Consider the following 1,004,036-nt stretch of genomic DNA (forward strand, 5'->3'; position numbering starts at 1 on the left):
CAAGCAGAAGAAAGGTTACGGGAGAATGAAGAAAACATCATTTCTTCTTGTAGATGCAGTATGCAAAAATTGTGGTCTTTCGCTGCATTGATATGCAGGTCTGGATATTGCCATTAAAATCCCATGTATGGCTGAAATACTTAGCATGTAGGCAATCCTAATTATCTGTTAAGTGCTACGTAAACATCAGAAAAAGACATGATATTCCCAATTTACAAAGCAATAAATCAAGGCAACAAAAGCTTATTGCCACTCTAATACAGCAGGGAGCTATTCAGCTTTTAATTGTTCTTCTTGATCATGCTCTTTAGGTTTATTGCCTTTCATCAGTTTTGTAACTTGGTTAGAGAAGAACTATATCGAGATGCCATCTCTCAACTCCATTAAATTTCATTCAAATCAATAATTCAAATTTGAAATTGGATCCAGAATCTTTAATGGATGTTTTTCTAAGGGTCCAAACTGTTTCTCCAATCTAAGTAGCTTCAAACATTGGAACTGTTGTGGCTGGGTGTTTCTTTTCTGATGCTCTATGTGATGCAGAAGAAGACAATCTGCAAATACAATCAGCACTGGAAGATATACTGAGAGGAAGAAATGGCATATGTAAAAGGATTCATTTAATCTTTCTATGAACGGCTAAGTTGAAGCAAAAATATTAAAATATTTGTGTTTATTGTATTTATTATTGTTATCTTTTTTAAAATAAAAAACAAAATTGTCCCCAGAAAAGTTTATGTTAAATAATTAATCAAAAAACTATTGTTTTTTTAAAAACTGGATAGCAATTTTTTTTTTTAGTATGACCTCTTAGTCTGTGAAAAAAGTTGGAAACATACAGAAGTCTTTTATAGCATCAGAAAGGAATTGATTGGTAGTTGCAGTAAATGTTTTTCAAAATCCATTTTTCATTAGAAAAAAAAATAAATGGTTCAGTTTAAAAATCACTCAAATGCTACTATACATTTGAAACAATGAAGTGAAAGTTTGAAAAATCAGGATTTGAAGTACCATATTTAATTTACACTTGCAAAGAGGATGGATTAGCTCAGGGAGTGGAGCTTTACAATCCGCATCATAATATATAAGTCAATAAGAAATATCTCATTCACTTCCAACAACATCCAGGAGAAGCTCCTGGGGGAGGAAATGGAGAAACATCTCTTTTTAGAGAACTTCAACCTATAGATAAAGATACACATGGGTGTGTTATTTGGGAAGTAATGGGTGAACTCCTAATTAAAGACCGTAAAGTACATAAGACCAGAGTAACATGATGTACCTTAGCTTCTGAAATACTTAACTTCAGATTAAGTAATAAATAGTGAAACCATTTTGTTGTATTCCATTTGTTTCTGTATTTAATTTTATATTTCAAGAATTTGTGTGCACATAAATCGTATGTATAGGCAGCATACATAAATAAATACCTATATATATGCACACACAAACAAAAAATTATACGCAACACATTATTCACACATAGTAATAAAAGGAATAGGTCAGGCTAGAGAAGTATTTCTGAAATGTTTAGCAGAAATGAGCATTTTGTCTTCAAGATTGCCAAAATATTTTGTCCTTCAGATATCTAAAGTGAAACAGATCTTAAAGCAGAGATTTCCTCACAGAGAATTTCAGCTATAGAATCAAACACTTGGTCTTCGAATTTCCGAAGCAACAAGCAAAAAATTCAAGAATTGCATGCAGAATTAGGTGTGTCTACCTAAGAGAGTTAAAGGTTTTCTTAACAGTGGCACAAAGGATTAAATTTTTCTGTTGCAAAGACAACAGAAAGTCATTACATTAGCAGGAAATTCAAAATAGCAGCTTCTTAGAAATGTAGAGCACAACTAAGTACCCAAAAGCACAGGACATTTGGCTCTTTACCTGAGCAAAGTCAAGTCTTCAATCTTAAATAAATTGTGTGAGGAGATGTGGCAGTTAATAATTAAAAATAAAACAGGAGGATATGTGTTAAATTCCAATATTCAGTATCGCAAATGTTGTTTTTTTCTAGAGGACCAGTGATGCACATTAAAAAAAGGTTGCTAATTATCAGTGGTAATAATTATACATTTAACAAGTTACCATTATACTTCAAAAAGTTCACACTAATGCATGAATAATTATTGGCCTAATTAAGCATCCGATATTGCATCTACACACAAAAATGAGACATTAGTTAAGAGTGTGACAGTGTTTTATACGTTAGATAAAAGGAAGAGGTAATTTGGATAACAAATGCCCAGGCTGAATTTATGCCACATAGCTTACAAAAAGCAGGTAATTTCTATCCTTCAAAAACATTGTAGGAGCTTATTTTCCTCCGTCCCTGTGTCTTTTTCAGTCTAGTTTTCAGCTGCCCCTGTGTCTTTTTCAGTTAGTTTTCAGCTGCACATCCCTTTTTTTTCTTTTTTTTTTCCAGAGGTGAAGTCAAAGAGGAAATATCAGGAACTCTAGAAGCCTAACATGTCTGGATTTGGGGTTTCATGGGGTTTTTGGGGGATGTGTGTGTGGAGAGAGGGGGTTGTCCCTGTACACACAGAATGTGCTTGCTTTTGGGTGTTGGAGCACAAGGCTCTTTCTGGTGTTCCAAGCTGCAGGAGCAGAAGAAAATATATCATAAACAAGAATATGTCTCTCACTTAGACACAGAGATACACAATTTAAATATTTAGAGAAAATCAGTTTAGGATGCAGCACATCATAAGGAATGGCTATTGTTACAATGGCTTTCATCAGGTTGTTGCTTCTGTATTAATTTTCCTCCTACCATTGCACAATGCATATAAATCCAGGTCCTGTGATAATAGTCATTTATCCACACTGTTATTTGGGCTTCAGCAATGAAGTAGGGTAAATTGCAGGAAGGAAGACAAAACCTCCCTCCTATGCAGCAAATGCTACGATTTCACAGCTTTCCGTTTTTATTAACATCTGAATGAATTTCCTGCTTTGAGATGACTGTATTTGATCAAACATAGCACCCAGACATCTTTACTTGAATGTCCTCATGTCACTGGCCAATGAACAGGAAATTATGCAAGCCTAAGGAACAGCCTATATTTATGACATTTTCCCATCAGAGCTTTCTGCCTTTTCTCCCCATTCTTGAAAAGATTTCCTTCACTAGCTAGGCAGACTGCATAGTGGGTTCTCCAATAGGGTCATGGATTCCATGGAAAATATATTGTTCTTTCACTGCTGTTTTTAAAAAGAATGCCTACATCGTTAGGAGAATGTATTTGAACAGAAATACAAAACTGTGCGTGCATCCAATCCTCAAGTTGCCAAAACCTAGCCAGGCTGCATGGCTTTGTATCAGTCTGGATATCTCACATCTGTCTCCGTGTAAAAGAGATTGAGAAAAAAAATCAGGATTTGCTACATTCCAGTCTGAAATCACTTTAAATGCACCACTGCTGTGTAACTCTTTGTAGTCTGGTCCAAAAAATTTTATCTACGTCACTGCTTTGCATTCCTAAATCTCTGTCATTCCCCCATGCCCAGTAACAACAAGCCCTCAATACACGCAAAGGACTATTTTAAAGCCTCATTGAAAAGCAGACTGGAAGCTATACACATTTCAATATAAGATTTACAGGACTACTTCTGAGCAACACATACCCTCAGCTGCATTTATTCTGCAAGTCCCTAAATACACAAGTTCCCCTCATACCCCAGAATCACTATCTAATGAGAATCTTCTCTTATCTTTTTCTAAAGTAAAGGGGCCCTGGAAAGACTGAGAGCTACGGTTTTTTTTGTACTCATGGCAACTCTCTTTTGCCTGCGATAACTGAATTAACATGTTTAACAGCTGAAACTGAACTCTTCTATACATGTATATATGATTTGTATCTCAAAAAAAAAAGTACAGCTTTTAAACTAACCTGCTCTTCTGACATCAATTTTCCATCTTCTGATTACTCAGAGTCTTTCATGCGCTCCACAGATGCTCCTGAAATCAAAAGGACCCTGCTTGTGGGCAGCACCAGTTAGGTGTGCCTCGAGGCAGTCTCGTGAGCTGCAGAGATCCTGGAGAAAAACAAGAAAAGGGGTGGAAATGATAGATACTTTTCCTGCTGGAATGTGTGTCAAAACACTCTTGTCTCTGTCCAAAATCTAATATCAGGTGGGGCAGAGACTGCACTCACATTACGGGTACATTAAAGCAATGGGGAATGAGTGATTGTGATCCCATCTTAGCAAATCCTCTAAATAAGGGTTTGGTACTCCTCCTTGGATACCAGCACCTTTGCATCAGTCCGCATTTGCCTCATATTTATCTGTTGGGATGCACCTGCTCCATTAATATCAGTACAACCTGACCACAGCTTTGAAGCTGAGCATAAGCTCAAATGCTTTGTGTAGTGACAGAAATCATTAAATAAACAGTTAAAATTTCAGCACAGATTCTTAAATGTTTTTCAGAATCATGGAATAAGCACTCCTTGGAGTATGTTACCCAACCCAGCACTCCCTGCTTTGTTTTCAGTCTTTTGAACATATTGTGCCCTGTTTCCCTGTTGTTACAGTGGGTTTGGGATAGCTATGGAAACAGGGAATTAATTCCAATTACAGTTCTAATTAAATTCAAAATATAATAGTAGAATGCACTGTGCTTTCAAGAAAAAGCTTCAGATGGGTACGCTGCAAATTATTCTCCCATAAAAGCCTTTCCTGGCTAAGGAAGTTTTCACTATTCTTTCAAAGTTAAACAGATTTCTGGAAGAAATAGCTTCTCTCAATTGCAGACTGAGTTAGCAATAACTACAGTCTGGGGGGAGCTGGGGTTGCTTTTACTTAAGCCATTAGCAACTATTAAATTAATCCTCTTCATTCCACACTGTATACAGCTGATGGAAAATGTAGGGGGAAGGTAGTTGTCAAAGCATTAACCCCTTAACTCCTGAGGATGGTTTTTATGCTTGAAAGGAATTTGATGATTTCAGCTTTCTTCTTCTTAACTTTGCCTCCATTAGGACTGCTTGCATGAATAAGGGGTTGCAGAAACTGGCCCTTATATTGTAATGTAATCACAGATTGATTCAGCTCTGCAATCAGCCACTCATCTGTGATAATCATTTCAGGGTCCTGCCAAGAGTTTCTGGAAGGCTCTGTGCTTGCTCTCTGCTGATCACATAAACCACTAAAGGAAGTTCCTTATATATTATTTTGTACTAATTCACAGATCCTGATCTGAGGACTGGGAGAAAAAATGATAAGGAGTCATAAAGAATTCTGCTTCTGGACATTAATAAAATATCAATCCATACCATTCCCAAGAAAAAAAAAAAAAAAGCACTATAAAAACTGCAGGCACAAATAAAACCTGCTGAAAAAAAAAAAAAAAAAAAAAGATTTAAAAAAAGGGAAATAGCTTGTGATTTGGAATGTGCATTTGAAGAGAAAAAGGATATCCAAGCATCAGCATCCCTGAGAACAGACCATTTACCAATGTCTAAACAGCTAATAACTGAGTGTAAAAGTGTCTACTCGATCTAATAAAATTGTACTATTTATTATTTAGTATAGCATAAACTTTAAGGCATTAACATGAAGAAGGTAAACAGAAAACTGAATATTTACTGTGTCAAAGACTAAGCTTACTTTCCAAAGTTTGAGTCAAATATTACCACTAATAATACTGACAAGAATACTTCCCCTGTCACGGCTGGAATTACTCTGAGTTAAAGGGGGTATATAGAAGTGCTGAATTTGGCCTTTTGTCTCCTGTTATGTGATAACCAACTTCGGCCATTTGTAAAGTGTCACTGATGTTGGCATTAGCTGGGACTCTCAGTTCTGCGTGAGAGTTGCCACTTTTGGCACACAACCTCAGTTTTCCCACCCCTCATTCTTCGTATCCTAAAACGATGAATACATCATCTTGAGGCTGTATTCACCATCATTTGCTCTTATAGGTGACATGACACTTCAGAAGTGGGGGAAAAACATCCACAAGAAATTATGAAGAGGGAAGAATATGTGCAGCTGCAATCATTCAGTGAGCTGATCTTTAACCACAAACTGTCAGTGTCCTCTTAAAATAGAGAGAAACATTACAACAAGGCAGTAGCTAGACAACTAAACATAAACTATATAAAGCCAGTATCTAAACAATTAAATATAAACCATGTAAAGCCACAAGTTTGTATCCATTAATTTGTTAATATTCTTTTTTTTCTAAACTGGAATAGTTTTCCATGGTGCTAATAATAAACTTTTCTAACATACTTTCCATATACTCGCAATGTAGTGCGAGTGCCAATGAAAGTGCCTGAGGTTATATCCAGCTGCTGAAGGTACTCACCTTTCTTCACATGAGAGGATCCTGTGCAGGGCATATCCCCTATCTCCCGGCTCAGATATCCAGATGGTTTTACTCTGGAAAGCAGAGCATGGTTGAGGGACAGTGTCCAGGCATTGTTCTGTAGCATGTTCCATGTGCAACCAGGGAGCATCACTCCAGAACACCTCCACCCACAGCACTAGTAAGACAAGTATGGTTGCAATAGTGATAAATGACTTCCACATATCAATGTATGTGGCCCGGGCATTTTTTCATTTATTTTTTACATTATCTGTGCATAATTTGATCCTTTCTCAGTGGAGAAGACTTACTGCAGCCTTGCAGTTATTTGGTATTCAACTTGTGTTACTGACTTCACTAAACAAGACATGCCTTGTCAGTATAAGCTAGAAAGGTGACAATATAATCTTCTGAGACTATGAAATAATTTTCTGTCTGGCCTAGGAATACATTTTAGGCCAAAGAATCTAGACTTGGATTGATTCTGGCAGTCCAGAAATTCCCTGCATGACAGGTTGGGTTTCCCATGCCTAGAAGAGACCTCAAGAATCCTTTAGATTATTATAATTGCATTCACTCCTTATGAAGCTTATTACACCATCTGGAAGCTGAATTTAGTACCAGTGGTCAGCAGCGTACTCCTGATGTGAGATCTACTTTACAGCCAGAGGCACAATATGACCTATAATTATTAAACACCAGAAGAGTATTCAACTCCCCTTTGTGAGCTATATCACTGACTCTTCATGAGAATTACTGCTTCTCACTGTGGGAGGTAAAACACACCTTTTCACACCCTAAGAAAATAGCAAGCTCTCATATCTGACAACAGTTCCAACTATATTTTCATTATGAATAATTCTACCTGGTTTTCCTCAAAATGGGGAATATCAATGATTCGCAAACTCTTGAAAGCTTTTCACGTTAATCCATTTTATTGCTGTAAGGTCAGACTTTGAAAATCTAAGTTGCATTTTACTGCCCAAGTATTTCCACTGATCCTTTGGGACTGCTCTTAGCATATGTTATCATTTGGCCTGGGTAAATCAATATTCAGTTGACCATAAATTACAGCAATAGCTCAGAGGTTACAATGATGGTTTGGAAGTGAACTGCATCTGGTTTTGAAAACTGAAGCCAGATATTAGGACTTCAGGACACTAAAGCTCCTTCTCATTACCTTTAAAAAAGGTCTGAATTTGGAAAATTTTCAGTAATTACTCATTATGTCTCACATGTAGATGTCTCACAGTCCAAGAGTAAAGAGAAGAAAATCAAGCTAGTACTTGACGTATTAATTTTACAATAAACATGAACAATACACATTGTTCTGTACACATTCAACACATCCGTTCTTGTGAAAAAATAGCAAATTGGATCAGTAGTTCCCTACTGAATCAACATTAATTTCTCTTCCCTTCCCTCCTGAAGACTGTTACATTTTGAAGTCACAAATGATTATTTATTTATTCCCCTATAAAAATGCATGCATGGTCCCAGAAGCCAGAATATAACTTTCTGTAGTACTCACAAATGCAGCACTCATTATTACGAATTATTAGATCACTTAATCTTCTTTGCCAGTTCTTTCTTTGAAAAAATATTCAAAGTCCCCAAATACCAGCCTAAAATACAATAAAATAAAAATAATAGTAATAATAATGATATGTTTGCTTGGCCTTTTATGGCACAAAAACAAACGTCTGCTGACTTGTATCGCAGAGATATACTCATTGCAAGTTGATGTATGGCTGAGCCCATCAGTTCCTTACCCAGAGGATGCTCAGTTTGGAGTAGAAAACATTTCATCAGTTTTTAAGATCTGGAAACAACTATAAGAATCAGATGATGAAGCCACATTGTTCTTGCTTTGAGTTCTTCCCTTTAAGAAGAAATAAAGCTGTGTCAAGCTTTTGACTCAAAATGTTCCTATACTGAGTTGGATCATTTGGATTGACTTTTTCCCTTTGCACAATCATGCATGCATTGCCTGCAAGGGTGAAAAAGTGCAGCATCAACCTCCAGATGCCAAATCCCATCCAGGATGTTCACTTTGCCCTGACTTTACAGCTTTCTTTGTCCCTTTGCTCAAACCCAGCTCTGCTCTGAAGAGGTGTTCACCCACCTGATCTTTCTCATTTGTCCTTTCTTGTATCTCAGTGGCTGTTTTCCTGCTATTATTGTCAATGAGAGTAAGCGTCTGATTACAAAGAGAATTTCCTACCAAGAACAGACAAAAGCAAGGCATGCTCTGCATCCACAATCACCCAAATCATGATACGAGTAACACAATAAAATACAAATTCTCACTCTCCAGGAAAGAGAATGATCAGAGGTGATGTAGAAGGAATCCTTACAATGTGATGAAATCAAATTAATCTCCTAAAATCTCCTGGAGTAAAATCAGTTTATTTACTTAAGGTATCAGTCAACTGGAGATGAATTAGGTGAGCTCTGGAAACTTTGTATTTCGGCTATGTAGACTGCCTGAAAGTGACATATTCCTGGTAGATGTAGTATACTCTAACTCCTTACACAGAATTGGACATCCGAGAATTCCTTGCATACATGCATGGACTTAGAAAGATAGTGCATACTTTCGCATCTCAGGAAACAGCTGTAACTGATGTGGTGACGCTGGAACCTAGCACACTTAAAACCCGATTGATTACTCATTTGGATATCTCTAGGAAAAAAAAAAGAGAGAGAAGAGAGAGAGAGCGGTGGAAACAGGAAACTGCGCTTTCCTCTATTTGCAAAAAGACTATGGGGTCCCGTTGTTTTGTTAGCACTGATAGTGAGCATAACCATGTCAAATATTCATAGATTTTGTTATTATTTCTTTTGGTTATAGTAAAAAGGCTACACCCATACAACACCCATGGGAGAGCAGTAATCATTGTTTTATTGTATCATTGCACTGTTTACAACTACACCTGCGAGAATCAAAGTCAAGACTGATGTCAAAAATGGCAATACAAACCTACAGATTTTTACTGTGGGAGAAATGCAGAGAATATCTCTGAATTTTGTCTTAAATTCTGGGAGAAGACCCAGTGAAAAGCAGCAGAACCATTTAAAGTACCTAGATATACTTTTAGGAAGAGTCACTAATTAGCTACTTGCTCTGTCTTTATTTTACTAAGAAATGGAATAAACATAAAGACTTCAACACAATCTATTTTCTGTCACCAATGTGCTGAAGAAGCACATATGAAAAATAGGCAAATAAATTTTGGAAGCCAGAATCTGAAATGTTGGATAAGTCTGATCAAACAAGAACAGGGTAGGTTGCTTCATCCTTGTGAAGCCGTTGTGACATTTTTACTCCTTCTACTTTCTCTGTCAGGCAAAGGCAAAAACATTTTGCTAAATAGGATGAAATTCCTAACTCATTCTTTCACTCGCACTTTTTCAGCGTCTATTTGTGCATCAAACAATTATACACAGACTCTAACACATATCATGCAACATATGTTGGGAACATACAATAAAATAATCTTATTAGGTGGATCTATTAGATGAAATGAGAAAGAGCAAATTATTTAGTGAGCCAAATCTTCAGTGAGGGGCATTACACATCCCACTTAGATGAAAAGAGAGAAATCACACTTCTTTTAAATGCTGTCAGAGTGTAGGCTGGGGAAGATAATACAGCACTGGGTTACACAAAGATCATGTACTTTGCAACTTGGAGAGCTAGAAATCTAAGTAAAACCGTAAAAGCTTAAATTCTAAAGTTAAATTTTGCAGCAAGGTTAGATTCCTATGTCAGTCGATAGCTGAAAAATTCCAGAAAACAAATGGCCATGCTTACAGCAATATGTTGCAGGTCTTTGTGAACTCCCCAAAGAAGCCCGCACTAAAGAGGGAGAGTTTGGCACTTGCACATCTCTTCATTTCTTGTATTAGTTCCTCATTTTGAGAAAGAAACAGTTATGGTTATGAAGGACCGACCACTGAGGTGATGCCTATGTCCCTCCTTGCCACATTTGTCATCTCAGAGCTATACTGAAATCCATTGGTTTCCTTCTGGATTTAAATGCAAAGGGAAGAATAAATAAATAAATAAATAAAAGCTGAGGCAGGGAAGCTCAATGTGAGAACCAGAAAGGAAACCTTGAAAATGGCAAAATGTCAAGAAGAGACTTTTTGGTAATGGTGTTCAGACTGGGAAACTTAGAAAATTCACAGAGTAGAACACTTTGGGCTGATGCTTTTATAAGCAGAACTCAGAAGAGAGAGGAAGAGTTATTTCCAGGAGCTAAAAGTGTGTGAATGCTGTTTATCTAGCCAGTAAATGGGAAAATCAAGTGCTAGTCCTCACTCATGGGAGTTACTTTCCCCATGAGTAAGCAAAAGGAAGGAATTTGGCACCCTGTGCAGGACTGCCATCCCTGCCAAACTTACTGAAGCACAAAACAGCTTCCCCTGGGGACGCTCAGGTGTTTTTAAATTTTCACAATTGAATTGACAACACAGCTGCAAAAAGACTTATAGTGTCTAGTTATTCATCAGCATCTCAGATGTGGCTTTTTTCAGAGGTGAATCAGAGTTGGATGAGAGTGAATTTGAGAAAGCATGCCTTTTTCCTCCCTAGGAAATCTAACACATAATTAGACAAGAATCTACCACTCCATTCTTGTTACAGGCAGACAAGATGTGGCGGACCATACTCCCATTTGCACAGGAAAATATATTGACAGATCTCCAGGCAAGAGATAGGAATTGATACTTTTTTTCTGTTACAGCAGCAAGAATCTGCATACTAGTTAGGTCCTTCATGAAAGGGCTTGACTCAAATTCTGCTTGACAAATGTGTTCTCAGAAGTATCCTCAGGAGGTTGCCTCATCTTTGTTAGCTTTTCAACCATTTTTAATATCAATTCAGGGGACAGATGAGGAGGAAGAAAATCTGTTCCTGGCAATTACTGTTGACAACGAAATCCTTTTTTTTTTTTCTTTTTCTTTTTTTTTCTGAGGGATGTGGAATCAATTTAACATGGACTAAAGCACATCTGAAGTGGTTAGGAAGTAATGAAACCTCTTTATACAGTCACCTGTATAAGCCACTTAAAAAAAAAGTCAATCTTGAATTTTCTTGACTTATATAGGGGCAAGTACAACATGGCAGCTGCTATGTTAAGGCTATTGATCTGAAAAATCAAAGGGACAAAAAAAGAGATTAGCTTTTTCTTTTGTTTCATGGTACAAAAATGAATGGACTGTGGTTTTACGTAATTCTGGTTTTACTGAATAGGGATGTTTTACTCCAATCCTACTGTGGTCAGATTCTCTCCATCAGCAGACTTTGCACTCAACAGGACATTTCCTGATTGTATAAAAACAACATTGATGACCTGACACTGTGAGCTCCTGAATTCTCTTCCCTCTTCTCAAGGTTCAGGGAGAGCTCAGACAGTCTAGGACAAACAGAAAGCTACCTGGACATCACTGTCCAGGATTGGGCAGATCTGTTCCAGGATTGGGCTGATCTGTTCCAGGAGCCAAAATAAAGACGAGACATAAATGTGACAGAAATTCACTCTTGTCCTCCTACAAAGAAGTAGGCACATTCTCTACATACACATAAAGAGGGAAATGCATGAGGCGAACCCACTTATTTCAGACTGCAGAATGGATTGAGGTTTTGGCCTGTCTGTGTCATACCTTAATGGAGAGAGTGATTGCACAAACATCAAGGGCAATTTTCCTCTGAAACAGTTTCTACATAGGTTAGGCAAACGAAGTACAATGTATGCAGAGCCATGTGATACGATAACATCAGAACAAAAATACCCACAACTACCAGAGATAATTGGACTTTCTGAGTGATTTGGGAGGCTTGCTTTCTCATGTACAGTGTGATATTTCACCTTTGGGAGCAAAGTTACTGTAACTTTGCCAACCATTACCAGAAGGACCCAACTTCCCTCACTGAACATGTGCTCTGCAAGTATAGTTTTGCAGTTTCACTTCTCTCAGGTGAAGGTATTCCTTCATTGACATCGGTGAAATTGTTTTTAATTCACTCGTGTTAAAACAGAAGTAGATCAGAATCTGGTACCTATTCTGTAGAAATAATCAGATTTTTTTTCCTTTCTTTTCAGAAACATTTTTCCTTACATGATAATTCCAATTAAAATTTGTACCATTCACATCAGATTCACTAAGTTTTGTATGAAAGTGCAATCACATCTGTTTTACTTATTCATGTATTTGCTTTGTACTACTCAGGTTATAAATATTGATCTGTTTGGATCGTTATCTGCAGTACAGTTTTAAAAATAGAATGATTAAACTCAATAAAATCTAAATTTAAGAATAGCTGTTTTAGGCTTTTATACAGCAACCATCAGCTTAGAGCAAGCCAGCTGGAATGCAGAAGAAACAGCAAGCTATGAGGCTGTTTCTCACAGTAGCTTCTGAAATAAGAAATTAAAAGGTATTATTTAGCTGTTAATGAGAATAATGATTTCTCCTACTAGTTTACTGGTTACAAATTGGCTAAAGTGTCAGCTTAAATGCATAATATGGAGTAGTCTGTGCTAAATGCTTTTCTTAGATTATACAAAAGCATTAAACTTGAAAGTAATATGAGTTCTTGCACACATTACAAAGTCACCAGCATGAGCAGCACTTAGTGTTATAATTCAGCTAGGCCTTAGAGAACTCTGCATGCAAGACTTGTGGGCTTGACACTCTTACCATGGTCAGCCAAGTCCTTAGAGACGATGAGAGGATTGAAAGGTTAACTATCTTTCATCTTGCAAAGATAGGAAACTCAGGTGGTAAGTAATAATAAATAAATACGGAAAGGAATAAAGAAATTCTGCTTTTCTGGAACAAAAGAATAATACATCTGTACCCAATGAATAGCACTGGAGCAGAGGACAAGTCCTTGGTGCACTGTATCAGACCAAACAAAGTCAGGTGTGCTCTCTCAAGGAAGAGACTAGTAGAATGTCCATTCAGAACGCAGCAGCTTAGACTCCTGCACTTCCTTCCACCTTCTAGTCTCCATTCAGCAGCTCCACGCCAGACAAATTTTAGCTGATATTGTAATGAGGGGAGCGACTGAAAAAACTAGTTAAAACACTCTAAGAGAAGCCATTCTATGAAGAAGGGATGAATTAATGTGTCTCTTGGCTTGATCAAAATTTATGGGCATCATTTACAATGTCTGAAAAGGAAATATGTAGTCAGAGATTTCACACTTTACTCTCCTTCCTCACCTTACCAACTGAATTTCCCAGCTGTTTGGTTGGATTACTACTGGTATCGTGCAATTAACATTCTTATTCCTTGTTCTATCTCAAGGCTTTGGTTGACATGGTCAGAGCACTGTGCCTAGAAGATCTAGATGATACAGAATGCAGAATAATAGCAGAATTTGGAGTGAATCCAAGAAGGAATCATTTTGATGAGGCTCTGCCTACAGTGGAACTCATATTGATGTTAATGATTGGCACAGAGGAACCAAGGAGAGAGCTTTGTTTATGATTTGTAGGACAGATGGCTCAGAACAGCAGCAGAACTGAGTACATGCATCATGTGAATCCAGGGAAACAAACACGTTGGGAATGAGAGAAACCTGTGCTGGCATTTCTGTGTTTGGTGGAAAATGGGTGCTGGGGAGCACATCTGGCTGGTGCCAAATCTGCTTGTGAAACAGCTGAACATTTGCTTTTATTCAGGATGGAATGAGAAGAGCAAGTCCATTCCTTACACAATCTGGCATCCCCCTGATAGCAAATGAAGTTTGACAGATTTTCCTACTTACTGAGCTACTGTTCCCTAAAAAGCATCCAGTGAAGATAAATGCTATTTAAAAGCATTCACAGATAAAATTGTTTTAAAATTTATTACGTGTTGTGCCCCACTGTGTTAAGAAAGAATACATCGTATATTTTAAAAAAAAATATAATAATCAGGCAGATTTTCTTAAAATAATTAAACATTCAATAAAACAGGTTTATTGTTGCTCTCTTAATTTGCTGGGTTGGGGAAGTGGATTTTTTTTTTTTAATTGTTGTATTGCAAGCTCAGCAGTATTGAATAGCTATGAGAAGGATAAGGAAATTTGATTCACTAACTTCAGTAAAAATTTGAATTGTCTTTGAATTTGTTTCAATCTTGATTTAAATATGAATTCGTCTCTGCACTCCTGGAATTGCCAACTTGCATGAGAAAATACACTCTAGAATATGCCTATGAAAGCACATAAAGGCTTTGAGGGTTTTTTAAAGCAAGGGCACATTATAAATTTATTTCACTGTAATAGTTGTATACTTCAAATGCAGGCAACATTTGCTCTACAATTATTAATTATTATGGCTGCCAGACACAATTAAAGAACAGTTTGTATTCTTCGTATGGCTTACTTCAAACATTCACCACATAAGCTGTTACTGAAATGGCTAAATTAAGAAATACTGTAAGGTAGCAGTTATATGATCTTTACTCCCCAATATACAAAAATAGTTTGCAGAAAAGGGACATTATTAACCTACGTTGCTGTGAGGAGAAGGGAAAAACAGAGATTGAAGCAAAAGCATTTGTTCATTCGAAGTGGTTTCACTTTTAGGTGCTGGACATGGAAAGTACAAACCTTTCCAAAGGCTTTTCACAGCACAGTCAAAGGACTTTCTAAAAGCTTTCAATAAGCTCCCTTTCAAAATGCATTTAATAAACATATCCAAAAATGTCCCAGTAACAGGAGGGAATAGTGAGAAGACCAATTTGTTAACAGTGCTAAATTATTCAGGCAGTGGAAATTAAAAGAGGCTACAAAGATATATTGAAAGATGGCACAACAGTGGAGGACAAAATGAAAGCTAAAAAGCAGAGTTGCTAAATGTGCAGTGGTGCACAGAGGAGATACAACCTCAACACGATGCGTGCAAGGATGAGCTCTGAACTAACTGCTGCGCCTCTGGAACAGGAACTCCCCGTTAGAGTAGCTGCTCTGTGAAACCAATTGGCTGGAGAAAAAACAAGTGGGATGCTAGTAATTACTAGGATGGAAACAGAACCAATCTAAAAACATAATTATGCCTTTGTATAAACCCATGGTGTGTCCACAGCTGAACACTACTTGCAGTCCTAGCTCTCTGATCAGAAGGGCTGTAAAAGGATGAGAAAAAATGCAGATAGTGATATTACTTAGTAAACAATATTTTCTAAACAAGGAATAAGTAAATTGAGATTTTGTGCATAGGAAAGAGACAACTGAGAATAGATATCCACAAACGAACGGAAATGACAATAACATGGAGAAGATTATTAGGAAATGATTACTTTGATTTTTTGTAATGCAAGAAGTTGGAAATTTTTTTGTGGGAGTAATTATCAGGCTGCAGGCGGAATGCAAATAAAAAAATCTCAAAGGTACTTCTTCAGGCAGCACAGTTGAATTGGGAAATTCCTTGCCAAAGAATATCCTAAATATTGCAAATACTTACTAGTTCAAAAAATCAACAAGATCAATTGATGAAGGCGAGTTTACTGAGGTTGCTAAACCCTGAAAGGACATTAATATCCAAGGATAATGCTAAACTGGATTGCTGAACAATATACAAGGATGGATGGATTTTATTATCTCTCCCAAAAAATGTCTGCAAGGTTTGAGGAGAAAACCCTGCAACTAAATCTATTTGTGCTACTGTAAGTACTTGTGCTGGAAGCCCAAGGATCCCTGACAGAGTTTGATACACAGACAATGCCATTATCTATGGATGTCTCACACTGGAACAGGTTGCCCAAGGAGGCTGTGGATGCCCCATCCCTGGAAGCATCCAAGGCCAGGCTGGATGTGGCTATGGCAGACTGGTCTGGTGGTTGGCGACCCTGCACATAACAGGGGGGTTGAAACTAAGTGATCATTATGATCCTTTTCAACCCAGGCCATTCAATGATTCTATGATTCTATGATTCTATGATTCTATGATATCATCTTGAATGTAAATTTTGACCATACTGAAATAAGCAGGAATTTTGGCAATGCCTGCAATGGAAGTAGGATCTCACCTCATGCTCCCTGAATTCCAAAGCTCAAGTACTCCCAACCACCTCGAGGTTCTTCCTAGTCACTGCCTGAATATTCATCACGAACAGACAAGGAGATTTTCAAAGCACAGATCTTTGTAGCATGCTCTTCAACTCAAAGTGAGGGAGGAGTTTAACTGCTACAAGAACTTTAAAACAGCATTCAAAAATGCACAAGCCCAGCAACTGTGGAATTGCTCTGCTACAGTCATTCTTCTCAGTGCTTTGGTTCTGTTTTCACATTCTGATACTGAAGTTGGAGAGCAAATTCGATTTTACTTCTCTTAAAAAGGGAAATGGAGAATATTTTATAAGCTTTCATGCTTTATTTGAAGATTATCATAAAGCAGTCTCCTAACCGAAAACCTTAAAGATTTCTGACAGTTGTTGCAGATTTTTCAGAGAATTATCTGGTCTGTATCTTCTTCATAGTTGAAAGTATCAGAACTTAAGTAAAAAGCCTGTCTTTTAAAATGAAGAACTACCCCTAGCCGAACAAAGCCTCCCTGAAAAAAATATATCTATATGGATTCTGTCAGAGCATTTTCTTTGCCCTTTTAAAAAACATTTGATTCAAAAGATTATTTGATTTTTTCAAAATTTCAAAACACATTTGATTTAATACTACTTAGGGGCTGAAACATAGAGTTATAAAATACAGAATGAGTAATCAGTCCTGTGCATCAATACATATTTGCCACATTAACATTTACTCGATCCTCAGAAACACAATGTGAAAATGAAAATAGAATCACTGCTTGCTAGGAAAATCTCCCCATAAGGCAAGTTTTCTGCACGTGCCTGACATTGGCCCATATAGTTACAAGAGTCATTTTAGTATATCTTTAGGAATAGCAATTTGCTCAATTGTTGCTGAGAAAGACAGCTAGAAAGGGCTGAGACACAGAGAAACTTTTCTCCATCACAACTCATGAGGTAAACTAATCCCTCCTTGATGGATGAATCAGATTTTTGGAATTCAAGTCTAAATCCAACAGATGATGTTAGTCCACTGAGGGTTTTAATAATAAGAAAGGGGGAATGAGAAGAGCAATATAGCTAAATCATGGTAACTAGACAGTTGGAAAGGCAGAGACAGTTTGCATTTTGTACCAACTTAGATCTCATGAAACCATGTAATGGAATAAAAACCTTAACAAAGAATTAAAACAAAGATGGAGGACTTTAATTGAAAACTTGATCAATTAGCACAGAGGCCATAAGAAGGAGGCAGCAGAGCATGAAATTTGATTAAACAGAACCATACGTCCTACTTCATTCTCAGTGATGTCGCAAAACTGATGACCTTGAAAAGAGAAGACATTGGAGGAGTGTAAAATAGCAGTTATCTCAGTGCTGGTTAAAATAGAGAACTGATAATAAATATTGTACAGTAAGGAAGCCTTAAATTAAAATCACATACATATTCAGAATGGAGAGATAGGTAGTCATAAATTGCAGTAATTGACATGCAATCCAAATTTATTACAATGGATTCAGGCAGTGGGAACTTAAGAAAGTGCCCTAACTTCACAAGTTTGACAAATGGAGCAGATCACACTGTATCTTGCTGACTACTCAGATTATTTTTTGACAACTGGCATGGGTCAACTGGATTGGGTGATCCTTTTCCACTTAGAAAAGTAGATTAAATTCCAAAGATACACTCAGTGTCTACAGCTATAAGATGCTGGAGTAACATTGTGATTCTGCTCTGTTTTGTCCCCAAATGAAATCACAACAGGACACTCTTTCAGTCACTTGTCACTGCCATAAACAAACGAAATCTTGCTCATATTGACAGTTAAAGTAGTAAGTGAATTTGATAAACTGTGTTGAAAATAGCATATTTGAACCAGTTGCAAACAAGTGTGGCTGCACAGTCTCTCTTCCTGATTGCTACAGGACATGCTCACCCACCCATATGTATTCTCATAGGACTAAATGCAGTTATGCATCCATGTTTCTAACAGTTACCCAGAACAACCAACATGAGGCTTGTGCCTAGACTGCGTTTAAGCTTTACATCTGTGATGCAACAGTGACTTCTGTTATAAAACCTGCAAACTGCAAACAAGTTTCCCCTTTAACAGTTTTGAACAACTTGCACCAGCACTTTATGTCATGTGGCCATGGCATTTTGATTCTCTACAATGCACCTTAAAATTAGATGTACTGTCGTGTGGAAATACAGCTTAAGTGATACTGAGGTGGATTTTTTCCAAAACAGCATGTTCTCGCAGCCATTTAGAACCAGCAGGATTTTAATGGGGCCAATAGAGTGCTTTTGAGAATCCCACTCACTGTGAATTCCAAAATACAAAATACAAACATAGCCAATGTATAGATATAATGTGATAATTTTGTCATCACTGTTCTTCCGAGGAAAAATGTTATGGATAAATGCAAAACTTTTTGTTAGCTTGAAAAATATTGATGCCTTGCCTTGTCTGTTCACAAATACTGCTAATTGAGGAAGGATGGCATTAATACCATGTCATTTTGTTCTGCAAAATTAGAAAGTAAATATATATATATATATATATACATGTTTATGATGGCAGAAATTGCTGCACTCTGAAAATAAATGATCTGGTTAAACATGATCAACTGTATGTGTCCATACTGCAAACACACTGGCACCCATTTCTTCACTGGACTACCATCCTTTGCCATAAAGAAAGGGACAAGAACTGGTTTGCAGTGGTTAGAGCTCCAGCACATCCAGTCCTGGGGCATCAGTGCAGAGCACATGAAACACAAATGTGAGAAATGCATAATTCTGAGAAATTCATTCATGAGCCATTTTGTTTTTCACCTATTTCCTCATTTCTAATTCTCTGTTGAACAAACCACAAATGTTTTTAGCTGTAAACTTCTCGATCTGACCTTTTACAGTCCTTCACAACCCTGTTCTTTAACTCAGTGAGAAACAGAAAGAGAAAGCTTGCAAGCACTGTGCATTTGTTCTAAAACATTTACTTACATTCTGCTTGGTCTGGGGTAGTACTAGCAGAGGTCATGATATTTCATTAAGAATGGATCTTTTTTATCTTCCCTTCTTCTTCAGTGTCTGCACAACCTTCCCTCTCCAACAGAACGAAAGACATCACCACTGAGTCCTATAAACTCTCATCTAAACAACATCAGCGTGCAAGGAGAAGGAGTATTATTTATGTAAATTGATTTTCTTTTCCTTTTGTTCCAATGAAGCATACACCAATTTGTATCAATTTGTTTTCTGGGTGTCCATAGTTATTTCTTTCTTTCTTTTTCTTTTTCTTTTTTTTTTCTTCCTTTCAGCATCTGGCTCCTTTCTAAATTTCTTATCATGCATGAGAATCATATAATGTATTTATTCAGAGATAGCAGTACTTTAATACATTGCAGTAACTGAAGTGTGCTGCTACATGCGACGTTTTTGACAGCCAAATGAGATATGGAAATAAACATTAAAATATTAACATTTGTGGGCTGCTAAGAAGTTGTGCAGTCTGTACATACAAAAATCTTACAGAGGAAAAATCCAATAAACCAATAAGACTTAGCATTCTTAAAAATTTAAATAAGAAAATATGAAGATCCTTCTTTCTGGTAACAAGCATGAGTAGTGTGGAGAAAGCCCAGTGAGGAGAAAACACCAGCACTTCCCTCTATGAGACTATAGGGCAAATTGTATTATTTGTTTATTTACTAAAGACTTTCTGCATTTCTAATACACTGGATGGATGCTTTTTGTGTATGCCACATACTAGTACTGATAAAGAAACACCATATTGATTTTTAGAACTAATGAGGTTCGCTTCAAATTTTATTAAAAGAAAAAAAAAACAACCAACAAAACCAAACCAAAACATTACCAAGCAATGCTCCCTGTATTTCTGGGGCAGCATAAAACTATGAATCAGTGCAAAACAGAAAAAAGATGGAAAACAGAGAAACTGAGCTTGGGAATGAAAGGAACGGCAAGAATAACTCTAGGATTCATTCCTGTGAAGTCCTTCCACCTTGAAGTCTGTTTTGCACATCCTGTGGATACAAATACGGAACATCTACATTACATTTTACACTACTTTGGGGATACGCACCTGTCGAGCAGAAATCTAACTCAGTCCTTCACTTCAGCCCCAGTGGACAACAGGGAACACATAGGTCCTAAAAGCTTGGTGTGAGTCCATGTGGAGTCAGAACAAAAAGTCTCCAGTCTTAAGTATACTGTCTTTCAAACCCCCGCTTGATTTGTATCCAAAGTATGCTCAAGGGAAGGCTCTTGCAAAACTTTTTTTACTCTCTGCATCCTCCCTGGAAGCAGACCAGTCTTTCTGTCTTGATGTTGCAGGCAGTTTCCAGACAGTAACGCAGATGGATGGACAAGCCATGCCAACATTCTCAAGTAATACAGATCAACAGGAGAAACTCTGTAGATGGTAAAAGCTGGTACTTAGAAACTGATACCTGCACTAGCTGAGCTACAAAGAGCTTGTACTTCAAACTAATTCCAGCCTGGACTCCACTGCCTTTGAGGCATAACTGTAGCAAGTCTCCTTGTTTATGTTCAGTTGAAAGGAATCCACTGACAACTGAAGATTAGTCCATGATCCGAAAACTTGCTAAGTATGGACAATAAGGAGATTAACTCCAAAGCCAGACAAAAGTAAACCACAAAGGTAAATACATTCTTTTTTTTTTAGAAGAAAAGTCAAGGAGCTTTCAGCCAGCTCACTGACCTGAGTTTGTATGTTATCCCACTAACTTTGGTGGCTTAAGTACATCCCATTTACAAAGTTTCATTGAGGTAAAAGGGCTTTTTTTCATGGAACTGGAGCTGTTGTTATACAAATTGCATAGAAGAGTTTCTGATACACAGTACTACTCTAGCAGTATTCTTGGTGATATGTGACATCAAGTTAGGTATCAGTATCAATTTAGAACCGGGTGCTGTAATGCGCTGTTTAACACTGTTTAAACTGTGCTATTGAGTATAATCTGATATCTTGGCTGTGAAATATGTGATAAGCACATGGGATATTGGGTACGAAACTGTAATGTGAAATTGGGTAAATGAGGCATTTCAGCTCTTAGTTTTCTGTATTCTTTTTTTTTTTTTTTTTTTTTTCCCAGATATTTCCATCCCAATTAAATTACGACTGATGTTCAGCTTTCCTCACTGAATGCCAAGTGGATCTATCAAACTTTCAACCAACAGGTTTGCTGATTTTACTGTTTTGTGTGATGCCACACCAGCTGTTGACCTTTCACTCTGCTGTAACTTAACTGATAATTTACTAATCTTATTTACCATTTCAAAATTATCAACATTATTTTAAGATGTTACTTGAAACAATTAGAGTGAGTATCATTCACATGAATTCTTCCTTTCAAGTGGATATAGAAAGTCTTTTGATTTTTCCCACTTATTTTTATCTACTCTAAGGCTTTAATTGTAGTAGTTCTCATGAAAAATTCAAGAATTACAGCTATGTTTTCAACTGCAGCTTCTAATTTATGATTCATCACTTTTGGAATATCAGGCTTAAGATATCCTGCAGCTAATTTTCAAAGGTGCTGAATGCCTACAGCTGCTGGTGGCAGCTGCTGGATGCTAGTCTGTCTCAAGATCAGCAGAGAGATGGCATGATAAGCACTAGAGTACACGTAGTCACAAAATAATATCACCAATGGCCTTTTGTTGATCTTGAGCAGAGGGAACTGGATCTAAAGAGTAGACTGCACAAGTTATAAGACAGCACATGTTTGAACACAAGCCATTCCACAGTAGCTCTCTATTAATGTCACAAGCATTAAAGAAATGCCTCAACCCATCTTCAAAGACATTAAGCTTTCAAAATGGCTTGGAGAGCTAAAAAGCTTAGAAAGCACATTTCTATGTAAGCAACCTCTCTTATTGCCCATAAAGATGTCTACAAAGGGTGGTACTACAAAGTTTGAGCCTGGATTTACTGATAAAAATATACACTTGCATTCTTACTCTTTATTCTGTACTCTCATTTTACTAATATAACTCATTGTGGTCCTTGGGTTTCATTCACATGTCCAGACATGGTCAAACAGCCATTTCTTTCCTCTTGTCTACTACAGATGGACATGTAGGCATTCCTGGATTGTAATCTCACACTCTTATTTTTGCACAGTACTTACTTTTCTATGAATAAAAGTCTCAAGGATGATGGTTATTACAACACTCAAATAACTGCTTAGTTATTTCGCCCTGTATCTAAGCCAAGAGCTTTGTTTCTGATTCTGTCACAAGGGGCTCAGAGTATGATTGAGACACAGCTATTCTACTGTAAGGAAGACTTAACAAAAGTAATGCTTTGCAGGCACTGCCAGGCAGAGTCAAACATGCACTGCTACTAAACTGAAGGAGCCAAGACTCATTCTATTATATGTGTTTACTTAACAAATAATATATGGTCAAATTATTTTCAAGAGAACTGTTTTCACACTGAGAAATACTGAATTGTCATACATACATGCCAATTTCCATCCCAGAATTGAGAGAAAAGAATCAGACTGAATAATGCTTCACCTTTTGCTTTGATTCAATCACATTGAGATCTCATGTTTTGTTAAGCTGAAAGCACTTAATTTCACTTTGTTATTAACTTTAACTTATGTTTCATATTCTTTATGTATTATTAATTCTTTAAGTTTAACATAATATTCTGTTTCAACATTACTGAAATAAAAGGGATCAGAATTGCTAGTGTAACTGAGATTTTCACTGAATTGAGAGTAAAACATGCTTTGGAACTCCGGAATATCTTGTGGGATAGTACTTTCTGACTTGTTCTGCTTCTTGGTCCTTATTAATATTACCTGTAAATAAGAAAAGCAAGCCAGTATGTCTAGAGAATGGCAAGACAAGCTTACAATTGCTTTTAATCCCTAAAATGTCCCAATGTGCTTTATAAATGTGTATAGAACTGTGGTTTGCAAGAATTATTTAATCTACCACTACAGTTCAGGTACATCTGGCATGAAATCTGGCCACTGTTCAACAAATTTATTAGACAGGAAACTAGAACTGAATGGGTAATCTACAGGATTAGTAATCGGGACCATCAACCAGAGATGAGATCAGAATTGCAAGATTAATAATAAAAGCATAACCAGAACACAGCAAGGTAACGTACATGTCTGAGGAAATCATCTGTATGAGAATGATGTGAAGGTACACAGGCTCTGGGAAGCACATGACTTTCTTTGAAATGGTCTTTTTCTTTCTCTGTACTCTGTAATACTGGAAAAGTGGAAAGGTAGCATGTACATGGGCTGCCTCTTCTCTGCAGTGTAAAAGAACAAGAAGCTTGTAGGCCCTGTATTACTCGTTTCTTGTGACAGCAGGCAGAGACAGTTCTATATGGTAGGTAAGTCAGAAGCTTCCCCTACAGTCTGCCCTTTACTGAAAAAGGGTTATCAAAACTGGGGTTTTTAATATCATCCATTTCACTAATACTTTGTGCTTCACTCATCTGACACCAAATGCAGTTTTTTATGCGTTGTTCTTACAGAGGAATCCTAAAAAGCCCCATTCAGACACTGATTGGTAACATTTCTGGGCCAGACTGCCATCTCTCAAAATGGTCCTATATGTATAGAAATGCAAGTGGTTATTCCAGGATTTAAGAACACTCATTCCCACACACAACACATCTAAAACCTAGCAGCCTGGTCTAGTGGTTGGCAACCCTGCCAGGGGGGGTTGAAACTACATGACCTTTGAGGTCCTTTTCAACCTAGGCCATTCTATGATTCATTCTATGATTATGAAAAAACCTTGCTATAATCTTTTACCTCCTATTCCCTTGCATTCTGCCTTTGCTGGAATAGAACTGAAGGTATTTAGTAAAAAAGAAAATGAGAAAAGCTTGTACATTGCACCCTACCCTGTAAGCACAGCACGAAGAATCTTATCAAAGAACAGGGTAGAGTTAATAATGATGTTATATTTGCAACTGTGAGTCAACAGACTAAGCTGCACCTGCCACATATATAGAATGCAGGTGGGACCTTTCCTTTCCTCTCCTCTTGCCAATATTAGGTTCTGGTAATCCATATATATGTGGCCAAATCATCACTGGATATTTCAGTTGCACCTGCATTACTTAGGATCTTGGCTCTACACCATATCTTTTAATAAGATACACAGCTTTGTGTGCACTGAGTGAATTGTGCATATTGGGAATGGACTGCACTTTGCTCATCTGATTGGTTGCTAACCAAATCATGCAGTAAAGAAGAAGTGGGATTTTTTTAACATAAGTCAAAATCACATCCACTTTAGTTTCTACATTTTTGTGGTTTAATTATTTAAAGTGCCAAGGCTTAAATGAACTTCTGAAAAATGAGATATTGCTCTAACTGGAACTACTGAGAATTTATGTCCCACATGTATTGTCATTCTGAAGTCTTTTTTGATCCACTCAAAATTTTCCAAGGAAACATAACGTAAACTAAAGTTTTCCATGTCTGATGATCTTTCACATACCCATTTTGCTTTTTTATTTTTTATTTTTAAACATATGAATAGGATTCTTTCAAGCATTACAGTCAAGAGAGTGGAAACAAAAATAAAGATGAACATTTTTGCTTAGAGAAACAAAAATTGCACAATTTCTTAATGTGTTCTGGCTAAAAAACTGGCAAGAATTTACATTGCATACTCTCATGAATGAGTGTCTTAATGTAAGTAAAACATGGCTATAAAGAGTGCTGTTAGTACATACAGGGGATACATATAGTTTTACAGAGAAATTGAGTCTTCATTCACTCATTCAAATTCCTGCCAAACAAGTGGGTGCCTTTTCAGTCATTATAGGTGAATATAGGTTCAATAGAAATACATATAAATCTATAAATAATATTCAAATTTTGTAGGAAAAGATGTTCTTTTTTCTGCAGGGATTCAAGGGAGGTGCCCATCAAAACACTTAGCTCCTCAGCACACTCCATCCCTGGGTCTACTCTTAGCAAATTTAGCACCAGTCTTAAATGAATCCATTGTACCAATACCCACCCTGCAGAAGAGAAATTCCAGCTGGAGCACCAGAAGAGAATGGGAATCTTTGCTTTAGCTTCTCAAGTTCCTGCCTTCTACTATTCTTGCTTAAAGAAAAAGCTTAAAGAAAAAACTTGCTGACCTGAAGTGGCTGGCTTCTTTCTGTAAGAAAATGTGCATGTGGCTCAGCAAGGGGGTGGTTTTCAGCATGGACAATGACTGGAGGGGTTGAGTCCTGCATTATTTTATGCACTAAGGAGATTAAAAAAATTATGGCTGTGCCTGATTGGTCATATACAGCATAATATTTAGCACATTCCTGGCTGAAGTTTGAAATGTCTCTAGGTGAGATTAAATGAGACTATCAAGGGCACATTTTCAATGCAAGAAATGCACACTGACAGACTCATTACCTTTAATGGAAGCTGCACAATTCAGGCTGTGTACTTCCTCCCTAAAGCTGTTTAAAAATTATTTTTCTCTACTTTTTATCCAGTGTTTAATGGTAAGATCCCTATGTGCATATTAGAAACTCATGATAAAGACTCTCAAGTCAGTTTCCACGAATCTGGATAATTGTTGGATGCCTTTTCCAGTTCTACCTTTGAAAAGCTGACTTTTTTTTTACCTACTTTTTCTCCAAGTCTATCCAGTTATCGACTGTACATTCAGAAATGTTATTAGTAACATTAACAGCTCACTTTGCTGTGTCACAAGCCATTGTTTCAATGAGATATGTAATTTAGCACCATTCATATTGTGTTACGTGATAAAACGTCTAATTTAATGTGTGTTATGTCTATTCTGTTTGTATGCAACCAGTGGGATACAAATATATTTCCCTGAAGTGATTGATTTTTTTTTTGAAAGTTTATTGGAAATCCTAAGACTTCAGAGGCTGTTCAGCTGATGGCTGTGAGTCCTGAAGATGAATTTAAAATTACACTCTTTCTTTCCTTCAATTTGCAAAAGAGGAACTAAGAATCAGATCCCCTTAAAAGAAAAAAAAAAAAAAAGGTAAAAATGAGATGCAAACTTAAGAGTGGCTGATTATGAGAAGTAATTCCATTTGAGACTTTGCATATGATTGACATAGTCTATGCTTTGATAAGATTAAAAAAATCTCCAGAGATAATTTCTCATAATGAATCATTTATTATGTATATCTCTTAAATCTACAGGGGTTAAGGATGAGTGAGCATGAAAGTCGGGGACAGTTTTTTTGTGCAGCCCATAAACACTCCGTGCAGATATTTGTTTCCTCAAGCACTGCTGCATGAAATAGAGAAATCAAGGACAGATACCACTTGTCCTCAGCAATGCTTGCTGTGCAAAAAATGCTAGCTCACTGAACTCTACAACACCAGCAACCAAGGTAGGAAAGAGCAGGGGAAGCACCAGGAGCACAGCTGCAGAGCAGAGATATAAGTTAAGGCAACCCTTCCTCAATTCCACACAACACGACAAAAGGCACAGAATGGGAGGTACAAAGCAGTCAGGCAGTAGCCCGTCCACTTATTTGCCATAGGGCCAAAAGCAAGCACATTGTGGAGGAGATTAGGAACCAATAGGGGCTGTTGCACCCTCTGCTATGCCAGAGGATACATATCTTTGGCTAACTGCACTGCCTTTTCTCACTATATTCACATTTGGATTAGTAATTCTGTTTTGTAGAACTTTCCCTAGAGCAAAAAGCACCAAGAGGTGTTTTACGTCTAAACACAGCACAATTTTTTAATAGCATCAGCAAACTAAAATTTTCTGTCCTTGGACAAACAATACATTTGGCATATATATTTTATTCTTGGTTTTCTTGCATTGAATCTTAAAAGGACTATGTTTTCAACTGTTATTTGGAGGGTGATAAGCCAAAGCTCAACCTGGTTTTATGAGACACAAAAGGAAGATTTTGTAGCTAAACTGTTTGCGTACCTTCTTACAAACTGGCATATGAAAAGTCAGCAGGTGTCCCTCCAGAACGACAGGCATGATGTACAGCTCTTATAGCCATACAATGCTTACAATCATAAACACGGCATGTTTTACAGGCTGCCTGATGACTTAGAAAAAGAGCTATCATAACGACTTCTCTGGCTCCGTAATAGCTCCATTTACAATTAGTGTTAAGAGGCAACACAGTTCTGTTCTCTGCTGATACGGATTTAGATCTGACAGACTGGTGAACAAAATATTTCTGGATGACCATCTGCAGATATTCATGTTCCCATTCTACAATGCTGACTACTTGAATCTGCTTGTTTTGGTGTCAGTGGAAATTTTTTGTTGATTGTTGGTTGGTTGGGTGGTTTTTTGGTTCGTACCTGTGAGGTTTGGCTGTAACACTCCTCTTAAACTTTCAGATAATTACTGTTATACTGGATTGTAATAGCCACCTTATTTATTTATTTACTTATTTCAGTAGTCATCTTTTATTATCTGAGACTCATAATTGAATCAATTGATTTTACAATGGATTTTCTCACTTTCATTAATGGGAAAAATGCCAGAACTTAATGCAGTAATTATGCACAGCTAAGGTGAAGGACTACAAGAAACTAGGCTGGGAGATGTGGTATTCACAGCCCAGCCCAGGCTGTGAGATGAAGACCAGGTTTCCATTTCTCTGACCTCATGAAGCTTCATCTGGAGTACTGTGTTCAGGCCTGGGGCTCACAACACAAGAAAAATGTATGGCTGTTTGAGCAGATCCAGAGGAGTCCACAAAGATGATCAGAGGGCTGGAGCACCTCCCCTATGAGGAAAGGCTGAAGAAGTTGGATTTTTCAGCATGGAGAAGTGAAGGCTACGTGGAGACCACACTGCCACCTGCCAGTACTTGAAAGGAAGTTATAAGCAGGAGAAGACCAACTTTTTATACAGATTGATAGTGACAGCACAAGGGGGAATGACTTTAAACTAAAAGAGGGGGAATTCGGGTTACATATTAGGAAAAAATTTTTTACTCAGAGGACAACGAGGTGCTGGCTGCCTGCTGTGGATGCTCCATTCCTGGAGATCTTCAAGGCTAGGTTGGATGAGGCCCTGGGCAGCCTGATCTACCGGGGGACAGGGGATTGGAACTTTATGAGTTTAAGGTCCCTTCCAATCCATGCCATTCTATGAATCTATGAAATTTTTGAAAATACAGACCATAATGGTCATTTTCTGCTACTGGCATCATTTTGCTTCGGTTTGGCCATGGCTTCTGGATAAGTAAACAGAAGCAGAGAACGTACTTCCATTGAGGCTTATGACACACTACACAAGTGCAATTCCTGCACATCTGTGTGTGCTGCAAATTTCCTGGTATAAAACAACTATCAACAGTACCTGTGTTCCCAAAACATCTTGTATGAAAGGTGTATAAGACAGACATGGTTTTGAAAGGCTCTGATTTTCAAAATAAATGCATTTTAAAATAACATATATTTTCTTTGCTGCCTACTATTTAAGTTGAACTAGTTGATGATATTTGCTCTTTCATCAACTATTTATAAGCAACATACGCTGTCCCTGTCTTCCTCTATCTAAGGACCATGAGATATTTCCTTGACAAACAGAAGCCTTTACTGAAGAGCAAGAGCATAAAAATGAGAAGAAATCTCTATCTTGTCGGAAATTAGTGAAAGGAAAATAGGAAATTGTTCTTATTTATCTTTCAATGTGTTTTATTTGTGTGTTTGTTTCCCTGCTTGCATTTTTAATGGTATGAAATTATTTTAAAAGGTTCCTTTCAACCTGCTCATTATCTAAAACAAACCATAGATAACTATTAATGTTACTTTAAAAAGACTGGAAAATGGAATTATTCTAATTTGATGAGCAAAAAGTACAATCTAATATGAAAAAAAGAGCAGAAAGACGTGTTTAACATACCAGGGAGGTCATCAAATTAAAAGAGATCTATTTTTCCCCTAAAATGAGAATAAACAAATAAAACAAAAGCATTCATGAAAGAAATATACTAAGCACACAACTGCTAGTGCATATACAGTTTTTTTCCTAGCATTATGGAAGCTATTACAAATGGATAGAAACAATAACAAGAGCTGTATGTGTATTATGTGAGATTGTGCCCTTATGCATACATGCATTTTACAAGACATTTCAGAAGTCTTAAGCAAAACATTTAGTCACATGGAAAGTAACAACAGTATATTTCAAAATAACTAGTAGGAGGAGAAGACACTCGTGCTAAAGATATATTCTTTAATTCCTTTTTCTCACACTGACGCATCCAAAAAATAGAAAGCATCAGACAGGACTGAGAAACTTGTGTTAAACTGCCATTAAGATTCAGTGTCTTGTTATTGCACCAGTCTGGAAAGCCACAGTTGAAATGTCTTATTTTTTTGTAGATGCTCCATCCCTGGGGGTGTTCAAGACCAGATCGGATGGGGCCCTGGACAACCCAGTCTAGTACCAGATCTGGAGGTTGGTGGCCCTGCCTGTGGCAGAGGGGTTGAAACTTGATGATCCTTGATGTCCCTTTCAACCCAAGCCATTCTATGATTTTATGATTTTCTGTGAGCTTGATTAGACTCTTTGCTCTAGTGATTTAAAAGGGTCTTAAAATAAACAAAAATCTGTCCATTTGTGTCGTATTTGCATCACTGAAAATACAGGTGAAAGAAAGACATCATGGTGAGCAGAGGAAAAGACATCCTGTGCTGCTCATTGTTGCCAAGGACAGAGCTTGGAAAAGGAGTCAGGAATGAGATGATCATCCTCAGCATTAGCCATGGACACCATTTCCTACACACTCTTGTCTGCGCAGTCCCTCTTCCTCTGAATAAATATTCAATCTGATCTTCAGCATCAGAAAGATCCTCTTCTGTAACTTTTAGGCACATTAAATGCTAGATAATGTGACCAAGGTTTCAAAGAGCCTCATCACATAGGAACAGCCTGTGAGATTTTTGGGATCTGCCACAAAAAAAATTTGAGACCCCAGGATTGAGAGCACTTATGCAAGAGGGGAGATATATTCACATGCAAACAAGAATTGTCTTCAAAGATTTGCATGAAATTATTCAGATACAGAAACCCTAGATCCTTTCCTTAAAATAGCATCTGGCATAGTTATCTTTAGGGACTTTTCACCTTGTGGATGTAATTCCTTAATTAATTACTTCATCTTCTGTCTACAATCCTGCAAACCTCTTGGCAGATGTTATAATATAGTTACATATTCATGTGATTCAAGCTTTGTCTCAAGACAAATATGCTTTTTGTTAATAACAATACAGATTATAATCACAATTCTTTTCTTCTTGAAGTAGTAGCTCACCAACACACCTAAGCATCAGCAGGTGTGGACAGCTAGTTAATAATAAATAAGTTAGATTGAATCTTCAGACAAGGATACATATAAGTACATGCCTTTAAATGTACCTCTGTCTAGATATTCATCAACTGCACTTCATTGTAATTACAGTAAGTTTTTACCTCTTTAATGTAAAATATGAAAGACAAGTATTCATGCTTTTCTACATTCTACATTTTTGCATTTTCTACATTCACTGAGACAGATTCAGCTCCTCTGTCATTATGTGATTTAGGTGTACTGTCCAGGGCACAGAGGAAGGATGGCTGATGTTTGTCCAGTGAAACTTTGCTGAGCAAATTTAGGGCAGAATCTTATTAAGAATCTGACCTCCTAAGCCTTCATCTGGAAGTACAGCTGCAAAACAAGAGGCATAGGTATCTGTTTCACTGGGAATGTATCTGAAAAGGTAATTCTTCAAGTAGCAGTCAGCCCACACAGGCATACATGCAAGTGCAGATATACACATAACGTTTCAGCACAAAGCCAAGAGATAAATAGGAAACATTTGGGGTGAAAGTTTCTAATGGGAAAAGATGGGAGATATAGAAGTTTCAAGACGATCAAGTGATACATTTTATGAATGATAAATACTATTAAGTAAAATTTTATTCCATGTGTTCCTTCCTATTAATCTACCTATGCATATTGTCTTCGACTCTGTGATACCTAGATACCTTTTAAGGAAACAGTGACTTTCTTTTTCATCTTCCCATCTTCATTCTTCTCCTGCTTGGAGAAAAGCATTGGTTGTTGTGAAGTTAAATCAAAAGAACAAGCACGTCTGACAGATCTTGTTGAGCTGATACTCTAATTGTTTGCTAAAATAAATTTTGCAACTGACATAAAACAGGATCCTGTTTTGTGTCCTGTGATTAGAAATTTCACTATTTCATTAGAAGTTCTTATGAGGGATAATGCTTGTGGAGAAAGATGTGCTTACTTGAGTAGCTTTGGCAGCCAGTATGATTTGGCTGCTATGAAACTAGTGTGAATGTCACAAGGTTTGGCTTCATTCCCAGCTTGTTTTGTGAACTTGCCCCAAAACTCATCACTCAGTCTTGTCCTTCTTTTTATTTATTTATTTGTTTGTTTGTTTGTTTGTTTGTTTGTTTATTGCAGTGGAGCCAGTGGAGGGACTGTCCAGATATGATGTTGCAAACTACCTCATATAGTAGGTCCCAATTACAGCTAAGAAAAAAAAAAAAACAAACAAATTCTCTGTAGGCTTTTGAACATGAGACAGAAATCTTTAACTTCATTCTGTATTCAGTGGGGAACTGGTGGAAAACAGAGCACTAGGGAAATAAGCTTTCACTTGCCGGTGTTTCTAAATAGACGAGTTGCTGCATTAAGTCATCTTTGACTGTTTTCAGAATGTATAGTTGTATTTCCAGATAACAAGGTGCAATTTCTCCAAAGAAGCTTTAAATCCTGCTACATATGATGAAATGTTGTAGTGCTTTTCTTTTTTTTCCTTATTTTTGCTTTGCAAAAGACAGTTGTAACAAGAAGCTGATGTTGGGGACCATCAGACTCTTTAGAAAAAAAAAAAAATTTTAAATATGCTTATATCCACAATTTGCTAAAAGAAGCAATTTTTATTGCACCTCTTTTAGTGCATCTTCTGCACTAAAGAAAACCATGGAAGTTAAACCTTAATGTACTTTGTGTAGACAATTTGGACGGAGCTTGGAATTTGTTTGTGCGTTTGTCTATTTGTTTACTGTTAATTGGATTATAAATGGTCACAAAACCAAATCAGTCTCCAGAGCCTAAGATTTAATGGTGTTCTGAATCTGTTTCTGAAGGTTACCCTCAGGGGAGAAGTATTGAGAAAGTTGCCACCTTATCTTTGTCTAGTGTAATTAAACTCTACCTGACTACTAAGAAATGAATTTATAAGGTCTTCATATAATTTAGTTGGAAAGTGAAAATTATTCCTTCTTTGACTTTTTCCAGCAAGAAAAATCAATGTAGCTTAGAACATTAAACATTACCCCTTTGTCTCTAAGCAACTGATCCTAAAACCACTTCTAATCCCTTGCTTTCATTTTATTTCTACCAAAGTGGTTATAGTCTGCACAGCTGAAAGGCTAGCCATAATTTACTATTGTCTCATTGCTAATATGCCATTACACAATACCAGACATACTGACACACATGCAGCAAATGCAGAGCAAATTCTCCTCATTGGTGAGTACTCAGAGCTTTTTTCTTCGTATTCTAATTTAAATTTAACTTCTGCAATGTGCCAGATTGGCAGCTGTTTAAAATAAAATTTAATCTATAATTAAGTGTATAGATATCACATGAAGAAGTATCATTTCTGCAGTCTGGCCAATACTGCATGCTGTGAGTCCAAAGACAGGGAATTTATTCATGTGCTGTGTCATTTGAACTAGAAGACAGAAAACAGGCTCTGGAGCATTAGCAAAAATGCAGCCTTTGAGAAGTCATGTCAGAAGCGAGACAAATACTGCTAATACCAGCATGAAAACTATTTCTGGTACAATAAGTCAGAAGAGATCTGACGGTACCCATAGTACTTCCTTCTGCAAAGCTCTGCTGGTACAGCCTGCAGAGCTGGACTTGTCCTCGCACATCCTAGGGATCCGCTCTTGATGTTGCAAGTGATGGTTGCTAACAGCTTTTTGAATTGTATCACGCTTCACACTTCCACCCAGGACCTGAGGAGATCTTTTCTTCTCTGCTGAGGTCAACCATTTGTGGAAAGGCTTACACTTCTGTTTTATTTGCAAAGCCATTGCTTCATTAGTGCCTTAGTTAAAAGCATTCAGGATCTTCAAAAGCACTTCCTCTGACTCTTCTCTGCAAGGCGAGTGGAGTTAGCCCAGAGCACATTCACTCTTATTCCCTGAATAATTTCTCCACGTTGCAGACACTAGGGTCCAACCTGTGGTCATGTCAGGGACTGTTTCAGTGAAAAAATTTTCAGTGGCAGGCAAACTTTAAAATTAAAATGTCTAAACCACAAGGCAGTGTTACTGTGGTTTAACTGAGCTTATATATGAGGAAGGAAATTACAAAAGAAAGCCATAATTCTGCTGTTGAAAGGGAAAGACCTGAATACAGAGTTGAGTGAGAGACTCAGTACTAAAGCTCCAGAGATCTGATTTTGGTGCCATTTTTGCTGTCTAGGGAACCTGCTGCTTCTGCGACCCACAAATGCTGGACCTATCAACTGCCTTTCTTCAGCCTCATTAAAAGCTGCTCTCAGCTGGATTTTGCAGTGCTCTGGCATAGGAAGAGCAATCAGAAGGTCATGACCACACTACTGCTCCAGAATAGCCTGGTATTACAGGCAACTTGCTGTTTCTGCCTATTTCTACAGACAGTTCTGCATTCAGGTGTCAGTGAGAAGCAGTAAAGAGGTGTTGAACTGCTGGTCACCAAAACCACTGGAAGGAACAGCTCAATTTGTTTTTAGAGATAATGCAGTATTTTGCCATTGTTAACTGTTCTTCCTCTTTTTGTTCAATGTTACGCAGTTTTGCAGCAAAAGAAAAATTAAGACAGAACACAGCAGGAAGTTAATGATCAAAATAATGACAGTAAATAGTCAAATAGAAGTGCAATCTTACAGCGTTAAGCAAGAGTCTGACACAAGACCAGCAAAGAGGAGAACAAGGGAGAACAGACATTTTATTGGCAGTGGTACTGTTGGGGTACCTAGAAGCCATGGCAGGGGCAGAAGATGGAAAACTAGTCTCTGCCTCAGAGATTTTACGCTCCAAGTAGAAAACTCTAAAGAAGATTTCAGAAAGAAAGAGGAAGTAGGTTTTTAAAATAATAATGTAGGTGGATGTCGGTCGATAGTGATACAACAAGGGGGGGAAGGCTTCAGAATAAGAGTGGAAATTAAGGTTAGAAGTTAGGCAGAAATCCTTTACTCGGAGAGTGGTGAAGCACTGGAACAATTTGCACAAAAAAAGCTGTGAATGCCTCATCCCTGGAGGCGTTTAAAACCAGGTTGGATCAGGCCCTGGGCAAAATGCTCTAGTGGGAGGTGTCCCTGATCACAGCAGGTGGGTTGCAACCAGATGATCTTTAAGGTCCCTTGCAGCCTAAATCCATTCTGTGATTCTATGGCTTTTGTGATACTGATCTGTTATATGAGTATGAAAGGCAACAAAATGTACTTCTAGGATTCAAACTCTTGCCAGATCTGTCAGTTGTAACAACCACTCAGAAGTTTAAAAACAAAAATACCACATGGAATATTATCACTTCTGTGGATTTAGTGATTTACAGCTTCTGAGTAAATCTGACTTGGCTAGCTACCACCCATGTTTCTAATGACTCTTTTGATCCTGCAGATGAGATCAAGCTCAGCAAGATGATAGAGGTACAATCTCTGGAAACCAAACTTCAAGCTATTGGGTGAATGACAGAAATTAAATCCTTAACACTTTCTGCTTCATATTCACAATATATACTTAGTTCATCTAAGTCTATGACTTATTTCTAAGATAGCCATATGCTTTATATTAATTGCATATCACACAGCAAGAAGATAAAGCCCTGACGAATTCCCCTGCATTCATCTCTTGCCTGCTATAGTAACCAGTGATAAGTCTTTGTCTGCTCTGTCAGCCCTATCTACTGCATCTGCTCAAGATTGTGAAATTTGGTTAGCCCCTCAAGAATAAGAGATATGCCTGTGGTGTTAATATGTCATACAGTACATCCAGATGTATGTGAAATACTTGCTCGACATGTTCCTACAGTCTCCAGATCTCCTTGTGAAAAGTCATTATGCCACCTTATGAGGTCATTTCAAAGCACTGTTCAAAATTAAAGGATGTTTTCAGCAGAGTTGAAAAGAATCATTCTCAGAAATAGGCTAATTTTAGAAGTAATCCAGCCTGAGAATGAGAATCAACCTGGGAACATTACGCTTAATTCAGTAAAGGCATTTTGGCCAATTTACTTTTGTAGATGATTTGCTCTGTACCACTGAAGTTAGCAGCAACCCAGTGGGATAAAGGTCCAAATTATAGAACTTGATCCATTCCTATTGGGAAACTATGGGAAAGCTAAACCAATTTTTGCAAAGGTTATCTCTTTACACTAGATCAAAGTAATGCAAAAGCTATGCATCAAGACCATTAGTTTTACAAATGAAGGAAAGTCAAAGGCAATAGGAGTGTTTGGAATTACTGAAACATCTAGTCGCTAATAGCAGTACTTCATATAAATTTTTCAAACTAGGTAGTCTGAAGTATAGCACCCACATTCCTACATAGGCAGTGACATGAGTGACTGCAGCCTCAGAGGATTCAGAGCCTCAGAGTGACTGTTCCCAGTGGAACCACTCATCAAAAACCTGACTATATCCTTCTCAGTCTAAGTATGGGTTCAATACCTAAATGAGGCAGAAAATTTTGCATCCTGACTTCAGAATCCTATATCTTAAAAATACTAGAAGCCACTAACACAAACTTAGAAGTCTTCATATGCTATAAGTCAGCTAACTTTACTGTTATCATGAATAAGCATTGATTTTTAATGAGCTAGAGATCTGGAACTGCAGTCCACTATGACATCTGCATATCCATGTACAAATGTCAACCCTGTGTTGACACAGCAGAGCTGAAGAGGAACAAGGGAACAACCCCAGAAAGGGGTTCATGCCAAGATTTGTAAACATTCTGCTGTGAGATCCCGCATACAACACTTCACTATTCTGTAACTTTTCCCCCACACACATTTGCCTCTACATATGTTTAGGTTGGAAACCTCTTCTCACTATGAACTCATACGATACAACTGGATCCTCATTTTAGTTTGTGCCCTCACCTCTTTCAAATGCTACCAATCTTAAGTATATTTATATGGCTAGCTGAGGTTCTCTGGTTTGGCTGGGTAGAATCTGCCCCTGATGCAGTAAATGAGCAATGTACCTGTTGAGTCTTGAATATGCATCTACCTAGCTTTGCACAGACTCCATGTAATAGATGTAACTGCACATGAAATGTTACAATGACAATAAATACACATAAATCTACTAAATTGATGGGCATTTAGCAAGACCTGATTAATGATGCCCTCAAGAGGCACAACAAGCAGCATTTTCATCCTTAAAAGAGAGAAGTGATAGTTTTAAAGGACGTGAGGCAACACAGAGTGCAATTTCTCAAGAAATATTTCCAGCACAATTCTGCCCATCATTACCAGAGCACTAAATGGGAGCTACAACTCCAGAAGATACAAAACCCTCTCAGCTAAATCACCACAGGATGGAGAAGAGCATAATCTCTGACCATGATAGTAAAGATCTCTCAACCAACCAGAGTAAAGACTGACAGGAGAAAGGCCAACCCACACATCCCTATAACAATCCAGGAGCAACTGTGCAATTAGGCAGGTAGTGTTCATTAGTCAGATATGCAGACTAATACACCCAGGCAGGATACCTCCACAAGTTTGGAAGCAGAGCTAGTTCTCATCCAGACAATACAGAGGACTACAAGCTCCAGTCTACCTGTGTCCATCCATGTAGGTATATCTAAAACAAGGCACTGAAACCTGAATTCAGCGTGGCACCACAGACTTTAAGGATTCCTGTAAATTGTGCTCAGACCAGCAGATTTCTCTGCTAATTGCACACAATTTTACGCTGCCAGCATAATTTAAACCAAATGAATTGGTTTTTGGAGTATTTAATAAATACTGCCTGCTGGCCTAAAAAGGACTGAAGAGCTGCAGATCAAAAAGAGCCAAACATCTCTTTTGGCACCTTTGCTCTAATGATGCCATTTTGTCTCTGCTGGTCTCTGCCAGTCTCAGCAGACTGGCATTAAAAGTGATGTTTTGCACAGGAAAAAAAAAATGTAAATAGACAGACAGTGCTCCATCTGATCCATAAACAGTAGGATCTTATTAAAAGACAACAAGTGCAACTTCAAACAGCAATGCATTATGATTCACTTGCAAACCATTGGCCAAGCCAATAAAATCTCTCTTAGTGCTGTGTTTTTGTTTTAAATAATGTGTAGAAATGGATTTTTCCCGAGGACATCAAAGTAACTCTGATGATTAGGCTACAGAGTTAATTAGAAATACTCTCCAAAGACAGCTAATAGTCTGGTTTGTCAACATATAGCTTAACAGACAGTGGGAAATGAAATATGACTAATTTTCCTAGCCACATTACTTTCAGAAGCTATAGAAGTGTTTATGCTTCCTTTTCCATTTGGAGATTTTCTATCAGTCATGTCAAGGTCCTAAAAATAAGTACAACCAATGTTTGATCCTGAGCACCATTTGCCTTCCTGACTTCTCCCTGCTGTGGTCTATCTCCCTGCGAGGTGCATTTGACACTCTCTCTCTCTGAGGAATAATCAATGAACTATCAATGAATTATCAATTAAACATCAATTAGTTTCAGTTTGTGAGCTCCTCACTGTTCACAGTCTTATAAAAGAAGAAAATGCAAGAGTAAGTTGTAAATTTGAGAAGCTGCTTGCCATTAAGTTGACTAGGTAACAAGGCAGATATTTAGCCTTTGTTCTAAACAGCCAGATTTGGAAAATTTCATCAAGGCAAATAAAATTTTTTTCAAAGTAAGCACAGTGTCTTAGCCATAATGCTGATCCTAAAGTTGAGTCTCCTTTCTGATGTAAAGGACAGTGCATTGGGTTGAGAACCTGGAGATTTATCCTCTGTTTTCACCATTCTAACATAATCCCTTAGGTGCGTCAATTCCCTTCCGCATGCCATGGTTTCACCAGCTGCAAAATTAAGATAAAGCTAACAAATTCCTTTGTGAAAGGCTGAGATTCCACTCCCTCACCAAAAAAAATAAAAATAAAAATTAAATAAAAATTTAAAAAAGGGCAATAGAAAAGTTAGGGACTACTATGCACATTACAACAGTGGAGCTGATGCTTTTGTTCTAATAACTGTGAAAAGACCAATTGCTTGCTAGCTCATACACATGCAGCCATATTTTATTTGGCCTCTGCAGAGACTTTACCCTTCCTTTTGATAAACTTTGAATTTAAAATGAATAAAATGAGCTAAGCTAGCACTCCTAACAACCAAGCTCAACTAGCAGAATTATAGCTTTGCTTAGTCCAACAAAGTTTGCTTCTACCAAATCTACAAGACACAATGCAGAATTTGAGACTCAGTTGTCAGAGATCTCAGCCATCCTTCCTCTGGTCGTGCTCCACACACTCAGAGTACATGAAAATCTGGTTTTAGTTAAGAAGCAGTAAACTAGAGAAAATGGGATTGCAGATTTCTGTTCAGAAGGTTGGCAGTTAATGTTGAGTTGGGATGGCAGCTATGGACTGTACTAAAGAGAGGGCAGACAACCCTTGTAGGGGAAGTAGCATTGCTGGAATTTGTTTTTCTTTTCTTGTTTTTCTTTTTCTTTAATATGTAATTTTGATACTTTTAAATTTGACTATATTATTTGCATTGGAGGAGCACTTCAAGAAACAAGAGCTGTTGTCACCAAGCTCATAATGCAGCTGTCCTTGTTGCAAATCTGCTCTAAAGAGCTTGCAATCAAAATAAACAAGACAGCCAAAGGCTGAGGTCAGCACAAGTATAAAGATATGATTTGTCGCCAAGGTAGTAACCAACAAAGTCAACACCAAATCTAGACCCAAGTCTCATTCTAGTATCATATCTTAATAATCCTTCTCACGTTAGCACAAATTCTGGCATCATACAAAGACTAGGTAGGCATTTTTATTGAACGAAAAGGAATATAAAGTAAAAATACTGCCTAATGAATAGTCTTCCTTTATCATCATTAGATTCTCAGAAATACCATCCTAACTTTGTTCTCTTTTTTACATTCTTCTAACTCTGCACCTTTAATAGGTTTCAAGGATAAAATTTCACAGCTCTCACTTCTAGTTTGCAATGAATGATGCTGAGTTACTTTTATTACAGTTTAATAAATTGTTAATATTGAATATGAATAATGAAATACCTAATGTCATGTAACCTCTAATAATCATTACAAAAATATGCTTTCTGACATAATTTAAACATATTACTAAAATATATATACTTACCTCTATGCAGGCAAGGTAATATTTCTGACATAAATCTTTCTAATAATAATTTTGTTTAAAATAAAATCTTATTTTTTCATGAAATATCAGCTTTCATTCAGATAGAATACCTTTATATTTAAAATGGAAGCATTCTGTATCAAATGCAGATCTGAAACTGCATCACTCTGTTTTGTACAGTTTTAGATTTGGTACTGAAGATGGTAAAACTATACTATGTTCACAGTGAGGTAAGTGAGTGGAAATCTTGGGCACAATTTTATATTGGGGCTTAGAATTCCATTGCACTCGTGCCAGAACTGTAGCTAGATATGCAATGTTTGCACATGCTGAGTAGATGTCAGTGTGAATGTCTAGAATACAGGCTCAAAAGATTTGAATAATTTGGCCTGGGCATCCTGGAAGTGTGTCATTTACACCTGGAGTTTTTAGGAGATGGTTTTGGGTTTTTTTTGTTTTTATTTTTAATAAACTTAGCTAACCATTAGATTCCAACCTGGCTTAACATTATATCAAGCCAAAGCTGTAAAATGTTTTTAAAAGACTATGCCAGAAACTATTCTGTTATAGCTATCAGTGTCCAACCACAGTTAGAGATAAGTGATGTAAGCCAAACTGGTACGGAGCTGTCTTTAAAGCTTGACATCGCAACATTCATGTCAGCAATACAGAGACAGCTGACAGAATTTGACAAACACGGGTGAGCAAGGTTATGGCCTCAGCTATGGACTCAAGCTGGTCTTCAGTTGTCTGCATCAGAATTATGGCTTTCATGCTAAAGATTCACACTGCAGGAGTTGCCTGGTGGCAAATGGGTAACTCCATGCTGTGCACAGCACAAGTTTTCTTCCATATTACAAGCTCATTTGAACTTACACATCCAACTTCCCCCAAAATAGCACCTGAAAGCTCCAGCAAGATGTACGTAGACTATGAAATTCTGGCAGTTCCCTTATTCACTGGCACATTTAGTCTCAGTTTTGATCTCCAGTTTTAATCTTGAATCTTCAGGAAATAAGTTCATGTGTCTATATGGTGAACAGTGCTATGACTGCAGCAAAGATGCTTTTCTGAGTATCAAAGAAATATTCCTCATTCAGCAACCCATACACATGTGTTCAGTGAACAGAGAATCAGGACCTACAGAATTATATCTGAAGTCTCAAATTCCACTCTTTGCTGAGGGAAAATAACCTGGAAGTTTCATACATTAAATATGGAGAATAAGGTCCCCTTGTTTCTATTTCCAATATTTTAAAACTTTTATCTTTTATTTATACTTTTAACTTTTATTTTTTATCGAGTGTCACTCACTCGCATGGCACTTTTAATATTCTAAAACACTGGCTTTTAATTTACACCAAAGCAATCAAACACTGAATCCTACAGTTTTGTTATCTTCAAAGTATGGTGGAGGTATAAGATCAAGTTTCAGAAGTCTATTGCTATTACTGAAGTGTTACCTTTCCTTGAGGTTCTTTATGTTCAAGATTAAGCAAGCTCTTATTGATACCCTACAAATGGTTAAGTAAATCATGTTTGCAGTATTTTCCTGATTTATCCAGAGGCATCATAGCATCTCATGCTGTCAAAACAGGAGCCAAATCTCCAGGTTCCATTAATGTAAATGGGTAATATAATGTAATTTAACAAAGACAAAAAAGGTGTTTGAAACCTTTGTAGTACAAGAATCGTTTTGATGATAATGAAATGTGAACAGTGAATTCCTACAAGAGATAACTGAAGAAAAGAATGCTTTATTAAAGACAATACTGCTCTACTTCTTTGTAAGAGGCTAGCAAAACCAAACTGAAATATACTTTAAAGAGAACACCCTACGATCTGTGATGTTAATTTTACTGTGTTCACTCTCAATCAAGAAGTCGTTCAGAATAGGGAAGATCTGGATTTTTTAACTGTAAAAAGAGCCAGCATAACCCCCCAAAAAAACAACGAACGAGTCTTTATATAAGAAGGCAATGGTCATCTTTAAGAGAATAATAAAGCGCCAAGGGAAAGGAAGAAAATATTCACAAATATTCCAATGAACATGGAAACATGATATGTATCACATCAAAAGGCTGTTTTTAAGGGAATTCTAAAATTCACTGGGAAACTTCAATTACATATACTAAGAGAGTTACATACTTCACAAGAACACTCTACCTGCATGTCTGTGTGAAAGTTCTAACTTGAAATGCCACGAGGAGACCCTCTCTATTACCAGCCAGAAGGTAAGAACTACTAACAGAAATACTGGCCAATGCACACTTAAGAATAATGGATTAAAAAGTGTGCAGTGCACCTGGTGATCATTAGCACTTCCAGTATCTTGGGACATAGCACAGTTCAAGATAAGCAAAAAGCAAACTAATCTCTCCTGCCTTTTTTGTAAGCTCCAGGTGGAGAAATGCCAATGTCTCTTTCCAAGGGCTTTCCTTGGAACAAACACAGATGTCTGGCAAAAAAAAAAAAAAAAAAAAAAGCATTTGTGTTTTCAGTGGATGCCAAGCCAAAGCTCAGCTTTACCTGCTGTCTCTTCAGCTATTCATCATATGGATGGTCAGTAATTTCTCCCTTAAGCATTCCTCCATCAATTTAAGAGCACCTGACCACCAGTAAGTCCACAAAACCACAACAGGAAGCACCATGCAGAAGGAGCTGCCTGCAGTTTGCTCTAATGGATGCTACTTCCCAGTTCCCAAAGAAGAGGAGAAGCCATAAACATGGCGCACCCAGTTTGTCTGATCTTGAGCAACAAGAAATATTCAGGAGCAACTACATCTGAGAAAAGGGTATGTGGAAGCAGCACCTGCTCTCACATTTTGATCTGCCATTTGAAGTCCCTATGTTAAAAATAAATAAATTCTTTCAAACAGCATGAAAAAAATAAGAATTCTTCATGAAGCGTTTAGAAATTCCTAAGTGAAAGATGCTAAATTTATTATAAAACACAATGGTTACAAACAGTTGTCAGATGTTAAAATCATACTCAAGATGACTAAAAAAATTGCGCCCTCATTTTCAAAAGGATCCAAAGGCTGCATACTTTTTTTTTAATACAAAGAACACTTCAACAGAAATTAATTGTATGTATGTATCAGCATTAACTAGAAGTTTTTGCTAAGCAGTAAGAACTTAAATAAAACCTACAGAGCATTTACTTGCAAAAAAGTAAGCAATTCATAAAATAACATTATATTATCCTTATCGCTACCTCAGTATTCACTGAACAAAAGTTGTGTCAATATAAAAAAAAAGTAATTTGAAAAAAATCGTTGATTAAAAATTCCTAAAAAAGAAAAAAAAGAAAGCAGCATCTCTGATTTCATTACAATTTCCAAGTGAATTAATACATAGAAGTTAAACACCTAGGTAGACTTTAATAACCATCAAACACTTTAATAAAGGTCTCACTAAAAGAGCTCAATAGTGTCTGCTACATTTGAACATACATAAGACATTGAAATGTCTGAGTTCTTACAGTTCTGTGGAGATAGAAAAAGATTACCCTTCCTTCCATCCTTCCTCATTAAAAAATCAATCAAGATATTTTTTTTTTGAGAGAAATCCCCAATATTCCTGTGAAAAAGATCAAATCTTTATTTTGAAAATCAGACAAAATTCAAGATAATTGATTTTTATTGATCTCTTCTATAGATCTGGTATACCAAGTGACAGTGTTTGGAAATTTAAAGTGAGGCTGTTCGTGTTTTGTCTAAATGAGAATTAATCATGAACAGATCTGTACACACTGAATTAACATGCTGCCAAAGTTCACATCTTTTCCTGTAATATATTTCTTACTTTAACTCTTCTCAGGATGTGACTTGTCCAGCAAAGCATAATTGCAGAGCTTTGGAGCAAAAGGAAAGAGAGAAGGAAAAATACTAAAAGAGTTCACAGGCAGAGAATATACGGTAGTACAGCCCATGGCACAATATCTGCACAAACCAGAAGATCAACAAAGCACAGAAACATTTTCTTGCTGCACAAGGGTGAGCTGGAAGAAATCAGGGTTAAAAAGAAGCAATCCTCTAAAGTGCTCCTTACAAGATTGAAGCAACAGCCACCACAAAAACACAGTTGCATTGCTGCCTGCCATGGCCAGCTGCCATTTCCAAGGTGGTGCTTGAATAGTGGTTTGTGGAAGAAAGTCTAAGATGGGAAAATGCCTTCAGGAGCCCTGGGGGAATAGAGTCATTAAAAATAGCAGTGTGAATTCTTGCTCTGACAGCAAGACTGGTGGAAAAGTCTTTGACCCCAAGTAAGTTACAAACGGATACTAAAAGCCTGCGAAGCCCCTCACAGCCTTACCCTGGGCCAGCCCTGCAGATACCATGCCCAGAAACTGAATTCTGATGAGCAAAAGCAAGGCAAGGGATATAGTTTGGGGCTAAAGTGGGAAATGGATTTGCTGAATAGGGAGCTCTGCTTGGCCTCCTTAATCCTCTGCAGGTTGGCAATAATTGCAATGATTCTGTAGAGCACTGTCACAGAGGATGCAGCAGTTAGCTGGTCATGTCTTTGGTGGGTAGTGGTTCATATTAATAATGTTCCAGGCTTTCAAAAGCAGCCTGTATGTCTAAATCAATTAATTCCCGCAGCCTTTGTGTGTGGTAAGCAAGCAATACTATCTCTTTTCTAAGATAAGGAAACCAGAAGGAACTGAAATCTTTACAACAGGAATGTGAAGCAGACAGGATGAGGATCCTGTCTCTCTTTTGTTTAGAGCTGTGCTTTGAAGACTCCCTGCAGCCTGTTTCTCTGTCTCCTTTCATGTTACTCCGTGTTATCTGTTCAGATCTCAAAAGTGAATTAAGCACCAGAAAATGTACAGAGTTGCTGAAACCCCACCAAAAAGGGCTCTGGGAACCTTGAAAGACCTACAAGGGCACGTAGGAAGTGTTTCATGCTTTGGTCTTGCCATTTAAAAATGCCATCAGGTGATGTTTGCAAAGAAAAATGTGAAAAACATGTGAAATGCAAGTTTTATTGTAGAGTGGAACGTGACACTTAACGCATAGCTTGTGTAGCTGGGACTCTGAGCATAGCATTCCACACTGACATTCTTATAACACAATTTTATATGGGAAAAAAAAAAAACAACAGAAACTTACGTGAAGAGCTGGTAATATTAATCCTCAAAATTACTTCAAGGGAGGATTTTAATAATGATGAGGATCTGCATGGCTGTCCCAAGGTAAGACCTTAAGGGGCTTCCCAGGGTTTTGTCCATTTGTAACTTGCCTGGGGCCAGAGACCTTGCCAGCAGCCTTCTGGAAGAAAGGTGAAGTGTGCACTGTGAAAGGGCCCTAAGGAGATTTATCCTCTTCCTTCTGAGCAGTATGATTTGATCAGCACTCCCACTGGACGAGCCTGTGCTTGCCCTTGCTATTTATCTAGGGGATGGAATCCCAAGCCTGCTGAAGCTAATGGCAAAAACTCCCAAATGTTTTGATGAAACTTGTCTGGTATTAATTTCCCGGCTCAAGCTACAATTTGGATCATTATTTGGGGGAAAATACCAAAATTTACAAAGGAATCTTTTTAGATCAGATGGGAAAACTATTAAAAATAGGAAATGCATTTATTGTGGGGTGTCCATGCATGAAGTCTGTAACTCAAGGGCATTACAGAATAAAATATAACCCTTGAGATATTTGAGTTAGTGTAGAAGCAATCCAACTATGTAGCACGGGTGTCCACACTGACTAGAGAGGTTGAAACTAGCTCAGACCTCTCTGTGCATTGTGACAGTGTGCAGTGAAGCCATTTCCTTAATTTACATTTAGCCTCTTTTCTCAGCATGATATGTAAGCTAAATTATAAAGTAAACATAAATATTATAAGAGGGACTTCTTACACTGGTGTATTATAAACACTCTTCCACCTCTTTCTAATATCTGTTCTGCTCTGGCTACAGCTAATTTTTTTTTTTTTTAAATACTAATAGGATTTTCCAAAATTGTCTGTCAGCCCATCACACATTATTTCTATTTTAAATTGGATACATACATACTTACAGAAGAAAAAGATGAGAATCTAATCCATGCTTGGACCAAAAAAAGCCATGTTAAAGTATTGATAAAATAATACGAGAAAAAATAAATCAAGAAATATCTCCAAAGTCTATCACATAGGGTGTTTCACTGTTTCGATACAATAGGAGAACAAGTTGGTACAAAGCCCAATTATTGCCTTGAGTGCAGCATCAATATTGCACACAGCTTCATATAACATTCTGAATTTTCCTGTAAGTGCAAAAAGCTAGAGCAGGCTGCCTGCGAACTAATAAAGAACTTCACTTTCAGAGGGAAAATATGATGTCCACATCAGAAGCAGCTGTGACAGGAGGTTCTGACAGATCCTTGTTATCCCAAGGGTCATTTATTGGTGAGATACTTTTGTTCTTTTCGCTGCAAAGCTGCAGGCAGAATCCTCAGATTGCACAGGTGCTTTGCACAGCATTGTCAGTGAACAGTCTGGGCTTCCTAACCAGAATTAATGTCCTAATTTCAGGGGATAAGCAGACGCTTTCCTATGCTGTGACTCTAGAATCTTTTAGTCAAGAAAAGAGCTCAAGTTGGTGAAGGCGCAGCTGAATCTAATCAAACAACATACTGTTTTGTCCTCTAGGAAAACATCAGAAGAGTTAGTGTAAGGGGGGACCCACTCCTGATGTTCTGCTTTCATATCCAGTCTTCTGATTTTTGATGTCACTAGCTGCTGAAATTAGGAGGGACAGCCTCTTCAAGCTGGCATCAGTAAAAGATGAATTGTGACAGCAGAGCAACAGAGCAGACAGTACAGGCATCACATCCTCTGTTGACTCCGCAGACAGTGTTTGAACCACACATATGAAAGCTTAACATGAAATGGAACAAGGTACAGACATAAGGGTTTCAGCCAGGAGAAGGCATGGTGCACAGGATGAGACCCAACGATATTACCTTAATTTTTCTGTCTGAATTGGCTTATGTGAAGCCTCTGGAAGGGCAAACTAAACATATCACATTAATGCTTCCAAAACTATCACCTGGAATCTGAGATGGCGATTTTGGCTCATAAAATAATCTTTTTGTGTCTTTGGCAAGGCAGTAAGAAGTACCAGGTTACAGAACCCAAATTCGTGCAGCATTGCTCCTTATTCTGCAAACAGCCCTATCAGTTCCAACTGCAGATATGAAATGACGTGTTACACCTACTGAGCAAGGATTGCAATCTGCTTTAATATTTTCACTCATAAAAGCGAGAGATTGTAAGAATAATAAATATCCTCTGTGCTCACATTTGGTTTATGAGATTTAATGTTTCTCCAATTCTTTGAAGATGTAAAGGTTAACACTAAAATTAACTGTTTTTATAAGTTGCTTTTATGCCATAAAGGCAGGAGGACCTGCACAGTTATTCTGCAAGATGCCCTATTACCTTCCTTTAACATATTTTTCCTTAATAAAGATGTAGAATGGTTTGACCTACTGAATGTCAGAAAGGAAACTCAGTGGGATTGTTTCAGATACCTCTTTGTCTGCTAGATCATAGGACAGAACAGGCAGCATCTTCCTTCTTGTTCCACGTTGGTAACTCTCAGGCAAACAATCCTATGCTTGGACCTCTGTCTCTTCCTTATGACTCACAAATGCACTACTATGTCCCAAGCAGTAAGGAAAAAGACACAGATTTTAGGAGACTTGAGTAAAATCAAGTTAAAACTCCAATGTTTCTCATGAAGATATGAGGAAATATAGCCTTCCCAGAGTGATATTCTTTGTTGAATGAGATGAATACATGATAGCAGGACAGCATACAATTTTTCTACTCTCCTAGGATGTGAAAACCTATAGTGTACATTTTGGCCAGCCTCCTTCCATATAGCTTGAGTGCTTCCAAATTCCTGTTTTCAAATTTCTGAATAGAAGGATGAGCTCCACAGTGAGATGTAACCATCAAATTTAGATGGTTAGGAATGAACAAGACCCTGTGATCCGTCACATAGATACAAACTCCAGAGCTCCTAAATCTGAGCTCCTAAATCTGAGCTTTGAGTGGAAGAGCAGGAATAATGGTATTGATATGGCTTGAGAGGTTGGTTACCACACAGCCACAAAGAGACAGAAGTCATACCCAACAACCCCGTCCCCAGAACATTAAGGGATTCTTTTTATGTGTGTTTTGCATATAAATGCACTTTCAGATATGTTTTGTTTTCTTTCCAAAACATTCTGAACACTTTTTGAGTCATCGGGCTGGGTCAGATCCAATATGTCCCAAGTCTGTTAGCATAAGCACTGAAGAAACTGTCCAAAGGATTTTAGTATTTACTACCAAGGTTATGTAAGAGGGGGTGGAGGGGCGGGGTGGACTTACAGGATGCTAAGCTCTATGCTAGCAAACTTTACACCTATACTTTTTCTCTGAAACTTTCATAATTTCATTCTTTATGTTCTCTGCACTCCATTCCACATATTTTCTCCTCCCACCTCAATGATGAATTTATTAGGATTCTTGACTACAATCTGAAATAGTCCCTACAATACAATTTGCAAAAAAAAAAGTTACCATTTCCACAAGAATCCCCATTTTTAGAAAAAGAACTTGAAAGAGGCTCCATCCAGCTAAATGTGGAACTTCCAAAACTCGTCAATAACATATTTTGAAACATTTTATTATTTTCTAAGAGCCTTGCTTTCACTATGCAATTGCTGAGGGATTCTAAGACAGAATTGTTACTTCAGCAGGTATCAGGTTTAAAGAGCTGAACATAGGTGATGCAAAGTAAAGCACTGTCGTCTTATTGCACAAATATATGTGCATGTAAGTGTATGTGTAGATGTGTGAGTGTGTGTACCTTTATAAATCTGTATATATGAATGTGTTTGTACATATGCCTCCCCCATCCTACCATCAGACAGGCAGAAGGCAGTGTTGAAGCCTATTTCAAAACAAAACAAATTGCCTGCTGGCATTTCCATTTTCAAAATGTTTCAGTAAATTGTTTTGTTAAGAGTAACATCATTTCCATCTCACTTAATCATTATTCTTCTAAACAGCATTTCCCTTTTAAAAACCTGCTGCTTTTTACTACTAAGTTTCTCTGATTTATATACTCCACCACCCCTATAGTAGTAATACTGCAGAGCATACTGATTACATGACTAGATTTAATGTTGCTATGCCTGAACTTCTTTCCGAAAATGAGGTCTGAGCTTCAAGGCTGTATTGTCTTCATCATGAGGGAAAACAAGGACACAAATAACACAGAAATTACTTATTAATGTTAATGGAAAAGATTTTGGTCACCTGAAGAAAATGATGTAAAATTTCATGTACTATTTAAGATGACCTCTCCAGCAGACGTCATTAATTTCATTTTTCATTGATTGACATTTTTCTCTAAGACACCTGGAAAGCAAGATTTGCAGAAAAAAAGAAAAATGACCATTTGTCTAATCTTCAAATACTTGTACCTTGTCTGTATGCATTTGTTAACCGATTGGAGCATATTGATGAAGATATGAAGGCTGCTCTGAAAGTAATGCCTCCTATTTTATTATATTGGCCCACAAGGTCAGAAATTGATGTTGATGGTATGACAGTAGAGGTTGAACCTTCCCACCAATATTCCATTACATATGGTTGCTGTGTGACAGATGGCAGCAGGGGGCAATCTAACAAAATGGTGCCAGATATGGGAGTGTAGGTGAAATAAAGCTGTGTCATTGAATTCCTCTGTGCAGAAAAAAAATGGCATCTGTTGACATTCGTCAACACTTGCTGACCATTTCTGGAGATCAAAGTGTAAATGTGAGCCCAGTGGATGGGTGATGTATTTCAGCAGTATCATAGCAACAGGAGGACCACCTCTAGTGCAGATTTTGATGAGCACAGCATGCAGGTTTTTGTTCATCACTGGTGAAAATGCACAGCTAATGGTAGTGACTGTGTTGCAGAACTGTTTTGTAGCTGGGAGTTTGCTCTGTCAGATAGTGTTATTGTGCTCTTTGTATCTGCTGTAGTCTCCATGGAAATGAAAAGGGGGCATTACTTCCAGAGCAACCATCCAGTGCTGCAAGATGGTCTCTGTCACTTCCTGAGCCTGAATCAAATATCCACTGTAGCCACTGAGAATCTACACTTCAACAGACTAAACCAGCTCCAGATATGCGTATGACATGTGTAGAGGATGGGGTTTCAATTCTTCCTCCAAAGTACATTCTTTAATACTGCAGCTACACTAAAGCAGAATTGCAAAAAGAGCATAGATATGCACAATTCAGAAACTTACAGGCTTCCCTGTGAGATTCACAGACAGATGCAAATTACAGGCAATGAAAAATAGGAACTGCTTGGATTCAGCTCTCTGCCCATGCAGTAAACTCTCAACCACAGCAAACACTGTATGTAGGACATATTCCAGTTTCATGAAATACTTGATCCAGACTTCTGTGACAGTTTGAACTGAACGTTACAGCTGTGGCCTCTGTTTCCTCTGATGAAGAAAGCTGGGTGAAACTATGAAGAAAAATATTTATATTCATTTCCTCTTCCCCTAACTGCTTTTTCATCTCTATCAAGGCTTTTTCCTTACACTGAACTGAGAGTGATTAAATACTTAACAAATATTTTTGATATGAGGAAAAATGTCTTCTCAGAGAGAGTGGTGAGGCACTGGTACAGACTGCCCAGGGAGGTGGCAAAGTCACCATCCATGGAGGTGTTCAAGAATCATGTGAATGTGATGCTGAGAGACAGGGTTTAGTAGGCAGTACTAGCAATAGGTGGAAAGTTGGTCTTGATCTTATAGGTCTTTTTCAACCCTAGTGATTCCATGATTCTATGAAATAAGAAATCTTGACAAATATATCTAAAGTAATAAATCTATTAGTAACCTTAAAAAAACAGTTACAATAATAATGTTAATAATGACAATGCATGCACATATGCATGCTGAATCCAAAATCCCGTCTCAGCTAAGAATAATGCAGAGTCCTGACTTGTTTTTCTATTCATACTTTCAAAGACCATTTCTTTGTGCTTTGTCATGGAATTTTTTAAAGTGCATGTTTTCATATTTTCTGCTCAGGGCAGGAAAAAAAATAAAGTCTTAACAGAATCAGGTGATTCTGAGTTATTTGTCCAAATTCTAGGCTACTTTTTCCTAAAAAATCAGATTTTTCATGCATGTCAAGGATCATGTAATGCTTCAGTCAAATTCCACTCCCTGTCATGAAGGTGCATGAAGGGGTTACAGAGTAAGCAATAAAGACTACAATATTTTGAAGCAAAAGCTTTTCCCGTGCTATCACACTCTGCTGTAGCATTGTTATCTTGTGGTATATCTCTCAATTGAACAGCAGGTGTGCTGTGCCTTTCACTTCAATTACATGCACTCCCTGAACGTTGTAAGTATTTCTGACACGTTGTGTATGCATTTCTCATTTTATTTTATATTTTCTGCTAAGGAAGAGGTAGCTGGAGATATTGTTGCCATTCATAGCACCTAGCAGCTTCCAATCTGACATAAAATTATTCTTTGCCAATATGAAATATCTGCTGGTCATGATGCATGCTGTTTCTCATCTCTGAAGATCTGAACTCGTGTTTGAGATATATACAGCCATACTGTGTTAGCTATGGAGGGTGAATTTCTGAAAAGCATAACAGTTAGCAAGCCAATGGAGAGCTAAATATTTTTTTCCGTAAGAATTGGTGTAGTAAAGAGGAAATGTGTTTAGAGACTCAGTATATACAGACAAGGACGGTGCATTATCAGATCTTTCTTATTCATGTGCTGCTAACATTAACCAGACAGCATGATCCTAAAGGCTCAGATGAAAAGGAAGATGTCACTGCAAGCTGCGCACCAAGCAAATCTCACAGATCTACAATCACAAGTGTGATATACAAACAAGATTGAAACAAAAAAAATACTGTATACGATAGACAGGAGCACCCATTTTCTCAGCACTTACTATACATACATCAATATTTTATGGAAGGAAGAAATTCAGTCAGAAAAATATATACGAGAGAATGTTTTTTCTTTTAGAACAGTTTAAAGTGTCCTATACACCTTATGGTGTTTCTGTTCTGTCCACTGCTACTGTTAGACACACATCAATATGACATCAATTGCACTTTGGGGAATTTTTTGACAGAAGATGAGTGTTGGAAGGATGGAAGATGGAAGATGGGGGACTAGGGTAGTGATGATATTTAGCAGAACAGAGTATTGAGTAGCTGGCAATGGAAAGCCAACTAGGCAGGCAAGTATAGACAGCAGAGTGTTACTGTCTCTGTGTATTTAATATGCGTGTGTGGTCACTGGGGATATATACTTATGTATATATATATATACATATATATATATATGTATATGTGAGGAATGAATGGTATCAGTTGTAAGTCATGATATCCATTAACATTAAAATATATGTTGTGCATAAAATATAACTTTTTACAAGCCTTCTAAGATGCACATAATTTTTTCTTTGCTGAAGTGATTAAAATGAAATGAATGATGATTACATTTTGGCAATGTGTTTACTATAGAAATTACTCGTAGAACTGGGCATGTCCATCAAAGAAAAACGCAGGTGCTATGCTATTTACAGCATGTTTCAAGTGGAAATCACCTAAAAAAAGGCCAACATTTTCTCAGTGCTTGACTCAGATAATAAGATCCATTTAAGGAGAAATGTATTTTCTTGTTACTACAATATGAAGTTTTATTCTGCCTTCTTTGGAATATCACTACGAAAGTGATGCATGCTACCAGCATGAAAGACTTTGAAATAATAGAATTTGTAATAATTGAGCTTTGAGATTAAATGCACATTATTTGGAAGTCTTGAAAAAAATATTGTTAACTTCCCTCAATTAGAATGAAACACAGCAACTCTATTTTCCATTGACTTCAGCTACAGATTTGGAAGTGAAAGAAAGGTATCATCATTTCTATCCTGTAATGTTTTTGCTGTCCTTCCTTAAAAGTCTATGTTGATTTAAGGTTCTTTTCCCTCACAAAATCTTTATGGTAGCTAGCTAGCATAGCTTTCAGATTTTATCTTGCCATATGTTTTAAGTTGTGTGCTTCAGTCTGCATCTGCTGAGTATATGCTACAGTATGGCTACAACATCAACTCAAAAACAATTGGGACTGGAGCCTTTATAATAATTACTTTCTGCAGCTGTTGAAGTCAGAGTCTTTAAAAAAATATCTAGGAGCTGTAGTTTCTCTCTGTCCCTCCCTTTATTTTAATCCAAAGCAAAAAACAAGCACATTTTGTGGGAATACTTTGGACTGAAAGATTGAAGTCGATTATTTTTCAAGGTATAATATAAATAGCCATTGTTATGTATTATGGAATAAAGGCATATCTGGCTTTTTCCACAATATGTGATTTATAGAAAAAATGATATGGAAAAAAAAAGTTGCAGTATAATGCATCTGTGGTATTAGAAATCTCATTTGGAAAACTAGATTAGGTAAGTTCTGCTTTTCAAAAAAGATTTGCTGGTTGTCATAAACTGAAGAACTTATTAACACGTAAAACCCAAGCAATCCTAGGCTTCTTTCTCTTATGGTTTACGAAGACATTGCCAAGCTCTTTTTCACAACAGGCAGACAGTGAAAACATAATCAACCTGTCTTTCCAGCAAATATATTTAAGCACCTGGAAGCCATTAGATATGACATCACTACAGTGATTCGGAAGTATAATGAAACCCACAATATGAAGAATGTGTTTGATTCTGTAGTTCATATAGGATTGTTAGGTTAGAAAAATTCATCTGCAACCTGAATTGAATAGCCATTTTCATCTGATCTAGTATTTTTATTTTAAAACTCTGGTGATTAAAATGATAGAGTCATAGGACCATATAAAAATTCAGCTGGAAAGGATCTCAGGAAGACAAAAGCAGGATCTCTAATGAGGGCAGGTCAGGTTGCTCAGAGTTTTGTCCAGTCAGATCTTGAAAACCCTCAAGGTCAGAAACAACACAGACTTGTTGAGTACCTGCTCCACTGCCTCACTTTCCTCATGGGGAAAAGGTTTTTCCTTCTACCCTGTCTCAATGGACTTCTCTTGTTCAGTCTCTGTCTTCTGCCACTTGTCCTTTCCCAATACATCACTGTAGGAAACTGGCTCCACCTTCTTCATCACATTTGCAATTTTAAAGCTGCTATTTGGTCTCTCCAGTTCTTCTCCAGATTGAGAAAGTTAAGTAGTAATAATGTAAAGCATAAAAGGTTTTAGATATAAGACTGGTTGCAGATAGTGTCATTACTATTCCTAAAACACAACTGTAAGCTGCCGTGCTATTCCATAGTTAATTAGGAAAAAAAAGTTTCTACCCAAAGTGATTGAGGACATAGATTTTTAAAGGTACTTGAGGTAGATGCTTTCCATTAGTTTTGGTGGAAGCCAGCTACGTAGATTATTTCACACATTTGTCCACGACAGTGTAAGAAAAAACAATACTGTCATTGCAATCTGAGCCATTAAAGGTCCGGAAAACAAAAAAATCTACTGCAAACATGTGAGCAATCACCTTTGGAATAATTTTAAACCTAAAATGAGCACAAATATAACTGTTTTCAAACTATTATTTAAAGAAAGATATTGCAAGAAAAAATGGGAGGGCAACAAATACAGGGACAAAGAAAGTGTGATTCTCAAAAATACATGTTAATAATGAAAACATTTATTTTCTTCTTCTCACTACTGTAATCTGAGAAACTTCAGCTGTGGGCTGACTTTCAGTTCTTCTGATCATCTATATGTCTGTAGTTGAGAAGCTGAACTCCATCTGATATTACATTAGCAAAGGCTCTTACAATCTCTTCTGAATGACTTCCTCAATAATGATAGAATCATAGAATTATTAAGGTTGGAAAGATTTCTAAGATCATCTAGTCCAACCATCAGCCCATCACCATCATGCCCACTGACTGTGTCCCTCAGTGGCACATCAACATGGTTCTTGAGCACTTCCAGTGTCAGTGAGTACACTACCTCCCTAGGCAATGTACCAATATTCCACCACTCATTCTGAGAAGGATTTTTTCCTCAAATCCAACCTGAACCTCCCCTGGCACAACTTAAGGCCATTGCCTCTTGTCCTGTCAGTAGCTACTTGGGAGAAGAGGCTGACCCTCACCTCACCACAACCTCCCCTCCAGGTCACTGTAAAGAGCTATAAGGTCTCTTCTGAACCTCCTCTTCTCCAGACTAAACAATCCCAGTTCCCTCAGCAGCTCCTCATAAGACTTGTGTTCCAGACCCTTCACCAGATTTGTTGCCCTTCTCTGGACACACTCCAGGGCCTCCATGTCTTTCTCTTTTTCCTATGCGCAGCTTTCCAGCCACTCTACCCCAAGCCTGGAGTGCTGCATGGGGCTGTTGAGAACACAGGGAAGAATCTGGCACTTGGTCTTTTTGAAGTGCATACAATTGGCCTCAGCTCATTGATCCAGTCTATCTACATTCCTCTGCAGGGCCTTCCTACTCCCAGGCAGATCACTTCCTGCCAACTTGGTGTCATCTGCAGATTTACTGAAGGTGCACTCAATCCTCTCATCCAGATTGTCAATAAAGATATTAACAGGACGTGCCCCAGTATCGACTCCTGGAGTACTCCACTCGTGACTGGCTAACACCTTGTTTTAACTCTTCACCACCACTCTCTGGGCACAGTCCTCCAGTCAGTTCTTTTCCCAGCAAAGACTTTACTTCTTTAAGGCATGAGCTGCCACTTTCTCTGGAAGAATACTATGAAAGACAGTCAAAGGCTTTACTGAAGTCTAGGCAGGCTATGTCTACAGACTTTACCTCATTCACCAGGCAGGTCATCCGGTCATAGAATGAGGTGAGGATGAGATGAGGTTGGTCAAGCAGTACCTGCCTTTCATGAACCCATGTTAGCGGGAACTAATCTCCTGATTGTTCTGCACACACCTTATCATTGCCCTCAAGAAGATCTGCCGAGTACTGAATGCCACCACTTTTCTTTGTGCGTCAGGATTTACATAAGATCCACATTATCAGAAGAGTTTTTATAAAAGCATATATAATTGTGAATATATTTTGAAAGGGAAATAATCAATTTGGCTTGTTTTTTGACCTGCCCAATGATTTCCTATCATTTTATGCGGATGCTGCTTTGGTGAGGCTTTATTAAATTTTCAGATATGTCAGAAGCATCTGGAATATTCAGTCATGTTACTTTCTGCTACTTTTGTTTTAATAGTTTGAGAAATAATAATTGGAAAATAAGTGTGACACAAATCACTGGCAAACCATAAAATATCAACACATTATGAACATTAATGACAATTTAAAAAATGTTGACACTCAACTCGCCTAGACAGACTAACTTAAGAATTCTGTTACCTAATTACATCATGGTTGCCTACAAAGAAGGTAACAAACATGTCTGTATGTTATTCATTTTCTGCAGAACCTGAGCCATACAATAGAAGCAAAGGAAACGAGGAGCTAATTTGGAAATGAAGAAAGAAGATGCACAGGAAACATTTTCTTTCAATTATGACTAAATAGGTAATAAAACAAATAACATAAATACAAAAATAATAAAATAAAAATAAAATAAATAATAAGTAATAAAATATGACTTTAAAATTTCAGGGAATTAAAAATGTACTAGAGAAAAGCTGATGTACTATTAGGATAAGGTCTGTAATCTAGAATGAGATTGTGATGTGTTCCGATAACCAAGTTCACCTGAACCCAGCTTAAAAGATACTACAAACATTTTCTTTCTCCAAATGTTGACAAGCACTTTACAACTTTTTTATTTCTAAATATATATCTCTATATCAATACAGGATTAATAAATGAGAAAGAGATATTTGGGCCTAACAAAAAAAAAAAAATTCTACCTATCAAGCTACCGTTATCTTTTTCTTCTTCAACTTCAGAAACATATGTGCAAGTGCAACAGATCTGATCTGTGCATTAGATTTAAGAAGCATTATTTGTGAAAAATATATGAAAATACTAGCAAAAATAAAATAATTTGATTATGCTCATCTGATACCTGTATTTGAAGCTATTACATAACTCAATTTCACGTTTACCAATCTTCTAAAATTTCCACAGGAGCTCCATGGTGAAGGTACAAGAGCTGAACACGTGAGTTTCTGGAATTTTCCATTTAATGAATATATATCCAATTTTTTAGAACAAGATACCAATCAAGTATTAAAATAACAACAGGCTTCTCTTTGATTTCTGAGATAGGGTGAAGATGATTGCTATAGGAAGCAAGTCTTATGTTTTTAAGTGTACTCCTCCTTACTCTGTGTGTCTCTGCACCCACTAAATGTAGACTTGAGGCACACGGAGAATAATACATTATGGATAACAACATTAATTCATAGATCTCATAACAGAGAACCTCGGTGATCTGCACTTACTTTTCAATGCATCAGCAAACAAACTATAAATCTTTTGAATGTTGTTACTAATATCCCTACCTCTTCCAGTAATTACAAGCAATATCTCAAAAAAATAGTTGCCTTATTCACTCCTACGGTATTGCAGAACAGTTTGATAACCGTGGATTTAGCATTATTGGAGAGTTCAAATAAAGTTTCAGTCTCAGAAAATAGAGATTATAGTCTGTTACTAGGTCAAATACTCATATAAGTCCTTTGCTTTGCTTACAGTTTTACCTATTTTATTATTATTTTTTTTCCAAAGAGATGGTGCTAGCATAAGAAAATTAGGGAAAAAATGAAGCCAGAAGTGGTACTTTCAGTATGAATACTAGATGAAATTTTTTGGGCCTTAATTAAGACATTGCTACAAAGAATTTTACTTGGTTAAAAAACAGCAAAATAATACCATAACTTCTGAAGTATCAGAGATATGCCAAGTAACCTATAGAACAAAAAAAGTCCATGAGAAATGGTTTGTAGCCTGCAGATAGTACTCCCTCCTTAAAGTAAGGGGACACTATTTGGACAATTAGAAATTAAAAGCACAGAAGATGGAAATGGGATCAAGCCTAATTATTTCTAATTAGGAATATGGCAAAAGGAAAGCTATCCTGTTACATAATGCGCATCTACCACAGCAATGGCTACTCTAACTCAATTAGAGTACCAAAAGCAATGTAACTATAGAAGCTCAGAGCAGGTTCATCATGAAGTTATAAAATTTCATGAATAATTTTTACAGCCTATGTTAGCTGTATCCAGGCTAAAAGACAATGAAGACATAATACATACTCTTCCAAAAATCTATTGCCTTGAGTCAGTTATTAAGATGGTTCTCTCCTTTTTGAAGACAAACATGATGTTCTTAAGTAGGTGCATAAATAATTATTCGGGTTAGCAGTAATTTATGCAAAATTATTTCTGTCTTTTGAAGACCCAGGAATGTTTCGTTATAGATAAATTAATAACAAGTAAAAGTCACAACTTCATATTAAACTCTACCATAATCTATTTATTAAGTCCAATCAGTAGGGGAAAAAATTTTCAACATGAGTTCCAAGCTATGTTTTCCCATATATGCATATATATATACATTCAAGTGTTCTCCCTGCTTTATTCCATGTGTTCAAACAGTAGGAGTCATCAGTAACAGCAGCTGCTCTGCATGGGGAAGGTGGTATTCCTTCAAAAAAACTAGAGCCAATTTCTACAAACCTTCCTCTGTGAACAGCATCAACTATCCAAAACACTCCAAGATTCACCAACCTCCCCTGTGAGGAGCTGCAGGCAGCCATGAGTTCTCTCCTCTGCCTCCCTCTGCTCTGAGCTGAACAAACCAAGTGATATCAGTCCCTTCTCCTGTATCTTGCTCTCTAAACCATCATCTTTGTAGCCCTCCTTTGGATTCTCTCATATTTTATGTCCTTATATTGTGTTGTCCAAACCTGCACCAGTGCTCCAGCACAGAGCAGAGCAGGACAACTCCTTCCCCCACCCAGAGGCAGAGTTATGCCTGATGGCATCCCGTGGTATGGTTGGTCCTTTGAGCTGCCGTGGCATAATACTGACTCTCGTTCAACTTGCTGTCAACCAGAATCCCCAAAGGTTATTTTCCACCTCTATTCTGCCCTCTTCAGGCTCCATCTGAAATACTGCATTCCGGTCTGGGGTCTCCAGCACATGGAAGACATGGAGCAGTCAGAGCAGGTCCAGAGGAGTGTCATGAAAATGATCAAAGGGCTGAAAGCATCTCTGCTACAGAGAAAAGTTGAGAGAGCTGGGCTTGTTGAGCTTGGAGAAGAGAAAGCTCTAAGGCGACCTCAATGTTGCCTTCCAGTACTTAAAGGAAGTTTATAAGAAGGAGGAAAGCCAACATTTTACACAGTGATAGTGATAGGACATGGAGGAATGTCTTTAAATGAAAAGAGAGGAGATTAGTTAGTTGTTAGATTGGTGAAGCACTGGAGCAGGTGTCCCATCCCTGAAGGCATTCAAGGACAGGTTGGATGGAGCCCTGGGCAGCTTGATGGGGTAGATGGCAACCCTGCCCATTTCAGGGGGATTAGATCTAGATGGTCTTTAAGGTTCCTTACATCCCAAGCCATTCTATGATTCTACAGTTCCTTTCTGCAGGCTTCTCTCCAGCCATTCATCCTCCATTCAGTGTTGCTTTAACCCAGGTGCAGAATCCAGCATTTGTTCTTTTTCAGTTTGATGTGGTGGGTGATCACCTAGCCCACTAATTTGTCAAGATCTCTAAGCAAGACCTCTCTGCCCACAAGGGAGTCAATAGGTACTCCATATGTAATGTCATCTGCAAACATACAGTATCCAAGTCATTGATGAGAACTTTAAAGACAACTGGCCTTAAACTGGAACTCTGCAGCACCCCACTAATGACTGGGTACAAGCCAGAAGTGATCCCATTTATTGTAACACTTTGAGCCTGCCCTGTCTGCCTGTCACCTATGTTTTTGTCTAGCTGGACATTTGTCCAGAAAGATACTGTGAGAAATAGTATTGAAAGCTTTGTGAAAATCCAAATAGATACAGCAATGGGATTCACTTGATCAGCTAGGTGGGTAGCCTTCTCATAGAAAACAATGAAATTCATTAAATAGGACTTCATAATTATGAACTTTGTCCATGATTCAGACTTCTTAAAGTTCCTCAGAGATGTGGCCTACTTAGAGAGTTTCTTTCAAGTACAGCAACATCGAAAGGAAGAAATTAGATAATAAATATTATAGGGCAGTATTAAGATACATGGGGCTGCCCCCCAGTCTTTTACATACCTACTGGGTGATTTAGGCAAGAGGACTGCCTCTGCTGCCTCAACTTCCTAATCTGAAAAATGTAGACAATGATAGTGTCATCCTTTCTAAAAGTGCTGTTAAGACTGTGTATGATGAGCACTTCACAGAAGATGTGCCTAAGTATCATCATCCTTTTTTTGTTCTTTTTTTCTTCTTTTTTTTTACTTTGAGAGGTACTCAGAGTTGAGTGAGATAGATGCCTTCTCTAAGAACCTCTCAAGATCTCAGAATTTGGTTCATACATTAGAATAATGGCGTGGATGTGGCATCCTCAATGTCATCAAGCAACATCTAAAAATGCAACATTAATTCAGCATGACCTTGATTGAAGACTCAAATCCTTCTGGTTGCCTTACTAATGGATTTTGCTTTTCAAGTGGCTCATCCCTCTCCAAAGTGATTTGCAAAAGAGAGCCCACAATATATGCAAAGACTAGTTGCAGTGATTCAAAGTGGAAACTCTTCCACTTAGCAGCAGTATTAACTTCAGAAATTACTACTATTTATGCTTCACTAAAACCCTCCCTCAATTCTTGGAAAGCTAAAATTTTGTACACCACTGCTCTGTTTCAGTAAAGTAAATTCTAATTTCCCATCTCATCTATCACATAAAAAAACCTGTCACCACATTTATTCTCTTCTAAGTTCTTTCTTCTTCTTCTTCTTCTTTTTTTTCTTTTTCTTTTTTTAAATATATTTTTTGCCTTTATTCGTGTGAGGAAACATCAATGCTCAAAAATTTATTCCTGAAGAGCAGGTAAGTGTGCAAGGTCTAGAAGGAGTGTGATTAACACACCCATTTGCTGATGTGCCTTTTTTGTTTAAATAGGTTTTACAACTGTCTGAAAAAGAAAGTCTAGTCTGAAGATCAAATTGATCTTCACTTTGCATCTTATAATTGTAAACAACTGTATCCTTGTAGAAATGCATCTTCATATCTTGGTCTATGTATTGGATATACAATTTTGTTGGTGAATAGGTGGCATGACCACTATATTGCGTATGTCATTATCTATCAATAGAATTATATAAAGCCATAATAAGTCTGCTTATTGTAATGACTGTGTAGCATCTCTGGCACAGAGTGAACTGAAAAAAAAAAACAAGCAAAAAAGAAAATCAAACAATGGCCTACAAGTTATTCTGGAAGCAGCAAGGCCAAAGTTGGTTTTCTAAGGAGCAGGAGAGTACTATGCTGCTGAGCTTGCCACCTAGTCAGTATGGTGGCAATCAGAGTTAAGGGGTTCACATCTATTGTGAGAGCCAGAGGTAGTTGCACAAAAAGGAGTGGGGAGAGAACTAAGTGGCAGGATGAAGGTTGTCTGTCTGTGGGCAGGTAGAAACACAGACAGATATCTCTTGGTTCTTCCTGCACTTTTAAATCGTTTCTACCTGCCTGTGTACTAAGTCAAATGATTTAAAAGTGCAGGGACAACCAAAAGATAAGTGCATATGTGAACTGAGACGGCAGAGAACAGCAGCGGAGATAATGAGATGTAAGAGGAACATCTTGTGAAGATGAGACAACAGAGACTGTATGACAAAGGGAGAATAAGGAGAGCTGTAAGTCTGAAAATGTCTGAAATCTGGGTAATAGAATCAGGGGAATAAACTGCCCTCTGAAAAATGTCACGGACTAAAAAAGTTAGTTTGAATGCAAGTCAGAAAAGCAGAGAGTTCTTAGTAAATCTACCCTTAGCAAAATAGGTAGACTCTGTGCCTTGTTTCCAAGTGCAATTTTTCAGAACATTAGTTCCAGGAAGGTTTGAATTCTTTTGACTGCAGTCCCTCACGAAGAATCTTTTAGCACATACTGAGAAAAAGTGAATGGAACCTTGAATCCACAATGTGCCACCTCTTTTGGAGCCTGATCCTGAGACAGCCAACAACAACTGTTTTCCAGCTGTTGAGCTGCAGAGCACTACTAAATAGAACTGTTTATTCGTTATCCATAATTACCAGAAACTCTCATCATTCTGGATGAAAAAAGCCCCTGCAGTGCCACTTCTACAATCACACTGATTATTTTAGCCATGGTAAACACAAGGGGCTGCTGTTCCAGTTAGCCTATCTAATAGGGATGCACCAGTAACTGGCATTATCTTCTATGACGCAACTCAACAGATTCTCTAACCTAACAGCCTGCTCTTATATCTTCTGCCAATGTACTCGTTGTCATTTCCTGAAGACAATGAAAAGGTGACTTTTCTCAAAATATATCTCCTTTTATTTTAATTTAATTTCTGCTTTAATTTCTGAAAATCAAAAGTTTCTTCAAGTTTTGGTTTTTGATTTTTCCCATATTTTTCTTTTACTTTAACCTTAAAAAACAATATTTTCTTGGCAATATTTTAATCTGGGGACATTTTTATTTAATCTGAAATATTTGCTGCAGGAGATTGACAATGGCTTATGGGTTTGTTTTTTGTTTTGTTTTGTTTTTAATCTAGATGGATCCTACAATTTTCTTCTTTTTAAAGGATGAACAGTTTTATAGAACATCTCTTCTGTGATTTTTGACATATGCAAAAATGCAGACTGTAGGGTCATTTAAGTGTAAATAGTTATTTCTCCAGAGAATCATGTCAGTTTCACAGTGCCTCATTGCCCGATCTATAAAACAAAAATAACATATTTCTTTTCCCCTCAGCCATCCTTTTCTCATCCTGTGTATTTAATCTGTAAACTCCCTGTAGCAGGAGCTTTCCCTTACTTTGGAATAGCAAAATCTATTTAAAGGGAGTCCAGTCACTTCAGACATTTTTGTTGTCGTTCTGGTGCAAAATATTGTATAATAATAATCACTCCTACATGGTTGATTCCCACCCCCACTTCCTATACCTCTTCTCTTTCAAATCTGTTGGCACACTTCTATTGATTTGATAATAAAAAACTATTTTCACCATTTGTAATCATTGTATTCTTCCTCCTGAGGGCTAAGATTACTTTCTAAGAAACCAGTACTGCATATACGAGAGATATTCCAGTATTTTCCCCCTAAGATGTCCTGCAATCCAGTCTGGTATCTTAAAAGCTTTTTAATCTTCAAGCATTAAAAAAAATACGACAAAGTTAGCCTTGGCACAGATACTCAGTTAAAGACTAGGAAATCAAAGGTGTTTTGCCATAAACCTAACTGTTCAACAGCAAGGCTTCTAAGGCAGTTATGATGGACACGTGGCACTCCAGCCCTCTGGGGCAGGCTTATCCCTTCCCTAGGCAGCTGGCAGACTCTGAAGAAGCAACCCCTTTTGTTTACTCTGGAATTGCTCTTTCTAATCTGCAAATGCTGATGCTGCATAAGCAGGGGCAGACACACTGCAATAAAGGTTGCAGAGAAGAAATTGCGATGCTGGAATGTAGTCAGTGGATTCATGTAAATGGTTCCACATATGGCTAGATAAAAAAGCATCATTGATTTCCTGCTGACCCACTCCTCCAAGTTAATGAATGAAACTTACTCATGTTAAAAGGCATGGAGCATGAGATGTTCTGATTCTAATAACAAGACTAGAGGGAGAAACTGATAAGGATGGTTTAATGCAATACCCATTGCACAGGGAAACTGTACAGGTTTGGGATATTCAGGATTCAGCATGCTAGAATTGCAAAGCGGTGGGAATCCAGTATTATATCAATTTTAATTCCTCCTTTTCAGTTCTTATTTTGTTGCATCTCTCTGTGAAGGAGTATTTTGAAAGAGCTGAGCTCTGCAGTATGGTACAGACAATACACCTCCATTATTCAACACCAATTCATCTGTCTTCAAACCTTGATCCAGGTTATTTAGCTCACTCAAAACAAAATGGGGAAAAAATTGCTTCTAAGGAAGGGGTAACTAATCTCCTTTGGTACAAGTAAGTCCTGTGTCGGCATGAAAGATTCCAAGCTGTCCTGTCCCTATTCCACACAGAGACCTACAGGTAGTTCTGATTTTCATTGTATGTTCCCCTTCCCTTCCCAACTCTTTCCTTTCCTCTCCTTTTCTTTTCTTTTCTTTTTTTTTTTTTTAATTTTTTTTTTTTTTTTTTTTTTTTGCAAAGTCACAAGTAGACCTGGAAAAACACTTGGTCTCTCCTTAGGTGGATCAAGTGCAGACTCAGACCAGCCAAGGATTTGCCCCACATCACCTATTTTTCCATCTCTATAAAATTATATACTGTCAAGAATCTCACTTGTATTGATTGTACTATTTATAAAGCAATATGCTGAAACACATTGAGAAAAAGTGGCAATAATTAGCCCTTAAAAAATATCATTTCTTTTTCTAAGTTAACCTTTCCTCTTTTGTCCTCTTACTTTCCATTTCAGATTTCTACACTTGGAACTTGCTTCTGTTATCGTCATGTCCTTGTGTATTTTTTTCTTTATCAAACATAGCTGAGAATTATGAGGAGATGAGATGGGACTAGAGCATTTCCCTATGGGCATGGCAGTGGTCTACTGGTCAGAATGAACTGTAAAGCAGATTCATTTCTCTTCTTTCACTTCTTGACTTCCAAATTGTCTGTTAAGCATATCAATTTTCTTTCCATTTCTCCTATCATTTTCATTTTTATCATGCAAAGCAGAACATCCACAACACGTTCTGATGTATGACTGCACTGAATGACTTCCTCCACTTTTCTTCCCTTCCTAAAGTTTGGGATCTACACACAAGCATACAAACTTCCAAGGGCAGCCACCATTTCTCTGGCTTGAGTACCAGTGTTACTCCGCAATCTTAACGTTTGTAAATGTAACATTTACAAATAACATCTTATACATTGTATAAAAACAGTGTCTTTAGTTTTAGGGTAGAGCAGGCCCAGCATTTCTTGCAGTTGGCCACCTTCTGAGCAGCGAAGAATATGCAGTTGAGCTTTCTGCTATGATAAAAGAATTTGAGAATAGAATCATAGAATCCATAGAGTTGTAAGTGACCTTTAAAGGTCATCCAGTCCAACTCCTCTTAAATGAACAGGGACATCCACAGCTAGATCAGGTTGCTCAGAGCCCCATCCAGCCTCATCTCGAATGTCTCAAAGGACGGGGCTTCCAGCACCTCTCTGGACAACCTGTTCCAGTGCCTCACCACCCTCACTGTAAAAAACTTCTTCCTTATATCAATCTAAATCTCCCCTCCTCCAGCCTGAAACCATTTCCCCTTTTCCTACCACCACAGACCCTGCTAAAAATTCTGCCCTCTTCTTTCTTACAGCCCCCCTTTAGATACTGAAAGGCTGCTATCAGGTCACCTCACAGCCTTCTCTTCTCCAGGCTGAGCAGCCCCAGCTCCCTCAGTATGTCCTCACAGGGGAGGTATTCTATCCCATGTGTCATTTTTGTGGCCCTCCTCTGGACACACTCCAACAGGTCCATGTCTCTGAGGACTCCACATCCGGATGCAGTACTCAAGGTGAGGTCTCAGCAGTGCAGAATAGAAGGGGAGGATCACCTCCCTCAACCTGCAGGCCATGCGGCTTAGGATACAGTTGGCTTCTAGGCATATTGCTCGCTCATGTCCCGTTTGTCATCCACCAGTACTCCCAGGTTCTTTCCAGCAGGACTGTGCTCTATCCTTATATCCCCGAGATTGTACTGGTAGTGGGGGGTTGCCAAGATCCAAGTGCAAGACCTTGCATTTGGCTTTGGTGAACCTCATGAGGTTCTCCTCAGCCCAATGCTCAAGCCTGTCTAGGTTTCTCTGGATGGCACCCTGTCCTTTGGGCATGTAAACCATATCCCACAGCTTGGGGTATCGAGATTGCAAAGAAAAAAAAAATTGATTTACATTTGCAAGACCATTTTAGGTTGATATAAATACATGACCTTCAATTTTTCAAATGGAATGTATAAAGTTCCAATTAGATGTTCAACTCAAAATCTGATAATCTCTTTTTCATAGGATCACAGAATCACGGAATTGTAGGGGTTGGAAGGGACCTCTAGAGATCATCGAGACCAACTCCCCTGCAAAACTGGCCCCCTACAGCAGGCTGCACAGCTAGGTGTCCAGGTGAGTCTTGAATATCTCCAGAGAAGGAGAATTTGCAACTTCCCTGGGCAGCCCATTCCAGTGCTCTGTCACCCTCACTGTGAAGAAGACCCTTCGCATATTGGTGCGGAACTTCTGCACCAGACTGCTGAAAAGAGGTTGACCACATCCCTTTGACTCCCACACTGAAGATGTTTCTAAACATTAATAAGATCTCCTCTGAGTCTTCTTTTCTCAGGGCTGAACAGATCCAGTTCGCTCAGCATTTCCTCAGAAGAGAGGTGCTCCTTTACCGTCTTCATGGCCCTCTGCTGGATTCTTCCCAGGAGATCCCCATCCTTTTTGTACCGGAGAGCCCAGAACTGAATGCAGTACTCCAGGTGACGCCTTACCAATGCAGAGTACAGAGTGAGGATCACCTCCCTTGACCTGCTGGACACACTCATTTTAATGCACCCCAGGATCCCATTGGCCTTCTTGGCCACCAGGGCACACTTCTGTCCCTGTCACTGCACTAGGACCCCCAGCTCCGCAGAGCTCCTCTCCAATAGGTCAGCATCCAACCTGTAGTAATACTTGTATTTATCCCTTCCCAGGTACTGAACATAACTAAACTTTTATAATCCCTATCTTAGCAAAGAAAAATATCTTTCACTTCACAATCACATCTTATTCATGTCATCACCTTTTTGCAGTACATATATTTTGAACAATTATTGTAAAGGATGAAGTACAGGAAAAGTAAAATTTCATCAGAAATCTCTCTGACCAACACCTTGAGACTTCACTAAGGATTGTAATCACTGCCATTGCACCAACCTGATGTGTTAGTTTCACAAAAACAAGGTCAATCATCCCATTAGCTTTATGTTTTTGTTCCCCTCTCTCTTTCTCTTTTTTAATATTTTAAGATAAATATTTAAAATTAAAATGATCTGTTACTTATATATTAGTGATACTGCATATTTTGCAAGGACTGCTCTGAAAGTAATGCTTCCTGATTTATTATGTTGGCCCACAACATCATAGCCAGATGCTGGTGGTATGGCAGTAGAAGTGGAACGGTGGAACCTTCACACCAGTATTCCCTTACATTTTGTTGCTGTGTGACAGATGTGTGCATGAAGCAAAAGTCTGTCACTGAATTCCTCCATGCAGAAAAAAATTGCACCCATTCAATGACACTTTCTTAATTGTTACTGATACCAAACAGTAAATGTGAGCACAGTGAGGCAGAGGGTGGTGTGTTTCTGCAGCGATGACAGTGGGTTGGATTGTTATGTGAGTATGCAGGCTCTTGTTCATCACTGGTGAAAATGCATAGTTAATGGTGGTGATAATGTTGAAAAAATAGGGTTTTGTAGCTGAGAATTTGCTCTATCAAATAGTGTTACATTGCTCTTTGTATCTGCTGTCATTCCGTAGAAATAAATAGGAGGTATTGCTTTTGGAGCAACCTATGTTTTTGTGGCCCAAGACAATTTATATTCACTAAATGCAGCCCAGGCAAGTGAAAAGGTTGGACATCCATGGAATAGAGGATGGTGACTCAGGAATTCTGAATTTTGTCCTTAACTCACCATTTTTTTTTTTAAGTAGATCTAAGTAAACTTCTCATCTCTCTCAGCTCCAGCATCTTCTCTACTGACCCATGCTGCCAAGCACCTAATGCTCTCCCAAGCATCTGAATTCCTCAAATGAAAAGCAGAACAAAAGTGAGTCTCTACCTTACAAGGCTGTTATGATTTGAGGCTTAATTGGTGTAAGAATCTCAGATGGAAAATTGTTCACCATCAGTATTCTGATTAGATTTGATCAAACAGATTTTTAAAATTACATGACTCATACAGAATTCAGTGATCCAAGTAAGGATTTGAAATTTTAGGCCAAAATAAAAGTAAAAAGGAAGCTGAAATTAATTTTGAATACAGTGACACAATAAAGCTCTTTTGGTGCTGGCATGGGAGAAGGTACCTGTGACTATCGTCACTCTACTGGATTGCTTCATGACAGCGTCACAGCAAAGGCTCTCTACAAGAAAGAGCCCACCTACTGATGGCTCCAGAGCCGTGCTTTGCATTATCCCACACTCCAGAATCTGTTTTGGCTGTACAAAAACTCACTCCTGCACCAGCTCATCTGATGTCAGATAATCCCAAAATGATAGCATGGCAGCAGAGATAAAAGGAGGATACTGGCCAGTAAGGCCTTTAGTCTGCTCTGCTGTTTTGGCAGAATGCTGTCTGCACTTGCACTGGCAGCACAGGCAGAATCAGACAACAGAGAACCAGATTTGGTAGTGTTGTTATTGCAGAGTTAATCTTGTGAGAACTGGCTTTGTTCAAGTCTTAGCCATGATGGACAGTGATGGAAAAGATAGGAAGATGTTTCCAGGTGAGGCTGATTACAAGACCAGTCCCACTGCACTCCATCATGATCAGTCCTGGGTTCGTGTGCCCAAGAGCCAGGCCTTGCCTGAGCTCCTCTGAGACATACGCTCCTCACTGCTTAATTATTGGAGTTATTGTATTGTATTATCTCATATTGCTGTATTTAGTAAACTAAGTTTTTTCCATAGCTCGTTGCTGCTGTTTTCCTTGTCTAGGCCAGTCTCCCTACCTTTTCCTTTTCTCCCCCTTTCCCTTCCCTTCCTGGGCATGGATCTGTGGGTCCCTTTGCCCCCTTGTGGAACCAGGCTGAACCAGGCTGAACTGTAACACTGCCACAAATTGGTTTTAAAAAGACTGAAGAAAAAACAATTGCAAGATTTTGTGAAAGACAAGAAGGCGGCCAGTGAAGTTGACTATATATCAACTTGCTGCAACTTGAACAACTGGATTAATTTTGTTATTTATGCGCTTCTCGGTTAATACATCATGCCACTTTGGCTCTTACATTATTTGTGCATTTGAGCTGCTTTTAATCTGGTATTTTTCTTTTCTTCTTCATTTTTTTTTTTTCTTTTTCTTGAGGAAAATCACAAACTTTTAAATACAATAACCACCTCTATTCTTCAAACGACTTCCTCCCACCTCCCACTCATGTTTTACAAAAACTTTGTCTCAGCTGAAGGCATCGTGGATATTCTGAATATAATGTAAGTGTAATGTCATTTTAATGAATGTTTGTACAGTACTGGTCCTAGCTAAATTATGTAAAAACAGATGCATTGGACATGAGTAATAGGAAAATAAGTTTGTTTCAGAAGCCTAATTGCTATGCTGATGGCTATAATAACAATACCGTCAGCCATTTGCTGATTGTTTTGAGTAGGATCATTTTTGCAGAGAAGAAATACTGGAAACAGATTCCAAGTTATTCTTCCACTGCAATTTGTTAGGTTTGTTTGATTATTTATTTATTCACTCATTCAAAAAAAAAATTGGTCTTACTTGCTTTGATTAGAGACAACTAAATCTGCAAATAATTGCTGAAACTCAGATCAGCAAACTTCCTTCTTAGCCAGCATCGGCCTCTGATGGTTTTTAGCTCAGGTCTACTTCTAGTGTTGTACACTATGTTTGAAATACCTTGCAACCTAAAGACACTCTCTACCACAAACAACTCATCTGATTTGGACAGACACTGCTATCAGTTATCCTCATGTGCCGATACTGAGCAAAGAAACTTAATTCTTGACATACATGACTGTTCTTCTACCAAAGCTTGTCCCTTAATCAAGCAAAGTCACCGGAAAGAATGCACTCATCTGCTTTGACTCATACTTACAGGTGCTTAAAGGTATTCAGATGCCTAAGAAGTTGGGAAGTGACTTGTGAAATTCCCAGTTGTCATAAAAATGTGACCCAAATCCCAGGGAATTCGCTGACAAGTCATTCAGCAGTGTTGTAACTGGTAGGGTACGTTATACTGGTCTTTAATCCTTGGTGTGAAAAAACATTGCAATGAATACAAATAGAGACCTTTCATGTTTGCATCTTATGGATTAGTATTATAGAATAGTTTGAGATGTAAAGGACCATTAAAGGTCATCTAGTCCAACTTCCATGCAATGAACAAGGACATCTACAGTTAGAATACCTTTAACACCTTTAACCTAGAGTGTCCATCTAAGCTAGCAGAACCAGACATAGCAAAATACAAGGCTGTGATGGTTGCTTGTGGCTGAAGGGCAGTTACAAGCAAGGGAAGGCTCCTGTTTTTGCTGAGTGTACCTCTGAACGCTGAGCCAAAACAGCAAATACAGTTTCATTAACATGATGTTAACTTCCATGCAAGACTAAAGCCTACCTACTCGATATTAACAATGGATTAAATTACCAGGTGTGTTGAGCAGTGCTCTATTCAACAGCATTCTCTACTATTATTGCTAGGAATTTGTTTCCAAAAGAACTATTTTAAACATCTGTTGGGATCAGAAAATGATATTTTAGTTTAACAAAACCTCATTGTTATGATGCACAATCCATTATTAATGGATTACACTTTTAATCCACTTTGTCACATAAATAAAAAATGTATGGTTTGATAGGATTAAGCATATTTCAAAGTTTTTTTTTTTTTTTTTTTTATTAGTTGTGCTTTTGAAACACAGTTATTTTCTATAGAAGAAAAAATATACTAGTAACTGTTTTAACTTCTTCTTCTTCAAAAAAAAATTTTACTTTGGACATTAAAGCCAGGCAGTTGCTGTTCTCCCAACAGAGCAGTGACTCACTCATACTCCTATTAACTTCAAGGGGAACAGGAGCATGCCCCAAGAATATAATTTGTAAAAAAAAAACAGATCTATATTGTGTCAGCCCAACAGACATTAAAGGAATTAATTACAAATCTCAGTACTGAGGACAGTTTAAATGACACAGCACACAAAGATATCTTTAATAATTACCTTGACAATTTCTAATCACATTTAAATTCCTGTAAAGTTATCAAAACATTTGAGTAATCTGAGCTTGAGATGTTTTCTATTTACTCAGAATTCAAAGAGCTCCTTTCAAGTGAAAGGTAGAAACAGCTTTGAAGAGAAATGACAAAGTAGTGAGGGAAACCCACAACAAATCATGGTTCTGATTTCAGTATTATGTCCACAATGTTATCTTCTGCATTTCTCATGTTTATTACAGACTTTCAACAGCACATCCAGTATTGACATGAGAGCAAAAGTCATCAAATAATGTTTTTAATGGTATCATAAGCATACATTTAAAAATGCTTGCCTGCTTGGAATGCACTGTTCTCTGGCTCACATTTTAGTCTCCATATCATGCCACTGGAAATTACTTGCAACATTCACAAGCATTTCCTTGTTTCCACTGACAGAAAACATATACTATCCATTATTTTTATGCAAATAAGGGAACAGCTATTCATCTGCTTTAAAAACAAGGTGCTTGGGCATTATTTACTTCTCTCATCCAGCAAACCATTTATTAGTTGGATACTGTCAAATTGAACTCGCTATTGCCATGTTAAAAACTAAACATACATTAAGTGCACCATGATTCATTCTGCCCTATAAACCCTCTCATCTTTTATGTTTGTTTGCCTTCAGACAGTTTTTAGAGTTTGACTTTTCCACAATCCCAATGGCTTTATCAGGCTAGTCCATATCAATAGAGAAGTCAGAATTAGCCCCTCCATTTGTAACAGTGCCAGAGCTGTAGAAAAACCAACACACACCAGAATTCAAAAACAAGAGAAATGCTATGTTGACCTAGACTAAGTGGTCATCACCATATAACTCTACAAAATACCTCTCAAGATTTTCATAGAATAGAACCATTTGAGTTGGAAGGAATCCTTAAAGGCTATCTAGTCCAACTCCCCTGCAATGAACAGGGACACCAACAGCTGGATGAGGTTGCTCAGAGCCCTGCACAACCTGATCTTGAATGTCCCCAGGAACATGGCATTCACCACCTCTTTGGGTAACCTGTGCCAGTGCCTCAATCACCCTCACTGTAAAACACTTCCTCCTTATGTCCAGTCTAAATCTTCCCTCTTTTTGTTTGAAATCATTTCCTCTTGCCCTGTCCCAGACTCTCTAGGGGAATCCCCAGGCTCTGCAGCAATAAAATAACTAAATATTGTAACTAATGAGTACTCAGTGCTGATTTTAAACATACCAGAAGAAAACCCTGAATGTGTACTATAAAGTGGCTTCAAAAGGAAGACAAAAAAAAGATTACTGATCTTAAAAGTAGTTTTTTTTTTTTTTTTTTTTTTTTTGTAATCTGCTTAGTAATACGTCGATTAATAGAAATCTCTACAGAAAACAAAGGCTCAGATGAGCAGTAAGTAGAGAAAGTAAAATATTTTTAAAACCGATTGCATAGCGTGATGTATTGCAATTATAAAGATAATAATAATGTGGAAGAATAGAAGGATGATGTGTGTTGAAGACAAAGCTTTAGACTTAAAGTTCTTAAAGTGAAACATCATTGCCTCATTTTACTGGAAACAAGTGCAGTACGTGGGGAAAGACATGCACAGACGGTGCTATTTTAAATCTACTCTACACCACAGAAATATCGAAGTGTTCTCAGTTTTTAGTCATCGTCTCATGTTTTGAGAACAGCAAATATATCTGCAGAATAATCTACTGAAGCATGTCTTTGATTTCCAGGACTTTTGGGGAAGTTCCTGTCTAAAAGCTCACATGAAGTAAGTGAGAGCTCTTGTCGCTTCGGATTTCGCTACTGTAAAGTCCCTCTGGAGGGACCACATGACGCGCATAATTCACGCTTTCAGCTTTTGGACACCAGGCGTACTTTTCGGGCAGAACTCGCCGTGTGACTCCGGGGCGCCCATCTCCCAGCCCTCCCTCGCCGTGCAGCGGACGAGATGTCCGCGTTCCATGACTGCTGCGGGCATCGTTTTCATCTTCGGGACAGACGCGCCGAACGCACGCTCCCTCGTCCTTCGGTGCGTTCCTTCACGCAGCCAGAAGCGCCCTAAGCTCCCTCCCTCCAAGCCCTCTGCTCCACCGACCGCTGTGAGCTTTCCTTTTGACTGCGCACCGGCAGAACGGGCAACTTCATTTTTTAAGCTCGCGATTTGCAATATTCCCACCCGACACACACCTTGACCGCGGACACAGAACGCGTGAAGGGGCGGGGCGGGGAGGCTGGCACGGGGCTCGCCGTGCTCCGCAACCCCACAGTCCCGCTCCCCCTCGGCGGCGCCTCCTGGGGCTCTGGGGACCGCGGCTCCGCCGACTGGGGCGGCCGCACCCGGGGCTTCCCCCGCCCCGCCGCCCGCTGCGTGCGCCGGGCGGGCCGGAGGGGCCGGGCCAGCTCCGCCGCCGCAGCCGGCCCCGCCTCCCCGCCGCCGCTCTCAGTCCTGGAGCGCCGCTCGGCTGCCAGAGGGAAGTCGCTACCTGCTCCGGTGCGGAGTCGCTCCTCGCCGCGCGCCGAGAGGGAGAGCAGCCGCCCCGCCACTTGCCGCGCCCGCGGACGGCCGCGAAACGAGAGAAGTTGCCTCCGCGCTCCGCAGCCGGAGGGAAGAGCCCCGCGTGCCGCCGCCGTCTCCCCGCCGCCTCCCGGTCCCGCCGCGGGCAGGCGGGATGATGGAGCCCCCCGCCGCCGCCGCCCGCGCCTCCTGCCGCCGCCGCCCGCTGCTCTGTCTGCTGCTCGCAGCCCTCTGCATGCCGCCAGGTGAGAGCCCGTTCCGCGAGGGACTCGTCGGGGGCGAGGCTGGGGCCGCAGGTGGCCGTGCCCCCCGGGGCTCCCGTCCGTCCGTCCGCCCGCTCGCAGCTGGAACGCTCGGCTCTTGCCGCCTCACCCCGGCGGCCGATGCGGGGAAGCGGGATGCGGGAGAGCGAGCCGCCGTGTCCCGTGGCAGCGCCTTACAACCACCGGGAAGCGGGCGGGAGAGGTGGGAACGGAGCCGGGACCGCTCTGCCCGCAACGCCGCGCGGTCCCGAGCGCGGTCGGGGCGCAGCGCTGCGCTGCTGAGGGCGGGTCCCGCGGTACCGGTGGCTGCTCTGCGCTTCGGGGAGCGCCGCGTCCCCCACCGGTGCTGGGAACGTTGCAGCCGTCAGACGTTCGTAGGTTTTATTTTGTAAATATTGAGCGTGAAAGTGAAGTCTGAGGGAGAAGCTGGGGAAGTGAGGAGTTGTGCATTCGGCACGGAGAGCGTCTCATTATTCCTGTAGAAAGAGCGTCAGCCTGTGGCAGTAGTTTGTATTGCTTTGGAGGAAAGGCTCTGCTCGTGTGTGCCGAGAGCGCGGGGCTCTCAGGAGCCGTGGAGTTGGCGTTCGTTCATTGCCAGCCTCTGCCTCACTGCTGCGCGCTCCTCGGTTAACCGCTTATAGGCGGCAGCGAGATAAGGACAGCACTTCAGGAGCCCCTTTTCACCAGCCATATAACCGCGCTTACTTAGTATGTGCTTCAGTTAAGTAGAGAACTGGCAGCCTTATCTTGTTGGCATAGCTCAAGTTTTAATTTCTATTAGAATAGCTAAAAGAAAAAAACTAAAAAAACAAACAAACGCAAAAACCCTAAAAAAAAAACCCACCTAACACAACCAACCAGGCTTCCAACACAGATCCAAAAGGAATAGAAGTGTAAGCACTGTATTAGTCTGTTCTGCTCTGGTTTTGCTCTGGCAAATACAGCGTCTAATCTCAGTAAGGCTTACAAATGTTTCAGCAGCAGAGTTTGCAGTCAGTGCCGATCTCTGTGGTGTAGAGTAGCTCTTTGGAAAAGATTTTTCATGTTATCAAATGCTGAAGGCATGTGGAGTATCCAGAGAGATAAGCACCTCAGCGATGAAGCAAGATGTGTCCCCCGTAGAGAGTTCTGTCCCACTTCCTGCTAACGTAAATAAGAATTGATTTCACTCACTGTGACTGTCCACATTTACCCTCCAAAGGAAATCTGAAATAATAAAAATAATTTATCTTAAGGGTTGCACTGATGGAGGTCTATAAAGAGATGGAATTGGACGAGCTATTACCTAAAGAGTTTGGAGGTAAACCATCCGGCGTTTACAGAGGAGTTCTCTCTGCTCTGCTTTCTTGTCCTCTCGATGAGAAGATCGAGCAGAACAAATGCATGGGGGGAGAACACAGCCCCACCTCAGATCAGAAACCTTCCCAGCCTACAGAAAATGTCTGGAAAGCCCTATTTATAACTTAAGCCTTGCATTCTCAATCTATTCCCTGAGGACAAAAGATACTTAAAAACAATACTTGTTAAGCTTTTGGCATTACTGCCTATTCCACATTCCTTACTCCTTGCAATCTTTGTTGTGTCATGCCAGTTTACCATCGTTCACCACAAACTCTGGATACATCACTATCACAACGCTTGGCTTTGGAGAGTTTCACTTCAGGTTTGCATATGGCAAGCACAGGTTGAACTATTAAAAGCATATTAAAAGTTAATGTGCATTAGGTATAGATCTCTCTGGCAATATTCAGCCTGGTTGAGGATTCCTATGAGAAATATTGAGCTTTTCTTTGCAGAAGATATTGCCTAAGAAGAGCTCTATTTAAAAATGAAGTGGTCTATGCCCAAGTGTGGGGCTAGGAGGCTAACTCTATGACTGAGTAAATGAGAATATCATTTAAATGCTTGGGCTCTTCTAGGAAGATGTCTGCATGTGGAAAGAAAGTCCATTTTCAGTCACGAGCTAACTGTGGTGCTTCCCCTTCTCCCCTGGTCTCTGGTTTATGATTATTCTGAAGATCAGGGTCTCATTTGGCATTGTATTACTAAACATTGGTAACTGTGTCATGATAATGAAAGGGCAACATGGAGCCTTCTTAATCACAGGGTGATTAATTTGTTCTCACTGGTGGCTACGGTTGTTGTTGGTTGGTTTTTTTGGTTTTTTTTTGTTTTTTTTCCTGGTATATTTAGCAGGACATTGATCTAAGAAAACTGATTTTCTGTATTAAGACCTGAAGTTCACAAGGCTTTTTAAGAGATCTGTGCCATGTATATTTTGTTTCGATCTGCTGTGTTTCTGTTATCCAATGCACAGAGACTTCCTTACAAGTGAGCTAGAAGTTGTTAAATGATTTTGTTTTGGGAAGTGCTACTTCTTTGTAATAAACTCTTTCAAGTTCTTTTGTAAGAATTTGTTAGAAATTCATTTTCCTGGGCTGCCCCTCCTCTGTTGGTTTTCTGGCACACAGAGGGCAACAACAGCAATCATCCAGGTCTATACATTTCTGAAATTTCAGACTAGAGAAAAATAAGCCCTTCAGCTCCTTATGGGAACCAAACAATCAATTTTTTAACTGGAAAAAATACGTTTTGTTATGTTCATGAAATATATATCTCTGTGGTAAGTCAGATTTAATTCTGAGATATCTTATTTCCGCTTCCCAACCTGTGCAAGAGTCAACACTCTTAGTTATAGGTCCATCCATTTTCTTTACAGAATGTAACCTAGGGTGCTAATCTGTAATCCCAGGGTAAATAGCTTCAGCTCTTGGAGTACTAGGCATAAAGCTATTGGCTGGCTTTTCTCAGCTGTAGGTGTTGGGGAACTGAATCTCTAAGTATCTGTGCAAGCTGATACATGAAGGGGAAAATAATGAAAATGCCATTACTTTACATAATGCAAATTACACCTTTGTGATAAGGTTAAACATATCCTCTCAATTTTCTTACAAATATCCTACTTCTGTAATGTGGTTTATAGTCTTGTGCTATTGAGTGCTCACTACAGATTTCCATAATGTCCTACCTAGTAATGCATGGTACAAATCTAAAACTAAGGATTACTGTAGTGGCAATAGCTTTAATGTACTTGCCAGTCATACCACATTACACTATCATGGGATTTTTATTAGAATACTACCACAGGGACTCTTTGTATTTTTTTTTTTTTTGTCAAAGTGGTTTTGGTCTGATTATTGAGCCAGTAGTGAAACAGAAGGAGATTGGAAACAAAGGAGACAGCTATGGAGGATGCCAGGCCTGTCTATTTGTGCTTCAGACCTGTTGACACTTGAGAGACTGAGCCCATAGCTGAATCTCCCAACAGTAGATGATCCATATTCAGTCCCTCCTGATTGTGACCCACACCATATGAATGCAAGCACAATAGTCTCCGATAGGGTGGCTCTGCAATGCTGTTTCACACTTGAGGGCTTCTCTTTTATGTTACCATGCTGACTGTAGAAATTGGTTTTTCATATCACTAATAATCTGGGTTTCTTTTTCACGATCTCTTAGTTCAGTGCTCCTCAAAGTTCCTCTGGTTAGCAGATAGCCTTTTTTTTTTCCACTTTGATAATGTAATTTTTTTAATTGGAAATACACATAAGCTGTAAGGTCACACCTGTAAGAGAATTGAGTACCTGTTGCAGCATGCTGATTTTTCCTGAGCTCTTCTGCTTTCAAGAAAAATAGTTACGCTTCTATGCACCAATGCTCAAATGAGAGAATCTTCCAAGAACTGTAAATGCTGTGGGGTGATAATTAGAATTGACTTGAGCAAAGCATGATTTTTTCCAAGGAAAAGTGAACATCATTTCATTTCATTTGAACACTCCCCTTGATTTGAAATTATCTTCCCTGAAGACAAGGCTTTGACCTACACGTTCTTTATCTTGGTATCTTCTCCTTATTAAGAACAGTATGAATATTGAAGGAGGCTGTACGTTTCTTGAAAATGAATCTCATCTCTTATATAAGAGGAGATCATAGTGCAGCTAGTACAATCAGCAGCTGGCAGTGATCAGATCAACTTTCTGTTCCTTCTCTCTTTTCTGGCTTTGTTTTGATTTTCTTCTTCCCCAATGCATGTTGCTGAGACTAAATCAGAGTCAGCCCAGCCCCAGAGGATGTTAATCCACTCCTCTAAGGTGGTGGCTCTGCAGAGGAATATCTGCCTAGCTTAAGATAAAATTTCATTCCTTATCATGCTTGCTTGTCTCTAGAAAGGCAAATAAGTATTTACTTATTAAAACTACTCCTATTTCTACTAAGCTGGTATTTTTTTTTTTATTTTGATAAGAAATATGCCTCTTTTGGGAGGTAAAAAAGGAGGACGTGATAAAACCGTGGAGATGGAGAGTGGAGCAGCTTTAGGGTATGATTTTTGTAGGTTATCAGGGGTTAGAACAGTTCTGTAATGTTTGGTTAGAAAGCATTTGAAGTGCTTTCAATAGCAATGGAAATACTAAGCTGTTCCCCTGATAACAAGCAAAAAGTGCAGCCCGTGATTTAATGAGTGTTTCTGCAGCCTATGTATCTGTATCACCTGTTTTCAATTAGGTCGTTTTGTGTATAGTTAACCTCTTATTGTGAAAGGAAAACTGCAACTACTCAAACAGCTTTCATGTGTTGCATCGTGTGCTGTAGTAGTACAGTCAGTAGAATTCCCTAGTATTATTAAACATGGATATTAACTGTAGCAATTTCAGCCCTAAGGGAAAGTGTTTAAGCATCAGTAAAGTTTCAAGTGTCTCCCTGGATCTTGTGGACTACTGGAATCTCCACGTTTGGAGCCCTGGTGAGCCAGTGGCCCTTCAGCACTCATTGGGAACTAGCTGTGTCTGGTGGCTTTGCCCCTGCCTTCAGTTATCTCTTTGACACAACTTGCCTTTCTGGTAGGTGAGTCCTGTCTGGGAACTGTTGTGGTTTCTTTTTTTTTTTTTTTTTTTTTTTTGGGAAAAAAGAAAATTGAAGAGATTTTTGGCAGCTAATTCAATAGAGGGAGCTCTGCTACCTTACTGTTAGAAAGAACATCTTTGTGCTTTTTCTCAGACCTCTGGCTTCAGTTTGAAAGATGTACTGGAAAAAAAAAATTTCTTAACAGTACGCTGTGGCAAAGGGTTTGTTTTTTGAATGCATCTTACTTTGTTCACAGCCTTCCTGTTGCGTGAAGAAGCAAGGACAAATCTGAGTCACACAATTGGGCAAATCCAAAGAGGGGACTCAATTACAGAGCGTTCCCTTTGCAGCAAGGCTTTGCAGGTTTTTAAAATGGGTGTATTGCGGAATCTGGTTTTCATCTGAAGTCTGCTTGTCTGAAGGGCGCTTTGTGGAACAATTCAAAATGAACTTAGAATAAAGAGAGGATACTCTCAAGGGATGAGCTGCACCAGGAATGGTGTTGGATGAAACGGTGCAAACAGTAAGATTGCACTTAGTAGACTGTTGTGGCAAGAGGAAGAACAAGCACATATAGTAACACTGACAAAGCAGGACCTTTATTTAACAAAAATAAGTTCATCTAGGATCATAAAAAGAAACTGGAACATGCATATCATTCTGTAAACGTGGATTCAAGGTTATAGCAAAAGAACGCCAGCTCAAATGTGTTGCATGCTTTTAACCTATTCTGCGTCTCTAATATATAAACAGGTAAATGGAGAAAGCTGATAACTGTTCTGCAAATCTCAGACCTTGTATTTCTGGCAGATCCTGTATTTTTTTTTTTTTTTTTTTAGTGCAGAAGTAATCTATTTTTTCCTAATTTTTTCAATTTAACTAGAGAAAATAGCCCTAGATATTGAATTTGAAAGTAGATGTCAGCTGTATACAGCTAGATTTAAATGTGATGTTTTTTATATACCATATATATACCATATATAAGAATATATATATATATTTAATGTATATACTTTTTTTTTGATTGATATATATTTGTGTATGTGTGTGTATTTTTTCGTTTGTTTATTTTTAAGAAGTGGAATGACTTATTTTTTCACTGTTGATTTGAGTGAGTTTACCGTGTTGGCCAAGAATTGTTTCTAAGGTTCATAGATTATAAGGAGCAGAGAGGGTTATCTGTTGGGTAGCATGGTAAACTTCCACAGAAAGGACTATGAGATTACCCAGTTCAAACTGGAATTAAAGCAATGTATAGTTGAATGCAGGAGTGGGATTTTAATATTATTTGTGGAATATGATGTTCTTTAATAGAGGTTTCTGAAATGTTTAGCTGCTGATTATATAGAATATTAGTCTGGGGTATTACTCCATTTTAGGATACGGTTTTGTGTCATGAAATCTAGAAAGCATCGTATGTTTAACCAAGTGAATTCTAATACTTGTTCAGATAAAGTCATGTTTATGACACTTATTCTAGTGTTTTTGGAGAGCAGAGAGAAACATTATAACCTTCACATGCAAAACCTTGCACAGAACAAAAAAAGGAAAAATGAAGAACTGAGTACCTAGACAGTATCTGGGGAACTTTGGTACAGGTGTGCAATTGCAAAAGAGAAGAGTTCAAAATTGATTCCTTCATGCTTGATACTGTGTATCAAGTAGTATAACGAGTGCTTGCATATAGACAAGATGATAGGATAAGTATTACATATTAAAATTAACTCATGAATATTGACACAGCGTTATGAGATTTGCTTTTGCAAACTGGGGAATATTTAAGTTTCTGACACTGACATGATTTACCTGATGTAAATGAAGAAGCTGTTTGTCTCTTGCGCTCGGTAGCTTGATAAGTGGGCGAGAGGATAATTTTTCCAACTTGAATACATTACTGAAACTTTTTTTAACAATACCTCACAGTTCTCAAGCAGTTTTTACTGCTAATCTTGAACCCTGTCTACATAAAAATAACGTGGAAGTCAGTATTATGAATGTCCCCCCAGATCCCAGTTTGTATTTGTAAATTACTTTTACTATTGCATGTGCATGCGTTCTTCCTAATACAGAGCTTGTTGTGCAGGCAGATGCGTAGATTTAAATAGCTGCCATTAATACAAGCAAATAATGACAGAGACTTTACATTGCATGAAGTTATGTTTTACATCTTAAGGTTGTCAAATAAGTATTGTTGTTACTGCTCTTTTGATAGATATTTAGAACCAAATGCAAATATTTTGCTCTAGCCCTCTGTAACAGGGCTTTGATTTTTGGAGGAGCAACTCTTCCACTGTTCAGTATGACCTTACTCACTGCACTACTGTTGAATGGTGCAACACATTCTGCCTTTGCTTTGAAATTTAAGTCCTTAAGTATAACCTTTACCCCCAAGGTTTAACCCTGGTTAATGTGTGTTGCTCCACAGCAGCAAATTCCTTACTGTCTACGTGCATGTCTGATGTCAGTGTATCTCTTGAAAGTTCACCTGAAGGTTTGATAAGGGTCAGGGTCTGGTATTTCATCCAAACTCACTTGTGTCTGCAGGTCATTACTTGTTGCTCCTTATCACTTTCCTAAGAACCCTGCAGGGTTACATAGGAGACATCTGTCCAGTTTCTGGGGGTAAAGAAGTTTAAAACTTGTGAGATAGTGGGGACAATAACTGGCATGTTGTATGTGAAGTAGAAAATGTAGGTGAACCCTTTTTCAGTTGAGATTCTCAGGATCTACTTGTATATGTATTGAAATGCTGATATATCTAAGGGCTGTGGGAGAGGTATTTCAGTATGAGAGTCAATGGGAGAGCAGCAGGGAATGAGGTCATCTTGTGGGGGTTGGAGTGGGAATGGAGCTCCGTTTGGGGCGTTCTGCCTTTGGAGTATCTCTGCATCCACGTTCCTGCTTGGAGGTACTCCTGGACAGCATGCAGATGAAGAGCCAGACAGCAGAGACTTTTAACAGTGGTCACCTCTGGTGTCCGTTGTAGCAGGTGAAGGATCTGCATCCCTCCCAAGCTTGAGAAATTTCCTGCTTTTACTAGGGGCATACTTACCCTCTGAACTGCTGCAAAGAGCTGTCTGCTTGCTTTAGGGGTGTCACTTTGTTCTCCGGCACTGAATGGTTTGCAGAGCACTCTATGGGTCACTTTTTTTTATCGCTATTTCCATCTGTGAGTACAGCAGTGATAAAGAAAAATGGGCTTCAGCATGCTCTGTATGCTCACGATCTCTGGCTCTCTTTCCATTACATCAGATGCAGAGGGCACAGAGGAATGAATAAAGCAGTGTATTTCTTCAATGAATACTGAATGGGTGAGTGTGAGCTGACAGAAGCTTTCTCCAGAAAGAAGTGGGGTGTTGTAAGGGTTGACATCCGCACACGTGGTAGGAGGGGCAGGTGAATCACTTGTAGCTGGAATTTGCTGTGTGACTTCATTAGATCTTTAGTTTTGAGGACTGAAGTTGATATTTTACCCTAAAAGCTTATTATTATTATTATTATTTTCTGGGTAGGATTAGCGTTCCAACTGTTTCTTGAAACAAATGATTGTCATGGATTTGTTCTGAGGGCCAGACATTAACTTCAGAATTGGAAACTACTTTGCATAAGCATATATAAAACCCTAGCCTCATTATTATGGCAGGTTCATTGCCTTAGGTATGAATTCAAATTCACGAAAGCCTTGAATCACTCGTTTTCTTGCTTTTAGACCATTTTCTAGTCTTCCTTCAAGATGTTGTCATCTGTAAACAGCTGTGACAGTTCCATGAGTCTTTTCATGCGAGTGTGAAAGAGCAGAACATGAGCATGCTGGGGATCGTGGCTCCTTGTGAGGAGGCTTTCTTCCTGCAAAAGAATAAATATTTGTTACTTTTTTCTGCATTCTTTACAACAGCCTTTTTTCATAACCACACAAAGAGATTGGTGGCTTATAGTCTGGGTGTTCTGTAACCAAACATAGTAAAGTATACGTAAATCTTGAAGTGAAGATTTTAACAGAACCTTAAAAGGGAGTATTGCATTGAAAATCTTTTTCTTTTTTCTTTTTTTTTTTTTTTGCAAACATTTTTAGTTAAGTCTGGGAGGTTTTTTTTCTCTGTTCTTTATTTAAAGATGGACCTTCACTCTTAGCTGTAGGAAGGCAGGAAAGGAAAGGTACTAGAAAAACAAGTGTTTTATCCATGCATAAATTAATTGCCTACATTTTCCATCTGTTAATAAAACACTTGACTAGCAATTTCCTAGTACCTTCTGCAGTGATAACCTAAAACAAACAAACAAAAAACACTTTGATTCCATTAGGTTGGGGAGGACTGAGGTTTGGCTATTTTTTAATTTATTTTAACTTAAAAAAAAATAAATATATATATATATCATTTAAGGAAGAAGGATGGTAATCCCTTGAGTAAGTTGAAGTTCTATAGTTTTTAAAGAAAAATCTGCACATGGCAGACTTATCAAACAATGATGTTTGTAAGCAGAAGGATGCAGCTTTGAGCTGGGCCTGATAGTAGCTTGAGAGAGCTCATTATCCAAGTTGGTTGGTTTTGTTTTTGTGTTGTTTTTTTTTTTTCCCTTCTCAGTGTTTCCATTCTGTTAAGCTAGGGTGGGAAGCACCACAGAATGTATTTTATCTGGGAGGACTTCAGTCGTCTAACAAGCTTGGCATTCAAATGCTGGAGAAAAAAAAAAAAAAAAGAAAAGAAAATCTAAGTTATATGTTCCTTGTGGCAGCTTCAGTAATAATGAACAATTTGTGGCCTTTTGCTCCTCAGTAAAGATGCAAATGAAAGGCTAGATTTTTTTTTTTTAATGGGCTATTCCTGCAGTGCATGTACATCCTTGATAACAGCATGCATTTTGTGAATCCACGGTACTTAACCTTTCATGAATTATATCTCATAGAATCACTGAATATCCATAAGGGATCCATAACAACCACCAAGTCTAACTCTGGGCTCCATATAGGACCACTCAAAATTCAAACTCTATGTCTGAAAGCAGTGTCCAAATGCCCCTTGAACTCCATCACTTGGGGCCATGCCCACTGCCCAGGGCAGCCCGTTCCATGCATACTGCACTCTGGTGCAGACCCTGTCCCTAATCCCCATCTGCCCTCCCCTGACACAGCTCCATGCCGTTCCCTCGGGCCCTGTCGCTGTCACACAGAGTAGAGCTCAGCACTGCCCCTCTGCTCCCTGTGAGGAGCTGTAGCTGCCATCAGGCCTCCGCTCAGCTCCTCTGCTTTGCGCTGAGCGAACCACGGGACCTCGGCCCTTCCTCATACACCTTGCCCTCCAGACTCTTCACCATTTTTGCAGCTCTCCTTTGCACACTTATGCAGGCATAGCATGTTAAAGAGCTCTCTTGTGTCTAGAGAGACCCAGCTTTGTACAGGAGGCTGGGTGGAAGAGAGCTGTGGTGTGACAAGCACCTGAGCAGGAACCTTGTGTCATCTGGGATGGGATTTCTTAGTTCTGCAGCAGGAAAGGGCTGAGTGCTGGCAGCTCTTAGGGCAGCCTAATGGCATTCTGTGGCTGAGAAAGTGGCTGCAGGGTTGGGCCCTGACTGTGGCTGTTAGATGGTGTCTGCTGTATAATCTCTTCTGGTGTCATGTGCGTTGATGCACATGAAGCTTGTGAGGGGAGCTGGCAGGTGGATTCATGCCATAAAACTCTTTGCTTTTCTACTGTTTTATAGTAGGGGGGGGATATAGTAGGGGGATCTGAACTTCTTTCCAAGCACAGAAAAAGGAAAGAGACGAAGTGGAATAATGGAATTCTTATCCTATGATTTCTGTTTTGCTGTCCTGAAGCACACTTGAGCTGGGTGAAAGCACAGCTTGCTACCAGCAGCCACCAGCCTGACCAAAGATGTCAATCAGCATCTTTACAGGGAGCAGCATGCACAGGTAGAAAGCAGTTCAGTTCAGTGTCACAAATCTGGTGTACACATTGGGTCTGCAGAAAAAAACATGGAGTGGAGTCTACTATGCAGACCAAGAGGGATGAAACTTCTGAAGAAACCTGTGGGAGGATGCTGCCTGGATAGGAGGTAGCAAGACCAAAAGGACAGCTGTTTTTGTCACCAGAAGAAATACCTCATGTGCTTTTGTAGAGAGACTTGAACATCTGAGTTCCTGGAGAGCACTCAGATGAATCTGAGGGAAATCCTGCTTTGGCTCTAGCCTATTAAAGTCACTCCCAATGAGAAGATGGTGGAAAGTGGGCTGCTCCATCAGAGCAAGGGGAGTGGATGACATGCTGATGTTATGTTGCTGGAGGCAACATCTTGGAGGTAAGTTTTCTGCACAGAAATAGTACTTGGCCTTCAGCTTGCAAGGGAAGCAAGTTGTGGAGGATGAGCTGTCCATTTCTTCGTGAGAGCTTTCTGGAAAATTTTGGGATTAAGGAGAGTCTTCCAAATAAGAGTTTTGAGAGAGAGGAGAAGAGCCAGGTAGCAGAGACACCAGAAAGGAGGGGAGGATCATCTGTATCTTCAGTTTGTCAGTTCTTTTGCTTCCTTTTTGCACTTAACAGACATTATCTTTCAATAAGACTGCTCTGTCACACCACCATACTCAGTTCCATGTCCCCTCTCCTGTCTGCCGTACAGCATAGTACAGTTTCCAGCCTCAACAAGCTGTCTGTATCCCCATGGTAACTTCTTATGGCTGAAGCTTTTTAATGAGGCACGTGTGTAGGTCCATTAGTCCTGATAGCAATTGGCCTTCCCAAGGAGCCTTCTCTTCTTGTGTTCCTGGATCACCACAGGTGATCTAAATGCTGCTTATGTTAAGAGTCTTTCTGGGAGGTGGGGAAAGCCTTTGTTTTCTTCCAGTCTTCGCAAGTAGCTTAGTGTATGAAGTAAAATGTCAGGAAAGGATGTCAAACAATGCTTATGCTTTGCATCTGGCCTACTTGTCTAACTCTGTCCTTAGTGAGCTTTTGTATTTTCTCTAGAATAAGGCATCGAATTCAGCAATTATTTAAGACATTCCTGAGATGAGAATCCTCAGAAAATAAGCCTTTAATCTTACCATACATTCTTGCCAATTCCAAAGTAGTATTAGTTGTTTAATATGAGGAATATAATAAACACAGCTGTATGAAATTGCAGTGGTCAACCATGTTTCTAGTCTGAGCCTTTCAGTGTAGTTGAATTGCAGACCATCATACTGCTTGCTTGTCTGTTGTTTAGCTGACGTTGTAGACCTGTAACCAAAACTGTGCTAAGTCACAAAATCCAGAAGTTCAGCTGATGCAAAAGTCTTGGGCATATACCTGAACATCCAGATTTGAAATTATTCAGGCATCTCAGTATTTTCTTAAAGACTGAATTTAATAAACTAGTGGTAACACGATCCTTGCAGAAGGGACCCACAAAGCCATTGTAAGCAGAACTGATGGCTTGGAGGCTGTTCAGGTGCTGGATGTTCTCTGTGAGCTGTAGTGTTCTTCTGTTCCTTGCAGGGGACGTCTGACTAGCATGACTCACAGAGGAAGCAATTTAGGCAAGGGGCTCTCATCTTGCTCTGGTCACTCTTCCAAAATGCAACTGGTAGTTCCCCTCTTTTGCTGACTTTATAAGCTTCTTTGTTTAAATTGCACACACATGGTTTTTCCATATGTAAGATATATTATATGAGAGAGGATTTTTTTATGCCTGTCAGCAGGGAACATGCAGCTTACTAAGCTTTCTTGAGTATAATTTTAAATTGAGAAAATGCTTCTATATAAACTGAGATTATCTCATCACAATTTTTTTATGACTGTTAATTAAAATGTGAGGAAATCCTTTAGAACAGATTTGCAGTTTTGAGACTTTTATGAGACTTAACTTGAGAGATCCATTTTATAGTTATGCTTTCTTATTAGTTTTTAGATTAGGATATGTTTAAATGCACAGCTATCAAATCCTGTGATGATAACTTGTTTTTTCTGCAATGTATCTTAATTCAGTTATGGTCCTATTTGTGTGTTGTTTCTGCCCCACTTTTCAAAGATATATTGTAATTATCTATTGTAATTGCTATTAAAACTAAAATCCCCAAATAGTTTTAATTTGAACGTGTGTTTTTCAATATTGACTTTCAGTGAGGAATATTTTGTTAGGTTACTGTGACCAGCGATCATCTAAAATGTTGCAGCTCCTTCTGAAAATGTATTTTCCAGCAGACTGGCAGACTTCAAAGCCAAAGTGATGGAAGGATCGCCATATCTGACTTTGAGATACCTGAAATGCTTTTCAGTGATTTTAATGGAGAATTGTACAATCTTGGCGCATAGTTTCCTATCACAAGTTTATAAACAAGAAAGCTTGCTGGAAGAAAGGGAAGCTCATTATACACCATTAAATGCTATGTTCTCTTTGGCCATGTGGACATGTCTGTCAGTAGAAGACTGACATAGCTGGGGGTTTGAAGCTATAAGGCACCACACCTAACTCTGGTGTAGTGCTTTCTTCTTGAACTTGTGCTCAGGCTGAAAGAAAATGGAAGATGTGAATGCTGTTTTGTTTTTTTTTTTTTGCCTTGCTCTGAGAATGCCTCTAATATCACGACATCACAAATCTTTTAATCATGGGCTTATCTGTCATCTCAGATGCCTCAAAGTCCTTTAATTGCAGAATTTTCCAGTCTATGAATAAATGACACAAGGAGAAAAGTGATTAGTTGTAAATTGCAAAGGAAGTCAGAGTCTATCAGGAGGGAACGTGGTGAGGATTCCAAGTCCCTGTGCTTTGATTTGTTTGTGTGCATGACCGTGTGGAGAGCCTTGTGCTCTAGGCCAGCAGGCGTCTGTGGAAAGGAAAGAAGGATGCTCTTGTTTTCTCCCTGTGGGTCATTAAACACAAGCTTTCTTTTTTTTTTTTTTTTTGTAAAGACATGGAGAAGGACACCATCAGATAAAGGGTCGCATTGATCAAGCATATAATGAGCTAGCCCAAGCACTACTGTGGATGCACTTACCCTAGCAAACACCATTGAAAGCAAAGCAGGAAAGAAAAGTGAGGGATAATTGGTTGATATGCTGGCAATAATAATGCACATCCTGATAGGAGCTGTGTTAACATGAACAAACTATTCTGATATAGCTAACTAATCAGAATTGTCTACCCAACTATGCCACAGTCTATGGTCCTTTTTCAGGTGTTGATGGAGAAAATAGTATGAGTAAAGTCCATTGTTGCTAATTCTTAGGGGGAGAAATGTTTCAAGGCATTGCAGCTTTTGTTTATCCATATGCAAGTGGAGGAAAATGAGAATAGAAGTTGAAATGAGGAGCAAAGGAGAACATTTTTAAGGGAATAAAAGGAATCTTTTGATGTGTCTCCTGGGAGAAGGGCATTGAAAGGCTGTGGGGAAGGGGCATCTGTCTGTGCTTTTAGAGCCATGTAGAAACAGGGTCACTATTCCCTCTTGTCATATCTGAGCTCCAGGTACTCCCTCTGTGGTAGTGCTAGCAGAAGCAGAGGGTTCAGAGATGTGTGGCCACATTTCTGCAATATGGGTTGAGACTTGTGGGTACTCTTGACTCAGATTCCCTTTCAGAAGAGTTCCTTTTGTTTCTGTTCTTGCACTGGGGGGAAGCATACTTGCAGTTTTGCTTTCAGCAGTTAAAATAAGATGACAGTCTTCCTGAAGCAACTTTCACATCCTCTTAGGGCCATGCTACAAAACAATTTCAGTTGTGTGGCTGCCCATACTGCTTTCTGACTTCCAAATTCCAGTTCTGGGCTATAGAGTGTCTACAGCTACTTTATTCCTCTGGTGGCTTAAACAGGTTGGAGACCATTTTGCTTGCTCTTTCTCAGTTGTTGAAAACAAATTCTGAAATAAAAATTCTCTACTTCAGGTTTCAACCTAGCACCATTTTGAACGTGAATCCTAGATGTAAATGAAGAAAACCTTAAATGATCCTTTGAATTTAGAATGTTTTTTAATGTGTCTTTTTTAAAGTTCTATTATGGATTTCCATTTCCTTTGAAACGCTTTGAATCTTTCCATGACTTCAGAAATATCCAAGTGTATCGATGTTAGAGCAATCTGAGCAGGAATTTAGTATCCAAGCAACCCCTCTAAAAGTAGGGCTGTTCCCAGGGCACTCCTAATACTCCCCATGAGTAATGTCTGATAACCGTGTATCTAATATGTTTTGGGTAATATGCCCAATAATATACGAAATGCACTGCAGTAGTCAAAGCAATATGAATTTTTGGTGATGATTTTAGTTTATTCTTCATTATTAGAAGGAAAGCAGGCAGTGAAACAGGAAAATATCCATGTTTCACATACAGGCTTTCTATTAGTGCAATTATAGCATCACCAAGGTTGGAAAAGACCTCCAAGGTAATCTAGTCCAACTGCCCAACTGTCTCCAATATTTCCCCACTAAACTATGTCTCTTACTGTAGTATCTAAATGTTTTTTGAACACCTCCAGAAATGGTGACTCCTGCTGAATCAGATGCATGTTGATAATGTGAATCAACTGTATAGCTCATGCTTATCAGAAGGTAAACAGTTTCTTTTTTTTAACATTTGCTAATCAGTTACCTAGCCCTGGGCCATATTAGCAAAAGTTGGGAGCTATAATAATCTTCAGTGAATACCTATGTGTAATTTCCATGTATTTGTACGCACTGTGTTTTAGACAGATGGCTAAGGTCAAAGATGGTGGTGTATACTTCTCCACTAGATGCACACTTGCTAATTTTTGGTTGTGAATATAGATTACTTTTCATGTTAAGAAATTTTTTTAAATAAAGAGGAAAACCTTAAGAAGTTTTGCTGAATTTCTACTGGATTAGTTTATCTCTGAGTGGTCAAAATCTCCCGACAGGGGAGAGAGTAATTAAAATAACTCTTTTCTTTCCTATTACTTCTGTTTTCTCTGATTTTTTTCACTAAGAAGCTGAAATTCTTTGCAGAAGTTACTTTTTGCGGGTGACAGGCTCTGAATGCATTGCATCAGAAAACTATCAATCTTCCTGTCCTACTAGCCCACTTAAGACTCTATTCAGTGTCCATACACAGGCTCTCATGTTCCTATTCTTGATAGATCTTCTTATCAAATACTCCTTTATTTTTGTTCGAATGTACTACCATAGTTGCTTGTTTTATTGACTGTCATTTCTGATTGTATTTCTGTAGGCTTATGCAGGGCATATTTCAAGTCCTTTTTTGGGTATATTGCAGCATGTTCTGTCAGTTACATACCTCTGCATGGCTTCTTTCATTGAGTTACTTTCAAAAAAAAAGTTCAGAGATGCAGAATACTCATCAGTTTTTTTAAATTTCCTAATATCTGAAACTGTAGCTATCAGAAATCATTTGCATTAGTTTGTTCTGTTAGCCACAAGTTCAGGTGTAATTTACTAGTGACAAATTTAATTACTTTTATTTCTCAGCTATTTTGCTTAGGGTGAAATTAATTTCTGGTACAATTGGCAGTCTTATACTTTTTAAAAACTTTCATTGATTTATTTTTCCACAAGTGTTTTGAGCTGTACTGAAATTGCCTTCTTTATCTGAGTTCTTGAGTTTTGTTTCCTACTAATGAAGAAAAAATATACTGTGTAATGTTAGAATTACAGAATCATTTGAATTGGAAGGGAACCTTTGTCTACAGCTAGATCAGATTATTGCTTAGAGCCCCATCTAGCCTGACCTTGAATGTCTCCAGGGACAAGATGTTCAGCATCTCCCTGGGAAACCTGTTTCAGTGCTTTACCACCCTTGTTATTAAAAAAAAAAAAAAAAAAAAAGGAAAAAAAAAAGAAAAAAAAAGTCTTCCTTATAGCTAATCTAAATCTTACCTCCTTTAGTTTGAAGCCATTTTGAAACCCTTGGAAATCACAGCAGGCCCTGGTAAAGAGTGTCTCCTTCTTTCTTAGAACCCCCTCTTTAGATATTGAAAGGTTGCTGTCAGGTCTCCACAAAGCCTTTTGTTCTCCAGACTGAACAGACCCAGCTCTCTCAGCCTGTTCTTGTAGAAGAGGTGTTCCATCCCTTGAATCATTTCTGTGGCCCTCCTCTGAATGTGCTCCAATAAGTCCATGTTTCTCATGTACTGAGAACACACCTGGGTGCAGAACTGCAGGTGAGGTCTCACTAGCACAGAGCAGAGGGACAGAGTCACCTCCCTTGGCCTGCTGGCCACACTTCTTTTGATGAAACTCAGTATATGGTTGGCTTTCTGGGCTACAAATTGCTGGTTTATGTCCATCATGTCATCCACCAGTACCCCCAGGTCCTTTCCTGCAGGGATCTGCACTATCTTTACATCCCACAGCCTATACAGATACAAGGGGTTGCCACAGGTGTAAGATTTACAGGTGTAAGCGTGATGTTGCCTTTCTTCCAGTCACCAGGGACTTCATCTGACCACCATGACTTCTCAAAGATTGAGAGTGCTTTGGCGGCTGCGTTAGCCAATTCCCTCAAGTCTCTGGAATGCATCTCATTAAGACCTTGAAGACTTAAGGACATTCACGTTCCTCAGGCAGTTATGAACCTGATCTTTGCTCCCCTGGTCCACGCTTTCTAAACCGTCCACTCTAGGGCTTTATGTAGAGCAGTTCCCAGAGAAGACTGAGTCAGAAACGTTTTTGAGTACACGGCCTTCTCCTTGTCTGTTGTTATAACCTGTCTGTATTGCTCACTAGGGGGTGTACCCTCTCTTGCACTTCCCTTTTCCAGTTGATGTACCTACAGAAGGCATTCTCATCCTTCTTTTCCCCTTTCTAGTTCCAGGTGGGCCTTGTCTTTCCTGACCCCATTCCTACACAGCCCAGCAGCATCCCTATACTCCTCCCAAGGTACCTGTCTGTTTCTGCTGCAGGTGCATTTTCTTCTTGCTCTCCAGCAACTTCCTGCTGTTTTACCAGCAGGTTTCCATTCAGCCATGCTGTTCTCTTGCCTTCCTTTCCTGAATTCCTCCACCTGGGGATGGAGAGCTCTTGTGCCCCCCCACCTTCTTCCTTACCAGTCCCTTCTGACCAGCTTGTAGCCAGCAATAACCACACTGTACTCACAGGAATCATTGCAACAGGATAATTCATAGTTTATTTACACAACTATTTGTTACTTAGTTTCAAGGCCAGTTTTTGTAGTCCAGTTACTTCCTGGATCACAGTGCATTTCAGCCTCCTGTTTTTCAAAGAGCCTTTCATCGGCACTTGTCAGGCTCTTGTTAATTGCTTTCACTGTCTCTATCTGATCTTTTTCTTAAGCAGACTAAATTAAAGTTTTGTGATTGCTCTATTTTTAAACTGACAGATAATTTTTATTTCAGTCTCTGGTGGTGGAAATCGGTGGTTCTCAGCTTGCAGAACTTTGTTTTTTGCTGTTGCTTCCCGGGTCCTTACTGGGAAACTCGACTGCCTGCTGCAGATTACAGCAGCAGGGAAAATGAAGGCATTTCCTAGGTACGCTTGATATCTTTGTTTAACCAGAAATCTTTATTTAAGTAGAAGCAATGCTAAAAATAGCAACCTGCCTAGCTTGGTACTTGTTCAAGTTTCATTTTCTGTTTTTAGCCAGGCTATTTTTTCCTCTGTTCTCCAAGATCATGGCAGCCTTCTGAAGTTTCCCTGACTTTGTGCACAGATTGCAGCAGGGAATGCAGATCACACAATTTGTTTAACAAACAACAACTCTGCTGAGCAGGGGGATACAAGATAGGGTGAATTTCTTCTGGCAGGGGCTTTTTGGGGTGCTAAACACAGCCCGTGGCTGAGTTTGGACTCTTGTGTGAGCACAGCTCTTTGCTGTGGTAACATTAGGCGTCTTCATGTGGTGCTGTGCTAGGGGCTGATTTATGAGGTACTGCACGGCTGCAGCACTAATGAGGCAGGTTTCCTCCTAGTTCTGATGCTGCCTTATTGAACAGTAGCTCAGAAATGCCTGACCAGCAGAGAAGCGGTTGAAGATTTTCCAGGCTCTTCCTCGAAGTCCTGTGTGAACAGAAGTATACCAAAGTCAGGTTTGCCTGTATGTAGGAATGAGAAGAGGCTTTTGGTTTCTATTGAGGCTTAGCACCTCAACAGCAGTGCTACTGCCATCTATCCAGGTAAAAGATCATGTGGAAGCTGTCCCCACTTAATTGAATGGTGGCGCTGGCAGACAGTTTGAGGTACTCAAGATACTTTTGATGAGTGGAAGCAAGTGAAGAAACCTATGAAGAACTCTCACCTAATGAAAGGACAAACAGGGTGGAGATGGAAAAGCTAAGGGAAAGGTGATGAAAGGCAAAGTAGAGGGAATAAGGACTGTTGTTGATAGTTTTTTTTTTTAAATTTTGTTGCATAGGTTGCCTGAAAATAATGCCATCCCTTTATTTCCATGGAAACTACAGTGGATACAAAGAACCCAGTAACACACTGTTTGATACAGCAAATCCTCAGCTATAAAACACTGTTTTTCTACACAGCCACCATTAGCTGTGCATTTTTACCAGTGATGAACGAGAACCTGCCATGCTCGTCAAAACCTGCACCAGCAGAGGTGACCTGCTGTTAGTGTTGCTACTGCTGAAATGCACCACCCAGCACCTCACTGCACTCACATCCACTATTTGGTCTCTATAAATGTTCAACAAGTGTAATGAATGTCTGTGGCTGCCATTTTTTCTGCATGGAGGAATTCAGTTCCACTCCTTTGCTTTATATGCACTTCCATGTCAGACGTCAATTTGTCAGACTGTACCTCTGCTACCATGTGTCACACAGCAACAAAATGTAAGGGAATATTGGTGGGAAGGTTCAATTTGTGCTGCCGTACCATTGACATCTGCCTCTGATATCATGGGCCAACATCATAGAAGAGGAGGCATTACTTTTGGAGCAGGCCTCGTGTTATTAATATATATATTTTAAAATATATATATTTCAAAACTTGTCATAGTATTAGGCAATAAAAATTAGGAATGGTTTCTTTACTTTCTAGTTTGTTTTGCACAGCTTATAAAAATGATATAACTACTTCATTTATGTCTATCAATAATTGAGTTTGTAATTAAATGTTTTATTACCAATAAACTTATGATTCACTATGTAGTGAATATTATTAAAGCCCATTTTATGTTAGGAGTTTCTTCTGATGATCAGTTATGGAAGTATTTTTAATTTAAAAATCAATGACATAAAGCATTTTGTTGGCAATTCATTTCTTTTCAGAATACAAAGTAGAAGAAACTAATACAACATAGATGATCCAAAAACTATGCCATCTTGATTTTTTTTTTTTTTTTTCAATCTCACTGAGGAAATGCAGCATTTTCTTTCTAATCTTTAATACGGGTTGGGTGGGAGACATGCTGATGGAAGATGCTTCAAACTTCCTCTAGTGTTGCTACAGGTGAACTCAGTGTTTTGCTTTGTTCCTCAAATGCTGTGCAAGTAGAAATGCAAGGAAAGCAAGTTAAAGATTTCATAAACTGGTGTCTGCAGATTCATGTGTACTTCTGCAGGTGCTTTCTCATCTTGTCCTTTCTGTGGGATATAGGCCAGTTTGTGCAGGGAGTATTAGGATGGGTGTTTTACAAACAACTGAATGCCTGACTATATTGGAAGGTGTTTATATACTTTGATAGTGATTCAGTAAAAAAGAAACAGCTCTGACTGCTAATACGTACATTTCTTCCAAATATTCAATTTATTTTGATATTAATGTTCTAACAAGCGTTGCAATAAAGGGTCTCTTTTGTTGTTGTTTGTCATACTTTTAATTTTTAATTTTTTCACATGCTTATGGAATAGATGCAAGTACATCTATCTTTTTCAGACTATTAGAAGCAAAGAAAGAAACTAACTAATTGGGAAGAAAATATGTGGTTATGATCTAATTATGATAGTTTGACTCAATAGTTTTCAGATTATTTCCATTTTGATAAATTTGGAATGAATGTAGAGATAGTTGATGCAATTGGAAGAAAAATAATTTTGACAGAAGAATGAAACTTGCTTTCTCCCGATGTGTTTTGTTTACATATAACTGAAGTGCAGATATTATTTTAATCTGTAGGTTTGCAATCCCTGTAAGGTCACTTACTGAGTCATGCTGGAATAGATTTGATGTCAGTGCAAAAGACAAGTTGTAACTGAATGATAAAATAGTAATAAGTTACACAGTATAATTTTATCCTCTAATCTCTGTGTTGTTGTTGAACTTTGATCCATTTGCCTAGTTTGTGCTTTAATGTTTTTATAGCGTAGCAAAGTCAGACTGACGGATGGAAAAATCTACATGCTTAAAATGATGAGCTCTACCAGCAAAAGCGTTTGGTGTGGATGCGGCGGTGAATGGGTTTTGCTGGCATTATACCTAATACCATTCCAAACTGTGATAAAACTACCTTCACTGAAAAGGATTTGCTACAGCTGTGCTTGCAGTCTCCAATCTGGACTGAATGTGATGTGCCTCACAATGTGCTCTTCCATGGTTGACTTTCAACATCAGAGAGTGTTGAGGAATATCTGTGCCGCTTCACTCTTTCTGCGGCTTTCCCTCAGGTATAACCAGTCTTCCTCTGTAAGCAATTCTTATTTCCATCAGCTTGTGTCAGAGGTGAATCCAAAAGTACAATATCCTGGACATTTTGACCCCCTGAACAAGTTATGAAGGACCGTTTGTGGAGTTAAGAAGATCTCTGAGGTCAAAAAACCCTTGGATGGTTGAGATTCAGGCTAAGGCAAGCAAAGCTGGAGGATGGTATTGCAAGGTGGGAGCCTTTCTCAGTAATTTAGTAGTCTTTCTTGGTCAAGACTGCCAGTTCTATGATGCTGAATATTGCATAATGGTAGAATGATGGTATCATCTGTCATTTCTGCCCTTTCATCCATGAAGGATCTTTGCCCATCTCCCTCAACCAGTCTGTCCCCTTGACTGGAGAACGTTCCTGGGAACATGTGTGGCCTTGTTAGCTTAGGCTTCCCTTTAAGTAATGGATGACTTGTTGCAGGAACAAGCGTGTGCAGCTCTTTGGATTTCTTTGTTGCTGATATGCTAAAAATAGTAAGGCAAAATGAAACACCAAGGCCTTGGTGTTTCTTCACTGTCAGTTCAAAGACAGATTGAAGATTATTTCCGTGTTTACACTTGTAAAGGATTGCACGAACTAAGAAATGATGAGCCTGAATTATTTCTCAGCCATTGCAAAGATCTTTTAAATGCCACATTTTGTTAGGCCCTCTGGAATAAGTCCTTCAGTAACTTCTGATTTCAGAGTAAATAGTATAGAGGCTGCAATTCTAATTTAACTTTGTTTCAGGCATCATGGAATCAAAGCTTATTTTTGATGAAATTAAGAGCCAGCTGTGGATACTTTCTTTTTGATTTATCTGTGTACAAACAGTGCCACCTGTAGATGTATAATAAAAATCTATTGCAGGAAAATTAGTGGAGGAGAAGAAATTTAGTTTTAGTTGGGTTTTGTTTTTCCTTCTGAGAATAATGTGCATAAATGCCTGTAGAGGGATGCAGGGCTGTTTAAAAAAAAAAAAAAAAAGTTCATTAATTTCACTGCTGTTGTCTAATGGGTAGTTGTATGTGTGATAAGAATATGTTTGAACTGCTTTTTTGTATGCAAATAACAAGACATGCATACAAAAATCCTGACCTCTTCTACTGCACTCCTCATTGACTACTTCCACAGCCTTTGATGAGGCGAGTATGTTCTCCCATATTAATGAAACTGCTCTGTGTCTGTACTGTACAGTAAAAACATTCTAAGGGAAGAAGAAATGTAGTGGTATGAACGGTCTCCTGATCACTGTGGTGTGTGATTGATACTACTTGTAGTTTACTCTCTGTGTTTTTCTTATATTGAAAATGTAATATTGGAAGGTGTTCTGAGTTGGAACTGGACAATGAACATACAAGTGGTAAAGCAGTGGTTTCTGCATCGACATAGTCTGTCTCAAAATTCTGAGCCTTTATTCGTCATGAGGAAAGACCATTTGCTGAAGTTAGAGCAGATGCTTGTCTTTAAACTGTATATTTCATTATTTCAGACTTCTTTCCTGTGGTTTGAGGAAACTGGTGCTGGACAATTTTTACTTTTCCTCTCCTTCCTCCCTTTCTTTCCCTCCCAGTCCTGACAAACTAGCTCCTTTATTCCCCTGTTCCTGTATAGCTCTTACAGCCTTGCCTCATCAGGCAAGGTAATGAAGAGGCACATCAGGCTGCTCTCATGATGCACAGTTTCCAGCTAATTGTGTGTGCTTGAATTGTCCTCTTAAGGAAATTCTCTTAAGATGGACTATGTGTCCCTTCACAGATGGTGCTTAACGTACCCAAAGGTGTTTTTGAACACCGAGAAAACTGTCCACTACCTTCTCACTTTAGTTCATTTATATGCTGTGAAAGTGGGACATTCTAATTATACCTCATCACTTAGAAGGTCACTTTAGCAACTCTTCCAATTAAAATATATACATCAGTAAGACAGAATGTTTTTGTTGTTGTTGGTTTTTTTTTTTTTTTTTTTTTGGCGGGGGGGGGTTGGTTGGTTGGTTGTTTTTTGGCTAAGACTAAAGCCTCACATATCCTTTTGGTATTCATTGTGAAACTTCACTAGGTGAAGAAAACTACTAGTTTCCTCATGTAACATACTGTTCTTTCCAAACTAACCTGGTATCATAGCACAGGGATTGTTTGTTTTAAATACTATTGTCCTTAGCTGGAAGTAAGGTGATGTGTAGTCTCTGCTGATTGAAACCAAATCAGCATGCCTCTTTGAGCTTTTTTTTTTCTTCTTTTAAGTCCCAGTAAGAATTCTTCAACTTAATTTCTTTAACTGATCTGAGGAGTTGCTTAATTTTTTCAGTAGTTTGGACTTTCATGGTGGGTGACTCATACAAACATGCAAGTTAAATTTCACCTTTAGAAATATTGACTGCTGTCTGTTGTATTAGTATTACCATTATTTTTAAACATGCTAAAGAACCAGGGAAGTCTGAGTGTTTCTAATGCTGGACAACTGATTTTGCCATATTTTAAGGTTATCATTTTGTGACTGTCATCATTGGCCTACTGTCTGCATGCATGTTGCATGCATAGTTTCTATTTTAATAAAACATTAAAGTACTGAAGTTCTTTACTGGCACACAAAAAATGACTAAATTATAAATTAATTCAATTGCTTTTGGCAGTGGTGTGGAAGTTCTCTTTAAGTTCCTTTTATTGCTTAGACTTGAATAGCCTGCTCTAATATATTTAAGAAAAAGACGCTTTGGTGACTATAAAAGCTTGGCATTTTTCTGTAAGACTAATCACTGTATTTTACTCTGCTCATGTTCTCATGAGCACTTGTTTTCATTTTGCCCTTCAGAAGTTTTACTAGGCTAGTTCTCAAGATACTACAGTACCACTTACATAGGTATGTAAGATATTCTTAAGTGCTCTGTTAACACATGTTCCTTAGTGGTATTTGCCCTTTCCAGTAAATATTGTTAGAAGAAAAATGAAATTAAAATCAAGCACAAAAGGTGTCTATAAATGTGTACTTTCGAATGTGTTATGCTTTGCTTAATGTACATTTTTTATTCACCATGTAGCACTTAAACAAAAGATCCAGTGCCCAAACTGCAACTCATTGCTTTCTCTCTTTTGCTTTGCATTACATGTATCTCAACACCTCAAGTCTTTCTGCTGTTTGTTTAATGCTAAGAAGGTGTGAGCAGAGAGATTACAGAACTATGGAAAAAATGCAAATTTTCATCGTAAGAAACATGAAGTGAAGACTTAGTCTTTCTTATGCAAATCCACAAAATATGGAGAGCAGCAGAAAATACCTCAAAATGAAGTACATTTGTGAAACTGATACTTGGGTCAGTGAAAATTTATAGGACAAAGAGTATATCTAATTTGTTCAGTGAGACATCTGGACTCTTCCATCAAAGTATAATTTGCTAAAAGGCTCATGTTCATTGCGGGGTTAAGTTTTGCTTGTAATGGTGTTTGGCATATAAAAAGTTCTTGAATCTGGTCTTCATATAACATTGTAAGCAGAAGCAAGATGAGTGTGTTATGTGTGAAGGGAAAAGATGCATATATTTTTGCTTTAAATTTTGAGGCCCTTTCTGAAACAAATGAGTGCAATATCTTTATGCCTCCAAAACAAAATCATTGTATTTCTGGCTGCTGACTTTCAAGAAGAATTAAACATCTTTAGGAACCTGATAATTTTTTTTTTTTCTGTGAGCATGCGACCTTGAAGAATAGTCCAATTCTTAATGTCACAGATTATCTAAATTACTACATTGACTAGACTTGTCACTGTCAAAACATACAATAAGGTATCATGTAAGCGCTGCTGCCTCTTACTGAAGTGAACTTCCAATGGATCAGTAGTGCTGATACAACTGTCTGCGAAAAGCTGATTGAAGAGGAGGGAAGAAGTATACCCTGGAGAGAGCTGTCTGTCTGTGGACCATCCACATTAACTGTGGGAACAACCAGCTTGCTGTTGTGCTGTGAGCATCTGCCAGAAATGGAAGTATGGGAGCTCTTCCGCATGTTTGCATCTCTTGAGCATGGCATTGAGCTGCTTGTGGGTGGCTCGCTGTGTCCAACTGCTGTCAAGGCTGCCCACTTCTGAGCAGAGAACAAGTCCTTGAAAGCCTTTTGTGACTTGAGTGTATGAGGAAGCAATCGCTTGAAGACCTTCAGTTCTTAATTATTTGAAACTTGAAAGGTATTTACAAAAGCCAAGAGGATGAAGTAATTGGAAAGTAAAATAAAAGCTGTCATAGTTTAGATTAAGAACCTCTTCTCTCCTTGCAACTACCTGTCGGCATGTTGTGAATACCAGTCCAAGATCATCATTCTGTGCTGACAGCTGGGGTTGTAATTCTATCACTCAGAGAAGAACCGTTCAGAGAAAGTGACAAAAATGGTCACGTCTGTCTCTTGAAGAAATTATTAAAACACTTGCATAAAACAAAATCCCAGAGCTCCTGTTTCTCTGCTCTTTTTGTTATTTATTTTAATTTATCATATACATCAAGGGCCATGAAACCTAATTTGCATTTGCCTCTTGCCAGTTTTTTTCCTTCTGTCTACATTAAAATGTAAATATGTAGGTATAGAAAAGTGTCCATATTAAGGATTCAGCAACTGCCTTGTTATAATTGAATTTGTGCCTGAGACTGGGCATTTGTGCTGTGGCTGGTTTAATTTGCATTTGAATGAACAAGTAGAAACTTTGAATTGGATACTCAATTAGAAAATGTTATGCAGGTACATGAGTCCTAACTGCAGTCTCCAGAGACAGGCTATCTGTAAAAGCCCAAGTTCTAGGCTGCTTTCTTGGAAATCCAGTTTTATATTTTAAAAGTGTTATGTTTTTCTGTTTATATTCTACCAATCTCAGATCTAGAATTTCCACACATGGGAATTAGTACTTTGTTTCAAAAGTGTTGTTATTTTCTTTGCATTGGCTTGTAGAATAATAGGTTTAGCATTTTTGCTCATTAGTCGTCTTGAAAAACAGTGATATCCAGTATATGAAATGTATGAGTTAACCAGAGGCAGCACGCTAATGAGCCCCAATCCACAGAATAGAAATCAATTAGATTTACTCCTACAGAGCAAAGGAAATAATTGTATATATTTTTAGAACATCTAGGATAAAATATACAAAAGTATGTAGCTTGGAAGTTGGTGTAATGCAACTTGGAAGAGACTTTACATCTTGGCAGCACCAAATTGCAGGTGGAAGATACAGGCAAATAAGCACTTGCTGTTAAGCTGGTTTATGAAATGCTAAAAAGCAACAACGTGACACTTCTAAAATGCCACTTCCTCACATCACTTATCTTTCAGAGACTTATTTTAAGATAGAGTGAAGAATGAGTCCAGAAGAGAAGGCAGAGTGTGAGCATTACCAAAGGCTAGGGTGGAAGACGTAATGTTCTCCTGATAGCCTTTAAAGCTTCTGCTTGAAGTGTGAATCTCAAGCATACTATTGTGGGCCCAACTAACAAAGAGGCAACAATAGATACTTTAAGCAAGAGAACATGGGAGATGTTGGAGAGCTGTGAGATATAGCAATAAATTATTGCTAGACCTGTATTAAATGTACAGGGGCTTAGGCAGGAAGAAGATCCTTCTAGGAGAATTTGTTTAAAAATTCAGCAGACTAGAAAATAGTAGTAGTCTCAAATGAGTCCTGTGTTTCCTGTTCTATCACCTGCTGCTAATTTCAGGCCGTAGGGCACAGTGTGTTAAGGTTAAGCAAGTGGTTTATGCCCACATTGGAATTTCCTTTGGAAAGATTTATGGTAGTGTTAGTAAGAAAGAAGTGTGCAATCAAGACTGGCAGGGACATCTTGTATCACTAAGTCCAGACCTATATTATCCCAGATGGTCATATAAATTCAATTTATGAATACATTGACTCCTTTTTAAAACTGATCAAGTCTTCTGTTATTGTCTTTCCAAGGGCTAGAGAACTTTGGATCCTCAAAATGCAATGATAGTACATTAAAGCTTTGTGCTGATATTTGAACTTTTGCTCAAACAGTTCTGTCTCCCATATGCTTATAGAGCAGACAATGTCTTCTCTCTGTGCCACATGATAGATCCTCCCTTCCTGCAAGTAAGCATTCTTTTTACTGCTTCCAGTTGAATCAGGGGTTTCTTGAAAATACCTAAACAAAACTGAGCTGTTTAGATGAAATCATTGCACAGTAAACTGTAAAGATGAAGTCATTAATACTTTACATCCCTGGATATAATTTAAGTTCCTATTTTATTATGTTGATCCACAGTTTCAGAGGTGGATGTTGGGATGTTGGTGGTATAGCAGTAGAGGTGGAACCTTCCCACCGATATTTCCTTACGTTTCGATGCTGTGTGACAGATGGCAGCAGAGGGGCAGTCTGACAAAATGACATCTGACATGGAAGTGCAAATAAAGCAAAGGGGTGGAATTGAATTCCCCTATGCAGAAAAAGAGGCACACATTGACACTTGTTGAGCATTTATGGAGACCAAACAGTGGGTGTGAGCACAGTGAAGTGGTGGGTGGTGCACTTCAGCAGTGGTGATAATGACAGTGGGTCAGCTCTGTTGGTGCAGATTTTGATAAGCATGGCATGCAGGCTCTTTCATTGCTAATGAAAATGCATAGCCAATAGTGGTGGCTATATTGAAAAATAGAGTTTTACAGCTATGAATTTGCTCTCTTAAACAGTGTTATTGGGCTCTTTGTATCCTCTGTAGTTTCAGTGGAAATAATTAGGAGGCATTATTTTTGGAGCAATTTCACATTCACCAGTTTTGTGTTTGGTGTTACTGAAAATAGACAGTCATTTCTCTGAATGCCAGTAAAGCTATACCCTGCTATTTCTCTCTTAGCTGGAAGAGAGGTTGCTCATTTTGTGCACCCACAAACCAACATGAAGAGCTGATTCCAAGCAGCACTTGTCTATTCCCTTGTGATTACCAAATTAGGACTAATGGTTCTTTTGTAGCATGTGTTTCTTGCTACTGGCCTCACGTTTCAAATGAAAAAATATCTTGTCTGTTCTTTGTCCAGATATGCAGCTGGACTTAACTCTCAAAAATGTCTTTGCACAATGGGGCTGATATTAGCTTCAGGTTTGTCTGTATGTAGCTAACTGAAATATCTGTTGTTGTATGTTGTTACTGTGGAGTGTTAGCTACCTCTGGCTGTTCTAATGACAAAGTGCGAAGGAAATAATTTCTTCTAAATTTATAAAACTAGGAATTGATGACAAAATATGGGAATGGTGTTGTAAGGCATACTGTTCAGAGGGATAATATTATGACTTCGGGTGTATGGAAAATGGAACAAACTATCTGTCTTTTTTTCTGTTTGTATCATCCCAACAGAAGGAAACTGTTGGTTGGATGATAGAATAGAAGGTGACCAATGTTGGTTGATGCTGCTGAAATCAGTCTCTTTGGTTATAGAAGCCAGTTTCCTTCTGTAGCAGACAGTGGCAGCTTATGCATTATATTATTCCTTTTCAAAGTCAAAGAATGTGCTGTCTCCAAGCACTGAACTGTTTTGTTTTGACTTGTTTAATCAGTTTAGTGTTTTGTTGTTTTGCTGTGGCTTTTCTCTTAAACAATAAAGAAAACTACAGAAGCATGAAAGTATTTTGAAAAATGCTGCACTGATTTTTTTTTTTTTTTTCCTTAGGAAATGATAAGAGATCACTCCAAGTAAAAATAATAGTAATAATTTTTTTTTTTAAAAGCACAGTGTGGTGAATGGTCTTGCTTTTTTTTTTTTTCCCACTAACAGTTTAACAAAGAAAGGGAAAATATGTTATTAAGAAGAAAAAAAATCCTCAAAGCTCCATCTTTCATAGCTCAGTGTCTGAATGTAAATAGCGTGTAGCTATACAGCATGAGTTCTTAATTTCTGGGGCTGGCTAGAAAGATGTAGCTTTGGCATCTTTTTTCCCCCTATGCTGAAGTAAATAGTCATGAGAAAATGGAAGAATAAGGCTCTACACATGGAAATAGCGTTTATCGTCATAGAATGGCTTGGATTGGAAGGGACATCAACGATCATCAAGCTCCAATGCACCTGCTGCAAGCAGGGCCACATTTAATAGGTTGCAGCCTAGATTTAGCTCTATGATAAGAGTAATATTAATCTACCTAGCATCCAAAATTGTGCTCAAATAGTGCTTAAAACCTGAAAGGCTGAATCTGGACAACATCTTTTATGTTTAATCTGTTTGTGAGAATTTGTTGAGTAGATATTCAAATGCTGAGATTTTAAATGAAGTTACTCTTGTGTGGGATGAAACTGTTACAGGAAAAAAAAAATCGCATCTTTCCTTCTTTTTCCCACTCCCACCTTGTGTGGGAGGGATGTGGAAGGCAAGGACAGATAAAGAGATCAAAACCTGCAGAAAACTTACTTCAAAGAATTACCTCAGAAATCGATCTGCCAAAAGGAATATACCTGTGTGAATGAAGACTTTGAGCATCTGCTGTCTAACTTGAAATCCTGTTCTTTCATGAAAATAAAATATGATGTGCTAGAAATTAAGCATTTCAAGAATGTGAACAAAACCGAAACAAATAATTGACTTCACAAAGCAGTTAAAGAACAGCTGAGCCATTAGAATAATTGCCTTTCACAACAGGATTTGTGATTTGATTTTCAGAGAAACTGGAGATATGGCTCTGGGTCCCCTTGTCCTTGCAGGGCTTCCTAGGGCAGAGCAGGGGATCTGAGCAATCACTTCATGTGCATACGTTGCTCTGAAAGTAATGCCTCCCTTTTATTTCCGTGGAAACTATAAAAGAAAGAAGGGTGTAATAACACTGTTTGTTAGTGTTTTGTAGCTGAGAATTTGCTCTGTTTCTCAGCATACTCACTGCAATTAGCTATGTTTTTTTTGCCAGTGATGAGCAAGAGCCTGCATGCTGTGCTTGACAAAATCTGCACCAGTGGAGGTGACCCACTGTCAGCAGTGCTAAAATGCGCCACCCACTGCCTCGCTGTGGTCACATCCACTTTTTGGTCTCCATGTACTTTCAGCCAGAGTTGATGAATGTCAGTGGGTAACATTTTTTTGCTTTTGCTCAAAGAGTTTTGAAAGCAGTTATTGTTTGGAGACAGTTCCTGTCTTTCAGGAGCCCTGTCAGTTTTCTTTTATTTATTTATTTAGTGTGCCTGTCTGAAGATAAAAGCCCCATCTCTTGCTTGATACACTTTAAAGAATCTAATCTGGACTTTTTTCCCGCCTGTTGTAGAGCCCGGTGAGCTTGTATCCTCCCTCTTGGAAACATGGTCTGACCTTAGAAATGAATGGCTTTTGTAGCCATGAGATTAACAGATTTCTGTGGGTTTCTAATCTGTATATTCCATGTCAGCTAATTGGGCTGTGCTTTGGCAATATAAAGTTTTCGGACATGTAGCCAACAGCTGTATCAGAAGGGATCCCAGTTCACTTTCTCTTTCTTGCTTCCTTTTTTTTTTCTTTTCTTCCTCTTTAATCTCTTTTGTGGCGAGGGAAGGTCTGATTTGGTGATGCTGTTACAAAGTGATGAAGGGACAGGAAGACATTTCTTCCTCTGCCATCTGAAAGTTGCAGAAAATGCTTTTCACAAACTTTAAATACCAGTGATGTCTTAATTGACATCCATCTCTATTAGTGATGTGCAGCAGAGATGGCAGGGCTTAGAAATAGCAGCCATATTAAAAATGATTCTGAAGCATTATTCTTTTCCTACAAAGGTTAAGTTTTATAGCTTTTTAAAAATAGTGTGTGCTATGGTTATGAATGCATTTGGAATTTTTTCATGCTACCTGAAATGTTAGTCTGGTAAGAGATGCTGAATATGCACCTTCTCTGACCAAGGAGTGTTTCTTCTTTTATTAGAAAAGCGCAGTATGTTTTTGGGAATATGAACACATCAAGTGTACTGTGCCTTGTAAAGGAAAGCACTTAGAGTCTTGGGGACAAGGTCGTTGGAGAGGTGTGGGTGAGGTACAGGTGTTTCAGTGCACTTTCATCCTTCTGAAAGACACGTGATCTGTTTCCTTGGCATCCAGATCAGACTACGTGGTGATTGCCGTGGCCACTTCTACCTACTGCATTACGGTACAATGAGCAAGAGATGAAAGAAGGTGCTTAGCAGCTGGCAAGCAAGGGGACATTCCTGTATCTCGACAGTTTCTTATTCACTTTTACGGATGCATCTTGCTATATTGTGGCAGTGGGCTTTCCTTGGGGATGGGGCTGTGACCTTAAACAAAGCTGGGGAATTCTGGTTTGCGTAACCTGAAATCCCTCCTCATGTTAAGAAACAACTTTGGCCATAACTAAGGGGTGTGCTTGGTTATTTTGTGGCTATATGTCTGAGAAAAAATCAAGTTTCAATCAATTCCAGGTATTCCTGTTTGCTGGAGTTCAAGTATTTTTCTGAGTAAATACATTCATTAGGTAAGCAAAAGAAACTGAGGCTGACAGATATTTAAAGAAAGCTTGCTGGCACTCTCACATAACCGGTTTTCTGCACGTGGCAAATCATGGCTCCTGACAAACATGCAGGCAGGCTATGCCCTGTTGTGCTATCGTGACACTGTTTTTCTGATGTATGCGAGTAATGAGTGGCTGCATTCTCTGAGGAAAAAAAAAAAAGTTGATTTCAAGCATACAAATGGTTAAGATGGATTAAAACCAACATCTCTTCTGTGTGAGTAATGCCTAATTTGATTAGTGCTGCTGCTTGGAAATGTTACCCTCATCGGTCTTCCTTGGGCAGTCAGAGCTGCTCTGTCTTGCAGTGTTTCACTGTGTGGCTGATGGGGATTGCAGAAGTGATCAGTGGCTGTCAAGGGGAGAACAGCAGGAAACGCTATCATGTGAAGGAGACGGGGGGCATTCATTTCATTTCTTTTTTTTCCTTCCCTCTTGAAATGAGTGCATCTAGAATCCAGAGAGCTTTGGGGTTGAGACTGACAGGGAAACATTTCTTTTTACTCAAAAGCAGCTATTTTGGCACAGCTTTTGTGCCCTCTCTCGGATGGGTTAGAGCAGTCTCTGCTTGGCTGGGAATGATGTTTGTAACAAGAAATATGGAAGCAAGCTGCCAAATATAACTGCCTGGCTTCCAGCATGGTCAAGTGCTTCTCCTCCACCTTCTAGCTTCTGTGTCCCAAGCTGCAAATAAATCATGGATTAAATCTATCCCATCACATGTCAAGAGCTCCCAGTGAACGACAACAAAAAAAAACCTCAAAAGCAAATCCGCCCTTAAATGTGGGCTGACTTTCATAAGACGAACTGTGATTGTTATAATCCGGTTACAAATGACGGTGAATAACAATCTATTTGAACAGGTTGTGTATTTCTGACAACACATCCCTCCTTTTTGAAGGTAACCATAATGAAATGCCACTCAATTTTACTTCACTTCAGAAGAAACCTGGCAGAGAATTTTATCTGGCTAAAATGCCTTGTTTAACATAATCTCATGAATTTTTGTTTTGTTCAAATCATACCTTTGCAGTTTTTTGTAATGCAAAACATACTCCAGAAAAAAATTATCTGCTCCTTGATGATTGACTTCATGCAGACAAGCATGGTGAAACTTTAAATACAAGTTTGTTGTTTGTCTTAACAGTTTCTGAGTGCCTTTCTACATTCTGGCTGCAATTATTGAATGAGAGCACAAGGGCATGCTCTGCTTGGAGCACTTAAAAGCTTCTCCAGTCCAGCATCTTCAACTGTCTGGTCTTTGTAAATGTAATTCTGTGCAATGGCAGTTTGATACTTATACCTAATGCGAAAGTACTTGGTTTATTAAGAAAGATAGATTGGCTAAAAGCCTTCTGTAGTTCAAATTAAAGTAGGTCTGAGAGTTCTTACTTTTTGATAAAGCTGTGAGTGTGTTCTTGTGATTCCTTTGTTAACAAGTGCACAGTAATTAGTTACAAGGAGAGGCACTCAAGCAACACAGCGTTTAATGGGAATTGTTAGTTGTTTGACGGTGAACTGTGTTGGAACAGGATGTTAACTTTGTATAATTCTAGAAAATAAGGGGTTACAGTTAAATTTTTGGGTTACTTAACTTTTCGGATACTTATGAGTTTTTAATCTCAGCCCACTGAAGTATTGTGTATTTCCAGTCTTTTTAATTGTGTTGTAAAAGAAGGTTAAATAAATAAAAATGTCATGCACTAAAAAATGAAGTACAATTACTATCAAGTATTTAAAAATTGGAAAAAATCTCTTAAGCCTGTAAATCTTCTCCATATTAATTTATGCCAAGCTAGAAGTTTGATAAGCCCTACTTATGGGAATACACAAGTGGTCCTGCTAAGAAGATCTCACTGTTGTGCTTACAAAGTAGTAATTTAAATTGCAAAGTAAATATGCTATTTTAGTTTATGGTTTATTATTAACAAAAAGTGTAGTTCAGTGCATCTATGAAGGCTGCTCCAAAAGCAGTATCTCTGATTTTATTATTTTGGCCCATGACATCAGAGGCGAATGTTAGTATGGCAGCAGGTTCCCACCAATATTCTCTTAAATTTTGATACCATGTGACAGATGGCAGCAGAGGGGCAGTCTGACTGAGTGGTGTCTGACGTGGAAATGGGGATTGAGCAAATGTTTGTTTTGTTTTGAACTCTTCCATGTGGGAAAAAAGCCCGCACCCATTTGCATTCATTCACATTTGTTGAATGTTTATGGAGACACACTGACCACAGTGAGGTGGTGGGTGGTACACTTCAGCTGTGGTGACAGTGGGTCACCTCCACTGGTGTGGTTTTTGACAAGCATGGTATGCAGGCACTTGTTCATCACTGGTGAAATGCGTAACTATTCACGATGTCTATGTTGAAAAAACAGTGTTTTGTAGATGAGAATTTGCTCAAATAGTGTTATGATGCTCTTTGTATCTGTTGTAGTTTCCATGGAAGTAAATAGGAATATTACTTTTGGAGTGACCTATGTACATCTCAGAATCCTTTTGATGAGTTAATACCAGAATCTGGTATTAATACCAGTTAATACCAGAATCTGGTATTAACTCATCCTTGTTTGTCTGAACCAAACAGGACTGAAGCTGCTTCATATTCACCTGAAAACAGAGGGATTACTGTGATAACATTCTCAGATTGAGTAACAATTCATTCTTCCATCTTTCTTAAAAACTCAGATTCGTGGATCACATGGACATCAGATGTTGTCTTTTCATTGTGCAGATGATGATTTCTCTCCCTCCCAACCTCCAACTACTGGCATGGTTGTAGCCTGTGGGATCTTATCCCAGCAATCCTTACCTATCTGTACATGACTGCAGGAGGAGGAGTACCATTACCCATTATGCTGTTCTGAAAAATAAACTTTTCATTTTCAGAAGGTTTGGCTAGAAATTAATTTTACTGTTGCACACTTAGTGCTTTTGATTACCTAGCTTAAGTAACACTTTCTGACCCCTCTTCAAAGTAGATTGCTGCAAGTTTTTTGGCTTATGCACAGATCACTACTTTGTACAGCCATCTGGATGTTGAGTTTATGTCTGCACCTGACCTAACCAAGCTGTGGACAGATTTCCAGATCCACAGCAGCTTTGGGAAAGGGAGAGTAGAGCAGTGAGAACAGGTTAGCTTCCTGTATTTTCAATGGAGGAGATTGAGTTGAGAATGATGCTTTGAAAAATAATTTTTGTTTCTTTGTTTTTTTTTTGGTTGAGCATACCAGCGTACTTGATTGAATATATATGATCTGAAAAGAAAAGGATGTCATTTGCTTATGAAGAAGGTGGCAGCTAAGGGGAGGCTGAGCTCTTAATGCTCATCAGAACTGCTGTTTGGAATTAGGGGTCGTGTCAGCAGATGCTATTTTAATCGAGTACATCTGTGGGTTTTCACCAGAAATGTGTGAAGCAGTTTTTAGTTAAGTTGAAATACCTAACCTCGCAGTCTTGACAGTAAGCTACTGTTCAAGGAAAAGCTTTTTGTTAATAAATAGGGTGAGATGCTGAATTCTCAAAATGTGACCAGTGACTCTCAGCATATGAGCTTACTGCATTTGTTTGCAACAGGGACACTGCTGTAGAATAATAGACTGGGGGGGTTGGAGAGGATTGATCGTACAAACCCATCAGTATACAGACTCATTAGCATTTAAAATAAATAATCAAGGGGAAATGGTCCCAAAGATGTAAACAGTATGTCTCTTAGGGCATTAAGAGATATGCAGTGACTTCCTTGGTGAGGAGAAGTTTCTTCCTCTCAAATATTTAGGTCAAAGTTCTAAGCGAATAGTAGGATTTTCTGTATAATTTTTAGCCTCTGTTACAGAAGATGCCGGACTTTTTAAAATTTATTTTTCTGCAATTTCTGTTTATAAATTATTTCTTCTGTGAAAATGGATAGCTGGCCTACATAGCTGTCCAATGTAAGTAGCTGCATAATCAGTTTCTTAGCTTTCATCTCCCTAGATTTTTCCAAGATTAAGACTGGGGTGTTTTACCACTAGACATACTTTTAGATATATGCCAGTGGAATAAAAGTATTTAAAATAAATTAAGTAGTTCATGATTCATCAATATAAAAGAATTACCATGGCATATGCCTTTTAAACTTGGTCTGGGAGCTGAGATACCAGCATTTAAACTAAAGGAATAAAAAAATCTTTTAGAGAAATGAAGAAGTTTTATGCAACAACCGGGACAGCATCTAACAGTGCAGGAACAGGACCTAACAAATACAGCAGTGCTGTATGGTTTTGACATTGTGTTAAACGTTTTTACCCACGAGTAATTGCCCTAATCATTTTTATGTGGTTCAGATCGTTATGTTCTGTGGCATACATTCTATAAACCTTCAATTAGAGCGGTTAGGCACTTGCACAGGTGTAATTTAGAGATGATATGATGAGGGTTACAATGAAGCTTATTTGGTGTTCAAGGAATTTTTTAAAGTAACTAAATTTCATAGCAAGACATATAATTAGATCTGTTATTAAAGGAGGAAGGTTATGAGGGTATTGCCAGGTTACAGTACACTGAATTCAGTAATTTAAGTTTTGTGTAGTTTTCAGTTGATGAAAAACACAGCTTGAGTTCACCTGCAGCTTTTTCTCAACAACTCCTTAGTATTTATTATACATATTCCAACAACAACAAAAAACACCCACAGATATGCTCTTTTGAAATTCCAGCTTGCAGATATCGAAACTTAAATACTTTAGCACAAGTAGAGTCTTGTACAAAGTTCTGCCTTTTGATCCATGTGAATGTCACTGTGCTCTTGGATTTAGTATTGGGCTTTACCACTGGGGATGAGACACTTAGCATGTTGCTTTGCTGAAGGACAGTGAAGGCCTTGTTTCTGTTTCTCAGATGATAGTTGTGAGGGGTCAGCATGTAAGATTACTGAAGCTGTGTACCTTCTGTTGGTTCTTAAATACTTGCAATATTAAGCCGCCTTCTTAATAAAAAAATCTTGAACTGAGGATTATTTCAGTTCCTAGTAATGTGCCTACTGGTTTAATGATGTCATTAGATATTTAGTCAAGAAGCAGTGTGTAGCTTTGTAATGCTTCCTGCTCAGCTTTGACTCATGCAACACAAAGCTCACCGAATGGTTACTTGTTATGGACCTGTCCAGCCAGGTTTACTGAGAAAATTCAAAACCTGTTCTCCAGTGTTATATAGGTAAGCACTTTAAATAATAAAGACAGACAAATTCTTGAATGTATAATATGCACTGCTGTCACAGAATCCATAATTCTGGAGATAGGGATGGGGTTGTTGATCTTGGTTGATGGTAATTTCAATCAGATTTAAAAAAAAAGAAAAAAAGAAAAAAAGGGGGGGAGGGGAAGGAAGAAAAATTCTAATTGTAATTTTAAAATGAAAGGAGAAAAATAGCAACTACAACAAAACAGACCATGGCATTGACATGAAATATGTGACTTCTATCAGTGTTAATTGGTCAGATGTTAATGTTACAATATGCAGTGGTGACATCAATCAGCCTTTGACCTTCTCTCTTTTACTTCATGCTTCCTGAATCTGCTGTAATTTCAGCCAAACATATTCACATAGCAGTTATTTGAGGACAAGGGAAGGTGACCATGGTAGAGTTGTCAGATCTTGTGTGTACCAGCACTAAAGAAAAAGGAAGATTTGTGTTTCACTGTGGGTCCTGTTGCAAGCTGTGTAATGAGAGGACATGGGATTGAACCTCTTGTCTTAAACTAATCTTATGTCAGGAAGTCCTTTAAAGCTACCATGATATGGATAGGCAGTGGGTCTGTTAATGTACAGAGGGAACGTTTGCTGTCATGCTCATAGCTGAGAAGAAGTTTAATTCCTTTTATTTTATTGTGGTTATATGACATATGCAATAGCTTATGACAAAAGAAAAGTACAGGACAAGAATAAACTTGGACTTTTATAATGACTGTATTTTGAACAGACTGACAAAGGATTTTGCCTGTTAAAATGACTAATAAATCTTCCTACAGCGCAGTGAATGTTCTGGGGAAATTACCAGGGAGTGGGTGAATGCCATTGGACTTATTCCTTAATTGCTGCCTCTTGTGAGGCACAGATTCTTTTTATCTAATGCCCTTAGATACATGATTTAATGCATAGGTTCCTCTGTGCGGATTTGGGAATTGGATTCAATCCTCATGGGTCCCTTCCAACTCAGAGCATTCTATGAATCTTTGTCATATATTTAGTTTATAAGAGAGAGGTAGATGGTGGACACAAAAGGGACAGGATTATCTCACTGACCTCTGTACATACCAGTCAGGCTCGGCAGGTGTAGGAGGAGATTGTTGACATTTTTTGAAGGAGTCAAACTTCTGTTTTCAGTTACATATGGTAAATAAGAATGAAAGGAGGAAACTCCAGAACCAGAGCCCTCGTTGAAGCATTTTCTTCAAAAGGTCTCTGAACCATGGTAAGGATAACTAACCTTGTTCTAGTGCACACAAAGAAAAGATGAATTTTGTGGTGTATATGGTTAAAATCGGTCAGAGGAACTGTGGTATGGAGGCAGATTCTAGTATTCATGCTTTGATATCATCTAATATAAAAAGGAATTATGGTGATTCAGAGAATGCCGTGAAAATAACCTTAATGGATGGAAAAGTGTTGCAGTTTCAAGATTGGAAGGGCCTATGACTGAAATTCAGATATTGAAGCAAAATTCCCTGAAAGGAGAGAGATTCGTTCTTGGACAGAAGAGCTTGAGTATCAGATAAAAAGCTGTCGATTGTCTATAGGTCTGTATCTTGTCTGCCTTATAATTATGTAATGTTTAAAGTAGATTGCTTGCTTTCTCTTAATGAGGGCTAGCAGCTGTTTGCAGTGCTGAATTAAGCCCTTGGAGACATGCATTAGCAAGCAGTAGTACTAAAAAATACATGATAAATAAATGTTGTATGGCTGCTCATTCAGCATATATGCTTATATGATGGCTATGCATGAAGCAGGATTTATAATAATATATTTCACTTCAAAAGAGAACAGCCATAATAGCCAACTGGGAAATACATTAAGTGATCTCGATTTCTGCTCCCCTCCCCTACTGCTTTAGTTTATTCAGGCTAAAATATGCTATGTGGTAAGCAAGTAGTTAAAAAAACCACTATAAATAATTGTCTTAATCAGAGTATAATTTATCTTTGTGTTTATTTATTGCCTTGGGTACTTGATTAGACAGCTCTAACATACAATTAATCAGTAACCTTCAGTGTTAACTTCTCAGCACTATTTAATTAATCGGTTGTGTTGCAGAGGCTTTGTTGGCTGGGAAAGCCAGGAACTGTGCCATGTAAACACTTTTGTTAATGTCAAGTGAAGGTTGAGATACGTTTTATTTTTTTTTTTTCTTTATTAGCTTAATTGAACTAATCAGCCTTTTAGGATCTGGAGGCAAATTCTAGAGGCATATTTAAAAAGTAGACAAAAACCATGGAATCAGTGTGTCATATAGATGCTAGAAAGGTTACGTGCCTTAACTGTTACCATAAGTCTTTTCAAGTGTACTGATCATCATGTGTTTATTAAGTAACAGTTCTCTGGTAAGAAACAAAGGGAAATCAGTTATGTTCTAAAGGTTATATGTTTCATTAATGTTGATGATGTGGGGGTTTGGTTTTACCTTTTGTAGACAAAGAAAAGCCATGTGCAGATAGATCTAGTAAGGATGGAGACTTTTCATCTTAGCACTGCGGGTAGTTACAGTAAACACGGCTATTGATGCATTTTGAGTATAGGATTTTTGTGTATGTCTGGCATGAAAGAAGTTTTAAGAAGTTCCTCTCTGGAACTTCTCATGAGCGACGGTGCAGTTTCTCATTCTGGGGATTTACAAAGAAGGCATCTGCTAAAGCTAATGCTTGTGCCACATGTAATATTATACAGGCCCTCAAGAAATGTAACAAATACAGGTTTCAAAAGGAGACATGTCTTAATTATGTCATAAGTTATGTGAATTTGGAGGGTGGATTGCACACTTAAGTCTTGATACTTGGAATTTAATTAATTTTATGAAGACTGTATGAATGAAATATGAACAGAGGTGCTGTGTCTGTGCGTTTGTCAGTGAAACCACCATAATAAAGATAATGAGGACTGTAAGAATAGCCTGTTCTGTTAGGGATAAATGTGTTTCAAGGATACTGCCTCCAACATGCCATTTCCATTAGTATAATTGAAGAACATGCCTTACATTAAGACCAGAAGGCTTGCACTCTGATGAGACCACAACATAGATGACTACTCAGAACACAATCTCTTCTGCTCTCAACTGGATGATGGCTGTGACCTTTGTGATTTTTCTTTCTTCTTAGTGTATGAGGGAAAAAACATACATTCCAAATAAACAAGGAGAAACAGACTGTGAGTAATAACTTGTCCTAAGATTTAAGGTGGGTGGAGTAAACTACATTTTTGAAGAAAAGGATGGTGCTGTAATGATCCTTGAAGGGTAAGAAAGATCTGTCTTAAAGCTAATTCATTGCTATCAAACAAGAATCACACCTGAGATACAAAAAGGACTTGGTATTCAGCATCCTGTTTTATCTGTGTTGCATGCAAGAGATCCTATCTGGACTACTTGGGCATATGTGCCTTGGTATTTCAAAGTCTGTGATTGCAAGAATGTGAATGAAAGAAATCTGAGTGAATATGGTGGAAATAATCAACTTCTATACAAGTACTCTCACACACATATAAATCTAACAGTATTTGTCATGGACAGTCTTTCAAAGACTTTACACTTGAGGACAAGCAATTCTTCAGTTTGGTCATGGTGGTTAGATTACTCTAGTTAAAATATACTCTCAAATCAAAATGCTCATAGTTAGACAGAAGAAATAATGAAATCCATTTTCTTATGTCTTTCTGGTATATATCCCACATCTGTCTTCTCACACTGCTGAAACTTTGAGATCCTCTCCAAGATAACCCTGTCTCACTTCCAGTGAGAATCGATCAGATTTAGCTTCATTTCTGCAAAGAGCAATGAATTATAATGGTTGTAGGACTAATGTAGTCTTCTCACTTGTTAAGCATGGAAAAATGTAAGCATTTGAGATCCTTGAGACTGGTAGCTGTGTCTCAACCTTGAGATATTTTCAGGCCTAAATAGTTAGAACTCTGCTGATGGACAGGCAGGTACACAGCTGAGTATGACAACATAGACTTCATTGCCTTAGGACACAAAGCTCTGTATGAAATAGTCTTAACTGTAGTTGAGCAAAATCCACTGTGCTTTTCATCTGATGGGACTGCAGATGGGAATCTGTCTCAGCAAGAGAAAAAGGAGTAAGTGGTAGTACTGACAAAACTGCCAGACTCTGAACTGAAATAGTGGAAAGTTATTCCTGCAGAATCAATTCAGCTGTCTCACAGTATAATATAGAGCTGCCTGCTAATACTATACTAGACTAACTGCAGAATATATTCTCCTTTACACTTTCTTATTCAAAACTGCTGTTTAATATAAAGAAGAATCAGGCACTTTGAGTTTGTTCTTTTGAGTTTAATGTGACCTACAAAACTACCATATATTAAAAAATGGAATTCCCTCGGTTAGTATTTAACCTGGGTACTCAAATGAATGTTTTTTAAACACTCACTGTGATGCTGCAAAGCAGACATTTTTATTCATTACACGCATCTGGTTGCTTCAGATAGACTAAGTAAGAAGTGAAATTCTGATTATAGTATTTTTCAGCTCAGTCTTCATTTTCCTGTGCTTTGCATTAAGCTTCAATACTAAAATGTTTCTTACCCTGGAAGTTCATATTACATTATTTTTCTAATGCTTGGACTAATCTCAAGATACAGAAAAGGTAATTACTGCCCCAAGTCTGAATACAGTGGCCATGTTGAAGCTCCATACCTGAATTTTCATGGCCCTAAGTATATGACTGAGCAAAGAAGCTAAAACAAATCATTCAAATACTAAGACACTTTAAAGTCTACAGACAGCTTAAATGCATTTTTCACAAATCTGCCATTTACACAAATTTAATACTATAGAAATATATAATTGATATTGAAATAGACTTAGAGTTGCATTTTTTTTTCCCCAGAGGGCAGACAAGTGCACCCAGATAGTCAGTGCTTATGTTTGCTTAATACTGCTGTAGAAAAAAGCTACTCTCATTCTTCTGAAATGTTCCTTTGCTGTACTGTCTTGTGTGAGCGGTGTCTTCTGCCACAACATGAGTGGTAAAAGAATAAATAAGCAAAATGTAGACCTGTTTCTGCACAGACCGGGTGATTCAGTGGCTGTGGGCATGTAAGATGAAGTCCTCATAGCCTTCTTTCCCACAGCTTTTGTCAGGATCTCTGATGTCTTGACAGACAAGCTGACCTCTGGCCAGCAGTGTGTGCACCCTTACTGCAAAGAGGGCCAATGATATTCTAGGCTGCATTAGCAGGAGAATAGCAGAGATCAAGAGAATAGATTAAGAGAATTGCTTGTTTCTTGTAGTCAGTACTCACTAGACCACATACTGCATTTTGGACTTGTTAAAAGATAGATGTCAATTAACTGGAGTGATTCTTGTAGGGGATCTGCCTTATGAGGAGTGGCTGAGTGCACGTCTTGCTCAGCCTGGAGAAGAAGTGACTGTGGGGACACCTGACAGCAGCCTCCACCATGCAAGGAGGTTGCCAGAAGAACATCTTGTCTCAATACTGAGGTTCCTAGGGTGACAATGAAAGACAGTGGTAACAAACTATAAGGGCATAGCAAAGAAAGCAAGAACTTTCACTGGAATGGTGAAGAAGCAATGAAGCAGGTTGCCTAGAGCAGTTGTGCAGGCTCCATCCTTGGTGGATTTCAAGATGGGCCAGAATAAAATTTGAGCAGCCTTTTCTCATCTTATGGCTGAGCCTGCATTGAGCGGAGAGCTGCCTACAGATCCATTGAGATCCTGTCCAACCTTGCTTTTTCTATGCTGATTCTGTAAAATAGGTTAATCTCTGTAGTATTGTCTCTTCTTTGCCTGCCTTTGTTAGTAGTCTTAATAGTGAATATATGTGAAAATTATGTTGAGGAGAAAAGGATCTTTTGAAATGCTGGTTTGAGAGTTCTATTAGTAGAATGGTAAATTATGTTTGAAAACTAGGTAATACTATTGCAATGTGATATGCTTGGAGTTAGGAATCTGAATTGTAACTCTTTTTCTCTAAAGGCAGCCTGTTAACAACATACAATACCAGTACAATTCAGTTATTTTCTTACATGTTTGGGAAATGCATTGTGTTCCCCTCTGACTTTTCTGTCCTCCCATACTTTGCTACAAAGGCATGTGTCACAGCATACATTTCTTGTTGACACAAAATATCAGGAATCTAATATGGCACTACTTGATAGACTGTGTATCATAAGAATTAGATACCAGACATGCTGGTGCCAAACTAACTAAGAAAATCATTTATCAGATCACTTCAGGGGTTTTCCTGTATTTGCTTTACCACTCTGCATCTCTTTGAAGAGTGATGTAATATGCTTTGACTGACATCTCATCAGCAGTGAATGTACAATACAATGTCTAGCTTTTGAAATCAAACCTCCAAGGATACGCCGTATACAGAGAGCTGTAACGCGACTCTTGAATTCTCAATATAGATAAGTCCATTTTCATAAAAAGGTCATTTAGTATAAATGGCAATGCAAGACACTTGAACATACTGTTCAGCTTTTTTTTTTCCTCTCTGTTTATCAGGAACCATTTCTCAGCTGTGAGTTTTTCAGAAAAGGGATCACTTTGACCACATCAGTTGATTCATTTAAAGCAGAGAAACCACAAGACAGCAGTTTTGTCAGAAGAATGGGTTGAATTATTTATCTTTTTTTTTTTTTTCAGCATGGCCTCTGTATTACATATTGAGTATGTAAATACATAAATTCATTTTACATATTGATAACGTTTTTGCTTCCAGCCAGCCAAAGCTTCTTTGTACTTCTCTCCAATATAAGGAAAGCCCTATATGCTTTTAGATGTATTTAGTCTGCAGAGGTTGTTAAAAGCATGTACTTTCACTGGCAAATAGACCATCTAAGTAGTTTCATTTAAATAAACCATCATGCTTGTAGGTCATGTGTTTTGTTCTTCCAAGAGAATAAATAGAAGTACATTGGAAAGTACCTTGGTGTCTCTTTTTTGTGGGTTCATGACCTGAGACTTCTGTTCCTGGAGTTATATTCTTCAGGCAAAAATTATTTGGTGTATACAGCTTGAATGTCAGTGTGCTGGAAAGTTTTACAGGTGTAACTTCCAAATGTCTAAATTTCTGTTGTTAGATTCCCACTTCTGCAACTTCTGTTATTTTAGAATCTGAGAAGTTGATGACAATTGGAATGGGAAATATCATCACTACAGATGATACTCAGCATTCTGTAAATGTGCCAGTAATTTTCACCTTGTTTTTCAGGCATATTGCTTTGAAGAAGTGTATTTCAATTGCAACATTTGACTCTCATCTAAATGCAGCATTATAATAAGTTAGCAAGTATTGTACCTCACTGAACTGCAGCTTTTGAATAACTGGAGCCAGATTTTCTCACTGTAGATAAGACCTTTCTAGTTAAGGGCTCAGCGGTGTAACTTGGAAGACTAATCTTGAATTGTAAATGGATTTATTGCCTCAGTCCAGAGAGTCTTTTACCACTCTTGCCTTCGGACATCTATCATTTATTGTAACTATGGATGCACGAATTCTCAATTTCTTGATTAAAATAAAGGGATTTTTTGTTCTAGATACAAACTAGACTGGTTCTGGTACATACTTTGGTACATATTCCGTGTTGACTTCTTGTATCTGCTTTTTGAAAGGAGATTTCACACACTTGGCTAACTGTTGTGCCTATTTACAAAGTAATGAGTAGCTTATTCTATTTAAAATAGAGTGAAGTTAAAGGACCTGATAACTGATGGAACTAGCATAGTGAAGTCAGGTCTTTCACCTTACAAATTTCAGTCTGTTAAGTAGCAGTTCAACAGTTTTTTGTACCGACAATTTGCAGTCACTGTTTCCATTCCTTTTCCAGCTACTTTGGGGATGGTAAGGGCTGGGACTATCCAAGCTGTCAAAAGAGGCTGCTTGCTGCATTATGTTAGGCTGGCACTTCTGAGGTGCTTTACCTACATCTCTTTTTGTTGCCTGCATGTCTCACCATTGTTGAGCTGGTGACTTGAGATATTTGCAGAAACACTTCTCTGTTAGAAACATTCTGAACTCTGGTCTGATTTGACCTTTTCCATTCCATGTTTGGTTGACTGTTACTCTGGTGGATAGAAAGCTCAGACTCTCTAAGTTGAGACACCTAATCTTTTGTTCAGCTTCTGTACCTAAACAATAAAAATGGTAGCTAGCTTACATAGATGTAGCAGAAGTGGTAGATAGCTTATGTAGGAGTACTAGCAAAAATGCCTGTAAATAGCATTGTTAAAATGAGGCAAATCTTTGTTATTTAAAATGGTATGAAGTATATATCAAATACCTGGGCATCCTTACATTTGCAAATATTTATATTGAGTTCAGCGTTTTTACACTGGTGCACTGGTGCAATTAATTTCAACTGGAAAAGGGATGAAAAGGCAATTTTTTTTCACTTTGTCAGCTAATTTGTTTTCTACAGCATCGACAGAACCAGTGTAGCACATGTGTCGTGTTGTCTGCTGGACTTGCAAAGCAGGCTGTAATTAATTAAGATGAATCTTTCGAGAGATGGTTTCTGGATCAGGTGAAATCTTTGGCTTGTTTGCTGCTCTAAATGTGTGTATTTTCATTAGATGCAACCAAGACATCAGACTTGCAGGCTTTCATTTCGTTCAGAGCATCTAATTTGTAGTTTGGGAAGGATAAAGGGCAGGAGGAAGAGGGAAAGGGAATGTGCCCAGATGAAGATTGGAGTTTGGTTTTGTTTGCCTTTCCCATTCTAGTACTTGAAACTTTTGGGGGAATATGGGCTGGTCTCATCTGCAGATAAGAGGAAGTAGGTTGATCAGTATAATGGAAAGAGTTGGAAAGCAAGCATGGGTGCAAAGGACTCCCAGCTATGGCTAGTATGCCTTACACTTCAGTGACCAGATCAGCTAATGCTTTTCTTGTTTCCTCCCTGAGAGAGTTGGGAGGGTAGGCGCTTCCTTATGAGAAACCCAGCCAGGATTAGTGATAGATTTGAAGTTCACCGTTTGTCCCTGTAGGATTTTGGACTGTTGGAGAGTTGATCATTCTGGTCTTTCCATTGCATGAGAAAAATAATCCTTACCATATCTTATTAGTGTGCTGATATGTATACAGTATTTTTCTTAATTTTCTTTTTTGACACCTCTCAAGGAACAGCCAATACTCTTAATAATCCAAACTGTCTCCAAACTTTTTTTTTTTTTTTTCTACAGCAAGTTAAACTTCTGTCAGACTTCTGGAATGCTCTTTTTAAGGAAAAGATGACCATGTCCTTGATTTCTATCATAGAGTACTGTCTTTTCTCTTGTCTGACTTCCTTAATCATCTCTCATGGTACTGCAGTGAAAGGACAAGGGAGTGGCAGAGTCATGAAATAGTGTTTGCCCTCATTTCATATCTTATTTTTTAAATACAGTGTTTGATTAATCATAATAAAGAATTGACTACAAAATAGTTATGTACTATGCAAATCAGTATAACCCAGTGTGTTGGCCATAGCAATTAACTTCTGTTGTACACTTGCTGTTTGCTCAATGTATAGAAGAGAGATCCAACTCCCTGTGCATCAAAAAGTTCTGGAAGAAACTGCTTTTAAGCTGTACTGTTGGATTTACGGTCTGAACATGGCTGTGAAAGATAGTCAGGATAAAGTCACAGTCCTAAAGCTTTATAGTCTGCTGTTATGTTCCTTATAGAGACTGCTTTCATACTGTAGAAGGCATGAAAAATACAACATTCAATACAAGGATTTGTTTGCTCTTGACTTACGTGCAGTTCCCACAAAATGGCTGCAAAGGCACAGGGCAATAGTAAATAAAACTCAGAGAGAGAGTACATATCCAGGGAATTTGATTCAATATATTAATATAATCTGCTCCAGCTTAACTTCTGCCCCACCTTGATTCTTGATGTAGGTATTATTTATGCTTGACTAAACTTATCGAAATTGTTACTTTTTCCTTGTAGGAGGAAAATGTAGGCGGACTTTGGAGCATGTAAAATCTATTTTCATCCCATTAGAATTATTCTCTACCATCAGGTTAAAGAGAGTTGACAGAACACAGTACTGTATGAGCTATCCATGTTTTTATAGAAGGAAACACAAGTAATTTCTATTGACTACTTTTGTGATCTCTCCGAAGCAGCAGAATGGTAGCATTTAGCCTTTCCCATGAAGGGTGACACATTGGTTATTGAAAGACAGCAGGTTATAAATACCACTGATAATAGTCAGTCAATGAAGATGCAAGGTGAGATTCATGTCAGTATTTCTATGATCTGTAGGTGTCAGCTAATTTATCCCTTGAGATGAAAGGATAGAAGTCCATCCAAATAGGTTGTAATAGTCTTGATGCTCTGAGGAAGCAAAAACTTGACTAATATTTTTCTTTTCCAAAGCACAAAGGGTGCTGATTCACGTAAAGCTGATTCACTAGCAAAAGAAACATGTTCAGATATCATGTTATCACATTCTTAAAAAAAAAAAAAAAAAAAAAAAAGGTTTATTGCAATCTGTGTGTGAGAGACGATAACATTTTTAAACACTGAAACTAGATGTTTCTTGGTTGTGTCTCCAAGTTCTTTCATCTCTACACCACTTGGTGACATGGGCAGTAAAGGGTGAATTTTATGTGAAGAAATGCTAAGGAGCTAGAGAAATCATGTGGATTAGTAAAAGAATCTGAGATCAGGAACACAGAAGAAGTCACCAGGAGTTAACAGTTCTAATGAGGAGACGCTTACAGTGCTAAACTCATACAGTAGAGAAGATTTTGCTTGGGATGGCAGATAGAAACAGATTAAACTATTCTGTTGAAATGGCTAGTCATGCAAAAATGTTCCTAGAGACTCTTTGACTCAAAGCAAGAGAGGGAAATTTGGGATTCTTTTATGTGAAACAGAAGCTCTGTCTTTTCTCTGAAGTAGGACAGAAAGATAATTTTTTTCTTTTTTGCCTCTGTGTTAAAGGGCAGTGAGCTGGAGAAAGGACCTGTTTTGCTAATCCTATCTTCCTTACAGGAACAGATTTCCCTTTAAAAATCACCTGATCACAAATTCTTAACTATTGCAGTCATAAAGCCATGGACAGGTTTTTTTTTTTTTTTTTTTTTTTTCATTTACTGTACAGTGGTTATGTTCTGTTAGGGTGCAATCTGCAGTACCACATAGATTCACTAGGAAATTTCCTAGATGTTACATTAACAGCACAGTTGTGTCGTGTTATTAATTCTAATTATTGTTAATTGAAATTATTAAACTAGTTTGAAGAAACTAACATAAACCATTGTATCTCAGTGGCTTATGTCAATGACCACACCTGTTAGAAAATAAATAATTTTTTTAAACTGAGATATATTGAAAATCTTTATATGTCGATTAATATAGATGGATGTCTTAATGACTAAGCTTTATAAATTGATGTCATTGTTGCATCTTCTAAGCAGTTTGATATGTTTTGGTGCCAGAGTCTGCATAAAGTGCCTGTGTTGTTTTCTGTATTAAATGTCTGCAAAATATCTGCTGGTCTTTGGGGAAAGAAATCCGTCACTTATGTTATCAGTGAAAAGTAATACCCTCAAGTCTGATCTATTAAATGATTTTGCAAATGTGTACTTTTTTCTAGTTCTGTAACTTTAAAGATATTGGTAGCACTTGCAGCAAGTTCACGTCAGCACTTTTACTAGAAACCTTTACTTTTTATCTGCAAAAATTGGAAAATACCGTAGCTGTGTATTCAGCATTTCTACTTGCGAACAAGTGATTCTACAAAATCCAGCACAACTATTTGTACCGGTGTGACAGAAATGAGGATCCTTTTTTTAACAGGAATGGGAACCAAAACTTGATACATTTGTGAACAGTCTTTCAGGCTCCATAATATTGTGTTATTTTGTCTCTGTGACAAGTTGAATTTCACGTATATATGTGGAATTCCTGGAATATCCAAAATCTCTTGATCACACAGTTAAGTGAAGAAGCCTTTTGCATGAGTAGATCCAAGGCAGTGGCAAGTGCAGATTCATTGTGTTTGTAGCTCTGCTACAAAAGGAGGACTTCTGTTAGCTTAGGGATATTATACTCAACTAATGCGGGTAAAACAGTCATGAGAATTTATCTGGCCACATAGGGATTCCTATATTTGAACTGGTTGTCTAGACGGTGTTTGCACACAGTAATGAGAAATAGGATGTGATTCACTATAAAGAAGAGTCTTCATTATTAGTTCCCAAGAAGTGAAAAATATTAACCCTGATATTTACCTTTTAAGGAGGTAAAAATAAGAGTGTTTCTTAAAGTTACAAAATGACAAGAGCAGTAGTGTGTTCAGCTGTGTTTTGTCATATATTTTCTGTATGATTCACACAGTAGTAGAATAAAGTTACTTGTGCAGCCCAAGAAGAACTGTGGAAATAATTTGTATGCTTTAAAAAGATATATATTTATATTCTGACCCTGCTAAAACTGACAGAAACATTCACAAAACACAACTCGCTCTAAACCATGTTTTAAATTGATATTACTAAATATACTGGTCTTGATAATTTTTTTTTCAAAAAACAAACAAACAAAAGAACAACTACCCAAAACCACCACCAACAAAAACCCTATTTATAATACAGAGCTTTGTATTGTCTTATTAGTGCCGAGAACTCTCTTTGCAGATTATGAAGCTTAGAAACCTCAAAGTATTTAGTGACAATAGAATTGAAATTAGGATTCTCAGTCATCTTCAGTGTTATTAGATTTTTTTTTTATAGCATGAAACAGTTTTTCATGGGACCTCTTAATTTTACCAATGTTGAATATTGAATCACATTCACTATAATTAAAATGTTTTACTGTCTAAGCTATTGTTACTCAGTTGTGTCTGTTTCTGCATCTTTCCTACTAATATCTTTATTACTGATGGTAAGCTTATACTTGCTTCTTTTAGTGTTAGTTTTGAGAGGAATCCTGATTAATAAGAACAGCAAATTTCAGATTGCCTCCAGATTGATATTACTTATGAGGTAAAACAGCAGTTTTCTTCTCATAATTATTTTGGAGATATGTTTTGTTTGATTTGCTGTAGACCATGTTACAAGAAATGTTACTTAATAGGTACAATGGCCAATTATAGGTTTTCATACCTATCAAATGAGACATTCTTTTATAGACATGTGATAGTATAGACTGTATCCCGTCTGCATATGTACTAGATACTGATTTCTTTCATGATAAAGTGTTACATTCTTGAAATCCACTTTTGAACATTCTATTCTTTTTGTTCCCCAGCAGCTTCAGTATAGTTAGTCACAAACTCATCAGCTGACGTACCCTCTGAGCAGTTGCTTATATGTTTTAGAGGCTGGCAGTATAGTTGCTTCTTCTGCTGCTGGTGTAAATCTTTCTAGAAAGTGATGGTGATCTTGGATTTCCTCTACGCATCTTTGATAAAATAAAAAAAAAAAAAAAAGAAAGAAAAAGAAAAATTATCTGTAGATGTGACTGCTTAAAGTGCAAATAGCAGCTATCTTAGCAATCAGGTGCATAGTCCAAGGGGAAAAAAAAAGCCTTCTTTCACAACTTGAAGTCACATTTCATTCTGTTCTTTTTTCTTTTTTCTTTTTTTCTCTGTTTTTTAAAGTACTCCTTTTAACAAAATTGACATTCAGAAGATCTTTCTTCCCTGTAGTCTTAATCTGACATTGAGGTTCTTAATGGAACTACCCTTTGAGCCCTCCACTCTTGATTTGTTGTAATTTTCACTTCCAAGTGCCTTTTCTGTAGCTATTTGTTCTGCTCAGAGTTAGTGTTAGATTTTGTCTTACTCTTCTGGAGACAAACTTTTCTGGTTCTCCAAGCTGTTCTTTTTCTACTTCCCAAGATTCAGATGAAATATTAATTTGCCCTTCAGTTAATCAAGGCTGTATTTGGCTTCTGTTTTCACCATTATCTGGAAAATCATAGGTGGTTAGGAAGCTATTAAAACATAGATTCACCTTAATTGTAAATTAAGGTCCTAAAAGGTTTATTTTGGTCTTGGAGGGAAAGCAGTGAAAGTTTAGAAGAGCAACCTGCCCTCTTCAGTTAATAGCCAACTGTTTTTTGAACAAATTTTTGAGGTCAACAAAGCCTTAATTCAATTGCTTATATTCTCAGGTGTGGATTGAATCCAACAGTCATTGAAGTTGATTGATGACAGCAAGCTTTAGATAGACCTGAGTCTGACAGAAAAAAGGTATTGAAGTACTGCATCCACTGTCTCACAATAATTATATAAAGCAGCTCAGTTTCTTGTCTCTGTCTCCAGCTGAAAAACAGTGTGATGGCATTTTATACCAAATGGTGCCTGGAAGACAAAAGCTCTAGGATGCTTTGCTAAAGTCTGTGGAGCTGTTCATTTACTGGTATTTTCTCTATGTTGTGAAATTCTGATGCAACTTTTTAACCTTGCTTTTAATTTCTGTTTTGAAATTGTACTAGAAGTTGTTGTTCCTTAAGTAGAAAGACTTGATAAATGGAAATCAATGGTCTCAGCTAAAAAAATACATATCTAGCTTTTGGTTACCTAACTTGGAAAAGGAGAAATAGAGAAGACTGTAGTATTCCACTGTAAGTGTTTATGAACTGGCTTGATGAGGCCATTAATAACCTAATCTGGTTCCCCCTTTCAGCAGAATGTTGGACTAGATGACCTACTGAGCTTACTTGTGGCATGGACTTTCTATGATTCTGTGATTCAGTAGTATCTCCAGATGCATAAATCCGCACAGAGCTGGCTTGTACTAAAGATGTGTCTTTGAGTAACTTTATTTTCCTGTTCCTTTGTATTCCCACCTCTGACAGTTGAAGCACATCAGAAGTATTGGGAGTGCTGCCTCTGGAATTGGCAAGAGCTGTTTTTTTGAAGTGCATTCCTATTAGCATTTAATGCAACATGGAAACTCAAAGGAAACTAGGAGCATTAATGGAGCCCCTGGCAAATGTGGCAACAAGAACAACTAAGTGGGATCAAAGAAATTATTTATTACTTTGTTCCTTTTAAGAATTCCGTGATGGGCCTTAGACTGTAAGACTGTTTCATGTGATATGGAGGACTTCACATGCATTTAACAGCAGAAAAAAGAAGGCATTTATGCTGCTTGCCTTCATAACACTCCATTTTTAGAGTGTAGTGAAATTATGTGGTAAGACTGATGTTACTGGAAAAACAGATGGGTTGAGTCTGTAAGGAGTGTGCTGTGTTGTTTTTCCATTAGTGTCCTATAAGGGTTCTTTCTAAATTGAGACAGAATATAATTCAGGTTAGTTTTTAGTGGGGGGAGTATAGGCTGAATTATATTCTGAACTTTCATTTTATGTACACAATCAAGGGAACACTCAATGCTCTATAGTTCTCTGCAATAAAAAAACACTGAGTGAAAAGAGAAGAAGGATTATGGATATTGACAGCCTGTCTTGAGGAACTTGTAGTGACTGGGAGTTATCTGTTGATACCTCTCAAACTCTGGGGAAAGTGTTCCTAATTGACAGCACATGCGGCTATTTGACATACTCTGAAGGTTCACGCTTCTCAGCTGGCTCTATTTGACTTATTTTTGTAGAAGATGAGCCTAAATCCCTGGAGCAAGCTGAAGAAACCCCTGAATAAGGTTTGGCTGCAATTTAAATATCTTGTTCAGAAGTTTTGATTTAAAAAAAATGTTACTTTTGAATGTGTAGAAAGATTTTCTTTTCTATCTTTCTAGGAACCTGAGATCTCATTAAATAATAAGAAAAAATAGTTTGTGTATCGGCAAAAATTGCACCTTGGAGTTTGCTGAGTTATGATGGACTCTGTTTTTTCTCTGTTTCTAAATATATTAGTATATTATTTTAATATAATTAATAGAGGAATCCCTGCACCAGATTACAAATTTTCACTTTCTCACGGGAACTCCATTTCACAGGTGTGTTGTATACAGGCCACGTAGTCCTAAGTAGCTGGGTTAAACTTCAGGGTGCTGAGCTGGTTACCTTCACAGTGTGTGTTTGAGGGACAACTTCAGAAACTAGTCTTCTCCATTATAGTTCATGTTGGTCAACCCAAAAGCAACAGTAACTCTCTAATTTGTTGTAATGCTCACACAGAGATATATCTGTGATTGAGTTAACACTTTTGAGAAGGAGTTTGATTCCTAAGAGTTCTTGTGTTTTGATTCAGTTAAAAGATTAACCATCTGTGGATTGTCATTGCTTGCTGTTCTATACTTTCTGTTTTTTCTTTTATTTATTTATTTATCTATCTATTTATTTATTTATTTATTTATTTAACTTTTCTGTTAAAAGAACAGTGAAGCTGTCTAGGGATGCCTTTACCAACTATACTTTCCTTTTGTACGCTTTTCTGATTGAAAGCATGAAGTTGAGATGGATGTGGTTTTTCCAAGTATTGTAGATGAATATGGTGTAAGTTTTCAGACCTGTAAAGCAGAACAATAGATCACTGGATTTTCTGTTGAATAACTTGCTTACGGTTGTTTGTCCCGTACTAAAGTATGCAGTTTGTGCATGCTTTCTAATGTTTCTTTTTTAAGCCCTTGGTGGTGTTACCTAATGGGAAATTTTACATGGAGGCATCACTTGCATAAGCCACACCTAGAAAACATGAAATTACTATTACTCTTAATACCTGATTTGTCAACCATCTGCCCCAAGTTCAGTAGTACTTGGTATGATGGAGTGTGAGTATTCAGGCTTTAACAGAAGTACTAACAATGACAGTGCCTGAAATGCAGAGAAATTGCTATATCTTTTATCTAAGCAGCATGAAAGATTGCAAATCTGTAATAACAGATAAAAAATATGCTGACACCTCTATAAAATCAAGTAGATTATGTGTGTGTGTTTTAATGCTTACTCTGCTGACTGCTTTTTGCTGTCACATAATTTTTGAAGAGAAAATAGAAAAGCCACTGAAGAGTAGTAATTCTGGTATCTGCACACAGTGATTTTATGTGTAAGTGGAATAGCAATGAGTTGTTAGAAGAAGTGATCAATGTGCAATAGAAGAATTATTATGAAGTCTTGCTTTCTGTAGTGTTGTGACAGGCAGACCAGTCAAATTAAATTGTGTTTAGAACATGAGGTTAATACCTAGGAGACCTGGAATTGCATTTGTAATATGATATATTATGGCTTTAATTTTCTAAGTAGCCATGCTTCCAAGTGACAGTTACAAGCTGGCAGCTCAAAGCGGCTTCTTCTCACCTCACACTTTGTGAAGGACGAGCTGAAAGCAAAGTCTGTTTTTTTTTTTTCAAAACAGAAAATGGCTTTTCATTTTCACAGTTGGGCACCAAATTATAAGAGTTTTGTTAGTTTTTAGGGATTGTGATTAAAGCTAGAGGTCAGAATCTCACAAGTAGCTGAAATATGAAGATATAAGCTTCTAATGAATATGGAATTACTTGAAGAATTACTTGAAAAATTATTCTTATATTTGTTCACTTTGTTTATTTACCAGATACGTTATTTGGTCACAAAGCAAAACAAACAAAATAACTTTTAAACAATAAAAACAGAAAGTGACAACTTTGTAGATCCTATCAGACCAATTTCGTATTTTTCAATGGAAATTGGTGAAGTTTTATACTGTGAATGAGCAAGAGGTAATTTTGGTGACCAAAACACATGGGCATTAGCAAGTTAGAATTGCATGGGTTTTGGTGGACATCCTGTCTGAAGAACAGTCAATCTGATGAGTCATTTTGATCTTCAAGGATGTTGTATGACTTCTCCAACCCACTTCATGATCTGTAGGTAAAACCAGTTAATTATATACATCAGGAAAATGTTAGACTAGAAAACTTCTGTCCAACTTCCATATTCAAACTTAAATTTTTTGTGTGTCTTACTTCACCTAAATTTGCAAAGTAGTCAAGGTTTTGTTTTTGTTTTGTTTCTAGATTTTTATTATACAGTTGAGCAGACAATTTTGTTGTCTGCTCAACTAAAATTCCCGTAGGTAGGAGGAACTGTGAGTTAAGCGGTGAAGGAACATCTCAAGTTTTAACTGCAGAAATACACTCAGAGATGCCAAGAGGGTCATAGAGAGCTCTTAACTGGAAGCTCTCAGTGGCATACACAGTAGCTGAAGCATGTGCAGTCAAAAGCAAATAGACCTGAGGCACAGATGACTGCATAAGGAAAATATATAGAGTCATAGCAAACACTTCATGGGTAGCAATTCTCTTCAAATGCAGTGAAAGGAGCCCAGGAGCTTCACTAGTGGGTATCACCATTCTTCTGCTACTACTTAGCTTGTCATTTTAGCAATGTGTTGTTTTCAGTGTGTTAACTTGGAACTACTTTATGGATGGTTTTTTTATGAGCTGGTTTTATAGTGCCCTCATATTGGAACATTAATGACTCAGAAAACATGTTGTTTTAGATTAATTAAAACCAAACATTTGCCTTTATACCAGAATACCATTTTTCATTGTTTATTGAGTGTGCAATCTCAGTATTTAGATACTGAGTGAAAACCTGAACTGCCTGTCAGTAATTGAGTGTTAGGTCATTTAATGTGCCAACAGAGTAATGTGTTTTTTATAGAGTGTATCACTATTTAACCACAAAATTGTACAGAAGTGGTAAAACAAAACAACAACAACAAAAAGAAACAAACAAAAACCAGCGTGTATTTGAATGCTGTTTTCCCCAAGTTCTGCGTGCACAATGTTTTTGGAGAGCAGAGCAAGAGGATGTGTCCTTGTCCGTATCCTTAGCCAAAAGCCCTTCTTTTCTGTGACACTCATAGCTTTCTGTTGGTACTCCGTTACTTTGGAAATGGAACATAGAAGTTTTCAAATCTTCCAAGTTAAGGCATTTGGCTTACATAAACACTTTCCTCTGCTTTACATGAATCCTGACTGAGAGAATTAATTTGAAAGCAGCATGGAAGATAATGCTGTAGGATGTTTACTGACTGAGAATGGTTTGAGTAGGAAGGGAGGCAAGGTTAGATAGATTGGAAATAATTTGCTGCTGATGTTTTGTGTTGGTGGCCATAACAAATGAAAAATTTCCACTATGACTTTAAAAATGTATGTGACAAAAAATCTGTGTATAGAGACACAATTGGATCTTAGTTGCTCTAGTATGGATCTGAAATAACTCTTCAATTTCAGTTGTGTGTAGCTGCAACTGTGACAAAACCCAAGCTGCAACTATTATATTTCATCTTCTGTTCTTGTGTTTAAAGAAGGAACTTGAAAGCTGGAATCTGAAGAGATGGTAATGAGTTTGCTAACTTCTTTTTAATTTTACTTGTTACACTTGGAGTGTCAGTATCATGTAAGTATGAGATAGAAAAGGAAATTTTCCAGTGAAATTGATTCATATTTGGAGTGTGATTGTACATATACATAAACAGGCATGCTGCTACATGCATATACTATCTATAACACAGTTTATACAGAAATGTTAGATCTCTATCTAGACTATTGAGAGGTTTTTTTTTTTTTTTTTTTTTTTTTAGTAGAGTGCATATAACATATAACAGCTTCCTGATGTTTGGTTGATTTGCAACTTTCTCCAGTGTTTTGACTCTTGTGCTATACTACTCCCTGTTTCATGAAATCTTCAGAATACGTAACTTAAAGAATAATGCAGACACTGAAATATAATAGGTCAAAAATGTGACGTCTTTATAGGCCTCTGTTTAGTTATATGCAAGGTTCTGCAGAATTGCATAATCTTTAGCTTCCACTTCCCATTTGTGTTGCCATAGAAGAATTGAATATGGGTCCACTTGTTTCAGATGAGGATGAAGGCGTGTAGCTTTTCAAGAGTAGCGAAAATAAAAGGTACAGAATACATTCAAGTCCTTTTAGGTTTCTAGCCTCTAAGTAAGGCTCTTAAGTTGCTTGAAAAATATGCCAACATTCAAATTTTCAATCTTACCAATACTTCTTTTTTTTCTGTCAGGATAATAAATGATATTTTGTAAGCTGCGAAGGAAGAGTACACCTAACCACATATGTATGTAAACCATTCCAAACCAAAATATACATATAATACATCTATTAAATTTTGAACTTCGTGTTTAGTTGAACATAGTGTTTGCAGTGTAATTTATTTTAAAATCAGATTTTTGCCTCTAAGGGACTCTGCCTCTTAACAGATACAAATTTTAAAGTTAGCCATGCAGAAAGATGATAGGTAGAACTTCAATATCTGAAAAATATTAATCATGTGTTAGTCTTAAAACTGAATAAATCTTAAAACTGAAAATATTTTTCTTTAGGCAATAAACAACTGGAAGAGACCTCATATTTGGCCAGAAATATTCAGTCTAATTCTAATAAGTTCCGTTGGATTTTTTTTTTAATATTTTCCAGTTTGGAGTCATGAGTGCTTTAATATAACTTCACATTTATGCAGCATCTTTCAGCTGGATTTCTTTTTTAATTAGCAAAACAAATTATAAATGTAGATAATGTTATATATGCTTGTTTAAAAGCAACAATTATCACAGGAAGATGCAAACTCTGTTTAAGATCACATACCCTCTGCAAACAAGACAAGAAATGATGCATTATATTTTCAGTGAAAGGCAAACTGTAAATTAAGGTGATGAACCACAATTCGAAGAGTTATTTAGAAGACTTCTGTTGTTAGCTTCTGGTTTTAATGTATAAATGTGTAGACTTGTTGAAAAGTAATTTTCTTAGAATTAAGGAGCCATAGCACTGAGGGTAATCTGTTTAAATGTGTTCTCTCTAAAATTACAATATGACATTAGATAGAAATGAAAATCATAAGAGTGCTAGATACCTTTAACATCTTGCTTCTTTGAATATGATGAAGCCAGAAAGTGGCTTATTGTATACTTTTGTGGCTGTGTCCAGAAGACTAGAGTGTGCCTGTTTCTTTGATAGATTAATAGAAGAAGTAAGGAAGAGGTGCAGAAACAGGTGTGTCAGCAAATAGCAAGTATTCTTCCTAAGAGAAAATAGCAAGGTGCATCGTTTATCTTATCATTAGCTTTTATGCTTTAAATTAATCTGCAAAGTACTATCTGGTGAAAAGTACGGAGTAAGGTGTTTTTTTTTTTTTTTAGTAATTATTCCAAGGCAGCAGGTGTTTCTGTTATGATAAGTGACTACACGTAGCCATTTTGGCTGTGATGAAAAACAGAAGCAATCTGAAGGCTGTCCTCTGCACAGGCTGCATGAGCTAGTGTAAAAGTGTGCAGCTATGAATGCCAAAACCAACCAAAATAGTTACAATTTTGCTAAGTAGGTGCTCCTAATATTTTGGAGTTATATTAGCTTTCAAAAGGTTTGGTATCTTTTCTCTTTAGTAGATAAATTTAACGAGCTTATTTATGTTTCAAAAACAAGTCTTGGGTTAAAAGATTCTTTCATCAGCTGTAGTAGTGTGCAGCTTGCCTACTGTCAGAGGAGATTCTACATGCTGAGGTCCATATGAGGTGTAGGTGTGCATTTTGCTTTTATTTTCTTGAGTGATGAATTTGAGTTTGAGATGATAGAGTATTTCATGAGGTGTCTTCAGTGACCTGAGAAGTTACGTTACAAGAAGATTTGCTGTCCTGGTCTAATTATGTGATTTATGGAGGCTCTCTTAGGATAGATAGTAATTTTTTTTTACATTCCTAAATGCACTGAGTATATACTTTCAGTTGAAACACTGAACTTGCAAAAGATGCAGATGTGGAGACTGCGGATAAAGTAAAATTGAGAGAACTATTCTGTCCTTTTCCTCTCTGTTGGGAATGGAAACCTAGGCTAGTGATCCAAGTTTTGTGAACTTCACAGGATAGTGTAAATAAATCCAGCATTCAATAGCGTGTTTGATTGGTGCTAAACAAGACTATTTAATCCTAGTGGGGGAGAGGGGTGCAGGGGAAAGAAGTTAGTGTGTAAAATCAACTTCAGGATGAAAATACCTGTTCTGTTAGAAACTGATTCAATTTATTTTATCACTTAATGCCACCACATTTTCCCTTAACTGGCTAGGATCCTGCTTGTCATTTTGAGGAGTTTTTCTTTTGCTGAAGTTACGTGCTGCTGTTATGTGAAAGGTGGGCTTAATTATTCAAAGTGTTGCAAAGCTTTCCTGTTCCACTTCTGCAGCCTTCCAAGCCAGTGGTAACCTACAAACCCAACTTTAGCTGTGCTTTTCATTAGCTCTTTGGAAGCAGATGTCCATTATCTAGATTTTTGCTAGTGCATGGATTCTGCAGTTTGGCTTCAGAAAATTGTCTCCCAAGCAAGTGCACAAAACTGAATATCTGAAGTCAAATACTAAATAACTTCAGTAAAAAATAAACAGCTGAAATAATGAAGCAGAAGAAATTCTGCATTGCTTTTTAAGCTGTTCTTTAATTTATTTGACAAGTGTATGCCAAAAGGCCAACAATCTAGAGGTGGTTACATTTTCATCATTGTAGCTTGTTTTTTTTTTCTTCTGAATGTTCCTTCTAGATTGACTGTTCTTATCACTTGTATGCTTTCGAGTGTTGCTTAAAAGGTCCTTTTCTTTCGTGTGTTGAGGAAAAACGCAGCAGAATCACTCATCTGTTTTGTTTAGCAGATTGCCACTCTGTGCTCCAGGTTCCCGCAGTTTGTAAGGAAAAGTGTAGCAAACTTATCTTAACATTTCAAATTCAAATGTAAATCTTTCTTATTCAAAAACATTGTCAGTAAAAGAGGAAAAATTATCCTCGGAGACTTAAGAGGTAGAATATGGCAGTGCAAATCAAACATACTTAACCTTCTAGGGTGGGGGAGTGAACATTTTTGTTTAGTTTTGCTTTTGCTGTGAGTGATTTCAGATATACTTTGCATCTTTCTGCCAAAGCTTTGCAGAGCTAACAGGAGTAAGGAAAAGTGCTTCAGACATTGACATGGAAATAAGCACCTCTGAATCCCAAGCTTTGAAAGCACACCAAAGGCAGAACTAATGAATAAAGTGTCACCGTTTTTTCATTGCTCATTTTTAGCAGAGCCTTAATACTCTGCTTAAGAATCAAGTAGTGAGTCACAAGGATTAACAGTTGATATTTCTTCATCAGGAATTCTTCACTAACAAAGCCAGTCAGAATTTTTCACTTGCACGTACAATTAAAATGAAATTTTACTTAACGATGTTCTTTGTGTGCTTCAGTCTTTCATTTAGCTCTTGTAACTTCATATTTGGTTTGCTATTTTTCTATGGAGAAATATGTCTCAGCATGCTTAGGAGGAGTATTTTCTGATTATTTCTCTCTGATTATTTCTAAACAAAAGAAGAAAAACACGTCTGTTGTACATTGGTATCAATTGAGCATACCAGATATAATATATTGCTCAGCCCACTCTCCTGGAATATCCCTTAAATCATACTTAATGTCTTTTTTCAATCTTTTTAATGCACTGTTGTTTCCTATCCTGCTGCTGCATTACCAAAAGTACCTGCTCTTATTTGTTTCCTCTGGCTCTATTCTAGCGTGAATATTCTTATATTTTCCTCCTTTCTGTTGGCACTTTTTTGGGCTTCCCCTCCCCACAGTATGTAATGAAGCCTTCTATTTCCCAGGTAGCATCTAATCTGTTCTTTTATCTCATATTCAGATTAGACTAAATTGTTCAGCATTATGATCCAGCCAACAACACATTCCTTTTTTCTTTATTAATAGAAGCCACACTATTATCTTTAATCTTTGTGCATTTTTAAGAGAAAGCTGATTAATATCAGGATTCGTACTGCTGGTAGGTGTCTTTAAATAATGTGGTCATTAGTATAAGGATAATGAAATTAATCACGTCAAATAGCCTTTTACTGCAGTCTAACATTCTTCAACGCAATTAGATAAGTCTATGACATTGTAGTTCAGAGTGTTTTACCTGGAAATTTTTAGGACAAAATTAATTTGAAATCTTTTGTATTTTTCAAGGCCTGAATTTATTACAGTCTCTAAAATAATTTACCTTCAAGATTTCTTTTAAATTTGAATGATGTTAAAAAGTGTTCCTTTTAACTCTGTTAAAAAAAAAAAACACACCATAAATAAAAACAAACACTGAAAACCAAAAAGACCACCACCAAGAAATAAACAACATTCAGCTTAGCTCAGGCTTTGTATTCACAAGTCAACAATGTTTAGTGAACATTTTTTAAAAAAAATACATTTAAACATATGTATTTGCTTTTTATAATTCTCAGCATTATGCTAACAAAATGAATGAGCTTTCATTAGGAGAAAGGTAAAAAGTACAAGATTAAAGTTGATGATCTAAATCAAGGTGTCCTGCTTGGTTGATTTAAATCTATGATTAAAATCAGTGATTTGATTTAAATCAATCCACTGTTCTTTCAGCCTGCTTGAAAGGAACCATTCTTCATTTCCTATCTAATTAGAATTGCTTCTGTAAGATTAGTTAGGACTGTGCCTTGATACGTCAAGTCTGTTTCATCTACTGAAATGAATGTCATATTTGGGGCAGATGAGTTTTTTTTCTGTTTTCTTGTCCCTGCATGTTGCCATGTGTTGGATTTTTTTTACTTCAATATCTGAAAAGTTTACATGGGCAAAAATGCCCAATTTTCAAATAATACTTTAAATGAAGTATTCTGGACATATCTAGTATAGTATGTTTATATATATATATATATATATATATATATATATATATATATATATATATAAAATACTATTGTAGATATATATATTCTAGAAATATATATATATATAAAAGCATATATATATATATATAAAATAACTGGGGAGAGAAAATAGGGTCAGTAATTGTAGTTCCCTTGGTTTATTAAGGGTTTGCAGACCTTTTCCATTTCAGCTTGCTGACTTATTCCAGTGTTGGTTGGGCCTGATGCTCTCTAGTATCTCTATAGACTTTTTATTGCACCTGTTAGAAAATTTCCATTCACTTGCCTGCCTGAAAGCAATGCAGGTGACTGTTCTGTTCAGGAGTGACTGAAAACAGAGGTATGAAGAGTTAACCAAGTAAATGAGGGGCAGTGGAGCTAATAATGGCTATTTTTGCATGGCTTTGTGCCCTTTGGTGGGTCCTTTGCAGACAAAGCAGGTGAAGGTTGTGGTGGAAACTTGTCTCCTACTGCGAGCTTTTGAAACTTCTCAACAGGGTGGATGCTCTGGTAGCCTGTTTTGCTGTCTTTTTCTCAGCTGGATGTTTTTTTTTTTTTTCCCCCTAACCTACCTGGGTTCATGACACTTCTGGGAATGAAGTACCTCTTATTTTTCTATAGAACTTTAATTTAGGTTGTCGAGTTCCTAACCCGTTGGCTCCCTGTGGGGCACCCACAGCAGCACAATCATACAAGCTTCATTTTCCTTAGGTGAAAAGTAAAACCTCTAACATATCTAAAGTAGGTGTCATGCTAACTAAAACCTCGTTATTTTTAGGAGTACAAAAGCATCGTATGATGGCAAACCACTTTGTACTTTTGAAGTGGAACTAAATAGTAATTTCTTTTTTTAGCCATTGTATACATTATGAGAAATGAAGAATTTTCAGCCTGGTGCAAAATCGAGGACCAATTCAGGATATTTTGCTGCATTTCGTTTGGACATATAAACACAGAAAAGCCTTTTTTAGCTGTTGATTTCCTTTGGTTGGTCTGTAAGACATGTCCACAGTCCTGCATTGGAAGACCATTCTTCCTAGGACAATTGAACTGAAAATAGTAACTGCATGCATCAGGCTGACCTGCTGGAGTGCAACTCTGCAGAGAAAAATCTGGGTATAATGATGGACAACAGGTTGGCCATGAGCCAGCAGTATGCTCTTGTGGCCTGGAAGGCCAATGGTTTTCTGGGGAGCATTAAAAATAGAATGCCCAACAGGTCAAAGGAGGTGATTCTTCCCCTTTACCCTGGAGGCCACATTTAGACTACTATGTGCAGTTCTGGACTCCTCAGTTCAAAAAAAGCAGTGTTTCCTAGCAGGAGTCCAGGCCACAAAGATGATAAAGGGCCTGGAGCATCTCTCATATGAGGAAAGCATCAGTAACTTGGGTCTATTCAGCCTGAGGAAAAGAAGACTGAGAGGGGATTTGATAAATGATTGTAAATATCTAACAGGAAGTGGGAGGCAAAAGATCAGACTCCTCTTAGTGGTGTGTAGTGATAAGACGAGGAGCAATGGCCTAAAACTTGAACGTAAGAAGTTCCATACTAATGCGTGGAAGAACTTTACAGTAAGGATGATGGATCACTGGAACAGGTTGCCCAGAAAGGTTGTGGAGTTTCCTTCTGTGACAGCCTACCTGAGTGACCTACTGTAGGATACATGCTCTAGCAGTGGCATTGGACTCGATGATCTCTTGAGGTCCTTGCCAACCCCTGCAATTCTATAATCTTGCCAAACGCTGCTTGGCATCTGCCAGTCACTAATATTTTCTGCTGTAGTGTCCTTTAGAAGAGAAGTATTTTCAGTAAGGCAGTTCTGCTCCTTTTCCTTTATTGTACAGCTTTTTAAGAAAGATGACTACAGACTCCGTATCTTTAGAGTGCGTAATATCATGAGACATGAGGGAGACATGGGACCGTGTATGAATAATGGTTTATTAACAATATGCATTGATACTGTCTTTGAAAATAACAATACCACCAGTTATAAAAGCAGAAGGACTTACCTTTACAGATGAAAATAAAAAATGTTTAAAAGTTTGCTTGTGCTTATGCTAAAAAAAAAAAAAAGTGTTTTGGAAGAAGACGATTTAAAATATGTGATGAATTTCTCATTTTCTAAAATGGAAGGTGCCAAGTAAAATTAGTTTTGAATTTGGGAAGTCTCTTATTGAGGGATTCAGACAGGCCATATGGTACTCCCTTGAAAACATCAAGACAAGGGAAGTATTAAGTGGGCTTTTATCACGTTTTAGTCATTTTGAGCAGAAAATATGTTTTCATATTTTTATATGTACAAAATGCCTCATATTGCATTTTAATGAGAAAGAAATGCCATGTACCTATGATAAATCTAGATAATGAAAACCTACTCGGATACATTCAGCTTGATTTAAGGTGCCTTATTTTGATTGTAGAATAAAATAATGAGGGACTTTTTTTTTTTTTAAACAGCTGAGGGATATTAATTTTATGTTGGACTCATTTCAAAACTGCAGCCAATTTTGGATTCTTGCATGAAACTGTCTAGAGAAGAAAAATAATTCTTGGAGTGTTGGTGCACAGAAGGCAGGTTCAGGTGTGAACCTACTTCAGAAGCTTCTTGGTGTTACAGCCTCAAACTGAGGTGTGATGCTTATTAAACAGTGCCTTTAGGATAATGCCAAGGGCATAGCATGAATGCTGCTGCTGAAACCCACTCACAACACTGCAGCCAGGTATTTTGTCACTTGATTCGTAGTTGCTTTGTGCCAGCTCTCTGTAGCTTCTTCCTACTGGTCCCTATGTGCTATGGCAGGCAGCCCTCCTCACAGCTGTGGATGTAGTGTTGTGTTTTGTGGCCCTGAGTTCTGCTGCTTTAAAACAAGTGTAGTAGCAGTTATGTCTGTGGAAATGTACATTGAGATTCACCAGTGAATTAGTAATCCTAGAAAACCTAGGATTTTTAGGCTCCTATTGACCTCTTTTGGAAAGATAATCCAGAGCACTATTTCTAAAGGCCCACGTTATAGCTTCAACAGAGCAAATCAGCCTAAAAAGCTGATTTTTATCTGTGAGTAAATAAAGGCAGCTGCTACTTTGCTGGAGGGTGGCTTAGGTTATTCTGTTAGATTTTTTTTTTTTTTAATAGAAACTCAACCTAAAATTAGAAACATTATTCCAGATAGTATCTGGAATAACTGATTTTTATCCTTTTTTATTTTTATTTTTTCCCCTGGTGCCCACGCAGCCCAAACCAAGCACATCCCATGAGTGCACACACGTTTCATGGAATCTCTCTGCTCTTTCAGACAAGCAGATGGCAACGTTTTTTGCTAGGATCCCAGTCTCTTAAAAAAGACAACTTCTAAGGAATAAAACTTTGCAAAGTCATTTTTATCTTCACTGTGCAACATTTGTTTCCCATTAATTTAAGGTAAAAAGGCCTGTTGTCAGGATCAGGGCATTAAAAACATACATCATTCCCCAAGCCATTCACACATGGTCAGAGCTCACATAAATAATTCTCTTACCTCTGTATTTCAGGGAGGGCACCATCTGGCTTTCTAAAAAGAGAAAGGATTCCAGAACCAATAATTAGTTTTCAGGATTTCTTCAGAATAATTAGGTATAATGGTATTAAAAAAAAAAAAAAAAAAAGTCTGCTAATTAATGCATGTTTTTACAGAAGCTGGAGACTATTGGAGATCAGCCTGCTTCCTTACAAAAGACAGAACAGGTTTTTGTCTTTGGGGAAAGGCCACAGCTCCTTGACAGTCACCTTAGCACCCCTCTGGATGCTGAGCAGTGGTGTGCAGCAGGGGTGGGACCAGGATTGTTCTCTCTGGAGCGTTTGCTGCCAAGTACCTGTAGCCCAGTGGTAGGGAGGGGATGAAGGCATGGCTTTGTGTACCTTCAGACTTGAGAGCTGTGAGGGCCACAGCTGCCCTGTGAATGCTGTTTATTCACATAAAGCATTAAAGTGATTCATGTCTCTCCTATAATAGCAGTAAGGTACCTCTTGTTTACTTGTTACTGCAGCAGTATAAAGATTTGCACAGAGGCTCTGCCCTTTTGCCACTGATCTACTCCAGCCAGTCAGCAGCTTGTTGGCTTGGACAGCATATCACTCTGCCCTGGTGATACCACATCTGGAATACTGTGTCCAGTTCTCCCTGGTTCAACAATGAGAGAGGGCTTCAAGGATCATGAAGAGCCTGGAGCATCTCGCTTGTGAGGAAAGGCTGAGACACCTGGGCCTGTTCAGCCTCAGGAAGAGAAGGCTGAGAGGGGTTCTTGGTTTATAAATAACTAAACTGCAGGAGTCAAGTGGATGAGGCCAGGCTCTTTTCTGTGGTGTGCAGTGATAGAACAAGGGGTAACAGGCAGAAACTGGAACACAGGAAGTTCCACACAAACAAAGGGAAGAAATTATTTTCTGTCAGAGTGAAAGAGAGCTGGAACATGTTGCCTAGAAAGGCTGTGAAGTCTCTTTTTCTGGAGATATTCAAAACCTGCCTGGATAATTTCCTTTAAGACCTGTTGTAGAAAACTGGCTTTAACAGATTAGTTGGACTAATGATCTCCGGAGGTCACTTCCAACCCCTACAATTCTGTGATGCTGACTCTGTAACAAACAGTGCCTCTTTGGTGGTTGAAACAGTAGTGTTCTGAATACACTGTTAGTTTCTAAAAATGAATAATTAGTTGTGTACTCATGAAAGTTTCTGTAGGGAATCAACATGGCAACTCAAGAGATTTGGCTTCTGTGTCCCTCGTCAGGGAGAAGTGGTATTGACAGCAGCAGTGTCTAGATAAGGTAATTGGTAGTTATGGTCCCATTATGTAGATCAGAACATCACTTTGAACTATACTTGTAAGTGTTGTGTATTAATTCAGTTTACAAGAACATAATGTGCAACAGAAGCCATCACGTTAAGTAAAAGCCATCTTCTCTACAAGGAATTCCTGACTGGTCTTTAGAGGGGTGACTCACTTGAAATGACCAAGATGGTGTTTACAGAGAGTTGCAATAACAGCATAAATATAGCCCCTCTGCATGGAAAGCCATGCACCTACCTTGGCTGGCTACTCCAAAGGAATTGCAACCATTGAAATCCAAACCTAAAAGGAAATTAATCTAACTGTGCAGCTGCTATTTCATAGAGTTATAGAATGTCTTGGGTTGGAAGGAGCCTCAAAGCCCCCCACCGTGAGCAGGGTTGCCAACTGCTACGTCAAGCACTAGGTCAGGTTGCCCAGGATAATACCATTCAAGACTATATCAGAACTGGTGGCATGTGATCAACATATTCCCTAAAGCCAGTGCAGTGTATGTAGAGGTTGCCAACATTCTTCCTGCAGGCTCAAGGCAGAATTTTACCTGGGGCAGAAGAGCTCATTGCATTGGGATTACACTGGAAAAAGCAGTGACTCCTTAAGGGTCTTGAATAACTCTGCAAAGATTTAACGCGGGCTGGGTCCCTGAGCAGTTAATTGACTTCTTAGTTTGGTTGGTTGTTTTTTTAGTGCTCTTATTATCTTATAAAAGTGGTCCTGAAGTCTCAAGCGGCTACCTTAATTTGTAATAACTGGGAGAGTCCTGTTCAGCATAACTGCTTTCTAGTAGTAATTCTGCTGCTTTGCGCCCCAATTTTCATGTTGTGGAACTGTTTGTTCTTGAAGATAAGTATGTGCATAAGTACTTGAAAGGTTGAACTTGTATTATTTCTGTTTGCACAGTGCTTCCAGTAAATCTTTAATACCTCTTTGTAGACTAAAGATAGCCGTTACAGTGCATGCTGCTGCTGCTTATAACCCTAATAGCAACACTGTATTGGCAGAAAGCAATGGCAGCAGTTTAAAATTCTGGAAAATAAATCATATATTAATAAAAAATGAGTAGGAATAATACTTTGCATTCTCTAGCCTTTCATGGTGTTCTCTAGTGGGCAGCTGTGACTGATATTACAGCAATTTGTTCAATAAGTGCACAGTTCCTATATGTTAAGTTATATTGGAGAAACATTCGACACTGTTGGCCAATCCACCAGATTTGACATGTCAGATGAGTGGTCGTTTCCAGCTTTGTTTTATATATGAAGCATTATTTTAAGCTTTTTTTTTTTTAATGACATTTTTTTTTATGTGTAAATTCGTTATTAGGGCATCAGATGCTACCTTAGGTATACGTGCTCTTATGTGAATACATACAAGGTTGAAATAGACCCCAGTATGTGTCAGCATTTCTTCTCCAAATAAATAATTTCAAATAGAAGTGATAGGCACAGAATTCACACCAGCCTTGCATATTTCCTTACCAGCCCATCTGTATTTCACCAGTGAATAGGAGCGTATAATATGTAATATTTCATTTTATATAGTTGTCAGTTTGTGCTGATGGCACACCTGTTAATTTTCAAGATACCGATAAAGACAGACAAAGACAAAACTTTCAGAAATGAAGGTGCTGCTGATTTTTTCCTGTTCTGGAAAGGAAGAGCATGTCTGTTTCAGCTCATCCTCCTTCAGCAGCAGACAGTTGCCGCTAACAATGCTGACTACAGGCATCTTTGAAATTTGAAAAGCTATGTCTGTTAGGAGCCCATTAAATCTAAAGAAGGCCTCAAAGGAACTGTCAGTCACTTATTTTAGCATAAATCATAAGGATTTATCACATTATACTTTCAATGAGCATTTTCCCCCCTCACACCTATGTTATTGTGCCATCAGTGAAATGATAGGTCTTGTCTCTAGGTAACAAAGACCCGTTGATGATTCCAGTGAAGCTGTATTAATGTCATCTATGTCGCTTTGTCATCTTCCTTATCAGTAGGGAACGCAATTGGAAAACAGATGTAGCAGGCAAAAGTCTATCATCAGCCAGGGGGATTTCCACTGAACCAGAGCTGTGCAGTGCACAGGAAACTGAAACTTTCCATTTACTGCTCACTGGACGTTTTCAGCAGATATATCTCATTCAATCCGTGCCGAGCTATGAAAGGATAGGTTTGTCCTTTATCTATGCCCTTTCAAGCTGTGAGTTCTAAGATGGGTTTTTTTTTTTTTTTTTGGGGGGGGGGGGGCAGGGAGGGGTTGGTTTTTTTTTTTTTTGGAGGTGTTTAATTCATGTTTTTCACCATAAATGAGCTCATTCACAGAAGAAAATAAACAACTGTACACATTATTCACAGGTTGTGGTTGTTTCTGCTGATTGAATCTATCTCATTTGGAAACATGCATTGCTAAAAGCAGCAAGCAGAGCAGGACTGGCAACTCTGTAGAATGGAAGTGTGGCAGAACACTACATTGTACTAGTTACTTTCAGGTGGCTGTGTCAGCAGTGTCAGGGAGAGTTGCATCCTATGCTTCTGAAACTTGCCAATCAAATTTCCATTAACTAAATATTTTATATTTTATTGGGATGTAAGGGATGATTAATGCATCAGTGCTGTAATAGCTTTTGCAAATGCTTCAAAGCTTTGTTAGAGAAGACAAAATGATGCCTTTTCCAAATACATTGTGCTCTACTTTCTCAAAAGGTTGTTTTGCTGTAGAGGAGGATGCTGATACCAGACAGCAAGCCAATGGCAGAATGAGGTCATGAACCTTAGAACAGATTTTCATGAGTAAGCAACTGCCCTGATAGCGGTAGGAATGAGATTTTCAAATCTGGAATAGTCCAAATATTAGATAAGTCCTTTTTCTTTGTTTCATGATTATTTGTCAGAGCAAACCATGATTTGAAGTAGAGGAACAAGCATGGTTCAAAAAAAAAAAGCCAAAAACATATATGTATAAAAAGATTACTGATATTAGGTTAGGTATTAGTTTTCAACTGGAAAATTTCCAAGAGACAGGAAGAAGGGGGCTGTGTCTTCCCAAAAGGAGGACTGTAGACAGGATGTAGAAAATTGAGAAAATTGTCTTAAAGCTGTGTTTATTGTCATGATTCTTCTGCTTAAAAGAACTGCAGTGGCATTGATTTAACTACAGTAGTTTTTCTATTTTTTTGTGTTGAGTTATTTCTCATAATTGCCTATCTTTTCCTTTGCTTTTATTTGCTTTTAACTAGACTGGTCTTTGCTTTATGTATGCTTTTGTTCATTCTTTGCAAAGTAATCTTCTGATTTGATTTTTTTAAATTTACTGTTGAAATTTCTCTATGCTTAAGGAAATTTAAGGAATATATGCGTTTTGGAGATTACATATTTTATAAAATATAGTTGTCACTTACTAAGAAGTTCAATATCTTTTATGTTCCTCTATAAAGGGAAATATGGATAATTTTGTTAACTGTACAGCCAAACCATAATTATGTTAACCACACTATTTTCACTAAAGTGGAATTAGACAAGGTGCAAAGAGTGAGTGAGGGAAAACAGCTAGCTTTAATGCTGCTGGTAGCTCTGTGGACATAGCCATAGAGCCTTCCATGTCCTGATGGGGAATATATATATATTCAGGATCAGATGACTTCATGATGCTGTGATCTTTGTAGGCATCCTTACTTCCATTTGATCCCAGGGGAAAGATAATGATACTTATAGGCTACTTTTCCAAAGCTAGGGACTTGCTTGGATTACTTTCTCTTGGCTTTTATGGAAAAGTTGGAGCATACATTTCTTAGTGCAGATTCTGAAAAAAAAAAAAACAAAACAAAACAACACCAGAACAATAAAACAGACATCTGCTCCTTGTCCTCTTTTCTGTTTATGGGTCTTCACAGAGCAAAATCTAAGGGAGAGTACTCAGAAGTGGTGCATGCACATAGATGTGTTAGTGTGTACTTTACTAACATATACGGACTATAATGTAGATGAAAGAAAACTTGTTTTCCAGTGTTATCCATAGTTAGAAAAGAGCACCGTAGTCAGGAACTTTGGTGCATTACTTGCCTTTTTTGTTAAATGAATAGTGAAGCCTTAGCGTGGTACTGGACTGCGCCTTCCTGGGAACAGTAGTTGACTAAGTGGGAAAGCAGTGACAGCTCCTTGCAGTGTTGTTGTTTTTCATTGTTGTGATTCTGTGCAGGCCAATGGGAAGAGGTTTGTGGTTGAGTGCAGCAAAATCCCAGCCATGAGATGAGAACCAGTCTGCATTCACTTCCATGAAGGATTCAGTGGGTTTTGGTCCCCGTTGCTGCCTGCACAGCAATATCTTCAGTACAGCCATGGCTGCACCCTCCTTATCAGGGCTTTTCTCTGTGGTGAAGAAGCACAGCAAGGACGGGGGGATACAAGAGGCAAAATCCAGCCTCCTCCTTCAAAGCATCTTCTCCTTTTTTATGCTGCCAATTTGACATTGACTTAAAATCTGGGATGGCAGAGTAATATATTTTTGCTGTACCAAAACAAAATATTTCATAATTTTGATATGAAAAACATATGCTGTTAGCCTTTTATTCAGCATTTGTATATAAATTATATGCTTTTCTTGCTCTGTTAGCCTGTGGGTATATTGATCCACCCTGTCAATATTAGGTTATGAAGAAGTAAGAGGGCCAGAGCTTAATTTAGTACACTTTCTACTGGCCTTTAAAAAAAATAAATAAAAACAAAAAATAATTTAAAAAAAAGGATTCATGGCAAAATAGGACTTTAGAGCATTTTAGGTTATTATTTTTGAGCTACAGATTTTATTTAACTTAATAGAAACTTCTAAGTCCCTTTAAGCTATTGAATACTTGGCAACGCTACTGACTAGCATAACAAGAAGGTGAAAAATAATTGGAGTAGTTTCAGCAAATGGAAAAGCATTTTGGAAGGGTTGCTGAGAAGCTGAAGACAAGTGTGTAGTGGGAACAATCACAGGCTAACCTCAAAAAGGAAGAGAAATTTCATCAAATTAAAGGGGCTTTTCTGATTCCATTTTACCTAATTAGTTATATCCTTTAAAGTTGAAACTCCTGGCAGTATTGACTCAGGAACTGTTTTCCTGCATTTTGCTGCTCATCTCTTGGCAGACAGCTTGTTTCATCAAACCTTGGTAAGCTACAGCTCGCTGCCTTGACAGATGTGCTGAAATACTTAAAAATAAAAAAAATAAAAATAAAGAATTCACACCATATGTTGATAACCATTTAAATGATTTTCAAATTCCCAATATATTAAAAAAAATACCTACATGCACACACAAAAATAAGCCTTGCAAGTAATCAATTCCTTTATTCACTGCTCCATCTCAGAGAAGAACGTACAAGAAGATGCATTGGCCATCCTACCCCTTCCTCTGAATTACAGCTTGCCAATGTTGTCTTTTAATATGATTTCACCAGCTCCATGTGGAAGTTTCATTTCTACTAGACTTATGCTAATTCAAGAATTTTAAGTAGGTATATTTTTTCTTATGACATATTTGCAGATATTTGCTTAGAATTACATTTTTCCTATGTACAGTATATATGCAATTTATTAAACCTTTTAAGATTTACTCAAAAAAATTGAAAATTTAAACCCACAAACCCAGAAATAGAGTGATATAATTCTGGGCTTAAAGCTTTCTATAAAATAGTGTTAGTAGAAGGCCATTAAAATCACATGTAACGTTTTGTGGGGTGTTTGTTTTGTGGAAGAAGCCTAGGACTTTCCCATTGTGATCAAATTTTGCTCTACCATACTGTGCAAAGGCATAGGTTTTCTTTCCTTCGCTTCAGTAGATTTTGGGCTTTCTTAATTTAAAAGGGACTGGATTAAAAAGCAGAGATGCACTTACTGCTCCCAAGCAAACCAGAGCCTCACTGGTCCAATTTCAGTACTATTGCTCTTGGCAATTTCCTTTGTACTATGTACTGGAACAGTGGCTGATGTGGAACAGTAGGAAGGCTTGTGTGTTGATACAAATAATTCATTTTGCAGTGCATTTTTGCATTGTTTGCTGAGCTTTCAACTATCCACTTGATTTCAAGCTTTGCAGGTGCTGGGAACAGTTTTCATATGTTTTTTTCAAAGCTTGCTGACTTGGAAAGAAGTGTTCATTTTACTTTAAGTGCATTATTGTTGTCACTTAATAAAGGACGCTTGAATATTAAGTGCATGAATATGCACAAATTTATTTTGCCTATCAAATATTCTAGAAATGTTTGGGTGCTTATAGGAGTACTGTCATGATCATTGCCTAATGTATATAAACGTCCTAAATTAACAAAGTTTCTTAGTCATAATTATTTGGAAGCAATTTAGGAGTTTTGCTGCATTCGGACTGAAGAAGCTTTTCTTCTGTACTTTCTCTGGTGGCAGTATAAATGTTCAGAGGAATGCTCAGTGTGAACCTCACAAAGGCAAAGCTTGTAGTAATGACAACCCTGCAACTGCATGCTGTAGAATCTTCCACAAAGCCATCTGCCCTTGGAAGTATGCCACTTTCTAACACTTCTGCCTTGCTGATGGAAATTTCTCTCAAACTTCTCGAAAGCTTGTACTAAAATCATTCCAAATCAAGCTATAAGCGAAGCTTGCATGAAGAGAGCATATAGATAGGAAAGCTGTATTCAGGTGTGGGAGGTAGGGAAAAAGCTGCCCAAATGTTGAAGCAGCTGGATATTCAGAGAAATAAGTAGTGTTTGAGGAGTCAGCTTGCAAACAGGCACGCACCACCCAGAGTCTTACATGACTGCATTGCAGAACTTCAAAAATTGTGATTAAAGTGCTCACTGGGATTTTGTATGACTGTTCTGCCTAAACACTGAGAGATCCCAGTCTTGAGCTCACCTTTAAGGTGAGCTTACTTAATAGAAAACTGTGGTTCCCATGCAGAGCACGACTGGCTGAACTGCAGGCATTACCAGGCATTAGCCTCTGTTCTCTTGGCCAGAAATTGAAGCTTTCTTTGTTGATAACATACAACCTGGGTCACATGTGGCAGATTATCTGAGCTAGTTTCTAGTTATAGCCAGTGATAAGTAAGATTATGAATGGTTTATTTAGAATGTGAGAAAAGTAGAAGCGAAGGGTCCATAGGAGAGAGAATTTTCAAGTCGTATAGACCAGGTTATTTAAGGATGTGAAATGGCAAAATTGAAATTTGCATGAGTTTGACAACATTTTGAAGGTTTGACGTTATTTTTTTTTAAATTTTTTTACAATTTGTGGCTTAAAATAAAAGCTCTCTCCCAACTTCTGTATGTCACATACAACTTTTCCACTGCAACCTCTTTGATTTGATACCAGATAACGTATAAGCCTGTTATCACCCTTTTCACAGCTATGAACTTTTTGGTTTTTTGTGTGTTTTGTTTTTTTTTTCTACTCCATGGGAAGTGTTGATGTGTTTACTGTAGAATTTTACCCAATTTATAAGGAAAACCTCTGGTGTCTAAACAACCATATTGCTGTATATAAAGATATACTTGAAGGCTGTTGACGTTTGGTTTTATCCACCTATGGTGTTATCAGTATATCTTAGTGTTACATACTCTGCCTGTTTCCTGATCATTACTGGCTGATGGCTTGATTTTCCTGGGTGGCAATTCCAATCTCCCTAATTTACAATTTTTCTTGCCAAAATTAGCACTAAGCACATAAGTGATCCTGTTTGAGTTTTACAGTTTGTATCTTTAGAGCTGTGTAGGTGTCTCTTTGAGCAGCTTGTCAAAAAGGAAGTTTAGCATCTTTCCCGTGTTTTGAGTTGGGCTTCTGCGCGGGGAGTGCATTCCCATTCAGTCATTCAGTTATTTCACATCTTCAAAGAGCTCAAACAAGCACTGAGGCTTCCAAAGGGTAATTGCTGTCCATTGCATCAGTGCTTATGAGATGATAAAGGATTTTTTTTGTCCTTTGGTGTTAAAATTGTATGCACTTATTCAGAATTTAAAAATCTTTGAAGGAATGATGTGGTAAAGAGCAAGAAGCCTTTCAGGTTCTGTAATGTTTTAAAAATATGTTACATTAAATACTTCTGGATATGTTCATGCCTAGTTAATTTCCATCTTGAGTAATACTGATGATTCTCTTGAAAGTAAAACTCCTTCTGAAGGCTTGGTCACCAATGGTTTGGGTTTGTTTCAATACTCAAATAAGAAGAGACAAGAAATATACTGTTCATATAACCTATATTAGATAACGTGAGAAGTTGCCAGCAAGTGGAGAGAGGTGATCCTTCTCAGCCCTGGTGATTCTGCAGCTGCAGTACTCTGCCCAGTTCTTGGCTCATCCATTATAAACACAAGGCAGAAGTAGTTGGGAGTAGTGAAGTGAAGGGCCACTCTCTTAATTTTCTCTCTAAATGCTGCTTGTAATTAAATGTAAAATACTTTTCAGAGTTAAAAGCACTATATAAGGCATTACTGGCATTGCCAGTAGAGAGAGGAACTACCTGCTCTCAAGTCCTGTTTCATTCATTCAGTGCTGGACAGTTCTTGCTAATACTTTTTGCAATGAACCAACACCCACCTGTCATTCAAATACTGCTTTATCAGTAGAATGAAATACAGATAATAAAAGGTGTTTTTTTCTGATCTTAAGAACATGCAGTTACTGTTTTTGTGAAGTACTGATGCTTCCTGGGTGGTATATAAAAGGATACTCAAGAGGACCTCTGTATAGCTGTATACCTGAAATCCTCTTAGGAAGTGGAAAGAAGGTAGAGAGAAAAATATGCCTGTGACTACTTCAGAGCTGATAATAAGCAACTTAATACAATCTTAATTTCATTAGGCAAATCTTTTTAGTCTCCCACAATGTCACCTGGCCTAGCTGGAGTGCAAAATCTCAAGTAAAGATTTGGAGGGCCAAATTAAACTGTCGTTATCTGAAGTAGGCACTAAATAAACATAAAGGCTACTTACTTTGGACACATCCATTCTGGAAGCTGTGAATTGACCTCCTCTGCCCAGTAGCATGCAGAGCTGCTGCTGAGAGCCGCAAAGAACAGTCATGGCCAGCGTGTCCTGCTATTCTCAGATAATGAGACCTTGCTGCTGAGGATCAGAAAGCATCACTGCTGAACAATGGAGAGGCATCAGTAGTAAATAATAAGGTATAAAAGGAAAATATAGGATGTCTATGTACATATAAAGCATAATTTAAACTGCTGGACTCAAGTGTTGAGGGAGGTTCAGTTTGCCCAGGTTTCTGTTACTTTACTGAGTAGAAGTTAGCTGTGCTTTAAGACAGCTGATCCTGCAGGTGAAGATGTGTTTTGGCAGTAGCTCTGCTAGTCATAGTTTTGGTGTACAGATTCATAATCTCTAGTGAATCTTGCATCTAAAAGCGTCTAGAATAAACTTTTATCTAAAAATGTTATTTCTAAGCACTTAGAAGTGGATTACTTGCAAGAAAAGCATTCTCAGGTGGAAGAAAGAGGTGGAAAATATTGATATTTTCCACCAACTTCCTGCAGCTTTTGTTGGAATAAACATCAGTTTCCTGATTTTTTTTTCTTTTTTTTAATATTCACCTTCTGTCCATTCCTCTTATACAACCCCTCTTGTTCTAGACACTGATAATTACTCTAAATTATGACTTATATCATGTGGTTTGATGAAGATCTAAAATAAAAGAGTAACAACCCTCTAAGCCTCTGATCAACTGGTCAGATTTTTGGGTTTGCCACCCATGTCTGTGGGGTAGTAACTGCTCAGTTCCTCCCTTGGCCAGGCCATATGGAGAGGGGGACAAAAGGGGATGCCAGTTAGTACTGCTGTGGGGCTGTAAAAAGAACTGTAATTATTACCACCAGCAGCAAATGTAATCTCAATTTAGCACTGTCCTGCTGGGATCTTTGCTGACTTGAAATACCTCCTGATGTTGCTGCTTTCTTCCCTTGCCTGAACTCATGTGGGAAGGTTTAATTGGGCTCAAAGGGGAATTTCTTCATTGCTGGGTCAAATGGGGGAAAATGAGTTAAGAATCACCTGAGCCTGCATGGACTCGGATGTAAAGAAGGGGCACAGAAGTTAGCTGGAGGTATTCAGTAGAGCTTCATCTAGCATATGTGGGAAGAGATCCTGCCTCTGAATTAGTGTTGTTATCAAAAACACTGGCTCAGTTTTAGAAGATAAAATCTGAAACTCATGCAGAGGAGCTGGCTGAGGTCTTAATTAGCTGTGGAAAGCTGTATCAGAAATGCAGGGAGTGGTGGCTGGTGATCTCTTGTTGTATTATCCCCTACAGTTGCCTTTGCCCCCTACTGCAGTTAATGAGATACAAGGACTGTGACACTGACCCTGTGTGATGTTAGGTTATGTGGCAATTTGTATTTGTAGATCCCTTTTTCTTTGCTTTCAAACGAGATGGAAACGACAAGGGGAGCAGGGGGGGAGTAAGAATCATCATGTAGTTAAGCAGTAGTTTTCTTCTTTTTTCCTCTTTATCCCACCCTTTTGCAAATGTATCAAATAGCTACAAAGAGGAATTTCCCAATTTGTTGAGGGGTTTTGTTAGCTATACATTGTTTTCTAATGTATAGCTTTGCAAAGTAGTTTTGCGGTTATTACTGCAGTTCCTGCTGTGAAAGTTTGCAGTTATTCAACTAGTTTGCACTCCTCACCTGCCCTAGATTTTTCCATCCAGGAAAGGGAGGAGAACATTTTACTACAGGACCTTTTGTATTTTTCTAAAGTCTGTTTCCCTTTATATAAAGTAAAGCCCATCTTTTTCTGGTTTTATCTGTTAACAAATTCCTAGAAAACAGTATGGTTTTAATTTTGACAATTTATGGCAAGACGTGATTTCGTGTGGGTTTTGTCCATTTGAAGGAATACATTTCAGATGAAAGAATTCCTCTAAAACCAGAGGCCAGGCTTTCCATTTATCAGGGCGTTCATTGATTACCTGCTTTGAATGCTATAAATGCCAATCCTTTCCAGAAGCAGTTTCATTCACATTCCTGGGACTGCTTGTCAAGTATTTGGCATACGCTTGTTACCTTAGCAACTTGCAGGGGTTAAATGATTGACTAGGAGAGATCGGTGAAGAACAGTCTTACAGATTCCACAGGGTTTTTCTGTTTTCCCCTAATGACAGAGTGTATCTGCTAGCAGAAGGAACAGTTTCTGGTTTTCCATGTGATGCAAAATATCATTACAGAATTTCAAATTGCTGGTGGTGTTGACTGGAATTTGAATGAGTGCTAACCTGGTTACCAATGAAATAAGTATTTGCAATTCTCTTATAAACTTGCACCCATGGGAGAGAGGAACGAAAAAGGACTGTTTTCTAGTTCTGGCAGAAATGAGCATTAGGATTCAGCTTGCAAAGCTGAAGTTGTGTGGTCCCCCTCATGAAGATCAGAATGAGGATCAGAGCAAAGGAGAGTCAAAGGGAGAAAATTTGTTCCCATTTTGAATTTTACTTCCATTTGCAGTTTGATTTCATAAAACATCAGTCCTATTTCGTTAAAGTTAGCTGCTTCCATCACAAATCTTTGCTTCGTTTGTAAAGTGTGCACTTATTCAGCACCATCTAGTGGACCAACTTCTATTTCAACGTAAAGACCAGCAAACAGCTGGTCTTGGCAAACTCTGTAGCAAATAGAGCACGCACTTGATAATGTGAATAATGTACCCAAAACATGTTTGTGACCGATTACTAACAGAATAAGATTAGCAGTCATTTAATTGATATGGCATGCTATGAAGGAAATAAATGTTATGATATGTGCCAGCACATCGTTGCCTGTTACCTATTGAATTCCTCTAGTCTATCAAGCCCCAGCTTGTTTGACTGTTTCTCTGCTTTACCATGAGGTGTCATCTAGGTCTCAATATTTCCTTATGCACTGCCACAGAGAATGCAGAACAGCCACATTGTCACAGTGATACAGATGGTGAAGGCTGACTGGTGCTAGCCGTGAGCTCTGAAGTCCTCATGTGAGGAAGAATGTCCTGAAACCTAAGATGTTGGCAAGGAATGCAGTGTTTGGGTCTTTGAAAATATGTGAAAAAGACAGTTCTATAAGAAAGTCTTCCTCTGGGGGACATGTGCAGAAGGCAAGAGAATTGCCAGGTCATCCCCATGACTGCTTCAGGACTTGTGAACACAGGATCTCTGCTCAGGTCAGGGAACAGATTCACTGTGCACATTCTCCAGCACAAGGGCTGAATCTTCAAAACAATAAATGCCTGTAAAGAAGGACTGGGTGTTTCTTCAGCCTGTGTTGCATCACCCAGCATCTCACTGATCTCTTCAGTAAGGTTCCTCTGGCGGTCAGTGAGCACTGGAGGCCAAATCAAAACCTCTCAGTAATGTGTTGGTAGGGCTGTGGTGTAAGTAGGCTTCTTGAAGAGCTGAGGTGACTGCTAAAGATGGAAGCTAAGCAAAGATGCATGGTAAAGTTGTAGCAAATGCACTGAGTTGTAACACTGTTGCTTTAAACTTCCTCGCATTCTTGTAGTTCTTCGCTTTAGGGACTGTTGATTTTTTTCAGTCTGCGTATTTTGGACAATGAAAATAAAAATAAGTGGGTCAGTTCTACCCTGTGAATCATATGCATTAGCACAATAACACTGTGCTAAGGTTTCTAAAAAGCCATTTTTAAATAATTCATGGAAGCATTTCAGTTCAGTTTTCCAAAGCCTCCATGAACAGACTAGTTTGTTTCCCTTGTTTAAGGAAATGTAGCACTTAAATAGCACACTCTTTCTCTTTCTTTCTTTTCTGAGTTTTCAGTGTAGCACAGCAGTCAGAATAATGCCTGGCTTCACCGCAGCAGGGCATTGCAACATAACCTCTATGGGCACATGTGACCAATTTCTGAGATAAAGAAAATAAATATATGGGGATTTCCCTTTTCAGGTATTGAGTTTGGAACAATAGCCATGAAAGCTGATTGTAGTGGATGTGTTCATCCAGCTGAATAAGTGAAACGCTGTTGGAAAATTCACTTGGCTCCCACTGACTGCAGCATGAAAAGGACTGAGAAAGGGTGTAATGTTTAAGTGAAGTTAGTGGCAGGAATCTTGTTTTCTTAGAGGTTTGGAGATAAATCCTATATGCTGGAAAATAACCACTTACAAAGGACGTGGCTCTTCTTTTGTAGTAGCTGTGAACCAAACTTTTGGAAGTCAAGAGAACACATTCATTATTTTCTTTTTTTCTCTGTTTCTCTTCTAGCTCTGGGATTGTATACAGTAAATGCAGTATATGGAGACACTATTACTATGCCCTGTCGTCTAGAAGTACCAGATGGTCTGATGTTTGGAAAATGGAAATATGTAAGTATAGCTTACATTTTTATTCAATAGAGCTGGTATAAGAAAATGTGTATTTTTTTGTGTGCGAGTCTACAAGATTTCAACCTATAAAATTTCTGCCTCGTACACAAAGTCACTTGTTTCTGTGTTTCTAAGACTGCTAGATCCCCATCCTTCTGCCAAGTATAGATGAGAGCTTTGAGAAATTAATCTCATTGTTCAAGAGGAATAATTGTTGGGGAGTTGTCTGCCAACCTGCGTTAGAAACCTGGCATGTTACCCAGTGACATCTCACTTGCTCGACAGAGCCACCGCTGTACATTTGAATGCTTTTGAAGCAGGCTGCCTGGGGCAGGGCGTGCTTCATCCCTGGGAAAATGCTGTCCCCGTGCTCAGTTGATGCGATAGTTGCCTGCCTTGTTTCATGGCTGAGTGTATTTTATGCACAGTGAATAGTGTAGAGCTGACCTTAGTGGAGTTGCAGTGATCTCCTGCTGGTTTTCCCTGCTTCTTTAAGTTGATCTAGATCTCCTCTCTTGCTCTGGTGTTACCAGCAGTAAAGGTGATTCCTACTCTGACGCTGGATTTAAAATTATGTAGTCCTCTCTTTTTAAATGATATCCATTAGCATATTCTAAAGCAGAACAATCTACAGTTAGTGTGTCATCCCCCTGCCTCTTTCCCTCGTGGCTACAGTTTGCAGCATTTACTGAACTTGTACACTTGAGTTCCTGTTCCTCAAACAAGTTATGGGATGCAAAATCACAAGTCTGTGGAGAATGTTTCCCTAAAAGGGCTAGTAAAATTGTGTCAGATATCCATTTGGAAGATGCAAAGTCTGCATTTTGCAATGTGTTGTTTTGTTGGTTTTTTTTGTTTGTTTCTGGTGTCATTTGGGAAAAGAGAAGTCCATCTATATGAAGATTGATGCAAATGATGATGAGAAGATAGATGAAAGAAAAATTCTATTTCCCGTGCATTTATTTTGCTCATCTCCACCAAGTGATGAGCAGCAGTCATCAAAAGGAAATGCTACCACTTGTCTTAAGTGTGTGGACAATTTTATACAGTACTGTCTGCTGCTGATGGAAAGGGACATAAACCTAATGTTAAAAAAAAAAAAACCAAAAAAAAACCCAATTGCAACTGTATGAAATTGTTGATATAGTCAATATACAAACAAGGGAAGTTGATACTTTTCTCTCCCAGGGCAGCTCCCAGTGTAGCAACACTGGCTTTTAGGGTGAGGAGAGCTGGTTGGTTTGGGATGTGTTTTTTTTTTTTTTTTTTTTTTTTTTTTGGCAGTGATTATTTCATTGGAAGAAGGGGGAACCCCCATTCAGGCTTGAATAGTTTAGAGCTCATTTGCACTTGACAGCCAACTTCTCTTGTAATGAGTTGAGCCAATGCCTTCTTTCCTCTGCAACAGACACTTGGAATAATCCAGGATTTGAAAGTGGAAAAGAGAAAAAGACTATAAGTGAATTTAAGATTCACATTAGCTGTTGTCTCCCGCTCGTTGCCCTGGCTCTGACACCACTCATCTCCTGTCACAGCATCGTCATGCTTTTGTGGGCTCTGCAGTCAAGCTGAGATATTGTGCTGGGAGCACTGTTACTATCAGTGCCGCAAGGTGCAAGGGATTAAAGAGAACTAAAACCTTTTCCAGCTCTCAGCACAATATTGAATGTAGAGAGGGATTCAACCTTTCACCTCACCGTACTTAAAGGGGGACATTGTCTGTCCCTTCTCTGTGCAGGGGGGTAATTGAATCCCGCACAGCTCAGCTTGTACTTTTGTCTTTATCTTAACTATAAAATTTTTATATGGTAGGTTTGTGCAAGGTTCTGTATTCATTTTCAGGATGGCAACTGAATACTGATTGATATAAGGAGGATGTCTAACAAATGAAGTTTTTTTGGATTATACTAAAACACATAAATAACAATATTTGCTTGTATGTGTATTTTTATTCTACAAGCTATTGGGTCTTTAAAAACAAAAAACAAAAAAAGCTAAAACCTAATTTAGAATAAAATAGGCAGTTATGCCTGATTAAATCCTGCATTTGGAATGAAGTCTGACTATCCCAGGCAGACAATATGCATATGTAAAACAATCATGAAAAAGGAAACTGAAGCTTTTGAGCCTAGCTCATTAATGCTTCTACTTCAAATGGATTTTCCATATTCTGAGTATCAGGTGGTGCCAGAATCACCAGAATTGATCATAGAAAGCCCTGTGTTGTGCTGCAGTTGAGCCAAAGGGTTGAAATTGCTTCTGCTGATGATATTCTCAATGTGTGCAAGAGATGGTTTATTCTAGCTGTCATATGACACTGAATTTCTTGCTCATACAGCAGAAATTAGTCAGCAGAAAAAGTAATCTCCTGTACTTTTAACATTATTTTTTTAAATTACAGCTTTGTGCCAATTCCAAATATTTTGGGACTTTGAAGTGAACCTGATTGTTTATGCAAAATAGAGATGTCTATCTTTTTTTTTTTTTTAATAGGAAATGCCAAATGAATCTCCGGTATTTATTGCCTTCAGATCATCAACAAAAAAGAATGTACAGTATGATGATGTACCAGACTACAAAGACAGGTTGAGTCTCTCAGAAAACTATACATTATCCATCAAGAATGCAAGAATCAGCGATGAAAAGAGATTTGTATGTATGCTAGTAACAGAAGATGATGTTTCTGAGGAGCCAACGATAGTTAAAGTCTTCAGTAAGTAATCTGTTGTTACTGCTGTTAGTATTCCTCAGTATCTGAATCTTGAATTAAGGAAACTTTTGTTTGAGGGGAAGATTAAAGCCAAGAAAGTAAGCTTGGCTGAGTAAATTACTAAGACTAGCAAATTTCTGCAGCTTTCAAAAATGTAATCTACTGGTAGCATTTACGTAACAGGACTGCCTGCACTTACAGTTTATTCATGATAAGTGCTGGCTCAAAGAGAATTTTAGACTTTGATAATGACTCACTTATGTGATGTCATTTGGCCTTAGAAATGAAAAATGTAAAATTAGCATTGATTATTTTTCATTTGTTCTCGGAGTGAATTTTTCTGCAGGAGAGAAATGTTAACTGTGTGTGCTCTGAAGGATTAGATTAGCTGAGACATTTAAAGCAGCTCTGAGCAGCCAGTATGCAATGGCATGACCCGTGAATCAGGGAGAGCGGAGCTGAAAAGCCAGGTGCTATCCCCTGGTGCAGTTCTGCAAGGTTTATTAACATTTGGTAAACTAGGGATCACAGCGGAGATGTTCAAGAGTGCCGAATGTGTTTGAGGTTTTGTTTTTGTATTTGTCTGTTGGAAGTGAAGCTCTAAGTCTGTCAGAAGCCTGACTTCCTGAGGCTTCTTTCTTAGCAGCTTCTGAAGATCCTTCTGTTTTTGATTACTGAAGTCAAATTGAAAGGTCTCAAAACACCTGGTCTGTTGAAAGAGCCATGTGGCATTTACACCTTTGAGAGCACTGTTGAGTCATTTTAATCGTGGAAGAACTGGTCTCTTTGTGCTCTCCGGTGTCCTGGATTTGTCTAGATTAGCAAGTTAGCAACCACAGAATTGGATCTGTAGGTGTTTAGGAGCCAACAACAGCACCTTGTGGGGAACTTTACTTTGAACTAAACCTCGTATGTCCTGAATGTCAGTTGGTGGGAGGCATTAAATGAACTCTGAAGCACATGTTTGGTTTAGCTGCACTCAAAAGGAGCCAAAAGACTGTGTGCTCTGAGACAGATTGGCACTGGGAACCACAGTAGTCCTGTTCTGAATTCGCAGGCAAACCTGAGCTCTTCCCACTGGTGACTCAGAAACATAATTCCTCAAAATCTGAACCACCTCATAGTGGGACATACATTGCTCCCATTTAGGGACTCAGATCTGCTGAGGCTAAGGCAGAGTTTGTATGTGTTGTCCTATAATTGCAGTGGATGTTGTCCTCTTTATAATATTTTTCTAGGGCTTGTTTTGGCCTTTGCTGCTCTTCAGATACAGGTTTATAGAGGCAAAGTAAGTCTCTGTCATCAGAATATGTTGCTTTCAGAGACTGGCAGTTTCAAACAGCCCACACAAGAATATGTTTTGGAAGGGAAGTCCTAGGATTTTCTCTGGGAGAAAGGAAATTTCAGTGTTATCTTGACAGAAGTTTGTCAGTGGCATAAATGAGTGTGAATGTAGACTGATAGTCAACAGTAATACCATCTCCCTTGTTTCACTTTGAGTTTGACCACAAGAACAAGTTAATTAATGACAACAGGGGCATGTGTGCTCAATGCACATATAGTAAGAACAGTGCTCCAAAGGAAATGATAAAGAATGATCATGTTTACTTATTGCACAGCAGTAAATATGTAGATGAGACAGTGGTGTATGGTGAACTAAATACTTACTGCTTGAATTACTGTGTACTGTACTAAATATTCAGACAATGCTAACTCAGCCATGGAGCACAGCTTGTGTATTTTATAGTCTGCATTAATACTAATAGAGAATGCTACTGTTTACTGAGGAAAACAAGAGTAGAGGATGCCACATGTATAATGCAGCAGACTTGGCACAACAAGAAAAAATTACCTTTTTAGTGTTTCATTTTGAGTTCACAACTTTATTAAATATATTTATTTAATATATTTGTGCATTTAACTTCCTTATGTCTGTTTCGGGGGATTTCGTTTGTTGCTTTTGCTTGCTTGTGTACTTGTTTGTTTTAATTATGAAAGAGTTAACAGTAGCCTGCAAGCTTCGTTTATTCAGTGGCATTTCTAAGTGGAGTTTAAGTGTTTTGTTTCTTCAGTGGAGTTTCAAAGCTCCTTGAACCACAAATGCAGAGCTAAGCTGCCATAGTGCAAACACTCATAAACCAAACCTCAGCTGTATCCCAGAAGGCTTTACTGAAGCTGGGTTTCACTAGAGCTTGTCACATCCTCAGCTGTTGCTACCTGATTAGCTCAGGACTAACGAGCCAGAATGGCTCATTACACAACTCCCACCTGCTAGTCACACTCACTGGACTACTCAAACAAGCTCTTCCAGCTTTCCAGATGGATTCTGTCAGCATCTTGTTCTGGAATTAAATGGCCAAGGTTTCCAGAGCAGAGCAGCACAGCAGCCACTACTTGTTGCCCTACCATGGCATAACCCAGCTGGTGTGGGCCATGAGCACTTTCCCAGCAGTTGCAATGCCTGTGCAGGGCTATAGAGTGTCCTGGCAAGCTCTTCAGCCAAGAGATGAATACTGGAGTGAAGTTGCAGACCCACCAAAGTGTGTCCTGCTGCTGCTAAGCTTCAAATTTCATCCTGGAACGTGCCAATATTAGTCTTGTGTAGTGAATTACTTCGGTGTACACACTGTGGCTTGAGGGTCTGGCAGCAGGCCTCTCAGCTGTGGTGTGTGCTCAGATGCCAGGGCACTGCGTGGCAAGAGTCACAGCATGGCAGCCCTCTGCTTCCCTTCAGGCAAAGGGTGCGAGGGGGGTACAAAGCACAGCACAGGTCTTCCTGAACAGGCACAGAGCGCTGTCCTGAGGGACAAGGGAGATACAAGGAGGGGAAGATAGAGGAAGGCTGTGTGTTTTGTGATTTGATCAGCTGGCAACTACCACAGGAAATCAGCTGTGTCTGTGCATGGGACCGGAAAATCTAAACCAGAAGGGTTGTTAATTGTCTTGTAAAACCTAATTTGTTTGAATTGACATGGAAATGTTTTGTCCTTGACGGATTCTTGCAGAAATAAGTTGATCTTTTCCTTTAGAACTAAGAAAAGGGAAATAAAGATGCACATAGCTTTTAAAAATATATACCTTTTGCTCTGATAACCTTTTGAGGACACTGTGATGGCTTTGGTGCATTGCTTCCACTGTTTCTTTTGTTTCTGTTGGTGGGTTTTTTTTTTTTTGCCACAAGCAAGTTGTTGGTGCATGTCAGATAAACAGCTTCTTTTATTGCCTTTCATTTCCCTTTCGAGCTGTTCTTCTCGTTCCATTTTGGCATAGTCTTCCAAGCAAAGGATGTCTGTGCACACACACGCACGCACAAAGTAAATGAATTTTTGAGGAAATAAGTAGGCTTGCTATCTGTGCCACAGCAGAAGTAGTACATCTGCAGATGAGTTGCATCATCACTGCATTGAAATTTTGGCATGATGATGTGAAGTTCACTGGGGATGGGATTGCTGGCAGTATTTTATAGGGCACTTGGTTTGGGAAAAAGGTTCTGTAAGCTGACGTGGTTAAAGATGTCTCAGTGTGTAAATGTATATAATGCATGTGCTTTCTTAAGCAGTACAGCCAAAATGCAGAGACTTTCTTTGACTGTGGAAACATTGATTTATTTTGCCCTCTCATCTTTCCCCACTTAAAAAAAAAAAAAAAAAAAAAAAAAAATTGTGGGAAAAACTGTTTCTTTTAGAGAAAAAAATTTGCATTCTGGGCTTCAGTCCAACTTGTTTTAACAAACGTTATATAGTGTCTATAAAGTACTTTTTTATGATGGAAACACTGATAGATCCTCTACTTTGGCAAGCTAAGAGGTCCATCTACCACAAAAAAAAAAAAAAAAAAAAAAGAGTAAATAAGGAGACATACAGGCACTGAAGAAAAAGTTTGTTGTTTTTTTTTAAGAGAGTCTTAACCGACTTAAAATCAGTTAAAGTAATTATACGTACTTCTGTCATCTTATTTCTTAATTGTATTTAATTTCTTAAATGTAACAATACCCTCTAGGAGAAATAAACATTAGAAGTGTGATTAGGTGGAGTTTGTTCCTTTATAAAGTGATAGCTTAGCTATAGCAATATCACTAGTAAAGCTATTTTAATGTTGCTGTATTTTCTGTATTGGTGGCTCCTTCTCCAGCATGTGTGTTATGTAAATCAGATAGATCAGATCAAGTTATCTCCTCCTGGACACCTAACAGTCTGCCTGGCTACAATAAATATTGTCAGGATGCATGGAATTTAGTGTGGAAAGTAGGACAAATTTTACGTTTTTTCCTCACCTCCAGTCTTTTTGCTGATATTGAGGTAGAAGTATCTCTCTCTTTCTTTTAAAGGCGAAGTATAGATAAGGCTATACCAGCACAGGCTGTTCTAATTAGTCTTAAAGTTCACACAATCTTGTGGTAATTTTTTTTTTTTTTTTTCCTGTAACTGTTTGTTCTTCTATCACTACTACCTTTATCCTATTTATGTTTTAGAACAACCCTCTCAACCAGAAATCTTGCATCAAGCAGACTTCTTAGAAACAGAGAAGCTAAAAATGGTAAGAGCAGCATTCTCCCTCAATCTTGCGTGCCTGAAGGCTGCCTACAGTTCCTTTGCAGTGAAGATGAAGAGAGGTGATGAACTGAGGCTGAGAGGGTGTGTGTGCATGCGTGGCTTTGAGAGGTCGCATTGTGTAGCCAGACTGTGCACAGAGTGGCTTCTTCAACCGGTACCCCAATAACCCTGCAAGCAGGGTCCATCCTGATTCTAAACCCACAACCGAACCCTCTTCCAAATTGTATCTAAGCCTCACTTATGGGATTTACCTCCATTTAAAAAAAATATATCTGGAGTTAAGCTTTTGAACTGCCTAGCAGTTTTATCCAAAACAAAAGCAGATCTGTTAAAACACAGCAAAAAGAAACAGTGACTAATTCCTGTCTGTTTTGCAGCTTGGGGAGTGCGTTGTGAGAGATAGTTATCCTGAAGGCAGTGTTACATGGTACAAAAATGGGAGAGTTCTGCAGCCTGTGGAAGAAGGTATGTTGCAGAAATGAATGTTGTTCTCAAATTCACAGATATATGCTGAAGAACTGTGTTTATTGGAGTTGCTCTGTTTTAGTCTTAAGTATTGTTCCTTTGAGGAAGATTACTCATACAGAAATATGAAACTGGAAGGAAACTTCTTGGGTGCCTCTCGGAGAACCCAAGCTATGCCATATTATTTCTTTATATCATGTCACAGCTTAAAAAACACATTGTGAGGAGGAGAGTTGACTTTGTTAATGCTATTGCAAAGTAATTCTTGAACCTATGTAGCTAGTAAAAAATGATAACTAATGTCCAGCTTCAGTTTTATGTCTGTCCAGTACTGTGTTTCAGACCATGTAGATGATAGCCTTCTTATGCAGTTATTTGTCCTTCAGGTTGTTTAGGAGGAATTCTTCTTTACCCCATGACTTTCAACTTTAATTTTGATGGGCTGATTGGACCATAACATTTTAGTTTCCATAAAGCAGGAGAGGCTTACAAAATTAAGTTATAAATGTGATCTTAAAAATTGTTTTTGCTGGCACTTCTGAGGCCTTCTTACTGCCTGAGAGATTTGCATTAAAACAACAACAAAAAATTGCAGTTAGTTCTTTGCTTTGATTTAAAATTTGCAGTGTGTTAGGAATATGTTGTTGATAAAACCTTCCTAGTACATGTCAGTGGCAATATTGGAGAAAAACTCTTTGTGTAGTCTCGTTGGTAATATGTCATGTTACTTGCGTGTTTGCAGCCTGATGACCATAAATAGAGAACATGCAAGCAAGAAGAATCTGCAGTCAGAAAAAGGTTTCACATTCTGGCCATGTGATAATGAAATAATATTTCCTTTACAGTTGTGGTCATAAATTTGCGAAAGGTTGAGAACAGATCAACGGGACTCTTCACCATGATGTCATCTCTTCAGTATATGCCAACAAAAGAAGATGCAAATGCTAAATTTACTTGCATTGTGACATACTATGGACCATCTGGCCAGAAAACAATACAGTCTGAACCAGTTGTCTTTGATGTTCACTGTAAGTTATTAAATATGTATCTTCTGCTGTATAAAGTCTACCTTTGGGGGAAAAAGAAATAATTCTCAGACAGTGTAAAACATTACAGATACTGCTGCTTGACTATTGAGATGGTGTTTTCAAAGCTGATTTGCAGCAAGATGATCTGAATAAAGTGTCAGGGTGATTTTTATTTATCTTTGGATTTACCTGGGTTTTCTTTCTTTCTAGCAGCAGAATACTGATCATCAAGGCGCGACTGCTAAGAGGAAAGTAATAATTAAAAAATTTACTGTGAAATGGCTTTTTCAGAACTTTAGCAGAAGATGGGGCTGATGAGAATGACTCTGTGAGCCTCTTGAAATATGCAATAAATATTCTGTATAATTATTTGTACGCTGAGATCCTTTTCATTTCTTGCAAAGGAGAGTCAGCACCAAGCAGCTAATGCTGGCAGACTACCTTGCACAGAAATGTAGTAGCTTCTCTATAGCTGTAAGATGCTGATATTTACATTCAAAATTTGAATGCATTTGAATGCATTTGAATCTTGATAGACTTTTATTTTAAAGTAGAGGATGTGTGTGAGTGATTACTTTAAGCTGGTGTAAGTCCCAAAGCAACTTCCTTACTGTATTGCTGATTTACATAGAGATCTTAGTTCTCCTCTGAATAAAGAAAACAGACAGTTGGCAAGGTAGGTCAGAGGAGGTGCTAGCTGTTGGAAAGGGTTTCAGAGTCTTGTAAAGGGACACTTCTGAAGGATTGAAGGCAGAAGGTTGTAACAGAAAGAAGAGAAACAGGAGATATTCATGATGCCCTGTAAACTGTTGTTTCTTTGAACGTTTTAGGTAATACCTCAGCTTATTAAAAAAAGTCTCTGCTTTGGGAACAATAAAGCCTGAGTACACAGTCGAGATATCTAATGCAGCCTTAGTATACACTTTGGTGTATACACTTTGGTCTAACAACTCTGTGATCCAAATGAATGTGAAGAAAATGAATACTGTACATTTGATTTCTGCAGCCAGTAGGTGTGCTCCATTGCTTTGAAAATGAAAGTCTTGGACAGTCTATTTTCTACCTAGATCATTGCTTGTTTTTTCTTTGCAGTATAGTTTGTTGAGCAGCAGAAGTAGGGGATCAGATCTTGGAGGAGTTAATCCTTTTTTTCACCCAGAGAAACCAGAGTAAATTAAGGCCTTCTTTTCACCAAGTGTTTCTTCAGAATGACAACTGCCAGAACTAATGGAAAAGAAAGCCTCTGGGATAACAGATAAGCCGTTATCCTGGGAAATTATATAGAGATTTCAATTCTGCAGTCACCAATTCCATTGCTTTTTTGTTTTGTTTTAAATTTGGTCCACTGATTTTCTTTTCTGTCAGCTGTGGAACCCATGACCACAAAAAGCTTCTATTGCTTATGGCAAGGATCTACAGAAAAGAATTGTAGTGATCAGAAAGAATTTAATTTTTTCCCAGTCAGACAGGTTTATTGCTATTATTCCCCATTTCTCCATCACTTTAATGCATCAAGCTACTTCACCTGTTGAGGATGAGGCTCTTGCAAATTTCTGTGATGCTTGTACTACATGTACTTGCTATTAAGAACTACTCGATGTGAAGGAAAAAAAGCTGCACAGCATTGAAGAATAATCTCTGCATCAGGCACCACACATACCCAGTATTAAAGATTTGTTTGCTAGACTAGCTCTTTTAATCTTGGTCTAGTAACATGCAATTTAATTAAGATAAGCTCTTCCTCCTGAGATGGGAAGCATCATGCTGCTAATTAGCCAACAGTGGGAGGCAGGCACAACCTTCAGTACTAAAGAGGCTTTCCAAAATTTCCTTTACCTTTAGAGTAAAATTCCCATTTCCTTTTTGCATATCTTCATTTGCTGTAACTTCAGTTTCATGCTCTGCTTAAATGCATCTCCAAATGAATTTCTGAAACTCTTTATGAACATACATCTGGAGCTTCAACAGACAGATTACTTGACTGGTGTTATTTAATGATAATAATGTCTGATTTGTTTTTGTTTTTTAATTTGGTTCAGTGGTTGTAATTGATTTCTTTCTCAACAAATGTGATTTTTTTAACCAGCTGAATGTAATGCAGATTGAAAAAAAAAATATCAGGCTTGTAATGGGAGTCTTCTTTTCAGCCTTTTTTTTTTCAGTTTGTCTGTCAAACTATTATGTTTTGCAATTTTGAAGGAAGTTGAAAAAAAACATAAAGAGGGACTGCTGTTCTTTGTAATATGTAGTGAGATTCACTGTAACTTTTTATCACAAAGGAATGAGGAAGGCACAATTTGAACCATGCCTAAACAAGATTTTTTTTGTTTTTTTTTTTCAGATATACCTGTTTAGTTAGCATTTAAGAGATGTTTTACTGTTTTTATTAGCTCAGGGCTTGTGCCAGCTCCTGTTCTTAAGTGGACCTCCTGGAAGCAGCCAGCCTCTGAAGAATAAGCAAACTCCTGCAGAATGCTGTGCTATCTGGAGATAGGTAGCTCAGCTAGCAGTAGTTATCAGTGCTTAACTAACAGGCTCTCATTTGTAGCTGTAGCCAGCAAGCTGGATAAAGTAACTTGATTAATGCGGGAGAACTCCTGGCACTGGACAATTAGATAGTGTCTGACTGTATTGAAATTATCTGGACTGCAGTTGTGTTTGGTTCTGCTCTGAGTTAATTAGTATAAAAAGGTATTAGGCAAAATTTCCTATCATGCCCTGTTGTTAAGTGTCTGTCTTGCTTGAGATGAACTCCTTTCCACAACAGATAAGAGTCAAAGGTGCTTTTTTAGTCATGCTGCTTCCAGCATCTGTGTTTGTATTAAAATTATAACAAAATTATGTCAGTTGTGGACACACTGGGTCTGGGATGGTGGCATTCATTTACTAAATGCCCTCTGGTGTCTGCTTCTAGATTTTTGCTCTTGAAGAAAGCAGACACAAAGTTGATGGCTTATAGAAGGACAGGGTGATATGGACCTAGCCAGAGATATGTATCGCTGAGCAGAAAGACAAGCTGTTCATGCTTATTAGTGAAGGAGAAGCATGTTGCTGTGCACTGCTTTGCATGAGTATTGCAGTGCACATTGTCACTGGGTTGCTTCTTCCTCAGAAGGGTGAGCTGTTCACCTCACAGAACAATTTAATTAGTCTTTTGCTATTTACTTTCATAGTTATTTTTTTCCAGTTTAGAGAATGAGATTGAAACTTTCCTCCCAGCTGATGGAAATACATAGAAGGGTAAGATACGCCTAGGGGAAAGACCGGTGGTTTGCATGAATGTCACTCTTGCTTAACTGTGTCCAATTTTTAATCCAGTTCAGTTCATCTCTGTGGGAAAAAACAGTTCCAAATTAAAAGTCCCGAAGTCTTCCTCAGTATGATTAATCTCCTTTGAATTCAGAGACAACGCCTATGCAATTCCAGGATTTGTAATAACTTTTTCACCTTTGGTACATAACTTGAAAAAGGGAGAGACCAGTTCTACAGCAGGCTGGCTCTGGGGTCTTTGGCTGAGAAGCTACCAAAAAGAGTGCCTGTGATTTATGCCCAGCTGCTCACTCACATCCGTTGTGTTCCACAACAACAGCTGGACTTCCCTTTCCTCAGTAGGTAAAGTTGTGATTCAGTGATGCAGACATTGAGGTAGATGTTTGGATATGGATGGGGAGCCAAGGGCATGTGGAGGAGGGAAGGGTAGGGCCTTTTGACGTCTGGTACCACCTATGAAGGGAGATGCAAATCTGTGTTAGTGCTCCCAGTCATTGAGAGGCCACAATAAACTGCAGCTCCTGTTATTGAAAAATCCCATAGCAGAAGATGAACGTGATGAGTGCCTTAAGGGGTCAGAAGGGTCATAGAGCCCATTCTTCATTAAACACAGAGAATCAGCTGTCAGACAAGGATTTCTCTGCTGTCTAGATATTTTTTTTCGTGTCTAATAAGGTGTTCTGTACTGTGTCTTAGTGCAAGACATGCATCCTTGGAATTTTATTTATTCATTGAAATTACAGCAGCGAGAGTTATCTGCCCATAATATTTCCTTTAATTTTCTTCATTTTATTCTGTATTTGAAAAATTTTATTTAGGCTTCTACTTAGGAAGAATAGCATCTATTAACATATACTCCGTCTTTGCCTTAAAAAAATTACTGAAGTAAAATGTAAGTTATAGTTCAACTTCACTGAACATGACAGAAGTGCGTTACATTTACAGTTCTGTTGACTATGTTAAGGGTCCTATTATGTTCATGGAATTCATCTTTGTGAAAGGTTGTTGTGATCAGCATATAGAATAGGCTGAATAGAGTTGCTTAGTTCATATTTCTTCCTTTTAATGGAAGAAGGCTAATATCTAATACTAATGCAAGGCACTGAGAGCCTCTGTTGTTGTTCTGATTGCTGGAGTCCTCCATATAGCAAGCTTCACAGAGGACAAGTTAATCCCTCATAATGAAATCATGCTGTGAAGCTGCTCGTGCTGATCAGAGTTGGATATTTTTTCCTCTTAAGCACTTGATAGAGTTGTTGTCATTGCTGTGTCAGTGATAGGGTATTTTGGTTAATAAAAATGATTTTTTGTATTGTATGGCTTCTTTGTGGTTACTTGAATTGGCCAAACTATGGAAGGTGTGATGGACTTCAGGTCTTCTGTAAAAAAAGATCAACACATGCAAATAACTTCACCTGCTCGATGATGAAATCATGAACTCTCCAGCCATGCATATTATTATTACTCTGTAGTTTTTTGTGGAAGCTAGTAAGTGTGTATACGTTGTTTTCACAGATCCAACAGAGAAGGTGACTATTCGAGTGCTGTCACAAAGTAGTACTATCAAAGAAGGTGATAACGTCACTCTGAAGTGCTCAGGGAATGGCAACCCTCCTCCACAGGAGTTCCTGTTTTACATTCCAGTAAGTCCTCCCTTGCTGTCACTGTGTAGTGAAATATTCTGTATCATTCCTTCTTACAGACCTTGATGCATGTCAGTGCATACGTGACTCTAAAACAAATGAAGGAAGGAATTACAACTATATTGAAAGATAGACATCAGCCATTACATCAGACTCTAAGAACGCCTCACCTGAGTTGGCAAAATAGTTTGAAAGAGCCTCTTTCCCTATCCAAAGATTGTTGGTGTTTCAACCTACTAAAAATTGTCGTTCTTCACTTCACATCATCATATATTTTTTTTAAAAAAAGAAGTTCTGACAAAAGCAGTTTATCATTTTGAATAAAACCATCTTATTTTGGTCACAATGGACAGAGATTCAGCAATGAAAGTACAGGAAATTAATTCAGCCTTTTTTTTTTTTTTTTTTTTTTTTTACTTTCAGGGATGAATCTTTGCAATTTCTTTTAGTTCTGTATTTATTAATTAAACTGTGTGGTGACATAGAGTCATGAAAAAAAAAAGAAACTGACAGTGTAAGAGAAATTGTAGAACAAATCTGTCAAATGTATAAGATGAAAATCAGGAAAGATAAAGGGTTTGATACTGCTAATCTTAGTTTTGTTGGAATCCACAGACACATGTGGCTTTATATTTTAAGATTCCTACCTTCTTCCTGTGTGCTGCTTCTCTCTCTCTTCAATCTTATATCCACTTTTTGTTCCTATTGCAGCACTGAGCAGAGTTGAACGCGAGAGAGGCCAAAAGCTGTGGCATGCTTTCAGATATTTCAAAAACTGCATATGTAGTCCTTCGAACATAATCCTCTTCTACTTTACGCTCCTGGCATGTTTCAGTTACTGAAGGTTAGCAAGGGAAAGTAGGATTTGAAGTCTTCTTCAGCCATTTAGGTGCAGTGAGTCATCCTAGGAATTTACTGCATGCCATGTCTCTCCTTGCCCCATGGTCACAGTTAGCAAGCTGAACACTGCAGTCTGTCTGGTCTTCAGTCTCCCTGCTACTGGGAGCTGGAATTGGCAATTCCTTTTCAAGACTCGTGGGTATTGTGACAAACCTAGTAAATCACTTCCTGGATTTATAGATATGAATTAGGCTCTCTGAAGCATTCTGTGCATGCTTCAAAGGTGTCCAAAGACAGTCAGCTGTTATCTGGTAGAAAATGGGGAATGGGACAAAACCCCAGTTTCTGTGGATAAGTGCATATAAGGTAGTGTATATGCTGATGTGGATAGAGCAGGGCTGTGTGTGTTGTTTAAGTGTGTGTAACCAGTATATTTTACTTCATGACCTCCTCAAATGAACATAACATTTGAGATACAAATTAAGAAACACAGTTTGTTTTGACGTTGCAGTTTTTCCAACCCTTTTAGTTATCTTTCATCGTTTTTCTACTGAACTTTTGGATTTCTTATTTTCATATTCTCTTAAGTATGCTAGCTGTTCAATTAAAAGAGTAAGCTTTTAATTGTAGGGTTTTATAAACTCTGTGGTCATGCAGGAAATAAGCATTAGTGTTGTTAATAGGTAATTGCATTTCAGTGATACTGAAACTAAATGTATTTTGGTGTATTTCAGGAGCCTTACAATTATAAAAAAATCCCCAACAAAAAAGAAAGCTTTCAGCAGACTCGTATGCAACAAATGTTTTATTTTCCATCCATAGGGAGAAACAGAAGGTATAAGAAGCTCAGATACTTATGTAATGACAGATGTGAGACGAAATGCAACAGGAGAATACAAGTGCTCTCTGATTGACAAAAGCATGATGGATGCAACCACCATCACTGTGCACTGTAAGTCATTGCATTTTGTACTTGGATTCTTTTGCATAAGGATAGAAAACCTAGCTTGCACCTCTGCTTTACTTAAGGATATCATTCTAACTGACCTGCAGGTGAACTGAATGATGTGACTTGTTTGAAGTAGTTTAAGGTTGTATTTTTTTTTTTATTTTTTTTTCCTTTTAATGTATCTCTGCTTAAACACCTAAACTTTCTCAATTTCCTGGCTTAGAGATTCACTTTATGTAACCTTTGTAGGTTGTATATTGCACTGTACGGTGAAAATTCTGATATTTCATGTGTCACGATATGATAAATTATTCTGATCCAGCAATGCCTCAGAATGCACTCAGACAGCCGGCGGCTCACACTGAAGGTCGTTCTTTGTAGTCAAATTTACATTAGCGTGATTTCCTTTCATCTTATCTCAATAAGGCTAACATGTAAGGAGAAGCAACTTAGATATTCGTTTTGTTCACGTAGTGTTTGGGGGTTTTTTTCTGTTTTTTTTTTTTTTTCCCTGTTTTTTGGTTTGTTTGTTTCCTTTTCCTGGAATCATGAGAGCAACAGAGATTGGTAAATTTGCTTTAGACAGACACAAGAGTATTTACTCATACTTCATCAGCATGAAGCAACCACTGATTTGGATTAACCATTGAAGTAACTAATTCAGTGGCTGCTTTTAATTTTATCTTTCTGGGAAAATGCAAGAGCTGGGCCTCTTTCATTCAAACTTTACCATACTATCACAGGGTGCGAAATGAGATCCAGGCCAATGGTCCTGAGTTTCCGCAGAGAACATTCGTGGTCTCTAGTCTTCCCAGTAGCATAAATATCTCCTAATAGTTTACAGGTTCAGAGGGGCATAATCAATACCAAACTGGAAATGCTCCCACAGTAATTATACTTCATATGAAAAGAAATGTCACATAGAAAAATGAATATCTATGTTTATTTTTCCTCTTAAGTGTGGGTCAAGTTAGGGCATTTCAACTTCAGAATCTACCTACTTGCTTAGGGAGTTAGAAAACTCTGGTATTTCAGTCTGCTTGCCTCTCTCTGCCCAATTTTCAAGAGCTGAGGTGCCTCTGTCTCCTTCTAAACCAACTTTATTCCTTTGTTGGCCTGATCAACAAGATTGACTTCTGTAATGGAACACAGTAAAGCAAGGACTTTTTGACTACGTAGCATTTGGTGTGCCACATTTTTTGCTTTTCTGCAGTTTGATGCTATGTGGGTTTTTTTTTCTTGGAAGAGGTACAATATATCTAGGATCTACCTGTATGTGAATAATTACCCTCTTCAGTTTAATGAATGTTTTATATTTAACAAGGTTTTCTGTTGTTTTACTACCTATTCCCTTTTCTTGACCAAGAACAGGGATATGTAAGAGATCTGTGCTTCTACTGCCACCTGCTCAATACCAAAGCTGAATTGCTGCTAGATTGCTGTGTTATCACTGGCCCTTTTGTTTTGTTCCAAGTGGTTAGCATGTTGACTAGTACCTCCATAAATAGTTACTCTAGAGTATGGCTTCTGTGGCTTCATGTTATCTATAAAGAGCCACTTGTCCTTTACCTGTTGTGTTCTGTGCATGTCAGAAAAGTTTTGCAGTATGAGAGAAGCATGTATTTCCATGATGTAAGTCTAGTGCAGCTACTCAGAACTCTTATGTCCAGTCTAGTACCTTGCTTCCTTTCTTCACATATGGCTTGTTTCTTTTAGATACATCTATCTGTATTAAAGCCTTTGCTTAGGTGAGGCCCAGAGCAGTTCTGTACCTTCTGAATGCCCAAACCTTTGTACCTGTCCTTAAAATAATACTTTCTAATCCATATTAAATTTTATTTTCTTCTTTTGCTTTATTGCTTTCATTTTCTCATATGGATAAGTATTTCTTTCTGCAATGTTACACTGTAAAAGTGTTCATTCTGAGTCAGGACTTTTCATTTCCTCACTCCTGATCTTGACACTAGGTTTTTCACTTCCATTAAAAAGATAGGCAATACAAAATTCTGTTTACACCAATGAATCCATTATGAACTTCACAGAAAGCTGAACACTGACATTCAGGCATTTGAGTTACCCATCAAATGTAGGGAAATACTGTATTCATAAAGCAAATTTTTAGGGTGGGAGAGAGAAAAGAAAGAAATCAAATTGCTCTATGGATTCTTCCTCGAGGGAATCCTATGTGAAATTATACGTTAATTCTATGTTTGCCTTATAAAAGAACGTTAGAAAACAATGCCCTGAGCTATGCAGTTCATCTCACATAAATAATTTTCCTGAACATCCGTAATAACAAAGACCAATGTGTGAGAGGGATGTAGTCTCACTTACAGCACCAGAAAGATGGGATTGTGGGGGGCTCAGGCTTGCTAGCCAGGCGGAGGACTAGTTAGAAGGATTGCACTGAGGCTCAGTGTCAGTCTGGCTTGAGGTGATGGCCAAAAATGTAATGAGTTTCTCCTTTCTGTGGTGTATGTGAAAGAAGATTCTCATGAATGTTCTTTAGTGATCTCTTTGGTTTGAGGTGCCATCGTGCTTCAAAGAATGAAAAGTTTAAGTAAATGTTGGAGAGTCACTCTGAGGGGAGAAAAAAAAATGTAGTTTTTTCTTCAACCCACTCTTCTGCCTCAAGAGGAACTGAGCTAGAAGAAACAAATCTCTTCCTTTTTTTTTTTTTTTTTTTTTTTTTTCCCTTGTGGAAGCAGTGGTAAAATCTGGAGTAGCTATTGTTAGTTTTCTTGGGTTTGCTTGTTGGGGAGGTGGGGGAAAGAAAGAGTAAAGAAAAAAAACACAATTTTTCCCCTTCAAGACGTTTCTTTCATTCATGCGGATCTGGGACTTCTCAGAGTAGCCATTAGACTTATAATACAGATAATAATGCAGGCTAATAGTACTGGATGAACCGTAGACTCTCCCTGAAGTCCTGCTCTTTAATGGTGTTCCCAGGGCAACCGTTGAATGAAACCAGTAGTCAAGTTCACTGTTTTGTTAAGTAAAACTCACTGTTTTCCCCTCCTTTACCAACTGTGATTTTACCTCAAGTATATATGTATATTTTTTAACTCTGCTTAAAAGCCAAAAGGATATTCTGCAGTGCTTTTCTAGTGCTATATTCATGATGAAACCATGTATGCTTGCCATTTGAGCTATTGTGTGTGTGTGCATCTGTGATAGTTATTTGACCAGGCAACTTGGCTCACAGGCAAGGCTCTGTGAGAAGGGAAGCAAAATAGAGGTTTAGCTTGGCAAACTCTGCTTTTCTTTCATTGTAGGATTTTCCTGAAAAAGCAATCACTAGCCTGCCAAATCCATATACTCAGAAAATTCTGGAGCAGTGTTTTCTGACCTTTCCATTACTGGGTCTCACCTTCCCTAGTGTCAAACACAGCTATCACTGATTCTGCAATTTCCCTGAAGCCAAAGCAGGTCAGGGAAAGCTTGGACTCTGAGTAACACAAAATGACTTTTAAGTTACTAATGAAAACAAAGAAATCAAAGGGCTTCATGTGTGGCCACCTAGCCTTATAATTCAGGCCTCTTGTCTCTTCTATCAGTATCATCTGTCACGCGCTACATTGACCACTCTCATCCTCTCCATATGGTCAGCATAAAAATCATCTTGTTTTATCAGATTTCAGGAAGTTACCCCTTGTCCTCCTATCCTCTTCTTTGCATTTTATTAAGTAACTGTTCAAATTAATCTGTTCCCATCTGCTTGAGTCCTCCACTGAAAGCACACTTGAATCTGGCTGAAAAAGAGATTCTGTCATGGCAGCCTGTGCTTCCTCTTTCAAGAAACAAATACTGCTATGCTGAAGACTCCTGCAGATTCTTGTACCTCTTTTGTCACCCTTTCAGTAATACAGGGGTGAAAAAAGATATCAATTTGTCCAGTAATTAGTAAGTTTTCACTTTTCCTGTTAGCCTGTAATTACAGCAAAAATGTGAATGTTCTTGCAACGCCTGTTTTAGAATAATTCTGTCTTCTCCCTTTCTTCTAAGTTTGATTTAGATTTTATTGAGCAAATGAAATCTCGAATTTAATGAGTGCAATTAGTCACATTTTCTTTTCTTGGAAAGCCTATGTTATGGCCCAGGCATTCTGAGATTACCATTTTGACAAATGTTCTTTGTGTCCCAGATCTGGATTTGCAGCTTACTCCTAGTGGAGAAGTCACAAAGCAGATTGGAGAGGCACTGCCTGTGTCATGCACAATTTCTTCTAGTAGAAATGCAACTGTGTTTTGGATAAAGGTCAGTGATTCATCTACTTCACACTTCATCTGTGTATTCATCACTTCACATTACTGCTGATACTTCAGTGTTTTGGGAGGGTGGAAACTATGCTGATTTGGCTTTTGGAAGACTATTATTAAAGTGAATCTTACGTGCAGTGTTAAAATAAGAGATACCACTTCAAATTAATGACTAAAAATTAGTTACTGTAATTATTGGCTCAATTCTCAGAGAGAACTACTGAACACTGTAGCACAAATGCAGTTTTATTGAAATGGCCTGTATGAAGGAGGACCTTTTAGAATCAGGTCCTTCTAAGAAGAAAAAGCCCTTTGAAGGAATTTGAATTTATCAATTATTATTATAATTTTTTTTTAAGGCAACCTTAATCTTGGTCCCAGTAAATTTAGCAGGACAAGCCTGGTTGAGAGATTAGATGTTGGCTGGTTAGTGGTGGTTAAAAAAAGTAGCTATTGTAAATGGCAGGTTTAAAGAACACCAATACTGATGGAAACTAAAAATAATGATACCTAAGTAGTGAACTCCTAAGCTCATTTACTAGAGGCGTGTTGATAGTGTGTCAACTTGTACCAATAGCGTTTTTCACCAGCCTACTGGCAAAGCTCAGAAAAGTTGTTCCCTTCTATGCCCTTGACTTGAAGGTGAAGAAGAGAAGTGGCTTATATCAACATCCAATAATTTCCACTTTTCATGCTCAGATGTTGCTGTCTGCTATTTGAATGCGGTTACTAACAGGAAGACACTTGAAGTGTAAGACTCTAATCTGTTAATGCTAGTCACTTTTGTAATATAGAGGTTAATGTATTCTGAATTAGAGTTCAAAAGATTAACTCCTTGCTCCATCAGGACAATACCAGAATGAAAACAAGTCCATCATTTTCAAGTCTGCAGTATCAAGATGCTGGAAACTACATCTGTGAAACTACTCTACAGGAAGTTGAAGGGCTAAAGAAAAGAAAGACACTTAAACTTATAGTGGAAGGTAAGGAAGCAAGAAAAATATGATTATTAATTGTGCTGTTCAAATAAAATGTTTCACTGTAATATTTTTCTAATAGGAAAGCCTCAAATCAAAATGACAAAGAAAACCAACACAAATAAAATGTCTAAAACAATTGTCTGTCATGTGGAAGGATTTCCCAAACCAGCAGTGCAATGGACAGTTACTGGTAGTGGAAGCCTCATAAATAAGGCAAGTATCTCTTTTATTACTTTAAATCACATCTCCTATGTTTTGGTGTATAAAGTCAAGAAAAAATTTGCAAGTAATTAGATTGAAGGAGTTTAATCAGTTTTATTTCTTTGAGAGAAGGAGGGTTAAGTGATATTACAGGCTTATGTGGACAGTAGCTACCTGGTACCTGCGTGGATAATTTCTGATGATAAAGAGCTTTTGCATATTGCAAAGGTACATAGATTCTGTCACCTACAAGACGAAGCTGGAAGGAAAAAGAAGGAAAAAAAGAAGTTTACAATTAAAATCTGCATTTTTAAGTTATTCAGTCATTTTGCTTGGATAATGTGGTGGCTTTGCCAAATACAAAAAGGCTTTACAAGTACTGATGGACTGTGAAATTTGTGTTAGAAAGCAGTAAGGTACTTGATGTAGGCATTAGCTGGGAGAAGTGTTACAAGTAAAAATCAGAAAATATGCTCACTATAGTTCCTAATGGACTTTGCAGTTTTATCCTAATGTATATGTTGTTTTTGTATGGTTATACCCATTGTTTCTTACTGCATTTTGGAAACAAAACCAAAATGCAGTCAGCCTAGGAGAGAAATAAGAAGACTTAAGCAGCTTGAAAAATATCTGAAAAATGAGCAAAATGAAATATCTTCATATTGATGACCAAAACACATGCAGAGCATTACCATATTTTGTCTTGACGGGAAAAATAAATTAGATGCGTATACAAACATTTGAAGACTGAAAGTATAATGCCCATTGTTCCTGCAGATTTCACTGCTTCCTATGGTTCTGCTTTAGGCCTACAGAAATTACATGATTGTGAAAACGTGTCCATTTAATTGCAACTGTAGGTTAGGATTGTGTTGAGTCTACATAACTAATTAATTGAAAATAATGTTTTTCTGGACATGGTATTGATGTAAGAATGATGTACAGCAAATTTAAGGAACACCTTCATCGCCTTTACGGCACATATGCTGCAGGTACCACTAAATAGATGTGGCTTGGCAAAATGGTTCTTGGGTGGAAACAACTCATGACTTGGAATCTTGTAAGTGGAAATCTTACAGTGGTCATTCCCCTTTTAAAGGCATAAATGAGAAAGATCAAGATGGAAAGAAAAGCAAACTTAGAAGTCTCATTTTGGGGTTTCCTTGGAGAATTTTGTTCCTTGGATATTCTTTAAATAGTTGGAATAAACAAGAACAAGTACAGGGGCTGGTGAACTTTTAAAAAATACCTCTTTATAGGTCTTATTGGAGTACGTGCTGGGCAAAATGTAGATACAGCTACCAAGAAGAGACTGGGCAATCCAAATGTTCGCATTACCATGCAATAAAACAATGAATTATTTCTGTTGTCACTTGGAAAAGTTATTTGGAAAACTGAAATATTGTTGATTGTTATTTCTCTCTGAACATTTTCATTGCATAAATACATATAATACACAATAATAAATTCTTTGTTGTTTGCGGTTTTCAAGGATACTAGCCTTCATTTTTTGCCTTTTCAGACAGAGGAGACCAAATATGTTAATGGAAAATTTTCCAGTAAAATTATAATTGCTCCTGAGGAAAATGTAACATTAACATGCATTGCAGAAAATCAGCTAGAAAGGACTGTGACCTCTCTGAATGTCTCTGCTAGTGAGTATCTTCTAAAGATCATTTTCTGAAAGTTGTAGTTTCATGTGAAGTATCCACACTTCACACACAAATGAAGACTGGATATGCATAATAATGTTGGTAGTAAGGTAGTTACCTTTTCATCTCAAAAGGCAAGCAATGCCAAATAGAACCATTAATAGTATAATAGAATACAGAATGTGGTGATAGCTTTCTGGATGAAATTGTGTAGTCTTCCTTGACTAGTTATATCATGTATGCAATATATTCATTTTTTATTCAATATAAGTATACAATATATGTATTTATAAAGCATAAGTTTTGTGTGTAACTTGTGTAATATTGCACCATAATGGTACAAAAGAATGCACATTTAGTATACATAAAATATTAGTTACAAAAGACAAAATCTTTATTTATTACTACATAACCATCTTTTACTCCTTAAATTCCAGTTTATCATCAGTGGTACTGACTTTTTCCATTTTCAATGAGGAAATATATTAAGAAGGTAATAGTTGTGAAAGAGGAACACAAATATCTCTCAGATTAATATTATAGAATGGAACAAGATCCTTCAGTTGGATATCTTACAGTTATAAAATAATGATGACTACTTAAAGATTTTTGGCAAATATTGTATTATTTTTTAGTGTCACTGATGCAAATAATTAAAAGTAACATTCAGATTATAACGTTTTATCTAATTTTAATGTTTTTCATTTCAGTAAGTATTCCAGAGTACGATGAACCAGAGGATAGAAATGGTATGTATGATTTTCCATCTCCATAATCCTTTCTCTTTATTGTCTCAGATTAAGACATATGCAGAATCATTGAACAGTCCATCATAATAGGATTCAACTTGATCTGTAGCAGGTGGCACCATGATCGACTAAGATCGTGACTTTCTTGAAGCTTTAAGTGTTGTGGATTTTTTGCTTGCTCTTTTTGAAACAGTTTTTTTTTGTTTTGTTTTGTTTTGTTTCATTTTGATGTTCTGACTCCTTTTCTTGATCCTAATGCAAATATTTTTAAAATGCTGTAGTACTTTTCTTCATCATAGGTTAAGTCATTAACTTTTCTTCTTTGCTTCAGATGACAACAGTGAAAAGGTTAATGACCAGGCAAAACTAATAGTGGGGATTGTAGTCGGTCTTCTGTTGGTTGCCCTGGTTGCAGGTGTTGTCTACTGGCTCTATGTGAAGAAATCAAAGTAAGAATTCATAAAATCTTGATACTAAATTTTAAAAAATCATAATCATAAACTCAAACATACATTTACCTGTTTTCCTTCCTGCAGCGTTCCAGTAGTCTGACAGGGACAAGTTGTTATACTAGGTGCATTTAATAGGGAAAGGAAACATGACACTCCTGATTGGCATGCCCTAAAGCTTAACAAGACACTTCTTTTGGATAAAGACAGCTACTCCAAGACTTTTTGTAGTTAGCTGTCTCTAATGAGGTTCTGTTTCCTGACAGCCAAATCTGTGCTGATATGGTACCTGTGAGTTAATTGTGGGAAGTCACCTCCTGTGTGGCTCAGTTGCTACTAGAAATTGTTTACACTTAAAAATTTGGGTAACTCTTCTGTTTTAAAATGTGGACTAAATTGGACAGATCTAAATTATCTAGATCCTTCATTCATTCATTCACATATACTTCGAGATCTATAGAAGTAAAAATGGTAAACGTAGGCCTTTTGTTGCAGAAAAGATAGAAGCCATCATCCAGATGAGTATGTTTTACCAACCTAAGCAAGCACAGGATTTGCCATTGAGGCCTGCTTGGCTTTTCAGTTTTTGTATTATCACTCAGGTACACTTTGAGATCATCCCGTTCATTTTATTATTAAAGTGTAGCCATTTTTCTCCATAATTTTAAAAATGGCCATGACTGTGTGCTAGTTGACCTTATCACCATATACGTGTCCCAAGGGAGAACTTAGAACAGGCTTGTTGTCTGGAAGGTTATTTTTAAGTACTTATTAAATAGGGAGATTAAAGAAGTTATGCATAATAAAAACAAGTCAGCACAAGTATATAAAAAATATTAAAGTTCTTTTTGTGACTTTTCATTAAAGTTAGTTCAAATGAAATCTAAAATTTGTGACAGAAAGTCTAACAAGGAATTCTCAATCTAGTTTTCTTAGAAAATGCAGTTTTTTGGATATTACATAAGGAATGTACTCTAGACATAATTAAGTTTTAGGAAGTTCTGCAAATAAAGAACTGCTGTAAATGACAGAGCACAAAACCACATTCAGATATTATAGAGGTGGGGAAGATATTATATACGTGGGGAAGCATGTTTTTTTTCCCCCCAAGTTCATGCTTCTTTTGCTTACAAATTAAGAAGTAATAATAGAACCATAGAATCATTATGGTCGGAAAACTAAAATCATCTAGTACAATAACGTTGAACTCCTCCTCCCACACTTTGCTACTCTTGTAATAATGTCTAGAATCATTTTCTCTCATATGTTTTGAATATGAGAATGTGCAGTCATAAAACGATGCAGTGATTGGGTTTTTGCAAGAGGTGGTAGGATACAAGGAGGGCAGAGAAGGTAAAGTATCTTTCTCTGCACCATTATATATTGTGGTGAGAGCCGATTAGAAACCTAGATTACAGGATGTCATTTGCTGAAATAAGCTTGTGATTTAAGATGGCTTTTTCCTCTTCAAATATAGGATACATTATATTCTAAATGGAATATTCTATATTCTTTTTTCTTTTCCTTGTGTTCAATTTCTCTTATACATGCTTCAAGTAAAATTAGAGCTTGAATTTATTAGAAAAGTTCAGCAGGAACAAAAAAATAATAAAAAAAAACCTTTATGGTTAAATAATAGTCTTCCTATTTCATGCAATGTTGCTGGCTTCTGAAACCCTTAATTGATATATTGTCACTGACAATCTCATGTTCTCAGCATATATTGAAGTTGACCTGCTTTTTATCCTCCTAACTTGTGCATGCCATACTTGCAAGAGTAAGCTGAGTGTCAGTACCTATTCTCTGACAAATTTTTCAGCACAAATTGTAGTCTAGGAGTAAAAGTACTCCTCGTAAAAAGCACCTTACACCTTCAGGTACAGCCTGTGTCCAATCACAACTGTCCATCCCCGTGCAGGCCAACAGATAGTAGTCACTTTTTGAACCCACCCTTGAGCAGTAACTCACCTAATCTCTATCCCCAAAGAGACGCCAAAGGAAAGTCTGAGAAGGCAGCAGCACAGAACTTTCCAAGTCTGCCGAGGCAAGAAAAACATTACTTTTGTCATTATGGGTGTTGTGGTTTGTATAATTTTCTATTGTTTTGTCATCCACGCTAAGTAGAAATTACAGTTGTAGCCTTGGAATATATTCACAATAAATCACAGAGTTATTCACTGTCTTAGCTCTACTCGATACAAAAGCTGATTATTGCCACATATTCTTTTCACTATGAATATTATCACATAAATCAGGGACTCATCTGTATTCCATGTCCTGCAACCAGCCCCCTCTCACATTAAAAGCTGAAGCTCCCTATCCCAGCATGCTTTGTTTCTCCGTCATCTGAGCAGAAGGCCAAACATTTGTTTTCTACAGCTTTGTCCATTTTCCAAAAAGCATACTTTGTACTAATTAGCACTGAACAGAGGATATAATATGGCACTGAAGAATCTTACTAAAATTTTTGCCGTATCTTAGTTGAGCAGTTCTAGAACACCCATCTTCTGTAAATCCTTCATATACAAAATTTTCATGTTGCCAGAAACTACTGAGAGTTCTGTATACATTAAAGGTTTAGAAGGAAAGCAGTGTACCCAGCACCCTGTATCCCTGCTCTCCGGGCATGGAAGTGCTCCATGTAAATTTAAAATGCAGCAAAAGTATATGCAGCTGGGCAAATTGAAGCACAGCAGCAGTCTTGAAATTGTTCATGCTCAGAGCACAACAAAATATTGAAATTCTCCTTAGATCACAGTAATCAAGAATGTTACTCGTCTCGCTCTGAAACTGAACACTTGAAGCATAGCAATTCTACTTTACTGATACTTTATAGGAAATAAGCACATGAAACCAAATGTAGCAGGGCAAATATACAGGCAACTTGCTGTATGTTTTCAACAAGATGCAGTACTCATGTTGTTTTTCATGCAATTGCTTTCCAGAGAAAAGACCAAGTTAAGAACAACTCTGGAAATGTCAGTTAACATCCCAAAACTTACATGAAAATGGAATAAATTGAATTTACGAAAATTGCTCCTTCCTAAATCACTGAAGTGTTTTTCTTTGTGCCTTTTTTTCCCACAAATAGGCATTTGAAAGTAATTGTAGGAATTAGAAGGCAAAATTGGGGTGAAGGGAAAGAGGTTTCAAATTGTGCAGGTTTGGTTGGGTGACATCTTCAGCTCATACAAATTCCTTTTCAGCATTACAGTTCAGTGTCTTAACATGTCTTTCAAATGTACTGCTTACAATGAAGCTCATAGCTCTTGCTTCAACACACAGAACTACATCTATGCATGTTCTCTTATCTGTCATTATCACAAGCTTGATAACAGGACAAAGGCACTGCAAATTTTCTTCTTAAGCAGAATTCCAGCTGAGGCTTAGAGGCACGAGATACAAAGAAATTAGGAGTTAAATTCCAAAGGATATATATACGTTGTGTAACCTATATGCAGTGTGTATTTACAGTAAAGCAAGTAAAACAATGGAGATAGATAGGAAAAGTTCTTTATATTAAGAAAAGTGTTATCAAAAATATTTAAACAAAATGCATGAAAATAATGGCCCCTCAACACACGCTCAAAAGAAAACCAAAGACCTCATTTTGGCATTACTTACAGAGACATTTTGATTAGCATTCCCTGAGGATAATTATTTTCCTGAAGAGCGAGCACAGATAAATGTAAAATATGAGTCATGATTTTAGCAAGCACTTGCAATGATCTGTTTTAAAAATGATTAAAAAAAAAAAAAAAGAACCAGCCAAGAGATATAAGTAAACTCATATTAATACAACCAACTTTCACAATATCATAGAGCAATATCATAGAATCCTAGAATGGCTTGGGTTGGAAGGGACCTCAAAGATGATCTAGTTCCAACTCTCCTGCTGGGGGCAGGGTTGCCAACCAGTAGATTAGGCTGTCCAGGAACCCATCAAGCCTGGCCTTGAATACCTTCAGGGATTGAGTAACATCGCCAAAGCATACTAAAATAGGGGCTTATCAGATCTGTTTATCATTTTTGTGAGATGACAGGGTTGCCCATTCCTCTGCTGTTGGCATAGCACTGCCAATGGATCATACTGCTGCAACTCAGTCCAAATTTTGATTTTGTCTCTTAATAATACTATTTAGCTGTAAAACAAACAAACAAAACAAAACAGGAATTGAATTTGTACTGAGGTGGTGAATCTGCCCATGTATCAGCATTTGGTGATCAGCAAGATCACCAAGACACTAGAATTGAACTTCATATGTATTTCAGTCTCAGATGCTGAAAAATCTAAATCTATCTGGCTCTCTGACATGAAATGCTGCTCTGATTTCAGACCAGCCGTGCTCACTGTACTCCACATCAGGATCCTGGGGAACTCTCAAAGTCAGAATGCTGCCTTTCACCTCTCCATTCTCACCCCTTTTGGCTCTAGGAAAACAGAGATGGCACTTAGTGAGGGGAACACCGTGGTTCCATTGAATGCAGGGCTACAGTGAAACACCTGAAAAATAAATCTTGATAGCAACGCAGGACCTACTAGCTGTAGTCATTGATCCATTTTAACCTGATCAAAGAACAGTAATGCCACTTACTTACAGTTTCCTGTTGTTAGGTGGTTAGGTCATTTGAGATCCAGTTTGCTTTAGGTTCTAGAAAAAAAATGTGGATAAGAGGCCAAAAAAAGGCATCATGCTGAGCCATGCCAATAGCCTGTCCATTCCACTCACTTGTCTGCAGGAACAGCCCCAAGTACTCACATACAGCACTGTGAGAGCAGATGAGCACAGCACTGCTTCCCCACCTCCAGCTCACATCAGCTCTGGCAGTTGCCCATATCCAGATTCTTTCAGCTTTTCATCTCTTTCCTTACCATCTCCAGTTTTGTGAAAGACTTTTTTGTGGAAAAGGCTTCTTATCTGTGACAAGACAGATTCTGTGCTCTACCTAAAACAAACAAGTTTTTACATTTTAATTTAATTAGAAAAAAATAATTTTCCAAATTTTTAAAGGTTTTATTTGTTTGTTTGGATATTTTGTTTGTTTGTTTGTTTTTTAACTAGGATTAAAGAGATTTGTGAAGGGTTACTATGATCAGAGGAGAAGGTCGATCTCTACCAAATCATTGGATTTTCTTCCTCATTACATATTGCATCCTTTCCTCCTGTGCACTTAATGTGTTCCAGGCTTTTAGATATCGGAAGAAAGTAGGAAGTTCACAGCATGATAGAAACTTACCGCTGTAGAACGTGTTCCTTCGAGTATCAAATCTGGCATTTTAAAATTAGATTTGCCTGTGACAATCAGTAGTTTGAATCTGTGTATAAGAGGGTTTACAGCAAAACTGGTTCTGCACAGACACCTGCCCTTCTGTCAGCCACTCAAGCAGAACAGAGTCAGTCTGAGAACATTAGTAAAAGGTAAATGCAACTTGGAAGAATTACAAGTTTGATCCACCTAGGAAGTAACCCACTTCAAAACCTTTCTGGTTTTAGACTGGTCCCATTCAGCGTACTCTGTGAGGTTTGGGACCCTGATTTGCACACCCTCTGGCACTGCCCATCGTACACTGCTCCCACCAGCAGCTGTCACAGCACTCCCAGGGGTGCTGAGGAGCAGGTGCATTAGCACCTGGTAGAAGCTCTGCTGAGATAAGCACTAAATAGTGCTTTATTGACAGTATCTTTCACTGCTCCTTCAGCTCAGGGCACACACACTGCTCAGCCCTGACTCACAGCCTTTGCTCAGATGGAGGATGCGCACTGAAACACTCCAATAGCAAAAAATTGGAATTGGTGGTTTTGTGAGGTACATACCTGCATGGTGTCAGCATCCCATGTCACACTCTCTTGCCTCCCTACCTGTGTCTTCATTGCATTTTGCAAGTCAGTGTCACCGCAGATCTTTACCCTGAAGCAAGGGTGAGCATATGCATAAATCTGTCACAACAGATGTTACTTTTCTGTAGGGGAAACAAATTATCCGTAGAGAAAATGCCTATACCATAATCTGCTTTGACACAAGGGATTTACTTTGTCCCACTCAAACACATTTGCCCATTTACATTTTAAAAATTGTGGCCTTCAAAATGTTATCGCAGCTCTGCAGGAATCTTTCACCTTGGCAGACAGTGAGGCTTCTCACACATTAAATGAATGGCTTAGTGGTTTTATTGTGCTAAGCCAAACTAAGCACTTAACTCATTAATTCATCTCCACCACTCGTATTAAAGACAACCTGCTATTTTAAATGAGGCATACCTCTTTTCTCCCCCTCAAACATTTACACAATCCCTTCTTTACCTAAACCTTGTCAGTCAGAGCCAGCACAGATCTGGAAGACAGAATGTTTTCTTTTTTTGGTGCTGCCTGAATTTTCATTAATTTCTTCACAGTTAAAGAGCTCTGCTGTGTGGCACAGCCTCTGAAAGTCAATTACTACGAGTACACAAAAGATTGCTATGTTGATCAAGGTATCTTAGCCACACTTGTAACATTTTAGTACGCCTTAAAGCAAACTCTTGTTTATTGAAACAAGCTTCACAATTAATTTGTCGAGATACATGGATCTGCACAACCACTTCAACCATACTTTGCTAGCTCAGAATAATTCTGAATTTCCCAAGATATCAAACACACAAGCATGGCTTCAGTGGGGAAACTGGTGCTATTGGTCCATTTACAATCATATGCAAGCCTATTGCTCCACTCCAAACAGAACTGTAAGAGGGGGGGAGCAGCATCATTAATGCGTGCATGGAACAGAGTGCTGTAAAAGTGTAAAAATGACCCTAATTTTTCATTCTAGGACAGCGTCAAAACATGTAGACAAAGATCTCGGAAATATAGAAGAAAATAAAAAACTAGAAGAAAACAATCATAAATCTGAGACTTAAGAGACAAAATGTGTCAGTCATCATTCCAGGTAGGTGTTTCATACTGCAGAATTTAACATCTGGACACCTCTTCTCTCTAGAAATCCATGTCTAACAATCACAGCATTAGCTTGGGTCTGTTGCTTACCTTTTGGGCATAGGAAGTAGAGTGGTTTTGTCTCTGCTGATATGAAGACAGACGGACTTAAGTCCCCAGCCAGTTACAATTTCTAACCTGCATACACACACATTAAAGAAATAAGTTATAAGTTAGTACATGGCTTTTTTTTTTTTTTTTTTTTTTTTTTTTGACTAGTGCACTTAGGGAATTGAAAAAAATAATTGTATAGTATACCACTGTGGTAAATACCTACCTGTGCATTTGTGTGTAGAAGATGTGTAGATAACATTTAGAAGGTTTTTGAGTTATGGATTTAAATGCTCACAGGAGCACTGTTGCATTACTGGAAGCAGTATTTCTTGATGGGCTTTATTCATTAGTGCTGCAAAAGGCACAAACCTTTTCTAAGAATAAATCATTCTTTTATTCAGGACCTCACAAAGTGGTATGATTCTCCATGTGCTCTTGGAAAGAGACACTGTATGTTAAGCTAGTAAAAAGTGCAACAGGTATACAAGCATGCCCAGATGGGATCTGTGTATAATAAAAAGTGTGCAAAAATAGACACAGAAGTCTGTCACACAGTCTGTCTGGCAATACTGGGCACTATGAAGCACCAACAGCACCACCCAGTGCCTGCACGTCTATACACCACTGCTGCATACCCATATGCCATGTCTCATAACTTGGTACTCAAAGTGAGAGTTCAGACCATTTTTCTGAGCAACACAAGTAATTTTAGATTAACTTTGTGGTAGCTCACCATACTGAGTTTTCTTGAATTAATCATCAGCTGATCGTTAAAAGGGGAGTAGTACGTGTTCAGTGGCACAGCGTTTGGAGTTCCTCGATAGAAAAGTAGTGGATGGCCCTGAGTAACGAAACAGTGCTGAATACCTGTTCTGGGCTGCAGGGCTTTAAAACGTATGGTGGGATGATCACATTTCTCATCTGCATAAGAATACAGAGTAGCTCTGATTATGGATCATTTCACTGTGTTAGCACTATCTGAAATTTTAAAATAAACCCCATTATTTTTGTACTAAAGAAGAATGATTATAGAGTATATGAAGAGATGCAGCATTCCTGTGTGCCCTTTCGTTGGGGTTTCCTTGGGATTGGGAATTCCCAAATAATACCTTATGAGTGACTTAAAAGTGGAAACTAAATTTGGATTTTGAAAAAGTCGCAGTGTACACACATTCCTACAGGAAAATTCTGCCATCTCCACAGCTGGGGGCCATTCTGATTTGTTTTTCTGGACTTTGTACTGTCCACAGCATTGCAATATTGAGGGGATTAGGTGGAGACAAAATTAGCTGAAGGTGCTCATTTACCGTAGCAGTTCAAATAGCATCACGGGCCTTCGGTGCCATCTTGTATTATAATTGTTTATTGTGTTGAGTCAGTAGTTCTGCATAAATGAAAGCTTATCCGTTAAGTACATTACCTACCAGATAGACTGCTTTAGGAACTACATCACAACAGCTGTTCTTATCATGAAGGAAAGCATTCTTATAAAATGGGAGAAGAAAGTATAGTATCATAGAATTGCAAGGTTGGAAATGACCTGCAAGATCATCTAGTCCAACAGTCCTCCCACTACCACTGCTACCACAAGCACTAAACCATGTCTCGTAGCTCCTCATCCAGATGCCTCTTGAACACTGCCAGGGACGGCGACTCCACCACCTCCCTGGGCAGCCATTCCAGTGCCTGACCACTATCTGAGAGAAAAAGTTTTCCTTATGCCTAACCTAAACCTCCTCTGGCACAACCTGCGGCCATTTTCTCAGGTCCTGTTTGTTGCCTGGGAGAAGAGGCCAAACTCCTCCTCATCACAACCTCCCTTCAGGAAGTTGTAGAGAGCAATGAGGTCTCCCCTGAGCCTCCTCTTCTCCAGACTCAACAATCCCAGCTCCCTCAGCCTCTCCTTGTAAGACTTGTGCTCCAGACCTCTCACCAGTTTCATTGCCCTTCTCTGCTCCAGGGCTTCAATTTCTTTTTTGTAGTGAGGGGCCCAAAACTGAACACTTGATTGCGGCCTCACCAGTGCTGATTAAAGGGAGATGATTACGTCTCCGCTCCTGCTGGCCACACTATTTCTCATGCAGGCCAGGATGCCATTGACCCTCTTGGCCACCTGGGCACACTGTCAGCTCATGTTCAGCCAAGCAGCAACCAACATCCCCAACCCCCAGGTCCTTTTCCTCTTCACAGTCATCCAGCCACTCATCCCCAAGCCTATAGCGCTGCATGGGGTTGTTGTGGCCGAAGTGCAGGACCCAGCACTTGGCCTTGTTGAACCTCATCCCATTCACCTCAGCCCAGCGATCCAGCTTATCTAAGTCCCTCTGAATGGCCTTCCTACCCTCAGCCAGATCAACACTACATCTCAACTTGGTGTCATCTGCAAACTTACTGAGAGTACACTCAATCCCTTCATCTAGGTCATCAGTAAAGATATTAAACTAGATGGGAAGTACTGCTAATGTAGCTTTTTGTTTGGGGGTCAGATGCTGTGCAGTTATGTTGATTAACATGTTTAAATCTAAACCTGCTTAACTGCCTTTATCTTTCGTGTTTTCAGAGAATACATATAGACCAATTGAAGCATGAACGTGGATTGTATTTAAACGTATACAAAGAAGTGACAGCTATTCATGGTTCAAGTATTAAAGAGATCATACTACCAAGTTTTCAGCGGATTTTAGACACAATTATCTCAAGCTAAGAAAAAAAACAAACAAAACAACAACAACAAAAAAACCCAACCCACAGAATAACTAATTTTGGCAACAGCCATGATAATAGGTCACCATGTTGTGTTCTGTTTAAACTATTTTTTTGTAAATGTCTGCACTGAAGATTTCTTTTTGTTTGCCTTTATGTAAATTTTTTACGTAGCTATTTTTATACACTGTAAGGCTTTGTTCTGGGAGTTGCTGTTATTCTGATGTATAGTGTAATGGTTTGATTTTAATTGTTTTTATGACACCCTTTGGGCAGGTACATGTCTAATTCTGATTGTTATCAGTGAAACCTCTGCTTTGTAGCAAATACCTAAAGCGTAAGATTGTCTTAAAGGAAAATATCGATCTCCTTTTTCATTTTTTAGAAGTCACAGTAAAGAGGAGAGGTGACAATTGTGACAAAAATAAGCTGAATTGTTAATAGCAGTGAGAATTTAAGAAAGCCGAGGGAAAGCAAACAGCCAGAAAGGGAATAAAGAATTTCTATGGAGAAGGCTGGGAACTGAACTAGGAACACAATGTAAAACACTCATAGCCTACGTGCAGATGGTGGCCTGTGGTCCTTTCCTTCTAAAGCAAGGCGTGCATTTTACTCATACATTACCTGTTGTCCTTCGTGTTAAAATTAGGATAAGGAACTGGATTTCTGGTTTGATTTTGATTCCTTTACGTTATCCGCTGCCTTAAAGTACTGTACCTTTTCTTCATTTCAAAGAGATATCAGTCAGAATTGGAGATTTTTAAAAAAAAGTGGTCATATCAAAGCTGCATTTTTTTCCACAAAAATAGAATATATATATTTTTTGTGTGTTTTGTTAACTATGCTACAGATATTGAATGCACCTTGAGATAATTTTAGTGTTTTTAACTGGTACCTAATTTATCAAACAGTACATATAATTGTAACAATGAAATGTCTATGTATCTTTAGTTACATTCAAGTTTGTAACTTTATAAACATGTTTTAAGCTTGAGGAAATTTTTAGAATGGTACTGATAAGAAAATGGTTTAGGGTGAATGGCTGATAGAGAATTGTTGTTAAGGGAGAGGGAAGTTTCATTCTGCGCGGAAGGATCGTTTTGGGAAGAAAGTGATAGGTGGATTGATGGAGAGGAACAGCAAAGCACGCAGAACATCAGGTTTCCTTTTACAAATATCCAGGGAAAAAAGTATGTTTTTATAGACTGGTAGGCAAAAAAGAATATAAATAAATAAATAAAAGAAAGAGATGGACGTTAGGAAATGTATTTTGCCACTTTTGCATTATTTAGGGGGGAAGAAAACACTGTTACTTGTAAATTTGTAAAATGTTATATGTCTGGGCAGTAGTGACTGATGTCTTAATAAAAGCTTCCTGTAGTGCATTGGCATGGATTAAAATACATAAGAAGTCCTATAGACTCTATGCTGTATAAAATACTAGAGGGAAATCCTGTTATATGCCTCTAAACTTTTGATTTGTTACTGTTTTATTTGGCAAAGAGGAGAAAAAAAAATTATAATCTTGGTCAGTATTTAAACCAAAGTAAAATGGGGGAAAAACCAAAGTGATTTGTTTTGCATGGCTAAGCCATTATGTTATCTCTGTAAATATTGTGATTTTTTTTTTCTTTTTAGAATTTTGTTAAAAAAATTCTAAAATTTTTAAACACCTGTTTTTCCAAAATAAAACGTGAACACACGAAGAAGTTACTTTATATACAAATATATCTTTTTTTTTTCTTTTGGTGCGAGAACACTGCCAAGTGATACACATTTTTTTAACAAATCACAGTGGGCGTGACTCTAAACAGGAAAAAGTTGCAACAGAATGCTGGGAAGGAGTATGCAAAAATCAACTGTCTGTTTATAACACTACAAATAGTTTTTAAACACAGAGAAGAAACCTCCAAAGATCATCAGGGATAGCATAGGGAAGGGTTGAAAACGTTCGTACCACTGTCTTGGGAGCATGGTGGAGGAAGAGAAGAACAAAAGTCCTTCCACTTCCACAGCTATGAGAAAGGAAATAGAAGACCTTCTCATCCTTTGGAATTCTGCTAGATCTCCTATGCACTTTAAATCGTCAGTCCTAGGAGCCGCGTTTTTCACTGCTCCACGTTCACTGTAGGCACGTTTCAAGAACCAAGAGCGCAAAAGAATTGATGTTTCTATCCATGCCTAAACAACAATAAAACTGAAGTATATCTTCACTTGCCTGTCTGAAATCTCACTTTGAAAGAACACATATGAATGAGTGTGGGGCACTTTACTTACCAAACTTGTGCTGTTGCTGACTGTGATACTGCAAATATACATCTGCAGGTCTGGGGCGTTCTGTGTGGGTGTATGGGCCTTCTCTGGGAGCAGAGGGTCAGGACCTAGAAAGCATCAGCACTCACTTAAGAGATATACGACTGTCCCATGCTGCTCATAGGTATGTGATACCCCCCATGAGGTTGGCATGTGTCTCTACATGCAACCTCGTTAAAAGAAACACTCTTGGAAGGACTCTTAGGGGTCCTGTTGAAATCTAATGTTGTACACCACTCCAGTGTCAGCTTCAATTTACCACGTGTAGGAAGGAAAAAAAAATCCCTCCACAGAAATGGTTTAAAAGTAAAACAGCATACAGTGGAAGAAACCCAACCTCCTTGGGAGTTTGGGAAATAAAGATTGGTTGTGGTGTCTTTTCGTGGCTGTATAGGAAACTGTCACTGAGTTTGGAACAAACCAAGAGGTTGTCTGCATGGTGCAGAAGCAGCATCCTGCAAGGAGAGCCCATAGGCTTCTCAAGCCAGCCATTTTTTAAGCCCCCAGAAGCAATATCTCAAAACTACAGCTCAATGTAATAGATAAACAAAACAATGGTAATGGCATGTCCATAAGGTGAGGCCTTCTGAATGAACAGTGAGTGCTTGGACATGACAAAAGGCAAAGCATCAGGTGGATTTTGTACTGGGTCTGAGTCCTACAGAACAGCTTGCTTTCCAGGATTTTATGCACCTCCAACTACACTTCTTGAGCTAGCAGGTGTTCAGACCCTTAACTGGTGTTAAATTCTTATCAGATTGCTTACCAGTAAAACAGACCATCCACATCACATCATCCGTATTGCCCATGACATGCCATCATCAACAAGCAATACAGATGGTTCAGGAAATATGTTACACCTTTCCTTGCACAGAGAGTTTTCATGATATCCTGCTTTGAAATACAAAGACAAGTCAGTAACTCTAAATTGCACATTGATGACTTGAACATAATGGAATGCTGACACGTTTTACCCATATTGGTAGCAGCCGTAGGGAGAGGCAGAGATGGTGTTGTGGTTTTTTGTTTATTTTTTAAGGAATTTCTTCATGGAACTTGCAAGTTCATCTAATATCCTCAGCTGTTGCAGTTAAGTCTGATTTACTTGTACTACCACATGTAGCTGGTAGCCAGGTACCTTCCTCTTTGCTTCATGTTTTATATCATTTCATATATGACGGTCACACATTTGCAATTATCTCAGCTAAAATTAGTGATGACATATAGAATGAGATCGTGCCCTCCTGTGTCAACCACACCTGTGCAGATGTTTTCTTTTGATGAAAAAGCATCTCCATCCAGGTATCTGCTTCCAAAAATTACCTACTACAGCTTTTTTGAATAGGTTGCTCCTGCAGTCAAGATAGCCCAAGCTGTGGAGCTGGAGAGAACACAGAAGGCCCATGACTTCTGCACATTACATACCTGTGTCTCTAGAAGAGGGTGAGATCCTCAGGCTGGCAAAAACCATCATAACTCCAGCGCTGAACAAGGGGGACTTCAGCCTTTTCTTGCATTACTTTGCTAGAGGCTGAGCACGCTGTAGTACTACAGGAGGGCAAAGAGCAAAGTGGAGAAGCTGAAAAACAAAATGGAACATACATACAAAAAAACCCCCACCCCCACACATTAAAAAGTGCTTCATGTGTAATGCAGCACGCACATTTAATGATTTGTTTCAAATTGTCAGAATCAGCATCTAAGATTATTACTTATTATCTAATTACATCAAAATCAGTTTATTAACTAAGATCAACTCCAGCCAGACAATCACTCACTATCAGCCACTCAGCTCTTTAAAAGTTCTGTAATTTGCACATTTTTATCGTTTACATTCTAAATAGAAATATTTACTCTGTTAGCAGCAAAGCATTCACTTTGATGTAGTAATGAATTTCAGCTTGAAAAGGTAGAGACTAAGTATTATGAAATTTTGTTCCTTAATCAGAAAACAGTAATGTACCTCCCCCATATGCCCTCATCCCCAAATATTTTTCTTGTTCTCATGTTCTCACCTGATGTGCAGCGAAGGCCTGTGCAGTCCTGCATTCCCTGTCCTAGTGCTCTTTCTCTCATCTGTGATGCGCAGATTGATTCCCAGCTGCCCTCACCATGGCTCGTTTATTTGTAGAACAGGTTATTTTTTGGCTTACCCTTCTCCTGCCACTCGCACAACAACACATAACATAAAATGGCATGCAGGAATTTTCACCCTGGAATGTCAGCACAAGCACTTTGTTTAAGGATGTGATCTTTTTTCATGCATTTCAGCTCATGTAGCTGTGATACAAGGACTATTGCAGACTGCCCAGTCCTGTGCTTGAGAGGGACCTGAGGGGAAAGGTAGCACCCTACTGCTTTAAGAACAGATCCAGTTTACTTTAAAGTCATTTCCATCCATTTACTTTCTCACCTTTAAAACTTTCTCTGTCTTTTAGTCCAAACCTGGTCCAAAGAAGGGCAACAAGTCTTGTGAAGGGCTCGGAGAATATGCTCTATGAGGAGAGAATGAAGGAACTGGGGCTGTTCAGTCTGGGGAAAATGAGGCTGAGGGGAGACCTTACTGCTCTCTTCCAATATCTGAAAGGTGCTTACAGTGAGAGCACGGTTGGTCTCTTCTAAATGGTGACAGGATGAGGGGAAATGGCCTCAAGTTGTGCCAGCGTAAGTTTAGGTTGGATATCAGGAAAAACTTCTTTACAGAAAAGGATGTTAATTGCTGGAAGAGGCTCCCCAGGGAGGTGGTTGAGTCACCATCCCTGGATGTGTTTAAAAACTGCTTGGATGTGGTGCTCAGGGACGTGATTTAGCGGAGGGTTGTTAGAGTTAGGGTAGTATGGTTAGGTTGTGGTTGGACTCAATGATCTTTAAGGTCTTTTCCAACCTGAACAATTCTACGATTCTAACCTCACTCAGAAAAACAGTCTGTGTAATGCAGTTCACATTAAAACAGGTGAACTGCAAATCCAGAAGTGCCGCAATGCCTCTGTGACCTCAAACCATCTCTCCTGATTCTTTTTTTCCCCTCACAGGGTTCTCACCAAAGCAGGGAAGTAACCACTGCACAAGTATGTCACTGATGGCAATTTGAGTTCCCCAGAGCCAGTGAGCAAACACACACATTCAGATGCTGTTGCAATTGTTTGATCATATCTACGTACCAGCTCCGAGATTTCATTACCATTTGCAGCTGTCAGAAGATGGGCGAGCCCAGTGCTGCCAACAGAGTGCATTTGAAAGGAAGAGAGTAATTGAATCTAAATTCAGGAAATGAAATGAATTAAAGAATCGAACAAAACCTCATATAGATAAAATATTTCCACAAATTCAATTTCAGCATTGTTGATATAAAAGTGCTCTCTGTTTTTATTAATGCAAACAAAGAAATATCACACTCATTTCCTTGAGTGTAAGGAAGGTAAGCAGAGATAAATGCAAGTGACCAAAGCAAAAGAAACAGGATGGGGGAATCAGACCAGAAAGACTTTATGTGATGATAAAACTGGAGTTACCGAGATTACCAGTGGGTAGAATAACACAATTCCAATTACATGTGCGGCGCCTTTCTAACCCCAAGCTGCTGTACGTGGAAGGAATTCATTTTGCAGCACAGTCCAGTTTTGCTGCATGTCTTCATAGAATAATAGAATGGCTTGGGTTGGAAGGGACCTCAAGGACCATCAAGATCCTATTGCCGCATGCAGGGCCACCAACCTCCACACATTATACTAGACCAGGCTGCCCAGGGCCCCATCCAACCTGGCCATGAACACCCCAGAGACAGGGTATCCACAACCTCTCTGGGCAGCCTGTTCCAGCACCTCACCACTCTCTTGGTAAAGAATGTCTTCTGCTGAGTGCCAGGTCCCAGGTTTTCCTAATTCAAAATATACATTGCCAAACCACAATAATGAGAAAGCAGATTTTTTCCCTGAGATTTATGTCAGGTAAGGGCGAGAAGTTTAGCAACCAGAGCTGGCAGTAGTGAGAAGCTCTTCAGAAGAGTGATATTCATGGACCACCTCCGTCTGCACTGTTGCTGGCCTGAGAAATCTGTCATCTGGTCTTTCGAAAAAGGGGTGAGGGAGAGAAAGGAAGGTTACACAGAATTAAGAGCGTAACTCACTGAAAGTGCAAAATCTTTCAAGAAATAGAAAAAAAAAAAAAAGACAGATGATAACGTTGCTGTGATCACAGCCTTTAATGATATACCTTAAGTGCAGTGTTCCATCCACATGCTGTCTCTGATGCTCTCTCTGGAGTGCTTATTCAAACATTTCTCCTCTCTTCTACTCTCTTTGCTACACCCTCTTCTATACACTTTGCTACATTTACACTAGCTGTATGATGCTAATAGCTATCCCCAGGAACAGATCTGGATCCAACATATGCAGGCATCCCTAATAAAGCTGCTAGCCTCAGTGGCCTTTTATCTCCAATGAAGGAAGCCGTCGAATCTCTTCATGCAGCTCTAGAGGGAGAAATCCTTAGCATCAGGCAGAGGTAAAAGTAACAAATTAAAACATTCATCTAGTTCCAGTTGCAGCAGGACAGAGATTTAAACACTAAAATGTAACCCTAACCATTATGGAAAGTGTGCAGGCAGTTGGGGTTAAGCAGGATCTATTTGCTTCCTGAATGGTCGGGGAGGTCTGAGAGCTGAAGCAGAAGCAGCAGCTGGAGCAGCCCTTGCTGAGGCACAGCCCAGCCCCCTCCCAGCAACAGATACCAAGAGAATATGTTAAACATTTGCACTTCTCCATTCATTAAAGTTCAACTCAGGGTTCAGAAATGGACTGAGTGGAAAAAAGGCTGCCTTGTGATCTATACAGAAGGTTGAAGCCTGTTCAGCTCCAGGACTGTGACCAAACACAAACAGTTTGGCTTTTTCACACTACCTAAGACTGCCTTTGTTATAATAATTTGGTTTCCAGAGCAAAATACATTTACATAAATTTACATGTGAAAAGTATTCAAATGCATTTAAAGGTACTATTAACTAATAAACCTATCACAAATGATATTTTAATGCATTTGGTTCTTTCATCCAGCTGGATCTTGACACCAGACAACACAAGTATGATAAGTATTCCAGCATAAAAATGCATTATTCACCATCTCTTGTGAATCTGCCTGGAACACAAGGCATGGCATTTCCTGCTGGCAGGGTGTGTGGAAGAGGCATGGAAAAAAAAACAACAAAAAAAAAACAGGGTACAAGGCTACATTAAGCAGCAAAAGAAATAGAATTTCTGTTTGGGAAAACATCCTCTCTGTTTCCACATCCTGAAGAAAATTTTGGTATGAAAATATTACACCAGCATACTCATTCTGTCTTACTGATGCTGATTCACTACTATGTTGTGGCTAATTCAAAAGCCAACGCAGCAGGACAGAGGTGGTCAGAGAGGAAGTGTCAGAAACTAAGGAACCAAGATGGAACAAGTAATGAAGTTACCCAGAACACATTGACGCTGACCAAAAATCACTAGGAAAGACACAAAGGAAGTTAGATGAGGAACAAGAGCTTTCTGAAAAACAAACTAAAGCAACATCTGAAGATTTCACAGGAGAAAATGACAGATTATCCAGAAAAAAAAAATGCACTGAAGGCAATGGTAGCTATAAAGCATTCAAACAGATTTGGAAAGATGATTTATAAAATTCCCCACAAAAATTTGCAAAGGAAACCAAACAGACACCATAATATGAAACAAATCTGAACCCCCAAAAATGTGCCAGGAAGTACAAGAGTCTGAAACAGTTTTGACTGTGTAGAAATTGGTGAACTACAACTGGGATCTAACAAAGCTTTCCTTTAAATACATCACCTTTAAGCAGGGATTCAGCCTAAATAATAATAAGCAGACTACTGTTACCAATTTATATTTGTATTATTTGGCTTGCTGTCAGACAAAACTACAAGGCTACTTCTCATACCTAAATGCACAGAACTACTGAAATATACATCTGTCACTCTTCTCCCCACACTGTTTAACATTAGGGTGCAATTTATCCTCTTTGGTCTTCCCATACTACTCCAGGCCATTCTAAAGCAGACTTGACATATTGTCCAGAGAGGTTTCCTAGGGGTTCTCTCCAGCATCTGTTACCTTCTGTGACACTATCACCTGTGGAAGTTCATAATCCAACAGCTGGAACATCTGCTCACTTTTTATTCTTTATCTGACTTTTCATCAGATTTTTCTTTCTTTCCATTTCTAAGCACATCTTTTTTGCTCTCCTTATGCCTCTTTTAATATGCCCAGTTTTCTCCCACATACACAACTTGCTCCCATTACTTCTCCATTGATCCCAAATAGTTCACAGCATGGTATGAAGTCTAAGACAAAACACAGCTTCAGCCTTGATGACCACTACCTCGTTCCCGTTAAATACAAGCACTTTTCTACATACTGCATGAAGAGTGTGCATATGACTGTTTCCACTCTCAGACACCATCCTGTTCTCATTCAGATGGTAGATCGCAAAGCACTGCCCTTGATATGTTCTTTGGACAGTCCTGGGGTTTCCTGCAGAGCCCTTAGAATAGGAGACCTGGTATTCCAGGAGCATATGTTGCTCACAAAGGACAACTCAAAGGAATCTGAATGCCCACAGAGGCACAGCCAAATGAATCATTTTTGAAACAAACAGATGGGAGTTGTCCAGCTCTAATACTGTAGCAGAATACAGCACAGAAACCATGTCAATGTAAATCTAAACAATCTAAATCCAAAAAGCTGCAATTCTAAGAGGAAGTGGAAATGTTGGTTCCCATATCCCTAAATGAAGCAGATAGAGTATCATTAACAATGTTCTATAATACTTAGCAGTAAAACACTGCGTAGAGAATGTTCAAAGCCATTTGTACCAACACCTGAAGTAACCACCGTGAGTGAGCAAAGCTGACTGCTGTGAGCAGGGAGCTGCTCTCAGCCTCTCACACGTCTCACATGAGTGAGTGTGCTTGGAGAGCGGAATGTCCCATGGGGGACATTATTTTAACAGGGGAAAGCGTTAGGTATGGAACAAAACATCATAGTTAATATTAATAGGGTTTTAACTGTAGGTAGTTAACTTACTAGCCACAAAGATCAAGCAATCGTCACAGCACACTCTTCTGATCCGTAATCACTCTTGACAGCAGGTGGAAGTTTGTGGTTGGAATTTGTAGTCTGTCTCCTCTCACACCAAAGATCATTTCCTCTCAGTACAGCCCCGGTGCCTGTAGAGCAAGGCAGCATTAATGGTTGTTTGTTTGTTTTTTTTTTCCCCCTTACTGATGCTGAGCAGTCTATGATTCATCACGCTGGCACCAGATCCTATTCTGATGAGAAATGTAAGCTAAGCATTACTTGTGTTCCTAAATATGTTAGGCACTTACAATATGTTTTTAACAGCTTTCCAGCTGATACACTGAAGGTGTGTTACACTGGTTTGAATGAATGCAAGGAGAACAACAACAGGTCGGTGCGTAGAGTTCTGCTGGCCATCCCTAAACTTGCTGAGAGAACCCAGCTCTATGACAAGATGTACAATAATGATTTTCTCCCTTTTCTTCTAAAATCTGCTCTCTGCCAAAACTTAAACTCCATTACCATTTAGATAATACTACGTTGGTGGTTACTTATTGCACTTAATTAACCCATTCATGAAGTGCAGGTGACATAATTTAACGTAACGCTTTCTAACGAAAAGGTTCAACTGTCAGAACTGCTCAGAACTTTTTCAACACTGAACAGGGCTACAGTCTGTGACTGTGTGGCCACTGTTTGACTGCTATATTCAGCAAATAAAGCCTTGTACCATAGTATACTCAGGGCCCTGCCCACAGCCAAACAGCAACCCAGCAGATTTTTTCAAACATTGAACTGTGAAATCATTTATTAAAGTCAGAGATTACACGTGCATGGCCCCTCATTACTATTTTTATTGCAATTAAATGATTTGACACGCTTTTACCTGGTTGTTGAGTAAAAGTCCCAGTGTGCTATCCTGTAACATTTAGCCATCATCTCAAAGCACTGCATCATGTTCAGAATCTCATGGGGAATTCAGATGCTATAATTTTATTACCAATTTCTTAATGAAAGCAGAACGTCATACTGAAGCTAATCTGCTCTGTTGACACAACAAGCTTCAAACTTCTGGCTTACTCCTTCCTAATCAGAAGCCTAATCAAATTTTACTTGTTAATATGATCTGATTATTAACCTGCTCAGGAAGAAATTATCCCTTTTCAGTTTTTCACATCAGGAACCTCCTGGGCTCACCACATACATCCAGACACTGGCGAATGGTGGCACAGGCTTCCCACCTTGTCTTTGGCTAGGATGTGGTTTCATCACCTCTCAAATAACGAGTGAAACCATCCACGAATGAGCAAAGCCTTACAAACATCATGCTAGAGGGCAAGGCTAGGGTGCTGCTTTGCAGACTGTGCTCCTTACGCTCGCTCAGCCTGCTGGCTGATGGAGCTCCATCCAACATATGCCAGACAAAGGCGCGTGCTGGATTCCAGCTGTTCCTCCAGTTCCCTGCCCAGAGAGACAAGGCTATTGCTGCTTCCTTTTGGGCTGGCAGCTATTACTTAACTGCCTCCCTGCACTGAAGAGTTGATAAAGCTGAGGTGTTTGAGTGTGAGCAGCCTCTTGCCTTGCATGGCAACGTGAGAAGATCCTGCTGCTCTGTGCTATAGCATCTGCTGCTGGGGGTCAGTGATGAAGAGGAAGCCCTGTGACAGGAGCCTCTGGAGGGAAGGTGGGATGGAGCGTTACACAGTCCCAGCATGAGGTGTGTTGGCATGGAGGGATGCGAGCAACAAAAAGCAAAGTAGGGGAAAATGTATTCCAGAGAAAGAAGGGGAGGAAAACTGAGAGTGAGGAGCAGAGATATGAAAGGACAGACCTAACATGCAAAGTGGTGAAAGAAAACAACAGGACAGGGAAAGGGTACGAGCAAACACTGATAAGACAGGGAAGTGCTACTGAGAAAGGAGATGCTGCTCCTCCAAGGACAGATAAAGAATGACAGAGGCAGGACAGAAATGACAGGTTACCTGGAGAGTACAGGCGATGAACTTCTTCAACACTGTCTTGTTTTATACAGCCAAAAATTTTACTTTCCAAAAATATTCCACACTGAAAGCGCTTTATATTTGTACGCACAAAGAAGCATTAGAGTAAAAAGAGAAAGGAGAGAGAAAAGTGGAAGAGAAGAAAAAAAAGAAAATGCCTGGTGAATTCTATCTTGTGCTCCCAATATCCACCTAGCTGGCATCCAGGATGGATGCGGAGACTCTTAACACAAGCACTGAGTCAGTGCTCCTGCTTGGAGACTGAAGGAGGAAGGGCTTCAAATCTTCCTGAAAAATGTGTGCTTCTTCAGAGCACAACCCCTCAAAAAGAGGGAGCAGTGATGAGAGTGAAATAAATGATAACAGTCCCTCCATCACACAGCGACAAATATAAGCTTCCAATTCAAATTACTTGATTTGAATGAGTAAACAAATCCATCTGATGATAGATGGACGTCACCATGAACAGCTCGGGAAACAAAGTATTAGAAAATTATTCTAATTGCTGTGAATCTTAGTAGATTCAAAGCATTCAGGGGTCATCTATCAGAATTAAAACATGCCGTGATTAGACAACCGCATTAGGATGGGATGCATTTTGCATTACAAGAGAGCTTCCCAAAATTAAAAACAACATACAGGGAAAAATGTTATTCCTTTGAGTTTTTGCTGAAATCTAAGACAACTTGTAATTAATATGCATGCACAATGACTTGCAACTTGGTGGGTAATATCACCATCTTGTGCCTTCTTAAAACTTGGTAATTTTAATGCCATTTTTTATTAATATGATTAATGCAAGCTATTTTGTGTAGATGGGAAGGAACAGAAGCAAATCAAAGTTAACTGTCTGCCTCATTTAGATTCAGATTGGTAGGAATATGTCCCAAGATATCAAATGGAAAGAAGAAAAAAAAAGACAACTCAGAGAAATTGAACCATTACTTACAGAGGAGGGTTAGAAGTTGTCATTCATATGAGGGAACCTGTTCAACCATACTTTGGGGCATAATCATACCCTCTGAAGAATGCCAAGATAATGGATAAGAATTTCAAAGGAATTTTAATAAAAGACAATACTGTGAAGGCTGTAAATGAGTTTTAGATTGACAAACACCCTTGAATAGTGAGCTGGAAAATTAGAGAGGTAGCTTAATCCACACTGCCTTGATTTAGGCTCATCACACTACAATATGACCACTGAAACGTGGGGCCACCATTTATGAGAAATGAACCTTTTTTCTATAATTTGAGACTCTGTTACAAAGGAGCATGTGCTGCTGCAGCTCAAACTCAAGGCAAAAGGAGACAGAAGTGCTTGGCAACTCTGAAAGTCAAGCCTGTGCTATCTCTGGTTAAAACATGGGACAACTTAAATTCACTCAGCAGCACAGCTCCAAGCCTCTTCTCCTATAGCTGTGTTCTCTCACAAGGCCCCACAGCCCCTCTCCTCTCTGCCACCTACCATGATGTGGGATGGCTTGTGCATGCAAGTGATCCTGCGGGAAGTACCACTTGTCTTATGTTTGCTATACATTTGAAGAACAGTTCCTATGCTTTCCTGAAATAGAGAGTTGGCTGCATACATGTTTTATTTCAGGGTTTTAGATATATATACACATATATGTATATGCATATGCTGAAAATCCTCTACACTCTGGAGGATGTGTCCTCATGCACACACACACACACAAAGGATGGACTGAAGGTGCCGGGAGCTGGATTTTTTGGAAAAGCTTTATGCCATGCTGTGTACACACAGTGCCTTGTCTGTGCAGGTGTGTTCAACTCAGCACAAAGCTCCGTCAGAGAAGGACAGAAGCCCCTTGTATTGCAGGATGCATGCTTCTGGTAAGACTTTTGGTTGAACAGCTTGGAAGTGGAGGGGGGAAAATGCAATCCATGCATTCAATCAATTCTGAATGCTGATAGAAGGATCTTCACAAAGAGAAAGAGTAGAATGAAACCAGTGCTGAAGTGAGTGCAGTGAGCACCCTGACTCTGTACTGGTACTGAGTCTAACTGAGCTAAATAGTCCAGGTGTGGAAAGTGCGGTGTATACTCAGGAATCAGTTTCTGGAAAACTGCTTTTTTTGGTTGTTGTTTCTTCTTTTATCGACAGAAACAACAAGCAAGAAGACTCTTCTATTTTACCTTCCCCCTTCCTCTGCCTCCTACTATTGCATTTTTTGTCCGATCTAGCTTCCCTCCAGCTAGTTTTCTTTTTTCCTAAGAAAAAGCAAAGAGAAAAGAATCAGTCTTTCATCAAAAGCATGTCATTACATTTACCTCAAAGTGTCTCAATGGTCTATAAATCTTTCCCATCAGCTTTATATATTTGCCATAACATTATCATTTATTACCTGTGCTGCTGCAATTCTCCCTCCTTTCCATCTTTGATCTTGCTTTAATTGAACATTGCTTTCCAATAAGCTTTTAGTCTTGTGGCCACATATTTGGGCAGTGATGTGACTCATCTTCCTTAAGAATATGATTGGCACAGGTAAGTAGACAAAAGAAGGAGCAACGTGTCCACGTTCTTGCTTGATGGGGACTGAAGGAAAAATCCCAATTACTGAGGATGTAGACTCTGTTGTCAGGAGTAACAGCAGTCAGGATGCAAATAGCACCTTCTGCAGCAGACAGAAACCAAAGCAGCTGCAAAGTCAATCTTCCATCAAAGCACATTCAAAGCAAATTTCCATGGCAGGGCCATAACGTCAACCCCCTGCAGCCTAACAATGCATGAGATTGTTTTTAAAAATGAATTAAAATAGTGCAGATGTCCCAGGAAAGAGGAAGCATACAATTAAACAGAATTTTCAAATAACGGTAAGCAGCTGGAATCCTCCCCTGTTGAGCAACAACCAAGTTTAAAAGGTGTATCACTTCAAAGCATTCAAATATACTGTATTTCTTAAAACTTAAGATTTGCCAAGAATTGATGAAAAAAAATATAGGAGAAAAAACAAAACAAAGGACCTGTATTTACTTTTCCAGCCTAAAAAATTAGTCCCTTTTCTTTATCATTTCTCTGCACTATCGCAACCTTCAAGCTCTTACACTGAGCTGTTTTTCATACAAATAGGACAGCGGGCTCCTGTTAAAACTCAAACTACTTGTTGTTAATATGGTTGCTGTGGAGAAAATCACTAAGTCAAGCAGATGAGCTTCTGCCATTTGTATTCTCTGACCACTTCAAGAAAACAGCAGGCACTTCAGCTTTTCTGGCTGTCGTGCTTTATTGCAAGCCCCAGAACATGCTAATGTCTGCATTCTCATTATAAATAACTCAAAAATCCCTTTTAACAGCAAGGGGCCAAGATCACCAGCTTAAACCTGCTCCCAGAGATGTGACAACACAGTGCCCACTAACCATTTTTCTGGAACTCAGATTAAGGTCAGGAAAAATTTGGATAAGGATAGGGTCTGAAGCATGGAATAATATGGGAATTCTTGCTCGGTTAGCAACTGCACATTCCTCAATTTTGTAGCTTCCCTTCAAGTAATAGGGAAAAGTGACAACTTTAAACTGACAGAAGTAGTCATACTGGTGGTGCCCCACTCAGCATCGTTTGTTTGGAGTCATCGCAGAACAGAAGTTGCTTCTGCTGCTCACATCTTGCCACAAACTATAGCATGCCTTCTTCCTGAAACCCCCTAAGAGTCCTTAACCTAATCTGGGACATCCCACATGTTCACAACCTGAATTCAAGACATTTTGCCAATAGAGCTATCATTCAGCATCAAGAACACTGAAGAGATGACAGCACTGTGGATGCATACGGACAAGTATGAATTCAGCCACCAAATGCTAAAAGAAAAGATATAAAGCACTGACACATTTAAAAGCTTAAGCTACTCAGTACTGCATAGATATTTGACCATCCAGACAAGAAATGACTGCACTTAGAGCAACACTACACGGCTGGCAAGGAAGCTAAAGGGAGCCAGGTACTTCAGCTTCCTTTACTGGCAGAAACAACTGAGGAACAAAAAAGACAAGACAACCACTTGCTGTGCAAGGAAGAAGGAGCAATAAAGAAGCAAAGCATCACTGCAGCTGAACTTTCCTAGACAACGCAAACTGCAGCCGAGGAGGAAGATCAGTGTGACATGCCAGGGTCTTGAAGAAATTGGCACGAGATCTCATCAGCTGTGGTGCTTCAAGCAAGGGAACACAAGATTTCAAAATGTACAGAAGAGAGTCCTAACAACACAGGAATAATTTCCAAAAGGGCAAAGAAAGGGGCGATGGAAGTTTATAGAGTAGATAAGGCAAACCATGAAAAAAACACGAGGCATGAGATTTAAAAAAGTGAGGGAGCAGCAAGATGTAAGAGTTTAATTCAGAAATGTGCATGTGCTAATACTGAGCGAAGAGAAAATGAAGATACTAAGAAAGATCCTAAAAAGAAGAATTTTCCCACAGCCATTTTTCAAGTGCCTGCAAAATAAATCTAGTTGTATTCCTCAAATATCTGCAAATATAACTCAACATATTGAAATTCCCACAATACCTTTTCAAAGTTGTTGATATACAGAAAACAGTTCCCAGAGAGCTATTAACTTGCTTATTTATATCTATTTTCTCAACTTTGGTCTTTTTTATTTGTGTTTTATTCTACAGTAGGGTATTAATATGTCTCCACTTTACATCAGAGATAAAATTATTGGTGAAGGACCTGGCCTTTTACTTTGTAGTCTCCATTTGTGTAGTACCTAGTTCAATGGGGTTTTGTCTCACCACTGTAACAACAGCATTTGTCCTCAATCAGGAAAACAGCAGGAGTACTAGCAACTTATTTTTCATTTTTGTGTTTTCTGTAATCCCTCCAAGATGACAAAAAAAAGCAAACTAAAAATACCACTTTGAAGTGTCAGCATCCTGATAGTTTCCAGCTCGCGGAGCTCCAAGTTTTCTAGGAGAAAAAAAAGTCCTGATTCTGAGGCAGTAGAATTTTCTCTGAGGCAAGGTAAGAGTGTAATAAGAAGTAAAAATCTGTTCTAATATAGTAGGAAAAAAAGATAATTGAAACAAGTGCATAGAATAATTAGAGCATAAATTCCTTTAATGGCTTTAGCCCAGATCATCACCTTCTAATTGCCTTTCATTTCAAGTCATGAGGTCTTTGGCACGCGTAACTGAATTCTACCAATCTGACTGTTAAATCAATAGAAGCGAGGGACACTTACGCCTTCACTGATGTGCTTTGACAGAAGCCTGAGAATCAGAAACTTGCAGCGAGAGCCGGAATCCTAAGAGCTTTAGCAAGGTATGTTTAAAAAAACTGAGCTCCCTTAACCACACTGCAGATTTGTTGGGATCTTCTTTTACATGAAACTTTCCACCCTTCTATGTACTATGTGGAGAAAAAAAAAAAAAAAAAAAAAGAACCTCTCAGAGAAAGAGCAAGAATCATTGAGGAGGAAAGGAGATGACCCGTGGACACCCACTTGATGAGAAGCCCCATCCATTGGCTCACATGCAGTTTGCATTCCCAGCGCAAGGATACAAATGTCTTCCTTTTCACCTGCCCTTTGAAATAATCTTGTGAACTCCTCTTAATCCACAATGGTTTGACTCTTTCTTTAAACTAAACTCATCAAATTTCATCAATCAAAATGATCCAAAACTACCAATGAGAAAGCTTGGGCAAACCAAATCTTTAATCCTCTCTTCCATCATTCCAAGGCAGGCATAGCACCCTTTGATCACAACGCTTTGTAGGAAGGTCACATTTCTTATTCTCTAGAATGAACAAAAAGAAGTGCTTTGAGTCTTCAGTAGGTCTTCTTCAGTGTCATGTACAAAGCCATCCTCCACTTTTATAAGTATAAATAAATGAGTTACTCTTATGATGTGTATTTAAATTTCAATCATCATGCAGTTACACTACAACTATGCTTCTCCCAGAGAGAATTTCTCTGTAAACTTAATCCTTCCCTATCAGGTTATGGCTTTGTAAAATTGATTCCTTCATTTGAATAAGGCCCAATTCATTGGCACACACGTGGAAAGCAAACGTGTCAAAATCATAAGGACTTTCTCCTTATTTCTTATTCTCTAGTCCAAAATACCTGACTGTCATTGCCGTTTCAAATTAGCTGCCATGCAGATCAGAGATCAGGTAAGCATTTCTGAACTTACTGGCTGTTTTCTTTTTTATCCCCTGGAACCTCCCTCTCTCTCTACATTTTACTCAGTCGACATGTAAATGGAGCACTGCTCAATTTATTTGTAAGTTTCTCACATAAATGCAGAAGTAGAGTTCTCCTTTGTACATTTGTAAACTAGCCTATTGGCCTGGATGACAATTTCCTGCAATCTCCATACACATTTGCATATTAAAACTGAAATATGCATAAATTATACTTCTTGAGTGATAAAACTCACACAAGCTTTACTAGTATCACAGCAAATATTCTGTCTCCTACAGTTAAGAGAGATTAAAAACTATAGACATAGAACTAGAAAGAGAGCATCTCCAGCCTTTCTCTCTCCCCTTCTGCCTTGTACACACTGGAACATCTGCTGAAGGCACCATTACAGTTTAAATGCTTTAAAAATATGATAGTAAAAGCAGCTACTGATTTTAGGCACACAGATAATTTTAAATGCTCCAAATGAGACATTGTAAAATCTGCTGGATGATCAGGAAGTTGCTTTTGAAACTGGAACACCTGAAATTAAGGTATCTCAATTGCCCCCCCCAAATTACTGCATTGTATTTGTGAAATAATAGCTTTCAGCATGCCTGCTGGCTGTATGAATTAATGCCAGTGAGGGGTATAAACCAGAAACTCAATATGACCACTCTGTAGTTGGAAAATTATTTCTAACACTGCATTGACAAGTGAAACCCAGATTTCAATACTGAGAAAGAAATTTAACTTTCATTTCAAAGAACAGTCTATTGCAAGTTCTGCATGGAAGAATGAATGAATGTGCAACTGGAGTGCGGACTACTGGTTTATTATTCTTAATATAGGGGAAATTATGACTGGGCAAGGCTTAAATTCATATTCCTGTAACACACAGTTCCAGTCCCAGTTTAAATGCACTCTCTGTAACTTTTATATATATTAGAAGCCTTCCAAAGAATTAAGAGGAGATCCTCCATTGTAGCAAGGTCTGAACACTTTCTACATTTAATATTTTGTCCAAAGTAGGCTCTGATGCAAAACTGCTGAAAAACGAATTATGTTTTCTTTACCTACTCATCCATTTGCAAGATTTGGTGAACGTCAGTAGGCCTTCTTCACTATCAAACTCAAGTTTATGTATATTTTCTTTTCTTAGAAGATGTTAACTAAGCATATTTTTGTTACAATATTGAGAAGAAATAAGAGACCCATTCTTTCTGTTGGAGACCTGCTGTTAATTTAAAGCAGCCTTAAATAAGATCATTAAGCCGAACTCTCTACCATTTGTGTTCTAGCTCATTATATTATTTACATTTCTTTTTTTACTTCTGGTGAAAGAATGTTCAGAGAATAAACCTTTTATTTTTTCTTAAGAGTGTTTACTTAATCTGTCTTCAATTTCTTCCTTTGTATTACCTCTGTAATATCCTTTCTTCCCCAATTTCCTTCAATGAAAGTTTCTACTCTGTTGCCACTGTCTGTTCACCAAGAGGTAGATAACATCATCTTCAAACATGTAACTGTTGAACAAGCACCCTGAAGTTGACATCACTTAAGCAACTATATAAACAGTATAATTTCTCCTCATTGCTGATTAACAAAGGAGAATAAAAAATAGCTGGAGATGTGGCTCTCTCGAAACCATTGCTCAATATACATATTGAAAAATAAGGAAGAGAGGAAAAAATAGTATGAGCATCTCCCTTCCTTTAAGGGAACATGCAGTAGCTTTCCAAAATTGAAAAATTGATAAAAGTCATTTCACATCAAGAACCATCTTCAAATAGAATAAAACAAACAAACAAACAAAAAGATGCTTCTCCTGAATTCCCTTTTATCCCACAAACACATGCTACTAACAAATCAACCAACCATCTCTCCACACATTTCATACCGCTATCTTGACAGACCTTAGTCTGGAAAGGGAGATGATCGAGCACTGCCAAGAGGCGTGGTTATTACTGTAATGAAGAAAGCTCAAATACAATGATGATACAGTGCAAATAATACAAGGTCCCATAAGAGCAGACCATTAAAAAACAAATTTCTGGCAACCAACCAAGAAAATCAATCCTCAACGGTAAACTAGTTTCTACATAAACAGAAACCTCTACGTATTAGCTGTTAGTCCACACTGCTGTATTTATTGCTTCCAAGATACTTCAGAAAAATAGCCTTTCTTCTGTGCACCCATCACGGAACTTGTACCTTTCATAAGGCAAATTATATTAACCCCTAACTATGCATTGGAATGACATGGATTTCAGGATAGGCTGAATTTAACAGTTTCCATAGTGCATTATGTTCATGGTACCACACATGGATGCTGCAAGTTACATGACCGTAAGAAGTCAAAAGCATATCACATCTTTAAGAATGAAGCCACAGATAAATTTAATTTCGTCTCAGGTCCTTACAAATTGGTATGGGATGTGGTTAAAATGGAAACCAAGAGTCAGTCTGAAAGCTGATTGACAGCCTGCAGTGGTGTCCTGATTGGTTAGCATCTCACATCATAGATACAATTAAGATTCTGTCTCTCCTTATAATCTCAGACACCATTTAGTCAGCAACACCAACACATCAAAGGAAAGGGTGCCAATGTCTGAAGACGAATCTGTTTAATTCAAAGCCAGCTTTATTGCTAGCACTAAATCTCAAAACAGAGAGCCTGGAAGGGCCTACAAAACATCATGCTAAACCACTGGAAAGACATGATGCCCTGAGTACTGACTGAACAGTTTGCCACACAGAATTTCAGAGTGGTATCAAAGACCACATAGTGTGGGGTGTAAGAGTAAACACAGAGGTTAATAAGGGAGATAAGTAAGGTGCAGGTTGCTGAGAAATGATACACACAGGCACATACTGTCCTTTCCATATGACAACTGTGCCCCAAAAATAATGTGTCAGTGACCTCTGTGCACACTTTACAACTCAGAGATTCCCTTCTCAACTCACACTCTGACACACTGAGTCATTTTAATAGGGTGTTTTTTTCTGTTTGATCCAAACTTTTACATGTCCTCTCACATAATTCATTCCACACTTTCCCCCCCATCTCTTCCACTCCTCCCTCCATGCCGCTGTTGCCGCTACCTCCCCAAATAAACCATGGTTCTAACACAACACCTTCACCACCTACTTGTTTGCTCAGCTCCTGTGTTCGTAACTCTGCTCACACTCTGCAGCTGTCTTGTCTCTGTGGTATCTCTTCAGGGTGAATAGTCTACTTTTGTATGAGATCTAATGCGAACATTCCAATTTCTGTTACATTTTGGAAACTCTAATGTGTACCCCTCAGGCAGCAGCAGCAGCATGCAGAAACAGGAACCCTCTATCTGCAGTCATGTCACAAACACTGTTTCACCTAAAATGCTACAAACATATAATCATCACAATCAACCTACAGGTAAGGTTACCTGACAAATGAAGTATAAAGGTCTCTTGGGAGGGAACCGACTCAATCATCCAGATGTTGCGTTTTTGTCTTTTCTGTGGGAGAATTGTCAAGCTATGTGATTATCATTTCATTCAATCATTTGACTTCCAAGTCTTTTATCCCAACCAGTGATGATAATTAGTTACCTTAACCCGAAAGTGACTTCCCAATTTCACTGACATTTTTTACACTATTTATCCATTTTTTTCCCCTTCAACTTGCACCGCACTCAACTCTAGAAGTAACCAAATGCAATTATTATAACCATTATAAGCCATAAACCTCATGTGCTATAAATGTCTTAACTTTCATTTTGGGACACAAGTCATCTCAAACACAAGGACTGTTATTAGGAGAGGATGCCTTTATTGTTTTGTTTGTTTGTTTGTTTTCTTCACATCTCAGAAACATAGTAGGAATCTGCTGAAATAAGCAGTGTATTTCATCTCCTTCCCTGATAAACTTATAACCTAAATTCATCATGAAACACAAGAGCATATTTCCAGGCTGAGAAGGAAGCAGGAAAAAATTCTGTTGATGATAAAAGAGAAAACAGGCTTTCTCACAGAAATCTGAAATGATTTTACATGATTGCGTTCAAAGGGGCCACTTCAGATATGACACAAAGAAATTTGTATAATAACTGAGACAGGCAAGATTAACAGAGTTCTTACAAGAAGAAAATACAGATGTATGAAAATTCACATGCGGTCGCAAGCTGAGATGGGCAACTGCAAAGGATCATAAAGATGGATGCTGTGGTGTTCAATGTCATCATAAAGAGAATTGTGGTGGGAAAAGAAGAAAAGTCTTAAAGGGAACAGATGAGGAGGCAAACAAGTGATACGCTGTGTGTGTGTATGGGAGAGAGAGAAAGGGATGATGCGAGGGAGGAAGGGAGGGAAGGGCAAGGCTGAACTTGGCCCAAGCATCACTAAATCAGCAGGTACATATATATTTCAAAAAACAAGCTGGTGAAATTTAAGTGCTTCCACTTAAATCCTTACGAAGTTTTTGGCTGTTTTGTTCACATCAGAAATCGTGCTGAGAAGTGTTACTTCACGTTTCCCCCTGCTGCTAAGACCCTGCATCTCATTTCAAAATGACATCTTTCATAACACTTCATGGAGAAGGACAAAGGAACTGAACATTGGACTAATCTTCCCAGGCACTCTTCATTTGCACTAGACACTCTGGAGATTCAAAACAATTAGACCTTGTATGCCATCAGGACAGAGGTACTTGGACTGCTAGGACAGAATTACAGAATTATCTTCTACATAAGTAACAGATAGCTCCATCTATCACGTCAAACTATCACATCAGATATTACAATAAAGCCAACATTTTTTCAACAAATATTAATGCAGTTAGGCATGTATTTTGTTACCAAAGTAACACATAGTGTTTTAAAATAAAAAATTATGATTTTGCTGATGAAGACTTATAGTAACTGATAAGTTGAGGCAGATAACTTGTCCAGAATTAAATGACTGGATTTATCAAAAACGATTTCTCAAAACATTAGAGCCCTTCCAACATGAGTTAGAAGGGACCTTGTTAAAGATCATCTGGTCTGCAGCAATGAACAGGGACACTGACAGCTAGATCAAGTTGCTCAGAACTCTAAACTTTCCAACCTTTAATGTCTCCAGGAACTCCACCACCTCTCCGGGCAACCTGTTCCAGTGCTTCACTACCCTTTATTGTAAAAAAAATTGTAAAAAGATACCCACATAGAGTAGTCTGTGTTTCTACGCCAGCATATGAAAAGTGTTAACACTCAACAATAGAAAGACACAGTCTTGAAAAATCACAGAGCAACCCAACATTCTGTTAACATTAATTTTATAAAATACCTTACAAGAACAGATAAAGAACTTGAGCTTACATAGTAACCAAAATTAAAAAAGAATGTTGAATAAAATATAAATTAATTGAACACATCACTAAGTTTGCCACATGTTAGACAAGTTTATAAAAGGCATTTTCAGATAAAATAGTTATTTGGAAGAAAAACCTTCAAAATGGAAACTAACAAAGTCCTTTTTCAAGAAATCATTCCTATATACACTAAATTCCAGGTCAGCAGGCAGTAACTGAATCTGCTTAGAATACACTATTCATATCTGCTTCAAAATTTGTCAAGCTTTAAGACACAAATTTAAATGCTTTCAGGTCAGAGTGATCAGTGCAAAGTAAAACTTCAAGCTGAAAACATGACAAATAAAACAGAAGAAATGATCGTGGTACAAAACTTCCTAAATTCACATGATTATGAAAAAAAATCCGTGCCAGATGTACTCTTCAGATACTGAGCATTAATTCAGCTAATTTGCTTGAAATGCAGTAATTTCACAAGGAGGAGATAAAAGGTGAGGCCTTACAGACATCAGAATGGTGGTCAAAAGCCTTCAGTGACATTTATTTGGAAGAGATATTCCTGTAGCCTTAACCGTTATAGCACACATTTCTAAATTTAACCAACTTTGCTCATTCAAGCAGTCTCACTAGCCAGGTTTGCTTAAAGCTATATACGTGCATAACACTGCCAGACTCAAACCCTTAGGTCTTTAAAAAGGTAAAAACGTTTACATAATTACACTGTAGTCAGATTAATTAAGCCTATTAATTTCTGCAGAGTAAACATCAACACTCTAGCAAAACAATTTCACTGTTTGACTTGATTGCCAACCAAAACAGGTTTGAAACAGTCTTCACATTCAACAACTTAGAAGCATTAATGGCATGCTCATTCAAGGATTAAAGGAACTCTTTTTAAGTCATCATTAAGAATACTGCTCATTGAGCTTTTTTAACATGTAGGAAAAGGAAAAAGGGAAAAGGAAAAAAAAAAAGGAAAAAAAAAAGGGAAAAAAAAGGAAAAAAAAAAGGAAAAAAAAAGGAAAAAAAAAGGAAAAAAAAAGGAAAAAAAAAGGGAAAAAAAGGAAAAAAAAAGGAAAAAAAAGGAAAAAGGGAAAAAGGGAAAAAGGGAAAAAGGGAAAAAGGGAAAAAGGGAAAAAGGGAAAAAGGGAAAAAGGGAAAAGGGAAAAAGGGAAAAAGGGAAAAAGGGAAAAAGGGAAAAAGGGAAAAAGGGAAAAAGGGAAAAAGGGAAAAAGGGAAAAAAAAGAAAAAAGGGAAAAAAAAGAAAAAAGGGAAAAAAAGGGAAAAAAAAAAGGAAAAAAAAAGGAAAAAAAAGGAAAAAAAGGGGAAAAAAAGGGGAAAAAAAGGGGAAAAAAAGGGGAAAAAAGGGGAAAAAAAGGAAAAAAAAGGAAAAAAAAAGGAAAAAAAAAGGAAAAAAAAGGAAAAAAAAAGGAAAAAAGTCACTGCTGGTCACAACCAGAATGAAAAAAATTTAAAAACATTAATTTATCAGGCAGCAATTCCAGCCTCTAGTCGAAACAAAAAGGTCTCATTTTACTAAGATGCTGCACAAAAATGAGAAGAATAGAGAGCTCTGCTTTATAATCTATAGACTCTTCTCTCATCCCTTTAAAACTTTCTTTTGTTCATTGCCATCACTGCCAAACTGGCAGTTATACTGGAACCACACAGGTAATTTCAGTTATAAAAAAAAAAGTACTGTTTTTTTTTTTTTTAATGATATGAATCACTTTGAATTTATAGTTATCAAAAATGCTGAAGTGATGCTGTAAACAAAACAAATGAACAACAGAGTTCAAGAAAGCATAAAACATTCCTCCAAAACAGAGGAGAGAGAATTACTTGAATGAAAAGCACAGAAGATAACTTCAAACAAAACCTTCCATAAGCTGCAGGCAATCAATGAACATTTAAATGAAGTTGTAAATGCACCTTTTCTGTAACATAAATTTAAACATTATTTACTTAATGCAGAAAAAACTCTTTAACTCCTTCCTGCAATCCAATTCCCCTTATCACCTTTTATCACAGAAACACAGCAGATTAACAATAGATATATAGTATGCTTTGTGACACTGCAAAATAATTTATTTAGCAAGTTTTAAGAATAAGATCTTTGATGAAACGATGGACTTTGAGGTATCACAGCAATTTCCTCTGGGTGTTCCCAGTTATTTTGGATCCTGCAATACAGACATTTTCTGTATTTGAAATTTTTTAAAACCAATGTATTGGCTGCTGAGATCTGATCCCATAAGTGGTACAACTTCTATCACTTGCCATGAGTGAAGGAAAAAAACGACAGCTGAAAGGAAACAATAAATATATGACTCAAATGTAGCTTAGCACAAAGTGAAAATTGTCATATACTGGTCACATCCCAAAACATGGAAAATACTCTAGCTACCATACGGTTTTATCTTTTCAACAGTAATAGAAGAAGAGCAGGCTACCAATTCTCCTACAAAAACAGGAAAGCAGCAATTTCCTACTGGAAATATTTAGACCCTACACTTCAAGAGCACTAGGAACATAGTTGTCACTTTTCTAATGTTAGGAAGATATTTAATTTAGCTTGCATCAACTGGGGCTTAAAAATAACACAAAGCCTGTAGTATCACTAGCCATCAAAAGCAAAGAAACATTCAAGCTAAGTAGCTGGAAAGTGAATGAATGAATTTGGGCATTAGAAACACACTTTAAAGTAATAAAGTGTATGGAGGAGATTGTTAAAGAACTTTCCAAAACATACTGCTACAGTAGCACTAGGAATCAACAGTGCACCAAGAATTTAAAAGTCTCCAAGTTAATACAAACTAATTCCAAGCCACAATGAACCACAGGATAATCACTCCAAAATTAATTTTGCAGAAGCTTGTACTGGAATTTACCTGAACGCCATTGAAGTGATTCAAAATGATGATTCCTTCTAGTCTGGCATGCCTCAGAATACATAGGTCACAGACAACAGGTGCAATTAGTGTGTAATCAAAATGCAGTACTGTCATGTGTGTTTGGGCTTTTTTTTAACGTTTGTAATCAAATAATTTTTTAAAGAGCTTTTACATGTCAGAACTCAGTATCACTGCAAGAAGTGTTTTTTTTTTTTTTTTCCCTGTTGGTTGGAATTTTTTGTTCTTAACTGTAGAAGCAGCGGATAAAAGACCTTGAGGATTATAGGTCATGGAATTAATGTTAAACAGAAAGCTGTCCAACATTGTTGTCAAAAATACCTTTAAAAAGGCAGTTCATAGACATAACATATTTTACATTCAGATATTTCCTCTCTCAAAAGCAAAGGAATCTCGTATGAAAAAATAATCAGTAGTGAAGGCCACATACTTTTGCATTTGCTGAGCTGAAATGCAAAAACAATTAAAGCATCTTGTAAGAGAAAAAAAAAGCAAACACGGAATTTCTAGAAAGTGATGATTTAGTTGTTGGGGTGGTCAGCATGGAAACTGTTGGGAATGCTACAGCAGAACTGACCAAAAGTACAAGGGGACATGAACAGGAACATAGTACAGACATCAACTAGAAAACTGTAACTTATCAACTTGTAAACAAGAAAAAGCATTTCACAGATTAAAAGTTCTAGGGAAGTAAACTTCTTTAAATTATTTTGTCAGTTCAACCCTGATTTAAAAAAGTATGGCTAGCAAAAATACATAAGCCTCAGCATATTTATAAGTCTTGATCAGAGCAGCCATGAGCACGGCTGGAAACAGACAGCCTCCTGCTAAAGATGAAAGAAAAAATATTCTCTTCTCTTCTTCCTCTCATTTCCCAGTCCACACATGTATATGTAGAATTCACATGCTCCAAGAAAATCTTCACACTGCTATAGATTGAGACGTGGGGAGACTGGTGGAGGAAAACAGACAAATTCTCTTAAAATACTACGAGCCACGTCAACATTATTCTGGGCAATTTCAAGTGCCCTCTTGACTTCTTCAAAGGAATAGCCTTCTCCCATTAGTTTTGCAATTTTTGCATCCACATTTTCCATGGAACTGTCAGAATTGAATGCTTTCCTGTGGTGTATTTCTGGTGCAGTCCTCCGAGGAAGTGGTTTAGGGGGCCTGGCTGGTGCTTGTGAACCATCTGTGTCAAACAAATGAGATAGAAATCATTACAAAGTGGATTAAAAATTGTATTATAGGTAGGTCAAGCTTCATGAAGCACTTTGCAAAGGGAAATTCTAAACAAACATGAAGAGACACTTTAATTCACTGATATATCTCATTTTTAAATTTGGACAGAAGCTAGAATCCTCAGGAACATCGATAATGGAACTTGATCTTTAAGATCTTTTCCAACCTAAGCAATTCTATCATTCTATGAATTAACAAAGTACTATTTCAATAATATGGTAAGGATGTGCAAGTTACAATCTAAATTATTCAAAGCTAGAAGAAAAAGAAAACATGACAAAACAATAAAGACAGTGAATATAGCCAGTAATAACTTTAACAGCTATCCACTCTCAACCTAAGATCCAAGTACTTTTTCTTAGTCTGTTTAAAAATAAAAAATAAATTGATTACTATTTTATTCAGGTTGCTAAGTTGCACTGAGAGGAATCCAGCCAAACACATGTGAAGGAGAAAAACCCTTCACTTATGAGTATATCTTGCAGATCCTTTTCAGTCAATTGCAGGTCATTTCATGCATACCAGTTTGCAAAAATACAAATAACTAGATTTCCAAAAGAAAAAAAAAAAAAAGTTTAGTTCAATTAATCTCAGTGACAAGAACTGAACAAGATTCTTCCTCAGTCCTCATTTGAAAATATCCTTTTTTTTTTTGTGCTCTTCTTTAGAAAGGTTACCTTCACAGTTAATACTGGTGCTAAGAATCATGATGTACTGATGAAAAGAGCTAATATTCAAACTTCCTAATCTTCTGAGAGTCAGAGCTTCTTGCTCAAGTAAACTTGGTGCTTTACTGAAACCTCTTTATCCTCACTGATACCACAATAAGAAGCTTAAATACAAGCAGGCAAAGTGCAGAGAAGACTTTCAAGAGCTAAGTATTTAAAATAAAAAAGAAGTCTTTAATCCTTCAAAAAGGGTTTTGAAATGTTCCATCAACAGTGACTTTGATAGACAAATTAGAGGAATTTCTGACTGTGACACTTCCTGTTTACTCAGACTGACAGTAATGGCATTTTACAGCATTAAATGCTCCAGAGGCTTTTTTTTTTTTCCTTTTTACTGATGAATGAATTTGGTATTTCTAGTATTACTGTTACAATACGCTACTTATCATAACACTTGATAGAGAGATCTGTAATTCAACAGAGTGCATTAAGCATTTCAGATGGATAAAAATAGTTGTTTATTGCACATCTATCCAAAGTGCATTTCTCTCTCAATTCAGTTTCCGAGTATTCTGAAGAGAGCATTCCCAGAAATTTAACTAAACTTCTTAATTCAAAGAAGATAAGCAAACAGTATTGTTAGCAAGGTGAAGTTACTTATGTAAGAAATGGATGAGAGTAGTTTGATTAGAATTAAAATAAAAAGGTTGATGCTAATTTTGTTCCAATTGCATTGCCCATTTTCTGTGCATGCAGTTATGACAATCTACAGGCAAGTATGGACTACTTATAATTGTTATGAAGTTTTATCTCTGAATCATCTTTGAAGATGTGAAGCATTATGCAAACACTAATCATTCTAACAAATATGCCACAAGACAGATCCAAACCTGCTAGGTAGGAGATCAATGAAACATACTGGATTGAGAAGTTAATTATAGTTCAAGAAATGTAGTTAAGAACTAAACCTAAACCAAATCAGGAACAAGTTTAAATACCTCATTTCATCTATTTTAGAAAAAGCAAGTGTAACAGTAGAATATTCTTCATATTTAAAATCACAATATATCATGTTAAAAACAATTTCCTTTCCTTCACAGATATATAAAACTGTTCTGATATGCAGAACATTTTGCCATGAACTTATTTACTTAGGATGCAAACTTCTGAGCTTCTGACATATAAGTCAGATCTTCTCTGTGTGCACACACACACTAAATGAGGTAATTTTTGCTCTAACCAGCCTATTACAAGCTTGAAACTGAAGTTATTTCTCATATAAAGCCTTCACTTTGCTGATGCTTTCTAAGAAACTTTTTTTAAGTGACTGCACCATTTTGAAAGGTCATTTTTAATTCTGCCAGCAAATTTGCAATGTATGCATTTTATTCACACTCTAATGACATCCCTCTGTAGCACAGATACTTCAGCTCTTCTCACTCTAACTAAATTTCCGTTATGAGCAACATTTCTTTCAATATCTTCACATCCATATAAAATTTGAGCTGAAGCTGGGTATCGCATTGAATCCTAAGCTTAGAGATACTAAGCCTAAGCTGCACATCCATCTGGACACTGAGATAGAGGTATTTGAGCAGAACTTCCCTTTCCAACCTCCCACCCTTTGATGTTTCAGCCACCATGGATGACTAACTAAAAATTCAAACAGATTTCCTAATTGTATAATTCAATTAACTGTTTCCACAGCAAGAAGTCTTCCCCTACCACATTTCTGTAATTCCGAGCTAAGTTTAACCCTTATGAAAATGACTAGTATAAAAGCTGAGACAGACTCATTTATTCAATGTCTAAAAGCCATGGAAAAAGCTGCAAGGTGCGAAGGCTCTGTGATGCTGTGGGAGGAGAATATTTGTAATGATGCCAGCTGTCTCTGTTCCTCTCTGCTGTGAAATGACCCTTGCTGCTTCTCCAATATGTTCCATGGTCTTTCACCAACAGACGGAGAAGCACCAGGGAAACAGGCAAACAGAGAAGTTGATGGGTGCCAAGGGCTTGCTGCACAAAGCCAAGGCCCTCTGTGCACCTATGGCATGGTATGCACAGGAACAAAGCACATCAAGGACACATCTATACTAAGGAATGGGCAGAACAAAAAGAAAGTGAGAAAGGATTAAGTGCATATATTGTTTCTTCAAGCTGTTAGTTGCAACCTTCATATTTTGCATTAGTATAACTGATGATTTTCCTTGGGTTTCATGGAAATCTACCCTGAAACTGTGTGTGACACACCTCCAAATCACCCCCCTGACTCCGAAATTTGAATATTTAATCGTAAAGGTATTTAAATTTGCATGCAAATGCTTCAATAAGGCCAGATGAGTGAACAGGCATATGCTATACTCAACTAGCCATTATATTCTTAACTAGCCATTTGAATCAATTTCTCACAGAATAGCTAAAGTCATATATACTAGAGGCCTAATTTTCTTCTGCCTTTCCCATGCATAATTGGCTGTGCTTAGGTAAAATATCAATCAAGAAGAAAAGCAATCTCATTTGCTTTGCTTTTATTGTAATAATTTAAAAATGATGTATTTAAGATGTTTGAAAAATTATGCCTTTGGGACAATTAGGTGCACAGCTGAGAACTATTTCTTGTGTTCCATGCTAAATCTAAATACATGGCTCAATTAGGATGAAATTGTCACTACATGTTAACAAGTCAGTTAAGCATCAGGACAGCAAACTTACAGTCAAAATGAAGCACATAAGTCAAAGGATTCCCAATGCTACACTAGGGTGCCAGTGGCTAAATTATAATTAGATTTTAGAATGAACTACATTTCCTTTCCAGCTAGTTCAAATAACCACCATGCAAAAGGGCTGAAATGAAGAACTTCCTAAGTGAACTGATTAGATCAGAATAAATATAAAAACTAAAGTTTTTAAGCAGAGTTACAATCACTGCACTATATTTTTTTAATATCATAGTGTAAAATGAATCAGTACATCTTGAAGTTCAGCAGTTCCACTCTATGGAACTACTGTCACTGTAAAAACAACCTTCTAATTAAGAGTATGACATGATCTATCAGATAGCTTTCATTTAATTGAAATTAAATTGAATATCTTGTTGTATGTCATACTGATTTAGAGTGATATTTATAGCAAAGGTCAATACATTTAGATGTTTCAGAAGATGGCTATGGGAAAAATATATAGATAGAACAGTATATATTGAGTGACATCAAAAAGCTGCAAGGACTTAACTAGCAAGGATCTTGCATAACGTAGGAAAATTAAAGATTGTTCCACAAAAGAAGAGCAGGAAATAAACATTTTTAAAAGGGTAGTCATAATTTGTGTTAAAATTATAAACCCCTCAATAAATCAGGCTAATGTAGTGAGGCCAACAAGACCCCCTCACAGGGTCACATATGAAACGTGCATTATCAAGTAAGTGTTTTCCTAAAAATAGGAAAAAATGAGTAACAGTGTAACATTAATAACAGTATCCTCCCCAAAATCCTACTGTTTTATTAAATGTATCACACACAATGTATTAAATATTAAATGTATTATCACACACATTTTCAGATTTGCTGTTCATTGAAGATTCTATAGCACTTTATAAGCTTAATCTCTCCAGTACTTTAGTTAGGAAATAGATATTCTTTCTTATTCCCCAGAAGAGTAGAACTACACACTTGTAAGAAAGCGGTATATAATTATTGAAAATTGTACAATTTTTCCACTTGTTACTGTTGCAATTAAACACTCATGACCATAGAGACTGAAAGACTACATAATTAAGTCCTTCCATTTCTTCATGCATTAGAAAAGTTTCAACATACAATTCACTCTATCTGGAGAACTAATAGTGTTTAATGGTTCAGATAATCACTTCTTTTTTTCATTTCTGGTACCTCTTCACACTACAAAATGATGCAGGTAGCACAATCCTCCCCCTTCTCCATACACACAGCTAAAGAAAATAAAATTTGTCTAAAAATTGGTGAAAGTACTTTGGAATACAAGCAATACTTTGCTATTTTAATATACTTAAATTAATTGAAATATATATTTTATTTATGTAGTATCCATATACTCTGAAAAAATTAAGTGCAATATTAATAGCAGAGGAATTGACTCCACCGTATCTATTTTGTAGCAAGATTGAATTTGAATTGGTTTTGGTTCTTGCAGATTCAATAAAAGGTATTTTAAAATTTTCTTAGAACCTCACACAGGCACACTAGCAGAAAAGACCAGAAATTAGTAATACTGCAGAAAGTGAAATTACTTGTTTTGAAGAAACAATGAAACAAAGCTGGAAGAGGCTTATGGTCCCTGAATCTGATCTCCTATGTACTCAAAGACAAAAGAAAAGTCCTTGGTTTTCTCAAAAAATAAGGAACAGCAGAAACCATATCAGTGTTCTGCTTGGCACAAACTGGTGCCATAATATCTGCATAACGTCAAAGAAACAGGTAGCCATTTTTACCTATATACTGCAGAACTTTAATCTCTATGACCTGATGATGATTTTATGCTTTTATAAAGCAATATTTCTGCTACCAATTGTCTTACTTGATGTTATGGTTTAAAGTTATCTGTTCATGAGGCTGTAACTTTCTACCTTACCTGAAGAGGGAGGAAGCTGATCATAGTCTTGTGAATTCCTATTTGTTTTGACATTCTCTCCAGTTACTCTACGAACAGGCGGCAAGGGAACATGACCAGTTACTGGATCAAAATGAGGATCTGTAATAATAAAGCAATAAAGTGTCTTAGAATAATTAGAACTATTATTTGGTGAAGAAGGGCTAATACACAGAACCTAGTCTTAAAAGAATCTCTTTTGAAAGAAGAAAAAAAACAACAACAAAACAATGTGAACAGAGGTATTCCACAAAGTATCTACACCCAAATTAAATGCTTGCATAGAAGACACATACCTGTGTCTTGAGGAGAACAACAATAGAAAAAATGGTCTACCTTGCACTATATCATGATTCACCCTCCAATTACTCAGTCCTGACACTCAGAAGGCTGTGGCTAGTAAAATATAGAAGTTGCAAGACCCAAAACTGCAAAATTAGAGGTATCCCTGCTAGCTTGTTTGGTTAGAGCTCAGTTAACACTTCAATGCTTAGCAGTCCACCAATATTGCAGGCCAGATTTCTTACTTGCACAGTCCCAGTTACTGGGTAAACATTACAGTGACTGCTAAAAGCTGTAAGGAGTTCTGTCTCCTGATTAGAGGAACAGAACTTAAAAAAATCAGAGAAAGGTAGAGGCCTGGCATACTATGCCCCCCTTTAAAATCCTCATTTTTTTAAAATACTGCGAAGGCTGCTGAACAAGCTTTTACCATCATCCTGAACCTAGATTCTGTTCTTCACTCAAAATGTATGCAATTTTTTTGCTATTGTTGATGGTGAGATTATTATTTTAATCTCACAGGCTCAGAAAAACAGCCAAGATATCACTCTGAAGACTTGTATGGAAATCAATCTTCAAAAATGCATCAAATCATTTTCAGTAGTTTATTTGGCACAACACAAAGCATGAAATATGTCAGCAAGTCTTTAGAAATACCATAAGAATAGAAAAGAATTAAAAAGACCAATTCACAAATGCATGTATGCTCAAGTAGACATGCATACTTACAACACTCGTGAGAAGTGCTGTTATAAGATTGTATTTGCTATGTAAATATGAAGAATGAATGGCCATAATTACATTCTCCAGATTTTTAATTAGAAGATTTTTTTTTTTTTTTTAACACTACCAGTGATACATCTGATTATTAGGAAATAGTATTTAAAAATCCTGCACATATCTGGGAACTGCAGACAGATCAACAGAGCTTGTATGCAACTGGGAGTGAGGGAGAACTTTCTTTTTTTCCTCAGCATTCATATTAAAACTGAATGTTGCGGAGTGTATTTCTTCCTCAGATTACACAATTGAAGCACTCATTCAGACTGAAGTGCTAAAGATTACATTATTTTTATTTTGAAGCATTGAAGGTAATTCAGTTCCTGGCTCTATATTTGTGATCGACCTTTACATCCTGCAGTGTGCTTAATCTTTTTATCTGGATGCATGCAGAAGCTGAGTTCCACATTATTAAACATATACAGTTTTGGTGAATTACTCAGTGCTCAGATCTCAACTGACGGCAAAAAATATATACATACATATACATAGACACAATGAAAACATTATCAACGCATAGTTATGAATTTTAAATGCAACTTTCATGATTTTTATAATCAAAATACTGGACTAAAAATGTGATAGCGATTTGTGGAAAAAGGTAGGTGAAAATTCAACTACTTATAAAAAATTATGAAACCACAGGGCCCTGCAGCTGTGTTTTGCTGCAAAATTTTACAGCAACACTTCTGGTAAAACAGCATTATTTTCTCATGTCTTCTAGTTTTTCCCCATTTAGCAACTTGGAAAAAAAATAACCATATACGAATTATCACAACAGAAAACTTGGTACTTTGGAAGTAGCACTTCTTATGAGAAAAGTACAATTTAACAAGATGTCTTTCCTTGTACAAAAATACTGATTTTATCTTATTACGTTATTATAATGAAATGTTGACTTGTCTTATCCTGTGTTTTTTCAACTCCACCATTCAAAAACAGTTAAAAAAAACAAAGGAAAGCTATTTCTTACATATTCTGTATAGAGTTGAAAACAAAACAGACTTCTGAAGACTAATGAGAACTTTACTGCATAGTAGTTTCACTTTTGGAATAAATGAAATAAAATATATACTCTTTTTTATATTCCTACCAGGATGAGGGAACAGTTCATGTCCTGAGGGAGGTCGACTTCCTGAGCCAGACGGTTTCGTGTGCTCAGTGATGCTGTGCCTAGCAGGTGGTGGTGGTGGTGGTAGTGAAGGAGGTGAGCTATCAAACGCATCCTCACCTGCATTTAGGAAAGACTTATTAGATGAATAAAACTTCATAAAGTATCATAGAATGGTTTAAAATTGATTTTTCTCTGGCTGTCATGGCCCTTGCTCCTGGGGTTTGTCTAGCAGTTCAGTGACTGCATTAATGAAATTGTTAGCCTTACTCTTACTATGCACAGTCCTCTTCGAAAACATGCTCTGAATGACCGCTCGCTGCTCAGTTTCTTTTCTGGGATGGAGAGGGGGAGGAATGTCTTTTAAATGGCTCAACTACGAAGACTGTATTGTAATGAAAGTCTCATTTATTATCAGTGTAGAATAACAGTAATGCTTCAGTGGCTAAGAAAATATATTTATATTCAGATATCAATGCTGACTACATCCAATCTCCTACATTCATACCATATGTTGTCTTTATCTTCTGTACTAAAGCTCTGACCTAAGATACAAAGTAATTTAGTATACTTGGCAAAATAACTCTCCCCTTACATAAAGGTAGTGCAGATAGGACCAGAGTTACCAAGCAGTGTTCAAGAGGTTTCATGGACCAGAAAATTGGATGATGACACATACAGTATAGTCTAACAATGAATGAATTGAGTTTGTTGATGAAGGTGGATGTGATGTCAAGCTCAGCCCCAGTATGTAGGCAGAGTGGCCTCTTTAATATTATGGATCTCAAAATGTTTAGGTCATTGGCACAAGACTAAGTCTGGACTGGGAAATATAGCTTTTTGTGACAGTAGGCAGCAGTGAGTTTTGAACTGTCCTTTGACATTGGAAAAGCAATACAAAAACTTATTAATGTAACCCAGTTTTCTTTGACTTAAATACCATCACTTTGCCATTCATCTTTGTTATATGATAAAAGAAATGTAATTATTTAAGCTACAATCAGAAGCCTTTAAATTGCAATAATCCATTAGTTTTCATTCTATTTTATACAAAACAGTTTTGTTTTTCTTCGTAGCTTGAATCCAGACTTCGTTTATCTATTCACCTGTCTTGCACGAGGGCTTACAGGCAGATGCCACATTGGCAAGCACTGATGTACAGTTGTAATTTTTAGCCTACAGTTTGTTTGGTACTCTTAACATACTCAACAATTGTTGATTTTCAGGTAAACATGGCATTTGGTTAATCTAGGCTATATAAACCATTAAATGTAATCAGCAAAAAGTCTGCAACCTAAAGGGGGCACCAGAAGATCATAATCGGAGGGAGTCCTGTTGAGCAAAGAGCTGTGTTTTGGGTTGTCTCTGGTAGGAGGCCGTGCAGGTGGCAAAGGTACCGGAACAGTAGGTGCATCATAGACATCTCCTGAATGACACAATTACAAGAAGTGAATGTTTTCTTGTTGTACCCCTGGAAAAGCACAGAGTAAGTTTTCTTGCAAAAAGGTGAAAAATTAAAACATACCTAACTCTGGATGTTTTGATTTCTTCACATCAGAAGTAGCACTGTGTGTTCCATTTGTTACTCCAACACATTGACCATTCTCACAAACCCTGAAGACAGACATTAACAAGGAAGTAATCAACCAGTTAACCAAGCATTAGTTCCCAGAATTACAAAGTGCTTAAGACAGCAGTCCATTACACAGAAACAAATGAAAAACGATAAACTGCATCAATTCTAAACTTTATAGTTTTTACACTGAGTTTAGGTAATGGATAGTTCTCATCAAAACTTCTTTGAAGAATTATACTGCTTTCTTGGTGGTATTCTGACATTAGTTTAAGTAACTTACTCAAGGTAGAGGAAAAAATCATATCATAGAATCACTAATGTTAAATGCAGTCCTCAATTCTGAAGTCAGACCAGTGGTTTATTTACACGTTTAATGCATACACTCAATGCTGTTTTCCCCTTTCCAACCGTTAAACTTCTACTAGATAAAATACTAAGAGGGCAAAAGGTAACTACCTACATAGGAAATAATTTAAAAACAAACAAACAAATACAATAAAACAATAAAAGAAAAACAAACGAGCAGAAAACCATAAACATCACTGACAATTTCAAGTAAAATCTTAGCCAACTATTTAAAATGAAAAAAACAAACAAGTCAAAGCAGTTCTGCAGACATCTACTTCTGTATAGAAAAATGGAGTCTCACTGACAACTTGTACTAGAATTTTCCTTTTTTAAAAAAATGTAAATGTATCAGTCTCTCAAAATTAAATAACAGTATCATGTTAAATATGAAAATTCACTTAGAGTTAATGAAGCAAAGTACAAAGTAATCTATAATCTTAACAGAAAAAAAAATCTATTGCAGATTTCTTTTCTGCAACTGCTCGAAGACTGTGGGGAAATAACATGCAAAAAAAAGTCTTTTCATAAAATTAAATGTTGTTTAAATAAACATTAATAATAAATGTTAAAGAATTGGAAAACGACTCCTGTCATTGGAGCTGCAGATCCTACATACTCAGAAAGAATCTCAAAGTTTCCCTAGAAAAAGACCACCATGCTAAACAGTTCCATTTTAAAAATTAAAAATCACAACTACACACTACGTGCCATTATTTTCAAAAGTTGACAAATTTGCTAGAGCTATATAAAGTTCGAATTTCACATCTTGTTTTTTTTCCAGTACTGTCAAAATTGGTAAAACTATCTCTTTCAGCCATACAGAACATAAGAATGAATAAAGGTGTATAATCATTTAAAACACATAAATAGGAAAACAGAAGTGAAATTGTGTTTGTCATCCCAAGAGTTATAACTAGGAGTAATGAAATAAATGTAAGAATAATTACAAGACTTAAAAAAAAGCAATCAAAAAAACAAAAAAAAAAGACAAAACTAACGGTAAGAAGCATTCTGTTATGAATTAATTTCCCCAGGGAAGTGGTAGAGGAAGTGTTGCTTCTCTCAAAAATTAGATTGGTTCAACCTCTCAAATGCAGTGCAAGCAACACTTACTTTGACTCATCAGCATAGATACTAAATAATTAAGAATCTTTTCTACTTCAGGTTAAATATATTCTGTGTTTTCAGTAAATTAATCAACATAGGTAGGTAAGATAACCTAACATGGCACCACTTAAAAAGTTTTCATGAAGAGTCCATTAAAGAAATCAGTTTGCAAATCATCCTGAAATATCTGTTTACACTGACATTAGACAGCACTGAGAGAATAGCAGCATATTAGTACTAACAAGCCAGCCTTCTGTTTTTTTTTTTTTCTTTTCAGAAAAAATATTATTAGGAAAAGACAGTGATCAAAGAGTGAGTGACTAATATATCACTTTTCTAATACTAGTCTAGTTACCCTAATGCTGAAATTCTTTCTTTCCATTTTTTATTGCTGAACTTGCACATGTGTATGCAGGAGGAGATCAGCTGTAACAAACCAGACCAGTTAACTGACCTGCTAGAAAAGATGACTGTAAGTCCTCTCTTTTTATTGATCTTGTACAATTTTTAGAATTGACAGATTTAGTAGCAAAATAACAAGAAATCACAGAAGTGATATAATTTTAGAATTATTTAGAATTTAGAATAATTTTCCATTTAAAATTAAATGGAAGAATTATTTGTAAATTTCAAAAAATCTAAAATAAATTCTGTGGACTCTTCTGTTTACTGAAATGTCTAAGCATTATCCAAGGGCTGAGGATGCAACGCTTAGGAAAAAGACTATAAAAAAGTAACTCTGAAAGGTGCTAAACCATTTATGACAAGTAGGAAAAAAATCATTAATGCTTTTGTTGAGTAATACTTAAGAGTTAAGTTTTAAGTTATACATCCTATGAGATTTTTAAAAAGTGCAGATGTAAAGGATTTTTTTTTTCTTTCCCCCAGTTCTTAAGCATATGGAGTCAACTATAATCAAGATTGTCTGCTAGGGCATTGAAGCACTCAAGATCATAAAGCTAAGACAACTGTGTAACATTCACATCCATGCAATGAAGGTTATATCATCACTTCAACAATTCTGTTTCTCATAATTTTTAACTTGCATGCAAGGAGTGATCTTTTATTCATGTTATACATGTCCAATTGAAAAGGTCTAAAAAAATCGTAAGTGGCTTATTTTGTAATGAGAGATGTATTGAGCTTTATTGATAGTGGGTTCTTGACATTGTATTATGACAGAGAGAGAAAAAAGGCAATATGTCACCACATTCTTTAACAGAAAAAAGCCTGGCCTTTGTAGATCAATAATTGGTTTCAGTATCAATCTTTTGACCTACAGTATGAGTAAGGAATTGGCCCTTTTTTCTCCCAAGACTTATTCTCTTCATTCCAGACATTTAGATTTTCTTTATGATTGAAAGATCAAGAAGTTCACCATGAATGACATAGCCTTCAGATGTCATGTTCTTTGGCTCAAAATCTCCCTGCTATAATCTATTAATAATTAATAAGTGTGAGAGTTTGGAGAGAATACTTTAGAGAATATGTTTAAAGCAAAAGAGCCTTATTCCATGCGAGTAACAAAAAAGTTATCTTCTTGAGAAGTGGTATTTGAAAGCAATATCATATCACAGAGATACAATACAGTGAACTTCACAGGTATATGATTGTGGTGGTTAAGTGAAACAGAAGCATAAATAACACAAGCTTGAAAAGATGAAACATTTTAGATATCTTGCAACCATCACTGTAAATGTTTAATACAATTAAATTCTGGAGAAAAACAGACTTTAGTGAATAAGTTGCTTTCAAGATTGCTAAATGACCTTACCGAGCAACAGGTTTTATATTATGACAATGAGGTGGTTGAGAGCTCAGTATTATAGAATGTGAAGAAGGAACTTTGTATTCATCATCATCATCTGTATGATCCCTTGATTTATCAGACAAAGAATTTGCTGAGGAAACAGGGCACCTATGGGGATGAGAAAAAAGATCAGTTCTGCTTTAACTGTTAGATAATAATCCTTAGTACAATGTAGAAGATACACTTCTTCAGCATAAACATCCTTAATGTGTGCCAGCTACACATAAGGTTAAAAAAAAATACCATGTCAAACAAACTTAAAAGTTACTGCCTTTTCTGTCAATGAGAATACTTAGAGAAACATGTTAGTGGACCTTTTAAGAGTTAAACAGGTACTTTAAGCAAGCATAACACAACAGAGAATTCCAAAGAAGTAGTACTAAATATGTGCTTAGAAGGCTTAAGCTGTTTGTAGTTATCAAAAGAACTAAACAGAAGTTAATTCAGGGCAAATAGTATTTAGCAGGGCTCAGTAAGGCAGTGGACATTCGCGATTTCCATCTTGTTCCATCCATTACATTACTGAACTCCCAAGTAGGTTTACAATCTCTATTTACAGGTACAAAAAAAAAAAAAAGAAAAAGAAAGTTCCATCTGGAGAATACTGCTGGATATTAGTTTTATTTTACAGCTTAAGCTAAAGCCTTCTAGCTGGTATTGTGTTATAAACATAACAATAGGCAAAATTTTCATTTAGTGAGCACCATCTAGGGGAAGAGATTTTGCTATATATTAACAAGCTCAACATACCTTTGTCTTCATTAGACATAAAAAAACCCACTAGCCTAAGTAGCAATCAATATCATCTTCTACATATATAGCCCCTCTGCTTATAGTGATTATACTGATACATTAAAATCAATAAGAAACTCACAAACCATTTAAAACACACAAGCTTACATTAAGGGCTTAATTTAACTTCTGTTTAATCATACATAAAAACCATAAGCAGACACTCAATTCTTAAACTAGCTGAACACTAAGTGCATACCTTCAAAAATGATCTGCATATTAAATTACATAATAACGAGTACCTTCATTCTTTACCATACAAAAAAAAAAAAAGAATCAATAGCTGGAGGACTTCAAAAAAAGATATGGAATGTGGTCTTGGCCATTTTGATTTGTGGCCCCTGAGCCACATTACAAGACACATCTACTTAATATATCATTTAGGGAAGTTTTTAAGTACCATAGGAAAAAAATGAGACAGGAGTGGACATAATTTCTTATCTGATGGTCTAATTAGTTTAATTTTATCATAAAGGCAAGAACTGAAGTGACAAGTCAGGCTCATCTCCTCATTTTTTTTCCAACACAAGCAGCATCTGACACATGCAATACACTTCTTCACACAGGAAAATCTTATGCCTTTCACAATTTATTTTAGATGATGTTAAATGACTTCAGAACATCCGAGTACTCTATGAACAAAAGTGAATAACTAACAAAAGTGAATAAGTGGCTATGAGTACCAATCAGTCACTAAATAAACAAACAAGGGAGAAAAAATAAGAAGAGAGAAAGTAGGAGGCAGATGTGTTGCTTTTGTTTTAATATATTCATAGTCTAGAGCTCCCTAGCTACTCCTAGCCTCTCAGACACTGCTTTCTTCAATCAGTAATACACCTGTGACTTCACCAACAAACTCATGGAAGATGGGAACTCAAGTTTTTTTGCAAAAGCGATCCAGCTAAACACAAGGTGAAAGAAGATTCATGAAACTGAACTGCAAACTACGCATTGCAGTATTCAAACACCTTCTGTAGAGGGAGTAAAAGGTCTTCTGTAAATACAGCAGTGCAAGGTGAAATGCTTTTTCCATCTTTGATCTCCAAGTTGAACAGGCAACAAGTTTATGTCACTGCTGTGTGGTCATTTAAAGCAAGTAAAACCTAACAGGACAATGAGAGGTTTGTATTGTGCTCAGACAGTTGTAAGGCTCACTAAGAATAACTTCCCTCACTTCTGTGGATGTGCAACCATTCCTACTCGGCAATCCAGAATGTTCTGAAGACATTATATAAAACATATACGCTGGTACATTTTAAAAATAATCACAAATTGAACTGATGTCAATGTTGGTATGTATACTAGAAATGTCCAACACCAAACAATACAGAAGCCAGCATGGTGGTGGTGTTTGAAGCCCATTTCAAAGGCTACAAATAGGAAACAAACAGACAAAAAAAAATCCTCTCTGAAAGCAGTATTTGAAATTGGTGATAGGAAAGATTTAGGTTGTTGATTAGTTATTTAATTAGATAGACTTAGGGTTTTTCTTTTTTCTTTTCTTTCTTTCTTTCTTTCTTTTCTTTTTTTTTTTAAAGTAAATCTATGGGGTAAAAACTGAGAGCCTGACCATCACCTGAAGTACAGCACTGTAATAGCTAGCCTTATCAGCTTCCTGACAGAAACAGTTCTTACACAGGAAAGCTTGGAGACTCATTTACTGACAGTTTAAAAAATAAGTAAAATTTAGAATATTCAAGGAGTACAGAAAATAAACTTTTCCCTTCCTTACCTAATTCAGAAAACCCCTACTTCCTGTCTTACATATTTAGTAGATACAAGAACCTAATTTATGTTATAACAAACCTATAACTTCATTCCACAAATATCAGTATGTTTATGCTAAAATCAATTTCCAACAATACTGCACTGCAGAGAAACCTTTACAGGTTTGGAATTTTTAAAGATTTAGGTTCTATGTTCTCCTGTTTCCAAGTACAGTGTAGCCTTAGACAAACTCTTCATGCTAATAAAGTCTCTTTCACACTGTCCTTAAAGTTAGGAAAATATTTGCTGGGCTATATATTATGTGATTAATATCTAAAAGGTCCTTTGATTTGTAATGCAATTTAAAGCTACTAACATATAACTAATATTTTCTTCTTTAGATTCCTAAAACGGTCTCATACATTTTATTAACTTTTCACAATTCATAGTTCTGAATAAATCACATTGCTCTTCTAATTTGAAATCTATTTGTAATAGCTGATTCCAAATCTCTTTTGCATTGTTCTTTTAGAAGTATATCTGCTTTTCTCCTAGATTACTTAAATTTCTTCATGATCTAAGTGTTTCATTAAATATTTATTGTTCTACTATGATATTAACTTTACCCTTCTACATAAATTAGTAAGGTAAACAGACAAGTATTCATCTGTTACTAAACAGATGAATATGTCAGTATAATCTAAGATTGAAATACTCAAGCATTTGTTTATCAAACTAGTGAAGTTTTCTAAAATTACACTTTTCAAAAGGTAGTTACTTTTATATCTTTAGAAGGCTTATGTACAGAGGAATACAAAACTGACCAGCACAACGTATTGTAATATTCCCTAGTTTTTTTTCCCTCCTCCTTAAAATTCTTTAAAATTGAAATTCAGAATTGCATTCTGATAAGCAGTGACTTTGTCTTTTCTGATTTGTTGGACAGTCACCCAGATGCCAAACTCTCTTATTATATTGAACACCAAGGGCCAAAGTAAAGCACAGAAGACAAAGTTGTTGTTTTTATCAAGTCACTTTAAGTCCAGCTCAGCTGTAAAGTAGCAGAGCTTCAGAGAAACAAACAACACACTTTTTTAAAGGTACTTCAGGGAAAAATTCTCCTTCCGTCATTTGCTGGTAAGTTGATTCACAGAGCTTAGATACAATAAACTTGTATTTTACTCCAATCAGGACTGTACTTTTGATTGAATGTCTTTAATCTCTCCACTTACCACACTTCAATTTGCACTGAAGAATGCACAACTTCAATATCTTTCAGATTAAACATAAATCTAAGACACTCTCCGAGCATACCACTAAGATATTCCAATTGCTGTAGACTGTTCTAATTCATGGGACATGACTAAGGCTATTTGAACTGCTGACCCATAACATGTACCGTACAGACATCAGTTTCTTAATATCAGCTCTTGTACAAACCTTATGCAAATAAGTAGTTGATAGTGAGCTCAAAAGCAAGTTACTAAGCTATCGCTGTTTCAACAAAATAGATGCTAAATTACACAGATCACATGATTAAGTCTATGTTTATCAGATGCTTCTAAAAAACTACCTTTGAGTGCATATTTACCCTTAAACCTAAGCATATATAAAAGTTTGCCCTTGCTCATAGGGAAGTATACAATTTTCTATTTATCACAGGGTAAGAGTGCATGCTAGAATTATCTGAGAGTAGCTGTTACATCCAAACTCACTGATCTGTCAAGCTTGCCAAGCTAAATCCTGCATACCATGCTTTCTCAGGTATCTAGAAGCCCTTGTATCAGCAGCGCTACTTCTAAAAGCACCACAGCAAAGACTGATTTCAAGGAAGCCACGATTTCCAAGCCTTTCCATTTTCCTTTAATGGAATCACGACTTCACATTCAAAGTCAGCTAGCAAGGATAAAAGGGATAACAGGAGGAGAAATACATTTCTGTGTACTTTTCCTCAACCACCTCAAGGCAACTACTTCTTCCTAACATATATATGGAATATAAAAGGTACTTGGAATTGAATGTTTCATACACACTCAAAAAAAAGAGTAAATAATACTATAATATATAGCACTTTTGAGACCAATCTGAACTATTATAGCAAAATGGGACCTACTCATAGGAATAAAAACAAACACTTTTTACCTTGAAAATTTATAAGTTTGATGGAAGAACTGTTTTATCTTTTTAACCTAAAAGTTTTATTTGTTGAGAAGAAAATAGCAATTTGATCAAAATTGCTAAAAATAATCTGATATAATTACATCAGTCCAATAAAAGAATAACTGCTTTCGCAAACAGGGATTGCAGCTGAGTGGAAAATAAAAAGTAGATGCTTAGTTAATGTGAGTCCAACATTCCATGACTAATGTGTGGATAATAATAATAATAAATCCAACAAAATGAAAATAAATTAGCCCTGTTTCCATTAAAAAAAACAACAACAACAACAAAAAAACAATACTGACATTAAACTATGCAATTCAGTTAAAAAAAAAGTTAATATTTGCTATGGCGTATTCAGTAAAAAATTATCAAATAAGTCAAGCAAGGACGTCAGAATTCTGGAACTGTGAAACTCCAAATAAACATAATTTTGCCTCATTGTTATTTAGACTAAGGCATTTCATACCTGGTCTATGTATCTTCCAGTTAAGCCTTAGAAGCTACAGACTTATGAAAATAACAAGGAAAGAAAATGCCTTAGAGCTGTATAAAACAAATAGCTCTCAAACCAAAACTATGCAGAGATCAGAGAGGAGGGAAAAATGAGAAGCTTGCACTAGACTGACTGCAGTAGGGCAGTTTGGGAAAATATGAGTATTTTGAACCAAATATAGTTGAACATTTTTATGAAGGCTTAATGCAGTCAATTTAATAGGAGGAAAAATACTTTGTGAAAACATACTGAAGCATTTCCAGTGAATACTGCATAATGCTGTACTTTGATTCTAGGATATATTTCTAAAAAAACCTGCAAAAATGAGATTTTCATGTAACAATGTTTTTAAAATTTATTTATTTTTTATTTCAACACCATAAAAAATAGAAATCTTTCCTTTTTTAGAATCCAGTAATTTGCTTTGGAATACTCAAGTATGTATTTTGTCCAACACAGTCAATTCTTTCACTTTCTGATTGATAGGTTATGGAACAACCCAGGAGCTCTGTGTATCATGGAAGATGCAGTCAGTCCGAGGAGATTAATCTGAACAGAGGACCAACTACACACAACTGATTGTACAGCAACATCTTTTAAACCGCAATATTATTGGAACGCAGAGTAGTTTGCAACTACTGATACTGGCATGACAAAAAGCTCTCTGTGTAGAAAGTCCAGTAAACATGCCTGGATTAGACACAGAGTGCACGTGCACACACACACAAATCACACTCTTTACACTTAGCATTGTCCCTAGAACCTCTCATCTCTTGCAATAGATAGCTTTGATCATACTTTTTTAGTAGTAGTAGAACCAAAATGGAATGGATAGGTTCTGCTTCCCACTGCCAAATACCTATGAGCAAGATCTTGCCACAATGCATTCTTTTGCTATGAAATGTAGTATGTCCAATTAACATGACAATTGTTTTTACTTAATAAAAAAATTTATATTTCCTTCGTAAAAACACATTAAAGCATCATGGAAAACATCACCAATAGATATTAGTTATTTTTTTCTTTTTTCATTTTCCGTTTAGCACCACAGAATCAGTGCTATTATCTGACATTAATTAAACAATTTCCTTTACAGTTAAAGTTAACTTACTTTATACCAGGGATGGTGGAAGCAGCTGGAAGAGGAGGTGAAAGCCGTGGTGGGACATCGTATTCTTCATTTATCAAATGACCATTTGAAAATACCTAAAAAATCACACATAAGTTACAATAAGTCTCTCCTCCCATTTATCACCACAGATGATCCTCAACCAGATATTACAAAACAGACTTTGAGAGGGCTACACATTAAAACTTTCCTAGGAGCTCATGCGACAGACCTATACTCAAGCGATTATGTTCATATCAATTTCAGCTCACCCCATCTGGGAGCTGTAAAACACACTAGCTTTAAATTTTACCAAAAGAGGAAGTTCTATGTCACAGTTACTAGATGGATCACTCAGTTACAGCTGAACCACTTGGGGAAAATTAGGATTTCAAGATTGCAAATTGATGAAAGCAACAGAGATGGAGTACAGATGAAAAACAACAGGGACAGCATGTTAAACACCATTTTTTAAACCTCTGTGGTGCTATACCTGGCAGAATGTAAAACTGTCTTCTGAATTCTTAGCCTTAACCAGGAGCAAAAAGATTGTATTATGATCGACAAATGAATCAGGGTTGAAAATTCATGAATTGTTACCCTTGAGAATGTTCATACATCCTCAAATGGTAATTCAGAGTTGTCAGTTACTCCATTTAACCAAGTGGCTTAGACCTATTAACTGAACATGACACTTCAAACAACATTTGGTTAAAGAAAAACCTGTATAACTCCACTAGATTACAATTGCTCTTCCACACCGTGTAGTTATTCTGATTTGAGAAGTATTCATTCCATCTGCCTCAATACTGTGCCTAACCACAACTGGAATATTAAATGGCTATTAGAATGTACTATTGAAGATATAAACCCAGTGTAGTTTAAAAGCAGATGAAAATCTATAATATTTAAAACTACAGTCTAGTTCTTAGTAAAATTTTGGTCTTTACCACAGTTCTGATGAAAGAACATTCTTACTACATATAATACCATAAGCTTCTTAAGCACTTTTCATCACATAAATAAATGCTTTTTACCAATAATAACTGAATTTTAAAAATCATACTTCCAAAATTATCATGATATCCATTTGATAAAGAAATATTGTGATCTTGGGAAAAGGAAAAAAAAGTGATGATTTCTAACTTTTGTACTGAATCACAAGCACAAGCTATATAGTTTTCAACCAAAAAAAGAGCAGCAACACTGAATTAATAATCCACTCTATAATCAAATACTGAGCTGCTTTGATAAAGCAGCAATTAGAACAGAAATATGGATTTTTTTCCTAGGCCACCACCACTTGCTCTCTTTTCAAACCCAGGCCTCTCTGAGTACACAGTCTTGCAAGTTATTTGAAGCTGACTAATACTAGGACTACTGCTTCACTCTCTAATCTCTCAGATATCTTCAATTAACAAATGGAAACCATCCTCTTTTTTTTAATAGAAAAAACACCATAGTTCTAGACATACTATTCAGTGCAGCCAAGGACAGGCAATCATACTTCTTAGGTGACAAGTAGATGCCTCCCAGCCAAATCAAGCTGTACAATCAGTGGAAAGATTGCAAGTGACAATTCCAAACACCCTCATAGCTCAAAATGAATTATTGGACACTCCATTGGACTTTTGTCCAAGAAAAAATCAAATACGCTACGGAGAAATAGCAACATACAACTCCAGCAACTGGAGCTGTGACTTAAATCCAAAGGAAGACAAATCCAGCTAAAGATATTTGCATTACTGTAAACAACTGAAAAAGGTATTTGCCATTATCGTGAATGAAGTTTAAAGTACTGATGATAATATCAAATCAAACAATGCAACTAAAGCTGTGTCATTGTACATTTTCAAGGCTACTGACCATACAGTCAGTAGTAAATGTAGAATAGTATGTTGTATCTTTAGCTTGGCTTTTGATGCACTTGTTTCTCCTTTCTTATGGTCAAGGTAGGTTAAATCTTTTCCATTAGATTATTCTGAAGATCGTCACTAATTTAATGTTCCTTTGAAAATAACATTTTACAGATAACTAAGACCACCTGATCATTAGAATATTTAGCTTTTGTTAACGTACACAATATAGCTAACAACTTAAGTATACTTGTAAATACCATATATGCATATTACATACTTTATAGATTTAAGAGGTCACCATGTTTTCACTTCACCATCCACAGAGGTAACTACAGCACCCATAATCAAACACAGAAATAATTTAGGCATTTTCAAAGTTGACCTGAGATGCTGCATAACTAACTTCTGTTACGCACCAACTGTATAAATCATTTGCTGAAAGAACACAGCAAATCTAAAATTTTCTCTCCAAGCTGTTTCTAGAATGTTTCATATTAAAATTGAATTTTATCTTAGACCCTCATGAATGGTAGCTTTAGAAATTGCAGTATGTAACAAGCCATTTATTTATGGCCTGCTTATTATTAATAACCAACATGAAAGATTTAGAAACACCAGCTCTGTAGCCAAGGAAAACAATGCTGCAGTAGGATATCAAATTAAGGCTTCAATAAATTCACCTAATTTCATACCTTGGCACCTTCCACAGGCAATTCGTGACGTCTGTGCTTTCTCATAAATCCTTGCTCAGAACTTATGCGGTTGTGCCTTCCATTCATGTTTGAAACTGCAGTCAGTCCTGGTTTGGGAGAAGTGTCACTCCCCGTTCGAGATCCTACTAACTGACTTGTCCCAAACACATCTCTGGGACACCAGCCTTCAAGGGGCATTGGCTGGTCTCTGGAAGGCACGCTTTCTGGATGATGCAAGTGTCTGCTTATCCTGTTGTCTGGTGGAATTGGAGGAGGTCGTTCTGGTGGGGGTGGCGGAGGATCACGCAAGGGTGGCGGTGGTGCTGGCAAGGGTTTGTCTTGTTTCCTCATCATACAAGGAGAAGACTAAAGAAAACCAAGTTAGGAAAAAAAGAAGTTACATGTGTTTATTTCACTTCTTTCATGATCAAATATGGTCTTACCATATTATCTTATCATAGTATCTTCAAGGCACCAGAAGAGAACCTGCCAGTAAGTCATAAATTAGTTTTCCCTTTCAACTTTGCAGACTACGTGGTCCCTCTTCAGAAATTATACCCTTATTTCTGCTGTTAAGTGAAGAACCAAGAAAGAACAGGAGAAGAGAGAGAACTGGCTACAGCAAACTTATGTAACTGATAATATTTCCCTAGAATCCTTTCTTCTAGTTTCCATAATACTTACTTTGAATCACTTATTTAGCTGTTGAAAAGAATTCTGAGGAATGTTAAGAAAAATAAACCAACTGGATGCAGGAAAAATAAAAAACAAACAAAAAAACACATTCAAAAGCAAAATATTTCTGCCATGGAATAAATACAAAAAAGCACTGATGAGGGCACAAGTATAAAGAGAAAATAAATGTTTTGGTTATGCTGATATAAGAAGGTATGACTCCATTCTTTACATGACAACCATTGTTAGAGTGTCCAATATTTTAGAATCACGGTTCAATTTTTCAGGTGGCATTCTTAGTATATATTTATGTTTGCAATTAGATTGTCTGCAAATAACTTTTGCCAGCATATTTCCTTTTTCAGAACTGAACTGTGTCACAAATGGCAAAACTTTTTTTCAAAATTATGTGCCAAAATACTAAAAAAAAAAGAAAACCAAATTTTCAGAAAGAAAATGTATGTAGATTTTCTAAATGTATGTATAGTTTCTAAAAGCATAAACCTGAAAAAAAAACAAAAGAATCTCAGTAGGACAGAACTATTAGAAACATTATACAAAATTATGCTTGAGCCAGCTCTTCTTAGGTTATCAGAAAATATTTTTCTCCTACAAGCAGTTACAGTAATAAGCATAGGGAAGATTACTTCTCACTGAATGTGTAATTTTCCTGGACTCTGGCAAGTCTGCATAATATTACCGGTTCAAGAGAGTGAGGCCACAGAAGTTTCAAAGGAAGAAAAGTATTTGGTCTCACTTCATAGGTTAGGCCACCAATATTTTTTAGTGCAACTCTTCAAGATGTTATTTATGTAAAAACAACAACAACAACAACAAAACTAAAAACATTATTCTACCTGCAGGTCAATTCATATAAATAGGATACATTATTATTATATTAAATAAAGAAGTATTTAATCAAGATGCTAGTTAAGAAAAAGATTAATTCTCACTGTCAAGGCAGCAAGAAAACCAAGCAACCAAGCAGCAAGGAGGAGTCCAAATTTTTTTGTTGTTGCTGTTTCCCACTGAAGAAAAGGTAGAGCTTTTGACTGCAATAGTAGTTTTGGTAGAACAACCTGTCTTTACTTTTAAGCATGAAATTGCAATTGCTTGTTGTTTCCCATCTTGTTTCCCTTGCACCTCCCAAAATACTTTTATGTACATATGGAAAAGTATTATGGGAAAACAGAAGCATTTTCAAAATAATTTAAGAGAAAGATGTAAAGTGATATTTGTGATATTTCTGATTCCCTTCATTTTTTTTTTCTAAAGCTATGAATTTTGTACAAATAGTCTAACATTCAGTTAGCCAAACATTCAGTTTATATTCCCTATGTGCTACAATTTCCCTTGTATAACATAAAAATGTGATTAAAGAAGTTTGATAAAGAAACTATTCAAACTTCTATTCTTCCATCTGAATTATAGACCATCAGAACTTTAAAAAGTTGATGTTCAAGCTTGAAGCAAAAACCCAAGAATACCAAAAAGGTATTTCATACTGGATTACTATAAACACACGAGTTTCAATTCATATTTAAAACTTGAATTTGAATTCACTAAGATAAAAATTTGAATTGAAATTCCTCTCTATATACAGCAATTAAAACAAAATAAGCAGCTCATAATAGAGAGCAACAAACGTAGCTGTTTTGCTTTATACTTACTTGAAAATTCTTTAACTCTTTAGCATCATTAGTCTCAAAAAACACAGTCAATACACAATTAACTAACTTTAGATATCCTTTTCAAATTGAAAAGATATGGATTTAATGGTTGTTCTGTTCAATGGACACGAAACTTCTTGCAAGACCATACCCAGAGAGTGGTTATTCAAAGAGTGGTTGGTCAATGGCTCAATGAACAGATGAAGATTAATGACAAGCTTGCAGATGACACCAACCTATGTGATGTGGTCAACACACCCAAGGGACAACATTCCATCCAGAGAGACCTAGACAGGCTTGAACAGTGGGCACAGGAGAACCTCAGGAGATCCAACAAATGCAAGGTCTTGCACCTGGCTCATGGCAACCTCCATTATCAGTACAAGCTGGAGGATGTAAGAACGAAGCACAGCCCAGCCAAAAAGGACTGCTAGATGACAAGCTAAACATGAGAAAGTAGCATGTGTCCTTTCAGTCAGAAAGCAATATATCCTGGGCTGCATCCGAAGTATCCAAAGACCTGCATGGCCAGCAGGTCGAGAGGGGTGATCCTGCCCCACTGCTCTGCACTGATTAGGCCTCACGTGGAATACCGTGTCCAGATATGGAGTCCTCGGTACAGCAGAGACATGGAGCTATTTGGAGCATGTCCAGTAGAGGGCCACAAAAGCGACTGAAGGAATGGAACACCTCCCCCATAAAGACAGGCTAAGAGAGCTGGGGTTGTTCAGCCTGGAGAAGAGAAGGCTTTGGGGAGACCTGAGAGCGGCCTTTCAATATCTGAAGGGGGGACAGAAGAGAGAAGGGGACAGGCTCTTTAGTAGGGTCTGTTGTGATAGAACAAGGGGAAATGGCTTCAAAGCAAAGCAGAGGAGATTTAAACTGTATATAAGAAAAAGTATTTTATAATAAATAGTAGTGAAGCACTGGAACAATTTGCCCAGATTGGTGGTGGAGGCCCCTATCCCTGGAGACATTCAAAGTTGGACTGGACTCAGAGCAACCTGATCAAGCTGTAGATATCCTTGATCACTGCAGGGGAGTGGACTAGATGAACTTTAAAGGTCCCTTCCAACTCAAAAGATTCTACGATTATTATTTCCCCTGAAACTTGAGTCATAATATATGCCACTTATAGTTTTGAAAGCAGGCTATCTGCACATATTTTTCTTGTCAAAGTACTGTGCAAATGAGCACAAATAACCAGAGAACAACATGTAATTTTAATGAGATAATGGCCTTTAAATCTACTTTCAGGAAATTTTCACTTCTATTTGGTTTCACAAATCAGGGTTTATTACAGAATTGATCTGTTAACAGCGTTGTTAAATTGATGTTTTTAAAATTCTGAGCATAACTAAGTATAATATAACCATCAGATTAACAGGTCACATTTGACCAATGCATGTAGCTGTAATTATGTGACTATGTAACTTATTATGCAAGACAGGCATATCCAAAGTCAACTGAAAGAAACAAGGAAACAAGAATCTCTAAGTGACTTAATCAATGTTGATCTAACTGACAACTTTTCTAACAACAAGGAATTAAAAATCTTTTTGAACAAACTCCTGAAAAAGAGAACACACACACACAAAATTTCTTAATAGTCAGTATTACAAAACAAGCAAGCAAGCTCACACTGAAAACATCCAAATAAATCTACTGAATCTTCACGTACAAAGAAATCAGGATCAGTAAGAGTTACCTTTGGTGATCCAGTTGGGCTGGCACATGGAGACCGTGCTACTCCCTTCTGAATAAGATCCAGACGAGGAGGTACAGGTGGAAGACTAAGATGTGGGATTTGCAGGGGATCTGGAAGTGGTTTTCTTCTTTGTGCAAGAGGGGAAGATCCTGGTGAAGTCACTGGTGAATTCTGCCTCTCATTGCACTTCAAGACAGAAAAAAAAAATTACTAGAATTTACCTGATGATCAGGTAAATTACTTTCATTTCTTAAGAAAAGATTTCATACTTGCCAGGTATTTATTGATAGTCATTTATCATAATGGACACCTCACAACTCTTAATTCATGTACAGTATAGGTACTGAGATCCTGATTACTGGATAGAAGTCTGAAAGTCCATGCATCTCAAAACCATATTAATTTGTGATAAAAATAAAAGACAATATATTCCAGTAATTTGTTTAAACAAGCAATTCTTGCCATCATAAAAGAAACAACAACAAATGTAAAAAGTTATCCTGCAGTAGTACCGGTACTCTTGATAACTTTTCCATTTATAAGTATTCCATCTCATAATTCTCTATGTGCAATTTTCAAAGCCGGATGCCCACAATACTGTCTGTTAACAGCAACCCATTGTTATATCATACCTCCACAAAAAATAAATGGAATATGTGTCTTCTGAAAACTTACTAAGCAAAATCATCAAGTCAGTAAACAAAGAATTTATTTCCTTCCTCATTAATTTGCTGATAAATATCGTCCCCAAGTGACAAACCATGATTTCTTTTCCTTTACTCATCCTGTCAAATTCATAGGCACAGTGGAAGTTGAGGAATGTTCTTTTAAAATATCATTTTTGATTATTTAAATATGAGAAAATATGCTATACTACAATCAGAATCAAAGATTTCACTCCTCAGTCTACGTTCCACCTACTTTTGCAGTTTTCCAACTAACTGGGCAAGTTCAAACACACAGTTTAATTTATTGCATAAATCAGTTCAAGGCACACCTGTGAACCTACTGTAATTGTATCAGTGTACACTAAGTAAATCTGGATGTTCATGCCATTCTGTGTTATTTTTGGCAATAGTTAAAGTAGCTTCAAGACATTCGCAGGAGTCATCAGACTCAGATCACTCATGCACTGAGTATTCTCACTATGCAACTTGTTTATAGAGACTGTCTTCTTACATAAGGCACATAAAATTGCTCATGCAAATGCATCTGCTAAATCTCTTTGATCAAAGTTTCTCCTCCGTTCATAAGATTTCTGACATCAACACGGTACATCCTATGGCTACAACGGAGATTAGGACTAATAAATTCTTCAATAAAGTAAAGTCAACAACGTTATCTGACTATATTAAACAGTCTGAAAACTTCATAAATTCAAAAGTAGATCTAGGCAAAAAGATCTAGTATTTTAACTCTTAACTCAATACTTTGTGTTTTACATCTTAGTGTAATGTTCTATACAATTGGGATCTGCTACCAGACTTCCATCAGAAATAGAAGCCACAACTGTATTACTGGTTAACAAGGCAAGAAAAAAAATGAGGGACAAACAAGAAGGTGTTGAAGAGCTAGAAGATTGAGTTTCAATTCCCTTGCCAGAATGACTTTTGGTGACACTTTTTATCTTACCATTTGGTCTGTAAGTGTAAGGTCAGTGTCACAACTACATATTCAAGAGACTGAGCAATTGAAAATTCACACTCAGTGCCTGCCAGGAGCTTCCCAGCTTCTCTTTTCTTATTACTTCTTCACTGAATGTATATACTAAATGACTTGAATTCAATACTTAATTTTAACTTTTTTCTTTAACTGGTGAATGTCCCTGACCTCAACTGTAAGGCCATGAGGATAAATAATGAAAGACAGGTGAGTTGCTTACCCTCACTTATCTCTATGAAAAGGGAACTAGATGAATAACTATGCTAAATACTTATCTTGCAAGCATGCCTGAGCAACCAGAATTATAAATTGACTATAAAGTAAATGTCAGTTCATTTGCCTTAATAGAAAGCATCCATCAGTTAAATATCCTAATAAACACTGTGTCATTGAATAGCATTAGTTTTCAAAGTTCAGTTACATCTCCATCAAGCACTCCTAAACGCCAAAAGCCATATAATATAATATATTAAATCCTTTGGCTTCAGCATCAGACAGAAGATTAATTTATTTCTCAAATTGTTTGAAATAGATCTAAATAAGTAGGTCTCACACCTCCAAAAAGATACAATTATTAAACATAAATGGAAATGGTGTGATAAGTCTCTACATTTACGGTAGCTTAAAAATGGAACCAATGATGGCCAACAGGCTAATAACTTATGAGGCATGTGAAGAAAAAAGAAAATTGCTAATAAAACTTAACAGTTACTCCACCTATAAAGAAGCTTAACCCATTTAACTGTTTGGTGCTGAAGTATGAGAGAGTACTTTGCTGGGAGAAACTAAAAACTATGTTCTTTGTTAAAATCTACAAACAGAAGAAGATCCCACAGCAACAAACATTTTCTTCAGTACTCACTGTCAAATTTCCTTCACATTCTCATTTTTAAAAAATGTACATTTCTTTTTATATCCAATCTGCCTAGTTGCATAATTGTTTGATTTTGCAAACAAGATGGCTGCATTTCTTGTCAAAGTCAGGGTATCAACAGATGTACTTAACAAGTACTATTTTTGACACAGAATCCAACCTCTTAAAAAAAAACCTGAAACATTCCCTATGGACTGAAAACTTGAATTTTTTTCTGCTCATTATCTATTGGAGATTTCCATGCATTTTCTATTTAGTGAAAAATAAAGGAGCAATGAGAGCAGCACAGTGGGAAAAAGGAAAAACAAGCAATTAAGACACAAACTAATACAAATGAACTGGCCATGACAGAAGACAGACCTTCAGCATACAAAGGGGCTCTGCTGCAACACAGACCTGTGCAATAAAGATGTAATTAAGGAAAAGAACACAGACTCCTTTCTAAGGACTTGGATTTCATCTAGTTGGCACAACTGCTGCCAAGGGACAGGCAGCTGTGACTTATTTTTGCAACTGGACTGCAGTGTGGAACACAGTTGCATGATTTAATCAGATGTATCTATTACTAGGAAATAGTGGTATCAGTTTTCCCCCAGTAGTTGTGAATTTAAGTTTTTTTTCCTGACACTGATTACTACAGCATTAGAAATTTCTCAGTGATGAGACAATTAGCAGAAGTTTTGGCACCACTCTATCTTTGGTTCATTAAGAATTATCTGAAGATAATTTTGAAATTAAAAAAAAAAAAGCTGCTTGATGAGGCCAATAAGCAGACCAATTCTTGTTAACAGTATAAACAAGAAACAAAAGAAAAATTCAAAGAGGGTAAAAATCCTACAAAATATTGCAGTTTCTCCCACTACGCTCTGAAGAAGTATTATTTAACAAGAAAAATGAATAATGCTTAAGACTGAATTATAAACCAAAAATGTGCATAAATAACAATATACACTACATACGGTCATTTACTTAAAAGCATAACTCTACAACCTTTTAGTTTTTAAAAGGCAACAGCAGCTGAAAATGACATGGTAACATGGTATTTCAGCGTTTCCAAGTAATGATTTAAACTGGCTAAAAAAAGAGTGAAAAATATTGTTTCTAAAACTTTAGGAATCAATAGTAGGTTTCTTTTATTGCACAATGAAATTAATGACATAAAACCAGCAAACATCTAAGCATTCAAACAGGAGATATTGAAAACAAGCCTTCTTACATTCAAGCTCACAGCTCCTTCTTTTTTTAAAAAAAACCTTAATGTGTTTTTGCCTTATCATAGAAGAGATAGCCTTGAATTGATAGACTTTTATAACACTATCTCTCAAGGGTCTGGGTGCAGACTGCAACTTAAGTCTCATCAGGAAGGATAAACTGTTCGTGAGAGTAGGTTATGTTGTATTACATACACAAGAATGTTTCGTATGACTTGAGAGGTTAGGAAAGATTATCGGAAGTATGCTTATTAAATGACAGGTGCTTTCAGATTTTTGATAAGAAATACAAGCATAAGGAAATGGAAGAGTAAGGTGTTACAGAATTAATTTCAAGTCAACTACTCAATCTAGATGACCTTAGTAAAAGGCAAAATATAGAAACTGCACTGTAAAATTCAGTGTTATATGGCCAATGAGAGTATTATTCAAAGCTAAAATATAAGAGGAACTCTGCAAACAACCAACAATATAAAATTTTGTTAATGACAGCTCTTATTAGTGATAAAATCTTCTGCAATCAATGTAAAAATCCCACAAATGAACACAGAGCACTTTGAGAACAAATACATCCAGAAACACAATACTACTATGAATAATTTCAGCTTTTTCCCTCTAAAATTATCTAATAAAATTCCTTTTATATTACAGAAAAAATTATAGACAACTTACATGAAGTGTGACAAAGAGGAACTTGTGTGCAATATGATTTGGGCTCCAAGTCAACTTTACAAAGCAATAATATTTATTGTCAATGGATTAGCTCATGTATAATTCTAACACATTTGTTGCTTCCTCCATTATGAACAAAGTTAACTCTATTCACATCACATGAGAGTCTATATATATATATAATTTTCTCCTATTCACTTTTAGTATTCTTGCTGCAATATCAAAGCATTTTGCTTTTTCACCCTGAGAAATTTTCAGTGAGTTTCTGAAATCTTCAGCATGAAATGCAGCCTCTCATTGTTTGGTTACAGGCAGCATTATTTAAAAATATACAGCTTTATTTGTTGTAAAATATTTGAAACTATACCTTTCGGACTGAAGCCAATCTGTTCATCATCAAAGACTCCTCCCTATCATCATCATCATCCAAGTCCAACATGGGCATACTAAAGCTATCGATAATACTGCAACATCTGGAGTTTTCATCTCTTGGATCAAACGGATCCACAATAATTGGTTCAGTTCCTTTGATTTCACAGCGACAGAAAGGACAGCCTTGGCCATCAGATTCCTATAGTAAAACAGAAAAGGCACATAAATTATTAAAAATAAAAAAGAAGCACTTTAAAAAGTATGCAAAATATAAGGTCATTATCTTTATCTATACAAAAATGCCCTTTTCTAGGGTCTCTTTAAGTTTCATAGATATTTCAATGCAGTTAATAGTAAAATGGTTGTGCTTATAAAGCTATCTTCCAATGACTACATTCCATTTAAAAATAACTAACCAAAAAGGAACTGTTATCTCTACAAAGCATCAAAAATAACTTTGCCTTTTTGAATTACAATTTTCATACTTCAGAAGAATAATAAAGGCAAGGTGTGCAGATAGAGATAATACATTTTATTTTATCTCTCCTATATTAAATACAAAATATTTGGTTTTAATTTTTATTTAGAAAATACAGATGAGCTTCAGGGTGTGTAGCTTTTATTCTCCAAAGAACCCATATGCAGTACATCTCGAACACTCAGCAATATGCATTTGGAATTTTAAGAGTAAAAACTTTTTTGACGTTTAAACAGCAAAGCAGGACTCAATAACATTTTCATCAAATTTTGTAAAGCAAAGAACCATCTTCACATATTTTTTAAGAGAAGTATAGATGTGGCACTAACGGTCATGGTCTAGTGATATTACTTGGTAGGTCAGGTTGATGGTTATATTTCACGATCCTGGTCTGTTCCAACCCAGACAATTCAATGATTTTTTGCTATCAGAAAAACAAATTACTTGAGTTTTAATTTTTAAGTGGTATAATGTGTTAAATGATTTTCAAGCAGCCATATTTGTGTTTATTTTTATCAATTTCAGAAATATATATTTTTTTCCATGAATAGGCACCATGTTGATTTGGTCTTAAAAACAAAACAAAAAAACCTACAAAAAACATAAAACTAAAACCAACCAAATAAAAAAAAATCACACCCAAAAAAAAAAAAAAAAAAAAAAGCCCTGAAGATCAAAATAATTATCAAAATAATTCAATCTGAATTCAGAAGTTACATTGGGTGATATTCATAGTCAGGTTCTAATATGGTAATGAGCGTTAGAAGAAGATAATCCTTAGGCTCCCCTTTCAAAAATAAACCACTCTACAATTCTATACTGAAAATAAAAAAATAAATTCTAAACCTACCAAAATGTCTAAAGCAAACTGTCCTGACATGTCATCAAGCAAGCACAGCTTTTTGATTTCACAAACTTATGGACAGATTCCTTTTTTTTTTTTTTCCTAGTTTATAATCTGTGGAAGAACTGGGGCCAGATAACTATAAATGATATCTCATGACAACAATCACATATATTTACAGAGTTAGTATTGGATTTTCATTTTGTATGCAAAGATCCCTGTAATCTACTTCTAGCAGTGCTGTGTCCTAATTACAAAGAAGTAGTCAACATCACTTATGATTACCTCAAGGAACACATCGCATTTTTATGGATCTACTGAAGTAATCACTGTTAAGTGAACAGAAATTCTCCCTTATTCATACATTTTAATGGCTGATGTTCTTAAAAAACAAAGAAAAAAACCTCAAAAACAAAACAAAAACAAAAAAGAAACCAACCAAACAAAATATCTGTATAGATAAGGTACAGAGCTTTGCAATTGCAAGGCTATCTTATATCAGTGTTTTCAAATAGCTGTGTACTAGCAATTTCCTCTCTTTGCAAAAGTTACATATTCATCAAAACATACTGAGTAACCAACAACAACAGCAGATTCATATTCAAGAGTATGAATAATGAAATTGAGAGCTAAATTCTATATAAATACATAGTTTTGTCCACATTTTTAGAACACGGAGAAAGTAGCTATTGTGAACCTTACAGTAAAGTACATATGTCCATATGTTTTTAGAATTAAGTCCGAAACAGTAGTTTTTACAGAAGAGATTCATTAGGAATAAATTTTCATCTTGTTACATAATACAAAAGTAAAATTGTTAAACCAAGACTTAACTGAGAAATTGATCTCCCTATAGGTGAACAACACTGAATCATCCTTGGCATTCTATGCAGATCTGATATTGCTTACTCAATTTATTAAATAACACATTTTTTCTGCTTAGTGGGAACATCTGTATTGGACTGCCGAAGCATATCTAATGAGGCATTATGCTGGCAATTAAACGGTATCCCAGAAGCCTGCAACAGCTGGTGCTGCTACAGTGCAATATTTCTTCATTGTCTCACTAATTATACAAAAGTTAAATTTGTAATGAAATCTAAAATGTACCTGGCCAATTTTCACTGACTGCAACGTTCTGATGAAGCTTGATGATTTTGAAATGGTCAGTTCTCTAAGCCTAAAATGTTTTGTCATGTTCTTCCTGAATTCTTAGCCATTAACCAAAATATTGAGTACGTTAGCTTCTTGAGTGTCCAGAATTGGAGCACATACCTAGCTCAACACTGTTAATGAATGTATTGCTACCATAACATCAGAGACCTAGCAACCAAAAGTGCAAGGACCTTCAGTTTCTAAGAAGTTAAATCAAAATAAAACAGCAACAACAACAAAAAAACATAACCAAATAGTTATAGATGTCACAATTTTAGAATTTTGTAATTCGAAGATTAACATAATCAGATGTCTGTTTATCATTAAAAATGAAACTGGAAAGAGCAGAAAAAAAGGTATTCCATAATTATTTCTCATTTCAGGAATACTTTTTTTTCTGCTCTCTGCAGCTACTTAGTAATGAAGCAAATATTCCTATCTGAGCATGTGTAAAAGAGAACCTTATGAGAATTTCCTGTCTAGGGGAACTGGAAGGGTTTGTGTGCAAATTCAAATTTCAGAAAGAGAAACAACAAAAAATTGAAAATCAGGAATCTTTTTCAGACAGCTTTATTGCTAATGAAAGAAAAAGTCAAATGATAGTTCTGATTCATTGAGTTGGATTGCCAATGCAATTTTTGTTCACGTACAAGACAGAAAACATCCCAACCCATGTCATGAGAAATTCTATGTGTTTTCAGAAATATTCTGTAAATGACATTGATATCACAGTTTTTCTCTCTGTTGAGCCTCTTACCCCAACAATCAGCTAAAAACTAGGTGGGTTTAGTGATTTATATCTTATCAACACAAAACACAGGAATTCTAAAGCTTATTTTTCATTGAGCCTTATGAGACATTTACTACTAATTCCTCTTCTGAGAGAATACACCCTGTCTCATTATAAAACCCTCTCTGGTCAATTATTCACTCCTGATTGCTTCCTGTCCTCTTATTCCTCTTGAACACATTGTGAAGTGACCTTGGTGGCACAACTAGCACCAGGAGTCCATCTGTCATTGTCTGAAGATACTTAGAAAATTATTTCCACATTAGCAAGTTAGAAAATGGCCAGTCTACAAATCTAGATTTTAATGACTCCTAAAACCTTGTTTTTAATAGATTTTATTCCAGTAAATTAAATATATATATCATTCTAAATAGGTAAGACCTTGAACCTTCTTGCTGAGTACCTAAAAAAGTAGAAACAGTAAATCCACTGTAAACAGAGATGCAACAGAGATTCATCTACTTCTCACTGAACTATGACTGTACCTGCCATGCCGTAAGACAAGAGGTGCACATAAGGTGTCCACAAGGCTCAATCTTTACATCCTTGTCATTCTCTGCACAGATTTTACATAGCTGAAAAGTGGAACCCATTTCGCAGTACAATTCATACTGTTCCTGTAACAAAAGAAAGTCAAGTTATTTCTTTACTGCAATTTGTTTATAAAGAATATACTTCAGCACTACTAGTGGCAAACATTTCTCTGAATCCTACTTTCCAACCCACTCTATTAATACTCAGATAGTCTACTGATACGTTTACTTTATTGCTTCCTTGAGTTACAGAATCACAGAATCGTAGGGGTTGGAAGGGACCTCCAGAGATCATCGAGTCCAACCCCCTGCCAAAGCAGGATCCCTACACCAGGTCGCACAAGTAGGCATCCAGGCGGGTCTTGAATATCTCCAGAGAAGGAGACTCCACAACCTCCCTGGGCAGCCTGTTCCAGTGCTCCGTCACCCTCACCTAAAGAAGTTCTTGCGCACATTGGTGTGGAACTTCCTATGCTCCAGCTTCTGGCCATTTCCCCTTGTCCTGTCTCCACACACTGCTGAAAACAGTCTGGCCTCGCCACTTTGCCCCCCACAGCTTAGATATTTATAGACCTGGATCAGGTCCCCTCTCAGTCTTCTCTTCTCAAGGCTAAACAGACCCGGTTCACTCAGCATTTCTTCATAGGGGAGATGCTCCAGGCCCTTCACCATCTTTGTGGCTCTCCGCTGGACTCTTTCCAAGAGATCCCTGTCTTTTTTGTACTGGGGAGCCCAGAACTGGACACAGTACTCCAGATGAGGCCTTACCAGGGCACAGTAGAGGGGGAGGATCACCTCCCTCGACCTGCTGGCCATGCTCTTTTAATGCACTCCAGAATGCCATTGGCCTTTTTGGCCACAAGGGCACACTGCTGGCTCATGGCCAACCTGTCGTCCACCAGGACACCCAGGTAACAAATCTGTGTTTTTTTTATGTGTGTGTCAAACTTATAACTTTTAAGTAGTATATTGATGCAAAGCATACATCCTGCTTTTCCTTGGTTGCGGTTAAAAGGAAGATAAGGAACACATGCAAAGGGAGAAATTCAGTGCTGCATGGAAGTAAAATGGAGATTTCTTTTTCTATGTATGAGTTTAGAACTAACAAAAGCTACTGGACTAAAAATTGACAAATGAGGCATTTCTACCTACAGCTTGGATAGTGTTTTCCACTGAAAAAAATAACTCTTGTGAGGGTAATATGGGCAAGAGCATCCCTGGAAGATGACACAGCAACATGAACAGATCATTGAGCACTTTGTATCCTTACAAGACTGACAGTAAGGTACAAGAACACTTTCAGGCAAAATAAATAATAGATTAAAAACTGAAGTCTAGAATATCTAGACTTAGGAAAAGCATTTCTAGAAAGCTTTTTTGTCTTGAAAAGAAAAAAAGATTTTGAAAGCTAAAATAAGAATAATCAAAGTCACAGGAAAATAAGTAGCTACTGCTCAGTAAAAGAGGTCAGGCAAAAGAGAATAGAGACAGCTTATATCTGTAGCTGTAGTCAGTGTGTACTAAAGATGCTTATGGTGGAGCTCTTGCAAAGAATCCATCTGCAGCAATCTAGATCTGGAGCTAGTTTTATACTTCTTTTAATAGTTTAAACAGCTCCTAAAGACAGTTTTAAACTACTGCAGCAAGATATTATTTAAGGAAGCATTCATGTAGTTCAGACTGTTTAAATTACTATGAGCATTAACTAATAGATCCTTCCTAACTACAAGTTCAGAATCAGCTGAACTGATTTTGAGTAAATCACTTTACTCAAAATACAGGATGACTGGCTTGCAAAAAACAGGACAATCATTGAGAGAAAGTAAGGATAATATTTTTGCAAGGAAAAACTTTTTCTGCAACATACCTGATATCTCTTTCATTACTATTCTAAGTTTGGAGAGAAAAGAGGGAAGGCAGAATGGTGAATGGGCTTACATCTTCCTCAGGTAATTGTTTGTAGGAATTCTCTCAAAACAGATATTTTGGAAAAATATTTTCATAATGGTATTCCTTGTAATACCAGAGAAAAATGAATATTTCTAAAATACTCCCAATTGCACTAAATTACAGCAGATCACCCTTCTGCTCTGATGAAATGGAAAATCATCTAAAAACAGTACTGTCTTAAAGAGTTGCATCTAGTCTGATGTCTTTCCTTGAAGACATCCTCAAGTATTCTGTATTTCTTTGTAAGGAGAAATACTCTGCAACTGCATAACTAAACATTCTAGTATTAATTTCAGCACCTTTTTTAATCAAGCCTTTGTCTTGTGGTGGTTATTTCCTATTCCTTGAACATCAAACATCTGCACAGTATAATATCACATCATCACCTAACACGACTACAAACATCTAGATGGTCTGCTCTCTGGAAAGCAAGTTACTTTAGGCACTTAATTATTTCTGTTGCTTTTCATGGATCTCTCTTTTGAGTTGCACAATAAACAGAAGAAACAAGAGACCAGGGAATTGTTTTGTGGTTTTGGTTTTTTTTAAACAAATAAACTAAAATTTCCTTCCTGGATCTGTCAACAAGCTGTAGTATACTTATTCAGGCTTAAAAACTGTCAACTGATCTTGATTTTATTCCTTTACACTTACATGCTATTATCAAGTAAGCTCTAAGCTACATAAACATACGACACAAATATCAGAGAAATCTTTAACAACCATTAACTCATTTCTCACATAGATGAGCCGTAGAATAAACAAATTTTTCCAAGGCATACTGTCTGCATCATCACTGGCTCTAGAGTTTAAATGGTTATTAAGTTCTTCCTCATTTAAGCCCTTCTATCAACAATACATTTTCACTCTCATGAATTCATTTCTCACATTTTAAAAAAGCTTATTATCCCTACTAGATAAGGGCCTAAGGGAAGTGAAGATTAAAAAATAACTGATAACTGTGCAACATACTTGCGTGACCTTTATGTGATCATGTGGTGTAGGTTCACATAATCCTGTCAGATCAGGATTGTAACTTCGTCCATCTGGGAAGAGATAGCTGCATCACAAAGAAATTGTTATAAATATGCACATTTCTTCATCTTTGTTACATAAATAATGCCTATGAAATTTCAGAGAGGCAGTATAAATTACAGCAGTCATTAACTAAAATGCATAATCTTTTTCAAGATTAGTCATCTCTTTCAACATCTGTGTACAACTAACCGCTACAAGTTAATTCTGTTACGTGCTAAAGTTCACTTATAAAAGCATTAGAAAGATGTTAACATCACAATCATAATCATCAGCAGAATGCATATGAGCTATTGCAGATCATCTTTTTGAAGCATCTAGATGCAATATTATTTTTGATCTTCATTTTACAGTGAACTTACACTTGGATATATTCACTGTGATCTCAGAATGCGAGCATGGCACTAAGTGACCCTGAAGACTATTTCAACCAGTGCAGCAGAACAGATAGCAACATACATTTGTGAACATCTGTATATTTTGACAAGAATCTACACTGAGAATCTGAGATGCAGACTGGACTTTAGGGCAAGAACAGATGGGAGCTTTTCAATCTCGCGGGAAAACAGTAAGTTAATGATATTATAGAGTTGTTCTATATTGAAATTTATGTTACCTCTAACTTGGAAGCAGTTTCCTGAAAGTCAGGTTATTAAATGCCAACCGTGAAAAAGTTATATTTAAATATGGTACAAAAACTTCATCTAGAATTAATATTCTCAGCTTCATTTTTTGTTTGCCCAATTTTGATCATGAAAATTGTGTAGTAGTAACACTACTGTAATAAGTATGTTTTATTTTACAAAGGCAATAGCTAAAGTAACTTGATGTCTTTCAAAATACGAAATCATGTCTGAAATAAAATTATTAAAGTCAACTGAGTAAAACTGGAATTTTGCAAATAAATTTGTCAATTTTTGAGGACCGATCAATTTTTCTGTTTTTTTTTAATTCATTATGATCATATATATAACTATGAGGATATGTCATAATGTAACAAAAAAAGATTTTGATACCAAGTATTTACATCAACCAACCTAGAAAACAAACAGTACTTCTCATAAACTTAGATTCTTTTATAATTAGAAATCTTTTCAGTAAACCCTTCAAACCTTGAAAATGTTTTGGCTGCACAATATATAAAAAAGCAATTACACTGCTTTCAGATCATTGTCCAGAGCTAGACATATGAGTAACTGGCAGTAGTAATTGCTCAATAAGCTTAAGTGCATTTGTGACTCTTACTGGGAAATAATCCAAGTGACAGCTACCCAATTTTATTTTCTTAGAATTTATCCACTATGAGATAAGTCTTTTGTTAACTTTGGTTAATGGAATTACCTGGAAATAAGAATAAAAAGGATGGCCTTTAATCTCCATAGGAATGGCAAATGTCATATCTAGATTTTCTGCTTCAAAGATCTTTAATATTTACCCATCTGAAGCAACAGAAGAAGAAAACCAGGATTTAATTCCTATGGTAACTACAGGAATTTGTACTTACAATCCTTCCCGACTGCCATCAATCAAAGCTTGAAACAGAGGCTTATTGTGAGGTATGGTCTGCAGTATGTTCCCATCACCAGTCACATACCCAATGGCCCACTGCCCCAGGCGAGTGCAACTCAGTCTGAAAATGTAGCTTGATAAAAACAAGATGAATAAAAAGTCAGCATTAGATGGACTTGGGCAAACTTAGCACATAACCTTAAATAAACCAGCATCTTTTATTCCATCAGTTCCCCATAAACAAAAGAGGATAACAGTATCTCCCTCAACCCAAATTTTCATTTGCTTGATTTTTCTTAAAGTGAAAGATGCACATTTACTGTGAATAGTCCTACATACATTTAGATCATAAATCTTTTCTAGGACAACATATTATACTACTGACTATCCACAGCTACAGTATGACCCATTTGAGCATACACAGGCCATGAATATGAATCAGTGGAAAGTTTGTTCAGAAACAGAAAACACCTTTCAATGCAACAGAAGTGCAAACAATAAATAATAAAAACTGCTCTACTATCAGTGTTAATTTTGGGTGTACCTGAGTTGGTGAACAGGATGGAAAAAGTATCTCTTCACTTCAAAAAATACCAGGTAGTATCAACCCAAGTAGACTGAAGTTTAAATACTTCTCTATTGTACAGTTGATTTCTATGAGTTTATGTAATGCAGACAGGGAATACAGCAGGGAAAAAAAAGGAAGACTATTGGCAAGGGCATTGGGCATTATTTTCTTTTTACCAAGAAGCCTAGTCTTTTCAATGTCAGACACCTTTGCCAGATGCAAATACTGCATTTAGAAAAGCGTCCCATAAAGAAATACCACAAACTCAATTTTGTATTAGAAAACAGCTTTTCTTAGTTATAGCTCATTTTTTTCTTTATACCCTAACAATTTTAAATGAGAAATGTTAGCCCTCCGAAGTTTAGCATGGCTCTTAAAAACTTCAACAAGGTCAACATTATATTGAAGTAACCAGATTCTACTCGTTTGAGCAGAACTTGTACTTTCCAAAATGTTTTAAACTGATTACAAATGTAATTTTACTTTGTACCTTCACTTTATCTCCTGTTCATTTAAAATTCAATATTTCACCTCAACAACTCAGGAAGTCATCTTGCAGTATTCAAATAGAAAGTTATCTTAAAACTAACTCTCTATATATAACTTACAAGAAGCATTACGGCAACTTTGGATAATTTCTCCATTACTTCTCTTTTCTAATCAGAGTTAATCAGAGAAAATGTATAGCAATCATTCTAAAAATCAACCTAGTTATCTGAAGTCCATAATATAGCTCACAAGTGCCAAGATAAAATAGTTATCTCACTGGAAACACAAGATTCTTGCACCTGCACTTGATCAGATAGGTAACTTAACATGATAGTCAAAATAATCAGAAGAAATCAAGTACAGAATGTACATATATCTGTCTCATGTTATTGCTATATTTCTCTAACAAGTTTCAAAATGATGAGCTTTTAGATATGTATACGTGATGCTGCAGCAAATTTAAAAAGTTAGACATTAGGCAACAAAGCTTGGGAACTTAAAGGTAAAACTAGTCTAAGATGAATTTTACTGTTAGTAAAAATTTGACCCATTTTTAAAAGTAGATTATATTTCCAAAAACACCTTCCAATATTGCTTGTTTCACCTAAGTCAAAAGAAAGGAAAAGCAATGACATTTCACTTTTTTTTTTGTTTCTGTTTACTTGTACTTGATAAGATTACCATGGGCTACTAAAATGTTGCTTGCTTCACAGCAATGGAAGAATTACAATATAAAAAATAGATCATGGTTACAAAACTCCTAAGTCTTAAAATCTAAAAAAAAAAAAAAATCAGCAGTTTTTGAATCTGGAATTCTGGCAGTTAGCATTAAATTATTTTGTAAAAATATATTTTGATATAAATAAAATCCCAAGTATGTAAAAAAAATGTTACTACTAACCTGATTTACTGTTAATGAGAAAAAAAGGTAAAAATTTACACCTACATTATTGTAATATAAGTATTACACAGTTTAGAAGTATGAATTTAGATAAACTACATAGAGATAAACATAAACTTCGGAGATAGTATGCTTATTTGGAAAGCTGTAATCAGCCAAACTTCTCACCTCCCAGGCTTTGTGCTGTACTTCTGCAATCTTGCTTTCACTTCATCATATGTCAGGAACGCCATATATCCAGGATGTGTCACAGCTAAGAAGTTCCAGTTCCTTAAGATTGAACCCCATGGCTAAAAAGATCAGACAAACAATTAAATAGATACAACCAGGTAATTACATATTTCTAATAAAACTTAAGTCAATTTTTCAAAAAGACCCACGATGTTTTCACTTCAGCAGAAAAATACACACTTTTGGTTAAGGTCTAAGTAGTAGAAAAGATTGTCCTATACATTCAGCTCTGGTGCAAGGATTCATTCAAAAAAAGAATCACAGAATAAATCTAGTTTGGAAAAAGATATTAAGTCAAGTCCAACCACTGATCTGGTCCTACTCCCCATCATTACACCATGTCCCTTAGAGTCACATTCACACATCTCTTTAATACCTCCAGGAATGATGACCCTACTACATCTCTCAACAGTTTGTTCCAATGCATGACCACCCAACCTGTTCTAGTACATTTTGAGGCCGTTTACTCATGTCCTGTCACTTGTCACCTGTGAAGAGACCAACACCCTCATCACTGCAACTTTCTTTCAAGGTAGGTATAAATGAGCCATGTATCCCCTCAGCCTCCTCTTCTCTGGACTAAACAACCTAAGTTCTCTCACTGCTCCTTGTGCATTTAGTTTTCTAGTTCCCTTACCAGCTTTGTTGCTCTTCTCTGCACGCACTCAAGCATCTCGCTATCGTTCATGTATGGAGGGGCTTCAAACTGAACACAATATTCAAGATGCAGACTGGTCTCACCAGGGCTACGTACAATGGGAAAATCACTTTTCTCATCCTGCTGGCCATATTTTTTATGCAGGCCTGGATGGCTTGGACTTCTTGGCCGCCCGGACACACTACTGTCTCACATTCAGCTGGCTGGCAATCAGCACCCCCAGGTTATTTTCTTCTGTCAACTTTCCAGCCACAATTCCCCAAGCTTACACCACTTCATGGATTGTTGCGACCTAAGTGCAGCATCCAGAACTCAGCCTAGTTAGATGACATGTACTTAGCCCATCAGCCTAGCCTGTCCAGATCCTGCTGCAGAGCTTCTGACCCTCAGGCAGATCAACACCCCCGTTGAACTTGGTATCTACTGAGGCAGCACTTGATGGCTGAATCAAGATCATTTTAAAAACATAAAAAATAAACAAACAAACAAAAAAAAAAAAACTTGCCCAATACGGAGCCCTGAGATAATACACAGAGTAATATTTGGATAAATATTTTGAAGATTTTGAATTTGCAGGATCTCCTGCCCATAGTCACATAAAATATTAAGTACATAATTCAGTAGGAGCCTGTAGAGCACGACAGTTTCATAAAAACCCAAATGAGCTTATTCTTGAGTGGTTCTGAGGCATTCTCATAGTTAACGATAAGTAACATTGAAATGAGGCCTAATAAAGCTACTAATTTGAGCTGTGATTTCTTTCCTTATTCTTTATTGTTTTCTTCAGTTATCATAAAAATATTGCAGTCAGAAAGCAAAACAAATATTGACAAATACTGCAGTATTTGTTGATCTCAATAACAAATGCTTCACAAACTTGGTGAAACATGCCTGATACGCTATTACTTCAAATATAAAGTATTCCTCCACCATAGAAGAGGGATGATATTTAAGGAGTGGATTAACACAAATATATTATGTATTCATAGCCAGCATTTGAAAAGATAAGAAACTGCCTCTCTGTGGTTGAGAGATGTTTATTTATATATTTATCAAAAGATCAGGGCAGGAGAAGTCAAGCAACAGACAAGAAGAGACTAGTGTTACTGTGTATCCTGCAAATTCCTTTTAAAAGGGACTTCTAAAGGCTAGTGAGGCAGGGAATAAATGTCTACTTAAGTGACACACTTAAGCAAAGTATTGTAAAAGTTCAACTTGAGATGATGACGCATTTCCTAGGCAAACCCTAACCACTACTTAAACATGTATGAAGACATGCATTTTAAAATCTTCATATCAAACTTGTGGAACAGAACAGTAAGGTTTCAGTACTGAGGTCAAATGAGCAAATTTGTACAAACTACAAAGGAGAAAAATTCACTTCAGTAGATGTGATACCACATCTTGTCATCTCTCTACACACTCACTGAAGATGGATGCCAGAAGGCTTAATCACACTGAAAATGTTAGTTATTCTAACTAAAGTAAAAAAGGGAGTTGACCCTTGCCCCTTCACCACACCGACGTTGACATTTCCATCACAAAAACATACCTTCACCTTTTGTATTACTCAAGTGCATGTCAGTCAAAAAGTATATTCAAACATTCAGTACTTTGAAGCTTTGTATTACCACAGTACAACAAATCTTATGTATGAAGTACATGATTCCATCCCTTAATCCCCCTAACAAAAAAAGAAAACAACAAAAAACAACACCTATGCAAATTTGTTAGTTAATCACGAGTGTCAGACTTTTAAGTAAACAGTATAATCCTCTAATGCTTGGATTCTCTGCAGATTAATCAGCTACTGCACTAGGTCTGCAAATCAACAGGCAGGAACTCTAAGCTTGTCTTTCAGACACAAAGATTATTAGAAAAGTGGAAATTTTAAATGGTAAAAGATTTGTGCGCTTCAATTGAAAGATTTTTGCTTAAAAGGACAATTTCATTGAACATACTAACAGTGATGGAATTAGTTCCAAGCACCCACATGTACTTCCATGCTAACTTTATCTCTGGTCAGAGATAACAATAGAGTTGTGCACATGTACAGCAGTGAGGCAGGGGGAGCAACTTCACTTTTACAGGATCTTCACAGAATGTAGTCTTGCTTTCTTCAGTGAATAAGCATCATTAACATGTAGCTTTTCTGTAACAACCCACAGTTGGCAAAGCAATATTTTGATTACTTCAACAATTGGGATTTTCTCTCCATGGGTGTAGGCACACATAGTTAAGGAAGCAGTTTAAAAACTGGAGAAATAAAATGTAACCTCTGGGAGAGATTCTCAGACCGAGTTCAGTGTAAGTTCACCTCAACAGTTATGCAGCTATTGCACAAGTTGGTAAATTAGTTTGGATAAAGTTTTCCCTGCTTCTTTATTACATTAAAATTTAATCCTAGCCAGTCCTCTCTCCTTACAGATGTCAGTACGGCTGTTTTCTTTTTCCTAGAATCAGGCATAGAAATGAATCAAAATAACCATGGCCTAGTAACAAAGTTAAGCAATGCAAATTCAAGTTAAATAAATCTCATTTGAGACTACTGTCCTGAACTTGACCAAAATCTACAGGACCCTACACAGGCTCAGAAAAAAATATTACCTCTCTGATCATTCAATTCTTGTTACATTTTTAATTTTATAGTTGATATGCACATTAAAAACTAATCAAACTAATAAAAGAAACACCTAGCACAACAAACTTCTTAGCTGTGAGCTTAATGAAAAAGGTGATCAAATTCTACAGAAAGGAACTTCAAATAAATGTATTTCATAGTGATGTATATTGCAGCCAATAGGCCTCAGACAATTTGCAGTGAAGTCTGAGAGCAAGATCTGGGCTTGATTGATCTGAAAATAAGATCGGTTTGCCAAACAATGAATAAAAGCAAGAAACTTTGACAGAGTAGAAATGGCTCACAAGGCATCAAAGTTCAGACTGGAACATTTGATTGTATCAAGCTGCACATAAAGGGCAAAGCTTAGAGGGATTTTGCTAGAACAGCAACAGTTTATTTTATTTCATCAAAAGAGCCTCCAAAATTTTATTGAAAGATCTGTAGCCCACGTGACTATTTTAAAAAGTAACCAATGTTTGTGGTTAAATTAAACAGTTTATTTACGCCTTAACATTTTCAACTTTGATATAGTTCTGACTCAGACAAGAGAAGAGATTATCAAAATCAAAACTCTAAACTAAAACTGTTAATCATCTGCTTCCAGATCTTAATATCAACTTTGTAATGGTCACCTTTCCCAGAAGAGCATACCCAAAAAAGCTAAAAAGAGATTAACACATAACACTATGGAAGAGGGAACAAAAATATGGCATGGCTTTGGTAAAAAAAAATTGTTACTTGAACATATCTGCAAGAGGCAAAAGAATAATGCAACAGTTTATTTATGTATGTTGTTTAAAAAAGTAAATGACCAACTAAATCACTGGATAGGTCAAAGATTACTACATACAAAAGAAAAATTCAAACTGACAAATTTAGAATCAGTTCATCTAATATGGATGCAAGCCTGCACAGACTTCTACGTTAACTCAAATACTCAAAGAATATCTTAGATTATGTTCTGTAGAAGGAGCACAAGATTTGCAGTGGCCTGTAACATACATACAAAGCTTATTTTAGATAAATATTATCTATTGACAATAATACTATTCCCTCATATTAGTGCTATTCCCAAAGATACTCCATTTTAGATAGAATGAGGAGCATTAATGGGTAAAATCTGTCTATTAAAAAAAAAAAATTAATAATAATCAGGCCTAAACATAAAAAAAAAAAAAGTTATAGGTAACATTCCTTATGCCTCTGGTAGAAACATTAAATCTAAATAGATTTAGATACAAAAATATAACCAAAACACAAAATTTAGATAATTACCTGAAGGCTACCTGAAGGTCAATATTTCTAAAAATGCATCTAAGATTAGTGAAACATGCAAACAGCAGACATAAAGACACTGCAATCATACTATGTTTGTGCAGAAATAAAGCTGGTATTGCTTGAATGTCTCTTTTGGATATCAGTTTTTTAGCTGTGGGTGCTGACAAAAATCCAACTTCCTTGACCCTTAGGTAATTGCCTCAGGTCACTAGAGTTTTCAAAGTCATGCAAATATCTAAAATTTTTAAGTCTTACCTGAAATAATCTAGTGAAGATATCAAACTCAAAAATTGAAATGTAGTCATTGCAGGTCAAGTCAATAGTAGATTTAAGAGCCATTGCTTCCAAACCAGAGCTTATCTGATGAACTTCATGAAGGCACTGCCTGAACACTTTCCATGGCACTATAGTTCTGTGAGGGGGGGAAGTAATAAATTTAATGAAAACCCATATTAAAAATTTGATAACTTATTTAGACAGCAGAGACTGACTTTTGAAGTAGATAAGCATTAATTAGGTTTTTCAACAGACAAAAAGAATCCAGTTATCTGAAAGGAGCCTTTAAAACATGGGGGAACAAAATGACATCTTATGTTGCAATGATAAATATTCAAGTTTCAATAGCACAATGATGGAAAACACTGTGGAAACTGAAATATTCTACCATGCAGGTAGAGCAACAAGGCTTACACCTTCCCAAAGTTAACATGAAAGACCACCTCTGTTCTTGGCAAAAAACTCTCTTCTTCAGTCTCCCTTCTCAGAATGATAAACATCAATTTAGCATCTACTGCAGAACCTTTTTTCATAACTTAGGCTGTTAAATACTGGCCAAGAACCTTCTGATAACAATCATCCAGTTATCATCACCACTAGGCCAACTTTTGCTATACCCCATGACAGTTACATAGATATTAGAAGACTTTTTCTAAAATTTTCATCTTCACAAGTTATGGCACAATGAGGATTATTTTTGGAGAGTAGTGAACATGGCAGAACATGGGAAATCAGGGTAGAATGAGATTAAAGTTATCTTCCCTAATGCAAACCCACAATCTGTCAAACTCAGTTTCTATTTGTATAGGCTGAGGTATTGTAGATTTGTTATTTTGCCAACCAAGTGCTTACAACTGGAACCTGATATGAGGCTGATCACACTAAAGTACTCCAATTTATCACTCTCAAATCTATGAGAAATTCTTCACTAATAGTTCTTTTTCTCAAGTCTTTAGTATTGAATCCCAATTTTGCTAACCCACAGCCCCTTCTCTTACAAAGGTTCTGCCTTGAACTGAGAGCAAACTATATGTTACTTAAAAACATGTGAATTAACCAGCATATAACCAGTAATTGATACGTAACTATTTTCAGGACTTAACATTCCACATTTTCCAAGTAATATTTTTTAATGTTTGCTAGTTGTCAAAAGAGGAGACACAGGGCTCACCTACTGATTAACATTTTCTTGCAATTTTTATTAGTTTACGTTACATTATTTTTATGAGGGTCAAGATAGCTAGAAAGGCCACAATAAAGCATTTCCTTACGTGAAATACATATTACTTGGTACTACAATATTGTTCAAGAAAAAGAGCAACTATTTTAAGTTGGCACTGCATAACAAATATTTCAGAATTAAACTATATTAAAACAAATAACAATTTGAATAACACCAAAGACATTTTCCTATATTTCTACTGAGTCACGCAAAGAAGTCTAAATGTTACTTGGAAGCTTACACTGAAAAATCAGACATGATAAACTGCATAGTTTAATAGATCTCAGCAGATACTTTCATCTGTGTACGAAAAACAGGAAACCACAAAGAGCTGAAGAGAGATACCACATCAGATGCCATTTAAGAAAGAACGCACATTGAATTTTGATTATGGTAAAGAGAGAATGAAGTGTTGCACTAAGTTCAGAGACCAACATTGGAAAACCTAAGTGCTTTTTTGGTGTTAAAGTTGTTTTCATTCAAATGCCTATGATTAATTTAGTTTCTGTAGCCATAGCTCTGAAACATCTTCTGAATCTTTCAGCAAACCACCTGAAGGGTTACAGCACTGGAATCACACTGAAAAAAGGGTCAGAAAAGTGAATTAACCCTTAAGTTAAAAAAAATAATAACCTAACAAGAAAGAACTTAGGCATACTATATCTCAAGAACAAGTTTTTCATGCATTGACTGAGACAATTTACTGAAAACATTTCATTAGATTGGATTAGCAAGTAGGATCTTTCATCATTGATTCATTAACACTCTGTATCCTCCCCTCCAAACCCCACCAGTGATGGGGAAAACACACAGAAGTCTTCAGGAGCATATGTTTTTAGAGTTTTGTTTGCTAGTACTTTGGCTAAGATAGAAACCAGATGTTGGGAAATGAGTGATTAGCTAACGAAATAACATCTAAAGTTATCCTGTGGGATTTCTCCAAGAAAAAGTGTCTAAAATGTGGCCCCAATTTAAAATACAACTAATACCAGCAGAATTGTTTTCTGCTGAACTTTGTGGAATGTCTTCTACCTTCTACTTTCTTAAATAATAGGTGAGAATTGTTTGTTAAAACACATTTATTCCTATTTCTCAGGAGCTACTTTGGTACTGCTCTCATTCCTAAATACCTTGAAATAGTACCCGCCAGGGATCATTTTTTTCCCAGTGTCTTTCTCCAGTCAATATCTCCAAATTGTTATGCTCTTCTGAGGGCTTACAGTGAGCAGACACAAATCCCTCTCTGAAGCTGTTACTGAATTATCACAAGGTCAAGAATTCAGAAACTTCCACTTCTCCTAAAGAACTAAAACCAGGAGACCGTTTAAGCAAGTTGGAAGAAAAAACAAAAAAAAAAAACAAAAAAAAACCAACACTCTGAGAGGGAACTAAGAAATGTTCAGTCAGAATGCTTCCCGTGGTGATGAAGGGGTGAAAGATTTTTGTAGATGTTGTGGTTTTCTTGAATGAACATTTTCTTGTGCTTCAGGGGATTCACTGCCTTTGAAGGCACCTTTTTATTATTTAAATCTAAAGATCTATTTTAATTGTTTAAGGAGGCTATAGGGTGCCAGAAGCAGCAGGAGAAAGAAGACAAAAAGACCAATCAAACCAAAATTTGGCATTGGGATTGTCCTAGTTAATGCTTAGAATATTATTTCTTATAGGAAAAAAAAGAAAAGACTTTATAAAAAGAAAAATCTGTAATGAGAAACTGCCTGCAGCATTCAGCTCCTAAGTCATATAAGGTATCTCCTACAGACCTTTCCATGATCCTTGTCCTTATAATATTTGTTGCATCATGTCATAATGATACCCTGCACAGTGCTGGCACAATTCCTTTACTGCTATTAGGTTGACCTGTGGACACTTGCCTAGGAAGAGAAAAGTTAGTCAGCTCAACTATAGCTCTTCTGAAAGGTCTGATACAACTGCTTTGTAACATTAGTTCACCACAGATTTAGGTTCAGTAAGTGCACTCAGTATTAAGGGTATTTGGTTCTAATTACACAGGCTACTTCTTGCAGTAGAATGAGCATGACCAAAGCTGAGTGGTTGTATTTCATTGAATGTTTGATGCCCAAAGTTAAGAGCTCTACTACACATTCCAAACAGATACATCCAGGGTTTTGGTAAATGTTCCTGATTTTAAGATACAGTTTGAGAAAAAAGAAACTGATCACTAATTAAAAAAAAAAAGTCATTGGTGCAACCTCAACAGTTCTGGGCTCCATAACATCAAAAGAATGCCAAGATCCTTGAAAGCATCCAGAAGGAGTGTAACAAAGCTTGTTCTATGGCTGGAAAGCAAGTCCTATGAGGAAAGGTTGATGACACTCAGATTGCCTAGTCTGAAGAACAGAGGCTGAAAGGTGACCTTGCTGCTCTTTGCAGGGCCCTGAGAAGGGGATGCAGAGGGAGGTGCTGAGCTCTGCTCATGGGAACTGATGGCAACATGAAACAACATAGGGATCTGCCAGAGGAGGGTCAGGTGGGCACTGAGAAACATTTCTTTATCATGAGAGTTATTAAACTCTGGAACAGACTTCCTAGAGATGCCCCATGCCTGACAGTGTTCAAGAGGCATTTGGACAACGCTCTCAATAACATGCTTTAGCTCTGAGTTAGCCCTGAAGTGGTCAACTTTGATGGTTCCTCCCCACTATTCTGTTCTATATAAAAATACATGATACATACATGCTGTTTTTATATTATGTGTTACTTTATTATGACCTACAATTAATATAAAATGTTCAGAAACACAAGTTTAGAATCAAATAAAATAAGAAGGAAACTAAAATAGGGGGATCTGTATCTGCCAAACTTTTAGGAAATGGTTAATCCATGCAGTTCCTCTGTACTGCTTTTTTTCCCCATCACCAGAGCAGGAGCAAGTCCACACTAAAAAAAAAAAAAAAAAAAAAAAGAGAAAAAAAAGAAAATACAAAAAAAAAGATTCTGATTGTTTTTTTTTTTCCCCTTGAAAGGCCTTCCTGTGTTCATCTAATCTCTTTTCAATCAACAAAGCTATCTGCATTCTCACATTTACTTTGGGGTTGTCTTTTTATTTAAGATTCTTGTCAAAAATAGTGTGTGTGTGTTTTAAATATGCTCTTCCCCAATCCTCTTAAATGAGATTGCTTCTCCACATTTTTTTCTGCAATAGTAAAATTAGTATAGAATTATAGAATAATAGAATATAGAATATACTATAGAATTGAATGGAATTATAGAATTATAGAATAATAATGAATGTACGCATGCTCAAATAAAATTAAATCCTCAAAAATACTTTACTATTACTGACATATATCTCAGAAGATAGCATCATTCAATATTCTCAAATACAGAGTTTTGAACACCGAACAATTTCCACACATCTAAAGACGAATGATTAGAGTCCAGGACATAATTTTCATACAGTTTAGAAGAGGAACTTAGGTCCTTCTTTCCTTTTTGCCCTGACCATGCGTAGATGGGATTTTCTTTAACTCCGTGATATTAACCACATTACTAAAAAGCAGAAGACATGAAAATAAACCTGAAAAGGAAGTAAATATTTTCTGAGAATGTTCAAAGCATAGCTTTTCAGTAGAACTGCAGAAATACAGCTATTCTCAAACATGAAGTGACACTGAGTCCATCTGAACTATAACAGGCCTCAAGTTTGTCTAAGAAGGTAAACATATACCTGTGTAACTGACACTTAATAGTGAACATTTCTGTCTCCAAGAAACTCTCTGAAACGTTGCCAGAATGCACAAAATGAAAAGAGCAGCACTGTGTTCAGAGCAAACTCAAAAATATTCAAGTAAATGCTGATCCAAGTAGAAACAACATTTTTTGCACGTCTGCAGTGAGCAATGTGAATTTCAGTTTATCATCACTGAACACAGCACTTTCTTAAGACTGTTGCTTCAGTTTTAAGTGAGGGGCCACATATTTTCGTTGCTTCTGAGCTGCAGAGCAAACAACCGACATGCTTGAGGAGTTCAGTCCTAAGGGAAAAGATGAATTCTGCCATATCATGCCAGTACATTCATTAGAAAATGACACAATACCTAACAAATATAGATGATTCTAGTGTGAGAGAAGAGAAAGTAAAAGAGAGAAAATAAGCCTTCGGAAATGAGAAATATATACCACCTAAAATATCCAAAGTCATGTAACTGGACATTGCTGGTGAGACAGTGAATTCATACTTCCTCTTAAGAGACACAGGAAGCTTGCATTTCCTGAAGAGTCCCCAAAGAGATAAACTTATCTGTATATTTCCAACTCTGATCTCAAATCACAATCCAAAGCACATCCATGATTTGCAAGTTCTTTTAGCCTTAAAAAACTGCTGCCCCTCCTGACTGCTCACCAAGAATGTTCTCCTTCTCACAATCATGTGCGCCTTCTACTACAACTTTCTTTCTCTATCTTCTGCATCTCTAATTTAACCTTATTCTTAGCCACCCAGAATAACTGTGAAGACTGATGTATTTTTCTGTTTATTTCATCATACAAAGGCTGCTCCAAAAATAGTGTCTCCTACTTTACTGTATTGGCCATGACCTCAGAAATCGATATTTGTGTTATGGCTGTAGAGGTTGAACCTTCCCACCAGCATTCCATTACACGTTGTTGCTGTGTGACAGATGGCAGCAGAGGGGCAGTCTGACAAAATGGCATCTGACAAAGGGTGGATGAAGCGTTTTCTTTCCCCCTGTGGAAAAAATGGCACCCTATGACATACAACAATGCTTGCTGAGTGTTTATGGAAACCAAATAGTGGATGTGAGCACAGTGAGGTGGTGGGTGATGTGTCAGCAGTGACGACAGTGATGTGAAAAACAAGCCACGTTCCAGATGGCCATACACAGGTATGGCATCAGTAAATGAAGACCATTTTGATATTCTCTTCTGCACAAATCAGCTAATAGTGGTGACTAATGTTGAAAAGTAGTGTTTTGTAGCAGAGAAGTTGCTTTATCAAATCATGTATTGTACTCTTTGTACCTGTTGTAATTTCCATGGAAATAAATAGAAGGCGTTACTTTTAGAGCAATCTATGCATCTTCCACCTTTCTGTTGACTAGCTTTTCTCTGTAATATTCTCTTGTTCAAATCTGGCGATACCACATTTATACAAAAAAAGATTTAGACAGATTTATGTCTCCCTAGTTGCTAAGGATTTATACCTTCTACCTCTGTCTCAGGCTAAGGATACCAAAAAGTATATTTTGCATGTTGCTGATAAGCCAAGGAAACAATCACCTTCTAAAAGCCTTGTTCTCTTTTTATCTCCTTCCCTTTAACCTTTTCTGTTGTCAAACCATCTTCACAGTTATAAACACCGTGGGCTTCCACATCACTGCCTCTTCCTCTTTCATCTGTTTGTATCTTTTGGTTTCTCCTTCCACATCAGTTCATACTCAGATTAGCACGCCTCTGGGCCAGAATCACCATTTCAACCCATAATTTACAGTGTTCAGGCAATAGAATGGCTCTTGGGCACTATGAGCAACACAAAAAGGAGAACAAGTAGTAATTTAAGAGAATCAACAAGGTTTTAAAACCAAGTTTACCTGAGATCTCACTTCTTGACAGTCAAATGTTTTGAAGTTAAGTCTTGCAAGTGATCTGTGCTTATTTTACTGCTGCTTCTCTAAATCCAAGCAACAGAGGCTATGTCTGTTACATCCTGAGCCAAACACCACTAACCACAATAGAAACAAAACTACACAAAATTTTGAAGTAGCACTCTGAAATATCATTCTTCAGTAGACACATTTTCCACTGAATAACAGTTAAAAGAAAAAGTTTGAGGATTCTGGAGGGAAAAAGAAAAAAACCAAATATCAGATTTTTAAAACAGTAATGTACTTGACCCTAGTAGTGAAATATTTTCTATTTTCTCAGAAATGAAGAGGTAGGGAGATCAATTTATCTAGCAATAACAAAAATGCTTTTTTTTTTTTTTTAATATTTCACAGTGAAGAGTAAAACATTAAAGGAGAGAATATATGGCACAATTGTGAAAAAATGAAACTCTAAGAACATTAACATTTTGATGCTGATTCATTTTGCAACATGAAGGCAGCCGCAAATCAGAAATTTCAATAGTTACAAAGCAGCTGCATGACTTCACCATAGCTAACAAACTCAGGGGCTGGAAAGCTCTGTTAGGTCATCTCGCCCACTCTCATTTTCAGTTCAGGATTGCTCCCAGTGGTATTTTGCACATTTTTACTCAGAACAGAAAATAAGTAAAAGCTGTAAGATGCTATTAAAATGAGTGAGGAACCAGGGGAAATTAACATCGAGCACTATGCAGTGATAAAATGCAGATAATGAAGAAGCGATCAGATTATGTTTTATATCCATATTTACAAGCCACTGGGGGTTACTAAAGTATCTATAAACAAATGTAACTGCTGATTACATGCCTTACAATTTCACAGTTCCACTTAGCATTACTGCTTAGCTGTATATTAAACTCTAATTTGAGTCAGAACAACTATGATGGTAAACCCTGTACAAAACGACCTATGAGCAACTCCACTAAAACCACTTGCTCCAATAATTGCATTCCAGTAACCAGTACAAAATTAGAAGTCACACTTCCTCAGTTTTACCACCTTCTTGCTTTTGTCCCTGTCAAACACCTTCCTGATATGGTATTTAATTTAAAATCTTGACCTTGTCCTTGGTGTAAACTCTGTATCAATTTATTCCTTACCTTGTTTTCAGACAGCCCCTGTGTTTTTTTTCAAAAGTCTGTCTTCTTCCTCACAGCCAGTGAATAAATACATCAAATAGCTATGCTCTTGGCCATTGTAGACATCATTCAGACCTTGGAAAGTTCTCATTTATTGCTGGTTTTTGTTTTCACAATGCAAATCCAAAATTCTCTCTATTCCTTCAACTTTATGACAGCTTTTCTCAACTTCCTTGACAAAGTCAAGGTGCCTTCCATTTGGGCACTGCTGACATCACTCACCCTCCGATCTGCATATATACTCTACTTTGCCCTTACAAAGAAATCATATAAATTCTTCCATTTCTTCCTTCATTATACTGCTGAAGTCCATTGTCTTCCTTCACCCAAATTATCAGTCTCAATCTTCCACCTTGGTTTATCAGTCAGACCCCTCTCTGCAAATACATAAAACCTACATTCTTCTTATCAGGCCCATTCTAAACATCCTACCACTTCTGAGGCTTTCCCATTTCCTCTGAATCACTAGAAATACTTGCAACTCAAAGGGTCCTGACTATTTAACATTTTATTTATTCTGTGCTCTGCCTATGTAAGTGCTGATGATTTCCATTATAAAGTTTGTTGCATCTCTCAAAAGTTCCACAGCATTGTCTTGCTCCCAGACTTCTTAGCTACTGGCATTACCTACAAGTTTTGTAAAGGTAATTCAGAAATGCAAAAATTGAGGAGGGATTTGAAAGTCAAGAATTTCTAGAGTTCTCAGCACCCTATTCTGTTGAAACCATTTAATTTCTTTACTGAGATCTACTTCTCTTTTCTCCACAGAACATTCAAAGAGCAGCTACATAGCTTCCTCTGGAAGTAATGCCTCCTATTTATGCTCATAGTAACTACAACAGATACAATGAGCACAAGACGACTACTTGATAGAGAAAACTCTCCACAACAACACAGTATTTTTCAAGATAATCACCACTACTAGCTATGCATTTTTGCCAGTGGTGAATAATAACCTTCATGCCATTCTTGCTAAAATCTGCACTAGTAGAGGTGACCCACTCTTTCACAGCTGCTGTGACAACACCGCTGCCAGGAAAGTGTTGCCCACATAGTTCATCTTCCATCTGCCCAAACAGATCAAAGCCAGAAGGCATCAAATACAGACTGTACAGTGGGTATGGTAGAACAGCTCAGCCAAGAACAGCAATGTGCTCTATGGTCTTCAGACTGGTCAGAGGCCTGGCATTATCATGGTGCAAGAGAAAGGTTTTCTTCTTCTCTTGTCTGATTCTGGAGGTTAGAGCCTTCAGTTTGGCCAGCATCATGACATAGCAGTCAGAGTTAATGGTTTGTCCAGCTTGTAGAAAATCCCCCAAAATGATCACTCATTTCCTATCCCAAAAGACAGTGCATATCAATTTACCCAATGAGGGCTGTGTTTTGAACTTTTACTCCAATAACGAATTCACACATTGCTACTACACAAACTGCCTTTTTGACTCCAACTCATTTCTGGGAATTAAATCCAGGAAATTGTCACCTTCAGCCTTGTATTGGTTCAATATATCCTGACAAACTTGCATAGTGTGTTATTTCTGTTCCTGTGTGAGCATTCATGGGAGCCATCTGGCACAAACTTTGCAACATTCCAACATCGCCACCACAGTTTCCAATGCATTGATTCAGCTCCACACACAATTTCCTGGTTGTAATTCACCAATTAGTGTGGATGAGCTGTTCAAGATGCTCTTCATTTTGTAGTACACATGGCTATTCCAGAATATGGCTTGCCTTTCATCACTGCTGAAAAACACTACCCACTGCCTCAGTATGCTCACGTACACTGTTTGGTCAATGTTCAGCATGCACTGATGAATCTCAATGAGTGTCATTTTTTCTGCATGGAGGATTTCAATGATACACCTTTGCTTCATGCACACTTCTGTGTAAGACTGTAATCTGTTACACAGCAACAAAATATAAGGGAATATTGCTGGGAAGGTTCAATCTCTACTGCCATATTACCAACATCCACCTTTGAGGTCACAAAGGGTGAACAAAATAAATTAGGAGGCATTACTTTCAGAGCAGCCCCCACATATATACATACATACAATTACTGTAGACTTACAATAGTTAACCTGGTCATTTATTCTACTAATGAGTTCAAAGTCACGTGAACCCACACCTGACTTGCTTTAAACACTGAAGTGATGGTTACATCTTATATTACTGTTTAATAATGGGCTGAATAAACTTTGCTACAGCAGCATAGTTTTGCAGTAAGTATTCAGACATACGTAACAAAACTACAAAACTTAGAGCTTCCCACTTGTTAAGGAAGAGCGGTGAAAGACATAAGGTACAGAAAAACAAAAATTACAAATTGGGCTCTTTGAAATTATATATTTATTTCTCAGCAAATTAAAAACAACTTCAGTTCTCAGCAAATTAAAATATGCTGTTTTTTTCTGCTACAGTTTATCCATAAGAAGCCAAGGTAAAGTAGAATTTACTTTTAATTTACACTCCATTGTTGAGCAGAATTACTTACTGACCTCAAAATAAGAACTTTGAAAACAAGGAGTCCAAGCTAGCCTTGGAAAACAGAAATGCATCCAGGGAATATGCGATATAACTCCTCTAGCACTTCTTCATTTGCAGCGTTTACCTTACAAGACTTGGAAGTTTAACAAGGCCCAAGGGGCATACCCCCAGGAGGTCAGGTTAAAAACAGATTTTATCATTTGTTTGCAACAACCTAAATCTTCACGTAGGCTTTGCTTTCAGGGAAGTGATACTAAATTATTTGCAAACTAATTTGTCATAACAGGCCCACTGTAAAAGATGTTGCTCAAAGGCATACCTGCCATATATTTCTAAATGGATTAGAAGTCAATTAATGTTTAAAAAGCTTTAGGCATTTTGTTTAATGAAGAGATTAAGTGTAATGCCAAAAAAACCCTTCTCATCTGTCTGGAATACATGTTGTTACATGCTTTACAGTTACTTAAGCACACAAGTGAGAAAATGGCAAGGCTCTACGCACATATCAACTCCTCACTGTTTAGAAGACAGGCAAATGTAATGAGTTCAGTTTAACAGAAACTGTAGTTATTTATCTAGTTTGAAAATGCAGATAGAAGTAAAATAGATAAATAAGTATAACCAAGGTTACATATGCAATTAACTGGTCACCTCCAAACTGCAGGATTTCAGAGCATTTTTGGTCCATGGATACTTTAGCAAACAAGCTATGAAGGTACACACACGAGGTGTGAGGGTACAGCATATGTGGAAAGAAAAAAGTTAAGTACTGAGAGTTCATATTTAACTTGTCTGTATTAAGAAATTTAGATAAGAAACAGTAAAAGCCCCATGGTCCTGAAAAGGATTAGAAAAAAGCAATTCAGGGGATGAGTCAAGGAAGAAAAGAGTTAAGTGAGAACAGACAGAAAGACAGGGGCAGAACTCAGCTATTCAGATGGACTGATGAAGTTTAAAAATTCTTCTTATCAGTTCTGATAAAAACTTATTTGTATGCTACTGTACCCTGCTGTCTGACGACTCGTGCACTTGGCTATTGTGTCAGTTCCCAAGGAAAATGGCAGGACCATAAACCTGAAATGAAACACTTGAATCTCACATAAAAAGTACAAGTTAGGAGACAAATGCAAAGAGGAACATAACAGTGAACAGAGAAGATGAAGAGGCTGATTATGATCAGATAACTGACAGCCAGAAAGAAACAGCGGCTTGCAGAAGATGCGTAAATCCCAGTGACAGAAATGGAACTCGCAATCAAGACAGCAGGATAAGGTCATTCAAGGATAGAGTCCAACACAAAAGGAGGACCAGGAGGTGGAGAGACTTGCTAAGCAAAGGGAAGAAAAAAGAAAACAGAGACGTTTAATGCAGATGATCACGGTTAAATCATCTTTCAAAAATATTTTTTTCTTTTGACTGACACTTTTAAAAAGTCTAAGCAACAGAGACTTAATCTTTTTTAGGCACTTTAAAGATATTCTAAGAAATGGACATAAGCAAGACAAAACATGGCCAAATTCCTTTCCTTTAACAATAACAACAATAAAAAAAGACTGATTTAATGACTTGATCATACTCAAACTACCTATATAATAAAGAAATTTGTTAGAAGACTGAGGTTACCAGACCACACTGAAATGAAACCTAAAAGCTGGAAGCTAACAGTAGCTGCATTTAGACAAGCAAAAGAGAAAAAAAAAAAAAAAGGAAATGAAACTGTTGTAAATTCACACACTCAAATTATTTCACAAATGTGCCAACCCACAAGATATCAGATTTGACCATAAAGCAGCTCCATTGCAAAGTATTTCTCCACATGAGAAAGATCAAGTTGTGAATCTTCTATTCACCTACATCTTAAATTCTCACTTATCTACAAGTATCACTCAGAATTCATTTTATGACGCACTCTTAGAATACTAAATTTCTCCAAAAACTTCCTTTTGATAAAACCTTCTACCATATCTCCAGTTACTGAACCCCTTTCCTGTGACAGAACTTGAACAAAAGAAAACATTAGTCATCTGCAACTGTAAGTAGTACAAAGAAAAAAATGTTTCAATAGTAAGGAATAAAACAAATTACTTCATTTACTTAATACCAAATATTACTCTAGTAAGAAAGTTATAGATGGGATATGAAAACATACTGTCCATGAGATCAATAATAGGCTCCCAGTTCAGACTTCAGACTTATCAAATGTAGAATATACATAATACAAAGTATTGTGACTTGCCACATATCTCACAAAAACAGTTTCACTTCACCCTAGAATGAAACTAATAAGCTTCACATAAGCTAGTCCAATTTATGGTCAATCGTAAATGCCCTTGGAAGAACTGCCCATGCATTTTTATTCACCTTTTGAATGATTTACAGCATTGCAACAAAGCTGCTAATAACAAATTAACCAATTTCACCTAATTTAAAGAGCTGGAGGAGAAAATATCTTTAAAATGTTCGCTCACATACTTTGTACTATTTGAGTTTGTGAAAATACCGTTTCTTAAAATTAGAAACAGTTAATAATTGTGTGAAGCATTAGTACTTACTTGTCTCCAAAGAACTTTCTCCAGAAATCTGCAGCATCTGCTTTGGTGATACGAAAGTTATCACCCTGGAATTGGCCATTTGGAAAAATAGCCTTGATTTCTGCTAGCATGTGGCTGAAGATGAGGGACAGCTTAGTTAAGTTCCTCCTGTGGATTTAATAGAAAAAAAAAAGTAATTTTTAAACGTGAATATATCATTTAGAATCTCATCTATCCAGTATATTTGTGTAATAATCACCATCTGACAAAACAGAAACATGGTGCTTTCTACTGAAAACACATCAAACAAGTACAAAGGAGTAGTATGTGTTTGTATGCACTTTTCAGTACATATTTACCATAGGTCTCCCTGAATATAAATCAAAACCAAAAGAAAAACCCCATAAAATTTATTTTTATATGTTACCTCAAAACTATTTTAGTGCAGGTTTCTAAAAATATAAATATGGCACAGGACTAGCTTTACTCTTCGTTCCTATGACAATTGTATTCTTTTTATTCTATCCAGCTTTTTCATACTGGAGCCACTTCCTATTTTTCTCTTACACGCCCCCTCTTTAGTTAAAGCTTGCTTTCAATTTTCACTGTCATGTTAGAAACAAAATCAAACTTCTTTTTGGCTACCAGTCCATTTTCACAACATATCCAGCCTTTATGCCAGTTCAGCAAAAAAAAAAAAAAAAAGTAGTTTTTTGCATAGAAATCTCAGCATAATGAAAATAACACTGTATCCTTAAATGCAGATCATCCTTCACAACATAAACACTGTGGGAGGTGGGGGGGGACAAGAAGGAAGAATGGTGAAGCAATCTTTAGGAGACTTTCCTCCTGTAGATTTCTTTGGCTATGCTGGCAGTTGAAAAGAGATACTTCCCCAATTGATATATTCAACAGAAAAGACTCAGGAGACTGACCAGCTTCTAATGAAGAATTAGTGTTCTTACGTATCTTTAATAACACAGAAATGCTCTATGTCAAGCCCATTCATCTGTCACGATCTCCAGTACTACTTCACAAAGCTTCAAATGTTTTAATGGAAATCATAATAAAATTATCAACAATGCAGTTAATAACTGCTTACATTCAATATTTTAAGTAAATTCAAAATTATTCATGAGTCCCTAGTCATATTAAAAAAACAAGATTCATGTGATAGATTTTTTACACGTACACACCAAACAGGTTCCAAAATATGAATAACAATTTTTCATTCTCAAAATAGCAGAGCTGACTTCCCAGGGTCTTCCTAAAAGAACTCTCATTTTAGCACTGAAGTAATAATTACTTCAGCCAAATTTTTGTGCAACTTATAATAGAGATCCCTGCAGAAGCTGTACTGCAGATTTTCCTACAGGTCTTGCTATGAGGGAACATAGGATAAAGACAGCTATTTTGAAAATAGAAGCAACTTTAAAAAAATTTTAAAAAGGTCTTAATCTAGTGAGGAGGAAGAGAATATCCATCAGAATGACTGTAGGACTAATTCTTTCAGTCCTTTAATTCCTCCAGTATAATCAGATGTCTGTAATTACGATGCTCAACTGTTCCTTATTTTCTGGATTTGTTCCTCGCTATCCCCCCTTCCTGTTTCCTTTGTACTTTAATTGCACGCACATGTTTTTTATTATTTTATTCCTCAGAACTCAATCCTGATGCACAGAAAAAGCAACAGCTATTTTAATGTGGCTTCATCAGCCTGACTTAGAATCAAGATCAGGCAAGAACCCTCCTATACCTAGGATGTATGAGAACATCATTCAGCGCAAGTTTTAACAGAGCTCTCCCTTGGCTGGCACACAATGTATGTGTCTACATTGTCTACAGTTGCAATTTACTGTGCTTCAGGGGTTCTTTTCAGGTATGAATTTGCCTAGTGAACTATTATATTACAAAGCTTGTTGGATTTGTGAGGCTTCAGCAAACTAAAGGATGAAGTCATGCACGGCTCCACCTGGGGCACCCTCCCTGCACTGTCAACAGAAGGCACTTCCTTGCCTGGAGGGCAGCATGTGGCTGCACACACACACACACACACACACACACACACTGTCTGACAGACATAGCTGCACAGTATGTGACCAAACCAACTATTGACAGGAACTTGCCAGCAAACCTCCGGAACAATCATGACAGGACTGTATCTGAATCGCAAACTCTGGCTTGAACAAGGCCACTCATGACGTGTATAAGCACACTTCTTTTTCAAGTCAGTTAGATAAAGAGGAGTTGAGAGAAAACTGCCTTTGGTCAATGTTCGTATAAATGAGAAAAAACGGTTTAGCATCAAACTAAGATATCTTTCTTTATGATTGCAAAGCTGAAACTTGACACAACCTAGAACCTTATCTGTGCCTGAACATACACCACAGCATGTATAAATAGCAAATTCTCAATCATTTGTATATATATGGTAGCTGTTTCTTCCTTAATTATGGTTCTTGCTGTACTAGATGATTATCTCAAGTTCCTCATATCAAATAACGATAAATTATGTTGTCTTAACTTTCCACTTACATAATTTTCTTCAAAATTGTAAAGCACATACTGCACCCTTTTTGCTTAGATATGTTTACATGATACCAGAGTTCAGTCACTTATGGGACATACAAAGCACAACAATTTCAGGAATGCTTTTCAAGAGTAATGCAAGGTGCAGAGATGAAGCCATCAGGACGAGCCACCAATTTTATACTGTGCACTTTTCTCTCCTGACCATGGTTACCTGTTCTGGCAAAGGCAATTTTGCTATTCTGCGGAGGGCTTTCCCAGACATCACAAGATGCACATATACAACTAACAACCTGGATGCCTCTGAAGCTCTGTTCTCTATGTTAAATCCTTTTTCTTCCCTCATATCAAGATGGATCAGTATCAAAACTTTTCCAGCTTATTCCCCATGCAGAAGTGTAAGACCAGGTATTCAAATCCTAATTATATGAAAACTAACAACTAAACCCATCAATTTTGTCTTGTTGGTAAATAATCCTAAAGAAAGACAAAGTGGTCAATTTTAGCCACCTATACTGAGTCTCAATGACAACACAAAACAAAGGAAACCAATCCTGCTCAAGTCAGGTCAGCATCTCTGACTTTAATGCTGGATTGTTTCCTCATCACAGTGTGGAATGTTGCAGTGGCAGAGCGTGATGTGAACACAACCTTGTACTGGAGTCTGGTAGCGCAGAAAAGCTGGCAGAATCAAGCTCTGGAGTGACCCCTCAACACAACAAATTCTAGCAGGGAAGAGATATCTTAATGGATCATTCTGAAGCAACACTTCAATTAAAAAACAAAAGTTACCCAATTAATAGGGAAACAACGGTTTTAATGCCTGAGAAGCTGCCTTCAGGGTTTACAGATATATTATACTTCCAGTGGCAACCTGGAGCAAGTTAAAGGTGTGCTTTCTTTTCTCAGCTGTTTTGTGCCTGATTTAGAGTACAGACATCTCCTTTATTTATGTACAGAGAATGGGTATCATGCTGATGAGAACAATCTTATTTTTCAGAAATTAGAATCAAATAACACTGTTTTGTTTTAGAAAAGTGAACTGAGATGATCATTCTTCACAATTTAATTGCTACTGTGGTAAGATTTAAGAATATTTTAACTGTAAATTACGGTAGATCAACTGCATTTTATGTAACAGATATCGTTGGTCTCTTCCACATTATCTGCAACATACTCAACACCAGTTACTGGATGATTTCTCTATAATTCATGGTTAGCTTTTGCTAACTCTCTTCTGCTAACTCAAGCAGATGCCATACAGCTCAACCCCCTTGCAGAATTTTACTTTGAAAGTACCAGTTCTTCAGTCATACTCAGTTGTTTATCAGACATGTTTGTACAGTTAATGGATAGCATCAAATTTGCATATTCTGGACATTTAAAGCCTGGTGTAAGCTTTGAATTCACCCCAGAATGCATAAGAGACAAAGATGAAAAATCAAATTTTCAGTTGGCATAAACTTACAAAAGTCTGTTCCTCAGTAAACATATTTGGTTAGTCAGAAGAAGGAAACATTTTCTTAATTTCAGAATTACCACCTTTTGAAGTAATAAATCAACAGCAAGTTTTCTGAAAAACAGATGATAAAGACTGAAAAGAAGAATCTTGAGTTTGTTCACTTTTCTGTAAAATGTATCTTCTGAATCATTTTTCTCTTCAACTTTACAAAGTGAAGGTAGGCTAGAGATTGCTGCAATGATTTCAAAACAGGAGTTTTCACATGCCCAGCTATAAACAATTTGAAAATAAGGCTCACTATTGGAAATATTACAACATCCTGGCCATAACCAGAGCAGCAGCACCTAGCAGTAGAACGTCTGAAGCAGTCCTGTTCTCCTGGATCTATAAAACAGGAAAGTGAGGCATGACCAGCACGCAATAACACAATTAAGTTTTGGATGTTTCAACTTTCTAGCTACTGCATGAAAGCTAATCTTACTTTTGAAAGGCAATATGGTCTAGCAAACAGAATTGGATAGGGAATTAGGCAGTGTCATTTCCTTTCTGTCACTAGCCTGATCAATGAGGTGGGGTGAACACCTGTGTCCTGCATTTACTGCCTGCATATGAGGAGGAATGAAATAAAATACTCTGAGAGCTCTAAACAAACACAGTTGACAGAATCAGCATATAAATAAATACACAAAGCAAAGCATACACCTGGACTTTACATCCTTTGTAATTACTGGATTTCACAGACTATAATCAAAACATAGTCATTTTTAGCAATCTCTAGCTAGATCTCACCCTCAAAATTGAAAATGCATAAACCTGCTTAAATATTGTTCTACTTCCATGCTTGCAAATCACTCTGTCCCATGAAAGTGATTATTTTTGTTTTGCAACTACATACATTTCTAGCCAAAAAGAAACATGATATATTAAAGAAAAAAATCACTGTTCAACTTTTCAGACACATTATTTCAAAAATTAGATTACCACCATGTTTCCTTCATTTCACTTCTAGTATCTCTGCCCCCACATACATACTCCCTTTTTCTACGCAGCTATCTGCTTTAACAAATAATATATCAACTCTCCAAGTTCATAATATATGTCAGTTGCAGGCACAAAAAAACCAAAACAAAACAAAAACAAAAACCCAGCCTTTTTTAGAGCTAGGAACAGATCTGTTTGGCAAACTATTTTCCAGATAGATCTGTCAGAGAAGTGGACTAGTCTATTAATAAAGAAAATTCCTCCACAACTCTTACTTAGGATACAAGGACAAAGAAAGCTCTGTTAGCTGGCAAAAGTGCAAGTCATAATTACTCACAAATGATGATAAAAGAAAGCTTGAAAAGCCTTCAAAAGGTGAATGTTGATTTTAACTTTTAGAATCCAATCCCCTTCAAAATATTAAAGCTTCAAAATTCAAAGCATATGTATAGAGCTCATTTCACCTAATTGGTTATATTTAAAACAGATTTCTGATCCATATGCTCAAGTTGTAGTAAAATACAGGGATCACACAAAATACATGATACTAATTAGAACTAAGGGACAGAATATAGTCTTGTAATTCAGGTACAAAAGAGGGAAGTTAAGACCTAGCTCTTCCACTCTGCTCCTTGAGAATTTTTCATTTACATTTTGTGATCCAGGCTTCCAAAATATTTCCTATTTGTACTTTTCCATCACAAGGAAAATCATAGCTGCCCCCCAAATACTTTTGATGGGTTATACTTCTAAAATCAACTAATGACAACTGACAAAGAAATGTACTATTATCGGGATAAATCATCTACAAAAAAAAATCTGAAGAAATGCTCAAATTTCAGAAGATCTACAAAAGGCACATGTATAACTAAAAGAGACCTATGCAACTAGCAGCTCTTAATAACCCAGTACAATCCTTGCTCATTAGTCCCCTGTTCTCTCCCAGAACTCCCCCTTTCTCAGACAGTAAACACAGGAACTAACAAAACAAAAATGTTGCTGATTTAGAAAGCTACAGGTGTAGAACAGTAATCTAATCTTAACAAAGGATCTCTCCTTAGCACTTCAGAGGAAGTAAAGGAAACTGAAGGTTCCTGTCAATACGTCTGTGGAGAAAAATCCTGTCTACCATCATACTTGGCAACTGGTTAAACACTGGATCTGTGCATTAATTATTTTTAAAAGCTATATAAGGGTAGAGCATTGCTCAGAGATCCAAGTGCATGGGCCTATATTCTTGGGAGTAAGAATAAACATGAGCTTCATTTCCTACATGCGTCACTGACTCATAGAAGAGATGGAGACAAATGACTGGATTTTGCTTTAGTTTTTTCATCTATAAAGCCTAGGAAAAAAAAACAGACTGTTTTAAAGATTGTTAATGGATTGTTAAATTCATCATGCTAAACAAGAAAAACAAGTACAAACTAGTAAGAAACCAGATGCAGACAACTATTTTACTTGAATCCTGAAATGACTGAGCTTGTCAGGAGTAGAAAAGCACAATTCTTCCTCAAATATCTCTCTCATCAGCCAAAATCTGACATATACCAGGAGTGCTGTGCAAGTCTGCTGCTGTTCTGATATTCATGATGGATACCAAAAGTTAAAAATGGCAGACTGAGTAAGATTTGAGTAATGATGTTCTAGGAAACAAAGAAATCTGATCACAACGTCACCTGAAAGTTTCCTCCATCTTTTCATTTGCTTAAAAATCATATCACATTGCCAAGAACCGAAATTAAAATTGCCAGATGCTTTACCATTTGCCTTACTAAGAATCAGGATGAGATCCATTTCTAAGGAAAAGATTAATCTAGTCAAGTACCAGATCTGGAGGTTGGTGGCTCTGCCTGTGGCAAGGGGATTGGAACTTGATGATCTTTGGGTCCCTTCTAACCCAAGCCGTTCTATGATTCTATGACATACCCATCTCTAGTAGCAATGGGGATCCTTTCGTTCTCGTATTTTAAAGACTAGACAAAATGCTTAAGAAATACACTTCACATTTCAGAAGTGCTTATCATCAGCTTCTCTTGCTTCTACAGTAGAAATTTTCTGCCCCATTTATGCAAAAATAATTAACATAAAATAACTTAGCAGAGGAAATTGAACACAAATACAAAGGAAGGAAGATGCAGAACATTTCTCCAAATCTAAGAATACAAACACAAAAGCTGTACATGTGCTTTTTTTCATTTATGAGTTGGTGTGGCACTGGACCCTGCCAACCTCTCTTAAGCAAAGCTCTGTGAGAGGATTAAATTTGATTTTCAATAAACAAACACTCCATACTACAGCAATCGTCAATAGCTCTCCTAAGCTTGGCTTTACTGCCCACATTCTGAAAATTTCACTACTTTCAGCTGTATGTTATCCAGACTACATGAATGTCTCAAGGAACTTCTAGGTCTACTTCATCTATTTTCACAACAGTTGTTGAGTATACTACGAGTAACAGACACATCCAACAAAATGAAAACACTGAGCATTAACAGGAATTAAAGTCACACAGGAAATATGCTTTGCATAAATTAGAGTAGAACTTGCAAAAAAAAAAAGCATCTAGTCATGGTGAAGATTAATCATTTTTCCCATAAATAGTTCTCTTTAATTACTTACACAAAATGACAATTGAGGTTAAAAATTACTCTAGAGAATGCTACTAGAAATAAATTTGAATTAAATTTTTCTGAATACTTACAAGTATAAGTACTTTACAAAGGACAATAAATTCTACTGCAATATAGGTAGTAATATAAGCTAGAGCTAATAGATTTTACTACCTTTTTTTTTTTTTTACTTAAGCTGTTATATCATTCTAAAAGAATATGATTTGGCATAATTAATTTGATATGCAGAGAGAAGAAATAAAAGGTGGATGCTGGTTGATTTAATTTTATTTACTATTTTTAAAGTCAACTCCTTTTACACTACTCTCTAGCCCATCCAAATTAACTTATTATTAGGCATTATTCTGCTTCATCCATCCTCCTGTAAACAGATATCTTTGTCAACCAAGATCTAATGTTATTAATTCAACGTTGGGTTACATATAAAGTCAAAATCTGCATCTTCAAACATAAATGAAGTTACAGAATCTCCCTGGGCATTAGGCTAAGTCTCTTTTTGAAAACTGAATTATCTATCTGGATTTATTAATATGTAAAAAAAAAATTAAAAGAGTGAATTAGCATGAAAAAAATAGGAAGTACTAAATATACAGTCTTCCAGAGTTTTCTTTAGGTAATACATAAATAAACACTTTGCAAAAATTAGCAATCTTTTAAAGGCAGAGGCATGGTCAGTATAATTTTATAGTAACTGATTAGAAAAGCAGACATTTGAATTTCATTGACATGTGAGTAATATGGAAACTACAACTATCACATCCTATGTTTATAATCCCACTCTTTGAAGTGCACTCAGCATACAATTTGCATACTAGTATGCAATAAATCATGCAGAAGTTATCTTTACCACTAATAACAAGACAGAAAGAAGTAGCAATTAATGGATTTCTAGGAATTTAGACAAAATTAACTGTCCTATTTTGACTTGCATTACTGTTACTGCGATGGGGACATCTTGTCATTTTGCTGCTACCTGAATATCTCTTTTAAGATACTCATGAATTCTTTCACTTAGATGCAAAATATAAAGATTACATGTGATAGAGTTTGTTACATAAAACACAACTGGACAAATATATTTATGACGTGCCAACAAACAGATTACTCAAACTGATATTCATCGATCTTAATAAACTGCTTCCAAACAACACATTTTATTTTCTAGCTTGCAGATGATGATCAATTAGTTACAAATTTTCAGAAACAACAGCATTATTCTATTTGCACTTGAAGTTCCTTCATGTCAGTGTTTTTTACTGGGATTTTTTTTTTTTTTAAACTGGACAGAAAAGATTTGCTAGCAAGCTACACACATATGTTGCTGGAACAGAATGATTCACAGCGGGCTGGTTTTCGCATGGTCTAAAATATATGTTATTTACCAGAATGGAAGTCCAAGTGAGAGTAATAATATTGCTAAATTACACACTGAAATATAATAATCAGCCTTCAAACCACAACTCAAGTAATTCCTAGAATTAAAAGTTATTGAGTTCCTATCAAAGTTATAATAAAAATTCCCATTTCCTCTGATGCACTTTAATCAAATCCACTTGAAGTCATTCATCAAAAAGAATTTAAACATTACTTAGTACTGAAATACAGCTTGTGTGCAATATTCAGCTGTCGCATACCGAAGAAGTGCGGCATTAATGCATACTGCATGGAAATATACAAAATACGATTGTACAGAAACTGTCATAGAATGATTGCTGTGATAATTTACTAGGAGAACGTAAAGTGATTTTCATTCAAACAGCAGTAAGTTTCCATCTCCGGCCAAAGCAGTAAACAATACATATCTGCCCTTTTCGCTTTCATATATACCCTGAACCAATCAGAAGCCCATCTGTTTGCACATCAGGACCATCCTTGACCATTTATAATCAGATACACTGCTGCCAGGTTATGTTGGGAACTTCATCTGTATGGAATAGCAAGGAAAGAAAAATCAAATACTTGGTTTTGAATTCTTGCTTGCCATAGTTTCACAATGCTATACCAACTTAAAGCCCATGAAGATCAGATCAGTAGACATGTGACAGGACAATTGGGAACTATCTATCTGGCACCAATTAGGAATACAGCACAGACATTCAGAAAAACTCTAACAGATTTCCTCTCTATAACAAGGTAGGAGATTTCACACTAACTGGAGAAAATATATATAGTTAGTAGATCTGGCTGAAGTATTTCCATTAGTAATTTGTATTGAGTAAAAGTAGGTGTTAAATACTACAGAGCTAGACAGACAATTGTATATTTTTCATGAAAATCGAGGCAGAGTGTAACTTCAGGAAGATCTGGTATCAAATGTCAGAAAAAAAATTCTCTATAGAAGTTTAAAAAATGGATTTTCCTTCTTCTTCACTCCCCATCTCCATGAGAAGGTAGGTAAAAGGGCAAAATTAACAAGTTTCCTGTGAAAAACTATTCCTATTCTGAAGCAAAATGATCAATGAAGGAATTTATACTCTGATCTTAATGACTATAACTACTACATTTCTAAACAAGGGTCATACCCCACTGCTTTCACAGTGGTGGTATTTTTGTACGTGAGCACAATGAATCACACTCAAAGATTTTGAAGAAAATTACATCGCCACGGCCTGAGAGGGAACATTGTTGCGTGAATAAGTAATTGGGCTATAAAAACTGGAAGTACAGGGTAAACATCAAGGGTCCATGTTTGAAATGGAGGCAAGTGCTGCTGAGTTACAGAAATCAGCTCTGTTCAGCGTGAGAGAAGTGAGCAGCGAGGTGACAAAGTTGGCTGATTGCACACAGCTATTCAAAGGCTCTAAGGCAGACAGCTAACTTCTGACAGCTGTGGACTGCACAACAACAAAAAAAACAGATAAAGTTCAATATATGTGAAGGCAAAACAAAACAGTGAAAGATAATCTCAACATTAAATGAAATAAAATGAAAGGCTCTGAGCTGACCATTAGCAGACAAAAGCAAGACTTTGGAGTAGATACATAACAATACTGACTCAGTGCTTATAAGCAATAAAAAAGCAAATCAAACTACCCATTATTAGAAAAGGAACGCAGAACAAAACAGAAGCATGATTGTGTTACCATATCAAATCATGGACACTGCATATCAAACCAGACATATCAAAGCCAGAAGAGATACTTTAAGAGACAACAAAGATTATTAAGGGATTCAAATTTAGAAGGATCTGAATATGCTGCAACTGTTCAGCAAGTAACCACGGAGAAAATATAACAGTGGCTACGAATTGCAAATACCATAAGGAAGATGGATAGAAACTGACAGTAACTAGAACAGTAAATGAAGCTGATGTGGTGCAAGCTCAAAGAAACCCACAGGAATTATTGCCGAAGGATACCATGGAGGCAAATTTAAATAGGCTTGTGAGGAAATGAGAAAAAAATCAGGACAAACAGCTTCATAAAAGGTTTCTAGAGTAACTAAGCACAGCAGCTCAGGAAATCTCCTGAGCTAGAAGTGGCCAGATGCTGGGAGACTAAGGGAGGAATGTGACATATTACAGTGTTTGCCCTATTTACTCTCCTTTAGGTGTCCACTTAGAGTAGACACGGAAATGAAGAATGGCCATACTGATTTGGATTAAGGCTATGCCTAGTATGGTACTCTATGTCCTTAACATCACTTACTTCGTTTCTCATGCAATCAGACTGCACAAAACTGTTGTGCCTGATAACTTTAATTAATATCAGATGTCCTGGCCAACAGAAGCAACTTAACAACCTGTCATATCTCCAAAACTTGTAAGTTGCCTAAAACACAGACTGTATCATGAGTGTGGCTGCATGCTCCACTAAGAGAGGCCTGGTAGAATTCAGCATGAGGTACAGCATGCAACACTGCAGAGCAGAATAAAGCAGAGATTCAGATATGTCCAAGGGGCACTCAAGAGCAGAGCATTATGTTGAGCTTTAAATTGACAGATGCAACAAAAACCTAGCAGGGTACTTGCTATGATGGAGGAAGTGAGGAGCGTTAAGAGAGCTGATAGCTGAGTTGAACCATAGATGTCTTCAAAGATAACTAAAATGGTAAGAGCCAAGTAAAATAAAGTTCCTAAAATTACATCAGGAAGCTCATAGAGGGCAATAGTCCAAACAGCATGAGAGAAGGCTACTTATGAGGGCTGCTCTGAAAGTGATGCCCCTATTTTATTATGTTGGCCCACAACATCAGAGGCAGATGTTAGTAGCGTGGCAGTAGAGGCTTAACCTTCCCACTAATATCCTGGTACATTTTGTTGCCATGTAACAGATGGCAGAACAGTGGCAATATGACAAAATGGCATCTGACATGGAACTGCAGATGTAGCAAAAGTATGTCATGTGTCACTGAATTTCTCCATGAAGAAAAAAATCGCACCCATTGACATTCATCAACATTTGCTGAATGTTTATGAAGACCAAACAACGGATGAGAGCACAGTGAGGTGGTGAGTAGGGCGTTTCAGCAGGGGTGACAGCAGGTCATTTCCATTGAAGGGATTTTTACAAGCACAGCCTGCAGGCTTTTTCTCACCACCGGCAAAAATGCACAGCTAGAGGTGGCGACTGTGTTGAAAAATAGTGTTTTGTAGCTAAGAGTTTATTCTATCAAGTAGTGTTATTGTGCTCTGGGCATCTGGTATAGTTTCCTTGAAAATAAACAGGAGATATTATTTCCAGAGCAACCAACATACATCACACAACTGCAGTGGAAACATCAATGTTCTGATTGGCAAAGTGAAAACCTCTACGTTTTATTCATGCCTAAATCTTGCTTCATTGCTATTGAAACAACACAGAGGAATCATGATCACAACTGGAAATAAGATAGACTAAAATTCCTTCCACTTAAAATAATTCATAAAAACATCAAAGCTCTACGAGTCACACCCAATTTTTACTCCCCTGAGACTAAACACTTACACGGTTTTGCCTAGCAATGAAGTTTACTTTGCTACTTGCATACGTAAACACTTTGTGATTACAGACTCTTGGAAACATCATCCAGCCTCTCAAAAGAAATTGGCTTGAAACTGTAACAGAAAATAAAGACAATAGTATTTTTCCATCAAGCGCCCTAGCATTCCAGCTCTTGTTAGCATGGCTAGTAAAAACAGAGAGAACAGCAGACACATAATTCACATCTCAAGCTGAAATGGAAAAAAAAAAATCCCTGGATACTAAGAAATCCAGCTGTAAGTTTCTAAACAATCTTTTTTCATGAATCATCTTAAATCACTGCACAGCACGTTCTGGCAAATTCTTGCCACCTGAAGATATCTATACTAACATTATAAGAAATTGTTTATACACTGCCTTTAGTTTGTTGTCCCAGCCATGTCAATTTCTGTAATATTTGAATACCATAGTTAAAAAAACCGACAAAATAAATCCTGTAAAAAACTGTCATAAAATAAACGTATTTTATAAAATCACTCAGCTAAAAAATGTCACAGTCAACAACACATTCCCACTTCTGATCCTCAGATCTTGAGATAGGAAAGGAACGTTAATTTCCAAGATGTACCACGTGTTTAATTGCCTTATTACACTACAAATAGTAGGGGACTGTCTAAATTTGAAGCAAGAGCAAATAGAATTCAAATATAAAAATTCCTATCATCTTCAGAACACCAAGACCACTGGCTAACGTGGCCAGTGATGGCCTCCTGAGGTCTGGCAAGGTTTGAAATATCTATGACAGAGCTCCACTTGGTGTGGCACATTTGGAGCTAGAAACCACTCTCACACAAGTAGTTTTCATTGGTTTTAAGTGACATCTAATATGAACTGACTGACAGAAATACTATGACAGTTGCAAGTCATTACTGAGTAACGAGTACTATCAATATCTGATCTTATAGTGAAAGCACATACAAAGTCTCTATCTGCTAAAGAGTCTGAAAAATCTTGCTATGAAAACAAGAAATCATGGAATCTTAGAATCCTTAGAGTCAGAAGGAACCTTTAAAGATTCCAGTCCATCTCTCCTGCAATGAACTGGGAAATATTGCAGCTGTCAATAAATAACAGGTATATACTAAAGAAGTGTGTGCAGCCAACTTTAACATCTAAATAAATCCTCATCAAAAAGACAGTGTTCTGGAGAGAATTTTTGTGTCCAAGTCCCTGTGTAGCCTGTCTTGCCACTGGCCAGTTTCAAAAATTAAAAGCAATTCCCAGAAAAACAGGCCCTGTATATCAGTTTCCACCAGAAATCCCACAGTACTTCTTCACTCCTCCTATTCCCTAGTGGCTGAAAGCAAATTCTTCAGATGGCTCCCAGAGAGGAGAGAGGAAAGAAGGTGACGGACAGACACGAAAGGGGGAACTGGGAAGGCAAGGGCCAGATGGTTTTCCTGGAGTTTCTAGGTTCCCACCCACCAAGCCACATTCCACAGCCCCATATGGGATAAGCTCTTCTTTAGGATAGAAGATAAAACAGTATGACAGTGTTCTCTTTACAAAATGCTCATCTATGGACGTCTGAAGCAAAACATGAAACACGCAGTGTGTTGCATTTATGCTTCTTCGTACTAGGCTAAATCCTGCCAAATCACAGTAAACATTTGGGAAGGGAAAGAACCATGCTTCATGTTATTATCTTGAAAATACAAAATCCCCAAATACTTCTCTAAAGGGCCAGAGGATTAAAAGGACTGGCTGGGATGTCATAGTGACTTCACTGTTTAAATCCAGAATACTGAAAGATTAGCCAACCAGATGATACCTTTATTTCACCAACAGTGATGATAGTTAAAAGGGAAAGGTAAAAAATAAGAGAAATATAAAATGGTAAAAATGGAAACTATACATTTTATATTTTTCCTTAGGAACTTTATAGTTCACATTTCTCTAAGTTAAGTCACCTTAATTTCACATGATTCACAATAGGCTCACTTGCTATTTACAGAAGATACATTACTAACAACGCAGACTAAGTTTTGTTGTCAGCAGACAAGAAACACCTCACTATGTTCAAAAACTATTTCAGTCAAAACTTATAAGAGTGTAAAGAAAAACTGTAAATTTGATTTTGCTATTTCTTAGTTCTTCTATAGCTGTGCTGCCAAGGACTTAAGTAATAACAGTAAAAAAAAAAAAACCCACACTGTTAACACCAAGCATAAGCAATTGATCAACTGTATCTTAAACCAGCTGTACACAACCCCATTGTAGAATATGAAGGTTATTTATTTCCCAGAGCAAGCCCTTAGTATATCTTAGGAACAATGTAAATAATTTTGAATGAAGACTATGTCAAGCAGCAGTTCCAATTCGCCATATTTATTCAAAGAATCACAACTGTGGAAATGAGAACGTGGCTTCCAAGTATTTAGTTCTGAATAGTCTACTCCAGCTTCACTTAAATATTTTTAATAACACATTTAAGCAAAATTCTTCTGAAGCAGCATAGCTCCTTTTACAGCAATGCTAAATAAATCTATAATGTAAACTCTCAACTCACTTAATGGCAGTTTGGAGTACAGACAAAGTGATAATGAACGTGTTCAAGAGACAGATTACTTTTCCCACAGAGGAAAGTACAGTCCCCAGCTATAAAGTTTAATCAGTCAAAACAGAGAACATTAACATTGCAGAAGGTCTCCCTGGAACAGAGGTCACACTCTGAGCACGTAGTGGGAGGTCACAGACATCTTGCTGCAGGACTGGGACTTGAGTTGAGGCTATAGCTTTCCACACTTGCACCTGTGCAAATTAGGCATAACCTCGTGTAAAACATTACCCTTTCCAACTTCATACAGCTGCAAGCATGTGCACAGGTGCAGCTTTCCAGTGAGTCAGAGCTCACATTTTAATGCAATGATCATATACCCTCAGTTCTTCCTCACAGTCAATCCTCTACAATGGACATTCACATACTTAATAAGGGTTATTTTTAACATCATCATGGCTTATGGGGCACAGGGGGAGATCCTGGAAGCATTCAATAAAAACATCCATCCATTTGTACATGGGAAACTTAAGCCCACTTTCAAGCCATACTGAAGTAATTTCACAGTCAATTCATGGAGCTCAATGGATTCTGTTATAAACAAGTGTAGGCTGAAAACAAAAGTTCATCCCACTATAAATCTGGTGCTATACTCAGATGACCTAAATTTCATCTACCTTGACATGCTTATTTTGAAAAATTTATGAAGCAAGGCCCACTGAAGAACTTACAAGTAACAACAAAGAAATAATATTTAAAAAAAAGAAAAAAGATTTAAGACCAGTTTATAATCTCTTCTAAGTTTTTTGTGCTTTTCTTTTTCCCCATGTATTAGGAATGTTATGAAAATGACTTCTTTTGATTTAAAAATTTAAAAAAATCACATAAATTTATGCTTTGATTCAAGAATTATCAGCAGTACATTTACATAAGACTCTTGTTAGATAATTCAATATTCCTGATAAATTGTCTTGCAGTCCTACTGAACTGCAAATACTTCTAGTTAGGATTAAAACAAATCTAACTCTGCTTCCTCCATGTTATAACACACGCAACTTAATGTTTCTTTGTTTGAAAATCAAAAACCAAGAAAACAGAAATCCCCCTTTTCATGAATGGCTACAGTCTGCAGCAGCTACCTATTGAAATTTTGCTCCAGTGTGTAATTCTTAAAAATACAGATTGATAATATAGGGTGTACAACAAGCATCACCCCAGAGTTTACCTGTTTTCTGACAAGTAATAAACCCTTAACCTAGTTACTAATCCTTAAATACTGACTCTTTAAACAATTAGATTCTACTATAATCAACTGACAGAACAACAAGGTCTCTCTAAACAGTGAAAGGGAAGCTAAAAACAAGTAGGTGGATTTTGATTCTGAATTGATGCCTGCATACAGATGCCTGGTACAGGTGTAGTACCGATAAACAGAAAACAAAAGCCAACACTACAGATTCAATGAATTCTTGCAAGGTAGCCCAGAAAGGGCAGTTGGATAATGGGCTGAGAAAATGGTCTGTGTTTCAAATCAGTCTGTGTCATCTTTTCCAGCCAAAAAACATACTTGCTCAATTTAAGCAGCTGTCATCCAATACTTAACTTGTTCATAGGGTTTCCTGGGAGTAGTTCCCACCACAAGCTGCAGCTTTTCCAGACATAGAAAGGAGGTTATGTATTCCTGAAACTCCATTCGAACTAGGTTGTTTGTTTGCTCCGGGCCCTTCCAACCCGTCCCTTCCGCACTATCATTCTCTCTCTGGAGGCTATAGCTTAACAAAAAAGTCTGTTTAACAGAAAACAAAAGGCCGTGATGTTGGATATCCTTCATTAAACAGAAGGAGATGATCCTTTTATTATCAGATTCATATCAATCTGTTCATACAACAGGAATGAAATATATGGTGCGATTTACCTGCAACATGATGTCATAAAGCAATGTTTGTTACATTAGCATGTTATATTAAAAATATCTTTAACCGTTTATAGCGCTAGATGCTTTTCTGAACTCACTACATTCAACATTGCCCTTCAATATTTCCTTCAGCATACTTCCATTCATTTTAACATGTATTCGGTTAACTTGAAATGCATTTTTTAGCTATAAGTAAGAGTGAATTAAGTTCCATCTACCTAGACAACCAATAAACCAGTTCTTTTCTGCAGGCCTTTTAGTATCACAGAGTGTTACACATTATAAATATGTATCTAACTGGCAGCTCCATAAAAACCAATTTGGCTGAAAGAGACATCAGTAGACCTCTTCCTTTACAGCACCATAAAAAAAATAAACAGGGCAATTCTTTGCTCAGACTCCGAGCCCAAACGTTTTGAGTGTTGCCCTCACTTCCACACTTCCGTTCATGTTCTCAGCCGCAATTAAGACTTCTTTGGGTTATGAATTGTTATCGATACCATTTATAGATACAACAGTACATTTACAAACCTTGAGTAAAATTACACTTTCTAACTCTTCTGGAATGAAAAGTCTTCCCTTATACTAAACATCAGTAATTTTTACACTCTGTTCTACCAAAGTACTTCAATTGAAAGGCAGGATTAGGCACCTGCCTACCTATCACTTTCAGAGGCTACAAACAAGGTCACAATCTGGACACCACTCTGCCACTTAGGAGAAGAACCAGCTTCACGTAAGTCACAGAATCACAGAATCACAGAATGACCTGGGTTGGAGGGGACCTCAAGGATCATGTAGTTCCAACCCCCCTGCCTAGCAGGGCCACCAAACATACACCTTTACTAGATCAGGTTGCCCAGAGCCTCGTCCAACCTGGTCTTGAACACCTCCAAGGACGGGGCATCCACAACATCCCTGGGCAGCCTGTTCCAGGACCTAACCACCCTCCTAGTAAAAAACTTCCCCCTAACATCCAACCTAAATCTTCCCTCTTTTAACTTAAAACCATTTCCCCGTGTCCTGCTATTATCAGCCCTTATGAAGAGTTTACTCCCCTCCTGGGAGTAAGTTCCCTTCAGATATTGAAAGGCTGCAATGAGGTCGCCCCGCAACCTTCTCTTCTCCAGGCTGAACAAACCCAACTCCCTCAGCCTGTCCTCATAGGGGAGGTGCTCCAGCCCCCTGATCATCTTCGTGGCCCTCCTTTGGACCCTTTCCAAAATCTCCATGTCTTTTTTGTACTGAGGGCTCCACACCTGAACACAGTACTCCAGATGGGGCCTCACAAGAGCAGAGTAGAGAGGGACAATCACCTCCCTATCCCTGCTGACCACCCCTCTCCTGATGGAGCCCAGGATCCCATTTGCTTTCCGGGCTGCCAGAGCGCACTGCTGGCTCATGTTAAGTTTCTCATCTATCAGGACCCCTAGGTCTTTCTCTGCCGAGCTGCTCTCAAGGACAACTCCCCCCAGCCTGTACAGGTGCCTGGGGTTCTTCCGGCCCAAGTGCAAAACCTTGCACTTTGCCTTATTGAACCTCATTAGGTTCACCCGAGCCCAGCTTTCAAGCCTGTCAAGGTCCCTCTGAATGGCCTCCATTCCCTCCACCGTATCGACTGCACCACTCAGCTTGGTGTCATCAGCAAACTTGCTGAGGGTGCACTCCATTCCCTCATCGATGTCATTAATAAAGATGTTAAAGAGCACCGGTCCCAAGACAGACCCTTGAGGGACACCGCTCGTTACCGGCCTCCACCTGGACATAGAGCCATTGACCACCACCCTCTGTCTGCGGCCTTTCAACCAATTGCTTATCCATCTAGTTGTCCACCCGTCAAATCCACTTCCCTCCAGTTTGGAGATGAGGATGTGATGGGGGACCATGTCAAAGGCCTTGCTCAGGTAAGTCCTCAAGTTTGCACAAAGAGCCTTTGGCTCCTTCTTTAACCAAAGTTTATTATGCCAATAACAAGAGGGTTAGTGAGTCTCTGTGGTACATCACGTCCCAGTAGAGTACATGAGTTTCATTTAAACACGATGTTAAATGAACTGTTTGAACATAACTTCTGCTATATCTTACTATATACGATGAAAGTTTGGATCTTAAAGGGGGAGAAGGCAACAGATACATTTTTAACAAGTGTTCAACAGCCCTGGTCATGTTGACTGTATCTATTAGAAAGAGTGGCCAGAGCACAATTACCCCATCCTATATACACCTAATCCAAGGTATCTTGGTATAACTCTTGCCCCAGCCAATTTCTCTCTTGATAAGCAACATCTGGGTACCCTACCAGTGAGTTCCTGTAAAGGATTCTTCCCAGCAGACCATATGGACTAGTCTTGAGAGAAAGGCACGTTCTTCTACACATACATACTGTTTTCCCTGAAGATCACACGAGTGCTGGCCTATTTTATTCATGAATGCTAAAAATAGCCATTAATAGACATTATATCTAGAATTGGTAGAGAGGGAAATGTGCGTAAGCACAGAACTTAGGAAGATACTTAAATTTCCTGGACAGCAGTGAACCTCAGCATATGTGTACATTATTAATGAAAAAGGAAGCTTAAAGACATCCAAACGAACCTATTAAAAGGTAGTGATGCTTCAACACAAAGTTCCATAACTTCTGTTGTGAATGTCAGTAACTGAAAGCAAGAAAGATTAAGGAGAGAAGAGCTTGTCATTTAAATAGAGAAACAATTTGGCATGTACTTTTTCTGATAAAAATGTATCAGGAATTTTACAGCATAAAAACATGAATATTCACTTTCAAAAGAACAAACCCATTTTGGCATGTTGAAAACACTGCATTATCTCACAATGTAACTATGACATGAATGTACGAAGCTATAAATACAATAACATCTGTAGTTTTTATCTAAAGTAATCAGATGTTATCCATGAGAATATCAAAATCAAAAGGAAAATATCAGGTTTTGATAAAAGTTGAGACATTCTGGGATTTATACAACATTAAATCTTGCTCTAAATCAAGACAGACTGGTTCCTATTTTGAAAAGGAAGAAATCTCAAGTTTCATGAAGCCCACTTGAATTTTCAATAATCTCATTGTTTTTACAGGAAAAGTGGTATATATAGTCAAATATAAAATCATTAGAAGCTGTAAAGATGAATTACTCCTTTACTTAAAAAAAAAATCTGTTTTCTTTACTTTTGAACATACTATTTAAAAAAATAAATTAACATAACCCAAATAGTAATGAACAACGCTACATACGCTAACTATAAGAGGTAAGCAACCTCATAAAGAATTGTCATTTAAAAAAATATATATATTTTACTATCCAATGATCGCCAAGACCAGATGGTAGGAAAAAAAAAAGCAACAAAATATTTGCCTCCAATTTCTAAATCGTGGAATTTTGACCTGCTTTAACGAAACTTTTGCATCATAAACACCAGATTTCGTAAAAAAAAATTACTCCCAGCTCTTGGCATGTCCTGGGAGTCCCCTTCTGCCAGTGCTAATCCTCCATTAGTCATGCTGCCACACAGCTGAACAAGGTGATTCAGTTCAAATGCTAATTGGTCAGTTCAAATGATGTAACCTAGTCTGTATACACCTTATGTGTCAAAAGAAGCATTGTGTTTTAAATGTTTACAGAGAGCTAGCAAGACACAGAAAGCAAATATCTTTCCACACCTATCTTAATTAAAAGAGGGCATTCCTCTGATTCTTGCACTAATTTACAACCTTTACCTATAATTCAGCTTTACAGCTATGAAATATATTAGTAAGCAACATTTTTTCTTCTTTTGACCATTAAAGTCATAGCAAGGGATATTTTTACACAGTTTAATAAACCAAGACTAATCTAATAACATATCTGTTCTTGTGCATCTTCAGATATCATTTACGTGCTGAGCATGGATTTAAGAATTTGCCTTACACAAATGAGTTTGAACAATTACAGCAAATAGGAAAGTTCTAGAGTTCATTCTTGCTAATGATGTTGAGAATGTTGTTATTTTTAGATGTTATTGTTTTTTGTGGAGCAGACTGGGGACAAAAGTGGCTAAGAACAACAATCCAACCAGAAATTTGATAGCTTTGAAATTTTGGGAGGGATGTAATCCTTCAACTGAAAATAATGCTTTTCTTTTTTAAAAAAGCAACAAAACAATACACTAGAAATGGAAAATTTGGGTTTATTTAATTATTTAACTGTTTGAAGTTTTGTTCCCAGTGAAAAAAAGGCAATAAAAAAAGACATTCACCACCTGAATATCATTTCCCACTTTCTCTCCAGTCTGGAAACAAAACAAAACCAGCAAAGCAAAAAGCTCAACACAATCTCTCTCCTCTTCCTTCACCTGCCGTGAACAAAAATTTACAGATCTTTCTGATGTCTTCATCCCCGAGCAGAGATGAATTCATCATCAAGAACAGAATAATTTTGCCAAGGTCATAAGATACTATAATACACCACACAAAAGAAGGCAGTTTTATTCAGTTTAATAAGATGATACTTCACCTACACAGCTGAAAATTGATTAACACAGCATTTTAAGTTTCCAAGCAAAGGTCGAATGCTTATAGAGATGCATATTTTGCAATATTTTTGTAATAAAAAAGTAGTGAAGTACCATTGCATATGCATACCTATTAGGTAGCATGCAACTCTAGAAAGATTCATCTCATTTAACTCCTTTAAAAACATGAAACATCACTATTTGTAAATGACAACATTCTCAAGAAAATGACAGGGATGGAGGAAGGGGGGAAGAGCACAAAAGTAAAGAAAAATCACAACCACCACCAGTGATGCCATTTTTCTACTGCAAATCAGTACCCTGCTGATATCTCATAGCTAACATTTGAGAATTAAGTTATTTACTATACAGAAATTGCTTCATACACTCTTTTTTTATTCATAATACGAGGGTCTGACTTGAAATACTGAATCACTTCTTCAGTCATCTTTCCAAGGCTAAGTTTTTAAAATATAAAATGAAAAACTGAGCTTTAGCATCCATCTCTTACTTTTAGAGAATATACAGGTGTTCTTTTTAGAAGTAAATCAAGGTATGGATGCCTGAACTAAAAACCAAGGAAGAAAAAGTGGGTAAACGTCTTTCTTTCTACATATAGACTTTAGTACATATACCAGAGGCAAGACAGGAAGGACCAAGGTTGGCATCAGGCAATAGATAATTCCAGAGTGAGCCATGGCAGTAACATTTGCCTTCCTGCTCTTTATACCATGGCATGTTCCAAAAAATTATAGATTTTAGTCTAACAGTTTATCTTTCACACAAAGTCCAGCTTCAATGTATTTCAAGAGTTGAAGGTATAGCAGAACAATATGAGAATTAATAGAAAGAGAATTTGCCAAGCTGAGATGCAGGAAATAATTTTCTTCCTGATGTCTTAAAAATCTCTCTACAGCCTTGCAAGCTGTCTAACAAGAAGCCCTTTCAATTCTTGAAATCCTGAAAATACAGAACAGCATTATCCTCTCTCTTTTGTAGGCCAGTAAAGGAAATCTGCCAGTTCTTAATCACCCAGTAATCACCACATCTGAGAATATCCAATACTGAACAATCTGAGAAGAAACACTTCAGAGAGATTGCTAAAGACCACAAAAAAAGCAAGTACCATCAGCTGGAGGAAATTCTCATATGTTTATGAATTGCCAGTATCTGTTTAAAAGCTGCAACTCATTATGTCTCCTGAAATTGAGGCTATAAGATAAATACAATTTAAGTAATTCAATCAAGTAATGCACAACAATATTAGAACAGTTTGATTAGTTCCACAATAATGTACCTTTAAAAATAAAAAAAGGCTATTGGAAGGAATTGTCATGCTAAACATTTCCCATTGTGGCCTACAAAAGGAAACATCCTCCAAAATCCAAGCTACCTACATACAACACATACAACCCAACCAATAAACCTTTTGGGGTGGGGGAGAAGCCAAGAGCCAGTCCAAATCACTGTCTCAGGCATTGCTGATTTGCAAACAATATTACTCACAGTGGAGCTGGTTTTCACAGTGTCTATTGCTCATGAAGTCTGAGAGTCAAAATTCTAAACAAAGTACTTAATTAGTCAATATATGGGCTTTCTGAACTGGTAAGATACTAAATGATCAAATTTGACACTGAAATTATATACACATCAAGTATATATACACTCAAGTAACTTAGATCCTCTTCCCACTTATTTTCCGAAACCTCTTCAAATTCCTTAATAAGCTGAACCCATCTTCACAGCTTTACCTGTCAACATAGATAAAATTTTAACTTCTGGGTTCATGCATTTAAAATGTGTTTTAAATATTTTTGTTTTCCCATTCAACTCATATCGCAAACATTTTATAGAGAGCAATTTTCTTGGCATCTCCAAAGTTTTCTTTAAATTACATTACTAAGCTGAAGTCTGAAATGGAAAGAGAACCCAGGCATGGCTTAGTGGCTTGGCTTGAGTTCAGACAATGTAGTAAAGAAATCCAAAGGCAAGGAAACATACCTATTTAAAGTCAGGTCTATCACCAAAAGCAGCTTATTAGCTCTTCTGTACTACACATTTATGTTCCCTATAGGTGCTGTAAAAATAAGGCCAAGACTGCAAAGTGCACTGATATGAAATTGAGATGGAAATAACAGGGCACAAAATACTCAGGCCGCCATGCTTTCTACAGTGGCATTAGAGAAAAGCAACAAGCCTATTTTATCCATGTACAGTTGCTCCGGAGTGAAAGAAGTAACAAATGCACGGACAAATGATTTCCCATTCAACTGGAATTATCACAGATTATTTATAGAAAAAAAGTTCAACCAAAACATTATAGAGCTCCCCTTCTGAGATATAATAATCTTGCTACTTTGCTGAAGTGTAAACTAGCAGAATCAGAGCAAGTTAATTAAAGGCCATATAAGTTACATAGTTATTTTTTAACACCCTACCATGTAGCTTGACAGTCGCTGAGTAAAGTGAAAGAGGAAAGAATGGAAATCATCTATGTGACAAATTAATGATTCTATTTTGCAACCAAGAAGTAATTGATGATGGAATTAAGTTTATAGAACACTCAGCCAACAGCATGAATTAGGATTACACAATCTGACAGAAGGGGCTTGGTAAGCACAGAAGGGAATAACTGAAACCAGGAAGGGCACCAAGAAAAGTCACATATAAAGATATAAGCTCAGCAGTTTGAATCTCCTTGTTCAAATAACTTTTTAAAGACGATATTCTCACTATATCATTATTTTGATTATTATTTAGAAAAACAACCAACATTTTCCATTTTAACAGTCGTTAGCAGTACACCTATACACTTTGGAGAGCAAAAGTTTCCTCAATCTTTCCTTCTTTGTGCATTAATTCCTCTTGTATTGTTTCTTGTCTAGCAGTACAAATAATTGCCTAAGTTCATTATTTTTAGTGCAGTGGTCAAGAATTCAGACTACACTGTCAGAAAGGCTGACAAATTCAGTCAAATAATAAAAAACTCTCAACACAAGAATGAGCACCACTTAGTTCTGCATTTGAAACTGATTAGTTGTGATTGTGAAACAGCAGACAGTACATATTTAGAAAGTGCACAATTTACATTGTAATCATACACAAAAGTTGCACCACATTAGATAAAACTTCACAACATACTATTGACTACAGTTTACACTGTTGACCTTGTGTTGCCTACATATTATTGTAAATATTATATATCAGAAGTGATCTTCCAAATAACGCGGCTGCTTCTCATCCAATTATAGCAGTTCTGACCCAGAACTTCTAAAGCTTTAGTGATTTGTAGCTAAACAGTTAAAGCACTTTTTTCTTCTTAATTTTTTATTAAGTACAAATATATATTTGCAAATACTGAATTATTTTACCTAATTAATTTTTTAGAATTAAGCCATTATGAAATCTTAGCAATGTACAATCTCTACAAAAATAGTTCCTATTAACTCTGATTAAATGATTAAAACTAATTCTAGGTATTTTCTCTAGGCAAAATATTCTACTCTGAAGGTCTCTGCTCTCATTTTAGCAAAATTAGATGAGAAATTAAATTTGAAAGACTGTACAGAGTATATAATTCCACAGTCTACTTCTAATTAAATGTGAAATAATTAATCCCAGTTAGGGTAATTATTTCACTTCTGTGACTAAATAAAGCTACCAAAGGAATGATGATACAACTTAAGGATTTAAGCTGCTATAACAATATCTGCCAAATATTATCAAACACCAGAATTTTACTCTTTCTGCTGAGGTGTAACATAACATAGCTCACGGCTCATATATATTCATGATTATACTAGGAGGTTAGAGAGGCAAGGAGAGGGGAGAGAAGAATCAACGTGAGCATCACCGATTTATGCTCACCACTGAAAAAGGTTCATTTCTTTCTACTGTCACTACTTTATAGCAATATTGTGGATTAATTCTTCCTTGTCTGCATCTTTGTATGTTTTGCTATTTTGCAAATACATTATTTCATAGACAAACCACATACAAAATATAAATCATATCAAAAGCAGAGTATTTGTTTTTAGCTAAACCACCATGCTGCTATTATCATTAAAGAACTTCTCATGTGCTTAAGTGCCTATTGAAACATTTTTCCAGCTTCCTATTTAGACAAAATTGGACTGAGAAAATGAATGATTCCTACTTTAGGCAAGAAATTTAACATTAGGAGGGAAAGATTTCAAGAGAAGGGAACTATTAAGATGCTTTGTATAGCTTGTGCTTAAGACAGTTTGTTTTTTTTTTCCACTTCCAAATGATATACAGGCACAAGTCTGAAGGAAGACAGATCAGCTGTAAAGATCAATTTTCATCTGCACAATCACTTCCTGTAGCAATACTCTGAGTATTAGGAAATTCACCATCCACTGCTACAGATTTTTAAATACTGTGCATTTGCCAGTTTTGAGACATTAAACATCAAGAAAAGATTAGTCACAAGACTATCATCACTCTTAGAATATTTTATTATGCATTAACCATAGTTAATTGATTTAGTGGGTTTTTTTTCCACTTTATATATATTCCTTTTTACAATAGTCAAGACAGTAAAAAAATCTCAGGCTATTGGTGAATTAAGCATAATAATCATCTATGGAAAAAAAAGAGGATATCCTGTTGCTTCAATATCTATAAAAGATCATTGAAAAAACCAACATTGAAAAAAAAATAATAGTAAACCTTTACTAATAATGAAATATCTAAACAAAGGTTTCAGGCTAATCAACCCTTTTCTGACAGTAGTTTGTCAGCTATTGTTTTGTTTCTTTTGCAATTGTACACCTCAAATACAACTTACTGATGAACACTGGTTTCCTCAAATTAGACATACATATACATGCATTTTCCCATGTAATAATACTATGCCTGACATTAGACATCAGAAGGAAGGACACTGTAAAGGACCCAACTTCATTGACCAAAAAATAATATCTAAGCTTTGTGTGTACAAACCACTGTTTTGGAAAACTATGTCCAAAAGACATCTGTTATTCAAATTTGCAGTTAAAAGTGATTGAATTTTATATCCTGCAGGTCATCATCACAAAAACCTCCTTTCAGAAACTTCTAACCAATATTTTTATACTAATTCATATACTTTGACAGCACAAGGAGTTTCATTAGAAAATCTGCCATGCTTGCTGTGAAATCCTGACTTGCATTGAGCTTGGAAGGCAGAGAACTTTCTACATCATATCTTCACTGGAACTGAGCCAAATACATTACAAGAAAATCAGTAGAGAGAGTTGGTCAGAGAAACGTTAAAGCAACTTCTGCCACGTTGTGGAAAGTCTGACAAATCCAAAACTATTTTTGTAACTGTTAGCTTATTTCGCAATATGTTAAGATCATTATGATATCTCTTGGGTACTTCACACACTTAAATAGATGTCATTTTCTTTCCCACAGGTAATCTGCCCTTTCACATGTCGTCCCCCCCCCCCCCCTTTTTTTTCCCCTTTCTTCCCCCTCTTGTCTCCTGTCTCACCCTTCCTGATTATATACTTCAAAGGCAACAGCAGTAATCAATCAGCTGCTCCCAGGAACCCCTCAGAACTGTCACCCACCAGTACACATCTATTCATTAATTTACTTGCTGTATTCAAAGAAATCTCAATTCTTTCATTCAGATTACTTCTCCTAAAATTATTAAGACCATTATTTATATTATCAGTAGGAAACATTTTTTCTAGGAACAAATCTGTAGCCGGCAACTTTTTTTCCCCTACTTTGTGTTTCACATTTCCATGCCTTGAGACAGGCTGGCAACTAAGACCTATCTTAATACATACTGCTAATAGGTTTTTTGTTTTTGTTTTTTTAATCATCATCATGATTATTACTATGCAGCCAGTTACAGAATTAATGTTATAGAAGCGTGAGAATTGGGTTATTTGCATTTTTGTTCAAGACTGCCTATTCTTTCAATTTATGTTTAAATATACTCTTTCCCACTTACAGTACTTAACAATTTTTCTGCTATTTCCAATAAGAAGTATTTTCTTCCCCTTTATGGCTATTTTCAACTATTAAGAGTTTTCTTTCTTTAAAAACATAAATCCATATACTTTTTGTGGCCAGTAAGCTGATACGGATGATGAACATTAAATATTTCTTTGTCTAGCAAATTAAAAACCAGATGAGACAAAAATAGAACCTCCTACACAAACATTCTTTAAATACATTTCTCAAAAGATAGCCAGTAAGTTATTGTAAAAAGTTATGATACATGAGAGAAGCTTCACTACTGTAAGATAATGAAACCATTCCCTCCATACGTATCACAGTTGTCTGTTACATGAGAAAAAAGTTTGTTTACATATTTCAGCTCAGCATTTTATATTAATTTCCCAGATTGTTCCTCCTCATTGATGCTAAAAGGGCGAAACACTTCATGACAAAGCCCATAAAGCTGGTAAAATTATCCATAGCAATTGTCTGTGACGATATAAATGTAGCAGTGTCAAACAACCATAAAAATTTAACTGTTTAGGGAGAATACATATCCCTTCCAGAAGAAAAATCAGCATCAGAGAAAAATCAGTCAGAAAACAAAGCAAAGTGACACAAAGGAGGACTCATCAGTAATCAGCAGCACCAAAAGCAGGAGAAAAAAGGAGAAAGAAACCTTTTATATGCTCATTTTTAATACTAACAAAAACTAATGATATCTTTAATTTCAGCTGTATTAAAGTTCAACTTCCAAGATGCTTCTCAGCCTCTAATTCCTGATCTCTATTATTCTCTCTCGTCCTTGCCACTGCCCTCTCAATTAAATTCCAGCAAACATCACTGCATTCAATTGGTTTCTAATCACATTAAAAACCCAAACCTTTATAGTCTCCATGTTATTTTTGAAACATTATTTGTGCAAACATTCTTGCAATACAAAATAATTAGTCAAAAACCTTGATTTCCTTTTGCCTGCTTCTACAGCAAGAACAGCAACTGATTTAATTGGCATGTCTTTAGAATGGTGGTATGACAGAACGATTTTGGAAAACAAGAAATAAGTCAGCTGAAGAGCTCTTCAATTTCCCTTTACCTCTTGATATAGTGGACTATACCACACATATCACAAATATCTTAGTTGTACTTTTTCCACCAACCTTCATGTCATGTGTGTGTAATCACGGAAATAATGAGGATGTGCCCATGATTAAAGCATTATCAAATACACTTCTTTACTCCTCTAAAGCCCTTTATGGCACATACACCTAGAGTATTAACTGAAGTACAAAAAAAGTGTCAAAAGTATGTTGAATTACTGTTCTAATGAAAAAAATTCTAGTTTCTTTGGTTCATGTATTCAAACAAAACAGAATTCTTGTCTATATACAGTTCAGTCTTTCCTTGTTAAATTAAGTATATTATTGATATGGTGTTTTCAACATTAAGAATAAGCAGATAGTGGAAAGAATTTTGAAGGGTGTGATTGAAGTGTGATAGGAAGAAATTATTTAGTAGATCATAATACAATTTTTCCTAGCTTGCATAACCCTTGAGGTAATTTTTTTTTTTAAACTTAAGGTGGATAATCATCAAGTTATTCTTCAGACTACGTAGAATCTTTATATTTTGTGTACTAGTCATATCACTTATCTAGCATTGTCACACACAAGGCAGATAGGTCATCTTCATCTTTCTCCAGCAGAACTTTCTCTACAAAGGTATAAATATGCACTTATTTCATTTAAATTTTTCAAATATTCTCATGTCAACAACAGCATTATCAACTTCTATCAGTCTTGAAAACTTAAGTGAATCACAGAATCACAAGGTTGGAAAGAACCTACAAGGTCATCTAGCCCAACCCCTCTACCTAGTCCTACCCCCTAGTCCTCCCACTACCATTGCTACCACAGGGTACTAAACCATATCTCATAGCTCCTCATCTAGATGCCTCTTGAACACTGCCAGGGACAGCGACTCCATCACCTCCTGGGCAGCCATTCTAGTGCCTGACCACTCTCTGAGAGAAAAAGTTTTCCTTATGTCTAACCTAAACCTACTCTGTTACAACTTGTGGCCATTTCCTCAGGCCCTGTTTGTTGCCTAGGAGAAGAATCCAAACCCCTCCTCATCACAACCTCCATTCAGGAAGTTGCAGAGTGCAATGAGGTCTCCCCTGAGCCTCCTCTTCTCCAGACTCAACAATCCCAGCTCCCTCAGCCTCTCCTTGTAAGACTTGTGCTCCAGACCCCTCACCAGTTTCGTTGCCCTTCTCTGCACACGTTCCAATATCTCTTTTGTAGTGAGGGGCCCAAAACTGAACACGATACTCGAGGTGCTCATCAGTACTGAGTACAGGGGGATGATCACCTCCCTACTCCTGCTGGCCACACTATTTCTAATGCAGGCCAGGATGCCGTTGGCCCTCTTGGCCACCTGAGCACACTGTCAGCTCATGTTCAGCTGAACATCAACCAACACCCCCAGGTCCTCTTCTTCACAGTCATCCAACCACTCATCCCCAAGCCTAAAACGCTGCATGGTGTTACTGCGGCCAAAGTGCAGGACCCGACATTTGGCCTTATTGAACCTCATCCCATTCACCTCAGCCCAGTGATCCAGCTTATCTAAGTCCCTCTGAATGGCCTTCCTACCCTCAGCCAGATCAACACTACCTCCCAACTTGGTGTCATCTGCAAACTTACTGAGGGTGCACTCAATCCCCTCACCTAGGTCATCAATAAAGATATTAAACAAGATGGACCCCCAGAACCCACCCCTGGGGGACACCACTTGTAATGGGTCACCAGCTGGTCTTAACTCCATTAACTATTACCCACTGGACACAGCCCTCTAGCCAGTTCCTTACCAAAAGAAAGGTATACTTGTCCAGGCCAGGGCAGCCAGTTTCCCCAGGAGAATACTGTGAGAGACCATGTCAAAGGCTTTGCTGAAGACTAGGTACATCAGCAGCCTTTCCCTCATCTACCAGTCTGATCACCCAGTTGTAAAAGGAGATGAGGTTGGTCAAGCATGACCTTCCTTTCATGAAGCCATGCTGGCTGGGCCCGATCCCCTGGTGTGATCTCACCCAAGACGATTTGCTCCATAACTTTCCCTGGTACCAAGGGACAGGCCTGTAGTTCCCCAGATGCTCCTTACAGCCCTTCTTGTAGATGGGAGTCACACTGGCAAGCCTCCAATCCTCAGGGACTTCTAAAGATAACCAGGAGCACTGGTAGATGGCCAAGACCAGCTCAGCAATCATTCCCACCAACTCCCTCAGCTCCCTAGGATGGAACCTGTCCAGTCCCATGGACTTGTGACAGTCTAGATGGAAGAGGAGCTCTCTAGCTGTCTCTGCCTGAATCAGCGGGCATGAATTATGTTGTATTCTGCATACCACCCCAGACTTGCAGATCAGGGTGTAAAGTGCCCTGAGGACAACTGATCTGCTTATTAAAGGCAGATGTACAGAAGGCGTTGAGGATCTCACCCTTCTCCTTACCCTCAGTGGCACATTCAACAAGTGAGAGAACAGAGACTGAGCATCTTTCCAATACACAGCCATTAAAGCCAGGGGCAGAAGAGAGGACATCAACACAACTGTTCTTTCTCCACTGTTTTTGTGTATGGTACATTTAGTATACCTGTAGCCATCTACATAAATCATGCATGACTCAATCAGTTAGTTATTTGCATGTCTGATGCCTAGAACGATAGTCAGACAAGGACACAATCCTCCCAATTGGATCATGCTCAGGCTATAGACAGATTTAATAACAATTAGATACAGGGAAAAAAAAAGCCATACATACACAGATAGCTGTTCTAGAAGAAAAAGAAGGGGAAAGTTAAGCTTTCATACCTTTTAAGTTTTATACTATTATTGGCAAGGGTAAGAATTCACCTACAAGTCTTGTAGACATATTCTACTAACTTAAGCAGGGATATCTCTTTAAAAAAAGCTAGAAACCTACAAAATTCTTTCCTGTGTAACACTTCTGTAATTAAATAGTACCCTGAATACCTTGCTTTCACTGCAGACCATTTACTTATGCCTTGCTACTGGGGAAGAGGAAGTTCTGAACTGTGGAAAGGCTCTTGTTCAGCACATACTCAGTAAGAGCTCAATAAGGGGCTGCTCCTGTCAAGGCAAGATTTAATCAACAGTATTTGAAATGTTTTAACTGCTGTGCTAGCAGAACTCATCTAAACATCTCACAGGGAGGAAGCAGACCATGACAAATATTTCTTTTTTACTGGCACTATAGATAGAGATGAACAGCTGTTCCAGGGAAGTACAAACCTGCCTACTATTTTAGGCAGAAGTAGAAAGACTGTCATTCTTTGAGCTATACAAACTCTCTGAGAGCAAAACCCATTGCAATGGCTTGCTCTATGCTGCTGTTTGGCATAAATTTGGAGTCCACAAAGCAGGCTTCCCAGTTTCACAAAAGCTGGTCTTCTCTGTAGGCTGAAGGGCATAATTGTTATAGATTCTATAACCTGACTACAAGTCTTCCATTAGCCAGAACACTAACAGCAAGCCATTTGTTATCAAGTGTAATAAACAGTGGAAACAATATACGTGAATTTAAGATGTTATGACAACACATTACTCCAGGGAGGCAGAGAGAAAGCCCTGCTGGTGCTGAAGTCATACCAGTCCTTCAGTTGCAGCATTCCTGAACCCACAGATTTTTGTCACAGAGAGAGTGGGCATGGCACTGAAAGATTGAGATCATCCTTCACTGTTTCAATTTACCTAGCATTTTAATGCATAGATTCCCTTGCTGCCTGCTCAGAGGACTGGTCTGATTATTACACTACACGGAAAGCTCTTTCAGAGGAACGCTTTACAAGAAGTAGTTATTACCCATAGCTCAGACAGCAAGAAAATACATTGAAAGAGCTACCGATTAAAAAATAAAATCAAGTGTTTTCAGAGGTGCAGCAGCACTAAAATCCTCTCCTTACTGAACCACACAAAAATTCAAAAGAGGGAGCTGTATTAGAAGAAATGGTGAAAGTTTCAATGTTGTTCAGACAGAATATACTAAGATGTCCACATTTTAAAAGAATGAAACTAGACCTGCATAATACTGCTAGAAGAGTTATGTTTCTTTGAAGGCTTTAAAAGTTACTTCACCCTGCTGAACTTCCTCGAATAGTATAAAAATAACACAAAGTAGAAAATAGAAAATATAATTAAAATACTACAGAGCACAGATGTATTTTTTAAGATTAGTATTCAAAAAATGAATTTGATAGCAAACGCAAAATTTATTCTGGATTTATTTTTAAATAGAAAATTTAAACTAAAACAATTATGTACTCTTCACACATGTTGACTCCAAGTAGTTCTTAAAAGAGTATGGAAACACTATATTCATTTTTACAGCACCCCAAAATAGATATCTGAAGAGGAATTTTGTTTGAAATTGCACATTCTCCTTTGGAAGAAGAATTGGTTCTCTCCATACACACATGTATTTGTCCAAAGAGAAATCTATCCATTTGGCTTAAGCTTCTAGACGTAGCAAAATAAATCTGACACATACAGCTATATATATGCACCCACACGCAACCTTTCCCATGCACATAATGTAAATTAAGTGTGCACATTGGGACCTTAAGTAGACACACATCCGGCCCACACCCAATTTGAAATAGCAAAAACGCACACTTATCGCAATATCTATAGATATTGGCCAGAAATCATGAACACATCATAGCTGCCATGGCTTCATGGTTTGTCATCAGTATTTCACATCGTAACATCAGGCAGAGCACTGGGAGTTGAAGAGTTAATGCTGCACTTCCATGGGTAGTTGATATACTTCGTGAATTCCGGTCTCAGGAGAGAAGAATGAACTACAACTCCCAGAAGGCTTCTTTTTTCTGCTTCTGTTTTCCAAGTGGAGGGAAAGATAAAATATACCCTCTTTGCTCCCTGGCTACTTTGCCCACAGCATTAGGATTAAGGACACGGGTTTCAGAAACTTTCTTTCTCAATTTTACTTGATTTATTAGCTTCAATTCCAATCGTATTGTATTATGTTGTATTATATCACATTCTGCTACTATACTTAGTAAACTTAAGTTTTTTTCCTTTAGCTCATGGCCACCACTTTCCTTTGTTCAGGCCCATCTCCCTACCATTTCCTTTCCTCCCCACTCTCTTCCTTCCCAGGGCATGGATCTATGGGTCCCTTTGCCCTCTTGTCACAGAAAGCAGGCCAAGCTGTGAAAATAACCACTAGAGAAAGCTGGTAGAGGACTACTGCCACGAAGTGTTACAATACTTGCAGTACGATAACAGATCACACTAGCGCATACTAAAAGAGAAGCATCTCAAACTTAGATCCAGATGTGCTTGCCTAAACTTAAAGCAAGCTTTTCAGAGTTTTTCTGACAAATATACAATTTACTAACAAAGCTGCAAATGTAAAACACAGAAACGAGGCTATATTCTCACTATTCATAATCTAGTGGATTGCAACCATGTCTTGTGTCAACAGGGATAAATAGAGCAGCTCAGCTACCTGCTCCTCAATAATTAGTCTCTTAGCTTAGATTTTATATTTCCATTTGGAACAGAATATGAGAGACTAAGCTGCTAGAAGCAATGATGGCAACACAGAACTGGTCAGTAAAATGTGAACTCTGAATTACTTCAAATGAGTAAAAGCACACATACACTCAAGAATTATTTACTAAAGGCTTGACAAGGAAATAAGCATTTCTTACCCACTAAAACGCACCTTAGTTTTTAAAAGTCACTCTCTCTCCGTATTATATTTATAAGTCCAGCAATTTTATAATCTGATCTTCCAAGTATAACTAAATCCTACAGCTTAAAAATATGCACAGCTGATAAGTTTTGAAGTACAGCCTTACACATTCACTTGCAGTGTGAAGCTCAGAGGTCAGAGCACTACAACCTTCAAGACATGCCCTTACATGAAATGCCCCTGCATTTCATCAAGCCTTTTGTAACTCTACATTTTCTTACATAATCCAAACTCTATTAGATGTGCTCTCTTTTAAAACACATTTACACTGTGGGTTGCTTCCATGATTATTTCCTGTTCAAACTAGGGGTTAGAAAGTCATGTGGTCATACATCCAATTTTCCCCTGCACTTTCTTTTCAAAAATCACAGGCCAATCTCAGGCCTAATAGAATACATCCACTGCACAACTTAAAACATGAAAATTACCGATTTTTACCTATAACATTTTCTTGAAGAGCACCAAACTTTGGCCTTCTAACTGCGATCATTTTCCCTTCAGCTCAACTGCATCATCATTGCCATAGAAAATGTACATGTAAATTAAGCAGACCAAATCAAGTAACTTCGTATGATGTCAGCTGCCTCCTCCTCTCCAAAACGTAACCGTCCTAGTTTAACAATTTATACAGCTTAAAAACTACCTAAAAGTCATGCTGCCTGCGCTGCTTGCTCAGCACTGGGGAATATTTTTTCATTTGGTCTTCTCTCACACTAATTTTCTCACTTCTATCACCACTAATTTCTCACATCACCCAGATTAAAGATTGCTGAGAGGCTTCCTCTCCAGCCATCTGAAATTGAGACCTACATTAGACCTTTAACCACTAGTGTTTTCAGAGCTACCATCACTCAGCTGTTGTCTACTACACACACACACACACACAATGGATCATCACATCAGTCAGTGAAGGCAATACCAGATCTTCACCCACACCCAAGCTCCTCACAAAAGAAGGAAAAAAAAGTGGGTTTTAAGAGGAGGAAGGGACAGGAAATCTCTGTTATCAATAGTCTACATCCTGCCGACTTTAGTCACGAGTTTACAAGATTACACAGTCAACATTAAATTGAAACCAGAGCCTATAGAAGTCTTCTATTTGATGGCCAGCTGTTCCAATATTAAAATAGATCTTTAAGGAGTTATTTATACATAGCCATGACTGTCCCTTGTAATCATTAAATTAATGGAAAGAGATAGACCCTTCCTCCAAGCTTGGGAGGAGAACAATTAATAATCATTTGCATAAATCTTAATGTTGCATGTCCACTGGAAATGCAAAAGTCTGACATACTGCAATACTGCAGATTTGACTCTCCAACACTATCAGCAATTACATTTTCAGAAGTGCAGTGAATTTCTGTAAAAAAAGGTAACTAAACATGAACTCAAAAAGGGATTAAAAAAATAAGTTACATCTCCATGAGATTAAATTCCAAGACCATCAATCAGAGTTTAAACACTCATTTCTGTGTATTCCCAGCTTTGCCCTAAAGTCTTATTTGTTCAGGAACTGTAGTCCTGGGGGACACTTCCCCATTGAGAGTGGAGACGTAAGACGTTGCAGTTTCCTACACTCAGTCACAACAAGAAAAGGTGGCACAGAGAGAAACATTTCTGTTCTTAGGACAAGATCATTTTTGAGAAGAGCATTTCAAGGCAAGTCAACGTGACCTACTGGAAATAAAAATTACCCCCATGTGAAATTTAACACACCTCGCTTTTTTATTTAAAACATTCATAGCCATTTCAATACTTACATATAATGATAATAGTATGAATATAGGCGTAACCACAAGTGAGCCATTAATGCTATTGCTCAACTTAAGAGTCTTTTTCTTGTGCTGTCACAAAACATTGTTCACATGGTTGTCTAACCACTACTACATAAAATTAATTCCAAAATGCTATATATTTCCAGTTACTTTAAGAGACTTTAAGACTCATTATTAAGTCAACTTCCTCTCGTTCTGTACATAAAACAAGAAAAAAACCCACTAAATTTAGTGGAAATTTAGCCATGTTCTGTTGCTCTACTATTGTTCATTATATCCACTACATATCTGCATGATGACTATGCAATGTCTAAAGAGCTTTCAAGCAAGCTTGGAGACCATCCACACAAAAATCAAATCTGTCCTAGTAACTCTACATTTAATATGCTCATCATTCTTCCTGGAAAGATTTAGAAAATTCATCTTTGTGTTGGTTGTACAGCAAATCCCTAGATCAGAAAGAGCTTCAATAAATTCAAATATGTTCTACTCTATCCACTCCTTTGTAATCAAAGCATGGAAGTAACAAATTCCTAACAAGATACAGTAAGAAAATGTAAAGCTGTAGTCTGAAGACCTGTAGACTGTTCTTAGTGCTCCAGTGAGCAAGCTACATAATCCTAGGCAAATTACTTTCACACTTCTCTGTATTTTCATTTCCACAATTCATAGGTGGAGAAAAAACAAAGTTCTTTTAAATATGGCATACTGTCCAGAAGCTATGAATTCAATCAAAATCCATTTTCTAGATATTGCACATATAATACTAACAGATAGGCCTTTGTGCAAGGTAAATAAACCACTGGGGATTAGGGAGAGGGAAATTAAATGCTTGTCTACTAGATTTGAACATGTATCAACTTTCAGAAATACAATATTTTATAATAATTGTTTCACTATTTAAAAACAAGTCTGCAAGTGAATTTATCTTTCATGAAATTGTAAGCAGGAATATTGCAAAATTTAACTATGATTGGCATAAACTATTTCTAATTTCTTATATAAAAATTATTATTACAATTACTACACAAAGTTCAAACAGGAGACTTCAAAAAAAAAAGCTTAATCCTAGAAAAAACTTTGCCTAATTAAGCTTTAGTACTCCGAATAAGTGCATTTCCAACAGAATGGAAAGTAATATAAATCAGCAATTGTAAAGTGCAGGTCCCTGCTAGTAATATTTCTTAGCTGGAATCAATTCAAAACAGTTCAGTAGGGGAGAAAAAAAAAACAACCAACTAGTGCTCAACTTCAATATCTTACACACTCAGTGCGACTTCTCAGTATTACAGACAGAGCAGAACTTCAATAATTCAAACACATTAGAGTAATTTTATTTTTCAAAAAAGAAAAAGCTTTTCTTGCCAAATTGTGACATATATACTGTTCCAATACACTACTGAGGTGGGCTTTGTCCTCTATATATTTCATGGTGAAAACCAGAATATGGGCCAACTCCCAAAAGTATGCAGTAACAACAAATATTTTGACCGTAATGTTGGTGAGAACAGCAGAGACAGTTGTTCAGACTTGCAGAATCTTGCTTTTCTGGAGACTTCTGGATAATTATTGTCCAGCATTCCCCTTAAAACTTGTGGTGTGAAACAGAGAAGATAAAACCGTGGCACTTCAATTATGTCACTTCATTTAAGCTTTTTTTAAAAAATGACCAATGGATCTTTACTGATGGGTAAGCTAGATCTGAATAGACATTCAGCTGTCTATTAAATTTTATTTAGTTCCTCACTGTGAAGAGCTCTCAAACCACTTAACTGGCTACGATTCAAAAGAGGTGGATAAGCTTAAATTCATTCTCTGATGTACCCACAAATTCCAGATTAAATAGATATCATAAGCCAAATAGAAGCAAATTAAATTACAAGGATGTTATTGAAATGCTACTTCTTGGAGACAGCTGTTGACTATGACTCTTGATTTTTCAGTACAGAACACGAGGTTACAGACAGAAAAGGAAAACTAAGACACGTCAGGTCACACAAGCCTAATTTTGTATGCTCTTCTAATGAATTCTGTTAGTAAGTTTGACAAACTGCTGTGACTGGGCCTCTATCCATAACGTAGATCAACTGAAAAGGAAATCCTGAGAAGTTACTTGTTCTTCCACAAATTGCATACACCTTCACAAGCTACTAAATGTTTTACTTTGTAACTTAGAACAGAATAATACTCAACCTTTAGTTGGCTTTTTGTCGTTTTTTAACAGTCTTTGAAAGAAAGGCATGGGCTGAAGCTTTCAGATACACATGTGGGTCAGTCATACCTTTATACATTTCCTCTCTACTCAGTCTTTCCCTGCAAGTCTCAGTGCTGACTGCAACCAGCTCTATAACTGCCTGTAACTAAATCTGCTCAAAATTGTTGTTCACAAGAGTAATACCAAGGCAAATGTAACATCTCATTTCCTACTGTACCAAACTCAGCCCACTTAATTCAGGAAGAGTAGGTGCAAATAGGCATGCATCTCAATAGTATTACATTGTCCTGCAGTTTAGAAATAAAGCTTCCAACATATTTGGAACTTTGATATCTTACTAATATTTTGCTAGCATCAGAACACTAAGAAAGTAGTTTTGCTATTTAATTTGGAAAGCACAAATTTTGGGATCATCACATAGTGCTTCATTTGTAGATTTCTTCAAACCAATTATAATAGACAAGGTGTACACTGAACTGAGAATTAAAACAACACTAGCAGAGCAATCAAGTATGTAAGTTAAAAAGCTAAAGCGTGGCTGTTTAAATCTCTGTGAACATAAAACTCTAACTACCCTTTGTAACACCCCTTTGAAGAGGTAAAGTACTCTACAAATAAAACTGTCACTCAAATATTAATGCCATCAGAAAGAATAAAGTAAGCTTTCTGTGAAGGTCTGGTGAACACTTGCCAGACTAGCAAAATATAATGGTATTGTAATTATTCAAAGATGAAAGAGTATATATTTTAATGCATGTGCTTGTTTGAATAGCCTTTGACAGGCTAGCATTAGTACTACCTATTTCTCTCCAATATAAGCTAAGAGGTGTGTAAAATCTCAACTGTCAGAGTAAAACTGCAGTCACAGAGAGCCACATTTACCAAGTCTATTGTTTTTCGTCTCCCAGGGGAGGTATACTTGTCCTAAGTTCTTGGGTGCATTTGGCCTTAAGGAACAGGAAACTCTGGGGACATATTAAAAATATCATGGTGAGAAGGGAAGGCTAATCATGTAGATGAAGAAAAAGTATTGCAATGGGAGTTCCCCAGCACATAGGACTTGTACAGAAATGAGAAAGTAATAAAATAAGTAGTATATCCAATTCAAGGCTACTTGAACAACTTTTTGTTATTGGGGTGGCCATATATCTTACCATCCAGAGCACATGATAAATAAAAACTATTTTTGAAATATTAAATGCGGGAAATGCATGGTCTTTATGAACAGTATCAGAGGGATGCACAAAAACAGTGTGTTATCAAATACCAGAATCAAACACGTAGAATTTAAGTGTCTTAAACTCTGAGAACCATTTCAAATATTCATTTCCATATGAACACATGGCTACTCTAGATGGCCTAGAAGTAATTTTGATTTTCTTTGAGGTTACTCCAAGTCACGTCCATTATTGCTGTGACATATATTCAAAGGAAACATATACATATTAACATCGGCATCAGACAATGATGCCTGGCTAAATCGCTTTAAGATAGATAGGAGAATTGCAAACATGACTGAAGTGAAAAAAAATCAAGTTTCAGAGATGGACAAAATTAGGACAGACTACGTGAGAGTCTTACAAGACTGCACGATGTTTATGACCATCATCCTGTACAGGTATTTATTGCAGAACACATATTACATGTGCATATATATTACACTCTAAAGCACACAAGATTTAATGCCTTAGTCACCTGCAGACTACATGACAGTCACACTATTTGGGCTAACTCAACTCAGGTACAGCGATTCATCTAATCTGAAAGATATTCAGGTTGCATACCCAAAAGCAATGTGCTGCAACCCCTGCTACGTACACTAAGATCCAGGTCACCAACTAGATCATCTCCCTGCCCCACTACACTCTTATAAACATTTACCTCTCTGAAAAAAAAATAGAGAGCCCAAAGGATTTGACTACAGCTCACTTCACAATTTTTCCAGCTCAGCTTTCAGGACATTTAGGTTCATTGTTCTCCATAGTCAAAGTTTCTGTTTCCAAAAGGTTCTTTCAAGTTTGAGGGGACTTTTTGGTTACTGGACAGCAACGTGTAAACAAAGTTCAGAAGTGGGAAACTTCATTTGGCTTTGATAAATCTCATGCTGTAACTGATTCCTTTGCAGTCAGTATGAGTATTTAAATGGAGACAGAAAAACTAAATAGGCAGTAATTTGCATATTTGCTCTATTATGCAAATTAGCAGGTATATTGCACATTTAGCTCTTCCCTCTCACTTAGAGGTTCAAGCAAGCCATTAGCAGGATTTACTTCACGTGAAAAAATAAGGACAGCCTACTGTCACTAAAACGTGTAAGGACATAAAAGGGGTGGTCTCACAACCATCAGAGCTGCATGACAGAACTGTTTTTACAGAAATGTCCTGCTTACACGCCTTTCCTATCAGGAAAGTATAGAGTTATCTTTCTAGAGTTGTCAGTTCTGAATTCAGATTTCAAAACAATGAAAACCCTTGATTTGTTTATCTTCATACTGCAGGCTTCTCCAGTTGGCCTAATGCTGTTCAAACACAGGCCTAGATACAAAACCATTTGCAGTTTACATGGAAACTTTTTAGGCGGGATTCAAGCAAACAGAGCTGTATCATGTTGATTATAATAGCTGAACAGAAGCTTTCATTTGAATAAACTAGTAATTCCTAGATCTACAGAAAAGCATGTTTTGGTATCAGCATGTAGGTCTTGAAACTATTGTAGCAAGCGATTCTTTACGTTCATAAGCTAAATACTGGAAATCTGCTAATTTCAAAATCTTAATTCTGCTCCTACACGGTCACCCACATACTACAGAATCAGCATGCCCTGCTATACAGTCCTGCTACATGTTAAAGACAACCGTTTCTGGAAAGAATGCTACAAATTGGGAAGCACGGTCTAAACAAATAAAAGGACTCTGATTCACCCTGTTTTTCAGGTGGTTTTGTTTGTTTGTTTTTTAGATTAATTTGACATGTAGGGGAGATAATTCCAGACTATTTCCATGCCACCGTAATCTGCAGGTACAGATTCAATGAAATTGGAAGTTTCCTATACTCAAGGGAGACCGTTAGAAAAATATCAGGCAACAGTCACAGAAATGAGTCAATACCAATCAAAAACATGAGTTCACCATTAATGAAAGAAATATTTGCTTTTCCATTCACATGGCTTATTTCAAGAAACTCAAAGTGAATATACAAAAATCTTTTATCTTCAGTTGCCTTCAGTTCTTTAGCTATCTTTGCAAAATACTTGAAAAAGTAGACCATATGATCACAGAAATGTTTGCACAGTGATATTGTTAAACCCATCTCCGCCTGTAGGATATGTATATTAAAATCAGAATGCAGATATTCCCACTGGAGTATGGGAAGAAGACAAAGTACACGGCCACCTTTTACTAAACACCTCTTAACATTATTCAAAAAATAGGGGAATCTTTCCCAACTACAGCACAGCAATAATGCACTGATTCAGAGTTAACACAGTAAGAAGAGTCTATCACAACATCACCCTTCTGGAGATCTCCCATTCAATTCAGTAATACATTATTACAGTTTGTTTACCTGACAAAAAATCACACTTGAAAAGTATGAGGGCTGAAACTGTGCACACACAATAAACACAGAGCTAACTATCAAATGCAGGTTGAAACAAGGCTCTTAAAATAGGGAATTATTCTGGAAATGCTGACACATCTTTAACACTGTGAGTGGGCGCCAATAATACACACATTGTGTACACATATGTTGCTGTCTTCCTGAGAAGCTTAACTGAAAGCCCACATGGTTGATGTGGGACAGCAGGAATGCCTCTTTGAAAGCACTCATCCTGCTTATTCATAGTATCTCAAATGAATCCCTACGCATATGGTAAAATTATGGCACAAAACAGTGCTTGTGATGGTTAACGATCCTTTTGAATCAAAACTACTTCAATAAAAAACACCTTGCTGCACTTAAAAACAAATCTGAAGTGCTAGAATTTTCCAGATCATCTGTGCAATTTAACAAATATAATTGTTTCCAGTTTAACAAAAAAAGAAAGGAAAAAAGGCTCATTTCAGTTGCTCCACCTCCCCCCCCAAAAAAGCACACACCCACTGCAGAGGGTCAGATTCATAGAAGAATAATGGAACAATAGATGGACCATCTGCTGCTACATAAAGCAAACTGAAAATCCAGGAATAGCGTATAAAGGAGCTGCATTAAAGTCAGCAGAATGTTTCTATTTTCTTTCATAACAGATTCTTACTTAACTAACTTTAAAATGAAAAATAAAGTGCCACACAGAAAACCTATAGAAGCTTCTAAGTTTAAGTACACAGAGTAAAGGACAACATGAAATTTAGAAATTCTTATTTTACTAACTTTATCAATTCCAACCCTAAGGAAAATCACTGGTGTTCCACAAGGGTGCAAAATGATAGTGCAAGCACCTTAAATAAAAGCTCCATGGACATGCACAACTTCAGCAATGTTGTCACAGGTATCAGTCAGTTTCCTTTCCAAGACTGACTTGTCCCCATGACAAAGTTTAAGGCAGTTGGAAGTCTATAATATGTCAAAAATAAGCATGAACAAGTAATTGCCTAAAGTAAAGACTGTCTTGGAAAGATTTGCTGCAGAATAGAGGATTGCCTGAAATAGTGCAAATAAACAGAGGAATAGCACATTTACACTTCTTTTTTTTTCCCCATCCACAAATTCAGGCTGTAATAGATGTGATTCTTCTCTTCCATTATATTGGAATGATTCAGCTACTAGATACCTTTTGTCACATTATAATAGGTGCTAGGAGGTAGGTGTTTTCTTTTTGTTGCTTTCCTTATACTGAATAAATATGGGCAAATTTCTTCCCTAGCTACCACTTTCCTGGATGGGCTGGGCTTATATATTTTGAGAAACTGTTGATGCTAAAACACCTTTCAGTCATTCACTTTAATAACACACTGCATTCCCAGGAAGTAAAAATTTCATAAAGAATTAATTAAAAAAAAGAAATCTATGAATCTGTCCCTCTGTCTACAGTCCTTATAAAAATATACCTAATAGTCTAATAGATGGTGCCTACGTTGCCCATCTGCAACATGGCACGTATAAACCACCTCCACCTGCCCAAAACTGAGACCTTCACCAACACAGAAAAGCTTCCTCTCTGCTCATCTCCACCCCCACCCCCAAAGAAAGCAGAACAATGAGACAAAACAAACTACTCATTCTCAGTGACACTTAAGACTATTAAATGAGGCAAAGTTCCTTTTAGGCAATCATTACCAGCCTGTCAGACAGATATGCGTGTAGTTAATGAAACCGCATATGTATAGACTAGAGGACAGCTGTGTACCAACTGGGTCACCAGTGATCCATACTACTGAACACCTCCCAGATGAGTACTGTCTTTTTACATTACTGTGCTGCTCTGTAAGTGATTATGTCCCATTCATCATAGGGCATTAATTATGGGGATTAACAGTAAAAAGAAGCACATGAGCAGGATGTTTCTTTTTTCTTTTTTTGCTTTGAATCTTTGTGTGTTTGGTATGTCCATTAATTATGTGTAAGAAGGACATGAAGAGTTCTGAAAAAGGAATTATTATTTTCATCTTCCAGTCTCCTATACTAAACAAATGCATTTGAAAGGAATATGCGGGATAAGATTTCACCCTGTTGACACATGATTTCCTCAGCGAGACAAAAAAAAAAAATCGGCAATATATATGCCACATTATTTTCTGTGTTTTTTCCCCAATTGGAGCACAGAACACAAATCATTTAGCTGTAGAAACAACAAAACAGTGGCCACCAGGAAGGAGCTGTCAGTAAGATGCAGCTGTGGATTAAAAATTTGTTAAAAGTCAGAACAGACACGAGCCTTTATCAGCGCTCCTGTCATCCACCATTAGGCTGTTACTGCTATAGCCAGAAGGCACAGAATCCTAAATACTACTCCTTATTCTAATAAAACCTGGAAGTGCTGCAGTGAATTAAATATCATAATACTTCACAGACATAAGTGACCTACAATGACCGACATAAGCAGAGAAAACAGAAGTAACTTGAACGAGAATAGAACCCAAACTGGAAATAAAACAGATGTACAAGAACTCTATTCTAATGAAAATATCAATAGTCTGTAGGTTACAATCCATTCTGCCATATTATCAGGATGACTTGCAACTGAACATATACTTTCCAGATTTTGGAAGTCCTAATGTTGAAAGTTAGGATAATATTTCATTACAAAAATACCAGCTTTCCCTAGTATTTTAAAAACAAATACTTGGAAATATAAAAAAGACAAATAACAAGCTAAGCTACTGAATAGTTATCTCCTTTTTTACTAGCATTATTGGGAAGTAGATGTTGATAACAGTAGCTTTGTTCTTTTAATGACAAATGTCATAGTTGGAACACAAGCTCAAGAGACGTGATAGAAACCTTTACTTCTGAGTTTTAACAATAGACTACACTTGAACTACGTCAATCATTTTCACACTATTTGTTGCTCAGCACCTTCATTAAACATGCATTTTAACCCTTTATAGCCCTCTGCAATGACTGAAGACTTAGATACCCGATTTGCTAAAGCTTACAACTTTGAGTTTACAGTTGCTCATTTTTTCTTTTGAAAATACCAAGCTTGCTCCAAGAAGTAAGAACAGCAAGCATAGAGACTGACATTAAATTCCAAATAAATAATCTAGGAAATACGATCATTTAATTTTGAAAAGTTATTTAATGACTAGTCCTCTTCAGCCCTACAAGCAGTTTAAAATGTCGACATGCAAATATCTCAAGGTGTTTCTCTTCATATCTACATACTTTTCCACTAGACAGTAGTTAAAGGTCCACTCTTGGGCATACACCTGTAAGCATTCAGAAATTAATGACTGCTTTAAACAAAATTTAAACATTCGTCTTACAAATGTGCTTAGGTAAGGGATGTTTTATTACTGACCTTGCATTTCATACTTCCCATGACAGACATTCATGACTCAGAATCAATTCTGAAATCAGTTCACTGAATATTGTCTTGGCTAAAAACTATTTTCAACTGGACCAGTTTGAAAACAAATGATAATAAGTTTGTCTGTATTGAACTAATGCCCTTTAACTTGTAACAGAGGCACATTTTTTCTCCCGCATTTTTAAGCAATACAGCATTGCCTAAGATATCACAGTTAAAGAGTAATACTTAACAAATGAACTGATCTCCTTTTAAAAAGGAAAGAACGTCTCTGGTATAGAGTTAATCAAGGTTTTAGATTTTTTTTTCCCCTCTTTTTTGGGCAAAAAGAGGGTAGCAATGAGTAAAAATTGGGTAACAAGTACATTACAGTTACGACCTTTCATTCAAAACAGGATAATTCTGACATAGGATATCTAAGGAAACTATGGTACTAAACCACGTCCCTTGGAACACATCTAAATGTTTCTTGAACTGCAGGGATGGTGACTCAACGACTCCTCTAAGCAGACTGTTTGAGTACCTGATTACTCTTTCAGAGAAGAAATTTTTCTTAATATCTAATCTGAACCTCCCCGGTGTAGCTTGAGGCCATTCCCTCTAGCCATATCACTATTTGAATAATGCATTCTTTAGCTCTACCCTTGGCTGCATCAAAACCAAAATATTCAAAAAGTACTATCCACATACACTGCAAACATGTTGCTGATGACAGCAACCTAGTCACTCTGTTGGGAAGTGTTATTTCTTATATATGGTCATTTCCTGATTTTTTTTTTTTTTTTAAATCATTACATATGAAGATAATGCTTCTTCTCAGATACAACTTACTGATGTTCTGTTGGGTTTTGATGACACTTAGGTGTTATTTCTATTTCACCTGTTTCTATTTAACTGTTGCATTTAGTGCTATCCATCAAATCAAGCAAACTGTATCCCTGAGCTGGCTCAAAGGACAACAGGCCATTATATTGTTTAGAATTTTTCAATCTAAGAGAATAAAAGAAACGTACCAACACATTATCAGCATCACAAATGTTTTATGCAGAAGACAGTAAGTCTATTTTTAGAATTAAAAAGCCTCATTCCTCCAATATCAATTAATAATTTTAAAGACATTCAGTATATTGCATATATAATATTATAATAGAATCTGTGAAGACAATTCAAAAGAATGGGCAGCCACTGACCAAAAATGGCCCAGTACATGCAACTTACTAAACAATTACACCAACTTTCTTGTGCCATTTTGAAGGTAACAAATTCACTCAATTCATATTGAAGAAAAAGCAAAATATGAAGAAGAGAAACTTATGTCAATCAATTAAAGTACTCTACTCTTTTTTGCACGTCACATTTCAACAAACGTAATGGGTATTTTCATCCATCATCATCTCCATCCATAGCTCATTCTCTCTCTGAATTCAGTTCAATTTCAGGTGTGATCATCAGTGATCATCAGAACTCTTAATTTCCTTTCTTTTCGGATTAGGATAATTTCCTATTCTGTACAGCTACATACTATAGGTTTTTAACTACAGAAAGCACGCATTTTAGCCTGATTTCTAATCAAGACTTGAGGATTGGTTCCTCACAACTTGGTGCTTTTTGAAAGCTCTCACCTCTACACGCAGTAGAGTAAATGCTGCACACCATAATTTGGCAGTATTACCATACAAAATTTCTCACAGGTACAAGTTATTATTCGAAGCAGAACAATGAGTAGATCAGACAGCATATATTCCCTCACAGCCAGATAAATTCTGTATAGATGTCAACATCACCTTACTCGCAAGAAAACATCCAAAAGAGCATTTTCTAGTAATGCATGGTCTATCTGATTTTATGAGAGAGCAACATAAATGTGAAGCACATATTATCGGTCTCTCATTAACTCAATATGAATAGAGGATCAAAATCAATTTTAATAATTTAGAAACCATTATTTTTCTTATTTAGGATCTTCTGTGGTTTTGAAGCCCATCTTCCCCAGGAATATGAATAAATAGTTGCCTCTGTGCTATTTTGACCATAATACTACTATAAAATAACACCCTCCCAAGTACTGAAAATGATCAAAACCACCTGAAAATTGAAATACAGCCTTACAATTGGAGTCACACAACCTTTGCTTTTATACAGAGAACAAGCTGTCATAACACTGCCCTCCCATCTGTAACCTCTATGTGTTCTCACCTGCCCACTGCAACAAGAGTTTCTTTGTCTTAAAGGCCCGTTTGTGTAACACTCCTTGTTTAATTTAGACTAAAACAAAAAATAGCAAATAGTGTACACTTCACTGAATTTGCATTAAAGCTCAGTTACTCATATGGTTCAGCTATGCCAAAGGATTTATTAAGTTTCCTTTGGTTTACATCTGGTTTTATATCACATGAAATAGAGAAAGAAGAAGGGGGAAAAAAATCTCATTGTAATATAAAAGCTTTCAAAAAACAACGCATTTCCTTTTCTCCCAATTCAATCACTTACGCACTCTTTTTTTCCCCTCTCAGGAGCCTCTTCATTTTAATACACCAATACCAAGTTCCACTGCTAATTGTCATATTATAGGTTACACATAATAAAAAGTTGTCTTTTTCCCCAAGGACAAGGCTGCTGCTTCTCCATAAACTGCACTGATGGAAGAATCTAAAAAAAATACAGATACCTACATACAATAGAGGAAAGGACTCTAAATTTTTTTTAGCTCAACTTCAGCAAGATTAAAAGAAAGCAATCAATACATTTGTTATTTAACTAGTGTTGATATAGTATAGAGGTTTGGAGATCATGTTAAACAACAGACCAGTAGTACTTAAAGACAGTGTTCAGATCACAATTTACTGAAGACTAACAAAATGAGTAGAAAATGGACAAATCAGATGATTCTCAAAGTGCTAATAGCTTTCACCAAAACATCACAATTTCAATTTCAAATCTTGGTGAAGGCTACCATTCAACAACTATCAAGTTACTTACCTGAGGTTGACCAATGGTCAACTGGCTCTTTAAAAAAGCCACTACAATTATTAAATAAGTACAAGGGACAGATTCAAAAAACAATAAAACAATCAACAAAACAATCTTAACCTGTCCAAGAAAGTTATCTTAAACTAGAAGTACACTCTTCCTTATTCTTTTCTCGGTCTCCTCTGTCTGGAGATGCAATCAAGTTACAAAGCTAGCCAAGTTATAAGCCTCGTAAATTCTTATCAAATCTGTGCTTTCATAGTAAGCAGTAGAAAGGTCTTTACTGAGAATGTACTTTGATATGTCAGTTCAGGGACTTCATTCAAGAACCTTAACTGCACTCAAGTGTCAATACGAACTGAAGGAAAAAAAAATGGAGTACCTTGTAAACACGCTAATTCACAGCTTCACATGGCAAGGGAATGCATGAACAGTGAAAAAGAAGAATCTGAACTATTACATGACCTGGAGGTACAAATATCTCCCAAGAAAACAAAAAATAAGAGTGCTTCACTAACAAAACACTTAAGACACAATCTAGAAGCAGGCAGTCACTTTCAAGATACTGAGCAGCCAAATGAGCAAGTGAACTTAGACCTTCTGTAGGGAAGAGGAATGCTGTGATCATCTAGAGTGTCTTCCTTGATTATCTTCCTACTTTCTTGATTATCCTCCTACTTCACCCTCAAACCAACCTCATTGCTTCTATAACCTTTTCAGCTTTAGCTGTGTTGCCTGCAATTTAATAATCATATTGTTGTCCAATTCCACCTCTGTAATGCAATTTAAAGCCAAGTAGCCAACTAACTCAGGTTGAATCAAGTAGTATTTAGAAAATGTATAAAATACATACACACATTGGTTTCACATTCTCACGTCTCAGAAATGCTGAAGAAGACAATGAACAAGTTCCATCTCAAGATGTATCCTTCCAAGGACACAATCCATAGGTAACCCCACAGGGAAGCTCATGTTTGTCTCCTTTGCTGAGAAAAGGTTTTGTTAGTTTTAAAGGCTCACATTTCAGCATCTTGAATGAATCCAAATGTAATCTCCCAGTTGCCACTTTGTTTCTCCTCTATTCTTACTACTGTAACTTATGTGCCTGCTTTCAACACCTGGCAAAATTTTATCTTTAATAACTGCCAACCTATAGTATCTACTTCTGCTGCTTTTCAGAAACATGTCCAGAAGACAAATGGAAGTTTAGACTTCACAGAAATAATTCCTTCCCAAAGAATAACAAAGGAAAAAAGAGCAAAAGACTCTCAAAAGAAATAGAAAAGTCTTAAGTAGATTCAACTTGATTCAATAATCTTAATTCAATGTTGATAATTTTTTAAAAATAAAATCAATGACAAGTCTTTAAACCATTTCATACTTAGAAAAACTTCTATGTAGACTGTGTCTGGTAAAGCTAATAGAACTTATTTAATATTAACTTTTACCTCATTAAGCAAGAGGATATAGTTTTAAGCTAGACACCAAATCCAGAAAGTGGTAAAATTGATGTATGTGAAAGATAACTTGTAAGCCATACATGCTCTGCTTTCTAGAATTTGTCTTAAACACAAAAGAGGGCATCAACCACTCAAATGCCTATCATATATGCTGGCACAGCATGTAGAAAGGCAGAATGCTACAACCTAGCTTTAACTTACAAGGGAACAAGATATAAACTGCTGGAACAAGGCTTCTGTTATTTTTTGTTTAAACATTCTAGCTTTAGTTTCTACTGTACGTCAGAATCTGCCTTATGGAGGAAACACATCTAGCTATTTTAGCACAAAAAACATTTCTATTACATTTCCTTCCTCAAGCTTCAAACTCTGTATCAGTCTGGCAACATAACTATCACCTTCCCTAATACAAATTTAAAGAGCAATGTGAATCATTGCATTTCATTACTCTATTTTGTTTTAAAATCCTTCCTCTCCAATCACCTCATAAAAATGAACCCAATAAATGACAGTAAATACACTAACTGCACCTTCTTCAAGAACTGTCTGCTTTACATCAGACATCCCTGAATCACCACTGTCACTCTTATGCAGAAAGGGAAGTGGGACATTGGAAAGGAGGCAATTCAGCAATTCTAGCAAGTAGATAAGAGTTTCTGGAACATTGTTTTAGATGACTGCTCAGTACTTATGGCAGACTGTTTTTGAAAAAGTTACACTGAAAGTGGCTTTAATTTACTGCTAACTGGAAGTAAATCCACAAGTAAATCTGTGTTCTGTGCAGCATAGGGAAGTTAAAATAAAACCTATTTACATAATGCAGTCATTTATGTCAAATTTCCCTTAGTATAAAATGTTCTTATTTCCTTTGCAACACAATGACTTTTGTATGTACAACAAATACAGGTTATTAAAGGAAGACACTATAGGCTCAGTGCTAAACAATTCTTCCAGAACTTCTAGTAAGGTTGCATCTAAATGAATGCTTTTATTGTACTTAGGAATTCAAACAGAACACATCAAGATCTACACTCATCGCTCAAATAGTCTGAACTGCATTTTTGTTCCTGTTAGGTAAATTGCATTAAGCATCTTCACAATTGAAGGGTCTTTAAATACTTCCCCAAAATAAAAATCCTTGCATGGTAAGCAAGCTTCATGTCAGTTATCAAACACAGTAGGACTGCCACAGTATACTGAATAGCTACAATCATTACTGAATACGTGGAAAGAACACACACATCATTCAAACATAACAGCAGTGACATTTACAGTAACGTGGACATTTCACTGCTTCTACCACCATTTTCATCAGCAGTAGAACAATACCACAAACCTATCTGTATGCTCAGGTGCAGATAGAACAGCAGGGATACAATTTGTCCATTCACCGCCTATAGGTCTAAATGTATATATATCACAAATGACAGATGACAATTGTCACATCACAGCTGTATCCCTTCTCAAAACAAAACTGCAGATTTTTCCACAGAAATCCCTGAAATATTATTTTGAAAATTATATGTCCTAATATCAAATATTAATAACCTTCTTACCCACCACTGAAACAGTACACAAAGTAGGCACTCATCCTGGTTATTAAGACGGAAACATTGCAAATCAGGAATCCATTAGGTTTCTGAACAGACTTCTCAGCTCTCACTAACATTAGCGTCACCTTATGCTAATATCATACAGTATCTCAAAAACATGAATAATATTTTGTTCCAATTCACCACTCATGAAAGCTCTATGTCAACATCCAGAGTTAAGGTGGTCAAGCTCAGACCAGATACCAGTCACTCACTCTCTGCCACAGACTGTCACACATACTGTAAGGCCTCGTGAACAAGTAATTACAATGAAATTAATGTTTTATGAAGGAAATGTTCTTGGTTTTAAAGGTCGCAAAGTGACAGATAAGAGCACACAGCAGAACAAATGCAGCAAATTACTGTTTGACATGCAGGGTCAACGAATCCAAACAATAAATAGTTCTGTTCTTTAAATAATTAAAAATGTCAAGACAATTTCTGCAGACAAACAGTGTTAAGTATGCAGACAGAAAGTCTACTTTATATTTAAATGTTTCTCTTACCTGTCCTGTGACTGCTCCTCATACATTCTTTCCTTTCCTTCTTTGAAGAGTCTGATAGCCCGTTTCGATTTTTTCATGAGACTATCAATGTAGATTTTAAAATACTCATTCTCACTGAGTTGTGCAAGTTTTTGGTTGTCATCATATTTGCTCAGTATAAGTCGCAAATGTTGATAGGTGTCTGGTAAAATGTCAAGAATGTAGGGCGGGCTGTTTTTGAGTTGAAGCTTTGGGTTTTGGCACAGTCTCACCTACAAGCAAAAATAAGTGAATTTTAAAAGACAGTAAATATGTTGGGGGCAAAAAAAGACCTGAAATCTTAAAAATGCACAAGCACATTCATCCAGCTTTCAGAAATGAAGAATTAAGTACTACCTCATTTATATTCCATGAAATCTCAAGATAGTCCCTGATGTCAAAGGAAATCAAGTTTGACGTAATGCTGTCACATTTATGACAAACATAGTTTGTTTGCATAGATTTAAGGGAAGAAAAACTTTGCCTGACCACTATATGCCAGGAAGTATACTAGCAAAACACAGTATTGCAAGTCATGCCAAGAGTAGTTTCATAGTAATAGAAAAATAACTTGTTCTCAGACCTGGAATCATTACCTTCCTAAATGGCACAAAAAATAATTGAATAATGTATTCAAAGAAAGAAAAAATAAGCTTCAGATGAATTGAATATCTTTATTTGAATTCAGTCTTCACCAGAAATGTTTCTGGAAGAAGGTGATACTGTTTTTGTTTCCAGAACACATCCATATTTAGAGTAATTATGTCTTTGCTACCTAATATTATCTGGTCGTTTGTTCCGTAGAAACTGAAGGAATCAAAACTAACAGGCTTTGAATACTATTGTATTGATATAGTTGAGTAACCCAAGCTCAGCTAAAATACTGCAGAGGGATATGTTCTACATGTGCATTCATATCTATAAGAAAAATAAGCCCATGACATATAAAAATGTTATGGGTATCATTTGGGGATTGTCACAGTGTATATTAGTGACTTTGACAATTCTTATGAGGTAACTAACAGCGTTGTTGAGATAATTAACAAGGTTGTAAAAGCTTCTTAATACTGCTGAAAGACAACTCCTATTCCTAGTAATGTATCAACTTCAAAAAAAGTGCACAGTTTTGACCATTTCAGGGAGGGAGAGAGGAATATTTGTTTCGTATAGATCCCTTTGTAAACTCAAATCTATACTGCTAGCTCCTCTCCCCATTTCTTGACCTACATCATTAAGAACTAACAGACTTTCATGGATTAAAAACTGTTAAGTGAAAACATAATTATTTCTTTCTCAGAATGAAACGTATACCAAAACATATCACACAATGAGATTTAGGTAACCGTGATTAGAGAAGCGGAGACAGAAGAATAGACAGAAGTCAAGCACTGACAAGTGAAAAAAAACATATGTCTAGTACAGTGCAAACTCATTAGTACTACAGAATCACAAATATCATTCAAAGAAAGTATTTAAAACATTATATTCGCAACAGTTCCCTCATATTATTGATCCATTTTTATTTCAGTGATTGATACTGCTCTTCCACATACTAGACCAAGTAATGGCTCAGAAATCCATTTGATGTACTGTAAAAGAGATAGTCCTTCCCACAGAGAAATTTACAGTCTTGGTAGGAAACAAGAAGACAGAAGATGGATACAGGCAAACACAAGGACACGAACACAGCAAAATTCAACATGGTAGTGAGTGGTTCACTGTGCTGAGTATTTCTAGGTATAAACAGTAAAGAAAATCTTCAAGGCAAGCTGTAGAATAATTTAAGTGGATCATAAAGGAATTCCTCCTAAGATGAGTAGAAAGCTGGAAGGGAATAAAAAGAAGCAAAGCATAAGGATGTTTGGTAATCTCATGAGTGAGTGATGAATTCTGGAGCTGCAAACCACAACTGCGAGAGACTTGGAAAAGATGTTTGTATTTAAAGTGATAAAGAAAACGTTATCAGAATAAAACATCACAGTCAAAACCATGGGTTAGCAGATGCCCACAGTACCGTTCTCAAAAAACATAGATCAGATATGGTAGTATTCTTTAAAGGTCAGACAAGAAAACCCGAACTTACTAATGGACAACATAGCAACTCCTGGATAACTTTTAAAAGAATAAATAGATACAGAAGAACATGCTTGCTCTGAAGGATTCGGAAACAGCTTTAAAAATAACAGTCCAAGTAAGTGAGTTGCCTGAGTGATGAGGAAAGGAACTAACGAGAGACTTAAAATGGAGATTACAGATTTTATTTTTGTTATGCTGAAATTAAGCTGACAGACAGAATTCTTTAAGGAGATTTCAGAAATTTCACATGTGCAGACAGATTTGGAAGTCATACATGTAGAGCACAAGAATTTCTTTTTGAAGTAGAGTTAGGAAAGAACTGAAATCCTAAAGATAAGAGTAAAATTTTCCCAGAGAAACTCTTATGAAAATTGCAGACCTTTTTCCATGTGAACTTCTGTTTTCTGCAACTTATGATTTAATAAAAATGTGAATCAATAAAGATAGACATTCTCTCAAAGCAAACTACAGATGCCACCAATCAATATCACTGATTAGATGTTACAGCTTTCTGGTGCAAGGAGCACAGTAACAAAAAAATAACAGTTTAAAAGAGGAAAATATTTACTCAGGAAAATAATCAGCAATGAGGAGACTACAAGCAGGGAAGGCTGCAATCATTTTAATTGCTTATTTATCCTCACTTTTCTTAAATCTCACGATCAAAGAATTAACTCTCTTTCTGAAGTCTGTATTTTCAATCAAATGTGTCAACAAGCAGAATGTGAATGGCTTTGTGTATACTAAACTACAATTAAAATAATTGCTTATCCTGGATAAAAAAAATTGCTTCTGCTGAATGTTGCATTTTAAACAGTGAGTCCATTTAAACATAAAAAGAACATCAGTTTAAGTGAAGAATTATTTTCTCTTTCAGATGTTCTAGAAAGTATTTTTCAGTCTGGTGATATTAGTCACACACACACACACACATCAGAACAAGATCCTGTGGTCATGGTTTACCAAACTATGTCTTCTCTTCAACTTATTAAAATAAATACAGAACATTAGCAGAACTCTTATCTCCAGAACAATTCTTTAAGAAGGAAAATCATACAAAAAAATTTGAATTGGACAGCTTAACTAGTTTTATGCATTCTCAGTGGAAGAAAAAAAAGAAAGCTAATTTTCAGTTAGAGTTAGGGGTCCAGTGAAGTAGTACAAGGCTTTCTTTGCTTTTATTGATTGCACAAGGTTTCAGCCCAAAGGAAGTCAGTTTGTAAAGAAATGGCTGGTAAACCATATGGTTTCCAGAGTCAGGATGTCCTGACACGTACTACAGCAGTTCACAATTAAAAGCAAGCAATAAGAAATGACAGCTGCTGACGCAAAAGATTTACCAATCCACAGAAGTGGTGTACATACCTTTCTTCAAAAGAAAACAGAACTCAAAGCAAAACAAAGTAACAAAAATAAAAATCTCCATACTACGTTTTACAGAATGGTCCTCAACAACACTTCAGCAGCAGACATGAATCATATCACTGCAAGATTTGTGTATTGTTGTGACTAAAAGCAAACATGTATATATTTAACAAGCAGTCTCAAAAAAAAAAAAAAAGAAAAGGAATCAGGTAGTGAGTTACTAAGAAATGTTTCTCCCATTGAAGTAAACTAAGAAAGCTAAGCTTCTTCCACTGTCTCATTGTAAATTCAAGTATTTACTCTAGACCTACAGGAACAGTAGAGTGCAATTCTATCTGTGAATAACTAGAAGATTGCCCTAATCTAACAGAAACAGACTTTGAATCATTTAACTCAAAAACCTCTGGACAAGGATACTCTAGCCCCCACCAAAAAAAAAAAAAAAAAAGAAAAACTTTTGTCTCCCAAAGACATGCACAAAAAAGCTAGTCTTCAAATCGAACATACTTGACTGCAGATTTAAAGCTTTATAATTATTTAAAGCTATCTTCAGATATGAGAATAATGGATAGCCCTTCTCTTTGAGACTATGGACTTCTTTCAGAAAGCTGTAACTTCTATTCACTTTTTACTGCAAAGTTGAAAGCCCTACAGTGGTATGACAAAATAACTTTTACTCAAGCAAAGTATAGCAGCTCCAACATAATCTGTTTAAACACCTAATGCTAGTCAAGGACAAAGAAAGGAAAGCAACAACTAAAACAGTATCTAACAAGCAGATCTGCTAAACACTGTTTTCAGCTGCTTTGAATGGACTAAACAGAGCATCAGTTCTCTTACACTTCCAAAACTACACCTTATAAACCTCTACTGATCTGGGTTTTTCTGCGACACTGTACAAAAAAGTCAAGCATTAAAAAGCATTTCTAAATAACATAGCATAAGTGAAGATCTGAAGATACCAAAACAATTCTTCAGAAAAAAAAACACAATACACAATGCTATCAATTATAAAGACCTAACAAAAGAGGGGTGAATCAAGAAAATAAATGAAGTGCAAGGATGACACTCCTTCAACATATACTACATTCCTGCCAGAAATTACATTAAATGCAAGGAACTTTATTTTCCACTGGATGTGATACCAACCAGATGGACCTAGACAGGTTTGAGCAGCAGGTCCAAGAGAACCTCATGAAGTTTGACAAAGGCAAGTCAAGGCAATATCCACTACATTAGGGGACAAGCTGGAAGATGAAAGGATTGAGCACAGCCCTATTGAAAAAGACCTGTGGTTACTGGTGGATGGCAAGCTGGACATGAGCCAGCAGTGTGCCTTCACAGCCCACAAAGCAAACCATATCCTAGGCTGCATCAAAAGAAGCATGGCCAGCAGCACAAGGGAGGTGACCCTGCCCCTCTGTTTGGCACTGGCAGGGCCTCACTTGGTGTACTGCATCCACATGTGGAGTCCTCAGTACAGGAGAGACATGAACCTATTGGAGCGTGTCCAGATGAGGGCCACAAAAATGATCCAAGGGATAAAACATCTCTCCTATGAGGACAGGCTAAGAGTGCTGGGGCTGTTCAGCCAGGAGAAGAGATGGCTCTGAGATGACCTGATAGTGGCCATCCAGTATCTAAAGGGGAGTTATGGAAAAGAAGGGGATGGACTCTTTATCAAGGCCTGTTCTGATAGGACAAGAAAAAAATGGTTTCAAGCTAAAAAGAATAGATTTAGGTTAGATACAAGGAAAAGAGTCTTCTATAGTGGGGGGGAGGGGACGGCACTGGAACTGGTTGCCCACAGATGTGGTGGATGCCCCTTCCCTGGAGAATTTCAAAGCCAGGCTGAACAAGGCTTTGAGCAACCTGATCTAGCTGTAGATGTCCCTGTTCAACGCAGGAAAGTTGGATTAGATGGCCTTTAACAGTCCCTTCCAAGCCTAAGGATTCTATGATTCCCCCAAAAGAAGGCTTCTCATCAAAATATATTTGGAAGTGACCAGTGATCAATCTTCTCAGCTGAGCAAGCAGTAAGCAGTTGTTGAACATCTATCATGTTGCAACTGAACAATATGTTTCCATGCTGGTAGAATACAAAGTAACAATGCTTACATTACATACCCAGGGGAACACCTGACTTTGGAGAGTCACTTATACTTTGTTGCAATTAGGAAAGGAGAAGCTTCCATTTCTCTATTTAAATTCTTATCCACAAATAATCTGTGCAGACATAGAACTTGATATCAACTTCAACCAGGTAATATGCTGAAAAATACCGTGGTTATGACTGTTGATTTCCTTTTCTAGATCCCTTTGTGGAACAATGACATTTAATGGGTTTGCAATATTGTGCATTAATGTAATAATCACTCTGTTGCAAAGAACACCCAATCAGCACAGGGTTTCAAGCTGTTGAACTGCACTCCAGTTGCTCATATTCAGTTGAAAACTTGTCTATTGACAGTGGCATTTTAAAGGAAAAAACACTGCTTACTAAGTTACAGCAGTAATACTTCTTTTACTCCCTAGGTCAGTAGTACAAGCTTTGGAGATGCACTCCAATTTGCTCTTCGATAATTAGTAAAATAGTAAATCCTCATTTGCAATGTCAAATAACTAGGTGAGTCAAGCACACAAACACTTCCTTTTGCCAACCTTCACAGTAGAAAGCATCATTTTCTGAGCCAATGTGTTAAAGTATTGAAAAAATGATTGAAAGTTCCTGTAATATTCCTATTTAAAAAAAAAAAAAAATCCTCTTCAGAACATGTCACAATTCCACCAGTTTAAAACCCACCATAGTATAACATGCACAATAGTACTGCCAAGTCCAAACAGCCAGCGCAGTAAATTAAATGAACTGCTCCCATGCTTTATATAATAGACATTCTCTCTCAAAGTTCTTCCCAAGATAACCATCATCTTCCAGTAGTAATGCATGCCTAGTTTCAAGGTTTTAAATTCATTAGGCAGAGCTTTTACATACACCATAAAACCTATCTTATAAAATGCCAACATTGGTGGTCATGGTTAATATCTTATTGTTGAAGACAAATAATTCATACAGGTGATACCACTTACTAATAGAGGAAAAAGCAGAGAGCATGCAAGGAAATGTACAGAAAGGAAGGAGGGAAGGAAATGTAAACTGGGAAAAAATGCTTCTAGTTTTTAAGACTACTCTTTTTCCATCCTTTGGTCAAATAACAGCTTTGCTTTGTTTTCATCTTCCCTTTCACTCACATCTTTAGAATGGAAGAAAACTTTTGCCACCTAACCACAGCAAAACAATGGTTATCACAGCTATTATAGACAAAGAACAAATGAGAATGATGACTGTTATTACAAGAAGCAAAAACAGACCTCAAAGCCACAATCTTACCTTGGGTGGCATCCCACTGACTTTGCATAGCCTACTGCCTTCACTAGGTATTAATTTTATCAGTGAACAACCACAGACATCAGTCATGGGATATGCTGCAAAAATGGGATTTCAAGAAACACTTGAATGAGCAGGTTTCTATTTCTGACTTAATCCTTGGTTTTGAATTTAGGCAGATAACAAAATGGTCTTCCTGTGCCTACTGTCGCATGAGGCTGTGACTTAAATTTGTTTGCCAACATATTAAATTTACTCAAACACATCCTTTCACTCTAAGCACCAAACACTAAAAATTCAAGCAGAAAGCTACAGCATTCTCACACTATGACATCATCCTGTCTGGTATACTTTAATATAATTTGGAAATAAAATTTGATTAACTGAGAGCAGCATAAAGAGGATACATTAAAGATCCAAATTGAGGACACTTATCCAGTAAAATGAAAAAAAGAAAGCACAGTAGAGTGTCCAGCCTTCCCAGTGAATTTTACAGAACAGGCCTTGCTGGCTGCTCTGATGCTCTGTCAACAAATAAAGTTACCCTATAATAGATGAATAAAAGTAATCTGCAAGTCCAAGCACTGGGCTTAAGATTTTCTGGTACTTGTGAACACACAAACAACCCAAGGACAACTGTACCATACAGACTTGTAAATTAAGCTGTACATTCCCCACATGGCTTCAGCAATGACACATTAGGTTCCTGGTTTACGAGCAGAAAACTTCCCTCTACCAAAGAAAAGTGCCTGCTTCCAAGGATTTATATTTGCACTTCTCATTACAAGATGCCCACTGTTTACAGCATCCTAATCAGTAACAGGAAAACGCCAAAGACTTTGTGTTGATTCATACAATACCATTTGTATGAAAGCTGTTTTTTTTTTTTTTTTTTTTTTTTTTTTTTTTAAGTTTATAATCACTGTCAGGAATTGTGGTAGAAATACTCTTGCTATTCTTGTAGCTTAAAAAAAAAATCAAATACTTCCAAATCACCACTCATCAAGGCCCATTATGTTAAATTAACTCTCTCTGCTACGGCAGTGTAACTACAGGGGAACTTCAAGAGGTGTTGAACACCTGCATTTCAGAAGAGTCCCAGGGAAAGCAAACCGTTACAACTAATTCCTGGAGTTAAAAAGTAATAACACTTGATTTAAGGACCTAAGGCTAACAGCTTCAAGAGGAAGCTGTCAAGCATCACTCATACACAAAATAGAGTGCATGCACCTCCTGAACAGCTATCTGTGCGATAAATCAAACTATTCCTATCATTGGTAAGAAACTCTCCTAGCTAATCTACAGGGAGGTTTTATCTTGAATAATGCTAAACAAAATTTCTGGGGCTGGCTCAGGGACATAGGAGAAGATCTAGAAAACTGAAGTCTATCCTCCTGTTTCCTTAAAAATAACTTTTGGTAGAGTCTATTACTAGTTTCAGAATGAAAATATGAAGTACTTTAGAAATCATAGAAATGCAGAGCACACACTGAAAAGTTAGGTGCGCCATACAAATCTGTTTACAGAACTGACAAGAGTGACATCTCCCAGTCCCCACGCACATTCCTAAAAGCACAAACGTATCTACATTACCATCATGAGCACGTCTCACAGGACGATGAGCTTAACTAAGTTTCATGCTTCAGAGGTCTTGTTTGCAGACTAACAACGTGATCCAACGCAAAACACACAGAATACGTGATTACAAGACCAAGTTAAGCAGTTTCTTGTTAGGACAGCTCAGCTTTTCAAGTTTGAGTCATTTTAAAGGATCTGAAAGTAACAATAGCCTGAGGCAAACACACATATTTGTTTTCCCAACACAAACCAAGATTAAATAGAAAAAAAAACACATAGCCGGAGGCCACAGGAAAGAGGGGAAAAAAGAGATGAACCGCGCTTAAATAACCTAAGACTGAAGAAGCCCCCTTACTTTTCATAGCACGCAGAGCACGGCAATTGAAGCTGCAGGAAGATGCTGTTTCCCCACGTGCATCTGTTTAAATATCCCCATTCTTCGCCCAGGGCGCACACATACACACTCACCACTTTGTCCATGAGCTTCCAGGTCTTCTCCACAGTCCTCCGGTCGGCAGCTGCCTGCTTGGGGGGGCCCACAGCATCCTGAATGGCGTCGATGAAGCCCAGGATCCGTCCTTTGCGTGGGTTCCGACCGTTCTGGGAGTTGGCCATCTGGGAGCTAGGCTGACCGCGGGGACAGAGAACAGAGACTCACAAGGTGCTTCAAAACATCTTGTCAGGCAGCCAGCGAGGTAACACTTCCTTCTTCACAGGCAGGAAAGGGCAAGAGCAGGGCACGTTTAGGAACAACTTTAACTTCCCGTGACAAACAACCTAAACCCACCTGGGCTGTGTTTATTATAGCGGAGGCCATCGCGGATTTATCGTCGACGGCCCCGCCAAGGGCTGGGAGGGAGGGGACAACAAAAGCGGGAGACGTGCCGCGGCCAAAGGGAAGGAGAGGAGAAAATAAATCAGTGCGGAGCGAGGGAGCAACCAGAGAGGCCGCGGACAGACAGGCAGAAGACAGACAGACACTTACGCACTGAGCGGCACCGCACGGCGCGGCACCGAGCGCGGGCTCCTCCGCCGATCCGCACCCCAGGGCGCAGGGCCGCGGCTGGCGGGGCGTCTCGGCTCTCCCGCTCACCGCCCCGGAGGGCGGCCGGACCGCATCCCGCGCCCGTCGCTACCGCTGCGCCGCGCCGGCCGTCAGCGAACGTCGGCGATCGCCGCCGATATACGCGCGAGCTCCGGGAGGAGCTGAGCCCTGCGGCGCTGCCGCTGCCCCGCGGACAAGCCCGGAGCGCCGCTGCCCCGCCGCCCTGCCCGCCCCGCAGCCCTACCCGCCGCTGTGCGCGCCCGGGTGCGGCGAGCGAGCGTCCGGCAGCAACGCGCGAGAGAAGAGATAGAGAGAGGCACACGCACAGGTCTGTATGCGGCACAGCTCGCAGCCCCAGGCAGGCTGCGGTCTCCGCGCGATCCGAGAAAGTGAGGCTGGCGAAGCTCCGGCTGCCCCGTTCCCTCCCCCGCCCCGCGGCGCTCTGGCGGCCGCTCCTCTCCTCGCAACATGCCCACCCCGAGGCCACGGCTCGGCCCCGCGCATGCGCGCCGGGAGGGGAGCGGAGCGGAGTGGGCTGCGACTCCTCGGAACTCCGCCCTGGTCCCGCGGGCGGGAACAGCCGCCCTCCGACAGCCAATCAGAACACAGAGATGGCTTTGCTTGACGTGGAAGCCAGCAAGTGAGCTTGAAGCTGGGCAGGGGGCGGGAAAGCGGGGGCCGGCGATGTTGAGAGTGATAGGAAAACTGTCCAGTGGGAGGGCTGGAAAGAGGGAGGAGGAGCTTCCGGTCCCGCCCCCTCACGCGTGCCCGCCCGCTTGAAGCCCTCGGAGTCTGGAGTGGCAGTGAGGGATTTTGGTTTTTTTGGGAGCTTCGTTGCATGGTACGGGGCTCTGGGAAATGCGTCCTCTTGAAGCTGCTGTGCTTCTGTCCCGTCGAAGCGCCCAATGTGTGTTGAGGATCAGTGGGCTTTCTTCTTGCTTTCTGGTGTTTTCTGCCTGTACAGCTCTTGTTCACACTTGTGAGAGTTTTGTTGTTGCTGCCACAAAGAGCAGGAGCTTCTCTTCCTTCTTCACGTCTGTTTTTCTCCTCTTGAGAGAGAGAGGTTTTCTTTCTTTCTTTCTTTCTTTTTTTTAAGCCAACAGTGAGGTTTCCTGTGTTAAAGGTGGGCCGGAGAGCTGCAGATACTGGCAGCAGTTCCTCAGGGCAATGAGTGAATATATGTAAAAACTTCCCCACGTGTTTACTTTATATGAGGGCTTTTTGTGGAGATGTGGTAAATAAAGCCCAACTGATGAATGCTACACTTCTGTTTCAGGGAGAAGTTTTTCTCAAATGTTTACGTTACCAGTGAATACTGGAGAGGAGAAAGTGAAGCGTAGGCACAATGGGTGCAAGGCGTTTGACTTCAGAGCCCTTTGAAGACGTTCCAGGGTGTACTTACATTTTGTGAGTGTTAATCTTGCAATTAATTATCATACAAAGAAGCTAAAGCACTTTAAAGCTTTGTGGTTATTTTACGAAGATAATTATTTTAGAGACTGCTTTAAAGTTTTGATTTTCCGAATGTTAGCGAGTGTGGGATTTCTGTAGATGTTTCTAACCGTTCTTGATTTTTTTTTTTTTCCCCCCTAATTTTTACCTTTTACTAAAACAGCAATTGAAGAAAAAAGAACAGAAATGCTATTGTGGATCATTTCGGTGTTCCTTTTATTTATAATGTCATTTACAGGTATTTTTAGTGCAGGTATCTTCCTGTTGATTTGAAATGTGTCAAGTTATTACTGTGGGCATAGGTACAACGACTAAAATCTCATCATTAATGTCTCCCTCAAAGATCACTGTTCCTTTTTAGCTTCAAAATACAATTTGGCAGGCGCTTGCCTTAAGTGGGTTGGAAGCTTCTCAGTTCATTGCAGGCTTTGGATTATTTTCTTTTCTATGTTGATTTCAGCATTGATTTAATACTCTTCACTGGCAGCTCTCCCTATCTTTTTTTTTTTCTATTCCATTTGGAGCTCTGCTTGCGTAAGATTAGGTCGGTAGTGACTGCTCTTCCTCCTGCTGTATTTCGCTTGGTTGTGGGTAAATCAGATGATCTAATGTATTTTCATGAGCTTCTTAAATCTTTCCTTATTTTTGTTGATTGTTCTGCTTTCATTGTTATGTCATTCTCTTCATATTCTGTGCACTGCCAAGAGCTGTGGTCAATGAGCTGGACTTGGTTGCCGTGTAGGGCTGAGTCATGTTGTCTTGCAGCTCATCTGAGTGCCGAGCCAGCAGGAATAAGCAGCTTGGTTTCCTGCATCCCTATGTGTATGTGTGTTGTGCTATTAAGCAAAAAACCAGCTGTATTAGAAAAAGGAGTGGTTTTCAGACAACCTCTTTTTTTCATTGTGCTGTACAGTAAGTACAGATATTCTGGGAAATAGCATCCTCAGAGGATTATATGAATTTATGTTGGAAGCTAGCTAGCTGGGACAAGTGAGTGAAACAGACACCTCAAGCTTCAGTATTAAGAATGTTTGAGATGGGCTAAACTTCTGTGTGCTATGCCCTGAAAGGACTGGAAGACACAGCATTGCCTTTATGCTTTCAAGCATGCAGAGTGAAGGGACTATTTGATAGAAGGCAGCTGAGAGAGGAAGAGCAGGCAGCTGCTGTGTGTTTGAAGTTCAAGGGATATGGTTGTTAGCAGTGGAGAACTTAAGGACAGAACTTGTCAAGTGGATCTACGGGGTACATGAGGATAAAAACCCTTGAAAAGGTGGTGGCTGAAGGCACTGGCCAGCTGGCTTATTTTGATGCAGGCCTGTACAGTGTACAGAGGAGCATGTGAGAGGGTAATTTCCCTGCACAACTTTGTGCACTTCAGTAGCCTAAATTAAGAATCTAGTCTGCTGTATGCAGACCTGTTGAAAGACCACAAAAAGACAGCAGGATGACAAAGCAAAGAGGTAAATCAGACACTTTGAATCTCTGTGGGGGAAAAAAAAAAAAAAAAAAGGTTTTCTGTTCAGGCTAAGTGGAAGGGTCCTAGGTAAGCTTGATACCTAATTAAGGCCCTCAACCTTGTTAAGTTTTTATTCAGTTGTGATTGGATGGCTGTTGTAATGGTGAAGTCCTGTAATAAAAAGGATGGAGAGGAGGTGGCTGTGAATCAAGTTATGATAAACAAAGAAATAAGGACGGTAAGTAAAAGAAGCCTTGTTGGTACTCCTAAATCCCTTTGTAAAGTAAGGATTTCAAACCTAGCAATTTTACTGAAAGGCAAATTAATACCATTTGTTGAAAAAGCAAACTGCTGGATAGAAAGGGAGGAAACAGAACTGCAAGATATTAGAAGTAACTAACATATTTATGCACTGTGATTTTTACTATAAGTTAGCTGGCTTCTTTTTGCTCTGCTGGTGACTCATTCCTCTGGGGTGATTAGGTTGAATGAAGCTTCGTTGCTGCTCTTGAATGAAATTAATTAGAGCCATTGACAGTAGTTGGAAGCAGGAGAGATTTTGTTTTTTTGCTTACCAGCCATTAAATATTATTGATTTTCTTCAGTCAGTCAATGTATGTGGTTTGGAAGCACTATTCATTTGTGTGTTTTCTTTTGCCCCCATCTAAACTAACTTTTGGAAAAATATGCTGAAACACTAGAACAATGAAGAGAGCAAAACGTAAATTTTACTTAAAGACACCTAAATAAGATGAAATATTGCTCTCGTATGATATAATGTTCAAAGGTAAATGTAATCTAATGTGATGAGTTAAATGCTATGGTAGCAATATTATAAAAGCTTAAGTCAGTTATCTTGATTCTTGAACATGAAGCCACTTCTCGTTGGTGAGAAGAACACCCTGGCTATCCCAGAATTCTTCAGCTTTCAAAGTCATCTCTTCATATTGATTGAGTGCGTAAAATATTGTGAAAAGACAACTTTTCACATGGATGTGACCCACTTTGCTGTACTGTTAGGCATTGCTTTAATGGCTGAACTATGAAAAGGTCCTGCTCTTTGCAGCAGGTGCAGTGCCCCAGCAGAAAGCAGCTGGCCACTCTTTGCAGGGAAACTGAGGCTCTAAGGTAGAACCTGGTATTGTTTTAATGCCTTCCACCAGTCTGTTCTGTATGAAAACAAAACAAATGCATGCATGCATGCATGCACACACACACACACAAAAAAAAGCCAGGAGCAACTAATACCTTTAAGTTCTGGAGCTATCTGCTTAGGTACAATTTATTTAGCCCATTCTAAAAATGTATGAGGTCTTGTGCGTAGCCTGTCTGCCCCTGTCATTATCTGGTTATTACATACTCACCTTTAACAACTCTTCAGAATACAGAGCAAATGGAAAATCCTTTCATGCTGTAGTTTTACATCATCCTCAAGGATGCCAGGCTCTTGAAATGTCAAATGAAGTAATTTATTTATGAGCTGGGGGGTTGTTAAGCTGCAAGCTACCATTTTTGGATAACTTTTAAATCAGATTGCAATACACTTACCTGTTTTATCATAGAAACTCAGAGATACAAAGCAAAACAGATCACCACTGACACTCAGAACTCTCTTACTGATAACTGCAGTTGGTATAATAACTTTGCTTTTCCTACCTTACTGCATAGTTACTTCAGGAAAATCAGTGATAACAATGGCAGTTAGTCATTAGCTTACTATCCAGTTAACTCATCCACTTCTAACAATCCCTTAACTATTTTTTCTCCATGTACTTATGTTCTTAATGGTCATCATGTCCTCAGACCTGCGTGTTCTGTTTTGTTTCTGGTTTCTAGAAATCCAAAAGATGAATTTCATGCATGAAATATGAATAAATTCATCCCATTTTGCTGTGGAATTACTGTTAAAAAAAAACACAAAAACAACTGATTTTCAAATTTTCTAGACAGATACTTTGCACTGTACATACTACTCTTTGCTTCAGCAGGCTGTTGTGGTCACAGCTTGTAATATGTTGTTGCTGCACTAGTTCTCTGCTGAGGTTTTACATACTCTTTTTATCCTTGACTTAGAATGACAAGCTAAGTTTGACTGTGCTTATAAATGAAATGGGCCAGACAATGTTCTCTGTCCCTGAGGCCAGGTAGCATGGCATGACATGGATGGTAGCCACAGTTCTCATAAAATTCCTACACCACTGCTCCTATCAACTCAAGTACCTGCAAGCAGGAAACGATCTCTGACCTCAGCTAACCCTGAACTTCCCTGGAGCCATTTGGGAAAGCACCAGCTGACGTGGACCAAAGCTACGAGGGAGTAACCTAATAATTTAACATCATAAATTGCAGTAGCCTTAGATTGTCACAACTAGTTACTACATACACATATAGTGGTAGTGTGTGTGCGTATCAGTTACACAGCTGCACGTACATAGGGTAACATGAGGCCTTTAATCTCTGTTAACATTGGTTTGACTTCAGATAATGAAGTTTATTTTCAAATAGCTTCTTGAATGTGAGAATTGAACTACTTAAGGGAGGAAATACACTTAAGTGTTGGAAATACAATGGCAAGAATTTTATTGACTGAAGTTCTTAAGCTTACATTTTCAAATCTCTCCTTTGTGCCAAGGAGAAAATCAACTCGAATATGATATTGTTTCCCATGCAAAGCAGAACAATTTCCTTTACTATAAGCAATTTCCCTTACTATACATTATCTGGTTGCGTATGAATGAGAATGAGGCCCTAATTGTAGGGCCAGGCCTATGTTTGTCTATACACCTTGCTAATGAGTTCATTTGCTGTAAACTAGACAGCCCACTTCAAAACACATCTTTGCTGTGATATATGGTAATAAAAAAAAGCACGTCAGCTTAATTTAAAAACAACCTAACCCTCAGGGAGCAATTTTACATGAGTTCTTCTGTTTCTTTTCTGTTATTAATTGCATCCATCTGCCAGAGCAGGTGCAAAAGCTTTAACTAAGTTCTATCACTTTAGCACTAACTATTGAATGTACCCCATCTGTGTTATAGCATAAGAATTATCAATTTCAAAGTCCTCTTCCTTTTTTTTTTCTTTACTCAGTTCCTGCCAGGTACTGTTATCTTAGTTTTTCCTTGGTCTGATAAAACAATAGCAGCAGTATTTATCTTGAACATCCTATTTAAGAACCTGTCCAAATACAACTGGGAGTTCTTGTTTGACTTGAGAATTAGGAGCTTTCTTTTTCTTTTCTTTCTTTTTTTTTTTTTTTTTTCCAATTCAAATATCTCTGCTTTCACAAGAATTTCTGAGATTTCCATATTGTGGTAAATTGTTGTAAAATATGTGCCCAGGGACTTTCCATTGCCATCCTTCTCTGGAGCCGCACTTTAACAGGAAACAAGCTTGTGTTTGTTGAACACAGTTTAGCACAGAAAAGACTTCCTCTGTGCTTCTGCAAATCTAAATAACCTCAATTAGTGTGTGTGTGTGTGTGTGTGTGTGGAAGGCAGGGGAGTGGGGGGGGTGCTGGTCTATGTTACTAGCAGCTTTAATTGAAATACCTGAATGAGACAGTGGCACCCAGACTTCTCTGCAGCAAGCAAGAATTTTTCAGTTTAGTAAAAACAGTGTCTTGAAAGAATGCAGTGCAAGGAAGTAGTAACTTAAACATTGTGAATTATTTGCTTAAATTTATTTTCCTCCCTTTAACGTTCTGCCCATCTTTTGTAGAAAGAAGACAACTTTTTTTTTTTTTTTCTTTGATCTCACTATGAATTTGTGGTCTATCTTATGTTTCCTGTATGCTTCAATTTCTACGAATATTTTCTTTGTGAGTAAGGATGGGAAGCGTGTGTATTTGGTGTAGTAAACACATTGGATTTTTTTGTCTTGCTTAGCTTCATTTAAAATAAGTTATCTTTTCCAACTGAAAAGTAGGCCATATGTTCTGCAAGACAAGTCACAATTTTAATAGAACTGAGGAATTTTTCTTTTGCATTGGTCATTTGCGAAATCAAATCGAATGCATCTGATATTTGTAATTATTTTCTGAATGCTTCAGAGCGTTCAGTTATTCTCAGGCTGAGTTTATAAGCTTTTTGCATCAGTTGCTCATTCTACATAATGCAACTGATGATTGTACTTTTTTCTTCTTCATTACTGGACTAATTTTTTTTTTTAATGAAAATGAATTTTTTTTTTTTAAATGAAAATGAAAAAGAGTGAATGAGACTTCTGGGGAAAAGAATAAGTGATTTCTGCCTTTCTGAAATGTTCATTTCAATGCATTAAGCAGTCATATTTTTAACAGTGCATACTGCTCTGAAATGTTTTTTACGTTATTTTGTTCATTCTGTACTAAGGGATAGTATTAATGCCTGTTTCTATTAAGTTTCAAATTAAGGCATGTTGTTTCAAAGGAAATATAAGGAGGTCAAAAACTAATAAAGAATTGGAATTTGAATTAATCTTTTCTATTTTTTTCTCTGAATTTGTGTTACTTTCTGCCTTGTTCTCAATGTATCTAGTCTAAGCAGTCAGAAAGTGTCCGGCAGAACATCGACACCCTTGTATCAAAGAGAACAAAGGGTGACTTTAATTACTGAAGGTGTGATTTATTTTTTCCCAATAAGGTGTTGACATATGTTTCCAAGCGTTCTTGTTTTGTTTAGTTACTGGTCACTTGCAGCTAAACATAAAAACAGCTCTCCTGGTTTATAAGCCTGCTGTGCAAACAATTTCTTCCCCGCTTTCTGTTACATGTTTGTTTTGCTTTGTTGTTGTTGGGTTTATTGTTATTACCATCTAGGATTTTAACTAGCATAGCACTGCAGTTGTTCTCAGTCTCTTACTTCAATAGATCTAAAAATGAACAAAGACAATTTCACTATTTAGTTATAAGTCATCCATGCCCTATGGTAGATCCTCCTCATAGGCTTTATTCTGCTCTTGCAGGAATTACCAAAATTGTGTCCCAGTTGTTGCATTTTGGGAGTACTTATTTTTTTGCTTTTTCTTGATGGAAGATAGATAGCTGAAATGCTACAGATTTGTGTAAGAAATAGTTGTTAATATTGTTATGCAGTAGCAGCTTTGAATGTTTATTGTTTTGCTTAACTTAACTGAATTTTTGATATTTGTCTTTGTGCAACTCTTGTAGCAAGAGAAGCTAGAGGAATTACGAGAGTTTTCTCTTTCATATGTTATTTTGACACATTTTTCTTTTTCATATAAGCAGTATGTAAAAAAATAATTGAAGTAAATAGTGATATGTTCAAATGTCCAGATATGAATCCCTGAAAAAGCAGTTTAGCATCTTAAAGAAGATATTTGGAGATTTCTGAAAACATATTGAATGTGAAGGTTTCAGTTTTTGAAGGTATTTTGAGGTGCATATTTTTGCTTGCCAGCTTTATAGCCTTACACTGGCTTGCATCTGTTTTTCCTGAAATGGCTTAGGAACAAACATTCCACTTTTGTTGCAGAGATGTTTAGGATATCTATTTTTCCCTGTGCAGCATACTTTTGTCAGATTGATAGAGAAGAAAATGTGTTGATTTTCTTCTCATTTCTTATGCACTACATAAATTGAGTTTGGATTCTATCTGTACCCTCTTGGAATATTCTTTCTTAACCCATGATTACAACTTTGAAAAATGGCAATGAATTTCACTGCTGAAGTGTGAGGCAGCACTAGAAGTACTGGGTCAATGTGCACAGAAGCTCAACAAGACTTTCCCTGTGCTGTTTGTGCTTATAGGATGTGTGTAGCTAGCTACCTTCACTGTCTGATGCAGGTGAAGAGATGGAAGACAAAGATGGAAGTCCATGTGCTGAAAGGATTGTAGCTAGCTTGGCTCAGGACTTCAGAAAAAGAACTTTTAAAAGCTCCTTCTTCTGAAGGAGTTAATCAATTCTTTAAAGTAGAAAAATGAATAGTCCTAGAGAGATTTCTCCATTTACTGGCACAGAGAAGCTAAGAATAGCAATCTTGTACAATAGCATTGCTAAAAATATGTGGGAATTCTTGCTTTTTTCTTGTAACCTAGAGCTCAGCTAAAGCAATACAGTGGCAGGAACAGCTCACTTTGTGTACCATGAATAAAATAACATTCTGCTGCTTTTAAATTCAGTTGTAGCTTAACTCTCAGTGCTATTCAGCCTATTTTCATAACCTTGCATAGCCTTGTGATATAATAAAGTCCCCGGAGCTACTTTGGTTTAGTTCAACTGAGGGTTCCTGTATGTCCATCGTTTCTCTTGCCCATATAGAATGTCTATTTTATTGTAGCAACACTGGCATTTCTAAGTTGTTGTCACTTTTATTGGAGGCAGGAACAATTACACTTTTAGAAAGTAGAGCATGGTAGATACTGTAGAGTGCATGACATAAAACATGCCATGGCAAGTTTTTAAAAACATGAAACAAAACTTTGCAAAGGGAAAAAAAATACAGCAATTTGCATCCTTTTTTTTTTTTCTTTTTTTCTTTTTTTTCCCCTTTAGCCAGTGCTGAAAATGTTCTCTTCTGAACTTGCTTCCCTTGACTCATTGGCTCTCTATATTTTTCCTTCCACTTGAATACACTTGACTAAATTATGCCAGTTGGATTTTAAATCTATCGAGCATGGTTACTGAGCAGTGAAGCCTATGAAAAGTGCAGTTGATTGGGCCAAAAAGCAGAAATGTAGCACGTAAGCTAGTCAGAAATCTCCTCAGTATAAATGAGGAAAATGTTCAGAATTTATGATGGGGGAATGTTTTAAAAAAAAAAAAAAACAAACACCAAGCTTCTGGAAGGGTACTTGGAATAAGACAATCAGGACAGCGAATGAAATGTTTTAAAAATCGTCAAGAAAAGCACTGGTTATGTAAACGTCCTCATGGAAAATGTGTTTAATTCCAGGTTCCCTTGTGCTACTGTATAGAGACAGAACTAACAGAAGCCCTTAATATCTGTGCATACAGTTTTATCAATGACCTTTGAAGGAGGAAAAAAGAATTAAAGTGGCAAAGGAATCATACAGAGGAGTCTGAGCTAGGGTACTGTGAGCAGTGAGTTTAATTTGCAATTGTAAAAATATAGGCTTGTGGCTCTAGTTAAGTGGCTTGGTTTCACTGGCATTATCGTACAAACATCATCTTTGGAATTTATTCAGATAAAATGCTCTCATGTTTTCACAGTTTTGGATGAGCTGAGGGGCCCATTCCTCAGCCAGACTAAGTGGGTAGTCTTCAAACAAATGGAATGGTGTTTATATCAAGTACCTGCTCCTTAAACTGGAATAGAAAAGCAGTTTCTTGTTACTCAGCATTAAGCTGATATCAGTGATGGTATGAAAATAAAATGTTATGCTTGAATCAAATGCATTTGATTACCAGGTTTTCCAGGCTTTCCAAACTCTTCCTGCTTAGTACTGCAGCTAAAACTGTATTAACTGAGGTGATACATTACTAAGATATTTGTTTCTATAAGAAAGAAACCTGAAATCTTCTTTGCCGTTTGTGTGAGTAGTGCTTGATTTGTGCCCAATTACTTGCATAGCTCATCTGTCTGTCAGCATATAGCTCATCTTCTTCTTCAAGATATTTTACACTGCTGTTCACTCAAGCTTCCTGCATTTTCACTTTGACCAGCTTATCTGGTTATCATTAGAGAAGTCACAGTTTACTCTGGAAGAATCTTTTTTTTTTGCTGAAATGGTGAAACTTGAATGAGTACTGAAGATAGTTGCTGGGAAGTGAATTGTGAGCTTAAAAGATTTGATATTCTTTGTGAATATTTCATTGTGACTTCTTTATCCACTGAGTAGAGCAGAAAAACTGCAGTGAGACTTACTTCTTTTAAATAGGCTTTCCAGACAGAATTTCAAATACTGAAATGCTTTTTATTAAGCAACTTATAAGGAGTAGGTTAAAAATTAGTCAGAACTTTGGTTATAATTTAGAGTGTAATAATTTTTCACCAGTTGCAGCTCTTTTATGAAGCAGTGTGCCCACAAGGGTAGTTGTTCTGTGAAGCCATACTTGGACCTTTCTTGCACAATTCTATTGTATTTTAGTAGAATTTTAATGACATTTTGGAAACAATGATGTCAGATTATTCCAAACAGTGGAAAAATGCAGGACTTTTCTGTGAAGTGAATCCAGGTTCATAGAAGTAGAATTATGTTTAGGTAGATTTGATTTTTGTTCAGCTGATGGTATTTTCAGAATGACAAACTTGTAGAATCAGCAGGAAAAGCATTAGCCCAATTACAGCTGAAGTTTAATTGTATTGCATGAAGCATTTAAGTAGTAGGTAATCTAGATATTCAATTTTAGATGCTCTCAAAGCTTTTTTTTTTTTTTAAAAAAAAAAAAAGATTTCTTACAATGTGATGGTGGTATAGTATTTTTAAAGTAGCCTGAGCCTTTTTCAGGGGAGATGTAAATTGACATCACTGGAACTGTCGCAATTGGTTTAAACCAAAAAGTAAAATGTGGCTGTCTAGATAGTAAAACTTTATTATTGAGAAGACTGATTTTGTGTATTTATGTCTTTAGTTGTGCTTAATCATTTTTTTCCAGTTAATGCTGTATTAAGTTTGTCATTTTATAAGTATTTGTATGTGCTTAAGCTTTATCTGGATCCAAGAGCTCTACTGAAATAAGGCTGAATTTTCACTGCAGATTTGAGGCATATTTAGCAGCAAAAATGTAAAATATGTCTTTGTGAAATGTACAAGACTTCCACAGGAATTTTTCATTGTTTGGGATGGAGGTTTTTTTTTTGTGTGTGTGTGTGTGTATAATATATATATAACATCTTTCCATTAAATATACTTGTATGTATGTATGTAATACTAAAAGACTGAATATAAAAAGAGTGTTTCCCTGCCCCCTTTCTTATGGCTTCTGTATTTCTTATCTGGTTTTGTCTGGTTCACCATCTGTCACTAATACATTTGCATAACTATTAAAAAAATAATAGCTTTATGAAACATATTCTTTTCTATGCAAGTGTGCATATGGAAGATGTATTTTAAAATGATAAAATGAAGACTTGGATTAGTAATTATATAAGTGTAGATCCTCTTTACTCAAGTAGTTTACTTGAGCAAGGTCTGCAGGGCTAGGAAGACAAACTTTGGCGACTTCTAAAATTTTATTTATGCGGGCAGAACTTCATCTTGAGAAAAGTTTACATTTCTCTTACGTGATCTCTTCTGAGATCATGACTGCTTGCTTGTAATTCTTAAAGGACTGTTCAAGTGGACAAAAGGAGTTTAATAATAATATAACTGGCTCTATTTCTTTGTTTTTATTTTTTCATTGTTGCTGTGGTTTGTTTTTTTCATCCTTTTGAATTGCAACTTAGCCATACAGCCAAATGGGTTGGTTTCGTCATCTCCACATACAGCTGGTGTGGTGGAAATAAATGATCTTTTCAAATTGCCATGACAGTCATTGTTATTGCAAAAGGATAAACGATGATGGAAAATAAAAGAAATAAATTGAGAATTTATCTGGGCCAAAGATGTCTAAAATTGTGATAACTTAAAGTGTAAAAAAAAAAACAAAACAAAAAACAAAACAAGCAAACAATGAAGAAACAACCAAAAAAACCACCAAACCAACAACACAAAGAAACAAACCAAACGAACAAAATAACCCAAGCAACTTAGAACAGAAAAGCCTTTTATTTATAAAAACTCATAGAGGCACTCTTCTACCTTCTCTCCTTGCTTTCTGTCGTACTGGCATATAGACAGCTATGAGAAATAGGCTTTGAGAATTTGCCCATAAAAATTAAAAAAAACAAAAAAACAAAAAGACATCATATTTAGCATCAAATCATTGAAGTCCTTTTGAAATGTTAAGAGATGAGTAAACCTGATTTACAAATATGCAAATGAATGGAAGCTGTCAGTCCACAGTTTTAGAATTTATTTTTGAAGTCAGGTCGTGTACTTATTTCCTGATGTTGATGTATTCCTTCTTATATTAGTCAGTCTTCCCCAATGGTTTCATCAATTACAGGACCATGGCCAATTTTGAACGCAGATCATGAAATGCATTGTTCAGTCATATACTTTTAAACTATGGAGGTAACTGGGATATTGATTATAGACAATGCAATGGAGTGCACTCTCAGCAAGTTTACAAATGACACCAAACTGAGCGGTGCAGTTGATACACTGGGAGGAAGGGAAGCCATCCAGGGGGACTTAGCCTGGAGAAGCGGGCCCAGGAAAACCTAAGGAGGTTCAATAAGGCCAAATACAAGGTGTTACACTTGGGTTGAGGCAATTCCAGGTGTTTGCACAGACTGTGTGAAGAGCCTCTTGAGAGCAGCCCTGCAGAGAAGGACTTGGAGGTCCTGGTAGATGAGAAACTGGACATGAGCCAGCAGTGTGCGCTTGCAGCCCAGAAAGCCAACTGTGTTCTGGGCTGCATTAAAAAAGGGGTGGCCAGCAGGGAGAAGGTGGTGATTATTTCCCTCTGCTCAGCTCTTGTGAGGCCCCATCTGGAGTACTGCAGCCAGCCCCCCATACAAGAAAGACGCAGGGCTCTTGGAACAAGTCCAGAGGAGGGCCACTAAGATGATCAGAGAACTGGAGCACCTCTCCTATGAGGAAAGGTTAAGGGAATTGGGCTTGTTTAGCTTGGAGAAGAAAAGGCTCCAGGGAGACCTCATTGTGGCCTTCCGATACTTGAAGGAAGCATATCAACAGGAGGGAGTATGACTGTTTACATGAATGGGTAGTGATAGGACAAGGGGGAATGGTTTTAAACTAAGACAAAGGAGGTTTAGGTGAGATATTAGGAGGAAGTTTTTCATGCAGAGGGTGGTGATGCACTGGAACAGGCTGCCCAAGGAGGTTGTGGATGCCCCATCCCTGGAGGCATTTAAGGCCAGGCTCTGGGCAGCCTGGTCTGGTGGTTGGCAACACAGCAGGGGGATTGAAACTAGACGATCATTGTGGTCCTTTTCAACCCAGGCCATTCTATGACATATGTCAAATTCTCAACAGAATTGCTTGTTACTTGTTTGTCTGGCACATTATTTTGGTAAAAACTATTTTATGTGACTATTCAGGAGTCCAGGGGAAAATGATATGAAAGGAGTTTGTGTATGTTTATTTTTTAGTACTAATTTTTCTTACAGCTTATTTTGAGGAAAAATCTGTTAGATTTACTAATAAAGAATTTAACCATTTAAAAGGGATCTTCAAGGAAATCCTAAGTCCACTTCAAAGATATAAATCCAAATTGAATCACCTATAATGGAAAAGATGTAGGAAAAAGGTCTGTTCTTTGTTTCTGTCACTGTTTATTCTCTTGCCTTCTTTGTCCTTTTCTTTGCAGCTCCCCAGAGGCCTTTGCTGACTGCCACAATGACATTGTGTGTATTACAAGCAAATATAGTAGTTTGGCTGTAATCTTAGCTCCTACTGTCTGCACAGATTCATGAACTGTCTTCTCTGAACCTTGCATGTTGGCAACTGGGAAGCTTGAAAGAATAAATGTCATAGAAGGGCAAGTTATATACCACAATAAGCTTCTATTATTCCTTGTTTTTCCAAGGTAACAAAAACCTCAGAGAACTGAAGGGGTCACTGCCAGGTCCCTATTGATGTTTTCTTGATAAATGTTTTGGTTGAGATTTTACTTCTCTTTCTGTCTTCTTTCTACCTAGCCTTCTAACCTCCCATCCCAAGCACAGGCAGAAGTACTAAGCACCTATTCCTTCCACTGAGCTAGGTTATAAATTTATGCAGCTGCTGAATAGGAGACACTGTTGGTGTCATGAAGGGGAAGCAAAAGACTTGACTATGACTAAGGGCATGTCTGTGGGTGGTATTGGCACTGATTATTTCAGATTGGCTTATTACTGGACAACTGACTCTTTGAGGTACCTTGGAGGAAATTCTAATCTGTAAAAGATATTTACTGTAATGTTATGGGAGCCTTCTGAGAGCCCAACACTTGCTGCTTTCCTTCTGTCCGTACTCAAAGTTTCCAAAATACATGGCTCTATTAAATGAGCATAGATTTATATTCATGATTTCCTAGTGCCAATCCAAACGCTTCAACTTTAGAGGCACTGAAAAGCCTCTTCAGTCTTTGTGGAAAGCAAACTGTGCACAACTGAGTGTGCAGAGCTGAGGTGTTGCATCATGTGGAAATACCTCAAACCACAACTGCACTGGAATGGACGATGAAGTGTGGAGTCTGAATTGTAAGAGATGGTTCCATGTGATTGTGTGTCTGAATGTACCACTTTCTTTCCTGGGCTATGAGATTTCTTATTTGGTATTTAGGCATAGGAAAGAAATGCTATAAACATGAAGGCAAAATGTCTGCTAGAGTTCAGAAAGTGAAGCAAGAAACAAATTGACTCTGTTGAAGACAAGGCCTGTTGAAATTAATATAATGTAACTACAATAATATAATGTAACAAGAACATCTGTGGTTATTAATAGCAATGGACAGGACAGTAGTGCTGTTTCTAAACTATTTTCAAACAGGCCTGTCTCCATTTCCTGTCTTTGAAGGGCATGGCTTTGATGGAACTGGTGAATGTGTTGCCTGAGTTAGGGTGCATGTCTTACTTATTCTTGCTTGCTGTCCCTCTACAGTTTGGTTGTAATTCTGTGATCTTCTGAAGAACAGCAACAAAAAAGGACTGTCACAACTGTTTTCATTTTCACAATCTGCTAGATTGCATCCCTCTCCAAGGCCAACACATTCTTGTCCACCGAGAAATGCTCCAGAAGCTTTTCCTCTAATATCTTTGCAATCCTCCACCAGAATGAATTTTCTAGAATAAAGCTTCTTAGCTTATTTCAAAATTCGTGTGCTTATTTTAGGGGTGATGGGCTTTTGAACAAACCATAATTAGTAAGGAAAGTGTAGAAAGCTTAGATACTCCGCTATTGCTGGTCTGCCACATTTCTGTTCACACGAGTTTGAAAAGCATTCATACTTTCTTTTCCCTTAGCTGTAACAAATCTAACTTTCAAAGAGATTTTTCTACCTTCCCTCCAAGCTGGCAAGATGCTTCCCAAATTACTTGCCTTAGCACCACTGCTCTTTTACAAAGGCAGGTTGTGTTGGTAGTTGAGTTGTATGTAGAGGGAAGCAGTAACTGAATGTGTGCTGAAGCAATATGCCCTTGGACAGCATACGTGGGAGATGTTATCCCTGATTGAAGTCAACACCAAATGCAGAGAGACAGTGGGATATGAGGGAGATGCTCAGTTTAGTTGTTCAGCAGCACTGTCTCTCACAGCTAATGCAGAAACAGAACAGATAACGATCCTGAGTGAGCTGCTTTATCTTAATTTGTGTATACCAAACTGAACTATTATCTTTGCTTTAAATTGTCTCTTTTTTTTTGTTAATGACACCTATGGATAAGAATAAACCGCATTACCAAACTAGAGGAATTCTGCAGTGCTCCTTCCAAAGCTGTAAATAAGGATCATTACATCATGAAATCTCATCTTCAGTAAAAGCTGAATGCAGAACTTAGCCAGCACATATATTTTTCAGTTGTTTTGCTCTTTTTGTTTACTGCTCCTTCATTTATTACGTATTGGATGCAATCAGTTTAACTTTTAACCTACACGGAGTATACTAGAGCTTAAGCTGCTCCTCAACATGCTTAAAACAGAGAAAGAAAAGAGAAAGGAGAATGAGTATGAGCAGCAGAGCAGGCATGAAGGCAATACAGTTGACTTCTGGAATTGCAGCTGGAATGTTGTGGAATTTGATACAGATGGAAAATAGAAGTTTAAAAGTGTAAAATTTCCAGTGTGGGTGCCATTTCAAGTAGGCTGTGTGGGTGGAGAATGGTGCTAAATGCCAAGCAGACAAGTAGAACTGAGAGTCTCTTTCCAACTAGTAACAGACAGCTAGCAGTGGAAAAAAAAAACAGTTTAAATGTCCCAATGCAGCTGTTTTGTAATAAATCAGTAATAGTTATGGGTAAAGCTCAGCTCATCAGTATTTGTTGCTTTTTTGTCCATAGTACTTTTCCACAGTAGTTGCAGTATGATTCTTACGATATAGTTATTTTATGTACTTTATGTTCATGTCACTTTGAACTTATTTATTTATTTTTAATCAGTATGTGTGACATGTAACAGGTCAAAAGGGATTTTGAATACTCTGGATAACTATCATTTTTAAGTTAGGAAATGGTTTTACTTCTAAGTCCATTCTTTATAGTAAAAGAACACAAGAAGAGCATTACTGGACATCTCTTCTGCTTCTTTGTTCTCATCAGGTTTGGCATCAGTTCCAGGAGTGGATCTTTCCTCTTCATTTATTCCAGATGTCTTCTGTGTGTGTTCATGTGACAGTCCTTCAGAAAAAGAATGAGCATGCAGTTCTCCAAAGAGATTGCTAAGCAATTCATAATAATAACGTACTTAAGACTTCCGTGCCTTTATTCTTCCTTCAGCTACGTCTTAATTCCGTATCATGAAGAGTAGTGATGGAGTATATTGTCCATACTTAAACAAGTGTTACTTCTGCAGATTATTTTCTGCCTTTCCCAGCCAATCACAATACCACAGAATATGTAAGCTGGTGGGAGGCTGTTCCAAGAAACTGCATCATGGTCTAGCAACATTGCTTTTCACTAATTCACCTGGATCAGCATTAATAATGAACTGAATTTGTAACTTCACCACTACAAGCATAGTGTAGAATGAATGTTACTTTACTCTGAAATCCAGAGATATACCTGGAATAGAATTATTCCCAGAGGGAATAGTACTCACTTGTTAGAGCAATACTTTGTATCATTTGCATACGTCAGCGAGACTTTGAGAGTAGAATTTTGCACTTTTTTGAAAGCTGATATTTCTGTGTTTGTTTATGCTGTTGACCTGGTGCAAGCAATGGCTTTTCCATTCTCACTTACAACTTTTTTTTTTTTTTTTTTCCCCCAAATATTCTTGTAGGAAGGAGGGGGGAACTTTAATGTTCAAAGATATTCATTCTTCCACACTTCAGGCTTTTACTTGAGAGAGCAGCATATAGATCAGTTTTCATTTAAATTGTGAGCACTGGAGATTTTGAGGGAAAGAGCAGTAACAAAGATACTTAAAATTGGAAGTAAATTCATTCTTTAGATGGATCACTTTATAAGTTTTCTTTTCCCAGATGAAGAGACTGCAGTAACTACAGTTTCCTACCTTGAGAGTGCATGACAATAATTAGGTTATCTGGTATATTAGCATTCAGAGGAAAAGGGAAAGGTCAAAATTATTCTGCTTTATAGTTGCTAAGTGCTGAGGGTGTATTGGCTACATGGAAATCAAAGGTACATTTCAAATGACCTGATATTCAATACGGACTCGTGCCCCTTTGATGGTAGAAATCCTTTGCAATGAATGGCCCCAAACCTTTCCTCCTTTATCTGGTTCTTCAGAAGAAGCTGTAAAAGCTTTTGAATATTTATATGTATAAAAGTTTTGGATCAAATTTGAATGAAGTGGAGGTCATTAGTGACAAGAAAGTGCTCCTTAATTTGTCAGAAGATTCTGAATATCAAAATACAGAACATTTGTGTTGTAATGGGAGCTGAGGGAAAGAGAGGTGGGGAGAATAGAAGAGTTGTAATCACTTGGCTTTTATTGTCTGGGATGACCTTATTAATCTTTAGCTTCTGTCAGGAAAGTATAATTCTAGCAATTCTGTCTTCTACAAAAGACTTCAAGAATCCCTCATAGTAGTATTTAAAAATCCACGTTCATCCAAAACCAGAAAATAAGACTATTCTTTAAGTAGCATATACCAAAAGTGGAGATGACACAGTTCAAAAAGCTTCCCAAATTTATAGGCGGTTCCATTCAGAGAGAACTGACACTGCAATGCATATGTTAATTATCTCTGTGAAAGAAACGCACGTGCCCTTGTGATTAAAATTTAGAATTTAAAAGCAACACTGGAAGTAAGGCAGTAATTAGAAAGTCATTTGAAACTATAACCATGAGTGGTTATTCATAAATAATGTTAACATCAGACTTTTCTGTGGTTGGAAGAGGGAAAGTTGTTCTTTCATACTTTGCATCTGAAAAGGATTTGGAACACAGTCCTGGTGCTTCCAACTCTTACTGTAGCTGAAGCAGAGACATTGTAAGCCGGTGACTTCTCGCTGCTGGCTGTTTTGAAGTGATAGCCCAAGAAAGGGGAAATGCATAATTTTATCACCTCTCCCAGCTGTCGTCACAAGAAACACTGACTCAGACACACCTGTGAGTCAAAAATCTTCCCATTTCCTTCCTGCTGCCTGGCAGTAACAATTTACCTTATTCCAACTGCAGCCTTTTCTGTTGCTCTCAGCCTCTGCATTGTCTCACTTAATCTGAACAGGCAGGGGAAGTGAAATTAAGCTGTCTCTTACTGTCCTCTTCCAAATAATCTATTCTTAAGAGAGGGCAAAGAGGCATAATGTGTGCTTGAGTAAAAAATTTGGGTAGATAATAAAGAATTGTAAGGAGACATCTCTTTTTTTTTTCTGAACTGATAATTAATCTAAACATTAGGTACATCAACAGGAACTGGATTGAAAAAAACCTAAGGTCTTGATGCTTCTCACACTCAGTGGAGACTTATACAAGCTCCTTCTCTTGAAGGATAGCCCTATGGTTTATTTAAATTACTTTCCTTCCCCATTGTTTCACAGACAGGTTCTGTCATCTGCAGCTCTGTTGTTGCTTATCATTTCTACTTTCCAGAATGTAATTTGCTATTGATTTTTGACCTATTAAAAGTGCATGCTGTTTTAGCTTAATGTTTCAGACACAATCCATTAATTTTGATGCTTCAGTTTTTGGTCCCTCCGAAGTGACCAAAGTGCTGAATACTTGTTTTGCTGAGATGTTTCAAGTTGGCTATCTGAAATAAGAGATCATTTAAGAAGAAAAACTTTTCTTTGCACTGATAATTGTAGTGGTAGAATACCTACATAGGCATGCAGGGAATAATCTCTAACAAGCAAAAGAATCCCACAATACATTTAGACATCAGTATGAAATGAAATGAGCTAGCAACAGGAGAAACAAATGGTCTGTGGTTAATTCGATCACTTCCTTTGCTACAAAAACAACAATCATCAAGTTTTAGAAGGCTTATTCGAATGTGACGGGGACAGCCCCTAAGCAACAGTAGCAGGAACATCCACCGCTAGTCATTTTCTTTACCCTTTTTCATTCCAGTCCTACCATTGTTCTACTCTTAAAAGGAAATGTGACAAACGTCGTTTTCTTTGAACAATGACTGTTGGGTTAAACGTTCAAAAATACATCTGCTGAAAGCTTTTAGAGATTTAAGTTTTCCTTAAGAAACAAAATATAATAAAATTCAGCATACTTAAGACTCCTAACAGACCTCCTGCAGAAGCTGTCCCTGCTGTGCTTTTACTAAGCACAGCCTGCTTTAAGCCAAGGAGTGCTGGAATAAGGAGAATGGGTGGTTCATTTACAGGTCTTCTACATTATGGGGGCAGTGGGACAGAATTAGAGGTTCATTTACAGGTTTTCAGTTCCTTAAAATTTAACATGGCTCAAATTCTGAACTATATGTAGAAATACAAATTTGAGATGGACCTGGAGCTGAAAAAGGCCTATGTTATGGACCTGACTTGAATCAGATTGAGAACAGGGAGCTTAAAAAAAAAGTCATGAATTTTACCATCCAACCCAAATTCTAGTAATGACAGTCTAGAAGGTTGCTCCTGGGAGGTCTGAAACAACTCTGATCCCGTTTCAATATCAGGACTAAATTTAGTAAATGTAGTTGTTCAAACTACAGATTGGGAGTACATCCATGGCTGATTTTTGATTTTAATCATCTCATGCGTTATTTGATAAGCAAAGTCATTTTTCCCCCCTCAACTAAAATCCCAGTGCTTTTATACCGTGTAGCCATTTCATTCCACTTTAACTTGTTGCATACAAAATTTCCTTGTTATAAAATTGTGGGTTTTCCCTTTAAAAGCAGCCGGAGTATCTCTCTACAATCACTTTTAGCTTGCAGTTGTTTTTCTGTGGAAGCATTTAACTCTCAGAAAGTGGTTGAAAAGTTGGCATTGCTAGCAAACAATCCTTTGGGTGTTCTGCTAGGCTGTGAGACTAAAATGAAGGCAGTCTGCCTGGATTTGGTATTCATCCCACCCTTAAAAAGCTCATGTTCATGAACAGCTGCTGGTTTCCTTGCTTACTTGCAGTCATAACCAGCGTCCACAAAATGTTGGGGTAGGTGAGTGCAACCAATGACCCATGCTGAAGGAGCTCAAGTAAAATAGGCCAAAGCTACCAAGTTGTTATCATAAAAAGACCAAAAGAACAACCTGTTAGGACTCCCAGAGTAAAGGTCATTTCTGCAGCATAATGCATCATCTACAGGCATGAAGCTCCATCAGTGGGTGCACAAGGATATCTGTCGAAAGCTTTAAGAGAAGTTGTCTTCTTAATCAAGAATGCTAACAAATGACTACTTTCATTAATGGGAACATGCTTACAGTGTGTTATATTTGTACTGTAGCACAAAAATATGCATTTCTCAGTAGTTTTTTTATATATAAATGTCTTTTGCTGTCTTTCATCTTGGGACAGAATTTTGATCTGTATTTCATTTAAGTTCTTTATCTGATGTTTGTGCATTTTTACTTCTTCTAGTATATGGGACCTAATTTTGTCTTTCTGTGTGTGTGAGTTTTATGTGTGAATCTTTGGTGCATTTGTATTGGACAGTTCTGACTGTCCTCCAATTATCTTCTGTGAGGAAAGGACGTTTTTGTCTGAGAAGCTGGTAACGTTCAGAGGTATTATTTTATTTAAGCACCTGGTGCTGCATAGAGTTGGAACTATTTTGGTTTTAGTTTGTTTGATTTCCATGAATGAAGGATCTCCTAGGAAAGCTGTATGAAAAGTGTGAAACAGAATGAAAACCAAGAGGATACAGCATAGTCAATACATTCTGTTACTTTTCTTTTTTTTTCTTCCCCCCCCCCTTCCCATTTACAATATGTTGTGTTTAATTAAAAGAGTAACATTCTGATTCTCCAAGGACTGGAACTACTGGTTAGATTAGTAACCAGTTTGCAGGAAGGATTGTGGCTTACATTACATAAACAACAAACACACTTTAGTAAACAGAGGTATGTTACATTAAAGAATACGTTTTGTTGGGCATTCATACATACATTAAGGAATCATGTTCCTTTAGCAGGCCATTTGTAATTGTTTATTGTCTTTGCTTTTACTATTTGTATTATTAACAAGCTCTTACACATTAGCTCATATTCTCACTTAAAATGGAGACTGCATCTAGCAGCACCAAGAGTGGGATTGATAAACTCTCTCTTCCTCTTTTTGAAAGATTCACCACCAGAAGTTGAAGTAACTCAGACACAGTTTTTTGACTGCCATCTGGCCAGGAATGCACACTTTCAAATGGGGGCCAGATCCTGGGATGCTTATAATCAATAGAATATTAATGAATGGAGGAATTCTTCAGTGATAAAGGAAATAGCAGCTGAAGAGGAAGGTAATTTTGTTCTGTCAGGTTTTCAAAGCATACTTCAAATGCTGAAGCATGTTTTATACTGATTGCATTTTGATTTATATCATTTATGTATGTCATTTTGCAAAGCGTTTTTGCATTGTTTTCTCAGTGAACTGGCCACCAACCATTTAGGCCAAAATTGTACCTGCCAGAAATTTTTAGAGTCGGCATGTATAGCTTAGCAGGTGAATATTTAAAAGCAATTAGGTTTCCAAACACAGTAAAACTAAGTCTTAGTGAAGGTGAATGGCTTATGATCTCAAATTACAGAAAGTGGCAAGAGCAATACACTTTATAAAATATGAGCTAAGTGTTGCTCGTATTTTTAAATGTATATAAATGTTACATATGTAGTACTTTTCAGGCTCTGAAAATCTCAAAAACCTGAAACAACTATGGAAATCTTATGGTTTCTTTAACCACGTATATACTCATCCCCGTAATAAAGAATGTAGTCATTGTACATTTATATTCTAAAGAATTTCACTGGTCTCTGTCAGTGTGGCTTCATGAAGATCTCGGCTCAGATTTTTAAAGATTCCTGTGGTTAGTTTTCAAGAACATCTTAAACTTTTGGGGCCCCAAGTTCCCTTTGCAAAAGGAGCCTCACTGAGTCCTTTCTATTGGGTTATTTATAGTAAGTCATGAATAAGTAAACTACCTCAGATATATGCATCAATGTAGGCTGGGCTACTCATGTGCAGGTAATCAACAGAGTGTTTGCAGGATTGACATATAGAGGAAGCAAGAAAATTGGGAACATGTGGTGAGCACAGTTGTAGCTTGTTGCTAGATCTGATAGTTCCTGTTAAAGATTTATCTGAGTTTGTGATTTATAGTAAAATGAGCGTTGCCAAAGTCTTCCGGTCATCCAATAACCAAAGCATGTCTGTCCCTGTGTGTCTGACTGAGAGGTGAGCAAAGAAACTCTGCAGCCTGTACTGACAAACCCAATCAAACGGCAGCAGTCATTTCTAATACCAGGGTCCTTGCTTTCATAGAGTTCTGACTGCTCCGGTGTCACCAAAACATAACAGTACCTGGAAAACATAACTGATCCTTTTTCAATAAAAGAGTCTCTTTGTCTCTCTGTGTGAGGAAAGCTGAAAGGAAGCATACTGTGTATAAAATGACTTCCTTTCCAGTTTAAGCAGGAATAGAAATACTTGTTTATGTGCAAAGACAATTAACTGCAAACCTTCCTCTCCTTGCCCCACTTGTTTGTTTTAGTTCTGCATCTGACATAAAATTGACAGCAGGAGAGAGCTCACGTTTCCTACATACTCACACAAAGGGGCCAGGAACTCATAGCATCAACACATGTCCTTCTGAAGCTGACAAGACAAACACCAAGGCCTTGCAAGATCTGTGTTCAGTCTTTAGCACTCCTCATGAAGTTGCTAAAAAGGAGTTGCTTTCTGTTCTATTGGAGCATAACTTTTTAATACTGCCAACTGATTTGGATGTTGAAATTCAACTTCTATTTATTCATGCAGAAGATGGATAGCTGCAGTTGCATTTCCTTGATACTGTTTCACCAACAAGACTTCACTCTGACCTTTGGAGCCCCCTTACTTTAGGAAAATGGAGACCTTGGTGTCAGTATTTATTCAATCCTCAGACTCTTCTAAGCTTATACAAAATGCCATAGCAACACTTGTAATAGCAAACACCACTCACTTAAAACTGAACGGTGACAACCACTTTTACAAACAGCAGCTCTTCCTTTTAAACCTGTATAGATTGGAGCTAGGGACCTGTGGGTAGAAGTACTTTGTATTCTAGTATTGATGTGCTTATCTAAAAGCCTATTTTGTTATTATTTGATTGGTGGTGACAATGTAGGGAGGTAATTTCATGCTGAATTTTGATGTTCAAGTTAGGTGCTTATTTTTCCCAAGTAAGGGGGAAGGGTAGGATTTGAATTTAGTTTTCTGTATTCTAACAAAGTAAAAAGTATGTAGGTCACTCTGAAGGTACTGCCTCCTATTTATTTTCATGGGAACTACAGCAGATACAAAGAGCACAAAAACACTGTTTGATAGAGCAAATTCAAATGTACAAAACACTGTTTTTCAACATAGTCACCACCACTAGAAAAGAATTTTTGCCAGCGATGAACAGAAGCCTGCATGCTGCACTTGTAACCTTCTGCTCCACTGTTTGGCCTCCATCAGAGTTCAGCAAACATCAATGAATGTCAGTGGGTGCAGTTTTTTCTTCATCGAGGAATTCAGTTCCACATCTTTACTTCACGTGCACTTTCATGCCAGATGCCATTTTGTCAGACTGTCCCTCTGCTGCCAACTGTCACATGGCAACAGAACGCAATAGGTTCCATCTCTACTGTCATGCCATCAACATCTCTGACATTGTGGGCCAAAGTAATAAAACAGGAGGCATTGCTTTTGGAGCACACCTTGTAGATCAATCCTTCTAAACGCGTGCATTGTAGAAATCTAGTACTTTTGTGTGAAGAGACAGCATAAAGTCACTGAGTAGCTGCCTATGCGTACTTTAACTTCTTAGCATAAAGGTGCCATTGCTTTGGCTCTAAGCTCTTCAGGACTGTAGGGATATTGGCAGGTTCTTACGCACTTCAGGCCATATTGTACCACTTTTATTTAAGTGTGGGACCTTAGTCAGAATCTAGTCTTATATAGATAGCAAAGTTTTATGTATGCTTATGATGCTATTTGAATATTGAATTTAATTTATACAAGTATATAATTGAGCACTTTTGACCAGTATTTATGGTTTCAAGAGCTCCTGGAGAAAAGTGGATGAAGTCAGGAGGAATTCAGATTTTACAGTAATCCTGTTATCCTAGAATCCTTTCGTTACAATCCATACTAGCGTCTGTAAGTAGTCCTGTGCCTGCTTCATCTCTTAATGACTCATTGTAACTTACTGCAAGCATTTAAAGTAAAACTTCCAGTTATATAGAAAACTGCATCATTTCTGAAACTTCCAATGGTTTAAAATTGTCCTGCAACGTGGGTTGTTCCCACGTAGTGCATATTTCTACTCTATTTTTTGTGAATGAGTGTGGTTTTTTTTCCTCCTTAACATTCACAGGAACAGGAAGCAACAATGCTATTGCTAGTCTGGGCCTGGATTTTTGCTTTTTCCAGACAGAGCTCCCAGCCATGAGAGTGTGTACGTCACTTGGCAATCTGGTCATCTTTCCATTTGTAGGCAGTTAGAAAAGCTTTACCTTCTTGAAAGAGAAGTATAAGGGCATGAGTTTGTTCTTGTTAAGCAACAAGTTTTTGCTAGTAGAGACTGTTATTTCTATCTCCTGGAACATTCAAGTCTAACAGCTTTATACTTTTTCTGCGCATGTCTGTGTACACTGAGAAATTAGGCTGCTACTCATCTGAAAATTTGGAGCAAACTGCCTGTGTGGTTAGTTTTTAAGCTGTGTTAGTTTTAATTAGTGAAGGAACTAAGTTACATATTCAGTTATTTATAAATGGTATATTACTATATGTGAATGCACATATAAACATAAATATATGCAAGTATTACTATACTAAAACTGTGTGGATACATGTATTATTAGACTGCCACTTTGATTCTGTGTTTTTTTTCAAGTTTTACTTTGTATTAAAAATATACTTTGACAGGTATCAATAATAAACAAAAATGCCTTGATAGTGAAAGTTTTCCATCTCAATCAACTCCATCAATAATAAAGAATACAAAGAATAAAGACTTTGATTAGCTGCTTATAACAACTCAGCAGCTTTATTTAATTTTAAGGAAGTTCTGAAGTTCTTTCATTCTCTCCCTTGTAATACTTCTTTTTTTGTTGCTGTTGTATTAAACTCCAAGATAAATGAGATGCAACAATAATAATAATTTTAAAAAATCAATTGAATCATAATTTTCAGAATTTTCAGACAGTGACACCGTGATCCTGATTTTCCCTATTTAAGAATCTGAGTGAGGACCACACCATGCTGGAATGAGTTTTCAGAAACCCTAGCTATTAGATTATGTGGAAAGGGGAAGGAAATATGAAGCGTAACTTACCTAGCAGAAGTCTTACTATATCACACTTTCCCAAGGTAGGGATGTCCTATGTGGTTTTGGAACTGGATTCAGCAAAGCAGTCAACCATTGTTTTAGCTCTGAAGTTGGACTATAGGCTGCAAAGTACTTCTCAGCCTGTCTCTAAAAATAGTTGCTTAGAGCTAAGATCTGAGTTTCCTTTCTTAATGGACCCTGGGGGGATTCTTGCTGTGGCCAAATCTGTTACATGAGGATCCAATTAGACTCACCTTCCTCCCTTCTCAACTGAGTTCTGTGCTGCCTGGTCTTAAGACTTTCAGTACACAGTACTGTACCACTGACTCTCATGTTTTCAGAGGGACTGCATTCCCCTTGAATAACATGGTAATCCATTTTTCTGTCATAAGGATGAGGAGTGGCAAGCTTTTATAAATCATTGCGGAGTGTGGATGCTACTATCAATTGTCATGTAAATCAAATGAAGGCCATACAAACTGCTTGTACTATTTTGTCTTCCCTTTCACTTGTAGTCTGTTACTACTAAGTATTACATATTTGGTGACATTTCCTAAGAAAACATTGCTTTTTAACTTTAACAGCTTTTATTTTTTCTAAGTCTGCCAATAGCTGTTTTTATTTTGGTACCCACATTGGGTCCAATGAATTGAGGCTTGAAGTGGTTTTTGAAGTACCTATGATATCAGTAAATGACCTAAGTGTAACTTTGTGAAGTTTCTTACATGAGTTCCAGGAGCTGTAGAGTAACTGAAGTAACAAGCAATGATGACTCATATGAAATAAAAGGAGCTGAAGTGGGAATTTACAGGAAGAGCATAAGCTATGGCTTTTCTCCTTTGTGACATCAGGACTATTTTTGTTAGAGGCAAAGTGAATTTTTGCATGCCTAGACAGAAGGCAAAATGAGCAGGGATAAAAATATTTTTAAAGAATAAGGTAGGTGTGTGGACTTAGGTGTACTAATCATCCTGATATTTTGGTGCAGGAAGAATGAGGAACAAGCCCACTTCTTTATTAAAATAACGGAATCTGCTGAGGTTAAGGTGATTCCAGGTACATTCTCAACAGCTGTAGCTGTTGTGTAATTTGCAACAGAACACTTTGAATTAGAACTACTGAAGTGGTTCACAGCTGTTCCCAGTGGCAGGACTGGGAAAGCACCTATCTAGCTGTTCATTTAACTGGAGTGAAGGAGTCAAAGCACTGTGACCTGTGGCTTCTCAAGCCCTGTGTTACTCACAAAAAGAAGCATACACAGATAATGCCACTGAAATTAGACTAAGAAAGATGTTAATGCTTCCAAGAAACAATAGGAAAATAACACAGTAAAGTTAAATATAATTTTCCCATTACCACAAAATCTTTTCTGGTCCTGTGTCTGCCAGGTTTTCAGAAAGCTTTTTTAGAGACAGATATAATTGCTCTGTAGCTGCCTGGATTCGGGGTGGATGTTTGTGCTGTGTATCTGTGAAGGCCTTTCTGTCAAGAAAGATTTGATCATTCAAAAGAACAAAATAAATGAAAAAAATAAAATTAAGGAACTTCATAAGATAAATTTTCATGCTACATCTCTCCTTCTACTTCCCACTGCGAATCCAGCAAGGAAACATCTACCTACTGCTGCCTGTGTTAGCGTAACTCACCCACACCCACAAAGGCATACAAAACTGTAGCCAAGGCTTTTGCCTTGTGCTGGCATTGTGCCATCCAGGAGTTACAGCCAAAAGGAAAAATTCCTTTGATGACATTGATTGCTCTAAGTCAGAAACAAGGTAGAAAGTTATGCTTTACTCTTTTGTTCTCTTGTAGTTAGAGGCAGTGCCAATATAAACTATTAATATTTCAGACTGAGGCTCTGAAATAATGCAGATCTATATTACTACTTTATTTTCAGTGATGCAACCTGAGTTTAGATTAATTAACTTACATTTAAGAAGAAAAAACTATCAACCTGAGAAGCAACAAGTAGTTTCCATTTCTCTTTTGGAGAGAATGTATTGTTCTTTATCTTGCTTCTATACAGACAAATTATTCTTTTTGTCATACAACCGACCAGCCTTTCATGGTGGTACTTGTTCCCCCCAAATTAAGCACTGAACATAAGACTGAACAAGTAAATAACAGCAAGATGTAAAATTAACTTGTAAATACATCACTTTGGGCAGTTTTTAATGCATTTTGTGAGCTCAACTGCTGTACTTAAGTAAGGAGAATGTCTTCTGCTGTGCCTTTTTTTTTTTTTTTTTCCTTTTCTTTGTTACAGTGCCTTATGGATACCAGAAGGAATTGCAGAATCATAAAACTTAGGTGAAGAATAAATTCCTTCTCTTAGTTTTTTGTTGTTGTTGCATAATATTTTGGACAATTGGATATGGAGAACATGTTGGAACATTTCACAATATGCAGATAATGCTTGTTAGATATGACAATTTCATGCCTATAGTCTACTGCAGGTTAAAAAGTAGCCTATGCCTCAGGTACTGTTTTTATGCCTTTGCCTTTGTTATTATATCCCTTTAAGGCTTCAAAACGGAAATGAAATTATTCTAAACAGAAGAAACTCCCACTGTTAGGGCCTGTATTTTTACAGATAGCAAAGGCACACATCTTACAGACTTGAAGAAAGAGGTTTAATTTATCTTGATTTGTTCATCAGTGAGGGAGCATGAAAAATGTAAGTTCTTGACTCTGAAGAGAAAGGAAGGAACAGCTAACGAGAGGAACACAGAATTCAGCTGGGCCAGAATAACCTGTGGTTGTATCTGAACATGGAGTCTGCAGCCATCTTTCAGCTACCAGGTCTAGATGAGCATTTTGGCTGCAACTAGAAGCCGTGAGTACAAAAGTCTGCCAACTCTGCCAACCTCCTTCCCGTGACCTGATTTTCACAAAACAGCAATGCAAGCACATAACCATACCAAAGCCATAATTTTCAGCCCAATCTTTGACCTGAATAGCGGATCCTGGAGTTCATATTTTTATAGTTTATGTGTAACCTAAATAAATACTGTAGTCAGAGGATATGCAGTTAAGGTTTTGAAAGATTTCACATAAAATTTGCCAATTGGCAAATTTTCCTTCACCCTGGTGCAGGAATACCACTACAAACCTTGACAGAGGTACTCATTCTAATCTCCAAACACCAGAAGACTGTAAGACTTCTGACTCTGGGTTAAAGTCTTATTATGGTAGCCCATGATGTGGATCAGGGAAGGTAGCACTGGCAATCATTAACATAAAGCAGTAACAAAAAGAGTTAAGAAGATTTCAGAAAGGAATGAGAAAAGATCCGAGTTCATAAATTTAGAGGAAGTAAAAAGTTCACAATGGAAAATGCTGGGTGTACCAGAACAGTAAGTTCTCATACTGAAGATATGGAATAAACACTGTTACATTCACTTTCCAAGGGAAGTACTAGGAGATCAAAACTTGATATCCCTATCTATCTATCTAAATTTAACTTTCAGAAGTCCTTGTTTCCTATGCAGTTCCTTCTTCATCTCCAGATTTAATTTATTTCACCTGCTAATAAAAAAACAAATAGAAATGCTGAGACAGGTGATGATTACAGAACATGAACTCAGAGTGTTTATGCAGCAAGAAGAGCAATCAAATAAGAGGTATTCAGACCTCAAATTATAGAGTTCACCACACACTTTGATTGGATACTAAGGAAATATGAATCTCTATAGAATGCAATTAGCATATGGTACATTAAAAAGCAATATAAGGCATTTTGCACATACCAAATTTCCTTGTTCTTTAGTATGGTAAGCTGTTAGGTAGCAAAATATCTCTGTAGAAAGTACACCGTGGCATTACAGAGAAAATGTATTTTTGAATCAGTCATCAAAAGGAAAAGAATTAAATACATCCTTTCTAGAAATGTGGAAGGTAGAGAAGCTCACTAAAAACACCAAAGGATAGATTTTCTCACCTTTTTAACTTGTGTTTACAGTTCAGATTACGGAAAGACAAGAAGAAATGTTTCTCTGTTAGGCAAGATTAATGTTAGTTTTGTCACAAACTCTAATTATTACTCCATAAAATTGTTTTATTAATAATATATGAAAGGAACATAATTAAACTTGGTGTATTGCGCAGTTTTAATAAGACATCTGTTCAGTCAGCATTGGCAACATGAGACCTCTAAAAGTCCTAAAAGACTTACAAATGAAAGAGAGGAATAGAGGAAGAAAGGGGAAGGGATGAAGGAATGGAAGGAAGGAAAAGAAGGAAAGAAAGGAAGAGAAAAAGAAGAAGCTTTTTCTTGATGAAATCAAAGCTACTTGCTTCTTTGCTCAACTGTTTCACTTTTTGACTAGCTGTATTAAAGACAAAAGCCAAAAAACTACACTTTAAGTAAGTATTGTGCTCAGTCTCCACCTCATCATTAAATCACTAAGAAAATGAAAGTGCAGACACTTTGATCAGTATTATACAAAAGTTTTATAAATAAGAATCAGTTCTAGATCTTCATGCCACTTCTAACTTCCTTGCCATTCTTCTCTGAAAAAAAATACAGAAAATTTGTTTTTCTTACAGTAATTTTCTATCACAGAAGGAACAATAGTATAGACAATTAAACCACTAAAATAAGAAAGGCTTGAGGTCCAGATGTCTTTAGTAACAAATTTGGCATTCAGTCAGGAAGAATTTTTTTTTTCTTTTTGCCTTTGAAATGGAATAAATTATACATTATAATGCTCATTTCTATAAGTGTGGGACCTTTTTTTCTAGAGAAGGAAGTGATATTCCATGGAATACAGTGAATTTTAGTTGTTGAGGTAGCTCGTGCTATCATCTCTTTTGGTTTAGTGTTTTTGATATGTTGATGCTGCATTTTCCTAAGATGTAATTTATAGAAATTTCAATAAAATGAAGACTCATATCCAATTTTCCAAATTGGAAAGAGTATCTACCATATCGTGTCACATTCCTTTATGTTACATGCAACACAGTTTTGTGCTTTTGACACTAAAAGTTGCCTAGAGGCCACGCAAGGACAGAAGCCACTGGAGAATATAATACTATGGTCTGAGTACTGAGTTTAACTTGGGGCCATTGCAGAAGGCAGCGGAATGATCAGGTGTAGTCTTATCCTCCCTTTCTTTCACTTGGTTGCTGTTCTGGAAAGCACTTGCTAAACAAGGTACCATGACAAAATAGTCAATGGGCAAATTGCTTTAGGCAGTGCTTTAGATAGTACAGTAGAGTAACAACAGGATTGTCTTACCAGTTCTGGCAAGGAGGTAAAGGGGAAGGGCTTCAGAGATGAATGAATTAGAGCATTTTCTTGAAGTCCGTTGTCCTGTCTATACATTCCTGTGATCTCTTATAATTGAAATAGACCAGAAGCAGTATAAGAGGTGGAAATGGACAATGCTTGTCAAATTCATGTGAATGTTCATTATTCCTTTGTGAGAAAATTCAAGTTAAGGTTAATTGATGGCGCATAACAGTATTTTCTTACCAAGGTACAAATCACCCCACAGTTCCAACCCTTGTGGATGAAATTATGGTGAGGATGTTGTCAGCCTGTAGGCTGTCTTTTCAGGTACTTCAGCAGAGAACTGTTAAGGATACACTCCCCACTCAGAAGAACATGCATAGCACTTAAACAGGTTGCTACAGTGACATGAGAGTCATTATTTTCACACAATTGGTCAGAAATGCACCATTTTTGCAATAATTTGCCACTTACTTCTGTTTTCCTAGTTCATACCTCAGTTAAATTTATCCCATGATTAAGCTTATTGATTTATATAAATAGATTTTTATTCTGTTTCCACAGAGTATTTGATCTTTCAGATTTTTTTTTTTCACATTACAGACTTAATGAAAGTGAAATACTTTTCCTAATATTTTCATAATTGTGCCTCACTGTTTGTTCAGCTTTCCTTTAAATAGAATCTCTTTAGCTCTGTAGAATATGAATGCCAAGCATATTCCTAGTCTCAGAGCAGAGATGTCAAAAAAGCAAATTTAAATAACATTTAGGTAAATAAAAGTAATTCTGATTGCTATGTTCTTTACCTGTTAAGACAAATGAAAATCCTGTAAGATCTTACTTGTGCACCTTTTGTAGTTAATTAACTAGGCCAGCTCCAACTGCTAAATGATATTTACTGCATAGGAAATGTGAGGGTTTGGAAATTGCATCACCAGTGGAATTTGGAGCTTATGTTATCTGTGTACTGGGTTGCTTTCCTACTGTGCTGAAATGGGCTAAATATTCCCCAGAAGGCTCATATTTTCTAAAGCCTCTGTGAAATGAACCTAGAGACTACATGAGCTAGTTCCATTCAGCATGACTTCTTGATTTCTTCTGAACACAGTAAAGCCCTGGTGGTGCCAATATAAGAAGAGAGCTACTTAGAAGTCACTGACATTTAGAAGATGACGATAAGTCTTTCTGTGTTCTATGGTTGTTTAGTGTAGATTACTTTCTTCATGTTGTTTGTTTTCAGTGAAATCATAGAATCATTAAGGTTGGAAAAGAACTCTAAGTTCATCTAGTCCAACTGCACACCTACCACCAATATTACCCTCTAAACCATGTCCCTACCCTTTCCTTAAACACCTCCAGGGGCAGTGACTCCACCACTTCCTTGGATAGGCTGTTCCAGTGTTTGACCACTCTTTCTGAGAAGAAATTCTTACTAATGTCCAATCTTCCAATCTAGCACAACTTGATGCCATTCCCTCTTTACTTACTGCTAGTTACCTGGGAAAACTTGTTTTGATTCCAAACTCACTTCTCAACCCTCCACTCAGAAAAACCCACCACAAAAGCTGAAGTGCACAGGTAGACTTGACCACTAAGAATCTCTTAAACATCTGTTAATGAAATATATACAATGTATTAATGAAAAATGTGCTTAAAATGGGAGTTAAAATTTTACATTATAGTAGAATGCGTTTTTAAACTAATTCCTTCTTATATATATTAGATGTGCTTATCCACTTGTGTAACTAAACTGTTCTGTGGAATGAAGAGATAAAGAACAGCATAGGTTTTTTTTGGGGGGGATGGGAGTTAAAAGAGCAGGCTAAATATAAAACAAAAAAACATTCTCAAGATGCTAATTTTTCCTCATGTTCTTTGTTATCTGTTGACTAGACTCAATGGTTAAATGACTTGATTGTGATTGAGCTACCATTCCCATCACAGGACAAATATTGTGCATAGACTTGGATATGCCTACTAGATCAGACTTACGAAGTACTAAATTTATTGGAGCTATGCCAAGTAAGATCACCACTTTTGTTTTTGGTGTTGGCAACCATAAAATATTTACCCTAGGGATGGTAAAGGAATTTTAGGACACGGAACCAAAGCAAAGTGGCTATTTCAGGCAATATCTTGGGAAGTGATGAGAGATGGTCATTCAAGATTTTCGTATTAAAAATCTTTTTTTCTTCAAGAATTTAGGATTTAAATTCTGCTTTATCACATTTCACGTCTGTTTTTCATTTTGGAAAACTCTAATTTAAAGTGGTTTTAGTTTTCAATAATTCTTTTCAAAGCATTAACAAAAAATACATGGTACTAAAAAAAGTAGTTGCTATCATCACTGTTAATGCCACTGGCCTTTTTTTTTTTTTCTTTAATGTAATGTATAAGAGATTATGTGCTAGAGTTTATCCATTTTAGTGTGATAGAATCAGATAGCTGTGTATTTATCAGTGTGAACTTCATGAACCATGACAGTTATTATAATCAAACTGATTTCATTGTCTTCATAAGCTGTTTTCAAAGATTTGGGGGCAGGGGATGCAACACTTAAATATCTTAAACACAATCAAGAATGTCACCAACTGCAATTTGAGCAGTGGGTGGCAGTGCTTCAGGAATGTTAGGTAACTTTTATCTAGCTAATTATAGTTATGATGGAAAATCCAACCTATGTCTATGTGATTGTAAGTTGCTATTAAAAAAATCAAAATGTAAATGCAGTGGGTTTTATTTTCTTTCTTTCTTTTTTTTTTTTTTTCCCAATCACTGCTGTCCATTTTCCAGTGAGGTTTCAAAAAAAAAAAAAAAAAAGAAAAAGAAAGAAAAAAGATTTGTTTCTGCATGGATAAACATACAGACTTGAGGAGGAAAAAGTGTTTTTGTTATATCAAGACTGTGACAGTGTATATTGATTAGCTGATGTAGATGAACTAGCTTAAATTTCAGGTAATAGAGAGTCCTGCATGCTTATCTTCGAGTATTGTGTGTATTCAAGACACTAAAGGATTTCTTTCTTTCATTTCCTCACTTTGTAGAACACTCAGTTTCAGAGTGCTCATGAAAAAAAAAAAAAACTTGTGGTTAATTTCTATGTTAGTTCTTAGGAATTACTGTGTACATGCAAATAATTCCAAGTAGGAATGAATTTGTTCATATTTATTGTTTAATTTCATTTTCTTTGAGATATACTTTTGTAACAAGCTCCTGTAAGTCAGAATGTGTGTGGCCTTAGCTAAGATTTATAGCTCTTGACAACATGCATCCTAAGTGTCATATCTTGTGTCAGGCATAAAGTAGGGAGTGAACCTTTATAGAAAGGTGCCGTTAAAAAGGGATAACTTTGTTTCTTTTTGGAAAAATGAAATGAGCCAGTAGTATCAATAGAAATAAATGCTTCATAATCAAAAAAAAAAAAAAAAAAAAAAAATCAGCATTATATATACACATGAACCTACAGGCAGAGGCTTGTTATAGTTTCTCAGGGCTAGCATCACTAGAGCAATTTGAAGTCGTGTATAGAGATAACTACATGTACAGAGATAAATACATAGGAGTATTTTTTTCTGTTGTCACGTACGTGATGTGTTGAATGTGGAGTTTAGTTCCTCTACATGCAATATGGGAACAATCATCCTTCCCCTTGCTAATGCACATCTTATGATAAGTATCTGCTTGTTATGTTGAATGCCAGCTATAACCTATTTTCATTTGTATATGACTTTAGATCCAGGCTGGCTGATTATAGCTTCATGACAAGTACTTTGCTGTACTGTATGCATATGAAAAATAACCCTTTGGTGTGATTGATTAGAGCAGAAGCAGCTCTGAGTTCTTAAGCAGAGGAAATATATCAGGGCATGCATCCATTAGAACATTTTTTTCTTAAGTCTGGAAAAAATGGCAATAGTAAGTTGAAGTGGAATTGCAGACGAGTAGTACACTCTGTAGCATACAATTCTGTACTGCCAGTATATACATGGATTTGTCCCAGGATACCACGTAATTCAAAACAGTAGTCATAATGGGATGATGTATTCCTACAATTACAGGCTAGTGGCACGAGCAGAACCTGGGACCTGGTCACTGACAGAGCAGTGTCTGAAGAAGCTGAATGAAACGAGCTGTTTAAGACCATGATAGGTACATCAGCTACTTCTTGAAAACATCCCCAGCAAGTTCAGATTCCCACTACTGTTCTATCAAAGCCATTGCTCTGATAGTGTAGACAGTATTTTCTGTCCTATCTTGTTGTAAACTGTTCAAATTCAGATTTAGCAGTTGTTGCCTTTGAAACTGAGAGTAGTGGTAGTTTGTAGTGTTATACTGTTAATCTAGGAGTACATTTGTGATTTTAACTGTGAATCAACAATTTTCTCTCAATAAGCTTTTCTTTCTTTTTTTTTTTTAAGAAAGAAAAGGGGTAAAAAATCCAAACACACCAGCACCTGAATATGGAGCATAACAACATCTTTCCATTTACAAGAAAATGATGGATATCCAAATTACATTGCATACTTCCTTCCTGACATGGAACTTTTCCACCACTGAAGATGTAAAAATATTCAGAACGTTTTGTCTCTAATGCTGAGCTTGTGCTTCAAGAGCCAGTCACAAACTGTTTGGACTAATGGGCACAAACTGTGCAGCTCTGGTGCTGGCTTTACTAGGAGTACCAGGATATCTGGACATTTTTAATCATTTTCTTTTGTTTCCTCATTCCTGGTTTAGTTTTAAATCTGGAAAATGAGCTATCTTTTACCAGTCACTGATTTCTAAGGATTTTATGAACATGTATCCAGAGGAAATTCACTCATACACTTCAAAACTGCACTGTTACCTATGACTTGATACAAATTGAATAAACTCAATAGATATTCCTTTTGCAAGGATTGATGGACATTTCTACTTGTCTTCTTGTGGGAAGTTAAAGTTGCAGAGAGTTGTGTGTGGGAGGATTCTTAACAATGTTATTGCCTGTGCTGGCTCCACTGATGCATGTTTAAGGTGTTTTTGTTTGTTGGTTGTTGTTGTTTTTGTTATTTTTCTCCAGTGTCATGTGTGCTGAAGAGAAACACTTCATGGAATAAGAATTTAGGAAATGATAGTATAGTTGCCAAAATGTATTCGCCACTTTAGGTTCCTGACAGAGCTGTTCCACTGCTTCCTTTCATAGTCAGCCTTATGAAAGATAGAGATAAATAACTGGGGCAATCAAGTCACCTTGAACTTTGGACAGATGTACATCTGAATAGGAACAGTGTAGTTTTCTGAATGCAGAAGAGGATTTGAAGACATCATTTAGTATTCTTCTAAACCTGTCACTTAAAATCAATGGTACAAACTCCTAGACTCTAGGGAGAATATGGGTTTGTCAGGATTAAACCTAAGTCATTCAAGTTGGAAACTGCTTAAAACTTTTTTTAATGCATATTGTCCAAAATTAAACTGTTTCTAAAGGCAGTTGATGAGCCAGTGTATTAAGAACGGAAATTAATTTATTTAAAGTTATCCTCTTGAAACTATAGTAACTTAAAGCCTTTTGACTTGTATACTGCAAAAAACAGCATTTTTTTTTTTTTTTTTTACGAGCAGCACGTCTTTGCACAAAGTTGTCTCTATCTGGAAGGCTCCAAGGTCTGGGGCCAGAGCTCAAGGCATTCACATATCTACAGTAAAAAAAAATTAGAAAATAAATTATATTAAAGCTTATAGTGAGGGCAGAGATTTACATAAGGATGTTATTAAAACTTCTTGGTGTGGCTTGTGTCTAGCAAGAAAGCAATGAGAGCAATGATGCTGCTACCCTTAGTCATTGATTTCTTGGGTGTATCTGATGCAGATGTAAACTTAGAAATTGATGTAGCTCGCTGATACGTGCCTGAGGAATACCCTCTGAATAATTGCAACAGAAATAGCACTTTGTGTTTAAATGAATGCCACTGTGGTTTTCTCTCTATCTGTCAACATCCCTTTCCCGCTTCTACCATTTTGAACTGTTTTGGGAAAACCAAGAGCAGAGCTAGAGGACCTGATTTCTCCTGGATCATCTACACAACAGAGTTGTTAAGAATTGGAAATTTGCATTATTAATCTCTTAATATTTGGAAGCAATGTCTCAGAATTTTGTTTTGTTTCCTTCTGCCTGTCTCTTCCCTTTTTAAAGAACAAGGGATCAAAACAGATTATGCTCCTTTAATAATTTATATCCCTGAGAAAATTTAGCAATACCATCTTCCACCTTTTTTCTTCCTATTTCTTCTTCTTGAAATGAAAAAGTAAGAAGTGGCCATGGGCTTCCATTGCCTGCAGTAAATCTGCAGGATCATAGAATGGCCTGGGTTGAAAAGGACCACAATAATCATCTAGTTTCAATCTCCCTGCTGTGTTGCCAACCACCAGACCAAGCTGCCAAGAGCCACATCCAGCCTGGCCTTGAATGCCTCCAGGGATGGGGCATCCACAACCTCCTTGGGCAGCCTCTTCCATTCACTACCCTCTGTGTGGAAAACTTCCTCCTAATATCTCATCTAAACCTCCTTTGTCTTAGTTTAAAACCATTCCCCCTTGTCCTATCACTACCCACTCATGTAAACAGTCATACTCCCTCCTGTTGATATGCTCCCTTCAAGTACCGGAAGGCCACAATGAGGTCTCCCTGGAGCTTTTTCTTCTCCAAGCTAAACAAGCCCAGTTCCCTTAACCTTTCCTCATAGGAGAGGTGCTCTGATCATCTTAGTGGCCCTCCTCTGGACTTGTTCCAATAGCTCTGCGTCTTTCATGTACTGGGGGTCCCAGGCCTGGATACAGTACTGCAGATGGAGCCTCACAAGAGCCGAGCAGAGGGGGACAATCACCTCCCTCTCCCTGCTGGCCACCCCTTTTTTAATGCAGCCCAGAACACAGTTGGCTTTCTGGGCTGCAAGCACACACTGCTGGCTCATGTCCAGTTTCTCATCCACCAGGATCTCTGGGATCAGTAGGGATCTGTTCTGCTTTTATGAATACATGTGTTAATACAAGTGATAAACAACTGAAGTTAGAGATAATAACTCTCTATGCTATAGCCTCTAAACTTCATCATTTTCCAGCCACTGGATAAGCACTGCTTATAGTTAAAATGATCAGTGGCAAATTCATTTTGCTGTCCTTCATTCTGCTGCTTGACTATTCATTTAACTATTTATTACTCAGTAGGCTGAGGCCAAAAGAAAAATAATCCTAAGACATCTCTAGTACAGCCAGTGGGAATATCTGTACTGTTTTTATCACAGATTGGATCAGATAACAAGCACCTTGCCTGAGGCTATTTATTAAATAGTTTATATAGGTAAGAGTGGAACAAAGACACCATGCATTCTGTAATAATGGTTCTATTAGCTCAAATACTAAATTATAACATTAAATGTATTCTAAGTTAATGTCCTTTTACCAGCTATACCACTAGCCCTCTAACCTTTTATTTCATGAAGCACATCATATATGTTATTTTTTTAAAAATACTGGGAAGTTTTTTCCAATCTTAGGTACAAGTGAAGATTAGTATACCTATCAAGACAATAATCATACATTTTCACTGATGTATCAGAGCAAAACTTGACCCTTTGAAATGTCAAGGAGTATTCTCAAGAGAGTAAAATCTAATGGCCATCTGTTTATTAGTGGTTTTAATGCTGAGCTGCAGATTTCGAATAATGAATAAATTATTTGTGTTTTCCACATGGCCACGAAGCAGATAGTAGTGGGAAAGAAAATTTCCTTGTGCCTTTTTTAGTCTGCTTGTTCTTTATAAAGGGCTGAACTTTCTGCTAAGGATGATGTTTGTTTGCTTTTGACAGTCAAAGTGGGTTGAGCTTTTGGTTTCCTCTTTAGGCTCCAGTGAGATGCCTGAGGCAACATGAATAGAAGATGGAAAAAGAATCTCTTCAAAAAGATTCAGAAATCATTTTGATATGTCTGTATTTCCTTCCCTGACTTGACAGTTTCATTTCTTTGTAGTGCTACTGGCTATTACTGTCTTTGGTTCTCCTAACTCAACATACTGCACAGAATTTGAAATTGTTTTTACTGAGGCAAAATGAGGAGTAAGGGGAGGGGGAGGAGTGGCAAGAAAGATGGTGGATTTAGTAACAGCTGCAACTAGCTCATTAAAGGGCTTTGAGTTTTGGTTCCTGTTGGTTCCCTGTAGTAATTCTGCTTGAAGCAACAGAAGGCTTGAGAGATGGTGACATGAAAGCTTCAAGGAAGAGCAGTGAAACAAACTGAAGCAAGCTAGGCAGTGAGAATGTAAATATGCAGCTGAAAGGAGAGAAAAAAAAATATAATCCTTGATTACATCCATTTTATATAGACATACCAGGAGAGTGATTTTTTTTTTTTTTTCCTTCCTCAAAGCCACACACAGTTCTTACAGATTTGCTCTGTGGCTTTTGATGCCACATGTCCACTTGGATCTCTTGTTGTTATTACATATGACTCAATAATATATATGGGGCTGTGCAAAGTGATCAGTAGACATACTGACTGCCAGCTTATGTCCCTCTCCTTGAGAGTAGTCAAGAAGTGTCTGTAATGGTCTGGGTTGTGCAGAGGAAACAGAATGAAATACAACACTTCCATCACTGAGTGGAGATTCTTTGTCACACAGTGACTGCCTTGTGCCTGGAATTGCAGCTCCCCATGTTGAAAGAGCTCCCTTGAGTGGAGGTGGTAAGAATAATTAAAATTTTTTTTTAAACTTGCTTACTGGAGTTTGGTACATGAAATAGGATTGAAGGGAAATGTACCCGCTAGGCTTGGGAATTGTATGCAAATTTAGTTTCATTTGTATTGAAGCAATTATGTGTGGAATTGTATTTTGTTCTTTGTCGGACATATATTCTGTCAGGAGGAAAGTGCACATGCTTGGATCTATGTAAAATGGTGGCTGTATTGTCAGTATGGATTGCACTTGTATTTTACTTAAACTTGGCTATCGGCTGTTTGGACTGGAATGGAAATAACTGGAATGGAAAAGGTACTAGGAGGTGGGAAGTGTTTAATTCCCCTCATGCAACACTAAGGGGGTGGGATGATCTCATGGACAATTGGTAAGGACCACAGTACCAGACTCTTACAATTTCCTCACTCTTTGTTGAGGAGAGAAATACTGGGCATGTCCAAAGCTTTATGATGAGTTATCACTGTTACTGACCCTTCTGACCCAACTGCATTTTGCTTCCAGAGCTCTGGCAGATTTGTTAACAAGGCTTCTAACAGAGTGAGGGAGGTAAGAAAATGAAATTCATGCAACAGAAGAGAACCTGACGGGAAGAGGAAAGACAAACATGCCATTTGGGGATTTTTGAGATGCATTGCCCTCTGAGAGAGCCCAGGAGTTGTGCTTGGCACATGATTTGCTCAGTTACTGAGAACTCCGAGCTATTTTGAAACTGCAAGCTGGTATCATATGAGCGAGTGTATAACACGTCTGCCGTACCACACTTGCCTCTCCTTCAAGTTTCTGATGCTTTGATCTCCTAACTAAGCAAAGCACATAAAAATCATGCAACTACTTACCACTGACATATAAATGTGAATTTTGAAATCAGCCCATCTGAATTCATTCTATTTGAGTTTAGATTTAATGCACCACACTGAAAATAGAGCAACACTTCTCTTGACTTAAATGAAGCCATTCATTAACTAGACCCATGCACGGGTCTAAATCCAAACGTACAGTTTTGTGGCTGAAAACAGCTCTGTATTTCTCTACAACTTGGTAAAGCTTTAATTCATTTTTCTCTTCTATGGAGGAATGTAATCTTGATTTCTAGTATAATTGCAAGCTTGCAGCTGATACCTCTTGTGTGGCCTCAGGGCAATTCTCTGGTGCATTATCCATAGACACTTCTGCCAAAATCCTGACTGTTGCAAGCTGGGATTTTCAAAAACAGATGTCCTGTGATTTTTTCCCCAAGTCCTTAGGTACCTTAAATGTATGTAATTGCCAAACTTCAGGTATCAGGGCATTAAAATTCATCCTGTTTATAGCTGTCAGTGTGTACATAAGTGACACAGGATAAAAGTGAATAACTAACACAAGGTAACTTATTCTGAAAAGTTTTAGAATAAAACTGCAGGTGCTTGTCTGGTATCTTATGAGCAATCACAGTTTTTGCCAAGAAAGCAGACTGTTTTCTTAGATTATCTCTCCTTGCTCTCAGCAGTAACAACAGAGCATATATAAACTATATAACAGCCAAAGGGCTTAATATTCAGTATTGCTACAACAGATTTATAAAGGAGGTGGGGGTGGGAGAGGGGGGAGGGGAAGAAGGGAGGGTACTGGAGAGGAAACATTCTGCTCACTTTGCTCTTTGAGTTATTACTTCGGAAAATGAAAAACTATTTTCTTTGCTTTAATACTTTTGATGCAATAACTGACACTGCTAGGAAAGAATAAGCTTGACTGGCTCGTTTCATGCACCAGTTCGATTTTTCATGGCAGTGTCTGTGCAGTTAGTTAATACTTGTGAAAAAAAATTATGCTCAGTGATGGGACACAACTGAGAACTTGTGATATTAAAAAGTGCAAGGAAGGGTGGAACCTGACTAGATGAAACATGAGTTAGAGAATTGGTTTCATTCACATTCATCTAGAAAAAAAAATAGGCAACAGAACTGTGTAAAGTTTCATTCCTCTGAGACCCCCGTGAATGAAATCTAATTTGTCCGACGTGTTTTGCAATTGAAATACAACTAAAGCTTGACGAAGAAGTTACAACAGTGACACACTCCTACAGCCATTCATCTGGCAGAAGGCACTAACAGCCAATCTATCAACCACTTCAAAGCAGCAGGTGTATTGGGGTGCTCATAAAGCCTGACAACTATACATTTTCCAAAGTCTATGAATGTCTGTACCCATAACATAAGCTAAAGGTTCGTTATGAGAAATACAGAATATTCTTTGTTCAGTTATTTTCCCCACCCACAGAGGAACAGCTTCTGCTACTTAAAAATGAAAGTGAGAGTGGCAGGTGAAATGGGAAAACCATTTTACACACATGACACATAGTTACCTTTTTACATTCAAAAGTCACATAGGTGTTTGGAATGAGGCATTAATTGAAAGGGGATTCATCAGCTATGTTTTTTAATGTTATCAGCTTCCCATTAGATATCAATGGGAAAAAATAGATTTTACTTGGTGTACTTGAAAGGTTTCTTTGCTATGTCTAAAATGTGAAAAGTAATACTCAGAAATGTCTGCTTTAGGCAAGGCACAGAGAATGTTCTGTTAACCACAAATAAAAGGTGCTAAAGTCTTAAAGAGAAGAACCAAGCCATTTGAAACTTTTCAATAGTGAATACAGTGACTGATTGCACAAATAGAGGAGAGAAAAAGAAAACAAACTTATTTAGTACTTCAGTGGAAAATAAATAGCAACTGGGAAGCAAGTCATTAACTCTCCTTTTTGCCTAGCAATGGAAAATGCCTGCAGTTTTCATTTGGACAAACAGTCAGCAGATTGGAAGAAGTAAAGATGAGACTTCCTTGTAGACAACTGAAACAAGCCTCATAATTTCAAGCCATAGTCTTCATAAAGAATTTTAACCCGTCTATGTGGAGAAGTGGGCAGAGAGGAACCTTATGCAGTTCAAGAAAGGAATGTGCAAACCCTGGGAGGAATTACCTCATGCACCAGGACGTTCTGGATGCCAACTTGCTGAAAAGCAGCTCTGCAGGAAATGATCTGGAGGTGCTGGTAGACACCAAGGTGAAGGTGAGCCAGCAATGTGCCCTTGCAGCAAAGAAGGCCAACAGCAGTGGGAGTTGCATTAGGAAGAGCATCTCCAGCAGGTCAAGAGAGGTGAGTCTCTGCCTGTACCTACCTGAGAGACCATGTCTGAAGTGGTGTCTAGTTCTGGATTCCCCAGTACAAGAGATGTAGACATATTGAAGTGAGGGTAGTTTTGAATATCCGGAGAGATCGTGGAGTATTCATCTGTGGAGATATTCTGTATCCAGTCAGATTTGCTAGAGCAATCTTTCCTTAGTTTATCCCATTCTGGCCAAGGAGGTTGGACTAGAAAATCTCTCAAGGACCTTTTCGACCTCCGTGATTTTTTTGGTGGGTCTATGAAACTCAAATATGACCACTATAAGAACCGGAACTCTACAGAATTCTAATGAAAACAATGCCAAATTATACCATTTGAACATAAAATAAGAAATTCATGATGAGTTTTCCATATTTTTATGAATTATTGAGTCCTCATTTTGTGAGTAGTGGAGTCCAAATGTCTGCCTGTGGATGGACAAGAGTATGTGGAGTTGGCAGCACTGAAACTGTATTGAAGAAAAGGGATTAAAAATCTCTGCCATATTAGAAACTATCAGATTTCTCATTTAGCCAGTAGCTACAGGATAAAACTCTTCTTATACGGTCTTTGAAATAAGAGAAAATGTAAGACAGATTGAAAACTGAATGTGCAGCACAGTGGTCAATAAAGTTGCATTTAAAATGCTAATCACTTCATCAGATTTTGAATGCAGGTATTTTATGTTCATGCCATGAACAGTTCTTAGCTAATATGTGGTAAATTTAAGTCTACTTGGTTATATTGCTGATTTTTGCATCTAGTCTAGTGCCTAGGACTCTTTTTTTTTTAGTCTATAGTTTTGCTTATAGGAGGTAGGAAATGATTACTTGGACAGTTAGCTCATACTACTGGGTTTTAAGCACTTGGCCATATGTGCACAAAGACATTTCTGCATATATGTGGGGGAAAAAAGAGGAAGTGATACTGGAGCCAAATATCTTCTGTATGTGTCCGTGAAAACACTCTCTATGAAAAGCTTGACTCCCTTTAATTGTGGGATCTCACCTATGTTTGAGCAGGGCTCACTTCTTTTAAAACACATCTGGAAATAGTAATGACAACATCAATAATTTAAAATAGATAAGTGAGTGAGAGTATACAGTGATAAATTTAGGACTCTCATAATTGGTTCACTCTTCTGCTGCAGAACTTCAGCTTTATGACTTCTGTCTCTCAAAAAAATGATCTCTCCTTACATTCCCTTCCTATATATTTTCATTTTAAACTTCCTATATCTGTAGAAAGAATCTGAATGGTCATCCTCATATAATGGGAGAAGTTCTACACCTTTCCTCTATAACCTTAACTGTCAAAAATATTTTGACTTTAGATAACTTCATCCCCAGCAGCAAGTCTGTGTTAATGTGAACTTGTTTTTGTTTGTTAATGGCTATTTACTGCCTCATTTGGCAAAGATTTGGTTGATTCTTCCTATTTGTTGTTCTGGCAAATCTGATCAGCTGGAAGGGCAAGACACATCTACAGGTCCAAGAGGCATCTGTGTAATATGCAGCTATCTTCTCCACATCTGGTTTTGCAGAATTGCTGTGTAATAGAGTGCACTTGTATTTTTAGTAACATTGTTTATGTATGGAAATGATAGTTCTGTACAGTAAGTTCCCAGTTACCCAAACAACCATTTATAAACTGTCTCTGTAATTCCCTCTTCTCTTGACTGCTGATAATATGAATTCAGTGTTATCCAAATATACTGGATAAACCAGATGTGGTTTGGCAACTGGGCTTCTATTATATTTAAGCTTGATACATAATGTGGCAATAGTCTGGTAATGGTGCATATCCAATTTTCCATATCGTACTCAGAAACCTGTGGATAAAACATGGCTGTGCTGTGTAAATGCTAGGATTGTTTTGCTTCAAATTGCAGTGGGGGGAAGAAGAGGACATATTTTTAAGAGCACACAAAAAATGTTTCCATCTTATTCAGTTACAAAGGACTGTAAGGAACAATCTAGATGCCTCCGTTCTGCTCTCCATGTTGTCTTTCCTGGCTTTCCTGAAGATGAAATGTTTCAGAATGTATCCAGAATATTTGGTGCTAATGGAGCTATGGGAATCATATTTTATATATAGTGGTACAAGGTAATTCTTGAATAAATGGGTAACATGCTTCTCAGCTCCCACCTTTGTCCACTACTTATGCTCAGGAATACTGAAACCATCTCCACTTTCCTTCCACTGCAGAGGTTGCTCCTGGGAGCATGAACAGCTACAGCCCCACTTTTATTCCTTGCATTAAAATAGCAATGAATTTCCTGAGGCTTATAATGCCTGAGCTTGTGTGATTCCAACTCAACTTTGCACACTTGTGCCCTTTCTGCTGAGAGGGGTATGACAGCGCGCTTCCACATGGTAATTTGGAATATTTGGTAATCTATACAAAGCTGATAGATTTTGCTTATTGTATCTTTTTTGCCAGCTCACCACTTTCCTGTGTGAATAGTCTTACTGCTCTTCCAGCTCTCCAGTGCTTCTCTGGAGGCCAATTGATGGAGGAGTTCCACTACAGTTCTCCAGCAGGCAGAAAATGCTCTCAAGTCCATGATCAGAAGTGTCTCAGTAGCTTATGTAGTCAGAGCTGTGTGAAAGATATGTTTTATGGTTAGCTATCTTATTCTAGCCTCACTGTGACTTATATGCACAGTGTACCATACGTGAAGCCTGACCAAAGTCTACAGCAAAGTAAAGATGCCCAGGAGCAACATCTTAAAGGATCTAAGCCATTGCTTTTCACTGTGGCAGATGGCACATGTTTTTGTTTATCAGGTGCTATCTGTTATTAACCTATGCTTCTTTTTTAATAAAACAAACAAAATTGCTGGGCAACATGGTAAGGAAGTGATGTGAGGCCCTATTTGCTTTTCTGCAGCTAATCCTCTGTGCTCAGGGGGAATGTTCTGCAAGGAGTGGAAGTGTTTTCTTCCTTAGAGTCCAAAAAGCCTCCTAGAGAAAGAAAGATGCTTTAAGGTAAGAGAGAGAAAAGCAGAGAAAAGAGGTGCCTGCCTCTCATACATGTAAGCAGCTCTGAATCTGCCTCATGAGTAGAAACAGGGAGACAGCTGCAGGAAGAAAGGGAGTATAAAGCATACTTCAGAGGTGAAAGAAAGATATTTTTCATGCTATGCCCAAGGGAACTCTGCAGAATTTGCAGATAGATGAACCAACTGCTGGAAAGGCAGTACAGCTGAAAAAAGGATCCTTCCTACCAGCAAGCCGGTATATTTGATTATAGCATTTCTATATTCAGTTTTATGTATTTTATAAGAGCGTATTTTGAATCAGTCGTATTGTTAAAACCTCATCTCTAGCTTTCAAAACTCTTTTGGTGTACTGAGAGGAGTTCACCTTGTGAGAGATTCAGGAAGATTCTCTTGAGAGTTCCTGCTCATCTTTGAATTTGAACAGGTTTTATTTTTGAGGACATTAAAATCTCAAGTTTGTTGGAAGGTGTTTTGTTTGGGAATTATTTTTTCTCTGAAATACAGGAAGTTGTGAGCATTTGAAATATGAGCACTTTCAACAAAGCAATAAGTGGGCCTTCATTGCAGCCCAGATTAAATTTCAACAAACTCTTAAATAAATGATTGTAACACATCAGAAGCGCCATTTTTTGAGGGAACGTCACCATTATCTCACTTAATAAGAAGTTCCTGCCTTTCCAAGAAGTTGTATCAGCTGACTGGACTTTTTCTGACTGCTAAAGAAATTCCCACTGCTTACAAACCGTCTTCACATGAATTGTTAACCAGAATTTCTCTGACCATTTGGGCTTATTAAAGTTCCCACACTATTTTTGCAATAAGGCAGAAGCATATTTGTTCACCAGGCAATCCAGTCCAAAATTCTCTTAACATTAAGTAAACTTTGCCTAAATAACTTCCTCTCCTGTTTCCCATATGTGCTCACTGCAACTTTTAATACAACCTAGTATCAATTCTTTTGTCTTTTCTAAAGCCTTGACATTGTTTCTTTTTGTTTTTAGTTTGACTAAAAGGATTGGATATGCACAGGATTCAGGAAACTATGACTCCTACAGCTTAACTGCAAGTCTAGGTATCTGTGACAGTTTACACCTCTTGATAATATGGGACCTCGAGTGTTTCCTGACTTTGGATTATTGGTCCAGAATCTCTTCCTGGCCTTGTGTTTGAACACTTTGGTTTGGATTTCATGGTAAAATGCTTAATGCATTCAGGAGAGAATGGCTTAGTATCTAGAAATGACTGCTTTGGCCCATTGGAGATACTGTTAGAGAAGTCTCTCAGTCTTTGCCAGGTTAATGTGTGACCTTCAGTAAGTCCTTTATCTTATCTTCTTTCTTCATTCCAGTAGGTGAAAGATTACAATGGTTACCAGAACTCTTAGATATCTATATTGTGATAATTAATTGACTAATAACTTTAAAGCCCTCCAGCTCATCAAAAGATAGTTCAAGGTTTTATTTATTTCTCTTATTAATGACCTAAGAGTGGTTTGAGCTAGTGAATAAGAACTGAAAATATATATGTCCTGTTATTGATTCCATGAGACACTCACTGCTTCTAAATCATAAAAGGAAGCACAAATTGTTTGGCAGGGTTTCCACTACTGGCCATGAATGATTTGCACTGAAATTGCTGAATCATTCTGCACAATGTTTTACGTTCTTTAAAAACCCGCATGTTCGGTAAATCATCCTCCAACTCCAGTGCTGCTTAAATTAACAAATGACTTTTATCAGGCCATTAATTCGGGCTTTTAAAAAATTTATACAGCTGCTGTAGATTTGTGTAAAGCATTCAATATGCTTGATCATTCTGCATTGATTTTAAAATTCAGAAGCATCGGCCTGAGCTTAACAGCACCTCGTTGGTTTAAACCTCCTTCAGCTTAATGACCTTAATTTCTTCTAACTGGTACATGTTCCATGTGTGAATTTAAGGACTGAAGTAAAAATGGTGAATGGCAACAGAACTGTAAAACAGCTTTAGAAAACAAAGGATGTGGGTTAGAGGGAGACAAAGAGGATTTGGGCATAATCTAGTTGGAGGAGAAAAAGATTAAGGAAACATCCATGATGTTCCCAGAGGCCACAGGTGGCATGGATATCTCAGTGCTATTTGTTCCTCTGGAAATCTCCTAAGGCACAGAAAGCCTCGATTCTTCTCCTCTTGAATTCAGTAGCAAATCTCCTGCTGATTGGGTTGGAGCAAAATCCAGCTTTAACTGTTTCAGCTATCTGATAAAGGGGTGAAGGAGCAGTTGTTTCAAAGGGTATGGGAATAATTGACTACTAGGGCTGCATCCTAAGCACATGTAAGATAATTAGGCCTTTCACAGTACTGATGTGAAAGCTGACAGTGGTCATTGCCAGGGGCATTTGAAATAGACATGATAGTTGATTGTATGGTTTGAAGAGGTAAAATAATTTCTCTTAGGGAACTGCAGCTTTCTGCTATCTTTTTTTTTCTGCCTGCTTTGATCTTTCCAGTTGGCAGTCTAGAATGGACTCCTTTTTGTACATCATTTCCTGCTAACAACTGGATACTTGTCTGCACGCAAATCTTTCTGTAGAGTTGTTAATACATTTAATATATATTTCAAGATTTTTATTACGCTGTTTTCTCTAGATGAAAGGCATGCTATTTCTAGGGATGAATGAACAAATCCAAAATGCTACATCCAAAAAGATGTAGAAGAGTTATGCAATTTGAATGGTAGTCAAGCCAGATGTTCCAAGTTGACATCTCTTCCCTCTTCATCCATGGGCAAAACTAAATTTGAAGTAGTATAATCTTTTTAGATTATACTTCCTTTTGTTGAAGCTTTAGGTCATCTTACCCTGAGGAATGGGTGGTATAATAGTGTAAGTCTGGCCAGTGCATTTGTATGACCCTATTGTTGTTCAGTGCATTTATTTCCATACAGATTGGTAGAGACTTTGTGATCAGCAGCTGTGAGGATCCTATCACTCGATACTATAACCTTCTAAGCCAGCTCTGTTGTTCATTCCAGGAGCAGTTCTGCATATTCATCTGATTTAGATTTCTGACCTCTTACCCTCTTTGCTAGTAATTATGCTATTGCTCAGCTATCACTAAATCCCACCAGTTGCATTATCCATTGTCAGCTGATTTCCCCAATCACTGTTGTACACCCCAGCTCATTGGGCTTCCAGGGGGAAATATAAAAGTGAATGCGGTACCTATAGCTGTTCCACTCTGAAAGCATCTAAGTGTGATTAGAAAGTAATTGCTTTGTAATAAAAGATTTGAGAGAAACCCATAATACACCACTTCTGGGACTGTAGACTTGGCAGCGTCTCTGCCTGATGAGAGTTTGTGGAGATGTATGCTTGCTCAACACAACAGCTCTATGGAACTTACTTCTCCCACGTGAATGCTGCATTGCATTTAGGTTGTTCACCTCATTCCATATTTTCCCATTCAGAAAGTCTGTCTTTTCTCAGTGATGGTCTGATGCCTGAAAAGCTGATATTAGCATGTCTGAAGTGATTGGTTTGTAGGGACAGGTCGTTCAAGTGTTTTCTTCTGGCTGTGGAGAACAGGTCGTCTTACATCTGGAAAAAAACATGAAGGAAGACCAATATACAACAATATATTGCACTGAGAAGATGCAGAGCTACCACAGAAATGGTGAAGAATGGCTGGATCTTGGAACAAAGTGTTAGTAAACCTTGCTGTCTCCATTAATCCTTTATATTTTGGTAGTTGAAACTAGAATGCTATCTTTGTAGCTGCAAATTGCTACAGATGATGAAATATACTGAAGAAATGAACTTTTTAATTTGTTGCTTCTTCTGTGTCAGAGAGAATATAATGCTGAATTTCTGCACAAACCTTTTGTTAGAATCTATTTCTTATTCTGTTAACATCCTATTCTATGGGAATTGCTTGTGAAATTAGTTGTTTTCCAATACTAAGAGGTCAGGATCTAATCTTAAGGCATCATATACATGATGATGGTTCTTCAGAAGCAGTTAACTTACATATGTAAGAAAAATTCTGATCATGTTGACATACGCTAATATCTCACCTTCATTTTCTGGGAATTTTAATGCAATTTCAACTATATATTTTTTTATTTTGTCTTGTGATGTCACTGTAGTGAACAACTGGGTAGATGCACTCTTTGTATAACATATTTGATTAAAGAAGGGCTGGAATAGAAACCCAGGACTTGAACAACCTGAAATGCACTTCTTGCTTGCTCTAAAGCTGGACATACAGATTGAAATTCCATTCCTAATAATGGGCCACGTGAGGACACTTCCCCATTTTAATGGAGTATTGAACGTAAAAATCTGGTACAAATTTTCACATAGTCTATTCTGATTCTTTTAGTCTCTCTCCATAGTTTCCACAGCACACTTTTCAAGGTCTCAGAATATTCACATTTCTAATGTTTTGGGTTTTTTTTCCCCTTAATTTTGACAGGCATTATTTTAAGGTAATCAAGTTTCAGACTAACAATGGTAAAATCTCACTTCTTTCCATACTTTTCCTCTGCCAATTTCTGTAGACTTTTCAATTGCTACTAATGTAAAGGTGAAAATCATTTCTGTGCAGACAAACCATTCAGTTTCCTGATGAACCATTAACTTTCATTAGCTCTCCAGGGGAGAAAAGTTTAAGAAATGCATTAGCTGTGTGCTGGCTCTTAGCGGAAAAGAAGAATTTCCTTTCAAGTGAATGCACTTCTTGAGCTTTCAATACTTACAGCTCTAAATAAAACTCTAGCCTGTGCTAGGGGCTGAGATTCTCTGTGTGGCAGCATAAAGTTTGCATTACAGAATTTCCATGGACCATTTTCAAATGACATTTGCAAGAAACACCATGCCAATAGACTCAGGTATTCACAGCTGAAATCCTTCGAGCTGTGAACTTTAGGTCAAGGTCTCTTTCTGGCAGGTTGAATTTTTGAACACTGTAACAGGTGATGAGGGATAGGATCCCGTTTGTTGTACATTGAGGAATATTGAGTAGAAACTGCCTTGTGTTTAGATCACTATGTTGAAGATGCAGCAACTCTGACCTGCTTCACAAGAGAAACCTGGGAGGGTCATAGACTGTATCCAATACTTTTGTCCTTATGATTCAAACGTCTGTACAGAAAGTCTTTATTTATCCTTATTCCTCCAGTTTCAGAATTTTTCCCCCTTATCAGCATTGCACAAACAAAAACTCCATAGGGTTCAAAAAATTGAATGTGTGCCTGGATACATCTAGACTGGCTTAGAAAAGTGATAGAACTGTATCTTTTGGGTTGTGGTGAGTGGAAAGACTAGTTTCTCAAAGGCAATGTTTCTGTGATGCACTTATCTAGGGAATATTTATTTCATATATATACATATATATATATATATATATATATAGCATTTTTTACTTAGGTTGCTACAGAATGCCTTGCAATAATGAATTAGAACTCCAACACCTGCGTAAGTTAGCACATATAGCTGCAATTATGTATTTGGCAAGAGCTCACATCCTGTCTAGAATAATTTGAAGAATTATAAAACATGCTGTACTGACTCAAGAGTATTGTCTTCCAAAATCACCATATGCTCTTAAACATCTGTCTAGAGAGCCAGTGGAAAGCATAAGACTCTTTTAACATCTTTCCCAAGAATATGCCCCTACTAGACAAAGTTTTTTATACAATGCCAAGTTCATTATACTCAATTATTCAAGCTGAATCTCAACCACAGAAGCCTATGCTTGTATGCTCCTTGTTTTCCTCCAAAAACTCTTCATCATTTAAGATGTTCTTAAGTACATATAAATATGGATGAAATCATGCAAAATTAAGGGACTATTACTGGTGTTGGACCATGAGTAAAGAGATAATAGGTAAAATTTACTTAGAATAACATTGAGTCAGCCTGAAAACCATTCACATGCTATTGAAGGATTTCCCTCAAATTGTCAGGGGTGATTTTCTTTCCAAGTCATCAGCTGCCTGTTCAGGCATGGTCAGCCAAACCAAGTTGCCTGAGACTCTCCCCAGATAGGTTGTGCATTTCTGTGCAGATGGAGACTGCAGCCTCTTTGGGCAACCCACTCCAGTGTCTGATCACCCTCACAGTTAAACAAAATCAAACAAAGCACTCTTATGCTTATCCAGATGATGCTTATACACTCTTATGCTTTTGTATTTCAGCTTGTGACAGTCACCTCTTGCACTGCCGTGTTTTAATTCTGCTGCACTTCCTGCAGTGGCTGTTGTAATTTTCAGATGTCGATTCTATCAAAACACTTAATTTCTCAGTTCTGAATTTGAATAAATTCACTTGCTAATACCTTATTTTCCTCAAGAAAAACAGATAATAGAAAAATTGTTTTCAAAAGGAGGGAATGATTCAAGAGACTGAGGGGAAAAAAATCTTCCAAGCAGACAACAGCAATTTCATTCTGTTCTGTCTGTGCAATGGCTGTAGCAGAGCCCAAAGGTTGGTAAGGGAAGCAGATGAAAACGAAGGCTAGAGGCAGCTTGATTTGAGTGGTTCTGTGCTTTTATATCTAGACAAAATAGAATATATTTACAACAGCCGATTGATAGCTGCAGTAAAATCATAGCCTTAAGCAAGAGTAACAGAAGAGAAAAGCTTTGTCTTCAAGAAAGAGAACATGTTACAAGGCCTATCCGTAACCCCCGGAGGTGAGATGATTCAGCTTTGCAGTTGCAACACAACTGTTCTTCAAGGCAGGCACCCCTTCCCTGAAAGGCAGCTCAAGCAAACTCGGCATTTCTTACCTTTGAGCAGTAAAATGCAGTTTTGGCTATGATATGGACAAAAGCTTGTGCTAGTCCTAATCCTGGTTATTAGCATGGCAAATACTTCTTGACCATTTAACAGCAGCTAAAACTGCAGAACCTCAGCTGTTACTCTTGAGCACTTCGGAGAAATGCATTAGTAAATTACTAACTATTGTTACTGCCAACTGTTACCTGCTTCAATCTGCTGTTAGTTTTGATGCTGTGAAATAGCTCTTCTGTCTCACGGTGTGCACAGGGTTTTCCTTGAAGCTGAGAAGCTGGGTAAAAGCAAATACCCCAGCTGTTCTTGACATCTAGCTGTTCTTTTGTTAACCTTTGCTTCCCAGATACCTGCTTCCTAAGTATTGTTTTGTTACCTATCCCACTATTTATGAATTTAGCACTAGCTTTTGTGCTTGAATTCTGATGCCTACAGATGTAGGCATAACACAGGCAGCAGAAGTTGCTTCATGTTCTTCTATGCAGATCACACCTTTAGGAGCAACTCCTTCTATTGCTCTCCAATACTTTCATTCATTCTTGCAGCAGCAGCTGATGAAGATGCAAAATCTGAGCTCTTTCACCCAGCAGCTCTAGTCAGTCACTGCACCTTCTGTGCCTTTTATCTTGAGGGTATCATTACAATAATAAGCCTATAGGAGTTGTAAATTATCCATTTTAGCAGCCAAATTAGGTGAGAAGAATATAATTTCAAATCAATTGAAGCATACAGTTTACCTCAAACTGAAATGTTTCTTTCCTGAATTAAATACCTATTTCTCCTTGTTTCTTCTTTATGAGTAATTTTATTTCACTTTTCAGAACACAAAATTTCTAGAAATCTGTATCCTGGAATTCTCTTCTGAACTGTGTGAATTGCAAAGGTAATCTCAAAACTTTAAGTTCACAAATTTAAACACACTTTTACTAATTTCTGCAACGTACTAAATACAGTTAACTTGATTTTCTTATTGTCTTATTGTTGGTGTTTGTACATCTTCCAATACAAATGTATTTAAGAACTATTTAGGAATTACTTTGGACCAGCAGAGGCTGCATTCTGCTAAATAGTTGCAGTGTAACAGGGGCAGTTCTCAATTTAAAAAAATGTTTCTCACCTTTCTGTTGAGAGAACATCATATACGCACAGGTTAGTCATAACACATTCTGCACTTAAAGATCTGATTCACACTTTTTTAAAATTTATTACTGAAACAAACGTGTTTCATAATGCAGTAGTCATCAAATGACTTCGTCAAGTGGCATAGCGGATCAATAATGGCAATGAAAAAACAGCCATACATACATCTAATGCAACAGTTCTGATAAAGGAAAAAGTAAAATAAATCCCCAAGTTTTCAAATGAGGTAGCAGAGATTTCTGGCTTCTTTTCCTGTTAATTTATGTGAAGTATAAAGAAGCAGGAAAAAAAAAAAACAACAACTTTTAATAAAATCTCCCTTCCTCAGTTTACCAGTCCTCAAAGTGTCACACTGTTTTCCAGTTTTCAGCTCACAGACTCCTAATATATTATATAGTAGCAAATAAAATGGGCTGCAGTGAAGTTTTTGTTATAAAAGCACAAATGAATCTTGTCTATGCGATTTAACCGTTTTGTGTGTTAGGGGATTTTGTGTTGGTAGGTTTGCTAAATTGTTCATAATTGAGCATTTAGAAGCACTTAGTATATACTGAGTTTGATTTATGAAATGTACCTAGTAGTCAAAAGATTTATGATTCATATCAGTAATTTATGTATCTTGTGGTACTTGATTTATTAATCAAGAAAATCATTTCCCAGTCATGCAACTGCTTTGCAAATATGACTGATTTATATGTGTAGGAAATAATGGATAGTTCATGTACCTGATTTATAAGTAGCATTACTGTCATACAGAAGGTTTGAAACTCTGTACTTTACACTTTGGATGTAAATATCTATTTTATTAATAAAAAATAGCCTGATTTATATGACTGATTTGTAAATCTTGACTCTGAATTTTAGCAGAAGTCATGCTCTGATGTACTTTATTTCTCAAACAGGTTATTTTCCAAGGTCTAGATTCTGTAATCATGGTTTAGTTTATGGATGTTTATTTTAAATTCTTCTTGCTTCATGTTATTACGAAGATGAATTCCTTTCTTTACCCTTTTTAGGGTACTGTCGTGATGAATGTTGTATATGGCTGTTTTTTCTGTCACTTCATACCTCTCACAGTGATGCTTTCTGCACCGCCTTCATATTTACCAATATTTTCTGACCTCTGCTTTTGTCTGGATGCCACTTCAAGAGCAGACTGTACTTTTTCCTACTAGCTGCATACAAATTAACTTGCAAAAAGAAAAAAGGACCTTAATGCATGGACAGAACCTGTAGCTATGGTTGCAACACTTTACAAACCTGTTAGAAGCTTTGGAATTCAGGCTATAAACCGAATACTTTGAGAAAGTAAGCTTTCAGTTGCATAATGAAATGAATTTGTTCCATCTGAGATCAAAAGGAGTTGTACATAAAGCGGATCATTCTGCTGTTCTTATTCTTATACTGTGTTATTTAATTGTTTCTGTCTATATATACTGCATCTCTGAAGACCTATACACAGTTTTTACTGAAATTTGTACCCCCAAACATACTCTTTTTCAAAGTGGAAAGAGCAATATTCACGAGCTTTTGATTTAAAAACAAAGATTGGATCCATTTTTGGTATAAGCTCAGAAATACATTAGCAGTTTATAAGTGTTCATCCAACACTTCCTGACTGAGCTATTCATCGTGGACTGAGCTATTAGATCATGGTTCAAATGCTTGCTATCGGTCATCTGCTTTTATCCTGATTAATGATTTAATCTTTATAGTCCCAACAAACTGCTACTAAATGAGTTGTGATTTCACTCATCACAGATACAAGATTTCACTCAAACAGATACAAGAACAGTAACGTAAGTTTGTTGATTTATGGAGGAATGCTGTGGATATGTCAGGAGGATGGGAGTGAATGAGAACTTCAGCACTGCATACTTAGGATTAATGCATTATTTTGAGGCTCTGATTTAATGCTGGTGCCCCTTGTTTTGCAAGAAAACTGTCAAAAGGGAGGAAAGAATCATGGATATGAATAACTCAGATTCACATTTAAGTTAGGGACAAATTCCACAGTGCTGTAAATGATACATGGAGAGTTATGATACCTGGGGAGTTGCAAGAGAAAGTGGGCGATACAGTCCCTTTAGGCAACAGAGAAACTCTAGACAGCTTCAGCAGACATCCCAACTGGTATACTGGCCTATGGAGAATTATATCATAGTGCAGGTGGCATGTGAACAAGCAAGGTTTCTCTGGACTAAAGCCAAATGAAAGGCTCAGGAGTACCAAGTCTTGCAGGAGCTACTGAAAGTCCCAAAGCTGTGTACCAAATATGAGTCATTGTTTCCCTCATCTGTGTAGCTTAAGGTCAAGAAGCACAGATGAGGATGGGGAGGAGATATGGAAGTCTGAAGCAATGAGATGATTGGCCAGTGGCCAGAAACAGTGAGAGAAAAACCCAAAAATCCTAGTCCTATGATGTTCTCACACTAACTTATTTAGAAAAATCTTCTTTTTCTAGAATCCAATCACTCCATCCACTCCATCAACCACCGTACATGGTAAAGTGCTTTGTATGACTGAGATTTCAACCATGTCTTATGTTAAATAGAGTGAGCTTGAATCGTTTCAGATCTTGTAAAGAACATGATTTTATGATTAAATTCATACTGAAGAGATTCATAAACAGCCCGTTAAGTCACTGTACAAGACCAATAGGTTTTATTTTAGACGTGTTGCAAAATTGACTGTGTATTTTTTGCAATATTAATTGCATTTGAAAATTTAATACAGCACTACTGTTGCTTTGAGAGTAAAATGACACTTTAAAATGACAAAATAGTTAGGTTTGTATGGAATCTGTTTTATTTACCTACAATATTTTAGAATTATTTTGAAATTATATATTTTTTATTAAATTTATAGCTGGCTGGGAAACTTGTGGCTGTATAATGAAAGTGTGCTGCTGGAGAAATTATCTGACAGTCATTTTATTTAATTTTGTGATGTGAAAACTGAAAATAAATACTTTGGTCTAACTGGAGTCTATATGACTTGCTTTGCAAATCACCAACAAGCACAGTTTGGTTTCAAAACTGAGAGAATATTAGGGCTCATTCATACTTTGCATTACATCATTTTAGCCATATTATTCATTTCCTACATATTTTTTGTTCATTTTTCATTTTTAAACGTTTCTAGAAATATATGTATACATAGTACATGTGAGTGCCTTGTGTTCTCTCTCTTTCCTTTAAAAAAAAAGGGTTATTTCCCATCACTAGGTTATGAATATAGCCTATGAATGTATCATGAGTATCAGGATGTTCCTCACAGCTGTAGCCCTCACATTCCATTCCACTACTTTCTCATGAGATGCAATTAATGAGAAACACCCCTGGATGAATTGCTCAGTTCTGAGTGTGTGTTCTGCATGCGTGTAGGACTCAGAACGAGAGACCTTTAGGAAATATCTATTACTGGCAAGCCACAAACTCTCCTAATAACATCAGGAATCTTACAAATGTGACTAATGCATAAGCATAATGTTGTTTGTACTGTGCGTCAGCAAAAGATAGACTCTCATTTTATGTGAATGTGCTTCCTCTGTTACAGAAAAATAGTGACTGCATTGTTAACTCTTCTGATGGCTAAAGTTTTATGCAGCTACGTTCCTGTCTTTAGGCTGTTCTTAATTTAAAGAGCTGTGGTGAATGATTTAGTCATGCTCTATTGAAATATTAAGGTCGATCCTGCAGCTTCTGCAGTAACAAAAATACTGCAGAACTGATGGGAAGAAAGAAAGGAATCATGGCAACCTGGACATAATTCTGTATGTGCAGACTCTCACTGAAAGGTTTCATTTCCTTCACTCACTTGCAGCAGCAGGTACATAGGTACGTGGAAGTGAGCCATGGGTGCTGGCACAGAAATGATGAACAAAATGTACTTGAGCCTCAAAGTTTCTGTTACTATCTGTAACCAAACATCAAAACGAGACTTATTTCTTTGTTTCGTCTAAACTGCTGTGCCTATTTCTCCTCTATGTGTTTGTTTGTATTTGGCATCATGCTGAGTGCCTAAGCAGCAGGACATGCTGCATTATTAAGCTGTGTCGCAGTTGCTTGGATCCAAGCACTGAACCCTGCAGTAGCCAGCTAAGTGGTGCATACTGCTGAGTGAGTGTAATGACTGAGGGAGTTAAAATGACATGGTTGCTGGAGTACAGTGTTACTAACTGGTGTATGCAGTTCCAAATAGGTTTCCAACAAAGCTGAGTCCCTTACAGTTTTGAAATACTGAGTTCTTATAACCCAACGTCGAGTTGCAATGCATGCATTTAAATACTCAAAAAAGCATTAGCTTTTAGAGCCTTCCTGGGAGATTCACTAAATGTAGCAGTTAAGTGGCTGGTTTGAGCTGTGAGGGATAAAATCTTAAAGGAATACTTACTCTTTGAAGGAATTTCATGTGTAAATATGATACTAATTTGTTATTCTCTGATCAACAATATCCAATTATTTCTACTGGAGAATGTAGTCATTACTGAGGCAGCTCAAGTTTGGGTGACAAATCTCACACTCCATTATTGAAGTTGGTGTGGAAGTTGCTTATAATAACTTATTCATGCTAAGCATGCAGGGTGGCAGCAACACAGATGGAGAAACGATAGGCCAACAGTGCAGCAAAACCAAATTTTCTTCCTGCAGCTGTGGACAGCTGCTGTGATGATAATGTCAGAGGCTTGTGCCTTATTCCTGTCTCACCTGAAGCTGCCAAGAATTCTTATATGGATTTCAGGACAAACTGCAGAGGGCCACTGAGTAGACTTCAAAATTGTGAGCTGAAGACATCAAAGTGTGTAATGAAACTACCAAGATGCATGCATGTGTTGGTGCCCTAATAATGGGGGAACATCTGAGTAAATTAAGGTTATAAACTGTGACAAGCATGCTGCCAGAGCTTATCTATCCCTCTGTAGTTTCATTTTAGTTAGCAACTCCCTGGTTGTCTTCTGAACATTGCCTTGGTGATCGACAGCAGGTTGGATGTGAAAGTCCACGAGCTGACAAACTGGAGGAGAGCTCAGAAAAGATGGTTTATTTTCTGTTGTTTCTATAAAGATGCATTTTATTCTTATTATTATTATTTTTAATAAAATGGAAAACACCTGTTAACTCTTTAGCATTATGTTTAAAAAACATGTAAGCCTATTAATGACCGAACTCAGCCCCCTACTCGGGTAACTAAATTGCATTGCTATGAATTTATTTAGATACCAATTTCTTGGCTAGTAAAAGCTGCTGAAATTTTTCTTTCAGGAGACAAATCACTTCAATTTAAGAGCTGAAGGTCCAGCTGGTCCCAAAGCTGCCTTGCATGGCCAGTCATTGGGTCTCTGAATATTTCAGTGATACTGTAGATGCTCTTATGGATCCAAATTTCCTTTGTTAAAATTGTGCTAGGGACTTGAAACAGAGGAAGGGATGGGACCTTTACTTAAAAAGCGATCTATGCTGATGATGTCATTAAACAGTAGATTTCTGGAGAAATCAACTTCCTCCTCGCCTCTGTAATAATAAAATCAGTACGAGTCAAACAGTTGTTTTATGTTGTACATTTTACTATTTGACCAGACTAAAGCCTGTGATGAAATTCAGCTTATACCTTGAGTCATAATTTGAAGAATGATGAACTTTTTTAACTACGGCAATAAGCCTCACCTTTTCTCTCTTTTTTTCCTATAGATATACATATGTAGGTTATACTTTTCTAGATAGCCAGGAATATGAGCCTGGATTAACATGTATAGTTAATGCAGTCTTGAAGAGACTTAAACATGTACTCACTTTTTAATTATATGAACTTCCTGAATTTATTTAGCCAGGCATGTTCTTCATTCAGGGAAATGCAGCCATTGCATGGAGTCAGTTTTTTTCTGAGCTAAGCAGTGCAAGTCCAGAGCAACATTCCAAAACAATGGAATTCTTTCAACTGCTAGTAAAAGAGATAACTCTGGCTTCTCTATCTAACCTTTCAAAGCTGGTAACACAGTTCTGTGATTTCCAGTGAATTTGTGATGTTATACACGTGTTTGTGCCAAAAAACTGAGAGCAGACACCCTGGATCACCAGAGTGGGCAGAAAACGAGGAGTGCATTGACCGGTGCCAAGGCATACGTCTGTAGGACAAACGACAAACAAACAGCACAAAAACAAAATCAACATTGAAATCTATGTTTTTGGAGACTAATTTGCTTAAACAGGTTATGTTTATCTCAACAAAACCCTCAAGAATGCTTGTCGTTAATTGCAACAACATAGACGTTAATAATCAAGGACTTCAGGAAACATTTAGAGATGACAGCGTTCTCTAACTAAATTATTAAACATTGCATTGCATTTACATATAAATCCCAGTGAGCCTTTATATTAATGTTCCTAGGAATAGCTTGGGACTGATTACAGGAAAAATATTTCTTTCTGAGGACTCAACAAGTCTGATTTTGAAATCCAGACTTCTGACCGATTAGTGACTTTATTTCCTGGCATTTTCTTAGTGGGAAAAACAAGCAAAAAATACAGTATTACTGATGCTATTTTAAAGTAGTGTAAATTGAAATTAAAGAGAGCAGAATACCACTACAGTAATAAGTGAGGAAGATGGGGTTGAAACCAGAATTGGATGTGATCCCAGGCATTCTTCATTGCATGGGCCCCATTATGTATGGCATATCTGTGGTGCAAGTCCTCTTGTAAATCCATGGTAGCTTTGAACAGGAGCAAAGCAAGAATTTAAAGGTCTACTTATTAACACTTAATACTTTACCTGCTTATCTTTAAAGAACAGGATTTTATACATGCTTATTGAATGAGGTACTTTTCTGGGGGAAGCAATGAGAGAGTTTAAGTTAGTCCTTACTATTTTATACGGTGCTGAGGTATGGGAGCAGCAAAGAGTGATGAAATTCATCTGATCTCAAACACCTATACAGTGAGATGGACAGATCAAAACTCCACATTTAATTCCTGTTTACTAGGAATCCTAGTTCATTGCTGGAAATGTCAAAAGAATGAATAAATCAGTATGAAAGTCAGGTTGCTTTTCTTATAGAATCATAGAATTACAGAAAATGCCAAATTGGAAGGGACCCATAAGGATCATCAAATCCAACTCCTGGCTCCACACAGGATCACCCAAAAATCACTCAGGTGTTGCAGTGACCACTTCCCTAGGAAGCCTGTTCCAGAGCCTGACCGCCCTCTTGATGAAGAAACTTTTCCTGATATCCAATATGAACCTCCCCATGAGCTTTTGATCAACTGATCAAGGCTACCATGCTTTTACAGTACATTTCTTCAATGAAAGTGAAGAAGCGAAAAAGGCTACCATGCTTAATTTATTGTGAATGCAATAGTAAGTAAAAAAAAAGAAAAAAGAAAAAAGAAAAAAAAAGAAACGAAAGAAAAAACAGATGGTAAACCACTGTCCTTAAATAGCACCTCTTCTTTATCACATGCCTGGCCAACTAAGTAGGCCCAGAGCTGGAACAGGGAATTTAAGAATTTGTTTATTCTTGCTATCGTTTTCTCATTTCTGCTATATGGCTTAGAATTTTCTCATGCTGCATACAGGGATTAAAGATGAATTGCCCTTTGAAGCTTTGATCATTAGGAAAAGGTTTTTGAAAGAGGCAGACTTTGCACTGTATGCATGAAGAAGCCAAGGACAACTGTATTTTCATCTCCAAATATTTCAAAACCAAAGGCTGTGACTTAAGGGATTTTGCATGCTTGATCATGTTGACAACCAAATGCTTTAAAGTGTAATTGGGCAGGTAGGGGTGACTGTGAATCTACTCGGCATGGCTTGCTTTGAGATTTAATTTGTTTGTCAGTTTTAAGCATCATAGGAGAGGGTGTTATGAGTTCTGAGCCATCTGGAACTTGAGATCCTTTTACTCAAACTTAATCAGTGCCCTCTGCACCTTTCTAGCTGATTTTTCTTTGCCTCAGCATGCTAACCTGTGCTTTTCTAGTTGAATTACATCTTCCTTTCTTACAGACCTTTCACTTTTTTATTCAAGATCATTTTGAATTCTGTTTCTATCCTCCAGCATATTGGCAATCACTCCCAGCTTGATGTACCTGCACAATTAATCATCTTACTTTTTCACCAGCTAAGTTATTAAGGAAAACATCAGATAGTCCTGTTCTTAGGACAGACTGCTGTGGAACCTTGTGGTGTGTATTCCAGAAATGGTTTCAAAATCAGCTTCCATAAAGAAGTATATGTCCTGGCTAATAAACTTTTTGAAAGCACTTCTTATATTGATTTTGGGTAATATTTATATTAGTTATGTATTGATTAATATTGATATATATGTATATATCAATTTATATCGATAATGTCTGGTTTCCTCAATTTTTTCAACTTAACATGCTACCTTATAAATTATGTCCTAATGTTTCAAAGAGTGGAAAAGGGTTAGTTTGGTTTGTTTCTTCTGAGAATGCAAACAGTGCAAACAGCTGTAAGACTCTTTGGCTAATGTAAGTGAAGGGAACACTTGAGGAAGCATACTTTTATAAGAAAATCCTCTAATAGCTGTGAGCGTACATGCTGCATCACAGATGGAAAGAAAACTAAAATGATTTTTGCTCACCTGGTCCTGTACGCCACTTGTGATAAAAACGTTCGTGATCCTACTTCTGTAGAACAGCCCTACTCTGAACTTGGAGTAGCTGCTTTACAGAGGAGTCTCTTATCTTAATAGAAACATTTATGCTAACAGCTATTCTTCAGTAAGCTACAGTCATCACTATGGATGTGAGTCAATGAGTTTTTACATTTTCTTCCTGCTGTAATAGAAGAAACGCTCGGGGATGCAGTGTCAGGAGCCTCATAGAGAAGCATATGTGAAATAATCACCTTGCAGAACTCATTCAAGGAGTCAAGAGATGCTGTGAGGTGCTACTAGAAGTTGTGCCAGTGCTGCAAAAGAAAGCAGGCTAGTTGTGTCCAATCACACTGGATGTGCTTTATTCACACCAGGTTTAACACCACTCTGATGTGTAATCAGCAGTGTAAACCTGCCTATACCCCATCTGTGCATCAGTTCATTCACAGCCAGGATTCCAAGATTTCCTTTGCTTGCTGCTGACATCTCACTTTTTAATAGAATGATAAGACTTTTGTACAATCAGAAATTCTGTACCATAGATGTTGGTCTCTATTGCTTAAAGAAAACTTTATGAAGACATGCTGGTAAAACAGACTTTCATTTTTATCTTCTAGATATCTCTGAATATGGTATCAGTGTGTTGAAGAAACTCTGTGTGAATTCAGTCATGCCCAAGTTTCAGTTTGGAAGCATACAGAAAATAAGTTTCAAAATGGGGCTATTTTATGTTTTATTAAATGTGCTGAAACCCCTTTTAATGAAAACTGCTATCTGCAGGGTATCTGCAGGCGGTGGCCTCTTGAAGAAGTGAGGTTTCCTTAGCCTCACCCCAGCTGTTGTGCTTTTGCAAGAAGACTCACATAGATAGAGAGGAAGAGGTGTCACGTTCCTTAAACGAATAGAGAATCTTCTGACCATATGAGATATGGCAGCTTATAATCCTGTATTGTATTCAGGCTGAAATATTTTGTACTTCACGGATCACTGTCTTTAATGGGCTCAGTCCTGCTGAGCAGGCTTCACTTTGTAGGTCTTCCCTCAGTGATGTATTTCCATCCTGTCACTAGAATGTAAAAAGGAGTTTGCTGTCAAACTCATTATCAGATATCAAAGAACAGTCTCAGGATTGTATGAGTGAATGTCTTTTATGATAGACCTGTATCTCTAACCATCTTTTTTTTAATTATTATTAAATGCCATTACAGGTAAATAATTAATAACAAGGTCCTTCTAATGAGAAACATCTCTGGCATCATCTACAGTCAAAAAACTCCTATCCTAGTGTAATTGAAATCTTCCTGCATATGAAAAATACACTATTCTCTGCAGTTAAAGCCTGATGCTTAGTGAAGGCAGTTTCCATAGCTATAGACAATCACTGCTATGAAGGAAACTTAGTAGCTCTAGTTAAAATATTGCCCTACTCTGCAAACTTTTCCTTAGTAATGGATGAATAATGCGTTAAACCATTATATTCATTAAGTATGTGGAGAAGAGGGTACACTTATTTCAGTTTGCCTTTTAAAAAATGGCTCATTAATAATTTAAAACTCTTTGCTTCAGGGTTTTTTTTTAAATGCCTAACTAAAAATTAGGCTCCTAATTACATGTTAATAGTACAGTCTGGCAAAATAGAAGGAAAGAAAAGAACAGTAATCATTCTCTATGGTCTTATTTCAGCAAGTCATTTAAACATATGCTTTGAAACATCCAGTGGTCAGAAGGAAAGGGCTACAGTTACTAAGCAGCATAAAGATGGCAGCCATAGGAAGATCTTAACAGTGGTGTGAAGGTATTGTCCTGTTGTGCTCACTATTAGAAATGTGTGAGTGATGGATGTTCTGTTTCAAGAAATGCTTTGAATTTGGAATGAGACTAGAATTAGTGTCAATTATCTTTTGCAAAGCAAATAATAATAATAATAATAGAAGTAATTGATTGGATTTATGTTTTTATGTGAATACATAAATTCAGTTTCAGTGGAGTCACTACTCACTCACTTTGGCAAGGTGGCAAGAGGAGTTTCTTTGGTACACTGTCTTATTTCCATTGAAGATATCTGGGGAAAAAGATGACCTGCATTTGTGACACTTAGCTCTCATTTTGTGTGTACTGAATTGCTTAAAATTATACTAATGGACTGAATTCTTGCTTTTTAGGAAGGATTCTCAAATGCACTATTTTATTTTATTTTTTTGCTTCATGAATGTGACAGATTTTGGTGCTACATTTCTAATGAAAGATGCATGCACTAAATACTTATGAGATAGTTTACCACTCTGACTCATTCCTGGTGACAAAATATCACAGTTTTTAAAATGCTTCTCTTTATTTGACTTAGACAAATTTCTAAATTTCATCCAATGTCACCAACATTTCTTCTATCATTAATGCTCAGATTTCTGCTCAGTTCTCTTCATTATGTTCAGATTGTCAGAAGAAAGAAGTAGAATATGAGATCAAAGAATTCATTTTAATGGTCAAAGGTAGTAGAAAATAAGAACACATCCTATATCTTCTTAAGTTCTCCTCTGACATATTTTTTTTCATTATCTAAGTACCAGATCATCTTAGTGATGCGATTGTGTAGAGCGAAGGATAACACAGACCTGTGACACTTGTGCATATTCACAGAATGACAGAATGGCTGAAGCTGGCAGGGGCCTCTGGAGGTATTCAGTCCAACCTTCCAGCTCAAGTAGGGCCACCAGAGCACATTAACCAGATCCACATCCTACAAGCTTTGGAAGATCTTCAGAGGAGACTCTACAACCTCTCTGGGCACCTTGTTCCAATACTCTATCACTTGCAGACTGAAGTTTTTCCTTATGTTTGGTTGGAACTTTCTGCATTTCAGTTTGTGCCCATGGTTGGTACCCTGACGTCTGTTATCTGACCGGCACGTTGACCCTTTGCATGCTTTAAAATATGCTGTAAAATATATTATTACTACTTTGTTTTTTTGGCTGAGAAAGTCTCAACTCCCTACTTTTAAGGAAGATTGTTTCTTGTTGCTGTTCAGTGAACTCTGGTTGGATAGAATGTTCTTGATCTTAATCTCCAGAAATTCTTTAGCTAGTTTCATTACATCAGATTTATTATTTTTTCCATGATCTTTTCACTATAGAGATGAAATGGCAATATAGTCTGAACTGTAATGCTGCAACAGAACATACAGAGGCTTTGTACAGTTTTGGATGTGAAAAAATCACATCACTATATTCTTTATTCTCTTGATTCTTTTTATAATGTTGTATGTTTTGGTCTCCAAAGGGTTAGAGTTTTTCCCTGGTTCATAACATTTAAATGACCTTGTTCCACCTCTTTGGCATGCTCTTCTTTCAACAATATTCAAAGCAGGATACCTAAGCTTTCTATAATTCTCAAAGGTATTAACAGATGCCTCTACAGCTGAGAGCTTTAAGCCAACATTTAATTTTACTGCCACAAAGATGAAGCACTTCTTGCAATAGAAGGGAATGGCAAGCAAGAAATAAAAGAGCTGGAGCAGAGAGGAAGGCTTGCTGATCTTGCCTTGGGGATGGTATGTAGTAAATGGTGTGGGAGAGGGAGAGCAGCTCTTTCTCTGAGCAATTTGCATTGCTTTGTGCACAAGACTGCTCTTACTGGGATGCAGATGCATGTTCAGTGTTCTAGATGAGCAATGCCCATGGAAACAGGAGTGTGTCTTTTTCCATGGCATTTAATTGACCTGGACTGTAATCTGTTCCACCAATTCTAGAGCCATTCTAGAGACTATCTGTTTTGTAAATTTAAGTATTCCAAAAGATTCTGTGCCCTTCTAGGCCAAATTCAACTGATACATCCTCACTGACTTTCATAGGTTCAGACCTCCATCACTTGTGTTCATAAGTGGGACTGTGGGCATGTACCAGATCTGTCACTAACATACGGGGGTCTTATTTGCCAGCTGCTCCCTTTGTGCTGCAGGTGTGAATGAGAGTGGCTGTGCAATATGCCGCGTGATCTCCTCTAGCAGAAAGTGTGCTGTTCCTACTGGGTGCCCTCTTCTCTCTCCTGATATTCTCCATATTGTATCTGAAAGCGGCAACTGAGAAGCAATTGCTAAATAATTCATGAAGCTGCAAAATAACTGAACTGAGTTCCAAGACTTAGTGAATACAGATCACAACAGCTCGGAGGATTTGTAAGCAATCTAAGTGATTAATCTTGCTATCCTTTTTTCCTGCTTGAAGTAAATAGAATGGAAAAAAAAAAATAATCCTGAGGAAACAAGGACTTCTTATATGGATATGGATATGGATATACTGAAATCAGTCCAGTAATTGTGGACCCTGTACTTTAAAATATTGAGTGAAGCAGAAAGTTTCACTGCGATTGCTAGGGAAGACCAGTGGAGAGGGTTAATCATTACTGGAAGGCAAGTTGTTGCTTTCTTTTAGCTTTCTTTCCTTTCTGTTGCAGTTGCTCAGGCTGTGAATGTAGACTTTTTTATACACTGCATACAGTTTCAAAACAATCAAGAAGTTGGTCTGAAACTAGTGTGCTATGATGTAATTTGATTGAGGATTAAATAATTGAAATATCTATTTAGGGTGAAAAAAAACCTCTCCAGGTCAAGATGCTCTTCTAGCACAGAAAAAGAGTAGCCTAATTATATGCACATAACTGTACATTTATGCTGGCCAAAAAGCTGAGGCACATGTTAAAAACTTGGCTTTATTTTAATAATGACTGTAGAAGTAAACCCAAATTGAAAGGATAGGATTTTTTCTTGAGATTCAAAGGAGCTTCACCTTTGACTTTAACTAAAATGAAGGAGTGGCCTGAATTTTTCCTCTGATTTCTAGAATAGTAGTATTTTGTACCTGCGCAGGTCTGAAAGCACACTACAAAAGTGAATAAAGGAATAACTAAGAAGACTTAGAGATGGGAGTGCAGGGACACATAAATTGATAAGGAATTTCTTGCCCCAGAATTTTTTCAAAAAAATGAGAGAGTAGAAAACTGAACCCAGGCTTAATATTGCCCCATTCTGTCCACCGTGTGACTATTCAACTGGTCTGTGGCTGTGCCAAGAGAATACACGGCTGCTTCTCTAGTGACTGCTCTTCCATTGTTCAGCATAGAGAAGACTCCAAGGACACCTTATAGTGGCCTTCCAATACTTAAAGGGAGCATATAAGCAAGAGGGGGAACGGCTATTTACAAGGGTGGATAGTGATAGGACAAGGGGAAAGGGTTTTAAACTGAGACAGGGGAGGTTTAGCTTGGGTTAGATATTAGGAGGAAGTTTTTCACTCAGAGGATGGTGAAGCACTGGAACAGGTTGCCCAAGGAGGTTGTGGATGCCCCATCCCTGGAGGCATTCAAGGCCAAGCTGGATGTGGCTCTAGGCAGCCTGGTCTGGTGGTTGGCGACCCTGAACACAGCAGGAGGGTTGAAACTAGATGATCATTGTGGTCCTTTTCAACCCAGGCCATTCTGTGATTCTATGATTCTGTGATTCTATGAACTAGGCAAGAGGGAACTCTTGCCATAAACAATTTAAAGATGGACAAAATCATAGGAATACAGTCAAGGAATGGATGTAGCTTCTTTCTAGAGACTGGAAATGTGGAGCTTTTTCACAGGAATTGTGACTGCAGTGTGCTTTCTTTTGCATCAGGACTTATGGACTACATAGAAGGAATATGGGGACCTCTGATTTGAAGCTGAGAATTATGAACAGTTATAGGGGACCTCTAGACTTTCTCCATGGTGAAATGGATTCCCTCTTTTTAATCTGTCTGCAGATTAGAAATCCTAAGAAGCTAAGTCTATTTTTAGGCAGTTATAATTATGTAAATATTTTTATGTCCTTTTATTGTAAGATGTATGTATGTATGTAGAATTTTATGATCCCAGTTAAAGTTAATTGCTTAACATCAAGTTTTGCTGGATCCTACAGATTACATAGTCAAACCCAAAATCATAGCTTTGACTGCTTCATCTGACAATGATTGTGCACAGTTGTCCTGAGCCTAGTACATCTCTGAAGAGATTGCTCTTGGAAAGAGGCTATCCAATGTCATACACTGAGCTCTAGACAAGCCATGGCTGAAAAAACAGGTCATCGTCAGAACCATGTAAATAGGGAATGTTTGTACACCCAAGCAGCCAGCTGGTTGCTTTTTGGGAAACCAGGTTGTAATGGGAGACTTTCCACTCCTGTAAGTATGTATTGTGAATTTTACCAGACAAAGCTCTCCAAGCTCTCTCTGGTCCAGCTGGGACTGGCACATGTGTCACTGACATGCTGAGTAAATACAGATAGGAAAAACAGAAATTTTATGGAAAATTAGGTGAAAAATGAGAGAAATCTACCTGTTGTTAACTGAGTGAAATCCTTCTCTGGAATGTTCACAGAAGCTCTTAGAAGGAAGGGATGGAATTTGGAAAACCTGGAAGCTGTACTGTCTCTTCAACCAGAGGACAAAATTACATCAGTCACATGTTCTACAACTTTTCTTTAAAATTGAGCTATCTTGCCTATTTAGGATTTCAGAAAAGGACTCAGGTCAGTGCCACAAAGTGTGCCTTTCTCAGAAATTTGTCTTCATCTTGGGATGCTGCTTTCCAGAGCTGTTTCATGGAGTCACAACTGCACATTGTTTTATTATCGCATACCACATGCAGCAGTGGAATGTCACACACGTGCTACATCAAGGCTAACAGAAACAGACCTTTACTCTTTCCTTTTATCTGCCATCTGAGACTTTGAAATAGCTGCTTAGTAGGCATTACTTTAATTTGCAGTTAAGGATGTGATCAGTACCATAGAGTTTGATATGAAACAACAGTCAGGTTACTCAGTGTATGGAATTCCTGTTTTCCTCCAGTAAGTGTTTTTTTTTTTCTCAACACAGCCTCAACAGGCATTAACTGTGGGCCCTAAATAACATCAAATACAGCAGTGTCCCACTGCTGCTTTCCAGACCGAATTCCCCCTTGTGCTAAGGAGCTGATTTTATTCTCCATTTGTCTCCACAAAATCTCAATGCACTTTCCTCAGCAGTTCCAACTCAGCAGGTAGATTTGAGCGCACCTTCAGCAAGTTTGCTCATGACACCAAGCTGAGTGGTGTGATTGACAGAATGGAAGGAAGGGATGCCATTCAGAGGGACCTCAACAGACTCAAAAGGTTGGCCTGGGTGAATCTAACGAGGTTCAGCACAATAAAGTGCAAGGTTTTGCACTTGGGCCAGAGGAGTCCCAGGCAGAGGGAGGAACAATCCTTGAGAGTATCCCTGCAGAGATGGACACGGGGGTCCTGATGGATGAAAAACTTAACATGAGCCAGCAATGTGCTCTTGCAGCTCAGAAAGCAAGTGGTATCCTGATCTCCACCAGCAGGGATAGGGAGGTGATTGTCCATCTCTTCTCTGCCCTCATGAGGCCCCATCTGGAGTACTGTGTCCAGATCTGAAGCCCCCAGTACAAGAAACAGAGGGAGCTGTTGGAGAGGGTCCAGAGGAGAGCCACGAAGATGATCAGGGGGCTGGAGCATCTCCCCTATGAAGACAGGCTGAGGGAGCTGGGCTTGTTCAGCCTGGAGAAAAGAAGGCTGCGGGGTACCTCATTGCAGTCTTCCAGTACGTAAAGGGATACATACAAACACGAAAGGAGTCAACTCTTTGCAAGTGTAGATAATGGCAAGACAGGGGGAAAAGATTTTATGCTGAAAGAGAGAAGATTTAGGTTGGATATCAGGGGGAAATTCTTTACCAAAAGAGGCTGCCTAGAGAGGCCGTGGATGCCCATCCCTGGAGGTGTTCAAGATGGGTTGGAAGAGCAGCCCGGTCTATTATTAGATATGAAGATTATCAGCACTGCCTGTGATGGGGGGGTGGAGCTTGATCACCTTTGATGTACCTTCCAACCTAAGCCATTCTGTGATTCTATGATTCCAGGTATAAGCAGCTCTAGCAATATTTGACTTCTTGAGCTGGTGTGGTAATAGCACAAAAGTATAGGAATGATGCCCTTGTCAAGGGTACATCTCTAGAAGTCTTACTAATGCCTCTTGCTTATCCCTCTTTAATTTGGAGACAATTCTCCCCATCTTCTTTAGCATACAAAAGGCTCCATGTTCCTGTTTTTACCATAGCATGGTCCCCAGCATTCTATTACAACAGTGGATCTGAAGCCCACATGCCACATTCCTTGTTTTCTGAATTCTGACAAAGACTATGTAAATATATTAACATTTTCATGTTGTGGTGCCCATCACCTTTTTCCTCATGTTGAGAAACTGATTTGTACTTTCCCCTTCCTTCTTGCTCTTATTTAACCCCCTGTCCATATTTGTTTTCTATCTGAGTTATCACTAAAATGAAAATGCATCAAATGTTATTTCCAATGAAATTATGTAATTCACTGAATGCACAGTTCATGTGCTACCATGTGGTAGATAGAAAATTGTCAAGTTTAGTTTTCAGCCTTGCTTTACCTAGCCAGGAGAGCAAACACAAGTTGCTGGAATCATATGATGAAAACTTCTTGCATCATGGTGATGAGAAACAAAGGACATTTCAAAACATATTTCTTGGCTTTTTTTCTTTTTTTCCTCTCCCCTGAACCAAAAAAGAAGGTGCTTGGAGTTGTCTTAAGAAATGAGGCATCTTAGGACGGATGGTATAATAGAGAAGAAAATATCTGAAAAGGATCTACTGACTTTGTTGCAGCAACAAAACTTGAGACATTTCCCACTTTCCATTTATTGCTCTCTCCTGTTTCAGAAATACAGGGCTATAACTTAAATAAACAAACAGAGAAGAATTCTCTCTTGGGCTGAGAAAAGTAAGGCCTTTGCACCCTTCCCATGTCCTTGTGGAAGTTACCAGCGCCTCTGATGAGCTGTCACATAGGTATTGCTAAGAATCTGTAAGCCATGTGAAGGAGCAATGCTGTCAGGTCTTAAGTATTTGTGGTGGTTTAATACTGCTTCCTGCCCCCAAACGGCTCTTATAATACAGGAATATTACATCTTCTTTCAGAAACTGGTACTTCTGTCTGCAAGGGAACAGGGAGAATCATTTCCCTGTTCCCTAGATTTCAAAAGCTGAAAGGAAAAGCAGAATGCTTAAGACTTAAAACTCCTGCAGCCTGACTTGAGTGCCTGGGGTTTGGCAGTACTGAAACATCTCTGCAGCAATGCAACCAAAGCAGACTGCATCTGAACACAGGAAATTCCCCTGCCCTGTGTAAAAGAACATTTGTTGAGGATTATGTTAAGGGCTCCTCTATGTTCTGTACATCATGAAGATTGGCTATTCCCTGTCTGGAGGGGCCTGGTGAACTGAAGGCTGGACTTAGGTGTAGCTGGGCAGATGGGTCACGTGTCCATTTTGACTTGTGTTATGATCAAGTCAATGTCCATGTCTATAAAGTGGAGGATTCTTGAGAGAAATCTCAGGGAATGGAAGGAGCTGGCAGTCTTGTGCAATTTGTGTAGAAAAGCTGCTGCCTTGTATTGTTCTTTTTCTTGGAGAAAACATCTGCTTACTGGTAAGTGCAGCACTACATCAGTTGATAGAAAATAAGGCATTTCCAGACGCTGACTACTCCGAGAAAAGGTAGCAGTATAAGAGGGTAAAGAATTTACCCACTACCTCCTTAATATGACATGCAACTGACCGAGCTCTCTATGCCCTCTGAATGAGATGGCGGTCCTTCGACAGCCCTCTGAGTTCAATGTGATCAAGGCTGCCTGCAAGGGTTTGTTTTGAATTGCAGGCTGTTGAACTGAGAATTACTGAGGTCTTCTGCACTGGCTGAGCAGGGAGACCAGCCTCTCTTCTCCCCCAGGCAGAAGATAGTAAGTCTATGTGGAAAAGCTGGTATAATCTACTTTTCTGATTTTTAGTGGTGATAATGGCCAGGGATAAGGGCTGCAGTGTGCAAGACACTGTTAAGTTAATCCATGCCCTGCAGATCCCCCGTTCGTAGAGATGACAGGAGCCAACAGGTGTGGGAATGGAGCTACAAGTACGGGAAAGATGGGCTCATCTATGCATAAACCCATATCACAGTGATTTTGATGGGCATGGGAGGGAGGCTATCAGGCAGCAGTCACATGAAAGCTGCTGTAGGCATGGCTCTGGCCCAGCTGTGGCAGGGTGCAGATGAGTCAGCGGCTGTGTCAGATGTACGTACAGGAAAGAGAACAGTGCTTGCTGCTACCCCACACTCCCTGTTCTCCTCCACTTTCTTTTCTTTCTCCCTTCCTCCTCTCACAGATGCCACAGGCTGATGTCTTTGTCACAGAAAAGCTTGGGACAGCAAATTTGGCCTTAGCCAGATGGAAACTTCTGCTGGTGCCTAGCTCATGGAAGGCACACTGCCCCAGGTCACTGATTTTTAGGCCACTCCCAGCCTTTCCTACCAGCCTGTTTTGCAAGGACTCTGGGAAGGCAGTTTCCCAGGCCATCAGATCTCATAAGGACTCATGCTCTAATGGTCTAAATTAGCCCTGCCCTTTAAGTTCACTAAATTGCTGAAAGAACAGGCAGCCTAAGTAACTCCTCATGTCTTCTCCACATGCCCAGTTCAGAGGGGCTTTGGTGTGGCTGAGCACTTCCCACTCCTCCAGACATTTCGCTCCCATATTGCTCTTTCTTCCTCCTGACTGCAGTCCATGCTTTCTGGATGCTTGGTGGAGGGACAGTTTCAAATGGGACTTCTAAATTCTTTTTGCTTTTTGTGGGAGGAGCATAATAACACAGTGGGTCAGACATGGCTATGGCCTGAAGCCCTGTGGCTGGCACAATTTTCTGGCCATGTCAACATTTTGTGGACTAGTTTTTGTGAGAGACTCTGGGAAAATACTTGTTTGCAAATCACTTAAAGCTAAGGATTCTAATTCTGGTATCAAGACTGTTGTGGGAAAATAGAGGGAACATTTTCTTCCTATGGCTAGAGGAGGGGCTGGTGTAAGACAGGCAGATACTGAGACAGGTAGCCAGGCAGATATGAAGCTGAGAAAATGTTATGGATTGAGTAAGGGATTAAAAACTAAAAATAAAATAAATAACAACAAACCAAAACCAAAATCAGTCAGAACTGCCTTCTGCTAAAATGTTAGTGCCAGACACTGTTGCGTTCAGCAGAAAGCTGAAGATTCTATGAGATGTTGGTGCTTCTTAGCCTGTCCACAAGAGACAAGGCTGAGTACTGTTCTGATGGACTTAGTGCCTCCTTGCTTACTTGAGCTAAGGCAGCAAAAATCCACCTCTCTTTTCTGTGACAGCAGAGAGGAGTTTTTTAAAATATTATTATTTGCCGATTAATTAACTAGAAGCTAAATTTATCAACCTGAAAATAAACTACTAGGAAAGTTCTACTTAGTCTGCAAGTTTAATAACTATGTTCTCTCTTTTCTGGCCTCATGGCCTTCATTACTCCTCCTCTGTTGAACACTTATAAAACTGCTGATGGGGAAGGTAAGAATTGGTTTGAGCCCACTGGTGCAGAAAAGTTTATTGTTTTCGATTCTTCTCCTGCACTGGCCAACTGGTGGAAAATTACTTTTTGCTCCTAGAACAATACCAGTAGTAAGAAAAAAAAAAAAAAAGAAAAAAAGATGGAGTACATGTTAATTGGATGGTTTACAGAGCTCTTTTGCAACTGTAACTTTTTTTCCCTGATTTTACTTCAAAGCATTATAATTGTCAGCTTGACAAGTTTTCCCACTCAAGAGCACTTGAATTGAATTGACTTAAACTCAATTGATAAAGTAAATTCTGTATATGTATCCTTGGATGGGCACTTCCCATGTCCTCTGATCACATGTACAATGACTATCTCTTGTGGTCTTCCTGAACTTGACCTGTGTAGGTCTTATTTTTAGGTAGGCCTCCTACCACTACACTTTAAACCCTTGGCAGAAACAAGAAGTACTCTTCTCCAAATCTAAGTTGAAACGGTCTGCCAGTTTTCTCAGTAGTTTTCAGAGAGGATTTAAATCTATTGTCCTTATCCACCTGTTACAGTTTTTACAAAATAAATCACAATGTCCTTGTCAAGCCCAATAACTTACCTAGTCTATGCATCCACTTATTCCATGGCATTTCTCTTCATTTCCTCTTCTGCATTATACTGTTTGAGTGACTAAATGTTTATTAGGCTGAATTTCTCTCTTGCCTTGTGAACACAAACACAAGTCATAGAGTAGAACTGCAATATTTAATATGGTTGTGCCAGTTAATTTAGTGAAAGTTATGTGCCTATGTAGAGAAGCTCTGTAGAACCACAAGTACTACCTGAGGAGCAGATATATAGAGTTCAAAGAATAGAATTAAGCCAGTTGCTGAGCTGAAGGGTACAAATACAAAATGCAAGGAAACAGTCCTGCAGAAAAAGGGTCATGTAGGATTTAAACTGAATGATTTCTCAGTTCAGTGGTATTGCAAAAGGTGTATAAAGATTGCATTATAGGGTACAGATACAAAGCAATTTCTCCCAGAGTAAAGAGGTTATTTTTGCCACTTTTCACTGTATAGAGAAGACTGTATAAAATTTTGTGCATGCACTTTTGGTCTCCATTTTCTGAAATTTCAGATTACATGTAACTCAAACTAAAAGAAGGCCAGCTACAAGGATAAGTTTCAAGAATATGACTCAGGAAGGACCTAGGAGGAAAACCATGTATGTTACTAACTGGCATGTGTGCTTGCAATTTCATTATAGAAGCAACAGGAAGAACTGTTAGTCCTTTCAGGGTATAGGTAAGATATACTTTTTGGCATATGTGTGAAAATATATAACACTTGGCCTGGGTATAATGAAAACACAATTTCTTAGATGCATCAATTGGGTGCTTTTAGAAAATAAAAAATGCACTTTCCGTCAAATCCCTTTAAACTTAAATACTGCTATAAAAGCTTAGTCATGGAGAGAAGAGGAACATTTGAGGAGGGAAGTCATCCACAATCATTTTAAGAGAGTTCTGAGAAATAAACGAGAACTGGAGCTAACATGTTTCTGAGGAAACTGAACCTTATTTTGTTTTCTCTGCAACTTTCACCTTTGTATAAACTACCATTCCACCCAAAAATCACTGGAAGATACAGTAGTATTCTCTTGGGGATCTGTTAGTTATCTCAGGGGAAAAAAAGTAAACATACAATTTTTTATGATCCTTTGTTTTCTGGATCTTCTGTGAAATCAAAATAGAGCTGTATTTTTATATATGCATACTGAATATGAGTAGGTGTCTTATGCAGACTTGTGTATTTTTTCTGCCCAGCTGTGAGCGTGAGAAGAGGAACAGTGCTATGGGTAGACTTTGCATGCAAATCTCAGTTCCACAACTCAGTCCGTGTCTGTTACAGCTGACCTCTACTTTTTAGGAAGCTCTGGACTGATTTGAGAAACCATATATGGAAATAAACTGAACATCCACAGCTGAAAGCACAAAGGTCCACAGTTTACTCCCTGTTTTATTCTATAGAATTTTTTGGTCTTGAAGGATTGTTGAATATGCATTAATAAAAGGCAGAACATCTTTCTTAATGTTCAGGTTTAAAATGTATGATCCTGCCTGAAGTTAGCTGATGTTATCGGAGTCTGATTTTGATTGTTTGTGAGAGAGAGAGACAGGCAATGCTTCTGGATTCATCATTTCTAATGGGATAATAATTAAGTACAGGCTTATCAAAAGATTACCTTTAATGACCAGCTCATGAAGTTCACTATCCATCTCTTTAGCATAAAGATGCCTTGGAAGGCAGGGGCTCTGTCTGTTGGAGCATAAAGCCTTGGAAAGTCCTGCTGTGCTGTTGAGAACGAAGGCGAATGAGGTGTATGTGGTCTGCAAGTGTGGTTGATTGAGAATGTTCAAGCACTGTTATTCATTCATGAGATCCCACCTAGGTAATATGACCGTTCCCAAACTCCTGAGAAATTTTACAGTACTGTCTTTTATATTCTCTTGGCTGCTGTAAGCAGTGTTGTCACCTAGACTTACACAGATTTGTCTTTAAGTCTGTGTTAAAGTTGTTTTTAAAATGACTGGTCTTGTTTTATGTCTTCTGAACACACGGTATTTGTAGATAATTAACTCACTGTAAAAAGACAGTTGTTATGGAAAAGCTAGAAATCCCATTCTTCCCTCAGGCTAGGTCTTACATGGGGCCTGCTGAAGTCACATCAGGCCATCACATAACTTATTTTTAATTGACTGAATCTGTTGCTTCTGGGTCACGTTATTGCTAGGAAATCTGAGGTGATTTATGTCATGCCTGTGCAACTTCCACACACAAAGGTGCTGCAGACACATTGAGATGCTGTGATCAACGATGAGACAGAGGCAATCCCCTTGTAAGGCAGCATGTCCCTCAGCCTTCCTGCCCTGAATGATGAATGACAAGGACACAGGAGGACTGAGGATTCTCAGTACAAATTTTGTAGAGGCTTTCTCTTCAAAGCTATCTCCTGAAATGACAAGCACTAAAACTTGCCTTAACGACAGGAATGCTGGCAGTTCTCCAGAAGCCTGGAGGCCTTAGCCGGTTGACACAGGCAGTATCTTGGAACAGAACTTATGTAGAGCAAAATCTACAAGGTGGGACAATTGGAGGGTAGCACTATGTGATGGAACTTTGGAAGCATCCCCATCAAGTACAAGACCCTTGAAACAGTGACTCATTCATACAGCTCGTGTCTCACTTTATAGGGTATACTGTGACCCCAAAGCACGGAGTGTTGCTGACAAGTACTGTTCTGGAGAGCCCTTTCTTCATCTATTTCAGCTTTAAGCTTTGACAGAAAGCAAAACCCCCTGAAAACAAGCCTGCTAAAATGCAAGGAAAAGTCCTTAAAGATGCCTTGTGGGTGTGGAGAATAAACAAAAGTATGTTGAAAGTAATGAATTTTCTATTCCTGATCCTGAAAAATGCTGTGGTGAATCAGGAAAGCTTCACTTGTCGTGCTGGAGGACTGTACTCAAAGACAGTACTGCAGTGAGAAAGAAAGGTTTGAATGAGCTAGGAGCAACAGAGAACTTGTATCTAAATACTGGAAATTGGTTAATGTGAAATAATGCAGATGAATGTGAAGCTGAGCTGTCATAAGTTCAGGTCCAATCACTGAGTTTATCATAAACATTCTGTCCCTTCTAATTTTTTGACACTCCACCCCCCAAATAAATTTTTTTTAATATCCTTGAAGATGACAGAAGACTAGCTACCCTTTCTCATTTTCCTCTCTTTTGTTGGATTATGAAAGAACATAAACAGACAATTAGATATTAGATATTAGATATTAGATATCTTCCTGTAACATTCCGAAGAGTTAACAGATAACTGCTGTGTTCTGATAGGAGATCCGTAATGAATACAAGGACTTCCTGATGGCTTTCCTAGGAAAGGAGAACATGAGGAGGAAGTGGCTTGTGCATGACTCGAGTCACATTAAAGGCCATTAGAAAATATGCTGAAGTAGACTCTCCTGAGTGGCATTTTAAGAGTCTGATCTCCCTCACCTGTAGCAAAACTCATGTAGTTTACCAGTTATGACAGGAAGGATATCTAGCAGACTCTAAGTAATAAGCGTTTAATGTTAGCTTCTGCATTTTCTCAGCATCACTGTGACAGTAGATCTGTAAAAGAGATACCAGCTCTGCAGGGATCTAGAGCCATGGTGCGCTAAGAAGGTTTTGGTTTGGGTTTGGGTTTTTTGCTGTTGTTGTTGTTGTTGTTTTTGAGGTTTTAATATGCACACACAAAGCATGCAAGACCCACATTTTTATTTTGAAGTTTTTTCATGTAGGGAGGAGAAGAAAGTAGCCAGAAAATAATTTAACATTGGCTGAACACAGCAGATAGGTACAGTATTCCTATTATGGTTTGTTTGTTTGTTTGTTTGTTTTTGGCAGAATTTCAGAATAAAAGTTGTTAGTGTACAGACAATAACAAGGTCACTGTGTGCCATGTTTCTCTGGAGTAATGGTGTCTGTGATGTATTGGCTTCAAATCTGCTTTATTAAATTTCTTCTCCTGAGTCAGATCCTCGAATGGTGAGAATGATAGCAGCCTTGGCAGATCATCTAGCCTTGTTACAATTTTAAGCTAGAAAAGAAAATCAAAGCTAGTTGGATGCAGCTGTATGTATTTCTTCATATAAGTTATTGAGTTGCATTCCTTTCTATTTTGACTTTGGCCCTTCAGCAAAACTGATATTTGTTTGACACTTTCCAATTGTGCTTGACTAGAGACTTAACTAGAGTTAAGAATGGCCTAGACTAAACTAAAGAGATACGAAAAAATAAAAATTAAAAAATTATATATAAACAACTGCTTCAGTGTGCTTAGAGTGAATTAAAAAATTATATATAAATAACTGCTTCAGTGTGCTTAGAGTGGGATCCAAGGAAGATGTGAATGGTCATATTACTGATATTGTTTTATGTAGGTCACAGTAGTAGAGATAAACTGCTTTGGCAAGTTAAAGCTCTATATTCTACCTGATTTTGAATTTATAATATTGTTGTCATTGAAATTCACAGTGATTAATGTACAGGTGTGGAAGAAGGCTAACAACCATTGCTAAAGGTTTTTAGTGGGACTTGTAGCATGGAAATAGCCTCAGGCTGGTTTCCTTCTCTCCTCAGCTAAAATAATTGCATTTGCTTTCTCCAAGATAGTATAGTAGTTTGCAGTTTGTGGTTTGAAAGTATTATGAGCCCCAGGGCAAGGAGTTGGACCCAGAGCTACAGTTTTCTCCCTGTCTCTCCCTACTTCCCATCAGAAGACTGCTTGTTACCAGAGACCCGAGCCCAAACGCCTCAACTGAATAAGTATTTATTATAATAAAATCAGATCCTGCAGTTGGATTTTAAAGTGGGTCAGGGACCATGCCATGGGCTGGTGTGTAGCTGTGCTTCAGCACTATCTGAAAGATGAGTGGGAGAGGATGCAGCTAATGTGCTGTGTGACCTTCAGTGAGTGACTTAAAGTCTTTGTGTCTCTGTTTCCCGTAACTTGAAATGGAGATTGTCACAGATATCTGTAAAACTGCTGTTCAGGTTTCTAGATGTGATCCATTATCTAAATGTTGATGATAACTTTAAATGTTGCTGACTTTCTGAGGTGGTCTTTTAGGTTATACCACAGATCTAGTTGAGATAAGGGAGCCTTAAAATGTGCTTAGTAAAGTGGTACCCTATTCTGATGCAAAGTAAGAAATTTCTTTAAGATTGATAGAATGTTTAAATCTTCTGCTTTTTGAACTGATTTAACTTTATTTTTAACTGCATACTTCAAACAAACAAATTCTTCTGCAGTTATGAGTTACTGTGTGTGAGTTACGAGTTTATTCACACTACTGAGAGAGGAAAATACATGTAAGATGAATCTCAGCTTCTATTTCAGCATAATGTGAGGCTCAATATGACTGGACCGAGGATGATTAAATCTTTCTTGCCCCTCACCCACCACCCTCAAGAAAGCTTTGGTTAAATTGACAGAGTTGTCCTTATGCTTTTAGTCATGTGAACAACGTCACAAGGCTGGATAGCCCTATAGAAAGGGCAAAAAGACTTGGTCATTGATACAGTACAGTATCTTCAAATATCTCTTGCTTTGTTTCACCTTTTGAATTCTGCTTACCATTTTGGAAGCAGATGGTGGATTCTTGAAGCTAGTAGCAAAATGGGCAGGAGTATGGAGGAGGAATGTTTACAATGAAGCTCTGGACTGTGGGATCCCAGATGTCTTAAACAGCTTCTTGGCTCTGAAAATGATTGTAATTCTCTGCTTTTTAAATTGCCTGGCTTAGTGGGATATATTCCGTAACATTGTGACACTTCTAGGGTATGACTTGTGGTACATTTTGAAGGTGAAATATTGCCTCAGTTCCTCTCCTCTTCCTCTTTGAAATTTTCTTTAATTCCACACGACATACCATACACTTGGCAGGAGCCCTACGTCTGTATCTGAACCCTGTTGTGCTGGGTGCTACACTTTGCAGAAAAGCTGTGCTATTTCTAAAAGTACTTGCAATCTAAATAACTGTTTTAGAATTTGCACAGAGCACATGCAAAATGTCACCAGGTTACAAGAAATAGGAAAATTCTGATTTTTTTAAAAAGAAACTTCTGTTCTGCACAAACAATGTGGGAATATGTGGGGCAGTGAAGGAGCAATGTTTCAAGTTTAAAATATAGGGTGAGATTTCGTTTTGCAGCATGTTTAAAGCACAAGAAACAAGAAATCAAGGATATGATCAGACCATGTTATTCTGCTGTTTGCTTGCTTAGTGCCATCGCAGCTTAGCTGCTACAGGCTGTGATTTTTGTCAGCTGTTAAACTGAATTTAACTTTGTCTGTTTTGGATGAAGGGTCACCCTGAGAATCTCAGAGCAAAAACAGTGATGAGCCCCCCAGCAGGGAGTGTTCTCCTCTTCTGGGGATGACCTGGCCTGGTGACACTAGTGGCAAAATGCTGCTGGATATGGCTTGGCAGATGAGCTGTGTGTGACCTGCAGTGCTCCTACTGCTCAGGCTCAGGAAGGCATCGGGACTTCTTGCAGCTCTGTCACTATTGTTCCCAAAGGCCAGCAGGATAGCAGAGAGGTGGTATCAGGCAGCCACTTCCCTGCTTGTGAGATTATTTCTATTCCTACGGAACTATTATGTGAGGGACAGTTTTTCAACCCATTTAAGGGTAAGAAGGATCTCCATCTGTTGGCTTGACTCCAATCTCTGACTGAAGGAATTCACCACCTGCTGCTTACAGCTGGAATCCAGGCACATTCCAGTTAAACCTTCCCCTCCAGCAGAATCACAGGTGATAAAAAAAGTTTTGCACACAGGATTTCCCATTAGATAAATCCCACTCAACACTGGTTAAAAGTGTCACCCTAAAACAGTGGTACTGAATGCCCTTCTTTGGGAAAACACTCTGCCTTTGAAGCCCTGAGGCCCGAGGCTCTGGTGAAAACCAATGGGAAGAAGTAAGGATGAAAGCAAGGTTTTCTTTTTTAAAATAAGCAGAGTTGACAGGGGAGACCTTTACGAACTGTTTGCCATTGACATACTTTGTGTCCTGCTGCGTACAGCTCTGATTTTTAGGGAAAATATCAATCCAAATCATCTTTTGGAAGCTGACCCATGTGGTGAAGTCTCTTAGGTAGCAGTCGTTTGCATACTCCCACTCTTCCAATATGTGCTCAGATTTCTGTCAGGGTAAAGCTGTCACTTGTGCTTGTGTCACCTGGTGTGCTATCTTTCTTAACATAGCTTTGTCCCAGGTCCTCTTTTCAGAGCACACAGCACAGATGTCATGTTTCTTTTACATTAGAGTTGGACTTGTGAAGAAATAGTCTGTGGGGCTCTTGTACAAAATTCTCACACTTTTTGAATTTTTTTTTAAACTTAGTTTCTATAGGTGACAAGGATCTGAATGTAAGCTGAAAGAAGCCTGGGTCATTCCTTCCTAAAGTACCATGGGCATATTCATTATTGCTGCAGGCTGTTTTCAAAGCCTGTTCTGATCAGAGTCCATTAAATGCAAACCGTGTCCTGTGCAGTCTCTATCAGCAGTTTTACTTAATGGTAGATGTTCCCCTAGACTGCATGGGACTCTATACCAACCCATGAATTTTTACCTTTTTTAAAACCTTATGCAAAATTCTGATAGAAGTAGATGTATGAAGTAGTAGAAGTGAAAAGGCCAAGCCAGGCAATGGAAATACCATCTGTTGCAGAATGCATTTACATGTGCACATGCTTTCTTAAAATATATTCTAGAGGGAAAAAATGCATTTGAGAGAGGAAGAAAAAATGTGGTGGACGTTATCCGTGTTCTGTGTGAATACACACTAAATCAGAACGACAAAATTATAGAGCCAATTTCAAACGTGGCCTTGAAGTTTGACCGCTGGCTGGAGGTCAAGCTGCTGGGTTCAGGGTTGCTCAGCTTAGATGATGGATAAAATCCATTCACCTACCAAAAAAAGGAATTGGGGAAGTTGGAAAATCACAACTACATAATTTCCTAAGCAGCAAGGATTCAGAAATTTCATTTCCAACTCTGTCGCTGACTCAGCATACATTCTTAGTGGAGTCATAAGGTTAAAGCTTCAGTGAATTCCCATTCATTTTGAAGGTCTCAACATCTGAAAAGCCTTGGTCTTGGAAGTGCTGTGAACTTTCAAGCCTGCTGCTGGAGTAAAGCTACTAAAGCATATGTGGTTCACTTTTGGAAAAGTCGGCAGCTAGAATAACCCATAGCCCCAAGATCTCCTGGCATTAATAATGATGCCATTATCTGGGTCTGGTTCTCTTCCTGTATAGTGGATAAAGTCATGCCTTTAGTTTACATAATTACTGTAAGGTGTAATTAGAAATACTTTGTTACACCTGAATAATGGATTTTCTAGATAAAATTCAAGGTGTTATTTACACAGTCAAAAGCTTTGATAATTGATTCTTCAGAGACTGCTCTGTTCTCCATTCCCAAGAGTAATCATGAATGTACTTTTTTCAAAGCATTTGCATGTGTTATAACCATGCATAGGTGTGTATAGTGCCCCTAGCTTATTCTCATAGTCATGTGAAATTGCACTGTGAGTTAGGCAGTCAGAGAGGCTGCATGCTGAACACAGAACACAATTTTCTTGCTCTGCCTGGTTGTAGTAGCTGAATGTAGTCCAACACTGAGCTTCATGAGTTTCTCTTCCCTGCTGCTTTATGGAAGCTATTTGCTCTTGGTGGATCACAAACTGTTTTGATTGCAGGTTCATAGGTGTTAGTATCCTAGAGTTGGGGAGGTGGAAATTAATCGTCTTAGCACTGTTTTTCAGAGAGTTTCAATGGAATTACTCCAATCTGCAGTATCAATACTGAATGTATAATACAGAAATATACTGCTAATAGAAACCATGTTACACCTCTATAGATTTTACTCATGTTAAGGAGAAATAATCCTGTTACTTTATTTGTTATTTTAAGCATGGTCTTTGAGTACCTACATCCCTGCCAGTTTGTCCAATCATGCTATAAGAAGGAGGCTACAAATCATAGGATCATAGAATCATTTGAATTGACTATTAAAGGCCATCTAATCCAACTCCCCTGCAATGAACAGGGACATCTACAGCTAGATCAGGTTGCTGGTCCAACTGCCTGGTCCAACCTTACCTTGAATGACCTTGGAGACAGGTCATCCACCACCTATCTGAGCAACCTGTTTCCAGTGTCTCATCACCCTCACTGTAAAAAATTTCTTTGTTATATCCAATCTAAATCTTTCCTCTTTTAGTTTGGAATCATCTCCTTTTGTCCTGTCAGAACAAACCCTGCTAAAGAGTCTGCCCCTTCCTTCCTGTAGCCCCCATTCAGATGCTGAAAGGCTGCTATCAGGTCTCCCCAGAGCTCTCTCTTCTTCAGGCTGAACAGCCTCAAATCATAAAAATCCAGAGAAAGATTCCCAGTAAGACTCTGGTTTAGCATTAGAACAATGTCATTGTGTTTGACCACTCTTACATTATGCTTACATTTGTAAGCTAAAAAACAGGCTTTTCTTAACAGTCTTTCCTATGATAACTTCTGTGACTGGAACCTGACTTGTACTAAAGGAGGTTGATTGTAGAATGTAAACATAAATACAACAGTGGAAATGGAAGGGACAGAAAGACCATTATTATATTTAGTAAGTGCTTATGGCTGAGGTGTTAGTATTCATGTCCTGTTTTGTTTTATTTTCGTGAAGATGTAGTGGAAAAAGTGGTGTCTTAGGTCATTCCACTGTTTATCACTGCATCAGATCAAAGGGCAAAGAATTAGGTTTGTGTTTTCAAGGAGGAGATTGATGCTGACACACAGCTGTCCTTTCCTCCTCCTGAACACAACTTGTGCATGTTTGCAGATTGTAAGCTTGACCCTGATTAGGATTTGTAAATAAAATTTCTATTGTCTCTAGTCTTTTAGTGTTTGCTCAAAAGCAATCATCAACTTTGGCTAATTATTTATTTTTTCTTCTGCAGGAAGAGGGGGGCAGGGTTACCCATCTATGCATCTGTTTGCATTAGTAGCTTTAAGTCTAAAAATAAACAAGTCTCACCCAAAAACAGTGTTTGGCCCTCTTGAAGAAGGGGCAATGTATGCTTTAGCATGTATACCTTAAGAAATAAGCAAATTGTATAGACTAAAAAAAAACCTGGAGTGGTACAGTTTACCACTTAAAAAAACAAACAAACAAACAAACAAACAAACAGTATTTTTAGGGATCTGCACACCGCACAAATACTTATTTTTAACAAGAACATTACAATTTATTTTTTTTTCTTTGTAATCCACATTTTCTTTCATCTCTTGTTCTGATGCTTCAGAAGACTGAGATGGATGTGAGAAACCATCAACTACTTGTGTGCTGATATGAAAGGTTAAAGAAGGTTATCTCAGAGACAAGGTGTGTACTCAGTCTTTTTTTTTTTTTTTTTTTTTTTTTTGACACACAAGGCAAAATTAGTTACAGCATGACAAAATGCCTACGGGGCAACCTGCTGAGCTCTGATCTGTCTTCTGTGTCAGTTAAGGTTTCTAGCATGGAGTCTACATGGAAACATAAATAGCTAAGGGGGAACAGTAGAGATAGCTTCAGGACAGTCTAGATGTGATGCTACCTGCAGCCCTACACAATTGTTGTAGAGTCAACACACCCCAGTGGAAGTGTAGGCCATTCTGACTTATGGAGTGATAGAACATCTACAGGCACCTCTAACTGTGAGTAGAGTAGGCTGTATGTCTGTGCCCTCTGGATTTCCTGAGATTTCCTTCCCTTTCCTCTGGCATGTTTTGCTACTTGCACAATACAGAGGTCAGTGTTAAGAGCTGAGGAGGCAGCTGTAATGTATGAATAGTCACTTGTTTGTGTGTATTTATATGCATGTGCATAAAATAAGCATAAAAATACACATCATATTGTTAATTACAAGTTATTCAGTGTTAAGATTACCACTGTGTCCATTCTGAGACATGCAATATCATTTTGTCTGGATCTTCTCCTCTCTTCTTCTTTTTCTTCTTTTTTTTTAATTTATTCAATCTTTTTTTCCAGTCTCTTTGCAGACTTTTAGTGCAAGAATATTCAAAGCATAAAAAGCAGGATTGCTTAACTGGAAAACTTATAGCATTGTTTTCTCTAGTTAATCTGCTTTGAGTAGAAAATCTGCTCACATAGAATCGCTATCAAGAGTTGACATGATGTCTGTGGGCGGAGATGCGATCCCTGTCCTAACCACGTAGGTTGGGTGTCTCAATTCCTTTATGTTATGATGTTATCACATGTAGTCTCTTGTCGGGGGAAGAGATACCCCTATCATCTCCAGAGACACAACCTGTTCTAGTTCAAGAAAGCATTAAGAGGCCCACACACAGAACTTTAAAGTTTGGAGGGAATGAAAAACCCATCTCGTGTTACGCACCAGAGGAAATTCTCCGTGGGGTATCAGTAGGCTCTCTACTACCTCCCAGATCTAATTCTTTTTTGGAGTTCTCTAATGAGTCTCCTTGGATTGGTTACTCTTTACTGAAATTCCTGGGAAATGTTTCAGTCTGTTCTTTCTTCATTTCCTCAAGCAGGCTGGTGGGGTTCCTTGTTTATGTAAATCGTGGTCTGTCTGTCTTAGGACAGTTTCTTCCTGCTGTAGCTGCTCAGCTACGCAAAAGGACAAATGATTACTCAGAACTTCCTGGAAAGCCTCTTTTGTTTGCTTTAGACAAAAATATTCGGGAAGTTCTTCAGCTATTCCAGCACAGCTACACTGGCATCAGCCTTTGGATCCTCCAACTGCACTCACTGCATTTTTGGAAGAACAGATAAAATCATTTTTAGCTCAGTGTGAAACCCAAGGTATGTCAGCGTTGTTCCATGCATTTCAAATGCTGAGACTATTTTCAAGAGCTCCCATGCCTCAGCTAATTGAAAAATGTCTCCTCATTTGTTGAGGTGGCAACATGACAGTCAGGCTTTTCATCCTTTCCCACTGTGTCTGCCACCTTCGGACTAACATGTTCCAGCTCCAGGCCCAAATTTTGCACCTCTGAAGCTCAGCTCCTTTTCCACACACATTCTCTTAGTAAGCTGGTTAGTCTGCACTCTGTTTCAGCCACTTTCTACGAGGTACAGGCTCAAGCAGCTTAAGTATGTGTACATTAATGGAGATTTAAGAAGAAAAATAACTCAAAAGGTTTGACATGTAGATTCTTTTTAGTCTCATAACCCACAGTGGCTCATTTCAGAGCACTTGAATCAACACAATTAGTTTCATGTGATGAACATTTTCTGTGATGTTGGGTGATGGAACATCCATCTTAACATCTTTATATCTCGATGCTATGTTTCACTCAAAGCCATTTATGGTCAGAGGTGTGCTGGTATGAGTAAGGGAGCAGTGAGAGACCGTAGTGTGTAATCTGTGTGTAATGTTTTAATGCTCCAATAGCCGTCACTTACTGGTATCAGCCGTTCCTTCCTGCTGCGCCTCTGAGTCCTCCACACCTACACAGTGAGACAACTATGAGTGAGAAGGAGGTCCACAAAACCAAGAATTCAGATATTGCCCTAAAGGTGATAGATCTAAATAAACAAGGGTAGCCATTATTATGTGAAAGTTCTACTGACATTTAAAATTACTTGTACAAGGCAGAAGGTGTAATATTTTCTTTGGTTAATACAAGTTCTGTTAGCATACTGGCTTCAGCCACTATCAATCATATCACACTTAAAAAGTTGATTACGAAGGCTCTAGAGAAGGATGTACCCTGGCATAGTTTCCATGAGCTCGCCCAATATTGTTGTTGTAGACTAAATTTGCAGTCAGCTCTTTAGTTTGCACCCTGTGGCTGTGTTCCCTCCCCATGGAAAAAAGTTGAATGATATGGGAGCTCACAGACGGTGAGGTCTCCACTCAGGTTCATCAGCAGGACTGACAGGTGAGACTCACAGCTGTTACCTCTCTGGAAGCTCTGAACCTCGCTGGAATTATGAATGTGAAAAACAGTGTACATTTCAGAATAGACTCTAATGATTTCCCAGAAAAACAAAACAAAACAAGGAAAAAAAAACAAAACACAACAGTACAAAATCAATGCTGAAGAACTTGTGCTTCTGCTGCAGGAACCACTGTTCTTCAGCCAGGTGAGTCTCACGATCAAATACAATTTGGTAGCACCTAATCTAAATGCTTCAGGGCTGAATTTCTTTCCAAACTGCCAATATATTTGTAAGGTTGCTCTTTTGCACTTGCTCATGCATGCTATGCTCTTTAGGTAGGCGATTCATTTGTTTTTTATTCCTCCACAGAAACAAGAACGCTGACAGAAGATGAAGCAAGGAACAATAGCTTCATATTCAATTCAGGAAGAGTGAGTTGTTTTGTTTTTTTCCTGTTCATCCTTCTGGTATGTCAAAAAGGCCTGCTTCACAAATACATGGGACTAGACAGAGAGTAAGTGCAATTTATAATTTCTATTGTTCTACTGTCCTTGCTAATTCTAGATCTCTGTCTTTTCTCTTTGTAAGCAGATCCTGGAAACTTAATCCAAAGTATCACAAAATACTGAGTTGTACTGAAACAGCAGTTTACTGCTTGGGACAAAATATTAGTCAAGGATGAAATGACAACAGTTAACAGAACTAAGCTTGACCTGCTTTTTAGTTCTCAAAGGTCATCAAAACTGGGTCATAACTGGAGTTCATGTAGAGCTTTCCTGGTTTACAGTGCATGAAAGCAAATTCAAATTCTACTTGGCAGGTGTGCATAACATCAAACCTGCAGGCTTTAGATTATAGGGGCCATTTATATGAAATTATTCTGAATGATTATTGCAGGAAATAAACTAAAATTTATGTGTATCCTCTATGTTTACAGAACATTGCTGCCAAATTATAGTAATTTATAGCCATTTCAAAACTGACTTTGAGCCCCACAAATATGATCACAAAGCTTATGAAAACTAGACAGTTAACACCTTGCTTGCTTGGGGGAAAAAAGTGCTCATTTTGGCTCTTTTAGTGCAAAATTTGTAACATTATTTTTCTTGGGCAAGTTATAAATCTAAGACATCATAGCTTTTTTTCACTTCTATGTGTTGGGGAATGTGACATCCTTCTATAGTGCAGCTTTCTAGCCATGAAGTTTTTGAAATTGTGAGATGATTATTATTTTGGATCCTTAATCAGAAATTAGTGAGACATTAACATTCAAAGAATGACAGTAATTATGTACTAACAGGAAAATGACCAGAAAAGGAAAATCTGTAGTAAGAAATATTGCATCCCTGAAGAAAACACACACAGGCTTTGAATGCTTATATTTTGCTGAGCTCCATCAGTTTCCTGCAGTCATTACAACTAAGAGATCAGGTGTAAGCTGTTTTCAGGCATTCACAAGCTTTGCTCTGTCCTTGCTGTTTGCTAATATAATCTGCTGTTCTGAGAAGGGTACACACACATGGGAGAAAAGAGTAAGTCTTGAATTTGGTAGGGCAGGACAAAGTTTGCCAGCTCATTTCACATGGACCCCTTCACAGTATGATAGTACTCAGAGGGTAGCAACTTCATGTCTACTAATATGGATTGAATTCAAACTAGCAGACCAGAAATTGAGTGATTTATTTTCCTTTACTAATTCTTTCAACTAACCCATTCTCTGTTTCCTGACTAGATTAGATTTGTCATGCAATATGTCTGTGGCTAAACGAATATGTATGAAGTGTGCACCATTTGTTTTAGCAACTGAGCGACTGGTTATGAAAATTGCAAGCTGGAAACATTTTCCACTTAGGCAGATCTGCTTATGATGTTGCCTTTTTTTCCCATTCAATTCTTGGTAAGCAATCCTGCTAATAGGTATCCACTCGATTTGTAAGAAGCAATTTGTTTATTGTACTTCTGAATCGATAAGAATTGATAGTTTGTTCAATAAGTCTTGTGGTCATCCAGTCTGTAATTCAGTTACCTAACAAGCACTAGACTAAGTCTCTTCCTTACCTGGCTGTATATTTAATAATTTTTTTAATTATTAGCATATTGACTTCCTTAGGCACAGCTTATTTCCACACACAGTCTGTGAGTATTTCTGCAAATAACAGAAGCTCAGTGTTTCCATGAGTAGTAACCACTCATCTTCATGTTCCTGGAAAAATAGCCAGGGGGGAATGAAGGAGGCCAGAACAAATTACAAGTGGGAATGCATGAGTGTATCTGTAGCTATTATTTTCCTGTTGTTTTGCTATTCTTAGAATTTCAGTTGTATGCTTTTTAAAACAGAACAGACTTAATGAGACAGAAGGACAAAGGTAAACACCTAACAGCTTTGGTGACAGAAGCATGATCTTCTTTAGTTCAGAGTTCAAAAGTTATCTGTTGGGCAAATATTTGAACTACCATTTAGTTTGTTTCTGAGGTTATGAAAGAAGAACTGCTGAATGCTTTACTTGTAATGGATAGGTTTAAAGCTCCCCAGAAAGTCTTGGTAATCCAGCTATTCAGTACTAATTGTGACTAATTGTGACACAAGTTTTTTACTCTTTCCTAGACAGTATTTCAATCTAGGATGAGAAGAATTTATTACAGTGTGTCTCAAGAAATGGAATCTAAGTCATGCTTTCTGAGCAGAAGCTCTGTAGTATTTCCTTAATAGCAATTCACCTCAGGAGACTCCATTTCGTAGATTTGAACTTAAGTCTTTTGCAGCATGCTTTATTGATAATCTGATAAGTACAAAATAATGTTTCTCCTCCACTTTTCTGTGTTCCTTGTGTGGGAGCTCTGCCAGTAATGCAAAAGAGTAGTAAAGACCCCAGATGGCTCAACTAAGAAACACCACTCACTATGTTTTGTCAGTTCTCTTAATTGTTATACATTCACTGTAAAACTCTCTGTCAAAAAAAGAAAAGATTTTGAATTACCACCAATCACAGCTGATCCATTGATTAAAGATGCTAAGATTTTTTATGCCATGATATTAAATTTGAAATGAAGAATGTGGTACTTCTAAGCAGGAGGAGTGCTAGATACGCACTCAAAATTTGCAAAATACGCTCAATACTGAACTCTGGTTGGGAGTGTGAGAGGGATATGTGCCTAATTCTGACATTTAATCTCACTTTCCTTTGAGTTTTCTGTTCTTTCTTCTCTATGCTCTCTGATAAGACAGAAGGACTAGATTTTTCATAACCAGAGGTGAGCTACAAGGGACAGGCTCTGCAGTTTTTTTTCTGTGTGAAGCAGGGTTTTGGATAGCTGGCTGTTGATTAATACTGCCTAAAATAATGATCTACTTCTTTAGTTCTTCAGATCTGTCTTCATTTCTGTCCTGTAAATCTCCAGATCTCATGGAAATATATCTGAGCGCAATTCTTTTTTCTTGGACTGTTCTGGCACAGATATTATGCTGTCAAACAGCTGGTTTGATTTGTATGGGGAAAGAGCAGCTCTAAATTTACTGTGTGGGCTTTTTTTTTAACGGACTCGCCAGCCTACTCTTGTGCAACTAAGGCTTTTGATTCATTCTGCCACTCAGTGGAACTGCCTCATCGTCACCAGTGTTTGACATTTTACAGTTCAGTTGAATTTCCCAAAAGGGGAGGGGAGAGGAAGGCCACTAAAATGGATTTTCCTGCTAAATTTAAGCACCACGTTGGTTGGAACAAGTCATTGCCAAGATCCAGCAGCTGCTACTACTTGCATTGCTAAGGAGAGCAAGCAGTGGAGACCACTGATACTGTTCAGGTGAAGAAAGAGAGGTGCAGCCACGCATTGCCCATGCTGTTTTTGTGGAAGCCAATCAAGTGTTACTGGTAACTGAATGGCATTAATTTCAGTGCCTGCTACATTGGAGGGACATCAGGCATGACAAGAGCAGCCACCTAAGATAAGATCCTCACAGAGAAGTTGTCTCTTGGCCAGATGTGCTGATGTGCTGCACTCCAATGAGATCTTTCTAAACACCTCTCCAGGCATGTTTTTGTTTTTTCACTCCACAAGTGCCTCTGACTAGACCTCCTACAAAGCAGGAACGTTCTCTAGCACAGGTCCAAAACAAAAGGGAGGAAAAACTGTGGCCCTTGCCTCTAAGAATTTTTTTGTTCAAATATTTTCTCATTTTTAAAATTGGCTTTCTTATCCATTATATCTCATTATCCACTATATCTGACTTTACATCTTTAATACTTCCACAGCTGTAACTGAGAAGCACATATGTTATAGTGTGCTTGCAGTACATTCAAATAGTACTCTTAAGCAGTTAAAATAAATGCTGGCTAACTGCAGTACCAGTTCTTACAGCACCTTCACATCATTCAAACACATTTTCAATCATGTTATATTTGTTGTCTTTTTAGTCTTTTATCATCCATATAAAAACGGTGAATGGGTTGCATTGTGACTGTTGAAGTCTCATGAGGGCTTTTCAAAACTGCTTTATTAACAGAGAGGTTTTCATCTTTGGGTTCCACGTGCAAGGAGGTAAGGAATTCTTAAAGCCCTCCTCCAACTGCATTGCAACTGTTTGCATCACCACTGGTTACCTACTGCCTGGAATAACATTCCTTCCTTGACCTGGACTTGGAGCTTTAGTTGTATTTGTCATACTTGCAATTATTTCTAAGTACTTTTATGCTGTGTTTAAATAGGTATGGAGATTTTACATTTCTGGTGAAAGGCATTTTCTGTGTTTGACTCCACATCTGTTATAGGAGTTACCTGAGCAAAGGACAAAACTATTGATTTGATAATTACTTCTTCCATCAAAAACAATTACCCTTCAATATCGAGTCTTAAGTTTTTTTCTGCTTATAGACAACAACCAAGAAGTTTTCTTAAATGTTTCTTTTTTTCTTTTTTTCACTTTTTTTTTTTTTTCTTCTTTTCCCCCTGTTCAATAAGAAGCTGTAGGAAGTCTAAATGACAGGTTTTTTTTCTGTAAAAGGTGGAGGACAGAGTTAATAAAAGAAGCAACACTATCTGCAAACTTTTGGAGAAAATAAAGCTAAATTTCAAGAGTAACAGGATCAATAAGGGGTGTATTTGTTATAGTCCTTGCTTGTATTCCTCTCCACAGATTATCCTGTTTCTTGAGTAATTATAGACATTAATTTAGTTTAATGATTTGTGTATAGATCTTGAGAATAAGGAGTACCATCCTTAGAGAAAGTGTAACCTGTCATTAAGTCAACGTACCTTAAAGAACCAAGTCTTCTAGGGGAGCAGGCAGTGTCCCAATCACACATAACGTATTATACCAACACTACCACCTACAGGAGTTCAGCAAAAGGGATGTGGCACTTAACAAAATGCAAAATAAAGCAGAAATCAAGGCTTTTCCAAAGGATGGTCTGACTTTTCTTAATATCCAGGATTTCTCATTTACCAGTTTTTTTTTCTCTTGAGCAACCTGTCTTTTGGAGTAAATCTTTAGCTATATCAAGAGCTATCAAGATAATTCTTGCCTCATGAATCCAAACACAGCTGTCGTTGTGTATAGCCTTGTTTTGAAAAAGGCATTTGTTTTTGCACTGTAACAAACAGTGCTAGCAATTTGGGTCTTTTTCTTGAGGATTTAAGTGTGAGCTTATGTGATTTAAATTAAGACCTCATATATGTCCATAGTTCAGAAGCACATTTGTAGAAGGACTTGGCTTAGGGAAATGTGCAAATTATTGGTGTTGGTTTATAGTTAGGGATAAGACAACACCAGTATTTTAGCTAGTGTGGTCATTGTATTACTTACACAGATGTTGTATCTATCTCATTGCTCTGCTGTTAAGCTGGTGTGAACAGAAACGTCTAAAAATTTGTAAGGGAGATTTTAAAAAATACATCCTCACTTGTGGTATCTTCCAGTGGTATTGGACTTTGAGGGATTCTGTTTCCAGTCATCCACTACCACAAACTATTTTACCTCCATACACAAAACTGTGAAATGGTAGCTTTGCAAAGTATTTGTGCTAAACCTATGGCATATTGTTACTTTTCCTCCCTTTATCAATTCATGTTGGTTATTGCTAGATGGAATAGATGAGCCATAAATAACAGAGAAGTTCAAATCTGCATCTTTAAAAGAGAGGATGACAGAAAAGTGCTGCATTCTTGTCCTGGGCGGTACTACACTTCAGCATGTACTCAAGCCCAGTTTAATTCAGTGAAGTTTAGCTAGAAGGAAATGTTAACCAAATGTAAAAGGCAAGGTTACTTAATGCCCTGTGGAAACCACTCTTCCAAAAAAATGTGACAAAATGGCAATTAGATCTTCCCTATCAAAGTAATCAGCAAGAAATAAATACGTTGAGATGTGGTGACTTTTATCCTGAGTGCTCTCATATCCTTGTTGGGATTTTAATTTCCTCTGCAGGCTTGCAAGAGTCAAGTTTTTGAGATGATACCTGGTGAGATTAGCACCAATTGCTGTATGTCTGTGTATTTTTATCACCCAAACTAGTTGGGAACTTCATTCCTGTTTTTGCAGGAAAATTTCAGGCTTCATCCATTGGTGATGTGACCTCTAGAAGTATACTGACTTCCAAAACATTTGGCCTAAATAGGAGAACATCTGGATGGAGTTAGTCTGATAACTGTGAGAAAGCAAACTGAGGAGCTTTACTTGCTTGGTGACTGCTGTACATGGCTGCATTTCCCAGATGGCTGGGACATTTTCGATCAAGGTACTACTCAGAAAGAACATTCTTATTTTAGCAAAAGGAAGTTAAAGATGCCCAAGGAAATGACACATGCAAGTAATGTATTTATGTATTTAATCAATATCACTCATTTTCTTTAGCTTTTCTGTGCTGACTATACTGCTTTCAGATGTGGAGGTAAAATCATGAGAACTTTTAAACTGTTTAACAAATGAACTGTGGAACGAGGCACTAAAAATCTGCTCAAGGAGGAGGTAGACATTTAGACTCAGATGTTGAGCTGAGACAGATAATCGAAGCTCATAATAAAACATTAGAACAGAGAAGTAAAACACACTTGCCCAGAATTGTTCAACAGTACTTCCTGTCAGCTCTGAGAAGAGAGCATTTATACCAAGGGATAGAATATAAAGTTATTGTTTGCCATCATGACTACACCGTCTTAAGTAGCTGCATTTAGCTTCAGAATGTTGTATAAGCCTGCTTTCACACTAATGATACAGCTATTGCTATGAAGTAGTGCTCAGGAGGTTATACTACAAGCTCTGAGCAGTAGCATTTAGGAAGCATGTCTTAATTAGAATTTCAGACAAAAGCAGACTACTAAAAAAAAAAAAGCAAAGCAGTGAAAAAGAAAACCACTGAAACAATTGTCTGAAAAGCCAGACATCGAAAAATGTCATGCAAGTCTTGGTTCTTTCCCAGTGTCCTTTGGGTACTTAGCCCTAATATTTTCACTATCTTCTTTGTATTAAACCTTGTGAACTACTTATGACACCTAACTGAACAGTGTCAGTATTAATTTACCTGTCCTTGGTGTTGAAAACATATTACTTTACAGTATAACATGGATTAAAAAGTTATGTTCTGCTTTGATAAAAGTAAATGTGTTTACTCAAAATAATTAAAACTGTGCAGCAGAATAATAATTACAATAACCTTGGAAAGTCATCATGAAAGTTTGCCATTTTCTGAAAATAACCTCCTTTTTTTCATCTACCATGATAGAGGAAATACATTTTTTTAATAGACATGCAGATAACTACCTTGACTTCTGAAGCTTTTGGTTAGATAGGATAGTACAAATCTGAAATATCAACAGTACTTCCAGACATCACACACTTCATGTTGCTATTGAAATATTTTCTATACCTTATTCTTAAAAGTAGTTCACTTGAGCAATTACTTATGTCGGTATTTTACAAGTAGCAGAGCATGCAAGGACGCTTGCATTTGTGTCAGTAATTACATGAGTGTTATGCTTTGCTTTCTGGAATACAGCTGATGCATTCTGCTTCTGATCTGATGTTTGCAGAATCGGGGCTGAGTAAGCTTTCCTCTTTTTTTTTTTCTTTTGTGTGTATATGTCTTACCATAATTACAGTAGGTGAATGTTGGGTGCACCAGCTCTGTTCGAGTTTCATCTTTTCAAAAAGGCTGAAAAACAATTTTCAGTCATTCTCTAGCTACTTATGTTAAGATTGTGACAATGAGTTAGTCAAATACCTGATTTCCTTGAGGTCTCTAAAACTGACTTTGAAATCAAGTAAGAAAACATCCTCTCAGCAGCTCTTTGGGTGTAATTTGCTCTATTTGAAAATATAAGCATACTATTTTCTCTTGATTCCTCATGCTGCACTAAGCTTTGTAGAAGAGATTTTACCAAGCATCATTTTCTCTCTGTGCTGATGAACTCATCAGCTGGCTTGCTTTAATGCTCCAACGTGATTGTGCTGGTGAACCTCAGCAACCAGCCAGAGACATTACAAGGGCTCAGAACTGGTCTGACAGACTGCCTGAGGGAGATTCTCTGCCCTTCTTACAAGGCCTGTTATGCTGAAGAAATCAAAAATGTGTCACTGTGCCTTTGGTATGATTTTATCTTCAAGCCTGTCTTTTTGCTAAGTATTGCCAGAGCTTTCAGTTGGTTTCATAATGATAGACAACATCAGTAAGAGACAGTCTGAGTGACAGTTAAATATAGTTTATATGTACACTAAGGCAGCATTCCTTGAGAAGTGGTAAACCGAAGAATGAAGGCACTGTCTCAGAAAAATGTGCTCCAAGTTGCTCGTACGGAGCAAATCTGGTTGAAGAAGTGGCTCTAAACTGTGAATTTGGAGGGTAAGCTAACTCTCAGCAGCTTATTTCTCTTTGTCTACAGGGCTCAGTGTTTCTGTGTTAAGCTTTGCATAATAGCGAACAGCAATGCATGAGCTTTGCCTGTTTTCCCAGTAACATTGCAGCAGGAACACCTTTCATATCAAAAGCTGGAACTGACTGTAATAAAATGATCTAAAATGCGGCCTAATTAGCACAGAATAAGACCTTGTCATGCATCATTTGCACCACAGGAATCATCTGTGTCCATGCATTTGGATAACGCACTCAGATGTAGGGTTTGGATTTTGAGTGGTCCTGTGTGGAGTCAGGAGTTGAACACAATGATCCTTGAAGGTTTCTTCCAACTCAGGACATTCTGATTCTATAACTCCATGGTCATTTGCTAACCAAACACTGGTATACACTACCCAAGTGCACATGCAGGAAGTCCAGCCTAGATTTTGTATGTGGCAAGGCAAAAGGCTCAAATGTTTGATGAAAGACTTAAAAGACAGTTTATGACCACTTTGTCCAGTTTTGTTAGGTTTCTGTGTTGTTTTCATTTCAGTAGTGTGAACAGTGTGAGCTGAATAAACAAGTGATGTGGGTGTGGTGAGGATGTAATTTCCACCAGCCTTTCACCATGGTGAGACCAATTGCGTCTTTGTGGTTAGATTCATCCCTAGTTTACACAAGGCTAAGAACAGAATTGGGCAGCCTCTTTGGTGTGAAGGGTATATGTATCATCTTCATGTTGTTTTTATACATTACATAGGTACCAACTAAGATGCTGTCTGTGACACCTGTTTTGTCTTGATCTTTAGGAAATACAGACAAAACTAAAAGGTAATTTGGAATAGTTCTAATTTTCCTGCTCCTTATTGCAGCTAATAAAGATGTTGATTTATATATTCAATATGATTTGCATGTATTTTATGGTTATTTCATTTGCCATTCTGGTTCTAGTACAAACTAACCTTCTTATATTGGGGAGCACACTGTCTTCTGGAAAATAGAATTTTGGAAAGTAGGACTCAGATTTTACTCTTGCCATTTTCCCTGTTCTTCTTTTTCCTTAGTAAAAATGAAACCTCCTCCTAAGTCCAAATGTACATCTCTCTGCAGCATCCACAACAAACTCCTCCTAACTGCATTTTAATTCCTTTTAGCATTCTTCCAGAAGACACAGAGGGAAATACTCCTGACATTGCATCAGTCGCTTCACTGAAGTTGACTTCACTTGAGCAAAGAGAGTAGCATTGGACTAGTAAATAAAGTTATGAATGTCTGAGAAAAAGATGACTCCAAGAACCTTAGATGTAATTATTCTGTTCTTAGCTATAATGATGTTGGGATTTATCTTAACACTTCTCACATGTGAATCATTCATGAGATTGCTGATGATATCAATAGTTCCTTGCCTGAATGCAGTTGCAAGTGTGCAAGGATCTTTCCAACAATCACACATACAGGCAGCTATTCCAATGTTCTTTTTATCCTATGCCCATATGAGGTGATGCTTATGTGACCACACTATATGTCTGTGTGTCTGCCTAATAAATTCGGAGCACTTTCGGCCAACAAGGACAGTGCTAAAGGTCTCAAAGATTCAAATTTCCTGAACAGTTTAGGGAAATAGAAGATGTAATACAGGAAAAAGACTAAATTACTGTTTTCATTGAGAGAAGGCTGCAAGGTTTCCCTATTTCTATGGGACACTGGAGAGTTTAGATAATGCAGACAGGGAAACAGCAGGAAACTCTTCAGTCAGTTTTCACCTCATTAAACACGAGAGAATCCAACTCATAAGACAGAGGGTGGTAGGAAACCACATTTCGTTGCTATGATATGGTGGGGGAAGGATTAAATATGGCTTCTTGCAGAAAGAACAATCCTGTTACAGCTTACCTCCTTCAAACAAGCAGAGACTAGGGAGGCAAGAAGATGTTGGACTTCATCTTCCACTTTTTCTAACTTGCAGTAAATTACTTCTGTGATGATTCTAGGTAATATCCTGAAAAAAAAAAAAAAAAAGACACTAGAAAAAATCACTGGGAAGACATTTTTTTTCTTCAGGAAAATGCTTTTTCACAGAAATGCAAATTTTTTGTGGGGATTTACCACTTTTAGTGTGATTTCATATAAAGAAATTAGAAAACAAATATCAGTAAGGCTGGATTTTTCAAAAAATCCAATAACTGGTGCATCTTAACAGTTTTCATAGCAGAAACAACAGTCAGTAAATGCATGCGATCACAAAATGGGGATGGTGGCACTACAAACTGATGGGTACAGTGATAATCTTATAAAAAGTCAAGCACTTCCAAATCCCTGAATTTTTCTTTCTTGAAGGTTAGAAATCAGTAAAATGATACAGACTTGCTTGATTTCTATAGCGTCTCTTGAAAAGTGAAAAAATTGAAGTTATATCTCTGCTAGAAAAGGGGATACTTTTTCACTTGAAAATATATTCATCATTCATGGAAGAAAATGCTGCGAAAGAAAAATGGTCTTAATTTTGGCTAAATCTAACATGAGAAAATAGGTTTAATACATTTTAAATGTTTTAAATAGATTTAATGTACTGTGTAAATAATATTTAGGATTTCCTGCATCTGGGATATTGCACGAGAACGGCAAGAGATAAGAAAAACCTTTTGATTTGTGAAGTTTCCTCAGTTTCCTTCTACCAGACACACAGCCCACTGATGACAGAGGCTGCAGCTTTCTATTCTTGGCTTCACCAGACCATTCTTCAGTGTCTCTAGGCTGCCTGGTTTTGGGAGCTAGAAAGCCAGTAAAATGAAACAACCAGATGCTGAGTTTTGGTTATTTACCAACACCACAAGGTCATCTGTATGAGAAGCAGTCCCAGTTTGCCAGGCTCAGGCAGTGCAGCCAGAAGCAGCACAGTCCAGCAGGTACAGCTCATGGTGTGGCTGCAAGGAATGCAGCTTCACTTTTTCCATTCGTAACCTGCAGAGCACTGCGTGGGACACAGCAAGGTTGGCCTGAATTGAGCAATGATAACAGGAAACCGTGTGATCTGATTTGGTACAAAACCTGTTCTTGTCTTCACTGCTGGCTCTTTGCTTTATTAGTCACCCGAGGCTAGATGGCTCTCGAGAGTGTGGTGAGGAAAGTGGTGGTGCTTGCACAGGATGTAAAACTTCACTAGCTGCACCTGAAAACGCACAAGCGAAATGGATTTTTGTTCCCTTTGGGGTCTGAGAAAAGTTGGACTTCTAGGTGTGTTTCTGAGTCAGTAGCGGAGATTAAAATTCATTGTACCTAGATATTTTACAGTCGTGACCTTTGCTGCTACTGTCTAGCTTTTCTCCTTTCTCACATTTTTCTTCAAAGAAGAAACATTATTCTCTGTTGCAACTTCCTACCCTAGCCAAAAGTGTGAAATGAGCCTGAGTTTGCATGTGAGAGCATATCGCGCCTGTAGTAGGACAAGTGTGAGAGCTGGCGATAGTGCATGAGCGAGGTGAGACAAAGTGTCTTGCTGCAAAGCTGAAGAGGTGGACAACTTGTGAATTGCTATGGCAAAGTTCATCTCCTGACTCTCAGCGTTAGACAAGCATGCTCTGTGCAAACAGCTGACTATAAATAATTATTAATAGTAATCCACTGTAGCAGCTGAGTTCAGACGTCAGTCTTAATGAAGTGAAACCAGCAGCAGCTTTCTGTGTGAGCTGTGGCAGTTGATACTAATTGGATGTGAATGCCAATGAGGTCAGATGCATGCAAATGTGGAAGTTCTTTCTCAAACTATTGCTTCTAGTTTTTGCCAACTCTTTCATTTGTATCCAGTGTTTACCTTTTTCTCCTATCCAATTGATGAGCAGAGTGGTATGGATCAGTCTATGTAAGTGTTCACATGCCAGGAAAAGCTGCCTCTGTTTTTGGGAAATGATCGGTACTGCCAAGACTGTGCTATGGAAAGGGGCAAGAATGCAGGATGGCAGTGTGGCAGAAGTTATATATGTATTAATTGAAGTGGATTGTTTTCTGGAAAGTTCGAGTTTGTAAAAAATGAAGATTTCAGAGATGTATGGCTAAAGAAGCAAAGAGAATTCCTGCAATAAAAGGAGAAATGATCTAACCTATTTTGAGCTAGGCAGTTAGTCAAAATCCATGGCTGTCTGGGTAGGAAGAAAAACTTACGTTAGGAGACAGGCATTTCCTTGCATGTAATCCTGCTTACTTACAAAGAATACTTGTGGTGGCTTTGTTCATAATTCAATCTCTTCTCCAGCCAGCTCTTATCAGGCATGTTGCTTTCTCTCCCTGTAGGACTTTCTCAGAGAACTTGGCGCTAGCTGTCTTCCTGAGGACCACAACCCAGATCAGGCTACACTGTTACTGGGAGACCCTGATTTAGAACAAATGATGGGGGTGAAAAATGGGGACTGGAGCAACATCATTCTTGCTTCCTCATGTAAATCATGTAATGCTCTATGATTTTATGCAGTTTTATTCTCTGCTCTCTTTCACATTTTCACTTTCTGTCCTCTTGTGTGACACGTGTACAGCTCTGTCTCAGGCAGAGGCAGGCTCTCTGCTTGGTGTACTGGCTGCATGAGCACAGCAAGAAGAATCACACATGAGAAGTGAGGATCTTGGTTTGCTTTATTACAGCCCTCCAAAAGAAGGTACTTGGTTACTCAGGACAATGGTCCCGATATGATTGTTTCCTCTTCAAAGAAGAGTAAGTGAAAATGGAAGAAATGAAATAAGAACATTGAAAACCTATCTTGATAGATGGTCTTTTTAAATAGAACACATGGCTGCTTTTCACAGGTTAACAGTGTATTTGTGTACCTCTGTACAGGGGGCCTGATTTTGAAGAACCACTCGTTTCTGCAAGCTGATAGAAAAAAAGTTTTTCAGGAGTCTGGGAGGTTGTATTTTGCTGTCCTTTGCCTTCCAGTGCTCAGCCTTGCAAGGGCAAAGTATGCCTATTGCATAGAGGAGCTTTTGTTTCAAAGACATGCATTTGCATCAGATGTTGACATTACCTCCATTTTCTGAGTGCAGGTCTGCTCAGCTAACACAGATTTCAGCCCTTCTAGAAGTGTCACACTGTGCAGTCAGCCTGTTGATGTTTTGCTACACAATTTCTATTCGGGCCTTTTCCTCACACCAAAGTTACAGAAGCAAATGGTTTCAGTGCACAACTGCCTGATTCAAGTTTTTTAGTGAAATTTCGATAAAACCCCCTTCCAGAGCAATTCTGTTTAGCAGAACCTTCTATCAAGCAAGTATTTTCCACAGCAGAGTTTTTGCCTTGCTTCTCAAATGTTTTATGTTTGTATGTCTGTTTGGACAGCAGGTAAAGGATGCTCTTCTTGTTGCCCCGGTACTGGAAAGCACCATTGCTCACTGTGGGCAAGAATCTTCACTCAGGATAAACCTGAGTCAAACAAAGGAAACAAGTCAATGTTGGTGTTGTTTAAAACAAACAAAAAAAAAACAACAAAAGCCAAAAACCTTGGAAGACTATGCTGTGAGTGCACTAGGAGGAGAAACATCTAGGGAGTGCATAATGTTTTTAGGTGGTTTCTTCTAAGTGATTGTATTCCATCCTCAGACTTAAGTTAGAATTGCCATCTGTCCCTGTGGTACATAAGCCAACACTGGCAAAGTTACTTTGCTAAATAGTGGCAGAAATACCCATTCAAGTCTAGATTTCCCTTCCCTCTTAAGTAAAATAAAATAAAATAAAATAAAATAAAATAAAATAAAATAAAATAAAATAAAATAATCAAACACAGACTGTGACCTCCTTAATAATCCTTGCTATTGATCTTTAGAGCATCAGTTTGAATGCCACCATCAAAGGCATCACAGACAAAAGCACAAGTCTCCTTTACTCACATGGAAGAGTTATTTTATGCTGTGATGATACAAAACGTTAAAAATATAGAAGTCTTTTAAGATGCTGTCATTTCATATAAATTGGCTAAGTTATGACAAAAGGCTCTCCACTTAATAAGAGCAATTCTAATTTCTTTTACAAGGATCATTTGAGCTTTTGAGCTTTTGACCCCTGTTGAGGAAAGCAACAGGATAGCATGGCTTTCCCCACAGGAAACACTGTTTGAGGATACTTACATTGCAAAAAAACCTGTTTTCCCTTCTCTGAAAGTCACCTGTCCACTGTAAGTGAAACTACCTGCTACATGGAAAGTTTCCCAGTTTTAGCAGAGTCAGATACACTGGAACACATGTATGTTTCTGAAATTTCCCATATAACCTTGAAGTCAAATCACACGGATTATAAAGCTCAGTACTGGAGCCACAGTGGTAGAGAGAGGGGTATCTCTCTTCTCTTCTCTTCCTGGGACACAATAGAGAGCACATCAGTTCTTGGCATACTGTAGAGCATCCAAAACGTGAGTTACATGGGCTGGAAAACACACTATACTCAGCTCTGAAATACTCCATGCTCTGACTGTTCTCTACCTCCTACCAAAGCCTGTGAGGGCTCCTGTGTATCTCTTTGTGTCAGTAAACCTCCACCTTTGCATTAGGATGCAGAAAAAGCACAGGGGGAAAAAAAAAGGATTAGAGTTAAGGTCTTACTCTTCACGTAGAGTAAAAATTTACTTCTCTGAGTAGGTGGCTTGACCTTTATACAGTCCGTTGAAATCAATGGCAGTTTCATATAACTAAAGTTTTCTACCTCCATTCCTCTTCCTAAAATTTAGTATTATTTCATTTGATTGTTTAACGTTATAGATTTCTTTTTTTTTTTTTTTTAAATGAAAGGAGTGGTAATATAACCAGGTAATGGCTGAAATGAAGCTTGCTTGATGGCTGGCATTGTCTGTTTAAAGCATCTTTTTCCAAGGTCTTTTGAATTGGACTGTTTACTGGTAGCTGCAAGACCTTGGGATTCAGCCAATTGGTTCCCCCTGCTGTAATCCTGTTTGTGAACATTTCAATTAACGTTTGTCTAAGTTGTTTTTTTATTCTGAATTGTTTCAAATGAGTCTGAATGTTCTGGAGCCTTCCAAATTGCTTCCATTTAAAACCAAGATTTTATGAGAACTTGCCCAGAGAGCACAAGAGCCTCAGGTTGAGTTGGGTGCTCACTGGCAAAGTATGTCATTTTAAGCACTTACAGAAGTAGTCGAAGTGTAGTTTAACTCTCCAGTTTGATCCCAGCCTTGCTAACAGCAGACTCAGGCATGCATACCACGTTGTTATGCTAAAGGTTTGCTCAAGAGCTGCAGTTTCCATGCACTGACCCCTAAAATATTCACTGGAGCTCCCATCTTCTTCCTGCTGTGACAGCATCACATTGTTTGAGGGAGTAGGGAGAAGAGCTTATGTCTACTTGCCAGCATTAAAAGCTGTTAAAGGAGACATACGGAGATAAACAGCTCACATCTTGTAATTGCATTCTGCATTTTTTCAGGCTTTTTCCCATAAAATTATTAACTGAGATTTCCCTTTGCAACAGTGTAAAAAGAGTGCCTGGGTTCTGCATGACTTCCCTGGATATGTAATTAAGTTATGAATTGAATGCTCGCCAGAATTCTTTAAGCACTATGTACTTGTGAACAATTAAAACTGGTCCAGGATTTCCCTGAGCTGTCCTAGTAAGATTGAGGGTTGTGTAGATGTACTCAGTTCTCTGTTACCTCACTATGCATTTGGTGCAGCAGCATGGAACGCTGCGTTGACTAATTGGACTGGAGTTTAGGCCTGTGGCTTACACTACCACAGCTGCAACGTTAAGGTCCTGAGCTAATTACTGTAAAGTTAGCAACCTCCTGTTACTGCAGCCACCAAAGTGCAGACTTACCTTGAAAAAAATTTGGCCTGAGGACAAGTAGTAAAGTAATTATCAAACAAACTTTCATTCCACTGGGTTGCAAACTCTAATAGCTGTGACATGGAAAAAAAAGGTTCATGGCAAACTGATTTCATTCAGAATACAAAAAAGTGGAAGAGCTGTGGTCTTACAGATCCAAGACGTGTTCTCATGAAGGCAGGAACATTTGTTATGCCCCATTTTTCTCCATACTACTCTCTCAAGTTCATAAAGAAAAGAAAAGTTTTTAATTATATGTAGTGTGATTTATAAGCATTTCATTAAGCCTTATTAATAGAAATGACTTAATAAAATGTATCATTAAAAATGTTATGCAGTAGATTTTTGCTTGTGATGATCTTGACTCTGCAGTTCTGTTTTTCCATAACTGTAGGCATGCTGGTAGTACTAGGAATAGGAGTCTCGGTCTACTATGAACTGCTTGCATGCTGACAGACAACAATAATTGATTGCCATCCACTTTCTCTCCATGAAAATAACGAGATACGAAAGCAACTATTTAATAGATAACTAAAACCTTTTGTTGCCTGAGTGTCGCTTCATGGGCTCTGAAAGTCTTCCACTGACAGTTAACGAACTCAAATTGTGTTTTTAATTATGACTACCAACTACAGGGATGATAGTTCTGTCATAATCACTATAACTTCAGGTAGTGTTTAAGCCGCAGGAGTGGATGGTTTCATTCAAATAAAACCATGGGATTTTTTTTATGGCAGATAAGAAAAGAAATGTTGGAAAAATATAGTGGAACCATAATTGTTCTAAAACAGAATCCTTTCCAGAAGATATCACTGTCTCCTTAAGGTATGACCAAGTTTAGCAGATTGTGGTTCATTTGAGATCACATTTTTACTGGAATCCTTGTCAAAAACTAAGATAAACCAGAAATATTTGTTCTTTGAGTTACCATTATTCTTCACTCTCTCTCACTGAGAGCCCTTGCTCCTGAAGGATTCTACCAGCAAAGTGGAGGCTTTCAATGGGAAGAAAATATGTTTTCTCTTACTTTACCTTCCTCTTTTTTCCATAACAGAGAGAATAAGTTAAGCAACCAGTGATTGCTCTTTGACAAAAGGCATATTATTTTAAAGCTTTACAGCTAGGCTGTTACTCATGTAATTTGTACAGTAGAATATTATGGCACATGAGTTTATTTAGGGAGAATGTGTGCAGTAGCCACCAAATATGGCTCTAATGGAGAGATGAAATGAAAAGATATGTATGGTAATTGCCATGTGAAGGCGAGAGTGCACAATTACCATCACTGTGCTCTAATGGATGGAGATTACATATGGATGGATATGGCAGCAAACTGGAGCAAGGGAGATAGAAATGTATTTGTTAGGAGGCTGATGAAAATGCCTACAAAGGAAGTGATTATCTCCAAAAGTCACTGACTTAACTGACTAGGAATAGGGAAATTCTGATTCATTTAGCTGGAAAGCTGTGATTGGGACTACCTGTGTACTTTTGTTTTTCTCCAATCAATAAAGTGCAGGACATAAATCAGAGGAACAAGGTGTTCTGACATAAGCCAGGAAAATCACTACAGTCATGAAGTAAGTGAGAGAGATGAAATGGCTTCAGTGAAGTCGGTGTTAGAAGTTCTTTGGGAGAAGAACTTCACTTTGTTTACTCACTCCAGAGTCAGAGCTCCCCCTCTGTTCATTAACTACTGCAGGTAAACACTGTTTAATGCCAAAGGCAAGTAATTCTTTGTGACTTGTTTAATGTTGCAGTACTATATTATCTAAATATTTTTGGGTACAATTTCCCTGAAATAGTTTATCTTAAGCCTTATGGGAACTCTTCAAAAGCAAACTTCCTTTTTTTTCAGCCTTAAAAAAATGTAACTGATATATCGAGATGAAAAGATTTTGCTGTCCTGCCTTCATTTACAATGAGATTCAAGGGTCTGAGGTGACATGTATAGATAGGAAACTGTGAGACCATTACTTTTAAATTTTTAAACATTTCCTACACAGAAAGGGAGAAGTTTCTTTTATTTTCAGAATAACTGCAGCCTGTTGTAGGCACAGTGTGCATACATGCACAAAAATACAAGTGATCCAATTATCATGCTTCTTGTTGAGGAGCCTTCTGCTTTCCTCCATCTTTTAACTAAAACTTCCAAGTGTGGAGTCCATGCTGCAAACCACTTTGAAGATAATGATGGAGTCTTGGACTGTGGCTCAACTCCCCAGGACAGAGTTTTGGAGGTTTGATGCACTCCTGGCAGCCTGTGTTGCTGGGAGGCATGGGACATTCTCATCTTGCTGGAGTAACTCAAGGGCTGTGGCTCCTTGCCAGATCACTGTACTGAAGTTTAGACAAGAAAAGACAAAGCCAGGTCAGCATTCCATGATTGGATGGAACCTCTGGTCAACAAGAGACTACAGAAAGCATTGTTCGTTGTTGCTTTTAAGGCAGAAATTATTTTTTCTGAAGAATCCAGTACTACTTCTAAGCTAGAGATTGATCTAATGTTGGTGTGTTTGTGCTTTGGAGCTCTAAAAACTTGCATTTTTCATATTATAGACTTAGTGCTATTTGATATGTATTCAAAGTCAAGCAATAACATAGCTATGCCTAGTCACTGATATACAAAGATGCCAAATCTAACAGGCTGAGCAGGTCTAACAACCGTGTCTTTGTTTAATTTTGGAAAATGAATTAATGATAAAAGCAAGAAATTTGTGGATGAGTGCATTCTGAAGCTGTCTTTACTGACAAAAGATTAACTAATTCAACCATGTCCTTGCCAACAGAGACTTCATATTCCCATGTAAAAGAGAGAGTCTTGCTGATAGTTCCAGTCATTGGCTAAAAATGTTGAAAATAATTATACTTGCTAGCTAGACAGGTGTTTAGATAAATCATTTCCAACTGTCAAGTGTCCAACAGCTGATACTTTCCAACATATTTTCCTCTTGGAGAATTGATCTATGTGAAGAATTTGAAAGAATGAAGTAATTTCATCTAGAGGAAAAACTTCTGTGTCAGGAGAAAAGGGGGCAAAATAACTTTTCATATGTAAAATGAAAAATATTTTTTTTCACTTGTAGTCCTATTCAGATAGAGCAGGAACTAATGAGCTTCAGTTGTAATATGAGGAATTCAGGCTAGCTGTCATGAAAAACTTCTAAGAGCAGGTATATCTTAGAATCATAGAATCATTTGAGTTAGTAGGGACCTTTAAAAGTCATCTAGTCCAAATCCCCTGCAATGAACAGGGACACATAGGTTGCTCAGAGCCTGGTCCAACCTGACCTTGAGTGTCTCCAAGGATGGGGATCCACCACACCTCTGGACAACCTGTTCCAGTGCCTCACCACCCTTATTGTAAAAAACTTCTTCCTTATATCCAATCTAAATCTTTTCTCCTTTAGTTTGAAACCATTCTTCCTTGTCCTACCAGAACATACCCTGCTTCTTTCTTAAAGGCCCTCTTCAGATATTGAAAGGCTGCTATCAAGAGGCCATTTTCTGCAGTAGGGATTGGCTCTCTTTGAGCCCTGTGACATGAAGGAGGACAGAGTGGGATCTCATCCTTCCAAAAAATCTAGCCAGAATATATCATTGGCAAAGACTGTGTAATCTGTCAGTGGTTTTTAAGAACAGGTCAGGCATGCATATGGAAAAATCGGGTTAAGCTGTGATGTGGGTCTGATAATTGTCTTTAAGTTCACTTTCAGCCTTTTTTCAATGGTTCCTGTAAATTACTGTGGCAATGGCTTGTTGCTTGTTGTGGAAACAAAGCAGAAAAAAATTATTTGTTCCATTGAAGGGCCATAACAGAAATTTTTCAAGATAAAATTACTGTAAGAGATACTATCTTAATTAATGTTATAAAAAATTACATAGTTAAACCAGACACAAGTAAGCAAGTGGAAGCAAGAAGTGGAATAGAGAGGCATGTAGGAGAGAAAGAGAATGGAGTCTGTAATGTGGTTAGTCCATGTTCCCAATTTAGAGAAAATTTGCATCTGGCTTTTCCTTAAGTTATAGGGAGAAAAACCAAAGCAACAAACATAAAATCCAGTTTACAAAAATAGTCCTCCACATTAAAAGCAGTGCAAAAGTGAATGGCAGAGCTATACCCTGTAGTAAACTGGCTGGAGGGAAACAGATCTTTTAGGTCAACATGACTCACTGCAAAGCATTTGTGTGATGAGAAAAGTTTAGGTGCCACCTTTCACATCTTCTCTGCTCTGGTAGCTGAGCCACCCACAGGCAGGCCTGGGGGCCAAAATTATCATAACTTTTATAATTTACAGGATGTGCTCCAGGGCTTTATGTAGTCATAATTGCCATGTCACTGCTTCAGCAACATCCATGCAGCATACAAGGGAGTGTTCAGAAGAAAGACGCTTATCCAGGATAATGGATAACTGGTATAAGAGGCAATTTTCTGCAGTAGGGTTGGGCTCTCTTTGAGCTCTATGTCATGAAGGAAGACAGAGTGGAATATCCTCCTTCTGAAAAATTCCCATTGCTATGCTTTTTTTATTCCCTTTCCTGAAATATGCACTTTTAAATGTGGAATATTCAGCAGTGTCATTATGTTCGTGTACCTCTACAATTTTCTTTGCAAGTCTTCCTCTGGCATTTATCTCAAAAATATCTTTAAATTATATCACTGAGGAAGACATATAACTAGAAAAAACAGCTTAAAGCTTGCTAGAAAAGGATTTTACAACTCTGCTAATCTCTTTTTTAATTTTGGTGTATGCCTAAGCGAGTATAATCTGTTTCATTTTTGTTGCAAGACTAAGATATGTTCCTAGATAACTGTCTTCATTGAAATATGTACCAGACATCATAACCAATCCTTTGCATCTCCAGTACCTGAGCGTATGTTTTACTGTGTATGTTGAAGAAACTCACTGGGAAAATAGGAAGGAAAGGTCTATTTTTGATGTTTATAGTGGCAAAATATACTGCATTTTTTAAAATTTTCACATTTCTCTTAAGAACAGTCACATCTCATCATCTCTTCAGTGAGTGCAATTCAATGCCAGTGATTCTGAAAGTAAGCAGCAAGAGTGATCTTATCACACAATATTTGTGTAATGAAAGGGCAGTACCTCCCTCAGTATTCACACTGATATTCCTGCTAACTTCCACTGCTTCCCAAGATCAAGTACTGCAGCCATGATGTGCCTTGAACCTGTAGCAATATGCAATGGAGTTAAAAATTACTCTTGTACTTAACTGTAGTTTACAATAACCTCCAAGAGAAAAGTATTATAGCCAGAAATATTGGCTATAATTTGACCAGTGTTGTCTTCAGATCAGAAGGATGAAATATGACCTTTTTGTGCACCCAGGGGTTTTGGGACAGTGTCTGCTGAAGGAGGTCTGGCATCTGGATGTACTATTGTTTCCACTGCCTGAGAGCTTTCCTCTTATAGACTATGTAACCCCAGTCTTGAACTTTGTTTATACCACAGGAGTCATATTCTCTGTGACTCACAGAGCCTTTGGCAAACAAAGATGTTTAGCCTTTTCTGAAGGGTAAGGAGGCTTCAGAGCAGTGCTAAGTTGTGAAGACTGTTAGTTGTGCTCACATGCACTTCTAACTAAAGACAGAAGAACTTAGAAATCATGCAACAGTTGTATGAAGTGAAGAAAAACAGGAGGAAAGCCTGGGTGTATGTGTATATGTGAAAATTTGTAAATAAAAATCTGTGTCTGACATGGTGCTAAAGAAGGAGTCCATATGCTTGATCCCTACATGCTGAGCATTTACATCAGGCATCACATCTCTGGGTCTGACATGCCCTCAAATGAAACAATTGTGTCTCAGTCTGTCTTTCAATTCTGCTGCAAGCCTTTTCTTCATTACAAGTCAAACAAGCCCCACTGTATAAGGTATCAAAGATAATAAGTGTAAGGGTCTCCAAATCAAAAACTGCTTGTTCATATCCCTTTACTAAAGTAGGAAGAACTTGAAAAAATCATAGAAAAGACAACATAAAATATTTTCTCCACTCTTAAAATCATTTTGCCATCATGCATGTGATCCAAAGTGTAAGTTCTGACCTATGAAAATCTGCTAATTTGCTGTAATCAGGCTGTTTTGTAGATAGGGAAAAGATGAAAGTTCTCAGAAAATTACAAAAAAAAAAAAAAAAGAAGAAGAAAAAAAAAGAAAAAAGAAAAAGCACTGGAGAAATAGAGAGTAATGGAAAGCAGTAAATGAGAAAGCTACTGTATTATCAGGCACCAGAATCTTTGAATAAATCTTGTTGCCATCTGATACAGAGTGAGAAGAGAGGACACAGGAAGCATCTAGGTAGTAAGGCAGCCTGGGGCTTCCCCCATGGCAGTATCTCTGTGTGAATCATATCCAGTATGTTTTTCACCTGCTCTTTCACAGAAGGGTTCAAACAGCCTTCCCCTTCCACCTTCCAGACACGTGGGTCCCTGGGGGCTTTCAATGAGTTGTGTAGGCCAGGTGCCTTCAGACAAGTGCTGCAAATCCTATAGAAACTTATCAATGGTAGAGAGAGAGGGCTTTCCAAAAGGGAAGACAATCACACAGCAAGAAGCTCTCCATGGAAAAGGTGTTGGAAGTCCTCACAAGTTATCTTCCCCTTGTGAACACAAGGACATAGGAAGGCTGAAAGAAGTGCTTCTCTGCTATCAGCAGTATCCACAGCTCCTTCCCTGGCTGTCACCAGAAGGCAAAGCTCAGCACTGCCCGTCCGCTCCCTCGTGTGGGGCTGCAGGCCGCCATGAGGTCTCCGCTCAGCCTTCTCTGCTATGGGCTGAGCAAAATATGGGATCTCAGCCCCTACTCACACACCTTGCCCTCCAGATCTCTCAGAATTGTCATAGCCCTCCTTTGGATGCTCTCTCACAGTTTCATGGCATTCTTATGTTGTGGCACCCAAAACTGTACCCAGTGCTTGAGGTGAGGCCACACACTGCAAAGTGGAGCAGCAAAGAAGAAGGTAGAAGGAAAGAGGCTGACAATGATCATGTTAAGAAGAATTTCTTAAAGATCCTTTGTATACGTATGCTAAAGTCATCATATTTCTCTGAAAGAAATGGCAAGGTGTGTCAGCTTTCCTTTGCACCTCTGTTATTATCTTGAGCTGATACAGTGGAGATGTTTCCATTGTTTGAACAGTGTCCCAGAATCATTGGGACAGTTTAGAAGGCCCTGCATAAAGTTCACTTCCCTTTTCTCTTTGCAGTTGCAATAAATGGCAGTGTGTGTGAAAAATATATATATGTTTTACTATTGAAAAAGTTTGGAAGAAAGTAGATCTGGGATAAAACTAACTCAAAATAGATTAGAATTAATGTTGACTATAAATTGCTCATGCAACCCCTGAAGAAAACATTACACTGTTTATAGTACTTACAGAGATGTTTCATTGTAGCTTATCTTTTGATTTCTCCTCTGGTGGCAAAGCTGCTCCAACCAGAGCCATATATACCCAGTGTTTCCCATTGTGACACTGGATAATGAGCATTAACCAGTTAGCACTTTTTGTATGCTCACTGTGCTTCATGCTGATAAGCTTTTTCCACAAGTGAGGAAAACATTAACCAAGATTTTAGTAGAGCTCTGCAGCAGATCCCTGCGAGGCAGCATGGAAAGTAATTTATTGTCAGAGACAAAGAGGCCAGTTCTCAGTCACAGCCGATTGGAGTGTTAGTTTATATTCAGCAAAGATCAGGCTGTGAGACCTTGTTTGGGACTCTGCTATCATATATTTATACAAGCATAAGTCAGCTGGAAGCCACCAAGGGTTTGGGGTGTGGTTCCTCACAGGTTTAGTGCTTTGTTGGGAAATGTGAGTGCATTCACAAGTGTACTAGGACAGAAAATTAAGAGTCACCTTTTGGCAAGAAAGCTACTATTACCATAAAGCGACATGATTTATTTGCCAGTTCTTTTTAATAAGCATCTCTGCACTGCAGTAACGTTACCTGAGCTGAGCATTTCCTGGAGACAGCATGTAAATGCTTCCAGCTACAAGGTTCCTTTCATTTTGTATTCATTTGTAGTAGCTTTTTAAAAATTATTTTGTCGTGAGATGGGGAAGAATTCTTAGTGTACTTTTATATAGTTATACTTTTACATATATTTTATTTATATAATATATAACTTTCATATTTATATAAATATTTGCATAATAATGTAACTTTTATTTATATAATTAACATTTATAATTCTTAGTGTGCTTTTGTCATACATGGGGTAAGGAGCTCCTTCTTTCTTAGTGATTCAATGACATAATTCACTATAGTTAACCAAAGTGATTGTCTTCAAATGAAATCTAAAAAAGAGACTTGAGATGGGATCTGCTCATGGAAGAAGAAATTCAGTTATTTTTTTCTGGGTTGTGACCTTCACAGAATAAGCCACGGTTTTGTTGACTTCGCCGAAGGGTAATTGGAGACTACTTTCCCTCTCTATCTAAGGCTTATTGGAAGTATCACCTCACATAGATAAGGTAGCGAGTTTGCAGTTCTCTCCCCTGAAAGGTCTTCCCCACGTTTGAATTATCTTCCATTCCATTTAGAAGTCTGTTTTGTAAAACTTGATGTGATTTTTTGTTCTTTTTGTAGTGCTCACTGCTCGTGATACTACAACAGCTGAGATCTGTTGATGTGCTGGAGCTTACCAATGTACAAATCTTGGCATAGAGGCAGGATCCTTAACAGCAAGGAGCTCTTGCCCCTTCTTTTCCCTAGTACAAAACACTTTGACCTTGTGGTGCTCTGTTGCATTGCTCATTTCTGTCCCCAGCTGCTCCATGAAAAGATGGTTTGCATTCAGATGGGTGCTGTGGGATGGAACTGGGGGTGCCTTGTGTGTAGCTATTGTGGTGATTGGCCACTTTGAATTTAAATTGTTTCTTCCGCTACTCCAAGTACAGTTCAGAAGCTTGCATAAGAATGCAATGTAGTTTCATATATTGTTTCTGGAAGCTCATGACACTTGAATACAGGCAAATTGGAGAAATTCAGAACCCAATCACGCTGATGATTATGGCTGGGGGCTGGCACAATTCTTGCAAAGAAAGATTGAAAATGCGTAACGTGCTTCACTTGACTAAGCAGCAGCCAGTGTTGCACAAGATCACTCTCTAGATGGTTCAAGTGCCAGATGAAGACAAATGGAAGCAAGCAGCATGAGCACGTGAAGTGGGACAAACACACATTTAGGCTAGTAGCCAGTGCTATGAAGAGAAGAACATAGATGATCGAAAAATTGCTACCTTTTTTGTTCTGGGAACTTTCAGCGTGTCCCCTCTCCTGGGAGGAGCAGGCTGGAGGAAGAGAGCTGATCAAATAAGAAGGGCAGACAGATTGCAACTCAGCGTTTTCCAGGTGGAATAATCTATGTGTTAGATGTGGAATAGTTTTCAAAGAAAATGGTGGAAACTCCACAAAATATAAACACAGACAGGCCAGGGTAGTGGTGAGTGCTCCACAGGGGTAAATTAGGAGATTGAAAAGGATGTATTAGAGGACTATTAAGACATGTTCCATCTCTAAGCTGTAAGATTTCTGCCAAATGCACTCAGCAAACAAAGAGAAGCTAAAAATAAAATACCAAGGCATAATGATTTCCAGTTGTGTTTACTTCCTGTCTCGTTCCAATGATCAGACAGCAAAGTTGGCAGCTTTTATCCCCCTTAATCTGTGGGTCACTGATTGCACTGTTCTCAAATTCCAGGGCTCCATTTGTGCCACACAGATTTCTTTCTGAAGCTAGAGCAGCTCCTATGGCAGTTTGCAACTATGCTAACTTTTCTTTCTAATTTTTAAATTTCTTTTGGATATGGACAGCCAGTGCATCTTTCCAAGAGAATCAAACTGTCATTGCATTTAAGTCTTAGGAAAAGAATAAAGAGTAATAATAACTTGAAAAACACTATGGGTACCCTCTCTCTTTTTCAGTAAAGCCCAGCTGCTGTTCTCAGCAGCCTCTGAAATAACATATGCAGGTCACACAATATTGTAAAAATATGTTCTGTTTCCAATTACCAAATTTTTGAGAATCTGTTACCTTCAGTCTGTCACAGAGGAGTACTACCAGTGGAGCAAGTCCTCACTCTTTTACACCTATCTGAAGTCATTTAGCCTTGTAAAGAAGTACAGATAATTTACAAAGCACTTGAAAAGCAGGACAGGAATGTAGTACAAAATTATTGCTTTACTTGTCAATTGTGGTGAATTGATTGTATGTCCATGAGAAAGGGATCTATGCACGCTTTTGTCTCATATAAAGTCTGATCCCGTTAAAGTCTTTTTCCTCAGAAGTTTTCTTTGTGCTCATTTTCCTACTCAAAAAACAATGGAGAGGTGTGCTTTCTTTCTTTTTCTTTTCTTTTTCTCTTATAATGCTTTTTGGGAAAGCCTACTGTGGCAGTGATTCATGCTGACTAACAAATGAGCAATTTTTGAGGAGTTTCAGAAAGCATTTACATCTATTCCTGGAATTATGTGAACTGTATTAACAGAGTCATTGAAAAGTTAAATAAATATAGCAGCAGGAACATTACCTCTAGGACTCTGGCTGGCTAGCATCAGTCACAGAAATCTGGAAAGAGACTGCCAACAGAGGGATGAAAGTTTAAGTCCTGTTTCTAGTTAGTCTGTTTGTTCCTATTGAAAGCGGTACCGTGTAGGTGTAATTGAGAAGTATTTGTCCTCAAGTCTTTCAGTAAGGCTGAAAAGTGCTGCATTATCTGGATTGTTGCAGATAATTTTTGCAGACTTTTGCAGACTTTCTTGTTGGAGAAAACTGCATGTACTGAATGTTTTAGAAGTAAATGAATAGTGCTGTGAACACAGCCTCACAATTAACTCATCTTGTCTTAAGCGGATATCTTCCTAAAATGTGCTGAATTTTGCTGGGTGGTGGTGTTCAAAATCCAGCAGGTAGAAAGCTCTGAACAGAAGCATTGTAATAAGGAGTGAATTTGTAAGAGGAAATTTGTGAATTTCTTGTTTGTTTGTTTGTTTGTCTTTAATAAGAGATAGTGAATGCTAAAATGAAAATAAAGCAGTTGGTTTCTCTTCTCTTCCCCATCCCATACCTCTTTTCTTTCTCCAGCAGTTGGGGGTGGGGGTAGGGACTCCCTAGGCAGGGCTCAATTTAAAGACTTTTAAAGCCCTAAATAAATGTCTTAGGAAATGGGTATTGATCCTTGCCTAGAGAATAGTGCCAAAGACATTCATCAAAGGGACAGATGAAAAGTCTGTAGGTTTTTTGTTTGTTTGTATGTCTTGCATTTTTGGTTTTGTATTTGCACTCCTATCAACACAAGCAGTCTGAGTGGGGACTTTGTTATTAGTGTCACTAATGTTTTTCCCCTCCTCCCATGCCAATTACACATGTATTTTGAAACAAAGGAATGGGGGCACAATTGTTTTCTTTTCTTACCTTTTCCTTTTCTGTGATCTGTTTAAATAAATGAACTTGCAGTCATCAATATGAGGCTACTTAGTCAGAGTGAACACATCTGATTTTGCTTATTCTATAGAAATGCTCTTGGGCTTTTCCCCTTCCTTTAAAGGTGTTAGACTTACAGCGCTGTGCCTCAAGCACTGTTTATTGAATTTCATACTAGAACAAGTGAGAGCATGCTAATGAACCTGTGCTTGGTGCTTTTCTCTCTATATATGTGCTCTTCCCTGCAGCTAACTGTTCAGTGCATTTGCCACAGCTGGCAGTGGCAGGAGCACCCAACGCTGTGGGTGTTCCTTCGCATGCTTGGCCAGGTAAGAGGGAGCTGATATGCCTGGAGAAAAGTCTGCACCCTTCTTATATTTGGTCAGTTAACAAGGAGGGCTGAGACAAGGCCTCCTGCTCCTCTCAGCCTCTTCAAGGCTCTGCTCTCTCTTTAGTACATGGATTTCAGCCAGTTTGCTTCAAAGGGAACATGGCATGATTTAGTTTCAGGAAGGTAATTCTCTGTGTGGAAGTCCTCTCGTCTGCCTAAGCACGGTTTCTTTTGTCTGAACTTTGTCCTGTATAATTATGAAACTGTGGTAAGAATGCTGAAGTATGTTTGCCCTGATTTATTGTTCCCTTTATGCTGTTTAGTTTTCACTGCAGTAAGAGGTTAAGAGCATACTTTGTGGGGGTTAATTATGGTGACTTTTGTGGCATATATGATTCCACGTTGTCGACTCTTAATCCAGCTATATAGATTGCCTTCAGCTGGGACTTGAAATGCTCAGGCTGCACACAGGAAAAACTAAGCCAAGCAGAGAGCTGACAGGAAAAGATGAACCTGCTTGGTGCTGAATGTTTATGATTTATCTACATCACCAGGAATAGAGAGGTGAACCTGCATTCATTTTCTGTCCATATTCAGGCTCCATCTCAGGGACTTCCTGAAACTGCTTGTCCATAGCTTGCACCTGGGACTATTCTTGTATTTAAACAACAGCGAGTGAATGAGCACATTTGACCTGAAGAACAACTTCAAACTTGGGCTTAACTCACAGTGTAATCATACCTCTGGAGGCATGTGAAGGAACAGCAACGTGTACTTAGGATGTTTTGAGAAACTAGGGCAACGTGTGCCAACCCCAGATGCAACCTTTATGACCAAATACTTTCAAAGTCATTGACGGGAACAGTGTAGTATCTGCAGGTTGTGTTTCAGTTCAGGTTACATTGGTTAAGAATAATTTAAGAGCTATGGCTATGTATGCAAGTTGTTATTTCATAAAATATTTATGGCTGGAATAGGAATAGACTGAATGATTAAAGGTGCAAGTACTCATTGACTTAGATAATTTGGACACTGAAGAAAAGAACACAACAACAAAACAACAACAAAAAGTGCTATAAACCCACAAATAATCCACCACTCTATCTCCATCTTTGGGATAACAAGCTGTGTAAATTTGGTTGCTTACATATCCCAGAAATGAGAGATGTATAAATATCCTGCAGACTGACAGCTAGCTTGGTAAGGGAAGACTGGAGAGCTGGGATGAACTAGATGAAGCCCAGTTGTGGAAGTATAGTCATGAATATCAGTCACAGCTGTGTTCTCCTTGGCAAACCAGTGATGTAGCATACATATCAATATAATGTCCCAGCTGGATATCAATGCCAAAAATACTGTGCTGTGAGAGCTGTGTTAAAAGTATTAAAATCTGCTGGGGCAAAAGACAAAGTGAAAAGAGACAAACAATTAAATAGGCTGTCCTGAAAATACTTTTTTTCTTCATTTTGAAAGTTGCTTTTTCAACTCTTCAGTATTTCTTGCATGAAGAAACTTCTGATATCCATGTATTATTTGACCCAATGGTAGTGCTTTAGGGCATGCCAGCTAGATGGACTTACATCATCTTGTGTAAAACAAAACCACAGATGAAATAGATGACGAAAGTATTCTTAAGTACCTGCACTGAATTTTTTTTTAAGTAAGGAAAATTACTGTATCTTGGGATTTTGCATTAGGTTTATTTCTTGCATAAGAAGCCAGTGTCAGAACAGGAACAGAATTGTGCATATTTTTCTGTTGAAACATGTCTGTTTATATTTTTATTATATTTCAGAAGTGAAAGAATACAGAATTCTCATCTAGACTTCTTTTAACTAATGATATTTTCATTAAGTGCTACAAAGAAATTGCCAAAAAGGCAGTGATTGCAGCAGTAGAGGATTGTTCTTAAGTTTCCAACAGACACCTTCCATTAAGGCAACGACAAAAGAAGGATAAAATCTTTCTATCTCAGTTTTGGGGAGCATATACACCTATCATAGGTATAGGAAATGATCCATGTTTATAATTTAGGTGCTTCTGTACAGTTTTATGATTTGAAAGTTAATATGTCTCATTTTGACATGGAATAATAATTTAGAATAATTCATGAGATGTTCACTAGGACAGATGACTCAATCCAACTGGAAAGATTTTCTGATTATTATTTTTTTTTCTTAGTGTTCCATTTCATTGTTTGTAAGTGCTACCCAAGGAGCACTGTGTAGGTGGAATTACTTAAAGGTTAGTAAGGGTGATGTCACCTAATGGGACTATTTGTTTGGACTCAGCAGGATAGTTAAGCAGTGAAGTATGTCTGATTTCTTTCTTCGTACAAAACTGATGTGAGAATGTTCCCCAAATTATTAGTCGTACAACACGTGAAGAAAATTAAAGAGAACAACCCTGAGATAAGAGAACTGATTTTATATATGTAAGAAAGAAACCCCAGGCTATCTTGTTTATCTGCTCTTAGACACGTTGATCAATGTGTACTCGAGGAAATAATAGCATTATTTTTTGGTGGATTTTGTTGTTGTTGTTGTTGTTGTTGTTTTTGTTGTTTTTGTTTTTGTTTTTGTTTTGTTTTTTTTTTCCCATAATGACAGGGATTAAAATGTTTTCAATTTCTTGGTGCCCTAACTGCTGGCAAAGATGTGAGCATATGGTGATTCTTTGACAAAGACCTTAAGAGAATGTTTGATTTTTCCTTGCAAATTTGTAACCACTTTGTTGCTATAGTAATTGCTCTTTCTGTGTCAGTATGGATTTTAAGAGCTCTATTCACAAAAGTGGCCATTTGGAGACATAGTCAGAAATAATGGAGGTGAGTTCTCTTTCCTCAACTAAAGAGCTAAGTACAAGGGGAGAGAAGGACAGAGAGAAACTGACTAGTGAGTTGAAAATAAGTAGAAGAGGAGAGGATAGGTGAGATAGAAGACATGAGCATGACAGAAGGAAAACAGACTGAGAAGGAACTGAGAAGCCTCAAGGGAAGTAATCTTTGATACCAAGAAGGCTTTCGCTCTCACTATGATTATTCTGAGACTGGTATCTGAGGCTACATGGCTTAGAAATTCTGAAGAGCCTGAGATGTGGCTGTGCTTGGTTTCCCATGAGAGATGCATCTCTATGTGTAAGGTAGCGACCTCAGCAGAGTGTTTTTGGTGTATTTCTACCTAGGGCTTGTAACTTTTCATCGTTAATCCTTAATTTGGCTGAGATGTCCCTGCTGCTTTCTTCACTGTGTTTCTACAACAAGTATTTTTGACTCAGCATGGAAAATTTAAAAGCTATTGCCATAAGGCCACTGCTCGCAGAATAATTTCATAGGTATAATCACTGATAGTTATGCTGATTCTCCATTTGCATGTAGTGACTGAGATGGTGGAGTAACAGGAAAACTGAAGTGTACAAAGATTGATCTTGTTCACCCTTTTGCTTTGTTTTTTACATATCGAGGTTCCTGCATGGCTGCTGACATCTAGCTGTGTCTCAGAATGGGAGTGGGAGGAGCAGTGCAGGTCTGCACATCTGTAAGGAAAGAGATAGGGGATTATCTTTTAGGAGGTCAAAATCATTTCATGAATCTGGGGCACAACAAAACTATACTCGGTTTTCTCTGTCCCTGGCATGGCTGGTCAATAATCTGATGCAGTGTTAACTGAATCTGATTTATGGTTTTCACATATATGTACTTTTGTGTCACTTTGGGCTAGTTATTTTTTCCCCCAGGATTTCTGTACGTTACAGAAAGTAATATGTAAGATCATTTGCTTTAGAAAAAAACAGGCTTTTATCCTTTATTGTGTCATTTGTGAACCTTTCAATTGGCCTAGTGCTTCCTAAAGCTGATTGGAGCTGATGCTTTTATAGTCATAGTTTTCTGAGTACCTAAAGGTGTATTGATATATTACAAAAATAAATTTTCTTCTTGAAGTCACAGAGAGCTCATCATAGTTTAAAGGGAAATAACTTCCTCTTTTTCCCTAAATTTTTGGGAGATTTAAGACTTCTTAAAATTACTATTACTACTTTCATTTCTTTTACTCTGGGGAATTTGAGGCTTATGTGGCATGGATGAATGGGAGTCTTAGTAACCAGTGGAGAAGGTGGCAGGTCGTTTTTTGTTTCTGACAGTACTGGTGGGAATTCTGCCTCCTGCTTGTCATATGAAATCCTTTGTACAGTTCCCTTTTCTTTACACTTTAATCCAGCAAAACACTTTCAGCACTCAAGTGGTCTCATTTGCTTTCAGTGACAATATTCACAGACTTAACATAAAGCATGTGTTGGAGTGCTTTGCTGGGTCAGAGCCTGCTTTACTTGAGCTGCATATCAAGTTTGCATGTGTGTTATTCTAGACTTTCTTAACTTCACAGCATCAATCCTTCATTGTATTTAGTATTTGCACACAACCTACATTTGTAGAAGAGAATATATTAACCAATACATATGTGGATAGGAAACACACGTGCACCTACCTGTGCTCATTAGAGCTAGGGTATGCAGAATGGTTGTTTCCTAAACAACTGTACTTACAAGGAACTTTGTCTTGGTTTTTTTTTTTTGGTTTGGTTTGGTTTTTTGGGTTTTTTTTTTTGCCTTCCAATTCACGGTCTTTCATTTTAAGATTTCAGGGTGCTGACTTAAAGAAATAATAAATTAATTAAAACAGTCCATCCGGCCTCCCTTCGAGTTTCTGCTATGCAAAAACCTGTGGGTGTTCTTGCCTCTTCAGTTGATCAGTATTCATCTGTACAAGCCTGATGGTGCAGCCCAGGGTTTTTTACACTGAGGCATGTCAAAGGTATGTCCACACTGCTGTTTCTGCTTTAAGGTAAGGAAAGCAGAAGAGGTATGGGAACTGCCTACCAGGAAGTAATAGAGAGCTCCTTCTATTTATCATCTAAAGGTATGAGCCAGTTAGCTGAAAGCTATCTCTTGTATGACTATGCAAACATAAGAGCAATTTTACTAAACACTAGGAACAAAACAGAGACTCATCTTGTAATTAGAAAATTAAGGACTCACGTGATCCTGATAGGCAACTAGTGACAAAGCCAAGCGTCCTCTGAGTCATATGAAATAGTGACCTGTACTGATTCCATCTCCTGTTCTTGCCATACGGTCCTTTGTAAATAATCTCCTAATCAGAATCAACAGCTCTGGCTTGGCATCTGGGAGATCTTGGATCTGGAAGCAGCTACCAGGAAATGAGTATCTCCAAGGCAGATGCTTTGGCTGCAGTTTCAGTTAGACATACTTTCAAAATCTCAACCTTCCCTGAAGCCCTGGACAGTGAGTGGGTTTGGTTCTCTATTCATTGTGCTGATTGCATTGTGGAGCTACCACACACGCACACACATGCACACAAATATGTATATATGTATATATAGATAGCAGCATTCCTCAAAGTGTCAGCTTTCTATTCTGTTTATCAGCAAACATTCTTTCTGTGTAATATCTGTTTTCGGTTGAACACCTTGTTGAAATATGAACCAGAAAATCCTGTTCTAGTTCCCAGTACTGGAGGTAGTTTGCTTTTAATGGTGCATGTGTCAGTATCCACAGTTTCAAACTGGAGAAAGCTTCCTCCCTCTTTTGCAAATTTGAAGAAATGTTTTGACTTCACAACTTCTAAAATAAAAAAATGATTTTAAATTAGACTTTTTTCTACTTGAAAATGCCTATAGAAGCTGAAATTAACTAGAAAAGAAGGAAACACAACTGCAAGTCTCATTTAGAGCTGGAACCACACAGTCTGTGGTGGCAGTGCAACTGTGTTATTTCCCTCTGTAGGAAACCAGAGCACTGTGTGGCTACACAGCAATGGGTCTAGTCTCAGCAATCTTTATCAGCTGCTAAACCAGCTCTTGTTCTATTCCTAACACAGGTAGGATGTGGACCTTACAGACTGCTAGGCACAGTCTGGTGATCCAGAGGCAACTGATGTGCTGCTGAGGCAGACACAACAGTTTAGGCAATTTGTGTCAGCTACTGTGGTGGGGGAGGCAGTTTCAAAATGCGTTACAGCGGTTAAAATTCTAACTTCACTAAATTTAATCTTTAATCTTTCTCATTAAATGTTTCAGTAGTTGCAGGTCCATCTGTGCTTTTCACCACCTGGGGAAGTGGTAAGGTTGTCTAGGTGATCCAAGACTGGACCTTTCTAGTTCTCTTTTCTTGTCTCGTGGCAAAGAGATTTCTTCATGGTGGAGAGGATGTGTCTATGCAGGAAGCAGTGTTTCAGAGTCGTTTGTAAAGATCCTTAGTGTCTTTCTGAACTGGAGAAATCTACATGTTCTTTCTCAATCAACATAACAAACCCATTCCAAAATTGTGTTTCTGGTGGTGCCACTGAGAGAGAGATAAGCCCTGTGAAGGTAGGAATGCCACAGTAGGAGTCACTTTGTACATTTAATGTGATCAACGCGTTGCATGCTCAGCCAAAATAGTGCATGGAATGAAGGAAGATGGCAGTGCACACCTCATCTGGTCAGGGCTTGTGGGCATGTGAAATTTGGCAGAGAAAGCAGCCTCGACCTTAGTCAGTCTCAGTCAGATAAAGAAAGTAAGCAGGGTCTTAGCTTACACATTTTAATCAATGTCTTTTTAAATAGAGTTTTCTGTTTTTCTAGGATGTGGTTTGGAGTTTTCACATTAGAATGTGTTAGGTAGCTGACTGTGGTCTGTTAAACACATCTCAAAGGTGGTAAGCCTTATCTCTGCTTAAAGACAAAAGCTGTAAAAATATACATATATCTCTCTCACTGTGAGCCCAGCTGAAGACGGTTTTTGCCTCAGGCTTCTCACCATGACCCACAAGATGAGGAATTACTGCCTTTAGCCCAGCGATTACTATGAGTGCTCCCTAAACCATGTATTACAGAAAAAAAAATATCCAAGGTTACTCAAACCACTCACTTAACATTTTAAGCTGTCCTGTTGTTTCTGTTGTTGTTGCTTTTCCGGATTAGGGAGAGTTTGTGTGAAGCAGCTCCCCGAGCAGAATAACATGTGCTTGTGAGACATGCACTTTGTAACGCTGGGCGAGTCATTTCCAGCACAGTCATAACAAACAGGAAAAAGCAGAGCAGAAGAGGTATGCTTTTCAGTCAGAGTTGCTACTCATGGGGTGACCACATGGTTGCGGTCCATTGGCCAGCTGCATTTGTGGGTGAAGAGAGAACAAAGTGCTAGGAGGAAACAGCAAAGCGACACGTGCAGAAAGGCAATATTTTTGTATTTATTTGTGAGGATTCTTTTTTTTTTTTTTTTTTTTTTTTTTTTGTGATTCCTCTCATTCTCCAATATAGGTATGCCATTTTCCATGTGCCACTGTCTTGAAGCATCCATACACCTTTGTTTCATTATATTACTTGAGCCTAGTATCTCTAAGTAGCTGAAGAAGCAGCTTTTTCAGTTGATGCTCCCCACATGAATACTTCCTTCTCTAAATCAGGCCCAGAAGATCTTTATGAGAATTCTGTTTCTGATGTTTTTCCCCTCTACTATACATCACCCTCAACTATATCTGCACTGGGAGTCTAATGATCTAAATCCAGATGTTTAGGATATAGATAATAAGACAGAAGGGTGTTTATGCCCAAGGAAAGCATGGATATGTCTTTTTCTCTTACTCATATAACTCCTGCCTCTTTAAAGCAAAAAGTATGTTCATTTTTAAAGAGAACAGTATATCTCCCATTGGGTATGTATGTGAAGCACTGTAAATCATTTATGTCACTCCTCATACTTTAGCCATTCTGATTTTATTTCACTCTGAGATCAAGAGGTGTGCTGGAACAAAAATTGTATGCACTGCCAATTATAAAAGGATCTGATAAACACATGCATTCCCAACTTCTAGTTATCTGGGGAGCAGAGAGAAATAAAGAGGAAGAAAGTAAACCTCCCACACCTGTTTTTCACTTTCCTCAAATCAGAGAGATGAAAACCTGTGACACGTCTATATCATCTCTGATCTAGTTAAAGCTTTGAAGTGTTGATACTCTGGTGTTAGTGTTAGCCTGAATGACAGAATCCTTCCTGGAGTGGACATGAGCAAATAGAGCAGGAGGATGAGAAGTTAATCACTATGGCCAGCCTCATTAGTGCCAGCATGGGGAAAAAATTGGTTTGCATTTCCCATGCTTGCCAGGAACATTGCTCTTACGAGAAGTTGTGCTTAAGAACAGAATGGTTAAAGGTGAAGAAAGTAGATTTTGGAGATGGGAAAAAGGCTGATGCAGAGTAAATTCGGGAGGGAGTAATTAATGGCACAGATGATTGAATACTCTGTCCTTAAATTAGGAATATGTTTACTCTCTGAACACACCAAAGAGCACAACACAGAGATTCTTCTGATACATGCAGTATTTCACATGGGCTATCAACATTAATCATGGTAAACTTGTGAGAACCTCTGAAAAGGGTGGAAGCTCACGGAAGGTGTTTGAGCCTTGAGCAAGGAAAATGTTTTTATTTAAGGTAGCAATGAAACATATGCTGGGTCATTAGACACTTGTAGGAAGAAATGTAGACAAGTGCATTACATATTGGATAGATGAAAACCTGTTAGAGGCTGTAGTCTGGACAGCAGTAGATGTACAGCTGGGGGAATGGCAGGTGTACACTACTACTAAGGCAGTGAAAGGTGATGACTGTAATAAAGCAAGCAGGTAGGAGCCATTTACCAATTAAGAAGCAGATGTGATTTGTCATGCTTTTTAACCTTATCACTAGTTTTAGAGCTTTGTTGGAAGGGAAAGAAGAAGCTATAAATTGAAAGGATCAGCAATCAAAATGTTCAAGAGGAGAATGGTATACAGGGGTCTGCCTGGCTCATCAAAAAAAAAAAAAAAAAAGTAATGGACTTGGTTTTTCTTTATGACTAGGCAGCTGTAATTCATGATTGCCAAGTGAGAAAGAGCCTGTTGTTCTTCACTGAAGATTAGAAATAGAAAGTAAGACACATCTTAACCTTTTCATATTCTTGAGATATTATTGTCAGTATAATGTATAATATAATGTATTAGCTCGACTGCCCAGGGTTGTCAGGCCTCACTGACTGTTTTACCTTGTAGAATGATTTGATTTACTTATGTTGTTCCAAAAGTAATGCCTCCTATTTATTTCCATGGGAACTACAACAGATACAAATAGCTTAAGAATACCACTTGATAGAGCAAATCCTCAGCTACAAAACACCCTTTTTTTTCGGCATAGTCCCCACCACTAGCTATACATTTTCACCAGCAATGAACAAGAGCCTGCATGCTGTTCTGATCAAAAAACCTGCATCAGCAGAGGTGACCACTGCCACTATCACCACTGCTGAAACGTACCACCCACCACCTCACTGTGCTCATGTCCACTGTTTGGTTTCCATCAACATTCAGCAAGTATCAGTAAATGTCAATGAGTGCTATGTTTTCTGAATGGGGGGATTTAATGACACACCTTCACTTTATGCTCATTTCCATGTCAGACACCATTCTGTTATACTGCCCCTTTGCTGCCATCTGTCACATGGCAAAAAAACTGCAATGGATTGTTGATGGTAAGGTTCCACCTTTACTGCCATACCACCAACATCCACCTCTGATATCATGGATCTAAGTAATAAAATAGGAAGCATTACTTTTGGAACAGCTCTCATAATTATGGTTGTCACAAAGAGTCTTGTCCTAAACAGGATGGAAGACTGAGCACAGAAACATATCCAAAACATACAACCGTGCTATCCTGTCCTTAAGTTAGCTGAAAAGTTCCATTTTGTTTTGTATCTGAAGGGACCTTTGTGTGCAGCATCTTTGAAACATTCATTTTAAGCCCTGAACTCTGAATTCTTCATTCTATGACTGCGTGTCTAGGATCTGCTTATCGGAATAGATATTTCCTGATTTTTCTTTTGCAGCTTTCGCTAGCACTAGCATTTCACACACTGGTCTAGCAGATGACTTCTTGCTCTGCCAGGAAGTTTGACAAATTTCTTCTCTTCTTGCAGTAAATTAGGTATTAATGCCTTGCCTCACGCGCACTCTGAAGTCACATACCCACATGAGGAGTCTGAAGCAGTGTTTACTGGTGCACACTCTATGGAGAAAACTGAACTGTTCTTGCATACTTTTGTCTGCTACAGCAGTTCTAGGATTTCTGCCAGAGTGTTTTCCAGGGTCATGCCCACATGTAGATGTATGCCTGTGGTCTGGGCCCCACTGAAACAGAGCCGCCTTCCACCACCTATTGGTGAAATAGAAGGAAAAAGGTTACATGTGATCTGTTTGCTCAAGTGGCACTCCCATACAGATATATGGATGAATAAACTGTGACTAATATTACTAATGTTACATGATATCAGAGGTCATGTAATTGCATTCTGAGCCAAGATATGTGCCTCATAATGTTATCCACTGTTATGTGCTCTAAAGTGTCAAGTGTGAGCCACACAAAGCAATGATAATTAACTGTGGTGTAACCTGTATGCCAGGATGATGAATGCTAATGAGCTTCCTTGTTGATCATGGTGGGACTGATATGTGTTAGGAGTCTGCATCCAGCCTCTACCACCGCTACTGGAAGTTTTGGTCAGGAACATAAGTCCTGACTCTAAAGCTATTAAAGCTAAGGAGGGGTCAGAAAGTGTCTAGAAAAGTTTACTTAAGGCAACAATTATGAGGAGACAAGGGGTAAAAATTTATAGGAGGAAACTTTTTGTTACCTACTACACAGAGAACTGTACTACACAGAGTCCCACCTTCTGGCTGACATGGCACATAGCAGAAATGTCATGGAGCAATAAAATATTCCAGAAACTCAGGACAGGAATGTCTCTGAGAGGCTGGAGATAGACCAGACTAGCTTGTTTTGCATAGTGCTTGTGTTTGCCAATAAACTGTGCAGAAGTTGCCAAATACAGGATGCAGTGAAGAGGGAACCATAACAAATGAACAAGGCACTTGCCTTAGTGAAGAAATCAAAGAAACATGAGGAAACTGGAGCTAAAGAATCCTGCTGGGAATGCTTGAAGAGCAGGTATTTGGTGATCGTTTATATTGACACGTAAAAATGAAGATACTGTTTTTCGAATTTTCCACCATCAGGTCACTCTCCTTTCCACTTCCTTCCCATAGTTTCAACATTAAAAAAGTTCTTTTTTATCTCTGCTTAGTGTTTACAACAGGGAAAGCAATACTTGCTTAGACTGGATACTGAAGCTGTTTACATTTTCCTACGTTCTTGATGTTAATATTTAGAGGAGCCTTTCTTGAGGCTATTGAGGAGCCTATGTTTGAACAGAGTGCTTTCTGCCAACTACATCTGGTGGAAAGGTTACTGGTCTGTTTGGCTTTGGATGTAAGAATCTGCTTGAGGCCAAAATGTTGACATTGAATACCTTAGCGTGTGGTGTGTTTGCAGCCCTGCTGTGTAGTGCATATATGTTATGTTGGTAAATATTTCTTCACTAGTTGTCCTGGAGACTAAAATTGTTTAACTGCAGAACAGAAAGAATTAGCAATAGCAGTGCATGCTTCTGTTCCAGCAGTGATAAACATTTGACTGTCATGTTCAGCTTGGACTATTTTTAAAATATCCAGAGTTCTCCATGTGCCAGTTGTCATCACATTAGTAATTTAGCTTCATTTTCCAAACTTATCCATAAAATTAAACTGACAGTACTTATTGGGACCAAATACGTGAGGCAAGTTACCTGACAGACACAGCTGAAGAACTGGGCCCTTAGCAAGACCGAAGTATTTAGAACCTGAGGTAATAGAGGATAGTGCAGCATAATTGCCTTGTTAATAGCTGGTAATGTGTTATGAAATCTAAAGCACCATTCTTGGAGTACCAGGCTGTGTGATACAGAGCTGCTGGAATATGCAACTTTTCAGGGAGAGCCAACCTACGTTTTGACAAACTTTTAGAATTCCAGTTGTCATACTTTTTCTTTGAAATTGTATGTCAGGCTATGAGTGTGAAGCAGCTGTCATATTCCTAACAGGACTAAGATGTCTCTATCTGTATTCAAAGCTTACAGTGCCTGTCTTGGTACTATGAGGAGACACAAACACATCGATCAAAAACATCTGTTACTTATAATAGATTAAAAACACTTGGTCTAAGCAAACATATTCTACAAGGTTAGATTTCGGCCTCATATTTTTAAAACTTTCAAAGATGAAGATTTTGCCAAGACTTACATTCATCCCTTACAAAAAACACGTAATAGAGGTTAAATTTTCATGTCTGAGCACTAAAATATCAGAAAAAGATCCTGACAGCTTCATAAACTGTTGCCCGCTGAAGCAATCTGAACGATGGTCTCATTCACAAGTGCAGTGCTATACATTTTACATTTCAAGGACCAGAAGAAGAGTCATAGTTGATCAGATCAACTGTTTTGCTAGAAAAAATTCAGCTGCTTGTAATAAGGGACATCCGGTCCTGTTAGGCCAAGGGAAGTAGGTTTCTGTCTGAGGCCTCATCTGCAGAGCATTTTCCCTGAGGGGGTCCATCAGATCCCACAAGAGCCATGTCCACATTTGTAAATTGCTCCATCCTGGGCTTTCCCATTGCTAATCCTCAATCATTTAATCTGTCCTCATGCACAGATGGGCAGGGGACTTACTGGGAACAAGGGCTGCATGATGGGAATGGTGGTACCCATGTGCTGGACGTGAATCATTAAAGTCAGCATTAGGGGATTATGTAGGGCTCAGGTGTCTTCTTGGCAGGAGCCACCAAGTTAATTATTTACATAAATAAAGAGTCATCCAGGACAATTAACAGCCATAGAGCAAAGCATGATGTATGCTGGCCTGTCTCACTCCCTAGGCTACAGAGCAAAACTCTTGTAAACAAGGGATGTAAGTGGGCCAATTGCTTACTGGCCCTGCCAAATCAGAAATTGCACTTTTGGCTCAGTAGGGATAAATTGGTTGTGATTGCAGTCATCCTTGCCACCCATGCTGTAGTGTTTTCCCTTGCATAGTGATCCTTAGATGATGCAAATTAACAGAGCTCCTCTGATAGCAACACAATTTGGTGCCCGAGGCAATAAGCCATATTGGACATGAATTGTCTCTGTATCCTCGGCACAGTCTATGCATGTGCACACGGGTCTGTTCCATGCCTTTGGAGTACTGAATCTGAGTCCATCTCAGATGATGTGCAATCATCTCAGCTGACATACGACTACATAACCACAGTCTGTACAACTTAGATTCACACATTTGTTTTTATCTAGGCTGCTGAGCTCCCTGATACCCTGGTCAAGACTTAAGGCTGAAAGGAGATGGCTGCTCAGTGTAAGAGAGGGAAGGGATCAAAGAGATACTTTCAAGAGCTGCTCTCACAATTCCAATTTCAAGCAAAACTTTCCCAAAGCACTTCAGCCTTCTTCCTCTGTGAGAAGAATGCCTTAACTCTTGTTGATCATATGAGAGCAAAATGGGTGTATTTTCTTCTGGCAGAAAGTTGATTGTTTCCTTTGGGGTTTTTGTGCCCTGTGTGCTTTTAACTGCCATAGGGAATGCAGTGAAAGGGCCTTTTTCTGCTTCTGTCTGTTGTCTCAGTCAAAGAGCTGCTAGGGTTTTTAGGCTGCCTATATTAACTTAGCAGTGATTTTATGTTGCTAAATAACAAGCTATTAGCACAACCTTGCCACTGGGGTTTGTCACACTTTGTGTGTCAGCATGTACATGTGCTTTTCCCCCAAGCCTCATTTCTCCCAGCCTATAGTCCGTCCATTTAAAATGAAGTTCACAAACAGCATAGTAATGCTAGAAATCACAAAAGAGGGAACTGATGGCTGTGGCTGCTATTGTAAACCCAATTTCCACAGGCTCAGCGGGGCTTGGCATGTCAGAGGTAAGTTCAGCAAAGGGGGCCCTGCAGCTGTGTCCGAGCCACTGGACTCATGCTGTGGTCTTGAACAGAGGCTGGGGTGAGGATGCTGGCCTACCTCCATGCTTCTGTGTAATGCCTAGCTCCATGCTTCTGTGGGGGCTGGAGCAATACACCTTGTGAGACTGCTCAAAACAATTGCCAGCTCAAAGTTCAGAGTGTTTTCCTTATGGCTATTTTCATATCTAATGGAGGAGGAACACAAGGCCTTAACACACATTTTGTGTTCTGAGTGTATGCTATTGGTGCCCACCTGATATTTCTCCTTTTTTGTATGTAGTGGCACTTCCTTTTTCCACACTGACTTGGGTCAGGCTCTCAGTACCTCTAAGGAAGACATGCAATGGACCATGCAAGAAGGACTGAGGAGATGGTTTTGCTTTATCTTCTCTAGAGCCTTCCCGATGTTATTGCAATGTACTCCATGCCACTTGAGAGAGAAGAGTCTATGCAGTCTCAGGGTATACATACCTCCTTGCTAAATTAAGATTTAGGGTGCTTCAAGACTAACACTGAGACTGGAAATGGAGGCTTAAGTTATCTCCATTACTGAGCATTTCTAATAATGTATTTGACCTCGATGCAAATATATCTTTTCATTTCAGTAGATATGCTGGCTGTGCTGTGACATTGTGCTTGTTGGAGAGTCAGATTTTATTGAGGCATTTTGGAAGCTGGAAGCACCCCATGGACTCCTGTTCACAGACACTATGACATGCTGGTGGGTGTCCACTTTCCTCTTTCCTGGTCTGCATAGCTTTTAAAATGCAATGCATACTGGTGTATGAAATACACCAAATGAAATATACCAACCCTCTAGAATTCTCTGTTAGATGATTTAGAGCTGGAGTGTTTGTAGTCTGGTTACGTAAAATAAATTATTTTTGTGCAGTTGTTTTCTGTCTCTTATAAATTTAGTCCTTTCTCTTCCCATTTCAGTGGTATATTAAATCTAATTAAGTACTTTTAATTGGCATTGGAGAAGAGCAAAGCAATCCGGTTGCTTCCCATACAGTGAGAAAGGAAAAGAAAACTTGTCAACTACAGGAGCTAATTAGCATATATATATTGCCCTGTCAATATGTGTGTGTATATATAGCTGAGGGGTTGAAACTAGATGATCACTGTGGTCCCTTTCAACCCAGACCATTCCATGATATGATATGATATGATATGATATGATATGATATGATATGATATGAGCCTTAGCATGTAGCATTAGGGTTAGCATTTCTTGCTTACCAGGTATGACAGTAGGGACAGGTTAGGCTCAAGTTCTTGCAGTAAGGGAGAAGAAATCTCTAACAGAAAGTAGAAACCTGAAGCAATTAGGTGAGGTTGTTTACATATTAAAAAGAATTATTTTCAGTGAGGATGAAATAATGACTCTATAATAAGGGTGTGAATTACACAGCAGAATCTATGTGTGATTCTCCTGGCCCTTACTGTGCATTTCTTGGGTAACTTGAAACTTGGATGCGTTTGTTTTGGTCCCACATTTTGCCATTCCTTGTGTTGCTGGTATTTTATCTATCAAAGAGATTAGTACCTACAAGCCCTGAGTGTATTTTTTTGAAAATATCAAAATTAGTCAATTTAAATACTTTAAAACCTTGTCCTTATTTGACTTTCTAAGGGTCTCCTAGGAAGCCTTTTGGCGGGGGGGGGGAACTGGAGCTGGTTCTGTTGAAAGGAGAGGAGCATTTAGACATGCCAAAAGCACAGACTGCCTTGGACAGCAGAGAGCCCAGGAGGCTGGCAGGAGTTTGGTGGCTGGGCCCAAGCTGATCAGACTTGCATAATAAAAACCACCCCTCTGCCCACTTTTGCCAAATCCTCTTTAAAGGCATTGCTGCCCGTGTAGAAAGCAATGATGTGTACCCAGTTCTGTTAGCGATGATGCCTCTCCCAGTCTGCAGGTACTGAGCTGGAATAAAAGCATTGCTTCACTCTAGGTCAAAAGGACTTGCGCTGTGAGGCACTGACTCATTTCCACAGAAAACTGAGTGCTTTCAGCTCTTATTAAAATTGAGTCCGTCATCACTGGCTCAGACTTTCAGTCCTTTTAGTAACAGAGCAACTTGAAGTAAGGCAGCATGTGATGGTGGAAAGTGGAGAATGGTATTTAATTCATGATGTATTTTTTTAATGTTCATTGAATCACAGATGCAGGCTTTTGTATGATTGCTTAGAAAGCACGTTTTTTCTCTATATTCCTAGAAGCCTTCTACGAGGTCCTACCCACTGATTCTGTTTAATGTTCCTTCTTAATTAAAAAAAAAAAAAGTCATAGTTCATACCCTTTTAAGAGTTTTAAAGTTTCTTCTACGAAGGTTTTTTTTGTTAGTTTTTTGGGTTTTTTTTTGTTTTTTTTTTTTTGCCTGATAGTCTTAATGTGATCAAATCAGTTCAGCTCAACTTTAATTAAGAAGATGAATGCATTGAGAGTCCCAGCAAGGCTGTCTGTCAGTGGCATGGGATTGCACGATGCCACCATTTGGCCTGCTGTTTTCTTTTGGTGAGGCTGATAATTTTATCACCTTCCCTAAAGTTGCATTTCATTCCCCATAAATTCTTTAGTGCCTCTTTAAGCCTCTCATATCGGAGCACTTTGTCTTCTGAAATGTCCCAGTTTGATCTGTCATTATGGTGGCATGTCACATTCAGTTACTGTATTTGTCTCGCTAGGTGCAATGCAGTCCTGGCTGCCAACATAACTAATTGTGAGTGAGTCTTTCTTGTGAGGCAGTTTGGTGAAAAAATGCAGCTGAGAATACCATTTTCAGAGTATCTGCTCTTTGAACTGTCTTGGCATCAAGTGAAACACTTCATTATGAAAAGGCATAATGGAACCATAGGCTGTGTCTGGGCTGGGAAACTTCTGCCCAAACTTCCTCCTGTTGCTGCCCGTGGCTCAGCTCCACCAGTGATAGCAGCTAGAGGATAAATGAATAGGCTGCTGGTTCCCAAAGCTTTTGGAGTGACGCTCATTTGTGGCTGTCACAGCCTTCTGCTCTTTTTGTGCCTGCCATCTACCAGCCAACATCCCCTTCTATATCTGAAGTGGCCACTTTGGCCTTTTTATCTCCCCAGGTCCCCTTCTGCCTGCCCTCCTCAATGGCTCCCGCTGTCCCTCATGCTTTTTTTCCCTCTCTGCTGCTGGCTTTTGCCAGTGCTACTGCTGGGTTGAAATGAATCAGCTCAGCCAAGCTCATTCAGCTAAATGTGATGCCTCACCCACAGTCCTGGTGTGTTCCATCAACTGGGAATTGGTGATGTGAGCACTACTCTGCTTGTGGCTTCCAGCACGGACATTTCATCCCGTGCCAAGCGTGTCAGTGTGACACCCAAATTTAGCATGCCAGTCACTATTGCTTCCCTTGACACAGCTCAGGCAGAGAGACTGGGAAAATGTAGCAAAAATACTCTATTATGTTCAAAGAGAGATTGATAGTGCCATTAATAAGGCTATTGCTAGCGAATAACACCTCTGTATGGAGAGAGACTCACACTGCCCTTTACAACCATCGGTCCTTTCTTTGTCTTTCTCCCACATTATCTGTGCTTTTCTGTAACATCTATTTGAAACTTTTGCTTTATTGTCACCCCAGGCTTAGGAAAGTCAAGTCCACTCTCCAGAGAGAATGAATTACACCTTACTATGATCCTGCTGTATAGTGTCGAAGATCTGCAGGTCTTAAATTTTAGCTTTCTGAGCTCACCTTTGGTAGTTTGAACCACTCTGAATGATATACAAGTAGTTTGAATGGTACAAGCCATGAGTGACATAAATCTTCCACCTGTGAACAATCTGCATGAGTGTTATGGCACAAAGTGGGTATCTTCCTTAGCATCTGAAATAGCAATACATGAAGTGAGGGTGTTGTTTGCAGGTGGTCAAGTAAGTCAGGTCACACTGTTTGCTCCACCACTTCTAACGCTGTATGCTACACTTCTCCTAGCCCCATATCTTGGGGTTAAATAAAGTAATAAACTTTAGATTCCCCTTCCTTCCAGTTTCTCAGCCTTTAGAGGGCTTTTGAAACACACTTGTAAGTATGTTTTTTCTACATCTATCGATGATAAGAAACTAATGGAATGAAAAATCATGCCTTGTCATTCCCCTTCCTCTCAGGATTTTCAGTCTAAAGAGAAATATTAAATATGCAATGCTATGAGAAAACTGGCAAAGCTACAGTTATGTAATTCATTCAATATTTTAAAGACATTTTCTGTCTCTTTAACAGATACACATAAGGCCGTTATGTGTAAATGTTTAACAGATACACATAAGGCCCCAGGCAAACAAAAAACAACAAACAAAACAACAAAAACAGGAGAAGCTGGGATATGGAGAAAACTAAGACCTTCTGTGACCGCTGGCTGCACTCCTGTGTTCCCTGTGGATATGCATCTTGCTCTTCCTTCTCTGTCTTCCTCTTGGAGTAGAAAAGTTCTTTTACTTGGTAAAAGGCTTGACTTTTTATGAACACATAAAGATGGATCTGAAAGGGAAGTGTGAAGCTTTGAAAAGGGCTTCCATGAATTTCTGTTCTAGTAGATACTTGAGGTCTTTCAAGAACTCATTCAGGACAGACCTGCCTGGGAACTAAGGCTTCACTTTGTTTTAGAATGTATACTATAATGCTCAGCATTGCACTATTTGATTACAATTTCTTCAGATATCCTTGTCTTTTCTGTGTAAAAGAAAAGCTTGCAATACTTTAATAATAATACTTAATAATACTTAATAATACTTGCAAGATAAGAACCTGTAGTTGAGAAATATATTTAAGAAAGACTATTTTGACCCTGAAGCCAAGCAGTTTTATAACTAGTTTTACTCAAGTCTTCCAGGAGATGTAACAATAGCTGTGAGGATCAGACACTAATGGTTTAACTTCCCTTCTGTACCTACATTACCTATAAGCTACTTGTTGTGTCAGGAGTGATAATTCTCAAGGTCAGGGACATTTTCTGCTCTAATCTTAGTCTGCTTTCTCTATCAAAGTGAGATGACAGCTGTGTGCATGTGTACTGTGAGTGCAAACTGAATTTAAAATATGCTGTAGAACTTTACCTGATTTTCAAATCTGAAGCCAGATCCTCTCCCAGTTTTGCTTTTTGCTTAAGAGAAGAAAAAATAAAATAGGAAAAAAGTGAGAGTGGGGGAAACCAGATAGTTGAGCTTTGTTATTGCATTATTTATTTTCATTAAACCATAATACTAACTGCAAACATCTTTGGAAATGTTTAATTACCTCTTTCATCAAAGGCTGTTTGACATGCAAATAAAGGAGAAACCAAAGTGGTGATATACAATTAGCAACTTTTACATCTAAATAGGTTTCAGGCTTGGGGGGGGGAGCTCAGAAGGTGATCTTCCATTTTGATATCAGTATGGTCCAAGGTTACCACGGGCCTCTTTGACATAACGGCCTTTCTGAATTTCAGTAGATTCGGTAGTTTCAGAACAAGCTTTTGCTCTGTTTGCTTATGTTTTATGATTTGTTTGAGGCTTGTTCTTGTTGGTATGGTTTGAGAACTATTAGGTGGGAAAACCCAGTGAGTGACAGACGTGATGGAGAGGAGATGATTTTGCTGTGTGTATTTTGCCATGATTGCAGGTGGACAAATATCACATAAGACAGTTTTCCAAGTTTTTATTCAAACACATTTATTTTACAGAATATATGACCCCTTTTCCCTTACTACTGTACTCTTATTTTCTAAAAAGCTCTACTTCCCAGGAAGGAAAGTGTTACAGGCACTCCTGCCAACATATATCCATCTGTGAGTGCTGGTGTGAATATTTATATGCTTGAATCAGAATTTGGGGCAAACTGCCTGTGGTCTGGGAGTCATTTGGTCAGGAAGCAGATGGGAGAACTCACGGCTGCAATGAACATGTGATGCAAGTTACTGGGACCAGTCACGAACACGTTCTGAGCAACTTGTGATAAATTCTGAAGAAGTGAAGGACAAGCATATTTCTACAGGAGAGTTTTGCAGTATCTTTGGTTTGTAAGTTACATTGTGAGTTGCACTGATGATATGCAAATTGAAAGGACATGATCTTTGAATATATATCCGCACATCATAATTAGGTCTGATGAAGCAAAGTAGCTTACTCCAACTTTGTAACTTTTTTTGTTCTTGTTGAGAACCAGATAGCACACACTTTAGAAGGGTATGAAAATCAAGAAATGACTTTAGCTCATATCTGTTGACAAAGATTGCTAGATTATTCTGGACCATTTCACTACTTGGCTTGTCATCCTTTCTGCTCAGAGGACCAGAAGTTTAATTTTCACTGAGAAATTCTGCCTCACATGGAGAACTGATTCTGTTTTGGCCTGTCTTTCTTGCTGCTTATGGCAGACCTGACTTTGCTGTTATCAACGCTTCATTTACACTAAATATCTTGCATCATTCACCTGACTTGTGTGTTATACTTGACCTTCTTTGGGATCAGATGGCTTCTACATCTTTGTGGAACTCTTATAGATCCAGAAAAATAAGTGAATTAATTATCAATAAAATAGTAATTGTATGTGATTATTCTTTTTCTAGAGATTACACATAGCCTTTTTAAAGTCTAATATCAGAACAGAGAGCAGACAAAGAAAGACATCCTTTTCACATTCCCGGGAACAAATCAGTTCTATATTTTGCAAGGTCACTATTGGTATTCCCAAATCTTAACATGTAAACATGTCTTCAAAGAAAAGATTGCTCTCTTTGCATGGTGGTCTTGAAACTAGTGCATCTTTCACAAATTGAAGCTGAATAGACTTCAAATTACTGCAAAGAAGGAATTGGGCTGAAGGTGGTATTTATAGTGGGTATTTTGATTGTTGTGATTGTATTTTCTCATATAATAATAATGATGGTGATTGCAGCTCACTTCCCTCAAGCTCATCTCTATCATTCATGCATCTACAAATTGAGTTTGAATGCAGATAGACTTGGAGATAGAGAATTATTTCACAGGTCTTTTCCCCTTTTGATCTTTTATTCAGTTGAGCTAGTGGGATGCCCTGCTTTCCTTCCCAAGGTTTTTCCTTTGTCTGTGAATAAGGTACTAGAGAATACTTCCATACTTTCTTTCAACTTAAAATGTTTTTCTTAACCTTTGTAATACCGGTTAAGTTTTATATTGAGGGAACTGTTACCCTCTTTGCAATATTGTATACATGGCAAGTGAAATTTTTCTGTTACCTTTTAGCAGTCTTGGAGCCTGATGGAAATAGCTGTATTGCAGGTGGGGTTAGATTAGAAGAACGTATTTGCAAGCATGAGGGCAGAGCTTCAAAGCAGCCTCCCCCTTCTATCAATGTCATCATCTCTTCTAGAAAAACAACTGTTCTTGCAATTTTTCAAAGTGTAAGAGGATGTTTTCAGTGGACCCAACCAGGATTTATGGCTCTAGCTCTTCCCTTAGGATATCTATTCTATGTCATACACAGAAAATATTGCTATACTGTCTAAATGATAGTGAATATACCATACTTCAGTCCTGAAGTTCTGCAGTGAAACTTACCCCAGAGTCAAACACAACAGTGAACTGCATTATAAAATGCTGTCTCAAGAGCAGCCACAATGACATCCTCTTCTACTCCCCAGCTCAAAAGAGCAGTACAAATCGCTAGCTACTGTGAGGAGGCTGGGGAAGCATGCCAGAAAGCACTCGGGAGCTGTGCAGATTGCAAAACCCCTCATGATAATTGAGAGGGCTTGCATTTTGCTCTGAGATGATTTGGTTAGGATTACTCAGTAAAACCGCAACAGAACTGAGATTATATATTATAATATATATTATATTTATACTATAAAACTGAATAAATACCTGAGTTCTCACAATGCTAAATAGAAAGGGATCTCAGTATTTTCCTTCTGGGCATTTGTAATTATGTCTTTGTGTTGCTCTGAGCTGTCTGCACTAGAATAGAAAGGTCGTTTTCACTGTCAGATCCTTCCTATCAAAAAGTCATTGGTTTATCATCCAGCAGTTGTTTCCCTGTCAAGCTCAGTATTATAGTGTCTGTTCTCAGCTTCTCAGTCTCTGATGACTTTAAGATATGCATCACAAAGGAATGACATCTCTCTTTGTGGAAACAGTATTTCTTCACCTTCCACCTATGGCTGTGATCTTGTACTAGTTGGCACTCTACTGAACAGGAGTGTCTTGTCTGCACTTTGTAATTAGCCTCGCTGAGGAAAGAGGATTCCATTATTTAAGGACTTTCTCCAATTGGTTAGCTACAGTTGCCAGTATTTTATGAGGCACCTCTCTTTCCCTTTAGTAGTCCTGGATTCTGTTCTGAAGATCTGCAGTCCTACAACCACAACTACATTATTTTAGCACTTATTATGCTATATACAAAATAAAAAACTAGTGTTTCAGAACATTTGGCTAGTAAACAACAGTTGGTATAAAGCATTGAAGACATTTCCATAGGGTAGTGCTGGTGCAAATTGTCACAGGAGCAACTATGAAGTGTCTGTGCTAACCTGCAAACAAATAACAGCCAGTTGGTATTAAAAAACGAATTTAATAAATAAATAAATACATACATACATAAAAATAATTTAAAAAAATATGTAATGCAGAAGTCTGGATGTCAAACCAGACCGACTGCTTTCTGGATGTTTCTTACACAGCCCCTTATAGAAGTTACATTAGTCAAGAATACCACAATGGGCCTCGATTGTGTCCCAGCAAGAGTGAGCGACTTTTTTTGGAGGGTACAGTTTCAGGCTTTCATAAGCTAGGCCTCTTGTGATACGCACATCTCCAGTGCTGACTCTGTCTGCCAGGCTACTCAGGTCTTGTAGATAACCTACTATGGCCCCATTTCTTACATGTAATGACCTTGGAAAACCAAGCAGGAGTTAATGACCCTGCTCAAGGGCATCCATAATCCTTCTCCATACAAGAAACACCCAGCATCGCTCCCCAGCACTCAGTCTGGCTCTCTGGTAAAACCTATTCCTTACCCTACTTTCTACATTGCAGGACAGCCCTATGCTTGTCTTATTCCTTAATCTTTCTACTTATAAAGTCCTGTTCTGCTTCCAGTTTTGAGGACTACTGAATGAGCCCACTATTCACTACCTTGAAATTAGCATTTGCCTGAGTGCATCAGTTGTGAAGTCCTTAAATAGAAGTTACTAGAGGACAGACTGTGACTTGTGATAGAATCAAGAATAATTTATTGTTGAATACTATTGGGGGCATGTTAGAAGGCAACTGTTCGATGAATTATTGTGGGATAGTACTTGATAGTTGTACTACAGGTATATGCAGAGCCATCTGCATTTCTTTTAGTGACAAAAGTAATCACATTTTTCTCCACTGCTGTCAAAATGCTGAGCCAACATGCCGATCTGGGAGTGTGATTTGGAGTTCTGGTCTGGCTACATCAGCTGTGCTATTTAAGCTAATTCCAGCAGTAGATTCTGTAACATTGGTGAGGTGTGAGCCAGGAAAAGTACAGATGTTGCATTATGCTGCAAAGTTTGGCAGTTTGAAGGACTCAGTCCATCCCCTGGGCCCTTTCCTGTCTGCCTTGTGTGACAGTTATGGCACAGGGCAGAAACAGAAGCAAACGATCCAGCAAAAGCAGAGATTCTCCTACTGAAAGGAGCATCCATGTTGATTAGAGCCACTCTTACTGTTTGCTCTTCTAGCATTTGCTCTGCCAGAGAGAAAGGGTTCTTCAGCTGCTGCTGTGGATTCCTGAATGCAAAGACAGCTGTTCTGGCTGAGATTAGGGCTCTTAGAGGTCAGCAAAGATTTATCAGCCTCCTCTTTTCCCACTTCCAATTTTTCTGAGAGCCATTACAGCAGTAGAATCCCATACTGTTATTGTAATTTGAGATTCGTCTATAGAATTTGTTTTTCAATAAAATAAATCAATTGGTGATGATTCCTCAGGTTCTTAAATTATCATTTTATTACTATTATAGTCACTGTTTTTTTAACTGGGCATCAAGAGTTGTATGTAGAGAGCTGAAAGGCCGTTTCATCAGAACTGCTTTAGCAGAGAGGTAAGGAAATTGATGGAGTTGCTCCACTAATCCAAACTAGTCAGTTAACTGCGTTCCACAAGCTCTGCATTAACAGTGAAAAGTTTTCTGTTTGGCTTTCTTAGGAGATATGCAAATGGAAGTAGAGGAATGAGCAGGGAGAGTGGTCATAAATGCATGTTTTTCTCTAGGTTCAGGGGTGTCAATCTGTAGAGAATGCATCAGGATTTTTCCTAGCTTGATTCATGCTGGGTGATGTTGTTATGTGGCACCTGTTTTGTACTGAAAATCCATGAAATGTAGCAGTTACTGCAAAAGACTACAGAGAAGTAAGTTTTGGATCATTCAGGAGCAAATACTATAGTCAGGAATGTGTGATATGTGATGGTACTGAATGGTGAGGTTAATATGACTACTCCCTCATGAATGTAACATGGAAAATTCTGCTTCAACAAACTTTTCTGAAGTAAAAGCTAGAGAAAACACCTCCTGTCAAATGCAAATGCCTCATTCAGACCTGACCTCCAGCAGTTACAATGAGGTACAGTATGGTTCATAATTTCTGCTTGTGTTACTCTGTGGAATTTGTACGTGTTGATCTTGACCTTGGATTTGCAATTAAGCTTGAGAACAGTCAAAATATTTAGTGCACAGGAATGGAATTCTCTCTGCAATGCCTTTTCGTGGGTATAAATATTACCATAAAAAAGAACAAACTCAGAACTTCAAGTTTACCTGTCTTACAGGCAGATAAATAATGCTCATACATCTTTTGCTAGAAACTGAGACCAAAAGGAAATGATTTATCTTATTTCTATTCATCTGTTGAACTCAGTGAAACAAGGGGGAAATGCTTTTATGAAGATACAATACTATTTTCATTTTTGATGATCAGTTAGAGATAATCCAATTGTTTTTCTTGCATCAGCTGCAGCTATGCAAAGCCCCACAAACCACGTGCTGCCAAGAAGGGCCAAGAGGAATGCAGAGGCAATGGGTGCAGGACAGCTTTTTGTACCAACATTGGTTTTGGTATATCAGGTTTCTGACTCCAAAACAGTGCTCCGTAGCACCCTGTGGAACCTGATCACATAACGTTTGCTTATGCAGAGGAAAATAGACAGCTTCACATTACAGAATGTGTAATTTCACAAATTCCTTAAAATCGCATAGCTTGGGGCTCAACTATTTCTTTTTTCCTTTGTGTCCTGCTTCCTAAATCTTGAGTATTTTAGGGAATAATTTCAAATTTATTCTGTAATCCTAGCATACTATTCCTTCAATTTGTCTCCATTATTACAATTTCTCACTTGACACAGGCTATAGTAACTTAGGCTAAGCATTTTTTCTTATGTTGTACAGAATAATGTGCCAGCACAGCACTACAAGAGAGCTCTGTAATTACTTTAGGGATCGGTGAAGGATGACCAAATGTGTTAATATATACAGTGCTTTCTCTTCAGCACTAAAAGAAACAGAACAGTGTAGATAACAGCTTGTATGCTTAAAGCAACCTTCACACTGAATTGAAATTTACTGGATATGGCTTAAGATGGTCACTTTTGGTGGTACCTACTGGACTTAAAATCTGTCCTGTGGTTTTGTTGCATTTTCAGAAAAAAATTCTCAATTCATACTTTCATGGAATATATAATTTAAGGTCCTGATCTGTACCATCTTTTCTCAGGTAAACTCAGGTTCAGGACTACTTGATGCAACTATCAGAGGCAGAAAGCAATTAAAATTCATGCACAATTGTTTATGATGGTGGATAGTGATAGGTTTTAAACTAAGACAGGGGAGGTTTAGGTTAGATATTTGGAGGAAGTTTTTCACTCAGAGGGTGGTGATGCACTGGAACAGGTTGCCCAAGGAGGCTGTGGATGCCCCATCCCTGGAGGCATTCAAGGCCAGGCTGGATGTGGCTCTGGGCAGCCTGGTCTGCTGGTTGGCGACCCTGCACATAGCAGGGGGGTTGAAACTAAGTGATCATTGTGGTCCTTTTCAACCCAGGCCGTTCTGTGATTCCATGATTCTATGATTCTATGATTCTATGATTCAAGAACACCATGAGATTCATCCTCTCCTGCTCCACGTACAATTCCTTCTGCTGGTTTCTCCAACAAATAAGAGAATATATATTAAAAAAGGAAAAAAAAACAAAAAACAAAAAACAACCACAGACAAAAAAGCAAGCCAGACACAAAACTTAACATCTCTACACGCAAATTTCATTTATAGAGAAGATGAAGAAATGTTTGTAAAGCAGACTTAACATTTTGTGTTAAGCAGTACAGTAGCACAAGTCTCTCCTTACTACTGTGGAAGGAAAAGAGAAGTGTTAAAGGGGCTTTTTGGTACTCACTCAGTTTGTGGCTGGCTGCTATTAGTTTTTTAAGTTAGATAAGTCAGCAAGTTTGTCATTAGGATGTTTAGGAATTGCTGACACACTCTCTGAGTCTAGACTGTGTTCTAAGGGCAGCTTGAAGGTCTTGAGACTATCTTTACCGATACAGTTTGGTACAGGAATGACTGGAGCACATCTAAGAGAGCAGGTGCTTGAGTGTGCATTAGCTCATCTGCAGGAGTGCTTACACAGACTGTGCACATACGGGCAGAACATGGAGCATGCAATGCATGCAACCTGTTCTGAACTTCCTCTTTCACTGTGCTGTGGATGTCAGCGTGCTGCCTCTGCTCTTGTCTCTGCTTAATGACACCAGGAGAGGGTCAACAAAGGAAATGGAGTAGAATGGAAACAGCCATTCTGGTTCAGAGAGCTAAGGGTTGGAATATTTCATTTGCCCATTCCTAATTCTACAAATACTGAGTTATATTCTTCAAGATGCCACATGTTTTCTCTGCCACCATGCCAAACCTAAGAGATCAAATAGCAAGAACATCCAGTAAGCTGGAGGTTCCCTGAGGGATATTGCCCATGGTGGCAAGCAGACTGAAGTGGAGCCATTCCTAGGGTGGGTGAGTCATAAAGAGCTGCTTTGTGCTCTCCCCACTTGAGCTAAAGCCAGAGGTTATTAACTACAGCTGGAAAACTGCAGTTACAATAGTAATGTGTCCTTTAGCAAAAGCATATGATAGCTCTGTTAAAACCTGGTCTTATCCTTCTTTTTTAATGCTCTCCAGACTCTTGAGATTAGTTTGAATTGCGTTATCCCACATGCTTTAATTTCCCTGAGTAGACACACATCTTCTTTTATGTGTTCAAGTGTCTTTGTTACGTGTCCCTGTGGCACTGAACTGCACAGACCTCCTGTTCGACTCCAGAGGTTGCTTCATGGGCCTCACAAATTGCCCACAGCTTGCTGGCAGGTTTCATCGAGTTACACCCTTTGGGGGCAACAGGCCGGTAGACTGTGGAAACAGGCTTAGCAAAAGAAACACCCACATACAACATGTAAAATATGACAGATCTATCCTAAACATCAGCTTTCTGAATGCAATCTGACTCAGTCTGGTCTTGTCCCCATGTTTGGTTCAAATCCCCAGGACAGATCAAATCTCTCCGCGTTGGCTCCCAGCAGTAAGTGGACTCATCTTTGCTGAAAGATTCCCCTTTGTTAAACAATCACTGTCACTATTTTGGTCAGATAGAGAACAATGCTATTTTAACCGATATTATTGCAGCCTGAAGATTTAAATTCTCACCATGTTTCTGCAGAGATTATCCAAAGTTAGACTGATTCTGTTCTGAGAGCTCATTATTTCCTTCAGCATTCCAGGTGAGGGCTTCTTGGTTGTTTGATCTCATTTTTCTGGACATCTCTGACTGCATCCAGATCTTCCTACCAAACACATGATCCAATTTCCAAAATTTTCTTTTCTTTCTTTTTTTTTCTTTCTTTTTTTTTTTTTTTAATCTGTAAACTTCCTGGGCATGAAAAAACTCTAGAGTGATACAGAAAGTATGGTAGTATGCAAAGGTGTGTTGTCTGCCTCCTATGGGGTGTTCGGATGGCTTGTAGAATTAATTATATTCACTTGAATATTAGCCCCTGACTGCTTCCATGGCACCAACTTGGGCTGAAATATTGTCAGGCTTCAGAAGCACAAAAATCTACTTCCACAGGCCTCTTTCCACAGCAAGGTCAAGGAGGTAGATTCTTTCTGCTTCTCTTAGTCTTTGTATAGAGACGCTGTCTGTCCTCTTAAGGAGAAAAATTAGATAATCTTAATAAGCACTCATTCCAGCGGTGAATGTGGAGAAGAGTGTCCTCAAATCGGAATGCAAGGGATTGTGTTGTAGCATTAGTGGTGTGGAGGAGATGGTGAAGATATGCTAGTATTCTATCAACAAAGATTAAGTTTCTACTGCAGATTTGATTAAATTATAAATCTTCCTGCTGTGGTAGATGAATTCTGCAGAAGGTTTTCACATCGCCTGATGAGAAGATGGATTGCTTTAAAGCCATAGCTTTCTTTGGAAACACAAGGCCTGGCTTTACTTTTTTTTTCTATAGCTTTCAGAAGCTGAAGACACTGATTTGTCTGCTCAGGCAGATTACCAGAACTGAACGATAGATTGAATTGTCTATGGCTCTGTCCAAACGAGTAGTCTGATCTAATAACGTGTTTCCCCCTCTGTCTATTGTCTACTTGCTAAGTCTAGGATTACATTGTTTTTCTGTGCTTAGCTCCAGGATGTAAGAATTTCCTCCTTTCCCATGTGTTTACATGAACAAAATATAACTTGGAAAAAGTCTTGCTTGCTTAGAAATTGTAAGAACTGAAGTTTAAATATATATCTGAAGAAGAGGATTTCTTGTACTACCCTTTATACTGTTGTTCCACTTGTCTTTCTACCTGTTTTTTCCCAATCCTGTTGTTTTTTTTTTTTAAAGCAGCTTAGGTATTTCAATATTTTGCAAGTTCTGCAGGACTAAAAAAGAGGAAGAACTGGCAGCATACAAACCTCAGAGCCATTAAGTTGCGTGAAAGTCAATCTGAGATATAAAATTCAAGTCTCACCACCAAAGGCCCTAGGGAGGTTGGAGAGCTGTGTGGGGACAAGGCTGTGGTGATGTTAGCCTCTGATGGAATTTGGTGATATGCCTGCATTGGAAGTAGAGGAAAGTGTTCATTTATCTAATGATCCCACAAGGCAGAGCAGTGCTGTTTCTGTTTTACAGATGGCAATCTTGAAGACAAGTGGAGATTTTTTTTTAAATGCTAATGGTAGTCACTGAACACCAAAAAAAAAAAAAATGGTGCTCAGGATCGTCTCTGTTTCCATGAGCTATAGAAAAAACAAAGTGTTTATTAACTATAGCCAGCCTTTCTTAAATCTCTCCCATTTCTACCCTTCCCCAAAAAGTGATGTTTTCTAAGTCATGCAGAACTGATGAAATATTCTCTTTGAGCAAGGAATGTCTCCCACTAAAAATTTCCAGGCTACTGTGCTGGCCACTTGACCAGCTCTCTTGAACACTGTTGAGCTGCAGGTAACCATTAAATAAAGAGGGTTTTTTTCTGTGAATATTTAGTTTGAGTGCCTATGGTACTTCAGCAGAAGCAATTGGCAGTAATGTCTTCCACAAATCGCTCTATTACCACTGACTCCAGACTTCTTTAGATAGTAGCTGATAAAGTTCAAAACATTAATTTCCACCAATAAACAGGATCTGGAAGCCTAGGGAGTTAATAGGGCTTTTTCATCTCAGCCTAACTCTCTGATCTAATTTCAGATAGCAGGAAATATGCCAACTTTAGCCTCTAATTAGAGTTACTCTTTGGAGATTATTTGTAGCAGACCTCCAAGCTTCTTATGACAAAAATGCATTGGCATTGCTACCAGCATAAATATGTTAGATGTTTGTCATGTAGAGGCCATTTGAATTATGCAAGGAATTGTTACAAAGAGCTTTAAAATATATCAGACTTCAAGAACAGTAATTTTATCTAGAAACTGTATTTCCATATTCTCCCTGAAAGAGTAAGTGCGGCAACTCTGCCATCTTGTCTATTTTCTTTCAGGTACCAGAATTTTTTTAAATATTAAAAGACAAAGTGATGTTAGTGATTCTATTTTATTTTTCATTTGTTCTTTGATCTTGCTTTAGAAAGTGTTCTGGGTACCATATTTTGCTGAACTCTGATTATCTTCAATGGGGATTAGGCATCTACTCCACCCTAGAACACTTTTGCTCTCAGAGGATTGAAAGAGCAAATTCATTATGGCAAAGCAGTCTGTCCATATCACTCTCTTTTCAGAGGACTAGCTCTTACCACTATCACAGAGGGCTTTTGCTTTCTCAGTAATTCATGACTCCCACTGTGCTGGTATTTGCTGTTCAGCAGGACTAAGAGATACAGAATGGGACCAGAGAAATGAAGAATAACTGTGTGGTGGCAGAGGTGTGATTATATGATTCCTTTCAGTGATGTCTTTTCCTCTTGTAGGAGCCATATTTTATGTTTCTACCTCACCTTTCAGTCAAGAACAAGTTATTTTATGTTCAATTCCTATTGCACGCAGGCAATAGTGGCCATAAAGCAGTTTATAAAATTAACTAAGCCTCATAGTACCCCTGTGAGAAATCCTCTGAGTTTTATAGTATATCTAAAGTGACCAGAGTTACAATGCTGGGAGCAGAACAATGCTGGGATGGACCCTCTCCCAGTACTGTCCATCCCTTGCTCATTGGGATGGGAAAATGTACCATTACTGATTGCAGATCCTCCTTCCAAGCTCCCTAAAGAGTACTACTTGGGAAATTATGGAATCATAGAATGCTCTGGGTTGGAAGGGACCTTTAAGATCATCTAGTTCCAACCCCCTGCAATAGGCAGGAACATCTCCCACTAGACCAGGTTGCTCAAAGCTGCATCCAGCCTGCATCAGTGCTTCTAGGATAGTGGGGACAAGAACAATCCACAAGATAAAGGGAACATCTGTGTTGGACCTTTGTGTGTTTTAACTTACTTTTTCATCTGCATTTAAAAGTGGTGTCAGAACAAATTGGGTATTATAAGCCAGGCACCTCCTCTTCCTTTGCCTTCTCTAATATAGGTTCTCTGGCAACCTGTAGCTTCCAGGGTGAATTGCCCATTAGAGTGCTGAAGCTTGAACTACATCACAGTTAACTCAGAAAAATAAGGGTAACTGAACTGCAGTATGCTTGAGATAACAGGAAGCATACTTCCAAATATTTTGATTTCCCAATTTTTGATTAGGGAAATATTTGATTTAGTTGGAAATCCAGTTTCCCAGCAAAACAGTCTGTGGAACAACATTATCAAGCTCAGGTCTGTGTCCTCTTTATTTTCCATCTTAAATATGAATCTAAAGAATTTCTAGCAGTTGTTTTTTTTTCTCTGAGCTTCTTATATTTAAAATTAATGGTTTGTTTAACCTGAAAGTCTGTGCATGACTGGAGGACTGGAAGAATGACAGAGAAATCATGCAGGCAAAGTCAAATTAATTTGAGAGGTGAAATGGGTTTTATTTTGATTCTTTCTTGCTGCTCAATTGTGTGGACATTTACACTTGCGTGGTACTAACATAAAATGAGTGAGAAGTTCTGAGAGGGCAGTGTTATCTTGCTCCACCCAGTAAATTTAACAGCAGATTTATGAGAGATGGATTTCATCGTTGTGGAGAAACAGTTTAAAGCAACAGCCTCTTCCTCAGTGAAATGAATTTACAACAGTTACAAATCTCAACAGCTGAAATTCACTGCTGAGCACCTGTGCCCTCTCCTTCTGAGTAATTTCAGTGACTAGGCCTCCTGTCAGCCCTGTGGCATCACTCAGGTTACTGCTGCCATCTTGAAATATTCAAGCACTGCTTCAGTAGTCATCTTCTCCACCCTGTTCCCTATTGGCACTGCCTAGCAGGCCATGCTGAGATGGTGCCTGATGAGCTGTGAGTCCTGGGCAGGCTGTGAGTAGATCCGGATCTGCAAATGTCTATGCAAAGCTGAAGGCAGTAGAGAATCAGGCCTTTCATTCTTTTTAATTAACCTCTATAAGAAGAGATATCTGAGAGAGAAAACTATTTGCTACTCTGTCCTGTAATGCAAGGATGAAAGAGCTGCTAATCTAAGGGAAACTGCAGAAGCATAAGAAAAAGAGACTGCTATCCAAGCATAAGGAACAGATGTACTGATATCCTTTTGTTTTCAGAAGTTAAAAAATGTCAGGCGAAGACTGAGGATGTGACCCTTCCTCTTTAAGACCTTCTTAAGGAAGATTTATTGAAATAAAAACCTCAAGAAAGAAAAGCTTTCTCATTCTTCAGTTGCAGACGTATGCATGAGGACAGCAGGACATGCAGCTGCTGCTGCCTGCAAGGCAATGACCCCAAATTGCACACTCAGCAACACAGTGTCACCTGTGCCCCAGCACAACTGCTGGCCTGCAGCAATGTGAGCTCACTGCCAGGATCTCTGTGCTGCTGTTGGAGCTGCTGACTTTAAATTTTTTTCTGACTGCTTATGGGAATCCAAGTGGACACTTGCCACTATCATTGCAAGGGGAGAACGATGTCCTGGTGCAAAAGGTGCCATGTACAATAGAGGATTCTGTGCAGCACCCAAGGGAAACATAGTTAGGAAATTTAAATAAATAGCTGCTTGGTCTCTTCTGAAAAGACATCAGTGAAAACATTGGAAAAAGGGTACGTGGGTGGCTTGGCCAGCAGCATTATTTCGGTTTTGTCTACTGCAGGGAATTGTTTTTTTCCCAAACTCCTCCAGCCAGCTTAATTTAGAGCAGATTGAAGTTATACTACGGGCTATGCTAATATTAAATGAGAGCCAGGACTGTGGAGGTGAACTTCAGCAATTCTATCTATTGGTTGTTGTTTTGAGTTTGGATCCCAGGAGCAATTCATTAGAAACGTGGTGTAAGGAGCTGCAATTTGCACAGTGTGAAATGCAAATGCAGGGAGAAATGAAAAGCAGTGGGCAAAGCACTGTAAAATAGCATGCAGTTTTATCTTATTTCTTTTAGCTGCCTTCCCTCTTAATCCTTCCTTTTTTTGCATAAAAGCTTGTGTCTGCTTATTTTCTCATTGGCTTGTTCCATGGAACATACATCACTGCACGTCATTTGTCTGACCTATTAAGCTGCCTCCCTGAACTGCTGTCAGCACAGACATATAGTGATGGGTAAATGCTCTAGGATCACTCAAGACATTCCCTAGTTTTAGAATTAATGTCTTTTAATCAATAGCATGTATTGGACTTACATCCAAGTGTCTAGATGGCCTGAAATTTGAAAACCAATCATCAATTAATCAAGTTTTGCATTTGCTAAATGATATTTAACACAGCTAAGTTTCCAGAAAGTGCTGGTCTTAAAGGGTAGAATCCAAAGAGATTTCAAAGAAGGAAAGGGGAGGAGCACAGCTTTGGAGTCTTTAATTGTGAGGGCCCAAGAGATGAGCATGGATCCCAAACTCTATGTTGAGTCCTACTGCTGTCCAAAATGTTCCCTGACAGCAGCAGCCTTCCAGGCTGGATCCCACACTATAGGCATGTGAAGTAGGAAACCAACTGGAGATGCACAACATGCAAGAATGCAGCGTGCTGAAGGGCTCCACTGCGACTGAGGCATCACTCTACACCCCCATGTGAAAACATGATTATGAAAGCTCCCTCTCAGTATCTCAGTCTTGTGTTCTTTTTCACACAGTCCCTGAAAATTTAACCTCACTTGAATGCAAGAAGACAGAACTTTCCTAACAAGCTTCTGAATACTTTCTGGATCTAGAGTGAGAAAACAGGTTGCTCTTCAGACCTGTTCAAGGTAAATGCTATCTTAGTGTGGCTTACCAAGCCAAGGTGCCACGTCTACGTCCAGTCTCTCATAGCTCTTGCTAGTGTCAGTGGAGGGAGAAGGGCTTCTCACAGGCCCTTAGTAAGGTTCCCAAACTTCAGTGCCTGTCAAGCCTCACTCTTTCCTCTCATGATAGAGACAGCTCTGAGAACAATTATTTCGGAGCCTAATTTTGGTCCCAGTATATGTTGCTATTTTCCGCTGCCCACCGTGACTCTTGCTAGAGCTCTTGATTAGGCCAGGTCTGCAGAGCCAAGCTCATAGCTCTGCCCAGGGCAGCTGGCAGCCTGCGTTTAGCCCAGCCCCTGGCACTGCACAAGCACCTGGCTGCACCCCGAACTTGGTTCAGGAACACTGCAGCAGGCAGATATGAGGCTGTGCTGCTGAACACAAGTGTAACAGTGATGGGCTGCCATCACGGCAGCGTTGTGTTCTCACAGACTTTGTGAATGGCAGCAGCTGAGCACAACAGCCCGTGGGGAATGATAAGCTAAAGCTTTTGGATATTAAATCTCCTCTGAAATAGGCTGTGCCCCTGCCTGATGCCTGGGCTGTACTTCTGCATTATCTGCCTCTCCAGACAGCAGAATGTGGCAAATACAAAGTCACTGCTCCATTAAGATCTTTGTCAGTCTTGCACGTCTGAAAGATCTGGAGCAGACAATCTCAAGCTTCAAAATTTTGTGCTAGCTTTTAACAGCGGGTGCTTAAGGCTGTTCTTACCCCTGGGGTTCAAACCAAGGGGAAACAGATTGGATAATTTGAGATTATTAGCGAAGACACTTGAGTTGCTTTAAACCGTGGGCACCAGCTTGTGCTGCCCAAATGCACAGCAGTAATGGTCCTTAGAGAACAAAAATCAGAAGTTAATGTAAATATTTTATTTTCTGTGTAGATCCCATATATTCATGCTAAACTCTGGGATTTTTAAAGCATCTGACCCCTCACATCCAGACAAGCACATCTGAGTTCTGAATAACCTATATGTTTTGATCACTGTGGCTTCAGTACAGCTTAATCATTGCTGATAGTTTTTTTGTAACTAGTACTTGTTATTCAAACGTTTGAAATAAATTAAAGAAGTGTGACATGTTTTTGTAACAATAAAAAATACCTTATTCCTTGGGCAGCATTTACCTGAATTTTCACCAGTTGAAGGCTGGACTTAAACGACGTGCATCTCTTCATCTGTCCCATACAGTGTTCTGAAATGGGGCTTTTTACCAGCTTCCCACTGTCTATTAATTAGCTAAATCCTCATGGGTTTAAATGCTGCTTCTGGAGCCCCATAAAGAGCAATTCTTGTTCCTCGGCCTGCTGATACAAGCAACCAGTGCATTTGCTTGTACAAGAGGTGAAGTTACACTGAGTCCCTGTGATTATAGTTTGAGCTCTGTATCTGATTCCATGTGATCTCTGGAGTCACTTTGAGTCAGATTCTTGGAGGTATGAAGGTGTCAGCAAGTTCTACATATATCAGTAATGCTTTCACTGTAGACTGTCACATCTGTTGCCTGAGTAAAAATAGTCTTACTTGCAACATCATTTTGTACCTGTGTAGCTGTATGTCCGTATATTCTTTTTTTTTTTTTTTAAACATAGAAATATGATTTACTAATGACAGGCAAACAAAAAGGAAGCCATAGATATTAAATAACATTTTTTAATATTGCAAGAATTTTAAATTTCATCCCAACTTGTTGTAATTCGTTTTAAAATTAAGAAAAAATAGCTCTGTATATGTCTGCATTTCCGATGCAGTGCACTTTGCTATTTGGAGCTTACACTGTCAAAGTTCTTAGAAGTAAGAGGCTTCTACCTCTGGAGGTGAGCTCCCCAGCATCTGAACATGTGTGCATCTTAGTGAATGCACACACAAACACAAGTCTTTATGTATCCATTTTATTTTCTTTATTGAATACTTAGAGTGGGGCTGTGTGGTTTGAAGCATGAAATTTGTTTTAGTCAGCTGAAAATTAGACATATATTCTAAACTGTGTTTATCTGTTCAGAATTTCTGTACTCAGCCGGGAGAGGCGGTCAACTCCAGGAAGCAGTTCATCACTTTAGGATTAATTTCAAGGGATAATTCACTTAGATTGGATATGTGTTTTTCTGGTCATTAAATCTGGATAGAGTAAATCCCATCCCAAGCGGCTAACACTACTACCCTGAAAAGTTTTCTGAGTACCTTTAATTCTTATTACGATTCTTTAAGATATGAAGATATGCAGTATTTCAGAGTATTTTAGCTATAAAAGAAAGTGAAAGTGGGTCAGATGACTTTGGGAACAATACAGAGACGCTGTACAAATATGCAAGGATGAAGTAAGGGATATCAAAGGCCACCTGGAGTTGAATCTGGTAATGGGCATGAAGGACAACAAGAAAGGCTGCAACCATTACGTCAGCATCAAAAGGAAAATTACAAAAACCATTTGTGAGTGCGACTGGGGACAGAAATGTGATGGAGCAAATAATTCTGGAAATGATTTCTAAATATGAAAAATAAGAAGCTGTCTGGGAGTGGTCAGCATGGATTTATGAAGAGGAAGTGTTAACTGGCCAAGCTGTCAGTCTTCTGCGATGTGTTGGCTTTCTCAGTAAGAAATATGTTAATCATCTTCACTTCTTTTGTCTTTGTAGATGAAGTGATGAAATATATACTTGATAAGTAAGCAGTGAGGTAGACTGAAAGTGTTGATTTTTAGGGCTCCAAGTGGTGTGATTGGTGGTACAAAGCCTGGCTGGAGACCAATCAGTAGTGGTATAACCCAGGTGTCAGCACTGGAGCCAGTACTGTCTAATGTCTTCATTATCGTGGAAGATGGGACAGAGTGTACCCTCCACAAGTATGCAGATGATGCAAAAGTGGAAGGAGTGGTTGATAGATAACTGTGCTCCCATTCTTAGGGAGTTGGACAAGAGAGGAGCCTCATGCAGTTCAACGAGCAGATGTACAAACCCCTTTATTCCAGGAGGATTTATCCCATGCACCAGGACACGCTGGGAGCCAGCTTACGGAAAAGCAGCTCTGCAGGAAAGGATATGGATGTCCTAGTGGACACCAAGATGAAGGTAAGCCAGCAATATGCCCTTGAAGCAAAGAAGGCAGATATATACTGCACTGAAGGTTACAGTAGGAAGCGCCCCATTAGCAGATGGGAGGTGGACCTCTTATTGGACCCAGCGCTGGTGAGACCACATCTGTAATGGTGTCCACTTTTGGATGCCCCAGTACAAGAAAAAGGTGTACATACCAGAGCAAATCTAGTGATGGTGCACTAAGATGATAAAAGGGCTGGAGACAGAGTCACATGAGGAGAAGCTGCAGAAGCTGGACTTACTTAACCTTGGGAGGATCTTGTCACTGTGCATAAATGTCTCTTGGGACGGTATAAAGAAGATGAAGCCAGACGTTTTTTCAGGGATGCCCAGTAAAATAACAAGAAGAAACAGTAACAAAATGAAATAAAAGAAATTCTATTTAAAAATAAGGACAAAAAAAATTCTGTGGAAGGGTGGTTTTCCACAGCTTTGGTGGCCCAGGGAGGTTGTGGAGCCTTCATCCTTGGAGATGTTAAAAAATCAATTGAACGTGGTCCTGCACAGACTGCTGTAACTGGCACTACTTTGAGAAGGGGAAATGGAGCAGGTGATTTCCTGAGGTACCTCCCAGCTTCAGCTGTTCTGGGATTCTGTGATCACAGAGAGACTTAGGAATTCCCAGAACTGTGGCCAAGCTTTTCTTCGTCTCTCTGGTCATTAAGAAAACAATAAAAGCTCTATTCTGTGCTGCCAGCCTGTGTTTAAATGTACAGGAGCGTGAAATTCACTGAAATATTGTAGAAATGGAAAATATGTTGTATTTTTAATATTAACTTGAAATTAATTTGATTTTTTAATTTTTTATTTATTTTATTTATTTTATTATTATTTCTTTCTATGACAAAGGAATAAATTGCTCCTGACTGGAAGGTCTGTTCACAAAGGGAACCCACAAAACTGTTATAGGATAGCAACTTCACAAAAGAACATCTGTTAAAGGAAATGACCTGCACAAAGTCATTGCAAGTCTGTTGTTCACTAACTGGCTACCTATTGAGAACTAAATGATGTGAATGAGTTATAGTCACTGGCTTTTCATCCCCAATGAATTGGGCTCAAATCCCTAATAAGACACCAGGTGAAAATGAGTCTCTAAGGCCTTCCTTCTAAATCCCCTGTTATGCACCATATAAATTAGCACATTAGCAGGTTCCCCTTGAGGGAGAAGCTGGACTAGGATAGCAGGTGTGTCCCATAATTGAGATGCAGCAACAAAGCAGAGCAGGGCTTATGTACAGTGCCAAGGAGTCTCATGCTAGCACTATTGATTTGTAACTTCCATGAGCTCTAGACTGGCTCCTGGTTTTAGCAGCTCCATCTCTGATACATCAGGAAAGCCATACAAGGGGAAAAAAAATACTTGAAGGACAAAAAATGCAGGATCCCCAGGTATAGAAATATTGTCCATATTAATTTGATATGGGTGAACTATCTGGAAAACAAGCCAAGCATGGTCTGCTTGTGTTTTTTCCTGTTCAGAGTCCACTCAAACTGACTATTCTTTGAGAGGAGGAGGAACAATCAGAGATCGGCATGCTTTTTTTGCACAGAGGGTGTTTCTTTCTCAGCTGACGTAGGTGGGTCAGTGAGAAGAGTGAAGTGAATTGGATAAAGTTCTGAAAGGGAAGGTCTTCTATGAGCAGAAACAATATGGATGGGAGAAAAGAAGAGTAATCTCTGCAGTGTATGATGGAAAAATGAGAGGTTTATCTAAACTTTCAAACTTTTTGAGGTTAATTCCTCTACTATGTTATGACATAGCGTTCTCTGATCTTCATGACAGAAGGGAGGCTGTCTGTCCTTCCTGCTAGCAGTAGTATGGAACAGGGTCAGTGGAGTTCCTGCAGCTACCTGGCAGCTGGCATTGCCCAGCCTGCCATGCTAATGCAAGATGTCACCAGCTCCAGGGTAGACAACAGTAGATACCTATTTGATTCAAAGTTCAGGGCTCTCATACTTTATCTATTTACTCAACAGAACACTAGAGCAATATGGTTGCTGTCATAAAGCACTGGGAGAGGGTTTCCTGGTGGAGGTGTATGCATTCAGAGTCACATTTCTATAGCTCAGCTGAATTATTCCTGTTGACAAAACAGACCTGATGTGTTGAAGTGGAGCACTGATAAAAGCAGTAAGAACACGTTTGCTCTTATCAGCAGCTATTTACAAACCTGCCAAACTGGAAAACAGTCAATTATTTTTTTACCTTTTGCTTAATGATTATAAAATTCTTATTAGAGCATAACCCTTCTACCCTGATGATGATTAAGAGACTATGTCACAAAACTCTCGATTAAATTGATGTGTTCACTGCTTTAATCTTGGAGAAGCAAATTAATCTCTCCTGACATTCTGATGGCTTTATGGGGATGACAGAAAGAATTATATTGGCAGAAGGATGCAGCTGAATTTTAAAAGCAGTGATCCCAATTAGCTGCCAGTGGGTAAACCCCAGCTGCCCTTCAACCCTTCAAAGATGATACACTGGATTCTGTGCAGACAATCTCCTTTGGATCTGACAAAGCAAAGTTAAAGCAGATTTTTAAAAGGTATTCCTAAAACTAAATAGATATCTGTAAGTATTGGTGAATATTCATGAGCCTAAATTTCATTCAGAAATAGCCTTGAGTTCATGAAAACTAGAATTGTCTTTAATAGAAAAATTGTCAATATGTTGTTCTTTGTCTCCTGAGGCAGAGCCAAAGGGAGACTGTCTGAAACTATTAACATGAAGAGTAATGACAAGAGAGGAGAGATATGTGAAACATGAGGATTAAGAAAAGAGAATTAATCCAGACTAACAAACTGGTTAGCAGTTAAGCACGTGTAGTACAATCAGACACAGATTTCTCTAACTTGTCCTGAATTACAGTCTCTCAGATGTCCTAATCATCATGCTGTAGATTCAATATCTACAGTAGTTCTTTCTGGCTTAAACATAATTGGGTCAGAGAAAAACTGTTCCCTGATTTTCTTTATTAACTATCTCAATATGGATGTATCTCATTTTTTGTTCCTTTTATCAACTTGAGAGGCCCTATCCAGTGCAAGGCTTGCCAAGACCCCATACAGAGACAGATCCAGCTTCATTCTGCAACAAGTGGGTGAGGCAACCAAATGAGCTCTTCCACTGAAGGACCAGACACAGGCACAGACATTTTCACTGAGAATAATGTGTACCTAATTCTGAGAGTCTGTGTTTCAGCAAATTAGTATTGTCTACAAATAATAAACATATGCATAGGTCACTGATATCAGACTCATGGAACTTCAAGTGTTTCAAGGTCTCAGTCTCTGAATAACCTTAGACATTCTGAAAATATCTTTTGATCCTGTTTGTTTGGTCTGCAAGGGGTATTACTGTATCTGCAGAAAGAGTTATACCAAAGCTTTTTACAGGGTTGTGGGAAACTCTAACCTTTTTCATAGTTGTTAGAGGAGGAAAAAAAGAAATTGGAAATCTCTAGAAGTGTGTGTGTATAAGGAATTTTGCTATGTAAAACAAGGTATTTTTACTTGCTTTGTATCAAATTATGGCATGTTTTTTTTCTTGATAAAGAACCAGCAGAAACACATGGCATAGCATGTTTGACATTTAAGTAACATTGTACCTATTTTCCTTGGTGGTTTTTGGTTTTTTGTCACACAAATGCATGACTACATTCATAACTGCATATACAACAACTCAACAGCATCTCTGAATCACATCCCTCTGTTGCCATTTTGATTTGAATTGAGTAGGAAATTGAAGATGAAATCTCAGCTTTTTACTGTTGAATTTAACACCACTTTTGTTTCTCAGTGGTCACTTGGCCAGTATTTTGTAATAGCAGCAACAGGTCACGATATGGAAAAACAACAGGATTGCTATGGAAAAACTATTATTTAATTTGTAGTAATTTAAATGAATTATATGGTATCATGTAACATCAAGAAGCTAATACAGTAGTTATTCTCAAGCATGCTTCATATGATCATCAGATGATGATCACATATGCTATAAGCAATCATAAGCCTTTTATTGAAGAAAGCATATGGCTTGGTGGACTCCCAGCACAGAGAGAAATCACATAATCAGTGGAAGGTTTAGGAACCATTATAATACTATTTTAGTCCTTCAGCAGAACCTTAGATGGGTTAAGATACTCATTCACTCATTCATTCACTCAACATGTCCTTTGTACAGAAGAGCAGTTCAGCCTTATGTGGTGGTCAAATTCAAGTCTTAAGGCTGAACAGTGCTGCACTAATATACAAGGAGTGTTACCTGAATCCCAGTAATAGGAACGGTGACAATATCAGAGTCCACAACCTCATTTCTTTAATCCAAAGAAACAGCAGATTACTGTTTTCATAAATCTTTAGTCAGTGCAAGAACAAAGATGCTATTGATAGTCATATCATAGAAAAGTTTTTAGTCTGTCCTTCTGCCTTCAGGCAGGATGAGCAATACATAAACCATTTCTGGCAGATACTCTCTAACCTGGTTAAAGACCTCTGATGTGGTAGACTCCAGCATCACCCTGGGCAACCCATTGTTGCACTTCAGTGTCTTTGCACTGAGACTTCAGCAGTGTGAAGAATGTATTTAACATTACAAGAGAACAGAGGTAACAAAGGAGAGCAATTGTTAAAGGCATAGGCAAACTGGAGGGAGGTGTTTAAAAATAGGATTCTTTTATGTGGATTATTACATAAGGGACATCTGAGGGTAGTGGGATGACTTAGGCTTTCAGGATAAAGTTGTTCCTGTGAAAAACGGAAAAGGTTTCCTTTTTTTTTACTTCATTCCACAAACTCTGGCATTCTACATTATTGGGAAGGCTTGGGAATGCAAAAGAAATGGTATCCTTTGATCACAGGCCTAACACTAAACAAATCTAATGAGGAACTGAAATTGTAGATGCACTATGAAGGCTTAGAATACTATTCATGGCTAGATTAAAGTGAGAGTTCTTGAATAATTTCTTCTTTCATTTCAAAGAAAAAAAATCTTATCTCTCAGAAAAATTAAAACAAGGAATAAAATACTTATCTCTGACTTTTTTGTCTAGTTCTGCATTGTAGGCCTAGATGTAAGGAGAGTGTTTACAGCAATGAGTCACTAATATATTCATTGGAACCCAAAATGTTCTGTGAAAAATGTTGAAGTACAAAAGCAATTACCATTCATCATTATATACAATAGAAGTAGCATTATTATCAAGTGATAACATCATCTGAAATAATACATTTGCAACAGAGAGAAAAGAGCAACTTCTGCCTTGCTATTACTGTTATCTCTAGAATGCTTATATCTTTTTTCTTTTGGTTGTTTTTGCTGTCCAAATGAGTTTTGACCTTAGTAAAGAGCACAGTTTTCCAGCAGAGAAAGTTAATTTTCCATAATAATTAAAAGCATAGCTATTTAACCTCTGGATGTGCAAACCGGAAACATTTTCTTAAAGTCAGTCCTTAAGCAGACTATAAGCAAAGGGATGCCCCAGTGAAATTCAGCTACCATGCAGCAAAGCAGTGCCAACTCTCTGTATCTCTATTCCTACTAATTACTTAGCAGACCAAAGAATGGAATGGCCCAAGCGCACCTTGCAGCCTGTTCTAGGGTGAGAGAAGAGGACAGATGGGTGCAACAGGGTTAGCAGGATTCAAAGAATTGATATAGGTTGGCTTAGCAACGGGGATCAATGTATTAGCTCAAGGACCAATATATAAGGCTGGGATCAAAGAAGCAGGAGCCTTCGTCTGACAATGAGGCAAGGAATGTCAAAGGAAAATGAACTGGCACATACCTTTTGCCATGTAACTGAATATCATTTTATATAGCTCAGTGCTCATCAATGTAAATTCTGTATTGGGATCTAAATGGCAGAACCCGAGGCATCTCCAGTAATATCATTGCTTTCTAGGAAATCCTGGTGGAACTGTTGAGGTGATCTGCATAGTAACTTGCCCTGACAGCAAACAACATTTTCTGTAGCTGCCCATATATTTTGTCAGGATAGCTAGAATGAGTTCTCATGTACTACCTGAGTGGAAATGACCTCATCCAGAGCAGGTACATACACCAAGCTGTGGATTTGAAAGCATACCTTCATTTTCTTTTTCTTTCTTCAGTCTCTAGATTTACTCTACTCAAGTGAGTAAATCCATCTGTTTTTGTATCCTGCTGGCAATGTTTTTTGAATCACTGAAGGAAGATGGGGTGCTCCTTCCTTGGCCTGAGTGAAGCAGGTAAGGGAAAGCTGACATTACTGCTTCTAGAATTCATCCTTTAGGGGTACCTCTAAGCAAATTCTCTTTAGCTGGTTTCTAGATGCTTTGAAGGGTCTTTTGTAAAACGCTTCATGCATTCAGACAGGATGGTCTATTTGTTTGATCAGAAATAGTTGAAGAGGAATGACTGCCATGCTGCTATCTATGATGAAGAATATTGGGAAATGACTTTACAGTTTTTAGCTTTCTGTTTTCACTTTCAAATTTTTCCAGAAAACGTGAATTAAGGAGGGTTTGATTTGTAAAAAAATGTACATTTTTGTGCTATGGAGCTGCAGAGGAAAGGAATTATGGAAAACATCTCTCCTTTAAGGAAAAGCATTATGTACATAAAACTGTACATTTCTAACTTTTCAATAATTACATCTTTATACTTGTACCAACACCTTTTATTCTAAGGAATGATTTAAATCAGTTCTGAAATTCAAGTTTATCAGAACATTAATGTCTTACTAAGATGTTGCGTAACAGCGTATGATAGCATAGAATTTTCTGATGTTTAATTTCACTCTGTGTAAAGCACATTTCAAGAAATTCTACAATTTCTGTGCCTTCCTGCTGTCAAGAGATAGATTTGATGATGTTTCTTTACTGCTGCCTCTCTAGAGCGAAGCATCTGCTCTGATGCTAGTATATTGTCCTATCTTTGAAAAAGAGTTAATGTAAATCAATACAGCAATAAGACAAACCAGTTGTTTTCAAAAGTTAAATTCTATGTGAATGCCCAGATCTTGTTTGTTCTTGTCTGCCACCTCTGTTTTGGGTACATGTTTGGCACCTACAAAATTGTTTCTACAGCAAATATTGTCTTCCATGATAATGAAGAACTGTGTGCATAACAAGTATAAAAATCTCCAGAGATTTTCTTTGAGATAATGAATTTTTAAGTAAATTGGGAATTTAGAAGTATGGATTTCTGCTGGAATTTTTTTTACCACATTTTCTTACATTTAATATAATAGATCCAAGAAGTATATTTATTCATTGATTTGATGACAGAAAGACTTGCCTTTTATATGTTCAGTCTTTGATAATAAAATAAATCATTGATGTGGCATAAAATGAATGTACTGGTTATCTGAAATACCAGGTTTTATACAAACTGTTAGTAAACGTAGTTTTCTTATCTTCCTGTAAGTTCCACAAAATTATACCTACTCAGGTTTTAAAAGATGTATCATTTTGTATTTCTAATACTTCTTTACTATTGCATTTTTAGATGTCAGACATCAGTTGTGTTAGCTTTTTTTTCCCTATATTTCAGTGTTGTTTCTCTTAAACTGTGTGTGTTTGTGTGCATGTAACTGGAGATAACAGCAAAATACAAATTACTGTAAATAATACTTTTTTCATAATCAGATATTATTTATGCTCAGCTAGGTTTTAAATGCATTCAGCTTAACAATACTTGTTCCGAAGTTGCAGCAATCTTTGAAAACCTGCAATATCAAATATTAAATTCTATCAAATATAGGTATCCTCAATTCAGGAGATTGAGGAGTACAAATTAACTTTGCATAATTTCTCTTAATGGACCTACAACAAATTAAAAAACTTTCACAGTCCCTAAAGCTTTCAGGTGCTGTCAGCTTATTCCTGACCCATTTAAATTGAAACTTAGGACACTTCTTGGCCGGCGAAATAGATACATATCCTGTGTGACTATCAGTGAATTCTGCTGTGTTTAGATACAGTTCTTTCCCCGTCTCAGTCTCTCTCTCTCTCTTCTCTCTTTGCCCATATTATTTATTTATTATATATTTATCAGTGTGCTCATCTCTTTGCTAGAAGAAAAAACCTCTACAGTCACCTGTGGTCTGTAACTATATGTCTTTTAAGTTTCATGTGCTTCTGCAGAGTATTACTTTTCCTTCAATTTATTTTTGCTTGTTGGCTGTTGTGTTAAGCATTGTACAGAGACAGAACAGGAATTAATTCCTTCCCTCTGGTATTGGATACATGTCAATTATTTAATATGGAAATCCTGTTTTTACCAAGCAGGCAACATAAAGGTCAGGATATTTATGGATCACAGCTGAGCTGCTCTTTCTTGTACCAGTTGATAAGTGAATTGAGGAGGATAAACCCAGATCAAATTCATGTCCCACACAGCTCTGAGGCAGGCATCCCATCTCAGAGACAGGGATTTCAGACTACTGACTTAAAGGTGGTTTCTTAAGGTGCTTATTGCCATGGTGGCAGCCAGCACCATAACCTATGGATCAGTCAGTTTTCCTCTCTCCAAGTGAGTGGAGCTTGCCACTTAATATCCAATTCTCCTTGTTTTAAAATGTAGAGTTGTAGTCTCCTATTGCATTAGAGATGCAGAACTTTCAAAGGGGATGTGCAAAATGGCATAATCTATGCAGTGTAGCTCAGGAAACTTCACCTAGGTACCAGGTGCTGTAGGGCCACAGCTTAGCATCATACTGCATGATGCTGCTAGTTCAGAGTTACAGTTACTTCCCTTACCTTCTGCTGACTTGGAGGCAGTATGTAGAAGTTGGAGTTTGGACAGGAGTGATATACAAGGATCTTAGATTAAAAGGTTGATAGCTAGTTAAGGGGAAATGGGCTAATAACCAATGCATACTGGTACATCAATAAGGAAGAAAGGGGAACTAGACTGAGAGGGTTGATTAGCTTTCTGTATGGTGGAGAAAAAGAGGTCACAGAAGGGTCTGTATTTCGCTTTGTGTCCATGCGGATCCCAGTAGAGCAATGGAAGCAAAGGGTCTGTTCTGTGGATGAGGACACAGCTGGCTAGTCTAAGGCTTCTCAAAGGAAAAAAATCTGACAGGCTTCTAATTGGTTTCTGCTACTCTTCAGGGACCTGTGATATCCATGCATATTGAGAACAAAGAACACAACTTCCTGAAAATACTTAGAAAATTTTTAGAAAATAGGGAAGTCTTGTTTTGCCAAAATGTTATTCAGTAGCACTTGCAGCTTTACCTGACAGTTTTAGGTACAATTCATCTTTCATTTCAAAGAAAAAAATCTTTTCCTTGTCACTCATGGTAATATCTATGAGTAGTACAGGAAAAATGGCTTATATGACACCACAAACATTGCAGAAGCTCATTTTATTTCTCTGCAATAGTAAATAAGAAGTTATATGAAATATGGTATTAGCTGCTATCCAGCTATGTCACTTTTTCATTCTCCATGTAATGTTTAAGGTGAATATCTTGAATGTTCTTTAGGCATTTTTCTGCTTCCTCTGTAATGTGCTGCATGAGCGTTTTCCACTATGCAATCTTTTTATTTTAAGCTGGTCAAATGTAGGGGAACCATTAGGTAGAGGAGAGGGCAAGTCATGCTGAAGTAAAAATGAACAAGGAATGTGATGTTTATGTCACCTTATGGATTTTTTCCCATATCACATTTAATATTGTCTACTCCCTGAGTTCCAGGTTAAGGCAGGTAGTGTGAATTGCCAGAGGTAATAAAATAGATAGGATATTGAAGTGAGCAGAAACAGACTGGAATATGAGTACAATTTCATGCGTTTCATTAAGCCATGGTTTTCCACCCAGTTTTCTTCAGCAGGGCATTTGTCAGTATGCCCTATGTGACTGCTTGAAGGAATTAAGCATCTCTACAAGCTGTAACAGCCATGATGTTGTATCACATTTTGGGCTGAGGCATCAATGGGGCTTGATTCACGTGTTCTGGCAGAGGCTGATCAGTACATTGTGTTTCCTTGAAAAAATGCATCTGGCAGGACAAACACAGCTTTCATAACAAAATGCCTTTGTATTTGATTTGTTTGTAAATATACCTGCATAGCATGCATAAGGAATGAGGAATCATGAGCACTCTGGGGATCACATCATCACATTCTTTATCAAACAGGTCAAGGGTGCAGGAGTTCTGATCAGTCATATGTTCTTAGCAGTGAATTAGAATTGGAGATTTACATCAACTGTAGTCTTAATTCAGCCTAAAAATTGATGACAAAAAGCTCTGTGATGGTCTTGTGAACTAATCTTTGTGTTACTTGGTACATGTATGCCATGGTGAATTTGAGGACTTTGACTCCTGAAGAAATTTTTGGGAAGCTTGTGTGTGTGTGTGTGTGTGTGTATGTTTGATTACTAATGCTCTTGATTTCTAGTTTGACATTGGAAAGGCATCCATCAGAGCTGTTGTGATATGAGCATTCTGTCAGTAAGACTACCAAATATATACAGCATCAAATCTTTTACCAGTGAGAGAGAGAGAGACTGGAGGGAACTGTCACAATTACAAATTATCAACACCATCACCTCCGGGCAGTGGGACTGTTGTTTAGGGAATTGAGGTATCCCAGTACTCTCCGTTAGAAGAGACAGACAGGGCTGTTAGAAAAGAGAGCATCATGCCTGAGAGCCAGGCCTGTAAACAGACAGAGACTTAGAGCTGCAAGCAGCTGTGCTGACACAAGTCGGCCTTGTGGCGTGTCAGCGTGGCATGTGAAGACAGCAGCCAAATGTCCCTTGCTGTGTCTGTACCCAGCTGTGTGTTCAGATGCATTGCCTCCTACTCCGTCTATGACATCCTGAGGTGTAGATACTTCAACACCTTACTTCTTGACCTTTCAATGGCAGGCAGTTTGCTTGTTGAGGACAGAAGTTATAGGTACAGTCAGATGGTATTAATTTTGCTATTTATTAAAAAACAAAAAGGAAAAATGTGAAATGATAGCAACATCAGCAGAGTTTGAAGATAATTCTTCTTGGAAGAATCCACTTTTTGACTGGAGAAACACAAGGGAAGGTTCTTGTGGATCACGTTGCAGAGGATGGTCTCTTCATGGTATAAATGGGGAAAAAGGTATATGGAACAAGATTGGGAGGTCAAGGTTGGTGTGAGTAGGCAATTGGAAGATGCAAGTTAAGGTGTGTGGGAAAAATGAGGTGAGAAAGGGAGAGAGTGCAAAGCCCTTCATTCTTAACAGAACAAGATTGGTGGGCACTGTGCTGAAGAAAACTCTTTTCCACACATCTAGTTTCCTAATAACTTAAATGAGAAACCATTTGAGGAGGCTTTCTTGTAAGTTTATCAGTACATTGTATACAGTGCAACTTCTGCAGTCAGAGGAACCTACTGTAAGGTATCTTATTACTTCCTGACAGAATAAGAACAGTCATTTCCAGAAATGAGAGCACTCTGAATAATTATAGGGAATGAGTTATGCATAATGTATACACACTTTTAAAATAAAGATTACCTGTGCTGCAGATATCCACCTGGTATTAACCTGACTGAAGGTAGGAATCTGTTCAATGGCAAGCAAACAAGAATCAAAACAGTGGAAGAGGTAAGGATCTTGTAGAAGGTGATGAGAAAAAAACTATCAAAAGAGAAACTGAGAAAATTCCTTGGCTGTCAATGTCATTAGAGGTGAAATCTCACAAGGAAATATCATGTATAAAGATGCTGCTATTGAGAAGCAGGACTGCTTTGTGCAAGGAAGGAGAGGAGGGGAAAGTTGGTCAGAGCTGAGTGGATCATGAAGAACAGATACAAGCAGGCCTGGTTTATTACACCTAGCAAAAATGTCAGGCAGGGGAACTCGGAGAGAGAAAAAAATGTGTAGGGTATCTGAGATCACAAGTTGACTGAAACAGTCACTAAATGCAAGTTCTCCCTTGTCGTCATGAAGTCTTTGAACTGATGTTTTGCCCCAGATTTTGAAGGAAATGTAGTAGCCAGGCTCTTGCACAGTAAAAGATCAGAAGACAGAAACCTTGCCTCAAACCCTGTTGTACATCCTGCTGTCACAGCAGGCATAAGCCATGATGGCAGCTCACACTCCTGCTATGTTTTCCAGGACAGTGTATGAATTATTTTATGTAACAGACATACCTCTACTAGCATCAGATCATATGGCCTGACCCGGAGGGAGTGCGTAAAGCCTAAGCAAAAACTTCTCCCTCTCTTGTGCTGATTTTTACGTATTGTGTTGTAGCTATCACATTTTTGGGATTCTGTGCTAAATTCATGCTCTAGGTGATGTACTTGATTCTTGAAGGGATAAATGATTCTTGTTAAATGGTTTATTTATAAGTTGATCTAGACATTTTGCTTGTCACTAGCTCCTAAAGAAAAAGCACATTTATATATACATACATATACATATATATATATATATGTATACATATATAAATATTAACTTCCACTATCAGATAGTCTTGTTGCATTACTGAACCTTGGAAACAAGGTAATGCTCAGAGAGCTTCTCCAGAGTGTCTGAATGGTGTGATTTTACTCAATGACATAGCAAGACTGAGTGTCCCATAGACAGATCACAGTGGGCCTAAGCCTTACTGCTTTTCACTGGCTGTGCTCATGAGCATTGTATAACATTTTATCTGGAGGTACTTTTGGTAATGCTGATTCTTAATAAGAGCTTGGATCTATTGTACTTGATCTCATCTCTAATTATTGTCATTCATCAGCCTCATTAATTCCCTGATGCTGAGGTGGTCTCTTCTGCTTCACACTTGTAACCATAAGGTAATTTGTACTGAACTTAATTTAGTTGTTTTTAATTGTTCCTTTTTTTTTTTTTCTGTGTACTCTTTGTATTTGAACACTTATTTGAAGAACTTACAGTGTATGACTTCTGCCTTTCTTCCCTTCTCTATATAGTTGTGGATAGTAATGTTTCAAACGCATGAATTAAGTAACTCAATTTCCATTTGAATTTAGACACTGGGGAATCTAGGTTCTGATAAAGTCAATGGGATTTGTTCTTTCCAGTGCCTCAGTCATATCAGCAATCTCTGAATTGTTTGGGTGATGAGCTTCCACAGATTTCATCAGCAATTGGACCTAGATAATCTAAGAATGTAACTTAGGTGCAGGTCTTCAGTATTTTACTTGGTTGTGTTTTCCCTCTCATCTTACTACTGAAGAAATTGGCTTATGCTGTTGCAGGTAAATTCTGTTGGCATCCTGATCTCTCTGTGCAATGAGGCCACACATTGTCTCTGGAGGACAACTACCCTTGGGCAATCACTACCCCAGGACTTTTTAGCAGCAAAAATCCTCTAAATAATGTGGTAAGTTCAAGTGAGGGCTTTCACTAAATAACTTGTGCCTCTTTCACACTAGTCTAGCTAACTGCCACTCACCCCTCAAAGTCTTTCCTTCTAAGACACCTGGTACATCTCTATAATCTACTTTTTCCCTTTCTTCTGACTACGCTCTGATGTACTAATAGCTCTTTGGCAACATGGTTCAGCACAGGGCACAGCAGTCCAGGTGTGACTGCATCAGCACAGTATTTCTTATTCAACATTCAGCAATATCATTAGTCATCACTGCTTGCTGTGTAGAGGGCAAATGGAGTGATTTTTCCAGTCCAAACACTTTTAGTCATATATTAAGGCTGGCATGTAGAAGCATGCAGCCTGTACAGATCAGGTTCACTATTTCATTATCAAGCCTAGGTCCTTCTTTCACCAAACATTCCTAGATAAATAAAAATCTATGCTTTGCCATTTTGCTTCTGCATTTTAATATGAATTTCTCTGTGGGGGCTGAGGAGCTGATATTCAGTAAATGTAGTTAAACCACTTTTCCGTGATTATAATGAGAAGGACCTGGTGAGATTACAAGAAAGCAAGCCACACATACAATACAGGGTGGTTTGGTTTTTTTTGTTTTTGTTTTTTTGTTGTTTGTTTGTTTTTTCTTTTCAGTTTATATTAAAATTATAAATAACTGCAGAAAAACAGGATGTTTAGGAGATTAAAAATGTGCATTATTTCCTTTATGACATTGCTTCTTCTAAACTGATAATAGCACTGCACTATTTGTTCTCTGCAAGTCATCAAGCAGAGGTTGGGAAAGTGGATGTCTGCTCCCTAAAGCAATTTGTTTTAGCAATGCTGTTGAAACACAGTTCAGAATAATCTTTAATATGAATGAGAGGCTGGAACCACTTGAAAAGGCATTTGGAGGTTTTTTTCCAGACCTATAAACTTGCCTGTCTCTTGTTTTACTTATTCATTCATCATGTTTCCTGCTCCTGGCAGCTTAACCTTTCTGTGCCATCCACAGGTTCTTGCCTGGAACGTGCTAGGAATGGCTACCCCAGTGTGAGGACTTTGCTCTCCCTGTTGTGCCAGGCTCAGTTCTTCATAGCGGCCAGAATCCATGGGACTGGTTCTATCTCATTGCTACCTGACTTCAATCTTGCATCAGGAAGTGTCACCTAAATATGGCTGAACAGCTGGCTCATCACCCAAGAATGAGTAGACAGACCAGTAGGAAACCAGTGGTGATTACAGATGCAGGCTGGTTTACATTCAATACATCACAGTCCTTCTATTTGTCCCAGAATGTGAAAGGTTGCTTCTGTGGGACAGGATACTTATCCTCTGTCCAAGAAGCTGGAAGTAACATAATTAGGGGAAAAAAAAAAAAAAAAAGAAAAGAGAAGAAAAAAAAAAAAGTAGATTTACTTAGTTTTAGAGAAGGAAAAGGATTCTGATGATTGTCCAGCTTTCATTTAAAAGGAAAATCTGAAGGTCTTAATTCATTTCTTACTGGGATGGCAGGAATATTCATATTCTGCTTTAGTTTAACATGCTGTTTTCATGTAGTTTAAGGTTAAGATATCTCTTTTGCTTTCATCTTGATTTCCGCTGAAGTAATCTGCTACTTGTAAAAGGCAAAATGCAGGAGAGGGAATTGTGTAGGCAGTGTTGCCCCCTCTTGCAAAAGTATCAAATTTCATGCTGCTTTCTGTTTCACTTAAACCGCAGCTCCTGGAAGCAGGTGAGCACATGAAGTTTGCATTTTTCACCTTGCTAAAGCAGGTCAATTCTAACCCTCAAAGCGGCATAAAAAGGGCTGGGAATAAAGGTAAAATGCATCCCTACTATTTATCATTTCTTAAAATCTCTGTCTTGAAAACAAATAATGTTTTAAGAATTGCTTGTGGACAGATTTGAGAGCATCTGGAGTTACTGATATTAACGATGCAAAAGTGGTACTCAATTTGTTCATAACAAACAGTTTCTCAGTCATCTTCATCCAAGCAAGCCAGCTGCAAAGGAAATTTTGTCCTGCAATGGTATTAACTGCTACTATAGCACATTTTACAGAAAACTAAAGCCTGTCAACATGGCCAGGGGGAGCTCAATCACCTGCAAGTGTCTGTATTTCATAGAATCATAGAATTCTTAGAGTTGGAAGAGACCTTTGAAGGTCATCTAGTTCAACTCCCAGTGCAGTGCAGTACAGGTTCAAATGTTGAAACTGTAACTACCTGGAATGGCATGCATATGTTTGTGTTGAAGCACAGTGGTATTAGGCAGCCTAGTTTGCCTCTCAAGGTGTTTATTTCGACAGCTTTATGACCCCCAAGTTTGCTAGGTCCTCAGCAGCTGAAACTCTTTCTTTAATTTCCTGAGGAGAGAAAGCCCGTGTTCCCAACACAGCAATAAAAAGTCAGGTCTGATGAGTCCTTGATAGCTCAGAGAAGTCCAGCTGCACTGAATGGCACAGTCTTCCTGTAAAAGTGATCCAGCCTTGCCAGCTTCTCCTTGCAGTTAGCTTTTGTATCATTTTTGATACCAGGAGGTAGAATTCATGATTGCTGGCCCACATTATGGCTCTGCTGTATCTTGTATATACCTTGTAGGACATCATTTGGTGGACATGGTGGTAATGATTGGACTGGGTGATCTTTGTGGTCTTTTCCAACGTTAATGATTCTATGATTCTTTCAAATTCCTCTCTTGTGTCTACCTGAGTTGGGCAAATTACAATCTGTGACTTCATTCATATTGCAGGAGGACTCATCCTAAAGATCAGAGGACTTGTGTTTACACGGTGCTAAAAGTACACATCATGTAATGCCTAAACTTACTGGTAATACAATTTATTTTTGCCCAGCCTTGTGTGTTTAAGAAGCCTGATTTACTAAATGACAAAAATAATACTTATATACTTAGACACTTTACTTGGTAGAGACACAATTTTTTTTTAATGTTCATTATTTTGGATGTTTATTATGTATGAAAGCTACAGACTTGTAGCTTTAAATACAGCTACAATATGCTTTGCCTCCTGTACTAAAATATAAGGTGAATATATATGCAAATGATATGAAGATCAGCTGGGTTTTCTTAGAAAAGGGAAAGCATTAGAGGCTTTTATTTAGCACATGGTTTATGCTTTAAAAATTAGGGTTTTGTGAAAATCATCCTGATAAGCATGTTTGTCATGTCTCTTCAAATCATACAAATGCTTTATACCCTGTGGACTTTCAAACCTTTCTTTTTAAATACTCTGTAGCTTGTACTGAAGTAATCTCTGACACTAGGATTTTGACTGTTGAGAAAATAATTGCTTCTTCTGTGATCCTGATATGTAGCTGAATATAAAGTTATGCTGACACTATAGTCTTTTTCCCAATAGCCACAGATATCCTTCCTTTCATTTTATGGCTTCTGTTATCTTCACCCACCTTGCAGTGAATATCAGAGCTAGGGGTCTTATTTTAGATTGAGTATCACTCCTCATAATTAGGAATTCTAGCCTAATGGGTAGTAGCCATTTTATTGCTTGCTTTTTATGGTGTCTAAACAGAACTTCAGAGCTTTTTTCTTTTTATTAGTAGTAGTTTTTGTTTTGTTTTGTTTTTTTACTAGAAAGAGATAAAAAGAAATGAATAGATTGAGAACTGGTTAAATTATGAGTCTTGTAAAACCTTTTCTTTATCTTACCCTTAGTCTATTCAGAACAGAAACTCCTTGAGAAAGAATTGAAGTGTTACTTTAGTGTTATTAATAGGGTTTCTATTAATAGACTGAACTTTGCATTATTTTGTACGTGAGCCTTATAGGAAGTCCCTGGGACCAGTACATGAATGAATTAAGTGAAGTGATGAATTCAAAGAAATGATAACGACATACTGGAAAGACTGCTTCTTCTGAACAGCTGAGGAAGCTTAAAGTTGTTGGTATTCAAAATACTGCAAGCAGAGAACAGTGTTAATTTCCTTTTAAACAAACAAGAAGAGAAGCAGAGTTTGCTGTGTCACTGCCTCTGGTTTGGCAAACCTTGAATCATGCAAGAAGGTAGCTGAAGAGCAGCTATCCAAGAAAACAGCTATAAAACCTCTTTTATGTCAATATCCATAGGCTGGATTGGGATCCCTTCTGCCTCTCCAGCTGGTGTGTTGGTGGCCAGAGCACTTACAGAAGATGTCAGGGAAGTGGTGTGGGCCAGGTCAGGTCTGGTGAAACTCCAGCCAATTTTCCCAGCTCCTAATATCTCATTCCCACTTCTATTGATAGCCTGGGTTCCTATCCCACCCTGCTGTCGGTAAGCTCTTTCTTGCTGCTGCTTGTTGGCAGAACTCCACCCTAGCAGATCTTTTTCATTTGTATTATTTGCCCTGTTACTACTGACTCTCCCTTGCACATGCCTCCCTGAGGGTCTGAAAATTTCACCCTGTCTTATTCACAGCAGCTGTTCTCATTCCAGGAGTCTGTGTGAGGGCAGCCAGCATTGCCTGCTGTAGGGAAAAGTGCTTTAATCATCATGAGTGACAGGAAATAAAAGTCACTTCTTCTTAACCCTCTCCTTACAACGGGGCGGGTTACTCTGCAATGTGAGGGTCTGTGCCTCAGTTCATGTGTAGTCAAATGTGTGTGCATAATTAGCCCTTAACTTGCTCTTCTGTCTTTTTCAAAAATACTTTCTACGAATGCACACTCGTAAATTCACGGATGCATGTTCACATTAGCTGCATGGTTATTTCTAGTTATTTGTTAATCATTTATTAATAATGGTTCCAAACATCTCCTCCGCTGCCTGTATAGCTAAAAGAAATTGCACCATTCTATCATCCAAAAGCTGCTGTCTACGTTTGTTGTCTTTCTGTGAATATGTAATAGCAGAGTCTGGATTAGAAAACCTGGACAAAATTCCATCCGAAATACAACTTGAAAATGGGTTAAGTTGCCAAATTGGGTACATATCACCATCATGCTGTGTTCTCCTAAAGAGGGTTCTGTTTAGACTTTTCCCAGAAATGACTTTTGAATTAGTATTTTATTTAGGAATCATACTACAATATAATAATATAAAAATGAGTTGAATATGTCAGCCTTCAAGCATTTTCCTTTGAGAATTTGGAAACACTCAAGCTTCATTCCTGTTCTGAAAGCAGTGAGATAGCAAAATATGGAAATCCTTCATGAAACAAATTTTATAACCTCTTTGTGTTAATAAATCTTGATCTTGCATGCTCAATTCAAGCTATACTCCCTTAATTTCAGTGAGCTCACATGAGATCTAAGATATCAAATTCTCCTGAAGTGCAAACAGATGGGTGAAACACCACCTATTTGTAACATGAAACTTTCCCCACCAACCATCTAGGAAAATTAATTTTCACAGTGTGTGGAACTGTCATGTCTTCTCTGCAAGTCACATTAGTTGGAAGCCATTGAGCCCATTCAGTGGTGTTTGAGCAGCTTTTTTTTTTTTTTTTTTGAACACTGATCTTATGTCACACCACAGCTCTTCTGATTTTGGTTTTGGTGACTGCCTATTTTAACTCTAATGAATTTAGGATAATTGAATAATAGAATACCTTGTATGAAGCTGTTCAAAATGGCTGAACTGTCTAGCTGAAAAACTCATCTTGATGGACTCTTGTGGAGCCTTAGCTCTGTCTAGAAGTCTTCCTACTGGATTTTAGCTGTCCATCTGAAAAAAGAAAATGAAGAATGAAAAAAAAATGCACCCACACTTTCATCATCAGATGAAAATCAATTATGAACTATTTTAAGCTAATGGCTTTAGCACAAAAGAAATGAATGTGATTTTTTTTTTTTCCAACTGTGTCTAACTAATATTCTATGGGCTAGGCATTATAATTAATCTTAATTCAGCGTAAGAGGTAAAAAGGCATTTTTCAGTACTGGAGTTTTTCTACAAGCTCTCTGCTTAAGTAATTACTTCTTAACCTCTCCAGAACCAGTCTGCAGTGTTCAGTGCCGTTCCAGTTGCTTGTCAGAGTGTGTACATTATTTCCTGATTGTCTTTTTTTCTTTTTTCTCTCCTTCAAAAAAGCATCTATGTCAAACACATTGAAGCTACCAAAAGGAAAAATAAAATAATAAAGAAAAGATAAGAAGATGCAGGCAATTTTCTAATCTTTGATTCTCCTTCTGCTATGTCTGCCACCATTGCCTGAACTGCTTCTCCTAATGTCACTGCTCATAGTAAAAATACTGGCAGTTTTGGAGAAATTCATAATGGTTGTTTCTCCTTTTGGTGAAGGCTGCAGCCTGCACAAAGGTGTCTCATATGCCAGAATGTATGATATATCCAAACACATATCTCTAGGGCTATGGACAGTGTTAAAGATTGATGGGTATTGTCTTACTGAAACATCAAAAAAACTTAATGAATCATTGTGCTGTCCTTGAAACATCAATTTAAGACCACTGAGTTTTTTGCATGGGATCAGATCACTGATGTGTAACTTTAGAGACTTACATCTGTCCCTGGCCCTCCCTCTTAAGTCACCAAGCCTATTCTGTATTTGGTCAGGGAAAGAGTTTCTTTTCTCAGATAATGAGCTCTCTCCTTTTAGCACTGTCTTTTTATTCCATGTCACTGAACATACTTTACTGAATTTAGTAATAGTAGTCATAGTCATACAAATAAAAGGGTTTGTACTGAGATTTCCTACTGGATCTCTTTCTCTTGGGGACAGTACAGCTATGTGTCAAAGCTGCAGAAAAGCAAACAGTTCACCAAAAACTGTGCCTGGTGTTTGTATAAATTTGCAGGCTTGGAATTGGAATAGAATAGACAGATTTCCTGGGATTTATCTGTGCCACTTTCAGGCAATTTCAGACTTAGATCTGATACAGAAAAAAAAAAATGTAGTCACTGTCATTGGAGACAGGAGCAGAAGAAATCTTTAGCACAGGCTGTATATCAGGTGTTGTTTTGATGATTCTGTCTTTTTTGGTTGCCTAACCCTGAGGCTGGAGCCCCATGACTAGCAGCTAGGGCCCTCCATATAGAAGAGGACTTATTTAGTACTTAATTGGTCTTAGCTGGCTCTATGAAAGATAAGAAAGCCTGTTGGGGTTTGTGGCTGCTCAAGGCAATTATATCCACATTTTATATTTTTTCTAAGGCCCAAGGTGTATAGAGTATCCTACAGATGGAACATTATCAGAAAAGAATGAATATTTCTCATGGAATATAGGATAGAATAGGTAGATTATTTAGGTAGTAGTGGCTTTATAGCTTTTTGCTTTGTAATGTCATCCCCAAAAGAGACTGGACTAACTCATCAGATATTTGCAGGTTTATTCTTATTGGCTGTATCTACAATAGTTTTGCAGGAATTCTCCGTGACTGAATTGCAGAGGTTAGGAAGTAGATGCAGACTGTCTGACTATGTTGTCCATATGGATGTTTGAGGCACCAGAACTACAGAGCATGCTGTGGAGCACACCTGTCTCACATTATGGATGTAGTTGCTGGTACATAATGCCATCTGTCAGAGTTTTTCTTTAAATGTGTATCAAGAATTACTTACTTTTAAAAGTTGTTTGATTTCTCAGGACCAGGTAGACCTCAAAGGAGGAACTACATTGCTTATTCATGCTGGATGGTGAGTTTTTTGGGAAGTGGTGTTCAGAAATTCTGCTGTGCATATGTAGGCCTGATAAATACATGACATTCGATGCTTCTGTTTTTATCAGACATCTCGTCTGCTTGGATATAATGCCTTTCTTATCTACTCAGAGCCTGAAAAAGAAGAGTCTCACCTGAAGTAAGCTGTCCCTGACAGAATCTGAGGATCAGGTCCTGGAATCCATTTTGTATTTTAGGGTAGTTTCTCAAAAAGAAAATAGACTTAAATTTCACTGCAAGATATTTGTCTGCCTGACAGTTGAAGAAGACCAGTTAAGCAAACAGAAAAGGTGCTGAAAAGCTGAGTTCTGAGATGGTTAAATTCAGAATGATAGGAGGGAAAGGTTAATACATTAGCTACTAAGACAGCTGTTTGTTTAATGCTAAATCACTTCCTCATTGAAGGCAGCAGCTTCTGTTTCAAATTTATTTCCAAAGCTCTTATTCTACTGATCACTCTTGCCCTTTACCTTTTCCCTTGATAAACACAGTGTCTCTCCAGCATCTGTTTTCCTGCTCCTCCCTGGCCGTGTTGGTCAGTCAGGTAAGAGATGTAGGTACAAGGCAGAGACTGTGTGACTGTAGACTTGTTTCTATCATCTACTGCGTAACACCAACCTCTAACACAGGAAACAGTGCCACTGGTTTAGTGGAATGCTGTGTAAAGATCCACCTTCATAGAGAAAGGGGAGAAAAAACATGCTAATGAAGGTTCATTCTGCAGGTTATTTTTGAAGCATAAGTGATAATCCCTATAAGCAGATCATCTCAGACAGGAGACTCTACTACTTTCTGAATTTCTTCTATTACATTTTCATGTAATAGAAAATCTCACAGTTTGCCATATTATCACCTAGCCTAATCTACTCTATATGCTAGCCGATATTTTTTGAACTCTTGTTTTTTGTTTATATTCTTCTTTCACTCATTTTATCATTTATTGGCTTAATTCAAGTTTGGTATCTATGTTGAGAGTAGCTCAAGGTTGTATTTTAACTAATGCAATGCATGATTGAAAAGCCTTAGCGGATGCAGCGCCTTTTCTTCTATGAGTTGTTGTTGTTATTATTATTTTTATTTCAAGTTACCGTGCAGTAATTATTACTTCTTAAAATAGGATAATTTTAGGTTTTCGTGGAGAAAAATTAACATAAATTTTCATACAAAACATCTGTGTTTCTTGATATTTTAAGAATCACAGACATTTGAACAAGTACTTGCATTCTTAATTATTGATCAGCATATGTTTCTCAGTATCAAAGAACATGATTTCATAAATAGTAATGATCTGAATGTGATGGTTTTATTTATGAAAATATTCATAACTCCTTCTTTGGAGTTTTAGAATTCAAACAGTTTTAGCTTCTATTTAGGGAGGAATTTAGATGAATTACCCATATGTAATAACATAGTGAGAACATATGTCAGAACTGGTGTTAAAGCTGCAGCTTGAGGGGTTAGGAAGTGCAGGGGTAAAATGATAACTGCCAAAAGTCAAACTGAAACAGATCTTGTAAAGGAAATTTAAGCAAATTGTGAAAGATTTTTCAATCATGCAAATAAAAAGAACTAGAAAAAAAATGAAAACACTGTGCGGTGAGGATGGGGATAGATAATCTCATTTTCTATCATAAATCTCATCTTTGTTTTCTTAGAAGATGAAGTTGGAGGAGGGAAGAAGGAAGAAAGGACAAAGTAAGTGGCTAATGGGAAGTATGGGATGAAAATTTTCACAGCTAAACTACGAAAAATAAACTGTTTGTAGTCTCATTTCCCTCTCAATCTTAGCTGAAGGAAGTAGCATATAAAACTGGATGTCCAGAAGAAATATTTTATACAGTACATTCAATAAGTCATAAGTTTCTATGAACAGAAAACAAAAAATGTATTGCCTATATCTAGGAATTGAATCTGCAAGCCTATATAAGTGTATTTGTACATATGTGCTCATGCATTTTGAAGAGAGAATAATGAAATATGTACAGGGAAATGAACTACTCTTATCAGTAGAAGAACATATCTTAATGACATATATTCTTAAGTTTTTTTTGTTTTGTTTTGTTTTGTTTTCCCATAAGGTACATGCTTTTTTAGGCTAAAGAAATTTAGCAAGTGGAAGTTGTGGAGCTGTGTAAGAAATGTATAGTAAGAAAGTATCTGGTTTAGTGGAGAGGTGGCAGAGATTGTTGAGAGAAGCATTAAAACTGGAAGAATGTTATTACCAGTGTTCTTTAAGGTCATTTAAGGTCTTGTGGAGTATTTTCATAAATGAACCCAATAGAAAATAAGGAAGGACCAAATGCACTGTAGGGATGACATAGCCCTATGATGCATCGTGGGAATGGAATTCTACACTCCCAGCACTGGGTGGTGAGACACTGGATCAGGTTTCCCAGTGAAATTGTGAATGCTCCCTCCCAGGAATGATTCAAGGCCAGGCTGGATGGGGCTTAGAGCAACCTGATCTACTGGAAGATGTCCCTGCCTATACTTGGGAGGATGAAACTAGATGATGTAAAATGTCTCTTTCAACCTAAACCATTCTGGGATTCTGTGAAAAAAGAAGTAGGATGAAGATTAATACTTAGTCCAGGGTAGCATTCAAGTTTCAGATTCAGAACAAAACCTTCTGCTTTCCGTTGGGTTGCCACAACCTGGAGGGGGAAAAAAAAAAAAAAAAAAAAAAAAAAAAAAAAAAAAAGGAGGAGAAAGAAACAGACCTGTTCTTTGGTCATAGAATGACTATTTTGCATAACTTTGAGTGATCTGGACAAAGTGTGAAAATGGGCAGTTTCAGGTAAGATACAGTCAGTAGAAATATTAATTTCATTGAGACTCAACTGAAGCCTTATCTAGAATACTGTGCAGAGAGCTGTGCTCTACAATAGCTGGGTAAGATTAAATAAGCCTGAATCAAGTGGGAGCTATCTGAATAATGTGGGGAATGAAAATCTATGAGTATTGACCTGGCTAATCTAGTGAAGGATGAAAGGAGATTGATCACCCTCAGTAAATACAGTGCTACAATGCAAAGAGGAAGAAGTGTGTATAAATTACATGTGATTACACCGATCTTAAAAATGGAGTTATCTAACCATCAGAGATGTGAATCCATAAACAGCCTTTCAATAGTAGTGGCAGATGTAAACTACACACCTGATCCAAAGATAGGTCTCAAGTGTTTTTTGGAAGCATTTTATGGTGTGATGCATGTACAGAGATAGACTGGGTTTAATGATCCCAGACCAAGTGTCTCCAGTTAAGCCCGTGGCCCTGATGCAACCTACCAGGCAGACCCTCTGTGCCAATGTGAGTGTTTTTCATTATGGAGAGAGGGCCTGGAGGGCTCTGGGTTTGTCCTGCAGCACTTTTTGTCCTACAGCCATTTCCGTATGAGCTGGCAGAGCAATCATTGCGGAATGAGTATTCATGCAACCGCACACAGTTTCTTAGAGGTTACGTTTTGACTGAGTCTTTGTCTACTTTTACCCTTTGACATCCCTCTTCCTTCATTTTCCCTTTTACCACGTACTCTGTTGATTTTCTTTACTCCTGGTCACTAAGAATGCTTTCTCTTCTCTACGTCTTCCAACAATATTTGCAATATTGCATGCAAATAATGCTAAATCTGGCTCTTTGCTTCTAAACACAGTAGTCATACACAAAGATGTTCAGTCTCCTGAGGCATTATTTCTTTCTAAAACAAGTTAAGGTCTAAGTTATGTATTTCAGCGGCAATTTATAAAGATTATACCAGTCTGTTGTACTATTTTCTCCAAAGGAAAAGTATCTGTGTTCGATGACACATTAAGGAGAGGTAGTTCAGAGAGAAATCCTGGCCTTGGTTGTCTGACTCATTGTCAAGGCACCTTTGTGCAGCTCTTTTTTTCTTCTTCTTCTGTTAGCATCTCTTCATTGCACAAAAGGATTTGAAGTAAGTCATGGAAAAGAAAGGTTGTGGCTTTACTGCAGGGCTACCAGCTGGAGGCTTGTGCAGATGAAAGCAAAAGTCCCCCAAACAGTAGCATTTAAGAGATGTCTTGGAGTTTAAACTAAATATTCACAATAAAATAGTATGTATCCTACTGTGCTGAATTTTATGAGCTGTGTGTTAAGTACCACCCAAGAGCAGAACCAAATGAGGGAAATCTGTGGGGAAATGTTCTCTTGAATCACAAACCTGGCTGAACTAACTTGAGAATCTGCTTCTGTGATGAGATTTCAATGTGTGAAGCTTTCAGCCACATCCTTCTGTTTTCACTCCACTCGAAGAAATTAAATTGTTTTTTGATGGATAGATGGAAAATTAAGGTCCTGTCTCATTTTTGGAGACAGTAGATAAATCTATGGCATCTTACATGAGAATTAATAGTGTGCCCCAAAGGAATTTAGGTGTTCTTTCTCATTAGCATTCTGCAGGACTTCATATGTCTACTGATTTCCTCACTGGCATTCAACAAGTACAGATTGTTTAAGATTTTCAATGAATTCCTGTCTTTTCTGTTGTTAAGTGTCTGCAATTATATTATTAAAATACCTAGAAAGGGACTCCAGTAAACTGATGTCAACTAAAGGGCAGCTATGCACAAGTAATTTGCTACAATGAGTGAAAGTCTAACAGCATGATCTTCATCAGTGTCTCTTGTTGATTTCATTTGGAAATGTGCAACCACGCTTCATCTGAAATGTGTCCACAAGGTCGATATATTGGAGTAATATAGATTGTGAAATGCACTGACTTGCTCTTCTCTAGGGCTCATCATTTAGGTTGATAGATGCAATGCACTCTGAGAGCTGTTGTCTTCACTGACAACAGAAACAATGGCATCATCTGGCCAAGCTAGCAACAGCCTGATTTTGAGCTCCTCCTACTCACAGGTTAATTCCATGTCACATTGTTCCGGATAACACTAGAACAGGATATTTGTGAGGGTAGAAATGTATCTTTTTAGTGTGTGCATGTACTTCAAAGAGACTGCTGAAAAACAGCTTGTGTTTTGGGTTGGAATATTTATGGAGCATCTTGCACATAATTTTTAAATTATGCCGTTTAGCACCTTCTTCATGCCATATGCTCTGCCATATCTTTTTGAGCTCCTGTTTCTAAATCAGATGTTATTTCTTGTATACTAAATCTCACAGTTCTGGGAAAGATGCGTGGGGAGAAAAGGGAGGGGGAGATACTGCTTTTTTTTTTTTTTAATATATATATATTTTTTAATATACAGTTACTGAGCTAACATATTTGATGCCTCTCTTACCCCAGCCCCCAAAATGAAATGTAGTTATACACTTCAAAGATGTACAACAGATTTAGATAAAGGCTATCTATTTGTGGCTATTGCATTTTATGAGTAGAAGGAGTTGTGTGATTAATGTATCTGTCTGTGCACTCTTGTAAGTCCAATACTCACCCTAGACTGGTGTAGAAGCTAGTGTAACTGTGAGTAACCATCAGGACAATGACTCAAATACCTGCTAGGTCCTAGTTTTCCCTGTTATTAAAGCTGTCCTTAAGTGGAGCAGTTTTAAAAGAATCAGAGCTTGTGCTGCTGAGAAAGTTATTGCTTGTTCCTCTATTGGTGAGGGGTAAGCTGCCTTCTGTAACTGTACTTCACATTTTTCATTGACCAGGGCCATTACCTCAATGTAAATGCAACTTGCTTCCCCAGTTCACCTCATCAGATTAGCTTGTCTCCCTCTAACTTTCTCATACACTCTGATCTGGAATATTGTCTGTGCAGCTGATTAGGAAAGTGTCTCGTTTTACAGCCTCTACTCCTCCATTTGCGTCAGGTAGTGTTAATAAACAATCCAATTAAGGGACTGAAAGTAAAGAAGTCAGCATATTTTTTAAATTATATTAAAATTCAGGATTTTAAATGTGATTTGGGTTCACTTAGTCTCATTTCTGGAACATATTTATGAGTTTATAAACTTGGAGCTAGTCTATTACGTCCCCTCTGCTTGTGTTCTTTGCAAACTGTTTACAATTGTGTACCATCCTATTGGGGAGTAAATGACTAACACATAGACAAGATACAGTTTTTATGCATATACAGTGGATGTCTACAAGTAACAGAGGACCTAATCAGTGTGGGATCTGTAAGGGTAAGAACATTGACCTCTCATTGCCAAATGTTTGTCTGGTAATTTCATTATTTGCAATTGTTTTGTTGTAGGGCATGAGGTTTTCAACACTCCTGAAATTCTAGCTTCTAGTGTAGGCCTTAGTCTGTTATTAGATGCCTAATCTCCTGCACCTGTGCTCTTGAAAAGTTTTGCCAAAGTTTCCTCTGTATCTGCCTGTCTCCAAGCGTTCCAAAATGAGAGTTTTATTCTGGATGATTGATGGGAGATGTCTCAGCTCTGCATCTAAAGCATAACACTGTAAATCATTGGGTTTCATTTCTTAGGAGTAAAATTATATTCACCTTTTGCCACCATTTGTCATTCTGAAGCTAGGCTTGATACATGTTCCTGGTTAAATTCTGAGAAATCAGGGCATGTATCTTACGAAGACCGTGCATGGTAGCCTTATACACATGAATGTATGTCAACAGAGGAAGCAGGCTTGTATTTCCCAGATTGCTTTCTACGTGATAATATGCTTCTGCATATGACTGCATAAACCTGTTGCTCAAAAGGTTAACAGAATGTTTTTGCACCTACAACTGAAGCATAAACCTTATCATGTGTCTTTTACTTCTTATGTCCTTATGGATATGAAAAAGTCTACGAATTTGAAATCTTCACTTCCTCAAGCTAATGGATGGACTAGCAACTGTGTTTCTGTACAGCAATTTGTCATATGAGAAATTGTTGCACTGTATTTCCAAAAGTATTGGTCTAAACCAACTCTCCAGAGGCATTGCAGGAGACAAAATTGATTATTAGAGTTGTCTCTGTGGTTATAGATTTCTCAAACCTCTCATTTTGTATATTTTTATTTGTTAAAATTTCCCAGCCAGGACAGATTGCAAGCACAGTTTCTGATCAGAGATGGCTCATGAGCCCTTTCCCTTCAACACAAAAGAAGAGGTATGAGCCAAAAGAAGAGAAGCAGATTCCACAGCTGTAGCTCCACTAACCTAAAGGGGCATACAGACTACAAATCTGAATGTACCATAGATTGAGATACTATTTTTCTTAGAGGAAACTACCATTCCTTAGAAATGCCTCAGCAGTTTAGTTTTGTGTGGAGACAGTAAAGAAAAACTGGGAAAAAATTACTATGAATCAGAATCAATTACAGACAGAAAACAGACAAGCTTCTCTGGGTCTTTCATGCCTCTGATGAACTTTTTTTTCAGGATACTGCAAAGGTGAATCATAGAATCACAGAATGGTTGGAAGGGACCTTAAAGACCATTGAGCTCCAACCCCCACCCCTGTCCTGGACAGAGTTGCCAACCTCTAGATCAGGCTGATCAGTTTTACTGCAGCTTCTCAGTGGCACTGTAGTAGCTTTTCACAATATATTGTCTAAAACAGCATAGAGATGTTTTTCTCACAAAGTTCATTAAAAGTGTGACCAATTAATCCTGTGTTTCCTGTACCTAGAAATAACTGAATTTAAGAGAGGCAAGGGCCTTTGTGTTGGTTCTTTACTCCATTGCTACTTCTATGGATTATTGATCACATACAACCCATGCACAGAAATAGGATACCCCTTACAGGCAAATACATAAAACATCAGAAAAAACTTCTACCTACTCACTTCCCATCCTGTGGAATGAAAGCTGCAAGGCTAGCAGCAAGTTTAACACAAATTTCACTTCAAGAGTGTAGACTCTTGTCACAGTCCAGATAATATGTATGTAAATCAACACCTACAAATTGATTTATCATGATGTATATCAACAGATACATCAAGAGTGCAGATCTATCCCCACTCCTTTTAATCATCAGAGTTAGTCTGGGACATTGTTATTATTATTATTATTATTATTATTATTATTATTTACTATTATTGTAGAAATTAGAAATCAGGCAGTATTGTTTATTGGTATGGATATGTGAGAAAGTGACTTCCAGACAAAATTATAAATCTGCAGGGAGGCTGACATTTACAGAATTCAACATTTTCCATTGTAGATATGCTTTTATTGGCATTTTATTCAGTGTGCTTATTTCTGGGGAAAAAAAAAAAAAAAAAAAAAATTAAAATAGGTAAAAGTAAATAAACTCATGAACAAAGCCATAAAACACTGATAGTTGGGGGAAAGTGAAAGCGGGATAAAAATATACACAAGTGTCATATGCAGGTTATGTATAAATGTCTTCAAGGTAAATGATCCAAATTTCCTTTTTTTTTTTTTTTTTTTTTTTTTTTTTTTAAGTACGAAGTAGATGCATTCAAATTTAGAAAAAGTAGGTCAAATCAGTGCTGTGTTTAGTTATATTTCATCTAACTGCATTTTGTCTTTGCACGGTGAGAACTTAGAGCACAGAAGCAGGTACGAGCTATTGCCTTACTTGTTCAGTGCTTCCTCTATGCACTTTGGACTCTTCACCCTCTCCAGTCACTCCCAGTGACTTTAACTGGCAGTAGCATCAAACTTAGCCTGCTTATACTCACACAACTGAGTCTGTGTATGCTTGTTTATCCAGCTGAATTTTCTCCAGGTTGTCTGATTTATCAGTCAAATTAAATGTGTTAGAAGAATCAGGCATAAATTCACAGACTTTGTAACTGTTTCAAATGAGTAGTTTGATGAATTTCTTCTACCCTTCAGGTGCCGTATTTAGGGCTGTTTACCACAGCTACCCTCTCCCTGAGACACTGCTGCATAAAACACACTCTCTGGTCCATTCCTGCTACTCGATCATAGCACAAATCACAAAGTGCCTGCTGTTTGAAGGGAAATAATCATAGAATCTTAGAATTGTTTGAATTGGAAGGGACCCTTAAAGGCCATCTGATCAACCCCCCTGCAATGAACAGGGATACCAACCACTTGGTCAGGTACTTAGAGCCCCATCCAGTCTAATCTTGGATGTTTCCAGGGATGGGTCATCCACCACCCCCCTGGGCAATCTGTTCCAGTCTTTTACTACCCTTTTAGTAAAAAAAACCCTTTTCCTTATATCCAATCTAAATTTCCCCTCTTTTAGTTTGAAACCATCTCCCCTTGTGCTATCACAACAGACCCTGCTAAAGAGCCTGATTTCTTTCTTACAGCCCCCTTTTAAATACTGAAAGGCTCAGTTCTGGCTCTTGCAGCCTGTCCTCATAGGAGGGGTGTTTCATCCCCTGGATCATTTTTGTGGCCTTCCTCTGAATGCATTCCAAGTCTCTATACCTTCCAGTCATGCTGGATGGAGGATAGACTGGACCCGCCACTGCAGAGGAACCTTGCCTGGCTTCTGCCCCTAGGAAGCCCAGCTCTGACTCTCCAAAGAGTCTTTGCAAGAGGCAAAGAATTCCTTTGGTTTATGGTTGCAAGGTTTGTTTTCTTATTGATTCCAAGCAGTGCTACCTATTGAAGAGGTTGTCTTGGTGTTAATTAGCAAGAGTTTTATTTAGAAGTTTTTGTGTTAGTAGCATGTTTTTGGATCAAAGGAAAATATAAGAAGTGCAGATCCTTCTAGGTGTGGTTTGTACATTGCTTCCCTAGAAAAAGCAGGGATTACTTGCACTTCAGGTGAAAAGGCCTTTTGCTCTCACAAAAAAAAAAAAGAGGCCTACACCTCTCAGTCAGGTGCACAAAGAGAGAGAAGGATGCGGCTGCCAGGGGCAGGTGAGTAGGAATGGAGGGGAAGAGCCTGCCCTCCCTGCCCTGTGTGTGGGGAAAGCCTTGAGGGGAGCCAGGCTGAAGTCCTGCCCTCCCCACAGCCTGCACCCGCCATCTTGTGGCCCATCAGGAGTCTGCTGCCCTCCCACAGGAAGAAAACCCTGTGCTGCCAGGCCGCCATGAGGTGCTGTGGCATGGCTGGCCCTCAGGCTGGGAGCAGATGTGCAGCACTGCTATGATCATCTTTGGTAGCTCTGGTCAGGAGCTCTCTTAGCATCCTGTACACTGAGGTGATATTTCTTTCTCAGTGGGTGCCAGATGGAAAATATATTCATGCTTGTAAGGGGTCTCATGCTGCACTTGAATAGGATGTGATTATTTCAACTATTGATTACAGTTATTTGTTTGAAAGCTTTCCAGTGTGCCAAGGAAGTTTCAGAAGTAACTGTAACAACAAAAAAGATTTTTTAATCTGGATGTTTTACAGAGCTTTGTAAGGATCTCCTTTAAAGAGCCTCCAACAGCATGAGCAAGCAGCTAACATTTGCGTTTCCAATCATGTACGTTCGGAGAGTACAAGGAGAGGATGAGACAGGACAGGAAGGAGAGGACCTGGAGGAAAGCCTAGAACAAATACCGGAGGAGCGTGTACTGTATGTGTCCTTCTTTCATTTCATTACTTACTATTTATTTTTGTCAGAAATAAGGTGAAGCTGGGACTAAGGAAGAATTTTCAGGCTCAGCTAAGGCTTACACACAGGCTGCTGAGACAACAAGCTTTTCAGATGCCTGTGAGGCCGTTTTGTATGCAGACTCACACTGGCAGGGAAGGTGGGCAAGTGCTTTGAGCCTGGTACTCAAAGCTAAGTACAGTCAAAGTTTCCCAAGCATCTGCATTGTGTGTCTCTAACTACAGAGGCTGCAGTTTAACAGGCAGCTGGGAAGCACAGCAAGGTAGAATTGCTCTCGTCTGCAGCCTATGAGTTGATGCAATTGTATCTGATATGAAAATTTGTCTTGCTGAGAGCAAATGTGTCCATAAAACAACTGTCAAACGTGCATCATTCAAAAAATGACATCTCTAGCTGTTAGCAATAACTGTTGGAACCACACAATGGTTATGAAACTCCAGGCTTCTAAAAGTACATGCCTTATTGTTTGGATAGGGTAAAAATGCAGTGTGTATATTTTTAAGGCATTCTTTCACAATTTTCTTTGTATCTCATGTGGTCAATTTTTAGTGAAGTTGAGAGAGGTATAATCTGAAAATTAGAAATAATGACAAGGAAAGATGTTAAAATTCTGGCCAAGCTCTGCTTTTCTTCTGCTAGGAACCAGACTACTTAATGTTCATATGTAAATTTATATACTTTATTATGCCTGGTGAATGAACATAAACATAACATTTGCAAAGAATCATGCAGTTGTTGAATTGTACCCGCTTGCAAGATGTAACCATTTGCTCAATAGAGGAACTTGATGCTTGGGATCACTAACAACAAAAAAATCAATAGATTCTTCATCCAATGCTTCTTCCTAGGACTCTCTGATATGGATAGATCTGTTCCCTGTTACTTTTCTGTAACTTTCATGTTACTTCCTACATTCTGTAATGATACACCTGTTTGAAATGAAAAAAGTGTTTGACTTAGAGAACAGACTTATCAGAAATTATAATAGCTTAATCATTTAGTAGAGATTGATAATTTATTTTTTTTTTTAAGTGGTCCCACATAGTTTTGAAAGTAAAGCATTTGTAGCGGTTAAATTGAATACTCTATTTGCCCATGTTTTTTTGTTGTTCTTGTTGGTTTTTTTCCTGACTGCGAAAATGCCATAACAACATGAGCGAGTTATTTAGCCACAAATCCATCAGAAGCTTGAAGATGTTTGGTCTAAAAACAGACGTTTTAGTAGTGCAAGACAGGAATAAGGACTCCATAATAGCTGAAAACAGTTCTTCTTCATTCTCCCACTGCCTCCTGAGATTTTGTTCCTGTCTGTTTTCAGATTGGTTTTGTTTTGTTTCTGCTAATGGAGATATGCTCCCAGAGGCCATAAAGTAAGCTCTTTTAGTTGACTGCCTGGGCATTGAAGTCAGGGTATGTCATATACATTTTCTCTTTCTCACTGTGGCAATACAGATGTCGTTCAGTGTGACAGGGCCTTTTCATGACTAAAAAGACTACAGTGGAAGGGACTAGAAAGGCATATTCCATTAAGTACTCTGTACAGGAGCAGAGTAATTTATCCAAGATGACACACTAATAGCAGTATACAGTGGGTTCCAAGAGCAAAAAGTTTCAAATAACTTCTATATCAAATGACAGTATTTTCCTTTAACATTACTGGCAGACTCATAGGAAGAATATGAGATCAATTTGAAGAACAATTAGATGTTCTGATTTCCACCTCCACCCACCATTCCACTCCTGCCCCCTTTAAGATGACTCAGCTCAGATAATCATCCAAGCTATAAAGCAAAGAACAGCTGCCCCTTGTCCTTTGCTGTAGCAGCTAGATTATAGTACTTGGCACTTCCCAACATTTCTTATGGTTGCAGTACAAGAATAATAGCATACCATCATTACTTCTAAATGATGATCTGAGATAAAACCTTTGGGCACCAATTGAACACCTTGTGTCCCAGCATGCAGTTTCAAAAGAGGACAAGATAAATGACTGATGAAAAATCAGCTGTCCTCTCTATATATCTTATGATCATTTCACTGCTTCTGTCAGTTGCTCTGTTGCTAAGAGTTGAATGAAGAATAGTTGGAGGGTTTTTTAGCCAAAGTATTAATAACTTTCCCCTCCATTGTATGGCAGGAACCCACTTAAATGACAATAAAACATCAGCAACAAGGAAAAGCACATCCCCTTAATGACCCAAGTCCCTAAATGAAAATGGCATAGAGCCTTGTCCATAACTCTTGCTGAGTATTTAATCTAATCTCCTTCAGATGTTGCTCAAAAGACATTTAGTGCTGCTGAGGATGCCTTTTCCCCAGTAAGGCATCTGTGAGGGTCCTTCTATTGAGAGAAAATAGAGCAGTCAATACTGCTAATGGTTCTGCAGAAAGACATTGGTGTGTTTTTATCTAGAAGAAGCTACTGAAAATGATATAGCTACTGACACCTATTGTGATAAATGGAATTTAATATTGGCTCAAGATGAAAAGTTATAATAGAGTGAAAAGGAATTGCCTGAACGCAGCCCCATGCTATAGTGCCATTTAAGATACCCTAACATTTTTGACAGGAGATGACTGATTAGGTGGTGTATTTATGTCTATAAATTATATATATAATGTAACACAGCAAAAAAAACACTGCTGTAGTTTGTTCATTCTTCTACCTGTCCTGTCTCCGTGCCAAATGTTTTTGCTTTCAGCTTTGTTTAATAAATAAGCTCTGCATGAAAGCTCTATGAAGTAACTGAACATTGGGATTAGAGGTGGAACATTTTTGAAGATTTTCACAGTAGATGTCCTTCTGCACCACTTGGAATCAGTGGCAAAATTCCCACTGATCTCAATGATAAATGATCAAGACCTAGGGCAGCAAGCATTGTAGAGAAGATATCCTCCTAGTTGTTAGCATCTGAAGTAGTTATAGCCACTGGGAAAAGCTTCCAGTTATTGAGCATCTAGAGATGTAACTAAATGGTGTAGTCAAGGTAAACACGTCTAGGACTGGGACTTGAATTGAACATAAATTGAGTACCATAACAAGAGATAAATGAGTTAATTATCATCACTAAGTTATTTACTGGATGAACTAATTTAACATTTCCTTTCTTTTTATATTATACCAATAATCATAGCGGTTTTCTCAAATTTACTTGATAGTCACATTAACCTGACACATATTTTCATGATTTTTCTTTTTAAGCTCTCAGTTGTATCTTATACATGTGATCCAAGTTAGATGTGATTTTTTTTTTTTAAAGCCTAGAAATGCTTTGCTTTTATAATCATTTCTGATACAAAACATATGCACTTATTTTATAATCTTGGAGAGCTTGAAAAACACCTGCTACAATGTAACCTTAGGGCAAAAAAGAATATCCTCCTTTAAGCAAGAGGAAAAAAATGCATGATAAAGATATTGGAGAATTTTTTCTTTTCCTCTGGGCCACATGCCAATTTAAAAACATATCTGCAGCAGCAACTATAAAAAACAATAGCAGCAACAACAAAAAAAAAACACCACCGCAGTACAAGCTGATCCCCACTACTGTTATTTCCTTTAAAGTATTTGGCATTTATGCTGTATCAGTAGATGACTAAGTGAAGAATTAACCCAAAGAATTGGATAACCTATATGGATAACCCCTGTGGAAAGCAGATAACTGTAATTGAATGCATGTGAAGCACAAACCAAAAAGCATAACTGGTCTGATGTGCAGTCAGACATCGTTAGCCTGGGAAATATAGATTTTTTTTTCTATGGATGCTTTCCATATACTGTTCTACCTTTTTTTTTTTTAACTTTTTCTTTTCCCACTCTGTTTTTCTCTTACAGTTCTTTCTATTTGGAAAACAAGCCCTCCATCTTCACTCACTCTCTTCCTTTGGTAGGTTTTCTTTCACATTACTGCAGCTACTGTTCATAATCTGCAATATCTGAAACATTTCAATAATAAACAGCAAATATCTCTGTGAACTGAGCTTCCAAAGGGGGAGTTCTGACTGAAGCCCAATGTGGCAAGATGCAATTTCTCTTTGTCAGATCTCCCACTGCCTTATCCCCACATTTACAACAGCTAATCAGATGTTCAGACACTCACATTCAGAGAAATTCCACCTTCCACAACAACCTAACAATAATAAAAATTCAGTCCTGGATGAGTTGTTTTAAAGTGAGTCGTACTATTAAAATCCCTGCATACCAGAAGGGGCCAATTCTACTAAGACCGTTGAGCCTTGCAGGCAACCTCTGCTTCTCTTTCTATAAACATCATCAAAGCTACTTGAGCTAATTAATTACAGGCTGAGGAATTTTAGTGCTTCAAGATATATGCACCAAACACGAAGAGTCCTAAATCTCCCAGTAAGGAAATTAAACTTTTGACTATTTTTGAGCTAGATCTCTAAAGAAGCACACTGACACATTCAGGATGCCAGCATTTCTGTGAAGTTTCTGGAAACACACTGTTATTTTTTTTTTTCCTTTTTCCCTGGAGTTACTATTCAGCATCTTCTTAACAGAAGTCTTGACACCCAGAATGGCTCTGGCCATACCTGTTACCATATAGTTCAGCTCACACCACCTTTGCTGTCTGGAAGACTAATAGGTGTGAGGCTTTTGTTGGCACAGTAAGGATGGGTGGCTGAAGGCAGCAAGTCCCTTCAACACTCATTAACTCTGCAGTTGCTGGGGATGGGACGCAGCATTCAGTATAGCCATGTGGAATGCAGACTGAGAGAAATCAAAAGAAGCCATATTCCTCATGGGAAGCGTAGCTGTCCCTAGCCAAACATGCTATTCAAAACTTAGAGGTGAGGAAATATCCAGAAAGGTGTGAAGTTTGTACACATCATCTGAGATACATTAACATACTCAAAAAATCCTCTGTGGCCTCACATTAAATTTCCTTTCTTGGTGCTACTTTTATCCATTTCATCTGTAAGTTCAGCCCAGAATGTATATTTATGAGTTTTCTCTCTCACAATTCAGTGATGAAACTCCTGTGAGTTTCAAAGGTACTGAAAGTAAAGGAAAAAAAGCAAAGCAAAGCAAAAAAAAAAAAAAAAAAAAGAAAGAAAAAAAAAGAAAAAAAAAGAAAAACAACTCCGTTTAAAAGAAAAATCTGCTCAAGGAGAAATTTATTTCTCCTGTCTCTGGCCTGATCTCTGCATTCAGTGTCATGTCATGCAACGAACAACATAAAGTGTATGGGGGAGTCTTCTGCTTTGAAAAAGAACCTAATAGGGCTGCGGGAAGGAAATATTTGAGACATCACTGTCATCGTACAGGAAGCAGGATGCAAATACCGTAGCAAAAATAATGTATGGGAGAACTTCAGAGTCTGGGATAATGCTCCTAGTCTCTGTTAGCAGGCATCTTGTTACAAATATTTGAAAGATTTTAATGATGGACTTAGTACAGAATATGCTATTACCTTTCATTATACATTGGCATTACAGTTATGCTTGGAGAATCCAAACAAGACTGAGACCGGCTGTGTTAGCCAACCTGTGTATCCAGTAAGATAAATATTTCATAAGTCAACCTGTATAAATAAGAGAAACAGAGTTAATATTGTTCTAGGGGCAGTGATCTGAAACACAAAGCATTTAAGTCATCGAGACAGCATAAGAAAGGCCTGAGACCTACATCCGTTTCTCCTAAGCTGCAGTCCCTATGTTACCCATGAGTCTGTTTGCCTCTTCAGTACCTCACTGAACAACAGATGGAGGCAGTTGATATCAATAACTTTTTAACATCGTATAAATATAGATTGCATTGCTGAGAACTGGGCTGAAAGAGAGTTGAAATTGGCCTTAATGTTCTATAATATACTATCCAATTATTGTGCCAAAAAAACTAAGCTAAATGGCTGCTTTAAGTTTAATTTATAATATTAAATCACAAATGTCATCCTATACAAATGACTGTATGCAGAAGAATGAATCACATTGTAACAGACAAGATGTATACGAAATCTGTGAATTTGCAAGCAGACACATTAATTATGTCTGAATTATTGGCAGTCTTTGCCCATCCTCAGTACCTCTACTCAAATGAAAAAATATTATTAACCTTTGATGCAACGTATGCACATAAAATATGATGTTTCAACATCACATTGAAGTATCTAACCATCACAGTTTTAAGAGAAGCAAATTTATTTTGGGCATTAGATTAGTATGTTAGCTTGGTATGGGAAATCAACAACTTCTGCAAGTTGTAGAACTACCTGACATCATAAAAGCTTCAATTATTGTACTATCAATTTAAACTGAATGTTCCATAATGGAGGTGCTGAGTTGAAATATGCAACAAAATATTATCATTTATTAATACATATTTTGCCTCACAGTTCTAAGGAGTCCACTGAGCAGTGGTAGATGCACAAATAAAATGTGGAGTTTTGCCGTGTAAAACTTGGATGAGAAGTTGGTCTACAGAATGAGTTAATCTAGCCTGCTGTGGACTGGTAACTTCCACAGGCTTTCATGGAGCCACATTGAGACAGGGCCTGAGAAGGCACAGGGAGGTGTTCTAACCGTGACCACCCTGAATTTTGAAGAACCTGTTTTATTACAGATGTCTACTTTTGAATTCTTTCTCCCTTACCTGCCCCATGTTCATTTCTTTGCTGATTATTTTCTTTTCCTCTTCCTAGATGTCCTAAATATTTCTTATTTTCTTTTGTTATTGCAAATCTCTTACCTACTTTGCTTTCAACCTGACTGTTAAATCTCAGTGGGAGGAGGGAAGTGAATGCTGCCAGCCTTCAGCTTCTGAAATGGTGAGTTTACCTTGGTGAGAGGAATTGCAGAGGGTATTTTCCATGTCCTGCTTTACCCCCAGACTAGGTGACTGCAGGAGTTCCGTTGATGCTAGAGATTCCTTATTTTGCTATTGGAGCAAGGAGAATTAAAGGATTTCATTCCTATAAAGCCTTGAATGTAAGCTGCTGACAGAGTTGCAAAAAACCATTATTATTATGTAATCCAACTTTGAACAGAAATCTGATAGATTTGTCTGTATCTTCAGTCCCTATGTTGTACATTCTAGAGTTCCAAGTATTTCAAAGTCAGATATTTCAGTCCTGGAGCATTCTGCTAATGCCCAACATTGTACAACAAAAGGCAATACATACTTTTTCCAATATATATTTTAATATTCTTGAAGATGTGAATGATTCTTCTGTTACGTTTTGATGCAGTAGCCATATCCTAACTGGCTCAATACTCTATCTGTTGACATGACATTGCATGTTTTCAGAGTGTCATACAGTTATCCTGAGCATCTTAAGTTATTCTTACATGCTCTTCTGATGTTTATCTGTACCTCTTTCGCTTCAGACTAATAAGAAAAGGGTCAACAGTACGTATAGTCTTATATTCTTCTGTATTTATTTTCAGGGATTTTGAGTGGTTAGAAAAAAAAAAAAAAAGAACATGTCTTCATGCTCATAATAGCTATTTTTTCATCACAGAGGGGTGATGATAGGAAACTTGCAATGTTGGCCTCTTTTTATGGAAACCCATACTTTTATTTATCTAAAGTGTTTTTTGCAAACCTATAATTTTATTCATCTCCAGTACTGTATTCAGTTGTCTGAAAATGAACATTCCTTCACTTACAGTTTCAGGAGAGAGATTATTTCAACCAGCAAGGGCTGTGGAAATGCCATTTGTTTGTACTTTAAGTTCTCAGAAATTATTCAGAAGCAGAGAAGGTGCAGACTCCTAATGCGTTAGATGAAACTGAGTCACCTTCTTTTGAGGAGAAGGGCTGCTGCAGATGTGGTATGTGCTGAGAATTCACTTGCAAGAACTGAATTAATCCTCTAGCAGTAACGTCCTATTTCACAATTACCAAGCAGTTATAAATGAAGCAGCCAAGGGACTAAGGTATTATTCATTTCGATTGCCTAATACTGCAAAGAAAGTTACCTCATCTCTCAGATAGATGCTTACAGCTATGATAACCTAAAAGATTGTAGATATTAGCAAGTGAATAGAAAAATCTGTTTTGGTGAAAAACATACATGCTAGCAAAAAATATAAATTTACCATACAGTATTGCAAATGATATTAATATTTTAGTCTGTTGATATTTTTGGTATAAGACCCTTAAAAAAAAAAGGACAGAGTGAACTTAAAAATTCAGTGCTGCTCTCTCCTTTTGTGTAATTGATATTGTTATTACAGTATTTTAGTTGCCAAATCAAAATCAAATTCCACTTTAATTGTATGGTTGTCAATCTGGAATCATTCAATTGAGAAAGAGGAATAGATTCCATGATCAGAAAAGATTGTTATTACTCTCTAACTTGATTTCTTATAAAATACAAACTATCCTCCAGAAATTCCCATTGAAAGATCTTTTTTTCTTTTTTCTTTTCTTTTCTTTTTTTTTTTTTTTTTAAACTGGAGATGCAGCAAATCTTCAGAAAGAAAGACAATTTGATTTAAACAGTGCAAGTCATGGAGAATTGGCCATTCTCCTAAGTAATTTATTGCAGTGCTTAAATATCCTCTCTGTTAAGATACCTGAAGATATGTCTGTAGAGACATGGGATTTGCCATGGAAAAATAATAAATTTCATTTGGAATGGGCTGAGAAGCAGGTAAAAGCTGAACTGTTCCAGGTATGCAGGGTGGATCAGCAGTCTCTACTTTGCAATTAGTCATACATTCTAAGAGACAATATAAAGCCTATGTTTTATAGGCTCCTGATTCTAGTAATTCATGCCTATGTCAAAACTTCTATTTCAAAATTGTTATTCACTCTCATACTTGCAAAGGAGGCTCTGAGAACAGAAACAGAGGCTGGCTACAGTGCTACTACTATTTGAGTTTACAGACAGTGTGAAATAGTACAATGGAAATACTGAGATTGCTATCCGTTTTGGTCTGTGGGCATTTGGTTTTCCATCTTCCCCTTATTATGAAGCAGAACTCCCCAAATGTCACTCTCTGGTAAGCCTGAAGGTAGTGTAGGAGTGAAGTATGGCCTCTGTGCAGCAAAGTATGGTTGTTGTTTATTCCTGTGCTCTTTCTCTAGGACCTCTTATGCTCCTTTCTGTCTCCCATTTCTTTTAACATTTCCCATGTGAAGGAGGAACATTTTGTTTCCATTCCTCTCCCACAGAACATTTTACCTCCTGAGTAATCAACAAATTAATCAGTGAAAGAGCTCACACTGTGCTTTGAAGTGTCCTGTTGGGTACACTGGATTAATGAGGCAGCTGAGATGAGGTGCAGCTTCAGACGAAGTCCTGTGAAACTTGTTCAGGTGAAGGGGTAAGGGTGAAAGGAGGCCATGTAAAAATAATTGTGTGATCACAAGGGGCAAGGCTTCCATTACAACAGAAAGCAAATTCATACCACACAGAACCTGTGCTTTGGCATAAAGCCATCTAGTATACGCCTTGGTTTTAGCCTACCACCCTGCTAGTTGGCACCAGGCCCTGGACAGAGCACTCATCATTCCAGTAGTTGTGAAATGAAGCCATTACTGGTGGATAACATAGCCATCACTCTATACCATGAGCACTGGCTTTCTCTGCTTTCTGTTCTAGTGGCTGTTACTTAAAAGCAGCTGATTCCCATGTAAGAAACATGATTATTATTATTATTATTTTTTTAATCCATACAATAGAAATAGAAATAACATCACAGACGAGATAATACATCACTGCTGATGTTTCAAGTTAATGTTGCTTTCCATCCATTTGTGGAACTCGATGTCTATAGTCTTAGTTCAAATCTCCAAACACCTTGGTATATTACGTAATAAAATACTGCTTTTCAGTCTTTCAATGTGTTAGTGTGGGTGATGAAAAGCTGGGAGAAGTCAGAGACAGAAACAGGGAGCTGTCTGCCTTTGTGGCCAGCTGAACCACTGAAGTAGCCCTAAATGCAATCCTAAACCGTTCTTCAGTCAGATGGCATAAGTGTAGGGTCTCCACCTCTGTGGAGAGCTGACGTCCTTCCCATGTGAAACCAAAACCAGTCATCAGTCACCACCAGAATGGATTTCTGGTGAAAGGCCTTTAGTATGCCTGCTTCAGAGGCAAGTAAAAGGAGGCACAGAAGTAATTGTCCTGCACTGTTTCTGGATTTGTTGCCACAAACAGTGTTGCCATGTGCTTAGACTGCAGGAGCAGTTGAAGAGGTAGCCAAGAAAATGCCATAACAAGGGCAAAATGGCTTACATTGCAATGTAGTATTATAATTTAATAGCACCTTTATTTTTATTTATTCTCAATTTTGTCCTGATAAATCTAGGAAGGATTACTTTAGAAAAATGGTGAAAGAAGTCTAAAAGGTGTGGGGAAATTCTAGTTTCAGAGTTCTCAAGCAGGGTTCTGAAGCCTGTCAAGACAGGAAATTAATAGTTTTGAGCCTGTGTCAGCTTTGTTTCACAATCTAACTTGGACTGACTGAAATAGCTGTTCCTCGGTAGCACATATGTTCTCATTTAGCTGGCCTTCAAACAATGCAGCCACTGCCCTTCTACCAGTTCTTATGGATGAACTTGATGACTAATTTTGGAATGGTTCAGGATGACGTGCAATAAGCTGCTCATCCGATAAGCCACGGACACATCACTGAAGCTGACTGACGCTAATTTCGGAAGGAATTCAGATTTCGGAATTTCTCATCCCCTCCCACAAATCCTCAGCTGAGAAGGCAAGATCAGGACATATATTTAAAAGCCCAGAGAATGGCCTGATGTCAGACACAACAACGGATGCGGTGCCCAGAAGTGTAGGAGTTGCAAGGCTGATTTATGACCATACTAGGGGAGAGAGTGTTCCAAAAGGCCTCCTGCCATTTCCTCCTAACGCAATGGCTACGAAGAGCGGCCATGCAGCCAGAGAGGGGTCAGCAGAACACCATTACGTAAGGCTGCTTGCTATGCTGAAAAACGCAGATGGCCCAAAAGTGTTTCATTTCTTTAAATGAAGTCACATGCGGGAGAAAAGCTGTTTGAGGCAGACGAGGAGGTCTACGAAGAGCAAATACAGCGAGGGTTGTTTTGTCCTTGTTTTAATTGAAAATAAGTTTGGAATCTACCCAGGAAGTAAGTTTCGAAGGAAATAGTTGGCTCACTCACAGTCCAAGCAATGTAGAATCACCTCCCATTATTTGTGTTTCATCTTTAAGCACTTTGCAGACGTATTCGGATACTTGTACAGATAGCAATCTAGAGGAAACTAGTTCTAAGTTCGGATGGGATCATCTGCTTGGACTGAATTCCACACGGTGCAGCAAAATGGGTCCAGCACTTCTTTGCTTCTCAGTAAATATTCCTTCACCACTATTCGGTACAAGATGCATCACTGCTTCTCCTGTTCATCCCATATAATTCTACCACACGTTAACCAAGAAATATATTTTGTTCTTATTAGATGGCTACAAAATGGCAAGTCTCAGTACTGAAATTGGAACCAGTGCTATACAGGTTTATACAATGAAATTTCAACTCAGTGATCTTTTTTAATTTTTTTTTTTTTGATGTTTGTTAAAATTCAAAACTCTCACTGATTTCATCCCTAAGAATGAAGGCCCAGGATTTCCTGACTTAGAGCAGCCTTTTTTCTCTTTTTAATTAAATTCTTTATTGTTTATAAGACGCTTTTGCTTTAAAAATATATTGTAACAAAATCAAACAAAGGCGAAATAAATGTTACTATATAGCTACAGTCCAAATGTCAAGGCTAAAGTCTATTTCAGACACAGATGTATAAGGAATAACGTTTCAACAAGTTAATTTCTAAATTGAGGCAATTACTATGCTAGATTTTGTGTATTTAAGCAAACCCAGTGTTGCTGAGAAATACTAGAAGGACAGTGCTAGAAATTAAATTCTTCTCTTTAGTGGGACAATAGCATCATTTACACAGTGTTTCTATTCCTTTTTTCTGCAAATGCAAATGATTTTTCCCTTACCTTGACTGCATATAGGAGCCTTGCAGTTTGTCTTGGTATGACCTTGAGCCTAAGCAAAAGGCAGGAACTCCCAGTCCTGACAGATTCCTTTGTAGCCTACTTTGAAATACCTCAGAGGATGGAGACTCCAAGGTCTCCTCAAGTGATCTAGTCTACTATTTTCCTTAAGTGCCAGCAAGTTTTTCGTAATGTCTAACCTGTATCTGACATGTTGCAATTAAGTTGGTTCTTTCTTCTTCAGTTCACCAGGGAAATGGAAAATAGATTATTTACCTTCTCTTTGGAGCAGTTTGGACAAGGGATTAACACTGAGTGGGAGAACAGATAGCACAGTAGAATCATGTGGTGGACAAGACGAAAAATAGTGGACTGTCTTCTGAGCATCTGAAGTACATATTAACTGTGTGAGAGATGAAAGGAGTTTGGGAGTAAGAGAGAGTCTGAGAGTCCTGCTTCCTGCTTGACATTACATCTGAATTGACAAAGCAGGACAGAGTGAGCTAAGTCCTGGCTCTGGTTTTTGCAGATAGAAAGGGGTGGCCTCTTGAGGGAAGCCCTCTGTTGGAAGTTTCTCCCAGCTTTCTCTTTTCTATCTATCTATCTATCTGTCTATCTATCTATCTATCTAAAAGCAGACCACTTCATCCAACTTTTCTTTGTAGATCTTGTCTTTTGAATGTTTTTTAATTATTTTGCTCTTCTCCAGATGGGAAAAGATCCTGAATAGATAATCCAGTGATTGTCTAATAAGTGAGCCTGATCTTTTGAGCCCTAAATGGATGCTGACCAAACATCTCTCACCTACACAAAATGCTGCAGCCACACTTCTAATATATAACCAGGTCAGGTCAGCCTCAGCATTTTTCCATGTTTGCTAATGGTGTGTCCGTTAGCACAGCTGTGATGGGTACACCTACTCAACATGATTTGGATTGCATTCACATCTCCTTTGTAATGAGACCTTCAAAAGGATGTTCGGTAGCCTCTAAAATATTACTATCTGATCTTACAATCAGAGAATCTTTTTAAGTGCATGTCTAAGGAAGCAGAGAAGATTGCTGAAGTAATTAGGAAGAGTTTATCGTTCCTCAGCCACCCACGTACTAGTTTTTCTGTTAAACAGGAAAGTGTCTTTTGGTGTCCCAGTGAGATGTAACAGGCAGGTGCCATGCCTGGCTGCATGAAGGGTGTCACTGGTAGGAGCTGAAAGAACGGGTGCAGCATCTGGTGATGGCAGAAGGATGTGCCTGAGAGCAGCAAGCTTTGGCCTCTGCTTAATGTCTTCTTCCTTCCGAGCACCGCAGCCTCCCCATTGTGGTGGGACCCTGTATGCTGAGTGCAGCTAGTGAGGGAATAATAGATCAGGAGAAGTAGCTGTGCCTGCCAGGAAGCAGGATGAGGCTGGGGGACAACAATGCCAGTGCAGGCCGGGATGTGAGGAAGGAGCCTGCTCTGAGCCATCTCTGAGCTGTGAGAGCCCTGCAAGAAGCAAGACAGGCAACAGTCTCTTCAGAGGCTGAAGATGGGGGAAAAGTGATTGTACGCTCAGTTGGTGTGAAGCAATCAAGAAGATGAGGTCAGTGAGAGAACCCAAATTGCTGTGAAACAGGAAATGCTGGTTAATAAAGGAAAATAAGGTGTCAAACAGTAAGGCACACAGTCACTTCACCAGAATCTGGGTGGTTTTCATAGAGACACAACACGAAATTGTTCCACAATACCTGGCAATTGCAAAAGTGGCATTTTTGTCCAATCACATTGAATAAAATATTAAGTGTACTGAAAATAGAAAGGCTTCTTTCTTGGGTCTCGTACGTATACATGCTTCCTTAGAGGGCTGGGAGAGGAGGAGGAGGCTCTTGTAGAACCGAACTCTTGGTAGCAGGCTCGTCAGTTAGGTAAAGATTTCACCTCTCCAGTTGTGCAGTGCTTGGAAACAAGCCGAGATGCTTCCGATGCTAATGAAATTGCTCTGTGCTATTATTTTCCTACTTACAAAAAATACCTTGCAGTATTTAGATAGACGTGCCAATTTTTCCGTCCTCAGTTTTGCTCTGTTCAGGACTGAGCAGCTAACTTGCTAGGAAATCGAGCAGCAGTTAGCCAGGCTGAAATCCCACCCGACCTACAGGGCGCTGCGGGCTCCCTCTTCCCTCGACCGCCCCCGCTGCCGGCCCGGCTCTGTGCTCGGAGCTCCCCCCGCCGGCCGGCCCGGCAGCCGCAGCACATGGTGGGACGGAGGAGTGGGGAACTTCCCTGTTCGGCGCTCTGTTCCCTTCGCACTTATTTAGAGACACTGCTGCTGCTACACTGTTCGCCGTTTTCGTCCTCCTCGTGGTTTCACTCTTTTCGTTAGTCCTGCTTTACCCGAAAAAAATTCTTTGCGTTTGCTGTATCAACTGGGGGGAAGTAAAAAGCAATGTGGCCCTCAGCTGAAAGTTGTCCTTTGGATCAGTTTAGCCCGGAAGCTGCTCACAGCCTCCTGGCTGCATTCCGAGATCTCCATTCTGTCACCCTTTCCAAGGGGCAAGTACTAAGAGGGAGCAGAATTTGTGTACAGAGGTTTTTCAACTGTCTCATCCTGAAACATGAATGCCAGCATTTTGTGTTCCAAGATGCAACTAGATTTTCCTTTTTTATTGGTCAAAATGCAGCACCTCGACTCTTTTGGGGCAAAAGGTTTTCTTCTGAGGACACATTTTATTAAAATGTTGTCTATGGGGCAGAAAAATTCATGGAGTTGCCAACAACTAAGTCCTTTTTTCTCCCCCGATTCATAATGCTTGATATTATCTTGTCTGCAATTTCATCAGAAACTGGGAGCAAAACAGTGTAGTAAGGCGGTGAACAGAATACCTACACAGGGAAATTAAATGACACAAGAAGTGGCATTAGAGATCTGTAATGAGGGGGCTGCTGAGAGAACACCAGCAGCATAAATGTCAGGGAGCAAGCAAGCTGTGATAGGTGTGATTGCTCAAATGAGTGTTGAATGTTCATGGTTATGAAAGGCCCCCATGCCATTTTCCATAAAAATAGCAATAGCAATGTTAAAATCCAATGATCCACCAAATTCCTTCACTCTTCTCATCACATAAAGTTCCTTCTCTAGTTGCAATTTGATACGCACTTCTTCCTCCTCTGTATTTTACGCACAAAAGAGTTCTCATGTCAACACTGCAGAAAGAGTGAATTTGTTCCTGTATGTTGTGAACAGAGCCTGATTAAGTCTCTTAAACAAAACCAATAATGGTGGCTTTAGAATAAGTTTTTTTTATTGATATGCTCTTCCACATTTCATTATAAAAAATGGAAAATGTGACATTTGGTATGAGTAACTCTAACTGAGGATAACTACAATTTGGTAATCCAAAAGAATTAACTGTCATTTCAAGGAAATGGTGAAGAAAATGGAACTGGATATGCTACATCTATAGAAGAATGTAAATGATTTTGCTGCTGTCATCTCTAAGCTTGTACTGTAGGAACTCCCTTTCTGGATAAAGGACACATTGAAATTGTGGCATTCTTAGCATATACAGTGAATTCTGTATTTATGGCAGTGTTCAGGAAGTCTTGCCACAGCATAATATCCCCAGAGCTCCCACTGCAATCTTGCAGTCGTGGCTTGCAGAATTTTGTTCACTGCTGGTGAAAATGCATAGCAAATTGTGGAGACTATGTTGAAAAAGAGTGTTCTTAAGCTGAGAATTTGGTCATCAGATACTGTTACTGGTTTTGTTGTATCTTTCATAGTTTCCATGAAATGCCTCAATGGAAGCATTACTTTCAGAGCAACCTATATACATGTGGCCCAAGACAACTCTTCACTCAGTTTGGCGCAGGCGAGCCAAAAGGTTGGACACCCATGAGTTAGGAGAAGTAGCACTGGAAAGTAAAAATCTTTATTCGTCTTCTGTAGTGCAATGTTGAAAGTTTCTATCACTGAGTCAGCTGCTCCATGGCCAACAGGACAAGCCGTGAGTTGCTGGCAGCACCCAGCTCAACTCTCTGTGTCCTGGAGAAGACAAAAACAATGAAGGACTCCAACAAGAGGCAAGCAAAATGCTCATCTTTATTCTCATTAGTTGCTGAAAGATTTAAGTGGACAGGAAAGCAGAGGGTTGAGTTAGCAGCTAACTGCAGCTCTACTGCACTCTACTGATGCTCTTCCTTTTTGCTATGGAAAAAAATGTGTTCTGTTGTTCCCCTCTCTCCTCCAGTTCATCCTCATCACAACACATCTATCCCAGGGGGACTGCAGCTGCTGCTGCTGAAGACCTAGAGCTCAGGTGATGCCAGCAGAATAACAAAGGAACTGACTTGATGCTGTGCTACCAAAAAACTCTGTGGATAACATGTGAAGCTGGGAAGAAGGCAGCTGGAGAAAAGAACAAACAGTCATTTTGGGCCAACAAGAAACATTTCATTCAGCTGTATCCTGCTTAGTTTTGTTGCATAGACAAAGGTTTTTTCCAAGCTTTTCCCTCCACTTTATGTCATCTTCAAATCAATGCTAAGATGAATAAAATTCTAACTGAAAAAGTGAAAAGATAAGGAGCTTTTTGGAATTAATGATAGAAAATGTTTCCAGAACAAGGACTTTATGATGCCAACATCTGAGTGAAATACTTTGAGGCTTTTTAAGTCCCTCAGTACACACAAGCACCTACTTTTCTTGTTGGCCAAGTACCAAATTCAGTGATGTCTTAAGAATATCCCATCCTTCTGTGTGTTTATTCTTTGTTACATACAAGTGCCAAAACAACTAGGGGAATTATCACAGGCTAGTGGCAAGACAGAGAGTGAACTTGGTCTTAAGACTATAATGTAATTAGCGGCTGTGTTGGGTGGACAAATATCTGGGAACATAAGTTAAATTATCATGTAGGGGCTACCAGAGAAAAGCAGAAAGCTTAACATCATCAGTTAAACTGAATAGTTCAAATCACTTCACTGACAAATCTGGGAGAGCTGTCAGACACAAAGGGGAGGTAAAGCAAGAAATAACATCCAAAAGCCAGACCAAAGGTTCAGTACAGTCTCTGACCTAATATAATGTGGATTCTTTATCTATTAGTTTAAAATCCTCCTGTTTTTTCTGGTCTCATTCATTCTCTTTCACTTCTGGCCCTGGTAATACCTGCCAAAGGGAACATAACTCAAGTGACCTAATTTTGGTGGTTATAAGGGCTGTAATAGAAAGTATTACTTTTATTTCACACCAGTAGGTCAAATTAATTCTATCAGCCAGAACTCATGTTGCTGACTAGGCCCTGTGAAGAGCCTCCTCGTGCTCCTTGGCTCTGGATGTGCAATTACAATTGAAGAAGAAATGCTTGGAGCCCCGGAACTGCAGAGGGCATGGACATGCTTCCAGCATGCAGGGGTTTCCTATAATGTCCTGCAGATCAGCATTTTTGGGGCAGAGTTTCTTTCTTATCCACATGCTTTGCATTTCTAGAGATTTCCAGACTTACAGCATTCTTCTCCCCAGAATAAACTTTTTCCATTAAAAAAACTCCCACAACTGATAAAGCCATCATTAGGGACCTTCTTCAGTGTTTCCTGAGAGAAATTCCAGCCACCAAACTATTGTGGTGCCCAGAGTTGGGGGTTAGAGAACTGCTGGGGTTACAAAGGAAAAGAATGTATAATACCATCTTTTCCTGTGAGACCAACTCCTGTTTGTCGGGGCAATGCTTTACACCAATTTCTCTGTGATATTTTTCTTGAAGAGTCCATGGTGTACTGGGTGCTATTAAACAAAACTAAGCGAACCTGATGTTTGCACTTCTTCCTCTCCTTTGTCGGGTTATTGCTCCCTTCTGGAACCTGACTTTGCTTTCATCTTTTCTCTTTCAAATAGTCCCTTATGAATCCTTTTTCTTCTCATAAAGCTTCTACAGACTCCTTTTTTCCCACTTCTCTAGCAGTCATATCTTTAAGAGATGTTGGTGGCAAAGAGGCAGTTGTGTGATCTGGAGATTTGTGTAATTAAGTAGTCAGAGCTCGCACCCTGAAATAAATGGATCTCTGCTAAATTGCTTGGCTCTCGGTGATTGCTGAGCACTGGAATTACAGAGCTAAGGAACCACCGGCAGCAATTTACCTCTCTGAAACACCCTGGAAATGTGGATGACAATGAGAATGTGCTCAGATAACACTGACAGCAGTGGGAGCCAGCCGCAAGGAAGGCAGACATAATATAGCCTCATTTTTGTGACAATAGATGACTGATATGTTTGATAGCTTTATGTAAGATCAGGCAGAGATGACTAACTATGGTATTTCACATTACAGAAATTTGAGGACAGAGTCCTGCACTCCAGATAAAAATGATACGTATGAGATACAGCCTTTAAACAGAGTAGAAAAAGAAAAAGAACACAGAAAAACGTGTGTCTGATCTGAAGCTAAAGAACCAATTTGTCAATTTGCAGGGGGCTGCCTGAGTTCCTGATCACAGCTTATGACAGGGCTGCAAAGAAAGAGGTTGAGAGAGAGTCTTGGGGAAAATCAGAATTAACCTGCAAGAAAGCATAGTGATTTGACAAAGAAGGGAAATCACAAGGGCAGAACTGAAAGGCAAGCAATGTTCTGACCTGGGGTCACTGCAGAAAGTCCAGAAAAGAGAATTAGGAGAAAGGGAAGCAAAGCTCAGAGTACGAGTATAGAAGAGCAACATGCAGAGCTACCTGGATTAGGACAAAGTAGTGAATAGCTTTATATTCTGAAAGCATGCAAGCATTACACAGAGCTACATCAGCTTCCACAAATGTGCAAACGCTGACCACGAACAGCTTGGGTGAGAGGACATCATCAGCCCCATTTGTGCAAAGTAATCCTTCACAGAAGCAAGAGACAAGATTTCAGCAGAAGATAAATGAGCTACTAGCCTGAGAGAAAATGGAACATTTATTAATTTTAAGCTCTACACAGGTGTACAAACCAGTGTTGTGTCAGAGACAAAGACAGGAGAGAAGAGTCCAGATAAGACAAATGCACCGAACTGAGGTTTGCAGTTGTGATCTTATTGCTACTAAGAGAGCGAGTAAATGTATGAGTAAATAAAATATTGCATTGGTACATACCAGGGACAAAAATATCCTTTACTGATTTTCAAAGTGGGCAAGTGCTTCATCTTATGCAGTGGTGCCACACCCTGGAAGAAAGGGTGACAACATTTGGAGAGCTTTAGGATTCTTCCCTAGTGCAAAAGAAAGCACTCAGAAAATACATATCCCCCAGAGCCCAGCTATTCCATTGTGAAGCAGAGACATGAAGGAAGAGGCTGGCCATGCTTATTGCTTGGGAAAATAGAGAGCAAGGAGCAGGATGAACAGCAAGAGTTTTCCTGTAGGGAAAAACAAGCATTTCTCTAAGCAATAGGGTAAAGGAAGGTTATTGGTCATATCTTTTGGTTAAATCTTTTGTATTTTTTTTAATTGAATTATAGAAAGATATTCTGCTGTCTTTGTGGACAGCAAGAATATTTTCCTTCACATTGCCTCTCATCTCTCCACGCAGATGAAAAGGTCTCCCTGTAAGCTGTTTTATTTATAATGCAGATATCAGACCCTTCCTGCTGTCTGCTTCCTGTCTTCTTCACCTAATTTGCAATATTTGCTAAATATGTGACTTGGTGTAAGCAAGTTTAACCTAAGCAAGTTTAACCACGAAGCCTAAATAACACAAAAGAAAAGTCAGTATTGAATGCTGCATTTCACATCCTAGTGAACAAAAACCCCACATGTTACTTTTCTGCAGGTTTGCTATCATCATTGTAACGTTCTTCTATGTGTTCTGGCTGAGACAGTCACTTAGGGTCGTTTAGTTCAGTTCAAGAAAACTGAGTTTTCCAAGTGGCATTAATGTGATAGAAATGAGAAGTCCTCTTTTCTTCCTTTCTTTTTCTTTCTTTTTTTTTTTTTTTTACAAAATTGCTTTCTGAACCCAGGTAAATTTTTGAAATCAATAGCATTCTGTGTCAAGGAGCACACTATGTGACAAACATAATACTTGTTTTGAAGTTGCCACCTCCTTGAGACCTTCTAGCACTTTTTTTGGAAGAAAGGATGAATGGGTCTTCCTTGTTCATCTTTACTTAGTTTCTGCTGGGTGAACAATTTTACCATACCTTACCTGCTTAATGTACTTTGAATATAGATTAAAGTAGGTAGCAGGGGGAGTTATGTGTCATGCAGTGGTGCTTTTTTAAAATAATGTGTGGGAAGAAGGGTAATAGCCTGCAGTTTTGCACTCCTGCTAATTGCCTTCTCCACCAGCTCATTGTAACTTGTTCCATGCCGCACCGTTTGTGCTCACTCTGCCGTAGAAGTGAGCCAGCAGTATTTGAGTATGAAAAACCTTCTGGTGTGTGGTGGAGCTCTGTTATTTGTCCTGCCTTTTTAGGAGATAAAAGCTGCTAACTAGCTGGCTTTATTTTTATTCTGCAGCTGTGATATCCTTCGCTGTCTTTCAAGCCCATTAATCAGTTTCCCAATCTAGAAGCAGGGCACAGATGTAGAGAATCTATTTTTTCATACAGCTCCTTTGTGTCCTGAACTCATGGGTTCCCTGGCCTTAACAAAAAAATTAAAGCCATCAGTTACAAATTAGAAATTCTGTTACACCCTCATGAATTTGGGTCTTTGGCAATGTCCCTTTAGCTAGTGATCGTCCTGAAGCTCCGTTGTTCCTTTCTACCTTATCTTCATGTAGTTCTGTGGTCTGGTCACATGCTCTTCTATGTCTGTAACAGATGTAGACTGGCTCAAGGGACTCTGAATGTGATGGTGGTTTTTATGTCCCTGCTTTATAGGGGTACAATTCCAGTATCTTTCCCTAACAGATGACAGGGGAGAACATGGTCAGTTTCATACATAAGAAATTTCTGTTTATTCCACTTATGTGTTTTACACAAATCTTTCTAAAAGAGAAGGCATTCACAGTCTTTTATATTCTTAGGGAAACTTTAATTAGTATGCATAGAAAAAGACATGAAGAATTCATAATGTTCTTGTTCTACTGGTTTTTTTTAGGATGGATATGTACTTGTCCATACTGACTGTATGGGGAGGCTGATAGGTGGGCTCCTGAGCTGGGTTTAACTTGACTGATTCTGACACCAACCAGAAAAGAGCCTCTGTGGCCCCAGAGCCATGCAAGCCTTGCTGGGTTGGGTTGTCCTTGCTTCTTGCTGGGGACATGTGGTGATCTCCACAGTTGATTCTTGCCCAAACCATGCTGAGTCCTATGGAAAAACTGTGTTCTAAATATACGTGTAAGGTAAAGCGTGGGATGTTGGTTACTTGTTAAATAGGTAATGGAACGTCGATTATCTAGTGGATTTTTTTAGTTCTAAAATTTTTAACTATTACTTCAGAATTAAGAAATGTAATTGCTGAATCCAATAGCTTTATTTAACGTGATACAACTTGCCTTTCCTAGTGTGCAGAATATGTTTAGTACTAATCTGTTTAGTACTAATCTTTTACTAGTGTACTTTTAGTACAAGAAAACTTTTAAATGCTATAAATACCATTATGACACATTATTTTATACTGCATGATAAATTCCTTGCTCATTGGCAGTTTCCAAATGTTGCTTTCTATGGCTATTTTATTCCCACCCTGAAGCACATGGACTTTGAGGTGGGAATGGAGGAGTTAGATATTACACCTTTAGGAAACTGAGTCTTGCTTGTTACTGTTGTTTTGCCTACAGAGCTAGAGTAAGACATAGAAACTCAGGAGGTGTTTGTTGGTGTTGAAGGAAAATGTTTGCAAGGAGGAAAAGGGAAAAGGTTGAGGAGAGGCCTGTAATTTACGAGAACTTATTTGATGAAGCATGCTAAGTAAAGGGTACTGCCAGCAATTCTTGTTGACGTCGGAGGGGAGAAACTTTTTGTGCAAACATTACACAACTGTTTACAAGTAATTAAAATATAGAAGAATGATTTTTGGTGATAAGAGGTTGAGGCAATCTTTCTTGGGAATAAAAGAAGAGTTGTCAAAAATATTTTGTCAGTGGCATTGATTGTTTTGACTTTGTAATTTTATTTTGCTAATATCCCTAAAGTCTAATTTTGATAAAGTAGAATCTATTGCTTTTTACCCCTTTAGTCACATCACTGGTGTTTCTTGTGGAGAGGTTCTTTGCTGCTGAAAGTTAACACTGTAGATTCATAATGATAAACGACTATCTTTACATAAACAAATTACCTAAGCTCTTACTTACATGATCTCTATGACCAAAAGACCACTGTCCCAAGTTAACCTTATGCTCAGTGCTGTTGAGTACTTCTGGATTTCACTGGATGTGATCAAGTCAAGTGTGATGAGAAAGTATGAACAGAAAAAGGTTTTTTTAGCAATCAGCACAGGTAAGATGCCGACTTGCTCTGCAGTGTTTTAAATTCAGTTGTTGCTTGATATCCCTGGGGAAGAAGAAAGTAAAGTGAGAACAAAGAGACAGACATTGTGGTTTTTAAGTTACATGAGTAGTCTTCAGTTTTTTTATATCCTTTGCTGTCTTGGAAATACTCATTGCTGTAACTGATTGCAGGTTCATAATGCAGGTGTCTGTACTCTTGTTACAGGAGGCACAGCCAAAGTTAAAAAAAAAAAGAAGACAAATTGCTGTCTTGTAGACTTCAGTTGCTGAAACTATGGAAGATGATTTGGGGTTGGAGTGCAGTTAAAAGGATGGTAGTGAGATGCAGAATTAATTTTACAAGCCTATACTTTGAGAAAAATCCATGTTGCTCTTATGCTACCAACGTGTATGCTAATGCATCTTGGGATTGACTCTTTGGTAACATATTCCAGAGGGCTCGAAAATGATTGTAAAGAATATATGAAATATTCAGAAACATTGCTGCAGTACGTTTTACTCTGACAGATTTACCAGCTCAGGGAAGGGGTTTGAGGTAACCAATTCATCTGTAATATCCCAAGGAAATGGTAGTCAACAAATGGCTGATTTAGAGATGGATGTTATCCCTACTCCATTCAGAGGCTGTGCTATAAAATAAGAGAAGGCTGAGAAAGTTCTTAAAAAATGAAAGTATAATCAGAGATGAGGAAAAAAGGCAATGGTTAATAAAGTGTTCTCCTGAAATCCTTCTCTTTTCCCTCTCACAACAATGCTCTGCAGGTTTCACTGCAGCCACTCCTCTGTGTGTGAACACTATGTCTCATGGTTTCTTACAAGCTGTATTCTGTGCTACACTTTAGTTAACTAGCCAGGAAATGGAAATACAGAAAAAGGAAAAAAATCAAAACTTGTACTTACTGAAGAAAAAAAAAAGGCACTTTTTTTTCTCTCTTTTGTCTTCTGTTTCCGAAAGAACAAGAGAAAGCCTAAAGACTTTAAATACCTAGGTGGCTTAGATGCAATATATTATTCATATCTTCTTTTATCTCTTAGCATGGAGGGCATTCCTGGGAGAAAGAAAGTCATATGTGCATTCTGTAGCTGCTGAAACAGCCTAGTGGTGCTGTTGGCAGCTCAGTATGGGTTGGAGCAACACTAATTTCTGCTAGGATTTAAATCTTCCTTAGCTGTCTTTATTATAAAGAAACTGAAGAGGAAGACAAAGAAAAGCTTATAGCATTTTATTTTATATTTTATTTTTTCCTTAGCTCCTCTCTGTAGATCCATAATAAGCACTAAGCAGGATGACTCAGGCAGCTGAGAGTGTAGTTCATGAGCATGAAGACAAATATCTTCCTAGTTTTCAGGCCACTTGCTTGAGACATTATATCCCATACACATTCAGCTCCAGAGTTTGAAATCAGGAACAAAACAGTGCTTGTACCACGAGAAGTGATAATGCGATGAAATCAAACAACTTTTACAAGGCTTTCACAGTCTTTTGAGCAGAGACTCATGCTTTTATTTATCAGAGAAAGGGATCTTCTCTCATGTCTTCATTTTTCATGCAGATTGCTAACACAGCTGAGCAGAAGAGAGAAAGTGGTTTGGTGGACAATGGAGATTACAAGGTTTGAGTTCCTGTGGCTTGGTGTCTCATGGTAGCATTCTTTTTGTCACTTTCAATGAAGACTTGAGTGCAGATTCAAACATTTCTCTCCTCGGGACACTTGGTACTTCTCTATCCTCTGTAAATTCCTTGGGGTTAATGTGGGTTGAGGTCACAATATAGCACATTCATTATGGGCAATGGATGACATCTTATCTTTTGCTGTACCTTGCTACCTGTTTTCAGTAATGTCTTAGAAAATTTGATGTCTACAACATTGAGATTCTTTCTAATTTTTTGAAATTGGCTTACAAATTATTTAAGTGGATCAGAAATGGAAGTGAAAGCCACACACTCATGCAGAAACTGATCTTGACCAAGTCAGTCTAAAAGCCAACTGCAGTCTTAAATATTTCTTTATGTGTAATTAGAATTTTGTGATCATTTTGGATTATGCAAGACAATTTTTAAACGTATATTAGAGTTGAAAAGCGATCTTACAAACAGCTCCATGGAATACTTGTATTTATGCTACACTGATTAACAAACTAATCTGCTAATGCTAAAACCTTCAACAGTAACAGCAGTTATGCAGCCTGAGCAAATAAAACCTGCAGAAAGTCAGAATGTTGAAATTGCAGCTGAGCAGATAGCAGAAAAAATTATTATTGTTGATGCTGTTGTGTGGTTAGCACAGTTACATTCACGGTCAAAAATTAGACTAAACTCTAACTAGTTGTCCAGCACTTCTGTTTTCCTTCATTTTCATTTATTTATTTGCTATAATGAATAGGATTTTTCTTCTCATCCAGTCCCAGTCATTTTAAATGTCTGCATTCTAAATGACTGGTTTTTCATCTCAAAGGGAGAGAGGGAGAAAGCCCTTCTTGCCTTGAACTACTGGAAACGACTCCTAGTGTTTCTTTTCCCTTTTTTATGCTGTTAGGATTTATGCAATGTGTTTCAAAGTGGTCAAGGAGTGTGAAGCCTTTTCCTTTTGGCCGTGGCACTTTGCAGACCAGAGACTGGGATATTCTGGTTTAGAGGCCAGTCTAATATCTCCAGGCTATATTCATTCTTTACTATTGACTGGAATAACAGTGAAAGACTGGTGTGTCAAAGGTGGGTTCCAGTACCTAGAAGAATCAGTGCTGTGCTGCCTGATATATTCAGAGCAGAATTGAAAATCCCATGAAAAAATGGAGAATGTGTTTAACTCTTCACCATATATGTATTAAGGACATTCATAATGGGGCTATAAATACAAACATGAAATAAACCATCATTTCTGTAGCTTTGCTTTTTTCAATTAAAAAATAAATCGATATCTTAAATAGTAATCTTAAAGGAGCAGATATATCAAATACCTCCTATAAAGATATTGCACTAAGAAAGCTATTTGCAAGTATCATCATGTGCCTAGATTCTTTTAGATTAAAATCTAAGTAAGAACATTTTAAGAAAAAGAAGTTGACTGTATATTTTGCACGAGGCTATTTCACATTGCTTCACACTGGTTGACTCTTGGCTGAACATGAGCCAGCAGTGTGCCCAGGTGGCCGAGAAGGACAATGGCATCCTGGCATGTATCAGAAGTAGTGCAGCAAGCAGGATCAGGGAAGTGATCATCTCCTTGTACTCAGCCCTGGTGTGGCCACACCTTGAGTACTGCGTTCGGTTCTGGGCCCCTTACTACAAGAATGACCTTGAGGCCCTGCAGCATGTTCAGAGAAGGGCAACAAAGCTGATGAGGTGTCTGGAGCACAAGTCTGATGGGGAGTGACTGAGGGAGCTGGGATTGTTCAGTCTGGAGAAAAGGAGGCTCAGGGGAGACCTTATTGCTCTCTTCAACTTCCTGAAGGGAGGTTGTGGTGAGTTAGGGATTGTCCTTTTCTCCCATGTAACAGTGATAGGATGAGAGGGAATGGCCTCAAGTTGCTCCAGGGGAGAATCAGGTTGGCTGTTAGCAAATTATTCTCCAAGAGTGTGGTCAGGCACTGGAATGAACTGCCCAGGGAGGTGATGGAGTCGCCATCCTTGGAGGTGTTCAAGAAACATTTAGATGTTGTACTGAGGGACATGGTTTAGTGGGAAATATTGATGGTAGGTGGGCAGTTGGACTGGATAATCTTAGAGGTCTTTTCCAATCTTAGTAGTTCTATGAATCTATTTAATCTTCATGTTTATAAAGAAATAAACAAAAAAATGACACCCTACTTATATCCCTCTGCTTTTTTTGTGTGTGTGTGTGTGTGTGGTTTTTTGTGGTTTTTTTTTTTTTTAATTATTATTTTAGCTAATAATAAGCATCAGAAATTGAAAACAAATACTACTTTCAGAATATAAATCAATTCTGAGGAAAATATGTGCAACTTTTTCTGAACGTCTTCTAATAAATGACTGACCTAAAACAACTTTAGTCAGTCTCATAAACAGTCAGGTACAATCCTGACTACATAATTTGAGAAGCTGAAAGAAGAAGAGAAGAAAAAGGTACTTTGAATCTCTGTTTATTTGTGGCTTACTCAGGGGTTCCTGTGGGCTGAGCTCTGGAAATTTTGGCTATTATTAATGAGAAGAAAAAAAAAAAAAAGAAAAAGAAAAAAAAAAAGACTTATAAGAGGATTGTAACTATGAAGTAGATAATTATCTCAAACCCATGTTAAAAGCTACAAATCCATGACCTTGTTAAAGTGCTCATTTTATAAGCTCATTCTTATAGGTAAACAACATCTCCTTGTATACCTTCTTGTACCTGTCTCTTTTACTGTGCTCTATTCTGCTTGTGTTTGCAAAATCTTATCTACAGTGAATGTTCTGCCTTTTGGGAAATAGGGTACGCGGGGATTAATTTATTAATTAATGCTCCATAGAGGAACAACCTACTAATCTAACTATTGCTGTTAACAGCGAGTAAATTAAGTAGCTGAAAGAACAGTTGGTGTTCCTTTCCATGGGTAACCAGTCTTAGTTTCATTGTTTTGGCTGACAGACACTTTTCCAGGTCTGCTCCTGGTCAGATTTTTTACTTTTGCTGCCACGTATTCAGATTTGATAAAGAAAAGTGGAACTTTTGGTAGAAGTAGTCTTGTATTAAACTTGTATTAAGTTGCAACTGGAGATGAGTATGCTTGTGCAGGTAGTAGGTCTCACTGTCTTGGAAGATTACAGGTCACAACAGCTGGCACACTGTTTGGTGAATTTGTTACTATCAATACCAGACTTGCTATGTGGGACTCTCCGTAAGTGCGATTTGGAGCCTTTCCTCAGTACCTGCCCTGCATTCCCATACCTCTTTAATTACATTTGAATTCTTCACAAATCCCTCCCATAAGGAAAAATAGGAATTGGACTAAAATTACTGGGAGCCACAGCACTGCAACGGTATCTTTCGTGTATTCTCTACTGTATTTGTGTACTGGTACCTTGCTGACCACGTGTCTTTGCATGCAACTTTCCATTTCTCTGGAATATAAATGTAGATATGTAGTTATTAATCAGTTACAGCTGCCCATGAGTAAGCTGTCTTGTTCTGAGGAAGGTTCTTGTGTGCTGTCAGCTCAAATGGTGTTGCTAGCTCTGATCTGGAAGCTCTCTGAGACAATGAGATTTTCTCTTCAGCACCATAAGACTGTATTGTGGTCACAAATGTCAAGTGCTCCTGCACAAGAGAAACAAAGACAGCACAGGCTTTTTCTTAAACTATAAGAATAATAATTCTGTATAAACTGTTGGCAGATGTTGACTGTTTAGTAGCCACCCCTGTGTGTTGTAATTGGAGATGTGGAACTCCACCAGCCCAGACTTTTCTCTTTGAGCTAATAGTTTTCCTGACTCCTTGGACAAACGCTGAGTGTCACATTCATAAAGAGTCATTTGGGTTTGCTAAATAAAATTTTACATTTTAAAAAGCTTCACTTGCAGAATCCAATCATTAAGCTAGTTGTTCTTTGGGAGAATAATTACTATGTTGTGTGCTTTGATATTGAAACAGAAGATACAGGATTGCACATAACGTTTGTCAGCCTGGTAATACAACTAAGAGTCAAAAGTTTGGGGGTAGTTTTGGAAATTAATTCAATATTCATCGTTATCCACAGAGCATCTCTAGAGATTTCTACAATAGTGTCACAGCAAATCTATTCAGCTCTTAAGAAGAGAGAAACCATTCTCACAGCTGAGCTAATTTATACTAATGCCTAGCTTAACAGAAGTCATTTCATGGGATCTTTATGCATTATGTCTACAATTAGTTAAAGAGTACATGCTTTATCACCTTATCTCATTTACTAAAAGTTGGTTCTCATCTATTTGCAAATTTTGCAGGCTAACAAAGCTTAGCTGTCTATTTCCAAAATAGCACATCTTGCTAAAATGTGCCTCAATAGAAGATTAATTATTTTAAGATTTTTTTTTTTTTTATCAAACAAAGCAAGAAAACTTCAATACCAATAGGTTAGGGATTTTTGCTGCTTAAATTTACATTTGTAAATTTCCCTAGGTAACAAAAATTTATTCAAGCTGTAAATTCTCAGTGCTAGTGTAACAATAGATAGATTCACTACAGAGTGATTATACTGGATAGGCTTAACATCTGGGAAAAAAAAAATTAAATCTTTTATGCAGTTTCATAAATAAGTACAAATTGCATGTGGTAGAATTCATAGATGAATTGCACTTTAGAAATAGCTTCAGTATTGGTATCAAGACTGCACTGCACTCCCTGCTATCATGCAGTATCCCAGTATACTGCAGCTTGGACTAGGCACTCTCTAGGTGCTTTTTTTCCTAAAGTATCTGACAACATTAAAACATATGAATGTAGGACTGACTTTCCTGGTTCTAACTGAATAGCCATGTAGACCAACACCTTGTCTTCAACCAGGGCATTGGAAAATGCTGCTTCTGATGTCCGTTTTGACAAGGACAAATTACTGAGGTGAATCATGTTTAACTCTCCTGTAAGTGAGAGTTAAAACCAGGAAACCTCCTCCTATGTCCAGTGTTCTGCCTAAAACATGACAGCAAGTACCTCAGGGTCTGAGGATGCAGCCAGTAAGTTGGAGTGAAGTACTCACTACAAAAGTAAAGCTTTTTAGCTACAGGTTAAAAGCTGGAAGAATACTGCTACAGTAATAGCTTTGTTTCACTGGCATTCTTACTGACAGAAGGATTTGGAAGGAGACCAGAGAGTCAAGTAGGCCTGTTTTTCATTATTCTAAGGATACTTCCCAGAAGCATGTTTGCAGCTCCATAACAGGTATTTTTAATCTAGGGACCCTAGGAGTTACACATTGTTTGTCTCCGCTCAAAGGTGCCTTCACACAACTAGAACAGCAAAAAATTCTTCAGCTCATTATTGAAATTGAATGAATGTTAGGGAAATGTGGGAAAACAAATTCCCAACATCCTTAAACATCAAATTTTGGAACAGCTCATTCTAACACTTATGAGATGAGATGCTGTTCTTCATTTTGCTCTTCAGGAAATGGCACACCGGAGTAGCTTGTGGGAAGTGGGCCACACAGTAATGAAATTCTGTGCCAGAAGAACAGTATAGAAAATGAACGTTGCAGTAACACATATCAAGGGGAAAACATTGTTGGGAGTAGAAGCTACCATCTCTATTTTTCTTAATAAAATTAGCTACTGACCTCTGACTGGTTGCTTTACAAGTTATAATGCTAGCAAATATATATATATATATCATTTTAAATGAGAGACTGTCAGCTTTATTTAACTGCCGTAGGAAGAATATCTGATGAACATACATTTACAGACAGGTAATAATGTTAGTATCAGACCTTATCGGAAATGATTGCAGTCCAGCAATTAAACTAGGTTTCCCCGAAGCAGGTTAATTAGCTGCTCTGCAGTATTTTGCCAAGATTTATCCTCTTCTGTAAATCTACTTGTGTCAGCTCTTTCAGGGGGTTTTGAAAAGCCTGAGAACCTCCAAAGATACATTTATGTATTTGTTATTTAAATCACATAGATATGGTGGTGTTACTTAGAAATTTCTTATAATAATGCTGCTACCATACTCATTTGAAGTCTTGGACTTTTTTTTGTTTTAATTTGTTTGTAACTTGAATTGTTGGAGGAAGGATATACTGAGGCATGATGTAATGATGCAAATGTGTATCCTGCTCTTCTGAAATGTTTGAATCTTTCTGTATAGACACTCTGGATACTTCATTCAGTACTGTGATTTCCAGGTATTAAAGTCTCATTGTGGACAGTTGTTAGTTTTTCAGCTGCTTCTTCTGAAAATCTTTTGTAACTGTCCTTATGGAGAGTATCGCCTCTCTACCCTAGGCTTCACAAGTGAAGGGGTTTGTGTTTGTGGGATCAGGGAACTCAGGATATTGAGTGGTTTTAACTCTGAGTTGTACCTTGTCTGAGACAATAATTTGTGCTTCAGTTTTCTGCTTTATATCCCAAAGTATGAAACAAATCACTACATCTAGAAGTCAGTTTTTGTATTTCAGATGTCAAAGGAAAAATTTTCATTTTTTGTCCAAAAAATGTACTCATTGGCATTGCTCTTTGTAGAGACACTGCAGTCATAGCTCCTTCTGCTCAGTGACGGCAAACATATCGTGGCTGGGACAGCCTCTCTTGCATCATGCACACAGTCATCAAGCAGGCAGTCACCTAGGAGCACCCTTGCCGTTTTCAGTTTGACTCTAGCCACAAGCAGAGTCTCTGAGTGCAACAAAAAAGTGTATTGAATTCAATTCACTAAGTTAACCTTAAGAGGAATATTAGAAGAGTTAAGAGTGAAATAGTGCATGCAAAGGTGAACAGTTCAGAGAACAATCCCTGCTTGAGAAACAGCTTCTAAATAGCAGGCAGAGAACGAACCACATAAATTACCTATGTGCCAAACTACCTGAAAATAATTTGGATACTCACTGAAGCAAAGTATTGTATCCAATGGTTCACTGCTAGGGCAGATCCATCTGCTTTCATTTCACTTTATTTCTATCCCCTATAAGAAAATCAACATACTTTGCCTCCCTAGTCTACAGTCCATAAAATCAGAACTATCAAAATTCCTTCTGTCTTGAATAGAGGTCTGAACACTTACTGTTTTTATTAGAAAGTGCTTCATTTTCATGTGATTGCTTCATCTGAAGGAAGGTAGGAATGAGTAGTTCAGCCTTAAGGTGCGAGGTCAGAACGATTGACTTAACCTTTTGATTTCAGTTTGCTATCAGATGCCAAACTGCAAAGATGATATATAGTATATATTTAGTTTATCTATGAGAGTTTATAGAATCACAGAATCACCGAATCATAGATAGAATCATAGAATCATAGAATGGCATGGACTGGAAGGGGCCTCATGGATCATCAGGTTCCAAGCCCCCTGCCACAGGCAGGGCTGCCAGCTGCTAGAGCAAGTATTAGATCAGATTGCCCAGAGCCCCACCCAACCCGGCCTTAAACAGCTCCAGGGAAGGGGCATTCACAGTCTCGCTGGGCAACCTGTTCCAGTACCTCGTCACTCTCAATGAAAAAGTTCCCCCAACATCCAATCTAAATCTCCCTCCTTCAGTTTAAGGCCATTCCACCTTGTCCTATCGCTATCTACTGATGTAAAAAGTTGATTTTTCTCCTGTTATAAACTCCCTTTAGTATTAGAAGGCTGCAGTGAGTGTCCCTGCACCCTGCTCTTTTCCAGGCTATAGAAGTCCAGTTCCTTCAGCCTGTCTTCATTGGAGCGGTGCTCCAGTCCTTGGATCATCTCTGTGGCCCTCCTCTGTACTCTCTTCAAAAGCTCCACATCTTTTCTGTGGTGAGGGCCCCAGATGGGATGTCTACCATTAGCAAGAGAGGTATGAAATTTTTTAATCCTATCTGGAACCTTTGACTAAACTGCTAGAAAATATATGTTGGAATTTCCAAGAAGTGATATAATGTATTTGCAGAAATCTAGTCTCTAGAACTGGGAAGTGCTGCAGGTCTGGATGTGAGTACAGGAGTATCAACAGGTGAAAGAAGATTAAAAAAAAAAAAAAAAAGAAAGAAAGAAAGAAAGAAAAAGAAAAAAAGCAGAAACAAAACAACAAAGCAAAAAAACCAGTCCTGGCCAGGATGTGTAAAGGAACCTGCCTATGATGTATTATAAGACCATAGTTCTGCTTACTTCTGGTATTTGCTGATTCTATGGGCATCTAATCAAGGACAAGATGCTATATAATGGCCTTATTGGCATAATTTGGGGAATAGAGCCATACTGGATTAAACAGAAGATTTTCTACATTTTTAATATAAAACCAGAAATCTAAGAGTTTGTGCCAGCATTGCTAAAAGCTCTAAGCACTCAGTGCAAAGTTTGTCCTTGTTCTGCCTGATTCAGAGGAGGAATTTATGGTTGAATCTCTCATTTACAAGCTGAGAATTTCACATGCAGGAGTTGATGCATTCTCTTTCTATCCCTGCGCATTCCACGTATTTTTGTAAAGTTTTTCATGGGCTGTCTTTAGAATAGCCCATGAGCCATAAAGCTATTGTAAAGTAACCTAAGTACATGAAGATTTTGTCAAATCAAAAGAATACTACACGCATAAACACAAACCAAGAGCACACAAAACATCAACAATAAAACTATCTCTATTAAATAAATTACCTTAAAAATAAAAAGGCTAAAATTCCACTTGGCTGAGTTCTGTTCTTGCAGGCAATAGAAGTTATACCTCTGCTTTCACCAGGAACTAGGAGGAAACATGTTGTGATGAGTTCTATGTAGATGGATACTGTGCATTGGCAGACTCCACTGCATTGAAGCCAACCTCCACGATTTATCAAAGGTGATATTATTCATGGGATTTAGACTTCAACAGCTGCAATAGGCACAGCACATGAATCTGAAATTTGCTTGATGCCTTCATGCCTTTAAAAATCTAGCCTCACAAGCTAAGGTGGGAAAAAAAAAATCCTAACAATAAACAGACCAAAGTCTTATTTTGATGTGACCTGAGCAAATATTTAGAATTTGGTATTGAAATATTTCTGTAGGTTCTCTAGTTAAGGCAGAGGAACAAACACCTTAAACCCAAAATAAACCCAGGAGCCTCTTTTTTCACTTGATGAAACTAATGTTTTCATTCATCAGATAATTGTACTTAAAAAAAATCTGGAGTAAATATTACCAAACTACCTTCTTAAGTCTATGTAATTATTTGAGTTTGTAGATCCCAGATTTGGAAAAAAATGAAGTTGTACTTATCGAGCATTCAGATTTGCATATGGTTGACAAATTTCTGAGTGATTGAGTCCCTAATAATATTACAGGTGATACCCACTGAGATGGATTATTGAGCATCATGTAGGTAAGGCAGTTGAAATCTCATTGTGAATGTAATTTGTCTCAGGGCCATTGCCATACCAAATGTGGTAGTGGAGTAGAGGACATTACAATCGCCCCTAATTCAGGGAGAGTCACAACAGATAAATTGGAGGTCAAAAAGGCCTCTTGAGAGAGCTCTTGTTGAAAAGGTTCTATAAATGTAAAGTATTATTATTATTTATGAGCAGATTGAGTCAAATGTCATGTTGGATACACTTCATCAATTTGAGATTAGACTTGGGCCTGTAGCTCAGCAACAGCTCAGTAATACAAACTGATAGGGAAATGTTTTTACTAAGCTAATCAGAAACTTGAATACAATAGCAAACACTCCTTTACAAACAGCCTTCCAGTGATATTTCTGAGGTCTGGCATTTGGAGCAGCAGATGGGGTGGAACAAGAGCTTTTTGACCAGGGCAAGAAGCAACTTGCAGTCTCCAGTTTATTGCAGAAATGCTAAATTTAGATCACATAAAGACTTTTTTGCTGCATGATAGAATGGTGGAAACCGGTATCAATATTTTATTATATCCACGAATCACAGCTGTATAGAAACATTAGAAACACTGAAAAATGCATTGCCAGCATGTGTAGCATATTCTGTTCTTAGAGGAAACCTTTATTATTCACTGAGCTCTTGTCTCCCAGGAAAAGGGAAATGCCCCTCCCCTCCTGCCTCCTTCTCCCTCCATGCTATGAACAAGGTAAAGGAATTTTCCATTTTATGCAAGCCATCTTTCTGTTTATGTGTATGCAAAGTCATAGGAAAAAGAAATATGCAACAGCTTTCCCCCTCTAAGTCCCCCACTATGTACAGGGAGACATTCCTCTAGCATGCAGAAATATACATATTTTAAGATACTTCATTTCAAAAATCAAAACAGCTACCTTTTTTCCTTTTGCATTTTTTCTCTTAAATTACTTTAATTAAGTTTACCCTAAGAAGCTTGTGAGGCCAGATAACCTCATTATATGAAAGAAAAAATTGCACACTATGGGGTAGTTCCTGCTATCATGGCCATCATTTATAAAGCCAGGATTTAATATCCTTTAATCTTTGCTGCTTGCAGACTCATTTTATTTAAACTGCGTATATATAAACTGCTCAGCAGATTAGAGAAGCAGCTCCATAGCGTTAATTTCAGTGTCACTTTCCAGCTGTTTTGGTCAGGCTTCATGCCTGGATTTTATGTATTTGTGCGCTAAAAAGAAAATACTTCTCAATGATAAATCCTTCTCCAAAGCAGAGAGAAATAGCAGTAAATAACATCTGTTGAAATCAAATGAAAATAAAAGCCCATGGGAAAACCAGATACAATATGGAGCTTTAAAGCAAACTGTAGAGTTCAGGCTTAAAAATGATCCAAATCTTTAAAATTACCCATAGATAGGGGATGGGAAATCTGTGACCTACCACTTGTACAGATTTTTCAGTTTCATATATAAAAGGGATCAATTATTGAAAGACGTATTGCACTTTTGGGTCTGATCCAAGTCTCCTTGAATTCATCCGAGGGATCTGTAAGTTCATTATGGATATCCATGACATTCACTGATTATCCTAGAAATAAATTTATGCAATGCTATGCTCTTGCAACTGGAACAACAGAGAAAGGCAAAGAGATCTTCTTTTCAGCATCTATTAAAAGAATAAATCTGGGTATCCCAGCTGTTCCATTTCGGTCATCCTTACATCCCTGGAGCTAAGAGCTGAAATTTCTGTGGTTTTTTTTTTTTTTTTTTTTTTTTTTTTTTTTTTTTTTTGTCATTTTTCTCCCTCAGAGGCTCTGATCTCTTCTCTCCAAGAGAAAGACAAGCATAATCTAAAATCAGCTATAAAACTCATACACAGATCTTTTAATGCAACTAGCCATTGTCATCTGCACATAAACATATAGCTTTTGTTTTCTTATGATAAGCCCATACGAAGCTTGTGGCTTTGAATCTGTGGGTCTTGTTCACCTCACACTTCCATCTTTACAGGTATTTATACTAGATGGTCCAACCATGTCTTTCCCATAGTGGCCAGTGGACCACAAGGTGCTTGTGAAGTAGCCAGAAATGACAAGAAAGAATTTGGCCCTACATCCTTCCAGGACACTTTATGAGATTCCTTTTTTATACAACAGGCATTATAGATTAGAGACAGAGAAGTACCATAGCTTTCATAAGCATCCAATTCCATTTTAGTAGAATTTTACTCAGACTTTACCTTCCATTGGGAATATATGATTTATCACATTTTACCCAGACAAATGAGAGAAATGCTATAAGCCTGACCTTTCCTGGTATTCCATGAACATCTAACTACTTCTGCATTTAAGATAAAATGGCTTCTTTTTGGTATACAGGACAAGAATATGTCATGGTTCTTGTGTTTCATCACAATTCATATGAAGAAGTAGAAGGAAATAGTGTCCTGAAAACTGAATACAATGAACAGATGCTGTGGCACGTTCTGCAGGATTGCCTCAGCTTGCACTATGAGTTTTGCTTGTGGAAACTGAAATGTAGCAAGTTTGTGGATGGGGAACAGTGAGAATTAATAACTAAATCAGACAGGGCTCTAACCTTACCATCTCAGAAAAACAAAATGTGCATGCACACAGCTTTTGGAAATTTCAGGATGGTGAAACAACTTATAAATGTTAGAAAGTCTTAAATCTAGACAATGCACTTCAAAAGAGGTAATTACTTAAAGCAAACATAGCTTTATCTGTTATATGTAATATATGATGACAGAAACATTGGAAATTACAGCTTCAATTAAACTATGGGAGAACTATTTAGGTATGTAAAAAATGAGTGATTTTATGTGACTTTTTTCTTTTTTTTAAATAAAATGCATTCCTTTTTTGTTTACACAGGTAGAGTTGGAAAGGACAAAAAAAAAAAAAAAAAAAAAAAAAAGACAGAACTGCCTGTACTGACCCATCATGTCTGCTAAATCCCAGCTCAGTCTCTGCAAGAATCTCATTTGCTCTCTACTCTATAATTTCTAGTATTTTGTTTCAGCAGTTTTATTTGTTGCAAGCAAAGTCATTTCCATTGCATCCCTGGGAGACTATTCCACAGTCTAACAGACCTTGCTCTAAGATGCTGACTTTTTTTTAAATTGTATTTCAATTGATCTTTTAGAGTAGCACATACTGTCTCAGCTAAACTGAAAAGAATTGCAGAAATTTCTAAGCAAAAGTCTTTTCAGAAAACCAAAACAAGTGCCTTGTATGGGGAAAAACAGATATGCAGTGTGCAGAGGACAGACAGGGATGAAAACAGCAGTCCTTTCAGAAATATATTTCACTGAGAGGAAGAAGGTGTGTCAGAGAAATTCTCTGTTCCTTTCTTTTGATATGCTGCTCTTAGATCCTCTGCAGATACATTATACTGCACCCAGAAATCTTGTGTGCCTCCTTTTCCCATTGCTGACACAGGAAAAGAAGCTGATACAAATCCAGATAGCCCTCCCAAGCCTGTCCTGGAAGCACTGATTGCAACCAGCACAGCAAGCCTGCAGCTTGCTCTGACACAAGGAATCAAATCAGCACGGAGCCCTCCATTCAGAAGTTCTTATAGGTCATATCCCTTGGAAATGAGTATGATTGATCTGAGATTGCCTCTTCTTTATATTTCTTCTTCCTTCTCTTTCTCCCCAAAGAACAGTTCACATACAAACTACATAAAGGTGATAAACTACCTTTTTGGGGTATATTCACCACTGGAGAAGCAAAGGTAAAATGAAGAGCACAGTTAACAGGAAAAAATATCTTCTGAGATCGGTGACTCCTCTTCTTTAATAGTCTGCCAGCCCAAACTAATATAAAAGCATCAGATGCGAGGAGCTTTTTAAAGAGATTGTAAAATTGTACTCCACAGGAAAATTTCTCAAACAAATTTCAGCAGTCACTCACATCAACAATACAAAATGTTCAAAGCCACAGGGCATACACAACCCCCAAATCCCTATAGCCTCAAGAAGGAGCTATGAAAATGTGAAAGCTATTCCTGGATGACCCAGACCAAAGATTTCATCAAAGTTAAACTGAGCCAGAATCTGAGTAACAAGGATGACAAAGTGCCAGGAATATTTATGGGTGATATATGTATAGTCACATCGTATAGGAATCAATCATGTTTTTTAATTGTGCTGAAGAAACAGTGCAGAGCTTCACATTTCTGAAATTTGGTCTTTGCTTGAAGTCAAGGTTCCAAACTTCTCTAACTGAACCATGTAATAATGCCATAAATACCCCAAATCTTCTATTTAAAATGTAGTCTTACCTCTGCAGTTCTGTAATCTCAGTGGCAGATCTGAAGATTCAGCAAGGCAAGCTAGAAATCAGAGCTTAAGAAGCCCAGAAAAACACACATCCTAAGCAACACCCAACACTAAATCTGTTAAAATTTGTTATTTTTCAGAAACTGAATGTCAAAAATATTTTTTCCATGCTGTGTTCTTGGAAACAAACCACTTCTGTTAAAATAGCAGTAATACCCATCCCTTCAGAGTCTGACAGATCCCTTTTCAGATCTCATACCGTGCTGTGATGGGAAGTGTAGCTCTGTGCTTGTCCCTCTTCTACTCTATTCTTTGGCTGCATAACCCTGCACATTCCCCATGCTTCTGCATTAATAATAGGGCCAGGCAGAAACTGGAATGTGTAAAGGAAAGAGGAGAGAGTAAAAGTATAAATGAAGGTCTCAAAGAAATTGAGGTGGGTTAACCATAGGCTGGGTCCTAGACATTGTGCCTATTTGGAAACAAATGAGAATATTCTGCATTTCTTAAGAGAGGAAGTTGTTCATGCATGCCTGATTGCCAGAATGTGTCTGTAGGCTGAAGAGAAAAGGTGGGAGGTGACCAGCTGTCAGTGCTGGAGCCTGTGCCACTTATCTAATTCTGTCTCTCCAACAAAGGGTATCAATCAGACCTGACTGACATGCATTTGTATGTACTCATCTGATTTCTCTGTAGTCCTTAGAGAGATGCAGGGAGCAATTCTTTGTACATTACTCCATAGTACTTCAGAAATAGGGAGGAGATATCCATTCAATAGCAACTAATCCACACCGATCCATAGGCTGCTTATTTGCTGAGCCCCAGTAGATTGGTTAGCAGGGATCTAAAGGTGCCTGGAGGATGAGGAAGAAGTTATCTTTCTTCTCAGCTTCTGACAAACCCAGTTGCACAAACTGGGGAGATGGGAGGCACTTCTCTGGCTGTGCATGGTGAGGTGATCCTGAGCTCTGAGCAAGCTGATACTTGTGTGCAGGACAAAGCAGAGTGGGGACTGGTCACAGAATGCAGAAACAGCACAGCAAGGTCAACCACAGCAATATGCCAGATGTATTAGCCCAACTCCTCAGTTGCTTTTTAAAGTTTGGACAGTTAATTTGCTTGTTAAGCATTCAGGCTCATATCATTATACCCACTGCACTCATTAGAAACTGCCCTTGATCAATGATCAGATTACAGTATATTTTTATTTATTCTAAAATGCTTAATATGGATGTATTATGTTTGAATATCTTCTAGCAAGCTTGGAAAGTTCATATAAGTAAGTAATGACTACTTATGCTTATTTTAAAAGACTGATAGTTTTCCAAGTGCTAACTTCAGTATTTGTAATACTTTATATTTCTTTCTGTGATCATTAAATATTTGTTTTGGTAGGGATGCATCTAGACAAGCATGTTCTTCCTTTTCTCCACCTTCTATTATTGCTGATACGAGTGTTTATAGGACTACCCTATAAATTTTATCATCAAAATGATCCAGGGTGGAACAGGCAAAAGGAAACCAGTCCTGTTTTCCCAAAATAACTGCAAAAGTGTGTAGAACATCTCTGCTACTTTGCAGATAGGACCTTCCCTACATGAGGATGGGGTCCCAACAGTATCAAAGAAAGTGTAGGTAACACTTCATCCTAAAGAACCGTGGATCCTCCAGTGGGAGTAACAATTAATGATGGGGTTTACAAACAGTTGACACTTCCTGAAAGCAAGAGTTGTGGGTCTTTGCAGTGACTGAAACTAGGAAATGGTAAGGTAGAGACTGCAACAGTATTTCACAACTATCCCATTAGTTGCGTCACTAATCCCAGTTAGTAAGAAGCAGGTGGGAGCAGCATCATGCTCCTCAGAAAGTCTTTTACCTCAGAATGATCATCTTGCCTGCATCAACATGACTGATCCAGACTTCCTGGCATGGGAAAAATTATCAGACAATACTATTTTTACCTACATAGTCCCAAATCTTTTTTGTCTCTGCGTAGCAGGAGAAATATTGCTATGTAAGTTGTTCTTAAAAGTTTTCAGCTGCAGACATTTCATGTATCCTCACCATCAGTGAGACATGTTGCATGCAGAAGGCACCTGTTCCACAAGGGAGATTCATCTAGACATCCAAACACTGTCATCTGTAAATAGCTGTTCAGAAAACAAGCAGTGACTAGAGTCACTGTCTGCTCATCTATCTCACAATTCCTATGCTTACCTAAAAGGATGTTATGGGAATCAGTATCAAAAGCCTTGCTGAAGTCAAGGTGTACAACAGACACTGCTCTCCCTCTGTCTACCCAGGCAGATATGATATCAGAAAGGCAGCCAGGTTGGTCAGGCATGATTTCCCCTCAGTGAATACATGCTGACTGCTACTGATAACCTTCTTCTCCTCCAATTGCCTGGAGAAGACATCCAGAATAAGCTGTTCCAACACCTTTCCAGGACAGAGGTAAGGTTGACTAGCCTGTAGTTTCCCAGGTTCTCCTTCTTGCACTTTTTGAAGACTTGGTGTGACATCACCTTTCCTTCAGTCTTCAGGCATCTTGCACATTTGTCATTACCTATCAGAAATATTAGACAGCAGTATGGCAATCACTCCAGAACTCATGGGTGCATCCCATCAGAGCCCATGGATTTCTGTTCTTTTATACAGGTCCAGATTTGTGGAGTTTGTCACGTAGGGCTGAACTAGCAGTAAATATTGCATGTAGTAGATAGCAGTCGTTCAGATGAAATAAAAAACTTGCATCAATGAACTTGGGTATTCAAATACAGTTAATATATTCAATTAATTTCTATTAAAGTCTCCCTGGATTTTTTTTTATGGATATCATCAAGGAAGGAAGTTGTGTGCTGTGTGTACTAAGATGTGCACATGGCCAGGATAGCAAAAAGTGAAAGGTAAGGTATAAGAAACCTCCTGCAAGAAAGGGAATTTTGCTTGGGCCAGACCAGAGTTAGCCATTTTTGAATGTGAATAAATGTGAATTTATGCCTTATGACTCTGTTAAGGAAATAAGGGTCTATGTCTATTGAACACTGCTTTTTTTTTTTTTTTTTTTTTTTTTTTTGCTTTTTTTTTTTTCCCCCTACAGTATCCACAGTTAGCTTCTTTTCTGAATTTCCTAAGACCACACATTCTGTAGTTGCTTGCTTTGAGAATAATTCAAATGCTTTGAATCTCTGATCCTGACTCATTTTGTCTTACTGAAAAGACTGTTTTGCTTAAGGAAAATGAAGGAAAGAATCAGAAAAAGAAAAGATTTACAGAAGAGCAGTCTAGCTAAAAAATAACATAAAGTGGGTTGGGAAATGTGTAATAGCTTCATGGATTGTTTATCTTACCACAGGACAAATTCTATCCCACAGCTCAAAATGCTGTCTGCCTTGCTAATATCTCATTGTTAAATTGTGAGGAAAACCTTCCTTACACAAAACTTTTGACACATGTAGCATAGGTTAAAGGTCTCCAGATCATGAAAATTCCCTCCTTTCAGCAGAACTTACTTTCCAAGCACTTGTCATCTTTCACTTCTCTTATTCCATAAAGTCCATCATTCAGTATCCTTTTAGATTGCCTTCTCCAGTGTTTCTGTTTTATGTCCGTCTCTTGCTCTCTTTTTGTCTTCTTCTTCACTGCTTTAAAGAAATATAAGACCTTTGAAATGAGATTGTTCATTTTATTCAGACATAGTACCCTTCTTAACCTCCTGTCCTTACCTACTGATTAGTGCTGCTGGGAACTATTAAACACTTGCAGCAGTCTGCTTCTGAGCTGGCTGCATTTCAGGGCTGTGAGAAGTTGCACTTTAATGCCTCTCTGAAAGTGCTTAAAGAGAAAAAAGATTCAATGGAAACCTTTTGTGTTATAGTGGCTCTTCTTACCATTTTGTCATGTGAGAATGTGTATTTTTGAATGATGGAGTGCACACTGGGAAGGAAAATGATTTTTTCTGACAGTGATATTAGGGTGGTAGTTTTGGCAAGAGACTTGGAGACTGGCTTCTCCCTGCAGTCAGTCCCTTATTTTGGTATTGCCTCAGTCTCCAGGACTGCTGTGTGGATTACAGCCCATCTAGGGCTTTTAGTATCTGTTTATGGACCTCTCATCCATGATTTGTCTCTGAACCGTAGACACTTGCTTCTGCAGACTGCTACAACAGCAAGCATGTAAGGATTTTTTTTTTTTTTAATCTATTTTAAACCAATCTGTAGATCTTGCTTGAGTGCTCTTTATACTATTGCAGGATTTTACAAACAAGTGCTCTGCATTCAGCCTATCCACTGCGTGCATGGTTTAATCAACCTCAGACTTATTCTTTCAAATCTTTCTTTCTTCAGACTGAAGTCCTTCATCCTTTTTTTGTCTTCTCTCATAAAGCAGCTCCTTCATTCCCTTTACGTCTTTCTTTGTATCAAGCAGACCACCAGAACATACTATCATTAAGAATTATGTATATATCTCTACATGTATATGAATTAAATTAATGTATACAAAAATTGGATGTTTGCTGATACTGTTTTTGTTGTTGTTGAGCTTTGGCTCTATTGGAAGCTCTAGACAAAGATTTTTCTATCATTTTGTGCTTTCCAAGTGCATTTTCTAGTATGCATTGAGCAGAACCTGAATAAAACAGTTTACATAAATTCAAAATGTTTCTACTACCATTATTTCTTGTAAACATCACTAGAACTTTCAGTGTTGTATATATTTCTGTCATAAAGCATTTAATAACTTGCATGCATCTAGATGAAGTTGGAAGCTACTTTTCTATTTATGATTATCAGTTCCAGATGAGCTAGATAAGATCTTAAAGTAAACTTAGAACCTGATTGCTCTCTTAAAAGCATCACTTGAAAGTTCTTTCTATCACTATATCCAGTGCTTCATTTTCCTACTCTCTCACATTACCATTCATTTTTTTTTCTGTGTTAGCAGCTTCAACAGCCAGTCTGAATATAAACTCTCCCACTCCCCAGTTTACAATTCATATAAATCTTTCTATACTTCCTTCCTCTGCAGATGGAGATATACTGACCCATAATTCAGGGGGATCTATCTGTATTCTTTCCTCAGTCACTTTTCCTCAAGGTGGGTTATTTCTTAAAATTTATGTTTCTATCTAGGGAGCTTTAAATTGCACATTGAGTTTTTGTAATCTGCCTGTGGTTTTCTAATGTTTGTTCCAATCTTAGAATATAATCTGTGTGAATTCTAATCTCTTTGCTGACATCAAAAATTTATTCTCACTTGTTTTGAAATACTTCAGGCACAAAGTGTGAACCTGAAGATATGTTGGATAATCAGAACCTTTGTAACAGCTGTTAGAAGTTCACAATTTTTATTTATTTATTTATTTATTGTGGAAATATATCCCTCATTTTCCATCTCCCTTGTCTGGAATATAACATCTTATAACATCTATCTTCACTAGTTGGCCCTAAATCAGTCCCTATCGGCGTGCCTGAAATAGTTGTGCAAGCATTAGTGTGAAGAGTACAGCATGATGCTCTTGGTCTCAGCTCATCTTAATTCTCTATGTTTAAGGTTCCCTTGGGGTGGACGTTCTTAACTGTTGTAACAGAAAAACACAGCTGAGGAAACTGAACTTCCATCTGATGTACCAAGCACAGTTGCCACCATGCTAATGAAGCTGTCAAGATGCTTAAAAAGAATAAATCATATACGATTTTTGTGTAGTATGAACGATTTCTATGTAGTTTGTAGGGAGGGCTTTTTTACTTCCTCTCATATCCTGTTATGAAGAAAACGGATGCTAATGTCAAACCTGCACAGTGAGAAGAGGTAGACTGGAGATGGCCAGTAGGCATACCTCTCGTTCCACTATCAGGCACTGATGCTGGTCTAAATGCTCTTAGAAAGGTTCAGTTACTTTGGAGTTTGTTATATAGATGCAAGAAGACACAGGCTGCCTGCTCTCTTCGTGCTAGCACCTGCTGTGGTGTTTCTCCTCACCAGATCAGGGAGAACTGAGGCTAAAAACACCTTATTTCTAAGGGAAGTGTTGCCAATGCTGTGTTTATGGCTGAAGTTGAAAGGATACTGAGGTTGTGCGTGGTTTGAGCCAGTTTGTCTGAAATCCTAGTTTCGGAAAACCTTTTCTGTTTCTTGTAAAGATAATACATAGGGTTTTTTTTCTGATTCTCCACTAGCCTTCATAGCTCACTGAAGCTTTTGAAAGAGAGAGAGGATGTTTTTAAATGCTTTTTAGAAAAACTCTTTGCCCTCTCCCTCAGCTCTTTCTCTGGCAGAGTCTGTTTGTGACATGGTGCAAGGAAAAGAGGAGGAAATAGAGACTCATAAAAAAAAAAAAAAGAAAAAGGTGGATAGTCTAGTCTAGCAAATGCAGCATGCAGTAGTGTCCTGCTTAACAACCGAGAGATGGGCTCCTCTCTGAGGCAGCACAAATCTACGGGTGGCTTGGCATGTAGAAAGCAATGTAAGAGGGCTGAGAATTTTTAATTTTTTTTTTTTTTCTTAAGTCCTTCATTAAAAGAGGAAAGCTTCCATTTTTTTTCTCTTTCCCTAGAATTCCTCAGGCAAAATTATTATTATTATTTTTTCTTTCAGTAATTTTCTACCTGGCTCTTATGTTATCACATAAACCTGGTCCCTGGCTGCTTTTGTAGAGGCACTCAGGAAATTGTGGCTGTTCTTGGCGGTGTAGATAATTGTTAAGCATTTGCTCCTTTGCAGAGATAGAGTTATCAGCAGAGGTAGTATTCTCAGGTGTTCTTCCAGCCTTTGGAAAATAGTTGTTACTGTAATCTGTAGGCAATTTTCCCTCTAATGCCGTAGGCATGTGCTTCTCCTTTTGTGGCTGTTTACCAATTCTCCAACAGATTAATAGAAGAATAGTTCACTCTGCGACAATCCGAAACTTTAAAACACCCTCAAATGCCTCATTACAGACCAAATAAAGTAGTTTGTTTTCTGTGAATGATTAGTCCCTCTCATCTCTTCTTTGCTCTGCTGCTTTCAAAATGCTAATCTCAGGGTGCATTTATTTGCTTTTGCCAGCCTGTTTATAGCTACTGTATCCCTATGGTGGAAGCTTACTGTATCTTCCTCATTTGCAGTAATCAGTGAATTTCCATGATCTATAATCCTAACAATAAGTCAGTTTATGCAGGTTTTTAGAAAAGTAATTTCAGTTTCTAGGGCTGGGCTGTCATCTCCACTTCCGTCACATTATGTAAGATGAAGCAAAATGAATCATGATGCTGGACTGGGAACTGTTTGAAAGAGCAGGCCTAAAGGGAGAAGAGTCTTTCAAAGCACATTTCTAAAAAACCAGAGCTGCTCAGCTGCATTGCGGTGCGTTTGCTCTTTATAATACTTTACAGGCCGAAGTATTGTCATGCTCAGGCCTTCTTTGCTGCCATAAAACAGCTTTAGGACCTGAATCTGAATCTGTGAATCTGAATCACAGAATCACAGAATGGCCTGGGTTGGAAGGGACCTCAAGGATCATGAATCTCCAACTCCCCTGCCACATGCAGGGCCACCAACCTCCTCATTTAATGCTAGACCAGGCTGCCCAGGGCCCCATCCAATCTGGCCTTGAACACCTCCAGGGATGGGGCATCCACAGCTTCTCTGGGCAGCCTGTTCCAGCACCTCACCATTCCCACAGTAAAGAACATCCAATCTAAATCTTTCCTCCCTCAACGTAAGACCATTTCCCCTTGTTCTGCTGTTATCTATCCTTTCAAAGAGTTGACCAGTCTTTGATACATTGCATCCAGCTACAGGATGTTGGCTGCAGTGCACATGGGGCATTCACAACAGCCAAAGAAACCAGGGACAGGAGTAAGTGAGGTGGGAGTGTGTCACAAAGGTGGCCTAGACAGGAGATAGCTCTCCTTCAGCTCTGCTGGGGACTTATCTAGGAGTACAGCCTGTAAAAGAGGCTATAAAACATATAGAGAGTTGCCATATTTCCACCCTGGTGTCTGGAGAAAAAAAATCAAAATGGTTTCCACAATAGGGAAGAATGTTCTTGTAACTGAAACCTAAGAAGAAAGAGTAGAGTGGGAAGGACAGATGGTAACAACCATGTTTAGTACTTAGAGAAGTTTTGAGGTTCTCCCTGATGACAAGAAAAGTATTTGTAATACTTCCTGTGCCTCCTTCTCCAGTATCAAGAACTGGCCTTTTGCACCACAATGGCCTGTTGCAGAAGAAAAAGCATAAATGCCGCAGCTAATCCTAGAAGAGTTTCCCAGCACTTTTCAGTTCAGGTATTGATTGACTCTAGTGTTATAATTCAGCACACCCTTAGGTAGCGTAGACATCATATTTTTAACCATTAGCAAAAGAAATAGAATGAGAATAGGTCAAGTCAGACAACTTTTTATCAATCCTGTAAATAATCCTTATTTAAGTATAGAAGAGTGTTACAGACAAACAACAGCTTTGCACAGATACATGAGCATCACAAGTTCAAAAGAAAACTATCATGTCTACAACACATAATATAGTTTATGTTAATAAATGTGGCACAGAAACTTAGAATCATAGAAAACTTCAGACTAGAAAGGACGTCTGGAGGTCATTTAGTCTGGTCTCCAACTCAAACTGAGTTTGGCTTGAACAGGTAGTTCACAACTTGATGAGTTTTAAATATCTCTAAATTTGGTGATTCTCCAGTTTCTCTGGGCACCTGCCCCACTGTTTGACCTTCACAGTGAAAAATTAGAATTTTACTTGTTCCAATATGTGTTCTTTCCACTACATACCTTTAACAAAATCTGGTTCTCCTGTACACTCTCCTGGTAAGTAGATATTTTAAAATATCAAACTTGAAGATAGGTAACAGGGAGGACCTGAACAGTACTAGTGAAATCACAGAAAGTTGTTAAACTAGGTATCTGCGTTTTCATAGTTACTGAGTGTTGACAGATAAATAGAACTTGGAATGTTTTGGGGGTAAGGTTACCTATTCTGTGAAGAATATTGATTTGCAGACATGGTAGAGGATTATAAATCAATTATTTCCCTATTTCTTTTTACTCAAAATAGATTTTGGAAAACTAGAGAGTTTCAGATTTGTGGGTTTTTTTAATCTCATATCTAAACAAAGCATATACTGACTGAACTGGGTGTGTTGGGATTTTGCAGAAGTTTCTACAAGACAGAGAAATGTGCAAGAGTAGAAAGGGCAACTGAAAGTTTGGATATCAAATACAAATTCCATAAAGCCAAATATTTCAGGAAACCTCCAGCTTGATTAGATGGGGAGGAGGCAGAACTGGACCTTTAGACATATAGCTGAACAGTTACCTTCATTCAGCTTTCACATTAAAGGAAATGAAAAATTCTATTAGGGGCTTGCAAGAAGTGCCTGAAGTTGTTTTCCTACCTCTCCTACCTGTACATTTCATCTCTAAAAGAACAAAGCTGGGAATTGCTAACATCTGGCTCTCAGCAACAGGAGCAGATACTGTGCTGGGGCTGTGTGGTCTCCATGAGGTAGAAGCACAGCAGAGCACCACAGGAACAGATGCCATGTAGCGCACAGAGACGAGCCCTATGCTCATTTTACCATGGCTAAGAAAGCTTTCACAGGCTGATTCCTGTACTGCTGTGCAAGTGCTTCAGATGGGAAGGAAAGAGAACTTTTCACACATTTATAGTGAAGAAGGTTCAGTTACATTCTTTAGATTAAAAAACCTTCCTCTATCCCTGAATTACCCCACTCTGTTGATTTTTAGTAAGAATTTAATCTAAAACCAGTATGGTTGCATGGCGACCTTCATTACAGAGCTTGGCAGCTTGGTGGTAGTTCCTGCTCATTGTTGGTGCTTTGATCTTTTGGTCACACCCAAATTATTTTTCTAGTACCCTTTTTAATCTGTATTTCTACTTGTTTTAATTCATGAGTTCCAGGGAATACCACTTCCTTTTCCTTGTATTGCTGCTTTGTTCCATTTTGTTTTCTTGGAACTGTAAGCAAGTAAACATACTGACAAGCAACCTTTGGGGAGTTCTTAAAGTCAGTTACAGGAGGATAATTTGTGCTGCAGCTAACCCCTGTATAGTGTTGCTGCTTTCAGATATGTCTAATTACACTTAAAATATGGATACTAATGCCGTCAGTCAGCACTGGTAGCTCACTATCGCAGAAGCCAACCCTTTGACAACTTTCATACGTATTATAAAAGTATAATTAATGTTTATAAAGAGACCATTATGTGCACAATAGTATTTCTACCAGTTGGCTTGCAATCACTGAATACTGTGGAAGTGAATTTAACAAGCTGAAGATCCATTCAGACAGCTCTGAGAAAGAAGAGGAGGGTCAGACAGCCTTCCTTCAGCCCCCAGTCATGTGGCAAAAAGTACTTTTTAATCTTTGGCTCACAAAACACCGAGAGAAATACTTGAATTGTTTTCTACCACATTATTGCTTGCTGAAAGTCGAAAGGTATCAGCAGATTCCTTTTCAGAAAGGTAGATGAAAATATGTGTGAATACCACCAGTGCCACCTAGCGTTCCTCGGGTCGTGGAGAGGGGCAGCTTTCCCGTGCAAGCTCTGCTGCCTCTCAGACAGGCACAGACTGACCTTGTTTCGCCGCCCCAAAAGGAACATTCTTGCTCCTCTATCGTCCAGCTTGCTGAAGTCTTAAGAAATGGAGGTAACAGCTCTTGACAATCCGTAAGACATTTTCATACACAATTTTGTGCTTATTTTTGTTAGTAGGTTAGCAGGTTGGCAGAAGTTCAAGCAAGTCTGTTTTCAGTGAGACATTTAGGGTTGGGATTAACAGTGATTGTGTATGTGAACATCATCCTAGCATGACTGAGGGAGTGACTGCATGGATAGCTAGGTTGTGGAAGGAAAATTGACTGTATGTGAAACGGTAACTAAAAATATTTCCTCTTTTTTTTTTTCTGTTTTCCTACTACAGCCTTGCATATGTTTTCTGCCTAAACAAATGTGACTCTCACACCTAGTTTGCAGCCTTGAACTTGGTCCTTTCCTTTTATTTGAGAAAATAAGCAGAATATTTACTGTCAGGTTTAGAGAGAAAGTCTTGCATAAACAGTAAATCAGAAAAAGAGTAAGTATTTTCTTGTTGAGAGCTTTACATAAGAACTAATGTCAAAGAATAATAGTCCTTGCCTATAAGAATTATTTAAATTCGGTGAAATATATGAACATTGGGTTAAAGAGCAATGAGAATATTGCTTCTCTTCAGTATCTCCTCTGTAGAGACACGTTTCCTTGGCACTGCTGTGTTCTGGCTTTAGTTACTGCTGTGATCTATATATAGTAGTGAGGAAGAAAAAAAAAAAAAAGATCAGTACAAGGAACCTGTCCTGCTATGGGTCCTCTCTTACCCTTGCAACAGTAGTAGGCCTCAGTGCTTGTTCTGCACTCATTCTTCCCCAGGTGGCTGCCATAAGGTGTATAAAGATTTGTATTTCAAGTCCTACCATTCCCGATGCCCATACTGGAGTAGTGTGACGAGAGATGGTGAACCCTTGGGTCTAAGAAATCTTTGTGTCCTTTTTCTGACACCGAGTGCCCTGTGCAATTTATCCTTCCCATGGTCGCACATTTACACTGCAACAGCATACTGAACACAAAGAGGAATTATTCCTAGTGCCCTTGGATCTAATGTGTGACTTCATTACCCTGTGCTGAAGCAGTGCTTGGTGTCTCTGGGTGCAAGACCATATTGATGAGGCTTTGGGAACCTGAACTTGCATTTCAGATCAGCCCAACGCTTTTATCTCATAGATAGGCTAATGCATCTGATGCTAATGCACAATAAGTATAATAGAGTCTTCAGAACAGTGTAATGAGCTGTTTTAATAAAAGAAATCTATCTGGTCACTATAGCATAGGGTTTCCATTCAGACTAATTTACCTGCTTCTCAATACTTACCTGGAAGTGAAGTTATGTGTGTGCAAAATTCTATTGTCCTGGATTTTGCACAGAGATTTTAAATCCATGCTCAAGCTGAGAGTTGCTATGTCTCCATTTTGCTTTTTAATTTTTCCGTCCAAGGCTCTTCAAGAAAATGCCTGGAAATATCAGTTCTAAGCTGACTTCTCAGTCCAATAATACAGATTTGTATCTGAGATGTAAAGGATTTGACCTTGAATCCCTTCAGACTCAGTTTCATGCATCTCAAAAGTCCCAGTTCACAAAAATGATTGCACTTAGCCTGTAAATCTTTGAGATGGAGAGAAGCCTCATCTGCAATTCTTCCTTCAAAGCTTCCACGTTCTGAACCAGAGCTCTGAAAAGCTCAAGCAGCTCACGATTAGTTCTGTTGTAGCATTGATATTCTGGCAGTTTTATACGTGTCTACTTGGAGAAACATGAGCCCCTTTTAAAAGTATAACAGTTCTTAGGTTAGTAGCTGGAGGGAAGTTTTGAAATTGTCTGTGGCATCTAAATTGAAGCTCCAGTTGCCTGAAGAGCTAAATAGCTTTTGAAGTATCTTTGAACATACGGCTTCCCTGCATCTGTGTCTCAGATGCTGTGTCTCGGGAGTGTTGTGAGGATAAATGTTAGATATCAGTGCTAAGATCCTACAGTAAGGAACACCATCTTTATCTACCTTAATGTACTCATTTTATCAGGGTTTTGATGAGTCCCTTGTAGCTAAGGACAACACTGTGTAGAGTAAGCAGATTAGTCAAGCTCCTAGGGTTTTCAGAACTGAGCACGCTAAGAGCATTTTGCCGCACACACAGGGCTCAGCACCACTGAAAGCAGAAAGTGAATTGCTGCAGTATCCATCACTTTGCTGGTGGTCCTGCTCAAGGAAAGCATGTTCCTGCTTGACAGGAAAAGATGGTCTGTAAATACTTATCCTTGCCTTGGATCTCCACTCGTGGCTCTGCAGAACTAAGAATTTGGGGAAATAGTCTTCTAAACAATATTCAACCCTCTCCAGAAGTTCTCATGTGGTTTACTGACAGTAATAACTTCCACTTCCTGTGTCTAAACTGCAGTTTGTTTCTTGGGTGTTCTACGCATGGATACATCTCTATGCGAGGTTGCTGATTGACAGCATATATTTCTTGTCATCTCCTGAAAGATCCTATAATTGTCACATCAACTCCTGTTTCAATACTACCATCTTTTAAACATTAAATTCTTACAGCTTTTCCTTTTGATTTGACCTAGTTCACATTCTTCTTAAGCCATATGTTTTCGAGTTCATTAATACCAGCTGTGCACATGAATAGATCACTCAACAGTTCAATTTTCAATACAGATGCAGTGTTGAATTTCTGTCACATTTCTGTCAAATTAGTGTCAGCTTATGTGGACTTTAAGCTTAATGCCAGCTTTATACTGGTTGAGGAAGGACAGGTGATACCTACTGTGAATAAAGTTAAGGCGTTCAGGACAGCAGGTGATGTTTGGTCTGTCATAGAACTTGTTGCAGCAAAATTAACCCAAGTGATTAAGAAATTTGAATGGGCAGAATGAGTTCATGCCAGATCAGAGTTGTACCCAAGGGGCTTCAGTGTTTCCAATGCCCTAATGAAACCTAATCAAGTTATGGTGTTACACAAGTATAACGCCTTTCAGAAAGAGCCTCATTTCCATTGCCATCTTAGAAATTAAGTAGTAAAAGTAGGTGATTTTCCAAATATTTAAAAAAAAATGCTGAAGTCTACTGATCGATAAATCAGTACTTTATTCTTCTCCTAGGAGTTGACAGTTACTAATGTTTACCTTGATACAAAGTTTTGGTGATGGCTTCTTTGTACATTTTGTTTCATTCATTGTTTAAGAGCTTTTAACTTTCTACTTGCTATTTAGAATGAACCAAATGCTACTTTGAAGCAGCAGGGAAAAATCAGATTTTATTGTTCTTCTAAATCAATATTTTGAAAGAGTACTAGAATAAATTTTTTTTATGGCACTATTAGTCCTGCCTGGCACTGCCATTTTTAGTTGAAATTGTAATTTATATGACAGTAACAACAATGGAAAACATCCTTTGGGAATATGAAAGTTGAATAGTAATACATCCTCTCATCACATTTTGGCATTTCTGTTGGGAACTAAAACCCCAGATATCTGTAAAAATGGAAGATGTTGAAAACCAGCACCTCAAAATGGACTTATCTTAAATCTGGGATCAGAATCAATTTTTTTCTTGTCTAGATTAAGAAAGTTTCTAGATAGAAAACTAGCTCTGTAGTTGGGTGCTGGTGACATGACACATACTATGTTTCTGATAAAACTTCCTAAGAGTTGTTCAAGGTTGCAGTGGTTCTCAACAGCATATAAATTCCTTTACTTTGCTTCTGCTCACCTGGAACATTCCCTGCTCAGAGAAAATATTATTACTTTTCTGAAAGTAGAGACACTTATCCACTTTACCCACTCCTAAGTTAACATGAGTGAGAACAACAGTAATGCCTTTAGCTATAATTCTGCTTTGCTGCAGGTGAAATCTCCCAAACAGTTACCTAGATGGCTACTTAAACTACATTCTTAGACTACTTAGAAAATATATTTTTAAAGGAGCTTGACTTTAGACATTTTATGTTTAAAGGGAACTCTAGTGAAACCTCTTCTCTTAGGAAGCTAGAATTACAGATGTAGAAGGCTGGGAGAGCCCCTGAGAAGCAACCTTCTTCCAGACAGACAAGATCCTGGTGTGCCATGTCCTTCTCCCAATAAGAATTTCTCTCACCTGTTATTTAAATGCATTGACTGTGTACATAGACTCTTCACTTGGTATCTCACTTAGTTCTTGTTTGTTGAAAATCAAACCATTTTGTTCCCTCCTTTGATATGACAGCCATGTACTGAAATACACATCAGCATCACAAATGGCTTTCTGTGCTTTGCATATCATGAGTTCATTAGTATGAAATGGGAAATTTTTGCTACAGTATTACACATGTACTTGGAGGTCTATTAAATTTCAGATCCTTTTTAGCATCCTAGCCACCCGGTCTACTTTTATAATTTTTATTTTGCAAGTGCAGTGCTCACATTTTATCTCTGTAGTGCTTGCCTTGTTGATTTTAGACATTTGTTCACTGTACCAAGATTACATTGCATTCCAGTCCTGTCATCTCTAAACTTGTGCTTTTCACTGTTCTAAAAGCTTGAATGACTATAAGGTATAGAACCAGATTTAGCGTATTATTCACAAGAACTACCCTAGAAATATCTCCCGGACTCTGTCCCCACTTTGACAGTGAAGTTCTGAGAACAACTCTTCTGAAAATTGCCCACAATGAATATGTTTTCCTGTTTTGGCGGAGAGGACAGTGTCACAAATTCTCCTGATGTAAGGCTCATCTGTCTTAATTTTCTTGGTCAAGAGTCCTGTTAAAAAAATAATAATAATAATAGAAAGAAAGAAAAAGAGAAGAAAAAAGTAAATAAAAGAAAAAATAAGAGTTTCACAAGATTCACATTGATTTTGGTATTTTTGGGGGGGAATCGTTGTGCATTTTTCTTAAATAATTATTTTGGCATTTTTTTTCAGAATTCAGAATTTTACCCTTCTCTCTGCTACACTTTTTTTTTTTTTTTTCTTTTATGAAGTAGATATTGCACATTTCCTCCTTCAGGCCCTTGAGTTCTCCCCACCCTTCATCACTTTTACACCAATTGCTTCAAACTGTTTTTTAAATTTTGATAGATTTCTTGAAACACCACCTATAGTATGTCTAGTTGATCTTAAAGTAATTCAACTTTTTCCTTAAAAACCAACAAAAAGCCATATCAAACCAGCCTTCTTCACAGCAACTGTTCATTGTTCTCATTTGCCTTCAGACATGAGTCTGTATTCTCCTTTGCCTCTCTGCTTGTTAGCAAAGTATTCTTTTTGATATTTCATAAGTGGTATTCAGACTCTGCAGCTCATTATTCCTAGTTTGATTGAAAAATAATATATATCTTTTCCTCACCGAGTGTGTTTGTTTCTGCACCATCTGAAGGGAAGTGTTGTTTCCATCTTAGGTCTTCCAGACCATTCCAAATACCAACTTGCTCTTTTGATTAAGCTAATTTTTAACAAAATGCCTTTTTCAAAATTACTTGTGTGTTGAATTTTGCAAGAGGAACATAGATTCAGAAAAGTTTCTATCCCTTTAGTGTATATCAATACTGACAAAGTTGGTGCTCTTTTTCTGTTCTACGCATTCTGATGTTAGGAAGTTCAGAACCTAAAAAGTCATCAAATACGCATGCTCTGTTATGAATTGCACTCGCCTTTGTAGAGTTGGTTGGAACTGTTTCTGGAAAAAAAAAGCCACAACTAATTGGAGATGTATGTATACAAGTATAAACTCTTCAACTGCATTATGGAATGTCCTTGTCTTGAAGTATCATCCCAGAAAATATTATTTGGTTAATTCCAGTTTCCTTTCCTTACTGATTCTGTGATTTGTATGTTTTAATTCTTTACCCAATTATAATTGCATTCATTCTTTGCTTCTAGGTATATATCCTTCAATGACTGCTGCAAGGAAATCCCCTTCTTATCTCCTTCAGAATGTTTTGCAAGCCTACACTTTCTGTCTCATCCAAATTTAGAGCAGACATATACCATTTTCTCTTATACTTTGCAGCCCTTTCTCCCTTTCTGCCTTTCTTGTTGATCATAACCATAAATGATACCAGTCCTACAGACTTCCCCATAATTCTTGTAGTGCTTACGGTTTCATCCATATACTAAGTTTTCAAATTCTTTCTGGTTCTTTTTTTTTTGGTTTGTTTGTTTGTTTGTTTGTTTTTCCCAAACCATATTCCTGACATCTGTCTTAACAGTCCACCTTGCATTTCTCCCCAGTTTGCCTTTCCCTATCCACATTAGATACCCACCTACAAGGGCGATAGCTTTCTGCATTATGTCATATCTTCCCATCTGTTAAATTCTGCAGGATGCTGTTCTGTGTTCAATAAGGTCAGTGCTCAGTACTGCCCAAGCGTCCTTGTATCCTACATCCTCAGAATCCATGCACTGGGGGGTTCCCTCTGTGCCCTCACCAACGTGCACAAATATGCCATAGAATATCAGATTAAAACAGCCTTGGAAATTTGACAGGCAAATGGGCTAGCGCCATCAATGCTTATTTGCCATTTATACTGATAATGAAAAACTAAAGATAGTTGCTTGTCTGCCAAGAAATAAACTCCTTTGGTTGAATGGGTGAGAGGAATTTTGCAAGGCAAGATTGAAACACGCTCCCTTCTCTTCTGGGATCCAAGTGTCAACCTTTAGTTTGTGAACTAAGAAATTAATTGCTCCACAGTGGAATCAGACTTTAAATTAGTCAAAGATTGTGTTGTCACTTTCAGTAGCTCAGCTGGAAGAGTGATATTCCTGATCAGCTAGACAACAACTACCCTACATCATTCCTCCCCAGTTACATTTTTTCATCCTCACACAGCACCTTATTATTCTTGCTTTAAAAACCTGAAGGATTTACATCCATTATCAGAGAGAAATGGGGTCTTCACCTCCAGATAGGGCCTAGGTGCCCTTATGCTGTATCTGGTATTTCCCTAGGGAATGATTTTCTGAGCACGTCTTCACTTGAAACTTGTTTGAGGCCACTGAGTTCCTGTCAGAGTGAACCATTACAGTTTTGGCTGCTCTTCCCTTGCACTCCGTTTCAGTCAGCTTTGGAGACCACAGATCTGCTGGGTTGTCAACTATACAGTGGTACCATGAAACTTCCACTATATGCATTCACATTACCATTATTCTGCAGGCTGGTTTTGTGTTATTACTCCAGCACTACCAGTAGTTGCAGCATCCTTCTAAAATAAAATCTAATTATCTTATGCCCTTTGAAAGTAGTAACTTCAGAAGAAGTAATTAATTTAAATGAGTAATACTCTAATTTTGCTGCAAACCCATGTTTATCTAGAAGCTGCGTGAGCATAACATATTGTTTGTTTTGATTTTCTTTTATTGTTGCCATGGCCCTACTGCCTACATGAATGGTTCCTCTCTGATCTCTTCTCCTTACCTCTCCCCATCAGAGCTGAACAAGTATTTAGATCTACTGTAATAGCAATGTAGTATTATCTGCAGAAGGATGAAATACAGACAGTTACTGTCTGCCTTTCCCTCTTTTAAGGCTATTCCCTGTTGCATTACCTCCCTGGTGTGAAACACATGAAAATCAGCAAACTTGTTCAGATGCAGCATCTTGAGCACATGGAAAAAGTGGTCCACCTCCAGTCACAGTGAATATGTGGATTTTGCACAGACAGAAGAGAGGTTCACATGAGCAATGAGTGAACCATGAGCCCATCTGGAAGAATCTCGAAAAATAAATAATAAAAATCTCACCTCTCCCATGACATTTCTCAAAGTGCCACGCCTTTATAAACCTGGAATATTTATCTGCGAACTAACAACTATCAAAGAGCAAGCGCATTTTTTCAAGTCTGTCTTATGTCTAAGTATAACATATATATATATTATGTGTGTATAGAGATATGTATGTACATATTTATGGGAATCTGCAAGGCAAACGTGCCTACTATGATTTGTATTTGTTTAAAAAGATTTAAATTAGGCCCTGTTTCCTCAGATAGTCCTTAAGTGGTCACAGTGTTCAGGAGTTCAGAAGTATAAACCCTAAAGTTGATAGATAGCGGATGACATAAACAGATATAAGTATCTTTGAAAGTGTAAAATCACTCCACTATTCTTAAAGGAAAATAGAATCTTGCCAATCTACCTAATGCCTTTATGTCTTGTGCTAGGATTATAGGAAAGGATTAGTATTTATCTAATTATATAAGATGTACACATGCTCCTTTTGCATAGAATATCAATGTGTTCCTCTATTCAGATACTGAATATATTAAAACAGTTAAATTAAACAAAAAACAACAACAAAAAACCTACAACCCCTTTTTGCTGGAGATTATTTTTTCCCTTAATAATGACATTTACTGCTGTTAATGAATGCTCATGTGTCCTCAGTTCAGCATTCAGTTTTCTATGAAGGTTATTGCTCTGACTTTTTGTCCAGAAAATAGCCCTGTTCTGATGAACTTCCCATTAAAAATGTTGTCAAAAGAGTTTTTGGATTCTAGATTGCATCACAGTCCTGATGATACTCATCAGTATGCTCTGTCGTATTCTTCTGATAATATTCCTTTTTAGTGAACACATGCTGATAACTTCCCTTTTTAATGAGCCAATTTCTCCATCTCTTTTTAAGAAGATTCCCAAATCTCTCTTTGGGAGAAGAAATTGAGTAACAAATCTCTCAAAGTAGGTAATTACCTTACCATTAAAGTGTTGCCAAATCAACCTTTCACCTCTGTTTCTATGTTAGAGTACAGAGGGGGGAGAAAGGGAAAGATATAGTGCACTTGGCTAAATATTTAATAGGAGGGAATTACTTCTTTCTGTCATACTGTAATCCACATGTCTGTGGGTGACTTTTATTTGGGCATCTTTTTGTAAGGCTTGAAAGTTTGAAAGCAGGGTGATACACTTATGAGTACAAAGTGATAATGTCAATCTAGTAATGATATAACTCTTTCTAATGCACAGTAATGAGCTAACATGAATATGCTAAACTTTATCCTGAGCTTTAGTTTACATACCTCACTCTGAAGGTAAAATCTCTTATTCATTTCAATCGAGACTACAAAAGTTGCAAGCAACACAATAACACTATTTGATAGAGCAAACTCTCAGCTACAAAACACTATTTTCCAATATAGTCACCAGCATTAGCTATGCATTTTTACCAGCAATTAACAAAAGAGTGCATGCTGCCCTCACAAAAATCTGCACCAGCGGAGGTGACCTACTGTCACTGTCACCACTGCTAAAGCGCAGCACTGATCTCCCCACTGTGCTTATGTCCACTGTTTGATTTCCAGAAACTTTCAGCAAGTATCAATGAATGTCAAGGTGTGTCATTTTTCGCATTTTTGTGCATTACAATTATAGCTGTAAAACATAGTATAAAGCAGTCTTTCTCTGCACATTGCAGAGAACTATGTTATGAGATTCTCTTGCCTATTCTCTTCTTCAGGATGTTGGATACATTTTCACAGTCCCCCAAGTGATGATGTAGTGGTTCTGAGCAAACCCTCCCAGATATAAACTGTTCCAGATTTCCTCCTACCTGTTCCTGCATATATTGTTATTCACTATACTTGAAGAATCAATATTGGCAAAACTGTGCATACTAAAGAGTTAGCTACACATGCAATGTATGTAAAAAGTGATGACTTCACTTTTTACACACTGTTAGTATGTTACTAACAAAATTTGATGATAGCTGAACGGGATAGAGGATTTAAATCACTATTTTCTAACAAATAATCACATATTTCATTGCTTAATGTAGCTTTTTAAATTGCACATTTCATTTTGGATTTGATGAGACTGGTATATTACCTATTACTTATGAATCCAGAAACAGTCAGCATATTCTAATGGAATATGATGATTAAATAGGAAAGAATAAATAGGTCCTCCTACACAGACCAGAAGAGAGTATTTTCTTGAAATGAAAGCCCATTCAGCTTCCCACAAACCATCTATGTGAATCCCCGGTATAGATGAGTATTATGGTTCTTAGATCAAAAGAGGGCATGCAGGGTGACTATAAAAACTTTCAAGGTTTTAGAGTTAAAAACTTTCCTCGTCTTTTATTTCACTCTGTCATTTCTGCAAATTTCATTCAATTCATACTTGGAAAAAAAAATCCAAACACTTCTTTTCTTTTTTTTTTTTTTTTTTTTGATCCGCTCATCATTTTCTATAGAGAAATAAGGAGATGGTCAGTTTTCCACAAGAAAACTGTTCCCGCTTAGAATCATAGAATCATAGAATCACAAGGTTGGAAATGACCTACAAGATCATCTAGTCCAACGTCTTCTCATTACCACTGCTACCACAAACTAAACCATATCTCGTAACTCCTCATCCAGACGCCTCTTGAACACTGCCAGGGACAGCGACTCCACCACCTCCCTGGGCAGCCATTCTAGTGCCTGACCACTATCTGAGACAAAAAGTTTTCCTTATGTCTAACCTAAATCTCCTCTGGTACAACTTGCGGCCATTTCTTCAGGTCCTGTTTGTTGCCTGGGAGAAGAGGCCAAACCCCTCTTCACCACAACCTCCCTTTAGGAAGTTGTAAAGTGCCATGAGGTCTCCCCTGAGCCTCCTCTTCTCCAGACTAAACAATCCCAGCTCCCTCAGCCACTCCTCATAGGACTTGTGCTCCAAACCCCTCACCAGTTTAGTTGCCCTTCTCTGGACATGCTCCAGGGCCTCAATGTCTTTCTTGTAGTGAGGGGCCCAAAACTGAACACAGTACTCGAGGTGCAGCCTCACCAGTGCTGAGTACAGAGGGATGATCACCTCCCTGCTCCTGCTGGCCACACTATTTCTAATGCAGGCCAGGATGGCCTGCATCTTGGCCACCTGAGCACACTGTTGGCTCATGTTCAGCTGAGCATCAACCAATACCCCCAGGTCCCCTTCCTCTTCACAATCATCCCCAAGCCACTCGTCCCCAAGCCTATAACGCTGCATGGGGTTGTTTTGGCCAAAGTGCAGGACCCGACAATTGGCCTTATTGAACCTCATCCCATTCACCTCAGCCCAGCAATCCAGCTTATCTAGATTCCTTTGAAGGGCCTCCCTATCCTACCTCCCAACTTGGTGTCATCTGCAAACTTACTGAGGGTACACTCAATCCCCTCATCTAGGTCATCAATAAAGATATTAAACAAGATAGGCCCCAGTACTGACCCCTGGGGGACACAACTTAAAATGGGTCATCAGCTGGACTTAAGTCCATTAACCACTACTCGTTGGGCATGGCCCTCTAGCCAGTTTCTTACCCAAAGAAGGGTCTCACACTTCTGCTTCAAAAATTTGATCCTGCTCCATTGTAGTTTTTTGATACAAAAACTTCACAATATAATTTAAACGTGTTGGTCAATTATTTCCAAAAATTTCTAGAAACTCAGTCCAGTTCCCAATGGTGTGACAACCAGCAAATGCATTTATCCTAATTCCTTCCATGTAAAGAAAAAATCTAGGCTTAGTTTAAAAATTGAATGAATGTTCCATTGAAGATCTCTGGGAACAGAGCACCTAAGTTCCTTTACCTCTTTGAAAATCCCAGCAGAAATTGCCTCTAGAAGACACTATCCTAGGAAGGCCTATTGCAGATGAGGAAGTAGTTCTGTCTAACAGAAGATTGAAGTCTCGCTAGCTCTGCTAATCTTGCTAGGATCAATTTGTTCAGATGTAAATGGCTGCTGTTCATCGGCTTTTTAATCTTGAAGCCCCACAGTCCCTTTCGTTAATAAGGATGCTCAAAGAAAACATGCTGTGTTTTTATTTGTACATCTTCATCTTCCTACTCATTATAAGTAACAGTTTTACTGAGTGTTTCAATGCCTAATCCTGTTGTTGGATTTTTTTTTTTCTTTCCAATCCATAGTTGTGGTTTAATACACCATTACAATTTAAAACCCCTGTAAAGAAAAAGTGCTTCTTATCTGCTGTAGAAATAGCTTTCATTAAGCACTTTCTGGCAATGTAAGGGAGTTTGGAGGTACTCAAGGAAGGGCTGTAAATTGTGGTGCTGTTAGCTGCAAGCATACTAGATACCATGGGAGCCTCAACAGCTCAGGAATAATGAATCAAAATGATATTCTTTTGCATTAAAACTGATTGCATTAATGACAGCAATGTTTTCAGATTGGCATTTGACTACTAAGCTTGGATCAGAGCTCTTGATAGGCATGCAGTCTCAGGGATGACAAGGCTTATTCTCAAGGTTGTTGGGCTTCAAAGCTACAGATGACACATTCAACATGACAGCATGTGTCTAAAAGAGTGAAGCCTAATTTCCAAGGGGTAATGTCTAGTTTGTCACCTGTTTTAAGGTAGTTTCTGTGGTATGGAGATCCGAACTGCCTTATGTTCTTAAAAGAAATAATCAACACATTTATGTTTACTATGAGTTGTGATATTCCATTATTTGGAATTCAGCAACAACCTAGTAGCTGCGGAAACAGTATAGATTTGAAGTCTAATAGATGCTATGGTGATTAGCCAGCGTGACTTACATTCAATAAAAGAGAGCACATAAGCCCTTGTTCTTTTCTGGTTTTCATTCTCCAAAAATTATCCTAAACAGAAGAACAGACCATTTTGCAGGAGATCTGACAGAGTTCACTGTTAGCAAGTTGAAGTTATATTCTGTCTGAATGTCTTAAATTTCATCTGGTTCTCTTAATTGCTTTCTCTTCTTCCTGTTTCCACATCTGTGGTAATTACTGTAAGAGAATAACCATTTGGTTAATCTTGATAGTACATAACACGATACTTATATACTTAAAATACGCAGTAATATAAATAATGCAAAATTCAGCTAATGAGATTCTTTGTTGCTTTAAGCCCACCTTTCCACATTCAAGTGCAGTCACTGAATCCCTAGTCCTTTTTAGTTCTCATGAAACAGTAACATTTCTCTGTCCTGTTGCTCTCCTAAGCAGCCCAAGGATCTGTAAGATGTCAGAGAAAATGCATGACATTTCTTTGGTGAAATGGTCACTTACGACAGGCACAATCCCTTCCAGCAGTAAAATTAATGACTAAACATCAACCAGAAGGTAAAAATAAAGACATTAATATGGGTATGGAGATGATTAGACCAGGACTAATGTAGCTTCTCCAGAGCTCCGTAACTGAATACCCTGAGCAGCACTATGCGAGTCAATTAATCCCCAACAATTTATTTTCTCCAAATTTGGCATAACAGCAGTTTCCTACTTGACGAAAGTGTCTCAGAATACATAATTACCCCTTTGATTCATCTCCTCTAGCTGAAAGCAATATAGAACTGTGAATTACTCTTGGTCATTTAAAACATAACCATCTGCAGCTTAGGAAATGCACCCTGTGGCCTACTGACACAGGGGCAATGAGTAGCCTTCAGGTGCCACTGGGTAGCTGAGAGAGTCAGTGCATGGCACAGGTCCTTGGCCATCTTCAGCTTAGCAACAGAGGAAGACTTGGGGCACTATTTTCTAAATGTTAAGACAAATTATTTGAAAGAGCACAATGAAACTGTATATGCTAAGTCTCAATGAGAATTTACAAGTACTGAATAAGGCTTTGGTATAGCAACAGAGATAAGTAAAAAATCTTTTTAATAATTGCATATGAATATGAATAGTTAAGAATGTGTTTGTGAAGCAATTGATTTTGAGTTTCAAATACATCAAATAAATTACTAGACAAGTTGAGTGAAATTCACCAATTGGTGTTAGATATAAATTAGATTATTTAGTATTGACTAAATCATGTGTGGTTTAGTTTATAAATCCCATGCTCAACCTTCACCATAATGACCAAAGAGTAATTCAACATAATCACATCCTAGTCACATCTCCATGATTCTACAAAAAAAGAAAAAAGAAAAAAGAAAAAAGAAAAAAGAAAAAAGAAAAAAGTCATTAGAATTATTTTCAAGAATAATCCTCAAGTTTAATACGCATGCAATTATTTTATACTCATTACTTTAAGCTATCTTTTCTTGTGGATTTATGCATGAGACTCAGTGGGAGTTTTCTGGGAAGACATACATGCCTACTCCCCATTAGCCTTGATAGGAGGCATATGTGTAAATACCTTCTACAGTGGTAAATAACCTTTCTCTGAAGACTGAAGAAAATTCCTAGTTCACTCTTACTCTAGCTAGTCTACTAAACCAAACAGACAGCCCAGAGATTTTTCCTGTTCTTCGTTGCACAAAAATATTCAGCTCAGAAAACTTCCTTCTCATCTCCTTCATTTCTTTTAATACTTATTCTTCTCCCCTTTTTACCCTTCCCACTACTTTTGTTTCATCACCACATGGACAGCCATAGAGTCTCAGCTGATGCTAGAAACAGCACTGCTCTTTTCACCTCAGCAGTGCTATGTTCTTTGAAACTAGGACAGAAATCATGGCAATATTCCATTCAGATTAATGCAACAAGTAATGCAGTAGTGCAATTCCTTCCAAAAAGAGGAAGTTGTAGTAAGACAGCAAATGCATTATTTCAAGGGGAGAGTGGTAAGCATTTGTCAGAGAAATCCAATGATGGTCGCTAGATAGACCAACAACATCAAGCAGAAAATCCTTGGACTGAATGTAGCTGAAGGCTGGAAGGACACTCAGGAAAAGCACTACAAATTATTGCTTTGTTCATACACAGCTTTGACTATTTAGTTACCACCATCATTGGAGAGAAGATACTGATCTGATGCAGTTTTTTATTATTTGGGGCATTTCAGTCCTTGTTTTATTTCAACTTATGCTGGCCCTGCGCTTCTGAAGTTCAGTAGATTCAGTTTTCAGGTCAGCAATACTGGTGAGCTGCCTGACTCTTGCTGCACCCCATGCCTGAGGGAAGGCCTGTCATACTGAGGAGTGCTACTCCCTGCCCACCTCCAACTTTCCCTGGTTGTTCTGAAGTTTGAAGGAGACAGGGACTCTCACAGCAACAGGCGAATCCTAAGGAAGGAGGACAAGGGTAAACACTTTCCCCAAAGGACTTTGTAGGTGAGGAGGAGCGGTAGAATAGGGTCTGACACAGGGAAGGCAGCTGTGAAATTAAGCTTTTAGTGGATTTGCATGCTCTTGCTACATCCCAGTGAGACTGAGCCCTGCAAACTGCTTTTGAAAAAGGAATGGCCAAGGGAAATTGAATTCCAGGAGACTGATGAAATACAGTAGTCTTTTTCCAGTGTAGGACTTGTCTCAAATAATGTGTCTTGTATGGAGTGCTGCTGCTAATTCCTTAAGCAGCAAATGCTACACAGGAGCTAAATCAACAGTTGGAATATACCAGTTATAGATTCAATGGGCTGAGACGAGCAAAGCTAAATTTTCCTTGTGGCTTTTGACAAAGTATATAAATGCTGGCATTTTCATGCTGTTCTTTGGGTAAAGGCAAGGAAATTCTTCCTTGCTGATTCCAGCTGTGGAGGTGAGATTTTGGCTGACTTCTTTCTGGGAATGTTGCTACTGTTTTACCTCCTGTTGCTGAGCTGTGGTGTGAGGTTGCTGAGTGAAGCAGAACAGATGCTGTGTGGCATCCTAAATATACCATATGTTTCAATGAAAGGGATGTTGATTCTTAAATGCATAATTTGCAGAGCAATTTAGAATCCTCTTGTGAGAAATGATTCAACTCTTCAGAGCTCCTCTCTCTTGATCTGTTTGTGTAACAACTAACATATAGCACTCCAGTTATTTTTGAACCTTTTTGCATACAGCTTGTCTTGCTCCCACTTATTTAACTTCTTTATCACATTACTGCACAGTGCACAAAGCCCTGAGACAGATCTACAGGTTGTATTTAGAAATCCACCATGATATAGGTTATGAGAAGATCTGTGTTTTCTTGTTGTTTTTTTTTTTGTTGTTGTTGTTGTTATTTAGTGGTCAATGATAACACCACAGTTTGACTGTGGATCTTACAGCATGTACTTGTATCTTATTCCTTCCCCTTCAAAACTGTGCTCCTCCTTTTTCTTCAGAACAATATTGATGAAACAGATACTTTGGTTTTGGAGTTCCCTATAGCATTGCAGAAGGAACATGTGTCTCCTAAGGCAATGCTTAAGGTTGTTATTTAAGGTTGTTATAGCAATTGCAGCTTCTGAAGGATTGTTGCTTCAGAAAGAGAACGGTTTTAAAAGGAGAAAAAAAAAAAAAAAACCCTTCTTTTTATATCTTTGGCTCCAAAAAATGGATACGTAATTCATTGCACCTGTAGTCAATTATCCATTCAAAACAATTGCTATTTCACAGTGATTAGTTGATTTGCCAATGTGAGAGGCAGCTGGGTTTTCCATGGCCAAGTAGTAAAGCACAAAGCAATGAAATCTTCTGAGCCCAGATTCTTCTCCTTTTAAAGCACAAAGAGAAATAGTCTTTCTGTTTCAAAATAAAATAAAGATAGCATTTTTTCAGTTTTTAAATGGAAATTTAGGAGTAGTTGTTTTAGAGCTCTTCTATGACGACTGCAGTGGAAGGTGTTTTTAGTATAGAATAATTGCTTTGCCCTTTGTAATGGAAAATATTAAAATATTTGGGATACTGTGTGATTTGAGATGCTGTGGTATGGTCTCTTGGTCTCTGGCTTCTTTGATTTTTTTTTTTCATTGCTGTCATGACAAACATTATCTGTCCTTCATGTGCTTTTCAAACCTTTGGCTTTTACTGTTAGCTACCAAGACTGAATGTTTAGTTGTGTTAGAATGAGAAACTGATTGCTATCTCTGGTGTATTTTATTCACTGTATAGAATTTATGTTGAAAAAATACATGATTGAGGTAATAATTCTGTCCTATTTATCTGCTTTATTATTGCTATTGCTAATATATCAGCATATTATATATATATATATACTCGTGTGTGTGTGTCTATGCATATATATGACAAGCAGACATGTATACGTAAAACATGTCTTACGTATAATGTTAAACCATATGAGTCAGATTTATGACATGGATAAAAAATATGTGAAAATAACTTGGAAAGAAGAACATGTAAGGGACAGGTTATAGTGTTTAGGTATTTAGTTTTGTTTCTGTTTTAAGAGCTGTGGAATAGTTCTCTATAGATAAGTGTTTCAATGAGTTAAGACTCATAAAAGTGTTCTCTTCCATCTAATCCGTCTGGATTTAGTCTCTCCTGCATGAAGTCTGCTCTTATTAAAGCTGAGTTTGCTTTGATACTTTGATGTAATTATGAGGGGCAAATGCACTTTTGAGATCTTCAGGAAGAGTCACTAATTTCCAGGTGAAGTTAAAGTTTTAATCTCTACTATCCATTGAAGTTTGATGATCATCAAATGAGATTAGCTTGATATCATAGATAATGGCACTTCCATGGCCACCTTCTATGTGCTGTTGGAGAATGTGGGACTGTAGCAATTTTTGGCTGTTAGGTTTGGAAGAAGAGTAGTTGTTGCCTCATCCTTAAGCCTCAATTTAGATATCGAAGCACTGGTGCTTTCTGCTGATACACTATCGGGTACCTAAGGAGTTTGTATAGGACTGACATATTTGATGCAAAATGAAGAGGAAACTATATGTTTCAGGAGCAACAGCCAGGATCACTGTGGTTACCCTGAAGAGTGAGCAGTGAACTGAATTGAGCCTATGATATTCAAATACCTATCATGTTTGACCAATGAATCCCCAGTCAGATAGATGAGGATAGAGCTGACCAAATAGGAAAAACAAGACCTAATTTAATATCAATCACATTAATTTCAGAACACTTTTGTCAAGAGATATTACAAGGAAAAACAAGCTCTGGGCACTTGAAGTGTGAGATGTAGTTCAATAGATAGTGCCTGGCACTAAACATGAATTGATTTTTTTTTTTTTAAATTTAGTAGTCAGGAATGAATCAGGTTTCTACATGTATGTAATTAATTTTTTCCCTTAGAAGTTCTCCACTGTTACTTTTGGAATCATTAGTAGTAAGGGATAAGCTTCAAAGGTTTCTAGAACTGAGCTCAATTTGTAGTATTTTTAGAAGTTTTTAGAAGCCTTAAAAATTAGTGCAGTATTTTGCAAGGACAAAATCAAAAATGTCCTTAATGAGGAACCAGTTTCCTTCTAGAAAGAAATTCCTTAGTTCATCTTTTCTTGATGATTGTTTGTGGGGTTATTTTTGCTTGTTTTTTTACTTTGCTTTTTTCTTAAGAAACTGGAATTTCATTAATGTTAGTACAGACTAGCTTAAAAAGTAATTAAACTTAAAAAACCATTAACATTAATTAAACTATTAAAAATGTCATGGACTGCAGTTTAATTTTGTCTTCATCACTTCATTCTGCAGTGTACTGCAGATACTCATTGTCTTAGAACATTTTCCCTTTTTATGCAAATTGTGGAGTAAATCAGTTTTAAGAAAGACAGTGTAAATTCTTGTCTCAGTAAGGAAGACATCAACATTTGAAACTCAGCACGATAGGTCAGTGGAAGAAAAAAAATCCCTGCAGCAGCAAGGTAAGAATCCTTAGTGCTCAGATAGTTCAAACACCAAGAAGATGCATGGTCTAAAAAGTAGAATCTTTCATCTGAGCTCAGTCCTCACCACTAACAATGAAGGCAAACTTAAAAGGATGTCTCACTTTGCTTTTTTCTCCTAAACTACCTACTTGTTTTTTTTCTCTGATCTATGTCTGAAAGAAGTTGTTCAAAATCAGCTTAAGATATGACACAATAGCAGCAGATCTACATCTGAAACATTATATTCAGTAGATGTTTTTTCAGATGTATTTCAGTCTTTGTATGAATCCAACAAAGAAAAAATTGCAAAAAAAGTTTTGCAGTGGTTGTAAAGCATGAAGCTCCCACCTCTCATTTCCTAAAGCAAACCTGACAAAGAACAATTTTAGTCACTGAAAATCGTGATATAATAGATGGTACTGTCTTCTTTGACATGTCATTTCTGTGTCTCAACATGGAATTTGAGCTATTGAACTTCAGCAGGGTTTAGTTTTATAATTAATACTATTCATATAGGCTGGTTTGTTTAGCAATAGGGATCAGTATATTAGTTTAAGGACCCATATATTAGTTTAGCAAAAGGAATTAATGAATGCTAATTCTAAAGCTTTCCATTTTAACTCTGCTTGGTATGTGAACAGCCTTGTTTTCTCTTACTTCAGCTTCACAAGAAGCAATGGAGTTGTAATAGACGAATGATCTTTGCATTTCAGCAGATGCAAGGGCATTTTTCTCAGACTTCATATATACTGTTTTGAAAGTTGCTCATTATGGCCTAACAAGCAATGGAAATTTGACGAACTGGGGAAAAACATATAAAAATCAGCCAAAAGTCACAGTGATGAAGATGATGATGGATAAGTAGGGATAAAGTAATTGGGCGTACGTGCATATGCAGGGGGATATTCACATATATTAATGAGTTCTTGGAAAAGAATGGATATGTATGCCAGTGTACTGCACGTGTATATCTTAATTGTTTAAATGTAGAACCTAAACTCTGAGAGAGCACATTTGTTTGTCAAGTTGCCTGTTACGAATCGTAAGGAATAAAGGAATGCCACTTTCTAACACCACACTGGAGTTAGAGTTTTCTTCCTGGACTTCAGATAACAACATCAGGGGTTCATACTCACAAAGTAAATTCATATGTGGTTTTGGGTTAAAATACATGTGCATCCATGCACGCTTACACTGAAGGAACTACAGAAATAGCAAGTAGTCAGGACTTAAGAAGATTTTACTTAGCTCTAGAGCTTTCAGAACCCACTCATTTAATACACTCAAAACTGTGTCATCAACTTTAAAATGGAGGATAGGTAACTAAATAAGTTTGAAATATGAATTTCAGTACTCTCACATCACCATTAGCTGAGTATTTTCACCAGTGATAACAACAGCCGGCATTCTGCACTCATAAAAATCTGTACCAGCAGCAGTGACCAACTGTTTCACAGCTGCTATTACAGCATTGTTGCTAGGAAAATGTTGCAGAGCATTTGAACAGGTGGAAATCAGGTGTCCGGAACAGACTGTACAGTGGTTGTAGTAGGACAGTCCAGCCAAGATTGGCGATGAAATCCACAGTCTTGAAACTGGGATGCGGCTTGGCGTTATCATGCTGTAAGAGAAAGTTTGTCGTCTTCTCTGGCTTGACTCTGGAAGTTTGAGCCTTAAGATTGGTCAGCACCATGATGTAGTGGTTAGACTTGATTGCTTGTCTGGGTTCTAGAAAATATCCAGAAGGCTCTCCCCTTTTCTATCTCAAGAGGTAGCGCACATCACTTTACCTATTGAGGTCTGTATCTTGAACTTTTTATTTGATAGGGAATTCATGTCATCTCTCCATAGACTGCCATTTTGATTCCGGCTTATAGTGGTGACACAATGTCTCCTCACCAGTAATGATATGATTCAGGACCATCACCTTCAACTTCATGTTGGTTCAGTAAATCCCGGCAAACTTGAATATGGTGTTCCTTCTGTTCCTGTGTTGTGAACACTTGTGAAACCAACCTGGTACAAACATGGCAATATTCCAACATTGCCACCATCATTTCCAATGCATTGACGCTGATATGCGTGCTGTTCCAAGCATGATATCCATGTGCCATTCCCTGTTTGTAATCTCCCAATTCACTTGAATGAGCTTATTGAGTCACTCTTCATTTCATGGTGTGACACCTGTGTATGGCCATTCACCACTGCTGAAATGCATCACCTACCACCTCACTGCGCTCCCTCTGTTTGGTCTCCTGAAGTGTTCCTAATGAGAAAGGGTCAGGAATAGGTATTTCCTGGACGTAACAAAATTACTTAATCAATGTGGTTTTCCTGTTCCTGAGCAAGGAAGGAGGAGTAAAATCAGCCTTTCAGTATTTTTCAAATTTTCAGTATTTTTCAGCTCCCTGACCCTTTGAGAAAATGCACAGGAGATTCTAGCTCTGATCATCCTGTCTTCCTATTAGGTGTTGCTTCTTCTTGCTACAACATCTGGGCTTTAAAATGCAGCTGCTGAGTTCTAGCTTTTTGCCTGTTTCTCCGAGGCTCTAAACATATAAAAAACTTTTTTTTTTTTTCCTATTTTACTTGCTGTCATATGTTCCTATTCCTCAGTGCACAATCTGTCACACCTTGAAAGTTGTTCTCAGCGCTTCCTCCCTGTCTAGTTGTGTCTCTTATTTTGGAACGTTAATTTTGCTGAAATATGTTGGAATCCACAGGATCCATCTCTAGATAAATATTACATACAAATATATTTGTGTTTCTTGCACTGGGAAATTCCACATCAAAATCTAGAAATACTAAAATTTAACAACTCCTGGAATATTAAGATAAACATCTGTTAAATCTCCCATTAAAAATAGTTGTCTGAGATTGGCATTTGTGATGAAGATGGATCTCTGACAGTATGAACAATAATTCTATTGTTTTGCTTAATGATGTCATGACATCTACAGTTTTAGTTTCTTGCAATTGGAATCAATTCAGTTGCAATCAGGATACTGCACTAAGGATAATAATATGTTCAAATGCTATTTTTCTAGACGAAGACTGTACTTCCACCTAATGTTTTCTTTCTGTTTATTTTTAAAGACCAGCAGTGCAAATTTGTAACACAGGAGAAATCCAGCTTTCTAAAGTTAATTTTTCCAGGCCACAGCACCAACACTCTCAGCCAGCATCCTAACTTACATTTTCTACTTTATGTCAAGGCCAGACCGTTAATATTAGTCTAGATAGTGGTAGACTTTTCGCAGAATCACAGAATTGTAAGGCTGGAGAGTATGTGGAGATCATCTAGTCCAGCTCCCTACTAAAACAGAACTCCACACTTGTCTTTGTTGAACCTCATCAGGCTCTTCCCCACCCAACTCTGCAGCCTGTTCAGATTTTGTTTGGCAGCACGGCCTTCTGATGGGTCAGCTGCTCCTCCCAGCTTTGTATCATCAGCAAAATTGGTGAGGGTGGACTCTGTCCCTTCATCCAGGTCATTGATGAAGATGTTAAAATTTGTCTCCATCTCTCATCTTCTTCACTATTTTTCAGTTTGAGGTCACTTTTCATCACTGCTCATACTTTCCTTCAAATAAAATAATACTCCAAAATGCTTTTCTTTATGTCAGTCCTTCATTTTTTTTCCATCAGCCTTGCATTCACCTTTCAGTGCAAAAATGTACCTAACTTCTCTCTCATTCTAAATAAAGTCAACATTTTCAGTGAAGTTTAAACCAGTGCATAGCAGTAACCTAAAATGCCAGTGCTATACTATTCTTACATGCCTAGAGTATCATGCAGTCCTAAAACTTTAAGAGTAAAATAATGGGCATTTTGATTGACCGTAAACTCAACTGTTATAACTGCAGAATCATATAGCTTTGGCTGTTCCCTTCTCTAGCTTGAGGATTTTTTCTCAGCATACAGCAGTTCTATAGAAGGGATTATTTTGTAATTGTAGGTGTATCTGAGTAATCTTTGAGCAAAATATGGATAAATATCCCATTTTTAGCAATTGGGAACTATTCTTCTCTCCTATAAATCAAGATAGGTGAGCAGATTTTAATCTACATTGATGAAAAAAAACAATCATTCTAGGAGTGAGACCAGGTATGGAGAATTCATCTGTAAATAATGTCACTTCTCAGAAAGGTAAGAGAAAATGAAAAGCAGAAAGAAACCTTGAAGTAACCTTACCTACAGGACAGAGCAAATTAATGTCAGCCCAAGTCCTCTTTGAGCTATAACGCTATTTATAAAAAATGAAGCAAACCAAAATGTGTTACCTGTGGCCTTGTGTTGTTTTCTGTGTATTGTTTCTGAGTTCTCAGAAGCTTCAGGTATTTTCTTGTTTAAGACCAATATCAAGCCTCCATTCATTTCATTGGGTAAAAACCATTCATCCTAACTGTCTCTGATGAGATAAAAGTCAAGAGTTTTGCTAGGTTGAGCAAGAGCTAGACTCTGCAAATCTTTCTTATGTAGACAAATAATTTTCTTGATGAGGCCATTGCTAAATGCACTTTGGCCAATGATAAGGTAATACTGTTTGGTCCCATGGCTGAAGAAGAGCCACACCCATGATGTCAACTACTCGAGAAAATTCAGTAGAACTATATGAAAATGTAGATACTTATGCCAACTGAATAGAATTAACAGTCACACATTACAGACTACTTTTGCACTATGATCTAGCTGTGGTAAGATAATGAATCATCTTTATCCACTTAATGTTTAACTGATTCTGATCTGGCATCTGGAGAAATGCCATTATCCTGAAGACTGCCAAGCCTTTTCTGTCCCTTGCATTGGGAACTGCAGGAAAGAAGAGACACACAGAACTACTCCACACATGCAGTCTTGCATGAATTGACAGTTTCCTAAGCAGACAGAAAGATGGATCTTGAACTGTCTTTTCTGCAATTGATACAAAGATAATAGGAATATTTCCCAAAGTTGCCACTGAAATCCTATTTATACAGTGTAACATTTTCCTTTTGTTTTTAGGTGTAAAGGACATAAAACTCAAGATAGTGAAAATAACATTTACAGGGTGGTGGGTTTTTTTGGAAACCCCAGGGAAAATGAATATCAAAGTTAAGTTTTCCTTTCTTTTTCTTTAAGCTGTATTGTTAGTCATAAGAGAAATACGATGGCAACCTGTGATCTTTTGTAACTCATGCTATAACACCTACAGAGAACAGTGTAAAGTAAGGATGCAGTGACATGCCTTAAATTAGATCTCACTTTAGCGAGCTTCAAGAGGATATTTTATAGTAGCACAATTTCAAAAAGCAATATATTCTGCGGACTTTTTTATAATAAATGGCAATTTCCTTGGCTGGCAATTCCCAGTATCCCCTCTGCTATTATTTTAGCAGCAGTACATCTTTGAATAAAATATTTCTTCCCTGAGGGTGCCTCGTATTCTTCTCGTAGCCTGGTCACAACCTGGACTTGCAAAAGCAGGCCTGTAGAATATGCTAGGAAACACAGCACCACAAGCTGTTGCTCTCTACCATGATCTGTTTTCAACATACATTCTGTTGATTGTTATTAAGGTGATCTCCATACAGCAAGCACAGAACAGCTGAGCATAGAGATTTTTCCAATATGGTTTTGATACAGAAGGACACTTTAAGATGCTGCCTTAATACAGACAGTGTTTGTAAACCATCAGTGAGAACAGGAGAAGAAAAATGCAGCCAAAATTCAAAATATGCCATTCTGTTACTTGAGACTTTCCAACTTCTGTTTAGCAAAGGGTAACGCGATAGTACAAGCACCATATTTCCTAGTATCAGTCCTTTTGCCAAGTTACAAATTAACATTCGGGACCAAAATGAGAGAATGAAAACTTCTTGTTGCTTTTTATTGGTAGATGTAAATGACTTAGATTCAGCGAGTTATTTGAGCAAACAATTGGCCATTGAATTAAATGGGATTTACACATGTAGAACTAAACACGCTCTGCAGGCTGAACACCATAACGCTGAGATATTAGGAAGGCATTAGTGTGCCTCAGTACAAAAGTTGAGACCATCTACCATTTGAATTACAGAAGGAACTGAGCAAAGGAGCAAATCCAGCATAAGATGTTTAATACCTTTGGGCATGATGGGATAGTAAGTAAGTTATTGTTTTCTGAGCCATTAAAAGAATGCTTTGGTTTTAGAGATGTTCTCACTTCCAGTGAAATTTTACTTTTCATGGGAAATACAGACAGACTTTTCCTAGGGCTTGCAATGAGTTTGCTGGAAACAGCCATCTGCTTCTCCAGTTTCACCCTGAGGGGAATCAATTCCTTACATCTGGCCCACATAATGCAACTTAGTGCCAGAACCAAGACCCAATGAAGTTAAATGATGTCTTTCCCTTAGTCAGGAAAAAACTAGATTGTATTGCTTTTATAGCTAACATTTCCTGCTGCTTTTGCTTTTTTTTGTTTGTTTGGTTGGTTTTGTTTTGAATCTTATCCTATTCCAGATAATGGGCAGATGTTGCTGCCCATATATCCTTATTTCTAGATTTATGCACAGGAATTCTCTTACCTTTCCAGCACAGATTGCTCAGTACTATCAATTTTCAGAAGAGCTTTTAAAAACTTCTAATTGCCTTAGTCTCAGAGTTAACACTGCTTAGATAAATCAGAAATTGTAAACCAAGAGGTAACCTAAAGCTTTCTAGATTTTTTCAGTTTCTTTACCTATTGGGTGTGCAGATAATTATTTCTAATTTCTTCTTTTGTTTTTCTGTTACTTTCTGGTCTGTAAAATAAATCTAATTCTCTGTGTCTTGAAAAAAGCGTGTGCCTTGTATAGTCATTTATTGAACTTACTTTTTCTCAAACAAGGACCTAGTTTTTGCAGAGGTCTTCAGACCACATGTAAGACAGAAGTATTCTCTATGGAAAGAAGCCCCAAGAATTTTCCCCTCTCACAGGATACCTATAACAGGAGGTTATATGTATCCATTTAAGTACATTGTCGGATCCGTGACAGTGTCACATTTTTTTTTCGTAGTAGTTGTTGATAGATATGGAAATGTGTTTCCTCTTACCCCACAAAAAAATCTCTAATGAATACCTAAAAAGGTTTTTTCCCAAAATGAACATTTCAAAGAGGCTTTTGCCATACATTCAACCAGTGCTGTTGAGTTGACTGCAGAAGTAGATGAGGAAATAAAATCTACTGAAGAGTTACTGAAGTGTGGTGTAGTGAAGCATAATTCTGTTGACACTGTGTGCTAGGTTATGCACCTACTACCTATATAATCAACAGTTAGTGACTTTGGTGAGAACTGTGTTGCTTGCCAACATGTTTCTAAAAGAGGATGGATGGTGATAGAGTATGAAATGGTTTGACACATTAAATAAATGGAGACGCTGCCTGAAAAATAAACAAGCAATGTTTGCAATATCATGGATGGCTAGAGAAGGAGGAAGAGGGAGCAACTGATCACTCAAGGACAGCAGATAGAACCAGCCTGGGGCAGGTTGGAACAAACAGAGAAAGTCATTGCAACATGCAGTTAAACTATTGAGCTCATACTCATGGAATGTCAGGAATGCTGAAGACATGCACACGTTCAAATTGAAATCAGACCCATTCATGGAATAAAAATCTATCGGGCATATTAAACACGTCAGTGATCTGTAGAGCAGGAAATTCTTGAGCTTCAATTTTTCCAGAAAATGAAAAAATGATACCAAATTGTCATGGTACACTTAGGCTCTTCCTAATGTATCTGTGTCCTTAACTGTATACAGTTGTTTGGTGTTGGAGGAATAGTACTGAGCCAGATGGATTTTTGGTTTGACTTCTTTACACTGTTTTTATGTTCTCAAATGAAGTTGATGCTAAGTGTTAGCAGCTGCCTGGATTTGTGTCCTCCCTGATGCAGCATTGGTGCTTCTAAAGGGACTCTAGTAAGGATCCATCTCAGATGCACTTTTAAGTGGTTGATAGTAGAGAGCCTCTTCAGAGCCACATCCCTGATTTACCTCTTTTACCTACCTACTTTAAACCGGATGATTTAATAAAGCAGGTAGGAAAGAATAATTCAAGACATTATTGGGGATTTTAGAGTACACATTTCAAACAATTAATAAATTAGAAACGCAGCACAAAGAAAATCATCCACAGAGCTTGAAAACAGAAAATATCTGTCAGTGATATCTAGTCTATAAAACTGAGATCTCACACCATAATTTGATGCAGTGCAGGTGCTCCTAAAGTCAGGGTCCTGGATCTGTTTTTAGGATTGAAAGTAAATGCTTCCCACATGTTGTACTGTTAGTACCTGCCATTATTTATTCTTTAACTAGGATCTTCTGATAATTTAATACATAAGAATTTCTCATTATCTAATGAAATCACCTGGAAATTGCTTATTGAATTCAGGAGAGTCATCCTTAAATGCTTTGGTCATTCTTTTCAAAGACTCAGTGGTAATTCATTGTCATTCCAGATCTAATATACATCACTGAATGTCTATTGGGATTATTTTTCCGTTCCTTCAAGACAATCTCCAGTGGTAGAGAATTTAATTATTATCATTTGAATCGTAATTCTCTTTGAGGTAAACAGTAATAATCAGCCTCCACAGGAACATTCATTACTGCCTTTGTTCGTCAATGCATGAATGTAACCATAAAAGCCTTGTATCATCTCTACTTGTGCATCTATTGCCATTTGTTTTTTTGTTTAAAATTGTAACTGTTACATTTGTGGAACACATTCAGAGAATAAGTATTTTCTGATTTGGGTTTCAAAAGTCAGGTGTGAATCTTAAGGGTGTGTATGGGTGTGTGTTTGCTGCCTCCTGAACAGAGATCCCTGTTTCTGATTTGGGATATTCTAGCCAATACTGCTAAAACTGTTTGTGTAGGAGACTGGTGTCAGTTTACTCTGATTTGGAGCAGCTACAGAATGCCAAGGGATGTGAAAGAAAACATCAGGGTGATATCTGATGTGAAAGTGCTTTCTAGTACACTGTGCTACCAAATGCACAAGATTTGTTCCAAAATTGCTCCCCACTTGTACTTCAAGATGTACTTCAGGTACTTCATAAACTCCTCTTCATGCTTTCTTTACTGTATTCTTGATTGAAATCTGCTCCTCTGTCTTCTGAGCCAAAGCACTGCCCTCTGCTCTGCTTATTCAGATCTCTTCTCCGAGTGCTTTTATTTTGAAGAGATCTTAATAATGCTTTGCTAAAGGTAGGGGAAATGTGTGAAAAATGTAACCGGGTGCGCTCTGCAGAGAGTGCCAGCATTATCCAGTGTTATAGGCATGTGATGTCTTGCAGCAGTGCTCACACTTTGGCCTGCGTTGGGATAGTTGTTTCTATTTTTAGCTTTGAGGATAAGAGAGATACCATCAAAAGAGTCAATGCAAAATTTTCCAGAAAAACAATTTTTTTTTCATTTCCTCATGCTCAGCCAGAATGAGGAGCTTGTTATGGTAACAGGCATTGCAGTATATGGCCAGCATCCTTAAGTCCCTTCTAGCTCTTAGTGTCCTTGAACATTCACTTGTTTTTGTGTGGTGCTGGGCTGATCTTGCTACATCTGTCAGAAACTGCTAACATCTGAGGCTAAGACCCACCACACAAGTTACCAACTTAGGTAGAATAAATGCAGAAAAGCAGCATTAGTAATAATCACGTGTTTTGGTCCTTCTCTTGAGTATTAGTACAAAATAGAACTTAATGCCGTCAGTTTGGATACACTTCCTTGTCTTGCAAAGATCATTTATTCATCTCTATGCCTCTAACACTTTGTATTTCAAATGCCTTGTCTTGAAGTGTAGGGAAAACAAAACAAAACAAAACCACCCAAACTCTCCTCTCTACTCTTTGTTGATTTAAATTCTTGTGTATTGTCTACATTTCAGCAAAGCATCTGATTCTTCTAACCCAGGAAAGCCTTAAGAGAAAATATATTCATATAGAAAAGAACTTGGTGAAATTATTTTATAGGCTTGAGTCAATTAATGAGCTAACCATTTTTTTAGAAAACAAAAGAAACATACAAAAACAACAAAAAACTTTTTCAATTATCAGAGACACATTTGTAAATCAGTAGTAGAGGGAAACTAAGTATTTGGAAGCGTGATGAAGGCACAAAGCTTAGGTTAGGTAAGAAAAATGTATTTCCTATGGTGGAATTGTATTGTTTTCTGTTTTCAGTAATGCATAATAGCTATACAGGGTCAGATTCATTTGTGTTCTAACTCTATTATTTTCAAAAGCTTACAACAAAGATGTTTTTGCCCCTTTGTATTTAGTACCAAAATACAATAAAAATCCTGTTTTTTTAAAAATAAAAATGGATAAATTAAATTAATTCCATGAAAGAAATTTGCATTTATATAATACTCCTCAATGACAAAGAATCTCAAAGTGATTTGCTGATAGCCACATAAATTTCTAATTAAGAATTCTTTTTCTGATTATTTCTGCTTAAGTGTGTGTCTTTTTAATCACCAGAACTTCAGGCTACAGTATATTAACTGTGTCATGTTCCAATCTACAGCCTTATAAATTATGAACCAGATTTGTAACCCCCTACTGCGTGAGCTGAATCCTTATTCAAAAGAATAATCCCACTAAATTCAATGAAGCTATTCCCATAATTGTTCAGTAATGTATTAAAATATTGCGTAGCATAAACCCATGCAGCTGAGGCTATCCAAGTGAGTTATTCTGTCCTTATGATTTTTTTTCCTTTAAATTTAGTAAACCATAATATAATCCCTCCAGAATAATACTAGCTCATTTTTTCACCTACAATCCAATAGAAAGATTAAACACTCCATCAAGAGGGATACCGTCCTGAAAAGGTGAGATGTCTCTCAGCAACTTGTCGGTCCTCCTGCTCTGTAAGTGGTTATTGAGCAGTGTTGTGAATGGCAGTAGTAGTGTTTCTGACTTACTGCACAAAAGCACACGTTATTTTACAGACTTCTTTGTCCTCACACAAGGAACCCTAAAACAAGACTGCTGTAAACTCTTATTGTGGTAAATGTCACCACACGCTGAATCTTTTTATGTGTCTGTTTCCCACTCGCATATGTAGATGGAGAAGGAATTAGGTATTTAATTTGCTTTTATGAGGCTTCTCTCTAAGATTTTTGCACTGATCTAAAGCTTGAGAGAGGCAGTTCCACTAGGAATATGTGGATGAGCAAGAGCCTTCTTTGCTCCCATCAGCTAGAATAACTTCTTGTAAAAAAAGAAGTGCTAAAACCTAAATGGAGTGGAAAAATTGTCAGTGGCTCATTAAAATGGAAGTTAGAACTTTTTTTTTCTTTCAGTAGCAGTGCTTGAAAACCAGAATTCAAATTTAATTTTGCACTTGAAAAATTCTGCACATTTTAATCTGTGCAAAATTCTTCAGTGTGTTTAGAAAAGAATTGAATACCTCACCACAAAGACAATGTGGCAGGAAACAATAAAAAGTGCTTTATTTACACAAGCTAACAGTCACTTCTGGGAGATCTTTACCTCTTTTCTCCTGGATCTATCAGTTCTGCATTTTCTGATAGCAATTCCACTTTCAATTTATCCCACCCACTGGAGAACCTTTATGGAGCTCTTCATCCATAGGTCAAACTGTGCAAGCAGACTGCATTTTGACTTCGAACACTCTAACCTCTATGCCTCTGCTCGATGTGTTATCCATCTCCTTGAACCTATTTGGCTTTGTAATCATGTGCCTCACATTTGCTGAGTTCAGCAAAACTCTTTTGGACTTCCCATCAGGGCAATATGTCATACATTTTTGTTTTGTGAGAGAAATTGCAGTGAATAGGAATAGATTTGGCATTGGTACTTTTTATATTTCCTACATACCTAATCATTCTAGGGATGTGCATTGAATACCAAAGGAACTCTCATTGTTGTGTTTAAGATCTTGTGTTGAATCAAAATCAGCAAGAATATTTGTGTGAAGTATGCTCCTATGCTAGTCAAGTAGAAATGAGAGGCTCTGTGCAGCATTGCAATGGAGAGAATCTCTCCCAGAAAAAAAAGAAAAAAAGAAAAAAAAAAAGGAGAGGGGAGTGGAAGAAAAAATGAGAAGGAATTAGCACATTAAGGACCTTTATGGATTGAAGCAGTGACTACCAGTGTTCCTTTCCTGTTTGATTTTAGATTATCATGCAAATCCAAAAGTTGGTTCCACTTAGAGATGACAAACTCCTTTTACTGTTCTTTTCTTCAGGTATTGCCTCTGCTGCATTTCCCTCCCCTGAAGGAATCTGCAGAAACTGAAAAGACCTGTATATCTTTAATATGCAGGGCAGGTGCTATTCAGAGGCATCAAATTGCTGTTGCAGAGCTCAACAAGATATGATTCATTCATTCTCAGTCTCCCTAGTCCTGCCCACTATCTGATCAAGGTGATATTCAAGGGAGGATAGTTTTACAGTATAACAATAATTTTAAAGTAACTTTTTCTCAAACATTTTGTATTTCAATGTTGATGCTAATTACTTCAGGAGAAAGTGCGTGCTCTTTGAAAAAGTAAGTGGTGAAGCAAACCATTCACCTAGTCTGCTTTATCTCTCCCCATAATCAGGATAACTGCCAAAAGTTGTTGGAAATCAGCTTGTTTTTTGTCACCTTGTACATTAAGTTTTATGTAAACATTGTTAATGGGACACAGTGCAGAGACCCCTGAGCTAGCACACAAAGATCTGGCTCCAAAACTGTGAGCAAACCTCAACTGATAGGTGCATGTCCCCACTTGATGCTGCACCTAAATTGCCTCCCTCTCCTGTGAGGCAGCGAAGCTAGGCTAAGATGCCTGCAGCACTCCCGGCATTTCTTTTAGCACAATACCATCTTAATCTTTTTAGATGCATTTGTTCTTCTGGAGATAGTTGTGCGTATTTGTACCCGATCTGTCGTGCCATTGGATGCACCCTAAAAGCACAGAAAAGTCTTTCTTCAACAGAAAGCTGTTAATTCCTGACATGGAATTTATGGGAACCAAAATCGGACCATTGATGCTGAGAGATATCTATGCAGGAAGCAATAATTAATGACTCTTTTGAAGTTTTAGAATTTTCTTACTGGAAAGCATTTTCCATGACAATGTGATTAAAAGGACATTGTCTTTACCAAAAAAAGGCAGAGATTAGTGAGTCAAAACAAAAGGATGGATTACACAGGCAAGGATAAGATGCGTTTGCTTGATGTTTCAGAGAAATGGCACTAAAACGCTGTGAACACTGGAATAAGATATATGCAATATTTATTTCTAATTATTATTGGCATGAGTGAATAAAACACCTAAAGTAGACATAATAAAAATTTTAATAGGAGCATCAGGACATCAAAGTTCCCTGGTCTGTGCTTATTCCATTTTAGTCCCTGGGCTAAATCCACAGTTCATTTTTGGCAGTTGTAAACTCGAATTGAAATGCCAGTTTAGAGCCCAGCTGTACAGTTTTCATGGTACCTAGGAGAATTTTATAGTGAAGTTAACTCTCATCCAAGCAAGGTGGGAAGAGGTGATGAGTTAAGTATATGACTGCATGCGAGCTGTGCAGCTGCAAAAAAAAGCCTAAACTGATCAGCTATAGTACTTTTTATATGCATTCATAAAACAAAACAAAGATAGAGGGAAGCTGATGTTTTAATCTGACGCATTGTCCTCTTAAATAGCAGCTTTCAAATGATTTCCTTTGATTGTTTCGTATCCATAAAAGACAAAATAGATGATTTATTTTTGTATGTGCTTTTCTCATTTCTGCTTCTGTAAAGGTTTATGTTAATTGGGCAACAAGTGTATGGCAGGGAGTACTTTGGCATTTCCACAACAGAGAACGCCATAGGAGCCATGAATCAAATGCAGAACTGAAGTGAATTTTGACTCCAAGAGATTATGAACGATGTGACTCTGAATGCAAAATGTTAACTGAATTTTGAACTGATGATAGTAAACCAGATATAACTGTGAGTTATTCCTGACATGGAATATGCATCTGATTTTGCACTAATTATTATTATGAAGATGTTGATGTGTGGAAGGAGGGGACCGAAATGGTTATAGACTAGATCAAAGGTATTTTATAGCATCTGAATACTGGTCAAAAAACCCATTTCTTCATTCACTTTCTATTAATGGATTTAAATTGTATTTGTCCTTAGTGAAAGGCTCCTGTTTTCTTTTATTCCTCCCTGTAACTATGTTCATCATTGTTAGAATTAACGTAATTAGAACCCTTTTTACTTCATATATTTATACATTTTTCAAACGATCGTAGAATCATAGAATGGCTACATTGGTCACTCCTCAAGTTATTCTTCATTTCTATGTAAACAACAGCAGATACAAAGAGCAAAATAACAGTGTTTGATAGAGCAAATTCTCAGCTATAAAAGACTATTTTCCCACACAATCCTTAATATTTTAGCCAGCGATGAACACGATCCTGTATGCCATGTGTCTAAAAATCTGCACCAGCACAGATGAGCCACTGCTGCTGTCACCTCTGCTGAAGTGCACCACCTGGTCCCTCACTGTACTCACATTGACAGTTTAGTCTTCATAACTGTTCAGCAACCATTGATGGATGTCAATGGGAGCAAGTTTTTCTGCATGGAGGAATTCAATTACACACTCTTGCTTCATATGTACTTCCATGTCAGATGCCATTTTGTCAGATGGCCCTTCTATTGCCATCTGTCATATAGCAATAAACTGTATGGGAATGTTTGTGGGAAGGTTTAACTTCAACTACCAACATCGGCTTCTGATGCTGTGGGCCAACACAATAAAATAGGAGGCATTACTTTTGGAACAACCCTCATGGTTCCAGCTCCATGCTGTGGGCAGGGTTGCCAACCACTAGATCAGTCTGCCTCAAGCCCCATCCAGCCTGGCCTTGAAAACTTCCTGGCATGGGACATCCACAACTTCTCTGGGCAATCTGTGGCAGCATCTCACCGCCGTCTGGCTAAAGAATTTCTTCCTAACATCAAACCTAAGTCTCCTTTCTTTTAGTTTAAAGCCATTCCCCATTGTTCTATTACTATCAGACCATGTAAAAAGTCAGTCTCTCTCTCTTCAAGCTCTGAGATCTCCCCTGAACGTTTTCGTCTCCAGACTGAACAGCCCAGTTCCTTTATTCATATGAGAGCTGCTCCTGCCCTCTGATCATTCTCATGACCCCCTCTGGAACCCACTCCAACAGCTCAGCATCCTTCTTGTGCTGAGGGCCCTGGGCCTGAACACGTTACTCCAGCTGGGGCCTCACAAGGGCACAGCAGAGGAGGACAGTCATCTCCCTTGTCCTGCTGGCCACTCCTCTTTTAATGCAGCCCAGGATAGAGTTGACCTTCCAGGCTACAAAAGCACACTGCTGCTCCTATCCAGCTTGTTGTCCACCAGGATCTCCAAGTCCTTCTCTGCAGAGCTGCTCCTAATGTGTTCTTCTTCCATTATATATATATATCTGGTATTGCTCCAGCCCAAGTTTAACACCTTGCTCTTGGCCTTGCTGAATTTCATTAGATTGTCATGCCCACTTTTAAGTCTGTTCAGGTCCCTGTGAATGGTATTTCTTCCTTCTATTGTGTCAGATGCACCATTCAGGTTGGTGTCATCAGCAAACTTCCTGAGGGTGCACCCACTGTATATGTCATTAATAAAGATGTTGTAGAGCACTGGTCCCTAAACAGACCCCTGGGGAGCACCACTCCATAGATGCATATATATTCATTCTAATTGCCTGTGCACAGCTAAATAATCCATGCAAAATATAATATAGTTAATTTTTCCCTACTTCTGACAGAATTGATGGTAAGAACCATTTTGCTGCTGGTGAGTATAATTTCCTATCTGGGGATATAATTAATTTCTGACAAGATATTAAGCTAATATTCAATGTTGCACTGAGAATGAAGCCTTCTAAACAGTTCCTAAATTTATATAAATCATATTAATTAATTAATTTTCTGCAAACAATACAACATGCCCAGTTTTGTTCAGTGTAAGTTTCCAAACTAATAGCATCTCACCAACTTGTGAAGAGCATAGTGGTCTTGAAAACACACAAATCCAAGACCCTCGTTAGTCAACTGCAGCAAACTGAAACAGAGAGCAGGAGCTCTCCCTGATCTGTTAGTCGTTTCTGCCAGGCATCCAGCTTCTCAGACTGAAATGTCACGGAACAAAAGCACTGGGGGATCCTGGGAATGGTCTGGTATTGAAAACCAGATACTTATCTTAAAAATGCCCTAGCTGCCATTCTGAGAATGATGACGATGAGATATTAAGATGTACCAGAGCCTCACAGATCTATCAAAATGACTGTCATTCATCACCACAAACAAAAGTTAAAATGGAAATGGTGTGACTGTGGAACTGGGTTTGTCTCTGTTCCTTTCACTTACTCCATTTCACACTCTTTCCCTTTTCATTCCCTTCTCCTGACAGAAGTTGCTTTATTTGAAAGAAAAACAAATCCTTTGGCTTTCCGTGCATTCGGGGAAGAAGTCTAATTGCTGTAAATGATCCTGTGTTTTCTCAGGTCACCACAAGCCAGCATTTTCTTAAGCACAGTGGTGAGACTGATTCACCAGAAAAAAATGCTAAAGCAGATGAGTCTTCAAGCCCTAGGCATTAATAGTGTGGCCCTTCCTAACCCACTTTATTGGTTTTAAAAATCTCAGATGACACAGACCATACTGGCACCAAAAAAAACCCAAAAAACTGGCTATCAAAATTTTATGTGGAGTTCACACAGTACTTTTGAGTCCCAGAATCTTTTGGAGGACTAGAGTGCTAAAAAATGTTTGAACTCTGTTTCCACCAAAATGTGAAGATACTTTCATTGTGTCTATTGATGTTGAGAAACTACTAAGAAATTCACTTTTACAAGTTTCTTAGGCAGTGAAAACAGAAGAATCTCAAAGTTTCAGTCCATCTTACCTTTAACATTTTCCCTCATATGGCTTAAATCCTTAAAACAGATATTAGAGCTATCTGAAAATACCACGTGTAAAGGACTGAATTTACTGTTTATGATTTACTGATATCATTGATATCTGAAGCCTATTTGCTATCAAAATCCACAGAAAACTGCCAAGTGGCATCATACTGCCAGACTTAGCCTTTCAATGAAGGCCACTTTTGAAAAAGGAGAGATGACCAGAACCCATTCTGCTCCAGTGATTTCCAGTTTCCCAGAGCCCACAGAAACTGTGATCAGAACAGTTTACATTTAACACTGATCCTTCTCCTGTATGTTTCTAATCCTTTGGCTACTTAGAGACTCTTCACATATTCTGAGGCCCTTTTTAGCCATATTCTCTGCCTACCCTTTGATGATGATATTTTCCTCTGCGTTAGTATGCCTACTAAATGAACTGTGGATGGATTGGACCCATTTTCCTGGTGCTTGGTTGCATTTTGTTGAGCTTAAAAGGTAATTTTAAAAATTCTGTACGTTCTTGCACTCCTAACAATATACAAAACAGTCTTCTGAAATCTAGATTGACTTATTCTTTTTTTTTTCTTTCTTTCTTTTTTTTTTTTTTTCCATGCATGCTGGAAGATTCAGTGCAGAAGATTTTTTGTTGCAGCTACCCATGACACACATGGAATCAAAACTGAGCTTTCGAAAACTATTTTCATTGGTTCTTCCTTGAAGTTCTGAGAGAACAAGAAACCAATTAACCAAAGAGAAATACCTCCTTTTAATCAAAAGCACTGTGATCTGGAACTGCTTCTGAGAAGTAGGAAAGAGACAGAACCATCCAACTTGGTATATAATAGCTTCTTTTCAGCAATCAGTCTCTGTATGAAGAATTGAGTAGAGTCAATTCTGCCCAAGAGATACAGGCATCAAATGTGGCTCTTCAAATACATTCCTCTTCTTTAAGCACTTCATTGATCCCACAATCAGCTGGCAGCTGAAAAGCTTATGTTCACACAAGTGCATATTGCCATTACTTTTCATTGTATTGGTCTTGTCCCTGGAGCAGGTTCTTTTTGTCCATTTTTTTTTTCTTTTTCATTTCACACTGAAGCATACAGTACTTTGGACACTTTGACTGCATGTGACTAAAGAAATACCAGGCAATAGAAATACCAGGTTTTCTGATGACTGCAAGACGGCAGCATTAGATGGCTGTAAGTCTATGGCAATTCAGGTGAGTTCAAATTCAGGCTTGTCTCATACAAATAGGGATTAACATTTAGTGAAAGCTAATAGAAAGCTAATAAAGCCACTTAATGCCATGTTTGGACTCCATGAGCTACTGACTAGTGTTTAAATTTGGACAGGAAGACTCTGAGGATGAAGAAAATCAAATAAGAAGATACTTCACGTCTGTGCTCTGGTTTCATCTTGACAACACAGTGTCTCTGGAGCATCATCTGTGGAAGTTCTCTGTAAAAGATCAATGGCTTTTTTTTTTTGTCATCTTACTTCAGGGACTGCTCTGTTATCTGAGCAGTGGGAAAGGCAGAACAATACTTTTCTTCTCATGCTACATAGGCTTAGTTAGAAGTAGATAGTGACAGACATTGTCTTCAGAGGTTGTAGTGAAATTTCATCCACTTGCTGATCAGATACTTATGTTTGTTCACTAACTGTAAGGTTACATGGGCAGCTGCAAGCATCAATAAGGCAAGAACAGATTCATACAAAGCACTGAGTGGGCCTGAGCTCAGTTCATGTGGAGAATGGGAAGGGAAGACAAGGGACTGCCGTGATTCATTTTCAGGGCAACATCAAAATCCAACATCTTTAAAATAATTCTGAAAGGGGTATTTCAGTCAGAGCTGGTATGAATATCTCAAAAATGTTGGAGATAAGAGAGTGCTCTCTAGCATTTCACTCAAGTTTATTTTGTGATGTTAGATGAAACACTGAAATATAGATACAAAAAAGCCGTTTTTCTATTTTTAAAACTTTTCAAAGAAATCTTTATTAGCCTTGTAATGAATGGTCTTCACTTCCCCTTCTATTCTTTCCTTCTCATGACTCATAACATTGATGTGTCTCTCCTCTTAAGTCATTCTCCCTCTGGTAGAAAATTTGGAAATGAAAAATATGCCTGTCAGAAAGCTTTCTGTGGGGAAGGAAAAAAAAAAAAAAAAAAAAGAAAGATGAATTGATGAATTTAAAGATTTTCAGTTAGAAGAATGGAAACAAGAAGTTTCACAGAATCCTGTCACTCCAGATGGCATAGCAATGAAACACAGGGAAACCAAAGTGGGCTGAGGCTGCCTAGATCCTAGCTGGACCACAAGGACAGTCTGGAAAAGAGACTAGAGAGGGGAAGTATGTAAAATCTTTGAACCCCAGTTTCACCAGTTCGAAAGGGAACCTGCATGGGATGCACTTTGGGGTCCCAGCACTGTGTAGCTTTACAGTACTTTCAGTTGAAACAGTTCATAATATTTTATTCTTCCATTGTTGTTTTGGCTTTCTATCTGATTCAGGATAAGAACAAATGATGAAATTCACTTTCTGAAGGCAAATGCTCTGTTTTTCTGTAATCTATAATTCTGGTCGTCTTAAATGGCACATGACTGCATGTTTATATATTATCTGAGGTTTCCTCTTTCATTTGATGCAGAAGAGCAGTAGTGAATGAAACCAGATAGTCTTATGAATGCCTGACAGTCATTGAAAAAAGGAATTGAGAACCTTCTGCAGAAATCGACTTTATTTATGATCATCTGTAACCCATATTATGTGTTTCTAATGAATCCCATCTATTTTTCTCTCTGATCATTTTTTTACTAGTAGAACTGACAGGCTTAAACACTTTTAAACTAAAACAAATCACGAATTATGTAGAATAAATAGAATGTCTTGCCTCCAAATGCTGATCCTGCTTCTTTTACTTAAGCAAAAGACATTCATAATTCATTCATGCCTATGCAGTCATGACTTACAGGGCTTTTACACTCATGAGAGAAATATAATACTCACCCTTCATGGGTGAAATATTCTGCATGGACTTGGGATTTATTCTCTATTGGTCTCTCTCTTGATATGGTCTGAACAAAAGTTTTGTTCAAGATTTAATTTCTTTACAGACATGACAGCAGGGAATCTCCAAACCACTGATAGAATTAGAGTTTTTCTCACTATTTTGCATGATCCTGACATTAAAGTTTTATTCCAATTTTCTTCAGGCTCAAGCTGGATGTGACATACCAACACATTATGTATGGGAGTGGTACTGTGTCTGGTCAGAGCTATTACAGTGTCTAGTGTTTATGGGTAGACATCATTTGCAGCAGATCCGTAGGCCTCCAGAAGAAAAGAATCTTGCTAGTAATGAGGAAGAGAAAGCTGGTGTCAAAGCACCTGAAGACAAATTTCACCCAGCTGAACAGTCTGCACTGTGTGATTTAGTTAAAGAATTTCAGAATGGATTTTAAATAGCTTTTTGAGAATGGTAATTTTGCCAGCAAAAAAAAAAGAAAAAAAGAAAAAGGAAAAGAAAGTGAAGCAGACAGAATTCTCAGCCAGGATTCATCAAAAGTGCCAGTAAAAGTGTCTTTATGTGTAGTGCATTACATTACATTTGGAGGCACATGTATGTATTGTTCAGGAACAGGGTACCAGTATTGGTATGCATTACTGGTTCTATTGTGTGGCCCATATCTGCTGCTCTCACTGCTTTCACTGAAAATCCAATCCTGCTATTACAGTTATATGCAGTGTGAAATGATATCTATGCCCTTAGGTAAGCATACGTACGAATCATTTATATTGGATCCAACAGTCAAATACATTTAATAGGAACGTGAAGCTGTAAATACATGTGAAAGTTGCATAGATCACATCAGGTTCTCAAAAATTCTTATACCTCTAGCCTTAACTGAATGATCTTGTGCAAGACATGTTAGCCTTTTTTCCATTTCAAAATAGTAAGAAAATCTCACTTCTTCTGAAAATCTGGATCTGGAGTGCTGGAATTTCTGTGAAATGTTGTCATGGTCTCCATGTATTGCTGAATGCAATAAGAGGGTCTTCAGAAACTGAGGAATTCAGGCAACTTCTTTACGCCTCAGTTTACTCTTACGTGTCCTAATGTATTGATGGCATTTTTAGATGCAGTTTGAGGCTGTCTTAACGTTCCTATCACACTTGGAGAAGCGTAGATGAAATTTCATACGCATGCAAATTGTGGAACAACTATCTTATGAGTTTCATATAAAATGTTTGAGTCTGAAACAGCTATTAGTCTGCCACAATTCTAATTTTATCATACAAGCTGTAACTCTTTATCTCTTCAGAAAAAGCGTTTTATCTGTTTTACTTGATTTTCTCTTTACTACTTGAAAAATGGATTGTGTAACAGCTCATTAGATAATTACTTGATTACAATTTATTTTCTTCTGCAGAATCTTCCAGAGGTAATACACTTGCAGTCTAAAACTTTATGTGGATGGTATTATTAAGTTATTGTATTTTGAACAGATTGCAATTATTTTGTGAAACTGCACAGTTGTTCTTGTGTGTATGTGTGCTGGCAAAGAAATAATCAGATAATGGATACTAAGGCCACACTATGAATTGCACACTACTCTTCAGCTAATCTAACCTGTAATTATAATACAACATTTTCCCCTTCACTAATGCACTCTGCTGTTATATCAAAATTATATTTAAATAGCAAAGAAATCAGAAAATTCTGAAATGAGGCATTAGGAAAAAATATCAGTTCTTTTCATGTGTATAATAAGTAATTTTTTCTGCCTCTGGAGGACTGCTACAGAAAATGTGAGCTGATGTGAGTTCAGGTTTTGCCTTTTACTTGTGGATCAGCAGTAAGACTTAGTAACTTTTTGTGATGAGACCTGTTTGGCCCATTGACTGACAAGGTGCTACAGGTCTTGGAAGGCACTAATTTTGAAGAGCCTAGAGTTTTGCAGGTAGTAACAATGAACTTGTTCTATCTCTAGAATTTCTATAATCAGGAGAGGCTGTGTGGTTTGTAAATTACTTTGATTCATGTTTTAAGGCAATATGATGTGTGAAGAAAAACTTTATGTTTCCTTGAAAAACCTCATTGTTTACAGGAGAAAGGGGGACCATACTTCTATTTTAATTGACAGCTGCGTAGTACTGAGGAAAGGACATGTTTTAGGGAGGATATTTAGTCTGTGTGTTTTTCTCCCCCAATACATGGGCTTGCCATGTGATGTAGATAAAACTCATGAAAATTGTTTTTATTGTTACCAGGAAAATACGGTTGTTATGGAATAGGAGGAAGAAATTAAGAAGAGTAGAAAAACAGAAGATGAGGAGGTTGAATAGAAATCTTGAAAGGTCATTTTTCTCTATCCTCTTCCCACCTTTACTCCTCTCATACACTTTGTCTTTAAAACTAACTTGTGGGAACACAAGAAAAAACTGTTCAGAGCAGCAGCAGTTCCCACACTAACTTAAATGAAGAATGCATTAAAAATAAGGCATAAGGCAATAACTGATACCTATTGTGGCCTATGTCTAGGAAGCAACATGAGAAGGGTAAAAAGGGAGATTAAATAAAATTTACTTATGTAGCAAGAATAGATTTACCTACTGAAGATAAAACTCTTTAATTTTCTTGGTCTCCTGATTATAAAAGAAACACATTTGTCTAGGAGTCCTATAGGGAAAACTGAAGTTGCTATCAGATTATTGTTTTTTTTTTATGGTTAAGTGCTTTTGTTAAGCAAAGGTATTTGTCTCAAGCAAACCAAGACTTAAGCAGAAGTGGAGACTGAGCAGCAATCTTGCCACCCACACAGCAGTCAAAGCAAGTTACTGGGGTGGCAGGGAGAGCAGAGAGAAGGAGGTAGGATGGTAAACCAGAACTGCCACTTCTGTCCCCTTTCTCATTACACCTCTTCATGTATCAGCATCCTCCAGGTAAATTGAGCATTTTGTACTGCACACTATCAGTTGACAATAGTCAAATAATATCTTAAGAACATAAACAAGAACAGCCTATGACAATAATTACATCTGACACTTCTTTTAACCGCTGTGATTTATGTTTTTTTTCCTTTACAATGTGCAACTGTTGAACTCGGTTAACGCTGAAGGCAGGGAATTAAGAAAACCAGCTGGTGACAGCTGATTACACTTCGGTTCTCAAAAAGTGCTCTTAATCCTTGCAACAGCCCTGAGAAGTATACATTAAATAAATGGACTGTATCATAAGAAGGACTAGTAGCTAAGAATGTAGCTAAGCTTGCTCAGCATTTCCTTTTATTACAATAACAGCTTTTATTTCCCAAATTGTGCGTAGCTTTGCTCAAATGTAATCCTTTTGATTGGCACTTGTCGTGTGAAACATATACTCAGCCAGAGTTATTCTGTTGAAATTTTCAGCAACGACATTTTAGCCACTTCCGAGAGTAACATCAGAGGAAAGGGAAATGTGTTTAGTACCATTTTAAAATCTTATGAGAGCTTCTCAAAACAAACGCATACAAGTAAAAGAATCCATCTAAGACTGCCCTCATAGTCCTTATTTTTGCTTTTTCTGGCTGCTGAGCACCTGACTTTCAACCTTGACGTTGTTGTCTATTACTTCTTGTTGGCGACACTGTGTAATTTCACAGTGAGTTCCTGCAAAAACATAGATTTGATCTCAATGTACTGAACATGAATTTGCAGCAAAATAAAATGGTACAGGGCTTTTAAGGGGACCTTTGGTTTTATATCTGTAGTTCCTCTACTTTGCTTCTAGTGAAACTGGACTTATCTCTTAAGGTATCCAACTTTGCATTAAAATCTTTAGCATTCCAGATTTTCTGTCAGCAAGAACTGTAGCAATAAGACACTAAAGTAACTACACGGAATCACAGAATCACAGAATGGCCCAGATTGGAAGGGACCTCAAGGATCATGAGTCTCTAACCCCCCAAAAGGACCACATAAGGAAGCACCAGTCTAGAGGCAAAATGACAAAAGCAGGACAGAGAAAAAGGTAGTAAAATCAAGGGGTTTTAGTTCTAGATTTGAGTATTTCTTTATTGTTGTCCATCTTATTAAAAGTGTAATTACCAACCCTGAAAACTGAAAGGTCTTAATCAAAAGGAAGTGGCAGTTAGCAGCAGATCAGCAGTTTTGTGTGAATTGAGTTTTAGATATTAAATGACAATTAAAGGCTTCTGACAAATAAATCTCAAAGTGATGAGCTCAGTCTCTTGTGGTCTGAAAGGAAGAATAGTAAAGCTGCATTCAGCCGCAAACCACTAACTACGAAGGACTGGCAGCATCTCTGCTTCCCAAAACACTGTATTAACACCCTATCTTTAACCCCTACCTCATGGCAAGAAGTTATCAAGAGCTACAATGAAATAGCTGTACCTCCCCTAGCTTCCTAGACCAGGGAATCTTGAGAATGTCTTATTTGAAAGGGAAATAACAAGCTAAACAATGCATCATCCTCTTAAATGTCATTGTTACATTATATCCTTTAGTTTAAGCTTCTCCCAAGCAGTTGTGATGAGTTTTGGATCATGACCTGGAAAAAATCCAGCCAAAAGTGTGACTGATGGCAGTGAGTGCTGTTGATGAGGGGAGGAAGTGATCCTGGCAGAACAGCTGAGCCCGAAGGAGGGTCCTGGACCTGTGGCATGCCCACAGTATTAGGAGACCTGCTCTTCTAAAGTAAAATCTATGGCTTTTCAGTCACTTTGCAGCACTTTCTCAGCCTGCTCAGGACCAATCAACTGTCACTGCTGGTGGGAACCTCCCATTTAAGGAGCCTATGTGAATGTGGGCTGCTGTGGGACTATCCCCTAAAAATACAGTGGGGTCTTTTTCTCAGAGCCAGAGAGAAGAGGTGAAGCTATGGTTCTCCTTTGAGGTAACCTTGCTTCATGCTTGTCCAAGGTCTTGGATTTATCCCACCTTCCCTCCTGTATTAAGGATCTCCTTACATGGAGAGAATTGAATAGTCAGTGGAGTCTCTGAAGACACTTTTACCTCTCCACTGACTAAAGAGAAGACTATGATGAGTTGGACCCTGAATTAAATTCTTTATATTAGTGTCTAGGTGAGACAAATCCTTATCTGAGAGTAAAGAGCACTATGATCAGGAAACAGGCTCTGCATGCATGCATTTCCCTTCACCTGTATAAGAGAGCAGATTTAAATAGTCGAAGTTCAACTTGGAGTCTCGTGTCTTAAACTATTTTGCTGAATATTCCACCCTGGATTTTTATAAGGTCTTAATTGCAGTAGAGAATGGGTGTGCTCCCCATAACAGCTTCCCTGGACCCAAAATCACAGAGCATTAAATAAAAATTTCAAAAATTATTCTGCACTGCTTCTTAAAATTTGGTATCGTTTTTCTTACAGGCACTGACAAGTGTTGAATGGCAAAAAAAGAAACGTACCAGGATAGTAAGTGTAGTGGAGATAGAAAAGAAATGTGAATGTTGTGCACACTTTCTGTTTGTTTGTTTTATTTTTTTTTTTTTTGTTCTGAAGACTAGTCCCCAGATACCCTCTCTCATTCTCACTCTCATTTTATTCCCCACTTCCATTTTGTTTAACTTCAGGCTCCAACCCATTCCTGTTAAGGCCCAATTTCCTTCCTCTGTGTTGTGTTTTAGTACTGGTAATACCTGGTGATAGCAGAGTATGTGCTCAACATTAGCTGTTGTAAATGTCTTAAAAGATCTAATACCAGAGGTTGCTGTGGACAATAATGAAAACTGCACATGCTACAAAGGACATTCCAAGTTTCTGCATCTTTTTTTTGTTTGTATTATGATCTCACTGACTTTTCTGTCACCATAGAGTACTACGGAGTCTAATAATGTTCATCACTTAAACAATTACATTAACTTTGTATTTGGAAAAGGAGAAAAAGAAGCATTTTTATTTGTTTATGAATTGCTTGTGCTCTCAGAAAGAGCTGCTCACATAGCTCTTGGAATAGAAGACTTTTTTTGCTTCTCTATGTTTGAGGAGGGGGAGAAGAAAATTTAGTTGACCTGTGCTGTGCACAGCGCTCTTTGCAGAGATGCTGTTTTTTCGGATGTAGAGAAATGCTATTAAAAGTTGATGATTTGAAATATGAAAGGCAGCCTTGTCCTTCAGAATATGGATTAAGTTCATCAATTTGTTTCTGTGCTGGAAATTCAACAAATCTCAGAATCACAGTGTAGCATTTAAGTCCTATCTGAACATCTCAGTCTCTGTAGAATACACCTGATTTAAATTTCACCCATTTCATCCTACTGCAGATTTTCATTAGCTTATTCTTTATCTTCCCTGAAGTGTGTAATGATAATAATATTGCTTATGTAGCTTGTTTCATTTTCAAAGCATTTTGCAAACATTAACTAATTAATAGAGAAGGCAGAGCATCAAATAATGATTTTTTCAATCTAGTGCTGCACTGATATAGACAGATAATATGATTTATTCACTACCAGTGCAGTTCAGAGGTGGATTCTAATTTAAAGAGCTAGCCAATTTGACAGTCATTGATGATGACAGAAGAAAAAAAATCAGATTATGTTTTTCCTAAATGAAGCATTTTTTTTTTCAGTAGAATTCATTTAAATTCACTTAAATTGAATTCATTTAAAATTAGTTCCATTGAATGGAATGCCAGGAGCACAGCGTACTGACAGAAACTAAGACAGCAACATGCACTCAATTATTTCCAAATCATCTAAATCTATTGATTTGACATTTCAAGTGAAGAAATAATTTTATGCAATTTTGGAAGCTACTTTTGTACAGTCTTGTGTTGTACAAAAAATCCATTTGGATATAGAACTGTAGTGCTTTGTGCAAGCATGTTGGTTAATAATTCTTTTTTCTTCTTCTTTTTTCTTCATCTTTGCTTTCATTGACCACCTGCCATCATCCTCTGCTGAAGAGCAAGAGAAACTGCCAATTTATAACCAAAGTTAGAGACACATAGTCAAAGAAAAACAACCAAAATCTGTTGCTGCTATCACACGGCAGCAAGAAGGTGGTCTCTAAATTTCACTTTCAAAATACTGATTCCCTGATTCTTGTTGAAGTAGCAGGAAGAATGAAAGGAGATTATCCAGATGTGTTTCTTGTCATTAATGTATTTGTATGTATTCAGGAAAAACCAAAAGACTTGAGAAAATAGCACTGGAATGTTCCACTTTTTGTCTCCCAAAGTCATTTCATGTCTATGCTGGTCAGTCCAAACTGAAACCATACAAATGACTACTCAGTGGTGAGATCTTGTTCTGAGGCTGGAGGGAATTCTTTTGGGAATAGCCGAAGTTTGAATGGCAAAAAGATGAATCAGTCTGGTGAAGTAAAAATAATAGTGGGAAGAAACCTCTTATTGAGACATAAAAAATAAAAACCAAACCCAACGCAAACCCAAAACCACATTTGGTTTGAATTAATGTGAGGTTTTCTATTACTCATGATTGCCGACAACTTTTGTCAGAGTGTCTGAATTGCAAAGACATCAGGGAATTTAGCACAAATTATTATTTATTCAAATGCTACTGCCAAAAGAATGCTTTTCAGAGGGTGGCAAGAAGAGCAACATTAACTACTGCTTGGGACAGTAAATGAGCCAGAGTAAAACTGCTTGCTTTGCCTAACACAGTCCTGGAAAAAGAAGGTCAGTGTTGGTGAATGGCAGCTGCTGCTGAGGAAGATGTTTCTCCCAGAAGTAGCAGTTGCTGGTCCTAATCCACTCATGCTTCCTTAGTTATCCTAGCAAGCATGTCTTTTCAGGACCTCACTCTTCACTTTCTGTCTCATATCTGTCTCTCCTCAGTCCCCTCTTTGTGAAAGCAATGTAGTTCTGACAGTCATCCATAGGGCTGCAAAATCCCATCTTGCCAAATGAATCATGGAGCCTTGAGTCAGCCTTGGTTATTCATTCATTGCTCTCTTATCATTCTGTTTTTAAAAGGATTCAGTCCTAGGCCAAGGGCCAGGAGCTGTACCGTGTGATTTGGGTGACAAAATACATGACAGCAAACAGTCAGAGACATATTATTTAATCAAAATTGTGTGGCATATACTTGTAAATAAAGAATGTCTTTCAAAGCAAGGTTCTTATTAACAAATCATTTGCATGAAAAGGAATCTGATCTGTAATTACTATTCTTTGCAGTAGATGGCCTAGTCATTCTAAGCACTTTCCATAGGGCAGCCTCTTTGGAATGGTATTGAACTTTGTGAAGAACAGTTGTGTATTTCCCTTCAGTATATTGAAAACAGTAGATTTCATTCTTCATGGCAGTGCATCTGCGATATTATCAGGAGGCTCTAGTTGCAGGCTAAAACTGTTTCCAGGCGTAAATCTTTCTACTATATCAGAATTACTGTGTTAATGAAGAAAAGTCTGGGACAATGTGAGGCTGGAGTCAAGGAGATTATTTTCAAAATTTATCCAGACAGGGAAAGGAAGTGGAGAGCAGAGAGGCTTCTGTATTTAATTAAATTCTTGATTCATTTGCAAATTGCTTGGCAAACAAGTTTATGCATATTAATTACATTTCTAATGAAAAATACTTGCATATACACCTGTTTTCATGGCAAAGTATAGACTGGTCTTGCAAACCTAATGTACATGATTTAGTAACTGTTGTCTCAACTCTTTCAATAGAATGTGTGTTGCTGGATGAGTAAATGCTGTCACTTGTTTGTTTTTGTTGGTTTTTTTTTTTTGCTGACATCTGTGTTGTACAAGTCACAGAGTCGCTGGGGTTGGTTGCTGGTGGGTGCTCATCTGGGTGAAGGTGATACAGGGAATATCCCATAATACCACATCCCATAATACCACATGGTTTTTTTCTCAGATTGAAGAGGTAACTGTAAGAAAAATGTATGTGTACAAAGACATGTGGAATTCTCACTGAAGTGTGCTTGCTTGCTGTACCACAGGCTTTTCCTGGCTGCAGTCTTTTGAAACTCATCATCGGTGTTGATGCAGTGAGTACCTGGCTTGATCTCTTATATCAGAGTGGCCCATGCAATGCCAGAGATGGGAGCTGGCAGTTTGAATCATGCTGGGCAAAACGCGAGCCTAGGAGAACTTAGAATATAGGAATTATATTGTGCAGCCAGAGCTTGTTCCTAGGGTTCTGAGAAATATATTTGATTCTTATAGGAATTATATCATTTGAATTTTGCAACCCATGCTTGTTACTGTTATTTAAAAGAAAAATTGAAGTCAAATCTTCAAATTAACACTTATTGCTTATTTCTGCTTCATTATTTAAGTGTTTATTCAGAACCACAATTTAGTCTTCACTGAGCTTGTAATGCATCTTGTATAAAATTGCAAGAACTATAATATAACATTAGCAAATATAATGCTAAATGGTGCTTGTTAATGATTGAAATTATAGTTTAGATCCAGAGAGTATAAAAGCATACTAAGATTCTTTGCACTTGGGTATGGGTTTTGGAATTCATATTAATGCTGATGAAATTTATGCTTGCGGATCTGGGAGAAAATATGCACTATGAAAAAGTGAACATCTCATAGCTGTGCTTCTCTGCAATGCACAGTGCTGAAACAATTCCTGCTTGTTGCAAGCCTCAATCAAGGCACAGTGATTATAGTAATTAATGGCATTGTAAAGTACTACTTATTTTTAGTAGGTGTAATTGCCAAGGATGCTTCTTTTTAAAATGCTTTGATCTGTGTTCTCTGTCAGCAAGCACACAGGCTGTCAGGCATTTATTTTTTTTTTTTTCTAATTGAGAAAAACAAATCAGTCATCAAAGTCAAAATTCTTAGGAATCGTGGAGTCATAGTTCATGCTGAGAAGGGACTTGCTCCCTCGGGGATGACATTGATTGATTTTCAATGTGTCTGTTTACAGAATAAGATAATGTTTTAACACCTGAACAGGGATGTGACAAGCGACTGTGACAAACAATGTACAAAGCGTCCCCCATCACCTGCTTTTGGCTCAGTTGCAGGGATACTCTGAGCTTTCTGCAGGTCAGCCCCTTACAGATAAGCATCCCATTTTATTTGTGGCAGGTTTGTCTGCTTTTTCCAGAAATGCATTGTAGGAAACTTACCATTTTGCTGCAGCTTAATTTTGTAAAATTGAATAAATACAAGAAGAAAAAAGGAAACATCTAGAAAAGAGAATGGCTTTTGGTTGAACAAATGGATTTCACCTCTGAAAAATCAAGCAGAAACATCATGATTTCCTATAACATTTAAATAGCTAAGAAAGCACAGAGGAAAAAATAAGAGCAGCTAAGTGAAAAATGTATGAAATGATTTACATCAGATATCCCAAAACCCAGCAGAGAAACAGTGAACAAATCCAGAAATCATTAAAGAAACCTTTCCTATCGAGTAGCAAGATATCTGTGAAAACAAGAACATCAGGTCAAGATGCAAAAAGCATGTTTTGGTAGTGAAATTGTACAGATGTCAATCAAAGAATGCACCTATTAAAAAGATATTAAAAATTAAAAGTTGAACTCTCATGATATATTCTTCTTGGATCTGAACCCATCACTGTCTCCTTTGCCAGACCTGGTGAGGCTGGTGGGTTATAAGGTCAAGGTGTTTCTGTGCATTAAGCACACAAATCCATGGTCCAAAACACCCAACGTATTTCTTGATATTTGAAGTCTGTCATCTAAATGGTGTACCTATAATGTCAATGTGTATTTTTATACATACTGATGTCTAAGTATTCAAGATGGAATCAAGTCACCAGAACTTTACTGACTTGCACAAAGCTATATTCCCATCCCAAGTAGCTGAAGAAGGGAGTTATGTTAAGAACTGAACTATTAAATGAACATATATGACCTAAAGGGATTAGTACCATGCTGGCTTTATATCAGAGTAATTTATCTGACTTCAGACAAATGACTTCTACTTTTGCTATTGTGGATATGACGTGTTAAAAGAAGAAGATCAGATTGCAGAGTACAGCTGGTGATACACACTACTATCAACTGGAATAGTTTATGAGTAGTACAGAGCAGTCTTTGAGACAAAACACAAAATTGCAGTGAATATACAGCAAGAGTTTTGAGGGAATAAGCTTTGATTGGTTATACTTCTTTCTTTAGAAGTTAAGCACAAAGAATGGGCAAGTCTATTTAAAAATGGTGTGCTGAGCACATGAGGAATTTAATTGCTTGTGCTACCAAAAGGCCAGTCTTCACTAGTTATATGTCCATATGGGAATAGTGATTTGCTACATGGTGTTCTGCATAGGACAGCTGTCAGGTGAGAAGGGCTGACTGCAGCAAATGAAGTCATTAGAGTTGTTTAATCCAGTTACTGTTGGCACTGTTCTCTGCAAGTTTTATCTAAAATTCACAGTGACGCGGTGGTGTATGTATTCAGCTGTGCTAGAGAGAACCAGAAGTCAGTGGAGGATTTAGAGCTTTTAGTTTCATATGCACTCAGTGTGAATGTACTTCTTTTCATCATTGGCTGTTTGTTTTGGGGTTTGGTTTTATTGTTATTATTCCTCAGGGGAAAAAAAATATCAGTCTCAGCTAATGTGGGCATTAATGTGTGGAAAGAGTTAGTCTTGAAGCAGTCATGAAGGCTGACAGACTTTTGTTGTTTTGCTCTACCTCTGATTTAATATCCATATCTCACTGGAAACCCGAGCACAAATAATGGGGACACAAATGGCAAAAGCACTTGTGTCAATATTTCCACTTCCTGATGATTTCTCAAGAAAGACTTTCTGTGGCTATGTCTGCAGTTCAAATAAAACTGTAAGAAATAACACAAGTATGCTGGTGCTAAAAGCAATGGTCAACAAGTAACAGCTCAGCATGTGTGCATTTTAACGAGGTGTTAATTGGGAGCACAGAGAAAGTAAGCAGAGAGCTTAGAGAAGGTGCTTGTTGGATTTGTTGGAAACCAGAATCATCTAAGCTCTGGACTCTAATGCAGAATATAGATGAGTTCAATTCCAGTTTTTCTTACTTCAAACTTTTTTACAGTTACATTGGTTGGAACATTTGTAATTGATTTACTCAGAGCTATCACTCCGAGTTCAAAAAACCAGATGGGTATTTCTTAATTGCTAAAGCAGGACTGCTCGTGTATTTACACATAGAAAATGAAGGGAGTAAAATATTCATTCTGCTTGTGTTCCCTTCTTTAATCCTCCAGTTAAACTGAAAATTTGTCTAGCACTGCGTTCCCGAATCACATCACAAAACACTGAAGTCATTTTATAGCTTTCCTTTTCCTCCTCAAAGAGTGTGGCAACACTATACTTCATATTTCAAGCATTTCAACCAAGGAGAAAGTCATATGAAAGGCTTTCAAAAGTGTTACTTTATCTCCACGTTCACTATTCAGGCTTGAAAAGGAACCCTCCTTTAGTTGCCTCAGAGAATAAAATATTTAAAGTAATGCTTTTGATTTCCTACTCTAAATAGAAAACAAAAGCACTGTTTTTAGAAAGTTAAGTCACTTTTTACTCTGATACTTCATTAAGCACACTAGAGATTTGTGTCCATCTCAATTTTCAAAGCGCTGCAAGAGGGTTTAGTTTCCTAAATACTCTTTGACTGAATCCCTTATTCCCTGCTTTGAAAATGTAAAGCTGAAATGTCATTCCTAAGATAGCTGGGAATACTCTTAGTTTTTATGATTTTCTTTTTCTTACAAAAATAGTGTGCATGTAGTTAATGGGAATAGCTTTGAAATGCTCTTAATCTGAATCTGTAACTTGAAGAGAAGCATTGAAATTTATTTATTTATTTATTTATTTGGGGGGAGGTGGTTATTTTGCCAAAGTGTAAGTCTCTTCCACATCAGCTCATTTAGCAACAAAGCTGGCCTATACATTGTGCAGCAGCCTTAAGGCCTGTATGATTGGGCAGCTTTATCATCAAGGAAAGCCTGCCCAAACTGGAAGGCAGCCACTAGGTATGGTTTGGCTCCCTAACAACACTTTTCTCAAAATCGCGTTCCTGAATTTCCCTCTACTCCATTCAGAATTGCTCAGTTGTTGTCCTGCCACTTAGGACAGTGTAGATTGGTGAACTAACAGCATTTTTTTTTAAATCCAGACTGGATGAAATCAATTGCATTTTAGAGAAATGCTATATGGTTCAGTAGACATCACACTAAATGCTGGTGAAATTTAATAGAGTAGTGAAAAAATATTCTTACTTATGATTGTTGACCACCAACTTGTTGAATTCTCCTGCAAAAATATTACTCTGCATAAAATGTCATTAGGTACTTTCAAGAAGCTGTTCTAAAGTTGCTTTTTTTTTACAAAAATCTATTGCACTTTTTAATAACAACAAATAAATAAGAATCAACAGACAGAAGAACAAGCATAGATATACCATGAGGAAAAAGTCAAGCAAAATGAGTATTAAATATATGCTTTTCTCTCTTACATTACATCAATTGGAAAAGGAAAGTCCAGGAGTGCATGACCCAGGCTGGTAACAGCAAACAAGGAGAAGGCTGAAGTACTCAACAACTTTATTTCCTCAGTCTTCATTAATGGCTGCTCTTCATGGAGCCCTTGATTGAATGGTTCAGAAGATGGGAGCTGGGGGAGCAATGCCCCTCCTGATGTAAACAAAAATAGGAGACACAACTTCCTGAAGAACCTAACCATCCATAAGTCTATGGATCCTGGTGAGATGCATCCTTACAGTCCTGAAGGAACTGGCTGATGCAGTTGCCAAGATATTCTTGATTATATTTGAAAACACATTGCAGTCAGGTGAAGACTCTGGTGACTGGAAAAAGAAAATGGCACACCTAGGTCAGCCTCCCTTCTGTGCCAGGGAAGATCCTACAGCAGATCCTCCTAGAAGCTATGCTAAGGCACATGGAAGAGAGGGAGGTGATATAGGATAACCAGCATGACTTCACCAAGGGCTGGTCCTGCCAACCTTGTAACTTCTTGTGATGGCATAACTATGTCAGTGTACAAGGGAAGATTTACTGAAGTCATCTATCTAGACTTCAGTAAGACTTTTGAAACAGTCCCCCATAATATCCTCTCCAAATCGGAAAGATATGGGTTTGATGGATGGACTGTTCAGGAGGAACTAGTTAGGAGATTGTACCCAGACAGTGGTGGTCAATGGCTCAGTGACTAATGGAGATCAGTAACAAGTGGTGCCCTCCAAGGGTCAGTATCTTCATCAATGACATCAACAGTAGGATTGAGTACACCCTCAGCAAGGTTCCAGACGACATCAAGTTGTGTGGTGCAGTCAACATGCCTGAGGGATGGTTTGCCATTCAGAGTGGTGGACCCATGTGAACCTCATGAGTTTCAACAAAGCCAAGTGCAAGGTCTTATACCTGGGTCAAGGCAACTTTCACTAACAATACAAGATGGGGTGAAGGGTTTGAGCCAAAAAGGATCTGGTGATACTGGTGGATGGGAAGCTGGACATGAGCCAGCAATGCGCCCTCACAACCCAGAAAGCCTTTAAGGGTTCCTTCCAACTCAAACGATTCTATGATTGCTACAGCTAAGACCTTCTAGACCTTACCATTCAATTTACCTCTAACAGAATTGCATCTGCATACATCCAGATGTATAGAGTCAGTATGGAAGCGAACTGTTGATTTTTCCAAAGAGTCGAGATGTTATACTGCTTAAAGAGCTTGCATTTGTACATTCTGTAATCTGAAATTTCAGTTTAGAAAGTTAGAGAACCTCAAAGCTCAATATAGTTCAAGCCAACAGTATGCATTCTGAACAGTGGATTTTTGGCACTCATTTTGATTAAAATCCATTAACATTTTTGAGGTTATTATATTCACCTAAAACATGTTAAGACATGGCATGTCAGGATCTATTGTGGGGAAGAAAGAGTTGACCAGTAATGGATTTCATCCTTCAAAATGGAAAAAAAAAGTCCATGAAAGATAGTAAAAAAATAATTACATGGAAGTGGTGTGCAAATGATAATGTCTGATTGAATACCTCCTTTACTGGGGAATCTACTACTATGGTAACAGACAAAAAACCTAATATATTCTGACTAATCAGGATTGATGTTAATTAAAGAAGAGTTCAAGATAATGACTTCTCATTACTATGTGATAGCTAGAAATAGATTGTTCTACCTTTAGGTAAAATAAGCAATTAGATAACTTCTGGTTTTAAGCACTTCTTTTTTAAGAAGTCTTATCTCATCCTCTGTTCTTTTTCTGTTGTCAAAATATTAATATACATGTCTGATTTTTATCACTGCTCATCTAGATACATTTTTGTGGTTCACAGACTGTGTTATTCATTCACTTGAGTGGAATTATTCTTTTTCTGTTGCTACTAAGAAAGCACAACTTGGATTATATACTGGAAACTTTCTCTAGATCCTTGGATTATACTCTCAGAAATATAGAAATACAGAGAAAATACAGAGTTGAATCTCTCACAGAAGCCATAGTGTTTTCTTTAGAAAAGAAGAAAAACTTTCCAATTTTCTCTTTGACTGTCCTTATGGAAGTACAACTGAATAGTAAAACCTGCATTTGGAAGATTCTAAAATTTGTAGCTTTATTCTGCAGATAGTAAAAAGCGAGAAGATTAAAAAAAAACTGAAAAATCACTGGCTTTCTGATCCTTTCCTAAAACAGTAATTAATGTTTTTTTCAGCATGATCATGTGTATTTCTCATGTACAAGGATATAAGGAAACCTACAGCTCCTTCAAACCCTACCTGCTTATAAACTGGTTCCATCGGACTTTCACAGCCATGGAAGAAAAGAGGACCATTTCAATGACAGACTGGTTCTGCAAAATTTCATCTGTTTGGGTTTTATTTTTGGTTGGATTTTTTTGGACATCAATTTTTTTTTAAGTTCTAGAACTGCAGATATTATACAAGGATGGGCTGTATCACCATGAACTTATAATCCTTCTGATTAATCAACAGACATTGGCTTCAATTCTACCCTTCTGTGTAGGTGCCATTCAATCAGATTGGTTACCCAACATTGCTACTGATTGATACAAGGGAAGAAATTCAGTCACTCTCTGGAATTAAGCTGTCATACTTCTGAAAGGAACATTTAAATGGTGTTTCAGTGATACTAGAGGTTTGACAAATACTTTCTATAACCATATACAATCATTACTTCTGTGAAGAGCCAAATAATATGAAAACTCATTGAAAATGAGGTTTCACTGAAAACCAGGCTTACAAATCTTTTGGCAATTATAGTTCAAAATTCAAACAGGATAAACTGGGTAGAATTTTCAATGAATACAGTTTCTTGGTGGATAAATACATGTATATAAGTTATTCAAGGTCTGTCTGGAATACTCTCCTGTGTAGCCTACTGCAGAGGATGTGCTTTAGCAGCAGATTGGAATAGATGATCTCCAGAGGTCCCTTTAAAACAGTACAATTCTGAGATTCTTTATCTGTGATTCTCTGAAGCTACGAAGGACAGGGCATTGTGCATTGCCACAGAATACAGTGGCCTTGTTTAATACTTCTTTTGAAACCTGAGATTTATTCAAACCCAGAAATTTCAAGCAATACCTAAGATGCACAAATATACACAAAATGAAACAAAATGTTTTCTGCTGCAGGGCAGAAGGGCAAAACCACAGGGCATCACATAATCAGAAGATGGCATAAATAAACCGAAGAGGAAAAGATTAATACTTTATCTTTTCCTGTCTATTTAATTGTTTTCATTCCTCATCGTATGTCCTAAGCAATCTTGCTTTAGGCTCCCCTAGAAAATTCAAATATTCAGGACCTCATGATGTGTATGCAATCCATTATAAATAGTTGGAGATAAATTGTTTTAGAATGCATTAATTTATTGAAGAATGAAATAAAATGAAGCATAAAAACACTAATGGAAATGCAGTTAGTAATAATTGTATAGTTGTACCAGTATGTCTTTGAACACAGTGTATTAGAGACGGAAGCATTCACAGACTAAATGGAATGTATTTGGATATTATCTGTAAGGATAGAATAGAGAAGTATTTTCATGAAAGAAATGAATGGGTTCACATTGTACAACTGGATTAATAATTCACTGTGTTCCATCATTCAGTGGCTTGGAACTGAATAATAAATATACTGTTTCCCAAAAGCAGAATTTGTTGCCACCTGAAATAAATGAAAATTATTCTCAGGGTACAATCAGTAGAAGGCCAGTGGCGCACAGAAGATGCATTAATCACACATGATTTCTTCAGCCAGGTCTTTAGGACTTCTTGCAAATCAGGCCAAACTACGTATGTCATTCTGAAAGTACTGCCTCTTATTCATTTCTGTGAAAAATAAAACAAAGAGAACAATAACAATATTTGACAGAGGAAACCCTCAGCTACAAAAGAGTATTTTTCAACATGATCACCACCATTAACTAATTTGCACAAATGAACTTGTCAAGGCACTCTTCATTTTGTGTATGACAGCTGTGCATGATTATCCACAATGTGACTGGCTTTCACAGCTCCATTGCCACTGCTCAAATATACCACTCACCCCCTCACTGTGCTTACATCCGCTGTTTCATCTCCATAAATGTTCAGTAAGCATTGATGAGTGCCGATGGGTGCCATCTTTTCTGCATGGAAGTGTTCAAACATGCATCTTTGCTTCAGACGCGATTCCATGCCAGACGCCATTCTGTCACACTGCCCCTCTGCTGCCACCTGTCACACAGCAACAACATGAAATAAGATAATGGCTGAAAGACTCAACTTCTACTGCCATACCAACACCTGCCTCTGACACTGTGGGCCAACATAATAAAATAGGAGGCGCTACTTTCAGAGCAGCCCTCACATATAAAACTCAACAGAATTCTTTCAAACTAACCCCTATGTTGCTTTTTAAAAGGTGTATAAATAGCCCATTCTAAACTGGGTGGCATGGCAAAGAGCTCTTCAAGCTATGCAGTTCTAACTCATAGAGATTCTCAAAGCACATGGGAAGCTTGAAGATTTCATGAAAAAGCTGAAACAAGAAAAGGGTATTTAAAAATGGGTGAATTAAAGAGCTGTTGGAAATCTTATTAGTGAAATGCAGTCAGAAAATAAAACGGAGCTAACAGACCACTAATAACTTGCTTAAGTTGCTTACGTAAAAGAGAAAATCATCTTCTGTGTATCTCTTTATGAAAGAACAGATCAATCAACATAACCCAATTTCAGTGCAGTCTGCTTAGTTCATATTTGGCTTTTATTTCAGATCAGACTTTTCAGCAGATAAGAGCAATGAGGTCCCTGCTGCTTCTATGTTACCAGTTCTCGCAAGACGCAGAATATTTATAGAGGTACTCTGCCTCATAAGTGCTGTAGTGAGGGAGAAACTATAGCAGCTTCATGTGAAGTTTGCTGAGTTACACCTAATTCATTCCAGTGGCTGGTGGCAATCCCAACAGTTTACCTGTAAGAAAATGAGGTTAAATTGACTAAGCCATGATCTCCAAGGAGCTTCCTGTGATTAGTTTTACTGTATGGAATTTTTCCTGGATAAATGTCCTGTGTGATGGCTTCACCCCTACGTCTGTCACACTGTCACATCATTCTGTCCTTCAGATAGCTTTTAGGTTTCTTTTGCAGATATTAAGAGCTTAACGATTTCACATTTTTTTTTTTTTCCCTCTCTCTTGAGCATCTTTCCTTCTTTTTTCTTGCCATTTTCAGGTACCTGGAATAATTTGTCTCCCATCTTTCTTGTGACTTTCCCACCTCAGATGAATCAAACAATAATGGAACCACCCTTTTTGGAACTGAAGGGTTTTGATGATTATTTATAGGGTTGGTCTTTTTCTTCAACAACCTTTCATCTCAGTTACAGTTTCTTAGAAGCAAGCATATTCTTCAGAATATTTTCACAAACTTCATCATTTCCACTTTCACATTACTGATGCCAAGCACTTTGATATATCTGTAGACATTGTTGAAATCACTGAAGTCAATAGCAAGCTCTGTAGGTCAGTAGAGTAAACCACAGGTGAGTAGCACTATAAAGGATTGTAAACGAAATCTGTTGCTGGTCTTACAGACCAAGAAATAGAACATAGATATAAGCCTCATGTTTATTTTTTCTTTCCATGTGGCAATGGACTTAGTGGATCTGAAAGCAGTATAACACTAAATGTAGCCTGTGGTCAGCCAAACATGCAGTAATGTGCTTGTTAAACCAGTGTGTTATAACAATAACTGCTTGGAGTTGGCCAAGAGGCACACTACTTTGGAAGGAGTTGAGGGTTATATAAAGAATAGAAACAAGACCAAAATGTTGTATCACAGGGAAAACATAAGAATGGAAAGAAAAGCAGACAGGTTTCAGCTGTGATTTTTAACCATCGCTCTTTTATGTAGCAATTAGAAAGGAAGTCAGGAAATATCTCTGCAACCACTGACACAATTTCAGGCAAAACAATTACCATCTGGAGTTTTGGTTTTCCTACCTGTAAAATTAAAAAAAAAAAAAAAAAAAAGGACAAACAAACAAACAACAACAGCAACAAAACGCAGGAAATTCAGGAAGGAAAAGTATTAGATAACTTCTAGGTTATACTGTTCAGAAGGGCTCTGGTTATGGGCAATATGTGATTCTTCACTCAACTTGCCTATCTCCTTTCAAAATTAAAGATGAAACTAAAATCAGTAGGTCATGTTTTAGTCCTTTTTAAGTTTAAGGATCAGGAAGCTTAATATTTGAACATACAACTACATTTAGAGCTGAAGGGAAACTAAAGGAAAAATAAATCCTTTAAATTAACAAGTAGAGAACTCACATGGCTGTGATTTTGGACTGTTCTTTACATTATATGGAATGCACAAAGTGCTGTCTTCTAGGAAACTGTTGTCAAATTGATTAGAAGATATTTGGCAACAGTATTTCATGGAAAAATTTGCCAAACATCTGGGATTTTTTGTTAGTTTTTTTTATTATTATTATTTTATTGTTTTTTTTTTTTTTTTCCCCATTCAGTTTTGAGTGTCTTCAACAACTTTCATTTTGTATACTGGCAGGGAAGACACCGAAATATTCACTCACATCCCTAGGTAAAAACCTTGCAATGTTGAACATAAGTAGAGTTGCAGAGCTCATACCTTATCCTCTTCTTTTGCATTTTCTGACTCTCAAAGCCCAGGGATAGGGGATGCCATCGTTGCTACAAAGTTTCCCCCATTGAGGGGGTCTATGGACGCTCTGCAAAAGTGAGAGAAGTTGAGATACAAGAGCTGGCAGTTGCCTGCATCAGGGTCCTACACTATATCTTGCCCTGGTCCAGGTGCACAGGTAATGGCTGTGTGTGGCTGCAGGCCACAAAAAGTGTTCATCAATTCCAAATCTTTGCCACACAGGGGAAATGTATGAAATGCAGAGGGATGTGCTGCCGAGTCCCACCGATGGGCTGCAGCAAGGGAAGATAGCTGCCATTAGTTCATTAATCCTGAAAGGAGTTATTCTGTCTGGTGCCAACCTGACTCCTGTAGAGAAATCCCTGTGGGAAGCTTCCAGACAGTGATAGGAGAAAATTTAAGAACTTATAGTTTTGCTTCTGATGCCAAAGTTATCAAAAAACCCACAATCTTGGTCTCTAGGTGTACTTTGGGAATTCAGCAGTCCGTTTATCAGACTGAAGTACACTGTTGTAGCTCTGCTAATTTCAGTAAAATCAATGGAGATGTGACAATTTGCCTCCTCTGATGAGATGGCCAGGGACACTGCTTTCAATGCAAGCGGGAACCCTGTCTACTGACAAAGAGCTGTCAGCATGTTGGAGTGTCTGAAATTCATTGCATCGTGTCACTTAATGAGATGGTAAGGGGAAAAGGAGACACTGAAAAGTGGTGGCTGTGGGCAGAAGGCCAGAAGCAGTCATTTCATTGCCATATCCATTAAAAGAAAAGGAGAAAGAACATCTGCAGCAGTTAAATTGGTATAATAAAGCCAGCAGATGAAAGCAAAAAGATCAGAAGGAAAGAAACACAAAACACAGAAAAATGAAACTGGAGAAGTTTGAATGTGTTTTTTATTTCCGGAAGTTTGCAATAGGATAGGAGGAAGAGGAAAGCATTTTATTAAAAATATATGAAGAGTTGGGACTGTTTCCTCCTAGTAGAAGAAAAACACTCACAGAAGGAAGCCAGGCCTGTAGCAAATTGTACATTTCTGGACTACCAGCTATAAAATCTAGTCACAGAAGAGGCATGGCTGATGCTGGAGGATCTCTGAGGACATGCAGTGATTTCTGTTAGTTCTGTTTCTATTGCCTTTAGGGTGGCACTTGTTAAAAATGAGCTTCCAACTACTTTTCGTAAACGACTTCATGGCACATTTCACAGATGTGTTGATCCTCATGTCCTGGCAAAATTCCAGCTTTGGTAATTGCATCTGCATTGGGTAATTACATCTGCATAAGCTCAGCTCGAGATATCATCTGGAGCGCAGGTCAAATCCTGCACACAAGCTGCTGACCTCAACTTTATAAACAGACGCTGAAGTTTGTGTGTTCTTAAATGTTTTACATTTTTAAGACAAAGATGGCGGAATTAGGATTACTGTGTTGCCTGCCTACGGGGTGCTAATCTGCTGAAATTTGCAGAGGGCTTTTACATCCTCCAGGGTCAACAGAGTCACATAAACATAAGTTCCTTCACAATGAAGAGAGCTGGGTGCACTTCTTAAAAAAGTAAAGAAAAAAGAATTAGAAAATGTTAGAGCTGTAGATGAAAGAGAAAGACCGAATGAAAGAAAAATGGCAAGGAAGAAAAATCTGTTGCATACATTCAGTGTCACATCCAACATACTGCAAAAAGTCTGTGATATTTTTACAAGAAAATAATAAAAATAGACTGAAGGTGCGCATAAAAATCATTTAACTTTAAGGCTGTTAAAATACAACCATACGTTGCACAGAAATTTTGGGACAGAATTTTACTTGCTGTTATTCAAATATGAATTTGGCTTGATGGCTGTCATGAAGTCGCAGTATGTATCTTTATATAAGGTGACAATTTGATTGCACAAGGCCTCACTGAATTTCAGTCCAGCCAAAAGTGATTTTTTTGACTGGGCTTGTGAACACATTTAATCATGATGTTGTGGAAGGAATGTACTTATTTATGAAGCTCCATGAGTTTGCTTGTAAAGTAGCTAACAGCATTTTCACTACTGGCATCATCAATAGAACAGATACATTTTGATCATTGCAACCATGACTGCTCAGATCTCTGTCAATTGAATTCATGGCAGTACACAATTGTGATAGTAAAGGGAGCTTATGGAACACAGAATTAATGAATTCTGAAAGAATTTTTTTTTTAAAAATGTAGGCCACCTTGTTAGGAGAATTGTTGAAGGATGGGACAGTAGAAAGAGATAACTTGGGAAAGCACATTTTTGATGCATGATTATTTGTCAATTATTGCAACATTAGAGCTAGGTATCTTGTCTTGTAATGGAATAAATCCAAATAGCAAAAGCCTCCAAATAAAAATGGGCTATTTGCATTTAATTCATTTAAGTCTGGCTTACCTTGCTACATATATAATTTCAGAGAAGGAAATCAGCTGCTCAAGGTAGTCCCATTTTTGTCTGTGCTGGCTTTAGCCACTAATCCCTTGTTAAAAAGAAAGAAAGGGTAAAACAGCTTGTCTTTCTTCCCTTTGTCATTGTGCTATAAAATGTAAGTGATGGCCATATTCTTGTTTTCCGTGACCGCAGTTAGCCTTATTCAGAACATCCCTAAACTTACCAGTGGGTAAAAATCTCCTTTGCATTGGCAAGAATGAGTTTGCTGGCATTGTTAAGACTGAAAAAGTCCTGGAGATGCGTGGAAGATCTTCAGATGACCTAAATGCTGTCAGGCACAACTGTGTGCACTTGGAAACCTCATGCATCTACACCCTTTTGAAAGTTTAGCAGCCAGAATATTTTTCATCTCAGTCTAATTTCTAATCAGTCCATGCTATGATTCATAAAGAGCAGAGGGACAGAAAAGATCCTAAAGCAGTACAGTGAGCAGTGATTAATTAAGGTCAAGCCTTTGGTAACAATAGAATGTAGTCATAGACCCAAACACATTCTGGATTTTAGATGATTTAGGAGTGTGGTCTCTGTTCAGTGGAGAATGGTATATTGATGGTGATGGTCTCAAAAATAATTTATGCCTTTAGGGGGTTCAGTCATGAACAATATAGGTGCTATGAACAATAGAGCCACTGTTTTAAAGTCAGGAGAAAAGACTGTTTGGGTAGTGGACCTCCAGCACAGCGTAAGCCATAGAATGTCACCAAGCATCATTGCTTATCTGCTGAGCCTTCTGATTGAACTAGAGCATCTCTCCTGAAATGATCAGCTGGAGAAATTGCCTGTACAAAACCAGGATGTTTGTTTTTATTATTATGGTTCCAGAATATTTCCTAAGATTGTTGGAATGCCAGATGCCACTTCAGTGAACTCCAGATGGCAGAACTTTAATCAGTAGTGAGATGTGATTTACCAGAAATGTTCCTTTGCAGCAAAAGTAGAACTCAGAATTTTCCTTCTTTTTTTTTAAGCATTTTTGTTTGCCTTAAAGGCAAAAGTTTCTTTGCTATATGTACAGATTTATGTTGAGATTCAAGTATCATTATGGTAAAAAATTACCACAGAAGTAATTTTTTCTTGCCATGGAGGCTGGTAAAAAGTAAAATTCTTCATTGTAAGAATCTAGAACATCAGCCTCTCCTTTTTTTTTTTTTTCAGTATGAGAGCCTACTTTTGGTTAGTGCTCACAGCATGCCTTAAAATACTTTCCTCCACTTCTTAACCTCAGGGCATTGTTTCATATGGTAACAGCATGCCTGGTTGTAAATATTTGCATAAGGACTAGGTTCTCTGGTTTGCTTTGTTTTGTGCTGCCTGTGGCTTCCCAGCTGGGCCTCCTGCACTGATGAGAGAGCATAAAATCAAATATAGCTCTCTTCATCTTTTCATTTCCCAGCCCACTCGCAGGAGCAAAGCAACAGGCAGCCTCCAAAATTTGATACACTGCTATCCCCATCTATCCAGTATTCTCTGTGATCACATCTATCATCTTTATTCAAGGAGTCTGAGCTGCTGGAGATAACCCAAAAGATTTGACCACGCCTTTGTATTTTGTGGAAACATTTCATATTCTTTCTCTTAGCTAGAAATGCAACCTGATAATAATGGGTTATTTCCATTATGACCTAAGGAGTAGCATGACACTGCAGAATTATATAAAAAGAGTAGTAGGGTGCAGAGAGTTGATGTGATTCCTTCATTATGCCTCCACTGAGCCTGTTTGATTAACCAAAATTGCTCTGTTTTGTTGTTTTTTTTTTTTCTTTCTTTTTTTACATTGTACCTCTGTGTGAACATGGTTCAGAAGACACAAGACATCAGTGGTGAGAGTCAGAACTACTACAATCTACCTGTGAAAATAACTAGAAAAAGTTTGGCGTGGGGATGTCACTTATACCAAAAAAATCCTAATCTATAGCTAAGTATAACAGAAATAGGCAAAGCCAAAGACATCCTTACTGCATGCATAGTTTTGAGAGCCCTGGAGTTACTCCAACCATGAATTCCAGTCCTCATTCTCTTTATTCCATAGGATACATTTACTGTGTAGTGTTAACTGTAATGTGACTCACTCACCTTTTGTTTCCATTGAGCAGTGGATATGTGGGCTGATGCTCAGTGCAGGTGCATGAATACCTGTCCCATTTTTCATTTGGGTCCTGAGCTCTGTGCTGCCCTGGCTGCCCTATCTATCAGAAATAGCAGTTATATTGCAAGTATCAGAACACCTAATTCCCAGAAGCAGCTATGGTAACTGCTGCATGTACCTGACATTGATTTATTGAAGGACTAGAAAGGCATTGCTTCAGAAGTCTGCTATTCTACTAACCTTGTTTCCCTTCTGGGCATACAGGAGATGTGTCCACACTTGATGGTATACTTCTGAAAACAGCAGCTAGGTTAGAAATACAGGTGAGATCAACTCTATCAACGATTTAAAGACAGCAGATCTCCCAGTTTCTCCTTCTCTTCATTTCCCTTGGATAAATAATGAATTCTATTAAAGGGAGAAAATCCACATATTGATTTGATCTTACCCAATGCTTCTCTTAACCTCAGTTATAGGGGTCAATGAGTAGAACATATGTTGAAAGGATAAGCAGAGCAAAGCACAGGATGGTCATATCAGATGATTACTACTTTGACTGACCTGTTATCTGAGCCTCTGCCTCTCTACCAACAAAATCATGCATAATCTTTTATCCTCAAATATCTCACTGCTGACTGCCTTGTAAAACTTGACCTGCCTCTTTGAGAATGACTTCATACTGTGCTGAAACATGGCTCCTTTGAGACTGCAAAGTGTTGCGTGTTAACGGGCACATTGTAACAGGAAGGAAGAGAGAATCAATACTGGGTTGCCCCATGTGTTCTGGGAGGCATTTGAGTCAAGATTTTGGGCTTGAATCTCCACTCAAGTCAAAAGGTTGATGGGAAAATTAAGGACAAGAAGTATTCATGAGATCATTTTTATACCTCATCTGAAGTTTGTCATCAGTCCCATCCTTTCTTGGGATATAATGAAGTCATTAGTTCAGTACTTACTAATAATTGCTGGTTGCATCATTCTGCCATGATCTGCCACTTTGCTTTTCTTTGAAGTTACCGATTCTGATAGTAGCCCTACTCCAGTTACCTTCTGCACACTGATAAAATCTCAGCTTTCAGTAATAACACAGCAAAAGTGCATTTTTTTTTATACAGTATATCTATCTGCTGCTGCTATACCGGTAACCAGCCATTTATCATATAATCAGAACCTTGCTGAACTGTATGCCACATGTGATCAAATGGATGATGAATAAATTCAGAATGCAATTTTAGCTAGGCTATTTTTTGTTCAAATCTTGCTCTTAGTAGATTTGAGGCTTTTTGACCTTGTGAGAAATGGCTGCACTTGAACTAAAAATGTGTTTTATTTCTAGATAATGGACTATGCCAACTTCCATTTTTGGTAGAATTCAATAGAAACCATTTGGTATAACAGGATGTTTTCTACATCCTTATTTACTCTTTCTCCATTCAGCCCATGCTCTTCCATGTAGCTAGAACTCCAATTTTACTCATATATAGCAATTCTTTTTGTTTTATTTCCATTGTCTGCTATGTTGCTGGAACTCTTTCTACCAAGCATTACATTTAGTTTTCCACTCGTGTAGCTATGTGCTAAGAAATTACACCAATTTCTCGAGGCCTTCCAAGCTAAGTGAATTTGGCTCAATCTTTCTCAGCTATCAGCCCTTCCATTATTGTTAGAGAATGCTTCAATGGTATTTATTTGTCATTCTGGTAATGCAAGTTCTTTTGCTTTGATGCTGAGATTTTGAAACCTGGATGCCTGACAATGTAGTAGCTCCTTCAGAAAGAGTCTAATTAAAATGTGCTAATGCAGTGACCCTTGGTCACTTGTAACTCCTGAAGGCATCTCTTGCAACTATCTGTTTTTGCTGCGTGTTAGCTTTCAGCAAAACAAAAAGGTTTGGGTTTACTCACAGCACTGCGCAGGGGGCGGTGTGGGGCTTTTCATAAGACAGCAACCACCCCTCCTTCCAAAGCTGCTTGGGAACAGTGCACTCTCTATGGCCCTTGGGAGAAATGCAGACTGCTCCCCTCCTGTGATGTGGCCACTGAGCTTTGTGCAGCTGCTTATCAGACGTTTACTGCAGCTCCTTTAATGATCTGATTTGCATGCTTACCTATATTGTGTGAACAGCCACAAGCAACGGTTTTGCTAAACAGTGTTTTGGCAGAAGTGAACAATGTCAGATGGAGAGTAGAAATGCCTGACAGAATTCCCTGGGGCAGAAACAGCAGATGTGGAGAAGCAGAAATTACAGCAAGTGTTGTAAGGAGACTGAGCAAGGAGCTGTGGGAAGACAGAGACAGCCTGAGCAAACCAGGGGAGCCTGAGATGGATGCAGTTGCTTAGCAGAGGAGAACCCTCCTGTGAGTTTTGTGCAGATTGTCATTAGCTTCAGTAACTCCTGGCTTTTCTAGTGGGTCCTGTCATCTCATTCTGTTCTCTCATTAACCTCTCAACTGCTTCTGTGTTTCTCTAGCTCTTTTTGCTTAATTCCAAGTAATATTATAATTCTCTTTTTCTTCAGCATAAGATCTCACCGCATTTCCTCCTTTTGTCTCTGTTCTCTGGATTGTCTTTGTTTCTCCCACTTTTGCAAGGTTCCTGTGTTTTTCCCTCGGTTCATCTATACGTTTCTTTCCCTGCCAATGTTTGATAGCAGCACTGTTCGTGACACTGCTGCTCTCACCTCTTGTACACCAGAGTCTGTAGACACAGAAACACTTTTAGCACTGATGGAAGCTGAAAAAACCCTTTGGTGACTGGTTTGAATGTCAGTCCAAACACACTAACTTGTTGGCCACTCAGTCAGTTGAAATACAGAGTAGTTAAGAGCTGCAGGAGGGAGAGTGGGAGGAATAAGCGTAACATTTGCCAGATCTTCACTAGGGTTTGAATATAGGACACCAGGTAGCTGTAGGTCACACTCTCAATGAATAGTCATGTCACAGAAATGTGATGTATCACACAAAAGCTGTAGAGATGACAGAACTTATCATGCTGAGACAATTCTATAACATAAAATAGTAGAACAGTTGCTGTGCCACTCCCTTCTACCTTAAGCACATCGACTAGACATGTCTTTATATGACCCCAGGTGCCAAAATATCCCTGGAAATTTAAGAAAGAGTATAAGATAACCCATATTAATGAAGGTGAGACTCAGGCACGGGATTTTGCAAGTATTGAAGGTGACTCACTGACAGCTTAGGCATCAAGACTAAGCTGTGATAAGGCAAGAATTGAACTCAGTCCAAAAGACAAAGATGTACTGTCTGATCAGTCAGTATAGAACATGCTGTTGGGAATGTCTCTCAAAATGATCCTCCATGGAATTTTCTTGAAGCCATTGGGCCGTTCTTTGCCACTGATTTGTATCGTGCACTACAGTATGTCTGTGCTGTGACTCCTGAAGTTTTCCCTCCTAATACTTCTTCCGTAGTACATTACTGCCTATAAGACACATCTTAGAAAATAGACATTCAATGGTGTGAGATCTCCAGCTTCTAGTCTATGAGAGGTTAGAAGTTATTAAATAAATAGTTTTGATAGTAGCTATTTAAAAGGAAATATTTTATGTTTTTCAGATAGAAAGAAAGTGATAGCTAGTTTAAAGTGGTATATTATTCAGTCATTTTACACTGAACTGAGATATAAAGAGGAATCATAATAGATTTTTAAAACTTATACAAAATGAAGCAGATGACTGCTTAATAGACTACCATTGCATTTAAGTTCAATGTATCTGAGCAAATACTACATTGCAAATGGTGACTTCAGAAAATTTAGCTCTTTTTAATGTCAATCTTGAATAATTTTGATATTTTCAAAAGCAGTCATTGTAGAAACTATAAATAGATTTGCAAAAATTTGTGTGTACTTCAATATACACTGGCAATAAAAGCAATTGATAGATCTTATTTTGGCTTGTAGCCATCTGTAAGCCATCCTCGTGACCTCCAAGTTATTGATATGCTCTGGTCTGCCATCGTATGTCCAAAAACAAGGAAAGAAAGTTAAGTTTTAAGGTTCTTTTTGTCTATCATTGAGTAGCGGTTGATGAACAGTCTAAGAACATTGTAGATTTGTGGATATTTGGATTTAGCAGAAATTCTCCTGGTGACAGCAGTTTTAATTCAATATTGAAAGGAATGGAAGATCTCTGTTTCCAGAGAAGTGACTGCAGCAAGGAAGCAGAGCTATAGATCAAATTCTCAGATTGAACAATAGGTGAGATGATGTATTTTAAATTACACAGTGGTATAATGGTAGGGAAGTACCAAGCACTACTTAGAAAGTAGTTTCAGATGTTTCCTTCCTAGAACAATACAGATTTTGGAGACTTCATTTAAAAGCAATTACAAGGCAAAAGGTCACCACGCTAGCTAACTAATTGGTTGCTGTCCAGATGGAAATCTGTGCTTAGTTCATTTCAAGGACAAGTTGCTGCTGGCTAATGTGTGGCAGATGGGGAACCAGGGAGTATATTTTCATGAGTCACACTGATGTGAGGGCTGCATAACTGTATTGGGGGAGTATGTCAAGCACGATCTTGTCTTTCTCATCTGAAAGATAATCTGTGCATGTCCCATGGGAAAGGTGTGTATGAAGCTGAAGCACAGATTTCACCAGCAGATTTTATTTACTTGCAAACTCAGACTCAAGTTTCATATGCTTACTGTCAGATAATTGTACTGATCTAGCCATCTTCACTCTCCTGTGTCCTGTTTGGGATGCTTTCTGGATGACGAGTGATACTCATCTTCATCCACTATTTTGTCATCACCTCCATATGCCAAAAATGGAAACATCTTTATGGAGCAAAACTACGAAGTGATCTAATCTACCTCTCTCTGATCCTTCCCAAAGACTCACTTCTGCTAGGAAATCTGCTGGGAACTGCATGATAGCTTATGGAAGAAAAAGCCCTAGAAGACGTCACTTGCTAATTATGAAATGGTAATTAGTGTAATTTGTTAATAGTTTGGATAATAATCAAAAAGGACAGTTTACTATGTCTTCTGACACTTTCATGAAGATCCACCCATTCTCACCTCGAACATTGTTTCTTTTGGTGCATCTCCTTCCACATTCACCAAACATCCTTCAGCTCAGTATATATCTTCATTTGGTGAGAGTAGCTCTTCTTTTCTGTGCTACTGTTTTGGGGGTTTTGTGGTTTGTTTGTTTGTTTGTTTGTTTGTTTGTTTGTTTGTTTTTCTGTGGAAGTAGATTTCTTCACTTCAGGAAGAACATATGATCTACTCTCTGTCCTCCAGAGCTCTGTAAAGTCCCCTTTCAAGTTGGCTGCTGTAAATTAGGAACAAAGATGCATTCATGTTTGAAATACCAAAACATACCCATTAGTGAAAATCCAAGAAGACGGCCAAGATTCCAAGTAAAGTTTTTATAGAGTGTTGCTTTTATATTTTATAATGCAGGGAAATGATGGATTAAGGCCAACACTAAAAAAGTACAGGACAATTCTTCCATGTACGGAAAGCTCTGTCATAAGTTGCATTTTGCATTCATATTTAGCAAATGTTAAACCCTATTACTCTATTCTATTCTATTCTATTCTGTTCTATTCTGTTCTGTTCCGTTCCATTCCATTCCATTCCATTCCATTTTATGTTTTTAACCCTGTGTTTTTTTTAATATATTAAGATCCTCTAAAACTGTAGCTAACTATAGGGAATGCACAATGTGTGCTCTGTACCATCAGCAGCTCTGGGCATGCCAACTTACAATTATACCATGGAATACAATATGCATAAATATTTTTCTCCACTGACTTAAATTGTGTATGTGTTGGTATGCAATCTGTGCCAAGCCAGAGAGCTGCTCTGAGGAGATGGGTGTCTGTATGAGCTGCTGTCTATATAGTATCATATCTGGGCTATGTTTTCAAAGTGCAGCACAATGAAAGCTGGCCAAGTTTGTGAGTTAAATAGGTACCTCAACTATAATGTAAGTTGTGTACTCTTTAGACTTGGATGTAGTTTAACCAAATGAAGGATAGAAGGAAAAGCAAGAAAGTTTAAGGTGAGTACAAGGGAATACTATTCTTTTTTTCTGGAAATATTGTCATAAAAACTAAAATCTTAATTTTAAACCTTGAATTTGTTCATAAAAAAAAGGGAAATTTAGAAAAACCTCAGTGACTCTATATACTTTTTTCAAATAGAATTATTTTTTTGAGAAGTAAATTGAAGGCACACTTAAGCAAGTTACTATTTTTAAGGAGATCCTAGTACCTCCCACAGCTATCATAGCAATGAATTGGAAATGCAATGAATTATAGCAGCATTATGGATCTCTACTCGGAAGTGTAAACTCTCAAGGCCTGAGGAAATGAATTAAACAAAAAGGAGGATTTGCACAGAATATGTGCAAATAACATGTTTCATTCAGCAGCAGGAGAGTTGCTATTTATTTTAATTTGCTTGCTCATGAAAGATATCAAAATTCTGCTTAAAAAGTCAAGAATAAACAACTTGGAAAGTCTAGCACTGAGACAGCCAGCCTGTAAATGCTAGGCTAAACCCATGGAAAACAATTCAATTCATAGATGGTTAGGAGAAAAGAACGACAGAAATAATTAAGTCAAACAAAGAAGAAATAAAAATAGACAAGCTGAAAAGAAGGGACTGATTTTCACTGTAATCATTTCAATATCGTCTTGATCACTGTCGTTATAAAATTCTATTAAAAGCTGTGAGTTTGAGGGTTTTTTTAGAATTAACTCTTTTATACTGTTACCTTGTTCCTTGTTACCTACTAGAAAGTATAGTATGCAGAGTTTCTCTGCAAACATGAGGTCAGAAACCTACTCTAAGAAGGAAAGCTGCAAAAGTTATCCTATTATCCTCTAACTCCAGTAGCTAGGAATTCAAGGGGAAAAAAAAAAAAAAAAAAAAAGGCCAGCAATCTTGAAAATGTAAGAGCAACAGAACTTTCTCCCTGCTGGAGTTCGGAGTTTGCAACCCTGCATCTGCAAGAGCAGCTCTGCAGTGAAGCAGTATATGTCTGTCACCAGTGCTCAGTGTGGAGCAGGCATCTCTGGAGCAGCAGGTGCATGAGCGTGACCCAGCAGTGTTTCTGTTGGCATTGAGCTCTGCACATGAGGATCTGGTTGCTGTTTGCAGCACAGAGGAACATGGGGCAGAACTGAGACCACTGTGACCACATCCCATGAAGTGCAGAAACCCTCATTAGCAGTGGCTACTGCCAAACCCCTCCCCTCCCCCAGTGGCCTGCTGGGGGCTAGCACCGGGTTCTGCAAGAGGGTCAGTGGCCTCAGCCTCACCAGGGCTAGGCAGGAACAGGAAATTCATAATCTGAACAGTAAATCAGCCTTAAAGTACTTTAAAACCTGACCCTCCTGTGTTGAGGGACATGGTTTAGTGAGAACTATAGGTGATAGGTGGATGGTTGGACTGGATGATCTTGTAGGTCTTTTCCAACCTTGGTGTTTCTGTGATTCGTCTCCATATTGATTTGATAGGCTTATCTTCAGCAAAGCATCTGTTTTGATTTACAGATAAGCATAGAATCATAGAATCATAGAATGGCCTGGGTTGAAAGGGACCACAAAGATCATCTAGTTTCAACCCCCCTGCTATGTGCAGGGTCGCCAACCACCAGACCAGGCTGCCCAGAGCCACATCCAGCCTGGCCTTGAATGCCTCCAGGGATGGGGCATCCACAACCTCCTTGGGCAACCTGTTCCAGTGTGTCACCACCCTCTGAGTGAAAAATTTCCATGTAATATCTAACCTAAGCCTCCCCTGACTTAGTTTTAAACCATTCCCCCTTGAAGGCCTGAGTACAAAATTCTCCCTGCCCATCTCTCAAAATGAACAAAGGAAGTATTAATATCAAGTGCAGGAAGTAAATGGGGGGTGAAAAAAAAAAAACAAAAAAAAACCCAGCAAATAACCAGCAAATTGTACCTACTCTTTGATTTAAAGATTGGATGTTGCAAAATCCAAAAATGTTTCTTTACTATCACCTGTAGGTCTTTGCTGCCTCACTGTTTTGCAAAGAGTAAGCATTAGCTGGGGATTTTAATCAAATTTTGGAAAAATTTGACTGGTCTTTGATCCAAAATTCACCAGGAAATTCAATTTTGTAGAGAACAAAACTGATTTGAATCTATTAGAGAACAGTTTGGACCAGAAACATATGGGGGTGGGGGAGAACAAAACATCTGGAGGTTAAAAAACTATATAAAATTGTTCTTGTTTTGTAATGGTCCAATTTGTTCAAAATAAAAAGTGTCAAGAGCAGTGAAACAGATTACAGTTCCAAAACAAACAATACTGAAAGTCAAACAAGATGTTTTATTCAAACCAAGAGTACATTTCCAGGTTGTCAGGTTGTTTTGTTTTGTTTCATCTTGTTTTTATGTTCTTTTTCCAGAAAGCAGTCATCATTTCTGTTTCAGGTTGAGCTAAATCAAAATCGATGTGAAGTTGTTCAGGTTAGCAGCAAAACCAGTGGAACCATTATTCACACAAATGTGTTTTTCTTGTCTTTTATTGTACTAATGTTTTATCTATACAGCATGCAAGCTATTATTCTAATAACTGTTTTTATATCTGAAAATATCTTGAATTTCCTTTTTCTGAAATTTCCCTGTGCTGCAAAAATAGGTATTTTCATAGCTCAGGTTTGTCTTGTGATGTAATCTACCTTCTGCTGCTGACCAGCTGCAGGTTTTCAGGGTAATTCCACTTGTGGCTTTGAATGCATTGTGCCCAGGCAGAGGGATGAAAGGGAAACATTTGAGCTCACAAAAGCACCCTCAACTGTGTTGCTGTCCCTTGGCTCAGGACATTCAGCTGCTCTTCCAACCACAAAGCTTTAATGAACCCAAAAGATAATTTTAAGGAAAGGGCTCGCAGTACACAGGTAGGTCACTGGCTCTTGGAGCAATCCATGGTCTTTGAAAGATGAGCACAGTGGGGCCACAAGAGGACAACAGGGACAAAATCTAAGTGATGTGAGTGACACTGAGACAAGGGCAGTCCAGCAATATGAAAAGGGACACTTGGGACTACTTTGCAGCATGAGAGTAGACCCAGAACATGGCTGGATTGGAGTCAGATATTGGTGCTGAAAGACTCACCATGAGGGAAGAGAGAGTGGAAGAGAAGGGCTCGAGGAAGCTTCCGCTGACTGGCTGGAGTTGGCCTGGCCCTCCAGCATGGAGTCCTCTCTGCTGCTGCCATGCTCTGTTATCTTCCAATATGCCAAACTGATGAACATTAGCAACTGTTTTTCTTTCCTGCTGGTGGTGTTTCTCTGAAATTGCAGAGGTTTTCAGAAGGGCCAATAAGGAAGAGTCGCAGCTGGGCACAGTTGTTGTCAACTGCTTTCCCAGTGATGGGGTCTGGTGAGGGAGGACTTGCTGCTTCTGCAGGCTGTGTTGCTGCCACTTAGTGAGGCAACAGCTGAAATCTTTACAGCAACTTCGTAGCACCCAGAACAGCCTGGGAATGAGAGGATATAGTACTGATCTCAATATAGCAAAATGGTAAGACAGGCCAGCCCATATTTCCCTTCATACTGCCAATCTGCCATCTGCTGTCCTTTCATTTTTCCCTGCACCACTGATGCAAGCAGCGTCCAAACTTCAGCACATGTTTTGCAAACAGCAGAGCCAATTGGGCTGCTGCTGTCATTCTGCCATCAGTGTCAGGTCTGTTCCAGCCTACTTAACTATTTCATTTGATAAATGTCACTATGGCTTCTTTGTTCTCCTCAGCACCATATGCTATCAGATTAAGAGTCAACTGAGTTTCTCTCCACTCTTCTTTCCTTCTGAAAGATCACTGGCAGCTGACAGCCCCAGTAGGAGTTGTAGGTAAAGAAGTGCTGCATGCTGTGAAAGTTGTAAGGCATGGCAGTTCTGCCTCTCTGCTCTGAAGTGGGGCATCTTTGCACAGCTCACTACAAACATAGGGCAGAACCCTGTGCATGCCCTGTGGGGATAGCAAGAGGGAGATTTCATGGGTAAGGTGGAAGGTATGAGGATGGATACAAACCTGGAGAGCTTTTTTAATAAATCGATTAGTAGGAAAGACACCAAATTTGCTTATAAAAATGCTTAAGAGTTTTATTCATTTCCTTTAGTGCTTGAAAGAAAGTAGTGACACAAAAGAAAGGCAAAGGCTGAGGGAATACAGGAAGTGAAAAAGAGGGAACAAAGCAAAAAGGAACAGTGAAGGATCTTAACATCATGCTCTTAGAGACTTTACTCACAAATATTCAAGGTACAAATCTCTGTTATAAATTCTACACCATTTTGCTCCTGTCTTTGCAATTTTTCTGCAGGTAAAAGTGTCCACATCACAGCAGGCAGTCCTCCAGCCCTTCACTCAGTATGTACTGGGGAAACTGCTAGGGAGACCACTGCCCACCGCCCATAAGAAATGGGGGATGGAGTGGTAGTGTCTGAGTGGGGAGACAAGCCACCAGCTCACCCTGTGCTGGCCCAAACATCACCCACTGCTGGAGCCAGCCCCAGACCAGACCTGCAGCCAGTGCCTTGCTACATCTTGATCAAAGACAAAAGGCCCAGGGTTGCAGTTACATTTGGAAAATGTTTTTTCATTAGTTTTGTAATATGAGCTGGGGAAACTGGTTATAAAGATCCGGTCTTTTCCTTTCATGCTCTATTGAATTTGCTCACTCAGAGTGTTTTTTCTTTTTAACTCGCCAGTTTGGAAAATGCTCTTCAGCCGTGTGTCATCGCAACTACACTGCCAGCTTCTGGCTGAAAACAGGGTCCTGAGCTCCTGCTTTGGGAGATGGGTTTTTTTATTCTGTGTCAAGCCGTGAAGTTCTAGGCAGCACACTGTGAATCTGGTGATGGCTGCCAAGTCTGCTATTTTTAACCACGTGGATTAAAATAGGTGTCCCTTTGTAGAACTGTCCTTCAAGTTTGTTTCTTTATGCAGCGCTGGGCAACCTTAGTGTGTCTGTTGGAAGGAACGTGGGGATTTAGCTTCTGTAAAGGCACTTTCATCTCATAATTGTTTCTTGGAGGTTTGTTATGTTTGCTGGTTTTTTAACATTCCTACTGCTGTGAAAGGATCTGGGTACATGACTTGTTTTTATTTTTATTCTATATACTGTTATTTCATCCTCTTCTTCATTTGAAGACACCAAAAGGTGTCTCACCTTTTGGACTCCTCTTTTCAAGCAAAGACTAATTTATTCTGTGTGTATACAGTAAAATGTGAAGTATATAAGAGGTTACAGTTCTTTTCTTGCAGTCATAATGATGCTTTTAATTATTAGTAAATCACATATTAATAAAGTTTATCCTCAAAATAAGCTAGAGAATTTCTAGTTTATTCATTAACTCAGTAAGTTAAGCATTCTCTGCATATTTAATGATCATTCATCAAGCCAGGTTTTGGAAGTTGATAGATAGCCCATGCTGTACCATTAGTCTACAAGAATGACTTTTCTAACCTAGATTGTTAACACACGAGTGCCTGAAAATCATTCCACACCAAATTCTTCTATGTATCCAAGAAAAAGGGACTACATATATGCCAGTCTTAAAGAGTTGAAAAGTTGATTTGAAGAAAAAGTTTTTCCTTTTCCTCCAACTTTTTGACAGTCTGAATATTGAATAAGCCCAAAACGTAAGCTATCCTTTTGCTTTTGCTGTGATCCTTGTAGTTCTGAGCTGAGCTAGGTTAGTGATGTTCTGCAGAACTGCTTTGCAATCCATTTTTGCTGTGTATCTGGCACAGATGGGAGAAAGATGGCTTGCTGTTCCAGCGCTGTCACTCTAACATCACTCACTTGTGTTTTGCCCACTTCAAGGGAATGAAAGGTACTGCTCTCTGCTGCCTGCAGTAACAGTATTGTGGGCATGCCTCTGAGTAACACTTGTACTTTCTCACTTGTGTTTAGTGTAAACTGAGGGGCAAAGAGGAGCAGTGTGTCTAAAAGGGCCAGGAGAGAGGATTAAGAAGTGTGTTTTCTCTATGAATGGACTGAATTTGAAAATAGTACTCCAACTAATCTGTCAAAGCAGAACACTGATGCAGTACACATGGTGCTGGTCTTTCTTTTCTCAAAATTAAGTGCTTGCTACTGACTGGCCACAATTAAATTCTCTGGCCTTTGAAAAGATATGCTGTGGTTTTTGCTAAAAATACTCTGCTTTGGCTGAAATAAGAGAATGAAACTAGATAATCACAGGATGCAACATTAACTAGAGAGACAAAAATGGATAGTCAATTTAGTCCAAAGCTTATTGGTCCATTATTTCATATCAACAGACTCTTCAAAAGAAATTACAGTGCTTACTCAGTGGAAACCAAGCTTGTTCCTTTGCAGCACTTTCCTGGATGTTCTTTAGCTCAAGCAGTGTGTTGATGTGTGCATTTTCCTTCAGACAGATGAGGCAAATTGAATGCCCAAAGACATGTATAGATTTTGCTACTTTCCACCTACTTCTTCAAGGTATTCCATAGATAACAGAGAGGACTGCAGACAGAAAATTTGAATGAGAAGACTCATTCAAGTGGAAGATTTTAATTAAAAGTGTGAGCCCAGACACATAAAAAGCACAGTAACATGAGAGGGAAGAGTGGCTAGAACTCAGGGTCAAGGGCTGAAGTTTTGCCTCAGCCTCTGCAGGAAAGTCCAATCCAAAGAACAAATGGTGGGCTGCAGACCTGATCCAATACAGGGCAGTGTACAACTCTGGGACCAAATCAATATCAGGAGACAGAGCTCATTAATCTGGTTTTGCCCCTTAATTCTACAATTTTTAATAATTTCTACAAAGTCAAGTTGTTTGTTTTGTGATCCTGGGAATGGGATTTGTTACTTGACATGGCCAGAAGAATATGAGTGGGAAAAGCACAAGCTATGTGCCCTTTCTCTGCCTCCACCTTTCTAGTGCCAGGCAGAGGACTGTGATGGGTGCAGTCTAGGGGGCAAAAAAGAGCTGTTTGAGTGAAGAAAAGTGTGACCAAGTTTGGTGTTCATTTATTCTCTTCTACTCAGCTGGTGTATATAGAGTTAAAAGAAAAGAAAACCTCATCTCCCAGCTCTTCTTGGCTATCAGAGCGTGGCCCATCATCTCATGCCCCAGCTGAAACAGCCACCAATAGCAGGCTCTTGCTCTCTCTTGACGTCTGCCCATTTTTTGTTGTGATTGTCCCAACAGCACATCCAAAAGATCTCAGATAGAAAGGCTAAGTTCAAGAGGCCCATGGTGAGCTCAATCTGTACAGCATCTGCTTTCTGTGAAAGATGTGGTTCCAGCTCCTATGCAGAGACTGAAGGGTGCCCAGACGCGAGCGGGAGGCAGTCCATGGAGAAAGCCTCAACAGCAGCATGAAGAGGAGCTGAGCAATGCCGAAGAGAATGCAACCAAGGATGCTACAGGTGCCTGTGTTTGCTGGCACCAAAATCATCATCCTTTCAGTGGGTCTGTGGCATTTTGCTTTGTCCTTAAATGTATCTACTTGATGTTTCTCTCCTGGAAATGCCAACTAATGATTTGTGTTTGCCTTTGAGGATGAGTGTGCACTTTTCAGGACCATTGCAATTAGTTTTATCCCCACCAACCTGCAGCAGCAATTTTTAGACCTTTTATATCCTCTTACTGGACAACTTGATTGGTTACTGGTCTCCAGCGAGGTGGCAGTGTGTGTCACTGCAGCAGTGAGGCAGGGAATTAGATGGCAGTTTTGTGTCTTTTTCCTTCCACTTCCATTAACCCAGATTATTTCTTTTCTACTCTTACAAATGTTTATCTGCCAACGTTTGCAAAGCATCAGCATTTTTTCGCTCTCTTTTCTAACCTGTGGTACGCGTGGTATGTGGTGAACTATTCACTCCATATTCTTTGTGATCTTTCAGGGACGTATAACTCCTTTCTATGTGCATCCTCTTTACACTTTCCTAGGAGCATAAAATGGGCAGTAAACCTAGCAAAAATGAGAAACAGTTTAGTGTAAGGGAATGACTTGAGAAACACCCTCAAAAATGTGGAAGATGTACATGCTATTCAGCTTATTACTGCCTCGAAGGATCCCGAAGTTGAGAAGCTGTTAAAGAAATGCTGAGCATACCATGGCTAACTTTGCTCAGCTTAGTTAGAAATTCTCCCTGCTTTTTTCATTCTCCCTACTTCATTTTCTGCATTAGTGTATTTGGAAGGATACTCTTCACTAGGAAGTAAAATGAGAGCAGATAAAGAAGGAAGGGAATGGTTTGGAAGGCCAATCCTCCAGAAAATATCTACCTTCTGTGCAGTGAACATCACATACCAGAAGATCCTCTATTTCTTGTTTCAGTAATTGTAGTGATCTGAAATTTTTGAGGCAGCATGATACAAGTGATTATGCCTGTGAATTGTTTTTTCCCCAGTCAACAGAAACTGAGCTGCAATAACCTTAATTAACATTTGCATAATTGTGATTAGTAACTTACAAAAGTACTGTTGTAGTAACAATATAAAAGATTATTTAACACTTATTGAATTATACTGCCTTTATTAATTATTTTAAAGTCACAATGAGCGGCAAACAGGATATGTCTAGTTGATTATGTAATTAAACATATTAAGTAGCTGTAAGCTGAGATAATTAAGAAAATGTTGAGTACTTTCTAAGGCAAGTAGGATCTACAAGAAAGCCAAATGTTTCCAGAGAAGTCCAGCTAACGCATCAAGGTCACCCAACTTGAAATTCAATTCCAGACTGTTTGTTGTTGTTCATTGATAGTTTCATATGCTTATTCTCAACAAGTGCTATTTGAGCACTAATGTCTAATTCAATTAAATGGAACATTTCCTTATTTAATGCTTAGCTTCAGTGGTGCTGTGAGAATTGGGGCCTAGGATAACTTTTTTCAATAGTAAATTATCTCAAGTATCAGTTATGATGGATCCAGGACTAATTCTGGACTAAGATTAAAGCTCCATGACTTCATGTGCTTTGTGCTTTGAATTCTTATGTGAATGCTCAGAAAGCAGCCAGCAAAGAGGAAGCAGTTACTGAAGCAAAGGGAGAAAAAACCTGCAGGTTCCTGCAGAAAACTGAAAGGACCTACTTGTGACTACCGAACAACATTAGGTTACTAAAGAATTTACTGCAAAAACAAGGGCAGTAAATCCTTAAGAAGGCTTATGGGAAGTATCCACTGTGATTTTTTGCTTTGAGTTTTGAAAGCACTCAGATGATTGAGTTGAAAAATGCAGAACATTTTAAAGAGAGAAATTTATGCTTTGGTCTTGCAGAACTCAGAATATATCATCATTTTAAAAAGATCAGAAGAAACAAAAAAAACCTAAGTGAAAAACAGTGAGTGTCCAACATGATAATGAAGTTAGTTTTGTTCCTTCAAACCAAGGATTTGTTACTAGAGGACCACTTATAGACTTATAAATGTGCAGTACTAAACAACTTCTCCATCATTTACATACTGCAACAAAAAGGTGTTTCAGTGCTGTAGGACAATACTGCAGTTTATACTGCTGAAGAACTTCCAGCAAATGAGACATTACAGAAAGAAAATCAGAAGATGATAGGATATCTTTCATTAAAACTGCCCACCTTTGGATTTATTACAGTGTATCTGGACTTGGAATTCAATGCTTGTTCTTCCAGATTTCTTGTTGTATTTGTTCTGCTTTCATGCTTTCTTGGATCCTAATTTTCCTTTTTCCTCTCATTGTCATCGATCTGTGTGATAGCACATGACCTAAGAAGTCCTTGTAACTGGCTGCATCCAACAACCTTTACTCCGGTTCTGTTTGTTATCAGGTATTTCTGGACACATTTTGAAATGGCTTCTATTTCCAGACCTAGCATGTTAAATAATTCTGATTTAAACATGCTGAAAATTAGCAAAGATGTATGTTTTCTATTAATTTCTAAGACCCATTTTTTTCTGAGGTTGTACATCTCTAAACTTAAGTTTTCTTTATGTTTTGGCAACAATATGGACATGAGATAGACTAAATGACAAGGAATTGAATTATTAGCCCTCTCAAAATGCTAAGGGAATCTGCATTTTGCACAGGCCTCTGAGAAGTATGATTTGTAGGTTAGAGGACCACTTGAAAACTGACTGAAATATGAACTAGAAAACCAAGATCTTTTTAAGAACTGTAACTAGCTTCTAAGCTAAAAAATAATAATAATAATAAAAAAAAACATAAAGGATATGCTTTGCAAATGAATCAAATGTAACAGACCACTATGTACATTAATCACTAAATGTTCAGGTGTTAGACTGAAGAATCCAAAATATCATTTCAATTTAGTATATAGGAGACCCACAGCTCTTTTTATTGCATGCTTTGGCTATTCTTTTGTGCATTCTCAATTGTGAATTTTGACTGCATGGTAGGTATGGAATAATCCAATTTTGCATAGCAAAACTTGGCAGGCTCCACTGAATTTTTCTGACTCAAACATAAGATGTTTAATTTTGCACAGTTTCCACATCAAACTTGAAAATTCTTTTTAGTGGACAAAATCTACAGCAAAAACAGATTTCTTTTTCTGAAGTTAGTCACCCATCCATTAAAATCAGTAATGAGGAGAAAATGCTATTAAAGTTAAAGCATGTTAAAAGGAGAAACTTGTACCACCTCCATTGGAACAAATGAAAGAACAACAGCTTCTATTGACAGTTGCTTTATTATAGGAAAAATCCTTTTAGGAGTCATTGGATTTCATGAAGCCATCCTGTAAAGGCAGTATTGTTGTTGTTAATCCCTCAGCTGGAAATCGGCGCTCAGGCTCTGTTCTGCCAACTACTTTCGTAGAACAGTGGTAAAGATTATGTATTTCTACTCAACTCTTTGCATCTCCTGCTAGAAGTCTTCACATTTGGGCACCCTCCAAAGATCCCCACTTCAGTAGTTCCACTTAAGAGTTCATTGAGCCAGAAACACTGGGCAAATGTGGTGGAATAAAGTTCTCAGCCATAAGCAAGTCTCACTTCTTGAGCAGAGCAAGTTGGTTCAGTTCTGAAAGATAGATGCTGAGATGGACGTCAACACAGTGTAGTCTATGCTGAAGATTTGATGATACTACTGTCAGCACACTGTGGGGATGCAGGAGCTGCTTGTGTATGGTTCAGCTGTTCCCTTGGGTCTGCTGGGAGGCATCAGTGCCTGGGAAAGTGATGGGAAAGAGAGGTGATGAAGGACTGGAGCAGCTCCCCCAAATTCTGTGCTCACAGACCCATCTTGAAAATCTATCTCAGCCTTTTTAGTGGGACCATAAAGCCTACTAGTGTCTGTGATTGCTCATTAGCTTATATTCATGACAGCTATTCCTAAGAAAGGGGACCTGTAGCCTTTGCTTTTAGCATGCAAATTAAGCAAAGTTTGGAGTTACTACACAAAATCACCAAATGCCAGGCTTTCATTACTGCACTTGGTTTTTCAGACTACAGTTTTAATTGAACTAATTATCACAGGCTTCCACAGGTATTTGAGGCTTTAACAAACCACTTTATAAGAATTCTAATTATGCTCCCACTAAAGGCAGCGACAAAAACACTTCAGTGGTGTGGGATCGGAGTACGTGTAGTGCAGATTATGTATTTTTCTTGTGTAACTAAATGATGACATAAATTGGCAACCAGTACAACAGGAAGCCTTAACCTCAGGTACCTGTGACTCATTTGCTTAGCATATGTAGATAGATAGACCCTCAAGTCAAGAATAGGTAAAGCTAATAAATAGCTAAAACAAAAGAATATCTAATTTAAGATGTCACTAAGAATAGCATCCTGAAGCTGTGGAAGAGGGATGCACCACATCTCACACTCACTCCAAGTGAGCTACCTGCCGGCATCAGCCCTAGTGCTGCAGAACCTCCCTGGCACAGCACCTACTGCAAAGGCATATTGAGATTCCATCCCACACTTGCTGAAGTATGTGTGTCTAATTTGGTCATGGCAATTAGAACTCTGTATGAATTAATAATAACAATCTTATTGATTTCAGCAGGATTACTTATCAAATCATCAGCTAATATGTGCAAATAAAGGAGTTTGCTGCCCAGAGGAATGGGTATGAATAACAAAAATGTTTAGATTGATTTGCGGAATCCAACTCTATAACCCAGAGTTAGGTTATGAAGCAGGTATGTTTTTATTCAGCATTTTGGCGCCAAGCTGGGTGCAAAGGGGATAGCTCCTCTGAGCTTGCACACAAAAATTTGGTACAGATATAGGCCAAACAAATCAATGTTTTTCCCGGAATTTGTATACATATTCATTACATTTCAGAGAACCCATCAGCATATGGTCCCTCCCTCTTGCACATGTGCTGTGGACAGTGGGGGTCTCCTTCTGGTGGTCATGGGATGAAGGCTCATTGTCTTCAACAAAATTAATCCGATCCTGACCCATTCCTTGTGTGATGTTTTCTTCAAGTTTACAACAGAGTTTCAAGATGTTCTTTTCTTATCTGGCCTCACATCCTGCTTACCTGCATTCCTATACAATAGTTAACCCTTATTTTGTCCTCTCTTTACTCACATTCCTATACAGTGGTTAACCCTTTTTATCTACTGCACATCCTGCTTGCTACATTCTTTTATCTTCGGCTTCCTTTACAGCTGGCCCATGTTTACCCTTCATCCCCTAACTCAAGATCTGGTTTCTTACAGTGTTTTACTGTGCACTCCTTTATAACCACTGTGACCATGGTTATGCAGTGTGCACAGACAGTCATTTCAGAATGTAGAGGATGGTGGCTTTTACACTGAAGAAACTAGTAACCTGTCTGCTACTGAAAAGCCAAGTGGGATTCGGATGTCAAGGCATGGGGTACCTTTGGGTGTCTGAGATACCTGTACAGGGCAGTCAGGTATGACCATTCCCTTGCAAGGGACAGCCCAGATGCCAGGCAGGGTGCTCTACAAACAGATCCATCATATAAAAATGGTTCCAGACTGTCTGGTTTAGCCACCTCAGCCTCTCCTCAAATATCTGCCTGTGACTCCTATTGTACTGGAAACACTATAAGATGCTGGGAAAGCAGCCAGCTCTCCCCAGCAGAAAAACGTACAGACAAAAGATAACAGCAAACTCCATCACACATTGCTCTAGAGGAAGAGTAAGCTAAGTTAGCCAGATTTTCAAAAAATGTGTTGTGGGTAATCTAATGAGGGATACAATACCTAAGACAGTAAAGCAGGAACACAGAGCAGTCAGCTCACAGCTCTTCACTAAGACCAGATCTTAGAGAGATACGTGCACCACCTGTCCTAAAAACATCGTTTGTGCAGACAAATTCCTCCATCTTCCCAAACAGGTCATTCAAGTGTCTATTTATCCTTAACACTCAGTGCCTTTCTCATTTTTTTATCAGCCTCACTTGCTGTAGTTTAAGTTCATATTACTTTTCTTAGTCCCAAGGCAGCAACTTGTGGAATATTTGGTAATTTATTGTGTAATCTCAATGTTGTAATCTCTTGTTTTTATTTTTTCTGCTGGGTCATGTTTCCTAGAAACCCACTCATAGTGCTTTCATCCAACCTCTCCAACCACAGACCCCCCTGGCTTTTCTCAAACTCATCTCTTGCTCCTTACTAAATCTGTTGTGAAGTATATGAGGCTAATTCGATCTCCCTGAAATGTATCAGTGGCATCAGAACACCGTATGGCTAATGCCAGCTGTCCCAAGTGTTTCACAGAGCAGTTACCGTCAAGAGAAAAGGGTATTTGCAAAAAAAAAAAAAAAAAAGGTAAAGCAATAAAAGCCAGACAGAAAAACCTGGACTAATGATCATTCTTTTGCACACTGTATCTCACAGCTGATATAAAAGTTCAGATTTCATTCTTGAAATTGTTTGGACTTCAAAAGCTGTGAACATTTTCAGTGAGAAGGGAAGGCTTCCAAAGTTTCATATAGTTCTACTTAAAGAAAGACCTTCATTTTTTCTTTCAGTCATTCAATATTTGGCTCTTTTTGTCTGATCTTGCATCTAGTTCGTAGTAAAAAATTGCAACCATAAAATTGGTTACTTCTTTCCCAGCTTGAAATTAGATGGCACTGTGAACTCAGTGCTAGTGCACTCACCTCTACAGGACCATCTGTTTCTGACAACTTTAATTTTTCATAGCCTGAAAATGAAGCATTTGATTGTGGAGGAAGCCTGTCTCTGAACTAGTGCAGTCTTCCTGCATCCATGGAAAAGCAGACATACACAGTAGCTTGAAGAGATGTGTGAACTAGCCTCATTCCACTCTGCCCACAAAAGCAAGTTGAAATTCAAGATAATACTATGTAAATGTTAATATTGTCAATAAGTAAGTTCCTCTGGGTGGAGAGAAGAAGGGCAAGGGAGGGGAGTATTTCAATTACAGACAAATCTGAACTGATAGACCATCAGTGTTTTGTCCATGAGCTCTCAGACACCAAAGTTCAAAACTGTCCATCTCTCTCCTGACATGAACTTCCAAACTAAACGAGTAGGAAAATTCTCAAAATGGATTGCTTTAGAAACACTTTAACATCAAGTATTTGCTCCTCTTGAACTTGCACTTGATTGATGTGTTGTACCTGCAGCAAATCATGACAATTAAAGATTTCCCTTCACACTCCAGTGTGGGTGGATAAATAAGGTGCATGTTATAATATACACAAAAATATGAGTGCTACTCTGAAAGCAAAGACTCCTGTTTTATTATGCTGACCCAAGATGTCAGGGGCAGATATTGGCAATATGACTATAGATGTTGAACCTTCCTACCAGTATTTCTATACATATTGCTGACATGTGACAGATGGCAGCAGAGGGGCAGTCTGACAAAATGACATCTGACTTGGGAGTGAGTGTGAAGCAAAGGTGCCACTGAATTCCCCCATGCAGGAAAAATAGCACCCACTGACATTCATTGACACTTGTTGAATGTTTATGGAGACCATAACCGTGGATGTGAGCACAGTGAGGTGGTGGGCAGTGCATTTCAATAGTGGTGACAGCTGCAGTGGGTCAACCCCATTGGTGCAGATGTTTATGAGCACAGCATGCAGGCTCTTGTTCATCGCTGGTGAAAATGCATAGCTAATGGTGGCAATTATGTTGAGGAATAGTGTTTTGTAGCTGAGAATTTGCTCTATCAAACAGCATTATTATGCTCTTTGTATCTGTTGTAGTTTCCATGGAAATAAAGAGGACACATTAGTTTTAGAGCAACCAATGTATTTATAGTACATACCTTAAAAATATCTTCATAGTGAACTACCACCAAAGAGTCGAAGGGTCATATTAATTTCTGGCATATTGTATGTTCAGATCAGCTGGAGAGATATTTGCATCTCTTCCAGATGAAATCTTAAAGCTGAAAAATTTTGGTACCTAGGAGAGCATTGCTGAAATAACTAGATTCTCTACTTGGCACTTTAATAGCATCTAAATGGCATATTTTTCATCTGTGAAATAGAGGTCTTTTCCACTGTTCTGGAAACATGGGATTCAAGGTGACTTCATGGGGTATTAATGGATGAAAGATCTGCACCCTGCTAACAATATTTCATGAGCAACAGTGTAGCAAATAATAGTCTATTACACTGAGACACCACAAGCCATTTGAAAAAAATATATTACTGGTTTTAACATCCCAGATTTAAACAACTTTCCACAGGCATATGCTTTGCCCACTTCAAAGCACAGCATGTCCCAACCATTAACTAGCAGCTACTTAGGTTTGGAAGTAGTGATGTCAGATTCCACTCTCCCCCCCGCCTGATGGCTAGTGAATGGTAAGGGTATTAGTATTTCCTCAATGTGTACAGAGGCATATGTATGGAGCATTTGTTTTCGTATGGGACACATTTTTCAGTCCACATAAATTTGAAGAAACACCACCTTTGAGACTCTGTGGTAAAACAAACTTGATTTTAAGCTGTTAAGCAAAGTTCTTGAGCATGGAAAGGGCACTCCAAAAGGCAAAGAGACCTGTGGAAGGTATGGGATAGCCAAAGTCCTGCTTATTAGGCAGCTAAAACCAGCTGATAGCCAAAAAAAAAAAAAAAAAAAAAAAAGAAAGAAAAAAGAAAAAGAAAAAGAAATTTTAAAATAAAGGGAAAAGAAAAGAGGATGTAAATAGTCAGTGATATTACAGCATCCCATAGGTGCTAGAGGTGCTGAAGGTAACAAATACCCTTTAGCAACACTGCTTCTGTCCCTGAGCAACATACACATTTCTGTATTACATCTTGGACAACCTCATTCTCCCTTTGGCCAGAGTTTTTAAAAATATCTTTCATGATTTTCCTCTTCCTTCTCCTCCTCCTCCTCTCCTCTTCTGTCCATCTTGTCTCTCTCGTAATTATATCATTGAAGAAATTTATGGCATACAATAAGGATAGGCCAGGGATTTAAGATGAGGTCACACACTGCTTTCTTCAAAATACACTGCCTTTAAAATTTATTTTCTTTTGCTTTTTCAGTTGCTAGATGCTAACATAAGCTTTTCAGTGGAAGCAGTATTAGATTGATCAACATTTTAAATGGAGTGAACCTATTCTGAAGAAAAATAGTTGTAATGACATGCATGATTTCTAGTGAAATCTTGTTCAGGCTTGCTCTCAAGGGCTTTCAAACTATTATTTAAGGGACAGATGCATTAGAACATGAAAGAAAATATCTGCAAATAGCTTGACTAATGATTTGTTTAAAGTTTGAAGTATGTTTCCAAGAGTCAAGGTCTTGCTGTTTATTCATTTTGTTTAACAAATGCTCCTGTTGTTAACTTCCACCAAAATAAATTGGCCTGCTAGCATTAGAAAAAAAATATCCCCTGTAATATCTACTCCCACTGATAAAGGGAAAAACTCTTTGAGTGCAAGCCCTCTGCTTTGACCCATCACAGGCTGAGCATTACACAGAAAATGGCAAACTTTATTGACATTTTGATGGAAGAAAATGACAGTTTATCTCTGATCTTCGGCAGCTCAGGTGCTGTTGGTATAACTGTTGTAATTTTATTCCTTTGAAGTTGAATCACATCAGGATGAGTAAAAAAAAAATGTGAGTTACCCTAATCCATATGGAATTAAGTAATTCAAGTAACAGTGCCAATAGCAGTCACTGATGAAGGACAAAAATTTATAGAAATTCAGAACGAAATTCAGAAATGTATTTTAGGTCAAATTAACTTTATTTTTATTTTTTCTCCTTTTTCCTGTCATTCTCCCTCAAGCAGAAAGAAGATAAAGGACTCTTCCTTTATCATACAATGCACAGTAAAAGACAGCAAAACCACCATCAAACATTTTTAGAAGTATAAAACACCACTATGAAGATTTTCTGGAGGGCTGACAAAAACACTGGCCAATATGCAACCCTCTAAGCAAACTCCGTTGCTCCTACCTTCTCTCTCAGTTAGATGGCACTGGGCTTTGCTTCTCTAGTACAGCCAACTGCACAGAGCAGTAACTTCTCTTTCCGTTCCAAGGCATACCTATCAGCAGCAAGAGAGGTTTCCTTTCAGAGGAAGCTATCTCTTTGTCTCAATCCTCTTTCATGTTGTAGCAAAAACCTTTGTGACCACTCAATTTCTGTCTTCATATTGTTATAGTTCCCTGCAAATTTCCACAGTTGTACAGCTAATTTATTCTTCTGGGCAATAAAATGCAGCAGGGAGACTCTTGGAAACATCCAGGAAGGCAGCATTTTCCCTGATTAAGTTAATTTTGCTTGGCATTTTCTTTTGCTCTTTCTCTCAGTGCACATGCAGCCTATTCCCCTGCAGAGTTCAGCATGAGCAGCAGCTTGTAGAAGCAGAATAACAGCACTTTGTCTGCAGCAGGAGCTCCCAGAGCTAGGTGCTTTTGCTTACACTTAACTGGGAAAATTGAGTAGGGAACCAGAGACCTGAATGAGGGAAAGAATATAAGGTATGAGTGGCAACCTCCTTATTTTAACACCTGAAGATAGAGCACATGCAAAAGAAAAAAGTGAGTTATTGAAAGACGTGTCTCAGAGGGGTTCTGTCCCACATTGACCTTTTCTTCCTGTTTTACACTTCAGTTATGCATTGTCGTTCTCATACCTGTGAAGTTACAGTGACTTGTCATGTAGTGAGACTAACAGCATCCCCACAGGAAAAAAAAGAGGAATGACGCTAGGCAGCCAATCCTCTGATGGAGGAGGTCATTTCTGTCCTCTGTTGGATGGATTCACAACTCACTGCTAGCTCATTCTATTCTTCTCTAGTTGGTATCCTGACAGGCAATGGGCAAATTACTCCCAACATCTGAATTTCCCTGATTGTGAAGGGAGGTGAGATTCATACATTCTCCCTTGGAGAAGTGTGTTATAAGGACTAATTAGTTCCTTCTTGTATAGCAGTTAGTAAAGCTGTTTTTGTTTTTTTGTTCTTTTCTAGGAGGACCAAATGCAATACACTAATGTTACTAAATTGATGTTTAACCTAATGGCTCTTCCCTAGCTGTAACTCTATCAAGGAAATAGAAGACACGTATCTCCAGTATATCTCTTTGAATCCAAAGCCAGTTGATTACTCCTATAATTGCCGGATGAGCCCTCAGTTATTTCCCATCATTTTCCAAAGATTCCAACAGCCCATGTTCACCAGTGTCAGCTGGACATGGTGTAAGCTGGTATCGCCCCACCAGAGAGGCCACACCAGGATACATCAAAGCCTGCTCCCTTCCTGGAAGCCCTTCACATGAGAGCCTCCTGTGAACACCCTGTGGTGGCCTGACTGCACACGTGAGACCAGACTTACAGTGGGCTAACCTGTCCCTGGACTTGTTTGGGCACATGCACAAGGGGTATACTTTCTTCTTCCTATTAGACACCTGAAGTTCACCCAGTTCTCTTAATACTACTTTGCCCCGTATCTCACAGTAGGCCCTTTTAACTCCTGTCTCTAAACAAGACACAACTTCCCAGCCATGGGCAGTTCTTTTAAATATAAGTGTAAAAGCTATGCTAGAGGAAATGGGTTTTGTACAGATATTTGATTATGAAATCAAACCATTTCTCTAGTGTTTTCAGTTTTGGCAATTAATGGATGGTAACAGTGGGTAATGGATGGTAACAGGCTGGGTTTACATGAATTAAAGGCATTCATTCCTGCATATGCTTTAATCTGTATTGAAAGTAGGGTGTTTTCAATTATAACATGAGCCTATGAGATTTTTTTCTCTTTAAAGCAATAGAGAGAAAAGCCTTAAACCCTTGAGGAATTGCTAAATGTAGGATTATACGTGAATGCCAAAATTATTCTTTCTTATGTTCACAAATGGTAACAAAGAGATGATTTGATGAGTAAGATCTCTAGTTCAGGCAACAGGAAACACCAGCTACAAGTTAAATAAAGGCATGGATAAAGAAATTGCTAGCTGAATTTCCCTGAAACACAGAAATAGAATGCCAAAAGCACAGAAGTCCAATAATGATTTGTGATCTCTGGTGCCAGAGAAAACCACTCAAAGAGTTGTCTTCTGACTGAAGAGAAAGAATGGTTCCTGTTCTGTTTCAGAGGAAGTCAAAGGACAGCCAGTACATCAGTACTTTCTTCAGAGTCCAGACGTACTTATAATTTCCAGCTGACATCTCACCATAGTGAGCTTTTCCTCCGCCATTGTTTGGGCTCTGGAAGGAGCAATACAAAGTGGGGACTAGAGTTCACTGATTCCTTATCCTCATACTTTCAGCTGTCTTACCACAAGCACCCTTGCTTTCATTCCCTTCAAGTCACTCTTCCCCATTAGGTGTCTAAATCTATTTCTTTGAGAAACAGTTAATTGCTCTAAATACAGTCTCATTTATCTAAATGTCTACACACAGCAGGGACTCAAAAAAACACACAGAATATATTCTTCTTTCAGCTTAGCACTTAGCAACATAGCAACTTTGTTATTTATGTTTCTGAAGGCTATGTTAGTACATGCAGATAGTCTAGGAAAACTCTCTGGTTTGAGATGGTGTCTTCTTTATTCAACTGTTGGAGTGGCTCTTTAGAAATCTAGATGATCTATTATAATCTGTTTAGAAATCTAAATATTAAGGATTTTTGTTTGGGATTTTTTGTTTGTTTTTATTTTGTCTCAAATCTTGTTTTTCTGTACAAACATCACTGCAGTGACCACAGAGGTGATAGTCTCTTGCTACTGGAAATTGTAGCAATGTAAAGATGAGCAGAAATTAGGTGTCCAAAAGAGCTCCATGTTATGCGGCATCCTGAGAACCTATTACTCATATAATACAAATAGCCTATAATGGATTTCAATACATAATGAAAAAAAGAATGTTTTTTGTTATGGTTCCTTGAACATATCAGTACCATATCTATTCATTCACTATGTCTGTAATTCCTATTAGTATAATCTTCCTCTTTTTTACTATCTGACCTTCTGTACACCTTCCCCAGGCAGTTTCTATTCAGTCTTTTCACTTGTGTCTGCTCTTCTTGTGTGGACAATGCTAAGAGAAAGTTTTGTTATAAAGCAGTGGTTCAAAGTTATGTTCCTGGATGACTGGCAGAAAAAAAAAATTAATAAAAGCTAAAAAAATATGATCAAAGGGTCATCAAGGCTTATCTATAAACCATGCATCAATACCTCAGTTACAATGAAAGAGAGTTTATTCATATCTAGCTTCATGGCAACTCCTTTGCTTATACTACTTTATAATTTGTTTTGCTAGAGTCTAATCAAAAGTGTATGTGTGAATCTAAGCTTTTTTAAATATCTGTGGTTATGAAGTGCTTTTGGAAAAGTGAAGATACTCAGTTTATTTGCAACAAATATTCCTATAAGCTTAAAACTCCAGGGGTGTTGTGTAGCCTCTCTCCTTGGAAATCTTCAGAAGAAACCTAGATATGGTCCTCTCTGGTGTCCCTGCTTGAGCAGGGCATCAGATTTGAGTTCCCTTCCAACATCAGCCGTTCCGCGAAACTAAAGGAAATAGAACATAAATGAATCCGACCCTGAATATCTATTAAGCATTGCTGAAAACAGAGAGGAATACAATTTTAGCATAAGAAATGTGCTTTTCTAATCTAGTTAAAAAAAAAAAAAAAAAAAGCACTCTGTGCCGTTATCACACTTCCATACCCTTGGTTCCTTTGTTTTCCTGATTTATTTACAAATGCAGTTCTGATAATTTAAAAAGCGAGGCTGTGGTTTGTGGTTTGGCTTACTGTGTTTATTTTGTTTGCTGGTTTGTTTGTTTTTTAAAAAAACCTTTTATTGACATTAATTGATTCAAATCCATACAATACTGTCACCAAGATATTTTCCATACAAAAAATTCTTATAAGATCTTCTTGTGTTGAAAGACTCAGCTGCTTTGCTAGAATTAAGGGAATATGTAAGATAAGTATTTTAATCAAGAAAGAGAAGGAAGGAATTTTTTGATCCTTTTTTGCCAGTTTCAAAATTCAGGAGTTCGGAATGCAAACTATTAGAAGAGTAGAGATAAATAAGGGCTTTTTCCAACTGTAGCAGAACAAGGAAATACATCTAAACTGATGGGAATATGTTCTGTGTGATAGTAATATCCATAAGAAGGACCAAAAAAATTATTACTGTAATGTTTCTCTTCATTTATTCTACCAAGTTAGTAACTTGTGTTAGGTGTCTTCAGCCTTAGTTGTAAGCAGTTCCCAAAACATGAAACAAGATCACCCTAATTGCTTACAAGGAATGTTCAAGAAGTTTCAATGCAAATTAGGAGTTTAAGGTGTTTTTGTTAGTATCTCTTTTCCTTGTTTATGCAATATAGTAAGCAACACTTTCCTTTGGCCACTCTTTATGCAGCTTCCCTGTGTAGAAAATAATCTCTTTACTGTAAACACAGTCTCCTGCTATATGTTTAGTGATGTCTAGCACAATAGTTCTCTCATCTGCTCTAGAAAGCCTCTGAGAGCTATAGCTGTCCAACAGAAATAGAGAGGAACTCTTCTTACACCTCTGGGTTTTCTGATATGAAAGTGAGAATATTTTACCCAGAGCTGCAGAAGATCAAAACTCAAATAGTATATTTCTTTTAAGGGAAGAAAAATCTGCACATATTTCATCCTGGGGTTTGTGGGCCTGGGCAAGGAGTTGCACTTTTTTAAAATAAAAGCTTAAGAAAAAATGCTCTGGACTCCACAAACAGTAATACTAGAAGGTGTAGTAATTATTGAGACTGACAGCTGAAATGGCTCATTCATTCTTGCAGCATAGGCCCACAATGTTATGAGCTATCTCCAAAAACAGATCTTTTACATAATAATGGAATCTAACACTGTTCTACAACAGTCTGTCACAGATTCCAGAAGAAAGCTGTCTGCAGCTCCCTGATATTTTACACTGCTTGGTGAAAGCAATTCCCTTGAAGAGCAAAGGAAGAAGAAAATGAGCAGCGGGTCCCACAACTCATCTCAAGTTTTCTTTGGTGACTTTCTTCCATTTCTTTTTCATGAAGTCTTTGACAAGCAGCAGCAGTTATAAGATTTTCATTTCCTGGAAGACTTCTTGCCAGGCTAAACTAAAAGCTATTTTTTCTTTACTTTTTTTTTACTTTTTTTTTTACTTTTTACTTTTTCTTCTTTTTTATGATAGTTGCACAACATGACTGGAGAGATTCATGACCTACTTTTCCAAAACTGTATATCAAGCTTTGTATACTTTCTGATATTCAGTAGGGAGTTCTCTTCGGGACAGTTTATGTTAGTCTTCCCATGGCAGAACTGTAAGTCAAAGTATAACTCAAGTTATAACTTGAGTACAAGAGAAATTTTAATATAGTCCTCAAGGAGTAAGAGATTACTGAGTGTCAGTGAACAGGTTTCTGTGTCTTCAGTAAATAAAGTCCAAATTGAAACAAAGAGACAGTCTCCTTTGCCAGTCACTTGCTCAGGGCTAAGAAAGCAAGGTTTAGCAGTAGAACAGGTCAAATTGGGAACTGTGGGAAAAGGTCATGTGAATCCACTACATTTTAGCTAAGTAAGTACAATTAGACACAGAGACTAATCATTTTATAAAATGCTGACTAACCCTCCCCATCTTCAATGCTCTTTCATCACCTGTGGACCAAGGGGACATCTGACAAATACCACAGTATCCCAACAGTTTGACTGTGCTGTGTCAGAATGTTCCCCAGACAGAGCTGTTCATCAGATCATTGGGTGGCAGCACTGACATTTCAGTAGATGTTTTTAATAACGTGGGTGAAGGAGACCCATCATCAATAGCGCTGACATTTCAAAGAGCTATCATCTCAGGATAAGCCAGCTCTAAAACTAATCTTTTTCCCGTCCTTCTCCATCTACCCTGACAAATAAAGCTGCATGAGTCAGATTTTTAAACTCTGGTAGTACCTAAACAGAAGTATACAGCACAGAGAAACCCATATAGGACCCCATAAGCAGCCAATTCAGATTGATGCCCTTGGTTCCTTGGCAGACCTGGTTGTTTCATTCAACATGTGGCTTTGGCTTTGGATGCACACTCCAGCACTTCCTCAGCCAGAGGGCAAAAAGATTCCCTCCTGTGAGGCTGATAACTAACAGAGCATCTCTCAGTCCAGCAGGGCCCTGCCCACCCCAGCATATCTGACACCCTGCTGATGGGGGATGACAAACATTGCTAACTGATTCACTTTGTGATTATTCTGGTTGCTCTTCTTGGGTACTTAAAAAGGGCAAAAAATAGGACAAGAAAGCTTGAGAGTTTTTGTCATTCACTGCTTCCTCCACAAGAGCTTTTGCTGACAGCTGAATTTTCATTTTGTGCCTGTCCACTCAAAATTTAACCAATATTTTGAAAGATGAAAATTATAACATTTCATCTGAGAGAAATTTAAATAGAATGGTCCACTGTTTGTTTGTTTGTTTGTTTGAAAAAAGTCCTCTTTATAATCTTCTGCCACATTTTCCCCAACACAGCAAATAATTTTTAATGATTAAACTAATTTCTTAATAAGTAAAATAATTTTGCAAAAGCCATGGTTTTGGTTTTAAAAACAGACGACTTTATATTTGTTTTGCTTACTGTAGCATACAGTTCTACTTAAAGGAATTGAATGCTTCTCTATTAAAGTTCTTCCCATAGGGTAAATCTTTAAAGGACTATACCCTTAAAGCAGAAGGCATATTTATGTCATGCAAAAACAAAAAGGCTCTTCTCTAATGTTCCCAAGGCAACTCACCTGAGCTGAACCACTGATAGTAAGTTTTTCTAAATACAACCTTACCGATCTGCTGCAGTCTAGAAAATGATTTTGTTTTTATTTATTTGGAGGAAGATGAAGAAAGTTCTGTTAAACCACTGAGCATGACTCATGATCATCTACCTAAACTGCTTCACAACCTCTTCTGTGCCACTGATGCAGTCATCCCTCTCTTCAAGGGAGGCTGAGACTACAGCAGCAAGACTACATGAAAACATGTGTGTGACAGTGAATACACACTGCAGGCTTGTGCAAGCACACGTATATCCACCCAAGCATAATGAAAATGCACTCAGAATAACTTCTTTATATTTGTTTTTCTTATGTTGTTTCTGCCCAATCTGACTTCATTCCAAATTCAACAACACCTTTCAACTGTATTTAATTGCTCTTTTTCAACCTAAAAAGTTAGGTGGAAATAACTACTTATTTTCAGTCTTACAACATCCATCTCCATGTTATAAGTACATTTATAAATGCTTTTTATATCACCCTTTTCACTGGTAATTTCTTTCTTTTTTTTTTTTTTTCCAGAACCGCAACTAACTGGCTGAAGTATGAAAATTGCTGAAGGGCATTTTCTATCACACTTTGGGCAGCTGCACATGAAATTGATGGAAAATTACCTTTCCAAGGTGAGGTGAGTTTAATTGCTAATTTGATGAAAGGGAGGAAATACTTAAGACACTTTGGCCTTGGAGAGCTTGGAAGGATCTTGTAGGAGGATGAGAAATTTTCTGACAAACATCTTGGTAACAAAATTTCCTACAGCTTGTTCAGTGCATGAATACTTTTTTGATCATCTTCAAAAGGTGAACAGAAATGACCAATTCAGAAATGTATGCAAATCAACGCTTTTTAAAAATTACAAATTAGAAACAAGAATCATAGTAGTGAGGACGTTCTATGTAGGAAGATTTTGGTATAGTGTGTTATGATCAGGTGAGAGGTGCCTGAGCAACATGATTTGATTGAGAGACCATTCAAACGTGTTGAGTGAAAAGCTTAGCTAGTAAGGAAAGAAGGAAATTTGAGAGTTTGGGTACGTGAGAACAAGAGGAAGGCTGCACAGACTGAGCACACGATAGTATGTCCATTAGGTCTCTAAAGTTTCTGAAGACACTTTACCACTGTGCTTTTCTCCTACTGTCTCAGATCCTCATATGATGTTCTCCAGAAGGACCTTCTTGGATGTTATAAATTGAGTTGGAGGTCTCATTGCTTTGTTTTCCCAGTGTCTTTTTTATTTAATCCTCCAGAGATTACTTCTGAATTTAAATCTATCATCTCCAAGGTTCCTTTCTTTTTTACATTTTTGTTGTCTTACATGTTTCCCTGATTACTTTCAATTCTATTAGCTCATTCTCTTTCAGGCAATTTGAGCGACATCTCCTCCCTTTCCTCATTCTCTTGCATCTCTTCCTACCTGTATATAAAGTATAGAAGTTGTGAATAGAAATCTGAATTTTTTTTCTCCATTTCTACATCTTTCTTTCCAGTTTACCCTAAGCTACATCTGACAAATTGATCAAGATTCAATCTACATCAAACCTTTATCAATAAAAATAATGATCAGAACAGTTGCTGTCTGGAAGACAGAAAATGTCCTGTCTGTACTTCATCCTATTCTGCTGTAGCTATTCACTGACATATGCAGTGCTGACTTCTTTGGGTGTAAAAGTAGGTTCTGCGTTCACACAGAACATCTATCTTTATCTCACTGGCTCATGACATATCGTGAGTATTATGGATATTACAACTTCATTGTTAGTTCCTCTCATCCAATCTTTTATTTTGGGTAATGATGGGTTTTGTGAATGCAAACCATTTGCCACTGACTTTGTTTTTGTATTGGGAGTGACTTATGTTTCCAGTACATCCCTTAAATTTTAGGACAACACAATGTTTATCATAGTGACTAAATGATTTAAATCATTGTTGACACTGTCACTTCGGCATCATTATAAATACCTTGGTTCCACAGAATTCAGGCTGTGTGACGAACTCCAATAAATTTCTTCCTTAATATTGTCAGAGCTTGAAATGAAAATGTGTGCAGAAAGGAAAAGACAGAATTGTTAAGGTGTCATACTTATCTCTTTGAAATAAATGGTGAGTTTTTTTAATCTTTGCCATCAGGAGTGATAAATGTTTCTGCGGTTGCTTATTATCACTGCTCTGAAGCTCTCCTGTGTTCTCCCTTTGGTTGTGTAGAATTATTAGAATAGGCCAATGATAAATATTTTGTATTTTGATGTACAGATTTAAAACCAGTAGCATATAAATCAGTATTTGCCCTTTCCTGAATATCCTCAGCATTATTTGCCCTTTCCTAAATATCCTCAACGTCTGCAAGAGTAGAGGAAGATTCTCATTGAAACCAATACCATTTCTTATTACACTGACAGGAAATATCATTCTTAAAGAAGGAACAAATTGTACCTAAAATTCCTTTGCAGGTTTTTTGCTATTTTTACTCTCTGGAACAGCTTAAGATGGCCTCAGTGTAATCAAGAATCAGATTCAGAGAAATACAGTGTTGATAAAAAGAAATATTGTTTTTCATTTTTGCTGTAGATTTTTGTGTCTTTCCATATAGTGTTTTAGGGCATGTGAAGAACTTTTAGTAGAAATCAATGAACATTAGTAACGATGAAGTAATATAAGAAGCTGCATTTCATAGAATCATTTTTACAAGCAAGATATCAATGTGTTGCCTTATAGGATTCACAGCACAGGGCAGTGCTTGGGAAGAAAGAAACTATAAAACATGTAACCTCACTCGTCTCACATAATCTGCACAGAAATCTACACGCAGACCACTGACAGCTTTAAAATGGAGCAAAATATCTTTAGCAGTCTCTCAAAACTAAGGGAAATGTCACATCTAAACCGAAACCATAAAAAAGAAGGAAATAAAGCACAAAAGAAGCAGGGGATTTGCTGACTATTTTAATAGCTGGGTAGAGAAGATGAGAACCAGGCAGTATTTTCTATCAGTTTAAAGGAGCAGAGTCACACTAAAAGACAAGGGCTATGTTGAGAGCTGCCATGAGATAGGGAGCACTAGGGACCCAGTAATATCAGTACTGGAACTGCAGGCATCTGCCCTGTGCACAGAGCAAGGATGCTCCCATCTCTTCTGGCTCCAGATGCAGGCTGTCATATGCCTGGCCTTGCCAAAGCTTCCCTTAGTAAAGGAACATGTAACTCAAGGCTCCCCAGAGCAGACGTAAAGCCTGCCATTTGCATTTTTGTTTAAGACAAGATATATTAGCCAGCACTTGCTATGCCATGCATATAAACACCAGATAGTACTAACAGCAAGTATAGAGCTCTTAGCTGCTCCATCTTGCTTGAGACTTTAATAGGCTCAGTTTTGTTCCTGATCTTCATAACCTAAAAAATCCCTATATCATGCAGTGAAAAATACCATTGTAGCAACCTGATCTGACCTTCTAAAGAACACAAGCCCTAGAGACTTATTAAGAGAGATGGCTGAATTAATATTTCTTGCAAGAGTCTGGTGCAAAACCTGTACTACAGAACCTGAAAACTTGTTGTCTGAATGAGTTAAGAATCAAAGATAAGAATGAAATTTAAACTCTTTTCTTTTGTCATCTGTGTGCCATTGAGCCAAGCCCTGAAATCTGGAACAGCATCAAGACTTCTGCAGGAAATATCTCTGCATACTAAGATGGATAACAGATGAAACAGTAAAAAGTTGTAATCAGGAATGCATAATCATAGGGGATTTTGTACCAGTAAAACCTCCTACAAAAGGCTTCTGCTATGTAAGGCACCAAGGTCATTGCACTGTAGGCATCTTCCAGATTAATTCCTAGTTGCTTCAGGAGTTCCTGTTTGAATCTGGAGAAACTCAGCACTGGTGAGGCCGCACCTTGAGTACTGTGTTCAGTTTTGGGCCCCTCACTACAGGAAAGACATTGAGGCCCTGGAGCAGAGAAGGGCAACGAAACTGGTGAGGGGTCTGGAGCACAAGTCCTATGAGGAGTGGCTGAGGGAGCTGGGATTGTTGAGTCTGGAGAAGAGGAGGCTCAGGGGAGACCTCATGGCACTTTACAACTTCCTAAAGGGAGGTTGTGGTGAAGAGGGATTTGGCCTCTTCTCCCAGGCAACAAACAGGACCTGGGGAAATGGCCGCAAGTTGTACCAGAGGAGGTTTAGGTTAGACTTAAGGAAGAACTTTTTCTCTCAGAGAGTGGTCAGGCACTGGAATGGCTGCCCAGAAAGGTGGTGGAGTTGCCATCTCTGGCAGTGTTCAAGAGGTGTCTGGTCGAGGAGCTGCAAGATCTGGTTTAGTAGCTTGTGGTACCAGTGGTAATGAGAAGACGGTTGGACTAGATGATCTTGTAGGTTGTTTCCAACCTTGTGATTCTATGATTCTATAAAATTTTGGCTTCCATCTTGGCTCCCCTCAACCCGAGCAGTATTTCTGCAGCAGCCATGGCAGACAGGCATGGTAGTGCTTAGCACAGACAAAGTACATTAGTACCTTGCTATAATGTGAAGAAATATTTCATTGCAAGTCTATGAAATATTCTGCTAAGTTGTTCCATTATGTAAACTCTTTAGAAAACAAACAAACAAACATACCTCAAAAAATGACATTAAAGTAAATACCAAGTGTAGCTTAAAAAAAGAAAAAGAGGAGGAGAAGGGAAATTAAATGTTACTGACTTTATTGAATGTCTCTTTTCAAATATCTTGCATAAGCAGACATGTCACTTTAATCAGATAAAACCCACCAGGGAACGTAGTAATTATTTGTATTACTTCTTGACAGCTATAAAAAGCTAAAATGTTACTGTGCAAATCCTGTCTGAACTATTTAAACAATTGAAAAATGTGATTTAACAGCTAAAACAAATTTGATTCAGGCTGGTCTCTCATCGGCATGTGTGGGATGAACTCAGCTGGCTCTTTGTACAGGGAATAGAAATTAACTGCACGGTGTCCTCACCTCACATATTTAAAACCTGATAGCAAACAAATGCCACAGAAGACCTTGCATTACTACAGTGTAAAAAGCAGGTTATACACATTTCAATACCGAGGCCTCTTTAAGCACAGGCAGTCCTGAAGCCTCAGCTGACATTAGGCAGCGTGGTTTTTGCCTTGGAAATTCCCAGAGAGCTGCAGCAAGCAGGCCATGCTACCACCGCTGCGAATGAGGTGGCCTTGCATGGACAGAGGACATGAGGAAAAGCAAGAATGAGGTTTTGTAGTACTATTAGCATTATCAGGCCTATTTCAAGAAAACTGCATGTGAAAGAACAAGGCAAGAGGAGTGTAAAGCTGCACACTGGAAATGGTAGCCCGAAGGCTGGACCGCAGGAAGGCATTGCTGGCTCCCCTACAAAGCGGGGCTGGAAGAGGCCCTGCGTTGTAACTGCCAGTGCTCAGACAACAAGTGAGCTTCCATGGAAGAGAAAAGCAAAAGATTTAATCTAATCCAGCCCTGGGGAAAGCCCTAGGTGAGCCATTACTCACAGGAAACACATTACCTTTTTTCCTTAAGCATTAACCTTCCTTATGCTTTTGATACTTGAGAATTAGAGAAGTACCAGGAAGAGTGGTGATTTCTGATAACATAATCTGTGTAGCTGGCATAAGCACGAATGCTATCACCAGAACTCTGGTTCTGCTGATGTCAATAAAATGCCATCATGTAGATCATCTTAAAGATTTTTTCCCTCTTTCTTCACATTCATAGTCTCTGCTGTTGCTCTTCCATGCTTTGTCTTTAAAACAATGTAGAGAGCTGCTTCCCACTTTTGCCAGGCCTAAAAACCATGACTGATCCCCAAACCTGCAAAAAACAGATGTCTTAGAAAAGTCCAAATATCTTAACAGTGAAACAGAAAGTGAGTTTCATTACAAGCAGTGAGACTAATAAAGCCTAGTTCTCTGAGGATCTGTCTTGTTTGCCATTAGGCTTTTTTCTTGCACCAGTAATCTTCCATCCATTTGCTTCATCAATAATAATTTTGCTCCCACCCAAAGAGGTGGTGAATGCCCTGTCCCTAGAGACACTCAAGATCAGGCTGCACCAGGCTCTGAGCAACCTGATCTAGCTGCACATGTCCCTGTCTGTTGCAGGAGAATTGGTCTAGAAGACTATTAAGGGTCCCTTACACATTCAAACATTTCTATGATTCTGTGTTTATATGAGTGTGATTCCTCCGTGTCCCTTATGATTGCCTTCACATGAGAAAGAGCCTGCAATCATTTGCTAACTGGATAGCTGAGAGTAGGCACCTTGCTGTCTGGATATGAGGCTCCGTTTCGATTTCTATGCTAGACAGCATATGTATCTTATTTCAGCCATTTCTTCATCCTCACTGAGATTAGAAATTTATCCTTAACAAACATCAAAGCTGTGATTCCACTGCTTCTAATGACTTCCTTGTCACTTCCACCAGCTTCTAATGACTACAAAATCAAAAGAATCAGGAAAATACCTGCAATACTTAGACATCCTGCATCCTGTCAGCCCTGGCACCCCAAGCCTCTCCTTCCTGCGCTTCCGTCTTTGCTGTCTCATCTCTACCAGCAAGCAGCTCTGCTATTGCTGAAACTCAGATCACATCATCTGAATTTAGCAGCACCAAGAAAGAGAAGTCAGTGCAGACAATGCAATGACTCTACTCATGCCCCAGTTTGTTTTGGGGAAAAGCAATAGTTGTTTTGTTGGGTTTTTTTTCCACTTTTCTCACTACATAGTGTTCTGATCCAGCATTGTAATTCAGTGTAATTCAGTGTAATTCCCTGTAATTGGGCCTAAAATATGCTCAGTGAAGGCACTTAAGGCATCATGCAGAAGATAAGAAGCACGTATGGACAATTTTAAAGCAAATTAGGCAGAAAGTCCAATGAAACACCAAGTTTCCCAGCAACTAATAGAGGACTAGTCACTTGGAAGAGCAGCAGCTTGGCTGGGGAGGTATATCTGTATGCTAGTAAGTGCTCCTGCTTGACTGGAGAAGCATGATGGGCAGGTGTCTGGCAGGGGATGAGATTAGGACTACTGGAGTTTGACCTACCTGTAGAAAACTGACTTACTGACTTATTCATTTTTTCTTGCTTTTTTTTTTTTTTTTTCTGTCGAGCTTATTTTTAAATATTTTTAAATTCCTGCTGCTGGACAATTAAATGCAGTAGAGACAAATTCTGTGTCAAGTTTTGTCAGTGGAACACACTGAACTTAGTCTATTTGTGAAGTTTTCAGCATTTTTTCACTTTTTAGCCTCTAGCTAGATGCTTGCAGCTCTGACATCTTCTTACCCACCTTCCACCACCTTCATATGTGCTATCTATTTCCTGTAAATTTTCCAGTACATTTGCTCCTTCTAATGACTTGCTTTTCTCCTTTGAACAACTTCTTCCTCATGTTGGTTTTCTGGAGTTCTTATCATTTATTGATAGATAGTTAATTATCACCAGGCAATAGATCTTGCTCAACTCCCTGAAAGCAGCAACTGACATTTCATGTGCCTCTCTACCAGTGATCTTTCACAGCCACAGATATTCTTTGCAACAGATAATACACAAACCTGCATTTAATCACACCAAGTGAATCCAAGATCCACCCTTGTCTTTGACTAAATCTCTGCCTATCTGCAAAATGTCCTGAGTGGTTTCAAAGCTTGTCTCTATTTATGAAATGATTGTGGGCACCAGTTCTCCTCTACAGACAAAACGTCTCACCATACCATCAAATTACTGATCACAGTTTAGTTTTGCTGTGTGGTTACAACCACTCATCAAAATTATCTATTGCCCTTGCCTGGAGACATCAACATCAAACCCCCTTGCTTTTCTCTTTTAATGTTCCACTGTGAATATATTGCACTTCTGTCTTTTCTACCTCTCCTCCATGTGGGAACTCTTGAAGCATGTCAAACCGGAGCTCTGCACGTAGCCCAGGTAAAATGTACTGCAGCAGTTGGAGCCTAGGGAGGGAGTGGGCAAACTTGGGTCATTTTAAAACTGTCCTGTAGCCCTATAGCTGTGAGGCATTCTTCGCATTTCTGCCTCTGCTTCCTGGCCACAATTTTCCTTATCATGCAACATCTCTCCAAAGGTCTGGAGAGTTGCCCTCACCTTGAAGCAGAGCTCTCTGATGCACCAGTCAGTGAAAGCTAGCTCTCTTTGGGCTGGCTGTCTGCTCTGGACAGACATACACACAATTTGAGCAACTCTATACAGAGCCACCTTTGGTGGAAGTTTGTTTCTTAGTTGAGGCAGATGCATACAATTTCCCAACCTGTCCTCGCTGCCTGTGCCACACACACAAGTCATGAAGATATCTTTGCTGCTGCTAAGACTTATTTGCATCAATTATCTGTCTTTCCTTTAGCAGGGGTCTTTTCTCTGCTATCAAAATTCAGGTTAGGATATCTAAGTGATAGATTCCAAAATGGCAGAAATTGAGTAGCTTCCAAAGTTGGACACAAGCCACTGTCAAAATGTATTTTGCAGTTAAAGATGATTAAGATCAATTTATGGATCCTACTGTGAGCAAGTGAAACAAGATTGGAATATTGATGCTGATGTCTGCTTTTTCATAAAGCTGTGCCCAAGTTTGGCTGCTGTTCCACAGTTGCTGTCTGTGATGGAAGAGCTTATCAAACCAAATCTAAGGTCATCAGGAAAAATGCCATTGCTCTGATATTAGCTGGGACAGTCACGGTGGTTTTTAAACAAAGAGAAAGTTCTCTAAGTGAATCAACTGATAACAGATAGGACATTACTCACAGTTTACACTTGGCAATTGAACTGGTTTTTCATACACTGTATATTTGACTCACTTGTCTTTGCTTGTGTCCTGACTAAATTCAGAGCACAGGACATATTTTTAGATAAGAACTCATCCTGTGACTTTGCTGCATTGTCCTTCCAATTCAAGACTGGTCTTACCAGGAGAAGAACATATACTGTTATGACTCATAACCCTATGCCTGCTGCACTGTGAAAGTAGTGGTAGATGTGCATTTATGCCTGTAAATGAATGACTAGAACCTGGTTAATCCTAAGAATATGTTGTCGAAGCTTAATGATGTAGATTTTGTTTTTAAACATATCTTTCCTGTTCTTGCTCTGTCAGAGCACTGATATGACACAGCTACTTCACTTGGGATCGCATACACTCTCCACTGCTCAGCACTTGCTATATACATTTGTACGTGTAGCAGCGAGGTAAGAAATACTACTATATGAGTCTAGCCCTGTGTATTGCTCTCACTACAAGTGGATGAGGCTATCAAGTCACACACTAGGTTTTTATCACTCAGTGTATGTCCTCAACCTGCTCCCATAGAAGTAGAAGAAGATGGTGGAATGAATTATATTCCACAGCACTGTTCGGATCGTTACGGTTACAGCTAACTTAAGCTAAATACATAGCTTTTGAGGTTTGAAGCAGTGCCTGTTACAACTCATCTTCAGTTAAATGCCTCGTCTATGTGTTCTGCACACCCAGGTTTTTTTTTAGGGGCTCTCTCTTGTGCGCATACTTCACTCGTTTTCAAACCTGCTGAAGTCAAGGGAGTTGGTGTGGAGGGGAGAGCCACGGGGTGCTTTCCAGTCGATATGCCTATGAACCAGGAATGAGGTCCTTCTCTGCTGCCTGGGCAGAGGAGCTGAGAGGCTGAAAGTAGGCTCTCTGGCAAGGTTGCTACCATAAAGCTGTGCTGGCCTCTGGACCAGCTTTTGTCCGTCAGCTTGGTGGAAGCAGGACATGTAGTGCTTGGCAATTAGCTCTGTATAAACAAGCAGAGTCATTTCATCCACCACTTAAAAAAAAAATCATGCCTTAAATCCCACATCACTAAAGGGAAGTGAGCTCATGTAGGACAGCAGAGAATATAACAATCTGCTTCCACACATACAAAAGGATAAGCACCACATAAAGTGAAGCAAAAGAGGACCTGCAACTTTCTGATACGCAGTTGTTACTCCAGGTCACTCTGCCCAACCCAGAACAGCTAAATGGCAGATACAATAACTGCAGGAAAACCTGCAGGGTGTATTTATTTGACTCCACATCACTGCATCTTGTCAACCATGAATTTAAAGTAAGCACAATTTATTGGTTTTCTCTTAAGATCGAAGGATGCTGACCTCGTTGGTCAAGGAAGAGAAGCAAAATTAGTTCATGCCTTAGCTCCAGATGAAAGGATATAAATAATTTGAGAGTAGCTTTTCAAGAATTCCATTGCAACATTTTATACACATTATGCATTTCTTCCACAAACCAAAGGATAATTTAGTAGTCAGAGAAAGAAAACCTTTGCAAAATGAAGACCAGCAAAATGAAAAACAGTCCTGAAGCTGTTGAAAACAATAATTTAATGTCCTGTACTTTATTAAACAATAGGAAGATCCCAAAGCTGATAGAAAGGATTTCTTCTGTTATGCATTTTTTCAGGTAGGGCACATATAGTATCACTTTTGCTCAAGAGATTTCTGGACAAAACCAAACTCTTGCATTTGACTGGAATTGTCAACAGGCAACAAACAATACGGTTTGATCAATAATGTGAATATATAAATGCAGAGACATATACAAACCTAATCTATAAATATGTGCACACATTTATCTCTGAAATCCAGAATAAATCCCATCTGAAGGCTTGTAATTTATTTTTACAGAGGGAATGAATCACAAAAAGTAAGCTCATGCGTAGAATATGATATTTGCAAAGAACATGAAAGCTGCAGTCCTTATCTAGCTAAACAGTTACAGATATACTTAAATGCCACATGGAATGGGATCTTCTATAAGGATCAGCATAGACAAGGAAGTTTTTTGCCCACTTTTGAAATGATAGGTGGAGTTTTCTCACAAGAAAATTTTTAAGTGGTAAATGTATATAAACAAAATAACAATGAATGAATGACTTTAAAATCCAGTTCCAGTTTTCCACGTACTCCAACATGAAGCAGCTTTCCATTTTAAATATTTCTATCTCCATCAATAATTTTAATGCAGAATTCATAATGCTAAACTCCTACTGGATTTCACAGAGCCCTGTTCTATTCAACCTCAGATACTACCAAGCTTTTGCTAATTAGATCCATCACTAGTTTGTACTTAGATTTGTGGAGGTGGAATCCTGTTTCCAGAATTTCAGAACAGTTCATCTTTTCAGACTCTCCTTGCCTGCTCCCATTTCTTTCATAAGTATCACAGTCACCACTTAGTTCACTGTCCAAAGTACTCGTGTGGGTATCTACAGGCACATGGCCATCTGAGTAGTTTTTAAGTTCAGTTCTCTCTCCTAGACAGTGCTTTTCAACCATGTGAAATGGAGACCTGAGAAATAAATAAAGGTCAGTAAAGATATTTCCTGTTCAGATTTCAAAATCTGAGGAAAAGGACTGCTTACGCTGTGCCTCATTTCATGTGACTGTGCCAAGCCAAGACAGGCTCTATGCACATTTTCACCTAATAATCATGATCCTGATCCTGATTTTATCATACTTTCTGCTACACGAAAAGCCATTTCAGTAAGAAATCAGAACAAATAAAATTCTTTAAGGATGATTTAGGTACAACAAAATTCAGTCTTGTATTGATGCAGGAGGCATGCATAAGACGATCCAGTATAGATCCCTTAAAACAAAGTGAGAGCAAGATTTATGCATCAGGTTTTGAGGGCTCCTGTCTTGAGATATTAAAGGATGATCTCCTCCACAGTTTAGAAATTACTTTTTTGCATGACAGCAAGAGCTATCCCTGAAATTTCAATCTTCATTCCAAAATTGCCCTTACCAAGTGTATACAGTACAATGGAAAAAGTTATGAATATATTTGAAATCCATGTTGCAGATGAAAAACAAGATCCTATCTATTCACAGCTATTAAAGAGAGCATCATAATGCTTTTCAGATGTAGATAACTATCTTTGATATCCTATAAGTAATTATATTCTGTCCACCTGGCTTCTCTGTGTGACTTAAAGTATTAAAACAATACTTAATCTCCCCTAAGTTGTGAGACAGTATGTCTGAGTTCCAGCTAGGAGATTTTACATTTCTGCACTAGAGGAACTAATTACCATGATCCCCAGTGCCTGCATAATCTGAAGTTAAAATATCTCTTTTTCTCTTGTTTTTCACCTTCTGGGTCCCAGAAGGAAATAATATTTCTTAACTTGAAAAGTCTTTCAAGTCCTATCATGCTGATATTCTTCTCTTTCTCTTTTCCCTCACCCCTAGTTTTCAGCCAGAGCTTTCTAAATATTTTATTATTTATCTGGAGCACTAAGACTTTTTAAAAGCTTGAGTGCTAACAAAATGGCTTTCTTTGCGTACAGGAGGAGCTGTTGACTCCCCTGAGGGCAGAGAAGCCTTGCAGAGAGATCTTGAGAAATTAAAGGACTGAGCAATCACCAACTGCATGAAGTTCAGCAAGAGCAAGTGCCAGATTCTGCATCTGGAGCAGGACAGTTCTGGCTATATGTACAGACTGGGGGATGAGAGGCTGGAGAGCAACCCCATAGAAAGCGACCTGGGGTTTTGGCTGATGGCAAAGTTGAATGTGAGCTAGCAGCATGCCCTGGCAGCCCAAAGAGCCAGCCATACCCTGGAAAGGGTCAGGGCAGTGATCAAGTTGTCAGAAGCATGCTTTCTCCCTCACAGGAATTAATGTCCCTCCATATCAGATAGACATCAGTGATGCAAACAGGGAAAGACCTGTCTTAACCAGATACCCCTGATATCTCTGGCTCCATGTCCAAAGTTCAGAGGGATTGAAGTTCTCAGATATCCAAGTAACTCTTAAAAATGGGAAGCAGACATACTAAACATTCTAGCCGAGACCACAAGCCAAACTAATTTATGCCTCTGTTGAAGATGTAGAGATCATGTGGACAAGTATGTACCATCTCTTCACTTGTTTGGCCTGATCAATGTTGAGATAAAGTCCATATAACTTGTTCTCTTTCAATTAATTAAAAATTTCCAATCTGAAGTTTTCTTTTTCAAAACAGGATAACCTAGAGAGCTCTGTTTTGGTTACCCATGTTTACAAATTAACAGAAAATAGATTTTTGGCTACATGAATAATGTGTTTTTGTCCCAGAAGACACTGCTTTGGCATTTTGTTGACAAAAACTTCCCTATGTAGTTTTGAGACTGCTAGCAATTGTATTGCAGTACCAGGATAAGAGTTGTCTTTCTGTCAGTCATTTTTCTGCTATCCTAGTGCCTCTTGAGAGCACAGGTTTTTTTCTCTTCTATTGCAAATTGTTGAACCTTAAAAAATTAATTGCGTATACACTAGTGATCACTTCCATAGATGCAGCCTGAGGCAAAATACACAGATGAAGAAAATATGGAACTTCCTCTGACATTTTCTGGCTAATGCTATCCATGAAATTACAAATAAAATCACCAGAGCCAGCTGCTCATTTTATATGTGCCCTTCTAATCAGACCAGATATTAAAGTCTCATTCCACCAAAGTTTTCTCAGTTCAAATTCAAGTTCTCAATTCAGACAGAATTTCTGCAGAGCAGAGTTACTCAGATAATACTAACATTTTATTCCACATTTGTTTCTAACAGTCTACATACAGGTAATTTCTGTATTCTTTTTTTTTTTTTTTTTTTTTTTTTTTTTTTTTTTTTTTTACTGCTGAACCAACTCTACACATTGTTCACAGGGCTTTGTTTGCCATGTATTCATCCTCAGAAGGTGGTGTAGAGACTTCTGCAAATGTGGTACAGGCTCAAGCATTGTACGCTGCAGGAATCCCCCAGGGTGTAGAATTGGTGCAGGAAGCTCTGACACAGTTCAAAAAGAAAGTAAAGAAACATGGATTCAGGAACAAGCAAAATAACATTTAGCTCCAGTAGACCTCAGTGTCTGAAACTTCTCCTCGTTTGTAATGAAATAGTTCTCCTTAAGAACAATCCAAATGATAGGTGGGGAAACCTAGAGCTGATAACTGACCTGTCAGCACTGCTTAGCAAATTCAAGTCTTAGACAGCCCAATACTGAATAGGGCTGAATTTTGACACTAGACATCTTACCCTGCCAGGATCTAGCCTAATATCTTGAAATGTAACATTCAGTTATTCACCTTGCATAATACTGGATCTATAAGAGATAGCAAGGGATCTAAGTATTTAGATACATATTTTTTTCCTAAAGCCATATATTGGTCATCAATAGTGATGGTATGAAGGCTCATTGGAAGAGAAGGATTCCATGTGAAGGAAAAATATCTTAATCCTTCGATAGCAGTGAGCTGCACTGATATCTCACTGTTCCCCGCTAAAATAATATTCACTGAAACCCTGAGAGTAAAGGTCTTTATGAAATGCTTATTGAGAAAGCACATATCCTACCTGTAATTTCTGAAATAAAATGAGTAGGCTGGTTAAAAGCATTTTGAAAATAAATATGAAAAGTTAACCTCATATGACACATCTGAGCTGTTCCTGTGTTATTCCAGTTGAGATAATTTATAAAACAAGTATTTGCAATGGGAAAATGCAGCATGATATGAACTCATGTGAATGCATTGTAACAGTCAAGTATTTAATCACTTTTCAATTCTTATTAAATGAAAACATTTTCCAGTATTGTCTGAACTGTGCTCACTGTAGTCAATCGGTGTTCAACTCCTTTACACAAGAGAATTGAGTTCACCACCCTGCATAATGAAGACTTAACCGTATTTTAAACTATAACTCAGCAGGTGATTGAATATTATCTGCTTTACAGAAAAAATACAACTAAAATGAGCTCTTCAGCTGTAAATAATTCTGTCATAAAGGAGAAAGCTGATGTTTTTCTTGGGTAACAATCTCAGCTCTGCTGCATGGTGCACTGATTCTCACTAGTCAGTTCTTGATGTCATATCATCAGCTACTCCAGAAAGGGAATGTTAGTAGGGCCTTTGAGAAAGCCATCTTCGCTAAAATGAGCATGGAAAGTCATGTAAAGAATTTGGAGTAGGACATTCCCTGACTGCGTTTTCTTTTCCCTAGCACAGTGAAAAGGAAGATGTCATCTACAAATAGCTCTTCCTTCCTTCTCTTCTTAGGCTCCCAAAGCTAACCTCTATGGTATGAATGACCTGGAAATGCTCTCACTGGCTTTCGCAGACTTCAGTTCATATTTATAATGCAAAACTAAGGTTAAAAATCATGTTTTCTAAACATTCAGATCAATCATTAGAACACCAGCAGGTTCCGAAAGATGCCACCATGGCAGATTTCTCTCCCTCAATACTGCTTTCATGATCACACATATTTTCATTTGGGTCATCATTGTGTTTGAGTTTTCAATAATGTGTAGTCCAGCTACCTCATTTTGAATGTTAATTTCCTAAAAATGATTGAAAACCATATTTTTAATCTGTGGCAGGTGCTTGGCTATGACAGGATCCTTTTATCGTTGTTGCCATTGGCACACAGTGTGTGGTCCAGAAAAATGTCTTTTTCCCATGGCTATCAGCCCAGCACTGGCTTTGTTAGCTAATTTCACCTAGCCAGATTCTGAATGCTTGCAATCATTTACCTGTGTTGCTACATATTGCCTTCCATCATTTTGTAAAGCAGCTCTTTAGCAATGTCAACTTCTTCTTATCAGCACTTAGGTCTGTAAGTAGCCCAGTCCATGGAGTGTTATATCCCAGTGATACTTCCCCAAAACTTTTCAAGAAGCTCATCAAATAACCTGGGAAATCTCTCTACTGTCTTTTATCCGAAGCACAGTATGCAGCTGTCCCAGGCAGAGATAATAGTTCTGTTTTAGAGAGTTCAATTAGTTAGTTTTTCATAGCATGTTGACAACTTTTCAGCAGGAAGCCTGAGTCTTTGTACCACTGAGTAGTACAGATGTGCCCCATGGAGTCCAATGTGATTTCATCATGACATAAAGCTTGGATTAAAGCACCTCACCAGCTAAAATACATCCACAATGATCATGGAGATGGAAGAAGGCTCTGTTTAAACACACTTTATAAACACTCTCCCTATTTGTTAGAAATTTTGAAATTATTTCTGTCAGTCTTTTTCTCATAGGTGAGGGGTGAAAAAGTATTTGCTTAGCATCTTTCTCTTCTTTTTCTGGATCATCTCTCTTCCAATTCCCCAAGATTTCTTACTTATTTCTTATAGGCAGCTGCAAATAAAACTCTTTAAAATAGTCTGCTTTCACATCAGTTGACTGTAAGCTTCAGAACTTCTCATTTTTGTTCCAAAGGACGTGCAATTTTTCTAACAGTTTGAGTATTTTTGATCCGTGCAGCTTTTAAAGAGCAATCAGGAAGACTGATCATTCCCATCTAATTGCAGAGAGAGAAAGGGAAGCTGACTTTTAACAGTGGAGAAATACCTTGATGCGTAGATAGACTTCAGTTATGACAACACAGAAGATTTGGAGTCTGATTTGGCAAACTTGATCCCGCACAAGAGACTCTACTGGTTCCAGCGCAGTTATGAATGTATAGGCAAAGTCTTGTTGTTCAGTGATGATGTCTTTGGACACTATTTAAAAAAAAAAAAAAAAAGTCAGACACGGATTCTAAGATATGCTTCAGGCTTTCGCCAGAGTTGTGATCCCCACAGTTGGAGGCAACTTTTGAGAACATGCCCGTCCTGTAGAAGACCATAGGTCTACATTCTGCAGAATGGCAACTAGTTTTATCCTGAACTGTGCTCTCCCAGCATAACCAGCCAGAGTCACAGTCTGGTGTGCCTTCTCTGCTTTCTCTGTGCTACCACAAGGGATACTTTGTGATCAGTTGCCACCTTACCTTCTGGGAGGGCTTTCTATTCAAAGGCAACAGAATGGTCTAGGAATAGGATGGTCAGAATTTAGGATTTCTTTGTCATCCGTTCAGGTTTCCTATCCAGAGTGAAAGAGTGATGACTATTTAAGAGCTATCAGAGCCTACCTCTCTTCTTCGACTTCTGCTTTATCAGGTGTGTGAAATGGCTTCTCTGGACAGTTGAGGCTGTGTTTAAAGGCAAGAAATTCCAACAAGTAAAACATCTTAAGTCATGTTTGGGCTCATGCTGCAGGCCCACCTCCCTCCAGCTCCTCAAGACTACCACAGAAATCTGTACATTCTTGAAATGATTCTTGCACTGAAGTACTAGTGTCACTGGTGTGTATTTAATGTGCGAATAAGCAGTGTGATAGGAACCTGATCACCAGCGTGGAGTTCCTGTCCAGAAAGAATAGGTTATTATTTTCTTGTATGAGTGTATTGATCTGGCATAGTAGAGAGCCGTGGAAAAGGTCAACAAGGACCACACCATAAATCTTGATGAGCTCCTGTATGCACACACTCAAAAAGAAAAATGTGAACCATTATCTTAGAAGAATCTGCAGAACATGTAAGGAAGATGAAAGGTGTTCATGGAGACCAGAGTACAGAGGAGGAAAAGAGAGGAAAAGGGAAAAGGGAGAAAAGAAAAGGGAGAAGGGAGAAGGGAAAAGAGCTTCTGAAGGGGATTTTCCCTAAAATGCTGTAATGGAAATGCTGAGTCACAGCTTGAACCAGTGATTGAGCACCTGGTAGGAAGGCAGGGAGCTTTGGTGCAAGCAATGCACCTGAGTGACTGGAAGGCTTGGATCCAGCACCCACCTCTTCCGAGTCTTCATTTAAGGGTTGGCAATGGAGACAAGAGCATCAGGGCATCAGGAATCCAAGAATTCCTGCCTACCTGAGGATCTTACAGGCCTTCTGAAGGTAAGTAGCTTCTTTCTCTTATTTCTACACCCACTGCTGTTGTGTTTGTGCAGATCTTCACTTGCTGTGGCCTGGGATCTTGCTGCTCTGCTGTCATCATTGTGCTTTCCATTGTGTTACAAATGCCATGGGATAAATGATTTGAACTAACAGTACTGGTCTTACTGGCCCAATTGTATGAGTTAGTGGCAGCTTAACCCACTCAGGATCCCAATACTACATTTAAAAGATGAAATAGAACAAAACTTTTACTTGATAAAAGCCTTTGCATGTTATTTAGATTATGTACATAATGCTTTTGCTTTGTAGTTTTAAGATCTATAGCCAAGGAGACTATGGAGCAACATTTGGACAGCCAACAGAAAGATTTCCTTCCATTGGCTTGGGATCCTTGTAGAAGCCTACGAGCTGGATCTGAAAAACATGAGAGGACCAACTGTGTACAAAGATCTCTGTAACCTGTAGCTTATGCTTCTCAGTAACATACTGCCAAATAAGCCAATGGGGACCTATATGTATGCCTGATGCAGTCTTCCGTAGCAACAGGTCTGATTCATTTTTCTGTCCTTTCCTCTCACTCCTGGTGCCTCTAACTTTTCTGAATATGCATCACCACAACCACTTCCGGACTATAAGTATTACTTATGTCCATTGGATAGTAACAGCACTGAATTCTGTAGCAACAGTCTCTTCCAGCCATGCTGTGGTGTATATTACAAACTTCTAGAATTGCACACTATAAATAAAACAAATAAGAACAGGGAGGAAAGCAGATCTGAAAACCTACATATCCTCAGTAATTGACGATCCTGAAAAGTGAATTTTTCTGCTTTTTTTTTTATGTTTCTTTAGAGCTTAAAATATCCTTATACAAATAAAATAATTATCCAGAAGACTATATCATTGTTAAGTTGCTACAAAATGTAACTGTAGCTAAGCAAGGCCTTGGGTTAGATTTTTAGCTTGAACTCGCTCAAATGTAACTTTATACTTTTAAAGAAATTCCCCTTGTGTGTCTAAGCACGGAAGAGGAGGGAAACTGCTTAACTTCTCTCCAGTTAGGAGTTCGGCTAAATGTGTTTGTGACCTGCAGATGATCACTTTCTCTTGCAGCATTTTAATGATGTGACTCACTAAACTCGGCCACTTTCCCCTAAATTTTCCTCACTTGCTTCCTCTTAGCTTATTTTCTCCTCATTCAATAACTATTAACATAATGCTGTTGTTAGAAGCCAGTAGGGGTTCATTGCTACTCTCCTACAGCCTGATGTAGTCACCTGTCTGCATAAATTGTTCTGGTTAAGAAAAACCAATTTTCGGAATGCAGAGATTTTAACAGCCAGATTAGTAGTTGGTGTAAATGAGCTTAGTTCTGAGCCATGGTGTTTTTCCCGTAGTGATTGATTTACCCTAGATTTGGACATGTTGGGATTAGAAAGTCTGCAAAGCAATTATTCTTTATTTCCTTTTACCTTTGCTCACAGCATCTTCAGAGCTGCCACCCCCTCAAACATCTGGGCACAGACTTGCAAAAAATCAACTTTGTCCAGCTGTGTTTGCTTACCTTCAGGGGCTCAGACTCAGCCTGGTTTCACAGGAGTGGCTCTTCTTGTAGAAGCCTGAGGGGCTCTGCTGAGTCACAATAAGAGTTTCACGTGGTATTGAGTGCCTTTGGGAGCTCTGGTCATTTAAACCAGTTCAGCAGTTGACTAATGCATGATTCATTTTTAGGCATGATAATTCAGGAGGGGCTGCAACAAAACCCACATTGAGGTGTTTCCACTGCTCTTAATTACTGTTTTAGGGAGCCAAGACCTTTTGCAGAGGAGAAAAAAGTAACCATCCATGTTAATGTCAGCAAAGTCCAAGTTTTTCACTTTTGGACTGTGACACTGTAAGCTATGGCAACTGGGACTACAGACAGATATAAAATAGATGATATGGCAGTATAAGCAAGTGATCGAGTATTGCAATCCAGAGCCAACTGTGTTATGCTAGAGAGGAAGGTGGGCCAAATTCATCCATTGTGCAATTCATGTTCTTTCTCTCTCCAGATTTTTCATTTATTTTTTATATCTGCCAAGAGAGCAGTTCAGAGAACATTACACTGTCATAACATTGTACTCCATTGGCAATATTCCTTAATTGTACTAATAATACATAATCAGCCATATACATAGGCATTAATACATTAGCTGCATAGTTTCATCACTAACTTTTTTTTTTTTTTACAGCTAACAACAGTCATGTATGGCTGCCTCATCACCTGAACTTCAAGATGTGAATTTCTTTCCTATGACATTCTAGGGGTGTATGTTACCTTTATAAGAGCCAGTTATGTTTCTGTCAGAAATCTGTGAATTTTTATTGTGAAGTCTATAATTTTTGTGCAGTGAGATTTTCAGAGCTCCAAACAGTGCTGCAAAGATCTCATTGATGTGGCTGGTAAAGGGCAAATTGCTGGCACGCTCACCTCTGAGAGGAATTTAAGGACACCTAAAACTATCACATCACTCTCTGCCTCCAGCTGTTTGTGCTCAGAGTTCCAAGAAAAAGGCCTTGCTTCGAGGTGGCCAGAGCCCGATGAAGACTTTGCTGTGACACCTTGAATACACCTGTTGGATCTGTGAGAGCAAGTATTATTCTCCAAGCAGAGAAAGGCAGCTATTGAGTGGGAAAGAACGTATTGTTTAACTAAGAAAAAAAATGAAATAATTAGTCTTCACAAAAATTAAAAGAGCAGAGAGGCAGCTGCTCAGCTATGTTGAAGCAGAACAATTCAGCTGGTCACAGCTGCTCTTTGAGGGTATGTAAAATTTAACATAGCTTTCCATAGCTTTCACCAACCATTCACTATCACAGGCTGTGGTACTTGAGTATGGGTCTACAGGAATTAAACCACATACCACTGTCCTACATATTAGAGTCACAACTTGCTCTCACAACTTGAGAGCCAGTTGAAGAGAGGACATCAGTGTCTATGAAAAACAGTTACCAGAAACAGACAGGGAAAAAAAGTCTCATGATGTGTACTCAGGATGTTCATGCTAGAAGGATATAGCACCAGCTGAGGTAACAGTGAAGCTGAAAGAAAATAAACAGTGGAAACCAAAAACTTTTGCCTGCCTCTGAAAGCCTTGAATGGCATCTGCTAAATGACAGTGCTACTCAATTTGCAAAGTCTTAATTCTAACTGGAACAAATAGCTGAAAAGGGCATGGACATAGAGAATGAATGGATAACTTTTTTTCTGTGCTTTATAGAGGTGAAGTGTGGGACTGTGGAAGGAATGACATTGGTAAAGGAACTAACTTTGAAGTGATACAGAAAAATGAACAAGGGAGGAAAATAAAGGGAATGGGAAGAAATGGAGCAAGAAGAACATTATTTTGTGTAAATTAAATTTAAATAAAAAAGGATGACACTGGCTCAGATCTTGTCATACTAAGGTATTTTAAGGCCAACAGTAATAAGAGAATTATATATGATGTGAATGCCCCAGGAGTGCCAAGTACACCTTTTCTCTTTTCTAATAATGAAGCTGCTGAAGCACATTTGTCATGAAGATGAATAAACACCCTCTATACTGACCAAGGAGGTAGTCTGGGTCACTTCATATCTTTAGAGCTCATTTGCATCAAGGTGAAGAGCAGTGAAGTCTAGTGGGGAAAAAGAAGGAAGAAAATGGGATGGTGACTTCATCACCTCCTTGAGCAGCCTGTTTCAATGCATGGCCACTATTTCAGAGAATAATTTTTTTTCTAATAATCAACCAAAACCTACCTGGTGCACCTGGAAGTTGTTCTCTCTCATCCTATCACCATTACATGAGAGAAGAGGCTGATCAGCTTGCCACAATGTCCTTTCAGTTGTACAGGTCTCCCCTGAGCCTCCTCTTCTCTAGGCTAAACAATTCCATTCCCTCAGCTTTCCTCACAAGATTTGGTAGGCAATGTTGATGGTAGGTGGACAGTTGGACTAGACAATCTTAGAGATCTTTTCCAACCTTACTGATTCTGGGAAAGAAAAGAAGGAAAGGAAAAAGAAGGAAGGAAGGAAGAGATAAAGGAAAGAAGAAAGAAGGAACAAAATCAAATAAAGGAAGAAAGAAAATGGAAGAAAACCTCAGAACTGATGGGTTAACTTTTGACCTGTCTTTTGAGTGTCCTTTAATAGATTTCATGGGCCTAGCAGAGGTTCCTTTTCTGTGACTTGCTATCTCCAGACTGCCATAGAATTTTTCTTCCACTCATGTGCAATCAGCTCAACAGGCATAAAGGAAAACTGTGAAGCCCCTGTATACAAGTTTATCATGGGTGTTGGAATATGTATAATGTCGTCTTCCTAAGGGCTAGACGATTTTGTCACTTAAAAGAAAGGGAAGAATGAATCAATAACATGCATAAAATCTGGCAACATTAAAAGAACAATTCATTCTATTGTCAGAGGAATACCACACGGTAATGCCATTATTGGATGTGGCTTAGTTTTTGTCTGATACTGTCACATTCCAGCACCTACCAAGACAAAGATGTTTATGAAGCAGACAGTTGCATAGTTGGCAAAATGCGACTGATGCATTCAGTCACAGGGCAGATGCAAGACAGGAAAGGCAGTAGCCACAAAGGCAATTGGTTTGTAGGGTTATAGACAGGGGAATTCTTGTCTTTGGTCTCACACAGTCTGACTCTGAAAGCTTCAAGGAAGAACTAGCAATATATTTTTAGCTTTCTGGAAGAAAAAAAAAAAAAGCAATGAATAGAAGTCAAAGAATGACTTGTGCTGCCAAGAAAAACTGAACAATGCACTTCCACAGGATATAGAAATCCATAGTACATATTTGATAGCAAATATTTAGATTCATTAATTCACATTCAATCATTATTAAATATGATGGTTTGGATGTGTCTTGTCAGAAAGCACCTGAATATTATCAGATGTTCTTTGTCAGATGTGATTCATTTTAGAGTGGTAATTTCTTCGCATGCTTTCCCTGTGTAATTGGACAGCAGCAAGGCCAGGATGCTACAGTCCAGATGAAGCTCTAGTCTGACCTCCTGTGGCCTTTCTCCTCCTCTTATCAGAGCAAACCCATGCTGTACACTGAAAGCAAAAAATGGCCATGTGGCAGAGTATATTTGTTCCAGAAAGTGCTGTGCTAATGCATGATGCAGAGAGGTAGCTGCCCTTCAGCTCTCTTGGACTCCAAACAGATAAAATATCAGTCCCAGAAACCATTCTAGACACATCCTTAGACAAACAGACCGTTATCGCAGAGGCAAAGTTATTAGCTGTTCTCTTACTTGCCCTTGAGGAGCACAGCTATAGCCCATGGTGTTCTGTGTGACCTCTGCTCCCATAAAGCCTTTTCTGTCTGCTTAGCATCTCACAGCACAGACAGCACTATTGAGCTTCCATCAGACAACCCACAGCGAGTAACACTGACAGAGCAAGATTTTGCCAGTTCAGGGCTTAATGCTGCAGTCTTGCTATAAGATGTACTTATTATTACTGTATAGTTTCTAACAGCATGTTTTCCTATAGGAATAGTACAGATTGTTGACTAGTCTGTGTAATGATGGGGCAGTTATACTTACAGAGTGGCAGTTGTACATATAAGCAAATACTTTTTCAATACCACCCAGAGAGAAGAAAGGGATATTTGTCCCACAAACTTTTTCTAGAGAAACCTAGATATTTGACTGACACCTAAATAGAAGCAATTATCTTCAGTTTGCATTAATCCTTAAAGAGAGCTGCTTGCAATCTTCCTTGTGTTTGGGGAAGCCTATCTGTTTTCCTGTGGACTCCTGCATGGATAAATTAAGTCTAAGCCTACCAGCACTCAGTCTGCTGGCTTTAGTCACCTGAAATAACCCTGAAACATAGTCCTTGGGTCACTGTTCCTGTACCCAGGTTATGGAATCACTACTGTAATTCTTCAAAATTTGGAAGCACCTTGATGTTTGAAGAGGGCGGAGAGGTATAAGTCTGCATTATGAATCTCATCACAAAATCATCCCTTGGATTTGGTATCAAGAACAAGCCTTTCCTTCTGCATGAAGAAGGGATAATAAAGCAAACTAAAGTCCTTTTTTGCCAAACAGAAGTGGACTTTGTGCACAGAGCAGCCTCTCCTGAGAACAGTGCCTGTATCTCAGTTGTCACTTTGTCCACGGCAAGCGTGAATTGAACTAAGAACAAGAGGAAGAGTAGCAGGAAAGAGTAGTAAAACAGTGCCAGGGTGAGATCCTGTTGCCTTCTGCAAATACACCCAGTAGTTAAGCACCAGGGAGACAGATGAAGTGTGTAAGGAAACAGATAAACCTGGAAAAATTAAACAGCAGCTGCTTGCCTTTGAATGAACTCACACTGCAGATCGGGAGATCTCCAATCACAAAAAGGGAGAGGTTTGGGAACAGCCTTCAAAAGGAAGACTGAAGCAAAATATACAACATATACAGTATAGCATTTAAGATGGAAACTAATTGTTTTACACAGTACATGTCATGGCAGCCAGCAGTCACAGCAGACAATTTCTGCACAGGACCTTTTCCAAATTCTTATGTTGTCATAAAATTGAGATGAATCCACAAACCTGGCTACAAGAGAAGAATTACAGATGAACGGAGCAGAAGTTTAGATCAAAAACATGTATGCACTCAGGAAAGCATCTGTTGCTGTGCAACAAGTTTTCTGATAGTATGTCATGTTTGAGATATGAGGGGGAGTTTCAAGATGCATGAGGGGAACCCAGAGCCTGGCAACATTTCCAGAATGTGCTGTAGTCTAACCAGCACAAAAGTCTGTTCTGCCACTGAATCTCTGATGCTGAAAAAGGTTTGTGGCAAAATGACATCAAGGTAATATTGGTCAGTGGCTCAGGTGTAGCTTTTGTATATTAGAATGTGAAATGAGTTGAATAATTGTTTTTTTCTGTTATTATTTTTTGTAAGTGTGTGGGTGTAGACAGGCAGGTGCTTGAGATTTCTGGTTTGTCTGTTATTGCTCAAGCCCAGCCACAAATTCAGTGAATTGAATGCACAAGGTCAATAGAACAGCAAACAAACAGGTAAATGGGGTCAGCGTGTACCTACAGCTGTGTTACAGATGAGAAAGCACAGCACGAGATGTCAAGACTTGCCTGAGCTGCAGGCAGCATGAGGCTGCATGGCCAGGGTTGAGCAGCCCTGGTGTGACCAGCACTGCCTGTAGGGAGTTGATTGCAAAGGGCTGGTCTACCAAGAAGGCAGCAACAGACAAGTTGGCATGACTGAGAAGTGGGTTGCTTGCTTTCTGGACTTTCTGGAAACAGGAAAGATCATATTTGAAATCATAATTAGGAGTGACTGGAATTAATCCAGTGTCTGACCTGCTCAACAAGCAATGACTATTCTTATTCCTATCTAGTGCTGTACTTAGTGATGGCCAACATCACCATCTAAATGTTGTTTCTATCTCAAGAGCCCAAATCCACTGGCTGAAACAGGGATTTCTGTGCCTTCCTTGTGAGTATATCCTTGCAGCTTCCTCATGCAAACAAAGACAGGAAGGCATCCTAATGAGCAACAGCTCCAAGTTCTCCCACATGAAGTCATTTCAGTTTTCTTATTGCAATTTAGCATTTTTATTACGTAATATATGTAAAGTAGTTAAATATTTTCAGTTATTCCTGCCTCCTCCATGCTTCCAGACAGCCTTTTTCTCCTCTCTAGCAGCTGTCTTGGGCTACATGTTCATTCAGAAAGTATTGAAAGTGGGTTCTCAAACCATTTGACAAAGCACTGTTGTCACTCAGGAAACACTTCAGAAACAGTTTTAGAAGCTTATTTCACTAGATGAAAAGCCAAGGAGCAAGCTACTTTTCTGTGACTCCTTCAGTCATTTCAGTAAGTCCACACTGTAATACAATTTGAGCAAGGTGGTGGGAGGAGATCAGTAAAGGCTGCCAGCTATATCCAAAGAGTTAAGTATAATTCCAGCAATAAAATGCACGATAAGTATATTGGGGCTAGGAGTCTGTGCAGCTTACCAGCCTCCTTGGAAAGAATGGCAAAAATGTGCAGAAAAACAAGCCCTTGGCTGCAGCTTTCCACAGGCCAGCCCTCAGAGCCCCTCCCCTGTGTACATTCAGTCAAAGAATAAGGCAGCTGTTTCTTCTTCATCTTCCCTTTGCTCACAGTTTGGGTTTTCCTTCCATTAAAGAGAGGATTCTGTGGGTAGAGATGCATGAAAAATTAAAATGTGTTATTACTTATTCCCCTTTTCAACCATTTCCTTCCCTGAGGGTTATCTGCTTCTTAACTTTACCTGGTGACATGAGTGAATTGTTCATTTCTTTCATTAATCTCCATCCTACACAAACCTCTCTATTCAGAGAGGTTATCAAAATTAAAATATCAGACTTTTGTCTGGGAATGTTTCCTTACCTATTATCACACCAAGGATTAAGAGAATTGAAAGAAATGGGGAGATATGTGAAGAGTAGAAGAGGGAGGGAAAAGAATTTTTGCCCAGGAAGGGGGAGGAGAGTTTTTTTAATTGGAAAATGCAGTGATAAAATCATGAAATTAATGAAGTGAGCAAGCTCAAGGTCAGTGCAGTACCCGAAGATACCTTAAGCACATTTCCTAGTTTGGTTTTTAAGAAAACAAAGCTCATCTGATCAGCCAGTCTGTGCATGACTGTCTGTTTGCTTTTCCATTCCCCATTCCACCATGATTTTCAAACCAGTTGGCAGATTTCAGTCAAATATAAGAGAGGGGTGGAAGTTTACAAAATAGTTCCCCATCTCCCCTTTTCACAAGAAAGCCACTGGCAGGGCTTTGGGACCAGACTCCAGCAATCACACTGTTTTCCCAACTGATTTTTATTCTCTCTAGTGACTTCTAACTGGTGCCCAGCACCCTGTGTGTTGCCTACAAGGCACCCCATGAGGGGAGGACTGCAAGGGAGGGCAGCAGTGATTTTGTAACTACTGGAGCACCTAATATCAGAAGGAGGACTTAGGTCTTGTAGTTCTATTGTTCAAGCAAACTGAAACAAATCCACTGGAAATTCTGTTTTATTACTTCTTCAGCTCGTAGAGCTCCTTGGCTTTGTTAACATTACAGCACATCAAGCTAGCAGCAGCCTCTTAAACATCCTGATGTCTTGCCCTTGGAAATGGGGAGGTCCCGCACTGTGAGTGGTCTTAGGCAATGAGTTCTCCTCTCCCCTGGCTTTGGACTGTGGCTTGGCTCTTCCTTTCTGAAGGCCATTGACCAGCAGGCCCTGTGCTTCAGGAACAGCTCAAGTATCTGGGGCTGCCTTGAGAAAACAGGGAGCTCGTTGAGTCCTGGGGTGCTGCAAAGACAAAGGCACACGGTACACCAGGGGGAAACAAACCCTCCTCCAAATAGAGCCCCTTGGATAGGCAAGGCCACGGCTCAGGAAAAGAAAGCATCTGCACAACAGACCATGAATAATTGATCCTGATGACAGCGACCCACAGATGTGACATTGCCATTGGGCACATTAAGATGCTGAGCACCCCGTGGGGAATGTTAGGAGATGCAGTACCCAGGGAATTCAAAGATGTTAATTCATAATTTATGTATGAGGGAAATAAGAAACTAGAGAAGTCCATACTTCTGATCCATGAGTCCATAATTCTGATCGTATTTCATTTCTCTTTAGTCTCCCCTAGAAGGCCATTCAAGTGGTCTTCAGTTCTTACATAAAGATATGAACTCTCTACAGGGAACATTCTTTCCTGTGTGCAAAATTCAAAATTACTGTACCTAATATTAACAGCTAGATCTATTTTAATTATTAGAACTTACTGAAGCATGAGTCCAAAAATAACAGGTAAATCAGAGAGAGAGGGAGAGGCCCAAAAGGCAAAACAGGTCACCAAGCTTCATTCAGCAAGTGGAAAACAGCTTGAATCCTGGTTCTCAAAGAATCTCTCTGAAGTTCAGTCTTGTGAAATCACACTTTGTCTCCTAACCCCTACACCAGTAGCATGTCCTGCAAGAATCTCTCTCTCTACAGAGAGTTCTTGGTGCTGATATCACCTGCAGTGCCTGGCTGCTGGATGCTGTCTGTGGCTGAAAACCTCTTTTGATACCAGCTTTTCTTTCCTCTTTAGTGGATGTGCTTTACTCTCCTTTTTGGAGCGAGTTTCTTTTGTTCTTCCTTTTTCTCCCCTGGTTTTGTTCCTCTCTTTTCTCCCCTAAATTGCACAGCTTTCTAGCAGCTTTTATCCTCCCTTTCTTTTCTTCTTTGAGTCTCTGAGTGAAAGAGAATCACGCACCTCTTAAGGGAGCAAGTTGCATGTAAAGTTTTCATCTTGAAATTGAATTAACTCTTTGTTGGATATCCCTATCTATAGCTCTTGACGTAATAATCAGATTCTCTTCACCTTTGCTTAGGATCACATGATTTGGTAAGCACACTGAAGTTTCTTTTTGCATTCATTGCAAACAGAGTGTCTTGTACATGATACATCTGTGGAAGATTGTAATAAATAGTTTTATTGTTAGATGCTACTCAACTGGAAGACACAATAACTGGGGCTTCTTTCTGAAAACAGTCCCTCAGGACTGCCCTTGTATTTTCATTTGGTAACAATGTCAGATTATCACTGAAACTTCTAGTCTAAGTAAACTTCTGCCAGTTCTACATACAGAAACACTTCAGAAGTGTTGTTCCATGTGGTCTTTCCTATCATGTGCTGCATATGAAACGTCTACTCAAAGGAAGGCTATTCAGATGGCAGCTCCATCAGAAAAGAAAGGCTGGCGTTGTAACCCTCCCATCCATTATACTTCAGTCACTGATTCTATGATGAGCCATGGGGCTGAGGAAATAAGCAGGAACCAGAGGGACAGTACAGTTACTGGGGATTTGAGGTAGAAGCTGGAAAGCACTCAGAGACTGTGGTTGTTGCCAGTAGGACGAGGAAGTATGGTCTGGCTAAAGGTGGTTGCATCTCTGTTGCAGACCTGTGCATTGGTAGGAGATACAGAGCTTCAGGCAAGTATCTGTTCTTATCAGAGGAGTGCTGGCAATGATATAGTAAGAAAGAGAGGATGTGTGCATTCCTCAGCCCTGGGAGCACATATTTTTAGCTTGCAAAGCTTTCTTTTATTTCCTGAAATACAATTCACAAAGGCAGTGAGCCATCCTAGCACAGAAGCAGAGTCTGGAAGGATGTATCTGTGTACACATTATTAAACATTAAAAGAAAAGTTAGATTAGCAATAGCCCAAATAAAATGCACTGTGATTGAATCATTAATTTTAATAATAATTATAACCAGTACAATAATTTTGATGCTTTTTTCCTTTCACAGAGCTTTTATTATTCAGTGTGAGAATGATCAGAGAACTAGAAAACATGACCTGCAATGAAAGATTGAACTAATTGGCTCTGTGCAATCTGTGGAAGAGAAAATGAAGCAGAGACATGGTAATAGTTTTGAAATACATAAAAGGCTGCTGCAGAGAAGAAGGCGGCACTTTGTTTTCTGTATCCATAGTGGATAAGACAAAAAACAGTGGGCTACGTAGCAAAGATAGATTCTGGCAAGACTTTGGGTAGTTCAGTTAAAGACAGTAAAGTGATGGAATAGTCTGCTTGAGGAAGATCCATCAGGAGAGTTCTTAAGAGTTCAGCGGGCTGCCTGGCCTGCTGTAGGTGACATTTTATGGTGCCTTCCAACTCTCTTTTCTAATTTTCACCTACATTCATGAAGGCTGTGTTTCTGTAATAGAAAACATCCTGTCTCACAAAATTGCAGTTAATGGCAATTCTGTCTTTGGCATCTGTCAGAAAAGAATTGGGCCTTTATATGTAGCCAGCATGACAAGGGAGTTGATCGTGATTGTCTACTCTGTGCTGTTGAGACCTCACCTGGAGTACTGCATCCAGATGTGGAGTCCTCAGTACAGGAGAGATATAGACCTATTGGAGCATGTTCAGAGGAGGGCCACAAAAATGATCCAAGGGATGAAACACCTCGCCTATGAGGACAGGCTGAGAGAGCTGGGGCTGTTCAGCCTGGAGAAGAGAAGAAGCCTACAGTACTATGGGTTGTAATGGAAATCCTGCAGACTTCTGCAAGATCACACAACATCTTTGTACAAGAAAGCAGAGAGAAATATCATAATCGGTTAAAGTACAAAGGAAATTACAGCCATGGAGGGCCATTGCATCAGCCATTTTAAGCTTCTCAATTTATTTACTTTTATGGTTTTGAATTATCTGTTGAGAGAATTAGTCTTTCTTTGCATACTCCCTAAATGACGTGGTTACCTAACTTTGCTCCTAAGTTATATGATATGAGAATCTCCCTTTGTAATTATCCTGGTACTTGATTGCTGTGCTGTGTTTAACATCCCAACTGATAAGCAATGATTTCCTGAATCCAGAACTGATGATCCTTGATCTTCAGAGAAAATTGCATCAGTAGTTGGATTTCAGTAACACGGCTTGCAGCCAGTTTCTTTTCAGTTCAGCACTACTACCAGCTGAAGCATTTGAAAGCATGATTTTAGTACTTCGCAGTTTGCTCAGGGGAGAGCAATAATAATAGTAATACAAAGCAGTTATAAAACTGGATTACTTTAATCCAGCCTTGATTCACTTGTATCTGCTATTTCTCATGTGTCTGGGTTATCTCTGTATATATGTGATATAAAAAGCATTTCATCTATATGTTATATAGCATGACCTAGTTGAGATGAATGGAACTCTTTGTAGTTGCAAGATTATTAGAGACCAACAGCTAACTGCTTCTCAGATAGTATGGCTGTAAAGTACTTGCTTCTCAAAAGAGCAATACTGGAAGAAAGAAGAGGCATTTCTGAGTTTCACATTACTCCTACCTAAGAGAGTCATATGGAATCTTGATAAACTGGGAAATGTGTAAGCACAGTGAGCCCTTACAATGATTCATCTCTCTTCTGACATGATTGGTAATGAAATGCCATGGTAAGCTAACAGCCCAAGAGCCTGTTTGGAGCAAACTCATTTGGCAGAGATTCCTTACAGAGTCAACCAAGTAAGAGCCCAGTGGGCAGAAATCAGAATGTGAGATATTGTTCTCTCATATCTTGCTGATTTACAGCATTTCACAGTCATTCTAACAGAGACACCTACAGCTTCAATTTCTTAAATACGCAGAAGAACTTGTTAAGTAGGAATTTCCACTCTAATGTTTAGAGACATCATAAGCCCATGTTTGCTCCACACAGACATGAAAGAGAAATTCCCTCAGTCAAAGGGTTTTGGAAGCTATTAGAAGAATTCCAGCTTTCAGCCAGAAAATAAGTCAGTGTTCAAAGCACTTAAGCATATATGTCAAAGGCATTAGTACATGCTTAAAGTCAACCCCTTTTCTGGCCTTAATTGATGCCTTTCCCTTCCTAATTATTAAAAGCTATATCAAGGCCTACTGTACAGTCCTGCAGATAAATTAGAAGCTCCTGCTGATTTCAGTGGGATCTCAATGGTGTCTTGCTTGCCTTATCCTTTAGTCATGGCACTGTCAGGTTTAAATCTTTAGTGTATGTGCCAACCCTTACTTTCATTTTCTACTACCTCTCTGATTGATCTATGTGGAAATTTACTGTCATCAGTAGCTAACTGATAGATCTTGTGACAAAATTATATTCTTTAGCTCTCAATTGTCAAGAAGCTCTATTCTTCTCACCCTCTCCCCCCCCCCCCCCCCTCCTACCCCGCCAGAAGTTATTTGAAGGGTTTCCAATTCAGGCAACAAAGTAATTAAGAGCACAGGATTTAACATTGACTGTAATAAGACTATCCATCCAAATTTGACTTGCATTACCTATTTTTGATTTTCCTCTGCAACACATTTACAAGGCCAGACGGGTGTATTATCTCTGCATACTGTTCATTATCAACCATGACTGGAACAGGTGGCGACATACTGATGTGTGTTTAATAGAACAGAAGTTTGAATGCATATTTCAAAACTGGGCAAATTACTTCCTTTGTAACACAATCAAAACATGAGCAGTGACAATTTCAGGAATATGTTCTCTTATCCCATCTTACTTTCATGTCCAGCATCTGCCACTGGCATGTTATTTTTCAGACTTTTGCAGTCTTCATCAAATCCTACTGTCTGTGCTTGGAAAAATGGAATAAGAAGTCTTGGTATGTAACTTATTAGCAAATGGCCCTGCATGGACTGAATGACTGCTGGGTGACCTTCATCTTAGCCTTCTTGATCTTTCAGCCCATTTGCAGCCAGTGATAGTTGTTTGTACCTCAGATGCTCAGCATGGAAGTCAGCCTTGTGCCAACACATTCCTACACTGCTGGAGAGAGTGCTTGATTTCACAGTCAGTCCAAAAGGGCTCTAGCTGTGACTGTGCTACTTTGTTATTTCTCTTACCTGGGAACCTGGACAGTTCGAGTATTTTATACATCAAGGTGTCATACTCCTAGCTGCGTGCCTTCATTTTCCTAGGGAAAATATAGAACAGATTGGAAGTTTATTAATGATATTGTCATTAGGTGCATTTAGATATTGAACCCAGGTGTTGGTGGCCTAGTTCTCTATATGATCTAAAGAAGAAAGGAGATGTGCACTTCCAGTATGAAGCATCAAGGTGAAATATGCAAGACGCTCCTTAGTAGGTGGCATTCAAGACTTCCACACTAAAAGCTTTCAGCTTTCACTCAGTGCTAGTGGCCGGAATTTCTAGTCCTTCAAACTTAGATCCAATTTCCAGTTACTTCAGCAGCAGTAAACTAAAACTCTTACAGTCTCATTGGTTTCATCAGAATTATTCAAGCCTGTGTAAAGCAAAAGTTGAGCTCCTTTCTTAAAACAAGCAGAACTAATTTGGATCTATTTAAATTCTGAATTTTTAAAAAGGATATGTAATTAAATGTAGCCTAGAATATGTATATTTAACAAGTATTTTTCAGAAATCAAGTAATTTGTAATTCTGCATTTTTAAGGTTGTTTTTTTTTTTTTTAAATTTCTTTGAACTTCATTGTCAGATAAGTAGGAAGTTAATTAATAGATTTCCTACAGAATCATCTCAGTGTATGTTTAGCCAATAACATTTATAAAACACTATGCATTAACATGAACTCTCCACAGTTCTGAAATCTTAATTCCACAGAATACTGGCAATAGTTTTAACAATATTTAATCTTTCCATTCACTTCTGTCTTTTATTTTGTCATGCTCTTTTCCTACCAGCATAGTCACTAAACATGTTCACAAATGAAATGTCAAAACACACCACAAATTGATTTTAGCCTGTCTGAAATTAATGTAGGAAGTGGGAAAACTAGACATTTTGAGCAGTGTGGGCCAATAAAAGACTTCAGAGAGTGTATGACCACTTGACAAAGTAATACATGGACTAAGCACTCCAAATACACGAAGGAAAAGCATTTGAATGACAGAGATTTTATTTTGCACTTTCTTTTTAATCAGTAGAGATGAGATATTTTGTTTGGTACAAAACCCAAGCAATTTTTCATACCAGTGTGCTAGATCTCCAGCCTGCAAACTGGGCGGGTGACAGCATTTAGCACATACTTCTTCTATAGTTGTCACTCATCTAAACTTCTGACCTATGTTGTCACATCTAAATGAAATTACTCTGTTACTTCAAGCTCTCATGCTTTGGAATCATTTCGAATGGTCATAAGTATACAAAGAATCAAACAAGTACAGCTGAACACTAACCTGGAAAGATAAATCTTGATCAGAACCTTCTTTGACCTGCTGCATGTCCAGCCTATCTTCAGCTGCTTTCTCCAATTTCTTCTGGATTCAGGAGTTATGCAGAGATGATAATACCACGAGAAGTAAATAGCCAAGAAGGTTTGGAAACATTAAAAAACTCTGTAGAATTATTTACATCAGCCTCCACACTAATAAGGAAATTGACCAATTAATAAATGCCGCACAGCCTTAATTAGTCATCTCATTGTTAACTTCAATGAGGTTGCTATTCACAGATATGTAGAAGTAGAAAAAGCAAGAGATTGAGAGTTAATGAGTTATTCTGTGCAGCTTCTCAGTAATCAAATAGTATTGAAAACTCAAAGTAGTGACTGGGAGTGTACGCCTAGTTCATTCTTTCCTCTTTATAATTATTCGATGATGCTTTGAGCACAACCAGTATTTGGACCATAGAGCCCCTCTGTAGAAAAACACTTGTCTTTCTGTTAGCTTTTGTGGGCTTCTTTCAAGAAAAAATCTCCATTTTGCCTGACAAAGACAGGATAGATTACCCCCAATTATTGGAAATGTATTCAGGAAAGTATGTTAGCAAACAGCTATGTAATAACTGTCTTTGCAGCAATATTCTACCTCCAGTTCAGTGAAGTGTCCCTTCAGACATTTCTGACAGGTAGCAATGATGTTGTTATGATAAATTCTTGACTCCTGACTCAATCATTTTATTCTCTAGGAAGGTCACTAGTATAAGCAATTGACTGTATTTCATGTGGTTTATTTTCCCCATGGCTAATTCATTAGCTAAGATGCCCACATTTATTTACTATACCTCAAACAGACTGTGATTAGATGGTTCCTGGATAGTGCAGGTCTGACCCCACGTGCTGAACACGAGGCTCATACAGATGATTTGTTGCACTGTTGGCTGTCCAGATGTTGCTGGTTGCTTGCTTACTGCAAGTTGTTTGCCTTAGTTACTTGATCACAACGTACCTGCCAGGTGATATACCAATTTAAATGGATGTAGTACTTGGCTCTGCATTATCTGCAAAAGTCTCTTCAGACAAAAAATTAATATATGGAATACTGTACTCAATAAAAAGACTCAATTAGGCCCAAAAGGCACAAGTAGTCTAAAGACAAAATCAACCATTAAGGACCCAGCCAGAAAAAGTATGAGTGCTGTTGATCTACCTCAAGCTGGAAATCCCAAGGCAAGGACATATTGAAATGACTGGCTGACAATGTGCCAGTTGTAGGAATACAAGAAAAACTGTTCAGAGCAGCAGCTGTGGAGCAAGATAAACAGCATGAGAACCAAGAACACCTCTAGAAGGAGAAAGAACGTCTCATGGCTCTGATTGGATAAGTGCCTGCATGAACGGTTGAAGAGTGTTTTGTAGAATGCTCTGTTGACATGTAAATGTGGATGGGAAAGTTGTAGGGGCGGATGGGAAAGCTAGAAAAAAAAAACTTGTGAAGGTATGTAAGTGATGTGAGAACTTGTGATAAACAATTTCAAATCTGAGTCTGTGCATCAGATGCTGCAATGTGCCATAAATTTCACTGCCCACATGGCAAAACAAGGAAACTTTGTGCTTTCCTTTCCTTGCTTTCTATCAAATAGGTTTATGTTAACACTCAAATGATTCTGTAAACACAGTAGCCTACAAACTGGAGTGGGAGTATATCCAGAACAAACCTGTGTTACTTGCAATGGGGAGGAAAGTCTGGACTATCTGGTCCATGAAGTCCTATGAGCAATAAACATGGTTCTCCTTGGCCATGTAGTTGTCCATGAAGTATTGTCACTCAGCCTCAGATTCTTCTTAAAAGTCCAGGCAGAAATGCTGGCTTCATAGGGGTCACGTTTGATGCAAGGTACGAGTAGGAGCTTTTGAGAGGCTAACTTAGTGCAGTGTTGAATGGCTACAGGACTCTCCCCTCAGTTGTCTCTGCCTAAACCCCCCAAAGCTTGTGCTATCCAGATGGAGTCTGTGTGAACACAGTCACTTCTCCCTGGTTTTGCATCTTCCCTTACAAACAGCGGCCATAAATACTAAGAGCATTTAGCTCACAGAGATAAATCCTGAATTCAAAGAGCAAAGTCTGCCAGACTGCATAAAACCAGAGGCTGTCTCAGAGCATAAGCACAGCTGTACCTTTGCCCAATTTACAGAACATTCTGAAATGTACTTAAATAACAGTCTTTTTCACTACACTCAGTTATAATGGTCATTAGAGTACTGTGAATCAGCTTTCCTTGATGCTCTCATGAGTCTGAATAGTAGCAATTTATTACCCACAGGGCCATGCAGCTTCAATCTCCAGTAGCACGATGAGATTTCTTTCATTACTATAGAGATATTTTGGTATGTTCATTCACTTTCCCTGAAGACAGAAAAACTGCCCCTGTGAGAATTAAGTATAGAAAAGCTTCATGCAATACAATACACCTACTAAATTTTTCTCTGCTATTTTGCAGGATTTAGAAACAGATCAGACTATTTTCTCAATCCTGACTATTTTAGGAAGGGCTGGTCTGAACTGTCATTTACACCATTATGTCCCCAGCAAACTGGGTAATGTGAAGGATCCTTTTAAGACTTTCCTAGTGAAAGCAAAAACAAAAGAACGCAAATAACATTCACTTTCTCTGAGGGTCACCTATGAAGCAGAACAATTTTTTGCCCAAGTGCTACTGTCTTTTGACTCAGGACTCCTTTTAGGCAGAGCTAGATGGTCCCTGAAAACTTGTAGACAAGCAGAGAATCAGTATGACAAGCTTTTCTGAATCATCAGATTTTCTTTGAAAATTCTGCCTACATTTGAGCCGTTTATTTAGAACATATCCTGAGTGCAGACAAAACATAAATTCATGTGTTTTTCTCTTTTCAATCTGTTCCACAACCAAAATCTTGTATCTCAATTTTTAATCCTTTTGTGCAGAATTGACGATGTGAGTCTCAAAGCAGCATTCCTAGAGATTCCCAGATTCTTCCAAGAAACCAATTAATACCTGAATGATTTATAAAATGGGAGAAGACTGCTATTGCAACACACTGGAGGCCTATACTTTAGGTTGAATAATGAGTCAGTCATAAAGTTTGTGGCCTGTGCTAAAATCAGATGTGGTTGAGTTGCCTATTCTAATGTAGTCAATAGGAACAGAGTGAGCACATCCCGGTATGCTTGAACAGAACAATTATTTTCTGTTACAACTGAAATTAATTATCAAATGCCACGTGAAAGGCTCTGTCATCATTCATCAGCAAAGATTTGTGCACGGAGTTATAAAAGTTTGCAAAATCAAACATTTAAGTAGGAATGCAGTCTTCATGCCAGCAATGAACACATTGAGAACTTTCACACACCTGAAAAGTTTGCTTTCATCTTCACTACTGGCACTTTGAGTTATCACTATCAAGATCTTACTGTGGTATGGTTGTAATGCCCTTCACCTTTCTAAAATTTTCTTGGCTGGTGGGTTTTGCAGTGTGTGGGCCAGTGGGAACCTCAGCCATTGCATCTGAGGAATTCAGAAAGGAGTCCCGTGGGCAGGGCACAATCCACAACTGCAGACTCATTTGTGGTAGGCTAGGAAGTTGTGAGGAAGTAAGAAACCATCTATTCCTAATTAAAGGTTCATGTGACCTTGTCCAGCCAAATGGCAGTGAGGTCCCTGACAGGTCGCAGTGTAAGAAAGAGTATATGTGATATAAGAAAACAAAATGAAATTCACCCTAGTACAGGGCAAAAAGAGCGAGCAAAAACAGGCTAAAAATGAATCATATTAGATTCCTCATAATGATGCCTTCTTATTTAGCTAAAGACAGAGTTGATATTTCTGCCAAACTTACAAGCTCTGTTAAATAATTACACTGATAGATAAGAAGCTACAGAAAGTAAAATATAAAAGAGGGTTATGTTATACTAATAGCATTAAATCCCAGGATTTAACATGTACGTTTAAAATGCTATCAAGAAGAGATAGTCAAACTTGTTAATTCATTTCTTCTAGGCATAAAATGGCAATTTTACCAGAATGATCTCCTTGGTACATAGTGCATGCACTACCAGAAGTAAAATAACTTTGCACATTTTGTTTTTTGTGCATGTGAGGCATGCACACATGCATGTCCCAGTCACAGGATTGCCATGCATACAAAACAGCTTTGACTGAGAATTCACTTAGTGCTTAGTGAATAAATCTTATATTAAAAACATGTATGCATCCTGCAGTTCTGCTAACGCTTTCAAGTCATATGCTCAAGGGCACATATTCCAAATGGTTAACTGTTTCAGGTAAAACCACATGGATACTCAAGAGCATTGCAGTGAGCTTGGGCTAAAACTCATGCAGCCTCTCTGTGCCCCTAACAACTTGATATTTTATCGTCACCCTAATAGCAATTAATTCCCCACTATTGCAATGGCATGCTGTCCCCAAGGAATCCTCTCAGCTCTTCTGTGATGTGGTGAAAGGAGGAAGAGCAGAAAGGGGAGATGAAATGGAAGAAATTATTCTGAAACAGGTTCCATTCTTATTTTGTAATGATCTTCCTGATTCTGTGTCCCTCATTCTAATAAAAAATAGATCTCATCAGAAAAACCTAAATGCTTGAAAATACCTTTTTGTTGTTGTTGTTGTTTTAAGAAGTCGATGAATATATAAAAGCATTAAAAGTGCACATGCTGTCTCAGAAGTTTTGAAGAAAATGAAGGGGAGTAAGCAGGTAGGGGAGTAAGCAAGCATTTCCCCCAGGCCCATTTCCTGACCTGATAGGTTCTCTGGTTGCCGTTTGTGGCTTTAAATGATCACAATCCCTGTGTAATGTCAGATTTTCTGGTTGAAAACTAAAGCTGTCACTCAGACTAGAGATTAATACCTTAACAAATGATAAAACTAATAAATGGATATTCAAAAGAAAACTACTCTGTACAACTTCAAAGGAGTCCTGATCAGATTCAGAGCAGTTGTGCGGTCCCGAAAGCTAGAATTTGCTTGAAATTTTCTTTTAACTCTGTGTAGGACGTTGCAGTGCATTTGAATAAGCACAAGCTCTCATTTCAGGCTCCAGAGATAAGAGCTGAGCCAATATGCATGATGATGTTACCATCTGCTGGACTCCAGGAGGAATGCAGCAGTCCAGGCAAATCCCTCGGCTGCTCGTTGCAGTGAGGCGAGCCACCTGCTCTCTCCAGTATCTCTAAAGCAGCATGGAGAGGCAGGCAGGTTCCCTGCAGTCACCTTCTAGTGGCCACACATCGGGGACATGGATCCTGACCACTGTCTTGGGTGTTTGGGCACTATGACTGGGAGCCAGGCTTGGAGGTCTGGTGTTTGCTGGAGGCTGCTCAGGAGCACAGGCCTGCAGGGCCCATGGAGCTTTTGGACTGTACTGAGGCACCCTAGACCCACCAGAGGACAGGGTGCTGGTTTAGAGAAGCATGCAGTAAAATGGAGGAAGGCTTCAACATGGTGTCAGCATGTGCTGAAATCTTTGCAAGTGCTCCATCTGGATGAGAGGCCAGGGCAAACAGAAAGTCCGACATCAGATAGTGGTGGCTAAAATAGCTGTAGTGCTCCCTGCACTGCCCACAGCAGAAGCTGGACTTTTGCTGGGGATCTTCTACACTTAGGAAAAACTGAGACAAACATTTGACTTATTTGCTGTTTTCCGTTTGGAATTTTTAACTGACAGACAATAATTGCTCGGTGGAAGAAATGACAATTTTATAATCTCCCAGTTGTCAGGGGAGGAAGAGCAATACAACACTGCTCAACATTTTTACAACTGGAAGACAAATTAAGAAGTCACTTTAAGCTGATAGGTAGAATACTGTACATGGCAAGTGATTACATTTCAGTTATCTGGCTTATACCCCCGTGCACCAAAATTACTTTAACAAACAATCCTTCTTGGCAAATGACTGTAAAACGTCTTACCTCATCAAAATCACTGGCACATCCACTGGTACTTCTCAGAACAAGCATCAAGGCTCAAGGACTGTATATTATGTTAAGCACTTTAATATTGGATATGAAACTGTGGCACTGGTGCTAGAGAAAGAACTACAGCTGAGGGAGGTCATGGGCAATCAAGGATAGGGGAAAATTTGATATTTAACTTTGTCTCCCATCTGCAGTATTTAATCACTTGATATAATATAAAAATCCTTGATCTTTGATATTTGGAGTACCAAAGGAATTGTCAGATTTTCAGAAGCATCTTTTCTGTCCAAAGGAACACTAGGTGGAAAGGATCAATTGGTAATGCTGTGACTGAATAAAGTGCTAGACAAAAAGCTCAAATAAAATAATGTAACTACACTCAGCACAGCAGCTGTCTAATTTTCAGATTCCAGGCACTTACCACTACTGATGGTCTATTTAAGGTGAATCTGCTGAGTAAAGTCATGATATTCAATGGAGGAATGTTCTGTGCATTTGCTATGTGTGTTAAAATTAAAAAACAAAGGATGGATCTACAATGCTCTCATTTAAGTAAACTCTGCCAGTCTGTGCTTTTATCAAATTAGTTAGAGCGTAATCTGCTTTCATGGCAAATACAGATTTAGAGGAAACAGATACCTGAATTGTCAGGCTATTTATGTACTTTTGCTTGCTCTTTTCCAAGTTATATTCAGCTTCTATTTTTTTTCCAGGACATTTATTGGACTAAGCCAACTTCTATATTCCCCACTTCAGTCTAGGGCTGATATACAGATGGATCACAGATTCTCATGTTCAGCAGTTATATGCATGCGTGAACCAAAGGGATTTAAATACAAGCAAGGGTGTTTGGAGAATTTATGTCTCGTTCTGCAGCCTGTGCCAGGGAAAGTTCACAGGAAGGAATGAGAGACACTAACGTAAACCTGGGGTAGGTGACACAAGCCAATTGCTCGTGTTCTGCAATATAACTAAGAGAACACAAGGAGTGCAGGGCTGATGTTTCTGCCCATCAAGAGAGACAAAGCTGCCTGCCCCAAAGAAGGAGGTTGCAATCACTTTCTTTTCTAAGGGCTAGGAAAAGAGTCACTTCTCATTAGACCAAAAATCTGTGAGGATCAGATAAATGGTGATGAGGACTCTTTTACCTTCCAGCCCCCAGTCTGAGTCAATAGAGGCACCAAAGCTCTTCAGCATTGCCACCACTGTTTGAAAGGGGAGACTCTCTGATCTGAGTTATAAAGAACAAGTGATAATAATGACATATTCCCACTCCCATTTTAAAATCTCTGAGTGCTAAAAATGCTGTAAGCAGTGGTAAAACCAACAGGACAGCTCAGCAATGCAGGTCATGCTGCTTCCAATGCTCCTGTTAGAAATGAGTGCTTGATCAATCCATTTGCAAATGTTTTAGAATGAGGTCTTTTGACATTTTCTTCCTTGTATACTTTTTGTTTTTCTGGGCGACTTTACCTCAGCAGTATTTGTAAATTCTTTGTAGATAACTTTCCTACAATCACTGCTCAGTCTCATTGCTCAGTGCTGGCATTAATAGAGGACACAATTTTAATATTTAAAAGTTATTGCCTATCTTCTGGACCTTTTTCAATAGATAGAGTTGACCCTTCCCAAGAGTAGGAAAATGTACTGTGTGTTTCTTGCTTTTGTAGAAGTCTGTGTTCCGCAAGACTTGCAGCATAGACAGGCAAACATATTTCTTTCATAGTGAAAAGAAATAAGCAGGTCCCTGTAGAAATGCACAGGACCATCTGCAGCTTGATGGGTCATTGGGTCCCAGGTTGAAGAGCTGTAAACCCAGAACTCATCATCCAAATCCTTAAAACCATCTGAGGCACTTCAAGAAATCCTTCATCCAGCGCCACACAGTTCCTCAGCCTTTTCACCTGAGGCTTGGTAATGCAGGGGGTATATCTGAGCATCTTTTCCAGGAAGAGAATGAAATGTACGAACTCCTAGCGCCAGTAAATACAATGCCTAGCTCAACTCTTGTGCAGATAAGAAGGAGAGCTTCAGTGAAAGTTCATTTCATTCAGATAATTAGATCCTACTGACATTTTCCATGGGACTAAGTTGAGGAGAGCCAGTGATTTTAGCTGCTCTTCAGATACTAAGAATGAGCATGAAGTAATTGCAGCTTACTGTAAATAAAGGTGACTTGGAAAAACGCTTATATTAGTTGTGATTTACTTTTGCAAAATCTGTGAATAAAAGTTGCTTTTTTTCATTTAGACTACTAATTTTTCAGGGCCATATTTTTGCATGCCACACAACACTCCATGGCCAGGTTCTTCCTGAGCCCAGTGAGCTAGAGGGGAGATGGAAGGCCTGGAAGCTTAGATGTTATAAGGAGATGCAGGATGGTTAGGCGGGATGGAAAGAGTGGTGGGTTCTTAGGGGAGTGCTGGATATGCTCACCAGCCAGCCACATCTTCACACGACATAGGCCCCTCCCTTCAAATTTCCAAAAACTTGTCTGCAACATGCAGAAGTCATCAAGAGCTGCACTACAGCTTCCAGCCAGCACAGTACAAAGAGACATACTTCAGGGGAAAAATGGCAGTGAGGAAGCTGCTTTTAGAGTATTCATTTGGGGCATGATGGGCCCATTGTCCAGCAGTTTTTGCACACAACGGAACTTACAGATCTCCTGAACTGCTGGCTCTTCCTTCCACCACCAGCTTTCCACTTGGCTTTCTCATTTATCTGTGTCCTTTATGCAAGGAAATGTTCTTCAAAATGTTGTGAAATTTGGTGTTTGCAAGATGCTTGAGATCCATATACAACGGCCCTCTGCAGTGGCAAGGTTTCTTATTGTTAAAGGCCTAAAAGATTTTGCAAAACTGTTTTTTTAATGAAGCCATCATAACAGACACAGTATACAGTGAACTATTTCTCCTAACACCCTAGTCAGATGGTGTGCTATGGTTCATGTTAAATGTGTTTGGAATAGAGGCTTTCATCAGAAGTAATCTGCTGGGAGTCTTTGCAAGTCTGTGGAAGTCGAATGCACAGATGTGGCTGATAAGTAAGGAAATTGCTGTATTATTTAATGTAGATGTTAACGAAGATGTGCTCTGTCTCTCCCAGATGCAACACCATTTGTCTTTATAATTGTATTCAGTTGCAGCAAAATCTTCTCTTTTCCATCTAGAGATTAGACAGCTGGCAAAAAAAAAAAAAAAAAAAAAAAAAAAAAAAGATATTGAGATGGCAATATATAGCTTCACACAAACAGCAAACATTTAACAGGAGAGGGGAAGAAGATACTAGCAAAGATGCTCTCAGACTTTCCTCTTCAGCAGAGATGCTACTGGCCAAGTTTTAAGCCCATAGCTATGGAGAAAAGTCTCCACAGCTCAGGAAACTTCAGAAGGATTCCGGACCACCCCACAGTAGTGAATTATTAGCCCAAAAACAGCTCCAAGGTGGTGAGAAAACTGAGACAGAAATGCAAACTCCTGCTTCATTTCTTCATTGTATTCATTTTGCTAAAAATCATGATATAAGAGACTCCATCACTTCCCAATGAGAATAAAGTACGAATTATCCAGTATGGTTTAATCACACAGTTTAAAATCCCTTTGTATGCCTCCAGTTCTGAGTGCTAAGTTTGACACATGCTTTTTTGAAAAATTGGTTACACATCTTCTTTAGATTATGGCTCTTCTCAGCTGTTAAATTAAGTAAATGCAAGCAGAAGAATTTTTTAATGATCAGTTACTTTTGAAGTTTTACCTGAGCATTCTCACTGTTTAATTCTTAAGAGAGATAGTGCTGGTTCTTGCTCGGTTCTTTAATACGAGAAAACTAACTATGCTTATGAAAGATATTTAGCTGTCTTTGTTTGCTATGTTAAATCACTTAAGGGAAAGTTAAACAGATGAAGAAAATTCTGTGTACACAGTGTCTTTCTTCATATATCCCAAGACTTATCTGCAACAGACAACTTCTGCTTTTATTTCAGTTCTAGGCGTGTGTAAGTTTTTGAAGGAGGAGTATGACCCTCAGACTTCTGAAAGCCTATGTGTTCTTAGAATCATAGAATCACAGAATGGCCTGGGTTGAAAAGGACCACAATGATCACCTAGTGTCAACCCCCCTGCTATGTGCAAGGTTCCCAACCACCAGACCAGGCTGCCCAGAGCCACATCCAGCCTGGCCTTGAATGCCTCCAGGGATGGGGCATCCACAACCTCCTTGGGCAACCTGTTCCAGTGCGTCACCACCCTCTGTGTGAAAAACTTCTTCCTAGTATCTAACCTAAGCCTCCCCTGTCTCCGTTTAAAAAAATTCCCCCTTGTCCTATCACTACCCACCCTTGTAAATGGCTGTTTCCTCTCCTGTTTATGTGCTCCCTTCCAAGTACTGGAAGGTCACAATGAGGTCTCCCCACAGCCTTCTCTTCTCTGAGCTAAACAAGCCCACTTCCCTCAACCTTTCTTCATAGGAGAGGTGCCTCCAGCCCTCTGATCATCTTAGTAGCCCTCCTCTGGACCCACTCCAAGAGCTCCATGTCCTTCCTGTACTGTGGGCCCCAGGCCTGGACGCAGTGCTCCAGATGGTGCTTCACAAGCTATCACATGTTGTGATATTTTACTTTCAGAGATGCAATAAATTCTCTCTAGAAGAGTCACTATCACTCACATTAACTCATTACCTTGAACAATACATCTCCCAAACATAATTTCATCTTTTCCATGCTAAGTTGCATGAGTAAAATAAGAGCACAGCACTTTCCTTTGAATTGTAGCTTGCATATTTTGTTAACAGCTTTATCACAAACAACCTCATGACATTAAGGCTACTGGACATTCTTTTCACAGTCCTCATGCTTGCAGTCATCTTATTTTTAATATTTGTCAACACTAAAATATATGCAATTAGCAGGACGAAGTTTGGAGGAATGCATTCAGAAGAACAATCAAGGCTGATTGTTTTGGAAGATGTGGAAGCTATTAGTGATCCCGCGCAGCATTAGAAGTGTTGATCCTGCTTCACTGAACAGCCTGGCATTTCCAGCTCTTGCTTTTTACTGACAAGGCTATCAGAAATGGCACATTTGTCATATATAATTGAAAAATGGCTATCTGCCTTCTTAGAACTTCCTTTCATTTAGGTTTACTGTGAGATATGCAAAGCATTTTTATGCCTGGCATACTTGAACGTTAAATTCAATTTTCTAATGTCTGCCACTAGCTTGGGGAAAATAACACACAAGTTCTTGTACATACCCTGGGGACCATCAAGGAAAAACAACAGTCCCAGAAACCACTTGTGCTGCTGTTTTTCCAGGGCACAGAGGTTAAGAAGAATTTATACCCAAAAAAAAGGCAATTACACTTTGAGTCAGCAGCTCCTGTAAATGCTTTCAAAGAGAGACACATGAATTTCAAAGCTAGATGTATGCAGATCTTTTATATGCGCATCCTGTATTTACCTCAGGTGTGAGTCATGGCCACACAGTTCAGCTGTCTGGATAAACCAGATTCTGATGTGTTACATCAGATTGGTACACACAAATAGAGGGATCCATAAGGGACAGTAAAAGTCTTAAATTTTAACTCCCTGTAGCTTGAAAGGCCCAAATCCCTACCACAGTTTACTCCAGATACCTGCAGAAAGGACCAGCTCTATTCCATCCCATACCCCTTCACTCTACCACAGCAGTGGGACAGTCTGCAGACAACAGCACCATTCAGGATGAGAAGGAGACCAGAGCCCATGGAAACAGCCACATCTGTGATCTAAGCACTAAGCTGATTCCAGCAATCACCCAAGTTGTGTTTGTGCAGCTCTCTGGGGTAAGCTTTCTGTCTCTGAGCATGGCATTTTCCCTAAACAATCAAGTAGAATCAACACCTGCTGTCATGGCAAGGTGGTGATTCATCGCAAGTGGGAGGATGAAGATGCAAGTCCGGCACTGAAGGTTCATTGCAGGACATGGGAAAGAAGGGAAGACTGGGATTAGAAGGAAAAAAATCACAGCTCTTCTACATGTAGAGGTGACTTCACTGCCTACTTCTCCTCTCTTCCCTCCCAGCCCATGCCTCAATGATTAGCAGCTAGAAAATAGCACTGAATGGTAAAAGAGGTCAGTTGGTGTGACAAGACCCCTTACAATGAGCATACTAAAATCTCCTGCTGCTTTTTGAAAAGGTTTCTCCAGATGCCAGGACAATTTGTAGATGTAGTTGCCAGTCTTTGAATATTAGAAATTTTAGAAACACGTTGCTCTTACTGACATAAATGATAGCAAATCTTCACGGTTTTAAAGAGCATCCTAAATAGGCTCTTTGTTGGGGCAAACTCATAAAGTACTGAGCTTAGTGGGGGAATTTTTTTTGCTTGGAGCCATTCTGTTTTAATGGATTACCAGCCATGAGGCCATCTCAGACATTCTTATCTCCCTTTCTCCTGCTTTACCTCATTGCTTGTTCTGGTTTTTCATAGCTGCATGCATTCAAAATCATTGCTGTGCATAAATCTGAAAAGATCCATATGAGCTACATATATAGTCCATTAGGCATCTAGATGGCAAGCACTACCACAAAGACAGCTATAGCACTAGCTTTACAAAGCTAGGCGACCTTAACAGACAACTACAAACATCACTGAGCATACACACAGTCAATATCCTTGCAGAGCAGAAAGTTTCAAACTTCTCAAATATAGCACAAGTCTAATCCTTGGCTTTTCCACTGCATGGTGTGGCAGAACCAGGCAAGGTATTAAGAAATCACAGAATCACAGAATCACAGAATGGCCAGGGTTGAAAGGGACCTCAAGGACCATGAAGCTCCAACCCCCTGCCACATGCAGGGCCAACAACCTCCACATTTAACACTAGTCCAGGCTGCCCAGGGCCCCATGTAACTAAATGGTTCTGATCTGCATCAATCAGATGCTGAGGTACCTATAAAAAATAAAAATAAAAAAAATCATGCTTTTAAGTTCCTTTAGAGCCCTATAGTCTCTTTTTGGTTATTATGCTGATGCACAAATAATGTGAAATAGCTTGTTGTTTCACTGTGATGTTAAAAAGGACCCTGTTTGTACCCTAGAACATCCTGAGTGGAGACAGGAAAAAAAGAAAACAAGAAGAGAAATGTGATTTTCCAACCTAGCAGAATGTTCATATGAACAGAGAGAGGGCTGCCTACTTGTTTTTTCTCCCAAAACTGTCTCTGAAATTTATACAATGCAAATTTCAAATAAATGCACAAGCCATGTTCCAAGCCTGGAACGTAAGTCTCACAACTGTCAACAGAGTGAAACATCACAGTCCTTCTTGGGCTTCCTCTCCAATAAACCTTGGACCCACTTAGTGGCTGTTGATGTGGTCTACCCAGACTTCAGTAAAGCCTTTAACACTGTCCCCCAACTCCTATTCAACACCTTTACCAGTGACCTTGATGAAGGGATTGAGTGCACCCTCAGTAAGTTTGCAAACAACACCAATGTGGGACTGAGTGTTGATCTGCCAGAGAGGAGAAAGGCACTTACAGAGGGACCTGAATAGACTGAATTGATGGGCCAAGGTAAACTGAGTTTCAATAGAGCCAAGTGTCAGGTCCTGCATTTTGATCACAACAACCCCAGGCAACCCTACAGGCCTGGGGACGAATGGCTGGAATCCTGCCTGATGGAAAGGGATCTTGGTGTATTGATGGACTGTCAGCTGAATATGAGCCAGCAGTGTGCCCAGGTGGCCAAGAAGGCCAGTGGCATCCTGGCTTGTACCAGGAATGGTGTGGTAAGCAGGACTACCGAAGTAATCCTGCCCCTGTATTCGGCACTGGTGAGGCCTCACTTTCAGTACTGTGTTCAGTTTGGGGCATCTCAGTATAGGAAGGACATCGAGGTGCAGGTCCAAAGAAGGGCAACAATGCTTGTGAAAGGCTTGGAGAATGTGCCGAATGGGGAGAGATTGAAGGAACTGGGGCTGTTTAGCCTGGGGAAGAGAAGACTGAGGGGAGACCTTATTGTTCTCTTCCAATATGTAAAGGGTGATTGCAATGAGAACGGATTTGGTCTCTTCTCACTGATGACAGGATGAGGGAAAATGGCCTCAAGTTACACCAGGGTAAGGTTGGATATCAGGAAAAACTTCTTCACAAAAAGGATTATTAAGCACTGGAATAGGCTCCCCAGGGAAGTGGTTGAGTGACCATAGCCAGATGTGTTTAAAAACCTTTTGGATGTGGTGCTCAGGGACATGATTTAGCGGAGGGTTGTTAGATTTAAGGTAGTACAGTTAGGTTGTGGTTGGACTTGATGATCTTGAAGGTCTTTTCCAATCTGAGCAGTTCTATGACTTTTCATACACAGATGGAGCCACGAACCCTTTTTCACTACTATCTTCACACCTGCCTCTTGTAAGAGGGTGAGGGAATCCCAAATTAGTCCTGCTGCCCATAACTTAACAGCTCCCAAACTCATACCCTAATCTTCAAACAAAATTATGACAGAGAGCTTACTCATTCTTTCTCTAGCAGTCTGATTTATCAAGGAATTTGCTCAAGGGGAGCATCTGGTCTATCAAGGAAATGAGTTAAACCTGTGCTCACATCACACAATCAAGGCAGAAGCCCAGCTGAGTTGGCACAGGTAAAAGTGATAAAGAAGAAGTTGGTAAAAAGAGTGAAGATACTTTAAGTGCTCTTTAGGTTGGAGTAAAAGTATAGCAAGAAGTATGGTAAAATATTTTTTAAAATAATTTTGTTCTTTTCTCTGTGTTCCTTGTTTTCTTTTATGTAGTTAATGCAGTGTATTTGAGGTAACTGCAGATCATACAGTAGGTTGGTGTTTAGGGAATTAACCTTGACCGCAAAAGCAGTAGATAAACTGGGGGAAGGAGTCCTTACACAGAAAAGAGTTTTAAAATCACAGGTAAGTAACGTGACAAAATATCAATCTGGGTAATGGGAAGAAGCTGTCTGATTGCAGTCGCTATTTTCACTTAAGGTCCTTTCTTTATTACTTCAAAAACTGTTGTATGACCCACATCCGGGCTCCTGAATCTAAGAATTTCCTTTTTCCTTCAGTTTTATCTGGCTATTCTACCTGTCAAGCTGAAACCTTCAGCTCATTCAATTCACTGTGCACCACCATCTCTTTTCCATAAAATACAGAACAGCTTATAGATAATAGTTTTAGTTTAAAGAGAAGTTATACATCACTGAAGACTGAGCTAGCCTAGTTCAACTATAATATTACCTTCTGAGGATCTTCTATATCATTAAAAAGACATGGCGTGTCCTTTCTGAGTGCGCATAATAGTATTTTTAATGACATCTTGTTTCTTTCTACCTCTGATCTTAAGTCCTCTTCTATGTGCTGATCTTCAAATCCAGAAATTAAGCAGAAGACACATGAGCTTCATTTTCTTTGATAATCAAGTCTGCGTGTAAGGTTTTGTGTTGCACTGAACAGAGGGAGGAGAGTGGCTTTGTCACCTCCAAACAGTGCAGAAGGATAACACAGCATTAGCAGGACGTAGTGACCTTTGGTTTTTATATTGGCCACCTGTCACGAACTTCTCACACCAGCACAGGAAAGCTGTTGCAGTATATAAAGAAAATTGCTTGCCTATACCAGTGGCTTGTGCTGTATCAAGATAACCTTCTGGTCTCCTGTTAACTTTGAGACCGCCACAAAAGTCTGATACGAATTTATGACTTCAGTGTAGAAGTGACTTAATGGCTTCAGTTGACTTTCTATGATCCCCAGAGGAGGAAATGCATTAGGCAGTAAAGGTAGGACATAAGTCTTCAAAGATACTGAGGAAAAAGAAGCTAGAGAGTGTTGTTCTTCAGTGACCCCATCTCCAGCGAGAGAAATATGCCCTTTATCAAAAACACTTACTGAATGAAATGAGAACACACATCTCTACTTGACATTTTACAAGTAGAAATGTAAATATTTGCATGGAAGTGTATGTAACATATGAGCTTTCCCAATAATATGAAAAATAGAGTTCACCTTAATGAAAAACTGATATAATATTAAAAAAATAAATGAACAACTGCTCCATCAAGAGCCCTCTGCTCTGGAGAGGCCATAGCTCCAGACTCCTTCCCTGCTATCAACTGCACATTTTAAAAAGGGTAACCTACATTTTATTGGTTGTGATGCTTATAAAATGGGCTTTTTTTGCTTTGAACCTCAAGGAGATAAGTGGAAGAGCCATTCCACAAAGCTATGAGAGGTTTCCTGCAAAAAGCAAGGAAGAATATCTATAATGTTTTTTGGTACTGAAGGAAAACATTTCCAGAGCTGATATCCATCAGAAATAAGGTATATTGTATGACAAGCCATGTATATTGACTGCAGTAAAACGAAAGCCATGTTATGGTTGTTTGGATGTGTCCTGGTTGAGGTGTGAGCTGTTTTACAAAGAAAAGCACAATTTCAATCCCCCTCCTTGGTTTCTTCTTTTCCCTATTTCTTTGAAAAGAAACAGCCCCTTACGCCCACAGCTTTTAAAAGCAGCACATTATGGCAATCTGGCACCTTACCAATGTGATGCTTGACCTTTCAGGGTTGAGCCATCCTGATGCTCAAATCTCCACTGGATGTTTTGCCCAGTACAGGGTTTGTTCAGGTGCTGCTGTGTGATCCTTCCTTCGCAAGTCCCTTTAGGCATTTCAATCTTATTACATTGAGCACTGGAGTCTGTACACAAAGACTTTATTCACTGCTGTGAGAGCTCGAGTGACTGCATCTTAGGAACCCAGCTTTCAGCCAGCAACACTGCAGCTGCCTGCTAAAGGAGCAGCAGGCCTTGTGGTATGCAGGCAGAGACAAAACCCTGAGCATCACTGATGGCAGTGAATGCAAATCCTAGTTCCGGAAGAAAAAGAAGTGTTTTTTTTCTTTCCTCCTAAAAATAATAATGCCACTAGGAAAGGAACAAAGGCTCCTTCAGAACACTTGCAGCAGCTCCTAGAAAGCGCTGTAGCATCTCTTACCAGTTATTTGGTCTCCCAAATAGTTGTTCTATGAAAGGTAACAGGCAATTCACACAGAAATGTTTCTTTTAAGGTGGCTATTCATTGTCAGACCTGAACTAGTTAATTTTACTCAGGTCTGTCAAAACCTGTTCAATAATCATGAGAAGTATCTCTCAGTATATGGAGGTAGAACATTTTTAGGTTTTTATTTAGCACAGAGATGAGGTGGAAACAAAACTGGTTCTTTATATGAAGAATTACATATATAGCCCATTAACCTTATAATGTTCTATTTTTGAGCAGAAATTTTTAGTTGCACTAATTTTAGTCTGTTTGCTAACAGTGGTTTGAAGTGATCAATCTCTGTCATGTTTCTGGATGGGCTGAATCAGCTGCTTCAGTAGAGAGTAAGCAGTTTAAGGAAGGAAAGAGGACCGTTCTCTCTGTCTCCGTCTGTGCATCTGAAGATCCATAGCAGACTCTGCAATTATTTGCTGATGTAAGTTTCTGATGCTGCAGCACATTTTTCAGATGTGCTGATTATAAATTCTGTAGCCCAGTTCCCCTCCTTACCTTTAGAAGAGATGTCCTCTCACTATTACCTTTACAAGGTTTGTTCTCACTTTTACCTGGTAACAGAAACACGGAGCTGTGTCAGAGGAGGTCAGGTAGAGGTTAGGAACAGGTTCTTCACCAGAGGGTGGTGTGGCCCTGGAACAGGCTGCCCAGGGCAGTGGGCACAGCCTCAAGCTGACAGAGATCAAGAAGTCTTTGGGCACTGCTTTCAGACACAGGGTTTGGATTTTGGCTGGTGCTGTGTGAAGCTGGGAGCTGGACTTTGAGATCCATGTGAATTCCTTCCAGCTTTTGTTATTCTGTGATTAAGTCAGGAATATTTGCAAATAGCAAAGAGAGATTTAAATCTGTTTTCAACCCTGTCCATTTGCTGCTAGTTCTGCACAGCTGTCAGCGCCTGTACCTGTGGTTTCCAATGCATACTCACTGCTGAGCCCACGAGGAGGCTGTGCTGGTGTATTATGGGCCCACTACTTTCTGCCTATGCTTGGTGGTTATGCTTTTGATAGGAAAGCATCTGATGCACCAGAGCTACTCCCTTTGCTCATCTGTTCATCTTCAGTAGCTTCAGCATCATTTGGACCATTGGGTCTGTGTTTCCAATTTACCTTAGTCTCCAGAGCAACTAAGTCTCACTGTTAGTGCTTCTTCTCAGCAGATTTGATCTTGTCTCTGCTTTCTGTATATTCTAGCTTCTTTGCTGTACTAAAGAGTGACATTGCAGGTATAGAGGAAAAACAAAACAAAACAAAAAAAACCAATGTCTGAGTTCTGTTTTTTTGTTTGTTTGTGGCTTTTCTCCCTTCAGTGTCTGCTGCATTTAATGGTGCGCTGAAGAATTCACACTGTATTTGTCTCGTGAGATTTCCCCTTAGTAGAATCCCTCAGATATTACTGTACTCTTCAACCTCTTTTACTTGTATTTGAGGATCATATCAATGAAAAGATACCATCAGTGAAAGAGGCATTATACATTTATTTTCATTTTCTGACACTAATGTTTCTATTGTTGCTGCTTTCCTTTCTTGAGCATGTAAATTCTTCAAAGGACTTTTTCTAAAATGTTAATTTTCTGGCTGTCCGGTCCTTCCATGCATCTCCCTGGGACACCAGGTAACTGCTCCCCTGCCCCATGCATGCACCTGTTTCTCCCTTCCCTTGATCTTCTCTACACTGACATCTTCATGTTATTGCAGTACAAAGCCATCAAAGGCTCAGTGTTATCTGTACAACTAATTCAGGGAGGCAGGGGATCCCATGAGTAATGTGGTGTGTATCCAGACCATACAATAAGCAATGTATCCATCATTAGGAACTTGCTGAGCTTCAGACGAACATGACAAGATGAGGCTTGCTCAGAGGTGATTCAGCACAGTTTTATTTCATCCATACACTCATTTTCTGAAAACTCAGGCTGTGATCTCTAAACCGGATTTAAACTAAACTCTTTTTAATGCTTGACAGGTTCAGCCAGTCCTGTGTCCACACAGATAATTTGTGAGAAACAGGAAAAAAGTAGCCAAAGCTCATAAAGATTTGGTAGTTATGGAAAATAATCATAAAGCCAGAGTGCTGCAGAGCAATTTTCCTTCAGCCTTAGAGTAAAGCTGCATTAAGGCAAGGTAATTAGGTGACTTGCACAGGTACACATGGATGAATCTGGAAGCAGATCAAAACAGTTTCTCCAAGGTTGGGAGTACCTCCCCAGCACCATCCATATGCATCACATACATGCAGAAGATTTATAAATCATCTCATTGTTGTTCAGCATCTTTGGCATGGCAAGTAGCCACTTCACATTTTCTTTTCACTTCCCTCTGCTCTTTCTGGCTCTGGCATTTATGAATTTTCTACATGGGTCACACAGCATACTGCAGCTTCAGCCCCCTGCTGCCCCAAGCACCCACTGCACATCCCTGTCAGCAAAAACTGTTTCTGCTAGCTCAAGTTTAGTTCATTGTAGGTTAGCCCAAAGCTTCTGCACAGCCTCAAGGAAGAGGAGCAGGGGGGGAAAAGCAAGCTTGTTGTATCATAGAATGATCATAGAATCATAGAATGGCCTGAGTTGAAAAGGACCTCAAAGATCATCTAGTTTTAATCCCCCTGCCATGGGCAAGGTCAACAACCACTAGACCAGGCTGCCCAGAGCCACATCTAGTATGCTGAGAAGTGGGCAAATTCTGCTTTGCATTGAAAGAGCATGGGACAATTTGGTGTGCAGTCCAGAGAAACCAAAGTTTTTCTTTTGGAGAGGTTCCTAAGAAAAACTGTCAGCAACGTGAGCCAGTTAGATAAAAATCAAACACAGCTAGAACAGCAAAGCTGTATAATATGCCATCTCCAGTTCATATTCCAATAAGTGCACGGGATGATGGTGGCACGGCACAGTGTTGAGCAGCAGCAGTTGTGTTGGTCCCTGTGCCTACATCCTCATCCTTACCAGGCAGGAGCCCTGCAGTGTGCTGGTGGAACGAGGGCTAATGCAGAATGCTAACTGCATTAGCAAAAGCGAAGGTAGGTGAACCACTGAACTGTGTTCTGAACATCTGTTATCCGATGTCTAAATATGTTTCCGTCTGTAATAAGAACGAAATGAAGATGTCAGCAGATTTCTGTTGTACTTTCCCCGATTGCATTTTTTTGACAGACGATACGAGCCTAATTATTCCCTTTATAAGGTTTTTACGAAGTTGGGCCGTGCGGGGCCGGCTGGAGCTGCTGTTGGGCAGCAGGGGGCAGGAGCGCTCCAGAAATCCCTGCTGCGCTTCGGCGCTGCCCGCTGCTGCACGGGGAGGAGGGAGCGGGGCTGCTGCTGAGAAGGAGGCTTTGGGATGGGGATCCTCCTCCACGCTGCTCTACGCTTGGGAAAAACCTTCTGAGAATGCAAGTTTGGGAAAGGGAATGAAGCTATTTTTGGTCCGAAGCGAGGCTTTTGAGGGTTTGTGAATGGGGATTTTTACAGGCACGGCCCGTTGTCTACTGTGCCTTCATTTAGGAAATGAATATGCAGGGAGATAAAGGCGAGGGTGCAGGGTGCTACCTGACCCTTCCCAGACCTCAGTATTGACAGAGAGAATAATTAGCCATTTATTATACTTTTACATACGTTTTACTTCAAGGACCTGGAATCTCATGTTAATCACATACATCGCTTGTACTTATTTCCTGAGTGGGTGACTGAAAAAGGAAATTAAATTGTGCAGAATTGCATGTATTACTGATAGCACAGAAAAAGAGCACTTTCTACAGAGGGAACCCAAACTCTCAAAGGCTTGTGTTGCTTAAAGGTAACTAATGATTCCTCACTGTGATAAAAGTCTGAGGATTTAGAAGACAAGATTGTTAGGGAGAGGTCATAAGCTCTAGGAGATTAGTTCTTAAAACTGGAAATGAAGACAGTCTTTTGGGCTCATAGGTACTTCTATTCCATACAGGGGGTCTGTAAGCATAGCTTTCTGTTACTTGTACTATGGGAGGAGTCATGTAGGCACTTGATGTGCTTTAGCCCTGACAGGCAGTTTTGCACTACACTTCTGCTCACACACTCCCTGCAGTGGGATGGGAAATAATCCAAGAACTTGTGGATTGAGATACAGACAATTTGCTAGGTAAAGCAAATCTGCACATACAAGCAAAGCTAAACAAGGAATTCATTTACTGCTTCCCATCGTTAGGCAGTTCAGCCATCACATTTCTTGGGAAGACAAATGCCGTCTCTCTGAACGTCAGCCCCCTCCTTGTCCTTTCCCCCAGCTTTTATTCTTGAGCACAATGTCCTATGGCATGGGATGTCCCTTTGGGCAGTCTGGGTCAGCTGTGCTGGCTGTGTCCACTCCCAGCTGCTGGACACCCCCAAGCTCCCTGCTGGCAGGGTATTTTGACTAATGCAAAAGTCCTTGATGCTGTGCAAGCACTGCTCAGCAACAACTAAAACATCAGTGTGTTATCAACACTGTTTTCATTACAGGGCCACACAAGCTGCTGCAGAGAAAACTAACTCTGTTCCAGGCAGAATCACTACAGGATCACATCTTTTTAAAAGGCATCTATTTTCTGTGCTGTTAATGCTGGTGTAACTTGCATAGAGACCTGCTTTGCTGCAGTGGAAAGTAGGGGCTCCTGAGTTTCTCCAGCTAATTTGAGATGTTCCTGCATATCTCCACCTTCACCGCAAGCCTTACTCAACTCAGCATGGACATATACACCTCCTAAAGCTTTCATCCAAGCCCTGGGCTCTGCCCCTCAAAAAGTATTGTTCATTGCAGGGCCTGAAGGTAACTTCAAGCCTTTGTCCTTCATCCTGTATTTAGCTTGGGTTCCCCTCATGAAGAAAGGATTGAAAGTTACTGTTATATTTTCCTGTCTTTTGGGATTTTCTGAATATCCACTGTTAAAATTTTACATCAGTAATGTTGTCATCCATTTGGATGTGAATTTATATTACCAGGAGGCTGGTTTTGCTTTAAATTGACCAAGGAAAGAAAAAGGAGGGAAGGCACTTAAATGTCATCCAATACTAAAATATGACAACTAGATATTTTTATTTGAATAAATTGTGTAATTCTTCTTTTATGGCTCTCACTCAATGGTCTTTGAAGTCAACAGTGTTCTTTGAATCAAACTCTATGGCCGTTATGAACTTTTAAAAAGAAACTCTGCATATTAATGTCATTTGGTTTAGAAACTCTACTTTTCCAGGCTAACGTGCTGAACGTGTCTCCTCTTAACATTAATAAAGATGGCAAGAGAGGAAAGAACTGCAAAAGCAGCCTCCCAGTTTCATGCTAGGAGTTATGATGTTTGGAGACTACACATACAAACAGCAAGCTCCTTGAGAAGCTTACCACTGCTTCTGCTAGCTGTGGAGAAAAGTCAGAGGCCAGAAGTTGATTCTATTTTTGTCCAAACAGCCTGTGGAAAGCAAAATAAAATTTCTGGTGAAAACGTGCTGCTTCTGAAGCCTCCCGAGCCTGCCAGCTGACTATGGAAAGGCAACACACAACTAGTCTTCCTCTCTTGTTGCATATGCATGGTTGTTAGGCAAGAGCAATGCAGATGGACAACGGTACTTGTGAGCAAGGCAGTGTTTTGTTTGTGATCCTGTGCTTAGGTGAATAGCGATGTTTCTTAGGGACCTGTTTCTCACATAGGCTTGTAAGGACAAATAGTAGGGACAGGAGGTGACATTTATAGCTTGGTGTGTCAGCAGGAGACAATGGGTTGCAGTCATGGCACCAATGCCTGTTGCTGCATGCATGCTGCCCATCAGTAAGCAAAATTGTTCAGACTTGTCCCATTAAATAAAATGTTTTCTCCTAAACACAATTTCTTGTCAGGGTGTTTTTGTAGCCTCGTTGTAATCCTGGAACACCAGAATCTATGATTTACAGATATTTGCAGACCAAGAAACTACAGCTCAGAAACAAGCCCTCACTTTCAGTCAGAGTTGTAGCTTATAAATTTTCCCATGCTTGAATTAACTGATGGCCTTTTACCCATCCAGGTGACATTGTAGAGCTAGTGATTTTGTCCCTGATCAAAACATGCTTTGGAGCAAGGCCCAGCAACCCCGGTCTGTCTGAGAGGATGAACATTTATGAGAAGTTATGCAAACCAACATGCTGGACCATGCGTTGGCGTGTCATTATCTGACACCTTCCTTGACTTTCCTCAACAATCTTCCAATTTCTCTATATGTTGGTTACATTCAACAGCAGTTTCTACTGGTTAAAACCACAATCACATGGTACTTCAAATAAGTGCTTCTCTCCTTTTCAATCCAGATTGCCTTTCTGTTCTGTAAGACTTGACTATACTTCAGAAAGTCCCAGTTTCCTTGTAGAAGTGGAACATTCTCTGCCAATTTTTCAGTCATCAACTTTTTCAATTGTGAGCTCCATAACGTTTTGACATGACACAGAAAATTAGTAGCAAAGGAACCAAGATATGCTGCACAGCCCCATGCACTTATGGACAGCAGACCCTGTGATGCCCTTCCCAGAACATCAAATTTTATCTTCACAGTAGATGGCAGTGGAGAGAACAGAGTTTGGTATCTCCAGTTCCTGGTCTAGGCACAGCTATGGAGGACAGATGCCTGTTTTCCTCATGCTAGCACTGCACTTCATCTTAAACAAATCTTTTCCTTTCTCCTGCCTCTATATGTTAAAGATAGCAATCGTACTCACTCTGTGCCCCTACTTTCCTGAAGTGGTCAAATCCTTCCACCCCTCCTCATACCTGTAACATATAAAATCATTGTTCTATTCTGAGGCAGTAATTATAAATGATATTTTGGTTCCACCTTTCCTAAGATGTTGTGTTTCAAAGCCACAAGAGTTTATCAGAAGCACAGCTACTGCTGACTGGAGGATAGTTCTTCCTGTCCAGAGAGAGTTAATCATCAACAGTATCCAGATGGTTTGTGACTTGGCCTGGTGACGATTGCTTATACTTGGGGAATTTCCAGGTTTTGTTCATGATTCATTCAGCTTTGACTTTCCTGGCTCAAAAGGAAAAAATCTCACAAAATATAAAACTGAGCACTTCATACATAGCTTTGCACCAATTGATCTGGAGATTCTTAGGTCACTTCTTCATGGGTTTGTCCTGGTATGGCATTATGAGCCTGGATCAATCTCAGTTTTCCTCTTGTGTTGTGTACAAGCACTGGATTACAGGAACCCTTTATAAGATTTGTCTTATCTTTCTTCAAGGCCATTTACCACTGCAATGGGGGAGGGCTTAACTTCCCTTCCAGACTGTAGTTCTGCCTGTATCCTTGCCTTAATAATGACAGTAATGCAAACTGTCACTCTCCTTTTATTCTAAAGGCAGTTGACTTTTTACAACCTGACACCAGGTTTGCATCTTCAAATGTAACTGCAGTCATTTATATGAGCAATAAGGAATGCAGCAGAGCATCCTTGTGGCAAGACAAACACATGCATCTACTGTTGACCCTTCAGAGATAATAAGATGCACCACTATGTTATGTATCTGCAACATCACTAAGATGCTGATCCCACTTCAGCTAATCTTCACATCCTACTATAGCTAACCTCCATTAACTATGCTGTAGTCTTAGAATCACAGAATCTAAGAATCATTTGAGTTGGAAGGGACCCCTAAAGGCTATCTAGTCCCTTTAGATAATGGAAGGATAGAAATACTGAAGGGATAATCAGAGGGTATAGTAGCAGTTTCAAGGTCAAACTGTGCTTATTACTTGTGATCTTTGTTGTTGATTTACTCTGGAGAGTTTTGATATAATGTATTGGGTATTTTCTCCTTATGAAGCAGAAATTTGCAGAAACTTAGAACATCATTTAATGTGTTTGTATTGAGCTACGTGGATGTTGTGGCACTGCTAACACCCCACAGTTATCACAGCTTGGTACCTCCTGTTCTTTCTCTTGATGCCATCACCACATTCACACTCCCTGTCTTTCACTAAGGGCTGGGGACTGCTTTAAATCCACCCCTCTGCTCTTCACTCCCTTTCTAGAGAAATCTCTGAATATTGCTTCCTATCTTTTAGCCTCTCTTGTAATACTCTGCTGGCAAGGCAGAGTCCTCGAGGCACCACAGCTGTCATCCCTTTGTGCCTGCAACCTTTGCTCCTCCGGCCTCATTCACTCCCTCCTGACAGTCCCCATGGCTTGCCTCGTGCTGTCACAGGCAGAGAGGTAAGACACATTTCTCCACTGCACCATTCCCCTGTGCTGATGACTCATCCTTGCTGTGATTTCTTCAAGAGGCAAGTTAATAACATCAATTAAAAAAAAAAAAAAAAACAGTCAGTCCTTCCAGCTTTCTCAGCTGCTTCCTTTTTATTTCGATCTACAGGCTCTATGAGGCATCTCATTTTGTGTGCTGAACTGCATCGAGCACTGGAGCCACTTTCCCAATGACAGAAACACTCTGTTCTGCTGGCCAGAGCTGCCTGTGCGCATGGGGACTTGAAGTACCCTGCAGGATGCAGCCCTAAAGGCATTAGGGAAAAAGACTGAGGCGTGTATGCTCAGATGGTGGTGCCAAATTTCTTTCCTGTGGCATGGCCCAGGCTAAAGCTTAACCCTCAGCTACTCAGTGCTTGCTGCTCAGCAGCAGGGGCAGGAGACAAGGGAACAGTCTGCTGTGGTCAGCATAATCAGTCCACAGCTGTGAACTAATCAAGCAGGCAGTAATAGAGACAAGATTTGTCTTCCTTTGTGCCACACAGGAATCTGTACAGGAAAACCTTCGCTGCCTGGAATCAGCCAGATGTGGGTGGGACTCCAGCAGAGGTAATGCTTTTCCAGGAGAATGACAATGGCTCCACAGTACACTGTTCTTGTATCATAGCCTTCCCAAAAATGCCACTGGAAAGGCAGTTTTCAAATAGAAAGCCCCACTGTCCACCCCCCAGTTTAGCAAACCTCAGAGATGAGCTGGCAGAGATCCTCTATAAGCAGCCCTTGTCAAAGCCCCAGCAGGGCAGTGAGAGATCACACAGCTTGTGGCTTTGCTTTGTAGGCTCAGGATCCACCCAGTGGGCCTCAACTATGTTTTATGTGTGTTCTCAATTAGCAGCCTACTAAATGGCTAGGAAAGGACAGTTTGATCTTCAGCCCAACAAGCTAATGCAACACCTTTCTTCTTGAAAGTAAATCAAATTAATGTGTGTAGTTTTGGCCACATGCAGTTTGTAGAACAAAGGAAGTAATGGAAAACATCTTTTAACCACCATACGTGTTTTATTCCACATACTTGTGACTACAGCATAGAAATTTGTCTTCCTGTTATCACATTCATTTCATTTCTACTAGACTTATGTAAACTTGAACTTCTGTGATACACAGCTCAATTTCATTTGAGTTTCAGAGGCAGTGGTTAAAGGAAGAAGAAAGAACATCTGAAGACCATTTCTCACTTTGTTACTGCTTCCTCTGTCATTTGGGCTGTCAAATGAAACCAATAGCCATCCCTTAGACTTTTCTGTTCAGAAAGGAAAGGTTAAGCAATACTGAACGGTCCTCCTGGAGGAGAATGCTGGTGATTCGTGTTTCATCCTGCAAGCCAGTACAGACCAATGATGTTTTAATGGCTCAGCTTCCCAAGTTAAAGACAGAGTAGTCAGCGAAAGTTTATGCTTTCCCAGCATCTTGGCATATGATGCAACACTAATACTTTAACAAATCCAACATACCAAATAACTGTTATATGTAAAGACTGCTAGTTACATTACTCCTGGTTTCACTCTGGGTTTTGGGTTCTTGGTACTTCCAAGCCTTCAGTGGAAGGTAGATCCCCATGACATCACCACCCTTAGAAGTTCTGGTAGTCTGAAGACACCTGGCCCCATTTCACAACCCCAGAACTTCCACTGCCTCACCATAGTCTCAAACTCAAGGTGCAAAGCCACTTCTGCAGGATTTGCTTGATGGCCGCTCATAAACTGTCCCTTTGCCACCCCTTCCTTTGGTTCTCTTCCCTTGCCTCTCCTCACACCCCTGTTGTTGGCTTCAGTCCTGAAATACATTTCTAATGGCCAACACATCTTTAAATGGGAGTGTTCAGTGTTCTTTATCTCTTCCTTCTAGAGTTGATCTGCCTCCACTGCCACCCTTCATAACTTAGAATGTCAGATAATAATGTAAGATATAATAATATTCTAAATACTTAAAAAAAAATCTTTGTGCATTATATTGAAATCATATCTGAGTGGACACCTGTGAGATCAAAGTGTTTGAGTTCAAACTGAGTTTTCAGGTAGAAATACAAAAGTAATGACTCTGGCAAGAGAACTTCCTCACCTGAAAGTCATCCTTAATGTTAAGTCAGCATAATTTCCACCATGAGCTTTTGGGACTAAGCTCAGGTGAGGTGAAGAAATATGTCAGAGGAGTGCTTGCACTGTACTGCATGAGCATATCGATGCAGTAAAAGCAGCCAGGCACTGGATTTTCTACGACATGATTTTGCTGTGTGACTGTGAGTGTACCCATGCAGGCCCTGATCTTCAGATTGATGAGCACCAGGGCATAGATCTTGTACAAAAAGACAAAGATTGTATGTCAATAGTAAATATATCTTTTTTTAGATTAACACAGATGGAGTAAAAATTGGCAAGCAGTCAGACACGTGAGAGCACCTTCCTTGTCTATCAGCCCAAAAACTTACTCTTGCTTGCAATTTTAGACTATCACTGCTGCAATCCTACCACTGATCCACTGATCTATACAGAAATTAATTTCAGTCAGTGCGGTATTCCATGAAATACTCAATTTTCAAAGAAACTCAACTCAAATTTCAAAGAAATGTATGGCAGTAAGTATAGAGTTGTGTTTTATGCACTCCGAAGATGCAGGTTTATTTCTTCACAACATCCTGAATACGAGTGTGCTGCTGAGTGATTCAGCTTTCCAGCTCCCAAGATAAAGATGCTATTTCACAAATACTGGAATATTGTAGTGATTTGACATTTTGTAAGTTTTTAAAATGTCTTCCTTGTGTTTAATTTTCTAAACTGATAGTTAAATCACAGACCTAGATAAGAAAGAGATTTGAAGTAAGTAAAACAGTGTAGAGTGCATCAGAGGCTGAGAACAACTCACACAAGTGCTTTAAAAACTAAAATGAGAAGACAAAAACACTGATCCCATACTTCTTAGAAATTTTTGAAGACTTTTTAAATCATAAAGAACACAGTGTCAAACTTCTGACACTTTGGATATTTTCCTTCACAAAATGGCAGATTTCTTGTAGTCTGCTTACTCTATCACATTGAGGGTACATTCGAGTAGAAGGAAGTAGAAAAGTTGGTATTTTGACTTCAGAGTCTTCTAAAATTCCCACGGATTGAAGGAAAGCACATGATCAAACAATTTCCTTTGCTGGAAGTATCCTTGGCCACCTGGAATAAATCATGTAACAGTGTGACTTTGCTGAGGATTACTTTGGTAATCCAATAAATGTGAATTCAACCCTAGGGAAATAGGACTGTGTAAAAATGTAATTATAGGCTTACAAATATCATACTTTCCTCATGTTCGATCGGTTTCCCAAGAGAATTTTTTTTACCTTTGAGACTGAAAGCTGTAGGGGTGTGTATTTCCTACAACCATTGTTACAATGAGTATAGTGTACCACAACATCTGCCTTCCGATACAAGATGCTCAACTCTGAGGTCCCCCATCAACCCTAGCAAAATCACAGTAGTTATGTCAAACAAAATCAAATGGGTTTAGAAAAGAATCAGAACCACTGAAACAACTTTATTTTAGTATTATTCCTGCTCTTTACACATATATCCAAAATACAATTTTTCATAGAGATGTGTTGACTGCTATGGATCTTACCCATTTAAACCAGCTGAAGACCAGAATATGTGTCTTCAAAACTGGCAAAAAAAGACTTGAGTGGAATACGTCATAAGGAACATGCACTCTCACAGGGTAAGACCTGTTCTTCACTCTTCCAGCAAAGAAGTACAAATCAAAATCATTCCATCTCCCTGAGGAACCATAACAAAATGACTGCTGCCATCAGTGTTGTTGTAGACAGATCCTGGGATTGAAGAGGCAGTCTCTTCACTTCATGCTAGTCCTCATCTTCCCTGTCCTTCAATGGTGGAGGTAAATCGACAGCCTTCCCTTCCTGATATGGAGATTCCTCCAGAAAAAAATGCTTGGTTGAAAAATGGATCAGGATTTTTTCAGCAAAGCTAGTATTTTCTTTGAAAAAAATGTTGATATTTTAGCATTGGTTACCCTCAGTCAAAAGAAGAAAACCAGTCCAGTCTCTCCCACCTCTCCCTCCCCAGCTACCCAAGTATAGGGAATTCACAAGTTAAGACAGATTGTAAGAACTGAGACACTACGACGGACATCTCTGCTCTGTGACACTAAGAGCTGGTAACACCCCAGAGGGTTTGTGGCCTGTAGGAAAGCTGTACCAGAACAGGTTCTCACCCAGACAGACTGCAGCCTCCATGCTGGAGCACAGGAAAAGAGTGCAAAGGAAAGAGCAGCAAAGGAAAAGTCTGAGAAACACGTAGTGGCAGAAAGAAACCATTGCACCCTGACCCCAACCCTCTGTGTCATCTCACCAAAGCATGTGACCTGCAGTGATAACCCGAAGAGATGAGGAAGAGGAGAGAAGAGGTGTCTGGGGTGAAGTTGAGCCAGGGAAAGGTGGAGAAAGGTGCTTCCCTTAAGTGTTTAAGTGTTTTTCTTCCTTGTAACTCTGAGTGAGTAATTAAATGTTTATGTTAATTGGCAACAAATTAAGATAATTCCCCAAGTTCACTGTTTTGCTCGGAACGGTAATTGCAGGCAGCAGCGAGTGATCAACCTGCCTTTATCTTAACCCACAAGTCCTCTCACTCTTCTTCTTCCCTTCCCGCTGGGAAGGTGAGCCAGTGGGTGTGTATGTGTTGGACTGCTGGCTGGGGCCAGCCCTCTCCACCTCCACAGATGGCACCTGTGGCACAAGGAGAGCATGTCACCCTCCTCCTCTGACTGCTGAAGGAGCTGTAGCATTTGAGAAGAGAAGGTTGTCTGAAAAAACCATGATGTCTCACCTTCAAGGTTTTTAAGGATCAGTGAGAGAGCTAGGAATTACTCTGTAACCTGGTTGAAGTACGGGCAGTGTGGTCTTTGTCCCTACATCCAAATGACTTAGATTGCTGTGTATCTAATGTTTTGGCTACCACAGATGACCTGGCACAGGCTGCCCAGAGAAGCTGTGGATGCCCCATCCCTGGAGGCATTCAAAGCCAGACTGGATGTGACCCTGAGCAGAAGCAGGTACAGTGGGCTGAAACTGGGTGGGCTTTGAGGTCCCTGCCAAATCAAGCCATTCCATGATTCTATGATCTGAACACACAAAAATGGCAAAGGGATTTTATGAACACCGACAGGTGGATCGTTTTGCTTTTAATTATGCAGAAACTCTTTGAAAAGTTACTTTTCAAGAAATACCACATTTATTTCATTGTACCTCATAGAAACAAACTCAAGGGTGCTTTTTCACAGCACTACAACGAAGTAATAGCTCAGGAATATTGGTGACCATCTGAGTGCTTTCTGGTGTGCAGACTAGAGTTAACAAAAGATAATTCAGACAAAGTCCAAAGATAATACTGAGGAAAACTGCAACTTCGTTTTGTGTTTTTCTGTTTGCTTGCTTTCTTGCTTTCCTGGTCGGTATTGTGGTTTGATTTGATTTTCAGTTGTTTTTTGTTGTTGTTTGCTTGCTTGTATGTTTTTTTTTTGGGGGGGGGGGGGGGTGGACATTTTGTGGTGGTGGTGGTGGGTTTTTGGCTGCTTTTTATTATTTTGTTGTTTTGGTCTTTCCCACTGACTACAGATGTAAATTGTCTAACTGGCCATCCAAAAGATGAATAGCAGCTGTCATTCTTTCCATGGTGCCCATTCAGAATATACTGGACTTTTCCTGTAAGTTGGTATGGGTGACGCAGCTTAGCTCCTATAGCACTCTTACCATCCATGGCTCTTTTTTAGCTTGGACCATACAGATGGAGTGAGGATATGGGAGGATAGGAAGTTGCAATTTCATTTGCAACTGTTGGTTAAGCTGTGAGAGTAAGAACCTACAGTTTGTCTATAATGGAGCAGAGACATTCCTGAGACCTGCCGCCTTACTCTCCAGCCATGACCAGTATCACAAAAGCAGAGTAAACCACATGTTGAAAATCTAATTCCTGCTGCCAAACAGTGGCGGGAGCATTGGAGAAACACCTGCTTAAAAAGATCTCACATGTAAAGTAGAGAGAAAGTCCTGGAGTCCAGCAACTGCCATTGCTCCTTGTCCTGTTACTGCACACCACCGAGAAGAGCCTGGTCTCGTCCATTTGCCTCTCACCTCCCTTTAGATATTTATAACCACTTATCAGATCCCCTCTCAGTCTTCTTTTCCCCAGGCTGAAAAGCCTCCCTTCCCACTACATCTGGAGCTGATTTGTTTCTCTCAGCAGTGCGATCGCAGCCAGAACTCTGCATCTCCCTCTCCCCTTTCAGACACCAGCTCTGGGGCTGTCATTTACCACATAACAAATATTTTCCTAATAGTGTGGGATATTTGCCTTAACTGCACCAACAGGGAGGGAACAAACCACGTTTTTTTTTTTTTTCACTTGTTTTCTTTTTCAAAAAGTTGCTGCAAAAATCACAATGTATTGGGACAAGGGCTGGGACAGGGTGGGGAATGGACATGTGTTGCACCCAAGTTGCACCCATAATATTACAAAACTGCTGCTTTGCCTTTTTTCCCCCTGCAGTACATTTCACTGTTCCCAGGTGCACTTCAAGAATAGGAGGAGAGGAAGAAGAAACAGTAAGCCAAGGCATTGGCACCAGACTGCAAAGCTGCATTAAGTGAAGGGAGGCTTCTTGCCTGTACCACTGAGATCTATAATGCCCAGACATTAGGTCACCATGGCCGCTCTTAGGGAAAAGCATGTGTTCAAAGGAAGCAGATTATCTTGTCTGTCAGTCCTAATTTAGCCCTTTTCCAGTATATTTCTGTCTGAATTTGGATACTCTAACCAAACACCGCTTTGGATGATTGGCATTTTTATCAGAGCAGCAAATAGCAGATGACAAATGATTTACAGCTCCTGCAGATTCATGAAGCTTTGGATTTATAAACACTTCCATGACTATGCCACAGCTATATAAATGTTTCCAAACAAAGAGAAACAGAAGCTCCCAAGGTGAGAATATCTCACTATAAGATGGTTATAACAAAAACTAGAGTTTGCCATGGAACCAGCTCCAGTACTTGACGCATCCTTTACACTTTTATCTATCCCTTTCTCTTCCATTGCCACTTCTTGTGGTTTATTTTCCTGCTCATGTGCCTTCACCCTCATAAGTTTTAATTTCAAATGTGCAGAGATTTCTCACGATATGCTCTTTTCTGAGACACTCAGAGATTTTATAGATACTGTTTTTGAAAAGCCTCGAATATGAAAGTAACCCAGACATTTACAGGCTGTGACTTCCAATAAAATGCAGGTGCTTCACTTTTCACAAAGTAGCCTGTTGTACCTATTCTATCCTCTCTTTGGTGATAAATACACGCTTGTATAGCTAAAAATAAGATAAATCTATTTAGACATTCAACTGCACCAGCATGACATTTTTACCCAGTATCTGCAGCCCAGAAAACACCTTCCTGTAACTACTACTTGAGCATTTTCAGTGTTTGCAAAACCACCACCCTTCACTAAGCTTCCTAAACACACTGTTCAGCATTCCTCCTTTGCATGCCCACTATAAAATGTCCTTGGCCAGGCAGGCCAGAGATTTGGGGAAACAAGTAAGCTTGATTTGGTCACACAAGCAGTGTCAGCTGAGGTTGACTCTTTTGAATGTAAAGCCTTAAACGTGGTGCACCAGCATAGACATGACCTATTCCAACCTTCCTTTTGTAAGTTCCTAGTTCATTTAATTGACTGTTTGCCTCTCTTTCCACAATACCCTGTCTTCTGCTAATCGAATTCACTGCAGTCTCCTCAAAACCAGGTGGTTAGCTTCATCACTGAAATACATCAGTGAACTCTTAATCTCATTTAGTGGTCAAAATGGGAGAGCAGAGGTGCCAGCATGGAAATTCCTAAGTCCTGGTAGAATGCTATTGCTCAGCTGTAGGAAGTGTTGGTGTATATTATAAGGTGTTCCTTTTCTACAGCAGAATTGTGCCCTCTGTGAGCTCCTGATGTTATGGATTAGCAGACACTGTGCTCCCAGCACAGAAGCTGGGGCTCGGTCTGTTGACCGGCTGTACCATAGATCCTATGTCTACAGTTACAAAAATCTGAGTGAGATCTCAGATTAACATCTGGTGGGAAACTCCTTTGCCGTGGTGACTACTTGGAAATATATTTCCACCCAAAGCAAGCATATCTCTCCTTCAGACAGCTGCAGGTCTCTGTGTGAAAGCTCTGGGAACTACTGACATGGGAACCTACTCACACAGGTGTGTCCCAGAGCTCAAAGAGGGCTTCTGCAGGATAGGTGAAGCACTCATCCCCCTGCACGTGGAATTGCAGGGATCTAGGATCACTGGGGAGCCAGATTCCCCACAGCTGACACCCTGCAGCTGCCCTCTTCAGCTGCCACAGAGTGTCCTGGTGCCAAGGAAAGCTGCACCAGGACCATTGCTGGCTGCCACGCTGGCAGCATGTCTGCTTGGAGCTCCCCATTGTCTCCTCAATTAAAACCTGAGATCAATACCACAGAAATATGCTTTTCAAATGTCTTTTATTCAGAGAGAGGAATGACTGTCTTTCAAAGCTGTTCTTTTCCATATGTACATACTAGGAGCAAGCAATGAGTTGCTAAAGTGGATGTGTTTATGTGCACATACACACACACATGTATATGCATCAGGAGAATTTGTTTTGAAGCCTTAGTAGGGCACGTTAGCCAACACAAAAATTAAAGGCAGGGAGCTATATTAAGCAGGAGTGCCAGCACAGAGACCTGCAGGGAAACATCTCTCTCTGATTTGAGTAAGAAGGAGTCTGCCAACTGCTGAAAGCAGCTTTCTAGCTCTTTCTCTGCTAACACAGAATTTGCTGTTTTTAAAGGCAAGCCATTCCCCGCAAGGATTTGCTAAAAAGGTGAAAATGTGCAGGAAGCATTCCTCCTTCAGCAGTGCTGCTGGAGCCTAAACACCTCAGCTGACCTTAGGTGTCCGTGCTCCAGCCCTGTATCTCATCTCAGCTCATTTTGCAACAGCTACTTAACCTAATTACAGGGGAGATGACAGCTCCAGACTGAAACGAGGGAAGGCGAACAGCAGGTGCATCCACCCTGTGCACTAATGCATGATTTCCCTAGCAGGAAAGGACCCTCCTCACTTAACAGAGAATGAGCTCTACCTGCAGGAGCATGGGATAGGTGAGAGGAGGAACACAAGCCCAAAACACACAATATTTGCCTTCCTGCAGGCTCCACTGCATTGCCCAGGGCACCAGCACGCAGCCTCCATATGGGCATCGCATGGGTGGCACACGTGGGGCTGCCTCCACAAGTAGCCCATCATGTTCCTACTGGCTGGGGTTGATAGGTTGTGAAAACGAGTCAAGGATGGGTATAGATTTTTTGTATGGGGATAGGGGTTACAACAGACTGTTGGGCTGGGAAAAAGATGACAGCTGTGGAAAATGGTGGATGATTATGAGGGGGAGTGGTTTTTCTTGAATTCTTGTAGCAGAAAAGCAAGAGGATGTCTGTGAAATGAGCCTAACCAAGTTTGCTGCCCTGATTTTTCTTGAGTTGCCTATGGAACATAATGGGGAGAGAGGATGAAATCAAGTATTTCAGTACTGCCTTAGAAACCCCTTGCTGTATAAGAAAAGGAAAAAATGCATACTTAAAAAAGGCAAATCCCTCTTTAGGTTGCATATGTGCCAGTAACTTTCAGCAATCAAAAAGAAACTTCTTCAAAAGGCAACTTTAACAAAAGGAAAAACTCTCCACAATAGATTTTGACATCATTTTTTATGAAATGCTTATTTCAGTTATTGTTGGAAAAGGGGCAGCCTTAATAGAGGGGCAGTGAGAGTCAGTATGATAATAGAACATCTTTGGACATTTCTGAGAGCAGATCTTCAGTGAATGGTACAAAACACGTTCACTGAAGTATGAGCCAGGCTGCTGTTTTCTGGCGAGACATGTACACGTAATTTGCATTCCTGCCTTTTGCAGGAGAAGGATGATGAACTACTTCAGTCACTGCTGCAGGCAGTTTTGAAGTTACAGGACGAGAGAGCGATGCTTTCTTTTCTGCTGAAAGAAGAAGGGGATCTTCCTGTGGAACTTCCTCCCAATTTTTTTCTTGAAGTAGAGCTGCTGATAGTTTTTCATAGCAGCAGAAATCTTGTCATTTTGCTGGGTAGCAAGTCAGCAAGCACCCAGTGGAAATACCAACAGCGTCTGCCACCCGGCCGCCTGCCTCCTTGCGTTGCTCTGCACTTCAGTGGGTGCAGCCAGCCCTGGGGGCCAGTGTCTCTCCAGACCTGCTTCCAGCTCACTTGGAGTCCAACCAAGCCTTCCAGTAGTGTGTTTGTGAAGAGGATGATTTCCAGCATGACTGTTTTCAGAAGAAACAAATCAGCTTCCCGGCACAAGGCTGGGTACTGTCCCTCATGCTCCTCCTCTTCTCCTAGAAGCGCTGCCAGGGGACCCTCACCTCTTCCCACGCCTTGGGTGACATGGCAGCATTCTGTACCAGCAGAAGGCTTTGGCCTCATGTCACCTGTGAACTGGGAGAGGTTTTCATTTCACCAAAAGTGACTCTGAACTGAGCTGTGACCTCAGGCACTGCATAGCATGAACAAGTAGGACAGGAGCACGCCCTATCACTGTAAAACAGGCAGGAGAAAGCATAGCACAAGTGTACAAGTTAATAACTGGAGTCCTGACCACACCAGGGTGATTTCACTTTACTGCTGAACAATTGCAGAGCAGTGTCTACAGGAAGCTTTATATCAACAGCCCCAGGAGATCATCTCCTCCACAACATCTGCTTTTCAGATCCGGCTCACTGCAGGCCTCCAGACGAAGCACATAAATCACCAAATACACAGAACAGGATTTTTGACAAAGCAGCAAGCAGTGAGTTTGGTCAGGGCGAATGCCATTCTGCCAGGCCTGACCCCTAGCCCAGCCCTTCCACGTAGCCCAGGTGCCCAAACCTGGCTGTATGTCACATAACCCCCTCCATCCAGCACCGTGCATTTCGCTCAGCAGGCCAACAGCATGCTGGCTGCCGTTTCGACACATCCACTGTGCACAGGACCTGATGAAGTCCCGATCATGCTTATGACTTGGAGCTTCAGTTAATTCACAGCGGGAATTTTCTGGCTGGTTGAGTTTAGATGTCTAATTCTGACCGAACAGCAAACGCGGCGTTCTTTCCCGTTACCCATGCCCGTGTTCTGACCTCTGGTGGCAGCAGTGAGCAATTACAGAGCTTTTTCGGCTAATTAGTTTTAAAGGACCAGAAAAAGAAATGCACCAGCATCGACGTGAGTCGTAGCCAAAATCATATTACCTCATTTTGTTCTAAAAATATAATATACAGGCAAGTATTTGAAAGGATAAATTGAGTTTCTTCTAGCTTTGTAGAGGAACCAGTGGCTGAACTTCCTAGAAATGCCCTACGTGCTTCTGTTACTTTCCAAAAAACTCACCTCTGTCCAAAAACTGCAGCTTACGGAGAACAACTGATGTGCTTTTACTAAGCAAGTGCTGCTTGGGCAAGCAGAGTTCTGCAGTGCGTGTTATTAATGTTCTTCCATGGGAGAAAGCAGTGCCAGAAGTAAGCTCTGCCTGCCGTCATGGTTCATGATGGGTTGTGGTTCAATGTTATTACATCAGGGGTAAAACTACCAATAGGCTAATGATTAAGCAAATTAAAAATAATGTGCTTTTGGTTTTGTTTTTTTTTAAAGGAAGAAGAAGGGTACAAAGATCACAGGATAAGAACACGCTCAAACTTTCCTGAGAAACTCAGATGCTTCAGGAGCACAGTGCTGATAAGGGAGATTATCTCTGGGAGAAGTGAAAGACAACCTACAGCCCCTCATACAGGTTTTGTCCCCACGTCGAACTGAAAGGAGCTAAAAAATAATTAACATTATTAAATATTTGAGCAAGTTATAACCTGCATCAAAATAATGAACCCATCAGCTGTTTTCTCCCCCAGGAGGGCTAGCTGGTGCCAATGCTTCCCAGTTCTCCTGCCACTGCTTTGGGATGGCTTCTGGGACAGTTGCCTAGGGGTGCTGGACCTCAGGATTCCCCCTTGCTCAGGTACTTTTTTCCAAAGTAAAAAGTTTCCTCTATCATGTAGACAAATATATGTAGGTTGCTCCAAAAGTAATGCCTCCTATTTATTTCCGTGAAACCTGCAACAAAGAGCACAATAATACTATCTGATAGAGAAAACGTTCAGCTACAAAACACTATTTTTCAACATAGTCATTTTCATATGCATTTACACCATCAATGAGAAAGAGCCTGCATGCTGCACTCATAAAAAACTGCATCGGTGCAGATGACTCACTGTCACTGTCATCACTGCTGAAACGCAGCACCCACCACCCACTGTTCTCACATCCACTGTTTGGTCTTCAGAGACTTTTGCAAATGTCGATGAATGCCAGTGGGTGCCCTTTTTCCACATGGAGGAATTCAGTGACACACCTTTGCTTCATACACGGTTCCACATCAGATGCCATTTTGTCAAACTGTCCCTCCGCTGCCATCTGTCACATACAACAAGAAAGGGAATAGTGGTGGGAAGCTTCAATCGCTACTGCCACACAACCAACATCCACATCTCACATTGTGGTCCAATATAATAAAGTAGGAGTCATTACTTTTGGAGCAGTCCTCGTACAATAATTACTTTTGCACTCTCCTGAGCTCTGGACTCTGACAGGCTGATCTACAGGTTGCTGATATTAAGGTATACCATTCCCTACAACTGTGTGAGCTGTCATTTCCACTTGATGGATCAGACCCACCTTGTTGCACTGAAGCACATATACACAGCAGGCTGACAAGAACAAGCTGAAATGTCATTGTTGTGTCTAGTGGGCCTAAGCGTAGATTTATGTGAGATATACCAGAGAATTTGAAGCAATTTAATTGATGACACTTTATTAAAATCACTAACCATCATTTTCTGCTTATCGAAAACACAAGGTAAGAATGTTTCAGATGCTATCTCAATTTTAGAACAAAACTACAGGGATACTATTTTTTCTGGCACTGTTACAAAATACAGAAAATGTCAAAGGCAATGTTTTTTGGTTTTTTTTGTGTGTGTGTGAAAAGTCCTGCAATTATGAAGAGGGGTTATTTTTCTCTGGAAAGCATCAATTGCCTCTGAATAAAAAGCAGATACCCCACAGCATTGGGCAGCATACATAGCTTTGTCAAATGACATGTCAAAAAAATTAAAAAATTGAAAAATTTCTATAAGATTTAAAATATGTGTCTGCTATATGTTTATTTTTATTTTTATTTTTTAATATAAGTGACAAAGCCTCTTGCAGAGCAAAGGGCTGTCAGTTATTGACTTGCTTTTGGAAGAGTACTCCTACTTTTCTGAACTGCATGTCTGTCTTGGGACCAGGGACCAGAGAGATGGTTGATAATTAAACAGTCTGCCTGTGTCTTGTCAGATGTGGGCCTGCAAGAAGCATCCCTGGATTTGGGAAGTCTGTCAGGTGACACTTGGGTATACAAAGAAATGGAGCAAGTACCTCTTCTGGTGTATGTAGTTTGTTTTGATTCCCTATGCTTGAAGAAATGAATTATTATTTTACTTCAGAAGAAGGAACAAAAACTGATGAAGAGGCCAGCGGGGTAATGAAGTCCTTCTTTTGTGTTTTGTAGAGGAGTTTTATTTCCAGATACCCATTCTGCAAGAGCTTCAAAAGGCCCCATCTTCTAACAATGCAGTGTCCTCATTGAAGCTAACCTGTGGTGGACCTCTATTTACCAAATATAAAGATGCTAATTATTTTGTGTATAGACCTTAACGTGATTACAGCCAGCATGGACACTGTTTGTTGTTATAGCAATCTGAATTGAATTAGCCTTGTGCCAGCATAATTAGGATCACCCCCCGAGTTTAGTAGGCTGGTGTTGTCTTAGCATGGCATCACAGCAGGTAAAAACAGTTGACATGTCACTTTCGCCCAGACCGCAATGTGCAGGCCCAATGCTTAAAAACATGGAATTTCTTTATGAATCCTGAGTAGGGAGTGCTGGTTTTTACATAAACTCTAGAGATGGATTTCCAGTCAGTGTTATAAGCACTCATAAAAAATAGCAACGGGAGTTATAAAAGTGAGACTTCCACCAGCCTTTCCTTACTGAACAAATGCCTCTGCACAGTGGAAACAATTGTCGTATTCAAGCCCTTCAACACAGGCTTGGTGACAGAGTTTGTGAGCCTTGGTCAGACTGCCTGGTGGCTGGCATGGTGCTGCACCTTGGGGATGGGAGGGGTCCCACTTGTGTCCCCATTCCCCAGGGCACTTTGGGAAAAGAAAATCTGTTGGGGTGGCTGGGTCTGCTGTGCTGGGTTGGCGGTGCTGCCCAGGCCTTGTTCCTGCCCCAGGTCCCAGCCGTGTCTCAGAGACGCTCTTCCCAATGTCATCTAAGCGTGACCCATGAAGGCAGTGTGTTGCGTCAGAAAGGATAGATGCCAGGCTGTCCTCAGCCGAAACCTGTGAGCTACCCCAGCTGCTCAGTCATCCACATCAGCAGTCTGGCAGTGCAGCTGAGGTGGGTTGGCTTTGGCAGGATGTCAGGTACCCACCTCAGCTGCTCCTTCTCAGCAAGACAGGGAGAAAATGCGGTGAAAAAAAGTTATGATAGGGACAGGGAGGCCCTTCACCACTTACCATCACAGGCAAAACAGACTCAGCTTTTGAAATATTAATTCGATTTATTGCCAACTAATAACAGAGTTGGACAGTGAAAACCAAAACCAAAATTGAAAATACTGTTTCCTCATGCCCTTTCTTCCCAGGCTTGACTTTACTCTTGAACCTTCAACCTCCTGCCCCCGAGCAGCACAGGGGAACTGGGAATACTTTGTTTCTGTCACTCCTTCACGGCCACTTTGCCCCTGCTCCACATGAGTCTCTCCCAAGGGAATGCCCTCCTTCCTGAATTGATCCCAGTGGGCTTCCCATGGGCAGGAGCTCCTCCTGCCCCACCATGAGCTGTTCTCTACATACTACAGCTCTGGGCTGAGGTGCTCCTGTGGAGGCTCTCCGTGGGCACTGGCCTCCTCCAGGCCCCATCCACCACCACACTACAGACTCCTCCGTGGCTGAACATGGATATGTGCCCTGCATGGTGCCCGTGGGCTGCAGGGGTACAGCCTGCTCCACTGTGGGCCTTATCTGGACTTCAGTCCCTTTTTTCAATCTGCTTTTCCAGAAATACCCAGTGAGCTCATGGCTCTGAGATGGGGCAGCTGATGGTCTCTACTCATACAGACCAGTCCTGCAGGTCCCCGCTAGCAATACCTTGTCATGTGAAAAATTCATACCTCTAACCAATTGGAGCCATAAACTTTTTTTTCTTGCTATCCTTTCCTCAGGGATGCAGCAAAGTTCAGCTTTCTAGGCTAGACCAGGACAGCAGCAGCATGTTGATGCTTGAGCAAAGCCAGAAATGGGGCCAGCAATGCACTCACTCCATTCATTCACTTATGACATGCAGACAGCTTGGTTCTGCTCTGCTCTGCCCTGCCCTTCCTATAAAGCTGTCCTCCTTGGGGACTGCTCAGAGGGCATCTCCACCAGCAGGTGCCAAGCAAGTGCTTTGCCCCTGTCCTGCAATGAGACACCTATATTGCCTACAGATGTTCTTATTTTTGGCTCTGTAGCTGTGGCTGTGCATCTGTCTTCTTGTCTCTGGGAAGCAATGCTACGCTACCTGTAGCCTTATTACACAGTGATGTTTTGGGAAGAGTCAGAGAAAGTGAAGGAGCATATTCAGTTTAATTTCTGCTGGTTTGAAGGAAATGCTGTTGGAAGCTTCCTGAACACCAGGCAGCATATGCACTGACTGGAGGTCCCAAAGGAAATGAGCCTGCTTGCTGGTTGTGCTTCAGGAAGGTTGTCCCTGAAGACAAGAGCAAGGAGGGCATCCCTGCTGTAGCCATAGAGCCCTACACCAGCCCCTGCTCACTGACAGCAAGATTCAGGGCATCCCTGACAGGTAAAGGTAGAGACAGGCAGAGCAGTAACATGTGGCACACAGAGCTCCAAAGTACTGCAATGCCCAACACAGTCAGGAGGAAAAAGGTGTTTGTTTTTCACAGGAACTCCAGTGTGAATAACTCCAACATGCAGTCTGCCTTCCAAAAAAGATGTTCGTCTTTCAGAGGTGTGATCCTCTTGAGGGCAGCAGCAAAGCAAGTGATGCATTTAAAGCCTGGGTGGTCCGTACGACAGGAGCCTCACAGCAGAAAATCACTGTCAGATACTTAGTGGGATGCTTAGCTTCCAGAAACACACAGTGGAGCAAAATGAACTGAAATCCAGGCAAATGTATAGCAGCCAGTGGGATGACACATGCCTTTTGAATTATGCAGGTGCTTAAGGAATTTGTGTAACTGCAGATTGTAGTTTGTTTTTGTTTGCAGCACTTTGCATGATTTGATTTTCTTTAAATATATTGTGATATCAGAAGCAAGTAATAGGGTCAGTTCTGCTGTGTATGGGGGAACAGCACATCTATCACAGACTTTCCAGAAACACACTTGAAGATTTTCTGATTATATTACCATTTAGCCAGGACTGATATTCTCTGGGATCATGGAAATTCACTGACACAAAACAGCCTGGGAAGGAACCAGTTCAGGGGAATTTCCCACAAGGCAGAGATCGCTGATATAAATGGTCTAATATTACTTCAGAACTGTGAAATGCTGCAGAACAACAGAGCTGCAAATACAGCTAGGTGAGTATCAGGGAGGGAATAAGGTTGTTGCTATATTCCACCTCCTCACAAACAGTAAAATGGATGAGAAAACATTGCTTGAAAGACTAATATTTACAATCATATATTTACATCATACAATTGCCACTTAACTGCCAGAAGTAATTGACCCAAGAATCAAATAGTGTGGTGAGGAAACCACTAGTATTTGCAGTTAGCTGTGTCAGGGTGGGTTAGGTATGCTTAATCAAGTCTCTTCTCAACTGTAACCAGCTAAGCGGTGATGGGAGTAGTGGTGGGATAACACCAGCAGGATAACACTCAAGGGTCAGATTCACATCCTGTTTGACTTCAGTTTATGTAAAAAAATGAGTTGGGGGAAACTTTTTATTGGAAACGGGATCACAGCATGATGTATTCATGCATTCATCTGTCAGTAAACGTCCTCTTCCATCCTGCTCTGTTCTCCCAGGTGGTCGGTTCCTGTTCTGCTACAAGCTAGCTGGACTGTCAGACCTGCTCCAGGAGGATGGCCCATCCATCACACAGGAACACCACATGTCCTAGGAGAGCCTTAGCAACACCGATGAAACTGATTTTGCCCCTGTAGAGTACAATGAGACCAACTCTGATGTCTGATGACTTCTGTTGGTGGCTTACTCCCCTTGCAGTGCAAAGAAGGCTCCTCCTGGGCCCACACAGGCCTACTACTGAGCTTGCCAGGGTTTTGTCTTCTCTGGCAGCACCAATTTTTGGCAGGCTGGATAACACCTTTTTCCTGACACTTGCTCTGGAAGGAGGCAGCCTTGAAGTGCTTTCCAACCTCCTGCCCATGAGCAGAGGGGACATACAGTGATGCACTTTGTGGGGCTGGTTCAACAGTGTCCAAAGTTTTGAGACCAACACCACTGATTCCTGCTGCATTACAGATGGCAAGTGGCCAAAGCCAGCCCAGTACTTCAACAGCAGGACCCAGGCAAATAATATTCAGTTGTGGTGTTGTTGTTTTTTTTTCTTTTCCATATAACCCTGTAAACAGGTGAGTCTCCTCTCCTTCCCTCCCTCCTATCTTTGCAGCAGCAACATCCCTGCCTGCAGCAGAATTCCAGGCAATGCAGTTGGGTGGCAGATCCCTCTGCACTGGGTGCCTCAGCACAGCAGCACTGGGGGATCTTCCTGCTGTCAGCAGCAGTGGAGAATGCATTTTATCTAGATTCAATCTATGGATCTTAATATAGACCTTTGTTACGTGAGATTGAGTGCCGTCCCTGTGAAAGTGCTGCCTTTTGGAACAACGTCTCAATGAATTTATTATAAGAGCACTCATCAAATTGCAAGGGATGGGGAGGGGGGAGAGAGGGAAGGGGTCTATTTTAGGAATCAAAACCAAACTCACAGTATTTAGCATAAAGCAGCCTTACGGGGTTTGAAAACAAGAGATAAAAGTAAGGAACTGGGCTTCAGTAAGCACAAATAACCTCAGTGGGATGCGTGTCAGTTCCCTGTGGCTGCTACAGACAGCCCGACCAAGTGGCTTTACGAAGCAGGCCCTGTGAGCTGACTCTGTAGGGCAGAGACAAAACGCAATGGAACTGTTTACGGAAGTAACGTGTCACAGAAGACGGAGCGAGGGCACGCATAACAACCTGGCTTCATCTTCACACCGGCAGGACTCTTTGTTCAAAGGAAAGGAATAAATAAAAAAAAAAAAAAGGTTCATTACTTTTGCAAAGGTCTCCCGATGACAACGCGGTTTGAATGCCACCGCCGCGAGGTTGGCTGGACGCCCGGCACCGATTCGTCTTTTCCTGTTCGGTCCCGAATCCGGGGAGAGCTCTTCTCCCTCGGCTGCTGCACTGCCGGCAGCAGGGAGCTCGGAGCCGGAGCTTACCTCCTCTCCCCACGAGATGGCGCGGGGACGCCCGGCCTGGGTTTCCTTCCCTCCCGCAACCCGTCCGCCGGGATCACCCACGCGTCTCTGTTTTGCTCAGCCACTGTGCAGAGGCAGCTGTGCAGCAGAGCTGACATGCCACCCAACAGAAAGCAGAGGGCATTCATTCTCTTTAGATGTAAGCAAACGCTCAGGTGCCTAATGCCTTCCTTGCATGGAAAAAGGAATAAACGCATGCACTTACAAGTATTCTCCAGCTATGTTAATCTCTGAAAAAAGGAGTGTTCCTCCGTGTGCCCCAGTCAGGACAGGAAAAAGCAGCTCAGTGCAAGCATGCGTGTGGGTGTATGGTGATGGTGGACTGATGGTTGGACTAGATTATCTTAGAGGCCTTTCTCAACCATAACAATTCTATGGTTCCATGATGCTGTGCATATGTACAAGAAGAGGCAGGAAGGACTGACATGTTTCATACAAGAAATGTGATTTTTCAAGAGTGAGGACCTCTGATATAAAAATTGGAACAAAATAGCTTGGCATAAAAAATCAACATTTGCTTAGCTCAATGAATGGGGATCCAGATAGCTGAGAAAAACTCACCCTCCCTTATTAAAACCAGAAAAGGAATCAGGCTCACAGTGATGGCTAAACTCTCCTGCAGATTTTACAACATGACCATTTCTTTGCTTCACATCTGTGCTGCTCTCAACTGTGTCAAAATCATATAGCCTAAGGAATCCATGTCCTTATAGTGGAAACATAAAATATATATGCACGTTATTAAATTTGCATTAGCTTTGTTCAGTCTTCAACGCAAGACCTTGGAGGTATTGTTGTGTTGAAGAGCTAACACCCGTTTTGGTAGTTAAGGAGTATGAATGCTAATTCCCTCTCTGATACTCACCTAGCTTGAAACTTAACCATGCTGCTTAGGCTGCAGTTTCCTTACTTGAGAAGCAGGGAGGAAGCAGAGGTATGTATGCCTTGCAGGGGGATCTTAAATTGTTAATAGCTGAACCCTGCTTTGAATGTGCAGGGTTGAATGCTTAATGGCTCCACATTTTTAAAACCCACTTCCTTTTCAAGAAGTCAGAGATCTTTTTAGTGTCTCATCTTCTTTTCCCTTGGTCACACTTGTAACAGGCAGTGAAGCTGTTCCCAGTGGACAGCAAATGGCAGCACACAAGTGTAGAGCACCCGTGTAGAACGGAGCGCTGATGCATCCCACCCCATGTGCATGGGAAGCAGTGGCCCCTGCAGTGTACTGCGGAGGAAACAGCAGATATTCCCTCATAATTCAGCCCGTCAAGTGGTCAGTGTTACTCCACAGGGACAAGCATGCATTCCTGACCTCCTCTGTCAATCATGCCAAGACAGATGATTAATGATCACTATAAGGACCAGGATAGAAACAGTTCTAGCAAATACCAGTTTTCCTCCTTTCTGTACTGTACGGATCTGTACTTTTGTGCAAACTGAGGCTACTTCTGGAATTTCCTAGAGATGCTAGCCAAAACTACCAAAATCCTCATGCCAGGCAGCATTGCCAATGTAAGGTGCTGCCATCTCCCCTTGGTGATCTGGAGGTCTTTTCTTGCCCATCTTCTGGTGCAGCTGGTACACCAATGCCTTGTCTGCCTCCCACGTCGTGACAGAACCATAGCTGAGTATACTTGATGATGCTCAAGGAGGAAGCACCACCATACATCCAGAGCACTTAACCCTGGCCATTGCTCTTTGTCTCTCAAGCTGCTGAAGAGATGAATATCTCAGGTCCATTCAAGACAGGCAGACAGAATACTGATGCGTCCAGTTATCGCTACACATTGGAAAGGCTCAAGAACAGAAATAAAGGGTTGTGCTTATTTGACACGCAACAAAATAGTCTAACATGAGAGCATCCTGCTCTTAACTGGTGCACAGGGAGCCTGAATGAAATGTAGCTGAGCTTTTGTATAACCTCAGTGAAGCTGGTGTAGGACTGCAGCCTTTCACCTTCTCTAGCATATGTGGCAGAGATCTCTTTTCTTCTTCAGTAATTAGAAGTGAGGCCTCAGAATAAAAAGCAAGCAGTATAAAACAGATGCAGCTCTGATGTCAGATGTGCATAACCCAGAGCATGGGGAAAGAAAGCAAGAGCACATTGCATATGAATAATAGCAGATCTTTGTGAAGTCATAAGAGCAGTCAGTTGGTGAATTAACAATTTTAGCATCTGTTCCCACCAAACTGACTTTCCTGAGAAAAAGTGAAATAAAAATGTTGTGAATTTTTTTTCTTTCCTGAGAGAAACACCCTCTGTAACTCTGTAATGGAGTCCTTAGTATTAAAGAAAGGATTGAACTATAAGCGTAATGTTGATTTTCATGATCTCTTCCATACAACAAGCAGTCCTCCAAGGCACCAGAATGTGATCACTGGAGAACTGCAGTCTAAGATAGCAAAAATATATCTATCAGGTTGAATGACTGACATGGCTGGTTTCACATACTCGTGATGCCAGGCTGTAGGAGTTTGGTATACTCATGCCTATAGAAATAGAGTTGCATGCAAGCAAGTAGGGGAGTAGCAAATTTAATCTTTGTCCTTTCTTTCTGAGGTCACCAAAAGGTCAGTATTTATGTTAAGTCTGGTTTCAACACATAAAACACATCAGTTTCTTTCAAGCTGAGATTCATTTTGGTCTTCTGATTACTGAAAAAAAAAAAAAAAAGCTACTTTAAATTTGATATTTCTGTCACAAAAGAGGTCATCAGTCTAATAATTTATCAGTCTATTTCATTTTCCATCTGTGGGACATGTAGGACATGAAACTTCTAATTTGGAGAAATTAAGGTCATTTTAAGCCACTAGTTCAATTTATTGAGCTTTGGGCAAGACAGCTCTCAAAGGAGAGGAAGCACATTGTAGTCACTGATGTTGATTGTCACTGTAAGTTAACAGGTCAGATGCAGTCAATTAATAAAATATAAGCAGGCCCTGAGGTCTCTGCAAAGAGGAACCATGGCTTGTATATGTCTAAGCACACATAAGCAGAAGCTGCCACAGTATGTAACATTTTGACATTTACATTACTGTTTCTTATTGTGTTTCTCCTTGAAAATACTAATTCAGCAACTTGCTGGGACCCAAATCCTGAAAATCATTTAGTTGTCTACTGTAGAATAAATTCACTGGAAGAAAACTGTCTTAAAGTGCCACAGAAGGTGTTCTAGTGAATGTATCTCCATAGAAATTTCAGTTTACTACATATAACATTATTAACATTCGTTTTCTCTCCCATAAGCACACCAAAATGTTTTCAAAGTGCATTCCTTCCAAGAGATTCCATACACAGAATCAAGAATCCCATTGAATTTGTGAGGAGCTTTGCTACTGCAAACAACTTTACAGGACAAGTGCTCAGAGCCTACAGCTAATGGTTATGAACCTGGACTTAGGCATAAGTACTTAAGGCTCCACTGTATTTAAGTCTCATGCAAAGTGAACCTGCGGTATGGCAATCAGAGGACAAATCAGAGCTAATGAAATGTCTCTGTAACACTGAGGAGTACCACAAGGATTTTGAAGGCAGTTTGGGTCAACAATTATGAAATTCTGCACCCAAAAGTACATACAGATAATCTACATAAATCTTTAAAACCCTCACAGCATTAAATTTAAAATGATCTAATATTGAGCTAATGCTTTCCTCTCAATGAAGAGAGCACACTGCTTCTGAGCAGAAGTTGTAGGCAAGCCTCAGACCATCTCTTTCCAGCCAGTCACAATGGATTCAGTCACTAACCAAAGCTTTTATCCTTCTTAGGTGTCCATCTAATAGCCTCTTAGGCTGTTTCCAGGACAGAGAAACTGAAAGAGCAGACGAATGTGGTAGACCAGATGAAGTGTCAGCATCACCCATCTTCTGCAAGTTCTCAGAACAAATATGTCTGAGACAGGTCTAAATCCACTAAGAAACTGGCGCTTGTTTCAAAGGCTTGAGACATTCTGAAATGTAACTCAGGTGAATTATCCCCATTGCACCTTGAAGGAATGTTGTTGCTTCTCTCTTACCTACCTCATTAGTTCTGGTCAGAAGCTGGATTGGAATAGGCTGGAAAAGCAAAACTTACTGAAGAAAAAGCTGGGAGGCAAAACATCTTAATGAAGTTTCCTTTCCTAATTCCAGTGGACATTCTCTGTTATCATCCTAAAAGATACTCCCCAAAAGATCAAACTACTACGCATTTGCTTTTGCAGCAGTTACTCCATAAAGGACAAAATGTTGTCTGGCTTTCCTTTCCTATCTGTACGTGTTTGTCCTTTGACTGGGAGCTTCTCTGATCAGAGAGTACTTGGCACATATCTGACATGTACTAGTGATTAATTAATTGTAATCAAAGAGAGACCTGTAGGTACAGACAGATTGCTAACCCCCTTGGAGAAAACATTGCCTTTCTCACATCCAATATCTGCAAATGAAATGAGCCCCAAAACACCACCCTGCTTTTGTCATCGTTCAGCTGGAATATTTACATTCAGGAGCTAAAGGATGGGAAAGGCAGCAACATATCCCATCCAAGAACTCTGAGTAATCTCCCATCCTGTTCTTGCTTCCAGCTGGGCCATCCATGTGTGTAGAAGACATCACCTCTGAACTATTGCAGATGAAACATAGCGAGTCTCCTCCCATCTCTGGGCAGTAACCAACCTAGTGCTCCCCAGGAGTGACCAACAACACCGACCCTAAGACAGCAGTATCAGCCTCCCAAGCAATCCTCTGAGATCTCCATATAAAAAGCAGAAAAACAAAATGCTGAAGGAAGGAAGAAAAAGGAAGGAAGGAGGATGAGAGGATGAGTCTGGAGGAGACTCCTTCACATGGTAATATGAAGGAAATGAAATTTTGGAAATGGAGCTCACTGAGATGGAAGATTTTTGCTGCAAAGTACACTCTGACCAAGTGCTGGTATTCCTCAGAAGCTACCTGGTTCGGAGGCAAATCAATGTCAAAAAAATAATAAAAGCCATCCTCCTGCCTGTTTTAGTGAAGACAAGACAGCAGGTATAAGTGTCCACTCCTGGGAGAATGATGACAACTGATCTGTGGCCAGAGCCATCCTTCGTGACTTGGGCATGCAGGACAGTGAAGCATGTTATTAAGAGACAGTCAGATGTGTGTCTTTTCAGCCCTTTGTGAATACTGAGTATAACAAGGATATTCTCAGGAAAAATATGTAAATCTAGCTTCTTCCAGAAGAAGCAGTTTTAACATGCAGAAAAGGCAAGGAATGTTGCAGAATAAATTGATTGTGTTGTAGCATTTGTTTTAAGAAAAAAACCTAAAGGAGCCTATTACTTCTTTACCAATGGCTGGCTTTTACTTGAGAGCATTCTTAGAAAACCCTAAATGATCAGTTTGGGGTTTATCAGTGTGGTTATTGATGGGTGCTGAAGAAAGGAAGTAAATAAAATATGATTTGATATTTCATTAGTCGTGCCAGAGATCACTGCTCATAGCAGAGGCAATGAATATTGCACCTGTTGGAGTGCAAGCAATAAAGGCAAATGAATAGCCTGACTTGACCTCTAGCCTTCATTACCTAGAACAATATGCTGTTCCCTGTATCTGAAAGCATACTAAGCTTGTGATAGCAGCAGCCAGAGGCTGGATTTACATCCACCCATCCAGAGTTAAATTGCTATGATTCAGCCACCTCCTTCCTTTCTCTCTTGAACATAACCTGTCTTCTAGCTAGACTGCTGCCTTTCCAGTTTGGAATAGGCCATGATTTTAAAGAAAAAGAACTGTGTGGGTGTAGTGAAAAGCTTGGAGGATGTATGCTCTGCCATTTAGATTTTTTCCCCTAATAAAGAACGGGTGTAAGAAAGATGCCAGAATTCAAAGCACAAACTCAAGTGTGCAGCTGATCTTTCAGATAACCAGGTAAAAAGGTGGAAGGTAAGGATCTGGTTTCCAGACTAATTCCAAGCAGTCAGAAGTCAATAATCCAAATAGCTTAATGGTAACAAATATTAGCATTGAAGTGATATTCCTGTATTGGGAATGCAGCAATTCTTGCAGTTTACAGGGGCATAAATAAGATCAAACTTTGACCTCTATATGAGCATGTAACCAATCAGTGAGCAACACTGTGAACAAGAAGCCATTTCCTTGAACTTGGTACTTCAGAAAGTTATGAGAAAATGTTACGACTTGTATAAAACATAGTGCACAGGCTGGTGCCACTGCAGCTTGAAGGAAAGGTTGAAGGAAATGCTGAAGGAAAGAAATTCAACATATTATTAATAGGAACTTTGTTTTTCTCCTGGCATCTAGTTCTTCAATTGAAAATAAGAGCATCTGGAAAACAGTGTGTTGGTTGTGCATCTGGTGTGAGTGAAAAAAGTTACTTCCCAGCTCCGGCCTTGCACAGGGTGCCTTCATTTGTCTCTGATGAGACCAATAGTCAGTATCAGTCAGAACTGCGTGGGGAAAAGGTGACCTTTTGAGTCTACTGAACTATACCAATGGATGTATACTGAAAGATACACAGATATCCATGTATAAACATACACAGTGTCCAGAGATTCCTGTCACCCATTTGGAAAGCTGACCAGTCTCTGCTGGCCTTTGCTTGCTGGGCTTAACCTCGCTCTACTCCTCTCTTGGCTGTCTCCATCCAAAGAACAAACAACTCACATCACTGTGCCTGCCTGACCTAATTAGTGTTGCACACCAGTTGTGGATGGAACTTGATTCTCTCATTGACTTGGTTGCTCACACATGCACACCTTCTCAGGATGTATTCCAGTGCTACAGAGGAAAGACTGGACATGATGGCAATGTCAGTTCTGAGCCTGAAGAAACAAAACAGTTCCTTGCTTGAGCCTATTGAGGAGTAACTGCATGGGTAGGAACACTACTAAGGTGCTGCACAAGCGGCAGAGCCTTCCTAGAAACTCAGGATATATTTTAGACACAAGATTTTCCACCATGTCATGAATTCAGATCTGTAGTTATTCCATCAACATGCTGCTTCCAGCTTTACTTTGCTTTCTAATGCACAGCAGAACAGAGCTTCTAGTAGTTATCAACAACTACATGGAGTACCCAAAGGTGCTCTGTAGCATCAAGTTTATTACATTCATCACTGTGGGAGACACAAGTAAATTTGTTCAGATATGAAGAGTTCAATCATGATCCCTGTAGGCATATATGAGCTATGACCACAGAGCTTTATGATGTACCAGCAACGGTTCCACCTTCCTCCCAGACTCTTCCCTGCACAACAAGTGGTCCATGAATGACATTAAGTCAAGATGAATGTTTTTGGTGGTAAATAAAACCTACCTACAGGAAAAACAGTGTTCAGCATTACTCTCAAATCACTTAGCCATTTATGTAACTGTTGATCTAACCAAACAGAACCCCTCCTTAGATTGTAGATAAAGAAGATGACCCCCTTCCAAAAGCATAATGATGATTTACTATTTACTTTTAGAGTGCAAAATGTAGTTGGTGGATCTAACTCATGGAGATTTTCAGGGAAACTCAGCATTTCTGTGCCTTTTGGAAATTTCTCTCACAATTTGTAACTAAGAGCTTAGAGAGGGAGAAAAGAAGAAGTGTCACGATCATCTGGATAAGTGAACTAAATGGTCCATCTTACCTCAGTAATTCTGCACAAATTAGCCTGAGAAGACTGGTTTCAGGTCCCTTGTGAATAACACCTTTACTCTACAAAGCAGGAATAATGACAGTGCCTAGTCTTACATATCATTTACAATCTATAGCACTCGAAGTACTTTCCTAAGTACAGGAGTAATCCTTTGTATGACCCATTCAGCTATGGAGGCAGGAGTTCACAATTCATTCTCAAAAGAGGGGAATGGAAGTAGCAGCAATTTTCTTTTTCTTTTTTTTTTCTACAATTTAAATGAAATAATTGTCATTAGACTATGTTGATGCAGGTCTCAGCGTTGATAAAAAATGGTCAATGTGGCAAGCTCTGAGGCTGGGGAACGCACATAAGCACATATTTATAAGCAGGAGTGCGCCCTTTATTGCTGCTTTCACCAAAGGCGAATGTCCAGCATGTTTGAAGTGCTGCTTTGAACTGTGTCCACTGAATCCGGGCCAAGAGAGAAGAAAACTCCTGGCTCAGGATACTTTGCAACCTGCCCTCATATATATAAATCTCAAGGCACCCCATCTAATTGCAGTTTCAAGAGCAAAATAGTGGAGGAAGTAGCTTTAAAAAACATTGCCATCACTGCTGCCACATAGATATTTATGAGCTCGTCTCTATCTGCAGGGTCAATACTTCCACCTAGAGGTGGCTTTCCAAAAGAATGTCAGATTTATGTTGATTCTTCTGTTGAGATGTTCTGCAAAAATGAATAGACTGGAGACTGGGGAAAGCTCATATATGAAGTCAATTATCCGTGTTTGTCAGGAGTTCTTCCTTTTTTTTTCTTTTCTTTTTTTTTTTTTTTAAGTTGTAACCTATCGTTTCCCTGTGATTCATTCAGACTTCATTGTTAAAACGAACATACAGAATCAGTGCAAAACCTAGGCACAGACACAAGGCTCTGGTGGGTTATCCAGAGAAAACAATTGGCATTTCAGAGGAACTAAATCTCTAATCAAAACTACAAGATTTAAGATCAAATCTTGTCTTCTGTGGCTTGCTGGTAAGCTAGAGGTAATGTAAAGGGAGTTTTCTCACTCTTTCATTGGTGATCACTCCTGAAGTCTCTGCTTGGAAGGGATGAAAACCTCATCCTCAGTAGAAGACATCTGCAAAGCTTTACCCTCAAATAATCTTTAAAAGCATAGCATAGGGCCCTCTGCACAGAGGTGAATTTTGCAGAGAGGTGTCATGTTGATTCCTTTAGCACACGCACCTCTTCTCTGAAAATGAAGCAATCAGCTCTCCTTTCTTCCAGAAAATGTTAAAAAATATTTTTGCGTTCAGTGGAGTTGAGCCTCTTTTCACGTGTCTCTATCGTCCATACCACTTTTATCTATTCTTTTTTAGTTCCGTTAATTTAATTTATTTTTAATAACTTAATAATTGATTTAATAATTTTGACAGTACAGAGGCAAGCTAGTGAGTGTACTTTCAAAATATAAAATGTTTTCATCTTAAAACTTTCCTATTTGTTTTGAAATGCAATTGAAATTATATTATTCCAAATTGTGAAAACCTTCAACTTTTGCACATTTCTTGGAATATCAGAAAAGTTAAGTCTGTCAAAACATAGACACCATGAATGAAAATTCAGATCATATGGAAATCAGTTGTGCAATCTTTTTTGATTTCAGGGAATTATGAGTTTATTATGATTTATTCAGAATCTATATGTGCTACCTTTGCAGAGGCTTTCTGCAAAAAGCATCACATCTGGGTTTTGCAGAATTGAGCTGAATGTAAGGTTTCCAAAAAACCTTGATGGGAAATGTGCTATAGTTACATCTCCATGTTAGAATTGCCATTCGCTTTACCCAACTATATCTAGCAAAATGAGCTGGGTTCCCATAGCTCTGTGCAAAAGTAGTCTGTTAGCCTTTATTACTATTAGTTCATAGTTTACGAAAAGAGACTGCAGATGATAGATGCGAAAGTGCTTTCTGTAAAATACTGAACACTGCCCAGAGAGTGGGTGAAGCCTCCTTCTGTGGAGATATTCAAGATCCATCTGAACATTCCTTTGTGACCTGCTGTAAGGAACCTACTTTAGCAGGGAGTGGGACTAGGTGATCTCCAGAGATCCCTTCTAACCCCTACAGATCTGTGATTCTGAGATATCCAGAAGCTATGGTGGTTGCTCAGTTATGCTATCTTGATAGCTGTGGTTGAAGTAAAGGAACTCCATAAACTAGGATCCCTCATCCTGGTGTAACAGTATTTTAGTATGGTTCAAAGGAACCATACTTCAAAGGAAAAGGGAAGAATTTCTTGATGAAACATTGCCTTTACTGGCTCACTTTGTTAGTTATTAATGTAACAACCTTAAAATCTACATTCTAAGATGATCATAGAATCATAGGATGGCTTGGGTTGGAAGGGACCTCAAGGATCATCAAGCTCCAACCATACTTCACGTCAGCACCTCAGTATCAGCGCAAAAGCGTGGTGAACCTGTTTGTAGAGAGTTCTTCACATCTAAAGACACTTCACTATTTTGTCAGTAATAATCAGCGTTAATCAAATCCATCTAATAAATTAACAGATGGGAAACGCTTGATTTTTTCAGCACAACAAGCACTGGGGCTTTTTCCAAGGGCAGCAGAAATTCATGTACCACAGCTCAGCCCTTGCTACTCTACCTCTGCAAGTGATTTGTCACTCCTCATCCATAAGGCCTTGCCCCAAACCTTTAATGGCACCAAACATCAGGTTGGGTATGAAAAAAATTTCCTGTCAGAAAGAGCAGTGAGGCACTGGAACAAGCTGTCTCAGGAAGTGGTGGAGTCACCACCCCTGAAAGTGCTCAGGAACAGTGCAAATATGGCACTGAGAGACATGGTGAGGAGGCATGGTGGGGATGGGCTGGTGGTTGGACTGGATGATCTCGGAGATCTTTTCCAACCTTAATGATTCAATGATCAGAAGCTAAGACAGAATTGATGGTCCACACAGTTACACTGAGCTTTGAAGTGTGGCCAAATGAAACAAGCCTTACAGATAGCAGGGGTGAAACACAGAAGCAAGCAATATGTCTAACTCAAAAATCCATCTCAGGAAAAAAAAGGAAAGAAAAAAAGGCATGATCGCATGGAAAAATTGTTATTACCATGTGTTTTTTTAATATTCTGTTATGCAGAAAGAAAGTTAATATTTAACCAGCTAGGCTCACACAATGCATTAGCTAGTAGGGAGGGTGTGAATGAGGAAGATTAAGGGTTGTAGAAACACAGTTGCACAACTTTTCATCTGATTTGTATGCATGTCCCAATGTTTTTACCCAGGCTTCTTTCTCTATTTTTCATTTTCTTTTTCTTTTTTCTTTTTTTTTAAAGAAAACATGTTGGATGCAATTCTGGTCTCTCTGAGATGAATGGAGAGGAACGTTGACTCACTTTGTGTGGGCACTGTGGAAGAATTTTTTTTCCAGGCAGAATTTAAATAACAGGCTAGATGGACCAGCGTAGTGAAAGACGGCCGAGACTGCCATGTAAAAGAAGTTGGCGGTGTTGTGATTTGTTTTAAAAAAGAAAGTAGGGCAGAAAAAAATTGTAGGTGGCTTGCTACCTCATGGAGGGTTGGGAGATGGGAGGGTGAGAGCAGCCATTTTGGAAAGCTGATCAAGTAGGTTGTAACCGTCACTGACTAGTCACAGTGCTGACCTGGGAAGCTGGAGGGCTACGTTGTGTTCCTCGTTTTAGTGCCAAATAAAGATTCATATCAGGCAAACAATTTTACCAAACAATTTTCCCTGAGCCTATTCCCTATGGCTTTCTCTTAGGATTGTCCCATTGAGCAAAGCAATGTTTCTGATTATTTCTCAAAGTTTAGTTAGAAAGTCCAGATTCTTCTAGACTCATTTCTCTTCCCCCTTGTGGTCACACAGGTGAGCTTTTGTCTGCTAGATCATGCCACATGGTAGCAGTGAAATGGCCGCTCTGATTTCAGGGCTGTCACCTCTGTTCAACTGTGCAGCTCCAACCATGGCAGCACGTGTACTGTGCACACAGTCATCAGGGTTTTTCTCCTGGTGGTGTTGACTTGAAGAAGACCTCAGTAATACTCTGCGGCAGGGATTTGCACCTGCACTTTCAGCAAAATCATATGATGCATTAACTGTCCAGTTTTCACACCGTCCTGTTAAATACAAACTATAAGTATTGAACAGAAATGGCAGGCATTCGCCAACACTAAATATTTCTCAGACCATAAAATCCAAACAGAAACAACAAAGAAATATTTTGTTGCATAATTACAACTGGAAATATTTCCAGCATTGTGTCAGGTGAAGCGGCATCAATAACAAGAACAAATGCACTTGAGAGTCTAAAAATAAATAAGTATTTACTTAAAAACTGGCTATTAAATAAATGTCTCTTCAAGAGAGGCAGAAGATTTGCTGGGTAAGCCAACAACCCATGACTTGGCTGAGCCATAGACAAAGCTTGCTGAGCAGGTGATGCGCTGAAGACAATTTATACTTTGCTGTATTGTATATTACTATACAATTTATGCTCTTAGAACCTAGTTTTAAAGCACAATGCTTTCTGCAAGCCAGTGGTTGAGAAGAACTTCTTTGCAACATTGTCCAACATTTTGACTCTAACAGACTATATTTTCCTCATCCTTCAAATGAGCAGAAAATTGTGTCTTGCGTTCTTGATTCAGTGCTTCCCTTATGTCTAAGGTGTACGACATGCAGCTCCATCATACATATACACACGTAACCACAGTCACCACGTGAATAAGAGGACACCTCTGTTTCAGTCACTGCACAGTTAGTGCAGTCAAATGGTGTGAGTTCCCTAAGAAAGAGGATGGCAAGATGCAAGCCCAGAGATACTCAGCCTCTGAGCTGGGAAAATTATCTTCTCCCCCTCCAAATCTAACAGGCTTCAGGAAAACAAACAAACAAACAAACGAAAAACAAGAAACAAGCAGTGGATTGGATTAGATCTTGTGACAGAGCTGAACTTGGCCTACTGGAAAGTATTACATTTTTTAGAATATACTAACACTGTGACAATTTACTGATACCCTGCACTGGATCCATGCATTTTGTACAACCACAGTAGTATTTACGAACTTGTATTTCTTTATTAATATGTAAAAAAAATAACAACACAATCCACCCCTGAATGACACCAACACAATCTTGCTAATTTATCTGCATTAACACCAGAAACCTCCTTCCCTAGTTAGGTTTGCAACCACATCTCTTCAATTCCTAGCAAAATAAGGTATGTTCAATTTATCCAGGTTCCAGCAAGTCATCTTCCAAGAAATAGTAGATTTTTATCATCACATCTAGAAGAAATGCAATTCCTTTATCATAAAACATAGACAGGTCTGTGTCTTAGAGATTACTGCTGTGTTGAGCTCTGCACTTTGATATAAATAAATATATCCATTCTAAAAAAGATGTAGGAAAAGATCCTTAGCAGTTTTAAAGCATTCTAGCTCTGTTGATTTCAGTGGAGTTGTGTTAGTTTATATCAATTGTAGGTCTAGGCTTGCATCTCTAGTGCTTTCTTCACAGACAGGAGTAGAAAATAAGTACAGAAAACACAAGAGAGACCTAATCTTTGAAACTGAGTATAAGTCATGATTACAAAGACCGAAATACTGATCTTATTTCTAGTGGTTTCTACAGTTTCCTTGGGATTATTTTTATTTTCCCAGTTTGGATTATGTACCGGTGCATAGGATCTAGATCGTATCTTTAAAGGTCTCTCAGATTAAACATCGAAGGGCTTATCAGTTGACAGAACAGAAGTCATGAAGTAATTGATACCTTAACTGCAAGAAAGAATTCTCATGATAGAAGTTTTTTGAGCAACACAAACGAATTGTTATTTCAGGAACTTTTAACTAAAGAAAAATGTATCCCTGAAAAATAACAATCTAATTTAATCCTAATGGTAAAGCCTCGTAGTTCAACTGTTTCATTCCCTTTTAGTAATTTACAGATCTTTCCCTGGAGAAGTCTATGTGAGGTGACCAGAGTGATCTTAATATGAGATGAGGTGAACTTTCCGATACTCTCAATTAACTGTTCTGTGCCCATTGGTCTGTGTCCTATGAGAGCCTGCTTGAAACACAACACTGAAAAATATAAAACAGTATCACCGTACCTTCAGTTGGTAAACTGAATTTATTTTGTAAATCTATTCTTCCTCGTTCCTTATAGAGTCACATGCAGTTTTCTGGCTTTTTGCTAGAGATGTGAGATGGTGAGTACAGAGAATGGAGGACCACTTTGGACACCAAACCCCATCCATTACAATCACAGACAATCTGTCCTGGCTATTGTCCCTGCCTGTTTATCCCACCTCCTCTATAAATCTGGCTTTTCCATTTTAACCACTGGAGATCTTTGACTAACAAATGCTCTAGGAAATGCCTTAATTCTGACAGCACTCTGCTGTAGTTCAATGGTGAATCAGAGGGAGAATCAGTAAGAAATAGTTTTTGATTAAAGAGTACAACATCATTTTTTCTACAAACATTTTGGATGATAATATGAGGGTGGATGCCCTCACCTGCCTTCCTAGAGTCCTCAGAAATGACAGCTCTAAGTCAGAAAAGGAAGGCCTATGAGATGGTTCCAACGTTTCTCTTCTTTTTCTCCTTGAGAGAAAGAAATGTGTTGTCTGACTTCTCTTTTACTAGGGAGGTACATAGGATGATTTCAAGTGTAAATGAGGAAATCTTGGCAGTTTAAATGAAGGCTGTAGAAGTTAATGTTTTAGAAAGTCAATCAATTGGACTAGTCTCACTGTCAATAAATATAATCAATCTAAAACATTAGCTAAACCATGAGGAAAAGAGTGCTCTGAGCAAATAGATCTCAACAAAAAGGCTGTTCAGAAAACTTGAAATTCCTCAAGTGGTTTTGTAGAAAAGAACACATAGCAAACAGCCATAAATCCAATCCGTTAATCAAGACTGAATTAATTACTTTCTGATAGGAAATCTAATAAGAGTACAGTGTAATTCTTGGTCAAAAAGGAGTGAAGTCTTCGGAGACAAATTTAAGCTCCTGTGCACATATGTTATATGACATCTCTGCAGATTATCTGAAGACATTTAAATAGAAATTCAGTATTTTGCGTTAATATTTTCAAAATACTGCTGAGATTAATTTCTCCAAGACAGTAAATTGCAGAACAATTCCATAACGAATAACCCGTTTCTTTTTCTGGACACTGAGACAAATTCAGTGATAAAATTTTTGGTAATGTAATGAGCACATCAACAGCTTCTGGTCTCCCTTATAGAGAGCCCACTCCCCCACTAAGGGAAACACAATCATTTCTGGGAAATAATTGGTATAAGTTCTAATACCTTCGACTTTTTTTTTTTTTCAGACTAATTTCTGACCAGCTCAATGATGTCTATGGATACCTGCCCTACTACTTTTCTTTCCTATATTTGGTTGGTTTTCTTCACCCTATATTTTCTGCCTGAAATTCCTTGTACCAGAGAAAGAGAGCTTGTCTGAAGAGAGATTCATCTTCTGTAACTTCAGAGGCCTACCTACAAGTCGTAGGTATTTACATCTATCTACAAGTTTCTCCTTACATTCAGTGGAGGAAAACAAGCACTTATAGGATGTGATTCATATGACCTATTTTAGACCTAATCTAGATGGAATGAATCACAGCCTAGATGTGTCTATTTTTCCATCCATGGTCTCAAAGTAAGCCTGGAGTGTCTTGTTAAGATGTGGGTATCTGCAGTCTAGATGCCTACACCACAGATATCTACATAATGTCAGATGAATCCTATCTTTGATTGAAAGCCTTGCTGTAACAGCATCTTAGCTTTCCAGAGGCATAGCTTTTACTATTTCGTAAAGGCATTCATTTTGTTGAAGCTAGCCTTCATTGCTATTCAAGACTCTTCTTCATCCCCAAATAGTCTGTGGTGTTAAAAGGAAGGTGGCCGTATCTTTTCATGTCTTTTTTTTTTTGTGAAATTGCTTTTTAGATATGCTTTGTCTTTTTACCTTCTTCATCCTTCATTTTAGCAACACTGCTGATAATAAACACTAAAAAAAAAGGGTAAAAGGAAATCTTCATCTTCATCCAAGGGTGGAATGAAGAACTGTAATAAAGTCAGAGAGCTGCTGGCCTGTTCGCACTATATTAGATAAGGAATTTGTGCTGGAGTTTTGGCTTTCTGTTCTAAAATATAACTGGTCTTTAATAATTCCTAGCCTTTTGAGAGTAAGGGGACAGGGCTATACATGATTTCTTATGATTGTCCATTTTCTGAATACTGAATTTCTTACTTAAACAGATGCATCGTAATATTGCAATTTTTTTCGATACGTGTTGGAGCAAAGTTTGTGTACTCATGGACATAAATATGTCCATAGCTCAATATTGTATTTCACAAAATCTGAACTATGCTGATGATGGAGACCCTGCAATGACAGTAAGAAGAGAGCTCAGTAATACAGCATATCATAAAATATCCTGGTTTGGAAGAGACACACAAGGATCATTGAATCCAGCTCCTGGCACAACAGGGGATCACTCAAAATCCAAACCCTACATTTAAATGGTCCTAACCAGGATTCTTTTTTATAAATATGATACAAATCTGAATGAAATTAAATTTGAATAAGAGTCAGTACACAGTATAAATCACACTTGGACAATCTAAATAGTATTTAGATACAGATGAGAGATCATAAAAGGAAGTTCACTTTGTACCTGTGTTCATTAGGCTAATAATGTATTTTATAGCTTAGCTTACTTAGTATAACAGTTGTAGGCTTTTGAGGTACAGATTCAGAAACATGTAAAACTTACTAGGAGGTTTATCCTAGAGAACAATGCAGGTATGAAAATAAATGGTCCAAAAAGTAGCTATGAGTAAGCTGACAACAGACAGTTTCTACACAGTGCATCAGAGAAGATCTGGAGCAACCTTCTGGAAGGAAGACAAGGGGAAGAAATCTGTCTATATTTAATCTACACATGTATAAAAGGGGTTGTAAGACCTGCTGGCCTGCAAAAGAAGAGAGTCGTACACAAAGCAAGGTGCTGACTACGTTAGTGAAACCCAAATGACTTTTGTTTGTTACAGCCTTCAGAGTACTTTCCTTTTATCTATCACTGCTTCCAGCAAATCTTTATAAAACAAAATTATCTTGGATATATTAAACATGGAGAGGAAAAGATGTGGCTGAGAGGAAAGAACTGGCCAAGCTCCAAGGAGAGCAGGATTCAGTTCTGGTCTCGACATCTTGGATGATCTTCATCGAATCCATTATCTCCCTATCTCCCCATTCCTGAGGTTCCCCATCAGCAGCAATCTCTAGTGTTGAAGACTACAATCCCTTTTCTCAAGGGCTTTGAGATCTACACATTTAAATTACTGTATAAAGCAGACATTATTACTTTGACAGAAATACAGCAGGAGTCACTGTAAAATTTATCCAGTACATTACTATGTATGCTAATTTCTACATGGACAGCAGAAGACTGTGTATGTTTTCAAAAATGCTTAACGCACTTTTTAAAATCAGCTTCAGCAATCTTAAAAAAAAAAAAAAAAGAAAGAAAGAAAGAAAAGTAAGGAAATTGTATTCTAAATTAGAGTGGAATTGCTCTGGAATTCTCAATTTTAACAGCATATAGATATTTGGAAAAATATCAAAATTACCTTGTTTTGATTTTTAGATTGCTACAAAATTGTAGAAAATAGTTTTGAGGATGTTCTGGGCTGCACTGGTGTTAAGAACCCCAGTGACCTCTGAATAAAGGAAGTTCTGTTTTCAGCTGAGTACTGAATGCAAAGCCATGTGCTAAGATTTCTAGCCTGACATTAACTGCCACACTACATAGATGGCATACTGCAGTTTCCATCTCTGGGCATTTCCTTTGTACATTTTCTCTCTTAATCTTCTTCCTGTACCTCCTCCCTAGTCAGAGAGCAAGACAGATCTGCTCACCAGCAGTCAGGTACACTCACAAAAGGAACAGTGGGACTGATCACCTCCTATACAGAAAATGGACCTATTAAAATGACTAATTTTGCAAAGGTTGTATTAGTGCTTGGGAGTATTGCTCTTTATCTGTCTTTCCTTGCCATTTGCCTTACATTTTTTCCCTTATTTTAGGGATTGAATTGTGCTCACTGCATAGGAGCTTGTTTTGCAGGAATGGTGGCTGTATTACTGGAAATAAAGCTGGTGTGACACGGATGGTTGGCATATTAATCAACAAAACTTATTTTGGCACATAACCTGCAGATTTGGAACAAGCAAAAGGTAGTATGATTTTGACATTGTTTCAATGAATTATTGAACAACTGCATTACTTTTTGGCAGAAAACACATTCTTCTCCTATTTAAACCTCTTTCTTATATTTTAAGATGCTTTCTTTATGTTAAAGAAGTGATAACGTGATGGAAGAAACCCTCTATTCCTGAATAAGGTGTTTTGAGTGAGTTCATATGACATACATTTTTAATATAGTTCTCTCCAATTTTTTTTACTTTATATTTTGAATGACAAAGAAGCCTAGCAGTGGTCAGCTGTAAGACCTCTCATGCACTCTGCACAGTCCTGCAGGCCAATGATATGAAACTGTAGCATTTCATCCCACTTCTGTTTGAACAAATACAATTAAAGAACAAAGTGAGATACAAGACAATGGCAAATCAGCCTTTTGCCTGTAAGTGTCATACCTGCACACCTCCTGCATGGTTTCAGCAGAAGCCCAGCAGTCAGAGGTGACATATTTAGCCTCTAGAGGTAGTCTTCTGTAGTGTAAACCGGGATAAAGTCTATTCTGAGGCTGAAACAGATTATCGCAGAGTAACTGGGAATTATAACTGCCATTACTTTAATTCCTGCTATTTGCCACAGTGAGTAGATTTAAGTGCAGCAAAGAATGTGGTTTGCCATTATTTCCTGCATAGGAATTTCCTATTTGTTATCTTTTGCCCTCAGGGAGAGCCAACAGCAGAGTTTTAGTAGGTATCAGCAACAACAGGTTAACAGCAATACATTTCATCAATTGGTCTTCATGTCCTAAAACAAAATTCACTGCCTAAAACATAATGTTTATATTTTAACTGAGTTCCCAGAGAACTTGCTTCAATTTCTGCCCTGTTCTCTTAAAATAGGAGGAGCACATTGTGGAAAAAGTGCCAGAGGACTTTGGTTGGCAGGAAAAGGCTGTATCATCTCGAGCTGCAGACATGCAACTTCATTCAAAAAGTGCATGAGTAATTATGTGGCATAATTACATGGTCTACCCAGGTAATTGCATGTGAAATTGAGCATGCTGTCAGGTGCTGATGAGATTTACAGCTACACACACCTTTTTGTGTGTATGATTGCATTGATTAAGATATTTTAAATATGCTCTAATAACAAGGATTGTTAAATTGTGTGATATAAACTACCCTCAGCCAGGTGAAAATTGTAACACTGAAGCATAAGGCCTTTTCATTGCTGATATTTTCAAGCAGAAATTGAAACTGTCCAGCTACTCTGTGAAAAGCTGCCTAGTGATGGTCTGCTACTCTTGCGCCAATGGAAATCAGGAATAAAAAGGAGAAATCAGGAAAATTGCTGAGGTCCTGCTGCCACTGTCATGTGTTTGTAGGCAGCACACAGAATGACAGACAGAGTGTGCAATGTACAGTGCGGGTGTTTGGTGCTGACTTATCAGAGCCATACACAGATGGTTATCCTATTGCCTCAGGCAGGGAGCAAGAGGAAGGCCTGGTAGACCTGCCCCGGCGTGGTTTTATTCCTCAGGGTGTTGGAGACTACTGGACTGCTTCAGAAAGCTTCTGCCCTTCTTATGTTGGTGTCTTATGGAGTTCCCACATGAGATAGACTCAGTTCAAGGCTAGGTGCTTCTGCACAATTCCTGCAGAAGCCACTGTCCACAAAGAACCTGCAGCCTTGCCTGCTTCCCAGTGGTAGGGCCCACCTACATCAACTGTGTCTCAGAGGCCTAGCTGTCTGCATACATAGGCTGCATCACCATCCTTTTCAATACCCTCCTTCCTCCCAGCTTTGTACTGTTATTAAGTACAGAAGAACAGGGAAGCAGGTCTCACTGAAAGGCAATGGCTGGCCAAGTGACTCTTCTGATGGAAGAAAACTATGCCGGAGGTATTGTCCCTGCAGACCTGCCATCTGTGGATATAGTGAGGTAGAATAGTCCAGAAGAGAAGGCAGGGAGAGGTGTGCCTGACTAAGGAAATTAGAGATGTATTACATGCTCATTTACAAAGGAAGGTGTCATCATACCGAAACACAGCACCTGACCTTTCTTGCAAGTTTATAATACTGACACCTGCTCATGTTAAAAAAAATACCCCATTAGCAAAATGATTTTATCCATACTGTCTTGCAGTCGTCTTTCCTTTCACCGAAAATAATATATCAGCACCAAAATCTTTGGCTGATTTTTTTCCTACTGGCTACAGTAATAATGGAATTAACAAGAATGTGAGGATAATTGAGAACTCTTTTGAATAAAATTATCTCATTCAGACATACTGGTTCTAGGAAGCCAGGCTAATGTTATGATTACAGTAGGAGTCTAGAAGTCCAAGGCTGCTTAGTGCTATCCCTGATTTGCCTACTGACTTGTTTTATGACTTAAGAAGCAATTTAACTTTTCTGTGATTCATCTCCTTCAGCAAGAAGATGGATACGATAATGCTTGTTTATTTCAATTAAGTCTCAAGTGGCTTAAAAGGGTTTAATTAACTTCCATCAAACAACCTAGAATGAAAATAATGCATAGTGTTAATAATACTACAATAATCCTAAAAAATAAGAAGTGGGGACGTCTTAAAAGATTTGTTAAAAGACAATGTAAATGGGATGGAGAGATACTATGAGTGGCAAAAGAGATAGAATTTGTATATTTATCAATGAACCTTGCATCTTTTAATTTCTTCTTGCCTAATTCATTTCAGCTAGTTGGGGAATGTTTACAACTGTTCTCATGAAATTCTATTCATATCTCTCACTATTTCAAATTAGCCAATCTCGAGCCTAGGTATGTCTTCCAAAGTCAGTTCTTTAAAGAGTATCTTATATTGTCAATACACCCAAGACACAGTGAGTGCTTAGGATCATTACCACCTTGCACAAGAGCACTATATTTACAACCTACCCCAGTCAGCATGACTATTTTTCCAACACAGGAAAGAGGTTGCATTGGTGGTGCTGAAAGTAAATTCAGAGTAAATCACTACAATTTATCTGAAGATAACTAAGATATACTAGTCTCAGGCCCTGCCATAATTAAAAACTCTGAACCTATACTTATTTGTGTACTTTGAACAAAAAAAATCCAGTTCTTTTTACAACTGTGAGCAAGTACTTGTGGGGAGATTTGATACTTGTTGTCATGAATGTCACCAGTGTTTCTCTGTGGCTTCTGAAGGACTGCACAAATCTGAAAACCTTTAGGCGACTCCATCCAGCTCTTTCCATGAGTGGGTTGGGAGCAAACAGTGTTCCAAAGGCAGAACTTTGGAGTGCTGGTGTTAATTGCCAAGTTATCATTTAAGTTCGTTCATGTTTTCTGAAGACATTAAGGTAATGATGTCACTGTATTTACATTTCTATCTATAATGAATACAGGCTGAAATTAGTCCTGTTTGGAAAATCTGCAAGAACACAGGCAAACTAAAAATGACCATCATTCTCTGGACAGCTGACCACTTTCACCCCCATGTCATCAATAAGTTAATTAAACCAAAGTTTAATAATAGAACAGAAATATTGCAGAGGGAAAACACTTATCAACCCTCATCTATGGAATTATTGTTTGCCTCTGTGATTGTAATAAACCTTCTATATAATAAAACAGATTGCTCCTTCCTCTGTGAAGAAGCTATTTCTCTTCCAAATATTAGTTGTTTTTAATTAGTCTCTATAGGTCCCCCAGTGCAACACTAGGTCTCATTCATATGTAACTTCCACAGTTTTCCTTGGTGCATTTATTACAAAATCAGTAAGTGGCTGTTTCTAAGTATTGCTTCTGGGGAACTTGTGGTAACATTTTCAAAATCACCTAAGAGCCCAAGTTCCATTTTCTGCAGCGAGCGAGGTGCTGAGGCTCCAGCTGAAGCAGCTCCCAGGCAGCCAAGCTGCCATTTCAGCATGGGCTAGGCAGCAGCTGCAACCCACCATTATGGTGGGGCAGACATGTCCCCTTTTTGGTTACACTGAGCTGCTAAATGGAAATTCATGCTCATAGAGCCCTCCCACCTCATCTGCATCATTCAGTATCCCTATGGCAACTACAGCAATTGCTCACTTGGAATAGTCATCTTAGGATAACATTATATCATTCCTTTTTTTTTTTTTTTAAGTGACTTAGCAATTTAAAATAAAACAGTAAAGCAGCATCAAGAACAAAAGAACTCTAGAGAGACTACGTACAAGTACTTAACAGGACAGTAGATGTCTACAGACTTCTCTTTCAATGGAACAACTGGAGTCAGCAAAAACCTACAGCCTTCTCTTGGACAGCTCAGCACTTTTCCTTGGCACTGATTAGAATGGGGAGAGGAAGAAACAACCTTAAATCAGAAAGAAACCTCAAAAAAAGTTACATTTGTGTAAGGAGTTGCTTCTATTTAGGTCGGTGCTTCTGAGGTCTCTAATTTCTAGTATCATTCTCTTGAAAGGGTTCTGCATCTGTGAAGTGAAATTCTCTCTTGTAGGCTCTAAACGGCAATGAAAATTATACAGTGAAGGGCTTGGTAAGCATTGGGATATATTTCTTTTCTCTGTCTGATTATTGCTTAAAATCCATATCAGGTGTTGCCCAGAGGTTGTGGTAGTTGCTTTCAAAGATGTATAGACTGTACATTAGTAAAGATTTGATCAGTATCTGGATGATTTTCATGTCTCCATCGGCTGCCATTTCATGGAAGACGTCTGTTATTATTCACAAGTCTTCGTGGTTGCCAGAGGTTTATGGTGTTTCACTTTGAAGATCCCTAGCTCAGTCCTCAGTGTCAGCAAAGGTAGAGTAACTCACATCACCTCAAGGTCTTTACACCATGTTAAATCCAATTTGATCACTTTTTGAAGTGAGTTAAGTGATTAAGACATACAATACTTGTTTGGAGCCTTCTTTTAATCTTTGAGTACAGGTATCAAAAACTACTGACATTTTGATGTTTTAGATACAGTTTTCCAAATTGGCCTTACTTGGATTTCCACATTTAGATTGCGCCCACCTGCAGTCAGCTCAGATTTTAAGTTGGATGCTGTAACGTGAGCATGCAACAGGTCACAAAATTCTAGAAGTTGGGAGATTTTTAAATAGTGATGTATTCAAGCTTTAGAAATTGTGGCTTTATGCAACACATTTATCTTTGTAAGACAATAAAATTTGGCTATAGGTCTGCTAAATGCTCCTGTAGAACAAAGAAATGAGTTGAAGTTTCTATGTTAAGCTCCCAACAGTGGTTTATGGGAAAAAAATAACATTGCACATGAGTGAGACAGTGATTGTGACAACACACTCAAAGATAATCTGATAAAACTCCTCTTTCTTTCATGGGAAAGAAATCCTTTTCTCCTAGAAAAAGAAAAAGAAAAAGAAAAAGAAAAAGAAAAAGAAAAAGAAAAAGAAAAAGAAAAAGAAAAAGAAAAAGAAAAAGAAAAAGAAAAAGAAAAAGAAAAAGAAAAAGAAAAAGAAAAAGAAAAAGAAAAAGAAAAAGAAAAAGAGATCAACCATTGCAAGTTATTTCTGTATTTAAAACAAAATAATTTTAAAAACTTTGAGCACTTTGAGCCTATCCTAGTTTTTTTCCCATACAAATCATGAAAGGAATCCTCTTTCTGTCTGTGTTTATACACATCCAATTACACAAATATTTTTTAAAAATTACTAAAATCAGACATTTAAGATGAAATGTGCCCCTTTTGAAACAGTGGCTACTGCTGATTTCAGTGTGTCATTATGTTTTGAGATTAAAACACCCGATTTCAATGAACTGGAAAAACTTAATTTGCTATCAGTAGAAACAGTCACTCCCCTCCTGGTTTATTATGGATGTCTCTTTCTGTGGAATTAAGAGCAAGAGGAATTGTAGAAGGTAGGAACAGCAATCAGATTTTCTATTAATAATGTGGGAAGCCAACTGGCATAATGACATGAAAATCTGAAGATACTAACTTGGACTGAGATTATTGGAAATACAGTTTGCTTAATTCACGATTGAGAAATGTTGAAAATTGTTAGCTATTTCACATATTAACTTTTATTTCTTCTAATACATAAACATCAAATGTTACAAAATAGAAGCACATACCTTACAAATTTACTTTTCTAAGTGCATTGCATTTAATTAATGTCCTTTTTCATATATTTCCAAATGTTGGTTTTCAATGTGAGTCACAAAAATAAATCAGAAAAGAGAAAAGAAATTTATATAGAAGTATATATACTTTTAAAATCAACATATGTTCAATTAAATTGTATTTTGCAATGAGGTTGCCTCCTGCTTCAGATTTCCTGAAAAATATACTTGCGTGGATGAATCACTTTAAGATTCAACAGTCAGTGGAAGTTGACAGAGGCTTTTCATATGAAATATTACACAACCTTCTGAACATCAAAATTATATGGCAGAAACTGTTCTATTGAGCACTACAGTCACTTTCCCAGGATTAGATCAATACATTTTCCATCAAAGAACAAAATCTGCTAAAACAACCAGAAAAAATAATGCAAGAAAATGTTATTTTTAATACAGCTAGCCATGTAACTCTACAGCAGTACAAATAATTTCTTTATCACGTTTTTTTGTTGTTGTTGTTGCTGTTGAAGCAAACCACAGAATCACAGAATTGTAGGGGCTGGAAGGGACCTATAAAGATCGTCCAGTTCAACCCTCCTGCCAAAGCAGGTTTCCTACACCAGGTTGCATGAGTAGGCATCCAGAGGGGTCTTGAATATCTCCAGAGAAGGAGACTCCACAACCTCCCTGGGCAGCCTTTGCCAGTGTTCTGTCACCCTCACTGTGAAGAAGTTCTTATGCATATTTGTGTGGAACTTCCTATGCTTCAGTTTGTGGCCACTTCCCCTTGTCCTGTTGCCATGCATTGCTGAAAAGAGTCTGGCCTCATCCCTTTGCCTCCCACACCTTAAATATTTATAGACATTGATCAGGTCCCCTCTGAGTCTTCTATTCTCAAAGCTGAACAGACCCAGGTCACCTAGTCTTCCCTCACAGGGGGGATGCTCCAGCCCTTTATCATCTTTGTGGCCCTCTGCTGGACTCTTTCCAGGAGATCCCTGTCTTTTTTGTACTGGGGAGACCAGTACCAAGGAGGTACTACACAAAAAATATTCACAAACTCATGTCCATCTTGCAGAAGCACCTGGACATGCTTAACTTTTTACAGAGGTGCATTTACTTCAATAGAACTAATCTCTGCCTGAAAAATAAGCACAGATGTTAAGTATTTTCAAGGTCAGATCTTTGGTTCTGATCATATAGGCAAACACAAACTGCTGCAACTTAATGGTTTCTTACATGTCAACTGTGGGTCTGTACACCCACTGTGTACAGACTGTGGGCCTTGTTTGAAACCCTCTGAGTTACTTCCAAGGAGTGTTAAGTGTTTCTGTATGAAAGATAAAAGAAGGGTTAAGGGTTTTGTGCTTTATAGAAATTAGAATGATCATTTGAAAGATCAGTCAACATTTTATCTCTTTGCTTTGATAGTCCTTTTCTTTCCATTCCCAAGCAGTCAATGTCCTCTTGAAGGTCAAGAGTTAATCAGTAAAAATAATTGGTTTCCTGTGTTGGGGAAAAAATTATGTCATCAGACTGATAGTTGCAATGATTGTAATAGGGTCTGAAGAAATAAAATAGTTGTTGAATTTGGTCTTTAGCATGGATTGAAGAATGTGTTCAATGTGTAGACTTGGGATTATTTGAGGCTGGGATCCCTGAATGTTTAAATTAAATCTTGTGGAGAGGAAAACAGGTGATAGCACTTTTGGGGTTCTCTGTTGTTCTAAATTTTCACATGGGAAAACAAAAGGAAATTGTCATACCACATCACATCAGGCATTTAAGTACCTCTACCATAAGACAACCTCTTCAGGTGCTGCTTATGGACAGGGGAGCTATGCAACCACAAAGGAAAATCCAGACTGCATCTAGGGTCAAGAAAAGCCTGTGTGTCTCTTCATCAGCCACAGGAGGAGCCTAAAGTAACTTAGTCTATGCTGAGTCCCCATTTAATTTTATTTGTCCTGTGTCCATAATCTATTATTTACCTGTATTCAAAGGGTCTGATCACTTCACAAAAAGCTACAACAATCACCCTATTCACTCTTTGATTACAATCTTGTGCACACGTCCAATGAGTTTGTCCTTGAAAAACATGCCCCAAATTTTGTTTTTGTCTCTGAATCAAAGTGCATAACTGGATAAAACTGTCTTTTTCTTTGTTCTTCATCTCTTGCAACAGGCCTAATATGCCTTCTAACAGAAGAGACAGAGTCTCCTCTTTTCTTAGAGAAAGAAAAGGAGTAAGGGCTGCAGGACACCTCGTGAAGCAGCCACAGAAGAAGATAGAAATGCAGTGCCTGCTGGCTCAGGGAAGTTTAACACAAAGCTGAGGCCTGAACTTCCCGTACCTATCTCCTCATGGGTGATGTTTACCTGAGCATTAGCGTTCTGAGGAGGCACGCTCCTATTTCCTGATGAGCTGTCATCAACAGTATCACTTTCCATCAGGTAGCTGAGTTTGAGTAGCTGCCGTGCTCAGCATCTGAATACTGCTTTCTCTTCCAGATAGGAGTTAAATTTTCTGACAGGAAGGACCAAGGCTGTTTTTTGATCTTCTGCTAGTGCCAGCAATATCTTCAATTTCTTAGCTATCTTGCAGACTCCCTGGAGACAGGGAAAAGTACATTCTCTTTTCTTCTCAGAGATCACAGTGGTGCATTCCTTCAGCAATGTCAATGTCATCTACAAAACCCATTTTGGTGTCCAGGAGACACAGGCTACAGTGTGGTAGACTCGGTCCTCTGCTGGCTTACATTTTTTCTCAGATGATTGCAAGAAAGTGACAAGTCCTGAGCTTTCCTGAGTTCTCCCCCCTTCAGAGACATCAGACAGGCTATATAGTTCATTGCAAGCACCTTTGGTCATGTCTCCTGTACTGTTTATCCTTAGCCCACTTGCATCTTTGGAGGCTCGGACTGGTTCTGGTAGAGGCAACTGTTCCTATCCTGAAGATTTAAGAGGTCCTTTGCTTGGTCCCAGAGCACCAAGAAAAGGCAATGTTTGTATTAAATTTTCAACCGTTTGTTTTTTTCAAAACTGTGGGGCATCAAGCTTTCTTTGTCTCCAGCCAACAGAGAAAATAAAATGGCCCCAACAGGTGCAGTAAGCAACATCTCCAATCAGCTAATAACTAAACAGGCACCAAGTAAATGTATTCAATAAATATTCCATTTTGACACATAGTACACATTTGTACCATAAGTAAACACTGTAGCCAAAGGGATGCTTACAAAGAGATTCACATAAAAGAAATAGCAGAGCATAAAATTATTGACTGTCGCTCATGTGCTCTGTACTGCTGAGAATTCATAGCCAGCCCTGGGATACGTATTGTCAGAGGCATCTGAATGATTTGAAGGCCCACTGGCAGTCAGTGGTTGCTGGATGCTTTTGATGGTTGCTAGCTGTCTCCTGACCTCCATGCAGCTTACTACCCAAGCCCCAGAGGCCACTGAGAGACTTTCCATTCAGTTCTAAGGCTCCACAGCAGGCCTGCAAGGTGCTGGGAGCTCTCTGTGAGGAGCTGGGAACCTTTTTGGAACAAAAGATTGCTTTGGACTAGAAGAGACAGTTACGGAGGGTAACACAATGTATTTTCAAGTAAGTAACATTGATAGATGCAAACAGCAGAGAAGGTGTCACCAAAATAGTTTTGTACAGATATTTTTGTTCCTTCCCAGTGAATGAAGAATAAAACCAAAGAAACCAACAGCCCTATTTGGTTCAAACTGCTGCAGCTTTCACTCACACCTTAGTTAGGGAAAACTCAAGTAATCTTTGGCAAACCTGCAGCATCCAGTGAAGATTAGCAAGGGGGAAAAAAAAAATGACTCACCTTATTCTCTTCTGTCTGCTCAAATTTGAAAGAATCTGGGCTGCTTGTTGTTATGAAACCCAGCCTTGTGTGGATTCCAAGCTGATGAGCACGGGTGCCTGAAAATATCAGAAATCTGTGGTTTAGCAGGAGAAATAGAGAGCGAGCGGAGGAGCTATCCTGTTGATTTTGGAAGGAATGGCAGAAGTTCCACTGACTTCAGCTGGGTAGGAGCCAGGCCCACCGGGCATAAAACTCCACTTGGCATCTCTTCCATCTTCCACATACAATACTGACAGGGGTCCTACAGACAAAATGTAATTGATTGTGGAACTCAGGCATCACCCCCAAATTGGTCCTTTGTGGTAGAATTTACCCCTGTGTAAAGAGTCAGTATAAATAGGACTATGAGGGACTTGGAAGGTACATAAACCCTGTTTTGTTCCTCTGCATAATTGAATTCCACCCTTGGAGAATAAGCAAGGAAGTCTGCTTCTTAATGGTTAGTTTTCTATTACAACATGTGATAGGTGAGTGTTTTCAAAATATTTTAAAGGCATGTATGTGTTATACGAGCAAAAGGTGTTAGTTAGATAGTACTAGGGAATAGAACCTTGGATTTAGCCAGAGACGAGAAGCAACTCTTTAATATTTTTATAAAATCCTTGGTTGAAAGTTACAGTGGCATTATATGGCTTCAGCATCCCACTGCACCACAACCATTTCCTAACAGCCTTTCACAGAGCTCAGTGCAGAGGACAAAGATCAACAGGATGTGAATATCAAGCACCATATACTGAGAAAAGATAAATGCTGACACAGCGCTAGGATCCTTGTTGTATTATCTCAGCACCCACAGACAGTGAGGAAATGAGGAATTCCTCGCCTGAGAAATTTGGCATGTATCTGATTATTATGCTAAAATATGGCTTCACCATATATACAGTAGTGGACTAGGACATTTAGTATACCTCTTGATATTGAGACATCATGATACTGAAACACCTGAGTTTTGTAGGCTGTTATTCTCCTCTTCATTCCACACATACACACATTTATTCTGAATTAACACTTATAAAATTTCTCCAATAGCACAAAAGTTCTGCAGAATAAGGCAGTGAGTTCCAGTGACAACTTATGTACTCAGTTGCTGCCATGAGATTGAAATCAGCTGATCCCTACAGACCCTAGCATGGGGATGATAGTCTAAAAAAATCACACCCTATACTTCACAGAATCACAGAATTGCCAGGGTTGGAAGGGACCTCAAGGATCATGAATCTCCAACCCCCCTGCCACATGCAGGGCCACCAACCATCCCACCTAATGCTAGACCAGGCTGCCCAGGGCCCCATCTAATCTGGCCTTGAACACCTCCAGGGATGGGGCATCCACAACCTCTCTGGGCAGCCTGTTCCAGTACCTCACCACTCTCTCTGTAAAGAACTTCCCCCTGATGTCCAACCTAAATCTCCCTTCCCTCAGCTTAAAACCATTTCCCCTTGTCCTGCTGTCACTCACCCTTTCAAAGAGTTGATTCCCCTCCTGTTTGTAGGCTCTCTTTAGGTACTGAAAGTCTGCAATGAGGTCACCCCACAGCCTTCTTTTCTCCAGGCTGAACAAGCCCAGCTCTTTCAGCCTGTCCTCATAGGGGAGGTGCTCCAGTCCCCCGATCATCTTTGTGGCCCTCCTCTGGACCCTCTCCAACAGATCCCTGTCTTTCTTGTACTGGGGGCTCCAGACCTGGATGCAGTACTCCAGATGGGGCCTCACAAGAGCAGAGTAGAGGGGAACAATCACCTCCCTGTCCCTGCTGGCCACCCCTCTTTTGATGGAGCCCAGGATACCATTTGCCTTCCAAGCTGCAAGGGCACACTGCTGGCTCATATTAAGTTTTTCATCTATCAAGACCCCCAGGTCCTTCTCCACAGGGCTGCTCTCAAGGACCGCTCCTTCCAGTCTGTAGGGATGCCTGGGATTCCTCCAGCCCACATGCAAAACTCTGCACTTTGCCGTGTTGAACCTCATCAGGTTCACCCGGGCCCACCTTTCTAGCCTCTCGAGGTCCCTCTGAACGGCATCCTGTCCTTCAACCGTGTCAACCGCACCACTCAGCTTGGTGTCGTCAGCAAACTTGCTGAGGGTGCACTCAATTCCATCACTGATGTCATTGATAAAGATGTTAAAGAGCACCGGTCCCAAGACAGACCCCTGGGGGATGCCACTCGTTACCAGCCTCCACCTGGACATAGAGCCATTGATGACCACCCTCTGTCTGCAGCCTTTCAACCAGTTTCTTATCCATCGAGTGGTCCACCCATCAAATCCACATCCCTCCAGTTTGGAGATAAGGATGTGGTGGGGGACCATGTCAAAGGCCTTGCTCAAGTCCAGGTAAATGACATCAGTCGCCTTTCCCTTGTCCACCGATGCCGTCACTCCATCATAAAAGGCCACCAGATTGGTCAAGCATGACCTTCCTTTAGTGTCACTGTAAAAGCTCTGTGTAAAGCGGGAGAATAGAAGAGATCAAAGCATTTTAAATAAGGGTTGGTATGCCAACAAAAACAGCACCAAGATTTCACCAGCTGGGTCTTGTCTTGGGAAGATGCTGAATGGTCTTAACAGGGAAGGTAGCAACAACACAATTTTCTTGGTGTCACAGATGAGTTAAAACACAACAAAATCCTTGGAGAAAGTGCATTATTATTCACAGTAGCAAGAAAGTGCCCAGAAGTATTTGAGTCCTTTCATTTAACTACTAAAGTTGATTATAGAAAAACTGCTTTTGGGGAAGAAGTCTATACCTATTACTGGCTCTGAACCATAAAGGAGCGTGTATGTGAATGAATTCATTTTTCCTCTATATTAAAGTTCTACTGAGGCTGTGTTTAGTGTAAGGAGAAATTCTGAAGTAAGGACAGCAATAAAATAATCTAATGGGAGAAACAATGGAGACAGCAACCTCTGAGTGGAAACTGAATGGGAAAAACAAACAAACAAACAAAAGAAAAAAACAGCAAAGCAGGAAAAAGGTAAAAAGAGAAGCAAAGACGGTGGAGATAAAAATAAATGTGTGCCCCACATTCCTATTTGGATGGCCCTTGGAGTACCAAGGGTATTCCAGCCTGTCACAAGATGGTGGAACATCTCAGCAGAAATCAAAACACATGAATAGTCACCAAGACATTTTCCCCTGGACGGTCAATGATTACAATCAGAAATCAAATCAAGTTTATATAATGGCAACGACAACAAAAGAAGTACAAAAAAAAAAAAAAAAAAAAAAAAAAGCCTAGATTAGAATCACCTACCTCAGCAGCAGAGTTTCAATGTACAATGCACTCTCATTTTCCTAGAAGTTATTTTCCTATAGGACTATGGACAGATGGGCCCTACCCTGAATTTGAAAGGTGGCTTGCTCTCTAGCCACCCTGCTGTTAGGAGCTGTGCAGGTTCTCAGCCCCCCCAGGCACACGCTGTGTCCAACTGTTGAATGATTTAGAGGCACTGATGTTCAAAGCAGCTCAGCCAGCCACCTGTGAAACAAGGCTGGTCCATCTCGCACCACTCTGAGGCCACCTCTGCCAGTTCCTTTGGATTGACAATGTTTCTCTTGGAGAATTAATTATTGTAAAACATCTGGAGTTACTGAAGTAGCAGATAGCTGAAGTGATTCTTGCCATAGCTTCTGGTATCTTTTTGCAATCACAGTTTATATTGCAGTACAATCTACGTTTCTCATTTGTATATTTCATGTTTTAATGTTATGTTTGATTGTTTTTCCTGTCCTATTTTGCAAACAAGATAAAACATTCTGGAAACAGGCTCACTGATTAAATGTTCAAATTCATAAGAGGTGTATGTTGTAACACTCACACTGCTTCTTATGCTGAAAGGTAGTTTAGGAAAAAAACACGTTCATCCTTGTGTGCATAGGAAGAATTTCACAAACATACCAGTGGAAGTACATTTTGGGTAACTTACCCTGGCAATAGCCTATATTCAGACTTCCATGCTTACCCCATCTCCATGTATTTAGCTGTTTCTGCTTATAAACTTTATAATGTGAATAATAAAGCTCAGGCCAGTATTAATTCTGCAACTATTTTAACAGGCAGGTGGCACTGTGGAGATCTTGCTTGTGTTGGTGGGCATTTACTTAGCTCATTGTAACTGCTGAGAAAGAGCTTGCCAACACATATTATAGCTCCACAAACTAGCCACACACAATTGGGTTCTGCCTGTGTGTGGCTAGAGACCCCACAAAAAGCACTGCTATTTTCCTGAAAAGGAGAGCTGCATGTGGAATTAAGCAAAGCTGATATTTTTACCACTACCCTTTGCTTCTTGCCAGGAAGCCGGTTGGACACTTTTTCTTGTTTGCTCATTGTTCTTGTTTGTTTGTTTTTAAGAGAATGTCCATGTGAGGATGTCATTTACAATTAAATTTTTTATTTTGATAGTAATTGCAAACAGCTCAATGAAGGCAGACATTCTGCTTGCTTCATGTTGCCCAAGAAACATGAAAATATTCTAAGGAAATTGATTCATTTGCAGTTGAAAGGTAAAGTGTTTCCTGTCAACTATAACGTGAAAGACTATGATGGTTTGTCCTTAAGGAAATAACACTTTCCACATCAGTTAATCCTCTATATGTTAAGAAAAAGAAACAGAAGAGTTTACGCATCCACTCTCTCTTCTCTACTCTTCTCTGCACGGGTGTACCACCTGCATGTGTGGATCCAGGGATGCTGAGATCTAAATGATACCAATCCCATTCAAACAGCAAAGGTTTTCTAACAACCTCCTGCTGACTGACACTTACGTGATCCTTTCCAGTAATTTCAAGAGACTTTAATACTGGACTTTTTTTACACAGCACTGCTAACTATGTACATCAGTTTGTGAGGGAAGACAAGAAGTGCTTCTATATATGTATATATATATTGACAAATTAGCTTCTTATTTCGTGATTTTTTTATGAAATAATGCATGCTGAGTGTTGTAAATACATATTTTAGAAAGCTGTTCCCAGCTGACTGAGGAGTTGCGCTGGTGCAGGACCAAACCAAGAGAGTGAATATGCAAGACTGAATGCCAGTTTGAGAACAGGTGCAAGTGTATGGCAACGACATAAGTAGAAAAATGAAAGCATAGTGAACATATTATTAAACTCATTCCGTCATGCTGACCAGCACTGGAAGATCTCTGAGTCAATTCACAGAGCACCCATAGAAGACAGGGATGCTTCTGAGTTTATGTCTGCAACTTAAAACCAGGGAAAACTCAATACAATGTCCTCTTGGAGCACCATCTCCTAATGTAGCCTGGAAAGTGTTGTTTTTCTTTGTGCCTCAGTTTTCTTCTTGTAAAAGTGACACAATGCCTATTTACTCACCACTTGTAGCAGTGGAAAACATATAAAGACCTCAACACAGAGGCAGCACCTCAAAATCCTTAGGGCCAAATTCCACAAGGAATGAGGACTTTGATTAATTTGTCTACTTCCTCATCTGCTCCTACAGTCCCTTTTTACTGCAACAAGCACCTGATGAGTGACTCGCTGCTGGTCACCCTGCTCTAGGCCCATTGCGCTGCATGACCTTCTCTTGCTGCTCTTCTGCTTGGCACTGTTGGCACTGTTTGGGTGGTTTTTCCCCTAAAGGGAATATTAGCTCCACCCACTCCAGTAAACATCGTACACAATGTTTCAGCGCTGGATAAAAATGGCTTTGTACCCCCAAAGCATGAATACCAGAAGTGTTTTCTTGTTACTGAAGTTATGGAAGAATATGGGGATGGTCTTTCACACGGATGGGGCTGCGAGGGGCAATTCTTGGTTGGCTTTCAGCACTTTGCCTGTCCACTTCGAAGTACAATGAAGAAAATGAAGGAATAAAAATAAACTCCAAAGCTATATGAGCAAACATGTCCGTAACAACAAATTCCTTCAATACTTACCAGTAACAAAAATTTAGGATTCAGCCCTGGCTGACTGAGAAATCTGAAACTGGGTCTCCAGTCTAGCTGTTGGCATTTCTATTACAAAATAAGAGATCCTGATGAGCAGGAAAACACCCCACTGTAGTGCAACAGAGCCCTCATCATTGCTGTTCACACTGACAGGATTTCGCTCACTAATTGTAAAGTTTTGGAGCAAGAAATGTCCCTGACACAAGGCTCAGGCTTCATAAGGAAGACAGGGATGGACCGACCTTTGGGGACATAGGGTCTCTTGCTTCTGAACAGATCTTCTGGAAGTGCCAAGGCATAACTTAGGGGCATGTTCCCGTAGTTCCCTCCAAGTCAATAGATTTGAATATAAAACTCCCTTTAATGGGGACTTAGGTTTATATGTAAGGTGCTCCGATACTTTCAAAAATAATGTTTTTATGTAGGCAGGAAAAGTGGAGTGGAAGCAACAAGTCAGCCTAAAAATGTAAGAATGAAGGAAAAATAATTATAAGCTTAATCTGAGCTCTGTGGAGCATGCACAACTTGAATTCTTCTCAGCAGAACTTCAACTAAGTCACAGGTTTAAGGTTTCTTTATGGACATCCACCACAGACCATAAATCTCACCTAAGTTTCTGTGTGCCTTCCCACAACTTCCATTTGAAAAGCAAAATAAGGCAAAACTATGCAAACCACCAATTTTTCAACTTGCTGGATGGTTGGGGGAGGGAGGTGGGGGGGGGGGGGGGGGGCAGAGTAAGAGGAGGTAATGGAAGGACAACAAAACTATTTGTGTTAACCTAAACTAATTATTTTTCCAAAACCTACAGTGAAGCAAACAACTGACACTGAGAAGCGGGAAAGTGCATTACAAAATACTATATTTCTGGTTTAAGTATTTTTAAGGGTTTTGTTTGTTTGTTTTAAGATGAAATATGTTAAAAACGTCTAATTTTGAAAGCTTTTGAACATTTCAGATTTTCATGCAGATAAAGGTATTAATAATATGCCTCAACACAGTTCCTCAAACATGAAAAAACCACCATTTGAAAAGAATGGCCCAGTCTTATGAGGCCGAATGTTTGCTGATGAAGTCAAAACTTAAAATATTGATCAGCTCCACACAAACAAATGCTTCAGCGAGACCTGCAAAGAGTCACAATAAGGGAATATACCACCAATGGGCTGAGACAAGCAGGGATGGCAGACAGCGTGGAATTTGTCTGCTACATAGATTACAGTATCTTCCTCACTGCTGCACTGTCATTTGGGAAACCAAAATGCAAACTTCAGGGAAAAGCCACACTAAGAAGCATACAGCAAGGCACCCTATATATTTCCAAATGGGCTCATTCTTACTGGCTGGCCTGCCAATGGTCCTTGTGTTGGAGCAGAGCAAAGTGCCCTTCTTAGATTTCACCTTGCCCATTTTAACCCAGTGGGACAGAAACAATGGCATGTTCTGATTTAATTTCCTCTCATGAGGCATCTCACCTGGATGCACTGAAGCAGTGAATAGCCTTGCTACTGCAAGAATATTTATAGTGGGCTACACTTGTCCAAGGCATGAATTATTTCTTTTTTCTCTCTCTCTCTCTCTTTTTTTTCATCTTTCCTGGAAGGCCTCAAAATCCATCCTGGTTTGTTCCTTTCTCTATGCCATTTTTTCAAAGCTAGTAATTTTCATCTCAAAAGCAATTCCTCAAAAAGGGATAGCTAGGTATGGTCTCCCATCTTGGCTCTGAGGAATGGGGTTCCTCTTCCCTCTGCCAGGAGATGAGCCAGGACTTCCGCACCGCACTCCTCATGGCCACCACCTGAGGGAATAGGATGCTGATCCCTGCTTCCTTGAGGCCTCTCACTTGTAGAGATGAACAAGATCACTAACGGTAGAGCTGCAGTATATAACAAGCTATGAGCCAAATACAATGTCTTTGAGTGGTTAAGTGACTGATGCATGCTCTTGTTATTTAGGGTCAAATGGTCACTTGCAATGTTTACTTTATAAATGGTAGCAGCACTGTGCTGCCAAAGAAGTGTGCTGCGATCTCAGACCCGGGGGAACTGCAGGCCTGGCAGTGGGGCAATGAGACGTGCATCTGTCAGGTCTACCAAGCTGTAAGAATTCGTGCTCACATCTAATAGGTGCTGCTCTCTCATTTGTGTAGCTGCAGGGACTTGGCACTGGCCGAACACAGGCTCAATGACATCCTCTTCAGCTAAGCAGTGGGCTTATCAGCCTAAAAATGTTTTGCTCCTTGGTTGTCCTTGTTCCTCTAGACAGAAGCAAATATATCTTTGTGAAGCAGTCTGAAGTCTCTGCTGGTATCCTGGAGGCTGGAGTTGTAGTTTCTTTAAAGTACCATGAACATTTATAGAAAAGGGAAAACAAGCAAATAAACAAGTAAATGTTTGAATAACACAAGAAACAGAGATAGGAAAAAGAGGCCCCTGGGTGGAAGAAGGAGAAAGCTACTCAGTAGCTCTGAAATGAAAAAAGCATTCTAATTACTTTCTGCGCTTAAAACAGTTAAATAACACGGCACTTTACTTTACAGATTTAAGGTTGTAAGTGCAAGAATCAAAATCAAAGGGCTAAAGGAAGGCTGCAGTCCTGTGGCTCAGCTTCTCACAGGGACTTTGTCAGTGAGTCTAAAAGAATCATTCTTTACGGAGAGTGAGCTCGGCTGCTCTCTTCTTGTCAGGTATGGAAATTGATTTGCCTGCACTGGACTAGCTCAAAGGGCTACACGAGCTCAGGTGAGCAGGCCTGTTCTGATTTACATATTTTCTGTAGTGTAGAGTACTTCTATAATGACAAGGAAAATCTACCGAGTTTAGTGCTGTGCTGGCAGTTGCGTATTTCACCTACACTTGTAAGTAGCTAACATATATTCATTTAATGTACACCTAAATGTCTTGTGGAATCAGAAGCAATCTCCACTGCAGTGATAGATTTGTATGGTTCTGGATGCCCTGGCTAACCTATCGTTCAATTCTGAAGCAGGAAAAAAATAAATAGTAGTAACTCGAGAAAGTGCAGTACTGTTTCTCTGAAAAAGGGCAGCACTATGAAAGAGAAATCTCAGAGCACCAGAGAAAAAAATTTCCAGAGCAATGCACTGAGTCTTAGAAGCCCAGATTTTATTCCTGATTTTGCTGCTACCATACTGTGAGATTCCTGTCAAGTCAATTCACCTGCCTGTTCCCCTCCTGCCCTCTTGTTTCACCTGTTAGATAAACTGCTTCCAGCTTAGGCCAGAGATTGTTTGCAAAATCCAACCTCTTGGTAGCCGGCTTTGTCAGAGGGTTGCAGTTACTGCTGCTCTGCCAGTAAAAAGAGGCACAAAAACAAGAAAAAGAGTTAATAGGAGGCAGCAGGAAGTAGGTGCCCAGCTAGAAAACATTTAGGAGCAGCATCTAGAAATTACACAGAAGAAAACACCCTGACAATTTTAATGTTCTAAAATAACAGAAGTAGGGGATGGGAGCAAAGAAATACAGTCTCCTGTGGATAAGCCAACAGAAGTTGGCCTCTTCTTTGACTTCTACAAACTTCTGCTGAGTTGTCAAGAAACTGAAAGCATTCCTAAAAGGGGCTGAGGTGGGAAGGGCTACTTCCTGAAAGTGTGGTTCTTGAAGAATGGCAGCTCTGCACCAATCCTGTGCCCCTGCTCCTGCTCTGAGGTGGATATCCTGCCTCTTTAGGCCAGATAAAATGCCTCCTCCCTTCAACACGTGCACATAAATTGATATTAATGTTACCATGTTATACAAGTGCATTGAGGAGGAAAATAGGCTGACTAATGCATTGTCCTGCTCCACTATTTTTTAACCTGAAGGGTGCCACACTTCTCCCTGGACCATGGGTGGGCACGAGTCACAGGAAAAAAACAGCAGCAGTGGGACAGGCTCAGCAAGGCCTCATCTGCCTCTGCCTTTCTTCCCCAGGCTGTTCCAAAGCTCAGTGCAGATGAAACATATGCTGGCAGAGTTGCCTTATTGCCTTCCTGCCCACTCACATGACAACCACCGCCCTCAGTTGGCCACACAGTGCTTGGAGGAACCGGGGCCTGCAGACCCAGGCTGCATCTGAGCCTGAGCTCCCCATTCAGAGCTGAGCGCGTCCAAAAAGGCTGTGATCTGAGCACAGATCTTTTGTCCACGGGCCACTTGTCATGCCGTGGATGAATTAAGAGAGGACATGAGTTTGCATGGTGAAAGGAGTTCCATTGCCGATTGAGTGCAAGACAGGCAAACCCTAAGAAACTCCAGCAAATACCCCAGATGCAGAGGGCTGAAGACCCAGCCCCTGCTGTGTGTGCAGCAGAGCAGACTGCTTCACCTCTGCTGAAGGACACTTGTGCAGCTGGGTGCTGGCCACACACAGGCGTACATGTAAGCAGATGACGACATCAGGTGGAGGTACCACACTTTTCACCCCAATTCCATGGAAGTGCCAGGAAAGTGACGTTTAATAATGCAAGTTTGTGCTGAGAAGACCGAAAGTGAAATTCCTGTGAAGTTTTAAAACAATGAATAATCTCCAAACAATTTGAAAAATTTCAGCACGTGCTGGATGTCTCCTGAAATATTTCTCGCAGGCTCTGGCTGGCACCTTACAACTCTTGGTAGCAGTGGCTGACTAGTGCCAGAAATGCCTCCAAGCGGGCATGCAAAGAGACTAATTTGCCTAAAATCATAAATGGAAAGCCAGAATTATTTACTATTCTCCCACTCCCTTCTTCTCTCCGTCATCCCTGGCAGCCTGGTTTAGTGGTTGGCGACCCTGCATATAGCAGGGGGTTTGAAACGGGGTGATCATTGTGGTCCTTTTCAACCCAGGCCATTCTAGCATTTTATGATTCTAAGATTCTGTGATTCTATGACCTCGGTGTGTGCAGAAGGCCCTGACTGACAGCCCAGGGAAATACAGTCCCCTTTCTCACTGCAGACACAGTAAATCTCAAGCAGCAGAAAGTCAGGCACTTTATTTTCTGACCACACCAGCGTGCCTTGGCTTACTCATCTCTCATACAGGGTGACAAAATACTCCTGCTGCTGCAGGCCCCTTAGGCGGCTGCCTGCAACTCCTGAAGCTATGTGCTGCCCACTGCACATAGTAGGCACAAAATGTGACGGTTCTGGTTAGCAGCATGTATATCCATTCCATATAACTATTAACTATGTTGCATGCGAGGTGTCCTTAGGTTGACCTCTCTTTGAAATGGGCGGAGGGCTCCAGTTGTAATTGAGGGTCCTCCTAAAGAAAAGTTGAAGTGAATTTCATGTATACTATTGAACACCTAAATCACGTCTGTTGTTCAGTGGTTCCCTATTTGCCGTGATCTTAGCAATGAAGAGGTATGAGAGGCCTCATGGTGTACTTCTATTAAAATGAGAAGAATCCGAGAAGCAAAGCACTAAGATCAAGAGGGAAGAACTACGGTGGAAGTGCTAATTGCTTGGTCCTCTCCTTCTTACTGGCAGCTGCTTGTGCCTGCTGAAAAGGTGCTGCTTACCCACAACAGCAAAGCGCTTCACAGATTGCAAATGATAGGAGGAAGATGTGCTGAAAAAACAGGCCAGCCTTTTCGCATGTCACCAGTGGATGCTGTAGGCCTTGCTTTGCCATGGCAGCCGGACACGTGGCGTGCACCTGACTCCATCTCTGCTGTCCCATTTCTGGGCATGAAGAAAATGGGGTGGAATGCATTTATCACTGGCTATGCTTATCCTATCAGTTTGGTATCATTCAAGTGCTGATGATTCCATCTCTCCTTACAAGATTTTCAAACACTTTTCTTACATCTTCACAAAAACAAACAAACAAACAAAAAACCAAACAAACAAACAAAAAAAACAATACATGCAAGCTGAGTTGGAATGACTTCTCAGAAACACTAACACAGTTCCATTTTCTGGCATCAGCTTTCTGCTTCATGCCACCATTTTATTCAGACATAAGAAATACTATTCCACAGTTATTTAATATAGTTTTGCTGCACAGAAAAACTGGAAGAAGAAAAAAAAAAGAACAGGAAAACGATTGAATGGGGTCAAAAACAATGGGATGGAGTCAAAAAGATCCGATGAACCAAGCTCATGACAGAGAACATACAGATTAAGTTCTGCAACATCCTCGGTGTCGTATGTGTAAAGGTGTGAGGCACACATCTTGCTCTTTGGCGGTGAAAACAAACAGCCACACTCCAGTCTCCGCTGACGTTATTATTTCTGACCCTCCATTCTACGCCGGGAGCCCGAGTCCCACCTGGAGAAAGAGCCGCTTCCCACCGGCAAGAACAACTAGCACGCTGGAAGCATGGAGGTCTCACGCTGCGCGCATCCCTACGCCCACCCATCCGAGCGCCTCGTGCGGGAACGGGGCTTTTCCACGCAGGTCGCGCCGAACCCCGCAGCGTCCCCCTGGCGCCGGCTGCCGTCCGCCCGCGCCCGCAGCAGCAGCCTCCGCTGCACCCGGCGGTTCCGCAGCCCGCAGCCCGCCGGGGCGAGGCCCTCTGCGCCCAGCCGCGCCCCGCAGCACCCGGGCACCGCCGCCCGCCTCCGCACCGCCCGGGCCCCGGCACCGCGCCTCGGGGCCGAGCGGCGACGCCCGCCACAACTTCTCCGCTCCCAACTTGACAGAGGAAGTTACGGGCGGGGACGCGGGAGCCCGCCGGGATGGCGGGGGCGGCCGTGCGGGGTCGGTACGTGCCGTGCCCGCAGCCCGTAGCCCCGCGGCGCCGCCCGGGGCACGCGTAGCTCTCTCTCTCACTGCCATCCCCGCGCTGCCGGCGGACAGCGGCCGGCGGACAGCGGCAGCGCCCCGCGTCTCCCTGCCGGCGGGGGCTCGGAGGCCCCGCTACCTGCCCCGCTCGGCCGCCCCGAGCCCCGCTCGGCGATCTTTGTGTGAGCGTGTGCGGGGAGTATGTGCGTATGTGTGCGTACGTATGTGTGTGTGCGTGTGTGTGTGTGTATGTGTGTGTGCGCCGGCGGCTCCCCGGCGGGCCGCGGGTGTAACGGCGGCGCTGTATGGCTGCCGGGCCCGTCCCTCAGCGCGCCGGCCAATGGCGAGCCGCCTTATATCCCGGGGAGTGTTGTGGCTCTGCCCGGGTTGCATGGCTCTGTGTGGAGCCGCGTTCCGCGGGCGCCGAGGCGGAGGGGCTCCGCCGCGCGCCGCGCCTCGCTCCGGCCCAGCGGCGCGCTGCCCGCCCGCCCTCCGGCCACAGCGAGGTGAGTGCGTGGGAGCGCGGGCGGCGGGCGGCCGAGCGGGGGGCGGCGGGGTGCCCGCGCCCCGCACTTTCCCCTCCGCGCCCCGGCGGCCGGGCAGCCCCCGGGGCCCCGGCGGCGGCCGGCGGGGAGGCGCGGGGCTCGGCGTGCGCCGCGCGGCTGCGGCCGCCGGAGCTGCCCTGTCGCTCGGGCGGCCGCTGCCCGCGTCGGAAAGTTTGGGCAGGGGAGGGCGGGTGGGCTCGCGGCGAGACGCGGGGAGCTGTGACGGAGGGGAGGCAGCGCTAGGCCGGCCGGTGCCAGGCTGCACTGCGAGCGGGCACCTCTGCCGCCGCGGAGAGGAAGGGGAAGGAGGAGGAGGAGGAGGAGGAGGAGGGCGAGCCATCGGCGGCCGCTCGGCCGCGGGGCTGACAGGGCGGCGGGCAAACTTCATCCCGAGGGGCGGCATCGCCCGCCGCGGGGCGGAGGGAGGGCCGGGGAGAGCACCGCGCACCGCCCGCCGCGGCGGCGGAGAAGACGGCGGCCCCGGGGCCGGGCCGGGCGGGGAGTCGGGTGCCTGCGCGTTTTCCGGCAGTCATCGGCGATGCGCCCGGGGCGGCGGCGGCCCCGGCCCCGGGGGGCGGCGAGGAGCGGGCGGGGCTAAACGGGGGTCCGCTCGGCGAGTTGGCGGCGGAGCGGCAGGCCGCGGAGGTGAGCGGTGACATCGGGGGGCGGCGGTGACAGAAAACTTGGCGGGGGCCGCCCCGAGGGGCGCCGGGTGGGCGCCGGGCTCTTCTTCGGCGCCGCGAGCCCGGGTCGCGCCGCGTTACCGGGAGCAGCCCTCCGCCCGCAGCCCGTCGCCGCCGCTCTCCTCCCCCCCGGCAGCCGCTTCGCTCTTCCTCCTCTCGGGTTTATTTGCAATGTATGAAACTTGCGCGGCGGCTGGGAGAGCCGATCCGGGGTAGGCAGGCGGGGAAGAGGAGGAGGAGGAGGAGGACGGGGAAGGAAGGGCTGGCGGCGAGGAGCGGAGCGGGCGGGCAGCGCCGCTAATCCTGGCGCCGCACGGCAGCAGGTCTGCGCTGGGAATGCCGCTCCGCCGGGCGAGGAAGGTAAAAGGCGGCGATGCGAGGACGCGCGCGGCGGGGCGAGAGGCAGCACCGGCGGCGGCTCCCCGCCCTCCGCCCCGCGCGGCGGGCAGCGAGCGAGCGAGCCCGGCTCCCCCCGGCGGCCGGGCCGGGCCGGGGGCCGCGGGGGTTGAGCCGCGCGAGGGGCGGATTCGCGACTTTTTCCGGGGGAGGCCCGCGTGTAAAAGTTGTTTTTCGGAGGTGAGTGCGCGCGGGGAGGCCGGGGCCCCGCCAGGCCGGCGGCGGTCACTCGGGCCTGGGGCGCCGAAACCATTGCCCGTCCTGCCGGTGACACGTCCGAGCCCCGCCGCCGGGCGGCCGGGGGCCCGCGCCGAGCCCGGCAGCACCGAGCGGCGCCGGGCGGGGGCCGGGCTCCGCGCTGCTCCCGGCGGCGGCACCTCCTCCCGGTGGCAGCGGCGGCGGCGGGATCGTCGCCCGGGCCCGCGGGGAGGAGGAGGGGAGCGGCGGGAGGTGCGCGCTGCCACCGCCGCGGCCGGGCCCCGCCGGGGGGCGGCTCGCAGCGCCCCGAGCCCCGCGGCCCCGCCGCCCGCCCCCAAAGGTGTTGGGCAGAGTTTCCCCCCGGGAGGGCGAGATTTATGCGCTGCATTATTGCCGCTCTCCTCCCCCCTCAAAGCAAGATGGACTCTCTGCGCTCTCTCTCTCTCTCTCTCTCGCTCTCTCTCCCTGACTCTCGCTCGCTCGCTCTCCGCTCCTCTCCCCGTCTCCCTGTGTCTTGTCAGCCTTCGAGATCGACATTTTGTAACTAAGATGCAAACTTGATGGGGACCGGCGGCGGGCTGGGGATGCCTCCGTGGGGGCAGAGCCGCGGCGAACCCCGGCTGGCGGCAGCCTCGCTCCATATTTAATACCTTTCCTTCCCACCCCACCCCGCAGCCCGGGTTCCGCTGGCCCTACACTTCGCACGGGCGGCGGCCTGGGCCCCCGTGCCCGGGGCTGCGGGCACTGCCCGGAGCCATCTCTCTCGGGCTCCGGTACCTGCGGCCGCCCGGTGCTGCTCGGAGCTGCCCGCTGCCCCCGTGCGCAACTTTCCGCCTCGCCCCTCGTTCCCGTGTGGCGATGATCTCGCGTGGGGCGACCCTACGCGTGCTGCTCGCAGTGCTGCGTGTGCACCCGAACGGCCGCCGGGCAGAGAGAGGAGGAATAAGCCACCCTGCTGCTGCTGCTGCTGCACGCACGGCGACCTGCTCCCTGTGCCCTCCGCAGGCACGGTGCATCTTTTGTTTGCGCCTTCCCGAAGGCTTCCTGCTGCTGCCGTGTTGTGCTCGGAGCTCAGGTGGGGTGGGGCGAGGAGAAAGCTGCCCTCAAGTTTTGGGACCGTTCCTCTCGTCAGTGCCGCGGCGGGCTGTGATATTGTAAAATGACGGTGTGCTGATGGTGTGCCTTTATTTGATACTTTATAGGTCACTATCACATGACAAAGGCTTTGAGACAGCTTCATCTTCGTCTGTCTGTAGTTTCCACTTGCCTTCCTGGGTGAGTATGTAAAGCATACACACAGAAAAAGAGCTCACTTCTTGCTCCTGAGACAGAGCAGCTCTTGGTGCCACCTCGGACATGGAAGATGCTCATTTGGGTTCTGCCACCTCAGGAACATGTCTTCTCCCGGTGCTGGCAGCAGCTGCTGGCTTGCAAAGTTTCTGCACAGGTGTCAGACAGAATAACCTGTGCATCGTTGCATCTCCCATCTTTTCAGTGCTGCTTAGTTTCTCCTTTTATTTTCTTGAACCCTGTTTTGTAAGGATGATGAATTCATTGGCTTAGGGCTGAAGTTTTGAACCAAAGTAATGTTAAGACGTGCAGAGTGCAGTGTGGTGGTCAAAAACTTGCTGAGATAGTGGTGAGGGGAAAAACATGGAAAATACCAACCACTGGAGCAGATGATGGGAAATTTCTGCAGTTTGGGAATCAGTGAAAAGTTTGACATAACAGCACTGCTACTACAGCAGGAGTTGGTTCAGTTCTAACACGTAAACAGTGTTAATTAGAATTCCACCCATACTGTTTCTGTGTTGCTGGGGTTTTTTTATTTTTATTTTTATTTTTTTCCTTTTGTCATTGATGAATGCAGGTACCTCTCAATCTGAAAGACGTATCTTAGTGACTTAGTAGTAGTATTCCTCAGCCTTCCAGTGTGCAGCTTCCTGTTCTCTCCGTATGCTGTGGAAAAGTTCTGACACTTCCTGATGAAGAATTTGGTTTCAGAGCTGGAGTGGATGAGGTTATGTTAAGGAGAGGTTGTATATTTGTGGAGGTTGTGTTCATAGATAGTATGAAGTGTGTGCCACATGGAGCACCTTTCATGCCTTTGCCCACAGTGGCACTGAACTGCTTTGGGCCTAAAATGAGGAAGTGGGAGATTATTTTTGTGTATATATATATATATGTGTGTGTGTGTGTGTGCATCTGTATACTCCTTTTTAGTGGCAATCTTGTATACTTAACAGAAAACAAAATGAGACATGCATTTGGGATAAGCTTAGCGCTCATAAACATGAAGGATTAATAACATAGCCGTGACCTTTTCCAGTCAGCGTACAGCAGACTTGTGATAAGTGATGGTCCCAAACATGCCAGCTAGAAGGGGGCCGCAGGGAGCAGCTGTACTCTGTGATGCTGTGACTGTGGACCTGTTCTTCAGGCTGGGATTACGGCTGTGGGGAGGTGGGTCAGAGGGACAGTGCTGCCTGTCCTTCAGTTCCTGTAGAATTGCACCCAAATCTCCATTTTTCCAGATGTTATGGGCGGTGGGATTGGTGTGTGTAGGCCTGGGACTATAAACACCAGATTAAACTACTGGAATTCTTTATGACAGATTGTTGCTTTCTGTTCTGTAGCATTACTGACATCCTGCTCTGCGTAGAATAATTGATGCAATGATTTTTTCCTAAAGTAAGAACACACTGGGAAATTCAAAAACTGGCTGGTAAGCTTTAAACTGTTGTTCAGAGCTGAGTTACGTGTATACTGATTTTTGGGCTTAATTTTCTGTTTTCAGGTAAGAGTTGGGTTAGAGGTCTATAAGTGCCTAGAACTTCTTTTTTATTTGGAGCAATGGTAAACGATAATGAGCAAGAGCACCATGGAGACTTTGCTTCAGGTGAGCTCTTCAGGCATTTTATAGCTTTAGTTTTATGTGACGAAGCCTACTGTGTGCATGGGAGTTCAGTCCTAGAAGTGAAGTGGAGATAATCATCTGCCTGCAACTTCTAAGAGGAATGGGCCTCCGTTTTGTGTAGTGCTAAGTGTAGCACTTGCCTAATATTGATCTGGCTCGAACAGATTGTGAAGAAGTGTCCTTTTGAACAAAAAGGCACGATGGAAGTTTTAGAGGAGGTTGAGAAGTATATTTCCTCATAGCTTAAAATGTAATAATAATAACATAGCCATTTAAAGGGGAGAGTAAAGATTTTGTTAGATTTGGCCACAACTAGAAATATCCGTTTACTTTAAGGAGTGCTTGTTTTGGTAACAACAAAGATGTTCTTTATTACAAAGTCTCACTGAAGTATCCATCCATGGCTGGTGTTCAGTAATCCAGGCCTGGTGTACAGGATGGCCTTGGGAAGCAGTGCCAGGTAGAGTGCTGGTGTGTCACGGGCTTGGGAGGTGGAGATCTGCTTAGGAAGGGGCCACGAGAAATTCTCAGGCATTGGCCCCTGTCTCAAAAGTTTGTTGTGCTCTCCCCTGCCTCTCAGCACAGCGAGCTGATAAAGTGTTTCAAAGCAGACCCACAATTTAGGAAGCTTGTGTTTTGAGCTAAACTTACAGTATGTCAGGAAGTTGCCCTAGGTGTTTTGGAGTTGCTGGAGACTGCTTGCTCTGTACCCAGTGCCTGCAAAGCTCCCCTAGGTTTCAGTGGGAGCTCTCTTTAGGAGAGGAGTTATGGTGAGAGGAATTTGTCCATGCTTGTTTTCCCATTCAAGGAGGAAAACGTTCTCTGTCATAGATGTTGTGTGAATAATTAAAGATCTTAAATGTCACATTTTCCACATTAAATATCAGAGGTAATCATGCGTTCGTTTTATACCTTGCACTTTTTTTTCTTCCAGAACGCTTGTAATGCACTCTGTTCAGAAGTTAGTGGTTCTCCAGCTTGCAGTCCTCTAAGCACACAAACATCTTTAAGCATGTGACAAGCCTTGCTAAATTCACTGATATCCTTGCTTGAGTTCAGGGCTGATAGTTCTTCCAGGTTGCTGCTGCTGCTTGTACTCTGTGGGCTGAGGGTCAGTGATGTTCTGGACAGGGCTTGCAGCAAGCTGTTAGGAAGTTAGGGAACTTGGAGCAAGTGGTTGGGGGGAGTTGCTCTTCACTATGTGCGGTAGTGCGGAAACATACCAGCGAGGTGTATGCCACATGCATGCAGGTTCTGCTGTGGTGTGAAGGCTGTAAACACACCTGCAGTGACACCTGGGCAGCTGTGAGCTGTAATGCCACCTCTCTTTGGCCTGTGTATGGCACATACAGGGCTCCACGTTTGTGAGAAGGTGGCCCTGTGATGGAGGAAGATACTAGAAATTAAAGCTGGAGCTGAACTGAAACTCTGGTTCTAATTCCTCACCATAACTCACGCTGTCATTGTTAAAACCAGCAGCTGCTTTCCAAATTGTGTGCCTGGGTTGCATCCTCTGCCCTGCGTGTGGGTGATGGCCCGGTGGGGGCTGTGGTGGGCTGAAGGTTCACAGGGTCAGAGCATACTCATGGAAATGCAGCCATATATCCTTCTCTACCTGCAGATGGAGGCTAATGAAACTTCCCTTCATTAAATTGCGCTGTGCCCGTATATGGGAACAGTTTACCTGAGTGAATTAAGTTTGTTTTAGCACAGTATGGATACTGTTTTACTTCACTGTAACCATAATAATGTATGCTTTCTTTATTACTTAGGAGTCTGCAAAACTGGCTTGACATAATGGTCATATGTATTTCAAACTGCTTCTGGAGGTGGGGAGAGAAACAGGATGAAGTCAGCTTTTTCTTCTTCAGTATTATCTATATTCCTTTTCCTTTCTTCCCCGTATTATTAGGGGAATTCATTGTCAGAAGCAGACTCCCTGTTTTTTTTTTTTTTTTTACCTCTACTGCTATTTATTTATTTATAACTATTGTTATTTAAATTTTAGTGATGGTGCAGTGCTTCTTTCTGAGGGTGGTGCGCTGAGCCTGGTGCATGTGAGTTCCATAGAAGACCCCCAGCTGTTACTCTTCTTGATAGGTTTCAGATGGGGTAAGACCTGAATCGGTGTAGGGGTTACCTGAAGTGTGGATTGACAGCCTGCTGTTAGATTGCAGTGTTCTAGGGAAAAATAAAAACGACAAATCTCACGCTGTTCTCTGAACTGTATTATTAATAATTGGCATTGCCTTGTTCACGTACTTGTGCCCTGTCTGGAAAAGCACATAGGTCATGCTGTAATCACAGACCTCAAAACAAGGAACAGTCACTTCTTATCCCTGTTCTAGGCACCTGAGATACAGAACAGTGAAGCAGCACAGGCTTGTCTGCAGCCATTTAGCAGTGTGAGCAAGAAATGGAATCAAACCCACATCTCCTTAGTTGTGCCCTTTCCTCAGTGTATGCTCCCTACAAAGCTTTCCTGATAAATGCCCATCTTGATGTGTGAGTGGTCTCACTGAATTCTGTCAGCTGAGCATCTCATGCAAATATCCAACTTCCTCTGTAGCACAACTTTAAAAAAAAGTATTTTAGAGTAGTGTGAAGCTGCTGGCTTTCAACTCTGTTGCTATTGACAGGAGAGTTTAGATTGAGAGGAGGGCTTACTGAAGAGTTTTTGCCACTGAACGTGCTATTTGGGCTACAGTGTGTATTATGCTATTTAATACAAACTTGTGTGTTAACTTTATGAAATCAGATATTGGTTTTCAAAAAAGAAATATGCGTTGGTCTGAATAGTTTTTTATGACAACATTGTTTTTATTTAATGTTCACAAAATAGTGCTAAGTTGCAACTAACTTTTTTGTGGAATGTGAAATTGACAGAAGAGCCTGCTTTAGTGTTCTGGCCCTATTTTGTTAAGAAGCCTGACTTACCAATTTGAACTTTTGTTTCTAAGCCCATTAAAGGTATTTCATGTAAGACTTTAAGATTTGCTGAAAATCAGTGTTTAGCTACTGTGGAGATGAGGTGGCTTTGGTTTTAAAATAGGAGATCTACTTGAGGAGAAAAGGAAACTTCAGCTAGTGAAGACACAATTGTAGCATTTGCAGCGATGGTAGCATTTTTATAATTTCTAGTGTCTATGAAGTTGATAACAAAAGATGAATCAACAAAGAGGAAGAGCATGGGTTTGATGTTTTCCCATGTTCCTGCCTTTTCCTTCATAGTACACAAATGCACAGAGTAATAGCAAGTCCTTGTGAGCATGCACAATTCAGCATGTGAAAATAAACCAGCTTCAGACATCTCTGTATACAAAAAGCTGCTACAACGAAATTTCAGTTTTAGCAAGGAGAAGAAAGGCTAACTGGATTTTATGCAATTACACTAAGAAAATCCATTGCTTGGGAAGCACAGAATTCTTATCAGAAATCCTCCACGTGGGTGTTCAGTATAAAAGACTTCATAAAATGTGAAAATCTTCAAAAGTAAGAAACAGCATTTCACTGACCCTTGTTGTCACTGAGCATCTCTTCCAGCAAAGGTGAAAGAAATTCAGTGGGCTTCCACAGCATGAGATGTAAGTTCTCTGAACTTAGTTCAAGTGGAAACTGTTGTGACAGAAACCTCAACAAATCCTGTCTGCATCTTTCCTTGCTAAGGGGAAGTGGGGAGTTGCTCATCCTGGTGCCTGATTTTTTTTTTCTTTTTTTTCCTGAGGACAGTAGTCTGTATTAAATTGAATGTCTCTCAACAGAATCCCTAACAGGGACCATGCTGACCCAGTGCCCTGCTGCATGGTTACTTTCCTCTTGTAGGTGCAGCACCAGGAAGGTTTCTGCCTTCTCAGGAAGGAGTGACTTTCCCAGGACCAGGTGCGCAGGGTGAAAGGCAGCCCCTCAGCATTGCTGATGACAGATGAATTGGCCCATGGCAGGGTTCAAGTGAGGAAAGCTTGAACACTGGCCTGTGGTGGGTTGACCACATCGTAGTGGCTGCTCTGTGCTGCTGAATGTGCCGGGCAGTGTCTTTAGCAGGAAGGAAACTTCTGAGTGAACTTTAATGTGTTTGGTTGGTGGCTTTGATCAGGTATTTCCCAAGTATGGTTTTTCTGTCAGTTACGTAAGGACCTTCAAGCATCTGCATTGTCCAAAATAGTCTCTTTTTTCTTTCTCTTCTTTCCTTTTCTCCCCATAACCTCCCCAGTCAAGATTTAACCAACGAGCTTCCAGGAGTGGATAAAGCATGTTGTGTGATAATAGTTGGGATTATGTCTTCTACAGTAGCCTAGTAAGTAGTCTTTCTTCCTTTGTGAAACAAATTATCCTAAGTTCTTGTTTCTACATGTGAGCTTATGTAAGAAAACAACACCATGAGAAGTTTGATGATGAAGCTTGATTTAAAGAAAACAAAACAAAACAAAACAAAAAAAAAAAAAAACTTGGGAGGGAATGAATAGAGTAACATAAGAAATCAAAATTTTCCTTATTTTCACACTCTTCAGCATGAAATAACTTCACAAAAGCCAGCAGAGCTGAAACACTGTGATATTCTGTGTTAAAATTGGTCTATGAATGTTAAGAGGAAGTTGTGCTTTTTTGCTAGGTTGATGAAATGAGCACCGTTATGGTTGGCCATGTTTGATTTACTTTCCACGAGTCATTTTTAAGCAGTAGCAGTTCTATAGTGAGCCACATCATGCTGATTCACATATTTTCATTATTATCATTACTATTTTTTTGTGGGGTAAGGTATGGGGATGTATCTTGTCCTAACTATCAAAGAGCTCTGTCCTACAGCTACACCTTTGCAGTTGGATTACTGGGCAGGGACATGATTTAGCAGGGGGTTGTTAGAGTTAAGGTAGTATGATGAGGTTATGGTTTGACTTGATGATCTTGAAGGTCTTTTCCAACCTGAGCAATTCTATGATGTGACCCCTTCTAGGATCTGACCAAAGCTGCTGGTAGCCTGCAATTCCTCAGGAAGGCTGCCAATTTGTGTTATTCTTAATTATTGATATACAGTCAGTCCTGCCACGGTCACGCCCCCATTGCACTCAGTGATGAGCGCACAAGTGCATGGCCTGAATGTGAGCAATAGAGGAAGGGCAAGAAACACAGATTGAAATGCGGAGCTCCTGAAAATGAGAAGGGGCTAGGAGAGCAGCAGGTGGGTGATGTGTGGCATTTGTCATGTGTGTAATGTTACTTTTCACATATGTTTGCTTCCCAAGTTTACGTGGTTCAGCAAGGGAAGTGTTTTGATGCAGGTTAAATCAGCAGTTGAAGAGTATAGATTTTGAAAGAGGTATTGTTATCAGCTCCAGTTCACTGAAGTCTGGCTTCAGTTGTCCTTTCTCTTTGCAAAAAGTTTTTTTTAATACTCAGTTCTTGTGTTGTGGAGTGCAGACTTCCTGCCTGCCTTGGTTCTCACTGGTGAATGTTGTGCCGTGGACCTGGGAGTTTCAGCATTTACCTCATTTGGATGTCTCAGAATTCTTGCTTAGTTCAAGTAAAATGTCTCTATTTGTGTTTCTTCCTTCTAATTTATTTGAGATACTCTTTCATACATTGTGTTAAACATCAGTCATCAAGTGCTCATAATATATTTTGAAACAAGTACACAAAATTGCAGCACGATTCAGCACTGATTACAGAGCTATGGCATAGGAATTAATAAGAAAATAAAAATAGCATAATTAATTTCCAGCTGCTTTTGGAGAAACAGGGTGTTTATGGGGGGAAATTTGGTGTCTGCAAAATGAGGAATGACAAAGCTGGTAGCAAATACTTTAATGCAAGAACCTATTTGCAGTTTGTTTCCTCTACTTTATTGATTAAAAACACGTTCCAGTGCTGAAAGAGTAAACAGAAGTTGCTGTGCCTCTTGTTGAAGGCTGCTGGACTAAATAAAGAGCACGAGTGTCAGAACTAGAGCAAGGGGAGGAAGTTTTCAGTTTTATTTATCGGTACAGAAAACCTTAAATAAGGGCAGTAAAGCATGGACAGCTAAGTGGAATTGTTGGTTGTGTGTTCCCCCTTCCCATTAATCTGTAAGAATACTGCCTGCATGTGTGTCAAAAGAAAACTGTCTCCAACGGTTCCCTGTGGTATTAACTCAGTGTTTTCTTCACATGTCTTGTATGTGCTCACCTCAGTGTTACTGCAGAGCATCGGATGCTTGTGTGGAGTATGTTCTGTGGCTCAAAGTGGCCAAACCTGATGCTGTGAGAGCCCTGTGAGGCTTGATTTCCTCACAAGGACACTGTCAGAGGAGCTGCAGCTCTGCCATCTCTGCACAGTTCACTGCTGCTGTGAGCTGACTGCTCATCCAGGTGGATCTCTGAGCAAGGCTTCAGGCCTCTTTGCCGAGGCCTGCCTGGTTTGCAAGCAGCAAAGGACGATCCTGCCCCTTTGGGAGGCAGGTCCAGGGGAAGCAGTTATTTATTTGTGTGGAGGAGCAGGCTCCTGGTGATGTGATGCTGCGGGTGTTGTGCTTTCTGCTTGCCATCCTGGGTGGTCCCACAGGGCAGTGTGCAGAGTTTGATTGCTCTTTGTTAAGGGAGATGGAGCAAACGGACCAGGGGGAGGTGAGGTGGCTGTCACAGGTGTCCCCACACAGTGGGTGGCAGCTCAGGCCTCCCAGTGAGGACATTGGCTGCTCTGAGTTGGGGATCCTACGGAGAAGCCTTTGGATGTGTTTTGGAGCGCTGTCAGACCTTGCAGCTGTCAAGCCAGGCTGACGCAGAGTGTGGAGGCAAGCAGGGCTCAAACAGGGAGACTCTTACACCACATTCTCATGGCTTTTGTGAGCCCTAGGTGTGCACATTACCTTTGCACATGTGGTGCCCTGGCATTCCAGTTCCGGCTGTTCAACTGACTGAAATTGTGACCATAGTCAGTAAGTGCTTGGTTTAAATTAGTGATTCTGATCTCATTTTGCTTTGATATTTTTGTATTTGTTTTCTCAGAGGCAATCTCTGTTGGTAGATAACAATATATATATACAATATATTACCAAATATAGCCTTTACACTAAGTTTGTCACTTTTTTTGATAATTCAGAGGATGCACTGTATGCCTGCACTGTTTGTAAGTGATTACATTGCTTATATGCATTTATTTAGCTTGTGAGTGATGGAAAGCTTTTGTTTAGAATGTGACAAATCATACTATTTAAACTGTGGTCTTTAAGAGTCCTATTTATTAAAGTAATACGTGTGCACAAACACACTCCCATATGGGTTAATGAAGGCAGCACTTGCACTCAGTGCTTTAAAGAAAGTACGATCCCGAATAAGGTGCAGATTCTGATGTAACCAAACCAAGCTTTTAGAACTGGGAAAACTAATTCCTATTTCCTTTCTCAGAACAGAAGAAAAATGAGCTTTTTTGCTTTTCCAACTTTATACCACTTATATTTTTTATCTGCAACTGCAGTGGAATTTGCTGCTTTCAGGTAACTTGGTTCTAAACATAGCTCTTCTTTCTGGTCAAATCATAGAATCATAGAATGGCCTGGGTTGAAAAGGACCACAGTGATCATCTAGTTTCAACCCCCCTGCTATGTACAGGGCTGCCAAGCACCAGACCAGGCTGCTCAGAGCTACATCCAGCCTGGCCTTGAATGCCTCCAGGGATGGGGCATCCACAACCTACTTGGGCAACCTGTTCCAGTGCGTCACCTTCCTCTAAGTCCTTCAGTGAAGTCTGACACGTTCAGTATTTGAATTCTGTTTATGATTTTGAACACCCCCCCCCCCCCCCAAAAAAAAAAATATTATATAGACAGAGTGATAAAACATTGCAGTAAAATTTTAGCATTGGTTTCTCATAAAATAAAGCTAAATTACCTTCAGGCATGTTTTACTAATATATGTTAAGCGTTGGTAACATCTGATTGAAAATTGAGTCTAATTGCTTTTTTCAGAAAAGATTTGTTTTAATTGTAAATCTATTTACTTTAACCTGAACATGTTTTCTAAGACAACTTCAGTACCCATTCCGCAAAATTCCTGTTTGTAATAGCAGAAGTCTGCCACTACGAAGGAGCACGGAACAGCTCACTAGATGACGCTGTAGCTGTGTTAACATCTGTGTGGGAGATGGATGCCTCTGCTTCTCCTGGCAGGTACAGATGAACAGACCTGTCTGTTTACTTGATTAAAAAAAGTAAAAACAGCAAAGAGATTCTTTTAAAACTGCTGTGACAGTCTTTCCTCCAGATTGTGCGACATGTGGCTGTGGTTTTAATGGCCAAGGGAGGGTTTGATCATTTCCAGAAAAGAGTCTAGCACAACTGCTGTCCAGAACCCAAAAACTGAAATCAAGCTTTTTGTTGAATGCTTTTTCTTCATCTTAATTTATGTAGTAGATGAAGAAAATGATGATAATAATAATAATAAAAAAACAAGATAAAATGGTAAATGCCATAGAAACTCTATGGAGTAACATGGATAAAGAATTCTAACCTCTTCCCTCCCTCCCCACTCAAAATATTAATAGCATCTTGACAGAGTCAAAAAAAAACTTGATAACATGTATTGACTCTGCAGCTCCATGGTGCTTTTCTGCAGCTGGATAAGAGTGTACCAGTGTTTGTGACTACTAAGGAATGCAGAATTAGACCTCAGGTGGTTGGAGGGTTGTACTCAGAAATGTAGAGTGTGCCTGAGGCCTAGTGGTATGGTTATACTAACTATTCACATATTGTAATTTTGCTCCCCCCAAAAAGAATTATTACATACTTCAAGAAGTGTTTTTATGGTCTTCTTTCCTTGGTGCAAACAGATTTTGTGATCTTGTCTTTCTGTTCTGTTTGTCCAAATTCTTTTCTATCAATGCATAGAGTATTCAAAGTATCTACAGCTGTTGGGGTTCTTGTATATCTGAGTACTAACATATATGATGAAAAACGAAATAGAAATTAGAAGAGACTGGAAGTGACTGTTGAAATGCTGTTTGCAGATGTTTAAAACAGGCAAGAACAAGCATTCCTTAAAAAAAAAAAAAAAGTAGGAAAGTTACTGAATATTATCTATACTTTTTCTTAAGAGAACATGCTAAAGTAAGATGAATCGCTCATCCTGAAAGGGTCGTCATTTTCATTTTCACATGCATTTGCTACAAGAGCAGTAAGGAAATAAGTCACACATTTTAGGCAGCTTTTCTTATGGAAGCTGTTTATTGCCAAAGCATTCATGTTTTATGAAAGTGCCTTAAAACAATTAGCTCTTGTTTGGCATAAGTGTTTAAACAGAATGCTTTAGTGATGTGGCTGATTTTATAGTTACTGCGTTTTCTTAGGATTGAACTATTCTTGTTCTGACTCGTTTTCCTCCCCCCTTAAATATGTGAAATGTTGAGGCTTTCTTTTTCAGAAAATAAGTATTTGAGCCAAGATTTTTTTTTTTCAGGAGTTGTGATATCTTGGAGGATGTTCTGCATGAGATGTCTAGGAGAAGCCCCTTCCTCAGTATGTGCTTAGCGGTGCTTTCCTGTTGTCTCACACTGAGGTGGGCTACTGGTCACGTAAAAAACGTGGTTATAAGATTCCTTTCAGTCCAAGCTCTGAGCTGATGTGTTTATGTGAGCCCACTGAGGCTGCTGGAGCAGAGTTGTGCTCTGTTTGTTATGGAAATTCTGGCAAAGCCAGCTAGGGGAACTGTGTTTAAACTATTGCTGCAGATACATTCCCAATGCTTGATGGGAAGATTGAGACACCCTCACCCCTCTCTGAGGTGTTTTTGGAGAAGTAGAAGGTTTGGTCCCATCACTGCAAATTAATTCCTCATTTTCCCAGGAACAGTGCTGCGATGGCTCAGATCACTGTCTCTCCAAATTGAGTTAGAAGTTTGATGTTGGCTTCAGTGGAAGGAAATTCGGGTTTGTAGCAAATGTCTTCATAGATCTGATTGAGGGACTTATTCTTTAAGGCTCTTCTGTACTTGACCTGTATTGTGATACTGGTTATTGGTGTGGGTTTTACTGTTGCAGAAACAGGGATGAAAGTATGAGTGTGGATACATAAGCTCATAATTAAGGTACTGTGTGCCATGACAATTTCTTCACCTTCAGGGACCAAAACAAGCCATAAATTCTTTTCTATTAGGATATATTTACACTTCTGTAACTGTCTTTTGGCCTATAAAGGTATGCTGGTATAATGCCTTTCGTGTGAGGCACACACATAAAAATCCTTGAGTTGTTTCCACTAAGATCCTGGTACCTCATTTATTCTGGTTGTATTCTGGTGTAGCTGAAGCAAGAATATTTTCCAAAGCAGACATTCTTTGAGTAACATGTGGATTACACTCAAATGGTGTTAGGAGTGAAGGAGAAAAAGCTTGGAATAAGTTTCTAGTAAGATGTGCATCAAGTACTGAATGAACTTTATTAAGTATGACCTGAGGCATGTGCAATACTGTATCTAGTACAATTTACTGTTTAAGCTGAAGTATATTCAGAGAGATGGTTGAAAATACATTCTAGTCCTACATTTATACTTTAGGAAGCAAATGAAAGGCTAGCACTTCCTTCTAGGATTCAAAGAGTGAAAATTGCACCCAATGAAACAGGAAAAAGAAAAAAAAAAAAAGAAACAGGCCAGTAATGCAGCCCTACTATTAATTTGCTTCATGATCTTGGGTCGATTGCTTCCTCTTTCTGCTTCTTTGTTTACAAATCTGGGATGGTGATGTCTCCATTCTTTGTGGTGCAATCTCTGGAAGGAAAAACTTAATACTCTTTTGTGGGACAAAAAGTTTTTTGTTAAATTGTTTGAATTTTTATGTTATTTTGCTTTTTTCCAAGTGTTGAATCTATCATAAAGTAAAATACCAGTTAGAATTACAGCACTATTAATACAGTACTTAATCTCAATGTAAGTCCCCTTGGTTTGGGTTGATGTCTGTGATGCTCTTCAACATCTGAAAAAGCTGCTGCTTCCTCTAGAGAGGTGGATTGGAGGTTAACTTTCAGCATATCATCCTACCAAAGAGTCAAAATAATTCACTTTCTAATCAGACTTTTCTAAAACAGAAAAAAAGTCTTCTAAAAGACTTTTCCTAAACAGAGAAGTCTTTGAGCGTACTATAGAACCACAGAATCATGGAATTATAGGGGTTGGAAGGGACCTATAGGGATCAAGTCCAACCTCCCTGCAAAGCAGGCTACCTACAGAAGGCTGCACAAGTAAACATCCAGGGGGGTCTTGAATGTCTCCAGAGAAGGAGACTCCACAACCTCCCTGGGCAGCCTTTGCCAGTGCTCTGTCACCCTCACTGTGAAGACGTTCTTATGCATATTTGTGCAGAACTTCCTATGCTTCAGTTTGTGGCCGTTTCCCCTTGTCCTGTCACCATATATCGCAGAAGAGTCTGGCCTCATCCCTTTTGCCTCCCACACCTTAAATATTTATTTAGACAATGATCAGATCCCCTCTGAGTCGTCTTTTCTCAAGGCTGAACACACCCAGGTCACCTAGCCTTCCCTCATAGTAGAGCTGCTCCAGCCCTTTATCATCTTTGTGGCCCTCTGCTGGACTCTTTCCAGGAGATCCCTGTCTTTTTTGTACTGGGGAGGTCCAGAACTGGATGCAGTATTCCAGGTGAGGCCTGACCTCAACAGGGCAGAGTTGGGGGGTAGATGGTGATGATATTGTTGTAAATACTTTGTTAACAGTAACATATTATTAGGGCATAATAACACTTTGCTGTCATAATTGCATACTTCTCCAGGTATCAGCTAACTACTTCTTATAAACCATTCAGAACTCTTTTTCACAGATTGCAGTTGTCCAAGGGATGTTCAGGTAAGGCCAGAGCATGGCAGAACTTCCAAACTTCCTGAAATTTTCTATATGGCTGTAAAAGTTTATTACACCTGCTATCTTTTTGTTACTAAAAGTTCTGCTTTGTATGTACACAGTATTACTTTTCCATACTGATAGAGGGGAAAAAAAAAGTGATAGCTTTGTCATGTCAGATTTCAGGCTTACTTGCTGAGTATTCATGTATTCATATGTTACCAAATCTGCTAGCATCCAACTTCAATATTCAGAACTGTTCTTCTCTATGCAAAGGCTTGCTCTGTGTGATAAAAACACAGCCTGGTAGGATCTCTTCTTAACTCGGTGCTGTATGAATACCACCCTCCGTTCTTCCTACTTCTCTGAAAGTGACTTCTGCAGGGATGTATGAGTGTGCTCTGCCTGTGGTCTGAGATGTGCGGAGGTGGTAGAAATGTGTTTATGCTGATACTAGGCACGCACTAAAATGTTCTGCTGCTCAAAAGACTTTATTAAGCCAGGCCTGATCTGTACTTAAATAGTTCAGCTGCTCTAGAGATTGACATAACTTGTGTAGAAAGAAGAAAACATTGCAGCGGTTGGGGCTTTGTAGAGGATTTGGTGGTTCCGGTTTCACATTTGAACTTGTAATTTTTAGTGATAGTTCAGTAACAAGGTTACCTTCTGACTGTCTTTTAAAGCATATTTGACTGAGATTCATTGGATTTTGTGCTTTCCTTTTTATATGCTGCTGCTGTTCAAAAATTTGGACTTCTGTGTCAACCTAGGGTTTTAAGCGGGTTCTACTTTATCAGTACTCAGTCTCGAGCACACTGGAACACAATTTCATAGAAAATTCTTAATACCTTGTTCACTTCCTAATGTCAAATCCAGCTGTCTCTGTGCTATACTGTAAAATAAAATGGTAGAAAGACAATAATTGGTAAAAATAAGTGGATCGTAAGGATGTTATATTCCCCATCCTTATTTTACTATTATGATCAGCACAGGTTTTTTAGATGTTGAATGTTCTAAAAAAAAAAAGTTCCTGAACTTGAGGGGTTTTTTTTGGACTGATTTTTTTTTTTTCTTTTGTTGAGTTTATCCCAAAGGATTATGTAGTGTTTTCATCTGAGGGAGATGAGAAGGAATTGCAATTATAAATATGTATCTTCAAGGAAAAAAAAATAGGAAAAAAAACCTTTAAATTGATTTGATGAAACAGCCTGGAGATCTTAGGAGTTCAGTCTGAAGAGTGCTGGTCCCAATTGCTTTTCAAAGAATTGATTTTTATTTCACAAATTCAGAATAATTTTTTTTTTTTTGGGGGGGGGGGGGTTGAGAGAGAGAATGGTTGTTTTTTTTTTTTGGTTGTCGTTTGTGTAAGTGCAACTGTAAGAATTCTTCAGTTGTGGAGAAGACCAAGATCTTTATGTGCTCAGTTATTTTAGGTCCCAGTCCAACAGTGCATCTGTAATAGCAGTCTCTGAGCTACTGCAGTTGCAGGTTTGAAGCCTTACATACAGCTAATGGTGTAGGGACCTGATCCTGCACTGAAACATTTTGGCACACATCCTTGGGCATGTGCACTGTTCTGGGTAAGTTGTTGTGGCTTGGCACCAGTGAAACAATTGGTAAAGATGGATCTGATTGTGGATTCCAGTTTATAAAGCAGCGAGGTTTGTCTTGGAAATCTGATAAGGCTTGTTACTTACAGAAGCTTGTAAATTCTATAGCTTGACAGATTTACAAAGATGTTTCTCTAACAAATAGAGATGATTACATTCAGAACTTTCTTCTTTTCTCCTTAAATCATAAGGTTAAACAGTTGACAAAAGGAGGTAAGTAAGACTATAGATTAAAAATAGTACTGGTAAGTGGTGAGGTGAGGTCTTTTTCTAGTTATTACTTGAATAATGTAACTTAAAACTGCTTGGAAAATTTTCTGAACACAAGTCTGCAAAAAGTTTTTTGCAGAAAAAACATTTCAAGCAGGCATTTCAAGAGAAAGAAACACAAATCTTACCCTGACTGTTGTGGAGTACTGTTTCAGAGAGGAACCAGAATGAAGATATGCCGTGATGCTTCCTTGACCTGTACCAGGTGCTTCTGGCTCCTTAGGGATCCCACAGACTTAAGCAGAGTTAATACTGGTTGGTAACACTGGTCAGTTATCACTGCTCAGAGTGTTCAGAACCTGTGGACAACAGTGAAAAGTAGAAATAATTGGGTACTTTTCAGTCTGCTTCTGCTTAGGAAGCCAACTCAGGCTCACCAAGAAGACTTTTGATCAGGCTATGAGAACTGTCATGCCACTGTTTCCAACTGTCTTGTAGAGTAGCTCAACTCCCTGTTTATGCTTTGAGGTTGTAGGCAAGTAGGGATCTTCCTATTGAATTTCTAATATTTCAAAATATAGGACTGCTAGAGAGATAAAATGGAGATGAAAGGATTATTGTCAACACTCACTTGCACTGAATTGGTGTTTTTTGCAGTCCCGATGTTCTTCTCTAGTGCTTTGAGATGGTGTTGAGAGACTTGCAGTGGGCGTTGGATCTGAATCTGTTCTGGTGTTAGATAATAACAGTTCTTTTACTCTGTAGCCGAGGTCAGAAGGTGCCTTTGATACACCTCTGCAAATTAGAGTCTGCTGGTTTGGTGTCTTGGTACTCCAGAGCAGGGAAGGGGTTGAACCAAATGGCTCCTAACAAGGAGATGTTGATACAACAAATATACAGAGTGAGGGTAGGTGACACTGGTACCTCACTTCTATGGTGCACAGCTTGTCTTCTGCAGTCCTGATACCCCATGGATTTCCCTTTCTCCTGAGTTTTCTATGGAAGAAGAATGCATAAGGACAACTGTGAGGAATGCCTTGATGTCGTCCAGATGCAGTCAGTGCATGGGCAGAACTCAATCTGAGAAGGAATCTCAGCCCGGGTGTTATCGGAGATTGTCACAGACACTTCTGAACTTGGACTTGTAAATTAATTGTCTGGCTACTACTTTAAAAGCAAGGGGAGATAGGGGAGGAATATCAAAGCTATAGGAGGCAAACACAAGCTTGTGAGGTCATAAATTTTTTTGGTGCAGACTTGGTGCACTGCTTGACATTTTCTCATTGCTTCAATCTTTAACAGAATACATTTGTCTTATGGATGGAAGGGGGTGTTTCTGCTGTACTTCTTTTGGCTGTGGATCTGTAATCATTGGTCTTCAGTTTATTTATGAGCTACTGAGGCCTTTACTAAAGACAGTTTGCTTATAATGTTAGAAAGTACTGTTCCTCTTCTGAATCTGAAAGTTTTTTCCCCTTACCAAAGGAAATCCCAAGAAGTTCAGTTTACTACAGCTGCATCAACAGTTTATGGGCCACTCCAGCCCAGTTTTGTGACTAATGGGGTGGGGAGACCCACAGACCAACAACCCAGGAAAGGGAGAAAAAAGTGAAAAGGGTAGGGAGATGGGCCTAAAAACAAAACAACAACAACAATCTGAGGAGAAACAAATGAAATTACTAAATAAGAATCGGAATGCAGGATAACACTATAAGACAATATAAGTAGAATTGAAGCTAATAAATCAAATAAAATGAGAGAGAGCATCAAAAAACCAAAGGCCTTACTCTAATGCTGAAGGTGAGATGTCTAGTCAGGACAAACAGGAAGGCAAAAGAGAGGGCATCTTGTTATCTGCAAGCAGTTTTATCTTTCCCTTTGGATGGAAAAAGGAAACAGAACAATGCGAAGTCCTCTGGGCTGTGTGGTATGTAGTTCTTCTGAGAACTAGGTACCCAGAACTATTCATGATCCACAGAACTGGAGTATTAACTCTTTAACTCCCAGTGCACTACATGATGTTGTGATGTGGAATACTGATAACCAAAAATCATAAAACCATTGCAAATACATGACATGGTAAATCTCCACTAGATTCAGTGAAGATATCTGAGTGGGGATGTGGGACAGGGAAATGCTCTTCAAATGTCCTGTACATCTGTGACAAATTATTGAGCTCTGAGGAAAAAAAAAAAAAAAAAGCAGCAGGTTAAATTGGGTTCTTGATCAGGATTTGCAGAATTTTGGTAGTTCATTAAGTCCTCTGCATGTGATAGAGGTGAAGGGGAATGAGGAAGGGAGGAACACTAATCAGAAGCTCAAGTTGCAGCTATAAGGTGATCACACAGAACTGGATCTTTTGGAAGAACTTTACAGCAAAAACACATGTCTTGAAAGTTGAATAAATACAGAATTCCTTACAAGACTAGGATTATTATGTATGCAATAATGCACTTGACTGCAAGGATTTTCAGCCTAAAATTCATATTATTTCTACTTGGAATCTCTTTCATACGCATGAAATTTACTGCTAGTGACAATTACTTGATCATAGCGTTCATTTAAACTGAAGTGCATCTGCAAAGAACCTATCTAAAACTTAGGATTCTTGAAAGATATTTAAATATTTAAAACATCCTCCATATGATTACTAAATCCAGCCCTTCAGCTATGTAAACAATGCTAGGAATAATGAACCAGAAAATATTCAGAATAGCACAATCTCTTTCATTTTAACGCTCACCATGATGAAACACAAGGAAACTAATTCCTGAATGTTTATTTGTTGTTTTGTTGTTGGTGGTTTTTTTTTTTTACCAACTCACTGCTGAAACAAGCTTTCAGGGAAATCCATGGAGCCCCACAAGGTGGCAGGAGCTAACTGTGCTACATGTGAGCTGTGATCTGAAGGAGCGTAAAGGTAATGGATTGATTTCAGCAGTTGTCTGCATTTGGATCATGAGCAAATTAACCAGACTTCAAAAACCTACCTTGTGCTTCTGAGTAGTTTAGGCAAATGGATGAGATTCTAGCCTCAAGAACGTTCCTTCCAAAAAAATAAAAGTTATGCATTCTTACTGTGTCAACACAAAGCGCCTTCATGTTCATTCAGTGCTACTTCCTTGCTTGTAATATCACATCATTCCTGTGAATGGAAAGTGGGCTTGAAGCCCTTCAGCAACTCACAGCCATACAAGGTTCACAGTTTAACAAGTTGGCAGAAAGCATCTCTTAGTTGCAAACTCATCTTGACATCGTGGGAATGTTGATCGTGAGGACAGACACAGCATCTGGAACTGTACAAGTGAATTTCTGCTGCTTTAATGAGACAATAGAGGTGTTTTTCTTTGGAAACCAAAGTATCAAACCAGCATTAAAAATATTCAAGGTGGGGATTATTGGAAGTCATGAACATGGCTCATGCTAATTAGTGGGGTTGCTGGCCAGTATGTAGTGCATAAGGCTGAAATGCAGGGGATTTGTTTCCTCCCTTCCTGCTATCCCAATCCGCTGGCATTCCTGTTTCACTTTTTCTTTAGTTTCCGTTTACCAGCTGGTGGTCTGCTTGCTCTTGAAACATTTCTGTGATGAGGATGTGAGAAGCACCATGAAATAAAGGAGTTAATCAAGTGTTCTCATCAAAGATATGATTTGAAGGCCCTGCGGTTGTATGCTCATACTTGCTCATCGTTATCCTTGCACTTTGAGTTTTAGGTCTCTTACTGTTGCGTGATCTCTTTGGCATGCCTTAGAAATGGATTCCTCTGGACTTCCTTGATTTTAGTTGGCAGAAATAACAGTGAACAATGCAGTTAAGAAGAAAAGCTATTGCTCCTGACTCAGTGGACCGCAGAGGACTGGTTTGGAGACTTACGAATCTCTTGATTTGTGTTAGATTTTCTTTTATATCAGTCTCTACTGTTGTTTTTTTTTTTTTTTAAATGAAGGCATTTTTTGTGTATCAGCCAAGTATCTTTGGTTATTTGAGCAACCTCATTTATCTGTATGTACAATTCAGTAGGGCTAAGGCAAAAATGGGATTAGGTAGTTTTCTTAACCATTAGGCAGATACTAAGATTGGAAGTAGTTCAACTCTTATATGAAATCTCAGTTTTTCCCTTCCCAGTGATTTTCTTGTTTCTATACTGTAGGAAAAAAATAATGTAAGCATTTGTGATGGATGTATCTGGAATAGGCACCTGAGATGAACTGAGTGAATATTTTTACACACTCGTGTGTGAAATTACTTTGGTTATTTTTTTTCTAACAATGTCAGATGCAACTTAAATTAAGAACCTTTAAAACTACTCCTGGAGCAACTTAATTTTTTTTTGCACCAAGATGTAGTAAAATGGTCCAGTAAAATATCTGCACCTTGCTTGAATGACAGGGATACGGGAATGTAAAGATGGATGTTCACAGCAACTGTTGTGAAGTGGCAGCATATTTCATTATCTCACCAAAATACAAACCTGAGTAATTTTATTGGATGCATTCAGATATTCAGATATTTATTATTTTAAAGTGAAAATTGTCAGATTCCAATGATTGCGCTCCTCACCTGCCTTAAGTTTGAAAGGATTTTTAGTTCTTACATAAACATCCTGAAATAATGATTAGAAAAGTTTGGGAAAAAAAAAAGGCAAATATTCAGCTACTTGATGAACTCCTGACTGAAACCTGTTATATACAGTTAGAGAGTGTACAGTTCACACAGTTACATGCCAGTAGCACTGGGCTGACTGTCAGCTGTGAATTATTAAGCAGTTACAGCCTGCTGAAGCAAACTTTGTTGTATTTGACCAAAAAGTTCAGAAACAACTGACATGTCAGTGAGATGCCTCATTCCTATAACGACTCAGTGGGAAGCAACAGCTCACTTCTGCAATACTGGGGGGGGGGAACCACATGCACTTATGTGTACGTAGGATGGAAGAAATCAGTTTTTAAATAAAAGATTATGTGCTGCCAAGGTATTGCTGTACAATAAGATTTTAAAGTTTTGTTCCTGTATACCACAACCCTATGAACCTTGATGGGCTTGGCAGAGCGTATTTTTCCACTGCGTATTCAGAGTGTATGGCAAGGTCAAGTTTGGTTACTTTTCTTTACTGACAAAAAGTTGGTGGTTGTGGCAGCACCAGGGTTGGAAAGAGCAACTGTAATTTGATCACAGCCAGTACAGAGAAAGACTTCAGAGTGTATAGCAACATCTTAGTGGCCAGAACGGTAGCTTCCTATGGAATAGTAGGAGCTGCATGGTGTTTCTCAGCTGTGATTTAAAAAAAAATAAGTAACAGTTAAAAATAAAATGTCACTGGAGATTTTTGCTTGGTGGTGTACTCAAAATTGTTACAATAAACTGGACAGCCTCACAGTTTGGCAACTGATCCTATTGCTGTGTAGCGATTAACTGGTAGTTAATCATAATATTACTAGGGGAGATAGGGATGAGGGGTGGAGAAGACTTCACAGGATGTGTGCTTTTCCAGAATAAATATATGTTTCCAGGAAACCTGGAGTCTTCTCTCCATATCTGCCAAACTCTGTCTTTAATGTCTCAACTGTTCTGTTGATCTTAGTTAATTCAGGGACAATTGAAGCCATCCCATTCACTAGATCCCCTACTGAGGTGTTGACTGCTTTCTCTTCTCCATGAACTCCTTGGGAATGCAGCACATTGCTGGCCTCTGTTAAATGCCCAACACAACTAAGGAGTCCAGCCAGGGAAAAACTGGCAAATATACTGCCTATTTACTAACAAGGATAAGAATTGTCTGTATCCCTCCCAAGTGTGTCTTATAGTTGGATTTGAGGAATTTTGACTTGTAGGGAGCTGACTGTGCAGTACTCAGGCTCTTTTCAGAAAGTCAAAGAAATCTTTGCTACCTTAAAAGCACCTTCTTCAACTGTAGGATTTTTAAGTCCAACCTGGCATAATATCAGACTCTAAGGATACGTCTACATTGCAGACTGTTTTGTTTTGTAGTTGCCCTAGTGTGCTTTTAAATAAGGTAGAACAAGAATCAGAAGTGGTTTGGCATCGATAGCATGGAGCTGTGTACTCAGTAATTTAACTTGTATTGAGTAAGGGTGAATTAGTGCATGTGGAGTGCTGGGCTGCTGCAGCTGGTTCTCCTCATACTGGGCTGGTTGGTTTAAATTAGGTTCAGGTGCCTAAGAGCTCAGGGCTGCTGCAGTTGGGGCCATATGCAAGGAGAACATGTCATGGACATCCCTTTAAAGAAACTAAGTCTGGTTAGGTAGCATTAATAGCTTTTCCTACACTGGCAAGTTGCAAATCCTGTTTATGGATTTCTTTTATAGCACTAGGTGTTGAAAACAGTACTTTCCCTTGGGAAATTATTATTCAATTAACTTGGTATTTGTTTTGATATTAGGATTTGTTGTGGTTGTTGAAAGTGCAAACTTGTTGGAGATGACCTCTATCAGAGGGCCTGTTTTATGGGTTTTATATGAGTGAAGGAGGCATGGAGGGACCACTATATTACTATTTGGTTCTTAGGGTAGAATCTTTACACTGCTTTCCCACCTTTCCTTACAGATATACTAACTAGAAACTGAAGTTCTTAAAGTATGTGAAATGTTTTAGGAGTACAACTAAGTCAATGGTGCAGCCTAGTTGCCTGTATGTATCTCAGCCATCTAGGCCTTGCCAATCAGTGTAGTGTCTTGGAGGTGTTGCCGTTTGCTTTTACAATTCATGTTGATCTTTCAGCTCATTGAAGGAAGTCAGGTACATCCACATGACAAGAAGCTGTCAATGTGGTAACTGTTTTGTGCTCGTGTGCTTGGGCCAGGCTTTGCATTCCTGCACCAGCATCATCCTCCAAGACTGCATAGCATTATCTTTCCACTCTCTTACAGAAAAGAAGTGGAGTTTTTGTGTGAATGGCCATTATTATTAAACTACATTCAACTTCAGGAGTGTGGGACAGATGCAGGAATAGGAGAATTTATGTCACTGGAAAGCCATTATTTTACCCTAACAACTTAAGTGTGTGTTGCTTTCCTGCGTAGATCAAGGATGTAAACTGGATCTGTAAGACATTACATTTTTGGTATCGGGTGGCCTGGCTTAAATTAGTGGTTTTTCTTTCTGCCAATCGAAACAAAGGAAAGTGTGAATAAGAAAAAGGCCAATATATAGATATAGCTACTGTTCTTAAGTTACATAAGCAGCAGCTGATATCCAGGTTGGGATCTGTGTTCCTTGTGTTCATGGTGGAGAGACGAGAAGAGACCTATCTCTTCTGTAATGTCCCATAGGTGTGTTTTAGGTTTGAGTGCAGGAAAACAGTGATTTCCTTTGATGATGAAGATGTTTGCTGTATTTAGGTGTGCATCAGTTAGCACTTTTCATAGTGTAATGAGTTTTGATAGCTCAAATACTGAAGATGCTTTTGTTTAAAAAAAAAAAAAAAAGGTTTTGCAGAGCTTTTTTCCATGTTTGAAATAAAACATCAGTTTTGAATGTTAGTAATCTGTTCTATGTTTTTATATAGTAATGATAACGGTTGCATAATAGAATATTTTTTTAAACTTTATATTCACGCATGAACACTGGTGAGATAACCACAGACCAGAGAATAATGCTTTTATTATTATTATTTTTTGATTGAATGAGAAAAATGACTCAGTATGCTGATGAAATGCAGAGAAACTCATGATTAAAGAAGAACAGGTGGTAGCCTCCGATTCACAAGTCAGGATTTGGTGTCAGGTCTCTGGATATGAGTGGACATTATCAGGAGAAATACTAAAGCAAACGCCTGCTCTAGTGCATGAAGCTGTAAGCAGCATTTATTACTGTGTTGCTTTTAAAGGGAGCTCGGTATTAGCCAGGGCTAATTAATGGCTTTGCAGGAACACCTGGAGTTCAGTTTGTTCATGATGATCGTGAGGAAGTTGCGGTTGGTGAAAACAAAAGAGCAGCTGAAGGCTGCTCTCACCTCATCGTGATGACGATCATCTTGTCAGTCCACTGTGGTGGCTGGCCCTTGGCCATGGTGGTGATGGCTGTGGCCATGGGCAGGCTGGCTATCACCACAGGAGTTTTGTCACAAAGAGGATGCTTGTGCTGCCCTTAGAGCTGTGAGGGGGCCAGGGCCAAGGATGCCCCAGGCAAGAGGCAAGGCTGTGTGGAGAGAGGCAGTTGTTTGTTAAAGTACTGGGAGGATGCCTCCAGGCTTGGACGGTATTGCTCTTGGTGAAACTGAGCGAGAATGGTCTCCCCACTAGCTGAGTTGCCCAGCTTGCCATCCCAGGCAGTGAATTCATGGAAGAAAATGTTGCCCCGATGTGCTGAGGCAAGTTGATGGCCCACCTGTAGGTACTTGACTTTGCCTCTATGCTCCCTAATCTCTTCCTGTGCCTACAGGTATCTGTAAGGTTTCTGTCAGATTTGACAGCAATGGATCATAGGTTACAGCCCAACATGAAGCTAGGTTTTAGGATTTTGGCAAATGCGGTAGTGGTGGGACCAGAAAATCTGATTTCTCATAGCTCTGGCTCTGGAAGTCTTGTGTTGCACTTGATCACTGCCTTAATAATTAACACTCAAATATGTGCCAAATTCAGGCAAGCCAATACTGTAGGCTGAAAAGAATCACAGTGCATGTGTCTGGCATGCAGGACGCAGGCTGCAACAATGGTATTACAGCATTTCAATAAAATAACTTAGATTTGAGAGATTTGTTTTAAAATGTATGAAAATTTGAATTCAATGACACAGTTAGTGAATGAAATGTGAGGCTGAAGGAAGTTTTTCCTTTAAAGATTACAGTATTTATCCTGATCATTAAAGTATTCCATGAAAACAACTAAACATACTCTAAAGGAAGTCATTCACACAAGTAGTTGTGTGTAGTGGCTGTTTCAAATTGGGCTTGATGCTTTATCACAATTAGCTTTCCATTTAGGAGGAAAGATAGGAAGCCTCAAACTTAATTCAAGTGAGTGGATTTAAATAGCTTTCCTTACAACTGTTCTTTGAGACTCTGTATCTCTTTTAAGAATATGCTTAGAGAGAATTGCAACAGCACATCTTGGACAGAAAGCAGATTTTATTGTTTTTAAAAAACAAGTAAGTATATCTTTCTAATAAATAGTTTCTGATTGGAGATCTCAAAGATGCTACTAATGCCATTTTCTCTCCAAAAGTCTATTTTGCATTTTAATCTCACAAAGAGCAGCTTTTTATTTACTTAACTATTTAGAGAGCAAAACAAGACAAAACCCTCTTAATTATAAGGAACTTTCATATTGGAGTTGTGGGGGTTTTGTGCTTGCAGGTAATACGTGCTTTTACATCATGAGGAGTAAACTTCTGCATCTGTAAAGTTCCCCAGATCATTGTAGTAATAAAGCTGAAGAGGGGACAGATGTGTTAGGATTTTGTTTTCCTATATTGTGCAGAGTATCCTGATGCCTTCTGCACAGCAGAGAGGAACAGGGATTTCTCCTCTTGAAATAATGATGTGGGGGGGAGGGTGGAGAAGAGAGAGCATGCTGCTGGTGGTAAGATTTTGGGCTTTGGTATTTAATGCATTATGAATATGTGATATTTGTACCAGAAGTTGTTCTGACACTTGTGAGTGTGTGTAGCTTGTAATGGAGAAGAGCTTCCTGGTGATGCAGCTATGCTGTTGCATACATGCTGTTAGTATACTACATAGCTTAGAAAGCTTTTGTGTGTACACATGCATATGTGAAAATATTTGATAAAACTTCCAAGCAATGCTAGATTTCAGGAGTCATTAAGCTGGTATTTCTGCTGTTTCTGAATAAACGAGTTATTGATGGTGTTTTTTGGGATGTTTTATGAATGCAGCTGAATTCATTGTCTGTTGAGTGCTACATGAACCATGCAGTATTGCAGAATGATGTAAGTAAGTGTTGGACTGGGAAATTGTATCCATTTCAAATTGAGTAGTGAGTTTGTTTAGAATTAGTGATTAATATTGTATTTCTTCATGATACTGGGATAAAATGTGGAGCTTCAGTGGAGATCATAATTTATTGATATTACTGCAAACTCTGTGTGTATACATGAACACAACTCTCGTGAATTTTATAGGAGGCAAGGTTAACTCATATTGCAAACGTGATTAAGCAAAGAATTATAAGACTCTTGTGCTTCTTAACTGATGGTCACTTCCAGATAATGTTTTTAAGCATTTTATACATACACTCTTAATCTTTGTTTGTTCCCCTTTGCTGTTATATTTCCTTCCCGGTTAGCAGGAGAAAACTTTCAACCATACAAGATCCATCAGTTTTATACTTTCCTTTTCGCATCTTTTTTTATCAGGTCTTCCCCATCTTCATGTCAAAGTAATTTTAATGCTTATAAAGTAGCAGAATAACAGGCCATGGGAAGCCATCTTTTCAGCCCAGGAGAAGTATTGATGGAGCAAGTAAACTTGTGACCAAACTACCTCTATTTTATTGCTTTTTTATTTTATTTATTTGTTAACAAATAGAGAGATAACTTGATGCCTAATCCTTACCTGTCTTTAATTTAGGAGTGGGAAATTGAAATGAGAGCTGAGAAATTGTCAAATGCAAGTGAATTTTAACAACTGTCTTTCAAGCAATATAAAACCTTAAGTTAATAGTGGAATCATACGGAACAACTACTTTTTGAGGTTGTATGAGTTTCTAAGAGCATATGAGTTGAATGCACAAGAACACATACAACTTTCTACTTCCTATATCAATGCCTTCTTTCTCATGTGGGTTTTTATTCTGACTAGCAGATGCAGGATGTCTATATAATCCCTTTCGATGACCATTTACAAGCTTTCAAAATCTTGTGCTCTCCCTGCAAAAAGAAAATTGACACAATTTAAGGTAGTAAGTTTTCAAATTTTTGCTACTTCAAAAACACTGGAGGAAAAAAAAAAAAAAAAGAGCCAGTAAATATATGACAGGCTTAAATTCTTTTATGAGGCATCCAGCTCTGGACTTGTCTTCTTAATTACTTTTACAGACCCCATAGAAAATAATGACTGCAGCATAAAAATTGCTGACCTAATGCTATGTCTGAAGGCAGAGACCTCTGGATAGGACAGTAATACTAGCTAGCAAAGACAATGACAGAAGTCAAAGTGTTTGGTAGTGTTAAACACAAACTGTTTAACTTTGAAATGACTTTTACAGTCTTGGTCCTGAAATCCTACAAGCGGTGAACTTTGATTTAAAATGTATTTGTTATTTTGATGACCTCAGTCAAGGCAATCTGGGATGGGCAAAGATGCAGAGAAATCATTATTTGGAAGTACAAGCAGATGTTGCCCTAGGTTCTCAAGGAAATTTCTTACGTAAAAAGACAGTTTAAAAACAAAATGGAGCTTTCTGTATTGAAAACAACATAATACTTCAGCTGGTGTTTCTCCAGCTTTTTTGTTGTATGACCTGTTGTCTTAGGGATAAGACTCTTTCAGTATTAAAAGCCTGAGCTGTATTGATAGAGGAGGGTCTTCCAGAACACTTAAAAATGGTTTGCAAAACAAGCAATAGTAAGTTGTTTACAGACAACAGTTGTTTACACAATAAGAGGCCATGGGGAGACCTCACTATGGCCTTCCAGTATTTGAAAGGAGCATATAAACAAGAGGGGGAAAGGCAGGGTGGGTAGTGATAGGATAAGGGGGAATGGTTTTAAACTGAGACAGGGGAGGTTTAGGTTAGATATTAGGAGGAAGTTTTTCACTCAGAGTGTGGTGACACACTGGAACAGGTTGCCCAAGGAGGTTGTGGATGCCCCATCCCTGGAGGCATTGAAGGCCAGGCTGGATGTGGCTCTGGGCAGCCTGGTCTGGTGGTTGGTGACCCTGCACATAGCAGGGGGGTTGAAACTAGATGATCACTGTGGTCCTTTTCAACCCAGGCCATTCTATGATTCTATGATATGAGAATTTTTAGTTTGTTTACTAAAAGAGAGTTTTATTAAGTCAAGATAAAGCATATCTTTTATTTCAACATGATCTGTGAGCTCATATATTGGTGATGATTTTTATTTACTAAAAAAAACTTTTTTTTTTTTTTTTTTAAGTTTTTCTGGTGTTTTTTAGGTTTCTGGAACAGATTGCCTGTCATGTTGAGTGCCAGAGATTTGCCTTTGGTATCTATTGAAATACTCTTGACTGGTGTAGATGTATACTTGAAGTGAAGGCAGGAGGAAGGAGGCCATTGCGCTACCAACAGAGGCCGATATTTGTCGGAACTGACCGGTGTGCTTTCAAAAACAAATCACAGTTTGAATAGTGAAGAATAAACATTTCTCTCTGCTGTGGAATCTGTTCTGCAAAGCAGAGGTAGGAAATGATTTCTGTGAAATAGTTACAGTAAGCCTGGGATAGGATATGGCCAGGAGAGCTCTCTGGTGGACTCCCATAGCTGTGATGAGTGTGCTGCACTAGTGTTGGTTCAGGAGTATCTTTTTGCTTCTCTCTGAAGTTGCGTTCTTGCCTGCTGATTTGCCTACGTGCCACCTCCAGGACAGCACCCTTGCAGTACTTGTGGGTTCTGAGTTCTGGTACTCATTAAATCTGCTGAGATGAGTGTGTAAATTATGTTTCTGATTCTGATATAATTCTGGCTTCAAGCTACATCTGTTTCCTTAGTGAGGAAGCAGATGTACGTCACTTTAGTGCTAATAGTTTATATTAGAATAGCTAAGCTCTCCTGGGATTGAAGCCAGTATCTCGGTGCACGCAGAGTAAGGTGGGTAGCTGCCCAACTACATGTACGTTAGTGCAGAAATGGCATTGAGATTAAAGTAGCTGGGGTCTGGCCTGTGCTCTGTCCTTTGCAGGTTGAGCCAGTAAAAGCAAGGCATTAGGTGGCAGACTGATGGCTGAAAGTCAGATGCCAGGTGCTAGGTGATGATCAGTTACGTCTGCTCCTTTGTGTTTGCAAGTTACAGGCTAGCTACGCTTGCTTGCTGAAGAGAACAGGATTTGCGGTTCAGACTATAGGAAATAGTTCGAAACGGACAGAAAGGAAGCAGAATGCAGTGAATTAGAAGCAAAAGCAACACAAAACAAGCAGTCGTGAAATGCTTTGTTAGAAGTTGCCAGGTTTCTTTCCCCTCTGGAATGGGATCTCCCAGATGCGCATTAAAGGTGCCTGGCAGGTTCCTGCTCTGAGCAGATGAGGAAGTAGAGGAAAGACACGGTAAAGAGCGAACTGCCCGGCCGTCCTGCTTCCCTTTTCCCTTCTCCCCTCAGCAGCAGCACAGAGGCCTTAAGGCAGGGCTTTAAATGATTGTCTGGGCTTCCCTCTGCCAGCCTGTTTCCCCGGCTGGCACCTATTGAGCCGTTCGGCTCCTCCGTTTCCACTCGCGTTTCCGCAGCGCCGTGGCGAGGCGCTCCCCGAGGCCGGCGGACGGCCGTGTGACGTGCCTTGGGCTGGCACGCTGCGAGGCCGCGCCGTCTGCCCGCGCTGCCAGAAGGGAGCACGGAGCGAGCGAGCCCGGGCCGCGCTCCGCCCCGCCGGCGCTGCTGAGGTCAGCTTCCTGCTGCTCGCCTGCCTCCCGACGCCGCTTCTCCTCCCTGAAAGAGTGCGAGATTTGCCCGAATCCGAAGCTGGTTCGTACGGGTGGCTGCCCGGCCGGGCAGGAGATAGCGCGGCGATAGCGTGGCGTTGCGCAGGGGACGTGGGCAGGCAGCAATGGTAGGCGGGCTGCCGCGCTGCCCTGCGAGACCCGTGACCTGGCGGACGCGGGAGGTGAGTGCCAGTTCTGCCGTGTTTGTGTGTCCGGGGCTCTCGGAGCCGAAACCCACCCGGGCTCGGTAACAGGAAACCAGCAGCAATGTCGCTGCGCTCCCGGTTGAGATGCTGCTGCTACTCCCGCTGACAGCGTAACGGAGTACGCTCAGGAAGTGATGGGCTTCCCTGCAGCAAAGGACTGTGGTCAATAAAAGTTTATAGTGTGTAAATTTGTTTTTCTTTCACTGAAAAGCGTTGATAAGTACGGCACAAATATAGCTACAAAGGGTGGATGATGAAGGTAAAGTTCACTCTCGATGACTTACGGTAGACAAATGCTCGGGATCTTTCACAACCTTCAGATAGGTTGAATAGTGCCAGAAAGGGACTTTGTAGTGATTTAGTTATGTCTATAGATCTAGAATAATGTGGTATACAAAAAGGGATAAAACTAATCATGTAACTTGTGGAAATAAAAATTGCAGGTAGGAAAAACAAAAAGCTGCTGAGCATCACTTAGAATGGAGGCCAGGTTGTCTGAGAAAAATTACATTGCTTGGAAAATAACTCAGCAAAAGTAAAAGGGTGATTCATGAGAAAAGTGTTTTCAGACCGTATTTTTTTCCCCAATACTTTATTTATTTTTTTTCTTTAAGTTGTGAAGAATATAACTACCACAGGCTTATTAACCAACTTTCAGTTTTTTAAACAGGCAAGCTGATTCCCTGTGTGCCTTCTAATGGAGCTCTAAAATCCACAGCAGGTGTCATTTTGCTCTTCATTTTGCATCATAACACCCTTCATTTGCCATCTTTTCATGACGGCACTCGAACGGTCAGATTTACGGGACCACGTTGTTCTTTCTGATAGCGGTGCTGTGGGCGGTTTTGCAGTGGATGCTTTGTAAGAAGCTGGGTGCTACCAAGTGCAACTGGGGTAGGTCAGCCAGGTGTTGGGCGATGCCTTCACAGATCTCACTGCTCCTCAGGTGACAAAAGGAAGAAGTGAAGAGTCCTGTGGAGGACATGATGCGGCCCAGGCTCTGAGGCCTGACATCAGTGCGTACCTCTGGAATAGCTGTTTTCTGTGATGCAGAGTTTACTTCATCAGTTATGTTTGTACTGAAACAAATGTTGTCTTTTATCAGGACAAGGAGGAATATTTTTTGCCGGAATATTATTAAACCAGGTTTGTGCCTTGAAGGTAACAGCTTACCTATAGTTAGACATGTAAAGCCAAAGGAAAAACAGTCTACGTTTATTGTCCAGTCAGTGGCTGCCACTGGGGGTGCTTGGGAAGAACATTTTAGGAAGTAATGATAAAAGTTTCCAATCATGTGTGGCCCTGTATCTTTTGTTTGCTTTCAGGCACCAGGGATGCTATACTCCATGGTGCGTTCTGAAAATCCATAGCTTCTAAACCTTCTTGCTATAGAGCGTGCTCAAGAAACTAACCCTGTGTGATGTCGTGGCTTGGAGGGATGGCACCATGGTTAATGATGCCTTATTCTCTGGTTGTGGTCAGCATGTTAGAAAGATTATATGCTTTTGTAGTTCAGAGTATCAATATGGTTAAACTGCTGAAGTTTTCAGATGGGCCATTTCCTCAACTTTTACTTGCCAAATTTACCTTGCTTTTACTCGCATTTTGCCAGGCATAATGTCAAGCATCAAGCCCAGCTGCTGTTGGACTGCAGTGCTGTTTGTCCTTACTGTTAGAATTGTCATTCTAATGCATGGGAAGCTGCTGTAAAAATTCAGCCTGTTTCAACAGAGCTGTGGGCTCCTACCAGTGGTTCTAAATCCCGTGCCTATTAATGATTTGGCAGTCTTGCCCACAAGTGGGATCACATTGTTTGCTACCTCTGTTGCGTTTTGGCAAGCTGGTGTTCTGTTAGCTTGTGGTCAGTAGTTACTTTATTTTGGGATGCACTGAAGGGTCATGGGGGTGTTCTATCTGTAAGTTTGACCCTTTCTTGTCAGAGAGATTGAAGGGATAATGAGAAGTTCTCTCTATTTGTAGATGTGAAGAGAAGAGCAAGGGTTGTATCTTCAGGGTTTTTTCACTTTCAGTTCATTCTGTGTGTAATGCTGACTCCATCTTCAGTGCAGATAGAAGATGCAATGAATAGTCTGAACTACAGCTCCCTGGTGAAGAAGTGAATTAAACTAATTTGACAGAGGTAATGGTGAAATATCACATCTGAATGGCTGCACTGTTAGGGAAAGAAACAACTCTAGCTCAGCTGCTTGCACCCTACCCCATGTTGTCATGCTAGTTTTCCTGCACTTGTGTTTAATGCACTGGGATGGAGAACTGACTGTAGTTAAAATTGGTGGTGTTTGGCAGCTTAACTTCTGTCCACCAAAGATTGAACAAACCACAGTGGAAGCAAGACAGGGTCATGGCTGCTTCCGCCTACAGAGTAGGCTTAAGCTGACTTCAGTGTTTGTCACGCAGGAGACTTAAGTGCAGGCAGATAAAATGCAAGAGAGGAGGTATCCCTGGAAATTGGCTACTACTGTCAATATATACTTTGTTTGTTTGTTTGTTTAACTGGGGATATGTGTGCATCTTTTAAATGTGATTTTTTTTTTTGCAGCCAGGATAGTTTCCAGTCTAGATAGCATCAGCTAGTCACTGATACTGATGATAGCATGCCTCAGTTGTGATGCTGTTTTATCTTTCTCCCTTTCCTGATGTAGGTGCTGCATTGCATAGCATTCCTCCATGTCACCCAGCTTAATACAGTACGCTATGCTATACTCAAAGTAAATCAATAAATAAATCATGCGGGATTTTGGTGACTGTGTTGATTGGTGAATTTAACAAGGTTGCTTAGTCTGGATGCAAAATACCAGTTTCTGTGAGATTCAGGTGCTGTTAAGTCTGCAGTGCCCAGGGTTGCTGTGAGATGCTCGTGCAGTGGGTTACTCTGAGGCAGGGTATATCCAAAAGAGAAGGTGTTTTTTCCTCCGTTGGCCTGTAAGAAGAGTATCTATGTATGGCTGGTTCTTTAATGTTGTGTTTGTTTATTTTTAAATAGCGGGGTGGTTGTTTTTGCCTGCATGTGATTTGTGGAGTTTGGGAAGTTTTTGTTAGTGACTTTCAAGCTTTTGTTATAGGTGTTAAGGGCAAAAAGCTGCAACAGATATTTCTATGGGAATTCCCCAGGACTGCGTGTTGGCTGGGATAGTCGAACATTACATCTCAAGATCCTATTTTGAGATTCACTAGTGTGGGCTTGTGGGTTTGTTCAGAGCCTTCTTACCCTCAGCGAGACTCCGTGCAAGTAGGGGAATCTGCACTCGTGGATTTGGACGGGGGATTAAAGGATTGATGTTTGTTTTGGTTGGAAGTTGCTCCTAGTAGAATTGAGAGTTGAAACTATCATCTCTATTCTTTCACTTGCACCAAAATCTAGAGTACCTGGCACTTCAGGATGTGATGCACGTGCACTTTTATTGGGGTCCTGTGAATGCCTGTTTTTGCTCGTGGGGAGATGGGGGATGATGCCCCATAGGGCAGTAACAAGGGGCACTGCTAACACTGTAGTGCTGGTATCAGCACAGGCAAAGGGTGCTGGCAGCAGCCTGTTCTATGTGCAGGATCGGCCTCCAGCCTGGTGCGCTGTGCTGCTGTGGGATGCAGTCCATCTTCCTGATGGCCAGCTAAGCTGAGGGGAAACCCTGGTACAATCTGAGAGAGGGTTTTAGGATGTGAAACGTGATTATGAAGAAAATGACTTCCTTCCAATAGTCACCCCAAACAATTCTGCCAGAACCATCGTGTGCGTTTCTAACTAGAGTGAGCTCGATCGACTGCAGAGCAGAGATACTCAAAATGGATCCCTCCCCTTTCATCTGTTACATAGTTATTCCAATATGAAGTGGTTTTTTATCACATGGGGAGGTTAAAATGTTTTCAAATTGAAGTGGTATCTTTATGCCGATGTTCAAGCGAAACATTTGTTTCCCAAACTAGCAATTCAAAAGTGAAACTGTTCGTAAGAGAAGTGAAAATAATTTAATTGAGTTTTCCTGTTCCCAGCTGGCAACGAGAATGCATGTTTTTAAAGTGATGGTAATGTAGCTAAATGTTCCATGCTCTGCTAAACTACTTTCTTCTTGTAACTATTGATGCCCCTTGCAGCTTGTTGATATGTGGGGTAACTGGGCAATAGAACTAAGGCATGTAAATGCCTGGGAGTTGCTCAGGTGCAAATGCAGACAAGTTCCATCACGGCCTGTGTGAATTGACAGCTATCTCAGTCACCAGTACTACTTCCTGTGTTGGTGGAACTCACTCAAGAAGTAGGTTCTGGTTATTCAGGGTCAATATGCAGTTCCTTGGGTTTATGCTATTTTCTGCTACTTTAGGGTTGTAAGAAGGCAGCCATTTGAAAATCATTTTTTTAATTTTTTAATTATTTTTTTTTAGCACTACGTCTGAGGTTTTCACTACTCTTTTGTTGTCCTTGGTTTATATTTCAAGTGGGTAAGGCTGTGGTAGAGACTTTTAGAGAGATGATGGGCTTCTACTGAATGTCCTTTTGAGTCTTTAACAGTTTCCACTAAGCTCTGATAATTCTCAGTTTCTACCTGGAAAAATTTGCTGTAGGAATGACATCTCCTGCCAGGTGAATGCCTGCTGAGATGAGACATGCAAATTGATGCATTGGTGAAACGGTGGTTAGGCAGAGGAGAAAGAGCTGAGTTTTCAGAGACAGTGAGTACATTTAAAATATTACTAGTAATTTGCAGTGTTGCTTCTGATTAAACTTCCTGCAGCATGGATTGATAAATTCATGTAAAATTAGATAAATCCTCTGCAGTGATCACCTTTGAGAGGTATTTCAGCTTGTGCTGTAGGCCAACAAGCTGAGGAATGGCACCAGGTCAGCGCCCATTGAGAATGACATCTGATAACTGATATCATTCAAGTGATTTCTGCTGAGTAACTAATGCACAAAGAGAGATAATCTTGAGATGCTTAGGCTTCAGTCAGTAATGTGTTTGTCTTAAGATTGCCAGCCTTCTTGAATCATACTTGGAAAGAGTATTGGAAATTTATGTCATCTCTATAAGAGGAATGTAGTATGTTTGCTATGTGCAACATCCCTGACTAAGGTAGCAGTTACTCTGCTAACCAGAGCTGCAAGGTAGTCTGTGGTAAGACTGTCAAGAAGGATTGCAACCTTGCTTTGGAACAATCAATGTAAGAAACCTTTCATTAAAGAGAAGTCTTGCCAATCCAAGTGTTTGCAGTTCTATCCAAATACAGCCATGTTTTAATCTTTGAATTAAGAGGTAGAATTGTCTGAAAGATCTTTGCACTTCAGTTTCTATGTGTGAAGGAAGGTAGGTATTGGAGAGTGGCTTTTGTATTACTTCTGCAATTTGACTTTTTATTCTAATGCTACAATTCCATGTGGCTATTTCGCAAGCCAACCTGCTACGTTGGTGTTTGTTTGCTTTTTTTCATTAAAAAAAAAAAAAGCCTATATGCATACACAAAAACATGGATACATATAAAATGATGTGTGCATTTATTTTGCAGAAGTAGGACAAAGTGGGCTTGAAATACTTTCAGTGCTCCTCACTGATCTTATGCATGGTTTTACCGGTGTGAAGCAGGGAAGCATGACTTGGCCTGAGACGGTACCCTTCAGTAGACCTGCAGTGAAATTGCAGTTCTGCTGCAGAACTGTTTTCTAGCTTCCAGGCATCGCCATGACTCAGCCCCAGAGCAATGAGTGGCAAGAAGAAGCTCTTGGTGATTTCCCACCTTTCAGCCAAAAATGTACCTTTCTTCTCCAAGACCCCTGCACGTAGTGATCTGACCAACACTGGATTTGTTAGACCAGTGAACAGGTGAGACAGAGATGCTGTCTGTGGGGATCAGAAGGAGGCTAAGCTAAACATTGGCTTTAAACATTGCCACACTGCTGCTTGCTCTGAAGGAACCTTCTTTCAACCCTGACTAGAACCACAAGGCCTATTTTTCTTGTTTACCTGTTGGTATAATTGTGTTACCACTGTCATCTCTTGTCAGCTGCAGTTTGACATAGAGCTCTTTGACAGTACCATACTGATAATTTTGAACTTTTATAGGTCTTTTCACTTGAACTACCAAGTGATCGATAGGATTGATGAAGAAAGATAGGTGACACCTTTCTGACTGGGGTGGCTGGGGCAGATGGAGGCTGCATATCACAGCGAGACTCAGCGTGAACTTCAGGAGGTCCTCTGCTTGTCCAGGAGAGATAAGAAGAAGCTCTAGTTCCTGATTCCTTTGGCACGGCTGTGGCTGCAGAGAGTAAGCTGTAATGCAGCAAATGCAAAGGTTGTGTGGCAGTGTTAGAAAATGGTGTGGAGGGTATTTAACACAGAATGTTCACTGCAGTAGATTAATCTCTGAGCAAGAGGGCAAGCATTTACATTAAAAGACTGTAAATAGCAAACTTCAGTCTTCCTCTGTTCTCTCTGAAGAAACAGTGGCAGTGCTTTCTTCCAGAGCCTGCAATGTTATTGTCGCAGCAAAGTGATTTCCAGAAACAAGAAGAAATTTAAGAGTTTGATCATGTGCCCATGATTCTGTCGCAGGGCAGATAGCAAAGATAAGTGCGGAACAACAAAGATGAATAAGAGTCCTGGTTTGTTTCAAGCTAGAATATTTATCTGAAAATCTGAAAAGCAATATGGATATGCTGGGTTTTTTTCCACTTTTTTTTTTTTTTTTTTTTATGTGCATGTTGTGGTTAACACTGCTGTTTATCTGAGGGAGGAATAGGGAGTTCTTCTAATAAATCTGTTGTGCCTTAAATTTCTGGCACTTACCTGACTGGAGAGGTGAGAACTGAGAAGGCATTACAAACCTTCATGAAGGTTAATAATCAGGTTTTTATGGGTTTTTAATACTATTTATCTATGTTTTATTTTCAGTCATGCTTCAAATACTTGGTTTGTGCATCTGTGGTTTTAGTCAGCTTTGTGCACTACTTGCAGGTAGCTCTTCTATGAACGGATGCCTTCTTTAATCACTTCACTGCTTTGCTCAAACCAGTGCAATGGATTTGAGGCAGAGTAGGGATCAGAGTTAGGGGAAGGTGAGTTAGCATGCTGTTCTCCTGCTTTACTCTTTGGTCAAGACCACTACTTAGCTGCACTAGTTAGCAAATCCCTTTAACCTGCACTATTTGTTTGTCTGGTGAAGGACAGTGAACTACGTACTGATTGGAAATGATACAAGTTCCCAAGAGTATTTATGAAGCAAAGAACCTAAGTTTGGTCTTGAGGCTGGACAGGTAACTGACAGCGATGGAGCAGTAGGAACATTCACACAGAACACAGGGAAAATCAGTGCTGGGGACGTGTGGCTGCTATATGATACTTGTGTCTCGTGGTGAAGCCCCACCAGCGGATTGCAGTGGCTTTAGGGGCTCAGAAATGAAGGCCCGAGCTCAGGGCTTGGGGAGGCTGCAGGAATTGCTCCCGGCCACTAGATGCCTCCTTCGGCCCGCTGCTGGGGCTGCAGGAGGGGCTCGCTCCGCCTGGGCCGAGTGAGGCGCTGGGATAGAGGGGCTCTGCATCTCTCAGTTGCAGGAAGTGTTAACGTGATGCTGGGTTTTTCTTGTTTGTGTGTTGTTTTTTTGTGTTTTTTTTTTTGTTGTTGTTGTTGTTGTTTTGTTTTTTTAAGTTGGAGTTGAATTGGGTACCGTCCGAAATCGCAGATTTGTGAGGTTTGTTGTTCAGTACTTTGGCAAAGTACTCATTGCAAACCATCATCTTCTTACGGCATAACCATCTTTGCATCTTCTAGGTGGAGGGATGAAACTAGCTGAGCTGGAAAGGAGGGGAAGAAAAAAAAAAAAAGAAGAAAGGAGGGTCAAACTGTATAGAAATTCAGGCCCAGGCAAAATTTCCATAAGCTCCCTTCAGATTTCACTGTGTGCTCAGAGAGGCCACTCATCCTGCAGTGCCTGGGATTAAATAATCTTCCTGTCATCTAAAGACAGCATCCCTCGGGCTTCAGTTCCATAAACATGTTTTGCCAATGTCTGTAGTAAACACATAGTTGCTTTCCCCCTGCTCCCTTCCCAGCCTAGCCTAGACAGGACAAGCGGAAATGGCTTTATACTGGAAGAGGGTATATTTTAGACTAGATATTAGGAAGAAATTCTTCACTGTGAGGGTGGTGAGACACTGGAACAGGTTGCCCAGAGAGGTTATGAATTCCCCTTCCCTGGAAGCATTCAAGGCCAGGCTGGCTTGGGCTTTGACTTTGAGCAGCCTGATCTAGTGGGAGGTGTCCTTGCCTATAGCAGCTGGTTGGAACTAGATGATCTTAAGGGTCCCTTCCAACCCAAACCATTCTATGATTCTATGATTTTTCAAACTAATTAGGTGATGAGGTGGTACTGCTGTTGCTCCATGTGCTTCTCTCATAGCCATTTTTGTTTCTGAGGTGTAACAATGAATTACTTGCCATTAAATATCACCAGATCCTGTTGCAAAGTACATGCTGAATAAAACAATAATGTGTATAACTGGTTATTTATTTTTCCCAAATTGTTTTTGCCAGACAAGAATCCTGTTGAGGTGAGACGGAACCATATCTCGATCTGTGAAGACTTAATGTTTTCTTTAAAGTTGTGAGAACTGCAGTGTTCACTGTAAGAATAGCACTAGTCCTGGTTTTATACGTTCTTAATGTGTAATTGGTTTTACTACCCTTCAGAACAGGTTATGTATATCAGCCCTTTCTATCATATTTGTAAGTTTTCTTCAACTGAAGCTTTCCCTTTTTACTCTTAGATATTTAAGACTTGGTGATAAGCCCCAAGCCCTTTCTAAATTAGCTCCAGAGATGCAAGTCTGAATTGTCTTTGCAAACCAGGAACAGATTTTTCTTTGTACAAACCAGCGTCCCTTTTAAGAGTTGTTTACACAGCATTATGTTGAGGGCTTGTTCTTTGGGCATAAATGCTACGTAACAGCTGCTTTTTGGTAGCTTTCTAGATATGCATGTAAGATATGTACATGCATACATGCAGTTCTTTATATACAGTCTAACATCCTCTCTGTTTCTCACACTTAAAAATACATATACCTAGGCATATGTGCATAGACATTCCTCCCTTCTTACTTGCCTTCTTTTCTCCCCCATAACCCATACTTTGGGATTTGTAAGTTTAAGAGCCGTGCTATCACAGAATAGCATTTTCATACTCGTCAAAAGGCATACTGACCCATAATTTAAGCTAAAGGAATTATCTGTAAATCAAGTATGATAAGATTGAGGAGAAATAAGGAAATCGGGTTTTGGTGTTCGTTCAAATCACTACCATCATTTTTGCTGCTGCTCTTTGATTTTATTTGTTACACAGTTGTTACACTGAATGTTCTGTTTAATATGCTTTGAGATTTTCATATTTTCCTCTCCTAGTAAGCTATAGTTCTTAGGAGATTTCTTGCTTGGCTTAATTGAAGGGCCAAGATTCATTGGCATGGCTAGGGAGGAAATTGACCACCAAAATATTGATTCCTTCATCTCTTTAGTTATGTGATATGTGTGAATCTTCTTCAGCAGGAGAGCTGGAACTTGATGATTTCCGGAAGTCTCTTCCAGTCTCTGTGATTCTGCGAATTCAGTTCCTTAATCTCTTATATGCAGCAAAAGAAATAAAATGGTTAAGTAATTACACTGCAGCGTGTTAATATCAGACTAGTAAAATTGAAGAAGAAAAGGTAAAAAAAAACAGGTCATTCTTTAGTTTCTGTTAACTTCTCACTCCCGAGTGTTTTATTGTTGGATTAACACTACTTTTCCTGCTGCTGTTGGTGATCTTTATGGATAGGAACAGAAGGCAGCGTGTAGTATGGAAGAAAGTGAGGCGAATAAGATGAATTGGTAATTTAATGTGTTTGAGCTAATGTGGCAGTAAAACGACACGAGCAGCTTAATCTTGTTTAGAGCTGTGTAAAGGGAGAGACATTCACGCGTGTATGTGTGTGCCATTCATATCTTCCGTATCTCTTCCTTTGAATTCCCCCTGGCCCCGGATGACGTGCAAGGATGTGCACAGGTTTTCGGCTTCCATGGCATCTGGCCTTTCAGGAGTGAGCGGGGCTGCCACGGCCCAGAGCAGCGATGACAGCAGTGCGTTGTGCTGAATGTCCACTGCTAGCAGCGGAGCTGAGTCAGTCTGCAGCACTGAGAGCAGGGGGGGAAAACTGCCTTCCTCTTGCAGTCCTTGAGCTGGCAGCCTGCTGTGCGCTTACCTCTCCTCCCTCCTTCCTCTTTTGTCATGCTGACAGAATAGCCAGGCGTTTTGTGGTATTTCATTTGTTAAACCCTGAGTTTGGTAGAACTTCAACCGGCATACTTTAGAAGCAGGTACTGCAAGTAATGTGATGTAAGGCCTCGTTATGCAAAGACCAGGGGAAGCAAGCGCTGAGAATATCATTATCTGTCTCAGCTCAGTCAACTGCGTTGCATTTACTAGAAACAAAACCAAGGAGAATAACCTCCCTTAACTTCCCAAACTTCTCATTTTGAATAAAGGGGAGAATTTTAAGACTCTGTTGTACAGTAATTTGACTTGTACAAGTTACTGGGTTTGGGATTGAATAAAATGTTGACTATTTCCTACACACTTCCAATAGTGTTCCTCTCATTTATTATGAAATGAGATTTAATTATAAGCTTGAAATCCACTTGGAGGCATTCTTTGCATATGGCCTAGCAGAAGTTTGCCTTTTTCATTTATGTACTGTATTAGATAACTGTCAGCTGAGTGCATCTTGAAGCAAAAGCTTTCAAAACTTTTAATTGAAGCACCAACAAACACTGATATATTCATGCCTTCATCTTGTATTTTGTAAATCTCTGTATCTGCATGGCAACTATCTTAACTGCAGGTATTGTTGCATTAGTGCTTTTATGAAGTTTCTGACAATTGGAGCCTTTCCCAGTGTCAGATTTGGAAGCCAGGTTTCATTCCCCGGTGTCAGTGTTGACACAGGTCTGAGTTGAGTAATTTTAGCATTTGTTCTGAAATGCGTATGCTCTTTGATGTGCATCCAGAAAATTGTTTTGGTGTGGGTGGGATTTCTATTGTACACGGGCATGAGGGTTCCCTCTAGGATTAGATTTCCTCATTCTCCCAAAGCTGCTTTAAGATGAATGCTTTTTTTTTTGTACTGCTGAGGAATGGATTTGGTGTAAAAGCCTGTCATAGTGCATTGTGTAGGATCTGCTTAGACCACCGAGGCTGCATCAGAAGTCCACCCCAACTGCACTCCTTCCATCTTCTTCACCCTTCCTGGCCTTCAGAACGGGAACCATAGAATCATAGAATGGCCTGGATTGAAAATGACCTTAAAGATCATCTAGTTTCAACCCCCCTGCTGTGTGCAGGGTCGCCAACCACTAGACCAGGCTGCCCAGAGCCACATCCAGCCTGGCCTTGAATGCCTCCAGGGATGGGGCATCCACAATCTCCTTGGGCAACTGTTCCAGTGTGTCACCACCCTCTGTGTGAAAAATTTCCTACTAAAAAAACCCAAAAACTTGCTGGGAAACTTTCTGAAAAAGTGCTGGAATATTTAAATAGCTGCTGTTAGTACTGATACCTCGTTTTCAGATGGCAGTGGTGCTAATTTCACCGGTTTATTGAGAAATCCTTTGAAGTCATTCATAATCTCAGTCTGGCTCCATCCCAACATAGCATTTCCAGGTCATTTGCTACTAAACAATCTGTTTATGGGCTGTGCCAGTGCATCTTGCTGGACAAGATGACTCATGCTTGTGCAGTGAGGAGCAGAATGAAGTTTCTGACAAAGCTTGTTTCCCCAGCTGGGACTTCATCAGCAGCTCTGCATACAGTAGTTTTGGAGACCTCTAAGGAAGTCCTCACACTACCAAGTCAGCAGCCAGCAGTCTTTCTTGAGCTCAGTTGTTGTGGCAGCATGTGAAAGTTGTGGATGTACTTTCCAGGGAGACGGACAGTATGCAGCAGGGCTCTTGCAGCCTGAGATGGTCTGCTGCAAGTCCTGTGTGGAAGTGGAGTCCTGATAGCAATTGGGTGATGTGTGTTCTGAATTCTGAAATCCTTTTTGTTTCTTTCCCTCTCAAATGAGAAGCAAAGCAAACTTCAAATACAGTACTTGATGCTTTTTTGAATATAATGGATGTCACATATGTGGTTGACAGGATATCTGGATTCATCTCACAGTAAATTTGTGTTATCAAATGCTTTGTTTGAAGTTGCCAGAAATCTGTAATGTCTCAGTTTCAGACATAACGTAGGGCAAGTCCCACAGATGTGGGTGCACAAACCTAATAAGTATTATTCATTAAACAAAAGAAAAGTGAATTCAAGATAAATAACTTTTTGGTGTACTAGAATTCTGCAGTTGTCCTTGGCATTCTGTTGACTAGACTTACTGCTAGAATGGTTAATAAGTACTGAATACAGTATTCTTTATGTTGTTGTATTTTTTCATAACTGCTGAATCTTATTCTTAAGGCCTTATAGATCTGCCAGTAAAAGAGTTAACAATGTAGTCACTGTTATTGGAGAAACAACTACACTTGTAGTTATACTATGCTGGAGACTCAGAGTGCCTTTTGTTTTGTTTTTCCTCACAGACGTGGCAGATGAGGCATAGTGAGGAAATGCAACTGAAAGCTTGAACAACTGTCTTGATTCCCCTTTCTCTTGTGTATGCGTAAGAACTGCAATTGCAGGCTTGAGAGTTTTGTTTAGAAAGCACAAAAACTGGCAGTCTCCTTATTTGTTTTCTTCCTTGACTGTCTTAAAACTGACATTTTTGGTAAAAATGTTTAAGTAATAGCTAGATATCTGTGGCCTTCTCCCCCACCCTCCTCCTCCACCTCTGCAAAAACTGTTTCAGTTCACCACTCTGATACGGTCTATAGCTGAACGATGACATAGCTTTGGGGAATGAAGGAGTATGCCATGCTGTTCAGCAAATACAGTCTGCAAACACAGGTTAATGGTTAACTACGCTTAAGTCTGGAAACCATCATATAGTAATTACAGCTAATTATGAGACGATACAAGTGCATTGACATGTGGTGTCCTGGGAACACACTGTACCTTCAAAATGTGCTGCTGGGAAAAGGATTCAAATACTACTGCGCCATCCTAGGACAGAAATACCGTTCTTCAGAATAAAATAATCTTATAGCAAAGCCTGGCATAAGCACACAGGTCTATCTACTTAAGTGAAAGTTTGATATAAGCATCTCTGAAGAAAGGTTAGTCAATTCCCACTTTAAGGGGATGTCCAGATGTACAATAAATTATTGCTTCTTCTTGGCTGAGGAGCAGTGCATAAAACAAAGGCAGTTTCTTGTGATGCATTTTGGAAGTCTTCAGGAGCTTGTCCCTAGCACAGTCTGTTTTGGCTCTGTGTCGAGTACGTGCCACAGTGCAAATGTATCAAGTGTGTTGTGCTTCCCTATGACTCCCCTTCTTGGAAGCTTCTGTGAAATCAGAATTTTTATAGCTGGTTTTTCCTGCCTTTCTTCCTTCAAATGAGAGGCTGTGGCAGAAGGAGGAACTGGCTTCCCAGTATTTTCGTTGCGGGACTAAATGAATCTGTTCTTCATCCCCTTGTATTTATCCTTTTTGTTACATATATTGTACCTTCTACTGAAGTCAGATTCTGCAAATGAATCTCAGCTCTTATGGCTAGTGTTTCGGTACATTTGTTCATCTTGCCAGTGTTTCACAAAATCAACAGGAGCAGAGCAGCAAGGACTCAAAGGTTCTTAAAGCTTCATCTTGAGAACATTTACATTTAGGCACAACTTTTCCACCAAGCATCCCGTTTGTTGACCTCAGAGGTTACTGGTATTCTTGAAACTGAATGCAAATGTAAATGCTTACGAGCTGGTGAGCACAGAACTGGGAAGTGAGCTAGAAACTTAGCAATGGAGTGTAGAGTTCATTTTCCTGTTCCCAGGCTATGGACTGGCCAGTTGGATGGTTTGTTTGGCCTCAACTACTGATCTGAGAGGATAGGTGTGTGGTATGTCTGCTGGGTCTAGGGAGCTGCTCAGGTGACAGTCAAGACCCTGTTTGGGCCACAGAACCCATCCTGAGTAGCAGATGGATATCAAGGCTTGGTTTAGGCCATGGAATCCATCCAGAATAGCTTAACTTTGTGTCATAGTGTTGGAATCTTTACAGAACAAGCAATGCTGCAGTCAAGACACTGCTTCATAGTTCAAAAAGTAGTATTTCTTGCACAATATAATAGCTAGTGTCATCCAACCACTGGATTAGTCTCCCGAGTCAATTGTGTTTGTACTCAGTAGTTTTCTGGGGATGCTCACAGTGTTGGAAGACATGGTAAGGAAGAGATGCAGGACTGATGAGTGACAGCAGTTCAGTTGATCTGTGTGTGGTGTGTACTGGAGAATAAAAACATTGTCTTGATCCTGCTTAGGTTGCTTCAGTTCTGTCAGCCTTCGATTTGGTTGATAGTGTCGTTTAAGAAACAGCTCTGCAGTATCTGTAAATGCCTTTTAGGAGCAGGGATGAAAGTACTCATATTGATGTTTTCTGTGATAGTAGGCATTTGGAGTACCTGGCTTCTCGCAAGCATAGCTTCTCTTGATTTACAGTGAGATTATGATTCAATCCCAGCACACCTGCTTTTTGTTGTACTCAAATTTACATGGGGGCTGCCTTGAAAACTGAGCTGTTGTTATATTGTCTGCATTGACCTAAAGAGAAAGGAAATGGTTGAAAATGTAGCTGAAGGTGCGCTTGGATGAAAACAATCAGAAATCACAGAGCACAGGGAATCAATACATTTATAGCAACTTTATGTAGTCTTTGCATGAAACTTGGTGCTATGAAATACAGGAAAAACAACTAGGATTTTTTTTAACCTTGGGGAAAAAGGCTTTGTTATAAATCTGTTGTCTTTTAACATAGATCTTTGCGGATTGTGGTCATACTTGGAATATCTTTATTTCCTTAATTAAAATGCAGTGCCTCCCATTTTGAGACTAAATTGGACTGGAGAGACATTGCAAAAAAGGCAGTATTTCTGAGATTCTCTACTTTCCTTGAAATTAGTTTGGATCAGAAATCAAATTTAGGTGTTATTCTTAGTAAGACCATGGGCTCTGTCAGAGTTGCTATGCTGTTACAAGTTTGGAAAAGAATAATTTTTCTTTTCCTGCCATTTACCTTGATTATAACTTTTCTATGCATAGGTTTCCCTTGCTGCTATCTGTGCGCAGCTACTGATTTTAGAAGAGAGCTTGATGTAGGGTATGGATGATGTCTTTTAAACATACACAACAATATGGATAAATGTATAACACAGGGAAAACAAGTCCTGTCTAAATTACCTTAGAAGAATATTATTCCTCCGATTTCTGTTTGGTACGTGTTTCTTTGCTTTTTTAGATTCTCAGAGTGCCTAGCATTCAAGTTTTTCATGGTTTTGTTTTGTTTTGTTTTTCCTACTTTATGGCTAGTGTGAGATGGCTGTCCAATAAAACTGGAGGGTAACTTTTAAGGCAAGGTTTCGAAGAGTATATTTATTTTTATACACATGGAAATAGGAGACTAGAAAGCTCTTGATTGATACTGGAACAGCATGTCAGAGCAAAATATTTTCTTAAAGCTAAATTGCAGGCGTGTGTGTATGTATTTACTATCTGGGCCTATTATTTAAACTATCTTCTATAATTTGATTGATCATAAGGGATAAAATTAGAAGCAGTCTAGCTAATTTTTGAAACTGACAGCTTCAATAATGGAAATATATATTTCAGTATCAAAGAGTATTTTGCTGCATTACATTTTGTTGAATGAGTGTGATTCTACTCTTTTTTTTTTTTGGATACTTTCTTTTTTTGCCATGTGTTGTCATTCAGTATTTAGTAGTATTCTGTGAAATTAAGGAAAAAATAATATTCACGTATTTGTGCTCATTGTACTGCTCTTCAGTCTTTCATAAGAGACCTATTTTTTTAATGCTGAATTCTGTCAGTTGACTTCAGAGCAAAACAATGGTGAAGATTTTTATCATTAATTTTCTTTCTTTCTGTTATGAGGACATATTCATGCTTTTCCAATTTATTTTCGGTGTTAAAGGAGAACTGAATAGGGATAAGGATCCTGTTGAGCTGAACATGGCAGAGATGAGCCTCTAAAGATGAATTGTCCTCCCAAGCACTAGTTGTTTGCATTTGTGTTTATTTTGACTTATTAAATGTCTCAGTGGTTATTACAGGCATAGGAATTTTGCAGCAGTTTTGCACACCTGTCATTCTAGCAAAGCATCTCTGCAAAACTAGAAATTAGTCTTGAGAGTTTCTGGCTTGTAGACTTACTTGGGAAGAATGCCAGAAAGAGATGAAATGAACAGCTGAGGAATTGCATTAAATTCAACTTTATCATACTAAAAAGGCTTGTTGGGCTGTAGGTTACTTGTAAGATTTCTCTGACAAATAGGCTGAGTGCAGAAGCTCAAGGAATGACAGGAATTTTCTTTGTTTGTCCTCTGGTAAACTCAGCTTGGGATGTCAAAGTTAATTGGGTGATTCCTGGGGTTAAAAGTGAGTCTTGGGCCTGATTCTGTCTCTGCTGTCCTTTTCTGCTGGGGTGGGAAAAAGGGAAATGGGTCACATGCATGGAAACTGGACTTGTAGACAGAATCTGGTGGGTAGGTTTGGTGACACAGAGCTGGAGATACTGTCTGTTCGCTTACATTTCTGTCAGTTCTGCTATGGTCATGGAGCTGATAAAACTCCTGTTGTTAACCTCCTGTCAGTGCTCTCTTTATCTGTCGAGTCAGAAAATGATAGTTTTCTTTAGCTACTTTTAGGAGTGTGTATTTAGAGAAAGCACATTTACTCCTAATGCAATTTCATGCGTTTCTACTTGATCCATTTTGTGTGCTGAATAGCAATCCAGCAGCACGGAGTTTTAATGTGGGACAGCCCCATTCAAATACATGTACTTAAAGAAATCCAGATGAGAATTTGAAATGAGTATTGTTCAGAATAATAAAGTTGTACAAGTATTTGACTGTGGTGATATTGAAATATCTCTACTTAGTAACATAGGCAGAATTAATGAGACATCAGTGTACTGGTTTTTATAACACACAGGTTGCTGGTGCATGTAAGAAGACCTAACAATTTAGGTAGAAAAAAAAAAACGTTTTGTAGAAGTGTAACAAATTTAGCAACTTTAATTTTCATCTTTTGTAGAGTCACTTTTTTTTGTTCAGGTTCTGTGTGAATAGATATATATAACATAAATAACATAATAATTTAACGTACATATTTATATAATGAATAATAAATAAGAGGAGGTTTGAAAACTCCATCCCTGCCCCTCCTCACCCTCCCCCCCCACACAAACACACCCTCTGCTGCTGAAATTATAGAAGTGAAATCTGAGCCCTTCCTAGTCAACACTAGGAAGGTTTTCTGTGAATATCTTTGTGCTTCTGCCAGACTCAGGCCGGGAAGCTTGCTTTGTACCCAATGCTTATGCAGGAACCCAAGAGTTTCTTGTCATCCTTCAATGTGCACCGATCCTCCTTCCCCAGTAGATGAGGAGGGCAGTTCCAGCTGCCTTGGTAATTTTGTTACATGTGGGTCAGGATGCGATGAAGAACATGGTTTTTAAAGTGCTGTTCAAGCTTCATCCTAAACTCTGAGTGCCAGAGCATGCAACTGAACCCTCTCATTCAAGGGAGGGCCTATCCCAACTAATTAAAAATAAAGCAGCAGAGGAAAAATATCCAGGAATAGTGGTCATTTACTGCTGTGTACTTCTTTAACAAAGTTAGAGGTGGATGTTTTTTTCAGCTTTGTGGATTTCAACTCCCATCATTTGACTTATAAAGTGAAGGAAAGCAGAAACAACCAGATTCAGAATTTGCAACGTGCTAAATGGGCAGTCATGCAATCTTAACTTGCCATGGCTAGGTGCCTCAGTGTTGCACAGATGTCATGATGTGGAGGTATGAGACACCACTTCCCCAAGTACTACACAACTATCTATGAAGCTGTCTGTTCAATCAGGGAGGGCAGGGATGTTCCTGCTTTTGCTCTCAGGGCATTTCTGCAGCTTTTCAAGCATCCAATAGAGGTTTAATGTTCTTAGCCTTAAAATATAACATGGAGATGATAGATGTTTACAGTTCTAATCAGTCGAGAGTATTTCCTTTTCTCCTCTTATTCAACCTGAAATGAAACATATAGGTGCACTTCCTCTGATTTCCTTTTTTGGTGTTTGAATTTGCATTTTTTCTTTCAGATCACAGAAAAGAACAGTTTCCCCACTTGTGTTTTGATTTGGCTTTTACTTTTTAGCTCACCTGTAGACTGTGTCCTATCCCAAGTAGTTTGCATGTCTTCCATCAGTGGTCAGTATAGCTCAAGACCTTCCTTCTTCAGGTATTTTGTTTACCTTCTTCTAACACGCTGTATGGCTTTCACAGTGCCCAAAAAATCCAAGGCAGATTTGTTTTATCAGATGAGATCAAATTTATTGGACCCCCCGTGACGATTTGTTTCAATGATGCGAGTAAAGCCTTTCATACTTTTTTTGTCTGTCCCACCTTATTATGGAAGCAGGAAACATCCAGATACAAATCTTTTAACTCAAAGAAAAAAAAAAGCTTTACTTTAATATCACATAGTTTGCATATTTTAGGCGCTAGAGGGCAGACTTGTACCTTTGTGTATAAATTAATAACTGCAAACTAAAATAATTAGCTGTAAGCTACAGAAATAAATGCCCAGTGAAAATACACATTTTGATGCATGTGCTTTTTTAATAATGCAAATAGGAAAATAACTTTTTACTTTAGTTAAAGATGTTTCATTAAGGATTTCATTGTTGTCATGTGTTCAAAATTGCTTCAGCGCTCTGAAATTTGCTGACTGATTTTAGTTGAAATAACAGTGACAGGGTTGGTAGGCAAGCTGATTCCCTTCTGTTTCCCTTTTTGTAAATACATTACCCCATAGAAACTATGCCTATGCATATGTTCTGTGCTTACAGGTAACTGGGTAAACTAAATTTTCAACAAGAATGTTGTGGGCAAAAATTAGTCACCTGATATTTAGGTCCACAATGACCATTTTTGCATTGCATCTCTGTAGTTCTTTTCCTGGTATGAAGTTTGGATATAGTTCTTCCCATGCATGTGGGAAGCATTTTGCAGTGAGGAAAGAGATGGCAGACACCAGCAGAACATAATGAATCTTGCTTGTCTTAGCTACTCTTCCCTTTATTAATTTCTCAATAGCAGGTATGTTTAAAAAATGTATATATAGTAATGGAATTGATTCACTCAGTGCTGTCTTGTGGATATTAAAAATGACTGATTTATGGCTTGTTATCTCAGATTTTTCAAATGGCAGGAGAACATCTGGGATGTGCCTGTTACATACAAGAAAGCTCGTGTTGCAATGGTGTTAGAAAAGCAGCAGTGTGATTAGTTGATAGAGACATGGAGGATGCTGATACCTAGCGTAAGAATGCTAGTGGGGAGGGGTTATCAGCTGTCTGTGATAAAATTCCTTTCCAATTAGAAGAATGTATGAAGAACATCCTTGAGAGGGATGTTGCTATTAACATCTCCTCCTTTCATGGATTTCATAGTATCTAATGACTATTTTAAAGATTCAGCTCTCAAATTAGTTTATTTAAATATTTCCCGACTGTAAGTAAAACCGGATTGATTCAGTTTTTATAAAAGCTTGCACATGCAAGTTCCTTAGGCTTCACAATTAGTCCCTAAATTAAACAGCTCATAATGACTTCTATTAACGTTATATTCGTAACGTTGTTGACTTGGTCCCATTTTATCCAGCATCTTGTCTGGTCCTAAGACGTACTTTCTGTAAAGTAGTATTCTCTGCTTGCCTTTTTAGTAGTATAGGCAGACATTAAGCACTTTTATAAATGACAGCAACATCAAAAGGACCTTTGTTCATCTTTTTTTCTTCTTGTTCTCTGAACATGTTTTTTATTGTACCTTTTAATTTTCAGCTGCTCCGTTACTAAGGGTGGTAAACATCCTTCTGAGACAAGAGCAGTGACCTCAATTATGCAGGAACATACCTCTCCATTTGGCAAAACCCTAGTGTGAGTGGCAACATTCTGCAGAGCCCAAGTGAAGGACGTGTGTTGTTCCCACCTAAGATTTAAATGCAGCAGGATCTCTTCCTTCTTTTGCAAGGCACTTTCAACAACCTCTCTTTTCCACCTTTGTTTTTTAGTCGAATTGCAGCTTTGGCAAATAGACACTTAAACTTGTGTGATTTGTTCATAGCAAAACGGCTAAAATGTGAGATGGGGAACAATTAAGAAGAATATACCCAATTGGAAGGTTTTTTCCCCACCTCTTCCTACTTCTAAATGTGTTACGAATTGCCTGAAACAGTAACAGGTAAATCACCTCAGATGTGAATGATGATGTTCAGTGGTGATACTGTGCCTTCTAGACAGCTGCACTGTGCATGGATGCTAAGAGCTGCTGCCCCCTTCACATGTTTGCTGAAGAGGTTGTCTGTTGCAAAACTCAGCACAAAGACACCTTCACTAGTTCTAATGGACACTTGTATTTCAACTTGTCTTTTCTAGATCTCTTTATCTCCCTCTCTCTCTCTTTTTTTCTCTCTTTGTGGTTTCCTGGACCTCTTAACTCCTGCTTTTTGGATGATTACACTCACTTGCCTTGCTTCAAGTGCTTTCTTTGTAGCTGCGAGACACTGATCAGAGACATCCCTCCTCCTTACTAAAGATTTTACTTTAATGTTTAACTCAATTTCTTTTTCTAGTTTTTTGAGTGTTTCTAAAGAATGATGAAACTTGGGTTAGTCATAACTGAAAATGTAAGAACAGTTACTTTACTCACTCATTTAATGCACTCTTAAGAAATGGTGCCCTGGGAAGCAAGTAATACGATTACTCGGATTTTCTGGTATTATCAGGTGATTAATCTTCATTTGCGTTAAACATTTTGGACTCTAGGTAAATTTTGTTCAGTGCTCAGTGTGTTAGATTATATATTGCACTGACAATCTACAGCTGCTCATGATGGGTGCCTTCTGGGGAATGCTTGGAGAATAAGACAATTGGCTAAATGAAATGAAAATCTGCCTGATTCTGGTTGGCAGAGTTACCTGCTCATAGGTCCCAGAAGCTTTTTACTGAGCTGTAAGGTATGGTGTATAGAATAGAAAATAGGTATCAGGTGCTACATATAGTACAAAGGTGTTAGTGTTGTTTTAGACTGGGAATAGGACATTAAAAATAAGATGCGATGTGTTGGAATTATATTAGAGCTGAAGGTGTCAGTCTGCAAAAAGTTACCTGTAATGGCCCTTAAACAGCAGAGTGCTTGTGTTTGTTCACTGGAAACTGGTGCAAGCTTTGCTTATATTTGCCTTCTGTAGCCCGGAGGCTCAGGAAGGAAATTCTGAACAAAGATTCCCAAATGGAACAGTTAAAGGCAGCATAAAGAATTTCAGTATTATCCTTGCATCTTCTGCTGCTGTCAGGGGAATGAATGTACTGCTATTCCATCTTCCACTTCCCCTGCTCGGATGTATTCCCTGTCTCCTACACTTCTCACAAGGGTCTCCCCAGGTCCATGGGATGCGGGGAGCTGTTAGTGCAAGGGTTGGTCATTGCTAACCTGATCTGATTAGGGACAGTTGCTGATAGGCTCCGGGTGTCACACCTATCTGCATGCTTGGTCGCTGCCAAGGCTTCCTGCAGCATCTCCTTGCTGGATGGGCTGTGGTTCAGTTCCTTTGCACAGACATCTCCCTGATCTCAATACCTTCACTGCCTCTGTGCAGGGACTTGTTTCCTGGTACATGTATTCCCACACGGGTAATCTGGCAGCTGTTGCTGTTCTGTCTTAGAAGTTGCTGTACAGCAATAGCAATATATGTGGTGCTTATGCAGCTCTATTCTGCTCCATCTACAGGCAGGCATGTATATTGTCAGCTGCCTTTTTCCTCTACAGGACGATCCGATGATGCTGGGAGCAGCTCCTGTACACAGGCTTGAAAAAGAGCAAAGAGGTTGTTTCCTTTAGTTGAGAGTGCCTGAAAGAGCCCAGGAGCACATACAAAGAAGTACCACTGTATTTTCAATTATCCTTTCAAAGCCATGGGAGCAAACTTGCATGAGCTATATAGGTATTCATGTGAAGGAACATCTGCTCATATGGATAACATTAGGAATCACTGTGTTTTATGCTAAGTTTCATTTTAATTTGAAATCCTGTTATGTAATTCAGTTATTTTGAATAAAATCTGAATTAACCTATAAAAGGTATGATTTTCCTTTTGAAGTGGATTGTGATGTTATCTGACCAGCCAATTGATTGTTCACTCTGTTCATTCAAAATGGAAGGCTGTGGAGAAGGTAGCTTCTTTGAAACTCAATACTGCAAAGAGGCTGGGTTTATTTCTCCCTCTCTTCATGTAGCATTGAACAAATAGTAACAACCTGTCCTATTTCTGATGAGTGTGTGGGCAGGTTCTTTTTCTTTTCAGCCTCTGAGAATTAAAATCTGTTAGGAGCTGGGACCCCTTGGGAGGTGACAGAGAAGAGCACTTTCCAAGCCCTGGCTTGTATTGCCCTCAGTTTCATTTTTTTCGGTACATTTAAAAGTGAATAAGCCCCAGGCAGGTTGGGGTAGAATTGCATTTTCTAATTTATGTGATTCTAACTGATAGGCAGGATCAAAGCAGACAACATTATTAGCTGGGGTAACTATCAGACCTATAGCTTCATGTGAGCCTTTTCTAATGTGGAGGTTGGTTATTGCTTGGTTTGGCTTTCTACATCAGAGAGACACAAGCAGTTGTTACTCTTTAAGGGCTGTATTAGACTAAGGGCTATATTGGGTGAGTCCTTAGTAAAGATTGGGCATGAGGCAATAGCATGAAATGTAGAAAGTTTTAGTGTTGTATGTAAGTCATTCTGAAAAAGCTTTGTGGTAGGGGATGATGTCCATTTCATGAGTGGGTCCTACTGAGGTAGAAAATGAAGTTGAGCCACTACCGTAAAGCTGTTCTGAGCTGTAAGGATATATCTACTGGTGTACATAGTTTCTGTTTGCTTGATGCTGTTTCTCAAACTTGATGCCTTCAGAAGGAGAAGGTATTTGAAATGTTAGCAGGAGCACTCATGCAAATCAGACAGGTAAATGGTGGCCTGATGACTGTTGAGTGCAGCCATTCTGTTTTCATCATCAGTTGCGTCTCCATGGTGTTTCTGTTGCTTGTTAAGGCATTGGCCTTCAGGGTCCCTGGGGAGCTGTTACATCCATGTCTCCAGGTTGGGACAGACAACGCTGACCTGCAAGATCTTCCAGGGTACCTGTGCTGCTGAGACTGTCTCATCTTCACCAGAAACAGCCTCTTCTAGACAGAAGGGGTATTAATTTCTTCTTTCTAGCTGGCATTGTTTCTAGCAGCAGTGGCTTTCCTTCAGCAGTCCTGAAAGCAGAAGGTGGGTAAACTTTACTCGTCACAAACTAATGGTAATTATTTGAGGAGCTCAGGGTGTGCGGGTTGACAGTTTGTCATGGTCTTGGCTTCAAAGTAAGGAGATTGAAGACTGTGGATGTTAGTTGTGAAATCTGATACTGGCTCACTGTTCAGAAAGGTGTGTGTTTCCCCATTTTCCTCTAACTTGAGCACTAATTATATCTTAAACATGGCCTTAGGTTAAACCAGAACTGTGCCACCTTATTCATGCAGAAATTGAGGAGTTGGGTGTGTGCACCGAGATCAGGACTGTCCTTGTTTTCTTTTGGATCTGTACAGCAGCTTTATTGGGTTAAGATGAGCTAGATAACCAGAATCTGGCCAGCACCTGACTCTGTGTATCAACACTGTGTTCAGTCTTGAACAAGTGAGTTGGGTGATGTTACTGAATTGACCCAAATGCTGTGTGTAGTCAGGGAGGCCTTTGGGATGTGGATGCCTGGTGGGTGTTGAGGTTTGATGGGCTAGACCTTGCAAGGTATCACTTCTCTAGGCTGTGTTTCAGCAAAGAAAAATGTTAATTAAGTATTCAGATTTACTGTCTGATGCTTCTTGGAGTACTGTTGTTGCTGTGGTAAGGTAAAATAGATAAACTTCACAAATCTTATTGATTTTTTTCCATGTAAAGCTCCTTTCATTTGGCTTTTATAAGCCAAGAAAAGTGCTTACCTGGCTTTTTCTGTGATCAACTACACAGCTCAGGTATTCAACTTGTGGCAACTTAGTACCGTTTCTAAGCTCACAGATCTGTTAAACCTAAATAAAGTGAACTCTCTGAATGCTTTGTTTTTTGTGATGCTTCAGCTTTGTGGTGTCTTTTATCAGAAATCTATCAGGTTTTTTTGTGACACGCCTGTTGGCACGTATGTCTTGGCTGTAAGTCCCATCATTCCATCATTCAGTTTTATTCCCCTGACATCCCATGGACTTACTGATGTTGAGGAACCTGCCTCAGCTAAGTGAAAATAATGGTTATTAGACTGAAATAAAAACTAAAAGCACGTGAGTTGGTTTTAATTTGCTAATGTGAGTTCCTGTGTAAATAAAGGCTTATTCTTGTACTTGTAATGTAAATTCCATAGTCCAAACAAGGAAGAAATGCTAGAAGCCTATCTGCTGATATGAATGTCTGTACTTGCTTATCAGAAGTTATGTGACTCAGGTAATCTTGAGAAAGCAAAATGTCAAATACTGAACACTTGCTGGGTGATGTAACTGGCTTTTACATTGTTGTGGAGCTTTCTTGTCACTGAGCATAAGTGATCTGCCGAGATGCATTTTGCCAGATATTAATGTCATGAATTATCTAAAGTGATTCATAATTGAGAAGAGTCTTTCTAAAGGGGAAAAAAAAAAAGGAAAAAAACCACAAAAACAAACAGTCAAAAAACAATGTTCTTTTCATGCTCTTGTAAATGTGTTTACCTAAAATAAATTTCACAGAATTACAAAACCTGGAAGTTGTACATGTCAAACTCGATCTCAGCTATTTCAATTTAGAAATAATTTCACTATGCATAATACAACAGTAAAATTCTAATTTTTGGCAAATTACATCTTGTTTACTTTCTCCAATGAGACCATTTTAAAACAATCTCTGAGTTGTCATATGTCTTTATTGCACAAAGAAGGAAAAACTATGTTTCAGCTCTATCAGCAGAAGTTGGTTTTTCTTCACAATATACCTGTTCAAAGAGCTCACATTGCATACAAAATGCTCAGCCATATTGTAGATTTTGTGAAGCATGAAATTAAAAATCTAAATATTTATCCTGGGTTTTCCCATTAGTGTGTAATTTGGTTTTCCTGCGGACTCCGTGGTGAAGAGGTGTTTCAAACCTATGTCACCTATGTCATAATGCAGTTCAGGGGAAGTATCCATGCATCCTACAAGCTGTCAGTTTGTTTCCCCCTTTTTGGATCATCTTTCTTCATGAAGAAAACTTGATTTCTGTAACCTAACATAGGAATTGTAGGCTGCTATTGGTTTGGTAAGTCTTACTTTTCCTTGCAGCAGTGAGGGCACAATCTGAAATAGTCTGAGAGTGATCGATAGAAATCTTTTGAATACAAGGATGACTAGTAGTTAACTAATGGTCTATCTGTATTCCCAACTTGTATATATGCTGAACAAAATTATTTTTGTGTCTAAGCTTAGTGTAACCTTATATATATGTATCTTTTTTTTTACAGAGGTTCTTCAGCAAAATGGCTGATGGAAGTGGAATGCTTTTTGTTTTTTAGTTTGCTTTGATTCCTTATCTCTTCTCCAGAGAGATACTGTTGCCTGTTGTTGTGTTGGCTTTTTTTTTTTTTTGTATGTTTGCATCAGTGTGGTGGTTATTGCAGATACAGCATGTCTGTAATTTTGTGTAATGATACCGTTTCTTATTAATAAATGCTAAAGGCAACAAATAATCGACAGTTGTTTTGCAGACGTTGCACAGCTCACTAAATATGTCTTTTGAAACTGAACTTAGAGTAAATTCAAAGACACATTGTCTTAGGACTTCAGGAGACATCCAGTGGAGTTTTGCCTGGAGTCTACCTAAGCACTAGCAGATAGACTAGCAGATTGGTGTGCTGTTACTTGCACAAGGGAAGATTAACCATATTTGATGAAGCCAAAATTACAGCAAATGGTAAATATTCCACGAATGCAGCTTTGCTGTATTGTTTACAGTTATTTTGATGTTATCAATATTTAATTAATAAGTAATTGTTCAGCAAATTGTCATTAAGAGGGGAAAAGTTGATGTCATTACTGTGTCACATGATAGAAAAAGCAGGAAATTCTCCTCCATTTGAAAAGATTCAGTCTTGAAGCAGAAAGAAGCTTCATCGGTGATTTTCCTCTTGACATCAATAGTTCTGTACTAATAGTTTCTTTTCAGTAAGCTATATTTTGACTTATTGCAGGTGCAAATGGAGTTTTTTATTGGCTTGTAGCAGAATAGCTAGATTTAAACCTTCAACAGATATATCATGTCTAAGTATATATCTCTATTTTCATCTAAGAATCTCTTTATAAGCATAAGGACCTATTTTAAAAAGCTCATTAAAAACTTTTTAAGCATTCACGAAAATTCAGTTTTACCTGTTGAACAATCATCACAGATCCCCAGCCCTGATCAAAAGAACTGGGAGCAACAGTGTTCCTGCTTTTGTTTCTCTGTGGTCATAAAGATATGAAGATAAAAACCATAATGCCTACCTGTAATCTTAACTATCCAATCTTGTTTTTGAGGTGTGTGTTGCTTGTGAAGTGGCTTTTTTGTGTTGGCTGGAGGTTTATTGTTTTGTTGTGTTGTTGTTTTTTTTTTTTTTCACCATCCAGCTGGAGCTAGGTTGCTTGTGCTTGTTTTCTTTCTTTTTTTTTTTTTTTGCATGAAGCCACTTCTTTAACTGTTGGTTAAGGAATGTGAGTTTTAAATAGGCAGTAGTGTAAGCAAAATGCAAATTGAAAGTTTAAATAATCTGTCTTACTAAGATGATTTCTCCTTTCAGTTTTTATTGGCCTCTGGTGCTTTTTTTGCTGGTTTTCTGGAAATCCTTATCCAAACGAGATGCAGTAAAACAATGCAGGCTGAGATCCTCTACTTGTGACAGTGCTGGTTTCGAGTGCAGCAGTTTCAGGTTAGAGTTTTATCCCATACTCATAAGGCATATAATAAGGCTTTATTAAAAAGAAATTCCCTACTACAACAAAAATTCAAGTGATAAGTGTAGTGTTTTCCACGTGCTGTTCATAGTGAACAGTAAAGTCCTAAAGCCATAGGACCTGATAAGAAAGGGAACCTGTGTGTTTTATCTGTTCTTTTTTCCAGACCTCAGCATTAGTTACCAGTGCCTCTGTTAAATTGTTTCCCCACAGGGTTTTATTCATTTTATTTTTTCCTTCAGATCAGTTTTCTATCTAGTTGTGCTGTTACTAGAGGTTTGCCTTTGCTACTGTTGCTTATCTTGAGGCATCTGTCTTCTAGGAAGTATTTCAGTATGTTTGCCTTCATGTTTAGGGATTCTGTTTGTTCTGTTGATGTCTGGTTTGTGGTTGGCTTTTTTTCTTTTTTTTTTTTCTTTCTTTCTTTCTTTCTTTTTTTTTTTTTTTGTTATTTTTCTTTAGTGGTAAGCCTGTGCAGTGGAAGTGTGAATTAATGGTAATTGGTATTGGAACTAGCATGTTTTTTCCTCTGAGCTAACTTTGCTTTTGTACTGAGAATATTTACAATGATGAAAACTCATTTGTTCTTCTTAAGCTTTAGCTAAATGTTTGACTTGTCATAATTTAACCTTGGCATAAGGCAAGCTGATGTATTTAGTGCCAATGTCAGAGTTACCGAAGGCTAGCTTTCACAGATCAGGTTTTAGTCTTTAAGACCAAGATGAGTCATTAAATCTGATGCAGTGAAAATAGAAAAGTAGAAAAGATGCTGGGGCATAGAGGTTCATTTTCCTCTTCTTGTGATCAGTAGAATTTTTTTCTATTGGGAGCAAATTGTTAAGGTGCTTACAGGGTAACATTGGTGGTGGTGTTGGTACTGTGGTGGTAAATTGGTACTGTGGTGTTGTCCAAAGAGTAGAAATTCAGGATTCTTACAGTTGATGGAGGAAAAAATATATATTACTGGAGTCTGCTGAATTAAAGGAATTCCCCCTTCTCCATTAATGTACTAACATGAAGAAAGCAGAGTTGAGCAAATAGGTTTGCACATCTATGCTTATGTCTGCTTCTTTCCCTCACCACAGTGTCCCAGTTTAAACCAGTGTGTTTTCTGCTGGGACACAAGGAACCAACCATAAGCTGTGGAATTAGTATTTTCTTGTCCTGTAGCCTGCAATTATTGATAGCCAATAATAGTTTCTGAGAAACTCATCACTTTCCCCTCACTTGAGAAAATATTAAATACTCATAAGGATATTATTGAGTGATGAAAGGCTAAATGAATGATGGCATGTTGGTTACTGTATTAAGATATCTTTGAAAAGTTTCTAGATTTCTTGTTATAAAATGGTAAAAATTATTTAGCTTTGGTAATTGTATTGCGTTATGAACAAATGTCAACAGGTAAGGATCACTCAGAGTTTCAACAGGGAAGGCTTCTGAGTTACTTCTTAATAAATAGAGCATGTTTGGCGTTTACATGTCTATGAAATCTACCCCTTCTGAGAGGGCTTCATTAAAAGCCCATCATTTGATACTCTAAGATTCACAGCCAGGTTTGAGAGGGTTTTGTGTTCTGTAGCAAGGTATCCCTGCACTTAAAAAGAGAAATCCACTTTCCTGCTTCGTGATGAAGTTTCAGCACAAAGTTGGACTGTTAATAGAAAGAACTGTCCCAGTTGATTTTAGGTGTTTGATTTTTACAGGCTGACTGATTTTAGTCTCTCCTAAAGAGATCTGTTGTGCCTCCAGTTAAGGTTTCAGAAACTTGCATGCATCACAGAAATTGCTGCTGAATTAATGCATCTCAGCAATTCTAGACTATCTAAAAGACCTTCCACCTCTTTTCTCTCAGACTCCAAACCGTGACAAAACAGAGCACATTAAGCCAAGCTACTGTGGAAATTTAAATTGAAATGTCCTCCTCAAGGTTGTTGAATGAAGATCCTTGGGCATCTTTACTGGTTCCAGTAAGTGTTTGATTAACAAATCATTCTGGATCATCTCCAAATGCTTACCACCTCATCAAGGATCTGGATTATCAGGGAAGACTTGTTCTTGCTAAGGTACTTGAGCATAGAGCACAGACTTGAAAACTGGTGTATCCGCAGCAGATCTCTGAGGATGTTAGTCATCTGGATTTTAGAATTTGTTCATCATGTACCAGGTGCCCTGTTTTTTTTTGTTTAATCACAGAATCACAGAATCGTAGGGGTTGGAAGGCACCTCCAGAGATCATCGAGTCCAACCCCCCTGCCAAAGCAGGTTTCCTACACCAGGTCGCACAAGTGGGCATCCAGGCGGGTCTTGAATATCTCCAGAGAAGGAGACTCCACAACCTCCCTGGGCAGCCTGTTCCAGTGCTCCGTCACCCTCACCATAAAGAAGTTCTTGCGCACATTTGTGCAGATCGTCCTATGCTCCAGTTTCTGGCTATTTCCCCTTGTCCTGTCTCCACACGCTGCTGAAAACAGTCTGGCCTCGCCACTCTGCCCCCCACACCTTAGATATTTATAGACCTGGATCAGGTCCCCTCTCAGTCTTCTTTTCTCAAGGCTAAACAGACCCAGTTCACTTAGCTTTTCTTCACAGGGGAGATGCTCCAGGCCCTTCACCATCTGTGCGGCCCTCTGCTGGGTTCTTTCCAAGAGATCCCTGTCTTTTTTGTACTGAGGAGCCCAGAACTGGACACAGTACTCCAGATGAGGCCTTACCAGGGCAGAGTAGAGGGGGAGGATCACCTCCCTCGACCTGCTGGCCACGCTCTTTTTAATGCACCCCAGAATGCCATTGGCCTTTTTGGCCACAAGGGCACACTGCTGGCTCATGGCCAACCTGTCGTCCACCAGGACACCCAGGTCCCTCTCCACAGAGCTCCTCTCCAGCAGGTTGACCTGCAAGCTCAATCATTGGCTTTTGCTGCCTTGCTTGATCTCAGAGGCTTTTAGGGGTTTCATTAGACTCACAATGACTACATACTCCTCCTCTGACTGAAAAATAAGCTTCTTTTGTCAAAATAGGAAGAAAAGCTTGGACTGAATTGGTCTCAGATTTCCAAATGCAATGGCAATGTCATGCTTTGTTTTAAACCTAATTTTAATTTTTTATTTTTTATTTTTTTAATTTTTTTTGTGCGGAGAGGCTTGCAGGCTTGCAAACTTGTGTCTTTAGGACTGGGTAGCTTTCTGAAAAATTAGGGGAGGAAGGATTGAGCCAAAGAAACTATGCTATGTGTTATCCAGCTGCTGATATTTCCAGATCTTCTGCATTTAGAATTAGTGGCAAATGTGATAAGGTGGTTGTAATCTCAGGTTATTACAGATCAAATAAAGCAGTGTCATTTTTCCCGTGGATTACGCGTGAGGTAAAAATCAGACCCTGAGGCGTCTAGTTGTGATCTAAGGTGCACAGAAACATCTGGGGTACAGCAAGCTGCCCTCACCTCAGTCTGGAGAAGATTATGGCACTTGTCTTCATCAGAGCCATTTTCAGGCACATGAAGGACAAGAAAATGACTAGAAATAGCATGGATTTACCATGGGCAAACTGTACCTGATGAACATGATAACGTTCTGTGATGAAGTGATGGGGGCGACGAAATAGCAGGGCAGCCTGCTTATTTGTTATTCATTTACTCCTACAGTAGCACAGTGTTTGGCACTTCTGCAGAGAATAGAAGGCTCAGAAAGGCTCTAATTGACTCCAGCTACCTAAAAGGCAATCATGAAGAAGATGGACTGAGTATATCTTAAAGATATACAGGGAAAGGACAGCCAGAAGCAGTAGTCACAGAATGCAGCAGAGGGGGAAGTTCTTGTTGGGCATAAGAAAAAATATTTTTCATCATGAGGATGATGAGGTGCCAGGGAGGTGATGGAAGCTCTTGAACAGTTCTGAAGTTAAGCCTGCCTTGGGCAGGGCTAAACACGTCCAGATGCTATGTATGTAGCTTTCATTGTTTCCTTTTCTTGAAATAATATTTTATTGGTGCTTTTAGATTAAATATATACTATTTTCTAAGGGGAAAGGTGAAAAGACATTTGCCTTAAGTCCTTCATGTGCGACTTGTTTCAAATCCCTAGCTTTAAATCTTTAGAAGTGGAGTTGGCTGAATCACGTGGTTGTCTTACAGTGCATTAAAAATAAACCAATTCTCTTTCTCCTAAATAGAGACTTTTATGTTCAGCACAACTCAAGGTAGTGATCAATTTTTGGAACATTCAGCATGCATTTGCCTTAAAAATGGAAGTATTGTTCCCTGCTTATTTCTGATGGTCTGAAGAATATTTAAAGAGAGATTTTCAGGGAAAATGCTGGACCTCACATCTATAGCTTAGGGCATAAAGCTACCTTTTTGATAAAGAACAAATTTTCTTGCTAGCTTGCTTTCTTCCATTAAGTTGTTTGTGCCCAGCGTCCACTGAGTTTCAGTGAAAGTGGCTGTGAGAATGCACTGAGAATACCACCAATTAAACACAGGGGCATGAATGCATTCCTCATCTCTGTGGATGTTGCTAGCTGTTCTTCAGAATTTTGTATTTCCTACTCTCTGAAGTATAGGGTTTTTATGTTTGTTTGTTTTGTTATTGTTATGTGAGACACTAAAACAACCTTTTTTATTTTTATTTTTTCTTAAACTACCTGGCTCTTATTTTAGACTTTTTCCATGAAATAACGCAACTTAATGACTGCATGCAGAATTGTAGCTGATTTTTCACATGCCTCTGTTTCACACACAAAAAGTAGTAGACTTGTGCTTGTTGTTGCACAGCAATCTGGGGGGAGGTTCTCTGCTAACTTGGCTTGGATCATTTTGTTGTGTGGGCTGAGTGGGCACCCAGTGAAAAAAGAATACACAGAATAGTTTTACCCTCAAGTGGGCTAGTCACTCCGTAAGCCAAAACTTCCATACCTTTCAAATTAAATGCACATTCTTATTTAATTAGTTAATTGAAGGTTGAAGTGCAGCAATTTCGATAGTGAGGTACGGAACTATAGGACTTAAAATTATTTCTCTTTTGTTCATTAGATGCTAAAAGGGGATTTTAAAGTGCTGAGCAGCTTTTGCAGGCTAGACCTGTACTAAAATATAATTCCTTCTGAGGATTATGCACACCAATGCCCTGTGATCTGACCTCGGCAGATCCGTGGGGCTCAGAGGTGGATCTAAAGCATGCCTTACTGATGAGATGTTTAATGTAATTATCCATATAACAAGCAAACAAAAAGATTGTGAAATATGGAGGCTTCCTCTTCAAGGGAAGTAAGGACTGGGATCAGAGTTGTGAGCTCCCTTCAGCTTTGACCATAATCTGTTGCTGCCCTTTCTTCAACACTGTTTTCTAGTTGGTAAAGTTATCTATGTTCCCACCTTTTAAAAACTGATTTGAAATTGGGATTCAAGAGTGAATAAGAGCTTATCTTTTTTTGGTTCATTTTTTTTTCCCCAGTGAATTTAGTTCTACCACAGCAATGTAGCTGTAACAAGTCTTTTCAGTAGAAGAATAATGGAATATAATGTTTGATGACAGTGTGTTTTTAACTTTGGCTTTGTCTCGGACTCTGTGATCCAACACTTTATAGAGATGGACATAAGCATACATCCATGTAGCTGTAAGTCTACTGAAGAAGAAGATGAATATTATACTTTTAAGATTTCAGAAGCCAACTGCAAAGCAACCCAGACAGATACCTTTGTTAGCTGGTTGGCTGCCTGACAGTGACTTCGTGTTTATGTCTGGGATTTCCAGATAGGTACAAGCAAATGCATCTGTTCATACACATTGAATTTAGGAGCTGATGTGCACTGCTTTGTTATACAGGTTGTCTGTGTGCCAGATACTGTAGCTTTGATGCACGTATGAAATATACAAATAATATTTTGCATGCCCTTTTAGCCACATTCAATCAATGAAATTAACTAATTAACTATACCCACAGAATAAGAGGATACTCGGACTGCTCCATTGTAGAGCTAGCATGCTAAGTCACCAGACTTAGCCAAGTACTTAAGCTTTAGGCCTATGTAAGATCATAAGTTGAGTTCAGCATACAACAGAAATCTCTTGATATAGCACTGTGATTTTTGGTTGTCTCTGTTGTGAGGACTGCTTGTAATATGATAGTGTGGTAGCTTTATTCTCCAGGATTTTCTTAAGTGCTTGCTTGAGACTTTGACTGTTCACTGACATTAGCACATCAGAATTTTCTTTCTAATAATGACAAGTCATTAAGTTGCCTGGAAAAAGCTCAAAATAGTGAACTCTCATTTGTGCCTTGCTTTTTTTTCCTAAGTCTAATATGACAGCAGCATGTGATATAAATAACACACTTTTTAAAAATACTAAGTAAATATTTCTTAATATCAAATGGAGATAAAATTGAAAGTAACCACTAGGTGGCACTTGAAAATTGGGTATAGAGATATGCTATCTGCTTTCAAAATCATTACAAATTTTGGTAGATTTTACATCAATCTGCACAGCTCTGAGAAAAGCTGGTGTTTCCAAAAACAGACTTAAATTAAACCACTGTACTAAGGAATCTATTCTGCTTTAAAAGCTCATTCCTGATGCAGAAATGCAGCCTAGGAAGGAGTACTTGTAAAACTGAAAAATATGTGCAGATTTGTTTTCCACTGATTTTTATTTGTGTCCAACTTAACAACTTGGTTCTGTCCTGACATTGTGTTTACCTTCTCAAACTCTGTCTAAATTGAAATATTTACTCAAAATACGTTGTATGTGCTGTTGGTTTAACATTTTTTTAAATATTATTTTAGATCAATAGCTAGGATATTAACCTGGAATTCAGTGGGGGGTAAAGGTTCAGGAAGGGATCCCTCTCCAAGAGCACATAGTTTTTCCCTTTACTCATTTTATGTCTTGGCAAGAGAAGAGATTGTGACAATGTGGTTCTGCAGAAAATAAAATGGTAGCTAGGAATTTATTTATCAAGTCAAACTTGTGTCAGCGGTCATTACAGACTCCTGTTTTATTTGAAAACTCCACGTAGTCTCTTTGTTTCTGAGATGCATAAGTTGCATTATTATGATGTATTAGCTAATAATTCTGGAAATGAGCAAATCTGAGTAAATACTTTCTGCAGTCATTTGTCTTGATTCTTCTTCCACAGGAGCGATGGGCAGGTGGTAGTTGTTCTGAGGGGTTGTTTGACAGACATCTTCATCTCTTGTCCTTGAGTTGAAGAAAGCAGAAGTAGATAAACTGTAATGCTCAGTTGTGCAAGGATGTTTTATGGCCTATTAAATATGTATTAAGGGACTAATTCTTCCATTTGCTTACACAGCTGTATTTGGTTCCCCTGACACTGGTAGCAATTATGATTGAATTTAGTTATGAAAGCGTTACGCACATGGTAAACCTTAGAATGGATTACAGTGGAGACAGACACAAGCCACGTTGTCTGCTTTTTGTGTAAAATGTTAGGACACAATCAACAAGAAGTGAAAAGGAGAGTCAAACAATTTTCCCTTTCAGCTCTTTTCACTCTGCGATGTCTGCAGCAGTAACATCTCATTTGTGCTGTTTTATGTTGTGCAAAAGGATTTGGTTGTACTACTGCCATGACTGGACCTTAAAGAAACTTGTGTGCCTACTACCCAAAGATGAAAATAAAGCTTTCAGAATGGCAAGTAAAAAAGAAAAAAAAAAAAAAAAAAAAAAAAGGCTCTTTATAATCCCATTTGCCAGTCTTCAAAGGCTCTGAGCAAAATGCTAAGCCATCCCTCTTGTTAATACAAATTTCAATTTGACTTTGCTTTCTTAGCCCCTTAGCAAGGAAGCTCCTCCTGAACTGCAGATACGCTCACGTGAATTTGATGATGAGAGCACACGTACCAAAATTCATTAAGTATTTCCTGTGGTCATTTTATCTGTGATCTCACCGGCTGCAAAGCTCTTTACACTGAGATTAATTGTTTAGTGATTTGCAAAAGCCTAATGATTCAGTTAACAAATCACAAAGGTTTTCATTTTAGCATAATACTAAAATAATGGCAAAGACAGGGGTAACAGCTGTCTCTCTCCTCTTTGAACAGTTGGAAGTAGTCTCGATCATGCAGGAGCACCAGAAGGATTTTTGGGAGTGTGTATTTGAATGGTAGCTCAATTCTGGCTGCGTGCTTTCATTCAGAACAATGCTTCTGTCTTCTGAATTTTCTCCCCTGCTTTCCAAGAAGTATTTTTTGGATTACGCTGTTGCTATGGTCTATGCTGCTCTACAGACAGGCACTCCGCTCTTTCCTGAGAGGTGGTTGCATTTTGCAGTCTCTCCATGTCCCTGGAGCAAAAGCATGTTCCTGATAAATGGTGCTGCGTCAGCAGAGGGCTTTTGTAGCTCATGTTGTTGTTATTCCCTCCTCTGTGGGAGGAAGCATCACAAAGCACGTTGGACTCTGCCATGTCTTAGGCTTTTATTTTGCTCACCTGCCAGGATTTGTTGGCTCTCTGTCCTGTTGTGAAAGGGGGGGGAAAAAAAAAAAGGGAGCGGAAATACTGCTTTGGAGAAAATAGGTGCTAAATCCCTCTGCTCTGAGGGATTGCTTCTCACTTACTTTAAATTAGTAGCCCAGGCATGAAGGTGTTAGGGTAGCTGCCCTAAGATAGGTGTGTAGGCCGCCTTAGTGTGTCCCTGGAGTAGGCCTAGCTGTGGACTGCAGCTATGGATGTTTTGTTACTTCTGCCTCTGCAGCTGCTGAAGGCTGAAATGAATCCAGTAATGATAAATGACCTGTGTTGGTTGAGACGCAAAGTCTTCAGACAACAAGTGGCTGTGGGATGAAGCCACACAGTCTGGAAAGAGACACTGACACAAAAAGGAGGGTGCGGTTAGGCTGGTTATTTAAGTTTAAATGTTGCACTTCTGGGGGTTTCTGTTTGGAGGCACTGATGCTGTTTGAGTTAGGATGTTAGTGATTTACACTTCCAAACCCACTGGTGCAACATGGCTTCCCCTGTTCAGCACGGGAGCACTTTGCAGCACGGGGAGGGGGAGCAGCGCTCCTCTCTGCCACCTCAGTGAGCCGTGTCCTAAGGACAGTGGCATGGAAATCATTCGAGTGGCTCAGCCTTTTTCCTTTTTCATCATGTGTACCTGTCAGCAGTGGGGAATTGTATGTTTAAAAACATGAAGCATAAGGGTGAGCTTTCCATCTCCCCCCTCCCCCACCTGTGCAGTTGGGGGGGCTCGGAATTCTGTGGAGCGGTGGCAAATTTGAAAGTAAACAGCTGCACCTCAACTGCATCCTTGCCTTCGCTGGTAGTGGTCTCCTCCATCCTCGGCTTCATCTCACCCTGCACTCAGCTTTGTCCCTCTACCAGAGTGCTGAGAGTGCCTCAAGCCCCCCACCAGCTGTCTGAGCCTGCGGCTGCCCCTCCTGGGAGGGCACTGCCCCAAGGGCCAGCGTTATGCCCTCTTCCCTTTAGCAGGTATTCATTGTGACTTCTGTGGGTGGCTGTGGGGTGTTTGGTCGTGTGTAGAAGTGGTGGTATTTCTGCTGGAAAGGAACTGTGCAGCCTAACCAGAGCAAACACGGGGGTGGGTGGTTGCTATGCGATCCCCGAGGCTTTCGTTAAGAGCCATATCCAAAATGCAGCAGGACCCGTGTCCACTGCCTCAGTGAGGTTATTTGAAAAGTTGTTCTCCACCACGTGATCATTTTACTATTTGCTTTTTAAATGTCTAATTGGTGTTTGAACTCTTGTCTGTTTTCAAAGGTTATATTTAGGGTAAAACGAAGCAGAAAATAAGTGTTTTTGACCATTTCCTAAGCCATTTGTTACTTCCTAAAGGTTGCTTTTCTAGGTTCACATGTTGACTTTGTAGGTTCTGCAATTGGTATCTCCCAGCAGTGACAGTTGTAAGGTAACTGCTGGTAGTGCTTTCCTAATGAATGGCTGTAACCTGGTGTTCGGACTGGGGAAAAACATTCAATTACTAAGTTTTAAGCAGAGTGTTGTCTGAAATAGCCGTTTGCCATAATAGGGTGCAGTCAGCTGTTTGTTCTTCATAAGGAAAGCTCAAATGTTTATGTCTGTGCTACAGTTTTGTTTTTTAATTTTCTAGTCAGTTTACTCATACATACACAGTAGCAGTAGCACCTGGTTCCTAAATGTTTGCCTTTTGGAGGCAATATTTGTAAAAGCGGGTTTACCCCCCTTTTTTTAATGAGGATGTTCCTGACGAGCTTCTTACAGAGCAAAATACTACCTTATTGTATTTTTTTTCTAATTGTCTTCTGTACATGAAGAGGAGGGGGGGGAGAAGAGAAGTAGAAAGAAGAGGGGGGAAAAAACCACCAAACGTGAATATAGTTATTTAAAATCAGTTGTGATATAATGGCTTTTCAGTAGATTATGTATCTCTTGCCATCTTTTGAAGTCTTTTTTTTCTTATGTTACACTTAAACTTCATGGAAAGATTAATGTTCATGTTAATGCCTTTTAAAAACCAGTTACTTTAAGTGGTAACAAGCACATCCAATACTCCTGGCACAGTGCAGGTAAACTTTCCTGTGTATTAAGTAAAAGCATTATGAGGTTTTGTTTTTCCATCCTGCGTTTTTGCTGTCTGCTTGTGGCTTCTGTTTGAGAAGCAGATCTGGGTACAGTCAGCACTTGAGATGCCCTTATTTCCATTCCGACTGACAATTTTGAAGAATTAAAAATGACAATATTAACCAAAAGCAGAACTAAATGATGTCCACGTAAAAAGGCAAGTGAACACTAGTGACACATGTATTCCTGTTATTATTATTTTTTAATTTAATCATCTTGATAGCATAGGAATAGCTGATGTTATTCTTGGGCTTGGGTTTAAGGATTTAAATTTTTGTTTTGGAGGGAAAAAAAAAAAGGAGGCAACTCAGAGCTTAGTTTAAGAAAATAAAGAATAGTTTAAAATCTTAGCAAAATGAAAGTGTGTCATTAAAAATTAAGAAAGACTTGTTGCTGACTTGTTGCTGTGTTGCATGTGGTGACAGCCTATCCCAAATGTCTGCCAGCAAACAGAACTCCACTGAGTCTCAGCATGTCCCCTATTAAGCCATCGCATCTCTGAAAGTAATAAAGCTCATTAATGGCTTTCTGCTGTGAAACAATAAACAATATATTCACAGACTGGTCAATAATTAGTGCCAACTAGCTTTTGTCCTTCATTAGAGAAGTATTTTGACTCAATTATTCTAGAACTAAAAGAAACTTATTTAAAAAAAATCCTTTTGTATTCACATAGGTGTGATTTTTTTTTACAATGCAGCAATCTCCTTTTGTATGAGAATTCTAATGTCTCTTCAGCCCACTAAACTTGAGAAAGTGACTTAATTGCCTAGTCTCCTACTTCTTTGTTTAAACAGTTCATTTCAGTGACTCCATAGCCCCCAAAACTATGAGGCCTTAATATCACAGTTGTCCTCTTGTCATTTTTGATTTTATGAAATGAGAATTTTGATGGTGAGAAGCAGAAGACTTACGTACAGATGGCATGGTAAATAACAGAAAAAGATAAGCAATCATTCTTCTCACTTCTCTCTCATCCACCTCTTTTCTTGAGGGATCTATTTTCATTTTTTTTTTTTTTTTCATTCGAAACCCTTTTGTGTGTGTGTATTTATAAGACATCCAAGAAATCTGTGACTCTCTGATCAATGTGTCCAGGACCAGAAAGGAAATAAATCAGCAAGCACAAAAAAAAAAAAAAAAAAAAATAAATAAATAAATAAATAAATAAATAAATTAAAAGATCTTTTCATTGGTGCCCTACCTCTGGAACATTTGATCTGTATGATCATGTTATGAAGTATATTTGACTTATTTTAAGCAAAGCTGCTCATGTTTCCATCTTGTCTTCTTGTACTGTTCCTTTTCCCTCATGTCTCACTTAATCATTCTGAACCCAAAACATTTCTTGTAAAATTTTGTTAGCTGGCTTTAATGGTGTTTACTCTTGCAAACTTTGAAAAGTTACTAAGTCTAACTTATATGATATTTTTACTGATATTATAGTAGAAATTACATTTTTTTGAGATGTGATTCAGAAGTTCCAGCTATTACAAACTTCATAGTTGAAGTGCTGTGTATTCTATCCTATTTCTGCCACAGACCCTGCAGAGACTGCTCATGACTTTCAATGGAACCATTTAATTGCATTAACATGCTTCAGTTCTTATAGGATCCAAGTCCAGGTGAAAAGCTGGATACTTGCCAGCATTCAGGGTTCCTTGTGAGGGAGAGAAGGAAGTGATGTTTTTGTGATTTCCTACTACCCAGACAAAAGAAGAAACTAACATGCCGTTGATCATATTTCAAGGGGTAAAAAAGGAAAAATAAGTAGAATCTAAGGGATCTGCTGAATGAATTGCTTTGGTGTTTTGCGATTCAGAAAGTAATTAATTGCAATAAAACTTGTGTTGTCATTTAATCATGTATGCATTCACTTGAACATTGAACATCTTGCTTATGTAATTACATTGTCAAAATATTCCGTGCAAAAAAAAATAAATCTGGGACTTGAAAACTCAAGATCTTCAACAGTAATACTACTACACTGTTGATCTGCATCAGAAAATACCCTGAGTGGCAAAAGCAGATGGTGGTTCAGTGTTTTAGGAAGAGACACAGGTGGGAATCACGGTGCAGCAGTGTACATGGCAAAATGTACTTTTGGATAGGAAAAACTTCAAACTTGCATTTCATTATACTGAACTGCTGCTCGATTTTTTTCTTTTTTTTATTATTCTTTTGAAGCTGAAGTTGTTTCTGTGTATTTCATTTTCAGAGTGCGTGTTGGACCCTCTTTGCAAGTCCCAGATAAAGATTTTGGTGAAATGTTGCTTGATTGTTTGCTATATAATACTTGCTGAGAAGACAATTGTTACTTGTGGAAAATTAACAGTGATAGCCATGCAATCAAAGGTTAAATGCGCTCTGTTCAAAAGCAGGATGATAGAAACAGCAAAGTGTGGAGCCGAACAAAAAACTGCTAAGTCCCCCTCCCTGGAAGCATTCACAGGGCAGCAAATACCACTGATAAATAAGGAGGGATGGCGGGTCTTGTAAAATCTAGTGTACGTACAAGAAAATGCTGTTTTTACATATTCCTAAGTTAAAAACGCTTGAATCTGTCTGATTCAGGGTTCAGTTTTTTCTTCAGTGAGTGGTGTCTGAAGTTCCTTCTGCTTTCTGCGCTGTTCAGGTCAGCAAGGGAAGCAGCTGCTTATATGCATTTCTGGAGCAAACAAGAGCATGCCACCAAAATGCCAGTGCATTAACCACCAAGAATCACCCTGGGAAAACATCAGCCAAAAGGAGAATTAGTAGTTGAGAAATGCGTATGAGTGTGGCAGCAGCTGTGACGGCTCTTGCTGCTGGACACTGCCGTGTGAAGTGGTCCCAGCAAGGTGTTTGATCTATGTAAGTGAGGTGTAAGAGCTATGTAAGCACAATGCAGATCTTACCTGGATGTAGCAGATCTTCTGAGCCATCTCTGACATTGGTAGTTAGCCTGTGGTGAGGATGTGCTCCTACCGAGAGGTACTTTAAGAGGTACTTTGAAGGACACATGTGCAAGACAAGCGTGAGAAATTTGTTTGCCTTCTGCAGGCCCTTGGTTGTGTGGATGGTTTTCTGTGCATAGGCTCTTGTAGATAAGTACTTTTATGAGTGTCAGAGTAACTACTTCTGGTTGTTTGCTTCAAATTTGTCTGTGAAAATTCGTTTCTGTCAGGAAGGGAGTCGGGTTTCCTTGTGATACTTTTTATTAGTAGCACTCTGGAAATCCTAGCTCATAGTGTCATGGGGTTCTGCGCCAATATTGCTATATATGTGTATGATTAACAGATGAGTAGGTAGTTATACATTTTCTGGTTAAAAAGAGGGATTTTCTGACTTTTCTATAGCAAAATATGAAAAAAATACAGTGGGAACAGCAGGAGAGTAGTGAGTTTCACTCAGTGAAGTGTGAGCACTTTGAGCACTTCTGTGCTACCATTTAGGCAAGGGTATATCTGAGAGCTGAGTTAGCTAGTGTGCTGGTTTCATTTTCGTAAACTGTTTGTCACTAGTTGATCAGGTAGGAAAAATTAAGAAAAGATGCATCCTTGTTGGTAGTGATGGTTGAAATAAACCTCTACCTACTGCCCTGCCAGAATCTTCTCCAGAATGCCAGAGTCTTGCATTGGTGCCTCTGGCATTTGTTGGTTTCTATAAGTATGATGGTCATTTGTGCTTAAGGGTTTGTTGTGAACATATGACTGTTTTTGCATGGCAGGTCACAGTAATGAAAGGCAGTAGTAGGAATAAGGATCATTCGACAGAAGGAGAAGGAACTGGGAAACGACCAAAAAGAAAGTGTCTTCAGTGGCATCCCCTGCTTGCCAAGAAACTCCTTGACTTTTCTGAAGAGGAGGAGGAAGAAGAGGAGGAGGAAGATATTGATAAGGTAGACTTCATTGGATACTTGGACTGTAGAAGGTGAACGATGGGTCAGATTCACCTCAGCAGTGTTTTTATTTTATTTCTTGCTGTTCTCTTTCCAAGCTAACCCAGTCAATTGAAAAGATAAATAAGGTGATACCATGCACATAATGCTATCCTGAGAAGTAGCAAATAACAAGAAAATGTGGATTGTCAATCATGATTTGAAAATCTTTGACAAACCCCTGTTTTGTAGAGTTAGTTTAGTAGTTTTAATCAAGTTACTTTAATCGCATGTTGCACATCTTGGTCTTTGTTGCTTAAGGTTGTTCTTATGATGTATTTTTAATTGTTTATTTTAGACATAGTGTTAGCCAGTGCTCAATACCTGCCTCCAGTGACTTTGAGGACATACCAAGCTGTAATACTCTTATTTTTCTTAAAATCTGAAAGATTGAAGGAAAAAGAAGGAAAGTCTGACAAAAATTTATGCTATCTTTGTGTAAGAAATTCAATGTCTCTTCTGGAATATTGTGAGCACAAGTGGAACAATCTCCCTGTTCTGACACTTGATACTTCGGTGTTGTTTAATGATATTAGATGTAACCTTCTTTCATAAGGACCCCCACTGTGTCACCTCACAGATATACACTTAGAGTCAACCTCTATAATGAGAAGCGGGTATGGGAGCTGTTGGTTTTGGAGACACGGTATTTCCATCGTGTGGATAACGTTCATATTGGCATCTCCTTGATGCCCTGCTAAGACAAGAGGGAGAGATCAGTGCTGAGGAGGCATACTGGAAAGGACGAGCGGTCCTTGAAAGGATAAGGAGCAACTAGAAGGGGCAGTGCTCTCTATTGACCTCATGGGTCACCTTCCACTATATAGTATAAAATAGCAATGTTGTGGTTAGGTAGGTTGTGACTTTCTGTCCAGTAATAACTAAATTAAGTTATAACTAGCTTTATGTGGTGTGGCTGTTGCGTGAATAGTGTGCTGGTCTCTGAGCTGAGTGAGTGCATTTTGGTAGTGGATTCTGTTGAGAATTGCCCTCTGGCAATGACTGGGCTGCAATGCAGTGGTTGTAGTGCAGTACAGCCCACAAGCTGGAAAATGAACATCAGGATCTGGGGAAGAAACTGGTACCTGTGTGCTCTTGTTCCTGTGCACTTTGTCATTGTGAACACGTGTTATCACTGAAGAACAAGGCAGCTCAGTTCACTTAGCAACAAAAGACAAAGATGGTATCTAGTATGTAGGAAACGGGTGTAGGGAGGATTATCCTCCTTTTATCCCCTTTAAGGTGGTTGTTTGAGAATAGTCCTCAACTTAGAAATCTGCTCCATTTGCAAATCAGTGCTTAAGTCTTGAATGAACTTTGGGCCTTTGGGCAAAGTCTGATATGGAATTCTTGATCTTCTAGCTGGAATGAGTAGCCTTTAGAGACATGCATACAAGTCTATATGCGTCTTCCTCGTTCAGACAGAGCATAAACTCAGTCTCTGAAAAGCATGAATAACCATGTTTACATCCCTTTCCTTTGGTTCTATTAGGTGCCGCTCCTTGGTGCTGATGGTTTAGAGCAGGATGCTGATGAAACTGAAGATGACGAGTCCTCAGAGCAACGAGCTCGCCGACCAATGAATGCATTTCTCTTGTTCTGTAAACGCCATCGCTCTCTGGTGCGGAAAGAACACCCTCGCCTCGATAACCGTGGCGCAACCAAGATCTTGGCAGATTGGTGGGCTGTTCTAGATCCAAAAGAGAAGCAGAAATACACTGACATGGCCAAGGAGGTAGGTTCTACATGAATGAATGATGGAAAGGGAGCTTATTACGTGGTTATCTGTCTTATGTTTCTTAGTATATTAAAAACTTTTGGTGGGGTCTTTCTCTTTTTTGAACTCCTTAGCTTACCCAGAGGGATTACGGTACCCAGAACCAAGTTGTTCTTGCTTTGATTCTCCTGGTCTTGCAGACCAGAAAGGAAGTAAATAAGTCTGTGTATGCAAACTAGTATGGCTCTAGTAATCATTTAACAAAGCATGTGCCTTTTGTGGTAGATAAAACCTGATAATCCCAGTAGTGCTGACATTAACATGATAGATTGTGGCTTTTGAAAACACTAAATTATAGAGTTCTTGTCAATTGACTGTAATGATACTTACATCATGCTGCGCACTTGCTGTCAATATAATAGCTTGACCAAGCCAAAAGTGTAGTGAACAAATTCAGTCACTTTTTCTTTTAAAATTAGTTTAACTGCTGAGTACTTCCTAGTTCAAGTATTCTCCCTATATATTGATAGTAGAGTGTGCAAGTTACTTTTGCTAATAATATTGCTCTGAAAGAGATTGCAGTAGTAATTGATATGTGTGACGTAGATTTTGTGTAACCACTGAATTCAGTCTTAGAAGAAACAACAGAGGGCCAGTGAGTAGGAAGAACTTCTCTCATTTGCTGAGTATTGTTAGGATACCTCAGGAAGTACAAATAGCTGTGAAACAGTTGGGGAAAGCATAGCCTGTGTCTTCCATGTCACCTGAACTTGACTACTACTGTTAACACATTTATGTAAGATCTGGACATTCAGTAGTTTGTGTGAACATGGAAAGGCCCGCAGGAACAGCCAAGTGTTCTGCAGAAGAGTCCTTTTTAAAGCATAAAACAGGGTATGACATGGTGTTTAAAAACTTGAGTCTCAGCTTTGCCCAACCATTCCTGATGTGTTCTGCATTCCCACTTACAGATTAGTGATGCTTCTTGAAATGTGTGGAAAAAGGGCAATTAGGAGACTTGGTACAGATACAGAGAGAGGAAAAATGAAAATGAAGAAAGTAGGGTTTTTTTGGGAGAGACAAACCTGATGTGACTATTTATTTAGCCTTTTGTCTTGCTGAAGGAAACTCATTCATTAAGAAGGAAAATAATTGCAGAACTTCTGTATGAAGTGACACATCTGAAGCTATTAATCATACTGTTGAAAAAATCATTGTTTCTATAGTAATTTATTTATTTCCTCTGGCTCTGAACAAATTGCATGTTCAACGTCAAAGAGAAACAATAAATCTTTAGTAGTTCAGATCATTACCACTAGTACCAAGAATGTGTAGAACAGAGACAATGTATAATGTCTATTCCTTAAATAGTTGTGTTACAACAATAATTAGAAGCTATATTGTGCCACTGAAAGTATCTTTGCAAACAAACCTGTGTGTGGATCGCTTGTTTGACGCTCATTCTTATAGTTAAGTTTACTGCTGAGACTGTTTGAAAGATGCTATCAATTCTAGAAAGAGCCATGTATTGATATTTTGTTTTTTCCTAACGAGAGCATATTTAAAAGTCAACAAGTTGAGTGCCTTTGGAATGACTTCAAAGTACTGTTGTAATTTTCTTTTTAAGGACATACATATACTGACAAGACACATTTAAGTAAAATAAGCTCATTCACTGTATTTTAAACCTCTGTGAGCTTATATATGTATATACGTGTGTGTATATATATATATGAATTGCAATGGTTACAATTTCTGATGGATTATAAACTTGAAAATGGTTTTATTACTTGAAGCCAGAGTTTGTAAAGCCAGTTAAATCAGGTCTAGCAACTAGTAAGCAACTTTGTTTATCACTCGTGTAGTACCAGCAACTGATACTATCTCAGCAGTATGCAAATCAAAGTATAGCTGCCTTGGCACAGGAGAAGACAAATGCCTGGTTTTCCCTGCTGCAGCCTGATAAGCTCACCAATGAGCTCACTAGCTAACCCAACAGCCTTCAGGAATGAAGAACAGTGTAGTATTTTGGGGGATTTTTTGTTTGTTTGTTTATCTCTAGATGTTCGTCGATCTCTAGCATGATTTTTACTTATTTATCTTTTCATAGAAAGTTGGTGCAATTTAAACATATATTTAACATTTAGAATATGGTAACTGCTGCCCAGAGGCGTTGCTTGAATCCGCCCTGTGAGCTTCTGAAGAAGCAAACTTTTTATTTGGTGATGATAGCAACTCAGGGAAGTTACATTTAAGTGCAACAGCCTTTCTGACCTCGGCTCTGAAGTGGCATCTGTCCCACCACATAATGCATCCTTCTCCAAGCTTTCACAAAGAAGAATGGTGCATCATACCAAGCTCACAAACATATCCTTTTTAAAAAAATTATTATTATTCTACCTGAGATTTCAGGACATGACCCTACAGGGCAGTCCTGAAGGCACTGGTGTGCCTCTTTGCCTGGGAACAAATGTGATGTCTTTACTTTCCAGAATAAGGAAATTTCTTTTTCTTTTTCTATTTTTTTTTTTCTTAAAGTGACTTTAGAGACTTCCTTAGGCCACTGTGTTAAATTGGTTTACTGCACAGTTGGTTGAATGGAGGAAAAGAGTAAGCTCTCCTACTGCCTTAGGCTGTTTCTTGTTCCTGTGTAGCTCATTTAAGTTATCTTCTCATGACCTGCCAAGCAGAATCTATCACTTCTTTTTAGGTCTTGGTCTAATAGTCACGACAATCAATACTGAAAGTCTGCCAGAGGTTTGGACCAGGCCCCTGTAAGCCTTTTATAAAACTGCTTCTTGGTTCTTGTTTAACTTTTACATTTATTTATTTTCCTTTTATCACAAGTGTTGAAATTCTGAAAGTAGCCACTGAGTTGTCCTCCCTGAAGTGACTGCTGAATGGGGTTTGAAGAATGCTGTTAACATTAACTTTTTGGCTTTGCAGAGGCAAAAATCCATTAATACACTATGCCACTTGTATTGCCCTTGTTGGAAACTGATTAAAAGCTTATTGCTGCTTCGTCTTAAAAATGGTGTGAATTATGGTCCTCATTTGATGGGCAGCCTGTCGAATTAATCAGTAGAATAATTCAATTATTTAGAGCAGCAATGCTGATACAAAGAGCTTACGTACTTCATCGCTAGAGGTTCTGTGCTTTTAACTCAGCAGGCTGGAAACATGATTCATGAGTGGGCTGGAGCTTTAACAATGGAAGGCAAAGCTTTCTTTGTGCATTTCCTTTCCACCTCTTTCCTTATCCCCTCCCCTTCCCTTCCCTGGTGAGGCTATTTTTGTGGTCTGCATTCACTGGTGAAATGAACTCCCAAACCAAAGTGAGGAAAAGGGAAAAGGGGTGAGGTGAGAGGTGCCTCGGACCTTCATCTGCAGATTTAGTATATCTTCCCTGTTCAGAAAATACAGGGTATATGTGGGTCAGCAGCCCCTGCAGATTTTTATTATTTATAGCCATTTCTATAAATACAGGACTTGACACAGTGGGTTCACACAGTGCCGTGCTGCTTGTAAATTGGATCATTTTTATCCTTGCTACAGTCTGGAGTTAGAGAGTGCCAGCTGACAGTGTAAGATGGAAGTGAAAGTAAGACAGATGCACGTGTGGCAGGGAGGCTGCCACAAGGCACAGCGCTGTGTGTTGAGCTGGGAAAGTATGGCAGTGACTCTGCTAGAGGACAGGGTTTTGAGTCTCTTTCTGTTTTAATACCAGAGGGAGTTTTTTCCCCTCAGTGTGAGTTCCTGTGCATGTATGTGTGTGAAACATAGGTGCTTTTCTGTGGTAGAATTGGGATCGCAGACTACTGGGTAGGTGGGAGCATGTGTCATCACAGAAGCAGCTCTTTGCAGCTGCCCTGGCATATAGCCAAGGAACTCACTTGGTTGCTCGTAGCCATCAAGACCAGACCTACCTAATAATGGCTTGGAAGAATTCAGCCCCTTCTCCCTGCAGTGAGCCCTGGTTCATGCTTGGCAGCATGCCTCCCACAGCAGCAAGTGCTCCAAGTCACTATCACTTGTTAGGCAAACATTTGCAGCTGGAATGTTTGGCATGTTCCTCTGATTCGTCTGTTTTCTACCTTGCAGGTCAGCAAATTTGAAATACTGAAGTGTGCTCACCTTACTGCTGTTAATATTTAATTTTTTAAAAAAATTTTCTTTCCTGGGCAGCAAGATAGTTGGGAAATGTGTTCTCTCTCAAACACGGAAGTGTTTGAGAATAGAATAGATCCCCATCCTACTCAATATTACCTCCCCCAGCCAAACCCTGTAGGATTCAGGTCTTACTTCCCTGTGTGTAGTCTTGCTTAGGTTGTTTTGCTGCCTCATACCCAGAAGACAGCAAACTACTAAGATACGTGGTCAAGGCCAAAGGAAATTTTAAATGGTCCTACTTCATTTTATTGCAGTCACACAGGATTGTTTTGGAGAGAGGGCTGGGGTGACTTATCAGAAGCTACTGAAAAAGAGAAAATACTGGTAGCAGTTTATTTTCAAATGAACGTGCTTGGCTTGGAACAGAATTTACTTTGAATATTTTAAAATATCAACCCATTAGAGAACAAGTGTGAAGGGACATTACACTGCATTTATTGCCAAGTGAATGTTTTCATTTCAATCAAACTACAAAATAAACAGTTTGTACCTGAAAAAAAATTCAGAAAGCTATCTTCTCTCTCAAAGATGATCTCTCTCTCTCTCTCTCTCCCTCTCAGACAGTGAGCATACAAACCCCAGGGAGCTGTTTGCAGGATCAGAACTTAGGCCTGATGTGCATAATAAACCCTCAGGAAAGGAAAGGGAAAAGTGACTTTTTTTAAAAATATGGCTTTGCTTATCTTCTTGTTAGACTATGTTGGTGGTTGGACTCTTAAGCACATGGTTAAAAAATGAAGGCATTTGAGGATTATTTATTGAATCCTCTTACAGGCAGCGCACTCTGCTGCCCTGTAGATAATGTCACGATCAGTAATTTTTTCTTTTCTTTACTTTTCTAGTACAAGGATGCATTTATGAAGGCAAATCCAGGGTACAAGTGGTGCCCCACAACAAACAAACCTGTGAAAACCCAGACATCCACTGTTACAAGCAGGAAGAAGCTGTGGGCCTTCCCTTCAGACTCTGCAAAAGATATACCAAGCCCGAGGAAAGTGACAAAAAGTGAAGAAATGCCTCAGCTTAACTTTGGGATGGCAGGTGAGACTTCTGTCTTGGGAGGTTTCTCATAGGTGAACATCCTTATTTTGTTTGAGGACTTGACATTGAGATTGAACTGCAAGAGCTACAAATATGTTTCATGTCCCCAAATTAGGTTGCTAAGACTGTATTTAAACTTCTGCACAACAACTTTGTACCGTTTTCTATAGCTTATGTTTGTTTGTTTGTTTTTAGAGTCAAGTCCAGATATATATGACATCTTTTAAGGTGTAGTCATTTGGAGTCCAGATGTGATTAATTCTTTAGTTCAGGATTGTCTGCTGTTAAAACTAGAGATTTTCTACTTCTTGTGGATGGCTTGTTCCTGAGGAACTAAGTTGTCTGTATTTAAAACAAGAAAAGTATGATTTCATTTTACTTAAAAAATAAAAAAGTATAACCAAAAGTCAGTACAGTTGGAGAGCTTGTACTGGTGAAGAACAGATAATCTTTTACTTATATCCACAACTAGCAGAAACTGTTGCAGTCGTGACCTTTAAATATAGATATATTAATGTTCTTAACTATTGGCAGCTTAAGAACTGAGTGAAAAATTATTCCCTCACACACACACCTTTCCTCTTTAAAGTTTCTCATTTTATAAATGTCGATCCACTACAGACTTTTCTGTATCCTACCTAGTTTATGATGATTGTGTGACAGGATTTTTCTGCTTAGTGACATCATGTGCTAGAAAAGGGAAAATGATTTTGTGGAACAAGTAGGGAAAAAAAGCGATAAAAAGGCTTTTATACTTTTTTTGCCAGTTTAGTGGTATGAAATTTCCTGTAATGAAATTCCTCCTGGCTACAACAAATCTGTGAAATGTAATTCAGAATACTTTTTCATGGCACATAGTTACATGTGAGAGATCAGTTCTGAAACCTGCAAGCCTCCTCATCCCATTCTGCTTTGGCTAGCAGAGGAGCATGATTTATTCTCATTACAGGTTCATTGTCTTAACGTCTTAACTGGAAGAACAAGCAGTAGCTCTTGGTCTGTCCAGCTGCAGTCCCTCACCTGATAGGAGAGATCTTTAATCAACATCTGACAGAGAACTTAAGAATTAATTAGAAAGTAATCCATTTAATCTATGGAGACATTCAGTTCTGAAGAAGGCCCTATTTTGTTTTAATGTGATTTTTTTTTTTTTTTTTTTTTTAATTCCTTCACTTCAAACTGAGTAAGCGAGTATAGTGATTCACAGGGGTCTTGCTCCAGTCCCCATGCCAATGAAGTCTGGCTATTTCATGAGAATAGCAGTAGTCCATGAATTAATGACTGTTTCTGACAGAGATGTAGCAGCATCTAAATCACAACAGGTCTGTCACGCCAGATGGATTATGAGTGTCATAGTAACTATGTTTTGTGTTCTTTCCTCAAGTTCATTTGATAGCTTAGTTCAAATCTGACTGCTGAGTCTAGGACATCCTCTTTTAAAATCCAGGCTGTGTACTGGCTGATTAACTAAAATGTAGCTGAATGACCATAGAAATACCTTTGTTTCTGAAATGCTGCTGACTTGACTGTTTTGTGTCTTCAAGGCAGATACTTTCATTAGGACAAGGATTATATGATAATCCACAGTCATTCCAGGAAACCTGCTTTACTTGTTTGTAACTGTAAATCCTTTTTTGATTTATTTTTGCTTGTTATGTTTTCCAAAATTAAATGAAATATGTCCCCCTGCTGGCCGTCTCTCCTCTTACCTGCGATGTAACAGCATCACTGGACTTCTGATCTGTAGCATCACTAGTGGTGTCCTTGCTTGTCCAGCCTGTGAGTTGCATTGGAGCATGCTTTTGTCATGGCATGCCTCTCTTGTGTTCTGTTTGAGGGTGTAAGGCAAAGACAGCTGTTGTTCTCAAGTGAAGGTGTCCATTACAGCACCTAGTCTCACAACTACAGAGCTAAAGTGGGCAACATCTTTCCTGGCGGAAAGTGGAGAATTTCCAATGCTTTTACATTTCTGTCTCAGAAGAAGACACTCCCTAGAATAGCCCATGTCATGATAGAGATGCAAATTTTATTCTTTAGAAAGAAGCTTAATTCTGAACTCAGGTGAAAGTTAATTGAAACTCTTACTTGATGATCTTTGCACTTAGCTCTTTCTCAGTTCTTTCTTTTTCTCAGATTGAAAAATTGTGATGTTGAACAAGCCAGCCTTCTAAGTTTCTAACCAGACTAATACAAAGAAAACATATAATTTCCATACAGTGAGATGGTGTAAGCTTAATCACTGCTGAAAGCTGTTGAGGAAGCCACAAATCACTTCCTATTCTGCAAGTCAGATGTGTATGCTATTTTCTCGTAACTGTTGATTTAACTGTAAAGTACTTTAAAGTAGCACTTAGAATTCTTCCTCTTTCATGCTAGTAGTTTCTTAGTGCCATAAGAGAAACATTGTGCTGAGAAGGCACTATAAGCACATGGCACTGTTTGTGTGTATACATTTTTGTCTTCCTTTATGTGAAGTTATTTTGTAATTTAAAACCTTAGTGGAAGGATTTTTGTCTTTATCAAGATCAGACAGTTAAACACTAGCCCTTTGCTCCAGCTGCAGCATAAATATTCAAGTTGCTTGAGCACAAAATTAAATGTTCACTTTATGCTAAGCTGTCATTTTTTTTTTCCTCATAATTTTTAGTTTTAAATAAACACTTTAAGTATTTGCTTACTTGAAGGAAGTGGGGGAAAAAAAGATCTATCCTTGTCCTGTTGTTAGACTACTTATTCGAATAGTAGAAATCTGAGACCACATACTCAGCAAAGAAGATATTTAAGAAGTAGGGGAAGAATTTTAGAGCTGTACACTAGTTCTTCAGTTGGTAAAAACTGAGGAGGAAGACCTAAGGCAACTAGGAAGAAACTCAAGTGAGTGGCTATGGATGGTCAGTGTGATGTGGGCATAAGGCAATGCTGTACTGCAGTGTGTCAGGCAAAGCATTTTCAGGAACAGTAGAGAAAAACTAATGCTGTTGAACAGACCACAGGTTAGAGCTCATCTGACATGGTTGCTCTGCCGATCATACATGCACAAGAAGGTCTGACTCCATCTGGAGTAACTGAAGGGGAGAGCTGCAGGAATCACAGGGACTGTGGAAGATGAACGTTTGATGTCATCAAACGATCTTGATTTCTTTAGGCTAGTAAAGCTAGTAGAGGATGAACAGGGGTCACTCCTGTAAATACAACAGGGGAAAACATCATTTAAAGAAAACAGTGATCTCAGCTTGAAGGTGTGAGCAACAGAAAAAAAGAAGTGTATCTTTGCTTTCCTCTGAATGGATTTAAGCTGAAAACTGGAAGATAGCTCTAAATGCTTAAGATTTGACTTCTACACTGTCTTTTCAATGGGAATAAACAAAGTAGAAAGCAACCAGCCAGCCCCTAAATGTGAAATATGGAGATCAGTAAGATCGTATGGAAATCTGGAGATTTCTTTCAGGCTTTCTTTCCAAACTACCTGTCTGTCGAGTCATTGTCTTTCAAGATGTGTGTTCAGTTTTGAATTGTTCTGATTCCCTCTTGTTTGAAGCACAGAACTTTACTTGATCAAGTAAATTCATGGTAAATGGTTCTATATTGAAGGATCAATTGTGGTTGAGTATTTGCCGACTCTTCCTATTTTTTGTCTCCATTTGTTCAGCTACTTAGTACTAGTTCTATCCATCTTATAGTGCCTTATCTCTTTGCAGAGTCTTAATATCATTTGTGCTTTTTAAAGATTATTGTAAAGTAAGATGCTAAAAAACAAACACACATTACTTCTACTTGTTCATTACAGAAAAAGAAAAAATTATTTCCAATTGTTAAAGCTAGATACTATTCAGACTGTATTCTTAAGATAATGACCACTCTTCTATTCTTGAGATTGTAGATGAACTTGGTTTATTCATGTGGCTTTTCTCTGCACTGGTTTACTGCTGTTTTAAGAGAGCATCATTAACGAATCTTATCCTGTGATTGTCAATGTGAGATGCTGTCTTAGGGAAAAGCTTTGGCAACGCCTATAATATTGAATTAACAGTACCAGCAAGTGTACTTCTGAACTGGAACTTGACCATCTGCAGTGATAAACCAGTAGGAGGTTTGTGACACAGTTTTGGCCCATGTCAGTTGACTTTCCAAAAAACACATAGGCATGGTTAACAAGTTGGAATGGGCCACAGGAATCATCTTCCCCATGGATGTTTTGGATGCAAACATTCTGTTAGAGGCTAACAATTTTCAAACACACAGAAGAGGGGAGCTGTGCCAGTTGGCCTTCGTTCCAGAGAATGGTCCTGGGCATATACAATTTATTGTTGTAGAGTGAGGTTTTTGTATAGGCTAGTTAAAGGAAATTGGAAGACGTGATTACATGCTTCAGGGAGACCTGAGTATCATTTGGTACCGATGTTTGCAGAAATACAGCAAGGATAATGATTTTTCTTTCTCTCACACTGTAGCTGCTGTATGAGCCATTTGGACCGTGGACTTTGTCCTTCCCTCTGTATGGCTCTTTGTTAAATTGTGACCCTGAATTGCTTCCAAGGCACTTTCCCAAAATCAGACAATTAGTCTTCATAATGATGAAGAGCAAACACTGTTTGGAGTGGAAAAGCTACTCCATGAGTAGTGTTGTACCAGTGTTTTCACTTTTTGTTCCTGTTTTTTTTCAGAACTTGTGAGGTACAGGGAGGCTGGAGGCTAGAAACTGTCAGAACCAAATACTTGGAGAAATAACATTTATCTTCATTCTATTTTCCTCAGTTAAATGTTGTATTGGTTGGGCAACAAGTAGGCAGGCAGCCTGCCTGGCCAGTGCCAGTGCTGTACTGGCACAGAGGATTGAGAGTGCTTCATGCTTCGAAGTCGTCAGGCTGACACTTTTCACCACTAAACGCAGTTCTAAATTAAAGTAAAAAGAAAATTGGAATTTTGCTTCAGAGCTTTATCATGTCATTCAGTTCTATCCCTTTGCTTCTTCACTATCTAAGGTAGGGAGCCATTCCCTTGGTAGGGGCATCCATTGAGTTATAAACAAGTGTGATATTAGAGTTTCTTTGTGTGTATTTGTGTATGAGATCATTACACTTGCTGTTTTAAAGATATTCATCTCTGTAGTGCATAAAACCTTTGGCGGTAAAATTTGTAAATCCACGCAATGGGGTGTTAAGCACACAAATCCAATTAAATCCTTCAAACAGCTTTGAAAGCCTTTCCCAGAGGGTACAGAAATGGTTATTTGTGATTCTCTTGAACTGCCTTTTATGGCAGCTTGCTTAGAGTGTCTGTGACAAGTAGTCTTCTGGGGGTTTAGCGCTGCAAATGGTTCTTTAAACAAGCAAATGAATAAACGTGTAAGACTTGGTTTTATTCTTTAACAGATCCTACACAAATGGGAGGCCTGAGTATGCTGCTTTTAGCTGGGGAACATGCCCTGACTGCACAAGAGGTAAGAATCTCTCTTCTTTACCTTACCAGAAGTCCTCAGTTTAAAAACAGCTCTAAAGGGAAATATTCATCAAGTGGGAGGCAGAACTTAAGATACTTCATGGGTAACCTCAGGTGGAACTGAAATGTGAGTCCACTGATGTAGGTCTTGTTCTCCAATCAGTCCTAGGTTTGATACCAGTTTGGTACTCACTCCATGGACTGATGAATACATGATCCAACCAGGCAAGACTGCCCAATGAGAGAATCTTATCACAGATGGAAAAGATGAGAGAGAAAGTGACTGTAAACAGACAAATGATTTGCAAGCTCTTTTGGTCAAGGAACTCATGTGCTTATGTTCTTGCATAATACAAGAACACAGCTTGGCACAAATAGCAGAATAAATATTTAGTCATTTCCATATAGTCATTATATATGCATTCTGAAACCATGCAAGTGCTAACAAGTAATCAAAGTATTGCAGTCTATTCCTATTGACTCTTTGTGTCTAAAGGGAAGTTAGCAGTTTATTTGCCATTGCAAACATTTTATTTTTATAGAAGACTGCAGTAAATAAGTGTTTCCTGCATATCTCCAGGAGGGCAGAGAGCTCTGGTCTTTCTTTACACTGATTGTTATTCATGACTTTCTTTATGGGACGGTTTTGAAAACTGTTCATAAAGTACCTGATATATTGTGTAAAATAGGTAGTTATTTTCGTTTATTTCCTTTTGATTCAGTCTGTCTGTGATGGCTAGATATGGAGCAAATACTTTGTAGGCTTGTGTTATCCCAAATGCAGTAAAATTCCCCAAAATGCTTAGACTTGGTTAACTGAACAGCACTTCTGGCTTGTCATCTGTGGGATAGAGAAAAGAGGATTCATGAGATGTTCACCTCTGCACACCTTGACAGCCTACAACTGTATTTCCATGTTTATGCTTGAATAGTTTCACACTTAAACAGTATTTAGGAGGTTGGCAGAATAAGCTGGGAGGCGGCATGACTAGCTAAAAAAGAAAAGCTCAAGAATTCATTGTAGAAGTGGTAAGATTCTTCCCTCTTGAATGGGGAGACTTCAGCTGGATTTTGTTGACATGAGGGAGAGAGAATTCTTTGTCCTAAGGTAACTGTTGAAGTATCCCCCAGTAAAAAGGTTCAGCTGTTGCTTAACTGTGTGGAAAATATAGATGCTGTTTTTATATAAGACAATAAGCATATGCAATATCTAAAACTCCGACACTTGCATTGAAAAAGGAAAAAAAAAGTCATTTTTTAAAAGAACATTCTAAATGAAATCATGTTGTCTTCATTTCTATTAAAATGTGCGTGTCCGTTTTAAAAAAAAAGTGTAAGTTTGTTCAGGACTTCAGAAAAGATGAGGAAAAGAATACTTAGGTAATAACTCTTCTAATTCCAAGTAAATTGATTCAACACCCACTGATATATATATTTTTTTCTGAAGCATGTGTTAAATGGATGTAAAGGGGCTTTTCAAATCAGTTGTTTAAAGTTAGAGTTGTCAGCACTCCAGATACCAGGTAACAAAATGAGCATACACTAACAAAAAAAGGTGAAAGAGGCACAGTAGTGATGCTTACAAAAGTGCTTTGATGATTTAGTTATCATCTTTATATGCTGGTTATGTTCCTATGTCCATCATTTTTTTTCAAGAGACAAGAAGGTTTTTCATCTAATGACAGAATTCATTGTAATGTGATGGATTTCCAACAGAGGCTTAGAGCTATTATTAAATGATAGGTAAGGAAAGTTAAAAACCTTAGCAACAGCAAATACAGGACGGGCACAAGTAATTTTCGCCTGGCATTTGGGCCTTTTACCAGTTAAGCAAAACTGTGATGCATATACAAGCACATTTTGCTTAACACTGGAATAAAAATGCTTAACAGGCTTGTTCTTATTACTCTCATTACAGGAGAGAAAGCCTCATCCTGTTACTTTATTGCAGCTGTTTTATTTGCAGAAAACCTGAAACTCTGCGAGGAGTGCTCCTTGCCTTAACGCTCGCCTCCCTTCCCTGCCCATGACGTCCGTTGCTTGCCTTACAGCAGCACCTAGTGGCCTCTATGGTTACTTCCCAGAAAATGCTGAATGTTTAGCACTGTCCGAGACCTGACTCATAGCAGTTTCCCCTTGCTGCTGCATATCAGGACCACATTAAAGCCTTGCATCAGTCAGTGAGGAAGACGATCTGTTTTCACTCATTTTAGAGCAGGCTTTGGTAACCACTGGGGACTGTGGGCTTATGGTGGCAGCATCTTTATGGCTTCCTCCTTGCTACTGAAAGACAGTTGTGCAGTGTGTGGTGCTGCTCTGCACCAGGTCTTCACAGAGTGCCATTGCCCAGCCTGTAAATTAGAAACAGATGTCTTCAGTGCAGTGGAGGATGAGCAGTAGGAGGAAAGAGAAGAAGAAAAGATGAAAGACTGAGGACGTTTTATTACTGCAGGAAAGAAAATCTGTACAATGGCACTACTTGTACAGCTGTTCCCTCCAGTAATTATTGTAATACTTGAGTTAAATTTGATCTGGCAGTAGGTATGTGCATCTCCAGAAGTCCTGGAGATGATCAATTTCCCCCAAGAGTGTGGGGGCAACAGCTGGGTAAAAATGACATCCTCAACTTAATGCTGCTGTTAAATGAAGACAGCAGCACTGTCTTAAGATATCAGAAATTAATAGTAAAAACATGATTGTTCTAACCACAAAATCATCTTAGTACTGCTGACTGACAAGGCACCAAAAAATCTATCCTTTAAGCACAAAAAAGTAGGAAATGAGGCCTCGCTCATTCCGCAGCACACTGTTCCCATCTTGTGACATGAAGGAATTGTGCCTGTCCCCAGCATGTGGCCTCAGACTGTGCTCCTGGGGTAGAATCTCAGAATGTCCTGAGTAGAAAGGGGCTAACAGGGATCGCTGAGTCCAACCCCTGGCTCCACACAGGACCACCCAACATTCAAACCTTGTGTCTGAGAGCGTTGTCTAAATACTTATTGAATTCCAGCAGGCTTGGGGCCACATTCAGTAAATAGAATGGGTGCATTGTTGCTATGTGGTTTTGCGGCAGGGGAAAAAAACAAGTTCAGCTGCGTACCTCAGCAAATTGTCATGTGGCATCATTCTCCTGCGTTTGGATCCAGTGTTCTGGGAGTAGTACTGCTGACAGATTCCTGAAGCAAAATGTTCTGCTGCTGCTGTCATGCTCAGGCATCTGGAGCAGACAGCAGCATGAGCAGCAGTACAAGCTGTAGGCCTGGTTACCCTGTGGAGCTTGGTTCCTGCAGCAACAGATTCACTTGCTAGCTGAATTGGGTATTCACCAATACATACTACTGACATACCTGCTCTGATAATAAAGATAAAAACCACGTTCTTCTTGAAATATTTCAAATAAATTGGAATTTCATGAAAGATTAAAAATCACTGGGGGAAACAAATTCCATCCTGTTACTTGATTTTCCAAAAATCCCACGAAGCCTCCCTCCTTTCTGCTGTTTCCTGTAACTTGTGCTACATACTCTATTTTATATTAGCAGTATATTAACTTCTGGGAATTGTATATTGTAAGTCTTTTATACTCAAATGCATCACTTGATATTCAAGACAATTATTTTACTGAAGGATGCTAGAATAATAATTTTCAGTACTATGGATAAGGTCTGTGTGAATTCTAATACGGCTGTTGTGTTGTGGGTTTTTTTTGTTTTTTTTTTTTGTTTTTTTTTTTGGAGCAGTCTCTTTTCTGAATTTTGATATTGGAAATTACAATACTTTCTTGCACTACTCCTCAAAAGCACCTCTAAACAAATATCCATTTATGTAAGTTATTTAAGCAGTTCTAGGCTTGTGGTGTCCTTAACTACTTATTTCATGCTGTGAAGTGATTAGCAATTATTTCTGTCACTTAGCAACACTCAGTGGTTTGAAAAACTTTTTTTAGCTCCTAAGTAATTAGTGGGAGTGTAAATTGAAGAGATAGTGGCATGGATTGCATCCTGAATACAAGATAGCTGTGTATACAGCCCAAAACAATCAGTGTTTTGTTGCATATAACTCTTGCAGAATTTGGAGCAACAGGAAGTAAAAGAACAAAACCAAAAACCCAGTCCCTGGTATTTTTGTGTTATTTCTTATGTGATTGTCAAACACTTTAATATAGGTACTGAAATGTTTTCACCTTTTAATTTGATTTAGCTGGTCCAGGAATGTGAAACATGACGTTGTCCGTCTTTTCTTAAGCAGCTCTTCATGTTACTACTGCCTGCCATTTCATTTTGCCAGTTGTTCTTAGCTTGAGAGAAACACCAATGAGGTCTTAATCTCCACACTCCTTGTTTCAGGTTTCCTCAAATACTTGCCAATCTGATGCGACTGATTCTACGGAAGTGTGTCAGAAGTCGTCATTGTTTCAGTTTGCAGAGGTGAGTTTCTTTAAAAAGGGATTGTTTTTTTCCCAGTGTTTTCTTTCAAGAGATATCTGGTGTTCAGTTGAAAGAGAAATGAAAAATACTGACTGAATTTCATGGTAGCATTTCTTCCCTCTTTTGGGGGTTACAGTTATTGGACCATGTGTCAGGTAGATGCGTCTGATTTGAAGTGCAGATGTGTTCAGGAACACAACTGAAACCCTAGTGTGATAATGGAGCTGTGGTTTAAGCAGTGATTTGGAGATCTCATTCCTGCACTTGTGTCAATTCAAGTTGATACCTATGTTTGGATGTTATATTATGTCATCTAGCCAGGTCAGATTGGACCTTGGGCAGCCTGATCTGGTACTTGATCTAGCGATTAGCAACTCTGCCTGTGGCAGGGAGGTTGGAACCTGATGATCTTTGAGGTTCCTTAAGGTCCCATAGAAACCATTCTATGGTTCTTTATGGCTGCTTTAATCACCAGCTCTATCAAAAGTAATTGTAGTTCTGGAATTTCCAAAATTTTCTTCTATAACCACAAAACAGCTCTATGCACTTCTACAACATTGCTATTAATGTATTTCTAGGAACTGCTACACAGTGCTACTGAGGTGAGTTTTTTGTTTTTAAATATACCCTACTTCATTTAAATTTTAATGGATTTAACTGACATAAATAACACAGGGTTGCAAAGAATCCTGGCCCTCTGTAAGCATCACTTGCTTGCTTACATCTTTTCAGCTTCTGAAATGGTCATAATCCAGTGACATAAATATTTAGCTAAAGAAATATTGATTAGACAGGGTACTAGACAGTATTTGGGGGAAAAAAAATTGTCACAGGAGGGGCTTCATTTTGTTATCTGGTTTCACACCTGCCACAAATCTCACTGCCTTGTCTATATTATTCATTTCTGCATATACTTTCATATTTCTCCCTAGATGTCGTCACTTATAGAGCAGAGATGCCAATTCTTGCATACGTGAAGTGATTTTAGTTTTAACATTAGCTAGCTCACAAGACCTTGAACTCTAATTTAAAAGCTGAGACTTTCAAAATGAAGTAGAGGTAGATTAATGCACTGAACCTTTATTTCAGATTAAAGGCTAATGTGCAATATAAAATCTGCGACGAGGCTCATAAACAACTTACTGGCTTTTCTTGTTAGCAAGAGGGGAATGCCTGATTTGCCATCAGTTAAAAACAATTTTTAGAAGCTCCTTAAAATTGATAAATTCCAGTGTTAATTATGATAATAATTCAAAATCTGTCTTCCAGTGAAATACTTCTGTTTACTTGTCCTGTCAGTTGAGCAACATGGTATTTTGTGTGGTTCGTTTTGATAACGGTCTGTTTCTTCAGTGTTGCTGTAAAGTCTTCCAACCAATAAGACAAATACGAGTTCACTTATTGAGTTCATTTTACAGTGCTTAAACAAAAAAGTGCCAGAATCATGTGACTGTACAGAGGAACTGTGCTGTGTGTTGCAAGATATGCTCTTGCTAAGGGCTTGTGAACTCTGACTTTGCCTTACCCATCAAAGAATTTCGGTGAATACGAGGAAATAAGCTCACCTGCACTGCTGAAGCTTGCAGTTCAGAAGTAGTTCACTGATATTCAGTAACTGATATTCAGAAATGCATATTAGCTAGTTGATTTTTCATGGATGTTAAGCTGTTTTTAGTGAGGCTGCACATATTTGGTATGTAATAGGTATGTGTATCAGCAGCAAAATAAATATTACTTGTACTTAGATGTACGATTAATTAAAATTGCTGTTTGCAACAAAAAGAAGTGACACAAGTTAAAAAAAGGTAAAAATAAATATTTTTTTAAAAAATGCAGCTTCCTTAATCATCGGAATAGATCTGTTATCTCTTCTAAAAGTATGCATATGTGTTGTGCCTCTGCCCTCACTTATCTTCCACACAAAGTAGCAATTTGTGCTCTATCAGCACCAGCATTCTGTGGTTGGGTCTTTAACTGAATAGTGAAATATAATACAGTGTCAAGTTCCTGTTATTAACTCTCTTTTAACATATCAGTGAGCAAAAATAAGCCCCTCAGAAAGGTTCTAGTCTGTTTAGTTGACTCTAGGAAAGATTTCCATTTTTAAAAACAATTCAGGATCACCATTTACATGTCTCCTGGGAAAGCAGATACTGTTTGCGTGTTGAAATTTGTATGTTGAAGTTTGATAATGAAACTGAAGAGCTAAATAGTTTAAAAATTATTTTCCTCACAGATCTCTTCAAGCACATCACAGCCAGGAGTTCCAGGAGCTGTAAAACAAACGGAGGAGTCTGCATTATTTCAGTTTGCTGAGGTATGATAGCTAAAACATGGCAGGGGAGGCTCTGACGAGGCAAGGAGCCAATAAGAGTTGTCACTGAAGGTTAAGCAGCTTAGAGATATTGAAAAAATAAGACCTTCTGAAGTGACACCATGCACTGCTTATGGAAGAGGTTGCAGTAGTGGAAAACGGTAGCTGCCCTAGACATAGGAATCCTCTAAAAAATAAACTTGTAGGTCAAAGTCAGCTTACAACAGCTGCAAGTATGTAGCAGCGTTGTTAGGTGGTGACCCCTAAGTCTATAAACTACCTTTCAGTATGTAAGTTATCCTCCTTCCTTCATGTGTTGAAAATTTAGAACTCTTATAGGTGGCTTTTAGAAGTTTCTTCACCGATGTGTTTAATGTTCCTCTATAAACTGATTTCTCACACATTCTCTTTTTCTCCATTTGGGGGAGTCTGATACTGCTCACAGAATCTCTTAAGCGAAAGGCATACTCAGAGTGTGTGTAAAGAAACTACTATTGGAACGAGTACTATTCTGGAAGATCATTATGGGATGAAAAGATGCCCTGCCCTGTTGATATGATGTTGTGGGGTTACAGAGGCTTGACTACAGACAACAGTCTTCTTTCTATTAGATGTTAATCTAATTATATACATTGTATTTTTAGCTTGGCTAGAACGATTTATTAGGCCTTGATTTATTCCTTAAAAATTCTAATTACAAAAAAAAAAAAAAAATTGTGATTCAGGTGCCATGAAATAACTGAATAGAAACAACCCTATAAAATATACAGTAGTGTCTGTAATTGTAAAAAAGCTTCTGTATGTGCTGCTTTTTTTTTTTTTTTTTAAGTTGCAGATTAAATTGGAAAGTTCTCCCAAGGAAAGTAAGTGGAATTTAGCAGGTGAAGCCATGTGCTGAAGCCAAGAAAGTAAAAGATCTAAACTATAGAACATTCTTGTGAATTTTTTTGACAAGACTTGCACAAGTAAATTTGCTAAGTTAGTTTCAAAAATCTTGGCCATCATACATTTCAGTATGTATTCAGCAAGTTTAGTTATATGTGAAGTTGAGCAGAATGTGATATCCCTCCAGTATAGAATCACAGAATGACTCTAGAGACCTTTAAGATCATCTAGTTCCAACCCCCTACTATAAGCAGGATCACCTCCTTCTAGACCAGGTTGCTCAAAGTCCCATGAGTGCAGCATTTTCAAACATTTCATGAAACCTGACTCACAGCACCTTCAAAGCTTCACAGAATCTAAAATCAGTTCTCTCCTAAATGATTAAACAACAGAACATCAAACCTGAAAACTGTCTTAAGAATGTGGAAGTGTATTGAATCTCATACCACTATGCTAAGGCAGCTTGCTAGTCACACTAGAGTGCATGTATGAATCATCAAATATTGGGGAAAAAGAGGTGCCTAAAAAATTAGTTAGATCTTGGAGAGGACAATTTTAAAGTCCGGGCTAATCTTTTTTCCTGTTAAAAATCCTGAAATGTTACTGCAGTCTGGGGGAAGCTGTATTTTCTTGGCTATTATTTCAGTGTCTAGAACTACCCATCATCCCAAAATAAACTTTTTTTCAAGGTTATTCCGCATACGTTACACTGTTGTTATAAAACCTCAATGGCAGTGACTAACTTTGTGTTTTATCTAAAGTAATAGATAAATGATTTTAAGATTGCCACTTGATTTTCATTTGCTTTGTTCCAGGGGAAAATGCTATGCATGCATGCTAAAGAACCTCTTTAAGCTGCTTTTTTTTTTTTTTTTTTTTTTTTTTTTTGGTAATTATTCTTGCTATTAAAGCTGCTTGTGGTCCTTCAGTTATAAAGGCTTACATTTGCACAGGGTGTCTTTGTCAACTCTGGCAAAAATCCCATTCCTTTTTGAGCCACTTCTTACTGGGTCTTGTCAATATGAATACATTACTGCATTTAGTAAACTAAATTATGGTAAGCAATTTGCAGTAGATTGCTGTCAGCAGTGTACAGTGCTACAAAAGAAAAAGAGGGAGAGAGAGAGAGAAAGTAGTTATACAGCCAGTGGCCAAGTAGACCTGTGAAGAAATGTGAATTGTGCTGTGGTCTGATATGCCTGGAGACTTCTGGCAGCCATCCCAACTCATTTTTGGTTCTGACTGGGCATTCTTCATGTTTCCTTTCTTTGCCTTTGCCTTTGCAGAAGGGTGAGTGAGAATGTTTCTTTGTGAAGATGGTGGTCCCATTGAGTAGATCTGTCATCTTAAGTGTACTCCTTGAGTAGAGGTGTCCAGGTCTGCTGTCACTCAGCAGCATATAATGGCTCATTATATGCTGATGTAGTATAGGATTCTTTCTTTAGAGCCTCAGTTAGCCTGGCTTTCTGTCCCACGTGTGTTGTAGTCTTCAATTAAAGCTGATAAGGATATGATTAATGAGGTCTGCCCTATGTTGACTTGCTGCAACAGCTGATCAGAATCATGGGAGTGATACTTTGCTGGATCCTGTGGGTGTGCAGGCAGCAATTGCAGTGGTCTTCCAAGATAACACTATGTCCTCATAAGTTGTTTGTTTGTTTGTTTTTAATTTTGGTGTGTAGCCAAGTTACGTTCTTGGCTTTTTCTCTCTCCTCTGATCTTGCAAATACTTGGTCCTTCTTTTTTTTTCTTCTCACTGCTACTTTTGTGGAAAGCCAGTATATAGGCCAGTTATTTCTCAGCAGTGGGTTGTGCTACTTTGCATGACGGTTGTTTGCAAGCTGCCTGCTCACATGGGCTGCTTGCTGTTGTTCTCCTTGCCGTGTGAGGGAAGCAGAGCAGATGGGGCCCCTTGCTCTTTTGGTCTTACATGGATGTGTGTTTGGCATATGCAAACAGATGGTGATGACTGCTCTGCAGAAAAGAGACACTAGTACCTCTTAGGCTTACTTACATAAAGTTTTATCATTTATTAAACATAGATAAAGCTTCCAGAGAGTAACAGCAGTAAAACTCGTGGTTTAACCATCTTAAACGAAATGAAGCTAAAAAACCCAAACTCTTCACTTACAGCTGCTCTTCAGAAGCTTTCCTCTAGGTTATTTAACTGAAATACATACAATCATATCCAGCATTCAGCAGAGTAGAATTCTTCTTGCTAGTCCAACAGTTTATCATTGTTAAAGAAAAAATGTACGCTTGAGGATGGCTTTTTCCTTGCTGTGTTCTCACATACACATTTTTAGTAGACTTGATGGCAACCCTTTCCGTTAAAGCCTTGAAAAAGTCTTAAATCCAAAATTTTGATCAAAATGCTGTGAAACTGAGACAGTGAGATCTAGTTCAGTTTGTTCTCTTCCACCTGCTTTTAGGTTAAGCTGTAATTTTCCATGGTAAAGTCATTATTTAAAATAAATATACTTGATGTTTGTCTATGAATTGCAATCATTAAATATCTTTATTGAAATGAAATGGCTGGGAGGTAGAGAGATGAGTGAAAAACTGACACGTGCATCCTGTGCAAACTACAATGTAATACAGTCGCTAAAATATCACCTGCATTGTTCAAGGTATAGTAAGTAACTGGATCCTAATGGCCCCTAAGTTAAGCCTCAGCATAAGAAGGAGCTATTTGTGATTGTGGTACTGCAGGTACTGATTACTCTGATTAAAAAAGGAAGATAGTGTTTAGGCACAGAATGAGCTATGTAATCTCTTGGAGAGCTGATTGATCAGCTGCAATCTTCTGTCACTTGGCCAGGATCTTTGGCAGAACAGGTTCTAAGTTGGTCTTTCTTTCTTTTCTTTCTGCTTGTTGTCTTGCTGACAAAGGTTTTTGTTGGTTTTTTTTTTTTTTTTTTTTTCTGAAGAAGAATTTTGCCTCCCTCTCTTCTAATTGGTACTACAAGGTTCTCACATTTTGTTAAGAGTGCCCAACCTATCGTCAAAACTGATTTTTTTCCTCTTTCCTCACATTGCGTATCAGAAGGCAAGATATGCCTGTATATTCTCAGGTTGCACTTTAATGTGTGAGTGTTCCTTTTCTACCATTCATACTGTGCTGAAGAAACCATTAAGAACTGAGCATGTGTTACAGTAGAAAGAGGAAAATGTAAGGCTCTCTTCCCATGAGGTGCAGAGTACAAGGAGTCTTGGGATCTTGAGTGTATTCACTGAGCAGCACCACGGGAGAAGTAGGATTTTGAATTATTTCAGTTTAATACTAAAATAATAATGCATGGTCAAACATTATTCAACATATCTTTGGTAGCTGGCAGTAAAAAAAAAAAACTTATTTCTTGTTCATATAATTAATCTCCTTGACCATGGGAAAGCTATTCAAATAATCCAGTTAATAACAACAACAAACTCAAAAACAAAGAGGCTACTTTGATAATTTTTCCATCCAAAAGGTCACAGTCATATATGTATATTTTTATAATGAGGCAGATGTCAAAGAAACACTCGTCCTTATCTAAGGATTTTCCAGGACTTCCAGCCCAAGTACTACTATGTAATGCCATGCCGGACGAAATAAAATACAAGAAATAATGGATAATTGTTGTGTTGGTGAACTCATAATACTGTGCTTGGAAGCAGGTTAGAACAGTTTGGCAGCAAAAGCAATTCTGAAATGCGGTGAGAGTTATTTAGCAAGCACTGATGCTAGCACTGCAACATCTGTATTGAAAGCTGATCTCCAAATGTAAAGACATTCTTTCCTCAAGAAAGGAGGTGAAACAAGTATCCAGTGCCTGTGCAAACAAATAATCTTCCTCTGTATCTGACTAAATAATGCCTGGGCTTTACAGTAGAGTTTTACTGAGCACCACAGTTCATGTTTTTTAAGTATGTTTTGTTCGCTTGGAATGGCATAAAACACACCGTGTGATCAGAACATTGTTGGTGCTTGTGTTCTGCTAACTTCTAAATGCTTGTTAAGTGTTTTTTGAATGGGATTGCTAGTTTGAAGTAGAGCCTTTTGCCAGAAAGATCTAAAAGTGACAGATTTAACTAATTCTTACTTCACTATTTTTCTCGCTTCCTTCCTTTCTTTCCTGATTAACACTGAAATATTTTCTCCTCTGTTCATTTAAAACCTAGATTTCATCAAATACTTCCCAGCTGTCAAGTCCTGAGCCAGTAAAGCACTGTGGGAAGTCGGCACTCTTCCAGTTGGCAGAGGTAAAATTTATACCCATTAACAGCACAATGAGAAGATGTGTGGTTTTTCTCCCCTCAGAATATGAGTTGTATAAGGCTTGCTCTAGCATTAAATTCAGTATTTCCAGAGGCAAAAGTCAGTAAATTATCAAATAGTAAGAGAGTTAGGCAGTTGTAGTGAGCCTGGGGAACCTAGTTCTTTATGCACTTGTAAATGTGCATCAATTATTGGATACCATACGGAAATTGTATCTCCTTTCAGGAATATTAACCTTATAACTGTAATAAAAACTAACCCTAGGACAATAGCAAAGACAAGACAATTGTATTATTTTTAATGAGGATTCAAAATGTGAAGTTTTATTTTAGAGACTGGAAGGTGTATTGCTGAACTGGGAACCGAAGAGTAAGGGAAGAAAAGTAAACTTTGAGATCTTCCAGGAATTTGTATGAAGGCTTGGACGTTGAAGTAGTATATTGAATTATGAAATTGACAGTTGTCAGTAGAAATCAAGAATACAAAGCAAGGTCTCCCAAGATCCTAGAAAATTTCTAAGAATTTTCAGTGTAACCTTGTGGAGGTCTCCTCTTTGATATGGATTAATTAAACTTTTGAGGCTTGGCCTAGAAGTGTTAAAATTATATGCTGCAAATGAAAATTATATGCTGCTTTCCAAGTGAATAGGGGAGGTTCCTACCACCTTACTCATCTACTTTTTGTTGTTGTTTTCAAAATAATTTCCTGCTTCAATGAGAAAAGTGGTTCTTTGGATCTTTTCTAGCAATATCCATGCATACGTTCTTGCTGCTGAGGCTAATCCCTCTCAGAGGAAAAAAAAGATTGGAAGCACTGAAAAAAAAAACCACCATGCTTTGAGTCTGCATAGATGAGTATTTCATGCCTTGCAAGGATGGTAATGCTACTAGGAAGATTAACTTTGAGGACTTACATGAATAGAAGAAAATTTACCTTACCCTAGAGGAAATCTCTGGCAGGAATACTGTTTGTTCATGTGTGCTGCAACATTATCAGCAGTGCCAATGCAAGGGTCATTACCCTTAGCTACCATCAGTGACTGCTGCAGCCCTGGGACAGGAAAAAGGCTTGTAACACCAAACTGGAGATTCTAAAAGTTTCAGAGGTGTGCTTTGTTATGAGACAGAAGTACTGTTCTGTAGTAGAGCTGTTGAGTCCAGCCTGACTTTTGGAAGTCACCATTCAGAGTTGCCATGTGACTATGAAGACCCAAGTTCAGGGAAGTGCAGAAGCCTGTCTACAGGAGTGCAGGGTTAGTGCTGCATTTTGTGGAAGAAGTGAAGCTTGAGCGTAGCAGTGTGGCTTCAGCGTGTTGGCCAGGTTTCCACGGTCTCTGTCTCGACTATTGTGCAGATGAATTCCTACAATGCTAAGTAAATATTCAGAATTAGTGTTAAAGGCTCTGATTTGAAATGACAAAGGCATGCTAAGCACATCTTCCTTATCTCTAGTTCTTATAGTAGATTAGAACTGTTGATTTTATTCACTTTTTTGTTTGTTGGTTGGTTTTTGGAGATATCTATGATGCTGGATTGTAATTGGACAAATAAAGTGCGATTCAGCTTAACTTTTCAGATTGCAATTTAGGACCTGGTTTGGAGTATCCCACATAAACTATGCTCACATCATCTCCAGGGCATCTTAAGTTTACAGGTTCATTTGGCAGATGTTTGTGCTGTGCCGCTGTAACTCCAAACCACAGATGCTGTGCACTGGAGGGGGCTGGACTTCTGTCTGTATGCTGCTTGCATGGCAGAGATCCTGAGCGTGGGAGCCTGTCAGCTTCAGCATGCCACACTGCTCTGCTTCTCCTACATCTCTCTTATGTGGATTCACCAATTTTATCTTATTTTTTCCCCACTCTGTGCCTTCATTTTCTGTATTTCACAGATGGTGATAAAATGTAAAAGCAGATGTAATACTTTTCTAAAGATTTCTAAGAATTTCAAAGCTCTAAAAACAGTTGGGGCAGCCATGCTGCAGGCTGAAGCCTGACAGGCTGCTACTAATCAGCTCTTCTAGGCCTTGTGCAGTGTCTGAATGCACACTTTGTCTTCAGCCTTCAGTGCAGGGGGATGGCAGTGGCTGGGTGCACATTACTTCCAGGAGACAGTGAGGCCTCTCCTGTTCTGCAGGGTGCTTGCAGCACTAACAATGCCTGGCTGTAAGCAGCAATCAGAGACTTGTGCTGGAATCATCAGAATTTGGGAGGCAAAGAGATAGCATTCTTAATGCTTTTTGTTATTTCCTGTATGGCAGTGATGAGCGTGATTTCTGCAAAGCTGGTTTTAGAGCCTGTGTTGGTTGGAAACAATAAAAACTGAGCTGATGTACTCAGAGGTACTGAAATGGCAAACTGAAGGTGATGAAAGCAAATGCTTTAGTTCCTCAGTTCCTAGAATTCAAGTTCTTTCCAAGGAAGCAATTGTAAGAAACCTGCAAGCCTGATCAAAGCCTGATCAAAGATTTTAAGATATATCCTTAACAGTAAACATTTTCTTCTTCATACCAACGTTTTGAGACTGATGTTTTAATAAATTTAGAAAATTATTTCTTTGTGTCTAGCTCAAAACTGATGCAAAACACTAAAATGCTGAAGTAGAACACAATCTAATAGAAGAAAAAAGTTTCTTTGAGAATAACTGAATATCTGCTTGCCAGTTTCCCATATGCTGAAGAGTAATCATAAAAGGTTACCAAAGGCTGGAGATCTCTTACATTACTTTGTTTCTTAGCAAATCTGTTATATGAATCCTGAAGGACACTACCAGGCAGTGCCATGTCCTGACAGAAGTAAGCTTCTTAAACTGTGACAGTGAAAGGAATTAGCAAACCAATGTCTAACAAAGCTTTCAGAAGCATCAACTGGATCATGTGCTGGTATAGGTTGATGCAGTGCCCTAACAGAGCTTCTGGAGTCTATTTACTCCTGAGAAAGTATGTGCTTCAGTTCATCCTTCAGAAAGAATTCTGTCAAGAAGATCCCCGAATCTGGAACTAGCTTTTAATGTCCATGATCTTTTCTACTGGTGCAGTAGTAGTGAGGTTTTATTTGTAACAGCACGCACACGTCTATGCTTCTTAATATGCTTATGTAATCTTATGAATGCATTTTCTCAAGAGGAAGGAAATAATCCTTTCAAATGATATGTGATAAACATAGAAGAATTATTCTAGTGAAATAATGTTTTTCTTTATTCTTCTCTTTTTTTTTTTTTTTTTTTTTTTTTTTAGATTTCTTCAAGTACATCCCATTCAGGTCCTGATTTAACAAAGCAGTGTGGAACATCAGCATTATTTCAACTGGCAGAGGTAGTATTAAAGTACTGACAACTAATTACTACAGGTGCAGTGGGACAGAGAAGTTAATGATGTTGATCGCCCAAGTCTGGAAGGCAGTACATTGCCACAGTTATGATTACACTGTAGCTTATAGAAGTTTTTACAGCTTTGGTGTAAAATGCTAAAATTACTCCAGATTAGCAATCAGTTTGGAGACTTCTAAGTGTCTATGTTGCAGTTGATAGTAAATCCAATCTTCAATCTCTTGTTATAGGGATCCGGGTTTTGACTAGATTGGTTTGGTTGGTAGGGGATCAGAATAGAGTTCAAAGGAAGGGCTGGGTTGGTCTGTTGTTCAAATTATATTGTCATTACAAATACCTGTTAAAAGGCATTAGTCACTTTTGTTATTTTTTGCCTTTCATACATACTACTGGAAGAATGAGCAGGTCAATAACTTCTCTAGAAGGTCTGTTATAATTCTCTTAACAACTTCTCCATCTAAGACCAGTTAAAACCAATGCCTTTAATGCCTTCTTATAAGAATACTGTATTTCTTTTGTTTCTAAGCTTTTTTTTCTTTTTTTTCTTTTTTTTTTTTTTGGTAGATGTTTCTAATCTTAAAGACTGAATTGTGAGTTTATTTATATCTTACAAAACAAAAAACACTTTTTTAGCTACATATACAGCCTTCTGTACTATTGGTTGCTGCAGGAGAAGCAAAGGTAGAAAAGAAAAAAATCCATTGGTGAGAGGGCGTGTTTAATTGACTAAGTATCATTAATGTTCAATGAGTTGCATTTGTAAGATTGATCTTTGGTTTTCTGGAAATCACAGACTGGATTCACTGTGGTGACAGACTTCACTGCACAGACTAGTGCACTGAAGCCACAGAGGTACACTGGTGCCAGAGCCTAGCTCAGCAAAGTTCTGGGATTCTCAGTATAATCCAACCTGTTTATGAACAGGCTCTGAGTTGCCAAAGCTTCAGTGTTTCTAATGGTCAGCCTAGTTTGACACATGCCACATCAAGGATTTCTACCCAGTGTGATACAGAAGGAATTTTGGAAACTTATTTCAGAGTCCTAATATTGCTGTTATATGTTGCTGTAAGTGATCTTTTTACTTTGCAAAAATTTGAGATATCTAAAATCAATCCGAGGAAAAGCCAGTGATTGCAGAGTATGTCCATTCTGACCACATGGCCTGTGGGCTGAGCTACAGGATAGAGGCAATGCTGATGTCTGGTTCAAAGCAAGTCTCTACCATCTCATTTCATTCCAGGTGGCTGTTCAATTGACAGTTGTTTTAGAAACAAAATATAACTTGGAATTCAGTTTAGGAAGCCATAAGAGAGTATAAGAAGAAAGCCTGCCTTCCCATGGACCACTGCTTGACGCTGTGAAGTACTATCCTCTGTATCAGTGTCAGCATGACTTAAAAATGATCCAAAACTGAGTGCATCTTCCAAGTAATTGCTGAAGGAACATAGCAGTTTGAGAGACTTTGTTATAGCTCTTATTTTGAATATCACTATTCTTCAGACGGAATGAGCTGTTTTGGTTTCCATTAACATTATTTTCAGGAGGGGATAACCATGGCAACTACTACTGCTTTGCAGTTCTTTGCAGGATAGGGCTGTGACATTAGAATAGAGAATTGGAAGGCTTTTATAGTATCTTCCAAATTATTTTGCACTTTGAAATAAAGGAAAATGATTGCTGAGATTTAGTCAATTTTTTTATTCACTTTTGGAGTCCATTTGGAAAGTGGAGGAGAGAATTGTTTGTGGAGATATTTGGAAACTGTGAGGGGTATGGATTTGAGATTCCACGTAGCTTGACTGTGGGGATAGTGAGATACTGTATTGTTCCATTGCACTTGAGATATTCTGAAAAATCAGTCTAGCAATATCTTTCCAGGATACATAAAAAGCACTTGAAGGATCATGGAAACGCAATTTAGAATTTTATTTTTTTGTAGGGTATTTTTTTGTTATTGTCATTTAAAGCAACAGAATCCACTAGTCTTATTTCATCTGCTTCATTAGAACTTAAGCATTTTTTCAGTATTGTTCTTCAGCATAGTTTGCTTTCATAAATTAGGATCCTAGAGATTTCCTGTGTAGCACTCCTGTTAATACAGGTAAGTAACGTTAACAGTTGATGTTTATTTCATAGTAACTATTTTTAACTCACTTTAGATGTGCCTTGCTTCGGAAGGGGTAAAAGTGAAAGAACCTGGGAAAATAAAAGTGGAAGTATCAGAAGATGTGACAAGGGAAATTCCAGAAATGGAAGTGGAAGAACTGGAGAAGACAACAATAAAAGACTCCTGTAGAAGAAAAATTGAACAATCAGAGACACTGCAAAACTGGGATGAGACAAAAGCTGAGGAATTAGAAACTGTAAAATGCAGTGATTTTACTAGTCTTCTAAAGGATAGCAATCCTTTTGAGAGAAATGATAACACAAAGGATTACATGTACCGTTCTCCAGAGCTTTCATTAGCTGAAATGAGTATCCTTGGGCTAAGCAAGCCAGAAAAGTTGAAGAAGAAGAAGAAGAAAAATAAGTTGGACCGGCACACAAATGAAAAATCCACCCCTAAAAAGCCTTGTAAAAAGAGGCAGTCCTCCGAGTCAGACATTGAGAGTGTAATGTATACAATTGAAGCTGTTGCAAAAGGAGATTGGGGTGCTGAGAGACTTGAAGAAACTCCACGCAAAAAAGCCCGCCCATCCTCAAATGTGAAGGGAAGCATGTTGGATACAAAATCACCAAAGAAAAAAGTGAAATCTAAAGAGAAGAAGGCATCTAAGGAGAAACCCATGGAGACCACCAAAGAATCGAAGCCTCCTGATTTCCTTAGTATTACAGCCAACAAGGAAGTACCCTGTGAGGCTTCTGATAGCATTAAAGTGGAACCACTGACCCCAACAGAGGAGGTGGTGCCCCAGAGCTTACCAGAACAGGTCAAAACTGAGGACAGTGACTGTGTTAAAAAAATAGAAACCTGTGGCTCCAGGAAATCAGAGAGATCTTGCAAAGGTGCTCTTTATAAAACTCTGGTGTCAGAGGGCATGCTTACGTCTCTGCGCGCTAACGTGGACAGAGGTGGGTGGTTTTAACTGCTTCATTTACAGCATGAACCACAAAAGTCTGCCATGGTGTGGCAGGAAGAGCAAAGGTTTATGTTTAAACTGGTGATTAAGAAGTGTGTGATGGGGTTTCTGTGTCTGATCGCCTAAAATACTGGGCCTGGGGGCTTCATGGTTTAGGGCAGGAAATCTTGAGTCCTGCAGTCTGCATTCCTATTTATCTGTGCCTCTTTGGTTTTGTCTTTCATGATCTGAGATTTAGCTTTTTGACTGAAGGCTTGTGCAGTTGATTCATCAGCCTGCTGATAGTAGTCCGTAGGACCTATGTTGCATTTAACCCTGAACAATTGCTTTCCATGTAAACATCTCTTGAAGCTGTGGCTCTGAGCACAGTTACCCATCCTACAAAAGGCAGAAATGTTGTGCTTTCCCTTTGGTTGTTAGTTTTGCTGTAGGTGGTGAACAGGAAAACTTTGCCCTGTGGAAGGATACATTTGAGACTGAAAGGTTCCAGAAATTTTTATGAGATATACTGAAATGTATTTTTCCAAATAGTAGATTTAAATGGGTAATTATTTGAAGTGGAAATGAAAAAAGATGCTTGTAATTTAGGTAAGTTTGTTACTGTAAATCTACTCATTTCTTTGTCTTCCTTCGTACCTCAGAGGATCCTGATTTTGAAGGTAGTATATATGTAAAGGGGGGCGGAGGGAGGAGGAGGGAAGTTGCCAACAAGTTGATTATCTTGTTCTGGCGGGGAAAAAAGGATTGTTTTGCAACTCCTTCAGAAAGGTCAGACATCATAAATTGCATTGATGAATGGATATGCAAGTTCCTTGTGAGCCCACCTTAGCACATTTTTCTAAGATGAGAAACAATTTTCTGCCTTAATCCCAGGAAAAAGAAGCTCAGGAAAAGGCAACTCCTCAGATCATGAAGGATGCTGGAATGAAGAAAACTGGGCTTTTTCCCAAAGTGGGACAAGCGGGAACAAAAAACTGAAAAGGCCTAAGCCAAAGGAAGAATTTGTTTTTGGGTAAGTTGCAGTTTAACACTGTTCAAAATTTTAACAAGTTCAGCCTGGTACCTTATGAGCGAGTCTTCCCCATAGCAGTTAGTGAATATCTAACACTCAAACATTTTAAACTACGTAATCAGAATTAGATAAGCATTTTTGAAATTTGCCAACCCCATTTGGTTGAGTTATACTCTAGATTCCTGCTGGTTAGATATCCCAAAGTAGTTTCTCTGAGATCTTCCCTGGTTTGCACAAATGTAAACGAATTTGAATGACATTATTTTCTTACTTGCTTAAGAAAAAAAACAACAAAATACAATATTTACCTGCTCAAGAGATGAAGAGGGTTAATGATATTTTCAAAGCACTTTACAAACAATATTTGAAGATTAGTGTAGGCGTTCAAGCAGTGAAAACAGAATTAGACTAGAAAAAAAGAGATTTCTTTGCTCACTTGAAATTGCTGACAGAAGAAAACTAAGTACCATTCTAATACTTGCAAATAATTATGATAAATACACCATTTTGCCTCCATGGAGGCAAGGTGTATATACAGTAAAGGAATTAAGTGTACCAGAAGAATAATTAATGATTTCAAATGCATTGAAATTTAGTACAGCTGCATAGAATTAATCTTCTACTATTTGAATAATAATTTTTGTAAGAGTACTAACAGGCTTATTTAACTGCAGGCATAGCTGTTAAATCTGTTTGGCCATTTATACTAACTTGCATATTCTTGAAGACTTCCAATTATCTAAATTCAAAGGGTGAAAATGAATTTAAAAAGGAGTAGATTTTCCATGCTTCATGCTTAAAACTATAATGTATTTCTTTTGTGCCAGCCTTTTTTATGCTCTTTTTATAGCCTGTTCTATAAGAAATATAGCTGCAGCTTACTCTGCAGCAAAGATATTAAATTGATGAAAGTCTCCAAGCATTCTCTTGTTTGGAGCAAAACTAGTGGTACACCTTGTATTTGTAGTGCAGTGCATATAAACTTTGTAATTATCCAGATTTTAAATAAAAAATTGGGAAACTTTTAAGTCACCTTATGGTATGAAAACGAAATGCATCTCCTAGCCAAAAAAAATGTAGTTTCAAATAACTTATTCAAGGTTGTTATGAAAACTGTGTACCAATTTATTTGACAGATACTGTTCTACCATAGTTATCTGGCTAGGTGGAAAAAATACATATTTACAGGTGTTGCTTCCTGATTTAACCATGCCATTAATGAATATTGTTCAGTGAGCTCTGTAAAGGCAGAATTTGTGGAGCCAAAGTCCTGAAGAAGGTATTGGTTGTCCTTGTTCCTTACTCTGCCTGATCTTCTGTCTACTCAAAGAGCTGTTTTTACTTTTACCCACTCTTCTTAAACCTTTTTGCTCCCTTCATCATCACCTTTAAGCATTAAGGCATCTGTCTGCTGGGTCCTCACCATTTGCTGCCATTGGAATTGCTCCTTTCTCCCCTTACTTTCCTGTGTCCTCTTAACTTCTTCTCCATTGGTAGCTGCCTACATTTGCCCTGGTGATGCATGCCAGGTGTGCTTTGTCCATGTACAGCTGAGTAGAGGTCAAACAAAGGATCATTTTGTGTACCAAAACTTTCAGAATGCAATTGGATTTACATCGTGTTTCAAGAAAAATAGAAAGAATTAATGTTTCTTGTGGCACTTCCAAGTGTATAGAGTCTGATGGCCATCTCTTCCAACAGTCACAGAATCACAGTCATGCCAAGATCTATTGAGTTTTAGTTTTCCACAGCAAATAGCACTTAAGATTTAGTAGAAAATGAATACTATTCCCTTGTCATGGGCAGTTCTATTTATAATCTGCCTATCGGTACGAATTGCCTTTTATTAAAACATTCTTGCTTCTGGTGATCCTGCCTGGTTGCAGGTATTTGTTGACAAGTAGGGCTTACACATCATAGCACTGTCACTACAGCCATGCCATACCAACCAGTTCAAGTGTTTTGTTTTCATCTGGCTATTGCAAACAGTATTACATCTGTGGATTTCTTGTGTTGTAAATAAAGCATATTTCAGTCATTCAGGTCTGGCTGACCTATGAGGAATGTAGGTTGCTAATTGTATTTTCTCATCTCCCAACAAATAAAATAAGAAGAGAGGAAATATAATCCCCCAAAAGAAATACAAGGCTAATTGTAATCCTGAAGCACAACATTCCATAATTATTTTTTTATTTCCCCAAAAGATTGGATGACTTGCCACTTTCTTTTTAAGTTAGTGTGACATTTTTGCTCTAGTTTGAATTGTTATTTCCATTCCAGTGTGATGTGACTTCTTCCTGTGAAACTGTCCAGATTGCTTATCTATTGGTTTTGCTTTTTTCATTTCCCTTATAGAACAGACAAATCTAATTTACAAATCTATGCTGCTAAGTGTCACCAGCATGACACTGATTTTTATTTTTACACTATTTGCATATATTAAAACTTAATTTATACTTGATTACAAATACAGAAGCTGGATTGTATGTACTTATCTCAAAGTTGGATTAATATGTTATAGTTTGTTTACAGTATGTGTGCATCTTTTCCTTCTCAATATATGTACATGTGTACGTGTGTATGCACTTCGTATTCATAATATATTTCTTCTCCAGAATTGCAGTTACATTTAATTTGATTGGTTTTGTTTCCCCTTTAGCTTAGCAAAGTTGGAAGAAGAATTTGAAAAGAAATTCAACAGCCTCCCTCAATACAGTCCTATTACCTTTGACAGGAAAAATTCATCTGTTCCAAGGAAAAAGAGAAAGGTGGGAAGTGGCTCATCTGAACAACCAAAATCCAACAAAGGTAAGTTAGTGTGCACTACGTTCTTAGTAACAACACTTTGACAAGCTCAGAAATTTGTCTTCTTACCTTACTGTTATAAATGTGGAAAGTGTGTAGTCAAAACATTTTTCTAGCACTGAAGCCACTTGGTTCTCACCTGGATTAAATTTTAAGCTGTAGTCTTAACTTCTCATTTCCATGCTGAGTAGAGCTTGTTGGAGCTTGTACACAAAATAATTTCCTCATAGCAAACAAATTTAACAAAAATGGGAATATTTGTTAGAAAAGTGGATTTGTCAGGTTTTCTCAGGGGAAAATAGGGAGAAAATGGCAGAACATCAAAAAGTTATTTTGAAGTTTTTCAGAAAACAGTTCTAGGCAGTTTTGCATTTAAGGGTGCTTTTAGGCTCTATAAAGTAAAACATAGATTACCAGAAGTGTCTGAATGAAATGTGATTTTTCCCCTCAGGATCTTAACTCTCCACTGTCAGTTTGTTCTGATAAAAATGGTTTGCCTTTGCTCAGGTCCATTGCTGAGGATTATAAAGAAAGAAAAACTCATGACACATCTGGCTGTTTTATTTACAGACAACCTGTGTAACAGAGGTAGTAGAGAAGCGAATATATATTAGGGAAGATGCTTTTTCAACCCTGGCATCGTAAAATCATGTTCTGCTACTATGATTGTATCATAGACTGGCTGATTTTCAAATCCAGTATGTGTATTTTAGCCAGGCAACCCTGGATTAGATCTTTGCTTTTTGAATGCTTCAAAAATAATTACATTAGAATATGCAAGATTGAGCAGCTGTTCTTTTCTAGCACATGTCAATTTTAATATTGACTTTCATATATATATAATTAAATATGGAACAGTTAGAGTTTTGCAGATTTAGGCTTGTGCTAGTACCAACTGAGTCCTGACTCTTGGTTTTTTTTTTTTTATTGGATGTATTTGACAGAACCTCTTTAATATGCATGAGTGATTTTTTTTTTTTTTTTTTACAGTATGTTAATACAATGGTCTGTTAAGCAATATCTTTTGAGAACAAGGTGATCTGGCAATTGAAGCTGTAATAGCAGCTGCTTGGATTTCTTGTTATAGTATTTACCTGTTCAGGTGTCTGTATGTCCTTAAAAAAAAAAAAAAAAAACAGCAGGTCCAGAGTTGCATGAATGGATTGCATGATACATTGTCATTCCAGCCAGATAACCTAGAACTGGAATTTTGCTTTTTTGCTAGATTCCTAAGAACAAGCAGGTTTTTATCCTTGTTTTCATCACTGTTACAATGGGAATATTTCAGCCATGTCTCAAGGGAAGGTCGGAAGCATAAATGCAATCAGGTCACAACTCTGATACAAGTAGTTTTGGCACAACCCTGAGGAAGAGGCTTTGGAGCATTTGCCTGTAGCTGGCAATAATGGCTCGTAAAGCTAAACCAGCTGACTTTGTGCTGAAGCAGATGGCCAGCAGTCATATGAACTTTTCCACCAACTGAGCTGTGGGGTTGCAACAAGCAGCGCCAGGGGCAGGAATATCTGATGGTGACACCAGTGTTTATGCAGTGAACATATAACCACAGTCCTGAAATAAAACCAGGCTGAGATATCACTATCTGTTCCCAATTCCAGTGAATGCTGAATTCACAACAGCTAGCTGAGAGAGCTGGCAGCTTGCATCAGTCATTCCAGCTCCGTGGAGAGTGAGGCTCAGCTCTCAAAAACTAATTGAAAAACTTCCCAACATACCTTTTTTCTTTTTCTCTTTAGGAAAAGAAAAATAAAAATTGCTAAAATTATAGGCATTTCATGGTAGTGGGTTGATTTTTAATTTGTTTTCTTCCAGATTTCTTAGAATTCTTAAAATTCACATGCAAGCTGTGTATTTGAAACAACCTGAACAAAACTGCACGCAACTAAGCTTACTAGATCTATAGGGAAACAGTTCCAGCTGTGTCAAACACCCATTAAGCTGAATTCCCAAATTAATTTGTTGTCTTCTGACAGACTGTTCAGCCTAGACATGCTGTTGGCTTGCTTATAAACTGTGAGTCCAAAGACACCTAGAGAATTCTGGTCTCCAGTGGTATTACGCATACAGGTCTACAAACTGGGCTTCTGCTAAAGGGAAGCATGGGAAGCAGACGTGTGCAAAATGATGGAGACTGTTTTGGAATGGTTCTGAGTTTTTTGAAATACCATGTTTATACCGTTAGAATTCAGCAAAAGCAGAAGTGGCATTTTTTTCTTGCAGTGTGATGAGCATGAACTGTTAAGAGGCAGTACAACTCTATGGATGTGACTCTGTGTTGGGACATAGAAGACCTTAACTTTGCTGTGCTGTGTCTTGTCCTCTTGTGTGGAGTTGTCTTTGCTGCTTATGCTTTCTTGGAGTTGTTTCTGGTGTAAGGTCTTTAGAAGAAGCATCCATTACAAATGGTGCCAACTAATGGCTGAGGCCTCCTATGTGGTACTTTTCCAACAATACATAATGATCATTAGGGGTAGGTTTAGCAAGCGCTCTTTAAAATTGAGCCCAGCTTTTCCTGAATGACCGTCTACAGAATGATAAACTTCCCATGCATTTTCAGTCTTCAGATAAGTATATTTTCTGCAGACTTTGGATTAGTGCTTACTAAATCTGGAAAGTAGATGGGAGTGATGCACGCTGAAACTTCCACAGGATGTTTGGAAAATAAAAATAGAGGATTTTTTGTTTGTTTGTTTGGAGGTGGGATGTTTGTTTCATAACTAGGTTTCCATGCCTTAAAACAAAACAAAAAAACATATTCTAACCTGCCTGACAAGGGTGCCACATTTGATTTTCTGTCAAGTGTGATTAAACTATAGTTACAGAAAGCTAAATAAGGAGATAAGCCTGGTTTGTTGCCTGACCCAAACAGACAGGGTTGTCAGGACATTTTTTTTTACTCTAAAGCAGAAAATCATTAGATCAGTGTCCACTGAACTTTTCCATTATCTTGTGCCCAGTCCTCACTTTAGGTAGTTCTTTCAATATAAAAACACTTACAGAACCCTGTGACGTAACTGTTTTAAATCCATGTGTAAAGTGAGAGCTGAATTTTCTTAAATGAAAGAGGTTGTTTTTTTTTTTTTTCCCCAGAAGTTTCTAATTTGTCCAAATTCTGCTCTCATCACATTAGCAGGAATCAGTGGGAGTAGAACTGAACAAGCCACAACCTTTCTGTAAATCCCACCCCAATTCTTTGGTACCAGGGTTGTGTACCTACTATAGTAATGTAACAAAATGGCTGAAAAATACAGCCATCCTGAATCTGTACAGATGGACTGCTCCAACATTCGCTGGATCTGTGACTGATTTTATTTTTCTTCTTTCCAATGGCATATGTGCCAAAACATCCCACCGCACAGAAGCCATCAGTCTACAGTGAGTCACTAATATACTTATTTGCAAAAATGAGCAGCAGGCATAGTCATTATTTCTGTCGTGTGCTATGAAGAAATGCTCACTTACACACTAAGCACTTCACTAAAGCTCTTGTTTTGCGAAGGCTAGTAGAGGAAAGCATATTATACTGTTATTTATGAAAGGAGTTTTCTGCATTTTTGGTTTTTTTTATGGACTCTAGGACTAGAAATAAAGCATCAAATTAAAGTAACTTCTCTGTGGCATTCCTTTCAGCCTTAGCTTGGGATTTTGGGGACTCAGTTTTGAGCATTAGGATGTCTGGAGATGACATGCTGTAAAATTTCAGAGCTCAGTTCTTCTGGGAGCTGTGGAGAATGTGGGAGTTGCACCAACCCAGCGGCCTCATAGGATAAGGCAAGGACCTCAGCAGGAGGTTGATCTCTGTCTCTCCAGCTGAGGTCTGTATTTGGCAGTTCATTGATTCGTTTCTTAATCTAAGGAAAGAATTGGATGTGACAGTTTTCAAAGAGCTGAACAGTCTATTTAGCAATTGCTAGACAATTTGTACATGTAAATGTGGAAGTAATTGTAGACATTGTCTCACAAGAAAAAGGCTAAAAGGGTAGGATATTGGAAATTTCTTTATAAGAAGATGTCTTCTCTTTTCATCCCAATGAGGTCAATGTTTTGAGTTTTCCACGTGGGAACAGAATACCATATGCAAGTGTCATGTGTTGCAAAATGCCCTTCATGTTGCAGGTGTAAGCTTATCAGAAATGTTTCTTGAATAATAGAGGAGAAATTAGAGACAGTTTTCCTTCTTCATGAAATGACTGTCATTTTCTGGAGAGTTTTTAATCTCATTTATGCTCCTCAGTTGCTGGCAGTCTATGGAATTGATTTAAACAGTTTGTAAGGGTGCAGGCTGAGCTATAGAAGTGGAGACTAATGTGGTATTATGTAAAGTATTGCCAGTACCAAACACCTGCAAAAATAAAAAACAAAACAAAGAAACACAACCATAGTAACAAAAATGTCCTGAGAGTCCTCTCTTGCGTGTCTAGTGGAATGAACTGTCAGAAGGATTTGTCTTTGTTTGTTTGAATGAAGTGTTAGACATCAGTCTTCAGAAAAGATCATTTTTTTCCACTTACACTTTACCTTAACCTCTCTGAGATTTTTTGTGTGCCTTATTTTGCATTTTTGTTGTTCTGGCAGTATATTGCTCATCCAACTCTGTGATACTCAGGAACCTATTACAAAATTCACAGAAACAGTCAAATAAGTTTGAGTGAATACAGCCTATTCTACCAAGCCCTCTAGCATTCTCTCTGTGTGTTCTAATAAAGCTATTAAAATTCAAGCTAATGCTGTCTAAGATGGTGCCTGGAATACTTCTTGCTTTGGTTTGTTCTTTGATGTCTGGATATTTCATGATATGATTTATCTTTTTCCAAATTTTGATTTCTGTAGTAGCTTTATTGTTTTTGATTAAGTTTGTGTTTTTTTTTGTTTTGTTTTGTTTTGTTTTTAAAGTCTCTTGTTATCCACAAAGCCAAAGTATAAAAAATCCTAGTATTTCTTACCTGTCTGGAATTTACCTTTCTCTCTCTATTTTTTCAGTATTTTTGAAATGGAACCCAATTTCTGTGAATTCTACTAAATCTTGATCCTTCTTGCAAGTGCTACACATTTTCCTTCTTCATTCCTGATATACAGGGATTGGTAGTGATCAAAAACTCAGATGCATAACATGGTTTTATCTTGCACATCATTACTTAGTTGCAGTTTTGTATCAGTAGGTAATGTATGTCTGGTTTCTTGTAAGGAGAAGAAGTGGAGGTCAGGTTTGTGACAAGTAGGATACAGATCCTGCCACACAGCAGTTGGATGCCCTCTTGTAGGATATCAGCTATCTTTTCATCTGCAGCTCATCTCCCTTCTGTTTAGACAACTCTGTTTGAGCTAGCCTGAGGACTTGCTTACCTTTGGCAATATGTGCAGTTTGTTTCCGAGAAGTAACTGCATAAAAATGGCTTTGCAGTGTGTAGAGATGATCTATCTATTGTCTTTGATCTGTTATACCTTTGCTGCTGTACTGCAGTTTACCCCATTTGTGTGTCAAAGGATGGTTTCCTTTTCACCTGTGCTAGTGGTATGCTTTGTTGGTTACTGTCACTTAAAGTGTCTTTGGACTATTTCTAGTAAAGAGTACTATCAAAGTGGGAACAATAACAGCTGAACACACTCTCACTTTTCTCCCCTGGGAGCTTTTGCTTCTGCATTTGCTATAAAATTATTTCTGGTATCCAAAAAAGCAAACCTAACTCTTGCATCTTATGGTGGAATGGCTCTGTCTGGTAAGTAAGTTACTGTGCAGTCACTCACTCACTTCCCCAAGAGCGGGATGGGGTATAGAATCAGAAGTGCAAAAACAATCACTCACCACCAACAAACCCATGCCTAGCTAGTTCCTGAGTAACAGTTATTTTGGAAACCTGTCCCCAGTTGTACTGTTTAATGTGGTGAAACATGGTATGAAACATCTTTTTGGTTTGTTAGGGTCAACTGCCATGCCTGTGTCCTCTATCAACCTCCTTCTTGTTCACCTCCAGCCTCCTTAGTGGGGAGTCTGAAAACACAAGGCCTAGATGCAAGCACTGTTCAATAACAACTGAAACAGTGGGGTGTTAGCAACACAGTTTTGGTCACCAATTTAAAACAGTACATATGGGCTGCTGTGAAGAAAGTTATCTCCGCCCCATTATACATCCAAAAGGGAGCATGTCTTCAAACAAACAAAACTTTTGTTTTTATGGTATGGCAAAGTTTCAAGTGGTCATTCTTCAAAATGCTATGGGACCCTTAAGCATTAAAAGCTGCTGAGTTGAACTACAGCCGACTGAAGCCCACAAAAAGTCTCCAGGAGACAAAATGGAGACTTTCTCTATTGTGCTTCCCTGTTAAATGGTGTCCTGCATTAGTGGAATTAGAGGTTTTATAATAGATACTGTAACTGTTATAGTTTTTTTAAAAACTGCTAATTAAAAGTATGTATTATTAATGTTGTCTGTAGGTTCAGTCCAGTCTAAGAGAAAGAACTTTTTCCCCAAAATTGTCAGCAAATATAAGCACAAAAAGAAGAAGCTTAATGTTCCGGACAAAGGTACTGGTAGTGAATTACTTAGTTAAGGTTTAGAGCTGTATGCTCTCTGAATTCAGTCTTGGGTAATGCTTCTAGACAGAGGTATTAGATTGCTTTGATCCCTTATGGCCCTGTCTGTTTTGATTCCACTAGCTCCTGGCTCCAGTTGATCATATTACAATATTCCAATATGATACTGTTTTGCTGCTTATTGGTATCTCCAATTACAATTTCCCTGTTCTAGACTCTATGCAACAGAGCTGGCAAAGCATGGGCCGTTCTGTATTTGGCCCTGAACTACTTTTGTCTTCCACTGCTCATAGCTCTCTAGTCCTTTAGTTTTCCTTATCTCCATCCCTTTCTATATCAGAGACCAGATTGTTTGCACTTGACCAGACCATTTATTCAAGTTGTTTGCTCCTTTCTCTCTTATTTCCATCTGTCTAGAACTCTGCAGACTACAGCTGGTTGGGGCTTGAAAGCTGGTTTCTGCACCAGTTCTCAAAAGTAGTCCTGCAACCCTGAACCAACCCTCCCTCTGCAGAAGTCTTAACCAGCTTCCTGTTCTCCCTTAGGTTGAAGATAACATCTACAGTTTAAATTCTGCTAGGGTCTTGCTCAGTCCTCTATCCTGCTGATAGATCTCCAAATTCTTTTTCTTGCTACAGCATTCTGATCCTACTTACCTACACTTCATAACTTCTAGGATCATTTTTATGTGTACTGGGTGTACACAATTATAACTAAGCCTGTTTTCCAAGGCCTGTTCTTTTTATCTTTTTTTTTCCCCCCTACTCCATGATACTCAGATCTTGGAGTAGAGTTCTCTCCCATATCATCCCAGTAGTGTAGCAGGGCCTCCCTGGTCACTCATTTATAAGGCTCTATTAATTTCTTCCATTTATTTTTTTTTTCCCTCTCCATGTGTATCCCATTTTAAGATAATAAAATGACAGCTTCCCCAGGATCTTTATGCTTGATCCCTTTCCCTAAGGCTTAGCTGTGTCATTTGTTCTCCTTTCCTGATGCTATGTTTTGTATCCTCTGTGGTGCACTTGCACTGTTTTCCCATATAGTCTCTGCCAGCTCTTCTGCATCCAGCAATACAAATATTTTTAAATTACTTATTCTTTTTTCATGGGATTTGCATAATAAACATGTTGTGGGAGTTGCTCATAAAAAGTAACTATCATGCTTCCACACCAGAGTGAGAAAGATATCACCACACATTATCACTGGGTGCCAGTCAAATTGTTGTGTCTTAATTATTAATAGACCATAGAGATAAATTAATTTAAGTAAAACTAAAATCTAACATTAAAAAGCAATATTAACATTATCCTATAGGAAAAGAAATAGAAGCATTTAATACAAGATAAAGTAAAAAATATCTGTAGATAAAACATGAAGTGTTGTTATCAACAACACACAAAAACCTATTTGATTAAAAGAAACCAGCCTGTTTTGGTATAAAATGAAGTATGAAGTATGCACTATGATCAAAGATTAAAGCTTGACAAGTGTTGAATACCCTGGCCTTATTCCAGTACAACAGCGGCATGCCCCAGGAAGTTGAGAATGTGAATAGTATCATAGTGTCTAAACATTAAGGACGTGTCTATGCATTTGCTGGAGCAGGGCCAGTTTGCTGAGTTCATCCCAAGACTGAAAAAAGGCATGAGAAGCTTGAACCTACCAGCCTTACACAGCCCACATGGAAATCATCAAAGGAAAGACACTGGTGTGTGTGTGTGTGTGTGTGTGTGTGTGTGTGTGTGTGTGTGTGTGTGTGTGTGTATACACACACATGTTCAAGGGGAATTGTATTTTCTGAGTTAAAGTAATGAAAATTTGGTATCTTGGCTACCGTAACTACACAGTGAGGAACAGTTATCAGCAAAATGCAGTCTGGGTATGGCCTTGATGTACATCATACATCATAGTTTCATGAATTCCTTGGCAGTGTGGCCCTAAACTCTTCGAATCCAAGAACTATTCCATGTTCAGAAGCACTCAAGCTGGATATCTGTGTGTTTTGTTTGAGTTAAAAAAATAAACAAGGGCTTAGTTATTTTGGTTATTTTGTACTTCTGATGAGTCACAAGTATGTATATGTTATGGTTTTTATGAAGTTAATTTTGCTGGAGGAAGGAGAGACTTGGATATTCTGATAGCTGGAGACACCTGTAAGTGTTGCTGTTAGCAGGGGTCACGCTGCCTTCATCTTTAACAGCTTGAGAACTGCTACAACTCCTGTTACCAGATGTTGAAGAAATCATTTTTGATCTACCTGGTGTGTTACTGACAGTTTCTGTGGTGTGCTGAGCTGCTTTGTCATTTTATACTCACAAAGGCAGGTGATAAATAGTTCTTCAGTTTTGAGTGAGATCAGTAGCTGTTGAGTGGGCTCTTGAATAGAGCGTTCTTATTGTAGACCTGCCTCTGTGATTTGAGTGTGGTTTTGGCACTAGCATTTCTCAAAGGGAGCTCTGTCTTGTCTTATCCTTGTTCGGTATGGCATTAGAAAAGGGATGAGGTAAAGATGTTTGTCAGTGTTCTTGATACTACCTTAGCTGGCTTTGCTCTAATTGCAAAATTAGCATTAACAAGGAAGTTCCAATCTCTGGCTGCAACTTTACAGAAGTACTGATAGTTGATAAAAATCAGCAAAATGAGGGCAGTGAGTCGCATCTTTTAAATCCTCACTTTCTCTCTCCATTGATTTTTGTGGGTTTTTTTTCCGTATGTGTAAGACTTGAGTTAGACCTATGCCAGTTTCTCATCTGCTGCGTTAGACTTGTGTTCTGGTGTGCTGCAGCTTGCACTCTACAATGCAAAAAAGAACCAACCGTAGATGGAAGCAATAAGAAGACTTCATGTATTCTGTAGGCCTGCAGAGTAGGGTAAACGGTCCATGCTAGCTTTAAACAAATCTAGCTCAGGAAACCATCTGGCATACAGCTCCAGGTGCTTTTTTTTCTAAGTCATTTTTGTGACCACAGTGTAAGTATACCAGAAGGTCTAGACTTTCATATCATGTGCTCAACTCCTCTTGCAAAAAATAGTCCCCAAGTTCTGCATGCTCTACTGTCATATAGTAAGCTAACCACAGAAATGTAGGATTGAACAGTAGAACAGAACCTCATTTCATTTCTAGAAAGCATTCTGAAAATTAGATGAGTTCTACACTGCTCACACAGGTAGGAGAGCGTGGAAGCAAAAGGGATACAAAATGGATTCAAGAAATGACTAAAAAGAACCAGGGAATTAAACTTGTTTAGCCCTGTCATTTCAGCACTGCAAATCAAAGGCTCGATTTAAAGCATCCAAACAGACACACCTTTGTCAGTGGAAGCAGTGGGGTACTGATTTTCTTGAAAGCAGTGCAGGATGAGAACCCTTGTTTGTACCTTGCTTTGCCATCCAGTTGTTTGTCTCAAGTTCAGTGCAAATGGTCTTGAGAGCCTTTAGTCTTGTATAATTTCCTCTGAGTTCAGTTTTATCTCTGTTTGAATAAATAATCTGAGAAGAAGGCAATGAGATAATCTCTTAACCCAACTTCCACCAAGAAAAGTAGAAAAGTCCTCTTGAGGAAAGCAACTCTTCCCTTCAGCACCCACTCTTTTCACCCCAAAGGGTGAGGGAAGAAACACAAAACCCCACTCATTCACTCTTCATTTTTATTCCTTTCTCATTCAAAATGCATGGCAATTTTACAGTGAAGTGTTAGCTCTCCTAAGCTAAGTGAATAATTATAGAGGACTCTAAGTCTCCTTTTAAAGACTGAGTTACCTTAAAACAGGGAGAGATACACTTAATCCTGAATTTGTCAGTCACCTTCTGCTGTTTTTTAGTGAAACACTTAAGATAGATGTACTGCTTTATCCTAATCTGTTGCATTTTTTTTTATCATTTTATGTCTTTAATAATGCTAACTATTGCCTTTTTAATTTTTTTATTATTTTTATTTTATACCTTTCAAGACTTTATATTTTCTGGAAGTTTTTTGATGGATGCAATGTGTAAAATAAAACATGAATTTTAATAAGAACTATCTATTGTATTTACCAATCAAGATAATTCCCAGTGACCTGGCATAGCTCATAAAATAATACATATTTAACTAAAAACATACCCAAGTTCCTTTCTTTCAGATGTTCGTTATTTGAAATTGTTTCTTTAATGGTTTTATTAAATGTAAAAAAAAAAAAAAAAGTGCATTGCTAAAATTAAAGCCATTATAAACCCAATCTTAGAATTAAACAGCATTGTCAAAGTAGTATCTAATTAGAGCAAATCCCTGAATCAGAATTAGCAAATACAGTTGGGCTACAACCAAGCCATTACATTAATACATAATCAACGCTTTTGAATTCCCAAATTAGAAATCTAGAGATAAAGCTGCCTGTTTAATTATACATTCCAATTAAGATTTTGGTCCCAGTCAGTGCAGTAAGCTTATCTGAACATCTCACTATTAGGTAAATTGAATTACTTGGAAGTCACATTTATAGTCGCTAGTGCTTCTTCTTAATTGTACTGCTTTTGGGCAGATGTTATTGCAATCACTCATGTACTCTTTAATAAAAGAAAAAGTTTTACAGCAAAACTCTGCTCTGCAGAGTATCAGTATTTATGGGTAAACACTGAGGAAAGCTCACTGAAGTGCTGTGCATTTTTCAAAGTAAAGAACATGCATAATTCCAAAAATGGTTTATGAGGGAAAGCACAAAGGTGGATTCAAGAACATTCATTAAGTTTTGTAACATTTCCAGATGCTTTTACACGTATACACTAGATCTGTTCATATTCTTTTGCTATAACACAGTAAAACAGGGCTCTTTTCCAAGAAAGCAAAGGCAGCATATTGCAGGACAAAACTGTGTTGTAGCTATTCTCTTCAGCCCGTTCCCAGTCTCATAGTTAGCATTCAAAGAAGCTACCCAAAAAAAGAGTTTATATTAGCCATATCTAACCAGTACATAAACATTAAATATTATTAAAATGACGTGTGGACTGTTGTGTGCGATCTGGGAGGTTTGGTTGCTCCTGCATGATACTCCCAGTCTCAGTGTAGGAGGTTGGTCTTCTTCAATGCTTAACTCTTCTGAAAGTGCAGTTGCTGGCATTCCGACTGAAGTTTTGCACGTCCTGTCACCCACAGAGTGAATAAATGGGTTTAAAATGTTTCTTGAAAACAGGAACAAAGATTGAAGGGAACGGTGGGGAAGAGGAAGAAAATGTGGACGTGCTAACAACTGTGAAATAAAGGAGTGTTAAAAAGAGATGAGCTGTAACCTGATGCGTAGTAAAGAAAATAATGAGTTGAAAATGCACGGAAAAGATGAGATAGAGATGTTAGGAAAAATTATGTAATCATTCAGGAGGCAGTGCATCTGGGAGAATAACAACCTGTGGAGTTGGTGAAGATGCCATGAGTGCTCTCAGTTTCAAAATAGTCGAGGGAAGCCTCTACGAAATGACCTGGGCATTCCCTTTGTTGCTAACCCTATCTTTCTGTAAGCACGAACGAGGTAATGCTTTTATCAAAGAAGAATAATTTTCCCAGACTGAATTTATGAACTTGTGAAACCCTGTGGTATCAGCAGTGTGGTTTATTAAATCACTGGAAGTGGCAGGCAGTTTATGACTGTATGCTGATCTCAGACTTTGGAAACTTAAATACTGCCAGTGATTACTGTCTGACCAATTTCTGCGTGAACAAGAGTGAAGCTAGTGTCTAGTCAGGTGAAAATCTGTCATCATGTTCCACCTCTTGATGGAAAGCTGCTTTGAAATGTGAATACTGGTACTGTTGAAAGAATTTCAAACAGTTCAGTTTGTACTCTCACTTTATGTAAGTAGTGATCCCATTGTAGTAATTATAGTATTCTGTCCTGTACTTATTTATTTATTTTTTCTTTAAGCATTCTTGTATTTGAGTGATCTAGGCTTTTGTATTTGCTGCGTTTAGGTTTCTCTAAGCTTTATTATTTTTAGAAAGCAGCATTTCCTTCTGCTTAAAGGAGGTGAAATAGAGTGACTTGAAAGAGAAGTGTGAGGGTTATTCAGGAATTCCTGATTGCCACTTGTGAGTCTGGCTATGAGCTAAGATAAGTTTACGTGAGGACCCTAGCTGTTATTGTTCTTTAAATGTCTTTGTCTGTTAGCTACTTATTGGCATCTTCTGTTGTGGAGTGTTGTACACTCTGATAACATGCTCAAACTGAAATGCTACTTTCTGTCTCACAGTTTCCTTTGCAAATGTTAAAAACTTGAACCTCCTAGGAAATCTTATGCTACTATTCCAGTGCAAGCCCCTGCCAGATCAAGATGATATTTTGCCTTGATTTGTGCTCTGAGTACTTGTGAGGAAAAGTTTAGTACATTATGTAGATATTTACAGAATGTTAAATGAGAATAGCCAGGAGTTGTATCTTAAATGTAGATTAATTTATTTTTGTTTTTTTTCAGCCATACTCTCAGAAGACAGAAATCCCATTGAGCTTGCCTGGAGGAATAAAATTTGTATATCTGCCCTAAACACTCCAGAGCCAGCGATGATGCATGAGCCTTTAGTTGGAAGCCAGAAAAGGAAAGCAAGGAAAACTAAGATCACTCATCTTGTTCGAACAGCAGATGGCCGCGTGTCACCAGCAGGAGGGACACTGGGTAAGGAAATGGTAGTTTAAGTTTAAATTTTGTTCAAATTGAATAGTTGGAGATTATATTAAAGCACAAGCAACTAATTAGGAAAGTATTGTTCAGCCAGCATGTTCTTAGACCTGCTCGGAAAGATCATTCTATAAAATGCAAATATCGATCAACTGTGAAATGGTTACATCCTTAATGGCCAACTCCATTTGTTTGACTGCCCACATCTGTCATCTCTCCCTGGTATTTTTCTAAGAGCTGATTACAGAAAGAAATGAAAGACTTTCATTTCATACTTTCATACCATTTCATACTTTCTTTCCAGTCCAGCAAAGTAATCATAGTGCACTTAGTAATATGACATAAAAACTATTCTGTGGTATGACAATCAGTGCAAAAGCCTCAGTGGTTAAGATAATCTTTCGGGCTTCTTGTATCTTAAACGTACACAGAGACACAAGCTCTGTTCACTGACCTGGAGGATCAAACTTAGCTGAATCCAAAGTCAGTAAACTGCTTCATAAACCTCTGTATGCTTCAGTCATTAGCTTGGTTCAGAAGAAGTTGCAGCATGAATTAATTTTACTAGCACAATCGAAGTCCTAATGGTGAAGTTTTTGTTAACACTGGACTGGTCAGTACCTCAATGTACTGCTATGAATGTAAGAGCTAGACTTGCAAGCTTAACTCTCTTTTGTTACAGAGGAAAAGCAAAAAGATCTTCCACAGAGCAGTCTTCAAAAAGCGTCGAGTGCAGAAACTGATTGCAACAGTGAATGCTCCGGAAATGCAGAGACACAAGAAAATCATAGTATTACATCAGATATGCCAGCAGTGTCTGCATTTTTTAGCTTAGCTGCTCTGGCAGAGGTAGCAGCAATGGAAAATGTACACAGGTATGATTTTCTTTTCTCTTTGATGCCAGAATGTTCAGAAAGCACGTGAATTGCATAGTGTTTAATTTGGCCTGTGCTTCCTCCTCCACTGCTTTCTCTGAATGTCTGTTTTCCACCACTAGCTTCCTAGTGTTAAGTCGACACCTACATGACGCTGTAGTCTATTTCAGTAGTCAGTAAAATTATTCTCCTTTGTAAACTTGACTCCCAAATTTTGTGTATAAATCATTTAATATGCTCTTTGAGATCCTAATAATGGGGAGTTTCTAATTTTCAGCCACCATTTGTCAGATGATAGATTTAAACAGCTATTGTACGCTGTTTTCTATGTCTCTGTGGCCTAAGACTGCACAGAGAATTTCATGTAACTAGCACAGATTTTTTACTGAACATGACTGAATGAAGCTTGCTTGTTATTTTTACTCTTGTCCTTTGCTGTGTAGGAGGAAAAGCATCTGCAGAATGTCCTCAGGGCAGAACAGCTCTGAGTGATGGAAAGTCACATTACTTTGGTCTGGTCCTCTCAGTGTAAGAGTTAGGCCATCCACGCAGATAATATGGAGAATGCACAGATCTCTTAGGCCTGTCGGGTCAGTTCAGCCAGCATGGTCAGATCTTGCATTCTAGACCTGTGATGGGAGGAAATGAATGACAGCAAGTCGTCTTTAGCTCTTAATTATTTAGTATTGTCCCACTATTGGAGATATGATGGCCTATATCCTTTGCTATAGTGGAAAGTCAGTAAGGAAATCTAGGACAGTCTGAAACCATCACAGCCTGAGCAAATGGCATGTAACAGATTACTGGCTACCTAAGAAACCACAAGGCAGCGGTTGATGAAGCCATTCACAACCTCACAACCTACTGTTGATCTTGTGGCCCCTGTTGGGCAATCCAGTTCTATGTATTCAGACTTAATGTGAAACACTGACTTTTTTCAGAAGCTTGAAGGGCACCAAGAAAGAAAGTCTGATGAACTCAGCCTGGTACCTCTTCTCTGCCGAAGCTGTTACCTTGCTTACACAATAGCATTTCAAGTGAGAAATGTTTTCATACTACTTTTGCCCAGACTTTTCTCCCAGTTTTGCAAAACAGCAGTCTGCTATCAAGACTGCAAAAGTATGAACTTGTTTTTGTCATTTTCCATGGCTGGAAGCCATGAAATGAAACCTGGAGAAGCGCTGTCCTGAGTTCTGCTCTCATTTGCATCCTTGTGGTTTCATTGATTTCCAGTAATGCTGTGAGAAGAGCAGCACAGGAGTGACTTAGTTACATAACTAAGATTCACTTAGTTATGATGATGTCCTCTTTGTTTTCCTAAAAGTTTTTTCTCCTTCATTTTTCCTCCTTAAAAATAGTGTTTTGAACCAGTGTTTTACTTACCCTTCTGTTTGGGTCTTCCTTACCTACAACCATATTTTGTCATCTCATCATGCAGTTAGAGCAGTGTGGCACCTTCCGTGAGGCCTGAAAACACCAAACGTCTAGCAACTGTTGCAAATTCCGGCTTCTGTCACTAGGGAAAATGAAAAAGGAAACTCTTTCCAAGTAGCAACTGTGCCATAGGTCTCTTACAGACTTGTCAAATGGAAGTCAAAACAGAAACCTGAATCTCATGGGCTGCATGCTTCTCTAACTTCTACTCTGTTGACTGTTTATTATCTGTGCAACTTCTTTATCTCTGAATAACTAGAAATGAGAAGAATAGCATTAGAGGTTTGCTTGATGTGTTCTTTTCAGAGTCTACGTTCAATTATTATGTAATTTTACACAGTCTTGGGCCTCAGAAGCCAGAGTCCTTTCTAAATGTAATTAGAGCTTGTCTGGAAGTGACAGCATGGTTGTCATTTGAATGTTTGTTTAGCTTTGGTTACCTTGTGTGTGCCATAGTTAAAGCGCTTATGATCCTGAGCTGCATTTTGTACCAAGGCCATTTCACTGCACTACAGGTGTGCAAAGCATGTCAGTACCGACGTTTCTGTAGAGACTGTAGATCTGCCAAAGTGCAATCAAAGCAGCCTTTGTGTAAGTAAGAATTAGGCTCCAGATTTTCACTGCTCAAAGTGACACATAATGTAACAATAATAGAATCTGACTTGAGAAATTAGATAACAGGCAGTGACGTTCTTTTGCATGCATTTTAAAAGGCAAGCTGCAAAGGAGTTCTCCCAGGTCCATCTGCTTCAATGACTGACATTGATTTTCAGCACGTAATTCTGGTGCGGTGTATTTTTATGATATCCTGTGCCAGGGGATCATTTGTAAATTAACACTGCTGAAGTAATGAAAGAGATGTTGTGCTGGGCTGATGAAGTGTTAGGTCATGAAACTTGGAGTCATCCCAGCATGTAACTGCTGATAGGTATATTTTTGTTTTGCTTAAAAGCCAGCTATTGACTCTTGTTAACATGACATACGCCTCTGTGCATTTGCCATCTTTTGCTGTATGTGAGCTGTGCTCTCCACTACTGAGGGCTGATACCACTCACTTATAAAATGTGTAACAGCACTTGTGTGCTCTTAACTTACTCTTTGGCCATCTGTTTTGTTTTGTGTAATCAAATACCATCAAGACTTGTCTGACTTTGCATTGTATTGCAGGTTGTCTTCAGGATATTTTCTTATTGTTGCAGGAATACCTATAAACAGAGTTAGTAGCCAGCAATATGTGGACATCTGTGGCAGCGTGGAGTTCACTAGACGTTGAACTATATCACTTGCTAATTTCTGTCTTTCCTGTCTGATAAAAGCATTTCCATGCTCTGAATAACAGTGGGTTTCTTTTCTTTGCAGAAATCAGAGGGCCACACCTCTCCCACATGATGGACAGCCAAATGAAATGTCTCAGGCTCCAGTGCTTATTTCCTGCGCTGACCAGTGAAGCTCCACTTTATTGTAAAACATTGTGCTTTACCTAATATCCTAGCCTTGTCTTTACCAAGGGAAGCTAGTCAGTCCATGTGATGGAAACTATAGACTGCAAGCAAGTGCTTATTGCTCTGAGTGGCCCAGAATTCACTGGAAGCCAGACATTAGCAACATGGGCCAGGTCTTCAAATTGGAACCCAGTATGTAGGAGGGTGATATTATTTGTCTATTAATGAACAGGAATGGAATGATCCCAGAGCTTGCTTTCTATTGAAGGCTTTTAAACAGTAAATAGGTGGTTGATATGAAGAAGGCTGCCTTTACTGTTAGTTCACACAGCATCTCTTTTACCAACCAGAGAGTATGGCAACTAGTTTCATATAATGCCTAGTTAAATGAAAATGAAAAAATCAACAACAACAAAAACACTGACGCACTGCACTAGTTATTATTAGATATTCTTAGTCATTTTTGTACATGAAGATTTAAGTTCTAAGATGGTTTATATTAATAGGTTATGCCTACGTTTATATTGTAGAATGAATATAAAACCTGTTCCAGAGAACTCAAGGCAGCCTGGACAGATGTACCATTGTTAGCGGTGTTTGGGCAGCCACGTGGTCCAGATGTTCTGCACTTTTATATTTGCCACCAGAGTGGTAGAGTTTACTGGCAAAAATTCTGACAGGCTATGTTTGGGTTTTGTTTCTTTTTAATTTAGCTTTGAATAACCAGGATGATGTGCATTAGAAAAAGGAGTGATGTATGGAAAAGAAAAATACTGCAGAGAATTGACTTGTCTTTAATGCCTTGGAAGGTTCCTTTATTTTTGCATAGATATCTGAGTGACTTGGTGAAACTTTCCTGTAAACAAAAAGTACTGCGAATATGTTTTTCAAAAGTGACCTTAGTATTATTTCACCATTCTGAAAGACCTAAAAGCATGACTTTTCAATATACATGTACTCTGGTAAGCATACCTTTTACATTTTAAAGACACTGGCATTGTTGTAGTTACTATGCACAGACGGCTTCAGAGTTTGTATAAAGGGCCAATTACAGTTTGTGTTGGTCAAGGGGAAAGTTTTATGCAGATAAACTACAACTAAAGAGTAATGTTTGACTGAATTCAGACTACCACAGATCCACCTGCCAGCTTCTATCTTTGCTTATGCTGAATTTTTGTGGTTTGCTCTCATAAATGCATCCCAAAAGCCAGGCCAATTGTATCACTTGGCCTGCTGTCTTCACTATTTCGACTTACACTATTGTATAACCAAGCATTGATTCCTACCAACAGATGCAAAATGATCACTAGTAATTAAACTAAAGCTACAAATTCAACAGGGTACTTCTTCAATAGCACAAGATGTTTCCCTAATTTTTGCATTGTAGCACAACAATTTACCAAATTGGACTCCAGCAATAATTTTATATTAGTCTTCGTCATACTGGCTGAACTTTTGATAGTATTAGATTGAGTTTGAAGTTCTTTGAATTAAGTCTTTAAATGATGCGAGTTTACATCATTCTATCAGGCATTCTTATTTATACTTGACTGAATTGATAATATGTTTTGGGGTTATTTTGTAACTAATTTGATGTAATAGCCATATGGACAGTAACTCTATTAATGCTTGCTAGGTTTAGCCTTTCATTGTTGTAGCTAAGTGAAAATCTTTGGTTCATTGTTGGGAAACAGTATAACAAGATACCACAAGAGTTGTAACGAAGAGTTAAAGGTTTGACTAGGGTAGACAGCTTGGAAAGTCTCACTAAAACAGCACCATCAAAGATGCATGTGTTGGAAGAAGGGAACAACTACAAAAGAACAACAAAATTTCAGAGCCAATGAGTCAGTGAAAAGGCTTTTTTAAAAATTCAGGTGAATATATGACTAAGAGCCCCTCAAATGCCATTGTAGCCTATGGCAGTATTTTTTAATAAGATTTTATTAAAGTTTTATAAGTTATTTTAACAAGACAGGAAAAGCTAAAGACTTTAAACTGTTGGGTCACAGCAAGGTGGCTGTTGGAGTTTTGGACCACTTTATAATTAGCTGAAATCCAAATATGTTACAGTGCAGGCCGTTCACCTTGACAATGGTACTAACTTATTTCTCTAGAAACCTTTAGAGTAGATATATTTTTGTCAAAGCACCCCATCCTTCCTCAATTTAAATTTCAATATTGTTCCTGAAGATATTTCTGTATATTAATGGTACCTTTTTTAAAAGAAACAGAAAATTACTTTTTTCTATATGAATTAATATCTTACTTGATCTGCTTTTCCTTGACTTTCCCTTAGAGAGGGGGTAGGGTTGGGTCAGTTTACTGGATATGACTGTTTTCAGATACTTATAAACCTTTTTGTAGATATGCTTAATTTTTAAGCGATTAGGCACTGAGAGTAGCAGAAATCCTGCAAAGCTTTATAGTTCACTAGGCATTTGCCTTTGTTGGTTCTCTGAGTGACGTCTTGATTTCAGTAGCTAGAGTTTTCCCTGAATCTACTAGAAGGGGTATCAGTATTTTCAGGTAACAAAGTCTGTTAGCACAACAAAAATTTCAGACCAATATCTTACTGTATTGGGGTTGGGTTTTTTTTTTTTTTTTTCCTTGTTTGTTTTGTTTTAATTTTTATTAATTTCAGCTGCTTTTGTTTTGGAAAAATCATATTGCTATTGTGTGTACTTCAGTATACCAGCAAACACTGTTACCTGTTAACACATTGTCCACAAATGCCTCTAGAAAAGAAATTGTTGCACCTTATGTATATCTCAAGCAAACCAAAATATGATGCTTTTCTGCTTTGTTTATTCTGAATATGTTGTATCATACTTTACTGAACCCATTTTAACTTAGCCTAAAGCTATCAATATTTATGCATTTCACATTATTTTCTGGATCTGAACCTGTGTATAAATCTTTCTTTAAAAAAAAAAAAAAAAAAAAAAAAAAAAAGCAATTACCTTAGTTGTTCTCTATCACTTATCCATGGGAGTGGGGGAATCTCATCTCAAGTGTAAAATGCAGTACTGTCCCAGGTTTCCTTGGCTTTTATTTATTTAGTGATCTTGGGTATTTCATATATAGTTTTGAGGTATACGGAATATATTGTTGTAGCCAAAGCTACAGATGCAAGCAGCTGGGAGGAAAATACTGTAATGTCTTCTTAATTATTCTAGTACTGTATGCAAATATGGGAAGAACGTTCTGCAGAACATTTGAGATGCAGATTCTTATCCCCACAGTAGGTTATTTTCCAGATATTAGACCAAATCGATGAAAAACATCCATGGAGATCACCTAATGCTCTGCTTACGGCAGTAACTACCCCTTGAATGTGCTGTGATTTCAGAAATAGAATATATTTATTTAAGATGACTGAATGCTCTTTTATACTAATACAGTATCCCAAAGTCATTAGCAAAAGATTTCTTGTTAATTTGGATTTCTCTTTTATAGCATTGGTGCGTGACTTTTGAAATTAACGTGGTGAGCGTTGTTGTTGGAAAAGGGCGCAGGAACAAGGGATAGATGGAAGCATGTGAACCAGTGTTCAAATTCCATCCTCGTGCTTTACTGTTTGGGTGTAATCTACTTTTGTAGCGTAAGGCTGAAGAGCACTCTGCAGTCTGTACCAAGCAGAAACCCAAGAGAGTCGTAACTTGCATCAGAATGAGGGAATGCCTTATAGTTTGGATGCTATCATTTGGAACAGGATATTAAATTGGAGCAATTTAATTCTGCTGCCTGTTAGCTACTGTACGGGTACTGGAACAGATTGAAGGCTACAGTTGTAGTCACAGGACAGCTAAGAGAGGTTAAAAGGAAAGCTGGCCTTTGTTCTCAGTATGGTGAAGTTGTGGCAACAAAGAGGAGTTAGGAAAAAAGATATATATGTGTGCGCGCGCGTATGTATACATTCTGAAAAAAAAAAACTGTAGGAAAGACAAAAACATAATGGGTGTACAAGATCTTGTAATGTATTTTTGTCCTTTGAGTGCACTCCCTTTTTTTGAATGCTGAGTCTAATATGGCTACCTCTCCTAAAAGACTACTTTTGTTAACTTCCATTTGCTTTCAGGCTTGATCATTTAATCTTTTCAGCCGTTGATACCATTTGTATATCTCTGTATGCTTTACTTTCCAACAGCAACATTTATCTGACAACATCAGGCTGAATATATAGTGGTAGCCAAACTGTGTTGCTGGAGCATATTTGTTGAAACTCTGCCATAGTCACATGAGTTGCGGGATATAGGCCCAGTAGAATGGGTTGTGTAAGAGCAGGAATTGCTGCGCTCATCAGGTGGTGGACTTCAGATACTCCCAATGGTCATGCAGTAAGCCAAATGCTGCTCTTGAAATTTATTCTGGAGTTTACATTTGCAATCCTAATTTCACAAGGAAACATAACTGTGCAACTTTTGTGTTGTATACCATACATTATTCATTAGACACTGTTTGTTTGCCATGCTTGTTTTCTAGATTGTAGAGCTCGTAGGTATCTTTGCCATGTTTTGTACTATCTGTGGCATTCTTCTTACCTTGTACATATTATGAAACTATCATCTAAAGCTGCCAGAACATTGAGTCATTTTCAGGACACTGAGAGATGAGAATGAGTGCATTTAGGCTGTGAAAGAGGTTGTTTTTTTTTTGCCTCCTCTCCTGAATTTCCCAATAAAAAGGCACAGAGAGGTTTATTCTCTCACCTAACTGCTATTATAGTCTTTTATATACTCAGTATTTTCTACTGAATTGACAACTTTGAAGGAGCTTATGAAGTGGATGCATGTTTTATGTTCCCCCACTGATTCTTCTGAGGCAGACATCTAGGAAGAACTGACTTGAGACCTCCACTCAGCAACACACCTGAGCTTCTGCCTAAAACCATCCTTATTTGAGGGGCAGCATTGTAGTTTGCAGTGTGACCGTGCAGGAGCCCTGATTACGGGCTACTGTGCCCCTAGAATTGAGCTTTGGCTTTATGTGATGCTTCTGGAGGAGGCATGTTATTTTGACCTAGGGCCTTGACACTGAGTTTTAAAAACAAATGCAAATACCTTAATGTTTGTTGAGTTCTTCCAAAGAATTATATTGTAATTTCTGGATCTTGATCGTTAACTTATGCCAGCAGACCCACATTGTACCCTACTGGAAAAAAAAAAAAAACATGTCTGCTGTCGCACAGTACAGCCTAACTAACCAGGCTTCTGAATACAGTGCTCTAACCTACTCTTTTAACCTTGTTTTTTCCACGCACTGCTACACTTTATTCAGTGGTCTGAAGGTGACAAAGGCAAGAGGGAGAGAGGTGTGTGTATACCTTCTACACACACACACACACACACACACACATTGGTATGCAGTGGCTTGGAAGACGTTGCCTGTATAAAAGCGTTCCATGTTAGGTCCCAAAACAACTTGAGGTTTCTCAGACAATGGTTTTTCAAACTTTCTTGGAAAATTTCATTCTCTTTCCTTCACGTTACGCCATAAGGTGTAATTTTCAAAAATGTCTGAAAAAATACAGACACTGTGAGAATCTTCTTTCTCAGCAGTGCTTGCTTTTAATAACCAGTCTGTGTTGACAGTTTTAACACATCTGATTTGCTGTGATCTCTTTGTAGGGCCCAGTCCTTCAACTTTTATTCTCATACGTAATTCCACTAAATTTTGACCCAGTATTTGGCTTTATTCTCTCCAAAGCTTGGTGTAAACATGCCTTATAATAGTTCATCTCCATAAGTGGTATAACAGAGCTACTGCCTTCTTAGATGTGTGTAGTTAGAAGTCAATAAGCACATTTATAAAATGTCGTACTTTCTTCAAAAACCTCTATCTAATTTGATATTAAGTGCACATGTTAAGTCATGTGTATAACATGCTAAAGTACATTAAACTGTGATCAAAACCTGAATAAAATATTTAATAAAATATTTGAAATATTTGAAAAGGACCGTCAAATAGATTTCTTTATGTTCGTTCTATTTTGATTATCTAGTGTGTGCCTGTAAACAGTTTCCCATTTAAAACTAATGATTGCAAATAAATGCTATTAAAACAGAGCTGCTTTGATACTTCCCCTGCTTTACTATTAAGTGGTTGTTCACTTCTACGTATGGCTGACTTGGTAGCGTTTGCAGAACTTGTTTTTAGCTAGAGTATGAGTTGTTTTTTTTCTTGGGTTTTTTTTTCCCACTTAAAAAGAAGCAAGTTCGTTTTCCACCTGAAAATGGAAGATGCCAAAAAAACAGACATGGATCCCCAAAACTGTGAGCTGTAGTTTCCCATCAGATCATCCATCCAACTTCTGCACAGTGACTACAAAAACACTGCGTATTTGCAAAGAACCTACGCCCATTTGTTCTTGCTTAAAGATGTCTATAATGGGAGCTTTCATTTTATTTTTACAAACTTCTGAGCCTTGATCAACACTTTTGACATTGTTGGAAAGATCTGCAGACACATGCAAGTGCCACAGAATTCACTGAATGTATATTGGCATGAAGCTGGAGATTGTGGACGAGGGAGAGGCAGGACTCAGTGTAGTTAAACCGAGGGAGAGCCATTTGCCCTTTCTTCTAAGCTTTCCAGGTTTCCACAGTGTGTTTCTGGATTTTGTCTTCACACAACTGGAAAGCTCATTTCTAACCCACAGAAATAAGTGAAGTCATCTCACATAAAGAAACCCCTGCTACGTTTTCAGTTTCCGAACACCAGAAGAACTTCCTCAGAATGGCTTCTTTTTTAAAAGTAAATAGCAGGCATCATCCGTATTTAAACGTAAAGATCCCCACTACTTTCAAAGCTTATTTAAACCAGTACTCTGTTCTGTCCCTGTGTTTTACCTTTTTTATTTAGGATTAAAAATTAGACTTTGGGAGGTCTTGTCTTTTTTTTCTTGCCTTGGATACCTGAAGATTCCTTGGTTGCAATGTATTTTTCGTATCACGCAAGACCCAGGTACAGAATATGTGAAACCAGTAGAAAGCAGTTGTTTGCTTGCAAGCAGAGATCTGTTTCTGGGTCAAAAGCAGCAGAAGGGAAGCTTTTACTTTTGGTGGTGGAGGGGGCGTGGTTTGGGTTTTTGTGCGGGGTTTTTTCTTTTTTTTTTTTCAGCTGAGTGCCACTTACTCAGGGAAGAAGAAATGTACGCAATCTTGCACTGCCTTTGCTGGTTACGCATCAGCTGTCTGCAAAGAAATACCAGGAACGAAAGAGCTTCAGAGCTAAAGGCCATGTAATGGTCGTATTTGAGAAAGGGAGAGAAAAGCTCTGATGCAGCAAGTAAAAAGCTGGAAGGAATCTTAGAAAATATCTTTTTTCTCAGTACAGTATGCTCAGTCAGGGACACTGAAGTTACAATTCCATTTTTTTTCTTACTGAATTACCTTAAAATATAGTCATCTTCATTACTCAGACCCCTGTGTTTTTGTGTCTGCTCTCATTTCATTCTTCCAATGAAACACCTGCGTAGTGCAGCCCACTCAATGCATCTAGACCTGGTTTGTTACCCAGCTCTCACACTGCTACTTGCAGCTGCTTGGCATTACACTGACACTCTCTTAACTGTCAGGTAAGACAAAATTCCCACTAATACTTTCAAGACACAGGATGGAATGACATCCTCGTCCTAAGGTGACATGCTTCTGCCTGGCATTACAATATTCTTCCTTGATTCCATTTGTTGGGCTCTTTTCATTGCTCATCACAATTTTTTTTTAATGTGCAGTTAATCCTGCTCTGAAGCAGACTTTTTTTTTTTTTTTTAAGTGTAAAAGCATTAAGTGAGGTGCAAAGGTTACTTGAGCATGCCATAACTGTGATATAGCACAAGGAACTGCCAGTTCTTTAGTAACAAAATACGAGACAACATTTCTATATCTGCTGCAAAGTTCTGTTTTGTTTTCAAAAATAAAACCTGTAAGATATAACGCCTACCAGCTATTCAGTGTGAACTTCTTTTTGTGGACTGTTCTTGGCACAGAAACAGTAAGAAACTGAGCTCTAATACAGTTGTACTTAAAATGTGTTGAAGGTTTCAGCTAGGCTTCGTTTGTTACCTACTGGCAGGAGAAGGCAGATTAGGTCTTCAGCAGAAGTAATCTAACACAGGATGTAGCTGTCTGTACGTCAGCTGAAACTGGTTGAAAATCCAGCTTGCATAAATCCATACCAAAAGTTTATTCTGTACAAATACTACTTCAGTATTTATATATATGTACTTCAGTCTATTTGTCTGTGAAACAAGAGGAACTCATTGAAATAGACCCCAAAACCAAACCAGTTACTGTAGAATTTCAGGCTTAACACCAAAGTGTACTTGCTGAATGGAAACACCTAGTACTGAGAGTGTTAGGTGCAGTCATTATAGTTTGTGTTTGGCTAGTTTGCTAGGTCATCTGGGAAGATATTTCACAGGCACCTGTTCCCTTGCTCAAATTAAAGCTTTTTTGCATTCACTGTATTTGTGGCTAAGTCTTCTCCTGCGAAGGGAAACCCAAATATCTGCATGGCTTACACTAACGTGTCTTCCAGATGCACTCACTCCTTTCTGAGGTCAGAGCTGTCTGCTCAGGCATTTGATAACGTGATGTGGGGGCACTTGGTGATCTTCCTTTGGCAAGGTGTTGGTTGGCAGGAAGTCCTACATGGTCAAGCTTTCTGGTGATTGCAGCCACTGGGCTCAGATCAGATCCTTCTGGTACTCAGACATGTTCTTTCCAAGCCCTTTGTGAGTGCTCTTAGTACCTAGTCAGCACCTGGAGTTAGGACTGGTGTTTTCCCTGCAGGCTTTCCAAGTATGAAGAACAGTTTCTTGATGTCTTCATGACTGGTTCTTAAAATGATTCTGCTGCGAGAGGTCTTAAAGCTTAGTAGCATGTTGCCAGAAGTTTCAAAGCCTAGTATCTCAGATACTAAACACTACCAGGGGATTTCTGTTCTAGATGGGACCTCCTAAGTAAAAATGAAACAAACCTAGCTGAAACCAGATGAAATCAGGCCTTCATGAGCATCCAGGTGCTTACAAGCACCTATGAGTTTGTGGATCACGGGCTTGATGTGTCCTTGGTTACAGCAGCCATGTAAATTGCCTGCAGATACCAGCAGGTCATCACAACAAAGTTAGTTTTCATCTTGGTTGTGGAGCACTGTTTTCTATTGCAAGTGAGGAGGCAGAAAAATCACCATCACAGCAGATGAAGCATTTCATTGTCTTCAAGAAGTTCAAATTTCAAAAGCAGGGTTTGCCAACCATTAGCAAAAATTTAAAAAAGAAAAAGATGAGAAATTGAAGTTCAAGTCCTTGGTTGGGAATGGATACCATGTTTTGTTTCAGTCACTGCAGCAGTAATTTTTCAGTCAGTAGTGTGTGAGCTGCGTGAGGTGTGATGCCGTTTGGAAGCATTCCATCAGATGACAGGTGTATTTGACACATGGCAAAAGTGTTGTTAATAACAACTGCTTCTGTATGTGTACTTCGTAACAATATGAAGTGTTGGCCACTGGCTTAATCTGTACTTAAGCAAATTGTTCGTGCTGTGCTTCAAGAAAATAATAAGAAAATAATAGTATTGAGTTTGGGTAATTCTCATGCAGGAATCCACAGCAGTGAAGCAATTTCTTAGGAGTGAAGGGCTGCTAGAGGATGCCTTATGGAAACACTGTAGCTCAGATGTATTTGTACAAGAGGTGTGATTACAGATCTCTGAGCCAGGCTGTCTGTTGGCATTTATCAGTACAGGTTTACCATCTAATTGTGCTGACTAGCATGAGGGAAAAAGAGCCTATTGTTTAAGCATGAGGACAGCTGTATTTAAAGCCAGTTTGATTCCCCAAGTCTTACATGTTGTCACTGGTACCATGTGCTCTGGTCATAGAAGAGCAGCAGTTGCAGAGTCACAGACTGATAATCTGTGGCTAATTTTAAAAAGCCCAGACAAAAAAAATTAGTGCATGCTGGCAATTCTGTGGTCGGCAGCTAAGGGTGGCCATCAGGGATTTAAAAGCATATAATGAGACAGAAATACATTCTTAAATAACAATTCAGAGAATTCAGAAAATATTCCCAAGTGCTTTGCAGGATCAGTCATGTTTTATTATTTTTTACTTAAAAATAAAAAATAAAACTAAAAAAAAAGACCACCAAAAACCAATTAAGTCAACAACCTTCATGCTAATGCATAGTGCTGGATGTCCTTGTTCAGACGGCACGTGTTGCCTTGAATCCAAGTGGAAACCTCTTGGCTTTGTCAAATCCACTGTCCAACTGAAATCTATTTTATATTTGCTGGAAGAAAATCTCATGTAATGTGTGGGTTTGTTTATCTCGCTGGAAGCTGGACATGTTGAGCTTCACTTACGAATTTCTCACCTTCCTTCTCAGTCATCTCGACTTTCCTCCCTTTCCTCGCACGGCTTACAACTTGACTGACATCAATTCCAAACTTCCCACTCATTTTCAGTGGGATGGGAGCGGTACCGGACCATCCTGAGCTACTTCACAGATCTTAAAAAAATATGCAAAGAGCATTATTTATTTCATAATGCTTTTAACAGCAACGTTTCCTAGCCATGGCTGGACATCAGCTGCAGCTTCTGCAGAGAGAGAATCACAGGGCAATGGGATCTGCCAGCGATGCCAGCAAAGCAGCGGAGCTTTCCCTCCAGCCTGGCTTTCTGTAGAAGAGCCAGAGAGCACCAGTGCCAGGAACCCAGCAGTTCTTTGAAATACAGTCAACTAATTCCTTCTCCCAGCAGTTTGTTATTGAGAAAAGCTTCACAGTTGAAGAGGATTTGGCCTGCCTTATTTTTATGGCTTGTAACAGCAACTAATGTGGAAGTAGCATGCTGACTGTCTTTAAAAACAAAACAGAACTTCAGTGCTGCCTATTAGACCTACACTGTTGGTGTTAATCCATACTAAGCTTTAACTTGCAAAATAAATCTTGGCACATCTCTGAATTTCTTTCTAGGAGGAAAAAAAAGTTCCCAAACATTTAAATTTTATTTCTCTGTAATTATTGAGGAAATCCTCAGCTCCAATAAGGCATCAGGAGAATGAGAGCATCATGGCAATTACACTGGCAAACTCCATCAGAATGTGTTGAATTCGGCTTCCAGACGAAGAACATAAACGGACCCCATAAACACCATTGCAGGAAACTGCACCAGCAAATCATATCTCAGTAACAGCTAAGCCCTTCCATGCAAACTCGGGTCTTTTAGTCTGCAGATCTTGCCAGGCAGTAACATGTTTTTTGATTTCTATGTCTTTCATCTTCTGTTTAAAGTCTAACTTGGTGGCTTTGCTTGTGTCAGGTGAGCAGATTCTCTGTGGTTGTTAGGGTCTCAGGTTGAAAATGTTTTCAAAACTGCAGCTGGGAGTGTAGTAGTGATGTGGCTGAACACCACCAGCCCGGTGAGTACCAAATGTTGATGAATGCACAAGGGATCCTCCTTCGGGTGCGAGCTGGCTGCAGCGGTGCCAGACACTTGGGGGTGTAGCCTCAGCCATGTCCTTGAAAAAGTGCTGGTGGTGGCGGTGGTGGCATGTGGAGCCCTTGGGCACGTGTTGTGCAGCTGATACAAAGACATTTTTTACTCTTTTATTATTGCTACTGGGCATTGATTTAAGCAGAGAGCATTACATCAGGAAGGATGCCACTGACTTGCATTGCTGTCAGTGTGTCTCTAGATGGTCTTTCCTCACCCACGTGAACCTTAAAAAAACAAAACTGGCATGCAGACAAGCCCATAGGAAAAGCCAGCATTTCTGTACATCAGATTCTGCTTGTGCCACTTGTGTTTCTATGGTGAAGGCAGGTTAGCAAGCTGTTAAAATAGCTGTTCACTTCAGAAGTGGTAAACAGATGGATTCCCACGGCTGGTCGTAGGTGAGCAGCAGCCTGGTGCCGCCGCTGCTGCTATTTGTTTCCTTCATCTTTGGAAGTTGGTTGCTCTTGATGTCATTGTATTACTTCCTTTCCATCACCAGCTGAGAATGACTCATTTATGTGAGGTCATCTCTCTGGGCAATTGTAATATGTGAAAAAAAATACCACAAATCATCTACACGGTAATGCTGGTATTTCCTAATGATGTCTCACCTCAATGTTTGTGAGTACCTGTTTACAATATCCTGGGGCCCTAGTTTTTTTTTTTTTTTCCTTTTGAAGCAGAGTCATATTTTCTCTAGGTTAATTAATCTTTAGTGCTGCTTGTAGCAAGTTTAAAAGTAGCTGCTCTTAGAATGGCCATCCCCTGCAGTCTTTAGGCAAGAACCTGACTAGCCTATCAGTGTTGTGTTTTCTTTCTCTTGCTCATTATCAACTTGATGGCAGTTCGGCCAACATTTTTCAAGATCCCAAAATGTGGGGCAAAGGCTGTCCATGGCAGTTTTTGAAATTGCACAGTGGCCATTGCACTGAGCTCTTCTCTGTGTGCTGTTCCCAAATGTTTCATGTGAAAAGTAGAGAGGCTCGTAATGGCTTGTCAGGAAGATGTAAATTGACTCTTGACAGAGCACATGCTTGTGTGGGCTGTGGGCTAAACAGGAAGCCAAAGCATCCGAGCATCCTGCCAAGATGTTCAATGCATCCTTTGCTGGGACAAGACAAGATATTGGTGGTATTTACCTAGCATGAAGTCACAGGGACCTGGAGTGCTTCTCTATCCCAGGACAGGTTAAGCTGCGCCTGCCTGAAAGATGGTTGTGGAATCCACCCTTACTTCCACAGTGCCCATGTACATAATTTTAGGAGATAGAGATGTAAAAAAAGACTGCATCTTCAGAAGATGCTAGACAAGTATGTTGTTTTTTGTGACATTAAATATAATGATTGGATAAGATGAGGTGAGATTTGTCACAGAGTGCCAGCCCAGCATGATCACTAGCCACAGGACTGCCACATGCCTTCAAAAACCTCTTCTCCTGAATAGTTTGTCAGGTTGTCTGTTAATAGCCATACCAGAGAGGTTCAAAGCAACCTTTCTCCCAGCGCTGTGTTTTCTATCTAGCAGTTGCCTTCAATTTGTTTTACGGAGTTCTGACAGTAAAGACAAAACAAAAGCAAACCTGTCAGCTTTTTCCTCAGTACCCTTGAGCGGATGCTACAAATCAGTCCTTAAAGCCATACTACTGTGAGGTGGAACCCAAACAAGGAAAACACCCATCTCACACAACAGTGCTCTCGTTCAGCTGTGCTGTGACATTGGTAAATGCCAGAACGTGCCCGCATCTTTGGGCCATTCACTCATGGCCACCACCAGGCTGAGCAGTGGGCATTTTGCTCGGCCTTCAGTGGGGTCCCAGCAACCAGCCTTGTGTCCAGCCTTGAGTCCTACCCAGCCTCTCAATGGGATGCCTCTTCCACACCAGTGCCCCAAGTGCTGGATGATGGCCATGCCCGCATTCAGCCTGCTTTCTGATCTGCCCAGGTATAGCTTCCCCACTCTTCATCTACACAGATGAAGAGCAGGAAAGCCACCAGAGCACCACAGCCTTCTGCAGCATCTTGTCTGCTCTGTGCAGCCAATGCTATCACTGGCCCTACTAGCTCAAGGAGAAAGGGCAGCAAGATACAGGTCCTGCTGGAGGCATGACGTGACCATCATGTGCTGCCCCTTGGTCACGCTGTGTACAGTGGAGCAGACCCAGGCACTGACATCCAAGTCAAGAAGGAAGAAAATCAGAGGCTGGGTGCTGCATCCAAGTGCTACAATAAGTGAAACAATGGTAGGGTGCAGACTTGAGGACCAGAAAAACTGAGCTCCTTGTTCACTTGCTCCAGGTTATGTCTGGCCCTGATACAGGCATGCATGTTGTGAGGAGTATGTGTGGGTGCAGGACCCAAGACTATTTGACTGCAGTAAAAGCCTTTGAAAAGATCCAGTGTGGGTGCCCACCGGCCATGGGCTGACATTTGAAGGGCAATATTTCCACAGACACCTCTCTGTAGCAGCTGACAGCATCAGCACATTAAGTGACAAAGAATTGTTGGCTTAAAGAAGAGAAGGTACACCAGAGCAGTTCATAAGATGTGATTCACAGCTTGTGAGTCAGATAAATGGCTTTATATAGGAGGAAATGATGTGTGTAAAAGGAATTGGCTGATTTTCCCAGCCCTGGCAGGGATTGTGGTGTGACAAGAATCTTTGGCTCCCAGTTTTACATATGAACTATTAAATATGTTGGGTGCCTGTCAAGCTTTGTTATAGTTGCAAATTGTGCACCATGTCAGCAGTCTTTGGCTTTCACTATCAACATAATCCTCAGCGATGCATGGAGAAGTCTTTCTGTCTGGCTTCAATGGCCCTGTAATCCCTCATCCTTCTATGGGATTCCTAACACTGCTCTGCAGCTCCACCAGGGTAAGCCAAACTGGGGTGCAGGATGGTCAAAAGTAACAGCTAAGGCTGCTGATTGCAGGAGATCAACTTGGGCACTGCTATTCACCTTTCTCCTCAGCAGTCAGAGAACCAGCAACAGCTAGTGAAGGTGAAGCTTCAGTTGGTTTTAAACCCAATGTAAGAACTTCTCTTTCAAAATCTGCCTGTTTTTTCCCTTTCCAGCACAGCAGGGTGCTGCTTGTGTTTTCCCTGCTGCTGAGTGTGAGTCCCATAGAGCTGAACAGAAGTTACAGCACTGACAGCAAGCACCGACTCTGCAGTTGCTTGTTGAGGTACCAGATCTCCCTGCCCTGATGCTGACACATCCATCTGCCTTATGCCAAGCAGAAAGGAAGGTCCAGACACTTAAATAAGACATGGGATGCTCTCTGTGATGATGCAGGAACTGGGATAATTGAGTTTTCAGCAGATCCCCTTCATAGTGGGTTTACCTGCACGGGCAGAAGAGCTTAACTCCTGCATGGTACAGGTCAGTGCCTTGCTTGTGGGTACTCCTGTCTTCTCACAGCACATCCCTACATGCCCAGCATTGGTGCTCAGTGGGATGCAGAGGGCACCTGCTGCTGCTGTCATAGCTGAGATTGCTTCTGAAAGGCATGGTGCAATAGCAGTCAGGGATTTTATAGCTCTGTTCTTTTGTAATCCAATGCCAAGGCTAATACTAAGTTCAGCAAGGATGTGGTTGCCTGGCACAATGCTGATTTTAATGTCAGGTATGTTTTTAAATACAAACAACCTTCATTTTGTAATACTGCAAATACATCTTGCTCCGTCTGGACATCTGTCTTTAAAAGCAGGCAAGGTTATGCTCCCTCAGCAAAATGTCATACGTACTATGGAAAACAGTTTGTGTATTGCCACACTGTTATTGGTGTACTCCATGCAAAGCCATCTCCTTGCCATTAGGATGATGTGTGAGGCAGTGAGGAATCCAGATGTCATCGCTGGGTTGGGAAGAGGCCTCTAGAAATACTTTGGGTGTAGGGTGTGCTGGTGGTCTTCCTTAGGTGGATGGAAGTGGCCCTTTTGGTGCATTTGGAGGAACATCAGGGGGTTGGCAGGGGAAACATCTTGTATGAGAAATGGTCTTTCAGATTAAGCGACAAAACTCTGCATGCGCATAAAGACTAGGTCTTCATAATGCAGTCAGGCTCTGACAGCGTATTGCAGCACTATTGCTATTAATAATCGATGATAACTAACAACACTATAATCAAGCAAACTTAGCGGTAGCAACGTAAATAGCAATCTAGATGACTGAAGGCATTGCCATCACTGGGGATGGCAACTGTGGCATTAGAAAAAAATTCTGAGGAAAGATACCGGTTGCTGATACATGAGCTTGGGTCTGCTAGTCTTTTATATACCATTTTTAATATACTTCCTGAAAATGAAGCTTCAGAAAGGTACACTGCCTCTTTAAAATTAGCCTAGGAACTACAGGTAGTTCACATTATTTTTAAAATAATAAATCTCTCTATATATCTATATTAAAATATATATGTATACATAAGTTGGCTGACCTGCCTTGTGGAAAGGCAGCAGCTGAACTAAGTCTGAGCTACTATTGTATTACCATGGTCTTCTGTTTTGTAGATAGCCCCTCCTCCCTAGATGAAGTTCTGTTCTTGCTCCACAGAAGGTGCCTGTGTATATAACTCCTTTGTATTGCTTTCTGCAGAGTCCCTTATATATTTCTTACTACTAATGCTGTGTAGAAAATGAAATCCAGAGATTTTACTACTGATAATTAACCATATAAAGGCCATTAGCAAAATAAAAATTTAGTTGTTTGGGAAACAGATTATTTATATTGTGTATGGTTTATTGCCTGATAAACTTGTTTGGTGACTGGATATTCTTTTCCTTTTCCTGGTCCTTTTCTGCTTTTTCCAGCTATGGTGTTTACTCCTCAATTTGATTATCTAGCAGGCAATAAAGTATATTGTATGTTTTGAAGCCAAGCAGTGTGCTTCTTGATTATCCCTCCAGGAAATTATTGTTAGCAGAGGACTTGGAGCTAGAACAGCCTCCCCAACAGCTGGGAGCAGAGCTGTTCCACCTGTCCCACTGCTGCCACCCCTTTGATGGCCACTTTGGGTTGAGATGGGCTAAGAGTGGGGACAGAGATGAGCCCACCCAGTGGCAGTGAGCCCTATGGGCCTCCACAGAGAGACATGAGGCTGAGATTAGAAGTGCTGCTGCATCTCTACTGGGCATCCCTGCTCAAAAAGGCAGAAGTGCTTTTCTGCTCACTTTCAAGCTGCACTTTCCTTGAGAAGATGCATGTGAATGTGAACCCTTGAGCAGCATGAACCCCTATTCTGGTGCTCTACCAGTGTCTCACCTACTGCTGGGGAAAAGTGATTTTTCTTGGCAACGGAAGTATATATTCGATTTGTTTTGATGCCAACAGAGAAGATGAACAAGAGGCTCACATGCTGGAGATGCCTAAATTTGTCTTGCTGCACTTGCATGGTGATATGGAAAACAAGAACAACAGCGGCTTTTCACTTCTGCACAGTTACTCTGTTAGCACATAAACTCCTGCACACTGGTCCTATGTCTCGGGAGCTTGCACATCCTACCTGGAAAGCATTGCTGGAAATGTAGGCAGCAACTGTGAGCCAGACTAGAGCAGCACGCAGTAACTCCATCCAGCAGGAAGGAGTGGTGGAGTTGGCCCTCAGTTATGAAGCACATGATATAAGTATGTGCTTTTCATATTTCCTTTTAAAAAATAAAAAATAAAAAATATTATGGCATTATTAGTTATGATAACTGATATTTCTCTCACTCGCAAAACATGTTTGCAGCCGCTTTGGTGCCCTATGGAAGCAGAAGCCGTGAGGATGTCAGCCCATACCGTGGGCAGGCATTACAGCTGTGTTGTGTTGGATTTGTCTTGGGCAAGGCAAACAGTTTGCTGTTGTTTTCAAAGCCGAATGTGAGCTCTGGCTGTGGCTCACCTAGTGGCAGTGATAGCTTCTGACTTAAAAATTACGCACTAAAAAATGAAAACTAGGCACTGCAAGCCATTTGGGGCAGAAATCCTCCTCCTTCTCCTCACTGCAGCTCATCAGCTTCTTTTTATTTGTGTAGATAGGTCTGAGGACACGCCCGGGCTAGCACTTAATTGCTTGTCTAAAGGACCTGAGCTTTTAATTGGAAGCCTGGTACTGTGCGGCATGGTGAGGAATCCAAAGTGGCAGCAGAGCTCATGAATACAAAACCTTCAGCAGAAAGTGCCCCATCTTTCCTGCTTATGTAATTTCTCCTTAGCGAGATAAAAAGGGACTTTTGCCACAAAAATATCTCAATCCTAAAGCATTTTTTGAGCTTTCCAGGCTACAGGTGGTTTATATCCAGTGGCACACCAGGAGAAGTACTGCCACATCGATTTGCTTCAACCAGGAGACAGTGGCCTTATTCTGCACCCTTAATACCCAGCTCTTGCATTCTGCTTCTACTCTCCGCCTTTAAATAAACTTTCTTCCACTCACTGGGCTTTCAAGCAGCCAAGACTTTCTAAACATCACCCTACATGTCTTGAATTCTGATGTGTGTCCTGTTGCCTCCTCCTCCGTGTCATATTCTATCGGGGCCTGTTGCTGTAGGAGAGAGCAGAGCTCAGCGCTGCCCCTCCACTCCCTGTGAGGAGCTGCAGGCTGCCATGAGGCCTCCCCTCAGCTCCTCTGCTCTGAACTGAGCAAACCCAGGGACCTCAGCCTCTCCTAATAAGTGTTGCTCCCCAGACCGTTCCCCATCTTTGCAGCCCTCCTCTGGACACTCTTTAACAGTTCTATTTACTTCTTACATTGTGGCACCCTCAGCTGCACACAGTGCAGGAGGTGAGGCGCACAGCACAGAGGACAACCCCTCCCGCCACCTGGTGGCAGTGCTGGGCCTGATGAACCCCAGGGTACCGTTGACCAGTTGGGCTGCCAGGACATGCTGCTGGATCACATTCAACATGCCGACAGCCAGAATCCCTAATCCTTTCTGCAGGAAAAAAAAAAAACCATTACAAGAGGAGCGCTGGTGTTAAAAATATAGCCAATTTATTTAAGTAAGAGAATGACATACTTTGAAAGACCGAAATTGAGAAAACATAGAAACATATCCTGATCCTACTCAATGCTCAGGAATGTGTCCGGTTCGTCAAGCTGCACCCCAAGAGTCATCTCGATGTTGAAGGTGTAGTTGGAGGGGGTGATCAGCTGCATCTTGCACGAGTGGCTGGAAAGCAGCAGCTCCAGGCGGCAGTCACGCGACTGAGGCAGACACCTCCAGGCTGCTTTCACCTGGTCCTGGAGCCAGAGCGTGCTTTTCTCCACGTGCAGATAGGGGCCCGTGCAGAAGGTGTCGAGCAAGCTGGGCTCCTGTTTTTCTCTCAGCTCCTCCTGACTGTGGTGCACAAAGCAGAGCATGTCCCCCAGCAGCCGCTCCCTCGTGCAGGTGCACTCCAGCTGCACGCGCACACAGGAATTGCTCGTCACTGTCTCCACGTCGTCCAGCTCTACATGGAAGGTGTGGCCGGGGGGAGGCCTCACGGGCACGAGCAGGTGGTAGACGACGTTCTCATGGTGGGCAATCCATTCTTCAGAGACGCAGATCCCGATGGCTGGCTGCAGCCTGGGCGTGAAGCTGTGGCAGGTTTGTCCTCGGCAGGCGCGCAGAAGGTCATCCACCAGCTCCTCCACCAGCTGGCACTTCTTGGCCACGTGCAGTGCTGGCCACTCGGTGTGGTCGGCCCAAACTCTGCCCAGGTCCCATGCCTCGTCTGAGTCACTGTCCTCTTCCTCATCGTCGTCCTCCACCTCATTTCTGGACCTTTTCTGGCCGCTGCTGCCACAGGCCGGCATACGAGCCACTTTTGTGAGGAAGAAGAAGGGCTTAAGGAAGGCGGCACAGATCGCAGCACAGATCCAAACAATGCTGGTGGTTCCTGGCAAATATTTCGTTTTCCTGATGCACCAGAGGAAGCCGAAGAACAGGACAAAGACTCCAGGAAAGGCCCAGATCGGCCAGCGCTGCAGGGCAGCAAAGAGCTGGGCTCCCTTGGCCGCCCAGCTCTGCCACTGGCTCCCCTGCACCATGTTGTGCAGTAGCTGAGCCATGTCCCGACTCTGATGCTTCATATGCAGCCAAACGTGCTCGTGCATATCTCCATACATGTGGTGAATTCCCAAAAGGATGATTCCCATCAGTGCCAGGGGGATGAAGACCTTCCGAGCCACTTTCAGGAGGAAGATGAAGGTCTTCAGGATGGCGACAAGGATCGCAGCACAGATCCAAACAATACTGGTGGTTCCTGGCAAATATTTCGTTTTCCTGATGCACCAGAGGAAGCTGAAGAACAGGACAAAGAGTCCAGGAAAGGCCCAGATCGGCCAGTGCTGCAGGGCAGCAAAGAGCTGGGCTCCCTTGGCTGCCCAGCTCTGCCACTGGCTCACTTGCACCATGTTGTGCAGTAGCTGAGCCATGTCCCGACTCTGATGCTCCATATGCAGCCAGACGTGCTCGTGCATATCGCCATGCCTGAGGCGAATTCCCAGAAGGATGATTCCCAGCAATGCCAGGGCGACGAAGACCATCAGAGCCACTTTCAGGAGGAAGATGAAGGTCTTCAGGAAGGCGGCACGGATCGCAGCACAGATCCAAGTAATGCTGCTGCTTCCTGGCAAATATTTCATTTTCCTGATGCACCAAAGGATGCTGAAGAGCAGGACAAAGAGTCCAGGAAAGGCCCAGATCGGCCAGTGCTGCAGGGCAGCAAAGAGCTGGGCTCCCTTGGCTGCCCAGCTCTGCCACTGGCTCCCCTGCACCATGTTGTGCAGTAGCTGAGCCATGTCCTGACTCAGATGCTTCATATGCAGCCAGACGTGCTCGTGCATATCGCCACGCCTGAGGTGAATTCCCAAAAGGATGATTCCCAGCAATGCCAGGAGGACGAAGACCATCAGAGCCACTTTCAGGAGGAAGATGAAGGTCTTCAGGAAGGCGGCACGGATCGCAGCACAGATCCAAACAATGCTGCTGGTTCCTGGCAAATATTTTGTTTTCCTGATGCACCAGAGGAAGCCGAAGAACAGGACGAAGGCTCCAGGAAAGGCCCAGATCGGCCAGTGCTGCAGGGCAGCAAAGAGCTGGGCTCCCTTGGCCGCCCAGCTCTGCCACTGGCTCACTTGCACCATGTTGTGCAGTAGCTGAGCCATGTCCCAACTCAGATGCTCCATATGCAGCCAAATGTGCTCGTGCATATCGCCATACATGTGGTGAATTCCCAAAAGGACGATTCCCAGCAATGCCAGGGCGACAAAGACCATCAGAGCCACTTTCAGGACGAAGATGAAGATCTTCAGGAGGCCGACAAGGATTGCAGCACAGATCCAAACAATGCTGCTGGTTCCTGGCAAATATTTCGTTTTCCTGATGCACCAGAGGAAGCTGAAGAACAGGACAAAGACTCCAGGAAAGGCCCAGATCGGCCAGTGCTGCAGGGCAGCAAAGAGCTGGGCTCCCTTGGCCGCCCAGCTCTGCCACTGGCTCCCCTGCACCATGTTGTGCAGTAACTGAGCCATGTCCCGACTCTGATGCTCCATATGCAGCCAGACGTGCTCGTGCATATCGCCATACATGTGGTGAATTCCCAAAAGGACGATTCCCATCAATGCCAGGAGGATGAAGACCATCAGAGCCACTTTCAGGAGGAAGATGAAGGTCTTCAGGATGGCGACAAGGATCGCAGCACAGATCCAAACAATGCTGCTGGTTCCTGGCAAATATTTTGTTTTCCTGATGCACCAGAGGAAGCCGAAGAACAGGACGAAGGCTCCAGGAAAGGCCCAGATGGGCCAGTGCTGCAGGGCAGCAAAGAGCTGGGCTCCCTTGGCCATCCAGCTCTGCCACTGGCTCACTTGCACCATGTTGTGCAGTAGCTGAGCCATGTCCCGACTCAGGTGCTCCATATGCAGCCAAACGTGCTCGTGCATATTGCCATACCTGAGGAGACTTCCCGGATGGATGATTCCCAGCAATGCCAGTGGGACGAAGACCATCAGAGCCACTTTAAGGAGGAAGATGAAGATCTTCAGGAGGCCAACAAGGATCGCTGCAAGGATCCAAACAATGCCAAAGAACTGCACATTGCCGTGCATGAGGAGATTTCCCAAAAGGATGATTCCAATGACCGCCAGGGCGATGTAGACCACCCAAGCCATAGCCGCTAGCCGCTAGCAGGTGCGTACCGCACTCACTGAAGGCCTACGGCAAAGTGCCCCAGCGCTGCCTCTACTGCAGCTTCTGGCCCCCCCCACCCCACCCTGCATTGTGACTCGTCTGCTGATGTCACAAACACGGCCACATCACCGCACGCTGTCACAAACATGGCCACGTCGCTGCACTCCTCTGCTCTCCTCTCTCCAGTCTCTTCCCTGACCTCGGTACCAGGGAAAGTTATGGAGCAAATCCTCTTGGTGAGATCACACGGCACGTGCATGGCGTCCAGGGGATCAGGCCCAGCCAGCACGGGTTCAAGAAAGGCAGGTCGTGCTTGACCAACCTCATCTCCTTCTATGACCATCTGGGTGACAAGATGATTGGTAGATGAGGGAAAGGCTGTTGGGGCAGCCTCCCTAGACTTCAGCAAAGCCTTTGACACAGTCTCTCACGGTATTCTCCTGGGGAAACTGGCTGCCCGTGGCCTGGACGGGTGTACTTTTCTCTGCATAAAGAACTGGCTATAGGCCCGTGCCCAGAAGGTAGTAGTTAGTGGAGTTAAGGCCACTGGTGGCCCGTTACAAGTGGTGTCCTCCAGAGGTCAGTACTAGGGCCCATCTTGTTTAATATCTTTATGTTGGGAGGTAGTGTCGATCTGCCTGAGGGTAGGGAGACCTCTGAGAGGGGTCTGGCTAGACTGGATCGCTGTGCTGAGGTGAATGGGATGAGGCTCACCAAGGCCAAGTGCCGGGTCCTGCACTTTGGCTGCAGTAACCTGTCAACAAAACCATGACATAACCCCGTGCAGCGCTATAGGCTTAGGGCAGAGGGGCTGGATGACTGTGAAGAGGAAAGGGACCTGGGGGTGTTGGTCGACGCTTGGCTGAACGTGAGCCGACAGCGTGCCCATGTGCCCAAGAGGGCCAATGCATTAGAAATAGCATGGCCAGCAGGAGCAAGAGGTAATCACCCCCTTTATTCAGCTCTGGTGAGGCTGCACCTCGAATACTGTGTTAGGTTTTGGGCCCCTCCTACTAGAAAGACATCGAAACCCTGGAGCGTGTCCGGAGAAGGACAAGGAAACTGGCGAGGGGTCTGGAGCACAAGTCTTATGAGGAGTGGCTGAGGGAGCTGGGATTGTTGAGTCTGGAGAAGAGGAGGCTCAGGGGAGACCTCATTGCTCTCTACAACTTCCTGAAGGGTGGCTGGGATGAAGAAGGGATTGGCCTCTTCTCCCAGGCAACAAATAGGACCGCAGGAAATGGCCACAAGTTGCGCCTGGGGAGATTTAGATGAGATATAAGGAAGAACTTTTTCTCTCAGAGTGTGGTCAGGCACTGGAACGGCCTGCCCAGGGAGGTGGTGGAGTCACTGTCCCTGGTGGTGTTCAAGAGGCGTCTGGATGAGGTGCTGCAAGACGTGGTATGAAAACACTGAAGACAACTGGCCCTAAAATGGAGTCCTGTGGAGCTCCTTGGAGTTCCACGGGATGAGCCCGTGTGGGCCTCGTAGATTTGTATGCATCCAGCTGCAGCAGCACATCCTACACAAGTTTGGGGTTGTCTGGGGGCTTATTCTTACCACAGTCACAGTCCTCCAACTCATGTCTCTGGGCTTCCCAGAGCTCATCATCAGTGTTGAAGACAGTGGTGAGGAAGGCATTAAACGTCTCTACAGCCATTTCTGCTCCACATGGTGGAGCAGGCTGTCCCCCTGCAGCCCACGGGCACTGCGCAGGGCAGATCTCCACGTACAGCCATGAAGGAGCCCACGGTGCAGCAATGGATGAGGCCTGGAGGAGGACAAAGCACATGGAGCAGCCCTGGGCTGGAGCTGCAGCCCGTGGAGAGCAGACTGCAGTGGGGCTGGAGGCCACCCACTGGGGACCTGTGTGGAGCAGTGCCTGACAGGTATACCCAGCGGGTCAAAACCGTGTCGGGGCAGTGCTGGGAGAGCTGCAGCCTGTGGGAAGCTCATGCAGGATCAGTTCTAGCTTCAGCAGCATCCTTCATGGGGGAAGACAGAGACCACGGAGGAGCAGCAGAGATGAAGCATTAAGGACTGAGCACAGCCCCCTTCCCAGTCCGTCCTGCTCATCTTGAGGGGAGGAGGTTGAAGTTTCAAGTGAGAAGTTGAGCCTCGAGAGTAGAGGTTGTAGGAGAAAAGCGTTTTAGCTTTGCTTTTAGTTTTCACTGTTCAACCCTGTCACTAACAGGCAATAAATTGAATTCATCTTCCAAAAGCTGTGATGGTAACTGATGAGAGATCTCCCTGTCCATATCTCAACCCACAAGCTGTTTCATCATATTTTCTCCCTGCTGAGGACGGGGAGAGAGAGAGCAGCATGGTGTGCACTGAGTAAACAGCGAAGGTCAACCCACCATGTATGTACAGCTTTTAAAATACAGTCCGAATAAAGTGATTGTCCCCTACTCTTTCCACTGGCAAAGGTACTCCTTAAAAGGGTTCCTTTCCAGGCGTGTGTGAGGTGGAACAGAAAGTAAACGTGTTCAGGAACAAAAAGTTAAATCCACACCTGCAACCACGTCCACATACATTTGCTTTCTTAAAAAACAAAACTTAGCCACAGAGCGACCGGTCCAGTAAAGCTACGTAGAAATCCAGAAAATATCCAAATATCCCCCTTTCTTTTTTTCATCTGTGAGCTCCCATTGAAGCACAGTGCATACTGGCTCTTGATAAGAACCGGACCTCTTGACATAAGGAAATATTTCAGCAAAGGGTTCCCACGTCTTCAAGTCAGTATGCACAGCCTTCTTGTGCGATGCTCTGTCCTGCATGTCGGACACTCTCCTTTACTTCCTGTAGGCTTAATGGTTCTGGGGATTGAAGCAATGTGCAAGTCTTGCATTTCACATGCGGCCTTACTTGCTGGGTAGGGGCATTTTTCAGCGGAGTGGATTTGTACCGTGATTTCAGAGATTTCTGACAAAGCAAATGGTCTCATTCCCAGCCCGTATAAGGGCTGAAGCCAGCCTAACTCAGCTGGTGACTGCAAGCAACTGGGTGAGCCAGTCGCCATTGCTTTTTTCTTTCACACACTGATACAAGTGCACATTTTCAGAGGGTGTTTCCCCTGTATCCTCTGAGATCCCCAGTATCCTCTGAGATACTGTTGGTATCTCAGAGCAGGGCTTTTTGATTGGGCAGCTTGTTTTGTTTCGGCATCTTTTTCCTCCTGGCGTTCTTGCACATACCGCTAAGTCACTCGCCGAGGCTGTCAGGAGCTCCCACGGTCTCCAATGAAGCAGTTCCTTGAGGATTTGCTGTTAGTTCATCCAGGCCCAGGGGACAGGATCCACCTTCTCTTCAGAGCCATCACAGTGGCTGGCACTGCCATGAGGTTGCTCTTCCCCGCTGATGTTGTAACCAGCTTCATACCAAGCTCCGGATGATATTTAAAGCTGTTTAGGCCTTGGTGCTCTCGTGTTCTGTGGCAGGAAAGTCACAGACTCCGTTGCTGGTGCAGAACAAAGACCTTTATTGTAGGTGCTTATAACCTTTTGCACCCGCGCACAACCCCTTGGTCACATGTACCAAGCAGGCACCTCGTGCGTGTTTACATCTGGCACAAGTAGCTACCAAGCTTGTTTACACATTTGCAAGGTCTTTTGTTTATAATGTCTTTCTTTGTCCCACCTCTCCCCCTTCTTTCTTAGTTTGAACAACAAGAACTTGCTTGATTGCCTTATTAATAGAAAGAATATACGCCAAAAAACATGCAAAAACCAAAAAACACAATAATCCACATCACCTTTCCGACCCACGGTCTCAAACCTTGATACCACCCATCAAACTAAACCCACAAGTTTTCAACATGTAGCTTTTGCCCCACAAATCAGAACAATATTAACAGGGTCAGGCCATTTGTGAAATACCCGCACCACCGCAGCTAAGTCCACGGTCTGTGGAGATCCCTCTACAGTGTGAATGTCGGACATCCACTGTACAGTTAATAATCTGTGCCCTGGCGGATGCACTGATATTGCTCCAGGGAAGCCTTCCCTGGCCAGCTGGAAAAACAGCAAACTTTGAAACAACTGCTGTAACATATTTACAGATACTGGCAAAATAAGCACTGAAGGCTCCAACCCGCTCAGCGACAATAGTCTTTGCCGTCCCCTGATGATGAGGGTGGCGATCATTTCAACCCTCGTAGTGATAGTTTCTGCTTTTAATTTTGCGTCCCATTGAAAGTCCAGATTCATAATTAACAATTGAAAGGGGAGAGCTGGATCATATCGCTGAACCTGTCGTTCTGACGTGGCTGTCGCAACCTCCTTAATGGCGATTTGCGCTTCCGGCGTCAAAGTTCACCTTGAATTTAATGCCGTGTCCCTCCCCTTTGAATAGCTGAAATAATGGATGCAACGTTTCCCAGGTTATGGCCAGCATGGTTCTGACCCAATTTATGGCTCCTAATAATTTCTGCATATCATTCAGGATGCGAACCTCTGTGCTTATTTTTAGACATTGTGAGGCTATGTTCTGATTCGTATTTCGCCAACCCAAATATGTCCAGGGTGAGCTCTCCTGTGCTTTCTCAGGAGCCACTTCTAAGCCCTGACTTCTGATGCATTCAAGAACTATGGTCATTGCATGTTGCATCTGTTCCCCTGACTGGGTTGCCACAAGAATGTCATTCACATAGTGATAAATAGTCGTGTGGGGCAACCTTTCCTTCGCAGGGAATAGAGCCCTTGCTACAAACCACTGACCTGTAGTGGGACTATTTTTCATTCCCTGGGGTAACAACGTCCAATGATATCGTTTAGCCGGTTCAGACGCATTACTGGAGGGAACTGAGAATGCAGACTTAGGTGCATCTTGAGGATCCAGCGGAATGGTGAAGAAGCAGTCCCTTAAATCAATAGCAGTCAAACACCAGTCTTTTGGTATCATTGTAGGGGATGGTAGGCCAGACTGCAGTGGTCCCATTTCTTCCACGACAGCATTAGCTTGCCGTAAATCTTGCAACAGACGCCATTTCCCATTCTTCTTCCTAATCACAAACACTGCAGAGCTCCATGGGCTGGCAGTAGGAATTACGTGGAACTGTTCCTGAATGAGTTCATGCAAGTGATGCAGCTTTTCACTACTGAGGGGCCACTGACCCACCCACGCAGGATCTGATGACTTCCATATGACTACTAATGTACGCTGCACCGCAAAGGCCCCTATGATAAAACTGTCCCCAAATTCAGTCCCCACTGAGAGAGGCAGTCCCGTCCCCAAAGAGACACGAACACAGGCTCTTATGCCTTTGGGGCCCACTACTTGAATCACGTGTGCACTCTGCACACGGACAGTCTGGCCTCCTATACCCACTGATGTGGTATGAACCTGTGAGGTGGGCCAGTGTGATGGCAAAGTCCTTTGGGCAATTACTGTTACATCTGCCCCCGTGTCCATGATGCTAGACACCATAAATTTCTGGATGGAGTCCCTGACTCTAGCGTGCAAGTCAGGTCTCACGGGTTATCCTTAGATATAAGTCCGTGACAGGGGGGCACAGGCCCCGCGAAGGAGAGAAGGAAAAAAAAAAAGGTACGAACGGTTTGCCGCGACCCGGCCGGCCCCGGGCCACGTGCGCTCCGGAGAGGGACCGGGGGCAGGGAGCAAGCCGATAGTGTTAACGAAAGGAAACACAACGGCAACGATCTGAGCAGGAAGGGTAATTTACTGAATCTAACTAAACCAAACAAAACGAGAGAGACAAGAGTATCAAAAAATGAGAGTCAAACCACGATAGTACGAGGGAAAAGCACGTGCGCTCTCTGCGGCGAGCTGAGACGGCTGAGCCGGGCCAGACCGGGAGATACAGCCGCTCCCGGGTCCGCAGCTCCACCCCACTTCCTCTTCTCGCCAGCTCCTCCGGAGATGCCGCCCCCTCCCGTCCCACCAGGATGCTCAGAGAGTCCACAACAGTAAACGCAGCCAGAACATTAACTCGTTAACTCCCACTGGCCCACATGATGTTCTGATGTGGAATACCGACAACAAAAAAAAATCACAAAACCACAACATCAGGGTTGGCTGAATGTGTGATACCTTTGGAGCCCACAGTATGTGTGGGGATCCTGTATAGCCAAACTCCTCAGCCCCTCTCTCTTTGTCCATCGCTGGCACCCGTTGCGCATAAAAATGTACCCGTTGTGCAATACGGGCGCCTGATGGCACCTGACAAGGAGGCGTTGGATTCCACACCATCATTTTAATCTTCCCTAAGAAATCTGCATCTATGACCCCTGGTAATACAAAGAGACCTTGCATCGCAACAGAAGATCGCCCTATCAACAAAGCACTACAACCATATCCTAAGGGTCCCATGACTCCCGTCGCTACTGCCCTCACCTGGATAGACTGTAAGGTCACCGGCTCAGAGGTGGCCAGATTCACTCCGGCGGCATCACGAGTTCTTGCGTATAAATCTGTGGTGCCTGTGGCATTGGAGTCGATTGTGGTGCTGGGGCTGCTTGTGTCATCGCGTGTCCCCGTTTCCGTGAAGAGGGAGCCCTTCCTTGCCTAATCCACAGTGGCACTGATCTGCATAATGCCGACCCTTGCGGTATCGGGTGCGTACCCCCGGCCCAGGCGGCTGCAAGGCCCTTCTGTTTGGGCAATTTTGGTGGAAATGACCTGGCTGACCACATGCAAAGCAATTCTGAAAATCTAATTTCATCGCTGCAAACGCTGCAGCCATCATGTTGCACTGATGTTGCGTAGTGCCCACCTTATTACGAGCATCTATCATCTGTAAGAGGGTAGGTTTATTCAGGGGGGAGAGAACTTTCTAACAATACTCTTCAGCATTTTCTGTAGCCATCTTTTGCAGCAATTTTTCCCGCGCCTCCTCATTTTCCACCTGTTTGTCCATACCAATGACTTGTAAAGCGTCCCCACTTGGCATACCCGGATTCTCTATTGCCTTCTCCCAGAGCCCATCCACATCATGCACTGAGTACTTGTTAAAATCAATTGTGTCAAGGTCTTGCAATCACAAGGGCAAAGAGTGGAACTTTTCATAACAGAACTCAACTGATTACTGGTACAGGGGGAACCCAGCCCAAATGCAAGAATCGCTTTCCTGAGCTCTTTATTATTTGAATGCTTATACCCTCCGATCTCGGGCACTTGTTAGCTTTGTAAGTTACAGGGCAGGCGAGAGCCGAATGCAATCTTTGAACCATGTCCAAATTCCCCGCCCGCTCTGCTTCTTTGCGGATCACACGCCAAACATCATGTGCATCGAGGAGGTGCAAGTCTGTTTCCTTCCTTGGGCTCACTAGTCTGGGCTCTAAAGTGCCACTGTCCTTGTAATCGTGGTCGTTTACAGTGGCCCCCACTGTTGGCAGCCCTTTAGAGGTAGTATTGCTGAGTTGAAAAAATGTGAATAAAATATATTCGGGTTGAGTTTGAATGCGTGGAATGGAAAGATAAGTAAACGAGGATACGATGAGTCTATTTATTTCAGTATATTTGCAACACATCTTGTTGTAGTCAGCCTAAACTGTGGGATTAAACTGACCAATGGAGCTTTTTAATGCTTTTGTTTGTCTTCAGCAGTTGAAAGTCTTAGCTCCTCTATCTTGCTGTCTTGCACTCCTGAACTGATAGCAACTAGCTTTTCTCCTTTGCCTTTTTCAGTTACTCTTCTTTTTTAACACACTTTTCAAGAGAGATCACCCAGAACTGCCTTGCAAGAAAAGAGATGCTCTTGCTCAGAAGAGAAGAGATGTGGCTGTTCCTTCCTTGCAGTAAGACCCGAATGAGAGCCACCCGAGGAGCAGCCCAGGCGCCCAGTCCATGCAAGGAGCGGCTGCTGGGCCAGGAAGGAGCCTGCTGTCAGTGGATCCAGAAGCTGGCACACAGACAGTGGCACCCAGGGGTCCCTGCTGCTCAAGAGCTGCAAGAAAGCCATCACCCGAGCCCGGCAGTGGCAGCGCTACTCCAAGCCTGCCAGATCCTGCTGCAGCAGCAGGGAAAGAACGGTGCCATCCTCTGGCCCCGTCTCCACTGCTACCAAGCAGCAGCCAGACCCTGGATGTCACTTCTGCTGCTCCACCTTACAACACTCTGCCCTCTGTGGCATCCAGATTTACACCTGGCCCACCACAGCAAGAGCTTCCCTGACACCCAGACGCACCAGAGCTGCAGGCTCCTCGGGCTGCCCGGTCATACCGTAGCCCATCCTTTGCAATGGCCGTGATGGCAGCAGCCATGCTGACAGCGCACAACTGGCAGCCCCAGGCAGCCCCGCACTGCCCGACGTGCAGCTGCAGCTCCCACATGGCAGGTGCAGCTGATGGGCCAGCACCTCAGCGCAGGACCCTCTGCAGACAGCAGGGACAGCAACACCCGGTTACAGGTCCATCACTTGGTCGTTCATAGACTGATAGCTCTGGAAATAAGATGTTTGACTAATAAACCTTTTCAGTTGTCATGTGCTTTCAGTCATTCACTCATTCACTCATTCATTTAATGGTGAAATCTCAGATTGGATTGAATTTGTACTTTGTCTCTCAGAAGGGAGTTGAATCACCTGTTCTAACATCACTGTAATGGTTTTGTGTTTCAGTCAAGCTCCAGATAATTAGCCATAGAGAGTAAAAAGACCAGGTCATGTTGTTCTGTGTGTGTGAAGCATGCACTGCAGGTAAGCACACCAAGCAGACAGAGCCTCTTTGGAATGGAGGACATTGAAACACAGGGGGCCCTGGCAGGAGGATGACATCACACTCCCACAAACTCGCCATAGCAAACGCCGTGCGCTTACCACGGTGGAAGCAACCAGCGGATGGCTGGAAACGCATCCCATACTCCATGCAACCGCCCAAACTCCTATCCTGGGCCTTGAAAAGCAAGTGTTATGAGTTGACATGGCACCCCAGAAAAAGTTGAGTCAGACAACAGGACTCATTTCCAAAATAACCTCATAGATACTTTAAGCCAAGGAGCGTGGCACCGAGTGGGTATATCACATGCGCTATCATGCACCAACCTCTGGGGAAGTCCAACAGTACAATGGACTACACTGAGAGCAATGGGTGCTGGGACATTCAAACACTGGGACACGCATTCAGCAAACGCCACCTGGTTAGTCAGCACGCTGGGATCTGCCAGTAGAGCTGGCCCTGCCCGATCACACCCCTCATGTACTGTCCAGAGAGTTCTGGGGGTGCACATAAGGAACATGCTGGGCCAGACGCTCTGGGTTATTCCTGCCTTGGGCAATGGCAAGCTCCTCCGTGGGACTGCTTGTGCTCGAGGACCTGGGTGCACGCGGTGGGTAATGCGGAAAGATGGGGATGTCTGGTGGTGGACCTCCAGGTGGTTTGATGCTGGGTGAGAACAGTCAATATTTGAAGTTGCCGGATGTTAACTGCTACATAATGCTGCATGCCGTCATGTCTATGGTTGTTATATACTTTATCAAGAGTATGACAGTTAGAACCATCCAGATTGAAGGAGAACGGATTCTGATGGAAACAGAATGTGATAATCCAACACTGTGCATCATCCCTCCTGCCCTGAAAGACAGATAAGAGCCCAAAGTCTGGACTGACTGAACTGCACAGACACTACGCAGGGATGGCCCCTTTTGTGTGTATACATCAAAAAGCAAGATAGGTGATGGCTAATAGTTGGGTTGCATGTAAACTGTGGGACATGAGAGTGATGTAATGGTGATTGGAATAAAGAGTGGATACTGTCCTAGTTTCAGCTGGGACAGTTTTTTCTTCACGGTGCCTGGTATGATGCTATGTTTTGGCTTTAGGAGAAGAACCGCGTTGATAACACACGGATCTTTCAGGTGTTGCTGAGCAGCGCTGTAGAGAACCGAGGACATGACTCCAGTAACTCGGTTCTTAGTACCGTCCTGCCTGCGAGGAAGGCTGGGGGGCACAGGGAGCTGGGATAGAACAAGGAGAGCTGACCTAAACTGGCCAAAGGGATATCCCACACCATACGACATCACGTGAAAAAAAACTACAAAACTGAGGGGTGTTCACTGGGGTGCGGGTGGAGAGTGGCAGTTGCTGTTCAGCTAGTGACTGACTCTGGGACCCTCAGAGCTCTGAGTTGGAAGACTGTGACTATGGTAACAGTAGACTCCAAGGCAAGCCCAAACTTGTGTGGGATTTGCCGCTACAGCTGGGTACATACAAGCGCATGGGGCCAAGGGGATTCATCCCACAGAACTCCAAGGACTGGCTGCCGTCATCATGAGACCTCTCTCAACTACTTTTCAATGGTCTTGGGAATCTGGAGAGATTCCAGTCGACTGTAAGCTAACAAACGCTGTCCCGGTTTTCAAGAAGGGAGGGCAAGAAGAAGACCCTGGTAATTACAGGCCTCTCGGTCTCTCTTCAGCGCCTGGCAAGATTACGGAAAAGATTGTTCTGTGAGTTTCTGAAAATCTCCTGAAAGACAGCACAGTCACTGGTCACAGCCAGCATGGGTTCACGAGGGGAAAGTCTTGCTTAATGATCTCAATCACCTCACAGTAAGATTCCTTATGTTTTCTACATAAAGTTGGCTAAAGCATTAATATATATAACATACCGAAAATTCTGTAAAAGAAATTCTGTAGGGCTGCACAGTCAAAAATTAATACAAGAATGAAAGAGGTAGCTCTATGACGCTAATAAGAAATGGTCTAGGAAGATTTCTTGACATTCCTAGATGCGCTGAAGGATTGCCTGTTGACTTCCTCCCCATTTTACAGCTGCAAATCATAGAAAAAAATCCCCCTCTCGTATCCCAAGAGGAAGCGATTGAGGTATTTCTTCTGCAGGCAGCAGCAGAAGTGCCACAGGAGGTCATCCAGCCACAGGGGCAATTTCTCTTGCTCCAGGCTTCAGAGGGCTACGGTTGTCAGGTGGTGAATCACAACCATCTTCAGGGCTTGGGGTGAAAAGCTGTGCCCACGGGCAGACAACTGCAGGTCCGCAGACAGTTGAGGTAGAAGCTGGGGTGCTGGGCGTGCCTGGCCGTATTCCTGGCAATCTGTATGTCCGCCTCAGCGCAGTTTTCTGGCCGCACCATGCTGCTGGCGCAGCTGGCTTCAGCCTACTCGATGCTCAGCAAAGTTCCTGAGACATCCAGCTCCTCCTGAATCCTCATCCCAGTGGCACTGAGCATGTCTTGATGCTATTGAACACATTCCTACCAACCAGAAATCAAAAGGCAGCTGCAGAAAAGAGCCTTAGCGATAAATAACAGATTGATAAAAAGCCATGTTCAAAGCAAAACTACTCTTAGGTGTTGATTTGTCCTATAGACACAAAAAAGAAAACTCTTACACAAGGAGCGCTGGTGTTAAAAATATAGCCAATTTATTTAAGTAAGAGAATGACATACTTTGAAAGACCGAAATTGAGAAAACATAGAAACATATCCTGATCCTACTCAATGCTCAGGAATGTGTCCGGTTCGTCAAGCTGCACCCCAAGAGTCATCTCGATGTTGAAGGTGTAGTTGGAGGGGGTGATCAGCTGCATCTTGCACGAGTGGCTGGAAAGCAGCAGCTCCAGGCGGCAGTCACGCGACTGAGGCAGACACCTCCAGGCTGCTTTCACCTGGTCCTGGAGCCAGAGCGTGCTTTTCTCCACGTGCAGATAGGGGCCCGTGCAGAAGGTGTCGAGCAAGCTGGGCTCCTGTTTTTCTCTCAGCTCCTCCTGACTGTGGTGCACAAAGCAGAGCATGTCCCCCAGCAGCCGCTCCCTCGTGCAGGTGCACTCCAGCTGCACGCGCACACAGGAATTGCTCGTCACTGTCTCCACGTCGTCCAGCTCTACATGGAAGGTGTGGCCGGGGGGAGGCCTCACGGGCACGAGCAGGTGGTAGACGACGTTCTCATGGTGGGCAATCCATTCTTCAGAGACGCAGATCCCGATGGCTGGCTGCAGCCTGGGCGTGAAGCTGTGGCAGGTTTGTCCTCGGCAGGCGCGCAGAAGGTCATCCACCAGCTCCTCCACCAGCTGGCACTTCTTGGCCACGTGCAGTGCTGGCCACTCGGTGTGGTCGGCCCAAACTCTGCCCAGGTCCCATGCCTCGTCTGAGTCACTGTCCTCTTCCTCATCGTCGTCCTCCACCTCATTTCTGGACCTTTTCTGGCCGCTGCTGCCACAGGCCGGCATACGAGCCACTTTTGTGAGGAAGAAGAAGGGCTTAAGGAAGGCGGCACAGATCGCAGCACAGATCCAAACAATGCTGGTGGTTCCTGGCAAATATTTCGTTTTCCTGATGCACCAGAGGAAGCCGAAGAACAGGACAAAGACTCCAGGAAAGGCCCAGATCGGCCAGCGCTGCAGGGCAGCAAAGAGCTGGGCTCCCTTGGCCGCCCAGCTCTGCCACTGGCTCCCCTGCACCATGTTGTGCAGTAGCTGAGCCATGTCCCGACTCTGATGCTTCATATGCAGCCAAACGTGCTCGTGCATATCTCCATACATGTGGTGAATTCCCAAAAGGATGATTCCCATCAGTGCCAGGGGGATGAAGACCTTCCGAGCCACTTTCAGGAGGAAGATGAAGGTCTTCAGGATGGCGACAAGGATCGCAGCACAGATCCAAACAATACTGGTGGTTCCTGGCAAATATTTCGTTTTCCTGATGCACCAGAGGAAGCTGAAGAACAGGACAAAGAGTCCAGGAAAGGCCCAGATCGGCCAGTGCTGCAGGGCAGCAAAGAGCTGGGCTCCCTTGGCTGCCCAGCTCTGCCACTGGCTCACTTGCACCATGTTGTGCAGTAGCTGAGCCATGTCCCGACTCTGATGCTCCATATGCAGCCAGACGTGCTCGTGCATATCGCCATGCCTGAGGCGAATTCCCAGAAGGATGATTCCCAGCAATGCCAGGGCGACGAAGACCATCAGAGCCACTTTCAGGAGGAAGATGAAGGTCTTCAGGAAGGCGGCACGGATCGCAGCACAGATCCAAGTAATGCTGCTGCTTCCTGGCAAATATTTCATTTTCCTGATGCACCAAAGGATGCTGAAGAGCAGGACAAAGAGTCCAGGAAAGGCCCAGATCGGCCAGTGCTGCAGGGCAGCAAAGAGCTGGGCTCCCTTGGCTGCCCAGCTCTGCCACTGGCTCCCCTGCACCATGTTGTGCAGTAGCTGAGCCATGTCCTGACTCAGATGCTTCATATGCAGCCAGACGTGCTCGTGCATATCGCCACGCCTGAGGTGAATTCCCAAAAGGATGATTCCCAGCAATGCCAGGAGGACGAAGACCATCAGAGCCACTTTCAGGAGGAAGATGAAGGTCTTCAGGAAGGCGGCACGGATCGCAGCACAGATCCAAACAATGCTGCTGGTTCCTGGCAAATATTTTGTTTTCCTGATGCACCAGAGGAAGCCGAAGAACAGGACGAAGGCTCCAGGAAAGGCCCAGATCGGCCAGTGCTGCAGGGCAGCAAAGAGCTGGGCTCCCTTGGCCGCCCAGCTCTGCCACTGGCTCACTTGCACCATGTTGTGCAGTAGCTGAGCCATGTCCCAACTCAGATGCTCCATATGCAGCCAAATGTGCTCGTGCATATCGCCATACATGTGGTGAATTCCCAAAAGGACGATTCCCAGCAATGCCAGGGCGACAAAGACCATCAGAGCCACTTTCAGGACGAAGATGAAGATCTTCAGGAGGCCGACAAGGATTGCAGCACAGATCCAAACAATGCTGCTGGTTCCTGGCAAATATTTCGTTTTCCTGATGCACCAGAGGAAGCTGAAGAACAGGACAAAGACTCCAGGAAAGGCCCAGATCGGCCAGTGCTGCAGGGCAGCAAAGAGCTGGGCTCCCTTGGCCGCCCAGCTCTGCCACTGGCTCCCCTGCACCATGTTGTGCAGTAACTGAGCCATGTCCCGACTCTGATGCTCCATATGCAGCCAGACGTGCTCGTGCATATCGCCATACATGTGGTGAATTCCCAAAAGGACGATTCCCATCAATGCCAGGAGGATGAAGACCATCAGAGCCACTTTCAGGAGGAAGATGAAGGTCTTCAGGATGGCGACAAGGATCGCAGCACAGATCCAAACAATGCTGCTGGTTCCTGGCAAATATTTTGTTTTCCTGATGCACCAGAGGAAGCCGAAGAACAGGACGAAGGCTCCAGGAAAGGCCCAGATGGGCCAGTGCTGCAGGGCAGCAAAGAGCTGGGCTCCCTTGGCCATCCAGCTCTGCCACTGGCTCACTTGCACCATGTTGTGCAGTAGCTGAGCCATGTCCCGACTCAGGTGCTCCATATGCAGCCAAACGTGCTCGTGCATATTGCCATACCTGAGGAGACTTCCCGGATGGATGATTCCCAGCAATGCCAGTGGGACGAAGACCATCAGAGCCACTTTAAGGAGGAAGATGAAGATCTTCAGGAGGCCAACAAGGATCGCTGCAAGGATCCAAACAATGCCAAAGAACTGCACATTGCCGTGCATGAGGAGATTTCCCAAAAGGATGATTCCAATGACCGCCAGGGCGATGTAGACCACCCAAGCCATAGCCGCTAGCCGCTAGCAGGTGCGTACCGCACTCACTGAAGGCCTACGGCAAAGTGCCCCAGCGCTGCCTCTACTGCAGCTTCTGGCCCCCCCCACCCCACCCTGCATTGTGACTCGTCTGCTGATGTCACAAACACGGCCACATCACCGCACGCTGTCACAAACATGGCCACGTCGCTGCACTCCTCTGCTCTCCTCTCTCCAGTCTCTTCCCTGACCTCGGTACCAGGGAAAGTTATGGAGCAAATCCTCTTGGTGAGATCACACGGCACGTGCATGGCGTCCAGGGGATCAGGCCCAGCCAGCACGGGTTCAAGAAAGGCAGGTCGTGCTTGACCAACCTCATCTCCTTCTATGACCATCTGGGTGACAAGATGATTGGTAGATGAGGGAAAGGCTGTTGGGGCAGCCTCCCTAGACTTCAGCAAAGCCTTTGACACAGTCTCTCACGGTATTCTCCTGGGGAAACTGGCTGCCCGTGGCCTGGACGGGTGTACTTTTCTCTGCATAAAGAACTGGCTATAGGCCCGTGCCCAGAAGGTAGTAGTTAGTGGAGTTAAGGCCACTGGTGGCCCGTTACGAGTGGTGTCCCCCAGAGGTCAGTACTAGGGCCCATCTTGTTTAATATCTTTATGTTGGGAGGTAGTGTCGATCTGCCTGAGGGTAGGGAGACCTCTGAGAGGGGTCTGGCTAGACTGGATCGCTGTGCTGAGGTGAATGGGATGAGGCTCACCAAGGCCAAGTGCCGGGTCCTGCACTTTGGCTGCAGTAACCTGTCAACAAAACCATGACATAACCCCGTGCAGCGCTATAGGCTTAGGGCAGAGGGGCTGGATGACTGTGAAGAGGAAAGGGACCTGGGGGTGTTGGTCGACGCTTGGCTGAACGTGAGCCGACAGCGTGCCCATGTGCCCAAGAGGGCCAATGCATTAGAAATAGCATGGCCAGCAGGAGCAAGAGGTAATCACCCCTTTTATTCAGCTCTGGTGAGGCTGCACCTCGAATACTGTATTAGGTTTTGGGCCCCTCCTACTAGAAAGACATCGAAACCCCGGAGCGTGTCCGGAGAAGGACAAGGAAACTGGCGAGGGGTCTGGAGCACAAGTCTTATGAGGAGTGGCTGAGGGAGCTGGGATTGTTGAGTCTGGAGAAGAGGAGGCTCAGGGGAGACCTCATTGCTCTCTACAACTTCCTGAAGGGTGGCTGGGATGAAGAAGGGATTGGCCTCTTCTCCCAGGCAACAAATAGGACCGCAGGAAATGGCCACAAGTTGCGCCTGGGGAGATTTAGATGAGATATAAGGAAGAACTTTTTCTCTCAGAGAGTGGTCAGGCACTGGAACGGCCTGCCCAGGGAGGTGGTGGAGTCACTGTCCCTGGTGGTGTTCAAGAGGCGTCTGGATGAGGTGCTGCAAGACGTGGTATGAAAACACTGAAGACAACTGGCCCTAAAATGGAGTCCTGTGGAGCTCCTTGGAGTTCCACGGGATGAGCCCGTGTGGGCCTCATAGATTTGTATGCATCCAGCTGCAGCAGCACATCCTACACAAGTTTGGGGTTGTCTGGGGGCTTATTCTTACCACAGTCACAGTCCTCCAACTCATGTCTCTGGGCTTCCCAGAGCTCATCATCAGTGTTGAAGACAGTGGTGAGGAAGGCATTAAACGTCTCTACAGCCATTTCTGCTCCACATGGTGGAGCAGGCTGTCCCCCTGCAGCCCACGGGCACTGCGCAGGGCAGATCTCCACGTACAGCCATGAAGGAGCCCACGGTGCAGCAATGGATGAGGCCTGGAGGAGGACAAAGCACATGGAGCAGCCCTGGGCTGGAGCTGCAGCCCGTGGAGAGCAGACTGCAGTGGGGCTGGAGGCCACCCACTGGGGACCTGTGTGGAGCAGTGCCTGACAGGTATACCCAGCGGGTCAAAACCGTGTCGGGGCAGTGCTGGGAGAGCTGCAGCCTGTGGGAAGCTCATGCAGGATCAGTTCTAGCTTCAGCAGCATCCTTCATGGGGGAAGATAGAGACCACGGAGGAGCAGCAGAGATGAAGCATTAAGGACTGAGCACAGCCCCCTTCCCAGTCCGTCCTGCTCATCTTGAGGGGAGGAGGTTGAAGTTTCAAGTGAGAAGTTGAGCCTCGAGAGTAGAGGTTGTAGGAGAAAAGCGTTTTAGCTTTGCTTTTAGTTTTCACTGTTCAACCCTGTCACTAACAGGCAATAAATTGAATTCATCTTCCAAAAGCTGTGATGGTAACTGATGAGAGATCTCCCTGTCCATATCTCAACCCACAAGCTGTTTCATCATATTTTCTCCCTGCTGAGGACGGGGAGAGAGAGAGCAGCATGGTGTGCACTGAGTAAACAGCGAAGGTCAACCCACCATGTATGTACAGCTTTTAAAATACAGTCCGAATAAAGTGATTGTCCCCTACTCTTTCCACTGGCAAAGGTACTCCTTAAAAGGGTTCCTTTCCAGGCGTGTGTGAGGTGGAACAGAAAGTAAACGTGTTCAGGAACAAAAAGTTAAATCCACACCTGCAACCACGTCCACATACATTTGCTTTCTTAAAAAACAAAACTTAGCCACAGAGCGACCGGTCCAGTAAAGCTACGTAGAAATCCAGAAAATATCCAAATATCCCCCTTTCTTTTTTTCATCTGTGAGCTCCCATTGAAGCACAGTGCATACTGGCTCTTGATAAGAACCGGACCTCTTGACATAAGGAAATATTTCAGCAAAGGGTTCCCACGTCTTCAAGTCAGTATGCACAGCCTTCTTGTGCGATGCTCTGTCCTGCATGTCGGACACTCTCCTTTACTTCCTGTAGGCTTAATGGTTCTGGGGATTGAAGCAATGTGCAAGTCTTGCATTTCACATGCGGCCTTACTTGCTGGGTAGGGGCATTTTTCAGCGGAGTGGATTTGTACCGTGATTTCAGAGATTTCTGACAAAGCAAATGGTCTCATTCCCAGCCCGTATAAGGGCTGAAGCCAGCCTAACTCAGCTGGTGACTGCAAGCAACTGGGTGAGCCAGTCGCCATTGCTTTTTTCTTTCACACACTGATACAAGTGCACATTTTCAGAGGGTGTTTCCCCTGTATCCTCTGAGATCCCCAGTATCCTCTGAGATACTGTTGGTATCTCAGAGCAGGGCTTTTTGATTGGGCAGCTTGTTTTGTTTCGGCATCTTTTTCCTCCTGGCGTTCTTGCACATACCGCTAAGTCACTCGCCGAGGCTGTCAGGAGCTCCCACGGTCTCCAATGAAGCAGTTCCTTGAGGATTTGCTGTTAGTTCATCCAGGCCCAGGGGACAGGATCCACCTTCTCTTCAGAGCCATCACAGTGGCTGGCACTGCCATGAGGTTGCTCTTCCCCGCTGATGTTGTAACCAGCTTCATACCAAGCTCCGGATGATATTTAAAGCTGTTTAGGCCTTGGTGCTCTCGTGTTCTGTGGCAGGAAAGTCACAGACTCCGTTGCTGGTGCAGAACAAAGACCTTTATTGTAGGTGCTTATAACCTTTTGCACCCGCGCACAACCCCTTGGTCACATGTACCAAGCAGGCACCTCGTGCGTGTTTACATCTGGCACAAGTAGCTACCAAGCTTGTTTACACATTTGCAAGGTCTTTTGTTTATAATGTCTTTCTTTGTCCCACCTCTCCCCCTTCTTTCTTAGTTTGAACAACAAGAACTTGCTTGATTGCCTTATTAATAGAAAGAATATACGCCAAAAAACATGCAAAAACCAAAAAACACAATAATCCACATCACCTTTCCGACCCACGGTCTCAAACCTTGATACCACCCATCAAACTAAACCCACAAGTTTTCAACATGTAGCTTTTGCCCCACAAATCAGAACAATATTAACAGGGTCAGGCCATTTGTGAAATACCCGCACCACCGCAGCTAAGTCCACGGTCTGTGGAGATCCCTCTACAGTGTGAATGTCGGACATCCACTGTACAGTTAATAATCTGTGCCCTGGCGGATGCACTGATATTGCTCCAGGGAAGCCTTCCCTGGCCAGCTGGAAAAACAGCAAACTTTGAAACAACTGCTGTAACATATTTACAGATACTGGCAAAATAAGCACTGAAGGCTCCAACCCGCTCAGCGACAATAGTCTTTGCCGTCCCCTGATGATGAGGGTGGCGATCATTTCAACCCTCGTAGTGATAGTTTCTGCTTTTAATTTTGCGTCCCATTGAAAGTCCAGATTCATAATTAACAATTGAAAGGGGAGAGCTGGATCATATCGCTGAACCTGTCGTTCTGACGTGGCTGTCGCAACCTCCTTAATGGCGATTTGCGCTTCCGGCGTCAAAGTTCACCTTGAATTTAATGCCGTGTCCCTCCCCTTTGAATAGCTGAAATAATGGATGCAACGTTTCCCAGGTTATGGCCAGCATGGTTCTGACCCAATTTATGGCTCCTAATAATTTCTGCATATCATTCAGGATGCGAACCTCTGTGCTTATTTTTAGACATTGTGAGGCTATGTTCTGATTCGTATTTCGCCAACCCAAATATGTCCAGGGTGAGCTCTCCTGTGCTTTCTCAGGAGCCACTTCTAAGCCCTGACTTCTGATGCATTCAAGAACTATGGTCATTGCATGTTGCATCTGTTCCCCTGACTGGGTTGCCACAAGAATGTCATTCACATAGTGATAAATAGTCGTGTGGGGCAACCTTTCCTTCGCAGGGAATAGAGCCCTTGCTACAAACCACTGACCTGTAGTGGGACTATTTTTCATTCCCTGGGGTAACAACGTCCAATGATATCGTTTAGCCGGTTCAGACGCATTACTGGAGGGAACTGAGAATGCAGACTTAGGTGCATCTTGAGGATCCAGCGGAATGGTGAAGAAGCAGTCCCTTAAATCAATAGCAGTCAAACACCAGTCTTTTGGTATCATTGTAGGGGATGGTAGGCCAGACTGCAGTGGTCCCATTTCTTCCACGACAGCATTAGCTTGCCGTAAATCTTGCAACAGACGCCATTTCCCATTCTTCTTCCTAATCACAAACACTGCAGAGCTCCATGGGCTGGCAGTAGGAATTATGTGGAACTGTTCCTGAATGAGTTCATGCAAGTGATGCAGCTTTTCACTACTGAGGGGCCACTGACCCACCCACGCAGGATCTGATGACTTCCATATGACTACTAATGTACGCTGCACCGCAAAGGCCCCTATGATAAAACTGTCCCCAAATTCAGTCCCCACTGAGAGAGGCAGTCCCGTCCCCAAAGAGACACGAACACAGGCTCTTATGCCTTTGGGGCCCACTACTTGAATCACGTGTGCACTCTGCACACGGACAGTCTGGCCTCCTATACCCACTGATGTGGTATGAACCTGTGAGGTGGGCCAGTGTGATGGCAAAGTCCTTTGGGCAATTACTGTTACATCTGCCCCCGTGTCCATGATGCTAGACACCATAAATTTCTGGATGGAGTCCCTGACTCTAGCGTGCAAGTCAGGTCTCACGGGTTATCCTTAGATATAAGTCCGTGACAGGGGGGCACAGGCCCCGCGAAGGAGAGAAGGAAAAAAAAAAAGGTACGAACGGTTTGCCGCGACCCGGCCGGCCCCGGGCCACGTGCGCTCCGGAGAGGGACCGGGGGCAGGGAGCAAGCCGATAGTGTTAACGAAAGGAAACACAACGGCAACGATCTGAGCAGGAAGGGTAATTTACTGAATCTAACTAAACCAAACAAAACGAGAGAGACAAGAGTATCAAAAAATGAGAGTCAAACCACGATAGTACGAGGGAAAAGCACGTGCGCTCTCTGCGGCGAGCTGAGACGGCTGAGCCGGGCCAGACCGGGAGATACAGCCGCTCCCGGGTCCGCAGCTCCACCCCACTTCCTCTTCTCGCCAGCTCCTCCGGAGATGCCGCCCCCTCCCGTCCCACCAGGATGCTCAGAGAGTCCACAACAGTAAACGCAGCCAGAACATTAACTCGTTAACTCCCACTGGCCCACATGATGTTCTGATGTGGAATACCGACAACAAAAAAAAATCACAAAACCACAACATCAGGGTTGGCTGAATGTGTGATACCTTTGGAGCCCACAGTATGTGTGGGGATCCTGTATAGCCAAACTCCTCAGCCCCTCTCTCTTTGTCCATCGCTGGCACCCGTTGCGCATAAAAATGTACCCGTTGTGCAATACGGGCGCCTGATGGCACCTGACAAGGAGGCGTTGGATTCCACACCATCATTTTAATCTTCCCTAAGAAATCTGCATCTATGACCCCTGGTAATACAAAGAGACCTTGCATCGCAACAGAAGATCGCCCTATCAACAAAGCACTACAACCATATCCTAAGGGTCCCATGACTCCCGTCGCTACTGCCCTCACCTGGATAGACTGTAAGGTCACCGGCTCAGAGGTGGCCAGATTCACTCCGGCGGCATCACGAGTTCTTGCGTATAAATCTGTGGTGCCTGTGGCATTGGAGTCGATTGTGGTGCTGGGGCTGCTTGTGTCATCGCGTGTCCCCGTTTCCGTGAAGAGGGAGCCCTTCCTTGCCTAATCCACAGTGGCACTGATCTGCATAATGCCGACCCTTGCGGTATCGGGTGCGTACCCCCGGCCCAGGCGGCTGCAAGGCCCTTCTGTTTGGGCAATTTTGGTGGAAATGACCTGGCTGACCACATGCAAAGCAATTCTGAAAATCTAATTTCATCGCTGCAAACGCTGCAGCCATCATGTTGCACTGATGTTGCGTAGTGCCCACCTTATTACGAGCATCTATCATCTGTAAGAGGGTAGGTTTATTCAGGGGGGAGAGAACTTTCTAACAATACTCTTCAGCATTTTCTGTAGCCATCTTTTGCAGCAATTTTTCCCGCGCCTCCTCATTTTCCACCTGTTTGTCCATACCAATGACTTGTAAAGCGTCCCCACTTGGCATACCCGGATTCTCTATTGCCTTCTCCCAGAGCCCATCCACATCATGCACTGAGTACTTGTTAAAATCAATTGTGTCAAGGTCTTGCAATCACAAGGGCAAAGAGTGGAACTTTTCATAACAGAACTCAACTGATTACTGGTACAGGGGGAACCCAGCCCAAATGCAAGAATCGCTTTCCTGAGCTCTTTATTATTTGAATGCTTATACCCTCCGATCTCGGGCACTTGTTAGCTTTGTAAGTTACAGGGCAGGCGAGAGCCGAATGCAATCTTTGAACCATGTCCAAATTCCCCGCCCGCTCTGCTTCTTTGCGGATCACACGCCAAACATCATGTGCATCGAGGAGGTGCAAGTCTGTTTCCTTCCTTGGGCTCACTAGTCTGGGCTCTAAAGTGCCACTGTCCTTGTAATCGTGGTCGTTTACAGTGGCCCCCACTGTTGGCAGCCCTTTAGAGGTAGTATTGCTGAGTTGAAAAAATGTGAATAAAATATATTCGGGTTGAGTTTGAATGCGTGGAATGGAAAGATAAGTAAACGAGGATACGATGAGTCTATTTATTTCAGTATATTTGCAACACATCTTGTTGTAGTCAGCCTAAACTGTGGGATTAAACTGACCAATGGAGCTTTTTAATGCTTTTGTTTGTCTTCAGCAGTTGAAAGTCTTAGCTCCTCTATCTTGCTGTCTTGCACTCCTGAACTGATAGCAACTAGCTTTTCTCCTTTGCCTTTTTCAGTTACTCTTCTTTTTTAACACACTTTTCAAGAGAGATCACCCAGAACTGCCTTGCAAGAAAAGAGATGCTCTTGCTCAGAAGAGAAGAGATGTGGCTGTTCCTTCCTTGCAGTAAGACCCGAATGAGAGCCACCCGAGGAGCAGCCCAGGCGCCCAGTCCATGCAAGGAGCGGCTGCTGGGCCAGGAAGGAGCCTGCTGTCAGTGGATCCAGAAGCTGGCACACAGACAGTGGCACCCAGGGGTCCCTGCTGCTCAAGAGCTGCAAGAAAGCCATCACCCGAGCCCGGCAGTGGCAGCGCTACTCCAAGCCTGCCAGATCCTGCTGCAGCAGCAGGGAAAGAACGGTGCCATCCTCTGGCCCCGTCTCCACTGCTACCAAGCAGCAGCCAGACCCTGGATGTCACTTCTGCTGCTCCACCTTACAACACTCTGCCCTCTGTGGCATCCAGATTTACACCTGGCCCACCACAGCAAGAGCTTCCCTGACACCCAGACGCACCAGAGCTGCAGGCTCCTCGGGCTGCCCGGTCATACCGTAGCCCATCCTTTGCAATGGCCGTGATGGCAGCAGCCATGCTGACAGCGCACAACTGGCAGCCCCAGGCAGCCCCGCACTGCCCGACGTGCAGCTGCAGCTCCCACATGGCAGGTGCAGCTGATGGGCCAGCACCTCAGCGCAGGACCCTCTGCAGACAGCAGGGACAGCAACACCCGGTTACAGGTCCATCACTTGGTCGTTCATAGACTGATAGCTCTGGAAATAAGATGTTTGACTAATAAACCTTTTCAGTTGTCATGTGCTTTCAGTCATTCACTCATTCACTCATTCATTTAATGGTGAAATCTCAGATTGGATTGAATTTGTACTTTGTCTCTCAGAAGGGAGTTGAATCACCTGTTCTAACATCACTGTAATGGTTTTGTGTTTCAGTCAAGCTCCAGATAATTAGCCATAGAGAGTAAAAAGACCAGGTCATGTTGTTCTGTGTGTGTGAAGCATGCACTGCAGGTAAGCACACCAAGCAGACAGAGCCTCTTTGGAATGGAGGACATTGAAACACAGGGGGCCCTGGCAGGAGGATGACATCACACTCCCACAAACTCGCCATAGCAAACGCCGTGCGCTTACCACGGTGGAAGCAACCAGCGGATGGCTGGAAACGCATCCCATACTCCATGCAACCGCCCAAACTCCTATCCTGGGCCTTGAAAAGCAAGTGTTATGAGTTGACATGGCACCCCAGAAAAAGTTGAGTCAGACAACAGGACTCATTTCCAAAATAACCTCATAGATACTTTAAGCCAAGGAGCGTGGCACCGAGTGGGTATATCACATGCGCTATCATGCACCAACCTCTGGGGAAGTCCAACAGTACAATGGACTACACTGAGAGCAATGGGTGCTGGGACATTCAAACACTGGGACACGCATTCAGCAAACGCCACCTGGTTAGTCAGCACGCTGGGATCTGCCAGTAGAGCTGGCCCTGCCCGATCACACCCCTCATGTACTGTCCAGAGAGTTCTGGGGGTGCACATAAGGAACATGCTGGGCCAGACGCTCTGGGTTATTCCTGCCTTGGGCAATGGCAAGCTCCTCCGTGGGACTGCTTGTGCTCGAGGACCTGGGTGCACGCGGTGGGTAATGCGGAAAGATGGGGATGTCTGGTGGTGGACCTCCAGGTGGTTTGATGCTGGGTGAGAACAGTCAATATTTGAAGTTGCCGGATGTTAACTGCTACATAATGCTGCATGCCGTCATGTCTATGGTTGTTATATACTTTATCAAGAGTATGACAGTTAGAACCATCCAGATTGAAGGAGAACGGATTCTGATGGAAACAGAATGTGATAATCCAACACTGTGCATCATCCCTCCTGCCCTGAAAGACAGATAAGAGCCCAAAGTCTGGACTGACTGAACTGCACAGACACTACGCAGGGATGGCCCCTTTTGTGTGTATACATCAAAAAGCAAGATAGGTGATGGCTAATAGTTGGGTTGCATGTAAACTGTGGGACATGAGAGTGATGTAATGGTGATTGGAATAAAGAGTGGATACTGTCCTAGTTTCAGCTGGGACAGTTTTTTCTTCACGGTGCCTGGTATGATGCTATGTTTTGGCTTTAGGAGAAGAACCGCGTTGATAACACACGGATCTTTCAGGTGTTGCTGAGCAGCGCTGTAGAGAACCGAGGACATGACTCCAGTAACTCGGTTCTTAGTACCGTCCTGCCTGCGAGGAAGGCTGGGGGGCACAGGGAGCTGGGATAGAACAAGGAGAGCTGACCTAAACTGGCCAAAGGGATATCCCACACCATACGACATCACGTGAAAAAAAACTACAAAACTGAGGGGTGTTCACTGGGGTGCGGGTGGAGAGTGGCAGTTGCTGTTCAGCTAGTGACTGACTCTGGGACCCTCAGAGCTCTGAGTTGGAAGACTGTGACTATGGTAACAGTAGACTCCAAGGCAAGCCCAAACTTGTGTGGGATTTGCCGCTACAGCTGGGTACATACAAGCGCATGGGGCCAAGGGGATTCATCCCACAGAACTCCAAGGACTGGCTGCCGTCATCATGAGACCTCTCTCAACTACTTTTCAATGGTCTTGGGAATCTGGAGAGATTCCAGTCGACTGTAAGCTAACAAACGCTGTCCCGGTTTTCAAGAAGGGAGGGCAAGAAGAAGACCCTGGTAATTACAGGCCTCTCGGTCTCTCTTCAGCGCCTGGCAAGATTACGGAAAAGATTGTTCTGTGAGTTTCTGAAAATCTCCTGAAAGACAGCACAGTCACTGGTCACAGCCAGCATGGGTTCACGAGGGGAAAGTCTTGCTTAATGATCTCAATCACCTCACAGTAAGATTCCTTATGTTTTCTACATAAAGTTGGCTAAAGCATTAATATATATAACATACCGAAAATTCTGTAAAAGAAATTCTGTAGGGCTGCACAGTCAAAAATTAATACAAGAATGAAAGAGGTAGCTCTATGACGCTAATAAGAAATGGTCTAGGAAGATTTCTTGACATTCCTAGATGCGCTGAAGGATTGCCTGTTGACTTCCTCCCCATTTTACAGCTGCAAATCATAGAAAAAAATCCCCCTCTCGTATCCCAAGAGGAAGCGATTGAGGTATTTCTTCTGCAGGCAGCAGCAGAAGTGCCACAGGAGGTCATCCAGCCACAGGGGCAATTTCTCTTGCTCCAGGCTTCAGAGGGCTACGGTTGTCAGGTGGTGAATCACAACCATCTTCAGGGCTTGGGGTGAAAAGCTGTGCCCACGGGCAGACAACTGCAGGTCCGCAGACAGTTGAGGTAGAAGCTGGGGTGCTGGGCGTGCCTGGCCGTATGCCTGGCAATCTGTATGTCCGCCTCAGCGCAGTTTTCTGGCCGCACCATGCTGCTGGCGCAGCTGGCTTCAGCCTACTCGATGCTCAGCAAAGTTCCTGAGACATCCAGCTCCTCCTGAATCCTCATCCCAGTGGCACTGAGCATGTCTTGATGCTATTGAACACATTCCTACCAACCAGAAATCAAAAGGCAGCTGCAGAAAAGAGCCTTAGCGATAAATAACAGATTGATAAAAAGCCATGTTCAAAGCAAAACTACTCTTAGGTGTTGATTTGTCCTATAGACACAAAAAAGAAAACTCTTACACAAGGAGCGCTGGTGTTAAAAATATAGCCAATTTATTTAAGTAAGAGAATGACATACTTTGAAAGACCGAAATTGAGAAAACATAGAAACATATCCTGATCCTACTCAATGCTCAGGAATGTGTCCGGTTCGTCAAGCTGCACCCCAAGAGTCATCTCGATGTTGAAGGTGTAGTTGGAGGGGGTGATCAGCTGCATCTTGCACGAGTGGCTGGAAAGCAGCAGCTCCAGGCGGCAGTCACGCGACTGAGGCAGACACCTCCAGGCTGCTTTCACCTGGTCCTGGAGCCAGAGCGTGCTTTTCTCCACGTGCAGATAGGGGCCCGTGCAGAAGGTGTCGAGCAAGCTGGGCTCCTGTTTTTCTCTCAGCTCCTCCTGACTGTGGTGCACAAAGCAGAGCATGTCCCCCAGCAGCCGCTCCCTCGTGCAGGTGCACTCCAGCTGCACGCGCACACAGGAATTGCTCGTCACTGTCTCCACGTCGTCCAGCTCTACATGGAAGGTGTGGCCGGGGGGAGGCCTCACGGGCACGAGCAGGTGGTAGACGACGTTCTCATGGTGGGCAATCCATTCTTCAGAGACGCAGATCCCGATGGCTGGCTGCAGCCTGGGCGTGAAGCTGTGGCAGGTTTGTCCTCGGCAGGCGCGCAGAAGGTCATCCACCAGCTCCTCCACCAGCTGGCACTTCTTGGCCACGTGCAGTGCTGGCCACTCGGTGTGGTCGGCCCAAACTCTGCCCAGGTCCCATGCCTCGTCTGAGTCACTGTCCTCTTCCTCATCGTCGTCCTCCTCCTCATTTCTGGACCTTTTCTGGCCGCTGCTGCCACAGGCCGGCATACGAGCCACTTTTGTGAGGAAGAAGAAGGGCTTAAGGAAGGCGGCACAGATCGCAGCACAGATCCAAACAATGCTGGTGGTTCCTGGCAAATATTTCGTTTTCCTGATGCACCAGAGGAAGCCGAAGAACAGGACAAAGACTCCAGGAAAGGCCCAGATCGGCCAGCGCTGCAGGGCAGCAAAGAGCTGGGCTCCCTTGGCCGCCCAGCTCTGCCACTGGCTCCCCTGCACCATGTTGTGCAGTAGCTGAGCCATGTCCCGACTCTGATGCTTCATATGCAGCCAAACGTGCTCGTGCATATCGCCATACATGTGGTGAATTCCCAAAAGGATGATTCCCATCAGTGCCAGGGGGATGAAGACCTTCCAAGCCACTTTCAGGAGGAAGATGAAGGTCTTCAGGATGGCGACAAGGATCGCAGCACAGATCCAAACAATACTGGTGGTTCCTGGCAAATATTTCGTTTTCCTGATGCACCAGAGGAAGCTGAAGAACAGGACAAAGAGTCCAGGAAAGGCCCAGATCGGCCAGTGCTGCAGGGCAGCAAAGAGCTGGGCTCCCTTGGCTGCCCAGCTCTGCCACTGGCTCACTTGCACCATGTTGTGCAGTAGCTGAGCCATGTCCCGACTCTGATGCTCCATATGCAGCCAGACGTGCTCGTGCATATCGCCATGCCTGAGGCGAATTCCCAGAAGGATGATTCCCAGCAATGCCAGGGCGACGAAGACCATCAGAGCCACTTTCAGGAGGAAGATGAAGGTCTTCAGGAAGGCGGCACGGATCGCAGCACAGATCCAAGTAATGCTGCTGCTTCCTGGCAAATATTTCATTTTCCTGATGCACCAAAGGATGCTGAAGAGCAGGACAAAGAGTCCAGGAAAGGCCCAGATCGGCCAGTGCTGCAGGGCAGCAAAGAGCTGGGCTCCCTTGGCTGCCCAGCTCTGCCACTGGCTCCCCTGCACCATGTTGTGCAGTAGCTGAGCCATGTCCTGACTCAGATGCTTCATATGCAGCCAGACGTGCTCGTGCATATCGCCACGCCTGAGGTGAATTCCCAAAAGGATGATTCCCAGCAATGCCAGGAGGACGAAGACCATCAGAGCCACTTTCAGGAGGAAGATGAAGGTCTTCAGGAAGGCGGCACGGATCGCAGCACAGATCCAAACGATGCTGCTGGTTCCTGGCAAATATTTTGTTTTCCTGATGCACCAGAGGAAGCCGAAGAACAGGACGAAGGCTCCAGGAAAGGCCCAGATCGGCCAGTGCTGCAGGGCAGCAAAGAGCTGGGCTCCCTTGGCCGCCCAGCTCTGCCACTGGCTCACTTGCACCATGTTGTGCAGTAGCTGAGCCATGTCCCAACTCAGATGCTCCATATGCAGCCAAATGTGCTCGTGCATATCGCCATACATGTGGTGAATTCCCAAAAGGACGATTCCCAGCAATGCCAGGGCGACAAAGACCATCAGAGCCACTTTCAGGACGAAGATGAAGATCTTCACGAGGCCGACAAGGATTGCAGCACAGATCCAAACAATGCTGCTGGTTCCTGGCAAATATTTCGTTTTCCTGATGCACCAGAGGAAGCTGAAGAACAGGACAAAGAGTCCAGGAAAGGCCCAGATCGGCCAGTGCTGCAGGGCAGCAAAGAGCTGGGCTCCCTTGGCCGCCCAGCTCTGCCACTGGCTCCCCTGCACCATGTTGTGCAGTAACTGAGCCATGTCCCGACTCTGATGCTCCATATGCAGCCAGACGTGCTCGTGCATATCGCCATACATGTGGTGAATTCCCAAAAGGACGATTCCCATCAATGCCAGGAGGATGAAGACCATCAGAGCCACTTTCAGGAGGAAGATGAAGGTCTTCAGGATGGCGACAAGGATCGCAGCACAGATCCAAACAATGCTGCTGGTTCCTGGCAAATATTTTGTTTTCCTGATGCACCAGAGGAAGCCGAAGAACAGGACGAAGGCTCCAGGAAAGGCCCAGATGGGCCAGTGCTGCAGGGCAGCAAAGAGCTGGGCTCCCTTGGCCATCCAGCTCTGCCACTGGCTCACTTGCACCATGTTGTGCAGTAGCTGAGCCATGTCCCGACTCAGGTGCTCCATATGCAGCCAAACGTGCTCGTGCATATTGCCATACCTGAGGAGACTTCCCGGATGGATGATTCCCAGCAATGCCAGTGGGACGAAGACCATCAGAGCCACTTTAAGGAGGAAGATGAAGATCTTCAGGAGGCCAACAAGGATCGCTGCAAGGATCCAAACAATGCCAAAGAACTGCACATTGCCGTGCATGAGGAGATTTCCCAAAAGGATGATTCCAATGACCGCCAGGGCGATGTAGACCACCCAAGCCATAGCCGCTAGCCGCTAGCAGGTGCGTACCGCACTCACTGAAGGCCTACGGCAAAGTGCCCCAGCGCTGCCTCTACTGCAGCTTCTGGCCCCCCCCACCCCACCCTGCATTGTGACTCGTCTGCTGATGTCACAAACACGGCCACATCACCGCACGCTGTCACAAACATGGCCACGTCGCTGCACTCCTCTGCTCTCCTCTCTCCAGTCTCTTCCCTGACCTCGGTACCAGGGAAAGTTATGGAGCAAATCCTCTTGGTGAGATCACACGGCACGTGCATGGCGTCCAGGGGATCAGGCCCAGCCAGCACGGGTTCAAGAAAGGCAGGTCGTGCTTGACCAACCTCATCTCCTTCTATGACCATCTGGGTGACAAGATGATTGGTAGATGAGGGAAAGGCTGTTGGGGCAGCCTCCCTAGACTTCAGCAAAGCCTTTGACACAGTCTCTCACGGTATTCTCCTGGGGAAACTGGCTGCCCGTGGCCTGGACGGGTGTACTTTTCTCTGCATAAAGAACTGGCTATAGGCCCGTGCCCAGAAGGTAGTAGTTAGTGGAGTTAAGGCCACTGGTGGCCCGTTACAAGTGGTGTCCTCCAGAGGTCAGTACTAGGGCCCATCTTGTTTAATATCTTTATGTTGGGAGGTAGTGTCGATCTGCCTGAGGGTAGGGAGACCTCTGAGAGGGGTCTGGCTAGACTGGATCGCTGTGCTGAGGTGAATGGGATGAGGCTCACCAAGGCCAAGTGCCGGGTCCTGCACTTTGGCTGCAGTAACCTGTCAACAAAACCATGACATAACCCCGTGCAGCGCTATAGGCTTAGGGCAGAGGGGCTGGATGACTGTGAAGAGGAAAGGGACCTGGGGGTGTTGGTCGACGCTTGGCTGAACGTGAGCCGACAGCGTGCCCATGTGCCCAAGAGGGCCAATGCATTAGAAATAGCATGGCCAGCAGGAGCAAGAGGTAATCACCCCCTTTATTCAGCTCTGGTGAGGCTGCACCTCGAATACTGTATTAGGTTTTGGGCCCCTCCTACTAGAAAGACATCGAAACCCCGGAGCGTGTCCGGAGAAGGACAAGGAAACTGGCGAGGGGTCTGGAGCACAAGTCTTATGAGGAGTGGCTGAGGGAGCTGGGATTGTTGAGTCTGGAGAAGAGGAGGCTCAGGGGAGACCTCATTGCTCTCTACAACTTCCTGAAGGGTGGCTGGGATGAAGAAGGGATTGGCCTCTTCTCCCAGGCAACAAATAGGACCGCAGGAAATGGCCACAAGTTGCGCCTGGGGAGATTTAGATGAGATATAAGGAAGAACTTTTTCTCTCAGAGAGTGGTCAGGCACTGGAACGGCCTGCCCAGGGAGGTGGTGGAGTCACTGTCCCTGGTGGTGTTCAAGAGGCGTCTGGATGAGGTGCTGCAAGACGTGGTATGAAAACACTGAAGACAACTGGCCCTAAAATGGAGTCCTGTGGAGCTCCTTGGAGTTCCACGGGATGAGCCCGTGTGGGCCTCGTAGATTTGTATGCATCCAGCTGCAGCAGCACATCCTACACAAGTTTGGGGTTGTCTGGGGGCTTATTCTTACCACAGTCACAGTCCTCCAACTCATGTCTCTGGGCTTCCCAGAGCTCATCATCAGTGTTGAAGACAGTGGTGAGGAAGGCATTAAACGTCTCTACAGCCATTTCTGCTCCACATGGTGGAGCAGGCTGTCCCCCTGCAGCCCACGGGCACTGCGCAGGGCAGATCTCCACGTACAGCCATGAAGGAGCCCACGGTGCAGCAATGGATGAGGCCTGGAGGAGGACAAAGCACATGGAGCAGCCCTGGGCTGGAGCTGCAGCCCGTGGAGAGCAGACTGCAGTGGGGCTGGAGGCCACCCACTGGGGACCTGTGTGGAGCAGTGCCTGACAGGTATACCCAGCGGGTCAAAACCGTGTCGGGGCAGTGCTGGGAGAGCTGCAGCCTGTGGGAAGCTCATGCAGGATCAGTTCTAGCTTCAGCAGCATCCTTCATGGGGGAAGATAGAGACCACGGAGGAGCAGCAGAGATGAAGCATTAAGGACTGAGCACAGCCCCCTTCCCAGTCCGTCCTGCTCATCTTGAGGGGAGGAGGTTGAAGTTTCAAGTGAGAAGTTGAGCCTCGAGAGTAGAGGTTGTAGGAGAAAAGCGTTTTAGCTTTGCTTTTAGTTTTCACTGTTCAACCCTGTCACTAACAGGCAATAAATTGAATTCATCTTCCAAAAGCTGTGATGGTAACTGATGAGAGATCTCCCTGTCCATATCTCAACCCACAAGCTGTTTCATCATATTTTCTCCCTGCTGAGGACGGGGAGAGAGAGAGCAGCATGGTGTGCACTGAGTAAACAGCGAAGGTCAACCCACCATGTATGTACAGCTTTTAAAATACAGTCCGAATAAAGTGATTGTCCCCTACTCTTTCCACTGGCAAAGGTACTCCTTAAAAGGGTTCCTTTCCAGGCGTGTGTGAGGTGGAACAGAAAGTAAACGTGTTCAGGAACAAAAAGTTAAATCCACACCTGCAACCACGTCCACATACATTTGCTTTCTTAAAAAACAAAACTTAGCCACAGAGCGACCGGTCCAGTAAAGCTACGTAGAAATCCAGAAAATATCCAAATATCCCCCTTTCTTTTTTTCATCTGTGAGCTCCCATTGAAGCACAGTGCATACTGGCTCTTGATAAGAACCGGACCTCTTGACATAAGGAAATATTTCAGCAAAGGGTTCCCACGTCTTCAAGTCAGTATGCACAGCCTTCTTGTGCGATGCTCTGTCCTGCATGTCGGACACTCTCCTTTACTTCCTGTAGGCTTAATGGTTCTGGGGATTGAAGCAATGTGCAAGTCTTGCATTTCACATGCGGCCTTACTTGCTGGGTAGGGGCATTTTTCAGCGGAGTGGATTTGTACCGTGATTTCAGAGATTTCTGACAAAGCAAATGGTCTCATTCCCAGCCCGTATAAGGGCTGAAGCCAGCCTAACTCAGCTGGTGACTGCAAGCAACTGGGTGAGCCAGTCGCCATTGCTTTTTTCTTTCACACACTGATACAAGTGCACATTTTCAGAGGGTGTTTCCCCTGTATCCTCTGAGATCCCCAGTATCCTCTGAGATACTGTTGGTATCTCAGAGCAGGGCTTTTTGATTGGGCAGCTTGTTTTGTTTCGGCATCTTTTTCCTCCTGGCGTTCTTGCACATACCGCTAAGTCACTCGCCGAGGCTGTCAGGAGCTCCCACGGTCTCCAATGAAGCAGTTCCTTGAGGATTTGCTGTTAGTTCATCCAGGCCCAGGGGACAGGATCCACCTTCTCTTCAGAGCCATCACAGTGGCTGGCACTGCCATGAGGTTGCTCTTCCCCGCTGATGTTGTAACCAGCTTCATACCAAGCTCCGGATGATATTTAAAGCTGTTTAGGCCTTGGTGCTCTCGTGTTCTGTGGCAGGAAAGTCACAGACTCCGTTGCTGGTGCAGAACAAAGACCTTTATTGTAGGTGCTTATAACCTTTTGCACCCGCGCACAACCCCTTGGTCACATGTACCAAGCAGGCACCTCGTGCGTGTTTACATCTGGCACAAGTAGCTACCAAGCTTGTTTACACATTTGCAAGGTCTTTTGTTTATAATGTCTTTCTTTGTCCCACCTCTCCCCCTTCTTTCTTAGTTTGAACAACAAGAACTTGCTTGATTGCCTTATTAATAGAAAGAATATACGCCAAAAAACATGCAAAAACCAAAAAACACAATAATCCACATCACCTTTCCGACCCACGGTCTCAAACCTTGATACCACCCATCAAACTAAACCCACAAGTTTTCAACATGTAGCTTTTGCCCCACAAATCAGAACAATATTAACAGGGTCAGGCCATTTGTGAAATACCCGCACCACCGCAGCTAAGTCCACGGTCTGTGGAGATCCCTCTACAGTGTGAATGTCGGACATCCACTGTACAGTTAATAATCTGTGCCCTGGCGGATGCACTGATATTGCTCCAGGGAAGCCTTCCCTGGCCAGCTGGAAAAACAGCAAACTTTGAAACAACTGCTGTAACATATTTACAGATACTGGCAAAATAAGCACTGAAGGCTCCAACCCGCTCAGCGACAATAGTCTTTGCCGTCCCCTGATGATGAGGGTGGCGATCATTTCAACCCTCGTAGTGATAGTTTCTGCTTTTAATTTTGCGTCCCATTGAAAGTCCAGATTCATAATTAACAATTGAAAGGGGAGAGCTGGATCATATCGCTGAACCTGTCGTTCTGACGTGGCTGTCGCAACCTCCTTAATGGCGATTTGCGCTTCCGGCGTCAAAGTTCACCTTGAATTTAATGCCGTGTCCCTCCCCTTTGAATAGCTGAAATAATGGATGCAACGTTTCCCAGGTTATGGCCAGCATGGTTCTGACCCAATTTATGGCTCCTAATAATTTCTGCATATCATTCAGGATGCGAACCTCTGTGCTTATTTTTAGACATTGTGAGGCTATGTTCTGATTCGTATTTCGCCAACCCAAATATGTCCAGGGTGAGCTCTCCTGTGCTTTCTCAGGAGCCACTTCTAAGCCCTGACTTCTGATGCATTCAAGAACTATGGTCATTGCATGTTGCATCTGTTCCCCTGACTGGGTTGCCACAAGAATGTCATTCACATAGTGATAAATAGTCGTGTGGGGCAACCTTTCCTTCGCAGGGAATAGAGCCCTTGCTACAAACCACTGACCTGTAGTGGGACTATTTTTCATTCCCTGGGGTAACAACGTCCAATGATATCGTTTAGCCGGTTCAGACGCATTACTGGAGGGAACTGAGAATGCAGACTTAGGTGCATCTTGAGGATCCAGCGGAATGGTGAAGAAGCAGTCCCTTAAATCAATAGCAGTCAAACACCAGTCTTTTGGTATCATTGTAGGGGATGGTAGGCCAGACTGCAGTGGTCCCATTTCTTCCACGACAGCATTAGCTTGCCGTAAATCTTGCAACAGACGCCATTTCCCATTCTTCTTCCTAATCACAAACACTGCAGAGCTCCATGGGCTGGCAGTAGGAATTATGTGGAACTGTTCCTGAATGAGTTCATGCAAGTGATGCAGCTTTTCACTACTGAGGGGCCACTGACCCACCCACGCAGGATCTGATGACTTCCATATGACTACTAATGTACGCTGCACCGCAAAGGCCCCTATGATAAAACTGTCCCCAAATTCAGTCCCCACTGAGAGAGGCAGTCCCGTCCCCAAAGAGACACGAACACAGGCTCTTATGCCTTTGGGGCCCACTACTTGAATCACGTGTGCACTCTGCACACGGACAGTCTGGCCTCCTATACCCACTGATGTGGTATGAACCTGTGAGGTGGGCCAGTGTGATGGCAAAGTCCTTTGGGCAATTACTGTTACATCTGCCCCCGTGTCCATGATGCTAGACACCATAAATTTCTGGATGGAGTCCCTGACTCTAGCGTGCAAGTCAGGTCTCACGGGTTATCCTTAGATATAAGTCCGTGACAGGGGGGCACAGGCCCCGCGAAGGAGAGAAGGAAAAAAAAAAAGGTACGAACGGTTTGCCGCGACCCGGCCGGCCCCGGGCCACGTGCGCTCCGGAGAGGGACCGGGGGCAGGGAGCAAGCCGATAGTGTTAACGAAAGGAAACACAACGGCAACGATCTGAGCAGGAAGGGTAATTTACTGAATCTAACTAAACCAAACAAAACGAGAGAGACAAGAGTATCAAAAAATGAGAGTCAAACCACGATAGTACGAGGGAAAAGCACGTGCGCTCTCTGCGGCGAGCTGAGACGGCTGAGCCGGGCCAGACCGGGAGATACAGCCGCTCCCGGGTCCGCAGCTCCACCCCACTTCCTCTTCTCGCCAGCTCCTCCGGAGATGCCGCCCCCTCCCGTCCCACCAGGATGCTCAGAGAGTCCACAACAGTAAACGCAGCCAGAACATTAACTCGTTAACTCCCACTGGCCCACATGATGTTCTGATGTGGAATACCGACAACAAAAAAAAATCACAAAACCACAACATCAGGGTTGGCTGAATGTGTGATACCTTTGGAGCCCACAGTATGTGTGGGGATCCTGTATAGCCAAACTCCTCAGCCCCTCTCTCTTTGTCCATCGCTGGCACCCGTTGCGCATAAAAATGTACCCGTTGTGCAATACGGGCGCCTGATGGCACCTGACAAGGAGGCGTTGGATTCCACACCATCATTTTAATCTTCCCTAAGAAATCTGCATCTATGACCCCTGGTAATACAAAGAGACCTTGCATCGCAACAGAAGATCGCCCTATCAACAAAGCACTACAACCATATCCTAAGGGTCCCATGACTCCCGTCGCTACTGCCCTCACCTGGATAGACTGTAAGGTCACCGGCTCAGAGGTGGCCAGATTCACTCCGGCGGCATCACGAGTTCTTGCGTATAAATCTGTGGTGCCTGTGGCATTGGAGTCGATTGTGGTGCTGGGGCTGCTTGTGTCATCGCGTGTCCCCGTTTCCGTGAAGAGGGAGCCCTTCCTTGCCTAATCCACAGTGGCACTGATCTGCATAATGCCGACCCTTGCGGTATCGGGTGCGTACCCCCGGCCCAGGCGGCTGCAAGGCCCTTCTGTTTGGGCAATTTTGGTGGAAATGACCTGGCTGACCACATGCAAAGCAATTCTGAAAATCTAATTTCATCGCTGCAAACGCTGCAGCCATCATGTTGCACTGATGTTGCGTAGTGCCCACCTTATTACGAGCATCTATCATCTGTAAGAGGGTAGGTTTATTCAGGGGGGAGAGAACTTTCTAACAATACTCTTCAGCATTTTCTGTAGCCATCTTTTGCAGCAATTTTTCCCGCGCCTCCTCATTTTCCACCTGTTTGTCCATACCAATGACTTGTAAAGCGTCCCCACTTGGCATACCCGGATTCTCTATTGCCTTCTCCCAGAGCCCATCCACATCATGCACTGAGTACTTGTTAAAATCAATTGTGTCAAGGTCTTGCAATCACAAGGGCAAAGAGTGGAACTTTTCATAACAGAACTCAACTGATTACTGGTACAGGGGGAACCCAGCCCAAATGCAAGAATCGCTTTCCTGAGCTCTTTATTATTTGAATGCTTATACCCTCCGATCTCGGGCACTTGTTAGCTTTGTAAGTTACAGGGCAGGCGAGAGCCGAATGCAATCTTTGAACCATGTCCAAATTCCCCGCCCGCTCTGCTTCTTTGCGGATCACACGCCAAACATCATGTGCATCGAGGAGGTGCAAGTCTGTTTCCTTCCTTGGGCTCACTAGTCTGGGCTCTAAAGTGCCACTGTCCTTGTAATCGTGGTCGTTTACAGTGGCCCCCACTGTTGGCAGCCCTTTAGAGGTAGTATTGCTGAGTTGAAAAAATGTGAATAAAATATATTCGGGTTGAGTTTGAATGCGTGGAATGGAAAGATAAGTAAACGAGGATACGATGAGTCTATTTATTTCAGTATATTTGCAACACATCTTGTTGTAGTCAGCCTAAACTGTGGGATTAAACTGACCAATGGAGCTTTTTAATGCTTTTGTTTGTCTTCAGCAGTTGAAAGTCTTAGCTCCTCTATCTTGCTGTCTTGCACTCCTGAACTGATAGCAACTAGCTTTTCTCCTTTGCCTTTTTCAGTTACTCTTCTTTTTTAACACACTTTTCAAGAGAGATCACCCAGAACTGCCTTGCAAGAAAAGAGATGCTCTTGCTCAGAAGAGAAGAGATGTGGCTGTTCCTTCCTTGCAGTAAGACCCGAATGAGAGCCACCCGAGGAGCAGCCCAGGCGCCCAGTCCATGCAAGGAGCGGCTGCTGGGCCAGGAAGGAGCCTGCTGTCAGTGGATCCAGAAGCTGGCACACAGACAGTGGCACCCAGGGGTCCCTGCTGCTCAAGAGCTGCAAGAAAGCCATCACCCGAGCCCGGCAGTGGCAGCGCTACTCCAAGCCTGCCAGATCCTGCTGCAGCAGCAGGGAAAGAACGGTGCCATCCTCTGGCCCCGTCTCCACTGCTACCAAGCAGCAGCCAGACCCTGGATGTCACTTCTGCTGCTCCACCTTACAACACTCTGCCCTCTGTGGCATCCAGATTTACACCTGGCCCACCACAGCAAGAGCTTCCCTGACACCCAGACGCACCAGAGCTGCAGGCTCCTCGGGCTGCCCGGTCATACCGTAGCCCATCCTTTGCAATGGCCGTGATGGCAGCAGCCATGCTGACAGCGCACAACTGGCAGCCCCAGGCAGCCCCGCACTGCCCGACGTGCAGCTGCAGCTCCCACATGGCAGGTGCAGCTGATGGGCCAGCACCTCAGCGCAGGACCCTCTGCAGACAGCAGGGACAGCAACACCCGGTTACAGGTCCATCACTTGGTCGTTCATAGACTGATAGCTCTGGAAATAAGATGTTTGACTAATAAACCTTTTCAGTTGTCATGTGCTTTCAGTCATTCACTCATTCACTCATTCATTTAATGGTGAAATCTCAGATTGGATTGAATTTGTACTTTGTCTCTCAGAAGGGAGTTGAATCACCTGTTCTAACATCACTGTAATGGTTTTGTGTTTCAGTCAAGCTCCAGATAATTAGCCATAGAGAGTAAAAAGACCAGGTCATGTTGTTCTGTGTGTGTGAAGCATGCACTGCAGGTAAGCACACCAAGCAGACAGAGCCTCTTTGGAATGGAGGACATTGAAACACAGGGGGCCCTGGCAGGAGGATGACATCACACTCCCACAAACTCGCCATAGCAAACGCCGTGCGCTTACCACGGTGGAAGCAACCAGCGGATGGCTGGAAACGCATCCCATACTCCATGCAACCGCCCAAACTCCTATCCTGGGCCTTGAAAAGCAAGTGTTATGAGTTGACATGGCACCCCAGAAAAAGTTGAGTCAGACAACAGGACTCATTTCCAAAATAACCTCATAGATACTTTAAGCCAAGGAGCGTGGCACCGAGTGGGTATATCACATGCGCTATCATGCACCAACCTCTGGGGAAGTCCAACAGTACAATGGACTACACTGAGAGCAATGGGTGCTGGGACATTCAAACACTGGGACACGCATTCAGCAAACGCCACCTGGTTAGTCAGCACGCTGGGATCTGCCAGTAGAGCTGGCCCTGCCCGATCACACCCCTCATGTACTGTCCAGAGAGTTCTGGGGGTGCACATAAGGAACATGCTGGGCCAGACGCTCTGGGTTATTCCTGCCTTGGGCAATGGCAAGCTCCTCCGTGGGACTGCTTGTGCTCGAGGACCTGGGTGCACGCGGTGGGTAATGCGGAAAGATGGGGATGTCTGGTGGTGGACCTCCAGGTGGTTTGATGCTGGGTGAGAACAGTCAATATTTGAAGTTGCCGGATGTTAACTGCTACATAATGCTGCATGCCGTCATGTCTATGGTTGTTATATACTTTATCAAGAGTATGACAGTTAGAACCATCCAGATTGAAGGAGAACGGATTCTGATGGAAACAGAATGTGATAATCCAACACTGTGCATCATCCCTCCTGCCCTGAAAGACAGATAAGAGCCCAAAGTCTGGACTGACTGAACTGCACAGACACTACGCAGGGATGGCCCCTTTTGTGTGTATACATCAAAAAGCAAGATAGGTGATGGCTAATAGTTGGGTTGCATGTAAACTGTGGGACATGAGAGTGATGTAATGGTGATTGGAATAAAGAGTGGATACTGTCCTAGTTTCAGCTGGGACAGTTTTTTCTTCACGGTGCCTGGTATGATGCTATGTTTTGGCTTTAGGAGAAGAACCGCGTTGATAACACACGGATCTTTCAGGTGTTGCTGAGCAGCGCTGTAGAGAACCGAGGACATGACTCCAGTAACTCGGTTCTTAGTACCGTCCTGCCTGCGAGGAAGGCTGGGGGGCACAGGGAGCTGGGATAGAACAAGGAGAGCTGACCTAAACTGGCCAAAGGGATATCCCACACCATACGACATCACGTGAAAAAAAACTACAAAACTGAGGGGTGTTCACTGGGGTGCGGGTGGAGAGTGGCAGTTGCTGTTCAGCTAGTGACTGACTCTGGGACCCTCAGAGCTCTGAGTTGGAAGACTGTGACTATGGTAACAGTAGACTCCAAGGCAAGCCCAAACTTGTGTGGGATTTGCCGCTACAGCTGGGTACATACAAGCGCATGGGGCCAAGGGGATTCATCCCACAGAACTCCAAGGACTGGCTGCCGTCATCATGAGACCTCTCTCAACTACTTTTCAATGGTCTTGGGAATCTGGAGAGATTCCAGTCGACTGTAAGCTAACAAACGCTGTCCCGGTTTTCAAGAAGGGAGGGCAAGAAGAAGACCCTGGTAATTACAGGCCTCTCGGTCTCTCTTCAGCGCCTGGCAAGATTACGGAAAAGATTGTTCTGTGAGTTTCTGAAAATCTCCTGAAAGACAGCACAGTCACTGGTCACAGCCAGCATGGGTTCACGAGGGGAAAGTCTTGCTTAATGATCTCAATCACCTCACAGTAAGATTCCTTATGTTTTCTACATAAAGTTGGCTAAAGCATTAATATATATAACATACCGAAAATTCTGTAAAAGAAATTCTGTAGGGCTGCACAGTCAAAAATTAATACAAGAATGAAAGAGGTAGCTCTATGACGCTAATAAGAAATGGTCTAGGAAGATTTCTTGACATTCCTAGATGCGCTGAAGGATTGCCTGTTGACTTCCTCCCCATTTTACAGCTGCAAATCATAGAAAAAAATCCCCCTCTCGTATCCCAAGAGGAAGCGATTGAGGTATTTCTTCTGCAGGCAGCAGCAGAAGTGCCACAGGAGGTCATCCAGCCACAGGGGCAATTTCTCTTGCTCCAGGCTTCAGAGGGCTACGGTTGTCAGGTGGTGAATCACAACCATCTTCAGGGCTTGGGGTGAAAAGCTGTGCCCACGGGCAGACAACTGCAGGTCCGCAGACAGTTGAGGTAGAAGCTGGGGTGCTGGGCGTGCCTGGCCGTATGCCTGGCAATCTGTATGTCCGCCTCAGCGCAGTTTTCTGGCCGCACCATGCTGCTGGCGCAGCTGGCTTCAGCCTACTCGATGCTCAGCAAAGTTCCTGAGACATCCAGCTCCTCCTGAATCCTCATCCCAGTGGCACTGAGCATGTCTTGATGCTATTGAACACATTCCTACCAACCAGAAATCAAAAGGCAGCTGCAGAAAAGAGCCTTAGCGATAAATAACAGATTGATAAAAAGCCATGTTCAAAGCAAAACTACTCTTAGGTGTTGATTTGTCCTATAGACACAAAAAAGAAAACTCTTACACAAGGAGCGCTGGTGTTAAAAATATAGCCAATTTATTTAAGTAAGAGAATGACATACTTTGAAAGACCGAAATTGAGAAAACATAGAAACATATCCTGATCCTACTCAATGCTCAGGAATGTGTCCGGTTCGTCAAGCTGCACCCCAAGAGTCATCTCGATGTTGAAGGTGTAGTTGGAGGGGGTGATCAGCTGCATCTTGCACGAGTGGCTGGAAAGCAGCAGCTCCAGGCGGCAGTCACGCGACTGAGGCAGACACCTCCAGGCTGCTTTCACCTGGTCCTGGAGCCAGAGCGTGCTTTTCTCCACGTGCAGATAGGGGCCCGTGCAGAAGGTGTCGAGCAAGCTGGGCTCCTGTTTTTCTCTCAGCTCCTCCTGACTGTGGTGCACAAAGCAGAGCATGTCCCCCAGCAGCCGCTCCCTCGTGCAGGTGCACTCCAGCTGCACGCGCACACAGGAATTGCTCGTCACTGTCTCCACGTCGTCCAGCTCTACATGGAAGGTGTGGCCGGGGGGAGGCCTCACGGGCACGAGCAGGTGGTAGACGACGTTCTCATGGTGGGCAATCCATTCTTCAGAGACGCAGATCCCGATGGCTGGCTGCAGCCTGGGCGTGAAGCTGTGGCAGGTTTGTCCTCGGCAGGCGCGCAGAAGGTCATCCACCAGCTCCTCCACCAGCTGGCACTTCTTGGCCACGTGCAGTGCTGGCCACTCGGTGTGGTCGGCCCAAACTCTGCCCAGGTCCCATGCCTCGTCTGAGTCACTGTCCTCTTCCTCATCGTCGTCCTCCACCTCATTTCTGGACCTTTTCTGGCCGCTGCTGCCACAGGCCGGCATACGAGCCACTTTTGTGAGGAAGAAGAAGGGCTTAAGGAAGGCGGCACAGATCGCAGCACAGATCCAAACAATGCTGGTGGTTCCTGGCAAATATTTCGTTTTCCTGATGCACCAGAGGAAGCCGAAGAACAGGACAAAGACTCCAGGAAAGGCCCAGATCGGCCAGCGCTGCAGGGCAGCAAAGAGCTGGGCTCCCTTGGCCGCCCAGCTCTGCCACTGGCTCCCCTGCACCATGTTGTGCAGTAGCTGAGCCATGTCCCGACTCTGATGCTTCATATGCAGCCAAACGTGCTCGTGCATATCTCCATACATGTGGTGAATTCCCAAAAGGATGATTCCCAGCAGTGCCAGGGGGATGAAGACCTTCCGAGCCACTTTCAGGAGGAAGATGAAGGTCTTCAGGATGGCGACAAGGATCGCAGCACAGATCCAAACAATACTGGTGGTTCCTGGCAAATATTTCGTTTTCCTGATGCACCAGAGGAAGCTGAAGAACAGGACAAAGAGTCCAGGAAAGGCCCAGATCGGCCAGTGCTGCAGGGCAGCAAAGAGCTGGGCTCCCTTGGCTGCCCAGCTCTGCCACTGGCTCACTTGCACCATGTTGTGCAGTAGCTGAGCCATGTCCCGACTCTGATGCTCCATATGCAGCCAGACGTGCTCGTGCATATCGCCATGCCTGAGGCGAATTCCCAGAAGGATGATTCCCAGCAATGCCAGGGCGACGAAGACCATCAGAGCCACTTTCAGGAGGAAGATGAAGGTCTTCAGGAAGGCGGCACGGATCGCAGCACAGATCCAAGTAATGCTGCTGCTTCCTGGCAAATATTTCATTTTCCTGATGCACCAAAGGATGCTGAAGAGCAGGACAAAGAGTCCAGGAAAGGCCCAGATCGGCCAGTGCTGCAGGGCAGCAAAGAGCTGGGCTCCCTTGGCTGCCCAGCTCTGCCACTGGCTCCCCTGCACCATGTTGTGCAGTAGCTGAGCCATGTCCTGACTCAGATGCTTCATATGCAGCCAGACGTGCTCGTGCATATCGCCACGCCTGAGGTGAATTCCCAAAAGGATGATTCCCAGCAATGCCAGGAGGACGAAGACCATCAGAGCCACTTTCAGGAGGAAGATGAAGGTCTTCAGGAAGGCGGCACGGATCGCAGCACAGATCCAAACGATGCTGCTGGTTCCTGGCAAATATTTTGTTTTCCTGATGCACCAGAGGAAGCCGAAGAACAGGACGAAGGCTCCAGGAAAGGCCCAGATCGGCCAGTGCTGCAGGGCAGCAAAGAGCTGGGCTCCCTTGGCCGCCCAGCTCTGCCACTGGCTCACTTGCACCATGTTGTGCAGTAGCTGAGCCATGTCCCAACTCAGATGCTCCATATGCAGCCAAATGTGCTCGTGCATATCGCCATACATGTGGTGAATTCCCAAAAGGACGATTCCCAGCAATGCCAGGGCGACAAAGACCATCAGAGCCACTTTCAGGACGAAGATGAAGATCTTCACGAGGCCGACAAGGATTGCAGCACAGATCCAAACAATGCTGCTGGTTCCTGGCAAATATTTCGTTTTCCTGATGCACCAGAGGAAGCTGAAGAACAGGACAAAGAGTCCAGGAAAGGCCCAGATCGGCCAGTGCTGCAGGGCAGCAAAGAGCTGGGCTCCCTTGGCCGCCCAGCTCTGCCACTGGCTCCCCTGCACCATGTTGTGCAGTAACTGAGCCATGTCCCGACTCTGATGCTCCATATGCAGCCAGACGTGCTCGTGCATATCGCCATACATGTGGTGAATTCCCAAAAGGACGATTCCCATCAATGCCAGGAGGATGAAGACCATCAGAGCCACTTTCAGGAGGAAGATGAAGGTCTTCAGGATGGCGACAAGGATCGCAGCACAGATCCAAACAATGCTGCTGGTTCCTGGCAAATATTTTGTTTTCCTGATGCACCAGAGGAAGCCGAAGAACAGGACGAAGGCTCCAGGAAAGGCCCAGATGGGCCAGTGCTGCAGGGCAGCAAAGAGCTGGGCTCCCTTGGCCATCCAGCTCTGCCACTGGCTCACTTGCACCATGTTGTGCAGTAGCTGAGCCATGTCCCGACTCAGGTGCTCCATATGCAGCCAAACGTGCTCGTGCATATTGCCATACCTGAGGAGACTTCCCGGATGGATGATTCCCAGCAATGCCAGTGGGACGAAGACCATCAGAGCCACTTTAAGGAGGAAGATGAAGATCTTCAGGAGGCCAACAAGGATCGCTGCAAGGATCCAAACAATGCCAAAGAACTGCACATTGCCGTGCATGAGGAGATTTCCCAAAAGGATGATTCCAATGACCGCCAGGGCGATGTAGACCACCCAAGCCATAGCCGCTAGCCGCTAGCAGGTGCGTACCGCACTCACTGAAGGCCTACGGCAAAGTGCCCCAGCGCTGCCTCTACTGCAGCTTCTGGCCCCCCCCACCCCACCCTGCATTGTGACTCGTCTGCTGATGTCACAAACACGGCCACATCACCGCACGCTGTCACAAACATGGCCACGTCGCTGCACTCCTCTGCTCTCCTCTCTCCAGTCTCTTCCCTGACCTCGGTACCAGGGAAAGTTATGGAGCAAATCCTCTTGGTGAGATCACACGGCACGTGCATGGCGTCCAGGGGATCAGGCCCAGCCAGCACGGGTTCAAGAAAGGCAGGTCGTGCTTGACCAACCTCATCTCCTTCTATGACCATCTGGGTGACAAGATGATTGGTAGATGAGGGAAAGGCTGTTGGGGCAGCCTCCCTAGACTTCAGCAAAGCCTTTGACACAGTCTCTCACGGTATTCTCCTGGGGAAACTGGCTGCCCGTGGCCTGGACGGGTGTACTTTTCTCTGCATAAAGAACTGGCTATAGGCCCGTGCCCAGAAGGTAGTAGTTAGTGGAGTTAAGGCCACTGGTGGCCCGTTACAAGTGGTGTCCTCCAGAGGTCAGTACTAGGGCCCATCTTGTTTAATATCTTTATGTTGGGAGGTAGTGTCGATCTGCCTGAGGGTAGGGAGACCTCTGAGAGGGGTCTGGCTAGACTGGATCGCTGTGCTGAGGTGAATGGGATGAGGCTCACCAAGGCCAAGTGCCGGGTCCTGCACTTTGGCTGCAGTAACCTGTCAACAAAACCATGACATAACCCCGTGCAGCGCTATAGGCTTAGGGCAGAGGGGCTGGATGACTGTGAAGAGGAAAGGGACCTGGGGGTGTTGGTCGACGCTTGGCTGAACGTGAGCCGACAGCGTGCCCATGTGCCCAAGAGGGCCAATGCATTAGAAATAGCATGGCCAGCAGGAGCAAGAGGTAATCACCCCCTTTATTCAGCTCTGGTGAGGCTGCACCTCGAATACTGTGTTAGGTTTTGGGCCCCTCCTACTAGAAAGACATCGAAACCCTGGAGCGTGTCCGGAGAAGGACAAGGAAACTGGCGAGGGGTCTGGAGCACAAGTCTTATGAGGAGTGGCTGAGGGAGCTGGGATTGTTGAGTCTGGAGAAGAGGAGGCTCAGGGGAGACCTCATTGCTCTCTACAACTTCCTGAAGGGTGGCTGGGATGAAGAAGGGATTGGCCTCTTCTCCCAGGCAACAAATAGGACCGCAGGAAATGGCCACAAGTTGCGCCTGGGGAGATTTAGATGAGATATAAGGAAGAACTTTTTCTCTCAGAGTGTGGTCAGGCACTGGAACGGCCTGCCCAGGGAGGTGGTGGAGTCACTGTCCCTGGTGGTGTTCAAGAGGCATCTGGATGAGGTGCTGCAAGACGTGGTATGAAAACACTGAAGACAACTGGCCCTAAAATGGAGTCCTGTGGAGCTCCTTGGAGTTCCACGGGATGAGCCCGTGTGGGCCTCGTAGATTTGTATGCATCCAGCTGCAGCAGCACATCCTACACAAGTTTGGGGTTGTCTGGGGGCTTATTCTTACCACAGTCACAGTCCTCCAACTCATGTCTCTGGGCTTCCCAGAGCTCATTATCAGTGTTGAAGACAGTGGTGAGGAAGGCATTAAACGTCTCTACAGCCATTTCTGCTCCACATGGTGGAGCAGGCTGTCCCCCTGCAGCCCACGGGCACTGCGCAGGGCAGATCTCCACGTACAGCCATGAAGGAGCCCACGGTGCAGCAATGGATGAGGCCTGGAGGAGGACAAAGCACATGGAGCAGCCCTGGGCTGGAGCTGCAGCCCGTGGAGAGCAGACTGCAGTGGGGCTGGAGGCCACCCACTGGGGACCTGTGTGGAGCAGTGCCTGACAGGTATACCCAGCGGGTCAAAACCGTGTCGGGGCAGTGCTGGGAGAGCTGCAGCCTGTGGGAAGCTCATGCAGGATCAGTTCTGGCTTCAGCAGCACCCTTCATGGGGGAAGACAGAGACCATGGAGGAGCAGCAGAGATGAAGCATTAAGGACTGAGCACAGCCCCCTTCCCAGTCCGTCCTGCTCATCTTGAGGGGAGGAGGTTGAAGTTTCAAGTGAGAAGTTGAGCCTCGAGAGTAGAGGTTGTAGGAGAAAAGCGTTTTAGCTTTGCTTTTAGTTTTCACTGTTCAACCCTGTCACTAACAGGCAATAAATTGAATTCATCTTCCAAAAGCTGTGATGGTAACTGATGAGAGATCTCCCTGTCCATATCTCAACCCACAAGCTGTTTCATCATATTTTCTCCCTGCTGAGGACGGGGAGAGAGAGAGCAGCATGGTGTGCACTGAGTAAACAGCGAAGGTCAACCCACCATGTATGTACAGCTTTTAAAATACAGTCCGAATAAAGTGATTGTCCCCTACTCTTTCCACTGGCAAAGGTACTCCTTAAAAGGGTTCCTTTCCAGGCGTGTGTGAGGTGGAACAGAAAGTAAACGTGTTCAGGAACAAAAAGTTAAATCCACACCTGCAACCACGTCCACATACATTTGCTTTCTTAAAAAACAAAACTTAGCCACAGAGCGACCGGTCCAGTAAAGCTACGTAGAAATCCAGAAAATATCCAAATATCCCCCTTTCTTTTTTTCATCTGTGAGCTCCCATTGAAGCACAGTGCATACTGGCTCTTGATAAGAACCGGACCTCTTGACATAAGGAAATATTTCAGCAAAGGGTTCCCACGTCTTCAAGTCAGTATGCACAGCCTTCTTGTGCGATGCTCTGTCCTGCATGTCGGACACTCTCCTTTACTTCCTGTAGGCTTAATGGTTCTGGGGATTGAAGCAATGTGCAAGTCTTGCATTTCACATGCGGCCTTACTTGCTGGGTAGGGGCATTTTTCAGCGGAGTGGATTTGTACCGTGATTTCAGAGATTTCTGACAAAGCAAATGGTCTCATTCCCAGCCCGTATAAGGGCTGAAGGCAGCCCTAGCTCAGCTGATGACTGCAAGCAACTGGGTGAGCCAGTCGCCATTGCTTTTTTCTTTCACACACTGGTACAAGTGCACATTGTCAGAGGGTGTTCCCCACTACTGTTATCTCAGAGCAGGGCTTTTTGATTGGGCAGCTTGTTTTGTTTTGGCATCTTTTTTTTGTAACCAGCTTCATACCGAGCTCCAGATGATATTTAAATCTGTTTTTGTCTTGGTGCTCTCACGTATCTTTACCACAAATGCCAAAAGGAGCCTCATAATCTAGAATGACTTTGAGAAAAATAATTAGTTTTTATTTCTTTCTTGTCCATTACTACTTGAGATGAGGGAAAAAGGGCAGCATAAAGGGCAATGCAAGAGGGCTGCAGTTGCAGTAAGACATAAACATTCTTTGACAACTGTAACTGTGGTAGGATGTTAGATGCACACCTTGCATCCCACTCAGAACAGCTGCTTTGCTGCACACCAGTCCATGGTGATCCTCACTCTCCTCCTCAAGGCAACAGTGGGGATCCCTTTCCCACCAGCTGGAGGCAGTATCAGAGGAAAAGGCTGACCAGGTGCAGCGTAGGGATACAGCAATTTTCTTCCTGGACTTCAGAGCTTTTCTGCCCACTTCCTGCTCTCATCTTCTGTTTTATACAAATTACTTAACATTGTTATGATAACTAGAAGAATCATGGCCTTCTGAGTTCTATATCCAATTCTGCACAGCCTGATTTGCATGCAGGACTGGGGCACCCAGCATAAGAAGGACACAGAGTTCTTGGAATGGGTCCAGAGGAGGGCAACTAAGATGATCAGAGGGCTGGAGCACCTCTCCTACGAAGAAAGGTTGAGGGAACTGGGCTTGTTCAGATTGGAGAAGGCTCCGGGGAGATCTCATTGTGGCCTTCCAGTACTTGAAGGGAGCATATCAACAGGAGGGGGAACAAATGTTTAAAAGGGTGAGTAGTGATAGGACAAGGGGGAATGGTTTTAAATTGAGACAGGGGAGGTTTAGGTTAGATATTAGAAGGAAGTTTTTCACTCAGAGGCTGGTGACACACTGGAACAGGCATTCCCTGGAGGCATTCAAGGCCAGGCTGGATGTGGCTCTGGGCAGCCTGGTCTAGTTGTTGTTGATCCCGCACACAGCAGGGGGGTTGAAACTAGATGATCATTGTGGTCCTTTTCAACCCAGGCTATTCTATGTTTCTCAGGCACGTTCTCGGTGCAAAGGGCTGCATGCCATGTAGAACATTTACTTTCACTTCACATTTGTTATGATGAAGTTTCTTCTCCTCAAAGCTTGGGCTGCAGCATGTCAGAGAATCCTAAGTCACCTTTTGTTTCAAGTGAAGTTATCCTGACTGGCTATGCTCAAAGTCCAATGAAATTAAATGTAACTGATAGACCTTACAGTTTCTACTAAAGCTGTTGTAGTCTCCAGACTCTTCACCATTTGTTGACAATACAATGCTTGGATGAACCTTCTGGGCAACAGCAGAGTGAATTTCTGCTGGTTTGTTGATGGTGTTGTCCTGGCTAATGTCTCCCTCATTTCTCACACCTGGTTATCACTGTAACCTGCATCTACCTATTATATTGCACAGTCTCAAAGGATATAAAGAACTAGTGAGAGCAATCAGTTCCAAAACCTTTCATTACCTGCAAATATATGAAGTGAGAATGCCAGGTAAGCTTTAGTAGGTCTTTAAACAGTTTCCAGTTCAAACCAAAGGCCATTCACACCTTACTCTTATATTAATTACTTTGTCAGCGTTTTCAGTGAAGGATGGTGCCCCTCACGGGTCAGTACTGGGGCCGACACTCTTTACTATCTTTATCAGCGACACTGACAGTGGAATCAAATGCACTGTCACCAATTTGCAGAAGACACCAAGCTGCATGGAACAGTCAACATGCTCAAGGGATGGGATGCCATCCAGAGGGACCTAGACAGGCTCAAGCAGCAGACCTAGTGAATCTCATGGGGTTCAATGAGGCCAAGTGCAAAGTCTTGCATTTGGGTCACAGCAACCCACTACCAATACAACCTGGAGGATGTAAAGATGGAGCACAGCCCTGCAGAAAAGGACCTGGGGGTAATGGTGGATGGCAAGCTGGACACGAGCCAGCAGCACGCCCTCACAGCTCAGAAAGCCAACCATATCCCAGGCTGCATCAAAAACAGTACGGGCAGCAGGCCGAGGGAGGAGATCCTGCCCCTCTGCTCTGCACTCATCACAAAAACAATGCAAGAATCTGTGAGAATGCAGAAGTCATGATATTATCAACTCAAAGAGAGTAACAGCTGCATCCATGACAAGATTCCAACTCCACCCCCCACAAGAGACACCCTCTCGCTTCTTTTTCTATGACGCAGATAACTACAGTAATAAACATTCAATTATCAAGCTCTGATAGTACACAAGCTCTTTCCAAGGTGTCTGGACAATTCAGTTCAGGTTTAGACTTGTTTCCTGGTTTACTTGACTGGAAGAATCTTGAGTATATGCATTTGTAATGATTGCATGGAGCTACTCTCCAACTTTTTACTTACATTTAGAACAGTATTATTTTCCCCTCCCTTGCAGATTGAAGCAAAAATTTTTCTGAGATTTCTGAGGATCGCTATCAGCTTACAGTTTACCCTTTAAGTTCATGAAGTGTGTGTAAGAATTTCACACGTAGAAAAGTTCTAAAACTTTTAACAGGTCAAAACTATGCTTTGTGGCTCACTTTCAAAGGAAAGTGCTGGTGGGGAATCAGAAAAGATTTCAAAAGAGGTCTTAAAGTAACCGCTGTGGCTTAAATTCCCTCTGAGCAGCAGGGAATGGCTAGCAATTCTCACAGCAGCTCAGTTCTACTGAAGTAGATAGAAGAGTGTAAACACTTCTACAGAACACTTTGAGCTCCCATTTCTCCACTCTGATGATTGCCAGACATCAGAAAATGTGGGAAGTATGGAGCAGTAGCACAAGTCTTTTATCACAGAAAAGTTAGTTCAACATTATGAAGACTACAAGCAGGGACTGTTCTGCTGTATTTTTTAAATTATACTAGGAGCTTCTGTTATTCACCAGCCCATATTTTCTCCCAAATCATATTCTGGTGACATCTGATGTTGGAAGATGGTCAGGCCAGATGCAAGTTATTAGAGGGCAAGCTACAAACTTCCTTCCCCAAAAGGATGAGCTTTTAGAAGAGAAATAAGATTTCTAAGACAAAAATAGCTGTAGCAACTTGTATAACATCAAGCACATTCCTGTATATCTGAAGTCACTGGGGAGAGACATGGTATAAAGGTACAGAGAAGAAGAGCTATGTCCAAATTTACAGAAGCAGTTATGTAAGTTAAACCACAGAATTGCTCAGGTTGGAAAAGACCTTAAAGATCATTGAGTCCAACCACAACCCTAACTCTAACAATCCTCTGCTAAATCATGTCCCTGAGCAGTACATCCAAACAGTTTTTAAACACATCCAGGGATGGTGACTCAACCACCTCCCTGGGGAGACAGCAACAAGAAAAATCTCTGACAAAAACAACTTAAAATGACTTTATTTCAGTATATTAGCACAATATTTACAAAATCATTTCATGTTTCATAAATAAAAACATATTCTCGATAAAGACTATAGATATTTAAAATGCCTATGCATTTATATATACACGCATACATACAAACACGAATGGTGTCATACAGTTGTGAACTTTGGTTTTAATTACTGGTGGGAAAGGGCTGGGCAGATCAATGACTTTTGAAACTCTCACTGTTAAATTTGCACCTCTAAGAAACCCAGAGGAGAGCCCTTAGCAACAGCACACTGGGTTTCTCTCATTTCTAGAGCAATTGATTCTGCAGGCTGTACACAGCCACTGAGTTCTAAATGTTTCAGTAGTACCCTAGTAACAGCCTGGCCTCATCACCACAGAGACACACAACGGATTCTACTGCATTTTCCTTTACAGTAGTTAACATAAAGCTATTATACGTGTTTGTTCTTTTTTTTTTTTGTAAGGCAGGATAGCTCAAGAGAATTCCAGTGTGTTTGTTTTGTTTAATTCCTCAACTGTTCTACTTACAACAAACCAAAAAGAATCATTAACAAACGAGGAGCAAATCTCAATCAGATTAAATTCCGATATCGAATTGTTAACACAGACAAACGTCTCCCATCTCTAGGTGGATCACTATGACTATGGAAAGACCTGTATTGAGAAGATTCATATACTAGGAGCTGAAATCTGATAGGAATATTCCCACTGACAAACAAGTAAATTGTATCTGCTTCTTAAACACTTTATCACAAATAACGCTCTACACTGCAGCCAATTTAACTTATTTTAGGGAGGACTGGACCAAGGGCTGCTTTGGTGGTTCAGTACCACAGCCTTTGCAAGAGGACTGCTAGAGTGAATATTCTAAGATCGGATACTTCCATTTCATTTAGTTGAATTTTTGATGCAAACTGCACTGAGACTTGGAGCCTGCATGTGGATGTCTGCAACACACAGCCACAGCATGGCTACAAACCCTTGCTTTGTAACATCCAATCCTGAAACTTGTTATAATAGTCAATACCCTTTAAGAAATGGATTTTATTATTACACTGCTGTTCAGCAACAGCTTTCTAAACAAAGTTGTTGTAAATCATTAGGAGAGAACCACATGTGCCTTTGAAATCAGCCTAGTACAAATGGGAGCTGGGGAGAAGTTTTCTGCAAACTATAAATGAAGTCCAAGAGAAGCCAGCTACATTGGTACAACTCTCAAAACAGCTGTAAAACACTAAAATCTCATGGAATGTGCAGGTTCTATAGAATCAATCCTATGTGAATTTTTATCTGTGCCACTTAAATATAACAGCAACTAAACCTCCTCGCTTCTCATCAACTCCTCCTACGCAAATTCTATTCTATGCATTTGTGACATAACACAAACACAAATTTGGGTCAGAAATGAAATAACTCCTATCTCCATTCAAGAAAAGAGATTTAAAAGTTGTTAAAAACACTAAAAGGCCAATTCAATTTCGTCTGAAGCATCAATGTGTTTTACAAATACACTCATTAAGAGAGCATGAAACTGTGTGTGGTTCCAGTACCACAAACTCCACAACATGAATAAACACACGAACCACATTCAGTGTAAAAATTACTAAATGCTCTGTAATTCCTGTGCTGAATTAGGCTCTGAAAGCTGAGCTGCTGCTCAAAAAAAACATAAGAGGCACTGAGAGCTCTCTCACCAGACTAAAGTATTGGCCACGACAGCATACGTGAGTGCTGTCTATTGACAGGAATGTTACCATTCTGTGGAATTAAGATATCTTGGTTAATCTCTTAAGGAGAGCTGGCAGTAAAATTTGCATTTATACAACTTTGTGTTTAAGCATTTTATTTTCATATAAAAATTCTGCTGAACGTTGGAAAAAGTATTTGTACAATCCCTGCTTCCTGCTTGTATCACATACATTACTACCATACCTTGCCCATGCACACAAATAAAGAAAACAATATTCTAAATGGTACTGCAATCTTTGGGCTGAGCAGGCCCATTATCAAAGCAGTGACTGATGACAATTTTTGAAAGTAATACCACTAAGTATACTGCAGGGAGATGCTGTAGTGGGCAAACAGTGCTTTTTATATTCTCACCCTCAACCACACCATATATACCATAACAAAAGAAATAAAGGTCACACTTGGGCAAACACGCACATCCCTTGCTACTGCTGCGACTATAGAAAATTACATCATTTATATCAAAAGCACTTTTGCCACACATGCAAAACAACAAGTTTCCTGAATTTCTTCTCTTTGAGTAGTGCATCTTCAAGGCCACGGCGTATAAACAATGGTGTACTTCTCACACATCACTCATTTCTGCAGTAGATTCGGTCTCTGTCTTTAATACTGAAAATTAAAGAAGATACATATATATGATTATTCGTAGAAATATTTTAAGCAGCAGCACTTTGAACTGTCCAAGTTACAACTTAAAAGAAAAAAAGCCTTTTTTTGTTTTCCCCTCTGTCAAAGTTTTCTCTTGTTTGAATGCTAAGGCAGAGTGGTAACTAATAGGCAACTGCTATTTCAGTCTCTTCACAACAGCAAAGTGGATGCTGTGCCTTGGAGTTCCACCTTACGCATAGGAATAAGCTGCAGTGGCTTCCAACTCTGTTTTTACTCCTAACACTGGTTCACTTCCACATGTCATGTTATGAACTAGTGTTGTTTCAACAACTGCTTTATTCCCTGCAGCATATGAGCAACTTTTCAAGGGGCAGTAAAAATCTGAAGAAGGTACAGCTCAAAATGTGCCTGCCTCTAGCATGGAAGTTAGAACCCTTAACTTACATCTGTAATACCCTTTTTTTTTTTTAAAAAAAAAAAAAAAAAAAAAAGAAGACATCCAACTTCCAAAGCAGACAAGGCAGTCAAGAATTTAACCCCATCTTAAAAAAAAATTCAGGATGAAATTGACGATTTGCAGTATCAGAGCTTTTGTGAGACCAATCTCAATGCTAAATGCAAAGGCAGGCTTTTATGGGCTTAAAGGAGATTTGAGAAGAAACAGTCATTCTAAATTTGGATCTCCAAGCAAAACGCTGTCTTGGCCTTGTGCAGTGAGCGGTAACTATATTGATCTTATCCTCATCTCACATCTTGAGAATGCAATGGACTGGTAAATATCTGTTTGCTTCCTGATATCAAACCATGGAATTGTCACTTCTGAAGCATGACCTACTTTCCACTCTGCCTGTCTACTCCAGTTCATACTGACTGGTACACATTTTCAACAATGTATTTAGCAGATACCAAACCAATGTAACTGGCCTTCAGACTGTAAAAATATTTCTATTTGTACTCATTTAGAAAGCAATCCTATAGTGCACTGAGATGAATCACACACTTGGCATAAGTACTCACAAGTAACATCTAGCAGTATGTGATATTTATAAAGCAGCCTGTTTTTAAGAAATCAGCTGCAGTACCTTGCTCCTTTACTATCATACGGTTAATTCATGCCTTCTAGATGTGACGCAAAAATATTTCAAAGAAATGAGGAGGCTTAATGTGGCCCTGCTCTTTATCTTGACTAGCAAATTGTTGTATTTTGATGCAGAAGCTTTCAGTTTAAGGTTTGGTGACGCTTTATGATAGGCTTGCTCAGTTTCCAGCAATAAGCAGAACTATCTATAGCATCAATGAGTGCTCTTTTATCCTACTCCCATTAAAGAGAAGGACAGAAAAGCATGAGTAAACATCTGCTTTAATTTCAAATCTAAGCATCTAACCTAAAATTTAAACTCCTAAATGAGACCAATCTGATGTTTAATAATATTTAGAATATTAAACAACTTCCACACAAATAAAATCACCCACACCCACAGAAGAGTACATGCATCTTATTAGACTGTATCAACAGAAAAGAAGCAAAGTACTTGACTTCTCACATTTAATCAAAACCATACTAGTCAACAGTTCTCTCACCAACCCATTGCCTTCACTGTTTAAAAATATACCTTTTCCCCCCATCAGAAAACACAAATTTAGAAAAATTCAGAAAGTATCTCTCTCTCTTGTCAACTAAATGTGATTTAACTAAGAGCAGCACCTGCACTGAAACCTCCCCTCCAAGCACTAGACTAATTCTAAACATCAAAATCCCCAAGTAAACATTACAAGAAATAGCTGAAGATGTAATTTGACTCACCATCATTCTAACATCACTCCTTTTGTATCTTTAAAAGCCAAGCAAATGGATTAGTAATAGAACAGACAAAGAAATACTTCACAATTAATGTTCAGATTAATTTTAAAATTAATTTTAGAATTTGCTACTACTGAGCATGCCAGTTAGTGAACAGAATAGCAAAATGATGTTTTTAGTCATCTGTTTCTCACTGTAAGTTTCCTGAATCTTAAGTGCTATCAGAGTTTCCCAATTCAGGGAAATATCAAAACTATAGTTCCAATATTGTTTTGAATGACAGGGCTAGATTTTGCTAGAATCACAAGTTTTCCACTAAAATAAATGCTTATAAAGTAGTATTAACACCACCTTTAAAATGGAAAGAAAAAAAAAGAGGGATGGGCACAATATACTGAGGTATTACAATTGTTCCAAAACAGCCCCCAAGTGATGGCACTGGCTAGAAGGAACAGCAGTGCAGAACAGAGGGTTTGGAGCTGCAGACATTATTTCAGCGAGAGATCAAACTTACTGACTCATGTATGTCAGTTTACATGGCTCTATCTGCCACCTCAGTGCTGTTGCATTGGGAACTACAATTATTTTATTTAACTACTTCTATAATTAATCCTTTAATTAGAAGGTAAGCCTTGAATATCACCTACCATTTAGTGGTTCTTCTACAGCTTTCTGCAAAACATTTAAAAATATATATATGTATAAAATGTCTTCATGTTTACTTTTGGCTCGCCACAGTTAAATTACTCTAATTGACATATACAGTAAGTAGTGATTCTACAAAAATTAAGAAAGCTGAATGTTAATAAAATTAATGACTACAATTTTCCCCTAAAATTAAATATCAGTAACTACATTCTCCAGATTATTTTTCCCCATTGTAATTTTTTCCTCAGATGCAATACCTCTAGGTGGCAGCAAAAGGTATTGGAAACACTATTTGTAACCCCTATAACCTACCAGATTATTTCTGCAATTTGATCAATGGTTAGGAATAAAACAGCATGACTAAAAAAAAAAAAGTAGTCAAGCAACTGAGTGTCACTTCCTCAGAAGGAAACATGCCACAGTTGTGCATTAGGTTTAGTAGATAATCATCAGAAATAATGCAAGCAAATTAGCAATTGGTTAAAATTGGTAGATATCAAAATACGCACCTTTTCCCCCTCAGCCTCAAGAAAGAATCAAGCATCATTTTGTAAGCATGCCCCACAATCAAAATGAAGCCCTCCACCGACAGTAAGTATTCGTTAGTCTTTAGATTACACAGAATAAAAGTGTTTTTTCAAAATTATTTCTCATCTGTTCATTACCTCAAAGCAAAAATGCTGAACAACCCTTAGTGGAAACAAGCAACGCATCAACACAATTTTCACTGTGACTTCTCTAAGTTGATGGGTACAAATTGTCACCCAAATTCCTCTGACACTAACCTAACCACTAACTTAAACTACAAGTGTGTTTTTAGTGGGCAGAGCCTTTAGATTTTATTCCTGTCTCCAATTCAGAATAAAATGATGTTCACGACATTATAATACATTATGGCTGTTTCTTTAGTTGCCAAATCCTTGCTGCAGTATAAAACCATCCCACGAAGAAAACAGCTCAAAGAGAAACAGCCACAAAGGATGTTGTTATCTCACATGTTGATTTGTATATCAAAGCTCATTTACAGAGAAAAACTAAGGAAAAAAACGCCACCTCTTGCTCTGTTTGCCTTCATTTTACAAGTAAACACAAGCATTTTAAAAGCAGGCAGGATTGGATTGCATTTTGACTGAAGTGAATCTGTAATATACTGTTAAGAATGAGAAGTGCCATGAGCTTTGTGAACCTCCTCTTTTTCTCTCTTCTTTAAGAAAATATACATATATAAAAAACTACAAGTTCCACGTACTTCCCTAAGTAAGGTGACAAATCCTCTGAAATACTATTATTTAAGTGGAAATGGACAAAAAAAAAAAAAAAAATCAAAGAATAAATCAATTTCCCTCCATTATCAGCTCTCCTACCTCACTAATAAGACATGTCTTTATTCAACAGTCCAGTCTAAGGCTAAACTGAAATAGAGACCTGAGAATGCATCTCAAATAATGGCTGGCATCTACAAAAATTAAGTGTGCCACACTCCTCACTACAACAGAGTTTTATCGATACTTTACATTTGTTCCTTTTTACTTGCTTCTGCAAAACTTCAGAAATAGGGAGTTTACATTCTTGGACCCCTAGGAAATACTGCATCATTCTGTGAAAGTTACTGTTTCAGGAATTATTATTCTAGAAAATGTGTGAAGATGTGTGAAAAAAACTTTTTGTTGTTGTAGAAAAAAGTACTTTTCCATTTGTTCTGTGTGACCTAAAGACAGATGCTCTGATTTCAGATTTTCTCATCAAATTAAGAGGCATTAAAGGAAGATCAGAAAAGATAAAGGCTATAGCATTTGTATAGATGGGAATTCAGTAAACATCAAGGGTTCTGTAATAAAAGGCCATGGAGAAAAATAACCCAAAACCCTAAACCTTTCTCATCAGCCACCTATATAAAAACCAAACAAATGAAAGTGTTATGCACTCACCTTCATGGAAAAAAAAACAAGCATTAACCAATGGTCTTTATAAATTCATGCCTAAGAGTGCATTGTAGACACCAAACTTCCATTCACATTCACCACCTTTTTGTGACAGCCCTTCAAACTCTGAGCACAACACTCGATAAGGGTTGCAATTACAGTACTGTAAGACGCACTCAATAGGGACAATGAAGACCACCAACTCACTCAACATTAGACATCTGTTACACAGCCAGAACTTTTGCTTGCTACCAACCTGGTCTGAATTCGAACTAGTGAAGAAAGGCTCAGTATCTCACTAAAATCCCCTGAGCCATCTAGTCACCCCAAATTTATTAATTTTAAGCTTACCCTTGGAGTTTGATGATCTTTCATTCTGGAACCTATAACAACAAAAATTTTTTAAAAGAAAGAACAAATGATCAACCAAATAGAAGTATCTACTGGTTTAACTTGGAAGAGCAGCAACACAAAACTGCAGCTTCCTCTATCCGTATCTATTTAATACTACCTCTGAATTCCAAGCGCCTCTAAGCGCTCCTCTGTTTAGGAACTAAATATTTATGTGCAATCTACTATTTCACTGAAGGCATTCAGCTGTAAAAATGAGTTACAGTACATATTTTTCTTAGTGCTTATTTTATACAAACTTTGTAAATGGCTCAACATCAAAAACAACTTTCATTGTTGAAAGGCTTTGCCTCATGCTTTGTCTTCATCTCAGTTACCAGATATTCCATCTTCTGTCTTATATTCTTCTTTAATAGAATCCCTCCTGTTCTCAGGGCCTATTATTTCTGACCATGACAAACATGGTGTGTACATACTGAACTGAGATGATCACATAATTCACTGCAGACTAGGTGACGGTACAAACCAGCTCAACTCTGGAAGCAATGCATCTTCAATTGTATAGTTCTGAATCCAAACTGACAAGCTGTTTGAAGAGCCTTCATTCACAGCTTGAAGCAAACAAAGCTTCTCTGCTCTCTCACACACAAATTATAAAGCCCACATAGCGTTACGCTGTGGTGCACCAGCTTAGAGATGTCTGCACCACATTCCATCACACAGCATTGATATGTTTTATCTTACTTAGCAGGCCTGACTGGATTTTATACCTTCAGGTCTTTCCTCTTTTTGAGATCTGGTGACCAGACCAATTTCTGAAACAAAGTGTGCTATTTTTGCTCCTGGCAATAAGCACAAGAAAACCAGAATTCACTGAAACAAAAGTCCTCGTTCAAACTGCTCTTATTTTAACCTACATCTAACCTGTGGAAATCATTAGGTAGATACTGCTGCTTCAAATTCATATCCTGCACATATCTACAATAAGCTGTTATCTACACCACCTGTAACCCTCTCCACAGAGTTCTTGAAATTCTTTTGCTCTTTTAGCACTAGGCAGCTGTGTAAATGCAGCTTAAACTGAGATATCTTACAGCTGAAACACACTTATTATAACAGACTCGGCTTTCCTAATATGTCTGAAGTTTTATTTTTTACTCAAGATACTCCACTGTCTCTGTGAAACAAAAGCCAACTTAGTCAACTTTTCAGCAGTTTTTTTTTTTAAAAAAACTATGTAATTGTGAAATCTAAAATAAATAAAATTAGTGCAGAATATTGGATGCTACTTACAACTATAGACATAAACCAGAGCAAGAAGATCCGCAACAGCCATAACAACTAATCCGGCAATTACAACAGACAGGAGGACTGAAGGACAGGCTGTTAAAAAAAAGAAAAACATCGTATCAACTGACAAATAACAAACTTTATAGAAGTAAATGAATACTCAAATAAGCTCCATAAAAACAGAAGTGACTAATTTTTTTTAAACCCCTCCCCTAACTGCTTTTGCATCTGAGGCCTTAAAGGGGGACACAGTAACTACCTATGAAATAATCCTGGGATGGGCTCTTTCTAGTGACACTTAAAGGACACTGAGCTGAACTTACAGCAACAGAGCTAACATCTACCCTGTAAGACCTGTGAAAACGTCCTCCTGGAAAGGGTGTGAATTTCTCTTTGAGCACAATAAAACCATCCCCCATTTTGAATCACTTTAGAACACTTCACCTATGAGGAATCTCCTATAGCTCTATTTCACTTTTACATACTACTAGACAACACTTAGGTGCTCCTCACAAATATTTCCACAAATAATAAACAAAAGACTCAAATGAAATCTCCATTGAAAGGTCCATAATTTCACTCAGAATGGAGAAACCTTTAGGACCCATTGCAAAGAGAAACTTTTCCTTTACATCTCCAATCAGATAAATGATTAAAAGTGTCTTCATGAAGCGATAAATCAGATGTACCAGTGCCTTGAATGAACCTGAGTATGTATGCTCCAACTAAACATACAGCTAAGGATAGCTAATTCTAAACTCACTCTCTCTTCAGTTGCTGGGTTTTCTGGTGGCCTTTTGGGTAGGGAGGACAAAGAAGGGGTAGAACAAAGGAAAGGGTACAGTTGGTGCTCCTTTACATCAGTGGTTGATTTTCTCAGAGCCAAAACAAGATGTCAGCCACTACTAGGCTTAAATAGTTCAAGAATGCTTCCAAGTTTACTGTTTCTGTATTTACCTTAAGTGGTTTAATGCTACCTCCCAGCAATTCAGTTACAATTTGCAAACAAGCAGAGATTAACAACGAATTTCTGGATTTATTTGTTAAACATCAGGAAACAGTTATAGCTCCACTTGGGATTCGTCTGTTTTGTTTTTAAGTGCTTTAGGTCTGTCTTGGTGATAAAGTTCAGTGGTTGTTTCAGGTGATTCAGGATGCAACTAACTACTGCAAAAACTAAAACAATTTTTAAAAAATTATTCTTAAGGTAGTTGCTCATAAAATGCAGTCATGTCAGATATACAACCAAAACTGATAACACAATAGTGCCTTTAGGCCATTCTTCTTTCACCACATAAAGGGGCATTAACAAAGTAGCCCCATTCACATGAATTACTTGCTAACATTCAACATACTGAAGCTATTTTCATAGTATTTTTGTGTTAGAAATAAACATCAGGTACAAATAAAACTAAAAAGACACTTTTAGAAGATAAATTGCTTACCTGAGACAGACAGTGCAAAGCCAACCACAGCAACAATGTAACCCACAACTTGAAAGCTTATCAGAGCATACCCTTTGTGCGTTAGATCGTCCAGAACTGGAAAAGAGAGAGGGGAAAAGAAGAAACTTGTCATTTTTAAATTTCAGCTACAGAGTTACTGAAGGTAGGTCATTCACACAATGAAAACCCAGGTTCTCCTAGATCCCAAACTCAGCCGGTTGGTGCAGGGAAAAACCTGTGCAAGTCACCCAGGGATCCTGCATTGTGTGTAAGTTAAACATTTTGTTTTGAGATACCATGAAGGTCAAGAAGCCAGCATGCTATCATAGCACCTACTATCTACTTATAAAAAAGTGAAATAGTATGCAGATTATGTGAATTATGGAGGGATACTCAGCTTTTCTACCAGAACATTCTGGAGTTGGTGAATAAACAAATACTCACCCATTTTAAATATAGAATATTGAAGCACCATCAGCATCCCAGCAGGTATTACGGTAAAAGCAAGACCAATTTGATTCATGCTAATACTGCCATCTGCAAACAGTTGTACAGAAATCAGAAAAAACAGAAATCCTTTGTTCAAATAAAGCACAAAGTAAAAATGGAGAACATCAAATGTTCAGGGTCCTCAAGAATCCCAGTTCCCCTAATATTTATCCAAGTCAGCAGCACAGAAAATAGAAAACAATTTGGAGTCTGCACCCCCTCCCCATGAACACCTATGAAGGCCTGATATTCCCAGTTCTGTTTCTGTTGTATTCTAGAGTTTTCTTCATTGTAAAATTAGTAGATGGCAGTTAAGAGGTGGCAACTAACTTCATACAACAGTACGGAAGAGACTGATCTGTGTTCTTATTCCCTTAACCTAGGAAGGCAGTTTTGTATGCTTACCTTGGATAAAAAGCACGACAGCTACAACAGCAATGACTGTGAAGATGCTACAAGCTATAGTAATGTGCTTTTTCTTCTTACGTACAGTTTCACATTTGAATGCTTAAAAACAAAACCAAAAGAAAGAGCTTGAGGATGCTGATCAGACATACAGATTAGCACACAAAAATATGCACTTTGTAATAAGACTGTTTTCATAAAGAACTCCTAAGACTTAAAACTGTAATTATCATTAAAAGTTCATTTGTTTTCATTGTTTGATATGGTCAATATGCCTTACTAAGATAAGTGAAACCTGGGACCACTGTTTTGGTTAGAACTCTTAATTCCACCTCCAGGTGCAATGCTATCAAAATAACTCTGGGCCATGGTGCAGGTTAATTCAAGAAGATGAATTATTGACATTTAATTAATACTATAGCAAATTCATTACTCTGGTGAGCATCAAACATGGATTCAGAAATTCTCTTCCCAGTGACACTGTGCAACCTTGGATGCGCAACAGGATGATATTCCTGTCTCACCAGAATGTTTTGGGGATGAGTATGTAAGAATAATCTACATATAGCTGCCACCTCAGCAATGGTTGATTCCACTGAAGGCTTTCAAACCAGCAGCACTTGGGAAGTCTTTAAAAAAGAAGGAACAGTACAAAAATATAAATATAAATATAGAAAGCTAACCAGCCACATCTGTTTTTCTCCTGCCCTTAGCACTGCTAGAAGTAACAAAATATGAAGTGCTTGCTGCAAGCTTGAAAATTCATTTACCAACAGTCTTGGTGTATAATGAAGTCAGTAATCACTAGCAGGGAACCAATACAGTAAATAACTTCAGAAGAAATAACAAGGAGCATGTATAAAGTTAACATCCTCCTCACCATGTTAAAACAACATCAAACTACCAGGTTAAAATAATTTAAAGAGTACACACGACAGAGTTTTAACTACATACGAGTTACCAAATGTTCTTTCTTGTAACTAAAACTCATTCATCAACATTCACATTGCCTAACAGAACAGGGCCCCAGCCACACTCCTAAATAAGACCACCATTTAAACCAACAACTTAATTTGAAGCAGTAGCAGCAGTAGAAAAAAAAAAAAATCCTGCATACCTGTGCTATAAATTGCTATTCTTTCATATTACAGAAACTCTTGACAAGGAAAGTTAGACTCAAATGCAAAACTAAATAATGGATACTCTCAATTCCTCAAAGTTAATCCTGGAGGAAAACCAAACTAACAGAAAAACCCCAAACAGAAAAAAAGAACACTCTCTACCATCCCCCCAAAACATATAATTCATGGTGACACACAGAAGGAAACACCCAGTTTAATAAATACATTTGTTCCAAATGACAGTTAAAGGTACAGCACAGCATCAGTGGATTCACAGGTTAATTAAAATACTGCAAACTATAAGGGAAAAAAACAAACAGTAAGTACACCCACAGTTAATTAGTTGGAGGTAGTGGGTTTGCTTTTCCCCAGAGAAGTCAGAGCTTGCAATAAAACCAAGCAGGCTCAACTTACTCCTGTAAAATGATTGCTTCTCCATGGATACATATCCATGGTTATCCTAGGACAATTATCACTTTGCTCTCAAAATGCTAAAAAATGTGCTAGTTCTGGTACAAATGACAGTTTCAGAACATATCACAGCAGACCAGAGTCTTAAATCACTATGAACAACAATGAAAAAATATCAGGAATCTAACATTCTGGAAATAAAGTCAAAGATCTCTACATATTAGTTTTCAACCTTTGACCACAGGTGGACCTTTGAAGGTTCACTTATCACTGTCAGAGGTTCGTGAGAAGTTACCAAAGCAAAGTATATCTAGATAACTGAATGTTATAACTATAAATCACTCTGAATGCGATTTTCCATTATTTCCTATGAACCTGACTCTAAGCAGAAGCCTGCAAACTGAAAAAGGCTGAAAAAGCTCAAAGACTGATGTAACAAATTATACCTCAGGGAACTATCTAAAACAGAGTAAGACATAAAGCACTCCCTACACCGCATACATGTTGGACACTGTTGTGTGAAGAATGCCCAAGGATTTCTGACACAGATAGATGCACTGCCTCTGAAAACTTCTAAGAAAATTATTGATGTTAGTGTTAAAATTATAACTCTGCCAGTGCCAAGAAATTAATGTATAATTTTATGTGAAGAGAGAATGAAGTTCCCCTAGCATTGATTTTACAACCATAAAATGAAGATATTTCTGCTTCCAATCATCCAGTAATGTCAAGGTGAACAAACAGTGAAATAATGCTTCCTTGTTTTAGTCAAGAACAATAGATTATCAGCTTCCATACATGCAAAAAAGGTTCTAGTTTGAAACAACATTGGCAGCAAAAACATTACCATACAGGTAGACTAGCTCTGTAAAAACCAGACCTTTTAGGCTGTAATACTTTACCTTCAACAAATAAATGTAAATAACAGTTCAAGTGATCAGGAGAAGATTCCAGAACAAACCAAACACTTAATTATTTGACAAAGCTTACATAGTACCCCACTGTGTATTATCTGGATCAATTCTACCAGACATTCTTCTAGATTTAGGCACCACCTTTCAACCTGCACAGATGCCTTTACATAAGCAATCTGAGGACAAATCAATAGCTGCAAAGAATTAAAGAGTCAATACTCACCAATAACACCTAACTGAGCCCAGCAAAGAACAATAATGAAGACCAGCAACACTGCGATGACAATACTTTGGATTAGGTCGAACTGTCGTTCTGGAGAATAAACAAAGAAAAATGGTAGGAGGAAAACACATACAAAAATTACTAGCTTTACATGTATTGCTCCTTTTAGAATATCCTCTAGACTGTTTAAGATGGTATTTAATAGTTAGCCTGTTATAAGTCTTAATGCTATGAAAGCCGTGACTTTTACCTATGTAATTTTCACTCTAGTCTTGTGTGACAACCTATTTTTTTCACTATTTCTACTTACTGTACCATTTGCAAAGTGAAGGTCCTAAACTCCAGTGCAATGGAGGATGTGTTTATAATATAGTGTGGCAGCACAAGCTAGCTAGCTTGTGGAACTGCCAAATAACACAGAAAAATTGTATATTTGGCTAACTGTGGAAGTTAGGCAAGAATGATGTCCAATATGAGGCCTCCCCAGCTGCTCTACTCTATTCCCAACTGCTACAATTCCTGAAAAACATCCAGACATGTGATGAGGAACCAGCCTACGTTAGAGGGAAGCATTGCTTCGTTAATTTTAGAAATCACACATTTTCCTTCAAGTCTTCCAATCATCATCCTTTTAGCTTTGCTCGCCCCGTGCATTTTGGACGCCTTCGGGTTGTTCAGTCACTCGTGCTGCAAGATCGTGCAGGCCACCATCCAACATGCAATTCTGAAAACATCTCCATTGAACTGGAAAACGCAGTTGATTCTGGTGTCTCTGCAGATAACGTCATTTAAACTTACACGGCGAAAGCCAAGGCTGTCTTCTCTTACATTATACTTCCCACTGCTCCTCTGCCTCCACATTCAAAGAAATGTGGAATGCAAAGAAATGCCTAATCTTCATTTAGGTGCATACTCCTTGCACTTACTCTCCACATTCATTTCAAAACTCTACCTGCAGCTCCAGAAACATGGGAATTAAAGTAGCAATACCTCACAACTTCCAAAGGCAAGTAATACCTTGAGGACAGACTGAAATTCATAAATTCCATAGAGAGCAAGTTTAAGTAGAAATTAAAGACTTGATTATATATATTTTTTTGGCTCAACTGTTCTGTTAAAGACAAGATTCACATTTCTAAAGCAACAGTAATACCTAAAAGGAAGGAAAGAATTATTTCATGGCAAGACAATACTTTTCCACACCAAATCCCTGCTTCCAGCCCTACCCCTCCTTCCCCCCTCCCTCCCAAAATGAACAGTACTACATGCAAAGGTATATCAATTTTTGCAGATTATTTAGAAAAGGATGGTAAAAATCAGCATGTGAAAGGTATGCATTTCAGGAATACTTTATCCTTATTAGAAAGTCTTACCTTTGCATTTGACTTCTCCCAAATTTTTGTCTAAGTAAGTCAGCCTTCTGGCTCACATTCTGCCATTCACATTTCTCACCCTGTGTTAACGCTCACACCCAGCATAAGGAAATGATTCTTACAACAGCAGCTGTTGCAATCCAGAGCAAGTTACCATAATACCCAGACGTGGCATGTGTTATCTGGACACATGCCAGTGCACTATACTATTGCTACAGGGAATATATAACTCTAGTTACAGGCAACATATTTCCCAACAAATTAGAATTTGCCTTGCAGTAATGACCTCCTGTTAGTAATAACGTAACTGAAGCAAAGGGCTTCAGCAGAAATTCAGTGCAACTGTGGCACTGACACAGAGATTAGTCCTCAAACTGATAAAATACCAGGAAAGCAAGTCTGCAGCCTTCTGGTGCCAATAAACACCTCTTAGTATTGGTCTTAAGCTATATTGTTTTGTGCTAAGACACTACAGGAATGTCTCTTTGAAAATATCTAGTGCTACTAATTCACTGGGACTACAGACCACCTTAAGAAACAGGCTCTGTAGCCAGCATGGGCTTGTAAAACCCAGGAGTTCAATGTCTGGTTAAACAAGTTAAAGAAACTGGCATTGGTACAGGATCCCAAGAATGGAGCTCTGTAGTACCATAGTCAAGGCATGGATGCCATGACAATTATTACTGTTTTTGCTTCCTTAGGAGACACATAAGATATATCACAGTTACAACATAAATGCAAGGAAATTAAAAGATACTACAGGCAGAGAAATGGAAGAATATCTGTCAACTTTCTTATGATAAAAAAAAAACAAAACCTTACCTAACTCATTACATTCCAGCTTTTTGCTTTATGTGCATTAAAAAAAATAAATAACCAATACTGAATAGCAACTTGACCGCAGTGTTGCCATCCTTTGGATAAACCAAACCCTGCAGGCAAGTCTTGGTGACAGTGCTTGATGCAAAGCAATTACGCATGAATTGAAAGCAAACAGATCTGCAGGCTGAGAAGTAGCACCACTTGCAGGTGGCATTACCACCTACTTTAAACACACAGAACAGAGAGGTAGCCACAAAGCTTGCTGGTATGTGTTAGGATTTCAGGCTGCAACATGGGAGCACTAAGCGTGGTCAAGTCTTGGAGTCTAAAAGCAGTCTGCGTATGGAGATGTTCACAATATTGTTGGCACAAGCAACATGCAAATAAAACAGCTACACACATTTTCTTGCTAATACATTTCACTTCATCTGGAGCTTCACAGTACTCAAACATCTGTGTAAAAACATTTTTTTTTGAAAGCCAACGTAAGGAAGCCAGCTCCAAATTAATAAGACTTCCAGACTCGGCAGGGAGTGGGAACTCATACATTAGAAACCACGTTCTTATATGGCTAATAGCCTATGAAGATACTTGCTCAGGAAAAAGCGTGGCATAAAAATCTTGCTCACTTTGCCACCCACTTCCTATGAGCATGCTTTCTGCAAAGTGAAGTGGAGAATAGTTGGCTCTAATAACATCGCCTCTGTAAAAACAATTGCAAAGCATTAGTAATAACAGTGTGAGCTCACTGCTCAGAAACGACAGAGAGTAGACTAATTCAAGATGGCTGTTGCTCACTAGCCCACTTCAAAGCTCCCTTCCTGTACTGTACCTCCTCCTCAGGAGTCTCTCTAGAACAAATTCCAGAAGATTACGCATAAGATCTTAAACAATGGAGCAAGGAGCTGTTTTAGCTTCAGTTAAGCCCTCAAATACAAAGAGTAAATTTAAAATATTTTCTAGTATATTCTCTAAAAGCTACCATAAGCTTGCAACTAGAAATTCTTCACTAACCACACTTATCCACTGGTGTTGGAGGTTTTTCCTCGTCGCAACTGTCAACTAGAAAATGAAATTAGAAAAGTTACATCAGTTTCCTGCTTTGTAGACTTTATACCTCTTTCAAAGTTCTAAGCATAAAGGCTAAAAAAAAAAAAGCTAAAAAAACCCCAAACAATAATGAAATCACATGCTGTATCATATGCAATATTTTATTAAAATAATCACTGACCTCTCTTACAATTTAAAAAACAAAAGGTGGCTGTAGCCCTCTCAGTTTATTTCAGGATTACATCTGTTTTGCAGTGCATACAATTAACTCTATAATTAGGCCCAGCTGTAAACGACACAGATGTCTGCAGCAGGACACAAGTAGCATCTGCTTGATATTCAGAGATAGTTTCAGCATTTGTCACTCAGCTAAGAGCAAGAAAATATATCCTAAGACAATTCCACAGTGGACAGGTAAGACTCCACATGAACATGCTATGTATGTACTTGCTATGCACATGCAATGCGTTCAGTTCTGAAAAACCTTCTAGCAGCAAGAAAAAAGTGCGCTGCACAGAGCAGATAAACAATACACACCTCCAGTGCAAACCACCTCTACCAGAACACTTGACAGACTGAATGCGTATAGTAGATACTGTTATTCAACAGCTAAGGCACTAGAGCACATGGGCAGCATCAGGCAAAAGAAGGTAAAATGGCTCACAAACAAGAAAGTCATTGTTTGGTCACCATTATTTTTAATCTAACATTGTTAGATTAAAGCAAACATTTAATGCAAGATAATCCTAATGACTTAGCAGCTACTAGTACCTTTTCCAACTTCACCAAAAAACAGTGTGCCTTTAGATCAAGTTTTAGAGTTCTTATGAAAAATTTCTATTAGTTCTACTCATGTTTTTTTTCCAACACAGCTAAAGATTGCAAGATGTAATGCATTAAACATATGATCTCTGCTGCCACGCTGATGGACGTATCCATCCCAGTATGACAAAGATATTAAGAATATGTTTTAATATGTAACATAATAACCGAAGGGTGCTAGAAATGTCACCAACTATATAAACTAAAATATGTGGGAAAACAGATTTCATCATATCTGACAGTTAATCTTCAGCCATTACTACACAATGAAAAAATGTGTTCAGATCTTCCCCCCAGAGACACTCCCCTCTAACTTAACACAAAATAACATTCAAGCTAGAAAGCCCGGATGTTACACTTTGGATATTTTCGGTTTCAAGAAGCAATACTTTTACATTCATTAATTTCCCTTTCCCATAAAATCTTGTCTTTCACTCCCAATAGATCATGTAAAAAATGACAGATAACTCACCCATGTGAGTTCTAAGTTCCATCTTTGTTTCTCCTTCTCTGTTTAATTCTGTTACTTCACAACTGTAATTTCCATCCGTTGCTTCTGCATTTTTAAGTCGTAGCGAGGCAATGCCCTTAGATAAATCCACCTTAGAAAGGAAGTTAGCTGATGGAACCGAGTCGTGCCTGTAAATGTGCTGTTCTGGTCCATTAAAAGAAAAAATTACTTGTCCTTGTCTCTTCCACGAAACATGCATGCTGCTGTCATTGTTCTCATTTAGGTTAATCACGATGCAAGGTAAAACCACTGTATCATTACAGGCATATTTTTCAACTAAATCTACTGCATTAAACACCAGCTGGGTGGAACCTGGAAAGAAAAATGAAAACAGACACATTCAGCATTAGTTCTTAATATGCAAGAGATGAAAGAAACAGAAGAAAAAGCGTGACAACGTGATACTTGGGAAAATAAAAACTCTCTCATTGAAAAAAGAAGAAAAACTCTGCTTTAAGGGAATAACAAAAGAAAACATCCATGTAACGTGCAAATATCACAGTTGATCATGAATTAAAAATAGTAGTAAGACTTCGGGCTGCCACCTCAAATACTTCCCCAAAAATGCCATGCAGAGAAACACTGCACTGAGGCCTGGTTTCTGCACTGCATGCACGTAACACTGACCACAAGCAATTCCAACGATGTTCCAATTCTTGCTGCTGAGAACACAGCTATCTAGAAATGGAAGTGCAGCTCCATCCACCCCACACAGCATCCCTTACAGCTCATTAAGGGCTGGAAACATTTCTACCTCTATACTTCTCAGAGAACGAAGGCAAGGCAGCTTAATTGAAAAAAAAAAAGTTGTAATTTGTTTCTCTCTCCAGGTGGAGCCAAAAGCCTGCAGATTGAGCACATTTCTTTCATTTCCCCTTTCCTGCCCATTGGAGGAGCATACATAAAGTAAAATGCAAGACACGATTCTTAGTATTTGAGCATATAGCAAACAAAGCTGGAAGTAGAATTTGTAACAATAGGTTTCCTGTTACATAAACCGTTGAAACTAATGCATCTAGCAATATCATCCAGTGGAAAAAAAAAAAAAAAAAATCAGTGTTATCATTTTATCGCTGCCATTTCTAACCTTTTTCTCCCCCCATAGTTCTAAAAGGGCATTACTAACCACTGTTTCAAGAAGGACTCAAATTCAGTGCTGATATTCGATCTGAAGATCCACTCATCAGTTCTATACAAGAAGTATAATGCCAGCATTACACAGGGGATCCGAAGGAAGGTTAACTGAATTAGCCTGATGGCCAAGCACGAAGGCTTTCAATTCTTCCTTCCCCATGTTTTCAATCATATATACAAAACCACAGCTCAGTTCAACAGCAGTCGCTCCCGGAATTCCCAGCAGCATGAATCATTTGGAACATCTGACTATATTTGCCTGATAAAGCCCAAAGGTGAGAAAAGACGGCCACTTACCGTAGTGCAACACCACCCTTAACTGTAAGCACACTCATGTGCACCCTGCAGTGAGTCAGTCCAGTGACTTCGAATCACAGAATACCCTGGGTTGGAAGGGACCCATAAGGATCATCGAGTCCCGATACTCACATGTCTGACACAGAGTCTTCTGTGTCATGTCTGACATAGTCTTCATGTTCTCAAACCAGTCAGAGGCTACTACTGACTTACCAGAGCTTGTAATTAACAGATTAGGGTAGTATGGTCAGGTTGCGGTTAGACTTGATGATCTTTAAGGTCTTTTCCAAGCTGAGCAATGCCATGATTAAACACACAGTGTGCATAACAGCACTTTACAGTGAATTAATATTCCTCCATCTACACGTCGTGCTGCATTTTTAGCCATGTAACTCAAAAAAAAAAAAAAAAAAAAACCAGAAAGAAAGAAAACAACCGCAAAACTGTACTCAAATTGAACACGATGGACTGAGGCAAGAATTTCTACCAACCTCAGAAAGGATGACTGCACACAGTTAGAAGCTCTCGAGCTTCCACTGTCCTTCCAGGAACAGACTTCGTGTCCCCTCCCTCCACTTTAAGCCTACAATAACTTAACCCCGTATTAATTTTTTTTTTTTATTTTTTTATTTTTTTCCTGTTTTGCTCCCCTTTAGAGCTCACACGTTCGCAGGACGAATCAACACCCCGCGCTGGCCCCATTTCAGCGAGAAAAACGATTTTCAACTAAAGGAAGCCAACTCAACCATCTCAGCGTTCACCACAGCCGATACACTCCAATCCTTTTCAAGGAGCCGTAAGAAACCGACGGCGATTTCCACACGGGGCGGCGGGCAGCAGCCGATACCCGGTTCCGCCCCAGTTCGGCTCCCAGCAGCTCCCCGCCGAAGCTCCCGGCCCCTCCTCCCCGCCGTTTCCCCCGGGTAGCGGCCGCGCCGTCTCCCCTTTTCTCACAGCACAGCCCCGCGCCAGCGGCCGAGCGGGGGTCTGGGTCTCCGTCCCCACCCACCTGCGCCCAGGACGGCGAAGAACGTTCCTGCGGTCAGCAGCCACATGGCGGAGCGCCAGCGAGCAGCCCGGCCGATCACCAACCAACCTCTAGAGCCGCCGCCACCGCCGCAGCGGGAAAGCGAACGGGCTGGAAAGGCGCAGCCGCGCAGAGAGCGGGGCGGGGCGGGGCGGCGTCTGTCATGAGGGGCGTAGCAAGCCGCCCACTGGCCCCTGACGCTCACTAACGGCGGTTCTGCTTAGGGGAGTGGTCAGGTCTCGCTATCTGTGACCCTGGCGCAGTTTTTCTCCTCCCGCCTTTCCTAGGAAACCGGGAGTCGCCCCGCGGGAGCGGCTGAAGCTCAGAGCTCTGTAGATGTGTTTTTCACACGAGCGTCATTTCCTAGTTTCACCGCCCCGTTCCTCCAGCTCCGCGGTGGCGGTTCGCAATCCCCCTTCGCACCGCGGGCGGGCCGACGTGGCGGTGGTGCCGGCCGTGCTGACCCGCGGCGGGCTGCCAGCGCCCCGCCCGTTGTCAATAGGGCGCTGTGAGGGACGAGCGGTGAGGGGCCGTCCGAGTTAAAAGACGAAGAGATTTACGAGCCGTTCTCCTAGCAGCCCGTTTGGCAACGGCGCTCGGTCAAAAGCCGAAAGGACGCAGGCTCTCCTTCAGTCCTTCCTGCGTTGGGCGCGTACTGCTCGCTGCAAACCTCACAAGAGGGTTGCTTCTCTGCAAGCAGCCCTTTTGTAATGGGAGAGTTGTCTTGAGAGGTTTGGAGCTATTAATAATATAACTCTGTTTTCAGCCCTGTGTGTTGGTGAAGTGTGAAAACAAAAAATAAACCGGCTGTTGGATATATTTGGGGAACACGTGCGTAAGCATGTAGATATATATATATATGTGTGTGTGTGTGTGAATGTTCTAAGAAGTCCCAAAGTTCAACGGAGGATGAGTTAGTGAAAGCCAGGGCAGGATCAAAACGCTGTGGGAAACTGAATTCCCATTAATGTCTCATCTTCTGGTATTTTTTAGCTGTGACATGAGTGTTGGTTTGGAAGATGCTTTCGTTATCCCTTTTTAGAGACTTCCTGCATTCTCCTCATGTCTTCCCCCAGCCCTCTCCATGTGATTAGTGGACAGACGTCTCTGCCTTGCCTGCTGTGTTTGTTTCATCCGGATAATCATAAAGCACTCAGACATCCTCCAGTATTCCAGTTTAGTAAATAGCCTTCAGCAATGGGAGCCATCTGACTCTAGCAGCAGCATGAAGCAACCGGTCCTGCTCCTGCCAAACTGTCTCAGCTGATGTTCTCTGGAGGCCAGGAGAAGCAGGCTCGAACAGAGCTAGTAGGGAAGGCATGCCTGCTTCAGATGTAGCCCGTGCATCTGTCCCAGACTAAGTGCCAGGATGCTGAGAGTCACAGTTGTGCACTGGGAACAGCAGCAGTGCTGTACAGAGCTGCACAGCATGTTGTCTGTGAGAGAACTGGGGGGATGCTCTCCTCCTGCTGCAGGGAGAAGACTACAGCTGCATGCAGCATGCGCCTGTTGCTAAGGCAGCACGCAGCACAACCACCCACTCTGGCCTCGAAGCAAAACAGCGCTCATAGGAAATTTTGTGGTGCCAGAAGCCTTGCGTGAGAGAGTATGTCTTTGTATAAAGTGCTGTCTCCTACACTACTGAGCTGGGTTTCACAAATCTCCCAACAGTAGCTCCTTGTGCACGTAATTTCTCTGATTCTCTGGAGGAAGCTGTGACATCTCGCTAGATATGCATCTGCAATGCTCTCTCTTATGTTCTGTCTTCTACAGAGCCTCTCCTTGATGAGAATTTCAGTGGATTATGCAGCACAAGGCGGTTCTGATGCTTTGGATTCCTACTGATAGAAGTGTTAGGCAGTTCTGCTGCCCTTTCCAAGCTAGATATACAGACCTTGCTATGACAGAACACCTGCATGCTTTTAACCACTTCTAAGATCTGTGTGACCATCTCCCTCTCTGTTTACCCTGCCGTGCTGTTCGTCCCATCCTCACACAGTGCTCTAAAAGCTTGCACAGGAACACTTCTCAAACCTGTGAAAAAGGCAGCCCTGTCTCTGACTTGCACAGTGGGCCTCAGTGCTCATACAAAAGCAGTTTATGTCTTTTAAAAACTGCATGAGTGCCTCTCTTCCAAGGCATGGTATTCTTCTTTAACCCAGGCAGATATTTTAGTATCACTATGAGGCACCGATCTGCCATTTTGCACTGGTTTACAGCTCTTTGAAGTGCCATTGATCATTTGTTATCTGTGCAATTGAAGCTGCTACAGGCATGCAGCTCATGCACAAGCCAATGTACAGGAAACAGTGACTGCTGTAGCTGGCAGGAAAATTTTCAAAAGTGACATGGATGCCTGCGTGCCTAAAGCAAAAAGTATCTGTAGATAGATTTGTCAAACTGGCTGTGAGTGCTGTCTCCCTCAGCAAGAAATGCAGTGAGCTGACCTCCATCTCTGTTAAGAGATTGCTCTGTATCGCCACACTCAGGGAAACCGTCCCTGTCCAGAAGTCACAATACAATAGTAACACTGTAGGTAACACTGTTCTTCTCTTAGCAACACAAAGGAGCACATTGCTACTTCCTGTTTTGATTTGGAAACCGAAGTATGCTGAGGTTCAATGAACTGACTGAGGTCACACAATAAGCCAGTGGCAAAGCTGAGAATAGGCTCTGTGTCCTTTTCTCCAGGCCTAAGATCTAACTCTCAGACCCATCCTGGGGGCAAAGGCGGGCTACCAAAGCTATTCAACACAGCTCTACAGAAAATGACATTTTTAGAACACGCTCAACACTGAACTTACTACAGTTACTAAAAAAATTAAAAAGCATCAATGTTTTCTTATGAGAAATTCTGCTTGTTAAAAATGGAATTTATAAATATTGATGGACTTCTAAGCGTGAGCTCATTAAAAAAAAAATAATAATCCAAAAGACTAAAGCCTGAATTAACTTTGAGAAATTGTTGCTGGAGACCTAGTTAAAAATAAAGTAATGCTGTAAAAACGTATGTAAGTAATGCTTTTGCAGTTATTTTTCATCAATTTCAAAACTGTTTTTAGGGAAATAGTGCTTCTTTCACACTTCCCCCTTCCCTGGCTCTTAACCATAATTCTTACAGCATTTACAAACTATGTGCGGTTCACTTGGTAGAGCAGCTGCTTCACCTGTGGTGGGCTGATGGCAACTGAGCAACTGTCTGCAATGTTATCTGCAGCTGCCCTGCACTTAAATGAGACTCCCGGGGGTGAGGTCTGGATTATCAGTGAGCTTATGGAAACCATATGTTCTGGTATTTAGGTGGTAAATATGATCCTCTTTCAGCATAGGCATTGTGATCCATCCAAGAAAGTTCTGTAACGCTGGATTTCAGGAAGTGGTTCAATTGAGCCCAAACTACAGTTTTCTACTATGTCTTCAAGGACAGTTCCAGATACCCCTCCTTTCAGTCTAGATTTGCTCGGAGAGAAGGTCAGTTAGAAAATTATATCTGCTTACACCTGACTTCCGTTGCAGTGTAAGTCATAATCCCTTCTGATTCCAGAGAGAATTAGGGTCTATGTGTCTTTAACTGTCATGGTTCAGCCACCTAAACACATGTACAGACCCAGCTTCAGCAACTGTCATTAGTGTATTGGCAGGTTTCTGAGCATGGAAAGTACGCTGTCTTCTACATGACAAGATCAGCCCTCCCTGGAGGCACCTGCCAACCCAGCCTGTCTGCTATGCAGGTTTTGCAACCTGCAAGTAGGCCTGGGGCAAAAATAGTGCTAGTGCCTGCTTCAAAACACCCACATCCTTTCCCTCCACCACAGTCAGCAGGAAGAAGGCCTATGCCCGCTCTCACTCTTCCTCTGCACCACAGCAACTGTAGCCACAGCCATGTCCCCTGAAAGCTCTACAACAGAACATGTAAGAGGCAGCACACCTGGTAGGCTGTAGGGAGAGGCACTCACGATGCCTGGCTCTGCAATACCTGCAGGCTCCTGCCTGTAGTGCAGGCCCCCATCATAGGACATGCTGCCAGCTGAGTCTTCTGCTCCATCCTCTCCCTCCTCCCCATCCCTACCCTGATCTGCTGCTGTCTTTCACAAAATCCATAGAAATGTAATTATCGTAGAGATGTCTGCCTGTAGTGATGTTTTTCTTTGGAAATAATTATAATTGGCTGTGGCAGCTAAAAACTTATCGGAGTACACAGATGACAGACAGCACAATCACATAAGCTTCCCTCTGAGAAAATAAAGCTAAAACCCATTTATCCTCCTAGCTGGGAACAAAGGACTTTACTTTGAAGAGCTAGGCTGTGAAAATATGGAGAAAAGACTGTTACGCTCACAGATTAAATTTGCAGTAGGTAACCAACCACAAGGAATCCATTTGCAGCAGAAGAGTACTGCAGTAATTACAATAATATCACTTCTTTCATCTCAAGAACACCCAATGAGGGACATATCACTCTGTTCAGAGGAAGCTACAGGGGTTTCAAGAGGTTAATTAAGAGGTTGGAAGCCATGTGGGCCTGAAGAGTGACTGTATCACAGATAACATTAAAATGTAAGCATATCTTAATCATGTCTGTAAGGGCTACTTGCACTGGGATCCAAAGCCAGACGAAGTGACTTATTCCTGCAGTAAAGTACTAATTGCACTGTCCTAGAGAGCAGAAAAATATTGATTCCAAGGTGTATCTCCAAGTCAAGGAGGCTCCTGGAGCCATCTTTTGCATGACAGCTGACGTGCCACCCTGGAAGGAACTTGTGCTTCTTCCAAAGGACTTCAACATCTGGCCTCTCTTTTGGCTGAATGGGTTTCTAACGGCATGTGGATTGGGGGTGAGTGGGAGAGCTTCACTCCATACTAATTTAAAACATTTAAACAATTCATGATGCTCCTGAGATGCTTTTAAGAAAATGAAAATTGAGTGAGGAGAATGGCTGTCCAATGATACTTACTTATTACTCAGAACATACAAGCAGATGACAAACTCAAATTGACAGAGATATGCCTGGATCTAATGGTATTGCATAGACACAGAGAGAAATACTGCCAGAAGGCAATCAGTTGTTGCATGGAGGAGAGCTGAGAAAGGGACAGAGCTGGGGATAGGATGGAAGAGATAAGTACAGAGAAATACCAAGAACAGAAGAGCATGAGATGTTTTATATAGTTCTAATTCCCAGGATTACAAATAATAATCCAGCACATTCACATACTATTTCCATCACATGCACTGCTCTGACAAATTCTTCAGTCTCTGGATAAAGTTCTGCTTTGTTTCTATTTTTCTTTTAATTATTTTTGATGGTCTTGGCTCCCAAAAGCTTTTCCTGGTTAGATTTCCCCTTCTAGCTATAAAAAGAAACTAGACTGATCTCTTTTGGCAGCTGTGAAATGGCTGCATATTGTATATGTTTTCTTGATGAACTTCCATGAAATGGGTTTTGGTTTTCTTTTGACGGATACACCACTTTTAGCACAATGTCCACACAAGATTAGCAAGTGTTCATTTTGGGGGAAGAATTTTTACGTGCATATAATGTCATGCATGCCATTTCTATACAGCATTATGAATAGCAAGTAAAGTCACTTGAACAGGGGAATGGAACTGATTGAGGAATGTTTCCCCTATGAATGCTCAGTATGATTAGTGATGGTCTGATGTTTGCCAATCTTAAGGCTTCAGTAGATGGCAAACATCCATGAGATTCAGGTTTTAATTCTTACCATTTCCCGGAGCCAAATTACAATGCTGCATGAAACTAGCCAGACTGCATGTGCTCTAAGAGCAACTCAGCCTGGTATCCTCTAATGACAGTGCCCAGATGCAGATGTGTGGGGAGAAACTAAATGTACATGGTAATTCCTATTTCCTTGCTTACTCAACCTCCAGTCCCTTTCATCTCAGACTCCCTAAGCTCATGATTTCTGTGTATTTTAGAGCCCACAATGGAGAGAAAGAGAGAGGAGGTGCAGCTTTCAGTGAAGACAAGGTATTACACTGCACAGCACCATTGGTGAATGTGATTGCTCTGTCATCTTATGTGGTTTTATGTGCATCAGCCTCAGTCTAGCCTGTGCTTCGGGGTAATGCTATTATAAAATCAATGAATGACAAAAATGCTCAGAGATAAAAAGGAAAAGACCAAAACGAGTAAAAACAGGGTAACGATATAAGAGCATGATTATAAATACTGATATAAGGAGAGCTGGCATTCTGCCAATTTCTTGTCCAATGTTTTATTTAGCCATGAAGGCCTTTTTAAAAATCATATCCAAATACGAGATATTGTATCCATGTATGTGAGCAGAGGAAATCTATCCCTTCTTGAAATTAAAAGCTTTTGTGAGGCTTCTGTGACTGGACATCTCAAAATCAAATTCAAACGTAAGTATCACCAAACATTAGAACAATTAGCAGGCTATTTTATTTTCAGTTGTTACATACTGTTGATTTGCCTGCTTGTTGTAACTCATTAGTACTGGTAGGAGTCACGAGAGGATAATGGGCAATCATAGACATTGGCCTTATAGGATGCAACTGGGCCACCAGCTGAAGCTGCTTTAACTGCAGACTGCCAGAATAAACATCCTAGCTTTTGCTTTCTCTTTCTTCCCAAGGGATGGCTGGGCCAACCATGTGTGAATGTGTTCATCAGCTTAAGCCAGCAGCAAAACTGAAGTCCCAGGATTGTAGGCAGAACCCATGAGACATTGCCACCTGCAGTCTGGGGGATCTGTCTGGGAGCCAGAAGCTCTGCAGGCAGACTGACCCAGGCCTGGGGCCCGATGCCAGGGATGCAGGCAGGACTCCAGCTGAACACTGGCTTCAAGCCTGTGACAGATAGCTACAAATAAAGCACTTTAGTCTCATCATGTGGGCGTTTTTCAAATTGCATCTGGTTACACAGGAGTATTTCCAAGCAGCTCCTTGTCACTGATCTTTGGTTTGGAGTGAAGATAATAAGAAAGTGAAGACAAAGCTCTTTTCTGGATTATACGTGGCCACTTTAAATATAGGTTATGCCTCTCCTCAAGGAGCAGGCCTCCAGTGGATGCTTTTCCAGCTAAATCTGATTTAAAGATGACTGCTTTTAAACTTGTCCTACCTGAAGTGATAATTGCGAGTTTTTCCCTTTGAAATGAAACCTGAACTTCCAACCTGAAAAAAGAAAGTATCCAACAGAAACTCCACTACAATTCTCACTGCCACACCAAAAAACCTGTGAGACAGCTTTTGTTTTATTTTCAGTCACTATTGCCTGTAAAAATGCTTGACATGCAACACTGAAGAACGAAATCCTCTTTACCTACTAATTAACAGCAGATAAAGACAGCTCATGTCCAAAGAGGAATGTAAGAAAAAAAGGCAAGAGGGAAAAAAGTAGTTCCCTGGAAAGGGTTACAGAATGATTATTTCCCTTTTCCCTTCAATTAGTAGGCAGACAATGGCAATTTGATCCCTTTGTAGCTGTTACAGTTAGGGTCTTGCTTGAGCTTTTCCAACAGTTTACACTGCTCTTAACTGTCTCTTTGTGGCTGCAGCAGATACTGTTATGCATCTCCCTGCTTAACAGCTAGAACAGCTTATAGCTATTCAGAGTCCAAAAGTGGACTCTGCTACCAACAAATGACGTTTATTTCAACAACAGCATTATTTCAACAAATTTAGCGAACTTTGCCATCCTCCCCCTTCCACTTTTTTGATTTCCTTGACTTGTGTTCACTCCCTCCACTTTTTTCTCTTCTCATTATTTCCTTTGATTTCTTCTTGTGGCTTCTAGATACCAAAGGTAGTTCTCGTAAACTAGGCTTTGTCTAGTGTGTGTGGAGGGAGGGGGGGGCAGGAAAAGGGAAGGTAGAAGGGAGGGCGGGGATGAGATTTCATGCATATGCTGGGGGGGATGTACAATGGTTTATGTTAAAGCTGTAACAAACTAATTTCATAGCAATCCACTCTCCCCACCCTTGTTGCCTCTTTATCCTTCTTCCTTTACGCAAGTTGTTCCTTTTTTTTCCCCAGTGAATTGTGTTTGTCTCTTGCTTTTTACTCTCATAGCAAATATACACACTCCAATGTGTTTGCTTCCTTGCTAACTTCCTCTGCAATGTTTGCTGACTTCCATAAGTTTACATCACAGAAATACTTGTTCACATCTGATGACTTTTCCCATGCTACACCTTAACTGCTTCTTTTGTGAGGCTGCTTTCTCTATGTCTGTGTGTCCAACTGTTCCTGCTGCTGACCAGCTCCTGTTCTCCAATTCCATTCTCCATGAGAGTGAACATGACCAGTATGTCCTTAATGCTGTCTTTCTTCACATATTTGGCACAGTTTCACGTGCCCATGTGGTCTCTGCTCTGTTTTATGCTTCCTCTGAAGCAGTGGCTCTGGATGTGCAGTATGTTTTTTAGGGCTTGCCACTCAGAGCAACGACCTTTTCCTGAAGCATCTTTTCATAGACACTCATGGTTATTTCATGACACAGTGATGTGTACATCTAAGTAAGATGATTTCAGGAACTGGGGAAGAGGAAGGTGCAGTTCAGTAGTTTGGGTTGTACAACGGCCCTGCCTGATCACATGGTGGGAATGGAGATCAGAGAGAAGTTTCAACATTTGGATCCTGGGTGTCCTGGTAAGTATATTTCCAAATAGTCACTCAAAATAGCAGTTGTCACTTGAAAAATATGACACATTTTAACACTCTTGGTTGTTTTAACCATATTTGTAGGGCCTGGAACATCATCACAGCTTATTAAGGGGAGGTCAGTCCTAGAATTAGCCCTAAACTGAGTCCACTGCTACATTACTTCTGAGGAGATGGTCCTGAATGAAAAGGGACCCTGAGCACTGACAGCTGTATTCCAGCACAGGGTGAAAAGCACCAAGAAGTGACTTCCAGTACTATCCTGAGCAGCGACTGAAAACAGAAGCCTTCTTGTCTGGCTTTTGTTCTCAAATAGCCAATAAGAACTGATAAGCGCTGGCACCATTGTCTGTAATAAATGTGTTTTCAACCAGTA

At 39.4% G+C, this 1,004,036-nt stretch overlaps 9 protein-coding genes, 7 long non-coding RNA genes and 3 pseudogenes across 56 annotated transcripts in view; 10 read left to right on the plus strand and 9 right to left on the minus strand.

The window, feature by feature from the left end:
• The window catches only part of LOC116242416 (uncharacterized), a 68,118-nt gene extending 61,676 nt beyond the window's left edge, over positions 1–6,442 (minus strand). For 5 of the 9 annotated variants that reach the window (XR_016471787.1, XR_004169749.2, XR_016471789.1 and 2 more), the window contains exons 1-2: positions 6,317–6,442; positions 3,894–4,038 (exon numbers count right to left, since the gene is read on the minus strand). This is a non-coding gene — a long non-coding RNA (uncharacterized LOC116242416). Of the gene's footprint in view, positions 1–400; positions 585–1,025; positions 1,183–2,273; positions 2,598–3,893; positions 4,039–6,316 lie in introns of those variants that run through there. The other 4 variants (XR_016471791.1, XR_004169750.2, XR_016471790.1 and 1 more) reach the window with 4 other exon arrangements.
• The window catches only part of LOC149919821 (uncharacterized), a 682,202-nt gene extending 661,401 nt beyond the window's left edge, over positions 1–20,801 (plus strand). The window contains exon 6 of the transcript XR_016471781.1: positions 20,703–20,801. The gene's annotated coding sequence lies outside the window, so the exon portion shown is untranslated. The remainder of the gene's footprint in view (positions 1–20,702) is intronic.
• A 36,096-nt stretch (positions 20,802–56,897) lies between these two features.
• Positions 56,898–66,727, plus strand: LOC149919823 (uncharacterized). Its single transcript, XR_016463702.1, has 3 exons — positions 56,898–56,932; positions 65,944–66,054; positions 66,272–66,727. It is a non-coding gene; the product is annotated as an uncharacterized LOC149919823 (long non-coding RNA).
• Positions 66,728–73,306: 6,579 nt separating this feature from the next.
• On the plus strand, positions 73,307–189,229 carry ALCAM (activated leukocyte cell adhesion molecule). 3 transcript variants are annotated; one of them, XM_090151835.1, is made up of 17 exons: positions 73,307–73,652; positions 153,429–153,529; positions 156,023–156,242; positions 160,711–160,775; positions 161,170–161,257; positions 162,103–162,285; positions 167,071–167,198; positions 168,861–168,990; positions 173,132–173,244; positions 174,094–174,229; positions 174,306–174,443; positions 175,954–176,082; positions 176,790–176,828; positions 177,160–177,277; positions 179,196–179,321; positions 184,085–184,201; positions 186,863–189,229. In XM_090151835.1, the coding sequence occupies exons 1-16, from the start codon at positions 73,562–73,564 to the stop codon at positions 184,170–184,172; spliced, it is 1,893 nt and encodes a 630-aa protein (XP_090007961.1). In that variant the 5' UTR covers positions 73,307–73,561; the 3' UTR covers positions 184,173–184,201; positions 186,863–189,229. The 3 variants fall into 3 exon arrangements, with proteins under 3 accessions (XP_090007961.1, XP_090007949.1, XP_090007955.1); XM_090151823.1 differs by lacking the exon at positions 179,196–179,321; XM_090151829.1 differs by lacking the exons at positions 179,196–179,321; positions 184,085–184,201; positions 186,863–189,229 and adding an exon at positions 177,365–178,795.
• On the minus strand, positions 181,331–190,291 carry LOC149919824 (uncharacterized). The gene is made up of 5 exons (XR_016471796.1): positions 190,085–190,291; positions 189,283–189,386; positions 184,300–184,386; positions 183,094–183,187; positions 181,331–182,224 (listed from the first exon to the last, which is right to left on the minus strand). It is a non-coding gene; the product is annotated as an uncharacterized LOC149919824 (long non-coding RNA).
• An 18,135-nt stretch (positions 190,292–208,426) lies between these two features.
• On the minus strand, positions 208,427–334,014 carry CBLB (Cbl proto-oncogene B). 5 transcript variants are annotated; one of them, XM_031613076.2, is made up of 19 exons: positions 333,835–334,014; positions 332,932–333,090; positions 324,042–324,292; positions 272,336–272,482; positions 259,285–259,441; positions 254,408–254,529; positions 252,277–252,414; positions 250,710–250,797; positions 247,740–247,871; positions 243,983–244,186; positions 239,197–239,382; positions 235,144–235,509; positions 232,596–232,690; positions 226,294–226,437; positions 223,014–223,102; positions 222,783–222,914; positions 221,471–221,608; positions 219,298–219,417; positions 208,427–213,974 (listed from the first exon to the last, which is right to left on the minus strand). In XM_031613076.2, the coding sequence occupies exons 1-19, from the start codon at positions 333,976–333,978 to the stop codon at positions 213,712–213,714; spliced, it is 3,075 nt and encodes a 1,024-aa protein (XP_031468936.2). In that variant the 5' UTR covers positions 333,979–334,014; the 3' UTR covers positions 208,427–213,711. The 5 variants fall into 5 exon arrangements, with proteins under 5 accessions (XP_031468936.2, XP_031468939.2, XP_031468938.2 ...); XM_031613079.2 differs by having other exon boundaries at positions 332,932–333,085; positions 333,835–334,013; XM_031613078.2 differs by having other exon boundaries at positions 333,449–333,929.
• Positions 334,015–334,193: 179 nt separating this feature from the next.
• LOC116242308 (uncharacterized) lies at positions 334,194–680,887 on the plus strand. 9 transcript variants are annotated; one of them, XR_016471817.1, is made up of 8 exons: positions 334,194–334,349; positions 334,785–334,915; positions 421,989–422,133; positions 464,557–464,672; positions 493,004–493,120; positions 500,090–500,214; positions 518,063–518,228; positions 660,256–680,887. It is a non-coding gene; the product is annotated as an uncharacterized LOC116242308 (long non-coding RNA). The 9 variants fall into 9 exon arrangements; XR_016471816.1 differs by lacking the exons at positions 334,194–334,349; positions 334,785–334,915 and adding an exon at positions 376,351–377,102 and having other exon boundaries at positions 660,256–678,006; positions 679,695–680,887; XR_016471813.1 differs by lacking the exons at positions 334,194–334,349; positions 334,785–334,915 and adding an exon at positions 376,355–377,102 and having other exon boundaries at positions 660,256–660,356; positions 661,221–680,887.
• Positions 544,495–564,832, minus strand: LOC149919825 (uncharacterized). Of its 3 annotated transcripts, none has more exons than XR_016471809.1 (4): positions 564,612–564,832; positions 559,356–559,677; positions 549,299–550,928; positions 544,495–545,866 (listed from the first exon to the last, which is right to left on the minus strand). It is a non-coding gene; the product is annotated as an uncharacterized LOC149919825 (long non-coding RNA). The 3 variants fall into 3 exon arrangements; XR_016471807.1 differs by having other exon boundaries at positions 549,299–549,436; positions 550,844–550,928; positions 559,356–564,832; XR_016471805.1 differs by having other exon boundaries at positions 559,356–564,832.
• Positions 680,888–707,673: 26,786 nt separating the features above from the next.
• On the plus strand, positions 707,674–715,068 carry LOC149919826 (uncharacterized). The gene is made up of 3 exons (XR_016471819.1): positions 707,674–708,048; positions 710,455–710,610; positions 714,655–715,068. It is a non-coding gene; the product is annotated as an uncharacterized LOC149919826 (long non-coding RNA).
• A 17,587-nt stretch (positions 715,069–732,655) lies between these two features.
• Positions 732,656–736,548, plus strand: LOC149919827 (uncharacterized). Its single transcript, XR_016463703.1, has 3 exons — positions 732,656–733,009; positions 735,034–735,202; positions 735,654–736,548. It is a non-coding gene; the product is annotated as an uncharacterized LOC149919827 (long non-coding RNA).
• Positions 736,549–777,689: 41,141 nt separating this feature from the next.
• Positions 777,690–919,224, plus strand: BBX (BBX high mobility group box domain containing). Of its 15 annotated transcripts, none has more exons than XM_031613214.2 (17): positions 777,934–778,076; positions 780,595–780,667; positions 851,218–851,388; positions 852,920–853,162; positions 858,157–858,355; positions 863,728–863,795; positions 868,141–868,221; positions 870,458–870,538; positions 875,585–875,665; positions 878,916–878,993; positions 881,167–882,079; positions 882,961–883,099; positions 885,759–885,907; positions 892,356–892,445; positions 898,899–899,096; positions 899,782–899,974; positions 902,768–919,224. In XM_031613214.2, exons 3-17 carry the CDS (start codon positions 851,227–851,229, stop codon positions 902,853–902,855), a joined length of 2,763 nt encoding a protein of 920 aa, XP_031469074.2. In that variant the 5' UTR covers positions 777,934–778,076; positions 780,595–780,667; positions 851,218–851,226; the 3' UTR covers positions 902,856–919,224. The 15 variants fall into 15 exon arrangements, with proteins under 15 accessions (XP_031469086.2, XP_031469074.2, XP_031469076.2 ...); XM_031613216.2 differs by having other exon boundaries at positions 885,834–885,907; XM_031613220.2 differs by lacking the exon at positions 777,934–778,076 and adding an exon at positions 778,653–778,760.
• A 2,085-nt stretch (positions 919,225–921,309) lies between these two features.
• Positions 921,310–924,585, minus strand: LOC149919828 (uncharacterized). The gene has a single exon (XM_090151957.1). It carries the CDS (start codon positions 924,486–924,488, stop codon positions 921,396–921,398), a length of 3,093 nt encoding a protein of 1,030 aa, XP_090008083.1. The 5' UTR covers positions 924,489–924,585; the 3' UTR covers positions 921,310–921,395.
• Positions 924,586–930,748: 6,163 nt separating this feature from the next.
• Positions 930,749–933,026, plus strand: LOC149919829 (uncharacterized; annotated as a pseudogene).
• Positions 933,027–935,828: 2,802 nt separating this feature from the next.
• LOC149919830 (uncharacterized) lies at positions 935,829–939,105 on the minus strand. Its single transcript, XM_090151961.1, has one exon. The coding sequence runs from the start codon at positions 939,006–939,008 to the stop codon at positions 935,916–935,918; it is 3,093 nt and encodes a 1,030-aa protein (XP_090008087.1). The 5' UTR covers positions 939,009–939,105; the 3' UTR covers positions 935,829–935,915.
• A 6,163-nt stretch (positions 939,106–945,268) lies between these two features.
• On the plus strand, positions 945,269–947,546 carry LOC149919831 (uncharacterized; annotated as a pseudogene).
• Positions 947,547–950,348: 2,802 nt separating this feature from the next.
• Positions 950,349–953,528, minus strand: LOC149919832 (uncharacterized). The gene has a single exon (XM_090140365.1). It carries the CDS (start codon positions 953,526–953,528, stop codon positions 950,436–950,438), a length of 3,093 nt encoding a protein of 1,030 aa, XP_089996491.1. The 3' UTR covers positions 950,349–950,435.
• Positions 953,529–959,788: 6,260 nt separating this feature from the next.
• Positions 959,789–962,066, plus strand: LOC149919833 (uncharacterized; annotated as a pseudogene).
• A 2,802-nt stretch (positions 962,067–964,868) lies between these two features.
• On the minus strand, positions 964,869–968,048 carry LOC149919834 (uncharacterized). Its single transcript, XM_090140519.1, has one exon. The coding sequence runs from the start codon at positions 968,046–968,048 to the stop codon at positions 964,956–964,958; it is 3,093 nt and encodes a 1,030-aa protein (XP_089996645.1). The 3' UTR covers positions 964,869–964,955.
• A 6,523-nt stretch (positions 968,049–974,571) lies between these two features.
• Positions 974,572–995,159, minus strand: CD47 (CD47 molecule). Of its 3 annotated transcripts, XM_031613173.2 has the most exons (12): positions 994,993–995,158; positions 992,514–992,864; positions 991,184–991,231; positions 987,975–988,064; positions 985,306–985,407; positions 984,856–984,948; positions 984,412–984,507; positions 982,970–983,059; positions 981,677–981,708; positions 979,403–979,427; positions 978,759–978,786; positions 974,572–976,954 (listed from the first exon to the last, which is right to left on the minus strand). In XM_031613173.2, exons 1-11 carry the CDS (start codon positions 995,036–995,038, stop codon positions 978,761–978,763), a joined length of 999 nt encoding a protein of 332 aa, XP_031469033.2. In that variant the 5' UTR covers positions 995,039–995,158; the 3' UTR covers positions 974,572–976,954; positions 978,759–978,760. The 3 variants fall into 3 exon arrangements, with proteins under 3 accessions (XP_031469033.2, XP_031469035.2, XP_031469034.2); XM_031613175.2 differs by lacking the exon at positions 991,184–991,231 and having other exon boundaries at positions 994,993–995,159; XM_031613174.2 differs by lacking the exons at positions 978,759–978,786; positions 979,403–979,427 and having other exon boundaries at positions 994,993–995,159.
• Positions 995,160–1,004,036: the final 8,877 nt, after the last annotated feature.

The sequence above is a fragment of the Phasianus colchicus genome, chromosome 1 (assembly GCF_987193195.1).
Source record: "Phasianus colchicus chromosome 1, bPhaCol1.hap1.1, whole genome shotgun sequence".
In the NCBI taxonomy this organism is placed as follows: Eukaryota; Metazoa; Chordata; class Aves; order Galliformes; family Phasianidae; genus Phasianus; species Phasianus colchicus.

Bases quoted from the DNA above. Each gene is read 5' to 3' on its own strand.
- ALCAM (XM_090151835.1), top strand. From the start codon at position 73,562: ATGATGGAGCCCCCCGCCGCCGCCGCCCGCGCCTCCTGCCGCCGCCGC. The intron at 173,245-174,093 runs GTCAGTGATTCA...TTGCTCCATCAG, and splicing joins CAACTGTGTTTTGGATAAAG to GACAATACCAGAATGAAAAC. The intron at 176,829-177,159 runs GTATGTATGATT...TCTTTGCTTCAG, and splicing joins TGAACCAGAGGATAGAAATG to ATGACAACAGTGAAAAGGTT.
- CBLB (XM_031613076.2), bottom strand. From the start codon at position 333,978: ATGTTGCGAGGAGAGGAGCGGCCGCCAGAGCGCCGCGGGGCGGGGGAG. The intron at 333,091-333,834 runs GTGCGTGTGCCT...CCCCGCGGTCAG, and splicing joins GCTGTGCCGCATACAGACCT to CCTAGCTCCCAGATGGCCAA. The intron at 222,915-223,013 runs GTATGTTTTAAT...TGTGTCATTCAG, and splicing joins ATCAAAACATCCAGAGTTAG to GAGATGTCTATGATGCACCT.
- BBX (XM_031613226.2), top strand. From the start codon at position 777,772: ATGTGCGTATGTGTGCGTACGTATGTGTGTGTGCGTGTGTGTGTGTGT. The intron at 778,077-780,594 runs GTGAGTGCGTGG...GATACTTTATAG, and splicing joins CGCCCTCCGGCCACAGCGAG to GTCACTATCACATGACAAAG. The intron at 853,163-858,156 runs GTAGGTTCTACA...TTACTTTTCTAG, and splicing joins ACACTGACATGGCCAAGGAG to TACAAGGATGCATTTATGAA.
- LOC149919828 (XM_090151957.1), bottom strand. From the start codon at position 924,488: ATGGCTTGGGTGGTCTACATCGCCCTGGCGGTCATTGGAATCATCCTT.
- LOC149919830 (XM_090151961.1), bottom strand. From the start codon at position 939,008: ATGGCTTGGGTGGTCTACATCGCCCTGGCGGTCATTGGAATCATCCTT.
- LOC149919832 (XM_090140365.1), bottom strand. From the start codon at position 953,528: ATGGCTTGGGTGGTCTACATCGCCCTGGCGGTCATTGGAATCATCCTT.
- LOC149919834 (XM_090140519.1), bottom strand. From the start codon at position 968,048: ATGGCTTGGGTGGTCTACATCGCCCTGGCGGTCATTGGAATCATCCTT.
- CD47 (XM_031613173.2), bottom strand. From the start codon at position 995,038: ATGTGGCTGCTGACCGCAGGAACGTTCTTCGCCGTCCTGGGCGCAG. The intron at 985,408-987,974 runs GTGAGTATTGAC...TTTGTTTTTAAG, and splicing joins GGCTCAGTTAGGTGTTATTG to CATTCAAATGTGAAACTGTA. The intron at 979,428-981,676 runs GTAAGCTTAAAA...AATGTTTTGCAG, and splicing joins AAGATCATCAAACTCCAAGG to AAAGCTGTAGAAGAACCACT.